This window comes from Festucalex cinctus, chromosome 20 (genome assembly GCF_051991245.1).
Source record: "Festucalex cinctus isolate MCC-2025b chromosome 20, RoL_Fcin_1.0, whole genome shotgun sequence".
Classification (NCBI taxonomy): domain Eukaryota; kingdom Metazoa; phylum Chordata; class Actinopteri; order Syngnathiformes; family Syngnathidae; genus Festucalex; species Festucalex cinctus.
In genome coordinates, this window is record NC_135430.1 from 16,371,509 (window position 1) to 17,220,113 (window position 848,605).

General features: G+C 39.2%; 9 protein-coding genes, 3 long non-coding RNA genes and 1 other non-coding gene across 32 annotated transcripts; 6 read left to right on the forward strand and 7 right to left on the reverse strand.

Annotated features, from left to right (window-relative positions):
• Window positions 1-3,023: 3,023 nt before the first annotated feature.
• On the reverse strand, window positions 3,024-9,004 carry rab18a (RAB18A, member RAS oncogene family). Its single transcript, XM_077509438.1, has 7 exons — window positions 8,781-9,004; window positions 7,098-7,153; window positions 6,290-6,351; window positions 5,976-6,048; window positions 5,613-5,731; window positions 5,261-5,327; window positions 3,024-5,080 (listed from the first exon to the last, which is right to left on the reverse strand). Exons 1-7 carry the CDS (start codon window positions 8,846-8,848, stop codon window positions 4,908-4,910), a joined length of 618 nt encoding a protein of 205 aa, XP_077365564.1. The 5' UTR covers window positions 8,849-9,004; the 3' UTR covers window positions 3,024-4,907.
• A 363-nt stretch (window positions 9,005-9,367) lies between these two features.
• On the reverse strand, window positions 9,368-32,472 carry itgb1a (integrin, beta 1a). Of its 3 annotated transcripts, XM_077508816.1 has the most exons (18): window positions 32,345-32,472; window positions 30,607-30,706; window positions 19,712-19,772; window positions 19,289-19,374; window positions 18,474-18,489; window positions 18,270-18,415; window positions 17,489-17,659; window positions 17,157-17,395; window positions 16,822-16,977; window positions 16,649-16,744; window positions 15,897-15,986; window positions 15,418-15,558; window positions 14,740-14,942; window positions 14,436-14,674; window positions 14,142-14,364; window positions 12,968-13,203; window positions 12,679-12,845; window positions 9,368-10,423 (listed from the first exon to the last, which is right to left on the reverse strand). In XM_077508816.1, exons 4-18 carry the CDS (start codon window positions 19,308-19,310, stop codon window positions 10,358-10,360), a joined length of 2,211 nt encoding a protein of 736 aa, XP_077364942.1. In that variant the 5' UTR covers window positions 19,311-19,374; window positions 19,712-19,772; window positions 30,607-30,706; window positions 32,345-32,472; the 3' UTR covers window positions 9,368-10,357. The 3 variants fall into 3 exon arrangements, with proteins under 3 accessions (XP_077364942.1, XP_077364940.1, XP_077364941.1); XM_077508814.1 differs by having other exon boundaries at window positions 18,270-18,489; XM_077508815.1 differs by lacking the exon at window positions 30,607-30,706 and having other exon boundaries at window positions 18,270-18,489; window positions 32,345-32,386.
• A 3,460-nt stretch (window positions 32,473-35,932) lies between these two features.
• Window positions 35,933-236,981, reverse strand: nrp1a (neuropilin 1a). 5 transcript variants are annotated; one of them, XM_077508598.1, is made up of 20 exons: window positions 236,870-236,981; window positions 235,131-235,213; window positions 216,663-216,768; window positions 111,137-111,562; window positions 109,984-110,158; window positions 90,044-90,225; window positions 79,777-80,004; window positions 76,973-77,128; window positions 74,520-74,686; window positions 63,244-63,399; window positions 59,973-60,117; window positions 55,389-55,720; window positions 53,752-53,896; window positions 42,471-42,560; window positions 42,115-42,165; window positions 39,521-39,664; window positions 39,160-39,437; window positions 38,958-39,054; window positions 38,813-38,866; window positions 35,933-37,914 (listed from the first exon to the last, which is right to left on the reverse strand). In XM_077508598.1, exons 4-20 carry the CDS (start codon window positions 111,201-111,203, stop codon window positions 37,628-37,630), a joined length of 2,754 nt encoding a protein of 917 aa, XP_077364724.1. In that variant the 5' UTR covers window positions 111,204-111,562; window positions 216,663-216,768; window positions 235,131-235,213; window positions 236,870-236,981; the 3' UTR covers window positions 35,933-37,627. The 5 variants fall into 5 exon arrangements, with proteins under 5 accessions (XP_077364724.1, XP_077364721.1, XP_077364722.1 ...); XM_077508595.1 differs by having other exon boundaries at window positions 42,450-42,560; XM_077508596.1 differs by having other exon boundaries at window positions 42,450-42,560; window positions 235,131-235,216; window positions 236,870-236,970.
• A 16,920-nt stretch (window positions 236,982-253,901) lies between these two features.
• LOC144009223 (partitioning defective 3 homolog) lies at window positions 253,902-523,925 on the reverse strand. Of its 3 annotated transcripts, XM_077508824.1 has the most exons (25): window positions 523,747-523,925; window positions 503,130-503,231; window positions 448,546-448,720; window positions 434,023-434,207; window positions 432,723-432,860; window positions 421,668-421,771; window positions 420,801-420,884; window positions 418,445-418,570; window positions 413,780-413,977; window positions 413,530-413,696; window positions 410,238-410,377; window positions 409,909-410,037; window positions 399,145-399,333; window positions 398,557-398,727; window positions 390,768-390,912; window positions 380,175-380,361; window positions 371,865-372,013; window positions 370,016-370,054; window positions 365,578-365,811; window positions 355,281-355,506; window positions 333,862-333,990; window positions 325,221-325,535; window positions 268,574-268,691; window positions 262,693-262,820; window positions 253,902-257,805 (listed from the first exon to the last, which is right to left on the reverse strand). In XM_077508824.1, exons 1-25 carry the CDS (start codon window positions 523,864-523,866, stop codon window positions 257,412-257,414), a joined length of 4,092 nt encoding a protein of 1,363 aa, XP_077364950.1. In that variant the 5' UTR covers window positions 523,867-523,925; the 3' UTR covers window positions 253,902-257,411. The 3 variants fall into 3 exon arrangements, with proteins under 3 accessions (XP_077364950.1, XP_077364951.1, XP_077364952.1); XM_077508825.1 differs by lacking the exon at window positions 370,016-370,054; XM_077508826.1 differs by lacking the exons at window positions 434,023-434,207; window positions 448,546-448,720; window positions 503,130-503,231; window positions 523,747-523,925 and adding an exon at window positions 433,459-433,498.
• Window positions 302,332-303,722, reverse strand: LOC144009232 (uncharacterized). The gene is made up of 3 exons (XR_013280868.1): window positions 303,504-303,722; window positions 302,833-303,061; window positions 302,332-302,558 (listed from the first exon to the last, which is right to left on the reverse strand). It is a non-coding gene; the product is annotated as an uncharacterized LOC144009232 (long non-coding RNA).
• trnaw-cca (transfer RNA tryptophan (anticodon CCA)) lies at window positions 506,869-506,940 on the forward strand. Its single transcript has one exon. It is a non-coding gene; the product is annotated as a tRNA-Trp (tRNA).
• Window positions 523,926-526,283: 2,358 nt separating the features above from the next.
• On the reverse strand, window positions 526,284-535,219 carry cul2 (cullin 2). The gene is made up of 21 exons (XM_077508827.1): window positions 535,107-535,219; window positions 533,784-533,922; window positions 533,560-533,662; window positions 533,386-533,480; window positions 532,560-532,665; window positions 532,377-532,459; window positions 532,200-532,296; window positions 531,840-531,950; window positions 531,556-531,718; window positions 531,359-531,483; window positions 530,424-530,531; window positions 530,080-530,139; window positions 529,858-529,986; window positions 529,642-529,728; window positions 529,404-529,556; window positions 529,190-529,267; window positions 529,049-529,115; window positions 528,687-528,889; window positions 527,199-527,300; window positions 527,010-527,126; window positions 526,284-526,932 (listed from the first exon to the last, which is right to left on the reverse strand). The coding sequence occupies exons 2-21, from the start codon at window positions 533,900-533,902 to the stop codon at window positions 526,801-526,803; spliced, it is 2,238 nt and encodes a 745-aa protein (XP_077364953.1). The 5' UTR covers window positions 533,903-533,922; window positions 535,107-535,219; the 3' UTR covers window positions 526,284-526,800.
• On the forward strand, window positions 534,873-541,550 carry LOC144009229 (cAMP-responsive element modulator-like). Of its 6 annotated transcripts, none has more exons than XM_077508837.1 (5): window positions 534,873-534,995; window positions 536,633-536,683; window positions 537,836-537,922; window positions 538,529-538,658; window positions 540,371-541,550. In XM_077508837.1, the coding sequence occupies exons 3-5, from the start codon at window positions 537,892-537,894 to the stop codon at window positions 540,513-540,515; spliced, it is 306 nt and encodes a 101-aa protein (XP_077364963.1). In that variant the 5' UTR covers window positions 534,873-534,995; window positions 536,633-536,683; window positions 537,836-537,891; the 3' UTR covers window positions 540,516-541,550. The 6 variants fall into 6 exon arrangements, with proteins under 6 accessions (XP_077364963.1, XP_077364964.1, XP_077364960.1 ...); XM_077508838.1 differs by lacking the exon at window positions 534,873-534,995 and adding an exon at window positions 535,465-535,517; XM_077508839.1 differs by lacking the exon at window positions 534,873-534,995 and adding an exon at window positions 535,785-535,812.
• A 195-nt stretch (window positions 541,551-541,745) lies between these two features.
• Window positions 541,746-563,033, forward strand: ccny (cyclin Y). Of its 4 annotated transcripts, XM_077508830.1 has the most exons (12): window positions 541,746-542,464; window positions 554,668-554,742; window positions 555,887-555,907; window positions 557,075-557,109; window positions 557,237-557,260; window positions 557,472-557,572; window positions 557,676-557,711; window positions 557,924-557,981; window positions 559,272-559,391; window positions 560,113-560,279; window positions 561,809-561,971; window positions 562,681-563,033. In XM_077508830.1, the coding sequence occupies exons 1-12, from the start codon at window positions 542,311-542,313 to the stop codon at window positions 562,795-562,797; spliced, it is 1,071 nt and encodes a 356-aa protein (XP_077364956.1). In that variant the 5' UTR covers window positions 541,746-542,310; the 3' UTR covers window positions 562,798-563,033. The 4 variants fall into 4 exon arrangements, with proteins under 4 accessions (XP_077364956.1, XP_077364958.1, XP_077364957.1 ...); XM_077508832.1 differs by lacking the exon at window positions 557,237-557,260 and having other exon boundaries at window positions 541,747-542,464; XM_077508831.1 differs by lacking the exon at window positions 555,887-555,907 and having other exon boundaries at window positions 541,747-542,464.
• Window positions 544,939-547,090, forward strand: LOC144009792 (uncharacterized). Its single transcript, XR_013281047.1, has 3 exons — window positions 544,939-545,368; window positions 546,064-546,307; window positions 546,408-547,090. It is a non-coding gene; the product is annotated as an uncharacterized LOC144009792 (long non-coding RNA).
• Window positions 563,034-564,062: 1,029 nt separating the features above from the next.
• gjd4 (gap junction protein delta 4) lies at window positions 564,063-568,879 on the forward strand. Its single transcript, XM_077508829.1, has 3 exons — window positions 564,063-564,185; window positions 565,734-566,055; window positions 566,128-568,879. The coding sequence occupies exons 2-3, from the start codon at window positions 565,935-565,937 to the stop codon at window positions 567,270-567,272; spliced, it is 1,266 nt and encodes a 421-aa protein (XP_077364955.1). The 5' UTR covers window positions 564,063-564,185; window positions 565,734-565,934; the 3' UTR covers window positions 567,273-568,879.
• Window positions 568,880-574,839: 5,960 nt separating this feature from the next.
• fzd8a (frizzled class receptor 8a) lies at window positions 574,840-577,804 on the reverse strand. The gene has a single exon (XM_077508828.1). It carries the CDS (start codon window positions 577,457-577,459, stop codon window positions 575,717-575,719), a length of 1,743 nt encoding a protein of 580 aa, XP_077364954.1. The 5' UTR covers window positions 577,460-577,804; the 3' UTR covers window positions 574,840-575,716.
• A 339-nt stretch (window positions 577,805-578,143) lies between these two features.
• Window positions 578,144-809,553, forward strand: LOC144009231 (uncharacterized). Of its 4 annotated transcripts, none has more exons than XR_013280864.1 (7): window positions 578,144-578,285; window positions 578,541-578,605; window positions 584,223-584,319; window positions 612,520-612,702; window positions 686,994-687,100; window positions 732,826-732,942; window positions 809,417-809,553. It is a non-coding gene; the product is annotated as an uncharacterized LOC144009231 (long non-coding RNA). The 4 variants fall into 4 exon arrangements; XR_013280865.1 differs by lacking the exon at window positions 809,417-809,553 and adding an exon at window positions 766,661-766,814; XR_013280866.1 differs by lacking the exon at window positions 686,994-687,100.
• The last annotated feature ends 39,052 nt before the right edge of the window (window positions 809,554-848,605 follow it).

Below are 848,605 nucleotides of genomic sequence, written 5' to 3' on the forward strand. Positions count from 1 at the left end.
ACGACCATGTATAGTAAGGCGTTTTTATTTTGGGAAAAAAAAATGACCATGTATTGTAAGGCGTTTTTATTTTTGCGAAAAAAAAAACGACCATGTATAGTAAGGCGTTTTTTGGGGGGGGAAAAAAACGACCATGTATAGTAAGGCGTTTTTTTGGGGGGGAAAAAAACGACCATGTATAGTAAGGCGTTTTTATTTTGGGAAAAAAAAACGACCATGTATAGTAAGGCGTTTTTATTTTGGGAAAAAAAACGACCATGTATAGTAAGGCGTTTTTTTGGGGGGGGGAAAAAAACGACCATGTATAGTAAGGCGTTTTTATTTTGGGAAAAAAAAACGACCATGTATAGTAAGGCGTTTGTATTTTGGGAAAAAAAACGACCATGTATAGTAAGGTGTTTTATTTTGGGAAAAAAAAGGACCATGTATAGTAAGGTGTTTTTATTTTGGGAAAAAAAAAAACGACCATGTATAGTAAGGCGTTTTTTTTTGGGGGGGGGGGGGAAACGACCATGTATAGTAAGGCGTTTTTATTTTGGGAAAAAAAAATGACCATGTATTGTAAGGCGTTTTTATTTTTGCGAAAAAAAAAACGACCATGTATAGTAAGGCGTTTTTTTGGGGGGGGGAAAAAACGACCATGTATAGTAAGGCGTTTTTTTGGGGGGGAAAAAAACGACCATGTATAGTAAGGCGTTTTTATTTTGGGAAAAAAAATACGACCATGTATAGTAAGGCGTTTTTTTTTTTTGGGGGGGGGGGGGGGGGACGACCATGTATAGTAAGGCGTTTTTATTTTTGAAAAAAAAAACGACCATGTATAGTAACACGTTTTTATTTTGGGAAAAAAAACGACCATGTATAGTAAGGCGTTTTTTTGGGGGTGAAAAAAAACGACAATGTATAGTAAGGCGTTTTAATTTTGGGAAAAAAAACGACCATGTATAGTAAGGCGTTCTTTTTTTTTGGGGGGGGGGGGGGGGGGGGGGGACGACCGTGTATAGTAAGGCGTTTTTATTTTTGAAAAAAAAAACGACCATGTATAGTAACACGTTTTTATTTTGGGAAAAAAAACGACCATGTATAGTAAGGCGTTTTTTTGGGGGTGAAAAAAAACGACAATGTATAGTAAGGCGTTTTAATTTTGGGGAAAAAAACGACCATGTATAGTAAGGCGTTTTTTTGAGGGAGAAAAAAACGACCATGTATAGTAAGGCCTTTTTATTTTGGGGAAAAAAAACGACCATGTATAGTAAGGCGTTTTTATTTTGGGAAAAAAAAAGCCTTACTATATACATGGTTAAAATACCTGCTGATATTTTTTTTCTTTTTGAGAAACAAGCGCCTTAATATATACATGGCTGTTAAATAAATAAATAAATAAATAAACACCTTACTAGGCATGGTCCTTTTTTAAAAAAACAAACAAAAAAACAAACAAACACGCTTTACCACATACTACTATTCATGAAGAGACTGTCAGTAGATTATGGGAAGAAGTCCAAGATTGAATTTAACCAACTGCTGTTTCAAAAAAAAGAAAAACACCTTACTCGGCCTGAGCCTTTTTAAAACAAAAAGCACCTGACTAAACATGGTCGTTAAAAAAAAAATAATAATAATAAAATAAAATTAAAAAATAAAAACGCCTTAATATATACATGGTCATTAAAAAAAAAAAAAAAAAAAAAAAAGCCTTACTATACATGGTGATTTTTTATTTTTATTTTTTTACATAAAAGCCTTATCGCACATGGTAATTTTTTTTATTGAAAAAAAAAAGCCTTACTAGATACATGGTTAAAATACCTGCTGATATTTTTTTTCTTTTTGAGAGCTCAGTATTTTTCATTCGGCAATCTTACCGATTCAACATGTCATTGCTCTCTCTTTTGCGTGTGTGTGTGTGTGTGTGTGTGTAGGGGTGTGTGTGCGAGTTTGTGGTCATTACCTCACCTGGAACCTCATAAAAATCCCATACCCTTCACCTTAACCGGATACGTCAGTCTCGCCAGAGTTATGAAGTTCAGAAGGTGAGAAGACCAGAGGAAAGATCAAAGGAACGCATGATGAGCAAAGTGAAACTCAGCACCAACCACTCACCTACTACCCACATGGTTACAAAACCAGAATCTTTCACCAACCACAGAAATCTCTAAATTCCAACAGATTCAGATTCCAACAGAGCTCTCAAGAGACCAGAGGAAAAACTAAAGAAAGAAGGATAGATGAAGCAGAGTTAGATCCAGAAACACCAGCCTCCACTGATTCAGCGGCCAGTGGGAGGGAGAAGCAAATTCTGTTTGAATTTCAGTAGATGCTGTTTTGGTAGATCTGGCATGCACGAGAACCTCCACCAAAGATGGGAGCCGTCGACCCCGGTCCGACAAGGCAAGCGCAGCACCCCCCTCCACCCACGCCCCAATCTCAAAGCAGCAGAACGGGTCCCAGCAGCGCCCCCATCGGCCCACAAAAAAAAAATAAAAATAAAAAATACTCTCGGAAATAGAGCATCTGTCAGATCAGGACCCTCCTTAACTAGGTTGCTGCTTTTCCGTTGTAGGCACGAGGATATGGCAGCTCGTACAGCTCAGCACACTGTCTCACCACATGAAGGCCCGGGTTAGTGTTTGACTGAGACATATTTCCAGACGGCAGCCTGCACTGTGGCAGGAGATGAGGAACACACTACAAGCGTCCTCGGTCATGCTGCCAAACCTTAAGCCTTTCATAATCGCCCAGGAATTATGCACATCCCGGTTAAAGCGTTGGTAGGATGAATTATGGCTGTGGTTGTTTCCCCGAGAAACCGGCCAAAAAAAAAAAAAAAGATTTAGTTCGATCACACGTCTGGGGTCTGAGGCTTCCTCCGACACTGTTCAAACACGTCTTTATACTGAAGGCAACGGAATGTGAAAGGTGCAGAGTGAAAAAGACCTCACCTAACAGCGACATTTCCAACATGGCAACCATGACAGCAGTGTTATTGGTCACCTCCACGGACGGAAATAACTGGAGAGGTCTTCCTTTTCCATTATTGTTTATTGCATTAACAGCGTCTCAATATAGCCTGAAGAGTGTGTAAATGTAGTAACAGCGACATTTTCAATTAAAAAACAAAAACGTTTAATAGATAGGGAGTCTGGAGTGAATATGTATACATTCAGCTTTGCAACTTAGGAACGACCGTCAACTGCTAAAAACTACACAATATGTACACAAGAATGAATGTTTAATATCTCAACAGAAAAAAAAAAACAGCCAGACATAACACTATGCATTAATATAGAAATATTAAAACAATTTTGTGTTCAATAACAGTTGCTAAAATCAGAGGTGGCAAATAGTATTAGCCCCAGGTGCTAACTCCCATGGTGCTCGTTTACCCGCGAGAGCGAGCTCCCTAGCTAGCTAGCATCAGGGACTAGCCAAACTGTGGCAGTGTTTTTACTTGTTGGACCTGGATGTGCCACCTCTATCTAAAAGTCTATTTACTGCTTTAATTTTTAGCTAATCTAATTTGACAAGACAGGCCTACACACAAACAAAGCCAAGGCAGTTCCACATGCAAGTTATAAAAAAAAAAAAAAATCCCATTTGTGATTAGACATTGTAGTGTGCTCTCCATGTCACTTTCACAATCCCTGTATTAAAAGATCAGACACTCTGAACTACCGTACATTTCCCAGATTCAACACCAGCATTACTGCTAAACCCATTAGCAACTGGGGCACTGAGCGCAGCCTTTTCTCTCTTCAAATAGGCAACACTTGCTGGACTGTTTAATATTGAACACTTTTCCTTCATCCTGATAGAATACAGTGCTGTTATTGATATCACTGATATTATCTGTCTGAGTGAGGGCGCGCCAGTGTGTCTCGCACTCTATTGAAGTGCCACATTGGACTCGAGGCGTTCTCCTGGTCGGTGCTGTGTGGAAAGCTTTTTGCTGGTGCTGATCCCATTTGATTCATCCACTCGTCAAAAAAATAAATAAAAGAGCTTTCAAGTCAAAGTTAATAAAAGTGGTGAAATGTCATCCAAAACACTTGCTAAGTCTATTATATTCAGAGCAAATGAGGCAGTTGGGTAGGTGAAATCCAAGTTAGCAGAGTGCGAGGTGGTTTGGCATTATAGAACATCTGCATAAGCATATACTGTATAATATACTGAGGACAAAAACAAAAATCTTGGGACACCTCTCCCTCAAATAGTTAATAAATAAGCGGCTTTTTTGCATCCTTGCCCATGAGTGTACAGATGACTTAAGATTTTTTTCCAACAATGTCCGTTTCTGTTCCAGCATGACAGCAACTCCAGTACAACAAGATTCTTGAGACTGGACGAGTTCTGACCGGACTAGAAGTTGGCCCAAATCCTTTCATCCATACAGCAAAGCATCTATATCTGCTCCGATACACAGCCAGCTTCCACCACAAAAAAACACTCTTGGTCATTATAATTAAGGAACCAGATTACTATAGTACACACTTTGGTTTAATGGATTACAGGGTCCCTAAAGTGACATTTGGGGTGGAAAATATGTTTCTCGTCCTAATTCTCCTTCCTTGTCACTTTAGGGACTCCGTTGACTTGCCTCCTTTTGAGGGAGGAAAAAAAAAGTTGCAGAGAGTCAAACAGACAAATGGTGACACCACACATCCTATGTTGTTGAGATCAAGGCTGAGCGGCTTTTGCATTTCAAGCGCACCTTTATAAAGAACATGTGCAAACGTAACACCTGTGAACAACAGGCACGCGGGAAGGGGGGGGGGGGGGGAAATCCAGCCACAGTCTGGGTACCCGGCTCACGACAACACAACAAGTGAGGGGAGGAGGAAGAGGACGGAAGCAGAGGTTGGTGTCGGAGTTGTGTCGGGTAATGCACACACAAGAAAAAACGGCGTCTAGAGCAGCGAGCAGTATCCGCCGCAGCCGCCGCCGCCTCCAGCGTCCTCGTCGGTGAGCTGCACCGCTCTGCCGTGGCTCTCGCTCTGCCACAATCCCGGACTCTGGATGATCTTCTCCACTAGCTCTTCAAACGCGCACTGAACGCCGTCGCGGGTTTTTGCGCTCGCCTCTGTGAGGACACAGTTCAACAATGAGAGTAAATCGCATGAAGTCTTTCAAGGACAAGTGGAAAAAGTTTGATTTATAAATAGATGAGACCAAAATTCCTTTTAGGGTATTAGAGAGCCATTTGAAAAAGCAGTTTCCGCTCTTGTGGTTCTTCTGAGAGGAGGGAATCCTCCTGGCTTACCTATAAAAAGCATGGAATGTTTTCTTGCAAACTTCAGCCCTTCGGCCCTGTCGAGCTCGTGGCTTTCCTGAAACAAACAAGTACAAACGGTTTATTTGTTTGGCTGAGTAGTTTTCTTTGTTTTTTGGCACTATGATTGATCTCACCACCAGATATCACATTAATTTTCTGCATTTCTGCCCGTAATCCATAACTACGAGGGATCATCAGTTTATGTTGATGCTATGTGATTTACGGAAAATTACATTAAATCTATGACATACCATAATAATAAAATGAAAGAAAAAAAACACACCCATGTTGTTGGCCCGTTTTAATACCATAGATAGATAGATATACACCAGAAACATACCTTATCTATTTTGTTTCCAACAAGCATTTTCACCAGATCATTCCTTGTGCAATACGTTTCCAGCTCATTGAGCCAGTTTTCCAGTTTGGTAAAAGTTTCTCGTCTCGTGACATCGTACACTGGGTAGAACCAAACAAACAGAAGTATGCTGACACTGCATGTAATTACATGTCACACACTGGGGGTGACTAATTCAGCAAATGCAAATCAACACTGCAGTGTCGTATCACAATGTATTTCACTGAAACTACAATATTGAGTACGGGAATCACACTTTTGATTATTTTCCCGAAATCGATCAGCCCCAATGAAGAAAAGAGGAGACATGTAAGCAACGAGGGCTGCTGCATGATGACGGCTTACCTAGGATGACGCCTTGTGCACCGCGGTAGTAACTGGGTGTCAGGGTTCTGAAACGCTCCTGCCCAGCAGTGTCCTGCAACATAAAACCATCTCATATTTGAGGGGGAAAGAATGAAAGTAAAATACAAATAAAATAAAAATAAAAGCTGCAAAAGCGGAAAGCTCAAGGCAGGACAAAAAGAAGTGCCAGGATAAGTGAAGGTGGCTTCTATGTCACATGAGCGCCATCTTCTGGACACTGCATAGAACTGCAAGAGCGCACTACTGAAAAGCTGTTTACAATATCTGTGATGATTGAATTATGGTACACTTACCCATATTGCCAGCTTTGCCTTATTGCCATCTACACTGATGGTCTTCACTTTGAAGTCAACACCTGTAACAAAATAATATCGTCGAATGTGAAGAAATAAAATGTGGTGACGCCTGCAGTCCATTAGGATGGCTCAATTATTGTTGCAGACACATGAAGGACAGCATATCCATGACAAGGCTCCCCATTTTAATTGGCCTCATAATGAGACTTTTTTTTTTTTTTTTCCAGGAATTAGACTCCGAGCCATCACGCTAATTCACACACTTAAATGTTGTTATACAAAGCAAACAGATGGCAACTTATTGTCTCGTCCTTTTCCATACACACTGGCGAGCAGCTGCTATAATAATCTGCCATCACTCATTTATAGCAGCGAACTGCTTAACAAAACACAATCGAGATTTGTGTCAACAAGGATTGCGAAAGTGACCGGCCGTATTGCTCCAGGTGGTATTAATACTTCGGTTGAAAAAGAGTGGCAACAGATTAAAAGTGATTTGGGTTGAATCTTAAATCAACAAAAGGAGCTCTGACACCGGTTTGTCAAAGAATCGCAGCTGGCCAAGTTAAACAGTAGCCATGCAAGCCTTCACCTTGGAAAATATTTTCAAGATTTATTTATTTATTTTAAATCAGGATAGACAGTCAAACTCTGGGCTCTATTTGGGGAAATGTTTCATCTGTATTTCTTTGTGACAAACTAATCTCAGCTGGATGACTTCTTTCGCCGCCTCTGCTTTATCTATATTTCATATATTTATATTTCAGTTTTATCTTCATCAAATGAACTCATCCTTATTACTCACCTATTGTAGCCGTTTGCTCTGGGTCAAATGTGTCATCTGTGAATCTGAGGAGGAGGCTGCGGATGAGATAAGAAACTTAGTTGACACATAATCATGCTGACATAGCAATGATGCCAGAGAACCAGTTAGCTCATTTGAATGCTATGTGCTTAACTTGCCCAATTGCAAGGTGACATCATTGTTAGCTTGTAGTCAGTAGGACAGAGTTCGTTCTTAGCTACATGTAAATGTCTTAGCCACACAGCGACAACGAGGCTAAGTTCACTGACATGTTGACCTTTGGGCACTGAAAATGCATCATGCCCAAGTCATTTTTCTGATAAATGCAAGCCGTTACTGGGCCCAAATCTCCCCTGATGAGGTAAAGATTACTAAATGAAATCAAAGTTATGCCATCAAAATACCTTCTGTTGTATAATAACAAAATTGCTCTGTGGAAAGACTGCCCTTGGCGTCGATGATGCACTTACGGGCATTGTACGGTACATCGGTAGATTTGGCCAATTAATCAGTTTTCTGGAAATACAAACAAACCTGCGTCTCGCATGGTGTTGGCATTTATTCTGATTGTTTAGCCTTACCTGCAATCACAGGAAGAAAACTGGTGGCAATGCCAGGAAAAAGGGCATTAATTTGTAAGTTTCCTTAGCTACACAGTGCCAATATTTTGAAGGTATAAAAAAAAAAAACTAAATTGGATTACTATCAATGCTCTGGAAGTATTTACGGCTGGCTTTGGCTGATATTAACAACCAAGTTTAGAAGAAATATTTAAGACTATTTTCTAGGCTTATTTTACGTTGGATGACTATCGCAGACTTTAAAAAAAAAAAAAAAAATACCAGGAAAATGGCAATAACATACATGTTAGGGGCGCTCGATTATGAAGAAAATATTAATCACGATTATTTTGGTCATACACTGAAAATCATGTTTAGGACGATCATTTATTTTTTGGTACAAAACAAGAAAATGTTAAAATCGTAAAAAATATTAAGACAAAATTATTTGAAAAAAATATAATTACGTAAGTCACTTTTGGATAAAACAAAATTTATTAAATCATTTCTTTTAAAATGGAAAAAAAAAGTGCAAACGTATACATTTAAACAACTCAAAAAATAATCTTTTTTTACGATTATGCTGCTTTTGTAATTGTGGAGTTTAGTAATTGAAATTGTTATTGAATTTCGATTAATTGCACACCAATAATACATGTTTTGCATTACTTGCCAACCTCACCTGTAGTTATTGGCAAGCATATCCAAACCCACAAAAATAAACAAAATAAGACAATATATATTATAATAATCAGTAGTGACATACAAAAACAACATATACCTCACTATTGATTATTCTCTCGCTTGTTTCGAACCAACCTCCGGTTTCAATGGCTGTCACAACATTTCTGATGAATTCGAACGCAATATCTGCCAGCGATGATGACACCATCTTATCTAGCAGACCAGCTCGCTACGTGTTAAAAAAAAAAAATCCTAATCTTATTAAAATAATTTAAAGTCATGATAGTACTGCCGTAATGTTCGTTCAAATAAGATAGTGTATCGACTTTAACACGCTTGTTTTAACCCAATAATAATGTGTGGCTCGCTGACGAGCTTGCTAGCCAGCGTTAGCAGTTAGCAACGACACCAATTTTTACTCCCTGGTTATCTAACTTACCTGGATTTCCCGACACCACTTTCTCCGATGATTAGTATTTTCAACGTTGTCAGAATGTCGTCTTCCATTGCCTCCAGTAGGCAAACTGTCCGTCTATACAGAACAACACAAACGACCGTTTAAACAATGTTTCCGAAGAGCTAGCATTCCTGTTTACTGCTTTGCTTTGGGTGGGCAGTTTGACAGCAGCGTTTTGGCAGCCTGAAGTCCAACCGTTTCCGGTTAAATGGACTTGAGCTTCCGGTTTGTAACCCAATTTGTGGACGGCATGTGTCTAAAGTCCTCGTTTTTGTTTAACACGTTTAAAACATAAATTATGCATTTTCTACCAAGTACTGTCTCAAATGTTGTCCAATTTCGACACAAAATACCGCTACTATTTTACGAATATTGGTTTAAAACATATCTATTAGACCACCTGTCATAAAAAAAGAGAAACTGTTTTAACATTGTTTTATCATTATTTTATTTATATTTAATAAGTAATAAATATTTAATAAAATAACATTGTTTAATAAATATAAATGTTCAATAAATATTCTCGCTCTCTCTTGCTCCCCCCCTCCCACCTACCAGATGAAACAACACCGTTTTGAGAGTTTATTTAATAAATAAGTCATTACAGCATTGGGAGAGAACATGGTGATTGAAATAAAAGGCACTTTTCAGACAATACTGTAAAGGCGTGCGTGTGGTGCTTCTGAGGGATTAAGGTGAAAACAGTTTTGCAAAACAAAACAGAAAAAGTACGGCTGAGAACCAAGTTCACAATTTTTTTTTTGTTTTTTTTTTGGCGTGCTTGGCAAAAACAGGAAAGGACCTGAGAAGAAAATAAGTCACCCTTATTGGTAAATCAGATGTATTACAGTGGGTAGCTTTTATAAAAACAGAAATCCTTTGACGCAACATGGCCATCATTTCATAATTTTACAAGTGGTATACACTCCATTTGTGATTGTATATCAACCACATAAATCACAGTTGATATTAAATGTCCTTTGTGGTTTAATTCCTTCAAAGTCTGAAAAACTTGAGTGCAATAAAACTTCATTATTTCTGAGCTGCAGTCCAAACTTCATTCACAAATATTCATTCACCTTTGCAACATGAAACCTTACCAAAATGTCAAACTAAATATTTTTTTCCTTTTTCTTTTATCAAGATATACACATAATGTGGCGCTAGGGCTGATGATTTACGTAAATATCAAAAGACACCACAGACAGTCAGTGCAGAAAGACACAAGCGGGGGACAGAGTACGAGCTGGGAGCACACAAATTTGAGAAGCTTAATATTTCTGGGACATAAATTATTTTTGCTGATGCCCACCTTCTGCTGGTAAAACAAATGAAATGATATGACCTTTGGCAGGATAGAAAAACAACTTCAATCCATAAACGTTCAAGAAATATGAATTTGAAAAGTATATACACATACTGTACATCTAAAATACAACAAAAGCATATAAATACGTGTTAGTAAAAATACAGACACTTGTGCATTGTAATGACGAAGCAACAAAAAAACAACATAAATCCTCCTCAGAAGCCAAATGCTGACGATGTCAAAATCTTGTTCATTTGCCTTCATATTTGGGATTGACCACAGTCGTAACAGCACTTTTGTAGATCGGATTTTCACCCTGGAAATCAAACAAAGCACAACATGAATAAGAATTATGACTAATTCAGATCAAAGTTGCTGATCACGCAATCCATTTGGCAACCATTATTATTATTATTATTATTATTATTTTTTGTATTGTATTAATTTAGTGAACTGAAAACACAATCATGCCTTTGAGATGTTTCAAGTTAGACCTCTTTAAACGTACACTTACCAGACAATGTCTTTTTGTAATTGTAGCCAGAAATGACACTTGATCTTCAAATCTTGCGTATCACAGCACACTCATGCACTTGCTTTGTCACTATTACATTCCTCCTCCCCTCATGTATTATTTAGGTGTTTTGCAAACAGAAAGAAAAAAGAAGATACTGAGAGAGAGCGCGCGCGCGCGCGCGCGCACACACACACACACACACACACACACGAACAACCCATGCAGGAAAATAAAGTGGAAAGAATACAAACTTAAAGGACAGCAGCTCTACGTCCATAGTTTGGATTCTGGAACTGATTGATAGGACTCTTGTATATGGGGTTGTCTTGCTACAGATAGAGAATGAGCACAGAAAAGATTTCAACAGGAGGGAAACGAATGATAAGATTGCAAGACGGAGACTGAGAAAAGGCAAAAATGAAAACGTAAAAGGCGTGCATAACACAAAAGGGCTCAGAGTGGAAGTAAACACTACTCATATTGTGTCTGTGGAGAGGATTAGGGACAGTGGCAAGAAATGATTCTCTTTAAAGAGAGAATCCTGACTTTAACGTAAGAATCCTGACTTTGTGACGTAGAGCTATGAATTGTCTGTGCGGGCGAATCAGAAAGTCAGAATTCTGAGATTAAAGCTACAGTGTGTACAATTTAGTGACATCTAGCGGTGAAATAATAGAATACAACAATTTTGAAGCACATGCAAGCCTACCACCAATCACTACCAATTATCATTTGTAGGGAGGAAGCAAGCAAGAGTGGCTGGCTGGAGTGGTTAACAATAGTAGCTAGCAGGAGAAGCTAGCAAAAACTAGCGTGAGTAAAATTGTGAGACAAGCTGCTTTTGAGCCCGAATCATGGGACTCAACAGCGGCCATCTGCAGGCCCCCGGCTGTGTAAGGTAAGTGGCGGTCGGCCCATTGGGTCCGACATGATCTGCAACTACCACCTGATGCTAATTACGCCCGGCGACCTTTGGGTGTTCGTAGCAGAAAGATGGTGGCAAAACATGTCAGTCTCCTGTAAGGCGCAGCATGACCTATGTAATATTTCTTACTTTGTAGTAAGAATTCTTTAAAGTGAGAATTCTGACTTTAAAGAATAAAGTCAGAATTCTCATGTCATAGTCAGAATTCTGAGAATAAAGTCAGAAACCAACCAACCATTTTTTTCCCCCCTTTTCACTGGCCCTAATCCTCATCCATTATGTTAAGTAGCAAAATCTGCCCGTCTTCATCTATATGAGGAGGGCGGCCATTTTGCCACTTGCTGTCGACTAAAGATGACATCACAGTTGCTCAGGGCTGAGGTGAACACCAATTATGGCTCACCCGTTTTCTGAAGCTGAGCCGTCATTGGCCGTTACCCGAGCCCTGAGTAAATTGGATGTCATTTTCTGTGGACAGCTAGTGACAAAATGGACACCCCTGATATGAGGGGGAAAAAAAAAAAAAAAAAAAAAGTAGATTTTGCCGCTTAACTCATATTCCACAAACACTATATTAATAAGATTGCTGTATTTAGAAGAGTGGGACTTGACTTCTCCTACCCCAATTTCCCCAGAAGGTGGAAGAAGAGACCTACATTTCATAAACTAGAGCTTTCATCACTCCACCACTAGGTGGAGCCTGATTACAGCCCATTGGGTCAATCCTGTCATATTGATGTTGGCCGATGACTGTACACCAGGCAGGAAGTAGGGAAAGGAGGAGGCGCAGACACTCCCCGGAAAAAAAAAAAAAAAGAGCTTCAGCTATGTTCCGAGTGCATAACATTCCCTAAAAAGTCCATGGAGCCTCCAACATTTTCCGTTGGATTTTGAGTGCTGTTCAAAGGAAACCTATTGGATCTGTTTCCCCAGATGAGGCTGAAGAAAAAGAACGTGAGCCACTTGATCGCAATATTAACAGTCTGCAAAGCCCATCAGAATGACACCAGCTTCACAAATGTACTGTTTTCAAGGCCAACATTGCACCAGACTCTCCACACCTGTTTTCTGCATTGATAAGACTCGGGGAACTGTAATGTCCCGCCAACTTGTACTTCCACAGCCTCACCGTATCCCATTTGGCGTTCATCTTCTCCTTCTCAAATTTGGCAAACTCTCTTCTGTCATGGATGATCGTCAGCAGCTTCCAGATGAGCAGCAGAGCCAAACCAATTAAGACAATGCCCGCAACGACACCCGCCACAATGGGGATGATGTCGGGACCGGCGGGGCAGTCTGAAACGCAGCAAAACAAATTTATCAAGGAAACTTTCAGGCAGTATGTACAGCAACTTAAGTTATTTGGGAATGGAATTGCCACAGAGCCTGAAGTGAACTTCAACCACATCCGAGCTTACCCAGAGTTTCGACCACATGCACCTCCTTTTCTGTGTTGTTGTTGACAGCGTAGGTGTAGTAGAACCAGCAGTCGTTGGCGTCCCTCTCCTTACAGTGCATCAAAGGGAATGAGGCGTCGTTGGGCTGCGGCAGCTTTTCCCTGGTCTTCACTTTGATCAAGTTGAAATAGCTGCAGTCTCGCTCACACGTTTCCTTCAACTCGCCTGTGCCAAACGCCCGACACTGGACGCACTCCCTGGAGGAAATGCAGATACACCACAAGTGATCAGCAATGTAGGGCCAGTGAAGAGAGAAAAAAAAAAATTGTCAGGAGTGTCACATTATTTTCAGAATTCTGACTTTAAAGTGAAAACTGACTTTAATCTCAAAATTCTGATTTTAAAATGAGTATTCTCACCTGATTCTCAGTATTCTCACTTTAAAGTCAGAATTCCGACTTAATTCTAACTTTAAAGTGAGAATCAGAATTTCGACTTTATTCTCAGAATTCTGACTTTAATCATAGAATTCTGACTTTAAAGTCAGAGCAAGATTACACAAAACGGCAAAAAAAAAAAATCCTTCTAAATATGCTTTAAAAAAAATTGTCAGATTGTTTTCCCACAAAATACTGTATATACACCCCAATCAAGGGTTTTGATGCAAATTGTTTTTTTTCCTTCTTCTCAATGAATTGCAGAAAAAGTAGAACTAGAGCTGCAAGCTGCTATGAAGGGCTCTCATAGTCCAGGCCACATTGGAGTTCTTGCTCATTGGGGTACTGGCAAATTTCAATTTTTAGAAAATGGCACAATAACCTTGACATTAGGGTTGTCAAAATTTAAAGTTCCTTTAACACCACTATTTTTTTTTTTTTTTTTTTTTTTTTTTTTTTTTTTTTTAACATGCGAATAATGATTTAGAAAGCCTGTGCTGGGGGATTTCCAGTTGCAAGGAAGCAGACACGTCCACGTCAAAATTTAGTTATAATAAATGGAATAATAATGTATATATTTGTGGAGACTGGGGCAAGTTGCATTTTACAATTTTTAAAATGTGTAGAATTTCACATTACTTCATATTAAAGATTAGATAGCTCTTAATATGAACAGAAAAAAACACACTGAGCTATCACTATCTTACAAATGCAATTGTGACCTCCAAGTAACTTCTTTTCTGAAAGGTCAAACTTACTTGTGTTCAGTGCACACTCCTGGACAGGTAGGACACGCTTCGCAGGTGGGACCCTGAAATTTGGGGTCCGTGCACTTGCACGTGCCACAGTCACAAGTCCCTCTGCCGTTGCAAATCTGCTTGTTGGTTGCCAGACACGTGCTGGTATCCAGAGAACAATCGCAGGCACTCCCAGTCCACATGTTGTCACAGATGCACACTCTGCACTCACAGCGCCCGTGCCCTAAAAGATCATAAAGAAAATATTTAATATCGCCGTCAATGTGCTTTCCCGAGCTCCATGGCGTCGCTCACCTCCGCACAGTCTGTTCCCCGAGCGGTCGCAGTTAAAGTTGTCACACTCGCAGTACTGTCCGCTGTAGCGCTCCTCCGGATTGTCTCTCTTCTTGCACTCGCATGTGCCGCACACGCAGTCGCCGTTGTTGCTGCAGATGTCAGTGCCGTTGTCTTTGCGGCAGGTGCGGTCCATGTCCTCCGTGGCCACGTCGTTGCTGCTGCATTCGCACTGCTTGCCGACACGCCCCTCGTAACACCTGGGATGAACGAGAGTTTGCGCCGTTTATGATGAACCCAACCTTGCAATAATATCTGTACTTACTTGCAGGCTCCACATTCATAGGTCCCATTCCCAAAGTGGCAGTCAATGCTGTTGGCGACGCCCTCTTTATGGCATTCACACTCACAGATGAAGTTGAGGGTGATTTCTACCTCCTCCGTAAATCCCAAAGGTTTGATCTTGATTGTCTCAGGCTTCCCTTGCTTTGGACAGCCCTTAGATGTCACACTGATGGTAAATGTGACCTGAAATAAATAATCAAATTTTATGCGGCCTAAAATACACAAATAGATTTAAAAAAAAAAAAAAATGTAAAAAAATCCAATGTTATGCGACCTAAAATAAGTAAAAAATAATCAAATTTTATGTGACCTATAATACATATGTAAAATTTTATGTGAGCTAAAATAAATAAATACAAATTGAGTTTTATGTGACCTAAAATACATAAATGTAAAAAAAAAAAAAAACAATCAAATCTTATATGACCTAAAATAAATCCAAATAGAATTTTATGTGACCTAAAATATATAAACAAATAAATCAAATGTTATGCGACCTAAAATAAATCAAAAATCTAATTTTTTTGTTAACTAAAATCAATAAATGGAAAAAAACCTAATTTGATGTGACCTAAAATATATAAAAAAATCCAATGTTATGTGACCTAAAATTAAAAATAAAAATAAATAAATATGTTTTCCAAATTCTATTCCTCACCTCATCTCCAATTGAAATATTGGAGCATTTCCGTCCATTTTCGCCCTCAGTAATGACTCCGTTCTTACAGCGGGATGTGTACGCGATCGTCACTCCCTCTGGAAGCTTGCTGTTCTCCAGAATGACCTCAGACGAGAGCGACTGTCAAACAAAGAAGAGATAATAGCGTGGATGGAGTTTTTTTTTCTTTTTCCCCCTGCAATGGAATGTCATCTGGTAGTTTTGTTTAGACAGGAGGCTATACAAATGGCTTAACTGAGTATTAGAGAATTTAGGATTTGTCACAGCACAGCCTTCAGCATATTTCGTTGCTCGAAGATTAACTTATCTTCAAATGATAGTTTGTGTTTAGACTAGTAGGGCTGTATAGAACATATTACTGTAAAAAAATGTTTCAGGTTGCTTTTCCTTTAAAGTAAAAAGGGTGCAAAAAGTGGTTCATGTGACATACATATTTTATACTTGTCTGTCATACTTACATTGTAAGCATCTATAATGAGGTTAATAACATTGCTCGAGTTGGCAGACAGGGTGCCCACTGCAGACTTTGGTATTAGATTTTTCAGCTCCTGGAGACACAACAGAAAGTTACATTTCAATTTTTTTCAATAAACCACATCATAGAATATATAATCCAAATAGCACCAAAGTACTGCACTATAGTTGTTTTTCATATAATTTGCATGGATACTATTGCATTACATGAGTTTTATTGTTCAGAAGCACAAGAGAGCTTCTGTGGGGTCAAGCATTGAAAGAACCTTGATCACACTCAGATGGACAAAGTTTCCATCTGGAAATAATCAAGACGTTCAAGGAGAGACGCTGCCATTAATTTGTAACAGATGTTTTGAACTAGTCGGATTTTTTTTTAAAAGCTGTGGCTACATTTATTTATTCACACTGAACATCTTCCAAAGTGTCACATACACATGAGTAAACAAGAGTAGTAAGATTTACAAAACACTTTTGAACTCCATCTGTATCAGAAGCTAAAACTTAAAATTCAGTTTACATGATGAAAACAATGTTGATGTATCTGCTATGAAATGAATAAATGACATTTTTAAAAACTTCACTCAATGTTTGTTTTTTTCCAATAAAGAAGTGTTTGGTGAATGTGCACAGAGAAACTGGCGGAGTTCAGTGCCTCCAACAAGGTTAATTAAGAACCTCTGTGTTAAAGAGTATGAGAGAGCATATAATCATTAAGAAAAAAAAATTAACTAACTTGGTAAACAGGCTGAAACTCCTCTGTGACAGCAAAGATGGTTTGAATGTTATTGTCACTCAGCTTCTGAACCAAGTGAGCAATCGAGGGATAGTCCTGAACAAAGAAGAAAACATTACATTCAGAAGAGTGGCCATGTTTTATTCCCAAAATTACAAAACTTGGATACTCACATAGTAATGGCTCATAGTGTACGAATTGTTCTCCAAATGACATTTTCCGTCATTTGGCAGTACGATGCCGCCTAGCTTGCCATCTCCTGCAAAGTGGAAGCCGGCGTCAGTGGAAAACACCAGAAGGCGAGTCACATTCCTCCAACCAATCTGTTCCTGAGAGAGGAGGAAAAAAATGGATACATTGTGAAATACTACCGGTTTCAATAATAACGTGCATGAGATTTGGTTTAACACAAAAATCTTGATGGGTGTTCACACATCAGCGCATAAACATGGTTGGACATCCCTTTGAGCAAGTTACGATGGACGTTTATTTGGTTTTTACCGCATACCCCACACACGGCCACTTGCATGATGGCGTCGAAGCCACCCTCAGGAGAATCCAGGTTTCCCGAAATATGCTGCTGGCCCACCAGGGTGTTGAACCTTTTGCCGTCACTGGTCAGCTTAAGGACGTTCTTGTAGCTGAACGGGCTGGTGCAATTCTGGTCACCGGTGCAGGGGTTCAACAACTTGGCCGGGGTGGTGCTGATGTACGGCATGACCGTCTTCTCCACAAAAGAACCAAAGCCTGTGAGATTGGGATGACACAAATGATATGATTTAATGTGAACCAAAAATCAAGCACATTTCCAAATTTTAAATTGTCAACTAAATTCCGCACCTATCCTGAAGTCGGATGTGATCTTGGACATTTCGAGCATTAAACTGGTTCCCAAGTTCTTGACATTTTCCAGATCGTCTTTCATAGAGTAAGAAAGGTCCATCAAGTAGTACAGGTCGATGGGATAATCTTCTGCCCGCTTGAACTTCAGGTGGAAAGACTGAGGCTCACCTGCCCACACACAAACAAATGTTAACTCTTTGACTGCCAAAAACGTTTAATGCCGTATTCTAAAATCCTAATGAATGCTGCCATAAACGTTAATTGACGTTTTAGTTTTTTGTTTTCTCTCAATGGGCAGTGCAATGCCTTGTGCAGCGCTGCCTTGTCATCGAGGTTGTGAAATCAAAAACAGCCACCAACTATGGCCAGCAGATGGCAGCATTTTATCTCTTCAATGGGCTGCCGGTGTATCGAATTACAATGAAACATGACGAATCTGATGCAATAGAACGTCAAGGATGATGTGAATGAGCAAAGCCTGTATCACATGACATCTACTTCAGTGTCACTAAAAAAAATATTTGTGTCAGTCACTGTTGTGCAAAAAACTATGTTACTTAAAAGACCTATTTTCAAATGGTGATTACTAAAGAACGGAATAAGGCAGAAAGAAATCGTTCATATGGTATCCACCACGTTTATGTAGTCATAGCGCACAAATATTGCTTTGAAAGATGAGTGAAAATGCTCAAAATCGACTGGTACTGGAAATCAAAGAGTTAAACCCGGACTAATACTAGCAGAGGAGATAATCACAGTAAGCGAATCAATTCTTCACCTGATCTGAGGGTGAGACTAAGCTTCTGCGGTTGGATCTGGGTGATGTCTTCTGGCTTTAGTTTCCCCGCTCCTTTTCTGCGGTTCGTCACCATTTTGTTCTTGAGGATCTTCTTTTCTCCACGAGGGTTCTCTATCAACATCTCTCTACAACCTCTGCTCCTTAGCGACTGCAGCTCATCACATCGGGTAGACACGGTCTCACCTTCTCTTAGGAAGTCCTGAAATCAACAGTTAATATAGCCAGAAATTCAAAACTAACCGATCCAGTGCTTTTACAGCAATATTTTAGCAGCAGCTTTACATCAGTTTGGATTAAAAAAAATAAATAAAAAAATGCTGGATTTCACTTTGCGTCATCATTCTTTCCTTTGATCATTCCTCTGGTCTCCTGAACTTCACGACTCTGGCGAGACTTTGAAGTATGATGTTAAGGTGAAGGGGATGGGATTTTTTATTAGGTTTCAGGTGAATTAATGAGCACAAACCAAGTTTTTCATATTCTTGTTAATTTAAAAAAAATGGACAAATATGGTTAATAAACACAAATGTGTTTGTATCTTTTAGTTCATTGAGAGAGTAATTTTATAGCAAGAGATTCATTAAGTTACAGTTAAGTTACAGTTAAAAAGGAGGGTGAAATATTGAGTCAGATTTGTGTTGAGGTAATTTTTCTGCCACAAGGTGGCATTAGTGTTTCATGTTGGACATTGGTGACAGGACAGTACATTTTTCTTTTCGAATTGAGAGCAATTGGTATTTGGAAGATGAAGCAACTTGTTAAATGACTTCTGGGCATTTAGTTCATTGTAAATGACAATTAGTCAACAGTCCCCACAAATAACATATTTTTATCACGTTTACTATTGCTAAACTGCGTTATAGTGACAAGTTTGTACAATGTTGTATGCAAAATAAAGCATGACTAACAATTATATTAAACATTTTAATGCCATTTACTAGCAAATTCCATTTATTGACCTGTGAAAAAAACCCTGTATTGAGAGCATCGATTCATACCGGGTCTGTACACCAGCCGCATTTTGCTCCAGCCTGGATGCACTCTCCACAGTATCTGGCATTCACACTGATGCACTCATTCCCCTCTGAAAAACAAAGAGAAAAAAAAAAAGAAAAAAAAGGATGCAGCGTATGCAGCCTTGTAAGCCCCCGTGTTTACACATCAGTTCATCTGGAACGCTGTGGGTCTATCGTAATTGTAGACAGGATTGGAATATCCAGGGCAAGCCACCATTATTCTCCCTGTAGTGCTGAGGTGGACCGTCGGTGCTAGTCAATGACGTCATCGGGATGTAGTAGCTACTTCTTTTTCGAGAAAGGATGCATCATCACTATGACTAACACATTTACTGTACATTGCAAGCGTTCATCAGTGACACTCACATACGCAACAGTATAATACCAGAGGCCAAATCTGCGTACCTTTCTGAGCATTGCAGAAGACTCCTAACAATGTCGATATCAAAAGCAGCTTCGGGTCCATCTGAAAGAACATGGGAACATAATATTCCATTAAACAGCAGATGTGCATGTTTGCCTTCACATTTGAACTCATTTCCTGTAAAATAAATAAATAATAAATGCACTGAAGAGCTAAATTGTGCTAGGCAGTTTATTGAATCTGTAAACGGTTGAGGTTTGACTGGTTGGTAATAAATTATCTTGTGCCTGTATGTGCGTATGGGGGCTGCTTGGCTATTTTCAGTCCGTCGCAGGGCAACAGGCAGATCATTTAATTCAGACACACAAACATTGTATGGGAATAATCATATGCGTACACACTCACACAGTCTGCCTTTTCCCACAATTCCTTTTACTGTAAATAGCATGAGTTCCTTCGAGTCCTTCTCGAGCAACGCATATTGACCCCTCAGCTGTGTGAGGGTCCTCTGGTCAGTCGAATCGATTCATCCCGTATTGCTCTTAATACGACTCTCATGATTTAATAATAAGGGGACTGTGCTGAAAAGCTGGAATGGGAGCAACTAAAGTCACGTTTACCATTTGGTTTTAGTTTTATTATTGATGGTGTTTGCTAATGTGTGCTACTAGAAAGGGGAGTACCCGGTTATAATTGCCGTTTGTCTTGTTGCTTTGCGCCTAAATTGTATATCGCAATAAGACAAACTTTCTGTAGTAGGGATATAGACCGATTATCGGCACTGATATTCAGCAATTTGACGAATATCGGTCGGCATCGGCTATTTTGAAGAAGAATACGGCTGATAATAAATCCATTTAAAAAAAAAAAAAAAAGTGTTAACTTCAGGGAACTAATTATTTAAATTTTCAGAGATGCTTTTGACCCTGAGAACTCCGCACCTTATGTTTTTGTAAGAAATTAAAATAAAATTTTAATACTTCAGATATTTTGAAATTTAGTTGTAACTATTTCTCCACTACATTTTTAAGATTCCACTGTGGAGTACGTCAAAGTAAAAATATATAAATAAAAAATAAAACAAATTTACACATGGAATGTACAAATAGCCAGATAACCCTTAAATCACAAACTCCTAAAAGTCATTGAAAAGAGAGTTTCCCAAATGCAAGAATCCAGGCAGGAGTCTCTAATTAGAGCTTGATGTAACAACTTATTACTACAGTTTTAGATCAGTAGCATTCCTTGGCTATTCATAGAGATCCCATAAAAGACTGCATTCCCTTACACTGTGGTAAAGGAAGCGCTGACGTTCAATGTGGGGTGTTAAGTGATGCATTCCCTCAGTGCCTGAAGTATGTGCGTGCACCAGTGTCCGATGATAAAGACCCATACACGTCGACGGTTTGTCTACAGACGCCGAGATTAGACTGAAATACTGTTCCCTGATGGGTGCATGTATGTGTCATATTACTGTATGAGATAAGTAGAGCCTTTAGCCTAGCTGTCGCGATCATGCACCACTATCAAGGTGTTTGGAAAACTTAATCACAACATAGTATAAGTTAATTTTTTTTTTTTTTTGTAAATGATACTTTGTCTGTATGCAACATTTCTGGGACCACAAAAGGGAAGAAAGAAACACCTTTGAACATTCTTATTTGGGATTCACTTTCAGCTTCAAATACAGACACCAGTGATGTGTCAGAAGCCTGTGAGGCTTTGCAGCTGCACAGAGGAATGCTCGAAAGAAAACTGGAGTAACTTTGGAGAGGAGAGAGCAGGCCAAAAAAAATGCCTTCCTTCATAATCCTCCTCCATACTTCACAATGTGGTAAATAATGTATAACTATTTAGAACATTACCCCCGGGACAAATGTAGAGTAGTACTCTAAATTACTAAGTGAAATTGACCAGGCGACAACTTGTTAGTCACAGGAACATAACGGTACAGGAAGCGAACAGGATACTCGTTTGCTGATCACTGGTGAGATTGGCAGTGCTTCCAAGGGTTGATGCACGTAGGCCGTATCACCCTTGGGATTACAAATTTGGATGAAACGCAGTTGACACTTTTAAAGTAAGCAGTATTCTTTTCTTTTGCCGTTTCCTCAATCACACTCAAGGTCTGTTTTATTAAAGGCCGACCACGTTGCTCATCTGCACCGTGACTGACAAGACTGACAAATATTTTGAGGTACGTCCACCTTTTGGCGAGTGCTTTATGATGTGAAGGACTGAGATGGACCGTCAGACCTGACCCTGATCGACAGACGTAAACCTACTTCAAATTGAGGCTCAGTCCGCGTGTTTTTTTTTTTCAAGGCTTCGCGTCATAAAGCAGTCGCCGAAAAGGCGGGGATGCCCGCCTTTTCAATGACGGCCTGATGTAACAACATTTTTTCCCCACCATTACCAATCGGAGAGGAGGGATTGAGACTAGGGGTGTTAAAAAAAAATCGATTCGGCAATATATCGCGATACGACAGCACGCAATTCTAGAATCGATTAAATAGGCAGCCGAATCGATTTTTTAACATCCATTTTTGATGAAAAAATATTCAACAAAACGTCTAACTTTCACACCTTAAGCATGGAAGAATGTTATATTGATGGACCATTAAGCCTTAATATTTTATTTCAACGCTGTTCAAACATGAACAATGTTACAACCTGTTTGTTAAATACAGTAGCTTACAGTTATAAGACTGAAGTTTCAGATTAATAAATAAATTTTCATACAAATTTTACAGTGTACATGTACAAGTTTACTGAATGGTATTTTCTAAATTTGAGTAAAAAAAAAAAAAAACGCAACAATCGACTTGTAAATTCATATCGGGATTAATCGGTATCGAATCAATTCGCGACCTATGAATCGTGGTACGGATTGAATCGTCAGGTATTAGGCAATTCACACCCCTAATTGAGACATATACTACTCTACTATAAATGTTATCTTTTAAAAATTGAGCTGCTGGTTTGGATTCACAAGTACACAAGTAAAATGGTAAATTGACTTTTTGTATAGCGCTTTTAACTACACCATATGGTGCCGAAAGCACTTTACAATGCCTCACATTGACGCACTAATGGTCAACTGCTGCTACACAGGGCGCTGCTATGTCAATTGGGAGCAAATCGAGGTTCAGTGTCTTGCTCAAAGACACTTCGACATGGTGGGGTGGGGATCAAACCTCCCCAAACTCCACCAAATTCACGGTTGGGAGACGACCACCCCACCACTGAGCCATGCCGCTCCCCAAGTGATTGAAAGCAAAGCACAGTATATTCTTTGACTGTTGCACTTTCAGCTAGAGTGAAACTAAACCCTGTTAGCTACCCTCTCTGACCATAAGTCAGAGATTCAGGAATTAGTGAGAAATTCACAGGCCACAAAATCACATTTTCATTCTCATGCAGAAATAATAGATTCACATACTAGATGCGAGAGTGCCGCTGTATTCATCATCAGCTCTAATAGTTGTATTTATTGTTGCCACTTAAGTGGGCAAAAGCAGAGCTATGCTTAATCAAAATGACATATTTGCCAAGGTAATGAAGTAATTATAATTCAGCCAAGGGAAGAACAATCTTGTATTCATTTTTAAGAGTCTAGTGTACTAAAAACATGTGTACTTTTAAATTGCGGAGGGGTGTTCGGGAAGAAAGAGCCAAGTCAGCAGAGGCGAGCAAAGTTTGTGGGATCCTTTGGAATTGAGTCAGCCTCTTTGCCTCAGAGTTGGGGAATATGCACCGCCCTTTCCTGTTTTTCCTTCCTTTTCCATTCCTCCTTAGCATGTCTGGGGAAGAACAGATATCCTAAGTGCAGGAAAGCCCTGTTTTTTTTCTTAATTTATTTAATAAAAAAATAAAATAAAAAAAATAAAATAAAAAAAAAAAAAAAAAAAGCATTGTGCAGCTTGAGCTGCCAACACATTTTACTGCCAAAGTCCTAAGCTACTTCACTGGCACCATGGCACTGCCGGTCATTATTCATGGGAGCATTTGCTCTTCACAGTGCTTAGAGAGAGTAATTTCACTAATTTCGTCAATATCTAGTTGATTATATTCAGGCCATTTATTAGCGAAAGACATTTGTTGGAAGTAGAAACTGGTCGAAAAAGTGCACTTCTTTAACCAGAATGTTTCTTAAAATAGATGGTAAAAATAAAATCTTGTACACTAGAACATACTTTGAGGGTTTCCATCATGCTTTCAGTCTCTCTAGAGTTGTCCCTGGCATATCTTGGGCATTCCACGCTCCCCCTCCTCTTTCCCTCCTCTCCCACTTGAACCAGCATCACAACCCACAGCTCACTTGTCCTATATGAGCCAAACCGAGCCAGTGGGCCTTGACTTAAAACAGTGATGAGAGGGAAAATATTGGCACTTTCAGAGGTTACACGGCTTCCGACAGAGCTGAAGGGGAACATGAAACAGGCTCTTCTGGTGTTTCTGTCCATTCCCTAGTAACCATCAGGAGGCTCTTCTCATGGAGGACAATGAATCAGGCTGTCCTTTGAGACCATGAAAGATGATGATTCTTAATGCCCAAACTCATTGACACCCACGTCCCATAAAAGAGGCCTTGTGTGATAAATAATGAGTACATTGCTGCCTTTAATCTTTAGGTGCTTCTTAGCTTCCAGCATTTTTGAATGAGCAACTGCATCACAGCAATACAAAAAAAAAAAAAAAAAAAACAAAAAAAAAAAAAACGGTTAACAGTTGTCGATAAAGCAAATATGTGCAATGAAATGCACATGAAATGGTATGTGCAATGATGTTTTATTTTTGTGACGTAAAGGTTGGGAGGAAATAACTACTGGAACTGGAGTAGAAATTGTGAGCCAGAGGAAGGAATGTTAAAATATAAAAGTTTCCTATCAACTCGTATTTCCTCAGCCCGTCATTTACTTTAATTCAGATCTTCAAATAAACATACCGAAGATGTTTTCAGGATATTAGCTTGTGTTATTTTTCCACATTTTATGCTTGTCAGTATGGAGTCAGAGGGGAGTAACATCTGAAGCATGTTGTAATTTCATTTGCTGGAAAATAGTTGCATTGAGCAGTTTTAAACAATAACATCTAAATACAGGTATGTTTGTCTTTCATTTATGGAGCTGTAAAATATATATATTTTTTTGTACATCACAAACATTTCAAAGTTGGGTCGGTCACAACAACTAGAATTGATCAGAAATAGCTCACCTAATCCTCACAACAATCCATTTTATAATGTTAAAAATGGGTTAATGTTATCCTAAATGTCAGCTTTATTATAAAGCTGCTTGTTGCTAGTCTTGAATCTTCTGCTCTGCATTTTACACAAAACACTCAGCCACATTGGTGGGCTTCAAGCCAGCCAGCATTCCACTTGTGTGTGACAAAGGCTAAAGATACACTCCTACGCAGGGATACGGCTTTCAAAGGGCTTACTTTCAATCAGTAATGTACAAGTTGTCTTAGTTTCTTTTGAACAGTTACAAAAAAACATTTATATTGAATAAAGATTACACCCAACTGCTGCTTGTTCCCTAATTCAACAGAAACAATTGAGACGTTCACAGGCTTGGGTTGAGAAGGGCCAAGTCCATATCACTATACATGGCTCCATCCCAAGGGTGAAAATAGCTGTGCAGTGCGGGAAAGATATTTCGGACTCATCCTTCCCACCTGGCATCTGCAATCACTCCAAAAAGGTAGACCATCACAAAAAGACCTCAACTGCACCCAGCCTCAACCTAACAGACATATGAACACATTTTCAAGTGGTTACAAAAGTGGCCATTTGTGGTTGAAGCTATTTTACTTTGAGTCAAGGGCACATAAACCCAAATCAATTCAATAACAAGAAAGACTACCAACCAGCCTGTGGGCTAGTATTAAAATGATAGCAGGGATCTAAAAATGTGAGTAACACCCTAAGAGCTGAAAATCAGCTTTGGCACTTCATATATTTATCAGGTTACTGTTTTAAATATGCTGTCAGACAACGTTCAGTACATGAAGACAAACTAAACTGCAGAAGAAACAATCTCCATCAATCCAAGGTCACTCAACACGAAGTAACATGAATGGACGGGTACTTGCCAAACAAAAAAATGGTCTTGGTACATATATCGAGATACGCATTGAATTGCCTTTAAGTGGATAGCTATGATTAGGCCACATTTACAGTACTGACAAGCTCAATCATACGTGTGTAAAATAAGCAGAAACTCGTTATGGCATATGATGAGGAAGAAATGTTGCCACTGACGAGATTGAGACACAAAACTTGAGTCTTCGAGACCAAGACTAATCTCAAATACTACAACACTAATCCATTACATATTTATATTTTTAAGCACACAATTTGAGTGGACAACAGCTTTGTGAGAGCAATTCTGTAAAGATGAACGTTTTGTCTGATACTGATACTTCCAAATCTGAGCCCATGATCCTCATTCTTCTCTCACCAGTAGCTACCAGCTCATCATTGACATTCCTTGTTAGACCTTTTACAGCAACGTCAATTCCAGCTGATAAAAACTAAACTACTTATCAAAGTGGAGGCGATGTTTGTTGCACACATGTTTTGGTTCACTTCTGTCCTCATCTGCCTCCAATGTGGAGCATTGGCGAGCTTATACTCAAAGCTGTCATCATGAGAGTCTGACCATGAAAGACTTATAGCACTACTACTCAGCTATCATGAAGAAAAGGCAGATCAGAGAAAGGTTCCTGTGCATGTTCCTGTCACTTGGCGAGTGAGTGCCATGAGCTGTAATGGTCAAAGACCATTGTGAGCCCAGAGCTGGAGGAGGAGTCTCCAAACACTAAAATCTCCACAAACCACACTGTCTTTGTTGAGCTGGCCCTTCCTCTGCTGAAACACAGGAAGCTCAACTGGATCACACAGGAAGCCTGTATTATGTTGCTCGAGACGCAGTCACATCTGACCCCCACCGCCACCCTTCACCCGCAACAGCAGCATTAACATGGTTTACATTTAATATATAGAAAAGAATGGAGAAGTCTAGTGTAGATTGTTATTTTGCAGAGTTTTGAATGAAGTTAAAAAACACAATCCTCCCACACAAATATCTGCGTAGGTATTTATTTTCTTGGATAATGGACAAGAACTGCACCTCCTTCCTGAGAGACAAACCATTTAGATATAAAAATGACGGCATGTCTGCAGTGTCAGACAAAAACAGCTGTGAAGTATTAATCAGGAGACCTTGTCTAGATTTAGACCTTTTCACCAGCGCTACTGGTCCCAGCAGCCTAAGCGCTGCTTCTGCTGGGAGACTAACTTTATCTACCGCTCCTCTAAATAGATGTACAGTATACATGTCTGCATTTTTAAATGAAATCTAACACGTGCCTGAGAAAAAGCAGCACCAGTGCAAAACACAAGCCAGCTGACAGTAGTCAAGACGTCATAAAGAGCTACAGTACGGTGCTGTTTGTCTCGACACAAACAGCAACGTCAAAGTTTAGTGTCAATCCAAAGAGGCCCAGCTGTGGCCACCTCAACTTGAATGTGCAGAAACTGCCATATTAATGACTAGCAGATGCCTTTCATTAAGGCCCCGGTTTGACACTTGAACTAGAAAACCTCTATTTCCGCTACCAGAGTGAGAACTGTACAGAATGGGAACAGTAAGCTCTCCATGTTTATGTTATGCCTCTGGGGATCAGGATATACTTGTCATGTTTAATTTTTAAAGACATGTTTGAGGTTTCAGACTAATGGCATTGCCCGTGACATTGCCTGTGTGCTCATTTAACATGTTCAAGTCCTAGTTCGGTCACGTCTGTTCTTTTTATTCTTCGTTCATCTACGATATGTGCTAGTGTATATCTCATTGTGACTCAATAGCCATTTGACCGTTAAGTGTCAAAAAGACCCATTCACAAAGACTGGGAACACTGTTTGCATTGTTTATTAGGTCACTACTTCCAGGCAACCTATGAACTTTTTACAATGTCTCTCTTTCACCCTGAAACTTCATGTTTCCATGTCACATTTTACAACAGGGTTCAACTTCAATTATTCTTCTTCGGAGCATACCACCATCTACTAACCTGGCAATAGCCAGATGGATATTACATATCAATCTGGTACCGCGCCACAGTAATTTTGTCAGGAAAAGGTGGGACATTCTGTACAATAATTCAAGCTGATTGGCCGATGCGACATTCTACACATTTGTTTTAATTAATCACGGCCACGGGTGAAAATTTCAAAATGTCAACTCCGTTCATGTCGAAGGGGGGAAAGCACGAACATCTTACCAGCTAGAAATGCACGAAGCGCCCCTCGCTGTTCAACATTCAACAGGGAAACAGTGAGTCATTCTGCGAGAATAGAAATAATTGCAGCGTCCATGTTAGGTTTGTTTGTTAGCTCCGGCGTCTGCGCTGGCTTCCTGGTTTCGTCACAGTTGCATATCCCGCCCCCCTAAACACAATGTCGCACTGTGATTGGTCCAAACCACCAGTGGTTCAGGAACGGCAGTTATCTGCGGGAGCAGTACAAGATGGTATTCTTCGGAGTTTAACTCACAAATACCGCGAGAATTCATTTTGCAAGCGCAAGGTTAACCATCTACTGTACAGGAAGTGAAATGCCGTTTCATATATAGTCAGTGCAGTCCACTCAACCAACAAACACACAAGACAGGTGCGGCTTGAATCTCTCAATCGTTAGCAGAACAGGCGGCAGTCAGTGACGTACTGATAGGTCTGTTAGTACTTGACCCGGTTCGTGATGAACAAAAATCTACTTCGTCAGTGCTTAGTGAGTCTCCCCGCCCCCACCCCAGTTTCATCATTCGTCAGCATAGCAAGCGTCCGACGGACAGTTTGTCAGTATTGACGGAATGTCCACCTCTGAAAGCACCTCCCCGCCCCCAAATAAGATTTGGCCTACATTTTCTCCACATGTTTATATGTCAATGTACCATAGGTAATATAAAACTGCAGTCCCAGATATTTATCCAACAGTGTCAATGAACATTGTCTCTTTCATAAAGCTAAAACCTCCATAAAACAAATTATAATGTATTTTTCTTTACAAACGTCAGGTTTTCAGGAGCGTTTCTATGAGTTATGTATAACTCTTGGTAGCGATTAAGGTAACACTCTTAGGCAGAGTCTCCGTTTATTCGAAAAATGCGAGGCCTGAAAGCCAAATAAACATTCCTGTTCACTCTCACAGTCCAGGCTGTGACAATAAACACATTCTGCTACTATTCTTTGCGCCAACATAACATGTTTAGCTTCGTTTTCACAGGAGGCGCTTGCAAGCAGGTCAGCTTTCACTACTCCTTGGAGGGTCTTCTAAGGCTGTTTTTAGAAGCAGGCGCCACCACCCAAAAGACATCCAAACTAAATGCAGAGGGAAAAAAAAAAAAAGAAGCCTAAAGTGTTGGTTAAATAGAGCTCCATGAAACCAATACCAAAGGCACACCCCACAATCTAACTCTACTTTAAGATGACTAGACTGGAAGTTATGACGCGTTAGTAAAAGCTTGAGTCAAGTCTTTCTTCGAGTCTTTACATTTCCATATGGCTTGACAGGGTCTAGCATGTGATTCAATCCCGAATGCATAACCGTTCTGGGATTATCAGTAAAACCTGTTTTCCTTTTTTGATGTTGTATGACACAAATGGCTGTCACGACCCCTGATCACTTTGGTAGATTACACAGAGCAAACCGAGTTTACCAACCTCAGTGTCACAGATGGCTATCGTACATATTCATCACTACAGATAAATAAAAGAAACGGCCTCAGAGTGCACATTTATCACCCACAGCTCATGGGGACACAAAATGTATGCCGCAAGTCCACAAGGAAAGCTAGGTGTGCGTAAATCAGGTTGCAGCCTGGGACCTGCCATGGAAGTTGTTCCCTGGGAACTTGAAGTCGCATCCATTCAGCTGACGGCATTACCTTCTTCAAAGACCCAACCCCTTATGTCCGATTCGCCTCCTCAATTAACCTTCCTTACTGTCACACATTTCTCATTCTTGCATCCCAGACGTTCCATCTGCCCTTCCTCTCATCCTGCCTCCATTTCCTTGATTAAACTGGCTGCGGAGTCAGCGGTCGACTGTTTATAAGGCCTTTATCCTCCTGTTCTCCTTCATGCGGAGCTCTTAGCCAATGAATGTTCAGCCCGTCATTTATGCAAGACATTGACAAAATAAGCAGCAAGGTCTGGTGATTATTCAGCAAGGATCGATTTAAAAAAAAAAAAAAGAAATCTCTCTCATGCATGTAAACAAGCAGAAGCAATGTGATACAGATTCACCTGAATTGAACTCATTTGATCTATTTCAACGACTTTGGCCTCAGCCAGAAGTATCCACTGCTGTTAAGTGACCCTTGAATAATTTAAACTGAGCACGTGGGATGAAAGGAGCGCTTCAAGAGTAAGAGGTGAAAAAAGTACACAACGGTTGCATCCAGGGATGGGGAAAACGAAGCACTATGGATATATATGTTTTCACTCCTGGAGGTGGTGCTCTGGGTTTGAATGTTAAAGCCAGTGACATTGAAATTTATTACATTTCAATTACAGCATCAAACCAAGGAGGAGATGGTTAAAAAAAATAAAAAATCTCAAGTGCTTTACAAAGGTTCCATGAAGCTTCATATGTCAATTACTAGTTTCATCTCTCTAATGATGGCTACTTTTACAGGTGAGATCATTGTAGGATGATCAGGAAAAAAACCATGATTAATCATTCATCTTTTTTAGTTTTAACACTGTATCAGACATATCAATACAGTAGCATTATGACGAAAAAATCTTCAATTGGTAGGGAGGGAAAAAGTAGCAATCCCCACGTAACATCAGTGAAATAGACAACCTCTTAATCTTAATAAGTAATTTTCTCTCCGACTACTGATAAAAATGCTAGATTGTTTACCTTAGCGTTGAAGTGGTATTTCCGTAGCAGCAGCCCTCTCCAAAGATGATCCGCCACAGCAGCGGCGGTGCAACTCACCGCCTCGCTGGCACCGGACCAGCTTTCTCAACCACAAAAATACAAAATGACGTCACCGCTGATTGTTCAAGCCAGAATCACATAACACATACAAATGCTTTTCAATTTAAAGTGAAACGTAAAAAGGGCACGAAAAGCAGGTAAAGCAACAAGCAGCGAGGCTGACACGAAGCGCTGCTCTCCGCTTGCCCAAACCACACTGCTGCTCTTGGAATAACACAAAACCAATATTTTAAGGTTTTGTACTTCCGGTTGGCCTATCAAAATAAAATGATGGTAACGTACTTCTTTTGTCATTCTTGCCTGATAATTCACCAGAAAGGATGTCTAATAAAATATGAAAGTTTGACACCACAACATTTTGGTTCGTTGTAGCGTCAAAATTTTGGCTGTTTTACATACAATATGTTATAAGTTAAAGATACTGTAATCGGCATTCCGGTTTAACGTTGTTTTTCTAGTAAACCTGCTTGCTTGATTAATCAGGGCATTAACACTGTCAACACGCGATCAGTGGAAATGTGAACTTCTTGCATTCCATGACACTCATTTAAAAGAAATATCATATGCAATATTCCCATTGAATCTGAAATTAAATATTTGGGTACGTATATATCCAAAAATCAATATTCCAATGTTATTATAAACTTTGAAAACAAATTTAATGAGTGCAAATAAAGATTATAAAGATTGGATGAATAAGAATATATGGTCTATTGTACATTTGATGAACACAGATGGTACTATGCTGAGTTATGAGCAATTTTGTGGTAAATATATAGTTTCTATCGTCCTACAATTGAATTTGAACGTGTGGTGAAAGCACTGCCTAAGGAACTTGTTTTTCTTACAAAAAATAAACTTGAGCATCAATGTGTCAACCCACAATTGGGTACCATTACTATTCAAGGGATTTCTCTCACTGACAAAAAACGCACAAACAAGTTCATTAGACAGTGTCTTGTTGGAACTCTTTTCCCTGGTAAAAGCAACAACAATAACCTAGGAAATAAATATGACAACTCTGACAATAACAAAGCTAAAGTCACTTTATTTAAAAACTTCCCATTCCACCAAAAGTGAAATAGACACTTTAAAATTCTGAATGCTGTTCATCCTGCCAAAGATTTACAAAAAACAAAAAAAAAAAAACGATTTAAAATGGATGATGATGCATGTGCTCTCTATGAGAATGGTGTAGAGACAATAGACCACATATTTTTTGAATGTACTAAAACGCAAGTATTTAGGAACCGTGTACAAGTGTACTCGTAGACATTTTGGAGATCGACTTATAACAAGAGACATTGTAACAGTTGGAACTTTCTTGAAGACAAGAACAAAGAAATGTGCTATCATTTAATTTTATGTTTGGCCAAATTCTTCATTCACAAACGAAGACTTCTTAAATCGCCCCCCCATCTTTGCCGTTTTTCTGATAGAATTTGAGTTATATTTAAATTCCCTTGGTTGATTGTATCAAGTCTGAGCGATATGAAAACATTTACGTATTATTGTCGACTCTTGTATAACCACTTGGAAGTGAATTTGTGTTTGTTACACACGCGTCTGTAGGCTAAAATAAAACCCAAATTGTCAGTGCAGAATATCAACTGGGATAATAAACTTCACAATAAATTAAATAAAATATATTACCGACCTGCTAAATTCCGTCACTTCAGTCAGCCCACTCAAGTGTTCATTGATGTCAAGCTACCACACAAGGCTTAAGCAGTGGGAAAATTGTTTGGCGTCTATATAGGCAAACGCACACCTGTTGCAATCAATGTGTGACCTCACAAACGCCACTCCCTCCTCACCTTTAATGCCCAGCCCCAGCTCCTGAAACCACTAAAATCTTCCCCCAGGTCCAAAAAAACCCCCCACCTACAACATATGGAGGACCAAAACTGCCAAAATTCGAAATAAATAGATAACACTAACGTGTCACAACATTTTGGTGTTTGTCAAGATGAAGTCGCTATCGGTGACCCCTGGAGGATCGGTAACGCGCATGCGCAAAAGATCGGCCATCTTGGATCGCTAACTACGGCAAACACACTAGAACAAAATACCTTGATATGCCTGCGCGAACCCGTGAGGCAGGGGGGTCATTTAATATACACACACCGCAGACTTACTTAATATTACAACAATGCAGCCTCACTTTCATGTAATGAGGTCAAAAGTTAAAATGCACATCTTACTGATTTAATCTTACTTAGTTCCTTTAAATGCATCAAAAATCTGTTTTATTTCTTTCATGTATCGTGTTTTTACGAACGCGCACTTTCGCGCACGAATGTAAAGGTGTTTGTTCTAGTATGGTTCCCGTAGTTGGCGATCCAAGATGGCCGATCTTCTGAGCATGCGCGCCAACGATCGTGCAGGGGACACCGATTGCGTCTTGACAAACACCATGCACGTACAGAAAACTTTAGGAACGTGGCAACGACATCGCTGACAAAAAATAAATAAATAATAAAAATAAACATAAAAAAATAAAATATATTTATTTATTTATTTATTTATAACAGCAGCACACAGTTGTAAATTAATGCACAATTTTACCTCACTAGTCACAAATTGCATATTGTTAAGGATGTTGCAGCTTTTGAGCATCTATTTGATATCAAAGATGTCAAACGCTCAAACAGCGTTGCCATGTTCTTAGGTCTGGTAAGTTAAAAATAATTACTTAAATTGTGTCTCTTTTCACAATTAAATTGAAAAGCTTTTTGTATGCGCAAAGGACACATACTTGAAAATGCCAGGAAATAACAAACAAACTTTCAACCCCGGAAGGGCCTTGAATCCTGTTTAGTCTCCAAGGAGCGAGAATGCATCTTTAACTCACGCAGAGACATGCAGAAAGCTCAATCTTCATAAGTGGCTGGAAACTCGATAGTTATTGTTTTTTCTTGCCCTGTGCCTCCGGGATTTGATTTGTCCCAAGAAAAATAGCTTTTTGGTAGCACTTTCTCTTTTAATAAGATTAGTTTAGTACAAAGGTAAGCTTTCACATAGCCGATATATAACCCAGAATAGAACAAATATTTCAGACAACAAACAAATTAGGAATTTCAGTTTTGCAGTACATTAATCACATAATGAATTTAGCGAGAGTCCAAATCAGAGGGAATATTTGTTTAGACTCAGCATCAGGATGTGATGAAGCGATGTGTAACAGGAAGCCCGACATTTGACAAATCTTATCAGAGGAGGTTGACAAAACAATCACAGCTCAAACGAAACTCAAAGTTTGCATCATACCAATGAATAAAAGTTGAAATGTACGGCCATGGAAAAATAATTACTAGACCACAATTGTTCTCTTGACATGTTCATTTGAATAACTTGAGTGTATCATGTGACTAACAGACAAGAAAAGAAACCATGAAATTCATTACACGCACTGTTTTTTTCTTTTCTTTTCTTTTTTTAATGTAAAAGAAAAAAAACAAACTTTTTCCTCCATTACTCTTGTACGTAAAGTCCCCTGGCAGAACTCAAGATGTGAATGACGAAACAGCTTGCTGACACTGTTTTATTAAGTGTTTATCCTCATCTCACTAAAAATCAACTCAGTTCCCAGATCCTTCCAATAAAAAATATGTATATTAACAAATAAATAAATAAATAAATAAATACAGGCTATTGAGACGAGTTGATGAGCAAAACTGTTGGTGAATATTATGAACTCTGGCTCCTCCCTGTGGTCAGCTTCGGTCGCTGCCGTCAGGGCTGGATTGCAGCCTGCAATTAATTTTCATGGCTCAGACCGGTGTGCAAGCCCACTTTAGTTCACAACGTTTTAATGGAGATATACACTTTTACCCTTATTAGGCTTATTATGGTAGCAATCTTAAATAGATTAAGCAATATTGACGACACTGCAATCGGCATTTGATCAAATTGAATGTGCTTACAAAAGTCTTTATTTGAACAAGTATGAGAACAGAAATACTTAAATGGGAAAGGGAAAAAAATAGGAACAAATAGGCAATGGGACATTTACATGTGTTACGCACACAACATTAAGGCAGCTAAAACTGCACTTCCTCTTTGTGCTCTTATTTTGTAACTTAGTCTCAACACTTCCCGTAAAGTATTTTTTAAACTTCATTCCACAATTCCAATTCACATTCAAAAATCAGGTACGTCAAACAAATAGGCTACCTTTCACTTCCTGTAAACTACTGAGCAGACGCTAAAGTTACAACAGCAACAGCAATCGGGGCCGGCTTGCTTACAAAGAAATAGGCCTCCATTCGAAGTTAGACAAAAGTATCTATTTGGCACCATCTTGTGGCATCTCTGTGTAATTACAATCTCTTGATAAAATACCGTCAATATTTTTTTTCGCGAGTTTTTGCCTGCCTTGGTGATTTTTTGCTCCCTGTATTTAAGATTGGCCACTAACTCCAGTAGAGCAACATTGCTACATTTATTATTTTACGACATTTGTTACCTCAAGTGATCGGTAATGCAGTACACAAGAGGCCATACGTCATTAAGGGGAAAACGGCTGATTTCATCTAATGACAGGCTAACAGGAAAACCAACTCAAGCTTGCATCCGTGTGTCATTAGTGGTCAGTAGCCGCCCTCGGTTTACCAGTCCAGACTTACTAATTTATTTTGAAAGTTATTTCAAGAAGTGCAAACATATAAAACAATCCTCTTTTTGAAAAATCTTGTAAATAATAAAAGGTTCAGCATTTTGAATAACAAAACAAATCCTCTCTTATAAGGCGTTGCTGTTTATTAATTCTTTTTTCCTACAACAGCAAATTACAGAAGCAGTATTGAAAATAATAGTATTTTCTCATTTTATTAAAAAAAAAGAAAAGCACAAAATTGTAATGACAGTACAAATTGGGGTGTTAATATGCCATTCAAATGAAAGGGGGAATCTATAATTCTTTTCAATAATGAAAACATCCCAGTATTTTACATTTCAGAATTATATCACATAACCTGAAATTATATATCAAAAACATGAAATATATCATCACTATGTTTTTTTGTTTTTGTTTTTTTTACCTATTTTTGATTTTTTTTTAATTTTCTTTGCAAATATTCGCTATAAACACATAAGCTTTTCAAATATAATATTTATCAGTGCAACATTATTTCTTTTGAGTCCACGCTACAGCATTCTTTTTCCCCTACTTGAGCAGCAGATGTCGCTCGAGCTACACTTTTTTTTTTTTTTTTTTTTTTTTTTTTTTTTTTTTTTTTTTTTTTTTTTTTTTTTTTTTTTAAATTGAGCTGAAAGCACAGACGTCAAGATGTGTAGCGGTGGAGCAAAGTGTCATGTTAAATCCGAAAGGAACAAACTGACAACGCGGTCACCACGGCACAACAAACAAATCACACAAGATGGATGCCTTCGAGTTCTTGCTATCAAGTTGTTTGTTTTGGTGTAAAATCCACTGCTGGGTTGCGGCTCCCCTCCGGTGATATTTTGTCCTGATGCTGCAAATATCTCCGAAAAGTTCTGTGGTCTTATAAAATGACAGAATGGGGCGGAAAAAAGTGATCAGCAACGTTTGTTTTTTTTAGTCCGGGTAACCTGAATCAGGTGACTTTCTTAATCCCCCGTTTTCACCAACAACTCTGACATCACATTATTATGGCTGCTAACTGCTTTGTTTGTGTGGTTAAAGTAATTACTGTATAGCACCATTCTTCAGTTCACCCCATTTAATAGATTTCTATCAGGAGGGAATCAGTAACAAAGTGCACACAAGCTGCATTGTCCAGATAGCTTTTTTTTTTCTCAGTGCGCAATAAATCCACAGTGACATTTCGAAGCGATAAAGCAAAAAATGATTGTTGTTTTTTGGTATGTTGGTGCTTCGACCAACAAAAATGTTGAGAGCTACATGAGAGTTGGGTGTCAAAAAGCGGCCACAAGTTCATTGCTTCAGTTTTTGTGTGCGTTTTGCTGTTTTTTTTTTTTTAACTCATTCATCCATCGGTGGTTTTAATGAAATGTTTTGATGACAGCTGGTTGAAATTGCTTGTTACAAAAATGTCAAATGAAACGTTAACACGGCACCGTCCACAAAACAGTGAGATTGTATTTACACACACAGACACACAATAAAAAAAGGCATGTTTTTTTTCTTGTCACTTTCTTTAAAAAAAAAGAAAAAAAAAGACATAAAATATATTAAAACATATTTACAGTGTGTGGTTTTCAGACAAACAAAGCTCAACGATGTGATAGATTAGATACCATTTTGTAGTTTTTTTTTTTTTTTACCATGTGCCCCTGTTTTCTGCCCTTCATCATAAATTAAGTCAAGCACAGTAAAAAAACAAACAAACAGTTCAAAAGAGGAGACCATCCGATATGTACTAAAGGCACTATCAGAACCATAAATTCTCATGGATGCGACTCATTTGGGGATGGGTAGGTACATATATCAGATTCATGAATTATGAGCACACCCTGTATGCCATAGCGTGGGCAAATGTACAGTTTTGCCGGATATGGTTCATTTAGGATTTGAATTTCAAAACTTGAAATTTATCGCCTTCACGAACTTTAAAAAAAAAAGAAAAAAAAAAAAAGATAAATACTCTTAATTAATAAATTGGTCTCAACACCAGCATCCGATTGTAAAAATGAATGGAAAATCAAAATAGAAAATTAAAATTTCATCTACGTATCTGTACATATTTGTTTCCTGTATTTATTTTTGTACACAGTGTCCCCTAGTGGTAGATTCTTTTGACTGCAGCTCCTGAGAAAAGCGTAGATGAGTTCAAACCTCCCGTTGGTTCCTGAATGTGACCCTCATCCGGACAAGCTGAGGGTAATGTGCGCTCCTTAGAGTCCGCCTCCTCGTACGGATATACGAGAAGATGTAGCTACAGCGAGTCCCGTGCGCGTTTACGTAGTCACGTGAATGTGCCGGGCGTTTTGGGTCTCACGCCTCTGAGTATGAGCTCTGTACATTGAGTTTGTCCTTCTTTAACTTGACACCGTCCACCAGTTCAAAGTTATAATTTTCCAGGGCTGATAAGTTCCTTTCTGACATGCCTCCGTGTGAGCAGGCGCAATAAAGGACGACGCCGCATATGGCGCCCAGGAAAACGCCCAGGGCGGACATAGCGATGATGGTGATGAGGATCGGGTCGAGTGTCTTTAACATGTTGCCGGCTCCACTGATCTGGTTGGTCTCCACAAAGTCGGGATATTCCGTGATCTCCTCAACTGGAGAGAGGGATTGACGAGAGACGAGATATGATCTTAAATGGAAGAAACTGTCACACTAATTCCACAAATATGCATGACTCAGCAGAAATGACGTCATCAAGCTAATTGCTCTGACCACGAGTACATTCTTCTCTTCTATTTTTCACATTTTTTCCACACATTCAGCTATAATGTAAGTCAAACCAACCCAACCCTGTTACTCATATTAGAAAAGTTATTTTTATGATCTACTGTAACTCAGTTTGTTCTTAACCGGTTAGCATTAGCATAACCCAACTTTATTCATTTAACCCAAAAAGTTGGGTCAACCCCAAAAAATGTCTTGCTTTGTCGCTTACTTATTTAGTCTGATCCAACTTTTTGGGTTAGATAACTTGTCACTTCATTTTTGACCCAGTTGTTAGTTAGGTCAAAATGAACGACCCAATTCAATTGGGTAATTTAATTAACCCCAAAAAATGGGTCAAATGAATAACCCACAAAACAACCCAAGAAATTGGTTCAGTCAAATGAATGACCCAATTAAATTAGGTTATCCAATTAACCCAAAAGTTGGGACTAATTAAATTAATAACCCAGAAATTGGGTTGCTTTGTGGGTTTATTAATTTAATTTGACTTGGTTTCTGGGGTTCAATAACTCCAAAGTTGGGTCGGTTCATTTTTGATTGAAAACCAATTGGGTTATTCAATTAAACCCAAAAAGTTAGGTGAGAAAAAATGAGAAAAAACAAAAACAAAAAACAATCCAAAAAAATTGCCTGCATTGTTGGTTATTGACCCAACTTTTTGGGTTGTATAACTCTATAACTATAAAGTTGGGTCAGTCCATTTTTGACCCCCCAACCTTACAGGTCCTACTATCTTAAAAAAACAACAGCTCAGACATAACTTACTGATTTCATTAAAGTGATCTTCTGGGAGCATTGGTTCAGTGGGAACATCTGGATCTGTCAAAGCAGAGAATTGATTTCAAAACTTGGCCAAAAAAGGATATCTACTCTTCTAGACTATACACTTGTTCTGTATTGTGAAGCTCACCTTTGCACTCTGTTGCAATGAGGCCATTTAGAACCTTAATATCATCCACGGCAATATCTCCCCAGCTCTTTCTTTCTACCAACCCTTCAATCACCACCTACAACACAGAACAAATTTGTATTATACGTGACAGTTCTATTTGGAAAAACAAACAGCGAAGCTCCCATTTTGTTCGTTTAAAATGTAAAGCAGCTTAATTCACCTGATAGGGCCGGTTGGTGCGCGGCAGGAGGACACGGCCTTCCCTCCAGCGGTTGCCCTGGTGACCGCTGACGGTCCACAGCAAGATGTCAGCGGGTCCGTCAACGGTCTGTTTGCGCTGTTTGATATGCAGCGTGCCGATGTGCGACCCGAACATGTGGTACCAGAACGACACGCACAGGTCCGAATCCGGGGAGACCACCTCTGGGCTGACAAGCCGAGCCACCTCTGTCTCTTGCAAACCCGTCGCCAAGGTGTAGATGAAATTTCCTGAGCCACCTATTGTGTATAAAGACGTGTCACAAAATCCCAACGTTGCGGATCATTTTTGTGTCTTTAATTTGAGAGGGTTGAGCCCACACCTGTGTGGTCCATGTTGGGTCCTGTGTTAAGAGTCGGGGTTCCGCTAGACTGGATTTGCCACCGAGAGCCAGTATCCTCAGAAGTCCACCTGCAGAAGGACGGGTCATTGGCCCAGCCGAAGTCGCAGGCAAACCAAAGGAAATCTGAAAATGTATTAAATATGATTACATCACAGTGTTTTTAACAGAGGTGGCAAATTCCAGGTCCAGAATGTAAAAAAAAAAAAACCTCCCAAAGTTTGGCTTTAGCTCCCTTGCTAGCTCCCATGGTGGTTGTTTACCGTTAGCTAGCAAGTTAGCAAGCTAGGACTAAAGCCAAATTGTGGCTTTTTACTTCCTGGACCTGGATTTACCACCTCTGGTTTTTAACCAGCAATTCCGAACATACTGCTATAGAAAGTGCAGCTTCAGCCACATGTTACATATAACTGTGAACAGTAGAGGGCAGTAAAGTACTATGGGAAGTTTGCTGAGAACCACCAAACAGCTCAAACGGAAGGAAAATAACCATTATTTCAGTTCTAGAATGGAAAAGGGAAACCAAAGGCACATATTATACATATGAATTATCTCTTTTAAAAACAGTTACTGTCTTTAAAAAGGAAAATCTACATTGGGGAACAGGTCGCTCAGAATGTGGATAAAGATGGACAAGGGGACAAATGAGTTGCTGGCATGCTGTCTATCTGAAAGCGACATTCAATAGATGCTACCCACAGAGACTTGTGGATTTTAATGAGGGCGGGGACTTGAGGTTTGAAGACAACTACGGTAACAGTGCAGGGGCCTCTTTCCAACAATGGCATTCTTCATGAACACATGCCACACATTGAGAAAGGTTCCATAGAGGCCAGGAAATATGTGGCTGCTCTGGCTTTGGTGTTTCGTTAAAATTGGATAAAGAAAAATGCCTGGAGATGTTTGAGATGTTATCATTGTGGTATGAAATGCTAACCCCATTCCAGTGAAGTTGGGCTGTTGTGTAAAATGTAAATAAAAACAGAATAGAATGATTTGAAATGTTCAATGTAAATGTACTTATGTATTGCCGTTTTATTTATTTATTTATTTTTTATGTGCAAGTTGAACACACTGCGATTGGCTGGCAACCAGTTCAGGCTGTACCCCGCCTACTGCTCATAGCCAGCTGGGATAGGCTCCAGCACCCCCCGCGACCCTTGTATGCGGTTCAGAAAATGGATGGATGCATGGAAGTTGAACACACTGGCTGGATTTGAACTTTGCACTGATAACAATCCAGATATTCCGTTTCTCTACATCCATGATTAAAAAAAACAATTTGAAGTGTGGACTCGTCAGACCGCAGCACACTATGAACTATTGAACCATGTTAAGAAGCAATTTTTGTTAATTTTTTTGCATTATATTGTATTCCATTTTTATTTCCATTTTACAAAATGTCCCATCTTGATTGGAATTGGTGTTGGTAATTCTCTAGAATTCCTATATTTTACTTTTATATGTCATCCCAAATTTACACTGGCAATTTTGTTCCATACTGAGATCATACTCAGTTTCATTAGCAAAATTAGGAAGTAACACATTTTTTAAAAATGAAAATTAGCATTAATTGGGAAGGTGTACAATTTGTTTTATATTTACACAAAAAACAAATATACACAATCTTACTCATTCACTCCCAGCGATTTTAACTGAATTTTGCAAGGTCCACAGAATATTGTGTTCTATTGCTATAAAAACATGAAACCGACCAAAATAAAGATTAGAGTCTCTTCTTTTATCAGGAAAAAAAAGTATATTTCTATCCGTTTGCGTTTTGCAGCAATTAGCATTAGAATATAGCTAAATTTCATCATTATTCCCAAATCTGTTTAAAACAGTTTGTTGCAAATGGCCCTGGTTGATCTCTTATACTCTGCTGCCACCTGCTGGCTGTTTTTGTAGTAACTACCATTGCTTCAAGCATTCTCTTCATTTCAGAGGCTGCATCAAAGCCTTCTCTTGGCTCTAGCATAGAAATACATAAACAAACGTATAAATACGTCTTTGGGAGCATGGCAATATTTAAAATCTAACGTTTTTATACATTTTTGGGAGCAAATGAGTTAAGTAGCACCTTATTGAACTCAGAGCCAACTGATAGAGCAATGGCTGAGTCGAGCTGACTGATTGACCCATTAGTCAAGGTCAGACAAGGGCACAGCCTCTCTGCTGGCTCCCACCTCATCAACCTTCCACAAAGTGTATCGGTATGAGTTTGCATGAAGCTGGAAAGCATCCTCGGTTGACCGCAATTGCGTTGTTTGAGGGTGTGTGTGCGGTGCATGAGCATGTTTGTGCCAGCCCGGTGATTAGCGATTATGCTGAGGCAGCAGCAGAGCACCCGTGCTAATCATCTTTGCATCACACATCCTGCCTCAGCACGGGCCTCCGAGGGGCTTATCATCAACTTTAATAACACACATACATCAGTGCAGGGAGGACTTTATGAGGCACGATAAAACAGAATGGAAATTAATGCAAAACAAACCGTGAGTAGGTAAATATTTACCCATGAGGGCACAACACAATCAGAGTTAAATCATGGAATCCGTAGTAGCATAGAAACAAACCTGGGACGATATCCACTGAAGCCGTTGTGGTCTCCGGCATTGTTGTACCACCTACAACATAAAAGTCATCCAAAATGAAGCCGTGAGTCAACCTTGATTAAAATTCCCATGCACTACATGCATCCATGCTTGGATGCAACAACGCTGTTACAGTGAACGATCTTCTTGAGGCGGGAATTACAAAGTGGGTTGCGTTCGAGAGCGCGCGCATGCGTATGGGATTTACGGCAACTAATGAGGTTGAGCGCAGGAAAAGGGGCTTTCAATTAATGAGGTGTGAGCATTCTCCGTTGGAGAAGGGGTTAGTTGCAGTCTCATGTGGGCGAAGTTAGCACCTGTGATATCGTAGTCATCACCTGTGCCGCTGTGGCAGTTGGCTTGGTCATCGTCGCACTCGTCTGACGGGGACGCGGTCGGTAGAGTGGTGGAAGGGGGGACCGTGGGCGCTGCGGCAGAAAAAAATGAAGACAACAGGACTGATTTCATATTTACTTTTTTTTTTACACCTTTTTATAATAGCGCTTCTGTTTGATCATCCCTATGACCATTGGGTTAACCATTACAAACGGTTATAGGGATGCTCAATACCACTTTTTTTTTTTATTACATAAAAATGTGTTTTATACATAAAATGTACTCATCATGTTAAAGAAAGAACTATATATATATATATATGGTTTCTGCAGGCATCATCAAATCTAATGTAATGCTTATTAATGCCATTTTATTTAAAAAAATACAACTTAAAATTAATTAATTTAATGCCCATGTAGTACTACAGATACACACATATACTGTACATACAGTACGTACGTACATATTGAGGTACATATATAATTGAGGTAATTTTCTGCCACTAGTGCTTCATGTTGGACGTTGGTGACAGGAACACCACATTTTTCATTTCAAATTCAGATTTCGGGATATTTTGTTCATTGTAAATAGCTAGTCACTAGTCTCCACAAATAATTATATATATTTGTTATTTTATGATTCATTTTTATTTTATTATGATTATTTATTTTATTTCTATTATCACATTCATTTTTATTATTTATCACATGAATTATTGCTAAATTGTGTTATAGAATTACAAAGCGTGAACAACTATTTATATTTTTAATGCCTCTTGATATAACGCATATTAAGGCCTTATTTTTTTGCAAAATCCATTTAATGACTTTTAATGGTTTTTAATGACCAGAAGAAAACGTGTATTTAATTCTGGTGTAGAGTTTTTCTGAAAATTGCATGAAACTAATGGCAATTTCCTACTCCTCTAATTTCTTGTTCCCGATCGTAAAATGGCCACAACATTAGGAGGACTGATACTTTGAAATAAAGCCTGGTATCGGTACTCGCCCAATCCCTAAACGGTGAAAAACAAGTTGAATTTAAAACCATGCCCCTTAGTGTTACTAAATTTGGATTTTTCAGTTTCCAGCTGCACTACAAATAAAAATCCATAGCACTTTTTCTTCTGGATTCTGAATTACAGTAACTATTTAGCCTGAGCTATTAACGATCCTCCTTTTTTTTTTTTTTTTTTTTTTTAGCAATTCTTCTGTGCACATGTACCTTTTGCGGAGGATAAATAGAAATCAAAGTCATACGAGGAGCTCAAAGACATAGAACAGAGTTTCAGTGGGCTATTGGTAGCGCCCCTAACGGCCACAGCAGCCTGTCATTATGATCCTGTGACACTTGGATGTGGCTAAGACTCCAGATCCACTCTTCCTTCGCCTCGACATCCAATGTGTGTGCGTGTGTCTGCACTGGCTACAATGTAGAGACACACGCCATGTAATGAATGGGCCTCACTATTGCAGAGGGAGGAAAGAGGAATAGGAGAGAAAATGGGAAGTGTAGATAAAGACAGACATAGATAAATTGAAGTCCCTGCATGTGTGTGTGTGTGTGTGTGTGTCCTCAGTGAGATGAAATATGAGGCAGATCAGCCCCTGTCAGATTCAGGGTGGACAAGGTCAGAAATGGGGTCAGTGCTGCATCAGGGGAGCCTCTCACTGAAATGAGGATTTAGCCTGTCTGCTTAAGAGTTGCACACACACACACACTCCACACCTGTGTATTTGTGTTATAATGTGTACATGGCCGGTACAACATGTTTGGCCAACACTGTGTGGGTGTGCGCCCGTGTTTGTGTGTGTTTGGCATTAACACTGAAAACAAGCATTATCATCTGACTAAAGCTGCTGTTGGGAGTCAATGAGGCTTACAACGGAACGGGCTGCCCTGAAATTCAATATGTAAATCCATTTAGGCCTAGCCTGCTGCACATTCTTATATTGCTAAGCTGTTTGTGTGCTATTGGCTTGAAGAGTGGCAGAAAAAAAAAAAAATCAAAGTAATTTTTTGGTGTGTCAGGCGATTAAAATTTGTGATCATTATTAATCGCATGACTTCACTAGTTAACTCACAAATATTCAAAAATGTTATATCTGTTATAAATGTATAATAACACGTGCAATAACATTTTTCATACTCTTGTAAAAGTGGAAAAAATGTAACTAATAGACTGCATCTTTTGATACAGTAATTTCATAATAATTCATAAAATTGAGTTAAAATTCAAAAGTGTGATATTGATTTGTGTTGAGGTAATTTTTCTGGCACGAGATGGCATAATTGCATTTGTAAGACATTGCTGACAGTGCATTTTTCTTTTCATATTAGTGGTGTTAAAGGAAGTTTAAATTAACTGGTAACACTTTATAATAACTATCCGTTATAAGTAGTTCATAGATCATTAGTTGATTGTTAATTAATGAGTTGTTAATGACTTATTAAATGTTTGTTAACTGTTTGTTAAGGATTTATACTTATGACTATAAACAGTTAATATGTCATTATTAAACTGTTAGTCATTGAGTTATAAATGACTTGTTAACTGTATATTAATCATTTGTAACTATATATTATAAATTAGTAAGACTAAGTTAACAAACTATTAGTAAATTACTTACTAATGACTTGTTAAGTATCAGTTAATAGTTTATATCTGTTATTAGGACGTTATTCTAAAGTGGTAGCTATTCCTCATTTATTAACTGTTAGTAAATGAAGAACAGTTGCAACTTTACGATAACATCCCAATAGTATAAATTAGCTACTTACTAATACTTAACTTATATATTAGCTAATTCTTTACGTAGTAGGTGTTAACCATCTACTAATACCTATGAAACTTTGTCCAACAACAAACAGGTGGAACAAGTTGAAAGTACAGAATTTGAAGGTGAAATTTAAAATATAAAATTACTATGCCTTACTATGCCTAAATATCAATTTTCCGTACCATTGAACTTTTTCCACTCATGTGCTCTTCTACAAAGTTTCACTGGTATAGTATTAGTAGATGGTTAACAAACTATTAACAACTGCTGTAAAGAAGTGAGTTAATCTACTACTTAAATATTAGTTATTACTCTATTTATGTTATTGGGACGTTATTCTAAAGTTGCAACTACTCCACATTTACTAACATGTAATAAATGAGGAATAGTGGCAACATTATAATAACGTCCCAATAACCTATACAAACTATGAAGTAATACTTAACAAGTCATTAGTAAGTAATTTGCTAATAGCTTGTTAACGATGTATTACTAATTTATAAAATAGTTATGAATAATTAATATACAGTTAACAAGTCATTTAGAGCTCAATAACTAACAGTTTAATAATGACATTTTTACTATTTATAGACATCATTTTAAAACCTTAACAAACAGTTAACAAACATTTAATAAATCATTAACATCTCATTAATTAACAGTTTACTAATGATCTATTAACTAGTTATAACGGGTAGTTATTGTTAGAGTTATTGTGTATATATTATTCTATATTTTCTCTTATTACATAGTTAATTGCCAACTATGTATTCAGTATTTCACTATGGGTTTGGAGCTGCTGCATGTTTATTCAACCTGAGGACATCTGGAATGTGGGAATGAAGAACTACAGCCTTCAAGGATTAGTAGTCGTGACGATTTAAAGGATGTCCTCTGTATTTTACGACTGCTGGAGTTGCTTATCACATTGCTGCCAGTACTCCCATTTTCCTCAGAGGCAAGTGTGTAGCCTATTGTGTATGTTAGGGAATCCCAAATAAAAGAGGAGAAGTAGGGAGTTGTGTCAGAAGGGGCTGGGAGCTTGTGATCTGCGCACAACTCTCTGTCAGCTTCTCCTCGCGAGTAATCAAATCCTTGTGTCTTCTCATTCTTTCTTCTGTGTATTTTAAATGTTGCAGGTGTTGACTTGACATTAACTTGGTCCTTTCGAGCCGGATCCCAGGACGCCTAAAGGATTCCAGTTGCAGAGTCGACCTCCAGGAAGACCGTGGCCACGGCAAATACTACCCTTTTCTGGGACTGGATTTTCGTCTCTGTGACTGGGATCTGGAAGGCTGACGGGAATCCAAAGGACGAGAAGACATCTGGGTGAGAAAAAATTTACTTTCCGGGGGAAAGTGTGAAGTGAATGTCGACGTAAAATCTGCGCGAAGGTACTGTCGCAGCCTGCACGAAGGTACTGTGTGGGAGGAAAAACCTTGTGAATACTAGTCAATGGCAAGTAAAGGGAACGGAGCCCAGTAACGTCCGTGTAAAGAGACGATGGCGGAGTCGTGTACGTACTTAAATTCCGTGAAACGCAGAAAATAAAAGGGCCTTGTGTGAGTGTGTGAAGTGAATGGAAGTGTAGTGTCATTTGATACTTACTTCATTTTAAACAAACAGGATTGTAAGTGACAACTCATTGTGGAAGCAAAGGCAAGAATTCTCCGCCCTATTGGGTAGAAGCTTGAGAATTACCACAGTGAGAAATTTATTGTCACCCTGTTATTTGAACCTATCAGTCCCTAGGAAACTCTAGGTTCGCGGACTGTACCAAATTCATATAAAATGGGGGAAAATAAACAGTAAAAGGTGAGCTATAAGATGAACTATCCAGTAAGGATTGGATGTTCATAGAAAAATTAGATCCATCTAAAATATAGCATTTAAATATGTGGATTACAAGATATACTTTTGCTGGCCAGCTTAATTTACAATAGTAAAAATAATAACAATAATAATGGTAATCCACTACAATATTAAATAAGGAATAAAATGAAATGGAAAGTTGGAGCTTTAACAGCCTAATGATATCGAGGCATAAGTGTATTGTCTGTAAAAGTGTATGTGTGTGGCTTCTCACTGTGTTTGTCTCTGTGAGCTCTTGTATGTGTCTGTGTGTCATATTGTCTAAAGACGACGGCTTAAAAGGGTTTAAATTGTGTATAAGGGGTTGTTAGATCGTGTCTAACATAACTATGTTAAAAACGGTGAAATTGAGAAATTTTGGTCTGTATCAAATATGAGGTGCGTGGACCAAAAAGTGGTCCCAGAAAGGGTCATCACCCGGTCCTCAGGTGAAAATTGTGTATTTTGTTTTTGGATGGTAAAGCTAATTGTTTGAGAGTGAGTTAAGTAGGTGATTGATGACAAGTTGTTGGACTTCTGACAAAAAAAAAAAAAAAAAATCCTTTTTGTTGGACTGTTTTGAGCATGGGAAATGATAAAAGTAAGAGAGAAACGTGAAAGTAGAATTGATTATGGTAGAATTAGAACAACTGGATAAAGAGAAGATGAATTAGTGGATGATTTTAAAGTGCGATTTGTGAAGTGTTTAGAACAAGTTGTGGTGGTGTAGATGATGATAAGACAGGAAGGTGTAACGTTAGAGGACACTGAGTTAAGAAATTACCCTCAAAAGTATAAAATAGATAGTTTAAAATGATATAGATTATTTGATAAATAATGCTAATCTAGTCTACTAAATACTAGTTTAAAGAAATTTGAAACTTTGAATTAAGTAAGTAATGATGGTTTTCAGCTATGACTATATTGTAAAGTGTGTAATGGCACCATTTGTCAAATTGCCAAATGGGGAAGGCCTTGATATCACACTGATAGTAGAAGCTTCTATATGGAAATGCAATGATTTCATGACTTTTTAACAGGTAGTAATTTAAACCTTATTGACTGACTTGAAAATACTTACTAGGAGTTAAATGTTCTAAAAATTCATTACTGTGGTGTTTATATTTACTAATAGATTTGGTGTGACTCATGCAGATCCAGATTAGAGAACAACATAAAATTGTAAGAAAGAGCCTTTACAATGTCGTTTTGAATATAGTCCTGAAGTTTGTATAAAAGATTAGTTACACGGAGGAATGTTTTCCTAATTGAATTCTGATTTAGCTCCTGCTGTGATTGACTGTGGAATTTAACAAATTCTCCCTCACCAGAACCTGATAAGTAAAATAGGCATTGAAGGGAAAAGATTATTAAAATGGTTTAGAAGGCAAACCTTTTATTAGTGGTGAGTTATTTAAAATAAATAAATAGCTGAGATTTGAATTTGATGAAGAAGAAAAAAATGGCATTTATAATTGAATTTGAATGTTCTTAAAGGAGCACAATTATTAATAGTTGCTTTTCCACCAACAAGCCCAGGATCTTTGAGTTCTGGGTAAAGTGAGTTTTTGGTTGCAAAAGTTCAGCAGGGAATTTAGAATTGTGTTTTTACAGTGTCTTAGAGTTCTCTGTAATTAATTTAAATGAGTTTGATTGAGACGAGCTGCTGTAAAAATACTGACCCCTCAAAGTAACCACCTTAGGTTAGTGAGACCCTGCTGCCGAGATAGTACTTGGATGCCCCATGAGGAATTTTTATTGCCCTGGTAATTGTTGTTGGTGGAAAAACGGCCATTTATTTGAACAAGGTGAACATAAAAAACAAAGATGAAACGAAACCAGTAAGCAGAATTATATTAAATTGGATTAGACCTAGTCTTGGTGTCTACATTAGATGGCAACATGGTAATAAAAAGATAAGCTGAGTAGAAAAAGGGATATCGCTATGTGAAAGGTGTAGGATCTTTGCATTTTTACGACGTAGTCTATATCCTAAATAAATTCTTAAATGGTAGCTGACGCCTTACTACAAAAAGCGAGGGAACTGATTGTAAAGAAGGGAGATGATAAGCTATGTCACTCTGAGCATAAATGTGAGAACGAAAACAATGCCACACCTACGAGTGTCACAGTTGACTGACTACCTGTAAACTGATGATGAGTTTGATACAGTGACACTGCATATAACAATTATGGCAGAACAAATGGAGATGACAGAACTTTTGTTTTTCTTTAAAACTAAATAGGAAGAACTGTTTAACCTGCTTCCTTATGAATTCATCATTCATTCATTCATTCATTCATTCATTCTGATGTTGGGTTTCTTGACAACATGTAAGTAAGTGGAAATCAGAGCAAACAGATCAGATATCATCTATGCTAAAGATGATTTATTTGAGTAAAATGCTGAATTGGAGATAAATTAGACTAGTGATTAAGGACTCGCAAAGGGCAGAAGTGCTGATTGAAAATACTAAACTTACTAACTGGAAATATATTATTAGATAATTTGGATTCTTGATGAAAATTTGAGGAATGAATAAGTACTATAACAGTACACCCAAATTGTATATTCTGGTCTAAATTTGCACTGGAAGGGAAATATACATACATATATATATTATTACTACAAGGATATTGTGAATGTCCCACAATACCCTCTCAAGCAATTCGAAATTGTTTGGGTACATTTGGGAAGTCAGATTTTGACTTGCATGGACAAAATTCTTCTATGGCATGAAAGAAAATTGAGCTGTGAAATGAAAATCAGCAACAACTTAAAAGAAAGAAGAAATTGGAGAATGATGTAAATAAAGGTATATTACACTTTTGTGCAACAAGGGTGTAATATTGAGATTTTGATTGTAAAGTGGTTATGATGGAGACCCAACGATAAAACGAAGTAATTTTGTCGGCCCTAAGATTTGAAACAAATTACAAAATGATATCTTAAATTCCTGAGTGAAATTGTGACCTGTTATGAACTTTTGATGTTTGTGATTATACATATATAATTATACATGAATTGGGTGGATAATTATGCTAACAATTCTACTACTGAAATTGAATTGAGATACTGATAACAACGACAATGTTTGACAAATTTTAATAGATAGATGAATGTGAAAAATGCAGTTTGTGATTTAAATTGAACAATGATAGTAGTGGCTTTACGAAGATATTGGAAGGCCATTTGAACAGACAATTGATTGCTGACATGGTTATGAGTTTTGTTTAGAATGCATGAAGTAGAATTTAAGCCAGTATTTTATATTCATTGTGTACAAGATGATTGATATTCATGGTGGCTTTATTATTAACTACATATGGCTTTGGGAAAGATGTGTTACATTTAAACTTGATTATATGGTTGTAAACAATACAAGATGTAGTAAGATACAATTAGTTTTGAAGAAATGCCAGACTACTACTATGCTATGGGTAGACTATAAAATTCTATCCGTCCAAGACATGTAAACTACAGTGTTCTTTCGCAAATTAGGGCCAGAGCGGTGAAGGCTACAGGGTCCCAATTGTTTTAAATTCCATAGTTGTTTAAAAAAAAAAAAAAAAAGAAAAGAAAAAAAGTGCTGATTTTGTGGATTTTTGTACAGCTGTGTAATTTTTTGGAAGAGGAAAATGACTGTATGAAGGTTAACCCACTGATATACGAGGGAACACTGTAGTGGAAAAGAAAAAAAAGGAAAAATGAAAACCTTTTGTAAATATTGTGAAATTATTTTAAATTGCATGCAGCATAAGATTTATATGAAGTGGCTTGGACAATGATTTTGAGTTGTGAGCCATAAAGATGTCTCAAAAGGGGGGAGTTGGTAACAATACGGCAATACCGCATGTAAATTTTATATTTTTAATTTTTTAAGTTTTTATGTTTTTGGAATTTTGTTTTAGAATTTTGTTATACATGGAATTGATGTTTCTAATATTTTACAATTTTTGTTAGTGGCTATGGATTTTATGGAATTGAACAAAAAGTAAGACAATGTCAATATTAACAAGTACTGATTGATGGTCTTAAAAAATGTAACAATGAGTTGAAATTGTTCCAGAAAAACAACTGGATGTTATTATTATGGCAGAAGCATTGTGTGAACAGATCATGTCTCTATATGACGTACTAGTTATTTGGAGTAATGAATGAAAGTCACTTTATATGTTACATTGTTTAAGGGAAAAACAGAAAAGCGAGAAAAATACATGATCAAAGCATGGAGATAAGATAATTGATGATTAAGTGATTTGGGAAATTGTAAAAGGAACAAGACAGTTAAGCTCGTTTGAAATTTCGTGTGGTGGACCATTTAAATTTGCCTATTGTAATAACCTGTTAAGCCGTACAGATGAAAGAAATTTATTCAAGTGACTATATGAGGAGATTGTTTAAATGATAAGGAAGTGAAAATGTTTAATAAAATGCCAGATGACTCTCTATCTCAGCAGGAAGGCAAGCCTCCCATCAAGGGTAGTGACTGACTTTGATTAAAGGTCCAGCCTAAGGTGGGAAGGCCCTTGTAAGTGTTGTTGGCCCCGAAGGTTGTGAAGATCGCTGAACGACTCTCCTGGATTCACCTAACACATGGCACAAAACAGGTACCATTGACTAACAGCTTGCCAGGTTGCGGAACGAAGCCTGACTGAAGTGAGGTCAGAGGAGAAACAAGCAGCTTGACTCGCTGTGAAAAGTCTGACCAAGTAAGTCAGTGAAGACTTTGGGAGCACATTGTTTGCTACCCTCAAAGTTCCCCCAACCGCTGTGAAGTCCAGGACCTGTCTCACTGTGCAGGATGTGTCAGAAGGGACAACTCAAGGAGACGAGTCCCTTTCCTGAATCAAATGGAGCGTAAGATGCGATCAGACGCAGTTGGGGCTGTCTTTTTGATTTTGATTTTTGGGGCCATCATGAAGAGGAAGAGAGACAGCTGGTTGAATTATTAATGCTGAGAATTACATACAGAAACATTGGATAATGTACATTATGATATGCTTGAATTATTTTCAGATCCAGCCGACTATGACTAAAGATTAACATTGCCTCTGAGTGTAAATGTATTTGTTTTCGTAAATATGATCCTGCAGTTGAAAATCTAATTGAAGTAACTCATAGGTGATCTGAGACTTTGAGCAAATATATAATAAACAGGGGGGAATGTTAGAGTTATTGTGTATATATTATTCTATATTTTCTCTTATTACATAGTTAATTGCCAACTATGTATTCAGTATTTCACTATGGGTTTGGAGCTGCTGCATGTTTATTCAACCTGAGGACATCTGGAATGTGGGAATGAAGAACTACAGCCTTCAAGGATTAGTAGTCGTGACGATTTAAAGGATGTCCTCTGTATTTTACGACTGCTGGAGTTGCTTATCACATTGCTGCCAGTACTCCCATTTTCCTCAGAGGCAAGTGTGTAGCCTATTGTGTATGTTAGGGAATCCCAAATAAAAGAGGAGAAGTAGGGAGTTGTGTCAGAAGGGGCTGGGAGCTTGTGATCTGCGCACAACTCTCTGTCAGCTTCTCCTCGCGAGTAATCAAATCCTTGTGTCTTCTCATTCTTTCTTCTGTGTATTTTAAATGTTGCAGGTGTTGACTTGACAGTTATTATAAAGTGTTACCAATTAACTCACTAATTTTGATACTTTTACAGATGACGTGCTTTCCCTCGGAAGGAACAAAAGAACACGCGGAGGCGAGCAAGAGTTTGATGGACGGCAGGCTGCTATAATCCAGCTGGGCCAGGTGGGCATCTATTTGATCCCTCCCCGAGAAGTGACGAGCAATGGGGGCAGCTTTGATGAAACTGGGAGACAAGACAAGCGTCCCTTGTGGGAATACGAAACAGAAGCCGCACAGCTGTGGGATCAACATAAGGAGCCTTCATGCGCACCTTGAAATAACTCAGATTGTCGCAAAGACGTGAAGCCACTTATCGTCATGCTATTAGTTGGGATGATAGATGGTTCGCCTGTGTGTATTTTAACACATTCATTGCCAGACCAGAAAAAAAAATGCATCTTTTGACGTCTTTTTCCGTCAATGGCAGTGAATGAGTTAAACATGGTAAAAATCAATGAAGCAATTATAAATTGTTGATATAATGTGCAGCAGGGGTGTCCAAACTTTTTCCTCTGAGGGCCACATACAGAAAAATAGAAAGCTGCAAGGGCCACTTTGATTATTTTTTTTTAGTTATTTATTAACACATTCATTGCCAGACCAGAAAAAAAAATGCATCATTTGACGTCTTTTTCCGTCAATGGCAGTGAATGAGTTAACACAGAAATGAAAACATGTATTTGAAATATGCAAACTAATATACAGGTCACAAGTGCACCTATGGTAGTCATGGAGTGTGGATGGGCGAGATAAGGTCACGATGAGTGAAAGCATCATTACGGTGAAACCTTAGCACAGCTGGATATGTCATTAGCATGAGTGGGAAAAGGTTTCACTGTCAGTGGCACTTTACCGCTATTGGTGGCGATGTCATTACTGCTTGTAGAGAAGTCATCATCATAGCTGAAAATATTTTTCCTCGCTTGGATGGATGTAATATTCCTACTTGCCCTCTTTGCAATTCATGCTGAAAATTCGTAGTTTTGATGTACTGCAATTCGATGGATTGTTTACCTTCAATATCACAGCCCAGGAGTTCCAGTCGTAGGCCCATACCAGTGGCGGTAGCCCGGTCCGGGTAGATTCGGATGAACCGGGTCAGGAGGGGTTCCACTGTTCTCAACTCGGGGGTGTCATAGTTGCTATTCCCTTCAAAAATCTGACAGGGAAAATGAAAAATAATGGAAGAAAGAGAGGATGCTTTAAAATCAGGAAGCTTCTAATGAATAATACTGGAGAACAGACTTTACACAATGTGATTGGCTGGCACGATCGATCGATAACATCATGGTTAAGCTCCACAAAATAATTTTATTTTTAATGTTAACATTTTTTTTTTATTTTTTTTTAAAGAATTTTAATGTATTCATTTATTTTTTCCCCATGCATTTCAATTGTCAATAATATGTGGGTTTTCGCTATTTGTGGGTCGGGCCAGTCCCTTGTGAATGGCGGCAATCGACTGTAGAGTAAATCTAAGTTTTTTAAATAGATATTTTGCTCCATCTTCTGATCGAATCGATGATCGTTTTTAATCAAACTCAATCACTGATCAGTGATTGGTCGAAAAATCCTGATTGTGTAAAGCCTACTTGGGAATACTACTACTTTTGTTGAGTTAAGTCGAACTAAATTGATCAAGTTAAGTTTTTGAGCTATGGGGATCTTGGTTTTCTTAAAAAAATATGAACAAATTGTGTATTTATGTAAATCAAACACTATGATGGAACTGCTACAAGCTTTGAACGCTAAAAAAACCCCAAAAAACAACAAAAAAAAAAACAGCATAAAATGAAATAGAACTGTAAATTGTGACTGCACAAGTTGCCATGTAGCTGTAGATGAGTACACTCATAATCCGCTCTTCTTACTACAGTCTTTCTACAGCTTCAGTGGAATGTTGCTTATCTGGAGGATAAGCTGTAGAAAACTGACTGCAATTTTGGAATCAGCCAATTTTAGTTTTAATCATAAAAATCTAATTCAACAATATGTTTTTTCTTTTGTTTCAAATTGCTCTCCAGCTAGATTTTCACAGCTTCAAATTTGTCTTGTGTCATGGACACTTGTAGTCGGAACTGTTGTAGGTTAAGTGTGCTCACACATTCACTCTGTCCACATCAATGGAAAATAGCATACAAATATTTGGTAAGGCAGAATTCTTTATACATGCCGAGTATTCACCCGCATTATATTCTGCAAGTATATTGTCTGCATTGTTTTCGTATTTTCTGCATGTACCGTACATGCTGTGCTGGAAAATAAATCTTTTTCTACAGTATGATGGATATCCTTTTCTTCCCTTTGTGCCCCCCCCCCCCCCCCCCCCAACCCTTCCTCCCCACTCCCTTCAACCTCTCCTTAGGTGAAGTTTCTCGCTTCCACTGAAAGAGTTGAACTGTGTGCGTTGTGCAGAATACTAAAAGGAAAGAGCAGTGGGAATAACTCTTGGTGCCGATCCTCAATTGATTCAAGTCATGACAGAAACTTGCTCACTTAGACTGCAGAGAGACTTACAAAGCTGGGAAACCGAGTAGATTCATTTTAATTTGGGGTAATGCATTTTATATATCATATAATATATAATTCAGGTCACGGCACCAATTGAAAAAACCTGATGGAACCCCAAAGAGAATGAAGCTAACATGTACCTTTGGCTTGTTTCCGTTGGTGTCCAGAACCATCCTCCAGTCAGACCCGTTATTGCTGTGACCAAGGCGGAACTTCTTCATGAAGACCTTGTTCTCGCGATGCTTCCCTCCCTGAATGATCAATCCCTTCACCACCTTCTCCTCCCCCAGGTCCACCTGCAGCCATTCCCTGGTAAAAGGCTGGGGCTGAGGCAGCAGGGTCCAACCCGTCCGGCTGGTCAGCAGACGAGCGTTGTCGGGTACCCAGCTCCGGTCGGTGTGAGAGGACGCGGTGATTTGGTTGTCGGTGATCAAGCCCGATACCATGCCGAGCATGCCCGAGCAAGGGTACTCTAAGAGAGGAAAAACAAAATGGTCTTTTATTGGAACTATTTAAAAGAAAAGAAAATGGGCACATATTTCAAGGTTTGCTCAGTGTGGTTGAAGTTTGTGCAGGGGTAATATAGTCCGAGTCAATGTGAGGACACTTCTTTGTGATGTTACTATGATCTCTCCCCCTATTCTCTTCCTGTCCACAGATCTCATGCATGCTAATTTTTTTTCGCCCTGAGGCGCTTGTCTCCAGGCAGCCAATTAAAAGCCTCCACTCAATTGGTGCTTCCATTTCCTGCATTCTGGGGGCACTATTTCTTTTCATTTCTCATCTCCCACCTTCCTTAACAGATTTGCGTGTCAACTCACACACACAAAAAAAAACCCACATTGTCTTTTGTGTTTCATCTGCGACTGCACTCATCTACCTTCTGCTCCACAGCTGATGGGCTGCCTTTTCATCCACTCATCCTTTCTTGTATACAAATTCATACTGGATATCTGAAGATGTATCTGTGGATCTTTTGTTTCTTTTCAAATGCAACTATTATATATCATATGGTAAAGCCAGTGCAAAAAAATAAATAAAAATACAGTACCCTCATGTAACTTTTGCCATAATAACGTTGCCATTTACATGCCACAAAGAACTCTACAGAGGAACTCGCTTAGTAACTCGTTGTACAGAGTAATAGAAAACTCCTCCGGCCCATACGCTCCTGACCTCCAGCCTATCCCCAGATGCTGAGGCAAGGGCCAGTTGTAACACTTTTGACTCCCACAGAGGAATACACATCCATACATGATTATATATCTTGTGTGTCTGCAGCAGACAAAGCGTGCACTGTGTTGCAGCACAACTAAGCAGCATAGCTGCGCCTGGGAAAAGGCGAGCGAAGACTTTGCGAACAAGGCGTCATTCAGACTCTTTCTGTGGTCATCTAAAAGTAACTCCTATGCAGTCATGAGAGAATGTAAATTTTAGAAATGGGAGCTCAGGAAGGTCCGGGAGACCATCTGCATTGGAAAGTAAAGTAGAAAGGTTTGTCATAGGTGACATGGCATGACTCCTTCTTGTGACTGGCTCAAAGAAAGCACATAGATTAGTGGTTCTGAACCCGGGTTCGATCAAACCCCAGGGGTTTGGTGAGTCAGTCTCATGGGTTCGTACCATGACTCAAATGATTCGTGGTGATACGACCTGTTTGGCTATCATTGGTTGCAGGTGATCACGATAAATTGCTATTGTGAATTTGCTCAGTAGTCAGTTGTTGTGGTGGTACGTCATGAGATTGTTAAATTATTGCAATACCTATATGTTGACAAAAAATAAAAAATAAAATAAAAAGTTGCCAAATATGTTGTAATACGAATTCAGATGTATAATGGAACGTAATGTGTTCCACAGGGTTCCCTTCTAGGGCTTCTGCTGTTTGCATTGTTTCTGTTTTTGGGCCTGGGTTCAATCTTAAAAAAACAGATTCACAAAAAACACATCACATTTTCTTTTTCAACCAGAGAAAGTGCAATTTCTGCAGAAATTGCGTGGGAATGCTGAAATGCTGAAGTGGACGTGGTAAGTGGGACTTAAAAAAAAAAAAAAAAAAATCAATGTCGCATTGAAAATGAATGGGGAAAAGTTGATATTTAACGTTAAATTGTGTGAATACTAAGTAAGTAAGTAATGTGAAATCAGACGATATATACCTCAAGAGGCATGAATTTTTGAAGTAGGTTGAAATTTGATCGGAAGTATTATGTGGAAATTGTTACACGGCAAAAAAAAGTGTGGAGAATAAAAATAGCAACAACATATGTGGGAATGCTTCAACATTCCCACAAAAAAAAAGGGTTCGGCAATCATAACCAGGAATCTGGTTCGGTTCGGTACCTCCAACAAGGTTAAGAACCAGTTCTAGGGCTTCTGGAGTTGATTTGATGGACTTCAGTTGGTAACATACTATGTGCAACTGGCACACCCAGAGGAACAAACAGCTTCCCGATATGGAGATCCACAGCTTCATGGGCAGTATTTTGGGTTTGGGAGGCGCCTCAGTGGTTCATCACATAGGCTATATTTATAAACGGTGTTATATTTACTAAGAGCAGGGTGGAGATTGTTGATATTAATGACAAGCTGAAACTTTAAGATAAGGCCCAACCACTTGTCTCTCAAATAAATACCATACACCTGTTTCGTGTGTTTCTTGGGTACTTGTCTTAAAAGCAAAGGATGCACTAAAAAACTCAGCCGACCGCAATACAACATATTTTTAGTTCTTTGAGCATGTCCCTGCTATCAGAAATTGTTAACCTCAAGTAGAAGAGAGTGAGTCATTGAGTTTTATGCAGGCCGCAAGAGCCTCGCAGCTCCTTTCCCGCCACATGTGCTGCACTAATGCAGTGGAGCTGGCAGTGTCTTCTGAGTCCCCGGGGTGCTCACGTCATCTCGGAGGCCCTGTGGTGACTTCAGTCTTGTGATGTGTTTACTCGCTCTGTGCCGTGGTTTGGTTACGTTCCCGAAAAACACACAAAGCAGCTGCAACACTGATATACCCGCAATGCACACTGCAATCATACAAACAGACACTCGTGTTCTTCTAATCAATATGGAGTGATTCCTAAACCTTCCTTCAACCAAGATACTTGTAGCTAAAAACAGAAAAAAAATAGCTTTCAGTTTTCTTCAACTGTGTGTAATGCATGAAAACTGATTAGAACCAGCAGATGTGCATGAGCACATATGAAAGCCAGCCTCTCAGACATACACACTGCTAGTCACAGCAACAAAAAAAGCCCAACAACACAAGCAGACTTTTGCCAAAATCAAAGCTCTGCAAAAGAAAAAACAGACTGTAACTAAAGAGGAAGCCGAGACCAGATCAGCAGGAGGGATTGGACCATATGAAGCCCACCCCTCTGTCTGCCAGCTGTTAGTGCCATTTATATTTTATGAGATACGTCGAAACACAAGATAACATGAATAGCTAATTTCCAAACAAGTACTGCTTCCCTGTTATGGACTCCCTCACCAACCTATTCCAGATCAAAAGATAAGCAGGAACGCTGGACCTCAAATTAATGTAGCTATTATGATTTTATACGAGCACAGCCAATTAAAAACTGAAACAGATATTTGAAGGCGGTACAAGTATGTTGTATACTTTATGTGTAAGAAAAGTAGAGTTTACAGATATATCATTGAGTGAAAAAAGTGGTATAAAAAAAGCCCTATTTCTTATTACATATTTATTACATATTTCTTACATTGTTTTTTTTTCTTTTTTAATTAGGGTAATAGTTCTGGGATTATAATGTCAAATATCAATTAATAGAGGCAACCTGTACTAATAAAAAAAAATATATATATAGGTTGATATGCTGAATAGATTTTTTACCTGATATTATTATATAGTTATTACATATTTATTGCATTATTGTTTAATAAGGGTAATATTTCTGGGATTAAAATGTCAAATATCAATTAATAGAGGCATTCTGTACCTATAAAAAAAAATATAGGTTGATATGCTGAATAGACATTTACTTGATATCATTATATATTTATTACATATTTATTACATTGATTTTAATAAGGGTAATATTTCTGGGATTAAAATGTCAAATATCAATTAATGGAGGCATCCTGTGCCTATCCAAAAAATATAGGTTAATATACTGAATAGATGTTTACCTGATATTATATATTTATTACATATTTATTACATTGATTTTAATAAAAGGTAATATTTCTGGGATTAAAATGTAAAATATCAATTAATAGATGCATCCTCTATGTATCCAAAACATATAGATTGATATACTGAATAGATGTTTACCTGATATTATTATATATTTATTACATATTTATTACATTCATTTTTAATAAAGATAATATTTCTGGGATTAAAATGTCAAATATCAATTAATAGAGGCACCCTATACCTATAGAAAACATAGGTTGATATGCTGAATAGACGTTTACCTGATATTATTATATATTTATTACATATTTATTACATTGATTTTTAATAAGGGTAATATTTCTGGGATTAAAATGTCAAATATCAATTAATAGAGGCATTCAGTACCTATAAAAAATATATATAGGTTGATGTGCTGAATAGATGTTTATCTGACATGGACAATGAAAGGACAGTAAGATAACCACAACAAAGTTATTTTTGAATTTCACATTCAAAGATGTAAGCTGAGGAGTGTTTGCATATTTTGTATGCATGTCGGTCACGGATGATTCGCCACTGTACTAACCTGATATCTTACATCCGTACACTTCAAAGCGCAGCGCGATGCCCGTTTCCCAGGTAACAGGACGGATGCGGATGAAGCGCGTCAGAGTGGGTTTGGGCATCATCGTCTTGGCAATGTCTGTTGGATTGGTGTTACCTTGGAAGACCTGAGAGTCAGAAAGAGCCAAATTTGGGTCATGTCATCATCATTAGAAATAGTTTTACAAAAATATAGTACAATGAGTAACATGAGGCTTCAGTTAGAATGTTTGAAGTGAAAATACACATGACACCAGTGTTACGTTTGCTTGTGTAGAAAAACAAACAAACCCTGAACTTCGGCGGCCCGTAAATAGTTCGCCTGCCTCCTGCGCACCACATGTGGGCCTGTGAAACCCGAGGAAGTCTTCGCAACACTAACTTGACAAAACTGACGAAAGATGTCCCTTTTCTGCCCTCCAGCTCGAGATCTGTGGATGTTTTACTGCAGTGCCTTGTTTAAAGGTCAGGAATGTCACAGCCGATGTCACAGTTTTGCCTTGGGGTATTCAAGTGAGTTTACTAGCGCCATTTATGGAGACTGACCACCCATCCAAACAACTCTGAACCGTCCATCAGAGTTCATTCTGGGTAATTGAATATTACCGGTGACCATACAATCCTCTACACTCTTGACCTCATGGCTTGTAGTACCTATAATGTAATAACTTACTGAAAATTTAATAATGCCTGAAAATGTTTGCACTTATATCGGTCAAAAATGTAATAAAACCCAATAATGTAATAATTGTCCCAATAATATAATAAAATGCTGACTGATATTGCAATAACATATTTATGATCATGTAATACCTTATTACATCATTATATCATATCCTAGAAGTCTTTGCAGCAGAGCAGTTCTAATCAAGTGGGCGCAGCTTTGATTAACTCAACGCAGTGTTGCTTTAAAGCTAAATAAATTAACTCTGGCAAATAACTCCAACACTGACCCCCATTTAAATCAGTGTGAAAATGTAGAAGTTTGAACTGAAAATTAACACATTTATTACATTATCTGTCAAGTTTTTACTCTACTGATCAGTTTTGAGAAAAAAAAACACAAACATGTAATAAATCACTAATAACATTGTTATACGTCATTTCATTATTGGTTAAAACGTTATTACAACATAAGTCAAATTTTTGTATGGGGTTTATGACAGTTTTGATCTAGTTAAGTGTATTTTTTAAACTACATTTTCAGGAAATTATTACCTTATAGGGTGCAACCGAAGAGCAGGGTGTCGGCTAGATACAAAAATACACTGAAGTTCAGTTTTTACTTGACTGATCAGAGAAGGAAAAAAAATTAACATGTAATAAATTGCTAATAACATTGTAATAAGGCATTCCATTATTGGTAAAAACGTTATTACAACATAAGTCAATTTTTGGGGGTGTTATTACAGGTTTGCTCTAGTTAAGTGCAATTTTTAACTACATTTTCAGGTGTTATTACATTTTCAGGAAATTATTACATTATAGGGCTCAGTTTTTACTTCCCTGATCAGTTTTGAAAAAAAAAAACATGAATACGTAATAAATTGTTCATAACATTGTAATAAGCTATTCCTTATTGGTAAAAACGTTATTACAGCATAAGTCAATTTTTGGGGGTGTTATTACAGGTTTGCTCTAGTTAAGTGCAATTTTTACTGCATTTTCAGGTGTTATTACATTTTCAGGAAATGATTATGTTATAGGGCTCAGTTTTTACTTGCCTGATCAGTTTTGAAAAAAACAAAACAAAACAAAACATGAATACGTAATAAATTGTTCATAGCATAGTAATAAGTTATTCCTTATTGGTAAAAACGTTATTACAACATAAGTTTGATCTTGTTAAGTGCAATTTTTACTACATGTTCAGGTGTTATTACCTTTTCAGGAAATGATTACATTATAGGGCTCAGTTTTTACTTGCCTGATAAGTTTTGAAAAAACAAAAAACAAACACACAAAAAAACCCCAAAAACATGAATATGTAATAAATTGTTAATAACATTGTAATAAGCTATACCATTATTGGTAAAAAACGTTATTACAACATAAGTCAATTTTTGGCGGTGTTATTACAAGTTTGATCTTGTTAAGTGCAATTTTTACTACATTTTCAGGAAATGATTCCATTATAGGGTACGACAGAAAAGCAGGGTGGACAGCTAGAGAGAAAAATACACTGAAGTTCGGCTAATTTTACATGACCTAAACATGATGTAAAGGGTTGAGTCATTGGCCCATGTAGTCTCCTACCTAACGTTGTCAAACATACAACAAAAGGACTCAGTTACAGTCACGAACTCTCCGAAATGTCATCAGTCTTCCCCTCAGTTTGCTAAGTGTAAAGTCGCTTTTTCTAGAACGCACAACTGCAACCTCAGCAGGCGGTAAATGGCGGCCGTTCTGTCCTGAAGCACTTTAGAGTATATGGCTGAGTCTTACAGTGGCACCTTGCAACCAGCACTTTACACACGAGGCTCGGTGTATACTTAGGAGAGGACAAAAAAGAAGCAAACCCAGTGGTCTGTGTGCACAAACATGACGGTTTGGATGTTGAGAAAGTGTCGCTTCCACAAAAGTATTTATTTACACGTCAAACATGCCTCAGTGACCCCCCGTTGCATCCAGATGGGTAAAACGTGCTCTGTTTGACTGGCTGATCAGCAATCAATGAATACCAAGCATACCATTCCTCCCTTCCTCTCCTGGATCCGCCTCTAGCAGCTGCTCAAACATGACATCGTCAACAACCATTCCATAAAAGTGTTGTCTGTCAAGTCTTTTTGTCACTGTTGTATCTTTTACAAGCTAACAAGAGGCGAACACAAACAGAAGCAACATTCCTTGGAAAATCTCCCCCGTGGCTACAGTTACGATGAGCATGCTCAGTTAAAAAAAAAAAAAAAAAAAAAAAAAAAAAAAAAAAAAAAAAAAAAAAAAAATTTAGTCAACCGCTTACACACACGCAGCGGCTACATGACCACACTGAGAAGAGTGCATAATTGCATGTTCGAGCGCACATGGCAGGATATTTCCCATTTGGTGGCAATCGGAGGCGAACCATAATTCAAATCAGCTGCTCTGTTTGAGTCGGCATATTCCAAATGTTGCTGGTATCTGTGACTTGGTCATTTGCAGAGAAGTCACAAAAATACTACTTTCTTTTTTCGATGCTATTATTGGACTGTTGACATCTGGAGGATGCATTGTAGATAAGTGGAAAATGCACATCACGAAAACTCTTTTGTTACCTTTTGTTTCGAGCCCTCCTTCAGCGTGATCCAATCTTCTCCATTTGAACTGACGTCCACTTTGTACGACTTGACAAAATAAGTCCTCCGCGTCTCCTGGGAAACTGCACCCTGTGTACCGATGGCTGAGACAAACCGTAAGAAGCCGAGGTCCACCTGAGAAGTGATCGGAGCAAACACAAACAATCGTTTAAAATGGCAAATTGGGACGTCATTTTCATACTTTTCCATTTTACAAGGCCCTCAAAGGGATTTATACTCGACTTCTCATTAACCTACTGATGATACAGTTTTGGGCCATTTTCACATTCACGTTTGTGTCATACCAGAACTCCAACTACTTCCTGCTTTTGTGTGTAAGAATTATGGGAAATGTAGTCTTACAAAGTTACATGTCAGACTGTGAATTAAGGTTGAGTAATGAATAATGCATTAACTGGAAATGGCAAGATAGCATTTAGCATTAGCTAAAGTAATAACACCACCTTGACTAGCAATTAAATTTGTTATCAATAGTGAAAATTTATTGTATATTTGATTTTCAGTGAAATTGTAGTATTTAACTCATTCACTCCCAGCCATTTTCACAGAAGCAATCCCGTTCGCTCCCGGCTGTTTTACTGGATTTTGACAGATTTTGCAAGGCCCACAGAATATTGTGTTCTATTGCTATAAAATCATGGAATCTATCAAAAGAAAGATTAAAGTCTCTTCTTTCATCAGGAAAAAAAGTATGTTTCTATCTGTTTCCGTTTTGCAGCAATTAGCATTAGAAGAGAGCTAAGTTTCATCGTCAATTTTCACAAATCTATTTAAAATTGTAAGTAATTGAGTTTTTTTTCTACACGGCACAGGTTGATCTCCTTTGCTCTGCTGCCACCTGCTGGCCGTTTGTGTAATAACTACCATTTCTGCAACTGTTCTTTGCAGTTGAGAGGCTGCATCAAAGCCTTCTGTATGCTCTAGCATTAAAAACAAAAACAAAACAAAACGTATAAATACGTCTTTGGGACACTTAAAACATAAAAAAAAGTATTTATATGTTATTGGGAGTAAATGAGTTAATGATGAAAATCTGGTTACCCTAATTATTGCAACAGACAAAATGCAAAATACAGATTCACAAGTGTACATTTTGAAACATCTACGGGGGGAAAAACACCTCTAGCCATGTGTGCTACTTGGAATTTAATAACATGTAATGACAATATCTGTGAATTAATGAAAAAGACTCAGGATGACAACTTCATTTCCTGATGTGTATGACAGAAGCTTATTGGATAAAAACGTAATCTTTACAGGAAGACAATCAGATCAAATCCAAATTCACCAGTAAGAAAAGCGAGAAATCGAGATTGAATATCAAATGTGGTGCCTTTTCAGGGCAGAGAGATTACGGGCGGACGTCTGTTCTTTCTATATTTGTCACATGTATACATTTGAGATGTGATGCTCAGCAAAGTTAGTCATTGGCTTGCCTCAGACCTTAAAAAGAATCGCAGCGTGTGCCTGCCAACCATCAGGCATGATCACAACCGTGACTTTCAGGAAAGGATGACCACACAAACCCTTATGGAAGTCAGTCGGCGTCTGTTTATGTGGCTTCTTGCTGATGCTTCCATTGCTTGCAATAAGAAATACTTGAGGCTTATGGTAGAAGTCCACAATTGCACCTTTTTGGATACACAATCTTTAAGTAATCAGTAAAAGCTAATCTACTACCCCATGAATGCAAACAGGGACTAATCTCAGGGCACAAGCCCTTAACCCACAACTGAGTGGAAACTGAAAGGTTTTTAAATATAAGCTTGTTCGAAATGCTCCAACTCTTCTTTGATAGGCTGAGCAGACATTAATGAGGACTAATTGCATTCAGATGCTACTAAAAGTGTGCGTTTGGGCATGGGGCAACCGGTTTCCACATCGTGATGAGAGAGTCTGCTTTGAGTCTTAAATACAACCAACTATGAATGTACATTTTGGTGTTTGCATCTGTGTGTCGGAAAGAATGACCAAAATGGAACCCTTCATTTTGGATTGGTTCGAAAGTCACAGTTGTACATATTAAAAAACAAGCTGTACTAAAATGAAAGTGAAGTTCAATAACTAGCACGATGGAACTTGAACATTGTTGTTTACATCTAGCACAGCTTGTTGTTTGTTGGTAAGCAACATTTTCTTACCAACATGAAAGTAGATCAAACATTTGTGCTGAAGACCAGTGACGGACAATGTAACCATCCCCGCCATCTCAGAAACGGAGTGCCACAGGGATCATGTCTCTCGCCCATGTTCTTTCACATCAATGTGATTTTCCATTTATATTTATTTTTTTATTTAATTTTTGAATTATATTTTTGTATATCCGTTTCTATTTTCACTTTTATTTATTTATTTATTTATTTATTTATTTTTTATTTAGGCATTTTTGGTCCTCCATACAAACCCAGTCACACCAATAAGGGTATGCTGTGTCACAGCAGTCTTTCTCCACGTTTACTTAGATATTTTAAAGAGAGTTAATTTGTTTGTAGCATTTAATAACCGCATACAGTCTGAAATTAATACAATTTGTTGAATCATACAGATTGAATAATGAAAAAATAACCAAGCAAAATAATTAATTTTGTAAATGCAAATGCATTTTAATGGACCTTCCACTAACAAGTAATGTATGCCATAAAATCGCTATGCAATGTTGAAGAATTGAGGCCATTTCACATCGTTCTACGAGACCGATTTGGATGTTCTCAGAAGATGTGAAATTTAGACACAGTGAGGTCTACAGTGGATCACTTTCATATGGACTGGCAGACAGTAGGGGCCTGGATAATGGGCAAAGCATGATTTATTAATGGCTGCTTGTTAGCGGAAAAACAACAAGGTAGCGGTTGCGCTAACAGACCAAGGTTACATGGGTCAGGAGAAGAAGACTGCCTGCCTGGGTGCTTGCATTCCACAGGCCAGAGGCAACAGTCACAGCAAACAGGTCAAAATAACAATGCTTGAAAGCTTTGTCAGCAGTTACTCCAGGCTGAATTTTAATACATAAACCAATAATGAACATTGAGAAATAGCCTTGAAAGTCTGAATCGTGCCTGTGAGTTTCAAAAGGAGCAGTGAAAAGCGACTAATCAAGCATTTATGGGGACTTTTTGGAACGATAAAAATCCATCAGCGTGAAAGGAAATCAGCGCAACTTCAACAATTTGACTTGTGTTCGTTCTGTGTGGCCTCAACACTCCGTTGTAATACGATTTAAAGAAAGCTTTTAAAGGCGCAGTCTTCTGGTTTCACTCAAGAAAATGCACTTTTTAAATACAGGATTTAAACAAACTACTTCTCAATTTATAGATCTGGGCTTTTGTTCACGTGTGGGGGTGATTTTGTCAGATTTTTTTTTTCCTCACTCACTCACTCAAGCTTATGTGTGTGAATGAGTGAGCGAAGAAAAAAAAAATCCGTGCGCGCTTTCAAATTGCCACGGGAGTGACGTCACGCAGCCGACACGTTCGCCCGGCCCCGTTTGCGACACTCCACCCCCCCGCTCTGCGATTGGCTGAAGGGGTGTAAACACCGTCTTTCCACAGAAACATCCCGCTGTTTACAAAACAAACACGAAATGGTAAAATACAGGCTGGGGGGCGTGGGGGTTTAGGACAAAATCACCACCAAAGATTAACATGAACCCGGATGTGTAGACTGAAAGTTAAAGTGTACATCCTTTCAAGTAAATATTACTTTTTTTTTAACAGTAATATTGCAAATAGAGAGGGAGGAAGAAAATGGATTGCACTTAAGCTTGTAATAACATGCAAGTAGATCAAGGTACTTAAATCCAGGTCACGTATTTGGATGATGTTTCTTTGGGTGTGTTTCAAGCAATAATTATAAAATTATACTTCAACAGTCCTGGCAACTGCGGGAGTGAAAAGTCGAGCCATTACTCAAGCTGCATGATATATATTTTGCACTAAGTCACTGTTGCGTGAATGCAGTATGAAAACCTGGTAAAATGGGTGTTCTAAAAAAAAAAAGTCAACAAAATTCTCTGACAATATATCTCTTTATGCTTGATTGGCTTATAATTGAGCTGCCAAGAAGCCAGCAGTGGGGAAAAAAAAAGTTGTCAAATACTTTTTTAAAAAAAAGCCCCCTATTCGATGTTGGGGAACATGTTCGTGATGGGAATGCTGGGTGAATAAGTGAGATTAAGTCCCCTACTGAAAAACCACAACATGAGAAATCGGAATGAGAGCTTCAAAGTCAGCAAAGACCAGCTGGTGGACATTGAACATAACTTCTGGAAATGTTTTATGGAAACCTTCCATTGGATGCAAATCATTACACTGGCTTCATCTAAATAATAAGAATCATTTTTGTGATAATAAGCAAAACATGTTTTCGGACAAACTAACATGCAAGCAGCACGTGTTTCGCCTCATGTTCACTCTTAATGAGCTTTGAGCAGCCGGTTTTTCGACAAGACAGACAGTGTGCCTTGTTTTTGGGTGTCCTTTAGCTCCATTACCTGACATTGTAATTAAATCCTCTTAAATATTACTCAAGGACTGCAGCACCCATGAGCCACCTTCAAATCATCCCATTTATTACAATATTCACCTGATGCGCTTATGGTTTATTTTTAGACATGGCACCTCTTTGGGACCATTAAATTATGTATGTCTTCCATTCATTGCGCTGATGATCTTATTTCCTCACACGGCGGGACGTATTAGTCTCATAACAGGTAATATTACACACAAATTTGTCACATTTTTCACTTACTTAATTAAGGATGTCTGTAAAATTTAATTTTAAGAGCTGCATCAATACTTTTCCCATAATAAAAACATTTTTTGGGGAATATTTTACGCTCATGTTGCTCAATACAGGAACATTGTTAAATGACCATTCTTATCTTTCTAAATGTAGAATATTGCATATTACGGTTGGTGAGTTGAAGTTTTCGGACATCTATTTTTTTTAGGCCCCTGTCATTTTTAATCATTGTTAGAGGTCCGTTGTTTTTGCCATCCATGGCACAGCTGCGAATGACTACAGCTCTGAGTCATGATTATGAAACAATGACTTTGGACAGGAAAGGAAAGAAACCTGTCACGTCTGGCAGCTGCTTGATGAGTTTGTCTCATAAAATGCAACTGACCATTTGGAGATCATGAAGTTAATTACAGCATGAGCCAAATTCATACTAGTTCTTTTACTGTAATGATATTATATATGTAATGGTTACATTTAGAGTCGAAGTTTTCAGCATCTCCACTCAAATAGCATTTTCTACACCTTTATTGATTTTCCAATTGAGACAATGTTAGCAGGGAAGTAGTGACGTAGCCCTCATTGTTCCCATTTGTATGCTACAGTGATGACGAGTGATGACCTCACTGCCAGCCTCTTTTTATGTCTGGCTTATCATTGGGGAAACTGCTGTTAATTTTATATTATAATTATCCCTCATTTGAGACACCATAAATGTCAATGGCAGGATCAAACCATTAGGGATGTAACGATAAGGGCAATATCGTGATATTGTGATATTAAAACTGCCACAATATCGTCGTCGTCATGTTCACAATATTTAAAAGGAACACACGTGACTTTTTTTTAGCAGGTTGATTTCCATTTGTACAGTTCTAGCACTGTCTAGTGGCTAGTTTATTAGTGCAATTTAATTTTCATTAGGGATGTTTTGGCCTTCTACGTTTAAAATATATGCTAATTGTCAGGTGAAGGGGAACCTAATTGGCTTGTGAAGCGATCAATGTGTGCTTGCATTAGCAAATAAGTGCCTTAATATTGTTATTAGACATTGTTGGTGGTTTTATATGTATTGCTGTTATGTACAAAAATACAATATTGTGCTTTCTTTTAGTATGAGCTCTTTTTTTTTTTTTTTTTTTTTTTTACAATTTTGTGACCTATTTTAAATATAGCCAACACCCCCCACCCCCCTCGCACCCCGCAATATCGTGACAATTATCGTATCATGACCTTCATATCGTGATATCATATCGTGATATTTGGATATCGTTACATCCCTACAAACCATTAGCCACGGCTAACTGCAAGTGGCTAAAAGTGAAAACTAGCTAACTGATTGTTTTACCTGTAAGCTTCCTTTCTTGTTTAAGAAACCTGTTCTTACTAATAGTGTACTTTTGTACAGGGAAATGTGCAATAAGTGATTGTTAATCTCATCAGGCAGTGGAACTTAACCTGTTGTCTTTGCTATGCTAAGTGGACTCCATTTTTACGAGCTGTTAGCTTAGTAAACCAGCAAACTACTTCCAATAGAACATTCACATGCCACATACAAGATTGTAAACGTACAAATTTTTGCTAGCAAGAAGTGATATGGTGTCATTTTGGTCATGTAGACAAAGAACAGCTAAAGCACACTAGAATAACAATGCAGTCAATAGCAGAAACTATCGACAATGAATTATAAATGTGACTCATAAAGCATAAAAACCTAACCTACTGTATGGCACACACGCTGGCGTATATAATGTTGCCATTGTGAGTTGTTCAATAAAAAGGCTTTTAAGTATCGACAGTTGGGCTTTCTCCAAGACGGTGTTAATTATTCATGTTGTGTGTGCGTGCAATCAATGGCAGCTGCCTGACAGTGACCTAGTCCTGCTTTTCATTGAATCATTCAGACACTCCAGTGACTCTTTGAGGCCATCAGATCCTTTCTCTCTAATATGCTTCCAGCTCCTTAGTAATTCCCCCCCCCCCCATTATGGTCCCCGAGGAACTCTTAGTTCTCGGACCACCGTGCTCTGATCCACAATGTGCAAGTGCAGGTGTTTTCTTGACAATGCTAAGTGTTAATCAAGTTTTTCCTTCTGGCGCTAGCCTGACTTCATAAAGCCGATGATCAGGCCCTAAGCCGGGGAAGTCTGGGGTGCGGGCTAATTCATTTTCATTTCAACCTGCTGTCGAGACTCCTGCTGTTCATCCTCTTAGGCTTCAAAGAACACAGTGGCTCGTACGGGAGGATAATATGCACAAATCTCCCACCTTCATGCTCCTCCGCAGACCTGAATTTTCATGAGGAATAAGAAGTGGCTTGACAAGTGAAGTGAGCTCAGACAAATGAAAAAACAAATAACCAAAAAGGCTTATTTAAAGGATTATCACCGCCACCTTTACTCAAAAGACATCTGCCTATCTGTGTACACCAAAAGCAGAGCATCGGAAAATGTCCAGAAACCAAAAGGTCACCTGTCATGAATTATAAAACTGTTTTTTCCACAAGCCGCAGCCAGTGAATGATAATGAAATAAATAATGAATGGTTGCGATGCATCTCATGGCGCACGGAGATGATTTTGGACGCGCCGCGAGGGGACCTGAGCTTGTTGCGCCGCCGCAGACCGACTTAATGAAAGCGCAATGACGAATGCCACTCTTTTATTACCACTTGTGATAATTGGGCTCGTGCTCAAAGCGCTCGTCACGAGTGCTCCGCACTCCTCAGATGGTATAAATTACATGGCAACCACAGACTTGGCTCTTTAGTTCTCTTTGACATTAGAAAGGGTTCTGATCTGATTAGTATTGGGCAAGCAAGCGAGCCCATTAGACTGGATCCATTTTAAAACCCACATTTTTACTGCCAAATCAAATTTTCAATATGATCAATACTGGATAACAAAGGGAATCTAGAGCAACAACAAATCATTGTGGGGGGTCTTTTCGAAGGGAAAGAGACGCGTTGGGATAGAGTGCTCAAGAATTTGCTGTCATCATTGATGACTGGAGCCAAATACCGTAGACACTTTGTTCATGCTAGGTTCGAATTATCAGGGCTGGAGTACTCGAATACAGACTCGGTCTCGAGTAGGGATGTAACGATATCCAAACATCACGATACGATATTATCACAATATGAAGGTCACGATAATTATCACGATATTGTGGGGGCGTTGGCGATATTTAAAATTGATCACAATATTGTAAAAAAAAAAAAAAAAAAAAAAAAAAAAAAAAAAAAAAAAAAAAAAAAAAAAAAAAAAAAAAAAAGAGAGCTCATACTAAAAAAACAGCACAATATTGTGCTTTTGTACACAACAGCAATGCATATAAACCACCTAAAATCTCTAATAACAATATTGAGGCACTTACTTGCTAATGCAAGCACACATTGATCGCTTCACAAGCAAATTACGTTCCCCTTTATCTGACAATTAGCATAGATTTTAAACATAAAAGGCCAAAACATCCCGAATGAAAATTAAATAGCACTAATAAACTACCCACTAGAGGGTGCTAGAACTGCACAAATAGAAATCAAAATGACTTTTTGAACAAATGTGTTCCTTTTAAATATTGTGAACATGACGACGACGATATTGTGGCAGTTTTAATATCACGATATCGCGATATTGCCCTTATCGTGACATCCCTAGTCTCGAGTCCAGACTTGGCCATCGGATCGCAAAATATTTTTATTGACTTTGTTTTTATTTCTGAAATTTAACATCTTCCTTCAAAAGAAACTTGAACTTTTTCAGATAATGGCTACCCAGTGAGCATCATAAAATTTCTCTAATTTTGTGGTCGTGAAAATCTTAGTCAGGTTTACTCTTCATCTCATCTGGATTTGGACTTGGACCTTGTGGACTCAGACTTGACTTGGACTCGGACCTTTGTGACTCAAACTTGACTTGGACTCAATAAAGGTGGATTTGACGATCAACCCTGGGTTCGAGCTCTTCTTGCCTATAGAACTGTCTTAATACTTCATGTGCATAGTAACCGGCAATGCTCAGTTAGGATGTGGTGTTTTTTTTGATAAATTTTGATTTCTGTGGACTTGTGGTGGAAATGGAAGCAGGGATCTGTAAAACCAGAGAATTTTTCCAAATTTGCATCCTGTCATCAATTTTTTGTTGACCTTGAAACATTGGAAACTCAGTTTTCTTGTCCTTAGATGGCAAAATTGGCATTATAAATCAACCTCAATAGTCTCTCTTTTTCAAGTAATTCTCTGCAGACCCTAAATATTGTTCTATGTGGAAATCCCAGTCAAGTGAACAACCAAGTCTTTGCACCTTCCTGAACTATGTCTACTATAGCTAAATGCTCAAATTGCTTCCTGCCATCTAAATGACTGCAGTTATTGAACCTTTCAGCAAGGATACCCGATAAGGGGACTGATGACTATAAATCTGAGGAAAAAAAATAACATGTCTTATTCAGAGATATAATGTGTGGGAAAAATGCGACAAGTTATGTTTTCTTCCTGATCCACTCAGATTCATGCTGTGTTCGTCCACAAGAGAACGTGGATGAACCTGACCTGCTCAGTCACCCACAAATCCGAACTCACAAAAAAAACGGGAGGTATGTATGGGAGAACACACACCGACCGGTACACATACACATTCTCTCACTGATTAAATTAGTCTGAAGGAGCACCATGGGATCCCAAGACAATATTTTCACTGCAATAATAAAGGAAAAAGCTCCGCAAGTAAATATTTGGCTTGCAGTTGGCTCTATTATTCATCCCCTCAGGAATACGATGGGGCCAAACTTTTCTGCAATGAAGCAGAGAGAGATGGAGGAAAAAAAAAAAAAAAAAAACGGAAGAAAAAGAAAAACAGTCTGGGAATTTACCAGGCCTGAAGGGACTTCTGATAATAAATCAAACACGCCCCATTTGCATCTAGGTAGTTCTCTGGCTCCGTCACTGAAGGTGTTTGAGCTGTGGCTTGAGCTGCACGATTTACTTCCATGCATGGCTTGATGATCATCTTTTTCTTTACGTATAGATCCGATGTGAATGATTGTTGAGTTGAGAAGCTGGCGGACAAAAATCTATAAAATAAAATAAAATAGAGGGAGGCTATTTGTCTGTGTAAGAAGCTGTGAGACTAGGAAGGCTGCCAAAATGTGTGGACACTGGACAGGAGTGCTGCTCTCTCGAAATGCCAACATCCTTGTACAAGCTGCTGTTATCAAGAAATGCGGGAATTAATAGGTAGGGCAGGGAGACATGATAAGACTTTTTTTTTTTTTTTTTTTGGTCTTTTTCAAACACATCTTGTTGCACATAAAATGAACATTAAAGGCGTTTGCAAAGTAGGAAAACGCTATGGCCTAACCTGTATTGGGTCACTGGGTCATAGGTGGGATGGGTCATGGGGTCATTGTGTTATGATGTTGGTGTATTATGCTTTTGCAGTTACTATGCCATTTATGATGATAAATGATGATGATGATGTTTTATAACCATCTTAGCCACTCATTATTTGTCGAGTCTTATGCAGTTACTATGTTCCTTGCTAATGCGATAATGAAGTCCGTTGCTATGTGCCTATTTTAGTCACTCTAAGTTTGTCTAGTCTTATGCAGTTACCGTATTTTCCGCACTGTAAGGCGCACCTCATTATAAGGCGCACCTTCAATGAATGACATATTTTCAAACTTTTTCCATATATAAGGCGCTACAGTAGAGGCTGGGGTTACGTTATGCATCCATTAGATGGTGCTGCGCTAAAGGGAATGTCAACAAAACTGTCAGATAGGTCAGTCAAACTTTATTAATAGATTACAAACCAGCTTTCTGACAACTCCATTCACTCCCAAAATGAATAAACAGCTGTTTTATTATTTTCTCTAAGGTAAAGTATTAGTATTAGCTAGCGATCCAAGATGGAGGGATCTTCTGCGCTTGCGCACTGGATTATAAGGCGCATGGTGAGCTTTTGAAAAAATTGAAGGCTTTTAGGTGCGCCTTATAGTGCGGAAAATACGGTACTATGTTTTTTATGATGAGAATGTGGTCAGTTGCTATGCGCCTATTTTAGTCGCTCTTATTTTGTCTGGCTTGAGTTTTCATGGAAGTGGCAGTACTTACCACACTCTGGCAAGCAGAAATTATGCCAAAGTATAGATAGATAGTAGTTTTATTGTCATTATCTAGAAGTGCCCTTATCCACCATTTTATGTACAGCGAAGTGGCTCACTCCACCAAACTACCATAGTAACTGAAAAGTAAGTTTCCTTACAAGTTCATCATTTGCTTACAGAGCTAAAAAGTATTCTTTTGGACTAAAGCCTGGTCCTATCAAAGTGAAATGGAACAACAGCATTTAATGCGACTGGCAGGTCAGCATTGCTGTTTGGCAAGGCCATCAAAACATGAAGATTTAGATGTCCTTTAATCTATTTGTTTCTCTGTTTGTATGGAAAACAGATGGATGGGCATAGATCGTATCTCGTAATGACGCATTTGGTTACCTGTATCCACTCCTTGTTCGAGTCCTGCGCTGGGGTCCACGCATTCTCGTAGTAGTTGAGTCTGGAACGCTCCGGGGACCAGCTTGGGTTGTACTGGGACGAGGACACGATTTGGTCAGATGTTATCTCACCCGATTCCATTCCCAAGGGGTCACTGCAGTCAAAGTCTGAGAAAGAAAGGTTGACAACATGATGAAAAGAGGAGGAACCGGGAGATATCTGAGTACTAAGCACTGCGCTGCCACACAATAGATCGAGCAATGTGTTTTCGGCGTCTTCCCAGTTTCAGAGCTCATCTCTGGGGAGGAGGATGGCACATAACAGGCACTCAGTGCTGAGGTCCGGAAAATAACTTTGCATCAGGGATGCTTCAGTAAATCCTTTCTGTTTTCATTCTCCCTCGGTTTTAATGGATTCAGGTTGGAAGTGTTCTGCATTAAGAAGTAAAAACGTCTCCATAAAATATTCAGTGTAGGCTAAGTTTAAGTCTTTTTAATGCTTTAAAATGACACTTCAGAGTGGATCTGCTTCCCTCATCTGTGGGATCGTTTTTTTTTTTGTTTTTTTTGTTTTTAAACACGTCATTATTGTTTTCAATGTAGTCTCTTGGGAGAGTTTAAGTGAATTTACAATCTGTATCTTGGGGTTGTAAATCACAATCAAAATGACCCGCCACCCAGGTTAAGCGATGGGTTATGTTGTTTTTGTGTTGACACGGGGGCCGGCGTTTCCAGACATGCGAGGCTCCGTGGTTACAAATTCCGCTGGGTCAGGTTGCGGTCGTCTCAGCTAACGCCGGGAGGTCAGACGTGCTGACACCTCGACAGGCGGCGCCATTGCAATGGCCAGCCAAAACAGAGGATCTCTCCATGTGTCACCGTGGCGATATACCTGCACGGTTACCGGTACGAGGTTCTGCATGTTTGTGTTTCAACAGTTGCAACATTTTCCTTCAGATTGACATGTGGTCATACGTGTTGGCGAGAGAAAAACACGCTCCATTCTCATCTTTGAATTCTCTGTCTGGTCTTGTCAAACTGACATCTCATCCGTTCAGGATCTGAACACAAACAAAGAGCTGCTTGTTTGTAACCACCGGCACAACCTGATCAGGTGAACTGTCAGGCATCGCATAGTGCAGGATTACACCCGAGAATGTGATAAATGTGATTTGAGGAGTTAGGAGTATAAGAAAGCGCTTGCCTTTCAGCACCTTATCGCCTTCATCAATGACTTTCAGCTATTTCCATTCAAGCGTTGCTTTTACCAAGCAGGGACTGAATGGGAGGACTGTTTTCGTCCATCGCATCAGCTAATAAAGTCTGATGTTCCACCATGTTGTCAATATGAAAAACTCAATCTGATCTTAGATTTGTGATTAAAGGAATTCAAGTAGCTTGGGGCTAATCAGTCAAGAATGACATCATCACACTGCCTCACTCGTTCTAATGTTTGCAGTTTGCGTGTCTCCCCTCGGGGTAAGACTTTGGAGATGATTAGTAGATTTGGTGAATGTCATACATCTCCTGTGCTAGTCAAAGGTACACTTTGTGTGTGTTTTAAGGGTGGTCTTCGCCTCTGGACAGATTTATGACTCTTCGCTGCCCTTTCTTTCTTAATGAAATGTTTAGTTGGAGCGCTTTTGCACAATGGGGTCGGGAGGTCAAGCCTAGTGACTGCGATGCCGCATGTTAAAACAGCAGACGTGTGTGTGTGTGTGTGTGTGTCGACCTAGTGGAGAATCCACATTTTGGGTCATGTCGAGGCCTGTTGTGGGGTAATTTAGGACTTGCAAAACACATTCCAGAAATAAAGAAAACATATCTGTTAACTCATTTACTCCCAATAACGTATAAATACGTTTTTTTAATGTTCTAAGTGTCCCAAAGACGTATTTATACGTTTTTTTGTTTGTTTTTATGCTAGAGCATACAGAAGGCTTTGATGCAGCCTCTCAACTGCAAAGAACGGTTGCAGAAATGGTAGTTATTACACAAACGGCCAGCAGGTGGCAGCAGAGCAAAGGAGATCAAACAGGGGCTTCTAGAAAAAAAGCTACATTACTTAAATTTTAAATAGATTTGTGAAAACTGATGAAACTTAGCTCTCTTCTAATGCTAATTGCTGCAAAACGGAAACAGATAGAAACATACTTTTTTTTTTCCTGATGAAAGAAGAGACTTTAATCTTTCTTTTGATAGGTTCCATGCTTCTATAGCAAAAGAACACAATATTCTGTGGGCCTTGCAAAATCAGTCAAAATCCAGTAAAACAGCTGGGAGCGAATGGGATTGCTTCGATGAAAATGGCTGGGAGTGAATGAGTTAATAAGGTGTCTATCATATAAGAACCGTTGATTTTCTGGAACTGCATCGATGTTTGTGCTTAACTGTGTTTCTTCTTTGCTGACATCCTAGCCATTTCTTGTTTCTAGTGTGTTTATGCCAACTCACCCTCTGGAACGGTCCTTTCGATGACCGTGAAGTTGGCAGAAAAACCTTCCTTGGCGATGGCACTGTCAGTGTTGATTGTAAGTGCCAGGATGCCCGTGTAAGAAATGATTCTTCCTGGTGTGTTCTGTCCACAGTACCGCCCAATGTACGGTCCAACTAAAGGGGAAAAAAAATGGGGAAATTCAGGCAAAAGCTCGACTGTCTTATTTGTTTACCACAGACATGTAACAAAATCGTTTCAGTGAGCCCAGTGACAAAAACCTAGTGTGCCAATGCCAGATGACTTCCTCAAACCAGTACAAAACCTCGGAATTGCCAAACGTATTGTATTGTATTTTAATAGCCAAAACATCTGAATGTAAATTAACGTTTCCTGGACTTTCTTTCTCGGCAGTTGACTGGGGCTCAGTCCATGGTATTTCCTGCCACCGAACAGGTGGTAGAGACTTTAAAAGCAGCAGTTCAAATTTTGATAGTTCTTTTCCTGTTTTGTCATGACAACAGTATTGGTTTCCATCAGCTAAAAGCTATCATCCATGAAGAAGGCTTATTCGTGCATAACAAGACTGGTGACATCACACAGAGCTACAACACCGAGCACTAAAACCATTCACCAGTGCCCTGGAGAAAAGACTTCCAACATTCCAAGGCCCACTGTGATTAAGCATAGTGAGGTTAGGTTGTTGTTATCACTGTTTGTCGGTGCAAATGCCTCAGACCTTTCCTATCACCTAAACCGGTGGTGGATTTCACAAGCCCCATTGTTTTGTCCCAGGTCCCGTTTTTTTTTTTTTTTTTTTAATTTATTAATTTACTTTTTTTATTTTGTTTAGTCCAGTCGGCAAGCCAAATGTTTGGGTCATGTGTACATCAATCACACATTTGTCCTAGCAATTCATATCACTACGTATAACTACATCTAATTGCTCACGGGCATGTTTTTGTGACACCAAAACTATAACTACTTCGTGCTTGCCTTTCTAAGAATCATGGGAAATGTAGTCTTTCCAATGACAACGTGGGACTGGCACAAGGTGAAGGCGTAATAATTGCCAGGACTGAGCAAAAAAGGTTAAATAATGGTGAGTGCATTGATTGTTTAGTGCTGGTAAACTGTCAACCAAGATAGCATTTAGCATTAGCTATAATAATAACACAACTACCAGTCAATTTGATACTATTAGTATCTGGTAAGAATTTATTGTATATTTGATTTTCAATGAGATTGTAGTGTCCGGATTTTTAATTTTGAAAATCTGGTTACCCAACCCAACCCTTTTCTTAATGTTGTTATAGCACCAGAGCCAATTAAACAGCCACGTCTGAGCAACAAGTTGAGACTGTGCAGACACAAAAGAGGAACTGTAAAAGACAAAGCAATAAAACCACTAAGCGGAGTGAGAATAATAGGATAGAGGTGGGAATGTTAACAGCAGAGGGAGGTGATGGCAAACGCAATGACCTTGCTCTGCGCGCTATGATCCGTGCACCTTTGTAAGAATGTGCCCATGTTGGTGTGCAGAGACCTGTGGCTTATCTGTGATTACTAATGCTGTGATCAGTGGCGAGTGTCAGTACAGCCCTCCCTGCAGCCGGCTGTCATCCCAACATGCCGCTCCCTGTCTATCTGATGGATAAAAAGGCAAAGGCCAGGGCCCGGGGATTTTAAGGGGCACACGGCTCAGATTAATTTTCAGAACCGGCTGCATACACATGGTTTGTGAATGTGTGCTTTTAAAATTGCTAAGGTACTGGCTGAAGACAAAAAAAACAAAAAAAGAGAATCTGCTAGATTATCTGCATGACCCACCCAGCATGATGAGATTTTAATTAAACTTTAGCATGTGCTTTCTTCGTTAATTCACACAACATGGACTCCTCCTTTGACTTTAGCCTTAGCGCTAGCGATGTTTTAAAAACGAAGCATGTTTTGTATTTAAATACTGTTTACAATGTGTCTAATTCTTGTTGTGCGTTTAGTTTTGAGAGTAAACTCCAACTCGGTAGGCTTAAAAGATGCTTTGGGACGACAGGATCATATACGTTACACCAGTGGTGTCCAAACTACGGCCCGGGGGCCATTTGCGGCCCGCCATACATTTTTTTGGCGGCCCGCGGCAAATACTAAAAATAATTTTTCAATGCTGTTTAAAAAAAAAAAAAAAAGGGTGGATTAAACATTTCTAGCTACACAAAGACACAAATTTGCAGCTAATAATTCAGTTTCAGAAATAAAAATAGTTTCATCCACTTGTTGCTTAGTGTCAAGGTCCAATTTGTAAAAACATCACATTAAATTAATGGTTCTTAAGTGTGGTCAGTTTACTACCGATTGTTCTTGTTGTGGTTCAGAATGTCAAGTTGGGATTCAGCTGCTGCTCAGTGGAGAGTAGTATCTATTATAGTGGCACACAGGGGTCACGATTTGCCTTGTGACTGTACATTATATCAACATTTTATAATTGCTTCATTGATTTTTTACCATGTTTAACTCATTCACTGCCATTGACGGAAAAAGACGTCAAATGATGTATTTTTCTGGCAATGAATGTGTGAAAAAAATCAAAGTGGCCCTTGCAGCTTTCTATTTTTCTGTATGTGGCCCCCAGAGGGAAAAGTTTGGACACCCCTGCGTTACATGCTTGCTAGCAAGCAACATGGTGCATTCACGATACTTACACAACATCGGAAACTTGTAAATAGCCTGCACCATTATCACGTTTTACAGCTCGAGAGAAGCCAAATCACTATTAAATTTCGATTAATCATCCAGACGCCTGAGGCCTGCGAAGAGAAAATCTCACCTCCAGGAAAGCCATCCCATATTTCCAGACGGTCATAACGGCAGAACACCCCAGCTGGAGGTGTTGTGTCGGCCTCTAGCTCAAAGCTCTCGAACTCCAAGATAATTTCTGACATCCTCGGGGCAAATATCATAAAAGTACAGTCCAGGTTGTTGGGGTACTTTTCTGGAAAGCCTGGCGATTTTATGATACCGCTGTTGGAGGTGAAGTTCCTGGAGCATTCAGGACCTGCAAGAAAAAAAAAAAAAAAAAAAAGGATGCTTAATTGCTTAAATAAATGGGTTATTTTTTATATTTTATAAAAAAAAGTTTTTTTTTATTTTTTTTTTTTTACATAGCATCGTTTCACACTGCAAATAAACCTGCTTACATTATGAAAAACCTCAGCAATATTCACTCTCAAAAACCATTTGACAAATCTTCATGTCCCAGTTTAAAGTGCTTACTGTCAATGGCTGAGCATTCATACGTTTCCTGCATTATCCCTGTCTTAGCATGAGATTAGAACTCACAAATCAGTGACATAAGATAAAAAAAAAGCCGCTGACAGCCAAAGGAAACTTTTGAAGGACTGACAGAATAAGTTTGAGGTGCTGCTGTTCTCTACGGAGGCACAAATGCAGATTTTCTATGACCCTGCTTCACACAAGCACACAGTCATGTGTCATCCAGGCCAATCATTTGGAGCTATTAGTGGCAGAAATGTGCCCAGGATAACATCATTTCCCCACTAGTCTGACAGCCTGCGTGATGGGTGCAGAAGGGGTTGACCAAAAACATAATTGCAAGGATTTTTTTTTTTTTTTTTTTTGCTCGCTAAAAACCAGCAGGCTACAGTTGTCATAGCTGAAGTGAATGCGGTAAACTGCTTTCCCCACTCAGGCATCTTACTGGGCCACAAATTCAGGCCATCATACCCGCTTCAGCCTGTCCACTCATGGGGAAATTAAAGGGAGAACCATGTCGATTTGCTCTTAATTCAAGTTGAAAGCACAGATGAGGAGCATTTTAGAGAGCTGACATTTAGAGCAGCAGTGAAAGTGTGCTATATGAAAACCGAGGGTGACATTAATTTCACAGCTTTAACACATATTTGGCCCTTGAAAATTGGAATGATTTGGTCAGAGGTTACTGCTATGATTTGCTTTACCTAGACAAATTTGTCAATTTTTTGGTGGAAAAGATGCAAACCTCTTGTTGACCATGTTCCCTTTGTGCTCTTAACAGAGTACTTCCACTTGTAACACTCCTCGCGCTCTATCATGAATTTGGGTGCATTTGGAAATAGTGCAGCAAAAACTGAGTGCTGGTGCGCGCATGAGGCACTGCAATTGTAATTACACTGTAATTACACATCCATTCCAGTAGGAGTCAGCAGAACTCTCATTTATGTATTTATTTTGAATGATTAGTATTTAAAAATGTTATTTTGTAATTTAATTTCAAGCAATTTGATGCATTTCAAATCATATTTGTGGCAGACTATAAAAACTTGTGGCGCGATTGACCCCTGAAATTCTTTTTTTCTTCTTTATTTATTTTGAATGATTAGTATTTAAATATTTTGTTTTGTAATTTAATTTCAAGTAATTTGATGCATTTTAAATCATTTTTGTGGCAGACTATAAAAACTTGTGGCGCGGTTGTCCCCTGAAAATAGTTTCCCCCCCCCCCCCCCCCACAAAAAAAGCAGTACTGGAATAAAGTGTATTGCACATTCGCTTCAGCAGGCAGTAACACTTATTTATTTATTTATTTATTGATTTATAATTCCAAGCAATTTGATGTACTTCAAATCATCTCTCTGATGGACCAAAAAAATAAGTTAATGAAGTTATTCTTTGTCGTAAATTATTCTACATGTTTTTTTTTTATTTTCTTTAATGTTCACAAGGATAGAATGTTAAACAGAGGTGTACTTAAAACAATTTTATATACACTATTGTATACTATTTAGTCATCGCATCGCAGAGAGTTTGGTCGAGTGCAAAATATTTGCTTCTTCCTGAGGGGGTGTTGCATAAAATAATTGAGAAGCCCTGCATTAACCTTATGATCAGACAATGTTCATTTTAAGACATGATGTTGTAAAAGAGATAATAGTTGAGCCGTTAGTATTTATCACATTGGTTGGCTGCTTCTTCTGTAGCTTATTAAAGGCCCATTTACAGACATCGTTTTATATTAATCACAGTAGTAAAATGACACGAGAGGGCGAACCCTAGAGCAGCATAAAAGAAAAAACCTCCTTATGACTATTTTAATGGTTGTGACACAAATTTTTGTGACCTCTTCTTCGAGTGAATCTCCTCTAAGAGAAGGAAAACACAAAAATCCAACCCAGGATGTTTGCTGTTGTCTGCTTGATAGCACAGCCCCTCTTTCCTGCGACGCCATCAGTCCACCAGAGCATGTTCTCACGGAGACGTGATGACAAGCAGCATCACAGGAAATGTATATCCTGTTGTCAGCCAAATACACGCTCCCTGCTCCCAACTGACTCAGCGTCTGCCTGTTTTATCGCCCAAGACGTTTGGATCTCTCCTGGCGGAATTTACCCACAGGGTCAAAATAAGTAACAGAAAGGGAATTTGTGAGGACTGATTCAGGCAAGAGCTCATCACGGAGCAACACGCACACACTCGCATGTGTCATCACGTCGGAGACAAAGCAGACAGTTTAGCCACAGTAGTCCAAATACCGCTTTGAAACAAACTACATTTTATGACAGGAAATGCGAGCAGAAGTAATGCTGAGCGACAACCTCCAACTGGGGGGGCTACAAGATTTATTACCAGCAGTAATGGCTTCTTTTTAGCTCCCCCATTGAATTAAGTCTTCTGTGCTGGTTAGGGGAGTAAATAAATATCAAATGTGGCTCATTTGCTGAGTGAATTGATTTTTTATTGTATTTTTTTTTTACCCCCAAAGGCCAAAATATGACTGTCAAATGCTATGTGATTGATTTTAGACCTTGTTACACTTTGAGATTTGTTACAAATATTCATTTTATTATTTCTTAACTGACCCACAGGCAGCAAGAAACAAAATAACATGTATTATCAATTATGGATATACTTTTGTAGAGTCACAAAATAAGCGAGACTTTCCCAAAAGCTCGCTGCTACACCACAATTAGCTAGGTAGCTAGCTAAGCGCCACTGACTGCTACTCGTGTGAGGCTCCTGAACCAGTTATCATCACCTTCTGTGGCCGTGTGTAAGCTACGCATCTGACAAGTATCCTTCTCACAAAAGGGATGACGAGAAAAGATGAAGAAGTATGCTAATTGCTAAGCTAACTTGGCTAAGACTGACACGGCTAGCATTGAAAGTCCTAAGGTTGAAGCTATAGCTGTGTGAGCTAACGAGTTGATTACTAGTACTATTGAACAAAACAGCTACTGTAACCATAACAAAGCACAAATATTGGTCTTGCTAGCAAAACTGTACATTTGGAATCCATTAAAATAATAATAATAAAAAAAAAAAAGTCAACTAGTACAACCTGCCCATATCCCACTGAGCGGGTCAACTTTTGCGAGTATGTGCAAAATTAGCGAATGTTGATTTCTCGTCAGCGTCAGTTAGCTCAGTGTTGCATTTTACATTTGCTAAATGTTTGTCAGACGTTCGCCAAATGTTTTAATGGCTTCTGTCGTCGCAACGACTGGAACCGCGTTAAAGCCGAGAACATCCAACTTTGAACAATACAATAAAAAGCAAATTAATAAGAGTTTGGATTCCTGTGCTAAAGTTTATGTGCTAAACAGAACTGGAGATTACGCTATGTTATGCTATGCTATACGTCAGCCAGGAAGAGTTGCCCATAAGCTTAAAAATATATAAATAAGCGGATCAGAAAACAAATGAATGAATGACCTTGCTTCTTAAATTAAGTCATTGATTTGCAAAACTGCTCCACAATGAAATTAAATATATTGTCAGCTTTGCAGACAATGAACACGCCGTTTGTTATTACCATAAAAACGAGTGTAACATTCCACAGCACATTCTTACGTCTGTGTTTAGTTTACACAGAGCAGCAAGGCGTATCATTGGACAGTGGAAACAGTGTCAAAGGGGCTTCTGTCTTTTTTCTTCTACTTTGTTTTTTTTAGTTCCTCACTCCCTCTCCTTTGTCACGAGTTATAAGCATCTCGAGTGATAGGAGAGGGTATTTTTTATTTTTCTGAGCTGCTATGTACAGTAAATAAAAACTGTTTATGTTATTTGCTGTTCTCTGGATGATCATTAGCCGACTCCCTGACCCCTTGGACGCCTTCAGTTTACCACCAACTAAGACTAAATCACAGCTGGACACAAGCTTTAACATATTTTGGCTCTGACGCAGTATTTAAAATGCCTTTGTGACTTTACTGTGTCTGTGATGTCACCCCGCCTGGTCCAATAAAACAAGGGATGACAGTGCTTAAAGTGGAAGGGGCTTGAGGTAACGGACATTCTCCTCCTGGCTGCCCAGGACAGTCTTTTATATATTTATATATTTCCATGAGGCAAGCGTCTCTGTGCGTGTATGATGACAGCATGTCTCCGTGCCAGATGTGACCTGTGGCACTTGGGCGTGTCGTCCGTGAAAGCTACATTTGCTGTATTTGCCCCCTTCTGAGCCCCACCCGACACACACGCACACACCTTGAGTGTGTTTTTACAGGTGTGTGGGGAAACTATAAGCACCTTGACTGCCAACGGGTAATAAAGCGGGCATTTGCAATCAGGGCTATTTTTCTCTTACAAAGATAGCGGTCATGTCAGACGGTCCTCCAGCAGACTTAGTCACGCTTCTGAGTAACAGTAATGATGAGCTTGAGCTTCAATGTGGTCGGTGGGGGGGGCGTGAGTGGTCTACAACAGCGGTATCGAGGCCACCTCACCCACTTGAATGGGCCCGCCGCCAGCCTTGATGTGGCTCTAAGCAAACTGCCAAGCTATTAAAGGAAAACATGTCGGGCCAGAATGCTAAGATTTAAGAAACACTTGCACGTTTAAGCAAATATGACCCAAAAAAAAACTTTGTATTCTATAGAAGGAACATGATTTTGTGACACATAAATCATTTAAATGGCGAAAACTTTGTTTTTGTTTGGGTTTTTTGAAGGGTTGTTCGATACCATTTTTTTCCCCAAACCAATACCTCAACTCTTGAGTAGTTACTAGTATTAATACTCTTGATGGATATAAATAGTACTGCTCGGTTACGTAAAAAAAAAAAAAAAAAAAAAAAAAAAAAAAAAAAAAAAGGATAATCAGGTTTATTTTGGAAGTAATCTAGTTGACGGTTATTCAAACGATCATTTATTTTTGGTACAAAGCAAAAAAAAAATGTTTAAACGTAAAAAATATTAACTCTTTGACTGCCAAAAACGTTTAATGACGTATTCTAAAATCCTAAAGAATGCTGCCAAAAACGTTAATTTCCGTTTATTACGTTATTTTTTCTCTCTCAATGGGCAGCGCAACGTCTTGTGTTGCCCTGCCTTGTCAGTAAACAAAAAATATTAGTGCCAAAGTCACTGTTGTGCAAAAAAAGATGCATCTTTTCACAAAAAGCTTGTTTTTATCTTAATATTTTTGTATTTTCGCTTATGTCACTCAAATGACCTAATTTCAAATGGTGATTACTAAAGAACGGAATAAGTTAAAAACATACTTTTTTTTTTCTCACGAAAGAATGGAATCCAACCTTTCATATGGTATTCACCATATTTGTGTCGTCATACCGCACAATATTCTGTTTGCTTTGAAAGATGAGTGAAAATGCTCCAAGTGGGCTGGCACCGTTGGGTTTTTTTGGATAACGTTTGGCAGTCAAAAAGTTAAGAAAAAAAAGAAAAAAAAATCTGAAAGACAAAACTAATTATGCAAGTTTCTTTTGGAGAAAATTCAATTAATAAAAAAGGTGCAAATGTGTAAATTCATGCATGGCTTCCTTGTACAGTATAAACAAACATTACATTGCCGTTTACTTGCCGTACAGTTATAAATTGCAATATAAATTCATCATTTCCTTGCGATTATGCCAATTTTGTAATCGTTGTAGTGTAATACTCAAAATCACAATTTCCAAAAAGGAAACAATGACAGATAATTTTAAAGAAAGGCCTATATATCCCAATATAGGATTATCCCTTGTATTTTTAACATTAGTGGAAACTCTATTTTGTGTTGGTATTATAGTACATAAAAACACATCAATACTAATGATTTGTAATTGCTTTTATCCGTCCTCTTAATTTCTTGCAAGCCTATTACCTACTGCCGATTCCATCAGGAAACACAATCCAATCTCCTCACCTTAATTTCTGTTAGTGAGTCGAAGATTATTTAACTTCCTCCACCATGTGGCACTTCCTCTCTGTTTCCAGCGGAGCGTGGCTGCCAATTTGCAGGCTATAAACTAAATAGCCCATGCTAATTAAGATGGTTGGATGGGATCGGAGTGGCTGCGAGACGGATGAGGAACCGACCATGGAGCAACCTGCTTTCGTCCAATTAGACCCTTGCCAGCCTCCCAGTGATGAAAGCCAGGGGTTCCAATGTTTGTATATTTGAGGTATTTATGTACATAGTCTTTAGTTTAAGGGGGTAGACTCGCTCATGTAAACAGTTCTGTAAAGCTTGACATGTAATCCTCAAGGAAGTGTGTTTACATAATTTTGCTTTGAGGGTATGTGACCTTTGGTTGTGTTTTAAAGTGCGACAAAAGGCGCTGCCATTCCCGGAGCGCGGCATCTAGTGATCACCGAGCCTTTAATCATAGTAATAACCGTCCCGCGTTCTTTGTATGCGACTTTATTGGCACGCACAAGTTGGCAATTCCTTCATTATCAGATCATCTGTGCATCATCATTAACGTTACATGTGTTTGCCAACACGATGTTTTCCCAGCTAATACTCTGCTTGTTGATAAGACGCGCTAATCAGCTAGCTTTGTATCCCTCGCTGTGCTTGGCTCGCCGTCTCCGTCAAAGAAACCACACACTTAATTGATCTCAGGGCCTCATTCTTGGCTCCCTGCACTGCAGTAGTCAAAACATGGAGTCTATTCATAGCATAATGAGGGTTTTGGTCTACTGAGAAATAACAGTTCCTTCATGGAACTCTGCATACGGGGGGCAGTGACCCAACAGATCCAGCAGTTGGTGCTATTTTTCTGTCTTTTTTTTGAATGTGTATTTTATATTTAATACAGATTACTGATGGATTTCATTCATTACATAATACATACGCATAAGCTTAATTTTGAATACCTTTACTTGAACCTACATTTCCATAAGCCTGACAACAACCACCTCAAATGTTACGTGACCAGGAAAAAACAAATACATTATTTCATTTGTGAAGTGTGCTTCTTATATCACAGCAAATGGAAGACATTTCTGGCTCTATTTTGGTAGACATGCGCCCTGTAGACTCGTCTTTTTAACGTGGCTACATCTAGCTGGGCGTTCCATCGGACTGCAATTTGGTGACAAAAAGTAGACTAGATTTTAGACTTGTAAAAACTAGGTCTAACTTGTGGCGCAGGTGGTGTAACACGGTTTTGGTGTATTGATTTGCCGCTCCGGGGATGTGTGTGGTGGATGTCATCACATTTGATTCATAAAGTTTTGGACAATCCCTTGCTGTCAATGTGAAAATCAATTAATTGAATGAATCATCATCAATATCATCTATCAAAATATTTTAAATAGCCCCCCCCCGCCCTGACTGCAGGGCACAGATGTGTGTGTGCTTCCACTGTCCTGATTTTAATGATTGATGAGTTTCGATTGGCCGGGAGTTGGCTGTGTTCCATCCCACAATGGCACCCAGCAGCCCAAAACTCCATGAAAAATCAAAAGAAAAAGACTTCGGGCTCTTAGTCTTTCACATTTATCATTCACTCTGAGTCATTTTCACTGAAGCAAGGCCCACAGAATATTGTGTTCCATTGCAATAAAAACATTAGCATTAGCATTAGAATATAGCTAAGTTTCATCATTATTCACAAATCTATTGAAAACAGTGGGGGGAAAAGCCTTTTTGCAAAATGGCCCTGGTTGATCTCTTATACCCTGCTGCCACCTGCTGGCCGTTTTTGTAATAACTAAGATTTCTTAAAGCATTCTCTTCACTTTAGAGGCTGCATCAAAGTCTTCTGTATGCTCTAGCATAAAAAAAATACGGATAAATACGTCTTTGGGAGTGTGGTAGTATTTAAAATAGAACGTATTTATACGTTTTTGGGAGCAAATGAGTTAAAATAGTATGGCTATGTCTATAGTGTTTAAGGCTAGGTTATTTCATCTACAAATTTTAACTTATGTTAATGATGTTTTTTTTTTTTTTACATTAAACATTTGCCCATTGATTGATGGAAGGCGTTACGTTATAAACACTGAAATTGTTGAGCTGGCTCACCGTGTAGACTCATTAATGGACTAGTCCTTGTATGTCCTCAGCTTTCTAAGTATGTGTCATGTAGTTACATTACTACATCACCACCAGGACCCTTTACACATTTCAAAATCAAATCTATGATAATAGATGGGACTGGAAAATACCACGCTAATCAACGGAAGAATGTTGTGGATTTAACTGGTCTATCAACGGGGATCAGGCGGCGAAGGCGCGGATGAGCTTCCATGTGGCGGGGTGGAGTGTCACTTTGATGTTGTAAACGGACCCCACACTCCACCAGCTGCGTTGCTGTGGCGGCGGCGCGTTTGCACACCCACATCAAGATTGAAATGACGAAGGGGACCTTGCGGACCGTTCATCATGTCTTGGAGGTCAACGGGGGCTGTCCCATAGACTTGTGCTAAGGTTAATTAATGAAAGTGGCGGCTGGCTGGTAGTCACTTGCAGATGTGTTTCAAGCCCTCCTCTTGAAAACAGAGGCGCAGCAGGACAATCTCCCAATGTTGTATCCGGGTAGCCCATGTTTATCATTCACTGTATTTTTCTTCCTAAAATAGGGCCACCTAATCGTGACATCTGACTTTGAAGCAACTGGCACGGGATCGATTCCCACTTATAACCACCCTGCAATTGAATGCAAACCACTGCAGGGTGGAGGCCGCCTTTTTGCAATTGAGATAGACTCCAGCCCCTGTCGTGACTATGAAAATGAAGTGGTATTGAAAATGAATGGATAGCTCTATCCTCAAATCTGTTCAAATAAGTCGCAAGAAATATAACACAACTTGTTAACACAAGTTATTTTAAAGATTAGATAGCTCTTAATAATGAAAAGAAAAATGCACTGAACTGTCACCGTCTCAAAATGCAATTATGCCATCTAGTGGCAGAAGAATGACATCAACACAAATTAATATCACACCGTATCAATGACTATATACAATGCTGTATATTTATACAGCCATATTTCTATTAGTTTAACATTTTTTTCCCCACTCTTATGTTAAGTTAGCTGCCACTAACGTTTTACAAATACAATTATGCCATCTAGTGGCAAAAAAATGACATGAACACAAATTAATATCACACCGTATCAATGACTAAAATATACAGCCATATTTCTATTAGTTTAACATTTTTTCCCCACTCTTATGTTAAGTTAGTTGTCACTAACATTTTACAAATACAATTATGCCATCTAGTGGCAGAAAAATGACAACACAAATTAATATCACACTGTATCAATGACTACAATATGCGGCCATATTTCTATTAGTTTAACATTTTTTCCACCACTTTTATGCTATGTTATGTTATGATACTTTTATGTTAAGAGTATGAAAACATATTACAAAAAAATACTGTATATTTTATTGTACATTTAGAACAGATATAAAATTTCCGATTAATCGTGAGTTTACTATTGAGATTATGCGATTAGTTGTGCTAAAAAAAATGTTTTCGCCTTCTACCCATATTTTTAAGTTTTGGAAATGACAATTTAGTCTCAATCTGTGAAAAAAAACAAGCAAGTGGTCGGGCGAATATGTGCAATATGAATTGACATTTATGGTGTTCCTCAGGGTCAAATTCTGGGGCCTCTGTTGTTTTCATTGTATCTGCTGTCCATCTTAACTCATTCACTGCCAGCCCAGTTAAAATGGAACTTTGACGTCTATAACCGTCAATGGCAGTGAATGTGTTAAGAAAACAGTGGTAATTGTTTTAAAGTGCTCTAACAAAAATAGTGTTGAGTTGATTGCTCATTGGCAAAAAAAAAAAAATCGTGATCATGTAAACATGTTACATGTTGGGTAAAATAATGCTATGCTACATCTGCCAACCTGTCTTGAAGATCTCATATCGTATGGAGAATCCAGCTCCGTGGGTCTCGTAGTCCGAGACGAACTTGATGAAGAGCTGGTTTCCGGAGGAGACCACGGGAGAGGGGGCGATCTTGCCGCAGTACTTGCCGACCAACTGGCCGCTCTCATCCACGCCGTCTCGCACTTCCACGTAGTCATACCTGACGGAAAAGACGAGAGAATCAACCGTCATTATGAGCCGGTTTTTCCCGTGGCAAATGCACGCAAGTGAGGTCGAAGGTGTCGAAGTTATCATATTTTCACACACCCGCACAAACGCTATCGATGCGCTTCCACGTGCGCTGAACCTGAAGAGCAGGTGCAAAATCTATTCAACGCGCACACGCGCTAAAAATGACATGCCGATGGAATTTAGATCTCCAGCAGCAGAGGGGAAACAGCAGACTAATTGGGTCAGAACTGGATTTAGAAGCAGATAAGCTTTGAAATAGGACTCTGGCAAAATGAGACATGAATGCAAACAGACACGCATATCGTTTAAGGTATGTAGAAGTGGAGATCATCCAAGGTGGTCCAAACAGCCTCCGGTTGTTAATACGTGCATGCAACGTTATTATTTTTGCATGAGAAATATGAATTTAAGAGTCAGCTGGGATAGGCTGATGTATAGACCAAAGTAAAGATAAGCGATGATGGCATTTTTTTTTATTTTTTTTTAGTGGTGCACTACTTTGCAGTCATTTTTTTTTTTTTAGTTTTTTTTTACATAAATTCCCATTTACTTTTTTTGGGGGGGATAATTTTAAGAAAAACCTACTAAATAAACCTTGTATTATACATATTCTTTCATCTAATAAAGCCTATTTTTTTTAAATGCATAGTCCTGACTAGGGCTGGGTCCAAAATATCGATATATCGATTAATCCCGATACGAATCTGTATGTCGATTCTTCAATTTTTAAAAAAAAACCCTCATATTTAGAAAATAATAATCAGTAAACTTGTACATGTACACTGTAAGATTTGTATGAAAATGAATTGAACTGAACATTTAGCACTGGATTGAACAAACAGGTTGCAATCTGCTTCATGTTTGAACAGCATTAAAATAAAAATATGGGTTAATGTTCCATTAATATAACATTTTTCCATGCTTAAAGTGCGAACCCTAATCCTAAGTAAGACTTTTTGTTGAATATTTCCAGCAAAAACTGATGTTTAAATATCAATTCGGCCACATGTGAGCTGATCTAAAAAAAATTATATCCAAATTTGTCATATTAAAAAAATTACATAAAACTCAAGTTAGGCTTAAATATTTCTGTGAGTTTACTGAGATGATATAAAAATAAATAAATTAATAAAAAATAAACCCAAAATATTTCAAACACGTTACAGTTTTCCACTACTCCAAACAAGAAGCAATTCATTATTGTCAGTCAGATTGTTTACAGAAAATGTAGACAACTAAAAATCTCTTTCAACATAACATTCCACTCCTTTTATTGGTACTCTGAGGTGATTTACAACTGACAGGACAGAAGATCTATTTCTTTTGTGAAACGTGCCAAGGCATTTGAGTATTTGTATTCTTTCTTCCTGCTTCCTGCCTCAAAACGTCTGCATGCTTGTTTCCCACCAGCTGTGGGAACGGTTTCGCTCGCGCAACTTTAACAACAACTACTTTGTTTCAGCTTCTTTATCTAAGTGCGGCGCAATAAAAAGATTACTAGGCTCACATGGTGTTTACAATGTTATTCTCCCAGTAATGCGCTTTTTAATGGATTGGGAGTTTCCCTTTAAAGGATCGCCTGAAATAAAGGAATCGTTTTTGGTTAATGATGCTTGTTACTTTCTCCGATGCAGGAGCTACAAGTCCATTTAAGGTTTGCTGGTTTAATTAGAACCCACTAATTTATATTTTCCCATCAAATCATTTTGACAGATAACAGTGGCGTACACATTTTTTGTGGAGTTATGTCTGACAGCTGTTTTGAACACGTTTGGGTGCGGAATGCAAAACTGATCTCAGTTTTTCTTAAAAAACATGAAATAAATATGCATGTATGTAAACAAAACACTAAGATGGGATAGTTACAAGCTTTGAAAACTAAAATAAACAATGTAAAACGAAATAGAACTTTCTCATGGTTAAGAGAAAAGCCAGCACAAATTCTCACACTTGCTATGCTAGTTATCTATTTTTTTTTTAGATAATTTTGATCTATGGGTAGCTGCATGCAAGTATCACCGCACTGTCTCAATTTTGACTGCACACGTGGATGTAGATAAGTCCAATCGTAATCAGCTCTTTTTACTACAGTCTTTCTACAGCTAATCAAGTTGTTGTTTTGCTTATCTGTGGAGAAAAAAATGGATGTTCGAGGGAAAAAAAAAAAAGACCAATTGTGCAATCAGCATGCCAATTTTAGTAGTAATTTGCATAAAAATCGAATGATATATATATATATATATATATATATATATATATATATATATATATATATATATATATATAAACACATTCACTGCCAGCCCAGCAAAAATGCATTATTTGACGTCTTTTTCCGTCAATGGCAGTCAATGAGTTCAGATGAGATGTAACCAAAATTGACGGATTTTTAAGCAAAATTTGCCTTAAAAAAAGAAAAAAGGAAAAAAGGATGCTGCAATATAATCACAAAATATATTGGCACATTGTGTTTAACACATTCACTGCCAGCCCAGCAAAAATGCATTATTTGACGTCTTTTTCCGTCAATGGCAGTCAATGAGTTAATATATTAGTGCCGTCAAAGTTAAAGTGTTAACTAATTAATTAATCACAAAAAATTATCGTATTAATCATTGTATTACCACAGATTAATCACACTATTAATTTTGACGGCAGATGATCCTTTTTAGCCGCAGTGGATGAAACATAACTAGGTACATGCATTAAAGTAAAACATTTAATAAATGTTTACATATGCCGTAGGTCATTTTTTTCCCATTTTAAATTATGCATATAATTAATTGATTAGAAAAAGCAGGATGAGCGTGTGCAGTAGTGAATTTACATTTTTGAAGATGTTCTCATAACATTAAATGTCGAAAAAATTAACACATAATAGGTGCGCTTCAAATTTAGCGGGCAAAATATGTTGAAAAAAAAAGCCTTTTTAAGTCAGTGATTAATCATGATTAATCAAAATTCTAAGATATGATTAATCTGATTTTTAAAAAAAATTATCGTTTGACAGATGGAGACAGAACGGGAAGCCTAGTGGTTCGTCAAGTAGCGCCCCAAGTCTTTTAGCTGGAAAAAAAAAAAAGTGATAAGGATTTCATGCCACATACTTGAATGAACACTGTTTTTATTTAGCCTGTTTGTGAAGTCTCTCTTTTGACCAGCCAAATTAATTAATCTGCCACATCTTGTTTTATCATCACTTTCAGATGGTGCTGGGAAAAGTGACACAATGAGAATAATGCAAAGAGAGAATACAATTTTTTTGTAGTGTTTGCTCGACTATGTGTATGGACTGCCACAAAGGGATAAGAAAAAGTCTTTATTAGGGCTTGATGAGTGGAGTGTCAGCCAGACCTCGAGTAGTTCTGCATCAGTGACTCCGCACTGCCTGCGCTAATGCAAATCCATTTAGACTCTTATCATCTGGAAGGCATTATGGTAAAATTGCTTGGTGGGGCAGTTTAACACCTCTGAAAAGCCTCTCCTGTCTATTCTAGTGCCGATTACACCTGTGAGGATTTCTCTCAAAACTTGAGAGTCTTTCCAAATGACAGAGGTCATGAATCAGTCTATCTATAATCGGAAAGGAAACACAGGCTTGGTTTTAAGTCCCAAAAGGCCCCTCAGTTTCAGAGTTAGCTTGTCATGAATGCCCGAACCTGTCAAGTTCAAGTTGGATTCTGCCCCTCTGGGCCTTTTGTGGTGTCATGTCGCGTCATACCGCTGCGGCGGATGTTGTTCTTATGCCCGGCGACAATATAATTAAGGTGAACATCGCACCTATTTATTTGTCTCGTCTGCTCTGGAGCGACACACACGGCGCTAATAGTGAAAATGGTTTGTCAATCCAATGGGGAAATTAAAATGAAAAAGGGAGGGCGCGTTTGGAGGGGAAAGGGGGCGAAAGTAATTCTGTACAACCTTCGCTTCACCGACTCAAACGTATTAGCCCGCCGTCTTTCTCCAGGCACAGAGGGAAAGCAATCGGCTAGCATCGGACAAGAACATTAGTAGCTTCTCGCAAAGCTAAAAAAAAAAAAAAGGCAACAAACCTTCAACCTGACACGCTAACATTTATATTGTCTACACTTTTCTTATGGAAATACATTGTAGGCTGTTTACAGCAGGGGTGTCCAAACTTTTTCATTTGAGGGCCACATATAGAAAATCAGAAGGACGCAAGGGCCACATAATGTTATGAAGAGGAATTGTGTTTAGTCCTAAAAATTGTACAAATAATTTAGTTGTGCTTTTGCATACTTAGGAAAAATGCTACAGTATATAAACCAATTTATTTGTAATATGGCAGTAGGGTTATTAGTTTTAGAATTTTTCATTTGAGTTCATTTTTATTAGTTTTCAGGGTGGTTCTGTTAAAAAATGCTTAGTTTTAGTTTAGTTTGTTAGTTTCAGTATTAGTATTAGTTTTTTTTATTATTATTATTTTTTAAATGTATATTATTTGTGCACAATATTTAAAAAACACCATGGGAGCATCTGAAGGTGCTTTTCTATTGGCTGCTGCTAGATGACGTCACTTCTGTGTGACATACTTTCAAACGTCATTATTCCGGTTTATATAAAAATAAATCTACTAAAAAAAAAAAATCACATTTAAAATCATCCCCAAAAGGCTCATGCATTAGACTTGACTTGACTTTATTGATCCCTTTGGGATGACTCCCTCTGGGAAATTTACATTTCCAGCAGCAATAAGAACAGATAATAAAATAAAAAATAATTCAATCAATCAATAAATAAGGTTGTTCAACCAGAGATTGAATTAATAATAGTAAAAATAATAATTAATTCCCAAAGACTAAAACTAAGGATGTTTGCTATAATTATAGTTAGTTTTAGTTACTTTTGTAAACATAAAACATAGTTTCAGTTAGTTTTCATTTTTTAAGTAGCATTTTCGTTGTTATTTTATTTCGGTAACAATATTGTTTTTGGAATTTTAGTTTTAGTTTTTTCATTAGTTTTAGTTAGGCTTTAATGACACCTGTTTTTCTATACCTTCCCGTATTACTTTGACCATCTCCAAACATTTTGTTTTTTTATTTTTTGTTTTGAACTGAGTCAAATGCCATTTTTAGCATATGTCGCGGGCCACTGAAAAACGGACGGCGGGCCGCAAATGGGCCCCTGGGCCGTAGTTTGGACACCCTGGTCTACAGGCTGGTTATGAATGTTCTTGATGTGCTTTTTTGTGACAAAATTTGGAACTGCGTTCTCTGACATTTCTCTTTCTGCAGCTGTCCTCCTCTAAATGATGCTGTATGAAAACATGTCACCGACAACATGTTCAAACATCTCAGGGCAACATATCGCCTCAGCAACTGATTTGCAGCTCTGGGAGGCCCCAGAGGACTTAAAAAATGAGCTTTTGTCAGCTGTCAGGAAAGTTGGGCCCCACATGCTTACAAACTGTCACTGGGGGCACAGTCAAAACATCATTAACGGTTGTACAAGATGATGGCTGAGGTGCTTTTTTCCATGTTTTGATCCCGGCTCAAGGAAAATGGTCTTTCTTCTCAACTTTCCCCTCCATGTAAATCTGTTTCGCATATGACAGTCATTACCCTTCACTCGAAAACCGACCTTAACTCTGTTTCTTTGAGCTGGAATATAATGTCCTCTGGGACAAAATACACGCAGCATCAGGTAGATTTAAGAGATCCAAATATGAGACATATCAAAATGCAGCTAAGGAACATTTACATCATGAACAATGTGTATACTTTGATCTTATATATCCATCCATCCATTTTCTTGACCGCTTATTCCTCACAAGGGTCGCAGGGGGTGCTGGAGCCTATCCCAATTCGGAGCACCCAATTAATTTGCCATGCATGTCTTTGGAATGTGGGAGGAGCACCCGGAGAAGACCCACGCAGGCACGGGGAGAACAGGCAAACTCCACCCAGGAAGGCCGGAGCCTGGACTCGAACCAGAGTCCTCAGTACTGGGAGGCGGACGTGCTAACCACTCACACAACGTGCCACTGATCTTATATATTTAGCCAAAATACAATAATCCAAATTTTGTGTTTCATTATTTTCAATGACTCACATTGCTTCTACTGTACATTGTTGTCAATATAAATATCAACTTTTTGCATACATCGGCTATAACAAAGATAGCATAGAACTTAAACAAGCTCTATGCTATTCTTTGTTGTCTGTACAGATGGGTGAGTTTCGATACCAGGTATTGGTATTGGGCTAATACCCATTCTTATTGAAAGGGATCAATACTTATGATCAGGAATTACATTTTAAAAGAAGAGGAAATAGTCAGGGCGGCACGGTGGGTGAGTGATTAGCACGTCCGCCTCCCACTTCTGAGGACTCGGGTTTGAGTCCAGGCTCCGGCCTTTCTGGGTGGAGTTTGATTGTTCTCCATGTGCCTGCGTGGGTTTTCTCCGGGTACTCCGGTCTCCTCCCACATCCAAAGACATGCATGGCAGGTTAATTGGGCGCTCCGAATTGTCCCGAGGTGTGCTTGTGAGTGTCCAGGGTGTACCCCCGCCTACTGCCCAAAGCCACCTGAGATAGGCTCCAGCACCCCCTGTGACCCTTGTGAGGAATAAGCGGTCAAGAAAATGGATGGATGGATGGAAATAGTCATGAATTGCATGCAATTTTAAGGAAAAATGCTATATTGGGATATATAACTCTTTTAAAATTATTTGTCTTTTTTTTTTCCTTTTTTTTTTTTTTCATCAAAAGTACTCGTGGTACTTGTTATTGGTATCGAGTTTTGTTGTTTTAACACAAACTACATGTTGTATATATGTGATTCCTTGCCCAGTTAAAGGGAAAACACTTTTATGTGGCCGCACCATAATCAATGTTGAAGTATTCGGATGTGGAAAAGCAACACAGCAGGCTCAAAGAGCCGCCAATCAGAGCTGATGTGTTTTCGGTCGTGGTTCCTCGTCAGTGAGGGGAAAAGGGCGTGATTACTTCTCTTGCCACAGGGATGGTTGGAAAGATAAGAAAGGGGAAAATTCTCTGCCCTCAAAAGCCCAGCTGTACCCATCAAGCGGTCCTCTTTGGCTCTGACACCCTCAACACGGCCACACTCGCTTGGGACGCGTTTTTAGCTGCCAATGTTTCTGGTTTCGTGGCCTAAGCGTATTCGTAAACTGCAATTATCATTACCACTGATGGAAGTAGCCAGCATCCATCTATTAGTTTTCTAAATTACACTGTCGTGTGATCTGTAGACAACAACAATCGCATTAATGAATCTGGCTATTTAAACTCCATTATTGCATCTACCCCCTCCGTATACAATATACAGAATAATCCTTCATTTAGAAGGAAGTTCGTTGTTTGCTTCGAGGCAACTTTTTTTTTTTTTTTTCTCTCGATTCAGCGCTTGTTTATAATGTGAATGTATGTTGAGATAGCTTGCTTTTGCAGCAGAGGGTCTTAAAGCACATGTATGCATTGCTATGTGTTTTTGTAAGGTCTATCACAAGTACCGTATTTTCTGCACTATAAGGCGCACCACTAGAGGCTGGGGTTATGTTATGTATCCATTAGATGGTTCTGCGCTAAAGGTAAAGTCAACAAAACAGTCAGATAGGTCAGTCAAACTTTCTTAATAGATTACAAATCAGCTTTCTGACAACTCCATTCACTCCCAAAATGAATAAACAGCTGTTTTGTTATTTTCTCTGAGGTAAAGTATTAGTATTAGCTAGCAATCCAAGATGGCGGGATCTTCTGCGCATGCGGGTCACCGACCGTGCAGGGTCACCGATAGCGTCTTGACAGCGAGACCTGTTGAAGCTCAATATTGATCTATATATAAGACGCACTGGATTATAAGGCGCATGGTCAGCTTTTGAAAAAATTTGAAGGCTTTTAGGTGCGCCGTATAGTGCGGAAAATACGGTATTGTAAAAAATAAAAATAAAAATCATATGGTATGGGAAATGAGCTTAGTTTTTAAGTACTTTATTGGTATGTTTACAATCTTTATTCATATTATTCACTCCGATAATAAAGCATACCAGCAAGTTGGCGGACCAAATTCTACAGAGAAAAGTACAGCGAAAGAAAAACGCTTTTTATTTTTATTTTTTGTAAAACATGGGTGCGTTATTCATAATTACAAATGATGGCATCCATCCAGTTTTGTTGTCTATTGTCACAAATTTATTAGTATAGTAAAATTTTATGCGAAAAGGCCAAAGCAGAATATACACATTTAATATGCTTTGCAGTTTAAAGCGTGTTTGGGAAATAAATTGCTTCCCTCGGTGGACGGTTAAATCGAACTTTGAAAGTATACTTGGATGTACGGAAAAGAAAAAGCATATTAATGTGCATTTGTGAGAGAGCGAGAGAGAGAGAGAGAGAGAGAGTCCCCTCATTTCTGTGGGCCATTACGGGCGGGAATAGCTTCCATTTGTCCCACCTTGACATTTGAAAGGATCTCTGATTGCAAAGGAGAGAGGAGCAGGCAGAGGTGAGCAAAGAGAGATTTCTCGGTGCCGTGACCCAGATGATCCGCCATTGTGGCAGCGACGAGAGGTCAAGGGCAAAGTTAACAGGGCAAAAGACGGGCGCCAAGTGGCACGGTGAGGCGATTACTGTGTAACCTGTATTGAACAGGTTTTGTTCCTCCTGCCTTTGTTCTGTCATTGAATCATGTCCTTGACTAAACAACACCAAAACTCGACGTGATTTGAAAGCAGTGAGATTTTTTACACTAGTATGACTCACATTTTGGAGTATTTGCATGAAGAACGACACAAGATTATCATACAAATCAAACAAGTGTGGAGGTGTTGCTAGCTTGAAACAGAAAACACGAGGTAAAGTCCTCAACTTAAATGAACCCAGTAATCTACACTGTAAAAGAAATCGCAGGCAAACCAACAGATACGCGCATCCGATGATCCGTCTGAGACTTTCTGCTTGTACAAGCGAGCGACGCCGGGCGGTAATGAGCGCACGACATTCAAAGCGGGCCGGAGATATGCGAGAGAGGAGGCGAGGATGGGGAGGAGGCGAGTTGAAACTGAGGTCAACTCGAGGTAAAAGCTCTTGGGTGCTGTTCAAATCGCTTTCGACTGTCACAATGGGCAGGAAGGAGAAAAGAGTCGCCTTGTGGGTGGGTTTGGGTCCGTTAGAAGGAAACCGAATTTTTGAGTGAGCTGGTGAGAAACAGTGAAGGCGTAGGTACAGAAGAAAGAAAATATCAAACAAAAACTTCCATCTTTTCTACAGAATGCATTGTATCATCATCTTGTCAGACAATATTGACACAGCATCAAATATTCATATTTCTATGGAGTCAATTGAAGGGAGTTGAACTGCTTCACTGATTTACACTTCCGTTGTTACGTCGGCCCGCCATTGACGGACGTCCACCTTTTGGCGAGTGCTTCCCCATGTTCGGCACGTGCTTTATGACGCGAAGCCTTGAAAAAATACACGGACTGAGAAGAAACCGTCTAGACCAGGGGTGTCCAAACATTTTCATTTGAGGGCCACATACAGAAACTCAGAAGGACGTAAGGGCCACATCATGTTATGAAGAGAAATCGTGTTTAGTCCTAAAAATTGTACAAGTCATTTATTGGTGCTTTTTCATATTTAGAAAAATGATACAGTATATAAACCAATTTATTTGTAATATGGCAGTAGGGTTATTATAGTTTTGGAATTTTTCATTTTAGTTAGTTTTAATCAGTTTTCAGGGTGGTTCTGTTAGTTTTATTAGTTTTAATTATTTAATAAATGCTTAGTTTTAGTTTCAGTATTAGTTTTAGTTATTTTTTAAAATGTGTTTTATTGTTTTTAAATGTGTTTTACTTGCGCACAATATTAAAAAAAAAGCAAATTAGGTTCCACTTCATCTGACAATTCGCATAGATTTTAAACATAGAAAGCCAAAACATCCCTAATGAAAATTAAATTGCACTAATAAACTAGCCACTAGAGGGTGCTAGAACTGCACAAATGGAAATCATCCTGACTTTTTTTTTTTTTAACAAATGTGTTCCTTTTAAATATCGTGAACATGACGACGACGATATTGTGGCAGTTTTAATATCACGATATTGCCCTTATCGTGACATCCCTAGTGTTTATGTACCATCTATCAGACATATTTGACAGTATGCCGATCCACTTGTCCAGGGGTGTCGTGTCCCTTTGAATTGACAAAAAGGTCTCCTGGGAAATGTAGTTTAGCAATTTCCTATATTTTTTAATGTTTGCATGGATGGATGGGACTATAGAGACAATGCAGATGCATTGACACTCCTTCCCCCCCCAACAATTCCTGCTGTCCAACAAAAGACATAAAGCTGTGACAAAAAACAGTGGCGACATTGAGAAAGAAAGAGCCACTTAAGTGAGGCGAGATCAAGCAAAGAGCAAACAAAGCGAGAGATTGTGAGTGCCTCCAACTCAATCAGAGCGCAGCAGGCAAGCGCCCCATCAATCACTGTCTGCTTGTCCTGTGGCCGAATCACGCCACTGTTTGAGTGGTGGACAACCACCAGCAATTTGAAGCCTGCTGTGTGGAAACACAGTTACCTAAAATGACCCTGAGGGATCTGGGGGGTCTCGGGCTTAACTTCCAACAAACTATATTCCCCTCAAATGCCCTCATGGGATCTAGTTAATTCTTTGAATAAAGTATCCTGTACTTGTTGAGACCACTTTGTAAATCTGTTTAAGCACAGCAAAACAAGCAGGAGACTTAGCACAAGCCCTGCGTCAATCAAAATCACAAGATGCAAATACTGGGCAAAACAAGTTAGGCAAGCCTGGACAGTGGACAGTCTATACATGGCTAAGGTCAAAATTCCGGTTTCTAAATCATTCAGGGATAACCCATTCACACATGAATATTAACTATATTCATATAGGAGATTATGGTCTTCTATATGAATATAAAGAATATATACAGTAGTCATATATACGTGGAGTGGACATAGTTACTGATGTACCGTATTTTTCGGATTATAAGTCGTAGTTTTTTTAATAGTTTGGCCGGGGGTGAGATTTATACTCTGGTGCGACATTATTAACACATTATTACATCATTTCACATGTTATTTTCACACTAAACCGCAAGAGGGCGCTCTAGGCCTGTGTTGATAATTTCAACATTGCCGGTAGAAGAGGAAGCGGCGCATCGTCTCGCTCGCTCCCGAGTTGGGGGAGTTGTTTAAATGTGACACCGAGGATGAAGATTTCATTGGATTAAGTGATTTGGGGTGAAACTGCTAGTTTTTAAACTTGTTAGCATGTTCTTTATGCTAGAGTTATATGAATAACTTGTAGTGATGGGAACATAATTTACTCACGGAACGTTCGGACGAAAGGAGAGTTCCGGGTGGGAAGGTTTTGTTTTGTGGAAAAGGGGAGTTAGCCTGTTAGCTTCTAGCTGAGTGGGGAGTTGCTGTTAAGACCTCAGAAGCTGATGTCAATAAAATTCCAGCCTTTGGCTCCGTGCTTCAACGCTCCGCCTCCGACTCCCGTCACTGCTCGCTACAAACTCTTAATATGTTACGTCGTTACCGACATCACCAGGCATGTCAGTCATGTAACGTTATTATACCGTACGCTTATTCAGCCTGTTGTTCTCTATTTTATTTTTATTTTAAATTGCCTTTCAAGATGACATGTATGTATGTTTTTGGTGTTGGATTTTATCAAATAAATTTCCCCCAAAAATGTGACATATGTTTTTTCCTTCTTAATTATTAATTTTTTGGCTGGTGCGATTTATAATCCGGAGCGACGTATAATCCGAAAAATACGGTATATGTGCCCGTATCTAAACCATGAAAAGTGGGCAACATTACACAAATAGGTCATTTCTGTTTTTAACTTTCCATAGCCAAAAGACCAAAATGGCCAAAAAATTATATTCATGTTACTCACCGTACTAATAAATTAGTCAGTTTCCTCTCCGTTCCATGTATATATGTGTGTAAATATTTCACCATAGCAACAGAAAATAATGTGAAAACATCACGGGAAAATCAATGTATGATGATGGTTAGGCCCGCTTAGTGAGTGTCAACGTAAGATGGCCGCCATGTTAGTTGTAGTTTCTGTTCTGTAGACTAATTTTCCTTTCAAATAGCATTTCGTTGTCTGATATAGCATTTATACGAAGAAGTATTTGGGTTAGAAAAAGAGTAACCTGGGGCGACTGAGAGCGTATTCGGGATTTTGCGCGTTTACATAACCTTTCAAAACCCGAATATAATTAATATTCAGGTTTTGAAACTGTTATTGACTGCATGTAAACAGTCACTATCTGTGAATGAACTTGAAACTCACTTGATTCTGAACTTAATCCTTCTTTTCTTCACTGCTTATCCTGTTCAGGATTGTGGGGACCCCTGCTGACTTCAAGCAAACGGCAGACTTCACATTGGACTGTCAAGGCAAACGTCTTCATTTCAATAGAAAATACATTTAAACATGATTTTCTAGTTAGAGTTCTTTTTTCGTAGAAACATGTCGAAGCAATTTAGAGAGCAGTTTTTGTTTTCCAGAAAGAGACTTCCAAGTAGGGTGGCCTGGATCGGTTAGAAGTTGGAAAGAAGTCCCGCAAGATGAAAGAGAAAGAAAAAATATTTCAACGGCGTGCTGACATCTGAGCAACATTCCATCCCGAGCAAACATGTGCCGCAACACCCGACATCGTGAGGAACAACCAAAGAGGCGGACTTTGAAATCCAGCAGGTTATTTATGAACACTGGCCCTTGTCCCCTTCTTTTCGCTCCCCTCCTTTTCCTATATTCTTCCGGCTGTGAAGTGCATCTCCCTCCCGCTGCGAGCGAGAGTGGCTCACCTCCCGCTCGTGGTCCGGTTGTGCATGAATCAAAGTGGCGACAGAGCAGCGGGGAGGATGGCAGATGCCACAGCCGGAAAGCTTTTCAATCAGGTTGCCCTTCCAAGTCTTAGCCAAGGTGAAACACTTCACCAGCAGATTACAAAAAAAAAAAAAAAAAAAAGGAGAGAGAAAAAAAAACAACAACACCCACGGTCACTCGCACTGCTTTTACATCGCACGTGTGCGATAGCCTGCTTTAATCCTGCTCATTAGCCAGGGAGTAACCTTTTATGTTTAAAAGTGATGAAGAAAGAGAGTCATGAGAGTGAAGGTCAATGATGTTTCTGTATGCCGGACTTTTCTCTTGCCTCTGGTTAATTGATAAGGTGAGCACTTAACATTTAGAAGCATCGTGGCTTTCATTTGCCTTCAGTGGATCACCCGCTTGTTAACTTGTGGATTTTGGCAACAAGTAATGGGAATCAAGATGAAGTTTTACCATGTTGACAAAACGTGTTTGCAATAATTGTTGTGAGGCGCAAACGAGAAGTGTTCAAAGTGGATTGCTCAGTCTGCTGACGGGGTGCAATTTCAGATGCAATTTGATTTCCATTGTCATCAACTGCAACTGCTCTATTGGTGTGCAAAATGCCAGGTGCATAATTTGGGACACTTTTGTGGAAGGCGGTCATTAAGAGAACCGTTGCCACCCAACACGTTTGATTTTGTCAATTGCAGCGCCACTTTGGACGCCCGCGGCGTGGATGCCATTCTCTCTGAAGAGAAGTAAAGGATGACGACTGAATTCAGAGAAGGCAGTTACATAAACGCTAACTTCCGCCAAGGTTGCTCAGAATTGCCAATTGTTTCATTTATTCTTCCCTCATATTTCTCTCTTGGCTAGATAGATTTTTTTTTTTTAATAGAAAAAAGTTCTCATTTACTCCCAATAACGTATAAATACGTTTTTTTAATGCTCTAAGTGTCCCAGACGTATTTATACGTTTTTTTTATTTTTTTGTTTTTTTTAAATATATATATATATATATACTAGAGCATACAGAAGACTTTGATGCAGCCGCTCAACTGCAAAGAACGGTTGCAGAAATGGTAGTTATTACACAAGCAGCCAGCAGGTGGCAGCAGAGCAAAGGAGATCAACCAGGGCCAGCTAGAAAAAAAGCTATAGATAGGGAATAGATCATTTGAATCAGGTGTGTTGGAGGAGGAAGCATCTAAAACATGTAGCATAGCAGCCCTTGTGAACCGGATTTAGACATTCCTGTTTTAGACGTTTCCCTTCTCTGACACACCTGATTCAAATGATCAGGATCATTATCTGAGCTTTCCGATGAGCTGATCTACTTGTTTTTGCTTGTAGAAAAATACTAAGTAGGAAAAGTACGGTAGCAAAATTGCAACATACTCTTTAGTTTCAGGAGTAACCGAACACGTTTGTTTTAAGTCACCACCGCCATCACAACAGTTGATAAATGACCGCACAGTCCACTGCCCCTCTCTGGTGGGATTGCAGTGGGGGTAGGAGGGTTTGGAGGAGGGGCGGAGGAGCTTTTGGACTTTCACGGAAAGTTACAGCTGTGCAGGTCCACCTCTATTCATCACGGAGTTCCTGTGGTATTCAGGTGGAGGGGTAAATAGGATTGAGAGAGATCACCCTAAAGACCCTTCCCTCCTTTCCTCCCACTTCCCAGTAACAGGTGGCACTCTTTGTCAGTCGGATTTCAAATGTCAAAGGAAGATCTAACAATAGATCCAGGGTACAGTCATACTCTGCCCCCTCCTCTTTCCTGAGCTTTGGAGTCCAAACCTGGTTCGGAATACCAGGAAGGGGAAGGTTGTCTGCTGGAGAAGGGCGCACAGCAGAGAATGTTTGCCTTCCCAGCAGGCCGAGCAGCTCCACAGGAGCAAACACGGCAGGAGATGTGAGCGGGTAGGGAGGCGGAGGGAGCCAGAGTCAAAGGAAGACTACAATTCATTAGAGGAAAGAAGCGCCTTCCAAGCTTTGAGTTACGGTCACCTGAAGGCAGGGGGGCTGCGGCACATTTTGAAACGTGGTGAGGCGGGATGCTTTCGTGCTTTCACCTACACAAAAGGCTGCTTGAGAAGGCATTCTTGAAATAACTTGGCTTGCCTAGTAGCGCGCCGCCATATATCTCGTCCGGCCCCCTTCTCGACAGTTCTCTCGGAATTCTTCTCCATAGAATCCAGAAAACTCCAAGTCCCAACCTTGATAAAACACGTGCCACACAACATAGACTGACTGACTGCCTGACTTGGATTGATTTTACAAGACATGTTTTTCGGAACGGTCAGCAAATGTGATGTTATCAATGATTCATGAAGGACTGCCAGGATCATATGAATTGAAAGCTCCTTCTCCTCCATGAGTCAGCAGGGGGGGGGGGAGTGAGATGGCGAGAACAGCCTGCAGCTACAGATGGACGATTGAAGGTTTCGCCTCGGTTACACATTTAAAAAAAAGAAAAAAGAATGGTTAAAAAAAACAACTGTGTTCTGTTTTAATTTTTAGATCAAACACTCTTTAGAGTCTGCTTGAACAATATTTTTTTTTTCTCAGATGTACAGCTGAAAAAGCCAGATAGGCTGCACAATATTTATATCGCCAAGTACAGACAAGCCGTTAAAGTGACATAAGTGGAGAAAAAAAGTGCAATTAAGACGAGAAAATCCGATCATTCTAACGAGAAATTTTCAAGAAACTTTCTCATTAGGATGAGAAAACGTTCTCGAAAGGTTCTCATTTCTCTTTCTGAAGTGCTACATAAGCTAACGCTAGCAGAAAAAGGTGTTACTCATTCAAGCAAGGAATTTTCCCATACTAATGAAAAACTCTCGTTAGAATGAGAAAGTTTTCTCGTTAGAATGAAAAACTTTCTCATTCTAACGAGAAAGTTTCTCATTCTCATAAAAGTTTTTCATTTGGATGTGAAAACGTTCTCATTCTAACGAGAAAGTTTCTCATTCTAACGAGAAAGTTTCTCATTTGGATGAGAAAACTCTCATTCTCATAAAAGTTTTTCATTAGGATGTGAAAACGTTCTCATTCTTACGAGAAAAGTTTCTCGTTTCTCTTTCTGAAGTCTTGTAGTCTGCTAAATAAGCCACCGAGCTCATGAAAACTCGTTTCTCATTCTAACAAGAACTTTTCTCATTCAAATGAGAAAACTTGCTTATTACAAGAAAGCTTCTCATTAGGATGAGAAAGTTTCTCGTTTTAATGAGAAACATTTCCTTTCTTTTTCTTTCATTTTTTTGTTCAATGAAACATACTTATTCAACTGATTCTATCAGAGCAAATGGACTTCAAATATTTGTCCCACACACAGGCCACAAACTTCGTTACCCGCCAGGGTCGGCCCTCTTCAACTCCGCTCTGTGAAAGTCCACAACAGTGCGTGAAAGGTAAACACGTTCCGCATTCAGAATCGCAAGGCTCACTTAGTCGCCTTATCTTTGTGATGAAGTGCTTTCCTCCTCCTCCTCTCAGGATACAGGCCCGTGCACTTCCCCAAACAAACCCGACGAGGGTATCTCGCACATACAACACCACCAATGCGTCCAGCCCTTTTTTTTTTTTTTTCTTCTCTTTTCTACCAGCACCACGTTGAGTGCTTCTTGTTTGGTTTGCTGATAACAGCCATGTTGGGGAACATGTGGCGCATGTGTGTTCCATTTGCCCACTAATTAGATTGCAAAGGCTGTGCACTGAACCGTGCACTGTGCCCCCCCCCCCCCCATGTCTCTGCAGCCTCCACCCACTGTGCCAGTCAATCAGATAAGAACACCATTCTGTCTCTCATCAGTGTCCATTTTGTAAAGGCTGATTTTGGTGAATGAAGTTGCAACATGGAGAATGAAAAAAAGCATAACCAACTACACTTTACTGTCCAAAACAACCCACCCACATGTGACACATTGTCATACCGTGAAAGGAGCAACATATATGAGCTTCTGGCTAAACTTGAAAACCACCAACGTGTGGCTGATACTAAAGTGAGAACGCCACACAAGCTGGAAAGTAACGTGTAGTAGAACTCAAGATCCATGGAAACAGCTCCATTATAAAACCATTAAAAATGAAACATCAGTGCATCTGGTTAAAAATAGAACCATTTTGAGGTCAGGACATTCCAGCTTTGCAGTGCAAATCTCTGCATCTTTCACATGAGGCGTCAAATTATGATATTTGTTTGTGTTTACAAGTGGAACCTTGGAGATGATCCGACATGCTTGTCCGACTTCGGATTCATTCGGATGTGGATTTGATTTTTCTCATAATGAATAGCGATTGAATTGAATTAATCGCTTCCAGGGTGAAACTGTTAAAAGTGGCAACTTCAAAATAAAAAAAATTAGGTGAGTTTTTTTTTTTTAAAGCAATCTCATGTAGCTTACTGAAGTGACTCAAAATTCCTTGCAATACACATACCGGTAATGTTACGTCATCTAGTCCAAAACATGGTGAGTTTCGTTATATATTCAGATTATGATGACAGTATTTATATCCACGTGCACATTAATATTGGTGATCAGTTACATTTGTTTGTAAATATAGGCGTTGTAATGTTCTTTCTCGACATAGTAACTAGGGATGTAACGATATCCAAACATCACGATACGATATCACGATATGAAGGTCACGATACGATAATTATCACGATATTGTGGGGGCGTTGGCGATATTTAAAATAGAGAGGTCATACTTTTTTATTAAAAAAAATAAAATAAATTGTGCTCTTGTACATAACAGCAATGCATATAAACCACCTAAAATCTCTAATAACAATATCGAGGCACTTACTTGCTAATGCAAGCACACATTGATCGCTTCACGAGCAAATTAGGTTCCCCTTCATCTGACAATTAGCATAGATTTTAAACATAGAAGGCCAAAACATCCCTAATGAAAATGATATTGCACTAATAAACTAGCCACTAGAGGGTGCTAGAAGTGCACAAATGGAAATCAACCTGACTTTTTTTATTTTTTTAACAAACGTGTTCCTTTTAAATATTGTGAACATGACAACGACGATATTGTGGCAGTTTTAATATCGCGATATCACGATATTGCCCTTATTGTGACATCCCTAATAGTAACTACGAGAGGCAAACTTGCGTGAATGAAATCAAAAAAATATTGCGAGTTTCATTTTAGTATTTTAAGACTGCGGTGAGAATGTGTCACATTTTTTTGTACATATGCCAACATGATAGACCACTTGCACACAAAATAATTTTTTTTTTTTTCTCCTTTCTCGAAGGAAAAATATGAAACCTGAGATGGTTAGAAGTGCCTTCTAAATGATGGTACTTAACGCCATATACCATTTTTTTTTTTAAAAATAGCATTATAAACTAGCAAACAAGTGCAAAATGAACAAGCAATACATCATAATAATGACGTGGATGAGACAAAAATGTCCAATATGGCAGCATACAGTGTATGTCATTATTTTGATACTTAATCGGCTTTATAAAAAAGAAAAAAGAAAAAAATCAAATAAAAAATCAGGGACTCAGATGCCATTGATATTTGCAATTTCCATCTACATGCACACTGCCTATAATAGAAAGACGGAAAAGGAATTTCGAGTTGTGTATTCTCTTAAACACCTTCTGAGTGCAAATCCTACAGTTTTGTCCCCAAATGTCAGCAAATGCCAAATAGTGAGACCGTTCGATTTCGGAGGTTTTACTGGCAATATTTGTAAGGCGCAGCTCCGTAGGGTCGTTAATAACAATAAATCACATCGCCTCTTGCGAAAAAGACCAGCGAAATCCTGAATGATCCAACAAAGGCCAACTTTGACAATCCCACCCTCTTGTCATCCTGAAGAGCTTCCTTGAGCTTTTACAGACTGTGTTGAGACACAGGAAATTCATTCCTGGCTAATTTGATTAGCACGATCATTGTTGCAGGCATCCCCCCCCCCCCCCACTCCTCCTGTCGCTTCCTTGGACGGTTTTATAGTCCCTCTGGTACTGAAACCTGACCCAAAAGAAGAACATCCAGTCTTTAAATACAACCAACCATTCATCAAAGCTTGGTTAAATTGGGACTCAAATCTCGGAGAGAACTGCAAACAGATACAGGAGCCATTCAGGGAGGGACAAAGGGAGAGTGGGTCCAGGTTTTTGGGTGGAGTGGGGATACAGTAACAGGATCCTGGACTCTCTTGAGCCCTGCAGCGTAAACAAACAGCTGAGACAGAGCGGGGCAGAGGCTCCGATGCACACGCAGACAGGCAATTGGAGCAAAGGCAGTCTGGCCAGCTCAGGCTCACCTCCAGGCACCCACAATGACATCGACTCATCACATTAGTGTCCGTCTCTGGTTTCATCTGCTCAACCTATCAATCTGACCACAGATTGGCGAACGGGACTCCCCACGACTTCCCTTTTTTTTTGATTGATTGACCGATTGATTATCATGACGATTTTTGCAAACATATCACTGGAACTTCTAACTTCAGAGGGGAAAAAAAAATAAAAAATCCAAGTCACTGCTATGAGTCAGAGCTGCAAAAATTCCCTCTAGTTATGATTTGTCTGCCCTGACTCCGACAACAATACATGACTTTTATTAGCCTAAAACCATGTGACTCCTCCGTGCCACAAAGACAGGAAGTGAACACATTTTACAACCGCAGACATTTTCGACCTGAAGTGAAAGCGCGAGGTCGCATCGAACACTAGATGGCGCAGTTTCACGTGCAATATAAAAGGTTAGAGAGGCGAATGGGGGCCACTTCAACAAAGAGACTCATGTCAAATCTAGTCCACTTTGTCCAAAAAGTACAATTTACACCACACATTTTTTTTCCCCCTTTTCCCACTTCGCTTAGCACATACTTGCACTCCCGATCCTCCAGGTCAAAATGCGGATTGAAGTTGATGAGGATCCGCTGGTGGGTGCCGGGGGCCGAGATCACCCACGTGCAGCGCTGAGAGGACGTGTAAGACAGCGGGTAGCCGGGTGAGGTGAGGTAGTTGGCGTTTGAGATTCGGATGTTGCCTCCGCATTTGTCTGCAAAAACGGGAAGTTCACAACTGCAGGTCAACTCGGGTGGAAAGAGAAAAACAGCTGGAGTGAATCTGTGTATGGCGATACTATTGATTCATCATATTTAGTCAACATCTTCAAATATGCAGATTAAAAGAAAGTCAACCCTAAGCAGAACGATCAGGGCCGATTTTTTATTTTTATTTTTTTATTTAAGTAAGCTAATCATCAACCAATTATTTTGTAATAATTTGGTGCTCCAATATTGAGAAATATTTATTTACTTATTTCGCTTGTTTTGGTTTTAATGTCAACAAACAAGTTTTTTTTATTTTATTTATTTATTTATTTTTTTAAGTAAGCTATTCATCAACCAATTAATTTATAATAATTTGGTGCTCCGATATTGAGAAATATTTACTTATTTAGCGTGTTTTGGTTTTAATGTCAACAAAAGTTTTTTATTTTTATTTTTTTAAGTAAGCTATTCATCAACCAATTAATTTATAATAATTTGGTGCTCCAATATTGAAAAATATTTATTTACTTATTTAGCGTGTTTTGGTTTTAATGTCAACAAACAAGTTTTTTTTTTTTTTTTTTTTTTTACGTGTAAATTGAACAAAAGTGCACATTTGGAAACTTAAAAGAAATAGTTTAAGTGTTCTAACATGAATGTTGTAATTATGTGACTCATAAAAATACTTAAATAAATATAAAATAATAATAAATAAATAAATAATAATAAAATAATAAATAATAACAAATACTTTTTTTTAAAACTGATTTTCGCTGAGGCTGTTACTGTTGTTGTGACTGTTTTAACATTTGAAGGAAATGTGTTACATTTCGATCTTTTTAGTGACTTTTACTGAGAGTTTGCCAGCGGATTAGTAAGGATCACAGGGGGGCTAATCTTTAAAAAAAAAACAGTTGGGATTAGTAGTTGCCATGCAGAGTATACATAAAGGGATTATTTCTGAGATATCAGATGTTACTTACCGTTTTTGAAAGCCTTGGCCACCAAGAGGAATCCCATCAACAGGACAAAGACTAATCCACAATGCATCCTCGTTTCGTCAAACCCAAAATAAAATTAGCAACAAAAAAAAATCCCAGATGAACTCATCCAAAAGTCTCTTGGCTGCAAAATTTTTTTATTAAATAATAAAAAAATAATAAAAAAATTAGTCACTTGTAGTGAGGCTGCTTCGTTTGTGCTTCAGGTCGCTGGCATCCTGTCATTCAGCTTCTGTTTCCTCTCGCATCAACTTGCCTGCACTTTTCTCCCTTGCCCGGAGTTGGCCATATCCTCGCCACCGGAGCCGATAAGCCGATAAGTGTGTCAAGAAATGATCCAGTCCTCTTTTTTTTTTGCGTCCTTTTTTTTTTTTAGTCAAATGGGTTGCAGCGAGGAGCGATCATCAGCTGTGTGGGGGGGGGACACGTTTAAGCAGGTGTGAGCATGCATTGGAAACTCATGTGCGCTTTTGACAAATCGAACAGCATCAAGTCGAAGTTGAGGACACTACATAACTTCAATAACGACCATCTCGTATACAGGTTGAGGCTGGCCCGCTTACGCGTTGCACGTTTTTGTGCGTAAAAGCGCAGCTGCTCGTTCTTTCGCTTTCCTTTCTCTCTTTTACCACACTGTCTTCTCTTTCACAATGAGCAAAGACATTAATGAAAGATTCAGGAATATTCAAATTGATTTCGTCTTTTCCTCTCTTTAACAATATACACCCAACATAACTTGTGTGTGCTCAAGCTAGTTAATTTCCCCAATAAAAGCTTGTTGCAACTTGAATAATGCCGTTTTTTTTGTTCTCTGTTGCTTGCACATTCTGCACGCACTTGTTATCAAGATGCGAGCTTGCCCCACAGCACTGACACACAAAAAAAAAAAAAGCACTCAAATTCAGAGGGGAACCAATTCAAGCATAAATGATAGTAGCAGAATTGTGCTCAATGCTGCTTTTGGGTCACGCTGCACAAATAAGAACAAAGACGGCTTGTGCTTATTTACCTTCAATAAATGTGTGCAATCCACATCATATTGTGCTTTCAGGCCCGTTTGATTAATAAGATAAAAAGTGAACGTTAGCAGTTAATTATTATTCAAGTGCCCGCAAAACCACTAAATATCCGCATTGTTATAATTAAAAAATAAATGAATGTGATAGTCACCTGTCTGCAGGAGAGTGCAATTCAGTCACTTCCGAGCTGAGCCTGCCTCAGAAAGTCTCACATAAAAAAAGTGGTCTTTCAAACAAAGCAAAAAATAAGTTCATAAACCAACGGGCGAAAGAAAACAATTTCGCCGATTTTCCTTCCACGTCAAGACCGAAGACTCCTCGCTCTCTTCCCGGCATTCACGCGCGCTTCCCGGGCTGCTGTTCGTTCCTCGCTCGCTCGTCTCGAACCCCCCCCCAAAAAAGTGTTCCACTATTTTCATACGATGTGTTGAAATATGATAAAAGCGACGGATAAATCCACAGCAAGTTTCTCCCCCGTCCGCGTCTCGTCTACGTGCATGCGCCGCCGCTGCAGCCGCCGCCGCCGCCGCTCTGATGGAAAGCGCCGAAGATTTGGAGCGGCTGCCAGCCCCACACGCCCCTTTTTACGAGCGATGAGTACGCGGGCGCGCGCGCGGTCGTCGGCGTGCGCGCGCACGTCGGTGCGCGAGTTTTCGCACAGCTGTTTTTTCTCTTGGAGAACGATGCGCGTTTATCGGACTTCGAAGGAGTTTGCAGGGCACGTTTGAAGCCGATTTCTTGTCATTAGACTACGTTAATACTCTACTTATTTCGGATATTTATTATTCTTCACTTGAGTCGGCCTGTTTATTTTTCTGAGGACTTTTTACTGATTTTTTACGTCGTCGTAATAGGCATTATATTGACTTTTTTTTGCAGCTGGATAAGACGAAGAGATATTGGGATGGTCTACCAAGAGTCAGAAAGAAAAAAAAAAAAAAAAAAAACATTTTTTAGAATACGTTTGTAATTAAGTACATTTATGTATAGCCTAAATTCTTAATTAAAAAATGTGATTTTTTTAAAATATAAATAGAGATGGTACCAAAAAAAAAAAAAAAAAAGTCTAAAAATTGGTCAAACCCGCTATTTGGGTCAACTTGACCCAACTTTGGGTTTTTCTATTATGAACCAATTTTTGAGGCCATCTTGTACAGAGAAATTATGTGATTTTATCCACAAACAAACAAACATTGCCAAATTGACGCAAGTAGGCCTATAGGTTGGTCCAATTTTTGACCAATTTTTTTCCTCCAGATCGACACCAGTATGAGCACTTAACCCTTGAAAAGTCGATACCGATACTAAGTACCGACACCAGTGTACTTATGATACATTAAAAAAAAGACGGATAATTAAAAAAAAAAAGAATTATATATCTCAATATAGCATTTTCATTCAACACTGCATGAAATGAATCATCATTTCTATTATACTTTTACCATTTGTTCATAAAATACATAGACCACACTTTAGTATTCATTTAAATAAACACATGCATTCTTAATGGGCATTTCATACATAAAATTTCCCCTCCCCACAAAAAACAAAAACAGATTTTTTTTTCTAGAAATACAATTTTTTTCCCCTTATAATTGCATTAAATTAATGGCAATTTTCCATTCTTCTCATTTCTAATTCCTGATCATAAAACAGCCAATAAGGCCGCGTATCATCCATATACCAATACCTGGTATCAGTAGTTGCCCAACCCACTTTTTTTTTTACATATAATTCACATAGAGTGTATTTTTGCCACCACATGTCTCATTTTAAACATTATAATAAATGTCAAAGTTACAACGTTACTGTATTTGAACCGAAGGAGGATTAATGTTATGCATTGGTATAAACATTCAACTACGTCTATTTTAATGATCACTTTTACTATGTTTAAATTGAGAAAACAACAAACACAATAAAGCAATATTTTGAAATTTCAAAGTCATTTAGAAAGCGTTAGAAAAGGAACATTTGGTGATTGATGTATTGTCCTTGTGCCTGGAGGTCAAATCTAGTTTGAAAAATCTGGCCTCAAGTTCCACTGACTCCCAAATGAGCGTTTCCAGCTGCAGGTCTGATCAGTGATGAGCCTTGGTGCCCTATAGGGGGCGTTAGGTGGTGGCGAGCAGAGCTGTTCAGCCTGAAAGAGTGACGGCACAGCTGCTCTCCAGACAAGTGCATTTAAGTGGAATAAAGGTTGCTGTCAGACTTTAAGCGCCGCATCCTGTATGCGTTCTGATCAGCGTCTACATGGCGCAACGTGTTTCAGCAGCAATAATTCATGCATGTGTTTTCTTTGAAGTGGAAATGTTTGCGATATCAACTCACAGGCCTCTTGATTGAGTCTTCCGTTGTAATACAAGCCATTGCCGATAATAGAACAATTTTTTGTTGAATACCAGGAAGTGAATAGCTGCCAATCAGATCAAATTTGATTTATATAGCACTTTTCTTAACTAAAATGCAACTCCAATTCACAAAGTAAGAACTATTAATTACTCCCAATAACGTATAAATACGTTTTTTATGTTCTAAGTGTCCCAAAGACGTAATTATACGTTTTGTTTTTTTTTTATGCTAGAGCATACAGAAGGCTTTGATGTAGCCTCTCAACTGCAAAGAACGGTTGCAGAAATGGTAGTTATTCCACAAACGGCCAGCAGGTGGCAGCAGTGCAAAGGAGATCAACCAGGGCCATGTAGAAAAAAAGCTAAATTACTTAGAATTTTAAATAGATTTGTGAAAACTGATGAAACTTAGCTCTCTTCTAATGCTAATTGCTGCAAAACGGAAACAGATAGAAACATACTTTTTTTTCCTGATGAAAGAAGAGACTTTAATCTTTCTTTTGATAGGTTCCATGCTTTTATAGCAATTGAACACAATATTCTGTGGGCCTTGCAAAATCAGTCAAAATCCAGTAAAACAGCCGGGAGCGAACGGGATTGCTTCTGTGAAAATGGCTGGGAGTGAATGAGTTAAAGAAGACATGGCGGGGCACAGAGAAACCATGTAATGAAAAGCACCCACTGCAATTAAAGTTTTTAAATTAATTCTCAAATATTGTCAGCGTCTCACAATAGTGTGTTCAATATTAATGCAAAGTATCGCTACATAATACCTTCATGGAAGCCGTCAAAGGGAACATTATTATTTTTGTTAAGGTGGAATAAATGCCACTGGAAATCCGAAATAATGTGATTTAGCAGCTTGACAGCACACTTTATTAACGTGTCCCCTTGTTGAAAAGTTTATGTCGCATAATAGAGCAAGATAAGACCATCCTTGAAGAGTATTATATATTTTTTTCCCCGAGAGAGCAAGAGCTTCAATCCCATCCCAACTCGAGTAATTCTCTTTCTTACTGATAATGCAAATGTTAAATTGGCGTCGGGCATTTCTATCAAAGGCAAACTAGCCTTTGGTGTCCTCGGGATAATGCAGGGACAATATGTATAGTCATTTCACAAGGGTGCCAGCCTGTGTCATCCGAAATGAGGGTTTGATTGTCGAGGAACAATAAAAGAACCATTTAAAGGATTTGCTCTTTCTTATATTGCCTCAATAATCTTTTGTAGAGCCGGGTTGAATAATTATTCTGGTAAAAAAGCAGACGTTTTTATTGCCGCTGAAAGCGGTGGATTTGATTTCATTAGCATTTTTTCCCTACAAAGTAAGCTCTTCAGGTTCAAGCTATTTGGCCGATCGGGGGAACATTCCAACCTGGGTTTCTGATTGAAAAATCTGTTTTTTGAGTCTTATCCCAACAACCTGTTAGCAATTAAATACTTTTGGGTTATTTTGGATGAGAGGTTACAAAAAGGTTTTGAATGGAAGGAAAACATTAATGTACTGCTGGAGCACTCTTCCTCCTCCAAGGCCACTTATACAAATCTGTCCTAAAGTTTCATTGGTTCTACCTTGGCCTTTGCTCGACCTCTCCAGCAAATTTTATGAAAATTGCCATGGTAGTATTTATGCAATTGTATTGAGCGACAAGCATTTGGGCCTCTGCCACATCAACGGACATTTTTTTTTTTTTATTCTATGTTAACACCATCTGACATGAAAATTAGAGTTCTCCGCATCCCTGCAGACCTCAATTCTCTACCAGTGTCAGCACGGAAATACACTGAATACTTTCAAAATAAAATAAAATAGGCTTAAGTGGTAGGGTTACGTTACCCAGACCCAAAGCTAACAAATTCAGTACGCTTACATAAAAGTTCTGTGTTCACTCTCTCTAACTGATTCTGTTCTTTGTTAGCAACTGATGCAGAAGTTGTGGAGGCCGCTGCGTTTAAAAGAGGCCTTTGCACTTTCAGGTACAGCTGAGGATTTTTTACCATGGAGAATATTGGAAGACAAAGTGACATTTGAGGTTCTGGAATGGGAACAGTATTAATGAGTTAATGTGCTGAAATGACCCAGACACAAGGACATGTAAAGTTTAATCGAGTTTTGTCATGGTGACATGGCATGACTCCTTCTTGTGATTGGCTCAAAAAAGCCCTTTGAATAGTAGTTCTTAACCTGTGCTCGATCAAACCACCAGTGAGTCAGTCTCAGGACGTCAAGACACACACCTGACTCAATTGAATTTACATGTATGGTGTTCCACAGGGTTCAATTCTGGGGCCTCTTGTGTTTTCATTGTATCTGTTGTTCCTGGATATCATCTTAAGAAAACAATAGTGATTGTTTTAAAGTGCTCTTAATACAGAGTTGAGTTAAGTGATGGGAGTCAGTGTTCTCAACGTATTATTTAGACTTAGACTTAGACTTGACTTTATTGATCCCTTTGGGATGGCTCCCTCTGGGAAATTTACATGTCCAGCAGCAATGAGAACAGATAATAAAATAAAAAATAATTCATTCAATCAATAAATAAGGTTATTACACCAGAGATTTAATTAATAATAATAATAATAATAATAATAATAATAACAAAAAAATTCAATCAATCAATAAATAAGGTTATTACACCAGATTGAATTAATAATAATAATAATAATAATAATAATAAAAAAATTCAATAAATAAATAATTTTTTTTTAAAAAAAATACAAATAAATAAATTTACAATGCCAAGTTGATTAAAATTAAAGTAACACTTCCTTAAGCTATTGCTTTCTGAATTCAGGGTGAAGAGAGCCAGATTGTTGATGTTTTGCTTTGTCACAACATGAAATTTACATCTTTTCACACACACATATATATATCTACCTAAAATGTAATAGTCCATCCATTAAACATAAGTTCATACACCAAACAACCTTGTCTGCTCATTGATGTACGCTAAATGTAAACACTAGTGAGACTTTTTGGATGTTACAATAATGTAACAATAATACAAACATCTGTCTGAGATGGGGAAGAAAAAAAAAAAACATTCTGTTCCAGGCCTCGGGGATCTCAAAGCTGGCTATGAGCATGGTAGCATCATTCCAAGGAATTACAGCATGTATTAGAGACGCAGCCCATGAACATTTTAAGACTTTTTCCACCATTACTGTATTCTGGTTTGCCCTCATGACAACCATGGTTAAAGACAATGACACGGTCTTAAATGTCACAGTTCGAATGGCAGATGGTGGATATTGCTAGCCAAAGAAAATGCTACACTTTGAAAAGGCTAGCTAAGAAAAAAAGCTACACGCTAAGCTAACAAATCTGTACACTGCAGATTATTTAGCAGCTGTATGGAAGGAGGCGGCACATCCCTCAGTGATATCAAGCTCTGGAGTAAATGCTACAAAGATCTCCGTTCTCCGCCGTGGCAAGGTGAACCCAAGCGCGAATGAAATTAGCAGAGGGCTGAATAAAGCGCAACTCAAGTTTAGCCATTATGGTAATAGTTCAAGAACATGAAACATTTGCAGGGGTGGGCTGCTCATTCAAGAAGCAGAAGAGGAGCGAATGAAACAAAAACAAAGAACTGGCCTCATTGGTAGTAGACGCATTTACAGTGACATTTAGCGAAGCAGGAAAGATGTATGAATAAATATGCATAATGTTGCCGGGAAGCACTGAGAGCTTCTCAGGGGTGGAAGGAGGGTGCGAGAGACTGCTCCTGAATTAATGATGAGGCAGCCGACTGTCAGTCTCGGGGTGTGCGTGCGAGTTGAACATGCGACGCCATTACGCCGCCGTGTGTGCGCGCGGGCACGCGGCCTACATTCAAAACCCGCTCGTGCGGCACCCCAATTTCACATCGCTGATGGAAATTAGCGAACCCTCGATACCTAATCAAGCGATCCTTTTTGAGACACCAATTTGCGATTGTTTCTGATGTTTAATTACATTTCTGGAAAGCAAGTAGGGCCCTTGCTTGGGAAATTTAATTTTTCATCCAATTATTGTCTTTTTTATTTTTAAGATGGTTAATTTGGTTCGCTGCATTTTCTTCATTTTTTTTTTTTTTTTTTTTAGATGGAAGATAATCAATGTTGTGCTACTCATCACCGCGCGCACACGCTGGGAGAAACCCCGGAGATGATTGTGATGAAGGGGAGGGAGGTGTGGTCCAGGAGGGAACTGTCAGCCAGAAACGCTATGTAGGTCAATGAAGAATTGCACCGGGATATTGCCTCCTCAGCTCGCAGTCTGGGAGGCTGATATGATTCCTGCTGAATCCATCTGACTTAAATGATGAGAGATTACCCCACTAAAATCTCCTTGGTGAACGACGTCAAAATTCCTGCTCCCGAGGGGGATCAATAATATCTTTTCTTCATGCGGACTGTTGGATATTACTCCACAGAGATCTGCTTAATGTAAAGGGAAGCGTTTCTATTGGACAAATTGTCGTTTGTATTCTCTGTTTTCGATACGTGGAGTGCAAAAGAATTGAAGTATGGTTCCATTTCGAAGTTGAACGATTCGATTGGGTTCACGATCTGATTCGATGTTACGGTTCAGTTTCCGAGGGTATGATGGTATGACTTTTTGTTGTTGTTGACATAGGTTGCTATGGCTACAGCAGTCGCGGTTGTGATGTCATGAGTACGCGTCTAGAGATTCGGGCATGCATTCATTTGAATGAACTTATGACTGTTAATGAGGCAATTCCCTTCAAAAATATAAATCGCGAATAAAAGATGATTCAATATGTAGGCCGATATATTTCAAAGTTGAACGATTCGATTCGGTTCAGCTTGGTGGGTTTACGATCTGATTTGACATGTTACGGTTCAGTTTCTGACTTTTTTTTTTGACATTTTACATACATTTGAATGAACTTATGACTTAATGAGGCAATTCCCTTCAAAAATATAAATCGCTAATAAAAGATGATTCAATATGTAGGCCGATATATTTCAAAGTTGAACGATTCGATTCGGTTCAGCTTGGTGGGTTTACGATCTGATTTGACATGTTACGGTTCAGTTTCTGACTTTTTTTTTTGACATTTTACATACATTTGAATGAACTTATGACTTAATGAGGCAATTCCCTTCAAAAATATAAATCGCTAATAAAAGATGATTCAATATGTAGGCCGATATATTTCAAAGTTGAACGATTCGATTCGGTTCAGCTTGGTGGGTTTACGATCTGATTTGACATGTTACGGTTCAGTTTCTGAGGGTATGACGGTATGATTTATTTATTTATTTATTTTTTGACATTTTACATACATTTGAATGAACTTAGGACTGTTAATGAGGCAATTCCCTTCAAAAATATAAATCGCTAATAAAAGATGATTCAATATGTAGGCCGATATATTTCAAAGTTGAACGATTCGATTCGGTTAAACTATGTTGGTTTACGATCTGATTCGATATGTTACGGTTCAGTTTCTGAGGGTATGACGGTATGATTTTTTTTTATTTTTTTTTTGACATTTTCCATACATTTGAATGAACTTATGACTGTTAATGAAGCAATTCCCTTCAAAAATATAAATCGCTAATAAAAGATGTTTCAATATGTAGGCCGATATATTTCAAAGTTGAACGATTCGGTTCGACTCGGTGGGTTTACGATTTGATGCAATATGATACGGCTCAGTCCAAGAAGGTATGATGTATTGATTTGTTGTTATTTCACATACAGTAGCTACCATTTTAATGAACTCATCAGTACTCTGAATGCTCCATGTCTAAGAATCTCTAAGATCTCTTTAACAAAAGACAATTTGATACGTATCTCGATATATTTTAAAGCGGAATGATTGTGCTTGACCTTAAGGGTTCTACTATGCAGGTTTCTTACATTCAATTTTGTAAGATTTAGTAATGGTATACTTGTATGTCAGTGTAACAGTAATGCAGGTTATTTTGTTCACTTACTGCCGTTATTCGGCTTCTGTAGTTCAACTCCATTTTTTTTTATTTTTTTTTGCAAAGGTTACTTCAAAACAGAGTTTAGTTAACTTTGACACATAACAAAACAGACACATAACTATCAAACAGTGAAGTCCTTATTTCATATCCTCTGTTAGAATCACACATCACGAGATAAATAATACTTGAATAAACTCAAACAAAATAAGGTCATTAGATAAAGGTAAAAAGAAATGATTAGAACAAACTAAAGGCTCTTAGAAGTTCTTTCAAACGTGCCATTGTGTTCTGAAATGTGATTGCGTCAAATGCTCTTCAACAAGGTTTCAATATTTCCTTTTTGTGATACGTAAGTGAAAAAAAGGTCAAAACTGGATTGTGCTATCATAACTTTACATAAACAAAATAATGACTTACCCAAAGTCTTTCTTCAGAATTACAAAGAACTTAATTATCAAGTCATCCCCCCCCCCCCACCTACTTGGCACCCGTGCTTTGTTAAGTAACAGGAACTGCCCCAACAGGTGGTCAACCCAACTCCCCCTCTGGCCAATCCACCTTCATCAGCCGGTTGATAAAGAAGGTTTGAAACGGAGCCCGAAACAGCAGCGGAGAGGGCCCAAAGTCTCGGCAATTAAGGAGAGGAAATCCCAACAATGCCTGCGATGAGCAAGTTTAGTTGAAACAGTGAGACGGGCAACTTTGGAAGATGAGAAGCTGGGCATTGTGTCAAGAGTCTTGCTGGAGGGGTGGGAGGTGCCTCAATCAGTCAGTGGGTTTGTGTAGGTGGATATACGTTATGGGTGCTGTTCTGAGTCCTGAAGCAGATCCACAATGATTATTAATTTAGTTATATTCAATAATTTTGAACCCCGACAGTTTCCTATGCACATTTACCAAACGTTTTTTTTTTTTTTTTTATTGAAAAACAAAAGATGGAACCCAGGGGCAGCAGATAGAATGAAAACAGCAAAGGCCCTAAAATTGAACCCTGTGGAACACCATACATACGTACATGTGAATTTATATTGCACATATTTGCCTTTTTTGCTCAACATTTGTATGAAGGGATTCCAATAATGAAATCACAAGTTCTTGGAATTGGGTCACACTCTGGTCTTCGTTTTGAATACATTTTTATTTATGCGCGATAGAAAATCTGTAGCTGAGTTGTGTTAGTGTACACAATGTTCATTCAGTCCATATTACTAAACACTTTTAATCCAGTTTCATTGCCTAAATGATAGTTGTGTCCATGCTTTCTATTCTGAAAAAGGCTTTCTTTCTTTTTTTTTTTTTTGGTGTCACAAGGTCTAGCAGTCATCATGGGGCCACTTGTAGACAAAAGTACGGCTTCAAAACTTACTGGACATAATGACTTGGTCTTACATTATTCACAGCATTGAGGCGGCTGACAACAGGATGTGACTTGCACAACAGATGAAAAAAAGGGACGTCTGATGAACTCGCACAAGGAAACTGTGGTTGCGTTTTATGTCGCGTCACAAGATCTGTCAACATTTTTAAGGAATGGTGTCAAGCATAAAAGTTGTTGTCCTCTCAATTAGTCACAACGTTACGTCATTTTACAATTTTAGGCAGCTCTGGGGACTTTTTTTTTTTTTCTTACAATCACAGTGGTAGTATTTCAGCATTCATTCTGAATGTGTCTTTTAAATGGACTAGGTTAAAAAAAATAGAGTAAAGAATTGAAGAAGCTGAGAAGAGAGTAGTTGAGAAGAGAAATTAATTCAGTTCAAGTCATTGTTACCTTTAAGCCTCCTGTTCTGTTGTGGGTCAAAATGACCCACTTTCAATTTAAAGAGCAAATGTTATTTTGATACTTGGCATCAACAAACATCTCGAGATATTTGCAATGAAATCAGCAAAGAGCTAGAACAATGTTTCTCTGGATGCTATCGGAATATTGAGCATGTAGCGGGTCAAAATGACCCAACATTCACATCAACAGACTATAAGAAATTGTTCATTTCGACGTGCGCGCAATGAAAACAGTTAATAAATAGCTATGACAATATTGATTGTGTTGGTTTTGAAATGTTAAACATTCCGGGTCAGATTGACCCGTAGTATAATCATCATTTTTTTTTTTATTTACGTTTGCTATGAAATGTCTCATCGGCAGACGATTAAAATTGTTCACTTTGACATTTTCAAAAAAAATTGTTAAACGTTTATCACAACGCTTTTTGGAACAATTAACAAAGCCTGGGTCAAATTGACCCATATTAAAATGAATAGGTTTCGCAATGAATTTTATTTTATTTTTTTAAATCAACAGACATTTGCACTGAAAACTGTCAATCATGAGCTATAATTTATTATCATCTTTTGGAACATCAACTATTGTCCGGGTCAAACTGACCCATTTCAAACGCAAAGAACCACAAATCGTAGTACTTAATGATGAAACTTGTTCAAAATGGTTCCGTTAAAATATTTGCAACAAAAGTGGCTAAAGAATGATTATCGGGATATTGTTTTTAATCATAAAATATAGCCTGGGTCAAATTGACCCGGTAACATTATTCCTATTCCTGATAAACCAACCTAACAAGAGGGTCAACCGATGTCTCTGAAAACGATCCTTCCCGATTATCCTCGGGTGTGGGATGTGATAAAAGTGATTTTTCCTCCCAGATCAGCAGTCGGGGCACTCAAACATCGAACATATTCAATATTTTCTGTGGTCATCTCATCACCAAGGACTGCTGATCCATTGTCTCCGTGACTGTAACTTATAATGGAAATGGACTTTTGAGTACCCTCCAAAATTCAGCAGCCAAGCTGTGATTAATTATCTAATAAAATCAGATTGAGCAAGTTTATTCCTCTTGCTATCTTGTAAACAGAACAAAAATTGTTTCTATAAACTTCAGCTCCAACTGATTTTATGAACATGTTTATAAACAGTTTGTCTTCATTTTACCACAAGAGCAACTAATGCCAATTATGGAAAGGAATGATAAAACAAACAAAAATCCAACATTTCACACAAAATGGTCAAAGCTAGGGATATTCAATACCACTTTTTTTTTTTTTTTTTTAAAGACTGATTAAGACTTCTACTATTGAGAAGTCATCAATACTGATACCACTACCACTTTTGATACATACAAAAACAAACAAACAAACAAACAAACAAAAAACCCCGGCATATATATTCCAATAGCATTTTATTTAAGAATTCATGAAATTCATAGCAATTTCCAATCTTTTAATTTCTAGTTCTTGTTCATAAAATGGACATGGAATTTTTTTTTCAGGGTCAAACTGTCTCAATCACCTTATTAACTGTAATGGGAAAAAAAATGTTACGGGCGTTTTAACATTCCTATCTTTTCCAAAAGTATAAAAAAATGATGACTTGGCTCAGGAAAGAAAATGCAATAAATCAACCTAATTTTCATGGTTATTAAATGTATTTAAGTTTAAAGCATTGGGTATAGTAGCATCAATTATAATAATGCAAATGATTTTATTCATCTCTGCAGCATCTCTCGAAGCAATTTGAACATTTTTCAAAGAGAGGAAAGAAGAATAATATTTGACCTTCATACATGAGCACACTTTGCTCAAGGCCTTTTTTTTTTCCCGTTTACTGTATCTCCATTAAAGCGCTGTTTGTATTCACTGATTATTTAACTGAAATGATGTTTCTTGGCTTAGTATAACTGTTCCTCTACTTCAGCAAATTTAACATTGATATATATATATATATATATATATATATATATATATATATATATATATATATATATATATATATATATATATATATATATATATATATATACACACACACACACAATTTGATCGATTACAATTTTTGGGTCTACGATTTGATTCAGAATCGATTTTCGATTCCCGATTCAAACGATTTTCGATTAAAAATTATTTGATTAACAAATGATTCCTGCTTCAATTTACAGATATGCAAAAAAAAATGTCATGATATACTCCAGTCTGCTTTGCAAGACAAAATAACAAATGGAGACATTAAAGTGTCTTTTTTTTTTGTGTTCAAACATTTATTAATTTTGTATTGTAAGTGCCTTTTTCCCCACAAAAACAACATGTGGGCGACAACTGCCTTTTCTCCTTCTTCTTCATTTATAATTTAAATAAAATCGATTTTTTAATATTAATATCGATTCGATTAATAAATGAGAATCCCGATTCTTTTATTAATCGATTTTTTGACACACCCCTAAAATATATATATATATATACATATATATATATATATACATATATATATATATATATATATATATATATATATATATATATATACAAAATAAAAAAAAAATATTTTTCAATAAAATGTGCAAAGAAAAGTACCTCCAACAAGGTTAAGGCCACTACGCTAGTTGAAAATTGGCACATGACAAAAGAAGCAGAATTGCCAATTTGACAAAGTTATAAACTCCCGCACTCTCCAAAAGGTGGAAAGGTGAGGATGACTACAACATAAGCACTTCATTTGAAGCATTTTTATGCCATCATAGTAACCCGGAGACAAACAAGCTTCCCATCTCCTTGCTGCCAACTAACTGTGACCCTTTCCCTCAACTCTGTCAATATCCCGAGCTGTTATCCTGGCTGCAAAGTGCTGCTGTCACTGCAGGACCAAACTTATTTCTTTACACTGTGTCAGAGTGCAGCCCTTAGAGAAAGCAACGTGTCCACAGAGACAAATAGAGACGGACAGCATGACAAAGAAATGTAGCAGGGTAGAGAGAGAGAGACAGAGCGAGGAGACGGGCAGAGCTGGAAAGGACAAAAATATTTGAAGGCGAAATGCATGAGCATCATGAGGGCCACATGGAAAATGAGAGACTGTACTGTACTGAGAAGAGTCAGGGGGGGGGGGGGGGGGGGGGGGGGGGGTGAAAAGTTGGGATTCGTTCTATTTTAGAATCACTTGCTTTCATAGGAAATCAATGTACATCAGTTCTATTCAACAGGCCATTGTAACCAACCAATAACAAAAACCAAAAGGGAGTAAGTGACACCTAGCATTAGTGGAAGTGAATATGACGACTTGACTTAATGATTCATAAGTTGCTCATCAACCAGACTGTCAAATTTCACTATGGGCTGAAGGAATTACAAGTACCGGATAATATCCATCCATGCATTTTCCTAGCCACTTGCGCCTCATAAGAGTCACGGGGGTGCTGGAGCCTATCCCAGCTGGCTTCAGGCAGTAGGCGGGGTACACCCTGGACTGGTTGCCAGCCAATCGCAGGGCACACAGAGACGAACAAACATTCAGACTCGCAAGCACACCGAGAGACAATTCGGAGGGTCCAATTAACTCATTGACTGCCATTGACAGAAAAAGACGTCAAATAATGTATTTTTGCTGGGCTGGCAGTGAATGTGTTAAACACAATGTGCCAATATATTTTGTGATTATATTGCAGCCTCCTTTTTTCATTTTTTTTTTTTTTTCTTTAAGGCAAATGTTGCTTAAAAATCCATCAATTTTGGTTACATCTCATCTTAAGTCATTGACTGCCATTGACGGAAAAAGACGTCAAATAATGCATTTTTGCTGGGCTGGCAGTGAATGTGTTAACCTGCCATGCATGTACTTGGATGGGAGGAGACCGGAGTACCCGGAGAAGACCCACGCGGGCACGGGGAGAACATGCAAACTCCACCCAGGAAGGTTGGAGCATGGACTCGAACCGGAGTCCTCAGAACTGGGAGGCGGACGTGCTAACCTCTCGACCACCGCGCCGCCATCAATTATTATAACATAGATAATAAAATATATGAATGAATAAAATCGATTTGATCGGCTGGATTGGGATAGGACGATATTTACCAAAATCCGAGATCGGCTGTTTTCGACCAATCAATTGTCACTGATCAACTCTACAAATATATTTAATGCATATCAGCATTTTTTTTTTTTTTGAAGATAATTCGCCACCCCCCATGCATTTCAGTTGACGTCAATCGTTTGTGAATTGTCACAATTCGTGGGCCGGGCCAGTCCCTATTCCCTGTGAACGGCGGCGGTCGAAAAATACTTAAACATTTTTTAAGTATAGATATTGCGCCATGTTCTGATCAAGTCTGTGACCGGTTATGTTTTTTTTCTTTTTTTCTTTCTTTTCTTTTTTTCAAACTCGATTGGCCAAAAATTTCTAATCACGTAAAGCCTACAATAAAGAATCAAAATATACCAATAATATCGCTGGCTTCGGGTCGAAACCTCACATCATAATTTGGTAAATTTCACATTTAAAAAAAAAAAAAAAAAAAATCTACTTTAGATCAGTCCACACATGTGGGTGTCATTTTTTCCAAATTATTGATCAATTTGATGTGTTGAATGTGCTTGCTGTATTTGATGATACAGAGTTAATGATTGAAAGTTAATGGCTGAACAAACATACATTACCACATTTTGGGGGTTTGGATACTATTGCTCATTATTATTATTATTATTAGTTTTATTATAAATTTTTTTTTTTTTTTTTTTTTTTTTTTTTACAATGGGACACACAAATAAAATAAAATAAATGAGTGCTATTCACAGGATTTTACAGTAGTTGGAGAGCTGCAATCTCCATCCTGGCTACTATCAAGGTGCCAGTAAACAAGGCGCTGCTCTTATTCCCAGTTATGGTCATCATCACATGTTCCTCCACTTATCCCCCATCTGCTGTGACATTACAATGAATACACACATAAAAAGCCAAAGGAAAAGCAAAACACAGTGGGCAGTGACACAAAGTGAGAGCGAGGAAAACTACATGGTCAGATAGTGAAACATTTTGGAATGCAGACGCCCCCATTTACTGTACAAAAGCAATGCTAAAAATAATCATAATAAATAAATAAATCGGCATCAAAGTAAACACAACTTGACTGTTTGATAAAAATAAGGCCACATTAGCACAAGTCACAGTTCATGGTCTTGTAATTTGCTATAAAGATTAATGACATCACCCAACAACAAGCCAGAGCCCATCTCTGGTTGTCAAAAAAAAAAAAAAAGACGGCTAACCACAACTCCCCCAGTCATATTTTCTGGTTAATTATAAAGCGTTTGAAGATAGAAGCTGTCCTTTCAAAAGGCTAAATGGATCGGTGAAGCAACAGACGAGACATATGGCTGAGTGGAATCGCCACAAGGTTTGCGCAAATCCTTCAAAATGGGCGCGAACGCAACAACTCAAACCACGCATTGGTTCCAACACGTTCGATTCTCGTGTTAACTATTATGTTCATTTGCCATTGGGCGCCGGATCTGATGAATTGTGAAATATCCCGAGCCCAGCCTCACTGGTGCCAGATTTTGGAGTTTCTGGTTCGTGTCGGCTCCCAGATATTTTCTTTGCACAGATGTTACTTTGTCAGATTTATAATTATGTTGTACGGCAATTGAATCATGCGCAGAATTCGGCCCCAATCTGTCAGCTCGCTACCCTACCTTTTTTTTTTTTTTTTTTTTTTTTTTTACATTTATTACAAATCCTCCTCAAAATTCCCAGGATGAGTTTTGAGTGTCAGAGACAGATTTTGAGGGTTAATTAATGCAAGGTGGCCTGCTTACCTTGTGTGGAGCCACTACCAAAAATATGATGAAATATGTGAAAAATAACTGAAATAAATACAACTAAAACGGAAAAACATCTTTGTTGACAAAATAAAATTAAAATGCTTAAAACAATTGAAACTTGAAAACTACAACCAATATAGCATTTTTCGCTTACAATAACAAATTTAATTGCAATTTTCTATGATATTTTCCCATTTGTTCATAATTTACATAGTTTGTATAGAATACACAAAATGTTTGATTCATGTTTATTGTGTAGTATATGGACAAAAACAATTTTCGAGGATTTAATAATGGATGGATGGGACATAAATAAATAAATAAATAAAAAAGGTTTTAATAATGAATGGATGGAACATAAATAAATAAATAAAGTAAATAAATAAATAAGGTTTTAATAATGATGGATGGAACATAATTAAATAAATAAAAAAGGTTCTGATAATGGATGGATGGGACATAAATAAATAAATAAATAAATGTTTTCAGAATGGATGGATTGGGCATAAATAATCATTAAATAAATAAATAAATAAATAAATACTAACTAACTAACTATATAACTAACTAACTAACTAAAATCAAACAAATAGTCCAGTGGCCAAAACAATTTTCTAATCAAAATATGTGGTTGTACAAATTCTTTCAACAGATACTAATATCTGCTGCTGATACTTTGAAATAAGGCCGGTATCGCCCCAATGCCGATACCTAGTATCGGTACTCGCCCAAGCAGATGCATTTTGGCAATTAATTGTGTGGTGTAGCATTACCAAATACTAATACCCACCAAACTAGTGTTGTTCCGATACCGATACCAGTATCGGCAGAGGCCCCGATACTGCATTAAAACAGTGGTATCGGCATCGGCAAATACTAACAAGTAATATCCGATACCATTATTTCTGACGCTAATATAGGACTTTGAATGCAGCATCTTGTGTCTTGCTTGTGCACATGTTCACTGCATGCTGAGCTAAGATATCCTATTGGCCCTTAAAGTCTCTGAACCAATGGCAGGGCAGCTTTTTAATGTTGGGGGAAAAAAAACAAACTAGGTATCGGTACGGTATCGGCATCAGCCGATACTGCAAAACTGGGTATTGGGAACCAAAAAAATGGTATCTACCCACGTTGATGTCATTGTACATTTATTGAACTTCATCCAGCCTAGCTATGAAATCGGAGGCCATACTTTGTTTTCTCCTTTATACTCCTCACCAACAATAGAAAACCAGAATGAGATTGACATGCTAAGACTGTTGAGGTTCTCGGTCAATTAGTTTCACTTGCATGCATCCAATTTGGAGACATGCTTGTCTGATTTGTCTGCCCTGTCAGTGTCTCTTCAACCTCTTCAAAGCCTTCACAACGGGCCGCATGACACTTACAGTATGTACAGACATTATCCCGCCTCGACACGGCGGCTGCAATCAACGTCACATCACATCGCGCCGCGCGGCACTTCCAGCAACCCTCCAAACGCGCGCGATAAGATGGAGTGCTCTTCTCAGATAGGTGCCTCATTGTTTCCTTATTTCCCCACTCTGCTGTGCCATCATCCCCTCCGAGCAGACACTCAATCTGTTTTGTTCGGTCATTAGCTCCGCAGCCACAAAGCGACGCACAAATACATGCCCCTTATATCGATTTAACATCACACGCTGCACTGGCAGTGACGTACGAATCAGCTTTGCTTCGGTTTGAAGAGAAATTGTGTTTAGTCCAAAAAATTGTACAAATAATTTATTTGTGCTTTTGCATATTTAGTTATATATATTTTAGTTATATATTTTAGTTTAAGTTTTGTTTTTTTAAATTTAGTTAGTTTTAATTCATTTTCAGGATGGTTCTGTTTTTTTTTTTAAATTAGTTTTAGTTCTTTAATAAATGCGTAGTTTAGTTAGTTTCAGTATTAGTTTTTTTTTTTTTTTTTTTTTTTTTTAAAGTATGTATTACTCGTGCACAACATTTAAAAAAAACACCATGGGCGTGACGTCATTATTCCAGTTTATATCGAAATAAATCTACTAAAAGTCACATTTAAAATCATCCCCAAAGGCTCATGCATTAAATTAATTACCAAAGACTAAAACGAAGGACATTTTTGCTATAATTAGTTTTATTTTAGTTAGTTTTGTAAATATAAAATGTGGTTTCAGTTAGTTTTCATTTAAAAAAAAAAAGCATCTTCGTTTGTTTATTTCGTTAACGAAACTGGTTTTTGAATTTTATTTTTTTCCATTAGTTTCAGTTAACTAAAATAACCTTTAATAGCACCTAGTGTTTTTGACACCTTCCCTTCTTACTTTGACCATCTCCAAACATTATTATTATTTTTTTTTTTTGAAAATGAGTCAAATGCCATTTTTAGCATATGTCGCGGGCCACTAAAAAAATGGACAGTGGGCCGCAAATGGCCCCCGGGCCGTAGTTTGGACACCACTGGATTATTGCTTTTCGCTCGTGGAAAAGTGGGCAGTCACGGCTGAGCTCACTTTCCAGAAGCGAGCTTGAATCCACAAAGACAGGAAATCTGGCACTGATTATAAGGTGAACATCCACTAAGTAGCTGAATGTTTACTCTTTAAACAGGAACATGGTTCTTGAAAACAAAATTCCGGGGAGAAAAGTGATTACCCAGAGTGTTTTCTTCCTTTCTCTCGCAGTGACCTTAAAGTATAGCATAATGACATCAATACTGTACTATGTTATCTGCAAACTTGAATTTGAATTTATTCGGATAACATTATGGGTAACCCCAATATCCAGTATCGCCACACAGTGCCACTTCATCAAATAAAACCAAATCAAACTATTTGTATAGCACCTTTCATACATTCAAATGCAACTCAAAGTGCTGAACAATTAAAACATCCACAATACAATAAAAAGAAAAAGGCACCCTTCCCTCCCATATCCCCATGATTGTACCCACAGACACACATGCAAACGACAACATGGCGGGGCACAGAAGAACCCTGTGAGGAAAGGCAGCCAGGAGGAGTTCATCGACACTGAGAGGGATGACGGCCAACCACCACAGGGAGGAATGCTATATGATATGATATGACATAACGGGATTTCCAGCTAAGCCTAGAGTAAATAGTAAGTTGTAAAAAAATGTATTTTCATGTACCCTTTCCAGGCTAATTGTATCTAAAAATAGCGTCTTAAAAAGTATCTTAAAAAATATTTAATGATCATTTATTTACATCAAACCAAAATTTTATGACGGGATAATGGGATTTCCAAAAACAATATATTTTTGGAATTTATTTTAAATATTTAAGGACAATTTATTTACATCAAACCACAATTTCATGACGGGATAATGGGATTTCCAAAAACAATATTTATTTTAAATATTTAAGGATAATTTATTTACATCAAACCACAATTTCATGACGGGATAATGGGATTTTCAAATTATTTTATTTATTATATTTATTTACTTATATATTTATTTTAAATATTTAAGGACAATTTATTTCCAAACCACAATTCAAACCACAATTCAAACCACAATTTCAATTTGTCTAACTGTTGACTTCCACCATCTGCCGGAGGTCCTCTCCTGCGCAGAAAAAAATAAATAAATAAATAAATAAAAAAAATAAAAATAAAAATGGTCCTAATATTGATCTATGCGGTACACCACAGGTGACATCCAAAACTGAACAGCTGTGTTCCCCTATCTTCTCAAACTGCTCTCTTCTCCATGTAACTTTCTAACCAGTGCCACTCTAACCCTCTCACCCCAATAAAAAAAAAATAAAAATATGTTAACATTATAATATGATCCATCGTGTCAAAAGCGTTCTTTCAAGTTACGAAAATACCTTCTGACGAATAACAAATAATCCAGCTGTTGTGATTGGCTGACAACCAGTCCAGGGTTTCTCCCGCCTACTGCTCAAAGCCAGCTGGGATAGGCTCCAGCACCCCCCGCGACTCTTGTGAGGAAAAGCGGTCAAAAAAATGGATAGATGGATGTATAATCCAGCTGTAGCCCAGCCCCAGAAATGGTCGATAGTCAAAAAGGCAAACATTTGTCTGTTTTGTCTGCGATAAGTTTTATTTGAGCTAGTTTACGCAAACTTGTGAACGTGGCATTCCCTTCAATCAGCGCCGTTTACGCTTTACCGTGTATTACGCAATCATAACACGCGCCGCACCTTGCTTCTGAAACTTTTCACCCACTTCATAGAACTCGGCTTGTTGTTTGGTTGGGGTCTCTCGTCACGCTCGGTTTCCAGGCAACTGAAGGGCACGCTGATGAGAGCAGCAAAGCATAAGGAGGAGAAGGCTGGCAAAGCTGCAGCGAGGAGTTGACAAGTTTAATGAAGACGGGCGGAGAAACAAAGACGATCAAGTCAGAGATCACTTGGGGCCGGACGAAGAAAAGAACGGCGCAACAGCGCAGAAAATGTTCCTTTGTTTTTGGGGGCTATAATTTGGGAGCTCTTGGAGACAAGTTGCCTTTCTGCTCATTCTCAACCAATAAAGACGACGTAAGCTTTCACAAAAAGCCTCTCTGTTTGCACAAACTAAAATCAACACACCAGTTTGGCAACGGGCATATTGACGTCAGTCTATTGTTAAATATATCTTAACGCTTGTCAGGTCGAAGCATAACACAAGCCCACTTTAATAAAACCCTTCCTCCGATATTTTTTTTATGTTACTATTGGAGTCACGTCTGTCCAGCGAATGACACAATACATTGATATCTCACTCAATTGAAATGCCACAGAGCAATAACAATTTGCTACAGCAAACAGCTTGCAAATAAAGCTCGTCTCCCTGAGCGCTAATAAAAAAGCCTCGAGTGGAAGAGGTTATATTGGGACTGTGAAAAATCAAATAGATAGGATCTGTAGTGCTCGGTTTGGGCGCAGCGCGATGAAAGAAGAGTTTGGCTGGCCATTGTGCTGGGTAAATATTGCACTCCAACCAAGTCATGGATTTCAGTCAGAATGAAATGCCTGGAGGTCGTGGACTTGTGCAAAGAATCTCCTTACTTCTGATTTAAGGCTCAATTGCGTGTTATTTGGTCTTTTTATACTTTATATTAGGCTTGACCAAAAAAATAAAATAAAATAAATAAATATATATATATACACAAAAATAAAGAATGTCAGAAAATGGACAGATGGATAAATGGATGGATGGATGGATGGATGGGTGACTTGGTTTATACTAGTGGTGTCATGCGATTAAAAATTTTAATCGTAATTAATTGCATGACTTCAATAGTTAACTCGTGATTAATGGCAAATGTTATATCTACACATACAATAAAATGTATAATAAAATATTTTAAGTTGGCGTACTCTTACAATAAAAGTGGAAAAAAAAAGTTACATTAATAGAAATATGGCTGCAGTGTGATATTGATTTGTGTAGAGGTCAATTTTCTGCCACTAGATGGTGTAATTGCATTTAATGCAATAATTCAATGCATTTTTCTTATATTAAGAACTAACTAATCTTTAAAATGAAGTAACTTCAGTAATTCTGCACATTTTTAAACTTGTAAAATACAACTTGACCCCAGTCTCCACAATTATATGCATTATTATTGTGGGAATGCTGAAGCATTCCACACGTTTTTTTCCATGTAACAACTCCCACATAATACTTCCAATTTACATTGTTCAAATTTCAACTTGCTTCAAAAATTGACACCTCCCGGGATATATATCCACATGATTCCATATTACGTACAGTATTCGCACAATTTAATGTTTTATTTCAACTTTTCCACATTCATTTTGAATGGGATAGACATTGAACTGTTTCTAAGTGTCACTTTCCACGCCCACTTCCATATATATAACTTGTCATTACCAGGTGTTTGATACTGCTAGTTGGCAGTTTGTAAAGTGTATTGTCCAGTAACTTAGCATTCAGCTTTCAGCATTCTCATGCAATTTCTCCAGAAATTGCACTTAGTCTAGTTAAATGTATTACTGCTACATTTGGACATGAACGCGTCTACTGCATTGCAACTGGAATTCCCCCATGCTTTCCAATCAAGGAGAGGTCATTAAAAAAAATGAGTGCCGTTAAAGTAACTTGAATTAACTCAAAATTAACGCACTAATTTTGACACCCGTCAGCACCCTTCAGTCATCGTCACTCCATCATTTTATTTTAACCAAGCTTCCATCATTGCTTCTTCACCGCTTTTTAAGTCATTAACATAGAAATATGTCTCGTACAGTGAGTTAACAAAAGAGAAAATTGCGTATATTTTATACTACAATCTACTTTTTACGGGACTATTCTGCACCGGAGAGGTCAACAACAACAGCCCCTCTTTTATCATCTGCGGCTGTTAACCTTTAACCAGGGGCAGTGTTGGGGTTTGTGTGGAGTCACAGCCTAACAAGGTCACATAAGCTTGCCATCCTGTCACATGCCTGCAGGGTCCAGACTCCACTTTTAGTTGAAGATAACCTTGCTGAACAAGCGAGGGTCCTGTGCTTGTGGGCTGAATGAGTCACTGATTATCTGTGTTGACTGAGGTCAGTGACGTGACCGAGCTGGATGTGGAGTGTCCGCCAGCTTTATCTGTCACCTGGTTTCTGTGGCCAAACAGTCTCCTGTGTGAGGAGGTAAGAGCAAAGCTGTCTGGACAGTGTCAACAAGCTGCAACCGGAGTTGATCTCACGCGCATGTATGAGATCATTTCCTCTGTGAAGGGGGTTACGTTTTCGTCGGTATTTATTTGTTTGTGAGCGACATTACAAAAAATAAGTAAATAATACAAAAGTATATCAACATAAAACCTTTCAGGAAGTAATTCTTGTATATATATTAGGGGTGTAACCAAAGCTGATTCAAATGGGCAAATTGGTTTTGGAACCGTTCCACTTTAAAATATGCCAAAAATATATATGAAACGGCCATTAATTGCATAGGAGATGTGTCTTTGAATGAAATGCCATTTTCAGTACTGACAACAAGAACCTCATTGCATCTACACTCGCTAATTGAGCCGTACCATATCGAATCGAGTCGGAATCTCACTGAATCAAACCAAATCGAACCTTCCCACTTTAAAATATATCAAGATACATATGAAATCATTTTTTATTGTAGGAGATATTGTATGTAATTGTTATCGCTAATTGAGCCGTACCATATCGAATCGTAATCCCACTGAATCAAACCAAATCAAACCGTTCCACCTTAAAATCAAACCGTTTTTGAGTTGTATCGCACCTTGACTTCTATTGGAGAAATGAACACCCCTAATGAATATATATATATATATATATATATATATATCCATTAAAGTAAAGCATTTAAAATTTTTTGCATATGATATTCAGAATGTTTGAAAAAAAAAATGACCCCAATATTTTGACGAGAACAATTTTAATTATGCAAGTAATTAACGGATTTGGAAAAGAAGAGGATGAGAGCGGACAGTGGATCAAAAAAAATGTGGAAGACAACTCATAAATGCAAAAAAAATAATCAACACATAACAGGTGCTCTTCAAATTTGGACCGGCAAAAAAAAAAAAAAAAAAAAAAAAAAAAAGTAAAAAACAAGTGTTTAATCATGATTAATCAAAATTCTAAGGTGATTATTCCAATTAAAAAAAATGTTTATTATATTCTTTAGAGAGGGAATGAGTATCTGCAGTGGCAGCAGGTTGGAAGCGTATGAGCGGGTCGCGTGTCAAGCAGAAAGTCCTTCATGCTCACCCCTCAGGACTCAATTTAAATTTCGTTCTTCCAACTCAGAGAGCATCATGGTGAGTCCTCAGCTTTGGTGCTCTGCTAAATCTTTTGATTAGCCAACCAGAATTTGTACTGGAGCTGCCCCTTCATCATTTTTTTTTTTTTTTTATGCTGAAAGCCTAGTAGCAGATCATTTGCATGAAATGATATCAGGGAGAAGCCATTGCTGAGAATTCACATTTCTAACTGTCATTAAATAAAGACAGAAAATCTATGCTCTGTCTTCATATCTCTTTGCAAAAAAAATGTGCAATTACATTTTACAAATGTTACCTCAACCATTTTTTTTGCGTGCTGTAAGTGCTACACACTATTATCATGCTTTAAAAAACAAAAAAAACAAAACAAAAAAACCACACAAACGCAACCTTTTTTTGAAGCCCTATTAAAAGTCCTTTCACATAATGTTTGCACATGAGCAGAATTGCCATGTTTGAAGTTAAACATACATCCACAACGGGCCCGAAGACAGCTGCGGGGTAAACTCATCAAAATGTGCAAATGAGTAAGCACGTTAATGGCCAAGGGGCTGTCATCAGACAAAGAAAGAAAGTGGCGAAAAAAAAAATCCCTAAATAAACTTGTCATGTTGTTGCTAAAATGGCATACAAATAAGCAATTCCTTTACAGCAGCTTTTTAAGTTAAAGTATGTTAAATAATATCACAGAAAGGTCGGCGCAAATACACTCTATTATTTTATCAGATTAGGGAACTGTCATGGGCTAATATAGGCAGGACACAATAATTTAATGTTGGCTATGTAAACCGGTAGGAACATTATAGTTTATGATTATAGGTTAATGTGCTTTGTTCAAAAATGATTTCTTCTATTAAAAAATGTTTTCTTCTAAATAATAATAATAATAATAATAATTTCTGGCGTCCATTCCGCCAGAGGGGTCGCAAATGTGCAAAACCTCTGAATCCTGCGTCATGGGGCTTTAATAATTTTGTCTAATAGTGATTTCTTCTAAAAATTGTTTTCTTTTAAAATATGATTTCACAAAAAAAAATTGTTATTCAAAAACACAAATTATTCTTCTAAAAGATGATAAAAATCCATTTTTTTTTTTAAACCGCTTAGTCCTCAGAAGGGTTGCGGAGGGTGCTGGAGCCTATCCCAGTTGGCTATGGGCAGTAGGCGGGGTACACCCTGAACTGAACCCGAGACCTCAGAACTGGGAGGCGGAAGTGCTAATCAGTCATCCACCCTACTACCCAAAAATTATATAAATAGGATTTTTCCTGGCTCAAATCAAACCTGTCATTTTGATCATTCATAGCTTTTGCGGAATATTTGTAAAGATCTTGTATTAGACCACATGAAGTCATGGCCAGAGACTGCGGTACAAATGTTAGTGTAATTACTGACACCAAACTATATCTTGTTGTAAGACATGTTGTTAAGTAACAACCATCGCATATTCTTATTAGTTATTCATATGGTCTACCTCACTTTCTCCCTTCCACGCCTCTAATAGCGCCACATAGTCATACGGCCATTTAATGAGGCCATTTCATTTGATGGAACCGCACGAAAAACAAAATGTGTCATTCTAACCAGCGCGAGCTGCTTGATTACAAGTCTTGCTATAAAACTTCCTCTATTTACATCACGCGTGAAGATGTCATGGTGGCCTTGTCGTGCGCCGTGTTGTGGAGTGTCAGCCTTGGAAAACCCAACCGCGCCGGTTGATGGCGTTGCTGATGTGATGTTCCATTTTTACCAACACAGTGCATCATCCGCCCCGTCTTTCCTACAACTGATTTTTTTTTACAGTTATAGGCAACTCACGTTTTCTCTCTCTCTCTCTCTTTTCATGGAATGATCCTCTTTTTACAATATTCCCTCTCCTCCGGTTGAAGGGATATTGTTGAAATGGAGGTGCGCCTAAGCGGTCTCTCTTGACTTTCATGCTGTCTGTCAGCTTTACTCTTCCTCCCCTTACGGAGGGAGTTTTAGTGAAGATGCTCATTTTGCTATCCCCTCCCAGAAGGCCAGATTGCAGCGTTGCACCATTAAACAGAGGTTGTGCTTGTGCCTTGACAGCTTATTAACATATTCATTCTGCACGTGCAACTGTCCCTTCACAATTCAATTGCACAAGTCTTTGGGCTCATCTCATTTTTGTAATGGCAACTTCCTAGGCCCTGGAGCGGGGCGTTGTCATTTGATGGAAACGTCTCGTAAAAATGACGTCTTGTATCGTCTGCGTGGCAGAATTATTGCTATAACCACAAATATTTTTCATGCTTTATGTTTCAAGTGAGATTGAATTAAAGTAAACAATCAGCACTATTATACTACTTCATAACTTTATTTTGAAATTTATTTTATGTGGCGTGATACATTTCAGCACCTTTTAAAATAATTGTGATTTTTTTTTTCTTTTTTTGGGGGGGGAAAAAAATGTCTCATGATGCAAATGGTTCCATTTTATGTGTTTTCTGAAAAATCTGAAGGAAAAAAAATACTTAGGTGATTACTTTAAGAAGGCGACGATTTTGTAAAATATAAACCAAATTATTACAAATCTTCTATTCACGTAGTTGGTTAGTAACCATGAGCCATTTAATCGAGTCATTTTGGTATCAAGTACTGCCCCAAATGGAGCAGACACCAGTGTTGCCAACTCCCTAGTAAGGAACGTAGCTATTAGCAGTCCTAAAAGTCACAAAATGACATCATCGCCTAATTTGTATAATTTGTAATTGTAATGGACGCTGTAGGAGAAAGGAATAACGTTGTGGGAGAATTAAAAGATGATTGACTTGACTACCTTTCTTTGTACAGAAACAGTTATAGAAGTAGCTTGTTCACGTTAGCTGCTAAGCTAAGCTAAGCTAAGCTAAAGAAAGTGTTAGCAAGTGTTAAGCTTTGTTGCTCACATTTGTAATGTTATTTGGCTACTCTTTCAATGTTAATCTCACTGCCTATAGATTACGTCCTTTTCACTAACCGAGGGCAGAAGAGTAATAATAGGTAAATAATAATGCTAATAAAATATGAGGGCGTGATGCTAACCGGCTAGCACCAACAACATTAGTGAATACCATATTTGACTTCAAAATGTAGATGAGAGGGATTTCATAAAATCATAAGAACAATTAGTGGATGATTCTTTATTTATTTATTTTTTTTGTTTCATGCCATTCATGGGCCCTCGTGTGCCGCATGCGCTGTCACTGACTCTCCATGACGCCGCTAATTATTCCTCATCATATCCAGGCAGGTACTAATTAGGTCTTTGTTACTTGCTACGATATTGTTGATACAATAGACATCACTCAGGCTGCAATTGTGAGAAGATTACGCATTTTAATACAGCAGGTGAGAATTATGGTGGGGTGGGGGGGGGGACCGGGCTTATTGGTTATGTTTATTCATGACAGATCCTGTATGAGTCTCATATCATGATTGAAAATGACTCACTCACTGGGCACAATCAAGAGTTCTTGACTGGCGCTGATGATCAAAATGGAAAACCAAAGTGACTCCCGTCTCAGTTGATATGCAGCAGAAGCAAAACAAAGAGCAAATTGGCTTTTGCGGGGATCAAGAGCTGATTGCCGAGTACGTTTTTTTTTGTTTTTTTTTTGCACATTTTGCATGCATAAATCATAAGGATGCAAAACGATAGTGAAGGTAATCTTGAAGAATACAACACTTAGGAGACTAATAGCTGTAACGCTTGCAATCATTGGCCAAGGACACAAAAGTATACATAGCCAAATCATTTTATTTACGATACATCTTTTCCCTTGGTAACTCTCATTTAAAGTGGGATTGTGATCGTCCTTCCTGCGGAAAAACATCATTATTCAAATATTTGAAATGACCTTGCGTTCATGATGTTGTGGAAGAAATCTCTTCGTGTGAGGCAGAGTCACGCAGTTGCAAACGTTTTGAAGGTTTATCACGGACCAAAATGAATCCAATGGTGGGTGCTACTTTTTGTCTTAACCATGTAACATTAAAATTGCATCAAATGAATCAATCAATTTTCAATTATGATATGAGACTCATTTAGAGTGCAAAATCACCATGGCAATTTTTAACTTCTATTTTTTTTTTTCTGTGCAGCTCCATGTATGTTAAATGTCAAAAATATCAATCTCTTTGAATGGATTTTTTCATTTTCAGACTCTAGAGCCCAGAATTACGCAAATCATTAAAATTTCTTTGGCATTCTGATTAATAAAAAATAAAAAAATAAAAAACAATACGGTTTTTTTTTAACGGGAATTATACACGGGATTTTTGTGGTAAATAACGCCCTATTGTTTTCTAGAGTAAATAAAGTTTTCCAAAATTTCAAAATATCTCTAATGTTAAATTTTCACTTATCTTGGGTTTTAATTGCAAACAAAAACGAAAAGTTGCAGTCCCCTGAAAATTTATATTCGTATTTCCCAGTAGTCAACAGTTTTAAATCGATCTATTCTCGGCTGTCAGGTTTGCAAAAAGTAATAAAGGCAGATGCCGATATTTGTCAAAAGGCTGAATATTGGCATCGATAATAGGTCTAGATAATAGGTGAAGAGGGAATCCTTCTTCATAATTCAAATTCCTTTTTATGCTTTACTTTTATGTATGACTTCATACCATTTAGGGTTCATACAAACAACGTACCACATTTCACATGATCGGACACACTGCTACACTGTGTGGAAAATGTAATATCCTGAGCAAACAAAAGTTTCATTTAAAATGTAATAAATCAAGTCCAAAGACCAAAGAAAGAAACGGCTGCTTCCTCACCACAAAGTGGGCAGTTGCTGAAGTTTCCTCAGTTGGTCATAACAATTATACGAACTGCCGTTTCGTAATATCAGAGAGCGGCAAATTGCTTTTAACATGGCTATGTTCAACGGTGAGATATCAGCATCTAACTTTGAACGTCCGCTTAACTGGTTAAGTGGCGATTACTCCAAACTTTAGTACCACAATGACTTTACTCTCTTCATATGGAGAGATCCTAGAGTACAGACGTCAGTGGCGTAAATATGAAGTGGTGCATTTGTGCTTAAAACATTTGGCATGAATGCTCCGATTCAGACGTCCCTCTGCGCCTCGATTGTCCTCTCCATGTCGATGATATCAAACACAACAAACGCGGCCCCCTGTTATATTTCCTTTGCCGCTTTCATCTGTGTTCATCTTTATCAAAGGGACGGGGATGAAGGGGAATGTAGTGGCATTTATCGCATTGCTGGAATAAAAGGTATCTTTGAAGTGCTACTTAGACGTGTATATAAACAGCAGAAATATGGCAATGCGAAAAGAGCACATATTCTGCTGTTAAAGCCAAAGATCCATCACACATGCAAACAGTTTGATGGTATTCCGTCCAGGTGCAAAGCCTACATTGAGAACACAAACTAAAACGATCTAAAACGGATCAAATAGCAGGATAACAAAGTTGGCGTTGGACTGACAGTCGCCTGTAAGTATATTCACACGTTTCAGAGTTAGCCGTGACAGCAGAGCAAATGGGAGCTCTGGAAGTAGTTAGGAATTTCCAGATAAGACCAGAAACATGTTCTGGTTTAACTTTTGAAGTCTGTGACTGACTGATCATCATGAGAAAAAAAAAAGTATATATGATGTGAATTCATCAGTCAAGAACATCTGCAAGGGAATTTAAAACATACAACAGTGCAACACAGTTCTAGTTGAGAGTCATAGATGGGCTGAATACAGTGAACATGGTTCGAATCGTGACCACAAATGTATATAATAACCTGGACTACAAACGGCAGCCATCTTACGTTGCCCCTCGCTGTATTTGTACCCATTTCCATTTTACAGCAATTAGCATTCAAATATAGCTAAGTTTCATCATTATTCACAAACCTGTTCAAAACACTGGCAAAAAGAGCTTGTTGCAACATGGCTGTGGCCATGAATGCCGCCAAAAACGTTAATTTCCGTTTATGTTTTGTTTTTTCTCTCAATGGGCAGCGCAACGTCTTGTGCAGCGCTGCCTTGTCACTAAAAAATATTCGTGTCAAAGTCACTGTTGTGCAAAAAAAAATGTATCTTTTCACAAAAAGCTTGTTTTTCTCTGAATATTTTTGTATTTTCGCTTATGTCACTGGAATGACCTAATTTCAAATGGTGATTACTAAAGAACGAAATAAGGTAGAAACACTTTTTTTTTCTCTCATGAAAGAATGGAATCCAATCTTTCATATGGTATCCAGCATATTTATGTAGTCATACCGCACAATATTCTGTTTGCTTTGAAAGATGAGTGAAAATGCTCCAAATGGTCTGGCACCGTTGTTTTTTTGGGGGGAATAACGTTTGGCAGTCAAAGAGTTAAGCTGCATTTTATGCTCTAGCATAAAAAATAATAATAATAATAATAATAATAATAATAATTGGGGAGTGAAGGACAAAGTATTTAAAACTTATTTACACATACAAAAAAATGGCTTGCTGACTGGACTAAAAAAAAAACAAGACACCGAGATGGGACGTGCGTAAAACATGACAAAACAGCTGTAACTTGAGACGCAAGGCTCAAAACCCGCGAGTGTACCATTAAACAGAGACGGTCTGGTCACCCTACCTTCATGATAACCTGTATGTTAGAGGAAATGGATGTATAATGAATTACTATAAGGTAAAAACATCTCATGTCACCAAATGAAGCAATTGTTGATGTCTGGGGGAAAATACTGTCTGAAAGATGGAGACAACCACGTTGAAGTGCGAATGTCCAGGGGAATTTCATCAGTCAAATGAGTGCCTCCATCTTCTCCTCCCAGTTGAGGTTTCTTTTTGTGCCATCTCTGAGTGACAGACGATTGATTGATGCGGGTGTCGACACGAGCCCGTCATCCCCGGAGATATTTATTCCTCTTCCAGCACCGCATGAATGGACAAGACAAAGCGAGTGCTTGTGCATTCAACAGACACATTCTTCTTTTTCCGAAGCGGCCAAAAAATGGCAAGCCGCGTCCACTTATTCAGAACATCCCAACCCGACGTCGGGCTACCCGCGGTGAGCTGATTCTGAACAACTCGAACACGCTGTGGCTCTCTGGTGTTATGCGGGCAGAGTCCCCAGCAGGAGATGTGCGTTGGCAGGGACGAGGTGAGGAGCTGAGAAGCTGGTGCAAGGACCTTGGTGTTGGAGGCCCGCGTCTTTCAGGAAGATAGGAGGGCAGGCGTGAGGACTGACTGGCACCTGTTCGTGAAGCACCAGATGGCCGGGCTGGGGGGGGGTTGGGGGCTCGTGCCAGCAGGGTGAGGGGGACCCCGCGTCACCGCGTGCATCTGCAGCTTGTGTCGGGATTCTGGCAAAGTGGAGATGTTTGGCCGGCCGGCGGCCCTCAGCAGCGAGGATGGAAATTTGAAATGGGCACGGAATGAGTCGAAATGCACCTGATGCTGTGTTGACATGCTGGGAATGGGTGGCAGTCATCCAAATCAGCTCTGAGAGCACGGGTATAGCAAGGCAGAGTGGTTTTGGCAGCTTACCTTGGTGAAGTAGAAGTTGGGGGCTCATCAAAAAAAGTTTAGTTTAATTAGAGAACTGCCAGATGAGCTGTGGAACCAAGCAAGTGCTTTCATTTTCCACCCTCTTCCTGATAATATGTATGTCACTTAATCATGTTAAATAAAAACCTACCGTTTGTATGATATATATATGTTTGAGTTCATTTAAAGTTCCTTTAACGGCACAATTTTTTTATCGCATGATTAATGACCGCCCCTTACTTGGAAAGCCTGTACTGGGTGAGTTCCAGTTGCAATGCAGCGGATACGTCCAGATCAAAATTTAGTAGTAATAAATTTAATAATAGTGCATATATTTGCGGTGACTGGGGTCAAGTTGTATTTTACAGTTTTAAAAATGTGCAGAATTTCATAAGTTACTTCATGTTAACTCATTCACTCCCAGCCATTTTTTATTTTTTTTAAACTGGATTTTGGCCCATAGAATATTGTGTTCCATGTCCATCAAAACATGGAGCGTACCAAAAGAAAGATTAAAGTCTATTCTTTCATCAGGGAAAAAAAAAAAAAAAAAAAAGTATATTTGTATGTGTTTCCATTTTGTAACAATTAGCATTAGAATATAGGTAAGTTTCGTCAATATTTACATTCCTGGTGAAATCAATGACAAAAAAAGGTTGTTGCAACATGGCCATGTCTGATCTCTTATACTCTGCTGACACCATGTCAGAAGCTGCATCAAAGCCTTCTGTATGTGTTGCATAAACAAACTAACAAACAAAAAAACGTCTAAACACGTTTTTGGGAGGGAAGGACAAAATATTTAAAAACAGTTTTACACATTTGTAGGATTGAATGAGTTAAAGATTAGATAACTCTTATGAAAAGAAAAATGCGCTGAGCTGTCATCAGTGTCTTACAAATGCAAATATGCCATCTAGTGGCCGAAAATGACCTCAACACAAATCAAACACACTAGTTTTTTTACAGTACAGGACATCTTTTTAATTTTAAGTAAATTTTATTATTATTATAAAATGACTATCAATGACTAAAAGATGTAGACATATTTTCAAATTTTATGTTTTCAACAGTATTTGAAACTTGTGTCTCATTCTGGATTTAGGCTTACCCATGACTTTTAAAGACGGTTAACAATTTAATTTCAGTGAATATGAATCTGGTTGTTTTGTTGAACAACTTTTAAAGGAAGTATTGCATATGCTGTACAGTAAATAAAAAACAGAGGATTTTGTGGGATATATTGTGGTTATACTTATTCATTATTATGAACTCTGGTGCATGAAGGACACAAAACATTCCCTCCACCTCATTATTGGCTCTAACATCGCCTCCAATGATTTATGTCAAGGCCTATTTTACAGGAAAAATGCCGTCCGTGTACATGTGTGTCCAGCAGATCCTCACTGATCAATTCTGCGGTTCTGGTGATGCGCTACTCCCTCGGTGGACTTGTGTTCTGCCTGAATCAACAGCGGAAGGTGGATAAAGCCCACCAAGCCTGCCTGCACTTCCACTCTTGGTTGCATAGCCTTTAAAACCCGCCACCAAGTCCCACGGGCAGCTTGCCTGGCTGAGACTAAACACCTCAAAGACACCCCCGGTGATCAATATTTGAGCAGCTTTGTTCTGCCTCAGCTCCCCAATCCTTGTCGTATGGGTCTCCGTTCCTCTCGCCGGGACGAGAGCCAAGACGCGGCGAGTTTTAAGGCCCGTTTCCGAGCCTGCACGAGCATGCTTGGACATCGCTTGATCCATTATGGATGAAGCGGGGAATTCTGTGTCGTGTAATTGTAGGAAATGACTCGATAACATTGGTGCGCAAAGAACAAACATGCGGAACAAGGACAAAACAAACCAGCGTGCTTTCACACCAAACACACACACAGTTACAAAACAGGATGGTCCCTCTCGATCGATCCAGTTTTGGGGGAGGAAGAAGACAGACAAGTGATGCTATTAGATGTTAAACGGGCATCCAGTATCTAGTATCTACAAGTATTACTTGTATACTTTACAATGAACTCATTTGCTCCCAAAAGTATTCAGTGTCCCAAAGACATATTGATACGTTTTTTTTTTGTTTTTTTATGCTAGAGCATACAGAAGGCTTTCATGCAGCCTCTCTATTGCAGACAACAGAAGCAATTGTAGTTATTACAAAAACAGCCAACAGGTGGCAGCAGAGTATAAGAGATTAACCCGGGCCATGTTAAAACAAGCTTGATTTCTCAGTTCTAAGCAGATTTGTGAATAATGATGAAATGTAGCTATATTCTAATACTAATTGCTGCAAAACAAATAAATAGAAACACCGTTTTTTTTTCCCTGATGAAAGAAGAGACTCTAATCATCCTTTTGGTAGGTTCCGTGTTTTTATGGCAGTAGAACACAATATTCTATGGGCCTTGCAAAATCAGTCAAAAACCAGTAAAATAGCCGGGAGCAAAGGGAGTTGTTCAGTGAAAATGGCTGGCAGTGAATGAGTTAATAACTATACTAGAAAGAGTCAAGAATTGCAACACAGATTAAAACAATGATACCAGTAGACGTTTGACCTTTGACCCCGCTATCACCAAACCATCATTTCCCCCCCACCCCAGGACCAACAAATAAAACCAAGCTTTTGAAAATCATCAACTGTCGTTCTAGGATCAAGCATTTCCTAACCAGAGGTATGACAAAAATGTCCTTTGAAATATGGATGAAATCCGTGCGCAGTAGGTGCTCATAATACAGTATATTTAATTTTTGTTTATACATTTTTCAATGCTTTATAAAAGACCTACCATCCTAACGCAACAACACAGGGTTGGAAGCAAACGAGAAAATAACCACATACTGTATTTTTCCCCATCCAAGGACAGCACAAAACTAATGATAAAAAAAAACAACATTAAGTGCAAAAACTTTTGTACTTTTTTTTGTTGCTTGTTTTCATAAAAATCAACTCACTCAAAATTATATTGTCCTACATATAATTCCAAAACTATAAAAAACAAAACAAAACAGGTATACTCACGTTGTAATAAAGTATAAGACCCGTCATAAGCGCAACTAAGACATGTCTGCCATCTAGTGGTGAATTGGGATATTACAACTTAAAAGTATAGTTCACCTCTGCATTTCGCAGTTCGGTACCCATCGATTTGAGCATTTTCAGATTAAAAACAAGTTTTTTTTCAATGTATTTTCATATTTTAATGTATTTTCATATTTTGAATTTTTCATATTTCCCCCCTGTGATTTCTTTCCCCCATTTTACGTGGATAATTTACATGATATGTTTATCAGCATTTTTAGAAGAATTTATGGGATTTATGGGACAACCAACGATTCTTTTTGGTGCAGCATCACTTGGACAAACTGTATTGTCACTTAAGGCACACTGCTGCTCAACGTGAAAAAAAATAAAAAATCGTCCTCCAGTTATGGTGAGTACATTTCTCAAGGTATTTTTCTATTATTCTCAGCAAAGGGGCATGACGCTTGGTTAGTTTGTCGAGAAACTGAAAGTTCACGCGAGTCAAGGTCAATTCTACAAACACCGTACTGTTTATGCTCTGAAATGCAATTTACCATTCCTGCTCACACTGAGCTTGTTTTTTTTTTTTTTCAAGGTTATCTGAGCAATGTCAGTTTGCATTTAGAGAAAAAAAAAAATGAGCTCTATCAGTCATAATAATAATCCCCGAATCTCGCTTGAAAATGTGATTATTTAGCCATGAGTTGTAACAGCCCTTTCTACTCTGCGATCAATTATCGGCGATTTGCTGTATGCGGGACATCTCCAGTGTTGCATGATCAAATCTCTCCAAACCACCTGTCAAGACACTGCAGATTTATTTAATTCACCGTTTCCTTGGCAACGCTTTCTTAGCCACCAGCGGGGTTTCAGCAAGAGACAGAGTGCAGCAGCGGAGTCATTATTTACAACATTGCTCTGACCATCAGATATTAACTGACAAGTTTTATAGTGTCAGCCCCTTTTTTTTTTTGATGTCTATTTCGATCCTCTACATTAGGAGGTACGTAATTGCAGTTGTAACAACTATTGCCTAGGTCCATTTCACCCTCTAATTTTTTTTTTTAAGTTTGCTTCTCCTGAAGCAAATTCTCTGCAGTGCATGAATATGCCAATGCCCAGACAGGATCCAGCCTGGTCAGCTCTACAGGTGGTCCTTGCCACCAACAAAACTCTTTTGAAGCCGCTGACCAGGTGACAAAGGAATTCATGCGTCTGCCGAAGGAGTGTATTTCAAGCAGTCTGCTCGGAGCCCGAACAAATGGCTCCAATGGTTTGGAATACACAAATGACCGATCAAAGGAATGTTCATGACTTCTTATCAATCACAAAAGGATACTCTGGCGCCTCGCCCTTCCCGGAACGTCTAGATGGAGCAACAACACCTCCAAGTGGCGAAACTTGGAACTATCCTTAGTGACAATTCACATAAGTAACCGCATTTTACACATTTATATCATGATAATTCTTGACAGACAACTGAACTACGAATGATTCATGTTATATCTTTGTGTGTATGAACATCCTATTTCATGTGTACTCCATAAAGAATGAAAGATAATCAATGTCTCTCAGTTCAGTCAGATTAGACAAGTAGAAGTTACCTCACAAGTTAGTTTATGATGCATTAATTACAATGTGTGTTAAACGGGTTGTGTGGGAAAACTGATTTGCCAGACTGACCAAATTTAATGCCAAATTATTAATCTTTTTAATAATTTTCCTCTGAGAGTCTGCGCGAGCGAACAGAAGGGTGTGCCTTCACCTGCTCGCCCCACCCAGAGACTATAAAAACACGAGCAGACCACTGCCCGCTCTCTTCTTTTTTTGCCCTCCTGCTCTCTTGCCTGTTCCGGCTCTCACAAGCCTCTTCCAAAAACTCTGGCCCGACTTGCAAGTGGGCCAGCCAGGCTGCTCGAACCCTTTGTCTAAGAAACTTGCAAACCACGTGGCTTTTTCTTTCCTGGCAGGATCCGTTAACGAGATCGGATCCTCGCGCCACGCCACGCCAAAGCAAGTGCAAACTGCAACGCTGACTAAAGACTCTTTCGTTTTTTTGTTTTTTTGTTCCACTATCGGTGCTCACCCGCCCGACCTTCTCGGTCCCGGGTACACTTGCAACGCACCGCCGGACTCAAGGTTGTGCACCTAAGCCGCGCACCGCACCTGCTACTCGGTGGCGCTCCGCCGCAGTGCCAACGCACCTCCAACGGCTGGCCTTCCCCGTACGCAGGCGCGTACTGACCGAGCTGCAACACCTGAGCTCGGACAGCTGCCCAGCAGAACCAACCTCGGCGAGGATCAACCTCGCCGGATCACCAACCAATCAAGGGACGAGCCGCGCAACTACGTCAGGCCCCTGGCGCGGCTCCCTCGCTAACCTGTGGAATAAACCTTTTTTTTTCCTTGCATTTTTCAACGAACATTGACTCTTTTTTTCCCCCTTGTCAAAAAGGCCGCCACTTCTGTTCGTTGCTACGCAACTCCAGGGCTCGTAAGTGCGCTTGATTTCTACCTCGGCGTATCCACTGTGTGCCACTTACGTTTGAAACATCACAAATCTGGCAGGTCAAATTTTCTCTTTTCCCTGTTTCTTTATTCATTCGCATTCCTTCCTTATTTTCATTCGCTTTATTTTATTTCTTTTCTTCTGACGGTAGAATAGTTAGATAGGCAGTATTTTGATTCTGTAGTGTAGCAATCGTGAATAAATGCATGTTTTATAAACTTTATTCCGCCTAAGTCATCTGTGTTTCCGAGTGGATTATTATTCTTTTGTTAGTACAACGAACCACTGAATATCGAGTGTGGCGACTTTAGATTATCAATGACTGATAAAAGAAGGATTTTGGTCGTTGTTTGCTCCTGTTAATACGAAGCAAAACAAACGTGGTGCCCCAGAGGTTATTGAGGTAAATACAATTTACCTCTGTAACGTCCAGATTATTAATTCGTCCAAAAGACGACCCAATTATCGCTACATAATGGTGCCCCGAGTGAGGCTACAAAACATAAGAAGATCCACTCGAAAACACAAGACTTTGGACGTGAAAAGTAAAACGCATTTCACGTAGTGTACCTAATCATTTGTCAAAAAGGTAAACATTTCTTCTTACATAGAACTGCACTGACTTTCCCCTTCAGCTTTGAATCGAGCGTCTGGTTAGCCGCCATCTTGCGTGTGTTACCACGGAGTGACGTGCTATAAGTAAACGAGAGTAACGGGATTGATTGTTGGAATAAAAGTAAGAGCCGGTCACCGTTTGAAAAATAGTGGCTTGTATTTGAAAACGTACGTGATAGAACTCGAGTTGTGCAACTTTTAAATTTCAGCTGGCTGAATTTGAAGTTGTTTGTCTTTGTGTTGTTGTGTTTCCGGAAATTGTGGGAAGTCACGTGACAGCCTACGTGCGTCGCGTTGACCCGACTCGAGTTACGTGCTTCGGAGTAGCTAACCGCGAGCAACGTAAACGACGTCCGAGTCACTTTCCCCGTGTTCCTCCTACACCTAGCTTGTGGGAGAAGTTTGAGTCGTGACTGAGCTTTTGTAGCCGCCGACTCAAAGTTTCAGCTCGTGGCGAGCGGATTAACAGAGCGCTAAGACGTTAGCTGCTTACCTGTACCGTGTACGCATTTCCACAAGGTGGCGCCATAGTCCTTGTGAAGAGCTGTGTGGCTCGTGGAGGCGTGGTTGAGTACCTCCCCCTCCCTTCTCATTGGCGAGTTTGAGCCACGCCTGTAGACGCCCCGAAAGGGAGCGGGTCTCGCAGGTTGTCAGCTGTCAGACAGCGTTTGAGCTGTCAATAGACAACTGACCCCCCCACTGCTGCTTTAACGCCGGTGGTCCTTGCTCCGCGATAATTCTGATTCAATGTCACTTCACATTGCTTTTTGAATTGTTTTCCGTGTCGAGCGTTGTACTTAGTGAGTGTCGTCACCGTTAGTACACAAGGATAATAAAATTTTTTTATCCACGTCCGATTAAACGCAGTTGTAGGCTTAATTGACTGTTTGCGTTTAAGGATTATAGTAATAGCTGACCGCATTCTAGCCTTTTACGCTGCCTAGCGTGAGAGTAATTACGGGTGCATCAACAAAACATACTGCTGGGTCAAATTAATACAAAGGAACTATTTACACTATTGTGTTTTTCTTTTTTTTCCTCTTTTTTTTTCGTATTCCCTTTTATCCAGTTTCATACTAGGCTAACTAGCTATATTCTTGACTTAACATTCCACTTAATTTCAGGTTTTGTGTTTGTTTAGTTGGTTTGGTAGACCTAGTACTATTATTATTATTTTCTTCCCTTTTATTTGTTTTCTTCTCATTTTTATCCATTATTTTTAACTTTGTTGTTTTTGTTTGTTCTTTTGTTTTTGTTTTTCGGTTGTGTCTAGTTAATAAGAAGGTGTGAGTTCGAATGAGCTATTATTAGAGAGGCAGCTCTAATATTTCTGTATAGTTCTGCAGTTTTTGTGTCCCAAAAACCCCGTCCACAGGACATTTGCATGAAACTGTACTGACACTGTAACCAGTCATTTGACTAAGACTATTAACCCCTTTTAAGTTTATTTCCCCCTTTTTCTGTTTTATTGTTTATTTAATTTAATTTTAATTTCAACTTTTAACTCGACTTCCAAAAAAAAAAAAAAAATTTTTTTGTTTGAATTTTTTTTTTGATTTAGCTTTTGGGATTGACCGCTGTAACATTTTAGAGTTACCCTGTCCCTCGTTTAAGCTATTCTTTGCTGAGTGAGTCAAGTTGAAGTTAGTATTATTATTATTTTATTTTATTTTATTTTGCTTTATTTATTATTCTATTTTTTTGTTGCCGTTTGTTTTTGTTTGTTTTGATAACTGGAATTGATTTCTCCCAACTATAGTGTAAGCTGTGGGTTGCATAGCCCACTACAAATCTTTTGCTTTTGTGGCAATTCCCCTTTTGATAATTTGAACCCAGTGTGTATTGTTGACGATACTTGATAGCGGTAGTTAGCTAACTGCGTACGCTGATTAACTAACTATTAAACGCTAGTACAAGTGTGATCGTTTAAAAAGCTATTGACAATATGGCATCACTCCGAGAGACTCCCAGCCCCTGTGAGAACCTAGATACCTTGGCTCAACTGGTGCAGAAGCTGACCAAGGACTTCTTACCTGGATACGCTGAGTCTATTAGGGATGCGGATGTCAATACGCTAAATGATAACCTCGCGCAGCTCATGAGTGACGCTGAGACCAAAGCCCCAAAGGACAAGTCACTCATTCGAATGCTCGGATGTCTGACTTTGAACCTTGCCGCACACTTGAAGCTGAGCGATGCCGAGGACTGTCAAGTGAAACACCAACTTGACATGGCACAACAGCAGAGCCGTGATGCCACGGCACAGCTTGAAGCCGCCCACGACCGAGTGAAGGTCATGGAGACCCAGCTGGATGACGTTAAAGCGCAGCTGGATGAGGCAGAAGCCCGCGCAGATGCGGCGCTAGCCGAAAATCTGGGCAGTGATGCAGATGAGTCTGCTTTCACTCCCGACTCCCATCAAAAGATTGGTGAGTTAACCCAAGCTCTCGCGACCGTCGAAGAGACAAATCGAGAGCAAGAAAAACTGCTGAGATCCGCGGCAAATGAAATTCACAAACTAAAAGCAGAGGTGACTGACTTGACTGAACGACCGTCAAAAGACCAACTTCGGCTAGCAGAAGCTAATTACTTTCGGGTTAGTTCGTCGCTAGCTCAGTCAACCGATGAAGTGAAGCGCCTCCAAGTTCAGGTACAGACCTTTAGGGAGGAACGTAATGCCGAAGTGGACCGCTCATATGACCTGCGAACCAAATTAGCATTGACTGAAGCCGAGGTTACCCGCCTCCGACAATGCCAGCAGGAATATGAGACAGAGTTAGCTCATATTAAACATGAGTTACAACGCGCGCAGCAGTTGCATGAGGTCTCCCGAGGAGCCTCCCGGCCGGGAGCTCCACCCCCACACAGACCTCCTGATCCCAGAGCCACAGCACCACAGCTCAAACTGCCACCTGAGTCCGGAACCGCCTGGAGGACGCCGCCAGTGACCACCGCCGCTTTAGGCCTGGCACCTCCAATGGCCGCCTCCCCACACGCTTTCGGGCCATCAGGTGATGACAGTTTCCAACGTGGACCCATGTCGACTCCCCCGTTGGAGGGACAAATGGGCGTGGCCTGGAAAGATTTGGACAAGCTGGCTCGAAATATAACCAAATTCGAACCGAAACCAGGGGGGTCCCACAACACAACAGAGTACTTGAAAGACATCAACTATCATCTCCAGCGGTTCCCAATGGCAACCGTGGAAGATAAGTTGTACTTGATCAAAATGACGTCCAGCCGAGCAGTCAACAGACTGCTGGAACGGCAGCCCGCTGATGTGTTGTCTGACCCCTTGGCACTGCACCAAGCCATCTCACGCGAGTTTGACGGTTCTCCTGGGTTGTCGGGCATGGAAGTCGCCATGTTCGTCAAACAGGGAAAGCAGGAGGCTCCTCAGGCCTTCTATAGTCGTCTTCGCGATGCCTATTTTGGGACTCGTAACGTGCCCAACATGGAGGAAGATCCTGGTTTTAAAACGTTATTTGTCCGAAACCTCCAACAAAACCTTAACCACTACTTGGGATTGGCTTTGTGTCCTGAGACACTGAATAGCTCGCAGCTACGTGACTTAGCAGCTAGGGGCTATGCAAAGCTAAAATTATCCGCCCCCAAGGTAGGCGACGCAGGAATTTATAAAGTGGACGTGGGTCCTCCTTCAGAGCTGGAGGGAGCTTGCTCCTTTGCTCCGAGGGAAGACCAGACTAAATCAAAAAAGTCAAAACAGTCCCGCGCCCCGCGAAACCGGAAACCGCGCTCCAAAACCGACTACTCGCGTGACGAGAAAGCGGACGGAGAAAAGCAAGCTGACGACCGCCGGCGCTCCAAAGTTGCTAAAGGAAAGCCCGATTCGCGCTATCATCCAAAACGTGATAAAGTCGAACGCGTACCAGCAACCGATTCCTGCCGCGAGTCCCGGAACCGCCAAGCCGACTCCGAGACTGACCACCACGCAGTTGCCAGCGGCATATTGAAGGCACTCCTGAAATTGTCAAAAGACTCGTCAAAAGACCCGCCTTTATGACTAACCGACGGCCGGATGCCCACTGAAGTGACCCACCAGCAGAGGTCACCAGAGGGGCCTCCAGTAGCCGACACTCAGACACCTACTAAACTGCCTTCTGACTCAACAATATTGGTACTGCAGGCTGATCCAAATACAGCAGACCCGCATGTATCGCGATCAACCGATGACGTGAGACCGTTCCAACAGCTTTTAGGTGACCTCACCACCAGGGGGATGGCTCGTAAATTCTATCTGAGCGTCACCCTGGAGCGAGCTCTAACCTACGAAGCCCTTGTAGATCCCGCCGCGGACATCACGGTGATGTCCAACACGGTGTTCGAACAACTCCGCGCCGCGTCACAAGCTAACAGTCGACCGCTCCGCCTACGGCGGTGCCCACTCACCGTTAGCGCTTTCTCACCTACTAACACAAAGCTGGAATCTGTCGCGATGGTACACTGGTCCATTGGCCCCATGGAATTCATCCATCCAGTCTATGTGGGACCCATTGAGTCAGTCCCCCTTCTTATTGGCCAAGACCTGTTGTTCCGCTTCCAACCCATCATAGACTACCAGAGACTCCAGATTTGGGCCCAGGTGCGGCAGGCCCTGCCGACATTTCCTTCGGGCCCTGACCAGGCTCAGCTCTGCACTGTGACTCGGGCGCAGCCACCCCACGGGGAAGCAGATGCCCCCACAGGGAGCTGGGACACGACACAGTCCAAGGCAGGACCCCTCGCGTCCCCGACAAAGGACCGGCTGAGAAGCCACGACACCTTTCTTTGTGACCTTGACCCACCCCCACCTGATGCAGGGTACGCCCCACGCATCATCGGAGGTGTCCACGTGCAAGGTGCACCTGTTCTTGACGCTGTCCTCGCCTTGTGGGCTGACAAGTCAGCCATTTCTGCAGCATTCGCTGACAACTTGCGAGATCTCGACCCGAACATTCTTTTCGTCTCCAAGTCTTGCCGGTTTCCGTTGAACACGGAACCTCCTCTTACAATAACTGCAGTGGGCGTGTGCGCCTTAAACCTTCAGTGGAAGCAGCACTCACTGACCCACTACTTCTTGGTTGTCCCGGACGCGCCTCACACCCTTTTTGTGGGTGCAGATTTGCTTGTTCGTCTTGCCGTCCATGTGGACACCATCAACAACGTGCTTTGGTCCCTCACCAACTCGGAACCTCTAGCTTGTGTTCCCAGTCTTCCAAACATGAAGTCCGGACAGACCATCCCAGATGCTTGCGAAGTCTTAAACGAGGATGAAGTGATCGCTCCGGCGACCACGATCAACATTCCGGTTCGCTTGGTGGCGCGAGCTAACCAGGTCTTGAATGCTAACCCCGCTTTCTTTCAACCTTCATCGGAATTCATGAACCTGTCGTTACTCTTGGAGGCCACGCCCATCGTGGACGCCTCCCTCACCACTCTGATCTTGGTTCACAACCCCCTTTCGTACGACGTTCGCATACCAAAAGCGACCCGTCTGGGCCTGCTCATCCGTTCCGACTTCCACGACTTCACTCTAACGGTACCTGTGGTTGGACACATCCCATCGGACTTGTTCTTGACTGAAGACACCGGTGGCCGAAGACTCACCAGGCCATCTCAGCTTGTTACGGTCAACCCTGCCGGTCCCACCAACGATGAAGACATCGTCCGGGTGGACCTGGGGACAGACCAACAACTGGTGATTTATGCCTTGAGCGCGTTGCCTCCAACGCCCTCGAGCATTCCCTCTGGAAACCCAGAGAAACCTCAACCAACCACGACTCCAAATGGGGACCTTCAACCGTACCCAGAGTTCGAGGAGCACCTCCAAGAAGTTCTGCACCGCGCCGACGCGCTCCGGTCCGAACAGGACCGCGAACGTTTGCGCACCGTGTTAATGAAATACACACCGTCTTTTGCCAAGGACTCCTTGGATTGCGGGTTGACGGCACTACATGTAGTCCGCATCCCGACTCAGCCCGGCGCTCCTCCAACTTTCGTGCGCCAGTACAAGATTCCAATAGCTTCTTACGAACCAGTACAGAAGACTATCGACGCCATGCTGGAAAAGGGCATCATTCGCCCCTGTAACAGCACCTATTCGGCTCCATTGTGGCCAGTCTTGAAGCCAAACGGTACATGGAGACCAACCATTGACTATCGCAAACTGAACCAACAGGTTCCTCTTTCGCGATGGCCCATGACACAACTTGAACAGGAACTTCCCAAGGTTCGAGATGCCAAATTCTTCACCACCATCGATGTGGCTTCGGGGTTCTGGACGATCCCAGTAGATCCCAGGGATCAATACAAGTTGGCATTCACCTTTGGCAACAAACAGTACACTTTCAACCGGTGTCCATTCGGCTACGCCAACTCGCCAGCCGAATTTAACATCTTCCTCAACAAGGCGTGCCCTGATGCCGCCGCCAGGGGCAACCTCATTTATGTCGATGACATTATGATGAGGAGCTCCTCTTTGGATGACCATTTGATGGAAATCGACCACGTTCTTGGACAGCTGTCTTCTGCAGGTGCCAAACTGTCCCTCCTGAAAGGTCAGTGGTGTCGCACGAAGGTCAACTACGTGGGGATCTTGGTTGGGCCGAACGGGATTGAACCACAATCCAGCCGTATTCAAGGCCTTCTTGACATCAAAACCCCCACCGATGTGTCAAAATTGCGCAGCTTCCTTGGCGTGTGCAACTATTCGCGCCAGTTCATTGAACACTTTGCTGACATAGCACGCCCTCTTACTAACCTGCTGAAGAAAGACACGCCCTTCGATTGGGGTGACGAACAAAACAACGCGATGAATATGCTAAAACAAAAGCTGGGCTCCGCTCCCTGTCTCGCGTACCCCGATAGCAACAAGGAATTTTTCTTGGAAGCAGGATTCTCCGACCATTGTTTGAGTGCGGGTCTATACCAAATGTACGACCAGGATAAACGCGTCGTGGCGTACGCCAGTAAAACGTTGAACGGCCCTGAGTTGAAATACTCCGACTGCGAAAAAGCCCTGCTTTCCACAGTATGGGCAATCAAACATTTCTCAAACTACATTGGATGTCAAAAAGTAACGATTGATACTAACCATCATCCGGTTACTTTTCTTAACAACCAACGCATTCGAGACGGTGTCGTAACGAACGCGCGCATTGCCGGCTGGCTTATGGCGTTACAAAGTTACGATGTTCGAGTCCGGTACGCGAAAAACGCAAAGTTACCGCTGGGTACCGATCTAGCGATTTGCCAGAACTGTGTGTCAACTTCCCCGACCCCGCCGACAGACGTCGCCGTGGCACCGATGCCGGAATTCACGCGTCACCGCTATTTTGAGGAACATGTCTGCAAAGACATGCCTACAGCTTACGTGGATGGCTGCTCTTACCACCACCAAACCCAGCTGCAGGCTGGGGTGGGCATCGCTTGGGTCGACGACACACCGTGCAAACCACTGCTATTCCAATTGGGCCCCCACTCTTCTCAATATGCGGAAATCGCTGGCATCCTGATTACACTCAAATTAGCAGTTGAACACGGTGTCACGGTGCTGGTTATCTGCACTGACTCAAACTATGCCCGCCTCGCCTTCACCTGTCATCTACCGGTGTGGCGTCGAAATGGTTTCCTTACGTCAGCGAAGAAACCCGTTAAACACCGCGACCTCATTTTGACATGCGACCATTTGGTTTCCTCCAATGATATGCATGTCTATTGGAAAAAGGTCCGGGGACACTCAAAAGTCCCAGGACCTGACAAACATTTTAACGACCTAACGGACACGTTAGCCAAACAAGGGGCCCTCAACGGGACTCCTTGGACATTTGATACAGCTTGGCTGCCCACCCAGCCCACCCTGGAGGTCCACGTTCTCACGCGCCGCCGCGCTGCGGCCGCCGCTGAGTCTCGCGACGCCCCCACACGGACCCCTACGGGGCCCGTGGCGTGCGTACCGCCCGTCCGAACCTCCGACTTGGTCGCCCAACAGGCCGGCGACCCCGCGCTTTTCAAAATAATTCAGCACCTTTCTGATCCTGTCGCCAACCCCGTGTCGCCTGACGCGTTGAGTGACGACAGCGACCTCAAAGACTTGCTCTCCGTGCTGCAAAGGCTGCGTCTCGTTAAAGGCCTTCTGGTTTATGACTCCGCGTCTCCGCCTGCCCTGCGGTTGGTGGTTCCACGGAGCCAAAGGGGGGTCTTGCTAACATACGCCCACGACGCGCCTTATGCAGGCCACCGCGGATTCAAGGCCACTGTCACCGCACTACAACAGGTGGCATACTGGCCGCGCATGCATAATGATGTAGCAACCTACATCAAAGGATGCCTGGTTTGCTGCCAGTTTCAGCCAGCAAACCCGAGTCACCGAGCACCACTCCAACAGAAAGGAGTCAACTTCCCATGGTCTGATCTCCAAATTGATTGGGTGGGACCACTGGTCAGATCTCTGAGAGGGAACAAATACTCTCTTACAGTAGTTTGCGCGTTCACCAAGTGGGTAGAATGCCTGCCTGCTCCAAACGACACCGCACACACCACTGCATGCCTGCTGATGAACCACGTGTTCTCCCGTTTTGGGTTGCCCTCACGGGTTAACTCAGACAGGGGAACCCACTTCACAGCCGAGGTGATGCAACAACTTTGGCAAATGCTCGGAATCAAGGCCCAGTTGCATATTAGCCATCACCCGCAGTCATCAGGACAGGTGGAGCGGACTAATCGCACCGTGGTAAATTTGCTGAAAAAGTTTGTTGTTTCCAACCATCGGGACTGGGACACCCGACTCCCACTGATCCTCATGGCAATTCGAGCCACCCCTCACGAATCCACAGGGGTGGCCCCTTTTGAAATGATGACCGGACGGCGAATGACGCTCCCCCTGCACCTGATGTACCAGCCAGGTGAAACAAACCTAGCCACGGCATACACGGCCTCCCAGTACGTGGAGGACTTGCAAGCCCACCTCCGAGCCACGTTTGCATTTGCTCAACAACGGCTTAAGCAAAGTGCAGAAGGTCAGAAAACCTACTACGATAGGAAAGCCTCACGAACCGAGTTCGAAATAGGTGATCGAGTATGGTACTACTTGTTCGCGCAACCAAATGCTAATACTCCGCGTGCCCAGAGGGGCATCGCCCGGAAATTTCTTCCCCGGTGGTCAGGACCATACGAAATCGTCGACAAACTGTCACCCGTCGCCTATCAAATTAGGATGAATAAAGGACGTCAGGGGGACCAACTGAGATGGGTCCACCGAAACCAGATCAAAAGTCACTGCGGTTTTGAACGTCTGAGAACGCGATCGAGCGAATCTCAGGACCAGCATACGTGCGGAACTGACAAAGGGGGGTCACCAGCCGACTCCGAGTCAGCGACCCAACCGCCACCTTCGACAGACGTGCCAAATTCCGCCGACCGACCTCGCTGACTACGATGTTTGAAAGTATCACACGTGCAAAAGGGGGGTCAACACCCCGCTGCACCTACCGAACCCCTCAGTGATACCATACCGAGACGCTAATCCGCTTGTCTTTGTTGATTGCGAGAGGTTAGCATACTGTGTTTTGCTACTTATTTGCAGACGCTTGGTGCAACACTTAAGGATACGGTCCTAGCTGTAACACCGATAGCATTATGCAGAACTAGACTAGACAACTACAAAATGATTTGCAACTCAAATTCAAAAGATTATGTACACTCAAGGTGTTATGATACTTATGAATGGTATGCTGCGTGAAATCAGTTTTTGCTAGCCATGAAAAGCTCCCCCGTACTTAAGGCCTTCAAAAGCAGGTCAGAGTACTCTTTTTAAAGCGTTAGTGAGTCTAGCTAATCTAACTAAGCCCCTTTGCCTTCCTTCCCTTAGTCTAGCGCGACTGCCAAGGATACTCTGATTTTTTTTTTTTTCCTTCCTTTTGCTCCCTTTTCTCCCCTCCTCCCTTTCTTTCCCTTTTCCCTTCAGTTATTCTTGGATAACGCACGACTTTTGGGGTGTTTAATTACACCATAGGAAGACGCGATAGCTAAGTACCTAGCAACGATAGTGTCGCGCTAACCGACCTAAGACTTTTTTTTTTTTTGACGAACACCCCCAGGGGTGGAGATTTGCACCGACACGCAGGTGCCTGAGACAACCTCCCCGTCTTTATAAGAGAGTTATGGCCTGAGTATAGTCCCGGGTTTTTGAGTTTTAGAAGGCGACAGCCTCTTTTCTCGTTCTCTCTCTCTTTTCTTTAATTTGCTGTTCGTTTCCCCTAGTTACTCATAATATGATACTAGCCTTATAGCCTTAGGAAAAGTTTTCTTCCTTTTCTTTTGTTTGGAATTTCGCGTCTTGCGTCTTTCCCAGGCCCGCGCCTGTTTTGGGACCCGAGTCCCTCAGTTAGCTGACACAGTACCAAGTTAGACACACTGTTAACTGAATACACATAGAGACACATTGAAAACACACAGACGTACCCTGCACACACATAACCAGGCAGAGGTTAGGGAAAAGTGGCACCAGTGGTATGTCTTCAGTGTTGCAGCAGAGCGTGAGTGGGACTCCGGCCGGCTGACCGTGGCCTGGACCCTGGCCACGCATCATCTGGACCCGCCAACCTGGACATCCTGAAGATTCATCCCGCTTGACGAAGGGGGGTCTGTAACAACTATTGCCTAGGTCCATTTCACCCTCTAATTTTTTTTTTTAAGTTTGCTTCTCCTGAAGCAAATTCTCTGCAGTGCATGAATATGCCAATGCCCAGACAGGATCCAGCCTGGTCAGCTCTACAGGTGGTCCTTGCCACCAACAAAACTCTTTTGAAGCCGCTGACCAGGTGACAAAGGAATTCATGCGTCTGCCGAAGGAGTGTATTTCAAGCAGTCTGCTCGGAGCCCGAACAAATGGCTCCAATGGTTTGGAATACACAAATGACCGATCAAAGGAATGTTCATGACTTCTTATCAATCACAAAAGGATACTCTGGCGCCTCGCCCTTCCCGGAACGTCTAGATGGAGCAACAACACCTCCAAGTGGCGAAACTTGGAACTATCCTTAGTGACAATTCACATAAGTAACCGCATTTTACACATTTATATCATGATAATTCTTGACAGACAACTGAACTACGAATGATTCATGTTATATCTTTGTGTGTATGAACATCCTATTTCATGTGTACTCCATAAAGAATGAAAGATAATCAATGTCTCTCAGTTCAGTCAGATTAGACAAGTAGAAGTTACCTCACAAGTTAGTTTATGATGCATTAATTACAATGTGTGTTAAACGGGTTGTGTGGGAAAACTGATTTGCCAGACTGACCAAATTTAATGCCAAATTATTAATCTTTTTAATAATTTTCCTCTGAGAGTCTGCGCGAGCGAACAGAAGGGTGTGCCTTCACCTGCTCGCCCCACCCAGAGACTATAAAAACACGAGCAGACCACTGCCCGCTCTCTTCTTTTTTTGCCCTCCTGCTCTCTTGCCTGTTCCGGCTCTCACAAGCCTCTTCCAAAAACTCTGGCCCGACTTGCAAGTGGGCCAGCCAGGCTGCTCGAACCCTTTGTCTAAGAAACTTGCAAACCACGTGGCTTTTTCTTTCCTGGCAGGATCCGTTAACGAGATCGGATCCTCGCGCCACGCCACGCCAAAGCAAGTGCAAACTGCAACGCTGACTAAAGACTCTTTCGTTTTTTTGTTTTTTTGTTCCACTATCGGTGCTCACCCGCCCGACCTTCTCGGTCCCGGGTACACTTGCAACGCACCGCCGGACTCAAGGTTGTGCACCTAAGCCGCGCACCGCACCTGCTACTCGGTGGCGCTCCGCCGCAGTGCCAACGCACCTCCAACGGCTGGCCTTCCCCGTACGCAGGCGCGTACTGACCGAGCTGCAACACCTGAGCTCGGACAGCTGCCCAGCAGAACCAACCTCGGCGAGGATCAACCTCGCCGGATCACCAACCAATCAAGGGACGAGCCGCGCAACTACGTCAGGCCCCTGGCGCGGCTCCCTCGCTAACCTGTGGAATAAACCTTTTTTTTTCCTTGCATTTTTCAACGAACATTGACTCTTTTTTTCCCCCTTGTCAAAAAGGCCGCCACTTCTGTTCGTTGCTACGCAACTCCAGGGCTCGTAAGTGCGCTTGATTTCTACCTCGGCGTATCCACTGTGTGCCACTTACGTTTGAAACATCACAAATCTGGCAGGTCAAATTTTCTCTTTTCCCTGTTTCTTTATTCATTCGCATTCCTTCCTTATTTTCATTCGCTTTATTTTATTTCTTTTCTTCTGACGGTAGAATAGTTAGATAGGCAGTATTTTGATTCTGTAGTGTAGCAATCGTGAATAAATGCATGTTTTATAAACTTTATTCCGCCTAAGTCATCTGTGTTTCCGAGTGGATTATTATTCTTTTGTTAGTACAACGAACCACTGAATATCGAGTGTGGCGACTTTAGATTATCAATGACTGATAAAAGAAGGATTTTGGTCGTTGTTTGCTCCTGTTAATACGAAGCAAAACAAACGTGGTGCCCCAGAGGTTATTGAGGTAAATACAATTTACCTCTGTAACGTCCAGATTATTAATTCGTCCAAAAGACGACCCAATTATCGCTACACAGTCTACAAGGCGATGTTTTTTGGTCAGGTTACTCACTGGACATTTTGATCTACGGCGATGATGTGTAATGAAAAAGAGAGAAAAGTCCCAGATGGTTGGTGGTTTGTGGCAGGTGGAAACGCTATCATTTCAAAAAGTTTATGGGTCGTAAAAAGAAAATTGGAGCAGCAAACTACACGAGTAATCTCTGTTTTTTTTGGGGGGGTTCAGTGTGTTCAACGTGGGCCAGGGCAAGCAGCAAGGGCGCCTTTTAAAAGGTGATAAATGGACTTTCTGAAAAGTGGGAAATTTGACAAGGATTTGTCTTGATTAGTGCCTGTTTTCAGATTACATTAATTCATGCATGACCATTAAAAAAAAAATAAATAAAAATAAATAAATAAAAAAAAAAAAAAACATGTTTAATTAACACGCTTGAAGTAACAAGTTCACCTTGTGCCAAGCCCATCCATCATCTGCAGACAAGATCATGTAACGTTAGTTAATTAAGCATTTAATGCAGTAATATCAAACATATGGCCCGCGCGCCATAACCGGCCCACCACTGGGCCCCACGTTGGCCCATGAGAACATAACACAAACTGCAGTATTTCATTAAATTAACTGGTGCTAATTTTGTCATGCAATAATTTGATGTAATAATATTGCCACCATTTTTGTTAAGACATTTCAGACTACTCTGCATTAGGATAATGGGGATGTTTTTAATTATTATTTTTATTTTACTTATTTATTTTTTGAATTAATTGCACCCAAAAATCTGAAAATATTTTCACCTGTCATCATTCATAGCTTATTAGGCCACTGACATTCTGGACCAGCACACTTTGAGAACGAATTTGTGTGAAAGGGGGCCTTGAATTAAATTAAAATAAGTTTGAAATACGTGATTTAATGCAGTTAATTATTTTATATGAATTATTTAATTAATTCAATTCATTTTTAAGACACTTTAAAATAAAAGTTTGGAATATTTGATATTAAATAAATGAACTTGCGATTGGCTGGCAACCAGTTCAGGGTGTACCCCTGCCTACTGCCCAGAGCCAGCTGAGATAGGCTCCAGCACGCCCCGCCACCCTTGTGAGGAATAAGCGGTCAAGAAAATGAATGGATGGATAAATAAATGAATGAATACAAATAAATAAATAAATAAATAAATCCACATAATAAAATTCAGTAAATTTTAGAAGCAGCCAATAGCCAAATCACAATGTTGTTTTATGTAACAGATTATAACAAAAAACTATAAAATAAAGAACTGCAAGGGATGTTCGATAAAACTTTTTTTCAGACCGATACCGATTCTCAGACCCTCACTACTCACCGATACCAAGTGCCGATACCAGTACTACATTTTGATAAAAAAAAAAAAAAAAAAAATTACTAAAATATATTTTTAAACAAAAATAATCAGCCTTCTGCAGAGTTTGTTGTAAAGTTGGCTGTCAGTTTTGAAATTTTGAAGTATTTCCAAACCGGTGACGTTTTCGTGAAAAACGCATGCTCCGATGCTCGTGGGTTCATTATTGTTGAAAACAATAAACTCACTCATTGTCCCCCTCCACCATATTAGCCAAATGATTTTATGTAGCAACATTTTTTAACCCTATTTGCATGTGAATTCTCCTTTTAAATGGTGATAATGATTGTTATGCTCAACTTCAGATTTTACCCGACAATGCTTTCCAATGCGCTTGCAGCTAGTAAGAAGGCACAGAGCAGAACAAATGTGACCTACAGTATAGAATACAAGTTGGAAACCAAATGAGTGAAAGGGTAACTAGAATTTTTTTTCTGTCTTAGTACAGTTGACTGCTCCTCTTTGTCCTCAAAAGCCTCATTTTGCTTTGTCACACTAAAAAATGATTGCAAACACCCCACACGCCTGAGCAGGCATGCAGGTGGTTGAGTTCCTCTCCTTGACTGACCTTCAGGATTGCCTTGCACCAAACACCGTCTTTGTCTCGGAAATGGCAGCAATTAGCGGCTGGGGCCAAGCTGAGGGGTTATTTCGGAGGTGAGATTGAACAAACCGAGGGAAGATGTGGAACTCGTGAGGAGAAGGCAGTCCTGAGTGAGCCACAGGGGCCCCCGAGAGGGAGGCAAGCTGAGGGAGAGCCAGAAGGTCAGGGATAATTAGAAGCCTTTGTGGCCCTCTCAAGAGGATCCAGAGGAAGCCCACAGATGGGTTCTCGGCTCCCAGATATCTCGGAGAGAGTGATGAACAGACACGCGACCTGAAGGGTGTCACCATGAAAGCAGATGCAGTGGACACAAGTGGGAGATGAACATCTCTTTTTCTTTACGTTGACATTTCCAAAGATGTGTTTTGTTATTTATGAATTCAAATAGATGCAATTACAGTGGAGAACCTCTATGGCACTGGTGTCCAAACAACAGCCTGGGAGCCATTGGCGGCCCGCCAACCGTTTTTAACACCGACATAGCCCACGATGCCAATTCAAAAAGGGCGTGGGTTCAATGGTTCAGGGACTACATTTATGGAAGACAACAGTATGTAAACCTAAATGGGAAAAATTCAGAACAGGAAAATAAAGAATTTGGGGTTCCCCAGGGATCCATTCTAGGACCTCTATTTTTTTTATTAAATTATTTACATTTACAATTTTGCTGCACTTGTGTAGATGACACAAATTTGTGTCCAATAAAAGTACTAACTGTTAAATGAGCCTTTAAGTAAGGTGAATACTTGGTTCAAGTGTAATAAATTATCGTTAAATATTAGGAAGACTTTCTATATGGTCTTCCATACTGGCAGTCATAAGTTTATAGATCCTATTACAAATGAAACTCTCGATGGTAACCACATTAACTAATTTACTCTCAATAACGTATAAATACGTTTTTTTTAATGTTCTAAGTGTCCCAAAGACGTATTTATACGTTTTTTTTAATTTTATTTTTTTTTATGCTAGAGCATACAGAAGGCTTTGATGCAGCCTCTCAACTGCAAAGAACGGTTGCAGAAATGGTAGTTATTACACAAACGGCCAGCAGGTGGCAGCAGAGCAAAGGAGATCAACCAGGGCCATATAGAAAAAAAGCTCAATTACTTACAATTTTAAATAGATTTGTGAAAACTGATCAAACTTAGCTCTCTTCTAATGCTAATTGCTGCAAAACGGAAACAGATAGAAACATACAGCTCCCAAAAACATATAAATACGTCATATTTTAAATGTTTTAAGTGTCCCAAAGACTTATTTATAAGTTTTTTGTTGTTGTTTTTTTTTATGTCAGAGCAGAGAGAAGGCTTTGATGCAGTCTCTCTACTGCAGAAAATGGTTGAGTGGCAGCAGAGTATAAGAGATCAACCAGGCCATGTTAAAACAAGCTGATTTCCCCACAGTTCTAAGCAGAATTGATGAAACTTAGCTATGTTCTATTGCTAATTGCTGCACAGCAGAAACAGATAGGAATATACTTTTTTTTTCCCCTGAAAAGAAGAGACTCTAATCTCTCTTTTGGTATGTTCCATATTTTTATAGTAATAGAACATAATATTTTGCGGGCCTTGAAAAATCAGTCAAAATCCAGGAAAACACTTAAGTGAAAATGTTTGGGAGTGAATGAGTTAAGCAACACTGAGCAAGACTTGCCACACAAATGACCTCGCTGCTTTATATTCTCACGCGGCGGGCGCCACGACATCTTTGAGTGTTTTGTAGTCGGCGTAGCGGATGATGTAGAGGCTAAACAAATGTATAATGACAGAGGGTCAACTTTCTACTGCAGCTCTGACAGCCGAGGCGGTGGGAAGAAATTACTTCTGATTGATATTTCGCCTCTTGTCACCAATGCAATTTCATCTGGTGACGGATGGGATTGAAAGTTTCTCCCCGCAGAGATTCGGCGTTTCGCTCCGACGCGTTGTAAATAAGTCACGTGTGTAACGTTTTAATGAAGGTTACAGAGGAAGCAGGACTAAGTGGGTTTCTTGGCGAAGCTACATGGGGTCACCTGCGCTAAATCTTTGCATGATGGATTGTGTGCGTTTGCTGAGCTTTGTCTAATCTGAAGCTTAGTGTTTGAGCAATGCTAATTTAACATCATGCATGACGTGCAAATATCAGCTAAATGTCACATTCATTAAGGGATGTCAGGATGGAGGACAGCCCTTCTTCGTTTCTCCTCAAGGTCTACACAGGGTGGGGGGTGGGGATTCCCGATCTGGGGTGTTTCTCTGTTATCTTCGCCGTTTGTGTTTGTGTCCATGCCGAGATGAAAACATTTGTGCATTACCAGACAGTTCTCACATACTTGTCATGGCCACATACATCCATATTTAGTGACCAGAACATTAAAAACCGGGACCCAACAATTTCACTGAAAATCAGATATACAATACAGTGTATTTTCACCAGTAAATATTCATAATTAATGTAATAACCAGTCAGTTTGCCAACAGATGGTTGTGTTATAACTTTAGCTAATGCTAAATGCTATCTTGGAAGACTGTTCAAGAGCGACCATTATCCAACCTCAAACAACATCGGAGATGAGATGCCAGAAATGCTCAGCTCGCATTTGGTCTGACTACATTTCCCATGATTCTTAGGCATGTAAGCAGGAAGTAGCTCTAGTTCCGGGATAACGAAAACATGGGACATGCTAGCGATTGGATACGGATGAGAATGAGAGCGCAAATGTGAATGTAAAAGTAAATAGGAAGGAAGGAACAGTTAAATTCCTTTTTAATTGGTCAATCGTATGACGACTATGAGATTGACATACACATGGCCCAAACAATTGGTTTGCTGACTAGACTAATAAAAAAATAAAAGGGGAAAAACATTGTGACTGGCGAAATCCGCCAGGATTGGGACATAATGCGCGAATGGTACTGTCCCATTAAATAGGATTGTCCCGGTAAAACTTGGATGTCCGGTCACAATTCCTTCGTTTAGTCTTTCCTCTGGTTTCTTGATGTCTCCCTAATCCTGACTTCAGATATACCTGGGGTTGGTGAAAGATTCTAAATTTGTAACTCGGTGGGTGGAGGGTGGTGCCTGGTTGGTGATGGATTTCGGGTGACTTAAAGAGCACAAAAAAAAAAAAGAAAGTGATGATGATATGTTGATGGGAAGGCTGCCGAATTAATAAAACTAAGCCAAAAAAAAAAGAAAAAAAAAGATGTCTGACTACCTAATCCATCTATATATTTGCTCCCAATATTTATGGAAAGTTTATTCTTGAATAATCCTAACATGTTTTTGCGTGGCGAGAGGGGAAAAAAAAAAAAAAAAAAAAAAAAAAAAAAAAAGTATAAAAATCCAATCATTGGAATAACGTGCCTTCACTCCCATGTGGTTGTGTTTATATGTTCACTGCATTAATCATTAAGAAAGACATTTATCACGCGAGTTTCTCATACTGCTCTGCTGACATGCTCACCAATCATCCCCATCTATTGAAATGATGGATAGCTATAGCTATATACTCTATGTACAATTGTTTTATCATACTAAAATGTCATTTTCACAGCACAGACACATTGCTTACACTCTGGTGAAAAACAAATTTTAAGTTCAATATTAGCCTCCTAAGTATTGATGACACCAAATAAAAAGGTCAACCAGATGGTAGATAACTTCCTACTTCCGTGGAATGGCTGCGCTCAGGCGCTTTCCAGTGTGGCGTTTCAAGTGGAGTTCTGATGGCTCTGCGAGCTACAGCTTTGGCCTTTTCCTCCATCCGAGCACAAACAAAGAACACAAATGTGCGCGTATGCGTGCGCGTGTGTGTTGCTGATTGGCATGCTGGGGTTATGGATAAAGGTGCTTCCCCCGATCATTAGCGAAATGGCATTGTGATGGTCACCCAATCTGTCTGTTTAGGGACACAGAATACGAGTCAGCCTTTTTAATGAGGCTTGGCGACCCCGCTTTCACTTCATTAATTACACTCTACACACTCAATTCTTGTCATTAAAGTTTCACTTTTTCCCAGAACATCCAATGGCCTTGGGCTTCATCAATCTAGCTCAGCACTTAATTATTTATGTTTCAGCCTGCAGCCTGTCTTGACCACTCTGTTAAAAATGTCAACACTAAATACCATCCTGACAATGCATCAATGTAAAGAGGTACTGGAATCTATTTGGAAAAAGAGCAGGCAATTTTAATCAAATTACAGTAACATCTCAAGAACTCACAATCCAATTCGGGTTTCTTTAACTTGATGAAACTGGATCAAACAGTTCATAAAAGGCACCACAAAATATTCATTAACTTTTAAAAGGTTTAAATGCTTTTCCTTGTCTGCCAAACTGTCAATTAAAACTTTAACAATACAGAACTCAACTTTATAAAGCCGAGACTAGGTTGTCCTCAAAATGGCTTCTGTGTCGACAAGCTAAATTGTGTTTACATTCACAAAACTGAACATATTTTGTCATGGTGTGGGTCACATGCGCCAGAGTCACATGACCTGTTATGTGTCTGTTTAGGTACTGATGTAACAAGTGTTTACAAAAAGTGATGTTCGTGATGTCAACCTAGTCCTTTACGATTCACTGTCTGTGGGGGCAGTCTGAGAATTGTGTGTGGTTTGCCTGATTATTGTCCACCTGTCCTGTGCACAGCGTCTCTGAGTTTCTGCCTCTCGATGTGAATAAATGGAGAAAATCTTATCTGTGTCTGCATTTGGGATCCAAACCTTTCAGTACACAACCTATTTAGGATGATTGCAACAAATTTTCTGTTATGATTTTTAACAGATAAGACTGGAAATTGATTACATTATAGTGCAGTGGGTCATGCACCAGCTGTAGTGAACAAAATGGGATATAACGGGACGGGTGGGTAGACACGAGCTTCAGTGTGTTAACATTAGAATGAGCGAGTTGTGTATTTTAACCACTGGTGGATGGCTGTTGGCCACAGCAGCGGGAAATATTGATAGGCGGCATGCTCCGTGTTAGGGGAAAATCAATGTAAGAGACAAAGAATTGATGGAAACAGAGGGCAGAAAGAGAGAGGTGGAATTGAAATTATTTTTTTAAAAATAGAAATCCATTTGCCACGGCACGAGGTACACTTGCACAATCTCACGAGATACAGTAGGGAGAGCTGTATCACTTTTTATACTTTTATATATTTCTTGGAATCAATACATCATATATAAACAAAATGTAAGACAGTGGTGTCCAAACTACGGCCCGGGAGCCATTTGCGGCCCGCCGTCCATTTTTCAGTGGCTCGCGAAATATGCTAAAAATGGGCATTTGACTCAGTTCAAATAAAATAAACAAAACAAAAATGTTTGGAGATGGTCAAAAACTGGTGCCATTAAAGGTTATTTTAGTTAACTAAAACTAATGAAAAAACTAAAACTAAAATTAAAAAAAAATATTGTTACTCAAATAAAATAAAAACAAAAACGCGTTTTTAAAAAACAAAAACTGAAAATACATGTTATGTTTACAAAACTAACTAAAACTAACTATAATTATAGCAAACGTCCTTCGTTTTAGTCTTTGGTAATTAATTTAGTTCATGAGCCTTTGGGGATGATTTTAAGTCGATTTATTTTGATATAAACCGGAATAATGAAGTTTGAAAGTATGTCACGCAGAAGTGACGTCATCTAGCAGCAGCCAATAGAAAAGCACCTTCAGATGACATTACTCCCATGGTGTTTTTTTTTTTTTTTTTTTTTTTTTTTAAATATTGCGCACAAGTAATACACATAAAAAAATAATAATACTGAAACTAATTAAACTAAAACTAAGCATTTTTTTAAAGAACTAAACGAATAAAAACTAACAGAACCACCCTGAAAATGAAATAAAAACTAACTAAAATGAAAAATTCCAAAACAAAATAACCCTACTGCTATATTACAAATAAATTAGTTTATATACTGTAGCATTTTTCTAAATATGCAAAAGCACAAATAAATTATTTGTACAATTTTTTTTTAGGACTAAACACAATTCCTCTTCATAACATTATGTGGCCCTTGCGTCCTTCGGATTTTCTTTATGTGGCCCTCAAATGAAAAAGTTTGGACACCCCTGATGTAAGAGAACAAAAAAGGAGTAAAAAGCCATATTTCTTTCACAAAAACAGGAGTCTGACGGGCGTATTATTCCAACGTGACCCCCCCCCCCCCATCGTCACTCCACTATAACGGGCCCACTGCTTGCTATCGTTCCCCACAGACGCGCTTCTGCCTCTGCCATGACACAACCAGCTGAGTCTCGGGACTGGGGAGGCCCGCAGAACACCGACAGGCCACGCCAAAGCTAATTACCCCTCAGAGACATGAGGAGGATCACTCAGCTGTGTCACACGTACACACTCACATTGTAAGCAAGGATTAACCCACCGCCACGCCTCGTCTCTGGTGACAGTGACTTTTTTTTTAAATGAATCAAGAGAGCTTTTTAAAGCATCTGGTGTCATCGTTCAAAAAAATCCATCTCACAATAAAATTTCCTGTGCGGTGGATCGATGGCAATCAGGAAGAACCGAAATGTAGCAAATGTTCAGATTTCGATGCTTGAATGCATTTCATCACCCCGTTTGTCTGCTCTTGGATGCTGATGTGTGACTAATTTCATGTTTGCTGCGTAACGCACGCGCAGGGTGCATTTAGCTTTTATGGCACCTCCTCACAGTCTGCTAAATAATAACTGCAGAGACACGTCTGCCGTCCAATTTGTTGAAACACGCCTTCAGAAAGGCAGATGAGGAATATTAGGAATAAGTGTTGGGCTGTCACCGTGAATGATCATTACTGCTTCAGTTTGGGGGCGACTACATTTACTGAAGTTCATTCCTCGTTATTGTATCTCTTCTATTTCACCAAAACAAAATCAAATATGTTTATATAATAAATCAAACAGCCCAAAATAAAACTCTGCTGTACAAGACAATGGCCTGTCATCACAATATGGCTCATCAGTGGCACACGACAGGGAATTGCGGACCCCAAGGGTGCATACCTAAATGAGCTCAGCACACCATGTGATGCTTACTCTTCAAGCTCTCACGGGGGCCCTTCCCCAAAATGGTCGCACTCTCACTGATGAGTCAAATTTGCCGTTACGTGTTGTTCCATCTCACCTTCATTCAGTGAACAAGGATCTGTTATTTGAGAGGTGAAACTGGAACTTTGGGAAAAGAAAAAAAAAAAAAAAAAAAAAAAAAAAGGGGGGGGGTTGGGCATAGTTTATCATAAATGTATCATTAGAATCAGTAAATTTGTCATTGCAAACTTGTAAAAAAATAAATAAACAAACGCGCCATTCTATATCGGTGGCGGCCATTTTGCCACTTCCTGATGACTCAAAAGGACATCAGTTACTGAGGGGTAAGGTAATGGCCAATCAGCGTTCAGCTTGTGAACGTCATATGACCAAACTCAGAAAATAGGTCAGCCATGATTAAGTCGCCGAGTGATTCGCAACTGCGATGTCATTTTCATTCCACGGCAAGTGGCAAAATGGTTGAGATGGACAAACTCGATTTTGCTGCTAATTTAATTATTTTTAAAAAAAATAATTCTAAGTAATTAAAAAAAAAAAAAAGGGATTTTGCACCTAATATAAAAACATATATTTTTAAAAATAATTCCAACTCATTTAAAAAAGTAGATTTTTCTGCTAAATTAATAATTTTTTAATAATCCCCCCCCCCCAAAAAAAAAGAAGCACTGCAAAATATACTATAACTTTTACCAAAGGAGCATCCACGCTACATGTTTCCTAGCATCCATGCTGCACGTCTCCTAGAGAATATGTATGCGTAAATATTTCTATGACCCGACTTGATTCTCACTATCATTGAAACTTGTCCAGCTGTTTTATTAGTGACAAGCAACATTCAACACTGTTTACGATTGAACAACATTGTTCAACTAGCCTGTGTGCTTTTGTTTGTGTCAATTTTTGTTTGTTCCAATGCCTCATTGGTTAGCAGCGGAGCAAGCATTTCTCCTATAATAATAAAAATTATTCTTCAAAGATACAGAAATTTTTCTAACCAGAACCGTGTGTGATTTCTCCGATCAATTAAATGAAGCCTTCACATTCGTTTTGCGTCTTTGACACACCCTATTTTCCCTTCACCATGCACTTCTCCCCTTTCCCCCTCCTCTGCACATGCATGAGTCGTCACCGCTATATTTCATTAACACCGAAATGAGGCCAAGCTTGATCGAGCCTGCTACTAGAGACCCTTAATTTTCCATTTTGCTTTTTTTTTTTTTTTTTTTTTTTTTTTTTTTAATAGCAGACATGAGAGTTCTTGCTCTCTGAATCTTAATTGGAAAACTAAAACATGATGAACGCGTGCATTCAGGGGCAATCCAATCACGAGACCCTCGGAAACCAGATGGCTTTGAAAAGGAGTTTGTTTTGTTTTTTTCACGAGAATTCTATGCGCTCTCTTTTGGAACTGCACCCGGCGCCTATTCATTTCTCTTACAGCACTTTTATTGCGCCGACTGCCCAAAACAAACAGCAATAAAAACCAACGTAACCATGGATACACGAGGGCCACATCTTTCTTTTTCCCCTGGTTGCCAATGCCATTGAAACATTATTCTTTTGAATTTAAGTGCGAGGACTTTTGCAGTACACCCCGGTTCTTCAAGGTTAAGAATGGTGTGTGCAATGGAAACAATGCACTGCAATGCCTAGGTGACATTGAAGAAGTTAGTGACTTTTAAGCCTTGATAGTGTTTTTTTGAAAACAGTGTTAAGGAGTGAGAAACATCCAATATTGGTCTTCTCTCACTAGTTTGCATAATTGAGAAGAGTCACATTTTAGCCCATCACTCTGATTGACTGAATGTCTAATCTCTTCACAGAGCTAATGAACACATCAGCTAATTAAAAGCGCAGGGAGTACGCAAAATACACACATACATGATACATGTTTATCTTCTTCTCTGCGGTTAGAACCTGAAGACATCATGTATTTTTCTTGTATTGTTTCCTTGCTCCGAGTAATTGTCTAGCTGCCGGGCCTGTATAGAATATGTTACATACTAGGGGTGTTTAAAAAAATCGATTCGCCGATATATCGCGATACATCGCGCGATTCTCGAATCGATTCAATAAAAAAAAAAAAAAAAAGATTTTTTTTTTTTTTTTTTATAAGACTACCGAATGAACAATTCTGAGCTCTTAAAAAAAAAAAAGATTTTTTTTTTTTTTTAAGAGCTCAGAATTGTTCATTCGGTAGTCTTACCGATTCAACGTCTTATCATCATTGCCTTTTTTTTTTTGTGTGTGTGTGTGTGAAGCGATTTTTAAACTTCCATTTTTAATGGAAAAATATTCAACAAAACGTCTGACTTCGGGTTAGGATTCACACCTTGAGCATGGAAGAATGTTATATGAACGGAACATTAAGCCTTAATATTTTATTTTAATGCTGTTCAAACATGAAACAGATTACAACCTCTATAAGACTGAAATTTCAGATAAATAAATAATACATTTTCATATAAATCTTACACTCTACAAGCTTACTGATTAGTATTTTCTAAATTTGAATGAAAAAAAAATCGCAACAATCGACTTATAAATTCGTATCGGGATTAATCGGTATCGAATCGAATCGTGACACGAATCGAATCGTCAGCTACTAGGCAATTACACCCCTATTACATACGATGAGGAAGGTGGAGAAAGAAACGCGACAATTTTTAAAATAAATAGGTAAAGGTGGCAGGAGGTGGATACATTCACATTCATGCGGCAAGAGCGAGTCGAGATCCTCAAAGTCTCTTATTGTCCCTGAGCAGAAACCCAAAAGGTGGCTGTAATAGATTCTCCTCACACCTCTTCCATGAGGCGACCTGCCAGGAGGAGGAAGAGGAGGCCTCTTTGCTAATGACAGGTGTGAAAGGAGAGGCGCACCAAAAGCGTCTGAAATTGCCATTGAGGATACAAAAGAGCAAATAGAATGTTCCTCAAGAGACAGATCAAAGTTCGGTGTGAGTTGAATGTCGGTAGTGGCTCGCAAGGTTTGTGTTTGAAAGACATGCTAGTAGTTAACTCGGACGATAACGCTCTCGCGCAGCTAATCGCTAAGGGCTAGCCAGAGTCACGCACTTCTATTTCAGCTAAAAGGAGAGAATCTTTTCATTCAATGCTTTTCTGTAAATTAAGTTAAGGTAAACAAACTGTGCCCTGCGATCGGCTCTTCACTAATGACAGGTATGAACGGAGAGGAGTACTAAAGCGGTTGAAATTGCTATTGAGGATACAAAATGCTACTCAAGAGACAGATCAAAGTTAAGGATGAGTAGAATGTCAGTAGTAGCTCACAAGGTTTGTGCTGAAAGAGGTGCTAGTTCAATAACACTCTCATGCAGCTAATTGCTAAGGGCTAGCCAGAGTCGCACACTTCTTTCCGTTATTAAAAGGAGCATAGTTGTTTCAATTTATTTACTGCTGTTCTACAAATTCAGTTAAGATGCAATATTCCAAGTAGAATGTTCTTCAAGAGACATCAAAGTGAAGTACGGGTAGAAGGTTTGTGTTGAAAGTAGAGCTGTCAAACGATTAAACGTTTTTAATCAGATGAATCACATCTTAGAATTTTGATTCATCATGATTAATCACTGACTTAAAAATGCTCCCCCCCCCCCCCAACATATTTTGCTCGCTAAATTTAAAGCGCACCTGTCATGTGTTTTTTTTTTTTCGACATTTAATGTTATGAGGATGTCTTCAAAAATTTATATTCACTGCACACGCTCATCCTGCTTTTTCTAATCAATTATTTGCATTATTTAAAATGAGAAAAAAAAAATGACCTACGACATATGTAAACATTTATTAAATGCTTTACTTGAATGCATGTAGTTGTGTTTATTGCTCAAACTCCAACAGCTACCTTTAACATAACCATCTGTTGTCGGCTAAAAAGGATCATCTCTGATCAAAATTAATAGTGTGATTAATCTGTGGTAATACAATGATTAATGCGATAATTTTTTTGTGATTAATTAATTAGTTGACTTTAACTCATTCACTGCCAGCCCAGTTAAAATGGAACTTTGACGTCTATAACCGTCAATGGCAGTGAATGTGTTAACTTTGACAGCACTAGTTGAAAGACATACTAGTTAACTAGTTAGCTAATCGCTAAGGGCTAGCTAAAGTCACACTTTTGTCAAAGTCACGTAGCCGATTCCATTTGCTAAATGCTCTTCCTTGTCATTGTTTATTCATGTGATTTTGCGAGTATAAAAAGTGAGGCGCAAAACAGCCGGACACTTTTACAGAACTAGCATAGATTCCAGTGGGAATTATTCTTTCTCTCTTGTCATACTGTATAACGTCCCAAGCTATTGCTTCCGAGCAAAAGGGGTTATTAAGTGAGTTGTAATCCACAGGCTACAAAGACTTGAAGTATATTTATTTCCTCTCTTCTGTTTGTGCCATTGCCTGGAGACTTGGAACAGCAAGAGATTTCATTATCCTCTTGCATTGTCAGAGCAGCTAGCAACAGAGTCACCAGGCAACAAGGCTATACAGAACCACCAGTCTTATTTAAAAGTGTTTGCTTCCCACTTTCATGAACCACATGTACACAACCGCACACTCCCTCTAAATCCCCTCTTTTTTTTTTTTAAGTCTTTAAATCCGTTTGAGTCTGACCGAAGTCCTCCAAACAAACATAATGGACAATAATCAGCTCTGCAGCGGCCAGCGTATTGGCTTACTTGGTCATGCTTAGACGAACAAACAAAGTAACAGTGTTTTCTTTAATAAAAAGAGGTAGTTATTAATCTGATGATCTCCTGTCCCTATTCGACGCGTGCACAATTGCTCACACAGAGCAACACAAAATGGATTTAACAGGATTGAAAATCCATCATCTTCTGCGTAGAAGTCTGTTGCATATTGGCGCCGACGATCACCCAAACCTATTTACACACTCTGTAGTAGACCATTTCAATTGAACAGGATTGAAATATTATTGTGATAATATCATAACAATTCTAATTCAATAGATTCTTTATGCTGCAGGGTGTATTTTTTTTATTTTTATTTTTTTTTAAGATTAGTTTTGCAGGTCCGTCATTCATCAGCGCCCTTTGTACCTTCCGTCATAGTTGGTCCATCATTTTTTTTTTTTAACCCAACCAAACTCTAACGGCCAGTCCATCATTTCATTTTAACGACGCTTATGTCGTCACTCTGTCAACATTATTTTAGGACTGACCGACCGAGGTGGGCATTCCATCATCCATTAGATGGCTACAATTCTTAACTCATTTGCTCCCAATAACGTGTAAATACGTTTTTTTTAAATGTAAGTGTCCCAAAAATGTATTTATACGTTTTTTGTTGTTGTTTTTTTTAATGCTAGAGCATACAGAAGGCTTTGATGCAGCCTCTCAGCTGCAAAGAATGGTTGCAGAAATGGTAGTTATTACACAAACGGCCAGCAGGTGGCAGCAGAGCAAAGGAGATCAACCAGGGCCATGTAGAAAAAAAGCTAAATTACTTACAATTTTGAATAGATTTGTGAAAACTGATGAAACTTGGCTCTCTTCTCTTCTCTTTCTTCTCTTCTTTTGGTGGGTTCCATGCTTTTATAGAAATAGAACACAATATTCTGTGGGCCTTGCAAAATCAGTCAAAATCCAGTAAAACAGCCGGGAGCGAACGGAACTGCTTCTGTGAAAATGGCTGGGAGTGAATGAGTTAAAGATAATTTACTAAATTTGAGTAAAACTCACAGAATTAAACGAAAGACTGAAAAACACCCCCACTGATTTATTTAATTTTAAATCCACTGTGGAAGTGTATAAAGACAAAATGGATATATTTTTTTTAATTCCTCTGAGACGCCAACGTGAGCATCCACCATCGCTGACACACGGCGTCCCTTCTCTCTTTCATCCATGAATCTGTTTCAACTGCTGACTGGAACCAATCATGGGTTCTCGTGTCCAGTTCTTTTAAAATAAGCCATCACAAGTCTCTGCGTCTTTCATTCCTTATCACTACTGAACCACCTGCCTTCCCCCATGTGCCCTAACTGTCATGGACTCTGCTCTACTGAAAGTTCCTCACCCCCGCCTCCCCAACCCGTCCTCATGGATGCCCCCCCCCCGGCTTGCTGCTTCTTAAACTATAGCAATCCATCAGTCTGCCAGGTGTTTCCTGCTGTTGCGCTTGGCTCACAGCAAACTTTAACTTTAGGCTGTGAGAATACATCAAATAATCAGGATCTTGAGTAGTTGTAGTAATAATGGTGTGTTATGTCTAAAACCTCTGGTATATCACTAAAACTGTTGGGTAACACGTTAGACTAACTATCGGTTATAACTAGTTAATTAATAGATTATTAGTAAACTGTTAACTGTTCTGGCCCACAGAATATTGTGTTATTTTGCTATAAAAACATGAAAACAAGGGAAAAAAAAAAAAGTATATTTCCATCTATTTCCCTTCTGCAGCAATTAGCATTAGAATATATCTATGTTTCGTCATTATTCACAAATATGTTTAGAATTGTAGGGTAATCAGCTTGTTGCAATTATGGCCCTGGTTGATCTCTTATACTATGCTGCCACCTGCTGGCCGTTTGTGTAATAACTACCATTTCTTCAACAGTTCTTTGCAGTTGAGGGGCTGCATCAAAGCCTTCTGCATGCACTAGCTTAAAAAAAAAATAAAAAAAAAAATATGTTTTTGTGACACTTAAAACAGAACATATTTATACGTTTTTGGAAGCAAATGAGTCATTTACAGCTAATGAGAAATAATTGCAACTTGGGAATAATGTTCCAATGACATATATAAACTATTAACCAATGCTCACTAAGTCACTAGTAATTTACTAATAGATTGTGTATTAGTTTATTAATATTTTAACTATCTATATGCATCATTATAAATCCTTAACAGTTAAATTCATGAATTAAAAGTTGTTCTATTAACTAGTTATAACATAGTTATTATACAATGTCCAACCAAATGCTTCTTACACAAAGTCGATCCAGTGTCTAATCATTACAGTAGATAAATGGCGCTAAGGCTACAGTGTACTATGCTGGTTTAAAATGGATTCACTGAAGAAGTAAAAATCTACCCCAAAACTCTATCCTTCAAAACACATTATTCAGTCTAAAAATATGCTAAGAAAACACTTCAGTGCCTACACAGCGAAGGCTCAAGTACCCCAGCAGCCCACCACCACTCCTTCACTCCCAAACATCGAACTCAGCCATCCATTCCTTGCAAGCCCCCCGCCCCCCACTTATCCGTCATGCCTGGGATAAGGTGTTGCCGGGCAGAATGACTGACTGCCTGCAAGGCTATACTTGAGCCTGTTTGGTTTACTGTGCAGCCACCGAAGTGTAATTCAGGGTGACGCTTCTGCTCGGGAAGAGGTTGACGTTTCATCACGCTGGTAATGTATTTTACCAAGCGCAGCGATGTTAAAGATGCATTCGTAATACACAAACTATAAATAGCCTTCAAACTTGGATGGCTTGATAAAAATGTATTGTACCTACAACCACATTATTAAACTGTTTACCACAATGGGTCGTTACGTTGACAGTAAAACAGAGTAGTGGTGATAATGTGGTGCAAATTGCAGTACATTTTTTTTCTCCACGCACTGCCATGAAGGACTCTGGGTAGTCTTTTCATCGCATAATAAACTTTAATAGCGTTATTAAACGGAGCAAAGTATTTACTGGATGTAATAGTGGATCCGTTTGAATTGGCAAAGTAGGTAATGTGTGTATGTTTAATGGATCATTGGCTTACCAGATGGATACATGAGCTCTAATTGCTGGCTTCATATCAAATGAACAAGCATTGAAAATAATAGTATTTAATAGGGGTGTCAGGCAATTACATTTTTTTAATCATAATTAATCACATGACTTCAATAGTTAACTCACGATTAATTGCAAATTTTATATCTGTTCTAAATGCACAATAAAATGTACGTTTTCAAACCCTTGTTAACATAAAAGTGGGAAAAACTAATAGAAATATGGCTACACATTGACACAGTATTTTATAATCATTCTTAAAATTGGTTGAGTTCCATTTGTGCAGTTCTAGCAACCTCTGGTAGCTAGTTTTTATTGCAGTTTAATTTTCACTAGGGATGTTTTGGCAATATGTGGAGGAACTCAACGTTTGTGTGCATTAGCAAGTAACTGACACAATATGAAGTGTTATCAGAGATTGTAGGTGGTTTATATGCATTGATGTTACGTACAAAAACACAATATTGTTCTTTTTTTTTTAATAGTAGTGAGCTCATTTTTGTTACAATATTGTGACCTTTTTTAAATATCGCCGACCTCCCCACAATATCGTGATAATTATCGTATCATGATAACATCGTATCGTGATATTTGGATATCGTTACAGCCCTACTAGTCAATCTGGTGAATGGTGGTTGTGCTATTACTTTAGCTAATGGTAACTTGGTTGACTTTTAATAATAATTAAAAAAAAAAAAATGCAGAGAAATCCATCGACTTTAATCACAGGATCAAAAACGACCAGCGCATGAAGCAAGTATTGAACTGGATCTTTTCAAAGGGCATGGATAGCGAGATTTCATCAACTAAAAAGGACAGTGTGAGTTCCTGCCGAAGTCCAAACAGTGTGATGACTCAAAAGATGACACGATGCCACAGATAAGACACAATGCCTCAGAGACAGTTCGCTCACTGACACCCGATAATCAATGCGCTTCGACTTTAAAAGCATCACATGAGTTTCTGGGACGAGCCACTGAGGGTCAGGAAGAAAAAAAATTCTTCTACAATTGATCTTGGTCTTAGTCTCCAGACCGGTGCTTTATAAGGGTCTCGGTGTTGTCTCAGGCCAGGGGCGTCCAAACTACGGCCCGGGGGTCATTTGCGGCCCGCCGTCCACTTTTTAGTGGCCCGAGACATATGCTAAAAATGGCATTTGACTCAGTTCAAATAAAATAAAAACAAAAATGTTTGGAGATGGTCAAAGTAAGAAGAGAGGGTGTCGAAAAACACAGGTGCTATTCAACTTTATTTTAGTTAAGTAAAATTAATGAAAAAAATTCAAAAAAACAATTTCGTTAACCAAATAACGAAGATGATTTTTTAAAAAAGAAAAATAACTGAAACTACATTTTATGTTTACAAAACTAACTAAAATAAAACTAAATAAAAAATATTGCGCACAAGTAATACACACACACACAAAAAAAAACTAAAACTAGTACTGAAACTAACCAACTAAACTAAAACTAAGCATTTATTAAAGAACTAAAACTAATTAAAAAAAGACTAACAGAACCACCCTGAAAACTAATTAAAACTAACTACATTTAAAAAAACAAAACTCAAAACTAAAACTAAATAAAACTAAACTAAATAAACTAAATAACAAACAAACTATATAAAAACTAAAATAAAATAAAAAATCCAAAACAAAATAACCGTACTGCCATATTACAAATAAATTGGTTTATATACTGTAGCATTTTTCTAAATATGCAAAAGCACAAATAAATTATTTGTAAAAAATTTTTTAGGACTAAACCCAATTTCTCTTCATAACATTATGTGGCCCTTGCGTCCTTCGGATTTTCTGGATGTGGCCCTCAAATGAAAAAGTTTGGACACCCCTGGTCTAGGCACTCTTATTTATCTTAATTTCTCAGTCAAGGTTTCTCTGTCAAGTGTTTTCACAATCCAGCCCTGCTCTCTGTTGTTACTTTGTATTTTTGTATATAAAGTCCCTCTGCTTTTTCTCTTTGATATATACAGTCTTGGTGTCTATAGTCATCTCAATAATGTCTTGGTCACAGTTGGTGTTGTCTTGACTTCAACACCATCTGCAATAATGCAAAAAATAAATAAATAAAAAAAAAAAAAAAAAAAAAAAAAGACATGCTGTGTTATTCATTGGCTCCAGTTGATGCAGGTGACGTTAGACAGAATATTGCATTACCTCTACCCAAAAAGATTTTGTTTTGGCAAACGCAGGCAGCGAATGTCAATTTGGAGCGAATTGAAATAAGAATTGTTCAGCCTTGGAAGCGACGTCCGTGTCATTGTCATACATTTTTTTTTTCATATGATTATTTCAAAACTATTCATCGATTTTTCTATTCAGAAAATGACCAAAGAGGAAGCTGTGCATTATGTTGCCGCTGCCGCACGGAATAGCGGGGCTGTGTTAACGAGTATTCAACTGACTCGTCCCTGCTTTCATACAGAGGAATTGCCACACAATGGATCCGATGTGTTGAGAAACTGACAATACATGCAAGAATGGTTTAAGGACACAGAGGCAGTGTAATGGCTTATAATACAGCATAAGCCTGGCGCAGTCATTGTACTGTAACATCAGCAGCATGTTTTCATTTAGCTTGACCTTGATATCTATTGTTACACGTGTGAATGACCGAATGAGCATGCGTGTCCACGCGCATGTGCTGACAGTGCTTGACGGACTTGACTGTTGTGTTGTTCCAGGCGTCACAAATATACACGCTCAGCATTTAGCAGACTTAAAGACAAGAGAAGGGGGCTAAGTTACCTATCATTTGATGCCGCCCGTCTTGCATAATCCCATGCTTTCCGATGGGAAGAAAAATGCTGATGAGGCAGAACAATAGAAGACCGAAAAAGAAGGGAAAGAAAAAAAAAAAAGAATAGTCGGGACTGCCCTCTTGGTTGGGATGAATGCAAAAATCCTGACTAGGCAAGCAAACCCCTCCTTAGCAAGTTTGTGTTTTCCAAGCTTATTTGACTGGATCAGCATTCTAATGAAAGACCGCGATGCCCTAAAGCTCAGTTGGAGTCCCATTTGTCTCTTTTGTTAATATGCAACTTGCACCTGCAGAAAAAAAAAAAACTCATAACATAAACACTTCTTGCCAGCACAGGAAGTTTCCCCTCCATTAAATCAGATGTGACGCTACGAGAAATGTATGACAAGGTAAGAGAGGAGTCACATTTATTAGATTTTTTATTTATTTTTTTTCCCCTTGCTTAACACTTTTTCTCGCTACCTTTCATCCTCTGGGTCCTGCCTGAGCACCATAATCCTTTGGATCAGGTATTGAATCATCAAAAGCGCAATATGGACTCCAGGCTAGCCCCGTCATCTCAACACCAAACCTGGAGAACATTTACATCTAACAACTTCAAAAGTTTTTGCTCATCTGGAACTTTTGAAACAACCTGAGGCGCTTTTTTATACTTCTTTTGTGTGTGCGTTTCCGCGCATATGTACGTTATGAAAGCGTTTTCATTTCACGGTGCTGACCAGCTGCTACCTTATGCTTGTCAAGGCCTTGGCTTGTTACACATCGGCAAACAGGAAGTCTTGGCAATGGTGCCCTTCTGTACATAACCAATCAACAACAAACAGAATGCCAAAATTATGCTCCAATATTTGTCACGTTATTTACTTTCTGCAGTCGACATATTTTGGAAGTTAGTATTTGGAGGTATGATTTTGTATATTAAACATTTTCAAAGGCATAACTAAAAAAAAAATTAGGGATGTTAGATACCACTTTTTATCAGACCGATACCGATACCCAGACCCTCAGTACTCACCGATACCAGAAGTACATATTGACAAAAAAACAAAACAAAACAAAAAACACTAAAAGATATTTTTAAACAAATGTGTTTCCTTTAATTTTGACAAAAAAAAAAAAACAGTACAGTCACTCTTCAATAGTTTTAACGCTCAAAATAAAACACAAAAATGCTCTTTTAGTTTAAGAATCACAATTTTGAAGTATTGCCAAACCGGTGAAGTTTTGGTGAAAAACTGTTGCAAGCTAGCGCTTGTACTCGTCTGCGTCACGAGTACTCGAGTACTTGAAAAAAGGCTGGTATCGGCCCGATACCGATACCTAGTATCGGTACTCGCCCATCCCTAAAAAAAATGTAAAGTTTGTACAGACAACTGAGGAAAAAACAAACAAACAAATTTTTAACCAAGTTGTCACAAAGAAATCCATGCAATAACTTTGTCCCAACTTTGTTTCATAAAAGACTTCACATGCTGTGTCTTAATCACAGCCATTGGACTACTGAACAGCTTGTCAATGCAAAGCAAAAGAAAGGCCTTCGAAATAATAACCCGCAGTTTAACCCACCTGGGTGGTCCTACAGGAAAGATGCCATAGTGCCATTTGTCTGAATGGGGACCACTTTGAATGGTCTTCTACATTCATTATCCTTCACCTCCGTGCCATTGCTCAGGTCTAAATTAGGGTTTCTAATTCTTATTTCTATTTTTCGCCCTTTAGAGATCGACCTGCATTTAAATTTTCCTTGTTGCCAAGTTAAAAGCTCGAACTCCACCGGAAGTTTATTTGAAAATGTTTTTTTCACATTCATCTGCACCATTTCCACATCACTTCTATCAGTTAAAAAAAAAAAAAAAAAAAAGATTCCAGGGGATACTTTAATGCTTTCAATTACTGGATATATTGGTCATATTGTATAATATAGAGATGTCAAAATTAGTGTGTTAATTATGAGTTTACTCTAATTTATTTATTTATTTTTTATTTATTTTAGCACACAATTAATCACTGCCCCTTACTTGGAAAGGGTGGACTGGTGGAATCCAATCAAATCAACGCAGCATGTCCACATCAAACATTTGCAGTAATTAATTTAATAATAATGCATATATTTGTGGACACTGGGGTCGAGTTGTATTTTACAATTTTAAAAAATGTGCAGAAGTCCACATGTTACAGATTTGCTGTCACCAACACCTTACAAATGCAATTATGCCATCTAGTGGCAGAAAAATGACCTCAACACAAATCAATAATCACAGTCGATTTTTACAGTACACTATCTAATTAATTTTTAATTAAGAATTATTATGAACTTACTTTATCAATGAGTAAAAGATGCAGCCATGTTTCTATTAGTTTAACATTTCCCCCCACTTTTATGTCAATAAGAGTATGAAACTTGGGGAAAAAATTGTACATTTAGAATGGACATAACATTTGTGATTAATCATGAGATAACTATTGAAGTCATGAGGTTAATTCCGAAAAAAAAAAAAAAAAAAAAAAAAAAAAAAAAAAAAAAAAAAAAAAGATTGTAGTCCTGGCTTAACTATTACTTTTTTATGTTATACTATATTTGAGCAGTGTATATCAAAGAATAATTGGGGTGCAAACCTTAAAAAAAAAAAAAACTGTTACAATGTTATTACTTATGTTTAAACATATCAAAATCCGTAGTGGAAGTTGAAGCTGCGTAACCACATCTGACATCTGCATTAAATACATCCCTAAATTATATGACTGAACAAACTTGAGCCTGTCTATTCAGAAAGTTTGGCCAACAGCCCATGAAATTGCGCCTTTCGCATGCAGCAGCCTGTGAACCGCTTGGCAAGAGATGGCTAGATGGTGAGATGAGGCCGGCCTCCGATAAACGGAGCTGGCGTGCGTTTGAATGCTTGCCCACCGCCTCTGGGAACCGTCTCGAGACCGTCCACCAAAACGGACACAACCGCTTCCCCACCTGCTCCTCTCAGTCAATTCACGCCGTTTACAAAAGCGGGCCAATCAAAGTGACTTGATCATTTTTATCACAAACAGCAGATAGCCTTTTCATTCTTTTTTGTTTTTTTTGTTTTTAATGAATGATTGGTGCCTGTTTCATCACCAAAACACACACATTTGCCTTTGTTTTCATTTCATTTCTCTTGGTTCATGTTGGGGGAATAAAATCAGGAGGTGCATCCCTCGTGGAATACTTCTATATTCATGCTGTCTTCACGTGTAAATATGAAGCTGTCATGAGCAAACTCACAGCTCACATGGGGAATGTGGGATACCCGCAAATATGCCTTTGCTAGTCCCGGTTCCATTTTCCTGCCAGACCAAAACATACCTTCGCTAAAGGTCGAAAACAGTGACCATGAAAAATGAAGAGAAAATTATATTTGCATCATTTTTTTTTTTTAAATTCACTTTTTCAAACTAGTCACCATAGCTGGTTTCTATGGATTGTATACAATGTACACCAATATACTGTAAGTCAAATGAATAGACACAAATTTCTAAGCCCAACATTTTTTGCTCCCGTGATTGAACCCATTTTGTGAGCAAAGAGCGCTATCAGTGAGCAAAAATTTTTTCTTAAAAAAAAAAAAAAAAATCTTTAAAAGACTTCATTATGCGCAACAATAAACCCTGGACACATGGTCAAAAAATAAATAAATATATAAAAAAATAAAAATAAAAAAATAAAAAATAAATTCCAGGCATTCTGCACAATGCTATCAAACCTCAACCATCACCGCAATAATACAACCATTGTTGAACTAATTCTTCCTTGCGCATTGTTAATTACATATAGGAGTAGCAAACAGCTTATTCATAATGATCTCCCGTGGGTCCCTGTGTGCTTATCCTGTAGTGCGCTAATGGGGTTACTCCTCTGCGGATTTCTTTACAGACAAAAGCAAATATGCATCTGGGTAAACAGTCGAGATTTACATATTCAGCAATACAAACATGACCTAAAATAGTATCATCAAAGAGTTTTAATCCACGTTGTAATAGCGTTGAACATCACAAAGTTTCAAAAGATGCAAACCGTGAAATTGTGTCAACCGCATACGCTCGCCACAATATGGTTGGGGTTTTTTTGTTTGCCATTGGGAAAGGATGTCTACTTCTACAATATTGACATATTTATTTGGGGTCAAATGTCAGCAAATTTGGAGCTAGTCGGTTTATGAAAAATACTAGTTTGCGAGACAGCTAGCTAAATCTAGATAGACAGATAGCTAAATCTTGCAACTGATTATTGCAACAATTATTTGCTCAATGGAACCTCACCGATGCTCAGAAAGTAAATTGGCACCTTCCAAGCATCCATTCGAAAGTTTCATTTAATTCGCCCCATAAACAAACACTTACTGACTCAGTTTGTTGGTGTTTTCTACCTTAAACCTACCCGCCATTCCAATCTTGTAGTAATGGGGTACAGTTTTTCTCCTTTCATGAAGAAAGGTATCCTGTCAGTGAGAGATTGGCATCACACTGACATTTTGGCACCCAAGACAAGAAAGCAAGCTAAAAATCCAAAAATCCAGAGCCTCAAATGTCTTGTTGGTACTTTGGGGAGGCGGCATAATCTCATGTTTCACCAGATCTTGTTACAATATTACACTGCTCCATTCAGTCCTCTATATTCAATTGTTAAGCCTGTGATGTTGATTGGGGTTTGCATCTTTCTATTGACTTGTCCAGCTACAAACACGAGGAAAGAAATTAATAAGACAGACAAGCAAAAGATCTGCTTTTTTTTTTTTTCCCCTGGATAATGTATTCTCTATTCTCTCACTAGCCGTCTCCTTTCGCAAAGCTTCTCAAATGTCAGAACTTATATCTATGATGGGCGTCATTTCACCTCTTTTGTGCTCTCCTAAACCCACACAAGATCCCCTTGTTCCCATGATTTTGCCGGACCCTCTTTCACCAACATTCCTTTGTGTCATCTCTATTTTTGCAGAACAAAGAAGCGTGAACAGATTTTGAAAATTAAAAACCGGGACACTACAATTTTTCTGAAAATCAAATATACAATATATTCTCACCAGGAGCTATTTATAACCAATTTAAAATCGCTCGTGACTGGTGGTTGTGTTATTACTTTAGCTAATGTGAAACAGTTGACAGTTCAACAGTGCTAAACAACCAATGCACTCACCATTATCCAACTTTTTTTTTTTTTTTTTTTTTTGCAGCTATTGGAAGTTGGCTATGCTTTTTACCTCAGTCCAGTCCTACATTGTAACATTGGGAAATATGCCGCCAAAAAAATTAAACTTGCGTTGGGTCTGACCGGAGACAGCAGCATTAGCCTAGTCGGACTACATTTCCCATGATTCTTAGACATGGAAGCAGGAAGTAGATGGAAAAAAAACAAAAAAACAAACACCTTTGAGCGATTCGATGCGTTTGAGAATTGGAACGCAAACGTGAATGCGAAAGTAAATAGGAAGGAATTTAACAGATACATTCCTTTTTAACTCATTCACTCCCAACCATTTTCACTTAAGTGTTTTCCTGGATTTTGACTGATTTTTCAAGGCCTGCGAAATATTATGTTCTATAGCTATAAAAATATGGAACATACCAAAAGAGAGACTAGAGTCTCTTCTATTATCAGGGGAGGGAAAAAAAAAAAAAAAAAAAAAAATAAAAAAAAAAAAAAAAAATTGTATATTCCTATCCGTTTCCACTGTGCAGCAATTAGCAATAGAACATGGCTAAGTTTCATCGTTTTTCACAATTCTGCTTAGAACTGTGGGAAAACTGTGGGAGTTTTAACATGGCCTGGTTGATCTCTTATACTCTGCTGCCACTCAACCATTTTCTGCAGTAGAGAGACTGCATAAAAGCCTTCTCTATGCTCTGGTATAACCCCCCCCCCCCAAAAAAAAAACAACAACAACAACGTATAAATACGTCTTTGGGACACAAAACATTTGAAATATGACGTATTTATACGTTTTTGGGAGCTAATGAGTTAATTGATATACTGTATGATTCGCTGTGATAAAAATGGGATGCGTAAAAGTGGGTACCAAACACAAGGCTCAAACGGGACTTCCCCGTTTAAATCTGGACGTCTGGTCAAGCTAACGGTCAACACAAAACAACACATGACAATACAAACCGTCAATCGTTTGAACACAAACGTGATTTAAACAGTCCACTGAGTTTCTATCATTTGTGTCGATGATAATTTGACGACCGAGGAGGAGCAGCTGCAAACGGCTAATTCCAATAGTGTGTGAACTGCTGATTGGCGGCAAAAGGTGGCTGCGGCTAATCAATAGACTTCGCGCTTGCCAGCCTGCGCCACCGGATTCAAAAGCGCTCGGCACCTGCAGCTCACTTACACTAATTTGGTCTTGATTGTCATCAGAGCTCATCTGTTTGCTTGTATTCTAGAATCGCTCCAATTAGAAGTCTTGGGTGGCGGTTAAATCACAGTATAGAGCAATTTGCAACATCGACAATTATGTGCGATATAGTGAAATCGTTCAAACAGCTGGATGTAATCAGTCGCTCAGTTGACTTGCATTTGCAACACGAATACCGTAGCATTAAAAAAAAAAAAAAAAAAAAACTACAGTAATGTATAGCAATCCACTGCTGCCAAGGTGAAGACACTGCTTGCGGCTATCATTCCCCAGTCTTTGTTTTCTCCTCTTTTGAAGTAGGAGACGCGTCAAAATGATGCCATTAATGCAGAACCTATTCCTCCTGAATCAAAAGGAACACCTCACCCAATGTAATGACGGCCGTTTCTCCCTTTGCCTCCGGTGCTTTGCTTTTACTCATCACAGGGAAGGAGGTCGTGAAGGTTGGGTTGTACTGTATGTAGCAATTTCTGTTATATTTCCTTTTATTGACTATACATCATTTAGGGGAGAATAGAGTACTTGCACATTTTTTTCTGTGCTTCTCAGATATTAAAAAATATTGCTCAGTTTGTCTAAACAACATTGATCAGTCCCGTCTGGTGAACAGAACTGGCTTTTCACATTATGCAATAATGGAATATTATGATCGGATTTTGTATGTAGCTCAATTAGTTCTTCTTTCTCCTGGAAACAAACATCAATTGTTTACCTAATTTCCTATCCTGTGTCAATTTTTTCCCCCCTTGGGTCTGGTGCTAAAAAGAAGTAGTGTTGTTCCGATACAGTTTTTTGGCCACCGATACCGATTCCGATACCCAGCTTTGCAGTATCGGCCGATACCGATACCTAAGGTTGTTTTTTTTCCTCAACATGAAAAAGCTGTCCTGCCATTGGTTCAGAGCATTCAAGGACCAATCGGATATCTTAGATCAGCATGCAGTAAGCATGTGACATATCAGTGAATGACGTGCACGAGCAAAACACAAGATGCTGCATCCAAAATCCTATATTAGCATTGGAATTAATGGTGTCGGCATGTTGTGAGTACTCACCGATACCGATACCACTGTTTTAATGCAGTATCGGCGCCTCTGCCGATACCAGTATCGGTATCGGAACAACACTAAAAATAAGTATAACTATAAGGGTCGGGCTTTTGTTTAAAAAATTTCAAATTCCCCATTTAAGGCCTATCTGTCTCGTTAGCCGTATAGTACCAACCACTGTTGGTAAGCTGCTGCGACTTGAGCCCAAATTAGGCCGATTTGAAAATATCACGATCCAGCACCATACTGAGGCTTTAATTATTCGCTTGGACCAAATAAAAGTGTATCACTGGCATAATAGGATAATAAGAAACACTAATGCAACCCCCAACAGACTAGCACCTGCTTTTTCTACACTGAAGGCTATTGCTGGTTGTGGTACGAATATAAATTAACAATGAATGTTTTTTTTGTTGTTTTTTTAATGACATTTTTTTGTATTGCGTTTGAAGGCTATTCACGCATATGCACTGTAAAACGGGAAAAAAAAATTGAGCGGAGTGAGAAGAAAACGGGGCTCTTTGGGAAAGGATGGGGGGTTCCTTTCATATTCACCGCATGTTATGGAAAGTCATTACCCATAACAATAGAATTTCTGCTCTATTTGCTTGACATATTTTCCATCTGGTCTCTTGAGTGTGCTACCCACTGACTGTAGTCTACACTACTACTCTAATACAACCCATACAAAAGCAAGCGTAGTCCTTCTACCTTTGTACCTCAAAATCTCACTAGAGATATTATTATAACTTAGTTTTCTTTTTGCTTCTATTCAACAACACTCCCAAAAGTCTGCTGTAATCTGCTTCAGCTCACTGGCGACCCTAATGAGGACAAGCGGTAACAAAAAAAAGAATGGATGGATCCACTGATACATTGTAAAACTAAAATATATGATGAACTTGTCAGGTTGGAAAAAAACAAAACAAAACAAAAAACAGAGAAAACTGTCCACAATTTTGTGGTTAGGTCATTGAAAAATACACGTAATGCTTGGTCATTAGCGTGCAACCATGTCTATCATTCATGTGGAACACAATGGAGCTTTTTAAAGTACCCAGTGAGAGGCTGAAATTGCTTGGAGGTTGAACTCACTGCAATCAAATCTGATTGCTCGACAACAATTAACCAGCTCTGGGAAAAAAAATATAATAAAAAAAAATAAGCAAGATGCAGCGATGGTTCCAAACAAAACACTTGACAAACTACTGTAATAAGCCAGTCCTCCCACTGGAAAGCCCAGCATGTGGGAACTGTTGTAAAATGGGTGGGAGAGTTCTCGTCTTTCCTCCCATCTCTCGTTCTAGTCTCTTATTTTTTAGTTTTTTTTTTCCCTCCTCTGCGTCCTCTTAGCAGACCCAGAGAGTGGGAGGAAAGGGGAAGGATTTCTGGCACAAAACTTGCGGTTCCCAAAAAAAAAGAAGAAGAAAAACAGTACATCATCAGCTTGCTCCCAAGGTTGTCATTTATCACCTTTTTTTTTTTTTTTTTTTTTTTTTCTCTACAGAGTATCATCCTGTTGCGCAAACAACGTCGAACCACATGTTGACAAACTAAAATTTACTCCTCATGATAGGGGTATTACTCAAAAAATCGATACGACAATACATCGTTGCGGGCCTCATTACAATCCACGTATCGATACGCAGTCGTCAGAATCGATATTGCTCGTTAACTTTAAATAGGTAGTTAACGTTTGCCTTTGCAGCTTGCATTGTACCTAAAAAAAAAAATAAAAACCAGCAGCGTCTTTGAAGTTAATTGCCTTCAATTAATGCAAAAATAGCTCACCAGTGGTTGGACACTTTGTCTTGCGAAGAAAAATTAATACAGAGGAAGAATAACATTTATTTACTTATAAACTTAATATACCAGTTTTCCTATATTTTGTTTAAAAAACTAAATAGAATGTGTTACATGAAAAAAAATGCTATTTTTATTTCCCAAATATTTCAAATAAGCACATTTTAGAGCTGTAATTTTAATACCTTGATATTTTTACTCATATAGGCTCATGCCTATTAATAAATTTTCCCGGTTTGTCTGTGAAAACTGCTCCTACTGCAGCGCGTACACATTTAGACCTGGTATGCCGCTTGGGGGTAAACCAGAAGAGCTACTAACAAAAAAAAACGTTTTTGTCATCCAGCATAATAAACATATCCTTTAGGTATGCATATGACTGTTATTATAAAATGCAAGTAAATGAATGTGAAATATCGCGATACGTATCGTATCGTGCGGTTGGCACCTACCTCATGATCTGCACAGTCAAATAGCGCCAACGTTGTTTTTTTATGCTCATATGAACATGCCCTTAATCTTAAATCTCACAACTGTATTGGCAGCCTAAAAGCAAAACAACCTACTGCGTGTATCCTTTTCATTATACTTGAACATTCCCTCCTAAGTAGCTCACAGGTTACAAAGGCCGGTTACGTTTTGCCGAAAGTGCAAAGCTGTGGGACCCCATCGGGGCTCCTGTTCCCGACGATGTAGAAAAGAATAGGGCTCACACATCATTGAACTGGCTTTATGAAACATTCCCTGGGAGGTTTGGTGACAGAAGAAGTGTCAGGTAGATTTTTTTTATTTTTTTTTCTCATTTCGTGTTGTGCTGAAAGCTTTCTTTGGAACCCACCCTTAGCCCTTGATCGCAGAGTGTGTTGTTTGACAACAAGCAGAACACAAATGTAGATTACAGCTCGAATTGGCAACAAAAAAAAAAAAAAAATCAACATTTGCTATTCACATTGACACCAAATGGCTGAATCAACACAAGTGTCTGTTTTGAACAAATGTAACTAACATCTAGTTTCAACTGGTTTTAGGCTATGTGATGTTATGTGATGGCAAGGGCTATGTGATGACAGGAATCTTTAATCCCTTTACCTGGTCAACAGCCAATCGGATAATTCCATGTCAGTCCTGTTACCCACATGTCTAGCCACAACCAATCAGATTGATTCCTTGTCTATTTCAGCCTCCTGAGAAGTTTGTGTCTTTGTCGGATTATTACTTCTGTTACCGCTGTCCGTGCAACTCTCTTTGTTTCTCATCTAGTCCAGTTTGTTCCACACCTCTCGAAATCTTATTTGTGTCTGCGTTTTGGATCCAACCTTCAGCAGATGACACAGATTTGATCAAAATTATCAATGGAGGACACTTATATAGGGCTTTATCTTGATCATATGTTTATAAACGTCATTTTCATTCACGAGAAGGTTAACCTTTTTAGTTTAAAATAACATACTTGTTCACATTTTAAATCCAGCTATGTTGATATTGGCATCATGCTAGATAGTGCTAAGATAACCTAAAGGACAAAATATTTTTTTTTCCCCAAAACAAAAATTACATTTTCATTTGCGCCAATTGAGTTATGGTTAACATGTAAAACTCAAGTCAAAGCCCTCTGCCATCTTTGCTTCAGCATCTCACGAAGCGAGAGCACCCCAGCGTCACCGCATGACCAAAGCAATATCGGAAGCACATTTTCCGCATGGTTGAGCTCAATGTTTTAGGAATCTCAATGACTTTGCTGCGGACGATCTGGGTAAAAAGGAAAAAGTGCTTCTTCTATATAAGTGATGCTAGGTCAGATTGTGAGGGGATTTCAACTCCAGGGTGACGTAATGTGCCTTTGCCGCTTACAATGCTCAAATGTCCAAAATGTCAACAATAAAAAGGTGGCATAGCAGAAGAATTCATATTCTTATAGTTATCTTTTATGTCCTGGATTACAGGTTTGGTTATACATTAAATCATAGAAATAATAAAATAGCCTTTAAATAACGGTCTGTGGTAATATAGCATATAAATTATGTAGAAATGTTGTGCTTCATAGTAATTAATATACTGTAAACCACCTAATAAGTTGCAATACAAGATATGCAGTATGTATACACAATAATTAATAATTCTCAAGTTGGATTACCCGTACCAGACAAACTGCTTATTATTGTGGTTGTTATTTAAGAGTCGTTTAGAACCGTATAGCATCAAATATATTAGTTATTATTTCACACTGGCTACACAAGTTGCCTCATTTTACTCACAGTGAAACTGAAAACTAAGCTTAATTAATTAATTAATTATCTTTTCTTGTACAGTACATAAATGTTTTTTTTATTTATTTTATTTTTTATAAATTTACTCCCAAACCCACCAGGCAGCATAAGCTTCTCTCTTCACAGCCACTGAAAATAGCTTTTTGGAAATGCCACATTGTATTAAGTATTATGCTGTGACAATGCAGTTGCTGGGTTCAGTAATATTTACAGTATATCATAAAAAAAAAAAAAAAAAAAGCTTCAATATGGCTTCTAATATTTACTCCACCCCCTCACATCTGTCTCATAACAGTATACCGCAGAGACTCCTATGGCCTTCTCGGCGCAGATATCATTTTGTACTATATATTGCGCACTGTTGTCACAATAATTTCACGGTTACCTGGCGAAAGCTTTTGAACGCCGTGAGTGATGATGTGTAAGGGATAATAATGCTTAATTTCGCAAACTGGAAAGCCATGGAAATGCACACATCTATTTGTGGGGGTTGCCAGACGCGTTCTCAAACTAACGCACGCCGCTCGATAAAACCCTCAGCCGGCATCCCTGACTGATGGCTCCCTCAGCAACCCCCCCGAATGACTGCGCCCATAACCATTAGAGAATATGGAATATGAGCAATAAGCTTACATTGAGAAACATATGCTCCCGATTCATCAGCGAGGCGGCTCTTCCTCTCAAATGATGCGAGTACACGGGCACGAGGGACAACTTGATGCTGAGGAAGCCAATAAAACAGCACCAAACGTTGCCAGCCCATCCACCGTTGAAGTAAAGGGCCGTTAAAACTCTGCGACACCCGATACTGGATGCCCACATGGGGAGGGGAAGGTTCTCATCTCGGCTTTTACAATCAGGCTAATTTCTAGGGAGGACGTTCATGCGCAGGGTTCGATTCTAATTAAGTCAGGAACAGGCGTTGAAGGATCCCTACAAATGTAACTTTATATACGTATGGGCGGTCTGGGACGCTGCTGTGGGCTCGTTCTCTCGGGTAAAGACATCAATTTAAATTACGTTTGTGAATATTTTTTTGCAGATTTTATTACCATTTGTAGTGTAGTGACTGAGGAGAAAAAAAAAAAAAAAAAAAAAGATTCAAGCCACACAAATACTGTTAAACCTCAACTGTTTGACTGCAAAAAAAACGTTTGCTAAAATCCTTATGAATGCCGCCATAAACGTTAAGGTTTTTTATTTTTTTTTATTTTTATTTTTTCTTTATCAATGGCCAGTGCAACGTCCAAGTGCAGCGCTGCCTGGTCAATGGGTTGTGGAATCAAAAACGGCCACTAACTACGGTCAGCAGATGGCAGCATTGAATCTCTTTTCAATGGGTTGTCTATGTATGGAATTTCAATGAAACATGACAAATCTGATGAAATCTAATGTTTTCAAGGATGACGTGAATCATCTTAAATATAATTCACAGAGCGTCACTAAACAAAAAATATTAGTGTCAAAGTCACTGTTGTGGAGAAAATGTATCTTTTCACAAAAACCTTGTTTTCTCCTAATCTTAAATTAACTTAACTCAAATGACCTATTTTCAAATGGTGGTTACTAAAGAACCGAATAAAGTAGCAACGTACTTTTTTTTTTTTTTTCTAATGAAAGAATGAAATCCAATCTTTCATATGGTATCACAATATTCTGTTATACAATTCGCAATTTGACCAAAAATATTCATGAAAAAAAAGATGACAAAACAAAACAAGGCATCAGCATCGTTTGCCAGACCTCAATAAAACCCTCAAAGGGGAAGTCAACTCCATTTTAATTTTTTTTAATACAGGCTAATATTGTGTTAGTGGAATCTGAGTTCAGCAGCAAAATGCAGCCGTTTTTATCAACGTCAGAAGGCGGCCATTTTGCCACTTGCTGTCAAGTGAAAATGACATCACTGCTGCTCTGGGTTAAGGGAACAACCAATCACAGCTCAGCTTCAGAAAATTGGTGAGTTGTGATTGGTCATTGCCCGAGCCCTTGACAGTGATGTCATCTTCAGTCGACAGCAAGTGGCAAAATGGCCACCCTCCTGTGATGGATAAAAATGGCTGGATTTTGCTGCTTAACTTAATTACAATGTCATGCTTGGACTTGTGAGGTCACATATCAAATATTTTTGTCAAAAAATGTTTAAGGTTGACTTCCCCTTGAAGCCCTCATTTTAGAGAACACAACAAATATCTTCTTTCCAGCTTTCTGATTGGCTAAAAGGGCATCATGATATGGGTTTATAATTCCCATCTCTTGCTTTAAATATTCATGTTTGTGTAGACATGGCCTAAGGAACCGTGCTTGGTTCTATGAATGTTCATAACTGACAAACTCGGGTAACCTTACGCCTCACCTGAAGCCTGACTTGTTTTCCAAGCTTTCAAATACACCTGTGAGATAATACCCAGGTAAGATTATACCACCACTGAAAAAAAACAAAAACAAAAACTCTCCCTCCCCACACATCTCTGCCTCTCTCTCACTTCTCCCCCCCCCCTCCTCCACTTCTCATGTCGGGTCTCAAAGACTGCGACCGTGGCATCAGTGCATGCTGTAAAGGCCAACTCGGCAATACTATTCACAAGTGAGCCCTGTGGATTTGTTTACTTAATCCAATATTTATGCTGTGTGCATGTTCCTGAATGCAAAACAGGTTTTGCTTCCAACAAACAAAATAGGCTACACGGGGTAAAAGATAAATGCGTAAAAATAGACGAATGCTGAAAAACCCGTTGAAAGGCTAGCTTTTGGAAATGTTTGCAGATCCTTGGAGGAATCATCACAGAAATGGGTTCTGTTCATTTGCACGACGACTGAGACAAAGTAGTGCGCAAGTTTGCTGGAGCAAAGTCAAACTGCAGTCTGGGGGTGTGAAATTATTATATTTAACCAGCGTAAAATTGCAAGCCCACATCATATGATCTGCTTTTAAATAGAATATGTTGGAATGTTATGTGATGTATTTGCGGAAGAATTTATTAATCAACCTAAAGTCGTTTCCTCTCTCCCTTCCTTATGGTTTTTTTTGTTTTGTTTTTTTCCCCCCCTTCACCTAAGAAACTCAGGGCGCTGAAAGACGACCCGCCAGGCTTCCTGATTTGTCCCTCTCTGTTGGTCATTATTTTCTTGTTTTGTGGACGGGTTGTGATTAGGGATGTAACGATATCCAAACATGACGATACGATATTTTCGCGATATGAAGGTCACGATACGATAATTATCACGATATTGTGGGGCATTGGCGATATTTAAAAAAGATCACAATATTGTGTAAAAAAAACAAAACAAAAAAAAACAACTATTATTCTTTTGTACATTACAGCAATGCATATCAACCACCTACAATCTCTAATAACAATATTGAGGCACTTGCTTGCTAATGCAAGCACACATTGATCGCTTCACAAGAAAATTAGGTTCCCCTTCATCTGACAATTAGCATAGATTTTAAACATAGAAGGCCAAAACATCCCTAATGAAAATTAAATTGAACTAATAAACAGCCACTAGAGGGGGCTAGAACAGCACAAATGGAAATCAACCAGATTTTTTTAACAGATGTGTTCCTTTTAAATATTGTGGACATGACGACGGCGATATTGTGGCAGTTTTAAGATCACGGTATCACGATATTGCCCGTATCGTGACATCCCTAGTTGTGATTGGGGGAATTGCCCTTTTTGGGATCAATAAAGTAATCTGAAACTGAAGCAGCACAATTTACAGTAAAAATCCAGACTGTATATGGTCATGTGGTATTTTTTGGTTGCGCAATGCATATCAGAAGTCACATGAAACCATCTATAAGACAACACACAAAAATAATTCACGAGTGCGAATACACCAAATGAGTTGTCACCCGTCACATAATGATACTTACAATTCTTTATTTTATGCAAAATAATTCAGATTTTATGTCATTACAATCTCATCTGCTTCCACCCAGCTAACATTTTACAAGTCAAATTTTACACATAATTTGCATCCAACAGCTCCATACACAGCCACGCTCGTTAACATTTGAACAGCTCCTCCATTTCCTTCCCAATGACCTCAGGCATAAGGATGTGAACAATGAGATAGAAAGTCACGTACGCTTAAGCTAAATGAGTTGTGAGGGCACTTTTAGTGATCAAAGACTTTCAAATTACTCATGATAGTTGAACATGTTGAGCTAGAACAATATATGGAACTTTGGACTCCCGTTACCAATCTGAGCCTGGCGCAGAATTAAGGACCATACAATAATCACTTGGCACAGACAATTATAAAAAAAAAATAATAATTAGAATATTAATTAAAATTTCTCATTAGTACACCCTGATGTTTTCGGAAATTAGTTTAATGATAGGGGGGCTCTGGTCTTCATTCTTTCTCAGCAGGGGCACAGTTTGCCCCGAGAGCAAGAGTTAAGGCCCGGGAAAAGTGACAGAGCATACTGTGAATATAAATGAGGGGAAGAAGAGGGAGGGAGGGAGTCAAAAGAGTTTGGAGGTGGTGCATTGGATTAAGTAGTGGCGTGTTTTAATTGGAGTGCTGCTGGGATATTTACATGCTTAATGTGTAACCCAGATTTGTAATGCACAACATAATATACTGTGACGTTCATAAACAGTTTGATATTATCTGGGATCCAAACAATAGAACGCAGTATGTCATTGATACATATTTTGAACAGATTTTTCTATTTATATATAGATACAGTATCAGAGTCAGGCAGAATGATCACAATTTCCAAACAGTCACTTTTTTTTTTTAGTAAAAAAAAAAAAAAAAATCAGATTGGTCAGTTTTTGTGTGTGAAAATAATACATTCACACGGAGACTGACCATTTAATTTGTAGAAAAAAAATATGAAATTGACTAAATTTCTATATAGGAATTTTCAAGCTTTCCTAATGATAATCGAAAAGTATTTTTACACACAAACTATATTGGGTCTTCTATGTCATAGGTGCCACTTCATGCACCAAAGTGGAAATCAACAATGTAGTTTTTGCGTAATCGGTAAAAGTTACAAAACAACCAATAAACAGTGATCAAAAAACATTTTATCTCGTGTTTGGGAAATGGAATTACCATACGCCGTCCTTGTCTGTAAGTGTCGGTCCCTTGAAAAAGTTACTTAGTTACTTTGCTGATTACTTGCTTTAAAAAGTACTTAGTTACTTTACAGATTAATTGCTTTAAAAAGTAGCTACATTAATTACTTTAATAGTTACATTGAAAAAAAGAAAAAAAAAATGGCAGTTTTGCCATTTCATTGGAAGTGTGCTTTTAACAGTTGGAGGTAATGACAAAACTCAACATTTTTAATGTACATTGTTTCTAAATAAGTACATTTGGGACCTTGAGTCTGGTGTGGCTATGACTTCTTTTTTTTTTAAACAGTGTTATTGAAGCTACATAGGCATCTATGTATAATTTAGGTATATTTCCCAAGGTATGCCACAAAAAAAAAGACCACCAAAAAACCATGCACGTTTTATTCATTCAGCATCAAAATTGAGCTCAGTGTGACACTGCATTGCACGAGAAACTGGACCAGGTGCTCGAGTTCACAAAGTTATTTATTAACCAAAATCAGCATTCAAATTTATTCCGTTGCCACAGCTGCCACCATCTCACGCTCACCCCACAAACACAAAGTGTCTTATAACCTCTCTCTGGCTTATCTCTGCTTCCTTTGTCATATATAGATAGATATTTTGCACCATACTTCCCCCTTCTATTATTTTGTCCCATTTGCACGGATTGCTTGTCTCCAAACAAACAAAAGCCAAACTTCTTCAGTTGTAACAATGGACGAGTTCATGAGATGCCATACATTTGAAAATGTTGCACTGGCAACCCGAGTCATGGGACATGCAGTCCTAGATTCGCCATATGCCATGTCGCTGAACCTTTGAAATTCAACTTTTCATTTATAAATAACATCCCTTGTCACACTTCGTCTGATGAAAGCGTTCGTCTACATGCGACACGGTAGTCACTGTACGACACCCACAAATTCTGGGATGGCTGAATTCCATCCCCTGTTGTCAGACTGAAAACACTGCACAGGAAGCAAACGCTTTCTGGTAACCTACATCCAATTCCGCACTGCACAACATGTCAGACATCAAAGTGATGGCAGCTTCTATCCGTGCATTTTACTTCAAATCATCCTGCGTGCAAACATTTTACAAACTCCTCCCCCACCACCACTTGACTCCCTTCGGAGACGAGATCATTGTGTTTGACAAATAGACCCACGCGGGTAAACAGGTGCACCCATCCCAAATGTGAATGTATTAACTGGTGAATGCCAATTTGCATGAATGACTTAAGGTGTCAAAACAGTGAGGAAACCTATTATAACCCGCTATTGATACCGAAGCCTTATGTGACACATTTGAAACGCCTTTCATCTTTTTGTCACAATACTTGTATTGAGGGATTCTATGCAGTAGGAGAAGCAGGGATGATATGTTCTACCATTCCTTTGTACACTTCTGTCAGTTTGTTTCCATACGTAGCTGGCAAACAGAGGCGCAGGCAGGCCTCCTTTTCTGGGAGAGTCTGTTCCCGGAGCGTGTACATATTCGGACAATGGATGGTGATGCAAGAATGAATAATGTCCTTGCCTTAGGGCAGCATGCTCTGCAATATCCAACAGAGACTCCCCGACTGTTCGGCAGCCAGAATGAATGGGGCGCCGAACCGCATTTCACCTCCTTCAAGCATGTGGACTCAGAATAGCTGACAGGTTGAAACCATACAATACATGCAGTGCAGATAGCCAGAAAAGGGTATGTGTGACAAACATACATGATATTAATACCACCCAGGAGTGACAGACTTGATAGGTTTGGTGTGTAATTCTGGAAATATGCATATGAAAATAATGAAAACTATTGGGACTTGAAGCTGTGTTCTGGCTCCATTTCAGTTTTGGTATTTTGGTGGCTACTAAGCTACCGTACATAAGATAAAATCACTGATTGTCAGAGGGGGACATTCCGTCAATATGGTCAATCAATCCCTGAATGCCCGATTTGACTAACAAATAACAGGAAGCTTAGAAAAAAATTGACTAAGTAAAATACCCGGCTAGTACCAACTGACGGACTTCGGTGATGACTGAATCTTAATTTATGCTTTTAACAAGCACGCCTTTCTATAATCTGGAGGGGCCATGAAGAAAAAAGAAATAAGGATGTTGGAAGGTGTGGGTGATAGGAAAGGAGAAACACTCTTTGCCACGCACCAGTTAGTGTGATTGTTGTCTTGGTGTGGTTATGGCAAACAGTAACCCTTTCTGTGTTCTTATTAAAATAATTTGTTGCTAGCTTGCCACTCCGTCTGATTATTTCTACAACAACTTGGATTTCCAATAAGCTCTCATGGCTAAAGACAGAGGGCAGCCATCTTGCGTTGCCTCTGTTACTGTCAATTTTCATCGAAGAAGAAGAAGAACAACAACAACAACAACAACAACAACAACAACTTCAAGAACAAGAAGAAGAACAAGAAGAAGAACAAGAACAAGAACAAGAACAAGAAGAAGAACAAGAAGAAGAAGAACAAGAAGAAGAAGAACAAGAAGAAGAAGAACAAGAAGAAGAACAAGAAGAAGAACAAGAAGAAGAACAAGAACAAGAAGAACAAGAACAAGAACAACAGGACGGGAGAAAAAGAAGACAGAAGAAGAAGACGGAAGAAGAAGACGACGGAAGAAGAAGAAGACGGAAGAAGAAGACGACGGAAGAAGAAGACGGAAGAAAGAAGAAGACGGAAGAAGAAGAAGAAGAAGACGGGGAAAGAAGAATAATTACTGATTGACGACAACTGACAAATATCAAAATTCATTGGCTCATCCACCTCTACTTGTTAAACGCTCGGGTGATTGAAAGACACATGAACCAGCCATAGATCTGGACTCAAAGTCAAACAAAAGACATTGAACAATAATTCCCATGATCCTACTATGTCTTTCTGAGATGGTAGTTACCACTGATGACCGTGCACATCAGCGTGGTAATAGGTAAAGCATAGTTCAAGTGGAGGATGTTAGCACCTCACATCCTCCAGCCCCTCACAAACCACTTCCTCCAATTTGCAACTGTAGCTGTCTAGATGTTGACCTTGCCATGCTACATTGATTTCGCTACGTTGAGTGCAGAACGTCCACTTTTATTAAGCATGTAAGCAGATTGGGGGGTTGGTTTGAGTTGACAGGTCTGACACCAGACACCAGGTACGCCCCCCCCCCCCTCTCAGGTCCTTTGACATACGTCTAATAGGCTTTGGCAGGCTCTCAGATTGGGAAATGTTAATGACAGAGTATGCTTGGGAGATCTTACTGGCCCAAGATGATAATAGAAAAAGGGTTTGGGGATTGGGTGGAATTTAAAAAGCTACTTGATAGAATGGAATTACATGAGTACATCAGTACATAGCATCAATTAAATCTGCAGAAAACCTAGATTTTCTAAAAAATCTCAAACATCTGTCCCATTAGCAAGGTCTTAGGAACCAGTAGCCATAACAACAACAAAAAAAAAACCATTAATGCAGCCTTGAAAATGCTCTGACAAGAACAAGACACAAGATGAGGAATTGTGACCCCGTAAGGACCTTCAAATAACAGAAAGGACCATGAAATAAATGAATTCAAATGAACAAATGTTATTTTGGGTTGAGAGTGGCCTCCCTGACATCGCAATCAAGTGTTCCATTGGGTTGGGGGGGAGGAGTAGTGGTGAAGCAGTTTGAGCCCTTTATTACCACGGTTACTACTTTCTTTCTTCCAATAGCGTCCACTTTGCAAGTCCGCTGCATGGAGGTGAGCTCAGGTTGAGATTCAGTTTCTGTAATTGGGCCGTATATACATTTGTCGACAAAGTGACTTTTTCCATTTGTTCGTGTTTCCATTTTAACAACACATCAAGGAAGAATGAAACAAAAAAAGGTTTTGCAAAGTGACTTTTTTTTTTTTTACCACGGCAATTCTGCATATATTATCATTCAACAGTATGATATATTTGTCAAAAGGAATGTTGATAAGCTTCTCTGCACAATACACTTTATAACCATGGCGGCAATAATCTCAGCTTATTTATCGCAATCAGAAGTTTTGGGGTTTTAGCTTTTGATGTTGTACCTCAACATAAAAATAAACTAATGGAACTTCACCTCACCCAGTGATATTCCGTTGAGGGTGTCACACAAAACCATCTGGCAGAATGAATGAGCAAGAGAGAGTGAGAAAATACGCTTGCAGGTGGTCGAACTGGGTTTATTGATGAGAGTGAAGGTCAGGTGTTAGATTCCATTTAAAAAGGCTAAAAGTTTTGGAATGGAGAGCAGAGACAGTCTTGGGAACTCAAAAACAGCTGTGCAGTGTTTCGTAATTGCAACGGGCGCACCCGAACGGGAAAAAAAAAAAAAATGTTTGTAATGTAAAAAAAATGAGGCACTATTTTATTTAACAGGAATGAATGCAGTTCACACTACATCTGCCCGTCAAGAAGATTAACCAGTGAACGAAGAACATCCCCAGTCTAACAGATTTCAGTTTTTTTTTTTTTTTTTTTTTTTTTATAAGAGTACAGCTGAATGGCAACGCCCTCACCATTTGTAACAGCTCTTCAATCAAACTGATGCGATTGGCCTTTTTGCTAAAACATATGGTGACAAGCCCTTGACCCCATTCAGCCCCCCCCCCCCCCCGACGCTCAAGATGAAGTCTGATTTCAATATGAATGTGAGCTTTGCGTTTGATCAAGCGCAGAAATTGGTCACACACGAGTGGTCCAGCTTCGCAACCTTTTTTATGCCGATTTCTCAGATGCGTGTTTATCATATACTTCATTTTACATGGACTTCATATTGAATCCTGGGCAGATTCGTAAACATTTGCGAAAGTCCCCACCCCCAGAAGTATTCATTCCACCCACAATATATGTGTACGGTTGTACTGTTTTCCAGGTTCATACTGTGCCCCCTTAAAAGGAGCAGATCTTGAACTTTGTTTTTTTTCCCCCCTACTCTCCGTTATGTTTCTTATTAAGAAACTCAGGGTGCTGAACTGTGACCCGCCAGGCTTCCCATTCCGTCTCCCTCCCTCCCTTTCGGCCAATTGTTGTTTTCATGTTTCTTGCCATTTTAGGCATCAATGAAGTCGTCTGAATTTGTATTTCAAAACATGCTAAGTGTACAAAGTCCAACTTTTTGATTTGATGGCGACGTGACCGAGTTCACACAGAGGGTTAGGGGTTAGGGTTAGGGTTAGGTTGCTGAGGTTAGCAGGTTGCTACATGACATACATATCCTTGCCAAGTGTTGCTATATCTGTCTGGGCACCTGCATGGAGTGACAAACAAGCGCACCGTCTGTCCTCCGACGCTTTTAGAGCACCTGCACTCTTCAAAAGTGACAGCCGCTGGCATGCTACAGTGACTTTTGAATACAGGGTGTCGATATGCCCTCTGATTGTACTGGTGTGCATTCCTTTGGGTTGGCTGAGATGTTAAAAAAAAAAAAAAAAAAACTATCATCAGCAGCTCTGACTTTAAGGCAGTGATTCAAACCAAACCATTATTAACTCATTTACTCACAATAACGTATAAATACGTTTTTTTATGTTCGAGGTGTCCCAAAGACTTATTTATATGTCTTTTTTTTGTTTTTGTTTTGTTTTTATGCTAGAGCATACAGAAGGCTTTGATGCAGCCTCTCAACTGCAAAGAACGGTTGCAGAAATGGTAGTTATTACACAAGCGGCCAGCAGGTGGCAGCAGAGCAAAGGAGATCAACCAGGGCCATCTAGAAAAATAGCAAAATTACTTAGAATTTTAAAAATATTTGTGAAAATTGATGAAACTTAGCTCTCTTCTAATGCTAATTGCTGCAAAACGGAAACAGATTGAAAGATACTTTTTTCCCTGATGAAAGAAGAGACTTTAATCTTTCTTTTGATAGGTTCCATGCTTTTATAGCAATTGAACACAATATTCTGTGGGCCTTGCAAAATCAGTCAAAATCCAGTAAAACAGCCGGGAGCGAGCGGGATTGCGAAATGTGAAAATGGCGGCGAGTGAATGAGTTTTAATGGGAACATAAAATGCGATTGAATGAACCCAAGGGTGACAGATGCAATGAAAACAGTAGAGGCCCCAGAATTGAACCCTGTGGAACACCACACGTTCCGTTATACATGTGAAATTCATATTGCACATTTTCGTCCGACCACTTTCTTTCTTTGCTCGACATAGTATGAAAGGATTACGATAATAAAGAAATCACACGATCTACCATCACAACAGTAAAAAAAAATCGGCTTCTGCAGCACACATTTAACATTACATTTGGTTTGTGTGGCTACCAATTTAAACTTTTCAACTCCAGCAACGTACAATTCACATTATTTTTCAGTGACTAATTACGTAAATCAAATGGTTTCCACACACTACATATGATGGAGCTACTGTCAAAAAAAAAAAACTGGTTTATTATTGGTCTTTTTTCCCCTTCCATGTTCGATATATGATGATCATTCGACTTCAAACCAAAAATGTTTTCTTCAGTAAAAATAACGCAAATGTCATTTTACAGATAACATTTTACAGATATTATTTGAGCAAATGTATTTATTTTTGTGATGATCATCACATTTTAGTCATTCAGGTTAGTGAGACTGTTGGATAAGATGTTGGCCTTGGAACTAATGACTTACAGTAGTGGTTCCTTTTTCATATTTAACTGCTTATTGACATGACAACTTGTGAAACGGTGCAGCATGAAAAGGGGAAGAAAATAATGGTATGTTTACATAACAATTTTCTTGTAAAAACATGTCTTTCAGTTCTTTGCATATTAGGAAGGTTCACATGCACATGACAACATTGTCAAAACATTGCCGAAAAGCCAAAACTATACAATACGTTTTAAATAAATATTCATACGCTTGAGTGCACGGTTTCATTTGGATTAGGTATGCCCTTAAAAGCCAATCTAAAATCAATCACAAATAGCCTATTACTAGATACTGGGCTCTAATACAGCATCAAGTTAAAACATATTTAAGACTAGTCACGGAGCAGAGGAAGCCAACAATTGAGAAATCATACGGCTGCTGTCAAAAAGAAACAACACTGCTTTTGACGAAAGATGCTGCCAAGACTCAATGGATTCCTCTCAACTTAACAACTGTTTCCAGTTTGGCCCCAATGTTGATTTTGGCATGAGAACAACTCTACTGATTAAAAGGAATTTTATGACTTAGTTTACGAAGGAAATGTAACGGTCCAAGAGAAGTTAAAGGAAATGTACAGAAAGTATTGGAAAGTACGATACACATACAGATCCAATTTGTTTTAATAATGTGTAGTAAATGCTAATGTTTGGAACGGTGGATTGTTTTCATATGTGGTTCCATTAGAATCCCAATTGTGTCTTACAGCACATGTACAAGCACAACTACCACTGCAATGTTACTTCTAGCAAAGCCAGCACGTTCTGGGTTTGATCATCTAAAAAAAAAAAAAAGTATACGATTCCATGACCATATTTGATCCTAGCTTTACGTGCCCAATCTCGTTTACGCACGTCAACAAAAATATCGCAATGTCATCCATTGGATTAACATTCAGAGGTCTGTCACAGAAGAAACCCAAAAGGACACTTGGAGACTGAAAAAGAAGATAGTTGGCCTCTACTCAAATTAAAGATAAATTTAATTGTTGCATAAAGTGGATATCGCAAAGAACTTAATAATGTGGCCTGCATGGAAGCACTAAAAATACAAAAGCTTGAAATTGTGAAAGAGAGTTCTAGGGTAGTCTATTTGGCCATTATAAATACACATGCTAATGCTATGCTAATAATAATAATAATAATAATAATAATAATATTATTAACAATTCATTTAAATCTAATACGTATACAATTGCTGATCAACAAGATAATTTAGGGAGTGTTTGTCCAAGAAGTAACCTGTTCTATAAAATATGCAACTTCAACAATATACCTCATGAGCGAAACCCAGTGTTGCTTTCACAATTAGCATGTGTATTACACTGTAAAATGGATACTTTTTTTGCTCTGTAATTATGGAAATGTCCTTAAAAAAATAAATAAATGGTGCCAGCGGGTACTGGTTAGCCAAAGCACAGCATGAGTAGCCTATGGGTCTATTCTAAATGAATATGTTCCCATTAAACAGGTATTTTTGATTTATTTAAACTTAATATGGCACGGTTCTTCTATACAAAATGTTTTGTTTAAAAAGTGGAAAGGTGGTTTGGAAATTGAATGAATGCATGAAATAGATTGGAGAAAATTTCAAATATTTTTTAAAAGCTCACTTTAGAAATGTATTCATAACACCGACTGATATTTTTCCATATGGTTACGTCATCAAAAAAATTTATCAGTGCAATCCTATTGTTTAGTTAGCATAGATTAGTCTGTATGTTCTATAACACAACAGCACAAACAACAGAGAAAACAAAAACGTGCTTAGAAATTCAAAATTATTGCCACTACTACTACTACTACTTGAGATATGTTGACAGTAAATATGGTTAACCACAGAACTCATGCAGGGGAGTTAGTCTCTCTCCATCGTCTTCCTTGCTCGGAGTCCTTGAAGTCGCAAGGCCCGAAACTGCTGTATCAGATTCCACTGGGGGATAAAATTAACATTACAGTGCATCAACAACACCTCTCCCGGCACCTCGTCTCAATGGAGTTGGAGGCAAAACAAGAGTCGGAAACGAAAGAAAAGACTCGATCACCCCCCCTCAATCACCACCACACCTTTGGGCGGTATGCTAATGTGAGTGTTCAAACTCGTATTGAATTTGGAAGTGCATACTGGAGGTGAATAAAAGGGGTGCGGTGAATCACAGGCGATGTGAGAATGACTCAGGGTGAGAGGGAGACCTGATAGCGACTATAATTATCATAAGCCATATGCCTGCAGCCCGTGGAGTGGCTGCAAGATAAATAAAAATGATGACAAACAAACGCAACACATTCTACAAATACCGCCCCCTCGCTTCTCTCCTTTCTCATCACAACAACGCAGACTGCCAACTGAATTAGCATCGGCGGCTTGATACATTGGTAATCTATTCCGAGCATAGCAAACAATACAAATTGGATTTCTAATTTACCCTGACTCTTTTATGCAAAGCAACCGTAATGAAGTGTCACCATGGCAACGGCTTTGATACAACTTCGCATCGCAGAAATACCTTCATCTCGTGTCCTTGGCACAAGTTGACGCCCGAGTGTGGGATTTCTTTCCCTCGTTTTAGGGGAAGGAAAAAAAAGAAAAAAAAAATGACTTTCACAATCTCTGCTCCTCTTATCGCAATATGTGTGAACACGCAAACATTGCTGTCACCTGCATACACACAAAATCAAAAACATTCACATCCATGTTTTTCGTAACACCTGATATTAAACTCAACAAACAAGCAAAAATGTATAATAGAGAAAAAGACTCCGACATGACAAAATTGGGTTGTAGCACATCTATCATGTAATTTCATGAATATGTAATAACTGAAAATGTAAGAAAATATATACAAATAAACTTTTAATAAAGCCCAATAATGTAATAATTTCACCAATAATATCTTTTTAATACAATCCCGATTGAGACTGTAATAACATTTTAATAACAATGTAATAACTTAATGCGTTTTATATTACATATACATTATTGGAGATTCATTACATATATAGGTGAGTCAAAACTGTTGACATTAACTTAATGGAAAATGTGACAGTTAATTTAATATACTACAGTATATATTCATTTCAGTCCAAAGTTGTACACTTTTTGTTTTGATGATCAAATCACAGCAAAAAATTGGAGCGTAACAGTTTAATGTTTCCGAGTTTATTTCAACTTGCAAAGTGTATTTTTAACACTATGATTTAAATGGAGTGTAGCGCCCTGTAATAAAATCCTAAAAATGTAATAACACCTAAAAATATAACAAAATATGCACTTAATCAAAAATGTATGCAAACTCAATAATGAAATAATTGCACTAATGTAGTAAAAAAGGAAGCAAAAAAAAAAAAAAAAAAAAGACCCTGAATAATATTGTAATGACACTATAATAATAATGTAATACCTTATTACACGATTGGGTATTATTACAGTTTCAGGTGGGTCTTTTTTTCTCTCAAAACTAATCATGTAAAACTTGACAGGCAATATAATATACACAGTGTAGGTTCATTTTGAGTACAAAGTTCTCCATTTTGTCTTTTGATAAAGTTATATACATTAGGTACACGGGGTTCTTTTATGTTGTGTTAACCCAACTCTGATGTAATGAAAGTATGCTCCGCCCACTTGATTAGAACCCAAATCAACTCTTTACTTTGACTATCTAACGTTGAAGAATAACAAACTGAGCGACTCAAATGATTTCCACTGAGCCATTTACGGCATGTGAGATAGCATCATCAAACATGCTTATGAAAAACACTAATCCACTAAAACAACAATAGTTTGATTTGTGCACAAGGATGCTTATCACAATATAAACACCATCGAGGCATAGTGTATCGAGAATTATGCTCATTATTTAACTCTGGCTCGACATTGATGGTATTTTGTTTGCCCTCGAGCACAAAAGGACGCCGAGATATTTATGATGAGATTTAACCAAATACATCTTCTCCAAGTCTAGGCGAATGATTACTCTCCGCAACGGCTCCATAATGCATACAGTTACTGTATATTTTTAAATTAGATCAAATCTCCATGTCGAGCTGGGTGAAAAGTGTCGCCGATCACGGCATAATGCGTACGTCTCGTGTATATATTTGAAATAAGGGTGAGACAATCTAATTTCAGAATTGTTAATGTCGTCATTTGTGGAATTTTTGATTAGGTCGTCTATTTTTTTATTTTTTAGAAATTGCATAAACAGGCCGTCGGTATGTTGGTCATGTTTCTCATTGGAGGGCGGCGGTGAAATATGCACTTTTCAAGGTGATGAAATTGGTTTAGATTACAGTCTGTCAACCTATCAGCATCACAAAACATAATTCCAACATTAACATAAGCACACAGCAAAGAAAAAGAGAGGGAGAGCAAACAAGTGTGGGATATTTTTTTTTAACCAAAGCTAATCCAACAAAGAAAATTAAAGGGCCTGTCTGCCGGTTTCACTCAGGAAAATGCACTTTTTAAATACAGGATTTAAACAAACTAACTACTTCTCAATTTATAGATATGGGCTTTTCATAACGTGTGGTGGTGATTTGTCCCTCTTTCCACAGAAACGTCCCGCTGTTTACAAAACAAACACAAGATGGCAAAATACAGGCTGGGGGGTGTGGGGGTTTAGGACAAAAATCACCCCCACACGTTATGAAAAGCCCATATCTAGAAATTGAGAAGTAGTTTGTTTGTTTAAATCCTGTATTTAAAAGGTGCATTTTCCTGAGTGAAACCGGCAGACAGCCCCTTTAAAATCAAGTACAAAAAATTAGGGATGCTCAATACCACTTTTTTTTTTCTCTCCTGTTTGCCCCATTGATTAAAAAAAAGGCTGAAATAAATTACAAGAAAATGCCACTGTTTTTTCGATTATTATCTTCTGTGCCATGATTATTATTAATGTTGACGGCTGAGGCGTGATAAATGCTTCTGATATCCATTTGTAATAAATATAATCTTGAACAAACTTTCTGTCCTTTTTTCTGTCTCATTAGCTTCTCATTGTCATTTTCGGTTTTGTGGTTTTGATTAGATTTTATTCGTCATGTTTTTCTTGCGTCCCTTCTGTCTCGTCAAGTTTTATTGCATCCACCTGTGCTCGTCAACCTGGTCCCTTGCGTCACCCAATTAGCTCCCTCAGCCGCACGTCTTGTCCAGGTGCTTCTCGTTGTCGCGTCAGTTTTGCTGCATTTGTGGACGGTGGGAATCAGACTTTTTCCGACGTCATACCAGGAAGTGAGTACGGGAACGCGTACATCCGAGTTGTGAGTCTCAAAAACAAACATTTTCAAGTGGAAGTCAACCTTTAAACATTTGACAATACGTTATGTTACCTCACCAGTCTAAACACGACAATCTGATTAATATTTCATTTGTAGAATTTGAGTTATGAAGCAAAATCCAGCCGTTTTTAAACATGTCAGGGGGCGGCCATTTTGCCACTTGCTGTCGACGGAAGATGACATCACAGTTACTCAGGCAATCAGAGCTCACCTGTTTTCATAAGCTGAGCTGGCAACTGTGATGTCATTTTTTAACACCGTATTAACCAGAATACCATATTTTGACTTCCCTTTTAACTAAATATGTTGAGTAAATTATAAAATGATAGTCGAGCGATAATGAACTCAGCAAGGAAGTTGTCATTCTTCAAACTTGCTTTCCATTATTTATTTGTGTCTATCGTTGGATATTTGTTTATTGGTTTGTGCCCAAACGGGCGTCTGAGAGGGAAAGCGTGAAGTGCATCACATTAAGTGTATTGACATAAACGGCTCAGCGGGCACATTTGCGTCTGCCTTTGATGATGCTTTAAGTAGAAGGCAGTTGAGAGACTTACGGCGAACATTCCCACGGGATCAATACACAAGGGTCCCAAACTAATCTTGTGCAAGCTCGGTTGGAACACATCGGTGTCATTGCTCTCGTCTGCCCTCAAACTGTAATTATTTTTCAAACTTAGTAGGTCACGAAAGACTTCAGAATTCAAACTCGTCAAGTATGAGCAAAAAAAAAAAAAAAAAAAAAAAAAAAAAGTGCATGTCAAGCCCTGGATGTAGTCTTCAATATAAGATGACAGATTTTTTGCTTCGTGGCAGTAAACAGGAGTGTGCAAGTAATTTTTGGGCTATTGCTTCTGCTATACAAATCAGAAGAAAACAAAATCTGCACATCAATAACTGTGTGTCCTTGAAGCTTTTGCTGCTTTGAGCGTTCAACAGATTGCTTTCATGCAACATTCTCCTTTAAAAGTTGACTTGCAATTATTGTTAGAGGCAGCAAATTATTCTGTTGAAATTATATATTTTATTTAATTAAATCGCACGATTTTAATAGTTAACTCCCGATTAATCACATTTTATATCTGTTCTAAACGTTCGATAAAATGTACACTGTTTCCTAAGTTTTCATACTTTTGGTAACAAAAGTGGAAACAAATATAAAACGAAAAGAAATATTGCTGCATATTTTAGTCATTGTTGCAGTAATTTCATAATTCATAAAATTGTGTTTAAATTAAAAACATGCACTGTAAAAAACAAAAAAAAACAAGTGTTATATTGATTTTTGTTGAGGTTAATTTTCTGCCACTAGATGGCATAATTGCTTTTGTAAGATATATATATATATATATAAAAAACAGTGGGTGAGAGATCCATGGCGGGGCACCGAGGACAGAAGGCCAATTAAATCTCTCTGTGGTGAGCCAACCTCTTGATGATCCATCATACCATTTCAATTAAAGCCTTCTAAGAAATGATTAAATAATCACAAGCCGGCTAATGGAGCCATACATCCTTGTTATTGAGGACATTGGTCATCGGCTCAGGAATGTCTGGCCAGTGCCAGATGTGTCGTGTCAATGCTTAAATGAGTAAGACAGATGACAGAAAGTCAGAGGCTGCAGTGAAGCAAAAGAAGGGAATGGTCAGAAGTGCAAGACTGGGGTGAAAAAAAACAAAAAAAAACTGCAATTAGTCATGTAGTCGAGAAGATTTTGGCCACAGCATGAAACTAAATTTTACCTTTTTTTTTTTTTTTTTTAAACATTTTAAGATTGGACTGGCTCCAACTACTGTAAATAAAGATGTATTTACATGATTTATTTTTTTTTTTATTTTTTTTTAATCTGGCCGATAAGGATTCAAATTCAAATGTGCCACATTTGCAGCAAAAGCAGCTACAAATAAATGTTCGGAAAAAGGGTTTGTATTTTGAGGTTCAGATTGAGGCAAATAATAATAATAAATAAATAAATAATAATAATACTAATAATAAAATAAAAAAATAAAAAAGAAATAAACAATCATAACAACAACAATAATAATAATAATAATAAAATAATCAATAATAATAATAATAATAATAACTAATAATAATAAAATAATTACAAAATAATAATAATCTTTTCAGAAAATGGCTATTCACTAAAATATTGTGCAGCTTAACATGTTTCATTAAAAAGCCATCATTATTAGCGCAAGTGGCTGTCGAAGAGGCGTGACCGCGAACAACTCCCCATCTTCCTCTTTTTCTTCTTCTCTGGCTTATTGGTTAATTGATGTCACGCAGAATTGCTGATCAAAAGGATGTTTGACCACCTTGCGTCACTGGTCGTCGACTGAGGTGCCAATTCAGGTGAGGGTGATGTTTGGTTGGGTGGCGGTTAGTCCCTCCTCTTCCCTTCTCACTCATCTTACAAAAAATGAAACCTTCCGCACCCCCACCCAAGGGATAATCACCTCCATACAAACACACGTCGATTTTCCATTTTATCTTAAGCCGAGTGTGCTAGTGTTTTGACAGATATCAGCAGAAATGGAGGCAAATCTCATTTACCTTGCGGCATTTTTATACCAATCATAGGGCCCTACCTACTCCCTTTTTTCAACAATTGATGCTGCATTTATTATCTCACTGTCTGTTTACTGAGTTGCAGATCTCATACTAAGGCAAAACATGCTCAGTGCGAGGTAGTGTTAATTTTGTCAACAAAAACTAAAAAAAATATTTGTTCAACACACATTTTTCATTGGACTAAAACTAGACTAGACTAAAACCCTCATTTGCTCCCAATAACTTATAAATCCGTTTTTTTAAATTTATGTTTTAAGTGTCCCAAAGACGTATTTATACGTTATTTTTCTTTTTTTTAATTCCAGAGCATACAGAAGGCTTTGATGCAGCCTCTCAGCTGCAAAGAACGGTTGCAGAAATGGTAGTTATTACACAAACGGCCAGCAGGTGGCAGCAGAGCAAAGGAGATCAACCAGGGCCATGTTGAAAAAAAGCTCAATTACTCACGATACTAAATATATTTGTGAAAATTGATTCAACTTAGCTATATTCTAATGCTAATTGCTACAAAATGGAAACATATAGAAATATACTTTTTTTCCCTGATGAAAGAAGAGACTTAAATCTGTCTTTTGATAGGTTCCATGCTTTTATAGCAATAGAACAAAATATTCAGTGCTCTATTAATATAACTGAGTTGAGATTAGTTGAGTAATATTTTATATTACACTTAACTTTACAGGAAAGATGTACAAATCACGTCTTTTTTTTTTTTTAGCTCCTGGTACCCAGTGTTGATTGTTTTCTCATAGAGGAAAAAAAGATGAATACACAGAATCCGCCATATAATGTAACACTGAGCAAGTGCATGCATCAAATGTCTTTGTGAAGCTGTAATATTGTGAATTTGGCAGACAGCCTGGAATAATTAGTCTTGCCCCGGATCTGACTTACTGTTATGTTACTAGGCCTTGCAGAGCGTCTCGTCTTTAGGTCCTTTGGCTGCCAATTAACTCACTCGCACAAATGTCCTCGCTTGCGCCTTCAGCTGTAATCTCATTACAGATCGGCGTACAAGCCTCATTTATGCGCGTCTTCAAATGATTTTCAACATGTTTGGCAAAAACAGATTTGCTTGCGTCTGGGAGAGGGCCACATTACACCGATGGCGATTTGTGATGACACTTTGTGAGTGGAGTGAATACAATAATCACGTACTAAAGTAGAATAGGTTATAAAAACTATCTATGATTATGTACTATTGGTTAGCAGAAAATATTAGGTAAATATGGGCAAAATACGAGCATATGGTCAAAATAGGTCCTCTTCATATATTACATTTTTGATACATTTTTTTTTTTTTGCTGCATGTATAAAAGAATTATCATAACCTAACAAAGAACAAAAAATATCTGTATTATACCAACCGTGATAAAGACTCTTGCATAAAAAAACAAAAACAAAAACAGCAGAGCAGAAAACTAAAATTAAGTGCAATAATTCATTTTTTTTTAACACAAAAATCAGCTCAGTGAAAATTTTAATGTTAATTAAGTACTGTTTGTGCTGCACATCATTCATTCCAAATCCTGCAAACAAAATAATTAGGCCTGCTCATATTGCTGAATGATATAACTTACAGTCAAGTCGATGCACCCTTGAATTTATATATTTCCATGTTTTTTCTCCATTAATATCTGTATATATTTTTTTTTTTTAATTTAGGTTTTTTTCCCCTTTGTTTTTTTTTTTCCTCCAGGAATTATTTCCCCCCCCCCCCACTTTTTTTGTTGTTGTTTCTGTGGATTCTTTTCTGAAGAATTATTTAGCTTAAAAAAAAAAAAGAAAAAAAAAAAAATATATATATATATATATATATATATATATATATATATATATATATATATATATATATATATATATATATATATATATTTATGTATTTGTTTTTTATGTATGTATACATTTATTTATTTAAATTAGGGGCCAGTCAAATTCTGGTCGGGGCCAAATGTTGCCATCACTTCACTATGCTAACGCAGTAGTGCAGTCATAATTGCAGAAAATATTCGTATGAATATGCTTTACATTTAACACAATAAAATGTAAACAAAACAAGGGAGCATATTTTTACTTTGAATCCTGTGGAATAGGAAAGTGAGTCCATCAAATCTTGTTGAAAACAGAGTACTGATGTGCTAACATTGTTCATTTTCGTTTCCGGGGCAGGTAGTCAAAAAATAAGGACAAAATTAAAGTATGAGTATTGGTTAATTAGATCCATCCCTGTTCTATATCCTCAATATGGTAACAACTGAGTTGGATCCTACCCCAGGTGACTTTGGACTGTTCGCCAGCCAATCACAAGGCTTGATCATATACCTTTTTTAATTCACAATCAACCGATTCGTCACAACCCCCTGCAAGAGTTCAGCTGAGCGCCGTAACATTCGATTGGGCTCGCCAGCAAAGAGGAAAAAGCCGGTTGCGCATCACAGAGGAAGCTAGATAAACGCATCGTCCTCATCGCTCTCGCGCAACCATTTCCCACTAGTGGGTCTACTTGATGAAGTGCCAGATTCCCTCCCTGTTATTCTCTGCGCGCCAGCCAAGTGTCCACATGCATGAGCGTATTCATCAGTCAGGTGGCACCAGGCTGCACTCTGTCTTTTTCTTTTTTTTTTGTTCCTGTGCCCAGGTGTGAATGGGATTGAACTGATTTATCTCCTTTTGTGCCGCTCCTCTGTGGATTGCGACGATAACCAAATGAACTTCGGGCACTCTTACACAAAATAAACACGTTAAAACACGTTTTATCACGCAATTATGTTGCGTAGCGCAACTTGGACATGCTGTAATGCACATAACTCCAAGTCCTGGTGTGATTAATGAGTCATTTAGGAAATCCTGGCTGATTCAGGGCTGACGTGAAAGCCAAGAGGCGACATAAAACAAACATAAAAGAAATACTACAAGAGGTTAGAATTAATTACACTCATCACAACAAAGCCTGGAGCCACTGTCGCAGTTACCTGACATTTTCCTTGCTCTGACATTTACATAAACTATATTACCAGATGGGTTTCCTGTTTTTATGTTTAAGTGCCAAGAATGGGGTAGGTTTACGTCGTGTTGTGTTTTGATGTGGTAACGTGAAACTTCAAAAATGAAAAAAAAACAACAAAAAAACGAGCCATTCATTGTGTACAGATTCTTATCTTTTCTTGAACAAGTTCAGACAAAGCCAATTAATTGTTCCGGTGAATTCAGGTCTGGGTAAATACAATTTTTCATGTCATTTTTGTTTGGAGGCGATAATAGGATGAAAGTCATTTAATTGAGGCAAACATTTCAGATGTGGCTAATCATCCGTCTGAGTAGTTTGAGTTTAGCAAGCCCAACTTTGGTACTCTTCCAGATGTTATTTTCTCCCACAATCATTAGACCATCAGAGTACGGATCTATTCATTTCCTCAAGGTGTACACAATTCCTAATCCTAATCCTGGGGCGGAAAAGTCATCAGGTTGACGATTTCGTAGAAAAAAAAAAGAAATCAATAAAGAACGAATAAGGAAAACCACAAAGCATCCTTGAAATTTCAAAACAAGAAATGCAACACTTGTTCAGTTAGCAAACTCCACTTGCCACTATATGGTGTCTGCCTTTTGTGCGCGTTAATTGGACATGATATCTTAATTTGCACACAGATGTAGCACAGTGTAATTATAGAGAAATTTTCCAAAGACTAAGCAGAAGAGTGAAATCCCCCAACTGCCTGTTGACTGACGTATTAAAAACAGCTCATTTAGAGACAGTGGAAGGCTGTCGTCTGAGTAAGACTTCTCCACTGGCCTCTTGGGGATGGAGCTCACTGCAATTTATCACACTCGCTAATTATTCATGTTATAAGCCACTCTTCTCTTGCAGAGAAAGGAGACGTGAAAGAATAGAATCGCTACTTGCCTGAACGTTCGCTGGCACGAGAGTGAAGCCGCCAAAGTGGCATATGTCGGGACTTGAATAGGATTTCTTGTCTTGGATGAAGTTTCATTTATTTCACTCACAGTACCTGGGAAAAATGGAGAAGATTTTGTTGACACTTAAAACTGTTGGGTCTAAACAACAACAACAATTTTGCTCAAAAATTGGATAGACTCGATACTTGGGTCAATTTGACCCACATTTTTGGGTTTATTTATTTCAAAACACACCATTCAGACATGTCAAGGAAGTTGAAACATACTCAACACAACACACCGCTTACGCTCAGGCTAACTTCAAAATAAAGTTCGTTTACATTGACGGCAATGCAAATAGCCTTAGTAGACATTTACTTTGGAAAGTCGTAGCATGATGGCTTGCTTGACTTCCCTTTTAGACGTTTGTAGTTTTGATTGACATTAAAGTTGCGACGAACATCAATACAATGCGAACACGTATTCAATCGCTAATTTCGGACGTTAAGAAAGCGCTAATTAATTACGCCGTCATTGTACGATACGGCAGAAATCTCCGACATGAGTTGCTACTGGCTAGCTGTTAGCAATACCTACGACCAAGGCTACTTTTACAATCTTAATTAAAACATAAATAAATATTAGAATTTCAGCAAAGCATAATATACGAAAATTAGTTCCTGAAATGTTTCATAATGATCAAATTACTCGTATCAAATTTTCCCAATTGACACGACATTGTGTTTGAGCCCACCTGACCCAAAAAATAATAATAATAAAAATAAAGGGATACTTGACCCACAGCCATTTTCAGCAGTAAAAAGTTCATATTTTGACCAAAATGAATTTGATAACTTCACTAATTTTTCATGTACAATCAATACCTTTAAAAACACATTTTTACACTTGCTGTCCACTGAAGATGACATCACCTGTGCTGAGGAAGTAGGTAACGACCAATCACGGTTCACCTGTTTTCTGGGTTTGGTCAGCAAACTGAACCGTGATTGGTCGTTACCTACTTCCTCAACACAGGTGATATCAATCTACAACAAGTTGGAAAAAAAAAAATCGTTTTTAAATGTATTAATTGTACATGAAAAATAATGAAGTTATCAAATTCATTCTGGTCTAAATACAAACTTTTTACTGCTGAAAATGGATCAATGAGTCATAGTCATAGCTTATCGTGAACATCTGCTCCTTGCAAGTGTTTTCATTTTGTATGTGTGCACTAAAAATGAAATCTACAGTGAATTAGGGGAAACCTTGCTGTTCAAGATAACATTTTGGATTGTTTACAGTGTTTGTGTGCCCTCTAACAATAAGATACTGGAAAAACTGGAGCCCCCCCCCCCACCCAGAAAAAAGAAAAAAACAAAAAACAAAAAACTGCGTGACCTTTCATTCAACTTGGTCGAACAATGCTGCACCGCCAAAGTAAGACTTGAAATCATTCGGGCACATCTTGTAATACCTCTTTGTATTCCCATTGTAACATACCACATGCCTGCCATGAATGTTTAGGAACCGAGTAAGGAAAACATCATTAAGACAGGTTACATAGTCACAAATTCAGTAGCAATGTCAGGGCTGTCAAAAAGATAACTGTCACAATGTTTTTTTTTTTTTTTTCTATCCCCTCTACATGTGTGGCAATCCCTCTTTTTCAATAGCAGGCGTTGATATGGAGCCGGGGATATTTTAAACAAAGGCAGCGGGAGAGGAATGCTTCAGCATTCGTCTCGACGTCCAAACGCTGCATCATACTCAAAAGACAGAATTAAACAGTCCAAGTAATTATTACGGCGCTTCCATCCAACTTGTAATTCAACACCCATTTTAATTACAACCACGAGCTACTCAAGCGTGGTGGTGAATATGAATTTGGCAGCGTAAGCATCCATTCACTGGCTTGAACAATAAGAATGCAGGAGTGAATATGGTTGAATGTCTTTGCATTGAGTGAATAACAATACCTCTTACTGTGGCTGGTTTATTTTCCGCATATTGTTTGTTGACTTCAAGTGTATTTGGTTAAGTGGATTATTAAAACTCATTCACTCGCCGCCATTTTCACAGAAGCAGTCCCGTTCGGTCCCGGCTGTTTTACTGGATTTTGACTGATTTTGCAAGGCCCACAGAATATTGTGTTCTATTGCTAGAAAAGCATGGAACGTATTAAAAGAAAGATTAAAGTCTCTTCTTTCATCAGAAAAAAAAAAAAAAAAAAAAAAAAAAAAAAAAAGTATGTTTCTATCTGTTTCCGTTTTGCAGCAATTAGCATTAGAAGAGAGTTTCATCAGTTTTCACAAATCCATTTAAAATTATAAGTAATTGAGCTTTTTTTTTCTACATGGCCCTGGTTGATCCCCTTTGCTCTGCTGCCACCTGCTGGCCGTTTGTGTAATAACTACCATTTCTGCAACCGTTCTTTGCAGTTGAGAGGCTGCATCAAAGCCTTCTGTATGCTCTAGCATTAAAAAAATAAAAAAATTAAAAACGTATAAATACGTCTTTGGGACTCTTAGAGCATTAAAAAAACATTTATACGTTATTGAGGGTAAATGAGTTAAGATTTTTCCAGAGCTTTAAAAAAAGGCAAATAAATTCTAAAAAAATGTATTTTATAGTTGGAGTTATTTTATTTTTTATATTTACATATATTTTATTTCATTTTTGTGTTGCCAGTGGCGCCGGGATCAAACCCGCACTTCGACTACTCTAGTTTGCATGCACAGAGCACTACAAGTGAGAAAGCATTCAGTGCATTTTACAGTTTTGATTTTTGAAATACACATCCTTGTAAAATTGTGCTCAGTAACAGTCAAATCTGTACATGAACTGATGGAAACATTGCCAAATAAACATACAGTAAGTCATAAGGGAACGTAGGGGTTAAATAATTGGCTAATGGCTTCTCGTGTCCAGCTGCAAGAGACCCAGCTGTCTAAGGGTGCCGCAATAAATACAGGTGGTCCAAATGGGTTGGCTGCAACATGAGCCACACATTGTTCTCATACATTCTCTTTTGGCCCTGACAATTTCATTTTTGGACCACTCGAGAAGTAAACCGGTTCCAGGTGGGTGTTGGCTAACAAACAGAGGATGTAATTTTATTGTCTGTTTTTGTTTTTTAAAGATGGTCTCTGAAAGAAATGAATGATTGAAAAGTCTGGTGAATTGAAAGTATATGTGCTCCAGTTACAAGTGATTTATTGCAACGTGACCTAGAAAACATGGATGTGTGTGTGTGTGGGGGGGAGGGTATTGCGGAAAGAAGAGAAAGCATGTTTGGAATGAAAATGATAACTAGCACACTCCGGCTAGTAAAAAAAGATAATCAAAAGGAATAGCAAATCTGCAAAACATCATTATCAGTATTGTGGCCAGCACAATCCTTCCATCCGAGGCGAATGGATCGTCTTTAGTAGGACAATGGGGCTCGCTGGCAAACAAGTGAAGAACAAAAACGGTATGCCGTGCGCACTAGGATGAAATTTATTAAGATAAAGCAGGGAGCTGCTCCAGAAAACTCAGCAATTTGCATTTGTAGCAATTTAAGATTGACCATGGAACATTGGAGGATGTGAATCGAAATGATGGACAGGGAGCAATGACTATTGCTTCATTTTGAAATGAGACTAATGTAACAAGTAGTGTTGTTCCGATACCGATACTGCATTAAAACAGCGGTATCGGTGATTACTCACAAGTTACCATTAATTCCAACGCTAATATAGGATTTTGGATGCAGCATCTTGTGTCTTGCACGACATTCACCGATATGTGACATGTGATATGGGTAAATATGCTGTTTTTAGCATTTCAACCAAACAGGTTGCATGTTCAGGTGTTTAGTTCAAACAAGTTTGTAAATAAGTTCGGGCAAGTTCGTAAATTCGTTTGAAGGTGTTTGTAGGTTAAATGCTAAAAAGTCAAGTTTATTTATATAGCCCTTAATCACACAAAGAGTCTCAAAGGGCTTCACATGCCCACAGGTACAAATATCAACGGGCAAGCAAAAAAAGGGCAAGCAAAAAAAAAAAAAATCCCCCAAAAATGCCATGTGGTATTGACTTGTGCATTGGCAAGTAAAAATAAATAAATAAATAAATTTAAAAAAAAAATCAGCCTATAACGGTCAATTTGACCATTTTGTAGTTTTATTATGTCTGGAGTACCTGGTTTGCCTGTGGCAATTTTTCCCATAATGCAATGGCGTATGCACAATTCAATACCCCGTTTTTAGTATTGAACCTACAAGTAGGCTACGTTTGAGGAACAAATTTGCCAGTCAAAAAATATTTACTCCATATTGGTAGTCCAAGCGATGTACAGGATTTTTTTTTTTTTCCCCTCATAAAGTACGTCCTATTAATAAAATTGTTTCTAAATCTGAAAAAAATAAATGAAAAAATACCTCTATTTTTCAGTGTATCTTCACCCTTCGTATATTGCCAACTGACCTCGATACACATTTATTGTACTTTTAAATCACCTGACTATTAACTTCTATTTGACCTTAAAAACAATTCCACTCGGTTGTTTACTATTTGTGTTCAGACATCAAAAGCATACATGTTTATTTATTAACCGGTGTGTATGGCGTGAATGCATCATACTAACTCTCGTTTCGATGTAGGGCCACATGAGGCAGGGGATCATGATGCCCTTTGAACTGCTCCTTGCAGACAGATAACTGCTTATTAATTCATCTATTCTTTTGAAACGGGTATCTCATTATCATCCCAATATCAAGCCGTCCCGCGAGAAAGTTGAGAAGCCAAGCAGTCAAGATTTTGTGCGCCAGCTTCACAGACTTGTCAAATTAAAAGGGCCTGCCAGTGACACTTTGAGGCTGGCTCCACCAAAAACAGAGGATCTAAAATGAATTATGTAAGATCTCTTTGAATATTGCATTGCAGCGGAGGCTGTCCCAGATGCCCACCATTTGCAGTCGCAGGCAAGACATCAATTGGACTGCCCTCACGCTGGCATAATAAATCGAAGGTAAACTCGTCTCCTTCCATTTCTTTTTTTCTCCCCAGTTATCGCTGGGCGCAGTCAAGCGTCGACTCCCGTGCGGTTCCCGAAAAGAAAAGCTCTGGGAGATAAGGCGGAAGGGAGGCGATCGCAGTGTGATTCAATGAGATCTGCATTTGGAGAGTGGACTTGGATAAAATCAGCGGTTCATTGAAGATACATAACACTCTGGAAGAGAAATTCTGAATACTTTTTTTAGATTTGTGCCTGTTAACTCATTTGCTCCCAAAAACATATACAGTGGCACCTTTACTTACGAACGTCCCTTCATACGAAATTTTCAAATTACCAAACGCCTCAACGGGAAAATATTGCCTCTTGTTATGAAAGAAATTTCAAAGATACGAAAGGTAAAAATACAGCACCATTCGTCATTCATCCCTCGGGCCCCATGAGGTGTTCCGATAGTTTGACGTAAATGTATTAACAAAACAGAAGGCGAATTTGTGCAAATATTCAAACAATTGGTGATTGATGAAGGCACAGCAAGTTTTTAATTGCAACGAGACGGGCTTTTTTTGGAAAAAGATCCCTCGCCGTACCTGAAGTTTCCATCAAGTTTCGGAATTTGTTGAAAAGAATCACCCAGAAAAAGTGTTCACCAGTCGAGCGATCGTTCACTAAGATGATGTTTGCCTTGGACATTTTCGAAGGATAAAAAAAAAAAAAAAAAAGGATAAAAAAAAAAAAAAAAAAAAAGTTAAGGTAAATTACCATCATTTTTATTTTATTTTTATTATTATTATTTTTTTACATTATTCACAACTCATTTATTGTGCAATAATCTAATTGTAACACGTATTTGTTACATGTTTTGATGCATTTTTATGCTTTATAAAACACTTATGTCTGAATTTTGGGAGGCTTGGAACGGATTAGGGCATTTACATGGAAAATGCGTCTCTACTTACAAAATTTTCTACTTAAGAACTTTCTTCCAGAACCAATTAATTTCTTAAGTAGGAGGTACCACTGTAAATGTTTTATTTTAAATATCATGCTCCCAAAGACGTATTTATACATTTCTTTTAAAAAGAAATTATGATAGAGCATACAGAAGGCTTTGATGTACCCTCTGACCTGAAGAGAAAGCTTGAAGCAATGGTAGTTATTACAAAAACGGCCAGTAGGTGGCAGCTGAGTATAAGAGATCAACCAGAGCCTTGTTGCAACAAGCTCCTTTCCCCCACTGTTTTAAACAGATTTGTGAATAATGATGAAACTTAGCTATATTCTAATGCTAATTGCTGCAATACGGAAACAGAAATATATTTTTTTTCGTGATGAGAGAAGAGACTAATCTTTCTTTTGGTAGGCTCCATGTTTTTATAGCAATAGAACAGAACATTGTGTGGGCCTTGCAAAAATCAGTGACAATCCAGTCAAACAGACGAGAGCGAAGGCGGTTGCTTCGGTGAAAATGGCCGGGAGCGAATGAGCTCAAAATGACAAAACAGCACAATCTTAAGTTATAAGAACTTAAAGCAGCAGAAAGCATTAGAAATCAACTGGGTTTTATACCAAATGACATTAGCGATCCTCTTAAAACTTTTAACTCCAACTGAAAAGGAAGCAATCGAGATGGCATCTTAGCACAATATTCCACAATCTATTAGTTTTACTGCTAATCACTTTCCCCTTCCATGCTGTTGCTTTTATTGACTTTTTAGCATAGCAGCAGTCTCTCGCAATTTTGCTGTGTGTTTGCACTTTCATCTACTCCCGTTATTCCCCCCAGCAAGGGGGGTGGGGGGGGGGGGGGGGGGGGGGGGGTTCAATGGAATTGCTCCCAACAGGCCAGCTGATAAGTCATTCTCATAATGAAGTGCCACCCAAATGATATGCATCCTTGTTTCCTGGCCGCAACTAATTGTCGATATTATAATTGTTTTGCAGGGGACCATGTAGTGCAGCTAATTTTATGCTGCTGAATTAAACAATAACTAAATGGCGTCTTTAACTGAAACGCTACCAGAGGCATTATATTCGAGACGTTTGGATTTTAAAATGCTAATCTTTATCCCACGGGGTGGGTGTTCAATAGATGGTGCTGGTTTGGGGCTCATACTCAAATCAAATTGTCTTTTAAGGCAACCCATTTCATAATAATACACTTTTTTTTTCTTTTCATTTTTAATTGTATGGTGGACATGTACATTTTAATATTTCAATAAATATATCATAGGGATGGGCACTTAGTGATACCAGGTAGATAACGGGCAGATACCTGGTCTCATGTCACGGTATCAAGACTCGTGACGGCAGGTGCCCTCTTGCGGCCATTTTAAAAAATTAAAAAACTAAAAATTACGAGAATGGAAACGACTATTAATTGCATGAATCAAAAGTGTGAGTGGTATCAAAACTCTGTATCCAACTGCTCAAAAGTTGAGTACCAATACTGGTATTAGTCTTAAAAAAACATAAAAAAGGCATTGAACATCCCTAATATATAATAATTATTATTATCATCATCATCATCAGTAATAGTAGTAGTAGTGGTGATGCATATTTTTCCACCAACCACATACTCATTTTCTACTTAAAAAAATTCTACTAACAGTCGTTCGTTAGAAGAAAAATGTTTCTCCACAACAAAAACAAAGCAAATAAATTTAATTTTACATTGTATTAATTCAAACCCTGGACAGAATCCTCTGACACTTTGTGAGTGCTTCAAATTCCGATTTTTTTTTTTTTTTTTTTTTTTTAAATCATAATGCAGCAATATAATGACATTAGACGTAAACATGTAAAATGTGAGATGTGGCATTAAGCATATGACTGACAATTTAGTGTAGAGAACTCAAATATACGCAAGTCAAACTAAGGGAGGCATTATAGAGGATAAAATAAACTGATTGCAGATCAGGAAATATGGTGATGACAACCGCCAGCTATTTCCAAGTGTATCTCCTCTGGAATAAAGAGCTTAACTTGAGCCTTTGTTGTGATTTAAAAAAAAAAATGCAGGGAAAAAAAAAAAAATCCCTAAATAAGCTTTGCAGTTCCAGCAGTCACCAAGACGGCTGTCAGCTTGATTGCCTTGGAGGGAAAGATGGGCCCTCATCTTTTTTCAGCACACCGCAAGATGGGCGCTCATAATTAGGTGAGTCTCTGTAATCAGACATGCAGCTTGCAGCAGGATGCGCAATGATGTCAGCGTCAGGTGATAGGCTCATGACAAGGACAAAACTACAGCAAAATTGGCGTCAAACCATAAATTCCACAAGTCTGGCAATCTGGAGAAGATCCTGTCGGTAAACTCATTTGATCCAATCCCAATTAAAAAGTACTTGGTCATTACTCTTTGTTGAACAAGCCAGGAGAGTTTTTGATCTCTTCTCCCACATGGCCACCATATGTCGTCGTCATCATCAAAAGTTTATTCAAGTGCTTGTGCGCTTTCATTTGCTTCACGTTTTATTAAGCAATCAGATTATCTTAAAAGTGAGAGAAATAAAGGTAAAGTTGTCATCTTGTACAGGTGAAAAGAATGCTTGACTACAGGTGGAGCTTCATTCATTCATTTAGCAGTATTATAGTAGTACTTGTAGTAGTAGCGTTGTTGAATATCTATTTTTAAATTAATTTCAAATATTACAGTAATATCCTCCTGACTACCAGGAACAAAAAATATTGTCCAATCATGTTTATTTTGATCTTTGTGAAGTAACTGGAATACTGCAAAAGAATTTTTTAGAAAAATAAAAAATAAAAAAATATGTTTTTTTTTAAGCCATGATGTGTCCACTACAGAGGACATTTTTTTTTAAAACTTAAATGCTAGGCTCAATTAGTTAAAATAATTCAAACAATACTTTGTGTTCTTAAGAGTCTTATAGAACACAGGCAAACAACATTTAAAGCCTAAATTTCTTCAATAAAAAGTGTTATACACTTTTCCTCTTCCCTATAAAGTGCCTGCACTGAGGGAAGCCATTTTCTTTTATGATGCATATGTCCTCTATATAGCACAAAAGGTGTTAACTCAATCGAATGCACTGGGTGGGAGATATTCAGGTTTAAAAAAGGTCCACTACAGAGGACAAATGAATTGGAATTGAATTGCTGGTAGTCAGAGGACAGGATAGTGATCATTTCAGCACAACTGACAACAGTAAAGCTAGCAAGCGGTAACATAACATTCCAGGTATCTTGTCTATTCTACAAGTTATTATAGACCACTGAGGTTAGCCAGAGGGGTGACAACATTGAGAGAGACACTATTCTTATTACATTCCTGAATATAATCAAAATGCTAATAGGGCCTACTGTACTAATGCATAATGTACATACATGCTGTAGCTTAAAATAATGCAAAGTCAATTCAAATAACTATTGTTTACTTGCACATCATTTCCCCTGAACCAATATTATCATAGGTAGTGACATTTGCATAATTTAGCTACTGTAGTATGAAATTATATTCCCCAACCCTAAAACATTACTGCAAAACATGTAGTGACTTTGGCTCTTCTGTATTTAAATAAGATCCAGGACCTTTTTTTTTTTTTTTTCTAGTTTTCTTTCCCACAAGGAAATTAGCAATGTGGCTAATTAGAGCTAGCAGAAGTTACAGTAAAAATAAAATAAAGGTTGCAAAACAGATGGTTTCCCTTTATGCAAATGTTATTGTGTAAAACTAAGCCTGAGGGCTGCGCTATTTTTCCATCAGCCTTTTAATTGGCATGAGAGACATGTGCCATATTCTACAGATGGAAAGGTGGACCCACTTTCTTGAGAATTGTATAAAGTGTTTTTTTTTGCCACCAAAACCCTGCCACCAGTGCTCTAATGGGAACCCATTGAGCTCCGTGTGTTGCTGAAGTCTGTGAAAGCCAGGTGAACTGATAATGCATCATGCTTTTTCTCGCAGCGGGACTTGCCTCGCCACGGCAACAGCAGCTGACAATAGATTGTAGGTGAACATTAACCAGCATGCTATTTTCCATTTTCAAACACGTATTAGCAGTGTGGAGTACAGGGCATGGACGTCAGGGTAATTGGAAAAACTGTTCTTTGGCTTTAAGTCTGGAGATAATATCCATAAGCACACAAAAAAAATATATACATAAAAAAAACAACTTTAAATTGTCATGGTTGTGTCATTGTTGGTTTATCAAAAAACGATCTATGTGAAGAAGGATGTCACGGCAGGTGTTCATTAAGAAAATTACAGGAAAAGGTCAAAAGTAAATTCATTAATTGTGTGTCAGGGTTACCTGTTTGACCTCTATTAAACACGACACAAAAAGGAGAGAAGAACTGAAGAAGAGAGAGAGGAACTGACTGATACAATTCACTCCTGCACTCTCTTAAGATTCCTTTCCTCACCCTCTCTATTTATTTGGTTTTCCACGCCCCTAGTTACATGGGTGTTCCGACCATAAAAATGCTAAAGTTGGAACACAATGTACTTGTTTGTCTATGTGTTGTGAATGTGAGTGGAAGATTGCCGAGTACGTGGTCAAGTTTGCAATAATTTAACAGAAAGCAGGCGACCTCAGCAATGGCTCATACCATTCTCCTGCGTTAGATGTTGTGGTTCATGAGCTTTTTGAGTCATCTTCAAATTAGCCAGGCTATGTGAATGTGAGTGGGGACAGAGCAAAACATTCTTCATTGCAAACAGAAGCAGTTCTTCATTGCAGCAAATATATGATAACTTATTATTTACAATTGTTCCTACATTGTGTCAATGTTGAAAGCATTCATGTTATTGCAATTCTGAATGTTCATCTCCTCACTCATTTGTCCCCTTTCAACTTCCACATACTACATCCGATTTATACCGTTCCCACTTGAACATGTTCCAAACATTCTAACCAAACAGGCTTATATATTTCTCATTCCATATATGTACAATTTTTGCACAATTTAATGTTTTATATATATAAAAAAAAAAAAAAAAATCAAAGTCATTATCACTGGGACAGACATCCAACTTTCTAAGTCACCATTCCACTCCCTCAAAATACTGCTGTGGTAGCTCAGTTGGTACAGTAGATTGGATCAACGGGACGAGTCCCAATTCCAAATGTGGATTGTAAATGTGTCCATTTATACAAGACACTAAATGATACGCATACTACTAAATATCATACATTACATGTGGAATAAACCCATAAAATCCACATTCATCTTCAATGACAGCTTTGACTATTATTCAATACAAATATGCAGCGTTTCAATGATTTTAACAAGTCAATTATATTCGGTGGTTATGACTGGTGACTAGTGCATGGGCGTCCAGGTTTTATATCCCGGGTGGAGCAGATTTGAGTCCAAGTTAATTTCGTATAATAATCATTGCCCCATTATATTCAAATCTCACCTGAGACTATTTGCAGTTCAAGTTCTGTTTAATTTAAATATCGTTCATCATATTTAATAACACTCTTCACATAATATACCTTTCAATACCCTTAAAGCATTCCACAACATTCAAATATTAGCATTCAGCGTTCAGCATTCACACGCAATTTCTTCAGGAATTGCACATTTCTAATACAAGATGGTATTCAGTTCTTTTGGACAAAACAAAATAAAAACACACTTTATGACAGACGTTTTTGAAATAAAACTGTCACTACTTAATATTAAGCAACATATTGAACGCTCCTTTAAGATCTAGTGTTTTTGGAATGTGCCCTTCATCTGTCATTGCACTTTTTTCTCGGGAAATCTGTATTCTGGGCATCAGACTGTGGAATCACAGGGAATTATTAACCATGTGCGCATGAAAAACATGTGTAATTGATGAGTCTGGGGTGGTAGCCTAAATTTAATAGCACAGCGGCACCGGAGCTGGCGGCATAAACATGTTTTTAAACGGGATGCATTTGTTGAACTATCATGCATTCGGTAAGGCTGAGTGTGAAAAAGAAATGTTGATGGCAACGCGGTCGACGTACACAACTGAACAGCAGATACAACTGACAAATAACCGTAACTTGACTCGAGCTCTGGGGCGACAACAGCGCAGCAACACCTCTGACTCCATTAATATGTAAAAACATGGTTTGTTCCACGGCCCCTGTAGAGGTTTGGGCCTCTGAATCAAACCCCTCCCCTCCAGTTTCTCTTTCTCGTTTGGGGAAGAGCCAGAGTAAACACTATAAATAAGTTATGACCAAGACTTGTTGACACACATTGAGCTAAAAGCGCAGCCCAGCTATGATGACTGCCATCATGTAATTGTAGATTTTAGCACTGGACATCTCAAGCATGGGCGGCTTGACGACGACCTTGCCTCAAAGCTTCCAAACTGAGTTATAACTAATGATTCATAGAAATATCCTTTATTATGTTCTTTATTTTGAAGTCGTACCAAGAATTGTTTCAGGTTCAAATGAAGAGGAAAAAACAAACAAACAATCCACATGCCTTTCATCACAAGTATTTTTTATTTTTTTTGGCTTTTTTTTTTTCCAAGTTATATGGGTTATAATTACATTAACACATTCATTGCCAGACCAGCAAAAAAAAATGCATCATTTGACGTCTTTTTCCGTCAATGGCAGTGAATGAGTTAATGGGTACTTTTTTTTTTTTTTTTTTTAAATTATCTTGGTAGTAATTTTTTAATTGAATATTCTGTTTATATCCACTCTACTCTGGATCTTGACATCTGTGATAATAAATAAAGATCCAACTGCATTCTCTCCATTAACTCTAATTTGGCGTTTTATTTCCTGTCTCGAGGGATATACATAAATGGTTCTCTTGAAAACTGATTCAGAGCCAGCATTTGTCTGTACCATTGATTTCTCCAATTTTCATGAGGGCCGTGCTCCTAATCCAATTGCATCTGTTCCTCAAAACGAAACAATTATATCAACGTGAAACCATCAGCTCTCGGCGACCGAGCAGTTCTGTGTCACATGGGCGTTTAATTGCTGATGGACTTCATGCATTCGAGGCATTCAGGCAGTCAGGGTCGAGATGCATTTGCCAATAATGTCATATTATAAGAAAGGAAGGAAGAGAGTTATTTGAGTTGGAGGGGGTGTGGAGGAGGTCTCAAGCAATAGTACGGGAAACTAAATGAAATAGGAAATCGCTGTGAAGCAGGGACAGGGTGGATGATTATTCGTGAACTCCATTATTGAAAGGTCTTGCTCATATGGAATTTGTATTTGTTTGTTTTAATCTAGTGAATTGTATGTGGAAAAAAAAATCTGCTTATCAGCTGAGGCAATTATCAGTGATACTTGGCATTTTGATGAATATCAGCCATCAGCTTTTTTTTTTTTTTAAACAAAATCTGAAGGTCGATTAAGCTGCTATTGCAAATAAATATCGGATCCTTGACTACCAATAATTAGGAATGAAACGATAACGGCAATATCGTGATATTAAAACTGCCACAATACATCGCTGTCAAGTCACAATATTAAAAGCAGCACATATTTAAAAAAATATATTAAAAAAATAATCCATGCTGATTTCTATTTGTGCGGTTCTAGCACCCTCTGGTGGCTAATTTGTTTTCTTTTTTAGTGCAGTTTAATTTTCACAAGGCATGTTTTGGCCCTTCTGTTTAAAATCCACACTAATGGTCAGATGAAGGGGAACATATGTCTGAAAACAATGTACAAAAGCACAATATTGTCTTTTATTTTATTTATTTATTAATTTTTTAGTATGAGCTCTTTTTTTTTTTTTTTAACAATATTGGGACCAATTTTTGTATCGCCAACGTCCCCACAATATCGTGATAATTATCGTATCGTGATTTTTGGATATTGTTACATCCCTTTTAATAATTGGTATCAGTATGGGCCTGGAAAACAGTTTATCAATACATTATTTCAAGGTATTGGTACTCGTCACAGCGGCCAATACCTAGTGATGATTGAATGAAGCTTCATAAAAGCATCATGAAGCACTTGCTATATATTTTTTTTTTTACTCCTCTAGATGGCACACTTGGGTTAAGGATGCAGTGCACTAGCCTTTATATTTAAACCAAGAGCACCATCTACAAGAGTAAAAAAATAAATAAAATATCGTACGTGCTAAATGAAGCTTCATTTTCCCATCACTACCGATACCAATTAAGGTATCAGTATCACCCTGTTGTGGCCGTTTTTATGATAAGGAACTGGAAATTAGAACTTGGAAAATTGATTATCCCGAATAACTAGTTAATCGTGCTACTTTGTTTTGAATTAATCATCACAAACAGTGAGTATCGAGAGTGAGTTCTTAAATGACTCTTCTCAAGGTGTTTGGAGCCAGCAAACAGGGACAAGGATGACTTTGGAACACAACTAAATATAGCTCATTAAACACTCCATGGCAAGGCACTGTGCAGGCTCTTGACGCCGTGCCCAAGTTGTTGCAATTGCAATCACTTCTGGCAACACGCTTTCGTTAAGGAAGCTTCTCGAGTCAAAGGTGGTTTGCGATGTTGTCGTCTGGAATAACAAAGAGGCGACTGCTGCAAGGTCACAGTAAAACAGCGCTGAACATTCTCAGCACAAATAAAAAGGTCTTGTGATTTTTTTTTTTTCTATCATGATACAGTTTTGAGTATTTTTATGATGGTTTTCATAGTGGAAATGTTATCAATAAGCAGTTTTGGATTTATTGTATATTTTAACTGAAATTCTTCTTCTAAGCTCAACAGATTATTTTTTATTTTTTCCTTTCTCCGTTTCTCGTAACCTTTACGCCTCCCAGTTGGTCTTATTAACCACATACTCACTTCTTCCCACATGACTTGTTGCAAAGGTTTACATTAAAAATTAATTTGCAGGTTTGGCGTGCTGATAATTCATCATTAGGACGTTGTAAACCCGGCTTTATCATCTGTTTCATTCTTTATGCTGATTGCAAGGTCACTGACCTTCCGGGATGCGTCTGGCTGACAGTCTTTGTAATTATGCTGTAAAGCAACAGAGGTCAGCTCGAGAGGGAATTTCTCCAGAGCAATTAAATGAATGTTAATATATATCTTTTACTAGTGAAATAACAGGTGGAGCTGTCCGATTATTATGTAAGAAAGTTGCTAACGAAGGTCTCCATGCACCTTGACAGAGTTAATGAGCTCTTGAGCCGAGTTTAAACGTTAAGCACTTGATGGCTCATATTTCGTCCCCTCAGACCACACTTACTTATACTTATTAAATATAATCTGTGTTCAAACCAGTCCAAAAGACTATGGAGGCAGTTGGTTCTATAACCACGAACCATGAGGCCATTTCAACCAATCAAACGGCTGCAGAAAGTAATTTGGTGATGTTGAGTCATAAATGTGGGAAACTGGTGCTGGAATTAACGTTTGACAATATTTATTTATTTGTGACTGGATATATATACACGTGTGTGAGAGAGGCGCCGTTATTTAAGTTTGTCAATTCTTGCTCACTACTGCATCCCACAGGTGGTCAACTGCAACTGCTTGTAGTGGCATATGCTGCTCAAGCTTGAAAGTAGAAGCATATGAGCTCTAAAAATTAGCAGCTGGATTGAAAAAGTAACGTCGGTCTGATTATTTGTTTAGAAAATGTGACACGTTAGATTCATCATTATTCTAAAATATGCATATTTTAGAATGTTAGAACGTGTTAGACATCACTGGCAGTTTTTTTTTTTTTTTTTTTTTTTAAATAGCATGGGCCACGTCAAAATGTATGTTTAGTTACTGCCGCGTGCCATGTGCTGGAGTTTGATCCCAAAGCACAGACACAAATAAGATTTTAACTATTCATTCACATAACTTGACCAGACGGGAAACAACGAGAGTTGCACAGAGGAACAGTGGTAATAATCCGACAATCACACACACACTTCTCAGACAGCTACTACAGGCAGTGAATCGATCTGATTGGTTGTGACTAAGTAAAGGATTAAAGATTGACATCACAAAGCTCCTGACATCACATGGCTGTCACATAACTTAAAACTCGATGCTGTTACATCAATTCCAAACACACCCTTGACCTGACGGCCATGAACTCAAACTTAACCCTGGCGTGACCCAGAAATGGCACCGCGGGCCAATAAAAATTAAACAACGGACCACAAATGGCCCTTGGGCCATAATTTGGACACCCGTGCATTGGAACTTTTCAGACAAAAGCGTGCAGATTATTATTATTATTATTATTTTTTTTTAAGGTTCAGTAAGTGGGAAACTGATTCTGGAGTTGAGTCTTTATACTCTAATTTGCGTTAATATTTATTTATTTACTTATGGTTAATATGTTGAAAAAAATGAAAATGGGGCTGTCTGCAGATTTATATGACTTTATATGATGTCAAATAGTATAATAATAATAATAATAATAATAGGTTTTTCCCCATTAAGTTCGTGCTGGAAACGGTTTGAATTAAAATGCAATAATACCAATTTCTAAATACATTTTTTTACTTTTGTGAATTTTCTGAAAATAAGTTAGGTAGGAAACTGTTTTAGATTGCAATTAGATTGGTTAAGATAGTAATTGTATATTCTTGCCATAATTTTCCCAGTTTTCAGGAACAAATGTACTACAAATATATGCAACAATTTTTTATTTTTTTTTTACATGTAACATAAGATCAAGCAGTTTTTAAGTGTCAACAGTCTCAATTTCTGCTTTATGGTCACCCCTTTTCATGTGAACGTGGCTTTTCCGTTAAAAGACAGCAAACGTGTTTGGATTCAAGACGGATATTTATAATGCAAAGCATATAAAAAGGCGAAATAAAAGCTATAAAGACGGAATACAGTTGGCCTTTAGCTGACAATGTGTCCCACATTAAGTCAATCCAAGCCTCAGACAGCAAGTGGAAGAGCTGTCACTGTATCCCTTATCACCCACCACAGCATTGTGGCTGCCCAGCGCTCTTTTTTTTTTTTTTTCTCTTCTTCTTCCCCCCCCTCTCTCTTCTCCACATCCCATCGCTTGTTGTCCCCCCCCACCCCCCCTGCCAGATTCAAGCCGTTTAGTAAATGCATATAATCTTCAACCACCCAGCCGGACGAGAACCTCAAAGAGTCACAAAGATATGGCCAGATGGAGGTGAGCTATCAGCTAACCTGGAACTGTGGGCCTAAGGCGATAATCATTTCAAAACTGCGGGGCAAAAATGGTTTTAATAGCCCTGTAAAGAGGTAAAAAAAAAAAAAAAAAGTTTGTCTGCCTTATCACACCTGGCAGATGCATCGCAGAGAGGGGAGAGGAAAAGGGGATAGGGGGAGAAGAAAGCATCAGCTGATAACATCCCCTCCGCAGGGGGAAAAAAAAAAAAAAAAAAAAAAAAAAAATGCTGCCTTCAGGAGGAAGTTTAGGGGATTAAGGCTCATCTCTTTTCTTTTTTTCAGCCCCTCACCATCACCTTAACTCATCCTTCTTTCTCCACCAGCAGCTTGTTGACCCTGGAATTAACTTTTATGAGCCTTCTGATATGAGTAACAGACAACTTTTTGCTCCGTTTTTTAACTAGACAAGATAATGTTTGTCTTCATTATCACCGACGGTCCACGACGGCGTGGTTCCGAAATTGAAAGAGCAAACGCGGAATTTCAAAAAGTCCCACTCTCCGCCGATGGGCGCGCCGTGAAAGCCAGGCTTGCAACTAATGGTTTATGAGCGGCAAGGCCCCCGTGTGCAGCGTTACACGATAACTTTAATGTTCCGTTGTCGACGGAGCACAACTCAATCTCACACTTCGGCTCCTGGTGTTTGAAGGCTTGTTTCAGCCTCTTACATCAGCCCTGTATGCGGAGCTTTTAGAATTATGTGTGACCTTCATTTTTTTTTTTTTCTTCTTTTTTTCTAACTTCAATGTAAAACTCGAGGACTTTATGGAAAGTAGATGTTACATTGTTGAATTGAAAGTCACAGAAATTCTTTCTAACATGCAATCTGGAGCAAGGTTATTTTACTTTTTGTTTATTTTATGAACACATTTTTTTTTAAGTACATTTTTTAATTTTTAAGTAAAAAACAAAAAAAATTGTGTTCCTAAAATAAACAAAAACTTGCTGAAACCACATTCTACATTACACAACTGAAACTAATTGCAATTATGGCAAAAAATGTCCTTTGTTTTCATTTTTGGTATGATTCTATTGATTTTAAATGTGATTTAAATGAATTTATTTCAATATTAACCGAAACAAGGAAGTTTGAAAGTGACATCATTTAGCGGCAGGTGATTTTGCGGGCTCCAATGGCACAAAAAAAATAAATAAAAAATAGAAACTCTCAAAACTATATAATAATCCTGCTTGGTCTAGAGCTGACATTAATAATTTCCATAACATATTTTTTATAAATTTGGATCCTGGAGAGGAAGCAGATTTCAAAGTTCTGCATTTGATGTGACATGACAGAGAATGTTAACACCTTTAGTCTATAGTGTATAAAAAATGTATTTCAGGCTTCATCCTGTTGATTTATTCATGCCTCATCTCTGAGCAATGACTCACCTTAACTGCGGATGTTCAGGCCACCTCCAAATAAGTACAGATCACATTCGTTCCCATTCGTCAGGACAGGTGGTAGTCTCTTCCTGCTGGCATCCAAGCACATTTGTGATCACATGATTTATATTTGAACACACCTTTTTACATTTGTGTGTATATTTTTTTAGATTTTGTGTGTGAAGCGCGCTCACAACGGCAATACTTTCAATTTCAACATGTGTTATTGTTTGTTTCTCTGGATTAGAAATAATAACAGTCTAGGTAAAATTTAACCCAGTGTCATGTATAATTATCCAAAAGTATCAGATTTGTATTTATTTATTTTTCAGTATTTATGTGCATTCATGCTAACTACCTGTCGGGTTTCTTTTATACATCGAGTACTTTTGAGATGTATGTTTTTATTGTCTATTTTCCTGATGCTATTGCTGGACAACTAAATTTCCCCTTACGGGGGTTAATAAAGTATCCATCCATCTATCTATCTATCTAACAAATGATTCATTTTTTCGCTCAGGAACAGGAATAATATTCCTGGGTCATTTTGACCCAAGATTTGCTTAACTCATTCACACCCAAAAACGTAGTTATACGTTTTTTTGTTTTCGTTTTTTTTTTTTTAATAGTTTAGTTTGTCCTTTACTCCCAAAAACGTATTTATATGTTTTGTTTTTATGCTAGAGCATACAGAAGACTTTGCTACAGCTTCAGACTTGAAGCGGTTGCTTGAAGCAATGGTAGTAATTACAAAAACGGCCAGCAGTTGGCAGCAGAGTATAAGAGATTAGCCAGGGCCATGTTGCAACGAGCTCATTTTGCCATTGTTTTCACCAGGAATGTGAATAATGATGAAACTTGGCTATAATTATAATACTAATTGCTGCAAAACGGAAACAGATGTGTGATGATACATCTGGTATGCCACGGAAGCCACACCCGATAAAAAGATAGCCACAATATTTACACAACACAATATGTACCTGAAAATGGGGGAGAAACATGTCGATACGACTTACCATACTATAACCTTGGGTTCAACAGGCTCTACGATGCCCCACCCCCTGATGACTGATTGTCAGTCGCAATGTAGCACTGACAGTGATTTGCCTTTAATGGCCGATTGAGCATGTCAAAAGTCGTGCTATAAACTGCGGCTTGATACGCTGCAGGCTGAGCCGTCTGACAACCGCGACAGCGACTGTCACCCTTCGTCACTGCAATGAAGCCCCGGCAATCAGTTGGAGATCAAGGAGCGTCGCCTGCATGTGTATCTACACACGCAGACGCCCATATACAATTGAAACTCTACTGAAGCCACTAAAGTTGTAACAATGGAGAGAGTTGCCCTCATTGTGTGGATTCACCCAATGGACTGTTTAGCTGTGTTAAACATTGCCATTAGGCTGCAAAGTTGTGCAAAATCACTCCAATCTATTTTCTTCTTTCTGTCTGTCTGAGGCACAGGAACCGCTGCTATCTGCGCCTTAATGCCTTAATTAATTCTCTGACACATTTTTTTTTTACTGCACTAGTATTAATTACTCTCCTGCACGCCCGCAGGTATTAACTAACATTATTGATTTAGTAAAGAGGCAAAGTAGATATTAACACATGCTCGTTTGCGCGTCCAAGTTATTGCTACATTCCATAGCCGACTCAAATGTCACCTAATTTACTTACTATTAATTTACTTTGTATGTAATTCACATCAAATGTTATATTTGAATATTTTGAAAACTCACCTTGTGAGATATTTTCCAGCAGTGTTCGTTCAATGGTGGTTCTCGGGGCACACGACCAGCCGGTTTTGCATGTCTCCCTATTCTCAACGCAGGTGATTCCAATGACAGCTCGTCAGCAAGGGCTGAAGAATCCTGCTAATGAGTCTCACCTGTGTTGGAATCGGGAGACACGGAAAATAGGCCGGATTGGGTGCTGCCCCGAGAACCAGCGTTGACAAACACTACTTATATTTAACAAGTGACAAAACAAAATGTTGGAAAATATGCAGATTTTTGGTGCAACATGATCAACGTTTCATTAACAACGGCAGTCGTCACCCTTTTTTTTTTTAAACCGAAACTGATTAATGTGAAGGGCGACCATTTTTATAGACACTTAAAAAAAAAATGCTTAAATTATCATTAATTCTGTTATATTAGGGATAGACCGATTATTGGCCGGACCGATTATTTGACGAATATCGGCATCGGCCATTTAGAAAAATCTGGCAGTCGATAATAGATCAATTTTAAACTGTTAACTTCAGGAAAATATTTCTGTAAATTTTCAGTTAACTTTCTAAGAGATGCTTCTGACCTTGGAAACTCTATGTACCTTGTTTTTGCTAGAAATGAAAACCAAGTTCAATGAAAATGTAACATTTTGGATATTTTGACATTTTAGAAAACTTTATTTAGTGTTGAAAACTATTTACACGGCTATATTTACAGGCTTAAGTTATCGTTAAAGTTTTTAAGACAAGACTCTGCAAACTTTTCGTTATAATTTTAAAACAATGATGTCTATTATCTAAGACAAAAAGAAATACACCAATATGTTTTCCTAATATTGACTCTCAGCCTCCTTGACTACCAATAAAAAACAAACAAACAAACATATTTGTCTAATTAACACATACACAGCCGGCCCAGCAATAATACATAATTTGACGTCTTTTGCCGTCAATGGCAGTGAAAGAGTTAATATTGGTAAATGGTACTTCTTTTATAAGTGCTTTTTCCAAGTTACAAGGTCACCAAAGCGCTTTACATTCAACTGATGACGTAGCATCAGGAGCAACTGGGGGTTCAGTATCTTGCCCAAGGACACTTCGACGTGGTCACAATGACGTGGGATGGATCCAACCCACAACCTTTGGGTCGGGAGATGACCGCTCTACCACTGACTGCATGAGTTGAGTGCACTCTGAGTCGCTAATGGTGAAGCGTTTGCACATTCAGAGACTGAAAGACAAGATGTTACCACAGCCAGAAAGTCAAAAAAGGTCATAAATCTACGACTACCTGTAAAGGCTTCAAATGGAGCATATTCAGCACTGTTGAGATTTGCTTCCACTGGCCACAGCTGGAGCAGCATCCAAGATAAACTTTCAAGTATCCAGCAGAGGACCCTTCTCACGCCTTGACGAGTCTGACTGCTCCGCCGTTTTGTTAATTCTCGCCATTTGGCGATGCTTCACCGGCACCCAAATCCATTTTCTTAATCCTCGGCTCACTGTCACCCAAGTGGCAGTCTTGTTCCTGTTTAACAGATCAGCAGCAGTGAAAGCTTAGCTATGCAGCAGTTACCCCTAAACCCCTCCACATGACTCCCAGTCTGGACCGAGCGTATTTCGACTCACCAGCGACGGTCTTTCATCGGGTCTGGCGTCACTCAAAGGCACGTCTGGACTCGTCTGTCTCACATGATGCTAAGTATGACAGACTTAACTGCATTCTTTGCTGTGATTTAAATGTTCCAGAAAATTGATGAAACGTAACTTCATTCCAGATTTCCCATCATTCAGTTATGTTAGACTGTATAAACATAAGTAAGTGAGAGAACATATGTCTCTACAGACCCATTCAGTGGCTTCCTTACATCTGACTAACTCATAGAAATATGACAAAGAATGACATTTCCATGTGCATTGGGGCAGGCTTGTCAATGACCAAAAAAAAAAGTTTTTATGTGTTTGGAAAAAGGTGACGTTCAGACGTTTCCATGTTAAGTCAATGTGCTACGATTTATTCAGATATCTTCTCATGAACTGGCGGTGACACAGTGGTTCAATCATACATCAGGACATTAGAATGAACAAACAGGACAGTTTGGTTTGGTGACAGAAACGTCCCGTGATATGGGGTGACCAGATTTTCCAAACAGGGACGCGATATAATATACAATAAATTTCACCAAATTCCATCGCTAGACAATTTAGTGAGTAAGATGGCCGACATGCGCGTCAATCGCTAATGCTAAATGCTAGCCAATACACTCAACATTTAGCCAATTTTTTTTTGCTCGATCCCAACAATGATTAGATGCAAACGAACGCAAAAGTGAATTTGGAAGTAAACATTAAAGAATTAAACAGTTAAATTCCCTTTTAACTCTTTCCATACATAGGACGTATTTATACGTCATAAAAGTCATAGTCACCGGGTACATATGACGTATTCATACGTCTTAAGTGTTTTTTTCATGCGAGTGTACAGGAAGGTCTACTTGCAGCTTCTGACTGAAGGATTAGATTCTCTTACAACTAAAGAACGGAAAAAGATAGAAATACACTTTTTTTCTGCTGAAAGAAGAGAGTCTCATCTTTATTTTGGTAGGTTCCATGTTTATATAACAATTGAATACAATATTCTGTGTTCCTTGAAAGATCAGTCAAAATCCAATGAGAATGGCTGGTTAGTCAATCTAAGCTAGCTAAACTACCTGATGGTAAGACATTAGCTTTCTTCCCATATAATGAAAAAAAAAAAAAGAACTTCAGCTTGTTTCCTCTAGATTCTCTTTTTATGTGTGTCTAAATACTAGTGTTTTTTTTTTTTTTTTTTACCATCTGCACCCCTGTCTATGTCTGTGTATTGCCCGACCTTGATACAGCGTGTTTGGTGTGACGACAAATAACAGGTGGAGCGGCAGCCCACGCTTGTCGCTCTATGTTTAACCTGTGAGATTTAACACCCCCTAAGATGGTGCAACATGTCCCTATCAGTGGGTGCCGGCTTGATACAAGTGAACTTTTTGGGGGAATTTTAAACAACCACTCCCACTGCTAATCTCAGATTAGCTTGTTCTTTTTGCACTCATTATTCTCCCAATAGGGTTTGACAAAACGTCCTTGTTTATTAAGAAAAAAAATAGATTTAATCATTCATTGTGTAGATCACAAAATAAAATGAAGTCTGATGGAAAAAATGAAAGTACATCAAATTGAATGTTTTTTTTCCTGAGTCCACTTCTGATCTCCGTTTTCCTTTGTCTGCCCTGATGTTCCGGTTAGTGTCCTCGCTAAATAATTACAAGAGGCCCGTCCTCACCTGTCAGCTCGGTCAGGCCCTTTGGTGAGAGTCTGACAGCCATCTTGTCCCCTTAGTCCTCTACTTCCATTAGCCGCCGTGGTCACTTGCGACTGTGCAGTCATTCCAGGGTCAGGGCCCTCCACTCCGGGCTGTAATTGCACTACATTGAGCACTCGGAAGCGGCCGCGCCCACCTAATGAATTGTCACCCGCTTTAATATGAAATTACACAAGGGTGACTCGTAATAGATTAATATGCTTGGCAAGGTTACTCTCAAAGGATAATCCATTGAAAATTGCTGATTGCCTGCCTAAAATTATTATAAGACCCCCGAGTGAAGTGGGATTAGTCAGCCAAAGTGATCCTATGTGATCACTATTATCCATCACCGGATCACTTTGTAAAGAGGGGTTGGAATACTAATCCTCACCCTTCCAACAAAGGTTAGCTTGTTCTTGAACTGATTGGGGACATAGAAACTTTTTATCATGTTAATGTTGAATAACAATGATGAAGAGATGTGATCCCAACATGAAGATCAATTGATAATGAAAAGTTGAAATATAAATTGCACCATAGCTTTCATGTTTGACCTGCTTCCCGTCTGAGAACCTGCATTATTTCAATTCTATGAATTGATGTCAACTTTTTTATACTAATGTGCTCAACTGTCTTTTTTTGTGTTTCTTTCATTCATTTTTTGGCTTTGAAAATATAATTTTAAATGTTTTTTTTGTTTTGTTTTTGGATATAATTTTAATCCAATGTTGTCCATTTAGGACAGCTGTGACATTAACTTTTTTTTACTGCCAAACATGATAAAATAATTAAATTAAAAAACAACAACAAAACAAAACACATTGCCAGGCGATTTCAAGCATTTTAACTCAAAACTCAAAACGTCATCCTTGAAAATGGTTGATTTCATCAGATTTCATCTGATTCCGTCACGTTTCATTGCAATTTCATACACCGGCAACCCATTGAAAAGAGATACAATGCTGCCATCTGTTGGCCATAGTTAGTGGCTGTTTTTGATTCCACAACCCATTGACCAGGCAGCGCTGAACTTAGACGTTGTGCTGCCCACTGATATAAAAAAAAATTATATATATATAGTTGACATCATTTAATGTTTATGGCAGCATACTTTATGATTTTACTTATCGTTATTAAACGTTTTGGCGGTCAAAGAGTTAAATCAGTGCTTCTCAAATTAGTTTTAGTTATGACAAGAGAAATAAAATATTTCACGCCACCCCAACTCCCCGCCGTGACTATGAAGAGCATCATTTGTTTATAAAATTGCTGTAAGTACATCTCTCCAGAGATGCTAAGAGCACTACTGCCACCTACTGTCGTGGATGTGCAATTACACTTTATTCTAATATGCCAAAAAAAAAAAAAAAAAAAGACTGGTTCAAATTGAAATTTATGGCTCTTATTTCCTACGTGGAAGGGCAATTAATGACTCACAAATTACATTTGCATTTCAGTTTTGATGCCACATAGTGAGTATTATACACCTCTGAAGCCAAGAAGATGAGCGCATGCTGTCTGAAACCTCAAAAGTATGACACAAATAATAGCAGGCTTTGTCATATGTCTGCACCACGAACCCATCATTACTCGTACCCTCGTCGATTTAAAAGGTGAAGGAATCATCGTTCATGATGGTGACGACGGCTCATTAACTCATTCACTCCCAGACATTTTCACAGAAGCAATCCTGTTCGCTCCCGGCTGTTTTACTGGATTTTGACTGATTTTGCAAGGCCCACAGAATATTGTCTTCTATTGCTATAAAAGCATGGAATCTATCAAAAGAAAGATTAAAGTCTCTTCTTTCATCGGGAAAAAAAGTATGTTTCTATCTGTTTCTGTTTTGCAGCAATTAGCATTAGAATATAGCTAAGTTTCATCAGTTTTCACAAATCTCTTCAAAATTGTAAGTAATTGAGCTTTTTTTCTACATGGCCCTGGTTGATCTCCATTGCTCTGCTGCCACCTGCTGGCCGTTTGTGTAATAACTACCATTTCTGCAACCGTTCTTTGCAGTTGGGAGGCTGCATCAAAGCCTTCTGTATGCTCTAGCATAAAAAACAAACAAATAAAAAAAACGTATAAATACGTCTTTGGGACACTTAGAACATTTAAAAAAAACGTATTTATACGTTATTGGGAGTAAATGAGTTAAGGTCGGTACGTGCCTCAAAATGACATGCAACTTATGTTACAGTTCAATTTTATCTGTATAACTTTACAAAAAAAAGAAAAAAAGTGTGATCCTCACATTCCAAGAGGTACCTGGTCAATATGTGCACATTGATGTGCTGCTGGTACATCGACATCATTACCACCTAACAATTAACCATCCTCATCTTAACGCTTGGCTCTCCAAACCCTGAATGCCGCTCGCAATAATGCACGAGTGAATTCCCCTTGAAAAGTCATTCCAAATAAACGCCTCCATCGATCTGTTGTTTGGCCCCAACATTATGGGAGAGGTGGAGCTCTCTCAACAGTTTTTTAAATAGACTCGTGTGTGCTTACAGGTGACAAGATGATGACGTAATTAGTCCAATGGACCAAATGCAAAAATTGGCTACAACAATTAATATCACCAGAATAGGAATTACTGACATGTGTACCAGTACAGATGGGTATTGGAACACATGAATTTATTTAAAAGTTACATATGTTTAGTATAGCAAGAGGGGGTGGGGAGTTCATAATGGCTTAATAGAGGCATACATATTAGGGGTGTTAAAATCAGTGTTAATTTTGAGAGTTAATTTAAAGCTCCTTGAACTTAATATGAAAAGAAAAACACACTGAACTATCACCTATGTCTTAGAAATGCAATTATGCCATCTAGTGGCACAAAAATGATCTCAACACATCAGTATCACGCTTGTTTTTTTGTTTTTGTTTGTTTTTTTACAGTACAGTTCAGCATTATGTCAGATAAGAGCATGAAAATTGTATATGTGCGTATGTGGATATGATGTAGAAATGTATTATGGTATATGTCTATGAATTTTACGTGCGTATGTTGCAGGCAAATGTACGCATGTCCAAGTGCACTGGTATACATGAACAGGTTTATATATTTTCTTTTTGAAAAATATTATAACCTATTGTTGCATTAATAATGAAATGTCTAAACATAAAATCTAATCTTTTTAATTTAAATTATTGTTTCACTGACTAGAAGATGCATCCATATTTCTATTAGCTTAACACTTTTTCCACTTTTATGTTAACAAGAGTATGGAAACTTAGAAAAATATTTTATTGTACATTTAGAACAGATATCAAAGTTGTGATTAATCATAAGTTAACAAAGTCTTGTGATTAATTACGATTAAAATTTTACCGAATTTTTCTTTTCTATTCTCCACTTTCAACATCATTTTTTTTTTTTTTTGACTTCTTGGCTCCAGTTGCAGCATATCGGGCACGTCAGCTTTCTCGTACGTGCTCAGATCGACAGCGCGCGCCCACGCCAATCAAACGGTCCCCAAAAGACTCAAAACTGGCCCCGTTGCCCCGCCCCTGGCTCTCAAGATGGAGAGAGGTCATCCTGGGGTCACGACACGGCCGTGTTCTCATTCAGAACAACATCACAGTCTCTCTTTTTTTTCATTACCCACGTGCGCTGTATGCGCAACAGACATCTCACCACCACCGCACAGCAGCCTCAGGGTCAGAGTTCAGATATTATTGGATTTTTTTTTTTTGCCCATTTTATATCACTATGGCTACAACAATTGGCGGCGTTGTTTTGATGTTGAGATAGGTGCCCTAAAGGCATGATACGCTTCTTATTCACACATGGTACATGAAAAACTTTCATTTATTTGGATGGAAATACATTTGCCCCAAAGGGAGTAATAAAACGCCGGCAAAGTGTCAAATGATTACGGAAATGCATATTCAAAAGTTCAAGATCAAAATTAGGTTTCAAGCCTTAATAGGCGTCTTGGAATGGGTCGATCAAAAGGAAATTGGCTGTGAAAGAAACGGGAGGTCGTGTGCTTTAAAATAGACGTGAAATGAAAGACCCAACAACATCAAACAAGTGGAAAACAAAAGCAAACTAGAAAAAGCTCAAGTCAAGAGCAGCCAGGCCTAGAAATCATCCCAGTCCAAATGGTCAGCTAACGATTAGCACTGTCTTTTATTTTGGAATATAAAAAATTACAATTACACGCATTTTTTTTTGTTTTCTTTTTACAACGATCCATCTGTTCTCCACTGAATACGCAACGATTTAACAGAAGATGTGTAAAGTGGACCAGCCTTGGGCGACGGGCCCGTCTCGCGGCAGCTGTTGGTGCAGATGTAAGGTGACAGTAATCAATACCGATTATTAAAGTGGGAGCAGCATCTCTAGTGTGTGATTAATCTTCATTCCCTCATGTTTACAGAGACTCCTCTGGCCCGCTCGCCACTGAGGGGGAGCGCTTCCCATTATCTGTCCCGAGAGACCCCAAGAACAAAACACTGTCGCCATTAAAAGATACGCGCCGTCGCTGAGGAGGAAGAAAGCGCGCGGCTTGGAAAAGACGGAAAATCCCCGCGCGTGCGTTAGTGTTCAAGCGTAACGTCTGTATCTTCTCAAAAAGGCATAAACAGTCAAACCTCGGTTTTCCAACGCTTCTGTTCTCAACCAAATCGGTTTTCAACCAGAGAATTCGAGAATTTTACGTCTCAGAACTCGTCCAAAAAACTGACGAAAGCCGAGCGTACCTGAACGCGACTCACCCGGGAGCTGAGCTAACTCGAATGGCCAGGATGCTTCCTGCGTAGCACATTTGTATTCAAAGTTCGTTCGGAGCAGACCTGTTCATTGTTATTTACGCAAATCTTTTTTTTTTTTTTTGCATCATATATTAACCCCTAATCATGGGTCCAAAGAAAGCAAGTGCAAGTGGTAAAGCTGGTGAAGAAAAGAAAAAAGTAGTGTGCAGAAGTATTGAAATTCTAAAAGAAAAGTTTGCATTTTTTTTTTTCATCATTTTAGATAGGATATCTAAATAAAACAGTCTATTTCTACCATTTTCTATTTATGGTAAACAGTATACAGTGCAGTTTTATGGTGTAAAATAGTAAAAAAAAAAAATAAAAAATTCTTTTAGACTTGGAACGGATTAAAATTATTTACATTAATTATAATGGGAAAAATTGCTTTGGATTTCGAACAAATCGCTTTTAGAACAGCCTTCTGGAACGGATTAAGTTCGAAAACCGAGGTTTAACTGTGTTGCGTACAAGGCAGTTAAATCAGAAACATAATGAGGTGTGAAGTGTGATGACATCGGATAGTTGGGGATTTGTATTCAATTAGGATTTTGATTTACATGGTAAACTTCTGCTAATGAAAATAATTTAAAAGGGGCCAACACAATCAAAGAAAGTGTCTGACTTTCGAATGGATTAGAGTTTAACATTAGCAGACATGTGGAGCCAATAAAGTTAACAAAAAAATGTCGTAAAATTGAAAGTTTACGCTAAACGTGTAAAAAAACAAACAAAAGGACAGAAAAGACATTTTGGCATTTAAATGAATGTGCTGTTCATTTGAGTGGAACGCGAAACGATTTCAAGATCTGTGTGAGCCACAAGTCGATAAATGGAGACAGTTTGTGAACAACAATCATTTTTGCTCATTAATTTACAAGAAAAGGTCAAACTTTTCTTTGTTGATGTCAAACTCCTGACTAAAAATCTGTGCTGGGCAAAACATGGAAATGGAAAAGTGAAACCATTTAGTAAAAATGAGCATATTGCTTTTAAAATTGTATTTATTGTAAATTCATGTTTCGGCTAGGGGTGTCAAAATTAACACGCTAATGTTAAGTTACCTGGAAAGCCTGTACTGGGGGAATTCAATTTGAAAAATGTGCAGAAATTCACAAGTTACTTCATGTTAAAGATTAAATAGCTTTTATTATGAAAAGAAAAATGCACTGAGCTGTCACCAACATTTTACAAATCCAATTATGCCATCTAGTGGCAGAAAAATGACCTTAACACAAATCAATATCACGTCACATTTTTTTTTTAATTTGAACTAAATTTTATGAATTATTACGAAATTACTGTATCAAAGACGAAAAGATGCAGCCATATTTCTATTAAACATCCCCCCCACTTTTATGTTAACAAGAGTATCAAACTTAGAAAAACATATTTTATTGTACCTTTTATTGTACATTTAGAACAGATAAAATTTGTGATTAACTCATTTGCTCCCAATAACGTGTAAATACGTTTTTTTAAATGTTTTAAATGTCCCAAAGACGTATTTATACGTTTTTTTGTTGTTTGTTTTTTATGCTAGAGCATACAGAAGGCTCTGATGCAGCCTCTCAACTGCAAAGAACGGTTGCAGAAATGGTAGTTATTACACAAACGGCCAGCAGGTGGCAGCAGAGCAAATGAGATCAACCAGGCCCATCTCGAAAAAAAGCTAAATTACTTTGAATTTTAAATAGATTTGTGAAAACTGATGAAACTTAGCTCTCTTCTAATGCTAATTGCTGCAGAACGGAAACAGATAGAAACATACTTTTTTTTCCCTGATGAAAGAAGAGACTTTAATCTTTCTTTTGATAGGTTCCATGCTTTTATAGCAATTGAAGACAATATTCTGTGGGCCTTGCAAAATCAGTCAAAATTCAGTTAAACAGCCGGGAGTGAACGGGATTGCTTCTGTGAAAATGGCTGGAAGTGAATGAGTTAATCGTGATAAAAAATTTCAAACGTCCAAAGAGTTCTGCCTCACTAACAACAAAAACGTGAAATGTGCTTTCTGGACTAACCATATGCAGTATTATGTTATCTCACTTAAAAAAAACTCATTAATTTACTGGTATTAGCGTTGAAAATCACATTAAGGAAAACATTACGAGCTCAAACAGGCACCGTTGGCGAGCACAATTATTATCTGGCCAATAACCTTCCCCATAGCTAACAACGTCTTCTGTAAAATCCTTCAACCTTGCCGCATTGTTGCTTCTGTTAAGCAAACAATTCATCATCCCTGCGCCGTCACATCCCCAATCAAACTCTTATTATTGTTTAAAAACAAAACAAACAAACAAAAATTGAATTACAGTCACTTAGATATGCATTGTTTGGTTTGGGGGCATTTCTGTAACTAAATCACAAGTCAATATAGAGTAATGAAACAATCATGAAAACAACATCCGAACCAGTACGATCGAAGATACGGAACGGATCGTTGTAGCATGTAGTTGAAATTTTGTGTTTTAAGATGTGCAGATGTGTTGTTAATATGCATCGGGGCCACACCATTAACATTTTTGGACCGGGTTGAAGGCTACCGGGTGCCTCTCGACTCCATCGGCTGTGACTGCAACAGATGTTCACCCCCATCCCGACCCACCCTCGCCCTCCCCGAGAAGCGGCTCACAGGTGTCGGGATCCCTCGTCCTCCCCGCTATCGTTAAATAATCACCAGCCTGACTCCACGCCCCGCCTCCTCCTGCTAGCCCAAAACTGAAAGAAAGCCACTCTTCTTCTATTTAATCCCATTTTACTCCCTCCCCCTACCCCCCCACCCCCCCTTACCTCTTTTCGCCCAACGCAAACCAAACCACCCGCGTACCTTCCCCCGTCCTCCCACGCGGCCATCTTTCAGCACCTGCGAGGATCCCACTGAGAAGAGATAATAACCCGAGTGGGGTTGTGCGTTGAGGTGAGGGCGAAAGGGGAAGTGCGGGGGTCAGGTGGAACAAAGAGGTTTGTGTGCGCGTGTGCAACACGGGAATTTTAGACAGCTATTCCAATCAAAGTGTGTGTATGATATCTTGGGGGCGTTCGAGCCTGCAGTCGGGGAGAAAAAGCGAACAGAGGAAGACATTTTGGAAAGTTCAGAGGATTAACTCGAAGGCAAGGCATTGGGAATGGTGCAAGCCAAGCAGGAGGGCGGGGATTGTGGTGGGGGGGCATTCTTTGTCAGGAGTAATTGCTTTCAGCCACTCTACTGTGTAAACTGAGGAGAGATTACAGGATTTATTCCTATGTAGATTTTATACAGAGACGCTTTACTGAACCTATTCTCTTCTCTTCAGCTGCCTGGATTTTTTTTTTTTTTTTACGAATCCATAAACATCAAGCCTGTCATTCTGCAGGATAGCAATGTGAAGAAAAGGGTAGGTGAACCTGATGTCAAACAACGGGAATGTCAATGTAAGTGACAGAACTGGATATTGAACACTTATCTGGCACGGAACCATATTTGGTAACTTGAGCGATGGTTCACAAGGGACCGAATATGCTTCACTTTGAGGTAGTAGAAAAACATTATTTCTTCCAGCCAATGAAATATCTACAGAGCACATCCTTTCACTTTCAATACCGCTTGAACGGGGGCCTATCGCAGTGATCTTTGAGACCTCGTCGACAGTCAATCGCAAAGCACCTATAGACAAACTAGGTATACTCACATTTAGTATGTCAAATCATTCAAAAATTAGGTAAAAAAACAAAACAAAACCATGGATCTTTCGGCAATGTAAGTGGCCTGAGTGATCTGATTGGTAGACATACGGACAACAAATGAACAACGGATACAGAAAACATTAAAAAAATAAAATCTAACAAAGCAAAATCACACATTCTAGCATCTGTTGTGAATGTATTGTACGGATGCGGAACGTCCGCCACGCTTACACAGACATTAACCGTTTGACTTAGCTGAAGAGACTTTACATTTCAACTAGACAAAGGGCAATTTCTGGAGAAATTGCGTAGGAATGCTGAAAGCTGAATGCTAAGAGCTGAATGCTAATGAAGGAAATTGAAAGATAAATTATGTCCGCCATGCTTACACTGACATTAACCGTTTGACTTAGCTGAAGAGACTTTACATTTCAACTAGACAAAGTGAAATTTCCGGAGAAATTGCGTAGGAATGCTGAAAGTTGAATGCTAATAGCTGAATGCTAATGAAGGAAATTGAAAGATAAATGATGTGAAAATTACAAACTATTAATTGTAGTTGAAAGACAAATGAATACAAAGAATGCTTGTTGTGCAATCTGTCTAAGGTGGGATTCGAACCATCGCCTCCTGTTTACCGGTCAAAGCTCAGCTACACTAGCTGAAGAGTTGTCCAAGCGGGATTTGAACCCAGGTACACTGATCACCAGTCCTTTCTCTTAACCGCTTTCAGCATTACCACAATAAGTACAATAATAATAAAGGTTAGAAACAACATAAGTGGGATCCATTTCGCTGACGATTGACGAGAAACTGCCCGAAGTGGGTTTTGGTCCGTCAATGTAATCGGCATTCCGTCACCGATGGAATGCCCATTTTCGATGACGAATGATGGAAACATTGATGGACGTCCACTTTGCTGAGAAATAACGAATGACAGATTGATGACTACAATGCGGATCGGCTTGAAATATTGATGAATTGACAAATGACGGACGCTGAATATTTATTGATAGCCCTCTAGTTATTTTTCTTGGAAATTTTTATGCGTACCTGAATCGTACGGGAGAGAAATACTAATTATAGATGTAATCACATAAGTCATGCTTCTTCATATATTACAGCGAAACAGCCAAGATATTATTATGAGATCAAAAGAACAACCATTGCTAATATTTGCATTCAGTGTGCTACTTTTTTTCCTCAAAAAAACTTCAAACGGTAAATTTGCATTTCAAAGCTGGTCGGTTAAGAACATGTAAGTGTTCAGTTGCACATACTTCTAAATTGTATTTATTTTTATATTTACTTAGCCCACTCTCAGGAGTGTATCCTTGAAAGATCAGTACATATTTGCGGAGAACTTCTGTCGACTCCCTAGCGACTCGCACGAGATTGATGCCTCATGCGGGGCAGATGCCTTCAAGACACACGTTTGAGGAATCAAAGGCGCCTTTGCGAGAAAATCCACTTCTGTCCTTCCTAATGGGCTCTTTTACCATGTGTCGCCAATCAAACAGCTCCTCAGAACACCTTCTGTTTTCAATCTGCCGCTTTGACAGGCTACTTGAAAAGTACGGGGTCCTGAACACTCCGTGTTTGAGAGCGTGGAATACGACAGGTCCCATTACCTTCAAGGAAAACCCACTTGGGAAGCCCCTCGTGTTCAAAAGGTTGTTATTCTTTTAGAATATGCTCATGGTTGTGTTTGTTAGGTTTTTTTTTTTTGGTTTTACTCAAGGATCAATTCTTCCTGTTTGCTTTCTTACACCCACTGCTGACCAGTGAGCGATGACGGGGATTTCGAATGATTTTCAGCCGACATCCTGCAAATGCAATTTTCTGAGGCCATTTTTTTTGTAAAAGGGAGGTGAAACAATAAGCACATACTACACTTCCTCTTCTTATATATTCAATAAATCTCTTATCTATACGTCTTTTGGTCTCACCACACGCTTCACTTTTCACGGTCCAAAGAGGTTCCTGATGTTCCTTCTTCGTACATACTACAACGTACAACCATTCCTTCAATACACTTACCAGATGCATCTGTTGGGATTTATGACCACAGTTTATCATAGCATTAGCTTCCGCTTTCAAATTCCCAAATGATGCAGCAGATTGGGAGGAGTTCTTCAACTCAAAAATGAGAGTGACCGTGAACAAAAACGCAACCGGGTATTGCGATAAATGCGACTACCTCATGATCGCCTCAGAAAAGATGCCGAAGTGTTGTACACACAAGGGCAGATCAGGTTCCCAAAAATGCCACTTTTATCTGGTTGAATGTAGAAAAATCTTTGTGGATATACTTCAAGTGACCTGAAACGGGACAGTCCCGGGTTTTGAGCATTGTGGATTTGACCAGCCCTACTTTTACGCAGGTCCCGTTCTGGCATCCTGTTATTTCCAGTTCTGTCAGCAAGCCAATTGTTTGGTCCATCTACATGTCAATCACACAGTTGTCAAAGCAATTCATACAATGAACCAATTGACATTTAAATCACTAACTGCCGTGTTTTTGTTATACTGTAACTAGAGCAGCTTCCTGCTTCCGTGGCTAAGAATTTTGGACAATGTAGTCCTACTAGCCCAATGCTGCGGTCGCCGGTCAGACCCAACGCAACCGGAGCGGTTACAATACGGGATCAACGCAAGATAAACGGCACAGACAGCTTCCAATTGCAGCCAGGACCGATCGAAAAAAGGGTGGACAGCTGTTGAACTATCAACCAAGATAGCATTTAGCATTAGCTAAAAATAATCACACAACCCGATTGACTAGTGATTACATTTGGTATAAAAAGTTCCAGTTTCAGCAAAATTGTGGTGTCCCAGTTTATCTGGTCACACTAGATAAACTTTTCTGTGTTTTAATCTACTTCATACTTTATATGATCACCTTTGTTCTTCCCAGTACATGTCTGGTTTTCAGATGTCAGAGCATTCTTCTATTACTCATTGACAGTTTTCCATTCGTTCGTTAGTATGATTGTCATGGAAATTGTGCTACTTTAGGACCCAAAGACAGTTTTATTGCCTTCATGGACCATAAAGAAATAACGGTTTAAGGGGTTATAGAAGAGCACCCAATATGTTCCATGCTGTGTTGGACACCATGCTGGGACGAAGCCTGCATTTTATTGGCCTTTAAATCTCAACAGAGCTTTGGAGAGGAGTTTTCTCTCGATTGTTTGGTATCCGTACTTATAAATCTGTCCAAACTTCTTGATTCAACAGCATTATAACACAATTTAATCCCTGGTAGGCTTGCTGTAATTCAACTGACATTCTATTCCCTTTTCTCGTCTTTGCCATTTAGAGCTCTCGCACACAAGGCCACTTCTATTGTACTGCGCTTTAATGCAGTTGCTCCTCCATATTCTGTCCCTTGCCGACCGACTGACGCACATACACTGCCATCAAACTTTCACTGGAACATTGTTTACGTGGAATTTAATAGAGCACCGTTGCAACATTAGACAAAACAAACAACCTTGGTTTAGGTAATAATGGCAACATCTGCTGTGAGATGTGACAAACCATTTTTCATACTGCTTAGTATCATTCGGGTTGGGGTTATATACGTGATATTTCCTTATGGGAACATGAGAAGTTGAATTACGGAACATGAAATGCAAAATGGGTTTTATAGACGGAGATGATTGCTGGCACCGAGGACAGGTGTTAACTCATTCACTCCCCAAAACGTATTTATACGTTTTTTTTTTTTAGGTTTTTGTTTGCTAGAGTTTTTGTATGAAGGCTTTGATGCCGTTTCTGACCTGAAGTGGTCGCTTAAAGCGATGGTAGCTATTACAAAAATAATAATAATAATAATAATAATAATAATAAATAAAAATAAAAAACGGCCAGAAGGTGGCAGCAAAAAGTATAAGAGATCAACCAGGATCAACCATGTTGCAACAAGATCTTTTTCGCAGTATTTTCAACAGGTTTGGGTTTGTGAATAATGATGAAACTTAGCTAATTCTAATGCTAATAGCTACAAAACATAAAAACAGATACAAAATATACCGTACTCTTTTCTTTTTTTTTTCTTTTTTTTCCTGATGAAAGAAGAGACACATTTTTCTTTTGGTAGGTTCCATGTTTTTATAGCAATAGAACATGGAAATGGCTGGGAGTGAATGAGTTAAGGAGCACCCATCTCAGCAAATTCTGGACCAAATGCAGGATAATCGCTCTCCAAATCACTCTATTGACACTCACTCCAAGGTAATATTGGAGGAACTGGATTGCGGCTCAGGAAGGGATGATCAAAGTTTGAGCTACTTCCAAGACTGCTTTTCAACTCCCCACAAGGTATTAAGAGTTAAAGCCTTGCCCAGACCTCTCAAGCTGGATGAATTCCTGCTGCTTGGTTTCCTCTCAGGCTTCACCTTAATTTTACCTCTTTTTTTTTTTTCCCAGAGGTGGTAACCAGATGAGTAGAATCATCAAGTGGATGGATGTGGATGTACTTTTTATTTTTTTTTAAATGGCCAGCTGGATCATTTCAAGCGCTTCTCCCTTCCTTTCAAGGTTTGGCAAGGGGTCTGTGATGAACGACATCTAAAACCTTGACGTTAGCCTTTCCTTAAAACGTTTTTGTCGTCATCACCATCTCAAGGATCGCAAGCTGTTTTTAGAAGTTGAGTCAGCCCCCAATAAAAACTCCAATCAGGAATGGAGATTATCGGGATAGTGGAACCGGGATGATCTTATTTCATTGCATATTTTTATTGCCGCTTCGGCGTAGAACGTTTTGACTTGCTGCCAGTGACTCGCCATGTAGCTGCTGGAAGATATTTGATGTTGAAATGTTGGAGTTATGTGAAAGGTAAGAGAGGTTCTGTCAGCCAGATGACCAATCCAGAGATTATTTTTCTTTCGGTTGTTTTTGAAGGAATGCCAGTATAAAATTGATGGTTGTGTCAGTCACTGTGGTCAGATAAACGATTAGCACAAAAAAAATATATAGTTGAAGAATATTAATCACATTCTTGCAAGAGAGCTACAGAGACTGAACCAATAAAAAAAACCAAGAAAAAAAACCCCTGACATTTTAATTTGTGAAAATTCAAAAGACCGTGTCAATAATGTGATGTTCTTTTCAAAAGTCAAAAACTCAATCGAGTCCGCCTGCGGTCAGGAGCCGGAGGCAGTGGAAGAGCTGTGGGGGACAGATTGTTTCAGCAGCTTGAAAAATGTGTGGAAGTCTTCGTTTAGTTTCGCAAACAAATATAAAAACCTAAACGCATTTGTTTAAAAAATTTTTTTTTTTTTATTGCATGTACACAAAAGCACAGAAAGTCAGTTGTGAATCATATCCTCTTATAAAAATGAGGATACTATTATTACACATTTTCATACCACCATAGTACCATGTGTATATAACAGACTTCCATCTCTTATTTTTTCCCGTCGTTGACGGATGCCCACACTTTTGGCGGCTTACCACATTTGTTTGTGTCCGGCGATCCTGGAGAGTACGTATATTTTCATTTTTTTATTTTTAATATAATGATGGGAAGAGACAAGAGACAGAAGTGCCCATAATAAAACACAATCAAGGATGACCATGAACAAGTGAATAGTGACAAATTACAATATTTTTTTTTGCACTGGATGGGGAAAAAAAAATCCCCCAAAACAATATCACAGAGGCAAATAATAAACATATTATGGGTACATTTGCATACAAGAATAGTGGTACATTATATTTACAGGCGCTTGAGCCCTTCCTCGGTGTGTTATGCAACACATGATCACAGCCAATTTAACTCATACAGAGCAAACATATTCTGGCCTGAGAGACATCCCAAACATGAAAAAGGAAGGAGCTGAATAGACAAAACGGCAACAAGAAAAGCGGCAACCTTGAGTTTCTAAACGAAACTCAGAGGAATACTTGCGATTACTCCTCTGACTGAATCATCGACAAGGTCACAGCTCCCATCTTGTTATCCTCCTACTCTTCTGCTTCGCTCCAACTCTGGAGCCAAAAGCTTCATACGGAAGGGATGCCAAGACATATTCATTGACATATTGGAGCATTCAGCAACTGGCAGCAATCACGGAGGCTGAAATGTTCAAACTATGCATTCACATGCGATGAACAACCACAATGTGGCGAATGTGTTGGTATGCAGTAACCTGCCAGATTTGGATTACCGTAAAATCCTGTGTATAATACGGATCCGTGTATAATGCGCCTCCTAAAAATCACCCTTTAAAGGGCTGTCTGCCGGATTCACTCAGGAAAATGCACTTTTTAAATTCAGGATGTACACACTTTAACTTTCTCTCAGTCTACACATCTGTGTTCATGTTAATCTTTGGTGGTGATTTCATCCTAAACACCCACCCCCCGCTCTGCGATTGGCTGGAGGGGTGTAAACACTGTCTTTCCACAGAAACGTCCCGCTGTTTACAAAACAAACACAAAATGGCAAAATACAGGCTGGGGGGGTTTAGCACGAAAATCACCACCAAAGATTAACATAAACACAAATGTGTAGACTGAGAGAAATTGAGAAATTTAAAGTGTGTACTTCCTGTGTTTAAAAAGTGCATTTTCCTGAGTGACTCCAGCAGACTGCGCCTTTAATAATCATTTTTATTTCTGTACTCGTGTATAATACGGTCCCCTGTATTGCTAGCATCCTTTAATATACTGTACTGGCCAACAATTTATCATTATTTTTTTGAACGTTTAATGATCTAAGTAATTCTGGGTTGATGAGTCCGTAAATGACATACATTTCTTCAAATTGGCTCTCATTGTTTATTGCTGATATTGCCAATTTTTTTATTTATTTTTTATTTTTATTTTTTTGCCGGAGTTTCATAGTAAAGTGTGCAGACTCATTTTCGTCTATTAAACTGCTTTTGAAAAGTAATCCGACGGCTCGTCGTCTTGCTTGGTTAGCTAGCAACTAGCCTCTAACACTGGTCATGCTAACGCTAATGCTAACGGTAATGCTAAACCTAGATTAAGTAGTTTTTGAACTCGATTTCACGATGACGTGCTGTTTGATGTTGGTGTGAACAGTTTGAGTGATTTGAAGAATGATTTAAGTCAGCCATTATGCCACTTCAAAATAAAAGCGTACCAATGCACTAATCTAAGTGTGTTACTTTATTTGGAAATATTTTCCTTGGAAGTTTTGCCTCACCACGGTGTTACGTCATGGATAGCATGAACAATTGCTGTTGCTTCTAGCTTGACTGGTTTTGCAAGAATATTTTTTTTTAAACATGGTACAAGTAAATTTGTAATATGTTGGAATGTGAGTACACCTTTTTCTATAACATCTAGGTACCAATAAAATTTATTTTATTTTTTTTATGTTATGAATCTGTATATAGTGTGGTGGGACGATTTTGGATAATTTTGTGCAAATTTTTTTTTTTTTTTTCCTTATTCACAGGATTTTATGGTAAGTTTTTTTTTTATGAATGAAAACAAAGTGTGACATTCAAAATTTTACACATGAATGTTGCAATAAAAGTTTACAAAAGTTTGAAAAAAATATTTAGAAAAATACGGTGACATCTAATACTCAAGTCACTCTTTGCTCCAAATTATTATTCATTAATTTCACTTTCTAAAGCCACTAATAAAAGTGCAAAACCAACACTCACTCACAGTGGGAAAAACAAAAAACAAAAAACCACCACCAATTATTGACAAAATGCTAAAAACAGCCAAATGGACATAATCATGGAGGGGAAACCAAATCAGCCCCATCGTATTCAGCCGATAAATTCGACACTTTATGCCAGACTGGGGCCACCCACTGCATGTGTTCCCATGTGACGCCCGTGCTGATAAAATATTCAGCAAGGAACAGCTCTGACACCTCAGGGCCAGCAGGCTTCACTTACATCCCAATCACTCCGGACAAGGCCGGGGCCGAAACCTTGCCAGCAAGGTTGCCGTTTCTTGCTCCTCGCAACGCATGTCAACAAAAAAAAAATGAATACAAAAGGCCTGCATTCATTTTTAATGAGGTACATTAATTAATAACCCTGACCTGAACCAATTTATAAAGCTGGAATCCCTGGGTAGGCCAGACAGGGTTGGAATAATATAGACCTAAAGCTGTTTTATTTTTTTTTGCAGTCTGGTGAAGGATAGAATGTGAATAGTAGCAATAAGAAAGTCGTGCAATATGAAAGAAATCAAACTTTTGGTTGCTGCGTGGTGCAAAAAGCAAAAATTCCTCAGCTCACACAAACTCTCGAAACATATAGATAGCCAAATACATTTTGTAACTTCTCCTCATATTGTTCAACAACACAAACTAGTATCAGAGGAGTAATCGTGGAAAAAAGGCACTTAACTCTACATACATACTCAAGATAAGAAAATATTACGAGTCATTATTTTACATATAGCTAAAAGGATTATGGGGCATGTCATTAAAAAATTAAATATCAATACTCTAATAAAATTCTTAATATCACAGCATTTGTACTCCTTGTTCACTTTTTTTTTCTTTTTTTTTTAATGAATGTTCTAAAAAAAAAAAAAAAAAAAATCAGTCCTAACTGTCTTTTACAGTCTCCTCCAAAAGTATTGGAACAGCAAGGTCTGTTCCTTTAGGTTTTAGATCAAAATATTATTCCCAGACAAAAGACACATCAGGAAGATGTAAATACGACAAAATCAAAGCTGGAACTTTTGTCCAATATTCATCTTTTGATCCATCTTCAGTATAAAACTAAATGAATACTTTTGGAAGTGACTGTATGTCCCTTACCTTCAGGAATAAAAGTGCCTCCCTTTCTCTGAGCCCTGATGAAGCCGACTGAGCCTGGCGAGTTGAGTCGGGGACGGGGGAACATCCTGTCTGTAGGGCCCTTTGGATTTGGGCGGATTCTGGATTGGGGCTTGAGTGTGGTCTCTACTACCGGTGCTTGACGGAACCTGTTCAGGAGGTAGCGAGACGGCCTCTTGCTCTCGGCGTCTTTGCTCCTGTCTCAGCAACTCTTGAGTCTCCAAGAGGACGCGAGCGTTATAGCTGGAAGTTCCCAGGTAGCCGTTATGTGATCCGTGGCCGCCAGGGAGGTGTGGGTTGTCCTTGGCACTCTGAGAGCCATCAGTTGCTGTGAAGGCCGTGTCCCACGTGTCTTGGGTGCTCGGATTCTTACGTGGCCTAAAACATACAGAGACGGATGGTTAAAAGATCATTATTCCCAATAATTACATTTATTATTATTATTATTATTCAGGTCGTTGTCGATACAGTAATTTTATAGTAATTCATAGTTATTTGAAGTTAACACATTCATTGCCAGACAGCAAAAAAAATGCATCATTTGACGTCTTTTTCTGTCAATGGCAGTGAATGAGTTAAAAAATATAGACTAAACAGTTAAAAGGGGTGTGAAACATTTGAGTCATAGATTTTTTGATTTTTTTCAACCACTAGATGGCATTAGGGTTACATGCTGGACATTGTTGACAGAAACGGTTCATTATTATTGCTATTATTATTATTATTGTAAATTGATTATACTTATTTTAAACCCTCAACACAGAAGTTTAACACAAATTTGACAATATTTGACAATAAAAATTGAAATTGAAATGAAATTTGACAATAAATCCCCAAAAAGTACAAACTAACATCGTCTTTTGCTCATGCATGCCTTTGGAAAACGTGGCCAGGAGCTTTGATAGGCAATTGTTCACTCTTTTAGCTAAAGTGCTATGTATGTTTTTCCATTATTAGGATCCATTAAAGCAAACACGCCTTGGAAGACCTGTCACAATGTTTATTTTTTTATTTGATTTATTTTTTAACTCCAGGTTGCTAAGAAAAAAAAACACATTCATTGACCTGCTGCCAGCTTAAAAGGCTTTTGAGCTCACAGTATAGAGAGATGAAGAGGAAAACAAGCAGCTTTAGAAAGATCAAGAGTACAGAAAAATAGAATAGTTTTTTGGTGTAAAGTTTGTTTTATCTTTAATCAAACTGCAATGGGCTTGTTATCTGAAAATGTAATCGATTTGAAATATCATTTGGGTTCTCATTTTCACCACAAAGTGGCAGAAGGAGTAGTTGCCATGGCGCCTCCGGCTCCAACTCTGTGATGATGGAGTAGATTGTTGTGAGTGGAGACATATTTAGAAAGTCTGAAGGGATTAGATTGGATGCCGAGTTGATAACAGACAGACAACAGTTGGATACCAGTTAAGAATGCTTCCAAAAAGAGTTTGTTTCCTTGTCAAATCCACTTCATCTTCTTTATATCTATATATTTTTACATATATTCAACTTTATACACATCTCAATGTGCCGAGTGGAACCTCAACAAATTGCAAAAAATATTATTCAGTAACCTGCTATAGGACAGGATAAAGGCCTACATAACAAAATAAGTGACTAAACAAACCAAGAGTGGCCAATACAGGACCATAGCAACTGACAATATACTCATGAGGGACATAGCAACTGTATAGCAACAACAAAATAAGAGTGACTAGACAAAATAAAGGTGACAAATACATCATCATCATCATCATAAGGGCCATAGCAACTTCATGACAAGTAGACATAAATGAGGGACATAGCAACTGACAACATCAACATCATAATAACACAATGACCCAACCCAAAACAGTCATAACAAAGTGTGTCTACCTATATATTCATGAACTAATAGAAACAAAACACTAAAAGTATGACATATATTAGCTATAGTAAACACAATTGCTGCGATTGGCTGGCGACCAGTCCAGGGTGTACATCGACCACTGCCCAAAGCCAGTTGAGATAGGATGCAGCACCCCTCGCGACCCTTGTGAGGAATGAGCGGTCAAGAAAATGGATGGATGGATGGATGGACACAATTGTGTGGAAATTGTGTAAATCTAATATTTATATCTGGTGGAGTTGTCAATGCAGGCTGTTCACAGTTGATTATTAGTGTAAAAAATCCCTCCAGATGTTTGAAAATACTAAAATGTTTTATACGTCTGGATATTGTTATGTTTTAGTTGATAAAATTAATAATTTTAAGCATTGGAGAATGTATCAAATATGATACAAATTTAAAGTCATTACATTTTTTTCCTGACTTTTCTGTGAACTATTCAATGCTTCAGGCTTTACTGGGTGAAACGATAATTGCAGTTTGAGCACTGCTCATGAATGCCCATCTTCATCAAACTTATGTACATGCAAACAGCTGCAAATGCACGTATGCACTGACCATGTGACACTCCAGCTTATTATCGTGTTCTGCTCGCGTGCGTTTGCACGAGTCGACGTCGTATGCATGTGAGGCTAACAGGCAGCGAGGCAGATGTAAGGGCAGACTGCAGAGCGAGCAGCACCGCATGTTCCATATCAGGCTTTTGCTGTCTCGCCGAGCCAACACGCATTTACACCCTGGCTTGGCTTCCGGAGCAGCCAGCACAACTCATGAGGGAACTTGCTTGTTTGGAAACTCCGCGCGCCTGTCACACAAGGCAGCCATCCACATTTCTGGAGTGACAGTTTACTTTTTCAAAAATAAAATTTGAGAAGCTTTTTTTTTTTTGGTGGCGACGAGAGCTCAAAGAACATTCTCCCGCAGGAATGCACTCATGATTGATGCATAAGTGGAGCGCTCTTATCACTTCTCGTCGCGAGCCAGAATCTGTCACAAAGTAGATTAAATTTACAGACAGAGGGGGTGGGGGAAATATATTACCCCAAAGAGAGTTAGCTCTAGAGTGACAGAATATAAACAAAGCCAGGAACTTGGTTCTCGGGAAAAACTTGTGGTGGCTGGGTGTTTTTTGTTTTTTTTTAAACAGCTGGGAAAAATCGGAGTTCATGAGAAGGGCATAATAAGCACAAATGCGCATGCGCATGCGTGAACCCGCCCACACAGACCAGCAAACTGGCACAAGTTCATGTCAATACAATCTAATGTGATTTAATAGTAGAGATGTGACAAATCTTTTCATGCAAAATTTTCTTTCATTGACTGAGTCATTCATTAAGGATACATATGGCTAAGTGCCGATATACTAAATAATCCTGAATTGGATCTATATTATATTGCCCAAAATGATGATTCAGATTCAAATTCAAGGATGCGTTACATTCCACTGCCAAAAAGGACAGTAGCAAAGTTAAGAAAAAATTATAGTAAAATAAGAAAATTATTCCTTCAAATAAGCAAAATTATCAGCCAACAGAACGAGAAAATTTTACTTAAATTTACCTGTAAGATTTTGACAAATTATTTAAATAATACTAAGCCCACAGCGGAAAATAGTGGAAAATAGTATTTTTACACTAAAAACAAATAATATCGTCTTTTTTTAAGCTGTAATAAATACAACTATTTTCTTAAAATTAGGGATGTTCGATACCACTTTTTTTTCCAGACCGATACCGATACTCAGACCCTCAGTACCAGTATTACATTTTGACAAATAAAAGAAATCACTAAAAGATATTTTTAAACAAATATATTTCCTTTAATGTTGACAAAAAAAAAACAAAAAAAAAACAGCACAGTCACTCTTCAATCGTCTTAACGCTCAAAATAAAACACAAAAATGCTCTTTTAGTTTAAGATTCACAATTTTGAAGTATTTGCAAACTGGTGAAGTTTTGGTGAAAAACTGCTGCAAGCTCGTGCCAGTTACATTTTTATTGTATTTGGTATGACCCAGCAAGGAATTGAACCCACAACCTATATAATGAAACAAACCACTTAAACGAGCTATGTTGCACTTTTGTCTGATGGTTTTCATACTTGTATTTTTTTCCATTTATCTTATTACTAGATGTCGAAAATGTAGATGAGACACAATGCCAAAAATGTTTTGCCAAATATGACAATTAAGTAATGAGGACCTTAAAATAAGCACAATAATCTTGTCTGACAATTTCATTTCAAGTAAAAAGATTTCAGTTTTTGCAGTGAAAGCTCTTACAGTTGAGCACTAACTTGTGAAAGTACACTAAATGTGAAATCCAAATATCAAATATAAAACGTTTTGGTTATGGTACGTTGCTGCGGGATGCAGTAGCCGCTTGAGCGGACGGGTGAGCCGCCGGCCTGCTCGAACCTCCCCGCCGTTGAGAATCTTATCTTTAACCACATTCATGTGCGCGCTATGTTGCGTTGCGTCTCCTTCAAGCTAATCAGTGGTCTCTCTTTCCTCCTAACACGCTTGTTCCTCGCCCACCGCTGCCTGCCGATGCTAATCCTGCTCCAACAACAACCCTTCATTAGTGCTCCTCCAATCCTCACATCCTCGACGGCGAGCTTAGCCCTGCCTGACATCAGATATGCAGCTACCATGGCTTTTTTTTTTTTTCCTGGAACCTCTTTGGGGATTTTACTTTTCACTTTAAAAGGGAATTCCTGAGGAGAACAAATGTCTCAAAATGTGGAAACTGAGGAGAATTATGGTTATTAATCTAGGGATGTAAGGCATTTGCTGTAGTCTAACATGAAGCCTGAGCTCACACAAGCGCCCACTAAGAGTGTTAGGAGATTATGGTAGGAATGCATATCAAAAGCCACCAAAGTCAGTCTTTTATCACCGGCCAGATGAACTTTCCCAAGAGAAGCAACTGACCGTGGGAGGGGAAGGCTGGGAGTCAACTGTCACTTCACATGAGATGCCAGCAGATAATACCTATGAAAGGAATGCATAGATTGATCTGGCCTATACAGGCTGCATTGATTATGCGTCCGCGTGGACCGCAAATCCATATCCGCAGACGGAAACATGTTTTAATCGACCCAAATGTGAGTGTTCAGAGACAGCGATGGAAATGAAAACAGGATGGCATTGGAAAAATGACGTGTGTGCAGATGCATCGAAAATCACCAGAGAGAGCTGAAGCTTTAAATAAAAGTTCCACGAGGCATGAATGGACCAGTCATTGTTGTCTTCCTGGAAAAGTTATACAACCTGACAATTGTTTAAAAGATTGCTTTTAAAGTCTGACTGTAGAGCGTCAGAATGAAGAACAAGGCGTCGATGATTTAAATACATTGAAGACATACAGACAGATGAGACTCACCGTGGCAGAGAACTGAATTGTCTCTGGGCTTGGCGAAAACTGCCTCCGTCCTCCTGGTGCTGCTTTTGGACTTGAGACTCCATGGTTACCGAAAGACGCCCGCTCCGCATCTCCACCCCGTTACTAGACTGCAATCAAAAGAAACAAATCAAGACGCAACTGCTGATATAGCTGAGCAACAATTCTATATGACAGAATAAAGGCGTATATGACAAAAAAGAGTGACTAGACAAACTAGAAGTGGCTAATACAGGACCATCGCAACTGCCGACATTGTCACATTATCATCATAAAGGACATAGTAACTGCATGAGACTAGGCAAACTAAGTGGCTAATATAGCATCACTATGCATTATCATCATAAGGAACATAGTGACTGCATCTAGGCAAACTAACAGCGGCTAATACATCACCATACATTATCATCAGAAGGGACATGGTAACTGTATACGTCTAGCCACACTAATAGTGGCTAATACATCATCATACATTATCATCAAAAGGGACATAGTAATTGCATAAGACTAGACAAACTAAGTATCATCATAAGGGGCATGGTAACTACATAAAACGAGACAAATTAACAGTAGCTAATACATCATCATACATTATCATCAGAAGGGACATAGTAACTGCATAAGACTAGACTAAGAGTGGCTAATGCATAATCATCGTCATCATCATATATCATCATCATAAGGGGCATAGTAACTGCATAAGACTAGATTAACAGTGGCTAATACATCATCACACATCATCAGAAGGAGCATAGTAACTGTATAAGACCAGACAAACTAAGAGTGGCTAATATATCATCATACATTATCATCAGAACAGACATAGTAACTGCATAAGACTAGACAAACTAAGAGTGGCTAATACATCATCATCATACATTATCATATGGAGCATTGTGACTGTACAGGACTAGACAAAATAAGAGTGGCTAATACATCCTCATCAAATATTATCATCACAAGGGGCATAGTAACTGCTGGGTTTGGGTCATATAATTCCACACGCCACGTGACATAAAATCCCATAAATAAATGCTAAGAATGACACACATAAAGGCATGAATATATTAACGAGGCCCGTCAATAAGTGGAGATAGCAGTTCTCCCAACACACTGTTACCAAACCTTTTGAAAGGTGAACATGATTAACTGATTAAACACAAAACACATTAAGGTGTCTCATTAGGCTCAATCTTATTATGAGATGTTGCGACTGACATTGATGGGCAGGGACATTTTAATGATCTGAGCCCAGGGGTGCAACATTGAGCCCCGTCATTCTGACATCTCACTCGCCTGCGTTTGTGTTGTTCTTTATGGGAGGAAACAAAAGAAATATTCGTAAGAAAAAAAAATAGATTTCATTCCTCATGTATTGTACTTTTAATTTACATCTACATAGATAACTGCTACGGTAGTAACACATTTTGTTTTATTATTTGTGAAATTAACACCACAAACAGCTATTTTTTTTATGCCGTTCTTTTATCCAACTGATAATTTTCCAGGTGCACACAACGTTAAAACCATCAAATGTATATCCTGGTGGAGTTTGAAATGAGAAATGGGTCTAAAGATATGTTTGAAGGGGTAAAAGGTTGTCAGCAGAGAATTTCAGTTCTCGTGAAATGGTTGCTTTTTTTCACGTCTTGGACAGCTGCAATAACAGCGCAATTACATTTCACTCAACGCCAGCAGCGGGTCCTTTTCTCGGCATTCAATTGAGCTGAAGCAAATTGGACTCATATGGTTAAAATTTCACAGCGACAACATAGCTCAAAAAAGTACATCTGACGTACAAGAAGCGTAGAAGGAGAAATGATTCGAACTCGGGCTAAATTAGAAAAGGAGAATCTAATTAGACACACTGAATGGTTACAATGTTAATTTGGGAGGGAAAATGGACCATTTTTGACCAATTACTTTAAAATTGAAGGGTTGAGGTGGAAGATGCCATGCCAGGAAAGATGGCTGACAAATAACCAGGAGAGAAAATCAGTCACTTTAAAGGCATTAGACCAGGAAGTGGAATCGGATTATTCCATGGTAGGCCATGGAATAAAGTGCCATATAAAAGCATGACATTTGTTGAAATCAAATCAAGGAGACCACCGTGTTTGTTTTGATCCAATAAAAAGAAATATGGATGTAGATATGGCCCACTTTGCTCTCTCCTCCTTGTATAAAAGACGGTGTACTACACCTGTTTCAACACAAGAGTAATCACCGAGGCTGAGCCAGGAGGACGTTGTTATGACAATCATTTGCAGCTATCAAAAATATGAAACCAGGAAAGCAGCTGGTGGTGGGTGAAGTATTTAAAAAAAATCTAACCCAAGCCAAGGGTCAACATCTCAGGCATTATTTGAAGATAACTGGGAGCCATTTCAGTTGCTAGTGGGCAGAGTGAATTACAGTCGAAGATTCGGAGAATGGAAGTGAAATATAATCTCTGGGAAAAACATTTAAAAAAAATCCAGTTGGATTCTCTTTTCATCAAAGAAAAAGCATTGGAAAACAAAATACTAGGGAGATCCCATGAATTTGGGGAAGTTCAAAATGGCACCATCCTGAAGTTTCTAAGTTAGTGCAAATGGGAGTTAGATATTTAAATTAAACTCTTGTGATTGTGCCATTTTTTGACGCATAGACACCCATTATAATTCTTAATTTTTGATGCACTGTACAATTAATGTGTTATAGTGCATTTCCCAAGTTTTTCCACTTTATCCTTTCAGTACGACCTCAACTAAAAGTGGAAAATATAAAATGTGAGTTGAGAGTCATAAAAGCCATAATACACCAGGTGGCGCTAAAGAGCTAATTATCTTTTTTTTTTGCTTGAGCTGACTTATGTCTTTGCCACGGGACCACACTTGGCCCAAAAGTTGCCTTAACGTCAGGATTGATGGAATAGGGCTGTGTGTGTGTGGAAGCAGTAACAATCGCGTGCACACGCCTATGTACCAGTTCTTACTAAACTGGAACGATACAGAGAAGTTTTGTCGTCATTAGACTTGTGAGTTCATCTCAATTTTTCCCACCATTTAAAGTCTTCACTCCAAAAGTCAAGTCAGTGGCTAAAAGACGCTTATTAACGTCAAAAAAGTTGCAAATATTTAATGGCACGAAGACAAACTTTGTGCTAATAGACATGATTGTCCAAGCAATGGTAGATAGATATCATGATGCTAAATATAATTCAAGTAGGTTTCAATACCAGGTATGAAGCCTATAAAGCAATGGGGGAAACCGTATTAAGATTTGCTCTTTTGGCCTCACCCTTATATGTGGTCATGCTAACAGCAGATAATTATTTGATTTATTTCCTTCGAGAGCAAAAGTGACAAATGCAATATTGGAGAGGACTGAACAATTTATGGTGAGCATCTGGAAATCCCCTCCATCTCAACAAGAGAAGGGAGACGGAAAAATAAAAATAACGTGCATGAGGCGTTACTTGGCGTTTTTATGATGCACTACTCAGTCAACATTACATCATGTATCATTTACAGAATATTGTAAGCTATGTATGTTTCATCAAAATTTGACCCAAAGATCTACCAGATTGAATTCAGTCAGGCTGAAATACACTTTCGCAACAGTTCCCCTAATAAGTGCTAGAATTTAACATCGATGAGCCTGCATTTTAACAAGCGTTGCCTTTGTGACTCCTTGAAAAAAAGAAGACTAATAAAGTCCACTAATATAATAATAAAGGCTAGCCCTGTATCTTATTACCAGCGGAATAACGAGGGTATGCTCAACAGTGTCAACAATCACAAGCAATTAAGGAGCTCAGACGTTGAGAGAAAAATGCGGAGACTGCTTAGCGCTGTACAAACAGATAGTATCTCACTTTGACAGTGAGCATGGGAAGAAAGAGATTGGGAACATGATTGGGAAAGAAGTCCAATTTCAGATGTAAGCTAGATGCATGGAAATAAATCCAGAGCAAATAAATTTTGTCCTTTCAGTGCGGGTGGGGAATTGGTGGCGGGGAGCTTAACAGAAACCTTTTACGACAGTAACAAAAAAATAAACAGATTCTCGCCATGTAAGACAAACACTCCATACGGACTGGACTAAAGCCAATAACGTTGACATTCAAGCACTGCTAGTTTGACCAAATTTCACAGTTTAGTCCCGGTTCTTTGAAAAGCAGCAGTTGGTGATGTTATATTACTTTTGAATTTGTTTTGGGTCACCCGTCCCATCTTATTCAAAATGAGAAAATATTCGCATAAAAACAAATCAATAATGTCACTCAGTTTGAATATTAACTCTTTGACCGCCAAAAACGTTTAATAACGATCAGTAAATGCACGACGTATGCCGCCATGAACGTTAAATGACGTCAACTGAGTTTTTTATTTTATTAATTTTTTTTCTCAGTGCAACGTCTAAGTGCAGTGCTGCCTGGTCAATGGGTTGTGGAATCAAAAACACCCACTAACTATGGCCAGCAGATGGAAGCATTGTATTTCTTTTCGTGAATGATCAAAGCCTTTGTCATAGCAAATTTTTTTTGACAACGTGTGGCAGTAAAAGAGTTAAATATCTTGTCTTTGTGATGTATTCAATTTACTATAGGCTGAAAATGATGAGACAATTATTTTATTCTGTTTTCAATAATGTTTTACGCAATGTTCCAACATGTTAGAATTGGGGTACATGAAAAAAACCCCAACAAGTATCAATGTAGTTTAAAATTTAAGATTAAAGCAACAACAAAACAACGAGGTCTCAACGTTCGATGTTTTTAGCTGACATCATGTGTACTCATCGCACTCATTGCCCGTCATGGTTGTTCCAGCAGCGTGTTCAGTTTCCCAGACAGGAATGGGATCGAGTAATACGCAATTAGCTTCAAGTTAAAGGTTGCCACTTGGACATTTGTCAAGGAATTCTCTGTGAAGTCAGAACTGAAGACTTGATATCGTGTAAGGGAACACATCAACATAACACAGTATTTATTCCTGTAACGGGCGCATACTCACCCCTTCCTCCATTGAAGGGATGACCTTTTAACTCATTCACTCCCAGCCATTTTCACAGAAGCAATCCCGTTCGCTCCCGACTGTTTTACTGAATTTTAACTGATTTTGCAAGGCCCACAGAATATTGTGTTCAATTGCTATAAGAGCATTGAATCTATCAAAAGAAAGATTCAAGTCTCTTCTTTCATCAGGAAAGAAGAAATATGTTTCTATCTGTTACCGTTTTGCAGCAATTCGCATTAGAAGAGAGCTAAGTTTCATCAGTTTTCACAAATCTATTCAAAATTGTAAGTAATTGAGCTTTTTTCTACATGGCCCTGGTTGATCTCTTTTGCTCTGCTGCCACCTTCTGGCCGTTTGTGTAATAATTACCATTTCTGCAACTGTTCTTTGCAGTTGAGAGGCTGCATCAAAGCCTTCTGTATGCTTTAGCATAAAACAAAAAAACAAAAACAAAAAAAACAAAAACACGTATAAATACGTCTTTGGGACACTTAAAACATTAAAAAAAAACATATTTACACATTATTGGGAGCAAATGAGTTAAGGTCATGCCACACATTTATTTTTTGAAATCCCCGTGTTTTGGCAAGTTTTGGCAGTTAAGAAACAAATGTTTCAGGAGTTAAGACAACAAAACTCATTTCAGGGAACTGCTTTCTTTATAATTTATCTTTGGGAATGGGAAAGTGGTAGGCGTGAAAGAAGTTCGAACTTCTTCCTCATTCATTTCCGACCAACAATAAACAGTGATTCAGTATGGTCGCAACAAAAACTTCAGGCTGCTTTTTCTTCTGGTTATCTAAAATGGCGCTTCTTAACAACTGAATGTTTCTATGCACATGCGTGGACGCAACACTCACCCACGAGTGATCCAAGCTGTAAGGGTGCTTATGTTCCTCCATGTCGTCATCCTGCTTTGCTTGCTGGAACTCGTGCCTCAGCCTTTGTATCCGGTCATGGTTACTCGGAGCTGTCTGACTGCAGGAAGAGGGGAAGCAAGCTGGTTTCAGTCCAAATAGTGTAAGGTGCACATTTTTCATAGTAGAGTCATTGCAACTTGGATTCAGATTGACTCCAATCACTGTTTTGTCGTCTTGTGACTTGACAAACTAAGACTTTAGATTCAACTTGGACTTGGGAGTTAAAAATGTGGGCAAGGACTTGACCTTATTTTTATAATATACCATTACCGTATTTTCCGCACTATAAGGCGCACCTAAGCGGCTTCAATTTTTTCAAAAGCTGACCATGCGCCTTATAATCCAGTGCGCCTTATATATGGATCAAAATTGAGCCGCAACAGGTCTCGCTGTCAAGACGCTATCGGTGACCCTGCACGATCGGTGACGCGCATGCGCAGAAGATCCCGCCATCTTGGATCGCTAGCTAATATGAATACTTTACCTGAGAGAAAAATAATAAAACAGCTGTTTATTCATTTGGGGAGTGAATGGAGCTGTCAGAAAGCTGGTTTGTCATCTATTAATAAAGTTTGACTGACCTATCTGACTGTTTTGTTGACATTCACTTTAGCGCAGCACCATCTAATGGATGCATAACGTAATCCCAGCCTTATATATGGAAAAAGTTTTAAAATATGTCATTCACTAAAGGTGCGCCTTATAGTGCAGAAAATATGGTAATATTGTTTTATTTATGCTACTGTTTTAAATAGTAAAGTATCGCAAAATTTATGAAGCTGGCGCAGCTAGCTCCATCCCACCTAATTTACTGATATGGCTTAAGAGGGCACCACTGTGCATGTCTTTTTTTTTTTGGACGGGAGCTTTTTTTGGCACATTGTCATTAAACACTGCGAAAAACCTTCATTTACATCCCCAACATTAAACGGCCTTGAGAAGCCAGTCAATAGGAATCAATAGCCTTTCCTTCAGCTTAATCAAGCTCCCCTTTTATCACCAGCTACAGAGGCAGCGCACAACAAAATGCATAATTATGATGAGAAAACCAGCTTGGCTTCCTGCGTGTATGCATACAAAAGGGATGAAAGTGACAAAAAGGTTCGGAATGTCGGCGCTCGAGGTCGGGAGCTGCTGATGTGGGGAGTGGAGGCGAACGGGTGAGGGAAGGAAAGGGAGATAAAAGTCGAAAGGGGGGGGACGGGGTTTGGTGTGGAGTGAAAAAAAGTGAAAGGTTAATCAGGAGCATGTGAGAGAAAAGAAAAAAAAAAGCAGAACAAAGGCTGACATCAGCAGCGCTGTTATTGTACGTCTTCTAAAGCAGCGCTTACAGGCGCTACGTGGTGCAGGTGATTGTTTATTTGGCGACAGAGGATTCGTTAAATATCATTAAAAAGCACAATATACGGCAGAGATTTTGTGATCTGGCCTAAGTAGCACTTGCTGGTTATCCCCTCCTTTCCTACTGTCTTACCAAAATCAATTGTATTAGTTATACCCCATTTGCTTCCTATGGCTCATGTGAAAAGGAGTGCAGGAAGCGTACACTTTATATGGCTGTTGCAATTAAGTGGTCCACTAGAGTGAAAGGAAGCTCATGCTTTCAGTTATGTGAAAAGCTGCTCATTAGAAAATCAATGGGCTTCGTCCACTAATATCTTCCTACATCATTTTTTGTAATTTAATTTGTTCCGAAGAAAATTTGCCATACCTGAATTCTTATAAAACAAATCCTATTGTCATTTCAATAGAATACACCACGTCTCATAGATTTTCAATTAACAAAGTCAAATGTCCAGCCATGATTGGACATTAGATTGCAGAATTGGGTGCAAAGACAGGTCGCTCACACTGAAAAGTTCGTAGAGAGCATCAGTGGTGACTATAATATTATAGTCATAAAAATTCATAGATCACAACCTCTCTTAGCCAAGACATAGTAAAAATGGTCAGACACACAAGTCCAATTTATGTAATTATCTATATTCTTAAGCATCTGGCATCAGTAACAGCATCGGGCAAATGAGATGGGAATGGATGTGACTGACGGCACGTTGCGCCGGAAAATGACGGAAATACAAACCGCAACAAACGGACTCCAATGCTGACTCTTAAGTACCTTCTGTGCATGCGTGAGAAGTAATACCTCTCCAAACCATTGGCGGTGATAGTCACTATTCCGTATTGTTAGAAAAACCACCCGGACAGACATTATACATCCGAATGTAATGTTCAAAATGAACAAAATCGTAAAGCCTTTCAATCGTTTGCTGTTTTTTCTTTGGTCGTCATTTCCTGTTTTTTGCCCAATGATCTAATTTGCTATTGCAAACAGTCAATCAGAGTGCGCAAATTTCACGGCGGTCCGACACCGATTCAACATGTTGTATCAATCCGCCGAAAACGCTAACAAAGGTTACAACGGTGATTTGTACGTTGTACTTTTCGACTATCGACGTCGGATTGGTGTGTTGAGGACTTTACTCACTAACACATTAGTCAAAGAAAGAAAACCGTTTTGCTTTACTATTGCTTTGGATTGTTGTAGATTTGATGATCGGGTGTGGAATTGGCAAAAATCAGCAAAGCAAAATAAAAAAAAATGTACTGAAACGGCAATTCAACTATTTTTCAATAAACTATGAATGAAAATTGGCGAATAAGAAATCTGGGAGTAATGGGGGTGGACTTCGACCTAGAATTTCAAAGGCGGCCTCAGAAATAGCCACACCTGGGTGCTACAAAATTAATTCCTTGAAAAAGACGTGCGCAGGTTGATCAGCATTTGATCAAAACGGGGACAAGACACATTCATTAAAAAACAAAACATTAAGGCTTTAAAAGTAATGTGAACTTGTAAAATGTCAATATTTGTATCCGTTAATGAATGTAGCTTAGCTGCTGTGTTTCAGCGTATTTACATATCTCCCACCTGTGTTTTTTAACCTGAACTGTTGACAGAGGTCATGAGCCCTCTAAAGCTGCTTTTGGGGGCGGGTGCTGGCCTATGGATGCCCGTCGGTGTAATAGTCATCCTTTGATCCAGGAGGATTTGGCAGATGTCTCCAACACCACGGGGCTTAACGCAAGGACGCAAACAATGCCGCAGTCCCCGCTACTCGCTTCTGTCATGTGCTGAGTCTCAGTCTGACCCATAAACGCACACTAGCTAATAGAAGAATAATCTGATATACTTAACTCATTCACTCCCAGACATTTTCACAGAAGCAATCCTGTTCGCTCCCGGCTGTTTTGCAGGATTTTGACTGATTTTGCAAGGCCCAGAGAATATTGTGTTCTATTGCTATAAAAGCATGGAACCTAAAGAAAGATTAAAGACTCTTCTTTCATCAGGAAAAAAAAGTATGTTTCTATCTGTTTCCGTTTTGCAGCAATTAGCATGAGAAGAGAGCTAAGTTTCATCAATTTTCACAAATCTATTCAAAATTGTAAGTAATTGAGCTTTTTTTCTACATGGCCCTGGTTGATCTCCTTTGCTCTGCTGCCACCTGCTGGCCGTTTGTGTAATAACTACCATTTCTGCAACCGTTCTTTGCAGTTGAGAGGCTGCATCAAAGCCTTCTGTATGCTCTAGCATAAAAAAAAATAATAAAAAAAAAACGTATAAATACGTCTTTGGGACACTTACATTTAAAAAAAAACGTATTTACACGTTATTTGGAGCAAATGAGTTAATTTTCACATGAGCATATGTATGTCAGAGGATACAGACTAATTACAATAATTAAAAAAAAGAACGTTTTAATCACAAGTATAACATTTCAGGGAAGTAAAACGCTTTGCTTGTTTTTCTTTTCCAACCACCGGAGCTCCGGCATGTCTTTAAACTCCAATGTTATCTGATAACTGTTGATTGAAATTTTCAGCTTTATCTTCTTTATTACTTTGTTCTCAGTATCTTAGTGCAGCAGGAGATGGGATGGACTTGTTAAGGCTGCGCCCTCTGGCAATCTCGTACCAAGTCTTAGGCTGAGCTCATCTTTATTTCATCTCACTGTGGACTAACATTTAATTCAAAGACAGAAAGATAAAGGTTCCATTGGATGGGTGATGGACAGCCACTGAGACCTCCAGCGATGGCAGAAAAACGATTACATCTGCAATACATTTGGTTATTTTTACAAGGGGAAGAAGGGTGAAGATGAAACTTTTTTTTTTTTTTTTATTCTTCTGAGAAAATTTGCACACCAGGATTGTGTAGTCTTTTCTTTTGTTTTCCTCTGATATGTGTCAGGAATTCACTTCAGCCCCTCCTCCCCATCCCGTCCCACTAGCTTGGTAAGAGACAGCTGCAGGCTGGACAAAGGCCCAATAACAGTCCGGATTTATCAGGCTATGACTTGACCGAGTTATCCATGCGACTGGTGCACAAGCAGTGGGCCTCGTCAGCTTCTGCAATAAGGGACTGCTGCTGTTAGGCTATTAATGATTGGCTGTTTGTGTGCACGCGGAATCCTTGAGGGGCCTAAGAGGCATCAACTGGGATGCTAGCCAAAAATGTGGTCAGTGAAGACTTAATAATTACTAAGTAATAGTTTTTACTGCAGGGATGAACATTTTCTACTCAAAACCAAATGTATAGATTTAATTTGTCCTTGGGACCCAATCTTTGAAAAATGCAACAAGTATTGTCATAAAAAGACAAATAATACAGTATTAAAAAAAAAAAAATCCACTAAAATACTTAGCTTAGACCAGTTTTCGACTTATTTTCCATTTGCTCTGCATTGTTTTGTTGGTATTTGGTCATTATTTATGATTTATTTTGGAAAAAAAATATATAAAAATTGGTTCTGCCGGAATGGAAAATTCTGGAGGCTAAGGACGAGGAATTTATGATAAGAATCTGAGACCCACTAAGCTGTATTGCCTGAAGAACACAAACAGTCTAAAACCACCTAATTCATCATTTGCTTTTGTATTCACAAAAAAAAAGAGCTAAAAACTGAATTCTTCTGAAATTATTTCATTTGAAACCACTCTTGTGTCTGTTCTTCACTTCTTTGATTAAGTGACTGTCTCAACTCTTTCTCAAATGTGTCTAACCTATTTTCAAATCTATCAAATCAAATAATTTCAATCTTCAGGTGACATAATGCTGCACAACTGTCTGCCCCAAAATCAGGGACATTTTTACAGCATTTCTCAGACAGTTGAATACATTGGTTAATATTGCTCAATTACAGATGACATGGGGACAGCATTGATTTCTGAGAAATACAAACGTGACCATATTTGGGCATACAAGCAAATGTAATTTTGACAACGTAGCAGAAAACAATTTTCCTTTTCTTTCCAGGTTGTTGGAGTGTAGACAAACCCCGAATTTCAGTGCAGCCATCGAAAGCAGCCTTTAGAGGCTAACAAGCAAGCATCTTGTCTATTATAAGGGCACCGAGGTCCCAGAGGTTCCATCGAGAATGTCGACAATTGGAAAGTATCTCATTTACTCAAGCACAACACCATACATTGGTAAATACTGAACAACTGTTCACTTTCTAAATGTCATTGACTCACACTCTGCAGGTGAGCCTTGACCCAATGCAGAGTCACTGCCACTGCTCCTTCGACATATAATTAATGAAAGAGGCACGGGGGGGATTCTTGTCAGAGCACAAGCAAGGGTCAGGGCCATTTTAAACAAGAGAAATATTGATAGTAATAAAACAGAATTAAAAAGATGGAGTAAAATGATTTCCTTGCTCCCGGCACAGCTGGTCGCGGATTTAAGTGGTGAAGACTGGAAGAGGGTGAGGGGGGGCCGTAAGCGGGTGTTACTTCTATTCTTTAGAGTGAATAGACGTACAGAGTATGACATTGGGGACGAGGCACCAATTGGTCTTCTACTCCATTACTGGAATTAAGTCTTGGAGCCATAATCTTAAAGACAAAATTAAGGAAGAGGAAGTAGGCACGAGGTCAAAGTTCCTGACCTTTAGTAATGGCAAAGTAGGCATATGAACAGAAGGGAAAAATATGGCTGGCGGCATCATTTCAATTTAGGATATCAATATTGTGGGATAATCAATGGTAGGTTCAAGAGGTTGGCATATACTGACATATGGACTTGTCAGTGATCACATATCGCTTTGAAGTGATTTCACCCCCATTAATCATCACCAAATTGGTGACAACCAGTCCATCGAATTTATGACTAGTTTGACTTTTAGAATGTGTATTACATATTCAATGTAGAGCCCCAGTTGGATGAACTCCATTTTCATCCATTTTCAATGAAGCAACACTTCTTGATTGATTTTGCAGGCTCCACAGAAAGTTGTGTTCTATTGCTACAAAAACGTGGAACCTACCGAAAGATTAGAGTCTCTTCTTTCAGCAGGAAAAAAAAATACATTTGTATCTGTTTCTGTTTTGCAGCAATTAGCATTAGAATATAGTTTCATCAATATTCACATTCCTGGTGAAAACACTGGCATAAAGAGCTTGTTGCAACATGGCCCTGGCTGATCTCTTATACTCTGTTGCCACCTGATGGTCATTTTAGTCATAACTACCATTGCTTTAAGCCACCTCATCATGTCAGAAGCTGCATCAAAGTATGCTCTTGCGTTTTTGGGAGTGAAGGACAAAGTATTTAAATTTAAAAAGTCTTTCACGGATTTGTTTGAATGAGTTAAAAACATGTTTAAACACTATTTTAGTAACAATTGTCTCAAAAAGTGTTCACACCAATATACAAAACCCGACCAGATAAGGGTGGGCCTCCACCAACTCACAATGTCACAGGCTAAATATAAATGCCTCCATTACGCTATCTTCCATCAGTATCGAGGAGGTTAACAGATGTTAATGGCCCTTCAACCCTTGACCCTCACATTCATGACATCATTATCAAGCCTACCAGACATAATGTTGACATGTCACTGCTATGATCAATGGCCGTCGTGGCGCTCTGCCTTAATGAAGCCTTAATGCTGCCTTAAACTGCTCAAGCCACAGCGGGCCCTGGCATCCCATTGCCGCACTCTGTTCAATGTGAGAAGGCATTCATCATCTTGTATCGGGCATCCATCAATCAATAGCCTCTGTGACATCTGTTACAGCTTTAATAACCTCCTGTATGGGCTACTACTTCCTGGAAAGACACAGCAATAGTCACGGATATGATTTCAACGATCAAGACTGTTGGTCATCACTTCCCTTGTGACCAAAATGCTAATAAGTAAGTCAGTCAATATCTATACAGACAAAGTATATGTCTCCATCAGTGGTTCACAGAACCCTTATTTATAGGAAAATAAAAATATTGTCCAAGCAATGATGGAGCAGGTGGTATCGTCGCAAATCATTACTTTCCCCGTATTTTGTTTCTTCTACCCGTCATATTTGAAATCCAAAACTGAAGCATCACAAGAGCCGCCTGAGACTTAATTAGCTTCAGTCCCATAAAAAGCTCCGGGTCGCCAGTTCATTTCATGGCATGGTCCCTCTTTGGCAAGACTATGTGGGCAAAAACCCAATAAGGTGTCCCCTATTTTAAATGAGACACAGCAAAAGCACTCAGCCAAGGCTCTGTAATGTGCCTTGTAATGGCCGCGAGAATTTTTCAAGCCCTGTTAGGTGACACACTAATTGAAATGAGATGAGGGGCATTGATGACAAAAGACCGTCTCCTTCAGGTGGTTTAAAGATATGGCTGACAGTGAAGGGATGTCATGCATTTTCCCCCAGACAAGCCGCAGAGGATTAACCCCGCCCCCTAGCCAAATGCAGCCAAAAGAGACCAGGCGGTCATGGGCTTGGGCGCAGATGGTGACTATATGCTCGTGGACATGTGAATGAATGCCCCAGTGAGTCCCACCTACATTTAGATACTGTTATTAGAAATGCGCAGAACTATCCAGACACGGCAGCATGGGAACAAAAACATTAACAAGGTATGTGCCTTTTAATTAAAAGGCAAGTTGGGAGAACTCTAAATAGTGTTTTGTTTTTTTCTGAACCTGCTGAATGAGCATATCGCCTCCAGTTATGGGAAAACCACTACCTTCTAATGCACTCATCAATAATTGCCCTTTGACAACTTGCTGTTACCTTTCAGTGTGAAGGCATTAAGAAAACATTGGTTTTAAGTGTTACAATGGTTCAATGTCAAGACTCTTGGCATGAGTTTATTGTACAGTGCTTGACCATGGACTAAATTAAGATATTTCTTCTCTTGGTGATTATTGTATTTATTGTTAACTGTATACTGTAAAATAGAATGGACGATCTATGGAAATCAGTCATGTTACTGGAATAGTGGTGCATTTACATTTTTTTGTCATTACTGGAATGTTCATGAATGTCCCGGATTGAATAATTAACTAAGAGCCATATTGACTGTAGCCATAAATATAAACTGTTGTTAACGGGCTCAAGGATAAACTGAGTGGGAAATTGGATTGGAACTCTTGTGGTTTTGCATTTGAAAATATACATTACATAAATGAAACGTCCCATGCCTTCTTACGGCTCCCCTACAGATTCTCTCCTGTAACTTAGTCTGACCACTTCCAAACGTGATCTAACTGGTATATATATACTTTTGGAAGTCTGCACCAAGATGTGGGAGGATAGTCAGTCACATCCCTCATCACATTTTACCAGTAAACTAGACTAAGTGCAATTTCTGGAGAAATTGTGTGGGAATGCTGAAAGCTTAATGCTAATAGGTGAATGCTAAGATTTGAATGCTTGTGGAATGCTTATGAAGTAAATTGAGAGATAAATTATGAAATGATGACCTCCTGGTTACTGGTCAATGCACTTTACCAGTAAACTAGACTAAGTGCAATTTCTGGAGAAATTGTGTGGGAATGCTGAAACTTTAATGCTAATAGGTGAATGCAAAGATTTCAATGCATGTGGAATGCTTATGTAAATTGAGAGATAAATTATGAAATGATGACCTCCTAGTTACTGGTCAATGAACTTTGCCAACTATGCCACTGAGCAGTATCAAACACCTGGTAATGATGATCAGTTATATGTATGGAAGTGGGCGTGGAAAGTGATACTTGGAAAAAGTTCACTGTCTGCCCCATTGAAAATGAATGGGGAAAAGTTGATATTTAATGTTAAATTGTGCGAATACTGTAAGTAATGTGGAATTAGACAATAAATACCCCGGGAGGCGTGAATTTTTGAAGCTAGTTGAAATTTGAACAGTGTAAGTCGGAAGTATTGTATGGGAGTTGTTTCACGGCAAAAAAAGTGTGGAGAATAAAAATCACAATAACGTAGTATAGAAGTATGCATGACTTTCAGGACAGATTAAATTAGGCACCAAAAAACCCAAATAGAAACAGCTTTACAAGTGGCATCTTCTGTTGCGGTCCCATTAGATCGGAAAGATTCCCGAAGAACAGCTTAATCAGGCCTCAAAGGCGTGTTTATACAGTATGGCAACGCTTAACTCGTGCCATACTCTGGGATCTTGTAAAGATTAATGAGAGGGGTGAGAAGAGAGAGAAAGTGGATTGATGTGTAAGAGAGAAGGAAACACAGCTGGTAGCAGTAAACAGCAGTTGCCAATTGGCCGACGTTCACACAGCGTTAATTTCCCAAAACGGGGTATGACATCCATGCAGAGAGACGCAAAGCCACCTTAAGTTTGGTTAAACTAAGGTCATCTTGACATTTTGTGCTATTAATTTCTAAGTTCTGAACATTTGTCAAAAACAAAGACGAAGAACATAAACAAAAAACGTCAAATACACAGATGGCAGATTTGTTTTGATGTATGGCCAAGTGTTAACATTTACTTAGGAACCAATGAGTGAATATCTAATATTTTATAACATCCAACAAAAACGGTCTATAAAACTGATTAACATCATTCCTTTTATGAGCTTAAATATGTGCACATTTATGTGCTTTGACTGTGTGTGGCCTGTCCTTATTGATATAAAGACCTACAATGTTTTTCTCCGCTTGAGTATTACCAAGTAAAATCTGGTCACTCCATCCCTGGCAGGTTAGATTTTCCTTTACATTTGCTCTAAGTCATTACAACATTTTATAAAAGGGAGATTTTCAAGCTTGTGTAACGTAAATTGGCAATCTCTTCACCCAGTCAAACGCTCTCTCTCCGTTGCTTCTATCAGTCATGGCGGTCTTTGCAAAGTCAAGCGCTAATGGCTCGAGATGGCGATTTCTTTACAGGCAATTTCAGATTCATTTCCTGGGTTGGATTTGAATATGAGCGTGGAACGGGCCTGGTCCAGACAAGTAAGCTTCCTTTGTCTTGGATGTGAGTGGGCAGATATTATGTGACAGTGATGGTCGTAATGAGACCTTGCCACATACTCCGCGAGGGCTGTGCCCTTTCAAGAGGACATTCGCAGATAATCAACTATAGACCTATACTCATCTCCTTGGATGAAAAGGCATGCAGAGGAACAGTGAGGGGAGAAAGGGGAATAATGTAGTCATCATTACTGTCATGACCGTCAGACAGTCTGAGTCTCTCGTAGTCTTCTGTCCCAGCATGCAGCGACAAGGGAGGAGATTGTAATGACACGCAAGGGATACTTTTTTTGTTGAAGTCGCTATGCTGCCAACTTTGTGGGAACCGTTTGGTGGGGAAGACCCTTTTTTGTTCCAGCAAGCCATGTTCAGATGGGTTTAGTGTGGAACTACTTGATTGGCCCAATGCAAGTCTTAGAAAGAGAATGCACCCTAATGTAGGTTGATCCGATTTTCAAAATAAAAAAGTGAGACGCTACAATTTTCGCTGAATATCAAATATGCAATGCTTTCTCCCTAGGAACTATTGATAACAAAATCAAATGATAGTCAGTTTGGTGGCTGTGTTATTACTAGTGTTGTTCCGATACCGATATTGGTATCGGCAGAGGTGCCGATACTGCATTAAAACAGTGGTATCGGTATTGGTGACTACTCACAAGTAACATGCCGATACCATTAATTCCAAAGCTAATATAGGATTTTGGATGCAGCATCTTGTGTCTTGCTCGTGCATGACATTCACTGATATGTGACATGTTCACTGCATGCCGATCTAAGAATGTTCTGAATCAATGGCAGGACAGCTTTTTCATGTTGAGGAAAAAAAACCTTAGGCATCGGTATAGTATCGGTATCGGCCGATACTGCAAAGCTGGGTATCGGAATCGGTATCGGGGGCCAAAAAACAGTATCGGAACAACACTAGTTATTACTTTAGCCAATGCCAAATCGATCTTGATTGGAATTTCAACAGCTGTAATTATGAAAATGTACTCGCCATTGGAAATATGCCGGCAGAAAAGCTCAGCTTGCATTGGCTCTGACTGGCAATAGCAGCATTACACTAGTAGGACTAAATTTCCCGTGATTCTTAGACACAAAATTAGTTCTAGTTCCGGTATGATGCAAACGTAAATGTGAAAGTGAATAAGTAAGAATTTAACAATTAAATTCCATTTTACCGGTTATTGGATTATAATATGAATCGATATGACAACTGTGTGGTGGCCCAAACAATTGGCTTGTTGACTGAGATAATTGAAAAAAATAAAAATTAATAAAAAATAAATAAATAAATAAATAAAAAAAGACGCCGGGGCGGGATTTGTGGAAATAACAAGAAATATGAAATATGACAATAGTGGTGGACGTGTTATACAGTATGCAAGTCAAGATGACACTTTTATAGCAAAGCCTGTCACCCACGTCATCGTCTTGGTGGTCCTGCTCTGACTATCAGGCTGCATGGAGACAGTGACATTAAGTAAGAAACATTAGTATGGATGTTGCCAAGTTCCCTTTTAATCTAATTAAGCTAGACTTACATGCAAAAAGTGCAATGAGAGGGGCAAAATAGCTGATCCTCATTTGGAGTTTTGCTAACGAGTTGTCATAAAAAAAGATTCATGTGTAGAGTTCTCAGCTCTACCGCCCCCCCCCCCCCCAAGAGGCTTGTTCCCACGCCTGTGCATCACAAGACGCATCCGGAAACTGTTGCATTCTTTTCCTGAAACACGGGCCACTGAACGCGCTCCAACTTAATAGAATAAAATTGTGATTTATGAAGAGCTTTGCTCCAGGAGGTTTCAGTGCCATGGTAACTCGGAGAGAGGTAAGGTCGGAGGGCCGGTTGAATGAGATCAACCGAATGGCTTGAAAAGAAAGTTGACTTTCAACCTCTCACTGCGATTTTTCATTGAGCCTTTACTAGGCTGGCACATGAAGGTAGAGTTTGAATAGGGAGGTCAAAGTCCTCTTCATAAATTAAGAATATCTTTGTCATTGGTGTCATTCAGACTAAAGACATTGATGTCACGAATGGCACAAGTTCATGATTTTAACGTACAAGTGTGGAAAGGGGTCTTTATTTTTTTTTCTCTTCCTTTTATTTCTGGCTGTAGCTGTTTTCCATTTACTCGACTGCTTTTGTTTCGCTCCCCCTTCCATCTCCACTTTGGCTTTCATTGCCAGACCACACTATGACTAGCGACAGTGCAGCCATTCATTCTGCCGGTAAGCCAATGTGGCGCTCGTGATGCTCGCTGTGTGGTTGTTGTGTTTCGTCTGCGGAAGGTGGGCCTGTGCCACGCTGCTCTGTGCGGGGCCAAAGCTTGCTCCTATTGTCTGCTGTCATATGGTCGCCAGCAAGAACACGGAGATAAGGCCGTCCTCACGCTGTTCCCTGACCTTCTCAGGCACCCAGCTGGCAGTAAATGCAGCAATAATTATTATCCCAATTACCCCGGCCAACTCTGTCTCCTCTTTGTGTGCTCAGGGTGGGGTGGGGTGGGGGGGTCCACGGAATTACTCGGGGCGTATACTGTGAAGGGAGGTCCAACACAAAAGGAGACCACTAAGCAGTTAGTCTCATGCTGCCTCTTATGCTATATTAGTCTAATAGAGGGTCTATACCAGGGGTGTCCAAACTTTTTCATTTGAGGGCCACATACAGAAAATCAGAAGGACGCAAGGGCCACATAATGTTATGAAGAGAAATTGTGTTTAGTCCTAAAAATTGTACAACTAATTTATTTGTTTGTTTGCATATTTAGAAAAATGCTACAGCATATAAACCAATTTATTTTTTAATTCTGGCAGTCGGGTTATTATAGTTTTGGAATTTTTCATTTTAGTTTTTATTTTGATTTGAGTTTTTTTTTTTATTTAGTTAGTTTTAATCAGTTTTCAGGGTGGTTCTGTTAGTTTTTGTATTAGTTTTAGTTCTTTAATAAATGCTTAGTTTTAGTTTAGTTAGTTTCAGTATTAGTTTTATGTTTTTTTTATGTGTATTACTTGTGTGCAATATTTAAAAAACACCATGGGCGTGACGACATTATTCCGGTTTATATCAAAATAAATCTACTATAAATCACATTTAAAATAATCCCCAAAGGCTCATGCATTAAATGAATGACAAAAAACGAAGGACATTTTTGCTATAATTATAGTTAGTTTTATATTAGTTAGTTTTGTAAACAAAAAATGTAGTTTCAGTTAGTTTTATTTTTTTTTAAAAAGCATCTTCGTTTTTATTTTATTTCGTTAACAAAATTGTTTTTTGAATTTTAGTTTTTTCGTTAGTTTTAGTTAACTAAAATAACCTTTTAATAGCACCTGTGTTTTTCGACACCCTCCCTTCTTACTTTGACCATCTCCAAACATTTTGGTTTTTATTTTATTTGAACCGAGTCAAATGCCATTTTTAGCATATGTCGCGGGCCACTAAAAAAAATGGACGGCAGGCCCCAAATGGCCCCCGGGCTGTAGTTTGGACACCCCTGGTCTATACATTTCTTGCACCATTATGACTTGGGCAGAAGAGATTGGATAAACAAAGGTGTGAATGCCAATTAATGAATGAAGGCTCAACCCATGCTCCCAAAGGGGAGCACAGTATGAGCCTGGAAAACAAACAAACAACAACAAAACAAGTTTTGAACTGAGACCAGTAAATAAGATGCACATAAATATGCTGTAAAAAAAAAATCAACCTTTAACACATTCACTGCCAGCCCAGCAAAAATGCCTTATTTGACGTCTTTTTCCGTCAATGGCAGTCAATGAGTTAAGATGAGATGTAACCAAAATTGACGGATTTTTAAGCAAAATTTGCCTTAAAAAAGAAAAAAGGAAAAAAAGGATGCTGCAATATAATCACAAAATATATTGGCACATTGTGTTTAACAGTGTACGTTTTGTGCAAGAGTGTAAATCAGCTTGGTAACAAAGCAGTCATACAATAAAAGCGATACGAAAAAGATTGGCACGAGCGTTAACAAAAAAAACACTGGCGGCATCATTTGTGGCAAAAATGTCTCCCTCATCAGCTCATCTTATCGCTCTACTTTTATTGCTTTTTCCTCCCGGTGGTGAAAAGCTGAGACTGCTGGGGATGTTGCTGATTCCGCCCCAAAGATTTTTATCCCGACTGAATGTCACAGGAGCTTTGGGGTGCTCAGATCACTTTCGAAAACTGTATTTTATTGTGTCGTTTTGCTTCAGGGCTCCAGCAGCATAGAATGGGAAGGAAAGGGGGAGTTGTATCATATCCATGCCCAGATGATGATCTCACTTATCTTCTTGGAATCTTGTCACGGTAACAGTGAGATAAATATAATGAGCTAAAAGTCATGATTGGGGAAAAAAAAAAAAAAAAAGTCATGGAGGTTTATCACTGATGTGTCGAAATATAAAAATACAATTCCAACTCCAACTTTATCCTGTCAGTTCTTGTTCTCTCCTCTGTAACAAAACATATCCGCAGACTATAATTTACAGCCGGAGGTGTTTCAAAGAAGCAATTCCGGTGCTGAGGTTGGAGTAAACTGTCATATTTTTAAAAAATCCATTTAAGTCATAGCAGTATGGAAGAGAATGACTTTACGAAAACAACAAGCCACTAAGCAAAGCCACTGAACATTGCAGGTTGGATTTGAAGAGATTAGCCTGCCGGCACTTATATTTAAATGCCTCGATCTGGCCTTGCTTCCCTCCATCACATCGTCTACGCTCAAATGCAAAGAAGGGAGCGGCAGGTTTGATTCGAGTGGGGTTGAGGATTAGGTCCGAGCAATCTGGCCCCCCTTTCGTCAAGGAACAAAGCCGCGGCTGGAAGGTGCATCATGCAAATGGTGTGAATAAAAAGGCAGAAATAAAAAGAGACAGATAAGGGAAGTGCCACCCCGCCACTCTGCAGTTCATTAGCTCAGCGTTGTTCAGGTAATAGCACGAGGACAAGGGGGGCAAATGGATTTTCTGGTGTCGACGGGCTTCCTCCAGAAGATTTACAGCCAACTAAAAGTAAAAACTCCACTGTTATTGTTCAGATTTGAAAGTGGGAAACATGAACCAGCTTCCAGCGTGAGCCATAAAACATTGGTGGGACACAAACATTGACGTAAATCTGTTACAGCTCATGATTTTTTCACTCAGCCAAAACACATTTTGATTTTATCTACAATATGAACCGAAACGCAATGGAATGACTTCGATAAATCAATCATACAACACAGGTATTTCCCCATAAATCTTAATGCAGATCTTAAACAATTCCAATACGGCCATTTTGTGAAAACCTTTGAGATAAACTCGAACTGAGACATATGCAAGCACAGACTTCACAAATATTCTGCAGGATAAATTCCCACAGACACTCCAAAATATTGCACAAAGTCTTCCCAGAATACAAGTAGTTGCTGTTTTAGTTGCGAAAGGGGAAGAAATTTTCCACTACTTTTGTCTATATACAGTAGTTAATGAAGGGATGACATGAACATAAATGCTAAACGCTCTCAAAGGTCTTGTAGCTTCTCATGTCCTCTCGCTCGTAGCAAGGATACAGTTGGGCTTCCCCGTCTGTCTGTTCCTTCAGCATCCTCTCCCTTGGTGCACACGTACTGTGCAGTATGTGCGCATTGTTTCCAACTAAAGATGGAATAACATCAACCGGGGAGATTACAGAGGAATGCTGACCTTTGCTTTGGAAAATATGGCTGGGGATGGGACCCGAGTTTGACCATGTATAGCGAATGTCCAGGAATAACTGGTTACATTTACATGCAGGGAATAACCCTTTGAAAACCTGAATAATGGCAACATTTGGGTTTTGAAAGGCCATGTAAACACGTAGAAACACAAATATGCTCTTATTTGTGTTTAAAAAAATAATAATACTGCTATCCGATCTGTATCCACAAAGTAAAGAGTCCAAATTTTATGGGCCAATGGGAGGAAAAAAAAAAAAAGTGTTACTTTTGTAATGCACCCCATTGGTGAGTTCAACTTTTTTGCAAACAATGTGTGAAACCATCTCGAATTGATGAAAATTGCCACTGACAAATAGTGCTGGCAAAACACATGCACATGCATGACCTTTGACCCACGTCGCCTTGGGCATCTTGGATCGGATATCCTTTCAAATCCATAAGTGATCTTGGTTTGACATCGGACCGGGTTGAGAGGTGACAAGGAACATGTACTGATTTAACCTTTGACCTCAGCTACTACAGCAGCTGTGGACATTATTGAAAATCAAAAGGATTTTTTTTTGGGGGGGGGATAAATGGGAAGTTGATCAAAATTTTCATCAAAGTAATGATCACAAAATGCTTGAGGCTTTGGGGTTTCATAGTATCAAAATTTCGGACTTTAAAAATGACATGTTTCTTCTTATAATTAGAACTTTATTTTTTTCCAGTGCGTAAACACAACATTACAATCGAGAATATTTATCCTATTGCATCAATTGATCGACTAGGATGGCAAGCGTTGTGGCCACCGCTGACTCCTGTAAAAGGGACGGACTGCTCGATGAAAATAAATTATGTGTTAAAATATTATTCTGATGCAGGGCCTTAAGTGCATATTGATTGGCAATTATTTGTAATAACAGCGGAGAGGGAGGGCCAACGCCATCCATTACAGTGAGGGGGGGGGGGATCAATGTAGGCAGAACGTGGTAAAAAGCATGGTGGCCATTTTTCTGTCAAAGATGATCATTAGCAACAAGAAGAAGAGAAACCCGTTTTGCTCAGAACAACCTTGACGGAGCTAAATAAAAAAATATATTAATTGACCTCACTACTCTTTTGCTACCACAGCAGGACTAATATATTCCTTTCTGGAATGTCTCATGTCTTTCATGTAAATACTGACTACCTTAAAGGTGTAAAATAAACAAAACAGAGCTCATTCCTGAGCTGACTCGCATTCATAGCAAAAAAAAAAAAAAAAAAAAAAATGTCAATGCTATTCAAGCAACCACCAAAAAGCTTCCAGCTACATTTTGATACACAAGAAGCATTATGGTGAGAAAAAAAACACACACAAGAAAAGTGAATTTTCCACAGTAAGGAGAAAAAAGATGTATAAAAGGGGATCTCTAAACAGATAAATCCAAGCCTGCAGGCCCAAGTAATATAAACCAGCTTAGCTACCCACCGTGTGTCACCTACACACATATACCAACGGAAGAAAGAAAAGCAATCTCATCCTCCCATTATGATTTGATAGCTCAAATTGTAGCAACAATCCAAAGCTTATCCTTGGTTTTGTGGAGCCTAAAGCGCTACCACTGGGTAACGGGGAACAAGGGGAAGATGCTATAGCTGACAACAAAATGACCATTAACTCATTCACTCTCAGCCATTTTCACAGAAGCAATCCCGTTCACTACCGGCCGTTTTACTGGATTTTGACTGATTTTGCAAGGCCCACCGAATATTGTGTTCTATTGCTATAAAAGCATGGAACATATCAAAAGAAAGATTAAAGTCTCTTCTTTCATCAGGAAAAAAAAGTATGTTTCTATCTGTTTCCGTTTTGCAGCAATTAGCATTAGAAGAGAGCTAAGTTTCATCAGTTTTCACAAATCTATTTAAAATTGTAAGTAATTGAGCTTTTTTTTCGACATGGCCCTGGTTGATCTCCTTTGCTCTGCTGCCACCTGCTGGCCGTTTGTGTAATAACTACCATTTCTGCAACCGTTCTTTGCGGTTGAGAGGCTGCATCAAAGCCTTCTGTATGCTCTAGCATAAAAACAAAACAAAAAAATAAACGTATAAATACGTCTTTGGGACACTTAGAACATTAAAAAAAACATTTATACGTTATTGGGAGTAAATGAGTTAAATAACAGCGATGCAGAACTCTGATGTCATGGCGCATTATACTTGTGTGAACAAGTGGAAATTGTTCAGCCCACTGAAGCACATTTGCATTGCTAAAATATACAGTGTCAGTACAGTTTTTTGTTGAGTTGATTCTCAAAATGCCTTTTTGAAATTCATGACAGTTGTCATAATAAATCTTATCTCACTTTATTGTCTGTAATAAACTGTGTGTGTGCTACATTCTCCAGTACCGAGGGGCAAAATGAATGTTTACAGCCAGAAAATAAATGCTCTGCTGCTGTGTCTTGCGGTATCAATGTCAAACAACTAGCAGTAAGAGCATAGACAAATAATTAGAATGTCTTGGGGTAGGATCTCATCCCCGACCCAGGCAGGACACTTTAGCCTTTAACAACTGAGGACCGTGACCTCAGATTTTGAGGTTCTGATTCTCATCCCAACCGCTTCACACGTCACTGTAAAGTTCTGCAGCCAGAGTTGAAGATTGCAGCTTGATGAAGCAACCAGAATCACGTTATCTGCAACATGCAGAGGCCACCAAATTAGAACCCTGAAACACCTTAGAAATACCTAGAACTTCAGCCCAAAAAAGGTTCTGAACAGAATGTGCAGCAAAGGGCAGTCATAGGAGACTTGAACGGTCACTGGAAATTAATCTGTTTTATTGACTTCAATGCAGAACAAACTCTGGCATTGGGGCATACAGGCACAAAACACCCTACACAGTACTGATTGAATGTCTTCCTCAAATCTATAAAGCACGTGTAGACTAGCTGGGTGAACTCCAAAACTATTGTTCCACAGCAAAAACAAACAAACAAACAAACTGCTCCTGAATGTCATTTGCCTTCCTAACGGACCCTTGTTTCTGATAAGATCATTTCCAGGGGACTGAGGAATGGAATCCTTCTGCAGTCTGAACTAACACCTTAGTCCCCTTAAAAAGGGGGGGAAACTACCCTGGTCCACCAATCCAGAGGGACTGTCCCAAACACCCACACCACCCATCCCCAAGATGCTGCCACCAAGGAGCTTTTGAACCACCATGCCAACTTCAACCCCAGAGATCGTGCACCTCCGAGTCCACAGATCGGGGTGTCAATGGAATTGCTAAGGTTCTCCTCACAACTCATCAAGTCAAGGTCAGCATGCTTCCCCCTCCTAAGATGCAGGATGGTGGAACAGATTTTCCTTGAATCCATATTTAACGTGTTCTCTGTAGTCTCAATGAATTCCTTTCACACCCAAGTTTTTGATGCAGTGGCCATAAAGTCCCGATAAGGCTCCTTCTTCAGCTTGATAGCATAACTTATAGTCAGTGTTCACCAACAGGTCCGGGGCTTGCCACCATGACAGTTATTGACCACACAACCACCTTTGGGCTGCAGCTCCTAGCGACCGCCTCAAAAATGGAGGCAAGGAACGTGACCCACGCGGACCCAATGTCCCCTGCCTTCTCCGGGACGCGGTTGAAGTTCTGCCGCAGATGGAGGTTGAAACTCCTAACACTCTGCTCGACGTTCCCAGCAGACCTTCACGTCTTCCAGGTCGGACCAGCATCGTTCCCAACCTCAACCAACGGGGCCAACATACCACCAGGATTGATAGCTCTGCTTGTCTTTTGGCCTGAGTGTCCAAGGCATTGAAAACAAGCAAACTAGCGTTGAATCAGTGGGTGCTGGTGTCTGTGGATCTCGCTTTGTTTTACCTATCCTTCCCTCGTTCCTCTCTTTAGTTTTTCCTCTGGTCACTTGAGATCTCCTCAATTTATTGGAAGTTTGAGGTTTCTGGGGTTGGCGTAAGACTCTGGTTTTGTAACCACGCAGGAGGTGTTTGGTTGGTGCTGGATTCGACTTTGATGGACTGGATGTACTGGTTTCTATGGATCTCACTCTGCCTCATCGATCCTTCCCTCCTTCCTCTCTTTAGTTTTTCCTCTGGTCTCTTAAGATCTCGTTAATTTGTTGGAATTTAGAGGCTTCTGGGGTTGGCCTAAGACTTTGATTTTGTAACCATGGGGAAGGCAGGAAGTGTTTGGTCGGTGCTGGATTTCACTTTGATTTATCTTTCTTTTCTTTTTATCTTTTCTGACCTTTTCTCTGGTCTCCTGACCGTTTGAACTCACGGCTCTGGCGAGACTCTGAAAGTATCTGGTTAAGGTGAAGGGTAATGGGATTTTTATGAGGTTTTAGGTGTATTAATGAGTATAAATGCATACGTATTTGCACGCACGCGTACACACCCACGCAAACAAACGCACGCACACAAACGCACACATACACGTAAAAAAAAAAAAAAGGCAATGATGATAAGACGTTGAATTGGTAAGACAACCGAATGAACAATTCTGAGCTCTTAAAAAAAAAAAAAAGAGAGAAAACAAGCAAACTAGTGTCCTAGCCCAATGTCATTTGCCACTTTTTTTGCATCATTTACAGACACCCAAGTTACCGAATATAAAAAAATCCCTAAAACTCAAATTTGGAGCAGGGAGTGGTAGTTTGAGCTTAACTGTACAATGAAATGAGATGTGCTATCATTTTCAACTCAAAACTCACCATGATAAATAAAGCATTTGCACCACAAATAACACTGATTCATTCTAAATACAACACAGCTTGCCATTTTCTGTCACACTTGTAAATGCAAAAACGGAAGCTAAAATCACAAGATCCTTGTAATCCTAGAACATGATGTTCTTTTTTTTTTTTTTTTCCAGTCTCAAAACATGTCGCAATATGCTGAGAGCATTTCACACAGCGGACAAAAATACCTTGTGCCAACCACAAGAACAGTGTTCCCATAGAAACGTCATGGAGGAGGTAAATGCAACAGCTTGCACTTAAGTACATTGAAGCAACCATGCTGCGCTATGGTCTCTGTGGGAATGTTTTGTCATAACCTTTAGGTTTTGTTCAAATGCTTTTGCCTCAGCCAAAAATAACCACTGTATGTACTTTTTCATCATTAAACCTGTGAAAGCTATTGATTACCCCATTATGTGCGAGTTCCGTGAACTGCGTGACTCCATATAACTTCTACAGCGTTATTACGGTCGTAACACACATCGCAAAGACGGCCATAGTTACTGCTTGTCGTTTCATGAGGCAGTATATCAAACGATCACAATAGGACATCTGAACCGTGGCTATAACAGCCTCTCTTTAACTTGGCTCACTGCAAATGTAGGGGGAAGAATAAGAAACAGAAGCTGAGGTGAAGATTGTGGGCGCTTAAACTTATCTCGTCCATGCTCGTTTACATCTTGCGGTATTGGAAGATTTGCTGGAATTTGGCAATTACCACACTACGTTTATGTTTACGTTTATGTGCACTTGCTTACATTCTGCACCGTGTTGTTACGGGCCTATGTGACCTAGAAGAAAAAAAAAATACTAGTTACCGTATTTTCCGCACTATAAGGCGCACCTTCAATGAATGACATATTTTAAAACTTTTTCCATATATAAGGCGCTACAGTCGAGGCTGGGGTTACGTTATGCATCCATTAGATGGTGCTGCGCTAAAGTGAATGTCAACAAAACAGTCAGATAGGTCAGTCAAACTTTATTAATAGATTACAAACCAGCTTTCTGACAACTCAATTCACTCCCAACATGAATAAACAGCTGTTTTATTATTTTCGCTCAGGTAAAGTATTAGTATTAGCTAGCGATCCAAGATGGCGGGATCTTCTGCGCATGCGCGTCACCGATCGTGCAGGGTCACCGACCTGTTGCGGCTCAATATTGATCCATATATAAGGCGCACTGGATTATAAGGCACATGGTCAGTTTTTGAAAAAATTGAAGACTTTTAGTTGCGCCTTATAGTGCGGAAAATACTGTACTTGAAATAACTTTCCATTAGCACATTACTTATCCTCCTGTGTTTTTGGATCTCTGCTACCCTTTCCTAAGTCACAGTAGGGTCTGTTTTTTTGTTTTGTTTTGTTTTCCAAACGAGACAACTTCTGGCTTATCTCCAATGGGGACGTGATGCCATAATTTCTCCTGACACTCACACTCCTTTGAATCGGCATTTATCTAAAGAGGTTGTGGAAACAGCACAGCAGTGAAAGTGACACATGTTGAGTCTCAGCATAACAAAGGCAGTCAGAGGATTGGGGCTGTGTGTTTACACCAGTCAAAGGTTTCCCTCTGTGAGAATTGACGTGGAAAAGATTTGGGGAAAATTGCATTAATTAAGCCATTAAATGGGGTTTTGGCGTGTGACTTTTGACTTTTGAAATGAACGAAATATGACTCGGCGGCCCCTATTTGGGAAAGCCATATGTTGGTTTGCCTGGAGAAGATGTGCAGCAGGTGGGATTCGTTCTGCTGGTTGATCTGGTTAGCATCTCTTTCTAGGATTTAATATGAATCGAAAGAAGTCATAGTCCGGGCATAATTAAGTTGAGAAGATTATGTTTATGTCTAGCAGTGATCTGGTTTATGACATTTCATTCCTGATTAGCCCCCCAGAAATGTGAATTAACTCCCTTTAACAAGAGCTGCTTCGCTTGAAAAAACATTTTCATTACAGAGATGAGAGGAACAATAATAATCATTAACTTACAATCAAAGCAAGGCAAAGATGGTATCTCCAGGTGCTAATGTTCTTTCAGACAGTCATTAAAATGAAAATGAAGGCCTGCGTGAAGGCTGTTGAGGAATACAAAACAATTAAAATGGCTGCTGAGTGTCCTGTTTTATTTAGTGTGGTTGTTCTCTTGGAGTCTTTAAAGGAAACGAGTTTGGAATTCTAAATTCAATCTTCCTCGTGTAGAATTATTTTTGGCGCAGATCTACTTTTTCAAAGTAGCCACCATTGCTTCAAGCCATTGAAGACCACTTTCATAGATTGAAGGCAGTGCAGGACCAGATGGACCTTTGTATCCATATATCCCCTCAACATAGGCAGCCTCCGCACTGTCCCCTTGCATGATCTACAGGGAAAAACGCACTAAGACACACAGTGACAAGGCCCACCAAGATCCATTAAACCTCCAAGGAACCATTTTCATACAGCACTGTAGGCTGGTGTCACTGCTTGTTACCCTGAAACGCACAACCCACCGCACACTCCCACATACAGCAAAACCTGAGCCAAACAAACGTCTGATAGAAAAAACAAGGAAGAAAAACTAAATCAATCTTGATACACCGCGAGACTCCTTGCAGTCAATATCAGCCAATTTGTGTCAAGGGGCTCGACGGGTATTATGTGTGACGTGGAAGTCGGCTGCAGTTGACACGGTCAGCGCCGCTCCGAGCTGGGAGAAATAGATTGGGAAACGTAGTAAACAGCAACGGGGATAAGGCTGCCTTATACAGGTGCTTAGGACAAAATGGTAGAGGCAGGTTGATTGGAGGCCGAGACGGTAAGGACGGATGTGGGCAATTTACAACATTTTGCTAGTCCGCCAATCTAGTCCGTCATCGTCAATCCATCGTGTTATTTTAACCACGCTTCCATCGTTGCTGCATCACCACTATTTTAGGACCAAAAGACAGAGGTGAGCATTCTATCAGTCCGTTGAAACGGGCGTCCATCAGTCATAGACTGAAAGGTCTGTCAGTACTTGACCTGGTTAGTGGTGATTATACGGGCAGAAGAAAACCGACCTCCGTCGGTGCTTAGTACATTTTTCGTGAAGTTTTTAGTAATTAGTAGCAAAACGGCTGTCCGCCAGTGACGAACTGACAGACAGTCTGATGGAATTTGGGTAAGACGCTAAGTAGATAACTAACGATTACGGGAAAAAAAAAAAAAACCTTCTCGTCCTAGCCAAACTCGTCATTCCAAGCCTAAGTGTAACTTTATTTCTGCAAACTGACATCGTCATGCACGTTCCCACAATGGCGGAAGCAGAGGAATTTGAGAATCGGGAACATCTACGGCGAAATTGTATTTATTATGTGTTACCAGGAAAGGAGATATTCCATGTTTATGCCTATATATTGAATTAAATAACAGGTAACAAAGGCTAACCACACAAAAAAAATGGGCCAAACAATCTAAATTTGTTTGCATTGTAGTGGAAGGCTCCCAGAGCTGGCAGTCATGCTAAGCCCCCCCTAACAAGACCGGGCCTGCTCTGATTAGATGGGGCTTCTTCCCACTACTGTGGGTCAGGAGCTCTGCCAGAGATAAAGACAGTCTAACAGATGTCCGCCTTATCTCGGGAGCCAACCTCGAGACCCATCAAACCCCTTAACACACAATCATAGAGATACAAACATACATACCGCACCTACTTTGAAAGTGATTACTCTTACTTTTTTTTTACTTTTAGGAAGGCTTCCTATCATGAAAAAATCTTTAGACACAAATGTCTAAGAGTGAGGATGCATAACGGAAGCATTCAACAGTCAGAACTTGCAGCTCCAGTAGCTTTACCTGACAGTGAACGGAAACACTTTAGAAGCTCCACCCCCTGCTCCTTCCTTGAGCCTCATGCGTTTGGGGCAGAAGTGGAACGTTAAGGTGTCTCTGAAGCGCCGTCTGCTTTTTTGTCAGCCCGACATGACACTTATTGTTCTCACCACGCACGGCTGATTATATTATCTCGCTCTCGCACATCGCAGACGCAGCATTTGAAAGACGGGAAGGGTGTTTAGGTTGGGGGGGGGGTAGAGAGAGGATTGGAGACAGAAGAAGTAGCAAAAAAAAAAAAAAAAGATGGAGGAAAAAGTGTCGAGGAGGCTCAAAATCAGGAGTGGAGAGATCATGACACAAAGAGGAGAAAGCAGAGTGGAGGTTTTGGGGGGTTTTGGGGGGTCTATGTGTAGGCATAATGAGAGGTGCCAAACATATCCAGCCTCATTAATTTCAACTATCAAAGCCACCTTATTCGTACGCTCGGCTGCTATTCTTCTCCTGCCTGCAAAGCCCTCAACTTGTCACTTGAGATCAAACCGAACCAGACGGAGCGCTGGGCTAGCAGAACTCGATGCGTCTTTCTTCATATATAGACGCGTTGGGAGGAGTTAAGAACTTGCTTTCTGCTACACAAACACCTTGAGTAACGATATTCCCAAACACCTTGCGTATAGCAAAGTCAATAAATATTAATGGATGCTATTTCCTTGGTAAGGTAAGACGATGCAGCAGTGGTTAGCATGTCTGCCTCATAGTTCAGAGCGCCAGGTTGTGCCGTGTCTGCATATTCTCGCTGCGCTTGTGTGGGTTTTCTCGAAGGTACTCTGAGTTCTTCCCACATCCAAACATAACAAGCTTCTTCGGCTAAAAGAAGACTGAAATGTGTGCCTAGGTGTGAATTTGAGTGTAAATTATTGTTAGTCTGTATATGCCTTGTGATTGGTCATTTCCCCTGAAGTAAACTGGGACAGGCTCTCATGTGGCTGTGTTTTGGGTGGGGTCATATGTGACTGAGGTTTGGATTAGGTGATAGGGTCATTGTGTTATAATGCTGTATTTGTCCTCTGTGATGATGATGTCAGTTTCGACTGTAGGCTATGTAGTTGCTTGGTCCTGTATTTTGTTACATAGGTCTTTATTCTGTCATATAGAATTGAGCATGAGAGTTACTCACTGGCACTCTTGTCACTTTGTTGAGGTTTCCTTAGCCGAGGGCTCGCTACATCGAGCCCAATCAAAGTTCCTAGTTATGGTTTCAACATTTTTCTCCAAGGGCATCTGACTCCAGTTCTGATTTTTTTTATGGAGGGTCACTGCACGGGATTGCGGTTTGGAACAATAGGGTCACGGTTCGAGTCGCCCGCCAACTAAATTAGGCACTGACGCCCCAAGAAACTGACATCTCTCTTAAACGCCTTCGTGTGTGGCCTGCTTCTCTGTGTGATGTGCAACGAAGCACACACACAAGACGGGTTTATAGCTACACTCCAGTTTATCTGGGTTTTTTTTTCCTCTGATGTAAAACAGAGACAAAAAAAAAGTAATTCTCCAAAGCGTTGCCATTTTACAGACTGTGATGCATTGCAACCCTTTTGCGGCTCGTGTTTGTGAGAACACCTCAAGGCGCTTAATCGCGACACGTCTGAGCCCATTTTTCCCACGGAGGCTGGACATGGTGCTCATTGTGATGTTATCTACCGTAATGTGCAAAAAAGTCAAGCTTGCAGTCATTCATAACACCAACACTCCAGTCCTTGGCACTTATTGGTCTTCGGTTTACTCCGAAACAAAGCGTGCCTTGATCAAAAAAAAGAGATGGCATCCGCAGCCGTCTGGTGACTTGGAGCTTATTCCAGCTGACTTTGGGTCAGAGTAAGAAGCAAGCTGATGGATGGGCCAACATACAGTAGACAGAATGCTAGTCAATCACAGGACTCATACGCTGTCGACAGACAACGTGCTCACCACACGCTCCATATCCAGTGACCGCATGTTCCAATGATTGCCCCGGGGTAGAAAACCAAATCAAACGGTCAACTTTCAAAGCTTTGTGTCAGCCAATCCCAAACACGCATTAAGTTGCAATGTCTTCTGGATCTGCGGGGATCAGCGCAGTCACTCTCAGGCCCGGATCAGTGTGTGAGGCCACTAAATCTGGGGAAGGTCATTCCTCACTTAGAGCCACTTTCATTGGTCTGTGGCCTCTCAGCTGACTTCACAGTGTGGCAAATGACAGAATTTGTCAGCAAACCACTAATCCTTGTTTAGCCTCTGCAAAAACAAAGACAAAGTCCCCTCACATCCTCTTACTCGCTCTTGTTATCCCTCTCACTGCTGGACCCCCTCTCCCCTCCCTCTTCCCAGGCACTAAACCTGGCCACACTTGTAGTACATTTACAGGGGAAGGTCTGACGGTCGGTACTGTCGACCAGGTTATCTCCTCGCTCAGCACCTGGTAGGGGAGGAAGGATTAGCATGCCCCCCTAAGCACTTTGAGAATGCTCTTTTGTCTTCGAGTCTCTCCCACCACACTTCCTGTTTTGTTCTTCTCCCTTAGTGGTGAAAGCACCACATGTCGAGGCGAATGAGTCGTCTCCACAAGGGGCATGCGCTACTGTTTAGTCTGCCAAGGTCTCTGGTTAAACAAGTTAACTTCTTTCATCAGTATATGCTATACCATAAAAGAGAGTAGTGGGCCTGTTATCTGAGTGTTTAACTCATTTACTCCCAGTAACGTGAAAATACGTTTTTTTTTTTATGTTCTAAGTGTCCCAAAGACATATTTATACGTTTTTTTGTTTTGTTTTTTATGATAGAGCATACAGAAGGCTTTGATGCAGCCTCTCAACTGCAAAGAACGGTTGCAGAAATGGTAGTTATTACACAAACGGTCAGCAGGAGGCAGCAGAGCAAAGGAGATCAACCAGGGCCATGTAGAAAAAAAAGCTCAATTACTTACAATTTTAAATAGATTTGTGAAAACTGATGAAACTTGGCTCTCTTCTAATGCTAATTGCTGCAAAATGGAAACAGATAGAAACATACTTTTTTTCCCTGATGAAAGAAGGGACATTAATCTTTCTTTTGATAGGTTCCATGCTTTTATAGCAATTGAACACAATATTCTGTGGGCCTTGCAAAATCAGTCAAAATCCAGTAAAACAGCCGGGAGCGTACGGGACTGCTTATGTGAAAATGGCTGGCAGTGAATGAGTTAATTGTGTAGTGTGCAGAAAAGTAATCTAACTTGCATCAGCCGGTTTGGCTTGCATCCTAGCAGGCAAGACGGTAGATAACCAAGGACACCTTAGTTACACCTACGGGCTAATCACAAGTGATTCATCAGGCAGATGCCGCCACGCCGGTAAATTAATTTGTGCATTAGTAATGTGTGGTGAAGTGATTTTTCCCGCCAGGGTAGCTGGCCAAAGATAAGACGCACAACATGCTGAAGTGTGCAAAATTGTAGACATAAAAAAAAGGGATGGATTGGTCATCATAGAGTGTAAAGCAAAACACTGAAGTGCTTTTCATGACTTGTGAATGAGGGAGCATCAACAACTCAGAAAACCTCGCCAGAAATTGGAAAAAGATGTGAGAAATAGAAAGTGGGAAGCACGAGTGGCTCCACATGCAACACCAGAGCAATTGCCCGGAGCCCGAAGGGAGAGAGAGGCTATGCCAGCTTGGTTGGTTAAAAGTACTGTTGCGATGGGCAGGTATGGGGGTTGGGTTGGCGATATTTAGTCAGAGAAAGCACAAAGAGGTTCGGGGGTCGTGAGGGACTGGAAATAATGAAGAGGAGAGACTCATCCTCTTCCTTGGTTTAGCCTTTGGCCTATAATGAGGGCTCTTGACACTGATACAACACATTTGGCAGCCTGGCAAATTGACCTGGGAGCCCGACGGGTGATTGACAGCAGCTCCTCAGGGCGCCGACATGTGAGTGTGTACGTGCATGTCAAAGAGGGTGCTAAAAAGAGTAGGAGGGAGGAAGCGAGATGGCGTGAGACAGAGAGGAGGTGGTGAAATATTGGGTCACTGAAGATGAAGAGGAGGATGAGGCACAGGGAAAGGGAATTAAGCGATGGACCGAAGGTTCAAACAGCAAAATAGTGTAATTCGATATTGGTCTGGGCACTGATGCATGAGAGTATACTCTTCATATAAACTGGATTTCAGCTTGTGATGTTTACTATCAAAGACAAAAGTATCAGGATTTGGTCCGCCTCCTTGCACATTTCAGTGTTTTGAGGGAATTTTTGCAAATCAATGAATATGATTGGCATTATAAGTTTACTATTGTACATCTCACAGATGTTGATTGGGTTGAGACTCTCACATTCTCTCAAAGAATCCTCATCCAAGCCAGTCTTTATCCACTGGGTCAAAAAAAAAAGAAGTTTTCAAAAATTTACAAGCATGGGTTGAAGAAGAGTTAGGATTCAGAACTAAGCGTCCAAACGTTGATGCAATAATTCAAAATTGAGTTTGACTCAATTTACAATTTACAAGTAGCCTATTAGCCTATTTTTATTTATTTTTTTATTTTATTTTTTTAATTAAGCAGTAGACATGGACGAGATATATAGGTATTTCTTTAAAATGATCTTTTTTTTGGGGGGGGGGGGGATTTTATGTAGCTCATGTAGTGCTGTCACTCTTAAATATTTTTAGAATCAATTTAATATATTGATTATCCAATCGATTAATCGACTAATCTGATTCATGTTAATTTTGCGTTAAAGTGTATTACAAAATATATTAACCAGTGATTGGTGTTTATTTCGTATTTTGTATTTGTATAGTGATTAAAAAAAATAAAAAATGGGTATTGATGTTGTACTGTGTTACTGGTTCGGTCAATGTTTTCCGAAGTTAAAAACAAATGTTTACAAATGTCTTATTTTGATTAAACACAGAACATAATCAGTCTTCTTTCATGAACAGGACAGTAATCAGTGAAACAATTACTGTTGATATGCTGAAATCACAGGATTTGGATAATTTTAAATTAAAAATGGCTCCAAACGATTACTTGATTGTTAAAATAGCTGTCAATTAATTTGATAATTGATTACTTGTCGATAATATCAATTAATTTTGACAGCTCTAATCAACAGTACAAGTGGTATCAGCACTTGGTATCGGTGACTGCTCAAGAGTTGAGTAAAAAAAAATAATAAAAAAATAGTGTGATCAAACATCCCTATAGTACCCAATATTGTGTTCAGAATAGAGATGCATTCAACTTTATGAGATAGAAGAGCTTTTATAGTAGATTCTACTAGGTAAGAGGTGATGTCCTTTTTTTATGTCCACATATGGCACAAAAAGCTGAAAAAAAAAATCAACAGTTGACGCCGACGAAAATGACGAAATAAAAGGATGGTCTCACGTGAACGTCAGCAATAATGTCGCGGTGACAGCTCTAGTTTATATGGCTAATAACCATGTCACAGCATCACGGAGTCAGCCCGGTGAATTATAGCCCCTCTAGACTCTATTGCTGCAATTTTTCCTAAAGTCTCCCCGAGGAGCAAGATCAGCCACATGTCTGCCACATTTCCCCCCTCAGGCCCTGTGGGGGTGAGGCAAGCAGCAATGTGGAGTTACGCTGATGGTCGCAGGCTGTTGATTCTTATGTCTCCGCTGGTTGTCTTAAAGACAGACTGATGGGAGTGATGAGAGTGCTTGGGAGGTGATGGAAAAAGGTGGCGTTCGAGGAGCGTCTCTTTGGAGAGGAAGGCTTGAGTTATGGAGCGTTGGCGGAGGCTGGAAACACCTCACGCGGCTCCGCGGAGGCAGGGATGAATGATGGGATGGGAGTTCTACAGCTGTGGCCGACACAGGAAGGCAAAGGAGTGAAGTGTTTTTTTTAATTTTTTTTATTGCAATCCCTTTCAGCCGCTGGGAGGTGGAGGTCTTACTGACTTGCTGCGTGCTCTTCCTTTGGGATCCCATTTGTCCTTATGATCACCCCAGCTTGCTTTACTCCACCCATGCCGTTGTTTTTTTTTCTCTCAATCTACATTTCCTCTCTTTTTACTACTTTTAATCAATCCTATTGTGTTTACATCTTTAAAACGTAGGGGTGGGCAATCTGAGCTAAGAGAGAAATGGACCAAGTTTATAAACCCTTCAAGTGTTTCGGAGTAGAGAAAGTGAACTATATCTGTGAAAGAAGTCTGTATAAAACAAAATCTATTCTCACACTTTATTCATATGGTTCTCTTCATATATAAAAATGGTGAGGCACAGCGAAACCATGTGAGGAAAAGTACCCAAGAGGAACTCATCCGCACCGCAAGGGATGACAGCCCATGGCCACAGGTTACACAGATTACAGATTAACCGTGGTAGGCCCCATGCAGGGTTTAAGTCTACACAAAACAAAAAATGGCCGTCCAGATATTCCAACATTTAAGACAATGTGTGAAAAAGTTTCACCAATTGAACTCCATGCCCCAGTAAGTAACCCTAACTCTAAAAATAACCTTGTAACATTATAAATACATAACAAGTACATACTCAAAAGTAAAAGACAACAAAAGTGCACAGCAGTTGTGACCACATAAAACTACACGGTTGGGCCGGTTCACCACCACATTATTAGGACACTCGCCAGCAGTCTTATTTGCGTAATGTTCCCTGGAAAGACAACATAGGATCATTGAGAAAATGTCATGAGCTTGTGAAGAAAGGAAAATGGATCATCGTTCGGTTTCGGAGGGTTTAAGCTGAAAAGGTGGTTAACGTCTACTGCACAGATGTTAAATTGTGGACATTAAGCTTATATTTCTTCCTCTACCGCGACTACACTTTATTGCCTGTTTATCTTTTGTGTCAAACACTATCTTTCCTTGACCCCCAATTGTTCTCTCTGCACAACATGCCGGCATGAATGCAAGGTTAGAGGACACAGACAGTGCAGTCAAATGAACGGCGAACTCCACCTTGCTCTCGCTTTCTGAAATAAAAATGTGTGCGATGAGGCACGAGTGGAAAAGCATGGCACACCACTGTTTAAACAACACCAGGGTTTCCCCCAAGTGTCTTCAAGGCCTGGCGGGCCGTCAGACATTCCGCCCCATGTGTGACGTTCCGTTGCGTGCGGACAACTTTCACTAATGGAGCATCCATTAACTCATTCACTCGCCGCCATTTTCACATTTCGCAATCCCGTTCGCTCCCGGCTGTTTTTACTGGATTTTGACTGATTTTGCAAGGCCCACAGAATATTGTGTTATATGTCTATAAAAGCATGGAACCTATCAAAAGAAAGATTAAAGTCTCTTCTTTCATCAGGGAAAAAAAAAAAGTATTTTTCTATCTGTTTCCGTTTTGCAGCAATTAGCATTAGGAGAGAGCTAAGTTTCATCAATTTTCACAAATCTATTAAAAATTGTAAGTAATTGAGCTTTTTTTTCTAGATGGCCCTGGTTGATCTCCTTTGCTCTACTGCCACCTGCTGGCCGTTTGTGTAATAACTCCCATTTCTTTGCAGTTGAGAGGCTGCATCAAAACCTTCTGTATGCTCTAGCATAAAAAAAAAACAACAACAAAAAACGTATAAATACGTCTTTGGGACACTTGGAACATTTAAAAAAACGTATTTATACGTTATAGGTCGCTTGCACATCGTAATGCATCATGGGAGTTTTTCCTTCGGGCGCCATATTGGGTGTCCGCCGGTTCACAAGGTACACTCGCGAGTTACACGGTAGAGCTTATCAACCTGATGTAATTTTCGCAGTATTTTCACGATTTACCGGAAGATCAAAAACAACGATACAGGCAGAAGGTGTCTCTGTGTGGCGGGATTGATCCTAATTACGTCCTGACCAAGGGTGATTTTTTTTTTGACGGAGAAAGCTTGCTGGCCAAATGTGACATCTCTGGACATCTTTCCCTACCTCGTGTTGACAACATGCTCCATAACACGCCAACAAATCCCTGGAGGCTTACAATTATTTTGTAAGCGGGTGGATACAGAGTGTAAACTTTAACATCGCATCAGAAGAAACGGTTGCTGTTGCACGTAAGTAAACCACATGGTGTTGGTAATTCTGCACACAAAAATGTTGATTTGTTCTCAGGCTTCCTGTTATCATTGTGTTTACATGCACAGCTGGCTTTACCTGATGTGGTTTTTCTAACAATTTTATAACAGGCAAATATGGCAGAGCGTATAAGAATAAAAAGTAACTATGCACAGCCTCCCCGTGGCTTAATTAAATTTAATGCTACCCTTTCACTAGTTACATGTTACTTAATCAACTTATTCTAAATGGTTAAGGTTAACCACTCTCAGAGGACGTATTTTTAGTTTCAGTCTCCAGTACAATAAAACGTGTTCATGGTAACTACTGAGCATACTGACAGCTTTTCTTATGATCTCACGGTTAAGGAGGCTGTCACAACACCCAATTTCTGTCTGGTGCCGGATGGCAACAATTCCCATCACTTGTCACGACAACACCAATATTATTACCAGGTATGTATGGCTTTACTTTTTGTAGTTTCTTATTTAATTCTATGTTTCATATTTTCATTACAATGTTTGTAATATTTTCAGATTCAGGCACAGATGAGTTTAACTGGACGGACTTCTGCGACTTTGTGGTGTGGACAAAGTGTGATTGAGCGAGTCCACCCAGATCGCTCGTTTTGGCCAGTTGGAAAAGCCAGAGTTTTTTTTTCCCAAAATCCTCTCCTTACCTGAACTGCTCGGGAGAGCATTTACTAGATCAGCAGTGGACTTCCAGTGTTCCTGCTCAGCCGCTGTCACCTACCACTTGCTCATGTACTTCAAAGATGCGGAATAAAGTAGTTTTTTGTGCTGCAGCAGATTGTAAAATCAAATGATATCACTTGAAGTGTGCCAATCTAGACTGCCAAAAGGACAGTGGTTTTGTGACAAGTGTGAAACAAGGATTATTGGGAAAACTGTAACACAGTACTGGTACTTGTCTTACATTAAACAAATTTAAAAGAGAGCAACTTTTTCCTCTGTACATAGTATAATGAAAGTCATTGCGTACCCCATCAACATTACATCATACCGTCATCTCAGGATGGTAGGCACCTGTGCTAAAATAAACTACATTAATTAACAGTTCAATTTTTAACCCTGAAATTACTACATCTAATCATTATTCACTTCATTTTTTGTGCTTTTAGAAATAATAGAGATTTATGTTATTACTTTAAGAGGGACCATATTGCACATTGAGTCAAATCCTGTCATTTGTATTATGTATAGCTTTGTAAACAAACCCAACAATAGAATTTGTATAATCGCTGCCTTTATTAGCGCCAAACAAACAGTCGCATGTTGTCCTCCTCCAATGCTTTGATGCTCGCCTTCGTTTCCATCATGTCATTGGCAATCAAGTCGGTGTGGCATGAGATCCCTAAAGAAAAAAATAAAGAAAAAAATCACAAAAAAATACGGTACCAGTAATAGGTTTAATATAGTAAAGTAGTATAGTTTTTTTGTCAGTGTAAAAGAAATGTACACATTTTGTTGCATTTTTTAATGTATGAACATTGCTACAGGCAAATACTTATTTCTATAAACACTTCCAAATGTCTCTAAAATATAAGGTGCGTGTACACACACACAAACAAACACATACATTCACTCATGCATACAATATATCATGTAATGAATTCTGAGTGGCATACCAGAGTCAATGATGTCAGCAGTACTTGAGAGTACAGGTTACTGGAGCCATCTGGCTGCATAACTGCAACAATCTGCCACTTCGAGTCGTCTTTTCTTTGCTTGTCTCTCCTGTGCACGTTCATATCTTGGCACCGACTGGGCTGAGACATAGATGTTGTAACTTGGGACCCAACTTTAATGTTGGAGCCCAGTCGGGATGATTGGACAGAAAAACGGGCGCAGGGCGACCTGTTAAAATAAACAAATATATAAACAAATAAAATATGGAAAGACTGGTTATTTTACCGCAGTAGGGTGGCCGTGAATAAGTTCTTTAGCATGATGTGTAGGCTACCGGGGGTCTGTTTTCTTGCATCACCCCCGGGGGTCTGTTTTCTTGCATCAGCCCCTTCTGTCTCTTTTTTTTTTCCAAGTTTACATTTTGCCACCAAAAAACATGTTATCGGCATTAAAAGCCCAAGACTAATCAATCCAATTTCAGCAGTAAACACTTTGCACTGGCACTACTTGGGTGAAAATGTTCGATGTTAGCTTTCGGCTAACGTCCGCTAGCCAGCTTGTACTACCGAACTTGCATGCTCATGAATCCAAAACATAAACAACTTGCCCATATATGGGCGGTCGAAACGTTATTAATCCTCATGCATTAAATAAAGGTAAACAAGCTTACCGCTCACAAAGTGATCGCTGCACACACGAGCCCAAAGTAACGACTTCCCTCCGGAGTCCGCACTCCTCTGTCTCCAGGCCCTGGTTCCTAATTATTTTCGGAATTCGGAAAAAAGACCGACCATTTTCCCCCTTGGCTTTGTTCGAACAGCCAACGATACAGCAACAATGTACCATTTTAAACGCAGAAAACAAACGTGATAGATACGTGTTAGACCGAATCGCTTCGTTAATGGAGGCCACCCAGCATGGCGACTACGAGAAATCCGAGGCGGAAGTGACGACATGTGCAAGCGACCTATTGGGAGCAATTGAGTTAAGCACGTGCGAAATAAAGAAACATTTACATTCTCAAGTCATCGTTCTTCATCTTCATCCTCTTAACTAAGCTGATTAACCGGCTCCCATCATCAACCCAACAACCCTACCACGTCTGCGTGAATATTAAGCGTGGGATTTGTGTCACTGGTTTGAAATTGGAAATCACAAGTTTGACTTAATCAGCTTTGCAGGCTCCACATTCACATTGTATTTACAGTACGCACGCATTACTGTGTGTCTCTAGTGACAACAAAGAGCCCGTGCACACACGCAAAGCACACCAAACACCTTTGCTTCCTCAATCCACATTCATTCAAATAAAGAGAGACAGATATAGCCCAAGACGCTGTTAGCGAAAACGCAGCCAGTGGGATTTTACAGTCGAAAGGCATTCAATAGTACACTCAAGTGTATCTCCCGTTCTCTCTCTTAACCATGTCATACATCATCCTCATTGCCTGTATTTGTTCTGATGATTCAATGCTTTACTTTTTGTGACCATTATGGCTTATTGATATCCCTTGTTCAGATGTTATTAAAGAGGTGAGGTAAAAAAACAGAGGGAGGAAAGTCCAACAGTAAATAATAAATAAACAAAAATTAGCAAGAATGCTACCACTTTAGAAGAAGACGATTTTTTAATTCACAAAAAACAGCTGATGTTACAAGTTTGTATTTTGGATGTTTAACTCATTTAGTCCCAATAACGTATAAATATGTTGTTTTTTTATGTTCTAAGTGTCCCAAAGATGTATTAATAAATTTTTTTGTTTTGTTTTGATGCTAGAGCATACAGAAGGCTTTGATGCAGCCTCTCAACTGCAAAGAATGGTTGCAGAAATGGTAGTTATTACACAAACGGCCAGCAGGTGGCAGCAGAGCAAAGGAGATCGACCAGGGCCGTGAAGGAAAAAAACTCAATTACTTACAATTTTAAATAGATTTGCGAAAACTGATGAAACTTTGCTCTCTTCTAATGCTAATTGCTGCTAAATGGAAACAGATAGAAACATACTTTTTTTTCCTGATGAAAGAAGAGACTTTAATCTTTCTTTTGGTAGGTTCCATACTTTTATAGCAATTGAACACAATATTCTGTGGGCCTTGCAAAATCAGTCAAAATCCAGTCAAACAGCTGGGAGCGAACGGGACTGTTTCTGTGAAAATGGCTGGGAGTGAATGAGTGAATGGACGTTGGGATCAGAGCTTTAGTTTGTCGAGTGAAAATATTCGACATGAAATCCATCCAACCCAGCCATTATTGACTTTTCTTCGTATATGTATTTAGTATGAGCATATAAGTCAAAATGAGTGTGTTAATTTTGAGTTAATTTAAAGTTCCTTTCATGCCGCTAACTTTTTTAAACATGGAATTAATGGCCACCTCTTACTTGGAAAACCTGTCCTGTGAGAATTCCTGTCACAACACAGCAGACACATCCAAGTACAAATTTAACAGTAATAAATTTAATAATAATCCATATATTTGTGGAGGCTGGGGTCAAGTTGTATTTTACAATTTTAAGAATGTGCATAATTTCACAAGTTATTTCATGTGAAAGATTAGATAGCACATATGAAAAGAAAAATTCACTGAGCTGTCACCGTCTGACAAATACAATTATGCCATCTCGTGGCAGAAAAAAAATGACCTAATTTCTTACAGTACAGTACATCTTTTTAGTTTTAACTTAATTTTATGAATTTTTATGAACTTACTGTATCAATGACTAAAAGATGCAGCCGTATTTCTATTTAACATGTTTTCCACTTTTATGTTAAGAAGGGTAGATTTTATTGTACATTTTATTGCACATTTGGAACAGATTAAACATTTTAGTCGTCCGACACTCCTAATAATAAGTGAATTAATTTATTTCCAACTAAATTACTAGTGAATAATCATTCTTATCTGGGAGACAATATGTCCTAATGGGGAAAAATGGCAAAAATAAATATAAAAATAAATCAGTCAGTGTTATTTTGTAATAAGAAAAGAAGTTTGCATAGTATAATTGAAATAGTTGGCAACATTTTGCTGATCGACGATCATAGACACGTTAGACTTCAGACACAACTATTTATGTACAATTATTTTACAGATAAACTGCAGTGAAATTAAAGGTTCATAACCAACCCTCACCGCCATGAAACGGATCAGCAACAACTTGCTTCAGAAAGTCGTAAAACCAACGTAGAGTTTAATTGACGTGGCCAACTATCACTAAAACATGACCATTATCCAGCGTAAAAGGCAGGTTGGCCTTACAGTGAGCCTTTAATGACCGCCATATAACCGCAGGATGACGATTATACTTTATATTTAATCACTGCGGTAAAGACAAGTGGTTCCGGGGTGCTATCTCTCAACGTGACATTTACAGACCAGCAGTGGAGGATGTAGGGCAAAAAAAAACAAGTTCCTCTGTTGTCAGTCAGAAATAGTATGAAATCACGGTGACAGGCAAGTTCTATAAGAAAACCGATATCAATTCCAACTCATTAATTGAACACAGAATATGTCTTTTTGAATAATGCTCCTGGTAGCATGTACAGCAAGGGTGTCCAAACTACGGCCCGGGGGCCATTTGCGGCCCGCCGTCCATTTTCTAGTGGCCCGCGACATATGCTAAAAATGGCATTTGACTCAGTTCAAATAAAATAAAAACAAAAAAGAAGGGAAGGTATCAAAAACACAGGTGCTATCAAAGGTTATTTTAGTTAACTCAAACGAACGAAAAAACTAAAATTCAAAAAACAATTTCGTTAACGAAATAAAACAAAAACGAAGATGCTTTTTTAAAAACGAAAACGAACTGAAACTACATTTTATGTTTACAAAACTAGCTAAAATAAAACTATATAGCAAAAATGTCCTTCGTTTTAGTCTTTGGTAATTAATTTAATGCATGAGCCTTTGGGGATGATTTTAAATATGACTTTTAGTAGATTTATTTTGATATAAACTGGAATAATGACGTCGCGCCCATGTTTTTTTTAAATGTTGCGCACGAGTAATATGCACTAAAAAAAAACAACCTAAAACTAATACTGAAACTAGCTAAACTAAAACTAAGCATTTATTAAAGAACTAAAACTAATTTAAAAAAAACTAACAGAACCACTCTGAAAAAGAATTTTAAACTAAAAAACAAAAATGAAACTAAACTAAATATATAACTAAAATATATATAACTAAATATGCAACACCACAAATAAATTATTTGTACAATTTTTACGACTAAACACAATTTCATAACATTATGTGGCCCTTGCGTCCTTCTGATTTCCTATATGCGGCCCTCGAATGAAAAAGTTTGGACACCCCTGACGTACAGGCATAAACGTACAGAACCTAAAATACAAACACTCAGTTTTCTTGAAAACGGCGCCTTCTCTTTGACACCAAGCCAGGTTTCGAGACCTCCACCCCCAGGATGATCTGCGATGACATCATGGTCCCATTACAGCAGACAAATAAGTCTGTGTGCTGTCATTACTGGGTTGCGACCGGCTAAGAGCATTTTTACAGGCACTCTGTCTACGTCTGCTGGCCCCGGCACGGGTTTATTAGGTCTCACGGGGAGCTCAAGCAGGTTTGGCTAAGGTGACCGAACAAAACAGAACATTTTTCTAATTCAGCATGAGGGACCCTGCAGCCCATTCAATGCGCCTGAATGAAATGGACTCAAGCCTTTTGTTTGATCCGTTTTATTTTCTGGTGACATGTCAAAAACGTAATGTCAACATTGACATTAAAACCAGATGGTTATTTTAACTCTCGTTGAAAACAAACACTATTTTGACAGTAGATCAACTTCGTAAATGTCACCCAATTCACTCGGCCAGGAGGGAAACATGATTCAATTGTTGTGTCACTGCTTCATGACACGGCTGGATTCAGATTACCTGGAATCAAACACTTGACGGAGAAACCTTGACTAAGAACCTTGAGTGGGATGGATGCAGAATTTAAAAGTACAAAGTAACCCACAGTGAGCAGGTCTGGATGCAGCGTGCATTAAAAAAAAAACAACCTCAATGTGCAGAATGTCAGTTATGTGACCTCGACGTACTGACGACGTTCAGAGTCAGAAAGCCAGAATTCTGAGAATCAAGTCAGAATTCTCACTTTAAAGTCAGAATTCCGAGCTCGAAGTCAGAATTAAGTCTGAGAATAAAATCTGAACGTTTTTTTTCTCTCTTCATTGGCCCTAATCCTCTTCCGTACATTTGCATAAGCCGAGAGCAGTGGTTCTGAACCTTGTTTGAGGTACTGAACCTGACAACAACAACAACAACAACAACAACTAGACTAAGTGCAATTTCTGGAGAAATTGCGTGGGAATGCTGAAACCTGAATGCTAATAGTTGAACGCTAACATTTGAATGCATGTGGAATGCTTTTAAAGTAAATTGACAGATAAATTATGAAATTATGACCTCCTGGTTACTGGACGATGCACTTGACCAACTGTGCCAACAAGCAGTATCAGACACCTGGTAATGACGGTAAGTTATTTGTACGGAAAGTTCAACGTCTGTCCCATTGAAAATGAATGGGGACAAGTTGATATTAAACATTAAATGGTGCAAATACTGCAAGTAATGTGGAATCAGATGATATATATACCCCGGGAGTCGTGAATTTTTTAAGCTAGCTGAAATGTGAAAATCACAATAACATACGCGGGAATGCTTCAGCATTCCCACAACAATAAATAACAACGACCTCTGTTTTCTTAATATGAAACCCAGGGGCAGAAGATACATTGAAAACAGCAGAGGCCCCAGACTTGAACCCTGCGGAACACCACACGTTCCGTTATACATGTGAATTCATATTGCACGTATTTGTCCGACCACTACCGATCCTCTGAAACGACTCACCGAACCTCTGGAGTTCCATCGAACGCGGGTTAAACATAACCGTGTTATGCAAGTGCAAAACATAATTACAAATCCTCTCGTCGAGATCCGATTTGTAAATTGGATTGTGTTCACGGCGTGAGGATTGGAAACAACAATGGAGCAGCCCGGGCACATAAATATAGATGTTGCTTTTAAAACAGAGGAAACTATTGCTGCGTTGTGTGCGCGCACGCTCGCCAACTCAGTGGGTGAGGGAAATTCAATTACTTGCCCTTGTTAGAGTTATTGTGTATATATTATTCTATATTTTCTCTTATTACATAGTTAATTGCCAACTATGTATTCAGTATTTCACTATGGGTTTGGAGCTGCTGCATGTTTATTCAACCTGAGGACATCTGGAATGTGGGAATGAAGAACTACAGCCTTCAAGGATTAGTAGTCGTGACGATTTAAAGGATGTCCTCTGTATTTTACGACTGCTGGAGTTGCTTATCACATTGCTGCCAGTACTCCCATTTTCCTCAGAGGCAAGTGTGTAGCCTATTGTGTATGTTAGGGAATCCCAAATAAAAGAGGAGAAGTAGGGAGTTGTGTCAGAAGGGGCTGGGAGCTTGTGATCTGCGCACAACTCTCTGTCAGCTTCTCCTCGCGAGTAATCAAATCCTTGTGTCTTCTCATTCTTTCTTCTGTGTATTTTAAATGTTGCAGGTGTTGACTTGACATTAACTTGGTCCTTTCGAGCCGGATCCCAGGACGCCTAAAGGATTCCAGTTGCAGAGTCGACCTCCAGGAAGACCGTGGCCACGGCAAATACTACCCTTTTCTGGGACTGGATTTTCGTCTCTGTGACTGGGATCTGGAAGGCTGACGGGAATCCAAAGGACGAGAAGACATCTGGGTGAGAAAAAATTTACTTTCCGGGGGAAAGTGTGAAGTGAATGTCGACGTAAAATCTGCGCGAAGGTACTGTCGCAGCCTGCACGAAGGTACTGTGTGGGAGGAAAAACCTTGTGAATACTAGTCAATGGCAAGTAAAGGGAACGGAGCCCAGTAACGTCCGTGTAAAGAGACGATGCCGGAGTCGTGTACGTACTTAAATTCCGTGAAACGCAGAAAATAAAAGGGCCTTGTGTGAGTGTGTGAAGTGAATGGAAGTGTAGTGTCATTTGATACTTACTTCATTTTAAACAAACAGGATTGTAAGTGACAACTCATTGTGGAAGCAAAGGCAAGAATTCTCCGCCCTATTGGGTAGAAGCTTGAGAATTACCACAGTGAGAAATTTATTGTCACCCTGTTATTTGAACCTATCAGTCCCTAGGAAACTCTAGGTTCACGGACTGTACCAAATTCATATAAAATGGGGGAAAATAAACAGTAAAAGGTGAGCTATAAGATGAACTATCCAGTAAGGATTGGATGTTCATAGAAAAATTAGATCCATCTAAAATATAGCATTGAAATACGTGGATTACAAGATATACTTTTGCTGGCCAGCTTAATTTACAATAGTAAAAATAATAACAATAATAATGGTAATCCACTACAATATTAAATAAGGAATAAAATGAAATGGAAAGTTGGAGCTTTAACAGCCTAATGATATCGAGGCATAAGTGTATTGTCTGTAAAAGTGTATGTGTGTGGCTTCTCACTGTGTTTGTCTCTGTGAGCTCTTGTGTATGTGTCTGTGTGTCATATTGTCTAAAGACGACGGCTTAAAAGGGTTTAAATTGTGTATAAGGGGTTGTTAGATCGTGTCTAACATAACTATGTTAAAAACGGTGAAATTGAGAAATTTTGGTCTGTATCAAATATGAGGTGCGTGGACCAAAAAGTGGTCCCAGAAAGGGTCATCACCCGGTCCTCAGGTGAAAATTGTGTATTTTGTTTTTGGATGGTAAAGCTAATTGTTTGAGAGTGAGTTAAGTAGGTGATTGATGACAAGTTGTTGGACTTCTGACAAAAAAAAACAAAAAAAAAAAAAATCCTTTTTGTTGGACTGTTTTGAGCATGGGAAATGATAAAAGTAAGAGAGAAACGTGAAAGTAGAATTGATTATGGTAGAATTAGAACAACTGGATAAAGAGAAGATGAATTAGTGGATGATTTTAAAGTGGGATTTGTGAAGTGTTTAGAACAAGTTGTGGTGGTGTAGATGATGATAAGACAGGAAGGTGTAACGTTAGAGGACACTGAGTTAAGAAATTACCCTCAAAAGTATAAAATAGATAGTTTAAAATGATATAGATTATTTGATAAATAATGCTAATCTAGTCTACTAAATACTAGTTTAAAGAAATTTGAAACTTTGAATTAAGTAAGTAATGATGGTTTTCAGCTATGACTATATTGTAAAGTGTGTAATGGCACCATTTGTCAAATTGCCAAATGGGGAAGGCCTTGATATCACACTGATAGTAGAAGCTTCTATATGGAAATGCAATGATCTCATGACTTTTTAACAGGTAGTAATTTAAACCTTATTGACTGACTTGAAAATACTTACTAGGAGTTAAATGTTCTAAAAATTCATTACTGTGGTGTTTCTATTTACTAATAGATTTGGTGTGACTCATGCAGATCCAGATTAGAGAACAACATAAAATTGTAAGAAAGAGCCTTTACAATGTCGTTTTGAATATAGTCCTGAAGTTTGTATAAAAGATTAGTTACACGGAGGAATGTTTTCCTAATTGAATTCTGATTTAGCTCCTGCTGTGATTGACTGTGGAATTTAACAAATTCTCCCTCACCAGAACCTGATAAGTAAAATAGGCATTGAAGGGAAAAGATTATTAAAATGGTTTAGAAGGCAAACCTTTTATTAGTGGTGAGTTATTTAAAATAAATAAATAGCTGAGATTTGAATTTGATGAAGAAGAAAAAAATGGCATTTATAATTGAATTTGAATGTTCTTAAAGGAGCACAATTATTAATAGTTGCTTTTCCACCAACAAGCCCAGGATCTTTGAGTTCTGGGTAAAGTGAGTTTTTGGTTGCAAAAGTTCAGCAGGGAATTTAGAATTGTGTTTTTACAGTGTCTTAGAGTTCTCTGTAATTAATTTAAATGAGTTTGATTGAGACGAGCTGCTGTAAAAATACTGACCCCTCAAAGTAACCACCTTAGGTTAGTGAGACCCTGCTGCCGAGATAGTACTTGGATGCCCCATGAGGAATTTTTATTGCCCTGGTAATTGTTGTTGGTGGAAAAACGGCCATTTATTTGAACAAGGTGAACATAAAAAACAAAGATGAAACGAAACCAGTAAGCAGAATTATATTAAATTGGATTAGACCTAGTCTTGGTGTCTACATTAGATGGCAACATGGTAATAAAAAGATAAGCTGAGTAGAAAAAGGGATATCGCTATGTGAAAGGTGTAGGATCTTTGCATTTTTACGACGTAGTCTATATCCTAAATAAATTCTTAAATGGTAGCTGACGCCTTACTACAAAAAGCGAGGGAACTGATTGTAAAGAAGGGAGATGATAAGCTATGTCACTCTGAGCATAAATGTGAGAACGAAAACAATGCCACACCTACGAATGTCACAGTTGACTGACTACCTGTAAACTGATGATGAGTTTGATACAGTGACACTGCATATAACAATTATGGCAGAACAAATGGAGATGACAGAACTTTTGTTTTTCTTTAAAACTAAATAGGAAGAACTGTTTAACCTGCTTCCTTATGAATTCATCATTCATTCATTCTGATGTTGGGTTTCTTGACAACATGTAAGTAAGTGGAAATCAGAGCAAACCAGATATCATCTATGCTAAAGATGATTTATTTGAGTAAAATGCTGAATTGGAGATAAATTAGACTAGTGATTAAGGACTCGCAAAGGGCAGAAGTGCTGATTGAAAATACTAAACTTACTAACTGGAAATATATTATTAGATAATTTGGATTCTTGATGAAAATTTGAGGAATGAATAAGTACTATAACAGTACACCCAAATTGTATATTCTGGTCTAAATTTGCACTGGAAGGGAAATATACATACATATATATATTATTACTACAAGGATATTGTGAATGTCCCACAATACCCTCTCAAGCAATTCGAAATTGTTTGGGTACATTTGGGAAGTCAGATTTTGACTTGCATGGACAAAATTCTTCTATGGCATGAAAGAAAATTGAGCTGTGAAATGAAAACCAGCAACAACTTAAAAGAAAGAAGAAATTGGAGAATGATGTAAATAAAGGTGTATTACACTTTTGTGCAACAAGGGTGTAATATTGAGATTGTTTTGATTGTAAAGTGGTTATGATGGAGACCCAACGATAAAACGAAGTAATTTTGTCGGCCCTAAGATTTGAAACAAATTACAAAATGATATCTTAAATTCCTGAGTGAAATTGTGACCTGTTATGAACTTTTGATGTTTGTGATTATACATATATAATTATACATGAATTGGGTGGATAATTATGCTAACAATTCTACTACTGAAATTGAATTGAGATACTGATAACAACGACAATGTTTGACAAATTTTAATAGATAGATGAATGTGAAAAATGCAGTTTGTGATTTAAATTGAACAATGATAGTAGTGGCTTTACGAAGATATTGGAAGGCCATTTGAACAGACAATTGATTGCTGACATGGTTATGAGTTTTGTTTAGAATGCATGAAGTAGAATTTAAGCCAGTATTTTATATTAATTGTGTACAAGATGATTGATATTCATGGTGGCTTTATTATTAACTACATATGGCTTTGGGAAAGATGTGTTACATTTAAACTTGATTATATGGTTGTAAACAATACAAGATGTAGTATGATACAATTAGTTTTGAAGAAATGCCAGACTACTACTATGCTATGGGTAGACTATAAAATTCTATCCGTCCAAGACATGTAAACTACAGTGTTCTTTCGCAAATTAGGGCCAGAGCGGTGAAGGCTACAGGGTCCCAATTGTTTTAAATTCCATAGTTGTTTAAAAAAAAAAAAAGAAAAGAAAAAAAGTGCTGATTTTGTGGATTTTTGTACAGGTGTGTAATTTTTTGGAAGAGGAAAATGACTGTATGAAGGTTAACCCACTGATATACGAGGGAACACTGTAGTGGAAAAGAAAAAAAAGGAAAAATGAAAACCTTTTGTAAATATTGTGAAATTATTTTAAATTGCATGCAGCATAAGATTTATATGAAGTGGCTTGGATAATGATTTTGAGTTGTGAGCCATAAAAATGTCTCAAAAGGGGGGAGTTGGTAACAATACGGCAATACCGCATGTAAATTTTATATTTTTAATTTTTTAAGTTTTTATGTTTTTGGAATTTTGTTTTAGAATTTTGTTATACATGGAATTGATGTTTCTAATATTTTACAATTTTTGTTAGTGGCTATGGATTTTATGGAATTGAACAAAAAGTAAGACAATGTCAATATTAACAAGTACTGATTGATGGTCTTAAAAAATGTAACAATGAGTTGAAATTGTTCCAGAAAAACAACTGGATGTTATTATTATGGCAGAAGCATTGTGTGAACAGATCATGTCTCTATATGACGTACTAGTTATTTGGAGTAATGAATGAAAGTCACTTTATATGTTACATTGTTTAAGGGAAAAACAGAAAAGCGAGAAAAATACATGATCAAAGCATGGAGATAAGATAATTGATGATTAAGTGATTTGGGAAATTGTAAAAGGAACAAGACAGTTAAGCTCGTTTGAAATTTCGTGTGGTGGACCATTTAAATTTGCCTATTGTAATAACCTGTTAAGCCGTACAGATGAAAGAAATTTATTCAAGTGACTATATGAGAAGATTGTTTAAATGATAAGGAAGTGAAAATGTTTAATCAAATGCCAGATGACTCTCTATCTCAGCAGGAAGGCAAGCCTCCCATCAAGGGTAGTGACTGACTTTGATTAAAGGTCCAGCCTAAGGTGGGAAGGCCCTTGTAAGTGTTGTTGGCCCCGAAGGTTGTGAAGATCGCTGAACGACTCTCCTGGATTCACCTATCACATGGCACAAAACAGGTACCATTGACTAACAGCTTGCCAGGTTGCGGAACGAAGCCTGACTGAAGTGAGGTCAGAGGAGAAACAAGCAGCTTGACTCGCTGTGAAAAGTCTGACCAAGTAAGTCAGTGAAGACTTTGGGAGCACATTGTTTGCTACCCTCAAAGTTCCCCCAACCGCTGTGAAGTCCAGGACCTGTCTCACTGTGCAGGATGTGTCAGAAGGGACAACTCAAGGAGACGAGTCCCTTTCCTGAATCAAATGGAGCGTAAGATGCGATCAGACGCAGTTGGGGCTGTCTTTTTGATTTTGATTTTTGGGGCCATCATGAAGAGGAAGAGAGACAGCTGGTTGAATTATTAATGCTGAGAATTACATACAGAAACATTGGATAATGTACATTATGATATGCTTGAATTATTTTCAGATCCAGCCGACTATGACTAAAGATTAACATTGCCTCTGAGTGTAAATGTATTTGTTTTCGTAAATATGATCCTGCAGTTGAAAATCTAATTGAAGTAACTCATAGGTGATCTGAGACTTTGAGCAAATATATAATAAACAGGGGGGAATGTTAGAGTTATTGTGTATATATTATTCTATATTTTCTCTTATTACATAGTTAATTGCCAACTATGTATTCAGTATTTCACTATGGGTTTGGAGCTGCTGCATGTTTATTCAACCTGAGGACATCTGGAATGTGGGAATGAAGAACTACAGCCTTCAAGGATTAGTAGTCGTGACGATTTAAAGGATGTCCTCTGTATTTTACGACTGCTGGAGTTGCTTATCACATTGCTGCCAGTACTCCCATTTTCCTCAGAGGCAAGTGTGTAGCCTATTGTGTATGTTAGGGAATCCCAAATAAAAGAGGAGAAGTAGGGAGTTGTGTCAGAAGGGGCTGGGAGCTTGTGATCTGCGCACAACTCTCTGTCAGCTTCTCCTCGCGAGTAATCAAATCCTTGTGTCTTCTCATTCTTTCTTCTGTGTATTTTAAATGTTGCAGGTGTTGACTTGACAGCCCTGTACGCACTGGCTGAGCTATTAATTAGAATGGACTTTGAACTTCTTGATACAGTTGCACCCCAGAGATACGGCTCGGAAAATTGTGTTCAGGACACTGTGTGGAAGCCGGAGCCGCTGGATGCTATTTATTGGTTTTTGGACAACACTGGAAATCAGGAGGGATCTATTATCACTGAAGAATAACCAATTACCATTAATTGTAAAACATTTTGAAGGTTACTCACCGCTTGACAAATAAATGCCAGTTTACTTAACTCATTTGCTCCCAATAACATGTAAATACGTTTTTTTTTAATGTTTTAAGTGTCCCAAAGACGTATTTATAGGGTTTTTTTTGTTTTGTTTTTTTATGCTAGAGCAAGCATAAGGCTTTGATGCAGCCTCTCAACCGCAAAGAACGGTTGCACAAATGGTAGTTATTACACAAACGGCCAGCAGGTGGCAGCAGAGCAAAGGAGATCAACCAGGGCCAACTAGAAAAAAAGCTCAATTACTTACAATTTTAAATAGATTTGTGAAAACTGATGAAACTTAGCTCTCTTCTAATGCTAATTGCTGCAAAACGGAAACAGATAGAAACATACTTTTTTTTCCTGATGAAAGAAGAGACTTTAATCTTTCCATGCTTTCATAGCAATAGAACACAATATTCTGTGGGCCTTGCAAAATCAGTCAAAATCTAGTAAAACAGCCGGGAGCGAACGGGATTGCTTCTGTGAAAATGAATGGGTTAAATGTTACTCAACTTCCATCGTTTACATTTTTCATCTTGACCTAAAATATCAGCGCTCAAATGAAAAAAACGAGAGTTTAATGTCAGCCGTGACACACTCAGGTCACGCGTTACAATGCAGCATGCGCGCGCGTGTGTGTGCGTGTTCCCGTTGAGCGCAACTAAAGATAGAAATGAGAGAAAGGTAAGAAAGATGAGATGGCGTGGGAGTCACGCGTTTGCTCCTGACTGGGCTCAGGGTGCCGCGCATCTCCATCAATTTCCTCACCTGATCTATTTCTGGCAAAGGCTGCATGGGAGCGCCTGTTTGCGGGATGAAAGCAGCAATTCTATGCCAGCAGAGTGGACCCTGTTATTAGTTTATGAAATTGGGTTATCTATCATGTGAAAAGCCGAATGTGACCTCAAAGTGAGCAAACGGGCGTGCTACATTATGTTAGGGACCCCAAATGGGCTACTTTGATGTAACTGACTGAGTACAAACGTTTGTCTCATATTTGCGAGAATCCTGTGAAATGTTTTCAAGTCCGATCCTGATACCGAATTTTGACAAGCTCTCTCAAAGAGCAACGTACCGTATTTTCCGCACTATAAGGCGCACCTTCAATGAATGACATATTTTAAAACTTTTTCCATATATAAGGCGCTACAGTAGAGGCTGGGGTTACGTTATGCATCCATTAGATGGTGCTGCGCTAAAGGGAATGTCAACAAAACAGTCAGATAGGTCAGTCAAACTTTATTAATAGATGACCATCCAGCTTTCTGACAACTCCATTCACTCCCAAAATGAATAAACAGCTGTTTTATTATTTTCTCTCAGGTAAAGTATTAGTGTTAGCTAGCGATCCAAGATGGCGGGATCTTCTGCGCATGCGCGTCACCGATAGCGTCTTGACAGCGAGACCTGTTGCGGCTCAATATTGATCCATATATAAGGCGCACTGGATTATAAGGCGCATGGTCAGCTTTTGAAAAAATTGAAAGCTTTTAGGTGCGCCTTATAGTACGGAAAATACGGTAATAAGTCAAAGGTGTCAAACCTCGGAGCCTTCAGAGTAGTTTCTAACTGGCGGATTATCTCTCTGTTTGCAGCTGCCGATTGCCAGAATTTGATCAGCAAAGCAGGTTGCAACCGCCGTAGGGTTCGTTTCAAGTTTCCCCCCCCCATCTCCGTTTTGCATATTTCTGCGTAGGAGAACCCGTCCGTGCTCACAGCGCTCACAAGCCGTCTCCCTCTCTTTCATCGCCTGAAAATTCATTCGGTATTACTTGCGTGTCTTCCAGGCTTCTCATCTGAAGTATTGATAAAACACATACTGTACATGCAAGCTTAATCAGCTTGATCCACTTGATGTTGAGTTGAAGGAGAGGTGGGGATATATATCGCAAACGCCCCCCTACACTCCCCCAACCCGCTTTGTTGGTCTGCTTGCAGGCTGTTTGCTTTCTTAAATGAACGTAATGGTACAAACGGAGGATAAATTGCTTTCTGCGTGCTCCATCTCATCACATCTCTCCCACAGGGGCCTCTCTGTGGAGCGGGAGAGACGGGTGGGAGGAAAAAAAAAAAAAAAAATGAAAACAGAGCATGAAAATAATTCACTTGCTTTGCCTTGAAGATACACTTTGCTATCGGTGAGCGCGTGAGAAGTTGGATGTACATTTTCTACATTAGGCCCCCTGTGCTATCATCATAGCAGAGGGCAGAAAAGAAGGTGTTTGCGTGTATTTTCTAACAACAACCTCGGGGGGAACGTGCGCACACGTCATGCACAAGTCTCGGATGGTAAACTTCGCACTGTGGTCGTTACACCTCTTTTTACAAACAAGACAGTGAGCCGTGTATAGCTGTGAAACTGCAGATACATTCTATTGACGGGGTGGTATGGCTCCGTGGTAGAGTGGTCGTCTCCCGAACGAGAAGTTGTGGGTTGGATCCTCAACCCCTGTGACCATGTTAAAGTGTTCTTGAGCAAGGTACTGAACCTCATCATGCTGCATCATCAAGTAGGCAAAATGAGGAAATGGTGTTAAAGCACTTTGAGTACCTGAGGTAGAAAAGCGTTTAAACAAGTGAAAGCACATTTAACCTTGATTTGAGTATTTGAAACTTAATTTCAGTTTCGAAAGCAAAATATTCCAACATGGAAAATAGTAAAAAAAAAAAAAAATGGAAATGCTTAGCTATTTATTATAGACCGATTTTTTTTTTTTTTTTTTTTTTTTTACCAATACCGATTATTACTTGTCAAGGAAGCCAATAACAATAATAATATTGGAGCCAATACTAAAAAATAAAAAAAATAAAAAACTTCAAACAAGTAAATAGCTCCGTAATTTCTCTAGCAAATAAATAGTTTTAAAAACATGTAAATATTTGAAATGTAATATTTAAAAAAAAACGAAGTGCAGAGAATTACCAAGATCTGTAGCATTTCTTATAAAATAAATAAGTAAATAAATAAATAAATAAATAAATAGTTCCATGAAGTTAACACAGTTTTAAATTGAACTGTTATTGGATGTCAGATTTTTTTAAAGGCCAATGTAAATATTCGTGAATATGCAAAATATCTACGTCGCTATGTGGCCTAGCCAATAACCCGTCCATCCCTACTTATTTAGATGTTTACCATTATCCGTTCCGTTTTGTTATTGCGCAACAACCGCTTAGGAAAACTATGCACGGCGGAACCGTGACTTACCAACAGACCTGTTTACGAACAATTTGAGTTATGCGCAAAACTTTCGTCGGAAAATAATAGAAATCTGAAAATGGACGCAAGACAAGGATATTCGGATGGCAAAATAGGAGTCGATGGTGCAATGAAACGTAAATATTGTATGAAGACATGAGCTTTCTCTTAAACAAGCATATCCACTGCTCAAGACAAATTCGCTCAAGTCCAGGAATCTTGGGTTGATTACCCAGAAGGCTCTAAACATACCCGATCACATCAATATCCTTGAATAATATGACCTCACACAGCAAACATAAACGTTGGGAAAAACAGATAAAGTTGCCAAAACATACAGATACCCCAAAACTTCGGAAAATGTTAGTTTCCACTACAGCATAGTATTGCATGCGTCTCATTAAGGCAAAGTGCTTCAATATGCTAGTCGTGTTTACTCCCTTGGGGAGCAACATGAAAACTTATTAGAGACTTATGAGCTGTTATTTAAGTCTACACACAGAGGCATGGGTCGTAAAAGATTAATTTGTTTACCAATAAATTATTGAGAGGTAGAATTTAATCAAAGCTACAGATGTTGCCGTCAAAAAGGGTTGTTAATCTTCTTTTGATTGCAAAATAATGAAATACAAACAATAAAAATCACAGAGACGGCGTGTTGATTGTAGACTTAATTAACTAGCTAAGGATGAGAGAGAGAAAACAAAACAAATGTTGACTTCGTAATGGCTCAGCAAGCAACTGATGGAGGTAGAACATCACGGATCATGTGTTCCTTATTATTTAGCTGCATCAGTGGTCCAGTTTGACGGCGATGGAAGTAACGTTAGCTGGCTGCCATGACATGTCTTCTCATCTAGAATTTCTGTAGAAATTGTGTATGAAGGCTGAGGGGCTGAATGAAAAATTGTGGAAAGATATTTATAAAATGAATATGCTGAACATGATGTTGGAAATGGGTTGAATCTGTCAGAAAATGTAGAATTTAGAAGAAAAAGAGTGAGAAAAAAAAAGTAATTTTTTTGTCTTTTATTTTGAAATTTTGCAGATATTTTGAGGTATGGATAAAATGAACACAGTTTAATGCTAGAATGGTTTAAATCGCTCAAGGAGGAAAACAAAAAGTGGTGCTATATTAGGGGTGGGAATTGCCTCGTACCTGACAATTCCATTCGTATCACGATTCATAGGTCACGATTCGATTCCATACCGATTAATCCCGATATAAATTTTTAAGTCAATTGTTGCGATTATTTTTTTTTAATTCAAACTTAGAAAATACTATTCAGTAAACTAATATAACATTCTTCCGTGCTTAAGACGTTTTATTGAATATTTTTCCATCAAAAATGGATGTTTAAAAATCGATTCAAGAATTGTGCGCTGTAATATCGCGATATATTGCCGATTAGATTTTTTTTAACAACCCCAATGCTATTATTTTGAAATTTTGAAAAAAAATATGTGGGAGAGACACGCTGAACTGTTTAATAGGAACAGTGTGAATTGGTCAAAAATAATGATTAGAGGAAAATATTATAATTTTTGGCTTTTATTTTAAAATATTGGAAAAAACTGCAGTAGGGATAAGCTAAACGGTTTAAAGTTGGAACAGTTTGAATCTGTCAAAAACGTAGAAATTCGAGGAAAATACCAAAAACAAATTGGAATTGTTGAGTTATAGTTTTATATTATGGAAAAAAAAATTGCTGCAGAGATAAGCTAGACAATTGAAAATTGGAATATTTTGAATCGGTCATTTTTTTATTACAATTTGTGGCTTTTATTTTGAAATGATGAAATACAGTAGTGATGAACTAAACGGTTAGAACTTGGAACGGTTTGAATTGGTTACAAAAAAAATGTAGAAATTACAGGAAAAAACAAACGAAAAAATCAATTATTATTATTATTATGAAAAATGGCAGGGATAAACTGAACAGATTAAAGTTGGAACGGTTTGTATTGATCAAAAACTGTAGAAATGAGAGAAAATCATAATTGTTGGCTTTTATTTTGATGCTGTAACTGAAACTCTATATTAGGCTACATTATAACATTGGAAACATTTTTGTTATAGATGTGTTGAGTGGCTGCATATTAGTTGGAATTATTAGCATAGCACTGATATTCCTTCATGGTATCTCAAAGCAGATTCCCTGCCGGAACCCCAAACTATCTTCCAGGTGATATACCCTCAGTTTATCTATCCTCCAGAGATGGAAAGCCTCTTCTTTTATCCGCTTCGGAAAATGCATTAGCTTCCTCGTGATCAAATTTCAAGGCCATGCAAGTGAAGGTTTGGACTGTAATTTCAAGTGGCGAGTGCAACGGTGGGAAAAAAAAAAAAAAAAAAAAAAGTATTTCTTTAAGTGAGGATCTTTGAGTTGTTGCGCTCTCATCCCCTTCCCGCTCAGCTCTCCGGAGCGTCTGAGTTTCACAGGACTTGAAAAGCTTTGCTATCGGCTTGCGTGTCTTTTTTTTTTGTTTTTTTTGCCCCGCTGCTTCCTTCCAACCGCTGCAGCGCGCTCCGACTTTGAGTCGTGTTCGAATCCTGATGGGTAATGGGAGCGACAGTCAATCAAATAACGCTTTCAAAAGGTGATGCTTTTGTTTGGCGCCCGCCTCCCGCAAAAAAAAAAAAAAAATCCCTCGGAGGCTGGCACCTGTCAGGCTGTCGCGCTCAAACGCGCCATCCAGTGCCACTCACCCAAGCCCCCGAGGTCCCCCTGGCAGATGGAGTAGTTCACTTCTCAGATGCCTGTCTCGAAAATGAGGTCATTCCATTGTGATTTGTATAAACAACATTCTTGCGATGACGTTTGGAGTGAAATTTGATATCTGAGCTGGAAAAGATTTCAATACATTTCATTTTTACTGAGTGACACAAATGTCCAAACACGGCTGGTTCTGTCGACTTTATTAACAGCGCTAATACATTGTCAAATGAGCTCTTATTTTAGATTGATACTGCATAATAGCAGTAAAACATAATAAGGCGGACCGATCTCGGTTCCGGGTTTATATGACATGGTCTGACTCATTCCATCTTTACAGTCATTGTGACCTTCCCATCAGGGCACCATTACCGAAATATATCCGGGTTAGAAATTGTGGGTGAGTCACGGGTGAACGGTTTTATAATGACATTAAAAGAATGTACATTTGTAAAACACAAAAGAGGCTCAATTGCAAAACAACAATAAATAGGAAGAGGCAATTGGAGGCATGTGGACTTAATTTTGTTCATCCAAGGGTCTGGTAAGTGACTCTAATTAGTTAAATGGACCAAAGAGAAAAACCTCAGCTTTAAGTGAAGCTGCAATGACGGTTTGTGAGTCACTGACTTAAAAAAAAAAAATGCAGTTATGTCTAAGTTTTTCCATATGAACAAACAAGTTTGACAAGCTCAACCATCTGTTGGCTGTAATCTGTCATGTGCTGAGAGGTTGCATCCCAGAGCGCAGACACAAATAAGATTTTAACTCTTTATCCACATAGCTTGACTAAACGAAAAACAACGAGAATGCATCGAGGATCATGAACGCACAGAGGAACAGCTTGCAATAATCCGGCAAAATACACACAATTCTCAGACTCTTATCTAGACAGTCAATCAATCTCATTGGTTGTGGCAAGACATGTACTGACATGGAATGCTCTGATTGGCTGTTAACCCAGTAATTACAGATAGTTCCTGACATCAACAAACATCATATAGCATAAAAAGATTCCTGACATCACATCGTCCAGACATCATATAGCCTAAAACTAGTTGAAACTGGATGCTGTTACATCAATACCTAAAACAGACACGTAACGGGTCGTGAACTCGACTCAAACTTAACCCAGGCGTGACCCCAGACATGAGACAAGACCCAAACATTACTCCTGCATGACCCAAGTCATGACTGTAACTGGAATGAATTATAACATTAAACCACACAAAAAAACAAATCCTAGCATTTTACTATAGCAATGAATCGTCAATGAATTTTGAGCGTCCGTCATTCGTCAGTCGTCAACAGTCGGGGCGCCCTTCCGTCATCATCCATCCATCGATATTTGTCATCGCCAGTCCCTCATTTGTCGTTCATCAGCAAAAACAAGCATTCCGCAGTGCTTAAATCCGTCAATGTTTTGAAGTTTCCCCGTCACCCATTCATCGTCAACAAGACGTGCGACCGTCTTTGACAAATTCAAGGACCTTCCGTCAATATTGACGGAATGTTCTGATGAAATATATTAAGATATATGAATGTGTGCATATTAGGTCATAATAAAAATGACATTTTTTGTCTTATATCTGGGCATGAGGAAGTGCTCGTTCCTCGTTCCTGAATAATTGTAATGTAAAAGCTTAGATGACATGATGTCTAATTGGGTCTTTGCAAATACGACCCCTAAAATATATAATTAACGCGCAACACTGAGGTTTTGATACCTCAATGAACTCATGGAAAATAAAACGTCAACACAAAACTACAAAAACAGACGAGTGGTCGAGCGCCACCCTATAAGGCAGGTTAGGTTCTTTCTGAGTTATTTGCTTTAATAAACCAATTACTGTCAGAGACGATGTAATAACTCGTGTAATGTGTTTGGATATCCATTCAAAAACATTTGCGAAGGAGGAAAAAAAAAGAAAAACATTAGCCAGATGGTCAGAGGGAATTAATAAAAATAAATGTAATCGGAATACACTAAACACAATTAGACCTCTCTCAGGGAAAATGTTTTTCGGTGAAAGCCCCAGACTGCTTTTTAAGACTGTACTGTAACCCTGCAGCTTGAATTGACATTTAATAGAATCATATCCATCACTGCCGGAAAATCTTTTGTTTCGGCAGTGTAAAAACCGGCTTGGGGGAAACGTAATGTTCTATAGTTTACTGTAAGATACCGATTTCTGTCCTGAGGTAACATACTGCGTGTCTATTTTTCAACCTGGCCAGATAATCAGGTCATTTCTGTAATTGACTTATATAGGCGACAGGATGTTTGGATTTTTCACCTGTTATCATCGCAACTTCAACTCTGCACAGCATTGGAAACACACCAAGATAATCTTTGCTCCACAAAGAAGTCATAAGTGAAACAAAGATGAACTCAAACAGAGCATGACTGGAAAAAAAAAAAAGTGTGTAAGGCTGAGAGGATTACTTCTGATCCAAGGATAATGACAGGAAAAAAAAAAAAAAAAGTCATGAAATTACATTCTAACACTAAGATCAAATATTCCTGCTGTTGTTTCGCTTTGCCTCTGGAATCGGCTGCTTGTCAAGTGAGAAGTATTTGTTTTCCGTGACAAGAAAAAAAAAAAAAAAAAAAGAGAAAACACAACCACAACACAGCTAATATGTCATGGATCAGTGATGGGAAAATGAAGCTTCACGAAGCTTCATGAACCACTTGCAATATTTTTTTTTACTCCTGTAGATGATACTCGTTTTAAATAAACTCTCTGCTGGGTGAGCTAGGCTGGGTAGCGCTCAGGAGTCATCAAGAACTACAAAGTGCTAGCAACAGTGGAGTGCTGAGCTGAGCCAGAATCGAGGCAAAAATTGCTTGAAAGCAATTGGCAGAATGCAAGCCGATCTACTCTTCTGGAAGCCACAACACGTGCGTAAGCTGATCCGAGGTCAGCGAAGATGCTACTGGCGAAAGAGAAGAATTGCGCTTGCCTTGGCTGCTCGCCTGGCGGGGTGGGCCGGCTGGTGGCGTCTGGGAACCGACTCACCAGTTCCAAATGACTGGGACTAGCCACAATCTAAACACGGACATTCAAGATGAACTGAGCGAGCAGTGTCTGGGGTAGTATGGGATGGATAATGATAAAAATTAATGACTATTCTAAATAATGTATATGACTGATGCGTTATAGTAATGGGTCGATGGGGACGGGACTCGAATAAGCCTCGGCTTCTACTGAAAAAAAAAAAATGAATAAAACAAACCAAACAGTGCCATCTAGAGGAGTCAAAAACTCTCATGTTTCATGAAACTTTCACGAAGCTTCATTTATCCATCACTATGATTGACGTAAATCGAAACGTACCTGTCTGAAGATGCAGGGCGTCCATTTCGAGGCTTGTTGACCTGAGCGTAGAGTGCCTCGAGAGGTGGTTTGTTGTTGTTGGGAAGATTGGAGGATGGTTGAAGGTTCTGTGGACCCTGAGGCTGATGGTACTGATGGTGAGTGCCGTAAGGCTCCAGGCCGCCGCTGTCCACTGACGAGTCCCACGATCCGATGCCAGCATAGGTGTGCTCTTCGTCTGAGCTCAATGTGGAGTTGCCGATGATATCTTGGATTTCGGCATATTCGCGCTCCTTTGCCTGCTTCTCCCGGAGCTCACGCATTTTGGCCTGGATTCTAGGACGAACAACATTTTGTTTATTTACTTTTTTTAATTGACTACACCTGCAAAACACTTAATATCCAGGAAATGGTGTCCATGGTTTACCACACTACTGATGGGTACCATTTTGAGGTTAGGAATATTGCGCAACAAATTCGCTTACACAGCAGTGGAACAATACAGCAAAAGCCCACAATTCACATGGGAACCGGGATGGAGCCCTGATGCAAATACCAGAGTAAGCAGCTAGTTTTTATTTCATTTTGAGTGTTGTTTTCTTTTTTTAAATGTAGTTAGTTTTAATGACTTTAATTAGTGTTACTATTTTTTAATAGGTGCCCTGCGATTGGCTGGCAACCAATTCGGATAGGCTCCAGCGTAATGTTAATTTTGTCTGCCATTTTTAAATTTTGTCTCAATTTTAGTCACGCTTGTTTTTATCACAGTTAGTCAACCTCGTCCCATTTTTATTTAGTCCATAGTTAGTCGACTATAAATCGAGCATTTTAGCCTTTATTTTAGGCCAAGAAAACATAATTTTATTCGTCGAATTTTAATAAACAAAAACTGTCAACGTTTTAGTCAAGTTTGTAGTCAGGACAAGCATTTTTTTTTCTTTTGCCACCAGATTATATTGAACTTTTTCAGAACTAAAACTATTTAACATAAAATGTTCTCATCTTTTTGATGAAAAACAACTTCACACACAATTACAGTGGCTACTATGGCTCCATGCTATGAGCTAGTAAGCATTCACATGAACATTATTGTTGGAACGTTATAGCTGCTGAATTACTGTCATTTTTTATTATTTTTTTAAGCTTTCACCATGAGTCCACCTCCTGTGTTTGTGCTGTGTGTCACATGACATGTTCATGAACTCAAACGTCGATAGATTTTAGTCCAGTTTTTATTAAGTGACGATGAAAATGCAGGCTGATTTAGTCCCAGTTATTGTTTATTAGTGAGGGTTTTAGTCTAGTCTAGTTTTAGTACGGTGAAAAATGTGTGTTGACGAAATTATTTTTGTTTAGTTTTTGTTGACGAAATTAACGCTACTCTGGCGCCCTTAGTTTTTTTTTTTTTTTGTTTGTTTGTTTTTTTAAACCAAAAAAAGCTTCATTTTAGTTGTTTTTATTTATTTTTTGCTTTTTTTTTTAAATTATTATTATGTAGTTCATTGTACAGGATTGCCGTTTAAAACAAAACAAAACAAAAAAACAAAAAAAAACTGAAAACCCAGTTTTTTTTGGGGGGATCAACTGACACGAGCGATATACTAACAAGAAGCAGGAGCTGTGTGGCTCAGGGAGTAGATGGGCTGTCTCCCAAAACGAAGGTTTGTTCCTCCACCCTTGAGTCACTTTTATTTTCTTCCAATTCTTTATTTTACTCTCTTCCAAGTGTAAATATTACTCGAAAACTGAGTCTATTTGCTCCCACTCTAAATAGAGTCAAATTTACTCTACAGAGTTTAGTGTGCATAGCGAGCAGCTAACAGAACGATGATGCTGCTGCACGGAAGTGAGGAGCGCCGACATCTGAGGAACTGGGTGAAGGTTGACCTGCCACTTCCGGGTTCTTTCACAGCAGCCACCCGACCGCTCACAGGTTCCAGATGTTGCATCCCTCTGGTGGGGTCGCGCACACATCTGCGCCAATGGACACGAGCGTGCTACCTCCCACTGGCGCAACACATCCCTATTACCTTAGGTCATAAACGACCTCTGACATCCAACGCCCCCCCCCGCCTCCTCCCTGATGATTGACATGTTTGAAACAGGCCTTGAATTGCCCCTCCAGCCTTTCTCGGTCCTCCATGTTTGTATTTTAATAACAGTAATCACATTTCAAACAATCACCATTTTTTTCAGTGACGGATTAACCCAATTCCCACATCCTACTCGTAGACCGCCATATTTATTTCGAGCCATCCCGTAGCCCATTTGCTCAGTATTATCTGCAGGATTCAATTTTGATGGAAGCCTGACGCGATGTCGCACGATATGCAGTCATCTGCCGTGCATTAAAATGTCCGTTCTTTTATTTTTACATGACCCCGGTGCAGCTACAATGTGGAAATCTGTTCAGGTGATACTATGAAGGGACACAACCTATGTCTCACAGCTGGAAATAAAAAATAAAAAATAAAAATCCCCAAATCCCTTTCACCTGCCATCTGGCTGAAGCGATGTCTGATCTCTGCCAGGGAGGATGAGAAAATAACGTTAGCAGGGGTTCACGGAAGTCCGCTGGGATGCGAGCCTCAACCCTCTGGCGTTTTATGAACTAATCAGATTCATAAAAATGACAATGTTGACATTTGTAATGAGATAATGACCTTGCCTGGACTGATGACACAAGGCGGGGACTTTTTTTTTTTTTTTCCCCCCCCCGACTACTTTAATAAGAGGGGATCAATATGGCAAATGTACCAAAGCCCACAGTCAGTTTTTTCATGTATTATTATTATTTATTTATTTTAGGGATGTTCGATACCACTTTTTTTCAGACCGATACCGATACTCAGACCCTCAGTACTCACCGATACTGATACCAACTGCCGATACCAGTAGTACATTTTGACAAATAAAAAAAAATCACTAAAAGATATTTTTAAACAAATATATTTCCTTTAATTTTGACCAAAGAAACCAGCACAGTCACTCTTCAATAGTCTTAACGCTCAAAATAAAACAAAAATGCTCTTTTAGTTTAAGATTCACAATTTTGAAGTATTTCCAAACCGGTGAAGTTTTGGTGAAAAACTGCTGCAAGCTAGCGCCACTTACAGGCAAGGAGGACTCACTTAACGTCTTCCCCCTCTGCCATCGGTCGCTTGCACTCGTCTGCGTCACAAGTACTCGAGTACTTGAAAAAAGGCTAATATCGGCCCGATACTTACACCTGGTATCGGTACTCGCCCACGTTCACTTCATTTCATAAACATTACATCATGTGAGGTTTACCGGAGACCGGTAAGTTCACCACAATGCAACTTTGAGCCAAAAATTAACCAGCAGACATTTGTCAAAGTTTAATCAAGCCAACAGGTGTGAGGCAGGGTGACAAGAGGATGGCCGACTCGCGGCCACTTTATTTTGAAGTCAACATTCTTAGAAGTTTGAAAGATCGCCTTTTCAGTTTGCATTATTACCGCAGTGGATGAAAAAAATAAATACAAATAAAAATGCCGATGCTCTCTGACTTTCTCATCCGTACTGAATAGATTTTTTCTTTTCACTGCACCCTCATCAAAACATGTTCTATTGTTGTGAAGAGCAGATGGAGGGCGGGTATGTATATCTGAATTCAATCAAAGTGTGCAGCAAATGACTCCTTGCAGCTGTCTGTGCAGAATTACAAACTCCCAGATAGCGCCATCTTTTTCTGTTGACACTTGGCCCATAATAGCATCATGCAATCATAAGAGATAATTGTCCAGGTTTCAGGGTGTTCATTTACAGGGGAGATAATCACATTAACTTGCCTTAGGTATCAAAATCATTATAATTGTAATCACAAAAATAATTACCATCGTAATCACGCTTCCCCATCAGACAGTTCACGCTACCTTTGAACTTATGGAACTTCGACTCAAATAGGATACTAAAATAATTATGGAGCTTGAGAAATTAGAATAATAACATTGAGGCCACTATGCACACTAATGCTTTGTGCAATCCGGATTTCCCATTTGCACAAGGCAACAGTGCGCCTTGAAGCATTTATTTTTTTGAATCTTCGACGTACAATGTTGCTCGCCATTGGTCGCTTTGTTTGATGCAGGACTGCAATTGTGGTGGCATAATTATATTGACATTCACTCCCAGCTATTTTCACTGAAGCAAGTGGATTTTTGACTGATTTTGCAAGGCCCACAGAATATTGTGTTCTATTACTATAAAAACATGGAACCTACCAAAAGAAAGATTAGAGTCTCTTCTTTCATAAGTAAAAAAAAACAACAAAAAAACGTATATTTGTATCTGTTTCCGTTTTGCAGCAATTAGCATTAGAATATAGCTAAGTTTCATCATTATTCACAAACCTGTTGAAAACACTGGCAAATGCAACATGGCCCAGGCTGATCTCTTATACTCTGCTGCCACCTGCTGGCCTTTTTTGTAATAACTACCATTTCCTTACGCTACCTCTTCAGGTCAGAAGCACTGTGTGCTCTAGCATTAAAAAAATAAAAATAAAAAAATAAATATAAATACGTTTTTGGTAGAGAAGGACAACGTATTAAAAACGTATTTACACGTTTTTGGGTTTGAATGAATTAATTCATTATTAGAATAATAATGATAATATTAATAATACAAATATATAATAATAATGATGATGATGATGATGATGATGACAATATATATATATATACTTTATCAAAATTTGGACTTTGATGCTATACTGAAACAATCCCACAGCAAAATTTCAAAACATCAGTAATACAAAAACAAAAACAAACAAACAAAAAACAAAGTGGAATAATAGCTCCCACTGAAACAATTTCAAATTATTTGTATTGGTATTAAGTCAAACAATTACTTTAAACATACTAATTAGAATGTCTGATTTTATATTGCCTTCAGGTAGTATAAAATCAAATTGAATATTTAACATTTGACATCCCATACACTAGAATGGAGGACAGAAGCCTGAGTGGAATAATGGAACATTGTTTTAAATTAATAGCAAAGTTATTTCACCCCTGTCAGTCTTCTTTGATTGATAGAAAAACCACATTTTTCGATATGTGTAGTTTGTTTTCTCAATATGCCAGAATTCGGAAATTATAGTTTTGCCATGCAAAATTCACGATACAGTACTGGTATTGGTGCTTGATTCAACACTAGTGTCATGAATAATGAACATAGAATTGTGATGGGACATTTTTTTTTTTTTTTGTCCAAAGTCAGCAAAAAGACAACACATTAAGAGAATGTATTGCTGCCTGAGAAAATGGAATGGGGGGGGGGGGGCATGCTCTTTGGTGGTCTGGAGGGAACAGGGACAAGGAGAGTCAGAGTGGAGTGCTGGCCACTGATTAGAAGCCAAGCAGATAAGAGAGAATGGACATCATAATCAGCTGCCACAGAGAATGTAGCTCACTTCAGGCATAAAATGAAGAGGGAACATTGTCAACTTGTCGTTTATGTGCCCCCACTTTGCCCAGAAAAAAAAAAAAACAGATTCAGGGCTAACATGTGCTCAGATAAGTCCCGAGACTGATAGAGGCTTGAACAACACCGCACGCGCTCTCTTTCTTTTCTGCCTTTCTCCCTCAAGGCCCTCGCGAGCAAGCGGGCGACAGCCGAAGCTCTTCCAAACCCAGACGAGGTCCAACCAGAAAGCGCGTCGTCTCGACAGTCTTGTTCAAAGGAACCAATCAGATATGCGTGTCCGCAAAGCATAGAAGAGGCCAAAGTGACGGCTGCCGGTCCTGGACTGAACCGATGGAGATCAGACGAAACCCCCGCAGGCTCAAGTCCCGCCTTGATGACAATCCAAAGAGTTCAGAAAGCTCCACTAGAAAGAGTGTGCCAGAATTGAGGAGAAAAACAAGCAAAACAAAACAAATGCTACTGATTGTCAGCTTTCATCAAGTTGATTGTATTGCCGAGTGCAAACGATTTTCATGTTTGAAAGCACCATATAAATAAAAATGACTTGACTTGACGTGATTTTATCTTTCATCCAAAAGTGTTTGGTAAAAAAAAATAAAAAATATTCGCTCTTGCCTTTAATTCACCAATCAAGAGGTTGGAATCCATTTTGTTGCCCCTGAATCATAATTCTTCATCTAATCAAGCATATGAAGTCACAATCATTGGACTGCCCCACCTGGTTGACTGCTGATTAGTTTTGGAATCACCTACAATATATTTATTAGTTAAAGCGTTAGCTAATTAATTAGTCAAAAAAAAATTGCATTTATCATGTATTAATGCAGATTAATCACACAATTAATATTGACCGCAGATGATCCTTTAGCTGACAGCCGATTTGAGCAATAAACATAACTGCATGCATTAAAGTAAAGCATTTAATAAATGTTTGCGTATGACGTTCAAAATATTTGTTCATGTCAAACTATTGGGGAAATGTCAAAATCTGATCTTTTTCCGCCAATACCGATAAACTGAAAAACGTGATTGGCCCCAATTTCCGATCATGTCGACCAGATTTCATATTTTTTCAAAAATGTCAACTTTTGGTCAGTCCACACGTGTGGGTGTCATTTTTACAAATTATTGACCAAAGGAAAGAGTTGAAAATGTCTTGCTCACATTCCTGGGCCCATCTGAACCTGCATACTTTCTCATTATGGACTTCTTGGCAGGTGGGATTATTATTAACCCCTTTGATTTCCCTCAGGATCGTCTTTCCACTAACCACGGGACAATCCAGGCTTGGCTGAGTGATCGGATTTGGGGAGCAGGTACAAAAGAAGAGAAGAATTGGGCGTGCCTCGTGTGCAGGGAACTGGGACCGGCGCCGGAATGAGAATGCGGCGCAAGACAAAGGAATCGTGCGACAGCAGTCGGGATTTTAAGCAGCGCGTGTTCGTTTTCGGGGAGGAAAACGGCACTTAATCTCCTGCGCTCTGCGTGTCTGTGTTGATTTTGCGTTTTGGGAGGAGCTCAAAAGGAGATCGCCCCGGATGGAGCGCCTCCTCCTCCGCTGAGGAAAATGTGTTCGGCCCTCAGCCAGTGTTTTGCACTGGCGGCGGGGAGGACCTCCAGATGTTTCATTCAGCCTTTGCGAGGTTGTGCAGTTTGCAGCATTTGACAGCCTTCCACCCTTCTCGCCATTTGCCGAAAGAGGGACTGATATCAAGCCCTATTGTTTCGATTCAATTTGCTGTTATTACCAGCGGCTGTTTGATCGGCGAGTTCATTTAGTCGATGGAGAACAATGAGGCAGCAAGCTGTCTTTTCATTCAGCCCGCATTAATATTGATGCTGGAGAATTCAACAGGGCTCATCCGCAAGGGATGCTGCGAACCGAATGGCTCTCCTTCCCCTGCGCAGACCCAATGTGCGCTAACGCAAAGTCGGGATTGACCGAGTATGGAGGGACGGTGCATTCAAGAGCGATTAACAACACCGGCGGGCTCCAGAGCCAGACAAATGCAGAGCCACATTGATTGCGCTGCAATAATGAGCACCGTTCAATCATGCCATATCCACAGGGATGGACGAGCGCCATTAGGTGAGCGACTCTGAACTGGGGCTGTCAAAATTAATCGATTCATCAACAAGTAATCTATTATCAAATTAATCGACAAACATTCTGATAATCGAGTAATCATTTGGAGCCATTTTTTTTCTATTTAAAATGGTCAATGATCAATAGTAATTGTTCATTTCTGTAGCCTTTCACAAAAGAAAACAGATTAACTTTTATGTGTAACTCGTTTGCTCCCAAAAAACGTATAAATACGTTCTATTTTAAAGGTTTTAAGTCTCCCAAAGATGTACTTTTTTGTTTTGTTTTTTTGTTTTATGCTAGAGCATGCAGAAGGCTTTGATGCAGCCTCTCAATTGCAAAGAACGATTGAAGAAATGGTAGTTATCACATAAACGGCCAGCAGATGGCAGCAGCGCAAAGGACATCAACCAGGGCCATGTTGGAAAAAAAGCTCTATTACTCTGAATTCTAAATAGGTTTGTGATTAATGATGAAACTTATGCTAATTGCTGCAAAAAACAGCGGTGTGTTTTTACTTTGGAAAACAATGACCAAACCGATAACAGTGTTGGTACATAACTGGTTAATAAACAGTAATAATCATCATCATCAACGTAATAATGCAAATTTAATGCAACATTAAAATGAATCCAATTAGTCCATTAATCAATTGAATAATCAATTCTAAAAATATTCAATCGCGACAGCAATGGCAACAAGAAAAAATAATAAGTAACATTAACAATAAATAACATTAAATAACATTTTACTGTTAAAAAAAAAAATTTAAAATTTTTTTTTTTTTTTTTTTAAACAACTTACACATTTTGAAAGAGAATACAATGAAACCACCAAAGTCACAAAACGACAAATTTTGTAGACTCATTGAGTCCTCGCTGGTTGTTATAAACCCTTTTGTCAAGCTAAGGTCGTGAGAGTGATAGTGGTTGAATTATTTCAACACTTTGCAGCAGCAAACAAACGTTTGTTTTGACTTGTTTTCTGTTTCTTTTAAAAATGTTCATTTGAACTATTTCAGCGTTGTTCCTCTTCGCGTGTTTTGTTAAGGTGGAACTTGAAGATTTTAACAGGCCAGGACTTTTTTTTTTTTTTTTTTTTTTTTTTTTTTTTTGGAGCACTCACCTCTCTTGTTCAAGCCTCATCCGCTGAGTCTCCTCCTCGGATGCCTGAACATCTTCAGCTTTGGATTTACTGGAGGCCCTCCTTTCCACTCTGTCCGCTGGCTGTTCGTTACTGCGGCTCTTCCCAAACCTAAGCAAAAGAGAACGACGCTCACGTTTAATTCTCAGATTCGTCAAAGTCGCACGTCACGTCCTCCATCCCGGGGAGAAAAAAAAAAAAAAAAATCAGGTTAAACTGCTCAGAAAGGAAATTAAAGTGTCAACCTGTCATACTCTTCAGGTTCAGTGTGTACCAGGGGAGACAGCTGAGAACACCGTCTCCACCATTTGTTGTTGAATTACTTGGTCTCTGTCATGTGAATACAATCATGCCATTAAAATGTGTACCGAATGCATTTCAAGTCCAGATCCCATTGAGGCAATCCAAAAAAATATTTCACATTTTCAAAAGTTAAAACAGTAAAAAGCCTTCGGCATCCTGTCACCTTCCGGAGTTTGCAGCGACAGCTCCTGACGAACAAACCAGGACGGATGCAACGTTGCAAACTTTTACATTTTAATCACAGCAGTTACACACCAGTGGTGCTAAATCCACGACAGCTTTACAGTGAAGTGCGAATAAGCTGAGCCGAAGATTGTAAATTCCTCAGGTCAACCGAGCTTGGTGCTGAGAGAATAAACGGTGGGAGGCCTGCAGGCTCAAAATGATGAGGAATGGGAAATCCAACCCACATGCAATATAGAGAACTCTAGAATCGGTCTCCATCGGCCGATCAGCATAATAACTTTGCACAACAATGTGATTGTCGAAAATGCCTAATATCTGATTTCAGCTTTAGATTTTGAAAATTTGCCTGAACTAAAGATGAGGAAGAAAAAGTCACACATGGTATTCAAATTCTTTGTTGGGCAAAAGGAAGGTGTAGGAGGAAGAGAAATTTGTTTCATTGTTATTGCATGCTCTAAAAAAAATAAAATAAAATAAAATGCATGTGATGCATTGGATAGTAAAAACATGCTTTACAGTGACGTGTTTTGTACAAAAGGCGATATATGACAAAATAAGAGTGACTAATACAGGACTATAGCAACTGCATAGAAACTGACAACATCATCATCAAAAGGGACATAGAAACTGCATATCTTCGACAAAATGTGACTAAAACTAAGAGTGACTACTAGAGGACGACAGCATCTGCATAGCAACTGACATCATCATAAGGGACATAGCAACTGCACATCAACTACAAAATAAGTCACAAATACATCATCATCATCATCATCAGTGACATAGCAACTGACAAAATATAATCATCATCACAAGGGACATAGCAACTGGATTTCAACTACATAATAATAGTGGCTAGACAAAGTAAGAGTGACAAATACAACATCATCATAAGTGACATCACAACTGTGTATCATCTACAAGATTACCTGGAGAAACTAAGAGTGACAAATACATCAATAATAAGGGGCATAGCAACCGTGCATTATCTATAAAATAAGATTGACTAGACAAAAAAAAAAAAAAAAAAGAAAAAAAAAAGAGTGACTACTACAGGAATGTAGCAAGTGCACATCAACTACAAAATACGAGTAACAAATACATCATCATCTTCATCATCATAAGGGACATCGCAACTGCATATCAACTTCAAAATAAGAGGTACACATTGATCATCATAAGGGACATATCAAGTGCATATAAAACTGACATCATCATCATCATCATAAGGTACATAGCAACTGCATTTCAACTACAAAATAAGATTGACTAAAACCAAGACTGACAAATAAATCATAATCATAGGTGGTATAGCAACTGTGCATCATCTACAAAATAAGATTGATTAGACAAACTAAGAGTGACTACTACAAGTCCATAGTACCTGCATAGCAACTGACATCATCAGCTTCAGCATCATCATCAGAAGGGACATAGCAACTGCATATTAACTACAAAATAAGAGTGACAAAAACAGCATTATCATAAGGGACATAGCAACTGCATACCAACTGACATCATCATCATAAGGGACATAGCGACTGCATACCAACTGACAACATCATCATAAAGGTACATATACAGAACCATAACACAACAATGACCCATGACCCAACCCAAAACACAGTCAGAACAATAACTTCACTTTATTCATTCATTCATTCATTTATTGACTCAAATGTGCTTCTGTGAACCATCAGCCATTTGAAAATGAGTCCTCCTTGCAAGTCACTGCTTTGGATGAGCCATCTTTTTGAAAACGAGATTTTGTGCTTACGCCCAGGAGAGGTCAAGGTGGTAATGTTTGGGATCTCATCCGCACACTGCATGCATTACCTAATTAATTAATCCACAAAATAGCTCCAGTAAGTAAGAGTCAGTAATTCATCTGCTATCTATCATCTGTGCAGGTGACAGTTTTTGCAGTACGTCCAAACAAAAAACAAACAAAAACAAGTCTCCTTTCAATTTATCACTACATTGGGCGATTTGTGAGTGTCAAACATATTGACATGTTGGACAGAATCAGGGCATCAGCAGCAATAAAATGAAAAGTTGCCTCCTCTTTGCTGGCAGCCTGAAACCTCCAAGTGAAAGATAAGCAATCCATCCATCTTTCCATTCCCCATATCACTTATCCTGTTCAGAGTAGTGGGGAGCTGGAACCTATCCCGAGCTTACTCCAGGCCAAAGGCAGACAACAACCTTGACTGATCACCATTTCATCAAGACAGTTACATTTAAATATGCGCCGAAGCAATTCCTTAAAGCCTTTTTGATGTAGTTAAAAGAAAGAAAGAAAAAAAAAAAGCTACCAGAGAGCAAACACAATTATTTAGGTTAAACGGTGCCAGGAGGAAAGACACAATTCACTTATTTCTTTTTCTTTCTTTTTTTTTTTAAACTGGCACCATAGCATTAATCATGCTGCATTGACAGAGAAGTTGACAAGGCTTGATAATAACATATTGATTGCTCGCTGAAATACACTGTTTGAATGACAATGGTGTCTTTCAACCTGACAAAATGAGACTGCGCATCAAGTTGGGCATATGTACTCGGATTTACGTGGATTGTGGAATACTCTGACTTTTAAAACAATATTAATGTCAAAATTAATTCATTCAAAGCAGGCTCTGGTGGACCAAGGTAAGACGCAGCAAAGGAAGAACAAAAAAAAAAAAAGATTAAAACAAACTAAAGAGTGCTAGTGTGAAGCAGTGAAGTAGCTGTCAGAGAGGTTGCATGCAACCCGTTTAAATGTGTGGAACTTGTGACCGTTACCGGCGTTTCACCTTGAACAAAACTGATGTTAGATCTGCAAGTTGTTACCATGGTTACCACCAGCAAGAATCCACAGAGCCAATTAAGGCGAACATGATGTTGCTAACCATGTGAGAAAACATGTTTGAGGCAAACGATACAAGAATTTAATGATGTAATAATTGTAAGTTAATAATTTTAACTCTTTCACTACCAGCCATTTTCACAGAAGCAATCCCGTTCGCTCCCGGCTGTTTTACTGGATTTTGACTGATTTTGCAAGGCCCACAGAATATTGTGTTCTATTGCTATAAAAGCATGGAACCTTTCAAAAGAAAGACTAAAGTCTCTTCTTTCATCAGGAAAAAAAAAAAGTATGTTTCTATCTGTTTCTGTTTTGCAGCAATTAGCATTAGAAGAGAGCTAAGTTTCATCAGTTTTCACAAATCTATTTAAGTAATTGAGCTTTTTTTCTAGATGGCTTTGGTTGATCTCCTTTACTCTGCTGCCACCTGCTGGCCGTTTGTGGAATAACTACCATTTCTGCAACCGTTCTTTGCAGTTGAGAGGCTGCATCAAAGCCTTCCGTATGCTCTAGCATGAAAAAAAACAAAAACAAAACAAAACGTATAAATACGTCTTTGGGACACAAAGACATTAAAAAAAACGTATTTACACGTTATTGGGAGCAAATGAGTTAAGTGTTACACCAAAACAAACAAATACAAGATTATTTGAGTGGACGTCATATTATTGTTGCCCAATGTTGTATCTGATGGGTGTAACGCCTCACAATATTCACTTCATAAAATTAGCAAGTGGGCTATATCGCTAATTATATTTACAGTAGACTTAAGAAGAAAAAAAAAAGGAAAAAAAAAAATCAAGTAGCTCTCACATCGTTATTTTATCCATGTAAATAGACCATCACGTCCTCATGAAGTTCTGATCTGCTCTTCTGCTTGCGACTAACTGGCCGTGGTCGTGTTTAATGATCCATTCTTAAGCATCCATCTCACCGAGGCGAACAGCGCTCAACTGAAAGTGATGAATGCGTGCGTGCAGAGTTCTTCTTCTCCAACAACAAAGAAAGCCAGAGTGAAGAGCTGGCGACTGAAGGGAAAAAGATAGCGACCGCGCAGCTGGATAACGACGTGCATATGATCAATGAGATAGTGAAGCGGGGAATGCAGATAGGCAGGGAGAATATCTATGACCTGTAGGAGTCACCCGTAAGCCGGAGCCATGCGCCATTCATCACCGCTTGGCCTGATAATGTCGGAATGGCCATCAAGCCTCATTTGGACTGTATGCAATCTTGCACGTGTCAGTCATATCAAATAGATTCGATGCTTTGATGGCTGCTAATGTGATGAAACGCCGGGAATAAAGTAGGAGCGTTCCATTTAAGTGTCATGCCACAGCAGCTGATGAAAGAAATATACTTTAAACGGAGTCAGTTCTGCCCCTGGTGAAAAAAATATAAGCCACCGAACTGTAATTCCACTCCATAAATCACAACGAAGAGTTTATAACACTCATGGTGGCATGCATCATTTACATTGATTTAAAAGGTAACTTCAAGGGGGGGAGGCACAACAGGAGGGAAAATATGCCACTGACATGATATAACCGGAAATATGAAAAAATACATTCCTCAGATTTGGAAGGAAATGTGGTTATTTGCTCGTGGCGAGTCTTTAAGGTGGAATACAGAATTATTGTTAGAGGAATGCTTGAATGTGTAGTAACTAGTGTTGTAGTCAAGACCACACCACCGAGACCAAGGCAAGACCAAGACTTTTGGAGGTCGAGACCGAAAAATGACCAAGACTTTTGGAGCTAAAGATCGAGACAAGTCCAAGACTTTTGGAGGTCGAGACCGAAACAAGACCAAGACTTTTGGAGCTAAAGATCGAGACAAGTCCAAGACTTTTGGAGCTCGAGATCGAGACAAGACCAAGACTTTTGGAGGCCGAGACGAGACAAAGACTTTTGGAGACCAAGACCGAGACAAGACCAAGACCTTTGGAGGTCGAGACCGAGACAAGACCAAGACTTTTGGAGCCCGAGATCAAGACAAGACCAAGACTTTTGGAGACCGAGACGAGACAAAGACTTTTGGAGACCAAGACCGAGACAAGACCAAGACTTTTGGAGGTCGAGACCAAGACAAGACCAAGACTTTTGGAGCTCGAGACCTAGACACGACCAAGACTTTTGAAGATCAAGACCGAGACAAGACCAAGACTTTTGGAGACCAAGACCGAGACAAGACCAAGACTTTTGGAGGTCGAGACCGAGACAAGACCAAGACTTTTGGAGACCAAGACCTAGACACGACCAAGACTTTTGGAGATCAAGACCGAGACAAGACCAAGACTTTTGGAGACCGGGGTCGAGACAAAGACTTTTGGAGACCAAGACAAGACCAAGACTTTTGGAGACCGAGACAAGACCAAGACTTTTTAAAATCAATACTAAACAAACCAAGACTTTTGGAGATTAAGACCAAGACGGTTTATATCAAAGAAAAATCACCCAAAAAAAAACCAAGCAAAGATGACCAGTGTCGTTGATTTTCATCACTTTCACAACAAAAACAAATTCTGCTATGTTGTTTGTGAAACCCAATACAAGTACAACGAAAGAAATTTGAAATATAGGGGGCGTGGCAACCCAGGCAACACCAGGAAGACAGTACATATTTTCTCTGGTCAATTTCTTTTGGCTGAAGTCTCTCTTTTTGACCACCAGGCTTACCAATTTCGCTGGGAAAAACCCGTAATTACTTGTTAGGGAAATTGAGCATACTTTCCTTTCATATTGGTGAGTAGAAAGACAGCTTGTCATTTATAAAAGACTATTGCCTGATGTGTGATCCCACCATCGCATTTATCAGCCATTTTGTCTCTTTCCATTAGACTGCATTCACTAAAAAAACACTTTGAGGTTGTAACTCCAGTACTTTGCAAAAACCTCAAATGCATCATTACTTTCACAACATTAGACAAAATATTTGACATCATTCAGAGTTGAAAAAAAGAACATGGGTCTCAGCACGCATGAAGAAACAGCATCCATCTACTGTATGCGAGGAAGTGACGAGAAGATAATTTCAAGGGCAGACTTGGAAGAGTCGTTTGGTTTCTGCTTGGCCAACCTGAAAGTTAATCCGAATCTTGCAGGCCGGCGCTCCGACATGCATTTGAGGCATTTGTTGCAGTGAGGGGTGAAAGGAATAAACTTGACTTCCACTTACTTTTTCATTGTCCAACCGGTATCATAAAGTCTTTGTAGTACTTTCCTTGGTCACTCTCATATATGTATGAAATTAACAGCCTGATTCGTCTTGTAATCTTTTGTAGTGTGCAGTTGCACAAACTGCAGAGGTTTGTAATATGTGAATTTCTTGAACTATAAGGGAGGCAAGTGTACCCAATGTTTTTGACTGATGGTTTTCAGCTCTGAGGGAGAGCTGACTGAATATGTTCAGAAAGAGCATGAAAACAGCAGGGCGACATATATGAAGTGGCGAGAAATGGTTTCAGAATGTTCCATGCTGGGTGGGAAAGCAGTATGTACTGCATCATGGAGGCATGACATGTATTTATTCATGGCTAGGCTATGCACAGCGGGCAATACCGTCAATCGGTTCCGAAACGAGCCAGCTGGGAACATTTTTGACTCGTGTCATTATAAATACACAAATAATCATAAACATTTTTCTGTAACATTTCCATTTGGATCAGTTAGTGCAGGCGTCAAAAACCTTTCATGTCCAAAGAGCCATTTGAGGTCAAAGAAATAAGCAAAATTGTGCCTGGAGCCGCAAAACAAAACATTTGAAGATTGTGATGAAGGCAACAATGTGTTAGTGGGAGTACAATTAGAGAGCTGCACCAAAAACAAAAGCATCCAATACTTTGACATTCATTTTCTTTTACCTTTTTATTTTTTTAGTGTGTGCAATTTTTCATACATTTTTAGACTTTTCTGCCTTTGTCTACAATTACGGACACTTTTGGCAATTTTATGGACATATGGTAATTTTCTGCCTCTTCTTTCTTTTTTTGACATTTTGTCTTTTTTTTATTTAGTTATTTTTTAAATTTATTTTCTGCCATTTTGCCAGCAAATTGCTTACATCTTTGGCAGTTTTATGGACATTCTATTGTAATTTTAGTGATGTATTTTGTTTTTGAACCTGTTCTTTTTTTGCCTTTTTTTAATTATTAAATTTCTCACTTTTTTAGTAATTTGAAAAATATTTCATAGTAAGTATTTTGTTTTTGGACATATCAGTTGACTTTTTAAACATTTTATTTTCTGCCTTTTTTAATTAAATTCTCTCACATTTTTGACAATTCCATGGACAATTATTTGTAGATTTCTGCTGTTCCTCTTCCTGTGTGGAAATTTTATATATTTTTTTTGAATATTTTTAGCTAATTAAAAAAAAAAAATAAATGTCTTCATCTTTTTCTAACATCTTAAAAATTTGGAATCTGACATTTTTTTTTGGAATATTTAATTATTCACTTTTTTTATCACTTTTTATTCACTTTTAAAACCTTAATTCATTTGAAGAATATTTTATCTAAAAATAAAAAGAAATACTATAAAAGAAATGCTCATTTCTGCTAAATTATTTTATTATTTATTTATTTATTTGTTTATTTTTTTTAAGAGATCAACAGGGAGCCACATGAGAGGGACGAAAGAGCAGGTTGCAGACCCCTGCGTTAGCGTGTCACCTCTATTGTGCATACATGCACAATAGATGACTTGTGTTTTCTGTATTGTAAACAGCCTTCACAAAACAAAAAGATGAGGCCTCCTTCAACATAATTGCCTTTAATGTTTCTCATAAATCATCGCTTCTGTGTATGGTAATGTGTTTGTGTGCGTACGTTGTTTGGTTGAGGCTATGAGGGAGCATTTCAAATCCAAGACACCCCCTGATTAAAGTCTCTCATTACAACACAAATAAACAATCCAGATGTATTCACGCATCCATTTGTTAACGTGTGTGAGCGGGGTGGTTGTGGAGGACGATTTACAGCGAAACGCCTCAAAGGCAGAGAAGGCACGATGGAATTGGCTTTTAGAATGTCTACGCGCAATATGTAGGCACATTAACCCTTAGAAACATATAATGACGTACACATTTGGCTACAGCAGTGCTCAACCAACCTGGCGACATGCTCAGTGCAAAGATACAAGAATATAGGGATGAGAAAAGATGCGCTACGGATTCTTAGTTGAGGAGCTGCAGTTGGCGGCTCAGCCTGTGACCCAGATACGGTGCGGCACACTGCATTCCTAATGGTCCATTTTGATCACTGACACTCTCGTTATCCTCCAGCCGGCTGCTGCCGCTCATCACGGACACGGAAAGTCGGGATTCAGCACAAGCAGCGCAAAAAAAAAAAAAAAAAAAAAAAAAAAAAAAAAAGTTAACTCGGTTCGTTTGATGAAGACTGTCTGTGTAGTGTATTTTGTGTACGTACTTTGGTCACCTCGCTATTTTTTCATGTGTTGTAGATGGACGTACGAGTCAATAAAATGTCCTGTTTCTAAGCTATTCTTCTGGGGAAAAAAGAAAAAAACAGTCAAGGGCATTTGTGTGTCTGGCAGACTGACTTTGGAATACAGGCATGGACACACATTGGTCTAAATGTTGCATTTCAGTCTGTCGAAGAGGGAAGACAGCAGAAGCACTGATCCGTAATATACATACCCCCCCCCCACACACACACACACACCCTCCCCCGGCATCCAGAGGGAGACGAGAGAGGTCTTTCTGTCAATGCTACGATGAATGTACAGGGCAGATGGGATGCGAGGAGGCGGGGAGGCGATAAGGGTGTGCATATCGAGAGGAAAAAAAAAAAAGGGTGGGAATGACAGTAATTGTGAGTAGAGTGAGGGTGAGCAACAGACGAAATCTGCACAACCGCACATTGCAAAAATAAGCTGTGGTGGGTCCGTCACTGACGGATGCTCATTTTGCTGACGGATGACGAGAAATGTTTAATAACATTATTTGTTGATTGATTGAATTTTTATTTTATTATTATTATTATTATTATTAATTCAATCTCTGGTGTAATAACCCTATTTATTGATTGATTGAATTATTTTCCATTTTATTATCTGTTCTCATTGCTACTGGACATGAAAATTTCCCAGAGGGAGGCATCCCAAAGGGATCAATAAAGTCAAGTCTAAGTCTAAGTCTAAGTCTAAGTCAGGGGTCTGCAACCAGCAGCTCTGGAGCCATTTGTGGCTCTTTTGTCCCTCCCCTGTGACTCCCTGTGGATGTCTTTATAAAATAAAAATAAAAAATAAAAAATAAAATTAAAAAAAGTAGAAATTATTGTAGTTTTTACATATATATTTAAAATTTTTAGATAAAATATTATTCGAACAAATTAACAATTTAGATTAAAAATGATTAATTAAATACTGAAAAAAATGTCAGAGTCCAAATTTGTAAGCTCGAAAAAGACAGATGAAAGGTACCTGAAAATGTTTTTACAAAATACCTGAATATATCCAAAAAGGGACAATAAAATGTCCAAAAAAAAAAGAAAAACTGAAAATTACCATATATTTTTCACAAAATGGCAATAAATAAATAAATAAAATAAAAATCTGAAAATGTATTTTGAACAAAGCATAAAAGAAAACCTTGGAAAAATAACCAATTTTTCGTGCATTCTTAGTGACAATATCCCATAGTATGTCCGGTATACTGTAAATGGCACACATGAAAAGATTCAGGAACTATAAATCGACCTTCAGGACAAAAGCAGAATGGATTTCTAATGCAATAATAAAAATAAACAATTTCTTGAATTAGAGCTACAGTAGTAGGTAAAAACTAATTTAAGTCAGCATGGTAGCAAATCCTGATCCACTACTTGCTAAAGGCGTTAAGACAGACAACACGAGCAGCACTGTATGGTCGCATTTAATTGGCTACCTTTGATGGAAATCAGCGGTGTGATCCAACATCGATTGATATTACCATTGTAATTCAGAAGCAATTTTCACAGCTTATTCTTTCTCTTGGTCCGCACTGTTATCCGCTCCCTCCCCGCGAACCATCGTATCGTTTACATGTTGAGATGTACGCGCACATCAGCGGGTGGGAAGTCATGGGATGGGAAAGGTCATTTCAGCCATTTCATTACATGCTAAGCCCCGTCCGTGGTTGGCTGAGCAGACTAGCAATGAGTTCTGCAGTAGCGAGTGCTTCATTTACCTTGCACATAGGGGGTAAAAAAATTGATTCTCATACGCACGTTTTTTTTTTTGCTAATTGTAAGGCTACCTTACCACTTCCTTCGGAAGGAAAATAAATATTACATAAAGGCATATTATAGGCATTGAGAGCTTCACGTGTATCGTTTACAGACACACAACGATCTTTTGCGTTCTTAACTTATTATGAATCTTTCTCTCCTTTCAGAGTCAATAGATATGATTAAATACTTATCAAAAGTGAGATACAATAATTTCATAGTTACCACCAACAGCTTTGTGGAGACAATGGTCTTTATGATGCTGCTTTTGGTGGGTTCTCAAAATATTTTTCCAGGGAGAACGAAATGTGCGCATTTTTTCTGAGCTGTCTTCCTTCATCTTTCTAAAGCGGTCCCTCAGGGGTCTGTTCTAGGTCCACTGTTGTTTTCCGTCTATGTCAATTATCTCTGTCGAAATGAGTCAAATGCATGTTTGGATTTTTAAGCAGGCAACAGTCCTTGTTCCTCTATTGCAATTTAACTTTTTATTCTGTTGTTTAATTCTAAAGCTACCGTATTTTCCGCACTATAAGGCGCACCGCATTATAAGGCGCACCTTCAATAAATGACATATTCTAAAACTTTTTCCACATATAATGCGCTGCAGTAGAGGCTGTGGCTACGTTATGCATCCATTAGATGGTGCTGCGCTAAAGGGAATGTCAACAAAACAGTCAGACAGGTCAGTGAAACATTATTAATAGATTACAAACCAGCTTTATGACAACTCCATTCACTCCCAAAATGAATAAACAGCTGTTTTATAAATTCTTCTGAGGTAAAGTATTAGTATTAGCTAGCGATCCAAGATGGCGGGATCTTCTGCGCATGCGCGTCACCGATCGTGCAGGGTCACCGACCTGTTGCGGCTCAATATTGATCCACATATAAGGCGCGCTGGATTATAATGCACATGGTCAGCTTTTGAAAAAATTGAAGCCTCTTAGGTGCGCCTTATAGTGCGGAAAATACGGTAGTTTTAAATGTAGACAAATTCAAATTAATAGTTCTCTTAAACGGAAAAAGTTACCCACAATTCTCCCTAAGGTTACTGCTGGAGTTCCACTTTATAGGTACTGAGACATTGTTATTGATCAAAGTCTGTCTTATAAGCCACATATTGAGGGCTTTGTTTGAAAACTGAAGCCTAAACATTTTTTTTTTCTGTGGGAAAAAATTTCTTCTTCTACAGCAAAGACGCGTCTTATTTCTACAGCTTTTTATCTTTATTGGATTACGTTCTGCTACGGTCTGCATCAGCAAACAACTGAAGAAATTGGATCGCGTGCAACATCGTTTTATTACTGCTTGTCGAAATCATGTTCACCATTGTATGCTTTATGCTGTATCCATTTCCGTGTGTCACCAGACTCTCACGCTGGTTAATGTTTGTTAAAAAAAAAAAAAAAAACTTCAAATGACAGTTCCGAGGGTAAAGACAGCGTTCAAATACGCTGTTGCCTTTTTATGAAGTACGTTACAGAATGATCTGAACTTGCCAGTGGTCTTGGACTTCCTTTGTTACGGTAAGCATATTATTATTATTTTTTTAGAAGAGAACTCACAGACAATGGTGGGTTCTTTGTGCGATCCCTTGGGTGTTGTATCATTAGTAGTCCTCGGCCTAACAGGGATGGGTGCACCACTCCACTTAATTTGAGCTCTTTAATAACAGACCATGATGTCTCCGAGAGAGGGCTGCGAACATCGGCGCTCCGCCCGAGACATCTCTGGATCTCATTTCAGGTTGACAAGATTTCAGATTCAATTAAATCTGTCTTGCAGCACCATCTCTCCTCGCGCGCACACAAACCCCGACGCCCCCGTGCTTCAAGGTCTCGACGGCAGCGCCGCATGATCATTCGAAACCTAATCACTGTGGGTTTGTCTGATGTAGGCCCCATTGCTGCCCAATTTGATTCGCGTCAAACGGACAAAGGGATTGGAAGAGAAACCGGGTAGCCAACCCTTCCACTTCTTCAGTCTCTCCCCCCACACGGCTCGAACAGTCAGCTCTCATTCTCGTGTGGTTGCTAAAGTCACAGAGAGTCCTGTCTTCCCCCTCCTTAATCCGATCACTTAATGTCTCTCCTTACATCTAAACACTTTAGCCTACCAAAGAACTGAAAGTGGTGTCCAATTCGTTGAGCACCGCTGCTTCCAGGTTTGTAAAATATATATATATATATATATATTTTTTTTTTTTTTGTACACATCTCCTGTAACAGTGATGCTAGTATTTGCAATAACTGTTTGTGTCCCCTGTACCGGGCTTTGTTGTTACATGACCTGCAGTACAGTAATGGGAGGTCTTACTCGGTCAATTTTTGAAAGAAGCTCTGTTTCGAGTCATTACCTGCAGACTTATTAGCACAAAGGTGGTATCAGTGACATATAACTGCAGTTTAGATATTGAGTTCTCATGTATACCTGACAGAGACATCTTGGTTTATAAGACTGCCTTTTAATATGGCGCGTCTTAAGGCTGTGAAAATACATTGGTTCAATTCATAACTAGAGCTGCAGCTATCAAATATTTTTAGTATTCGGATATCCTACTGAAAACTATATTGAATAATTAGTTATAAAAATAAATATATATTAAAAGTTTGTTTAAGCTCATATCCCACTGAGAGAACATTTGCAGAGCTAGCAAATGATGATTTTGTTGTCATTTGCATCACTTTGATAGAGTTTTAATGTTTTTTCTTGTCAAAAGGAAATTTTGAATATGTTGAAAATTTCGAATGATCCCTCAGGGATCTGTACTAGGTCCGCATTTTTTTAAATTCAAACTCAAGAAAGCCCAATAAAATTACAGGCAAAAGTGGTCCGAACATGTCCTGACGAGAAGTTGACATTCGCTAGCATCGCAAATGTTCGCATCTGAGTGGGATTTTGGGCTTTAAAGAATTATAAATACTAAACAAAAACAAAAACAAAAAAAACAACAACAAACACACACTCATTCATTTTTAGATAATGAACATTATTTTTTCCGTTAAATTTGAACTGTGCTTTGCAGTTAGGGCTGCACAATATATCGAAAAAATATCGATATCGCGATATTGGCCCTTGCAATATGCATATCGCAAAGGCACGCAATAAGTTTTATATGGAATTTTATGCTTTTTATATGAATTTGACCATCAGATGCTAACTAAATGTGCATCGCCATTCAATAGTTGAAAATTATCAAGACATAATTACAATTAATTAACTAAGATTACATGAAGTTTGCTTATTTTGCCCCATGATTTTTTTTTTATTTCATTAGGTAATAAAAATGTAATTTCTTTATGTACATGTTAAATATCGCAATAATATCGATATCGCTATGTTCAGCAAGTATATCGCATATTTTTCCAATATCGTGCAGCCCTATTTGCAGCACACTATTTTCCTCACTAGAAACATCCGTGATATTTTAGACCAATCTGTCCATATCGATTTTGGTCGATGAGACCAAATGATGTTCGAACCACAGTCGTGATTTTGCCGCCTAAAACAGCACCTTTGAGCAAGCTCAAGGTTTGTTAAAAAGTGATGAACAGTGATGGTCAGCATCAAAGTGTGCACAGCCATTTACATCTATTAAACTGCCTTTGAAAAGGAATGTGGCGACTCTCGCAGTCTATATGGGGCAGTTGAGTTCTGCTAGGTGCTAAAACAAAAATTTTTTGAACACTTATAATGACGTTTAATCCAATAATACGAATGTCTCTGCCCTTCACTATTTTTGTCCGTGGTCATCACAAGGCATGAATGCGTGTTTACGTGTAATCATCGTTCTCATTCACCAGCCGCCATCACGCCAGCTGCACTATGCACATTATGATGACTAAGGTGGCACCAAAGAGGAACAATTATCATTTTTGCCCAGATTACACTGAGCAGATGTTACGGCCCACATGTGGAGGTGGCTAATTGCCGTCTTCAACGCAACCTGCGTACGTGAATGAAGGGCGGAACGTCGGATTGGGACGGTCATGTGCGTAATGCATGTGTCATGTCGGTGTGCTAATAACCAAACTGGCTGCCCACACAAGCTTGGAGTGGCGCAACAACACGCTAACTACTGTGGTGGTCTATACCTTTGTCAGTCCAGTCAATGAATTGCACACGCTGCCTAAGAATAATAAACTGAAAGGCAGAAGGCCATTTTTACTCCATCTATTTCTACACGCCCTTCTCCAGCTTGTTTCTGGGTAGCCTTGAGTGGGAATTCATCTGTTGGGAAGAGCAAGCCGAGGAGGTCCCCCGGGGTGATGGAGGAGAGAGAAGATGGGGGGGGGGGGGGGGGGGCTGTCACAGCGAGCTCCGATGTCAGATGATGGCTCGACGTCAGGCATGGTGCTTAGAGAGGCGATGAGAAAAGGGGGTGGAGGGGGGAGGGGGAGGGGGGGGGGGGGGGGGGGGGGCTGATGTGTGCCTTTGGGTTTGAGAATTGGGTGAGGGTGATGCCAGATCCCATTAACATGTCTTTTCATCTACACACATGAGGAAACGTGCCTCACGCACGCTGGATTCACATCCTTGTTGATAAAATGCACGCGAACATGCAAACGGGTACGGATTCACAACATGCAAAAAAAAAAAAAAGGCTAAATTGCTCGGGAAGCTTTAATCCTTCCCTGCGGGCGGACAGTTTCATGATGTCGTGAGTGCGCCGCTGTGAAAAGCTCCCTTCTTTTCTCAATGCCCTGTTCCCTTTCCTTTTTATCCCTCCTTTCCCAGTCTCCCTCGGTGCCCCAGTTCACTCCAGTGCACACGGCCCCACTCTCACCCCCCCACACACACACACACTTCCACACCCCGGCCCTGCCTTTCAATATTGCAGCCTCCACCAGCTCATCTCCTTCACGCTACTTTATTCCAGGAGTGTTTTTACATTTGCATAACTCTTGTCCGAAACAATTTGCCGTTACACGTTATATGCAATTTGACAGCTACAGAAGTGATGGAAACACATGTACCAAAAAAAAACACAAAAAAAACGACAGGAGACAAAAAAAGGTTGTTCTATCGAGTACATAACGAGGATCGGTTCCAGTCTAATTCTCCATGTTAAATAACACTCTACATTAGTGGTTCTCAACCTTGTTGGAGGTACTGAACCTCACCAGTTTCCTATGTACTTCTTTATTGGAAAATATTTTTATTTATTTATTTTTTTCAAATTCAAGACATAGGAGGTTTAGCGGTGAACAAAATGAACAGAGAGAGCAGCCATTTCATCAAATCTGGCTCTCTTCAGAGTGGAATTCTCCATCTCCATGCAGCTTAAAAGTGTTCCTTTACTTTTGCTCGATTGTTAGTTGTGCTGGACTAGAAGTGCTCAACTTGGCAATTGCAAATCATGCAGGTAAGGACGCCGACTCCCGTTACTCAACTCTATATTTATAGAGCACTTTAGATCAACCACTGCTATTTTTCTAAGATGGAACCCAGGGGAAGCAGATACCGTGAAAACATCAGAGGTCACAGAATTGAACCCTGTGGAACACCATACTATATATGTTATACATGTCAATTCATATTGCACATATTCATCTGACAGTTTTCGTTTTTTTTTGTTTTTTTCCTCAACATAGTATGAAGGGATTACAACAATAAAGAAATCAAACCATGTACCATCACAAAAGCCACAATTTGACAACTGCGGCACATATAGGCCAAGCAATGTAGCATGACCACCTGCAGCTCATTTGAGTAGGATGTGTGTGTGTCTTGACCTCCGCTGACCCCCTGAGACTGATTGACCGAACCCCTGCGGTTGGATTGAACCCAGGTTAAGAACCACTATTCTACATGAATGATTACAATTTTGATTTTTATGTTTTCTGTTGATTGTCTGTTCAATAACTATAAAATGATACAATTTTGCTCTTATTTCTTTAGGTTGATGTTAATTCCCATTAATAACAACAATTTAAAAAAAAACAAAAAAAACAGGCCGTTTCATTCTGATGAAAGCTCGGTTATAGTATGACAATGTCTACATCATTAATACAGTATCTTTAATAACACCAAGGAGAGTATGATTGCAAAAAAATCACATTACTAGGGTCAAAGTACCATTGTAATGTAATTTCACATGATGATATGCGGAAATTGAGCTCCTCGAGCGCCGTCTACTTATCAATGTAATACTCATCCGTATACTGTACGTAAGGTCATGAAATAATGGGAATGTGGCTTTGATGAAGGAGGTCAGTCAGTCAGTCAAGTCTCCAAGGCAGCCAAATGACACCTCATTAGGCATGGCTGAAGGCGGTCTCACAGGCCAGACCAAGACATCACTGCCATCGAGCGCGCTAACGCAGCCTGGGGCAAAGATTCGAACGACTAAACAAATCGGATAGAATTGGGATCGAATGATCACATGCGACTCGCGAGGGAGGACGTGAATAATCATACAGAGGAGTTGAGAAGTACTGAATAAAAAAAGTCTCCAAGCTGTTACGGGCTTATTTTTTTGATTTATTTATCGTTTATTTATTTATTTTTAAGCTTTGAGAAAATAAATGTCAAATTTGTCACTGTATAGATCTGTACAGGTATGTACAGGTACCTAGGGATTGTCAAAAAGGTGTACTTTAATTCCAATATATTTAAAAAAAATAAATAAACGCCTTACTATACATAGTAGTTTTTTGTTTTTTGTTTTTTTTTGTTTTTTAATAAACACCGTACTAAACATGGTCTTTTAAAAAAAAATAAAAATAAAAATAAACACCTTACTTTACATGGTAGTTTTTTTTTTTTTTTTAAATAAACGTCTTACTATACATGGTAGATTTTTTTTTTAAGTCTAAATAATAATAAATAAATAAATAAAATTCATATTTTTTTGTGGTGGTTCTGACATAATCCCCCCACATATCTTTGATCCACATTACTACGTTTCATTACACGTTTGTTGTTGTTGTTGTTGTTGTAATTTGTTTTTTTTTGCAGTGCCAGACTTCCGGGTTACTTTCATGTTTATGGTTATATAGCACCTAATGGTTTTGTTTGAAATTAAAACTAAGATAAAAGAACATTTAACATCGGCTAAAACAATAGGGAGCAAATCATTATTTACTTTAAGACTGCCTGAACTTATTGTTAGACGTTGTTTCCAATAAAGATGTCTCCTGTACTCAACAGCAGCTGATCCAATCGCTAAATTCAGAAACAAAAAGATCGCCATTTATAAAGTTAATTGGTGATAAGTTCAGAATTAATGATAATGATCATAATGATCTATTCACCACAGTGTTATGAAGAAATGTTATTTAATTGTAGTTAGTTTACATACTTTTTTTTTTTTTTTAACTGCAAAATATATTTTTTAGCATATGCTGCAGACCGCTTCAAAATGGTCGACAGGCCACAAATAGCCCCCAGGCCATAATTTGGATACTTTGTAATGTGCATAGCTTCTGAACTGAGTTTTTACTGTATACATATTAGGCCATCCTTGTTTGCCTGCGCTGTTAATGCACTCACAATCAGGACGTCCATTAATCGGACATGAAAACCACATTCATCAGCCTGTCCACGGGCCGCGGATGCAAATGAAGTCAAATTGCAGCACGGATGCAGAACTCCTTGAAACCCCCTTAGCGGGAGAGGGAAACGAGACTTGCATGGGGAGAGGAATGCAGAGATAAAGAGTGACGGACACAAAACCGCAGAGACATCCATTACGAAGAATTAACCTCATCACCATGTCTTTTTGATGTTTGGATACAACAGTGAAGTGCTCACAAGCGAAACTTGCTAATGTACAGCGTGTGCGTGATCTGTAAGCATGAGAGTGTTGAATGTACTGACAAGACAAAGCCTTCGTCGGGAACAGAATCAAAAATCACCGGCAGGACTTTTGCTAGTTTCGCTGAAAATCGCTCCCATCAAATATAATTCCTTTTTTTTTTTTTTTTTTTGCCTTTGCCAATTTTATGACTATTTTCTTTTTGAAATATAAAGTTTCGCTACTGAATCCACTGGGATGCATTTATTCTCACCTCATTTCCTTCTTTAACTTTCTCAACGTGGATTGAAAGAAAATATGAGGATTCTGGAACAGTGCAACGGGTGTGAGAGCTGTCAAAGGTTTTTGAAGGAAATTGAATAACAAACCAGGGGAGAGGACAGACGTACTTTTGAGAGTCAAATGAGTTTCTTGCTTCTTTGCATTCAGGCTTTGAACGCACAGAGATGGGTATAGACAGCATAGAGCAGTGGTGTCCAAACTACGGCCCGGGGGCCATTTGCGGCCCGCCGTCCATTTTTTTGTGGCCCGCGACATATGCTAAAAATGGCATTTGACTCAGTTCAAATAAAATAAAAACAAAAATGTTTGGAGATGGTCAAAGTAAGAAGGGAGGGTGTTGAAAAGCACAGGTGCTATTAAAGGTTATTTTAGTAAACTAAAACTAAAATAAATAAAAAAAAAAACAATTTTGTTAACGAAATAAAATTAAAACGGAAATGCTATTAAAAAAACGAAAACTAACTGAAATTACATTTTATGTTGACAAAACTAAACTATAAAACTCTAATTATAGCAAAAATGTTTTTCATTTTAGTCTTCGGTGTAATTTTGAGTCGATTTATTTTTATATAAACCGGAATAAGGACGTTTGAAAGTGTGTCACAAAGAAGTGACGTCATCTGGCAGCAGCCAATAGAAAAGCACCTTCAGATGACGTCGACCCCATGCTGTTTTTTTAAATATTGTGCACAAGTAATACACATTTAAAAAAAAAAAAGAAAAAAAACTAATACTAATACTGAAACTAACTAAAATTAAACTAAAACTAAGCATTTATTAAGGAACTAAAACTAATAAAAACTAACAGAACCACCCTGAAAACTAATAAAAACTAACTAAAATGAAAAATTCCAAAACTATAATAACCCTACTGCCATATTACAAATAAATTGGTTTATATACTGTAGTATTTTTCTAAATATGCAAAAGCACAAATAAATTATTTTATACAATTTTTAGGACTAAACACAATTTCTCTTCATAACATTATGTGGCCCTTGCGTCCTTCGGATTTTCTGTATGTGGCCCTCAAATGCAAAAGTTTGGACACCCCTGGTATCGAGTTATGCTAACCCGCTGTGTGCCAAATCTTAAGTGGACGTCACTCAATGATAATGAGGTGTGATGAAGAAATCACAAAGGGCATGTGGAGAGGTCACTTGCACCCATCAAAATCTCTAAACCGTCACGTCAGGCTAAAAAAAATAAAAATAGTTTTCACTAGCCTAGAATAGAAACTAAGCAAGTCCACGGTGAGTCTCGATTGTGACCCAAAAACACACTTGTCGTCTTTATTGTTCACTCCTGAGCCACGTGACGCGATACGCTTGCTAATCCCATTAAAGTAATCCACACGGAAGCAACTTCAGGCACAACAAGGCTTGCAGCCCATCCACCGTTAATTTATGCCCTATTTAAACACGCTCCGAATCGACTCCCTGCTTTATTTTTTGGGAACGGTGTTCAAAAACTAAAAACCCAAACTAGCTCAAACATCTTGGATTAGGTAGAATTAAAACGGAAATGTTGTTTGAGATAGGGAACAAGAATCGCTGGAATTGACAAAACTGACAGTAAAAACGGAGGTCAACATCATTTACAATCATGAGCGGAAAAAAATAATATTAGATCTGCAAGAAGCTATTAAGGGCCCTCTCAATCCAGATCACGTTGATGTACTGGCACATACAACAAGAAATCTCTAAATATCAATGATTTTGCCAGGCCTTATGTGAGTCTGAAGTTTCACAAGTATTCACCAAGGTTTAGACCCACAAAAACAGCACAAAGCCATTTTTCTTTGCAAACAGTGCATCGCCACAGAATATTGTGTTCTATTGCTATAAAAACATGGAACCTACCAAAAGAAAGATTAGTCGCTTCTTTCATTAGGAGAGAAAAAAAGTATATTTGTATCCGTTTCCATTTTGCAGCAATTAGCATTAGAATATAGCTGTTTCATCATTATTCACAAATCTGTTGAAAACAGTGGGAAAAAGAACTTGTTGCAACATGGCCCTGCCTGATCTCTTATACTCTGCTGCCACCTGCTTTTTGTAATAATTACCATTGCTTTAAGCGACCTCTTTAGGTCAGAGCTGCATCAAAACCTTCTGTATGCTCTCGTCTAGGAAAAGGAAAAAAAAATAAATAAAAAAAATATATATATACACACGTTTTTGGAACCATGGCAATATTTAAAACAGAACGTGTTTATACGTTTTTGGGAGCAAATGGGTTAATTGTCTTTAGATGAAACTCCCATCGAATATATATTCTTGGAGGAGTTTGTTAAAATATGACCTCTATAAAAGGCCAAAAATGGCGCAAAACGTCAAAATAAAATAATAATAATAATAATAATAATAATTATTATTATTATTATTATTATTATTTCTTTATTTTTTATTTTTTATTATTTCTTTATTTTTATTTTTTTAACTACCTGATACCAAATGGCTGCACCAGTATTGGTTCTCAACAAAAGCTTAACTTTGTTTAGCCATTCGGGCATGCGCATGGTTATTCATGAATAAAACATGTCAGCCTTATTAAAAATAATCTTTCGATTGTGCCAGAGGCTCTTAAGGTCCACATCAGCCCACCCCTTCACCTTCTCCCTGCATCCTGCCGGGTTCAAGGAGACCAGCTCCTAATTAGCACTCCAACACTTGCGGAACGCAGTCAAATTCCGTATGATCCTGTGGCGAACGTGTTCGATTGCATGAAATAAAGCAGAAAGCAATTGACACTCAAGGCTACGCAGGCAAGCCGGTACTAAGATCACGTCTCACCTGAACATCTCGCCGAGGCCCTTCAGCACGCCTTTCTTTGCTTTGTTCTTGTCCTTGTCTTTGTCTTTCTCCTTCTCTTTATCCCGTTCGGGCTTCTTCTTTTCCACCCGATGTTTCGACATCTCTTCTTTGGAGATGTTGCCATTGACGGGGCCAGCGAAGAGGTCGCCGCTGGCGGACATTGAATCCTGACCTGATCGGGAGCTTCCCTCTGTGTCCTCGTCCACTTCAGTGACAACGTGGGAGAGTTGAAGAAACGGGAGAGGTTACATTAGATCAACCATGAACTCTTTTTACTGCCAGATGTTATCACAAAATTGAAAAGATAAGGAAAAAACAAGCTATTTTTGTTTTGTGCGGCTCTGCAAATTAGGTTTAATGTGACAAAGGCTTTGATCATTCACGTCATCCTTGAAAACGTTCTATTTCATTAAATTTCATCCGATTCCGTCATGTTTCATTGTAATTCCTTCCACCAGCAGCTGCTGGTCATAGTTAGTGGGTGTTTTTGATTCCACAACCCATTGACCAGGCAGCGCTGCACTTAGATGTTGCACAGCCATATAGTTTTAAAAAAACAAAAAAAAAAAACGTAGTTGACGTAATTTAACGTTTATGGCGGCATACATCGTGATTTTACAAATCGTTATTAAACGTTTTTGGCAGTCAAAGAGTTAGGGGGACATTTACATTTCACTTGGTTTAATATCCTAGAATGGATTTTTTTTTTCACTCCTTATATGGTTTGTAGTCATCTAGACTGAGAACTCCAAATATATTCATTTAACTTAACCCCGATGCCTGCTTTTTTTTACCCCTCCTTCCGCCTATTCCCCATAAATTACGCGATGGAGCCCCAACGCTAGTCATGTGGATCGGGTTCGTAATTTACATCAGCGTCTAATTCAAACCCAGACATCAAATGGAATCCAAACTCCTTAAGGTGATACACGCTTGATTAAACTCAAAGTTCCCATCACCTCTAATAAGAAGTGATGTGCAAAATGTAATTAATCTGTCAGTAATTATACATATACAGTAAGTAATCTTGAAAAAGGCTCCAAGGGAACTTAGTTGCAAATATGGCGGTAATGGTAAGATCCCGTCTGCGATAAATAGGTGTGAGGAATATATTTATCATAACATAACTTTCTATATTATGGAATGCCTTAAAAGTTGAGATTGGTTGAGGAAGGAAACCATTTACAGACTTGAGGTCTACGGGATGACACAGAAGGGAAAAGTGATGAAAAGTGAGGGTAGGATGGAGTCACAGTGAGGTTATCAAATACGCAGTGTAATATTCAAAACAATAAATAAAGCATGTCAAATTGAATGGAATTTTGGAATTGGCCATTCCCAAATAAATTCTGAAAATTATCATTTTACTTCTGTTTGTGTTTAACCACATCTAACCTTTTTATTTACATTTCTTGGCCTCACTGACTATCCACTTGCTACCCCAAAAAAAGTATTACTAACTTTTTTTAAATGAATATTTCATTTGCTTTTTTTTGTTTTCATTATTTTTTAAGTCTCTAGCGTGAAACTCTCGAGCATCTTCGGGGGCCTGTTGCTTTAAATATTGCTGCCCTAAAGAGTTGTATTTAATAATATATGTTGGTAAGCAGTACACTTAACGAAAGGTAGCGCTTTAAAACAACCACCGCTGTTTTCTTAAGATGGAAACCAGGGGCAGCAGATACGATGAAAATAGCACAGGCCCCAGAATTGAACCCTGTGGAACACCATACGTTATTGCACATATCCGTCCAACCACTCTTTTTTTTTTACTCGACATGGTTAGTATGAAGAAATTACAATAACAAAGGGATGTCCTGCAGCCAATGATGGCCAATTAGGAAACATGACGGAATTTGATGAAACTGGATGAAATCAAACGTTTTCAAGGATGGCGTGAATGATCAAAGCTTTTGTCACATTCAACCTAATTTGCAGAGCGTCACAAAAAAATATTTTGCGTCAAAATGACTGTTGTGGAGAAAATGTATCTTCACAAAAAGCTTGTTTTTCAATTTTTGCTCCATGTCACTCAAATGACCTCTTTTCAAATGGTTATTATTACTAACGAACGGAATAAGGTAGAAACATTGTTTTTTTTTTCTAATGAAAGAATGTAATGTGATCTTTCATTTGGTACCCACATTGTATACGTAGTAAAAGTACACAATATTCTGTTTGCCTTGAAATATGAGTTAAAATGCTCAAGATCGGCTCGCACTGGTTTTTGTTTTTTTTGGTTTTTTTGATAATGTATGGCAGTAAAAGAGTTAAGAACCACTGCATTAAATGCACATGTTCTTGCTCACAAAGGTTGGCAGACCAGGCAAAGGGAATCTTATATTTCCTCATAATTCATCACAATTTAAGCAATCAAATGAGACGTTCACATTCCTAAATAGCAAAATTCCTTTAATCCCTGAACGGGTACAGCCAACCTCAGGAATTTCATACAGTCGATCTGAGAAGAAAAACCCGACAGGCGGCCCCAACTATCAGGGGAAGCGTTGATGAAAGAGTCAGCAGATAATTTGCGGGGACAGAAAACCACAGGAATCATTTTGGGCCATTTTTTGTCAAACTTCCATGCTTTCAAAAATCAAGAACATTAAAGCCGGACTGTCAGTTCAGGCTATGACAGACAGGCACAATTGCTCGTCTTATTACAACATGGAGGTTTCTGGCTCAAAAGTGCACAGATTCTTTTTCCGTTCTTTTTTTTTTTTTCAAATTTATCTTCAAAGGACACAACACCAAGTTGAACAAGGAGGAGCAGAATATCTTATGGGGACACATTTGACTTAGCAGGTGGCAAATTATTATTTTATTTAAATAAAAGTCGTAGAGCAGAGGACAGTGGCGGCTTATCTGTCAACTTTGACTATTAACCTCAGTGACGAGCACAAACTGGCTGCTTTTATCTAAATTGAAAAACAGAGTTATTTGAATATCATGTGGGGAGGGGGTGGGGGGGGTGGATGCAATAAACCGCGGCGGAGGAAATCGCCTGCTTTCCCCATTTTTCTTTTGCAGAGATAAGACTGTATTTAGCGGCTCGCAGACAGAGCTTATGAGAACAAAGCGTTTCAGGCAAATATTTCCCTCTTTTTCCAACGTTTCCCCGCCGTCCGTGTTTAATGGAATCCTTCGGTGGATGCAAATGTATATATTGCAATTACTCTCGTGGTGCTGCAGTATTATTACCTGTTGGCAAAACATAAGACATCCGTCTGGATATGTCTAACACATGCCTCTTTATCATCAAACACCAAGCAGAAATGGATACGTTCACTCATTCAGGAGGTGGTCGGGATGTTGTGACTGTGTGTTTTTTGTTTTTTTTGTTTTTACTAGAATAAATAAATTGCTGCGATTGGCTGGCAACCAGTTTAGGGTGTCCCAGCACCCCCCGTGACCCTTGTGAGGAGCAAGCGGTTCAGAAAATGGATGGATGGATACATAATTTGAGGTTTTAATTCTTCAGGAATCAATTAAAAAAAATGTGTGTCAAAATGTAACAACAATAAATAAAATCAGCCTTATGGATACTCAGGACTGAGGTGTCTGGTTGATACAATTACAGTAAACCTGACCTGGCCTCCGTTTCTGCTTCTGTATGAACATGTATTAATATTGACCATGTAGCCAAGATGCTGTGGTGTACACTGTGTATCAGAGCGAACAAAATGAATTGATTTATTATATCAATAAATTTAAAATTAATCAACCACTATTTGAATTTACTGAGCAATCTGTCACGCCGCCACCAGAGTGGCGGGTCATGCTTTTATTTCACAGTCAGGTTCCTGTTTTATTTTGAAGTCATTAACCACCCTCTCACCTCAGGTCACTTGCCCTTCCTCCTGCACAGTAATCACCGGTCCACGCCCATGATTGTTTCCACCTGCTCCCAATCAACCCGGACATAAAAGCCACCTGCATTCTCCCCTCCGTTGCCGAAGTGTCACATCTCAGTGCATGGAAGCGTCCTCACAGTCCTTGTTCCACAGTCCTTGTTCGATGTCTTGCCTTGCTTTGTCTTGCGCCCTTAGTTTGCCCCTTGTTTTCCTCCCTAGCGGAGCGCCTTTAGTTGTCCCTGTTTTTGAGTGCCCTTGTTTATTCTCCAGTTTGGAGCTCTTTTTGTTCTGCCTTTTTTCCCTCCTTGAGAGGTGTTTTTTGGTTCATTGGATTAAAGCTGCAGCCTTGTTGGCCAACTTACACTCTGCGTCTGAGTCCTACCTCCTCGCATCGTGTCAGTACACTTCGGCCAGCATGGACCCAGCGGAGAAGTTGGAGGCTGCACTTCGACGACAGGCCGCCCGCCTGTCGCAGACAGAGGAGCTCCAGCAGGCGATGGTCACCCGGATGGGAGAGCTCGCTGGACAGGTGCAGGAGCTAATGAGCCACCTGCGACACTCCACGCCGGCCATCACGAAACCAGAGACCGCAGAACCACCGATCCCAACTCCAGCCTTGACCGGGGCGGGGTTGAGACTGGCTCCCCCGGAGCGATACTCGGGAGACCAAGGACAATGTCAGGCATTCCTGACCGAATGCGACTTACATTTTGAACTTTCGCCACAGGCTTTTCCCACCGACCGTTCCCGTGTGGCCTTCATGATTTCCCATCTGACTGGACGAGCCAGAGACTGGGCCACCACGGAATGGGCACGGCACTCCCCGACTTGCTCAACCGCAGCCGGGTTTAGCAGGGCACTTCGCCTCGTGTTCGATCCAACCAACATGGATCGGGAAAAGACTCGAGAGCTTAGCAACCTCAGACAAGGCCGAGAATCGGTGAATGATTACGCAATCCGATTCCGATCTCTAGCGGCCAAGAGTGGCTGGAATGACACAGCCCTTTTTGACCACTTTTTAAAGGGGCTTTCCACAGCCATGCAAGAACTCTTATTGCCAGTGGACTTACCTGGCGATTTGGACTCATTGATCTCGTTGGCCATCCGCACAGATCATCGACGGCGAGATCTTTTGCAGACCAGCGGACATCAACGGGGACACGGCTCCGGATTCTTCCGGCACCCAGAAGCAAGAGGCCCTCCGCGAGGTGCCCTTCCCCAGTCGCCCACCGCGGGAAGGCCCAGCGAGAGTGACGAGGAGCCGATGCAGCTGGACCGCGCCCGATTGTCTCACCACGAACGCCAGCGACGTCGTCAAGAGGGGCGATGCTACTACTGTGGAGAACAAGGCCATCTGGTGGTAGCTTGTCCCACCAAGAGAGGCTCTCCGGTGGGTACCGCGACTCACAAGCAAGGCAAAAACCGAAAACTCACGCAAGTCAAGATTTCCTGCAATGCCATTTCCACAGACCTACTAGCTCTCATTGACTCCGGAGCGGACGAGAGCCTCATGGATTGGGGTCTGGTGGAAATATTGCAGGCAGGCACGGAGCCACTTTCCACCCATATGAGGGCCAGGGCGCTCAATGGGAAAGACTTATTCCTCATCACACATGTCACAGAGCCTCTTGAGATCCATATTGGACAGCACCGAGAACTTCTTCGCTTCCATGTCTTCCGTTCCCCATCACACACACTGGTCCTGGGTCATCCCTGGTTGCAGTTGCACAACCCCCGCATCGACTGGCGATCGGGGCGAGTCCTGGACTGGGGAGATGATTGTGAACACCATGGGGTGGAGCGGCCAGCGGCAGAGGCACCTCCCGCTGCCATCCGACAGGTGTCTCTCGTGAATGACCAGGATTACCCGGACCTGAACACCGTTCCCACCTGCTATCATCCTCTCAGGGAGGTGTTCAGCAAGACCAAGGCCATGTCACTTCCCCCACATCGATCCTATGACTGTGCGATCGAGTTGATTCCTGGATCTACCATCCCCAAGGGGAGATTGTACTCTGTTTCGGGTCCCGAACGCAAGGCCCTAAACGAGTACATAGACACTTCCTTGAAAGCCGGACTTATTCGGCCCTCGTCATCGCCAGCTGGAGCCGGTTTTTTCTTTGTGGGCAAGAAGGATGGCTCATTACGCCCTTGCATTGACTACAGTCCCCTGAATGAAATCACAGTCAAGAATCGTTATCCTCTGCCCTTGATGTCCTCAGTATTCGACCAGCTCCAGCAAGCCAAGATATTCACCAAACTGGATCTCCGCAACGCCTATCATCTCGTCCGTATTCGTGCAGGGGATGAGTGGAAAACTGGCTTCAATACTCCCAGAGGCCACTATGAATACTTAGTCATGCCATTTGGCCTCACGAATGCGCCAGCTGTTTTCCAGGCCATGATCAATGACGTGCTCAAGGACTTCATCGACCAGTTCGTATATGTTTATTTGGACGACATATTGATTTACTCACCGGACTTGAAAACCCACCAGCACCATGTCACCCAAGTCTTGAAACGCCTGCTTGAACACCGGCTCTACGTGAAGGCTGAGAAGAGCCTTTTCCACGCCGATACCATCTCATTTCTGGGATTCGTCGTATCTCCTGGCAAAGTCGAGATGGAATCAGAGAAGGTCAGCGCGGTCAGGGACTGGCCCACACCTGAGTCCAGAAAGAAGGTGCAACAGTTCCTGGGATTCGCCAACTTTTACAGACGATTCATCCGCAACTTCAGCTCCATCGCAGCTCCACTCCATGCCTTGACCTCGCCACAGCAACGCTTCGTCTGGACTCCGGAGGCCAACGCCGCGTTCAACACACTCAAGAAACGTTTCACAGAGGCTCCGATACTCAGAGTTCCCGACCCTACCCGCCAGTTCGTGGTTGAGGTAGATGCCTCCAATCTGGGCGTCGGGGCCGTCCTATCCCAAAGGAGCCAGGAGGATGGAAAGGTGCACCCCTGCGCATTCTTGTCCAGGAAGCTCTCCAAGGCCGAGCGCAATTACAGCGTTGGAGATCGGGAACTACTGGCGGTCAAGGTCGCCCTAGAAGAGTGGAGGCACTGGCTGGAGGGCGCAGAACACCCCTTCATCATTTGGACAGATCACCGCAACCTGGAGTACCTGCGCCAAGCAAAAAGACTGAACCCCCGACAGGCCAGGTGGTCATTGTTTTTTAACAGATTTTCGTTTTCTCTGACCTACAGACCCGGAAGCAAGAATGTTAAAGCAGATGCCCTTTCACGTATTCATGACCCGGAATCCACAGCAACCGAACCTGAACCCATCCTGCCGAGAGACTGCATAGTAGGAGCCCTGTCCTGGCAGATTGAAGAGGAAGTCAAGGACGCCCTTCAAGACACGATCACCCCGAAAGAATGCCCACCACGACGGCTTTTCGTCCCGGAGGCCCTAAGAGCACAGGTGATCAACTGGGCACACACCTCTCGTCTGTCTTGTCACCCAGGTACTCGCAGGACCCTGTTCGCTGTCGCCCGAAGATTCTGGTGGCCTTCCATGGAAGCCTCGGTACAGGAATATGTAAGGGCCTGCCCAGTCTGTGCCCGAAATAAATCATCTAATCAACCTCGGATGGGCCTCCTTCAGCCACTACCGATCCCCTCAAGACCCTGGGCTGAAATATCAATGGACTTTGTCACTGGACTTCCCACATCACATGGTAAAACCACAATACTTACAGTTGTTGATCGCTTCTCAAAGATGGTCCGCTTTATTCCATTACCCAAGTTACCCTCCGCCAAGAAAACAGCAGAAATAATGATAGACCAAGTATTCAGAACCCATGGATTCCCGCGACACATTGTGTCCGACCGCGGGCCCCAGTTCGTCTCTCGTTTCTGGAAAGAGTTCTGCAGAGCCATAGGGGCCAAGGCGAACTTAACCTCGGGCTACCACCCGGAAGCCAATGGACAAGCCGAGAGGCTAAATCAACAGCTGGAGACCGGACTCCGGTGCTTGGTCTCCCAAAATCCGTCCACCTGGAGCAAGAACTTGGTTTGGGTTGAACTGGCTCATAACTCGTTACCCACCTCTGCCACAGGAATCACGCCGTTCAAATGTGTGCATGGTTACGACCCACCTTACTTCGCAGACCTGGAGGAGGAAGCCTCAGTTCCCTCGGTTCTCGCCATGGTCCGCCGGTGCCGCCGAATCTGGTCAGCGGCTCGACTGGCACTACAACGTCAAGGCGACAGGATGAAAAGAGCTGCTGACCGGAGGAGGAGGGCCGCACCCCAGTATCAACCAGGTCAAAAGGTATGGCTATCGACGAAGAACCTTCATCTAAATGTACCTTGTCCAAAGTTGGCCCCTAGATTCGTGGGGCCATTCCCGATCACCAAGACAGTAGGTCCAGCCGCCGTGCGCCTGCGCCTGCCTCGATCCCTCCGCACCCACCCTACCTTCCATGTGAGCCAGGTCAAGCCTGTTCAGGACAGTTCCCTGGTCCCGCCCGAGCCTGCGCCGCCCCCTCCGGAGATGGTGGAGGGGGGCCCAGTTTATAAGGTCAGAAAATTATTGGACGTCCGAAAGCGGGGCCGGGGGCACCAATACCTGGTTGACTGGGAGGGTTACGGGCCTGAAGAACGGCAATGGGTGCCCGCCCGGTTCATTGTAGACCCCTCCCTCATCGACGATTTTTATGATGAACACCCCGAGGTTCCTGGGCCGTCGAGAGCCGGCCGTTGAGGGGGGGGTACTGTCACGCCGCCACCAGAGTGGCGGGTCATGCTTTTATTTCACAGTCAGGTTCCTGTTTTATTTTGAAGTCATTAACCACCCTCTCACCTCAGGTCACTTGCCCTTCCTCCTGCACAGTAATCACCGGTCCACGCCCATGATTGTTTCCACCTGCTCCCAATCAACCCGGACATAAAAGCCACCTGCATTCTCCCCTCCGTTGCCGAAGTGTCACATCTCAGTGCATGGAAGCGTCCTCACAGTCCTTGTTCCACAGTCCTTGTTCGATGTCTTGCCTTGCTTTGTCTTGCGCCCTTAGTTTGCCCCTTGTTTTCCTCCCTAGCGGAGCGCCTTTAGTTGTCCCTGTTTTTGAGTGCCCTTGTTTATTCTCCAGTTTGGAGCTCTTTTTGTTCTGCCTTTTTTCCCTCCTTGAGAGGTGTTTTTTGGTTCATTGGATTAAAGCTGCAGCCTTGTTGGCCAACTTACACTCTGCGTCTGAGTCCTACCTCCTCGCATCGTGTCACAATCATTTGGCGCCATTATTTAACTTTAAATTGTCCAAATCCTCCAATTTCAGTCGCTCAGAAGTAGTTATATACAGTATTTATATATATAGATAATGTATAAAAAAAAATTAATAAATACTATGTATTTATTTTATTTACATTATCATAATAATGGAAACTAAAATAACAAATATAAAATAAACAGACATAAATTCAATAAAAAAATATATTAATTAATTAATTAATTAATGTATTTATTTATTTATTTATTTATTTTTTCATGGTTGATCATGGTATTGTAATGCTCAAACGCAAAATAAAATTTTGTCGAACTGATAGAATAATCTATTCTAAAAATATCCGCTAATGACAGCCCTACTGTGTATGCATTACAGTTCTGGGAGCGGTGTATTAACAAAAGTCATTTCTAGCAACCTTTTTTTTTTTTTTTTTTTCCCTTAATTTAACCTATAAACCTTTAACCAGGTAAAAATGTTGAAGAACTAATTCTCATTCATTAAAGTGACCTGGACAAGAAGCCCCATCAAGAACACATACAACAAAATACACAATCGTAAAAATAAAACAACAAATCTATTATCATTCACTTAGGAATCCTGACATTCTCAAAAGGCTTGATGGAAATATAAGATGGCTTGCCTACATAAATACCAACTAAATTATTTGTTTTGGATGGTCACGGTCACTCATAATACAGTCACTTTGTTTAAGAATAACGTATTTAAACCCAAACCAATACAATACATACATAAATAAATGTAAAAAAATAAGTTGAGTGCTGAAAGTTGAATTGTTTGTTGTGGAATTTTACAATATAATCAAACAATGCAGAAAAAACCGACAGGAAATCATGACAGGGGAGCTTTGGTCAAAGCAATCAACGCTGTTATGTTTAAACACGTAAGCGGGGTAACTTCCCCTAAGCATAATTTGAAAACACCTTAAGGGATCAGGACTAAACTGCTTTGCAGTATTAAGAAAAGCACTTATCAGTGAAGCTATTTGGGAAAAGGGAGCATTCAGATTGGACTCGAGGGCAATGTGGAAAAGGTCACGTTGTCTAATGGATCCATATTAACGCTGTTCCAGTGGGATGAATGCATGAGTGTAATTAAAATGTTGTAAACATATCCATTGTATGTGACTCAAACCAGTGGTGAATGACGAGTACTGCATGCTAAGATACTTACATGTGTCCATGCTGTTTTCGTCCTCGGGCAACTGAGCGCCTGGTTTGTCGTACGACTTGTCGATTGCCGCTCGGAAACTGTCGTTGCAGCCTCGGCTCCTGATGATGCGAGAGCGCGGCCTGTTGACGTTGATCGCACCGTTGCGTGTTGCTGCAGCGAGAGCCGTGTGGAGGCTTTCAAGGGAACTGGACTTTTTCAGGCCTAGCGAGGGTCCGACATTTTGTCCTGAAGAACCTGTGTTGGGGGGGGGGGGGGGGAAACCGGGTCAGAGAGGCGTGACAGGTAAGACATGGCAAACTCATGTTAAAAAAAAAAAAATGCTCAAATTGCTAATTTCTGTGTGTATATACTTGGGATGTAACGATAAGTGCAATATCGCGATATCGTGATATTAAAACTACCACAATATCGTCGTCGTCATGTTCACGATATTTAAATGCAACATCTATTACAAAAGTCAGGTTGATTTGTGCAGTTCTAGCACCCTCTCATGGCTAGTTTTTTTTTTTTTTTTAAGTGCAATTTTATTTTTATTAGGGATGTTTTGGCCCTTTTCTGTTTAAAATCTACACTAATTGTCAGATGAAGGGGAACATGCCTGTGAAACAAGTCAATTTGTGGAGGAACTCAATATGTGCGTATATTAACAGCATAACATACTAATAATAACAACATAATAATAATCAAACATAACATAACATAACATTGATGTTATGTACAAAGCACAATATTGTGCTAGTTTTTTTGTATGAGCTCTTTTTTTTTACGATATCGGGACCTTTTTTCAAATATCGCCAACCTCCCCACAATATCGTGATAATTATCGTATCGTGAGCTTCATATTGTGATAATATCGTTTTGTGACATTTGAATATCGTTACATCCCTAGTAAACACAGATCACCTAAATCGTGAACATTGAAGAATTCGACCTCTTCACACACCGCACACTTCATTTGTAGCATGAGATCCTCATCCATCTCGACACAATAACACAAACCATATGACTGACACAATTCTGTCAGGGATTTTAGCATGTTTAAATTTAGCTAAATGAGGTGTGACCCACTGCTGCTGGGTGACCCCAGTGGGTCTTTACGGAGTCTTACGCTGCCAAATGCATATTAAGCTGAGAAAACAAACCCCCATGTGTCTTAAAGAAAATAATTTGGTATCCTGTATGCAGTACATCCACTGAAATGTATGTTTTTTTTATGAAGGGTTGGTGCAATGCCAATATAGAAAAATGGGCTCAAGAGGAAGACGAAGGTCTTTCGGGTCACAACAGACTCCCCTCCTTCAGCTACATCTGCTAACAATGCAACCGAATGAAGTGTGAGTTATTTTTCTTCCATCCATTGCGCCTATAGATCTACTGTCTAAGAAGTCAAATAGGCTAAAAAGGTCAACTGTGAGCCACTGGGGTCTGGCTTCCAGACTGCTAAATGCACTGTCATGACTTTGAAACTCCATTTCATCTTGGGTTTCATCGATGCTAGTAAACATGTCCAATCCCAGGAGAACCGGGACCCAAATCCAAAAGCACTATTGAAAATAACTGAACAATCTATAATGCTGCATCAGATTAGCTTACATGTGCACCTTCGGGCAGGCTCACACAATAAAATACAATTTGTACTGTGTGGGCTGAACTCTCAGATTACAGGAATACATCACTGACTGCTTGTGCCAACCGTATGTGAACCACACTGGCTAAATACTCCAACATAATGCAAGTTTGTTGTATTTTATTTTATTTTTTTTAAATAATGTACAATTGTATATGAGACGGTCAAATTTTTTTCCAGAAATACCCTATTTTCATTTCCAAGCAGTCCTACAGATGAACTTAAGAGTAGACATTAATGAAAAATAAGTGATTAGTACACAACATGAATCATTATTAGCTAGCATGTTTTAAGCAGACTATTACCCAATGCATCTCGGGAAACTTTGAAAACTTGGTCTCAAAATTTTTCACCAAAAAGAGCTTGTTGCAACATGGCCCTGGCTGATCTCTTATACTCTACTGCCACGTGCTGGCCGTTTTTTTTTTTTTTTGAATAACTACCATTGCTTTAAGCCACCTCTTGATGTCACAAGCTGCATCAAAGCCCCCTGTATGCTCTTGCATAAAAATAAAAAACAAAAAAAAACACATAAAAAAAGTCTAAATGTTGGGTTTGAATGGGTTATCACAAAGATTTTAAATTGACAATGTAAAAAAATAAATGAAATAATAATAATAATAATAATAATAATAATAATAATAATAATAAATGCTATATGTGAAGCTAAATGGGTCAAAAAATTTAATTGGGATATTCATATTTTCTAATGCTATACACCACATGCCCATTGGTGATGCCCAAATGTACAATGTGTCTTTTTAAAAAAATGTATCGACAGTAATTGGATGAAGGGCCAACGTTACGTAATCATACGAGGGTAGCCTAAAAATATTGCAATTCAGGCTACTTTATGGAAAACTAAAAACAAACCAAAAAAAAATTATTTATGAAACCCCACCCCCATCCGCTCAAGCATTTTGCCTAAAGCCTGCAGAGAGCAGACTCATAGAAGCCAGAGTGCGTTTGACACAATAGGATTGCAATCTCGTACAGGATGCAACAGTTGAAGGGAACCAAAAAATGACATCTGCCATATTCGGAAACAGGGAATTATCCTCCCACTCTGTATTCGGCATCACGATCCACTTCACCATTGTTTCTCGCAAGTCTGGTGAATGGCAGCGAGTAGCAGAGACACAAAGACGATGGAAAAGCAAGGAGAGGGAGAGAGGGAGAGTTTGCCCGAAGACCACTGCCAGCTGCAACCTTCCTTTGTTTTCATCAGAAAAATCCCAAGCTCTCAAGGGAGAGTTTGACGGACAGCTCTCTGTATGCCGTTCTATTATGTGATTCCTATCTCCAGAGCCTCTCCGCTCTGCTCCTCGACGCCCTCTTATTCAGAGCCATAAAATACATATTCCCCCATTGCATACAGACAAGAGTTTGCCACTCCCCACACGCCTGCAGGAGAAATGAAAATCATCGCACTGAAACGCACACAAAGGAAGCTAATCTCAACAAATAGTGGCTGCACCTGAAATTGTGTCACGTCCAGAGGCAAAACTTGGTCGCCGTTCTGTGTTCCTTGGACATACTAAGTGGCAAGGGCTGTTAATTGGAGAAGATCCATTGCCATTAAGCGTTAAAGGGGAGCCATGGCAAACTCCATGAATAAATCAACAGCAGTTATTACAGGGACAGGAGCCCGTACTATAATTAGAGCAGCTAAAACTATGCAAGCCGGCTATTATTCACCATAGGCACTTGCATGTAAAGATCTGTGTACAGACAGGGGGCTCCATTAGGCATAATTTATTCAAAGAGCCAGGACGGTAAAAGGGTAATTATGGTAAAAATAGCCTCCAAGGTGGTCAGGAAAAGGCCATGGCCAGGTACCCCAAAGGAGGGAAGATATCCCTGGAGTCAGACGGGCTCATACGTCGCTGCCAGTTGGAGATCATTAGCATGACAGAGGAGGTCCTTCATACCCTCAACATGTGTCATAAAAAATATCTTAATTAAGGGGACTTCCAGGTAATATCTCAATAAGGGTTGCAGGATGTCTTTGCGATGAACCAAAATGAACCAAAACAGTGATCGCTGGACTAAAACCGTAAGTCTCACCTGGATCTTAAAAGTCAGACCTCAAGGTCTTCTATGGCCATATGAAAGGTTGTTCCAGTTATCTGGGTCAGTGTAGACTCTCACCGATTTGACTCACACTGTCAGTGATTTTAATTATTGTGACAATGAGACAATGTACGAGACAATGTGCAATTCCTGGAGAAATTGCGTGGGAATGCCGAAAGCATTCCCACGCAATTTCTCCAGAAATTGCACTTTGTCTCGTTACAAATAAGTTTGGTTTCGATTCACATGGCATCAGTCAACTCATGGGCCAAAATCGAGTGAGGGGCTGGCAACTGCCCATGGCTGATCTACAGATCACTAAAGCCGTTCATCCGATGAACCAGTAATCTGTCGTTTATGTGTTTTAACGTGTCAATTCACTTCAGTAACAAGCGACAAACAAGTGATAAACTCAGCCTAAAATGAATCAATTGCAATTAGCCAGATGCTCCTAACTAAGCAATTGACACCTTATTGCAAGGGCTACTCACCACCAGTGCCCTCAACACCCGACCTGTGCTATGAGTATTTTTTTTTTCTTGTTACAATATTAGCGGTCACTATTCAACACTACATTGACCATTGTGCACAAACCGTAGGAAAAGGCCAACCACGGTTCGTAATGAGTTAGTAATGGGAAACGAGGAGGGGGTCACTTGTGTAATCTCTTTTATCGACCCGTGGAAACATAATGGCCCATTGTAATAATTGAATAAAAGTCCTGGCACATATGCTTACCTCCACTGGTTCTTGCACTGCTGTTAATCTCACCAGCTACTGTTAAAGAGCACAAATAAGCATGAGCGCTATCATGCAACATGCAAAGCAAAGAGAAGAAGGGACAAGAAAGTATAAGAAAGGAAGCGGTGTAATTTGAGAATGGGGTTTAAAAGAAGAGGATATTACATTCCATGCATGAGACTGTCAGTCATGAGGCTTACAAAGCACAGATATTCCTGCAAACTGATTTTTATTTTTTTCTTTCTTTGCCCAATCTCATTCTCCATCTAAATGGAACAGGAACATGGGGTGTCTGATCAATTTAGCATATTTCAACAATGAGGCTCTTCAAAGACAAGAAATCCATCTGCTGCTGTGATATGGGAGCACCTGGAATACGGTTTTAAAGGAGAAACAGAAATCCCCACGGCCAAGGATGTGAGAGCTTGTCGTTGAGCATGTTAAGCATTTAGTCAGGGTAGCGTTGAAGCAGCGAAGCCTCATTAATGAGCAAATGAACTTTGGAGAAGAAAGTTCTGAATCTCCAACATTCTTTGGAAGACAAACCAGTTTATAAAAGTAAAAGTACATATATTGACGTAAGGTCCGTAAATGACGGACTTTGTTGACGAATGATATAGCATTGATCAAAGTACATTTTCGGCCGTCAATGTAATCATCAATAACCTGGTCAGTAACGTCGGGGAACTACAGATAATGATGATAAGGTTTTCCTCCATTTGTAAATTCCCCAGTTTAGTTTAGTGCTCAGTTCCTTTGTTTTACATCAGGCACTTTGTTAGACAGCTAAGGGTGATATTTTACGTCAGGCAGGTAACTGAACAGCTAAAAAGAGCAAGTACTGAGTCCTGTGGCCGTTGGCGGCAGTATTCCCGGCAATTATATGTGACAACATTAGTGAGGAAAAGAATAGTAACATAACAAAATGACAAAATGTTATTTAGCATGACGGAAGCGTGGTTAAGATAATGTTGATGAATCAACGGATTCGGTTCGGTTTGAAATATTGACGGATTGACAATGACGGACGGACGTCAAAGAAAGAAACTCATTGATGTACCCACCTCTGAATACACCAAATACAGTCACTGAAAAAGTATTTATGATTGGCTTGAGGTCAGGGCTTGCAAGTGCTTCCAAAGCAAATGCACCCAACCATGCATGGCTGATATAATAACATTAGAAGTACTGAATAACCAGAAAAATGCATCAAGGCTTATTCAAAGATTGTCCGATAAGTGAAATAACTCGGTTCCTTTTCGGAGCTAATCAAATAAACAAGTAAATGCTGACATCGCTTTGGAACAATCGAGAGGCTTTTTTGATATCGTCCCGAGATAAGATGTGCATTTGCGGCGATGAGCCATCTCATCTCCCCGTCCACTCGGCTCACTTCCTGTCCTCAGACAATCAGATTACATTTGCAACCGAGACTGAAAAATCGAGAGGATAATGTCTTTATGCTAAGTCGGCAGGGAAACAAACCAAAATATCAAATTGCAGTCCACTTCAAACAAAAACCTTTGCATGGGACTGTGTTATCTGACAAAAGGAAGACAATCAGTAGAAGGCAACCGGAGATTGTTGACCGAGACTTAGTTTGAGTTAGGATTTGCTTCAACTCTTGAGAATCGGTGAGGAATGGAGTCCACAAATAAGATTAAATCAGTGATCCGAGAGAGGGCAACTACTTAACATACACTACAAACTTTCTAATGGCAGACAGACAATGCTTTTTGGGTGTTTTTTTTTTTTTTTAATCCTTGCAAACAAAACGTCATAAATTCATTTGTCATTTCAGGGAATTCTGCACGTGTCATACAAAACAAAACAAAAAAGCATTTACCCAGATCCATGCTCTTGGACTTGCGCGACTTGATGATCTCCAACTGAGCAGCGTTCTCATACTGCTTGGTGCGCTTTTCTGACATACTCTGACGGGCGAAACCCTCCCTTTGAAACGAACCGTCCGGGTCGGCATCGGGACTCAATGAGCTGCAAAAGATGAGAAAGTGACGTTAGGTCGGTGGTGTAAAAGTGTGTGGATCATTGTGTGAATAGAATTAATCACATTCAAAAATACACAGCCAATCCATTCCGCTATTACAATTAGTGTTGTCGCTATTGAACATTTTTAGAATCAATTAATCGGATTAATTTAAATTTTGCATTAAAGTGCATTGCAAAAAGCATTTTTGCCCTGATGACTGTTTATTAACCAATGATCTGTAGTTATTTTGTACTTCGTATCCGTATAGTGATTGAAAAAAGGGGGATTGATGTACTATGTTACCGGTTCGGTTATTGTTTTCTAAAGTAAAAACAGTTGTTTGCAAATATCTTATTTTCATTAAACACAGAAAAAAAAAAAGTAGTTGTAATAGTAGATTAAGTCATTCAGTCCCAGCCATTTTCACAGAAGCAACCCTTCACTCCCAGCTGTTTACTGGAATTTGCAAGGCCCACAGAATATTGTGTTCTATTGCTATAAAAACATGGAACCTACCAAAAGAAAGATTAAAGTCTCTTCTTTCATCAGGAAAAAAAAAAGTATACTTCCATCTTTTTTTCCGTTTTGCAGCAATTAGCATTAGAATATATCTATGTTTCATCATTATCCACAAATCTAATTAGAATTGTGAGTGTTTGAGCTTTTTTCCCAACATTGCCCTGGTTGATCTCTTTTGCTCTGCTGCCACCTGCTGGCCGTTTGTATAATGACTACCATTTCTTCAACCGTTCTTTGCAGTTGAGAGGCTGCATCAAAGCCTTCTGTATGCGCTACATAAAAAAAAACAAAAAAAAAACGTATAAATACGTCTTTGAGAGACTTAAAACATTTAAAATATAACGTATTTATACGTTTTTGGGAGCAAATGAGTTAATTTTGACAGCTCTAATTACAATGAGGATCCCAGTCAAGGGCAGCTCGATGCCTTGCTGGATTGGTTAAGTTTAGTTCTGTGTGACACCTGACGTGAGGATGCTCTGGGCTCAGGATCACTCAGTAACACCACCACCCACCCCCCACGTCTGTCTGAGTCCAGGCTTTCCATGACCATTTACCTTTGAGATGCTCTATCTCTGTCTGGATCTTAATTGAAAATCGGAAGGGAGTGGGAGGCGGAGCTTGTGTGAGGGGGCAATGGTATTTGCATGACAATAAGGGTGAACACCTTGCCATTCAAGTAGATAGATGCGGCGCTAATGAAGTCTTCTAAACGACGCGAGCATGAAAACGTTTTTTCCTTTCCATTTGAAAAATAGAACCGACTGTCAAAGACCCGCTGGCACTTGTCTGCATGTAAACAATTGCGATTTGGTTTGTGGATACCATTCAACACACGAAATGCTTCATGTGTCACCAAGAGGCCGGTGTTAATATGTCACTTTGCTGTCAGCCGTACTCGGCACTCCCGTCTACGCTGCCATACAGGGGCCACCTTCCGCTGACACAGGAAAGCGAGAAAGTGGAGCAGGAAGAAAGGAATGACAGCACAGATGTATTATTCATTCGTTCATCATCACTCACGTTTCCCCTCACATAACTCACACCATACAACATACTTTTTTTTTTCTTTTTTTTTTGGTCTCAAAAAAGTATATCTTTCTTGAATGAGACAGTTCGGACAGCACGGAATCTTTCTTTCACTCACTCTAGCTGTTGTGATAAATGACTACACAGGGCGTCAAAACATAAACAAAAGCGGAAAGCAGCTTGGCATGTTCAGTGACAGTGGTATACTTCAACTCAAGTGAAATTAACTCCTTCACTCCCAAAAACGTATTTATACGTTTTTATTTTTTGATTTATTATTATTATTATTTTTTATGCAAAAGCCTACAGAAGGCTTTGGGTGCAGCTTCCGACATGAAGAGGTGGCTTAAAACAATGGTAGTTACTGCAAAAAAAATGGCCAGCAGGTGGCGGCAGAGTGGGATCAGCCAGGGCTATGTTGCAACAAGCACTATTTGATAAGTGTTTTCACCTGGAATGTGAATATCAATGAAATCTGAAATATGCATTCTAATGCTAATTGCTATGAAACGGAAACCGACACAAATATATTTTTTTCCTGATGAAAGAGAAGACTGTTTCTTTTTGTAGGTTCCATGTTTTACAGTTAATACAGTTTAATACAGTATAACAGCTGGGAGCAAAGGGGGTTGCTTCAGTGAAAATGGCTGGGAGTGAATGAGTTAAATTTAGACTTAATTTAGGAATTTTTCACACATATTACGGCTGGGTGGTATTTTATTTCATTATTATTATTTTTTACAATATAACAAGTATATTAGCGATGTTCAATACCACTAACACTTACAAAAACATACAATTTACCCCAAAAAATACACATTTTTAAGAAAGACCTATATATCCCAATATAGCATTTTTTCATAAACGTGCATGAAATTCATTACTATTTCCCATTTTTTAATTTCGAGAGAAATGATACTAGTATCGCTACTCGCCAACCAATCAAAACACCAGTTGAGGATGTGAACGATAAGTTGGTGTATAAAAAGAAAGAATTATGGTTAGTAGAGTTTAGAACGACAAGATAGCTTATATTCTGGGGTGGCTTTATGATATTTGGACTATGACGCAATGTATTTAAATCCCTCATATCACAGTAGCAGTATATGGATCATTGATGGACCCAACACTGTTTATTATAAAAACACATAAAATATGTATTCTTAATTATGATTTACTATTATCTACAATTTAGCACATCTATCATGGAAAGCGTTAATGATGATAGTTGGTTGCACCACATATTATTTTCAACTTAAATCAAAGTAATGAGGCTAACAATTTCGCGAGATAAACAAAACAACATAGCGAGCCACACAAGTAACTTGATCATGAAAATATGTATTTGTTGGACATTTTCCAGGTCACACCAGATGATGTCCAAATATGACCACTACACACCAGTTGCTAAAAACTAAATTTTTTTATTTTTATTTTTATTTTTTTACATAGTTATGAGACAGCACAGACATGAATTTCAAAATAAAATTTCGTTTCGGTTGCACCACATGATAATTCAAAAATGGGCGTCATCGGACACGCTTATTCGCACGTTAACATTTTTATTCTGATTACACTGAACACTGAAAATAGGGTATTGAAATATTAATAAGGTAAAATTTCTATATCATTTCTAAGTTGAAAAAGGGAGGTTGCCATCGATCTGTTAAGTATAGACAATTATTGGCATACATGTATTATATTGCTGCTCGCAACTAATCAAATTGTGCATGTTATGAAATATTTATCTCACTGGTTTATTATAAACCACAATTTTCCAACTACATTATGTCGAGCAGAGCATATGCCGCAAGGGAATTAAAGTTGACACCGCAATTTATTTGCAGTTGCAATTCCAATTTTATGGAACATACATTGTGATGGAAAGTGAATTCAATTTTTGTATCTGCATCTTTACCCAAATATTCACCAAAATGAAATGGCTTCTTCCTTGGCTCACGTGACAACCATATTTTGGACTTATACAAATTATATCATATTTTTTGTCAATGCCTGTGGCCTTTCCCTCCAAAATGAGCCCGAACCCACGTGGATAAAATGTTCCCTCATCTCTCCGACTTTTAAGCGCCGCTTAAAAGTGATTTCCAGCATTGCGAGCAGATGCTTCCGTATACGCTAAGCGTCCTGATGTCATCTAAAATTAACCAGCGCTGCGCATTGCTCACAGGCAATGCTTTGGAGTGCATTTTAAATCAACCTTCCCAGTTTCTCCGTCTTCTCCTGGCAGGGAGTTAAATGTGTCAAAGCATACCCGCAGTGGTATTAAAAATGCTAAAAGCGCTTCTTGGTTTTAAATAGTAGCCGACTATCTTCTCCGCTCGGTTCGTGTTCACGCAATAAAAAATTCACAGCTGATGCTGAATCCAGATTTTGATATGGTTATTATTAGGTATTTTATATGAGATAGATATGGCTGACATAACTTTTTGTGTTAGCCGTGGGTGCTTTGATTCCTACACTGCCCCACTCTCATATGGTGTTCCACAGGGTTCCATTTTGGGGCCACTGCTATTTTCATTGTATTTGCTGCCCCTGGATTCCATCTCAACTCATTTGCTCCCAAATGCGTATAAATACGTTCTATTTTAAATGTTTCAAGTGTCCCAAAGACGTATTTATACGTTTTTATGTTTTGTTTTGTTTTTAATGCTAGAGCATGCAGGAGGCTTTGATGCAGCCTCTGAATTGCAGAGAACGGGTGAAACCATGGTAGTAATTACACAAACGCCCAGCAGGTGGCAGCAGAGTATAAGAGTTCATCCAGGGCCATGTTGAAAACAATTCTAAACAGATTTGTGAAAAATGATGAAACTTGACGATATTCTAATGCTAATTGCTGCAAAACTGAAACAGACAGAAATATCCATCCATCCATCCATTTTCTTGACCGCTTATTCCTCACAAGGGTCGCGGGGGGTGCTGGCGCCTATCTCAGCTGACTCTGGGCAGTAGGCGGGGGACACCCTGGACTGGTTGCCAGCCAATCGCAGCAGACAGAAATATATTTTTATATTTTTTAATCTTTCTTTTGGTCGGTTCCATGTTTTTATAGCTATAGAACACAATATTCTTTCAGACACCGGATGACATGTACCTTTCCGTCTACTCTTCATCTGCAGAGTTCAACAGCGACTAGATTATTCAGGCAAATGAAAATTTCAGTTTGTATGTTTGCTGTACAGAATTATTCATGCTGATATTCACCTGCAAAGGAGGGCAGAGACATGGAGTCCCCCCCCCCCCACGCCCCGCATGGCGCGCCTCATGAAACATATGCAAGGTGAGGAGAAAAGAGGGAGCATGTATGACATGCTTGTAGCAACGGCGCACCGCGGAGACGCGGTAAATATTCATGAAGCTAGAGGGGACCATTAGCATTTCAGGGAAAACACGCAGGCGCATGTAATTCTTAGTTATACACTATTCCTGATGGCCGAGTCTATTAGCCGATCAAGCGAAGAAGCAGACTGCTCGCAATATTAGCCGGAAAAGTTTGTTCATGTCTATATGGACCCTTTCCACTTTATATGTTAATGTGCAATATTGTTTACCAGCCGATGTTTATCTAAACACCTGTGAGACTGAGGTCATCTGTGCAACAGAGCATATATATATATATATATATATATATATATATATATATATATATATATATATATATATATATATATATATATATATATATATATATATATATATATATATATATATATATATATACACACACACACACACAGTTTGTTTATATTAAGGATGATGTTTGTTTATATTAACGACAAGTACTGATACCAGGTATTGATACTGGCCTTATTTCAAGGTGTTGGGTACTTGCAACGGTTGCGCAACCACATATTTTGAATGGGACTTTTTCTGGACAATCAATTATTTGTTGACACCAATCTGATTGGCCAGATCGGGATTGGACGAGTTGTAGTATTTCATGCAAAATAAGTGATTGGCCGTAATGTCTTAATTTGCACTGATTGATCAGCGAGGTTATTGGTCAGCTCTAGAGATGTAACGATATCCAAACATGATGATTCGATATCACGATATGAAGGATCGATACGATAATTATCACGATATTGTGGGGAGGTTGGCGATACAAAAAAAAAATGTCATAATGTAAAAAAATGGGCTCATACTAAAAGAAAAAAAAAAACAATATTGTGCTTTTGTACAATGCAGCAATGAAAAATATATTATAAATATTATATATAAAAAATAGGAACTTAATTGCTAATGCAAGCATACATCGAGTTCCTCCACATATTCAATGAATTTTTTTTTATTCAATTAAATTTTTTATTTCATTCCTTAAATAAAGAGAAATGAAAAGGGACAGAAAGAAATATTGACTCACTTCACACGCAAATTACATTCCCCTTTATCTGACCATTAGCGTGGATTTTAAACGTAGAAGGGCCAAAATGTCCCTAACGAAAATTAAATTGCACAAAAAAACTAGCCACCAAAGGGTGATAGAACTGCAGGGAAATCAACTTGACTGTTTTTTTTTTTTTTTTTTTTTTTTAACAGATGTGCTTCTTTTAAACATTGTGACATGACAACAACAATATATTGTGGCAGTTTTAATATCGCAATATCACGATATTGCAATTATTGTCACATCCGTAGTCAGCTCCACGAAATAAGACATTTAATGTTTATCAACATTTTTGAAGATTTTTTTTTTTCCCCCCGTACATTTCAATTTCCGTCAATTATATGTGGGTTTTCGCTATTCGTGGGATGGGCCAGTTCCTATCCCCTTATGATCAACTTGGTGATTGGTTATCTTTTTTTTTTTTTTTTTAGAAATAGAAAATAGAATAGAAAATTGCCATTATGTTCATGCAGTTTTAATGAAATATGTTATATTGGGATTGGGATATAGTAGTATTGGTCTTTCTTATAAATCATTGGTTTAATAGAAATGAAAAAAGTAGCAGATGTATCGGTACTTGGTATCGATGACTACTCAAGAATTGAGTACTCATACTGTCTGAAAAAGTGGTATCAATGGAAAAATGTGGTCCCATTTTAAGATTTCATATACATATCTGAAGTTGTCATTTATTTTGACAGGTCATAAAATACTAAACAAATAAACATTGAAATAGTTGCATGTTGTTATTTACTGAACTTAAAACTAAGCTTGTGTTTCCAACACCACCCAACATTCCATTCCAGGGAGAAAAAAAAAATGTTCATTCTATTCTTTATCCAGATGAATCTACTAAGCCACTTCATCAGTCTCCTCAGTCGACTTTTTTTTTTTTTTGTACATCACGCAGACAAGGACTTTCCTGTTTGGCTTTTGTTACAAAGTGTGGCAAGGAAGTAGATGCCGTAAAGGGAATTAATGTAACAACGCACACCAACACGCCAATGAAGGAATCGTTTATAACCATGATTTATCCAGTGGAAGCTAAAGGAGGACATCTTGTGGATCCCATTTCTGGATAATTCACACAGCTAACTTGAAAGTACGAAAGATGCCCTGTTTAAGGACTACAATTCCTTGCAAGGCCTGTAGAGGGAGCCACTCTGGCTGTTTGATTTTTGATTATTAGTAATAGTTCCAATAACAAGTCTTGCTCGGAGCACATCTGGCGCTTACTTGCGCATGCTAACACTGTGTGCGTGTGGTTGCACGTAAACGGAAGAAGGCGAACGGCCGCATTTGAGCAGCTGTGAGCGTCTGAGTGAAAGGAAACGTGTTGGCTGCCTTGTGTTCACGTTTGTGACTTTGACGAGATGAATTATTCACCATAACCCTTGGGCAGTGGCACGCAGCGCACCTCTGCCCTGCGTGCAGGTCCGCAAGTCATGCATAAGTGTGTGCTCGCTTCTGTGAGAGCAGGTACGGGCGGGGAGGATGCTCGAGCGCGTACAATAATGCACTATGACAAACTTCTGCCGCATGGAAAGCTGAATAAATCTACTGAGAAATAGACTAAGAGGAACATTGAAAAAGAAGAATAAAATGTATGAAGACTGGAATGGATGATTAGACCTTTCAATATAAAGACCAGCAATACCTGGTGCATTTATTTCAACAACAAAACGGCGTCGTAACCTACGGAATTACTACAGTTTGAGCACACATTTGCTTTATCCTTTGACAAGGTCATAAATCTCAACTTTGAATCTTCCCGAGGATACGTTGGCGCTAAAATCACTTGGGTGACAGGAACCACAGCGGGTGGCAGACCTGTAATGGTCCCCCGGCTTTATCTATTATTTATTACAAATACCCGCAAATGTCATCTAGCTGCATTGGAGTCTTCCCAAGAGGTCCATTATTAAGAGAAAAAGGCAATGATGTCATGACATTAAGATTGTAACACTTAATAAATGTCCAGTCAGACTTCTGTGATGTCATTCATTTTGCTCAATGGCAAAAATATGGAGATTTTTATGATATGATGATTTAGTAATAATCCATATAATATCAGTCTGTTACTTGTTAAAAAAAGTTGGTGATTAATTAGGTAATCGATTACTTCTTCGTTAATCCATTATTTTCGACAGCTGTATTATTTCCTAGTTCGTACTCGTAAACAGCTGGAAGAACGACTGACTGTTGCTTACCATTCATTCTGACTGGGCAGCTCATGGATCCACGGCAACGGGTTCTCCCCGACAAATCCCAGGTCATCGTGAGAGCTTGAAGACGATTGGTCCGAGAAGTGGACGGGAAGCAGCGGCGGCCTGTCATCTTCGATCAACACAATGTCATCCTGTGGCATGTTCACAGTGGGAGAGAGCTGGTATTTACCTATGGCAGAGGGCAAGAAGCAGAATGGATCAAGTCAGTGAGTCCTCTTGACTCAAGAAACATTTTAGGACTTTTTAACTCATTTGCTCCCAAAGACGTATAAACACGTTCCATTTTGAATATTGCCATGGTCCCACAAACGTATTTATACGTTTTTTATTATTATTATTTTTTACGCTAGAGCATTCAGAAGGCTTTGATGCAGTCTCTGACCTGAAGAGGTCACTTAAAGCAATGGTATTTGTTACAAAAAAAACGGCCAGCAGCGGTGGGTGCAGAGTATAAGAGATCAACCAGGGCTATGTTGCAACAAGCTATTTTCAACAGGTTTGTGAATATCTAATGCTAATTGCTGTATAATGTAAACAGACACAAATAGACTTTTCCTGATGAAAGAAGAGACATTAGTTTTTCTTTTAGTAGGTTCCATGTTTTTATAGCAATAGAACACAATATTCTGTGTCAGTCAAAATCCAGTGAAACAGCCGGCAGCAAAGGGGGTTGCTTCAGTGAAAATGGCTGGAAGTGAACGACTTAAAAATAAATTAATGATAGATCAAGTAGTCGGCAAAAACCTGAAACGAACCTAAACCAAAATCTAAATGTCACTGGAGCTTGCCAAAGTTGAAAATATGAGTCATTGTTGCCATTCTCCTCCAATATTCTCAGAGGACAAAGACGTGCGGTGGAAGAGCTTTTCTGATTTGTATTCAGTCCTGCATGACCTTCCCTGCAGCAGACTTCTTTGAATTGCCCCTTTACATCTCCTCAGCAGTCAAAGTCAATAGGAAATGTGCTGCATTGCTTGACACTCAATAGCAAGAGCGGGAGAAGAAGGGTTGTTCAGTCCCATGAGACGTCCCAATGAGGACCGAGGTGGAGGATTCTTTCCGCACATCCATCAGGCCGTCGTCTCAGGAAAGGGACGTGAAAAGAAGTTTCCAAGTTCGAAGGCAAAGTCGAGAGCAGAGTTCAAGTACACATCTGATTGATGCATATGTGAATGGATTTTCATTATCAGAGACATTTTAAAATGGCTGAAGAACAACTTGGTGTAGTTGCAAACAATGTTCGCCCTGCTAAAAACCTCAAAGTGATTCAAACAGGTATTTAATTTCACAGAGTGCCAACTCATGACAGCTGCATGTTGTGCAAGTAATTTTGAGCAGCAATTATTGCAACCATGAGGTGGATAATTCAGTTGCGTTTGTTGCTGGAACCAAATAAATTAATAACGGGAAAATAGAGATACAAAACAGCTGTGCAGAGGAGGCAATTGACTCATGGCGATTTTGACTCAAATGAACCTTTTACTCAACTTAACAGAATCGTACATTGCATGTCTCGTGATATGGGACTAATTTAAGTTTCCACAAGACGCAATTGTTATATTTTAAACATGTTTGGGAATGAAAATGTGTGACAACTGATTCTTGTGTAAGGAATTGGGGGTATTTAGATAGCACATATAAACACATTAAAATGTCCGCCGATATTGTACAAGTGAAATGAAGGCAATTTCTCACTCGGGCAGCTTGACAGGGAGCCCCGGGTAATTGAATTCATGGCCACTGTAAATCGGTATGGGGAACACCAGTCACAAACTTCAGGCAATTGCTGAAACGGAACGTTCTGGGTGAGTGGGTTCAGTTTTGCTGGCCGTTAATAACTTACTGGACTTGATGTAATGACGACAATGTTTAAAATGGTAATATCACGGTTTACATCCATCAGAAAAAAAAGAATATTATATTATATAAATATGTGGACAGTAGGTATCTACATAAGTTTACAATAGTGCTGATCTGAATGACTGTCTATGCTACTAATGTGTCTTTATGAATGTTATGACTGTGTTTTGGGTGCTATTTTTAGATTGGGTTATGGGTCAGTGTGTTATGATGTTGATGTTGTCAGTTGCTTATGCAGTTACTATGTCCCTTATGATAATGTATGACAATGATGTATTATCAATGCTTAGTTTGTCTAGTCTTATGCATTTACTATGTACCTTGTTATGATGATAATGCATTAGCCATGCTTAGTTTGTCTATTGTTATGCAGTTACTATGCCCCTTGTTATAATGATGATGATGTATTAGCCATGCTTAGTTTGTCTACTTATGCAGTTACTATGTACCTTGTTATGATGATTATGTATTAGCCATGTTTAGTTTGTCTATTCTTATGCAGTTACTATGTCCCTTGTTATGATGATAATGTATTAGCCATGTTTAGTTTGTCTATTCTTATGCAGTTACTATGTACCTTGTTATGATGACAATGTATGATAATTAGCCATGCTTAGTTTGTCTAGTCTTATGCAGTTACTATGCCCCTTTTTATGATAACATATGATGTTGATGACGATGTATTAGCCATGACTAGATTGTCTAGTCTTATGCAGTTACTATGCCCCTTATGATGATAAAGTGGTGTCAGGTGTCATGCAGTTCTTTGTGCCTATATTAGTTATCCTTAGTTGGTCTAGTCCCTCCTATTTTATCATATAGGCCTTTATTTTGTCATATAGAATTGCACTAACTAACTCTGCACCTCTCGTGGCAATCAACGCATTTTAGAAACCTAAAATGCCTTAAGCTGCTTATAAACCATCGGAAAAATACAATTGCATACTATGCAGATTTTTGACAAAATACAATATGTCCCTTAAGGGGCTGTGGCAATGATTTGTAGAGTTTGTTGAGGCAGGACTTGCCATTTTACAAGTGTCACGACAGGTCATGGCCACGGAGTTCAACTGTGGCACTGTGACACTCGATGCAGGAAATAGTGATCATTCTAACTTTCTGAAGTGATATGGAGGCGGAAAGGTGACTTATTAGCACTTTCAGCCATGTTTGCAGGAAGTGAGGTGCTAATGGGACACCTCAATCGAGATTCTAACATGTGACTTTCTGTCACAGTCAGGCATCTCACTTTATTTTATGTCCTTAATAAATGTTCAGATTCTGGAACTTTCAAAAAAAAGACAGACATAGGACATTTTTCATTTTTACTGTCAATGGAGCTCAAATTAAGAGTGGAAGTCAGTTTTTCCAACTCCACTTGGGCCCAGTTGTGGTCAGCTGTGTGGAAGCTATTTGGTGATATTGAAGCATCAATGTTCTTCCTCCCTTTGGCAGACGCAGACAAACGTATTCCGTGGCCAGAGAGACCACCTGGCTACAACCATTCCAATGGATCAGCAGTGCAGTTCACTCTTCTGTTTCTCTGCCTTCCAAGCAAGGTGCCGCCCACTGAGACATTGAGCTCGAAGGTGAGAGGTCACGCTAATAGGACTGATCCATCTCCTTGCCTCCATCTGTGTCCATCACACATTCTTCTACTTTCTGCTCTCTGGTCTTATTTTTCCCTTGTGGTTCCTTGGGCGTTTTATGGCCTATTGATCAGAGTGACGGAGCGGGTCTTGGTTAACCCATGCTGCCATAGCGATCAGTCCTATACAAGTACTGGAATGGGTAATTTCACTAAGTACAGTACACATTGGTGAAAATTAATCTGAGACTAAGGGGAACACTGTTAGGATGTTGCGTCATCAGATTTCGTCCTCAATGCAATTGGACAGAACATTTCGTTTTTTTTCCCCACTTCTGAACTAAATATAATAAGTAAAAATTGAATGATGACAACAATGCTAGAAAAACTTCAAGGAAAGCCTGGTGGGCCGTCGGGCTAATAAAGCCAGAGTTGTGCTCAAATTTTAGCTACCTTAGAATTATACGACACTATTCTACATAATAATCGTGAGCACAACTATATGGTGAAAAGAAAAGTTTATAGAATCCAAAACACTGTGACAATTGGTTTGATATTTTCAGAGGTTGAAGTGACGTGCATGTGAATTTTGGTGACGATTCATACTGTTTTAGTGTCATTAAGTCATTTGCTCCCAATAACATGAAAATACGTTGGTTTTTTTTATGTTGTAAGTGTCCCAAAGACGTATTTATACATTTTTTTGTTTTGTTTTGGGGTTTTTTTTATGCTAGAGCATACAGAAGGCTTTGATGCAGGCTCTCAACTGCAAAGAACGGTTGCAGAAATGGTAGTTATTAGACAAACGGCCAGCAGGTGGCAGCAGAGCAAAGGAGATCAACCAGGGCCATGTAGAAAAAAAGCTAAATTACTTTTAATTTTAAATAGATTTGTGACAACTGATGAAACTTAGCTCTCTTCTAATGCTAATTGCTGCAAAACGGAAACAGATAGAAACATACTTTTTTTTCCTGATGAAATAAGAGACTTTAATCTTTCTTTTGGTAGGTTCCATGCTTTTATGGCAATTGAACACAATATTCTGTGGGCCTTGCAAAATCAGTCAAAATCCAGTAAAACAGCCGGGAGCGAACGGGATTGCGAAATGTGAAAATGGCTGGGAGTGAATGAGTTAAGTGATGTTTAAATTTTGTTTCATGTACAGTTGTGTTCATAAGTTTTAAATGTATGCGCAAAACTGCACATTTCTTTCCAGAGATGGACGATAACTATCAAACAGATAATTACACTGGGAACACAATTTTTGTTGAGTGAGGGCTGACAGCTATTTGTAACTAATTTTTGAGTGCAAAATTAAAACTGATCTCAATTTTTCTCTATTATGTCAAGTTTTTTTTAAGTACAATTCCCTGTTTTCTTGAAGAAAATACGCAGACACACGTGCTTGTTCTATAAGAAATGTCAAATATCATACACTGAAATGTAAAATAAACAGGCATGACTGAAACATTTAATTAACACTATTATATTTCACAAAGGATATAGCTACTACTTCTCAATTCCTTCCATGCTAGCTATGCTATGCTAATTTGCAGCTATTAATAATACTAAGCCAGTGGGATCGGCACACAAATTCAAGTGTGAATGCACAAACAAGCTACCACGTAGCTGTAAATGAGTCCAATAGCTCTTCTTACTACAGTCTTACTACAGCTAATTTTGTCTATTTATTAAGGTAAGCTGTGGAGAAAAAAAAATGTGCTAGAAAAAAAAAAGTGACTGCAATTTACAATCGGAATGCTAATTCTAGTTTTAATCAACAGATTTTTTTTTTTTAATTGGTCTCCAGTATTATCGGACCTATATTGGGAAAAAAATGACATCACATTCATCGATCAGATATCAGCTAAATTAGATAGATAAGATAGACGGCAGTTCGCAAACTGGCCATAGGGTGAGTTGTGTAACTAAAAAAAAAAAAAAAGATGACAAATATTTTCAGTGTTCAGGTTTGGGATTGGATCTCGGAGGACACTTCCTTTTTGGGACATTTAATGTGTGAGGAAAGGGAAAAGTGAGCATGCACACGAGACATCACAAGAAGATGTTCTTTGCTGTTTGCCAACAAGTTTTCCATTCATCTTCTTCCCACTTACAGCTCCCACACCCTGCCTGCTTTGGAACCCTGGCCAAATGGTCACATTAAGAGACCGTGTTGGATCGTGGGCTTCAATTTTCACCCCAGCATGTGAACTTGACACCCAGCAGCACTTTTCAGTCAGACAGAACGGAAGGTAAAGCCGGGGTGTGATAACAACCTTTGCATCCTCGCCCGGCTGTCGCTGTCACACTGTGTGCACACTGGAAATTTCACTCCACTTCATAGTTCTCCTCCGAGAACCCAATTTTGTTCCGTTTTCTCTATAAGAAACAAAAGTCCTGTCCTTTCACCCCCCTCAAAGGTAAAAGGGTGGGTGGTTAGAAAGGAAGAATAGAACTAAATTGTCAGAAACTCATTTAATTTGAGCCGGGGGTCTGCACTTCACCCCCTGCTAGTTATGGATTCAGCCTCGAGCCTTGCGCATGTGTGACGACAACGCTGACAATATCGCAGCATTGCATGCTTTGCTGAAGAAAACGGGGAATTGGATTGCTTCTGTGACTATTAATATCTAGATGTGTGAGGTTTGCGGATACACAACAACACTAAAATAAACATGCAGAGGGGTCTGAATGATGGGTAAAAAAAAAAACAAAACAAGAAAACTCAGCAATGAACAGGGGTAACTTACACTGTAATCAATAATAGCATTAACTCATTCACTCCCAGCCATTTTCACATTTCGCAATCCCGTTCGCTCCCGGCTGTTTTACTGGATTTTGACTGATTTTGCAAGGCCCACAGAATATTGTGTTCGATTGCCATAAAAGCATGGAACCTATCAAAAGAAAGATTAAAGTCTCTTCTTTCATCAGGAAAAAAAAAAAGTATGTTTCCATCTGTTTCCGTTTTGCAGCAATTAGCATTGGAAGAGAGCTAAGTTTCATCAGTTTTCACAAATCTATTTAAAATTGTAAGTAATTGATCTTTTTTGCTACACAGCCCTGGTTGATCTCCTTTGCTCTGCTGCCACCTGCTGACCGTTTGTGTAATAACTACCATTTCTGCAACCGTTCTTTGCAGTTGAGAGGCTGCATCAAAGCCTTCTGCATGCTCTAGCATGAAAAACAAAAAACAAAAAAAACCGTATAAATGCGTCTTTGGGACACTTAGAACATTAAAAAAAAAAAGGTATTTATACGTTATTGGGAGTAAATGAGTTAAATGTCATGTAAGGCTGTTCTCATGTGAAATAAGGAGAATATTGCGTTAAAAGAAACCAACTTCAGGAGCTCTACATGAATAACACCAAGTAAAATCACAATTTCTTCTAAGATTCTTATATCATACAAAACCAGATATACAGTCTAGCTACATGGATGTGATCCAAAACTACCCAAGCGAGGGTGTCTGTCCAGACTGTGTGATAATTCACCAGTTCCGCACCCCGTATCGAGCTGTCAGTCAAGGCCCGGCGGCCGTGTGCATCATGACCTTGCAAAGCCACATCTTAACATCTGCCCCCGAGCCAAACTGTCACATCGCACACATTCAGCTTTTTTTTTTTTTTAGTTGTTTTTACTAGAACAAAATGTAATTGCACATCCACTAGGACTGCACAATATCGAAAAAATATAAATACCGCAATTTTGGCCCATGCAATATGCATATCGCAATAAGTTTCATGTGGAATTTTATGCTTTTATCTGAATTAAACCAGTCAGACGTTAACTAAAATGTGCACCATCATCCAAAAGTTGATTATCAAGAGGTAATTTTGTGTTTCTTTATTTTGCCGCGTAAAAAATTTTTTTTAATTCTTTTATTAGATAATAAAAATGTCATTTGTTTAGCTATATGATAAATATCGCAAAGATACAGCTATTGCTATATTCAGTATCAAATGCATGTTTTTCCAATATCGCGCAGTCCTAACATCCACTACACTAGGTGGCAGTAGTAAATTAGACACTCCTTTATTAATTAAATGAAATACTATAATAAATATAAATAATAAATAATACTGAATTAAATACTATTAGCTTCTCTGCAGAGGTGTACTTGAAACAATTTAATAGACAAATGATACTATTTAGAGTCAAAATGGTTTCTTCCAAGTCACATTGGAATTAAACATGTGCTTGTTCTCTTGTCATATTCCTCTCTTAATATCAATAACAGCTTCCGTCAGTCTGCCCCAGGGCAGCTGTGGCCATGTACGTAGTTTACCGCCACCAGAGTGTGAATATGTGAGCACAAATGAGGTATCAAAAGATGCGTCTCGATCTGACTCGGTGGGGAACCATTTTTTTTCCTGGAATTCCGGGTTACCATGGTGACGCAATGCGCAAAACCCCCCGCCAAAAAGCCCCATAGGAATGAATGTAGAAGGGGGGGGAAAAGAGCCACAAATTAAGCACCTTTTTCCAAGCCACGCTGTGCGTACATACATTAACCGACCAATATGATTTTTAGCTCATTTTGTTGCAATTTTTTACATTTAGCATGCTAATGCTAGCTTAGCAAGCCAATGCTAAATTAGCATGCTCACACTAAGTTAGCATATTAATGCTAATCCTAACTTGGCATGCTAATGCTAATGCTAAGTTAGCATGCTAATGCTAAGTTATGTTAATGATAATGTTACGTTAGCTTAGCATGCTAATGCTAGCTTGCCGACTGATTGAGAGGGAAAGTACACCAACATTTGGCAAACTGTTCAGTGCATTCGGCTTTCCACCTTGCAAGAGTCAGCAGTCACATCCAAAATTTCCGCGGAATTTTTTAAAGTTATGATTATTATGATTATTATTATTATTATTAAAAGATTTTGTTCTACATCAGAAGAAAGAAAGAAACAAAGAAGGAAAGAAAAAAAAGGAAAAGAAATACATCCACTCTACCACTGAGCCATGCCGCCACCAAAAAAAAAAAAAAAAAAAAGCATGTCCTTTTAAAGTGTAAATGTTCCGTATAAATATTACAATTATTGTGAAATACCTTATGTTGTACATGATGTTTGGTCAAATTATGAGCTGCTTCAGTGAATGGACGCCGACATAAAAGAAACTTTCCATTTCTGTTTCCAAATTCTAGTCGCGTCTCCCATAATGTTGGAGCAAAGAAAGCCTGCCATAGCCAGTCGGCGTGGGTTAATGAGAGCAAGGCTCAGAGGCAGCCTGAAGACAAAGACGAAAACAGATTGACATTTTGCTCGCAGTAACAAAAGTCACAGATCTGAGACAACCGCTGAGCTTCAGTTGTGATGTGAACTTTTCAGCTTCAACACACACTCCCATGCTTATTCTTCAAACTTTTCCATTTGACCCATTTGACTGTTGTGAGTTTGCAGGATGAGATGAGCGCGAGGCACCCTTGAAGTCTCGGATGGAGAGAACCTTTTTTTTTTTTTTTGCCCACAGAGTGCCCGCAGTTGCCGCTTTTGATCACTCAGACGAGCCTGTGTCAGAACAGCCAGTAGAATAAATACGAAAACCCAATCAATTTGGGTTTATTTTATTTATTTAACAGATGAAAGACTAGTTCAAAAAAAAAATGGAGATGGGGTGTCAAAGGTATGGCGTCAATGTCAGGCCGATTGATCTGGAGGCTTAATTAACCATCAGAAGAGTCTGTCTGACACGGCCTCTTGATCTCCCATCATCAGTGGCGGAGTGGCACCACTCTGACTCAACTGGTGCGCGTGCGACAAGCGTACAAATGAGTCGGGCGGGATGGCGAAAAGGTGAAGATCGTTGACCGATGGCGACGTCATCACATTGGAGCTGGCGAAAAGTCAAGTGTCTCAAGATGGGCTCAAGCTGGACGTGGAAGGGAGCAAGAACAGATGAAAGAAGACGAGGGGAATGCAAATTTCTGTGAGCGATATGGAAAAAAGAGACAATGGAACGTATCATTTGAGGATGGCGAGATGAAAAATGGCTTCATTCCATCATCCCATTAAAAAAAAGAAAAGAAAAAAAAAACGCCTCCCTCCCTCAACCTGGCTTGTCAAAGGCACATCGATAGCGAGATGACAGCAATGACTGCTGGTGGATTGAATTGCCAATTCCAATACATCCAAAGAGCTAAGATGTCAGCCAGTTGATGTCAGCTGGCAAGATGGGGGAATTGGCTTGAGTGAAACCAGTCAGGGGGAGATTAGCGATGACGCTAATCCCTGTGGGGCTTGAATGGCGAAACGCGGCGCGCACCTTGAGACGCGAATAAGGTGGTGAGAGCGTACGGGGGGGATTTAATCGAAGCGTGCAGACTGCTATGGAAGAGGCTGAAATTGATCGTGAGATGACCAAGCGCAAGTAGACAAATAATGAAGAAAGTCGATATCAAAATGATAAACCATTTTAGAAAGGCAAGCAGAAATTATTGGGAAAAATGGTTTTGTACAACAGAACACATTTGCCGCTCAAATTTAAAATCACCGTCCAGAGTTGGCTCGAGATAAGGTGCAAGTTTAAAGTCCAATTTGTCTTCTTCTAAAATCAAAATATGTCACCTCTCAAAATTAGCTCATTCAAACCCAAAAAACGTGTAAATACGTTTTTTAATCATTTTTCCTTCACTAACAAAAACATATTTATATGTTTTTTGTTTTTTTTAATGCTAGGCTTTGATGCAGCTTCTGACATGAAGAAGTGGCTTAAAGCAAAGGTAGTTATTACAAAAAAAAAAAAAAACGACTAGCAGGTGGCAGTAGAGTATAAGAGATCAGCCAGGGCCATGTTGAAACAAGCTATTTTTGCTAGCGTTTTAAACAGGAATGTGAATAATGATGAAACTTAGCTAGAATTCTAATCCTGAAAAATAGAAACAGAGATACATTTTTCCTGATGGAGAAAAAAAGACTAATATTTCTTTTGGTAGGTTCCATTTTTTCATAGCTATAGAAGACAATATTTTGTGGGACTTTCAAATTCCGTCAAAATCAAGGAAAACAGCTGCGAGTGAATGAATTAAGAGCGATACACTTCGGACGACTGCAGTTACAGTAACTGCGCTTAAAGAGAGCAGAGAAAAAATGTATTTCACGTGACCCCCGACTTACCAATGCGTCCAACTGAATTTGCTAGTGGTGTGTCAAAGCCCTCAATGCTTTCATACAGGGAGTGGGAGATCCGGCGCTCTTGGTTATTCTGAAGGCTGTAAGGGTTTACAGGATGGCCCTGCGTCGGTGGACTGCCAGGAACTTTCTACAGAAAACAAGAACGGGAAAGTGTGAAGATTAGACCCCATGTCTTCATACACTGCCAGGATATCGTGAGGGGGTGGCGTGGCTCAGTGGTAGAGTGCCCGTTTCCCAACCCAGACGTTGTGGGTTTGATCCCATTCCATTGTGACCAAATGTCCTTGAGCAAGTCTCCCTTCCTTATCTAAGATCTTGGAAAGCTTGTTTTCATGTTTCTTGGACGAGTTATGCCTGTTAAGTCAATTTTGTTGCTCTTGTGCATATGCAATGATAATAAAAATCCATTCATTCCATCCAATCAAAACTTCTATCCACTCCAAAATCATTGCACGTATCGAAAAATTGCTCTGACACAGTGCTGCTGTCTAAAATCATGTTAGTGGGACCGATCTCGGCTTGTGTCAGTATTTTCTGGCTCAGCAGTGTGAAGCGGTTCCTGCAGTGAGCTGAGCTGGCCAAAAGCCGATAAAAACTGCATGGTTTTCCCATGGGCCGATTGGCAGCTGTCTCAAAACGATAAATCCGGAACGAGTGACATTTGTCATGTGGCCAACGTGCAGGCCCGCTACTGCGCGAGTCGGCGCACGTACCGGTTGCGATAAATAAAGAACGGGTTATCCTTTACGGTTTGGTAGAGATTCGGTTTGTCTTCGACAGACACTCGGATACTGTTTTGTGTTACGGTTTAGTGTGATCATTCTGCTGCAGTTAATCATTTATTCTGGTATCATATCCAGTTTTGATGATATCACACAAAAGTGAACCGGACGGTTTTGGCATACGCACAAAGCTTTATAGGAGCTGCCAAAAAAACAGCAGAAAAAAAAAAGTCCCTGTATAGAACGTTTTTACACAGACTTGACTCTATAACTCAAGCATGCTTTGAACCGAGAGTCTCTGGATAATACAGTATTGATGTCCAACATTTCTTTTATGGCTTCCAGCCAAGTGTAATAGACAGAAACGATGGCTTCAGAAAAAACAAAAAAATCAAACAGAGGTCAAGAAAGGGAATCTTTGGCAAACACAGTGATGAAATTTGTGATTTGCATGATCTGAGGTTCCTCTAAATGAGGAGTGCTGACTCTCAAGGGAGTGGCACCACCTGGCTAGAGATTCGAGATGCCAATTGGGATTTTTTTTTTTTTAATAAGAGGGAGTGGTTTAAATAAGGCTGAAAAAGCAGCACTTTAGCTGAACAACATTGATGACAGCAAAAAAAAAAAAAAAAAAAGAGCACGGCAGTGAGTTTGTGCGCATTAAACGAATGACAAAGAATCTCACTTTTTGGGTATCTGATTTTAATTGCGTCTGAATCCTTTGCGTGCTAAAACTTAATCACACTTGACAATGTTTACCGACTTGGGACAATTTACAGCGAAAGCAGTGATGTTCATGAAAATCCCGAGACTGCAGGCATTACTATGCCAGAGTAGTAATCAAACATTTAGGTCTCCTCCAAGAGGACCCCTTCAACGATTGCATTATTTAGCACAAGCATCAATTAGCCAAAACTTCAAGCCCAGAGAGGTTGTTTGCAGCAAGTGGAATGTTTCTCGCTTTTATTTTTGCTCTGCGATGGCAGGTGGGGATGGTCAGTAAACACTATCATTAAAATATGCCATGTGAACAGCGGAGGTGTAGTGCATGGAGTTCCCTGTGGGAAGACACAACTTGGCTTTGTATGCTGATTACAACCCTTCCAGTTGATGGACGTCCATCCAGGGTACGTTAAAATGTAAAACTGCCACAATGGTTACCCTAATCTAGTCTTTTTCAGAGTAGATTAACCCCTAAAGGCGCATTCTGCCGGATTCACTCAGGAAAATGCACTTTTTAAATACAGGATGTACACTTTAACTTTCTCTCAGTCTACACATCTGTGTTTATGTTAATCTTTGGTGGTGATTTCGGGCAACATTTGTAGTCAACGCAAACTCATACACACATTGCTTTGGCCTCTCTGTCAGCATCTCTGTGACCTTCAGTTGCAGTGAGGGGGAGTGTTGACAAGAGAGTCTTAAACTGTCACCTAAGGCTAATAATGTCAAGTCTGTTGCCATTTACTGGCCTCCTATCCGAGCTCCAGCCCGTTGCCACAGCCCTAATCCAGTCACCTCTGCCGTAATGCTATAATTACAGACTTAAGCTGTTGCATCTTGCCGCAGGCACAGGCCACATCTCTACCTCACGTCTACCGCATCGTAGCAAATTCTAATTTCTCGTCTGTGTAGAATGAATTTATGACAGACAACATTTAAGTTGCCATACACAGGAAAAACGTGCGCTTCTGTTTGTTTTCATATGTACAGTACACCTACGGACTATGCTAGCTATGTTATCAGATACTAAAATTTCACCGGTGTAGTCCTACACTGGGGCCAAGAAGCCCACTTAACCACCAGATTCGATATATTATTCCTCAATTGGTCCGATTGAGTCTCCCCTGCTTCTCCTAAACGAGTTAGTCCTCGGAAAGCAGGCTGGGAATTCAACGGGCGGCAGCAACTAGAATTGTATTTCTGCTACTCGGCTTCCTCTACTATGTTTTATGCACAAATTGGTGCCTACGCACGGTTAGTAAATGAGGCCCATTGTTATCATGTCAAAATATGCATTAAAAAACAATGGCGAGATTTTTTTTTTTTCCAAAAATCTTAATTTCTGCTGCATTGAAAAGGGACGTAAGGATGATTGTCGCCATCAGTTCTAGCACCCTCTGGTGGTTAATTTATTCGTGACGTTTCATTTTAATTAGGCATGTTTTGGCCACCTACATTTAAGAGTCATGCTAATAACCAAAATAAGGGGAATGAATATTGGGATATCGTTACATGCCTCATATTGAATTAATCAAAGAAAAAAAAAAAACAGACGAATATTTTATATTTTCATACTCAAGAAGAAGAAGAAGAAGAAGAGCTACAGAAAATGGACGAATTTGATATATATTCATATCTACAATATTATCACTACATATTTTTTTTATCACAATAATAAATGTCATGCCAGTAATTTTGCTTCCTTGCTAGCCAGCATCTCATGGTTTTAAGTTCTCCGGCAGCAGTGGTCAGCTCAATACTAATAAAACCATAAATTACTAGTCTGGGGTTTTGATTGATAGCTCTCTGCAGGATTTATCGACCGGCTCCTCGTCCGAGAGTACGTCTTTTGTTAGGGCCGGCAACTTCCTTCCTCCTTGTCTCTTTACATAAACGTTCCCTGAGTGACTCCAGGGCTATCGGACTGCATTACAAATAAGCCAGTGGCAGCCTAACAGCACTAACTTGGAAGGTATTTTTATTCAAAAAGAATGGTGAGACTATTAATCTCACAGTGTGGAAATTTACTGGTTAACTACAGATATTATAAATGTGATATTGAATGCACTTTCTAAGTGTGCAAGAGTCGGGTGATGTGGGTGATGGATCTGTGTTTCCGTGTGCAATGTTGAAGTTCTGACTAATGGTGGTAGACAAAAAACGCAGATACAGTCAGTTTGTCAATAGTGTCAGTGCAGGAGATCTCTGACTTAAATGACAGCGCAAATGTGTGGACGGGCATCGTTTGACATTCCCTGGTCGATTTCAAATCAGTGCCAGCTTGAAGCATATTCATTCTCAAGGCGGTCCACTTTCAGATAGATCGGCTACATGTGTGATTAATGCCATGAATGCATAAGTGGGTCACGATCTGTGGCTTGATTGATTCCAGGACAATCAACATTTTCTGACACAAGGCCCAGTTAAGCCGAATTCATTTCTACCGAACTGAAGAAGAAGGGAGATACAAAAGACCAAGTTGGAAGCCAAAAACTTGCAAATGGTCTCCATGTTATTCTCCACTTCTGTCATCACTCCTCCATTACAGTCAGTGGAAAATGTCTGTTTCATATAGTCCAGCATTATGAACAACAAAGAGTGTTTCATTAAATAATTGTATGAGTCATATTATATACAGTATAAACTTCCTTTCAATAGTACTGGAACGAGAACTTTATTTTAGCTGTTGACAGAAACATTTGCCATCATCAGACAAATATTTTACATCTGGATCTACATCTGCATGCATTTGCGATGCCGAATTCATACTGATCTTATGAAACTTGTAATATTTTATATTATATATTGCTGTGTTTTTTTTTCTTTATTCACCCAACATATGTGAATTAGTACACCACTAATTAGTATCTTCCATGTATCAGTTTCACAATTCCTTGTTTGTCACCCATTTGGAGCTTTCGGGATTTTGTGGTGGTAAAGTGTACGACTGTTTCTAGTATAGATGCAAACTTGACAAGTAAAAGTCAAATAAACCAAGAGTAGACATTGAGTGTTATTTAAGATTTAAAGAATCAAGGTAATAGACTAACAAAACACACCTACATAATACTTTTACTTCAATAAAAAAAAAAAAAAGATTGATTCAAAATTGTGTATTTACCCAAATGTTTTCAGTCTGCAGCAAAAATAAATGAATTAGTCTAACTGCTGCAATACTTTTGCAAGTAATAGCTTTGCTGAACTCTAAAAATGTAAAAAAAAAAAAAAAAAAAAAAAAAAAAAAAAGGATCAGTGATACGAGTTCCCAATGCAAGTCGGAACATTAAAGCAGCGTGGCATTCGAATAAATGGAAAAAGAAATTGCTTCTTCTGAATTGTGATTTAACATTAACACACGTGACAACACATTAATAGAACAAAGCTATCGAAAGAAAAAAAAAAATGAGGCCGTGTGAAGAAGTACCCATGCAATTACAATGCTTCAAACAAATTGTCAGTGACCAATCAGCTTTCTTGACTATCTGGGGGAGAAGGATACTTTTTTTCCAAAGACGCGGCTGAAGAGAGAGAGAAAAAAAAATAATTCTTCTGGGGGAGATCTGGCAGAGATAAAATTGGTTTATATGCCCCTTGCGCGTACGACACAGTGACTGAAATCAAAATAGATGATACAATAAAGACAAAAGAATGGCATACATTTATACAGACTTAATCACAAAGGCTTTTTCGTCTGAGGAAAACCAGTGTGATGTATGGGAGATTTGCATTGGACGATATAAAGTTGAATGCCCCTAGGGTTGTTTAATTGGAATTCAATTTGCAATGCATTTCTTTTAATACTCTACAGGGATTAATAATATATTTTTTATTCTCATTTAATATTTAAATTTTACACAGCATATTAAATTATATTTTTTATTTATTATCTTTGGCTAGTTCAGGAATAATAAAATACTGCCGTATATTCTGTGTATATTTGGTGCGCATGTTATTCTACTGTGCACCCCCCCAAAAAAAATTAAACCAGAAAGATATGTTACACTGCTGTGCTCTTGAAGGCGTGATAGTTGAGCCTGCAGGGCCGAGCAATGATGAAATCAGTGTAATTCTCATGGAATGAAGCAGCCTGGATGTGCTGCGCCCCCTCTCTGATGCATTAGCGTGCGCAGCTCGGCTCCTATCCCCTGCAGACAGTGATGGATCTGATTCATTTCAATGGTGGCCTCCAGTGCTCAGTCCCATTCTGCTGGGTGACAGTGGCAAACTGGTGCTGGTTCCCCCCATATACTATCTGCCTGGCCAGGGGTCCAGCATTGCGGATGGGGATGTTGGTTTGGAGGAGAAGTCTCGTTTACTTATTGGGTGGGGCTCTGCCTATGATCTTAAATTCTCAATTGACTCATTTTGCCACGACTATTTTGATGTTTGTTTTAAATACCCAACATATGTATGTACGTATGTAAAACTGCCACAATATATTGTTGTCGTCATGTCACAATATTTAAAAGCAGCACATCTGTTTAAAAAAAAAAAAAAGTCAAGTTGATTTCCCTTTGTGCAGTTCTAGCACCCTCCGGTGGCTAGTTTTTTTTTTGTTTTTTTTAGTGCAATTTAATTTTCGTTAGGGACGTTTTGGCCCTTCGACATTTAAAAGCCACACTAATGGTCAAATGAAGGTGAACGCAATTTGCTTGTGAAGTGAGTCAATATAAATAAAAAAAAAAATAGAAAAATTGAATATGTGGAGGAACTCAATGTGTGCTTGCATTAGCAATTAAATTCCTCTCCCTATATATATATATATATATATATATATATATATATATATATATATATATATTTTTTTTTAATACAAATAATAAATATAAATACAGTATATATTGACAGAAGAAAAATGCTACAGTACATAAGTCAGAGCCAATTTGACTTGATTAAATACGTATTCACAACAAGCTCATCTTCCGCCTCCCAATATTCGCGACCATTTGCTTATACTTATCTCAAACCAAGGTGGAATACATATTGCATTATCGGTCTATCCTGCCGTGTTTTTCAGCAAAACTGTCAATCATAACTCAGCAAAGGCTTTCTTAGATATCAGATCAAAGGCCCACTGTGGCCCAAGTAAATCACACCAAGGATTGGAAATAAATGTGAGACGCTATCACCCATCTCACACAGGAAATGAGAATGTTTGAAGATTTGCATGGTTTTTGGGTCGCCACATTTAAGTTATTTCACAGCTCCGAAATCGACATTGAGATGGATTAGGGGTTAAGGCCGATAGGCCTGAGAAATAAAGTGTCATTCATCGAGTGGGAATATGGCTATTCATAAAGTAGGGAAAATCAGACGTTACGTTCTGGAGTTGGATCTCAAAGCGCAGACAAATAAGTGTTTAACACTTTATTTGCATAACATCAAGCGGCGTGGAACTAACTTGACTTGACTTGACCAGAAACAACGAGAAGGCATCGAGGAAAAGACGAGCATGTGGCCAGCTGGACAGAGGAATAATCCGACAAAAAAAACATTTCTCAGACAGCTTATATAGACAGTGAATCAATCTGATTGGTTGTGGCTAGACATGTGGGTAACAGGACTGACATGGAATTATCTGATTGGCTGTTGACTAGATAAAGAGATTAAATATATCACTTAGCTTCTGACATCACATTGCGTATTACCAGTTGAAACTAGATCCCGATTACATCAGTTCAAAACACACGACCTCACGGTCATGACCCAAACATAACCCTTGCATGACAGTAAACATAACCCTTGCATGACCCTAGTCACGACAGTAAGCATCACCCTTGCATGACCCTAGTCACAACAGTAAGCATAACCCTTGCATGACAGTAAACATAACCCTTACATGACCCTAGTCACAACAGTAAGCATAACCCTTGCATGACCCTAGTCACAACAGTAAGCATAACCCTTGCATGACCCTAGTCCAGGGGTGGCAAACTGCGGTCCTCGAGGGCCGGAGTCCTGCATGTTTTATAGATTTCCCTACTCGAATTGCAGCTGATTCCAATCAACAGGCTCGTTAGCAGGCTTCTGCAGAGCTTGCTGATGAGCTGATCATAAATCAGCTGTGTTGAAGAAGAGAAATGTCCAAAACCTGCAGGACTGCAGCCCTCGAGGACCGGATCTCGCCACCCCTGCCCTAGTCACAACAGTAACATAACCCTTGCATGACCCTAGTCACAACAGTATGCATAACCCTTGCATGACCCTAGTCATAACAGTAAACACAACCCTCGCATGACCCAAACATAACCTTAGCATGACCCAGTCATGACAGAATGCATTCATTCATGATCAAAATACAAAGCAATTATCATAAAGTTAGCTACCTCGGTGTTTTGGGCCAACCGCCGGGCTACGATGAGCTGGATCATTCCTCGTTTGTTGCCTTCGACTGACATGGATTTGCGCAGCGTTTCCATCGCTTCCTGATTGGTATTCCCAAGCAGTGATTCACCATTGACTGCGATGAGTTGGTCATTTATACACAGACGTCCATCCTGTTGATAAATGCTCACCAGGTTAATCTTAGATCTCCTCATAACCATATAGTGCATGTGATATGTTGCTAGGTCAGTGGTTCTTAACCTTGGTGGAGATACTTGAACCCCACCACTTTCCTATGTGCATTCATCGTACCCTTCTTGATTGGAAAATACCAAATTCAAGGCGTATTTAGGGAGAATAAGAGTAGCCTTTTCATCTAAACTGTCTCTCTTCACCTTCAATTCAGAAAATGTTCTGGAACCCAGGAGGCCCCAGGAATGAGCCCTGTGGAACACCATACATTCCGTTATTTTTTATTTATTTATTTTTTTAAAGGAATCCCCGCGACTAACTCACCGAACCACTGGGGTCCGATCAAACCCAGGTTAAGAACCACTGTGCTCGGTAAAGGAAGGAAAGGTGTTACTTACCTTGCTAGCAGCACCTCCATTGATGATGGATTTGACGAATATGCCCAAATCGGCGTGGCTCTCCTTGGACCGATTACCTTTGACGCTGACCCCTAGGCCCGCTGAACCGGAGTCATTGAGTGGGATCTCAAAGGTCATGAACTCCCGGGTGCCGTCAGGGGTCAACACCAGGTCATCATCCGCCAGTTGCTGTGGAAATGCAGGAATAATTTCGTATATCTAAATAAATATGCAAATGAGGATTCTATATCATATATTGGTTGGAAATATTGAACACATTTAATATGTAAAACTTGAGATTTAAGACTGTTCTGACTCATTTTGGACCCTGATATCAGGACAGTAGTCTAGTCGAGTTTGACGTCCTTGGTCTGGAAGCTACAAAATCGAGACAAAAACTTCCCAGTTGTCTCTATGTGTAGAAGCCAGAGACTACATTGTGTTTTGGATCCATGTTCCCTGTTTTCAGATTGAGAGCAGCACTGGGATGTCGTGATGGGCCAGATAAAGTCCATTTGAAGATTAATGGCAGTGAGCGCAATCAACCCCTGAGACCTCACTGCAAGACCTATTTAAATGGATTCGTATCAGCACACAGACATGCACTCTCGCACGCAGCCAGATGGATGGCCGCCAGGTGTGTGCCCCTCACAGCTGCTTGGATAAAGTGTTAAGCACGGGGAAGAGGAAAAACACAACATAAGGTGTCTTTTTTTTTTTTCTTCCTCCATGGGCTAAGGAGTTATTTGGATGCAGCAGTGCATTCAGGTGAAAGTTCTTTTGAACGTCACCCAGTACACCAGATAGCCCTCTCTTTTTTTTTTTTTCTTTCTTCTATTTTGATGTTCCGCTATTCCCCTTTCATTTTGGACACATCTGTACTACCAACCAGCTTGGTTTTGAGCACATTCTGACCCACAGAACACAGGAATGCATTAAATCCGCCGGCCCCTCTCCACCTAAAAATAAAAGGCAGGCAATGATCCTTTCAAGACAAAATCAAAACTGAAATTGTCGGCCAATGTCACTTTCATTAACTCATTCCTTCCCCTCCACGAGTTATCTCGGGTATTCACAGAAGCAGTCCCGTTTTCTCCCGGCTGTTTTACTGGATTTTGACTGATTTTGCAAGGCCCACAGAATATTGTGTTCTATTGCTATAAAAGCATGGAATCTATCAAAAGAAAGATGAAAGTCTCTTCTTCCATCAGGGGAAAAAAAAGTATGTTTCTATCTGTTTCCGTTTTGCAGCAATTAGCATTAGAAGAGAGCTAAGTTTCATCAGTTTTCACAAATCTATTTAAAATTGTAAGTAATTTAGCTTTTTTTTTTTTCTAGATGGGCCCTGGTTGATCTCCTTTGCTCTGCTGCCACCTGCTGGCCGTTTGTGTAATAACTACCATTTCTGCAACCGTTCTTTGCAGTTGAGAGGCTGCATCAAAGCCTTCTGTATGCTCTAGCGTAAAAAAACAACAAAAAAACGTATAAATACGTCTTTGGGACACTTAAAACATAAAAAAAAAACTTATTTGCACGTTATTGGGAGCAAATGAGTTAAAGTTTTATTTGGTTTCAAAAATTGCTATTTTATGGTTTTTATATTATTATTTCATTTTTAAATTATTATTTATCGTTTATCATATTTTAAATTATTTTTAGTCATGCTCTTAACAGATCAAAATTCTTATTCATATTATTCGCTTTGGAGGGAATCGTTAAAAATATTTTTGGGGACTTTATCTTACAAAATATAGAACTTTCTCAATTCACACATTTTAGTTGATGATGAACTTTGATTAGTGTCGTTCGTCCTGGCGTGATTAGTTTGGCTACCAACAACATCTGCATTTAGATGAACACGTTGACAGCAAAATGATGATTTGTATGGATTTTCTTGCTTTGTGCTCCTGTCTTTTTGGACTACAACTTGGACATTTTGCCAGTGATTGCAACTCTTGCTTCTCCTTGTTATTTAGAAGACAGTCAGTCCTCATTAGTCACTCCATGGCAACGAAGGCATTTTGAGCCAGGAACACCGGAAACCGCAAAAAAAAAAAAAAAACATCTTCACAACAACACCTTAACACCACAATGTACTTTTAACAGGTACTAATTTAGACTAAACCTAATTAAAGCAATTGTCACACATTGCACTTAGTTTTATGTGATGTTCTCATACCATGGCTTTTTGAGTATCCAGGTCGGTTTTGGCCGAGTTGAATGGACGCAACAGGCTCTGTCAGGCAGCCTGACATCCTCATTCTTGCCTAGCAGCACTTTTTTTTTTTTTTTTTCCTGTCTAATGAAAATGTTTCACTGCTCTCTCATCCCCTGCCTTGGCCCGCTATTCCCGGAACGCTGCTCTGAGTGGGCGGTTATTCTGTCATCATTGTGGAGGGAGTGCGCTTTCAAGCACTCACACACCTTCAACTCGCGCACTAAATCCCAGTCGTTTTATCACTACGACCTAACCGCTAGATGAAAGTCGATCTTGTCTTTATGTATTGAATTTGGTCTGATTGACTATATTAACTCATTATACTCGTCAATTATATATTTTTTACAGTAGGGATAGATGGGAAGAATCTGATTATGCTCCAATGTAAATGTCAAACTTGAAAACAACTTCACTGATGCCCAACCGCCGGTAGATGACATCATTGCCCCATTTTATACAAAATAAACACAGTTTCAGAGTCCATGGGAAAAATGGCTGTATTTTGGCAAACCAACATTTTTCAACTGTTAATTATAAAAGAACGGGACGGGGCAAAAAGTATTCTATTCTATTCTATCATTTGGTAGATTCGGCTTATATATAATTATTGAACATGATATCCGCGTATTGAAAATTCCGGGTATTGAAAATTTAGAAATTTTCTAAAATGGCTGGTAGTGAAAGAGTTAATAATAATAATAATAATAATAATAAAGGTATTATTATTATTATTATAATTCTTATTATTATTATTATTATTATTATTATTATTATTATTATTATTATAATAGTGTCTTGGTATTTTTGGTATTAATGAGTTTTTATGAGACATTTTCCAGGGCTAATGGCAAATGCAGCGCTTCTCAATTATTTTTTGTTGCACTCCGACCACCCCCATAAAAAAAAGAACGCAGAGGAGCTAACACGACGTCCTCCCTCTGACCATGAGAGCACCACTGCCACCTACTGTAGTGGATGTACAATTACACTTTATTCTAACACGGTGGGGAAAAAAGAAAAAAAAAATCCCTTGGGTCATTCCTCGCTTAACCCCCCCCCCCACCCCACTGCCAATCACTGTAAAAACACCCATATTTCATCATTTATTCAGTCTAAGAGAATATATTAATATTAAATCCCATACGAAGTAGCAATATTACGACAGTCACCTATTCATTAATTCGTATTTTTAAGGGCGGTGGCATGCAACTAGATGAACAAAGAGGGACAAATGCAAGAAAATGTTGCTCATTAGTCTAGAAAAAGGCCACCCCCACCTCTTTTCACTGCTTAATTGGCCTTTTTATTTTGTTTCCACCCGACTTCACTCGTCGCATGCGAACAAGGAAGGTGCGCCAAAACAGGTGTGAGGAAGCGGCAGCGACTTGGAGGAGGGGAAACCGGCAAATGAATCACAATTAGTTTCTTTTCACACACAAATCTGAGTTCTCTGCACCTCAATGCCTAAAACAATTAACACTGCTGGAAACTTCTCTCCACACTTGGCCTAATTTGGTGACATAAAGGTCATTGGAAATAAATTCAAAGAGGCTAAAAGAAGTCAGCCATGGGTGTAATTGCAAAATGTGTGATGAGCATTGTCACACAAATTCCTTCAGGCAGTGTAATATTTTGGTGATAAAGGGTCGACTATGCAAAAAAAAAAAAAAGAAAGAAAAAAAGACAGGATTTTTGAGGTGCAGTGGATATTTTAGAAGCATGAAGAAAACAAGCTACAGTTTTATATGGTTGAAAACAACCTTGAATAAAAGGTGTTGCCAGCATGCTTCTGTTGCTACAACCTAAAGAATATAAAGTGGTACCTCTACTTATGAACGTCCCTTCATACGAAAATTTCAAGTTACCAAACGCCTCAACAGGAAAATATTGCCTCTTGTTACGAAAGAAGTTTCAGGATGCGAAAGGTAAAAATACAGTGTGAAGTGCTACTCGCAGCTCCCAACGTTTACTGAACGCAACGTACTTACAGCTGCTCTGCCATTGGCGATTAAGATAGTTTTACGTAAATCTATTAACAAATTTGTGCAAAAATTCAAACAATTGGTGATTGATGAAGGCTATGTTGCACAGTAAGTTTTTAATTGCCTTTTTTGGAAATCGATGCCTCGCCGTACCTCAAGTTTCCATCAAGTTTTGGAATTTGTTGAAAAGAATCACCCAGAAAAAGTGTTCACCATTCGGGCGATCGCTCACTATGATGTTGTTTGCCTTGGACATTTTCAAAGGATTGTTTAAAAAGCAAACATCCTTGGATCAGTTCTTTACAAAGAGGGCAAAAAATGATGACAGCAGTTAAAAAGGTAAATGACCATCATTTGTATTCTTTATTCTTTGCTTTTATTTTTACATTATGCACAACTCTCATTTATTGTGCAATAATAAAATAAATAAAATCTAATTGTAACATGTATTTCTTAAATGAGTTGATGCTGCATTTTTATGCTTTATAAAACATTTATGTCTGAATTTTGGGAGGCTTGGAACGGATTAGGGCATTTACATGGAAAACGTGTCTCTCCTTACAAAATGTTCTAGTTACAAACATTCTTCCAGAACCAATTAATTTCGTAAGAAGTACCACTGTATGTTTTTTTTGTTTGTTTGTTTTAGTAATATTTTTCTTTTATATATATTATATATATATATATTATATATATATATATATATATATATATATATATATATATATATATATATATATATCTTGAAATGATGTTTAATTGCTAATTCAGGACTCAAAATAAATCTAATTAATCACGCTGACTGACTTACACTGAATCAGGCTGGATGGGTCATCAGATAACGACAACAGCAGAGGCCCCATAATTGAGCCCTGTGGAACACCATATGTGAATTCTGAATTTGTATTGCACATGTGTGTCTGACCACTTTTTTTTTTTTTTTTTTTGCTTTGATATCGTAAGAAGGGATTACAATAATAAATAAATCACACGGCGTACCATCACAACAGTCGACTACCGAGCACACCAAATTCTCTGCAGCACAGATAGGCCAAGCAATATAGAGTGCTCACCTGCAGCCAATGATGGCATCAGGGTGTTCTAAGGTACAACAATAGCCGCAAATTACGATCCTCTTTTGACGATATCAGTGGTTGAAAGAACGGCTATGATATGGCCGACAGCATATTCCACACTTCAACCTATTATGTGTTGTTGAAACACATTGAAAAAGTAACCGTCGCCACAAGTGGCCTTTTAACAACCTTGTTTGTCAGCACGGGGCTATGCTGCAGTGCAGCCTCCCATTCTTTTGCACTGACAGCAAACATAATTATCGGAACAGCTGCTGAAAAGCGCGAAACGAAAACAGGTGGCACCGACGCTTCACGCTTGGAAATCATTAGACAGGCCGCTATTGTCTTCAATAGTACTTGGAAGGGTGATCTTTAATTATGACAAAGCATGCTTTGCATCTCCCCACTTTGATCACACTGCCAAAATAATAAGGTAGAAACAATACATCATGCGAGGCTTCAAAGATGATAAAAGAAAAAGAAAAAAAAAAAAACTAATCAGATAACTTTGTTTTATCACACACGTATGTACGGTAGACTCGCTGAACTTTCAAACAACTCAGAATAAAAGGACTAGAACAGGAAGACTGTAAATGATGAGCCAAAGGTTAAAAAGGGAAAAACAACTGAAATAAAAAAAACAATATTACTAAAGGATTTAATCAGAGAAACATTGTCTATATCTCTGGCAATAAACTCTCTTAGTTTATTTCATTATAAATGAAAAATTGCTTGATATTTTGATTTTACTCTCAATAGCCGCAGTTTTAGTCGAGAGAAAGTTTTCCTTTTTTACTTATTGAAGGAAAAATTAAATCATGCCTGACCTTCAAAGGTTATATTGATGTTTGAGCAGCCTGCTGGAATGAATTGTATCAGCGTTGCAAGGTTCCAAAGTTGGGGAAAAAAAATGTAACATATAATCGTTATTACCAGGCCCCATCTTTAAAATATTTTTGTTATTCATTGAGTGAGTCAATTAAACATGCTATTAAATTATTCAAAATAGCTCCAGCAAGTCAAAGATGACCTTACTCATTGCAGTTAACATTACAACAGCTTTCTTTATACATCCTTCCAGTTTTTTTTTTTTCAACCAAAGTTATTTTGTAATTTAACTAAGTGACGTCTCCTCTCAGGTTTTTTTTGCAGGGCTAAAATACGTTGATTTATTCAACAGTCTGGAAGAGAAAATAAATGTTCTGTCTCTATCACTTAATTAACAAGAACACTGAGGCAAGAAACATTGCTTCACAGTAAGTCTCATCTAATTATATTAACACCAAAGATGTGATTTTTTTTTTTTTTTGGATGACTGCATTATATCAAGTTCGTGCCACATATCGCCATCTCATTCTTGTACTCTTAAAGTCACAATGTACTGTAATTTTGATTTCAAAATTGAAGAGACACGTATTAAAAACATTCTCAAATTCAGTTTGTATAGTCCTGCTATACATTTGTGCACTTGCTCTGATGTTTTTTTTTTTAACGTCTTCAAATCCAGACGCAATTGCAAACGAAAGTCTCGATGACAGCTCGGATGATAAAAGTTAAAGTTGCCCTTGAGAAAATGAAATGAAGATGAGTGAACTTAAGTCAATAGATCTCGGTGTCATTTGTCTTCCAGCTTCTATATGACAAGCTGCGAGTTGGACAACCTTGAGGATCAATTTTGTCAGAGAAATGATTAAAAACACTGGAGACAAAAAAAAACAAAAACAAAAAAAAAAAAAAAAAAAAAAAAAAAAACAGCACTCACAATTACTTAAGAAGGGAATATAATGCTTAATTTGATGTTAATGGAACTGTCACGTGAGATGCTGAGTTTGGATCCAAAATCGAACAAGTCACGGGAATTGGGAAACAGAGAGTCTTGATATACAAAATAAAAAAAAATACAAAGTAACAACAGAGGCTGGATTGAGATGGCCTTGAAAAAAACACTTGCCGGAAACTCCGCAATTGAGAGAGCAGGAAACCTCGGCGAAGGAACCTCAAAGAACGTACTGACAAAATTGTCACTCAAAAACTCCAGCAAGGGCAAGGCACAATTCTATATGACAGAATAATAGCCTATATGACAAAATACGAGTTTCTAGACAAACTAAAAGTGACTAATATCATAGACACTGACAACAATCTCATAATAAGCTAAATTTGCAGAATATTAGACAAATGAACCAACACATCATAATCATCAAATATTATCATTATACAGGACATAGCAACTGTATAGCAAACACAAAATAAAATGACTATTCAGATTTATGAGAGGGTTTAGTCTTATTTTGTCTAAACATTTAAGCAGGATATAAATTACTCAAACATAATATAATATTTCAGTATTTGATAAAATAATAAAACAAGAATGTGTTGCCCAAATTAATTAAACAACAAAATAAGACGAAATCCTTGCATAGCAACTGCTTAAACAAAATAAAAATGACTAGACGAGATAAGATTAACACTTCCCATAACAACTGTATATCAACTACAGAATAAAAAAAAAAAAACGACTAGACAAAATAAGACCAAAACCTCGCATAGCAACTACAAAATAAAAAATGACTAGACAAAATAAGACTAAATGCACGCATAGCAACTGTATAGCAACTACCAAATACCAAGGACTTGACAAGTTAAAACTAATACCTCCTATAGCAACTCTATAGAAACAACCAAATAAAAATAACTAGACAAAATAAGACTAAATGCTCGCATAGCAACTGTATAGCAACTACAAAATAAAAATGACTAGACAACATTAGACAAATTCCTTGCTAGCAACTCTATAGAAACTACCAAATAAAAATAAGTAGACAAAATAAGACTAAATGCACGCATAGCAACTACAACATTAAAAGGACTAGACTTCTATATACACCAATTTAAGCGACTGGGTTCATTTATGATTATTTATCACAACAATCTTCCTCAATCACTGTGCAGCTGTTAAACCATAATATGGTGGATTTTAAACCAGGCCACCGGGGTTGGCACTTATGAAACGGGCCATTAGCCTGCTATAATTATCAGCATCGCTGTCATGCGTTTGTCTGACGCATCCGCAGCATTCACAGAGGCCATAAATTCATCTGTCACATCAATCACAGGCCGCTATTAATTGCGCAATTAAGATTCTCATTGCTTGGCAGATATAGCCACTAATGGATCAGTGACAAGTGTGATATGAACATTAAAGGGGATTTTAATGTACTGTTTAATTGCTCTTATGTGGACCACACTTTTAGGACAGAGACTCGTCAAGCGCATTTGTTCACCGCAGTTCAGACAATGAATATGTATTTAAAAAAAAAAAAAAAAAATGAATGATGTAAAGTAGGGGTGGGAACCTCACGATACGATACAAGGCTCGCAATAACAATTATCTCGCGATATGGCGATATTGCAATTATCGATATATTGCTCAGGTCATAAATCCACGATAAAACTAATCATAAAATAATAATAATAATAATAATAATAATAATAATAATAATAATTCCGAAATAAAAAGAATAAAATAAATAATCAATAAAAAAAATTAAATAATAATTAAATTAATAAAAATACTAAAATAATAAATATAGTAATAATAATCATTATCATCATCATCATAGTGATAAATACTTAATAAAAATAATTAATAAAATAAATATATAATAAAAAAAAATAATTAATTAATAAAAATACAAAAATAATTCATAATATAATAAAAAATAATTTTATAAAATTCTACATATAAAATATAAAATAATAAAACTAAGCTGATGAGTCTTCTTTGCCTGAAGACTTGCATCCGTTTCCCACGCCAAGTCATTGCTCAATAAAGTCATCAACAATCGATTTATCACAATATTGATATATCGTCACACTCCTAATGTAAAGAGTGTATGACTCCACTCAGAATTTTTTTTTTGGGGGGGGGTGGAGAATAGCCCCCTCACCCCCGATGGTCATTGAAGTCATAATCAAAATATGCTGGGAGTGTGATATAATCCCACACAGTAAAAAATAAAAATAAAAATATGCAAACCAACGGATGATACGAAGGAGTTTTGGCACTGACATTTAACATAAGCAGGCATGTGTCAATCAGACAAAAGCAAACCTACAAGTGTGCGACACTTTTTGAAACATAATTGCTTTCTCTCTCACACACACACACACACATAGCAATTACCCACTATGCTTTTCCACCATTTTTTGCAATAACTGTCACTGACAGGGCTTTGGCCTCCTTATCTGATTTTTATGAACATACTTGTAGGGATTATTGAGATTTGTGAAAGCAGTGCTGGGGAATGTGTAACAGAAAGAGAGAAGACAAATAACGGGGAGGGTGAGCGGAAGAAAAGAGGAAAGTAATGAAAAATATAACTCACAGTCTAGCTCGGCTTGGAAAAGTTGGCTGAACCAAAACAATGACCAAAGAGATTATTCGACTCTTCTTCCATGACAGCTACTCTCTAATTCGTTTATGCCTGAGGAGCTAGGAGAAACCCAGCAGCTGCACCCACACAACAGTACCAGTGCACGTTACGCACGTTGATGACATCATTGAATGGCCGCTGATGACAAACTGAATTGGTTTGGTTAGCTTGACGTTACCAAGGTATCAGCATCAAAACATTGGGACATGAGACACCTGTGAGGATGGAGTTGGGAAAGTTATTATTATATTATGAATATTGTGTGCCTATTGCTATAAAAACATGTACCAAAAGAAATATTAGTTGATTAAAACTGTGGGGGAAAACACTTGTTGCAACAAGGCCCTGGTTGATCTCTTATACTCTGCTGCTGCCACCTGTTGGCCGTTTTTGTCATAACCACCATTGCTTCAACCGTTCTCTTCAGTTCAGAGGCTGCATCAAAGCCTTGTGTGTGCTCTAGCGTAAAAAAAATAAAAAAAATTAAAAAAACGTGTAAATACGTCTTTGGGACACTGGTAATGTTTAAAATAGAACATATTTATACGTTTTTTGGGAGCAAATTAGTTAATCGGCGTAAAAAAATAAAAATAAAAAATGGTTGCATTAAAGGGATTTAACTCGATATAATGCCTTAATTTTGACACTCCTATTTTTAATTGAATCAAACTCGTGAATGACAACATTGTGAGACGGGACTGATGTAGTACAGACGCCAGGCCGGGTGTAGAGTGGGAGTGAGGTTGTGGCATCAGAGGCCTCTAGTCTGCCAAGGTGCTCTGACAACCGAGCCTGCTGTCAGAGCCGCAGAGGCCAGACTGGACGAGGGCAGTCGCCTCACCATCTGGTGCGTGACAGCCAAAGTCACCCTGCGTGGAAGCTGCATGTGGTACGGTCGGAACGTGTCTGTGCATGCGTCTCTTGATTGTCGTTTTCTACGTACGTCAGCGGGTTTTGAGTGTTTTATACACGTCCCCGTGGCGTCTCGTGCTTCCGCTTTGGCGATGTAGGTGGGTGAACTTCGAAAGTCAGCATTTTGGCGGGGTACTGACCACTTCTCGGGGCAGCAGCGGGTCCTCCTGGCGGCTCACCAACAGATTGACGGTCCCGCCCATCGGCGCGGCTCGGAGCAAAGCCACCACCTCTTCTTGAGTCTTACCGTTCAAATCGACTCCACCGACCTGCATCACATGCGTTATTTATTAATGAGCACACACTGGAAGCCAGACAAAAAACATTTGGGGGCAGATCGAGTGATCGGCAGACCAATGGCAATTTGGAACAAATCCAAACCAATAAAAGCATATTTAATCTTAGTAATAACATACAGTACCTTCTGAATAATATATAGGGAGGGCTCAACCTGTTTTCACATTCCTACCTCCAGAAGACGGTCTCCAGCTTTTAGTCTCCCGTTTTGGATGGCGGCCCCCCGGGGGAGAATATTTTTAACATAAATGGGGGCACTGCCGGCAACAGGAACATCTCTGGAGGTAATGCTGAACCCAAGACCTTCTGGACCTGTAGGAATTAACAATAACTTGTCATTTGACATAAATATGAAATTGCCATTCAATTTGCTCAAACTCATGAACTAATTTGCTCCCAATAACATGTAAATACGTTTTTTTTTATGTTGTAAGTGTCCCAAAGACGTATTTATACGTTTTGTTTTTGTTTGTTTTTTTTAATGCTAGAGCATACAAAGGCTTTGATGCAGCCTCTCAACTGCAAAGAACGGTTGCAGAAATGTAGTTATTACACAAACGGCCAGCAGGTGGCAGCAGAGCAAAGGAGATCAACCAAGGCCATGTTGGGAAAAAAAGCTAAATTACTGAAAACTGATGAAACTTAGCTCTCTTCTAATGCTAATTGCTGCAAAAGGGAAACAGATAAAAACATACTTTTTTTTTTCCTGGTGAAAGAAGAGACTTTAATCTTTCTTTTGGTAGGTGCCATGCTTTTATAGCAATTAATAAACACAATATTCTGTGGGCCTTGCAAAATCAGTCAAAATTCAGTAAAACAGCCGGGAGCGAACGGGACTGCTTCTGTGAAAATGGCTGGGAGTGAATGAGTTAAGAGTTTTGATAAAATATGTTATTATTTCGCTTGCTAAATCCAATTTTTGTGGCTCAATATGAGAAAGCACTTGAGCTGGATGCGAAACAAAAAGCCTCTTTTGGTTTCAGGAAGGTGACCTTTAAGATTCAGCAAATGAATATGAATTGCCGGTTGAGGGTCAAATGGGTAAATACAATACCTGATAAATCAGAAGTCATGTGACCTGACCTTTATTGCAGAGGAGATATGAATTTGTCGATACAATCAAAAAGTTGTTCAAATGTCAGCCAAGGGTTGATTCTTAATTGTGTTTGGAAATCATTTGTAAATTCAATCTTTTTCCCTTCATAAATTTGACATGAAATATTGTTGTTGTTTTTTGCCTCAAAATAATGAAAATATGTTTTTAGATGTTGCTATGTACCTATAGTTCCAGGTTTGTTTGTTTTGTTTTTTTTTTTACTATTCATGTCAGGGTTTCTGCAGATATAATAAAATCTAATAGAATGCTTTTTAATTCAACTATTAATGCCCACAATCCACATCATACAACATAATACTTGCACGCGAATACATATTGCATACACATGTATGGATATTCCGTATTCTTTATAAATTAGGGCTGTCAGATCACAATTAATCGCATAAATTGCATAGTTAACAAAACAAAACATTTTTCAAGTTTTCATACTCATGTTAATTAACATAAACATGGACAAACATGGTTTCCAAATACAAATGTGGTTGTATCTTTTAGTTCACTGATACAGCAATTTTAGAGTAATTAATTCTCAAAGTTACAGTTTACAGTTAATTAAGGGGAAAAGAAGTGTGAAAGTGTGTCGTGGTAATTTTTCTTCCACTAGGTGGCATTAGTGTTTCATGTTGGACACTGGTGACAGGATCATTACATTTTTTTCGCCCAAAAAATTCAAAGCATTTGGTATTTGGTAATTGTGGACTTCAGGCCATTTTGTTCATTGTAATTTACGACTCAAATACACATATTTTTATTTTATCAAATTATTTATTATTTTTTACCCTTTATCTGGTGGTCTGTGTTCCTCATCGGTTAACTGGCATTTAAAAGTCACCGTGGTTCCAGCGGGGCTTTTTTCTGATGCTAACATTAGTATTCACGTCTAAGTAGCTGCTCATTTCGCAGAGCTGTCAGCACCTCTGATAGTCCATCACGACCTAGTTTCCAAGTTCGTCTTCCTCGCAGTCTGTCGACCTGTCACCGGTTTGGCTGACAGTGATTGCGTTGATGAAGACGAAGCGCCGACGGAGCGAAACGTGGCTGGCAACTTTCTTAAGGCGTCAGCTTACCAAAAAGAGAGGTTGAAAGAGGTTTCTTATGAAGGTAGAAAATGTCAGCTAAGTTGGAGTTGTTGTTGCTTTACATAAAATAAACAGACAGAAATAGGTGGTAGCTGTTTCATGTGCAATCGTTTTAAACTGGTGCAGAATCCAAAACTGGTCTCAATGTTTCTCTATTAGGTCACATTTTTAAGCTATATAAATGTGGATGTACAGTGTATAACTAAAACACCAAGATTGAAGTGTTCGAAGCCTTGAAAACTTTAAAAAAAATAAATAAATCATACTATACTAGTTTCCTATTTACAGATATTGATATTATTGACCTATTGGGAGCTACACACATATGTCAACACACCATCTCAATTGTGACTGTACAAATAAGTTCCCACATAAAATAAGTAGATGAGTCTAATCGGTTTTACTACAGTCTTTCTACAGCTAATCAGTGGAAGACTGCTTATCTGGAATGTAAGCTGTGGGGAAAAAAAAATGACTGCAGTTTTGGAATAAGCTTCCAGATTGAGATTTTATCACAATAAAAATCTAACTGAATAGATTTGTTTTTTTTTTTTTGTTTTTTTTTTGTACCCCAGTGTAACGCAAGTGTCAAGGAAACTAGCCAATTGTTGCCATCATAAAATCTTCCACTGGAGTGTATTTCTAAACTCAACAAAACATTAGAACAAATTAACAGTCAAACCTCAACAACAACCGTAATAAAAACTGACGATGTTCTTTGTGAAGAGTTGCAGCTGTTAAATGGAATCACATTTGTGCAGGTCTACCTACAATGTAATGGTGACTCGTCTTGGGTGGTGAAATCCATTTTCGCTTGCGTGTTTACCATGTGAGACCTGCACTGGCTGTATTAGTACTTGGAGCAATAAGTCAATGGCAAACATACAGCTGGTTTAAAAGTGCATTACCATTCTGATGGTAATTACCGTGAAACAGCCCGGTCCAATCTAAGCTAATTTTACAATTTCAGTAACATGTGGGAAATAATTACTGTGCATTTGGAGTTAACAAGTGGCTTGAACCTTTCGAATGAGGACATCCATTCTACTAAGCCCCATTAAAAATAGTAAAGAAAATGTTTTGTTTTTCCCCACTGGTAAGCTGCACACTGACTACTTTACATTGTGTCAAAGTATAATTTCTTCAGTGTTGTCCCATGAAAAGATATAATTAAATATTTGCAGAAGGGTGAGGGTTTCCTGTACCAAATATTGGCCACAGTAACCATGCTGTTGATTTCATTGTCATTTTTTTGTTTTTTGTTTTACCTTTCTTCAGCTGGATGTTGAATCTGCGGCCTTTCCGCTTAACGTAGGAGTTGCTTGACTGCGTTGTGCTTATTCTGCGCTGCAGGGAGGGGGAGGAGGGGGATGAGGTACTAGAGACATATTTCCGTCTTGGTTCTGGAGTGCTCCCTGCCAGGGACCCCTGTTGACTATAGCATGGGGTGGAAGCAATTTTAAATAGAATATTTTAAAAAGTGAGTTCCAGTAAAATACACAGAGACGTGGCACAGACCTGGAGGTCCGCCCCCCGACTAGGCTGGTCCTGTCGCCCGAATGCAGAGAGTCTTGACTGAAGCGGACTCTGCTGGAATGAGGTGAGCTGAGGTCACTTTTGCCTGCAAGGAGCTCGTACTGCCTTTTCATGGCGGCCGGGACCACATGGAAAAGGATGAGGGAGGAAGTCATCGCCTGCTTAAAAATGTTCTGGGCTCTGGGGTTGGTGCAGTGGAGAAAGAAGGGAGAGAACATTACACATATGGACAGAAATGCATTTGTTATAACAAGATAAGAGAGACAAGTACAATATGATATATTATAGCTCCAAAGATAGAAACAGATGAGCTAAGAAGTACGGCGTGGTATGAAAAGATAAAGATAATTGGGCTAAGCCTGGTAATGGACCAGTGCCAATGGTTTAGTACAGGGGTCATCGACCTTGCTGAATCTGAGAGATACTTCTTGGGTACTGACTAATGTAAAGGGCAGTTTCATATTTACGTGCACATTTTCTCAAAACTTTTTTTATTTTATTTTTTTATATAAGATGGATGGATGGATGGATGGATGGATGGATGGACAGACGGATGGATGACGGATGGATGGGCGGATGGATGGGCGGATGGATGGACAGATGTATGGATGGAGGTATGATGGATGGGCGGATGGGCGGATGGATGGACAGATGGATGGACGGATGGAGGTATGATGGATGGGCGGTCGGATGGATGGGCGGATTGATGGATGGATGGACGGTCGGATGGATGGATGGACAGACGGATGGATGGGTGGATGGACGGACTGATGGGCGGATGGATGGATGGACAGATGTATGGATGGATGAAGGCAGGATGGATGGTCGGATGGATGGACAGACGGATGGATGACGGATGGATGGGCGGATGGACGGACGGATGAATGGACAGATGTATGGATGGATGAAGGTAGGATGGATGGATGGATGGATGGATGGACGGACGGTCGGATGGATGTAGGATGGATGGATGGACAGACGGATGGATGACAGATGGATGGGCGGATGGATGGACTGATGGGCGGATGGATGGATGGACAGATGAAGGTAGGATGGATGGAGGTATGATGGATGGGCGGATAGACGGATGGATGGACAGATGGAGGTATGATCGATGGGCGGATGGATGGTCGGATGGATGGGCAGATTGATGGATGGATGGATGGATGGATGGATGGATGACTAGAGCCAATTCTAAGAAATGAATGCAATTTTTGGACTCAGCAGCCCAGAATTAAATATCTTTGGCACTTTGGGGGAGGGGACTTGATCAATCAGTGCTACATCCAAACATCCAAATAATAAGTTTCCAATATAGCAAATATATATACAGATAAGAGACGATCAAAGTATCCGAAACACATGTTAATTCTTAGCAAGTTTTTGGTCCAAATGTCAATGTTATTCCCAGACACAAAAATACTTTCGTCTTGTTTACCATTAGCACTTAGCATATAGATAGGCTGGTCAGGAGCAAGTGCATGGTTGGAAATTGGTGCGGCGCGAGTCTGCATTACAGACGCCTAATACAATAGCAGGAATATCATGCTGGGTCTCCCTCAATGTCGCTGCTAAGATGACTCCGCCACAGCAGGCAGCCCTTCATTCAAACACAGCCACAAAATGTCCCTCCCATTTTTATTCATATGGAAATTTGGAAATACCACCGCGACATGAATAATGACCGAGCGGCCAAGAGTGTCTTATACGCGTGTGTTTACATCACACAGGTGCAGCGCAATCAGCCTGCGCCTAGGCTTGATTGAATGACAAATTACCCCATCCATACATCATTCTGTCAGATTAAGTGTATCAAAATATTTATCCAAGATAAACAATCTGCTGAAGATCCCTTCAAATTGTTACCCTGTGAGGTTCACAATCAAGGAAAGGGGAAAACAGTGATGAAGGAGCATAAGGGGGGGGCGAAGTTTACCTTCTTCACTTTTGTGAGATGTACAATTACAATCATACATGATCTGATGTCAATGTGGAGTGTGTTTGGCAGTGGAAGGGGGGGATTTTAGAAAAGCAAAACAGCTTCGCCGTGTACTCATGGAGAACGAGGGAAGCGTGTTAATTGATGAGAAGAAGCTTTCCATTTCCGTGGCTTTGCACAGTCTGTCGAATGCATTAACATACTTGGGAAAGTGACCGTGACAGTTTTACAACCAACTTGTCGACGCCACAGAAGAGTTTTGGGCCCGAAACAAAACACATACTCATACTCAGACTGTTGTAGAAAATAAAATTGGAGTTTCTGATCCTAACAATTGTTTATTTTCTCTTCACTGGTTAGTGGCTGCTCTCTATTACATGGAATATACTTGATAATTTGGTTCTATGTCAATCAAATATAGGAATTGTTCGCTGTCTACAGGTTGGACAGTCCTTGGTGTGTCATCTGGAAGGAAAGGAGATAAGGAGACTTGGTGGTGGAATGAGGAGGGGCAGAAGTGGATCCATAGAAAGAGGTTAGCTAAGAAGAGGTGGGACACTGAGAGGACTGAAGAAAGTAGACAGGAATACAAAAAAATGAAAGTCGAAGGAGCGAAATCCAAACAAGGGTGCTTACGATGACTTGTATGCTAGGTTGGACAGTAAGGAGGGAGAAACTGATCTATACAGGTTGGCAAGGCAAAAAGACAAGAGATGAAAACGACGTGCAGCAGGTTAGTGTAATAAAGGATAGGGATGGAAGTGTGTTGACCGATGCCAGTCGTGTGATGGGAAGATGGAAAGAGCACTTGAAGAGTTGATGAATGAGGAAAATGAGAGAGAACTAAGAGTAGAAGATGTGACTGTTGTGGACCAGGAAGTAGCAAAGATGAAGTGACAAGAGCATTCAAGAGGATGAAGAATGGAAAGGCACCCGGTCCTGATGATGTACCTTGGGAATTTTTGACTGGGATCCTAGAAAGTGAGAAGATGCCTGAGGAATGGAGGAGAAGTGTGCTGGTGCCCATTTTTAAGAACAAGGGAGATGTGCAGAGTTGTGGCAACTACAGAGAAATGAAGCCACACAATGAAGCTATGGGAAAGAGTAGTGGAAGCCAGACTGAGGGCAGAGGTGAACATTTGTGAGCAGCAGTATTGTAAGTAGGACAGATGCAGTATTTGTGTTGAGGATGTTGACAAAGAAGTACAGAGAAGGTCAGAAAGAGTTGCATTGCGTCTTTGTAGACCTGGATAAAGCTTATGACATGGGTGCCCAGAGAGGAACTGTAGTTTTGTATGATGCAGGACATGTGATAGAGCTGGAGGTGGCAGAGATGAAGATTCTCTTTGGGAGTGACCAGTATGGATAGAGGAAATGTGAGAGGCCTTTGAGATAAAGTCAAAGAGGCCAGACTGAGATGGCTTGGACATGTCCAGAGGAGAGATACTAACTAGACTGGCAGAAGGATGCGGATTTTCCAAATGCCTGACAGGAGGTCTAGATGAAGACCAAAGAGGAGGTTTATGAATGTAGTTAACGAGGACATGAAGCTGTGAGAGTAGAGAATGCAGAGGACATGGAAGCAACTGATTTACTGTGGCGACCCCTGAAGGGAAAAGCCGAAAGGAAAAGAAGAAGAAGATTTTAGAACTATTATTTAGGACAGATACACCTAATAAAGTGTCTGGCCAGCCCACGTTTTTATGGCTCATATATTGCCCATATGTAAGTATATTATGTGTGAGTATGCGCATTCAGGCTTTGGACTGTGGTCAAGTGAGGTCAAAGGCCACCGCGTTAAATCATCAGCCCACTTTAAGAAATGAAACAGGAGCAATGAGTCGACAGAAATGAAGTGAGCACGTCCCTGGTTTTGGAAGGTGAAGCGTTGGTCAACGACTGCGGGTCACCGAGACCGATCGCTGGAAGGGATGCATGGCAGGAATATTTCAGTTTTATCGTGCGGTTGAGTGTGTGGTGTCCGTGTGTTTGTGCGTGAACAGCGCGCCATGAAATATACAGTATACTTTGCAGATGAGCTCAGCGATCGATCGGCCGGCCGATGATTGGTCAAATTTGGGGGCGTTGTTTTTACATGGGCTGGGCTCAATCAAGCTCATTTGAATTAATTACCGAGAACTCGAAGACGCTGTGGAAACATAATTCTGAATTGCCTGCTGAACGTTTACAACAAAGAACTCAAAGTTCTTGGGCTTGTTGGTGCTAAAGCAGCTAATGTTGGTCTTAAAGAATAGCAAACCTACTCTGTCTTTCATTTTAGACTATAAGTTAGTCCAGAATAAGGTGAAGTCATACTAAAGTAAAGAGATGATAAGAGGGTTGAATCGTTTTGTGATTTAAAATTTGCGAGTGCGTCAAACTGATCCAAAATGAATCGTTCTATTTATATATCACGATAGGTATCAAATTGTTATTTATTGGCGCGATATACAGCACCTTAAAAGAAAAAAGTAATCAAATAATGTGTCAAACTGCCATACTGAATTGAATCGTAATCCCACTGATTGACGAACCGTCGTTTTGCACCCTAAAAAAAAAAACATATATCGTCTTTTATGTAGAGATGCACACCCATAAAAACTACAGTCAATATTAGTGGAAGTGTCATAAATATAATAAAGTATAAGTAAAATGCTTCAAACACAAAAATGCACCGGATGAGGTACGACCAAAATAATCCAGCTTACTGTTCAAAGCGAAGATTCCGTATATCTCCCTGGTTTATTCGGACAATGCAATCATTCTCCTGGAAGAGATGCTCTTGCTCCGCCTTGCCTCCACGCTCCAGACGCGTGACTAGCAAGCCCTGCGTCCTGCAAAGAATCGCACAACAGACCAGAAATATTACATTTGAGAATTCTAATTCTTGAGTTTTTGCACTCAACATTATTCAACTGGATAAAGATTTTTTTCACAGTCAATTTCAAGGTCTTCACTTGACTCATAAGCAAGCACTTGTCGAAAATGTGACCCTTCTTAAAAGCGATGTCAAGGGCAGCTTTTCAGACCTCTTTAGCATTGTCAGGCAAAACAGGCCACTCTCAGAACATTGCCCTAATTGGCTTCATAATATGGACATCCACGTTTACGTGGCGGACTCATCTTAGTGCCTCATTTGGGGGTACACAATTACACTAAGGCTCAAAAGAAGCCCTGTCGTCATCCTCGCTGTTTGATACCACGTTGTCAGGTCATCTTAACTGTGTTGAACACAAGAGTAATTGTGGGCGCCTTGGAAGCAGACATGATTGCGCCTCATCTCAAATAAGTGTTGGCAGCTTGAAAACAATGTGTTGCCGACATGGAGATTACGGCATCGCCGAACCTTAATGACTTGGGGGAAACAAACGCAGGAGACTTTGATCATTGATCAGGGGAAACAATTTCATTTGTTTTTGAAGATGATTTTGTCTACACACTGTTATGGTGATGATGGTAATATACAGAAACCCTCTCAATTTGTGTAACAAGAGTTCGACCTAAATGGCATCCTTCAACTCTGTGAATTTATTAGATTTGGAAGAAAAAGGACTATATTACCGTATATTCCTTGCTCGTTTGAATCGTCACTTAACTCATTTGCTCCCAATAACGTGTAAACACGTTTTTTTTAATGTTCTAAGTGTCCCAAAGAAGTATTTATACGTTTTTTTGTTTTGTTTTGTTTTTGATGCTAGAGCATACAGAAGGCTTTGATGCAGCCTCTCAACTGCAAAGAACGGTTGCAGAAATGGTAGTTATTACACAAACGGCCAGCAGGTGGCAGCGGAGCAAAGGAGATCAACCAGGGCCAGGTAGAAAAAAAAATCTCAATTACTGACAATTTTGAATAGATTTGTGAAAACTGATTAAACTTAGCTCTCTTCTAATGCGAATTGCTGCAAAACGGAAACAGATAGAAACATACTAGACTTTAATCTTTCTTTTGATAGGTTCCATGCTTTTCTAGCAATAGAACACAATATTCTGTGGGCCTTGCAAAATCAGTCAAAATTCAGTAAAACAGCCGGGAGCGAACGGGATTGCTTCTGTGAAAATGGCGGCGAATGAATGAGTTAATAAAGGTAAACCTGACAAGAATTGAAAGGAATCTAACAGTTAAATTCACTTTTAATGGATTTATTGTACGAATCGTTATGACAACTGTGTGATAAACATACACATGGCAAAGAACGGGATGCCGAATGGGACTTGCGTGATAAAGGGACAAAAAAACAGGACTGTCCCGGTGAAACGGGAATTCTGGTCACCCTATACCCCGTGACATGAATATTTAATGAATTTTTTTTTTCTCCTCTGACACAGGATATTTCAAGGTGTCACAGCTTCTGAGGGCAGCGATGACAATAGATCAAACCTAAATATAGTTTCCCAACACTTGCTTATGCGCCGCAATGGGATTAGTGCCCCCAAAGAAATGACACATATCCAATCTTCATGACGGCCACGCCCCTTCTACTTCCAAATGTCATCCCACTTCATCTCCTTGCTCCGTCTTTCCAACTCATTTCCCCCGTCTCACGTTCCGTGGAGCTGAGTAGTCACATTCACCTTGATTCTGCCTTGGCGAGCAGCGTGGATTAGTGTTATGGGCATGCTTTTAGTTTGATTACATTTGGCCGCGTCCACCGTCCTTTATGTTTTTTGCTGGAATAACCATGAACTTGGATACACTGCATGTCCTGCGCTCTGTCAGTGACAGTATGCATTGGTTTTTACAAGAAAAAAAATGCAAGGCAGAAAGCTGAATCACCTTCAAGGCTGAGCAGATATTATTGTGATTGAGGACAAAGGTTAGAATAGAAAAGAAACATAACAAGCCTTTAAAAACGGTGCAGTCAAGAGTAAAATTACTTGAGTCTATTCTCTTTCCCGTTGGGAGCGGTCCAAGTTGTGCGAAAAGAAATATTGTGGGCTGAGGCGGCTTATCTTTTGGCAGAGAAAATGCAAATAAAGTCAAAGTAAATATACAGTCTTTGATTGACAAAAAGTAATTCAAAAACCTTTGCTAGTTAGCTATGTGCCAAGACTCCATCTTTTTACCTGACATCTTGTGAGCTGAATGGCACCACGTGGATCCCCAGGGGCCCTCCTTTATTGGACACCTCAACTGGCTTGAGCATGGCTCTGCAAGATGATGATGGATGGGGTGAGACGAGGGGGGGAGGCAGGACGGGGTGGGAGACATGCACGGAATAATAAACACATAAATTACATGATTATAGAAAAGCGTGGTCGTCAACATGACTGGCTGAGGGAATTTATGAGAGGTGGAGGTTAGCATGGACTGGTAGTTTGTATATTTTCACTCCAGCGAAACTCTGGGTCGACCGTGGACTCAAATGGAGACTCCATTTAAGTGATTAAGATCAAATTGGTGTTAGAAACGAAAACAGACTAATTGAAAAATGTGCAAATCATGGGGCGGGCGGGTTAATTTGTGCAGATAAAGACATGGAGACAAATGAATACAAGTGACCACGGTGCCTCGAGCATATCTTGTCATCCTCAAGTGGCGAGTGTGTTTTATTTCTTCATTTAGTGGTTTCTAGAAATGCAGTTCTGGCGTTGACATGTTCAGTATAGGACACAGTAGTTAAAGAGTTTATAGAATGGATACTTAATTTACATAATAAACGAACATCGCAAAGTAGGCCAAATCCGCTTGGTACAAGTAATTAATTTGCTGTCAAAATGTTGAAGTTGTGAAATTGTTAAGTCAGGAACTTTGTTTTAACAAAATAAAAACAAATCTTAATGAAATATAAAATAAATTTAAATAAAAATAAATAATAATAATAATAATAATAATAATAATAAAAACATGCAAAAAATTATAAATAATTTAAAAAAAACATATATAAAATAAAAATAATTTAAGACAAAAGGTACAGAATGGAGGTCACGCACTCTAGACTTAATACTGGTGAATGGTCCAATGAGGAGTCAGCTCTTCCCACTGGCTCTATCCTTTCAATTCTTTGTTCATGTGTTCGCCTTGCTTCTTCCTCCTCCTAAAAACAAAATAAGAAAAAGACAATTTAAAAAAAAAATGCCCTTGTGGAAACCAAAAAAAAGACGATAACTCTCCCATACTTTTTCATTCTGTCATTAATGCTGTTTGGTAGTGTTTTTATCTGCACTGGCTTTTAAATCAATTACCTGCTTGGAACAAGTAAGAGCCTCTATAGCGGGGAAACTTTCAGGGAGCGAGACATTTAATAACATTGGGAACAATTGTTGATAATCTCTGGTTACGGCGAAGTAGCTTGAGGTTAATCAACAACTGACAAGCACAATGAACTCAATATTTTGTTTCGGTGGGAGAAAAGAAAAAAAAGAGGAAGTCATTTTAATTCTTTGTGTTTGCACTTGTCAGCCTTCAGACGTAATATTGCATCCTAAAGAAACTATTTGCTCTCATTTTACTGAATTGTCAGACACGTCCGAAAAGGTCTTGGCTTTCTGTAATGCAAAGAGACTCTATTTATTTATTCAAGTAGGGTGATAAAGTCGGATGACCAGTCGACCGTTGGACCTCGACGAACCTGACCTATCCAACGGCTTCCCTTCTCCAAGCATCCAGTTTGAAAATGAAGTCCGGCCCACGCTTAATTATGCTGCATGTCAGTTGAGGTCCTGGTTTGCCCGTGCGGCCATTATTCACAAAGTCCCTGAGGTGGGCTGGCTATTTTCACGCATAGATTGGAAGTGGACAAAAGGATATGGCCTCCTGAGGAAATCACCAAAGACATAGGGGGCTACATCTAAAAACGCAACTCTCTCATAGGAAGAAATAGAGGGAAATGGAAATCAAAGGCAATATTTTACATTCAAGTCCATAAGTCCGATATACACAACCCATCTAATGTTACTAGCTATTAGACATTGTCTATTCATAGATACATCTATCGTGACTAGCTATTATCCATCCATTTTCTGAGGGGGGTGCTGGAGCCTATCTCAGCTGCCTATGAGCAGCAGGCGGGGTACACCCTGAACTGGTTGCCAGCCAATCGCAGGGCACACAGAGACGAACAACCATCCACACTCACAAGCACACCTAGGGACAATTCGGAGCGCCCAATCAACCTGCCACGCATGTCTTTGGAATGTGGGAGGAGACCGGAGTACCCGGAGAAGACCCACGTATCCAAGGCACTCCACCCAGGAAGGCCGGAGCCTGGACTCGAACCCGAGTCATCAGTACTGGGAGGCACACGTGCTAACCTGACTAGCTATTATTCTATTTATAGATCCATCTCTCGGTACTAGCTATTAGCCAACTTCTATTTATAGATACATCTCTCGGTACTAGCTATTAGTCAACTTCTATTTATAGATCCATCTCTCGGTACTAGCTATTAGCCAGCTTCTATTTATAGATCCATCTCTCGGTACTAGCTATTAGCCAGCTTCTATTTATAGATCCATCTATCGGTACTAGCTATTAGCCAACTTCTATTTATCGGTACTAGCTATTAGCCAGCTTCTATTTATAGATCCATCTCTCGGTACTAGCTATTAGCCAACTTCTATTTATAGATCCATCTCTCGGGACTAGCTTTTAGCCAACTTCTATTTATAGATCCATCTATCGGTACTAGCTATTAGCCAACTTCTATTTATAGATACATCTCTCGGTACTAGCTATTAGTCAACTTCTATTTATAGATCCATCTCTCGGTACTAGCTATTAGCCAGCTTCTATTTATAGATCCATCTATCGGTACTAGCTATTAGCCAACTTCTATTTATAGATCCATCTCTCGGGACTAGCTTTTAGCCAACTTCTATTTATAGATCCATCTATCGGTACTAGCTATTAGCCAACTTCTATTTATAGATACATCTCTCGGTACTAGCTATTAGTCAACTTCTATTTATAGATCCATCTCTCGGTACTAGCTATTAGCCAGCTTCTATTTATAGATCCATCTATCGGTACTAGCTATTAGCCAACTTCTATTTATAGATCCATCTATCGGTACTAGCTTTTAGCCAACTTCTATTTATAGATCCATCTCTCGGGACTAGCTTTTAGCCAACTTCTATTTATAGATCCATCTATCGGTACTAGCTATTAGCCAACTTCTATTTATAGATACATCTCTCGGTACTAGCTATTAGTCAACTTCTATTTATAGATCCATCTCTCGGTACTAGCTATTAGCCAGCTTCTATTTATAGATCCATCTATCGGTACTAGCTATTAGCCAACTTCTATTTATAGATCCATCTATCGGTACTAGCTTTTAGCCAACTTCTATTTATAGATCCATCTCTCGGTACTAGCTATTAGTCAACTTCTATTTATAGATCCATCTCTCGGTACTAGCTATTAGCCAACTTCTATTTATAGATCCATCTATCGGTACTAGCTATTAGCCAACTTCTATTTATAGATCCATCTATCGGTACTAGCTCGGGGGCGGGCGGGTTCAGACAGACAGACAGACAGACAGAGACAGACATACAGATAGATGACGACAGACAGACGATAGATAGACAGACAGACAGACAGAGTATAGCTGCTGACTTCCTCCGTCACTAACACAATGACAGTTGAGTCTCCTTGTGACCCGAGGCAGAAGGTGACCATCACCTTCTCCCGAATGCCAACCTGCGCTTATTGTGCGTCTTTACTGAGCACTGAGTGACAGCATGAAAGACAGCCCAAATATACATTCACCTCTTTCTCCTTCAACTCTCCATCACCTCTCCCGTTCTTTGTGTACATCTCCTCTCCCTACCCTCCATTTCTCCCTTCCCTTGAGTGCTTTTAGCACCCCGTTGGTCCCATGGTAACCAGTGGAGTGGGGAAAACAACAAGGCTTTTCAGATTGCAGTAGCACTCAGCCCCGGCTTGCTCTTTTGCCCTTCTTGCTTGTCCCTAATAAAGCTCCATCCTAACTTGCCCAGCAACCTCCTTTATCCAATAGAGTAGGGAGGGGTTAGAGATCAATTCTGGACCCCTATAAAAATCCACTACATCTGACGTATTGGGAAGGAAAAGCAGAATGTGAGGGTCAAGGCTTTATTGAGGGAGGGTGAGTGTGAGAAAAGCAAGCGAGGGAGTGAATGAGACAAAGCTGCAAAGTGCAAAGTCTTGTTACCTTCAAATTGGCTGGCAGGTTAGAAAGCTGGGAGGAGTAAGAGTAGGTAGCAGCTGTCTGGCGTACACACATACGCTCACGTTTATAATAAAGTCCACTTTGGGGGATGGGGACAAAGACTGCGTGTTGAGGAGCTGTCACTTTCCAACAGCTCATACACTAAAGGAAAACCACTGCAAGTGCGTACGTGAGTGTGTGTGTGTGTGTGTGTGTGTGTTGTGCCATTAGCCATGGCCAAGTACAACATGTCGCTGTTAGGGGAGCTGGGGAGGAGGAACGCTCCCTCCCGACAACAAGGAAAGGGTGAAAGGTCACGAAGAATGGTGGGTTTCTGGCCGCCGCCCCCCTTTAAGGGCTAAAGTCCACATGCGTTGTATGTGCATGTGAGTGACAACTTCATATGCTGAACTCTCTGTCAAACCATTCCATTCATTTATAATGACCGGCCTGTGCCAAGCAGAACAATGGAGGCCAAAGAGCAGGATGTCGAAATGTCTTGGAATGAACAATGGATGTTTTCACTTCATGTAAAACTGGAGGAAGTAAGCAATTGACGTAAAGCACTGACTTGTTGAAATATGGACAAAGACACACCCTCACCTCCATCCTGATTGGACAGGTTGAAAATATTAGTTTAACTGGGTTATCTGAAATGTACCTTATAATGTAAACCTGCTAATGGCAACAAACAATGGCGACATGTGAAAAGATTGTTTTTGTCTAAGGGGGATGTAGAGATGTGAGGGGAACCGCCATAATTGCAGCGCCAGCAGGACTGCATTTAGACTAAACACTGTATAACATAAAAGGCACATACATGACATCACAGTACTATTGTGATGCACTCTGGCGACGTTCTAAGACAAGCTGCTTCTAATAACTCTTAATAGTCCCATTAAGGCTCCTTTAACACCACAAAGCAATTGCCAACACTTGGATTGGTCTTTGAGCCAGAATTTTCTGTTTAATCCCGCAGTTTAACATTTTTATTTATTTTTTTAAATCAAGAATGGCGCTACTCCGGCACTTTAACTCATTCACTGCAAGTCCAGAAAAAAAAATGAATCTTTGACGTCTAAAGCCATCTATGGCAGTGAATGTGTTAAGGGGGTGCTCAAGCCCCATCAGATATACGTTTTGCCCCAGTTAAAATGAAAATAGCTATAGTTGTGCCGGGTAAGAATTGCTCAACTCGATATTGTAAATCATACATGTTAGGAGGCTCCGCCAAACCCCTTAGACTGACTCACCGAACCTCTGCGGTTCGTTCGAACCCAGGTTAAGAACAACCGCTCTTATGGAATAACATCTTTCATGCTCGGTCACCGTCAAAATCCCCTGCTGGATCGTGTATCGCTCAAATCCAGACGAGTACTGTCATTAAAGCTAAATTAGTGACCAAAGCGGCCTCCGTGACTGGGTTAGAAACGAGTCCCGCCCTTTTTCCAACATCCTTAACCCTTCCGATACTGCAGGCTTATCGTACCACACCACCATTAAAGCAACCAATATATAACAGTAATTCGACACTAAGTTATATTGACGGCAGACAAAAGAAAGCCTTTTACAAGGATTAGCAAAGAGGAAAACTGATCAGTGGATGAAAGGGTCATAATGATCAATTTACCCTCCTGAACATGAGAATTTAGCGGTTGTCCAAAGAAGTTCCTCATCTCCTTTTATTGTTGTGATTTGAGGTGATGGTCAATTCAGTGTGCAGGAATTGGCAAATGTGTTGAAATAAAATGTTCGCAAATGTTTAACTGTTTTTACAAAGTTGGTTGACATTGACGCCTGACATTTCTTACTACAAGTATATGTGAGAACAAGTGTTGCACCGGTGATCTTTTTTTCTGGTCATATCTCTTGTTGAAATGCATAATTTGTGTGTCCAAAGCTCATGTGCTTTTTTAACTCTTTGACCGCCAAAAACATGTTTAATAAAATCACGATGTATGCCGCCATAAACGTTAAGTGACGTCAACTACTTTTTTTTTTTTTTTTTTTATATATATATATCAGTGGTCAGTGCAACGTCCAAGTGCAGCGCAGCCGGTTCAATGAGTTGTGAAATCACCCACTAACTATGGCCAGCAGATGGCAGCGGTAGCTGCTCGGGCCCTAACTAGAGCTGCTTATTACAATGAAACATGACGAAAATAAAGCATTTGATTGTTCTGGCGGGGAATTATTATTTTTTTTTAATTGTTTGGATCACAAGGAACCGTAAGTAAGCTTCAGTACAACACATTTTACATTACTTCAGCCATTTGCATTATGTATTTCAGAACAATTAACTACGGTGATCTGATCATAACGGCAACATCAATTATTATTTGGCAGCATGGTTCAGGGTGGTTATGATTTCGAACCCGAGTCCTTGTGACCCTGTCAAAGTGTCCTTAAGCAATATACTGAACCCCCCAGTGCATAAAACATAACATCCAAGCTTTGTTTGTGCAGTCGGAGACTCAAAGCTACAATATATCAAATCAGCTTTATGCTTTAGCTACTCCCCTCTGCAACCTCAACCAAATTAAAATCTGTCTGCATTTGATGTGGAAAGTGTGCCTGGCTTGTAAATGTTCTGACGAGGATTTACTTCAGGCAAATTACAGAGACAGACAGGTTCCTAATGCAGTTAAGCTAATTAAATCAGAGATGTGAGGCTGCATTTGTCCACATCAGGGAACAGAATCGTGGCATGTAGATGGGAGGGAAGGTTAAAAGACAGACGGCAATGTGTGTGGAACATTTGCCAAAAGGAAGCTTATCTTCCTCTATAGGATCAATTCTCCAGTCCGTATGGTCTGGTGCAAAATATTTGCATTTTTCTTCCCTGAGAGGCAATCATCTGCGAGGGCCTGTTTTATATATCAGGTCTGGACTGATCTATCAATGACACAGTTATCTGTGCCTTTGCCTACTATATTGGTAAATTGCACTATAATATCATTAGGCCAGCTAATTATGAGGGCTTAAATCAATCACCAGGTCAATAACAGAACCCTAAGCGGGCAGAGTGACCAGGACTCATCAATAAAGATTGGCACAAGACCCGAGCACTCTTGAACCCGAGACAGCTTCTACGAGGGGGGGGGGGGGGGAACGGATACGAGAAAATTGAGTTATCATTGCAGGGTTTTTATCCAGAGCAGGTATTACATTGAAAACAGAACGTAGAGAGTCATTTACATTCAAATAGCACTTCACGTCAGTTATAAAATCACGGTTTAGCGTTTCTGATGTATGAAAGAAAACTTCAAAAAGGCATATTATGTTTATAGACACCTGACTGAGGTGACGGAGAGGTGATCGGAAGAGGTAATCCTACAGTGGTGAGGATGTTGGGAGCGGATGGACTCTTCTGAATCCCGAGTCTTTAAAAGTGTATTAAAAAAGGGGCTTGCTGGTTGCGTCTGGGAGATTAATCATCATTTTGAGCTTATTAAGAAGGAGGACAGTCTGCTTTCCACTGCTTAGAATGTTGAATCCATCTTTTATGCTGTGAAGGTCAGTGAGCGTCAGTGAATCAGTGATGTTAATTTCAATGGGAGTGCACATAGTCTAGATATGAAATGTGGTTAAATACATTTTTCTTCCATTGAACAAAAAAAAAAAAATCACACGTCACCGCACTGCCAAATTGCCAAGTGAACTCACAAATGTCAAATCAAGTAAGTATGTCAACACTGAAAAATAAAATGGAGTATGAAAAAACGCATTTAATTCTCATGTTAACAATATTTTGACCTCATTCCAAATGGTACTGAAGATCAGGATTTGATAAATGAGGGAGAGACCATGAGACGGCTCACGTTGAACGATGAATTATTGAAGAAAGTAAACCGACGGTACACATTTCAGCTGGTGATTATGGGGCTCAACAGTCTATTCCCCAGATCAATGTTTGCTGTCTTATTTGAGCAGGTGGCCGTAATGGAAGTAAAGGGGCTCAGGGTGGTGGCGGTGGTCCTGCGATTTGGTTTTAATTGGAATCTGAGACGCTCGGATGAGAGAGGGACACAAAGCCATTTGGCCAAGTCGGTGTTTTTAGACGGGGCTAAATGAAGAGATGTGTTTGGGTAATGAGGAGCCTGTGCCGGATTTGTAATGAAGCGAAGTCCCGAAATCCTCTGACAGGGCTTGAGAAATCTAGTGAGGTGAAGTGTAATGTGGATCGAATTCTCTCGACAATCGGATATCAAGAGAGAAAATGGTGGTGGGGGTTGCCGTGTGAGCCCGCTGTGTCCCGTTCTGCTGCTGCCCTGGCGGTTGTGGCCAAGATCGACGGTTCCTCCCTTTGGTGGAGGTTCATCTATCATTTCTTTCTTCCTTTAGTCATTCCTCTGGTCTCTTGATGTCTCCCCAATCCTGTTGGAATTCAGATGTATCGGGTTGGTGAAACATTCTGGATTTGGAACTCTGTGGGTGGAGGGTGATGCCTGGTTGATGTTTGCTTCATATTTCCTTCCTTTGGTCCTTCCTCTGGTCTCATGACAACTTCACGACTGGTGGGACTCTTTAAGTATCCAATTAAGGTGACGGGTTTCAGGTTTCAGGTGAATTAAAGAGCACCAACTTGCATACACGAACACAAAAAAATTAAAAGAATGCTGATGATGACGACATTTTGACTCAGGAAGGCTGCCGAATGAATAATACAGATCTCTCAGAAAACAACATGGAAAAAAAAAAAAAAAGAGAGAAAATGAGAAGGGTTTGGGGCAAGGGAGCCAACGTTTTTTGCTCAAAGATCTACTTTTGGCGGTGGATTTATGCAACCGGCAGCGTCCACCCAAGTCGGGGATTGAACCAAGACTGCACCTTGCAGAGCGCTGACACAGGTCAGGACTGTATTTCAAGTGACAGGAAGTGAGTTTTTTTTTTCTTTTAAAAATAAAAATATATATATAATATGAAGTTATATGAAGCAGCTCTGTACTTTTTCTTTTTTTTTTTAACTACAATTTCTCGACAGCAGCCTATATGCTCTGAGGGTTATGGTTAGGCTGGTAATGCTAGTAATTATCTCATTCACTGCCAGTCCAGTAAAAAACAAAATTAGATTTTTGACGTGGATAGCCGTCAGTGGCAGTGAATGAGTTAATGCCGATATCAGCCATTCTTCGGTGGAAAACAAAATGTAACTTCGTGAAAAGACAGAAGCGGGTGGAGCAAGGCAGGAACCACGCCCAGTGCATGACTGAGTCCGGCGACTGACCAATCAGAACTGTTCACGGCAAAATAGAGCTAGCAAGAACGTTGCCGGACATGGCAAAATATCCACTGCACTTACTAACGATAATAATAATGATAATGAAACTATACTACAATTACATTTATTTTATACTGAACTTAAAAATTGCCAAATCAAAGTTTCATAACCCTAAAAGTGAAATACTTGGCCTGCACAGTCTTGCTCGTAACTGTCACAATATTGCCAATACAATGTCACAATACAACATAACAGCACCCTATTCAATTCTTTGGAATTTATGTGGCTTCTTTACAGATAATGTGAGCATGCGACGCTGTGACACCTCGCATTTATTTCCTTTCTGTTCAATTCACTGGTGAATTTCATGCTATATACAGTATATGATATTCCCATTGGTAGGGAGAGGAATAAGTAACTGACTGCTAAAGTTACGATCTCAATCTATCTCTCTCAGCTTCACTCTCTTGATACTTTTTTTTTTTTCCCCCTATCCACTCTGTTGCGAAATAGCACCTCATTTCGACCCATTCACATCCAACTGTGACCACTTTTGTACTGCAGGCGATGCAAATGAAATGCGCCTTTCAGGTCACAAATGGTGAGGCAGTCCCATCTCATGTTTCTCTTCGGCTTCGTGAAGTGGATGTTTATAGTCGGCCGGGGCCTTATTATATTTCTTGGGCAACTTAAAAGCATCCGCCCCCTAATGGGACCAATAAAAAAAAAAAGTGAGGAAAGTATACTGGACCTCATTGAGTTGAAGTGGACCCATTTGACTCACTGTGGAGAATGGGATCGTGCAAATAAGAAAAAAGGTGAGAGACAACGACAAACAAAAATAATATGATTTACTAACCCATTAAAACTGAATGAATAATGAACCCCAGGAATACTTTTACCAAATGGTAATTGTATTATTAGATGAGATCTGTTCACTGCTGTCCATGCTGGTTTGGATCCGGGCAAGCACCCCACTTTTATTCCCCGAAGTCATTATTGTCTGCAGCTAAGGTGCCCCGTCTCCCAATGATTTGTGGGTAATGAGCTGGCACCGCCCTGTTCAATTATTCTCATTGAGAAAGTGATTTCTCACTCCACGGGGCAAATCAGAGAAGCCGAACACATGAACTCTAATCAAGAATGAGTGCGCTAACAAGCAGCAGTGCGGAGAGGACTCTGTGCCCGATGTAGCGTTTGGATCGAAACAAGGGGGAACAAAAAGAAGATAAGTAAATACAAGGTTATGGTAACCTGACGACATATTGGCAATATCGCGACAGAATGTAATTCAGCTTTCACAGCTTTTGTAAGCCCCAACGCATCATACAAGTCGTGTTATCGATGTCAAGTTTGTGGAAGACCTGCTAATACCACCACTGATAACAACACCGAACTCCTAGAGAAGGCATTTGCACAAAGTCAGGGAGAGTCTATCCCAAGAGCTTCACTGGAAGTAAAAAATGGAAAAAAAAAAAAAAAAGGAATTGTATATAGTGACTTTTGGGACACCCAGTAGTCTCTAGCTGTGGAATTAATCATCTGACATGAGGCCGGAAGCAGGTTGCTTCTGTGGTGTATTTGTGCATGTGCGCCTGAACAGTTCAGATAATTGCATTGCATGTGGTTCCCATATTTTTTTTTTTTACATAACTAGGGGGCAGAAATATATTAAGGAGCAACCCCTGCAAAGTGTTTTGTTTTAGGCTGATGTATCTTCTCTGACAACTTATGTGCTAACCACATTTTTTTTTTTTTTTTGTAGCCTCAAGTACTTTAACTGGACATATAGTACACTGGCTAATAAAGTTATATATACACATTTTTTTTCATCATCAAAGAATATTGAAAAACACATTTATATAAAATTAAGCATGGTTACTACTCTGAACTGCTTTAACAACAGACAATTCTGAGCTAGAAAAAATAAATAAAAAATACCAGACGTATTGTATAATACAAGAAGCAAAACAACAACAAACTGAGGTAACTCTAATTTGTGTTTGATTGGTGACGAATCTTTGATGCTAAACTTATAAAAACAACTTATTGTGTTGCTCTCGGTCATTTTCTGGCTTTGTGGCATTGAAAAGAGATAATTTTGTTTTCAACATTTGGCTTGATTATTTCACCAGGCACCTTGCCACTGTGATTTCCTTCAAAAAATCTTCCAGACAAGGTGTCTCATTTGGACAACAACAAGAGGAATGTGCGGCCATTTTGCCGTCGACTAAAAAATGACATCACAGTGCACAAGATCAATATTGTGGACATTTTTACTGACCCAACTAACTAACTCACAATGTTATGTCATTTCTTAAAGGAAAAGGAAGTTATCTGTCAAAAAAAAAAAAAAAAAAAAAAAAAAAAAAAAAAAAGCTACACAGGTCAGTGCAGGTATCTGTGGTAAGGACAAGACGAGGCTGTCAAGTCATTACATAAGGTGCCCCCCTGAGGTCATTTCTATTCTGCCTACAGCTCTCTGTCACTTCTGATAACTTTCAAATGGAACACTTTCCTGAAGGTAAAAACCCTGCCACAGTTTGGCATAAGCCCCTTGTGCTAGCTAGCTAGCTCCATAGCAGATAAACGAGCTAGCAAAATTTATATTCTATGACTAAACCACCATACCTGTTCTTGTCGATCAAGCCATCGGTCCACCATTGGATGGTTTGCACTTAGGGACGATCTAGTCATCTCTCTTTGAAACTGAGTGGTCCGGCCACTTGCATCTCGTGGAAGACTCCGGTAGACATGGCCTCCCCTGCCCTTTAAAGAAGTGCACAGTTTATAACTCATACAGTTGAAATTAGTCGGTGGTGATTAAAATTGGGATTCTACTGGAGGTGGATAAAGCAAACACTGAATACTAATTTTGTTGATGCAGATCAGAATTAACCTTATTTTGTTGTGCTCTATGTCACTTGAATGGGGAGTGCAATAGTCTAGTCTCCCCAGCTAGCTAGCTAGTTTAGCTATAGACTGCAGCTCGTCCAAGGATTTATTATTTTATTGGGCTTTGTAAAGCACTTTTTCCATTGGAAAGTGCAAAACAAACTCTCTCATTTTGATCAAATTCTAATTAGTTCTATGATTTTTTATTTATTTTTTTTCTCTCCGAAAAGTGCAATGACTCATTTCTGGGTAACCGTCATCAAAATCTTTTTTTTTTCCTCAACTTCATATGAAATGACAGCTATGATGTAATTCTAATCATATTCCTTATTTATCTCACTCACTATCGCAGTTAAGAAATGTCAAAGCAATTTAAACAAATAAAAAAAATTTAAAGAGCTGCATTTAATATTTAAAAAAAAAAATAAAATAAAAAAAAAAAGGAGCTGAAACTATCTGAGAGAAATCTAACCCTGGTGCACCACTCTAAGTCTCAGAGTCAAATGTGGCGTGATGGGCGCTCTGACATGCACTTGTCAACTGTGGGACCTTATATGGTCATGTGTGTGCCTTTTGAATTAATGTCCAATGAACTGAATTTAGCACAGCTGCACTCCAATTAAACAACCTCTCAAGGATGATCAGCGGAAACAGTTTGCACCTGAGCTCGATTTTGAGCAAACCAAGACAGAAAAGGCGAACTCCTCCGGGGGGGGTGTTTGCTGCTTGTATCTCTTTCGGTCTTTCCGCGTGACCCAGTCCAGAAAGGACATTTTCTTGACCAAATAAAAGGCTTAATAGCCATCTCCTCTCTCTTCACTTGGAAGTGTTGCGGCTCTGACAACTGGAGTGTCTTTAAAAAGGATTATCAGACGATGCGGCGAGGCGCACTAATCGGGCGGAGGGTTGCTGTGTCACACCCCGTGTACTGAACTGTCGTCTCAGTTGGAACGAACGGTCTGTTTGGCTATACTGAACTATTACATTATTATTCTTTCTTTTAAGGAAACGACTGTGATGAGATGAGAATGTTTACCTTTCGTTCAAGGCTGTTGGTGTCGAGGTTCGCGTGCGGGTTGTGGCTATGTTTGTGGAAACCAGCAGTTGTGGACCAGCGACTTGGGTCCTTTCTGGACGGTTCTTCTTTACCGAGCAGGATTTCTCCAGCTGTAAGTCCGGCCAGGGATGGATCACTACTGCGGCGGACATGGAGAGGCATGTCTGGTTGGGGAAAATGAGAAAAACAAAAACGGCAAGGCATAAGATACAGAAATTTCCACCATAGCATTCACTAATGGAGCGTTTCACACATGTATGGTAGGTTGTTAGATTATGTGTCAAAGCAGAACTGAGGATCGTCTTCCTACTCAATAACTGGTCGAATAAAACATTCTATAGTTCGGAAAAAGTACATGAGAAAACTCACAATTACAACCATTCAACTTGAATATTGACTGAAGCCAACCTCAAAAGATGTCTTGAAAATAATGTTCTATGGTTAATATTGCAAAATCCAGCAGTTCTTATCCATATCAGAAGGCGGCCATTTTGCCACTTGCTGTCAAGTAAAAATGACATCACAGTTACTCAGGTCTTAGGTAGCAACCAATCATAGCTCAGCTTCAGAAACAGAGATGGGAAATCCAGGTCCAGAAAGTAAAAACCCTGCAACAATTTGGCTTTAGCCCCAGATGCTAGCTAGCAAGCTCTCTAGCTAGCTCCCCCAGGTGCTTGTTTACCTGCCAGGGAGCGCGCTAGCTAGCATAAATGGCTAAAGCCAAAGTGTGGTAGGATTTTTACTTCCTGTACGCGGATTTGCCACCTTTGTTCAGAAAACACGTGAGCTGTGTTCGGTCGTTGCCTAAGCATTGAGCAACTGTGATGTCATCTTCAGTCGACAACAAGTCAGAGATGGATAAAAATGGCTGGATTTTGCTGCATAAATGATAGTGCACTAATATTAATCATAAGTACAAGTTTAGACTAGTGAGGTCACATATAACATATTATTGTCAAGAAATGTTTAACTCATTCACTCGCCGCCATTTTCACAGAAGCAGTCCCGTTCGCTCCTGGCTGTTTTACTGGATTTTGACTGATTTTGTATGACCCACAGAATATTGTGTTCTATTGCTATAAAAGCATGGAACCTATCAAAAGAAAGATTAAAGTCTCTTCTTTCATCAGGAAAAAAAGTATGTTTCTATCTGTTTCTGTTTTGCAGCAACTAGCATTAGAAGAGAGCTAAGTTTCATCAGTTTTCACAAATCTATTCAAAATACTGTAATTGAGCTTTTTTTCTACATGGCCCTGGTTGATCTCCTTTGCTCTGCTGCCACCTGCTGGCCGTTTGTGTAATAACTACCATTTCTGACCGTTCTTTGCAGTTGAGGAGCTGCATCAAAGCCTCCTGAATGCTCTAGCATGAAAAAAATTAAAATAAAAAAAAAAATGTATAAATACGTCTTTGGGACACTTAGAACATTGGGAAAAAAACAAAAAACGTATTTACACGTTATTGGGCGCATATGAGTTAAAGTTGAATTCCCCTTTAACAAAACAAGTAGCAAAGGCTCCAGTGAAAACATTCAGTAGATCTGAGAATTTTGGTGAGGTGATAATCATTAACGAAACTCCCAAAAGGCCAGATGGATTTATTTTTTTATCGTTCAAGCTGCCTGAGCAATATATCCACAATTATGCAAATAGTTTGGTAACCAGCTGTCATCAATCACTGGATCAGTGCATTGAGCATATGCCGGTGCTAAGCTTCCATCTGATACGCCGCAGACAAGTCTTAGTAGCGGGAGCAGCGCAGATTAATCTCGCCGTACGCTGTTCTGGAAAGCATGCATATTTAATACTGTGACAAGAGCAGGGAGCCTTTAAAGACACTGTAAGTGATTACTGTGGCTGCCTCCAGTAACTGTGACAATAATGAGACTGCAAAACGGTCTGTTTATCAAATGTCCAAGCTAAATTAATAGCAGTAATTCTCACACGCTTGCTTGCTGTACAACAAAGAAATGTTTTTTTTTCTGATGGCAATAGGTGGACCTTGAAGGACATTTCTCAGAGTGCCATTGTCCTTGATCATATTTAATCAAATATATTAATCCATCCCAGTGACATGCTTTTTCCCCCCAACCATAATAAATCTTCATAACAGATGAAAGGAAATGATGTTCGTCCATTGATTGAATCAGTCGACTTCCTTGCTAGTTATTTTTGCTTGTTTTTTTTGTTTTCCCTCAATACATCATTTAACTCATTTGCTCCCAATAACGTATCAATGTTTTTTTTATGTTTTAAGTGTCCCAAAGACGTATTTATACGTTTTTTTGTTTGTTTTTTTTATTTTTATGCTAGAGCATACAGAAGGCTTTGATGCAGCCCCTCAACTGCAAAGAACGGTTGCAGAAATGGTAGCTATTACACAAACGGCCAGCAGGTGGCAGCAGAGCAAAGGAGATCAACCAGCGCCATGTAGAAAAAAAAGCTCAATTACTTACAATTTGAAATAGATTTGTGAAAACTGGTCAAACTTAGCTCTCTTCTAATGTGAATTGCAGCAAAACGGAAACAGATAGAAACATACTTTTTTTCCTGATGAAAGAAGAGACTTTATTCTTTCTTTTGATAGGTTCCATGCTTTTATAGCAATAGAACACAATATTCTGTGGGCCTTGCAAAATCAGTCAAAATCCAGTAAAACGGCCGGGAGCGAACGGGATTGCTTCTGTGAAAATGGCGGCGAGTGAATGAGTTAATGGTCAAGCAAACCATCTTGATGTATGGCAGCCTACACGTTAAAACGATCGAGAACGCTTCCGCGTGCAAGGCTAATGTTTTATGTCCTGATCAGTCCCTAGGGACGGAAAATGCGTTCCGGAATGTGCTGATATCTGAACAAGGCAGCTGTTTCAGTCACAGAACATTAAACTGTTGTCCCCAGATTGCCGATGTTGGTGACTTGTTTCACTACATTGAATACATTTCACAGGAGTTTAAACAAGCAACTACCCCAAAAACATGACGGGAAGGTGTGTTAGCTCAACGATTAAATCTCAAAGCAGATTTAAGATGTTGTGTGAGAGAGTAACTTTGACAAAGAATGTGAACAAATCTCATTCGCATGTGAATGTATTGGCCGTGGGTAAAAATATCTCTTAGTGCTCCTCGCAGACGCGTGTATTGCTGCTTTGATGGGATATGCCCTCTTAATGGCAGATAAGATCCAACTGGCCCTATATGAACCCTAATTTGACTGACCACATCAATGTGAACATTTTAAATGGGTAATTCCATGGAAATTGACTTTTTCATTAATGCGTATACAAACAGCTGGGTCTCGGGAGTGCCTGCCCACCCGTCATCTGTGGAATTAAAAAAATCAATTAAATGAAATAGTTCTTAAAATGTAGGTAAGCAGAGCTGCAATGTTTTTCCATATTAACTCATTCACTCCCGGCCATTTTCACTGAAGCAACCCCTTTACTGGATTTTGACTGCTTTTGCAAGGCCCACAGAGTATTGTATTCTATTGCTATAAAACATGGAATCTACCAAAAGAAAAATGAGCATCTCTTCTTTCATCAGGAAAAAAAAAGGTATGTTTCTATCTATTTCCGTTTTGCAGCAATTAGCATTAGAATATAGCTAAGTTTCATCCCAAATCTGGTTAAAACAGTGGGGAAAAGTTTTTTGCAACATGGCTCTGTTTGATCTCTTATACTCTTCTGCCACCTGCTGGCTGTTTTTGTAATAACTACCATTGCTCCAAGCGTTTTCTTCAGTTCCGAGGCTGCATCAAAGCCTTCTGTATGCTCTAACATTAAAAAAAACAAAACGTAAAAAACGTATAAATACGTCTTTGGGAGCAAATGAGTTAACATGAGTTAGTAGTGATACAAGTGTTAAGCTGATATCTACTCAAATGTCCATCCTGTATCATGATATACTAACTCAGCCACCGCAAAAAAAAAAAAAAAAATCATTCGACAGCTAAATTGCGGGCTCTCTTTTCAAGAAGATGACCATATGAACAGCCGACTGCAAGGGTTTGGTCCAATATTTAATAACCAGCCAGATTCCGACTGAGTCAACCATCGATCCAGGCTGAAGAGTAATCCAGAAGGCTGAGGGTGGCGACGGGCTCATAAAAGGTGGCCTGATCCAGGAATTACGGCCAGGGCGCAGGGTCCACACACAATTTACCACAGGGGCGGGCCAGACTCTAAAGGGCTATCACCTCGTATTGGTTTGACCTTTACTATTTCCCCCCACCTTGTTTGGAGGAGGCATATATTAGAGAACACAAACACGCATGCCCCACTACTGACCATTTAAGGCAGTCGAGTTTACTATTAAAAGAAGTCATTCAATAGCTAAACTGCTTATACATACATTAAAATTACATTCTTTCTCTCTATGGGGGATTTGTGCATTTCTCCAGCATACTCTCAATCCATGAGTTCACTTTTTAAACTGATATGAATAAAAATACCAAGTGACTGTGGCTTCCTGAAATCTCTAAATGGTATCTTTTTTTTTTTTTCTTTTTTTTCTTTTTTCTTGAGTTACTTTGAATACATCAAGTCTGTGCCGGTTCAATACCTGAATAAATTATGGCTCAGAGCCATTTGAACTCTCCCTCTCCAACCACCGACTACATATTGATGTCCCCTGTGTGAAGGGAGGGAGGATTTCCACTGAATACATACTGACCCGAATCATCCACATGGGTACAAAAGGTTCCATTTTAGGTACTTAGAGAGTGGAAAGAGGCCTGGACTGTGACAAGTGAAAATGGGGATGAAATGTGTTGAAAGGACACTCACGGCCAAAATTGCGTCTAGAGTCTTGTGTGTATATATATGTGTGTGTATATATTAGGGGTGTCACAATTAGCACATTATCGAATTAACTTTAACTCATTGACTACCAGCCATTTTCACAGAAGCAATTCCGTTCACTTTTGACTGATTTTGCAAGGCCCCCAGAATATTGTGTTCAATTGCTATAAAAGCATGGAACCTATCAAAAGAAAGATTAAAGTCTCTTCTTTCATCAGGGAAAAAAAAAAGTATGTTTCTATCTGTTTCCGTTAGCAGCAAATAGCATTAGAAGAGAGCTAAGTTTCATCAGTTTTCACAAATCTATTTAAAATTGTAAGTAATTTAGCTTTTTTTCGTTTGTGTAATAACTTTTCTGCAACCGTTCTTTGCAGCTGAGAGGCTGTATGCTCTAGCATAAAAAAACAAAACAAAAAGCAAAAAACAAAAAAAACGTATAAATACGTCTTTGGGGCACAACATTAAAAAACGTATTTGCATATTTGTATTTTAACGCAACAATGTTTTTGTTTTTTTACGTCAATTAATGCACACCCCTTATTTGGAAAGCCCTGTTTAGCAGTTAGCACAGACTATCAATGTAGCAACAGTTGCCTCTCATAGCGTGAAGCACATTTTATTCAGCAACTACAGAAGATAGGCCGTGCAGCATCAATGGGGTTGCTTCTGGTTCGTTTGCAGGAAAGCTGCGTCAGTAATAACAATTTGTATAATACTTAACAAAATAAAGGCATTCAATGTTATACAAAGGAGTAACTATAACACAGTTTAGCAATAATAAATATAAAAGAACGATATACAAGTGTTGTGCTTAGGGTCGAGTTGTAATTTAAAATGATTAAAATGGACAGGAATTGATGAGTTGTTTTAATTTATTTTGCTCTTAATTTGAAACAAAAAATGTACTGTTCTCTACTGTTCCTGTCACCAATATCCATCATGAAACGTGAATGCCACCTAGTGGCAGAATAATTACTCATAATGATGTACATTTGAACGTGTACTATTGCATCTTTTTATCTTAAATAACTATGAATTACTATACAAAGCTGTATAAAGTAAGGGATATCAACATCTAGTCCTACACAACAGATCTATCAATAAACTCACAGATACAAAAACATTTGTATTTGGTAAACATATATGTCTACTGTTGTGTTATTTAAAAACAAAATGCATTTTATTGAACATTTTAGAACTTACTGTATATGAAATGTGATTAATTTACGATTAATCTTCTAAATGGGATTGTAACGTCATTATGTTCATTTTTTAGACGCCACCAAAGTGCAGAAAATGTACAGTTATAATGGCCAAAGGATCCTCTCTCATCTCCCATCTCTGGTTGTGATGGCCTCAAACTGTGACCTTCACTGTTTGCTCGGGCACTTTGCAGCCGAGTGCGAAGCTGCCGGAATAAAAAAATCAGCTCCTATAGATCAGAGGCCATGTTTCTCAGCCATATTGGGTGGATTGTGCCCTCCGGTTTGGGAGTGAAGTCCTACCTCAAGTTGAAGAGTTCAGGTATCAGAGTGAGGTTAGTGTCATGAGATCAGCAGACAAATTGGTGCAGCATGCGCAGTGATGTGGTTTCTCTATTCGTCTGATGTGGTGAAGAAACAATTGAGCCAAAATAGCGACACTTGGAAGTTACCAGTCAATCTACATTCATATCGTGCTTCGTGTCCAAAAGTTGCTGACACAGTTATGACACAAATTTAGAAGTTTTTTTTTTTTTTTTTACACTCCAGTTAATCACCTGCCACGGAAAGTCAAAGCTATCAAAGAACAGAAATATGAAGAGTTTGCAAAAGATATGGACCGGCGGGGAGGTAACAACTGCTCACATTTTCACACTGTTGCCGCTGTCAAAACAAATCAAGAACAAGATGGCGTTTCGGCCGTATGCGCACTGAATTGTAATGATAAAAGTGAACAACAAAGCAATGTGTTTCTCTCAGCTCAGTTACTATGAGACCTTATCTGTTGCAAGTCAGAATCAGATGCTTATTAATATTTAGTCTATCATATCTGGCACACAAAGTGATATTCTCTAAATGAAATATCACATCAATACATTGTCAGGCTTTTTCATTATTACACCTAAGTAAATACGGGCACTTGTCCCAGTTAAGATATGTAAATTTACCACCGATAACAAAGCTCCCTGTGCATATTTGCCTTCCTTATCTAAACTGGCCACCTTTTGTTTTTTCACTATTTTCTATTCCATTTTCCAAATGAATACGACCAAAAATAAAAATGCAGCCCAATTATAAGACCCCCAAACGGTCTGTCTAAAAAGCAAACAATGTTTAAACTATGCAAAAACAAGCCCATAGCAGGACTGTCAATATTGTCTCTACATTAAAGCAGGTACACCTGTGATTAAAAACACCGGTACGTCTATTTTCGCCAAATATTAGTTGTCTTCAGGTATATAAAGCAATTTATTTTATGTTTGCATTGTCAAATGCATTGATCTTTAAAGGATACAGAAAATAATCAAACTAATTCCAATGTATTGCCCCTCGAATATATAAAATCGGTTATCTTCAGATGGGAATAAGGCCCCTCCCAAATGTGGACTGCATCCTACAAAAAGCAACGATTAGTAAAATCGCGACGTAAGCCGCCATAGACGTTAAATGACGTCAACTAAGTTTTTTATTTATTTTTTTAGTTTTTTCTCAGTGCAACGTCTAAGTGCAGCGCTGCCTGGTCAATGGGTTGTGGAATCAATAACACTCCAACTGTGGCCAGCAGATGCAAGCATTGTATCTCTTTTCGTGAATGATCAAAGACTTTGTCATATCAAAAGTTGTTTTTTTTTATAACGTGTGGCAGTAAAAGAGTTAAATGTTATTTTGAACTGTCTCATATTCGTCTATTGATCTGAAACGCAAATCTCTTTGTTATACAACGGACTTCACCTTGCTGTTCCAATACTTTTAGAGGGGACTGTACAGTACAGTATGTCATAGAAGAAACCTTTCGCAAAAGTTCTGTCTGTGTTCAAAAATGTTCTTCCTGAACACACACTCACACATACCCACGCACCCACACTAGAAATAATTGAAAGAAATTACTCACACCGGGTTGTTTCGTCACGCTAACATCAAAGTACGGTCAGTATTTTATTCTTCAAGTTTTGATTCTTGTCTCTGGAGACATTTTATTGCTCTGAACTCCCCTAGGGGACCATGTCGGATGTGTGTGTCCAATGCACAAGCTCTCCTACACACACACACACACAGTCAAGTAAGTATGTAAGGGTTTTTTTTTTTTCATTTTAACCTGCAATCTCACGGTGCACACGAAATACCCGGTAATACTGCGCCCTGTTCAGACAGACTGCAAAATAGGATTGCATAACGTTGAAAACTTCAGGTTTGAAAACAATAAAATAAAATCATAATGTTTGTAATTGCACAAAAGAAATGTGGGTCACAAAACTGCTGTTTTTCTTTCATTAACATCATAAAAGACGGGAAACGAAACATTCGCATTGGTAAACCTAAAGAAGGTTGTCGAACTGCGCATTGTCGAGTAACTTTCCCTGTAACTTTCAAAAGGTTGCAACAAAACAATAAATCAAGACGCGTCTTGTTTTGCCGTGATCAAAGCTCTGATTTTGGGCCAAAGTAAGTACCCTGAAAGTGGCCCTGTGAGTGGGAAGATAGGAATGTAAGCGGGAAGGGATCGTCTCAGTTTGATGGAAAACAGGAGGATGAAAAGATGCGGAATGCGAGACTTGAAAGTAGATGCGGCCAAGATGATTCATATCTCTGTTTTATAACATAAATTGCGGGCAATTTACGCAAAGTTGAGATTGACTATTGACATGCGATAATAAAATGAGAGACGAGTTGAGGCAGCCAAAGAGTGAAAGAATATTATACTTTAAGTATGGTCCAAAGATGGAAAATTGGTCTTGTTTAGGGCTCGGTATTATTCAGATTAAAAAATAAGGAAGTTGATGCTAACTTCCGGTTAGCATTTGCTAACTTCCTGTTAGCGCTAGACTAGCGATGTTTTAAAAACGAGACATGTTTTGTGTCTAAATATACAGTGGATGTAATTCCTAAAGTTACCTCCAACTCAAAGGACGCTTAGGAACAACAGAATAACCAGAATAACATACGCTACGCACTTGCTAGTTGCTAATGCTATAAAGTAAAGCAAAATGGTACATTCAGAGTACTTTCACAGCGTTGGAAACTTCAGTTTTCTTCGATAACATTTTAAGGGGGAAATAATCAGCCTTTTGGCCGATTGTTTTGGCCAATGTTTGAAGGCCAATAATCCGTGCTCTATGTGCTCTATCTTAATAAGTGACCTCCCACTGGGAGACAACGGAGCAAGCCAGTGCAGGAACAACTGAGAGGCGAGGGAGCCTCTCACAAAAGAGACTAATGAGGCAGGAGGAGGGGTTTGTCCGCAGGTCCACAGGGATGAAGAGCCGGGAGACAAAGAGATGCTAAATGCCCAAAATGGCTTTGAGGATTTATCGTGACGATAGTGGGCGGCGATGCCCTTGGCAAGCGGTGACCCTCTTTTCAGATGTCATGTAAATGAACCCCAGAGAGTTCAAACCTCGGAAATTACTTGTTATCCTGTCGGGTCTCATGGCTGTCAGATGTATTCTATCGAAAATATGAACTCAAAATATGTTTTTCTTCCAACTGCAAATGTATGTACAAAGTGATCATTAAAGCCTCCCACTGGGGTTATTTACTCATTATTTTAGATCATCGTAGCCCACTAATCCGTCTTGGTAATGTGCCCCTGCAACGCGTCTATGCATGCTGACATGACACCCGATTGAGAGCAAACAAACATAATCTTGCTTCCCATGCTCCCTTTGGCAGGGTTAATGCCACTCGCCATTTAAGTTGACGTCTCGGTGTCACCGTGTGTAAATCATTATGTTTCTCGTTCGGCCCCGATTGCTCTTATGTTGGCTTAAGCGTGACCCAAACGCTCAGCAGCATTGCCCTCAGCTGTGTGGAGGAAGTCATAAAGCAGTCAAAAAAAAGATCTTTTTCACCCGCGCACCCACGCACACAAACGGCGCAGCATGATTCAGCTGTTTGGCGACGCCTTTATTGAGACCCTTACAGGAGCAATAACAGGCGCGGTGCTGGTAACACAATCCCAGCAGTGCTGAGTGGGGTCTTTTGCCACTTCAAACACTTCTCACTTCATTTCCAAAAAAACGCTCCCTTCAACATTTAACACTGCGAGCCATTTCAATAATTAGCTATAATAGGGTGGGGATGATATTATGACAGCATGAGTGTTTTTATGACCAATAGTCCCAATGAGGGTGAAGTGAACACCCACTCGTTAGCAGTTTCAAAACCCAGCCTGGGAACTGCCTTCTTGCTCTCCCAACAGGACTGAGTATGATTTAGAGCGTACACACTCAACAGCCCTTGTGCGCAATAAGCGAGACGATGGGGCTCAGGAGGTCTGACGAGTTTAAAAAGTGTTGTCATGACGAGGCAAGTTTTGTGAGATGAGCAAGCATACCGAGCCGCCATACAACACGATGAAGCTGCTGATATACTAACGGTAATTGTTCACTTATTTCTGTAGTCCTTCATGAAAGAACACCATCTTCTGTGTTGAACTCATTCACTCCCAGCCATTTTCACAGAAGCAATCCCGTTTGCTGGATTTTGACTGATTTTTCAAGGCCCACCGAATATTGTGTTCTATTGCTATAAAAGCATGGAACCCACCAAAAGAAAGATTAAAGTATCTTCTTTCATCAGGGAAAAAAAGTATGTTTCTATCTGTTTCCGTTTTGCAGCAATTAGCATTAGAAGAGAGCTAAGTTTCATCGGTTTTCACAAATCTCTTCAAAATTGTAAGTAATTGAGCTTTTTTTCTACATGGCCCTGGTTGATCTCCTTTGCTCTGCTGCCACCTGCTGGCCGTTTGTGTAATAACTACCATTTCTGCAACCGTTCTTTGCAGTTGAGAGGCTGCATCAAAGCCTTCTGTATGCTCTAGCATAAAAAAATAAAATAAAATAAAAAACGTATAAATGCGTCTTTGGGACACTTAGAACATTTAAGAAAAACGTATTTATACGTTATTAATAGTTAGTAATAACTGCAGACCATCATCAGACAGGACCAATCAGCAGATTTCTGAGGTGATTCGTCATTTGCCAGCGGCCGGTCTGCCCGTCCGTCATCATCAGTCCGTCATAATTTCAAGCCGAACCAAACCAAACCAAACCAAACTTCGGTCTGTCACTGTGTCGTCGTTATTTTAACCGCACGGAATGATAGTTTGTCACCTCTATTTTAGGACCGTTTCATCAGTGACAGCCAATCGGCGCAGCGGACGTACTTCTGCGTTACACACAGGGAGCAACACAAAGCAGACTGCATGGAAATTTATGGGTATTCGCTGGACCGTATCATCCATACTAACTGCCGCGAATATGATCGCGAACCGATTCAATATATCACCTTATAGCTGTCCAACGGCATGCCTGACGTAAAATACACAAACTGATCCCTGCACAGGAATCCGTCAGCGACGGACTGATAGGTCTGTCGGTACTGACCTTGACCTGAAGTAAATCCGACATCTGTGAGTGACGAATTGACGCACCTTCCGTCAGTACTGACGCAAATCCCACCTCGAGCCTACGGTCCAAGTTTTCAACTTCCTGATTGAAACCTTAAAGAATGATCTGCATCACCAGCTCATTGGTGGAGTGACAGATTCAGGAGGTGGTTCTGGACCGGGGAAACAGATAAAGCAAGAAGGCAGATGACAGAGATTTTTATCAGTCCGAGCAGCATGTGGTTCCAAAACCTAAACCTGGTAGTTTATCTATAATGGACAATCAGTGCCTTTGGAAGTCACCCAAAATCCGCTGGGAGAGGCTCATACCGAGCTTAAACCTTACACAAAAAGTTGGAAATGGATAGTTTTGGGAATGGGTCGGCGCATGCTTCCTGGAATTACATGTTGATGTGTTGTTAGTCCAACTGTATTTTTTAACAACTTTTATATGGCCTTGACCGGTGGCACCCAGCCTCTTTAGTAGCAGTTCACTAAGCCAAATTGGATTGGATAAAGGTCGTCCTCTTCAAACGCCACCTGATACAAACACTAACTCACACGCAGACACGCAGCCAATCCATTTAATGACCACCCGCCACCCCTGTCACGGCTGGACAGTGGACTGCACTTTACTGAAGTTACCCCATTTCAGCATGCCTTAGTGCAGGGGTGTCAAACTCATGTTCGCTCAGGGGCCGCATGGAGGAAAATATATTATCAAGTGGGCCGCATCGGGAAAATAACGGTATATAACTTAAAAACGACTGCCGTCATTTATACGCAGATTTTCGTGGACCAGCCCGAAGTTACGGAGCTCAACTGTAATCATATTGTTCCGAAAAATAACACGAATGCAAATGGTATGTGGCACTTTCCGGACGTGTTAAATCGACCTGTTTTGCATATACAGTATACTGTTCCCAGAATGCATTGCGTGGTGCAGTTAATGATGTCATAAGAATGTTTAATCCTTGTTATATCTATTTGTGTTACCAGTGATTGAATTTGTGACGTATTTAACACGTTTATGTCGGGGTATGAGTAAAATAATAATAATAATAATTATAATTAAACAACCCGTCGTTTAAGTTGTGTGTAAAATAATGACATCCAGGACGACGATTCCCCGTACAAAGTTGCATTGCTCATTTGAGGACTGCTTGTGAAATGACAAATTTATTTGTTTTGATTGTGGCCAGCTGATTAATTAGTCCGACATCACAATTTTTTATTTATTTATTTATTTTTACTTTACAAAATCATCTCGCGGGCCGTATTAAACTCATTGGCGGGCCTGATCCGGCCCGCGGGCCGTATGTTTGACACCACTGCCTTAGTGTGATATGAGAGAGACCAAAGAAACACAAAGTACCTTATTGAAATTTAGTACAGTCTAGTTATTAAAAGTCTGACCGACGCAGTACGTTTGCACGTCTGAAAATAGGCCCCAAAGGTGTTGGAAAGACAAAACAAGGGAAGGCATTAGTTTGGAAGTCGTCAATGGGGAAATCAATCACTGTGGCTCCAAAAGATGATTGTAAATAGCCTCAGTGCTGCCATACTTTGATTTCTGAGAAGCAATTTCACTGGCAGTTTGCTCAACTACAACTCCGGGAGTGAAGGTTGCTTGTCTCTTTGTTGGTTCTGTTACTCGCCAATATTGAATAAGGATGTAACGATATGGGCAATATCGTGATATGAAAACTGCCACAATATCGTCGTCGTCGTCGTCATGTTGACAATATTTAAAAGGAACACATCTGTTAACAAAAAAGTGAGGTTGATTTCCATTTGTGCAGTTCTAGCACCCACTAGTGGCTAGTTTATTAGTGTAATTTAATTTTCATTAGTGATGTTTTAGCCTTCTATGTTTAAAATCTATGCTAATTGTGAGATGAAGGGGAACCTAATTTGCTTGTGAAGCGATCAATGTGTGCTTGCATTAGCAAGTAAGTGCCTCGATATTGTTATGAGCGATTGTAGATGGTTTATATGCATTGTGCTTTTTTAGGATGAGCTCTTTTTTTTTTTTTTTACAATATTGTGATCTTTTTCAATATCGCCCCCCCCTCCCAACAATATTGTGATAATTATCGTATCGCGACCTTCATATCGTGATAATATCGTATCGTGATGTTTGGATATCGTTACATCCCTAATATTGAATCGCAGCACACCTGGACCTTGAGGTAGTCCTGGAATTGTGATTAGAACTTTTGGTACCAGTGAGATCGCCACAAAATAACTCAGTCATCCTGTACATTCAACAAAAACTTATCATTGGCATTGCATGCGGCATTGGAAAAAAAAAATCATTGATCTTTTATATCTGTCATTACCAAGAAACAAAATCCTTGCGGACTGAAGCCGACTTCTTCAAACTAAAGCGCCTTCCTGACTGCACAAGGCCATTGATCTACTCTCACAAAAAGTTTCCGTAAATCTTCACTGCAGACAGAGTGCGAGACTCCAGACTGAACTTTTACAATAGCGCGGGTGCATTTACGGGAGCTTGCGGTCATGGATGAGCTTTGAAGTTGAAGACAGCGGAGCATCAGCCTGCCGGTTCCACTTCACGCAACGTCAACACGTGTGCATGAGCGGCGTCCTGAGCGGATGACTTTGGGCTGGCGTTTTGGCCTTACGTGCATGTCCACCTTTGTCGGGCACGGGCGCCGAGATTCGCGCATGACTGAACACCGCGACAGCGTCTCGGTTCCTTTTCTTTGTCTGGGTTTTTTTGCTTGTCGGTTGGAGTCGGCACATTGGCATTCCCTATATGCACTGCAGCGTCTTGACAGACAGTCGGCTCCGCATGGTGCGGCTGCAGAATGTCAAGTCTAACAATTGATTCTCCTTTCCTCCCAAGTCTTGTTTTTTTTTAAGTTTGTATTTGAAGAAATACATTTTTCATTTTGTTATGAACTGACTGACATCCATCCTGACAGCCGGATTGATTCAAAACGACATATTTTGTTTGTTTGTTTACAACACGTTTCAGCAACAAGCTGAATGGAAGCACACGAGTCTTTCAATCTTATAACAATCTTAGAACTTCAATACTGCAATGCAGGATCTCGCAAGTTCATGAGCTAATTGTGCTCGCAACTCACTTGATCTCAAAGCAGACGGGGTGACCTCGATCTCGCTGTTGGCTTGGTAGGGCTGGAAGGCTGACGTTGGTCTCAGCTCGCCGGAAAACGGCTCGGGACTCTGAGTGCCCGTCGAGCTGGCGCTCGTGCCGTCACCTCCGTTGTGAGGATCTTGCTCTTCATATACAGCCACCAACTGTTGACAGAAAGGAAGTCTATTTTTAGGAAGAAAAGAAAAAATACGAAAAAGACGGAGAGGAGTAACGCACATACAACTAACTGCAATACAAGTTTGTTGGACACAGTCGTAGCGCAATCAACTCACTATTACAATCTACGAATAATAACATCCAGAAGACTGCATTTTCTAAGTTGAACTATGCCAGAAAGAGCGAGTACACTGCTGTAGAGCCTTTTCTGCTGGATGCGGAAGAAGGCCTAATCTGTCCAAAATGGTTCCTAATCTTATGTTCTCTTATACTAAATTTAAATATATCGAAACCTCCTATTAAATACAAATTGCAAATCTAATAGCTGAACAAAAGAGCCACAAAGGCTGATCTATCCTTGTGCGCCGTCTTTTTCATAAGCAGCAAAGTGTCTTTTTTGACAGTTAAAAAAATGCCACACATTTTGAGTTAGGCATTCTATGAAAAAAAAAAAAAAACAGCCTAAATGTGACTTTTTATTAGTAAAGATAATAATACCATGTATTGAAATTATGGTCACATGCAGCATTTAGTGCAACAGGTATATAGTATTACCACCATTATTTGTTTTTTCCTAAACATTTTGCAAGTCCTACAGAATATTGTGTTCAAATACTGTAAAGACATGGAACCTACCAAAAGAAAGATTAGTCTCTTCTTTAATCAGGAAAAAAAAAAATTATATTTGTATCTGTTTCTGTTTTGCAGCAATTAGCACCAGAACATAGCTAAGTTTCATTATTATTTACAAACCTGCTGAAAAGTGAAAACACTGGCAAAAAGAGCCTGTTGCAACATTGCCCTGGCTGATCTCTTATACGCTCCTGCAACCTGCTGGCCATTTTTGTAATCACTAACATTACTTTAAGCGACCTCTTCATGTCAGAAGCTGTATCAAAGGCTTCGGTATGCTCTTGCATTAAAATCAATCAATCAATCAATCAATCAATCAATAAATAATTATGTTTTTGGGAGTGAAGGATAAAGTATTAAAAGACGTATTTATATGTTTTTTGCATTTGAATGACAACGCTCGCGTGTGCGTGCGTGCGTGCGTGACAGCAACGCCTCCATGCTGGTTTGCACAATTAAAGCCAGACAACAACAACATTTTCCCCTTGAGCTGTTTCTTTCAATGCATCCTCATATTTGTGTGAATCTCCCTCTCCACTTTCATTTCCATCACTTCCAATTCAATTGTTGTGAGGACTGATGGCAGTTTTGCTCAGTGTATCAAAGAATCTAAATATCAGAGAGGATCTACAAGGCACTTCAACTGAAAGTGCACAGAAATGCCCAAAGCTGTACATTTGTTAAAATATAACAATGTAAAACCTTTGGGACTACTGTTGAGTTTTTAACTCATTGACTGCCATTGACGGAAAAAGACGTCAAATAATGCATTTTTGCTGGGCTGGCAGTGAATGTGTTAAACACAATGTGCCAATATATTTTGTGATTATATTGCAGCATCCTTTTCTCCTTTTTTCTTTTTTTAAGGCAAATTTTGCTTAAAAATCCGTCAATTTTGGTTACATCTCATCTTAACTCATTGACTGCCATTGACGGAAAAAGACGTCAAATAATGCATTTTTGCAGGGCTGGCAGTGAATGTGTTAATGTTAGACCAAAAATAGGAAACAATGCACCAGACTACAGAATAGCAATCAGCGACCCTCTATGAAAACGATGACAAGGACAGCTGTGTGAAGATGTTAAGGCGACACCAAACACCAGACATAGAAAAGAGAAGGGAGCCAGTGAAACGTCCCCAGAGGTATTTTCACTGTCCAAAGTGAACGTGATGAGGCAATGAATAATTAGCGACAAAGTAATCTGGCCTCCTATTCATACGTTCCTGGGAGTATTTAGCAACTCAATCGAGTTCTCTGCCTGCCAGCTGTCCATTTAAAGACACGATAAAGACTGTGGATAGTCTGGTGGCGAACTTCACTTTTTAATACATTTTGAACGGGCTTATTTGACTTGAGTTTTCGAAGCAAAAGGTTTTGTAACGTTTATAAATCTCTGACAGTGTCAACAATGAGCATTATTATCTCTCACGTGTGTAAAAAGTGCAAGGGAAGAGGTTCCAGGTGGAAGGCGGGCTCCAATTCACCACTTCACAAATCTGTGATCTTCCTAATCAATTTTGTATCATCCGGCCTATAGAGGTCTGCTTGCACTTCCTTACATACGTCAGGTGATTGGACCCTACGACTCACTCAAGGAAATCAGTGTCTACCTACCTTTCATGTGCGGGACTTAACTCATTTGCTCCCAATAACGTATAAATACGTTTTTCTCTCTCTCTTAGTGTCCCAAAGACGTTTTTATACGGGGTTTTTTTTTTTTTCATGTTAGAGCATACAGAAGGCTTTGATGCAGCCTCTCAACTGCAAAGAACGGTTATTACACAAGCGGCCAACAGGTGGCAGCAGAGCAAAGGAGCTCAACCAGGGCCATGTAGAAAAAAAGCTCAATTACTTACAATTTGAAATAGATTTGTGAAAACTGATAAAACTGCTGCAAAATGGTAACAGATAGAAACATACTTTCTTTTCCTGATTAAAGAAGAAACTTTAATCTTTCTTTTGATAGGTTCCATGCTTTTGTAGCAATTGAACACAATATTCTGTGGGCCTTGCGAAATCAGTCAAAATTCAGTAAAACAGCCGGGAGCAAACAGGACTGCTTCTGTGAAAATGGCTGCGAGTGAATGAGTTAAAGGGACTTATAAGGAATGAGAGGTGCTGCTTTAATTGATGTATTAAATGTGAAAATACCAATACTCAGTCTAGCCTGCCGATGTGCAGATTGAGACCGCATGACGCGCCAGATTTGCACTGGGCACAAAAATAGAGCCGACTAGTTGACTCGAGTTCCTGCCACTTACATAACTACAGTGGAACCAGATCATCTAGCATAGAATGATTTTCCATCCAGATCGTTCAGCCTTGCTAAGTGCCTGTGCTCGAGTGATTTCCATTTTAGTTGTTTTTGCAAAGTTACATTTTGAATAAAAGTATCAGCGACTTTTAAATGTGTTTGCAAAAGTATGTCATTTGAGACATGGTGTAGTAATTAGTGGCAAATATATGATTGGTATATCACTAGTCAAAATCTGTGTAATTTAGTTACTGGGTCTTTCAAAGTACCTAAAAGTCAGATTTTCCTGGCTCACTCCAACTCTTTGTGAGACTCGGCAGGCCAGAGGCAAACTGAGGCTGTTGCAGGGTCAGCCCTCACACAGCTTCATGATGAAAGTCTTCGCAGAAATGTTTTCCCTCTCTTTGAGAATTGGTCACAGACAGTTTTGAAATTAGTCCATTTCACATTTCATTTGCGCATTTATGTTTTTCTTTGCTTGGCTCTATAGAGAAAGCGCTAAAATGGATTATTGTTTTTTTTCAAACATTTTGTGTGACACAAATGGGAGCAGCATGGCTAATTGTCAAGTAGCATGACAGGAGCAACTTTTCAAAGCAGCTAGATACGGAGGGGCAAATTTTAAACAGTAAGACACAGGAGTGTAGGAGAGTAAATACAAAAGGAACAATTTCGAACGAAGATCTAGCTCAGGGGTGTCAAACATAAGGCCCGCGGGCCGAATCAGGCCCGCAAAGGGGTTTAATCCGGCCGGCGAGATGTTTTTTGTAAAGCTAAAAAAAATAAAAATAAAATAAAATAAAAATTGTAATGTCGGACTAATTAATCAGTCGGCCACAATCAAAATATATAAAATTTGTTACTTCACAAGCAGTCCTTGTACGGGTCCTGGATGTCATTATTTTACACACAACTTAAAGTTATGGTTTGTTTAATTATTATTTTCTTTTTGAATCATAGACAAACAAATGTGTTAAATACGAAACAAATTCAATTACTGGTAACACAAATAGATATGACAAGGATTAGCGTCTTTGTAACGTCATTAACTCATTTGTTCCCAATAACGTGTAAATAATTTTTTTTAATGTTCTAAGTGTCCCAAAGACGTATTAATACGTTTTTTTTTGTTTTTTTTTATGCTAGAGCATACAGAAGGCTTTGATGCAGCCTCTCAACTGCAAAGAACGGTTGCAGAAATGGTAGTTATTACACAAACGGCCAGCAGGTGGCAGCAGAGCAAAGGGGATCAACCAGGGCCATCTAGAAAAAAAAGCTCAATTACTTACAATTTTAAATAGATTTGCGAAAACTGATGAAACTTAGCTCTCTTCTCATGCTAATTGCTGCAAAACGGAAACAGATAGAACCATACTTTTTTTTTCCTGATGAAAGAAGAGACTTTAATCTTTCTTTTGATAGGTTCCATGCTTTCATAGCAATTGAACACAATATTCTGTGGGCCTTGCAAAATCAGTCAAAATCCAGTAAAACAGCCGGGAGCGAACGGGACTGCTTCTGTGAAAATGGCGGCGAGTGAACGAGTTAACTGCGCCACGCAATGCATTCTGGGAACAACATATATGGAAAACAAGTCGATTTAACACGTCTTTGTTACTTTTTGGAACAATATGATTACAGTTGAGCTCGCACACAAATAGCGAAAATCTGCATATAATTGACGGCATCGTACATCGTTTTTAAGTTATATACCGTTATTTTACCGATGCGGCCCACTTGGTAATATATTTTCCTCCATGCGGCCCCTGAGCTAACATGAGTTTTGTAGAGAAGTGCATGAAATATTGTAGTTATCCCCAACCACATAAAATACTTGTTTGTGCTTTTAACCATCAACACTCATCATCAAGAGGAATTGTGTTATTTCTTCTTGAAATGGTTTGATTTATGTCCTCCATTGTACGTTTATTTCCATGTCAAAGTAGTATGATGCTACATAAAATCCAAGGGTGAAATAACTACCCAGTTTATTGTTTAAAATTCCCAAAGTGAACCATAGGATGCAGAATGGAATTATACCATGTCAGACTACGCCATGTCTACAAACTGTCACAACAACTGTCAGTCAGCCGATTTCTACCTGGCTTAGGGTTAGCCCGAGGCTAGCTTGAGCGCAACAAACTGGCGGGAGACGATAAAGATCAAGGGTTAAAGACGACGCAGAACGCAGCGAGGCGTTTTCTGCAGCCGACAGGTGATACTTTGGGTCGAACATTTCCAATTCGATCACAGTGAGAGCAGGAAGATGGGAAGAGAGTAAAAAAAAAAAAAAAAGAATGCCAGGGTTGCCTTTCATGTTGGCTGCGTTTGATCCGCTTCCCACTTGTTTGGCAGCAAAGAAGGGACAAGCATGAGATGGATGGGAAGCAGCTGAGGAGGAAACGGGGAGCTGTTTTTTGACAACCTCTGGCTGCATTGCCTCGCGAGCCTTACTTCTTCACCAAAGACATCCCGCCACCTCCGAAAACCCTCTGATCTGCCGCGGAGCGCCGGCATTGGGATTGGCAACGTTACAAAACAGTTGTCCCAAGCGCTCACTCAGTGGCGCCATGAAAAAGCAAGACAAGTGAGGTTATTAGCAGTCGCGGGCAGAGCTGCCAGTGCCACAAGAGATGTGTAATACCTGCGCTAAGATGATGCAAAGCTAGATCCCTATCCGGCATGACAGCTTTTTGTTGTTGTTTTTTTTTTCCTACAGGAAAGTGGAAAGGATGGCTGACAGAAGTCACCCAGCAGGAAACTTGTCCTCTGCACCCTCACAATGAGAAGATATAGCGAATGGCATGACGATGAAAAATAATTTTGGAGCCTGGAATTCCAAAAATTGGAAAGCGAAAGTTTTGGAAATCATTAACGCCGAAAACAGTCATCCTTGAAAATAAATGATATGCATGTTTAGTAAAGTCAAACCTCGGTTTTCGAACAAAATCCGTTCCAGAAGGCTGTTCTAAAAACGATTTGTTCGAAATCCAAAACAATTTTTCCCATTAGAATTAATGTAAATAATTTTAATCCGTTCCAATTCTAAAAAAAAACTTCTTTTTTTTATTACTATTTTACACCATAAACTGCACTGTATACTGTTTACTAGGGGTGTGAATTGCCTAGTACCTGACGATTCGATTCGTATCACGATTCACAGGTCACGATTCGATTCGATACCGATTAATCCCGATACGAATTTATAAGTCGATTGTTGCGATTTTTTTTCATTCAAATTTAGAAAATACTAATCAGTAAGCTTGTAGAGTGTAAGATTTATATAAAAAATGTATTATTTATTTATCTGAAATTTCAGTCTTATAGAGGTTGTAATTTGTTTCATGTTTGAACAGCATTGAAATAAAATATTAAGGCTTAATGTTCCGTTCATATAACATTCTTCCATGCTTAAGGTGTGAATCCTAAAAAAATAAAAAAAATTATCGATTTTGCCGATTATTGAATCGATTCGAGAATCGCGCGATGTAGTATCGCGATACATCGCCGAATCGATTTTTTTTTTTTAAACACCCCTACTGTTTACCATAAATAGAAAATGGTAGAAATAGACACGGTTTTATTTAGATATCCTATCTAAAATGATGGAAAAAACAAAAAAACAAAAAGCAAACATTTATTTTATTAAATTCAATAGTTCTGCGGACTACTTTCTTCTTTTCTTCACCAGCTTTACCACTTGCACTTGCTTTCTTTGGACCCATGATTAGGGGCTAATACACGATGCAAAACTTTAAAAAAAAAAAAAAGATTTGCGTAAATAACAATGAACAGGTCTGCTCCAAACGAACTGTGAATACGAATGTGCTACGGAGGAAGCATCCTGGGCATCCCGAGTTAGCTCGGCTCCCCGGTGAACGCGTTCAGGTACGCTCGGCTATTGCCAGTTTGGTTGAGAGCCGAATTTTTGGACGAGTTCTGAGACATAAAATTCACAAATTTTCTGGTTGAAAACCGATTTGGTTGAGAACAGAAGCGTTCGAAAACCGAGGTTGGACTGGATAAGCATGAGTAAGTTGATCGAACAACGGCGAACCACAAAGATGTGATCGTACTTTGTATTTGTGATCACCATGTTCAAAAGATGATCACGCGCCACTAGCTAAGAAACATCACCAACTACTAACCTGGCATAGATACGAAAGCAAATCAGAGTTGTGTAAAGCATTTCAAACAACATTTTTATGATATTATTGTACAATAATGTGCCCTAACTGAATCTAATTTAATCATTATATCAGCCAGCCTTTTCAACTTTTCCACCACGGAGCACATGAGCAGGACGGGAGGAGAGTGTCAAGTTTAACACCCCAAACTCAATAACGACGCTTGTTTGTGTGGAAATCAATTGTCACTGTCGGGCGGACTTTGCCATGCAGCTAATTATGTGATTATGCATACTGTGTGAATGTGCTCTCCGACAAAGCCATGTCCAGTTACGGTAAATTAAGCAAACTAATCTGTGCTCTACTCTTATGTCGCTGTTGCACATTTTACCAGTAATTCATTCTGGAAGTGGCTATACCTCCACTCAAGCTAGTTATAGCCTTTCGGTACCACATCGCTCGATGACTTAAGTTCTCCTGTCAAAATGTAATACAGCAGGATGAATTATTTTGTGTCTACATAACCTTTAACTAGGGATGGGCGAGTACCGATACCAGCCTTTTTTCAAGTACTCGAGTACTCGTGACGCAGACGAGTCCAAGCGACCGATGGCAGAGGGGGAAGACGTGAAGTGAGTCCTCCTTGCCTGTAAGTGGCGCTAGCTTGCAGCAGTTCTTCACCAAAACGTCACCGGTTTGGAAATACTTCAAAATTGTGAATCTTAAACTAAAAGAGCATTTTTGTGTTTTATTTTGAGCGTTAAGACTATTGAAGAGTGACTGTGATGTTTTTTTTGTCAAAATTAAAGGAAATATATTTGTTTAAAAATATATTTTAGTGATTTTTTTTATTTGTCAAAATGTACTACTATCGGTATCGGTGAGTACTTGAGGGTCTGAGTATCAGTATCGGTATCGGTCTGAAAAAAAGTGGTATCGAACATCCCGACCTTTAACAAAGGTAAACAAAAGTTGTGCATTGAACTCTACAGTTTCGGTGAAGGAATGTTATGATAAATGTCTAATTATGTTCCTAATTAAATGGTTGGAGGAATGTTGCATTAAAACTATGAAGAAAAAGAATAAGAAAGGCACATACCGTTTCAAGTTTCATCTACCATGCCAATCATTTTTCATTATTTTATTGCAACGGTATCAGCGGTACAAAGTTATTACAAGTACAGTAAAGGTAGAAACTGTGAATTATTCCACCAAAAGTTCCAAGGGTTTAACAAAATTGTTGAGTCATGGTTATGAACTGCCATTACCTCAACTGCACTCTATCCACACGTTTACCACGATTCCGTCCTGAATCACGTGTTTGATTGTTGTGACCTGGCATGTTTTCCGCTGTAAAGTCATGACCTTAAGAAACGTCAAAGTGGGCGCGTCGTCGTCCTCTTCCTGGCTGTGGTGTTATCACCCTTTTCAATATTTCATGCTTTCCTTCTGTCTTTTATTCCTCACACATGCAAGTTGGCGCAAACCAGCAAAGTGCTTAGTCCTGTATTTTTTGTTGCTCATTAAGGCCATCAAATATTCAGAGAATAAGTGTCGAGCACTCTGGCCCGCCATTACTCGCATATCAAATAAGCTTTGAATGGTAATACCTCAGAAATATATGCATATTTCAGGGGTTGCCACACAGAGATGATGCAAGGGTCGCGCTTATCTTAGACATTAAATTACGGAACATTTTAATATTACCATTAGGGATGTCACGATAAGGGCAATATCGTGATATCGCGATATGAAAACTGCCACAATATCGTCGTCGTCATGCTCACAATATTTAAAAGGAACACATATGTTTAAAAAAAAAACGTCAGTTTGATTTCCATTTGTGCAGTTCTAGCACCATCTAGTGGCTATTTTGTTAGTGCAATTTATTTTTTATTAGAGATGTTTTGGCCTTCTATGTAATTGTCAGATGAAGGGGAACCTAATTTGCTTGTGAAGCGATCAATGTGTGCTTGCATTAGCATGTAAGTGCTTCAATATTGTTATTGGAGATTGTTTATATGTTTTGCTGTTATGTACAAAAGCACAATATTGTTCTTTTTTTAAGTATGAGCTCTTTTTTTTACAATATTGTGATCTTTTTTTTTTTAATATCGCCAACGCCCCCACAATATCGTGATAATATCGTATCGTGATGTTTGGATATCGTTACATCCCTAATTAACATACACATAGAACACATTCTCACAGGTACAGCAAAATAATACGATGACGAGAATGTGTTGAAATTCAAAAGCCTGTTTTTTTTTTATATACAGTTCTTTCAAAAATCACCTTGTGATGTCACACCCTCAAACTTTTCTTAACTCATTCACTCCCAGCCATTTTCACAGAAGCAAACCCGTTCGCTCCCGGCTGTTTTACTGGATTTTGACTGATTTTGCAAGGCCCACAGAATATTGTCTTCTATTGCTATAAAAGCATGGAACCTATCAAAAGAAAGATTAATTATTGTTTCTATCTGTTTCCGTTTTGCAGCAATTAGCATTAGAAGAGAGCTAAGTTTCATCAGTTATCTATTTAAAATTGAGCTTTTTTTCTACATGACCCTGGTTGATCTCCTTTGCTCTGCTGCCACCTGCTGGCCGTTTGTGTAATAACTACCATTTCTGCAACCGTTCTTTGCAGTTGAGAGGCTGCATCAAAGCCTTCTATATGCTCTAGCATTAAAAAAAAAAAAAAAAAAAAAAAAAAAAAAAACGTATAAATACGTTTTTGGGACACTTAACATTAAAAAAAACTTATTTATACGTTATTGGGAGCAAATGACTTAATAAAATAATCAATACTTGAAGTATCCGGTACTCCCAAGTCGGCCTCCACCTACCCTATGCACTCACTCTAATAACATTTTTCATAGCGAGTCCTGATTCACATGCAAAAGAGCAGCCAGGTAGTCTCTCTTGAGGCAATGCAGACAAACGCAAGCATGTATGGGAGCAGAGGCAGTGACCCCAAAAACAAACATAGACAAAAGCACAAGAATGATAATGTTTGGATTAGTATTCCTCTGACAAAACTATATTGTGCTATTCTCATGTCATATGCGGAAAAAAAAGTATTCAAGCCGCTGCCTTTTAGAGAGAAGTGCTTTCAAAAAAGATCAACCCTTCAACCAACATTAAAACTTGCTTTTAATACGACACAAGGGAATTATTTTGTCTTTATGGTGTTAATGCGCATATTGTTGGAAAAAACAACTCGGCAGGTGGCCAAGCAATCACTGGGATGGCCTCAAGTTAGCTTCTGATAGCCCCGAGCCATGCGGCGACAACAGAGGCAGCGCACGCTGCTAAATATGCAAAAAAGTGCTTTCAGCTTGGGACTCAACGAGGGAAGATAAAAACAAATACCCGAGAGTGTTTGACGCCTACAAAACAAATGCAAATTAAATATTGAAACAGAATTCATCATTGTATGTTATTTATGAACTATAGGAAACCGGGAATGACTCAACAAACTCTATGAAGAGTTTCAAAGCAAGACAATGCTCTGCGCGTCAGTAAACTATGCAAAAGTTCACTGTGGACTGACACTGACCTTATGTCGGTTCTTGACAGCCATCTGTTAGTGGCTCTTAGGATGACCGCACACAGAGTGATGTGACCGAACCCGAATGAACTGTCACAAGTGTGCAGGGTTCTGCAACTGGCTTTATAGCGACAAAGTAGCATTGAAATCTCTAAAATATAAATTAGGGGTGCACTGATCACAATTTGACGGCCGATCACAGATCTTTTAAAAAGTCTGACCTGCCAATCGCGATTTTTGCCAATCACAATTTTTTTTTTCATAACAAGCTGCATACACCTTCAGTGTTCTAATCTTGTTTTACTGGGGGGGAAAAATGGAAACATATCTGTGAAATAATACAGGTTGTTTTAACTGCACATGAAGTAGTTCTCACAAATTAAAATGAAAAACCTATTAGTCATGTTAGCAGAAGAGGACAGTGGCTGACTTTTTCAGACCTCTCAGAATGGAGATGAGATTGGTGGGAAAGATCAGCAGATAATAGATTCCACACGTTATCAAAAAAAAATACAAACTTTGATATGACAAAGGCTTTGATCATTCACAAAAAGAGATACAATGCTTCCATCTGCTGGCCATAGTTAGTGTGTGTTTTTGATTCCACAACCCATTGACCAGGCAGCACTGCACTTGGAAAAAAATAACAAAAAACTTAGTTGACGTCATTTAACGTTTATGGCAGCATACGTCGTGATTTTACTGATCGTTATTAAACGTTTTTGGCAGTCAAAGAGTTAAGGAAATCGAGGCCAATAAATTGGCCGGGCCAATCGATTGGTGCACCCCTAATATAAATATAGTATACTGCTTTAAATTCTTAAAACACCCTAATAAAAGCCCATTTTTTTACCTGTATTTTCACTGAGCTTTTTTTTTTTTTGCCTCCAACACAGCCATCTTACCAGTCTGTCAGGTGAGCTGACCGCCTCCCGACTATTCAGTCAGTAAGTAAATCACCTAGGCAGCCGGCTAATGAGTAATTTCACACTCCAAGCTACTGAGCCGTTTCGGAAGTCAGTCGTTCTCCCTGCCTACCCCAAGTTTTTAAATTGGCCAGTCACTTACACGTCCACTGAGATGCTTGGCTTAGCCATTCGCTCTGTGTAGATGGCCACTTGGTCAACCTCTGATACATCCACCAGAAAAAAAATGCAAAGTGTGCCAGTCGGCAAGGAAGGAGACGGCAAAGTGGCTTTAAAAGATCCTGCCTCGCAAACATGGCCGCTCTGAGACCAACATGCACGTAGCTAGACAGTGGGGGCATGACTGTCTTAATCTGCCATCTGCAGGTCTGAGTGGTGAGGAGGGAGGGAAGGAATGCTTGCTCTGGTGGGTGGAAACTAGGGGTGTTAAAAAAAATCGATTCGGCGATATATCGCGATACTACATCGCGCGATTCTCGAATCGATTCAATAATCGGCAGAATCGATTTTTTTTTTTTTGATTTTTTTTTTTTTTTTTTTTTTTTTTTTTTTTTTTTTTTTTTTTTTTTTTTTAGGATTCACACCTTGAGCATGGAAGAATGTTATATGAACGGCACATTAAGCCTTAATATTTTTATTTTAATGCTGTTCAAATGTGAAACAGATTGCAAACTGTTTGTGTACAGTGGCTCACGGTTATAAGCCTCAAGTTTTAGATAAATATATTCATACAAATCTTACAGTGTACATGTACAAATTTACTGATAGTATTTTCTAAATTTGAATGGAAAAAAATCGCAACAATCGACTTATAAATTCGTATCGGGATTAATCGGTATCGAATCGAATCGTGACCTGTGAATCGTGATACGAATCGAATCGTCAGGTACTAGGCAATTCACACCCCTAGTGGAAACTGTGACTTAAGATTTTATAGCTTCAAAAAAAAAAGTACGAGTGTGCCTATAGACCAGGGGTGTCCAAACTTTTTCATTTGAGGGCCACATCCAGAAAATCCGAAGGACGCAAGGGCCACATAATGTTATGAAGAGAAATTGTGTTTAGTCCTAAAAATTGTACAAATACTTTATTTGTGCTTTTGCATATTTAGAAAAATGCTACAGTATATAAACCAATTTATTTGTAATATGGCAGTAGGGTTATTATAGTTTTGTTGGAATTTTTCGTTTTGAGTTTTGTTTTTTTTAAATTTTGTTAGTTTTAATTAGTTTTCAGGGTGGTTCTGTTAGTTTTTTATTAGTTTTAGTTCTTTAATAAATGCTTAGTTTTAGTTTAGTTAGTTTCAGTATTAGTTTTAGGGTTTTTTTTTGGGGGGGGGGGGTTATGTGTATTACTTGTGCGCAATATTTAAAAAACACCATGGGCGCGACGTCATTATTCCGGTTTATATTGAAAAAAAAAAAAAATCTACTAAAAATCACATTTCAAATCATCCCCAAAGGCTCATGCATTAATTTAATTCCCAAAAACTAAAATATATTTGTATCTCTCTATTTCCGTTTTGCAACAATTATCATTAGAATATATCTCAGTTTCATTATTCACAATCTATTGAAAACTGTGGTGAAAACAGCTTGTTGCAACATGGCCCTGGTTGATCTCTTATACTCTGCTGCCACCTGTTGGCCGTTTATGTAATAACTACCATTGCTTCAAGCCTTCTGTATGCTTTAGCATTAAAAAAAAACAAAAAAAAAACGTATAAATACGTCTTTGGGACACTGGTAATGTTTAAAATAGAACGTATTTATACGTCTTTGGGAGCAAATGAGTTAATTACGTTTTCTCCAGGTATTCGAGCTTCCGCCCACATTTCAAAAGCGAGTATGTCCGATCAAAGTTGTGCCCCGTGATTGTGCCCTTGGTATCCTTCAACCTTGCCCTAAGTCAATCAGTTTCAGGATGCGAAACGTATGGATGGATGGCTGTACGGGGCACTTTCTTAACGCCAGTTGAGATCTGCGTGTTTTGAAGGCAACTTGTGCCCTCTAGTGAACACAACACTATGCTCTCTACATTCTTCCACAGCGGGAGACTGATACAATCTAGTAGACGTCATTAAGTTGATGGCTTGATGAGGCTTTTGTGTGCTTATATAATTGCTTCCAATTTTGTCATATGAAAGCACTCTTGGATGGAGTAGGAAATTTGTGCATGACAGTATTTGAGCGGACTTGGCGGACCACTGCAAAGCATGAATAACTAAAACAAGTCTATCCATACAACCCTCATAAAGGACGGGATGTGGATCTCCCTGCGCATTATCGGAGACTCCAGGACAAGATGGGGGGAGTCCGTTTAGGGAGTGCTGCTGAACTCCCATAACCTCAATTATTCAGCATTAGACTGTGCTATTGATTTCCTGTTGGATCGACTTACTGAGTCGCAAGCGTTGGGACGGTGACATGCTATAGCCTTTTCTGGGAGGGATGGATGGGAGTCTGTTATGGAGAGGATGAAAAAAAAGATACAGATCCGCTCGTGGAAAAGGGTGTAATTAAAGATAGCCCTTATCAAGGCTGTGATAGATGAAGATGTCACACTCGTGGAGATAGTTAGCAAGTGGCAAGGAGACCGGTTAGTGACCTTGGAGGGGGAGGTTTCATTGCTTTAGAGGTCAGAGATTTCCCATGACTGGGTCTCTTGCATAACAAGGAACAGTATTTGTGTTTGAAAGGAAACTCTGTGGTAGTCAGATATACAAGGATAGACTAATTAGTTGTGGATATACGCCGTTATTGCTGGTGTTGCGGTATTTTGGGCGGTTTGACTATTTTTCCAAGAAGTCATCAATAGCCCTAATGATCGCAGCAAAAACAAATAAATCTGTGCCAGAGGAAGGAGCAAAGTCTGCCTCAATGTTTCTCGCGTTTATCAGCTTCGAACAAGTGATTCGAGTGTTTCCTCCAACTCAACATGTTTGTTATTGATAAAGATTAGGTTGTAAAGTATGAAACACAAAAAAATGTGAAAATCATAGTGAGACATTTTAAGTGTTTTTTGTTTTTTTTTCCTCTCTGGTTTCCTTCAACAAAGACTTGTTTGAGGTCGAGATGTAAGCAACTTAAAGGTTTGCTGATGTTGGCAAGCTGTCATCGCAGAAGGTCAGGTGCACTTTGGCCCGCCTCCAGAACGCCTTCAATCCAGACATGACTGCAATTACAATGTTAATAGAAATGCAAGCAGCCGAGTAGGTTATGGTTTGACATGGCCAAATATGTCAGTGAGAAACCCCTCTGGTCTTATGGCCGTATGAAGGTATAGTGGACCCTTTCTTCTTCTGTACCTGCTCTGCACAGCAAGACATGGCTCAGGTTCCAAATAAAACAGATGGCGGGAGTTGCCTCGCAATTTCCCCTTGTCCTGAACTTGGAAAGTTGTGCCGGGTTGGGCAGAGCTCTCATCCTGATTTAGCTGGCCTGGATGGTTAAATTCACTCCCAGCCATTTCCACAGAAACAATCCCGTTCGCTCCCGGCTGTTTTACTGGATTTTGACTGATTTTGCAAGGCCCACAGAATATTGTGTTCAATTGCTATGAAAGCATGGAACCTATCAAAAGAAAGACTAAAGTCTCTTGTTTCATCAGGGGAAAAAAAGTATGTTACTATCTGTTTCCATTTTGCAGCAATTAGCATTAGAAGAGAGGTAAGTTTCATCAATTTTCACAAATCTATTTAAAATTGTCAGTAATTTAGCTTTTTTTCTAGATGGCCCTGGTTGATTTCCTTTGCTCTGCTGTCACCTGCTGGCCGTTTGTGTAATAACTACCATTTCTGCAACCGTTCTTTGCAATTGAGCAGTTGAGAGGCTGCATCAAAGCCTTCTGTATGCTCTAGCATTAAAAAGAAAAAAAAATGTATAAATACGTCTTTGGGACACTTAGAACATTAAAAAAAACGTATTTATCCGTTATTGGGAGCAAATGAGTTAAGGATGGGAGTAAAGTGGTGTTTTAAATGCGGAACTTGCTTTGAGTTATGAGGAAAGGCGGTGAAGGTTGTAGGAGGGCGGTGAGTGTGACTAATATTGCGATATGTTCCTCTTTCTAAGTTTCACCAAGTAAAAGTCATGCCATCCCCAGAAAACACAGCCTTCACTCGCGTCTACCTGATTGTGCCCTCGTACTACGTGCAATGCACGTCCCTGAGTTAGTAACCGGAGGCCCGCTTTAAGATAGAAGTCATTGTGCTGTGATATTATGCCAGCAAATTTCAAATGACATATTTTCCGTTCGTGTGTCAAGAGCAGACATCAAAAGACACCGTAATTATTTGAAGTTATTTGACACATCAAAAATTGTCGACAAGGTCATCTCAGATACTAAACGTCAAAACTTTGACCTGGGACTCATCAAACAGACGTAAGAGTTGCCTGGAGGCATCGTTCACTTTCATAAACAACGCAAACTTCTGCAGAGCTGAGGGCACACAGAAAGTTCTCCAAAGCGTTTCCGCGCAAAACTCCGAGGATTACGCGTTGACACCAAAGAGAGTTTAGCCATAGGAGGATGGGAGAAATAAGGAGCGGGAGATGTAGCGCTAAAATACAGATCTGCACTTCACAAGATAGCTGGGAGCTCAATGTCGTCTTACAAATGATGGCGTGCATGCAAATCAGCTGATGGATCCGGGTGTCAAGGAGTTGAGAATAGGATCTGTACCTCTTCAAGGTCTACAGTCTGAGAATTCATGCAAACTCTCTTCTATCAAACTCACGAACAAACTTTATCGATGTTATTCAGTGCTACTTTTCGGTCTCTTTTTCGCAGGGTTTCGACGGCAATTTTATACACTAGTGCCACTTTTATACTTGAACACATCAAATACGATATTATGAAGGACTTCATAATCTATAATTTATCTATAATGACATGAAGTAAGTACCAGAGGTGGGCATTCCATCAGTACGGCAAGGTCCGTCAGTCTGTCACTGTGTGACGCCCATTTTGTTGCGGATTTTTGTCCGTCAGTCTAACCAGGTAAAATCCCGACAGACCTCACAGTCAGTCACTGACGGATGTCCGTCCTGTTGACGACGTCTGTCAGTACTGATGGCATGCCCACCACCGTCTGTCGGTCCTAAAATTGTGGTGACGAAGTGATGACGAGTGACGAACCAGCAACATTTTGTAAATTGCCCACCCCTGGAAATTACTTATACTTATGACAACTTCAAATACAACACTAGCAGTTAGTATCAAGGACGCTTTGTTTGGCTTAAAACCAAGACAGCTGATTTTCATAGATCAAATGTTTGTACTTATTTACATCCTGTAAGTGTTGCGACGTCCAAGCAGTTGTGGAAACATATTCATTCATAATCCATCTGTATGCAACACAGAGGCAGGAAAAGCTTTGCCGGCCAAATCAACAGCTGCCTGCTCCGTTGGCCCAACACGCCAACACCAGCTGGAGATCCATCCTCTGCTATAACACACATGCAAATCCCCCTAAGCTGGTCTCAAAGGCTCCTTTGCAAAGTGAAGCCTTCAGCAGGAGCCAAATGTCAACTCCTCGAGCAGGTGGACAGCTGATCTGCGTAGAAAATAGGCCTCGGCATGCGATGTGTCTTGAGGTGCAATGTAAAAATCCTCCCAAGAGCCTAATCTCCTCCTTCAGAAGATGTGTAAGCTGCAGCTTTAAGAACCGAAATCAGCAGATTTCTCCACAGCAAAACAGCAGCTTGCAACATCTTGACACTTGACAAAAAACAAGATCGCTGACACTAAGAGTGTGTAAAACCTGTCCAACAAATTTTTGAAGACATTAAATGAAAGTGTTTGACCCGACACTCGGAATGTTGTCCTCTGCGGTATTTGAAACATTGAGCGATACAGTGCTACCTTGACTTATGGAACAATTTACACATTTTTTGGCGCTCATCTGATTTTATGCCTTGACTTGTAATTGCTTGAGTTACAAATTAGCTTTAGACCCTTTACACTGCCCGCTGCATCTGATTAACTCATTCACTCCCAGCCATTTTCACAGAAGCAATCCCGTTCGCTCCCGGCTGTTTTACTGTTTTGGCTGCTTTTGCAAGGCCCACAGAATATTCTGTCCAATTGCTATAAAAGCATGGAACCTATGAAAAGAAAGATTAAAGTTTCTTCTTTCATCAGAAAAAAAGTATGTTTCTATCTGTTTCCGTTTTGCAGCAATTAGCAGTAGAAGAGAGCTAAGTTTCATCAGATTTCACAAATCTATTTAAAATTGTAAGTAATTTAGCTTTTTTCTAGATGGCCCTGGTTGATCTCCTTTGCTCTGCTGCCACCTGCTGGCCGTTTGTGTAATAACTACCATTTCTGCAACCGTTCTTTGCAGTTGAGAGGCTGCATCAAAGCCTTCTGTGTGCTCTAGCATAAAAAAAACAAAAAAACGTATAAATACGTCTTTGAGACACTTAGAACATGAAAAAAAAACGTATTTACACGTTATTGGGAGCAAATGAGTTAATGACATTACAAGGACGCGAATCCTTGTCATATCTATTTGTGTTACCAGTAATTGAATTTGTTTCGTATTTAACACATTTGTTGGTCTATGATTCAAAAAGAAAATAATAATTAAACAAACCATAACTTTAAGTTGTGTGTAAAATAATGTCAAATAAAATAAATACGTCTTTGGGACACTTACAACATAAAAAAAAAAAAAAAACCGTATTTACACGTTATTGGGAGCAAATGAGTTAAAAAACAGAATACACATATAATCTAAAATCTTTCATTGGCTCTGTAAATTGGTCCCAATGGAACGTGACACCATGCATGCCAAATGGGAGCATCCCTTAAGATATGATACAACCCTGAGTCATTGGCAAGCGATACTGTAAGTGTGTGACTGAGAGCTTTTGGTGAGTACAGCCAATTAGCACAAGATGCTTGCCTTCACCACTGAGAGGTGTTTTAACACTAACACACATTTTAACATGAAAAAAAAAACTGTCCTTCTTATATTATGCACCTAAAAAAATATAGATCCTAACTTTTGGGTTTGCGAAGTATAACACTGGATCAAAATAAATGGGTTTTCAAATGTTTATATTTCTCCACAGCATCTAATTGAACAGTTTTAGCCAGAACGCCGACTGTATAAATAGGACATGATAGCGCTCGTGCCACGCTGTGCTCTTTAAGGGTCACATGCACCTTCGTATCTCGCCATTCACCAGCATGTCTCTTGTTAGCAGTCCTTCAAACCAATTAACACCTCAACCACCATTCAGGTCCTGTTCCCAAATAGCTGGATGCAATTAGGAGGAAAGGAAGCAAGGCAGGAAGCGGATTTAAGACAATTAACAGGGAATTTGGATGACTTGTTAAGTCAGTTTTTAGGTGATGGATAAGTGGCTGCAGATAATAAAATTAAATCAACTTCATAGCTTTTATGGCACAAGTTTGGAATTCGAGAGTTCCCAACTTAAAAGCCACGCAACGTATGTTTTACTCAACATTTAAGTGACGGTAAACAAGAGGTTTTGTGATCCCTTTTGTTGCTTAACTCATTCACTCGCCACCATTTTCACAGAAGCAATCCCGTTCGCTCCCGGCTGTTTTACTGGATTTTGACTCATTTTGCAAGGCCCCCAGAATATTGTGTTCAATTGCTATAAAAGCATGGAACCTATCAAAAGAAAGATTAAAGTCTCTTCTTTCATCAGGAAAAAAAGTATGTTTCTATCTGTTTCCATTTTGCAGCAATTAGCATTAGAAGAGAGCTAAGTTTCATCAGTTTTCACAAATCTATTTAAAATTCTAAGTAATTTTGTTTTTTTTCTACATGGCCCTGGTTGATCTCCTTTGCTCTGCTGCCACCTGCTGGCCGTTTGTGTAATAACTACCATTTCTGCAACCGTTCTTTGCAGTTGAGAGGCTGCATCAAAGCCTTCTGTATGCTCTAGCATTTTAAAAAAAAAACGTATAAATACGTCTTTGGGACACTTACAACATAAAAAAACGTATTTACACGTTATTGGGAGCAAATGAGTTAAAGGGTCCCATCGGAATACAGCGAAGGTGGCGCTGGACTCTGATCTCCATTGACTTCATCCCATTAGCTTTGTGGCTCAAGTGTTTTGGCAGTGGACACTTCGGCGAGGTAGCATAGCATGAAGAAGACATCGCAACGTTAGCATAAAAACTCACAACTGATGAGCCTCTGAACCAGGGGTGTCCACACTACGGCCCGACGGCCATTTGCGGCCCGCCGTCCATTTTTTTAGTGGCCCGCGACATATGCTAAAAATGGCATTTGACTCAGTTCAAATAAAATAAAAACCAAAATGTTTGGAGATGGTCAAAGTAAGAAGGGAGGGTGTCGAAAAACACAGGTGCTATAAAAGGTTATTTTAGTTGGCAAAAACTAACGAAAAAACTAAAATTAAAAAAACTATTTCATTAACGAAATAAAATAAAAACGAAGATGCTTTTTAAAAAAAGAAAACTGAAACTACATTTTATGTTTACAAAATAACTAAAATAAAACTAACTATAATTATAGCAAAAATGTCCTTTGTTTTAGTCTTTGATAATTAATTTAATGCATGAGCCTTTGGGAATGATTTTAAATGTGATTTTTAGTAGATTTATTTTGATATAAACTGGAATAATGACGTCGCGCCCATGGTGTTTTTTAAATATTGCGCACAATACTATACATTAAAAAAAAAATAAAACTAATAATGAAACTAACTAAACTAAATCTAAGTATTTATTAAAGAACTAAAACTAATAAAAAACTAACAGAACCACCCTGGAACCCAATTAAAACTAACTAAATTTAAAAAAACAAAATAAAAACTAAAATGAAAAAAATCAAAAACTATAATAACCCTACTGCCATATTACAAATCAATCGGTTTATATACTGTAGCATTTTTCTAAATATGCAAAAGCGCAAATAAATTATTTGTACAATTTTTAGGACTAAACACAATTTCTCTTCATAACATTATGTGGCCCTTGCGTCCTTCTTATTTTCTGTATGTGGCCCCTCAAATGAAAAAGTTTACACAGCCTGGCTCTGAACTCGAAAGTTACACATCTTGGTCCACAACACAACTGTTGCGATTGTGAAGACAAGGTCAGTTTGTGCTTGCGAGTTGGGTTGACCCAAAGGCTTATTTGAATGTTTGGAAAATAAACAAGCTCAATCAGCCTTGTGATAACACCTTCTATCCATTTATGTGGACATCATACATATACATACAGCATGCACGCAGATGTGATACCACGCAACATCTGAATTCCCAAACTGAATGAAGGTGACAGTGAACTTGCACCGGCCGTCTCGCTTTCTTTTTGTGGACGGTAAATAATTAATTCCAACCAGAGGGACATCCTTGCAGCTTAACTATATGATGGCCTAACGAGCGTTATTGATCGAATAATTGATTGCTTTATGTGCGGCCTAACTGACTGCCGACCGATCCATTTGGGAAGCTCATTACTTAATATGCATTATTCAGAGCCGACCACTAAATGGGGGGGAGACTGTAGTATCATGTACGGAATGAATGTCAACAGGAATATAATAGCGGGGGGGGGGGGGGGGGGTCTAGGCCACATCAAAAACTCAATGACTTTTCCGTGCACTGATAAATAGTCAACAGTAAAGTGGTATGAGCAATACAAAGGCTGCCAGGTTTGATTTGTCAGTAAAATGCACAAAGCCAAAACAAATTCTTGCCACGTTTTCAAAGTTAACCTTGAAGTAAAAGTGCTTCATATAATGCAAGTAATGTCCAAGGTTGTTTGATTTATACAACTCTTCTTCCTATGTGTTACATGGGCTGATTCGGCAAGAAGGGCCTTGCCTTAAAGCATTGCCGGGTGAGAAGTCACAAAATCATGGAGTTGTTTTCACAAATTGAACCATAAAATGACAACGATGGAATCATTGAACTTGAGTGGAAAATTACTGAGCCGCACAGTTTTCTGGGGCTAGATTGTGAGGGCTTCTACAATATCAACCTCGCGTTCAGGAGGCATCTAAAATAGGTGCCAGCTGGAGGAGTCATCGCTAATCAAAATTGTGCTTATTTCCACAAAGTAACTTTTTTTGTGTGTGTGTGAAATGTTGTCAAGTTTTTGTTAGACCTGGATTGAAATATGCAACTGTGACTGTCTTCTGGGTTGAGTCATTGCGTCATATATGACTTACGGTCCTGTATTTGTCACTCTTATTTTGTGATATATGCCTTTATTCCATCATATAGAATTGAGCATGATGCTAATTTTACTTTTACTTTTACTTTACTGTACTATAATTTATTTAATTCAATCTCCGGTGTAATAACCTTATTTATTGATTGATTGAATTCTTATTTTTCATTTTATTATTATTATTAATTCAATCTCTGGTGTAATAACCTTATTTATTGATTGATTGAATTATTTTTTATTTTATTAACTGTTCTCATTGCTGCTGGACATGTAAATTTTCCAGAAGGAGCCATCCCAAAGGGATCAATAAAGTCAAGTCTAAGTCTAAGTCTAAGTCTAATTAGGATGCCGGGGGTGGTGACGGTGTATTTCGGGATTTTCATGAATGGCCGAACATAACCTAATGAAAAAAATTATATCAAAGAACTTCAATTTTGTCTTGGCAAAAGTAATTATGCTCAGTTTTGACTGACACTGTCGGAGAGTTTTTCATTGAACAACATGTTGATTATTATGGTTAAATATTAAAGGATGGACTACTTGTCACTTCTCCAACATGATGCCTGGATCTCATGTGGGCTCTACAAAGCTACAAGCCTGTGGGGTCACAGCAATGTGTTTGCTCGGCCTTTCGGTGATTCCGTGGGGACAGAGTTAAATGTCTGCATTCATTGGAAATGCACATTCTTTCTTCTAATTAAAGTGAGACTGTCCAGCTTTACGCTCCATTTACAAGTCTAATTCGGCCCACAGGCTCTATTAAACATTTGGCCATTTATAATGAACTTGTTTTTTGTTGTTTATTTCTGGCCAAAAAAAAAATGACAGTAGAAGAACGGCAAAATGGCAACAGGGGTCACATTTGTGTGCAGTGTTTCATGAGTCCGATTCACGTGACTGTAATGGTCGTCTCTATATGTGGCCTGTGATTCTGAGCGTGGTCAGCTGGGATATGTTCCAGCTCCCTGCGACCCTGAACAGGATAAGTGGTATAGAAAATGGATGGACGGGTGTCAACAGGAGCTTTTTAAAGGCTCTTTTCGGCTTTACCGGACTCAATGCTAGTTTTCTGCCTCTTAACTCATTTGCTCCCAATAACGTGTAAATAAGTTTTTTTTTTAATGTAAGTGTCCCAAAGACGTATTTATACGTTTTTTGTTTGTTTTTTTAAATGCTAGAGCATACAGAAGGCTTTGATGCAGCCTCTCAACTGCAAAGAACGGTTGCAGAAATGGTAGTTATTACACAAACGGCCAGCAGGTGGCAGCAGAGCAAATGAGATCAACCAGGGCCATCTAGAAAAAAAGCTAAATTACTTAGAATTTTAAATAGATTTGTGAAAACTGATGAAACTTAGCTCTCTTCTAATGCTAATTGCTGCAAAATGGAAACAGATAGAAACATACTTTTTTTTCCTGATGAAAGAAGATACTTTACTCTTTCTTTTGGTAGGTTCCATGCTTTTATAGCAATTGAACACAATATTCTGTGAGCCTTGCAAAATCAGTCAAAATCCAGTAAAACAGCCGGGAGTGAACGGGATTGCTTCTGTGAAAACGGCTGGGAGTGAATGAGTTAATTAACAGACACAGAAACAGACACTAAAATCAAGCGCCTATAATCATTATCCAGCACCAGCAGCATTTATGAGCCAAGTTACCAGAAGTACTCAAGCGATGTCTGGGACAACAAGTCAGTGTTTGCAACTAACAGCTCACCATGTGCACTGGGATACAACAAGGTTTGAATCCCCAAGAGAGGAATCAGTCTGCAGGCCCAGCTCTCTAATTGGGGCAGCCCGTATACATAAATGGAAGATTATGACCTATAAATGAGAATTTATGTGACCGTTAGACGTGCCGGGAGATCCCGGCTGAGATGGAGGAACTCATTAGCTATGCATCCAGGATGCCTGGCTCTGCCCAATTAGCCTGATGACATGAAGGCCACAGACATGTTTTATTATATGTTGCCAGCCCAAACATTCTCGGCTACTTTCAGGTGCAGTAACTTGGTGATCTGAATTTTTTTGTGGTTGAACTGCAAAAACGGAGAAAAAGAAAGATTTCATGCAACCTGAGCAAATCTTTGCCAGTAATTTGTGACACCAATTTCAGTTCAGCAGCTTGTATGTCTCTCGTCAACCTCACAATAGATGAAAGTATTTGCTCAGCCTTCAAAAAGATTTGGGTCAATATATCCACCGGGAAATGATATACTTAACGGTAATACCTGGAGCATCGATTGGTCTATTTAAGGATTCAACGGTAGACTCAAATATTTGCTTATGCAGTGAAAGTATTATTGCAGTTTACAAAGGCTGATGATGGGAAGGAGATGCTAATGGAAGTTAAAACAGGACGGAGAAAAGGATGATAAGGATGCGTAGCAATGTAAAGTACTTGCTACCTACATTATTTAGTGCTTTTCATAATTGTACTTGGTACTTTTCAGCAACACAGATATTATGTTTATATTTTGTTAACTCATTTGCTCCCAAAAAGGTATAAATACGTTCTATTTTCAATGTTTCCCAAAGACGTATTTATACGTTGTTGTTTTTTTTGCTTTTTTTTTGTGTGTGTTTTTTGTTTTGTTTTGTTTTTTGTTTTTTTTTATGCTAGAGCATATTGAAGGCTTTGATGCAGCCTCTCAATTGCAAAGAACGGTTGAAGAAATAGTAGTTATTACACAAACGACCAGCAAAGGGGCAAAGGAGAACAACCAGGGACATGTTGAAAAAAAGCTACTCAGAATTCTAGATTTGTGAATAATGATGAAACTTAACCATATTTTAATTCTAATTGCTGCAAAACAGAAACAGATAGAAATATACTTCTATTTTTCCTGATGAAAGAAGAGACTTTAATCTTTCTTTTGGTTGGTTCCATGCTTTTATAGCAACAGAACACGATATTCTGTTGGCCGTGCAAAATCAGTCAAAATCCAGTAAAACAGCCGGGAGCGAACGGGGTTGCTTCTGTGAAAATGGCTGGGAATGAATGAGTTAAGTGTGAAAGGAAAAATGTAATGTTCCTGTCACCAACATCCAATATGAAACACTAATGCCACCTAGTGACAGAAAAAAATTACCTCAACGGAAATTTTAACTATAAAATTACTGTATCAATGAACTAAAAGATACAACCAATACATATTTGTCCACTTTTATGCTGCATATCAATTGTAAATGTTGAATAGCTGGTTTTGTTTGTGTATGCACCAGCGCCAATTTCGAGAAGACTTAATCTTTCCGTCTCTATGAGCTTCCCTCGGTCAGCAAAGTTGCCCTCTCCGCGCTGGGATTTTCTGTCCGTCTTCATGGAATTTCATTAAATGAGGCCCGCTTCCCTCTGAATCTAACCACTGACAGCCCATTGATCAACAGTCCTGCCTCACACTAGGCACACTCAAACCCACACAGGGGTGCTTTATTGTGAAAATAGATGAACAAAAACCCCATATTAATAAAAACACATGGGGTGAAATGGCCAAAGCTTCAGTTTTGTGGTGGGAAACAAAGACGGGATGTATGCGTGTGCGTGTGGTCGATGCACTATGGTGAGTGGTCGGCTGATGACGCACACTTCTGAGACACAATCCATATGTAGCGTGAGCATGCCAGCTCGGTTTGTAAAGCGAGAGTGTCACACTTTTATGGGCTAAACTTTGACAAAGACATCAAGAATATACATCTGTCTGGTCATTTTTTATCCAATACATAAGAAAGCAAAAAAAAAAAAAAAAAAACCCAGAACGACACACACACACACACACGCATGCACACGTACACTTTCAGGTATATTATTGGAAGCAAAGACATGAGAGGCTGAGAGGCTGATGGAGTGGTTGTCTTGGAAACTGGCCCAGGTTATTATAAGAAAAAAATGCAAGGTGAGGAGGTGGGGGCGAGGGAGGGAGTCCACAATGCAAAGATGTTCAGCAAGACGGTGAATGTGCGTGTGTGTGTGTGTGTCTGTTAGAAACAAACTGAAATAGCATTTATGCATCTATTGACTGGAATGTCACCTGTCAAACATCAGTCAGCCAGGTAGTACATTAAGAATTTCAACAACGATTCATTCATTCATTCATCGAAGAATGCATCGACCAAGCAAAGCAAACACCATAAATACCATTTGGAGAAGCATAAGACAGTTGATTATTGTTGGCTGCTTCCCAGTATTTAAATATATTATTTTATTTGCAAAATTGAACTGTCAATCGATGCCAAACGAGCAAGGTTTATTGTCGGAATTTAACGATATCCAAACATCACGATGAAGGTCACGATACGATAATTATCACGATATTGTGGGGGTTGGCGATATTGAAAAAAGTTCAAAATATTGTAAAAAAAAAAAAAAAAAAAAGAGCCCATACTAAATAACATAACAGCAATGCATATAAACCACCTACAATCGCTATTAACAATATCGAGACACTTACTTGCTAATGCAAGCACACATCGATCGCTTCAAAAGCAAATTAGGTTCCCCTTCGTCTCACAATTAGCATAGATGTTAAACATAGAAGGCCAAAACATCCCTAATGAAAATTAAATTGCACTAATCAACTAGCCACGAGAGGGTGCTAGAACTGCACAAATGGAAATCAACATCACTTTTTTTTTTTAACAGATGTGTTCCCTTTAAATATTGTGAACATGACGACGACGGTATTGTGGAAGTTTTAATATCACGATATTGCCCATATTGTTACATCCCTAGTTTATTGTGACATTAAATCACCACAAGGTGCGAATGGTGCAGCCTCCTGAGCAACCGCTTCCACATTTTAAACGATAACTAGTAATAAAGATCCAAAAAAGGGTCTAGTCGATTGGAAATTATGCAAATTACCTTGTATCTGAGGAAACTTGAATGAGGACAAGCTGCATGATAGATATGGTTCCAGAAAAAGTGGTTTGCTTCAGTTCTATAAAGCCCTCAAGACATGGTGAGATGGCAGAAGGAGGAGGGATACAAAGGAGAAACCGAGCTTCACTCTTTAGTTTCTTATTTAACTTTAGTTTGGCCAACAAAAACAAGTTTTTGTTTTTGATTGAAAGTGAGCATCCGACAATTACAGTATGTAACTGACAGCATTTTCTAAGATGGGTCACATGTGAACCCGCTAGCTTGTGATAGCGACAGTGACATAGCATGAGTGAGGTTCCGTGACAGACTTTGTAATTCATCACGAAGGAGCGACATGCAACACGACGGGGATGCCAATTCTCTCCAAATGGCGGTTTTAGTTTGCCAGGCCATTATTGTCTCTCGATTGCTTGACACAAGCGACGCGAAAATCCCACACAGTCTGCAATCACGCTGCGCTATCAGTAGCGAGCGACGTTACCGCCCCGTGGGGAGCAATCTGGGCCATTTCCAAGCAGCATCTCCTCCAACCACATGTTTTTTAAAATACGCTTTCAACAGAGGAGCTGAGCTCATTTTGTACACATAATTGTCGCCCCTTCCCCTGCAGCCTCATTACAACACAATCTGATTACCTGGTGGAAAACAAAGGAGGGAGATGGGGGGGGGGTGCATTCTCTATCAGTGAGGTGGTGGCTGGTCCATAAATGTAAGCTAAACTTGAGAGGGTCTCGTCTTTTTCTTGTATTCTGTGTCATGTCATTTAAATCATGGGAAATATTCGACAAAGCTAACAGTGCCTAGTTTTATTTACACCGATTTTTGAAAAGGAAAATAAACCTGTCTACAACACCGAGGTTGCGACATGTTACATTTCCACCACCTACATTGAAAAAAAAAACCTGATAGGGCACTTGTAGCAAGGACTGAAAGAAGCTCTGAATCTTAGCGAGATTACTCGGCCATGAGAAGTTTATTTCATGGTGCTTCCATCAGTGAAGTAGATCGGCATCTGGGTCAACTTCAGGTTGTCAGCTCAGACTCTACATTTATTGCTTCTGAATGATTGTGAGATGGAGCACAAAAGTTAGGGTCAAGTTTTTAACATGTCGCTAAAATCCTGCTTTTCCGCCGCATAAAAGGATGTTTTGGGCACTGTGGCGCATGCTCTGTTCTTATAAAGAATACAATTGCCAATAATTTAATTTATTTACAAAACATTTAGATTTATTTCACTATTGGGTCTTTATCTCATGTGTTAAACTCTGCCGTTAAAGTCAATGGGTGGGGCTAAGGAGCTAGTTTAAATTTTTTTTCTTTTTTTTTTCCCCCACTCATGCACACACACACAAACACGCACACAAACAAACGTGGTCTCCCAGGTGGGGAGGCAAACCCACGCCAACTGGCACCGAAGGCAAGAGATGGTTCCTCCTCCTAGCTAGCTAGCAAGCTATAGCTGCTATAACTATATAAGCTATATCTATAGCAAGCTATAGCTAGCTAGCTAGCTAGCTATAGCTATATAAGCTATAGCTATAGCAAGCTGTAGCAAGCTATAGCTAGCTAGTTATATTTGCTATAGCTATATATAGCTATATAAGCTATAGCAAGCTATAGCTAGCTAGCTAGCAATAGATAGACAGACAGATAGAGTTGTTTATTATCGTAAAATCAATCACACATCCAAACACTTGATTGGTTTTCCACCACATCAAGTCAATTTTATTCCATTGCTAAAAATGCTTAAAAACAAAGGGGAAGATTGGCGCAGCGAGCCCAAATCTTGATGAAATTGGCAAAATTTGCCTAAAGCTGCTGAGAGAAGCAGCGAATTTGATTGAGGAAGCAGAAATGGTCAGAACTCCTCTCGCTCATTCGCAACAAATACTAACACAGACGCATTAAAATATTTATTTAATGTTTTTATTTACGAGTTCTTTGAACTTAATTTTAGTCTTCCATACTTAAATAGAACATGGTGTGAAAATGAATTCACTATCATGCTTTGGTCTCTGAAATGTTCAAATAAATCGGTCACGCTACACCCCTTTGGTTGCAATAGCCTTTAAAGTGTCTGATGCTGCAGCCTAACAAATTCTGAATTACTGGCGAAAATGTGACTCTTGCATAAAGTACCAAATCTGTGTACACGGCCATGATTTAATGTAAGCAGTGTCTTTAAACTGCAGAAGAAAAAAAAACAAAATAAACATTCCGAACCAGAAACTCAATTGAATCAATAAAAATCAATCTAAAAATTAATATGATCAAATCATCAAAAAGTAAAGTTATAAATCGTCACTGCAGGTTGATAAATCGACCTTTTGGGAGCCGAGGAGCAGCGGGGACATCGCAAGGCCTAAAAATGGCTGTGACTGAAGTCAGCCAATTTGCGTGTATGACAGCAGCAGAATGAAGCCGTTTCGGTTCAGTAACAGTGCTGACGTTTGGGTCCCCTGACCCGAATGAGGATGTCATTGGCCTCCAATATGGCGGGGGAAGCATTGTGTGGATGTGCGTGTTTGACTGAGCAATAAGCTGTGTGATGTTGTCAATGCAAAGCCTCAGAGTTAAGCAAGTCCATTTATAAAGTTCAGCAGGAATTTTTTTTTTTTTACAGTGTTACACGAGGTACTAGCCTAAGAATAGCATTGTTTATGCCAGTCATGCAGTATCAGACTAGCCATGTTTTTCTGAGAAACTGTATTTGAATGTGCATGTGTTTTGCATACACATATGTTCAGAAGCTGACAAGGCTTGTGTTAATCAGGATTTTGTTCCCAATGTCACGTCCAAGGATTTGATTTGACGAAGCCGAGCAGTTGCGAAGTGCTTCGCTCTCTCCGGGGACCCGACACAGCCCTCAGTCACTGGAGTGAATCTATTACACATGCAAGACGGGACATACACATGACACATAGGCTGTGAACGCTAAGCTGCTTAAATTTGAGAATACATCTTTGGTCCAATTTGGGCTGCTTCCTTGTTCGCTCACATTTTCAGAAAAAAAATAAAATTGTCCTGCTGGAATTTGGGCCAACAGACTTGCTTTGTATCCAGGCCATTAAAGGTATTCAAAACCAGGTATTTTAGGTTCCTAGGGTCCGTCCAGCCGTCCGTCCATCCATCCATCCAGCAAGTCTGGGCGTTCTGGCATCTGGCAATTTGGTAACAGAAAGCAGACTAGGCTCGGTCTAAAAACGGGTGCACAGTCTAGCTCATCATATTTGTGAATTTGGTAGACCCGCATCAAACTTCCGCGTCCTTCAGCGCATCATTAATTTGATCACAAAAAGTAGGCTCCATTTTAGATTCGGTAAAACCAGGTCTAACAAGTACCGCAGATGGTACAACGCAATTGTGGCGGATTTGACCAAGGCGCAGGCAGACAGATGTGATGCTCCCCAAACGTGTATGGTGGATTTTAATCATGCATATGACACATGTGCAGCCGACGAGGAGATCTTGCACCATGGACCCCACCCACCCTGATTTTAATGCAAATGACGGATGCCGTTACGATTATTATTATTATTATTATTATTATTATTATTGCTATTTAGATCCTATTGAAGGAAATGACTCATGTTTGCAGCCTGTCAGTATAATAACCTCACTTATTTCTTCCCAGTTCTTATTACCTCTTATTAGCTCTTAATATGACAACACTGAGAGGCCCAAAAAAACAGTTCATTATGAAAAATGCCACACCTAAATAAATAGGCCGCAGTAATGCTTTCAGCCCTCTACTCATTCTTACCCATCGCCTCTCCAGCTTTATTGTAGCATTTTCACGAGATGGAGAATATCTCAGTGTAAGGCCCGCAATCAATCTACCGCTCATATCTCCATAGGTGCACTGATCACGCCATATAATTCTCCAGTCAATTACCTCCAATGAAGCAGTCAGAAGAATAACAATGGCTGTTGATGAATGTCATTCAGGCAGCTGGGGCGCAGTCCCAAAGCTGGCTGTGAGACAATTGGGTGATCTAATGGGCATTTAGAAAAGCTCCTCTCCTTGCAACAAGCTATTTGTTACAGTGAGGGCTGACTGCTGGAATAGGCTATTTACATTTGATGTGATATTTTTCACATCATGAGAGGAGTGTGTTTGAATTTCGGTCTTAATTATTCTGCAGAGTGTACTTCACTGAAGTGGTATCAGTTATGTATTGGCTATCATAAGACAAGTGGCTGAGGTGCACCAAATCTCAATTTTATGAAGAACGTCATTGCAAAAGTATAAAGTATAGGCCAAAAAAAAAAAAAAAAAAAAAAAATTGCAATACAAAACTGAGATGTCGGGACAGGTACAAGGACTTGGATTATATGGCCAATTATTGCATCTCTTATTTGTTATGACTGTAAAACTGTCACGTTTCAGTTCGGTGGGGTTGGGTTTTTGTTGCATTTTGGGTGTTCATGTCATCTTTTGTCTGGTTTGTCTCCCCTTGTCTCGTCATAGTTAACCTCGTCCACCCTTGTGTGTCTTCCCTTCCTATTGTGTCTTCCAGGTGTGTCTTGTTATGTTGGTGTCATCGGCAAGCCAAGTCTCCCCATGTCAAGCCAAGTCTCCCCACGTCAAGCCAAGTCTCCCCACGTCAAGCCAAGTCTACCCACGTCAAGCCAAGTCTCCCCACGTCAAGCCAAGTCTCCCCACGTCAAGCCAAGTCTCCTCACGTCAAGCCAAGTCTCCTCACGTCAAGCCAAGTCTACCCACGTCAAGCCAAGTCCCCCCACGTCAAGCCAACTCCACCAACATCGAGCCAAGTCACCCCACGTCAAGCCAAGTCCCCCCACATCAAGCCAAGTCCCCCCACGTCAAGCCGTCCTCCGACGTCAAGCCAAGTCCCACCATATCAAGGCAAGTCTCCCCACATCAAGCCAAGTCCCCCACGTCAACCCAAGTCCCGCCACGTAAAGCCAAGTCTCCCCACGTCAAGCCAAGTCACCCCACGTCAAGCCAACTCCACCAACATCGAGCCAAGTCCCCCCACATCAAGCCAAGTCCCGCCACGTCAAGCCGTCCTCCCACATCAAGGCAAGTCTCCCCACGTCAAGCCAAGTCCCGCCACGTCAAGCCAAGTCCCCCCACATCAAGCCAAGTCCCCCCACATCAAGCCGTCCTCCGACGTCAAGCCAACTCCCCCCACGTCAAGCCAAGTCTGCCCACTGTCCGGTCTCCAGTCCTCACGTTCCTCTCTCGTCATGTGTCTCCGCCATTGGGTCCTACCTTTACATCCACCACGTTCACTCCGCACCGACCACCCGTGACAAAAATATTGTTCCCCTTTGAAATATGGTGCTGAGGAATTTGAAAATTGTATCATTTTCATATTCTTTTACATATAAAGGGGGCACTGCACATCTGATTTCAGAAAGCAAAGCTTCAGTTAGAGCTTTTTAATTGCAGTTGCTCAAAGAAAACCGAAGCCACTTTGGTTCTTCTTTTTAGTTTCCATAAAAGGAGCTTCTGGCGGAATGAAAGTCTTTCTCAAATGACATCGGTTCAACTATTTATCTTCCAGTCTTGTGGGAAGAAAAAATAAGCCAGACATTTGGGGTTCAGTAATTAATCTGAGACCCAGCAAAAATAAATATTCACTACAAAAGTAGAGTCACTTTTTTCTGGGTAAATGGATCAGGAGTAAAATAACAGCAGCATTGTGCCTCACTTTCACGAAGGACAAAAGCGTCTTTTGTGTGTTTCGACACCATAATCATTTTCACAGTTTTACCCACTTGGCACTGAGGTGTCTGCTGTCCTGTAATTCCAAAAGCAGATGGTCACCACCGTTCCGAGCCGATCCATTCCATCTCGCAAAACTGATGTTTTTGGGCAAGTGTCCGGCACTTTGTCATGATCTAGTTACAACATCTAACATCTACAGTCTGTCTGATATGCATGTGGCCTCTCAGAGCATTTTTGAGGAAGACCAGAGTCATGCAGCGCTGAATGGAGAACAACAGTCTTATAGTAACCGTGCTGGAAATTCTTCCTCAACTTCAAGTGTGCAACCACAAAAAAAAAAAAAAAAAAAAAAAAAAATAGATTTGAAGTCTATCTGCAACAATGAAATCCAATAGAAGTAACAAAATATTTATTTAATTGCCCATGTTAGAAATCATGACGTTACGAACTTGACAATAAGTTGAGATTGGAAAATATACTTACATTATATTATACACTTATATTATTTACCACTGTTTGTATTTAACGTACCGTTAGCTTGCTGTTCAAAATTCGGTTAATTTTAACCGGCTGTTAACTTACTTGATCCATATTGTCAGAATATTTTCTAAAGTTGGGGAAAGAGCATGTATTTCAGACATTTATTCAATTTATAAGGCATAACTATGATTTATTTAGACAACTGAATGATTGACTGAAAAAATTAAGTAAAAAATAAACAAATGTTAAATATTGTAATAATAGGTAAACATTGCATGTGTAAGAAACTTGAATAGTAGTCTGAAATTTGATTTGATTAGATATAATAATATACATGTAACCCTTCTTTAGTGATTTTGCTTTTACTATATTAGTGTTTGATAGAATGAGTCAAACATCATTAAACATTAATGAAGTTCTTAATCATGGCCAGAGTGCACAACATGGCTGATTTTAATTAAACATAAATAACATCTTCAAAAATGACTACAAATTATTCAATAAATGACAGTAAACTCACGAGAGGTTAAGAAAAGTATATTTCGTTTTTTTGTAGTCCAGTGAGTGAGGTTGGTGAGCCGTTCCCAGAAATGAAAACTCCCAGGATCTGGAATATGGGGCGTTGATATTTTCTTAAGCAGGCCTCTGGGATGGCTTTTGAAACCGTGCTTGATGTAGGATTTCATTTAGCTTGGAATAAAAGCCCTCCCAAGGGTGCCCCCTTCGCCTATAGGCTGCTTAACTTTGCTTTGCACGCGCGCAGACACGCACACACGCAGGCCCACGGACACGCGTGCACAGTTAAAGCAGGTTATGAATCATTCGCTTTGTCATGGTTTTCTCTTAAAACAAAGTCAAAAGGAGCGAATGGGAGTTTCCTTCGGCGCAGATTACACCGCACACTAAATCATTTCAAAACAGGGCATGTGTATTTAGAATACAATAAGCTGTTGTTTAGATATTTACATAAAATAATTTGTGGTTTAACATGCTAGTTAAGGATTTCATGCAGATAGATAGATAGATAGATAGAAAATAATTGTAACGTAATGTAAATTAAAAAGATTCTGAGTTGTCTTAGTCAGGTATTTCGAACAAGTAAGAAAATACTTTCAAATAATAATAATAACTAGAGCTGCGAGCCCTCACTGCCCAGGCCACTTTGGGGTACTTGCATGTTGGGGTACTGGCACATTGGAAGTAGCAGCGGTAGCTACTCGGGCCCTAATAATAATAATAATAATAACAATAATCATACATTATATTTAGAGGCGCCTTTCTTAGCACTCAAGGACACCATACAGTCTGTTAAGAGAGGACTTTAAAAAAAAAAAAAAATCCTGTGAACAGTAATTTTCAAGAAAACAAGATGAATTTAAGAAATAATTCATTTTTACATGACTTTATAGAAAAAAAAGAGATATTAAAAGGATCGGTTTATGGTTTTATGAATCACTATATGACCATGAAAAGGAAATTCGCAAAGGCATACTTCACAACTTTAAAGCAAATAATCTCCATACTGAACTAAGTAATTCAACAAGTCCTCCAAACAATAACCATATTGGTCGTTTTACCATGCACCAAAATATGACCATGTGTTGTAGTTTTGCGACTCGGCAATGTTAACTAGCAAAACAAATACAAAACTGAGACTCGAACCCGGATCATCTGTACACAATGCTAACATTTAACTTCCTGAGCTAACAATCCAACAACAATTGTTGTGTTCATTTTTAGCATTGACATATACGTCACTTCGCCGTCACAGACTAATGGTTGGGGTTATAGGATGAGGCTTTCAGTGAGGTTGTACAGTACACGTTACGTCTTTACATGGAAGACTAATAGTTGAAATTAGAAAAAGGCACAGTGAGGTTGAACAAAACATGGAGTCAACACTAACAAAACATGTTGCCAACACTAAAACAATTACTGGACAAATAGCGCAGTCAGATAAGCACTCGTCTTTGGACCAGACGGACCTGGTTCAAGACTTTCTTTCGTATTTTTGCACTATTTAACATGGCTGATACAGTTTGCTAAACTAAAATACGTAACACTTGGTCGTAATTTGGTCCCTTTTCAAAACGATTATGTGGTCGTATTTATCGGACAATTCAGAATAGATGTACTAAGAAGACAAACCCGTCGTCTGCTGTTTTTTTGTTTTTGTTTTTTTACTAAGTGGTTGAGGGCGCCTGTCAGTTGTGACTCGAGACCATTTACTCCACGTTTCCGGAGGAGCCTTTTGCTTTTCATCTGCTGTCCATCTGCTCCTCTGTCAGACGCTGCAGTTTTGCACCAAGTCAGTAAACTACAGCCTGAGAAACGGCTATTGATGGGTCGGCTCGCACAGACGAGGAATCAATTCTGTGTGAGTGGACATGAGCAGCAGACAGGAAGTGGGCGTTCGGTTCGGCCCCGGGGCCCCACTGATGCTGCGCTGTGTTTATCTACAAGATGGGCTTCTCCGGCCTCGCCGACGCCACACACACACACACACACACATACATACACCCCTACGCACCCCTGACTGCATATGGCTTGTCGTCGTCAGCAACCTACCCGGGTCCTCTGGGGCCCCTGATGGAGCAAAGTGTGTTCACCTTCCCGTCACGTGATCCAGCCGCCAATCCCCTCCGCTCGCCCCCAGTCAGGACAAATTTAATTTGGAGGTGCCAAGGACTGATATAAGAAGGAGACGGCCACAGGAGGCAGAGGGGGATGAAGGTAATTAGATACCTCCCATTGCCCTTTTCTCTCCTTTTGTCAACACTGAACCCCCCCCCCCCCCCCCCAAACCACTGCTCGCCCTCCATCTATCCATGGAAGAAGACATCATTCTCTCCCTCTTTGCCATTTTTAGAGATAACAAGTGGGAATAGGAAGCGAGGACAACATTTATGAAACGACTTTCAATGGGATCTTCAGTCCTTGGATGTTTTTATCTTCACGGCTTTTTTTTTTTTTTTTTTAGGTTTAATCATGAATGCCGAGATTATGAAAAAGTCGAACTTCGTTAAAACAAAATATGAAAGCAGCTTAGTGGTAAAATGGGCGTGAAAAGTGGTTCAAGCTGCCCTGCGTGGGACCATCATGACACATGGGTAACCACATATGCTGGCTTGGTGCAGTCTGAATGGCCTCATTGAATTAGTGAGCAGTCTGAGGCTGGAGGTTTTCACAGGTCAGTGCCCCGCCCCCTCCGCCTCCCAAGCCCCGCAACCATAAGACCGCTTAGCCACCTGCAGCTGGGAGACACTATAAAAACAGCCCAGACGTAGTATAAAATATTATTCTTAACACTGATTTCTGGGGAAGGAAACATGCTTTGGAGCGTACCACATGTTTGGAGCAAACGATTGACATGCTCGCTTAAGATTTTAAACTAGATGGCCGCACGTGTTTGTGTGAATGGATTTCCGACCTGGAACTAGATGTAGGATCTAGTCTTCTGCTCGATGTCTGTTTTCCATTCACAAGCCAAAAAATTAGGTAAACCTGAATCAGATAATTCTCACATGTACTTATAGTAAGTAACATGCAATAAAATATACTAATTTATGATAGTTTGCCCGTGATTGGCTGGCAATCAGTTCAGGGTGTACGGCCCGAAGTCAGCTGGGATAGGCTCCAGCATCCCTGCGACCCTTGTGAGGAGCAAGCGGTTAAGAAAATGGATGGATGGATATTATAGCTTGCAGTGGAGTGGAACTACACTAAATCACACTGAAACTGCATTGGTGCTAACTTAGAGATTAGAAGCTAACATTGTAAGTTAAAATATAAGCTAACGTGAGAAGCTAACATTGGAAGCTAATTAGATAGCTAACGTTAGAATGCTGACATTGAAAGCTAAATTAGAGAGCTAATGTTAGAAAGCTAACAATGAAAGCTAACTTAGGGAGCTAAAGTTAGAAAGCTAACATTGAAAGCTAACTTAGAGAGCTAACGTTAGAAGCTAACATTGGAAGGAGAATCAGACGCTATCCAAAGACGCGAATGACACAACTTTGGAAGCTAATGTTTAATTAATTCGGCGACGATGCATGTAATTTAAATCATTCCACCTAATTGACATGGAAGAAAATGACATTAATCCGTTCTAGCCTTTATATAAAAAGTTATGCATTTGTGTTCTAATTAGCTAATTATCTTCAAATTACTGGTGTTTATTTCCTGGTTTAGTGTTTGTGATTCTAGAGGATTAACAGCCATATTTGTCCTTAAGGTATAGCCATATGCTCTCCTGAAGAAAGATGGCATTTGTTCGTCAATGGAAAATGTGTTTATTTTCTTGGCAATAACAACTTGTACTTTGTACTCTGACCTTATTGGGTTGAGGTCAACACCAATATCAATAGACCTAAAATAAAACAATCCTAAATAATTCAGGTATATGATGACCACCCACTGCAGGGAGATGGAGGATTTCTAAAATGATGAGGTCATGGTCCCTCAAACATATGAGGGGCTGGGGCATGTTTGCCAGTTGTGGTTGTGAACGCGCGCAAAGTGGCATTCAAGGTCTCTTATGAGCAAGCGGGCTTATGGGATGTGTTATGACCTCTTTTTGTTTGCTGCGATTACCATCTAAAACCCATTTTTAATCAAGTGTGTGTACGCGCTCATGCATATTCAAGAAAGTATGATTACAGGTTAGAAGAAGAACTGCTAAGCATGATTGATTGTCTTATTGTTTGAGTCATCCGTGATCTGTGACCGATTGATTATGTCTCGCTGCAATGAATGACTCATTTGAATATCAACAACAACTACTTGTGTTTTCTTAATTTCAATATGCGGGGAGCATTATTCAGATTTTCCATGTGATGGTTCATGATTTGTCCATTTTAAATGTAAGAGATATTTCTGAACATTTTTGTTTATTTGGTTCTAATGGTCTTTGTTTCATTTTCGTTTAGGAACCAGCTAAGCAGAATTACTCAAGAGTTGTCTGTTTTGGGATCCACGGGAAGCCAATCCTTCCAGTTTCATCACCATTGGAGATCCTTGTCTCATTTTCCGCCATTCCACTGAAACCAATATTCCCTGTGCAGGTTGATCCAATCCCAGCAAAATTGTGTTCAGCCCACTAAGTTGCGTTTTTTTTTTTTTTTTTTCATATTCCAATGAGTCATATCAGATTTTGCACATTTTCGTAACTAAGGACAGGCAAAGTCATCTCAGATTTGTGTGTGAAGCACAATTTATTTTCCTGGTCAATGGTCTAGACCAGAGAGATGATAAAAAAAAAATACAATAAAAAAAATAAAAAATAACAAAATCTGTGTAAGAAGAGTATAAGTAAGGATCACTGGCACCTGGCAACACTGGAAACCCTTTAGACAATAACAGGAATCCAACCATTTACTACCATTAACGGCTAAAGACGTCAAATACGTTTTTCAACAAAGAATAATCAGCTGGACTGACTATCTGCATCAATATTCAGCATTTTGACGAATATCGGCATTTTTATATTATATATAATAATAATAATAATAATAATAATAATAATATATTAGTGTAGAAAACAATATGAAGCTATTTACCTGTTTTAAGTTTTCATTTAACTTTTTAAGACATGCTGGAGCTCTCTGACCTTTTTGTTAGAGATTTGAAACAGAGATATTGTCTGAGATTAAAAACAAAACAAAAACTTAAAATTTTGGAAAACTGAAAGGTTGTTCAATAAATATATGTTTAAAGACATTTCAACAATAATAATTGTTATAGTTTGAGTTTCTATTTATTTTTTTATTTTATTTTGACGCCAATATTTTTCCTTTTCCTGAAAGTGACGATTGGCTCCAAATATCTGTTATCGGCCTCTTTGACTACAAATAATAAATAATTAAATTTGGAGTTAGACGTTTTAAAACCAACTGTTTAATGCATCGAAAAAGGATATGATCAAGATTTTTCAACATTTTCCCTTGTATGCAAAAATCAAATTTTGTACTTCTTCAAATTGCGAAGGTCTGAGTTCCACTATGTGCCATGCTATTCTGAACTTAAATGGAGTGGGGAAAAAAAGGGAAAGACAGATGGCGGCACAGCCGGAAAGTCATGCTTGATGACATCAATTGGCCTAACCACATCTGAAGTTGTTACCTAAAAAAATAAAAAAAAATAAAAAACATCCCTTCAAGAAAAAACACAGCTTCTATAAAAATCTTGCACTTGCATTGATATTAGCGCGGCTATAAAATCACATCAACTGACGATGAGACATAAAACTGACGAGTAAAGTCAGCGGCCTGACCAAACAGCTCAACTTTACTGGGCTCCTGCAGTGCTCATCAGGGGAAATCAACCTCCCTTAGCTAATAAACAGTAATGACCTGCTTCCCGACACGTATCGGAGCCTCCCTTCACGTCAGCGTGGTGATGAGGACGAAACAGCGGAGCCAGCAGAAAAGACAGTGCGCCCGCGGTGGCTTGGTAATTACTGTTAATTGGTTTAACATGGGGATGGAGGGAAGAAGGATAAGGGGGGGGAAAGGGATGGAAAGAAGGATAGCATTCTCCCCTCAATCCCCTTCCGTGGCTCGTTTGATGTGATAGGGGGTGTTATCGGGGCTCTCTATCAACCGGGTGAGCTCATGTAAAAGTGGGAAGGGAGGGAGTTAATATCGGAAACATCAGCAGTCTGGTAAACAACTACTGTATATGCACATCCATCCATCCATATAGAAATGAAAAAAAACAACAACAAAAAAAGACGTGCAAACTACTAACAAAGGCACTCTGGGAACGACAAGGACATGAGCACGCACGACTATAGGAAATAAAGATAGGATGAAATAAAACATAAGCTGGATGTGGCATACATGCAGTATACACACACTGTAAAACACACACTTAGATTAGAGCGCCTGAGGAAAACTGCTCATCCAGATAAGACTGGCAATGTGAGGGCCATTTAGGGCCATTTGATGCATAATGAGCCTCCTATCAGCGGCTGCGTGAGCACAGAGATGAGGTGTAGCGTATTTCCCCGTGCTGCTCAGCATTAATACCGTAACCTCATGCAACATGTGCAAACCTTCAAGACGATGCAGTCAGTGTAATCTGCCTAAAAGATGTGAAAGACCAGGCAAAAATATATGAAAGACATACCAAACACTCCAGTGGAGTTGTGTTGCTTAGGGTGCCCAACCACCGCACCAGAAATGACGAAAACCGGACGACTTTCCAGAACTTCACTTATGTAGGCGACAAAGCTGTGTGTCGACTGCGTAATTATGATGAGCAACGTTACTGTTGTGAATCCAGTGGAAGCATGTACAGGTTAACTCATTCACCCCCCAGGACATTTTCGCTGTTTTACTAGATTTTGACTGATTTTGCAAGTCCCATAGCATATTGTGTCCTATTGCTATAAAAACATGGAACCTACCAAAAGAAAGATTAAAGTCACTTCTTTCATCAGGGGAAAAAAAAAAAAGTGTATTTCTAGCGGTTTCCATTTTGCATCAATTAGCATTAGAACATGGCTAAGTTTCATCATTATTCACAAATCTGTTGAAAAGAGCAATTTGGTCTCTTATACTCTGCTGCCATCTGCTGGCCGTTTTTGTAATAACTACCATTGCTTCAAGCATTCTCTTCAGTTCAGAGGTTGCATCAAAGCCAAAACGTATAATTACATCTTTGGGAGCATGGTAATATTTAAAATAGAACGTATTTATACGTTTTTGGGAGTAAATGAGTTAATAAGAGTGGTCCAAGAATTGAACCCTGGGGGACTCTGCATGTCATGGTGAACCAAAAAGGGGGCACTAGAACAATATGACAGATCATAATTGGCGGAATTTATATTTAAAAACTTCTATCAGTGTATAAAAAACATTCCAGGTGCAAACAACACAAGCCATGACATCGTTGTTTAGGCTGTTTTGACAAAAATGTTGCCATCAACAGAAACATGTAATTTCTTCAACAATCGCAAAACATCGTGTTATTTCTGAGAAGAAGAAAAGAAAAAAAAAAAGATGTCCCAAATGAGATCATAAAATAAGGTCGCCTCTACTTAGGTTTATGACTGCCCACATCCACACAATCAGCCATAAAACCCCACCACCTATGAAAGAGGCCTCCAATAAGCTCATCTCATTGAGGGGCAATAAAACTCATCCGCCAAGGGTGCATCACTACTGTTTCTCCTCAGCTCCATTAAGGACCTATAGCTACTGCCACTGGGTAATGTAAAAAATAGTGATGTGTGTTTTTTGGTAAACAGATTACACTGGAGAATTTAGAGCCTGAGCAGCAACAGTTATAAATCATTTTCCACTGTACAGTAGTACTCATCTCAGCTCTACTTTTGTACATTTTGATTGCTTATTTTTGTCGTTTCTTCGATCAGGTGTATGTATGCGTAACTTGGCAAGTCAACTCCCAATGGAGTTTTTCTGAAGTTGACCAAACGTACAAAAGAAATGTGAGAGCCGTTGCCCAAAGAGCCACACAGCCTTCAGGCACCGCCTCAGAGACAAAACATTGCTCACTGGAGTCATTATATCACTCGCATTGTTCCAAGCTCCATTGGGCTTAATAGTCCCGCATAAGTCACAGAACATGCCCCCCCCCCCCCTTTAGTCAATACAGCTTAAGTGCAATGTCAATATTTTAGTTTAACTGCTTCCAGATGTCACAATCACAATAAAGGATATAATTACAGATCATGATGTTGTGTGTGTGTGTGTGTCTATGGCATGACAAAATGTGGGACTACCACTTTAAGAGTCAAGAAAGATGTTCTACAAAGTCTTTTAACGCCACTCACTTTCAGCTTTGGTAGAGCACAACTTAGTGTCAGTCAGAGTTATGCGACGGACATTTCGATGGTGTACATTGTAAATCCAGCTCTAAAGGACATTTTGTGTCTCACCTCGGTTTGTTTTGGAGTGTTTTGAGCTTCCACTGAGAAGCAGAAGTTTTGCAACCTGCTTTGTCTCCCGCTCCCTCTTATCTATTGACAGTGCTCCCTCTCACCATCTCTAAACCTCAGGAGCACAATGCAGGTTTTAGCTGGGATAAGAGAAGCTGGTGATGGCTGCTTGACTTCATCAACAGCATAAGCCGGAAAGTTAACCAGCTCTGGGCCAATGCGCATTCAGGGGCGTAAGCTCTCGGTGATGTGCAGCAGCACCAATGAGCCGTTCGCCGAAGATGTGTACGGTGGGAATTGGGAAGCAGAGAGCTTAGGAATTTGAAGCATACTGTGGATGGAGAAAAGTTTTCTATAGTGCACCACAAGGAGAGACGATCTTATCGTAAGGGACAAATGCGTGAAATATATTCCAGACTGAAACCATTGCAAGGTCTGGTGTATGCTGATTCTGGTGACAAAGGCATATGACCTCAGTCAGACACGCAAATCAGGGAATCAGGGTTGCAAGCATTAGATGGACAGACCAAACCAAAGGGGACATCTACAAACCCATCAACTAATTTAGAGGAGAGAAAGGAACCTTAAGGTCAGGGTTCCGGAACCCTGGTCCTTGCCTATGTTCGATGTCTCCCTCCTCCAAGACACCTGCTCTCAGGGACCACCTGCTACCCCTGCTTTAGGTCATAAGCCCCGTTTCGACTTCAGGATGTTCGGGTAAAGGGAGGAGGAAAGGGTCTTACCCAGGAACCTCTCAGCCGGCCCGCTCGTGGCTCTGTCTCCACTGCGAAATACGTTCGACACGTAATCGCCGTATGACGGTTTCTCCTGTGACATCACCCAAGCACAGCGTGGCAAAAGGTTTATCAGCCCGGCGGAGTACCTAACCTGAAGTAGGACCTCCGCTCGTCCCCGTAAGTTGCTGTAAATGTGCCCTTAAATTTACCCCGAAGTTCCTGCGGTGGAAACGGGCCAAGAGTTCTCAAATTCAGATCCTCAAGGGCCACAGTCCTGCATGTTTTAGCGGTTTCTCTCCCCCAACACCAGATTCAAAGGATAAACTCATCAGCAAGCGCTGCAGAAACCTGATAACGATCCTGATTCTTTGATTCAAATATATTGTAGGAGTGAAACCTCTAAAACATGCAGGACTGCGACCCTCGAGGATAGAACTTTAAGACCTGTGCTGTAGGTGGCAGAGGACCCTTGGTACCTCTTGTGAACTTTGCTTATAATCATCCAAGTCCAATCATGTGGAGACTGGGACTAGTTCCTGGAGCGTTGCCAAACTGCTCAGGGCATTAGCCCTGATATCTCTCCCTTAGTGATTGAATATCCTTAGGGTACCGCCCGTGGCACGTGTGAATGCATCCAATCAATCATTTCTTATTCGTAATGCACACAATCGGTTTTGACCATATGCTTGCAAAGATTTAACAGCTACTGTTTTTCTGAGCCTGAAGACATTTCACAACTGGTCTCAGAGTAGAAGTCTATACATTGCAAGTTAGTATAGTATGGATAGTACGCATAGTATGGATTTTACAGTGTTGTCAATTGTTTACACAATGTTATCCTTGGTATGTAGTGACTGATAATGTAACGGCCCACTCGCCAGATTTCCATTAAAGCGCTGTGTCTTTGAATGGTTGTCTGTCTCTCTATGTGTCCTCTGATTGACAGACGACCCGTCTAGGGTATAGTCTGGATTTTCCTTTAAGTCAGATGGAATATCTTCCATCTCCTGGTGACCATGAAAAGGATAAGCAGGCTAGAAACAGGATGGATATCATCAGCACACAAAGCTGAACAAAAAACACAAAGAAAAAACTTTTGGGGCTTCTCTTTGTGTTACAAGCGTGCTAGAAGTCCCCCTACTGTTTACAGTGCGACTCCAACGAGGCAGGGTGAATCTCACAGAACCGCATACCAGGTCAAGCTTCACGTGTTAAGCATAACAGGGATCCCTTCAATAGACAAAGGGAACCCATTTGGACCCATTTCACGCATGATGTAAGGCAACTAGCTGAGGAAGAGGAGGACGACAGTGGATAATAAATGGGAGCCTCTCCCTCCCTGCCTCTGGAGAAGGAATGCCTCTTCTTCCCACTCTTTCCTGTCATAACCGTGATGTGGAGCGAGGAAGTGAAGGCTTCATGCATGTTATGCGCTTCCTATGAAAGCACTTCAGTGGAACTTTGGACAAAGTTTGTTCCAAGTTTACAGCCTTGGTGGAGTTTGAAGTTTTCAATAAACGAGCATGCGTGAGTGCCTATAAGGCCGTCTGAACAGATCGGATCTGAAGAGTCCTGCTGTGATGAGAGGTCCATAAAGGGATCCATCATTGTAAACTTCAGAACAGAGCATTGTGTCCTCACAAAGAGGGTGCTGAACAACATTCCTCTGAAATACCCATCAAACAGTAAGTAAAGCAGATATCCCAGGTGACCAAGACCTGAAACACTTCGTACCTCACTTTTAAAAAGATCATTATCAATAAAATGCCTGATAGTAGAAAACTCTCAAAGTAAACTATTGATTAATTCTGCTGAAAAAAAATAGTCTTTAAGTAAATGACAAGATTATTTTTAAAATGTTTAGAGGAGTTTGACCCAGTCTGCTGATCTTACTGTGCAATGGGTGACGCCACAGTGCCCCCTGCTGTAGACGAAGCAAAAGTCCAACCTATGGATGCCATAAATCAGCAATGCACAGACTGGAACTCCCGTTTTCAGCCAGTGGATCATTGTGACACCCTGGAGAGAGGATTATTCTTCTGATGTGTGCTGTCACTGACGTGCTCCCAGCGCATGTTGAGTGAATCAATGGAAAATGAGGAGTTGTTTTGCATACATGAACGATTCTCTGGCGTCCTCTAAAACTTAATAGGCTTTTGGTTGTGCGAGTTGTAAGGTTACCTGGCTAGCTGATACATAAGGTTATTCACTGAAAGACTAATCTGTGTTCAGGATTTAAATTGTTGACCTATATCCAAAATGATTTACATGGACCAATATGATGGCAACTTCCATTGGATGAATCGTTTTCCAGCAATGATACCATATCAAGATTCAGTCACATTATTTAGAACATTTCAAAACGCAAAAAGTAAACAAGAAGTAGTTTTTTTTTTTTTAAAGAAAATCCAAGACTCTAATTCAAATTTTATGTTCTTGCGAGAACAGTTAGTTATTCCCCAGCAGCGCGACCACTCAAATCAGCTATCGAATTCAAACCTGTTAAGAGAAAGCAGAATCAATTGAATAGCTATTTCGGCTCAACTTTCTCTTCTGCCAAGCCAACCATGAAATGCAGGCAGTGAAGATTTTGTTCCACCTGGTGTCTACACGCACCCCCACCGAAACCAGGCTCCTTAAAATGGATGAGACGTCGCGGTTGTTAAATAACACGAGCCACAATCTGATATACACAAACACACACTATATACACAAATATATCCCAGATACCATGCGCTATGTGCAGTTTTGAAACAGGAGAGGCGAACATACACAGACACAAAAAAAAAAAAAGAAAAAAAGAAAAAAAGAAAAAAACCTCAAACACACACCAGATGAGACCACCTGTCTGTGTAGGAGCGCCACAGGCACCATCACCTGCTGGCGGGAAAAGGAGTCTTTGATATTCATATCAACCTGCAGCTCCGCACACTCCAATGTGATACCTCTCGCGTGCCTTTTTCTAGCTCTCTCTCTCCCAGACATAATAATGACACGACACAAAAGCCGAGCGTACAAATCTAGCAGGCGGCGGTTTGATCTAAAGAAAACACAGCACGATGTCGGGAGCGGAACAAACCGCGAAGCGTGGTGGAGAGTGAAAAAGACAACTGAGAGCGTGTCAAATCACTGAGAAGCCGCGGAAAGTTTTTGCCAAAAGTAGAACAGCAGTAGGAACACGGAGCTACGGCGCGAGTGGAGAAGCAGTGCAAGTGGCAAGAGGGAGCAATATTTGCCAAGCGATGAGGGGGGCTTTGGGCCAGGCTCTGAATAGCCTGCCAAATTGCTTGCCCCATCGCTCCCCACAAGCCCTCCAACATGGCCAAGGGCAACCATGACCACCTTCCACATCACAAGCAGAAAGGAGAACCCAGCTGGTGGTTGCGATAGAGTGGCGGCTAAAAAGGGTAGAGGCAATTCAACCTTATTCCAAAGTGCACGTTACATTCGAGCCTGGTACACACGCACACAAGGATTAAAAAAAAAAAAAAAAAAAAAAAAAAAAAAAAAAAAAATCCTTTTCGTTCTTATTGTTCTTAACGTGTGTGCCATATTTGTGCATCTGTCCGAACGATAATCAAGAGTCAAAATCAGTTTCGGGATGGACGGATGGATGGACGGACGGACGGACGGACGGACGGATGTTTAGCTTGGTGTGATACGAAGCAGCACCAGCACCCTCTGGTGGTTAGCTTATTAGTGTGGTTTAATTTTGATTAGGCATGTTTTGGCCACCGACGTGTAACGCTAAAGGCCAGATGAAGGGGAACGTAAACGTACGCGTTTGAGTTCCTACACAAATTGACTCGATTCACAATGTGTGCTTTTTTTTTATAATAATGCCAACCTCCCCACAATATTGCGATAATTATCGTATTGTGAGGTTCATATTGTGATTATATGATAGGGTGATGTTTGTATATTTTTGCATCCCTAATAGTAAGACAACTAAATGTTACTAGTGAGGCAAAACTGTGCACTTGTTGACATCTACTAGTGAATCTCTAGACCCCTGGAAATCTCTAATGTCATTAGTAGTACTAATAGCACATAGTTTTCAACTAGTGTACAGTTCTATCTCACTAGTATCCTATTATGATGACAAAGTTTTCCTAGTGAGGGCAGTTTACTTGTAGTTGATGGTTAAATGAAGCTTCCTGAAACCTGCATGAAACATTTGATATTTTCTTACTCCTCTAGATGGCGCTTTAAAGATGCACTGGAAATGTATTCAGTTGTCATGGCACTGGCCATTATATTTAAACCAAGAGCACCATCTTCAGGCGTAAAAAAATATATCACAAATGCTTCATGAATTTTCCCATCACAATTACTAGTACCTTAAGTTGAATCAAGGATATCATAAAATGCTAAAATGGCTTTCCATGGAGTCATTATAGAGATACTAGTTTATGTCCCGACTACCATTGAGGTCTATTTGAGTTCAAAGGTGTAAGGAAAAAAAAAAAAAAATCTAGCAAAACCAAATAGCAGTATCACAAAGCATCCCTCTGTGTGTGAGCATGTGGGTGAAAATGTCTGTCTTTATTTGCTCCTTTACAGGCAAGACTCCCCACTTGCTTCTGAATGGGTTTTGCGTGAAAAGTCTTCTTGATCGCAAATAAAACGGCACACACATGTTCACGTAATGCGCTATAACCGGGGGGGGGGGCCTAGGCTGTGGCACATCTGTCGCACGACAGACATAAGGCATTCATGCAAGGACTCAACACGCTACTCACCGCATGTGGTGAGATTCTTTTTGGATAGAAAATAGGATGAAGACATATTGCGGAAGAGGTAAAAACATGTGCAAAGATCTACTCATAGTTTCTCATAGTGGCCCACTTACCTTCAGATGCCCTCCAACACTGAATCATACAGCTTTGATGACACTTATTTAAAGGGGCTGTCTGCCGGTTTCACTCAGGAAAATACACTTTTTAATTACAGGATTTAAACAAACAAACTACTTCTCGATTTATAGATATGGGCTTTTCATAACGTGTGAGGGTGATTTTGTCCTAAACCCATACACCTCCGGCCTGTATTTTGCCGGCAATTTGAAAGCACGCACAGATTATTTTTATTTATTTTTTTTATTCACTCACTCACAGAAGCTTACATATGTGAATGAGTGAGTGAAAAAAAAATCTGTGCATGCCCCCTCCCGCTCTGCGATTGGATGGAGGGGTGTAAACACTGTCTTTCCACAGAAACGTCCCACTGTTTACAAAACAAACACAAAATTGCAAAATACAGGCTGGGGGTGTGGGGGTTTAGGACAAAATCACCCCCACACGTTATGAAAAGCCCATATCTATAAATTGAGAAGTAGTTTGTTTGTTTAAATCCTGTATTTAAAAAATGCATTTTCCTGAGTGAAACCGGCAGACAGCCCCTTTAATAACAGAAGAAGTTTCTTTTGAAACTCATCCAATACAGCATTGAAAAAATAAATCTAAAGTTGTACAAACCCAAGCTAGTGGTTCTCCAGCGGAGATGGAAGATGCATGTAAGCCTTTGGTATTAGAGAACAGAACAACGTAATCTGAAGAGCCCTTTCAAATGAGTACAGCAGCAGTGAGAATGTACTCCGATGACGTTCGAAGGGGATTCTGCTGCCTGTCTGCAACAATATGCAAGCCTAAAGTGTTCACTACCAAGCTTAGCTCCTCAGCTTTGGCACAGCCTGCCTGCCTGCCTCCACGTGCCAGTGTCAACTTGAGCTCTGAACAGCGCCAGTCGCAATGCCAGATTCGGCTTAGCTCACGGCCTCAGTGCCGGCTCTCCAGTCTGAGTGGGTCTCTTCTCCTTCTTTGGTGCTCTTCAGTTCTACATTTACTACTTTATATCAGGTATCACCCGTGTCTTTAACACATCCACTGCCAGCCCAGCAAAAAAAAAAAAAAAAGCATCATTTGACGTCTTCTTCCGTCAATGGCAGTGAATGTGTTAAGCAAGACTTCATTTTTTTTATGTTGTTGTTGTGTGAAGGCTGTGGCACCTTCAACTTTATATTTTATTCCTCAATTTAGCATGCTACTACTTCCGCATTTTTCAACTCGACTCAACTCAAGTTTATTTCAGGAAGTGACCCAATATCAACAGGATGTGACTCACAAGTGGCCCAAAATCAACAGGAAGTGACCTGATATCGAAAGTGACTAGTAAGTTTTTTGTTTTTTGTTTTTTAATTGAGCAATTATACACAAACAAGTGTCCCAAAATCAAAAGGAAGTGAACACAGGAAGTGATCCGGAAGTGGCCCAAAATCAACAGGAAGTGACCCGATATGAACAGGGCATGACTCATAAATGGCCCAAGATCAACAGGAAGTGACTCGATATCAAGAGGAAGTGGCCCAAAATCAACAGGAAGTGACTCGATATCAAGAGGAAGTGGCCCAAAATCAACAGGAAGTGACTCAATATCAAGAGGAAGTGGCCCAAAATCAACAGGAAGTGACCCGATATGAACAGGGCATGACTCATAAATGGCCCAAGATCAACAGGAAGTGACTCGATATCAAGAGGAAGTGGCCCAAAATCAACAGGAAGTGACTCGATATCAAGAGGAAGTGGCCCAAAATCAACAGGAAGTGACTCAATATCAAGAGGAAGTGGCCCAAAATCAACAGGAAGTGACCCGTAAGGGGCCCACAATCCACAGGAAGTATTATTAGTTTTTCCTTTCTCAACCGAAAAAGAAAAACTGTCGGAGATCAACTCCCTGGCAGCCATAGGGTGAGATTATAGGATTTCAAACAGAAACCAGGTTGATGTCTGACCCTATTTTGGTCACCGTTTCCATGGGTTTCTATGGGGCCTTGTATAGAAAAAAAACAAAGCCACTTCTCATCACGTTGGCTCATCCCTTCCGAGGCATATGATAGGATGCCAGGAGCTCAGTAGGAGGCCCTGTATCTGTCACCTTCATTTGTGGTTTGTCTCTGACCCAATTATTCTCCCCGAGGCCCACCACAGATAACAGGCTTGTTTGGCAAAATACCTACCCAGTCACTTGAACCAAAGAGGCCCTGACAGCTGTCAACCAGGACAACCTACCCTATGCATGAAGGGGGAAGGGTGTGCAATGTAGTGGTATCTCACACATTTGTGTTTTTTTTTTTTCTTATTATTCTGGGTGGAGCTGTCAAAGACAGCCACGCTATTAATTGTGTTGTCTCCAACATGCTGGATAATATGTTGGGTAACATGACCTGATTTTTTTTCCTTTTCAAGCTGCGATGTAATATGCATCCTTTCTTCAGGCAGTTATGTGTATTGTGTATGTCATATCGCATATGTGAGCCAACTTGTACTCACCATTCCAATACTTTTGGAGCTTACGGAAGCGTATGCAAAGCACATCCACTCAAAAATGTCGATTAATTACCATAAAAGTATTGCGTTTTCTTATGTTTGACAAGAATAAAATGACCAGCAGGCCATAGAGTTGCTCAAAGTAAATCCTGTGGTTCCCCTGATGGCGAGGCGCACAAAGGCCGTGATTACATTTGGCTATATCCCCTCTGTGAGGGATTAGAACTGTGTGAAGGCGGGAGCTGCCGAAAAGGAACAACAATCTTTCCCAAGAAAGTGTGGCTACAAAACCGCCGACCTAATAAACAAACAAAAAAAGATGCGATACATTCAAAGCCTTGGAGAGAAATTAAATGGGGGGGGGGAGTGCCTGCTGTTGCCCGTCAACATCTGAACAAAACAGCGGAGGTGAGGATATTCTGCCTACATGCAGATTTAGAGCTGAGTGATGTTCCTGCATGTTGATCACACTTGACTACAGTCAAATTGTGTTGAAGGAATTTTAATTCGCATTTCTAGAATGATGTATGAAGAGCATGAGTGTCTTATTGTTTACATTCGTCAGTGTTTATATATAGAAATAATATTGTTAATTAAAAATTGTAATTAATTTAAAAAAAAATGGGCAAAAATATTAAACATATTGTGTTTAATATTTTTCCTCAAATTTGGTTTGGAGTCGGAAAACATTAACAGCCATGCAGGCACTTTAATATTTCAAACTAAAAAGGCAACATTAAAATGCATATACAATTTAATTTAGCAACAGCATCAAAATGCCGATACAAAACACATAAATGGCTAATCTAGTGTTCTTTTGTTAAATATTAAAAAGGCAACAAGCTAGATGCACATTTGACTGAATCTAATCCAACTGAATTTAATCACAACAATGGCACTCAATCAAGCTCACCAACAGACCAATATAACGTACCGTAATCAATACTCTTCCCTTAAGTGATAATGCATATTTAATGCCACTTCAATAGCAAACCAGAAAAAAATTATAGATATCCTAGCAAAAAAATGAAAAACATGCACTGTTGTTAATGGGCCCACTTTTTGCATTTGTCGAATACAAAATGTGTGCTAATCAAATATGGATCAATTAACATATACAGTTATCATGTGTGAAAACATGAGGCTTAGATTGTTGAGCCGCACACAATAGTCCCTCGTCAATGTCAAAAGACTTAATTCCACGCACACGCGCGTACTTGGCGATTAGTAATTAGTCTGTGATTTCCCCCGGCGGTGTTCTGGTACCTGGGGAACAGCTGATGGGAGCCTGCTTTTAGCCTCGGCTAATTTCACTCACAGCTTGAGCTCGACCCAGAGCGGGTGCCCACTTGGTGCCAACGGCGGTTGCCATGGCAATGCCAACTTGAGGGCAAATTGACCGCCACGGAATAAAAGGCTTTGTATCTGGTTTCTATTATAAATCGGTGATTAAATGCACATATACGCTGTGTATGTATTATACTGTGCATATAATACTTTTTTTTTCTCTTTTTTTTTTTATATGTAAAATGTATAGTTTCACAAAATGAATTAAAACTCACCTCGAAATACAAAACAACAGACATTTGTACCCTCCAGTTGTGGTAAGGTGTCAACATTAAATCGCTAAAAGCAGGACAAGAGCGCCCCTCAGTGGTCTGAAAGTGTAATAACGTGTGTCTGGTCAAGGCCTCGTCAGCTTCTTCACTAATGAGCATTTTCTAGTTGGCATTGCATGCATTCAATTAGTATCGGCGGGAAAGGGCATCCTTACTCTCCTCTGCTCATAATAAGGCAGATACAGATACCAAACACTTAATATCCAGTTCACATTGTTTCTTTCAAGGCAACATGGTGGGTGTTGTTTGCTGTTTTTTTTTTTCGAGGTGTTTCTGTAAAAACTATTTTAAATCATAATAAATTGCACTTGTTGAATGTAGAGAGCAATACTTACTGATTAGGAGCAGCAAGACACTCACGTTAAGCGATGCCAGGTTTGTATATCACTGGAATTGTGCGCCTAACTTGAATATAATTGCCCATAATGGACCGTTTTCATCGATTTAGTAAGTCATCGCTTTACTGCATTGTTGGAGAATGCTTGGGGAAAAGAAAGAAAAAAAAAGAAAAGAAAAAAAGAGTCATTTCAATTCGTCACTTTGCCATCTGGTGTAAGGATTAATTGCAACTATCAAAGCAATTTGCAGCCATTTTACAACAATAAAGGGTGTTTTGTTTTTTTTCTTCAAGATTCTGAGCTACTTACTGTGTATAAATTAGTTCTTTTCTTATTTTCTCTCAAAGCTCTGACGTAATTTGTTATGACCATCTGTGTTTTCAATCAGTGTCCAGCTGATGGCAGCAGAGAACAAAAAAACCTGAAGACTAATGTTGCACCAGGATAAGGAACACAATTTATTGCAATGGGATAACTGAACAAATGTAAAAAAAAAAAAAAAAACATGTGGTACTACATTATAAAATTCCTTATGCCCCTTTTGAAATACTCCACCTCTATTAAGACACAATTGCAAACTATTTCTTTTAGGACAAGCCTTTAGCTTAAATGGGTTAAAGTTAATCATAACTAAGACAAACATTAGGGATGCAATGATATCCGAACATCACGATATGATATTATCACATGAAAGTCACAATATGATAATTATCACAATATTGTGGGGGAGTTGGCGATATTTAAAAAAGATCCCAATATTAAAAAATAAAAAAAATTAAAAAAAATTAAAAAATTAAAAAAAGTGCTCATACTAAAAAAAGCACAATATTGTGTTTTTGTACATAACAGCAATACATATAAAACCACCTACAATCTCTCATAACAATATTGAGGCACTTATTTGCTAATGCAATCACACATTGATTGTTTCACAAGCAAATTAGGTTCCCCTTCACCTGACAATTAGTATAGATTTTAAACATAGAAGGCCAAAACATCCCTAATAAAAATTAAATTGCACTAATAAACTAGCCACTAGAGGGTGCTAGAACTGCACAAATGAAAATCAGCTTGACTTTTTTAACAGATGTGTTCCTTTTTAAACATGACGACAACGATATTGTGGCGGTTTTAATATTGCAATATCACGATATTGCCCTTATCGTTAGATCCCTAATAAGCAGTATAGAAAATGTATGGATAAATTGATGATAAAGTAATGTCTTTTTTTAATTAAAATTAATGTTAATTTATTGAATTTAATTCCCTTTTCCTGGTTTGTCACAAAAATACTTCATGATGCTGGATAGTTTGTTTTAATAGCAAGTCTACTTTTGTGTCATCCATCAACCACTATTACTGACAAACAAAACACTAAAGGGTGAAAACTGCCTTTCAAAGCTTCATATCAACAGCATTAACTGGTTAAAAATGGAGCAAAAGTCTTTGGTTAACTATTTGTGAAATACAGAGAAACGAGGACAGAGTTGCCGATCAAAAGAACTGGACAGACTGGATTTACTACTACTACTGCTACTACAAACGCACAAGAGGAACCAAACACCCACGCAGTATTGACACAAACTGTTGTACTGTTCATTTGAGCTGTTGTGGGGAAAAAAATATACACAATACATGATAATAATGCAGGAAATGCACAACTGGGGCGAGAGCGGAACGCAACATGGAGAGAACCGGGTGGGTCTGTTTAACGTGAAGGAGTTTGGTGAGGTTATTGTTGGCTTTGAATATGAGGAGGAGGATTCTTGAAAGAAATGAGGTGTGTAATGGGTAGCCAGTGCTGCAGAACAGGTGTGATGTGACTGTCAAGGGATCTTGTTTAAATAAGAGCCCAAGAACTACATCATGAATTTTGAAAAAAAAAAAAAAAAAAAAAAAAAAAGAATAAATCTCAAAACCGGAGATTCCTCACTGATTTTGCTTTCCAATGCCACACAAGGCTTACTGACATCAATAGAATAAGCAGCAGGTGCAAGGTGCAAAACAGCCGCTCTCATCCTCCATCTCACCTGATTTGTAACCATGGCACCGAGTCGTTATAATGAGCACTCATACAAACACATTCACATTGAAGTCATACTCGGAACTAGAGGTGTCAAAATCAATCAATTAATCAACAAGTAATCAATTATCAAAGTAATTAACAACTACTATAATAATCTAGTATTCGTTTGGAGCAATTTTTCAAGTGAAAATTGCTTAAATTATCAGATATCAGCATCTCGACAGTAATTAACTCATTTGCTCCCAAAAACGTATAAATACGTTTTTTTGAATGCTCTAAGTGTCCCAAAGACGTATTTATACGTTGTTGTTTTTTTGTCTTTATGCTAGAGCATAAAGAAGGCTTTGATGCCTCTCAATTGCAATGAATGCTTGCAGAAATGGCAGTTACACAAACGGCCAGCAGGTGGCAGCAGAGCAAAGGGGATCAACCAGGGCCATGTTGAAAAAAAGCTCAATTACTCACAATTTGTGAATATTGATAAAACTTAGCTCTCTTCTAATGCTAATTGCTGCAAAACGGAATCAGATAGAAACATACTTTTTTTTTCCTGATGAAAGAAGAGACTTTAATCTTTCTTTTGATAGGTTCCATGTTTTTATAGCAATAGAACACAATATTCTGTAGGCCTTGCAAAATCAAAATAATCAATAGAATAATCAATCCAAAAAATATAAAAATAAAAACATATAAAAACATTAGGACTTACCCTGTCCTTGTCATCCGCCACGTCATTGAGCACATCATCCAGGTCAAGGATTCCGCCATCACGGTGTTCCAACCTGTGGACCTGGACCCAATAGCTGGGGTCCTGAAAAAAAAAGAAAAAATAGAAAGGGGGTTGTATGAGAAAAATCCAGAGCATTATGTTTATTTGCCATACACGTGCATAGGATTTGAGATGTTATCTGCGCCGTGCCAAGCCAACAGATATTGGAATCAGCTGATCTGATCACTATGTGGGTCATAAAAGCGCTACCAGTTGGCACGTTGTGATATTTTCATGGATTGACTTTCATGCTAGCTGTTACGAAATGTTTTAATCTTCTGTATGCCCTGATGCATTTATTCATGTTTTTGTTTTGTTTTTTAATAGAAAAGGATCTGAAAAAAATGTAACCTGTGGATCAATCTCATAAAACCAAAGATAACAATATGATCAAGATGCCGATATCGGATGCAAAATAATTTCCAAATCAACGTTAAATTGCGTCAACTACATTTTTTGGGGGTTTTTTTGTTTTGTTTTTTTGTCAATGGGCAGTGCAACGTCTAAGTGGAGTGCTGCCTGGTCAATGGGATGTGAAATCAAAACCCCCCCACTAACTTTGGCCAGCAGATGGCAGCATTGTAACTCTTTTCAATGGGCTGCCAGCGTATGAAATTACAATGAGACAAGAGGGAATCTGATGAAATCTGATGAAATAGAACGTTTTCAAGTATGAAGTGTTTGTCACATTAAATTTAATTTACAAAGCTTCATGAAACCAAAATTATGAGTGAGAAAGTCACTGTTGTGGAGAAAATTTATCTTTTCACAAAAAGTTTGTTTTCCTCCTTATTTTTCTATTTTCACTTGGTTGTCACTCCAATTACCTCTTTTCAAATAGTGATTACTAAAGAACGGAATAAGGTAGAAACATACCTTTTTTTTTCTAATGAAAGGCTGGAACGCGATCTTTCATGTGGTACCCACCATGTTTATGTAGTCATAGTACACAATGCTCTGTTTGCCTTGAAATATTAGTTAAAATGCTTGAAATCGTCTGGCACTGTCGGGGTTGTTTTTTTGGATAACGTTTGGCAGTAAAACAGTTAAAACCATCAAGAGTGCAGTGCAGCTGGGATCAACTCAAGCTCACCCGTGACCCTAATGAGGACCAGCGGTACAGAAAATGGATGGCCGGTTCGGATGTTAAGAGTCAAGGAAACAGTTTTTGGTGGAAAACTGTCAAAAGGTACATTTAAAAGGTTTCTATTTCAGTCCATTTCCTCCCCTCATTTTTTTCTGGCTCTGGCCAGCCCATCTTCCAGCATTGAGGCATGAAAGCCAATCTAGACAAGAAGGGAAAGACAAACCAATGAGCTCGAAGACTATTCCTTCCATCCTCATGTTAGGAGTGAATCCCCTCTCGCGCTTTGTCTATGCTGTGTCCTCCCTTGGTCTGTTTGTTTTCTTCAGCCCTCGCTCTCCTCCAAACTGAGCTATCTTTGGGTCTGTGGTCAAATGCCTTCAGGCTCTGTTTTACTTAACTCCACTCTGGTTCACCAGAAAAAAAAATGGTCCAACTCATGAAAGGAATGCTGGTGTGTTAAAAGTTTTTTGTTTTTTGTTTTTTTTTAGGTTCTAAGGAAGGAAAATGTGGTAAATCCAATGTTGACAACAAACTGAGCAGGAAGCGGATGTTGTAGACAGTCACATTTGAATATAGTTTCCCGATACGATTGAATTCACCAAAATGTGGGCACTCCCGCGGGCCCGTCATTGACGATGTCCACCTTTGCGAATTTTTGGCGAGTGCTTTATGACACGAAGCCGCGAATAAATACACAGACTGAGCAGGTTTACGTCGGTCAATAAAGATCCTGACGTTGACGTCACGCGTCCCAAAATGGCCGAATCCGATGCTAGCTTCCGGTTAGCATTTGCTAGCTTCCTGTTAGCGCTAGGCTAGCGATGTTTTAAAAACGAAACTGTTTTGTATTTAAATATACAGTGGATGTAATTCTTAACGTTATATGTTTAGTTTTACAGTTAAATACAACTGCGGTGTCATTAAACAACTTAAATGACGCTTAGGGACAACACCAGAATAACATACGCTATGCACTTGCTAGTTGTGAATGCTATGAAGTAAAGCAAAATGGTACATTCAGGGTACTTTCACAGCATCGGAAACCTCAGTTTTCTTCGATAACGTTTTAAGGGGGAAATAATCACCCATTTGGCCGATTGTTTGAAGGCCAATAATCGGCCGATTATAATCGGCGGCGATTAATTGGTCGGGCCCTAATCTAAACATGTCCACCTCGCGCATGTATATCATGTGCTTTTCATCAAAATGACTGTCAAATGCACTTGGGCAGAAAGTTGACGAACAAATGCTAGCTTTAGCCTTCCTCACCGTTCTCGTCCATTAACGCTGCACCGCTACTTTTCCTGCCGCAGGGAGGCGTATTCAGAAACAGTCACATGACTCTATTCGGGTCAGTACAGAATCTCCTTCTCAGTCTGTGTATTATTTTTTTTTTTTTTTGAGGCTTCACGTCATAACGCGCTCGCCCAAAATGTGAAAGCATTCACCAAAAGGTGGGCATCCATCAATGAAACAGTGCACAGTAGAGTCAGCCAGATCAGTTTTCCCAATGACTAAGATGTTCCTTTTTCTAGTGGAAAGCTGAAGCAAGTAAAGTCCATAAGAGCACGGTTGGATGCGTTTGGTCTAAAGGAATTTGAAAGCTCTGGCATCGATCCAATCAAACACATTTCGGATGAATTCAAACAGATCTCACGAAGGCTCTTCAGGATGAATGGACACACATTACCAGAAACACTATAGTAAGTCTTACCAGCAAGTAAAGCTACAAAAGGATAACCAGTAGCAGATTGACCAAAAATTCTTCAAGGTGCCTAAATACTTCTGTTCATAAGGTGAAACCAAAAGGGACAAAATTCTGTATTCAAATGCCATATGTCAATTTGGCACAGACACCATCCCTGGCTTGTTCTTCAAATGGATTACTTTTGAGAGCAGCTCAGCCACAAAAACATAATCCCGAAGACACACTTGTGAAGCCGAAAGAACATGAGCAGACACTGTTTGGATTTGACACGCTTGACGTGATGTAGGAGTTTTACAACCGTGGTGCTCTGCCATGAGAAATATGAGAGCAAAGCCCTCATGACAGAAGTATGAGCAGACTTCACCACTGAAAGGGACCAGGAAAAAAGTGTGCTTGTCAAGAGTAACAAGTTTGCTGTAGAAATCAATGTTATCATATTTCATTTCACTTATTAGCATTAGGTTTCAGCCTTTGCTGTTTTTTAAGTTCCATGTTCATTCAGTGTAATCATACATTTGGATCTGTATAGGAAGCCTGAGTGCTTATTGTTCACACATCGACCTCGAGCCACCTTGACCTTGCGATACGTACTCCACCTGACTTGCCTTCATCAGGTATTGACTTGTTCCCCTGTATGACACACAAACATACTCACAGAGACTCAATAACAAGCAAGACAAAATCCATGTCTTTGTACCACAGGAGATTTCCCGTCCTTGTCACAAGTTGCACAAAAAGCTCGTGCCCCGAGGTGATTCAGCAGAGGACTGTGCGCAAGCGAGAGAGAGCGAAAATGTGTCTGTGAATGTTTCTGAATGCAGCGCATGCCGCCGTTGCCATCCCACAACAACCGCAACTCGATTTTCTGTTGCCGTCAGTAGCGGGACCTCGTGGCGCAACGGTAGCGCGTCTGACTCCAGATCAGAAGGTTGCGTGTTCAAATCACGTCGGGGTCATTGTTGTCAAAGACAATCATCCTTTTGAGTTCGAAACTGCTGATGGCATCTGAGAAAAATGTGCGAAGTTCACAATAAAGATAAAAGGTTGTCATTTCAAGATAGTATCAACAGCTCTCTTTTGTCAACTGGGTGGGATCTGATCCCTACACGATGAGTCATACAGTAGAACGACGCTGTGCTGATGGCTAATGCCTGAAAGAGACATTGCCCATCACATGCAACACATGCACAGCAGTTACAACTCTTTGACCGCCAAAAACGTTTCATAACGTTTAGGAAAATCACGATGTATGCCGCCATAAACGTTAAGTGGCATAAACTTTTTTTTTTTTTTTTTTAGATATATCAGTGGTCAGTGCAACGGCCAAGTGCAGTGCAGCCGGGTCAATGAGTTGTGAAATCAAAAAACACCCACAAACTATAGCCAGCAGATGGCAGCGGTAGCTGCTCGGGCCCTAACTAGAGCTGCGAATCACAATGAAACATGACGCAATCTGATGAAATAGAACGTTTTCAAGGCTGACGTGAATGATAAAAGCCTTTGTAACATTAAACCTAATTTGAAATCAAAAACACCCACTAACTATAGCCAGCAGATGGCAGCGGTAGCTGCTCGGGCCCTAACTAGAGCTGCGAATCACAATGAAACATGACGCAATCCGATGAAATAGAACGTTTTCAAGGCTGACGTGAATGATAAAAGCCTTTGTAACATTAAAACTAATTTGAAATCAAAAACACCCACTAACTATAGCCAGCAGATGGCAGCGGTAGCTGCTCGGGCCCTAACTAGAGCTGCGAATCACAATGAAACATGACGCAATCTGATGAAATAGAACGTTTTCAAGGCTGACGTGAATGATCAAAGCCTTTGTAACATTAAACATAATTTGACGGAGAGTCACTAAACAAAAAATATTAGTATCAAAGTCACAGTTGTGGAGAAAATGTATCTTTTCTTTTCAATTTTCGCTCAATGTCACTCAAATGACCTATTTTCAAATGGTGATTACTAAAGAACAGAATAAGGTAAAAACTGTTTTTTATAATGAAAGAATAGAATGCGATATTTCATGTGGTAACCATGTTGTTTATGTAGCAAAGGAACACAATTTTCTATTTGCTTCGAAAAATGAGCTAAAATGGTCGAAATCCGCTGGCATTGGGGGTTGTTTCTTAATAACGTGTGGTAGTAAAAGAGTTAATGTAATCATTCTAAAGACAATAACTGATGCACAATATTTTGGTATTGCGTTCCCTCGCAAAGATTGCAGGGAACGCAATCTCTGCGAGGGAACGCAAAGGTTGTTTTTTTTTCTACCATGTCACCTTAGGGGCTCCGTAGTGTATAGACAAATATGAATCCAACATACAAAGCCTCTTTGGAGCTGCTGAGGAGAAATTATCCAATTACAAGTTAAAGAAACATAAAAGTCATACTAATTTCTTCAGTCCTCCACAGCAAAATCTACAACTGCGTGACCTTCTGATCCTCAACTCGTCACCCTTTATGATTACAGAACACAGAAAGCTCAACATCTGGTCCAAATAAACAAAAAACTGCCTCATGACTCAACAGGAGCTGGAATTGCGACTGGGGCCAGAGATGATGGCAATGCGACGACCTCATTGAGCGGGTTGCCTAATGACACATCATTAAGCCAATTAGAGAGTCAACCTATCGTCACGTTATGTGTATTTTGGGGTATGGCATATACATTTCTTGGTCATTCTAAGGCCTAACTGGTTAGGCAAACATCTCAGAACATATGTAAGCACTTTGTGGAGTGAGCACCTTATCGCAAGGTGCAGCTATAAGGCCCTCACAGTCTGGCACAACTGCTGAAAATGAGAGAAAGCAAATTAAAACGTCATGAATGAGCCAACAATACAGTGTAAGTGGCTATTAGAGGAAAGAAGCAGAAGGTGGGTGTCATGTTACAGAGAGACGCTTGAACCTCAGATCCCTGAGGGAGACGCTGCATTTAAGCCATCTGCTCATCCAGAGAACCCCAACGAGGACGGTCAGATTTCTCGCAGATGTGAGAAGCGGCAGATGATGACTTGGCAAAAATATAAATATAGTTTGCTTTGCACCCTCAGATAAATTACAGAGCAATTCCATCATGAGTGAAAGATCCAGCCAAATGAAAAAATAAATGGGTGTTCCTACTTGGATAACTATCTTAAATGTTCCTCTTCAGTACAATCAAAAATTCGGTTTTGTGTCGTATGTGCATCCACATTACAAAGCGGACTAGCAAGAGATAGCTGGCTGAGTCTCCTAGCAACATTTTGTTTGCTTTATTCTACAAAAAAAATGGCATCACAGATTAATTCTTTGACTGCCAAAAACGTTTAATAACGATCAGTAAAATCACGACGTTTATTGCCATAAACGTTAAATAACGTCAACAATTTTTTAATGTTTTTTTTCTCAGTGCGACGTCAAAGTGCAGCGCTGCCTGGTCAATGGGTTGTGGAATCTAAAACACTCTAAACTATGGCCAGCAGATGGAATCATTGTATCTTTTTCCATCAATGATCAAAGCCTCTGTCATATCAAAGTTTTTCTTTGATAACATCTGGCGGTAAAAGAGTTAATAAGATTTGATGTGCTAACTCCAAACCTCCCTACCATCCAACAAAATGGAGTGCATTGCTAATTCAGTCACATCTAGTTTTCTGCCTAATGAAGTACAATATTACACCAGCTATAAAAATTAAGCTACATACACAAAGACCTCCACAATCACAAAGCTCCTCCAGGCAGGACTGTTCTACTTAATAAACTAGCTTTGAAAGAGGAGTTCAGCCAATTCAGCTTGTGCTATTCAGACTTGTAAGGAGATGAAGCATAATCCCATCTGATTTCAGGCAAAATGCAACTGCCTGTACAGAAGTCACTTATAGTGTGCACCCATACACCGCCAGTGACTATTTTCATCCTTAAAACATACATTTAAAAAGGAATATATTAATTGATTATTTTACCCCCACAGTTGATTAAAGAAATGTAAACAAACCACCTACCCATCCCCAAAGGCAAAAACATATTTTAAGACCGTAAGTCCAATAGACTTAGCAAGAATGTTTGCTCAAGATCATTACACGCAACAAACATGTACCATTCCATGTCATTCTGTACAAAATTCCCAAGATTACACTTTGAAAATGCAGCATCTTGGCAGCATTTCATGGGTATAAAGTCAAAAGCTGACGACGCAATCTGGGGTCTTCTCGGCTCAGCAACACTTTCTTCCTCTCTCTCTCTGATTGATGCTTATGTTAAAGACTGGATTCACATTTTACTAAAAGCAACAGAATTCTTGCTATGTAGAATTGGAGAATTGGTGAAAAACTGTAACTTTTGATACACAATCTAGATCAGAGGTTATCTTTCCAACCAAAACTGGCCATACAGATCTTTGACTCTGCCCAATTGACTACACCATCTACCTTATCTAATCCAGGCCATCGGTTTCTCTGCAAAAGAAGCAAAGGATCCAATCAGCATCACCACAGCACTGACAAAGAACCACTAAGGCTAATATCCATCTTTGTTTTTCAGCATTGTTTGAGTTAACATTCAACAAAAAGTTTGGCTGGTGGCATGGCAACACACTCATGAATATCTATATCTATTAAAAGACAGAAATAAAATGTAAAAAATAAAGTGCTAATCAAAAAACATAAAGCCCTTTCCTTCTGCTTCAAATTTGTCACTCTCTAATCTCCCACTCTAGGCTGGCCTACTCCTCTAACTATAACATCATATTTTTAGCAGAGCAGAACTTGTGGCTTCAGATGGTTTGAATGATTTCCCCACCGGAACAGCAGCTGGAACACTTACGGAACAAGAACATTGGGCAAAATTGAGTATGTCATATGTCTGCAGGCTGCAAGGTGACTCCTCCCACTGCTTACCGTGCCCTTGTCTGTTGTCTGCTAATGGACTGACCATTCAAGCTTCAGAGCACGTCAATGAATTGAACCACTTATTTCTAGTCAACCTAAGCCCTGAGCTCATATTTCATTTATATGTTCTGCCACTATGCCTTCACTACACAATGAGTGACCAAGACACATCCGGTTTGGAAGGATTTATACCGGATTTTGCAAGATGTACAAATTTCAGGGAAAGAGTCAGAATATGACATTATTAACTCATTAGCTCCCAAAAACGTATAAATACGTCATATTTTAAATGTTTTAAGTGTCCCAAAGACGTACATATACGTTTTTGTTTTGTTTGTTTTTTTATGCCAGAGCATAGAGAAGGCTTTGATGCAGTCTCTCTACTGCAGAAAATGGTTGAGTGGCAGCAGAGTATAAGAGATCAACCAGGCCATGTTAAAACGAGCTGATTTCCCCACAGTTCCAAGCAGAAATGTGAAAAACAATTAAACTTAGCTATGTTCGATTGTTAATTGTTGCACAGCGGAAACAGAAAGGAATATGCTTTTTTTTTTCCCTGCTAAAAGAAGAGACTCTAATCTCTCTTTTGGTATATTTCGCGGGCCTTGAAAAATCAGTCAAAATCCAGGAAAACACTTAAGTGAAAATGGTTGGGAGTGAATGAGTTAACAGTATAGAGAGGGAAGAAATAGGGCCCCCATCATTTTGTTTTCTTGATCTTCTCCAATTGATAACAACAAGAGGCGGTGAAAACATGACAAAATTCTGATGACAGAAACCACTGGAGGCTATGCTGCAAGGTTAATTCCAGAAACTTCTCTGTAAATTGATGAGTGAATGAACATTCCACCCTGCTACAGATACTCAGAGTCTGTGTGAACTGGTTTAATTGTGAAACGGTTAAACGAGCAAAAGTCACCCAGACGTAACATTTGCTGCCATGCGGCCCAAGTACAACGATACAATGCCTCTTAAGGCATCGTATCAGTTTGACATCCTCCCTACAGCTACTCTCTGTCGCTTCGTGTTTTCACTGAGGCTGCTCTTTATTCAAGGCACTGAGTGATGGAGGACAGCCCTAGCAATCTCTCTGTAAGACCACCAGTGTTGATGGCAGGCGTGGTGTGAAAATAAAAGGCAGAAAATGGCACCGAGCCATGTGGTGGCCACGGTGGTTATAGAGGATGATGTGGAAATGGTGACAGGAGTCCTTTGTGGTCTAGTGGTGGGGATGAAGAACTGCAGATGCCCCCAACACCCACCCAGGATGATTTAAAACAGAAGGTCTAAATAAAAGTCTCCTGGGACGAGCGTTTACTTATGAACTTTCGTCGACCTACCAAATTTAAGCACCTAGAAAGATTGTGAAAAAATGGTGGAAGGAAAGATGAAGTTGTATGTTTCACTCTTCCAGTGGACTTAATATTGCAGTGACTAAAAATGTCTTTGAACATGGTCCGGCACCCATGTGGCCCATACAATATATTGTCAGACAATTACAGTGGAAAAAGGGCGCTCAGCAATGAAATTGTTACTTTTTCTCAAGAAAACTGCCAAGAATGAGGCAAGGAAAGCTTTGAGTGCTGCAGGGAAGTCAACCATATGCAAAGTGAATGTTAGTTGAAAGACAGAGTGGCTGCTGACAGTGAGTGAGAAACCGGCTGGACCAGGTCAATCGCACACCCACGCAAGTCCCTGCACTCTACAGGACGCCACTCACACATTCCGTGACAAAACCGAATAATTATTAGTGAGGAAGTCTCAGTGGGTGACAGATGTGTTGGACAGATGGGGGAGGTTTAACGCAGTCTTGTTTTGCACAGGAAATCAACTTCATTAGCACAAGAATGACCATCAATGTGATGATGTAAGATAGTTGACACCCGCTGCCGTTTACTGAGCAATGCCACATTTCTAACCTGTATTACCAGCAAACAAATACACATACAGTAGTTTCAACATATAGAAAATTGTAGCCATCTTGGTCGACATTTTGAGGCCTTATAGATGAGCTGATGGGAAACAAACATCTTAGAAGCTTATAAGAAACATCCGTGGCTTGTCAACAGCGGCTCAGCCTACAAGTTGCTCTGAAGCAGGCAAGAAAAGACATGCTCTGTAAACCCAGAAAAAAAAAAAAAACAAAAAAAAACAGGCTATGCCACTAACACCTAACATCACTTGTGTAAGGGGATGAGTAAAGTTGATTGGCACAAATGGGTTTTCCAAGGTTAAAAGCTAAACCTTTTCCAACAGTAGGGGCCCCGATACAGAACCTTGTGGAACACCATATGAAAGTGGGGCGGTTTTACTGAATATTTTTTTTGTCATAAAAAAAAAAAAAAAGAAAATCAGAAAAACAGGAAAAAAGTTACTCCGAAAAACAGATGGGAAAAATAATATTCTGAAAAACAGAAAAAAAAATAAAATTCCAAAAAACAGAGCACCAACTTCTGTTTTTAAGAGTATTTTTTTTGGACCTCTGAACTCCAAATGACTTGTTGCAGACCACTGACCTATTTTTTTTTTTCATTTTTGGGGATTTTTTTTTCGGTTTTATTGAATAATGTTTTTTCACCTGTTTTTTTTTTTTTTTTTTTTTAGTAATCCCACCCTTGTTTTTCAGAGTATTTTTTTTCGTTCTTTTCTGAATAATTTTTAATTTTTTTATGACAGAGAAAAAATTCAGTAAAAAAGAAAAAACCATTCAGAATAACAGTTAAAAAAAAAAAAAAAAAAAAAAAAAAAAAAAAAGCTTCCCCCCAAAAATAGTCAGAAAAACAGGAGATTTTTTTTTTTTTTTTTGCGATACGCTTCCATAACATGTAACCCATGAACCCAAGTTAACGTTTGCGGTCACATCGAAATAGTTCCCATATTGATCTGCTTCACTTCCTCAGTTTACTCTTACTGACCTAGTTTCAAAGTCCAAGCACCAGTCACAATTGGCAGAGAACCATTTTTACTTTAATTCACCGCAACCCATCAAGCTCGAGTTTGTTTGTTTTTTCAGACAAACATTCTGTTTATTCATATTTAATCGACCGATCTCCTGGCCTAAAAAACAACCACAAGTAATGACCTACATACCGTACATGGGACTGTTTCTTTAACCAATCAGATTTCAAATTTATCCTTGTCTTGTCTGCAAGAAGCTTTAACTTTCTACTTTCATATTCTTCCACAAGAACTGTTTCATTGGAAGAGAGAGACTTAAAGCTCCAAATGAAAAAAACAAAACAACCACTAAACATACCCCACATTTATTAACTGTACAAAGCCAGAACTATAGTTCCACATAGTGCCAATTTTTACCTATCACTCGACACATGCGGTACTGCTGAGTTCGGAATATGTCGGTCCAAAACGTCCGTAAATTTTCCTCGCAGTGCCGCCAACAAAAGTGTGCATATGAAGGCGGTATTTTCTCCAACAGCCCTTGAGCATTTCCATGTTACAGCTTAGTGTGGATGTTCGAGAGGATATGATGGTGGGCAGATGTTTGGCAAACGCTTACGTGGTGAAGATTTGTACAAATCCGAGTCATCTTGTATAAACTGAGCGCAACAGAAAAGTTAATGAATGGAAAAACAGGCTCGAGCGAACATTGCTATAGAACCAAAAGATGCATCTTTTTTTTATTTATTTATTTTGAATGCTGGAGGCCAATTTGAGCTAATCGGGCAAAACTGTACCAAGAGAAACACTAAATAACAGCCTGAAAAAAGTCACTTAATTAAGGATTTCCGATGAATTATATTATTAACACCAACTGCTCAATGAATAATGAAATTAATTTATAATATTTAGAACAACTTATAAGCACATCATTACAGAATGTGTGTTTTAAGTGATTAAAATATATATTTTATGTTTGGCCTGCAAACACTTTGCTCCTTGCAATGTACTAGAAAATTAATTCATTCATTCATTATTTCGATAATGCTATTTTCAACCGATACCAATAAAGCAATCATTGAGAAAGTGCCGATGTCGATAACCGATGAGTAAGCCGATAACTGTTTGCAAATCAACTTGAATACAGCTGAAATCAAATTGCTCGATAATTGCCAATAATTATCGGCAAATATCTTTATGATCGGGTTTATCTGTATGACGTCAAATTGGTTGATAATTGCCGATAATTATCGGCTGATGTCTCTATTATCCGATTTATCTGTTTGACGTCAAATTGGTCGATAATTGCCGATAATTATCGGCCACCGATATTATCGTGCATCCCTATTAATTAATTTATGTATTTATTAATTCATTGGTGCCAGCGGGTACTATTTAGCCCCAAAGATAATGAGTAGCACATGTTTAAAAAAAAACAAAAAAAAGTGATAAGTGATAAGACACTGTAACTGACTAAGAAGAATTAAAACAGAACATTAAAGAATATTAATATTATTTATTTAAATTTGACATGGCACACATTTCTTCTGTGCCAATGGGCGGATTTTTTATTTTTTTACCCAAATATTTTTTTAAAAAGCAGTCATTTTAATACCATTATAGCGCATTATTTTGCCATCAGAATCTAATATTGGCCCGTGCCTATTATGTCACCGTCGTTAACCATTGTCACCAATAACTTTTTACAATGTGGTTATTATTGTGGTTGGAAAGCCTCAGTGCTGCTACACTGAGAGGTGTTTCTAATAAAAGGTTAACGTTCCTTCACATGTGTGCAATGTTAACATGCGCACAAACCGATAATCCGGGCACTGCAGAAAGAAAAGAAAAGGCAGCTTGTTTGCTCACGTTAATCCTTAAAAAAAGAAGAGTTAAGTTACTCCTTGCCTTGCGAGGCGCTCCCAGACTTGATAGAATGCCAATACCGCGCTTAACGTTTAACATAATAGACAATAAATCATATAATTTTGCAGAAACTGTGAATATGAGTGATTATATATTTAGTTTGACAAACAACTGATGCTTGAGGCTGTTGCAACTGCAATCGCAAAAAAAAAAAAAAAACGGCTGCTGACAAAACTCTGGATCACAACTAAGAGGACCTGACTTGTCGTGTCGTGTCAAAACAAACCACATAGCTGTCCTTTGCTAGAACTTGCTCACTGTGATTACATCCATCTTTAGGAAGGAAACGTCACCTCACAGAGATGTGGGGAACATCAAAATAAAATGGGAATACATGCAATGGCCCCTCTATGGTTAGTTACAAGCCTGAATAACGGACGGACGGATGTAAAGTACTGTTCGAGACGTAACAACTCCTCTAATCTCATCAGTAATATTTGTCATTCTTTGCAGAGGATATAGAATATATGACTGTGAGTGAGTGTTATATTGTGTCTAAATCTGTTGAAGCACTGTTTGGCAAATCTGATAGTTGAAGTTTACTGTCAAACTATCACCTGTTTAAAACATTATAACTTTATTGATGAAGCACTTTCGGACAAAGTGTTGAACGTAAATTATCCTCTTTTAAAACACGTCTTAAAACATCTGTATTATTTGGCTTTTGGCGCACCATGAGACTTGTTCTTGGTGTTTTGTGAGTTTGATGTTTAGTCTACTTATTTATGTCTTTATTCACTACTTCTTATTTATTTACTGATGTAAAATGTATTTACTTGTAAAAAAAAAAAAAAAAATGGATTCGCACTTCAAAATGTTTGCTTTGTTCTTGTTTACCGCGAAACTGATGTTTGTTTATGTACAGCACTTTGTATACAGCAACGCCTGTTCTTAAAGAGCTTTATAAATAAAGTTGAGTTGAGTAAATTGAATAAAAAGACACAAAAGAGGCAACTAAAATAAAAATAAAATTAAAAATAAAAAAAAACGTTAAAAGCACAGAAAAGTAACAAAAAGTCAGCTTTCAAGCCAGGTTAAAACAACCACCTAGCTTAGCCTTTCAGTCTGCTAGCTTAGCGCTAATGCTAAATAGCATTCATGTTGCTGTGCTATACGGAATGAGCACATGCTGCTTTTTTTTGTAAAAATGAGTTGAGTCAAGCAAGTCAAAATTAATGGGAACAGGTTAAGTATAGGCTTTAGACAGTCGAAGTGAAAAAAAAAATGTCCACCTAAGTAACATTTGAGACAAATGATCTGCCCAAATTACATTTTAATCAACGCGCTGTCAGAATGTCCCAGGAAAAATTTGATCAAGTATTTCTGCGCCCCTCAAAGGACCGTGTTTAGCTAACCTTTGATAAAAAGATATACTGTGTACTGCGTTTCGGTCTCCGTCCTACAACCTAACCCAAGTAGACCTTCAACCACACAGCATGTTCACACAAAAACAACAGTAAATTACATTTTTAACCAAAAACTTTACGAAAACTCCCACTCTTGTCCAATTTGATCGACTTATTCAACATCAAGTGTACGCCTGTTCCATTGTAATGCTACTGGGCTAATAATTAACCGGATTCTCTCAACCGTTGGCTGAGAGGAAATCGCACACTTGTAGGACGCCGGGACTCCTGTTTTATGTCTCCTGTGTAAACGTTCTGAGATAAGTCTGGAAGCACGTGAAGTCGCCGTTCAGACTCTTGCTGGGGGAGGGCTACAAAAATGTTGACTCAAATCAGTAATGACATAAGAAGCACACCCCAAAATATCCTGATATTTTGTCCAGCATGCAGCCAGAAAACCCCAGTCATGCAAGGAATTGGCATGGCGTCGGTATTTGGCACTATTACGCGTGACTGCTGCACTTGGCGAGAGCTGCCAGAAATCCTTGCAGCTTTTGCATGCAACACTCAAGCTCAACCGATGAATTGAGAGTCCCTGATGTCTGCTGCGCCGTTGGCCAACGGCGCAAGTCTTCGCATGCCTGCGCTCTCCCCGCCACCTCCACAAGCGCGCGTGCAACTGTTTTGTGTACACAGGAGTGGCATTCGGGACTGAGGGGGAGGCCCTGAAATGCCCTCACCTTGACCCTGGACGGAGACGCTGTTTGATAAGGGCCTCACTGTGGTGTCATTGATCTTTGGGCCAGGCAAGGACGGTTGTAAAATGCAGGAAACTGGTCTTCAATATTCATCAGGGTTTCCCACCAGAAAATTTGCTAAGCCAGGTGGTAAAGAGGGCCTGCCATGTTTTTGAAAAATAAATGAATACATAAATAACAGTTGATAGGCAATTTTGAAAATGTGACGATTATGGGGTTTTTTTGTAAGCCATTTCTCAACAATCTTCAGAGGTGTCAAAATGAATTGGTTAATCGACAAGTAACGGATTATCAAATTAATCGACAACTTTTTTCATTTATTATTGTTATTATTATTATTAATTTTGTCTGGTCCACAATGAAATTACATAATTATATGGTTTCTATTTTTTTAATTGGTCTTAATTTTTTTTAATGTGGAAACATTTTCTTGTTTTGAACCACAAGCTGCACTCCAACTTCAAGTGTTTGCCAACACAAATAAATAAATAAATAAATAAATGTAATTATAAATTCTGTTTTGTCCAAAAGGAACCTACATAATTATTAGGGGTGTGAATTGCCTAGTACCTGACGATTCGATTCGTATCACGATTCACAGGTCACGATTCGATTCGATACCGATTAATCCCGATACGAATTTTTATAAGTCGATTGTTGCGATTTTTTTTCATTCAAATTTAGAAAATACTAATCAGTAAGCTTGTAGAGTGTAAGATTTATATGAAAATGTATTATTTATTTATCTGAAATTTCAGTCTTATAGAGGTTGTAATCTGTTTCATGTTTGAACAGCATTAAAATAAAATATTAAGGCTTAATATTCCGTTCATATAACATTCTTCCATGCTCAAGGTGTGAATCCTAAAAAAAAAAAAAAAAAAAAAAATCAATTCTGCCGATTATTGAATCGATTCGAGAATCGCGCGATGTAGTATCGCGATATATAACCGAATCGATTTTTTTTTTAAAACCCCTAATAATTATAGTGTTTTTATTTTATTTTTTAAATTGGTCTTAATATTTTTAAATGCTTAAACATTTTCTTGTCCCCCCCAAAAAAAATAAATAACCATGTTTTCAAATATTGCCAAAAATAATTGTGATTATTATTTTTCCTATAATCGAGCAGGCCTAAGCATGCGTTAAAGGTTAGTCTGCTCTGCGGCAAGACAGCGCTGCACGAAAGGATAAAGAAAAGGGATCATGATAGAAGAGAAGTTACACAAAGGAGAATCACCCGAGAGGATGGTGAAAGGTTACCGAGTTCACCCTTCTCCTATTCTGTCCTCTCTGCACTGATGTGCTAGAAATGAATTTGAAAAATCTCTGCTGCTTGACCAGAAGCCTGAATTTATCCATCCTCGATTACCATCAATCACACCGCAGTCCCGTCATCATCCAGGACCCATAAGCTCCACTTTGCACTGTCTATTCACAGAATTATATATCAGGTTATCATGCTGTTGCGACCGCTATTCGGATACAAATTATTCCTGAAAATCTTTCTTACAACTCAATTTTGAGTGCGGTTTGACTGCTACATTTAAACTGGAAACTTCTGGAAGGTCTTTCTGCCATGTGTGTGAAACAGTATCCAAAAAGGGTTTCAATGACCCATGTTCCAGTCTACATTTACAGTAGCACGGCCTCGATCAATGTGCTCGTCTCCGCCATTCTGCTGAGCCACGGAAAATGATGGCGCATTGGGAAATGAGATCGGCAGCCGTTTCGATCATAACTATTAGTGATAGACCCGACCAATGCGTTTATTTCCGAGCCGATTATTAGTCGTCAAGGAGGCCCATAACCGATATTTCAAGCCGATATTCATTTGCAATGAAAGAGAAAATAATAGCATAAAAAAATCAGTTTTTTTATTTTAAAAATATAAAGAAAAGACAGCTTTGTTTAATTAAAAAATTTAACAGAAATTGTAGAAATTGTAGGGAATTTCCAGGGTCATCAGCATGTGTTAAGCTAAACTCAAAACTAAGCAAGTAAATAAATAAATAAATACATACATAGTTTTCTACCATAAATAAAGTTTTCCAAAATGTCAACATAATTTCTAAATGTATTTTTTTTAATGTAAATTAAAAAGTGTTGGGACTTCCCAGTGTTTGCAGTGAATAAATAAATAATTAAATATTTTTCTACTGTGAATAAAGTTTTGCAAAATTTCAACATAATAATTAATAATAAAATAAATTTAGAAATTATTATTATTATTATTATTATTTATTTATTTATTTATTTTTTAATAGATAGTGTTGGGACTTCCCAGTGTCAGCAGTGACAAAGGTATGCAAAATTATAGCTAATTTGGGGTTTTCATCAGGGTTCAAAAAGATCTTCGCAGACAGTGAAAATTTGTCTTAATATGTTTGAAATGTCTTTGCAACAAGTTAAAATCCCGATGAAAACGCAAAATTTGCTACGTCTGCAAGCATTCACTGCTTGTTGCTGCAGTCACGGTGAAACATTACATTTGGTTTAGGCAATTTTCTTTGATGTGAAATCGATATCAAAGACTTTCTGCTTAAGTCAGCCAAATCTTCTTATTGTGGGTGTAAACAGACAAACCAAAGTAAAAATAATAATCAAAATAAATTACATGGTGAATCAGAGTCAATTCCAACATTTCCATGTGAGGTTTTTTATGGCAGCTCTTTATCTTTCTTTCTCCTGCTTAAGTCCTCAATAAGTACTTGATGGGGCCCGAGTGCTGCAAAACATCATCCTTGAAGAGACGAGCAAAGCAATTTCGCGTTCACCCTTACATGACTGTGCATAGTGAAGAGCAGATTTGCTCTGAAGTTAATGGCGTTTGAGTGGCCCATTGATGCATGCTTCCCATTTGCCACCGACAGAAGAAAAGGAACAACTGCATAGCTTGTATGAAAAATAAAGAAATCTATCTGACCGTGTCAGCTCTGAGAACATTTTAAAATCTTCCACGAGCGATTATGTCTCCCCGGGGCCCAACGGGCTTAACGGACCTGTTGCAGATGGGCCGGCCATGTTCTCCATTTACAGTAGCGCAGCATGGATCAATGGGCCGGTCGCTTCCATTCTGCTGAGCCGCGGAAAACTATTAAGGGGTTGTGTGATCACTGCTGCGTGTCAAAGGAAGTTCTCTTTAAGAATGAATGTTGATCTAGAGAGCATTTCAGCAGTGTTTAGTAGTGATAGACCGATATGGCTTTTTCAAGGCCGATACTGATACCGATTATTAGTAGTCAAGGAGAACGATAACCGATATTTCAAGCCGATATTTATTTGCTGTAGAAGAGAAAATATTAGTGTAAAAATTAAAAAGTACTTTTTCTTTTCAATTTTAAACGATATTGGCAGCTTTGTTTAAAAATTATATTTTAAAAAAAATTGCAGGGAGTTTCAACATTTCTTTTTTTTTTTTAACTTTTTTTTTAATTCTTAAAAATAAAACATGTAGGGAATTCCCAGTGTCAGCATCCTTATTTATAAAGTGGAAATTGAAATAGATCCATAAATGAAAAGTTCCTGTATTTCACTGTGCAAAAAAATGAACGCAAACGTAGCAAATTTGGGGTTTTCATCAGGATTCATAAAAAGTTTCAAAAGATTTTTGCAGAAGGTGAACAAATTGTCAGAATGTGTTCAAAATACCCGCTTTATTGGCTTTCAGATTGGTCAAAAGGCCGATACCGATATTTGTCAAACTGCCAAATATCGGCACCGATAATCGGCCCGGCCGATAATCGGTCTATCCCTAGTGTTTAGTCTCGGCGGCTAAATGTACTGCTGGGTGCGAAGTTATTCATCCATCCATCCATCCATTTTCTTAACCGCTTATTCCTCACAATCTTTTTCTTTCAAAATCAGAGAATAACAAACAGGAGTATGAATAAACTTAGTTTCCTAAAAGTTACGTGAATCCACGGACCGCTGATTCAAAGTTTACTGTGTCAAGTAAGGAGAAACTACCAACCGTTAATTCATTAACTAAGCGGTATTGAAAACAAGGCGACAAGAAACCCTGTCGAGGGAAAAGCGATGGGCCCTTGTCAGGACCCATTCACGTTTGGCACAGAGGCTTACATTCCATCATGACGCTTGAATATGCTCCAAAACGTGTTTAGAGTTTAAAAGAGGGCAATGAGAGTATACGTTAGTGGCTGGGATTTGTTTTTCCACTCCGTGGCCACAACATTAGGTACACCTGTGTAACTGTGTACCAATTGCAAAAGCCTAACAACCACAATGTACTGCCATTGAAAAAGAATAATCTAATTTTTTTTCTAATTTTAAACTAAATACATCTTTGTTACTGAAAAATCACATAAAACGAAGGTGTATTTTTTTTTCAGTTGTTAACATTGGCTATTTTAGCAACGTTAGCATAGCTTAATAATAGTAACCCCAAAATCGTCTTTGCAATATTATGTTCTCTGCGCCCCCACTGGCCTAAAAACATCATTTTGAATATGAAGAAAGCAGCAAAATCCACTTCTTCTGAGGGCGGCCATTTTGCCACTTGCTGTGAACTGGAAATGACATCGCAGTTGCTCGGGGTAACAGCTAATCACGGCTCACCTGTTTGGTCATGTGACGTTCACAAGCTGAGCCATGATTGGTCGTTATGTTGCCTAATGCTGCATTCGAGGATGGTCGGAAGTGGGACTTTTTCCGAGTTCAAACCAGGAAGTGTGTACGGGAACGCCTCCTTGAACTTGGAAATTCCATTTGCGAAGTCGGAAAAAAAAAAAAAAAAAAGCACCCCCGACTTCAAGTGACGTCACTCAACAATGGTGAACCCTTTTTAAACACAGACCGTGAATGGTAAAACACAATTTATTTGAGTATAAAACTAGATAGCTTTCTTCATTTATAAATATCCGACATAACTTCACGTAATGCAACATACGTGAGAGTATGCCGCTATCTCCTTGCATGAAATTATATGGTGAACTACTGAACTGTATGAAATGCTTATGAAACAAGAAAAAACAATAAATGAAACAAAATGGCGAGAAGGTAAGTTTGCTGGGGGTAAAATTGAGTTTTAAGAACCAAAATACCAAACAATTTACCACTATCCGCCATTTTGGTTGTTTACTTTCACCTCGAAGGCTTTCAGGTCGGAGCTGGGAGAAAAACAACTCGGATATTTCCGACTTCCGACCAGCCTCGAATGCAGCATAAATCCTGAGCAACTGTGACGTCATTTTCAGTCGACGGTGAGTGGCAAAATGGCCGCCCCCTGAGATGGATACAAACAGGTGGATTTTGATGATCAATTCATGTTCCACAAAAAACAATATTAATCAGAATACAGTATTTTGACTAGTCGGCTGCATAGAACATATTACTGTAAAGATTTTTATTTTTATTTTTTTAATTGACGGTCCCTTTTAAGTACAGAATGAGAGTACTTTTACCACCTCTTGATTAATGTGCCCTATACATGTGCTAAACAGGGTAACCAAAATATTAAAAAACTGCAAACTACGACCAAAAATTACATTACGACATGTTTATTATCTAATGCATTTAATTAATTCAGATAAAGCTTCTGTTATATTCAATGAGCTTGTGTAGGTAAGTGTAAAGTTGATTTCGACATATATGGGTTTTTTTTGCTTTCAAGCGTGTTTGTAATCAGTTTGTAAACATACTCAAGACGTTTGGAAACAGTCTAATTAAGTTTGTAATCACTCGTCATGACACACCTGCGCACCAGCACGCAGAATGTTGCGCGCGTTTTTGTTTTGTTTTTTTTTGTACATTAATCTATATTACACTCATGGTTCCACCATTGTCAGTAACATCGTATTATTGAGTCCAAATGGAGCATCTGGGGTCCACGTTGGCTGCTTGTATTAACTATAAACCTCCTACCACCGCCTCCTGACTCTTTATTTACACGAAAAAAAAAAAACGCCATGTTGCGGCTCCAGTCGCGACCCGCTTACCTTCGCGATGGCTCTTTTGTACCTCATGGCCGCTTGCTCGACGAGACTGGTCACTTTCATATTCCCATCCCCGCACGGGACAACCACCCGGGTCCGTCCGAAACACACGGTCACCTTCATTTCCTCGCGTTAATTCCAAAGAGGAAACGGACGACGCAAAACATCCCTGGAAGCGTGAAAAAAAAAAAAAAAAAAAAAAAAAAAAAAAAAAAAAAGCAGCCGTAGCTTGTTGGAAGAACAGCTCGGGTGAAGTCCCAAGACTGGGTGGCGTCCTCCGCTCTCTCTCGTGTTGACTCACTTGAGTGAAACTTCCCAGCCCGTGCGGCTTCTTCTTCTTCTTCTCAGCGGGGAGCGCACAGCTGACATGACGCCGCGAGGGTCGCCCACATGTCGGAGCAGGCACCAGGAATGTCTCCGGTGCGCAATCAGCAGGGGCGGCAAAAGTACGCCACGCTCCGTACTTAATTAACCCTTTAACTATTATGGGGTTCCACGAGTGCCAAAAATATGTCTTTGCGTCTATGTCTTATGTCTATATGGGCGCGTGACTTGACATATGTCTGTGTTTATCGAACGTTGAACTGTCCTTGTGTCCATGCTATGTGTATATGTACATGTCTAAGTGCATATGCTCGGTGTTTATGCTAGTTGCATATGCTAATGCATATTCTAGCTAAATATGTACGTGTATAATTCTAATTGCTTATGCTAGGTGTCTATGTATGTGTCTGTGCTAGTTGTATATACCTACGTGTTGTTGGACAATGTTGTTGCTACTTGTTCTTGTCGTTACCTTGTGTCCTCTGGATGCTTTGATACCGCGGTGGCACAAATAAATAAAATAATTAAAAAAAAAGGGTAGTAATAATAATAATAATAATAATAATAATAATAATACATAAAAAAATAAAATAAAAATGGGTCTGGATTTGTGTTTTTGATATTTTTTCACTTTGTCTAATACAGAGTGTTAAAAGTAACTACAGTCTTCCCTCGCTATAGCGCGGTTCACTTTTCGCGGTCTCGCTGTATCGCGGATTTTTTTTTAAGTGCAATTTTGCATATTTTTTGACAGTAATATACCCATTTTATAAAATTTATGAAGGTTTGAACATTGTCAATGTTTGAACAAGAGAGAAATGTGAGAACATGTAAATGCCTCAATGAGAAAAGTGTCTAAATTGTGCGGTCGGGGATTTTAGAGCCTAAAAACATTTATAAGAGTTGTAAAACATAAAGCTAACTCCTTCGCGGATTTCATTTATTGCGGGTATTTTTTGGAACCTAACCCCAGCGGAAAACGAGGGAACACTATACATACATAAAATAAAAAAAATAAAAAAAATAAAAATGGGTCTGGATTTGTGTTTTTGATATTTTTTCACTTTGTCTAATACAGAGTGTTAAAAGTAACTATTGTGCTTTAGTCATGTTGCTCAAGTTGTAATTAATATATATATTTTTATGACTCAGGTAAGTAAGAACCCTATCAATAGAAAAAAGCAAATTTTTTTTTTTTTTTGCTGATTTTACACGTTCTATCCATAAATTCATGAATCCATCTGTAACAATTTCAGGAAACCATACTACCCACTGTTAAAATCTGAGTTAAGGAGACCAAGTCGAACATTTTGTACATTTACTTTGAATTACATATTAACAAATTAAATACAAAAGTGTTCAAAGTGACGGACTGATCGTCCGTCAATCCGTCAGTCCTTCTGTCAATCCGTCCGTCCGTCGGCACGTCCGTCAATACGTCGGTCCGTCAATGCGTCCGTGAATACGTCTACCCATCAGTGCGTCCGTCAGTCTGTCAATCCGTTTGCCCGCCATCAGTCCGTCAATCTGTCAGTCCGGGAAAAAAATGTGACCGAAGTGGTGTTTTATTCAACGTGCACAGGCTAATTAACTACACTAGCAATTTCTCATTTTGACAAGTCAGTCCAACTATATTTGTGTCTCATTGCATTGATATTAGGATTATCTTCACTTAGATATAAGATACTCATTGCAGGTTAAGATATGGCACCCATTGTGGTAATCATAAATTTGAGTTTGTGACATTAGTCAAAGCTAAAATATATATGACGGATTATTATCTTTTTTTTTTTTTTTTACCATCAACCTGTAGTGTGGAGATGGCTACAAAAATAAAGATGACTTGACAGCATAGCATATAAACAAATAAGAATTAAAAAAAAAAAAAAAAAAAAAAAAAAGGGGTGGGGGGGAAGCCTGCCACCTGCTGGGGCAACAAGGTATTACACAAATTCGTGTCTTACATATACAGGGTGACTTACAAAAATGATAACTTTCTAACATCCAATAAAACCAAGATGGAAGAAAAATATTTTTGATTGGATTGTAAAAAGCTCCCGTTTTTGTGTGTGTCACCCTGTAAAAAAAATAAATAAATAAATAATTCATGTCTTTAAATTTAACAGGTTGGAGATTTGCAGCTGGAGTTCATCAAAATGAAACTAAACAACACTGAAATAACTCAACCCACTCAGACAGAAGTTTAAATAAAAGCATTGCGAATTCAATGTATTTATTTCACAAGCAGTAAGTTAAGGTTCGTCATTTCTTTTTACATCTGAAAGTAAGTAGATAGTCAGTATGCCAGTTTTATTACAATATTTTTCCTAGTAGATAAAAAAAAAAAAAAAAAAAAAGACCACCACACAAACAATGCAAACGAGAAAAGAAAGCCTGTTTTTAAAATGTGTTGCAATTCACCACTGATGCCCTAACTTACTCAAACTTTTTCAGTCACCTCGGTGGCCCTTTCGACACCAATGATTCATTCATTATTAATATACAGTTCACATATGGGCCTTCTCTTTGATTCGGTTTACGCGCACATGATGCGCGTGGCACTGGTGATGTAAACAGCTTGAAAATCAGACGGTGGGTGGATTGAGAAGTTGTTGTCCGGCTTTCCTTTTCGATGGTTTTCCCGGCAGACGGCGACAGTCCCTCCAAAAAAATAATAATGTCTGAGTCTGCTATGTTATTGTTTGTTTTAAAACTGTATCCGCCGTTCCATCGCTAAGCGATATAACTGTACTCATCCGCCGAGGTTTGGCTTCGCTCGATGTACTGCTTGTCGATGAGGACTTCTATGCACTTCTTGATCATACTGATACTGGGGTTGAACCTGGCTTTGGACTGGTTGATGACCTGGCACGCGAGGACAAGAATTCCCGCGTTACGGAACTGCGACAATGTTTTTCCAATGTCGACGTAATCCAACCCACCTCTTGTATGAGGGCGTTGTGTCGGAGCACCTTGCGGGCTTTCATGATTCGCACTATAGCAGCTTGTAAATACATTTTGCGATCCTCGTCTACGGCACTCCTCGTCTGCTCCATCTCCTGCACAAAAAGATACGGAAGATTAAAAATAATAAGACGCATCCTGAACAATGTTAGCAGATCGAGACTAACCTGTGGTGTGTCCTTCTGCATTGACGTCGTGATCTTGAACTTTGTCCTTTTACTGACGAAGGACATATTCAGAGAAAACGTGGATTCGACGTCGATCTCCTCCTGTCGGCAGAAAGAACAACAAATACTCGCTGTGATTTCTGTAATGAGGTAATAGTGGCAAAGCCTTTGGGGAACTGCGACTGTTTGCTCTGTATCAGTGGTTCTTAAACTTGTTGGTGGTATTGAACGGCGCTAGTTTCCTATGGGCCGAACTCTGTGTTGAAAAATAAAATGTGAGTTTTAATTTACTGATGAACAAAGAGAGCAGGCTTTTCATCGAATCTGACTCTCCCCACTCCGGAAGCATATTGCATTAACTTGAAACAAAAAAACTGTTTTTATGACTATTTTTGGGGGGACCTTTGTTTTTTGTGTAATTGTTTTTATTTTCTCTCTTTCAAAATATATATATTTTTCCTGTCATAAAAAAAAGAAAAAAAAATCTGGAAAACAGGGAAAGAAGTATTCAGAAAATTAGGAAGAAACATTACTTAGGAAAACAGGGAAAAAAAACATTTTATTTGGAGGTTTTGTTTTTTTGTTTTTTTTACCTCTGAATGCTTCAGAGGCAAAAATGAGTAATTTGAATGAAATCAGTAATTTTTTTTTTTTATTTTTTAAATTTGAGTAAAAAACAGAAGCTGGTGGTCTTTTTGGGGACATATTTGTTTTCTGTGTTTTTGCATGATTCAAAATCTGTCTGATTTTTTATTTTTTACTGTTTTTCTGAGTATTTTTTTCCTCCTGTTTTTCTATATAATTATTTCCCTGTTTTTCAGATTTTTTTGACAGAAAAAAAAAAAAAGTAAAACAAGAACAAAAAATGAAAAAAGAAAAACAAAAATCTCCCAAAAATAGTCAGAAAAACACTCCCCCCCCCACCCCCTCAAGTGAATGTAATACACTTCCGGAATGCACCAACTCAATTCTATATTTATGAAGTACTTTAAAACTGTTTGACTGCCAAAGACGTTTAATAACGATTAATAAAATTCCGATGAATGGAATGCGATCCTTCATTTAGTACCCACATTTGTTTATGTAGTAAAGGCAAACATTCTTTTTGCCTTGAAAGATGAGTAAAAATGCTCGACAACGGCTGGCATTGCGTTTTTTTTTCTTGATAACGTGTGGCAATGGAGTTAAAACCACCACCACAGATTTTTTTTTTATTTATTTTTTTTAGATGGAACCCAGAGGCAGCAGATACAATGAAAACAGCCGAGGCCTCGGAATTGAACTCTGTGGAACACCACACATCCTGTTATACATGTGAATTTATATTGCACACATTCATCCTACCGCTTTTTTTTTTTTTTTTTTACTCGACAAAGTCAGTATGAAGGGATTTTAATTATAATCAAGAAATCACATCGATCTACCATCACAACAGTCAAAAGTCAGCGACTGAGCGCACCTAATTCCGTACAGCACAGACAGGCCAACCTTTTCCGAGTTGTGGTTGAGCATCTTCACATCCAACAGAGACTTGATGGTCTTCTGGAGCTCCTTCTCGTTCATCTGGGTGCTGTCCTGCAGCTCCTTGTGCGTCACCGTCTGGCTGTTATTGAACGCGAGGAGCACAGCCATCTGATAGGTGGTCACCATGGCGACGTAGGGCTTGGACAGGTAGTTCATCTTCACTTCGCCTGAAGACGATTGATGACGAGGTTTAGGCACCGGTTCAAGCTCAGAGACTGAGCTTGACAATTGAAATATTGACGGATTGACGATGACCGAAGGGTGTCCTGACTGTTGCCAAATGACGGACGCTCTAAATTCATTGACCCCTGTTTTTTTACCCTTACCTGTGCAGAGGTAGTGTAGCCAAGTTAGTTTCCTCCCACTGAAGTGCTGATTATAGAACAATTCAAACTGGAGGCAAAAAAGGGAAAGCAAGATTATTGAAACAGCAAAGTTCCTTTTAACGCTCCAATAAAATCATATACCATCTGGACACTCTTCTCCAGTTCTTGTGGGATGGCAAATGTGGAAGATGGCGCGTGCGTGAGTGGCCAAGCTCCAGCCTGCAAACACATGTAAATAAACTTCACGAGACAAAGACTTGCCGTTGTTTTCTGTCATTATAGCATCAGTCTCATAAAACGCTGAACTACAAAACGTTTCTCGGCGCTTAGCTAACATACAGAACTGAATTCTCACCTGCAATACGTATATCTGGAAGCTGATACCCAAGTCCACGACCGCCTCCTCCGTCTTGATGAAATTATTAAATTTGTTGTTGAGGTCTGCGCTCACGCTCATGTCGGTGTACATTCGGTGAAGTTTGCTTGTAAACTCATAGCCGCACGCTTGCTGCGGGACGACACGAGACTTTCGTTTTGGGTGTGCGCTTTCATCCGTGAGTTAACAATACAACAGGGAATTGAATCAAATGTACCTTTAGCTTGTTGATCATGGCTTCTTCCGAGTCCATTGACAAAGATAAACCGTGTATTAATCGTTTTGCTAGCATTCTGGCGTAAAACTGTGAAAACAGAAGACAAAACAAGACTTCAACTTCTGAAGATATTAAAAACAGACATTTTATGACAACATGGAGCTTCATAGTTTCAAGTCAAAAAGTGAGTAAAATGCCACCCAAGGCCGTTTTTACCTTTTGAAAAATGTCTTTGTCATCTATGTACTTAAAAACGGTGATGAAGCTGGTCAGCTTGTCCTCCACCTCGTTCTCGGTCATTCCCTTTGCAGACTTCTTCAGAAGATTGTCGCAGTATTTGGCCAGCTGCAAGAGAGGGAGAGGACAGTGACCCGGTCAAGATATGAACTACGAAACTTGATATAATTAAGAGTATTTGTGTGTGGGGGGTGCTCTAACCAGTTCTGGGGCTTTACAGACGGATTTGGGCTCTCTGAAGTTCACTACAGACGTCAAAGCCTATAAAAAAAAAATATATATACAAAAAAAAATAAAAAAAAACTTTTACATTGACACAAATGATCACAATCAAGGTAGTGTTTGCTAGTGATGGGAAAATGAAGCTTCATTTTTTATTTATTTTTTACTCCTTTATTGCAGTGTGATTGATGGTGCTCATATAAAGACCAGTGCAATGGAAATTAAACTTCAAGTGCATCTTTAAACCGAGTGCCATCGAGAGGAGTCAAAAAAATATCACAAGTCATGAATCTTCATTTATCCATCACACGAGTATTTGTTACCTTATCGAGCGCACTCATGAAGTGCTGGTCTCCATTCAGAACTGTGTTAATGAGCTGAACAAATTTACTATGAACTTCTAGGACTGACTCGACAAATAGCATCGGCATCTAGAAGAGGGCAAAAAGAAGGAAGTTTTGTTAACTCTTTGACCGCCAAAAACGTTTAATAATGTCGAGTAAAATCACGATGTATGCCGCCATAAACGTTAAGTGACGTCAACTACTTTTATTTATTTATTTTTAATATATCAGTGGTCAGTGCAAAGTCCAAGTGCAGCGCAGCCGGGTCAATGACTTGTGAACTCAAAAATACCCACTAACAATGGCCAGAAGATGGCAGCATTCTATCTCCTTTCAATGGGCTGCCGGTGTATGGAATTACTCAATTCAGGTTTATTTAACCTCACAGCGGTAGCTGCTCGGGCCCTAACTAGAGCTGCGAATTACAACGAAACGACGCAATTTGATGAAATAGAATGTTTTCAAGGCTGACGTGATTGATCAAAGCCTTTGAAACATTAAATCTAATTTGACGGAGCGTCACTAAAGAAAAAATATTAGTATCAAAGTTTTATATATATATATATATATATATATATATATATATATATTATTTTATTTTTTTTGCAACATAGAGACTATGATGCTAAAATTTTAGGAAATGTCTCCAAATTTACAGATGTGTTTTGATGGCTTTCAAGTCAATGTATAATTGTGTGAATGCATGTTAATCTACCTTTATTTTCATATTGTATTTTCTTTATTTTTACTACTTCTGCATTTCTTGACTGATTCAAACAATTCAAAGCTCAACATGTATGAAAAATTCATGCTTCACATGCTATTTTTTTCTCCAGTGGCTCAACCTCAACACCACATCCGTGTGACAGAAGGCAAGAAGCTGGGAAAACAATAATAAGTGTTACGTCACTAACGTTTTCCAAAGAGAGGTTACTGGTGCCTCGGATGCCTTCATTATTGATGTGGACCTGCAACTCCTGGATCATATGCGGCAAACCATTCGACACGGCTCGCAACAGTGTGTACATGTTGGCCATGTCTAGAGAAACACAAACAACGAGTGATTTTCTTCTCAAAGTCATAAAATCCGAGCGGTGTGACAAAAGCTAACCATCTCGCTTCTCCTGGCGAATGATGTTCTGGCACTCCGCATGGAGGAACTGCAGATGGTCCGCCACCATCCTCTGCTGGCATTCATTGATGACTTTGGCATAGGAGCTCGGATGCAGGTACTTCCGACTTCGCATCTCTTCGTCTTTCAACCGCCCCAAAACCTGGACGAATGGATTCAAGTCCGTTTCTTTTGCAATACGCGCTGATGTGCTCTCTAAAAATTATCTTCTAGTATTTTTTTCCCACACAATCATGTGTTTATAGTGTAAACAAAGTGCCTACCTTCTCCATATACTGTGAGCAATTGGATTCTTGGAGTAAATTTGAAGCTTCCTGTTTGTAGTACTCTCCCGTTTTTGTCACAAATTCACCTTCAAAGATCTCCTGATAAAACTGCAACACAACAGCACAGGATTTAAGCACACAAAAACTGGTTTGAATGAGTGACTGCCGTCCATTTTGAGAGTAGTTACAGCCATCCACTTTCTTTACAGTGTGTTCTCATTTGGGTCACAGCTGAGTTAGAGCTGATCCCAGTTGACTTGGGGCATGAGATTTGAACCCAGAACCTCAGAGCTGTGAGGCATACATTCATCACTCATTCTACAAAAGTCACAAAAGTGAAACATCTCACATTCTCACCTTGAGTGGAAACTTCTTCTTGTACTGCTCAACATGAACAAAAGAGTTTATTACCCCGTGGATGACTTTCTGGTTGGGATTCTCACCACAGCGGTCACTGTTGGGACAGAGGAGGAATTTTAGTCTGAGCTTCTGAACGACACTTGATCGACATTTCCGGTAACTGAGAATTGTTACTTTTTGATTTCATTCAGCAACATCCGGATCAGAATGGCTTGAAGAGGCTCAATCATTAGCTTCCTCCACATATCAAGGGCCAACTATTGTGTCAGATGAAAATAACAGTTCATCACTGGAGCAACAAATAAAACTCACGTGACCCAGATTACCCAAACGATTGCAAAATGTATTAGTCAATACCTCTCCGATCTCCATTAAAGGCTCATTCATGTCCACTCCCCCGTAGCCGTACTGTACATCCGCCTCTGTCAGTTTGTTCTTCTTAATGAACTGTGTGTTGAGATACCTGGAGAGGAAAAAGGGTTTTAGATGGGGCTGACACAAGCAATCTCTAAATCAAATCTAGGTTGTGTAACAAAGCTGATTTGACTATGTTTAACTCATTCAAGCCCAAAAACGTGTAAAAACCTTTTCAATACTTTGTCATTCACTCCCAAAAACGGTTTAGCACTTTTTTTTTAAATGCAAGAACATAGAGAAGGCTTTGATGCAGCTTCTGACATGAAGAGGTGGCTTAAAGCAATAGTAGTTATTAAAAACACAGCCAGCAGGTGGCAGCAGAGTATAAGAGATCAGCCAGGGCCATGTTGCGACAAGCTCTGTTTGTCAGTGTTTTCACCAGGAATGTGAATACTGATGAAACTTTGCTATATTCTAATGCTAATGGGTGCAAAAATGGAAACACATACAATGTACTTTTTTTTCCTGACGAAAGGACAGACTCTAATCTTTCTTTTTGTATGTTCCATGTTTTTAAGCAATAGAACACAATGTTCTGTGGGCCTTGCAAAATCTGTCAAAAGGGGGTTTCTTCGATGCAAATGGCTGGGAGTCAACGAGTTAATATTCTATTTACTATATGGCAGTGGTTCTTAAAGGGAAGATAGGAAGATAAGAAGATCCAATGAAAACAGAAAAGGCCCCAGAATTGACCCCTGTGGTACACCATACCTTCATCAAACCCAAGGTAAGAACCACTGCTTTATGGTCAACGTAACAGTGTTACCTGTACAAGCAGTCCATGTAGTCAGCCCCTTTGCTGTATTCATCCCAGTATCTGTGGTACATCACTAAAACCTTCTCTTCCGATTCCAAGACTTTCTACGATGCGAGCGCAGGCAGGGCAAAAATTAGGACGCCACATGTAGTAGTAACACATCAGAATTGGTGTTGTGCTTACCTTGTACAAATTCCGAACATGATTCTCTAGAAAGACCTTTGTTTCTTTGTATAATCTCTCACCTAAAGGCTCCGGGTATGCAACACACAAAGCATATATATCACTGGGGGCAAAATTCAGGAAATATGTGCTTTTAATATGTCGCTTGGTAGAGATAGGACACTGGCAATGATGTACTTCACCAAAAAATGTAAACACTAAAAAACACATTTCAGTCAGGATACGAGAAACGGTCATTCCACGTCGCTCTCTCCACGTAGTCGAGCATCACAACAGCCTTGATCGTCGTAAGTAACTTGTTCCATGTTTCGTCGAAATCCACCACCCGTGGCCTCAAGGACATTGTGCAGGCCTTTTATTAGCCTGGTAAAAACAGACAACATCATTACACCCATGTCAGCCAAAAAACACAAACATTGTTTTGCTGTTGATTTGGATTATACATGCGCAATATTATTATTACATGATCAATCATTTTAATACTGGATTTCTTTTTTTCCCACCCACCCACCAAAGGCAACTTCTTGCTTCTATCAATGGACCAACAAAACTCTTTCCACCATTATAGGAAATGGGTTTGCATCCTCAGCATCACTGATGTACCCTTGAGTAAAGTGCTCATCCCTCCACCAACTGTTCAGAGGCATCCTTCGACTACTACATACTATATGTAAAATATGTAAATAACCACATGAAAAGCAGAATTTCCCTTTCAGGATTTAAGTTGGGTATAACAAATACATTAGGTTTGCTAAATACTGTACAAGTGTTCTGCAACAAACTCTCTCCCACTATATTTAGCCTCTGAAAAAAAAAAAAAGCATGACAGGAATGAATTTGACAATGATGCCTTTGAAGCCTTAATGCTTTACATCCTAAGCACTTGACTGTCGGACTGGATGGGGCAACGGAACGAATCCCTTGAATTAAAACATCACTGGCTACTGGAACGATGCAAGTGACCTTCCCGAGCCGACTTGATGTGCCCTTGAGCAAGGCACAGCAGCGTTGAACCCGGTCGTCACTCTTATTTTGCATTCACGTGGATTGATTTCTGCGTAGTGCGACACGTGCAACGAAAACACAGCAGGATGAAACGTGACTTATCCATCTTGGCTTAAAACAATGTAACAAATGAATATTGTACAAAAAAAAAACGTCAGCCCACCAGCTTGCTAGCAGCTACTCCTAGACAGCTGCTGTTTATCAACGTTTGCACAACAAGACGCGTGTGTTTAACAGGTAGACTTCTTGTAAATAAGGGCGCTGCCAAGTGAAAGTTGCCGGCTACCGGAATGTCAATCCCAAAATAGGATGGCTAGCGAAGGCGCTAACTAGCATCCCACTAGCATGCTACTTCTCCCTGATCATTTGCAGTGGCACCAGATAGCAGCTTGTTACCTAGCAGGAAGCTACAGGCGGCGCAGCGATCGCGGGTAAATAATCATTTACTTTGCGATGTCCCTCGTTTGGCACTGACAGCCCAGTAATCATGCTGCTGAAACGACACCAGTATGTCCGAGGATACGTGTGTGAATTGTACCTACCACTGAACGGTGGTCTTTGCTAGAAAACAAGTTTCTACGCTGTCACAGGCTTGAGCACTGCTCTTCCCTGCTTCTTGGATTATACCATTGTGTTACAGGGGGGTGTCGTGAGGTTCCATAAACTGGACTCCGGGAATGGTTTCTTTCTTTTATTATTATTATTTTTTTTTATTTTTTTTATTTTTGTAGTACACTTGTGTCGCATCCACTCACAAATAAGGATTCATATAAATTTTGGTTTAAGACGTGAGTGCAAAATTCTTTGTGGTACCGCCCAAAACAAACTACGGAAAGCTCATAAGAATTTAGTCGGAACAGTCGCCACTTCATGAGCAATTTATAGTTCTATTCTATGTTTTTGTTTGCCACAGAAAAACAAGAAAATACGTCGGAAGTTGTTTTTTAACAAAGGTGGGTTTTTTTTTTTTGGTTTTCGGTTTATATATAATTATTGAATGTAATATCACGTGAGTATTGGAAATGTAAAAATTTTCTATAATGACTGGCAGTGAATGAGTTAATGAACTCGTGTCCATAAAATTATCGAGCGTGATGGAGATTGACCATCATTAGTCTTGTGAAGATGCTCCGCAACTGAGCTACTTACAAACTCGCAGGTTTTAGATGTTTATCTTTTCCAACACACCTGAAGCTCGTCAACAAACCCTGCACAAGCTTGATATAACGATCCTACTTATTGGAACAGGTGGGTTCAAAACCTGCAGGACCCGAGTTTCGACACCGCTGACTTACTGTAATTATGAATATTGTTGTCAGCAGTGTTGGGGGAAGTGCAGGTCACAAATTTTAAAATGACCTAGTTCAGTTCATAACTTATTTATTTTTTATTTTTTTCGTAAGAAATGGATTTAGTGTGAACTTAAAATACGAATACTGTACATTCAAATAATAGCAAGACTGGACAAATTTGAAATAAAATAACAGAAAATAAATAAATACAGACTCTTCCTACGTCAGTTGGGGGCAGTGTGGTGCCGTGAATGCATAGAGTACTTGAACTCTTTAATAATTTAATAATATTCGTTTTTCACAGATTGGGGAAAATGCGCATTGAGTAGTGTTATCTTACCTGGGTGTAAACATTTTCAAAGCTTTCATGTGTGAATATCCGTCATTCGAAGGGTTAACACTCCCGAAGTTGATGCTAATTTCCTGTTAGCATGTGAATGGGATCCCCCATCGCCTTTAGCAATAGCGCGCTAGCGATGTTTTATAAATGATCATGATTTGTATTTAAATATACAATGTGTGCTTTTCTCGCGGCGCTGCTACGAGCCAATCACCGGGCTGACGCATGCTTATGCGTCACATTTTGATGACGTATATGCCTTGCGACCGCTAGTCGGCGCTGGGGTTGCCAAATATTGTAATAGCATTTCTCGCCTAATTGAGGTAATCTCAATTAAGGCTGTTTACGGTGTTGTTGTTTTTTTTTTAGTCTAACGAGAAAACCTGTGAACCCGGAACAAAAGTGAGCTTTTTTTTTTTACTTTTTACTTTTTCAGACACGAGTGTTCCTTCCAGTGGCCCCAAACCATCTGGAGCAGCTTGTTTATGTGAGGCAACCAAGTTAACTTCAATTCTATATGATTATGTCATTTTATGCACAGAAAATTACAGGTCGACCTGGCTGGAGTGTGTCTGACGTAAGACGTACCACGATGTGTGGTTTTAAATTCCTCATAGATTTGTGTTTTTTTTTGTTTTTGTTTTTTGTACACTTCAGTGGGCCCAACGTATTGCAAATGCTTGTTGGTGTTTTCCCACGTTACGACAGCAGAGGGAGACATATACCTTAATTATGAACGTGGGCCCGGGACGTACAACGAAACAAAAACTATCAATCCCTGTTTTTTTGGTCGAAATTATATTATTTACCAAGGGTCAAAGCATCCATTCATCCATTTTTTTGTATATTGCTTGCTGGGGTCACAGTTAAGGTAACCCAGGTGACTTATGGTCAACATATATAGTATATACAGGACTGTCTCAGAAAATTATAATATTTTGGTAAAGTCCATTATTTTATGTAATGCAATTAAATAAGCAAAGATGCCACACATTCTGGAATCATTACAAATCAACTGAAATATTGCAAGCCTTTTATTGTTTTAATATTGCTGATTATGGCTTCTTTTTTTTTTAACTTGGTCTGAGGAAATATTCTAATATTTTGATATAAGATATTTGCTGAAAATGCCATAATCAGCTATATTAAAACAATACAAGGCTTGCAATATTTCAGTTGATTAGTAATGAATCCAGAATGTATGGCATTTTTGCTTATTTAATTGCATTCCAGAAAATAATGGACTTGACCACAATATTCTAATTTTCTGAGACAGTCCTGTACATATGTACAAACAACCGACAATTCACTCCTCACATCAGCACAAGGAGAATATGCAAACTCAATGCAGGAGGGCCAAGTTAACTCTGAGATCGACACAGTTTCATATTGCTGCCTTCATTTAAACAAACCCCCCAAAAACAATACTGTAAATGAGTGTTGTGGGTTTAGTGGAGTGCCAAAGATTCTAGTCATGAACAAACCATGAAGAAGAAGAAAAAAAAAAAAAAAAGCAGAGACCCTGACTCATTCACAGTGAGCAGCACTGTCGACAGTGGAGTCCAGTGATGTCATAATGATGTCAATGCTTCTAATTGTAAGTTCCACAACCCTGCCGCTGACTGTGGTAATATTTTAGTCGGAGTGAAGGCGCGGGAAGGGACGCACTCTTGAAAATCCTGGAAGTGGAAAAGTATGGCTGTAACTGGGGATGAAACAGAAGCAGGTATGTTTCCTGATCCATTTTGATGCAGTAAAACAGCAACCTTTTTGTTTTGTCATCCAATAATAACCAGCATTTTTTCTTTCGGGGTGTTTTTATGCTTGATAGTAGCAATAATAATTGAATCTTTGAACACAAAACATGCTCATGTGTTACAATTTTAATATAGTAGGCTACAATAATTTTCCAACAGAAGAAAAAAGTCATCTTTTTTCTCTGTTTAACATTCTCTCCCTCTCCTTCAGCGATACGCTCAGCGCTCTCTGCCCACGCAAAGCAAATAGCAGCAGTTGCTGACGTCACTGCTGTTCCTGGTAAAGGTCTCCACAGTATGTAATGCAGCGAGTAAGACGGAGACTGACGTCTGTTGAGTTCCTTTTTTGCGTAGCGGCGTATCTCAGAATTAATCGGCCACGTGTTGCGTGTGATGAGGGAGTTCTGCCATGGAAACAATGAATGGAAGGAAATGTACGTTTAGATAAGGCTCCCATCTCAAGGGTGAGTTAGGGTTAGTGGAGGGATGTGATTGTGATGCAACCCTGCAAAAGCCGAACAAGAATGATCTAGGCACCCTGGTGGTTGAACTCCGAACCGGTTCTGTTTCTGCAGGCTCCACAGGTGAGCTCATTGGCAGCAGTTCTGTTCTCCAATTGGCTGTGGCTCAGACCAGCACCAACAGCTCCCAGAAGCCTTTTGAGGATGTGTCACAGAAAAGGGAACAGCGCCTGATGAAGAATAGGTATTCATCTTTATTATTGGTTTATTTCACGGAGGTCAGTATTAGTGCCAGTGAAGAGAGAGAGAAAAAAAAAAGGTTGGCAGGATTCTGACTTTATTCTCAGCATTCTGATTTTAAGTCAGAATTATCACTTTATTCTCAGAATTCTGACTTTAAAGTGAGAATTCAGACTTAATCTCAAGTCAGAATTCAGACTTTAATCTCAGAATTCTGACTTCAAAGTGAGAAATCTGACTTTATTTTTTTAGAATTCTGACTTTCTGACTCCCCCGCCCCCCAATTCATAGCTCTGTCACAAAGTCAGAATTCTCACTTTAATTCTCAGATTAAAGTGATAAAATCAGAATTCTAAAATTAAAGTGAGAATTCTGGGATTAAAGTGAGAAATCTCACTTTCAAGTCAGATTCTGAGATGCTAATTTAGCATTAGCATGCTAACATAGCATTAACTTTAGCATGCTAACTTAACATTAGCGTTAGCATGCTAACTTAACATTAGCTTGCTAACTTAGTATTAGCATTAGCATGCTAACTTAACATTAGCTTTCTAGCTAACTTAATATTAGCATTAGCATGCTAAGCTAGCATTGGCATGCTAACTTAGCATTAGCATGCTAAACTAGAATTAGCAAAAAAGTGATAAAGTCATATTTCTGAGATGAAAGTCATAATTATCACTTTAAAATCAGAATTTTAGATTAAAGTGATAAAGTCAGAATTCTGAGATTAAAGTAAGAACCCCACCAACCCTTTTTTTCTCTTCACCGGCTGTAATCCTCTAACGTAAAATACTGTACTGTATTCTGATTAATATTGTGTTTGTGGAGTATGAATTAATCAGCAAAATCCACCTTTTTTTTTTTTTTTTTTAATCCAGCTCGAGTAACAACCAATCACATCTCAGCTTCAGAAAAAAAAAAAAAAAAAAAAAAGATGAGCTCAGCTCAGGTATAACAACCAATCACGGCTCACCTGATGTCATTCTCAGTTGACAGCAAGTGTCAAAATGGCCGCCCCCTGTGAAGAATCAGAATAATGTGTTTAGTCTAGTGAGACTAGATAGACCACATCTTTATTTTATTTTATTTTTTATTTTTTTGGTTGACTTCCATTTTAAAAATAAGTCACAACAGGCTAGATTCATTTAGTGAAGTTCATCTGAAATCCGGAAATACAAAAAATGCTAAACATTTAATGATCATATTTTGGTACTATAAAATAACGAGGTTGGTAAAATACATTTGGAGTATGAGCTTAAAACACATTTCCTTGTTCACTGACAATTCAACATGCCGTGCATTTTGCAATCATAAACCCAAGATGACGTCAAACAATTGATCATTACCTTGCTAGTGCGAAGCTTCAAACAGAATTCTCCCAGTGAGTTTAAATTGTAACATAGAGTCATCAGCAGGCAGCAAAAGAGATCCAGACCGGCTGGAAGACTCACAGAAAGGCACAAACGTCAAACGTCTGTTGAAATATTCATGGATCAAACATCACTTGCAATTTTTGCTATTCAGCATCTTGTCGGAGAACAGGAAGTTATGCAGAAAGTATTGAAACTCTGCACGCTTGTTCGTCAAATGTTTGAAGGACAAATTCATTGTTGTGATCATTTTAAATGAGTTTAAAGTGTGTATTGTATTTCCTCTTCCTCTGGTTTAACCTGATTCATGGCATGAATAAGTTGTCTTTGTGTCTCTTCTCAGGGAAGCCGCCCGGGAGTGTCGACGAAAAAAGAAAGAGTATGTTAAATGCCTGGAAAATCGCGTGGCGGTGCTTGAAAATCAAAACAAGACTCTGATTGAGGAGCTCAGAGCCATGAAAGACATCTACCGACACAAAGTCGAGTGATCTTTTTCATCTGGAAGATGGAAGGAAGAGAAAGGATGAACACCCACGAGACCCACTTTAAAACACTCATGCCAAACAATGTTTCAGCAGCAAGATCGTGGCCTGCACTTTATTGCATATTCTACTAAACTAAGCTATAGAGCTTATTTGGATAGCTTTTTTTTTTCTTTTTTAAAAAACATCCAATGTAATTTGTTCGTTACATTTGATAATTTGCGAGCTAGTGGCAAACCCAAGTTCCTAACAAGCAAACAACCTCAAGTTTCACATAGCACACAATGGCTAGATGCATTGTATTTTATAGCAAATATTAATGTCATTTTTCACATATGTGCTTACACAAAGCAAAGCCTGCTTTTTCTTTAATTAAATAATACATCATGAAACCATGAAATTTGTGTTTACAGGCAGAAAATTTAATGTATGATACGTGTATACGCTTTGATTTGGAAAAAATCTTATTGAGTTCATCTTTTTAGAGGAGGGGTTAACATTCAGAGTTAACACTTTTGACCAGAAGGTAGTGCTGTGGTGTAATAAGCAGTTTGTGGTTGACAGTCGCTCAACGAGGAAGAAGAGGAGTAATGGGAGTAGTTGCACCTAGACCTCGCTTAGAGTGGTAACTCAGCCCATACGCGGATACGTTAGCGCGTCCGCCATATTGAATGTGTCATATGATAGAAATAGTCGAACTACAAAAAGAAAAATCCTACACAGGGCAAAAAATAACACACACAGGCATAGAAACAATGTACAGGTATGTAACGTTGAGTATGATTGTTAGAAGTGATAACTCCTATAGACAGGAAACAAACCAAATGTATTTTTCCAATGTTTCCATGAGCTGATGTCTGCGATCATGGAAATTTAATGTTGTACTAATAATAATGGAAAATATTTAATCTGTGTCTATAGCAACCATAGCTTGAAATTTAAAAGTGACATTTGGGTTTTCTGAATAATGAGGATTAAGTTACTATTTGGATTAAACACAAAACTATATTTTTTGTTTCCCACTGCTCTTTCAACAGGTCTTCAACTGTGAGAAACATAAATAGTATAAAAAAATATTTGGTTATTTTAGCTCAGCACCTTATAAGTAAAAGATTTGTAAAGCTGAGAGACTCCTTTATTTGGAAACAGGAAGTCAGCTCACATTGACACATTCAATATGGCGGCGCTGTTGCCGCACCATTCCGCACCAAGGCTGGCTCTAGCTATGTTTGATGTATATGGGGCAGAAGGGGGAAACATCCCCAACGCATATGAGAGCAACACGGTAGCGGAGGAAACCACAATTGTCCACATTTGATGGGCTACAATGTAGCACCGATATCGACACAAATATTTGCCCAACGAGAAAAAATGTCATGCGTTGCTCCTCGCTTGGTCGCAAGAGGGTAATAAAAAAATGATTTGGTGAAGAAAAAGAAAAAAAAAAAAAGGAGGGGACGCTCAGTCTGGAATAACAAGACAAGGGAGTCGTCAGAGAGAAAGCTAAGTGTATTTACATGGAGGCACAAATCTGTCCTCGCTTGAAGGTTTGGAAAGAGCTCGGTGCTGCTCGTTACCGTTTACCTCTCTTAGCTTGATTTAGCATCTTAACAGCATTTCAATGGCTGGGAGTCATCAGCTAAGCGTATCCTAGGCCGGGGGGAAAGGGCGTGTAACGCGAGCGGATAACGGGGCCGGTTTGTAGTTCGTCTCTTCGGATTACCGCCCAGCCTTTTCCTCTTTCCTGCGCCAACAATTCAAAGTCGTGTCCAACGACTAGCATCAATTAGCGAAGCTCGCCATGGGGAATACACCTTCCTGCTGCGTGGCGTCGAGCCCCAAACACCGGCGCAACAACCACTCCAGACTGGAGCCCTATCGGCCGGAGCCGGAGCTGAGCCGGGAGGATACGGGCTGCAACCTCCAGCACATCAGCGACAGGGAAAATTTGGACGGTAAGCAGATGCGTTTATGACTTCATTGTCCAACTCGTACTTGCAACATTTGTGCAAAGGACCCACCCACTCGTTTGCAGCAGGAACTCCTGTACATTCCCTCTAATGGACCATATCTCGGGTTGACCCATTCCTTGACAATCTACACAAAGTCTGGCAGCACCATGAATTTGTAACAAATGTGGGTGATATGGTCCATGTTTTTATTTGAACAGTTTTATATTTTCCCCTCCCATCTTCACAGTTGAATGTCAAACTGACACACAAAACAAAGGTACCAGTAATAAATCTTTGAGTACTCAAATATATCATGTACTGATGATGCTTTGAGAACTTTTAAAATATAAAATATCGTTTTTTCAAAATGATGGAAAATAGTGACCAAAGGCACATCTTTCCGATGCAGTTGTTGGTTTGCAGATGTGGCAAACTGTCACAGTATAGCGCCAACTACTGCAGAGGAGGACTTAATGTAAGATTTTTTTTTTTTTATTTTTTTTTTTGCTGTAAATATTAGTGGCTAGTACCTGATACCTTAAAATAACCAATACCGATACTTGGCATCAGTACTCTCCCAATTATTAAACTCTACACTGATCTGCTCCGCTGGATCGGGATCGGATGATATTTAGCATTTTCTCAATCTATCAATGATGTAATTGATCGGCTCCGCGAAATAAGACGTTACATGTTGCGTTCAATGCTTATCTGCATTTTTTGAAGGCCAACACATGCCTTGTGAAAATTAAACAACACTAAAAAACAAACCATTAGAGGGTGCTAGAACTGCGCAAATGGAAATCAACCTGACGTTAAAAAAAAAAAAAAAAAGTGCTGCTTTTAATATCGTGATGATATATTGTGGCAGTTATTGTTACATCCCTTGCCACTAGGTGGCATCATTGCATTTGTAAGACATTGGTGACAGCTCAGTGCATTTTTCTTTTCATATTAACAGCTAGCTAATCGTTAACATGAAGTAATTGATGAAATTCTGCACATGTTTAAAATTGTAAAATACAATTTGACCCCAGTCTCCACAAATATATGCATTATTATTAAATTTATTACTGCTAAATTTTTATGTGGATGTCTACAGGCTTTCCCAAATAAGGGGTGGTTATTAATCTCACATTTAAAAAAAAAACAAAAAAAAACCTCAAAATTAAGGCAACAATTTTGACATTCCTAGTATTATGTAAAGTAACACATTCAACCCAAAACTGCAAAAGCATTTATGTATACTGTCCTGTTTGTGTGCTGTGGGACTTAATGGGTGAAAGCTGCTCAAACTTGTGGCATAATGTGTCTGTGTGCTAATGAGAGGGGAAGGATTTGTGCTCCGGTGGGAGCTAATGTTGGGATGATGGATTGTGTTTACAGTGGGGTGTCTGTCCGCTTGCTTTGATTGGACACCATAACCAGCATGTTCAAAACATTTTGCACTTTTAGTGGGTTGTCTGGAAGCTTTCACAGTTGATCAACCCTAAATGTGGTGGAACCAAAGTTTTGGGGAACTCATGATACATGCTCATTGAAAATAAAAAGCTAAAAAAACAAGCAACAAAACCATCTTCTGCAGTTTTGACTGCTAAACTAAGCAGTGCTAACAAAACACTCCTACTAGCACATTTAGCATTATAAGTGGTGAATGGCTGAATGACTAAAGGTAAATACTCCCAAATTCTGCACCGTTAATTTTTCAAATGGCAGAAATTTAGCAGTCCAAGTCCAACAAAGCTACTTTTAGCAGATTTTCGATTGGCTACTGTGTCTATATTTCAGCCAGAAGAAGTCAGAAAATAAACTTCCCCATTTAGATACCTACACCTTGCACAATAAACATAACAAAAGGAGTGCCTGTTGTTGACTAATTTTTCCTGCAATTTTGTTTTACTTTTGTTTTTGCTTTTTGTTTTGTTTTTAATTAAATTTGCCACATAACTTCACTTACATTCTTTTTTAAATGTACACTATGTGACTATAATCAAGTCTGACATAATGTGAGCTAACCAGTTCCATAAATTTGATTCTTCTTTTGGTAACTCCTCTATTGTAAAGGGTCCCAAGTCTTGGTGGAAATGTGGATATAGAAGCACTTTGAAAACGTTGACACTTGAATCCCTTCTCAATTACGTCATACCAGTGCTAACGAAAAAAACAACAACATGCAGCAACAAGTCAAATTTTCTATTTTCTGGAAATAAATTAGTGACCTTCTGGTCCCCAAGCCAAGTCCTTACAGGCTGAGAGCTATGGCTGCTCAAGGTCAGGGACATTTTTGCACTTTTCATGACTCTTAGAATTAAAGGGGCTGTCTGCCAGTTTCACTCAGGAAAATGCACTTTTTAAAGACAGGATTTAAACAAACAAACTACTTCTCAATTTACAGATCTGGGCTTTTCTTAAAGGTACACTCAGTATTATACAGTGGCATCTAGTGGTGAAATAATAAATCATTCGGAAAAAAAAAACAATTGTTTGTGTTAGTAGTATGTAAAAAGATATGTTGTATCTCATAAACGTACTTTTTTAAAATATAACGGTTAGTCTAGAAATCGCAAATTATCTTACATGTCCGCGCCTCGCCTGCTAGTGTCTGCCATGTTTCGCTGCCATCTTTCTGCTACGGGTGCCGTCAAAGACAAATTTCAGCGCTCCATTTCTTAACGCGTTTTTGGAACGCACTTCCGGTTTGTATGGCGACCGCATGTCCACGAAGAAGAAGAGTTTCCGGTCCCCGAAGAGAGCATTATCAAGCATCACACTTACTTTGGGAATTTATTTTATTTCAGCGCGACAAAACAAGAGTTTATATTGTAGCCGCATTTGCCAGATGGAGAGAATGAGGAACAGACTAGGTTTGGGACGTGCCGGTGCCTTCGACTGCTTTCTACTTGACCGGTAAGTAAGAGTACATTTGTGTTTACGTTTTGAGAGCGAGAGAAAAAGTATACTCCGTACTAATTAATACGATGTTCGTACCTTTGTTTTACGATCACTGTATCTGTTGATTAGCAACTCCGCACCACTCGAACGATTTCGTTATGTAGCTACTTGCTTTGAAAAAAAAAAAGATTCCCGCTGGCACGTTATATTTAGAGTAAATGCGCAAGTTATTGTGTAATGTAATGTAACTGTGATTTCGGAGGTATATTTGCCCATAACTTCAATAGAGAATCTAAAGCATACTGTATTAGTGGAGGAGTTGAAAATTATTTTCGTTGTGGTTGGTGAAAATAGGGTTCTCGAAATTAATTTTCGGCAGGGAATAACTTTCTGGACTTAAATGCTGGCTGTACCGTAAGCACTGCTAGAGTCTGAACTCTCTCACTCAAGTGTGTACTGGTCCATTGTGTAATTGGGTGCACAAGAATTTACAGGCTGCCACGTTTTCCACGGAAATTCGACAAGCAAGCAGCCTTTGCATATTCTATGCAGTCAAGTTACTTTTATCTAGCTAATACAATGTTTTGGGCCCAAAAACTAAAGATCTTACCTCTATTTTGGGGGCTTTGTTGGAAAGTTGGTGACATATAGTAGTATCATCAATTATTCTATTTTATTTTATAATTGTGTTTTTGTTTGTGTCACACTAGATCAACAGCCAAACTTGAGGGGTTCCAGAACCATATTCTGATGTATACAAGCATTCATGCACCGTTTAAATACATCACCGACCTGCAAGAAAAAAAAATATCAAGGGGAGAGTCAGCAGCCATATTGGAATGCCCCGAATGAGGACACTTGAATGGAGGACCCCAGAAGGCTTCGGTGTTGTACCACCAGTATCTCCACCTACCATATCTGAGCTGCAACAAACTGAAGTCAGCCGACGTCTTGGTATGTCATTTACATATGGACGGCATTGCACACTACATGAACTTTTTGTGTGAAGCAATACGGAATGGTCACATGTACAAGCACCACTTGTTTTACACAGGACCTGCTGACCAGGTGTCTGAAGCCATGGAGTGACTCCTCCCTCACTTTCCTCAGCAAGCCTTTGAAGAATATGATATCATCGTTGGTGGGAACATGCCCTCACTCCATAACATGTACTTGTGCAGTCAAGGAGCATGTCAAACTTAATAAAACCAGCAAACATTGAAGTGACTTCATTTTTACTGCAGTCTGTTCACACAATCAATGGACAAGCCTTCCTTAATTTTGCCCCAATAACATCATAGAGTAGGCGAAAAGTAGTGTTACAGATCATACTGTGTTCGGGAGAGTTTGAGGAATGTTGCAATGTTAATGGGGGGCAATGTCAGCACACACACACACACACACACACACACACACAAAAAAACCCATCATGGTATTGAGTTAATCAGATATTTTAGCTGTGTACAACACATACCTGCTCTGTAACACTACTTTTGGCCCAAACCTGTATGTCTATTTTCCATATTTTGAAATGCACAGCGTATTGGTAAAATTCTGGAACAACTGCAATTCATGTAGCTCATTATATTCTAACAGCATTTTTTTTTTTTTTTAGTTAATATGTTCATTTCATGTAGACTTTTATTTTACTTTATTTTATTCATTCATTTTCATGTACTGTACCTTACATTCATTGGCCAATGAAGAATTCCTTGTCATTGCAAGCATTTATAATAATTCTCCAGGCTTTTGATGTTTTACATTTCTGGTCATGTAAAATAGTGTTAGGTTAGGTGTCGAATGAACACTGCATGTTGACGCCAAAGGAAATAGTATTTTTTTAGTTATTCAAAATGTACAAATTAACACACAACAACAATATACAAGTTATACAAACTACAACAACAAGTGTCAGACATGGACTAATTATATGCCAGGTAAAAAACCTTTGTATTGTCCTCAAGGATCTGGGAAAGTGTCACTTATTTGCTACAAGTCCACCAAGGTGCTGCAGTCTGGGATCCAGGTACAGGAAATCATGGTGGTGCTGATGTGGGATCCAGGTACAGGAAATCATGGTGGTGCTGATGTGGGATCCAGGTACAGGAAATCATGGTGGTGCTGATGTGTCAAAAAGTATTTCTTGGTGTCAGTCTATCAGCTGGACTTGGATATCTTCATGTTCCTCCATGGTCATTTCCTGTACGAGTCTCTGCAAGAAGGTAACAATTGTATGTCAGATGAGGTACCAAACAATGAACTGAAAGTCACTGAGCCAATGAAGTACATTATTACATGAGCAAGACTATTTGTGAAAGCCATGTAAATTCCTGCACATCGAAGTACAAGGAAGCTGTTGTATCTTCAATCAAAACTAATTAAGTTGCTTAGTGATATTTATTAGGTAAAATTGTTCAACATGGTGACAAATCGATATCTGAGTAAAGGGTTTCAAATGTTTTTGTAAGCAGCACTTTTCTGAGTGGTTAGTAGCAACAAGACACGGGGGGGGGGGTTACGAGTCTGAGTTGCAGATGTGTCGTTCAGTTAACACCATTATTTTTGCACGATATACTAAACATATCAGCAAACTATGTAATCTAAATACCACATATTCCAAGCAAAGGTATGTTTTGAGCCATTCACATGCATGCTCGAATGGAATTATTTTTCCATGATGACATAATTGTACGTTACGAGGCACCGCGTTCTCTTCCTCGTCGTCTCTCTCGCCCCCTTTGAGATGGTCCACATGTCTATAAAACGTATAACATAACTGTGTGTTCTCTGTTGCATGGTTTAGTTACACTAACAAATATGAACATAGATAGCCATTATCATTAGCTGACGTACAGTATTTCCAAACAATGCCGACAAAAATATTAATTCTGAAATTAAATGACTAAATCACAATTATTAGGGATCTGTACAGTATGTCTAACAAATGCAATTCACTTACGTCATCACTCGAGGGAATACCAGAAGTTGTTTGCGTTCTGTTCCGGTGAAATTGGTGGAAGGCTGTTGAAGTAGGGTCTCTCTGGAACGCCGTAGTTCGTGTGCTTAAAATCATTGCATTATCTTGTTTGACCGATAGATGGCGGTCGTGAGCTACACACTGGGGCTTTAACGTGTGGGGGTGATTTTGTCCTAAACCCCCACAACCCCAGCCTGTATTTTGCCATTTTATGTTTGTTTTGTAAACAGCGGGACGTTTCTGTGGAAAGACAGTGTTTAAAAAACAAACACAAAATGACAAAATACAAGCTGGTGGGTGTGGGGGTTTAGGACAAAATCACCACCAAAGATTAACATAAACCCAGATGTGTAGATTGAGAAAAAGTTCAAGTGTGTACATCCTGTATTTAAAAAGTGCATTTTCCTGAGTGAAACCGGCAGACTGGGCCTTTGAGGTGTCACATTTTTCCAGCGACAAGTATGTAAAGGCTATAGTTGCCTAGTGTATGTCTGAGTTGCCGACTTTATCGTTTCAGTAAAACTGAATTGTGCCTTTTGAGATAGATGTCCTTACTAGATATGGTGAAGAGCTGGTTTAACACTTTAGTCCCATGCTATTTACACAAGTCTTGGGTAGGAGGTGATTCCCCTCAGGGCTCTGTATTTAATCTAAATCCTGAACAAATATTGAGCCTCTTTCTCTGTATTACTTATGCATTTCAGGCTTTTGGAAAATAGGAAATTATTTGTCGCAATATATTTGGCGTGCAAATGTTTGTGTATGTCTTTTGGGCCATATTTACATTTACTGCTAGGTTTATTCCTAAAAATGGTCATTTATCACAGTCAATGTTTATTGTTTTGTTATTGTTTATTGTTTTGTTCAAAGCTAGTTTAAGTGTTTCAGATAAAAAACCAAAAAACAAAAAACAACACTTTATGTTAATATTTGAAAATGATTTGTAAACCAAAAGCAGCACAGAAATCAGATGCATTTGTTTGTGGGCTCTTGGTGGCGTTTTGCAACCTTTGAGTCACTTTTCTACATTCCAAGTGTGTAGTTATTGTGTGCGCTTGCAACTAGCATGTGATGGAAAAAGAAAGCCTTTCAATGAAAACTGCTGACACTGGTGACGCAAGCAACAGGCTCACTCATCCCAAGTACAGCCACGAACTGCCAATGGCCCCTGATAGCCATCGGACCGATACAGACTAAATTTCATACAGTAAATTTTACTCTAAAAAGATTATATTCGGTCCTACTCTTGAGTAACTTGGAAGATAGCGAAACATGAAAAATAAAAATCACTCAAGGGTTGAGGAACGATCACAGAACCTTCAAGTTGGGACGGCAATAACTGGCTACCAGTCCAGGGTGTACTCTTGCCGCTGAAATTCAGCTGGTGTAGAAGCTTCATCTTACATGTGATCCTGAGAAACATTAGCCCAAAATACCATAACAAAATATTTGATTGACTGGGCTTACAAGCCAGATGCCAGCGTCATTTTCCAAACTGATTAAATTGCTGTTAGAAGCTAATCTATGTCAACATAAACTCGAACAACTCGGTTTTTCAAGAGATGTACGTGACAGAATCATGTCTCACTGGGTGGATGTCAGTCAAGGCTGACATCTGTAAATGAGCAATGGCCTCAGGCGCCAGCGTTCCTCTCTGTCTTTTATGGCGCTGAAGTTAATTTGTGGGGCGCGCACATGAACATATTGACGAGTCTTGCTAGCAGGCTAATTGAAATCTGGGAATGGATTATTTATGCCTGGTTGATGAGCCTGGGGAGTCTCCAACGTATGAGATCCAGACGGGTTGACCTACATGTCCACAAATTTTACATTAATAAATATGTACTCATTTTGGTGAACTGATTATTTCGCTATGAACGAACACTGTATATAGGTGAGTTTTTCAGCAAATAGCTGTTAACTCATTCACTCCCAGCCATTTTCACAGAAGCAATCCCGTTCGCTCCCGGTTGTTTTACTGGGTTTTGACTGATTTTGCAAGGCCCACAGAATATTGTCTTCTTTTTCTATAAAAGCATGGAACCTATCAAAAGAAAGATTAAAGTCTCTTCTTTCATCAGGAAAAAAAGTATATTTCTATCTGTTTCAGTTTTGCAGCAATTAGCATTAGAAGAGAGCTAAGTTTCATCAGTTTTCACAAATCTTTTTAAAATTGTTGATCTCCTTTGCTCTGCTGCCACCTGCTGGCCGTTTGTGTAATAACTACCATTTCTGCAACCGTTCTTTGCAGTTGAGAGGCTACATCAAAGCCTTCTGTATGCTCTAGCATAAAAAAAACAAAAAAACTTATAAATACGTCTTTGGGACACTTCGAGCATAAAAAAAAAACGTATTTATACGTTATTGGGAACAAATGAGTTAATAACTGTTTAAACTTGTTTTGTTTGAACAAAATCTATTACCCGTACCTTTTACATTATGCCATTCACTCTCCACAAGAAATCCTGGCTTTTGTTCCAAATCAGAAAGGTGTACATTACAGCTGCACTGCTGCTGTTTGTTGTTTCAGCAATGCTATTACGCACGACAGTGTCACTATTCTATCGGGCTCAGCAGCAATTAGTAGAGTGAATGGGGGGGGGGGGGGGCAGATTTAAAGACAGCAAAAGCCTTTGAATGTCCTGCCTCCACCATCTGAGTTGTCTCAAGCCAGCGTTGCCTAGTTACAGCGAGAAGATGTGGGGATGAGAGGGGAGTGAAAGGAGGAGGGCGGGTTTGCGACTGCTGGGTGCGGAGCAAATGACTACCCTCGACTTGCCGTAGAATCTTCAGCCTCTACACACGCTTAGCAGTGAGCCTTCTGGCATTCCCCCACTCGTATGTGCGATCAACATGCATGCTTTCATTTGCAGCAACCATTTTGTGTATCGTCACAGATAAATGTGACCTGTCACAGGCAGAAGTAACACTACAACATAAGGTCAGATTACTGTTAATTTAAAATGATTCTCATCCTGTATAATAGCCAAAATACTAAAATGGAAATTTGTGACTGACAAACTCTGATTACTCTTTCAGATATTGTCACATTTTATGATACCTAGTAGGGGTGTTAAAAAAAATCGATTCGGCGATATATCGCGATACTACATCGCGCGATTCTCGAATCGATTCAATAATCGGCAGAATCGATTTTTTATTTTTTTTTTATTTTATTTTTTATTTTTTATTTTTTTATTTTTTTAGGATTCACACCTTGAGCATGGAAGAATGTTATATGAATGGAACATTAAGCCTTAATATTTTATTTTAATGCTGTTCAAACATGAAACAGATTACAACCTCTATAAGACTGAAATTTCAGATAAATAAATAATACATTTTCATATAAATCTTACACTCTACAAGCTTACTGATTATTATTTTCTAAATTTGAATGAAAAAAAATCGCAACAATCGACTTATAAATTCGTATCGGGATTAATCGGTATCGAATCGAATCGTGACCTGTGAATCGTGATACGAATCGAATCGTCAGGTACTAGGCAATTCACACCCCTAATACCTAGTTACCAGAAGTGGGCGTTCCGTCTACATTATCAATGACGGATGCCCGTTTGTTGATAATTCACAAATGACAGAAAATTTAGAAAAATTGACAGACTAAGCATTGCCAGAAGTGTGTTTTCGTCCGTCAATCTGTCAATGACGAAATGCCCGTGATGGATTGATGATTAGTTTGTCTCAGCTTGAAATATTTATAGATTGACGATGACGGAAGGATACCCCGACTGTTGACGATTCTCTCAAAATTCATTGAAGTTACACGGAGGATATAAAAAGTCTACACAGGAACAACTTCAAAATAAAAGCATTGATGTCCATGCGTTATTTGGTATTTTGAATTTAGCCTTCTCACCGAGTTGGCAGTGCGTTATCACGCATTGATTGAATGTACAATTCTTGCCGCGGCTAGCTTGGAGCTCACCACATAAACAGTTAGCCAAGGCATAAAAAAATCCATTTTTTAAATCAAGATATGCATTCTGTCTTGCTACCCTACCTCTTAGCCCAGTCATATGAACGACACGGGAGATTGTTGTCACATGTACTAAACAGAAAGTACTTGCCATTGGCTTTTTGGCAGCCTCCCTGACTAGCTTTCCTTTCCTGCCATCAGGAAATGTACTAATGCACTACTTTGCCATTTGTTTGCATCTAATTATGACTGACTTCAATGTGTTCCATGATATATGTAGTTGCAAATTTTTGTGTACCTATTTCCTGGCAGACAACTTTTAAGTTCAAGGATAGCGAAAAAGTCACATGTAATTAGGTTCTTCATAGTTCTCTTGTCAAAAGTCAACATGCTATCTAACATAGTTACTGTAGTCTCAGTTGACACGGACAAGAAAAAAACAGGACGCATTGTTAACCCGTAACATAACACGAAAGCTGTCTGTATTTATCTGTGTTCAGAGAGCTGCTTTTTTTTCTGTGGCAGAGTTAAGCTGTCCATCAACTTCAAAAGTAATCAACAGAAATGTTCCACATAAACACATCGGTATGCATGGCCAAGTGTGGTGAGTGTGAGTGTATCCCAGTGAAGGATAATTGGGAAGTTTAATCTTGTCAGTGTCTTGAAGTCTTTTCTCCCGAGACAAGGCTGACTCCGCATATAAAAAAGACACGGTGTTGTCTTAGATTTAAAATCCAAGCATTAGCCTCTAGTTTTTACTACTAGAACTACTAGAACTTTATTTCCCCTCTGGTTCCTGAAACACAGGAAGTTGGATGCTTTAACTTCACCCCAAAGTTGGATGTTGGTCGAAAACTCGTGGGGCTGGAGCCGCACTAAAGGTCACTGATACCAGTGTCTGTGAAGAGCACATTTCCTGTCTAAAATAATGCAGCCATTGATTTGCAATTTCAGTACAATGTTTCAGTTATTCGTGACTGACTCGGGCCAATAACTCCCTCCCTTCTACAGTTGTGAGCATCGCTTTGCCCTCTTTCAGTGCTTGCTGCCTCTTCCCACATAAACGGTGCGTAAACTACCTCCTACATTGGTGTGGTTGTGTGTGTACAATTGCACGTGTGTCCTTTGAGGCTCTTCAAGTGGCTCGCTCGCACAAAAAGATAGCAGTTCAAAAGGGTTTCACACAATAGCTATTGCTTGGATGCGTAACCTACTGTGTACCCAAAAAGGCTGTGTGATCTTCTTGGGTGTAAGCCACAGTTATTGTTAGCATTTTGCTAGGTTCAGACCAAACGCAAAGTGAACATATCTGGAATCGCTCACCTCATGTTCGGTCTGAATGTAGCATTAGAGAATTAATTTAAAAAAAAGGGTTTAACTTTTTATTTGCTTACCCTTTTATCATCTGACTTTTTTTTCATCTGACAATTAGCATAGATTTTATACATAGAAGGCCAAAACATCCCTAATGAAAATTAAATTGCACTAATAAACTCGCCACTAGAGGGTGCTAGAACTGCACAAATGGAAATCAACCTGACTTTTTTTCTATTAGAGAATCAATTTTTAAAAAAGGTGTTTAACTTTTTATTTGCTTACCCTTTTATCAGTTCAATATCTTTTCATTCCATTATTTTTATTCTTCTGTTCATTTGCCTGATAGCTTTTTCATTTCCTGTCATTTTTATCTTTATCTCTTTTCAAACCTCTCCCTGCCAGTCGAGTTCGAAATCTTTTTCTGCTCCCTTTCTCACCATTTTTCCAGTTTTTTCTTTTCATGTATATACCCTACACTCCCTCGTCTCCCTTTTTCTGACCTTCTAGTGTGTTTGACCTTTCCTGTTTCACTGACATCATCCGACAAACCAGGAAGCTGTTTACAATGTGTTTGCTGCACACTGTTTGACTGTTGTTGGGTGTTTTCCGCAAACTTTGTCGATTGGATGAAGTCCATACCTTCATTGTTTCCCACTGTGCTTGTATTGAGCTGGTAGCTGATGTTAGTTCCCAATGCTTGACTTGAACTGAAACATGTTTGAAGTTTTGGACCTAAAATGTAGATAAAAAGAAAAAGACCACAATAAAAAACAAATCTACTGTAAACCTTTGTGTTGTGTTTGCTTAGCGCATTGATTTTACAAGCCTTTGTTTAAAATGTGGTGTCGCGGCCATCTGGTCTGACAGATTGTTTCACCATTCAGATCAGTCCATTAAAACCAGTACTTAACCCCTGAAGCCGGTAATCCACCAATTTCACCTTGCAGTGAAAGTTTACCGCCTACAGCACATTGCTCTTATTGTGCCAAAATTCTCTGTTATGTGGTCACAGTTGTCAGTTTTAAGGCGAATAATGTTTTGAAATAGAGGCCAGAGTGATGTTTTCGCTTCTATTTTCAGATCTTCCGATGGAGTATAATCCCTCCGACCATCCTCGAGCCAGCACCATCTTCCTTAGCAAGTCCCAAACCGATGGTGAGTTTTGCTGCATGAGTGACACACGTGCATATTCCTAAATATAGAGGTTTGCTTTCTATCTATCTAGTTATCTTACCTTACCTTACCGTGGTAGACAGATACCTAGCTTGATAGCTACACAGCTAGGTAGCTATCAATTTAGCTGTTTGGCTAATCTATCATATAAACACAAGCAAATTGTCTATACATACACTACACACATGACATACAAGTACAGTATAATCTACCCAAAACATTCCCATCATCCTTCATCAGATTTTTTTTTTTTGTTCTTGAATAGCTGTAGTTCGTGGCAGAAATATCCCCTGAAATGTGATGGAGTTCCTTTTTAGACTAAACTCAGTAGAGACATAATCTGCTTAATGCGATTATAAGAGGCTTAATATCGTTGCATTTGCACACACTGTAGAAATGCGTGTCTGCCTGAAGAATTTGATGCATTGCTCTTTTATTGGCCACATCAATCTCTTGTTTTAAATTCTCTTAACAGTTTTTAACTCATTCCCTCCCAGCCATTTTCGCTGAAGCAACCCCTTTCGCCCCCAGCTGTTTTTACTGCATTGACTGATTTTGCAAGGTCCACAGAATATTCTGTTCCATTGCTATAAAACCATGGAACCTACCAAGAGAAAGATTAGTCTCTTCTTTCACCAGGAAAAAAAGTGTATTTGTATCTGTTTCCGTTTTGCAGCGTCTAGTATTAGAATATAGCTAAGTTTCATCATTATTCATATTCCTGGTGAAAACAATGGCAAAGAGAGCTTGTTGCAACATGGCCCTGGCTGATCTCTTATACTCTGCTGCCACCTGCTGGCCGTTTTTGTAATAACTACCATTGCTTTAAGCAACTACTTCATGCCTGAAGCTGTATCAAAGCCTTCTGTATGCTTTACTATAAAGGAAAAACATAAAAACGCATAAATATGTTTTTGGGAGTGAAGGACAAACTATTAAAAGACGTATAAGTACGTTTTTGGGTTTGAATGAGTTAATAAGAAAAAAAAAACGGGGTGAGAAAGGCCTAAAAAGAAGACGCCTTTCTCTTAACTAACTTAAAAATATGATCGTTAGCCTATCTTTTCTCTCTGCCGTTTCGTGTTATGTTAAGATATGGCGACAACTTGGGCTTTTGTTTTTACAGTTGCTGTGCACAACAAGCGAGGTAAGGGCGCGACTGTGTCTGTTTACAAACGGCAGGTGGCGTCGTGCTCACTGTGCTTCACTTGTTGCCGTCGAGTGTACTTTGTGCTCGTAATGCAACATGTTGCTGTGTTTCTGATGGTGCGTCTGCAGTCAACTTGAGTGTCTGTTTTGTGACCGTCTGCATGTTTGGTCTATGAGAGTCTCTGTTGTGAAGAGGGTTGCAGAGATTTAACACAAAAGTCATAAAGTGATCATTTTTACTTTCTTACTTGATTGGATTGCATTTAATGGTACCGATTCAAATAAATAAATAAATCGTGATACTTTGTCTCCCGATAGATTATCGATACATCTATGCAGGTATCGTGATAGTTGTAGTTAATATTCATCCACTATAATGGCTCCATTGTTAATGACTTATTGAGCAATTACTTGGCGGGCCACTAGGGGGAGCGCCTCATAAGAGTGGCGGGAAAATGGAAGGAAGTCCTCACGTGAAGAAGACTCATGAGCTTAGTTTTATTATTATTATTATTATTATTATTATTTATATTTTTATGTATATTATATATGTATGTATTATATTATGTATTTATATATTTTTATTTTTCTGATTATTATATGAATTATTATATTTTTTTTTATTTATTGATTTATTTATTTTATTTTTATTTATGTATTATTATTTATTTTGTTTATATTATTTTATGACTAGTTTTATCGAATATTATGGTGGATTTATGATCTGAGCCATATATCTCTCATCGTGGTATCGTCATATCGTGAGATCATCGTTATCGTGAGCCTTGTATCGCAGGTCCCCACCCCTATTTTGCAGCAAAGTAGCATCTCAGCATTTCAAATGATGAAGGAAATGTGTGTGGGTGCACAGCAGTCCTATTAAAAAAAATATATATATATAAATTTTCTTCATCTAATTAAAGCTAAAAATAAAAATTGCAATTAAGTTGTTATTGATTTACATAGGTGGAGAGAAAGAGTCAATTTATTTTTCATTGTAAAGTGCATACACTATTTATGATAGGGTTGATTACAACAACATATTGTACATTTGTTTAAAAAAAAAAATGCTCGATCGTCAATGGGGCAATGCTGACCCCTGTCGGCCAAAATGTGGTACTGTTTTGATGTCATCTTTTACCTTGTTCCATATCTTTCCTTTCAGTTCGAGAAAAGAGAAAGAGCCTTTACATCAATCATGTGAGTATAATGAGGGAACATTTTTCCCCCCTAAATTATTAACTCAAATGAATTAGCAGGTAAATGTTGCTAAGGGTTGTTGTAGTGTGTCAAATCATAATTGTTGTCTCTTACTTGTTTTTGCAAGTTCACACACATTTCGGAGGACAAGGTAAAAATAACCAAAGTAATCTGACCATTGTGCTGTTGTGTCTCCATTATTCAAACGACACATCGTCCGTGTACATTGTTATATGGGCTGCTTATTCTAATAAATTGTCTTTTAAAATCCTCCATTGTAGTTGTTGTAAATCTCATATTTCGACTGGTCCAAAATGACAAAAAATACAAAGTTACAGATGTGCTTTGTGGATGTGCTCCAGCATCATTCAGGCCCAGTGAGAAGGAAGTACAGCTCATGTTCGACCATATTCCTTGATGACAGCACTGTCAGTCAACCCAACCTCAAATACACCATTAAATGGTAACTTCATTTTCTTTCTTTTACTTTTTCTCCACACTACATTGTAGGTACAATGTGCATTTTATACCTTGAAGTTAATAATGGTTTATTTTGTGTTTTCCAGCGTAGCCCTTGCAATATTCTATCACATAAGGAATAGGTAAGGAAATCATTTGCACTCTTTCGTTGGCGAATTAAATCAATACCAAAGCTAAGAATGCAAAAATAAAACTCTGGGAATGCTCCATTATGTTCTGATGATATATTGTGGGACTTCCGCAATGAGTCGTCCAGCTAAATGGCCCATTCATGCATTATTAAAGTCGGCAAATATTAAATGCAGTTTGATGTTCTTGCTGTCTGTTATTCCAGAGAGGTCGACGGAAGAATGTTATTAGACATATTCGATGAGAAGCTGCATCCGTTGTCGGTAAGCGAGTAATTGCATGCATGGTATCTTTATAAACTCCATAGCTTTGAACAGAAATTATTTTTTTATTTTATTTTTTTTTATTTTATTTTTTTTAAATACACGTTATTGTTTTACAGGCTAAAAACTTAAAAATAAAATCTTGTTACTTGTCAGACAGAATTAAAATGTACTACCCTGCAACTGCATTAAATATATTTCATTAACATATATATTGTAATGAAGGAATTTGTTTGTTGCATGTTTTTAATTACATAAAAAAATGATAATAATAATAATAATAATTCCAGCACCCCTGTGACCCTTGCGATGGTTAAGAAAAATGATGGGTTGATGGGCAATAATAATAATAATAGTAATAGTAATAATGATAATAATAATAATAATAATAATAATAATAATAGAATATTATTATCAGCAGTATCATAATAATATATTATGTGTTAAATTATTATGATTATTGATAATCATAAGTATTATTTATTATTAACATCATAATATAATTTATCATTATTATATTATATTATTATATATTATTATATTGTATAATGATAATTGTATTATTATTATTATTATTATCATGTGTTCCCACATATGTTGTGATTTTTTTAATTCTGCACACTTTTTTGTCGCCTAACAACTCCCACATAATACTTCCAATTTACACTGTTCAAATTTCAACTAGCTTCAAAAATGGACTTTTTACAATATTGTGACCTTCTTTTGTATCGTGAACCTCCCCACAATATTGTGATAATTATCGTATCGTGACCTTCATATCGTGATATCGTATCGTGATGTTTGGATATTGTTTCATCCCTTATTATTATTATTATTATTATTATTATTATTATTATTATTATTAGGGGCGACACGGTAGTCGAGTGGTTAGCACGTCCACTTCCCAGTTCTGAGGTCTCCGGTTCGAGTCCAGGCTCGGACCTTCCTGGGTGGAGTTTGCATGTTCTCCCCGTGCCCGCGTGGGTCTTCTCCGGGTACTCCGGTCTCCTCCCACATTCCAAAGACATGCATGGCAGGTTAATTGGGCGCTCCGAATTGTCCCTAGGTGTGCGTGTGAGTGTGGATGGTTGTTCGTCTCTGTGTGCCCTGCGATTGGTTGGCAACCAGTCCAGGGTGTCCCCCGCCTACTGCCCAGAGCCAGCTGAGATAGGCGCCAGCAGCCCCCGCGACCCTTGTGAGGAATAAGCGGTCAAGAAAATGGATGGATGGATTATTATTATTCGTCTAACCACTATGCTTGATTGCCTGTGCATCATATCGTCACCGCAGAAGTCTGAAGTCCCTCCTGACTACGATAAGCACGACCCTGAGCAAAAGCAGATTTATCGCTTTGTGAGGACGCTGTTCAGCGCCGCGCAGCTCACGGCCGAGTGTGCCATCGTCACATTGGTGAGTCCACGCGCCATAAATGTGTCAGTGCTGATACCATTTTTGGATAGTGCGATTGTATTGATTATTTTTAAGATACTAATCATAATGTGTCCTCTTGTCCCACTTTTAATGGTATGTGAAAATGAAATGATTCCATGATTGAGTAACAAAATTTGAAATACTGTACTACAATTTTTAGGAAAATAATATTTATATGTTATTTATATTTAAATCCATTATTTAATGTGAAACTAAAAAGTCAAAACGGCCTCATTTGTTGTGTAGAAAAGTGAAACATTACTAAATCTAAGGCTGTTATAAAAGTAAAAAAAATATGTATTATGTTTCTGTTTTTACTTTACATTTATTTTCAATAACATTTTCACATGCTATTTTGAACATTTTTCTCAAATTCCTAAATCGAATTAAAATGCCAATGTACTTAATGTGACTTATTGCCAACTTTGTCATAGCACATGCGCCGAAAAAAGTGATTTGCCTCAATACACTTAATAAACTTGCTTCTTGCTGCACAGAAATTACACAATTTATTATTATTATTTTTTTAAAGTTTGAGATAATGTAATTAATTAATCAAAACTGAAGTTTTTTTTCCCCCTTCCCTCAAGTAACCCAAAACTGTTTTTCTTTTGTGGAAACGAGCTGCACATGGCTTTAAAAAAAAAAAAAAGAATAAATTAAAGACAACGTAATAATCAATATTTATCTTTGTCGAAAGGTGTACTTGGAAAGGCTCCTGACCTATGCTGAGATTGACATTTGTCCGGCCAACTGGAAGCGTATTGTTTTAGGAGCCATCCTTCTGGCATCCAAAGTTTGGGATGACCAGGCCGTGTGGAATGTAGACTACTGTCAAATTCTCAAGGATATCACTGTGGAGGACATGTGAGTTGAAATGAAAATATTTCACTTCATAATGTTATTGGAGTTTGTAGCACCGGGTTGTAGTTTGCGCGCATGAAGATGGAGATATTGGAGGAAGATGTGAAAAAAGCACATTCGACTAACCGACTCCTTGTATTGCAACAATTACGATATGGGTCAGGGATTATGGAGCCATCAATCACAATGCTAATTAGGGCCTGACTGATTTGCATTTTTTGTGGCCGATGCCAATACGGATTTTTGGCAGAAAAAAAATACCGATTAATCTGCCCATTATTTAAAAAAAAATAAAATAAAATAAAAAATCATTGGATGTTTGCGTCCTCAAATTGTGAGAAAAATATCTTTTGAATCCTTCAAATATCAACTTTAAATATAACTTTAAAGGACAATGACAAGTTAAAACAATAAGAAAGTGAAATAAGAATCGAATAAACTAAAATAATTGCAACTGAACCCCCCCCCCCCCCCCCCCAAAAAAAAAAAAAACAGAAGAAATAGTGTCTGTTCCTGTGCGTTTTGGCCTCTTGGGGGCAGTGTGGTGACGTGCATCCATGGTGGGCACACTTAAAGCGAGTACAGAAGAAAGTTGTGATTGAATTCTATTAAAATAACTTGTTTTTCACACATTGGGAAGAATTTTAGTTTTAGTTTTTTCATTAGTTTTAGTTAACTAAAATAACCTTTAATGGCATTTTTTTTTCGATACCCTCCCTTCTTACTTTGACCATCTCCAAACATTTTGGTTTTTATTTTATTTGAACTGAGTCAAATGCCATTTTTAGCATATGTCGCGGGCCACTGGAAAAATGGACGGCGGGCCGCAAATGGCCCCCGGGCCGTAGTTTGGGCGCCCCTGCACTACACACTGCAAAATGGTGCATTCAGGGTACTTTCACAGCGTCAGAAACGTCGGTTTTCTTCGCTAATGTTTTTAAGGGGAAAATAAATTGGCCATTTGTCCTATTTGGCCGATTATTTTGGCCGATGTTTGAAGGCCAATAATCGGCGGCCGATTAATCGGTCTAATACTAATTGCATAATAAACTGAACTGCACTATGTTGGTTGTTGGACAAGGGATATGAAAGCACCATGAGGAGAAGGAACACAATACTGTCGCGTGTTGCCACTGCTTGACCTCTAACCCCTCCTGTTTTTGTGCTCGTCTGCACCGTCAGTCCTGTAATCCACCCGATTGGGCAGTCTGCCCTTGAGATGAGCCTGCATGAGTGAGTGGAGCTTCAGATAGCACATAACAGTGACTGAACATTTCAGCGCAGATTTCCTTGGGAGATCCTTTTCCAAATCGGCAAAGGCCCAAATAGATGCAGACAACCAGATGCACCCTCACCTCACCAGAGTAACTGGATGATTGCCACCGTTGGAATTGTTAGGCAGCTGTGATTAAATTTAGCCCGTCTGTTGCTTGTATGTCTGTAAATAAATGTGGGTGGCAAGCAAAGTACCTGGAAAAATAGAACTGAAATGCACCTAACACAATTTTATTTATTTTTTTCCCCCGATCAAGGAACGAGCTGGAGCGTCAGTTCCTGGAGCTGCTGCAATTCAACATCAACGTGCCGTCCAGCGTCTACGCCAAGTATTACTTCGACCTGCGTTCCCTGGCTGAGGCCAACAACCTCAGCTTCCCTCTTGAGGCCCTCAGCAGAGACAAGGCGCAGAAACTTGAGGTGAGCGGTGGCCGCTCAGAAGGAAGAATTATGAACTCATTTGCTCCCAATAAGGTGTAAACACGCTTTTTTAAAAAATGTTTTAAGTGTCCCAAAGACGTATTTATACGTTTTTTGTTGTTGTTTTTTTTATGCTGGAGCATACAGAAGGCTTTGATGCAGCCTCTCAACTGCAAAGAACGGTTGCAGAAATGGGAGTCATTACACAAACGGCCAGCAGGTGGCAGCAGAGCAACGGAGATCAACCAGGGCCATGTAGAAAAAAGCTAAATTACTTTTAAATAGATTTGTGAAAACTGATGAAACTTATCTCTCTTCTAATGCTAATTGCTGCAAAACAGAAACAGATAGAAACATACTTTTTTTTTTTTTTTTCTGATGAAAGAAGAGACTTTAATCTTTCTTTTTATAGGTTCCATGCTTTTATAGCAATAGGACACAATATTCTGTGGGCCTTGCAAAATCAGTCAAAATCCAGTATAACAGCCGGGATTGCTTCTGTGAAAATGGCTGGGAGTGAATTAGTTAATATCGTGACATGACGACGACGATATATTGTGGCAGTTTTAATATTGCGATGTCACAATATTGCCGTTATCTTTACATCCCTATTAAGTTGCATTAAAAAGCATTCAATTAGACTTGCTAATTTATGCAGAAACTATAATCAGTGTGTAAACTGCATTTTTCTCTCGTTTTTGACCTCCAGGCCATATCCAGGTTATGCGACGACAAATACAAGGACCTGAAGAAGCTAGCAAAGAAGCGTTCGGTGAGCGCAGACAACCTGACGGTGGTGCGGTGGTGCCCGGCCATCATTTCCTAACCACCTGTGGGACCGCTGTCCTGTGGGATACGTGGGTCTGTCTGTCTTGCCCGATGAGGCACACAAACACAATCTGGCACTTTCACAAAGCAAAACTTGCACCTCTCGAGTTGTTGTAAATAACACAGCACTGAACCCGGAACTCGCGTGAGTGCAACAAAAAGGAAGAAGTGCAGTTAAGTTGAAATGCGACGTCGGAAGGGAAATGGGGACACGATAAAGTCATTTTAAACCTCTTCCTCTGTTTCTTAGCCTATTTTAAGAGCTCTTGGACTGTTTTAAATTCTCACATCTCTTCCAGTTTCCAGTGTTTTGTTGACATGAATTTCTGCTCATTCCCATTTCAATACTACACAACTATGTGTACATTCCATTCTGCATATCAGCACCTCTCTGATTTATGTCTTTTATTTTATTTTTTTACACCGTGTTGATTTAGCTAACAGCCTTATAACCTGGCGTTCCTGCTTCGTGAGCCAACAGCGTCAAAGAAAAAACAGTGTTCAACTTCCATTTGGCGCTTTTGACAGGACTGGTGAACTTCTTTCGGAGTGGCTCGTTCCAACTGGAGACTTTCACTTCAAGCAATATTCGTCCTCATTGTTGCAATCAGGTAGAAGGACGCATGCGTACTTGAGGCGACTCTGGCATCCACGTCTCGGTCCGAGATGTACTTCAAAAGGTCACGTTGTACTTTATTCACTGCCATTGTCCTGACCTGTGGTGCCTGTAATAACCGACTTCGACTCCTTAACCACCGGTGAAATGAACAAGTAACTAACAAATAACTTTTTATCCCCACTACATTTTTGTACGGTTCTTCCTGCTTACCAAACAGCACAAGTGTTATTCAGAAGCTACTAAAAACGTGACACTTCAGGGTAGTTTTGTGTTCTGAAGACGAGCTGAATGATATTAAATGTGATCGTTATCTAACACTGCTCACACGCAGATTGTATACGTTTTGCTAAGTTGTCTCTATATTGTACATAACGGTGCCAGTGTGCAACATCTGCGGTTGTACTGTTAGAATATTTATATTAGATCCGTTTCTACTGTACATGAGGTTGCCAGCAGTCATGTGACAAATCATTCAAAGATTATGAAGTATAAAGATTTAAAATGGGAGCTACCAAAAACCTTTTGTGTTTTTTGTTGCAATGATTTTGTTGTTCCTTAGATGAAGAAGCTCAGTAGCTCACATTATTTGGATGACCACATCTGGAGAGGTGTCCCAGGCATGTCCCACCGGCGGGAGGCCCCGGGGACGACCCACGCTGGAGAGACTATGTCTCTCGGCTGGCCTGGGAACGCCTTGGGATGGGGAGAGCCAAGTCTGGGTTTCCCTCCTAAAGCTGCTCCCCCCGTGACCCGACCTCGGATAAGCGGTAGAAGATGGATGGATGGATAATGATTCTTATGTGTGTGACAGCAAAAATTCAAGTCCGTGTTATGTTTGCCTCTGACCAGTAGGTGTCAGAAGAGAAGATGTCAAACCAAAGTGGGGGACACACAAAGGTGGTTCCTGTTGTTTTTTGAGGAATCAAATATAATATTGTATCTTAAACAAACGTAAAAAAACAAAACAAAAAAAAACGTCAGCAATCCTATGTAAATTCGATGTTGAACTCATTCATTTTAACTCATTCACTGCCAGTCATTATAGAAAATTTTTACATTTCCAATACTCACGTGATATTACATTCAATAATTATATATAAACCGAATCTACCAAATAACAGAATAGACTCCCTACTTTTTGTCCCGTCCCGTTCTTTTATAATTGACAGCAGAAAAATGTAGGTTTGCCAAAATACAGCCATTTCTCCCATGGACTCTGAAACTGTGTTTATTTCCTATAAAATGGGGCAATGATGTCATCTACCGGTGGTTGGGCATCAGTAAAGTTGTTTCCAAGTTTGATATTTACAGTGGAGCATGCTCAGATTCGCCCTCATTTAGTACCGCTCTAAAAAATACAATTGACAAGTATACTTGTCAAAGGCAGTGAATGAGTTTTAATAATGGCGCGCCGGTCTGTTCAGTGAAATAAATAGCGAGGTATCATCTGTTCGTGTTCATCCTTTCAGATGGGAAATTGTGAACAGCTGCAAGAGCAGGTGGGCAGTCTGACTACAGCACCTTGTAGAGGTTGTTACATTGTTTCGTTAGATATTTTGCATCCATTTAGGAATTGTCAGTGAGCAAGGCACGGCACGGAGACTTTTTTTTTTTTTTTTCTTCCCCTTTTTCTTTTTTTTAATTTTAGCAGTTTCTTAAGCACTTTTGTAACCGATCATACATAGAAAAATACAGAATTTTGGGTCAAATTAAGTGGAGTGTTGCTTACTAATTGTTATTGTTAAATCTGGTCCTTAAGATCACATTGTAAAAACAGTTGGGTCAAAAATAACCCGAATTGGGTCAAAAGGCATTTGGGGTTGAAAAACCCACAAAACGATTTTAACAATTGGGTTTCTTTGTGGGTTATTATTTTAAGATGACACTGTCAAGGATGTTCAAACAAGGAAAAGCATAAAACAAATGCAAACCCTTTGCTGCAGTTTAATAAATCCTGGACGCTAAAACCCAAATAGGATAAAAAATGGACTGACACAACTTTTTAGGCAAAAGAAGTTTTATTTCTATTGCACATTTCTTACACAAGGCAACTCAATGTGTTCAGAAGCAAAGCAGAGAAAACAAAATTAGCTGAGATTTATTATGCAATACTGCAGCAAAGGGTTTCCATTTTTATGCTTTTTGTCGTTTGAACCTGCTTTGAATTTGGAACTTGGAGGTCTGTTGCCTTCCTGTAAGGACCTCCTGCGGCCCCAAAATATCTCTGCAATGCCATGCAGGACAGCGACGTGCCTTTGCTAGCACGTTAAGAATAGATCCACAATGGGGCTCGCTCTCGTCTTCTGTTGTCTCAGGACTGCCAGTTGTCTGCAGGAGACTCTGGGGAGACGGAGTTGAGGAGCATTTCCACTGGTTTCCACCTGCTAGTTTTGGAAACTCATAATGGATCGTGTTGGATTTTAGCTACCAAGATTTTGGACTATGTTCCACCTGCTTTTGGGTTTGTCCAAGCAAGTGTCATTGAGTTTTCTGCAGAAGGAAACAAAAGGTGGCAAATGCAAGGAGAATTAAGCCAGAGGCCCAAAACTTGGTTGACTCTGAGCGGACAAAACATGGCGGGATCCAGTCCTTCGGAAATCATCTTTATCTCTCTCAATCAAAGCTTAACCTTGATAGGTGAGTAGACGAGTTTTAAGTTTGTAACTACAAATTCAGCACACTTCTAATCCTGCAATGTTTTGAATTCAGGCAAAGTATGGCTCGTGGTGATGATCTTTCTACGTGTCCTCATCCTGCTCCTTGCCGGTTACCCTCTCTACCAGGATGAACATGAGCGATTTGTTTGCAACACCATCCAGCCAGGCTGCGCCAACGTGTGCTACGATATATTTTCCCCGATATCCCATTTCCGCTTCTGGCTCGTACAACTCGTCACCTTAAGTCTGCCCTACGTCGTCTTTACAATCTACGTCATCCATAAGGTGTCGAACGGCCTCGCTGTAAGCCGGAGTTCCTTGGGTCCAGGTGAAACTGTACAGATCCAGCAGGAGCTGTCCGTAAAGACCTCTGGCGGAAAAAAATCTCCAGGAGTAGAGCGAGGATCAGTCCGCCGATGCTTCACAGGCGCTTACGTAGTTCAGTTGATGTTCCGGACGTTGCTGGAAGCAGGATTTGGGTCTGCACACTACTACTTGTTTGGTTTCTACATCCCAAGGCGGTTTCTATGCCAACACCCTCCGTGCACCACCCAAGTGGACTGCTACATCTCCAGACCCACTGAGAAGACCGCGATGCTCAACTTTATGCTTGGCGTGACCGCCTTGTCCCTTTTCCTAAACGCTCTGGATTGTATTTGCGCAATTAAGCGCTCCGTGAGGCAGAAGAGTAAAAGGAAGTTGATGGAGCGCGTTTCTGAGGACGAGCACGATTTGCTGCGGACCCCGGATCCGAATTCTTCCTTGGCTTGTCAAGCTCTGGAAACGGAAGCTGGTCAAAGAAGGAGTTTCCGGAAACGGCAAGGCAGCAGGGGTTCTTGCAAAATAATTCGGGACGCAAGATCTGTTCCTCATCCTTCGCAACCTCTGGGCTGCAACACCAACGGAAACAATGGCTACTCTCCTGGTCGACTTGAGACGGAAGCCGACGAGCAGCCTTTCTGTCCGTCAGAGCCAGCCGGGACCTCCAAAGCCATCTGCGTTAACAAACGCAGCAGACTCAAACCTCCACCGCCCCCCAGGCGGGACCTTGGGCTTCACCCTGCGGTGTCACCAAGACCCAAGAAAGATGAGCCCACGACAACAAGGAGGATTGGTCAGTTCACTTTGGTGGAACTGGGCAGTGGCGCGGAACTCTCAAACAATGAAGGTCAGGAGAAAAGATCCGAGTGGGTGTGACTTAATTTTCTGTATTTGCAGGCTTAGGCAAGATGAGACTAACATGTGAGAGCAACTTGAGATCCAGTTTTACATAGTGGCAACAACTGTTGGATCCCTCACCATTCTACCTCATTGTACGTCACTTGCGGTTCATCAACACACTGCCGGCAGATCGTGTTGCCGTCTCTTTGGAGCTGGAGTTTTACACCCTTTGATTCAAAGCAACAATATCTTGCGGCAAGAATAACTCCCCCGAGTAGTGGAGGGGAAGATGTGCGAGCTTTAAGCCTTATTGGGTGGGGCGCACTTTGACCTTGAGCTAAAAGTACCGCTCACCTGTTTCCACCAGTCTGGACCACGATATCAAGAGGTCATGGCCTGTCCTGTATATCCTCCTTTGGGGCGCCTTTGGCGTTTGAGGTCAAAGTTTATGTCAGGAGCCTTGGCGGCCATCTTTGGTTATTTTGACTTTTACAGTCATACTTAGATTAGGGTGACCAAAATAAAAATAAAAAAAAATGGACACTACAATTTTGCTGAAAATACAGTAAATATAAAATAAATTATCATCAGGAACTATTTATAACAAATTTAATCCCTAATCAATCTGGTGACAGGTGGTTGTGTTATTACTTTAGCTAATGCTAAACGCTAACTTGGTTGACAGTTCAACAGTGCGAAACAAGTCAATGCACTGACCATTATCCAAACTTTTTTGCTTGATCCAATCAACCGCCTCAGATCGGCCATCTCTGATCCGACGACTCTGGCAAAGTTTCACACATGTTCAGCTGCTCGGCTTCTGAAGACAAATCACAGAGGCCGTCTCCCCCGTGATCGATTATCATCTGGACTCTCATCGTTGTCCTTTGTTTGATTTTGTTTTTTTCTTAACAGTCCAGTCTCCCCTCTCTGAGAAATTGTGCTCTACAAGCACCAGACCCTCCCAACCTGAGAAAACAAGCTGTTGGCACTCTTTGACATCATAAGGTATGGACCCACCCCCCGCACCGCCTCTGCTGACTAAACGCACAACCAGTTTCTCTGAGACCTCTATGACATCCGTAAACATTCTGTCCAAATGATTTCAAAGCAAAAACAATTATCCTTCACATTTGCAAGATGGACGTCGAGCTATGTATTTTATGTTTTTGAGCTGTTGTACATAAGAATTTTACCCTCTCTCACGTTTTTGTTGTGTTACAAAACTAATAAATGTACTGATTTAAAAAAAAAAAAAAAAGGATTAGGGTTAGAGAAGGTGTTGGTGGCACTCTCATGAGCAGAGTGCGCAAGTTGTTTTAGCTCCTGCAGATGTGTACTTGTATAAACGGTTATTTTTCTGTTTCTAGTTTTGTTACCGCTAGTGCTACGTGTTATATTTTGTGTCTATACGATTTTCATCGGATGTCTCTATGTATTTTTGGTGTTGTTTAAGTTTATGAGGTTTTGTATATACGAATGCGCTGTGTGAAAAAGGGTTTTACCCTCTAACGTTTTTGTAATATTAAAAAAAACTAATAAATATACTGTTTTTTTTTTTTGTTTTTTTCTTAAACTGGTTTATGAAAATTCGCTCTTTGACGATTCGGTTTTTGACGATTCGATCTTTGACGATGCGATTTTTTCCGATTCAATATTTTTCCCGATTCGATTTTTTTTCCCGATCCGAGTTTTTTTTTTTTTTTTTTTTCGATTCGATTTTTTTCCCCGATTCGATTTTTTCCCCGATTCGATTTTTAAAATAGAACATATTTAAACGTTTTTGGGAGCAACTGAGGTATTGACGTTATAAGGACGCTAATCCTTGTCGTATCTATTTGTGTTACCTCTAATTGAATTTGTGTCATATTTAACACGTTTATGTCGGTGTATGATTAAAATATTAATAATAATAATAATAATACTCAGCAAACCGTAACTTTAAGTTGTGTGTAAAATAATAACATCCACGATGATTCCCCGTACAAGTTGCATTGCTCATCTAAGGACTGCTTGTGAAATTACAAATTTATATGTTTTGATTGTGGGCGGCTGATTAATTAGTCCAAAATTAAAATTTTTTATTTTATTTTATTTTTACTTTACAAAATCATCTCACGGGCCGGATTAAACCCCTTTGCGGGCCTGATCTGGCCCGCGGGCTGCACGTTTGACACCCCTGATATATAAAGTGCTCTGGGTTCAAAGGCCCACTGTAGATGATTATTTTTAAGTGTGCCTCATGATCAGAGAAAATACAGTATACGGTATAGACACAGTAGACTGCAGTCTTGTCCCACCTCACTTCATACGATATGAGTATCGGTATCAGTCTGAAAAAAAGTGGTACTGAAAATCCCATATTGCTATTATTGTTATAATAATCTTATTATCATTGTTATTATTATTGTTATTAACCGCAAACAATTAGATTTTGGAGGAACTAAATATGAACAAAAACTTTGCACACACAAAAATGGCGAAAAATGTCATGATTTAGTTACGAGTAGAAATTTATTGTATTATTTTACAACATAACCTTAATGTGGATTACGCCATCACGGCTTTCTGTTATTTGTGATCTTGAATTATGATTTAGCCGTCGTGGTTGACTGATTGAGTGTTGGTCCTTGGAGAAGCAATTGTGTGTCACTATAGTTGCTTTTGAAAATGTCAAACGTCAAACAGTGCACTATAAAAGTGCAACAACTCACATCAAGCATCGTCCAACACTGCTCATAAAATCCGAATATGCTCCTTGGCTGCAGTTTGTGTTATTATTGATTGATTTTTTCCCCAATTCTGCGGATTATTTTCAGTTTGCAAAGATTGAGCAGAAAGCCAATCACGCGTCACTTTAGCACGACGCACACTAATGCGCGGCGTCAAGCAAATGTAGAAATCGGACGAAATCACTCGTGCGCTTCATTTTTCAACGTAATGGCCGCCGCATTAGCAGCTGCTAGTCGTCGCCTTAAAGTCATTTATTACCACCTATGTTATCCTAGTCTGCCATTTTACTACCATAGCGCTATAAATCAGAGGGGGCAAGAAGGCCCCCCCACCGTCATGCCTGCTTCTGGAGAGAAATATGAGGCAATGCGGAAGCTCATGTAAAACCCAAATTCTGACAGTAGCAAAAAGGTGCTCCAATAAAATCTGAAAGTGAAACTTTCGTACCAATGTGGATGCAGTTCTTAGTGTGTCATATTCGACACTTTTTCTGCCTCATTATTTTCTAATTTAATAAAAATGTGATTTGATTTATCTGGGTTCGAACCAGGCATGGTTGGACATTGCGGTGCTGGCTTGATGAATCAAAGCCTTGCGTTACAAAAGGAATAAATTCATAAAATGGATTTGAAAATATAGCCTGTGCTGATACTCAATTTCTCTTTATATGACATCTCATTTTGAATGGAAAGCGGGTGCACATATAAAAAAAAAAAAAAGGAAAGCGGGTGCACACTTCCTCTATTACTAACATATGTAACGAGCAAGCTTCAGGTACATCGCCACCGTTTGCGAGTAAGCTCCATTTGGCATTGTAAGTCAATGGACTACTGTATTATGCTGAGGTTCTGATACCATTAAGAGTAAGCGTAGTCCGTCAGAAGTCAAAGGACACCACGATCATAAAGCGTATACTCCAATAAGTTTCTGTATTTATAGTGACAGCTCGTCACTCTTTTTCAAGGCCAAGCAACATTGCTACAAATAGAGCCCGGCAAGGACCACGATTGCCCTCCGGGATGTCAGCTATGGTTTCACTTTGATCAAAGCACAGATTTTTAGGGTCAGACCCCCACCGTCTCGCAGAATGCAAACAGTCACCTCAGCCGAAGTGAGCGGCGCGTTTGGCAGCCTCACCTGCTTCATGCCGACATGGGCGGAGCCCCCCGTAGTAAATCAGTGGCTCGCGCGCGCTTCATTCAGCCTGGAGAGTCGTCTTTGTGTAAGATGATCTCTGCTGATCTTTGGATGCTTTTGGAAGGTGATAACACACAAAAAAAAAAGCTTCAGGCCTCCTCGAACTCGCCTATCTTCACAATGCTCGGCCCTTTGACTCACACAGGACGGGAGCGACCACGGGGTGTTTTCTTCAGACCATCACAGGTGTTGCTATGCCGCACCTTCTTGTGCTTCATGGGAACGGTTGGAAAATTCGCGTTCAAAAGTTTAGCGGTCAAAATGGAGTCAAATTGAAGCCATTTTTGGCTCACCTTGAAATTTTGGCCACCCCGGCCCAACACAGTTCTGCTACTGATATTGACTGATGTTGGTTCAGTTTTCTGTCTGTATTCCAATTGGATTCATGGATGAGATTAATTGTAGGCCAGTCTCCTGGACTGGAATCAAATTCAGGAAAATTGTCATTAAAAAGCACTGCATTGGCCCCAAAAGACGCCGGCCCACCAGGCATCTGCCCTGTACGCCGGATGGCCAGTCCAGCTCTGGGACCAATAATGCACATTTGCCTTCATACTTACAGTTTTTCCATTTGACTGTGTTGCGTTAATGGCCTATAGGTGTTTTAATTCGCACGTTTACGGTAATTATCCTGCTCAATTATTTTGAGAACGTCTTAACAGCTGTTTAATCTTTTTGTTCAGTTGTAACTTGAGTTTTTCACCTGTGATGTGCAAAAATGGAACGTACTGTATATAATAATTTAAGAAATTTCAGCTTTTTTTTTTTTTTTGCACTTTATTTTTTGTCATATATTCCAATGTTTTTTTATGGAATTTTAGCATTGTGTTGTCCTCTAGAAACACAAAATGTGAAATACACAATGAATTTTACACTTGAAATTTCAGCTGCTCTTTGGTATTGTACAAATTTTTCACGCCAGTGTTTTGTCATAACTTATATTACACTTTCTTGTAATAAATTGCAACAAATCTCAACCAAAGATGCCGTTTTGCCTTTGAGTTCATCAGCGTATCCTTCATTTTAAATCTGGCTGTGAAGGGTGTTTCTGTTGTATTGCTTATTCTTTTTCTTTTCTTTTTTTTTTTCTTTTTAATGCAAATCAAACCAGATTAACCTGCTAGGATGCCCCCATTGAAACCCGGCAACAAATACTAGAATGCATTTCCTCGTGTGGAAACAAACTACAGTACAGCTTCTATCCAATTGGGAGGTTTTATTTTTAAACTTAAAAACAATGATTTGCTATGGTGGAAGTGTTATTAACAGACATCATGGAAACGTTGATACTCTGTATCCTATTTTTATGTATTTATTATTATTTTTATTTATTTCTAAATCTGTTTTTGGAGCCAATATTAAAAAGTAGACAAGTATATATTTTATTTATTGTACTCCTAAAAAAAAAAAAAAAAAAAAAGGTGAAGACAAACATGAAATGCTTTGGGCGCAATAATAATAACAAATACAAAAAAAAAACTAAAAAGTGGACGACTTCCTTGTTATGGGACGTGCACGCATCATTCAATAGCAATAGCGCCCTCAGGCGGACAATGTTGTGAACTAGCATTGATAAACTAAAAATAGAAATTCAAAGCATAAACTCAGTACCTGTTTGATCTACATGTTCACATATCAAAAAAGTGCATTACTGTATATAATTAAGTTTGAAAAATATTCCACTTTGACTCATTTCGACACTCTTACCTTAAAACAAGTGAAGCAATTTAAATTGCAAGGATTTCCCACTCCCATTTTGAACACGTGTATTTACTTTTTAATTGTAACATGCAGTTTTTAACATTTTAATCTTGTGCTTTGCCTAAATTAGGGATTGGAGCAGGCAGTATGGTGCACTGTTAGGACCAACAAAAAAAAAAAAAGCTTGTAAGAAGAGCGGGACAACGCCCAAGGAAGACAAAGGCAGGTCAGGATCCTGAACAAATACTATTAGTGAATTTTATTTTAGTTTTTTTTAACCAACTGATGTCAGTTGGTCATGCTAAGCATTGAAAAGGTTGAGAAATTGTGCTCCATTTGTATTTCTTTTCAAGTTAAAAAAGGGGAAATAAAGGAAAAATAGTGAGGCCTCAATTAAAAAAAAAAAAAAAAAGATTCAGGAACACCCTTTGAATGTCATGCAGACTATAAGACCCATAAACTCTCTTTATTTTTCCAACATCTGGCATTTCAACAACCCAATTGGGAATAAGCGCCCGAGCTTGGAGGTCAGGAAAGTTCCAACATTAATCTAGAAAGGTCAGCCAACTCAGAGGTCGCTGATATGTGTTTGATTTAGGGTAACAATACACCCACGGAAACTGTGGCCTGCGCCAAAATGTAACCCGGACTCCCACGTTTCAAAACCAAAATGTCGAGAAGAATTAAAGCTGTTTAAATTGTGTTTTTTTGTGCGATTTTAGCCAGTGCAGCTTTTACAACACCCAGCTGCATTTGTCAAATCAGTGTCGGAAGCGCAGTTGCTTGATAATTATAGAGTATGAGCAGCTACAAGACTGTGCATGCTTCTGTGGTGGACAGATAATTTATGGCAATGTTTGCACATGGATATGTGGTTTTACGGCAGAATTAAAAAAAAAAAAATGTAATTATGTTATTTGTCCAGTAGGTGGTAGTAGTTGCTGGTGCTTTATCTGGCTGAGCTGTTGGCGGTAATGGCAGATGTAAACAATGTTCAAGGTGGATGGAAAATGTGAATACTATTCGTGCTAAGATCGTATTGTTTATATAAAGGAAAGTATATAATGATTTAATGAAATGAGGTAAAGATGGACGTTTGAGTTTTGTTGTTTGTTTGTTTTTCACCGCAGAAAAGGTGACTCTTTTCCCGCTCTTCCTGGTTCTCCCCTTACGTCATTTAGCTGTCCCAGGCTTTGCCTGTAACACGAGCTAATCAAAAGCATTTCTAAAGTTACAGTATAAAACCTTGAAGGCTTAATTAAGTCCAAAAACACGATACATTTGTTACCAAAAAAAAAGACCTCAATTAGACGCTCCTAAAATGTGAGATCATGTGAACAGACCACCTGTGGCTCTTTCTTTGCAATTTCACAATCATTCACGTCAAGGCCTCTGCACTCTCTGACACAGCTTGAGCCCGATGGGGAGATGTTTCAATTCAGGCCTGCCGAAAAAAAGAGAAGGAAAAAGAAAAACGCACACACAAGATCCAAGGGCACTGGCAGGTTTCAGTCCTGACGATCGCCCAAGAAGCAAGGGTTCCAAAATGCTCTTTGAATTGTAGAATGCCCATCAAAGCCTCCAAATGGGGACGTTTAGGGGAACCTTGGCACATCAGACGGACACTCCTAACACTCAGCACCTTTATTCGGCGCGGTTGGAAAAGAAAGATCAAAGTTTTCGAGGATGAAAAGGGTCCGTTCCCCGCATTTACACCGCATTCAGCCGGGTCCCCCTTTTTTTTTTTTTTTTTACTAAATTAAGAAAGTGGGCTTCTGCGGGCATGTGAAGAGGACTTGAACAATCATGGAGATTCTCCAACTCAACCCCTGCCTCTAATTACTACTTTCTGATGGTTAAAAGGGATGTCGTCCTTCAAATGATGACCACACACACAAAACCCCCCAGAAGTAATCCATTTTTTTTCAAATTTATCAAATGTTTTATTGTCAAAATAGAAGTCTTTTTTTTTTTGCTCTCCCACAAAAAGACATCTACACTTTTTACAAATTTACAATAGTTATAAACTTTTTTTTATATACATAAATGTACAGTATATAAATACATTTTTGAAATTACAAAATGAATGACCCGTAAAAAAAACAAAAACAAAAATATGGGGCACTGTAGCACCCTATAATGTAATAATTTCTTGAAAACGTAATAGGGCCTAAAAATGTAATAAAATTAGCACTTAACTCAATCAAAAATGTTATAAACCCCAATAATATATATTAAATCATATCCCAGAAGTCTTTGCAGCAGAGACGGTCTCATCAAGTGGGCGGAGCTTACTTTGATTAACTGACCTTGATTTAAATCAGACAGGTTAAAAATGCACTTGAAATCAACTCTGAAATATATCAAACAAAAATTTGACCACCCCAATTTTTGCATTCTCAAAACAAAACCAACATTTTAACACTCCTATTTGTGCTGTGAACGTATATAACAGTCTCAGATCCTCAATTGACAAAATGTAGAACTTTGGACTCAAAATGGAAATAAATATTACATTAGCTGTGAAGTTTTACTTGATAGATTATAGGGTGCTACAGGCACTATTAAGGCTTAATTTAAACCATATTTGACTTGACTGGCACAAGATGGGTAGAAAAATGTTTCATTAAAAAAAAATGCTTTGTTAAGAAGTAATGCCCCCAAAATTGGAGATGAGCTAATTCATATCAACAGGGAGGAATTAAACCTGTGTGAATGCCTGGACATTGTCTCAAAGTTCTCCCCAGCAGCAGTTCATTACAATGCAAATTGCTTAAGACAGGGTGTGATGGGTTATCTCCCAAACAATTAGCAGTCCTCATAAGCTGCTTTTGTTTTGTTTTTTTTGTTTAAACCTGCGACAATGGCATCTGCTTGGGGCAGGACACCGAGCTGGCCGTGCCCGACCTCCACGTCAGGCCCGTGCTCACGTCGCTGTACATGGAGCCGCTGGTGGCTTTGCTCCCCCAGCAGCACCTGGTGCAAAAAGTCCTCCAGGAGTCCAAAGTCTTCCCGGACCAGATCCACACTCCGGATGTGATGCCCACCAGAAGGCACATGAAGTATTTTAACATAAAGACGGCGTAGTCCGGCCTGGTCCGCTCCCTTTCGTGTAAACAGTTGGCGCAGTTGTGGGATATTTCCCAGTACTGCCTGTTGTGCTGCTCGTAGAAGTAACACGCCACGATGATGGTGGCCGGGACCGTGTAGAGCACCGTGAAGACCCCGATTCGAATCATGAGCCGCTCCAGTTTGTCCGTCTTGGTGCCGCCTTGTTTGATGACGTTGCGGATCCGGAACAGGGACACGAATCCGGCCAAAAGGAACATGGTGCCGATGAATAAATAAATCACCAGAGGGGCGAGGACGAACCCGCGTAGGTTGTCCAGGTTCTGGTTGCCCACGTAGCAGATCCCGGCCACCGCGTCCCCGTCCACGGAACTCAGCGCCAGGACCGCTATGGACTTCATGCTGGGGATGAGCCACGCCGCCAGGTGGAAATACTGCGAATAACTGGCGATGGCTTCGTTGCCCCACTTCATCCCGGCCGCCAGGAACCAAGTCAGCGACAGGATGACCCACCAGATGGAGCTGGCCATCCCGAAGAAGTAAATCAACAGGAAGACCACCGTGCACAGCGCCGGTCCCGTCGTCTCGTAGTGGATGTGCTCCACGTCCAGGTCCCGGCCGCAGGCCACCTTCTCGTGGCCGGCGACGAGCCGGACGATGTAGCCCACCGACACGAACATGTAGCAGGCGGAGAGGAAGATGATGGGCCTCTCGGGGTACTTGAAGCGCTCCATGTCGATGAGGAAGGTGGCCACAGTGGCCAGAGTGGACACGAAGCACAGCACCGACCACAATCCGATCCAGAAGGTGGTGAAAGCCCGCTCGTCGTGGGTGAAGTAGGGACTGTGGCACGGCATGGCGCAGTTGCTGATGTAGCCGGTTTTGACGCGGTTGTACAGCGGGTGGCGCTCCGTGTTGACCGCCACCATCGGCTCCAAGCATTTGCAACCGGCGCAAGCCACTGCGGCCGCTTTGTGGAACCGAGGCGGGCTGAGCCGACCTGGCTTCACTTTGGGCGGATTGGACCCCTTCGCCGGGTGATGAGTCGGCTTGGGGAGCGCGGGCGACACGGTGGTGGAGTCGGTGCTGTTGTCGTCCATACAAAGCGTGTCGGAGTTCCCTTGCACCGGAAGCTGGTCGCATTTCATGCGGTCCGGCCACGGGAAGCCGTACTGCCTCATGAGGGGCGCGCAGCCGGCTCGGGCTCTCTCGCACAAGCTCCTGCACGGCGGGAGCGGCTTTTTGTAGTCCTCCAGACAGATCGGCGTGTACATGCTGCACAGGAAGAACTTGAGGTCGGGCGAGCACTGGATCTCCACCAGGGGCCAGAACTGGTGGACTTCCAGTCCCGCTTCTTCCTGCGTGTCGTGGTTGAACTGGTTGGGCATGTAGGTGTAATTATAGCCGATACCTTTGCACAAGGGCACGACTATTTCCTGGCAGGTGATCTCCTTAGCGGTGGTGCAGCTGGATCTGGGCAGGAGGGCGAGGGAGAGGAGCAGGTAAATCCCAAGCAGCTCCATCTCCCGTTTTGCGCGTGCGTTGATCCAAATAAATCCTCCACGGTCAGATTTCACGCGGCGAGCCCATCTCGCGTCTCCGCGGGGCTTGCATGGAGTTGCGAGTGTTTATACTTTTGAATGCAGCAGGAGAAGGCAGCCTTCAGTGCGGCGAGCAAGCAGTCAAGATGGAGGAAGAGGAGAGGAAAGCAGAATCCATCCACCGTCTTCTTCTCTGTAACCTTTCACCAGTCCGTTTAAAAAAAAAACACACACACACAAAAATCCTCGACTCTCAGCAAAACGTGCGTCTTCGCCTTGTCCTTCGCAGAAACGCATTCAGCGCGTTGGCGACCTCTTTATTATTGGTTCTCATGTAAATCAGCGGCGAGCCGACCAAGTGGCGGATATATACACGAGAGGCTGCCGGGGCACGCCCCCAAACGCGCTCCTCCAATCACAGGGCGGCTGGGGCGGGGCTGAGTTCAAGTGATTCAAGGTTGTGCGGAAGTTACTTTGTTGACAGTGGACCACCAATAACAATATTGTTTTAAAAACACAATAATAATAATAATACACACGGTTACATGACTAATTATTATTTTTTAATTCTTATTAATATTATTATTTTTATTGTATTTTTTGAATTTAGTCACCCAAAATGCAGCACGTAAAAGCATGCGTCCCCTCTGTGTGTTGATTGCCAGTTTTCTCAGCTGGTTAATTAGCGCCTGTCCTTGTGAGACGCCGTTTTATTTTTCAAATGAGGTGCTAATGTTTCGTTTAACGCTTGCATAGAGCTCCGCGGGAGGCGTAATTGCGCGAGGCAGAGAGCAAGCAGCGGAGCAAAGTGAGACAGAGGAACTCGTATCTGTGTTAACGCGCTTAGTGCGTGTGACTGATGATCTCTCTGTTGTACTAATTTCTATTTGCTGTTATTTCTGTCATCGCCACTTAATAGTCTGATTTCATAATCTGCCGTTATCTGGTTATCTGCTCGAGTTCAGTCATAGTTGACAGTGACTTTTCATGAAAACAAGTGAACAACTTTGAATGTGAGTCCACATACGTTATGTAACTTGCTGTGTATATTATTTTCTTGCAGTCTCCATCTTGCGTCGCCCCGGTTGATGCTGGTACTTCTTAAGCAAAACATGGGCTGTCAATGAGGTATGCTGACATCTTGCTTGACCGCATGTATAAAGGACGTTCAAACTGATATTTTTGCACAAAATTAGGGTTTACACAATCAGGATTTCCATCCGATCAGTTATCAAGTAGCTTGGGAAAGAAAACACAGATAACCAATAATAAATTGAGTGAAAAACCACGTGTGATTAACACATTCACTGCCAGGCCAGCAAAAAGATTTGACATTGACGTCTTTTTCCGTCAATGGCAGTGAATGAGTTAAATACTGCTGTACAGTTTTGCATTTGATTCTTTAATGTTCATGTCCTAGGTCAGGGGTGGCCAAGTTTAGTCCTCAAGACTATTCAGCCTGTTTTCCACGTCTCCCTCCTTGAGCGCAGGTGAATCTAATGATTGGCTAATCAGAAAGCTTTGCAGAAGCCTAATAACGATCCTGATCATGAATCAGGTGTGTTAGTGGAGAGGAAACATGGAAAACAGGCTGGATTAGGGCTCTCGAGGACCGAACATGGCCACCCCTGTCCATATTTCATATGAATATTTACTCTAACTGACTTTAACACTTCATTAACTCATTCACTCCCAGCCATTTTCACAGAAGCAATCCTGTTCGCTCCCGGCTGTTTTACTGAATTTTGACTGATTTTGCAAGGCCCACAGAAAATTGTGTTCAATTGCTATAAAAGCATGGAACCTATCAAAATAACGATTAAAGTCTCTTCTTTCATCAGGAAAAAAAGTATGTTTCTATCTGTTTACATTTTGCAGCAATTAGCATTAGAAGAGAGATAAGTTTCATCAGTTTTCACAAATCTATTTAAAAGTAATTTAGCTTTTTTTCTACATGGCCCTGGTTGATCTCCTTTGCTCTGCTGCCACCTGCTGGCCGTTTGTGTAATAACTACCATTTCTGCAACCGTTCTTTGCAGTTGAGAGGCTGCATCAAAGCCTTCTGTATGCTCTAGCATAAACAAAAAAACGTATAAATACGTCTTTGGGACACTTAAAACATAAAAAAAAGAAGGTTTTTACACGTTATTGGGAACAAATGAGTTAAGCATTGGTTAGTACTAGACCAGTGGTTCTAGCCTTTTGGAAGGTACTGAACCACACCAGTTTCCTATGTGCATAAAAAAAATAAAAACAAAATATGACTTTGCAGCAACTATAATGAAAACCGCAGAGGCCCCAGAATTGAACCCTGTGGAGCACCATACGTTTGCGTTTTTTTTTTTTTTGCTATATATAATATGAAGGGATTACAATAATAAACAAATCCAATTTACATGTACATTCAGATTCATTTACAGACATAGCAACGTAATGGACCCCTGTGTGTATGTAAAGTCAAATTTCCTGTCTGCTAAGTTATGGTCAAGCACAACAGGCATCGTCCTATGTCGACATTGTGCGTGGAGTTCAAATCGCTGATATTATGTTTGGTTTGCAGCCCGACCTTGAAGACGTGAGGTAGCTATTTTTACAGCCTTGACCCACTGAATGAAAGCAATAGCCCGGAGTTGAGCTCGCTTGGACAGCGCAGCTTGATTAAATGAGCCGAGAGCGCCGTTATTGGCCGCGAGACAAGCGTTCGGCCGGGCTCGATGGGCGCTTTGCACGAGTCGGCTCGAGTGCTTGTTTGGCGCGTGCAGCGACTGGTGTGAAATCTCTCATTATGCTTTTGAAAAGTAAGCGCGGGGCAGCGCGATGACGATACGATATCCGCTCATCTTGCGCCGGGCCTCACGCTGTGAGAGAATATGAGCTTCGCGAAGGATGTGTGACCAATGAATAAAATCCTCAATGAACATCAGGAAGCAAAGTTAATGCGTTGCGTTTAATAATCAAGTCGAGTGTGACCGCTTCCCAGTTTCCGAGACCGCATGAGATGGCGAGTCGCAGATATGCTAATGCAACTTTATCTTGTAAAGGGAAAAAAAGCTTGGAGGAGATTTAGCCAATCTGCCGGACACAATTCCAAGAGCCTCGGTGGCATTTAGCGGGCTCACACTAACCCGGGGCTGCTTGTTAAGACTTCATTAGCCGTGTTTGCTCAGGCCTCTTTTTGCTGCAAAGGGGTGGAGGATGGCTCCCCAGGCTCCAGCCTATAGACACTCCATATGGGGCTTGTTTGCTCATGGCTGGCCCCGGTTAATCACTTTCAGGTGGAGCTGAAGTAGACCAAGCAAGGCGGAGGGGATTTGGGGGAGGGCTTGGACCACCAATACCACCCCACACCCCACCCAGTCCTTGCTGAGGTGACAGAGCGTGGAGCGTGTACCCTGTGAATTAGCTCACCTAGGGCCCATTACTTTAACAAACACGGCCGGCCCCTCCAATCAGCCTACTGCTGGGAGGACAGGCGGCCCCCTGTAAATCCTCCTTTACAGCTGCCGTCCCTCTGTGTAACCAGTTTGTGTGTTTTCAGGAGGAAATCTATTAAGGGAGAGGAACAAGAAGTTAATAAAGCTTTGAAAACGGAACATTTTTTTTCCACCAAGTGTTGAGCAACACTTCTATGATGGTAACTCAAACAGCGGCAGGGAAATTATTCATTTCACTTATATGTTGCAATTCCTTTGCCACTTTTTCAGACCGATACCGTTGATGCTACTGAATAGTCATCAATATTGATACCAGGTACCAATACCACTAGTACTTTTGATTAGAGATGTCCAAATGTGCATATACAGTGACTACTCAAGAGTTGAGTACTCGTACTGGTATTTGTCTGGAAAAAAAGTGGCAACCACCCCTATTTTTTTTATACATAACGTTTCCCCCCAAAAATGACAGAAGACAATTTTAAAGAAAGACCTATATAGTGTACCCCAATATATATTTTTTTCCCTTAAGATTGCATGAAATTAATGGCAATTTTCTATTCTTGTAATTTCTGATTGTAAAACGGTCACAAAAGTGCGGCCGATAATGGTACGGACCGCAGTCGCAAATGGCCTGATACTTCCCCAACCCTTGTAATTCTAGCTTCTTTTTTTTTTTTTTTTTTTTTTTTTATATTATAATTTTTTTCATTATTATAATTGTTTGTTTGTGTCATAATTGTATATTTTTTTTCCATTGTATTTTTTTGTTTGTGAAATTTTCATTATTATAATTCCTTTAAATATATTTTTATTCCATTTTTAAATTATTCTAATTGTTTTTTTTATTTTTTATTATAATTGTTTTTCCATTATTAATTATATATATTTATATATTTCATAATTATAATTGTCTTTTTTTTCATTATTGTAATTGTTTTGTTTTTGTTTGTTAAATTTTTCATTATTATAATTTATTTTAAATATATTTTAATTCCAATTAGAGGTTAGGGAATACAGATAACACGTATCGGTATCGGGCCGATATCCGGCCTTATATCTTCATGCAAATGGAAAATTGCCATTCATTTCATGCAATTTTAAAGAGAAATGCTGTATTGTCATATATAGCCGTTTCTCTTAAATGATCTGTGATTGTTTTGTTTTGGTTTTTTTTTTGGGGGGGGGGCATTGTATATATCAAAAGGACTCGCGGTATCGGTGTTGGTAACTACTCAAGAGTTGAGTACTCTTACTCGTATCAGTCTTAAAAAAAAAAAAAAAGAAAAAAAAAGTGGTATCATACACCTTGTGTTGTATCGAACTTGATAATGTTAAAGGGATATTTGCACAATGCGATCTCCCATACAAGGGTATATTAAACAAAAAAAAAATGTTCCTGCAAAAAAAAAAAAGATTCTTACAACAATCTCGAGACAAGTGATGTACTTTTCACTCACTTGAAAATTAATTAAAACTCAACATTGTCTGCACGCGGGGAATCTGGCCCGCTCTGCCTCGGCCAACGAAACGGACTCGCTTTTGGCCGCCGTCCCTGAGCCAAGCAAAGTGTCTGTGTTAGCCTGCGCGTGCGTGTCCGTGTGTGCGCTATCGTGCGATTGTTTGCCGTTTTTCAGCCATCTGATGCCACAAGAATCTGGCCAAGCTAGCAGGCGTCTGCTTTTTGGCCGCCTTGACGCCTGCTACTTGACACTCCTGACAGATTTATCTCCCCTCTTGTAAAACAGCGTGCAACTTGTTCTCTGCGCTCGGGAAGATTTGCGGAGATTCCGTTTGCTCGGGAAACGCAGACACGCTCGCATACAGAGCTGTGGAATTACATTGTTTAAATGCTGACAAGCATGACAAGCGTCGATGAGGTCATGAGAAGATCTGAGGGTTGAATATTGTAACATAAATATATATTCTTGGTTGTTGAGTTTTCTGGACTTGCCACTGTTTGCTTGGCCATTTGTTGCCCAACATAGTGGGAAAAAAATGTCAACGCTTGATACTTTGTTACATACTTTTAGTTCCAGCAAAGTACTAACTGTATTAATAAATTACTGTGTACCGTAGATCAACTAGGTCAGAACTTTTATTTTTCTATATCTATTTGGTAGCCAGGAAGAAGAGTCAAGCTAAGATAAGAGGAGCCCAAACCAACTAAATTTTCCATTTGGGGGGGGTGGGCGGCCATTTTGTCACTAGCTATCAACTGAACATGACGCCACAGCTGCTTCGGCTCAACTTAACGACCAATCACGGCTCACCTGTTTTCCAAGTTTGGTCATGCGACATTCCTAAGCTGAGCTGTGATTGGTCATTAGCTGAGCCAGAGCAGCTGTGATGTCATCGTGACAAAATGGCCGCCGCTTGATATGGATAAAAACAGGTGGAATTTGCTGCTTAATTCATATTCCACAAACACAATATTAATCAGAATGTCGTGTTTAGACTAGCGGTTCTGCAAAGCAAACAGAATATTGTGCAGTATGACGACATAAATATGGTGGGTACCATATGAAAGATTGGATTCCATTCTTTTCATGAGAAAAAAAAATGTTTCTACCTTATTCCGTTCTTTAGTATGCACCATTTGAAATTAGGTCATTTGAGTGACATAAGCGAAAATACAAAAATATTGAAATGAAATGATGCATTTTTTTGTACAACAGTGACTTTGACACTCAGATTTTTTGCTTAGTGACAAGGCAGCGCTGCACAAGACGTTGCGCTGCCCATTGAGGAAAAAAAAAACCCCAAAACGTAAATTAACGTTTTTGGCGCCATTCATTAGGATTTTAGAATACGTCATTAAACGTTTTTGGCAGTCAAAGAGTTAAGACAATCTAGATTTGCAGACAATGAGGAGGATTTCAAGTGTAGCGAAGCCAGTGTAGAAAATCTGATCTTTACTTCCTAGTTCCTGTTAGGACAATGTGCAGTAACATTCTTGACCAACTGGGGAGGCTTTGGAGACTTGCTGTAGCCTGGCAAGGAGAATGACTATAATATAATGTAGAAATGATAACATCATAACTCAAGTAGATTATTGCCAAAACCCTCCAAAAAAAAAAAAAAGCGCATTCAGTGCGATAGGGAGCAAAATCTTGGAGCGGTGACTCATTCTGGCTGCTTAAAAGCTTCATTTGTCCAGAATTTATCTGGAGATAGTTTCAAATTAGCCAACTTTTGAATTCATTACGTCTTATTTTTGGTCGTATCTCCGTGCCAGCACCCAGTAATCGACTCCAGTCGTCTCCACTTTCCTCTTCCTCCCTCATCCTCTGCTTCGCTCCCTCTCTTAGACCGCCTGTCTCGTCTGCGCGTGGCGCGCGCGGAGAAACAGATGGCACGGGCGAGGATGGCCGCCAGACGGAAGGAGGGAAAGCAGAAAATGGCAAGGTAGCGAAACGGCGAGCGGGGAGGGTGGGCCGAACGAACGCAGCAGATGTGGGACGCAAGTGGCCTTGTGGAGTTTGCAACTCGGGCTTGTTGAAACTCCACAATTGTTTCTCGTGATGCACATCAGAGGCGAAGCGTCGCCCCTGATGAGCTACCGTGGGCATCTTATAGTGCTCATTAGCAGTCTGATTAAAACACGATTATGTATGTAAACAATGTTGTTATTTCCCGCTTTGCCGCAACCTTCACACCAAGTTCACGTAAACTATATTTGAATCTCTCGCCGACGGTTGCACAAGCAAGAGATAAATCCCCAAGGCCAGATAACGGGACGCGGATGACCTTATCTGGCGCACGCTTTCCGCCTTCCAAACCTCGCCGCAATCTCTGCACAAACAGAAAAGCTCGACAACCTTTTACCCGCCCTCTTTCAAATAAACACCGACAGCCGTGTCATTTCTATCTGAATAATTAATTAAATTTATAATGATTATAGCAGTAGCCAACAAATGATGCTCACAAATAGTGTCAACAGTCGTTTCAGTGCAAACAAAGAAGGGCGCCAATGTCATCAGTGGATTTAATCTAATAGTGGGTTTTCTCGACTTTGCCTGACAAAAATATATTTTTGTAGTTTGGACTGTTTTAGGATCTGGGGGAAGGTTCCTTCCATATTACTACCGATACCGATACCAACTGCCAATACCAGTAGTACATTTTGACAAATTAAAAAAATCACTCAAATATATTTTTCAACAAATATATTTCCTTTAATTTTGAAAAAAAAAAAAAACAGCACAGTCACTCTTCAATAGTCTTAACGCTCAAAATAAAACACAAAAAGGCTCTTTTAGTTTAACAAAGTTTCACAATTTTTAAGTATTTCCAAACTGGTGGAAGTTTTGGTGAAAAACTGCGACAAGCTAGCGCCAGTTACAGGCAAGGAGGACTCGCTTAACGTCATTACGCGATGTTTACTTAGTAAATGTAACGTAAATAGCCAAAATGAGAAGCCTGGTGGGTCGATATCAGCACCCCCAGATTCTTAGATGAGAAAAGTTATAGGGGCAAGGCTCAACCTCTACTCCTTTAACTCATTTGCTCCCAATAACGTGTAAATACGTTTTTTATGTTAAATGTCCCAAAAACGTATTTATACGTTTTTTGTTTGTTTTTTTTACTCTAGAGCATACAGAAGGCTTTGATGCAGCCTCTCAACTGCAAAGAACGGTTGCAGAAATGGTAGTTATTACACAAACGGCCAGCAGGTGGCAGCAGAGCAAAAGAGATCAACCAGGGCCAGCTAGAAAAAAAGCTCAATTACTTACAATTTTAAATAGATTTGTGAAAACTGATGAAACTTGGCTATATTCTAATGCTAATTGCTGCAAAACGGAAACAGATAGAAACATACTTTTTTTTTTTTCCTGATGAAAGAAGAGACTTTAATCTTTCTTTTGATAGATTCCATGTTTTTATAGCAATTCTGTGGGCCTTGCAAAATCAGTCAAAATCCAGTAAAACAGCCGGGAGCGAATGGGATTGCTTCTGTGAAAATGGCTGGGAGTGAATGAGTTAAAAGGGAAGCACAGTATGAACCTGGAAAAAAAAAAAAATAGCACATAATTGTCACCGAATGATAGTTAATGCAGTCTTGGAGTTTGGCGGAGCCTGGTTGGTGACTTGAATGAAATTCATCGCTGAATGACGCATCATAGGTTGAGAAGAGGGGCCACTGGAGTGGAAGAGAAGAACCTCCCCTGAGCTACGCCGTATGATGTGTGATTGACAAGCTACACGCTAAGCTCACCTGAGCCTCGAAACCTCTCTTTTTACATCTCCCTGTCGCGATCCTCTTCTTTTCTTCCCCCGGATATCTCTGGGAGAGGGAAACCCGAGGAGGGCCACAGCGGGGTGGAATGGCTCCGGGCTGCGACCTGCTCTAAGGGGGGTGGGGGGTGGGGGGGGGTCACGGGGAAACAAAGGCCATTCAGGTGAAATGCTCTGAGCTGAGTTGAGACGGACGCAGATCGCATGAGACTAACGTAACTCACGTTTGCGCTGTCAACGCCGACAGACGTGGTCGCGGTGAGTGCGCGTGATGGGTGAGGTGCGTTGTGGGGGGGGGGGGGGGGGGGGGGGGGATTTCAGGGAAAGAAAAGGAGAAGCAGAGTGACAGGTGAGTAAACACAATGCCCTGAAAGCCCGACTGAACATTCCTGAAATGTCTAGGCCGCCGTTGCAAATATTCCACACAAAAGTTGCAAATCCTCTTTATGGCGGCTAATCTTGACCGATTTTTAAGACCTTACAAAACCACGCACGAGTACTTGAGGCGCTCTCGCCTCGCCGGCTCGACCCCCCGAAACGCATTTAACAATCGATACGCGTGTGTTTTGGTGCGCGTCTCTTCACAAAAGTGATGCAGACGGAATGCTGATGAGTGACTGAGACGTCCGTGTTAATTACAGGAGCGGCAGGAACATTTCCACCTCTCTGTCTTATCTCATCTATAGAACTGGTCCATTCTGGCTCAGGAAGTAGATTCTGTAGAATTTTCAGCTTCCAAACAGGAAGATACATTTTGAGGAATCAGCTTCTGCCTGATTTTTGTTGAACACTTAACTTATTCACTCCCACACATTTTCACGGAACCCCCTTCGCTGTTTTTCTGAATTTTAACAAATTTTGCAAGACGACAGAATACTGTGTTCTATTGCTATAAAAACATGGAACCTACTAAAAGAAAGATTGGAGTCACTTCTTTCATCAGGAAAAAAAAAAAAAGTATATTCATATGTTTCCGTTTTGCAGCAATTAGCATTAGAATATAGCTAAGTTACATCATTATTTATCATTCCTGGTGAAAACACTGACAAAAAGAACTTGTTGCAACATGTCCCTGGCTAATCTTTTATACTCTACTGCCACCTGATGGCCATTTTTGTAATAACTACCATTGCTTTACGCCACCTCTTCATGACAGAAGCTGCATCAAAGCCTTTTGTATGTTCTTACATAAAAAAATATATATGTTTTTGGACAAAGGATTAAAAACACGTTTTTGGGTTTGAATGAGTTAATACACTACTGTGTTGTCATTATTTTGGGAGGTGGTACTTGGTGTAAAGAGCTTGAGAAGCACTGGACTAGCCAATTAATACAGGCTCTTTGGGTCAGTGTGAGCAACCTGTTTACATCACACATTGTGCAGAATGTGTTAGTTTGTAAAAAAAAATTTTGTAGCACATCTGGTTGCGGCCCATGAAAGCCCCCAAAATTGGCAATTTTTCGCAAAGGGCTCCCCTGTGGCCCATAACAGAGAACAGACAGGGAGAGTTGGCAGGGAATTTAAACAGTGTATAGTAATACAAGGTGTCACGTTTATACATATAAATGAATTTCACAAGTGAATTAATCATAAGAACAAGTGAGCTTTTTTTTTTTTTTTTTTTTTTTCAACATGATGCCATCTGCTGCATCTGGTCGTGTACTGCCCCACTTTTCCTTAATGTTGTCAGAGGGAGAATTTTTTTTCTCGTCGCCTTGGGCTGCAATGCAGATTTCTGATAAAACCACATTGCTCGAATGGCTAAACTATAGCTTTTAATCTGTGCATGACCCACCCCCTCCCCCTCACTCCACTTTTCTCCCTCTCCCTCATCCATTTTTCTATCTCCTTATTTCTCCAAGCAGGGTTCACTCATGTGTCTGTCATTCTTCCGCCTTTTGTATCTGTCTTTTTTTTTTTTTTTTTTTTTTTTTTTTTTTTTTTTTTGCTATTGAATGCTGCTTTCTCGCCATCCCCTCCCTCTCATTCTCCCCTCGCCTTCCTCGCGCACTCAATCGTCCGTCATTCACTCTAGGGCCTAATTATGAGATGGCTTCGAATAAATACATGTATTTTTTTTTTTTTTTCTTCCCCCTCCCCTGAAAAGCTGTGGGATATAGCAGGCTGAATTCTACGCTCAAGGAGGTTTTTGGGTACCTCCGCAAAATGGAGTGGTCCGGGGCCGGGAGATTTCCTGGGCGCAGTAATTGTGCCTCATTAATACTCACTGTAATGCCGGGTTGCTAAACAGGCCGTGCAATTAGGGGTCTGAGCCTTCAATAGGCCGGGCTAATCAGGGGACAAAAGCTGCGGCTCAGAGGCCATTAGGCCTGGAGGAAGTGCTCTCATTGTATAAAAAAAAAAAAAAAAAGCGGCCTGTGATGCCTTCATCTACCACCAATCTGGGTGGGGTGCGGGTGGTGGGAGGTGGTCCACTACACCTGAGATCAATCATCAGGGCGTGTATAAGTAATATATCCATCTCGAGCAAAGGCAACTTTATTTCTATAGCACAGCACTCTCACAGACAGTCGACTTAAAAACATTCATAAACAAAGAAAATTCAAACTTATTGACGCCAGTGATTCTCCTCTGTTTGGCTGCGGAGTGAGCAGTGAGCTATTTTATTTTTATTTTTTTTAACTCTTTGTAAAATTCAAATTAATTTCCAATGATAAGACTTTAACTTGGACAAAAGCATAGTTTTTAACCTAGATTGAAAAACATTTATATTGGGGCTGGCATCTTATTCCATTTGCGTGCAGCGTAACAGGTAAATGCCGCTTCACCATGTTTGCTTTGAACTCTCGAACTCTGCGCTAACTGACCCGAGTCTTTCGACAAACATTGCACACTGTTTGTGAAGTACCAACAGTTTTTCCTATAGATTAATTCATTCAAACCTAAAAACGTGTACATATGTTTTTTGTTTTTTTGTTTTTAAATTTTTTTTCCCCTTCCCTACCAAAAGCATATTTATGTTTTTTTTGTTTTGTTTTGTTTTGTTTTTTAAATGCTAGAGCACACAGAAGGCTTTGATGCAGCTTCTGACCTGAAGAGGTCCCTTAAAGCAATTGTAGTTATTACAAAAAAGGCCAACAGGTGGCAGCAGAGTATAAGAGATCAGCCAGGGCGATGTTGCAACAAGCTGTTTTTGCCAGTGTTTTCAACAGGTTTGTGAATAATGATGAAACTTAGCTATATCTAATGCTAATTGCTGCAAAACGGAAACAGATAGAAAAATATTTTTTTTTTTTTTTTTTTTTTTTTTCCCCTGATGAAAGAAGAGACTCTAATTTTTCTTTTGGTAGGTTCCATGTTTTTATGGCAATAGAACACAATATACTGCAATATACTTGCAAAATCAGTCAAAATCCATTTGCTTCAGTGAAAATAGCTGGGAGTGAATTAGTTAATATTTGGGTCAGTTTGATACGCCAGTTGCTATGTGTTTCCATTGGGTAGCTGACCAAAATGTAGAAGTATGGCAGTAATGGAGTGGAGCTAAACACACTGCTGCCCACTATTGGTCGACTGCGACTCATGACCAGTGTGAAAACAGGAATGGAATGCGGAGAAACTACTTATTATATGTTATGATCATTATCCATGTTAACATAGTGTGCCAAACCCGACTGTATCGGTTGGTGGAAATTTGTCTTTGGAACATCCTGTCTGGCTCCTTTAGGAGCAGTCAAGTCAATTGTAATTTAAACTACTCCCTCTCTTCTGTCCATACTTCAAATTATCGGCTCAGGAGTTGGAAGACATTTTTAACCATCTGGGAAGGGTGAAAGGACTAAAAGAATATAATAAAGCAACATTATCTATGCTCTGGCCCACTTTTCTCCCACCGACAATATCTCCCTGCAGCCTTATCGTTCATCCTTAATCTCATCATCAACCAGCCTAGACAGAGTGAATAAATGACCTCTCCTGGCCATTAAAATTAAGCATTGAATCAATGACATGCAATTAGCCTGTCTTTTATGAGAGGGAGCCGCTGAAATCATTTTCCCATACAACAAGAGGGAGAAATAATATGACTGCTGTAGTCATCGGAACTAGACAAAAAAAAAAAAATGGGGGGAGAGAGCATATAAATTCCAAGTTGGAAAAATCCTATTTATCATCATAAAAAGAGCACTGTCCCTTCTCATTCAACCAAGCTTTATTCCACCAAGGAGTGGTGTCTTCCACTCATTATCGTCCACTGGATTATAGTGTGGATTATGTTAATGTTGAAAAGAAGCGAGGACAAATAAATAGTTTGTTGACATGCGAAGAAAGAAAGACAATTCAACTATGGCATTAAATCGGAGTCACTGTGCTGTATGTACTCTTTCATGGCATTAACTTCTATTTAGACGTCATAGCAGTAAACCGATTTTTAAATGTCAGAGATGGGTGACTCGAGTCATATGACTTGACTTGAGTTGCGACTTGCTAGCCAAAAACTTGGAAGCGACTCGAGGATCATTAATTTGAATTAATGGATTAAAATAACGTGGCAAAAGTCGCAGACAAGTAAGCTAACGACACCGTTTATATAGACACATGAGCACTGGTTTGGGACCAGTAAAAAAAAATAAAAATAAATAAAAATATATGATTGTGAACATTTAAGTAAAGCTAAGTAACGTAACGGGATGGGATGTTTTGTGAAAACTGACCGAGCCAACATTTCCGTTCGCATATTCATGCCATCTGTTTAATAAACAAAGCGGCATGTTGCTAGCAGTCAATTTTGGAGAGAAAAATAGCACAGACATTTTTTTTTAAATTCAATAATAATAATAATAACAATTTGCAAGGTTTGAAAGTTGAAAATAAGACACACAACATTTCTTTTTATCACTTCTGACGCATGCTAAAATGGCTCTGTGAAGCTAAGCTAGCTAGGTTTGCTCGACAGTTTAGCTCCCCAATAGCTGGTCAAATACTTAATGCCAGTTTTGAGTTTAATTGAGAATAATGTAAAGTGAAATATTAGGCACCATGGAGACTGTAGTGTTAAAACTAAATCAGTTAAAACTAGCGATATGGACATATAGTATGTGAGCATGTCCGCCACATTTGATGTGGCAGCGGCGGCGTAAACTTCAACTTCAAAAAGTGACAACCAACAAACTGCCCACAATTAATGACTTTAATTCACCAATTTACACACCCTAATTAGATTTGGGTTGTTTTAAAATGTGATGATAATACATATTTACTCCCTATGGTTCTCTACAATTGAGCATACAGCAGTGAAGGAAGCTAAAAAAAAATATATATTTTGGGGAAGATGTCGACACACATCCCACATCCAATTTCTGTGACAATTCCCTCACCCACTTTATGAAAAACACTTAAGACTGCTTGTTAGTCAAATACACATTTCACTGCAGCACAGCAGCAGTTTGACAAGCTGTTTACGCTAAGCTGAGTAAATCAAATTCGGAGTTTGCCTTCCCTCCACAGTAATCTCATTTTGTTTACCGCCAACACTAAGTACATTAGCGGCTGCGAGGTCTGTCTGTATTTACTCTATTTACCTCCACTGAACGGGCTTAAAACCACGCAATGTTGCGGAATGAGGCTAACTAGCTGTATATTCATGAACTACTCATTTTCTAATCTGACATGAAGACGGGGATCCAGAAGCTACAAAGCTCTCATAAAATGACAGAGGATGTAGTTTTTGCTTAACTAAATGAAGATATTTGCTTTTCTTGGGTGTATAACGTGAATTGAGTGGACATAGCTTCCTCCTTTGGAAACCAAAACATAAAACACAACAACAAAAGGAGTTGTTCGCTCACCGCAGAGCGTCCTCCTACTTGTTCACAGTTCTAGGCGCTGACTACGGTGCAGGTTGTCATAAGTCCATTAGGTGGCCGCATAATGGATTAAGTTAAAGTGAGGACAAAATCGCGAGAAAGCTGTAACATGTCAACAAAAATACTTTATAGGCATAATTTTTAAAACTGAACATCTCTGTCCAGAGACCAGCTGTATTCCTCCAGTCCTGTAGGTGGCGGTAATGTTGATGTGGTGTACAAAGCCTATGCGTACATTATATTGTTTTACAACAATACTTCACTTTAATTATTCACATACTTGTGAATGAAATAGTGAATCGGGCCTTAGGGAATTTTTTTTCCTTACCTTTTGTTGCCTCTGTTGAACATACGTTAGGGTTCCGTTAGTCTCCAACTTGCCTTGAGATAGCTTCTGTTGTGTGCTCATTGCAAATATATGATTAGCAGGTGTTAGTTTGACTGCCGAGGTGACCTATTGTCTTGTTAACGCTGTTGCCCAGTGTGAGGAGATTAGCTGGCACAATTCACATATCTAGCTGAAGACACACTTAGCAAAGTATGTAGCAGAAGCCTGCTAAATTCTACAGAAATGCACTTTTTTTTTTCTTTTTAAATTTGGCTCTTAAAAAATGCACATATAAATCTTTTTTTTTTTTTTTTGAATACATATTTCCGTATTAAATTTGTGTATTTTTTTGTCCATGAAGAAAAGTAGTTTTTTTTTTTCTTTTAATTTGGCTTTTAAAAAATGCACATATAAATCTTTTTTTTAAAAATACATATTTCCGTATTAAATTTGTGTATTTTTTGTCCATGAAGAAAAGTATTTTTTTTTTCTTTTTAAATTTTGGCTCTTAAAAAAATGCACATCTAAATCTTTTTTTTTTTTTTTTTTTTTTTTTTTAAATACACATTTCCGCATTAAATTTGTGTATTTTGTGTCCATGAAGAAAAGTAGTTTGTTTGTTTTTTTGTTTTTGTTATATTTTTCTTTTTAAATTTGGCTCTTAAAAAATGCACATATAATTTTTTTTTTTTTTGAATACATATTTCCGTATTAAATTTGTGTATTTTTTGTCCATGAAGAAAAGTAGTTTTTTTTTTCCTCTTTTTAAATTTGACTCTTAAAAAATGCACATATAAATCTTTTTTTTTTTTTTTTTTTTTTTTTTAATACATATTTCCGTATTAAATTTGTGTATTTTTTGTCCATGAAGAAAATATTTTTTTTTTGTTTTGCCGGGCAACGTTGCGTAAAGTAAAGACATTTTTCTGAAGGCGTTGTTGTATAAAGCGCTATGGTGACAGGGGAAAGAGACAGTAAAGGGTTAAAAGGTGGTGACCTACTGGCCTGGCATGCATACTTCAGCGTTTTCAGTCACTTTTGCAGTTCGGTGCGAGTTGGATTTCCCCCCCCCCGACAACATTGGCATCTGTATGTGAAACTTTTGGAGAACATATATATATATATATATATATATATATATATATATATATATATATATATATATATATAAAAAGTCTTGTTTTAACTTGGTTACAGATTTTGAGGTACACAATTTTTATTTTTTTTTTTCATTTTTTAACAAGTGTTTATTTGGTTAGCATGTCTCCTCTATAGTCTCTTGTAAGAAGTTAGCATACAATTTTATTTATTTATTTTTTTAAAATGTATTCTCTTCTGAACCTTGGTGTAAAAAAAAAAAAAAAAAAAAAAAAACATGGCACAGTACCCGGTTTACCTGCCATAAATGAGACATAATTTATTAATGTCAACTTGAAGCATTTTTCCTTTAGTCATGTATGAAAACATAACGAGGGCGGGACGGTGTCACACTTACGGTCAGCAATCTAACATCATATTTTCCTGCAGTCTTTTTGCAATTTCCAAGCCAGTGAATTACGCACGTCACTTAGTTAAATATTTATAAGGATGCCAATGCCTGAACATTGTTATATTTTAACCAGGCGCTTTGTTAAATATTCAATCCCAGGAAGGCAAATATAACATTCCTTTAAGTGTATCTTAGCATCTCCGCGTTGTTCTGTTGATTCTTGCTCCCAGACTTCCACTTAATTGCGACCTGAGTCGAGCTCCTCCAAGTTGCAGAATAATAACCAAAATACTTATGGATCCCAATATAGCATGTTTTCCTTAAAATTGCATGAAATGAATGGCAATTTTCATTTTATGTTAGCATTAAGCTGGTGGACTTTTCTTAGATGAACTTCTCCAGTTTGGTTGAACATTTTGGTGTTTGCATATGCAATGCTTTTGTTTTATTTGTCAGTTTTCCTGTTTTTGGAAAACTGTGAGGATGAGAGTGAGAACTGGCATTTGAAAGATGAAAAGTGTTTTCATAAATGTAAATGTGTAAACTAGGGGTGTCCAGCTATTACAATTTTTCATCGTAATTAATCGCATTACTTCAAGTTAACTCAAAATTAATCACAACTTTTATATCTCTTCTAAATGTACAATAAAATATTTTTCATACTCTTGCTAACATAAAAATTTTTAATAGAAATATGGCTGCATATTTGATACAGTAATTTCACAATAATTCCGAAAATTGAATTAAAATTAAAAAGTTGTACCGTACTGTAAAAAAACGAGTGTGATATTGAATTGTGTTGATGTCATTTTTCTGCCACTAGAAGGCATAGTTGCATTTGTAAGAAAGTGACAGCACAGTGCATTATTCTTTTCATATTAAGAGCTATTTAATCTTTAACATGGAGTAACTTGTGAAATTCTGCACATTTTTTAAATTATAAAATACAACTTGACCCCAGTCTCCACAAATACATGCATTATTATTACATTTATATCGTGCGTAAAAAAAAAAAAAAAAAAAAATAGTGGTGTTAAAGGAACTTTAAATTAAATCAAAATTAACACACTAATTTTGAGACATCTAGTGTAAACATATGAAGAGTTTAGGGCACATTGGTGCGGAGTTAAAAAAAAATAAAAAAATCCAAAAAAAATCAGTCCATTCACACATACCGTACAGCTCTTGTGTAAAATATTCATCATAAATCAAATGTTAAATGACGGAAACTGAAAAATTGTATGAATCTAAGTTACTGTTTTAACAAAGTAAATTTGGTGGGTGGACATTTGTCTTGTCTAAGTATAGCTCTGGCAGGAATATTTCACCTGTGGCAAACCACCTAATCATATAGGAGATTGGAATGTGACTTAAAAATAAAACACTTCTCATATGGGCTTAGTGAAGCAAACTTAACGTGTCATAAACAAAGAGCGTCTTTATATTAATAATAATTGATTAAAATAGACTGGAAATGTGCTATTCATTGGAATTTGTGCTGTATAAACACAAACGGCTCCATCTCACTTCAGCAGATAGACAAGCTGTCAGTCGTTATCACTGGAACTTCATCTTGCTAATTTGGTGGATGGAAGCACGAGTATTTGCCCTGTGGAAAACTGCGCACACTCTCAAAGTACACACCACCGCAGCAGCAGCCCCCCCCCCGCGCCGCAACCCACCTGGCCACAGAGAAACACGGCAGGCAGGACTGGCTCACACATAGCCTGGAGTCATATCAGACCCAACAGCCTGGCTGGAGTCAATATGGCCGCGGGCGAGGGAAAAAAAAAAAAAATTGATGGCGGATTTGGTCCCCCTTAGTCCGAAAGCGTCGCTGGGCAAAAATTGAGCGCTGCATTCATTATGATTGAGGTTGCCTACGCGAACCCCCACCTGACCCTGTACGAGCTCACATTACATACTGCACATTTCAAAACTTTGGCCTCGATCACGACTGCTTCACCAACTCTGGTCAACTTTTGTTTCTGCAAGATTATTCCCTTCATATTTTCCATGGTGACCTGTGTGCGCGGCAATAACGGCAAATTAAGTCTCCTAGCTTGCGCAGATTCAGACATACAGAGTTTTAACATCTTAAATTTTAAATGTTTCACAAGATGACCATTAACTCTTTGACCGCCAAAAACGTTTAATAACGATTCGTAAAGTCACTACGTATGCCGCCATAAACGATAAATGACGTCAACCAGGTTTTTTTTTTTTTTTTTTTTTTTTTTTTTTTTTAAATCAATGGGCATTGCAACATCTAAGTGCAGTGCTGCCTGGTCAGTGGGTTGTGAAATCAAAAACACCCACTAACTATGGCCAGCAGATGGCAGCATTTTCAATGGGCTGCCGATGTATGAAATTACAACGAAACACGACGGAAACTGAACAGAGCAGCACTAATAAACAAAAAAATTTTCGTGTCAAAGTCACTGTTGTGCCGAAAATGTATCTTTTCAGTTTTCGATCATTGTCACTCAAATTTTCAAATGGTGATTACCAAAGAACAAAATAAGGTAGAAAGACTCTCAAGAAAAGGTAGAACGATGTCAAAAAAAAAAAGTTTATTTTTACCTAGTGACAGAATAAAATGTGATCTTTCATGTGGTATCCACCTTGTATATGTATAATAGAACACAAAATTCTGTTTGCCTCGAATGTTGGGTTAGAATACTTGAACTCGGCTGGCACCGTTTTGGATAACGTGTGGCAGTAAAAGAGTTAATGATGTCTGTAGAAGTACCAAATTTGACCTGTGAGAGGCAGCAGAGTTCCACAAAATACAAAGAAGAAGAAATAGAAGGCTGGCTAACAGTTAGGCTAGCAGTTAGCCAGCCAGTCTTCTTTTTTTTTTTGTGTATGCTAACAGTGTGAGCTAACAAGTTTGGTTGTAACATTTCAGTTTGAAAGGCGACATTGTTATTGTGCTGTGTACTGCTTAGAGTATATAAAGAGTATTGGGTCACGGTTTTTGCTGTGACATGCAATATTATCTTTAGTTATGGCGGATTTGCTGTTGTGATGAGTCTTCCTCCCTTGAACCAGATTGCCTTTTTTGGGGGGTTCAGAAATACTTTTTGCATCTTACAGCTTACATACCTGACAAAAGTCAAATCAATTTTGGAACATGTATATTCCAAAAATTTTGAGAATTTTATGTCCCCGTTAATTTCAAATTATGCCTGCATCAAAATATAAAAAAACCTTAAAATTCACATTCAGTGTGAAGAACTGTTATCAGTGACTGCATTAAAGAACCGCAATATTTTGTGTCAAAATTCGCATCATTCACTCTAAAGCGAAGAAGCGGTCATACACAAGGTCAAGCACTATTCCTAACGTGATCTGTTAAAAATTGGAGTGAAAAAAAAAACAAAACAAAAAAAACACTCTTCAAGCAAAACGTCGGTACGGGAAACCTGCTCCGACTCCTCAAACGGAATACGCAAACACAAACCGCTTCATTGCAGTGAGTGAACGGCGCTGTCAAATGTCTGTTTACCTCCCTCCTGCGTGCTCCCATGGCACAAACCTCTCGACAGAAGAAGACTTTTCCTTCTGAAAGATGTCTTCAAAACAGGAACGTTTTGCAGTTTGCTGCTCAAAATGCAGCGACGACGTGCTGCAACCCCAAAGGACAAATTTGAATCAAAGGAACGCTGTGTGTGTGTGGATTTCTTTTTTGGCAAGGGAAAATCTTTACAGTAGGGTTGCTGAGTCTTAGCGTTAAAACTTGTCTTTGTCAACATGGTAAAGGGCTACTTTAAAGCAAGGGTTGTCAAACTCATTTTTTTTATTGCAAAGCTCTGGAAATCGGGCCTTCAGTTTGACACAAGTGACCGTTTTTTTCTTCGGAGTTAATTAGATGCCCGTTTTAACAGGAACCATTTTTAAAATGTTTCTTGCTGTGTTGGCGGAATCAAATCAGGAAGTGATGTGATGCATGACATACACTTCAAATATTAACATAAAAGTGACCGCATGCCTATTTTTTTTGCTCTGAAGCCGAGCTCATTTTTGTGTCACCCCCCGGTGTGCAAAGTAAGCACAGCCGCCATCCCGATATAGATTTTACTATCATTAAGCATGTAAACAATGCACGTGTCTGCGGGTAAATGGGCAGAGACGATCACGGTTAAATCCCACGGCTTTCAAATGTTCAAATCAATGCCGTGCTCAGTCGTCCTTTTTGTTGCTGAGTCGCACTGAGACTCTTGCTGGCCAGCAAAACAAAACATAAAAGTCAGTTGTTCGACAGTGCAATTGATGTGGCGGCTTATTTAGTCACGGGATTTCTATGGTAACAATCAGAAGGAACGTTTTTATTTTCTAGCGTGGAATAGAAATAAAGTTAACTAGACTAAGTGCAATTTCTGGAGAAATTGCGTGGGAATGCGGAAAGCTGAATGCTAAGATGTGATTTGAATTCATGTGGAATGCTTATGAAGTAAATTGAGAGATAAATTATGAAATTATAACCTCCTTGTTACTGGACAATGTGCTTTACCAACTGTGCCACTGAGCAGTATCAGATACCTGGTAATGATGATGATAAGTACGGGTTAGTTTATGCTAACTGTAACGACTAGGGTCATGTACGGGTTATGTCATGCTTATTTTCGTGAGTAGGATCATGTATGAGTTTTGTTATGCTCTAGGGGTCCGCCAAGAGGCGTCCTTTGGGGTGGGGGGGTGGGGGGGGGGGGGTACTGTCATATCTGGGGTCACACCAGGGTTAAGTTTGAGTTCATAAACTGTTAAGTTGGGTTCATGACTGTGAGGTCAAGCGTCTGTTTTGTACTGATGTAACCATCATCTAGTTTCAACCAGTTTTAGGCTATGTGATGTCAACTTTTAATCCTTTAGTTGATGTCTGGACCTATGTGATGTCCTCCTTTACTTGCTACAACCAATCAGATCGATTTACTGTCTGTAGGCGCAGTCTGAGAAGTGTGTGTGTTTTGCCGGATTATTACTCTCAGTTCCTCTGTGCTTCTCCGTAGCCCCAAGGGGGGGTTGGCGTCTCGTGATTCTCGATGCATTCCCGTTGTTTTTCGTTTAGTCGAGTTATATGAATAAATAGTTAAAACCTTCTTTGTGTCTGCGCTTTGGGATCCAACCTTCAGCACACGACACATGGAAAGTGATACTTAGAAAATGTTAAATCTGTCCCGTTGAAAATGAATGGAGAAAAGTTGATATTAAATGCTAAATTGTGCAAATGCTGTAAGTAATGTGGAATGAGACGATATATAACCCGGTAGGCATGAATTTTTGAAGCTAGTTGAAATTTAAACAATGTAAATTGGAAGTATTATGTGGGAGTTGTTACGCAGCAAAAAAAGTGTGAAGAATAAAAATCACAATAACATTCAGCATTACCACAATTAGCATGTTGCGGTCAGAATTAGGTATTAATTTTTTCCTATTCTATTCTAATTTGTACCAGTAAAAATACCTTTGAGAATCAGTTTAAGATAACACATTCAGGTTATTATAGCACATCGTGACATTTCATCACAAGCCTCCAAAATCAAAAAAGATCTTGAAATCAATGCAACACATTTGCATAAATCAAATTTGTAGAAAGTCACACCTGTTCCTTTCCATGAACACCCAGATGCTCACTGTTCGTGTTCTACTTTAAATTACAGGAACTAAGGATTGAGGGGGAAAAAAAAAAAACTGGCTCGGGGGTCTGACTGTGTGGAGGTGGAGGGGGTAAAAAAAAAAAAAAAAAAGAGAAAAATCAAAGCAAAATCGGCAGTGTAGTTTCAGAGGCTGCGGCACCGTTGAACTGAGCAGGCCAAAGTCCTGTGAAAAGAAATGGAGACAGCCTGAATGCAAATTAAATCCCCCTCATTCCAGCAAATATTGTCTTAGCCATTAGTACGGGCCCGACTAGAAAGGAGTGGTCCCGGTCATTGTCGCTCGGCCAGGGAGAAGTCAGGGGAAGAATTCTATTCAGCAGGCCGTCTTGGGGGCTCGGTGCACTTGGGCGCTTGTTTGGTACCATTCAAGCGCCACAGACCGTGGCAACAAAGAGAGCTTTCAGCGTACCTCACTGTAAAAGCATGTGAAGAAAAAGAAGAAAGGAGGTGGATGGGATGGGAGGTGGGGGGGGGGGGGGGGGGTAGTGGAGGTGGGGGGGGCAGCAGGACTGGAAAAGTTTAGTCGTATAGGTCCTTAGTAGAGCTGGAACTTGGATGTCATTTTTTTTTTTTTTTTTTTTTTTTTTTTAAGGGCTGGTTTTATTTTTGCTAGCTTGTCTCTTGCAGCTAAAAACTGCTCACTTCCTCAAACAAGTTAACGATTCGAATATTCATTGTGAACAAGGAATCGCATATCCGATGTCTCTATTATCCAGAATCCCGGGAGTTAGCTGACAGGCTGAATTAGCGGACTCATCAGAAACACTTCACACTCTGATTATTTGCTTCACTGACTCACCAGCAGGGGTACCGGACAAAATCTCATTTGGGGCTCCTCTGTGGCAATTTTTCGACAGTACGAGTCAGTTCGGGGTCCTTCGTCGTCACTTTGGAACACATTAACGTTTTTTACTGGAAACATGGTGATTATTGATTATTTATACTGTTTATCATTATTTTTAATACTTATCTGGGATTGGGGAGTACAGATACCAGGTATCGGTTGTTATTATTATTATTATTATTATTATTGTTAATTTTAGTAATAGGAGACAAAAAAAATGCACCCAAGGCTACTTTATTGCTAAATATTAACATTTTGCACATTTTATAAGTACATTTTTGTTGTATTTCTTACCATTTTATTGACGTATAGTTTATGCCAATGTAACGTTTTAAAAATGCACATTGCACATTTCGATTGAAAATGAAGGGAAATGTCAAGTGAAAATGAAGGAAATGTTTTTTTTGTTTTGTTTTTTTAAATATTCTTTTTTTACGGAACTGCCAATGTGGAGTAAACATTTTTGATTTGCGAATAAATAAATATTAAATATGTTCGAACCGACCCGCAAATGCGTTCGAACCAACTCGAAAATGACGTTCAAATGTACTTGTAAGCTAAATGCTACAAACATAGCATATTTTCCTATGATGCCACGGGGTCTTACTTGTGCATGACTGAATGTTCAAAAATAAATTTATTAATCATTTTTATTATTTATTGTTATGGATGCAATGCATGATTTAGTTTTGGCATTTTTCCCATAATGCCACAGGATATTGTCTTTGCAATACGCAAGAAATACCCCGTGCCGGTTTGTGGAAATATGCTATGTTTGTAGCATTTACACAAATCCATTCGAACGTACTCACGAGTATGTTGGAACATATTTGCGAGTCTGTTGGAACGTACTCACCGGTAAAAAAATATTTACTGAACGTTGGCCGTTCCACACTTCCGTACCTTTTTCTATTGTAATGTTTGCAAATATTGACATACCTGGCTCCTGCTCAGTGTGTTGTTGGGGTTGCGGGGGAAACGTGAGACACAATCAGTACTTTTAACCCAAAGTACCTTTCTCCATACATTCAAAAGCCGTCATTTTACAATAATATCCAAATAGAGGCGCCTTCTGGTTCAAATTCCAAATTCTTCCGCCCTTTCTGCCTGTTCCTAAATCAAACATGACCGTTCATGACCAGATTATTTGTGTTTGAATCCACATGACGTGGTTCAATCCGCAATGCACAAGTAGATGGAACACAATGAGACTTACATCCTGCCATCGAGGGTTATTAAGGACCGGGAGCTGTCCAAGTACATCCACACTGAGCGATTAAGTCAGTTAAGAATCAGCGCGCAGGTTCGTGTTTGTGTGTATAGGTGGTGCCGGGCGTGTTCCGAAAGTAGAATAGCCCTTGGCATCCCAACGTTTGTTTTGACTGCCGCGTTTACAGCTGCTGCGTAGCGTGGGCGAGGAAGGGCCTAGCCGAAGTAAAACAACCAAACTTTTACGTTTCCCACTCTTTTCATTTCCCCCCCTCGGAAAAATGACTCCTGGCCAGTCAGCTGTGTAATCTAGACTTTCATTTATATTTTTTTATTGATAGATGCTACTAACCTTGGAGGACTCGGGTTTGTTTTTCAAACCTCAGCGAATACAATGGCAGAATGACATTTACTTGGGAGAATGTTGTTCATCTTGGACTCAACCACTTTCCTAGTTTTGGTCAAGAGGATATGTGACTTCAAAACCAAGTGGAAAAAATAGAGTCCTGAAAGAGCTAGCTTAATTGCTACGAGCAAACGGCACATAAGTAATTCTGTTTCTTTTTCCAGACTACACCATGGCTCTATATTACTAAATGGTCTTGCTTTAAAATGACTCCTATACAGCTCATGGAAGAAATTGCTTAATTAAAACAGAACAGGAACGCTTCGACGCGAAACAGCGCTAAAGACGGTTTGGGAGGGCTCATGGCTGCTGTCTGCCTGACATGACCGCAGCCCATTTGAAAATTAGTCCATCTAAAAGACCAATCAGTCCCATTTCTAATTCTTGCCCGCATGCATGAATATATTGCCAACCGCAAGTTGACAGGCAGTTGATGGACGATTGGAAAATGATTACGTGTTACCAACCAAACTGGCCTAGATTTAGGAACAAAAAAATAAATAAAAATTATTGCATCAAGTAGAACTTGGACGCCTTTTGGTCCCGCTCAGATCCATTCAAAACAATTCATGAACATCTCGTCACTCATTCAAATGACCCCGCTGTCTTTTAGTCCCATCCGTCACCACCACCATCCTATCGTCTCTCCTGGCACACTTCGCTTCTTGTGTTTGTATAGGTGAAGGATTCTTGGCTGACAAAAGTGAACCAAAAAATCCAATAGTCTCAATTGTTTTTCCAGTCTTGAAGCAGGGGCTGTGAGGTGATGCAAAAAAAAAGCAGTGGAGACACCTGAACACGTTGAACATTTGCCATCACTTTGTCCTTGAGGGAGTAAAGCTATTCGCAACCAATGATTTGGCATGCCTCCATGTTGAGAATAGTCTTCATGCACAATAAGATGACATGAAGACACAAGCATCCATGATAGTCAAAATATGAAAGTACAAACTTTGGCTTTTTCATTTAGTAGTTTGTTTTTGCCCTAAACTCAGTCAGTGTAGTAGTTGACTACTGGTTGCGCCGTACTCTCATCCGCTGCCTTGAGCTTGACGTACATTTTCATTACGCCACAAGACACGTTTCGACCGGATATTACGTCACACGTACGTTTGTAGTCACAAAGCAATGGCGGACGATAGAGTAAGATATGTTTGGGGGGTGTGACGAAACAAAAATCTTTGTGGAATTAATTCAAGAAGCGCTACGGTTCATCACGAACAGTGTTGCCACAGTTACCTTGAAAAAGTAACTTAGTTACTTTACGGATTACTTGGTTTTAAAAGTAACTAAATTGCGTTACTGATTACTTGATTTTAAAAGTAAGTAAGTTAGATTAAAAGTTACTTTTTTAGTTACTTTCAGAAGCTGCCGATAACGCCATCTCAACATAAAAATAATGCGGTAGAAACTGAGTTCCAAATACTTTATTGAAAGTGCATTTTTAACATGAAAATAAAGTTGTTGTTTTTTTATGAAAAACAAAATAGGCAGTCTCTCTTGACTTCTTGTAACGTAAATACTTTTTATAAAACAAAAAATAAAAATCTATCCAGGTTGAAAATGAAAATCCCCTTAATTCCTCTATTGTTTGTTCCGCTATTCCAGTGTGTACACTTGAGCCGACTCGTGCATGCTGAAAAGTTAAAATATCTCAATAATATCTCACTGTTACAACAGTGAGATATTTTGCGTTCTTCATGAAAATGTGGAGTAACGCATTGAATCTCTGGACAGTAACTTTAATCAGACTACTTTGTAGAATAAAGTAACGTGTTAGACTACTAGTTACTTTGGAAAGCAAATTTTTTTGAGTAACCGGCAACACTGATCACGAATTACAAAAGCAAACTCGTACGACATCGCACGGCGCAGTCGCTTCCTCTTCTTCTTCTTCTCCTTTTAAATTACTGATGGGTCACATCTCTATGGTGTATACCGCCACCTACAGTGTCGGAGTCAATATTTGCAAAAGAAAACAAGATGGAAATGGTCGTAAGTCGCATGTGCGTTTTCCGCATTTTCACAAAATCCGTTGAAAAATTTCGAAACGTGGATGGAAACCTGACTACGGACGGATGTCGGTTTTGCTGACGAATGCCGAGGAAGTTTACAGGCTAAGCACTGATGGAAGTGGGTTTTCTTCTGTCAGTATAATCGTCGAGAGCCGTGTCAAATACCGACGGACACCCCAGCCCGTTTTGATGTCGATTGACGAATGACGGACTGACGGAAGATGCCGACCCGCCATCCATTTTTTAGTGGCCCGCGACCTATGCTAAAAATGGCATTTAACTCAGTTAAAAAAAACACAGGTGCTTTTAAAGTTTATTTTAGTTAACTAAAGCTAACGAAAAAACTAAAATTCAAAACTGTTTCGTTAACGAAATAAAATAAAAACGAAGATGCTTTTTTTTAAAAAAAAAAAAGAAAACTAACTGAAACTACATTTTATGTTTACAAAACGAACTAAAAATAAAACTATAATTATAGCAAAAATATTCTTCGTTTTAGTCTTTGGTAATTAATTTAATGCATGAGCCTTTGGGGATGATTTTAAATGTGATTTGTAGTAGATTTATTTTGATATAAACTGGAATAATGACGTTGCAACCATGGTGTTTTTTTTTAAATATTGTGCACAAGTAATACACATTTAAAAAAAAAAAAAAAAAACTAAAACTAACTAAACTAAAACTAAGCATTTATTAAAGAACTAAAATTAATTAAAAAAAAATAACAGAACCACCCTGAAAACTAATTAAAACTAACTAAATTTAAAAAAACAAAATGAAAACTTAAATGAAAAATTCCAAAACTATAATAACCCTACTGCCATATTACAAATAAATTGGTTTATATACTGTACCATTTTTATAAATATGCAAAAGGACAAATAAATTATTTGTACAATTTTTAGGACTAAACACAATTTCTCTTCATAACATTACGTGGCCCTTGCGTCTTCGGATTTTATGTTTGTGGCCCTCAAATGAAAAAGTTTGGACAGCCATGTTTTAGCTGATTTGGTTGGAATAAATAATCCAAAAAATCTGTCACATTTGGTTGCATTTCCACTGCTAAAATGATCAAAAATGTTTCCGAGGTAGAATAAGCAATTGAGAGGCTGACAAATTGGACAAGCTTAATGGAGTGGGTTGTGGAAAAATCTTTGCCGGAGTGGTTGTCGAGGATAAATTGTCTCACTTGCTCCATGGCAAGAACATGCTATAAAACCAGTCGGTTGTTAATATCCAGTATTTAAATTTCCATGGTCTTTTTACACTGAGTAAATGTTTGGGTTGGTCACGTTAGGATAGGCGCACGGAGGGCGAGATGATGTAGTGGTGCTCAAGAATATATTTAGTGAAAAATGAGCTGTGTTGGAAACCACATGAAGAGGCCACAGTTAGTGTTCAAACAACTGTAACAAACCGAGGTTTAATCTTAGCTCTGTGGTGATGCAGTCCTCGGGACACACACGCTTCATGGTGGACCTTGGTGGTATTTACCAGAACCACAAGCCATTATCATCCAAAATAAAAGATAAAGCCAAGAATAATAGACATCATGGAGCGTAAGGTTACGTAATCATCTGTTATATCATGCTAATCTTCATTTGGGTAAACCGGACCCTATTGTGGGCGACCCTTCACTGGTTCTCAGCATATCGCAGGGTACGTATCGAAAATCAACCATTCACATCAGAAAAATAGAAAGCTGCAAGGGCCACTTTGATTTTTTTTTTCCAAGTTATTTATTGACACATTCATTGCCAGACCAGCAAAAAAAAAAAAAAAATGCATTTGACGTCTTTTTCCGTCAATGGCAGTGAATGAGTTAAACATAGGTAAAAATCAATGAAGCAATTATAAATTGTTGATATAATGTACAGTTACTTAATTGCAAACTGCAAACAGTCACAAGGCAAATAGTGACCACTGTGTGTCACTATAATAGATACGCCTCTCCACTGAGCAGCAGCCAAATCCCAATTTGACATTCTGAACCACAACAACAATTGGTAGTAGACTGACCGCACTTAAGAACCATTAATTTAATGTGATGTTTTCACAAATTGGACCTTGACACGAAGCAACAAGTGGATGAAACTATTTTTATTTCTGAAACTGAATTATTAGCTGCAAATTTGTGTCTTTGCGTAGCTAGAAATGTTTAATCCACCCCTTTTTTTTTTTTTTTTTTTTTTTTTAAACAGCATTGAAAAATTATTTTTTGTGTTTGCCGCGGGCCGCCAAAAAATGTATGGCGGGCTGAAAATGGCCCCCGGGCCGTAGTTTGGACACCCCTGGTCTACACCCACCAAGGAAAAAAAAAACAAAGCCATTGTTGCGTGTCATTACCATTCCTCCCTCTTCCATAACGATTGATTATCTTACCTTATGGTCTTTGGGCCTTTTTTATGCATCAGCCTGGAGCTCGACTGCTAGTGAAATATTGTATGTAAGCGAACTGAAGCTGGTAATAAAATATACTCAATCGTCTTAATAATTTGCCATTAGTGAAGGTGTAGCCTCGCATACCGTGGTTGGGTTTAATCCAGTTGGTTAACTCATTTGCTCCCAATAACGTGTAAATACGTTTTTTTTAATGTTCAAAGTGTCCCAAAGACTTATTTATACGTTTTTTTGTTTTGTTTTTTTTATGCTAGAGCATACAGAAGGCTTTGATGCAGCCTTTCAACTGCAAAGAACGGTTTCAGAATTGGTAGCTATTAAACAAACGGCCAGCAGGTGGCAGCAGAGCAAAGGAGATCAACCAGAGCCATGTAGAAAAAAAGCTCAATTACTTTCAATTTTAAATAGATTTGTGAAAACTGATTAAACTTAGCACTCTTCTAATGCTAATTGCTGCAAAACGGAAACTGATAGAAACATACAAGAGACTTTAATCTTTCTTTTGATAGGTTCCATGCTTTTATAGCAATAGAACACAATATTCTGTGGGCCTTGCAAAAATCAGTCAAAATCCAGTCAAACAGCCGGGAGCGAACGGGATTGCGAAATGTGAAAATGGCGGCGAGTGAATGAGTTAAAAGTCATCACCCACAATGGCCTTCTTGCCGTGTTTCTCACAGTTACAGGTAAAGCCCCGAGGACAGAGTGGGAGTAAGTAATTCAGCAGCCATCGTTGTGAAGACTTTCCACAAAGTTTAGCGTCCACTACGACTGCAGTCAAGCGCATCTTTGCTTTGAGTTCTACGACATGCAGGGGAATACTTGCATCCATAGGCTATAATTCTCTCGATTGCACCTCAGTCGGGTCTGAAGTAGATGTTTTGTAAATGCTTAGTTTCATCATCTACGTACACCCGGAGGTGCTAGTCTGGAAGCTGGAGCCACTCTCAGCCTTAAAAACCCCCCGATCCATTTCGCCTCACTTTTATGTGAATCTGATAAATGCCCCAATTTAACACCCACACCACAAATCAAACCTGCCTGCGCAGACGTATGATTTTCAAAGACTCTCAAAAGTCTTTCAACACGTTTGATTTACTGCACCGTGACGTCAGGTAATACCTGATGAATGGCAGCTTTTGTGGGCAGGCCAAAGAGTTTGTCCTGTCTGTACCAACAGTGAGTCTTAACAGGTATCAAGAGGGGACCGACGCGTTGCGACATGTTAACTTATAAAGCATGCTATAAGGAGCCTCTCGGCATGCCCTGGCAGTGGAGTTCATGCAGAAAGTATCGGAAGCGGATATGAGGAGCTGCTCTTGGACACTTTTATTGCTGACCCAATGAGGCCCTACCTGCTTCCTATTTCCCCCCCCCCCCCACACCTCCATATCGTCTCCCGATAGTTTGCATAAATAGCCAGTTACTTCACAGTAAAGGAAAAAAAATCCCAAATATATAGGTCTCATAACCAGAATAAGCGTAGGTGAATATGGGATTATCCATCCATCCACTGCTAATCCTCACAAGGATCACAATAATGAGTCTACTTCGGTATCCCTCAAATCATCATAAAGTCACAGTAACCTTTACATATATTGTAATCAATCACATCTTTATTTCATTGTTGGTTATTACGGGTGTGTTCAGGTCAACAACTTGCGCATCTATCAAAACATTACCTTTACATAGAGTTTATATATTACTATATAATCAATCACAGATTTATTGTATTATCGATTATTATAGTGTTCATTACAATGTAATTACAATGGCTGTGTTCAGATGAACAACTTGCACATCTATCGAAAGGTAACTTTTAAATAGAGTTTTCATATAATGTATACTTAATCACAGCTTTGTTATTATTGTTATTACAGTGTTTATTACAATGTTATTACAATGGCTGTGTCAAGGTCAACAAATGTGGTGAATGAACCGCACTTTAGGAAACATTGGGTTCCTATTCGTTTAGCATAAATTAGCTAGATAACCAACCAGAATGTAATAGATCGATTAAACTTAAATGTCATATTTTGAAGAATGCGTTTCTTTTTTTGTTTTTTTTTTTCTTTTTGCCGATTGCAAGCTAGTTTTATTACAATGTAATTACAATGGCTGTGTTCAGATGAACAACTTGCACATCTATCGAAAGATAACTTTTAAATAGAGTTTTCATATTATGTATACTTAATCACAGCTTTGTTATTATTATTACAGTGTTTATTACAATGTTATTACAATGGCTGTGTCAAGGTCAACAAATGTGGTGAATGAACCGCACTTTAGGAAACATCGGGTTCCTATTCGTTTAGCATAAATTAGCTAGATAACCAACCAGAATGTAATAGATCGATTCAACTTAAATGTCATATTTTGAAGAATGCGTTTCTTTTTTTCTTTTTTTTTTCTTTTTGCCGATTGCAAGCTAGTTTTATTACAATGTAATTACAATGGCTGTGTTCAGATGAACAACTTGCACATCTATCGAAAGATAACTTTTAAATAGTTTTCATATTATGTATACTTAATCACAGCTTTGTTATTATTATTACAGTGTTTATTACAATGTTATTACAATGGCTGTGTCAAGGTCAACAAATGTGGTGAATGAACAGCACTTTAGGAAACATTGGGTTCCTATTCGTTTAGCATAAATTAGCTAGATAACCAACCAGAATGTAATAGATCGATTCAACTTAAATGTCATATTTTGAAGAATGCGTTTCTTTTTTTCTTTTTTTTTTCTTTTTGCCGATTGCAAGCTAGTTTTATTCAATGTAATTACAATGGCTGTGTTCAGATGAACAACTTGCACATCTATCGAAAGATAACTTTTAAATAGAGTTTTCATATTATGTATACTTAATCACAGCTTTGTTATTATTGTTATTACAGTGTTTATTACAATGGCTGTGTCAAGGTCAACAAATGTGGTGAATGAACCGCACTTTAGGAAACATTGGGTTCCTATTCGTTTCGCATAAATTAGCTAGATAACCAACCAGAATGTAATAGATTGAGTCAACTTAAATATGTTGTCTTCGTGACTGTTAAATGGCAGTTTGGAAAATAGCAATTGATTTCTTTCAATCGCTGGGTGTTGGGTGCCGCATAGCCGCCATATTTGGGACGTGCCCTATCAACTATGCCCCACCCGAGGACAATAATCTGACGCATTTCTTGCCGCCATTTCATGCTGAATCACCTTTTAAGGAAGCCGAAACTTCAATTAAGCCATTCTGCTGGAATTTGGCTCCTGTTGTGATATCCGAGATGGAGACGGTGAGCTGGAGAGTGCATTTTACTCCTCCAGAGTCATTCATCATTTTTCTTGGCAGATGAAACCGGCACAGGAAGAGACCACCGCCACCGAGATGGTCAATAAACGCTGCACTTGCACTTGACAAAGTGGACAAAATCCCTCGTTGGAATCATGCGGGAGGTCATCTCGTTTGACATCTGTAATGATAACGCTAAAAATCTCCCTTTCCACTCCGATTAATTCAGCTTCAGTGTGACAGACTGACGGACACATTGCAGAAACCTGCATCGACATACACGCTCACTGCCATCAGGAATGTGCGTGCGTGTGTGTGTCTCGTCTCATTCCCTGCCTCCTCTAGACTGCCACTTCCTTAAACATGTCAGACATAATCCTGTCATTGCTGCAGGGGAAATAGTCAAGGTCGATAGACGAGTATGCTGGTGGGAGTAAGAGTAAGTTGGGGGGGGGGTTATTGGGGGGCATAACACGGATATATTTTGCAAAAACACAGAAATTGAAGTAGACTGAACGTAAACTTGATCGTTTCTAATTAATTAAAGGTTACCGAATAGGCTGTCCATTGAAAAACTCAACTTTTGAACACGATTTATGGTACACATTCTCACAAGTGTCAGGTGGGCCTTCTCAGAAAGCACTGGACAACATTTTACAATAGGGCTGTGCCAAAAAAATCGATTGATAAAAGAATCGAGATTCTCATTTATTAATCGAATCGATATTAATATGCAAAAATCGATTTTATTTATTATTAAATTAGAAATGAAGAAGAAGGTGAAAAGGCAGTTTTAGCCCACATGCTGTTTTTGTGGAAAAGGCACTTACAATAGAAAATTAATAAATGTAAAAAAAAAACAAAACAAAAAAAACTTTAATGTCTCTTATTTGTCATTTTGTCATGCAAAGCAGACTGGAGTAGATCATGACAATGTGCAAATCTGTAAATTGAAGCAGAAATTATTTGGCACAATTTAGCTTTAGCCACAGGTGCTAGCTAGCTAGCGCCCATGGTGCTCTTTAACCTGCTAGGGAGCTAGCGAGCTAGCATCAGGTGCTGAATATGTGGCAGGGTTTTTACATCTTGGACCTGAATTTGCTACCTCTGCTTTTGTTGCTTGTCCACTAGAGGTTTAATGATCATTTATTGATCTTTGTTGAATAAAAAAAATGTAATCTAAATGCAGGCGTGATATAAAACTCATGACATGAACTAAAGGAGCTAATGAGGCAAACTTGGCTGTCTGTCAAAACACCAAAAGACAAAAAAAACAATTTGAACTTGTTGGATGTGCGTTAAACGACTCGAGTACTAAAAAAAAATAAAATTGCTCGTCACCCCTCGCTAGGTGAAGGGCTGAATAGAAAAAGGCGATCCGAACACTGGCTCGCCGTCGTCTCCAGCGTTGCGCCCCTGAGCGTCTCTCATCAGACGTCGACATTGTTTTTGAACAATTGGCGTTAATTTGCCATCTGGTTGGGGGAGCCTTTGTTGCACAGGAAGGGAAGCATTGTGCAATTATCAATGGCGAGTCCACTTAGGGGAGCCATCGGTGGATGGAGTAAAGACAAATGGGGAGACAATGCTCTTCACGTCACTTCTGTTCTGCTTCACTTTACTGCTGTTTATCGATGCCAATCAAGCGTGTGCGTTTTATGTTCCAACTCGACTGGACAACAAGACGACGGTAATTAGTATTTAAATATGAGAAACAAGGAAGCGAAGCCGAGCGTGCATTTCAACATTGTCGATGCGCGACATAACAAAGTGCAAGCTGGCCCAGAAGGAATCTTCAAATGTAGGAATAACTTACAAAAACAAGATGTTTGAGTGAACAAAAATATCGTTCAGATCGAGATTAAAAGTCGGCAGAGTACGCAGTAGCATGCGGGTGGTTTCCATGGTTTGGTTTGTGGTTAAGAGTTACTTACAACATAACGTGTCCGCAATATTTGTTTTCATCTGAAAAGCATACTCAAACGTATTTAGCTCTTCAGCCCTTTTCGAAGCATTTAAAAAGACCAAAAAAAATTGCATCATAGAGATTCATAATATAGATCTGCGTTGTCTCTATGTTGCATTGAAAGCTTTTTATATACAAATAAATGTATGACTTTAAATCATAATGTTAAAAATGTTGATCTGTCATTAAAAATGGTTCACCAATTGTTTAGATCAGTGGCGTCCAAACTGCGGCCCGGGGGGCCATTTGCGGCCCGCCGTCCATTTTTCAGTGGCCCGCGACATATGCTAAAAATGGCATTTGAGTTTAAATAAAATAAACAAAACAAAAATGTTTGGAGATGGCCAAAGTAAGAAGGAGGGTATCGAAAAACAGGTGCCATTAAAGTTTATTTTAGTAAACCAAAACTAATGAAAAAAACTAAAATTCAAAAACGATATTGTTACCGAAATAAAAAAAACGAAAATGCTTTTTTTTTTTTTGAAAAAAAAGAAAGAAAAATAACAAACTACATTTTGTTTGCAAAACTAATTATATCAAACCTGTCCTTCGTTTTAGTCTGTGATTTTTTATTTTTGTAGATTTATTTTGATATAAACCACATTTAAAAAACAAAACAAAAAAACTAATACTAATACTGAAACTAACAAACTAAACTAAAACTAAGCATCTTTAAATAACTAAACTAATAAAAAACTAACTAAAATGAAAAATTCCCTACTACCATATTACAAATAAATTGGTTCATATATGGTAGCAATTTTCTAAATATGCAAAAGCACAAATAAATTATTTGTACAATTTTTAAGACTAAACACAATTCCTCTTCATAACATTATGTGGCACTTGCGTCCTTTTCATTTGCTGTGTGTGGCCCTCAAATGAAAAAGTTTGGACACCCCTGGTTGAGATGGATAATTACCGAATTTATTTGTGTTTATAGGAAAAGTATTGCCCTGTGATTGGCTGGCAACCAGTCCGGGGTGTCCACCGCCCGAGATAGGCTCCAGCATCCTCCGCGACCCTTGTGAGGAATAAGCGGTGAAGAAAATGGATGGATGGAAAAGTATTATCACTACATGGACGTCCAGTTTTTGATGATGCAATCCCGTTTGCCAACTTTAAGGTAAGAATACCCTAAATTTCATTTTGTTATATTTTATACATATGAATGTGGATATTAATGCCTGTTTTCATCAAAATGTTATAAAGAAATCGATGCACTTTTGCGAGTGTTTGTAAAGCAGTTGGCTAACAAGCAGTCAACTCGGACTGGAATCTAATGAGTTATGATCAGCACTGTCGAAAATGGATATTGTGATAGAAAATGCAAAAAAAGTGACCTCTTACTAATTGTTCAAAATGTTGAATTTAGAAAGGTTAGCAAGTTCACCAAAGTATATTCTTTAACCACCAACTACTTTTCCATTTTTCTTGACCTCCTCACTCTGTCCTCAGGGAGAGGGGGGGGGGGGGGGGGGGGGGGGTGACGTCATCAATGCTGACAGGGTAACAAAAGCTCGGGTACCTCTCTCTCTTTTTTTTTTTTTTTTTTTTTTTTTGTCAGTTTATCTCTTTCTGTGTCTCCTTCAACACCCCCCCCCCCCCCAACTCCATCTAACAGCCTTCTACCACACATTCTCTTCCCTCCCCACCACCAACCCCTTTTTCAGCCCCAATCCATTTTGCAGCTGGGGCCAGAGAAGATGAGAAGTGGGGGGCTTTCTTGTCTACAAATCAATAGGCCTTACTCACCTTTGAGCAAAAGGGAACATCATCACTGTATTTGGCCGTACAATACGGGTGTGTGTGTGTGTGAGGGAGGGAGGCGGACGGGGGCCCTGGGGTGCTGACTGGACTGCCTAATGCATAATTGAGAGCGTATATCTCAGCCATCAGTCGAAGGCACCGGGCTGAAATAGTTCTCAAAACTGTCACAGACCACACCTAGCAAGAAGATGTTAATTTATACGTACGTTCTTTTTTTCAGAAACGTTGCAAGTCGATATGTTTTGGACAAAACGACATGGAGATAACATATGTATTTTGGATTAAATATAATATTTACAAAATCGAATAGACAGTTTTCTAGGAAAATTGTAATCAAAGGAATGTACAACATTTTTTTTTTTTTTTACTTTTAGAAGTTGTCAATTTTTTTTTTAATTTATTTGTTACACATAAATGTATAACTATCTCTAAATACTGAATATATGAGGACATTTTTTGATTAAAAGAATAGGGACCGGGCTGACACGTGCGTCTGCTTATGATTGACGGCCATTGAGATGCATTAGGGGGAATGTTATTTTATGAACTAGACTAAGTGCAATTTCTGCAGAAATTGCGTGGGAATGCTGGAAGCTGAATGCTAATATCTGAATGCTTATGAAGGAAATTGAAAGAAATTTACAAGTTTTAAATTGTAGTTAAATGACAAATGAATAAAAAGAAAACCAATCGTCTTCATCGTGAGATTAGTCTGTAATATCGGTCCGGACTTAATCGTGTGGAAAGGTGACATGTTTTCGAGGAAAAATGTAATCAAAGGAATGTATAATTTTACGTTTTACTGTTCTTACTTTTTCCTGACAGGGTTTAGAAGTTGTCCATTTTTATTTCAGTATTTATTACACATAAATTTATAGCTACCCCTAAATACTGAATATATGAGGACATTTTTTGATTAAGAGAATAGTGACCGTTGGATTGACGGCCATTGAAATGCATTAAAGGGAATGTTATTTTATGAACTAGACCAAGTGCAATTTCTGCAGAAATTGCGTGGGAATGCTGGAAGCTCAATGCTAATAGCTGAATGCTAAGCTGAATGCCTATGAAGGAAATTGAAAGAAATTATGTGAAATTTACAAATATTTAATTGTAGTTAAATGACAAATGAATAAAAAGAAAACCAATCATCTCAATCGTGAGATTAGTCTGTAATATCAGTCCGGACTTAATCGGGCGAAAAGGTGACATGTTTTTGTTTTAGTTTTTTTCTAAAAGGTTTTGCAATTGTGGTTAACCTCTTTTTACGCGTACGTTTGTTAAAATTATGCTTACCAGTATACAAGGAAACTTTGTTCACGGTTCAAACAACGACAGCATTGCTGGTGTGCACGCGCTAATCCTTGGCAGATGGAGGTGAAGAGATGACAAATCAGTCTTCAAACTGTCATTTTCCTTTAATTGGTTTGCGGCGTGCGCTGGAGCGTGACAGAAATCGGCAAATGGCGCTTCGCATGTCTGAATCCCGACATTCCGTCACGGATAACAAACGGAGCTGCTGATTTGCAAAAGTTCCGTTTGTCAAACAATGACACGTGTAACTTTGATAGCTAATAAAAGTTGGCCTGTCAATATGATATATTTGGGAATATACAATGTGTGTAGTCTGTATGTCAGGTTACTAACGTGAAACCTATGTATGGATGTAAAGCCTGCCAAATGTGTTTTTGTCTCATGCCATAAAACAGGCATAAGGAATGTAACAAGCCCATTTATTTATATTAGTGCTATATTAGCGGTGTGGTGGAGAAACAATTGAGCTAGGTGAGCACACAACACAGTCTAATAAGGTTGCCCAATGCCAAAAAAAGTTGAAGTCCACCAGTCGTCATCGGTGACACGAAGCGACATGACAATGTATTGCACCATACTTGATCGCTCTCAGCTCAGCCAGCATCAAAGCATGAAGCAAACCAAGCAGTAGCAGACACCAGACTCCTGTGTGGGTGGTGTTTGCCAGGAGGTAGTATCAGAGCCATAACAGAAGCGGTATGGCGCCTGTGTTTAGGGGAATGCTGTAATATCGGGACAGGGGTGTGAAGTTTGACACTCAACACTCACTTTCTTTGCAACATATTGTGCTGAGAAACGATATGACGCCAGATGTCACTGACGTCATCGCGCGGCTAAGGCTGAATATATGCTCAAGGTCCGACAGCAGAATTGAAATTTACTCTACTGCTTTTTCTTTTTTCAGATTATTTAGGTATTGTTTCTTAATGTACAGTTCACGTGACATAAAAGAATTGTAAACCGTACATTTTAGTCTAGTAAATGTCTGCTAGAGTAATGCTAACAATGTGAATGGAAATTAGCATAGCATAGATTAGCATACACAATATGTAGCCTTCAAACAACTGCTACGCTAACACATCCTGAGCAACAACAACATGCACCGCACGGAAGAAAACTAAACCATTGTGAATTATTAATCCAAGTCTTGATTTGAAACTTTTTCACTTTCTTTCCATTTTTTATTTCAACATGTTTAAAAGGAAGAACAATGCTTAGCTGTTTTTTTTTTGTTTTTTTTTTTGTGTTCAGTCTTGCTATTTTTCTTGCTAGTTATGTTTAGCATTCACTTGTAGCAGTCTTTGTTTTAATCCAACCAGAAATGTGCAGTTTGGTTATTGCCATTTATTTATTTTACTTTATTTTGCCATACTAGAAAAAAATGTAATTGCACATCCACTACAGTAGGTGGCAGTGGTGTTCTTGTCAGAAAGTGAACTAATAATAATAATAATAATAAAAGTATATATTTTATTCTTCTTTGTGACATCACTGCGGCTTTACTGTTTTCTGTTGTCCGTCTTCAAATCTAAATATTTGGACTCATATTAGCCTGGAAATATCTGAACGATTTTAGCTCATTGAATGCTCACCGCTCAGCATTCACACAGTCAAGCAACATTTCATTTGTGGCTGTCTGCCTGGACAGGCTCAGTCTGTCAGCCCTCCAAGAATCCTAATTGTTAAATAAATAAATGGACAAGTTTAGAGCATATGACAGGATGGACAAAAAAAGGCTGAGAAGCACAGATGGTAATCATACCGCCGTGCTTGAAGAATATTTTCATGCCGCCTGCTCAAACAATGCTCCCAGTCAGCCTGCTATGCTGCTCACACGAGTTTTGCGGCAATCATTCTCGGAGTGGTGTCAAACCCAATTACCCCGAAAGTCAACTGAAGCGATATGCATCTGGAGCAACTGCCGTCTACAAGTACTCGTCTTCATATTTGGCTGAATAGAGTCATTGGACCATACGGCAATCTCTTATCCGTGTGCAGGCAGATGCTTGTATGTTGTTGCTTCCTTCCACTTGTTTTTCTCCTCCCATACAACACAACATGACACATTCCTCGTCTCTCCCCTAATACCGTACGAACCGAGCAGACAGTCAATGGGTTACGCCCCAAGGCTGAACCCACGCTGACCTGATAAGTTCCTGCCAGGTCAGAAGAGGGTGTTGTCCAGGATATGGATAGTTGTCCTGTGCCCCGCCGACCCGCAGTGGCGTTTGCACGCTGCTATTTACACAACAGTGCTCGGTTCACGGGAAAGCAATGTAAAAAAAAAAATATCCTGAAATCTAGAAGGAGTGTGTGAGAGGAAATGGAATGGAAATGCGCTGCAGGTGGTTCGAAAGGTGAAATGGAGAGACATGGGAGTTGTAACCTCTGCAAATATTGATATATGATCGGGGATGTGTAACACAGCAGGTTCTAACAAGTACGTCGGAGGAAATCGGAGGATCTTGTGGGCACTTTCTAACAGAACTGAATCTTGTAATGCAGATGCAATTGGAAAAAGTTCTTTGTTTAAATCCTTATCTAAATTTGAATAGTGTAAGGCTACGTTCACCCAAATCTGTTTTTTTTTGTTTTGTTTTTTTTTTTATTTGCCTAAATACAACCCGTATCTGACTTATTTAGTCAGTGTGAACTCCTCAATACAGATTTTTTTTTTCATATCCGACCTGGGTCGCTTTCATATGTGATCCTAGATTGGATATGTATCCAAATTTTTGCAATGCAACCGCAGTATGAACGGCCAGGTCGCATATATCTGACCTCTACGTCATCAAAAGTCCAACATGCGCTCAGGAGAAACGTACATGAATCGGCAAAGTTGTTTCGAGAACCAGTTGTGACTTTAATCCCACTTGAAACGTGAAGCACAATGTTGACATCGTTAGTCTTCATTGAAATGAGGAACCCGAAAAGGCTCGAAAAAATATGAGCCCCGACGACGGACTTAAGCCCAATTCACGCTGGCTGCGGAAAGGACGCGGTGCGTTTTCCGCACGGCTTCCGCAAGGACTGCAAGTCACACCTCGTGTCCGGAAATCTGCACCCGCCAGACCACAAGATCACGTCGGGTTCACGCTGGAGAGTTGAGTTCACCCAATAGCAACCATGTATATGGAGTCATATTTGTAAACAATAGCTACGCTTGCATATTGTCACATCGATATACTTTTTGGACATTGTTTCTGGGACTTCTACCATGTCTATTCTACCATGGGGAAGTATGTTTTGTGTTTAAATAGTGTTATTTTGTCATGTTTAATTTATTCTGAGCTCATTTTTTGTCTTAAATGTCCAACTCATGTCATGCTACGTAGCTAGCTAGCTTCCCTCCCCCAAAAAAACGAGTTCACAAACGGTTTTATTTTGAAATATACCGGATTTACCTTGATGCGAGACACCCGACTTCCTGTCCGGTCCGTGTAATTTCTTTAGCTTCACGAAAATCCGCATTTGGCGCCCGGAAAAAATGGAACGCTTGCGGAAACCTTCCGCATCGCCGCAGTCGTTCCGCACCGCGCCGAAGCTCGTGTGAACTGACGCGTTCTATCCTTGCGGTGTCCGTACGGAAAACACACCGCGTCCGTTCCGCAGCCGGTGTGAATTTGGGCTTTATAAAAGTCGGTGGCCCTGACACACTAGAAATATGTATTTACTACCGTAAACACAGCGTTGTGACTTCCAGTTTTGCAAATATGCAATGCTGAAAAAGTGATATATTCACATAATAGGCCATAATTTGCAAAAGATACAATTCAGCTAAGGTCATTCAGGTTTCAAATCTTTTAAAGAATGTCTTTCCCAAGTGAAATAGTCTGTTTCCCATCCAATTACGATATATTACTTTTTTTTTTTGTAGATAATGCTAATAAATTATTGGGAGAATAGGCACAGTGCCGATCCACTCTCTAATCCAGCTGAGAAGGTGGGAGGGTACACATAGTTCTCCATCTCCCAACAGGTCACAATTTATATCATGTGTTTCGATACTTTAAAATCTCAAATAAGCACATATTCAGGTTTTCACAAGTGTTTACACGGCCTTCTAAAATACCCACTCACGAGGATCGATTAGTTTGCATGTGCTCATGGATATACATTATCCAACAAGTATTTTGAACGGTTATCAGCATTTAATTAGTCATGATCCCCGAAGTTTGGGGAGCATCATAACTTCTCACACACTTGAGTAAGATATCACTCAGAGTGAAGGAATGGGGTGTGTGCAGCATTCCTTCAGAGTATAAAGATGTCCTGGTTTACCGCCTAAGCAGGCCAATGGAGGGTCGAAACCAAAAAGGGGGCCCATTCAATCAATCTCGCAAGTCCAAATGTAAATAAACGCGTCTGATGGTGGTGCCGGCCGGGTCGCCCCAGGGAAACGGAGCAAGAAAAAGCAAGCAAACCGTGACCTGAAGTGATTTGTACCTCTGGAGTTACTTCTTTGGGATCCTCGGGGTGCCTTACAATGCAGCGTATATTGGATTTGTTTACACTTCACTTGGCCTCAAAGGCCACCGCGGCGGGTGGTGCGAAAAGGGAGGGTCAAACACCAGGATGGCTTCTCCATTTTGCAGATGGATGGTGCAGAGGGAGACCTCGGAGTTTCTTTCGAACGCAGACTTGAACGCTCTCTGCTCTACATGCTCCAGATGAGAGGACAGGCTAAGAACTGCTTTGGGATCAGAGGGGAATGAGGGTCTTCAGGCTGCAGACAGAACTTTGACCATGGGATCACATCACTGCTGCCACCTACTACCACAATTAATGTCAAGTTACTCAGCGCTAGACGGCTTAAAAAAAAAAAAAGCTGATAAGAAAACCTACATAGGGGATGAGATTAGAATTAATAAGGAGACTGCTGAAGCAGCACTAATTTTTTGTTCACGTTGATATTGTGCTGACAAACTATCGGCAGTACAAGTTTGGAGAACTTTCAAAGATTAAGTACCTAGTAAAATGACCTTGAATGATCCGACTCATTGAATTGCTAAATCGTGACTTGTTGTGCCATATCGTCGCGGACATTTTTCACTCTGCACTTAGCATTGATTGTGTTTGTGCTGATGTGTTTCCAGCCAAAATTTGCATTTCAGAAATATTTAAAATTTCGTCGTCCCCTCAAACATACCTTACTTTATCACCCGCTGCTATTTTTTGTGACTACGTGTGATGTAATATACGTGGTATCCAGTCCTCCAATCATCTTTCAAAAAAATCCTGTTTCCATAGTCAAATGTGCATGTATTAATTCGAGAAATATTTCAATGTCTTCGTCACCCCGAATATACCTAACGTTATGTACGTGTGACGTAATTTCCATTCAAAACATACGACGTGGTATCCCGTCCGCTAATTATTTATTTGCAAAACCTGTATCCATAAGCCAACATTTGCATTTATTAATACCATAAATATTTCAATTTCAAATGTGTCCTACATTTTCAAAGTTAATCAACTGATACTTTGGCGGAGGTAATGAATTTCAAATCCAGATTAACCCAGTTAAACGATCACCAGAATAATACCGGTCTCCAAAAGTAATGACTAAACTCCGAGACAAGGAGAGCACTGTACTGTCATGTTGTTTTTTGTGTGGTTAAAGTGTGGTCTATGTGAAACGTATGGGGCCAGAGGAGGGCAGCGAGCTGCCTGCCAGCACAAATGCAGCTGCAGTTCTTAAGGAGCCAGAGGCCCGGCTGTATGAATGCATCAAGTAGATGTTAATTGGCGGCCCCCGCTTTCTGCCACTAGTTGAGCTCCTCCCCCTTCCCGCTCTCCCCTCTCCTGTTCTCTCTCTTTTTGAGAACAAATGCCACATTCCTGCCATCAGTTATCTACTCTGCTGACAGCCTCAGTGGCCCGTGGAAGACCCCCCCCCCATTCCGCTGCAACCTGTCCACTCCAGGAGGAGGCCTGTTTACACAGCGCTGACTGGGAACGCCCTGCGCTGCCCTTGTGACCTCACCCCCCACCTCCCGTCCCATTTGCATTTTTTTTCACTTATTCTTCCCCCTCATGTCTGGTTGTTGTACCCTAAAAACCGCTGTGTCCCTCAAAAGCAATCGCTCGGAGAGGCATCACTTTTTGATTTGCACAGTATTGGTGGTTCAAATGTTGTCATTGGCTTTCATGTGTGGGTACTTGTCCATTAATTTCCAAACACAATAGCATCTCAAAACGAATGCACAATAATAAACTAAATAACATGACCGAGTCGGTCGACGCATTTTCATCCGAATGGCGACCGTACAAGCAAACGCGTGTCGAAAACAGGCAGCGCAGGAGGTAAGGCGGAGGGGGGAGGGGCAAAGGGGCAAAGTAACAAAACTGTACACTGGCGCGAGTTCTGTCGACGGGCCGGGCGCACGCCTCGAAAGTCTGGGGCCCCGAGCTTCCAGCTGTGTGAAGGGTTACTCCGTAGCTTGTCATCACATTGGGAGGAGGCTTCACAGAGGCGGATAATATCCTCCAACATAAGCAAGTACTAAGCTAGGGAAGAATGCCAAGCTCCATTCACTTCACAATGTGTAAACATCAGCGGATAGGAACTTTTTTTTTTTTTTTTTTTTTTTTTTTTTTTTTTAATTGTCAATTATTGCCACCGTACCGTATTTTTAGACCTTGTAACTTTTGATGCCAGCAGCTGGCATTCTTATTTTAAGCACAACTAATCCAGGTATTTTTAACCAAGATTGTCAGTTATGTTTATAGTTTACCTATACTGGTCAGAATATACGTATATATACACGTATATATACGTGTGTGTGTATATATATATATATATATATATATATATATATATATATATATATATATATATATATATATGTATATATACGTGTGTGTGTATATATATATATATATATATATATATATATATATATATATATAAAACAAGATTACCAGATTAACAACCTTGGATCCGTTTGCCGAATTGAGAAATAGTGTTACTCGTGGCATTTTGTAGGTTGAAAGGGGACCAAAAAAAAGGGACGAGGGGGTTGACCTCAGAGGCAGTGACCCAGAGTGAGTGCAATGTCCCTTGGTGGCCCTGCTCGCCTCCAAACTCTCAAGCGTCTCCCTCTTTGCAGACAAACAGCAGGGTGCCTGTTCCACTTAGTGGCTGTTTTGGAAAATGCCTTATTTAAAAAAAAAAAAAAAAAGGAAAGAAAGAAAAGGAAAAAATACTGGCATAGCACGACTTACTTAAATAGTTCATGCAATGGCATGCTAACACTGATTAAAGTTTGTTACCGTTTCACAAAGTGCACTCAGACGCCGCCATTTCCGAGAATCGGTCTGTCATTACAGGCATTTGAATGAGATTGGACCAATTATAAATTACAGCGTTTGGAGTTAAGAGGGAAAAGGGAAGTTTTAAATAAGTGAGTCGTTGGCAAAAAGGAGACGTTGCCTTCATGTGGTTGCGCTTTTGAAAACCGTTTCTGTTCAATGGGCTGCCGAAGAGACAAAACAGTCTCTGGTTTAATATCAGTGTTTTTGAATAATAATCGTGTACAGTCTACTGTATTCATCATGAACTTAATTTTGGCCCATGGATCATAAAGGAATTATGTACAGCAAAAAAAATGACATCACATTTCTGATTATGTACTAAAGTGAACAGAGTTTTGGCCAATGAAATGTAACAGATGTAACATGATGTTCCATGTATATTGATACCAGAGAAACGATCACATCTATGTTCCGTCCATGCCAAACTCTTCCAACCAAGCTGCGGCAAACGTGGTGTGTCCTTACATCAGAGCTTTGACGTAAAAACTTTAAGCTTTTAGACGCCAAATGGTCAAAGGGCTGATATCACATTTCAGCTGATGAATATGTCTGACTGGGAAATATATTGACGTTATGCTGAGAAACTTTGTTTACAACAATCGGATGAATAGAAACTCTGGCTTTGCCCTGTTGTTGTCTGGGTAATGTTTAGAGGTCAGAGGGAGATAAAGAGCTGACTGACAGTAAGGACGGGCCTGGTGTTGGAAGGGTCAAAGGTCAGGCGCTCTGTGAAAACCCCGATTTATGGCTCCTTGGATTACTGGGTCAGGAACTGGAGAATTGTTTGGGGATGTGATCATTTCCATGACACTGTGTTTGTGTGTGTCCAATGTGAGGGATCGAGGAGCTCTCTCAGTTGAAAACTTTGTATCATCGTTAGGCGCTCGAGCTGGCTGCGTGGGAGTAGGAGAGAGCCTGCCGCGTGTGTGTGTGTGTGTGAGTGCTTGAGACAGAGACGTGGTAGCTAGAAATAGCAGCGTGGAGGCTTGCTCTGCTGTTTGCCTTTCCAAGTTTGATTTGACATCCTAATTGCTACATGCATAAACAAAATACTCTGAGGTTCCCCAAATTGAAGTTGATGTTGAACCAAGCAGCCTATGTTTAGTGGGCTATCTGTGTGGAGGGCCTACATTTTACCGAAAGTGACGCTTTATTATTTCTGCCGGTGTCTCTAGATTTTATTTTTCGCTCTATCTCTTTATGAATGTGGAAATACGAGGAGGCTGAAACAGACGACTGACTGGAGGATGTCTTCACAAGGAAGTGTCTGCAGAAAGAGAGTTAAAGATAGAAGGGGTTAGAAGCTATGACAAATTGGAAGATCACTGCTTTTTTTTTTTTTCCCTCCCTCCCACCGCTTGCAAACTTTTGTCTCCACACAGTCCTGTGGCATCAGAAGGCAGCCCAGGTAGCTGACAGTCAAATTAAAGCCTTGCAGACTGGAATAATTAGACTGCATGGAACAGACCTTCAGTTTTGCCCGAAGAATACACCTGCTAGGGCTGCTAGCGACCGGACCAGGGTGTTCGATCCCGGGTTGGAGAGTTTCAGAAGAAATTAACCCTACCAAAACTATGACCAGAGGTGGAGAATCCAGGTCCAGAAAATAAAACCTCTGCCGTAGTTTGTTTACATGCAGGTTGAGTAGAAGCTAAAGTGGCTAAAGCCAAACTGTAGCAGGTTTTTCATCTTCTGGACCTGAATTCTCCATCTCTCACTATGGCCAATAAGGTGGTTGATGCTAGGAATGTCTGGCAGAGTCGCCTATCAGATAGAGTTTCTGACTTCCACCTCTGACACAGCTGCGACATTGAGAGGACCATGTTCTATGTGTTCGTTTTTGAGGCGGTCTACCAAAACTATGACCAGAGGTGGAGAATCCAGGTCTAGAAAGTAAAACCTCTACCGTAGTTTGTTTACATGCAGGTTGAGTAGAAGCACCTGTGGCAAAAGCCACATTCTAGCAGGTTTTCCATCTTCTGGACCTGAATTGTTCACCTCTCTCTATGGCCATAAGGTGGTTGATGCTAGGAATGTCTGGCAGAGTCCCCTATCAGACAGAGTTTCTGACTTCCACCTCTGACACAGCTGCGGCATTGAGTGGACCATGTTCTATGCGTTCCTTTTTGAGGCGGTCTACCAGAACTATGACCAGAGGTGGAGAATCCAGGTCCAGAAAGTAAAACCCCTGCTGTAGTTTGTTTACATGCAGGTTGAGTAGAAGCACCTGTGGCTAAATCCAAACTGTCAAGCGCAGATTAGGATGCACGAGCCTCTTCTTTCCATGCCCTTCCCTATGAGCGATGGCGTATAAATTGAGAAGTAAGGTCAAGGGGGTGCGAATTAATGGTACATATAATCAGTGAGTTTACTGAGGCAGCCCTTCGCTAACCGGATCCCCCGCTGCCGTACCCCAGCAGCCCCTGGCGTACTCCAGGCTCCCATGGCAGCAGAGGTAAACACGTGTGTAAATACGCCGCGCTTTTGCACTCGCATGTATGTGACGCACGAGTGCACACGGAGGGCAGCGGGGAAACCTGGAGGTATTCTGTTTGCGCGCACATGTAGCAGACACCAGAGATGCACCCGACGACGCGCGCATCCGTAATGGAAGAATCTGAGCGGAATGACAAAAAGCGCCTCAGGTAAAACGAATTGTATCCAATGAGATGTATCGGGTGGATAGATATGTAAAGGGCTGCCGCTGACAGCTGCTATTGCTCCCCCGTTAGCTGGTGCCAAATGACAGGCCTGCGGAAAAAGGTGCGTTTGATAATACAACCGTCACAATCCACCACCAGATCCTCGTTCTCCCTTCAGTCGATTTATTTTGTTGTCGATGTTAACCTCCGGTCAAAGCCCTTTTGAGGGATAAGCGTCGTTGCAAAAAATAGCTCTCGTCACGTTTTGACAGATTCAAAACGAACACAATCTCGCAATATGCTTCAGATAAATATTTACAGTGTGTGTTTTGCAGAGTGGTGTAGGGTGCGAGAGAGGACAATGACGAGGCCCATGGTGCCCCTATTAAGCAGCAGCCTCAAGGCGAGTGGATTAGCCTGAATAGTTTGTGCTCCCCAGGTACAGGATTTGCTTTACATTAGCCCGATTTGCCCTTGGCAGCCGCCGATGCTCAGGTCACGTAACTGCAACTCACCATTCTCCATGTTTTCTTTCCTTGTGTAATTAGAAAAAAAAAAATCGCAAATATGTTTGCTCTAATTTATAAATAAGAAGCAGGAGAAGTGGAAGCGTTGGGAAGGGATAGATCACCTTCCAACAATCCCGCATGCATGACAGTGAGAGGGAGGCATGTAGCTCGGGGCAACACGGCTTTAAAATTTAAACACAAATTTCTGCTTTGCCCCATTTTAATGTTGTACGACTGGAGGAGGGAATCAGAATGCATAAAATTGACTGCATGAAAAGATACCGTATAATAAATGTATTCTGCACAGCGTGTGCCACTGGATCGAATCATTGATTAGGAGCGCCAAGCCCGGTGCTGAACATCCTTGTTTCATACATATTTCATTAACGTCACTAACACTGGCTGGGTCTGCCGTCGTGGGACTGTGACAGATGTCCATTAGTTGAACCCAGGGCCAGTGAAAAGGAGGTTCTCGTAACCTATACCACCCCAGAGTTGGTGTCCCCATCTGGCAGGCTCCATGGTAGCCTCTCTACACTTAGCTCACTATATCATCGCAAACAAACTTTCATTGGCTCTCCACACTCTTTGTTTTGGCATACATGATGAGTTACAAGTCACAAATCATAAACAAGGCTGAGAAAATAATTTTGCTCAGATTGGTGTAATGAAGACCTGCTTGAACTCCCATGAGGAAAAACTTCACATGGTGGTCCTGACACAGAGGGCAGCACAGGGATAAAAAAACATGTTCCACAAACACAAATATTATGAAATCATAGAACCCAGAGGGACACTGGGCCCCATTGACTGACAATGGGAAAAAAAAAAAAAAAAAAAAAAAAAAGTACTAAAACCTGTTGACTCATTTTTTTTCAACATGGTTGGAGTGTCTTCATGTTTATTTTGGACAAAAATGGCAATTTTGAGATTTCTCCAAAAAGAACCTCTTTAAGGTCTCCATTTTGTGATTAGTAGACAATGTGCATTATTAGCTAGCATATTTTTAGCTGACAGTAGCTAGCGCATCTCGGCAAACCGGCCTCAAAATAAACCGGGTTCCTCGCCATTAACACTATAAAACACAATAAAATGCATTGATTGTAATATTTAATTGGTCATGTTTATGTGACCATGATATTCGATAACTAGCGCTAACTAGCGTTAGCAAAGACACATTAGCCATAATCTGTCTGAACCACAAACACAATCCAACTAGTTTGCAAACATTTTCCTTTTGCTTGCTGTATTTGCGTACAACAGAGAAATATACGGACAAGTTTGTCACATAAAAAAAGCCTACTAGTGGTGGTCTATATAAACTGATTCAATAAAAATATTGCAAGTGAAAGCAACTGACATGTATTCATTAAGAATCACGTTATGTTTCATTAACTCTAAACTTCCAGGTCAAGTATTAACTGACCAATTCATAATGAAATCAACCTTGGTCTGTTGTATCATTTTGTAAATTTGATCTAAATTAGAAATATAGAAAAAAAATTTTTGTTTTTGTTTTTTTGTGTTAGCCGAACTCATTGAAATATTCATTAATCTACACTGTCCCCTGTAGAACGGATGAAAAAAAATAAAATCAAACTTGCGTTAACTAAAAACTTGTTGTTTGCATTTGTTTAACTCATTTACTCCCAAAAACGTATAAATACGTTCTTCTTTTAAATATTACCATGCTCCCAAAGACGTATTCATACGTTTTGGCTTTGATGCAGCCTCTGAACTGAAGAGAATGCTTAAAGCAATGGTAGTTATTACAAAAACGGCCAGCAGATGGCATCAGAGTATGAGAGATCAAAATGCTCTTTTCCCCACTATTTTAAACAAATTTGTGTAATGATGAAACTTAGCCATATAAATGATGCAAAATGGAAACATAGAAATATACTTTTTTTTTTTTTTTTTCCCTGATGAAAGAAGAGGCTCTAATCTTTCTTTTGGTAGATTCCACGTTTTCATAACAATAGGACACAATATTCTATGGGCCTTGCAAAATCAGTCAAAATCCAGTAAAACAGCAAAAATGTCCTGGGAGTGAATGAGTTAAATGTACACAGAACAAAACGTTATTAGACTGCAAGCCAACAGTCCCTTTATCACTTGCCTAGTGGCGATGAAAAAGCATGACCGATACGTTCATATTTGTATAAATATCCGTATGTTTTTTTTATACTTCAGTTTTACATATATATTATACAGTATGACAGTGCGGTTTTACGAAAAAAGTGCATAATATATCAAGAAACCCGTTTATATCAGTCAAAACAGAACCATATTTCCTGGCGTACCTAATGTTGAGGCCAGTGGGGGAAGATTTAAAGGGATGTCAAAATACACCGCACCGTGTTTTAATTACACCAGACCGACAAGCTCTACAACTTTGTAAACTTTAAAACCATTTGATGATAATTACCCTTTTTCCACAGCATGCTTTAAGCGGGAAAACAATGCCGTGCAGAAATTTACCGTTTCCTGCTCCAACAGTTGCTTTAGACATATGTATTCCCTCCCTTTTTCTTTTTCATAGGCTGAATGCAATTTGTCAGGTGAAGACGAGGGGGGGAAAAAAAAAAATGAGGCCAGCATATGGGCTCTCTGTGTGTGTGCGTGAGTGAATGTTTCTCCTCTTTATTTTGGGGAACTAGAGCATCGTCTCAGCGCTTCGCTATTCCCCACTAATCAGGTGCTGCCAACCTGCCAGCCAAGGCGGGTATGCGAGGCCTTTCAAAACACTCTGCTAATTAACAAGCCCCCAATGCATCCCTTCCGCTTTTACAGCACCAGCACATCTGCCATAGAAAACTCCCGAAAAGAGAAACAAAATTATCACCGCGAGCTTGAGTGGACCCTTCACTGAATAGGTGTGTGTGTGATGCGCGACGCATGTAAAGTTCTTCCCACAAGTTTGGAATTTGTCTTTTTTTTTTTTTTTTTTTTTCTGAATGTGGCGACAAGCTTTACATTGCTTGTTTAGACATTGGCAAGGCGTACGAGTTCCACCAGGCGACTGAAAAAGCTTGAATAGCATTCCTAACTCCCCAATACTGATTCAAAGACGCTTCTTGGATATTGCTACTGCACTTTGAATGATTATCTTTAAAACTGGTCATTTTCTTCACGCGTACTTTCCCAGAAATGTATCACAGCACCTCAAGTTAAAATTTGTGCAGATCATTTTATCTATGTATTAGTCTTTACATTAGAAAATAAATAACTCTTCTGTAGAGTCGATTAAAAAAAAAGTCGATATTTACATCAAAATACCTTTGTACAGTAATTAACTCATTTGCTCCCAATAACGTGTAAATACGTTTTTTTTTAATGTTCTAAGTGTCCCAAAGACGTATTTGTTTTTTTTTTTTTAATGCTAGAGCATACAGAAGGCTTTGATGCAGCCTCTCAACTGCAAAGAACGGTTGCAGAAATGGTAGTTATTACACAAACGGCCAGCAGGTGGCAGCAGAGCAAAGGAGATCAACCAGGGCCATGTAGAAAAAAAGCTAAATTACTTACAATTTTGAAGAGATTTATGAAAACTGATGAAACTTAGCTCTCTTCTAATGCTAATTGCTCCAAAACGGAAACAGATAGAAACATACTTTTTTTTTTTTTCCCTGATGAAAGAAGAGACTTTAATCTTTCTTGTGGTAGGTTCCATGCTTTTATAGCAATAGAACACAATATTCTGTGGGCCTTCCAAAATCAGTCAAAATCCAGTAAAACATCCGGGAGCGAACGGGATTGCTTCTGTGAAAATGGCGGCGAGTGAATGAGTTAAAAACAAAACATATTTGCGCCAAACGGAAATGTGATGCGCATGATAGCGAGCCAACCTGCTCGATGGACGCCCGTTACTGGAGATAACAACTTACACAACCTTATATAATTTGAAAATGGCGTGATTACTGAGGGAAATTAACAAAAAAAAAAAAAGTGTGCTACGGACGAGGCACGGGCTTTGTAAAGTGGAAACGTCATAGGTCAAACGTCGTAACTTGAGGACTCCCTTTATATCGGTCCGTCTATTTCGAGGCCTTTTCCGTTATTTGTTCATATACATCAAAACAAAAAACGTAAATCGGTTTGTTTCCCGTTTTCCGTGTCCTTGCTTCAGAAGGAAAAACGAATGGCCGAAAAGTACACGGACTTATATGTCATACCTATTCGGTTCCTTATTTAGTGGACATGCAGCACTAAACTAGATCAGACTTTTAAAATACAAAATGAATAAATACCAACACTTGTTTTTTTGTGAAACAAATTTCCCCATAAATAAAAACTCAACAATTTTTTATATTTGTCCAACTTAGAAGGAAGAAAACCTGCAAAATAGTGAGGTAACAACCGAATCGCGAAGTAGCGAGGGAACGCCGTATGTCATCTCTTGCCTATATTTCATTCCCTCGTGGTGCTGGACAGGCCGAACATTGAACTCCAAGCAAGTGCGTTATAAATCTTTGAGTTGAGTGATCTGCCCGTGTTCCTTTGGTGTTGACGCGAGTGCTGTCAAAGAGAATTCGGCATTTGTTTGAATAATGTTTTGTTTGTGTCACGAGGTCCAGTTGAGTCCGCTCTCCATTGAATGAACTTTTGCCCTTTCCGCAGTCGAACCCGTCTTTTTTTTTTTTTTTTTTTTTTTTTCTCTCCCACGCAAACCATCGCAAACGAGCTCGGAGCGGTCTCATGTCATATAATTGCTGCCTTTATACTTGTTTTCCCTGGCTCGCACTTTTCAAAGCGGGCAGAGGAGCAGTGTGGGAAGTTTGAAACAGTATTGTCATTAACGCCTTGATCATTCACAAGGGCTACACGCGTACAATGTGAGCCTTTCTTGCTGTGGCGCAGATGGCATCGTAAAAAAAAGAAGAAAAAAAAGTGTTCTTTGCAAACACCAAAAGCAAACACACAAACAGCGGTGACCCTGCGAGCGTCCAATCCATCTTTTTCTCCTGTTGGGCACGTTATTGTCTTTGCCAGATCAAGGCGTTTGCGCTGAGCTAATGTTGTCGCGCTATTGTGCACGCTCGTTTCAGGCAACTCTTGAGATGTAAATGGCAACTTTTCAAAACGATTTCTCTCCCTGCTGTTTTTGTTTCGATGTCATACGTTTCACCATTGCTTTAAATTTACAGTTATTTAGTTTTGCTCATCAATCTAGGCTCAATTCAGCGCTCGGTTTGGGGAAACTGTCAGGCTCATTTGCATACATCTTTGGTCCTCCTCCTTTTAGCCTGTGGAATTTGTGTGCACAAGCAATCCGCTCCGGCAAATTGGCGAACCTTTTCAAACGGGTAAAACTGGACGAAAGAGCGAGCGTTTCATAGATTGTCCTCGTCGGACACAGATTCCTTCTTAATATTCAAATCCGGCATGACCACACGACGAGAGTTGCAGCTGTGCCTCCACATTTGTCAAAATCTGTCATCCGGAAGAATTTATGTGTTATGAATCACGCAGGACTGAAAACCGGAGTGGAAGTTTTTTTTTGAAAACACTGCTAGCGCTCATCTGTGAGAAGTGTCTGACAAAATTCAGGTGTTTTAAGTGTTCCCACATATGTGCAGAGGAAGCATATTTGAAACATTCTTTTGGATGAAACCCAGTTTGTGCACAGGTGGGGAAAAAAACTAATCAAAATAAATAGATTGATCGTTGTCTCAGACTTAACTTGTACTTTGTCATGTTTTATTGTAGCTCAACTATGATCAGAATCAGATTCATAAAGAATTTGTTTTCACAGTCAGAACCCATCTGAAAAACACACAAAAAATTATCAATGGCCAATAGCCAAAAGAAGGGGAAGCCTGGTGGTTCGCTAATTAGCGTCCCGAGTTTCTTAGAAGGGGTTTGTGGCAAATATTGCATAACTCATGCATGTTTGGATGAGTTCTTATTACATTTAGCCAAGCAAAATAATACAATGCCAAGTAAAACTTGACACTGTTGCTGGTTTATATTTGAGGGTGGTTTATGGTTTTGTAATCATTCAGCAAGTGAACATTCCACAAAAATGTGCTCTTGCTTGTGATAAATATATTTTATGTCAACAACGATGTTGGTTAACAAGTCCATCCATCAAGAAATTAAGAGTTAATGAGGCATAACGGTGTTTGTTTGTGTGCTAATAGAGGCTAATTGTGTAGGTTTATGGGTTTATGATACTTAAACCATTCACCCTGAAACCAGAAGAGCTTAAGAACTAGCCCCGTGGTGTTTAATAATAATAATAAAAATAATAATAATAATAAATAAAAAATACAGCCTGGGGGCCAAATTCTAACAGCCCTCAGCATATATTAAAAAATAACTTTTGACATGGCCTGCAGCCCTATTGGACACCCACCTGACAACTAATAACCAAAATAATCAATTCGACAGATAGAGGTGTTCTAGATATACAAAGAAAGTATTTACAAACTAAAATATTAATACCAATATAAATACATTTTTTATTATTATGCTAGAGCATACAGGAGGCTTTGATACAGCTTCTGACATGAAGATGTCACTTAAAGCAATGGTAGTTATTACAAAAAAACAAAAAAAAACTGGCCAGCAGCAGTAGAGTATAAGAGATCAGCCAGGAAGATGTTGCAACAAGCTCTTTTCACCAGTGTTTTCACCAGAAATGTGAATAATGATTAAACCTAGCTATATTCTAATGCTAATTGCTGCAGAATGATAACAGATACAAATATCTTTTTTTCCCCCTGATGTTAGAAAAGACTCATCTTTCTTTTGGTAGGTTCCATGATTTTGTAGCAATAGAACACAATATTCTGTGGGCCTTGCAAAATCAGTCAAAACCCAGTAAAACAGTCAGGAGCGAAGTGGGTTGCAGTGAAAATGGCTGGGAGTGAATGAGTTAAATGTAGTTTAATAGATTCACACTTTTTTTTTTTTCCAAGGAACTTTGACAAAAAAAAAATCCGCTTGCAAAGACAAGTTAATATGGCTTTGTAAAATATGAAACACTGCTTTTGCTAATCACTATTTTTGCTAATCAGTTTTCAAATGAGTTTTTAGGGGATGAGGAATCGCAGTTGGATTATGCTTATCATTTTGGCTGATTTTTGACATGCTAAATATAAGTTCGAAATGGTAGCCTGTCACAGTTCTCAGTTGCTTATTTTATGAATATGTCAATCAATTGCTCATTTCTGTGCGCAAAAACCGAGTTTGTTTCTTATAGATTTTACCCTTGCTTATTTATCTCAATCCGGGAGAAACGCTGATCTTTTTTTTTTTTTTTTTTTTTTTTAAAAACACCCACCACAACATTGGCTCGGCTAAGGATCCAGCATGCTGTTGACTTCTTTTTCAGCCTGTCGAAGTTTCATGAATGATTAAAAGCGTTGGGCCCAGACCTGCTCATAAATAAACAGCAGGCAACAGGACTGCGCAGGCTTCTCATGGACAGGGGGAGCTGACAGACTGCCTTTCAAATCATACCACTCATTGCTAGTTAATCCACTGTATAGCCTTTTTTTTCTTTTCTTTTTTTTGGTGGCACAGCCGGTCAAAAATCATGCATATGCACCACCAATGGTGAGGATTTGTGAAAAAAACTCTTGTGGTATGACGGAACTATGTTTTTCCTTCAAGGTCCAAATGAGTCTGTCATCCACATGTGCAGTTGACAGAAAATCCACAAGAAACAAACATCCATAACGGTCCCAATTGGCCGCCTAACGCTGATTTCAAGAGTTCGCTCAGTCCCAAAGTGAGTTGAAGGGTCACCGCATCCATTTGTGGCCTTTTCAGCTGCTCCAAATGAGAGCCGAGGTGCCACCGGGCAACGCTCCATCTCCGTCGCGCTGCATAATAAATGCTCTTCCGCCAAACCGCCCTCCACATGTTGAACTTTTGGCTTCAGAATCACATATCAGCCAATTTTACTCCCCCGGTGCAGTTCTCTTTCACCTGGAGGTCAAGAGCTTGGAAATGGACTGACAATTCCGAACCCAGGGACTTAATTGGTGAAAATAGTTGGCGTGTGTTCTGAGTGAGCACTTATGCTAATTTGCATATCAAATTGTTGGCTTTAAAAGCAAAAAAAAAAAAATCTAAAATTTACACGAGTAGTCACTGATACCAAGTACAGATACCACTCGCACATTTGATTCATCAAATTTCCAAAAGAAAACCATGACAGGTAATTTTACAGAAAGATCTATATAGCATTTTTTCCCTTAAAACTGCATGAAATTAGTGACAATTTTCTACCGTAATTTGTAGTTCCTGATCATAAAATGGCCACAAGAGGGCGCCGAGTACCGATAGCTTGAAATAATAAAAATTTCCGCCTAATTCTAACCACTCGTTAGTTTTAAAATGTTATGACAAAAATAATAATATATTGATTATTATTATTATTATTTTTTTTTACCTAATTTTGACTAATTACCACACGTTGAAAGTTGGCGGACATTTGCTGTTGTTTGCGAGGGTAACGCATATTTATTTATTTATTTTTTTTGTCAGGGTTTTTAGAAGTTCGCAAAGAAGTTTGCCAACAGTTCTAATAGCTTCTGATAGTTTTTCTTGTCACAAGGAAATTTTGAGCACCCTGCGACAAGAAAAAACATTAAAATTGTTGTTTGCGACCTTGAACGAACCTTGACGAGAAATCAACATTTGCTTCCTTCCCAAACACTCGCAAATGTTCACCTCTCAGTGGGATATGGGCTTATTAAGTAGAAAATAACTTATACTCGTGTGCAATTTTCAACAGAAATGAATGTTTCTCACTGAATTTAATGCTGCAATTGAAATATAATATTTCTATTGTCGTCATTTGTAACACTAAAAATGAATATTTTAACTTTCTTAATTGTCAAACAAGTTTGCTGCTGTGACATGATATAGGAATATGTAAATTTCTATTGCTCCGATGTGATGCGTATGCACGCTCCAATAGTCGTTCCTCTGTTTTTGTCACTGAAAAATGTCACCTGACACTCTTCTTTTCTTCTTCTGATTTACCGTATCACTCGAACCAGATTTGTGACACAAATTGGCATATTATGACAATGACCACAAGGGTTAAATGTTGTCGGCGGAACACTGACTGGTTTCCCCCTTATTTTTGCACCCTCCCCATTCTCCCCCTTTTCTCCTTTTCATCCCATTATGTCACGGCCCCAAACCTGCTTAACACATTTCTAAATGACACTTAGTGCGAGTCTCTTCAAAGAAACCTTGACTTGTGGGTTTTCCTCGCCTAATGTGGCATCTTTTGCTTGTGCGATAGACTGAAGGGGGGGGGGGGGGGGGGGGGAGGTGGGGCCTTTTGGGGGGGGGGACAATGGCGGTTTGTCTTGGGAATGGCAGGGAAGGGGTCAAGAATCAGAATGTGGGGGACATTAGCAGGCAGCAGATTGATACAGAACCATTGATTCCCGACTTCTTTTATACTTTCCTCCTGGACATGATCTGCATTGCAAATAGAGGTGCTGTCGCATTGGCCTTTTTTTGGGGGGGTGGTGGCTGGAGGGAGGACAAGGTTGAGCGGGGAGATTGAGGTTCCCACAACACACTGGGCCCTCTAGACTCCGTAAACCCACACACCCTCCCCAAAACGATGCCCCCCCGACTTCTCCTCCAGCTCCAGCTCCTTGTCTCGGGATCCCACCACAGCTGCCGATGCAGTCTCCCAGGACTTGCCCTCACTACAACGGGCTCATTGTTCGACAGGGTGGAGGCATGGGGCATTGCCGCTCCTTAGGTGTATTGTCTCCCATAACAAGGCCCATAAGGTTGGAAAAGGGGGACTGCTCATCAAAGTGGGGAAATTGAGCACTCGTTTGCAAGAATGAGGCTGCTCCTTTTGGCCTCTGTGACACAAGATGGTTGAAGTGTCCATGTTAGGCTCTCTTGGTGTTGATAGAAATGTGGCAACAGAGGTTGATGCTTTGCAGTATTGGCGCTGAAACGTGGTTCTTGTTTATGCAGCCGGTAAGTCACCAGGTAACCCTCATTTTGGCTATCTGGCTTTTTTAAATGCAACATAAATAAATTGGTGACCACGACGTAATCTACACATTGAGACGCTTATTTAATTAGAGACATTTATCCTGCATGTTTTTAAGAAATGGACCAGTCTCTTACTTGTCTTGACTTAGTTGAAAACATGAACTCATTCACTCGCCGCCATTTTCACAGAAGCAATCCCGTTCGCTCCCGGCTGTTTTACTGGATTTGGACTGATTTTGCAAGGCCCACAGAATATTGTGTTCTATTGCTATAAAAGCATGGAACCTTTCAAAAGAAAGATTAAAGTCTTGTAAGTAATTGAGCTTTTTTTCTACATGGCCCTGGTTGATCTCCTTTGCTCTGCTGCCACCTGCTGGCCGTTTGTGTAATAACTACCATTTCTGCAACCGTTCTTTGCAGTTGAGAGGCTGCATCAAAGCCTTCTGTATGCTCTAGCATAAAAAACAAAAAAAACAAAAAGACGTATAAATACGTCTTTGGGACACTTAGAACATTAAAAAAAAACGTATTTATATGTTATTGGGAGTAAATGAGTTAAATATTGGTGCACAATGGAAAGGTAAGGTCCCCACAATTGCAAGTAGAGGCCAGAGCATCCTAGTACTTAGTAGCACGACCCAAAGTCACACCTCAAGCAGAAGTCAACTGGTTAACATGTTGTATTAGTAGTTGGTATACACTGATAGTAAGTCAACCACAATAACTTTCTCAAAATGAATGTGTTGATACCTCACGTTGCAAAAGGGATGCCGTTTGCCCTGAAAACTGTAATTACCCTCAGTGCACGTAATCTAGGACAAGATGAGAAATACAATACTGGTAGCTCAACTGTAGCGCGCTTGTAAACATGTTGACGGAGAATATCGTCAGCGCAGACAGTGTACACAGTAATTAATGTTCTATCATCTCGAAGGATAGTGGAAGCAATATGCAAATATGTTGCATTTCCTCCAATTATGGGCTCTCGCGTTGCCACTGGCCACCACTGAGCAATTAGCTTCCCTCGCCATTCGACTGTTTAGCACGTTGGTCTTAAGGCAAGTTGGTATTGCAAATGAAATAAGCAGGGGGTTGCCACAGGGTTCAAATTCCAAATGTTTGTCTCTGCTCATATTTTCTAACTTCGATCTTGTGAAAGTTCAGTTTTGACCTTTAGTTCACCAGAGAGATCAGGTACGATCTGATAAGAAGTAGTATGTCGTTTCATTATATTGTTTCTATTTTATGCATACTCTGTGTTGAGCATGCATTTCTGTTCATACATACATACATACATACATATATATATATATATAAAGGGGTGTCAAAAATAGTGCGTTAATTTTGAGTTAATTCAAAGTTCTTTAAGCGCCACTATTTTTTTTGAACGCGTGATGAATTTTAACTTACTTATTTGGAAAGCCTGTACTGGCGGAATTCCAAATGCAACATAGCAGACAGGTCCACGTCAAAATCTAGTAAAAAAATAATAATAATAATAATATGCAAATTAATAATATTGTGGAGACTGGGGTCAAATTACATTTTACAATTTTAAAAGTGTGCAGAATTTCACAAATTTTGAAGATTAGATAGCTCACTCGTCTTTTTTACAGTACGTCTTTTTTTTTTTTTTTTTAACTCAATTTTATGAATTATGAAATTACTGTATTAATGACTAAAAGATACAGTCATATTTCTAATAGTTTAACATTTTTGCCCCCACTTTTAACAAGAGTTTGAAAATTTGGTAAAAAAAAAACAAAAAAAACAAAAAAACTATTTTATTGTACATTTAAATAGGTATAACATTTTCATGAGTTAACTATGGAAGTCATGCGATTAATTACGATTACAAATTTTAATCGCATATGTATATATATATATATATATATATATATATACAAGTCCAACCATTGCAAAATAAATTTAACAGCCCTTCTGTGTTTCTCAGTTTGTCATTGAGGGCCGTGCCTTTTGAATTTCGGATCTCTGGCTGCAAGACATGCCTCCTCAGTCTCTGGTGTTTACCATCCTAATCAGCCGCATTGTCTCAGAGATGACCCAACTCTAACCTCGGGGCCGCCGACTTCAAGGCCGCTGCAATGGATGGCAAGGCTGTGTTTGCGGCAAACCCCTGATCTAAATTCATTAACCCTCCCACAAACACTTTCCCAAGGTTTGTTTCCAGGGCTGGGCACAGCATCTGAAGGAGCGCTAGACAAGTGGTCTCGGAGCCGTCAATGGAAATCCTTGTGGTTATATAATTGGAGGATTGCCGAGGACGGAGAGCACGAAAATCAATAATTAAAGAATTGCAGGAGAGGATTTTGCGTGTGTGCGCGTAAGGGTAAAAAAAAAGAAAAAACAGACCTGGCACAGCAAGGTTAGAGTTTGACGTGTTTGTGTTTGGCTCCGTCAGCTTTAGTCGTTCTTTGAATTGCCCTGTTGTGTTGTTATATAGATTTATGAGTTTACAATGGCTTCAAAGGGAAGAGACTATATGAGACCGAGGTGTGTGCACCTCTCCACAAAACGAGTTTCAATACGGTTTACGAAACGTCGGGTGCAAAATGATTCAAGGACGTTTCAATCTGAAAGTGGAACGATTCGGTTTGACTTAGTGGGATTATGGTTCGATTGGATATAGTACGACTCAGTCGGTATGATGACATTTTTTATTTATTTTTTGTCATACATTTGAATAAACTTGTCAGTACTCTAAATATCCAATTTCTTTTTAAGATATAACTCTCCAATAAATATATTTCAAAGAGGAATCGATTCAATTTGAGAACTTGCATTTTGTATTAAAGCAAAAAAACGATTTTCTGTTTCAAACCGGTTTTTGGTATACACGTAAAATATATATATATATATATATATATATATATATATATATATATATATATATATATATATATATATATATATATATATATATTATTAGCGCTGACAAACGATTACATTTTTTAATCAATCACATCTTAGAATTTTGATTTAATCATGATTAATCACTGACTTAAAAAGACTTTTTTTTTTTTTTCCTCAACATATTTTGCCCACTAAATTTGAAGCGCACCGGTTGTGTTTTTTTTCTTTTTTTCCCCCCGACATTTAATGTTATGAGGACGTCTTCAAAAATGTATATCCACTGCACACGCTCATCCTGATTTTTCTAATCAATTAATTATTTGCATAATTTAAAATGGGGAAAAAATGACCGACGGCATATGTAAAGATTTATTAAATGCTTTACTTTAATGCATGTAAGTTATGTTTATTGCTCAGACTCCAACAGCTACCTTTAACGTAACCATCCACTGTCGGCTAAAAAGGATCATCTGCGGTCAAAATTAATAATGTGATTAATCTGTGGTAATACAGTGATTAGTGTGATAATTTTTTTGTGATTAATTAATTAGTTAAAGCTTTAACTTTGACAGCACTAATATATATGTATATATTATTAACTTGAGTTGCACATTTTTTTTTCCTTTTATGTACATGGATTATGCTGCAGCTGTACGGAGTCTGGTGGATCTAATCAGGCGGCGGTGGCATGCAGAGTGGCATAAGACACGAGTGGCATCTAAACCTCGATTCACATTATGCCATCTCACTGGGGCACCGCGAGCGTCGCGGCAGCTCATAAAAAAAAAAAAAAAAAAAGACTTGTTTCCCCAGTCCTTGGGGAACGATATCGGGGGGAGCCAGAGAAGCGGCGCTCCCCCCTTTAAGGCTTGTCGGGGGGCTTTGACAGAAGCTGTAAATTTAATCCACGGACCTGCTGGGATGCAGAGGAGGTAAGCAGCGGGAAAGCCTTTCCTGCTTCAAGGACCTTGGTTGACTCCAGGATGGCTGCCAAAAACCTTTCAACCTGGTGACAAATTCATTTTGCTCAGCAGCGCCCAAAGTCCGACTCTGAAATAAAACATGAGCTACCTCTGCAAACAAATATTGCAAATAATAGCGTGACAATTTCAGGTTGGAGAATATATTATGTCCATAATGTATTCCGACTTGAGCAAGTGTTTCTAACTTCCGTGATATGATGCCACCAAAGTGTTGCTTGGGCGTGTGTCCTGTGGCAAAATGGGGGGGGGGGTCCATCTTGCTTGAGAGGCATTTTGATATAACTTGATTATATGGAGAGGCCAAGTGTGATGAGATGGCACACAGGCTTCGGAAAAGGGATTGTTCCAGCCACGAGAAGAGCGAATTGCAAAAGCGGCAGCGATGTGGCCGGAGGCCTGCTTTATGAATATGTTTGTATCTGAGGTTTTGCCCTCCTCTTAATGTCAGAGTCATGCTAATCGCTTGGTGCTCTGACATCTGGAACCCCCCCGGTGAAGGGGGAATCACAACTAGCTTTCTATGACTTTTTGATGTGGTCACAGCTCATCTATAGCCAGGATAACCATTAAAATGGAGGAGGGCGTATTTTTTCTTTCTCTCCCCTCAGAAGTAAGGCATCTTTTGGGATTTTGACACGTCAATTCTCGGTTGACTTTTTACTTCTGACTTCATCAACTACCTGCGAATTTCTGAAATAATTTCCTGGTTCATATATGACAGCATCGCCAGACAGAAGTGTTAGAATGTCATCTGAATAATATATGTATTCTCTATTGCATTCTTCATAAGACTTTGGCACCGGGTCCTTCTTTCTAAGCTTTCAATCACCGAGCCCCGGGGGGTTGTGGATACCTGCTCTTTGAAGCGCTCGGAAAGAAGAGAGCAGAGGAGAGTCGGGACGTGGGAAAAACTATCTCCAAATACAACGTGTGCCGCACAATGGAAGTGACCATTATTTTAAGGCTGCAGACGGAAACCTCAGCTATGAAACTGGCCCTTTCTGATTAGTTTGAAATTCAACGTCTCGTTGAAATTAAATTGTCGCATTTTTTTTTATTTTTTTTTTACCCTGTCACGAGTTTAATTTCTCCCAAATAATTTACCGTAGTGTAGACCGCTTCAGAGTTTGCAAACAATGTGATGTAATATAAAGGGCGGGGCTTAGCACCGGTCAGCATATTTTCACAGAAAGTTCACGTCGGAATGGATGCGGAAAACGGCCAGTTGAGTTAATATGTGAGTAAACTGACTCCCCATGACCGTCAATGTTACTTTAAAAAGTTAACTCTGACTGATGGGCCGATATTTACTGACCTCTACGCACTCACGCACTGAATAGACGATTTAACGGGACACCGTGCAATGGCCGGACATTTAAATCTACCTTATAGAAAAACTGAGCGTTTATATTGAAGATAAACTGAAGGCCTATAAATCATTAGATGTCTACAATTATGTCTTGAATGGACATGTTCAAAATTTAGAATATAACAACTTGAGCGAGGATTTTTGTGACGTGCGTTCGCAAGTGTTGTCAAGTCAACGACAGAGACAGAAAACGAGCATATACGAGGCATGGGCCCCTCCTACAAAAATTTTACAATAAGTTATCGGAACCATTGTGGGGGGCTTTCGCCTCTACAAAACTGAAACATACAGCTAACGTTTGGTTAGCTAGCGGTTAGCATGTAGCATGTAAACACGGACTTTATGTAAGCCTGTGCATGTAAAAAGAATCCCACAAACAATGACTAAGTAATTTCAATCACAACTAAGTCTAGCCCATATAATTGTCCAGGCTGAATCTGATCGTTAAATCTTACCTGATATAAAGTGTGCGTTGCAAACACGAGCATTGTTGATGATAGCCTCAGACAGTCCAGTCCTTTCGCCTCATCGCGTTTTAACCACATCCGTCTGCGATTACTCTGACTGGCAGAGGCTGGGATGCGATAGAATTTCAAGTTTTTGTTGGTGCTTTTACGGTTCTGGCAACCAAAAACACAACAAGACGACATTTTCGACAGACAACCAGCGTTGTTTACTTCTAGCTGCACTTCCGTTGTTTTTGCCTCCAGTAAACACCGTGACGTCATCGGTCATGAAAGCGCCGATAGGCAATATCACGTTTTTTTGTTTTTTTTTCAGCACATCTATGTACAGCATTTAATTTTCATCACAGCCAAATGACTGACGCTATCATTTTAACAAGAATCTGTAGCTCACACTTTAACCTTTAACTGAGCAAGATTGATCAAACAATGGGATGTCTTACATAAGGTGCTCTTAGGTGATATTTCTGTATGCTGGATCCTCTTCCTCTTGGTGAGATCAGGAAGCCTCAGGACAGGAGACAGGAGTTTTCCTGAATCCACATTTCAGCACAAGAAAAAAAAAAATACAGCATGTACTGAAATACTTACTGCAATTCCTTTAAAATATTTTTAGTTGTTCCATATTTTATTATGTAAAATTAGGTTCCCCTTCATCTGACAATTAGCATAGATTTTAAACATAGAAGGCCAAAACATCCCTAATGAAAATTAAATTGCACTAATAAACTAGCCACTAGAGGTTGCTAGAACTGCACAAATGGAAATCAAACTGACTCCTTAAACAGATGTGTTCCTTTTAAATATTGTGAACATGACGACGACGATATTGTGGAAGTTTTAATATCACGATATTGCCCTTATCGTTACATCCCTATTAAACATGTGGCGGTTCGGTTATAGTTGAGGGTACCATTTTTGCACGTATACATTGATGATCAAATATTTAACTTTTGCAACCGATTGCTCAATATACCAGTGATTGTTATGATATAGAAAAGTGATACAGATGATTTTGTCATGGCTAAATCGACAATAATTTGACAGCAATAATTCATGAACGGACATACAAAGCAAACTCAGCTGTTTATTCTTAATTTGAAGAGACTCGCCTCCCAGACTCACACGTTAATCCCTCATCTGAATGTTTAGCATTATGTGACACTTATTCCAAGCCCTCGTTCTTTTATTATACTGTGATGAAGTTCATTTTACAATTGCAAAATACCTCAAAATGGATAGTCCGACTCCTTAATATATTGTCTTGGACAGTTCACAAAACAATTTGACTCTGGCGCCGATTATTTCAATTGGAATAGTTTCCTTTTGGGAAAATTGTGTTGAAATATGGTCAACCAGTATAACGGAACATTTGAATCTGGAAGTTTAATTTGACAGTATAATATAAGCAACCAACCGCGCTTATATTATCTAATAGCACTCACACTTAATACGTAGTTATCACAGCTGAAGGTGACCGGGAAAGAAGTCACTCATAAACTGGATGGTTGCAAATCAAAACCAACTCTCAGAAGGCAACTGTTTACGCAGGAAACTGTGAAAAATGCTTTATCCCTAGTTTGTGGCTTTGCTATTATTTTTTTTCTTGAACAGAACCGCTCACATGCACTCCGTTTTCACTGCAAGGCTCAGACAGAAGACAGTGGCCGAGAATCTCCAGTCCAAATTTGCTGCAGGTCTCCGCGAAGAGAAGGAGCAGTGTTGATTTTGGCACTTTTATTGCAGTCCCTACAAACAAGTCCAGTTTTTTTCTTGCACCAGATATGTTGGCTCACTGGAGAACTAGGGGAGAAGAGGAAAGGGGAAGGCGGGGGGGGGGGGGGTTGAAGAAAAACAACCCCGGGGCTGGAGGGAGATATTGTATGCATGTGCGCTCAAGCTCAAGGTTTGTGGCCAGCTGCTTAAGGATTTTTTCTGGGGAGTCAAGATTATCCACAGAGTCAATAGAGTGGGGGAGAGGGGTGAAATCTTGCCAGCTTCTGCCAGTGCAACTCAATTCTGCTGGGCAGAGACACTGTCCGCTTTGTTTTTCTCCCCTTTTTTTCCCGGAGCAAGCTGTTGAGAAGAAGAATATGTTATCTAACACACACTCAACCATTCAATCCTTCACTGGAAAGGACTAAAATTAGATAAGATCATCTTAAATCAGTCTATAAGGGTTGTTAAATATATTCAAAAAATAGGTATTAAAGCCTAATCGGCCTGACCGTCACGCCGGACAAATGACAGAAATGCACCGCAACAAACGGATACGGACGCCCACTTCTTCTTTCTTCTGCCCACGTGTGAGAAGTAATACCCCTCCAAACCATCGTTAGCGGTAGTCACTCATCCGCATTGTTGGAAAAAGGCAAACTGAAAGGATATAAAAATGTAAACAAGCATACCGCTATTTTTTTTTTCATTCGCGTAAATATGTATTCCCACGTGAAGCACACACTCAAGCGCTTTATAAAGTATTGTATAATATAATCCTACCTCGTATATCTATCCAGTTGCGTCAAAATATCTTGCCATAGGTTGGATTTCATCACTTGACCGTCGTACCATTTAACCGTACGGTTTGCCGGTATTTCTTGAACCATAACTGATGAATTTTTCTTCTCAATCTCCAAAATGCGAAGGGTGATCAAGGCTTTCCATCCAATACTGTTTATCTGCATCTGTCACTTTCTGGTCTTTAACAGCCAATCGGAGCGATCGATTGTCACAACGCAGATTTAACTGCCGAAAATGCCTACGATTGCGATTTTAAGCATTCATCAGGCGGCGCATACCAACGCCCGGATACTTCAGGGCTTCCGACGTCGGATTGCTCTCTCGAGGCCTTTAAGAGTCTTTTTCTATCCCCCCTCAAAAACTCTGAGAGTTCCGGAAGCTTTCTTTTAAGAGTAGTTCAAGTGAGGTGTGCAGACAATTAGAGAGAGCCGCAGATGAGGAGCAACATTCACTCTTCCTGGCGGGATGTAGAGCGGCGTGAGCACGGTTGCCAAGGTCACAGCTTCGCATTTTCACGGACACGGTTGTCAAAGGCTGAAAGGGCTCAACCCCTGGAAACACCTCGTGGCAAGCTCGTCCATTCTGCATGCGCTGAAACCGCTGAAGGCAAAAGAGAGACAGAGAGGGCAAGGGGGATAGAGAGACTGCGGCGATCTGAGGAAGACAAGTACACCGAGAGGGGAGTCTGCTTTTTAGCGATATCGAACCTCCACCACACTGTCACACGTTGGGTAATTGTGAGGGACAGCCTTGTGGGCAGCTCTGAGCCAGAATTTAGGGCAAAATAACACCCCTCCTATGGGTTTTCTCTGGCAAGGCTGTGCGGAGGCCTTGACGGCAAAGCCAGTTATACCTACAGTAGCTAAACCACCGCAGTTAATTTTGAAACTTTAATCCACAGCTCCACCTTTCTCCTAAAGAAATAACGCATTCCAAATGTCTGGACTGAAACCTTGCTTAGAAAAGATTTGTGTTAGGGCCTTGCATTGTAGATGGGCAGCCTTTTCAGACAGCTTTTTTTTTTTTTTTTTTTTTTTTAATGGCTTTGTCAGACAGGAATTTAGTTTGGAGTCCAACATGACCTCTACCAGGGGTCAGTGGTTGGATCCATTTGGAGCTTTTGTTGGCACACCTGTGTGAGAGGACCCGATGGAACCACAAGCTCTTGTTTCAGGTCTTGTTTTTGTCCCAGAGACGAGCGTTGACTCTCCCGTTGCAATGCATTGGGGAATGGAAAGGGGGGGGGGGAATCCCCCCTGTGGTCGAGACGGTCCTTCAGGATTTCATCAAAACAACAAGAAGGAATCATTAGTTATTTATATATTTATTCATAGACCTGGTCATTTTTTGGCCTGCTGTGAGTCTTGAAAGTAATCCATTTTCTACACAGCTTGTAATTAGGGGGCATCTTATCCTCGGTGACTTTGGACCTTTTACTGGTTGCCAGCCAATCGTAGGTCGAATTAAGGTCCTTTTATAGCCACCATGTCACCCGTCAAATTGTTTACATCTGGGATTGGCTCCAGCACACCCACGACCCAAGAGAGAAGCGGTTCAGAGAATGAATGAATTTTGCCATCAATGCAATTTTGGTTGACTTGGAGCTAATCACAAGAAGGAGTCATGCCAAATCATCCATGACACCTTTCAACTCTGTATTGCCTTCGTCCAATTGGCACTGGCCTCTCCCATTCATCCAATCGTCACCCACTCAAAAAAAATTCATTTAATTTCTGTAACTATTGCATTCTCTTAAAGCAGGGGTGGGCAAACTCGGTCCTCGAGGGCCGTAGTCCTGCGGTTTTTGATGTTTCCCTTCTCCAGCACAGCTGATATATGATCAGATCATTAGCAAGCTCTGCATCAGCCTGATAACGACCCTGTTGATTGGAGTCGGCTGCGTTGGAGCAGAAAAACATCTAAAACCTGCAGGACTCCAGCCCTGGAGGACCGAGTTTGCCCACCACTGTCAGTGTGTTTTTCATGTCTGAATACATTTTTCATGACGAAATGTTCCATTTTCAACACCTTTTGATCATAACTAAAGGACATTTTCCATATAGGCGTTAGCTTCAAGGCTAGGCTACGTTAAACTGCACTTTACCCTTTGACTCTAAGTTTTCAGACATCCATACATTGTCCTGAATTTACATAATTTGTCCACATGTATAAATGTATGTACTGTTTAGATATATATATATATATATATATATGTGCGCACTCCATATCTAATCTTAGCTATCAGCCATAACCAGATGTTACCTGAACAAACAAACACAGCTGAGTGAGAACGACCACGCTCAACCACTAAGTGTTGCATTTCAGCAAAGAACTCTGGGAAATCTGAAAATAGCCTCGAGGCTCCTGGTATTATTGTAGGGATCGTGCAGGATGATGCAGAAACCATTTGGAAGCCACAGCGGGATGGTGCTGGACCAGGCTTTGTTTGGATAAATACGCTGCGAGATTATGTGGTTTGCCAAAATATAGCCACTTGTTTTCGCTTGTTCAAACACTGGGGATGTTTTTCCTTGAAATTGCACGTCATTTTTTTTTTTTTTTTTTCACTAAAATAGGGAAGAAAACCAAACCCGGCTTCTATATGTTGGATATATCCATGTTAGAGGGATGCATATCCCGGAATAAAATCAATTAAATTTCATAATAATTAGCATGTTACGTTCACGTATGGTTATTTTTTTTAACCCATTTACTCCCAAAAACGTATAAATACGTTCTATTTTGAATGTCGCCATGCTCCCAAAGATGTATTTATGCATTTTGGGTTTGATGCAGCCTCTGAACTGAAGAGAATGCTTGAACCAATGGTAGTTATTACAGAAACGGCCAGCAGATGGAAGCAGAGTATAAGAGATCAAAAAGCTATTTTCCCCACAGTTTTAAACAGATTTGTAAATAATGATGAAACTTAACCATACTCTAATGCTAATTGAAGCAAAATGGAAACAGATAGAAATGTACTTTTTTTTTTTTTCTGATGAAAGAAGAGGCTCTAATCTTTCTTTTGGTAGATTCCATGTTTTTATCGCAATAGGACACAATATTCTACGGGCCTTGCAAAATCAGTCAAAATCCAGTAAAATAGTGAAAATGTCCTGGGAGTGAACGAGTTAAGCATAATGCAGGAATCCATCACTTTCAATATGGCCTTCTATTTTGAAGGAAACCGTACAGTACTTGCAAGATGCTGGGATTTTTTTCTTTTCTTTTTTCAAGAACAACCAGCACTGCACTCTGGATGCGGCAATCATAAAGAGAAACTTTCATGAAGAGAAAGTTCAGCAGGGTCAACTCCACAGAATCGCATCAACATCACGCCTGCTTCCAAAACACCTGGCACCTGTCTTTCTCTCCAAGCCGAAGCAGGTCGAAAAAGAGATAAAGTGCCGGTTGTCCTTTTCCGGTCTTCTTTTTTTTTAGATGCAGGTTGAAGGCATTGAAGTGAAACCACTTGGCTTTCAAGACGCTTCCCTGCTTATTCTTTCCTGTCTGTTCGTCTCTTAAACCGGTCTCCAGTGATTAATCAAAGTGCCCCGTCATCAAACGGCGATCCTCACTCAATTTGCCATCCAACTGAAGAGCAATTGCATGTGTCATGGGATCTATCATGTTGAATAAGAAAGACACAAAGCACCTATGCTTTACATGTTAATGTAAAACAGACTGCCACACGCCCAGAAAGTGGCAGTTCAAAGCTCACCAGAACCGCGTCTGACAAAGCTGCACTTGTACTTGATAAAAGCATAATAAACAGAAGAGCACTCAGAAAGCACAGACCTCTGCCAAGGCTTAAACATTAGTCACCTGCAAAAATAATGAGGGAATAGCTAATTTCTAAAAGTAGGTAAGGTTTCATCCAGATCTGTAATGTATTTAAGGGGACACAATTTCATCATATTTAAGAGCGAAAAAACATCAAATTGGATTATACATGTTAAATCTGATCTAGATCAGATCCAGGTGAAATTGAATTTGACATGACCGCATTTGACTTGATTGTAGATGGAGATACTTGGTCTTTGCTATGCTGGCACTATGAGAGGTGGTGGGGAAAAAAAAAAAAAAAGTACTCGCCCTTAGTAAAGTGGAAAACTGATAGTTTGAGTTTGAAGCATATCTTTTGTGACACCAGTTCCCGGAACTTTTCTGACACGCCTCATATATCACTCGTGCTGCATTCGAGGATGGTCGGAAGTCGGACTTTTCCGAGTTCAAACCAGGAAGCGTGTACGGGAACGCCCCCTTGAACTCGGAAATTCCACTTGCGAAGTCGGAAGGAAAAAAAGGACCCCGACAACCGGTGGACTATAATGTGACGTCACTGAATGGCAAAACACAATTTACTCGAATATAAAACTAGATAGCTTTCTTTATTCATAAATATCCGACATAGCTCCACGTAACGCAACGTACGTGACAGTATTGCCGCTATCTCCCTGCGTGAAATGATACGGTCAACTGCTTAACTGTATGGAATGCTTATGAAATAAGATTAAAACTATAAATGAAGCAAAATTGCAAAAATGTAAGTTTACTCGAGGTCAAAATGAGTTTTGAGGACCAAAATAAACAATTTATCCCTATCCGCCATTTTGGTTGTTTACGTTCGCCCCGAACGCTTTCAGGTCGGAACTGGGAAAAAAACAACTAGCTACTAGCATGCTGTACTTGTAGCTAACTAAGCTAGCTAAGCTAAAGGAGAGGGAATTGATTAGGTAGTGGATTTATTCATCAGGCCCATTTTGAAAACAATGCCTAGCCATAAAGGGGGTTTATGTACACTCTTAATACGCAGTGTACGTAGAATTAATTTGTTCACATGCTTGGAGCTTGTTAGCATGATTGGCGCATTAGCTAACTCTGCCTCTTACATAAGCTCCATAATGACATTTATACGGAAACATCATTATGAAGCGATGTGGTGTAATGTTTTTTGTATGCTTTTGATTTTTGTTCTATTAACTCATTCACTCGCAGCCATTTTCGCAGAAGCAATCCCGTTCTCTCCCAACTATTGTGCTTTTAATTGTTATAAAAGCATGGAACCTATCAAAAGAAAGATTAAAGTCTCTTCTTTCATCAGGAAAAAAAAAAAGTACGTTTCTGTTTCCTTTCTGCAGCAATTAGCATTAGAAGAGAGCTAAGTTTCATCAGTTTTCACAAATCTATTTAAAATTCAAAGTAATTGAGCTTTTTTTCTACATGGCCCTGGTTGATCTCCTTTGCGCTGCTGCCACCTGCTGGCCGTTTGTGTAATAACTACCATTTCTGCAACCGTTCTTTGCAGTTGAGGCTGCATCAAAGCCTTCTGTATGCTCGAACATTAAAAAAAACAAAAACAACAACAAAAAAAAACGTATAAATACGTCTTTGGGACACTTAAAACATATTTTTTTTACACGTTATTGGGAGCAAATGAGTTAATGTGGTCGTACTAATAGTAGTCAAATGTGGCTTAATTAAGGTTGGAGGCTCGTTCGATCCATTGGGCACAGCGACATGCTCTTTATCCATTTTCTTAACCGCTTACTCCTCACAAGGATCGCGGGGGTGCTGGAGCCTATCCCAACTAGCATTGGGCAGTAGGCGGGGCACACCCTGCCTGGTTGCCAGCCAATGGCAGGACATGCCCTTTACGTGCCCTATATTTTCATATCAGTGCATTTCTCCACTAAAACTCACATCAGCTTTAAATAACAGTGAAGCAGTATAACCCGACAAACGCAGGCTTTCATACACAAGTAAGATTTGAGCTCCGTTCACCCTAGATTTGCGCTATGGTGTTATGGTTGAGTGCAATGACATTAGAACATCGGTTTTGGGGGCTTAAAATAACCACTGTGTGGTAGGTACTTGGACACAAATGCCTGTAATTTAACTGGGATCTCTCCATGTAATATGAGAATATTACACAAAGTGTGTTGACCAAACGAGAGACAACCTTGGTGGTGAAAGCCAAGTATACTGTACATGCAGCCGTGTTGCGTCTCAATAAACTACCCTGATGAAAACCAAACAGTTCGAGCAGTGTGGTGCAGGAGAAAGAACAACATTCTTTGTACATGTACAAGGAAAAAGCTATTTTCGAAAAGGAGATAATAGTTGGGCTGGTGTTAAACCTTTCCGATTTTAGTCTGTTATTTAAGTGACGACACCTATAATCTGCAGACATAATGCTCTGCTTCATTTCCTGCCTTTGCATTTTAGAAATGATGATGTTGATGTGTCATTTTGTAAATTCTTTTTATGTCAAATAGGGCAGTTGTTTTATGGTTTCTGCGAACAAGTCACAAGGTTTTTTTTGTTTTTGTTTTTTTTTCTACAAAACAACCTCTGCAGTAAATGGGACGATTGTATTCTATTAGGGCCGCATTTCAAAATAAGAGTGAATAAAATGTGACCACTGTATATTATTCAAATAAAATGCTTAATTTCAAATAAGTAAAATAAAGGAAAGGACAAATTATTTTTTCCCTTTTTCTGTTTAACATCTCCGTTATCCAACAGTCTCATGCATTTTGACTTTATTTATTTATTTAGCTTAATGAGAGAAGTGAGCTCTAGCTTGCCCTACCTGGGCTTGAATGGAACATATTGGGCTGGGATGTTTTTACAAAACAATTCTTGCAGTTTTAATAAGTGCCACAGCTTATAAAAATATACTGGACAATATATATTGGTTTAGTCCTCCCAGTGGGAAGTATGAACAGAAATAAGTTAGTCCATTACAGATTACGATACTCTCTTTTGACTGTCCACTTTTTTTTTGGGGGAAGTGTCATTTGTTCCGTATTTTCTCTGGGTTTATCTGGCCGAACCCTGTTATTTTCTCAACTTTCTCCAGCGCAGTAATCTCTGTCTCTCCCTCTGTCTTTAACTTAACTTTTTCCAGCACAGCAGTGTTTATCTCGACCCTTCTCCGTCTCTCTCTGTACTGTATTTCTGTTTGCACTATAAAGTCACAGTGTTTACCATTTGCAATGCACAAACTTGATTGGCTGTAGTGTCACGTGCGATGGCTTAACTCACATCCAATTTGTCTAACTCCGCTTCTCTGCCGTAAAGACTACAAAAGCTGCGCTGCTCACAATCGAAGCTCCCCGCCCAGTTCAGAATCGTAACGTTTTTGCGGGTGGACGACGCGAAAATACCACCATTAGCAGATAGCATAAAAGGGGCTTAAAGGCGGGGTCTTACGTTTTCACTCAGGAAAATGCACTATATAAATAAAGAATGAATACCCGTGAACTCCTTCTCAATCTACACCTCTGGGCTTCTGTTAATGTGTGGTGGTGATTTTTTCCTAAACACTCACCCCCCCCAGCCTGTATTTTTGCCATTTTGTGTTTGTTTTGTCAACAGCGGGACGTTGCTGTGGACAGACAGTTGTTTACCTCTCTAGCCAATCGCAGAGCGAGGGTTGGCGGGCGGGGGGTTGGGGCGAATTCGTCGGCTGCATGACGTCACTCACAGCAACTTGACAGCAGGCATGGATTTTTTTTCACTCACTCACTCACTCACATTCTTGTGTGAGTGTTTTTTTTCACTCACTCATTCACTCACTCACATTCTTGTGTGAGTGAGTGAGTTTTTTTCACTCACTCACTCACTCACTCACTCACTCTCTTGTGTGAGTGAGTTTTTTTCACTCACTCACTCACTCACTCACTCACTCACTCTCTTGTGTGAGTGAGGGAGTTTTTTCACTCACTCACTCATTCACTCACTCACACATTCTTGAGTGAGTGAGTGAGTGAGTGAAAAAAAAATCACCACCACACATTAACAGAAGCCCAGAGGTGTGGATTGAGAAGGAGTTCACGGGTATACATCCTGTATTTATATAGTGCATTTTCCTGCGTAAGAACGGAAGACCCCGCCTTTAATAATGACAAAATGTCATGCGCAAGTATTACCTGTGAAACTAAACATTGAGACGGAAAGAAACCTAAAGAAATTCTTACAGAGCCAAAAAAAAAAAAAAGATTTTCCCTTCTGAATTGTATGAGCTTCCCTGTAGTTGAATTATAGATCTGCTTCAGTGTGTTGGTCCAGATGATTGACAGGGGGTATAAGCACAAATTCAGACCCCCATGCCCCTGCCATGAAAGTGAGAAGGAATCTTGAAACAGAAGGTAAGATTCTTTGCAACTCCCAGCGTCTGTCTTTTTGTCTCAGTGCCAGCGATAGCCAGTGAAATCTGCTTTTTCGACCACAGTTGACGCCATGCAGTCAAATTGTATTCCGATATCACAACACTCGTGAGAAAATATTTTGACTGTTGCTGCTTATGCATAACTGGGCCAAGTAAATATATTCACATACTCATGATGTTTACATGCACCTCAAGCCTCTCGCTGCTCCATCAACTGAAAATTTACATTCACTGAGAGGAGCGCGGTGGATATAATAGATATTACCCATTTTATAGATATTACCAATTTCACATTGTACTGAAAGATATAAAATCAGCAGCTTTTAATCTATTTATTTCAGGGATGCACGATAATATCGGTGGCCGATAATTATCGGCAATTATCGACGAATTTGATGTTAAACAGATAAAACAGATAATAAAGAAATCTGCTGATAATTATCGGCAATTTTAGACCAATTTGATATACAGTAAATTTAAATTAATAATTTATTTCTATTTATATTATATTTATATTATTAATATTATAATTATTAATTAATAATTAATGAACTAATTAATAATAATAATTATTATTATTTATATTATTATTATAATTATTAACAATTAATTATTATTAGTAATAGATAACAATAATAAGAATAATTATAAATATTAATAATAATTAATTCATATTAATTAAATATGAAATGATGATGCTGATTTATGTAATTACTACACATTTGAAAACATGGATTTTATGTATTGCAAGCCATTGGTTAGTTTATAATTCAGGTTCCAGAGAGTGAAAATTCAGCTATGTTGCAATTAAATGGATATTGAGCAGTGGATCCCAATTTTACCTCTTGCTAATGTTTATATTATTCAAATACTTTCCATTTCCCCCGTATCATTACGAGTCCTCGCCGCTCCACAACTTTGAGTCAAACGTGAGAATAGTTTGAGGCGATGTGTTCCGTGGGGTTTAGAGAAAATTAAAGTTTTAGAAATTGGTTCATGCCAATCAATGTGTTGGGTTAGGGGGTGAGTGGGAGTCGGGGAAGTGAGGGTGAATACGGGGAGAGATGCAAGACGAGACTTTAATGAGGGCAAGAGTGCAGGAGGGATAAACTGAGGCGATGACTGGAGTGACAGTGATTGAAAGGTGCGAGAGCGGCGAGGAGGCGGCCCCATTTCAAGCTCAACGCACGCCAACTCTGCCACAGCAATTGTCTCTTTACAATAGTGGATCTGAATAGTGTTCGGTTGTCTGCTTGGTGTTCCGCAGGGTTCAATTCTAGAGCCCCTGCTGTTTTCATTGTATTGGCTTCCCCTGGGTTCCATCTTAACTCATTCACTCTCAGCCATTTTCACAGTTCGCTCCCGGCTGTTTTACTGGATTTTGACTGATTTTGCATGGCCCACAGAAAATTGTGTTCTATTGCTATAAAAGCATGGAACCTATCAAAAGAAAGATTAAAGTCTCCTCTTTCATCAGGAAAAAAAGTATGTTTCTATGTGTTTCCGTTTTGCAGCAATTAGCATTAGAAGAGAGCTAAGTTTCATCACTTTTCACAAATCTATTTAAAATTCAAAGTAATTGAGCTTTTTGTCTAGATGGCTCTGGTTGATCTCCTTTGCTCTGCTGCCACCTGCTGGCCGTTTGTGTAATAACTGCCATTTCTGCAACCGTTCTTTGCAGTTGAGAGGCTGCATCAAAGCCTTCTGTTTGCTCTAGCATAAAAAAAACAAAACAAAAAAACAACGTATAAATACGTCTTTGGGACAACATTAAAAAAACGTATTCATACCTTATTGGGAGCAAATTAGTTAAGAAAATAAGAAAATATCGGTGCTTGTTTTAAGAAATAGTGTTAAATTGAGTTGAGCAAATCACTTTACTTTTTAATAAAGACGGGTTTGGCGTATACTCCCTCTTTTTCTACCTATTTTTCTTTCTTCATCAACCTTAGTCCCTGTGTTTGGATTTGGGGCAGACTTCAACTTCCCTCCAGTCCCCCAGCCAGCTATGAATCACATGGAGCCCAGGGACCCACAGGCTGCCAGGGCCTCCTGATGACTCCCAGCCCGACCATAACAAGTGGCTGACAACTCTATTTACATAAGACCAGCAGGCAGAGTTGAGAAACAGTTTCACGCGCGTACACACATTTCGGCGACGCAAATGGCAGATATGTCACAATATAGTTTGTGTAGTTATGAATGAATGCCTCTGTCCAAATAAATACAGGAGATGCACAGTCAATAGGTTTTATGGCCTTCGGCATTTTTTTTGAGAGTTTTTCCACATGAGTGCCGCGGGTGGAGGGACCCAGGGGATGCGGGGGCCTTTAGACCTCTATATCCGCTCCAGTCATACGTCTCTCGTCATGGGATACCAAGAAAAGCAAAATGAAGTATACCACTGCTGATTGATGTGCAAAAGTTTTGACCTTCCATGTGGACATGAACACTGACCTCTCAAGTTCCAATCATACATCTGTTTTGTCCGAAATAGGCACAATCAGGACATGGATGTTTGTAGCTGCAACTCGGATTAGGCGATTCTGGGGGAAAAAAAATAAAATAAAATAAGCAATCGTGATTATTGAGATCCCAAAACCCCAAAAACGTATTAATACGTTTTTTGATACTTTGCCCTTCACTCCCCAAAACATATTTATACGTTTTAGTTTCTTTTATTTATGCTAGACCGTACAGAAGGCTGTGATGCAGCTTCAGACCCGAAGAGGTCGCTTAAAGCAATGGTAGTTATTACAAAAAACGGCCAGCAGGTGGCAGCAGAGTAGCTATACGAGATCAGCATGGGCCATGTTGCAACAAGCTCTTTTTTTCCCAGTGTTTTAAACAGGTTTGTGAATTATGATAAAATGTACCTATATTTTAATGATTGCTGCAAAACGGAAACAGATACAAACATATTTTTTTTTTTCCTAATGAAAGAAGAGGCTAATCTTTCTTTTGATAGGTTCCAGATTTTATAGCAATAGAACACTATATTCTGTGGGGCTTGCAAAATCAGTCAAAATATGGTAAAACGGTGGAAAATGAGCAAAAGTGAGTAATTTTACGTGTTCACGTTTGAAATTCAAGCACAAACGTTGTTGATTTGGAGGAACATCATTCCCAAAAGACGATGCTAATTTCCAGTTAGCATTTTAATTGGATATTACATTGACTTTAGCATTAGTGGTTTGCAGTGTTTTAAAACGAAGCGTGTTTTGTGTTTAAAACACGCGTGTACTTGTTTTTGTTGTGTGTTGAGTTGACTGGTGTGTCATTCTACAGTTTAAAACACGTTGAGGGATGTCAGAGTTACATTCGCTATGTGGTGCATTCCGGGTACTTCCACAACGTCGGGAACTTACTATACTGCAAACAAATCTTTGATTGGAACGTTTTAACGATCGAGCGAAGTCAAAATTTCAAATCATGGTCCAGTCCTCGCTGCAACTTGGATCAACTATAGACAAAATCTTCTGTTCTTGATGACACTATTGTTGAGGAGTGTTGCTGCTTATTTACCCCAGCGGATAGCTTCAGAGAGCGTGTATACGATCTCCTCTCGACTGACAGCTGGAGCCAATGTTTATGAAATAAACATGGGCCTGATGCAACGCTCAGAACCTTGCTCTGCAGTGGCCTTGGAAACCTCCTTTATCACCAACGCAACCCCCCCTTCCCCCCTTTCCACACTCTTTTATTCTTTCTGTCTCCCTGCAATACATTCGTGCGCACATTCCCTCCAACTGTTGATGCTGAGGTGCTCATGGGCCTAATGGGGTCAAACAGACTGTAAATCCATTGTAAACCCTTCCCGTCTGAGATGTCCCCTAAAGGGATGTTTAACCACTGAAGTTCCTCACGCTGTTCCCCGCTCGTAACTTGACGGCATGTGTCCGATGACGCGGCAACTGAAATGTCAATAGAGGAAATGTAGAACCGCAATGTTACAAATGAGCATACCAGCGTCTCTGGATTGCTACTGAACACAAAGCTTGACAGATTGGGTTGATCACTCCGACATTCTTTTGTTGAAGCTCGCTGACTGAAAGTGGGAGGGACAGCGAACGATTTGAAACGATAAACTCAACAGCACCTCTTAAACTCGATATCCGACAGGATATAACTCAATTTTCGTGACTCCGCTGTATACTGTGGTTGCAGTCCAAAAGTCTGTCTTTATTTTTCCACATGTTCATCCAGCGAGGAAAAAAAAACGATATTTATAATGACGAGATATAAAGTCCTCATGATGAGATTTAAAGCCATCAGCATCTTCAACGCTACCACAGACGTACTCGTTCTCGTCAACTTCCATCGCGATGACGCATTTAAAGAGGTCATGACATCTTAGAATCTTGTCATGACGTCTTGAAATCGTTTCATGACGTCTAGAAATCTCGTCACGACCTCGCCAAATCTTGCCATAATGACTTTAATCTCGTCATGACGTCTTTAACTCTTGTCGTGTGACGTTGTTTAACCTTGTCACGATGACTGTTATTCGGGATGTAACGATAAGCGCGATATCATGATATTGTGATATTAAGACTGCCACAATATCGTCATCATGTTCACGATATTTAAATGCAACACATATGTTAAAAAAAAGTCAAGTTGATTTCCATTTGTGCAGTTCTAGCACCCTCTCGTGGCTAGTTTTTTTTTTTTTTTTTTTTGTGCTATTTAACTTTCATTAAGAATGTTTTGGCCCTTCTATGTTTAAAGTCTACACTAATTGCCAGATGAATCAATATGTGGATAAACTCAATGTGTGCTTACATTAATGTAACATAATCATAATGAAGATAATAATAATAATATTGATGTTATTTACAAAAGCACAATATTGTGCTTTTTCAGTATGAGCTCTTTTTTTAAATTATTTTTTTTTAACAATATTGTGACCTTTTTTACCACAATATCGTGATAATTATCGTATCGTGAGCCTCACATCGTGACAATATCGTATCGTGATGTTTGGATATCGTCACATCCCTACCGATTTTTGGCGCCATGAGATTGATTGACTGTCTATTTAAGGGTCTGAGAATTGTGTGTGTTTTGCTGGATTATTGCTCAACTGTTCCTGTGTACAGCTCTCATTGCAACAAAATAAAGATTGGCATTTGTAGTTTTAAAAACGTCAATATTTGTCCCCATCTATAACTGAAAATGAGTCTCGGCTTCCAGTATTGGTTATCGGCCTCCTTGACTACTCATAAATGGCATCGGTATCGCCACTGAAAATACCATATGGGTCGATGTCTACTTTAAATATTGTCATCACATCTATAAATCTCATCTTATTTTAATTCCTCGCTATAGGTGACCCTAATACGTTGTATTGTCCAATCCATTCTCGTAATACTTTGCAATTCCCCTGCAAACTAATTGAGAAACTTCTTTATTGATACGGTTAAAATCTGGGACATCTGACTTGAAATGCGATATAAAGAAGCCAAATCGCTTCCAAGGCCTGCTGTTAGCTTCGTCCAAGTCTCCATTGTTTTCTTTGGGTCGACGCTATAATTCAGCCATTAAGCATAGCATTTGTCCGGCGCAGGATCCAGGCTAGCCGGAGCCAAATCCGCGCGATTTTGGGCGAGAGGTAGTGAGTGGTACAACGCCCAGCAGATGGCCAATTAATTGCATTTCGGCAGTATGTCGTAAATGTTGACGTTTCAGTATTTTCTGATCTGTTAGCATGTAAAATGACCTGTTATATGGTGTATTTACATAGTCCGTAAATAAAATGAGTTCTGGTTATCACTTTGAATCATTGCTGGTACTGATGAAAAACAAGAATACCTTTTGTACAAGAGGTCTGGGCACCAAGCTTCGCAATCATCCAAACTATTGACTAATTACCTGAGCAGCTTGGCGGCTGCTTGGGTAAACAGGCCCCGGTCACTATGGAGCACTGGCCTCGGCGCGCCATTATTCCTCCGAACGGCCGGAAAGAAAAGACACGTGCTGGACTAACTGCTCCCTGGACAGGAGGCTGTCATCCAGGCGGTGACAAACGAATCGCACTCGTTTGCCCTTGCTGCAAGTGAGAGAGAATTTAGTTCGTTGAAGCTAGAAGAACTTTTACTGAGAATATATTTTGTACTATGATTTAGTTACATTTTATGGTACGATTACATAATATTGATGGTAATATATGCATCTTAAATTGATGCACATTTTAATGAATAAATGTCTAATTTTTGTGTAGCTATTATGCAGAAGTGTAGTTTGTTTTGTTTTTTTTCTTTTGGTATTTTGCTTGACCAGTGCAGATATTTGCACCGCTGTGGGAGCGAATGCAGCCGACTCCCGGGCAATCGAAGCGGCTCCTCTCATTTAATCCATTTCAATTCATGGTCCATTATTTGGAATGACCCACAATTTTAGGAGATCACTCTTATTCCCCAAATTTCTCGTCTCAGCTGCCTTGCAGTCACAGTATCAGGCAGCATACCGAAGAGTGAATATTTATCATATTTCCATTCGGATGTAAAACTCATCAGATAGTGTCATGCAGGAGTAATGTTTGGGTCTTGTCTCATGTATGGGGTCACGCCTGGGTTATGTTTGAGTAGAGTTTGTGACCGTGCGCCAGAGTTCATGACCCGTTACGTGTCTGTTTTGGTATTGATGTAACAGCATCCAGTTTCAACTAATTTTAGGCTGATGTCTGTACTATATGATGTCATGGATCTTTTATGCTATATGTTGTTGTTGTCAGGAACTATCTGTAATTACGGAGTCAACAGCCAATCAGAGAATTCCATGTCAGTACTAGTAGTCACATGTCTAGCCGCAACCAATGAGATTGATTGACCGTCTATTTAAGGGTCTGAGAATTGTGTGTGTTTTGCCGGATTATTGCTCAACTGTTCCTGTGTACAGCTCTCATAGGTTCTGCCTCTCGATGTGAATACATTTGGATTTCCATTTGGGATCCTACCTCTCAGCACACAACAGTTAGTAGCACGTAATCATCTGCAAATATCAAGTCTCAATCCATCATTCCAAGAATATACCTGAAAAAAAAAACTCTTGAATTGCTTTATTAGTACATTTTACAGACGATTGCATCATGATCAGTTCTAATGAACAGTGACAACAGCCAGAGGGGCACTTAGCTCCGACATTCGCAGTTTGAAATCGGGATTGTTTTTCTTTCACAAAGGAACTTCATGATCAGAGTCACTGTCGAGGTGCCGTTACTAAATTTATACACTCGTCGTTATTTCAGTACAATAATAGCGCGATATACACGTTTAATTGTGCCGTATGATATGCAGAGGGTGAGGGCACCTCAACCTGGACTACTCCAATTACACTGTAAAATTTCCATATTTGTCCCCAAGGCCCAATGAAGCATGAAAAGCAATATTTCCAGCAGAAGTAAAAAGGACTCATCAGGGAATATCCCTTTAAAAAAAAAATGTAAAGGGGGAGATGAAGATCATTTCAGTGTTTTTATGAGTTGAGGAAATTGAATGCGGCTCAGGTATTGTATAATTACACCGATATTTTTTTGTAATTGGAAAAAAGGCATAAATTTCACTGAAGCACCAATAGTGGACTGTGAAGTGGTGAGGCAAGAGAATGACTTCATCGCAGGAGGGCAGTCAGGTTGCCAGTCTTACACATACTGGAAATGTTTACATATCCTCTAATTGGATTATTTCTCGCGTGTTTTCATGGTTGAGTCCGGCTAAAGCAAACAATGATGTAACGAACTGGAAATATTTATGTTTAAAAAGAAGCGAACAGGGTTAACTTCACCTTCTACAGCCATTCGTGTTTTTTTTTTTGTGTTTTTTTACTGCTCAGCAAATACTAATGAGTGTGAGTCAAAGCTTGCACTGTTTATCTGTCAGAATGGCACAACGAATATAAAACACCTTTTTGTGTAGTTTTTTACTTTTCTAAAATAAATAGTCTCTCGTTAGTTATGACTTCACAGGCTTACTTACTGGCTTTGCTTGATTCAGTTAAGGGACAAATTGAATTCTGGGAAATGAAAGTAAATGTCATAAAAAACGTATTCCATTACGTGAGGGACTATGTTTAACCTTTAAAGCGCACACGTAGCATTTAAGGCTACATTCATATCGCTATGAATGTGAACATGTCAACAGTGTGTGCGAGTACCCAAATAGATTCAACTACGTTTCTGCTAAGCTTTAACTCTTTGACTGCCAAACGTTATCCCCCCCCAAAAAAAAACAACGGTGCCAGCATTTTCACTCATTTTCGAAGCAAACAGAATATTGTACAGTATGACTACATAAACATGGTGTACGCCATATGAAAGATTGGATTCAATTCTTTCATGAGAGAAAAAAAAGTATGTTTCTACCTTATTCCGTTGTTTAGTAATCACCATTTGAAATTAGGTCATTTGAGTGACATAAGCGAAAATACAAAAATATTAAGAGAAAAACAAGCTTTTTGTGAAAATATACTTTTTTTTTTTGCACAACAGTGACTTTGACACAAATATTTTTTTAGTTTAATGACAAGGCAGCGCTGCACAAAACGTTGCGCTACCCATTGAGAGAAGAAAAAAAAAAACGAACGTAAATTAAGGTTTTTGGCTGGATTCGTTAGGATTTTAGAAGACGTCATTAAACGTTTTTGGCGGTCAAAGAGTTCATTTTATTGTACCGTCAAAGGTGTCTCACAGGAAGCTAGTTTGCACGTTTGTGATTCTTTCGGCACAAGTATAAACTATACGACTTATTTAGGCACGCGAAGGAAAACTAAAAGGAAATGTACAGTCTGAGATAAGCATTTTGAACAAACATTTCAGGTTCTCTTTTCCTCGCCCCGGTTTATTTTGAGCCATTCACGTGTTCTGTGGGGGTCAAAAACAGTCAGCTGAATGCAGCGGATGTTGTGTCTCTGTCTCCATCGCATGCTTGTTTCTACTTACATAAAGTGTGACAACGGCTTGGGTGTGATGTCAACGTGAAAGAATGTAGCATACTCACGAACCAGGAATCATTAGCCCTGTTGCCACATCTGGTTGTGCGTTCTGAAGAATTGGCTAAGAATAGGCAGCTAATTACGCCACGTTATTCGGAAGGAGTTTACCGTCATCAGTATCGGCCAAACACCTGACACTGACTCACTGAACCCGTTTTCCGGCGGCTGGGGCGCCACAAAAGTACTGTGAAATAACCGAAAATTACTTTCTCGTAAAAAAAAAAAAGTTTTTCCCCATAATAAATTACTTTGAACAAGATTGTATGTAATATGGCAATATATGACAAAAAAAATAATGTGATTAATCTTTCAAAACGTGGCTGTTGAAAAATTAGAAACGGTTTACTGTAATAGTTAATTAATTCTTAATTAATTATTTATTAATTCGGTAATTTGTTAGGGTAATTTGTTTATATAGCATTTTTCTCCCTTACAAGGCTCTCAAACCTCTTTACATGTCCTTTCAAAATAAATTTATGCTACCATCTAGGAAATTACAGAAATAAAAAAAAAAAGGTTAATTCACAAAGAAATTATAGTAAATTACAATTTTTTACTGTTAATTTCTCAGTAAATATAAAGATTTTTTTTCATTTTTTCCCCCCAGGATTTTAAAGTTGAATTTTACATTTTATTCCATTATATAAAAGATATTAAAAAATATTTGTGAAATTACAGTACATTTGTGAACGTATTTTAGCAATCAATATATGTATTTTTCTAATGGAGTTTTTGTTTTATAAAAGGACAGAACTATTGTGTGTGTTTTTTAAGTTGGTGATTTCACGTTATTTTGCATTTGACATGTAAAATCAGTTTAGTTTTTTAATTAAATATTTTTAAAATACAGAAAAAAAACCTATAAAATAAAAAGTAAAATTCTGTTAAATTACGGTTTTTTACAGTATAGAAAAGGCAGATGCGCGAGCATAAAAAAAAATAAAAAATATGTTTGAGTCACAATGGGATAAATACAACCTAGAAACCGTACATACTCCAGTTTGTCCATTTTGTAACACTTCATGACTTTACTGAATGCTTACTTGAATGCATATTGGTGGACGCCTAATTCGAGGTTATACCTTACAACAAATCCACTGCGTGAATCCTTTTGGGCTTGAATATAGCTATCGTCACGTATCCTGTTACTTCATTGGGTATCGAGCTTTTCCATTCTAAACCCCAAGGTAGAAATATGAGAAAGCTCGAGGTCACCACTCAATATTCAACAAAAGGTGAACCAGGTGAAGGTCAATACAGTGCAGTCCTTTGAAGATGAAAAAACAGAAATCATAATAAAAAGAACTGCTTTTCAACTGAGCTCTTGATTTGCTTTCATTTCTATCCTGCTAAGCACCCGGATCAAGCAGCAGTATCGTCAGAATGTCGGGGGGGGGGGGGGGGGGGGGAATAAAGTGAAACTATATCTGAGACACGCCTGCTTTTAACAGGTCAGTGAAAATGAAGGTTCTTTTCATAGGCAGTCTGAAGAACGTCATACCGCGACCACGCGTAGGGCAACCTCACAATAAAAGAAGCGAGAACACAGGACCGGATTTGCTCGTTTGACCCTGTTGTGCATCTGCTCCTTTACATGCGTAAACCCCTAAGCTCTCTGAATGTTTCAAGCAAAGCAAAGCACTGCAAGCCCGTTTCGGAGACTCGCCCTTCCGTGGGAAATTTCACCCCGCGAGACACGGATGCAACCTGATTCACTCTCTGCATCCATTTTTTACAGTATCATAACCGCGTGTATCCGAGGATCATATTCAAATGTCTTCTCAGGTATTATTGAGTGATGATAATACGTTCAAAGGTACTTGTAGGCTAAATGCTAAAAAGGAATTGACTTGTGTATGTGAAAGTAAAAAAAAAAATTTAAAAAAAGAAGCTTTTTTTTTTTTTTTTTAGCATTTGGCCAACATTATACTAATATATTTTGCAAGGTAATGCTGTTAAATAAATAAATATGTTTGAACATATTTGCAAGTTGCAAATACATTTCCAAATGTATTGGTATAATGTTGGCCAAATGCTAAAAAATAACAATAAAAAAATAACTTGCACATGTGTAAGTCAATTCCCCCGTGGCATTGTGGGAAAAATACAAAGTTTTGAGCATTTGGCCTGCTAGTACTGTAAGTACTTGTACATATGTTCAAATGTAGCTGCAAATACATTCAAATGTACTTGCAAATACGTTTGAATAGAGTTGCAAATACATTTAAACTAGGGGTGTCAGGCGATGTAATTTTTTAATCGTAATTAATCGCATGACTTCAATAGTTAACTCACGATTAATCGCAAATTTTATGCGTTCCAAATGTACAATAAAATATTTTTAGTTTTAGTTTTCATACTCTCGTTAACATAAAATTGGTGGGAAAAAAATGGTAAACTAATAGAAATTTGACTGCATTTTTAGTCATTGACAATAATTTCATAATAATTCATATAGCATTGAGTTAAAATGAAAAATATGTACTGTACTCTTAAAAAAACAAAAAAAAACAAAACAAGTGTGATATTGATTTGTGTTGGTCATATTTCTGCCACTAGATGACATAATTGCATTTTTAAAACGTTGGTAACAGCTCAGTGCATTTTTCTTTTCAAATTAAGAGCTATCTCATCTTTAACATGAGGTAACTTGTGATATTCTGCACATTTTTTTTAAATTATAAATATTCAATATTCGTTTTTTATTTTGACCTTAGCATTTTCTTTTCATTCATTTTTTGACTTTGTCTCGCCAAATATCTCACATATTCGCACACAAGTTTCCCAGACTATCTCCAGCCATTGCGTACCAAGGGACAATGGATCTTTAACCTCCAGGAATCCTGCAGTTAAAACCGAACGAATCTCGGCCAAGTCGATTAAATGTAATTGTCCAGCTCAGCCACAATGCACACACTGATGATAACGACACACGGTGATTGTTGTCCAGCAATATTGAACCAGATCTTGGGAGTCAGGGGAACTCGCCTGCAAACCCCATTTTAACTTTGTTTCCAGCTTGTATTTGGCCCCAGCTAATTAAGAATGATGCAGGTGACACGATTTTGACCTGTATTGATTTCTAACAACTCTGTGCTAAGTTGCACAAATCTCTTTTTTTTTTTTTTTTTTTTTTTTCCTGTCTTTGACAAATCCATATGGGAGATCCCAGAATCGAGCAACACAATTTATAATTTAAAAGGTTTAGTGAGATCAATACTAAAGTGTCGCCATAGTTACCTTGAAAAAGTAACCTAATTACTTTACTGATTACTTGCTTATGTTATGTTATTTAACTCTTTTACTGCCATACATTATCAAAAAACAAAAACAAAAAAAAACAGTGCCAGCCGATTTTGAGCATTTTAACTTATCTTTCAAGGCAAACTTTTACTTGTACTTTTACTACATATACAATGTGGGTACCAAATTACATTCTTTCATTAGAAAAAAACAATGTTTCTACCTTATTCCGTTCGTTAGTAATACTAACCATTTGAAAAGAGGTCATTTGAGTGAAAAGATGAGAAAACAAGCTTTTTTGTGAAGATGCATTTTCTCCACAAGTCACTTTGACACTAAATGTTTTTGTTTTGTGACGCTCTGCAAATTAGGTTTTGCTCATTCACGCCTTGAAAACGTTCGATTTCATCCAATTTCATCAGATGCCGTCATGATTCATTGTAATTCCGTACACCGGCAGCCCCTTGAAAAGAGATTCAGTGCTGCCATCTGCTGGCCATAAGTGTTTTTGATTCCACAATTCATTGACCATGCAGCGCTCCACTTAGATGTTGCACTTCCCATTGATTTAAAAAAACAAAAAAGAAAACGTAGTTTACGTTTTTTAACGTTAATGGCGGCATACATCACAATTTTACTTATCGTTATTAAACGTTTTTGGCAGTCAAAGAGTTAAGAATAATTTGTTTTTATTTAAAAATGAAATAAAAACATGTTACTGTGCAGGCAGAACCACTAACAACGTGAACTATTAACCCCGCCCTGTCCGTCTGCACCAGCGCAGGAATTTACTGCATGTAGCGCAGACACCTGGACACAATAAAACACACACAGTACTGTGTTTCAGTCATGTAGTAGTCAACAGGGAATCGTCTTACCGCTGCAAAATTCCTCGCATGACAAATGGAATCAACCACACTTCGCAGTATTACAGAGTTGAATACAGGAAATATTAAATTGATTTGATATTTCAAAAAAATTGATATTTAATATATAACTTGCAGTGGCTCTACCTTGATTGACATTTTGGTAACAGTTGTCACAGGGGATCTTAAAACTGTACTTAGCTTGGCGTTTTCACGCTTACTTATTTTTAATTAGTAATGCTGAAACCTTTAACTACAGCTGGGACAAATTTAATTGCCATATAATCACTTTTAGTCTGTCGCAGTTTAATACCATTGCGGAGCAATTAGAATGGATATTCGTTGGCGTGTATAATTACGCTGGTGTTGCCTTACACACCCATGTCCCACAGAATTTTATTTTATTTTTTTCCTCGGGCGGGAGTAGTGGGGTCTTGGCACAGATGTGCTCCTGAGGACAGCACATGGGTCCCTGGTCGCTCCTTGCCAAGTCCAGCAGCAAATCCCAATTATAACTAATTACACTCTCTCTTTTTTTTTTTTTTTTTTCCAGCTGTGGTTTTTAATTCCCATGTAGAATCGAAATGATGTAAATTGCAATGCAGAATTGGAAACCTGAAGTTAACGCATACAAAATAATGTGAATTCAAGATTGTTATCGAGATACATATAAGATGTCAAATGTTGATGGGACGGATGGAAAACAAGCACTGATGTTTATTGACATCATGAGTGGGGGGAAAATCGGTCACAGGATACGGGTAAGGGAGAGTACGTCACAAAAAATGGGCATTGTGTTTGGAGGAAGTGCTTATCGCTCAATTGCCCCGCAGGTCATTCCAAAAGAGCAAATGGCGGAGTTTCCCGCTGTTGTTTATGAATTTGAACATGTGAGAGATAGCTATAACCCAGATTGATTTCTATCAAAATGCAGAACAATCGTTTTACTGTGCCACTAAATTCCTGTTAAGGAATGTGACCTATAAAACAACCAATATAAGTATATACTCTAATTTAAGGATAATTTGATCATCTGTAATTTGGTGATCATGGCATTCCCTTCCTTTCCTTGGAAATGATCTGATCAATAAAGTCAGAATCCTGCAAATCTTTTTTTTTTTTTTTCTCTTCGCTGGCCCTAATCCTCTTCCGTAGACAAGGGAATTGCTGTCGACTCGCGAAATGTTCCTGAAAAAACAAACAATGCGCAGGCTGCTCGGCTCTTCCCTACATTTCCCTTCCTCATTTTAACCAACGCCGGTGGAGTCCCTTCACGCATAAAACACCCGCAGCAGACGAAGAGGGGAAGTAAATCACATTTTTGTCTCCCCGAGGTGGGAGTTACTCACTCGCGTCCCTCCGAGTGCCGTATTTCAAATGGTCAGCAAAAAACACATGTTGAGGGTACGGTCATAGGAGCACTTGCATGTCAGCTGCACATCCAGTTAATCATGTCTCTCCCGAATGCTGATTTGCTGAATTTCGAGTGCATGCGACTTTTTCTTCGAGAGTGAGAGTCGGCTTTAGACGAGAGAAACTTCGGTGTCTTAAATCATTCAGCTGTAACGCTGTGGGTATTTAACTCATTTACTCCCAATAACGTATAAATACGTTTTTTTTATGTCTAAGTGTCCCAAAGACGTATTTATACGTTTTTTTATTTTTTATTTTTTATTTTATTTTTTTTTATTTTTTTTTATGCTAGAGCATACAGAAGGCTTTGATGCAGCCTCTCAACTGCAAAGAACGGTTGCAGAAATGGTAGTTATTACACAAACGGCCAGCAGGTGGCAGCAGAGCAAAGGAGATCAACCAGGGCCATGTAGAAAAAAGCTCAATTACTTACAATTTTAAATAGATTTGTGAAAACTGATGAAACGTAGCTCTCTTCTAATGCTAATTGCTGCAAAACGGAAACAGATAGAAACATACTTTTTTTTTCCTGATGAAAGAAGAGACTTTAATCGTTCTTTTGATAGGTTCCATGCTTTTATAGAAATAGAACACAATATTCTGTGGGCCTTGCAAAATCAGTCAAAATCCAGTAAAACAGCCAGGAGCGAACGGGATTGCTTCTGTGAAAATGGCTGGGAGTGAATGAGTTAAAGTCCAACTACTGCTGTTGCACTTATGCAAAGTATGTGATTTGTGAGAAAATCTTTTTTTATTGGGGTCAATGACTTACAGTATTCTTTATGATGTGCATATACATTTATGGCAGTTGTGGTATAATAAGCAGCCCTTCAGTAAAGGAAATAGCCTGAGCTGGGCAATGTTGGCAGATATGAAGCATACTCTGGTTTCATTGAATTGGCCCGCTTGTCGAAGCAATCAACTTATCAGGAAGCAGCTGTCATCGGGGGAATCTGCATCGTGAGTTTGTCATATGATCCTGGTGTGGAGGCAAAGCAGTCAGGTTGTCTTTCAAGACTTTGGCCTTCAATATTATCCAATTCACTTTGTTTCTATAGTACATTTTTATAAACAAGCATTTCCAAAATGCTGCACATTGAGATCCACACACTATCATACAAATAAAATCTAATAGAAATTCCAGTTTCTGAAAAATTCAGGATAACCCGTTAACATGCTTGAGTGGACAGTTACTCCCGTATTTATATCCCAATCTAAACCACGACTCACAGGTGTCATTACACAAATAGACGTCATTTCCACTTTTATATTTATAACATCAGTAAAAGACATTATATTAATTCCATTATATTCACTCACCCTCACTGCACTAATAAGTGTAAGTGTGGCATTTTTGCCGTAGAGACAGAAAATAACGTAAAAACGCCGTGGAGAAATCAATATATTCAAGTGAGGCTTGCTGAGCGAGTGGCAACGTAAGATGGCCGCCACGCATACAAGTCGTTCCTGGAAATATTCCTTGCAAATAGAGCAGAACATAAACCAAAGTTCCGTTTCAAAGAGGCACCCCCGATAGTGTTGTCAATACAACAATCGCTGGCTGCATCCCTAAGTATTCTATTTGACTAAATTTATGTTTATGTATTGAACCTATTGCCTGAATACAATCTTTTTTTTTTTTTTTATTAACTATCATGGCTCAGTCTGCTTACATAAACTCCCAGAGCTTATTATTTGAAAGGGTACCAATGTCTTTGCTGTTTACGCTGAGTTTGGCGTGTCAAATATACAAGACTAAACAAAATATTCCTGTTTTAGATCCATCAGCCTCCTAATTGTTTTCTTTTACAAATTAAATTGAATGTTTTGGGAAAGCATTTGGCTCCACGGTATAGCTAACTCTTGACCCTCCATAGAATAAAAATGCAATTCAATCACAAAATGAAACTATTAGACATACTAACCGTATTTAACAAAAAATTATGAAAATTAAGCTTGATATTTACTGCCTATGTCTCAGTCATATTACCAGAACACATTACATTACGATTAAGTTACTTTTCTCGAAAACAGAGGTGGAAAATCCAAGTCCAGAAAGTAAAAACACTGCCACAGTTTGGCTCGAGCCCCTAGTGCTAGCTAGCTAGTAAACAAACACCATGGGTGCTGGCTGGCTAACTAGCAGGTAAACAAGCACCATGTTAGCTAGCTAGGACCTAGCTAACTAGCTAGCCAGCTAGCATCCACGGTGTTCGTTTACATGCTAGGGAGCTAGCTAACACGAGGGGCTAAAGCCAAACTGTGGCTTGGTATTTACTTTCTGGACCCGGATTCGGTATCCCTGCTCGAAAAAGTTTGAGGCATTTTCTTCGTTGCATGTCTTTCCACTTCTGGAAAGGAATTACAGCTGCTGGACTTCAAGGTCAAGTTGACTTTCCCTGTCACCTCCTTAACTTGGCGTGAAACCAGCAATACATGCTGTTTAATGGAGTGACACAAGGCATCGCAGTAGGTCGGGCCAGACGGGTTTGATCATGACCATCGAGCCAGAAAGTTGGCGCTGAGAGGCAGAAGGCACACCGGGAGCCCTCCTCTATTTCAATCCCATGTCTGACAAGCCACATTTTGCTGATGTGGAGCTAATAAGGCCTGACGGCGAGTGACCTCTGTCCATGCCTGCTGACAGCCTCCAATAGCAGCAGACGAGCCGCTCCTCCACCACCCTGCTTGAGCCGTCGGCCCATGTGCCCCTGCACATTGCAACGAATTTCGACTTTGTCAGGGGAGGCCATTTCATGTGTCAGATGGACTGAATGACTCAAGCTATCTGATCAAATCGAAGGGTTGGCGGTGGTATGCTTGGAATGAAGAGTGTGTTCGTGTGCCTTCTTAATTTTGTCGCACCGTTTCCAAGAGGGAAACACGTTGATTGAGATTAACTGTCAGATGTATGATGAAAATAAATCCGAATGAAGGGAAGGTAACATGAATGACACAAAAAATGTTGCTGACCTGGCAATCGAGTAGGGATTGACCGATATTTGGGATTTTATATAATATCGCCATCAGCATTTTTACAAATCCAAAGGTTTGTAAAATCAAAAGTTGGTATCTCACTGAGCTGGGAATGCTTGCGAATGTGGCAAATTTAGGGGTTTGTAAGATGTTCACAGACAGTTTTTACTTGTCGCAAAGACATTTTGAACATATTGAGACATTTTTTTTTTTTTTACTGTCTGCGAAGATCTTTTGAAATCTTTTACGAACTCTCACGAAAACCCCAAATTAGCTGCAGTCGCGTGGATTTGTCAAGTCAAGTCATCTTTTTGTGAGAATGCTGAAAGCATTCCCACATGTTATTCGGCTTTTTATTCTCCACACTTTTTTTTTTTTTTTTGCCGTGTAATAACTCCCACATAATACTTCCGATTTACACAGTTCAGTTTTCAACTTGCAATTTTTTCAAATTCTCTATCAAAATGTTGGAAACAACTGGTTGGTGAGTTCAAAAGTGTACATTCGTACTATATATATATATATATATATATATATATATATATATATATATATATATATATATATATATACACCGTATTTTCCGCACTATAAGGCGCACCTAAGAGCCTTCAATTTTTTCAAAAGCTGACCATGCACCTTATAATCCGGTGCGCCTTACATCTGGTGACCCTGCACGATCAGTGACGCGCATGCGCAGAAGATCCCGCCATCTTGGATGGCTAACTACGGCAACCCCACTAGAACAAAATACCGTTATATGCTTGCGTGATAGTGCGCGTTCGTAAAAAAACGATAAATCACTGAAAAAAAAATAATCTTACATTCTTGATGTATTATAAACTATTTTAATTCTACAGGTTTTAAAGACGAACGTTTTACTTTTGACTCCATTACATTCCTAATGAGTCTTCATTGTTATAATTTACGTTTAGTCTGCAGTATTTTTGTTTTTAGAACATTATGTGGCCAAAAGTTTTAAAATATGCCATTCATTGAAGGTGCGCCTTATAATGCGGTGCGGAATATACGGTATCCACAATGTAATGACAGCTTGGCTTGATGCCACCAATGTAAACAAACACTTTCAAAACAACACTAATACGGTTCCCTTCCTTTCCGTTGTATTATCACGGCATAGCTTTCAGTATGGCAAGTTCCCACTGGCAGAAAAATGTCTTGTGTTCCACGATTTGGATGACGAGACCCTTTCAGGAACTGGAAACTCACCTGAATATTAGTTGCTATTGTTGCTGTAATAATACCTTGTCAACACTCTGACAAGTGAGATCTTGACTTGAAGTTCATGCCTTCGCTTTTGTAAGACTTTTGTGCTGGACTTGCAAATATACCAACACAACCAGCATATGCGCTATGCTGGGCGTATTTTTTTTATTTTTTTTTTAAAGCAGAATGTTCATACGTCTCAAGCTTGTAAAAAGAGGTTGACAGAAAAATCCGTGTGGTTGACCTCCGACTTCAGCTGCCCATCATTAGTCAGCCTGACACACAGCGTCAGTGCACAAGGCATTCGTTTTACTTCAGTCAATGTCGACCTTATCTGTCTGACATTTTTCAGCAGACAGATACTATAGTGTGATTCTATCAATAGATCTAGACAAATGCTACGTAACAACTAACTCATTTGCTCCCATTAACGAATAAATACGTTTTTTAATGTTCTAAGTGTCCCAAAGACGTATTTATACGTTTTTTTTGGTTTTTTTTAATGCTAGAGCATACAGAAGGCTTTGATGCAGCCTCTCAACTGCAAAGAACGGTTGCAGAAATGGTAGTTATTACACAAACGGCCAGCAGGTGGCAGCAGAGCAAAGGAGATCAACAATTTTAAATAGATTTGTGAAAACTGATTAAACTTAGCTCTCTTCTAATGCTAATTGCTGCAAAACATACTTTTTGTTTCCTGATGAAAGAAGAGACTTTATTTTTTCTTTTGATAGGTTCCATGCTTTTATAGCAATAGAACACAATATTCTGTGGGCCTTGCAAAATCAGTCAAAATCCTGTAAAACAGACGGGAGCGAACGGGATTGCTTCTGTGAAAATGGCTGGGAGTGAATGAGTTAATAATGAATAATTTAAGTTAGTTTAGTCTCAGTAATGTCAAACACTGGATTACTGCAAGACAATCTAGGTCAACATGTCTGAATAACGCCATTATGTGAGTCATTTAAGTTGTAGTATTTTACAAAGACGAAACTGTGTCCGTCCACTAAATACATACACATAGTCGCTCATCATTTTTGTTCTCTCAGGGGCAACCACGGGGATGTCATTTCTCACGGCCCCTTGGAAAACAAAAATATACAAAGTTAGTAATAAGGCAAGACCACCTAGCGAGAGTCAGCAGTCACAACTTATACAAAATAAACACCTGTAACACAGAGAGTGTCATGGCGGCAGCAGACAGCTGGGCTAATATATACAAGGGATAATAAACAGTGCTGATTGCCATTAGGTTTATGTTTGGGTCTTAACGTGGTTTTCTATTAATGAGTTTAATGTCGGAAAACTACCATTTAAATCATTTTTACTTTCACTCAACATGTGTAATTACAATTGTTTTGGCCAAATGTCAGCCTTTGAATTTGAGAAATGATTGAGTAACTAGAGCTGCAAGCAGCTATAAAGGGCCCTCACAATCCTTGGCCATGTTGGGGGACTTGGACGTTGGGGAACTGACACGTCGGACAAGATGTGTGCACGAGTTTTCACCTCGGTTTAGGCTCTCAAAATCAGCATCTTTGCAAACGGCGCATCGTCACGGCAACAGCAAAGTTAAATGCTTTCAATAGCGTTTCATCATAAACATGTTTGGAGTTTGACTTTTTTGTTTGAAAATGAAGACGGACAGATAATAATCTCCGTTTCCTCTCTTCATTTTATATTTAGAGGAAATTTGGGGACAACTCCATTTTTGCAATTTATTTTCGACGACCATATTCTCTTTTGGGTGGCACGGTGGTGGAAGAGTGGTTAACACGTCCGCCCCCCAGTTCTGAGGACTCTGGTTCGAGTCCAGGCTCCGGCCTTCCTGGGTGGAGTTTGCATGTTCTCCGGGTACTCCAGTCTCCTCCCACTTTCCAAAGACATGCATGGCAGGTTAATTGGGTGCTTCAAATTGTCCCTAGGTGTGCTTGTGTCTGTGTGCCCTGCGATTGGCTGGCAACCAGTTCAGGGTGTACCCTGTCTGCTTCCCATAGCCAGCTGGGATAGGCTCCAGCGACCCTTGCAAGGAGCAAGCGGTACCAGAAAATGGATGGATGGCTGCATGGATATTCGCTTCTGCTGAGCAAACTTCCCTAGGAGAAGACGGAGAGTCATTTTAGAGCAATTGCTGGCATGTGGACAACGGATGTCAAGTGAAATAGTAAACCTTGTTACTTGCTGATGGATTTCCGACTCCCTGCTCTCTGCAGCCAGTAAAATGAGAAAATGCTGCATGAATACCGGAGCCGGCACTCACTGACGTCTTGGGAAATGCTTCCAGGGAGTTTTCCGTGCAAGAGCCGAAACAGGCCTTAAGGTTCTGCTGGAGCCTTCCAAATCCCAGTTTGCGTGTGTACGTGGGTTTTCAAGTGTGTACATGCAGCAGACATGCCTCAAGGAAGTGTAGACATGATACTCTTTCTAGTTAAGAAACTAGTGAACAAATGTTGGGCACTGTTCAGCACAAAAAGAACAGTTTTCGCTAGGTTGGAGATGATGATTCCAGCATTGGCTGTGGTTGTTGAACAATAAAAATGTTGACTCAGTATTTGCCTCTATGGCTGAATGTATGCTAACATACATGTGCAATTGCAAGGCCCATTTATACCACGATTAGCGAGCTAGCTTTGCCTACATTCGTCATTCACCAGGCGCCTTCAAGAGTTTTGATCGCCCCTTTTGGGAACGCTCGGAGACTTACCTTGCTTTCTTTATAGACGTTTCACATTGCTCGGCAGAGAGCCAGCCGCCATTTTAGCTCGCTATGCGACCTAAATAACAATGGCGGCTTTCGTCCAAATAATGTTTCTACAAAATATATTAGGGGTGCTTTAAAAAAAATCGATTCAGCAATATATCGCGATATTACATCGCGCAATTCTCAAAACGATTCAATAGGCGGCCAAATTGATTTTTAAATATCCATTTTTGATGGAAAAATATTCACCAAAACGTCTTAGGGTTCACACTTTAACTCATTCACTGCCAGTCATTATAGAAAATTTTTACATTTCCAATACTCGCGTGATATTACATTCAATAATTATATATAAACCGAATCTACCAAATAACAGAATAGACTCCCTACTTTTTGTCCCGTCCCGTTCTTTTATAATTGACAGCAGAAAAATGTAGGTTTGCCAAAATACAGCCATTTCTCCCATGGACTCTGAAACTGTGTTTATTTCCTATAAAATGGGGCAATGATGTCATCTACCGGTGGTTGGGCATCAGTAAATTTGTTTCCAAGTTTGATATTTACAGTGGCGCATGCTCAGATTCGCCCCCATTTAGCACCGCTCTAAAAAATACAATTGACAAGTATACTTGTCAAAGGCAGTGAATGAGTTTTAAGCATGAAAAAATTTTACATTAATGGAACATTAAGCCTTAATATTTAATTTCATTAATTAATTTTAATTTAAGTTTCAGATAAATACATTTTCATACAAATCTTACACTGTACAAGTTTACTGATTAGAATTTCTAAATAAATAAAAAAATAAAAAACATATTTTTTTTATAAATAATAAATGATAAACAATTCGTATCGGGATTAATCGGTACCGAATCTAATCGTGACCTATGAATTGTGATATGAATCGAATGTTCAGGTACTAGGCAATTGACACCCCTAAAATATATTATTAAACTGGAAATTATTTTTGAAAAGTGAATCTCATAGTTATGGTCGTAACAACCAAATAAATAATATTGAGCAAACTTGTCATCACAGTTGGGATTCCTTTTAAGGTTGTTAGCACTCAAGCTAGCTAGTGGCTATTGTCTCTCGTCATGGTGTTGGTGAGATTTATTCCAGCCACCAAAAGCTTGAACATGGAATATTTTTGCGGATCAAACATGTCAATGTATAGGCATTTGAAATATTTCTATAATGAGTGACTATTAATGCTCAAACATTTGCTTGCTAGCATTGGCACTTAAGTGAAGGCAGCCCAAAATGAAAAGTACACAGTGTATGGATTTGCAGTTTAATGAGCAGACTGACCTTCTGGGCAACATATGAACAATGAATGCAAACTGAGAAAGAAATTGCCTGTAAATAAACTCACCCAATTTGAAGGGATTAATCTCACTTCGTTAGACCCCAGCTGTATCATAAGCTAAACGTTCCCTAAGCCACACAAACCGGGTCTTTTGTTTTCTGTTTTTGTCATTAAATTCCCTTCACCCTCTATGCTGTTACCAGCTAAATGCCGAAAATACTTTGGGGGGAGGGAAGGAAAAATCAATTTCACCTTTCGCTTCTTTGTGCATGTCGGGAGCTTTTCAGCATTGGAAACCTAATTAAATTACCCTCAAAGGGAGTAGGACTGGAAGCACGACCAGGCCACTCGGTTGCACATCCAATGATTAGCGCATCGATTTATTAAAATTGGCCTGCTAGCCAAGACAGGAGCCTTTTCCCGCTGGGGTCTTGTTTACTCCTGACTGAGAGTTGGAGCCACACTGCTGGGGGAGATAATTAGGTAAGAATGAGCAAGCATTTCACAGTTAGCGTTTCGGCTAGATGTAAGGCTTTGTTTTGTCCACACTGGTGTGGCAATAATGAACAGCCAACATTTTTTATTTTTTTTTTCCTTCAATTTGTGAAAGTTAACTTAGATATGGAAATAAGTCATTGTAGTCCCTATGGGGAAAGAAGACTACCCAGGATTGTACCTACTGCTTTCAAAGATTTTTGTACTGCATTTATTAGTAATGCACCTATACCGTGCACATTTTGTACTAACGTGAGGACTCGTCGATATTGAGCACCAAGACTGCTGCAAGTTACAAAATCAACTGTGACTGAACATCGGGTGTGCCCAAGCTATTACCTATGACGTTAAACAAAGCTGCTTCTTCTTTTTTTATTTTTTTTATTTTAATGTCTACACCCTTGCCCCGACGCTTTGACACAACAATACAGTAGTAAGTCAAACTGATGTGAAACAGGAAAAGGTTAGCAGACAACAGAGGTCACAGGTCGAAATTCCACCGCCTGCTGTTCTTTTAATCGGGCCTCGGAAAGAAGCGGTTGCCACACGGGGTCATCAGGATGTCCTGGCAGTACCTTTTGTGAGGAGGCGTGTTGCCTATGATCAAAAATACTTGCTATCCTCTTCAATTGTGACATTTTCCATCCAAAAATTGGATCGTTCCCTGGCTAGGGATAAACATTATACATCCAAAATAGTATTAATGAGTTTTTTTTAGGATCAGTCACTGTCTTGAGGCTAAACCAACATGAGATGTCATCATCCTTTGTGTAAATTTGGTAACTTGAGACTGCATTGATTATTAGTTTTCCTGATTATTAACTCATTCATTGCCATTGACGGAAAATTACGTCAAATTTTGTCAACACACATTTTTCACCGGACTAAAACTAGACTAGGCTAAAATCCTCCAGAAATGTATTTGAATGCTCACACGCAAATAAGATACCCATACATACAGTAAATAGATATTATTTTTTGCTAGAAAAGTCACATTTATTCTCTATGATTAGTTTAATAGTTGCCTTTCGCTATAGGACCGTGCAGTGGAGTGATACCGGCTCTGTAATTTGGGAAACCCCTAGAAACTAAGTTATCACATAACTATCTAAGCCTTTAAATAAAAAAACACAAAAGTGAAGGACAAGACGTTAAAAACATGCAATGTCTGACTCACTTTCTTCACTCATTCTGACATAAAGCTTTCAGATCAAAGTGAAGATTTGAACTTTGTTTAGAGCCAATGACGTAGTTGCTTCTCGGCCGCACTGCTGATATGTGCTCATTCAAACACTGTTGCCATTTAAATTGTATCTTGGAATTCAACTTTTAATACAAATCTTAGATATAATCTGCCATTTATTACTTCACAATGCCGCTATTGTTCATTGAATCATTACGAAGGTCTTGTCCAGCTCACGTTCAACTTAAAATAAACTCGTGTGACCTCTCTTACAAATAGAATGTTACAGAAAGTCAAACAGAGGGCTTTTTTTTTCCTTCTACATGAGGGCTCATAGTTCTTGTTGGATGGACAGTGTACTCGGAAATGCCCAACTCTCGGCCGCGTCGAAATACAGAAAGCTATTTTGTATGCATCCGATCCCGAGCTGACGATAATTGGCAGTCTCTCCTTGAATGATGGCGTTATTTCATTTCTCCTCTCGGCTATCTCGCGTACCCCTGGGAGCACTTCAGACTCTGTGTCAGTCATAGCCCCCCCCCACTCTGTAGGACAGAGAGGGCCTGCGGTATAGGTGTCCTCATCTGCTTCGCTTTTTTTCTGAAGTTCGATAATGCGCCATCATCGTGTCTCCTGGTGCATAATGAGGCATTGAGTGAAAATGCCATTGCCTTTTATTTTTAATGCCCATAATTAATTCAGTCTCCCTATGTGGAAGCGAGCTACTCAAAACGTATTCTGAAGGACCCAGGTGCCTTCAAACTGCTTTCATATTTGTATTTTGGGAGAAAAAAATGAAATTTAGTAGAAATCATTGAGAGAAATATCACTTGTGGGGAAGAGTGACAAAACACTCATGTCTCATGATAGATTTTCTTGACCTCATTTTACATCTTGCAGATAAATAAACATTTGGAGGTGGCACAATTGAGACATTTTTTTCCAAAATCATTTATCTAAAAAATATTGATTTTTATGCCAGGCCTGAGAGAGTTTCTGCCCATGTTTAAACCCTCAAAAACAGCATTGTTGTTGTTTGTAAACAGCATATCGCCACGGCGACAGCGTGCAATGAAATAAACAGATTCCAATAACTTGTCTTAACATTTTTTAGATGCAAAATTTGAAGACGATCTGATAAAATCACTCGGAGGAGTTTGTTAAAATATGATCCCTACGATGTTAAAATGTTACTATGAAAAGGCCAAAAATGACACATTCCAAAATAAATTAAAAACGACGGACTTCCTGTAAGGTTTAGCATATGGCTCCAAAAGACTTTTTGTAGGTCGTAGCTTTTGTTTTTTGCTTCCCAATTTTTGTAGATTTAGGTTAAGCCTGTATCAATTCAGAGTTCGCTCAAAGGTCACAGCATTTCCTAAACGTTCTCAAATCAGTCTTAACCATTCTCTAAACAGTCTTAATGGTCTTTATTGTCGCAAAATTGTAAAATTGTGGCCAAAATTGCACTTTCAAATACATTTCAGACTATGGCTACCAAAGACTTTTTTGTAAGTGTGAGTGCGCTACACATGCCTTACAAATTTTGTCGATCCTTTAAGCCGGGGCCGCTACAGATCAAATTTTTTTTGGAATCGTACACGACATTAACTAATTTGCTCCCAAAAACGTATAAATACGTTTTATTTTAAATATTACCATGATCCCAAAGACGTGTATATACGTTTTTTTTGTGTGTTTTTTTTTAATGCTCGAGCATACAGAAGGCTTTGATGCATCCTCTGAACTGAAGAGAATGCTCGAGGCAATGGTAGTGATTACAAAAGGGGCCAGCAGGTGGCAGCAGAGTATAAGAGATCAACCAGGGCCATGTTGCAAAATGCTCTTTTTCCCCAACTGTTTTTAACTGATTTGTGAATAATGATAAAACCTAGCTATATTTTAATGCAAATGGCTGCAATTTGCTTTTGTTCGTAAGACTCGGTGAGTGTGTAAAGTTTGGTGAATTTTCGTTCGGTTTTAGTGTCTCAAAAATGGGATTCTTTGTGGAATAGGAATATAAATTCCAACACAAACAATGGGGACTTTGTACTTGTCGCTGCTTGGGCCCTAAAAAAAAATAAAAAAAATAAAATCTTTCTCTGCAGTTATTATGCAAAACAGCACTGGTAAAACAAATAACATAAATACTGACATTATGACGGGAAGCACAGAACAGTCACATTATTGTGCAACAAGCAGAGGATTCCCAGCATTTTGCACAACACTGTAATCAACACGGCTGCATGGACAAATATGCTATAAAGGCTTGAGTAAAGTAGCTACAGTATTTAGTGCCAGTGTGCAATGAGGCCAAAGGTTCCTAATGTGAGCCTTGTTCATTGTCCTGAATTGAACTTCATTCTTGACAAGATTGTGCAGGAGGCGGGGCTTGATTAAATGTTTTCTTTTTTCGGAATATTATAAGAATCAGGTGCCAATCAAAAGGGGCTGTCATCATCACTAATGTATACTATATTGTTTATGACAAATTGCCTACCTTGCATAATGGACCTCAATCTGTCTGTCAGGCCATCCGCAAATCACTGGCTAATATTTCATGATCAGCTGCCGGTCTGCTCTTTGCCTGTCCCCTCACTGACATGTCAAGCGGATGCCAAGAAAAGAGTGAGAGGTATCGGAGAAGGTGTTGTCACTATGCGGACGAAGGGTTGGAGTGTACGGTGTACGTGACAGAAATAGCGTGAACTTCTGCCAAGGAGGAAATCGTTGCACTTATTTTACCGTGGCGGAGTATGATTGCAGTCAGAAAATGTCAAGTCATCAGCACCAGAGTTTGGCTCTGCTTTTGTATGTGTTTGGGACGACGTCGTTTTTTTTTTAGGGGCGGGGGCAATATGATGAGAAAAAAAAAAAAAGGAAAATTTGCCAGTTTATAAAGTAGCAAATTTGCCACTTCTTAACTCATTCACTCGCCGCCATTTTCACAGAAGCAATTCCGTTCGCTCCCGGCTATTTTACTGGATTTTGACTGATTTTGCAAGGCCCACAGAATATTGTGTTCGGTTGCCATAAAAGCATGGAAACTATCAAAAGAAAGATTAAAGTCTCTTCTTTCATCAGGGAAAAAAAAAAAAGTGTTTCTATCTGTTTCCGTTTTGCAGCAGTTAGCATTAGAAGAGAGCTAAGTTTCATCAGTTTTCACAAATCTATTTAAAATTCTAAGTAATTTAGCTTTTTTTCTAGATGGCCCTGGTTGATCTCATTTGCTCTGCTGCCACCTGCTGGCCGTTTGTGTAATAACTACCATTTCTGCAACCGTTCTTTGCAGCTGAGAGGCTGCATCAAAGCCTTCTGTATGCTCTAGTATAAAAACAAAAACAAAAACGCGTATAAATATATCTTTGAGACACAACTTTAAAAAAAACAAAAACGTATTTACACGTTATTGGGAGCAAATGAGTTAATATAACGAGAAAAAAAGTGGCAAGTTTGCCACTTTTTAATATGACGAGAAAAAAGTGGCAAATTTGCCAGTTTATAAAGTAGTAAATTTGCCAGTTTTTAAAGCAGCAAATTTGCCACTTTTTTCTCGTCATATTAAAAAGTGGCAAATTTGCTACTTTTTTTCTCGTCATTTTAAAAAGTGGCAAAATTGCCACTTTTTTCTGTCATATTGACCCTGCCCTCTTTAAAAAAAAATAAAAAAATAAAAAATACGCCGTCATAGTGGCCACTTTTTTTTTTTTTTTTTTTTTGGTAACAATTTTTGCGGGTTACTGAAAATTGATGGTGGGCCATACACCACCAATTAAAATGTTTAAATACAACATTTCAAGTATTCTTGACATAGTGTTCGAAGTAAATTAGTCAATGTTGGCATGCTGGAAAACAAAATACAGTACCTAACGTTTACATAAAAGCCTTTTCAAATACCTCCCAACTTTCTTACAAGTAAGAAGCCTGATATATTGTTTCTTTTCTTTTTTTTTTTTTTTTTTTTTTATAAACTACAGCTCTGTGCACATGTGCACTAATTTGACGGCCAATTGTTGGGATGTACAATCCGGTGCCATTTCCCCTTACATGCTTGTGCAACCCACGCACGCTACTGCCTTAACTTGCTTAACTTAAGCTCCTCAATTATTTAGGCCTGGATCAATACTCTGCACACTTGTGTAAGGAAAATGCAGGCGAGAGAAACACATTTAAGCTGGATCAGGATTATGGATTTGTATCAAATTATGTGTGGCCGCTCAAGCAAGAATCAGCGGGGAAATTCAGCTAAGTGGGAAAGCTTGAACTCTGGTAGTTTAATGAACATACACTGCTGAATTCATCCTAATTTACCTTCAACTTTAACAAGATATGTGTTGCATACAGGTCACACATCGATGACGCCATGCCTAATGAGAGAGGTCAATAATAGCATGTGTTGAATTTGGATGGCAGGAAAACATCTCGGGATTGTTGTGATCTACACTTATAGCTTGGCTCCCCCTAGTGTTTGGTTTCAGAAGCACAAGCTGTACATGGCACATCATAACTGTCCACAATGCAGTACATTTGCGATTCATTCTGACTTGTGGAAATTAGAACCGACTCGGAACTTAACAGATTTTACAATTGCGTGAGTCATTTGAGTATGTTTGGCATCCATGGCCGCATACTTTAAACATTTTAGTGCTCTGTTCCAAGACAAAACACAAATGATTAAAGGAAAAACCAAAAATGAAAAAAAAATAATCACAGTGAGAGAGTTTCAAAAATAGCGCACATTAAACACACGACGGGGATATCGTATCCCGGCACGAGGGTCAGGCGTGTAATTTGAAAAAAGAAAAAGAAAAAAAAGGAATGGTTAAATTATAGAGTTCATCTACATAGGAGAGTACAATACCACCTAAATCTGTGTCAAGAGGTTTCTGTGAACTAACAGCACCCTCAACCCAAAAAAATACAACCCCGAAATCGCATTAAAAGTACAATATTGTAAAACCAAGTTTAAAAAAACCTGCTGCACTGCCATATAATATCCTCATGTAAGGCAAAGTGTAATCTTATTTAACAGTAAAGGCCATTGAAGCGGAAGATTTAATAATAAGCCATCATGCACTCAAGTCTGTTGTGTGTTTTGCATCAAAGCCAACGTTGTGTTACGTTACACTTTGAAACAGACTGGTCGCATCCCTTTCCAATCAGATTGGGCACTCGCTTGTGTGGTGGTATGATTGATTACATGCATGCTCAGAGTGGACCATGATGGATGAGAGTGTGCGGTTTACCTGCCCGTTCATCAGATTATACCGTTAACCTTTTTTTATTCGAACCGCCTTGGGGGGATTGGGGGGGGGTGAGATCACATTTATGTGGCACCATTCCATCAGCACTGACTGCATTAATGCCAAGTACATGTCTGTGATCTGAACGTCAACAAGAGTTAGAAGCGCTGTTAATTCCTCCCATTGTTTTGGCTCGCTTCTCCTCCTACATAATTCATCCGATTCACATGATTCAAATTTCAGCATATTTAAAAATGTCACGCCATGTGTGCTTCTATTTTTTTTTTATTCCACAAATTCACAGTTTTCCCATAATTCAACATTTTTCACCTAAAAAAATGACCCATTCATTTGAATTGGGGCACATTAAAAAAAAAACAGATACAGATACTTCACATTTGAAATTTAAATCATTTTGGTCATTCAATTCACCTTATGAATGATTATTTTCAACTTGGCAAAATTTTGCAAGTCCAAAATGTTTGTTGTTGGGTTTTTTTTAAACCCAAAACATTCCCAAAATAGGACATATTGTACATTATTCGTGCTTACCTCAAAATTGCTTAACTGATTCAAACTATATATACTTCAACATGTGCAGATCATTCAAGCAATCTCATTTATTAGTCCCATTCACAAAATTCACAAAATGTTCCAAAGCCCCAAATTACAAATATTTACATATTCCCCTCCAGTTTCCACATACCAATTAAAACCATTCCGACATGTCATTCAGTATTATTTTAAGTTATTCTACATGCTTCAAGGTTTTTTTTATTTTTTTTTATTCAACCTTCACACTCAATTTCTCTAGAACTTGCAGTAGCTTGTTTGACAATTATTTGTTAAAAATGTACCTTTACAGTTGTTAAAGATTGCATAATAAGGGCAGATATTTCTCTTCGGAGGTCGACCATCATCTTCAACCTTCAACTGTAATTTCCTCTTTGACTACTTTCTGATTTAATAGGCAGATAATGTACAAGACGACAGAAAGTTCATCCAGTCAATTTCCAAGCTTTTTTTTTTTTTTTTTTTCCCACTCTTCCTTCCTCACCAAGTATAGCTGCCGTTTGAAAAACTGGCTTGCCTGGGTCGATCTGAATGTCCAATGTCCATGTCACTGACTTTATGCTCCTGTCGCTTCAAGCTATAGAATTCCCTGGAGGGGTTGCCATGGCAGCATAATAATATACCGAACTTTGAAGCAAATTCTCAGCCATTACATCAGAATTTCAGACTGACGTCATCGACTCACATTTATGCCCCAGAACATCTACTGTCAATTTGAGCTTCTAAATCCTTTCATGTTGTCGGTACAGCACACCGTGACAGCTTTAGACTTGGATCGCAAGCGTAAACCAAACACATGAATGATTTATGAATATTCTGCAGTAATTGCGTAGTCTTGTTTTCTCACAAATGACCTCATATTCCATAGCCGAAAAGCTCATGTCCTGCATTCAACAGTACTTTTTCGCCTTTTTTTTTTTTTGCCAATCTGGAATCAGGTTAGACTGAAATATATTTCGCCCGACCACAGGCAGCAACATCATCTCGGCTTTAGTTGGTCAGTTCAAAGCGTCCCTGTTACGTGTGCCCACAAGGAGTGACATATAAGCTATGCATCTTGTCATTTCTTTCACCGAGCAAGCGACTCTTCCAAGAGGGAAGCAAGCAGGCTGAGTGGTGTGTTGTTTTTGTTTTGTTTTTTACATTTTGGAAGGATGATTTAAGGTTCATGCCTCCTATAGAAGCAAAGTTAAAGTTTTAAAGTTCATTTCAGGAATGTTCTAAACAAGTATTTGTGGTGGGCTCCTGAGAGGCACGCCCAAGATGGAATTGATACTGCTGCTGTTGGGTTTTGCTACCACCTAGTGGCTGTGCAGCCTTGGGTACTACTACACAAAGTACAATAATAGTACCCATTCAGTTTGATTTGCTTTCAAGTGATTTGCACGACTTTTTGACTTTTGGTAACTGAATACAATTGATGACTCTTTAGTTTACCACATAGTGCCATAATTTCCCCCCATTTTAAAATAATGTCAATTAAATATGGCAGAAATGTGAAGAGTGATTTCCTCCCCTATTTCTGAGCAAGCACGTTAGATTAATCGTAGACTGATATTAGTGTAAACGGGTGAATTGTAACAATGGTGTTTTAATAAGCAATAAAACAATAATAATGACGATAAAAATGACTACTACTGTACTACCATACTACTACTACTACCTGTAATCATAGCAACTAACAATAGACAGCCAAAACAAGAACATAAAATAAAATAAAATAAATAAATAAATAAATAAAACAAAAAACATTCCATCATCACAGCTAGTGGTTCAATCAAATAATAATAATAATAATAATAATAATAATAATAATAATAATAATAATATTTTATTTTTTTTAATTCTAGGAATGGGCAAGTACCAATACCAGGCATCGATCTCAGGCTGTTACCCGACCTTATTTCAAGGTATCGGAGCGATCCAAGTATTGATCACCCTCTTGTGGCCGCTGTACGATCATGGAATAAGAATTAGAAATTAGAAGAACAGAAAATTGCCATTAATTTCATTGCATTTGAAGTAAAATGCTACATATGAAATATAAAGGCCTTTCAAAAAATGTTTGATTTGTTTTTGCAAATTGTATGTATCGAAGGTACTAGTGGCAACAACTTCACTATGTTAAACAGTTTGCTGGCAACAGCAAACTGTAATTAACGCAATTATCTTTGTTTAGGCTGAATTTGAGTCAAAATTCTAGCTAATGAAGTGTGTATCAGTTAAGCGCATGTACTTTTTAATTCAACCTATGGTCATGAAAAAAAGTACTGCTGTGTTATAAATTGAAATGTTAATGTTGAAACGTGGCAATTTAATTATCATTAACTCATTGACTGCCATTGACGGAAAAAGACGTCAAATAATGCATTTTTGCTGGGCTGGCAGTGAATGTGTTAAACACAATGTGCCAATATATTTTGTGATTATATTGCAGCATCCTTTTTTTTCCTTTTTTCTTTTTTTAAGGCAAATTTTGCTTAAAAATCCGTCAATTTTGGTTACATCTCATCTTAACTCATTGACTGCCATTGACGGAAAAAGACGTCAAATAAGGCATTTTTGCTGGGCTGGCAGTGAATGTGTTAAATGCATTCCATCCTACTTGGTACCAACAGGCGTTAATGAAACATATCTGTCATATTAAGCTAATTGAAGGTAGAAAATGATCACTCTCGACTCAAATGCACTGAAAACTAACATCAATATTCTCTCCTCATAAGACAATTGTTGGCGCAAACCTAATTAAGCGGAAACATGGTGCCACACGGTGTCAGCCCCGCCAGACAATTTGGAAGTTACACCCCTCAGGAGACCAATTTTCTGTTTGCCATTTCGCATGCCTCATCCATCACAACGTGGTGCCAGAGGCCAGTTGTTAGTGAGCACTGACCCTTAGTCATTCGCTGTGCCGGCTGCTCTCCTCTGGGAGGGTCAGTCACCATCATGAGACATCGGTATTCCTGCCTAGTCCGGCCGATCGAAAGATTGTACGTCGCTGCAGGATGAGGGCGAGGTCGCAAAGCCTCTTGCTTGTGAATACTCGATGTAAACGTTGCCGTTAAAAATGTTGCTACGCATCATGGGGACCGCATCCTGACCAGCCATGAGCTAAGTTACCAATTAAACAAAACAAAAATGTCAGGTTTATACACCATCTCTGACATTTTAAACATACATATATATTAACTCATTCACTCCCGGCCATTTTCACTGAAGCAAACCCTTTACTGGATTTTGACTGCTTTTGCAAAGGCCCACAGAGTATTGTATTCTATTGGTATAAAACATGGAATCTACCAAAAGAAAAATTAGCATCTCTTCTTTCATCAGGAAGAAAAAGGTATATTTCTATCTATTTCCGTTTTGCAGCAATTAGCATTAGAATATAGCTAGGTTTCATCCCAAATCTGTTTAAAATAGTGGGGAAAAGTTTGTTGTCTTATACTCTTCTGCCACCTGCTGGTTGTTTTTGTAATAACTACCATTGCTTCAAGCATTTTCTTCAGTTCCGAGGCTGCATCAAAGCCTTCTGTATGCTCTAGCATAAAAAATAAAAAAAAAAACACATAAAAAACGTATAAATACGTCTTTGGGAGCAAATGAGTTAATATGGATGAGGAGACAGACACAAAAATGAGAAAACAAGGCCTTTTTGACTCGTAAACGCTCCTGGCCCCTTCTGACACAACCTCACACTTCTCTTTTTCTTTGGGATTCGGCTAAAAAAAAAACCCAAATGATCACTTGTTGCTCTAAAGGAGGTGGGGAAATAGCAACCATGACAACAATCAATTTACACCACCGCAGATGTCTTTTATTACTCAAGGTGTCTCAACCAGAAAACTTCCCCAGTCAGATAGTCTTTGGAGTTTGTTTACGGCCTTGGAATGAAGTTCCTCTTTCTCGCAGCAGCAGCTCGAACCGATGTTCAACAATGTTGAATAAATGCTTTACAATTAATTCTTTGTAAATAATAAAAGAGTAAATGTGGGAGAATGTATACATCATAAATCTGTCCCCCAAAAAAATCTTATTATTCTCCTTCACAGAGGGAGACAGAACAGGATGCCTGGCAGTTCGTTAGGTAGCGCCCTGAATTTCATAGATGGAAAAAAGGAAACATGAGGAAGGAGGGTGGAAAAAAATAAACAATCGGTGCTTGTTTAAAGGGATACTTTACTTATTTAGCCATTCTTGGCAGTCAAAGATGAATATTTTGCCTATAATAAATTTGATATTTTCATTATTTTTTTTAATGTACAATTAGTACCTTTAAAAACACATTTTGCAACTTGCTATCGACTGAAAATGATTTTACAAGGGCTCAGGTAACCAATCACAGATCAGTTTGTGAATGTCACATGACCAAACCTGAGCCCTTGTGATGTCATTTTCAGTCGACAGCAAGTTGCAAAATGTGTTCTTAAAGGTACTAATTGTACGTGAAAAATAATGAAAGTATCAAATTAATTATAGACAAAATATTTTTATTGCTATAATGGGCTAAATAAGTGAAGTATTATTTTAAAGAGGAACACAGTATGGACGTGGAAAACGCAATATTGACATCTATAAAATAAAGTGCCAGGACTTAGACATTAATTTTTTATTTTTTTTTTGTTATTTCTCTTATTTACCACTAAATTAAGACAAATTGATTCTTTGTCTTGGATCGTTTAGCTTAGGCAGAGGTCTGCTCAAACCACACAAACGTATCAACCATGTCTACTGCAGTGACATTTTTTTTCATAGTTTATGACTTGAACTTTTATATAGTATAATGACAAGCAGTTGATTTAAAATGTTAGCGCGCCAGCATGCGAGTGCCAAACGTCTTGTAAACGGTATTATTTACAAGTATTTTCCGCTGACATTACTCGTGTTCAATCTGGTTTATGATAGATGTGTCATATCAGGAACTGACATCATTTTGGGGCATTGATGAAGAATGCAGCGGAATATTCAGATCCTTTTTTTTTTTTTTTTTTTTCCCCAGCACACAGCTAGACCTATACTTTGATAAAGGTTTAATGTGTAGCACATTTAGGTTGAATTAAATTTAGTGTTGCGCATTTCTCACCTGAGAAATAGCATTGCAACCAAATGAGAAAATCGATATTTCAAGTCGTCGGTGCTAAATGAAGTGTGATGGAGTCCAAGTTACATTATATATATATATGATCTCATCAGCACCAGCTACCCTCTGTGATCATCTGATGATAGGAAACGTTCCACTGAGTGCCTGTAATTTTCCATTATTGAATAGGTGCTTTCAAGCCAGACGTTCTTGTGCGACATCCTCTTGAAGCCTGCTGATATTCTCTTCACATCATGCATGAATATAAAGACAACCTGATGGATGCCATGTAACTGGTAAGAAATTGAAATCAGCCAATCATTATAGAAGAATTTTTTTTTTTTTTTACATTTAGCCCCCATTATGCCCCTTTCTTATGTACTGTTTTTGCAGTCTTTCTGCAGAAGCAATTTCCCTCCGGGGACTAGTGATGGAATAACGTTGAAGTTGAAGCTGATTTATGTGTTTGTGTTTCGTATTTACTGCCTTATATATCGTCCACCATTTATGACCATCTTTCCCATCTCCATGCCTCATTCCAAGACTAAAATCTCACTAATTACACACCAACAGAGAGTTGTGTTAAGTGACAGGCAGACTCGTATACCTGATGAGACACATATTATATTTTTAATCATAACTCAACTTTATTTTTAAAGCACTTTAAAACGAGCATTGCTGTATACAAAGTGCTGTACATGAAACATGGAACATCATGCAGTGAAGAGTAAGATAAGTAAAATAAGAGCAAAACAAAACATTGTAAGTATACAAGTGTATACAATTTACATCAATAGATTGTCAGGGTTACCTGTTTGACATCTATGAAACACGACACAAAAAGTATGTACTGTCAAAAACAAGTGTGAAATTGATTTTGTTGGTTATTTTTCTGCCACTAGATGGCATCATTTCATTTGTAAGAAATTGGTGACAGCTCAGTGCATTTTTGTTTTCATATGAATAGCTATCTAATCTTTAACATGAAGTAACTTGTTAAATTCTGCACAGTTTTAAAATTGTAAAATACAACTTCACCCCAATCTCCACAAATATGTGCGTTATTATTACATTTATTACTGCTAAATTTTGATGTGGATGTTTCTGTCGCCCTCAGTACAGGTTTTCCAAGTAAGCGGTTGTTTAATAATAATTATTATTATTATTGTTATTGTTATTGTTATTATTATTGTTATTATTATTATTTTTATTTTTATTTATTTATTTTTATTTTTTATTTTTTTTAATCATAGACCGACAAACGTGTTAAATACGCCACAAATTCAATTACTGGTAACACAGATATGACAAGGATTAGCGTCTTTATAAATGCGCCACGCAATGCATTCTGGGAACAATATATAGGCAAAACAGGTAGATTTAACACGTCCAGGACTCAGTGTTGCCGCGTTCCATTTGTATTTGTTTTATATTTTGGAACAATATGATTACAGTTGAGCTCCGTATTTTAGGGCTGGCAGACAAATAGCGAAAATCTGCGTATAATTGACGGCAATTGTTTTTAAGTTACATACCGTTATTTTACCCATGCGGCCCCTGGGTTAACATGAGTTTGACACCCCTGATCTACGCTAACACAGTCGTGAAGTCAGAAGTACAGTGAATATTTGCATGAAAATCACTTCTGGTCAACTAATAAAAAAAAATAAATGGGAAAAACAGTAAGAGATGAAAAGTGAGTGTGTGGCATTGTGCGCGTTACGGCATTTTTCCGTCCAGTGTCATTTAAACCTGGGTCCTCCTGTCATTTTTAACTAGCTGTCCGACCCTTCAGTTGAGAGCTACTGCTCAAAGAGACACTCGCATACGTGGCAGTAGCCAACCGTGATGGCAGCTGCGGCCTCCGGCTAGCAGCTTCACCTTTTGTGACGAGCCCTTGGAAACGATTATTACCTCAGTGGCAGAAATGGATTTAAATGGGCCTTTAATTCTCTCTCTTTGTTATAATGAGGTTCAGTCAACACATCTTGTGTAAAAGGAGAGAAGAACATAATAATTGATTGGATAGATGCATTGGAAATGGAAATGGTGAGCGCCGAAGCATAAGAGAGCTGCTGAATGCTGTCAGCTGACATGTTCCGTTCCCGCTACCTGCTGAGATAGGCCACATGACTGAGGCACTGATCATTAGCGTGACCCCCCTGTGACATGGGCATGCCTCCATACCTCCTCCTTGCCTTCATCTTCCTCCCTCTTTGCTCCCCCCCATGTGTCACGTTATCCCCTTTACCCCCCATCAGGTTCCCTCTAATATGGCCATTATTATTGGCCGATGACAACAGGCAATCAGGCCGTTTTAGCCACAGGAACTTTATAACTCAGGTGTTACTGGTATGCGCTCGTGCACTTTTGACACGAGGTGATTGGAAGCTAAAATGAAATCCCTGCCAATGGGCCTTTGAAAGCCCTAAAAGCTGAAAGCCCCACAAGATAAGAACCGCATTTATCACGGCAGTAAACTATAGCTGACAAGCAACCCTAAGGTAGTTCCAACCGAGCAATCTGATCGGTCAACTTGACACTTCGTAGACACTCAGCATGGTAGCAAAGCTCGCTGTGCTCAGATGAGAAAGCCTGTCATCGCTATAAACATCACCGCGCCGTTGATTGGAACACACCGTGATGTTGTTTGTGCTGCGCATGTTTTATGCAATGGCGCGTTGAGAGACACTTAGATTGGATTTCATTTTCAAGTGTAGAATTGCACTTCAACATATACACGGAAGAGTTGATCATATTTTGCTTCTTGTGTGCAATTCTATCTATCTATCTATATCTATCTATCGCTACTTTTGAGTTTGCTCTCTTTGCTAGCTATCTTAGCTATCTATTTAGCTAGCTAACTTCTCTCTCAAGTTTCTATCTATCTATCTATCTATCTACTTTTGAGTTTGCTCTTTGCTAACTATCTTAGCTATCTATTTAGCTAGCTAGCTAGCTAGCCTCTCCCTCTCTCTCTCTCTCTCTCTCTCTCTCTCTCTCCCTCTCTCTCTCTCTCTCTCTCTCTACGTTTGAGTTTGCTCTTTGCTAGCTATCTTAGCTATCTATTTAGCTAGCTAGCCTATCTATCTATCTATCTATCTACTTTTGAGTTTGCTCTTTGCTAGCTATCTTAGCTATCTATTTAGCTAGCTAGCCTATCTATCTATCTATCTATCTATCTACTTTTGAGTTTGCTCTTTGCTAGCTATCTTAGATATTTATTTAGCTAGCCTCTCTCTCTCTCTCTCTCTCTCTCTCTCTCTCTCTCTCTCTCTCTCTCTCTCTCTCTCTCTCTCTCTCTCTCTCTCTCTCTCTCTCTCTCTCTCTGTATCTATCCATCTAAAATTTTAATTATTAGATCTATACTGATTATTTCACTGCAGATATTGTGCATACAAACGTTGGTGAGCTGTTTTGGTCCATTAAAAGTCACTTAACGGTCATGTTCCACAGGAATCCACACAGACATGAACCTTCATGGATTGCGTGGCCTGCGCCACATCACTGTCAGTCGTTATATGCATTCCAGGCCAGTTGCTATTATGTTCCTTATCAGAGAGAGAAGGTCAGATCTTTAGTCTGTTCTCGCTCCAGCACCATTTGTTCTCCTCGTGGGTCTGTTTTCAGATCTCAGTCCAGTCACATTGCCATGCGCCCCACAGCAGCCATTGAAGGAAGACAGACACTGGAGCTTTAAAGAAAATCGTGATACAAAATTGGAGGTTCTCTTGTTAATATGTGACCCAGCGTCACACAAAGGAAGTAAAAATACTGTGTAGACTTGATGTGAGATCTGACATGATCACATGAAAATCTTTTTTTTTTTTTTTTTTAATGAAGCTTTTGTCTACATTGTAGTTGGCATTGATAAAAATACTTCCAGACTCATTACAAATTTCCTACGATAAAGCATATTAAACAAAAAAAAAGTGTAGGTTGTGAATGCCATTTGATTAAATCAAATGATTTGGAGACATTTACATCATGGAGGGACTTGCTTTGGAAATGTCACAAGGAATTACTTGTTGTTTTTTTTTGATAGGACTCTGAGACACAGTTGCCAATAACAGCAAAAAGGCTGTTTGTTTGTTGTACAGCACCAAATAGTTTCAAATTGGGTTGCTTTTTCTTTCTGTGACCTCTTGCCATAAATATTCTATGAAGCATTGACGCTTTTGATCCATTAGGGGGCACTATGTTATTATGAAAAGAAAGAGAGAAATGCATAGTTGAAGAGTACATGATGTGGTTGATAATATAAAAAAAAAAAGAAGTAAAAATTATTGCTTTGTCCATTGACCTTCATTCAAATCAAAGAGCACAACTGTTATGATTTCAAGGGCCATATTATGTTTAATTCATATATTCAAAGGGTCGGACTGAACATGCAGCTGCTACCCCCCATAAGAGTTCAAATGTATATATGTAAAATGAAAAACAAATACATATCATGTACAATTTTAAATCTATTATGGATTTTTGTTAATGCATTTTGTGCTCTTGAAATTTCCAAATTGAGTCTTTTTTTTTTTTTTTTTTTTCTAAATTGACCATTTATTTATTTTATTTTATTTTTTATTGACCATGGTAGATTCATGCACACCTCTAGAGTTGTCATTCATCACTTAAATTTTTTATTTTTTTTTAAATGCACGATTAGAGGACATGACACATTCATACCTGGAGTCTGTTATGAAAATGCATAGTGAGTGCTGATATTTGGAAAGATTATGAATATACCCCCACATTGACATCCTTTAAATCCACTGGATAGGACACAATGATGTTCATTGGTGAATCGTAAAACACCAGATTTTCTCCTTCACACTTCATTTTTTTTATTTACAGTATTTATTTTCTTCCCCCTCCCACAGAAAAGCGTTGCTTGTAAATTGTCCATCTTGGCTTGATTCCCGCTTTTGCTTTTTGATTCCTCCAAAACTGTAATTAATTGCGCTTCGGCGTACAATAGAGAACATTGAAAATTTCCAACTCTATTTCTTTGGACAAGAGATTTTCTCCAATGTGCACCGGACCACAAAGCTCAGGTAGAATCTGACCCAATTGTCTGTGATAGATCTCCGTTTAAATGCAATCTGACATCTTTTCTGCTTTGCACGGCGACTATTAAAGTGGGATGAGGTCTCTGGGTAAACGTCTTCACATCACATCTCATCATTATTCCTACATTTATTAAATTAGGATGATTTATGGCTGGTGTGCACTATATTACCTAAATGACCATTTAACTGAACACAGGAATTTCATTAACTTCTGACCTCCCGAGTACAGACTGTGCCGCTTCAGTTTAGCCGAACGAAAAGCGAGCGCTTGACGTGCGACGTCGGTCGTTCTCACAGGTCAGTGCTTTCGGTATGCGCGGTAAAACACTTTGATCATAACTGTAACATCATGTAATTAATTAAATAGCTTTAAGAGAGAGAAAAAAAAATTGAAACACACATCAACTGGGTCATATTTTTGGCAGTTGCGGATGATCTATATCGTGTTTGGAGCTGGCACATACACTTACTTATTACAGACTTAATAAAATAAGTTAAAAAAAAAACTGTATTCAAAAGCCAAATTATATTTTGTCGAACTGCAGTGCACCACACCGAGTGCATTTTATACTGTTTATTGTTTTTTATTGCTACATGAGGGGGAAAAAAAAAAATCTACTGTAGGCCTAATATCCTTCCGTGTACTGCAACAAAACAAGTATTGTTAAACACGAATACCTCAAAGGCAGCGTCGAAAAATGATTAACGATAGCTTTGTCAAGACAGAATTCCCAGTAAGAAAAATAAATAAAATAAAATATTTTAAACCTGACATGGAACACAGACTGCTTGTTGTTCAATGACTGCAAATTAATAATAATAATAGAAATAATAAAAATTCAATTAAAAAAAGAAAATAAAAAGTGAGTATAAATAAAGAGGAATGGATATTTTCTCCAAAAACAAAATATAGAACAAAAAGAACGATGGATTTCAACTTATTTGTCAGTATTATCACTTTTATCTTAGAATTCTCACTTTACAGTCAGAATTCAGATTTTAGAGAATAATAGAGAATAAAGTGAGAATCCTTCCAACCCTTTCCCCAATACATTGGCCCTAATCTCTTCCTTAAATATTAATTTATATATTTATAAATATTATTTTGTTTTGATTTTGTTTTCTTTTTTTTTACTGAATATTTTTCTCAGTTTTTAATTTTTATTATTTTTTATTTTTGATCATTAAAAAAAAATCCTAAAAACTGGAGAAAAAAAAAAAACGTAAAATTATTCTGAAAAACATCAATCAATCAATCAACTTTATTTATATAGCACCTTTCATACATTCAAAATGCAACTCAAAGTGCTGGATACAATACAATACAATACAATGGATACAATAAAAAGAAAAACGAAAAAGCCCCCCTACATCCCCATTATTGTACCGACAGACACACCCAAAACCCAACAAACGCATGAAAACCACAACATGGCGGGGCACAGAAGTACCCTGTAAGGAAAGGCAACATGTCTTGTCAAGACTATATTAACATCATAACAACCCCAAAACACAGTCATAACAGTTGTAGCCATCTTACGTTGCCATTTCATAAATTTCTCCGGTTTTCACTCCCGTGAGTCATGATTTACAATACGAGATAATATAGCCTGAACGGTCGATGCAAACAGTGAAGTTGGTTCTTTCTCAATATGGCATAAAATCCCTATAGTTAATGAGGAAAAAAACAAACAGAAAATGTTAATAACAGTGGCAACGTAAGATGGCTACCCTCTGGCTTCAGAATTGCTTGTCCAGTAATATATATTGTACATCCGGGGTTGCTTGTTGCCTCACAATCAAATGAAATTGCTTCCGCTGGCGTCACTCCGTGCTCAAGCGTGCTCAAAACGTGTTGCACGTGTAAATAATTCAAACACACATTGCAGCGACATCCGCGCGGCAACACGTGAAGGACATGTATTGCGCTTCTGTGACTTTCCCTTCCAATTCCCGACTGGAAGGGAGCCGCGGATTCATACAATGAATATAAAGAGCCGAGCATGCTGAGATGCATAAATGAATGAGAATGTCCCCCACGCCGACCCAACATCATCAGCTAGCCATGTTCCTTGATTGTTCACAGCAGAGCCTCCTTTGAATTCAAAGTGGCCTTTTTTTTTTTTTTTTAAATCTATGCAATTCACCTGGGACCTCTGCTTGTGTGTGGATGCGCTGCAGCGTCATTTTTTCAGCCGGCTTGCAATGAGATTTGGTTAAGCCTGCCACAGCGTGCCCCTTCGACGCCCCCCTGGGGTCATGTCGGACGGACAGGCCGGCTCGATATGTAAAACTGTTCCGGAGATTTCCACAGTGCGGGGTTGAAGGAGTTGGGGTCAGGGTGACGCGGCGTCACGACTGCCCTTTTGTTTTTTGCCATTTCGAGGTTACGCTTCGAGCTCAATGTGAGACCGGTTGCGTTTGATAGGATGAAAAATGAGAAACAAATCTGCTTTATTATGTATCTCGGCTCTTCATGTGTGCATCCCCCGTCTCCTCCACCCCACCGTGCGGGTTGACAGCGCTGTTCATTCCACTTGGGGTGATGATGTAGATGTCGCGGATTGTATTGGCAGCTGCCAATGCCGATACAGCGTTTGGGAATGAAGCAGTGTTTCACACAGTATCTTAATGTAATTTACAAGGCTCTCTGCTTCCTGGGCAGACTGGATGCTGCAGGGTCAGCCAAAGTCGAGGAAACAAAGTAAATATTACGGACAAGGCGCCCTTCCGACGGTCATGTTTTCGAGACATTAAGTGATTGCATGTGATTTAGGATAAAATTACTTGTCAGATATAATGTATGAGTCTGAATTTGATTGCATTTAGGTGGCAAGCAGTGAAAGCTCATGACGTGAATGGAATAATAAATATATATGCCTAAAAATTGTCTCAATTTTGAAAGGCTGGGCATATTTAATCCTGTTTTTAGAGCTGTCAAAATTAATCGATTAATTGGCAAGTAATCGATGATCAAGTTAATCAACTATTTTAGCTCATTCATTGCCAGGCATTATCATAAGTTTTTCTTCCTCCCACTCCTTTTCAGGCTAGGTTTAGAAAAATTTGTCGAGAAAAATTGATATATTATTAATATTGATTATTGCCTCAAATAAATGAACAAAATTTTTTTACTGAAGCAACTCCCTTCGCTTCCGGTGTTTTACTCCATTTTCCTGATTTTGCAAGGACCACAGAATATTGTGTTCTATTGCTATAAAAACATGCAACCTAGCAAAAGAAAGATTAGAGTCTTTTCTTTCACCAGGAAAAAAAAGTATATTTCTATCTGTTTCCGTTTTGCAGGAAAACTAATTAGCATTAGAATATAGTTAAGTCTCATCATTATTCACAAATTTGTTTAAAACTGTGGCGAAAACAGCTTGTTGCAACATGGCCCTGGTTGATCTCTTATCCTCTGATGCCACCTGCTGGTCGTTTTTGTAATAACTACCATTGCTTTAACAGTTCTCTTTAGTTCAGAGGTTGCATCAAAGCCTTCTGTATTCTGTAGCATAAAAAATAAAACTAAATAAAAAAAAACCATATAAATACGTCTTTGGGAAACTGGTAATATTTAAAATAGAACGTATTTATACGTTTTTGGGAGCAAATGAGTTAATAATCGAGTAAATGTTTAGAGCCATTTTTAAATTGAAAATTGTCCAAATCCTGGCGATTTCAGCACATCAACTGTAATTTCTGTCGTCCTTTATGAAAGAAGACTGATTATCTTATGTGTTTAATCAAAATACATTTTCAACCATCTGTTTTTACTTTGGTAAACAATGACCAAACCGGTAATATAGTACATCAACCCCCCTTTTAATGTCATGTCCGCCTGTGTTTGCCTGCCCTTCGTCACGTGTCAACCAATCAGCATCCTCTGCCACTTGTGTCTTTCCCAGCTGTGTCTAATTGTGTCAATTAGTGTGTGTATTTAGTTTCTTGTCTCCCCTCTGTCCGCGTCGATTCATTGTGGTTTTCCCCCCCCGTCATGTTGCCCGTTTTTTACCTGGAAGTTCCCCCATGTTTTGCATTGCTGTTTTTGTTGGATATATTTGTTTGTTAGCCAGATCCTTGTTTTTGTTTCTTGAACTCCCCTTCAAATATGATAAGTGTGCTTCATAAATTTTGGGAACAACTGCGTCTACATTTCTGCCTGACCTTTCAACCTGTGCAACATGTGCTTACGAAGTTCAGTCTACTGCTGTCACTATTGCTTGACAGTTGGCTAGTTAGTTAAAATGGCGTGCGACTGACACCTGCGCCGTTTAAGTGAAGCAGGACTTATCCAAATGCGCGTTGTAAATGGCTCCATTCAGTGTCGAATTGCGCAGTTCATGATTAGCGTGTTCAGATTGCGGCGAATGGGACCCGATGCAAATTGCAGCACTTTCTTTTGAGAGATCCCTCATCTCATCTACAGCATATGCAATTTTAAAAGGCTGCACTTCCTCCAGCATTTTTTTTACGTCCTATCATTAGCCATGAGCAATTGTCTGGCAGACTATAGGCAGTGCACCATTTTTTTTTTTTTTTTGCTTGATTGTTTGTAGTCCGTAAATCTTCACGCGCATATGCTGCCCTTTCCCTCTGCCTTCCTCCTTCCTTGCTTACATCAATTAGCGCAGGCGCTTTTAAGAAGAGGCCTGACACTCCTCCATCTGTTTGAAGATGACTTGGGAGCTTTCAATTTTTGACCACTTTGCCGCCGTGGCATGCGACGTGTCACCCAAGACAGGGAATAGCTGTTATTTACAGGTGTGGCATGCTGGCTGGTTTAGTATGCAGGCCGGCGTATCAGCGCAAATACAATTTCCTCTCAACAACAAGGTGATTTCCTCTTCGGGGAGCCTGCCTCGGCATGGCAGGAAAGCTGGCAGCGAGCGCGGCGAGCTGTTGAATTGTTCACCGAGTCCAAATAGATCAGATGACACAATGTTAGGTTTGCGGGTTTATTAGATTGCAGCGGGACATAATGGAGCTATCATCGCAAGTTCTTTTTTTTTTTTTTTCAGATGTAGCCAGCCAGTCAGCACTTCAATGTAATGGGGGACACTAGGGGAGGATGGTGCAGTTTTGCAACCCATGTTGTACAAGATCTCCATAAGTATTTTATGTGCACATAAGCTTGGGCTGAAATGTTTTTGATTGCAGTGTACTTGGATCACAAGGGACGTAACAACCGCATAGCAACTATTAAAAAAATAAGAATGACTAGACAAATCAAGTGCCGAATAAACCATCATCATCAAAAGGGGACCTAGCAACTGCATAACAACTGCAAATATAACAAGGGACATAGTAACTGCATAGAAACTACAAAATAATAATGAAAAGACAAATTAAGAGTGACAAATACATCATCATCATAAGGAACATAGCAACTGCATAGCGATTACAAATATCACAACAAGGGACATAGCAACTGCATGGCAACTAAATAAAATGAGAATGAATAGACAATTTAAGAGTGACAATTACATCATCAGCATCACCAAAAGGGACATAACTGCATAACTACTACAAATGTCATGACAAGGGACATCACAACTTCATAGAAACTACAAAATAAGAATGGCTTGACAAGTTAAGAGTGCCAAATACATCATCATCATCATAAGGTACATAGCAACTGCACCACCAAACCTGTCATTACAAGAGACATAGCAACTGCATAGCAACTACAAATTAAGAATGAATTAAGCAGTGGCGTAGCAACTACAAAATAAGAATGACTTAAGAAATTTAAAGTGCTAGATTAAATCATCATCATAAGTGACATAGCAACTGCATAACAATTACAAATATCACGACAAGGGACGTAGCAACTACAAAATAAGAATGACAACACAAATTAAGAGTGCCAAATAAATCATCATCATGAGGGACATAGCAACTGCATAACAATTGCAAATATCGTGACAAGGAACATAGAAACCGCATAGCGACTACAAAATTAGACTGACTAGACAAGAGTGACAAATACATCATGACAAGGGACAAAGCAACTTCAGAGCAACTCAAATAAGACTGACTAGACAAATTAAGGGTGACAAATACATCATCATCATCATAAGTAACATAGCAACTGCACAACTACAAATACCATGACATCTACGGATATCCTCTTTAAACGAAAAATAAAACAAACCGTATAATATATATAGTATTAGAACTCAAATTTTGTAGGGGATTGCCAATGGTAATCCTTAGTTGAAGGTTACCTTATTGCTTTGGACACTTGTGAAATCACGAGGCTCACATGCCGGTCAAAAGTGATGGAGAAACGGTGATATAACGGCCATTGACTTGAGGGAAGAATTGGACACATGGGAGCAATCGTTTGGCTTGCACAAAGCAGTTTGACTGAATCGACGTTTTATGACACAAAGGATCCCACTTTACTACACCAGCAAACATAATGAGTTATGCTCGCTAATACAGCGTGAGGCTCGTTTTATGAGTTATGCTCCGACTTTGGGGGGGAAAGCGATGACAAAGCAAGATGTTTTTGAGCACTGCACTCCAATCCAGCTTTATCCTCTTCCAAATATGGTCATCGTTGATCAAGACAGGGATGCCAGAAATGCCAAATATTAGACTGGAGTGGTGACGAACATGAAGAGTGAGGAATACCTGAAGAAAATATTAACCGATAAAGATAACCTTTCATCACAAATGTCGACAAAGAAATGATACGTTTTTCTTTTATTTATTTTGTGTCTTCATATTTAAAAACAGATTGTCAATGTTTTCAATAATGTATTTTCATTCTCATTTATTTTTACATTTTATTATTATGAAATAATTAGATTGTGTTGATATTAAGTTTGTCTATGGTTTTCTCTGTTAAATATTATTGTATTTTTTATTATTTATTTATTTATTTTTATTTTTGTCCGGTGTGACGCTATAGATTGCCTTTTATTATTATTATTATTTGTATTTTTGTCTGGTGTAACGTTATAGATTGCCTTTAATTAAAAAAACAAAACTAAAGTGACGCTTAAAAAATAAAATCAATAAAAACTAAAAAAAATTACTCTAAAATATACATTAATTAAATAAATAAATTAATTAAATAAAACCAATAATAAAAGGGTTTATCCCATGTCAATAAAAATGTGTGTGTGTGTGTGTATATATATATATATATATATATATATATAATTTAAAATTAATACTAAAAGTAATAAAAAAACAAACTAAAGTGACACTTAAAAAATAAAATCAATAAAAACTGACAAACTTGCTCTAAAAATATAAATAAATTTATTACATTAATTAAAACTAAAGGACTTAAAAAAAGTAAAAAAAAAAATAAAAAAAAAAAGGAAAAAAAAAATAAGTCTTTGGAAAAAAAAATCTATACATTATAACCTTGCTGGAAAGTTGGCAGTTTGCTTCCGGGACACTGTCAACAAATACTCAAGCAAGACACAGCAGTTTAAATGAATTTCCTGTCCGGGGAACATACTGTCGGATTGTTCTTCTTCCTCTCGTCTTCAACCTTGTTACTATTTTTGCATTGATAAATGCGACCCGGGAAGTGGAGGAACGTCAGAATGTCCAGGTTATATTTGGGTCAGTCCCGCGTTCCAGCACGGAAGCGTGACATACCCGCAATGAGCCAGAACTGTCACACTGCCTGCTGCGTGCAGGTCAGCGTGCTCTGCGCTACCCAAGGCTTTTAGTCCGCATCCAAAGTGAAGCTCACCTGCATGGAAAATCACCCAGCGGCCTCCTTGTCCTTCATTAATTTGTTGACTTGGCCCACACAATCACCTGATGGGAATACACATAATCTCCTTAGTCAGTGCTCCAGATGCCAGAATGAGTGTTTGGCATTTCCCCCCCCATTCCTAGCCGCAAATGATCATAGTCGTTGAATTGCTCTAAATGCCACTGTTGCCTTAGTGCTGGGGAGACGTTGATTTACGAGCGCTGAAATATGCATCTGGCCCCGCTCTCTACACTGACACTTTGGCGTCAATCCAAAGGTGATGGCGGTCCGTATTGTATTTCGACTGATTCTTGGTATGTGATTTTACGCAGAGGTCTAATTGAAAAGGGAAATGAATCGCAAAGAAAAGTGAAAATGAAATTAAAGTGAGGGAGGTAAGTGTTGGCTGATTCCCCAAGGACGACATGCCACAAGGCAAAAGCCCTCGTTACGTAACGGTTTTCCCTCTACTCCTTTGGAAAAGAAATAAAAACACACACGTGCGTACTTTTGGCCGCACAAACTCCAACCAAAGCAATTAGGACTGAGAAAATAACAGAGCAGAAGTATCCGGTCGAGTGTTTCCATCACATCTACTGTTTCGTTTTTTTTAAGGCAGGGTTCTTTACCTTATATTCACCGAACCCTTCTGTCAGGGTTACCTGTTTGACATCTATTGAACATGACACAAAAAGGAAAGGAGACACTCATTTCAGGGCTCGCGAGGAGAGGAACTGACTGATACAATTCACTCCTACCCTCTGTGAAGATTCCTCTCCTCACCCTCTCTGTGGTTTTCCACGCCCTTACACCTTCTTTAACTCATCCACTCCCAGCTGTTTTACTGGATTTTGACTGATTTTGCAAGGCCCACCGAATATTGTGTTCTATTTGTTATAAAAACATGGAACCTACCAAAAGAAGGTTTAGCATCTCTTCTTTCATTAGAAAAAAAAAAGTATATTTTTATGTTTCCGTTTTGCACCAATTAGCATGGAATATAGCTAAGTTTAATCATTATTCACAAATCTGTTTAAAACAGTCGGGAAAATAGCTTTTTGCAACATGGCCCCAGTTGATCTCTTATACTCTGCTGCCACCTGCTGGCCGTTTTTGTAATAACTACCTTTGATTCAAGCGTTCTCTTCAGTTCAGAGGCTGCATCAAAGCATTCTGTATGCTCTAGCACAAAAACAAAACAAAACGTATAAATACGTCTTTGGGAGCAAATGAGTTCATGAAAAATAAAATTTGATTTCTTTCAAATTCAAGACACGGGTATACAAAATTTCATCAAATCTAGCTCATGCTGTCTTCTTAAGATGGAACCCAGAGGTGAGCAGATACAATGAAAACAGCAGAGGCCCTGCAATTGAACCCTGTGGAACACCATACATTCTGTTTACCTGTGCATTTATATTGCACATATTTGTCTGACTTTTTTTTTTTTTTTTGGGTCAACATAATTAGTATAAAAGGATTACAATAATAAAGAATATTGTCTTAAAATGTAGAATAACATTTAGTCAGTGGAGTGACAGTGGTGAACACTGCAATTGTTTGTTTTTGTGTATTTGGACAGCCAAACTTCTTCAACTAATAAATCAGATTGTACTTTATTATTTATAGCACTTGAGATACAACCATTTAATACTTTGTTTTGCAGTTATCAGAGCAGACATCTGGGCATAAAACGCCAGTGCAATAATATGCAGAATAAAAGCTTCAAATTGTTTATTTTATGGAAAAGACTGCAGGGGATCTCACGAGCAAAAAAACACAAACAATCATAATTAATAACATTTGTTTTCTTAACTACTGTTGCTAAATTGAGCCAGCCTTGTAGAATTTATCACAGTTAGCCATCAATGACACACATTGTGGGGGAATAATGCGTGCCAGCCTGACTTATCTCATAATCTCATCGCATCATCTTGTTCTTTAAGTGGCAACACTCAGTCACTGTTGCACGAGAGCGTGTGATTGCGCTGCAGGGTTGTCAATAAGCCACTAGTGGTGGCTTCAGGGAAACAGGATGACGCATTAGCCCTGTGACATCCCATAGTGCTGGAGTCTGCAAACTTTTTTTTTTTTTTTTTTTTTTTGCCAGGAGCTGCAAAGACTAACACAGCAAATTAAGTTTCGCATAGGAATGTACTTTCACAGTTTATTTTGCTTTTAAGAAATTATGTGACTGAAATTATGTAAATCAACACATTCATTTTTTTTTAAAAGATAAAAAACACTTAATACTATAATTTGGTTGATGCTATTCTATTTGCGTCCCACAGATGTCGCAATGCAAATTTTACAAATAATAATGATAATAAATTCACCCATCTGTTTAGAAAATGTGTTCAAACATTTTTGTTTTAGCCTCTTAACTTAGTTTTATGTTAGAGATAAAAAAAATAAAAATCCATGTGTGTGTTTACTATGCTTACAGTATCAAATGTACTTGAGATGAACAGCAAGGCATGTCTGTTGCATTACCAAGACTGACCTGTGAGAGGCACCGTGGTGCCACAGGGCAGACTGCTGGGAAATACAAATAAGAGGAAAGAGTTAAATTTCCCCAAAATATCTTTTTTGAAACCCAAATTATTATTTTAAAAATATATATGGATAAATGTGTAATATGTGTTTTTAGAAAACAGGGGTAAAAAAAAATCCCTGGAAAAAAAACAAAAACAACAAAAATAAATAACTATATATACAAATATATAAATTTGACAAAACAAAGGAAAAAAAATACAATATGAGAATTTGCACATAAATGGGGGGGGGGTCCAGAAAAACAACAAAATATTTAAAATACTGGGGGGGAAGGAGTGGAACGAAAATACACGAGTATGAGAATTTGCATGCATTTTAAGTTGTAATGTCACCATTCACCACTGGATGGCAGACATGGCTTACTTGCACTTACACCGGCCCAATACTGCAACTTGAGTATGCCTTTTTTTTTTTTTTAACAGATTTGGAATGACATGCAGGACAAACATAGTACCTCAATAATATTCAAATGTTGAATTGATTTTGTACAAAATGAAATGCACAAAATGAGGTCTTGCATTTGTTTGTCAGCTGTTCAACAGTTTTGTGCTGTCCTTCCTCGAATGGTGTTTTTTTTTTTTTTTTTTTTTTTTTTTAATGCAAAACAGGGGGGGGGGCAGTATGTAGTTATTGTGCTGTTTGCTTCAAACCTTTGTTGTTGAATAGTTGACTTTTTTTTTTAATACATGCATTGAGGAACAAGAAGACCAAGACTGTCCTAAATCAGCCAAAGAAAATCTCAGTATGATCATTGCAACCCAATTCTTTCACCCAGAGCAATAGGTGAGCGAAGTTGTCAGGTAAAATTAGACTTACTGAGCGTTTACCTTCCGCTAACCCCTTATTACGCTGTCCTCTGTGGATTTGGGTTCGAACGTGTGAAGCCTCAGTTTTTTTTTTTTTAAATAAATGCTTGCAAATTTGAGGCATTGCAGCTTGTTCTAAAAGCGTCTCCCGAATATAGATTTCAAATGTAGCAAACGAACACATGGAATTACTTTTTTTTTTTTTTTAACGTGTTCATGATACTACAGTATTGTACAGCGAGTATCAGTGTGCACGTGTGTGTGGCCTGCGGACACTCCCTCTGACTCACAGGTTGAGTCACTTCTTAGTACATCCTGTTCCTTCTTCTCATCTTGCCTCTTGTCCCTCCCCCCCATCCAACCCTTCTCATACTGCTTCTCTTCATCCTCAGCCCTCTGACTCACGTTGCCAGTATCCTGTGACAAGCAAATGATCACACCACCGTACTATCGCCACTCTCAGCTCTCTCGCTCACACTCGCACAATTGGCCAATGTTAATTCCCTGGCTTAGTCAGCCTCCAAGCAGAGCCTGCTGGGAAAGCGAGGCCAGGCAAGCCCCAGCAGAATGCTAATGATGTCATTAACCTCTGGACTCTGGGTCGGGGGGGAGGAAAGTGGCTGTGAAAGGCAAAGATCACGTCACTCTTTTGGCTCACTCGTTATTATCGTTGGAAATGCGGGGCCCTAATCGAAATGATAAAGTAAGCGTTTTTTATTAGATTAGTACATAATGAGTGTACTGACGGTTATAGCTTTATTTTCTCGGACAGTAAATGTTTAGCTAATTAGACATGTTTCCAATAATGCAGAATTCTTGCATATTACAGGTGTGATTTATGATTCCGAGAGGTGCCGATAAAAGTCATTAAAATAATTAAAATAAGATAATACTCCAAGTACAGCAGGGGAAAATATCAGTACTAACCTTGACATCTATTTTTTTTAAGCAACACAAAACAAAATTCATAACATACATTGTTCCGTCACATTTTCTCAGATTTCTCTCTTGTTTTAAGATTCACAATGTCCAAACCTTCATAATTTTTTAGAAAATGGGTACATTACTTAAAAAAAAAAACAAAAAAAAAAAAGAATGCAAAATTGCACTAAAAGAAATCTGCAATTCAGCGAGAATGCGATAAGTGAAGCAATATAAAAAACATTAAAAAACAAATCTTAATAAAGGAATAATCTAATTTTGTCATGACGAGGCTCATGCAAGGGTTATGCTTACTGTCGTGACTAGGGTCATGTCAGGGTTATGCTTACTGTCGTTCAAGGGATCTAGTTTCAACTGATCTTAAGCTAAGTGATGTTAGAAGCTATGTGATGTCAATAATCTTTAATCTCTTTATCTCTTTATCAACAGCCAATCAGATAATACCATGTCAGTCCTGTTACCCACATGCCTAGCCACAGCCAATCAGATCGACATCGTTGTCTATATAAACTGTCTGAGAAATGCGTGTTTTTGTCGGATTATTACCTCTGTTCCTCTATGCAACTCTCGTTGTTTCTCGTCTAGTCAAGTTTGTTCCACGCCTCTCGATGTGAGTAAATATCAGGAAATATCTAAAAAAAAAAATCTAACAGATTGTTATATTTTGAAGTACCGGACCACTGGCCAAGCATCCGTGTTTGATCTGGTGGGAATCAAAATGTGTGGCTTTGGTACAGCAATGAGAAAATACATGTGGCCTGCACACAAAACACATTTGTCAGTCATTGTAAACCATATTTTATCCCTGGAAGGATGCAAGCTGATTAGCCAGAATGTGTTAGGGTTGGTTGGTGGTTCGATTTTTTTTTTTGATTTTTTTTTTTATCAATTGTCTTGTGACAAACACAAAAATATACTCATGCATCTGTGAAGTTACACATAGCGATGTCAAACTGTGCATGGAAACACGTCGCATTTGAAACACATACTCATACACCCACAGGAACAGTGCAGAGGAACAGGAAGTGCTTGCTGGGGGGCGGGGCAAGTGGGCACTGAGCAAACAACACTTAGCGCAGGAAGTCCCTATAGGAAGGTTTCGCTGATGGAAGGAAATGCGCGCGTGTGCCTAAGTGGATTCATATTTTTTACTCCATCAATATCAGTAGTTGGAAATGTCCTTTACAAGGTGAAAGGTGGTTAACAGAAACATCTGGATTCTTTCTTCTCAACTATGCTTCTAAAAAAAAAAAAAAATGCAGCAAGACACTTTGCTAATAAAGGCATTAAATTGCTCTCATTTGAAAATGCTAATCCATGTGCCAGGCTTTTAATGTGCTGCCAAAAGCTCATTATGTCATGGGCAAGGGCACAGATAAGCCGTGGTACAAGTGAGCACGGCGAGGTGAAAAAAAAAAAAAAGTCAATTATGGAGGAGACACCTCTGTATGGTTTTTATTTGGCTTCATTTCAGCCTTCAGCCATGTTGGGCAATAGCGATGCATCGCGTTTTGTGGTAAAACCATTTCTAACTATATTTTGTATTACTGTAGATTAGGGATGTCAAAATTGTATTTTACAATTTTAAAAATATGCAGAATTTCACAGATTATTCATGATAAAGATTAGATAGCTCTTAAAGAAAAAGTGCACTCTTACGAATGTCTTACGAATGCAATTATGCCATCCAGTGGCAGACAAATGGCCACTACAAATCAATATAACACTGTTTTTAACAGTACATCTTTTTCATTTTAACTAAATTGTATGAGTTATTATAAATTTACTGGATCAATGACGATGTTCCCGTATTGCAGTTTACTGGTGTGGTACAATGAAAATCGAAAATCATTTCTGGATAATTTTGTTGTTAACATAGATTCTAATGTATAAAAGTAGACATGGTTAGCATAACCATTACATCATTATTATTGTGTTTCTACCTTATTCCGTTCTTTAGTAATCATTTGAAAATAGCTCATTTGAGCAACATTGAGAGAAAATTGAAAAGATACATTTTCTCCACAACAATGACTTTGATAGTATTTTTTGTTTAGTGACGCGCCGTCAAATTAGGTTTAATGCTACAAAGGCTTTGATCATTCACGTCAGCCTTGAAAACGTTCTATTTCATCGGATTGCGTCATGTTTCATTATAATTCGCAGCTCTAGTTAGGGCCCGAGCAGCTACCGCTGCCATCTTCTGGCCACAGTTAGTGGGTGTTTTTGATTTCACAACTCATTGACCCGGCTGCGCTGCACTTGGACGTTGCACTGAACACTGATATATTCCAAAAAAAGAAAAAAAAAAGTAGTTGACGTCACTTACCGTTTATGGCGGCATACGTCGTGATTTTACTCGACGTTATTAACCGTTGTTGGCGGTCAAAGAGTTTTAATATTTTATAGCTACAAGTAAAATCTTGTCAAACCGTCATGTTGCGAAACAAGAGCCCCCTTAAGAAATGATTCACAGCATTAGCACTAAAAAGGTTCTTTTTATGCCTCTTTAGTTCTTGTCAGGCATGTTAAGAAGCCTTCCCCCAACACACGTATTATGCACACACCAGCTCCTCCCTGCATCTTCTCCAGAAGTGAGATATTGTGTTTCACGCAGTCCATTTCTCACTGTCAGTAATGTACATGAAATCCCACAAGAAGGACGGCTAAGAGCTTTGATTGGCTATAATGCCCTTACCTAGGCTGAAGGCTTAAGAGAGGAAATCGCATTGAAAGTTGCCCTGGCGTTGCACATCTGGGTCTCCCTGGGCTTTCGGCTGCAGATGGAAATCTTGTGGTTCAAGAGGCCTCAAATGAATCCAGAGCTCCTGATCCATCTTGATCTCATTTATACACTTCGACTAACATTTTCCTTGATACTTTGCCCACAGCAGAAGACAAAAAAAAACCTCAAAGCGAAAGCGAGACCGGTCTGGGTCTGGTCACGGCCTATTTTGGGAATAAGTGCAGGATGAATGTTGGTGCGATCTGGTGTAAATTTGGAACGTTGCTTTCTTTTCCGTGGTGTAAAAAGCGAAGAATGTGCTGCGGTAACAGGAACGGTTTGACGTCTTTTTGAATGAGTGTTATCCTTGGGTGACCTCTGTTACTAAAGGAGACAACCAAATGGAAGCTATTTGTCATGTATTTATCAATAATGACTTCTTATTTTGTCCAGATGAGGTACTCTGATGATGAATAACAGACAATCCCCAAGATTTTTTTATTTTTTATTTTTTTAAGAAACTCGGGGCACTAGCCAGCGAACCACCAGGCTTCCCGTTCTGTCTCCCTCTGTCTGTTCTTATTTTTCATGTTTGTGTGAGTTAACCCAGGCTTGTCAGTCAATTAAAATTCAAATTAATTTCAAGACTTCAGTAATTGTGATTAATCACACATCTGTTCTAAATGCCCCTCCCCCCCAAAAAAAATAAAATAAAAAATGAAGGGGTGTCGCATCATATGATTTTCATAGTTAACTCGCGATTAATCGCACATTTGATGTCTTCTAAATGTACAATAAATGTCATACGTTTAACATAAAAACTGTTTTAAATGTTAAACTAAGTCATTGATAGTCATTTCATAATTCATAATTCTTTGAGTTAAAATAAGATGTACTGAAAAAAAAAAAAGACGACGATGCTATTGATTTGAGAATTTTTCTGCCACTAGATGGCATAATTGCATTTGTAATACGTTGGTAAGAGCTCAGTGCATTTTTCCGAGCTATTCTAATCTTTAACGTGAAGTAACTTGTGAAATTCTCCACATTTTTAAAATGGTAAAATTCAACGAGACGCCAGTTTCCACAAATATATACATTATTTAAATTCTTTGCTAAATTTTGACATGGGTGTGGCTTCCCCAAGTACATGCTTTCCAAGTAAGGGGTGGTCATTAAAAAAATTAGTATTTTGTATTTTTTTTTTAGTTTATTGATATAGTAATTTCGTTGTACTGTTTGTAAGATGGCATTAGCGTTTCATGTTGGACATTGGTGACAGCGCAGTGCATTTTTCTTTTTCGTATTAAGAGCTGCTTAATTGTGAACATGAAGCAATTTGTGAACTTCTGCACATATTTTTAGATTGCTAAATTGTGTACAAGTGACTCCTTTGCACAACATTGTGTGCCTTTAATTTTGTGAGGTTTTATACGGATGCGTCAAGCCAGAAATAACACCGATGTGTTATGCTAGCTACCTTCTGGAGTTGCTAAATAAAATAAGCCTCAGGTCTAAAGATCAAGCAACATAGCTCGACGCTAACTGCTAACTGGCACTACCAAGTACGTTTTACATCTTGTCTTGGCAACTAAGTGTTCTTGCTCTATTTTATATATTTATCCTACTGTATACCTCGTTTAAAACCGTGACTCTTACATTAGATTGCTACAAACGGGCTCCTTGACCTCCTGGTTGCTCACAAAGTCGAAATCTATATAATTCTGCACATTTCAACTGGCAGACGCGCCAGTTTTGACCTTCTCGCCTCCTCCCCTGTGAGCTCCCCTCAGTCCCCTTTGACACCGGGACCCAAGCCAAGGTGCACTAGATGGCACTGTTTACAACAGCAAAATCTTTGAGCAGCGAGCGGTCGTCGCCAGCCTCCAATTCCTAATTTACAATGCGTTCACTAATCGAATAAATTGCGCGTTATTACAGTTTATAATTACATGACCGCAATAAGCGCGGTTAACATCGGGCCATCAGCTCGGATTTCCACAGCTGTGACTGCATTAGATGAGGGAAAGATGTGAAACAAGATATCAGATATGGCAATCAATACCAAACAAGATGATAAGATCAGTCCGTGATTTTCTTTTTTCTTTTTTCTCTTCATCTTTTTAACGTCTCATTGTGTCAGTAAATCCGGCTGCTGTTATTTGCAAATACATTTAGCCGGTCCACGGGGGCTGTTTAATGAAAAGTGCAGTCTTATCATGTGCTGATAAGCGTTTGTATAAGCTTGAATATGAAGCAGCTTAGATTCATTTGTCGTCTTTATCGCCGACTGTCTGTTTATTGCATTCTGACTTTTTAGACTTTTGTTTGTCTGCAACTTTTTTTTTTTTTTTTGTCTGTTTACCTGTCTTGCTCAACCCACACTCTTTTGTGTCTCAGCCTTTGGGCGGCTTTCTGACAGAGGTTGCTCTAGTTGAACCTTGCTCAGGCATCAAAAAAAAAAAAAAAAAAAAAAAGCAAGAGTGAGACGAGCCCTGTCACATTATGCGGAGGCTCGTCTATCGGCTTTGATTGAAAGTAGTGATCCAAAACTGATGCCGGGAAGAGCCGGAGCTCACCTCGTGTCAGCGTCGGATGTTCGACTGCCGGCAGACAGGCGAGCAGCAGTGACAACGTTGGATACGCTCAGCGGGTTGAGACACAAGCGCCTCGTACCTTGACAAGGCTCCGTGATAGCTCACTCAGGGTTCGCCGTTTTCTTAACTACATAGATTGTGGAGAATTTGACAGTCGTGTGGGTGCTAAATATCGGCTCAGGGAAGGAGTCGAACCTTTTCTCTGCAGTCTGATGACCTCATGTTTCCGTTCTCTACAAACGTGCAGTATATATGTCTGCTTGCATAAAATCATTTGTGTCTTTTTTTTATTTATTTCTAATTTCTAATGTTTTTTTTTTTTAATTACTGTCATTTTATAATAATAATACATATATGTCAGTTTTATTCCCTTGTGACTCTCATGACAAAAGGATGGATGGAGGTCAATCATATCAATTGAAAACAACGCTTGGGGAAACTGAGCTGAACAATTTTAGCAAGCGGTTTCATGCAACATCTTTTGGGTCGTACGTTTGCTTGTATGTCGGGATGGGCGAGTATCCATAACTGGTCTCGCTTCAAGGTATCGGTACTCAAGAGAGCAGCCGATTCCTTTTGTGGCCGTTTTACGATCAAGAGCATGATCAAGAATAGAAAATTGCCATTAATTTCTTGCAATTTTAAGGAAACCTGCTATATTGGGATTTATAGGTCTTTCTTTCATTTAATTTAATTTAATTTTATTTTTATTTTTTATTTTATTTTTTATTTTTTTTTGGGGGGGATTATATCCCTCAAAATTAGTCGTAGTATCAGTACTTGGTATCAGTGTCGACTCAAGATTCTTGGTACCAGTATTGGTCTAAATAAATAAAAAATAAAAAAGTATGGAACATGGATCAACTGCATCTTTGAGGTCATTTGGATTTAACATAATAATAATAATAATAATAATAATAATAAAATATTACTGTTTTTTACATTAGTAGTCTTCCAATGAACCAGTCCATGCATAGTCACACTAAACAAAAGAAATCATATAATAATATTGATAATAATAATAATAATAATCATCATCATGTTTTTGTTTTTTTGTGTGCGTGTTTTTTGTGTCTGCATATATACAAAAAAAAAAAACAATAAATATATTTTGGAAAATAATAATAATAATATATTACTTTTTTACATTAGTAGTCTTCCAATTAATTAGCAGTCCATGCATAGTCACACTAAACTAAAGAAATTATATATTGATGATAATAATAATAATAATAATAATAATAATAATAATAAAATATTTCTTTTTTACATTAGTAGTCTTACAATTAACTACCAGTCCATGCATAGTCATACTAAACTAAAGAAAAGATATATTACTACTACTACTACTAATAACAATAATAATAATAATAATAAACCTGATTTGTAAAGCACTTTTAGAAACACGTTTACATGGCTCGTTTGCATTTTTAATTGTTTCTATGCTTTGGTAAAAAACCAACAACGCTAATGTTGTGATAGCGATAACTGTTGGCGATAACATTGTCACGGAATTATTAATATCAGTATATACATTCATGGGCTTGGCCTCAATTGACTCATTGCGTTTCTTGCTGCTCAGCAAAGGAATGTTTCACCACCAGTGCACGTTTACAGTCAATAAAATGAAAATTACAGGACAATAAAATCTATGGTTCATGATTCCGCCTTTAAACTATTTTGCAGTTCATCTAGTTTACCAAGTAGTCTAATTCTGATGTCAAGAAGATGCATATATCTGTTGCTGTTATGATGTAATTTTAATTGAATTATGTTAATAAATCTAATGTCAGCTAAAAGTCATTGAAATTAAAGGCCTTTTTTATGATGCTGAAGCTAAAGTGTTGGACTACACAATCTCCAATAACAGGAACATTTTTGGACAGCAAAGGACGTTTCAATGACAAAGAACATTTGGTAACACACGCTGCGAATCCGAGCCAATGACGTCCTTCCCAATTCATACACAAGCCAAACGGCAAGTCACCCTTGAGATGACGTTCATCACTTCCTTGTCTGGTGAATATTTGATTTCAGGTTTGGCGAGGAGTTCCGATAAATTCCGTCTTGTCGTCCTCCCGGCCCAATAAAAGTCCGTATTTATCTAGTAGGGAGCAGCCCCGAGATTCGTTTATAGCCGCTCCACCATGCGTCATGAACCCGGGTCACGTATGCATAACCCGGCCATCTGTGTGAAACATGCATCACTAGAGAGATGTAGCGATCCCAAGTGTCTGCAAGGTGTCCTTCCCATGTGTCAACCCCCCCCCACTTAAATGTCACTCGCTGCCATGGAGATAGACTGATTGGCACATCTCACAGCTCTGAAGAGTGGAATCTTTTCTGTCTGTTAAAGTGCATAAAGTGGATTGAGAGGCACGATGTCCTTGCATAGTTTTTTTTTTTTTTTCTGACTGCATGCAGATGCAGTTTCTTTTTACGCTAATAGATTAATTCCCACTACATATTGGGCCACCTTTTAAACGTCTTGAAAATATGAGATGCAAAAGGGAGACCATTCAGGCCTTTGGTGTGAAGTTAAGGTACTATGTCCCTTATGATGAAAATGTATGTTGATGATGATAGTTTATCCACTCTTAGATTATCTATACTTGTGTTATGCAGTTACTATGTCCCTTATATGTATGATGTTTTATCCACTCTTAGTTTCTCTAGTCCTATACAGTTACTATGTCCCTTGTGATGATAATGCATGATGATGCTTTAGCCACTCTTAGTTTGTCTAGCCTTATGCAGTAACTATGTTCCTCAAGTTGAAAATGTGATCAGTTGCTATGCAGTGACTATGTGCATGCATTAGTCACTCTTATTTTGTTGTTGCTTTGTATTTACTATGTCCCTTATGATGAAAATGTATGTTGATGATGATAGTTTATCCACTCTTAGTTTATCTATACTTATGTTATGCAGTTACTATGTCCCTTATATGTATGATGCTTTATCCACTCTTAGTTTCTCTAGTCCTATGCAGTTACTATGTCCCTTGTGATGATAATGCATGATGATGTTTTAGCCAGTCTTAGTTTGTCTCGCCTTATGCAGTAACTATGTTCCTCAAGTTGAAAATGTGATCAGTTGCTATGCAGTGACTATGTGCATGCATTAGTCACTCTTATTTTGTAGTTGCTTTGTATTTACTATGTCCCTTATGATAAAATGGATGATGATGATGATATGTTATCCACTCTTAGTTTATCTATACTTATGTTATGCAGTTACTATGTCCCTTATATGTATGTTTTATCCACTCTTAGTTTCTCTAGTGCTATACAGTTACTATGTCCCTTGTGATGATAATGCATGGTGATGTTTTAGCCAGTCTTAGTTTGTCTCGCCTTATGCAGTAACTATGTTCCTCAAGTTGAAAATGTGATCAGTTGCTATGCAGTGACTATGTGCATGCATTAGTCACTCTTATTTTGTAGTTGCTTTGTATTTACTATGTCCCTTATGATAAAATGGATGATGATGATGATATGTTATCCACTCTTAGTTTATCTATACTTATGTTATGCAGTTACTATGTCCCTTATATGTATGTTTTATCCACTCTTAGTTTCTCTAGTGCTATACAGTTACTATGTCCCTTGTGATGATAATGCATGGTGATGTTTTAGCCAGTCTTAGTTTGTCTCGCCTTATGCAGTAACTATGTTCCTCAAGTTGAAAATGTGATCAGTTGCTATGCAGTGACTATGTGCATGCATTAGTCACTCTTATTTTGTAGTTGCTTTGTATTTACTATGTCCCTTATGATAAAATGGATGATGATGATATGTTATCCACTCTTAGTTTATCTATACTTATGTTATGCAGTTACTATGTCCCTTATATGTATGATGTTTTATCCACTCTTAGTTTCTCTAGTCCTATGCAGTTACTATGTCCCTTGTGATGATAATGCATGATGATGTTTTAGCCAGTCTTAGTTTGTCTCGCCTTATGCAGTAACTATGTTCCTCAAGTTGAAAATGTGATCAGTTGCTATGCAGTGACTATGTGCATGCATTAGTCACTCTTATTTTGTAGTTGCTTTGTATTTACTATGTCCCTTATGATAAAATGGATGATGATGATGATATGTTATCCACTCTTAGTTTATCTATACTTATGTTATGCAGTTACTATGTCCCTTATATGTATGTTTTATCCACTCTTAGTTTCTCTAGTGCTATACAGTTACTATGTCCCTTGTGATGATAATGCATGGTGATGTTTTAGCCAGTCTTAGTTTGTCTCGCCTTATGCAGTAACTATGTTCCTCAAGTTGAAAATGTGATCAGTTGCTATGCAGTGACTATGTGCATGCATTAGTCACTCTTATTTTGTAGTTGCTTTGTATTTACTATGTCCCTTATGATAAAATGGATGATGATGATATGTTATCCACTCTTAGTTTATCTATACTTATGTTATGCAGTTACTATGTCCTTTATATGTATGATGTTTTATCCACTCTTAGTTTCTCTAGTCCTATACAGTTACTATGTCCCTTGTGATGATAATGCATGATGATGTTTTAGCCAGTCTTAGTTTGTCTCGCCTTATGCAGTCACTATGTTCCTCAAGTTGAAAATGTGATTAGTTGCTATGCAGTCACAATGTGCGTACATTAGTCACTCTTTTGTAGTTGCTTTGTATTTACTATATCCCTTAGGATGAAAATGTATGATGATGATGATGATGATACTTTATCCACTCTTAGTTTATCTATACTTATGCTATGCAGTCACTATGTTCCTTATATTGATAATTTGATCAGTTGGTAAGCAGTTGCTATGTGCCTATATGAGTCGCTTTGATTTTGTTGACGCGCTATTATTTTGTAGTTGCTATGCCCATTCATATAGGGTCATATAGAGTGGCTTCATTCAACATAAATTACACTTGATGAACATAGGGGGAGCCCAAGAGCCCGAAGCGTGATTTTTACGCTTTCCGTGAAGTATTTTTCCAGCGCTTGTGTCTCAGAGGCCAACCGTCTCCATCTGTGACCCTTGCATGGTTGCAACGCAAGTGCTTTTGTCTGCATTTCTCCCAACTGATGACTCCTAGCGAAAGCACATGTTGAGATCATTCATTTCAAATCTTGCCAAAACCACTTCCCACACATGCGCCGCATTCGGCGCTCCCCTGCGCGACTCTCCGTCTTTTCCGCTCCACTCTGCTCCCTGCATTGAACTGCTCCTCTTCCCTACGAAACGAAAGCGAAGCGTAAGCCTGTTTTTCTTTTCACTGGATCGAATCACCACCAGGCTTTGTTGCAGAAGCTTGAATGTTTAAAAGGAAGCGAAAGGTGGCGATGAGGTAAGGGTCTGTGCAAACAACGCTTGCAAAATCCCCTCATAGCGTTGTTGTTACAACTAACTTTGCAAACCTGCGTCATTTCAAAGCATTGCTGGGTATGAAATATTCAACAGCTGTATTACTATTACAACACAGAGAATGCTCTCATGGCACACTTTTTTTTTTTTTTTAATTTAATAAAAAAGTTGCCGGCTGATTGGTTGAAATCCAAGTGCTGCTCCACAGCAGGAGAGCCCGCATGTGGAAGCGAGGCTGCATCTCTAACAAGTATCTCAACGTTTGCTAAAAAAGATCTCAAGGGTGGAGGCTGAATGAAAGAAGAATAAAAAAAAAAAAGGCGCCAGAAAAGCGAGACAGTTAAAGCTCTTCTTTAAAATGTGCGCTCGTGTGTGTGTGTGCGCGCGCCGCCGACAGCTCTCTGGCATGGCGAACGCCTGCTGGTCCGGTGTCGAGCCGAGCTGGAAGCCTGCTCAAAGCCCTTCACCTTCACAGCCGGGCCTGGCACGACGCGGCCGGCGCGGCTGGCATAGCGCGATGTTTATCACACAAAGGCCCGATCAAAGCGAGCCGCTATCTGGCTCCACCACTTTCATCCGAGTTCCCACAGCTGACAGTAGCATCCATGGGGGGCTCTCCTCTCCTTTTTCTCCCGCTTTAATGGTCTCTTTCATTCTCCTCGTTCTCCTCTATCTCTATTCTCGGGCCCCCTCTTCCCCGCCGCACAAAAACACGCGGACGCATTTATCACGAGCGATAAGGAGACTTGGCTAAAAAAAATTCTTTTTTTTTTTAGTCCTGATCAATGATGACTTTGGAGGAGGATCTATGCCGGGCAAATGGTAACGGGGAGATCACCCAACTTTACCTTACGGGAGGGAAATTCATTCATACAAGGTCTCTTGGTTAGATCATCTTAACTAAAAAAAGTGAGTAGATGTGGACAGAATGAAAATATTTTTAGCCCGTTACCACAATGAACTTAACTCTTTGCCCGCCAAAAACATTTAATAAAATTTAGTAAAATCACGATGTATGCCACCATAAATGTTAAGTGACAACTACTTTTTTTTTTTTTTTTTTTTTTAATATATCAGTGGTCAGTGCAACGTCCAAGTGCAGCGCAGTTGGGTCAATGAGTTGTGAAATCAAAAACACCCACTAACTATGGCCGGCAGATGGCAGCATTGTATCTCTTTTCAATGGGCTGCCGGTGTATGGAATTACTCAACTCAGGTTTATTTAACCTCGCAGCGGTAGCTGCTCGGGCCCTAACTAGAGCTGCGAATTACAACGAAACATGACGCAATCTGATGAAATAGAATGTTTCCAAGGCTGACGTGAATGATCAAAGCCTTTGTAACATTAAACCTAATTTGACAGAGCGTCACTAAACTTAGAATATAGTATAGTGTGTATATATAATATAGAAAATATTAGTATCAAAGTCACTGTTGTGGCTTTGGGGTTTTTTTTGCTGGTATTGGGGGTTGTTTTTTTTTTGATAACATGTGGCAGTGAAAGAGTTAATCAAAATTCTAAGATGTGATTGTTCACGAGTCAATGTATGGGTGCCTTTCCTCACAGGGTTCTTCTGTGCCCCGCCATGTTGTGGTTTGCGTGTTGTGTCTGTGGGTGCGATCATGGGGATATGGAGGGGAGAGGTGGCTTTTTCTTTTGATTGTATTATGGATGTTTTAATTGTTCAGCAGTTTGAGTTGCATTTGGATGGTTGAAAGGTGCTCTATAAATAAAGTTTGATTTGATTAATCGGATTAAAAATCTATGTTGGTTGTTTTGTTGTCGCATCGGATTTAGATGAATTGATGTTTCCCAATCTTCCAACTGTAACAGTACAGTTTGCAATTCAGACAAGAAGAACCACTCTGTGTGTCTTTGCCTCATCCGATGTGCGCATTAAATATTCCCTCCGTATCCTGCCACCTCTCTTGACTTCCCACCAAGCCCGAAAAAAAACAAACAAAAAAAAAACAACCTCACAAATGACTTCCGTGGTCACATCAAACTGCCTCGTCCAGCATGAAATACGACGCTCTTCAACATACGGCAGCAGCCCCGGCGCGACTGTCAGGAAATGCGCTATTTTCCCCCTCGGGTGCGCCCAATGTGTGGCTCCCGTTGTTCCGATCAATCCCAATTTAACAGACACCGGCTCAAAGTCAACCTTCAAGGAGCCATGAAAGCTGACAGGTGAGAACTCACCGCGTCTGCCCAACTCACATCAAAGAGGCAGCAACAGTGGCGGCTCCAATGGAAGACGAGCACTTTTTTTTTTCTTTTTTGGGGGGGAACAAAGAGACTGGGAGAAAGGAGAGCGGGGCCGGGCCCCGTCCAGAGACAAGGAATCGCCAAGAGGCTGAATACCAAAAGGATATGAATACTAGAAAAGGTTCCATCTGTGCTATGCAGATTTGAGGGGAATTCAAAGAACGTAGCCCAAATTCAATCGGATTTTGGCTGCACAGGCAGGTTCCGGTTGCTTTCATTTTTGTCTCAACTTCAGCTGTCTTTTTTTCAATTCGAAACATACAGGATAAGCATTTCTGCGTCTCCCTCACTCAGCACTCAAACCCGTCTCAATATGCGATACTTGAGTTGCCGTTGCATTCGTTCCCGTCAATTTGCTCATCTTCTGCTTAGACCTGTTTGGAATGATTGGCACTGTTTACGTACGCAAGTTCAACAAATAACATTAATTGATATTACCTAATGTATTTACTGATTGATTTAGTGCCAGCAATTTTGAACCATTTTGACAGATTTTTCAAGAACCACAGAAAATTGTATTGTGATGATTTTACATTGAATCTACCAAATAAAAATACAAATTTATTATACCTTTTTCTGTTATAATAATCAGATGCAGAACATAGGTTAGTTTGCCCAAATATCCAGAGAAAAATTGCTTTTTGTCACATCAAAAAACGTTTGCTTTCGTAACACCTCTAACATCTGAACAAGGAATAGCTTTTGGTTGCAACATAAAAATCTATTTTGTCTCCATCTGATGATGTCATCATCCTTGTCATATTTTAAAAAAATTGCTGTTGTACTTTTATTTATTTATTTATTATTTTAATATTATTTTATGTATGTATTCATTTTATTTATGTATTTATTTTATATATTTTTTATCAATTATAACTAGAGCTGTCAAAATTAATCGATTAATCGACAAGGAATCGAATATCAAATTAATCGACAACTATTTTAATAATCAAGTAATCGTTTGAAGCCATTTTTTTTTTTAATTGTCCAAATCCTCTTATTTCAGCATATCAATAGTAATTGTTCACTGATTTCTGTTGCCCTTCATGAAAGAAGACTGATTATCTTCTTTGTTCAAACAAAATCATTTGCAAAAATCTATCCCCCCTTTTTTTTTTTTTTTTTTTAAATGATTATATGAATACGAAGTACAAAATAAACACCATTCACTGGATAATAAAATGTAGTCAGGCGGAAATACACTTTAATGCAAAATTAAAATGAATCAGATTAGTTGATTAATCAATTGAATAATCAATAGATTAATCAATAGGGATGTAACGATATCCAAACATCACGATACGATATCACGATATTGTGGGGGCGTTGGCGATATTTAAAAAAGATCACAATATTGTAAAAAAAAAGAGGGCTCGTACTAAAAAAAAAGCACAATATTTTGCTTTTGTACATAACAGCAATGCATATAAACCACCTACAATCTCTTATAACAATATTGAGGCACTTACTTGTTAATGCAAGCACGCATTGATCGCTTCACATGCAAATTAGGTTCCCCTTCATCTGACAATTAGCATAGATTTTAAACATAGAAGGCCAAAACATCCCTAATAAAAAATACATTGCACTAATAAACTAGCCACTAGAGGGTGCTAGAACTGCACAAGTGGAAATCAACCTCACTTTTTTTTTTTTTTAACAAATGTGTTCCTTTTAAATATTGTGAACATGACGACGACGATATTGTGGCAGTTTTAATATCACGAAATCACGATATTGCCCTTATCGTGACATCCCTATTAATCAATCCTAAAAATATTCGATCGTGACAGCACTAATAACACACACATTTGTCTGCTGTCATAACGCATACCCTGTAATATGCATCCATAAATATGCTTCAGAAAGTTTTCTCACCCAACTTAGATGATGGAAAAGCGCATGTCAAAAGCGCATCGTGTTATGTCCGATAAATGTCGTCGATGTGAGCCTTTCTGCAAAGTCCATTTGCATCGCTGGCATCTTAATGCGCCTCTGATATTGTGTTAGGGAATTTAGTAGTGAGCTCGGTGTCATTGAGGCTGAATTACAAGCAATGAAATAACATTACAATCTATCCACTCGAGTGTCGCCTCGGAACGATCAAAGTGAGGAGCATGGAAAGTGAACGCGTTGCATCCATTTTGCTTGGTGTCAAAACCAAATGATTAATTGGAAGTTATGGAAATGAAACTGAAAATTCCATCAATTAGATCACTTACTATGCAGTTCTCAGCTGCAGTCATAACGGAACGGTTTTCTTCACCGTCTTCCATAAACCTCTGGAAATCTTTGCAACCACAGCCCCGGCGCACTCACTTTTTAAAAAAATTTTTTTTTTATCGTCCAGCAGCTGTTGGAAAACTTTACACTCTGATGGAGACAAGAGAGAACCGGAGAGGTCCTCTGAGGACCCATTTGAACAGCTTCAGCAGTTTAAGCCACCACACGCTCCGGTATTGCGCGGCGGGTGTGAACGAGTGGCGGTTCTCGGCGTATTTGAACGTATACGAACACGGCGATCACGTGAGACTTTGGAAATAAAATGTTGTAGGAGGTTGATATTCCGTTTTCAGCTCGTCACATCGACATCCCATATCGGAAAATAGGCTGTCAATACGGTGCATGCTAGTGGATCAATACACTTACTGACCCGTATTGGACTTGTGAGATCTTGTAAACGTATCTGGTTTGACACTAGCTGACCTTGTTGGGCATAAAAATGGACACCGAGCAAAGGAATTAACAAGTATTCTAGCACATTAGCACCAGAAGACATTGGAAACGATCTAATTAGTGTAATCAAAGCGGAAAAGAAAAAGAACGAAACATATTTGGCTCCCGGTGTGGCATGTGATTAGCAATCAGGTGAAGGAGGGTTGATCATAAGGGGTCAATCAGGAGCTTGCGCAGCATCGGTTCAATCGGAATGGCTGGTTTTACAGCTCTGTTTCTCTGTTTCTTGTTCGGGTCATTAAAGGCGCGTATCTCCGAAGCAGGAAGTGGAGATTGCGGCCAACGGAAAGCATTTAGATCTCGCGCAGATCTGCTTAATGCTGCCCATCGATTGCTTTTCGCTTTTAAAAACAAATGGACAACTCGGGTCGTCCAAATGGACCTTTTCCCAATTACAGGCTTGGGTGGCTTTCAATCCTGCTCCAGAAACACTCTCGCCTGACTCTGACTTTAGATGGCTACTTAGCAGCATTTGCTTGTCGGGGAGCAAAACGCACATCAACGTCTGGTACACAAATAACTCAAACGTTTAAGACTCTTTCTTAAGAATAAAAAACATAACACCGGGGAACAGTTTGAAAAAAAAAAAAAAAAAAAAGTAGTTTTTATTTTAATTAAAACAAAAATTGGTATGCTGATTCCAAAATTAGTCTTCTTTTTCATCATTTTTTCCCCCCCACAGCTTACAGAGAACCAAAATTCTACTGTAGTATTAGTAAGTCAGTACTATCAATATTTGTAAACAGAAAGCTGGCATAGTAGGAATTAGGCTTTACACGATCAGGATTTATTTATTTATTTTTTTAACCAATCAAGGTTCAGAGATCAACAATTTTGGTAATCGATAAAACAATAATCAATCAATATATCTATTTGAAAAAAAAAAAAAAAAAAAAACTTTTACATTTACTCTACAATCAACCGCCACCATTTGCAAGGGATAGGGAATGGCCCCGCCCACAAATAGTGGAAACCCACGTATAATCGACGGCAATTGAAATGCCTGAGAAAAACTCATAATTCTTCCAAAAATGCTGAAAAACATTAAATATAACATGTAATGTATTATTTGGTGGAAATGCTAAATATAGTCCGATCTCGATCCATTGTTTAAAAAAAAAAAAAAATAATAATAATTAAATAAACATTGCAGCCTGTTTCCTTCATATTTCATTGTATGTCAATATTTGAACGTTTTTATAGAACAAGCACATATTTTTGTAACAAAACAAGGATCTGTGGTTCAAAAACTTGAGCTGCACTACATCACACTGAAAGCTGTTTCTAATATTTGGTTACATAACTGACCGTCCATCAACTGAGGGTGGGCGGAGACCATCTCACACCCTAAATCATCTGCGATGAGGCTCCAGCTTCCCCGTGACCCTGAACAGGATGTATCCTGTATATGTATGGAACATGATTGGATGCATAAATTTAGATACATGAGGGGGGGACTGTAACTTCAAGAATAAACCCTATTGTTAAATTAATAGCTGTGAAAGTGATTATTGAGCAGCATTATGTTCTCACTATTTTACTAGCAATAAAACTATCAACATATCAAAAACTGGCGCCACTTAAGGTGCAGAGTCTGGATTTATTGTTGTTGTTTGACTTTGGTGTCTATTACAAAAGGGATAAAGATCCAAAATGATGTATCGCCGTGATTGTCTATAAGTAAAAATGATGGATGAGGCTTGATTATGTTCTGGGGTTGCTTCACTAAATCCAGTATCGGGTGTCTTGAATCTGTCTTACCTGGTGCTATGCAAAACTGTATATCTATCTATCTATCTATCTATCTATCTATCTATCTATCTATCTAGCTAGCTAGCTAGCTAAATACGGAGTGCATAATGGTAGCTAGCTAAATGGGGTATATGCCACGGAAGAGGCGGGACTGTTTTTGCACATCGGTTTGGTTCCGGTTCGGTTTGCCACGTGTGGGCCGCGTCAAAATACTTGTGCTTCCGACTTTGTGCCACTCGGTTGCGCGTTCGCAACCCGGACCGGAACCAAACTGATGTGCAAAATCACAAGCCGCCTCTTCCATGGTATATACCCCATACGGAGTGCATAATGGTAGCTAGCTAGCTAAATACGGAGTACATAGTGGTAGCTACCTAGCTAAATATGGAGTGCATAATGGTAGCTAGCTAGCTAAATACGGAGTACATAGTGGTAGCTACCTAGCTAAATATGGAGTGCATAATGGTAGCTAGCTAGCTAAATACGGAGTGCATAGTGGTAGCTAGCTAGCTAAATACGGAGTACATAGTGGTAGCTACCTAGCTAAATACGGAGTGCATAGTGGTAGCTAGCTAGCTAAATACGGAGTGCATAGTGGTAGCTAGCTAGCTAAACACGGAGTGCATAGTGGTAGCTAGCTCGTAATACGGAGTGGATAATGGTTCGTAAAATACGGTACGGTGAGTTCTTCTAAAGATACAAAATCTCTTCCAACATCTGTGAATTTTATTTTTTATAAGGTGTGCACGTTTAGGATTGTTCGTACTTGGTGAATTTATAAATAAATAAATATATATATATATATATATATATATATATATATATATATATATATATATAAAACCTGATATTCATCTGTACGCATGCTTAGATGAAAATTACATAATCAGCACCATTTCATATGCTCGCTTTTTCCTCTACTGACAGCTAAATGCCCGACTACGGTTTTCATATGAGCGGCCAAGCAGGCCTGTATACGCTACACGAGGCCGATCTTGTTTTCTACTAAATCTTGGATGAGCAGTGCCAGCAGAATCCAAAGGGGTGCTGAACTGGGAACTGGAAGAGAAAGAGAGAGAAGAGCTGCTGTCAACAAGCTCTTATGGTGAACAGATGTGGGGAACTCCCTCACTACTCGTTAGCCTGCAGCAATTCATGCACCACACGTACACACACTTGAACACGCCTTCGCAAGGAGTCAAAGCAAAACAATAATTTGGAGTAAATTCCTGAGATGGCTGAAATGTTTGCGGTAGTTTATTTTTCGTACTGAAAGAGCAGAATTTGAGTAAACCAAATGAGATGTTGCGGATGAAGGCAATAAAAAGTGGCCGGGCTGAGGAGTTACTTTTTTACTCTGTGGCTTTTTTTTTTTTTTTGCAGGAGTGCCTCAAGTCGGGATGGCCATAACGGGTTAGAACATTGGTCTGCAGAGCTCGATTTATCTCCCTGTTGCACAGATTGGCCCATTTGATGGTGAAACAGACATAAAGCATCTGCCTCCTTGAGCTGCTCCTAGAAAGAGACGCAATCAGTCAGTGGGCAGTACTTTGAGTCAAAGTCTGTCTCCACCCTGAGCGAGCAGGCTTTCTTGTGCGTTTATCCTCCCGGGCAGTTATTCTTACACAATAGTATTGAGCTGCTAGAACGCTATCTGATTTACAGCGGCTATCCAAGTTGAAAGGTACATTTGATTACATCGTGCGTGCGCCGGCCTTCTGTTCTCTTTTGCTGGGTGGCTGTATTATTCAGCAGAGCGGATTTTAATATAGCATGACCCCACATTTCTCAACAGTGATGACATCACTTCCCAGCCATGTTAGCTTACCTTTTTTTTTTTTTCCCCCGAGCTGATAATTCATCAAAGGAAAACGTATTTATGGATTCAAGCTTGGACATTTTCAAGGTTCTTACGTGTCAAAACAAAATGAATCCGGGATACGATTTGACCTTTCAACTCATTTACATTGTTCATTTGGTTCGGGTGACCAGATGTCTCGTTTAACACGGGACAGTCCAAAATGAGACTTGGGAGTATTTCTCCAATCTCATTGTTTTGTCCCGATATTACGCAGATCCCGATAAAATAAATACATGTAACAAAAGTAAACATAAATAAAATAATACAACAAACAATTCAAATGAATTTAACGATTAAATTCCTTCATAATACTTCCAAATTCACATTTACATATTCAGTCACATCTGCATCGAATCGTCGACCGGAACTAGAACTCTTTCCTGCGTTTACATCTAAGAATCATGGGAAATAAAAACAATTTTAATAGCGTACCCCTTGATTGCGGCTCAACCAATTTGGAGTTGCGGCACAACTTCATATCATCCACCAGTTGATATTTTCTGGCTTATCCTGTTAAACGTACTTTGCATGCACCAATATGCCAAGGTGACCAGTTGCCCGTTTTTGCGCTGCTAGTTTGGTAAACACTTTTGACTCTAATTGCCTTTAATTTTCTAATCCGGCACAATATGATTGAACTCATTCACTCCCACCCGTCGCTCCCGGCTTTTTTACCGTTTTTCCACAGATTTTGCAAGCTCCACAGAATATTATATGCTATTGCTATGAAAACATGAACCATACCAAAATCGGGGGGGGGGGGGGGAAGTATATTTGTATCTGTTTCCATTATGCAGACATTAGCGTTAGAATATAGCTAAGTTTCAGCATTATTCACAAACCTGATGAAAACACTGGCAAAAAGAGCTTGTTGCAACATGCCCCTGGCTGATCTCTTATACTCTACTGCCACCTGCTGGCAGTTATTTGTAATTACTACCATTGCTTTAAGCGAATTTGTCATGTCATAAGCTGTATCAAAGCTGTCAGTATGCGCTACCATAAATAAACGTATAAATACGTTTTTGAGCATGAAGGACAAAGTATTAAAAAAAACGTATTCGTAATTTTAACAAGACGGGGAACGAATATCTTGATTTCTAAAAATCCCAAATTTCCAAATCATCACTTCTACAACCTAGGAAATCACTTTGTCCCACACTGGTTTTTCGGCCACCAGGTATCTGCAGGCACCATGTTGGTCAGCAGTGTGAAAAAGTGTCATGCTACCAAGGATGTTTGACCCGACGTACCAACCTGCTGCCTGCTCTTATTTTGCAGGTTAACCTGCAGTATTGCTTTCTTGTCATCAACCTTGGAAAATCCATGCAGAAAATTGGATTAGTTGCAGTTCCACTCTCTGCTTTGTGATTCTGTATGTAAATAATTGGTCAATAGACCTCTCAACCTCCAGTGTTGTTAAGCTATTAACCTCTTTCCAGTAGCATGTGGCTCTGCCTGTTCACTTCCCGACTGCCAGAGTCATTATTCGCTCGGTGAGCATTCGTTATTAGGAAGGAGGCCATCTACTGGCCTGGATTAGCTGGGAGGTCCTTTCATTGTCTTCTGATCCCACCGTCATGATTACGTTCATTTGGCGTGAACACCTAATTTTCCAGGATAATCTAATTCGGCATCATCTAATTCGGCGACCGAACGAGACGTCGGAATAATGTTCTTTAATGCGCAGGGATTAAATGTTTGTCTTGCAAAGTAATGATGATGTGATGAAAATATGAGCTTCTATTAATTTTTCGCCTGTCTGTGCTGCGAGAGGGGGGGCAGGTTCGCGCAGGTTGCATACCAAAGGCATGCTAAACACAGACATGCTAGTCAGTGACTCATTTCACCTCAGGCGGCTTTGCACTTTGTGACAAGGGGTCAAAGAATATAAACACCGTTTCAGACTCTTGGAATATACAAATTTAGTGAGCATGTTGGTCATTTACATTCAACAATGAGCTAAACTTAAGGGACAAAAATCACCATAAATATCCAAAAATATTCACAAAAAATCAACAAAAACACATTTTCTCATTCTGATTGCTGTAGTAGCTTTCAATAGTGTACAACTAACTACTACAGCTTGAATTTTTATCATACCTCTCATTTTGGACATGCTGGGGACGTTTAAGGGACAAAAATCACCATAAATGTCCAAAAATATTCACCAAAAATCAACAAAAACACATTTTCTCATTCTGATTGCTGTAGTAGCTTGCAATAGTGTGCAACTAACTACTACAGCTTGTATTTTTTATCATACTTCTCATTTTGGACACGCTGGGGACATTTAAGGGACAAAAATCACCATAAATATCCAAAAATATTCATTAGAAATCAACAGAAACATATTTTCTCATTCTGATTGCTGTAGTATCTTGCAATAGTGTGCAACTAACTACTACAGCTTGAATTTTTATCATAAATCTCATTTTGGCCACGCTGGGGACATTTAAATACGCCGCGCTACTTTTTTCTTCCTTCCACTTCGCAGCATCCAAAGCGATTTTTCAGACCTCAAGAGAAAGTGAAGCTTGTCTTGTTCACGGGAGACGAGAAAGGTGACTGACGATCTGTCAGCACCACCTAATGTCCTTCTGCTTGTGTCCAATGGTAGTCAAACTCGCGTCCCAAGAGGTCAATCAGTCATCCAGGCAGACCTCAGGCCCTGTTTAAAAGCTAGCCACTAATCTTCAGACCACTACTTGGACCATCTGTGTGTAATCTCAGCACTGATAAAGAGAATCGTTGCCATCTATCATTTAACGCAGCTGGTATTCATAATCCTCATGTTTTACTTTTGTTTGTTTTTTTATTGTGTAGGTGTATATATATATATATATATATATATATATATGCATGCAACTGTATGGCAACTGACAACTTAATCGCCATAACAACAAAGCAATTGCATAACAACTGACAATGTAAACATAATAACTAGACATAGAACACAAGGCACATAGTAACTGCATAAGCAACTGAAAACATCAAGATCATGACACAACCATAAGACCCAACCCAAAATATATTGCCATATTTTTTTTTTGTAAATACAAAATGCCAGTCTTTACTTTGTTGTAATGTTTTATTGAACAAATTTTCAGACTTTTCAAAATGTAGATTTTTTTTTATTTTTTTTATTGAAGTTAAATGGAAACTTAAAGAAGTAAACGCCATTTTTCCCAAATTAAAACAATCCTGTAATCTAAAACTTTCATATTTATTTGTTTTAATGGCGAACAAAAACAAAAGGTTCGGAAGGTTCCCAGGGTCAGCAGCGTCTCTGACAAAGTTAACTGAAAATGTAAATAAGATTAAAATGGTTTTAGATTGACCTTTTATCAGCCATCAGATTTTGACAAAAGGCCGAAATCGATATTTGTCAAAATGCCCGATATCAGGCCGATTATTGGTCTATCCCTGCTTTTTATTGTTCATATATGTCAGACTTTGACCCACCGCTTAGTGGAAATGCGGCTTTTGTTAAACAGGAAGTCAAACCCAAAAAATTTTCTTTACAATTAAAGGGGCGGCGGCCATTTTGTCACTTGCTTGCGACTGAAAATGGCATCACTGGTCACGACCAATCGCGGCCCAGCTTGTGAATAACACATGACCAAACTCAGAAAACAGGTGTGCCATGATTGATTGTTAGATGTTGTTTTCAGTGAAGTGAAGTGTCAAAATGGCTGCCCCCTGGCTTGGATAAAACCCAGTCGATTTTTCTGCTGAATTCATATTCCACACAATAATTAATAATAATCAGAACGCCATGTTTAGACTTGTGGGGTAACATAGAACATATATATTATACATGAATATATATTATTGTAAATTAGTGCCCTAAAATGGTGTGATTCAATTTTAAGGTATCAGTTTGATAGCAATCATAATTCTACATACTAATTGGTTTGATTATGATGTTGATTGATGTCAATTTGTTTGTGTATCATCCTGTAACTGAAAGAAAGAAAAAAAAAAATCATCAGCACTACATAAGGCAGTTCCAGAACACTTCACCAGTCCATGACTCCTGCACGAACGAGGTTACTAATTACCTCTCCCCAGATAAATTTTCTTCATTTGCCTTGGGATTCAATCTTCAAAAATCCTCTCACACTCTCACTCTTCCATATTTCCTCTCTCGCCTGCACGCCTCCCCGAGTGAGCATTATGAAGGATTACCCTCCCCCAGATGTAATCCAATCAACAAAAAAAAAAAAAGCAGGAACTGATTTCTTATCTTAGTAAGATGCTGCATTTCCCCTCATCTCGGAGAACACACAGCCAGCACTATCAGTCATTTGATTACGCCGGGCAAAAGTGGATACACAACAGCGGTACTTTCCGACGCAAGAGGCCAGACTTGTACTTAAATCAAATTGAAGTGTGTTCCTTATGTATTTGTTTAAGATTTGGAAATAATTAACTGGGGTAAAAGCTGTTCTGGTTGCATAATGAGATTAGATCAGATGTCAAGTTTCTTCTTCTTCTTTTTTTTTTTTTTTTTTATTATTATTTCAAGACAATCTAAGCTATGAGAGCACCTTTTCTTCCCATGCCTCTTCGTTTTTATTCACAGACATAAAAAGTCGAGCGTTTTAGATTCATTGGACATATGGCCATTAGATGCTTTTATACTGTATGTGCAGGGCATGGCGGCACTAAATCAGTCGCACGCGCAACATAAGCCCGAGGCGTCGGCAGGCGAAACAGATGTTGGTCATGAAGGACAGCTGATCTTATGAACTGTCTGCTCTCATAAACATGTTTCTCCAGCTTCCATATGGACCAAACACATGTAGCGCTACACAAGTAGCACGCCGCCCATCGATAACAGTTGTAGCTACGTGTGATCCGTCGCAAATCGATCGTCTGGGACGTTCTCCCAAACATTCTGCTTTTTTACGTGACGACGGGTCGTTAAACCGATTCCGAGTCGGGTGTATTTGACCTATAAACTGTACTTAGTTTTAATGCCACTCAGCCACCGTGTCTCTTTGTTCTAAGCTTTTGGCTGAGCTGTAGTTGAATAATGCTGGCCGTAATTGCTGGAAGGTGATTGCGCTGGCAGGTTGCAATGAGGCTTGAGCTCCCAAGAGCTGCACCCTGATCCCTGCATAGGGATATGATTAACCGCCATCTCTCGTCATTAACTGTGAGGGCTTTTGGCAAGCAGGGCACTCCAAGTGTGTAATTGTCATATTAGACCCTTTGCCGGGTCAGTTCGGAGTATCGGAATCAAGTTCCCGGCTTAAGTACATCGTGAGATTGACCCAATTGTTTGATCTTGTTTGTTTAGGGATATCTGATAGCTTTGCCGCCGTTTTTAAATGCGCAATCTCGATGCAACGGCGCGGGGCGAAATATGATATTCTGATTGTCACTGCGGAGAAAAGAACAAATCGAAACATTGAAGAACAAAAGAAGAAGTGGCGGCAGAGAATGCGAGGAAGTAAAATACACATTTACATTATACAAACAGTATATCAGGCAGTAAAACTTGACAGAAGCCTGGCATTGATCTTGCATGTTTTTAGTTTGTTCTTCTGCCTCAGCGGACCAATCGGAAGCGAGCCAAAGAGACCTCCACGCTCACTTGCCTCTCGACGGTACTTCAAAAGCGAGCTCAGTTTTACTTATGCTGCTAGAGGATCGCTCATTTGGACAGTTAGCGACACTTTGTAACTGAGTAAACAGAACGATAAGGGAATAGATAGCAAAGCTACTATTTTTTCTTTTCTTTTTTTTCCAGCAAGATCGAGGTCAGGGAAAGGCAAAGAATCATGGGACCTCGCTTCTTAGACTCGCAGCAAAAATGGTTGCATATTCATTTACCGTTTAACCAACAAGTTCTGAATCAACTTAAATGGGTTACTTAATGTATTTTTAAAATATACCAGTGTGTACATCTGTGGCAGCTGCGCTAATTTTTTAGTGTCAAACACAGTCAAACCTCGGTTTTCGAACGCTTCTGTTCTCAGCCATATCGGTTTTCAACCAGAAAATTTGAGAATTTTACGTCTCAGAAATCGTCCAAAAATTCGGCTCTCAACCAAACCGAAAAAAAGCCGAGCGTACCTGAACGCGACTCACTCGGGAGCCGAGCTAACTCGAATGGCCAGGATGCTTCCCCCGTAGCACATTCGTGTTCAAGGTTCGTTCGGAGCAGACCTGTTCATTGTTATTTACGCATTTTTTTTTGTTTTGCATCGTGTGTTAGCCCCGAATCATGGGTCCGAAGAAAGCAAGTGCAAGTGGTAAAGTTGCTGAAAAAAAAAGGAAAGTAGTGCGCAGAACTATTGAATTTAAAAAAGAAATGTTTGCATTTTGTTTTTTTGTTTTTTTTTTTCATAATTTTAGATAGGATATCTAAATAAAACAGTGTCTATTTCTACCCTTTTCTATTTATGATAAACTGTAGTTTATGGTGTAAAATAGTAAAAAAAAAAAAACAAAAAAAACCCTGTTTTTTTTTAGACTTGGAACGGATTAAAAATATTTACATTCATTATAATGGGAAAAATTGTTTCGGATTTCGAACAAATCGCTTTTAGAACAGCCTTCTGGAACGGATTATGTTCGAAAACCGAGGTTTGACTGTACTTTACTTTAACCTCCAGGATCCATCGCCATACACTAGCCAACAGCAGAACCTGGTGTTTTTTTTTGTTTTTTTTTTCATTTTTGGTACATTTTTAAATCCATCCGCTAGTGCTAAGATAACGTGAGGGTACAACGCAAAGTTGCCAATCAATTTGTTGTCGTAGGAGAGCTGTAATCGACTAGAATGTAACTTAGAAGTGCACAGACCATGGATAGAAATAATATAGGCTGATTAACTCATTCACTCGCCGCCATTTTCACAGAAGCAGTCCCGTTCGCTCCCGGCTGTTTTACTGGATTTTGACTGATTTTGCAAGGCCCACAGAATATTGTGTTCTATTGCTAGAAAAGCATGGAACCTATCAAAAGAAAGAAGAGAGCTAAGTTTCAGCAGTTTTCACAAATCTATTTAAAATTGTAAGTAATTGAGCTTTTTTTTTCTACACGGCCCTGGTTGATCTCCTTTGCTCTGCTGCCACCTGCTGGCCGTTTGTGTATTAACTACCATTTCTGCAACCGTTCTTTGCAGTTGAGAGGCTGCATCAAAAGCCTTCTGTATGCTCTAGCATAAAACAAAAAACAAAAAAACGTATAAATACGTCTTTGGGACACTTAGAACATTAAAAAAACGTATTTATACGTTATTGGGAGTAAATGAGTTAAAAAAAAATCAGTGGATTGGATGATTCCATTGATGACATGAATACACACGTGTAATGTACGCCATCTTGCCTTAATGTATCTAGGATTCTGCGGAAAGTGCTACTTAACATCAACCACTTTCCATTCATTAACAACACTTGTCTTTTTTTTTTTTTTTTTTTTGGTTGTTGATCGTGTGCGCATGTGCTTGCGTGTGCGCACCGCACGGGAAGTCGACTTTCCCATCGTTGATCCCAGCCCGCGTCTGCACTGTGTGCTGATAAATGAATCACTGCAGCGATCACCGACATACCGCACTTCCATACGTGCGCACGTACACATGCACATTCCAGACAAACGCGTACGTTGCGGTTAATGACGTCGCCGTTTCGTCTGTACAACCTGAGGGAGCGGACTCTTGTTATTGTGGGATGGAATGATAAAACAAAGCAGGGAGAGACGGAACAGGGTGGAGAGGTAAATCTCTTACAGCTGCTGTGATTCACTATACATGACCTCAGCAGGCCGGGCCAAGGGGAGTATATGCTTTACAGATCCACAGCATATGTGCACACCGCAAGAGCTCCTTGTGAAATCACATTCTTATTTATATTACGCAGGATTCTTCAGTGTTGTCTCGAAACTATTGCTTATTCCTGACGGTTCAGAACCATATGCACTATTTTAATCAAGTCTGTAGTGATGATATGAATCAAGTAATGCGTTGACACCGTACATGCAAGGAATCACGCATTACCGGATTATTAGTGAGCTCGTCTGTTGGCAAAATGACAGCATGTGTATGATAAAGTCTTTGCTACCAAAAATAGATATCCCCGAGGAGCAACCAATGCAAGTTGCAGTAGTCACAAAAGGAGAAAAAAGCATGGATTGTTCTTCCTAGCTAACGTCTTCACAAAACTCCAACCATATTTCCCTACATTTTCAATTTGTGTTGGTGTAATCGCCAGCGTTATATTCCCGACATTATACTAGAACTGCTTCCTGTCAAATTAACTCATTCACTCCCAGCCATTTTCATCGAAGCAATCCCATTCGCTCCCGGCTGTTTTTCTGGATTTTGACTGATTTTGTATGGCCCACAGAATATTGCGTTCTATTGCTATAAAAGCATGGAGCCTATCAAAAGAAAGATTAAAGTCTCTTCTTTCATCAGGAACAAAAAGTATGTTTCTATCTGTTTCCGTTTTGCAGCAATTAGCATTAGAAGAGAGCTAAGTTTCATCAGTTTTCACAAATCTTTTTAAAATTGTAAGTAATTGAGCTTTTTTTTCTAGATGGCCCTGGTTGATCTCCTTTGCTTTGCTGCCACCTGCTGGCCGTTTGTGTAATAACTACCATTTCTGCAACCGTTCTTTGCAGTTGAGAGGCTGCATCAAAAGCCTTCTGTATGCTCTAGCATAAAAAAAACAACAACAAAAACGTATAAATACGTCTTTGGGACAATTAGAACATTAAAAAAACGTATTTATACGTTATTGGGTTGTAAATGAGTTAAGAGACTTTTGGTCTAATTAGCATATTCATATGCATATATTTTGTCATTTAGCAATCATCGTTAAGTGAGGATTGCTTTTTGTCCAAATATTCTCGGCAATTATAGCAGTGCAATAAGACAAGGATCTATGATAGACCCTTGTGGAACGCCACAAATCGAAGGTTCATATCCTAATGCTTTCATAAAATGAGAGGATGGATAAGAAAAATAAATTGAGAACCTACTTTTCCTCCCCATTTACATACTAAGAAAATGAAATAAATTTATAGTCTTTGCCGTCAGACAGAAACTATATTTCTGACATATTCACAGGAAATGTGCTTCCGAGCTCCGCTTTAGAAAAAGCAACGCCCCGCTGAGGGGCTGTTTAAATAATAGATTAAAAAGAGGAATTGTTTCAAGAAGAGTTGCACGTGTGAAACTCATTGCAATCGTTCTGGCCTGACGGTGGAATTCCAGACGAAGCTGCAATAGTTTAGACTCGGTCCAAATATTTACCAGCCGCACCACGACCATCACAGCATGTCAACAACGGCCTCGCCATTGTCACTGCAAGCCGTCGGAGACTTCGCAGGACATGGCCAACATCCTTTAGAGTGTTTATAGTTTTTGGAGTGGGGAGAGATAAATGAGTGGACCTGTGTTTCTTTGGGAAACACTCAGGGAAGATGAGAATTTATGAATCGAGATTTGGCCCGAACCCGACAAGCCGCCGCTCTCCAATCCGCCTCAATGGAGTTGAGCTCCAGGAAACAGATGTGGCCCGATAAGAGATGAGGATGTCATATTGTGTGTACCGGCTTGCTTTCGTACTTAGCGTGTGTTTTCCTATTGTAAATATGATGCGTGTTCTTCCACTTCCAGCTGCTTCCCCCTGTTCCATTTGACCTGCGGGACAATCGGCTGAGGACACCAGAAGTAGCCTGTTGCTGACACGGAGGTCAACGTCTCTGCACTCTTTTACAGCACAATAACACGGAGGTACAGTGAGTCACGGCAACGTTTTCCATCCTTGTCCCAAAAGCATTTGCTCGTATGAACTAAAGTGATGTACGTTATGCGAATAATATTCAGTTTGATGCATAGAAATGGAAAAGGTAAGTGACTCAAAGTCATGTATCTGCATCTCGAAGACATTTGTGTGTATGTGCGTTACACGTGATTATGAAAGACCGTACCGTGCAGCACAGTGGGTTCCTAGATGGGTTTGAGCAATCATATTAGAATATATTTTATTAAAATTAAAAAGAACAAAGTCTCCCAACGGTACACGGCTGGACTGGCCATCTGGCATACAGGGCAGATGCCTGGTGGGCCGGCATCTTTCGGCGCAGATGAAGTGCTTTTTCACTCATTTACTCCCAATAACGTGTAAATACGTTTTTTTTTTACGTTTTAAGTGTCCCAAAGACGTATTTATACGTTTTTTTTATGCTAGAGCATACAGAAGGCTTTGATGCAGCCTCTCAACTGCAAAGAACGGTTGCAGAAATGGTAGTTATTACACAAACGGCCAGCAGGTGGCAGGAGAGCAAAGGAGATCAACCAGGGCCATGTAGAAAAAAAAAGCTCAATTACTTACAATTTTAAATAGATTTGTGAAAACTGATGAAACTTGGCTATATTCTAATGCTAATTGCTGCAAAATGGAAACGGATAGAAACATACTTTTTTTTCCTGATGAAAGAAGAGACTTTAATCTTTCTTTTGATAGGTTCCATACTTTTATAGCAATAGAACACAATATTCGGTGGGCCTTGCAAAATCAGTCAAAATCCAGTAAAACAGCCGGGAGCGAACGGGATTGCGAAATGTGAAAATGGCGGCGAGTTAATGAGTTGTTATGATTTTCCTCCATGTTACCCCAAGAGACTGGCCCACAATTTAGAGGGACTAGTCCAATAATCTATTTTGAATATAGACAGCGAACAACAGTGAAAATATCAGTGGCAGAACAATGTGTTAGACAGGTCTGATCAGGATTTTTTTTGTGCCATTCCAGTAACGTGATTCAGTGCAAAATCTGTCTAAAAATTCAAATATAGCAAATGTGAAAAGCATATTTAATGATTACACTTTGACCAGGTTTTCCAAATTAAAAACCGGCCGCTCCAATTTGAAAATTAAATCCGCAATAAATTTTGACACATTTAATCGCGGGAAGAAGTTCTAGTTCAGGTCAAGGCTTGCTATAGTGCTACCGAGAATGCAAACGTGAGTGAGTGAGTGAGTGGAAAAAAAAAATAAAAATCCGTGCGTGCTGTCAAGTTGCTGCGGGAGTGACGTCATGCAGCCGACAAATTCGCCCGGCCCCGCCTGGCGACAGTGAGTGACACGCCCCCCGCTCTGCGATTGGCTGGAGGGTTAAACAACCGTCTGTCCACAGAAACGTCCCGCTGTTGACAAAACAAACACAAAATGGTCAAATACAGGCTTGGGGTACGGGAAAAAAATCACCACCACACATTAACAGAAGCCCAGAGGTGTTGATTGAGAAGGAATTCATGGCTATACATCCTGTATTTATAAAGTGCATTTTCCTGAGTGAAAACGGAAGAACCTGCCTTGAACTTTTTTCTTTGGTGTGGAATACAAAGCTGATTTCTTAGCTATAGAATCCTATTTTCTTGAAAATATCAAATAAATGTATCTTAATTCCTACTATGCTACTATGTATTTAGTCCAAATTGAACCAAAGGTAATTATTACAGTGTCTTCACAAGCAGAATTCTTTCAAACACTTCTTATGGCATCTTACTAATGTGGTGGTGTCGAGCGAGTGTTTAGCGGCGGCTTTTATCCGTTTATATCGATTCATTATTCAGCACATGCACACGCAGCCAGTGGATGGAATGCAGTATATCATTTTCATGCTAGATGCGTGATCTCAACCTTTATCAGGCATATAAAAAGGTGACCTTTCTATGAAATAAGGAAAGACCCACCCCCCCCATACGCGTTAATTCCAAACAACATGGCATCAGCTTTAGCATGGAATATCAATACTGCAATCTGTTTTTTTTTTTCCACTTTAACAGCGCAACTTCCTCTCTCTGTAGAAGAAGAACTTTTCCCTCGGCGATACGGACTTGGTAAAAGATATTCCTCTGTAAAATTCATGAATTCTTAACTTTGGAGGGTATATTTCACAACTGATCTATTGGGTCGTGATAAGAATTCAAAGGTGAACGGAGCTGGAGGACATCTTCAAAGATGGTCGAGGACATCACAGGAAAGCCAATGAGGTGCGTTGCCCTCTTCCGGCACCCTCGGAATTGGCGTTACTTCCTGCAACAGGATGGGGCTGCGTTGGGGACATTTGGATGCCGTTGCAGTCAGCTGCCATTAACTTGATTTAATCAAGGTTCTTAAACTTTGACAAAAAAGTGTCTGTGTAAGCAAGTTAATATGGTAAATTACTTGCGGGCCCAAGAAGAAGAACATCAATTGCCCTATTCATTTTAAAGGACGCTATTAATCAAAGAAAGGACATGCGCGTGATATTAAATGTTGGTTAAAGCCGCTGTAGGAAATAATAGAGTTGTTCAAAAAAAAAAAAAAAAAAAAAAAGTTTACTACGGAAGAGGATTAGGGCCAATGAAGCGTAAAAAAAATGGTTGGCAGTTTTCCTTTTCTTCTCACAGTTCTGACTTGAAAGTGAAAATTGAAAATTGTGACTTTATTCTCAGAATTCCGACCGACTGACTGACTGAGTGGGAATTCTGACTAAATTTCTGACTTGAGACATTCTGACTTGAATCTCAAAATTCTGACTTTAAAGTAAGAATTGTGACTTTTTGACGTAGAGCTACGGATTGTGGGGGGGGAGTCAGAAAGTCAGAATTGTCACTTTAAAGTCAGAATTCTGAGATTAAAGTGAAAAACATTGCTATAAAGCAGTGCTTCTCAATTATTTTATATCACCAAAGAAGAGAACATCTCACGCCCTGACCCCCCACCACCCCCCCCCTCGCGACTATAAATGTATGAGAATAAAAAATAAAAATAAAAAAAAAGAAAGAAATATGGACCAACTTACAACAAAGAATAGCTTTATTAACTGTAACAGAAATGATTTAAAGTGAATCTGAAAATTCAATTATTAATCTTTAATTAAACTAGAAACATTTTTTGACTGACCATGTCAAACCATATGATACGGAAAAATAAAATTACATAAAATCAATAAATAATAATGCATTCAAACTGATCACCAACATTAACTCAGGAGCACAATATTAAAAAATTTTTTTTAAAAAAAACCAAAAAAAACTTTAACCTGCAAAACAAAAATATATAAAATCATTTGTGCTGATTTTTTTATTTTTTTTGCTGTGTGCAAAGCGCGCATGTTCAGTGCAAACAACCACCGAGCGAATGCTCCCTGCGCACACTCTGCCAATAATGAGAGCGCCACTGCCCCCTAATGTAGTGGAGGTGCAATTGCACTTTATTCTAGGACAGTAAAAAAAATAAAAAATAAAAAAAATAAAAAAGCATGTTCCCCGAGGTCAAACTCGGCCCTCTTCATGGAGCCTCGCGCCCCCACTATTTGAGAAGCACTGCTATAAAGTCATGACAGCAAGCACGTTTACATTCTAAACACAAAAACATTTTCGATTTGCGTTTTTTTTTGTTTTTTTTGTTTTTTTAGCACACAACTTTGAGCAGTTTTGTTCGCACTGACCGTGCCAAAAGATCACTAGAGGTGTCCTGGCTGCTCCACCAATTTTATAGACCACTAAAGTTGGCCAGTTGGCAATGACACAGACAGACATTATAAGTCAGTGGAGCATAAAATGATTTTGCAGCTGTTATTTTAGGATAAAACGATAATATTAGCACTTGAAACAGTTCTGTATGTGTGGGCTCGTGTTTCCCTTCACCAGGCTTGATGACCGTCCTGAGCATGTGTTAGTCCGGGCAAATAACCCCGAAAGACAAGGACGCGATCCGAGCAAGTTGGCTCGAGCGGGGTCGACAGTGGGAAGCGTCTGGAGGTGATAAATGCTTTTGAACCTAAAAGCTGCTTGAGGACCTCCCCTTTGTAACCTTCCAAGCCTCCTTTGAGCCAGGCCGTGGAGAGTTGCGCTTTGATTTCGGGTGCGGCAACGCCGAGAAAGTTGCCTTCATCTCAGTCGGACAGATGTGCAAACAGAGAGAGAAATATCTACCAGAAGATTGTAGCGCTTAACTAGCGGATACTCACTAACAGGTCCAAATTTATGCCCTCAAAATAATTGATTTGAAATGCAGGAAATGAACACGTTTATTTATATTTGTGAACGGGTGAATGTGGTACATGTTGCACATTTACACAGTGTTACAAAACAAATTTTAAAAAATCAGATTTTGGGTGTTTGTAAAAAGAACATTTACGGTTTCTGAAATACACGGGATAAATCTCGTTTACATGCATAGTGGACAGAGTTACATGCTCATTGCGCTCAATTGGAATACCCTTCGAAAACGGTTACGCACAGACGTCATTACGCAAATAGACGTCATTTCCATTTTAACTTGCTACAGTCAATAAAAGACACGGTTATGTCTCCCACCGCGCTAAATACATTTTCAAGCTTCAGAAATGTGGCCGTCATGTTTGTTTACCTCTGCTTGAGTATTTCCGCCAGAAGCACGGACTTATACGCACGTTTGTATAGACACACGGTAGCATTTTTTTGCCGTAGAGACAGAAAACGTGGGGTAAGGCTCCATTCAATTGAGGTATTTTCCAAATGCCATAATATGAACAAAAATTCCAATCCGATCCACTTTATTTTTTTTAGCACATTTCATAAATAAGCGTTTCCAAAGCATACACATAAAATGTAATAAAAACAACTATAAAACTTAAACAGTCAATAAAATACTAAATAAAAAATAAATAAATAATACATAAATTAATTTATTATTATTATTATTAATAATAATAATTAGGGGTGTGAATTGCCTAGTACCTGATGATTCGATCCGTATCACGATTCGATTCGATACCGATTAATCCCGATATGAATTTACAAGTCGATTGTTGCGATTTTTTTTACTCAAATTTAGAAAATACCATTCAGTAAACGTGTACATGTACACTGTACAATTTGTATGAAAATTTATTATTTATTGATCTGAAACTTCAGTCTTATAACTGTGAGTATTTAACAAACAGGTTGTAACATTTTTCATCTTTGAACAGCATTGAAATAAAATATTAAGGCTTAATGTTCCATCAATATAACATTCTTCCATGCTTAAGGTGTGAAATTTAGACATTTTGTTGAATATCTTTCCATCAAAAATGGATGTTAAAAAATCGATTCGGCTGCCTATTGAATCGATTCGAGAATTGCGTGCTGTAGTATCGCGATATATTGCCGAATCGATTTTTTTAACACCCCTAATAATAATAATAATAATAATAAACAAATAAAAAGAAATAAAAAAAAAATTAAAAAGGGAAAAAAACAACGAAAAGACCCCGAGGACCACACAATTCACGCTGATCTCAAAGCCAAGGAACAACACACTCCCCGTGGGAGTAGTTTGAACGTGGTGAGACAAATTGTTCCACGGCTTACCGCCAACCCCAGAAAGGGCCCTATCACCCCCCTAGTTTTAAGTCTCGTCTTAGACCTCAGTACGCGTGCTGGAGTGTACTTCTGGAAGATGTCTGAAATGTACGAAGGGGCCAGTCCGTTCAAAGCTTTACAAACAAACAATAAGAACTTCAAATCAATTCTAAAATTTACAGGAAGCCAGATGCAAGGTTCCTGTTAAAAGTCGTGCTGCAGAGTTGTGAACTAACTGCAATCGATAGAGTGCATTGTGGCTAATTCCTGTGCAGTAATACAGGCGAGTGGAAATAAAAGCGTGCGTGACTTGTTCAAATTTTTAACAGCTAAAACACATTTCACTTTAGCTAAAAGACGGAGGTGATAAAAAGTAGATTTAACAACTTGATTCCGGTAACAAAAGGGGATTTTTTTTTATTTATTTATTTATTTATTTATTTATTTTTTTAAACCCAAATACGGGCCTATTTGGGTTTTCAAGATTAGAATATTGCCCCAGTATTCGACTACATGTAAACGCACTCACAATCATAGCAGCTTTACAAACTCCCGAAGACCTCATATAGCCGCGTGCCATTCAAGGCGAGCCGAACACCCCATTGTTAGCGAAACCTTGACATGCACTCATCACCATGACAGGGAAACTATGCTTCATTATTGGAAATGTTTTTTTTCCACATGGAAAGACTCCCTGAGAGATGTGCAGAGTAAGGTTATGGAACAAAAGATGCCCCCCCCCCCCCCAGCTCAAGTGTTAGGAGCAGTTCATGCAACGTCTGCCTGGAAAGAACAATGTCAATGTTGGCAGTTATGATGAATGAAGCCTCTGCTCATTACCCGTAGTCTTTGGAAACAGATGGACTCCTCCCAAATTTCACGACACAGGTTACACAAAATTTCATCTTGACATGTATATTTTTTTTTGTGGATTGTGAATGAACGAATATCTTTATGGACGGGCATCGTATAATTCAAGATACATATGTAACCTAGGAGAAACCCGGCATACTTAAGACCCCAAGTGACTTGCGACCTCCATTTTGAACACGCTCTTAACTCATTTGCTCCCAATAACGTATAAATACGTTTTTTTTTCCATGTTCGAAGTGTCCCAAAGACGTATTTATACGTTTTTGTTTTTGTTTTTTGTTTTTTAATGCTAAAGCATACAGAAGGCTTTGGGCCCCATCTGACATTATTTTACTTGCCCATATTTACCTAATGTAGCCATTTCAAAATTGTATCTACCCTGAGATACGAAAACAAATGGCAACAGGAAGCCAGGATTTTGTAGAGAGGGTGGTAAACGGTGAGGGGTCGCGAGGCCGTAGGTGCCCACGGGGCAGCTATCAGTCGTCCGACAGAGCGCGCAGCTCCACAGCTGAGTACACTCAAACCATCATGCACACTCTGTCCGCTCGCTGCATGTGTATGCAGGCATGGAAACACAAAATGCATCCTCTACATACAACAGAACATCTATAATTGCATCTGGATTCAAGAGCAGGAAAAAAAAAAATAACTGGAGGGCTGATCTTGATTTATATTGCTGGGACCTCAGAAGACATTTAAAGAAATTGAGTTACAGCTGGTTAAGTATTTTGTCTTTTGAGCAAACGTCTGTTTTTGGATGCACATTATTGGCTCTTTATTTTAACTACTTTATTTTAACCTTTTTTTTTTTTTTTTTTGCAAAATGATACCTGTAAAATGTAATCAAAGCAATGCCCCAAATTGATTAATATAGTCAATTCAGATAATCTTGTACTTCATGCAGGGTCCATTTTATTATTTGTCTCATGAATCATCTTAACTTAACATTGCTTGTTAAAGAAGCAAAATAAAAGCAAAACTTGATCCTCTGAAATGAAATGTTTGAATTTGAAACTCCAAAATTGAATGTGACTTTCGAGAAATATTTTTCCCAAATATTTTTTTGTGACCTGCAAGAGCATTTCTTAAAATATATTTTTATTAATTATTTACTTAATTTATTTTTTGTGTGCAAAAAATATTGCCCGATTAGTTTTTATATGTATGAAATTCAGACATTCCCAACAAAATCGACGGGAAGTTTATGCAGATTTTTCGCAGTTGTAAAGTTAAACAAAAACCGAAGGATAAAATATTGTTAAACTCTCAAACGTTCTGTCTTGTTCATGATATCTTTATTGTTATAGCATAAACAAGCCTTAAGGGACCAAAAAAAAAAAAAAAAAAAAAAACATTTGACATTTTTTTTAAATCGACCAAATAATCTGTTAGAATTTTATTCTGCTAAATATCAAAATCAACAACAGGATAAAAAAAAAAATCCCTATTATTATTATTATTGTTATTATTATTATCATTTATTATTATTATTATTATTATGTTAATTAGCAATTAATTGCATTCACTTTTGTGAAGGATTTCCCATAATATGTAGGAAACAGATAAACATCAATATGCTACATTTTCTTTTGATAAATATCTGCCAATTTTACCATCTTCAAGAATAACTTGTATTAACGTTTTTTTGTTTTGTTTTTTTTTGTTTTGTTTTTTTTAAATTCTGTAACAGAAAAGATTTGAAGTGTATTCATATGCCTAATTTAAAGAAAACACAATGAGCGACACTGCCAACTACTGTAGTAGATGTGCAATTGCACTTTATGGCAAAAAAAAAAAAAAGAAAATTGTTTGTCTCATTGTTGAAAAATAAAGAACTAGCGATGAGATGTGCACCATGCTTTAGGAGGCCAATCAGAACATCATCATTTATTCATTGTTGAAAAATTACAAACATAAAGATCGTGGAAACACATTGTTTTGAAATCTTCCTGAGGAAAAAAAAAAAATGTTGGCAACTATCCCCAAATGCTGGTTAAATATGCTCTTTGAAGGTAATGAGGCGTGCTCATCGCACTCAAACGCGGGGAGCACCGTAGTGCCAAAGCAGCATGTTCACAATTGGGGTTCCTTTTCTTTCTTTTTTCTCTCTCTCTTTGCTTACACACCACTTTTTTTTTCTTTTTTTTTTAAGGCAGGTGTGGTACAATTTTAATGAAGTGTGTGATGGTGTACCACCCCCTCATGAGCCATGAAACTATTCTGGAGAGGAAAAGGTGGAGTGAAAAAAAAAAAATGACATCAACTTTTACATGATAGTTATAACATTCAAACGGGGGAATTGAGTAATAGAACAAAATGTCACATCACTTTGAGCTCCATTAAAAGTCTCTTCGCGGAAAAAGTGCGTTATATCAAACACGGCGCCGTTCCGCGGTGTTTATGGCTCATGGTATCTTCTCTCCGGTAGTTAATAATACATGCCGTGTTATTGGGGGGAAATGATATTTTTATGGTGTCCCAAAGCACTTCAGAATCTGATGAAAAATGTTTTTAAATGGCGGGATTATTGGCCAACATTTGGTGGTAAAAGTAATATGGGATCATGAACAATTTATATGAATAACCACAAAAAAACAAAGAGTTTCAGATGTCAGTAATAATTTATTTTACTCAGTGTAATTGGACATTTCTTTCCAATGCAGAGTTGGCTGGGAGCAAAAATTCTTATTATTACTATCAGCATGTAAGAATTGAAACAAACGTCATTCTAATTATTCACTAAGAATGAGTGTAGCGGGGCGAAGCCATAAAGAAGTACTGGGACGACGACAAGTGCTGAACAGGTTCCACAAGAATGTACAAGATTGGTTGTAATCTATAGGGATGTAACGATAACTACAACATCGTGATATCGCGACATTAAAACTGCCACAATATATCGTCGTCGTGATGTCACGATATTAAAAGCAGCACATCTGTTAAAAAAAAAAAAAAAAGAAGCCGGGTTGATTTACACGTGTGCAGTTGTAGCACCCTCTGGTGGTTACTTTTTGAGTGCAGTTAATTTTCACAAGGCATGTTTTGGCCCTTCTGTGATTATAATCCACGATAATGGTCAGATGAATGGGAACAAAATATACTTGTGAAGAGAGTCAATATGTGGAAGAACTCAATTTACTGTATTGATTAATTTATTACGTAATTTAAATGTTAATTAATTTATTAATAAAAAATTGTATCAATGTATTGTAATGCTTTTATTAGTGCCTCAATATACATATTTATATATATATTTATAATATTTTTATATTTTTCATTGCTGTAATGTACAAAACCAATATTGTGTTTTTTGTTGTTGTATGAGCTCATTTTTTACAATATTGTGACCTTTTATATCGCCAATTTTTTATATCGTGATAATTATCGTATCGTGACCTTAATATTGTGATATCGTATCGTGATGTTTGGATATCGTTACATCCCTAGTAATCTATGTACCATCATAGCATTTGAGACAAATTAATGTTCAAACCTATTCAAAATAAAACAGTTGGCTACAAATGCCCAGTAAAGGTTTTTCTCAATCTATCAAGCGAAGACTAATTGTGGGAATGCTGAAAGCATCCTTCCAACTTCAATTAAAACTGTCATTTTCACATAATGCTCAGTCCCTTTTATTCATTTGTCTTTCAACTTCAATTAAAACTTTGTAATTTTCACATAATTTATCTTTCAATTTACTTCACAAGCATTCAGCGATTGGCATTCAGCTTTCAGCATTCCCTCGCAATTTCTCCAGAAATTGCACTTAGTCTAGTTGAGTCATTTAATTACTTAATTTAGGAAAGAATAACCTTGATGCGTAACCTTTAATCTAGAGTCTGATGTGTGAACTCTGAACAAATATACTACACTCTGAAAAGAAGTCCATTTCTTGAATGATGAGTTTGGTTTTGTCGAAGGAAACACATTTGCTTGAAGAGGAGTCAAACAAGCTAACTGTGCAGTTCACATGGTTACAATGCCCTTCAAAATGGATAAAGAGAAGGAAACCAAATCCAGCTAATCTGTAATGCATTAGCAAGCACACTAACAGTATGTTACAGCCCATTAGTGGTTAACAATGATAGCTGATTTTCAGATGCCACTGATAGCCATTACAGTAATTCGCTGCAGCCTGTGTCAACTCCCCCGTTGACGACGACTGCTTCCGGGCCCCGACATCGATCAATAATGCAAACCCTCCTTAAAGTTCTGCCTTGTGGTTCCATTTAAAAGCGCTTCCTGTCGAACTGATGATGCAGGTTAATTGCCTTGTCATAGTTTGGGAGTCTATTGGTAAAGCAACACGAGCTGTTTAACTCATTTGCTCCCAATAACGTGTAAATACGTTTTTTTTTAATGTTTTGTGTCCCAAAGACGTATTTATACGTGTTTTTTTCTTTTTTTTTATTTTTTATTCTAGAGCATACATAAGGCTTTGATCCAGCCTCTCAACTGCAAAGAACGGTTGCAGAAATGGTAGTTATTACACAAACGGCCAGCAGGTGGCAGCAGAGCAAAGGAGATCAACCAGGGCCAACTAGAAAAAAAGCTCAATTACTTACAATTTTAAATAGATTTGTGAAAACTGATGAAACTTAGCTCTCTTCTAATGCTAATTGCTGCAAAACAGAAACAGATAGAAACATACTTTTTTTTTCCTGATGAAAGAAGAGACTTTAATCTTTCTTTTGATAGATTCCATGCTTTTATAGCAATAGAACACAATATTCTGTTGCCCTTGCAAAATCAGTCAAAATCTAGTAAAACAACCGGGAGCAAACGGGATTGCTTCTGTGAAAATGGCTGGGATTGAATGAGTTAAAAAAAAAAGAGAGCCCCCAGGGATGTGCCGTTCCCTCGGCTTGTATTGCCTCTGTAGTTTTATCGATGAGCTTTTCATGTCTTCGCTGACCACCGAAGTTCTGGACTGGACAGGGTCGATATGGTTAAGAGGAAACAGTTTTAGCAAACAATGAGTAATTCTGGTGGAGAAATTCTTTTACACTGAATGCACCCATGGACGTGGCTTTTTTTTTTTTTTTTTTAAGGTGACGGACGAACAAATCGCCCTTGAGCAAGATCCTTAACTTCCGGCTTACTCATTTGTAACCGGATGCCGTCTCACTTTCAGGTGGCCGACATACGGTCCATTATGTATTTCGTCCATACCGGCGTCCTGTCAGGTTTCCTCCCTATAACGTCTCACCACCGGGTCGGGGCCGCCTCTATTGATGGCCACCGCTTATTAATCAGACTCTGGGCGGACACTAAAGGCCTGACATTTGTTAGCAACTCTACAACAGCATGCCATTAGGGCATCACTGTCGCACATTAGCCTGAATAAGTCATGAGGGGGGCCGATAAAGCTGCGACTTCCTCTCGCATTAGGGATGAACGTCTTTCAGGCACATTTTGTTAATATGCATGCAAGAGGCAACAAGGGAGGCGAGCGCGAGATAGGCAAACAAAGGAAGAAAGAGAGGCATTAAGGACATGGGACAAACTAAAGTCTCCTTCGAGAGAAGGACATTCAAGATCAATTGCGAGGAGAAGATGCAGACTAAGTGCTTCTCTTATAACCAGAGAGGCATAATTAGGACTGATTGTCCCAATAGCTCCAGACCTTGAATTTGTTGGAAACTGAGCAATTTGACTGATTCTGCTGCCCACGCCAAATTTTTTAATTCTAAAAAAAAAAAATCAGCAAAAAAAAAAAAAAAAAAATCATTGTTTAAGCCCCATCAAAGTACATCCAATGCTTTTTTTTTTTTTTTTTTTTTTTTTTTTCATCAAGCAAACAGACCATAATGAATCAAGCTATTGTAGCTGCTGTATTAGCACAGCAGTGCCTCATTTAACCCGCATCTATTGGAGTGTAAACTGCGCTAAATGATTTGTTGATGGTAATGGGACAAATCACTTTAATTAAACTGTTTGAACCCGTTGCATGTGACCAACTAATCAATTCCTTGTTATAGAATATAACTATGTTACAGCACCAGGTCAGGAGCAGTCTGGACCTCAAAAACGGATTCCGCTCCCAGCTACAGGTTTATTGCATGTAAATGGAGAGATAATTTCTTTTACATTATAAATGTTCATGCCCAGTTCAAGTCTAGCATGAGGCAGGGTAGACCTTGTTTTGGCATTTTCACAAATGTGTTCAAGTATGAATTTGAATGAATTTATTCGAAAAAGGACAATACACATTAACTCTTTCAAACCCAAAAACGTGTAAACCCTTTTTTAATACTTTGTCCTTCACTACCAAAAACGTATTTACACGTGTTTTGTTTTTATTATTTTTTATTTTTTATTTTTTTTAAACAAGAGCATACAGAAGGCGTTGATGCAGCTTAGGACATGAAGAGGTGGCTGAAAGCAATGGTAGTTATTTAATAAAACAGCCAGAAGGTGAGAGCAGTGTATAAGAGATCAGCGATGTTGCACCAAGCTCTTTTTTTTGTCAGTGTTTTCACGAGGAATGTGAATATTGTTTGCCTTAGAAAAAATGAGTGAAAATGCTCAAAATCGGACAGCGCTGTCGGGGTTGTTTTTGGATCATGTTTGGCAGTCAAAGACTTAAATGAATTTGGCAGAAACCCAACTGCAGATCCAACATTTAGTCAGATTGTTTCCACCCCTTTCGAGGGTTAATCTGAAAGCGAATCTGTGAGATGTGAGAAAATATCACAGTGGCCTTTACCGTGAAGGTTTTTCTGTGAGGATTGCAGTCGGCAAGGTAATTAACTGACATTGTGGAAGCAACTGGACAGATTTTTAAGGATTATTATGGTGTATTTATTTAGTTATTTTTACCTGTGGCTTCCATAGATGGATTATTTGATGTGAAAATTTCTCTTAGGTGTCAAAACATGCTTGTTTTTTTTCCATTGAGAGGACCTCATTGCCAAGATGATGCCCTTTAAACATGGAGGGTTGTTTTGTCTTTTTCAATTGGAGTTGTTGTTTACAAGAGCTTGGCTTGCATTCTGATGAAACTGGGGGCTGGTTTCCACCCCCCTTCCACACCATTAGGACGAGAAATGTCACTCCATTAAACTCAAAGTAAGAAGCCCGAGTTTCCTTCTTTTGAGGTCTGAGAATGTGTTGGAAAGAAACACGAAGCACACAAAAGGAGCCTTTTCCCCATGTGGGAAAGAGGAACACACACAAAACTGTTTTGCTGTATCTTTCTAAGGTCCTTGTGGTTCACAGATCCTCTAAAAAAAACAGTCCAAATAAAGTTGTAGTTTGCATGCCAAGCCAGTTGTTGGCAGTGTAGTATGCAATTAAACACCACAAAATAGCCCCGCAATCAGAAAAAGACTCACTAAAGAGATGATTAAGCAGAGTGGTCACTTGAAGCGACCTTGGATTCGACAACGTCACAATTTTAGGAAACTATTCCGGAGCTCGTTTTTTCCAGTGTTTGGCAAGTTAGTTCCAAAATATAAATCATTGGATATTACTACTTGTTGTCTTTTGAAAGCAATTAGATTTATCCTACAATCCTGTGCATAATACGCACCCGTGTATTATACAACCCCCAAAAATCATTTACAAATACATTCACCGGATTTGCTGGCATCCTTTATTATACTGCCCAAAAATTTTATTTTTCGAGTGCCAAGTATATTTTAATTATTTGAGATTTTCAAATTTTTCTCATCTTTTTTTTTGTATAGAACATACAATAAAATTAATTTAAATAAATAAATATAGATGAAAAAAATAATTACAATGGTATTTAACTTGACTTGTGATTTTAATGTTCCATAACCAAGCTATATTCTTTATTAATTTAACTGAAATACCATTAATCCATTCCCCCAATTAACAGCGCTTCCACAACACCATACTGTATGAAAAATTGGGGTGTCCGGCTATGACATTTTTTAATAATAATTAATCGCATGAATTCAATAGTTAACTCACGATTAATCGCAAATTTTCTATCTGTTCTAAATGTACAATAAAATGTACAATAAAGTATTCATACTCAACATAAAAGTGAAAAAAGTGTAAAAAGTAATAGAAATGTGGTTACATCATTGATACAGTAATTTCATAACAATTCCTACAATTGAGTTAAAAAAAAAAAGTGTGGTGTTGGTGTTTTAGTAGCGTTAATGGGACTTTTAATTAATGCACTAATTTTAATTATTTTTTATTAATTTAAATGTAATTTATTTATTATTATTTTATTTATTTATTATTTATTAATTTAATTTATAATTATTTTTATTAATTTTGACACACATAATAAAAAAAAAAAGAAAAAAAATAGAATGTGACACAAAAAAAAAATCAACCATCTGCATCATGAGGAGAAGAATCATTTTTGAAAAAAAAAAAAATGACTTAGGCGATTTGAAGACAATATGTTCTGTATCCCTCGATCGAAAAGTGACGCTTCGGCACAAGAAAGAGATGGACACACCTCAAATGAATGCTGATCCATGATTTTCCTTTGGCTGCCACGCGGCGTGCGCGCGTAAATCAATCAAGCCCCTTGTTCTCATCAGTCCCACTTACGTATATCGGCCTACAAATAAATGACACCCCGCAGGAGGGCAGATCAATAAGGAATAAGGTGAAACGTCTCCGTGCTTCCTGCCCACGGGCCAACGCGCTCGGGCTGACGCTAAAACCAAATCTTTGCGTTGGACCTGGAGCGATTTGACTCACAAATGTCACTCATTAATCCCATCCCGAGACTGACATTGATTGGCGAAGGATGAGGAATGGATATCGAGCTTGGTGCTGTGAGTGTGCGCGTACATCGGCTGCTGTATATTTGTCGAAAATAAATACGTACGGGATGGTAAATTGGTGAGAATACATTACACGGACTCCCTCGGCATTAGGTTATACTGTACACCCAAAATTTTTATAAATATTTCATTTTAAATGTTTTAAAATGATATATCTCTGAAATGACACATTCTTATTGTATAATCACAGTTTATTCACCATTTAATCTAATTGAGTAGTTTCCCACTGAAGAGGTACAATCAATTTTTGTTAGTGATTAGTAATTAGAATTCACACCGATTTGATCGGCTGGATTGGGATCGGAAGATGTTTAGCATTTTATGCAAAGTCGGTGATTGGCTGTAATGTCAATGATAATGTCAAAATAAGACATTACATAATGTTTACTAGCGGGTTTTTTTTTAAAAATAATTTGAGGTTTATTTTTCCCTCTCGTATTTTAATTGCTTTCAACTATAAGCGTTTTTTCGCCATTCGTGGGTCAGGCCAGTCCCTATTTGATTAATTTAGGCACATTTTAAAAATACTTATAAACACAACAAAGAAAGTGTAGTTGTAACGATAGCGGCAATATCGTGATATTGCGATATTAAAAGTGCCACAATATATCGTCGTCGTCATTTCACGATATTAAAAGCAGCACATCTTTAAAAAAGTCGGTTCGATTTCCATTTGTGCAGTTCTAGCACCCTCTGGTGGATAGTTTTTTTTCGTGCAGTTTAATTTTTACAAGGCATGTTTTGGCCCTTCTATTTTTCAAATCCACGCTAATGGTCAGACGACGGGGGATGTAATATGCTCGTGAAGCGGAACTCAATGTGTGCTTGCTTTAGCAAGTAGGTGCCTTGATAGTTTTTTATATGTATTTTAGACACAATATATCATATATCATATATATATATATATATATAAATATATATATATATATATATATTAGTATAAGCTCTTTTTTTTAATTTACAATATCGTGACCTGTGACCTTTTTTTGTGTCATCAACCTCCCCACAGTATCATAATAATTATCGTATTATGACCTTCATATCGTCATAATACCGTATCATGATGTTTGGATATCGTTGCATCCCTAATTGTAACACATTTGGTTTAAAAAAAAAAAAAAAAAAAAAAGGAAAAAATGGCATGCCAGGGAAACCCCCCACAAAAACCCTCAACCCCTATAAATTATGGATGTAACAATAAGGGCAATATCGTGATATCGTGATGTTAAAACTGCCACAATATCATCGTCGGCATGTTCACAATATTTAAAAGAACAACATCTGTTAAAAAAAAGTCAGGTTGATTTCCATTTGTGCAGTCCTAGCACCCTCTAGTGGCTAGTTTATTAGTGCAATTTAAATTTCATTAGGGATGTTTTGGCCTTCTATGTTTAAAATCTATGCTAATTGTCAGATGAACGGGAACCTAACTTGCTTGTGAAGCAATAAATGTGTGCTTGCATTAGCAAGTAAGTGCCTCAATATTGTTATTAGTGATTGTAGGTGCTTTATATGCATTGCTGTTATGTACAAAAGCACAATATTGTGCTTTTTTTTTTTTTTTTAGTATGAGATCTTTTTTTTCTTTTTACAATATTGTTGTTGTTGTTTTTTTTTTAAATATCGCCAATCCCCCCACAATATCGTGATAATATCGTACCGTGATGTTTGCATATCGTTACATCCCTACTATAAATATAAAACGTTTTAAATACATATATTGTATTTGGTTAAAACCGTTGCAAACAATACATGAAATAAATGAGTGCCTTTGAGACAGTGTAACAAATTGAAAAATGTTGATCTAAAAAAAAAAAAAAAGTTTGATCCAGTTCTTGTTCAGGATCTGATTAGCCCAAAGCACCAAAACAAAAACAAGCACCGCTGCGTTCAATTAACACACAACTCAAACGCCAGACACAAAAGCGAGCGCGTATGAATTACGATATGACACTTGAACGTACACGCTGTTCTGCCTTCCTTGTAAGGGTGTTCCTTTGTGATTAAAATAGCACTCAATTAACTGTGAGTCAGAGTCGGCCCATGTTCTGGTCCCGCCTGGTTAAAAAAGTGCTAGTGGTAAGCCATAAAAGGGCAAAGACGTCTTCTCCTCCTATTCATGATTTACGAATGAGTAATCTTTGATGTCGGCCTCTGCAAACAGCATTTGTTTTATTATTCACCGGTTCACTATGCGGCAGCCGGACGTGAGCTGCACCCCGCCCATTATAAACTCAATATGGGAGGAAAGAGGGCCGTTGAGCACGTTTTCTTGTTTAACAAACTTTTAATTACTGTGTTTTGGAGTCTGGAAACACACAGTGGCCCAATCTAGAAATTTGCACGTTTTATTCTTTCATTAATATGCAGTTGTGAGTGCCATTACAAAAATGTAAAAATAAATAAATAAACAAAACAATTGTGAGACGGAACATGCTTCATTAATATGGAACGACAACAAAACAGATTTTTTTAAATCATCTGATGACAATTTAGAGATGAGGTTTTATTCCTCAAATATTCGTCATAGGTTGCGAGTCATGAGATATTCGGTCATTCGCAAGTTGGCCAACTAGCGATCAATGACACAATATGATGCAATATAATGGCACTGTGGCTGCAGTTTTACACATGCCAGATAAGATTTTTTATTTTTTTTTATAAATGTTGACAAAGCATATTTTTCTTGAGCTCCTTACAGGAACTTCCCCAAATCCAATTTATAATATTTGGTTAACTTGTAATCAAGTATTTATTTTTTCCAGGTCCATACTGTGCTCCTTTTTTAACTCATTCACTCCCAGCCATTTTCACAGAAGCAGTCCCGTTCACTCCCGACTGTTTGACTGATTTTGCAAGGCCCACAAAATATTGTGTTCTATTGTTATAAAAGCATGGAACCTATCAAAAGAAAGATTAAAGTCTCTTCTTTCATCAGGAAAAAAAAAGTATGTTTCTATCTGTTTCTGTTTTGCAGCAATTAGCATTAGAAGAGAGCCAAGTTTCATCAGTTTTTACAAATCTATTCAAAATTCGAAGTAATTGAGCTTTTTTTCTAGATGGCCCTGGTTGATCTCCTTTGCTCTGCTGCCACCTGCTGGCCGTTTGTGTAATAAATACCATTTCTGCAACCGTTCTTTGCAGTTGAGAGGCTGCATCAAAGCCTTCTGTATACTCCAGCATAAAAAAAACAACAACCAAAAAACGTATAAATACGTCTTTGGGACACTTAGAACATAAAAAACGTATTTACACGTTATTGGAAGCAAATGAGTTAAAGGAGTGCAGATTGGACCCTCCCTCCACCCTCATTTTTCTTTTTATTTCATCTAAGAAACTTGGGCCGCTAATTAGCGAACCACCAGGCTTCCTGTTCTGTGCAGGAAGTTGAAAATAAAATTTCCCAATTGTAGGGTGAGCCTGTGAACAAACAAACAAAAAAATAAATAAATGTCACGAAAACAGGGGTGTAGAACATTCATAACTCTCTCAAAGTCAGCTTAATCAGGCAAGATGCCAAGTTATATATAAGATATCTTAACCATGTTTATATTTGCTGGACTTACTCTTAAAAAAAAAAAATAGTCCAATTCCCATCCTTGCTTTACAGTATTATTCAATGGAAGCTAGTTATTAAAAAAAAATAAATAACTCCCGTAAGTTTTTAAACTGAGAAAAATTGATGTGCATGCAAGAAAAAAAAAATGTTTTTGTGTAGTTTGCTTCTGAACCTCCTCCTGCGTATATTGTACCATTCTACTTTCCCTTCCTTAGTAAGGAGGATGGTTTTTAAATAATTTATTTTCCTCTCGTGGGGAAACAATGCTGAGCAAAGCGGATATACTGTACAGGTTTGGCAGAAATGATTTTGCACGGTACCAAATGTGCAATAATTATTGTTTTAGCCGTTTTGTAGCATTGCATGGCAATACATCATAAGCAACTGAATGGTGTGTCTTTTTTTTTTTTCTCGAACAAATAGCTGCAGATCCACATTTAGGTATATAGTAAATGGGCTCACTCTTCTCTAAGAACCAAGATGACATAACAGCTGACAACCACTTACGAGGGCTATGATTTAACGTTTATTTACAGGCAGTGGAGGTCTGCAATGAGGCTTTCAAATCATCAAAACATTCCAAATATTGGCAGTATTCTACAAATAATAGAACCCGATTTGTGCAGTTTTTCTTCATCCTGCCGGATCTCACCGAGGAGGATGTTTTGTCGCTTTGGTTTGAAGTTTTTTCTTCCCATGAAATGCAAGCTGCAAAGGTCAAGCGCCTTCTTTCTGACATCATACTTCCGCAGCACAAGAGGTTACGTGTGGCCAAGCTGGAGGGGGAGTTTCCTCTGTTCGGGGTGGGATCACAGAGGATACTCGGCTTCTTTTTTTTTTTTTTCCCATGTTTCTCCCCCGGCCAATGAAAACGCAGGAAGACGCCACATTCCCATCGGTGACACGGCGACCTCAGGGAACGAATGCGTAAATACCAGCGGCAAGAATGCCAGAAAAGGAAGGCGGAGAGTTTGAAATCTTTTCAACTTGGAAGTCGTACCGATTAGCAGCCACCTGTGCTTCATTTAGGTTCAATCCTTCATTAGACTTAAGAGCTCATTTATTTTCATTTGCCAACCCGCCCCCCCACTCGACACGTTTCTGTGGCCCATCCAACTGTCGGGTGCAATTTAACCTTTGAGGAGGGGTCCCTGCAGGACAAAACCTGCAGGTGATGCCTGCTTCTTTTTGTATTTCACACTTCCTACCCCAACGCGGGTTTTTTTTCTTTATTGTAATTTTGTGACCCTTGTCAGGATATTTAGTGGATTGGTGATATTTTTCTTCACCGATGCATACCACCAACCAAACAAATATAATAATAATTCATGTAAATTTATTTTGGATATTTCAGAAATCCAAAATGCTAATTACAGATATCAGAAATACAGTTGAGGATATCTGAAATGTGAATTACAAATATCAGATATGAAGTTACGGATATCCAAAATAAAAGGTTCAGATCCAAAATCAGATATCCAAAATGCTCATTACAGATATCCGAAATAAAGTTATGGATATCCAAAATGCTAATTACAATATCCAGAATACCTCACGAAAATGCCATTATGGATATCCGAAATATAGGTATCAGAAATGCAGTTTCAGATATGCTAATTACGGATATCTAAAAATTTGATGCAGGTCAAACATCCAAAATGTGAATTACAAATATCAGAAATGAAGTTACGAATATCCAAAATAAAAGGTTCAGATCTAAAATTAGATATCCACAATGTGAATTTGAGATATCAGAAATACAGTTCAGGATATCCGAAATGCAAATTACCAGTATCAGAAATGAAGTTATGGATTATCCTAAATACAAGGTACACATTATCCAAAATGCTCATACAGAAAATGCCATGATAGATATCCAAAATAAAGTTATGGATATCCAAAATGCTAATTACGATATCCAAAGTGACTTAAGATATTGAACGAAATATCAAAAATGCTAATCATAAATAAATCATTCAGAATACCGAAAATGCCATTACGGCTATCCAAAATGAAGTTATGGATATTGAAACACCATTACAAATATATGAAATGCTAATTACGGATATCCAAAAATGTGATGCAGCTCAAATATCCAAAATGCTAATTATAGCTCATGATAAATGAAGCTACAGATGTCCAAAATTAAGTTACAAATATCCGGGAACACGGTTATAAAAAAGAATGCTAATTAATTTATACGTACATAACGTGTAGATGGGTAGTAAGTACATATACGCACGTGTATAAATAAATGTCTCCTTTCTGGATAGGTATAGACAGGACTAACTAACACATGCATGGTTTTGACAGATAGTTTTTTGTTTGTTTGCATCATTTGAACACATCATTTTATCCCTAAGTGAGTTGGCAATTTTTATTTCTGGAATTTTTTTTTTTTTTTCTTCTTTTTCTCCAAGCCGGCCTGCACTGTAGCAAATGGCCAAACAAGATGTAATAGTGTTCATGATTGCGGGACTGAAAAGAGCAAAATGACATCCAGATGCTCCCAATTACGCGGCCTCGGCGCTTCGTTTGCCGGCGTTGTCGTAATCCTCTCCAAATGCAAACAGACACTGATGACGATATTTGCAGGCAACTCATTTTAAATTGAATAGAATGATGTCATTTATCCTGGCCATGCAGAAATATCCACCCGGAATAGACTACCTCATTTTATTTTATTTTTATTTTTGTGCATGTTATGTTGAGTTTGTGGTTTGCTAGTTCAACATGCATCCATCCATCCATCCATCCATCCATCCATCCATCCATCCATTTTCTTGACCGCTTATTGCTGACAAGGGTCGCAGGGGGGTGCTGGACCCTATCTCAGCTGTAGTAGCCAGCCAATCGCAGAACAACAGCAAAGAATAAAAAAAAAGAACAGATGTCTTTCCCCAAAGTCTATTAACTCATTTGCTCCCAATAACGTGTAAATAAGTTTTTTAATGTAAGTGTCCCAAAGACGTATTTATACGTTTTTTTGTTTTTTTTTTATGCTAGAGCATACAGAAGGCTTTGATGCAGCCTCTCAACTGCAAAGAACAGTTGCAGAAATGGTAGTTATTACACAAACGGCCAGCAGGTGGCAGCAAAGCAATTGCTAATTGCTAATTGCTGCAAAACAGAAACAGATAGAAACTGACTTTTTTTTTTCCTGATGAAAGAAGAGACTTTAATCTTTCTTTTGAAAGGTTCCATGCTTTTAAAGCAATTGAACACAATATTCTGTGGGCCTTGCAAAATCAGTCAAAACCCAGTAAAACAGCCGGGAGCGAATGGGATTGCTTCTGTGAAAATGGCTGGGAGTGAATGAGTTAAAAAACAAAAAAACAAAAACAATCTAAACCTTTCTCTATTACATTTAGACCTATAATCATTATATGTGTAATAGTACATGAAGTTCTACTATATACTGCATTATGTTCAAAATGAGACATTTTCCCTGCAATTGCTAATTGGACTACATTGTCTTTTGCGCTGCAAAACGCTACAAAATTCTCATGAGAACAGGCGGATATGAAAGCGGATAACAACTTTGTGGATGTGGAAACTGTGTCTCAACTTCACGCAGGCTTCAAATATTCGCTGGGTGACTCACAGAAACAGTAAAAAAAAAAAACATTGTACCACTGAATGGTCACTGGAGAAATGTTAGTCGGTGTTTCCCGCACATTTCTTTGATGCTGTTTCACAACATTGTCATTCCACAATCTTTTTTTCCTAAATATATTATTTTCAGAAAACTCACTGAGAATGGCTAGCAACCAGTCTTTCTCTTTTTTATGCCTTCTCCATTGAGGTTGTGTTGACCTGAAGTGGCACGGGAAGCTCGTCACTATAATGAGATTCAGTGAATTGAAGGAAGGCGTCTCCCCCCCGCCAGAGAGTGAGGCCTTCCTTCTGGAGCTGGAAACGGGTACGGCATGTTCTCCTTGAGACATAATGTGCTTAGCCATGAAAACACCATTAGGGGATATCCCTGCTTGCACTCCTACACACGATCACAACCGCGATGCATGGGGGGGCGTGTCCGCGCTCAGTGGAATTTGCTCCTGCTTGGTCCTTCCTTCAACTTTTTTTTTTTTTTTATGTCAACCCTGACCCCGAACACACTTAAAAGCCCGGTCCTAATGGAGGCAACAATTAAGTTATCAAATGGACACAAGCATTATGTAAAAGACGGGTAATATGCCAACAATTTGGACGTGGCCGTCTTCCTGGAACGGCAACATGCTATGTCGGGCACAATATTTCCAGGCTATTAACTTGAGTGCTTTTTTATTCAGTCTCATTATTTTTTAAACGGCATAGGAAGTCATGTAAATGTAATATTCATTTTTGCTTTCATTTTGATTCCTATGGAGCTGTTTAAAATTCAGTGATTTTCCGTTCTTTAACCGGAGGAAAGCACCGTCTGCTACTTTTATGGGAGAACAATCTTTGGGTTTTTTTTTTTTTTTTTTTTTCCAATGTAAAGTCTTTGAGCATTCCATACAAAATGGAGGAAATAATTTCCTACAATTCATATGCTCGCACATCCAACACTGTGCTTACGTGCAAGAACAAAACTCAAAGTGTCCTTATTTGGGATTTTTCCATTTTATTTTAAATATATAGATAACGTCAATTTGCTTTCCGAGAGCTTCCTAAATTAGATCCTAATGAGAATTTTTCAAATGAAGGAGGAAAAAAAAAATGGCTAGAGCCCATTAATAGTTTATAGCATGAGTTAATGATAGCAATGATTCCTAATTGAGCTCTACAGAGCGTAACTATCTGGTGGTCCGTTGCACTGGCACCAGGAATGTCTCATTAATTCATTTTTTTTTTCTCCGCTTTTAAATATGCATGGACAACACCCCCATTTGAGAAAATAGTTATTCATGTTAGGGAAAAATAAAACACGTATCTTAAATTATTTTGACAAGAATGAGAAAACTAAAACTAGATGTTTCATTTGTGATCGGGATGGGCTCTACATAGCAGATATCGGTATCAGGAAGTCTCTACAAGGAATTGGTCCTCACGACGACGGACAATACCAGTGTCCATAACAGTACTGACACCAGCTTCGGCGCCCTCTTCTGGCCGTTTCATGATTAGGAACTAGAAATTAACTCGTTCGCAAGGCCCACAGAATATTGTGTTCTATTGCTATAAAAACATGGAATCTACCAAAAGAAAGATTAAAGTCTCTTCTTTCACCAGGAAAAAAAGTAGATTTCTCTCTGTTTCCGTTTTGCAGCAATTAGCATTTGAATATAGCTAAGTTTCATCATTACAGTATTTATTTATTTAGAATTTTGAGTAATTGAGTTTTTTTCAACATGGCTCTGGTTGATCTCCGTTGCTCTGCTGCCACCTGCTGGCCGCTTAAGTAAAAGCCTTCTGTATGTTGTACGGTTAAAACAAAAAACAAAAAAAAAAAAATGTATAAATACGTCTTTGGGACGTAGAACGTATTAGAACGTATTTATACGTTTTTGGCAGCAAATGAGTTCAGAGTAGAAAATTGCCATTAATTTCTTGTCGTTAAGTAAACTGCTATATTACGATTCACATTGATTTACATTGATCTGATTGGCTGGTTTGGGATTGGATGATATTTAGTATTTTATACAAAATCTGATATCGGCTGTAATGTTGTATTTATTGTTTATCAGTATTGTTTGAAGTTTTTTTTGTTGTGTTTGTTTTTTGTTTTTTTGTTTTTTTTACAATGCATTTCAATTGATGTGGTATTTACTGTAAATTTAAATGTTTTTTTTGGGGTTTTTTTCAAACTCATCAATCACTGATGGGTGATCGGGTGAAAAAATCCTGATCATGTAAAGCCTAATTAGCTTTGAAATTATTGGTCATTGCTTTTTTTTTGCATAAATTTTATGTATCAAAAGTACTTGTCGTATCGGTACTTACTATTGGTGAGTACTTGTACTGACATAGTTCTTTTTTTTTTTTTTTTTTTTTTTTTTTTTTGTACTGGCATCGTTCTAAAAAAAAAAAAAGTGGTATCAAACACCACAAATTTGTTATTTCTCGTATATGGATGAGATGAAATGTCCATCCGCACAGAATTGTCATTGTTATGATACAGTTACCATGGATATAAAGTTTCCACATTACAGTAGCGAAGTAGCCTATTTCTGTCCTTCTCGATTTAGACTGTTATTTAGTCACTGCGCAGTCACTCAGCGAATCATGGCTGCTTTGGCCGCACTTTCCACCGAGACTGCAACTCGGGCTTACGGTCGAAGCGTATTAATAGCGCTGACTGTATGAGCACATGATGCGCGCGTTGCTGTTTGGCTGCCAACCACCGGCTCGGTAAACACTGAGTTGCCATAGCAGCCGCGCGAGCGGCTGACAAAACAGCGGAAACAGGAAGGGATTCCCTTTTAGCCCGGTGATGACGGCACTCGGTGTTGCATGGATTCCCGTCAAGCCGCTCTTCTGGCACCGTGGGGGGGGGTTCCCCCTTTCTTCGTCAAACGTGACAACTGGTCTATGGTTTAAAAAGCCCCGCACATGTGGTGGATGGAATCACTCCCACATGTGGCTGTATTGAGAGATTGCTTTAGGTTAGGAGTGTATTTTTATGAAAGTAATTTGTAGGGAAACATGCTCTATTCTAGTGTTCTTGTTCTTAACTCATTCACTCGCCGCCATTTTCACATTTCGCAATCCCGTTCGCTCCCGGCTGTTTTACTGGGTTTTGACTGATTTTGCAAGGCCCACAGAATATTGTGTTCAATTGATATAAAAGCATGGAACCTACCAAAAGAAAGATTAAAGTCTCTTCTTTCATCAGGAAAAAAAAACCAGTATGTTTCTATCTGTTTCTGTTTTGCAGCAATTAGCATTAGAAGAGAGCTAAGTTTCATCAGTTTTCACAAATCTATTTAAAATTCTAAGTAATTTAGCTTTTTTTTCTAGATGGCCCTGGTTACTACCATTTCTGCAACCGTTCTTTGTAGTTGAGAGGCTGCATCAAAGTATGCTTGTATGCTTGCAAAGTATGCTCTAGCATAAAAAAACAACAAAACGTATAAATACGTCTTTGGGACACTTACATTAAAAAAACGTATTTACATGTTATTGGGAGCAAATGAGTTAATTTGCCTAAAAATAAACTTTCAATTCTGTCAGAGGACATCTAGAAACATAAAAATAAAAAGCTCTAATTTCACACTTGACAGCTTTGTCTGTCTTGTTCCTTCTACTTTTATCGATATCAGAAGGCTGCCATTTTGCCACTTGCTGTCAACTGATGATGACATCATAGTTGCTCAGGGCTCAGGCAATCACACGACCAATCACAGCTCACCCGTGTTCTGAAGCTGAGCTGTGATAGGTCGTTGCCGGAGACCTGAGCAACTGTGATGTCATCTTCAGTCGACAGCAAGTGGCAAAATGGCCGCTCCCCTGAGATGGCTCAAAACGGCTGAATTTTGCTTCATAATTCATATTCCACAAATGTAATATTAAACAGAATGTTTAGACTAGTGAGGCTATATATAACATATTGTCAAGAAAACGTTAACAGATTTTTGTATCATTATGATTTTGAGATAGGGAATGTAGTGCCAGCAACAATCACTCTGATTAGCTGTTAGCTAGCAAATGCTAATCAGCACATGATAGTGTTCATTTTATTAGCAAGTTGTAAATTTAGCATCAATCAATTGCACTTGTCAACCTTTATTTAGTTAAGTTTTAGTAGACTATAAGTTTAGTATTTTGGCAACTCATTTTAGTACTAGCTAACATTAGCTCATACTTCGTTACATACATTTGCTTCTGCATATGTGTGAATTTTGTTTTACGGAAACATGACCGCGATTCGTGCGGGGAACATGTAGCATCTTATTTAAAAAAAAATAAAAACATCCAATTATTGCTTCATATACCGGAGAATTAATATATTAAGGTTAGCATTTGTTAGCGCTCGACAACTGTTCCTGTTGGCTAACCACAAAAGGGTAAAAAAAAAAATAGCTGAAATACTCAAACACTAATAAGTATTACAAAGCTTTTTCGCATCTTGTGCACTGTTTTGCTTGTGAAATGCCCTCAGTTAAGCTAACAGAACCACTTCGACGGAGGTGAAGTACAGAGAACCAGACAGTGTATCCAGACGAGGGGCAAAATTCCAACATGGCAGATGGTGACTGAGACAGTCAGTAGCGAGGAAGAGCCGCACTTAAACTGAAGACGAACCCCGTGCGTGCGTGCGTGCGTGTGTGTGTGTCTCTCACGACTGCTCTTGCCCGCATCGCAGTCCAAAACAGAATCGTATCGATAGAACAGAAGCTCTAACAAGCTCACACTTCACAGCTGCGACTGTGTGGGGCGAGAAAGAAAAGCGACTGGCTGTTATCATTGAGCGATGTTTAAAAGAGAGCTGACCCACTGTTTGGGGAATTAGGAAAGGTCTCCTCAGCCAGCCTGTTCTGTTTTGAGGAGGAAAAGAAAAGCTCCGTGGAGCCGTTTGAGAGGAGGGTGGAGATTAGAATAACCAGCCTTCCTGTTTGATGTTCAAATAAACACGGCATTCCATGTCAACCCCAGCGTTCTGGGTGGATGTGGTTCTTTCCAGAGTGATATTTGGAGTTTTACATTTAGGGGTGTCAGGTGATTTTAATCGTCATTAATCGCGATTAATCACAATTAATCACATTTTTTTAATATGTTCTAAATGTACAGTAAACATGTTTTTCCAAGTTTTTCTTACTCTTGTTAGATAATTCAAACCCAAATACATTTTTAATACTTTGTCCTTCACTCCCAAACACGTATTTAAAAAAAATATATATATATTTTATTTTTTTAATGCTAGAGCATATAGAAGGCTTTGATACAGCTTCTAAAATGAAGAGGTTGCTTAAAGCAATGGTAGTTATTACAAAAAAAGTCAGAAGGTGGCAGTAGAGTATAAGAGATCAACCAGGGCCATGTTGCAACAAGCTCTTTTTGCCAGTGATTTCAACAGGTTTGTGAATAATGACGAAACTTGGCTATATTCTAATGTTAATTGCTGCAAAATGTAAACGGATACAAATTATACTTTTTTTTTTCCTGGAGAAATAAGAAACTCTGATCTTTCTTTTAGTAGGTTCCATGTTTTATAGCAATAGAATATTCTGTGGGCTTTGCAAAATCAGTCAAAATCCAGTAAAACAGCCGGGAGAGAAGGGTGTTAAACGGGTTAACATAAAAGTTGGAAAAAACTAAGTAATAGAAATATGGCTGCATATTTTAGTGATTGATACAGTAATTTCATAATTCATAAATTTAATTCAGTCAAAATAAAAAAAATATGTACTCTACTGTAGAAAACGAGTGTGATATTGATTTGTGTTATGGTCATTTTCTGCCACTAGATGGCATGTGTAAGATCAGTGCATGTTTCTTTTCATATTGTGATCTCATCTTTAACAATTTTGCACATTTTTAAAATTGTATAATACATCTTGACTCAAATTTCCACAAATATATGCAATATTATTACATTTATTACTGCCAAATTTTTGCATTGCGAAAAAAAGTTAGTGGTGTTAAAATAACTTTTTTTTGCATTGCGAAAAAAAGTTAGTGGTGTTAAAATAACTTTAAATGAACACAAAATTAACACACTAATTTTAACATCTCTACATTTTACGCAAAGCGGTTAAAACTAAAACTAAAAATTACACTCCAAACTCCATGTTTCGAGACTCCCACGAAAAGTCCGCCATTGCTTTGTAATCTTCATTTCCATTGTAACGATTTCCCCACACTTCAAATTCCAGCAGAAATGAACATTGTTTTGATTACAAATCCGTGCTCAGCAGATCGTGAGTGAGAGCGCACGTGAGCGAGGAGATCCCCCAGCGGGGGATGAAATTCGCCCCAACCTCATTGAGAGCGGCTGGTGGAAGCCGTCACAGCTGAGGGAATTTCTGTCAGAAATATTTTCTTTTTTTTTTTTGTTCATGGGAGGAAATGAGGGGGAACGGGGGGTTGCTTAAATTGAATCACCATGGCAACCACAATAACAGTTCCCTTTCCTCTCACACTCTCCCCCAACATTCACACAAGAGGAAATGAGTTTCAAAACGAAGACGTAGCATCAACCGTCATTTATTTTTGACGGCTGCCGCGCAACAGACATCCTAGATTTGATAAACAATTTAGTGACAATATTACTACTTTGCATATATTGCACCATAGGAGCATTACTATTAGGAGCTACGATATTTTGTTTGGGTTTGTTTATTTAGCCTGATTACCAATTGGTTTCAGCTGTACTGATTAGGCAGTTAACACATTTACTCCCAATAACGTATAAATACGTTTTTTTAATGCTCTAAGTGTCCCAAAGACGTATTTATACGTTTTTTTGTTATTTTTTAAATGCTAGAGCATACAGAAGGCTTTGATGCAGCCTCTCAACTGCAAAGGACGGTTGCAGAAATGGTAGTTAATACACAAACGGCCAGCAGGTGGCAGCAGAGCAAAGGAGATCAACCAGGGCCATCTAGAAAAAAAGCTAAATTACTTACAATTTTTAATAGATTTATGAAAACTGATGAAACTTAGCTCTCTTCTAATACTAATTGCTGCAAAACGGAAACAGATAGAAACATACGTTTTTTTTTCCTGATGAAAGAAGAGACTTTAATCTTTATTTTGGTAGGTTCCATGTTTTTATAGCAATAGAACACAATATTCTGTGGGCCTTGCAAAATCAGTCAAAATGTATATTAGGGTCTTCGCCCGTAGCCATTGTTTTTTTTTTTCATTCATTTAGTCAGTCCATTGTTGATTTTTTGTGGTTTTTTTTGTGACCTTTTTTAAATATCGCCAACGTCCCCACAATACCGTGATAATTATCGTATCGTGAGCTTCGTATCGTGATATCGTATCGCGACGTTTGGATATCGTTACATCCCTACGTGTGATGTTGGCCAAAACACAGGTGGCCAAAACATGCCGAATTAAAATTAAACCACACTAATAAACTAACCACCAGAGGGTGCCGTAACTGCACAAATGGAATACAACCTTGCTTTTTCTCTTTTTTTAAACCAATGTGCTGCTTTTTAACATTGTGGTATGATGACGACGATATTGTGAGTTTTTAAATTGTGTTATCTTGATATTGCCGTTATTGTATTGTAGGGCTGTACTCGTTTCACTATGTCAAAGTGTTAAAGCTATCACAATATATAGATGTCGTTGGATCTTATGCTCACCAGACATACCCCACATGGGTACATGGTATATGCCACTGCACTTGTTTCTGACCAATCGAGCATACACCAGGTTGGAGATTTCAGGGTCTGCCGTCATTTTATCTGCAGCCGTAGCTCACAGCACACACTGCACATTAGCACTTGTCAGGCTTGCTGGTGGCTTTTACAGCCAATTAAGCATGTCGAACCAGTCGGAGGACATCGGAGAGAGAAAGCACTCTAATTGGCTGATCCGCTTTGATACGGAAGTCGGCAAGACAAAAGCACTGATCGTTGTGATCCGCACCGTGTTCTTTCGTTAATTAGTTTAAATGTGAAGTTTCTAAATTAAGGGTGATGTGGGAGAGGTTACTTTTTTTTTTTTTGCATGATGTGTACAGATCACTGCCACCGCTGTCAAACATACTGTATAGAAACACATAAAGTCTAATGACGTGTCCCTGGGGCGGTTCTCTCAGATAGCTTATTGCTTTCATACCAACTGGCACTCAACTTTTACAACTAGAGTTCTTACCTGGGCCTATATGGCCTCGAAAATGTACAAAAGAGCAACTTCAGAGTCTAAAAATTAGTTTTGTTCCGATACCGTTTTTTGGCCCCCGATATCGATTCCGATACCCAGCTTTGCAGTATCGGCCGAAACCGATACCATTAGGGCTGGGTATTGCCGCCAACCTCACGATACGATGCGTATCACGATACAGGGGTCATGATACGATATGTATCGCGATACATATGTATCCCAATACTTGATCGATACGCATCCCGATTTTTTTTACATTAATTTACTTGCATTTTATAATAACAGTCATATGCATACCTAAAGGATATGTTTATTATGCTGGATGACCAAAAAAAAATTTGTTAGTAGCTCTTCTGGTTTACCACCAAGTGGCATACCTGGTCTCAAATATGTACGCAGTGCAGAGCAAGGAGCGGTTTTCACAGACACACCGGGAAAATTTATTAACTCATTCACTCCCAGCCAGTTTCACAGAAGCAATCCTGTTCGCTCCCGGCTGTTTTACTGAATTTTGACTGATTTTGCAAGACCCACAGAATATTGTGTTCAATTGCTATAAAAGCATGGAACCTATCAAAAGAAAGATTAAAGTCTCTTCTTTCATCAGGAAAAAAAACATGTTTCTATCTGCTTCCGTTTTGCACAATTAGCATTAAAAGAGAGCTAAGGTTCATCAGTTTTCACAAATCTATTTAAAATTGTAAGTAATTGAGCTTTTTTTCGACATGGCCCTGGCTGATCTCCTTTGTTCTGCTGCCACCTGCTGGCCGTTTGTGTAATAACTACCATTTCTGCAACTGTTCTTTGCAGCTAAGAGGCTGCATCAAAGCCTTCTGTATGCTCTAGCATACAACAACAAAAAAACGTATATATACGTCTTTGGGACACTTACATTAAAACGTATTTACACGTTATTGGGAGCAAATGAGTTGATATGAGCATGAGCAAAAATATCAAAGTATTAAAATGACAGCTCTAAAATGTGCTTATTTGAAATATTTGGGGAAATATAAAACAGCATTTTTTTCATGTAACACATTCTATTTCGTTTTTTTAAACAAAATATAGGAAAATTTGTACATCGAGACACGTGCCATGTTAAGTTTATGAGTAAATAAATGTTGATATTCTTCCTCTGCTTTCATTTGTTTTTTAGCAAGACACAGTGTCCAATCACCAGTGAGCTATTTTTGCATTAATTGAAGGCAATTAACTTCAAAGACGCTGCTGGTTTTTATTTTTTAGGTACAATGCTATTTAAAGTTAACAATTGTCTTTTTGCTCTAAAGTGGCAGCACCTTCAAAATGTGTCCTCGCACACATTTTTGAAAGTCAATAAAACGGAAAGGAGACAAGAGACTGCTGTAAAAGCACAAGCTTGTTTGAGGCTCCCTCCAGGACTTCTCATAATATTTGCTTCCATGTCCCCAGTCTCTATTTATTCCTTCATCTTTGTGACTGGACAGTAAAGTCTACAGATACGTGACACCATATGTTTTCCTATACAGTAATGACGGCTCTCAGCACTACTTTTTTTATGACAGCCGGCCTCCGGCGGCTTGGTGAACGGGGACAAGTCTGGGCCTCAATTAGAGAGACTGCGACAAGCATTCCTTCGCTGAGCGGTGGAAAAACTTCTCGACTGCGAGTCGGAATCGACAACAAAATCTACCAACACCTCGACGAACGAAAGCGAAAGCATTATACGGGGAGGAGGAGATGAAGATGCAGAAGAGAGAGAAACGGCAGACACCAAAGGCATTCGGAGTTGACGATCACTTTACTTGACTGCGTTGTGATTAAAGTGAGGAGTCCTTGGAGAACGAGACGGCTTCAGGCCTGCCCGGTCGGTTCTCGGGCTCCCTTGATCTCCTCCGTGTCGCCCACAGAAACGTAGCAAACAAACCTTCACTCAGAACGGGCTCCTTTTATTGCTCGGTGTTCCTCATCAGCTCGGAATAACGTGCAAGGCGAGCGCAGATCTTGTCGTGGCGCGAGCGCCTCTCATTTGAAAGGAAGGAGGTCGGACGCTGTTGCAAATTCTTTTGATGTTTAAATGACGATATCTGGTGCGTTTCTAAAACTTGAGCTCGTCGTCGTAAATAAGAAAAATATGAAGTAGAAGAAGGTTGCAAGAAAGTTACCTAAAAAACGTGTTTAAAAAAGTGAAAGTCGTCAACGTAGCAGTAGATACAAAGAAAACAACAGTGGCCCCGGAACTGAGCCCTGTGGAACACCATACGTTCTGTTATTCATATTGTACGTAGGGGTGTGAATTGCCTAGTACCCGACGATTCGATCCGTATCACGATTCATAGGTCACGATTTGATTCGATACCAATTAATGAATTTACAAGTCGACTGTTGCGATTTTTTATTTACTCAAATTTAGAAAATACCGTGAAAATGTATTTTTTATGTATTGATCTGAAACTTCAGTGTTATAACTGTGAGCCACTGTATTTAACAAACAGGTTGTAACCTTTTTCATGTTCAAACAGCATTGAAATAAAATATTAAGGCTTAATGTTCCATTACCTCATTCACTCGCCGCCATTTTCACAGAAGCAGTCCCGTTCCTGGCTGTTTTACTGGATTTTGCCTGATTTTGCAAGGCCCACAGAATATTGTGTTCTATTGCTATAAAAGATTAAAGTCTCTTCTTTCATCAGGAAAAAAAAAGATATGTTTCTATCTGTTTCAGTTTTGCAGCAATTAGCATTAGAAGAGAGCTAAGTTTCATCAGTTTTCGCAAATCTATTTAAAATTGTCAGTAATTTAGCTTTTTTTTCATTGCAGTTGAGAGGCTGCATCAAAGTCTTCTGTATGCTCTAGCATTAAAAAAAACAAAAAAAACAAAAAACGTATAAATACGTCTTTGGGACACTTAGAGCATTAAAAAACGTATTTATACGTTATTGGGAGTAAATGAGTTAATATAACAGTCTTCCATGCTTAAGGTGTGAAAGTTAGACGTTTTGTCGAATATTTTTCCATCAAAAATGGACATTAAAAAAATCGATTCGGCTGCCTATTGAATCGATTCGAGAATTGCGTGCTGTAGTATCGCAATATATTTTTTAACACCCCTAATTTGTACGTATTTGTCTGACCGCTTCCTTTTTTTTTTTTGGTTTTTGTCTTAACAGTATGACGAGATGACAATAATAAAGTAACCACAAGTCAAATGACCAATGACAGCCAAGCAGGGTGCGTGATCAAGAATCTTGACCTCCGCCAAGCCCCTGAGACGGACTCATCGAACCCCTTCGGGTTCTATCGATCCCAGGTTAAGAACGACTACCTTAACGTGAAGTTCATATTCTTTCATATAATTGATAATCACAACCTCACGGGCTGCCGGGAGAGGAAATGTCACTCTCGGTCTTAATTAAATTCACAAGTCAGCTGTGATGTCCTGATGAGTCCGTCATTGGCCCCGGCCCCTCCCTTAACCTTTTTCTTCCGGTCAAGTGACCTTCACTCCATGTCTGTAGAACGTCTGACAAGGAAGGAAAATATTTTAGGGGGAGGGTGATGAGGGATGAAGAGGAAAAAAAAAAAAAGACGGTGACATTCCGCACGATCATATGATGCAGCAGTCTGGGTAATTACACTGATACTCACTTAACATGCGTCGCAGGCAAGCCGATCATTTATCAGCCGCGGGACCTCTGGCGAAGGAAACTCTTTCTCTGATCTGTCTAATTATTCTTTTTTTTTTCCTCTTTCTTTCCTTTTCCGCCACTGGTAACAGAAACCTTTTGTTTGCGCCGTGTCATCCCAAACAACTGCAAGTGGTAAACACGAACAGCACAGCTGGATGGGGAGGGAAAGGTTGCGGAAGTGATTCGCTGATGTTTTTGTGTGTGTGAGTTTTAAATGAATTCAACGTGGCTGCAAGCTATTCGGGATAATTTCTTCTATTCAGGAAATAAAAAATACACAGTTATTGCGGTTGTTGAGCCTGTGGCTGCTTGGAGCAACGGGGGGGGGGGGGGGGGGGGGGTTGTCTTTCTGTCTGTGTCCCTGTTAATTGTTGCTGATGGAAAAAGGGCATCTTTTCCGAAAGGTTGCTTTGATAGCACGTGCAACAAGCTCTTGTCCAAATATTTGCTTGTGAACGTAACATCTGCGTTTAGGCGTCTTCATCTTTAATTAAAAAGTCTTGCCCATCCCATATTTTTTTCTTCCACAACAAACAGCATACACCAGCGGTGTCCAAACTTTTTCATTTGAGGGCCACATCCAGAAAATCCGAAGGACGCAAGGGCCACATAATGTTATGAAGAGAAATTGTGTTTAGTCCTAAAAATTGTACAAATAATTTATTTGTGCTTTTGCATCTTTAGAAAAATGCTACAGTATATAAACCAATTTGTTTGTCATATGGCAGAAGGGTTATTATAGTTTTGCAATTTTTCATTTTAGTTTTTATTTTGTTTTGAGTTTTGTTTTTTTAAATTTAGTTAGTTTTAAGGGTGGTTCTGTTTTAGTTATTTAATAAATGCTTAGTTTTAGTTTAGTTAGGTTCAGTATTAGTTTTAGTTTTTTTTGTTTTTTTTTAATTTGTATCACTCGTGCGCAACATTTAAAAAAAAACACCATGGGCGTGACGTCATTATTCCGGATTATATCAAAATAAATCTACTTAAAAGGTTCATGCATTAAATTAATTACCAAAGACTAAACCGAAGGACATTTTTGCTATAATTATAGTTTTATTTTAATTTTGTAAACATAAAATGTAGTTTCAGTTAGTTTTCTTTTTTTAAAAAGCATCTTCGTTTTAGTTTTATTTCAAAGCCTTCTGTATGCTCTAGCATAAAAAAATAAAATAAAATAAAAAAAACGCATAAATACGTCTTTGGGACACTTACAACATATAAAAAAAAACGTATTTACACGTTATTGGGAGCAAATGAGTGAATAACAAGTTAGTCTTTCCCTCTCAATACTCCTGCTTTTTGGACATCGTGTATCCACTTTGCAAAGCAGCTGCTCCCTTTCTGCTGATTGACAGCTATGAAAACTATCATCCAAATGCACTTCTGTCTTGTGTTCTTGCCATTAAGATGTTTGTCATTCTCGGCGTGTTGGAAAGACGCCACCAGCCGTACTGTAAGCGGTGTGTCGTAAAGCCGCCACTGATATTTCTGGGTCACGCCGTATGCATGCTTGCATGGGAGCCTCTTGCACTGTTCTAGCCCGCCAGGTGATTATGTAACACATTGGTCGACTTGAACACTTGCACTTGTCTGTAATTTTCCACTCTGCCTGTGCACACCACGGATTACCTGTATGAATAGCCACTCTGACAGGATTTCAAGGTCGGGCTAAAGAGCAGGCAGCGTGAAGAAAAGTCAAAATAATAGCGTTAAAGTCCGACTCTGTCCGTTTTCAGGCTGCCCACATTCCATTTTGCAGTTCGTCCGCTGCTTGACAACTTTCACTAGTTTTTTTTCCCCCCCTTATAGAGCAGCTTATGTAGACGGGTAGCTGGATGACAAGTGTAGCACAAAGAAGAGCTCAGCCATAAGTCAAACAAGTGAAGTGCTTTCCAAACGTCTTAGCAACAGATGAGACGCTCGCGTTGACTGCTTGGAGAAGCCGCGCCAGTGCTTTTTTTTTTTTTTGCCTGATTCGCTTTGAATAACAAACTCTCATTTTGTCTAGACTGCATGCTGCTGCAAGCAAAAGAGTAAACATCATTCAAGCGTGTCACGGCGCTGGTAGTGTAAGACAATGCGGACAGTTCCTGCACTGCATTAACAAGAAACATCATCAGTCGAAAAAGGGAAGTGCAGCGTTGCCAGGAAGTCAATGAGGGAACGGCAATGACTCATCAGGTAGATTCGACCACATAGTGAATTTGCACCAATTGCTTCAAGGTGCTGATTAGGATGCAGAAAATACGACATAATGTCAACATCACACCTGCCAAATCGGAATTATTTACATGCATAATGTACAAGATCCACTTCAGGTTGACCACAATCTGATTTATGAACTTGACAGACCTTTTAAAGTAACATATTAACATTATTAATGGACAAACAAGATTAACAACGGGTTGTTAGTGAAACGTAAAAAAATAAAATAAAAAATAAAAAGTCATTTGTCTTCTTGACACATGACAAAGTGAAAATATATTGTCATGATCACGTTGGCTGAAATGTGGACTACGCCTTAGACCAGTGTTTCCCGATTTTTATTGAGCCGAGGCTCATATTTGACAGCAAAATCTCAAGGCACGCCTCGAAACAAAAAGAGAGGGGAAGCGGCAGTAAAACAGGCCAAAATCCCGATTGCAGTTAGTTGTATATCATTTGTGGTTTAAAATGTAGAAATACGTCTTAATAATAATTAGGGATGTTCGATACTACAAAATTTTTTCAGACCGATACCGATACTCAGACCCTCAGTACTCACCGATACCGATACCAACTGCCGATACCAGTAGTACATTTTGACAAGTAAAAAAAAATCACTACAAGATATTTTTAAACAAATATATTTCCTTTAATTTTTACACAAAAAAAAACAGCGCAGTCACTCTTCAATAGTCTTAACGCTCAAAATAAAACACAAAAATGCTCTTTTAGTTTAAGATTCACAATTTTGAAGTATTTCCAAACCGGTGAAGTTTTGGTGAAAAACTGCTGCAAGCTAGCGCCACTTACAGGCAAGGAGGACTCACTTCACGTCTTCCCCCTCTGCCATCGGTCGCTTTTACTCGTCACGAGTACTCGAGTACTTGAAAAAAGGCTGGTATCGGCCCGATACCGATACCTGGTATCGGTACTCGCCCATCCCTACTTTCTACTATATCGTAGGCCAAAATAAACACACCATTGATAATACAATGACTCTTGAGCATGTAATATTTTGACTACTTATATAATAACAATACATCGCGAACAATTCTGGCCCAATCCCAGAGTCTGTCAGACTGTGCAAGAAAAATTGGCCTTAAATTATTTTATGGGTTGTGGTTCTAATTTGCGCTGTGACGCACGGAGAATAAAGGATTTGCTTTCAGGTCAGGGGTAAGGCATTAAAAATGTTAAGGGTTGGGGTGGAATTATTGAACAATATCTCCTTGTCAGAGAATAAAACAAGCTTGAGGGTGTAACCGATATCATTGTGGGAGTTTCTTCAACATTTTGGCGATGATACAGCTCTTGTCTCGGGACAGGTCATTTAACATCTCTGCCATTAACTCATTTACTCCCAGCCATTTTCACAGAAGCAATTCCGTTTGCTCCCGGCTGTTTTACTGAATTTTGACTGATTTTGCAAGGCCCACAGAATATTGTGTTCAATTGCTATGAAAGCATGGAACCTTTCAAAAGAAAGATTAAAGTCTCTTCTTTCATCAGGAAAAAAAAATTGTTTCTAGCTGTTTCCGTTTTGCAGCAATTAGCATTAGAAGAGAGCTAAGTTTAATCAGTTTTCACAAATCTATTTAAAATTGTAAGTAATTTAGCTTTTTTTTTCTAGATCGCCCTGATTGATCTCCTTTGCTCTGCTGCCACCTGCTGGCCGTTTGTGTAATAACTACCATTTCTGCAACCTTTCTTTGCAGTTGAGAGGCTGCATCAAAGCCTTCTGTATGCTCTAGGATAAAAAAAACAACAAAAAAAAAAACGTATAAATACGTCTTTGGGACACTTAAAACATTTAAAAAAACGTATTTACACGTTATTGGGAGCGAATTAGTTAAAAACAGAGCAATTGCCAATGTGGAGTGAGCATTAATGACTGGTTAACTTGTTCAAACATATTTGCAAATACCTTTGAATGTACTTGTAGGCTACGTACTTTTTTTTTTTTTTTTTTTTTTCTTGCCACAGGGTATGCACATAAAAGTCAATGGCCTACAAGTACGTTTGACCGTACTTGCAAATACGTTCAAACCTACATACCTGGAACTACATCTTATGCACTTGCAAATGCATTCGAACGTACGTCGAAATACCTTCCAACGTCTTGGAAATACGTTCCAACGTTACCTGGAAATACGTTCCAACATTCAAGAAAACTGCGATTGGCTGGCAACCAGTCCAGGGTGTACCCCGCCGACTGCCCAAAGCTAGCTGAGATAGGCTCCAGCAACCCCCCCCCCGACCCTTGTGAGGAATAAGCGGTCAAGAAAATGGATGGATAGATGGACATACATGAAAATACGTTCAAACGTACTTGGAAATACGTTCAAATGATTTTGCTAGTCAACAAATGTTTACTCCACAATGGCAGTTCCACACTTCCGTACCACTATGATACACAGCACATCAGTAACTCTGAATTATGTTGCTCCAAAAGCAAGAATATCTACCCGTGAACGTAGTGGGAATAAAAGCACAAGTAAGCGCGCAAGTAAGCCGAAGCCAAAAGTAAACATTTGTAGCTCATCTCTGTAAATCACGAGACTAAATCACGAGAAAAGTCATCCATCAACAGCAAAATGCCTCGTCGAGAGGGTGAAAGGTCAAAGGGCTGAGTTATGCCGGAAGGTCTCTCCATTCCCGAGAGATGCATTTGACCGATCCCCGGGTGACATCGGACGGGGGCGGCCCATCACTTTTGTCCCGGTCGCCTCGACCTATCAGTTTCCAGTCTGTTGCTATTGACCATCTACCCGTAAAGAAAAGAAAAAAAAAAAAGCTTCAGCCCAAACGGCCCCTGCGTAACCCCTCGGCACTTCTCGATCCTTCTTCCTGAGTGATAGCTCTCTCGGACGCATCAACTCTTTTAATCCACACTCAGTGTAGTGCGGCAAATATATGTCAAAGTGAAAAAGTTGGCATTTAGCGGCTTCGGTGCTGCATCTTGGTCAATATTTCTCATCAGGTAGGGGGAGACAAATGACCTCCGGTGCACTGACCTTGTCGTTGTTAATGGTAACAGGAGACAATAGCAGAATCTCAAGTCCCTCAAGTTCAATTCCTGCGCCGGCTATTAAATATATCACTATTACTGCTTCTTAATGAGATCGTTACCGGAGTCTTGGAAGTGCTGCAAAAACGTCTGCGGTAACATTTTGTAGTGTCCACTTAGAAATGTGAACACAATTTTGTAAATGATGTTAACATAAGCTGGCACGTTCTGGTACGCCATTTAACTCATTCACTCCCAGACCATTTTCACAGAAGCAATCCCGTTCGCTCCCGGCTGTTTTACTGGATTTTGACTGATTTTGCAAGGCCCACAGAATATTGTGTTCTATTTCTATAAAAACATCGAACCTACCAAAAGAAAGATTAAAGTCTCTTCTTTCATCAGGAGAAAAAAAGTATGTTTCTATCTGTTTTCGTTTTGCAGCAATTAGCATTAGAAGAGAGCTAAGTTTCATCAGTTAAGTAATTTAGCTTTTTTTTTTTCCCGGATGGCCCTGGTTGATCTCCTTTGCTCTGCTGCCACCTGCTGGCCGTTTGTGTAATAACTACCATTTCTGCAACCGTTCTTTGCAGTTGAGAGGCTGCATCAAAGCCTTCTGTATGCTCTAGCATTAAAAAAAAACAAAAAAAAACATATAAATACGTCTTTGGGACACTTAGAACATTTAAAAAAAAGAATTTACACGTTATTGGGAGCAAATGAGTTAATAGCCTTTGGGAAAAACATCTGTCCTCATTTTTTTTGTATTCTTTGCTGTTGTTGTTCTGTGATTGGCTGGCAACCAGTTAAGGCTGTACCCCGCCTACTATAGCTGAGATAGGCTCCAGCACCCCCGGCGAGCCTTGTGAAGAACAAGCGGTTCAGAAAATCGATGGATGGATGCTGTCGTCGTCGTTGTTATTGTTGTTACATTGCAATAATTGCAAACTATTGAAACAGCTTGTGATTGGCTGGAAACCAAAAGAAAGATTAAAGTCTCTTCTTTCATCAGGAAAAAAAAAAAGTATGTTTCTATCTGTTTCCGTTTTCCAGCAATTAGCAGCAGTTAAGAGGCTGCATCAAAGCCTTCTCTATGCTCTAGCATAAAAACAAATCAAAAAAACGTATAAATACGTCTTTGGGACACCTAAAACATAAAAACAAAACGTATTTACATGTTATTGGGAGCAAATGAGTTAAGAATGAACGAGTCTTTAAGTTTTAATTCCAAACGCGATCCCAATCTTACTCTTATCTCCTGACCGTAACGGGGCACTACAGATAGCAACAGCCGAGGCAAACGGCAAAATCCACTCGCTGCTTCCCAGGAAGTAATAACCAGAAATCGTGTTTTAATGAAGCAGCGACGGCTAATGAATGCTGCACCCACAACCCCTCGTCTTTTTCTTTTTACATAAGACTCTCTGCGGAAAGCGGCCTTGCTTCCCGCATGATCCCTAAGCTCTGCCTTTTTTACGGATCCCCCCAAACATCCCATGTCAAACCCTCCCTCCTCCACATGCAGATCCAACAGTCTGGGGATGGTAGGGGGAGGTTGTGGCAGGTTGTGCTAAATCAGCATTTCAAAGCTGCTCTACTTGTCAATTATCCGCAGCTGCAGTCGGTGCGCATGGCTTCCGTACAAGGATGTAAGGTCAGTGTGTGTAACTTCTACGGATGACATCACCCTCTTTGGGAGTCTTTTTTTTTTTTTCGTGAGAAATGACCTGAGTGTGAGAGCAAGTCCAGAGAGACAAAGAAAGCTTCCATTTTCTCTCATCCCCCCTAACTGGCAAAACACTGCAAACTTCATTGTTTACCATGAAGCGGGTTTCTTTTGGAGCGCCGCTCACCCTGGGAGGCATTCATGTGTAGAATACAATTTAAAATTCCATCACTCTGCGAGGAGCTGCGTTCTATATCTTTTCCATTAGCTCCGCACGTCATACGAATACCACGTCGGAAATTGTTTTGCATTTGTTATGCACGCGGTGGGGACAATCGGTGTGCTTTACTGCACGGATGCGGCGTAGCTCACGACGCACTCCATTGACTTGTGAATATATAAACATGCGTTCAGCATCACTTCTGTCACCGGGCCAGTGGAGTGAAGCTGTTACGCTACAGTCTTCCTGGGAGTTGTAAAAGATGTTTTCAAACACAGATATCAAGCTAGTATATCTCATGCATTGCAGTCAAGGGAGTAGTGGGACCGCTTGGTAATTCCTGGCGTTAAGGCAAGCTTTTAGATTTGGGAAGGCTCCAGAATAGTCAGATGTGAGGAAAGCCAGATGGGGGGGGGGTGTAGAAAAATCCTCCAAGTTGCATTCTGTGTAGGCAAAAATGACATAAAAATGTCTTGAGAGACTGTACGGGATGATTCACGCACGGTGGACCAATGGAGGTTTAGTTTTCCAAATATTGGTTATAGGCAGGGCGATAAGCGGAAGAACAAATGGATTAAATGAAAGCGGCGCTTCAAAATTTGTTTTGGTGTGTTAGGATAACAAAATATATCTTGTGGTTTAAAGGCTACTAATTGGAGGACCTCAGGAGACACTGGATTAAGTATGCCAGGTCACAGTTTTATTTGGACCTTGCTCAAATGTAGAGATGTAACGATATGCAAACATCACGATACGATATTATCAAGATATTGTGGCGATATTTAAAAAAGATGACAATATTGTAAAAAAAAAAAAAAAAAAAAGAGAGCTCATAGTGGAAAAAAAGCACAATATTGTGCTTTTGTACATGACAGCAATGCATATAAACCACCTACAATCGCTAATAACAATATTGAGACACTTTGATCACACTTTGATCACTTAACAAGCAAATTAGGTTCCCCTTCATTGACAACGAACAGATTTTAAACATAGAAGGCCAAAACATCCCTCATGAAAATTAAATTGCACTAATAAATTAGCCACTAGAGGGTGCTTGAACTGCACAAATGGAAATCAACCTGATTTTTTTAACAGATATGATGTTACTTTTAAATATTGTCAACATGACGACGACGATATTGTGGCAGTTTTAATATCACGATATCACGATATTGCCCTTATTGTGACATCCCTATTCAAATGTTGGTTTGGAGCAGCACTTAAAGTCTCAACATGGCAAAAAAAATGTTTCTTTTTCATTAAGTGTTATTGGAAAGTTTGCAATTTGTTTAATTGAAGACGCCCAGGAAGGAGAAGGAGCCAGATGGACTTTCATAGAAAGACAAGCCCTTTCATGGGCTGACATGGAAACGGTTAGACTGAAAGACAGCACGCAGGCACAAGAACAGATCAGGACCCCAGGCACAGTCTGTTCAAAGAACCTTCAGAAACGGTGCAGCCTATCACAGCAGGATGTAAGATGCTAACAGGCAAGGCATACATGGAACGGCGCAACCAGGTGGCAGGAATCGTATACGACAGGAACATTTGTACCAAATATGGGCTTGAGGTCCCCAAATCAAGATGGTGGAAACCTCTGAAGGTGGTTGAGAACAACCAGACCAAGATCCTGTTGGACTTCCAGATCCAGACTGGCAAACTGGTGATTGTCAACCAACCTGATGTATAAACATCAGAAGACTGTCGTGATAGATGTCGCAATCCCAAATGATAGCACGAAATCACCCATTTTGTTGATGAATGATGAGAAACTTAAAAAAAAAAAAAAAAGAGAGATTAAACACTGACAGAGGCGGGGTTTCGTCCGTTGGTGTAATCATCACTAACTAACTAACTAAGGGTCACGCACCAATGGAATATCTCGATCCGACTGACGACATGGCAACATCTGTCTGTTGGTCCTAAAATAGTGGCGACAAAATGATTACAGAATCGCGGTTAAAATGAAATCACTGACTGATGATTATAGTTTTATGACGGACTGCCGATGAAGGAATGGTGGCCAGGGCCGCTGACAAACGACGGCTCAGCAAAATTTTGCAAATTACCACACCCCTATTGATTAGTAGAAGAGTTATGAGGTAACTGATATGATGGATTAATTTTTTTTTAACTCATTCACTGCCAATGACAACTATAGACGTCAAAAATCCAAGCAAACGGCCAGTGTTAATTTTGAAAAAAAAAAAAAAAAGAGAGAAAATTTTATATTAAAATTTTAATTAAAAAAAAAAAGAAATTTAGTTTTAGTTATAGTCTTCTGACTAAATTTAATTAAAGCCTTAGTCATAACTTAGTCACCTAATTGTATTTGAGTTTTAATCCAACTTTAGTTGACAAAAATAAGGAGCAATTGACTTCTGGAGGTCGAGACCCAGTTTGTGGTCTCAGTAAAACCAAGACCAATCACTATGCACGATGGTAGCACTTAGAAATGAAATTGTTTCCATCGTTGTTATTAATAACAATGAGGATTAATAACTATGAATCAAAACAATGAATAACTAAAACAACATTCAAATTTCTTGTCAAAATTTGCACTGGCTGTTTGCTTGGATTTTTGACGTCTATAGTCGTCATTGGCATTGAATGAGTTAAATACGGTCAGTCAAATTTTGTTAAATAGTTGCCAGATACATTGAAGACGAATGCATCAGTCTCATCCATTGGATATTATTACACATTCCTGCCTCGACTTAAAAATCCGAAATTTCATCCCACAAGTTCAACCTTTTTCCACAGGTGATGAAATTCAGATATACAAAAAAAAAAACCCACCAGTGACACTTCCAGCCATTTATTTAGCATAAATCTAGCTTCGCCCCGAAATGTTCCGCCTAAATCTGGCATGCCATCGCACCAACCAGATGATATATGGAACACAAACTGTATTTACCATCTAAATTACTTCTCCACAATGCTAAGATGATGACAAAGATGAATCGTCTGTGGAGCAGAATCTCCCCCCCCCCCCTTTTCAGTACAGTGGCACATCGCCGGCCACACGCTCCTGACTTAAAGGCGACATTTGTATTCCTGGGAGGCATCGTCTCTTGCCTGCTTTATGACACGACCACCAGGAGACTGCAAGTAGGGGCCTCGTTGGCGTGTGTGTGGGCCCCCGTGCTACCATCATCTATCCCCCCCCCCCCCCCTATCTTTTTATCATTACACATAGTCTAATAAATGTGCAGTGTGCGCTTGTGATGCTGCATCATATATCAGGCCAAATGACCTGGGTCAGTATCAAGGTTAGCCTCTCCCCTGCTCACACTTTCACCTGCTGTAGCCGGGGAAGGGAAGAATATTTGTCTTGGCTTTGCGCGTGTTCCTCGGAAACGTTCTTTGACAACGTAATAACCTTTTCAACATCCCTTATGAATGTCTATTAGTATAAGGGACACTTTGAAAAGAAGTTGAAGAAAAGTTGGAAGAATGCACTTGAGGTTTATGAGGAAAAAGTGTTTCCCTACATGTCTTCCACGTAATGCTTGGGTAAGGAAAAAAGACGATTTGAGCGTTAAAAAAATAAATAAAATAAAATAAAATAGCTTCTCTAGATTAGTAGCATATAATTAAAGCTTCTTTTTTTTTTCCAGAATTTTTTTTCACTTTGCGTTAATCAGTACCCAAGAAGTACCTCTTGCTTTCATAGAGGTTGGTGACCCCTACTCCAAACGATCTTAACTCTTTGACTGCCAAAAACGTTTAATCACGATTAATAAAATCACGATGTATACCGCCATAAACGGTAAATGACGTCAACTACGTTTTTTTGTTTTTTTTTAAGCAATGGGCAGTGCAACATCTAAGTGCAGCGCTGCCTGGTCAATGGGTTGTAGAATCGAAAACACTAACTATGGCCACCAGATGGGAGCATTGTGTCTCTTCAATGGGCTGCCAAATTACAATGAAAGATGACGAAATCTGATGAAATAGAATGGTTTCAAGGATAGCGTGAATGATAACGTTTTGATAACGTGTGGCAGTAAAAGAGTTAATGAAATTCAACGAACCGGCAAATCATCAGCAACGTCGTACCGATTCATACCTGGTGTGCATCTCTCAAAAAGGACGATTTAACTTGATGCAATGATTTTAAAATTCAAAGATTCTTCAAATCCAAACTGATTTTCCAATTTGAATTGGTATTTGTTACACCCCTAATTAAAAAAATAATAATAATTGGTCAGATAACAAACCGAATAAAATACGTAATTCCCATTTAAATAGCTCATAATTAAGAAAACAACACATACAATCGGTAGGAATAATAAAAAAAAAGAAAAAAGTTTATGATTTATTTATTGTCTCTAATGTCTGTTGTTAATATAGTAAAAATACCGGTAGTTTTTTTTTCCTAAGAAAAAAAAAAAAAACTTTAAAAAAAAATACTGTATAAAAAAATACTTGTTTTTGTATTCAAGATCCTGATTTTCTTGTAAAATCTCTTTCAAAAATGTGTAATTTAAAAAAAATACTTTGTTGTTGGGTGGTGTATGAATTTAGATGATTACTATATTCTGAATTATTTCCTTTTTGAGCGTATTATCATTGCAACAAAAAATTTCTTATGTAATACACCTTCATGTAATATAATGTACGTGTAGATTACTTTAATCTTCCAATCATATTTTTATTCTTGTGTTTTTATGACTTCATCCAAAACCCTGCAGGCCATTTTATAGCATGTTCATAATATTGCTTACGATGTTGTGTGTAAAGCCACAACAAGCGTCAAAGGTGTTTGTCGCCACGGGGGGTCGTTTTGATCCAGCGGGTCACCGCTGACAAGTGCACTTCAATCGAAACGGTGGCTTTTTCCTCCCACTGTGCCTCGTTTTTTGCATCACCTTCTAATTCTTTTACCCACCCACATCAAAAAACACAATATCGCACTGTGCTTGAGCGCGTGCGTGAGCATTTGTGCAGATGGAGGATTAAAAGTATGTTTAACTCATTGACTGCCATTGACGGAAAAAGACGTCAAATAATGCATTTTTGCTGGGCTGGCAGTGAATGTGTTAAACACAATGTGCCAATATATTTTGTGATTATATTGCAGCCTCCTTTTTTCATTATTTTTTTTTTTAAGGCAAATGTTGCTTAAAAATCCATCAATTTTGGTTACATCTCATCTTAAGTCATTGACTGCCATTGACGGAAAAAGACGTCAAATAATGCATTTTTTGCTGGGCTGGCAGTGAATGTGTTAAACACAATGTGCCAATATATTTTGTGATTATATTGCAGCCTCCTTTTTTCATTTTTTTTTTTTAAGGCAAATGTTGCTTAAAAATCCATCAATTTTGGTTACATCTCATCTTAAGTCATTGACTGCCATTGACGGAAAAAGACGTCAAATAATGCATTTTTTGCTGGGCTGGCAGTGAATGTGTTAAACACAATGTGCCAATATATTTTGTGATTATATTGCAGCCTCCTTTTTTCATTTTTTTTTTTTTTTAAGGCAAATGTTGCTTAAAAATCCATCAATTTTGGTTACATCTCATCTTAAGTCATTGACTGCCATTGACGGAAAAAGACGTCAAATAATGCATTTTTGCTGGGCTGGCAGTGAATGTGTTAAACACAATGTGCCAATATATTTTGTGATTATATTGCAGCCTCCTTTTTTCATTTTTTTTATTTTTAAGGCAAATGTTGCTTAAAAATCCATCAATTTTGGTTACATCTCATCTTAAGTCATTGACTGCCATTGACGGAAAAAGACGTCAAATAATGCATTTTTTGCTGGGCTGGCAGTGAATGTGTTAAACACAATGTGCCAATATATTTTGTGATTATATTGCAGCCTCCTTTTTTCATTTTTTTTTAAGGCAAATGTTGCTTAAAAATCCATCAATTTTGGTTACATCTCATCTTAAGTCATTGACTGCCATTGACGGAAAAAAACGTCAAATAATGCATTTTTTGCTGGGCTGGCAGTGAATGTGTTAAACACAATGTGCCAATATATTTTGTGATTATATTGCAGCCTCCTTTTTTCATTTTTTTTTTTTTTAAGGCAAATGTTACTTAAAAATCCATCAATTTTGGTTACATCTCATCTTAAGTCATTGACTGCCATTGACGGAAAAAGACGTCAAATAATGCATTTTTTGCTGGGCTGGCAGTGAATGTGTTAAACTGGAGCCCAGCCAGCGCCTTTTTGGTTTACTACAGCGCCTCGGCCGTACGCACACATCCACACATAATTTCAGCGTGAAGATTGTGTTATTTTTCAGCAAAAGTGCGATCCGGGCTTTGGCAGCTCAGCGCATGTCCGGCCGTCTCCCGGCGATCGCTCATCTGAGGCGAGAGAATCGGCGGCGGCGCCCCCCTCGGAAACTCGGCGCCGCTGATTGAAGCCAGATTGCAACGAGGCCTTCGAAATCAGAGGGACATGCTCGGCTAAATTGTCGAGTCAACGCCAGCCTATTATGACGCGGGATTAACTATCCCGGGCGGCGGCGGTAATGAAAGACCTCCCTTTCTCTCCGTTAATAAAAGAGCAACAAAAAAAATAAAAAATAAAAAATAAAAAAAGGGAAGCGCTACATGACTTAGTCCGGTACAGTGAAGCGTATCAGCAACCCTGAACATCACCTCTGCTTCTTATAATGGCACCACAGAGAAGGAGCATTTCTCTTTTTAATCCGCCTGACATTCAGGTGGCGACGGGGATAAATCGTCGTTCTGTGTGTGCGTAAAGGTGGCTGAGGATCACTCATGGGAAAGGGTAATGACCGTTCTGCTAATAGAAAGTCATTATAAACAAGTTTAGTCGATGAAAGAAAAGATGAATTTATTGACGCAAATGATGACCGGCGGCCCTTTGAGCGGCCGACATCTGTATCTTCTTCCCGCCGAGCCGAGCCGAGCCGAGCCGAGCCGAGCGACGCAGGTTTTCTCCTACGACCTTATAAATGTCCGAGGCTGGGTTTAAGAGAGCGCTTGTTAACTTTTACTGGCGTGTGTGAGATCACATTCAATAAACTGCGATCATCGTGAGATTTCAGGTGCACGCGGCCTTACATGGAAAAGCAATTTGCTCTTTTTTTTTTTTTTCCCCCCGCCAGAAGTTTCTGTTTATGGAAGTCAGGCAAGCCAAAGTGAGCGCATTCACGTAAATACGAAAGAGCGAAAGTTATCCCATTTGACAAACTGATGTCACACGTTGATATTCTCAAAATATATATATATATATTTTCGCAAATAAAATTTTTGTGCAGATGAAAATGGAGTCAACAGAGGTGACTGTAATCCCTAACTGTAAAGTTTGAAAGTAGAGATGTTTGATACCACTTCAGGTAATGTGCAAAAATCCACAGCATATTTATGAATGAAAAGAAATTGATGAAAATTATAAACTTATAGTTCGGTGTTGGGGTGATAACCGATGTGAACATTTTTGAAAATTCTTGACTGCTTATTCCACACAAGGGTCGCGGGGGTGCTGGAGCCTATCTCAGCTGGCTTTTCGGCAGGGACACGTTGGTTACCCGAGCCCTTGTGATGTCATTTTCAGTCGACCGTAAGTTGCAAAATGTGTTTTTAAAGGTACTAATTGTACGTGAAAAATAATGAAATTAATTATAGACAAAATATTAACTTTTTGTTGCTATAATGGGCTAAATAGGGAAGTATCCCTTTAATTATTTTTCATGTAAAATTAATACCTTTTAAAAAGTAATTTTTCTACTTGCTGTCGACTGATGATGACATCACCGGTGCTGAGGAAGTAGATAACAGCCAATCATGGCTCACCTGTTTTCTGGGTTTGGTCAGTAAACTGAGCCATGATTGGTCGTTACCTACTTCCTCAGCACAGGTGATGCCATCATCAGTCGACAGCAAGTAGAAAAAGTACTTTTTAACTCTTTTACTGCCACACATTATCAAAAAAAAAACGTTAATATGACAAAGGCTTTGATCATTTACGTCATCCTTGAAAACGTTCTATTTCATCAGATTTCGTCACGTTCCATTGTAATTTCATACAAATTGAGCCCATTGAAAAGAGATACAATGCTGCCATCTGCTGGCCATAGGTAGTGAGTGTTTTGATTACACAACTCATTGACCAGGCAACACGCGCTGCACTTAGACGTTTGGTGAACTGCCCACTGATAAAAAACAAACAAAACAAAAAACGTAGTTGACATTTAACGTTTATGGCGACAGACATCGAGATTTTACTTATCGTTATTAAACGTTTTTGGCGGTCAAAGAGTTAAAGGTATTAATTGTACATGAAAAATAATGAAGTTACCACATTAGTTATAGGCAAAATATTCACTTTTTACTGCTGAAAATGGCTCATTGAAAATCTCACATACCCCCGAGAGTGCCTTCACGTACTCCCATTTTCGAACCACTGGCCTGATAGAACAAAGGAAAATGAATTTCCAATCGCAGAATCATAATCTCTGTTGGAAATAATATTGAAAGAGACAGAAATCCATCGACACCCACGCGTATTTTCGCATCTTTGTTGAACCCTACCCTAGAAAACAGGTTTTTAGACTGTGAGAGGAAGCCAGAAACTTATGTAAGTTCGCAGAGAACATACAGTACAGTACAGACGCCACACACGAGCCAAATTTGATTCCTACCAATTCATCGCCAACTCCCATTTGAACGGAAAAAAACAAACATTTATCGGGCAAGAAACAAAAGCCAATCTCTAATTGAGTGCCATTTTTCATTGTCTGCCGGTGTGAAGTCTACCTTTGTCACGATCACGAGATTAAATCCTGGCAATATATCACGATTGCACCTCGGTATTTTGTGCTGGTTCTCCCCGTGCGACGGAAAAGTGCAAAGATGTGTGATAAATGCCAGCCTGTCAGGTGTTGATTTGCACGCCACGTCTATGCATGCGCGGCGGAATCTGCGCATGAATCCCGGCGTGTTAAGGGTGTGAAAATGCCTGTGGTCATTTTTCATGGCTCGGATTAGTTTGTGCGCGGACGTGTTTGTTGCAGCCGCCGCGGGTGTGAGAACATTCCTTCCCGGCTCCAGCCAAACCAATATCTTTTTCTTTTTTCTTCACTCGTTACCTTTTAATCTTTCATTACCGCCTGCGTGGCGCTTTTCCAGAATCCTCCAGCGAGTAATTTAGTGTATTATTTTTCCTGCTGTGTCCAGTCTGAGAATACAGCTAACTAGCACCAGGGAGAGTTAATTACTTAATTATGGAGATAAGGAAATAGTCGGGAAGGGAAATGGCAGTGATGAATGCAAACTTTGAGTTGACGATCGCTCAAAGATTCCTCATTGATCAGGCCCTTGTCTACATAAAAATCTATTCTTTGCACGTTGACGTTTTCTTCTTTATCTATCAAAACTTTCTGTCTTTTGTCTTTGCCCATTAACATGAAATTTAGATTACAGAACAACAGGCATACACGGATAGCAACTGAAGATTCATCGTGTTTTTTCGCCGGGTTTTTCTCTTGCTTCATGAATTATGGAGCGCCTTCCCCGGTACGTTTAGTCGGGCCGATAGTAAATTAAATGCGGCGTGCGGCCGTGCCACACAGGAGCCGATGGGCCAAGTAGGAATACATTGGCTTGCACTGTCGTAGCCAAAACATTTATATACCTCAAAGTGTTTCCTGGCACCGAGAGCTGCGGGGGCCAAAAGCGATTGAATTATTCTTTTTTTTTTTTTTTTTTTTCTCCCCACTCAAGAAGGCAGCATGTTTGAACGGATATAACTGATCAATGTAAAAAACAAATCTCTGATAGATAGATAGATAGATAGATAGAATTTCTAATTTGCTAGATAGCAAGCAATTATAATTAATTGCGAGCTAGCTTACTAGCCAGAGAGAGAGAGAATTTCTAATTTGCTTGTTATTAGCAATTGGAATTTACTAATTGCTAGCTAGTTTGCTAGCCGGATGGATGGATGGATGGATGGATGGATGGATAGAATTTCTAATTTGCTAGATAGCTAGCAATATTAATTGCTAGCTTGCTAGCCTTCTAGAGAGAGAGAGCATTTCTAATTTACTAGCTAGTAATTATAATATACTAATTGTTAGATTGTTAGCTAGTTTGCTAGCCGGATGGATGGATGGATGGATAGAATTTCTAATTTGCTAGATAGCTAGCAATATTAATTGCTAACTTGCTAGCGTTCCAGAGAGAGAGAGAGCATTACTAATTTACTAGCTAGTAATTATAATATACTAATTGTTAGATTGTTAGCTAGTTTGCTAGCCTGGATGGATGGATGGATGGATGGATGGATAGAATTTCTAATTTGCTAGATAGCTAGCAATATTAATTGCTAACTTGCTAGCGTTCTAGAGAGAGAGAGCATTACTAATTTACTAGCTAGTAATTATAATTTACTAATTGTTAGATTGTTAGCTAGTTTGCTAGCCTGGATGGATGGATGGATAGACAGACAGACAGACATATTTTCTAATTTGCTAGATAGCTAGCAATTGTAATTTATTAATTGCTAGCTTGCTAGCCTTCTAGAGAGAGAGAGCATTTCTAATTTACTAGCTAGCAATTATAATTTACTAATTGGTAGCTAGTTTGCTAGCCTGGATGGATGGATGGATGGATGGATGGATGGATGGATGGAGAGATACTGTGCCTATAACTAGAAACGTCTCAAGTGTCATTTTCATCAAGTGTCATTTTCATTCATTAGGTTAAATTACTGTCAAATATTCACACCGATCTGAATCATTACATCAGCCCTGACCAACTACTGTATGATTTCATTTTTAGTCGATCCAAAGTGGCAAAATGGCCACCCCCTAAGATCGATAAAAACGGGTGGATTTATCTGCTTAATTCATCCTCACAAATGCAGCATTTATCAGAATACAGTGTTTAGACCAGGAGTGTCGCATAGAATATATGTTATTGTAATGATTTTTTTTTTTATTTGTAATTGTGGCTTGACTTCTTTGTTACATATGTTAGTAATAGAGGAAGTGTGCACCCGCTTTCCATTCAAAATGAGATGTCATATAAAGAGAAATTGAGTATCAGCACAGGCTATATTTTCAAATCCATTTTATGAATTTATTCCTTTTGTAACGCAAGGCTTTGATTCATCAAGCCAGCACCGCAATGTCCAACCATGCCTGGTTCGAACCCAGATAAATCAAATCACATTTTTATTAAATTAGAAAATAATGAGGCAGAAAAAATGTCGAATATGACACACTAAGAACTGCATCCACGTTGGTACGAAAGTTTCACTTTCAGATTTTATTGGAGCACCTTTTTGCTACTGTCAGAATTTGGGTTTCACATGAGCTTCCACATTGCCTCATATTTCTCTCCAGAAGCAGGCATGACGGTGGGGCGGCGGCCTTCTTGCCCCCTCTGATTTATAGCGCTATGGTAGTAAAATGGCAGACTAGGATAACATAGGTGGTAATAAATGACTTTAAGGCGACGACTAGCAGCTGCTAATGCGGCGGCCATTACGTTGAAAAATGAAGCGCACGAGTGATTTCGTCCGATTTATACATTTGCTTGACGCCGCGCATTAGTGAGCGTCGTGCTAAAGTGACGCGTGATTGGCTTTCTGCTCAATCTTTGCAAACTGAAAATAATCAGCAGAATTGGGGAAAAAATCAATCAATAATAACACAAACTGCAGCCAAGGAGCATATTCGGATTTTATGAGCAGTGTTGGACGATGCTTGATGTGAGTTGTTGCACTTTTATAGTGCACTGTTTGACGTTTGACATTTTCAAAAGCAACTATAGTGACACACAATTGCTTCTCCAAGGACCAACACTCAATCAGTCAACCACGACGGCTAAATCATAATTCAAGATCACAAATAACAGAAAGCCGTGATGGCGTAATCCACATTAAGGTTATGTTGTAAAATAATACAATAAATTTCTACTCGTAACTAAATCATGACATTTTTCGCCATTTTTGTGTGTGCAAAGTTTTTGTTCATATTTAGTTCCTCCAAAATCTAATTGTTTGCGGTTAATAACAATAATAATAACAATGATAATAATGATTATTATAACAATAATAGCAATATGGGATGTTCAGTACCACTTTTTTTCAGACTGATACCGATACTCACCTCTTGAGTAGTCATCGATACTGATACCAGTTACCAATACTACTAGTACATAAAATTTCCACCCCCCCCAAAAATACATGTAATATTTAGGAATGTAATAAGGGCAATATTATGATATTAAAACTGCCACAATATCGTCGTCGTCATGTTCACGATATTTAAAAGCAACACATCTTGTACAAAAAGTCAGACTAATTTCCATTTGTGCAGTTGTAGCACCCTCTGGTGGCCACTTTTGTAGTGCAGTTTAATTTCCATTGGGGATGTTTTGGCCCTTCTATGTTTAAAATCTACGCTAATCGTCAGATGATCGTCGTAATATGCTTGTGAAGCGAGTCAATATGTGGAGGAACTCAAGTTCCTCAATATTTTTATATATCTTATATTTATAATATTTTTATATTTTTCAGTTTTGTAATGTACAAAAGCACGATGTTGTGAGTGCTTTTTTTTCCTTTTTTTTTTTTTTTTACAATATTGTGACCTTTTGTATCACCAACCTACCCACAATATTGTGATAATTATCGTATCGTGATAATATCGTATCATGATTTTGGATATCGTTACATCCCTAATAATTTTAAAGAAAGACCGATAAATACAGTATTTTTGTTTCCTTAAAATTGCTTGAAATTAATGGCAATTGTCCATTCCGCTCATTTCAAAACTTTAGTTCATGATTGTAAAGTGGCGCTACAGTGTGACCGATATCGGCCACATGTCACGAATACCGATATCGTAAAGAAAGACTGGTATCGGCACCGATTTCACCCATGCCTAATAATTAGGTATGCACGATAATATCGGTAACCGATAATTATCGGCAATTATCGACCTATTTGACGTCAAACAGATAAATCAGGTAATAGAGAAATCCTCCGATAATTATCGCCCAATCTTGACGTTATACAGATAAACCGGATAATAAAGACATTTGCCGAAAATTATCGGCAACTATCAACCAATTTGATTTCATACAGATAACCCGGATAATAGAGAAATCTGCCGATAATTATTGGCAATTATTGACCAATTTGATTTCAATTGTATTCAAGTCAATTTTGCAAACGGTTGTCGGTTTACTTATCGGTTATCGACATCGACACTTTCTAAATGATTGCGTTATCGGTATCGGTTGAAAATAGCATTATCGTGCATCCCTACTAATAATAATAACTGTCATCTGTCAATTGTACCCTCTTTATTATTTGACCAGTTAGTTGAGTTAAAGTAACAAAGGAGCATGGCGGCTGCACTCACATTTTTCGTGCGAGACACATTTTCACACTCAGGCCTTCCCAAATGGATGGTGCAATAAAGGTGATGAAGGCTTTCATATGCTGCCCTCGTCCCCAAGCCGACAAAGGTCCACACATATGTAACGATTATCGGCCGGTTGTAACTTTTTGCAACCTCAGTTCCAAAGGAATTGAGCTCCTGTGGCCTGAACATGCCACTGTGGGGGGTGGGGAGCACAAGAACATCCCCCACAAACAGACAAATGCTCTGATTGACACGCGCACGCGCACACACACACAAATCAGGACTGTAAAAGCCTTCTTAGAAACTTGACTTTCTTATTTTGCAACAGAACAATGAATTATGAAATGTTATGTTTGCCATTTGTGAAATGTTGACTCCATGAAATGTCATGAAAATGTTCCATTGCAGTGGCAGATTCTCCACTAAACTTTCATGTGTATGCACGTTTTAACAGTGTAAGCTAGGTAACATTTCATTTGAGGTATTCAATTGTACGTGTTGCATTGATTGAATTCTGACCTTAGAATTTCAACAAACATGGGATCCAGATTCAATCTGATTAGTCTCTACCAAAACCTTCTCTAAGCTGGTAACTTTCCACTGTGGTCTCACCGGCCCCCCTGGTGTGGAGGCCGCCGCCTTCCCAATTTAAAAGCACACTCCCTGCGTGCTGCTCTCTCTCTTCCGCCTCTTCTCCGCTGCTCTTTGGCTCCCGCTTCTTCGCTGCTCCTTGGCTCCTTCCTGGTCTCCATCGGCGCGGCTGCCAGACAAAGGGCTAGCCCAGCTAGCTTAACCTCCAGCACACGGCAACGCACAGAAGCCATCGCGTGTAGCGACAGGCGCAGCGAAACACGCTGCTTTTGGTCCCTGCACAAGGCTCAAACGGATGGTGCCTTTCCAGGCACACTAGGCCTCAAACCAAAAAGGGCCCGTCCCAGCCAGCAGGTTGACCCCGTGACGCTCAGTTGGCCAGCCGGACGACCTGTCTCTCCCTCTCCTGAACTGAACCTTCTTCATCCCTTCTTCAAACGAGCTTGGCGAGTCTCCATCCAGGGTCCTGCTTCTCAGACCAACCCCATCTGTAAGTGCAACTTTGCAGGCCTTTGCCCTAGTACAAATTGGTGCACACTAGGTTGATTGTGGGTCCCATGTTGGTTTGATTTAAGAAGTCTATCACCTTGGTTAAGACCGTTTCTCTTTTCTTCTTTTCTTCTCCTTTGATTATTTTTTTTATTATTTTAGTTCTCGTTTCATTTCCTATCATAGTAGTTAGTTTTGCTTCTTGAAATTCTAAGTAGATTATCCCACCTAGGTTAGAGAATAAACGTGCACAAAACTCAACCCCTGGTTTACTGTGTGTGTGTTTCATCAATTTATAGTGACCTCTAAGCTGAACAAAGAACTCACAAAATTGTAGTAAGGGCACAACCTTCATTTTAATGACTGATTCAACGAGGTTCTCATCTGTTATCCTGATAAAATTATCAAAAAGAGATGTGGTGCTCCGCAGGCAAGCTCAACTTAATTTAAATATTAAGTTTGAGTCTCCTTCAATTAATGAGCCAATTGATTATTAATTTAATAATTAACAATTATTGATTTAATAATTAATTGGACCGATTTCCCTTACATAATGGTGCCCCTTTGGTGAGGCCAATTTATGTTACATATTTTGTGAAACACACACATGTAACAATCCAAAAACAGCTTAGTGCAGCGTGTTCTTCTGGGAAAATTTCAGCTCGTTTCCATAGCAATCTAACTACAACTTTATGCCAGAGCCAATCCGCTGTATAAAAGCAGTGTATTTGAAGCGCTAAATAACAGTCTAACAACTAGTTATTGAGAAGAGAATGAATTTGTCAACTATGTGAATGTTACACACACAAAAGTGGAAGAGTAACGATCACATTTTTTCTATTGCATGCAAAACTTTTTAGGCCTGGGAATGTTTTTTCTAACTCGTCACGAATTCTGATTGGGTTAAAAATATATTCCAAACCTCACGTGGCGCAATCAGCTTAGCTACCTGATTACGTTACAAGCCTTTAGGCTGAGGAAATAGTCTAGTGCACGAAATTCTGCATTCAGACCACCATTTGAGTCACAGCACATTTCTCAAGGTGTTAAGTTGACTCCCTTTTGTCGGGTTTAGCGTAAGGCACATGGTGCTAAAACTGCTAGCCTTTTGTGTAAAACACACGTGTTAAGATCCGCCATCTTTGGAGGCGTATCCTTAACTTAACTGGGATTCAGGTAACCACCCCTTGAAACCAGTCGACCAATAAACTAATTTGAGGGGCGGGCCCAACGGCCAGACTTCCAAGTCGCTCCTCATTTGGCTGTGGCCTCCAAGAGAGGATCACGTCTCACCACGTGACCCCCCACTGAGAGCCCAGTCTCTGCCAAATTGTAGCACTGAACAACTAGTTATACAGTTCGCTTAAATTGTTGAAATTAGATTTCCATCTGATTAACACTAAAGTGTACTGTTTGCTTAATACTCATATTGCTACACGGCCAGCTGCCAAACTACAGCTAGTATAGTTGATTCCTGCTTTCTAGCAACTAACGTGTGAAGAGGGACACATCGCAGCCCCCTCCCCCCCCCCCCGTGAGCCTACTGTCTGCCTTCTTCAACATCGCATTCAAAGCACTTTATAATTTAAATAATCAAGTTACCGTGATTTGAAACTAATCGAGGGATTTAAATTACTACTGTACCGTCCTAACCTATGATTCTTACTGGATTTAAGACAATTTAACATCACGTGTCTTCACCACTCTTAAACGTTACATTATAATATTTTTCCTACTCCTGTTTCACCAAGTGTTAACATTGAGTTTAGGGTTAATATTTTTGTACGTTTTGCACTTTTTAATCTTCATTAATTCCGTCGTGTTTAATGAATTAACACCGTCTTACAGGAAGTAGTAGTTTTCTCTTTCCCCTCGACGCGAGTCCTTAGTATCGCGATATAAACCCGTGGGAATTAAAACGTTTCCGTGGTTTCCGCTCCTTGATTTATTTAAATTATAATTATTAGTGTCTTCTTGATAATTCGGCGTCAGTGCCGCGCATAATAACACGCGCGATTATCCGTAAGGAGTGAATTTAACGTGTTTGACAGATTGACAGCTGGCGACATACGCACGCGCAACTTCCGGTGACGTGCCATTCATTGACAAAGTTTACGTTAGCTGCGTCTTGCTAACAACTTTGCTTGCCAAGTGCTACGATTTTAAAACTTGTGCAAGGTATTTAAACACTCGTTTTAAGACACATTCTGTGTCACTTACGAGCGACGGAGTTGTTTTGTCTATGCGGTAAAGTCATAAAACTTTATTGATCGAACAAAAGTACGACTCTATACTACACACAGGAGCCTCGTTGCGTTTTAAACGCCGACGGCGTCCTCCTGTGGCTATTCACGGTACCGCAGTCGAGGAACTTTTGCTAACAAAATTAAAACGCTTGATAACTTTAATTATTGACTTACCAAAGAGTTTGCTTAAATAATTAACCACCATTTTCAAGTACTTAATTTTGTTTTAATTAAAAGCAACACTCAACCAGTAGTGTATAGCTTTTCTCGTTGTAGTAAAAGTGTTTACCCAATTTTTAGGCACTTTTGGAAACCTCTATTGAATTAAATGTAATTTTAATTTAATGTGACTGTCCTTAGTAGACTTTTGTTTCCTAAAACCTGTAACCTCAAATGTATGCTGTGGTTAATAGTAATTTAGCAGACTAAATTGCTTAACACAATACTTTGTTGAGGGTCCTCAATTATTTAATGCATTGCCATTTAAAATAATTGGTAACATATTTGGATACCATCCTTTAATCTGTGCCTTAATAATTTTGGTAAAACATTTTGAATCAACTAATTGAGCCTAAAAAGCTAATCTTTAAGCATTTTCAGCATTGTCTAATTGGCTAACAATTAGTCCTTCCAAATTGAGTAAAGTGAGCTTACGCATACCTTTGATATCATAACGCTACTTTTAACAATGGATGCTTTGGAAAATGCCCTTGCGACCGTGACTAACAATCTCATTCCAGGCTATGCCGACGCGACAGCCAGCGCTAGCGCAGAGATTCTTGACACCAACATTGCGCAACTCGTTTGCGACGCTCAACAAGGGTCGTTAACCCACGAAGATATGGCACAAATCCTCAGCCGACTAATGGTGAATTTAGTGGCTAGGTGGAAATTGAGTGACCATGAACTCGAACAAGTGAAAAGCGTTCTGACAGCAGAACAGCAAATTCATGCCCAAGTTAGCAGCAAGCTAACCGAGTTGGAAGCATGGTTGCATGAATCTGACCGCGTGGACTTGGGAAACCAAGTTACAAAATTGACACAGGAACTCAAAGTGAGTACACAAACTGCCCGCACGCATGAACAAAATTGGCATAATGCCACATCTGAAATTCGTGAGCTAAAAGAATGCATTGCAGAACTATCAAATCAGCACACTGAAGCCCATTGGATTGATCTCCAAACTGATCGTGAATTTGATAAGTACTTGCTAGCTCTCGCGAATGATGAAATTGCGGAATTAACTCAAAAGATTAGACTTTTGAAAAATGAACGCACTGAAGGAAAAAGGCAGACGTTTCGCTTGAAATCTCAGTTGATGGCAATGGAAGAAAAACTCCGGCGATTGCAGCATCCATCCTTCAACACTGGCCGGGATGACGAGTCATCCCAGGCTGAATCGAAATTGCAGCAAGTCCCACAAGGTAACACCAGGTGTCCATTGACACCGTCCCAAACCACTGCTTTGGAGGTCCCCGTTCAGGACCTGTCTCAGGTGAACTCTCCTTTGCATTTTGATCCACTTGTGGTGCACGCACCTGTTCCTTTTTCAGACGCTGCCACGTTGTCTGATGTGCTGCAGACTTCCTCTGCAAATCTTGGACCTGTTTCTCAGCCACCTGTGCTACTTCCGCTTCCCAATCGCTCCATGGCAAGCACGGCTCCAAGGGCTGCTCAACACACACAGGGGCCCCCTCCCTCTGCAGTGTCACTGAGAGGAGCAAGCCCACCTGTCTCTGTGCTTCTACCAAGAAGCACACTTCTTGTTTCGGCACCCCCGCTAGGCGCCACGCCTTCTTGTGTGTCTCCAGTTGCTGCCAACCTTCCTTCTCCTGCTCAACAAGCAGATGCTTCTTCACCTCATCATGTGGCGCAACCAGGCATGTCTACAAAAGAGTTAGACACGATTGCCAAGCACATTCAGAAATTTCAGCCAAAACAAGATTGCTCTGATAACACTTCTGTGTACCTCAAAGACCTTGATTTTCATTTGAGGAGATTCCCACAGGCAACAACGGAAGACAAGATTTACCTCATGAAATTGACGTCCACTCGAGAAGTAAGTGATTGGATCGACCGCCAGCCGATCCACATCTTGAATGATTATCGAGCACTGTGTCACGCATTGTCTCGTGAATTTGATGGCCCAGTATCAGCAATGAGCTTTCTTGCTGCCTGGTCAGTAAAACAAGGCCGAAAGGAATCACCCAGCCTGTATTATAGTCGCCTGCGCAAGGCATACTTTGGGCATCGTAACGAACCCAACATGGAAGAACAGGTAGAATTCAAAACACTATTTTTGAACAACCTCCACCCAAACACAAGCCGCCTCTTGGGCGTGACAACTTGTCCTCGCACGCTAAGTAGCCTAGAGCTACGTGAACTTGCATCCAAGGCCTTTGTGTTTTTACGCGAAAACGCTGCTAAATCAGTGGAATCCTCTGTTTACCATGTTGCAGGTGGTTCAGACGAGGTCGAACGACAGTCCGAATCACAGCAAAGCGACGATGACATCGCCGCTTCCCCATCAAATCCTGCACAACGGCCTCAAAATGGTTCTCATCAGAAGCACCAGTACGGCCGCAGTGCACCTGCGCGGTTGAGTCATAGCTCCAGCCGTGGTTGTGAACGGGAGAAACCCTTTGCGAAAACAAAACCTCGCAAAAAGAAACCTCCCCGCACAAATAGTCCTCAGGAGCCCCCATCCACGTCAGGTGACTCCTCAATTGACAGCAGCATCTGGACAAAAGTTCTTGATGGGCTGCGCAAATTGTCCAACGACAGTCAGCCGACAGCCATCAATGAGCCAGAGGTGTCGGACAACACCGTTCTTTCAGTCCAACTGGATCCAGCACCTTCTTTGCCTTCTGCCAGTGCACCTGTTACCGAGTCGAATCAACCATTCAAACAGCTCTTAGGTAACCTCAAGATTAAAGGTGCATCGCGTAAGTTCTATTTGAGGACGACACTTGAACAAACATTAGACTATGACGCTTTGGTTGATCCTGGCGCTGACATTACAGTAATGTCCAACACGCTCTTCAACCAACTTCAAGCCATGCTGAAGAACAGTGGCCGGATGCTCCGCCTCAACCACTGCTCATTGGAGATCGGTGCGTTTGCACTGACTAACACCCATCTGGACTCCATGGCAACGTTACACTGGACGATTGGACCACACAAATTGGTCCACCCTGTGTACGTGTCTGCTGTGGAATCAGTCCCGCTCCTCATTGGTCAAGATCTGCTGGGCCGCTTCAAGCCCCTGATAGATTACGACCGACGCAAAATCTGGTCACAGGTGCGGCAGCCTCTGCCAGCAGCACCGCTGACCAAAACTGCCAATTGTTATGCGGTAAGCCTAACAGAGACTTCTTGTGAACCTGTTCTGAGTGTACAAAACTCACACCAGGACTCTCACCCAGCTCAAGGGGGGACCATGCCTGTTGTCTCCGAGATGCCCTCAAGAGGTCACCTTCGCAACACCAGCTCTCCCCTCGGCCAAGTTGAACATCCCACTCAGGGTGTACAACTCTGCCACCTTACGGAATGCGACTTGGATTGCACCTCCGAGCTACGCATGACACAAATTGAGGCCGTTGTCCTCACTTTTGAAGCAAACCATTCAGCTTCACCGCGGACTTTGAACTTGAAATCGCACTTGAAATTGTCATCGAACAACCCAAACAACACAGTGGTTGTTCTTTGCAATCTGCTTCTGAGCAATTTGTTACCCACCCTGCCCACCCTTGCAATGCAGATGGTGCGCACCACTGCCCTGCCATTTACTGCCCCCGCTTTCGCGCCTGCAGTACTTCTTTTGGGCCACACGTTGTCAGCCTTTGTGCTCAACAACACTTATCTGATTTCAATGAACTTGCAGTCCATTGTTCTTCTCTTGCTTTTGCTCATTGTGTGGCTCACCGCCGCCGCGTGCCTTCCTCGTTCGCCTGTCGACGGCTCACCTGTTCATGCCAAGACATTCGCTTTTGGGGGTCACCTTTTGCTTCCTGTCATGGGCTTTCTTCTTGCTCCTCCGCGGACCGCACATCTCTGCCGTTCGTGGCTCCACATAGCCGAAGGGGGGGTCATGACATCATACGCCCATGACATGACACATAGCTGTCAAAGGGAGGTCATCACAACAGGACTGGACCAGCCAATCAGGTCCAACCTCCATGACCTCACTTCCTTGGTTACAATTGAGGGACGAACCTCGCCCACCTTTGTTGACCACCATCAGCAGGTACAAGATACACCTGTGATTCTTCCTGTGGTTCATCCAAGATGACTTGGAGCTTTTAGCTCCCACCCATCAGGCACCTATGGGTGCATTTGCCTTTCCAACTGATGCAGGACCCAAACGGTCCCTTCCCAAACAGTGGTTTCAGACACCCTGGCGCCTAATGGCTAACACATTTTTGCTGCTGTTGTGTATGAATGCGCTAACGACATATTTAAAGTGGCTAGGGCCAAACCTAACCGCCATAACGCCATTGAATACCCAATTAAATTTGTGCTTCACCCATTCGCACACCTGCACTCATACGTATGACACCATGTGCATAAACAAACTTCCTAGAAAGTGTACAGTGACTCAAATGATCTTCAGCAGACTCCCCAAACGACTAAAGCGATTGGTAAGAAATGTGCTTTTAGCTACTGCTTTTATTAGCTTCTTATTTAAAATAAGAACCTTAACTGTTAACGCTGTTAGTCCAAACACCGTTAACTTTAAAATGGCAAAACACGCGAGTCACGACCGAGATTCCTTTTGCCTAACAACGCGTAGCAAACAAATTACCAATCTACCGTCTCCCGACAAAACAACCAAAAGGACTACGCTGGTCCTCAATCTGCCTAGCATCACGCTAAGCTGAACCAAACTAACCACGAGACAGTTTGTTTCTTCTCGGTGTCCCAACCAGAGCACGCTCACACGCAAGGTGTGACCGCGCTGAGACTTGACATGCTGCACTAATCTGTTTGATACATCAACAGCTCAGTTGTGAGAACGTCTTCTCGGCCTGCATGCTCCCTTAATACAGCTTTCTTTTGCCCTAGGAAGATCCAAAGTCATAGTAAGAACCGAAAGTGCCCCCTTTCAGTCACATTGACATGACATTCCTACACAGGCCTTTAGACAACTATTGGACTTCTATTTTTCACTCTCGTGTTCTGCTCCTGTTGCGTCTGTTACTTTCCCCTTCCACTCTATACACGACACGTTGTGTAGACCTAGAGGGAAAGATAACATCATAGCCAACTGCCGAGTCTAGCTTTAGCAAAGGGAGGGGAGGGGTGGGTTTGCACCAACTTTGTACTCTGGTAACTGCATTGTTGTGCTTCACCTGTCCACCTGCCGATGCCACGTCTAGAAGTGCCGACCGAAACGTTCTGTCGAAGAACGTTTCCATCGCCAAAGGGAGGATCTGTAACGATTATCGGCCGGTTGTAACTTTTTGCAACCTCAGTTCCAAAGGAATTGAGCTCCTGTGGCCTGAACATGCCACTGTGGGGGGTGGGGAGCACAAGAACATCCCCCACAAACAGACAAATGCTCTGATTGACACGCGCACGCGCACACACACACAAATCAGGACTGTAAAAGCCTTCTTAGAAACTTGACTTTCTTATTTTGCAACAGAACAATGAATTATGAAATGTTATGTTTGCCATTTGTGAAATGTTGACTCCATGAAATGTCATGAAAATGTTCCATTGCAGTGGCAGATTCTCCACTAAACTTTCATGTGTATGCACGTTTTAACAGTGTAAGCTAGGTAACATTTCATTTGAGGTATTCAATTGTACGTGTTGCATTGATTGAATTCTGACCTTAGAATTTCAACAAACATGGGATCCAGATTCAATCTGATTAGTCTCTACCAAAACCTTCTCTAAGCTGGTAACTTTCCACTGTGGTCTCACCGGCCCCCCTGGTGTGGAGGCCGCCGCCTTCCCAATTTAAAAGCACACTCCCTGCGTGCTGCTCTCTCTCTTCCGCCTCTTCTCCGCTGCTCTTTGGCTCCCGCTTCTTCGCTGCTCCTTGGCTCCTTCCTGGTCTCCATCGGCGCGGCTGCCAGACAAAGGGCTAGCCCAGCTAGCTTAACCTCCAGCACACGGCAACGCACAGAAGCCATCGCGTGTAGCGACAGGCGCAGCGAAACACGCTGCTTTTGGTCCCTGCACAAGGCTCAAACGGATGGTGCCTTTCCAGGCACACTAGGCCTCAAACCAAAAAGGGCCCGTCCCAGCCAGCAGGTTGACCCCGTGACGCTCAGTTGGCCAGCCGGACGACCTGTCTCTCCCTCTCCTGAACTGAACCTTCTTCATCCCTTCTTCAAACGAGCTTGGCGAGTCTCCATCCAGGGTCCTGCTTCTCAGACCAACCCCATCTGTAAGTGCAACTTTGCAGGCCTTTGCCCTAGTACAAATTGGTGCACACTAGGTTGATTGTGGGTCCCATGTTGGTTTGATTTAAGAAGTCTATCACCTTGGTTAAGACCGTTTCTCTTTTCTTCTTTTCTTCTCCTTTGATTATTTTTTTTATTATTTTAGTTCTCGTTTCATTTCCTATCATAGTAGTTAGTTTTGCTTCTTGAAATTCTAAGTAGATTATCCCACCTAGGTTAGAGAATAAACGTGCACAAAACTCAACCCCTGGTTTACTGTGTGTGTGTTTCATCAATTTATAGTGACCTCTAAGCTGAACAAAGAACTCACAAAATTGTAGTAAGGGCACAACCTTCATTTTAATGACTGATTCAACGAGGTTCTCATCTGTTATCCTGATAAAATTATCAAAAAGAGATGTGGTGCTCCGCAGGCAAGCTCAACTTAATTTAAATATTAAGTTTGAGTCTCCTTCAATTAATGAGCCAATTGATTATTAATTTAATAATTAACAATTATTGATTTAATAATTAATTGGACCGATTTCCCTTACACATATTACACATATCGTGTAAACGTTTTTGGTGTTGCACGCCAAAATAGCACGTATGAGTTGGCTAAAGTTGCAGAAAACTTTATCAGTCAAAGTGTACTATTACTCACTGTCGGGTGTAAAAAGAGGGGGAAAAAAAATGCTTCTAATTTGAAATAACAGAGAGAGAAATGCAACCCATTTATCAGCTGCCAGTCCTCCATTTTAAACAGATCTCATTTTGTATAATGTTGAACGAGCGTCATTTACTGTGATTAGCCGAACGGAGATTTTCGGATGACTCCATCATTTCTTGGATTTGTAGGAATGAATCATAAGAAGGCAGCGCGGTGGAAATGGCGGTGTAGCCTGTCAGCCTGCATCAGGTCCGAGCATTCAAATGCACGTCAGCGCTTCAATCGTATGTTACCTGTCCCGTGATGCGCTCGCCGCCGCCCCCCGGAGACCAGCGGCGAGCTCGCAACGGTTGATTGGGGTATAACGGCGACATATGTTTGCTTTAAATAGCCAAGAACAATTAGTGGCTTTGTCAAGCGTGGCCAGAACAAACACCAACGGCTTCTCCCAACTGCGCCGTATTTCCGGATGACTGGGCCTCGGTTTTGCAGGACACCAAGGACCAGTAGCCGGAGTGAGAGATGGGGAGAGATGTCATGATGAGGGATTTTGTGCAAACTATTTCACGCTGAGGTTCTGATATATGAGCTCAATTGCAAGGAGCCTTTTTAACGACACGGCGTGGCGGATAATCGCCGCTTCTCATAATTGAGTCGTGGCATCTTAACAGCAGTGAGGTGGGACAAGACTGCAGTCTACTGTGTCTATACCGGATACTGTATTTTCTCGGATCATGAGGCACACTTAAAAATAATCATCTACAGTGGGCCTTTGAACCCAGAGCACTTTATATATCAGGGGTGTCAAACGTGCAGCCCGCGGGCCAGATCAGGCCCGCAAAGGGGTTTCATCCGGCCCGTGAGATGATTTTGTAAAGTAAAAAAAAAATAAAATATTTTTTTTTAATTTTGGACTAATTAATCAGCCGCCCACAATCAAAACATATAAATTTGTAATTTCACAAGCAGTCCTTAGATGAGCAATGCAACTTGTACGGGGAATCGTCGTGGATGTTATTATTTTACACACAACTTAAAGTTACGGTTTGCTGAGTATTACTATTATTATTATTAATATTTTAATCATACACCGACATAAACGTGTTAAATACGACACAAATTCAATTAGAGGTAACACAAATAGATACGACAAGGATTAGCGTCCTTATAACGTCAATACCTCAGTTGATCCCAAAAACGTTTAAATATGTTCTATTTTAAATATTACCATGCTCCCAAAGACATATTTATGTTATGTTCGAATTCACCACCCGCCCCACCTCCACGCCACTATAAGGATTTAATTTTATTAAAACAACTTTATTATACAGTACAATTTATTTCTTTAATTACAATACAATAGCACAATTATTATACATAAAATAAGGTATATTTTTGTGTAGTTTTAAGGCTTATTTAGTAGAAAATTATGTTTTATAGGGACCTGGGAACGGATTATTCTCATTTTAATGGTTTCTTATGGGAAATAAATGTTCGGAAGAAGAACTTTTCGGCTTACACACACTTTCTGGGAACCAATTATGTTCGTGAGCCGAGGTATCACTGTACATATATATATATATATATATATATATATATATATATATATATATATATATATACATACACATATACACACAAATCCTTTTTTTCTCTTACCCAGAAAATTGTCTTGTAAGGAAAAGAAAAACGGTGACCTCTTTCAAAATACCCCAGTCAATAAAACACAGAAATAGATGCCAATAAAAATGAGCTTCATTCAAACAACACCCTATAACAATTAAACTGACGATGAACCCAAGGAAAAGGCACCAAACTCAAGTAAATCTTATTTTGAGTAAACTATGATCACCATTCGTATCACGCCTAATAATACAGCGCACCCAACGGTCCAAAAAATACGGTTCTAGTTGGAAAACGAATGCATACAATAATAAATAATACATGATACACTGTATGGATAAAAGTACTGCGACACCTGTTAGACGGTCCACAATGGAAAATGGGGGTTGGATAGAGCCTCTTTGAGAGAATTTTCATTCATAGGGAGAGCTTCCATGTATATCAAATGCTTGTTTCTCCGAAATGTGCAACATTGGCTTATATGTGCGTTACGATTTAAGGTGCATAAGCAGGAGGAGAAATATGAGACAATTTTGCCATTGTTGTTTTGGCTGTAAAGTAATCACGCATGACTAAACCTGCTTAAACACTTTTCCACTGCACAGTACCAAATCGGCTCAGCTTGAATCGTCTCTGTTGGAGGTTTTAGTTTCCCCCTTCAAAAATATGACTGGAAACTGAAAGAAAAAAAAAAAATACAATTGAATGTTGTTGTTTTTTTAAATTGAGAAATAAATAAATAATTGAATAATAATGCATAATATATTTGTGGAGACAAGGGTCAAGTTGTATTTTACAATTTTAAAAAGGTGCAGAATTTCACAAGTTACTTCATGTTAAAGATTAGATAGCTCTGAATATGAAAAGGAAAATACACTGAGCTGTCGCCGTCTTAAAAATGCAATTATGCCATCTAGTGGCAGAAAAATGACCTCAACATAAATCAATATTACGCTCATTTTTACAACACAGTACATCTTTTTAATTTTAAGTCAATTTTAAGAATTTTGAAATTACTATATCAATGACTAAAGATGCAGCCATATTAGTTGAACATTTTTTTCCACTTTTATGTTAACAAGAGTATGAAACTTAGAAAAAAAATGGTACATTTTGTTGTACAATATAAAAAGTGTTATTAATCGTGAGTTAACGATTTGAAGTAATGCGATTTAATTACTATTAAAAAAAAAAAATTGCACCTCTAATGTCTGGTTGTCACACCTACTCCGCCTTTTCTCCCGCTCCACTTGTACATGTTCAATTCTTAGAATTCTGTTGCAATGTCTTTTATTATGCGACTATGTATGAAGGTTTTTTTCCAGGTCCATACTGTGCTCCCCTTTAAAGAATCAGTCTGGGCCTTGTTTTCTTCTTTTTCACTTCACAAACTCGGTGCACTAATTAGCGAACCACCAGGCTTCCTGTTTTGTTTCTCGGACGGGTTGTTTCTTGTGTGTGTGTGTGTTTTTTTTTTGTGTGTTTTTTTTTTACATACTTGGCCAATAAATCTGATCCCGAAGCTTTTCGCCCAAGGTGTGGGGCAAAAAAAAGCCTAGTGACCCGCCAGCCTTGTAAAACCCTGATCATGTGACAATATATTTCATCAGTGAGCTCAGATGACTGCAGCATCCTTTTTTTTTTTTTTGCTTCAACTTTGTCTGAAGTGTCTCCCTCCGTCGGTACGGCCATTCATGTCCCACATCAAACACGGAGTCAGGGGTATATATATTTTTTGCAATAAAGCAGATGCCACTTCAGAGTTGAAGTTGAATGTGCGTCTCCTATGAATTGTTGGATTTGCATGAATATTTATGGCAGTGTCGCGGGAGTTACAGCATGTGAGGCAATTACATTACAGAAGGAGATAATGGATGAGTCATAGCGTATTTTACATTTCCGTTTACAAAGAGAAATAATGAATGAGATCGGTAAGCAATGCAAAGGATTTACCATGAAGCAAGTGAAATACTACGGAAGAAAAAAAACAACTTTGCGTTCCCTCGCAAACGCAAAGTTGTTTTTGTCCCTTACCGTGTCACCTTCGGTGCTCCGTAAACACTTCCGGGTCTTCTCCCATGTAACCAAAAGCGACGTGTAAACAAAGCAGTGTGAAAATACATGTTTCCATCCCAGTCGCTTTGGGAAAGCTTTCCCACTGCTTTGTTTCATGTTTACAAACGTTTCATCCTCGTCGCTTTTGGTCACATGGAAGATGACCCAGAAGTGTTTGCGGAGCACCGAAAGTGACATGGTAGGGGAAAAAACAACAACTTTGAGTTCCCTCGCAATCTTTGCGAGGGAACGCAAAGCTGTTTTGCGAGGGAACGTGATAACGCAATCTTTGTGAGGGATCGCAATCTCCTCGGAACGCAACGTTTTTTGCGAGGGAACGCAATCTTCGCGAGGGAACGCAAAGTTTTTTGCGAGGGAACGCAAAGTTTTTGCGAGGGAACGCGATAACGCAATCTTCGCGAGAGAACGCAAAGTTTTTTGCGAGGGAACGCAAAGTTTGCGAGGGAACGCAATAACGCAATTTTTGCGAGGGAACGCAAAGTTTGCGAGGGAACGCAATAACGCAATTTTTGCGAGGGAACGCAATAACGCAATCTTCGCGAGGGAACGCAAAATTTTTTGCGAGGGAACGCAAAGTTTTTTGCGAGGGACCGCGATAACGCAATCTTCGCGAGAGAACGCAAAGTTTTTTGCGAGGGAACGCAAAGTTTGCGAGGGAACGCAATAACGCAATTTTTGCGAGGGAACGCAAAGTTTGCGAGGGAACGCAATAACGCAATTTTTGCGAGGGAACGCAATAACGCAATCTTCGCAAGGGAACGCAAAGTTTTTTGCGAGGGAACGCAAAGTTTTTTGCGAGGGAACGCGATAACGCAATCTTCGCGAGAGAACGCAAAGTTTTTTGCGAGGGAACGCAAAGTTTGCGAGGGAACGCAATAACGCAATTTTTGCGAGGGAACGCAAAGTTTGCGAGGGAACGCAATAACGCAATTTTTGCGAGGGAACGCAATAACGCAATCTTCGCAAGGGAACGCAAAGTTTTTTGCGAGGGAACGCAAAGTTTTTTGCGAGGGAACGCGATAACGCAATCTTCGCGAGAGAACGCAAAGTTTTTTGCGAGGGAACGCAAAGTTTGCGAGGGAACGCAATAACGCAATTTTTGCGAGGGAACGCAAAGTTTGCGAGGGAACGCAATAACGCAATTTTTGCGAGGGAACGCAATAACGCAATCTTCGCAAGGGAACGCAAAGTTTTTTGCGAGGGAACGCAAAGTTTTTTGCGAGGGAACGCGATAACGCAATCTTCGCGAGAGAACGCAAAGTTTTTTGCGAGGGAACGCAAAGTTTGCGAGGGAACGCAATAACGCAATTTTTGCCAGGGAACGCAATAACGCAATCTTCGCGAGGGAACGCAAAGTTTTTTGCGAGGGAATGCAAAGTTTTTTGCGAGGGAACGCGATAACGCAATCTTCGCGAGAGAACGCAAAGTTTTTTGCGAGGGAACGCAAAGTTTGCGAGGGAACGCAATAACGCAATTTTTGCGAGGGAACGCAAAGTTTGCGAGGGAACGCAATAACGCAATTTTTGCCAGGGAACGCAATAACGCAATCTTCGCGAGGGAACGCAAAGTTTTTTGCGAGGGAACGCAAAGTTTTTTGCGAGGGAACGCGATAACGCAATCTTCGCGAGAGAACGCAAAGTTTTTTGCGAGGGAACGCAAAGTTTGCGAGGGAAGGCGATAACGCAATCTTTGCAAGGGAACTCAATCTCCTTGCAATCTTGGCGAGAGAACGCAAAGTTTTTTGCAATCTTTGCGTTCCCTCGCAAAAAACTTTACGTTCTCTCGCCAAGATTGCGAGGAGATTGCGTTCACTCGCAAAAATTGCGTTATTGCGTTCCCTCGCAAACTTTGCGTTCTCTCGCAAAAACTGCGTTCCGTCGCAAAAAACTTTGCATCCAAAGGAGATTGCGTTCCCTCACAAAGATTGCGTTATCACGTTCCCTCGAAAAACAGCTTTACGTTCACCTCGTAAATAACTTAAGATTGCGAGGAGATTGCGTTCCCTCGCAATCTTTGCGAAAGATTTTTTTTTTTTTTTTTTTTTATCCCAACCATGTCACCTTAGGGGCTCCGTCAAATACGTCATGTATTTATTTATTTATTTATTTATTTATTTTAGCCCAATTTGTGTTTGTATAACAAGAAAAATCGCACTTGGGTTCCATTGCAATCAAGTATGATTCCTTTTTGCAATGTGACAGTATAACGTCGCGAGCGCGCGGCTCGCCGCCGATGCTAGCTGACGAGCAGAGTGGGAGATCATCGGCGCAAACTTCAATTTAATGCCCCCCATTACTTTATAATGACGCCGAGTGTTCAATTTCACAGTGGTGGCATGAATTTGTAATTACCACATATAGATTTCCCGGCGTTTCCTGATTGCAGGAGAAACATACTGTAGTCACTAGCGCCCGGGGTCCAATAACCAGATGTGGAATCGTCTCCAGCTTGCCAGATACGCGCCTCCCAAATGAGCGTGGGTTGGCTCCGACGGGAAGTGTTTTCCAGTTAGCTATCTCGCCGCGATCGATACGTCCTCCTCCTCTCATATAATGTTCAGAGAAACCCAAACTTTCTAATGAGGGACTTTTTTTTGTAGTCATGTTCCCGGTCAATATGTGAAAGGAGCTTGAGAAAAGGGATGACAGTGTTGAATACAGTTCTAGCAGTTTGAACCTGACCCACATACGGTTTACGTCAAACCGTCTCACTGCAAACACTCCAATTTTCATCCTGCTTAACGCACAGCTATGCTTACTTAATCCAGGCTGAGGGATGAGGCACATTTATGCCAGGCCCTGTCAAATCCACATATAATTTCTGAAAAGGTTAATCACTTGCAAGGGGGGGAAAATAAAAAAAAACGACCAATTCATAAATGTTTCGGGCCATGCCTTCTGGATCAGGCTAATATGCACGGTTCAGGTTTGGATATTTTCTGATGACCTTTGTCAGGAAAAAGAGCTGATTAAACACAAGTTGACGTCAATGCGATAGACAAACAATTGATGATGAAGGTTGACTCCATAAATCAGCAAAAAACCTGTGGCTAAATGTCAGACGCTGCCGGCTGCATCGAATTATCCAACGATGAGATGTCCACGCTGTAACGTCTTGAGGAGAAAATCGCAGAGCATCCGCAATTTTTGTCTTTTTGTACAAGTTGGAGTTGGCATGTGGCTTACAGTATTAAGACAATCCAATATTAAATAATATAACGGTTGCTAATTATGTTTGTCTGTGCGATGAGTGAGAGGGATCAAGTTTAATTGAGCTCATCCTCTTATACTATGAATGTAAATAAAACATCATTATGTCTCACTTGGCAAATTGCACTGCAATTGAGCACATTTGAAATTGGCAATAGAGTGAGAATGCTACAGTATGCACCAATATGGCTGAGTATTATTAAACTGTATCAAAAAATCGTTATTGAATCGATTTTCCTTTTCGCGCCTGATATCAATTCATAAAACCATGAATCCATTATTTTAATACCTCTTTTCCCAATACATTCATAAATTCAGAAAATTTCAAGTCCAATTTTCTTCAATTTTTTTCTTACTTTTTTTTCTTGAAATCTACTGTTCACATGAATTTAAAAGTACTTTCTTACAATTATGAAAAACGTGACTTTTTGCACTTTAAGACTATTCAGAATCTTTTAAATTTGTTTACAATTATTGAATGAGAATGATGAAAATATAATTCATTAATAAACTCAATTATTTAACCAGTTACTGTAATTGGAATTGAATGTCTGTGGAGTTTTTATCATGTCCTTGATATCTAACAATAATTGACGTTCCATAATTAATCAATATCAGATTGAAGTGAATCGAATCGTGAAAAAAATCTAAATCGAATAGAACTGAACTATTGCGAATCGAAATTGAATCGATTGAGGAAATTAGCTCATTTGCTCCCAATAATGTGAAAATACTTTTTTTTTTTTTGAAGTGTCCCAAAGACGTATTCCTACGTTTTTTTTGGGTTTTTTTTATGCTAGAGCATACAGAAGGCTTTGATGCAGCCTCTCAACTGCAAAGAACGGTTGCAGAAATGGTAGTTATAACACAAACGGCCAGCAGGTGGCAGCAGAGCAAAGGAGATCAACCAGGGCCATCTAGTAAAAAAAAAAAAAAAAAAAAAAAAAAAAGCTAAATTACTAAATTAAATAGATTTGTGAAAACTGATGAAACTTAGCTCTCTTCTAATGCTAATTGCTGCAAAACGGAAACAGATAGAAACATACTTTTTTTTTCCTGATGAAAGAAGAGACTTTAATCGTTATTTTGATAGGTTCCATGCTTTTATAGCAATAGGACACAATATTCTGTGGGCCTTGCAAAATCAGTCAAAACCCAGTAAAACAGCCGGGAGCGAACGGGATTGCGAAATGTGAAAATGGCGGCGAGTGAATGCGATAACGTGGCACAAAAAGATCCAAATAAGACGTAAATAAAAGTGAAGCAAGCTGCCAACATGAGATGGTGAGGTGTCTAGTTAATTAAATATCAAAGAAAGAAGCATCTTAATTGTGAACACTGCAAGATATGTCGTTTTTTTATATCACTCGGGAAGAAGAAAATCAAAGACACTGGATCTCAAATTTGCACTAATCTGCGAACAAAGGCAAAAGTTTGTGATGTGTCGCTAATATGCTAACATTGCGTGATGGTGCTTCTTCAGGGGCCAAATCGCATGAATTGTTTTGATTAGATTTAGCTTGATCATGTTTTCTCTGTATCTCATTCTTTACGTCATGTCTAGTCATTCGGTTTTCATTTTCAAACGGTCAAATCAGCTTTGTTCATTGTGTGAACCAATCAGCTACCTCCACTTACTCATGTTTTGTCCAGGTGTGCCTCGTCATCTCATTAGCTTGTTTGTATTTAGCTCCATTTCGGTCCTGTTTGTCCTGTCATGTTTCTTCAAATGTTTTTCTTTCTGGCCTTTCTTTGTTACTACCAAATCTTGATGATTATTTTGTTAAATAACTTGTTTCGATCCACATCCTCCATTTTTAGTGCCTCACTCCACCACGCAGCAACTGCGACAGTCCTTGAACAAAATCCGCGAATTTGGATTCACTTTCACAAACGTCCCAATTCAAAATGTTTTGTTTCCCCTCGAATTACTCACCATTCCGGATTATTACCGCTGCTATAACTAGCTGCATCTCAGGGCAGTCATCAAAAAAAGTTAGTCAATTAAAGAAAGCAGAAAAAAAAAAGAGAGAGAGACCTACAACGTCAATATTTAATAGAGAAGCACTCCAGCACACCTATGAGAGCACTTTTCCACAAAACAAATGAGGATTTAACAGCTTCTTCAGACACGAATCCCCCGTAGATTTGAAATGTTAAGCTGAGTTTAATGCAGCCAGGTTGATATATTCTGAAGGTCTTAGCATATTAAAAAGAGATTTCAAGGCGGTTTGTTGATCACGGCGCCTTTTGTTTGCCGCCTCTGTATTTATTCCGAGCTGTTTCTGACGGGTTTTTTTTTTTTTTCCGGGGCTGCGTTCGTCGTAGGGGTTCGTTTGTGGTGAGAAATGCCAGAGAGAGGAGACGAGCGAGCGAGCGAGCGAGGAGGTGGCCGCCGGGGGATTAACGATTTGCGTGCGTAGGCGCGCCATCTTCCCATTGACCTCCGAGCGCTGCAAATTGACGATAGACAAATGAAATGTTTTGTTGAAAACGGGCCGTCTCCTCGCGGAAGGTGTGAGTAATAATCCCGGGAAATACACGTCCGTGCTTATCAGCGGTGATTCAGTGCTCTTCTTCTCTGTTTCGCACATTAAGTAATTGTTCAGATCGCGAGATACGGCGGGAAAACGAGGCTCTTCAAGTACCCGTCGTAATAGTCTTTGCCGCAATTGCTGCCGGTTTAAAACTCCCCGGTGACACATCTACAGCGCATCACTCTCCTGCCAGTCTTCAACACAACAGATGATGTAAGGACCCCCCCCCCACACCCCCCCCCCTTCCCATCTCGGTTATTACTCTTTGCTTGGCTGCCCGCCAATGGCTCGTGTAAACCACAGTTGTCCTTGTTGATGTACTTTGCTATTTGGTGTACAAACAAAAGTGACAAATACCCTCAAGTCCAAAAAGGGCCATTATCTACTGCTTCTTATGCGCGGCGGCATCCATCTTTTTACGACCACATTATGTGCCCCCCGCATGAAACGCGTTTGACGGGGCGGAGTGATGAATGGCACTCGATACGCGACGGACGTGATGAAATGCGGCAAGGACAAACAATATGCTGGCCGTTCGCAGGTATTGAAATGTGCGGGCATTAATGCACATTCAAGCGGCAATGCGCTCGCGACGTAGAATGAGTGGATTATTAAAAAAAAAAAAAAAAAAAGTGATTATTGGTGTCATACTAGCAACATGCACTACAGCAAAGGTCACCAACCTTTATGCAACAGAGAGATACTTTTGGGGGACTGATTAATTTGAAGTTTCATACACACTTCTGATGTCTTAAAACTGCTGAGTCAAAAACATCCCAATTTTGGTCCAAAAAAAAAAAAAAAAATGCACCGACCCGCTTCTTTGGTCAATTTGACAAAACTTTGGGTTGTTTTGTAGCAAAAAAAACTTTTTATTTTTTATTTTATTTTTTTTATTTATTTTTTTTTTTTTAAAGGTTCTTGGGTTTCTTGGGTTGCTTTGTACAAAACAATCCAGAAAGTTGAGTCATTTTTTTTTTTATTTTTTTTTTGTGTACCAAAAAGTGAAACTGCTGGTCAAAAACAACCCAATTTGGTTCAAAACTTGGGCTGACTCACTGCTTGGGTCAATTCGACCCAACCTCGGGTTGTTTTGTGACTAAACAGACTATTTCTGGGGCGTTATTTTTGTTCAAGCAGTTTTAAGAGTGCTCTTCTGCTGAACCAATGAACCAATGAAAATGAACCAATTTAAAAGTGAAACTGCTGGTCAAAAACAACCCAATTTGGTTCAAAACTTGGGCTGACCCATTGCTTGGGTTAATTTGACCCAACTTCAGGTTGTTTTGTGACTAAACAGACCATTTTTGGGGGGCGGGGGGGTTGGGGTGTTAGGGTTCTTGGGTTTCTTGGGAGAGGGTTGTACAAAACAAACCAGTTTGACACAAATTGTTCAAATTGACCCAAATAATGGGTCGATCCAATTTTTGACCAAAATTTTGATATTTTTGAGTGAGTTTTAAGAGTGTTGGATCAAGAATGAACCAATTTAAAAGTGCTCTTAAAACTGCTGGGTCAAAACCAACCCAATTTGGGTGAAAATTTGGGTCAATTTGACCCAAATTTCAATGTATAAATAACCAATTTGAAAACGAACTGACCAAATTTAGTGGGTCGGAACAGTTTTTGACCCAGCATTTTTATGGGTGTTATAAGAATTCTGACACAAGATTATATTAACATTAAATATGAAGTCACTGAAATCTTTTTTTTTGTTTCTTTCATACATTCTAGTAGAATAAAAGGACTAATAAAATGATATGCTCGGGTCCAATTGTACTCCTGTATGTATTAATTTCGGAGAACAAATCAGGCATATGGAAACATTATCTTCCCCTTCAGTCACCCCCTCCTACTTTCTTTTTTTTTTTTTTAATCCATCTTTCCTCTTGAGTGATGCCGTGCCGCATGCCCCTCTGCGCAGGTGAACGGAAAGTTGAGACGGAGTTCAATCAATGCTCCAAATTACCAGACGAGGGACGACGGAGCGGGCCTTTATGATATGGCTGACCCACTTTGGATCTGGTCACACGAAAGGAACGGAACAGGAGGCCCAGCGAAACTACTGGATTGTTGTAAGTGCAAAACACGGTTTTGTTGTCACTGGCTTTTGAAAGTCAAGTGCAAGGCATGGAAAAATCTTAAGATCAAGCGGAAAACGGGCACCGCATTAGCATTTTGTTCCATCATCATGTAGTTTCTCTTCTTTGGAAAAAGTGCATGCGACAACGAGGGCTTTTAATGGCAGCAAGGATTCTAACTTGGTCAGCCAAAGCAACAATACAAAATATATTTTTGTGAATTAAAATGTTCTGTAAGCAGATACTTCCCTTTTATGAACCACTAACTGATTTGAGGTTGCCATGGAAATGCCAGAGGCCATCTCAATGTGGAACCTCAATTTAACGAACTCTGGATTCAATAGAAAATGGCGTCCAGATCTATGGCTGTTTTAATGGAGCAAGCTCTCGCACATGTTAATTTTGGTACAATATATATATATATATATATATATATAATATATATATATATTTTTTTTTTTGTCAAGCCCTTTTTATGGAATCCATTTTTGGTGATTCTTATTTTGTTTTTGCTTTCTAAACATTTGTTTGCAATAATTTTGTACTGTACTGATCATTTTGTGGCCACAAACATAATTTTTATACTGTTTTCGTTGTTTTTAGGCCATGAAAAAAAATTACTTCACTTTAACGGACAACCCCTCCCCCAATCCCTTGAGCTCTCAATTTATTTTCAATAATATGAAAAAAGAAAGAAAAATGTTTTTGTGATGTAAGTATAGTACATACAATACAAAATTAGTGACAATAGGTAATAGGTAACAAAGATTTTGACTGATTTTGCAAGGCCCACAGAATATTGTGTTCTATTGCTATAAAAGCATGGAACCTATCAAAAGATTAAAGTCTCTTCTTTCATCAGGAAAAAAAAGTATGTTTCTATCTGTTTCTGTTTGGCAGCAATTAGCATTAGAAGAGAGCTAAGTTTCATCAGTTTTCACAAATCTATTTAAAATTCTAAGTAATTTAGTTTTTTTCTACATGGCCATGGTTGATCTCCTTTGCTCTGCTGCCACCTGCTGGCCGTTTGTGTAATAACTACAATTTCTGCAACCGTTCTTTGCAGTTGAGAAGCTGCATTAAAGCCTTCTGTATGCTCTAGCATAAAAAAAAATAATAATAAAAAAACGTAGAAATACGTCTATGGGACAGTTAAAACAAAAAAAAGTATTTACACGTTATTATGAGCAAATGAGTTAAAGATCAAAATTAATAGGGTTGCGTATCAATTCTAATTTCCTCAACTGATTCAATTTCGATTCGCAATAGTTCAGTTCTATTCGATTTTGATTTTTTTCAGATTCTTCCTTCAGATGCTCATTCTGCGAAAAATGCATACGTTATGCAAAAGTCTTGCTTGAGGTGCTACATGATAGATTCATGATGTTTTATTTTTTTATTTTCAGATTCTACCGTACTATAAAAGAACCGTATACTGTATATTGACCATTTACTTAACAAGTCCCCAAGCTGTTATTGACCAGTCAGAGCTGTAACCGGGCTCAGCATCCTTTTTATCAGCAATGCTGAAGCAGCATCGGTTGAACTTTATAGGCAAACATCTACTGTATATATTAGAGTGTGGTTGGTGCTTCTTAGATTATTTTAATTCCCACTTGGTTCTCTGAAAGTGGAAGTTAATGGGAGCTCTCTGTAAGGTGCATGATCCACTGATACCATTTTAGCACACGTATAAGTTATACGTGTGCTAAAACGGTATATGCGGTTATACGGTATAACCGTCAAAAAATATATTTTGTAATCAAAGTTCTTTCCGGGTCCAACAGAGCTTAAACCAAAATAAACATAAGCTGGATGTATTTACTACCTTCAACGCTTGGGATCAAAACAGACTCTCACCTACACAAACGCTCACCCTTGGATAATGTAATTATGACCGATGCGGTAAGCGGCGTCGTGATGTAAGCGGGTCAACTAAAGTTGAGTCGTGTAACATCAGGCCGATGACGAGTGGGAGCACGTCGAGCCCGCTGACTGTCATCGCGCATGGTCTCGAACAAGTCGCAATGTCGGCGATAATTGAAAGAAATGAGTACTTCAGATGGAGCGTGTAATTTTAGTGTGAAAAATTTCTGACGCAGCTTCTTCAAGAACCCGTCATTATCATAGACAGCTCATCCTTGAAACGTTTTCCATAGAATTAGATCCATTAGCATGTTTACTTGGCTGTTTCAAGCAAAAGCACTCCCATTTGGAAACGTATATTGGTGTATTAGTCGTATCAATTTGCATCGCATGCTGCCGCTCGCCCCCTCCCACCCACAGCTTTTAAATAATTCCCATACTTCTATTTCATAATAAATGAAAAAGCGAGACTGGGCTGGAATTTCAGCCGATGGCTAATGAGTATCCAGTGTTGAAGACATCTGCATCGGGGCATGTGGAGTTTAAGACCATCCGCCTGGGTGAGGGTTGGGCGGGAGGGGGGTAGTGATGCAGGGTGGGATTGAACCATGCATGCGCTGCCTCATTAGTCTCCAATCTGAGGAAAACAAAACCTCGGGCAATAACGAGACCGTTTGTTCCTAGAGGATCATTGATTTTCATCCCAAATTAATTGATGCTTTAAGAAGCTATAAAGAGACGAACGTATGTGCAGACATGCGTACAAAAGTCCACATAATTACAACCCATGATAATTTATCATGTCCATTTTTTTTTTATTTTTTTTTTAAATCGCGGTGTGGTGACCCTTAACTCATTCACTCCCAGCCATTTTCACAGAAGCATTCCCGTTCGCTCCTGTTTTACTGGATTTTGACTGATTTTGCAAGGCCCACAGAATATTGTGTTCAATTGCTATAAAAGTATGGAACCTATCAAAAGAAAGATTCAAGTCTCTTCTTTCATCAGGAAAAAAAAGTATGTTTCTATCTGTTTCCGTTTTGCAGCAATTAGCATTAGAAGAGAGCTAAGTTTCATCAGTTTTCACAAATCTATTCAAAATTATAAGTAATTGAGCTTTTTTTTCTAGATGGCCCTGATTGATCTCCTTTGCTCTGCTGCCACCTGCTGGCCATTTGTGTAATAACTACCATTTCTGCAACCGTTCTTTGCAGTTGAGAGGCTGCATCAAAGCCTTCTGTATTTTCTAGCATTTAAAAAAAAACAAAAAAAACGTATAAATACGTCTTTGGGACACTTAAAACAAAAAACAAGTATTTACACGTTATTGGGAGCAAATGAGTTAAAGATCAAAATTAATAGGGTTGTGTATCAATTCTAATTTCCTCAATCGATTCAATTTCGAAAATACGTATTTACACGTTATTGGGAGCAAATGAGTTAATTGCAAGGTTAATTGTGCTATTTCTAATGTTAACACAGATGTAGTTCACAAGAGATCCTCTCGGATTTGGTCATACAATTTTAATCCAACCCTTTTATTGTTTTTTTATTAGGTATGAATCTGCATGTTACCTCTAGGGCGCCCCTCCACGCAAGTCATTCATTGGGGAAGCTTACTCATTCCTATGCTAATGTTATGGGATAATATTTGTTCCTCTGATTCGCAATAACCCAAAGTCCACCTCGGCTAATGAGCTGACTGAATAATGCAAGATGCTTATACAATGTTTAGGTCATGCATGTCTTTGGAGATGAAAATCGTCCGTGGCCATCCTCAGTGGAGCTAATGGGAAGTGACTGTTCTCCCACAGGGATGTAAAAGAAGCCCAGTGATGTCCAGTAAACGCGCCGTTTCCCTTAATACGAAGCTCGGTAGTTACAGTTAACGCAAAATGTCACGAGGTCTTTGTTAGATCACTCAAAAGATTTAGTTGGTGTTAAAAAGATCATCCCAACCCGGATTGAACATGTTCAGACCACCTGTCAGTCAAAACCGCATTGTGTCCATTTTGGAAAGCAGTTGTTTATTCCCTTTCTAACTCCTCCTGTTTATTTTAAGCGAGGTGCTGTTGGTTGCGATAAAAAATATAAAATGCGTGAAACTGGGAGCCTTGCCATGAAGTGCTTTGAAAAGTAATCAGCACAGTTTTCAAACCAATTCTGGCAGGATTTAGGACACGTTTTGTGGGGCGGCTCAAATAAAGGTAAGATAATCCTGTCCAATACTTTTCTGGAAGTGACACAAGTGGGAAGTGGGAAAGTTTCTGCACATGCTAAAAACGGCAAACTCGCTTTCTATTTATTAACAGCTACATTTTTATTTTTTATTTTTTCAGCATTTTTAGTCTTTGGTTTAAGCTTGGTTTGGATTTACAAAAAAAAAAAAAAAGAGGAGATTGAGTCCAGCTTCAATATAATTAAATCATACTAAAAAGTTGAAATTCCTCTTTTGAATTCTTACTTAACAAATGAATGAATGATACGTTTTGCAGCCATGTCTCCAGTTTGGGAGTGCAGAGTGCTACCAGTGAGCTAAAGAAAGTTCAGAACCGTATTTAAAACTCATTTGCTCCCAATAACGTGTAAATATTTTTTTTAAAATGTTCTAAGTGTCCCAAAGACGTATTTATACGTTTTTTTGTTTTGGTTTTTTATGCTAGAGCATACAGAAGGCTTTGATGCATCCTCTCAACTGCAAAGAACAGTTGCAGAAATGGTAGTTATTACACAAACGGCCAGCAGGTGGCAGGAGAGCAAAGGAGATCAACCAGGGCCATGTAGAAAAAAAGCTCACTTACAATTTTGAATAGATTTGTGAAAACTGATGAAACTTAGCTCTCTTCTAATGCTAATTGCTGCAAAACGGAAACAGATACAAACATACTTTTTTTTGTAATCTTTCTTTTGATAGGTTCCATGCTTTTATAGCAAAAGAACACAATATTCGGTGGGCCTTGCAAAATCAGTCAAAATCCAGTCAAACAGCCGGGAGCGAACGGGATTGCTTCTGTGAAAATGGCGGCGAGCGAATGAGTTAAATGCTCAGGAAGTGAGGTAACCAAAAAGCTGAGCTACTTTTTTTTTTTTCTAAAATACTTATTTAATACTGTATATAAAAATTATAATAACCACACTTGGGAGTAGTCCACAGTCTACCGGTCGTGATGTCAACACATTGCACTCCGCATTGTCACACAATGAAAAACGGAGATTTTCATGAATATATTTAAAAAATAAAATAAATGAATACCCAGACAGGATGTAAAAAAGTGGAAGATGATGTTTTATCATCATAATTCCCACTAACATTGGTTCACTTTGGTTTGTTTTTCCGGGTCTTCCATCTGATCGTTGTGTCTTTGTCTCCACCTGTTCTCGTCAGCCCCCCCTTGTGTCAACCAATCGGCTCTCTTCTCGAACCACTTGTGTCATCAGTGTGTTTGTTTTTAGTTTCCTGCTTTCATTCAGTCTATCGCTGACCATTGTTACACTATCCGTTATAGACAAAAAGATACCTTTTAAATCCGTATTATTGTGACAACCCAACCTTAAACCCAGAAAAGCATCTTAGATTTTTTTTTTTTTACAAAGAAAGTGCTCTCATTCTGACAGACAGTACTTCAGGGTTGTCCTGGTTTTTGTGACAGAGCTTTCGTCTTTTAGTCCGTAGAAATGTGTCAACGGGTATAATCAGGTCAAGGAGCACTAAAATAAAGATCCTTGCATTCATCAGCAGGTAATTTGTCTTGTTGAAGAATGTTTTAAGGATTAGAACATTTGCATGTAACATGAAGGATGCTCTTCAAATGTTTTTGACCCACAAAGTACTTTTTGATTAAAATAGTCCTACTTTCCGAAAAGGTTCTGACACTTAATCTTCAAAGTGTCATCGTTGCAGATAACTCATTCAGTGCCATTGACGGCCATACACGTCAAAGATCAATTTTTACTGGGCTGGCAGTGAATGAGATAATAATACAACAATACTTTGACACATTATTGCATACTATTTAATGTTTAGAAATATGGTCATTTTGGTGAGTTCAATTCAATTAACCACTGTGAATAACCTTAATTTATATTAAACATGTTTTGACTTAAACATGGTGATGGTTGCAAGTCGCTCCTCAAAAAGAATGTTATGAATGAATATTTTCTCGGCTTATTGTTGTCGCTGTTCAGAAAAATTCCAAATTTATAAATAGGGGACCGAAACATTATAGTCTCAGTTTTTAATTCTTATCATGAGCAACATGGTTTGACAGGGACTGAGGAGTTTTTGCAGATGTAGACAGGTGGGCGTAGTGTCAGTACTGACGGATTGTCCATCACTGACAGACATTGCTGACGAATGACGAGAACCTTCAGGGAAAATTTTTTTTTTTGAAATGCTGCATTACAGCCCCGTTTTGTATCACAAGACCTTAAAAAACTTGAATGGACTTAATACAACCACCACTTCCACATTCAGTCTAAGTGGCATGTGTTTATTCATGGTTGGCATGGAAATATAGTATGTTTATATTGTGGCACAATGACAACCGAGTTGATGCCGAAAATATCGGCACACCGCAGTGTTGTTTGGAGGAACCATTTCCTCATCTTTGAAAAGTAAAAACATAACCTCAGGTTATCCCGTTTTTAAACAGCAAAAAACCGGCATGCCACCTGACATTTCCACCGGAAATGCTGAATGTGATGCCAAGCATAAGGTCCACTGAACAGAAAACACGTCCGACACTCTGTAGTAGCACTTCCCCTGCTCCAGCTGCATGTTTTCATCACCTCCCCACAAGTTTACATCACATAGGTCTGTAAGCCTCTGACTCATATGCGAGCTCCCCTCTGCCCCGCCTTCAACGCACATACTCCCTCCAAAAAAAAAACAAAAACAAAAAAAAACACATTCCTCCTCCTTGTGTCAAAATGATACCCATCTGCCCCTCAGCCAAATTCCAGCCATGTTTTCAGGGAAGGCAGGCTTTTAGGGTGCCTCCCATGACGAGACCCAAACCGCCGCCCATCCTCACCGGCGCAGAATCGCTCCAAATTATTCGAAAGAGCAACCACCAAAGGCTTTGTTTCAACCTTTGACAGGTACTGCTGATAAGTTATGAAGATGTTAACGCAGGAGACAGTGTGACAGAAGGGGGATTGTGGGGGTTTCATAGCTGGAGGTCTTCAGGAAGAACAGGCCTCGTTACATCAGCCATGTTCCGGCGACCACCCCATTGTTCAATATTCATTAAGAGGCATTATTATTTCTGGATCAGAATTGGCGAAAAATAACTCCTTGACATCGCGGTTGGTGAAGTCAAAATACGAACGCGTGTATGAGCGAGCACATTCCACACAGCTCTATCAAGCAGGCATTAGGACGATGTCAGAGAGAGCGCCCGAGGCTGCTCTGGTATGGTTCAGCCTTATCTCCAACAGATGAACCCTTCTGGCTCAGACCTGGCAACGATCAAGCCGCTCCAGTGGCTTGCGCACAGCTTCTAATGAAAGAAGTGCAGATGCGAAGCACGTACAGACCGCGCAGTAGAAAGCTTTCCAATGGACGCAGGAAGCAGTGGCTCTAGTGCAGGTCCATTAACGAAGCAAAGAATAATTAGATCATTTAATATTTGTTTTTGCCACTGCCATTAATACAAATTGACTTCTAAAAGCATGGCTTTGATGACTAGCTGAGTGAGGTTGAGTTATTGTGGGAATGCTGAAGCATTCCCACATATGTTATTGTGATTTTTATTCTCCACATAATAATTCCAATTTACATTGTTCAAATTTCAACAATGTCTCCCGGGGTATATATATATCGTCTGATTCCACATTACTTACAGTATTTGCACAATTTAACATTTAATATCAACTTCTCCCCATTCATTTTCAATGGGAGTCGTTTTTCGAAGTATCACTTTCCACGCCCACTTCCATATGTATAACTTATCATCATTACCAGGTGTCTGATACTGCTTGGCGGGACAGTTGGTAAAGCGCATTGTCCAGTAACCAGGAGGTTATAATTTCATGATTTATCTCTCAATTTGCTTTCAGCATTCCCACGCAATTTATCAATTTCAATTTCTCCAGAAATTGCACTTTGTCTAAGTTTTGATGTACGTTTGCAACTGAACATTTCAAGACAGGGTCATTTCGGTGCAGGCATACAGCAGGACCGACCGTACAAAGGTTTTGATTAGACAGAGACGATTGATCTCTTAGTGGATACATCTTTGCCATACCAACTCTTTCTTTTTCTGATCTCTTTCTTGCTTCTACCGCATTTGATAAGGGTAAATTTGATGCACAACATAAGCCACTATAACAAATCAACAAGTCTCGAAACATGCAGCAGGTCTGCACGCTACACATTCAGCAGCAAGGCAATGACATCATTTCCTGTTATCGCCTAGCTGTTTTGGTCACCCGGCAACACGGCTTTGATATCATCAGCAGCTTCGCTGAGCGTTCCTGATCTTTGAACCTTGTTTCCTAATAAGCCTCATCATATACTGTAGATCAAACGTTAGATTAGCTCTTTACGCGCTTGAGTATTTGCTGTCAACCCAGACAATTATCGATTGTCATAATGAAACATTTTGTCTGTCATGACCGTCCCAGACAGATCAATCAGTCTCGGAGCTCATTAATCATGAATATCCAATATTGGCTGATTTTGTTATGATTGTATTTGCATCGGTAAGCTTTTGTCGCACCTAAACAGCAATTCCTTGAACAAAGCACACGAAGCAATAATGTTTTCTCGTACACGTTGTTGTCCATGAGCCAATATATGTTCAATTTCAAGAATGTCCAAATCTTTGCAAACTCTAATAGAGTAAATCCATATTCACTATATCAATACTCTCCGCCGAGGCCCGGTGAAAACATCGTATGGGATCAATCGGTTTCGCCTCAAGCTCTGCGATGTACTATTAGTAGCTTCATACAGCCATGTTATCAGGGGGTGGAGATCGATTTCAACAGTCTATTGATGATGGTTGGCTTTTATGACTACAATGTAAGTATGAATATGACAGGAATTGGCTCTTTAGTCGCCAGAACATTTTGTTACCAGAACAAATTGAATTCAATGGAAACATTTTAATGTTATACTGCTTTAGTCTGTTTTTTGTTTGTTTTTTAAAACTTGTTTGGCTGTTAATACTGTTAAATGAGAAGTTTAAGTGTTTTAAGAGTGTTTATTTATTTATTGGTATATTCCAAAGATGTTGATTCATTTTAACTTGAGTTTACCAGGTCATGCCAGAATGTAAAGTTGAGAAACGTTTCATGATGTTAATAGTTTGACTCAGAATCAGATTCGTTTAAATATTATATGAAAAACAAAATCCAAACAAATTGGGGATCAGCCAGCATCTCGGAGCAGATCATGTTCAACCTTTAGAAGTTCAAATTACAAACGAGCAACTGGAAAGTGCTGACTCAGAGCTAGTACTCTGTTATTGCTACTAATACTTTGACCTTAGCTGACCATGTTGCGTCACACAGACCACAAAAGAAATACAGTTCTTGATTAATTTTGGAGAGAATTAATTAACTGGTAGTCACATCCTACCTGACTGTCTGGTTCCACTTTTTCAGAATTCGGCATACCCTGGGAGCCTATTTTTAAAGAAGGAGTCACAATCGAAAGCATTTTAAACAAGATGAAGCAATTTCTGGAGAAATTGTGTGTGAATTCTGAAATGCTGAATGAAAAAGTACATAAACGTGCAGCGATATTGATTGAGGTGAAATGTTGAAAGAATGGAATTATGTCAAGGTGGTATTGAATTATTTGGATTGCTATTGAATAATATTGCTATGATATTGGTGAATATGTGCAAAATGAGAGTGAAAAATTGCAGGAATATTCAAAATTGTTCTTAAGGTGAACTGAATGAGATGGACGTTTTTGACTAGAGAATGGCAACAAATTTGAATGTGTCATTGGAATTGAAAGGAGAATTTTGGGTCAAAAATGTAGAAACGTGAAATGTAGAAAGGTTTAGGTGAACTATCTCAGATTAAACGGCAAGGGGACTTGAATGAGCCGAACATTTTGAATTTTGAAGAATGAATTTTAAGTAGGAACGATACGAGCCCTGACCCGAACACATATCCTTGAAATGAGTGAATATACAAAAGTGAAAAACAATTGGGGTAATGTTGCAAATGGACCATGAGTTCAACAGACTGAGCTGACGTCGATTGAGAATTGCGAATGGGAGCGAATTGTTAAATATGTCCTTTGAAATGAATGGGGGATTTTTTTGGGGTGGAAAAATGTTAAATTGTGAGAAAAATATGAATGTTTGTAATGAGAAAAGTAATTTTGGAACATGTTGAAGTTGGTGTGGCTTGAATCGGTTCAGAAATGCAGAAGAAGTTGATTTTTATTATTTATCCATTTCCTTAACAAACTGTAAAATGTTCTTCCTTGGCTCAAGCCACCCCCTCCTTTTTTGTTTTACATAAATGCTGCCATCTACCCTTATATTTACTTTTTTTGCTTTGTAAAAAAGACTCCTGCAAAAATGTAATAAAACAACACCGTTTGGGATAAACAACAACAACAACAGTATACAGTGGAGTCTCTTGGCCCTGTGACATTACAGGAAGCAGATTGAACAAAGAGTAGCCAGAGTACGTAAAACAATGGACATCCACCCAGAGAGAGAAACTGAAATCACTTCTCCTTGTGACTTCAGCTTCTGTTTGTTCCTCCATCATTCCTCGTGAGCGGTAATTGCGCAGCGAAACATCCTGTTTTGAGTTACCTAACTCAATAGAGCTGCTGCTGCTACTAAAAAGAAAAAAACAATAAGAATATTTCCTAAGCTGTGTAATGGCAAAAATCAGAGGGAAATGGGTTGTGACAGAAGAATGCGGCAACGGAGGTTAATGTAGTCGAACATCTTTTATGGTCTTTCTTTTGGGCCTACAGTAAGTATAAGGTCAAGCTGGCACAATGTCGGTTTTATGTTGCTGTAAAGATGACAGACCCCCTACAAAAGGACATTATGAAAGATCTGATAAGACACCAACAAAGGTGGTGTGATTTATGCCAGCATCTGTGTCGTGGGCTGGTCTGGGTCAGGGAGAAAATGGTCGCCAAGGTTGTCTGCGCCAGAGAATTAAGTGTCCGCACGTCAAATATGGCCTCAACTGTGGGAACCGGAGCGCAATCGAAGCAGTCAAAACCAAACAAAATTGTGATTTTTCTACCCCTGTGAAGAAAATCCAACAGTAAGTCTGACAGCAGGAAGTGAGGTAAACCAGCAGGTGATGCTTCCTGCTGATGTGTAAGCGGAAGGAGGCTGCGAGATGAAGCAGGAGGGATGTGGAGGGAGCGGTTTAGTTGGCGAGGGATTTGGCCGAGCCTGATGGTGATCCTCTCGCTCTGGACGGAAGTGGAGCTCCGCAAAAGATACAAGGAGAATAGTAAAGAGCACGAGCACGGGCCGGAGAGGAAGGATGTGAGCGCTTTCCCAGGGGGAGGGGTGAACAAGCGGGTTACCCACCGGCTGGATTGGATGCGGTCAGTTCAGGCTGGGATTGAGTCGGGCGGGTCAAGGGGGCTTCTGGAACTGTACGCAGTATACGGCTCATGTTTCGTACTGTTACTTCATGTCGGAAAAGTGGACGAATACAAGTTTAAATTGTTTTTGTTATTTATGACAATTCAGGCAAAATGCAACTCTGAATATGGAAATGACAAACCCAATGCAGAAAGCTGAAACCTCCAGTGTATCAACCAAGACTCGAAGATATCTTTGGAGATACTAAACATTTGCATATTCATAACGTCTGGATTTTATTAATGAACTGGGATTGAGGAGGCATATTTTATGAATTTCTAAAGAGAACATTGTTGTGAATAATAGTTGGTGTCTGGTATGATTTTATTTTATTTTTTCCAGAAGGGAAAACAATTGATTCTGTTTTCATGCACTCCAACATTTGAACCCATATTTTCGATTTAAATCAAGAGTTGGCATGTTGTTAGGTATCAGGTGAGTTAAAGTCTCTAAATTTCGGTAATTTAGGTAAGTTAGTCTCAAAATGTGTCTTGTATTTGAATGTGCCTGTGACTGGCTAGCACACAGTCAGTCCAGGCTGTAACTCAATTTACGTCCAAAGTCAGCCGGGATAGACTCAGCTCATCTGTCAGCAATAAATGAACGTGCTACCTTATTCATCTGTTTGCCGAGTTGGGCGCGTCCGTAAATTTAACCGGTTAGTTATTCGTCGTCAATCCGTCATTATTTCAAGCCAAGCAAATCTGTGACAGTTAATCCGTCATCCGTCATTCCGTCATTCGTTATTTTAACCGCACGCATCACAAAATTCTAGTTTGTCACCGCTATTTTAGGACCGTCCGTCGTGATTTTCGCCATGCGTCAGTTAAATTCTAAATTCCATTTCATCACCAATAGTTTATTCATTTTTTTCCCCCTTTCGGACAGATTACAGCTTACATCAATCACATCACATCACATCATTTGCAACATTGACATCCGAAAGAAGGCCCGCCAGGCGAGCAGCCAAGGCAAGCGCAATTCTTCTCTTTCACCAGTAGCGTCTTCGCTGACCTTGGATCAGCTTTCACACGTTGTGGTTTCCAGAAGAGTAGATCAGCTTGCATTCTGCCCATTGCTATTCAAGCAATTTCTGCCTCGATTATAGTCAGGTAGCACCACTGGTTGCTTGCACGTTGTAGATAGTGTAGGGCCGTCATAACTTTTGTTTTGTTCTTCGGCGGCCTCACGTTCGTCATTCATTTACCAGCTAAAACGTTGGCGACGGAATGATCATTTCCGTATGTTTGCGCTGACCTTGGTGATAGTCAAGGTGTTTATTTTTTTGTTTTTTGTTTTTTTAAATGAACATCTGTCCTGAAAAGTGTAATCCTATTTGCGTTGCAACCGCAAACAGATGTGAAGGTAACTGCAAGGAGAGCGAGTTGCGACGAGGGAGAGGAGAGTCGCGTCTGTTTTCATTCATCCTCGTCTCCACCCCTTCAGAAGGACGAGATGAATATGAATCCCAGAAATAGTTGTACGGTACTTTCCCGAATCCAGACGCCAAGCTGTTCTTCTTCGCCATACGGCAGCTGTCTTCAAACGTCTGGGATGACACAGCAAGCGAGCATCCTGTTTATTGACTAGCAGCAGGAAGCGCTTCCAGTGCTAACAATGTGAGCTACTTACAAGTCTCCTTGCTGCTCCTCTTTTTTTTTTTTTTAACTTCTTTCCTCTCTAACCATTCCACCTCCACCCCATAAAAGAAGTCATGATAAAATGTATCATAGAGGGCAACCTGTGCATCAATATTCATTCATGCGGCACCGCATTGTCAAGCAGAAATAGAAACGGTGATGAGTGCTGCATTTATTTGTCATTTACCTCCTGGTATGCTAATATAAGGAGGTCTGCTCACCAAGTAACCAAAAATCTGCATGAATACCGATTCTATACCGTGTTTCCACATGCAACTGGCACACACAGGACGCATATCGTGCCTTTAAGGTTTCTTGTTTTCTCTCAAGAGTATAGTTAGTGATAATAGTGGGCTACATTTTCCTTTGCGGCAGTAAAGACAAAATTGTATTATTCCATCAGCATACGGTGATTGCATTAGATTTTCCTTATGTACATCAATAAAGCAATAAATCTAAGCAAGACTCTAGTGAAGCGGCACATAGGTAAGGGGCCATGCCTGCTTTTACTGATGACATTTGTGAAACAATCAGGCAACCCAATCTGGCTGCAAATAATCTTACTTTAAGGAACTATAAATCTCCCTTAAAATGCCTCATTTGGGAAATGTATGGTTTTTTTTCCCTCCACATTCGGGTAAAATTACTGCCCGACTAAATTGTGATTTCATGAGTGGATAATGACAAAGCCAGAGTTGTCGTTTTCCCACCTTCAAGTTATAATATCATTTTCTGCCTCATGCATCTCCTTTGCTTAGTTAAGGATGCAGAAGTCTTGGGAGGCTCTTAATCAATAAATTAATCAAGAGCAGGGCTAGACCCATTAGTTCCCCCTGAAACGTGCCAATACATTTTGGACAAATTTATTGCACAAAGCAAGGTCCATGAGGGCATATTTGAATAAAGCTTAGTGAGAAAGACCTTGACAAATTCAACAATACCTGTTGACATGTACAAAAATTGAGATTATTACTGACTTTATAAATCATCAGGAAACCTGAAAAACTGAACCAAATACTAATTCTATTTATTAAATCAATTTAGCAATTTAGCAATTAGCATCAGAATATAGCAAAGTAACATCATTATTCACAAATCTGTTGAAAACACTGGCAAAAAGAGCTTGTTGCAAGATGGCCCTGGTTGATCTCTTATACTCTGCTGCCACCTGCTGGCCGTTTTTTGTAACAACTACCATTGATATAAACAATCTCTTCATGTCAGAATCTGTATCACAGCCTTCTGTATGCTCTGGCATAAAAACATAAAAATACCCATATAGATACAGTTTTGGGAGTGAAGGATAAAGTATTAAACGTATTTATACGTTTTTTGGGTTTGAATGAGTTAATCATTCCATTTCAGGGGTAGAATTTAATTATCTGTTTATTAACTAAGTGGTGGTTAGAATCATGAGGAGATCAGGTCAAAATGAACACCTTTTCACACTGCACTCACTGAAACTACTGGTTGCCAGTGTGCCCATATTTGGTCGTGCTGATGTTACAGACTACCATGAAGAAAAAAAATTGAGATTTTGCCACTGGTTAGACCGCACTTTGACAAGATACATTTTTGGATTTAATGACGGCATGTTGTGCCTTGCTAAATGCAGTATGAAAAGGGCTTTAGGCACTTCTTAAAAAAAGGTGATGAAATGTTAGTTTGGATTAACAGATGTAGAAATTCCTCCAGTCACGCTTTTAAAAAAAAAAAAAAAAAAAAAAAAAAAAAAAAAAAAAAAAGCTCTCAAAGTGGTAAGCAATACCTGTTCATTTAACCTCTAAATATACATTACATTTAACGATAGGCTATAATTAGCAAAGTTATGTTTAGAGCATGAAGTCTTGCGTATACTGGCACACGTTAGCACCGCAGTCTCTCACTGACATCATGTAAACATATTTTGCAATGCTGTTCCTCATGAGTAAGTTAGGAAGTCCAATGTGGTTATATCAGGCTGTTGCCGCCTGTGTCCTAGAAAACAATAAGTTATGCATAAACTGCACGGTTTCCCTACATGTAAGGATGTTGCGGTGCCGACAGAGCTCTCCAAGCTTTCTCTCCACTCTCTCACTTGCTTTCTGAGTGACATTGTTTATGTTTCACTTATCTGTGGCAGATGTTAGCTGAGTGAAATTGAATTCCTGGCAATGAGTGTGGGGGGGGAGCGATCGCCCTGCGCATCCTTTTTTATGTCGAGGGACAGGATTTCTCCTGGCCGGCCTTGATCCCTTGATTGTCTCCCCGCGATGTTGTTGGCGGATAATGACACAGGTCAAGGGTGAAACGGGCTCTTCCCGAGTCACAGGGCCACCGAGTCAGTGTGTTGGTGTGGGTCTGATAAGAAAATCTCTAGTGGGAAGTCGTGGAAATGTGTACGAAACGTCCCGACAATGCGACAAATCGGCAAATTATATGAAGCTGTATCAGCGGAACTACAAATCAGCTGTCTAATTGTGTTATTCAGCTGTAAATGCACCATTAAGCGTTTTAATGGCTCCTCTGAGTATGTAAGTCGAGACACGAAAAATAAAACCTCTTTATATATTTTTTTTTTCATTTTTATTTCTACCATGTTATCAGGGTGGCCATGCAAATCTTTCTTGAAGATAAATCTTGCAATGATAAAATGTAGTCAGTCATCTTTATTGGATTTCTGAGACGGATGTGAAGACTCGGAGATGAAATTGCTGCTCCCAAATAAAAACACAGTTGACTTTCCCCTGGAGTGATAGGATTTGCCGGTGTGCTGTAGAGCTGCCATTTATCTGCAGTCAAACCCACCGAAATCGTTGATGAGATGATGCGGCATCAGAGTACGATGAAACCGAGAAGGAGAGAGTGAAATAGAAAAAAAAAAAAAAAAGGATGGTTCCATGTTTGAGCGCTCTGTTTCCTCTTGTTTACCCCAAGCTGTTTCTCAACCCGGGATAACAACCCAGGACAAACATGACTATCAGCTGATTTTGCGGCACAAGCATGTGCAGATGATACTCATTAGCTGTGCATGAGCTCAGAAGAGCCCGGAAAGCATTTTCACTCCACTATCTCTTGCAACACGAACAATGATGACAGATAAAATCACTGTGAGACAGTATGGTCATTAGAAGATGTTTTTATTTGTCTTATTTTTGGAATCGTACAAGTAAAGGTTGACCGGGACCGTCCCGGGTTTTGTGCCGATATTTACGCAAGACCCTTTCCAGTGTCCCATTTTTGGTTTGTATGTTTGTTTGTTTGTTTTCTTATGTCATAGTCATTGTGAGTCCTACGATAAACAGATTGAAACGGAATTCAACTATTCCTTCCTATTTACTTTCGAATCCCATTTGCGTTCTCATTCGCAGTCGTTGACCGGAACTGGAACTACTTCCTGCTTTTGCATCTAAGAATCATGGGAAACGTAGTCCTACCATCCACTGCGGTCGTCAATCGACCGGTCAGACAACGCAAGTTGAGCTTTCTAGCAGAAAATTTTAACTCATTTGCTCCCAATAACATGTAAATACCTTTTTTTTTTTATGTTTTAAGTGTCCCAAAGACGTATTTATACGTATTTTTTTTTTTTGTGTTTGTTTTATGCTAGAGGATACAGAAGGCTTTGATGCAGCCTCACAACTGCAAAGAACGGTTGCAGAAATGGTAGTCATTACACAAACGGCCAGCAGGTGGCAGCGGAGCAAAGGAGATCAACCAGGGCCAGGTAGAAAAAAAAAGCTAAATGACTTACAATTTTAAATAGATTTTAAAATTTTTCTACAGGTTTAAAATCTACACTAATTGTCAGATGAAGGGGAACAGAATATGCCTGTGAATCAAGTCAATATGTGGAGGAACTCAATGTGTGCGTGAATTCACAACATAACAATAATAACATAACATTGATGTTAGCACAATATTGTGCTTTTTTTTTAGTATGAGCTCATATTTTTACAAGATTATGACCTTTTTTCAATATCTCCAACCTCCGCACAATATCGTGATAATTATCGTATCGTGACCTTCATATCGTGATGTCGTATTGTGACGTTTGGATATCGTTACATCCCTAATCACAATCTACCAGTGGCAGCAAACATAATAAAGAAAAGTCTAGAGGCTGTATTCGAAGATGCGGTTCATTGACAAGAATTATAGAAAGGCCAGGCTGAAATTTGCTTAAATAAATAAATAAAATTCCACAGACGAGTGGCACCATTTTTTTGGGACAAAGTCTTATTGACACTTTATATATGAAAATAATTTTTGGTCAGTTGCTACCCTATTTACTGGCAAAGGGGATTTGTGAATGTTGCACATTTACTTGTTTTCTCCCTTCTCCTCATTAAGACTGCGTTGCCGGTATATTTGTCACTGAACTGACAGATTACATCTGTGCCAAGGCCATGATAGATCAGCTACTCTTCCACAAGAGACAATCACACCAGTTCCTATGGTGATGTCCTTATTCTATAAATACACCCAGCCAAGTACTGAAAATTGCAAAAAAAAAAAAAAAAAAAAAGATTGGTAAATCAAATTTTAAATGGAAAGGAAATGATTTGTTGTCTGTTTCCTAAAATGGCCTCTTGCGTGACCTGTAGATGTTAATGACTTGGCAGGTCAGCTTGCAAGATATGCTTTTCCGCGACGCTCCTACTTGGCTTGGCTCAGTCGACTATCTGAACCTGTTCTTACGTTGCTCGTTCGAAGCCACATTAAACAATTCAGTTGGAGAAGAGCTAACAACAATGGAAAGGGATGAACGCTTTTTCATACATTATCTCAACTGTCTGCTCTAAAGGTAGACTTGCAATTTAACAGTTGAAGACACACAGTATCGCGAGCGCGTTCTAATAAATGAAAACAACCTCGCCTGACTTCTAAAAGTCACTGCATCAGACGGCACGCTGCATAGAACACCCCACAATTACTTTAAACCATGAATAATATTAAAACGCAACACATCAAAACAACGTTGTGTGCTTTGTTGCTGGAATGCAATATGAAAATGATGATGAAATAATGAATTACTAACTTAAAAAAATAAAATTGCGAAACTGTATTCAAAGAACCAACTCCAAGTGATGTGAACTTAGAATACGAGACTCTCTACCTCACATCACATGTAGGACCTGTTTTTGACAATGGACAAAAGCATCAATAAGCCGGTACAACCATGACGGGTCTAGTAGCTACTGAGGCTTTAATGTTTCTTCTGCTTTTTCTTTTTTTGGAATCACTAAATCCATCCCTACTAAAGCTGTCCAGATTACTCTCCAGACACTTCCTGGTTAAATAATTCTTTTAAAATAGCACATCATTAAATACATCTGTCAGAGTTGACAGAGAGAGCTGAAGAAATGTGAGAAAGGTGGTTAGCATATCTGCTTCACAGTCGAGAGGTTCTGGGTTTGAACCTCGGGCCCCTTTTTTTTGGTCAACAAACATGCAAACTAATTGGGCTGTTATTGTGGGAATGCTTGTTATTGTGATTTTTATTCACCACACTTTTTTTGCCGTGTAACAACTCTCACATAATACACCGTTCAAATTTCAACATGCTTCAAAAATTCACAGCTTCCGAGGTATTTATCGCCTGATTCCACATTACTTACAGTACTCGCACAATTTAACGTTAAATATCAACTTTTCCCCCCCAATTTTGCCGAGAAACAACTCCCACACCGATTTACACCGTTCAAATTTCAACTTGCTTCGAAAATTGACGCCTCCCGGGGTACATATTGTCTTGGTTCCACATCACTTACGTATTTGCACAATTTAACGTTTAATATAAACTTTTCCACATTCATTTTCAATGGGTCAGACACTGAACTTTTTTTTTTTTCTAAGTGCCACTTTCCACGCCCACTTCCATACATATAACTCATCATCATTACCAGGTGTCTGATACTGCTCGGTGGCACAGTTGGTAAAGTGCATTGCTCTCTCAATTTACTTCATAAGCATTCCACATGCATTCAAATCTTAAAATTCAGCTTTCAGCATTCCCACGCAATTTCTCCAGAAATTGCACTTAGTTTAGTTATTATCATTATTATTATTATTATTATTATCAATAAACATAGATGTCAGATACATCTTTGCATTCTATCAGGCACTGTCCAAACTTCCGTGGGTTATTAAATGCAGTCTTGACTGTAATAATTCATCCTACATATCTTGTCCATGCATCACATGACTATTGCAAAACAGCACTGAAATAGCAACGAGCATGAAGGTGCCCTTCCAGATGCCTAAATAAAATGCACATTTCTCCCATTGTAATGGACGGGCTAGAACTAAACCTGTTATGATTCCAATGTGATCCCTCGTAGCATGAAGTTGACCCCTTTATCAATGCAGCCCACTGAATTGAAGTAGTGTGAGAGGTGTTTGTGTTGAGGACAGTTATCATTCATGGCTGCTTATGGGGGGGCCTCGGTTTGGAAATACACAGATAATGGCAGCACGAAAGGCACATTATTAAGAAAAGCTGGTGGAGCGGTAGGGTGGTGCCATCAATCAGAAGACGTTTGAGATTTACATCAATCCAGTTTTATAGGAGAGCGTACGCACAATGTGGCTGATCTCCATATTCATATGTAGAACTCTGCGCCGTGTCATTAATAATCCCAAAGATGGTCCATAAAACCAATGGTGTAGCTGTGGAAATTCAATATGAGTATGCGGCTGGTGGAGGGCCTAAAAGATGTGTGGGGGTTTTTTTGATTAGGGGACACGGATGGAAAAGTTGATAAGGGGAAGATATAAAAGCAGCCACACATCTGCATCCCCGCTGGAGAGCTTTTGGAGAGGAAGATGAATATGGATTCCCATTAGAAAGCGGATAGTTCATATCCAGGTGATTTGTTACGAGGTATCAGCTGCTCAAATCTCGTCTCCCTTCCGTCTGCGCCGCCACTCCTCAGTTGAAGTCATTTGCGAAACAAGATTCCGACAGACAGCTCAGATTAAAATGCAGTTGGATGAAGTGGCAGGTGGCAATCACGCATTCCTGAACCCTCCCCCTCGCCCTTGTTTTACAGAAGTATTATAAAAAACATAGCGAGTGGTAAGACTTTGGGAGCAAGCGCCCAACCTGATGCTAATGACCTCTGATGAAAAGTTGGGAGATGAGCATATGTGATAAAAATGCAAGCGCATGGAGAAACCATCAACAATGAGCTTCTTTAAGATCATCCATCATTCCCGGCTTCCCAGCCACTGCTGAGCGTTTTTTTTTTTTTGACAAAACCTCAGTTCGTTTGCCACTGATGCTAACAAGGGGAAAGGACTCCTGATTGAATTCTGGGTTGAGTTCCTGCACCCCTAGAAACCTTGACCTGGTGTCTTGAGCTTGGGAAACATGTGAGTGAACAGCCTGGTGACATTCAAGGTCCTGTTGGGACTAATTCTACCTGCACAAAGTCTCGGAAAATACTAAACGACAGAAAAGTCCACCCATGCACACAGTTAGACTGTTTTGCGCTCGTCTTGCACTGGCAACAAAACGTCTTAATTTGCGTGACAAGTAAAGTAGGAGTTGAGATTTTGAACATGGAGGTGTTGTGCTGATACAGTTTTGTCAAGTGTCATGGTTTGGGTTGGGCTTTGGTTCGATTTGAATGTTTTGCTTTTGTCAGGGTTCTAGTTTTGAGTGGGTTTTGTTTGAGTTTGTCATCATGTTCCTTCAAGTTTCTGTTATGTTCCTGCTTTCCTTGTGTGTCTCCCAATGTCTCGTCAAGTATTGTCCTGCCCACCTGTGTTTGCCGGACTTCCTTGTGTGCCAACCTATCAGAACCCTCTGCCAATTGTCTTGCCCAGCTGCGTCTCATTGTTTCAATTAAGTGTGTGTGTTATTTTGTCTCTTGTTTCCCCTCTGTCGGTGTCGATTCATTGTCACTTTCCTCCCGTCATACTGCCGGTTCTGTTCCACGCCTTGTCTCGCTTTACCCTGTTGGACTTTGTTGTTTCTTAGTTTATAGCTCATTTTGGCCTCCTCGTTTTTGTTTATTAAACTTTTTTTTTTTTGACCGCATTTGCCTCCTTGCTGCTTCCCTGCATTTGGATCGCCTGATGTGACAGAAAGAACTAAAAATCGAAACTTTAACCAACAGAGTTGGGTAGTCCGTCAGTACAGACGGACTGTCCGTCAGTCCACCAGTGACCGATGATGTTTGTTTCTGACAAATGACAAGAAACTTTAAAAAAAAAAAGGACGGACTAAGCACTGATGGAAATGGGTTATCGTCCGTCAATGTAATTGACGGACATGACCACCTTTGTCCTAAAATACTGATGACGAAGCGTGATTAAAGTAAAATGACGGGACTGACGATTATACATTTTGGTTCAGCTTGAAAAAATAATGGACTGACGATGACGGAAGGATGCCCAGTGCGCACGAATGACGTACCAGCAAAATTCAGTAAATTTCCCATCTCAGTTTGTCAAACTTTTCCCATTTATACTTTGGAGAAAACTGCAAATGTGAACACTATTCACTCATCCAAATATGTCGTCTGCTGTCACTCTCAGTCCAATAGCTTAGCTGGTCACTTCATATCGAGACAAGGTCAACATGTTTGCCCAAGGAGGAGATATGTATAGGTCGAAAGTTTATCTTGTAGAAAGAAAAGCCCTATTCAGGCCTGGCATCCACGGATGGACAATGGATGAAGATGGCGATCACGACCACACAATGCTGCTGACCTCAGTCGCTCTGCAACATTCACTCCTGCTTTCACCTTCATATCTTTCCACCCGCTTCTTGGTGTTTTTTCAGCGAATCAATAAGGCCCGTATAGAATGGCTGACTTGAAATTAGCTGGGAAAAGTAATGACAAAAAATATCAATAAGTGTAGATAATGCGACTCCAAACGTCTTTATTGCTGTGGCTGTAATGGAAAGCCATTACTGTTTTACTGCCGAATTCCCTAACCAGTTGTAATTGCAATATTATAGCCTATTACAGAGCAGTTGTGATATTTTTATTGATGCAACATCTATATTTCCTCTCAGTGGAATGAGCCAAACATTAATAAACAGTAAGATACTCAAGACTCCGTATGTTTGTAAAAGTAGCAAAGCAGCTACTTCTTTTCCAACATGTTCTAACACAAACCTCAAATCTTTTCTTTCTTTCTTTTTTAATTCCTTCTTTTACCAGTGGCAAGTTCAAACCTGGCCTCACGTGTAATTCATCCCTTTCAGTGTTTCTCCAAGTGTCACATTATGTTTACATGAGTTCCTGAAGCTTTTGTCAAGCACGTGCACGGAGATCAGCATGCGTGTGTTTACAGTGGATCGTGATGATACATCCTGCCAGGCATCTCAAATATGCAGGTGACCACTTATGTTCCATTGCGGCTCTCCATCTGACAGGAACTCCCCCCCAAAAAAATAGTGAGAAGCTAAAGTAAACATTGATATGTACAGCCTGATGAATGTGAAGCAGTGTTATATAAGCCAGAGCTATTCAGCTGGTGGGTCGGGCCTCAGAACAGACTTGACGTAGGTGCCTAAGAGAGATGCTTTACGCAAGTTGACTGTCAAAACACCTGACATGCTGCAACCTGCCACATTTGCTAAGAATGTGTCGGCAAGGGCTCTCTATAGTGTAGCGTTGCAGCTACATTGCACAACATGCTGACTTTAAAAGCAGTCAAAATGATCAATGTGATTGGACGTCATTGCATGGAGTCGAATCCAGTGGTTAAACCCTCAGCTGCCACAAGAACAAGCTGGATTGTGACAAGCAGTCAAATGATGTGGAGGATAGCTTTGAGAAGAGCAAAAACAAAAGCAGTTGTGACCCAGGACTTCTTCACATGATCCTGGATAAGCACCTGTTACGATTCCTCACCAATATCTTGGCAAACCCAACGTTGGTGCTGAGGACCAGAGATGGGCAGTGTTTGAATCGAGATATCAACTGTAAGGAACCCACTCCAGTACTATGTCCCATATAGCAAGGAGTGAAACTAACTGCCAGTTCACATATATACACTGTACCAAAGCTCTCCATGCCAAACTATCGGCATAGAATAACCCACTAAGATGCCAGGCCAGATTGTCTTGGTGTGCTAGGATCGCCACTTTTCCCATAAGTACTTTTGTACTGGCGGACTCTGTATCGGTCCGTTGTGGTGGAGCTGAGCCGAAACATGAAGCTCTCGATTTACCCGACAGTCTACATTCCTACCTTCACCTATTGTCACGAGCTGTGGTTCGTGACCTAAAGAACGAGATCCCGGATACAAGAGGCCAAAACGAGTTTCCTCCGCAGATAGGGATATGGTAAGAAGCTCAGTCATCCGGGAGGGGCTTAGAGTTGAGGTGGCCTGGGCATCTGGTTCGGATGCCTCCTGGACACCTCCTGGGAGAGGTGTTCCGGGCATGTCCCACTGGCGGGAGGCCCCGGGGACGACCCAGGACATGCTGGAGAGACTATGTCTCTCGGCTAGCCTTGGGATCCTGTCGGAGGAGCTGGTTGATGTGGCTGGGGTGAGGGAAGTCTGTGACCCGACCTCGAATAAGCGGCAGATAACGGATGGATGGATGGATTGATCCTTTTGTACTGCCTAGAGGAGGAACTCTTTGGGCCTCAGGGTTTCAATTCCCATCCTTCTCCCCTACGTCGCAGTCTTTGATAGCTCTGACTTGGACTTCCTTGAAGCCTGGAAAGAAGATGGAAAAAAGCTGTAAAACCAAATCAGATCACAGATCAATGCCGAATCTACCTATGGATATTTGGACCGAGAAGCGCTTGATAAACATGCAGACCAGTGACTGTGCACGGTGCGCTCGCAAACCATCGAGAGGATTGGCGCTTCACCGTTTACAGTCCAGTCGAGAGTTTACATGTAAAAATCAATATGCATTCATAAAAACAGAAGTGTCTTCTCCCCATGTTTAGTTTTCACGAATGGCTGCAAGGTTTACTTCAATTGTTGCTCTGCCAATTAAAAGAGCTCATCAGAGACCGATGGCATAGTTAGTCTAATTAGTAGCCACAGGCCATGTTGGAATCTCCAAACTCTCTGCAGCCATTATAAGAGCAAGTCATCACAAGTCCGGTTGTTGAATGCGCGTTTCCAAACTTGGCAAGTTCATTTTAGACTCAGACTGTCCTGAGTATGTGTGGCCAAATTTGCTCTTTACATGTCCAAAACAGTCATCATATGTAGCGAAACATCTTGGAGAGCCCCGCAGTCGCTGACATTGTTATTATTATTATTTTCTTTTTTAAATCCCACAAGATGTCAATGCAGCATCAGAGACATGTTTGTCTTCATGGTGATAAATGTCGTGATGGCCATAAAACGGTAACACCAAAAATGATACACGTCTTCATTGACCCCAGCTACTGTATTAAGCATCTGGTACTGTTCTAAACATATCAGATTCTTGCTTGAATAAAAGGACATATAGTTGCTGAAAGTTTTAAGCTCTACCAATCACAACTAATGAAGCGCAAGCAAATTCCGCATTCAGCAGCATCGGACGAAGCATTTGCATCTGGTTCAGGCCACTGCTGGAGTCCACTGGGGCTGCCAATGGATCTTCCATGGGAAAGCCATGGACAACTGTCAGTAATAAGAAAGAAACAGAATTGCCCAAGGTATTTCAACACCAAGTAGATATTAGCTATGATATACGGTGCAATATACTGCCAACCAATCCAAAATATATTTGGCCTTTCGCCCAAGGCGGTTGGGACAGTTTCAAGCCCCCTTGCAAGCCTAAACAGAATGAGCGACAGAAATTGATGGATGGATCCGACAGTAAACAATCGATCAGTAGATCTGCTTGTTCACTGCTTAAAATCCAGCAAACATCATCATAAAATACTGAGTATACTGTAAGGGGAGCAAAGTGTTCACCTTGGGCCCTTTACCCTTTCACCTGTCCTCCCTTGACAGCATCCACCGCTCCATCCTGCATCAAAGCAATGACACGGCGCTGTTGAGCCAGTGGATGTTCAACCCTGTCCCAAGGCACCAGCTGGCACGCAAACACACTTCGCACTTCCCTCCTAAGTGAGCCTCTTGTTTCCCACCTATTCTCCAGGAGAGTAAGGGAGTGATATGGTTGAGGGAGGTAGGGCAATCGAGGGCGAGGGCAGTGAGAGGAGGGGCGGGCTAACAGGCAAACACTAAAGGTTACCATCCCCATTTCACATCAAATATCAAGGACACTAGTAATTACCGCATACAACTGAGAGGTTCCGACACCGGCCTTGACTATCTCTTCTATCTGCCCTTGTGATGGCCTGAGCTGGAACACAAGGCGCTCACTCTGAATGGGGTGACGACAAAAAAAAAAAAAAAGCATGAAAATGACAGATGCTAATTGGGATTCTCCCAAAGTGCGGTTGTAGCTTAATTGCATGTCAGGATGTGTCCGGTTATTCCCGTGTTTCTGTTTGGCTTCTCAAGGAAATAGATTTCTCAGTGGATTTGATTCCACCTCTGCTTGTGCAAACACTCTCCTCTCAACGTTGTCAATGTCACGCGGCATAATGCAAGTTAAAGACCTTACGAGTCACCGATGTAGGTTTATTAGTTTGAAGGTTACTTACATAAGGTCTCGGAGAGAAGGAAACTAAAAAATGGAGGACGCAGAGGAGAAAGCCACAGCTCGTATTAGCATCCTTGTGTGACTCAGTGTTGCATGTGGTTGGGGTTGCTGAATAAGCACAGGGTGTGAGAGTGTGAATTTCTACTTGTCGGCTTTGTGGGTGGGCGCATGTGCTAACTGGACTAATACAGAGTCAAGCGGTGAAGAGAGGGAGGATTTGCGCCCTGGTTTGGAAGACCAGACACATTGTGAAATTCCCAGATTAGCGCACTGTAAAAGGAGGGGAATGCTAAACTGTGCTGGTCAGCAGGCCCAGTTGGGATAAGCATGCTTTATTATTTGGATTGTTCAGCGTGTCTGCCAGAGACTGATAGCGCGAGGATGACGTGACGTCCGGTCGTGACGTTGGCCTGCCTGCACACTGCCCCACATATCACACCTATGTACAGAAAATCAAAAATAACGGCGTTAGAATCTTCCAGGGCTGCTAATGAATTCTCACAATGGGTCGGCCTGCTGTGGGTTGATGTCAAACCCACTCGGAGAACATTGCAAATTTAGTTCCCTAATCGAGAAGAAAGAACTGTAGTGTCACAGGAGCAAACTTGAGCAGCTAAAGTGCCTGAGCTCAAAATGAGAAATCCAGTCGTGCAAGCACACCTGAGCTAAGAATAGCCACGATGCAAAAAGTGAGAGCGGCATGTGTGAGCCGGGTGCGAGTCACCAGCGGAGAATGATCAATTAGGTGCCGGTGCGGGTACCCCACACGCTGTCATGGCTTATTTGGCCTGGTGTTGTCATTCTTGTTATTTACTGAGCCCGAGCCATTTGGGGGAAAGAGGTGGTTTTCGTCTTGTGCTGTGGAGCCCTCCCTCATATTGTTCCCAAGGGATGCCAGCCATGTCTCCTGTCATTAGAAGATGTGTGTTTGATTCAGGCAAGCGGCGCACTGCGCGTTTCAGTCATTGGAAAGCCGTCTGCCTGCTCGGTTTGTGTGTTGTGGGATGGAAGCAGTGGTTCGTGTCATTGCTCTCTGGGGCATTCGCGCGACCCTGTTTGCTTGTGTGTTTACCTGTCTGCTTCAGTCTGCCAGCTTGTCTGTCCGTCTTTATATGTCACCTTGCTGCACCAGTGTAGCGGACCTCATGGTGTCTGTCCCCTTGTTCAGCCTCAGAATGACACAAGGGGACACAGTCTTCATTAATAGTATGCATTGTTTGTTAGCAACGACAGTGGTGCTTCATAAAATTAGCTTTTGATGGGGTTGAAGTGAGACGGCTAGGTAACTTAACTTGCTAGATAGATAGCTAACTAGCTAGCCAGCCAGATAGTTATCTGGTTATTTAACTAACTATCTCAGTAACTAGATAGGTAGCCAGCTAGCTAGCTGGCTACCTATTTAGTTAGTCATCTAGCTAGCTAGTTAGTGATGTATCCAACAAGCTAGCTAGTATTGTAGTCAAATATGGGTTAGCAATTAATTTATAACAATGACCATGTAGCCGGACTTGTTACACTTATTATATTTTGTACACATCTATTATTTTACATCTGTCAATCTAGTTTCTATGACAATTATCCTCATGAGGACTGGGTAGAACTTAGACTGGTCACCAGCCAATCGCAGGGCACATTTACACAAACCACCATTTGTAATATAATGATTTTTAACTTCAAACTACCATTTGTAATATAATGATTTTTAACTTGGGAAAAATATGTGTTTATTATATGGCTGTTCATTGTAGTGAGAAAAAAAAGTTATTCTTGAATTATTATTCTAGCACCCTCTGGTGGCTAGTTTTTTAGTCCAATTTAATTTTTATTAGGGATGTTTTGGCCCTTCTATCTACACTAATTGTCAGATGAATGGGAGTGTAATATGCCTGTGAAGCAAGTCAATATGAACTCAATGTGTGCATAAACAACAACATAATAATAAAACAATAATAATAACATAATATTGCTGTTCTGTACAGAAGCACAATATTGTGACCCTTTTTTTGGGGGGGAGCACCAAACCTCGGGATAATTATCGTATCGTGAGCTTCATATCGTGATATCGTTTCGTAACGTTTGGCTATCGTTACATCCATACTATATATACTGTAGTGTAGAATATGGTGGAAATTACCAGTTACCACATTTTCCCCCAAAGATAACCTCCAAATATCTATTTAGTATGTAATTGCACATGAACTAATAACACAAGTCATCAGGTTGTATTTGTGCATTAACAATGTAAAGCTTCAGCATATTCAAAGTATATACTAATAATATAGTTGTGTGAGAAAATTAATTATTCTTAGCACAACAACAGATAAAAAAATAAATCATTATAATCTAAAAAAAATATATAGCTAGTAGTCACTTGGTAAATACAGTTCTCTGCATATTTGTTTACTTCTCCCTGGAGGTCGTGCGATGGAATAATTCACCACTCATCCTGTTTCCAGTAAAGTGCCACGAGGAGCAACATGTTTCTTTGGAAAGCAGTCATGAGATATGAATGAGTCATTCTCAGCTGGGCAAAGGTATCTGCTGAGGGGAAGGAGAGAAGGACATTCTCTATCATGGATGATAATCACCTGATTGCTGCAACCACCATTATGACGTGTACAAGCTGGGCCACATGTTGTTTAATGAGGAACTTGATGGGTATTTGTTTAATATGCTTGACCTAGCCAAGCGGAAGTAAGTAAAAGGACATCATTGGCATCATTGCAGATTTAATTATATTTTGAACATAACATTAGCTTTGTAATTGTTTTTTTTTTCTCATATTTTTTGTTGTATTACTAAAATAAAACCTTTCAAAGTGCTTACCCAAGTAAAGATGATATTCCTTATTTAAGCTTGGGAAAAAGAACTTATGGCTAACGTAACGATTATGCTTTAGAAAACTCACAACGGAAGCCCATAAAAAATAAAGCTTACATAACAGGTTATGAATCGAAACGAGGCTTTGGCGTAGGATTTCCTTTTGACAGAAAGAGAAGGGAGGTAAACAACAGCGAAAAAAGGGGGAGAGGCCTGCGCAAGGGAGGAGCTTACAACAGGAAGCGCCAATGACACACAGATCAAATAAATGACATAACTGTTCAAAGTTCAACAACCTTCAGTGGCCGGTGAGGTCATAACGAATAGGATTTGTTGCTTTGGCAACAGCAGGCTGTTAGGTTGCCCACTAAGAGTGTCCTAATGTACAGACAGCCGCTGAGTCAACAAAGTCTGTTTGGAGTCAACCTTTAAAAGTCACGACCTTGACGAAAGGTGCAGGAGAAGCTGATGTGTTTCCTATACATCGCGGCTTCCTAAAGTTCACACACAGCATTAGCGGCGGGTCATCAGCTTGCCTGACAACAACACAATTATGATTAACCGCACTTCAGAATATTTACACATGTTCGTTCTTTACAGGACCACAAATCCTGATTATTTGTGTTCCTGCAAGAAATTGGAATCCTAATGTGATGACCAAAGACTTACTCGCAGTGCTTTTGCTGCTTAAAGTTTCACTTTCAAAACAGATGGTCATTCATTACGAACTTAACCAAGTGGAAAAAAGTCCCACTTTGTCTGCTTTAGAGAGAATAAAAGCACCCGTCCTCTCTTAAATTGCCATCGCAATGCTCATCAATCCTATCATCAGTACAGCAAAGGAGTCGGCTAACTGATCCGTGACAGAGATCTGTGGCAATAAATGATAGATCTCATTCTGGATAAGCAATGATAAGCAAGTCACATTGTTGACTGTTTGTGTGAGGACAACCCACTGTGGGCAAAGGCCTTCCTCTTAATGCACAGATAGAGACGTCAGCAGATGAAAGGGACGTGCAAGGGACATACTGTTAAAATGTGAGCGTCAAACAGGAAAACCACGAAGGCAATGACAACTAAAATCATGTTAGAAAACTTTAATGACATTTAATGATTCGTGATGTGCAGGGTTTGCGCAAATAAGTAATATTGTCAGCAAAAACAATGTATTTAATATATTGAACCACAATGCGTGGTTACTGATTAACGTAAACCATATAAAGTCTAAAAACACAATAGACCAGACGTATATCTAGAGTAACTTGAAGATATAAAAGTTTATCCGTATATTTTTTTGTCTTGATTTTTTTTTTTTTTTTGTTGCTGTCTTTCTAGCTAGCTAGCTAGCTAAATGGTTACAGCTGTCTGTCTAGCTGCTAGCTGCTAGCTAGCTAGATAGATAGATAGATAGATAGATAGATAGATAGAAAATTTTGCTGGTCCATCATTTTCATCATCATTTTAAAGCCGAACTAAAGTGTAATCGTCAGTCCGTCATTTTATTTGAACCACGTTTCCATGATCACTAAGTCACCACTATTTTTGGTCATTACATTTACGAGGGTAAAAGAAATCTGTTGTATATATTTACAAACAGTTAGGACCACTTATAAAGACTTATACTATTACTGCATGAAGTCTTGTCTTTGCTTTTCGGGTTAGTGACGGTTCCAGTTGATCAATTTTTTAATGTTTCCGTCAGTCCGCCAGGAGTCCTTCAGTAACAGACTTAAAGACCATCCGCCTGTACCGACGGACCGCCCTGAAACACGAAGTTTATGCCCACTTCTACCCAGATTTGAACCATCAACCTCAGAATCATGAGGCAGAAGTACCACTGTTTCGTGACAAAACCAAAACGTCTTAGTTCCTCCCATTTGAATTGCCAGCCACTGTATTGGCAGAGAATACGGTGAAACTAGTTCATTATTGACTCAAGTCTGTATTTAGTAACAGTAAAATTCCGGACATAATCCAGGCCAGGTGAGACAACAATCACCTGGCTCTGGCATGAGTGATAAATGATGACTACAGTATGTACAATATGTTTCCTGCAACATAGCATTTAAACTATGAGTCAGCGCTATGTGCTTCGACTCACGTACAAGGAATGCATGAGTGGGCCGTCCTCAACTGGGTGATCGTTTATCTGACCACAGCACGTTAAACTTATGGTCATGGTAACCTGATCATAACCCCCAACCAGACATACCCCTTCGCTTTTTCTCCCACCGAATGTGTACAATGTCTACATCCCAATTTGCTAATCAGCGGCTTGAATGTCTGTTTGTAGCACGACCTCAATAAATACCACCCCCGAGAGCACTGGTTCCCACAGAGGTTGGCAGAAAATAATAAAATACCCAGCATTCCTTCACCAAGTATAATATAGTAGGCCTGAGTTGTTGGCATTAATGGAAGGGAAAACAACATGTAGCCCCTGAATGCACCACCCTGTGTGAAACAATGACGATTGAACTGTCCCACTGATTTTCCAGCACCTTTAAGATCTGCCGCTGAATTCTCTTTGTGTGTGACTGCAATGCTCAAACAATCTTGAAATCCTCTAGGTGCATGTGACGCCTTCGTGTTTGCTGAGTGCAGTTTTGAGGGAAAGCACCGAGCACGTGTTAAAAGTGTAGCAAGGCAGTATTTGTTCATCAGTTTCATTTTAACATAGAAAGCACTCGCGGCAACCAAAGATACAGGACACTGTTTCTATTCAACTTGTGCGACAACCTCAAAGCCTGCATGGTTACGGGTAGTTTCCTGTTGTCAATGCACACATGAATGAGTGTGCAGAATTGTACTATATTTTGCTTTACAGAATGCTGATTTACTCTGTTTCCAGGTAGACTTTTATCAGTTTTACACAACAAATATCCAAGCTATATCTATCTATCTATATCTATATCTATCTATCTATCTATCTAGCTATCGATCTAGCTATCGATCTAGCTAGCTAGCTACTAGCTAGCTAGATCGATAGATCTAGCTATTAGCTATTAACTATTAGCTAGCTATCTCACTAGCTAGCTAGCTAGTGAGATAGCTAGAAGCTAGCTAGTGAGATAGCTCGAAAGACAGCAACAAGGTAGCTAACTAGCTAGCTATCTAGGTAGCTAGCTAGTTAGCTAGATAGCCACTAGCTAGCTAGTGAGATAGCTAGAAGCTAGCTAGAAAGACAGCAACAAGAAAAAATCAAGTAAAAAAAAAAAATACACAGATAAACAGTTTCATAAGTCACAACTGAACCATCCACCAACTATTTTATATCTTCAAGTTACTGTAGACATATGTCTGATTTTTGTGTTTTTTAGACTTTATATGGTTTACATTAATCAGTAACCACACATTGTGGTTCAATATCTTAAATACGTTGTTTTTGCTGAGAAGTCAGGCAGAATATTTATGCTTCCTAACCGGTGGCTACCAGCCATTCGGCCTCAGGAAAATTTAATGCAGGGTCGTTGCACTATTTAGCACAAATACTAATGAGGTTTACATTTTTAAAATGTACTGAAAAGCTTTAACCATATAATCACTCTGAAAGTTCATTAAAATTTTATGAACATTTCCATTCACAACTTTTAGGGTGAAATGCTGTTGTTTCAATTTGCCTTCTCTGTATTTTTTGATGTCTAAAGAAAAAATGAGTGAACAGAAGTCGTGCTCGGGGTTAATAATGATCGTATGTTATTATACGCTGCTTAGATTTATGGCGACATACCAGCATGAAGGCGCACATTCCATTGTACTAATAATGATGTTTGTGTACTAACATGCTGCAGGATGATGAACATGCATGCATGTTCGACATAGACTAAAACCACCATGGTTCAATATAACATACAAACTACAGTATGAAACAAAATTTCAGTCAGGTCAAAATTAGGGTGACCAAATTTTCAAAATAATTGCTAGAAATCAAATACTGTAGTTTATAAGCTCTAGCAGTTGTAATTGTTGAGTCTAAATCAAAGATTATTTACTGCATTTGAGCACAGCCAGAATCCCAAATTCTTTATCATATTGCAGGTGGACAATATCGATTTCCCCCCCACCCCTCAATGTATCAACAAACTGATGTATGGTTGTGCTCTGAATGCAAGCACACAGACCAATTCAATGAAGCACCATCACCAAACATCACAAGAGCCCCCCTGACTGATTGCTATGTCTGATGCACGTCTGTTCAGCCGCTAAGATACACGCACACGCTTTTGGGGAGGGGAGCACTCTTCATCTTCAAGGTCAAGAGCCAGGTCGTTGACTGATGGAAGCGACACCACATCGTACTATACGCGTGTTGATCTGTCCCCAAGACGTGAAGCTTCAAGCAGAGGATGTCAACGGTGCGTGCGGATGATGCGGAGGGACACATTTGCAGTTCTGGACAAACCGCAGCCTTGCCAAGTATGTAATCCAAAACCAGGCTAATGATTATCTCCTCTCCCTGCAAGCGCTGACTCAATTCTGATTTATGATTTGAATGAATATTGATTTACCAGGAGCTTTTTTTTTTTTTTTTTTCCTCTCCCCCCTCAACCCAACCCAACCCAACCCCGTCCTGTCTCGCTTTCCATCCATTCCTCCTTTTAACAAAAGAGTGAATGATATATGTGCATTGATTTCCAATCAATTATTTTTATTTTCATTTTATTTAAGCCGGGACAAATTTCAGTGGCCCCCCGCAGAGGGCAATGCATCTCTATCAATAGCGATGTACCTCATTACTAACTGGCCTTCTGATAGTTGGCGGGGAAATAATGAGCAAAAGGTTTATTTCGGAATCTGTCACACCGGCATAAACATTGGCGGGCGATAAATTTGTCGCCGCAGCCTTTTTACGTGACACTCATAAACAAGTATGCTAAATGAACATGTCAGCTCATTTCAGACCAAATCTTGCTCTTTAACCCTTTAAAGGGCACCTCGGTGAAATGCGTGACCATTATTGAACTACATTACAAGACTCGTTTAATGATATCATTCATTATAAAATGAATTATTCCCTTGTTGTATTCATTTATTTTTCTCTTTCACTTCATTTAAAGGCATTGTGCTTTAGTTGATTGGTTGTACTTTCTCTTTTGTTAGTATTCTATCACATATCGACACCTTAAAATAATTGTCGTTTTTTTTTCAGATTTTTCAGGAAACAAAAAAAATGAACCATTTGCATCATGAGGAGATGATTTAGGCAAAAACAAAAATTGCAAAAAAAAAAAAAAAATGACAGGCAATATTTTAAGAGTGTGATATACTGTACAACATATACAAATAACATACATGGTCCAAATATAATTTAATAATAAATCATTTAATTGTCTATGATGAACTGTATTGCCATAAAAAAAAAAAGTTTGCTGTCTTTTATTCACTTCTCTTCCATGTGAGGAAATTATGATAACTATGGCTTGGCTTTCATATAATAATTATAACAATTCATTTATTTTTTTCTCCGTTGTTTTCAGAAAAATCACACAGTTGTCAAACATGCGGCCCGTGGGCCGGTTCAGGCCCACAAAAGGGTTTACTCCGGCCCGCAAGATGATTTTGTAAAGTAAAAAAAAAATAAAAAATTATAATAAAATAATTTGTAATGTCGGACTGATTAATCAGCCGGCCACAATCAAAACATATATTTTTATAATTTCACAAGCAGTCATCAGATGAGCAATGCAACTTGTACGAGGAATCGTCGTCCTGGATGTCATTATTTTACACACAACTTCAACTACGGTTTGTTTAATTATTTATTTATTTATTTTTTTTCGTAATTATACACCGACATAAACGTGTTAAATACGACACAAATTCAATTACTGGTAACACAATTACGGTAGATATTGACAAGGATTAACGTCCTTATAATATAAACTGTGACATGCAATGCATTATGGGAACAATATATATATATATATATATATATATATATATATATATATATATTTATTTTCATTTATTTATTTATTTATTTATTTACATTTATTTATTTACATTTATTTATTTATTTATTTATTTATTTATTTATTTATTTATTTATTTTTGGCGCGTTCCTTTTGCATTCGTGTTATTTTTCGGAACAATATGATTACAGTCAAGCTCCGTAATTTCTGGCTGGTCCACGAAAATCTGCATATAAAAAAAATAAATCTGCGTCTTGTTTTATAAGTTATATACCGTTATTTTACCGATGCGGCCCACTAGATATTTTCCTCCATGCGGCCCCTGAGCTTGACACCCCTGCCTTAGAGTTGAACGTAACGTGGTTTTCATTAAGCAGTGAATTAATCAGTGCTTTTCACTGGAAGCCGTTGATAATTGGAGATTAATCCAACATACAGTAGTGACTTCTGCACATTAACTTTTATGAGTACAGTAGTTAAATGGCAGTGACCTGATTATTTCAATTCAGAGAAGCCGGTCATTAAATGCAACACACGGATGCTCAGACGTATTTTATTCTCAAGTCAAACGTCCCTTATCATTACGTTATTGACATCATCTCCTTCGCTTAGATTTGAATTCCAACACTACTGACAAGTCAACCTTTGATAGTAACTGAAAACTTAGCATAACATTGCGCCATTGACTCCTTTAACTCATTTGCTCCCAATAACGTGTAAATACGTTTTTTATGTTGTAAGTGTCCCAAAGACGTATTTATACGTTTTTTTTGTTTTTTTGTTTTTTTTTATGCTAGAGCATACAAAAGGCTTTGATGCAGCCTCTCAACTGCAAAGAACGGTTGCAGAAATGGTAGTTATTACACAAACGGCCAGCAGGTGGCAGCAGAGCAAAGGAGATCAACAAGGGCCATGTAGAAAAAAAGCTCAATTACTTACAATTTAAAATAGATTTGTGAAAACTGATGAAACTTAGCTCTCTTCTAATGCTAATTGCTGCAAAACGGAAACAGATAGAAACATACTTTTTTTTCCCTGATGAAAGAAGAGACTTTAATCTTTCTTTTGGTAGGTTCCATGCTTTTATAGCAATTGAACACAATATTCTGTGGGCCTTGCAAAATCAGTCAAAATCCAGTAAAACAGCCGGGAGCGAACGGGATTGCGAACTGTGAAAATGGCTGGGAGTGAATGAGTTAAAAGGGGTCTCATGTCGCTGAATTAAACAAAAAATAAAATAAAAAAAATCTCCATAGAACAACTCACTGATTGGGTTGACAGTGATGCATTAAATGGGTCACCCCGTAATTGCTCTTTCCTTGCGGCTACTTGCGGGCCTGGAATTACATAACGATGATAAAGCTGCAGACCTGGCCTTCCGAGATAAAACTGCCACGCAAAGGACCCCGCGCATTCTCTAAATGCTTCATCTAAGACGCCTTCTGAAGGAAGTGATTACTGTAGAGCAGCCCACTAATGCTCCAGCGGGACCTGGACGTATACGATGTTATTCATCAAATGCATACCGTGGCGACTGACGGGCCATTATTGTGCAACGAGGAGCCTCGCATTCGACATTTCATGCGCCGTGACAAAAGGAGTTTGAGCAGTTCCACTAAATCAGGGGTGTCCAAACTTTTTCATTTGAGGGCCACGTACAGAAAATCAAAAGGACGCGAGGGCCACATAATGTTATGAAGAGAAATTGTGTTTAGTCCTAAAAATTGTACAAATAATTTATTTGTGGTTTTGCACATTTAGAAAAATGCTACAGTATATAAACCAATTTATTTGTAATATGGCAGTAGGGTTATTATAGTTTTGGAATTTTTCATTTTAGTTTTCATTTTGTTTTGAGTTTTGTTTTTTTAAAATTTAGTTAGTTTTCATTAGTTTTCAGGGTGGTTCTGTTAGTTTTTTATTAGTTTTCATTCTTTAATAAATGCTTAGTTTTAGTTTAGTTAGTTTGAGTATTAGTTTTTTTATGTTTTGTTTTGGGGTTTTTTTATGTGTATTACTCGACGCAACATTTAAAACACACCATGGGCGCGACGTCGTTATTCCAGTTTATATCAAAATAAATTAATAAAAGTCACATTTAAAATCATCCTCAAATGCTCATGCATTAAATTCATTACCAAAGACTAAAACCAAGGACATGTTTTCTATAATTATAGTTTTATTTTAGTTTTGTAAACCTAAAATGTAGTTTCAGTTGGTTTTTCTTTTTTTAAAAAGCATCTTCGTTTTTTGTTTTATTTCGTTAACGAAATTGTTTTTTTAATTTTATTTTTTTCGTTAGTTTTAGTTAACTAAAATAACCTTTAATAGCTCCTGTGTTTTTCGACACCTTCCCTTCTTACTTTGACCATCTCCAAACATTTTTGTTTTGTTTATTTGATTTGAACTGAGTCAAATGTCATTTTTAGCATATGTCGCGGGCCACTAAAAAACGGACGGCGGGCCGCAGATGGCCCCCGGGCCGTAGTTTGGACACCTCTGCACTAAATGGACACTTTTCAAATCAGACTTTCCATTGAGTTCGACGAGGACACGATGAATAGCCTCTTTTGAAACATAAAAGCAAAGTGGAATTCCTTTGCCGGGCTACTGGGTCCAGCTCAAGGCTGAACAAGACGTCCCGCCACCATATGACTGAATCCGATGCCGTGGGTGACAAATACGGCCTCACAGCTGAGAGCAACAAACAAAGGATGCACAGTCGTCTACTTAGCCAACGTCAGAAAATACTGCCGCTCGGAAGACAATGCGGTTCTTGTGCGCGAAATGTTGTTGATCTCATCAGGTCGAGCTTCACACTCTGGACTTATGCAATGTCTGCAGGAAGTGCGGCCTGGCGCAGTAGAAAGAGGAAATGATAAGAGGACATTCCGGGTGACGGAGAGCCGCTACCGACTAAGTCATGAAATGTTGCAAGCGGATGCATCATTCACAACAGGTGTCACGATCGAACATCAAGATGTTTGGAGATCACGAGAGCAAAAAGGTACTCATGTGAAGGGGAAAAAAAATAGTTTGGGGTTACTTCCAGTCACAGAAGAGAGACTTCGAACCTAAATTGCAAGGTTAGGAGATTTTCTAGGCTCATCCTCATCCAAAACTAATCTCGGGCAGGTTTATAAGCGATGGAATTTTTAGAAGAACGCTGACACACGCTGGCTTTACCCTCCACTATCAGGAAATGTCCTCAACATACCCAACACTTTCCCCTAATGGAAAATTATACAGTAGCATCATTATTATGGTTGTCATAGCTGCCTGAATATTCAGTGTATTTTATTTTTTTTCTGGACTCCTGAACCAACAACAATAGTTTGCTTTATTTGGGTTGAATCAGACGACAGATTTGTAAACTCGGTCAGCAAACTAAGAGGCGCCACAAGAAAGACGTGACATTGTTCTCTTCGCTTAAGTGTATCGTTAAACAAATCAACAGATTAAAAAAATATATATACACAGCATATATCTAACATTAATAAATATACAGACAACAACAACAATGCAAGCTGGCACTTTTTACGAATGCAATATCTTCATGAAGACGAGTGTTGTTCCGATACCGATACTGGTATCGGCAGATGCGCCGATACTGCATTAAAACAGTGGTACCGGTGAGTACTCAAGTAACATGCCGATATCATTAATTCCAATGCTAATATAGGATTTTGGATGCAGCATCTTGTGTCTTGACATGATCTAAGATATCCGATTGGCCCTTGAATGCTGTCAACCAATGGCAGGACAGCTTTTTCATGTTGATGGAACCTTAGGTATCGGTATGGTATCGGTATCGGCCGATACTGCAAAGCTGGGTATCGGAATCGGGGGCCAAAAAACGGTATCGGAACAACACTAATTAAGACAGCAGAGAGTGGAAGAAAGTATTTTCTTCTAAAACTGAATTATCTTGTGTTATTTTAGTCATCAATACTTCATTTGCATATTTAGAAAAGCTCTACAGTACATAACAGTTTATTGCCTTACGAGACGTGTCAAATAATATATTTTTTTTTTGTCATGTCACGGGCCACTGAAAAATGGATGGCAGGCCGCAAATGGCCCCCAGGCCGTAGTTTGGACACCACTGTTGTAGACTCTGAGATTCTAATGTATTTAGGGACAAATTATACTGTTCAAAAAGTATGTACAAATATTCCTGGATCTTCAAAACAGTTTGGAGTTGCTCATACAATTTCTTAATAATACAATACCATAAAATAAAACTTTTATTTGGGAACATGAGTGCTAAATTACAGTTTATTATGAGCAAAACTTCTCAGACTGAAATATTTTACTTTAAACTCATAAAACTTATGTGCTTATGTAATAGGTCGACAGTTCCAGCAACCAGTGTCCCAAGAATATGCAGAAACTTATTTTTTTCTTCTTCTTCTTCTCGAGGCCGATGTCAACACACACTCCTCACCACAGTTTTGGTGAGCTCATGGCGTTTAAACGCTGCTGTCAACGTGCTACTTGAGAGCACAGAAACAGCGAGAGGATCTGTTTTCAAAGGCTCCAGCAGTTTCGGCTCACATGCGCTGTCTGTGGTCAAACATGAAGCTAGCAACACCACCACAGACTGGAGCGGGCGGCCGTACGGCGTTACGCG

Coding starts and splice junctions, on each gene's coding strand:
- gjd4 (XM_077508829.1), top strand. CDS start 565,935: ATGCAAGGAGAATTAAGCCAGAGGCCCAAAACTTGGTTGACTCTGAGC. Junction 566,056..566,127: donor TCAAAGCTTAACCTTGATAG/GTGAGTAGACGA, acceptor TTTTGAATTCAG/GCAAAGTATGGCTCGTGGTG.
- itgb1a (XM_077508814.1), bottom strand. CDS start 19,772: ATGGACCCGAAGCTGCTTTTGATATCGACATTGTTAGGAGTCTTCTGC. Junction 14,675..14,739: donor TATGAATGTGGAGCCTGCAA/GTAAGTACAGAT, acceptor CGTTCATCCCAG/GTGTTACGAGGGGCGTGTCG. Junction 13,204..14,141: donor GGAGTGTGCACTGAACACAA/GTAAGTTTGACC, acceptor CATTTCCTCCAG/GGAGTGCGTCCAGTGTCGGG.
- ccny (XM_077508830.1), top strand. CDS start 542,311: ATGGGGAATACACCTTCCTGCTGCGTGGCGTCGAGCCCCAAACACCGG. Junction 554,743..555,886: donor TAGCAAGTCCCAAACCGATG/GTGAGTTTTGCT, acceptor TTGTTTTTACAG/TTGCTGTGCACAACAAGCGA. Junction 559,392..560,112: donor AGTGTGCCATCGTCACATTG/GTGAGTCCACGC, acceptor CTTTGTCGAAAG/GTGTACTTGGAAAGGCTCCT.
- cul2 (XM_077508827.1), bottom strand. CDS start 533,902: ATGTCCTTGAGGCCACGGGTGGTGGATTTCGACGAAACATGGAACAAG. Junction 531,719..531,839: donor GCTCACAGTATATGGAGAAG/GTAGGCACTTTG, acceptor CCATTCGTCCAG/GTTTTGGGGCGGTTGAAAGA. Junction 530,532..531,358: donor GTAACCTCTCTTTGGAAAAC/GTTAGTGACGTA, acceptor GCCCTCTTCTAG/ATGCCGATGCTATTTGTCGA.
- rab18a (XM_077509438.1), bottom strand. CDS start 8,848: ATGGAAGACGACATTCTGACAACGTTGAAAATACTAATCATCGGAGAA. Junction 6,049..6,289: donor AGGCAAAGCTGGCAATATGG/GTAAGTGTACCA, acceptor TTTATGTTGCAG/GACACTGCTGGGCAGGAGCG. Junction 5,732..5,975: donor TGCACAAGGCGTCATCCTAG/GTAAGCCGTCAT, acceptor GGTTCTACCCAG/TGTACGATGTCACGAGACGA.
- nrp1a (XM_077508595.1), bottom strand. CDS start 111,203: ATGCATTGTGGATTAGTCTTTGTCCTGTTGATGGGATTCCTCTTGGTG. Junction 74,687..76,972: donor CGAAAGGACCGTTCCAGAGG/GTGAGTTGGCAT, acceptor TTTCTTTCTCAG/ACTTTGACTGCAGTGACCCC. Junction 42,166..42,449: donor TGATGACTACGATATCACAG/GTGCTAACTTCG, acceptor TTTATGTTGTAG/GTGGTACAACAATGCCGGAG.
- LOC144009223 (XM_077508824.1), bottom strand. CDS start 523,866: ATGAAGGTGACCGTGTGTTTCGGACGGACCCGGGTGGTTGTCCCGTGC. Junction 380,362..390,767: donor AAATTCAGTTGGACGCATTG/GTAAGTCGGGGG, acceptor CCTCTGCCATAG/GTAAATACCAGCTCTCTCCC. Junction 333,991..355,280: donor GGCCTCGGCGAGATGTTCAG/GTGAGACGTGAT, acceptor TCTTTTGCTTAG/GTTTGGGAAGAGCCGCAGTA.
- LOC144009229 (XM_077508834.1), top strand. CDS start 535,731: ATGTTTATCTTTTCCAACACACCTGAAGCTCGTCAACAAACCCTGCAC. Junction 535,813..536,632: donor GATCCTACTTATTGGAACAG/GTGGGTTCAAAA, acceptor TTACTTTTTCAG/ACACGAGTGTTCCTTCCAGT. Junction 538,659..540,370: donor CAGCGCCTGATGAAGAATAG/GTATTCATCTTT, acceptor GTCTCTTCTCAG/GGAAGCCGCCCGGGAGTGTC.
- fzd8a (XM_077508828.1), bottom strand. CDS start 577,459: ATGGAGCTGCTTGGGATTTACCTGCTCCTCTCCCTCGCCCTCCTGCCC.